This window comes from Camelus ferus, chromosome 13, assembly GCF_009834535.1.
Source record: "Camelus ferus isolate YT-003-E chromosome 13, BCGSAC_Cfer_1.0, whole genome shotgun sequence".
NCBI lineage: Eukaryota > Metazoa > Chordata > Mammalia > Artiodactyla > Camelidae > Camelus > Camelus ferus.
In genome coordinates, this window is record NC_045708.1 from 56,439,752 (window position 1) to 57,536,751 (window position 1,097,000).

At 39.4% G+C, this 1,097,000-nt stretch overlaps 6 protein-coding genes, 3 long non-coding RNA genes, 4 other non-coding genes and 1 pseudogene across 32 annotated transcripts; 10 read left to right on the forward strand and 4 right to left on the reverse strand.

Moving 5' to 3' along the window:
- Positions 1-975: 975 nt before the first annotated feature.
- ACADM (acyl-CoA dehydrogenase medium chain) lies at positions 976-28,010 on the forward strand. The gene is made up of 12 exons (XM_006193474.3): positions 976-1,144; positions 4,676-4,763; positions 6,944-7,041; positions 7,157-7,226; positions 7,874-7,974; positions 8,588-8,668; positions 14,760-14,890; positions 16,946-17,054; positions 21,651-21,791; positions 22,328-22,423; positions 25,600-25,848; positions 27,177-28,010. Exons 1-12 carry the CDS (start codon positions 1,115-1,117, stop codon positions 27,246-27,248), a joined length of 1,266 nt encoding a protein of 421 aa, XP_006193536.2. The 5' UTR covers positions 976-1,114; the 3' UTR covers positions 27,249-28,010.
- A 3,055-nt stretch (positions 28,011-31,065) lies between these two features.
- On the forward strand, positions 31,066-41,717 carry RABGGTB (Rab geranylgeranyltransferase subunit beta). The gene is made up of 9 exons (XM_014566673.2): positions 31,066-31,194; positions 32,318-32,425; positions 33,584-33,781; positions 34,322-34,427; positions 35,277-35,329; positions 35,413-35,523; positions 36,052-36,177; positions 40,701-40,850; positions 41,117-41,717. The coding sequence occupies exons 1-9, from the start codon at positions 31,192-31,194 to the stop codon at positions 41,255-41,257; spliced, it is 996 nt and encodes a 331-aa protein (XP_014422159.2). The 5' UTR covers positions 31,066-31,191; the 3' UTR covers positions 41,258-41,717.
- On the forward strand, positions 32,044-32,122 carry LOC116668409. The gene has a single exon (XR_004325575.1). It is a non-coding gene; the product is annotated as a small nucleolar RNA SNORD45 (small nucleolar RNA).
- On the forward strand, positions 32,745-32,828 carry LOC116668408. Its single transcript, XR_004325574.1, has one exon. It is a non-coding gene; the product is annotated as a small nucleolar RNA SNORD45 (small nucleolar RNA).
- On the forward strand, positions 33,916-33,987 carry LOC116668405. The gene has a single exon (XR_004325572.1). It is a non-coding gene; the product is annotated as a small nucleolar RNA SNORD45 (small nucleolar RNA).
- Positions 41,718-41,863: 146 nt separating the features above from the next.
- On the forward strand, positions 41,864-98,304 carry MSH4 (mutS homolog 4). Its single transcript, XM_006193478.3, is given in 21 exon segments — positions 41,864-43,138; positions 46,628-46,659; positions 46,661-46,811; positions 52,075-52,235; positions 53,587-53,697; positions 55,468-55,583; positions 56,484-56,657; positions 61,082-61,254; positions 66,717-66,784; positions 69,403-69,477; positions 72,158-72,222; positions 73,331-73,500; positions 74,942-75,078; positions 76,060-76,163; positions 77,373-77,497; positions 78,975-79,175; positions 82,236-82,354; positions 84,023-84,151; positions 90,047-90,221; positions 91,575-91,663; positions 95,507-98,304. Coding segments are annotated over 21 exon segments (2,790 nt in total). The 5' UTR covers positions 41,864-42,915; the 3' UTR covers positions 95,699-98,304.
- Positions 98,305-102,439: 4,135 nt separating this feature from the next.
- Positions 102,440-116,475, reverse strand: ASB17 (ankyrin repeat and SOCS box containing 17). Its single transcript, XM_006193479.2, has 3 exons — positions 115,952-116,475; positions 104,787-105,066; positions 102,440-102,727 (listed from the first exon to the last, which is right to left on the reverse strand). Exons 1-3 carry the CDS (start codon positions 116,347-116,349, stop codon positions 102,521-102,523), a joined length of 885 nt encoding a protein of 294 aa, XP_006193541.2. The 5' UTR covers positions 116,350-116,475; the 3' UTR covers positions 102,440-102,520.
- Positions 116,476-250,910: 134,435 nt separating this feature from the next.
- Positions 250,911-796,628, forward strand: ST6GALNAC3 (ST6 N-acetylgalactosaminide alpha-2,6-sialyltransferase 3). Of its 19 annotated transcripts, none has more exons than XM_032494597.1 (6): positions 250,911-251,081; positions 462,818-463,012; positions 556,555-556,964; positions 577,431-577,512; positions 740,622-740,729; positions 774,421-778,734. In XM_032494597.1, exons 1-6 carry the CDS (start codon positions 251,064-251,066, stop codon positions 774,448-774,450), a joined length of 843 nt encoding a protein of 280 aa, XP_032350488.1. In that variant the 5' UTR covers positions 250,911-251,063; the 3' UTR covers positions 774,451-778,734. The 19 variants fall into 19 exon arrangements, with proteins under 19 accessions (XP_032350488.1, XP_032350489.1, XP_032350490.1 ...); XM_032494598.1 differs by lacking the exon at positions 774,421-778,734 and adding an exon at positions 747,106-748,992; XM_032494599.1 differs by lacking the exon at positions 774,421-778,734 and adding an exon at positions 741,791-741,942.
- On the reverse strand, positions 514,999-530,795 carry LOC116668093. Its single transcript, XR_004325176.1, has 3 exons — positions 530,653-530,795; positions 524,514-524,519; positions 514,999-515,010 (listed from the first exon to the last, which is right to left on the reverse strand). It is a non-coding gene; the product is annotated as an uncharacterized LOC116668093 (long non-coding RNA).
- Positions 661,777-664,407, forward strand: LOC116668092 (annotated as a pseudogene).
- LOC116668094 lies at positions 713,587-729,289 on the reverse strand. Its single transcript, XR_004325177.1, has 3 exons — positions 727,512-729,289; positions 720,934-720,940; positions 713,587-713,597 (listed from the first exon to the last, which is right to left on the reverse strand). It is a non-coding gene; the product is annotated as an uncharacterized LOC116668094 (long non-coding RNA).
- On the forward strand, positions 723,406-723,478 carry TRNAH-AUG. The gene has a single exon. It is a non-coding gene; the product is annotated as a tRNA-His (tRNA).
- A 78,687-nt stretch (positions 796,629-875,315) lies between the features above and the next one.
- LOC116668172 lies at positions 875,316-886,126 on the reverse strand. The gene is made up of 3 exons (XR_004325240.1): positions 886,042-886,126; positions 880,888-880,892; positions 875,316-875,325 (listed from the first exon to the last, which is right to left on the reverse strand). It is a non-coding gene; the product is annotated as an uncharacterized LOC116668172 (long non-coding RNA).
- Positions 886,127-935,154: 49,028 nt separating this feature from the next.
- On the forward strand, positions 935,155-1,078,140 carry ST6GALNAC5 (ST6 N-acetylgalactosaminide alpha-2,6-sialyltransferase 5). Of its 2 annotated transcripts, none has more exons than XM_032494612.1 (5): positions 935,155-935,431; positions 936,247-936,468; positions 1,058,568-1,058,977; positions 1,064,617-1,064,724; positions 1,076,297-1,078,140. In XM_032494612.1, exons 1-5 carry the CDS (start codon positions 935,417-935,419, stop codon positions 1,076,526-1,076,528), a joined length of 987 nt encoding a protein of 328 aa, XP_032350503.1. In that variant the 5' UTR covers positions 935,155-935,416; the 3' UTR covers positions 1,076,529-1,078,140. The 2 variants fall into 2 exon arrangements, 1 of the variants encoding a protein (XP_032350503.1); XR_004325178.1 differs by having other exon boundaries at positions 935,205-935,431; positions 1,064,621-1,064,724; positions 1,076,297-1,076,408.
- Positions 1,078,141-1,097,000: the final 18,860 nt, after the last annotated feature.

The window sequence follows — 1,097,000 nt, forward strand, 5'->3', positions numbered from 1 at the left end:
GAATTAGAATGAGATAATGGCTACCCTTTACTAGACAAAAAAGTTGTAAGATTTAGGCTGTGAGTTATGAGGTCTTGGGAATTACTAGAAATATTCATACTCCTGGCTTGCTTGGTTTTCACTGGTTTCATTTTAAACTTGCTTTTCATTATCTTTCATGTAGAGCTATCCAAATCTTGGCAGCTTTACAAATCCCTGGACTTTGTAACATTACAGTTATTATCTCAGAACTCTGGGTCTAACTGGGAGAAGGTAACTAACAGAATTCCTCAGGCAGACACTCATTTTCAAACATTCATTCGCTGAGCCAGGAGCTTTAGATAGGGTCATCTTGCACCCCTATTTCCAAAACTACTCTCCACATCCCCACACCTGTACAGTAATAAATAGCCTTGGGACTATTTGGAAAGGTCAAATTCACTTACGTGATTAGATTCCCATTTGTTTAACTTAACTAAGAAATGACAACATCTTTTCGCTTTGGGGGCAGCGTTTGATAGTAAACTGAACTTTGACTCCTTAGAGCAGAAACGATTTGGATTGGATAGATTCCTCTAGGTTAAAGGCAAGGTCGAAAGCCAGGGAGACTTCGCTAGCCAGGCGCCTCTCCAAGCCCTCTCACCCAGATTCCCGACCGCCCGCGGCCCCGCCCGGTCGCCGCCGGCAGCCCGCCCAGCCCCCGCTCCCGCGGCCCTGTCGCCCTCCGGGTTCCATCTCCGCACTGCTGTCAGCCTCAGCTTCCCCGCAGGACGCGTATCTTCTGAACTCAAAGGACCAGCGGGAAGCAAAGCCTTTTCAGGGGCCTCCCCTGAGGACCAGTCAGGCCCCGAGAGCGCGTCAGACCCCTTCCCAAGATGGCGCGGACGGCGCAGGCGAGGTTACAGGCCCAGCGAGCATTCGCCTAAGCTGCCAACGAAGCCCCGTTCAGTCTTCCATTCTCGTCCACCCTCTAGTCCCAGCCTTCGGAGGCCCCGCCCCTCCTAAGCCCCGCCCGCGCCCACGAGGGTGGTTGGGGCAAGATATGGGCGGGGCCAGACGGATCCCGCGCCTGGTGGATCCGCCGTCTCGACACAGCCGGCTGGGTTAGAGACTGAGTAGCGGACCCGGAGTCGACATGGCAGCGGTGTTCAGGCGAAGCTGCGGGGTGAGAGGGAGAGCTGGGCTCGGCGTGGGTGGGGAATGGAGGTTGTGGTGTTTGGCTAGGGGAAAATGGAGAAAATAGGTGCGGCCCAGAGGGGTGGGAAACGAGGTGAAGAAGGAGCCTTCTTCGGGGAGCCTTAGCGCCCCCTACCTGCTCCCCGCAGCACGCGCACCCCCTCCTCTCATTGTGGGACCAAGTGCTTCCTGGGTTTTCACTTTCCTGTATCCCCAGTCTGCAATTGCCCCGTATATTGGCAGCGTCCACTCCTCGGAGTATCCTTTTTCTTTCTTGGCCCGAGAACTTTCCAAAGATTTCCCCGAGGATCCCATCCTTTGCAAAGTGAACCCATCTCTCAATTGGGCAGGGCCTGTTTTTGCTGAACTGGGCTAGTACGTCTTGGAGAAAACTATCTGCTTTCTATCCCCAGCCTAAGAAGGGAGTCCTTAGTAAATTTCATTCCTCATGTATACTGATGAAGATGTATACTGATGTATACTAGAAAATGCAGCATTCAGATAGTCTTACCTTGGGTGCCTGTCAAGTTACCGGGTCCAAGTCACGGGGGAAAGAGAAAACAACCAGCTGAACTTTGTGAAACTTATTATGTTTAATACGCGTTTGGTTTTGTAATGTGGTAGAGGACGCTTACACGTTGTGAACGTTTAAAAAAGTGAAAAGAAGATCCTACCGCTGAATTTTTCTTGATGCTTGTCTTTATGTTCTAGTGTTGTGTCACAGATTTTGAATTGTCAGTCACTAGATACATTTTGCTATCTTAAATACTATTGATGTATTCACACAAGACTGTCATTTAAATGTCATTTATAATTGAGTAAGAAAGTTATGTCCTTGACCATAATAGGAGCAGTTTTAGAGTTTAGAATAAAGTCTAACGGATTATTGCTCAATATTTGTCATTGTTATACAAGTTAGTGGGCTCTGAAGGCAGAAATGGGGATTTTTAAAATGATTTTAAAATCTGACACCAGGAAAAAAAAAGACACGGATTTCTCAATCTCTCAAAGAAAGAATATAGAGAAACCTAATCCAGAAAACTTATACAACTGTGTCTTTTCTTTGACACGCCCATAAAACTAAGACTCTTATTCCTAAGAAATATGCAAATATGTTTAACTATAGTTGTACTGTTACTGCAGAGTTGATGCTTGAGTAAAGTTGCTGCCTTTTGGAGATTTGGAATTCCAGTGTTCTGAGCAGAGAGTCCAACGTAATAACCAATATTTATATGGCATTATTGCTTCCAAGATATTATATTATTTTAGTCATCTCAACAATTACCCAGTAAGATTAGCCCCATTTTCCACGTTTGAAAAAGAAATTAATTAACAGGTGGGTTGGCATTTTTTCCCTCCCAGTGGCTACCTTTGTACTTTGTTTTATGTAACATGTTTTCCTGAAAAATCATACGTAAGCTTTTTGTAAATTATTTTAAATACACTAATAAGTCCCTATTTAAAGCCTCTCAGCACACCATTTTACCTGTATTGTGAGGTCTAATTTTTGTCCAATGCTGTCTAAACACACATTTAGAAGAGTCAACTATTTTGGTCTGATCTTTGTGGGAATTTTTTTCTTTATATAATCTGTTAACCAATTAGGATACTTAAATTGAAAGAGCCGTAGAGCAAGGTGGTAAATGGCATTGGCTCTTGATAGTGAATGTTAGAGTAATAATTCTGGTTCCTAATAGTACAGTGACCTTGATCAATTTTACTTGACCTTTGTGAGCCTCAATTTCTTCACATGGAAAACAGGAATAAAAATAGTGTCTTAATCTTAGTCTTGATCTGGAGATTCAGTGCATTAACATGTAGAATGTGACTAAATGAGAATAGGTTTAGTCTATGATGACTAGACAATGGATATCAGAGAAACCATGTTTTACTTCCAAAATAAGATTAATGAAAATTGCAAAGAAAATGTGAATTTTTAATACTGTAATTTTTTCAAAATTGTAGTATAAAGTATGTTATTATTTTGCAAGGATCATTTAAATTAAGGTATTTGACAGTCTATATTGTCACTTTAAATGTAGGTAGTTCTCTTTGCAAGTTGAAATTGTCATCTACAGAGTGGACAGTTTCTTCTCACAGATTTTGGAAAACAAGCAAGTTCTGTCCTTGATCTTTTAGTTTTTAGTTTCTGCTTTCTTTCAATGTCTAGCTTACTAGAATTGTCCAGAGATAGTTCTGTTAAATTCTTCGAAGTGTTAAGTGTTTAATTTTGGCTGTCCTTAAACATTTACCCAGGAGTTCCAGTATGGTTTCCAGTTTGATAACTGTAGTAAATCCCAAGTGGTTACTTTTTGTGTACATTAAACTGTTATGAGTATAAAAATGGGTTGGAAAGGAACAATATCTGATTATATTTTTATATATCCTTTTGAAGAAATATAAGTATATTTCAGATATTAAGTAGTATATTAATGGTTTAAAACAAGGTTTGCAAACTTTTTCATAAGGGGACAGCAGATATTTTTGGCTTTGTGAACCATATGGTTTAAAAACTCTGCAGTGAAAGCAGTGTGGTATGGCTGTGTTCCAATAAATTTTATTTACAAAACTGATGGGGACCATAGTGTGCTAATCCCTGGCTTAGAACATTCTAAGAATAATTATACACAACAGAGGAAAATACAGAACATGGCTTTAGACTAATTTGTTTTGTTAAATAGAGTGAGGTATCTTAGAAAATGGGATCCTCCAAGGGGAAGATTCCCAGGGGCATAGCTGGGAGGATCACAGGGACAGGGTATCAAAGTTGATAGACTAGGCAACTCTTGAACATAGTATACCATCCTATTGTTGCCTCTTGTTCCAACTTTCCAATCACAAGTGTTCTAGAGCTTCTGGGTGAGATTTCTGAAATAATGGCCTGAAGTTTACTACAACCCTGACTGTTACTTGCCTTGGAAACACTCCATTTTAGTAGTGCAGATACTACTGATCAGTTTTATTTGCATTGTGTTTTAAAAGAATTTCTACTGTGATAGGTGTTCAAATTTCTGATAATTGGCTTAATACAGAAATCAAATTATGGTTGAAGGCATTTAAGTAATTACTCAAACTATGTTCTTTTAGATATGTATGTATATATAATTATTCTCATTTTATTGTACTTTATACTCATTTTACAGTAGATCTGACACAGGCATTAAATAACTGCAGAGAGACCACTGGAGAGAAGGGAGTGCAGGGAAACATGGGAACCCGAAGGGAAGAGACTCAGATCAAATGAGAGCAAAAAATATGAAGGGTTCATCTGATCTGTGTGTAGGGTGTGGAAGCTGCTTTTTTTTTTTTTTTTTTTTGAATGGAGGTACTGGGGCTTGAACCCAGGACCTCAAGAATGGTAAGCATGCACTCTACCACTGAGCTGTTTCCCTGCCCCGTAAACTATGTTGTTGAATATGGTCAAACAGGTTGCTCTACTCATTTGCAATTGTCAATATTCTCTTATTGGATTGATGTTTAATTTATCAAATTTACTGTAAAAAAAAATTGTTCTTTATAGGTACTGAGAAGTCTTTCTCGTTTTGACTGGAGATCACAGCGTACAAAAGCTGTCCTAAAACGTGAACCAGGAGCGGGATTTAGTTTTGGTATCTGTTCTGTTCTGCCTTTTGACTTTAAACTTATATTTGTTATATATATGCAGCTTTTTATATGTATTTGGAATGTATTTGTAAACAAACTTAGTAATGTCTGTCAGTGAGTAGAATCAATCAGTATCCATAGATTGTTCATAGTTAGTCACACTCATTCTTTCTGATCTTGTTTTCTTCTTGAGCATAATACCCTATTCATAAATCTATATTAGCACTATACATATATATTCCTGCCATTTTTCCTAAGTAAATAGCCTCAAATAAATAACAGATTCCGTGATACATATGAATATTCTCAACTTAGAAATTTGAATGCAACAAATACTTATTAAACACTTATTGTATATCCAATGCTAGGTACCTGCTAATAAGCCTGTTTTGGCCATAATATATCTGAACTGCAATTTGGTGCTAGTAGATGTGGTTCTCAGTCTTGAGATCAGGGAGCCATGTGGTGTCAGAGGGAAAAGGAGTAAGATTTTCTCTCCCCTTTTCTATCTGAAACAAAGTCCTGGGCAAAATAGTTGAAATAATAATCCCTTTCTTTAGCATCCGTTGGCCCCTAAAGTGCTTCTTGCTTCAAAATTATTACCTTTCCTCTAATTTAAAACCCATTTTCTCAGTTCCCTTGGTTTCAGAAAATAGTTAAAAGGCAACTGAGATAATTAACTCACACTCAGGTAGAAATAAACTCAAAACTCTGTAGAGTTATCATTTTGAGTTTTATTCTTTCAAGATTGTTAGAGTATAAAGTTTTTTTTTTTTTTTAACAGAATTAAGTAAAAATTTTGAAGCAATGTAAGGATAGCAGTTTGGGAGACTGGATCTTACTTCCTTATTGAGATGTTAGGTTTGGTATGATTGCTGTTTAGTTTCAGTTTGTCACATACAGGTTCATACTGCAAAGTGAAAGACTAGCAGGAGAAATCTATGGTGGTTTGCTAAGCGGCAGAGTATGAGATATGTTTAGAAGAGGGTGATTGTGAAGCTAAAGTAAAGAAGTAGAGGCAACACCTATGACCAGTTGCATCTGGTTCTTTATCTATAAAATAAAGATAATATCTAAACACAGGATTTATTTGAAGATTAAATTATATAATATATGTAAAGTCCTAGCACATAGTGACTGGATTAAAGAAAGATCTCATATAATACATAATAGATCCCTGCCTTCCCTACCTTTTACCCACCCACAATCTTAATATGAACTGGCCCCAATTTTAGAAGTAAAGTTGTGAATGAGAGAGCGAACACTAGGCTGAAACTCTAAGTATACTTTTACTGCTAACTCCATTGTAAGACTTATGGGGTTATCATTTCCTCACTCTGGGCTTTTGTTTCCTTATCTATAAACTGAGAGATTTGTTCTTAGGCTATTCAATTCAGCAGCAAATTTCTAAAACCTTTTACATTTTATTTCTCACATCCCTATAGTCTTATGCATTCTTGCTCATTCTTGCTTCCCTGCCTTTGCTCTCATTCTTCTTGTCCAAAATACCCTGTATCTCTTAAATTTCACCTATCCTTTAGTGTTGGATGCAACCACAATAAAACTGTATGACAGTGTGGATTTGAAAAAAGTGCAGTCATAATTGGCTCCTATTCTCAGTTCAGCCGTCCTGTTTATTTCATTAATTTGAGAAACCTTCCCACCACTTTTGCCAGATATTTTGTGCTAATTTATAAACTTAAATTATCTGAGTTTAAAGGAGGAGTAAAATTGAAATTATGGTATTAATATTTTTATATGGTATGTTGGAATGAGTTTTATAGGTTTGTGGTCACTAGTCATGTCTTGTCTCCCTGTTAGATTGATTCTTGAGATCAAGGCATGTCGGACATACTAGTTTCATTTCAGTCTGCTCTGATGAGTCCAGATAATAAGTAAGAAACCTTTTTTTTTTTTAACCTTAACCTTTGGAAGAGAAAAACTCGTTTGTATCTGCTACTCATTAATAAAAGCTAGAAATCTTACCTACTCTTTTGGCATTAGCATTGACATACATTTATTCGTATAGTACAGTGAAATCTTGATTAGTCTGAAAGCACATTATAGGCTTTGATCTTTTGGTTATCAGGGGTTAAAGTCATTATAAATATAGGTTTCCACATACTAATTTCATTTCCTCAACTCATTGTCCTGTTTTAATGTTTTCTAAATAACTTTCCCTTAGAGTTAACTGAACAGCAGAAAGAATTTCAAGCTACTGCTCGTAAATTTGCCAGGGAGGAAATACTGCCAGTTGCTGCAGAATATGATAAAACTGGCGAGGTAGGTATATGCATTTTAAGGAGAGAAAAGTCTTTTACATTTTTTACAAGATTTTAAATATAACTAGATCTTAAGTGTAATTGACTTTTTATTTAAAATATTTTTTTTCTTTCAGTACCCTGTCCCAATAATTAAAAGAGCCTGGGAACTTGGTTTAATGAATACACACATTCCAGAAAGTTGTGGTAAGCTTTCTTAACATTTTTAATGCTAGGATGCATATGAACAAGAAAATTTTTGTTTTGAACAAGAAAAATTTTGAAACTCTATTCAGTCATTCTTTCAAATATTTGTTGCCATTAAATGGTTTTCTATTATGTGCCCCTGTTCAGACTTCAGTATTTGACAGCTTTTAGAAGCCTTGCACTCAACACTTTAGAGGCATTTTTCCATCTTTATAACAGGTTCCAATGTTAACTTGATCCTAATTCTTGGTAACTTCTCTCTCTAGAGTTAGTCAGTTGGTTGCATTTTAATTCTACCTTCAATTTTACATATTATTGAGACTTCTTTCACTCCTTCCACAGTCAGAGGGTCAAAGTTTTAGCAGAGTTGAATCAGATTTTTACAAAATCACGTTGAAACATAAAGACAGATCCAGATTACAAATAGTAAGAGAATTTTTTGTAATTTTAAAACTTACTTTAGCGAAGTATAATTTGTTACTGTACTAGCGAGAAAACTTAGTTTCTTGTGTTATAGACATTGTATTTTCAAGTTTGCATTTAAAATCAATTAGGATTTATTGGAAGTAATTTAAATAGTTTACCTTTATTTCTATCGAGATGTGCTATATATTATAATGGGTTCTTAAAACATTTTGATACTGTAGGAGGTCTTGGACTTGGAAGTTTTGATAGCTGTTTAATTACTGAAGAGTTGGCTTATGGATGTACAGGCATTCAGACTGCCATTGAAGGAAATTCTTTGGGGGTAAGTAACTTGGAAAATTATTGCCTACCTGAGCTGTGTTAATGAAATAGTACTGCTAGGTTAGGTTAGTGGAATATTGCTCTCTTTAAAAAGATTCTGCAGTGAACCCTAGAGTTCTTCTTTCATGAGTTGATCATTCTGGCCCTGTTGTCTTCAGTACTTGGAGTTCTAGCTGTCCTTGTAGGGAAACTGTACACTTTGGCTACGGCTTCAGTGGCAATTCTTAGGTAAGGACATTTCTGGGGAAGGATCAGGATGGCTTGCTGTCACTGCTGGCGATGCTGAAATTTAGTGAGTTGATTCTTAGGAGGCCTGATCATATATACCTTGTCAGTTATGGTAAATTTAATTCTTGTACATTTTACTATAGTAGATATTTACATATTGTGTTACCAACAAGTCCTATGTAACTTAATTTTATGAAAATACTTGGGTTAACAGATTTATACCATTATGGTTCTAGATGTCTAACTTAGAGGCAGAATAAAGGCCAATTCTTTGGACTTACTCCCTGGGGAAAGATAGTTCTCTTGTTCTGAATTATAGTATTTTAATTTTCATGCCTAATTTAAAAAATATCTTTTTTTTAACATCACTTTTATTTGGTTGATAGCAAATGCCTATTATTATTGCTGGAAATGATCAACAAAAGAAGAAATATTTGGGGAGGATGACTGAGGAGCCACTGATGTGTGTGAGTATGTGCAGCTGCTGCTTTATTTCACATTTAAAGAAGGGAATAAGTGTGCTCCTTTCCCTGTTCAGTCTATACGTATATATTGTACTATAACACATTAAGACCAAAGCAGCATAGGGACAATGATGTTTCTGGGATGCCAAGAAAGTATCATAACAATCCTCTAGCTTATTTGCAGGAGAGAAATACCTACTTAATGGAGCACTCTGGACTAGAACTGAGTGGTTGTGTCAGGAAGTTTAGATTGACTACATGACAGTAGGTGTTTCAACTAGAAATTTTTTGAACTAATAAATTAATAATGTGACTAAAAAGGTAACAGTTTGTTGAATGACTGACTTGGGTATGACATTTATAGATTTTATTTAATTCCCTGAGAATTACTTAACAAATTTTTAGTTGAATTTCTTGAAAAAGATACTTTTGTACAGTTTACACACATGCATATTGCAGCTCTGTTCTGAAAGTGATTTTACATAAGAATTTTTATTTCTTTTGGTTATTAGATTTGAATCTAGGATTTGATTGTGATACCAAAATATAGTAAATTGTTATTAAGTTTTGAGCTAATTTTGAGAATTGGTCTGAAAGAGTATAAAATAATATTTGAAAGTAAATATTTTTTATTTAAATCAGGTACCTAAATTTCAGGCAAACTAATTAAGACATTTATACATATTTCCTACTTTCTTGGCAATTTGTTTCCAACAAATGAGAGTTACTTAGTAGGCTGTTTCTCAATACCAAGAGTTGTGTGGAATATCTACATTCTTTTCTTATAACATATAATATTAGAAATAGGGTTTAAAAAAGTTGTAGCACAGAGATGCTTAGGAGAACCTCACTTAATGCATTGATATGAATATTTGTAATTGTCTTAGTACAAATCTGTATTTCTAAGATTTAAAAAAGTCTTTAAATGTAGTTCAAATATTTTAAACATTTCTTTGGCAGTTTCTGATAAATACCTTCAGTATGTATAAAAATACATTTATTCTTGTCCCTAAATTACTCTAACTTCTGAATTAATGAAGACTTCCTGTACATTTTCCCCCTAGTGCATAATATATACTCAAATATGTACCTACTGTAATTGATGTACTCAAAATATGAAGCCAAGGGTGAAAATGAAAATAGGTATATTAATTGTAATTATTGATTAATTTATACTGAGATTCAGTTATTTAACTCCCAATAAATATTTATAACATTAACTACATATAATACTATGTTTTATTTAAACTTTTTAAAATTAATATTTAAAGTTTTTTCTGATTGTAAAAATAGAGAAGATTTAGAAAGTATGAAGAACAAAAATGTCTCTAATCCCTCAGATGGTGAAGTTAACTGGTATTACAGACCTATTGTATACTCTGTTAGATTTTTTTAATGCATATAAATATTTTTCACAATAAGGGTCATATATGCAGTTTTGTATTTTTAACACGCGTATTTTTTATGCTCTACTTTTTAAATACTGTGACATTTATTACTACATAATATGCTATCTAATTGAACTACTATAAATTATTTTACTATTCCCTATTGTTGAATATTTAAATTCCTTAGATTTTTGCTTTTAAAAATAATTTCATGGTAAAAATTGATACAGAAAAATATGATAAGTTTTTGGATTTAACTTTTAGTACAGTTATAGTGTTAGTGCATATTCATAAGATTTAATCTCTTACCACATCATGTGATCAGTTATACTACTGTTGAGGAAGCAAGTGCAGAAATAAATAAGGGCCCCACTGTAATTATTTTTCAATATCACCTGGTGGAAAAAAATTTTTGAAAAATTAAAACTAGTTATATTATTGCATATATATTATATATATATAAAATGTTTAAATAATAAGTTAGAAACATACTTGTTTTTCAAATATTGGATTAAATCTTTTAAAAAGTATATACCTAAAATAAGCAGAATTTTTAAACAGTTAGAAACAAATATTAGACTATTAAGCTTGTTTTGGGCAAGATATTCAGTAAATTTATTTGTCCAGCCATGGTCTAAGAACTCGGAAGTGTTTGTAAAAAGCCTAACAATGGTATGGAAAACTCTTGTTATAAAACCATGCATTCCCAGGGGAACTAAGAAGTAGCTGAAATGTAACTGAAACAACACTGAACTTGGGGGTCACAAGACCTGGCTTCAAGTCATAAAATAGCAATGTGATCTTAAATAGTTACCTAACCTCAAAGTCACTTCTGAACACAGGGTGTATAACATCTAAAAAGGATATAGTAAAGATAAAACAAAATGCTATTGTTTTTATAAAAATATCTTTACATAGTGTGCCTTTTGTAAAAATATAGTAGAGAAATTTGTTTCATACCTAGTGACCAGGGGAAACTTTGTTTCTCTTAACTTTAACTCATTCATCCATTCATTTACTCAGTATCTGAGTTCCCTGCTGTATGCCAGACTTCAGTTTATGGGCAGTTTACACTTATAACTGGTATTTTTTTGTTTTGGTGAGTAAGAAGCGTAGGGCCAGTTACATAGTCCACCACCAGTAATTATTTGAACCTCAAAGCATGTGTTGCATTATATTATTCTTCTTTCTGATTTTATCTTTATTTTCACTTCATCCTAATTTTTTTAAAAGACATGTATTGTATAAACTACCTCTAGCCCCCTTAGAGTCTAAGGCAAAAACTAAAAAATTTAACAGAGAATAAATGCAAAATTGCCTAGTAAACTATACACAGATAAGGTGGTGATGTCATCACCAATAAAGAAAGGTATAATGTTATACTTAATTCCTTTAAATACTTGAATACTGTGTACCAGGTGGCTTGGAATTAAAATACTGAATAAAACTGGGCCTCTGCTCACAAGATAACAATCTGGTAGACCCTTAGATCCTTACCCAGAATGTATTATTCATAGAATTATAGAACTCATAGAATTATGCAAAATAAGTAAATAATAAATTCTTCATAAATAAATACTTGTGCATAAACAAATGTTACAAATTTGCTTGACTTCTAGTGTGATAAAGACGAGAGCAAGTTGTGGTGGAAACAAAATGGCTTCTGCTGAAGGGGCGTTATAAAAGTAATTTCCGTTACTAAGAACAACTCCAAAGAACAAGCCACTTTGTAGGGAAACACACAGACTCATACGCTTGATAAACTCTAGAAACTGTGCTTTATTGTAAAGCAGAGGAATGGCTAATAGCATATTTCAGGGGGAGAAAAATTCCCAAAGGTACTTAAAATTTTTGTACTTTATAGGGTTATCTTTTCTGGAGAGTTCATTTATATAATACCCTTTTTTGTTATGGGTGGAAGCATCTTTGAACCTCTAGGTAGGAAAGTAACCTGGTTGACTCACGTGACACCTGAAACCCCTCTACAGCACCCCTGTGAAAAAGCCATCTAGGTCCTGTTTTCATGTCTGGGAATCACAGCCTCCTATAGCAGCTCTGTTTGGAAGGCTCTTGGACCATTAGAAAGCTCTTCTGGATTTCATGCTCCTGAGGGAAAGGATTGTCTCACTTCCTTTTATAATTTTATCACCCAGTACCATAGTAGGTGTTTAGTAAGTTTAGATAATTTCACAATAGGTTTCTTCTATCAATTTCAAATTCTCTCCCTTGGCTGTATAACCCTTCAGGTATGTGAATATGGCTATCATGTGGATCTTGTCTTTTCTAAGCTAATAAGCCCCAATTTTTTCATCTTTTCTTCATATAACACAGTAAAGTCCCATCACCTTCTTAGTAATCACTGACTCAAAAGTGTTATGGAGCTAAATCTAGTACTCCCGTATGGTCTGCTGAGTACAGAGTAGGATGGTTCCATCACCCTTATTTTAGATAATATACATACTTTTATAAATATAGCATTGTTGATTTACATAAAGCTTACTCTTGACTTAAATTACCAAATTGGTCTCCCCATCAGGCATTAAGTTTTGGTGTATTAACTGAATAGTCTATTAACTCTCCAGTTTCAGCCCTTCTCCCCTGAGCTTTACCTTCCTATATGTGCTAATCTAGTAGACAGTTCTTCTTGGCTAGACTTAAACACTTTAAACTAAATGTGTCCCAAACCAAATTAATTTCTCCTCACTGTTTAGAACTGCTTCTCTTCTAGATTATCCCTATTTGAAAGCTTCCTAAACTAAAAAATTGAGAGTCATCATAACATCCTCTTTAGCTCCTCAGCATCCTATTTAGTCATCATGTCCTGGGATTTCACACTACAGTTCGCAAGTTCATCTTATCTTGCTTCTTAGTTAAAGCTTTCTTTCTGGCCTGCACTATTGCAAAGCCTCCTAATTTGTGTCCCTAACTCCTGTCTTATGTAGGTACCTTCTGCCACTTACTAGATCTGTCAACTTGGGAAAATTATGTCACCTCACTATGTTTCAGTTTCCTCATTTACAAAATGTAAATTCCTAGTACCTATGCCATAGGATCATTGTGAGGTTTAAATGAGTCAAGTGCTTAGAACAGCACCTGGAAGATAGTAAAAAGTTGTTGCTGCTGTTGTTGTTGTTATTATTATTATTATTATTATTATTATTATTATCCCCTCTTAAATCTGTCCTTTATGCTTGTGTAATAATAAACTAAAATGTGAATCTAACTATCACTCTCCTGCCTTTACAAAAGCATTGTGTTTTCATTTCATCAATGGCAGTGATATCTATTTTTTGTTTGTTTGTATGTTTGTGAACCCATTTTAGAATGTGACATCCTCAGAAAAATGCGTATGTATTCCTCACTTTTGAACACCGGCCTGTTCTAGGTTCCCCTAAAGCCCACTTACTTGATTCCTTAAGCTTCTGTGGCACAGTAGCAAGCGTTCTAAACTTTTGTTGAATGCATAGAAGTGTACTCTCCTAGGCATGGCGTATGCCTCAGCCTCCGTGACCAGGTCCCTGTCTGCCTTGGTAGCCTGCTTTCATGGCTTTGAGCTTCATGCTTTACATTCGAGTACTGAACCGCTAGTCCTTGGTCTGGTACAACTGCTGTTTCCTTCTTCCATGCCTAGATCTGCTTGTCCTCGCTTACTTGTCCTTCAAGATCATTCCTCCAATGAGGATTACTTGCCACTTCCCTTGCCACTCATCACCTCCTGCCCTGCTGCAGGTCTAAGTCGTTGTTTCTCATGTCCCTGTGAACCCTTACTACTTTGAATTAAAATTAACTGCTAAGATTTCTCTCTTTGGACAATAAGTACCTTAAGGATATGGAACTGGTGTCTTTGGGCCCGGTATTCACAGTCCTGGTCACTCAGGTATATCCATTACTGCCTATATTTTGTCACATCTCTGTTGAAGAGCCTTAAGAAGCCCCCCTTTACCAGATTAAATTTTAGCTGCTTAGTGTAGTATAAAGGGGTCTTTGTCCTCTCTTCCCTTCCTTTCTTTCTAGACTCATTTCCTACCATTCCCTTACCTGCACAGAATATACATGTTATAGAACTCGGGTACTTTTGTGTTGCAAACACCGGGTAACCCTGCTTCTTCTCTTGATATCATTGCATATATTATTGCTTCTTCTGGGAGTACATATTCCCCCTGTTCCCTACCCTCTAAGAATTCCTTGTCCTTTGTGAGACTTAATTTAAGCATCACCTCTGGGAAGCTTTCTGACACGCTAAATCTAAAATACTTTCTTAAATCCATTGTGTATAACTTTAATACATATATATATATATATATATATATATAATTACAATATATTACTCATCTCTGCTGTTGCGTTGTAAAATCTTGAAGATAGGATGTCTTTCGTTTCCGGTTTTTCCATCTCCTCCTTCATAACCAGTACATAGTAGGTGCTACTCAATAGATGTTTGAGTGAATGAGTATATGTGAAATTGAATTTAACTTGGTTGAAGATATCTAACATTTTAATTTTTGATATGGTTTATTGGTACCCTTCATCTAGTTTTAAATTATATATTAAATGTTTTTACATTTGAGCAGCTAGATTCTTTAGGAATATTTTATTTTTAGGTATTTTAAAAAATTTTAAATACTGGCTTAAAAAATAAAATACCCTCCTTGTTCTAAATTTTCATAATTTAATCATTAACATTTAATCATTTCCATATACTCAAGGCCTACTGTGTAACAGAACCTGGAGCAGGCTCTGATGTAGCTGGTATAAAGACTAAAGCAGAAAAGAAAGGAGATGAGTATATTATTAATGGACAGAAGATGTGGATAACCAATGGAGGAAAAGCTAATTGGTATGTTGTTTAAAACATCTCTGTATATTGCTTCTTAATTACTTTATATTTAGAATTTCCCTTCTCTTCTTTCCTGTATTATTAAACCACCACAATTAAGTTAAGTTTTATCCATGGAACTGGAAGGTCCATAAAAGATTGTAAGTAGTTCAGTGATTTTCAACAACTATTTTTAAGTCCTGAACTATTTCTTTAAATTGCCTCAAAAGTTTAATTTGTGAAATAAAATTAAACAAAAATACCTACCTACTCTGGCTGAATCTGATTAGGAAAGCTGGAGCTCCCTCTGCTGGGCTTACCACTCCCACTCTCCATACCAGAACCTCCTTGGAACCGTTTCCCTAAGACTCCAAGGAAAAAGGAAGCCAGTGGTATAGCACATTTCTCTCATTCTGAGCAATATACACTACCTTTTAGAAAGGACATAATTTTAGTTGAATAAAATCTAAGAGGTCCAAAAATAATGACATGAAGTTCAACAAAGAGTCATAAACGCACTTAAATATAAAATGTTGAGGAAAAACATTTGATAGCATTGTTTGTGGGAAAAAGATGAAGAGAGGTTCAATAGGAATCAACAGTGTGATGTATTTGCCTTTAAGGAGCTAATGTGATTTTTTGCTGCAGTAATAGGAGTATAGTATCAAACTAACAGGGAAAAATGGTTCTGGGCAACACATTTTAAGACATGCATTGACAAAATGGAATAAATTCAGAAGCCAATACATGTCCTGCATTAGGATGAGCCCAGAAAACAGGTCCTGTAAAGAGTAAAGGAATTCGGTTTCATTATGTTGGAAGAAGTTTGAAATTTTTGAAACAACGTCACACACAGAGGAGAGCAGGCTCATAGTGTTTGCTTCAGAAAGCCAGTTTAAAAATAATGGGTGAAAGTGAGAGAAACGTAGAAGAATAAAGCTCAACGCAAGGATGAGCATTTCAGCAACAGTTCTGTCCAATGTGTGTTAAGTTGTCATGATAAATACTGTATTTATTCACTCATCACTGTAAGCATAAAAATAGAACCTCTGATTTCAAATATAAGTATGCTCCTCAGTGCTGTTTTCTGGCAAGTAAAGCATTATTCCTGGGAGTGAGCGTGCCAGCAAGTTGTTTATTTTAAACATATCTATCAAACACTTTATGAGTGTCTGGTATTATGGAGTACTGTGTCATTAAGTAATCATAATGTCAGAAAATAATAAACAAAACGTGAAGAGACAATTAAAATGTCACAGGTTGAGAGAAATCCAACAATGCAATTAGAAGCTTCCATAATCTTAAGAACTCATGAAGTCCAGCTTTTCATATAGTAAGACTAATTAGGTAACATATGATACTAGAAAACAATTTCTACTATTTTTTAAGCTATTATTAAGTAAAACTGTAGAGTGAATAATAATTTATTAGTTTTAAGCATAGAAAATAAATTTAAGGAATTAAAATTTCCTATATCAGGCTATTTAGAACATGGGCTACGTGAACATTTGGATGTTTTGCCTTTTCCTCATATTTTGTTTTTAAACCTTTCTGGGAAAAATTCTTCTGGAGAGAAAACCCAGCTGATATTCATAATAATTCAGCTCTAACAGAAACACTGATTTTGTTGCATAGAGAGGACAGTAGTCAGAATAGGAGTTTGTATCTCATTTCTTTTCACAGGCAGCCCCATTTACCTTCCTTTTCCAGAGAACTTGTTTATCCCTTAAATACTTAAACCAGTCTTGGCAAAGAAAGAGTGTCAGTTTCAACACACACGTACTTTCTTTTAATTTTACGTTATCTTGATACAAGGAATTTTTAATTACAGCTCAAACTGCTAAAGAAAATTAAATACCATGTTAGTTATGAAGCAAGCCTGGGTTGAAATACTAGCTCTGCTACATTGTATGTAACTCGAGCAAGCTTTTAAACCTCCCTAATTCTTCATTTCCTCATCTGTAAAATGGGGGTAATAATCATTGGGATTGTTGGGAGGATAACTGAGATGCAGTCACCATGCGTTATCTGCTGATAGCATTATCTTTATCATGTATGTATATTTGTATATGTTAGGTATTTTTTGTTGGCTCGTTCTGATCCGGATCCTAAGACTCCTGCCAATAAAGCCTTTACTGGATTTATTGTGGAAGCAGATACCCCAGGAGTGCAGATTGGAAGAAAGGTGTGTATATTTGTCAGTAATTAAGGCCTCCAATATTATTTTAACTAAAAATTTCAAAATTACGATCTGTTTCCTTTATTGAAAATATGTTGTTTGTATTAAGTTACAATAAAAATTAAGCCATAGTTGATGTTACCAGGTGAAATAGTTCTTACTGAAGATTTTAAGTTGAGAATAGTTGTTTCAAGAAATTACTTGAAAGAGTGGCTATTTGTGGTGCCAGTCTACGGAGAATGCCAGTAACAGCTGTGAGGGATAATGAAGCGGAAATCAAAATATGATTTGTATGGCCTGCCCAGTAATAGAGTTTTAGACATTTCAAAAGACTTTCCCACTCTTTTTCCTTCCTCACAGGAACCTTTCAGGTAGGATAAGTGGCATTATGCACACTTTATGGATTAAAACAATGTAACATAAATTGATTACCCAAGGTCATACAACACTCAGAGAAAAATCTTCCTGAGAAAGTGTGGAAATGGCAAAGAGCCGTGAATGGGGGAAAGCAAGAAAAATTTTATTTAAACAAGAACAGGTAATTTAACATATTTGAAAGGGTTAGTAATCTGAATGCATGGAGATAATTTAGCAATAACACTTAAAGTAGACTAAAGAGAAAAGAAATTAAAATTTAACAAATCAAAAAAGAAATGAAGTCATTAAAGTAGTCCAAGTGAGAGCTGCGGAAACAAGGTTTAAGATTGTAACTCTGAGAAAAGAAAGAGGAGTCACAAGTTTTCAACTGTAAAACTGTTGTTTTCAAAACGAATTTGTAAAAAAGAAAACCTATTCATGACCAAATGATGTCGATGTCTATCAGGCAAAGGAGGAAGTATGGAACTTAATTAAGAGTTACATGAGCATACTTTCTTCCTCCCAGATGGATAAATGTTCAGATTGTCTGAATAGATATTAGGCTAAGGGTTGCATACCTGAACTGGAAAGGGTAGTTTGAGTTGAACAAGTTGTGCAAACTTCTAAACTATTCATATGTATTTGTGTAATTCTGTTTTATTAAAATCCATGACAATCTCTCCATTGTACCCAAGCCTCTTTAAAATGGACACATGTTGCTTAAGTATGTAGGAGGCGTAGGTTTTAGGTTGTAGACTATTAAAAGTGGGAGATACTTTACATATTATTTATAGTCTCTTTACTGAACATTAAAACTGAGATCCAAGTGAAGTGATTTACTCATGGTTACATACTTAAGAGGCAGAGTTGAGATCAATGCTCAGGTGTCTTAGGAACTTGCCCAGTGCAGTTTCTGACACTATATTATGCTATGTTTTCTTTTAAGAGTAGATATTAAAGGTAGACTGCACTTTACAAATAAAACTATAATGAGATTGTTGTGTATAACAAAATATAACTGTTACTGAACTCAGGTCTGGATGCTTGCTTCTCAAAAATCAATACTGAGAGGCAGTTATTGGTAGAAAGGAAAGTTGCTTTTAACCAGAATGCTGGCAATGTGGCGAGAAGGTAGACTTATGTCCCCCAAAGACCAACTCCCAATATTTTGCTCAGCCATGAAAATTTGAAAGGGAAAAGGGGAAGTGATCTCAGTTAATCGTTGAGATAGGGGATCAAGTTCATCGCCATCTCCCACTGCATGCAGGCTTGTAGACTCCTTGTGATCTTTCTTCAGTTGCTATCTCGTTCACACAGTTTGTGAGATTGCTGAAAGGAGAGCTAGGGAAGAGATCTCTTCATCTATTAATTACTTATTCTTCATGTCTACTTCTTTGACCTATGGACAGAACCAATAGTTAGGCGAGGTATTGTGTAGTCAAACGATTTGAAGGGTGTGCTAGAGCTGGAGATGAGTAGAGCATGGGAGCATTTGAGTTAAAAGTTACAATATGCTTTGCTAAAGTGGCAAGACAAAAGGAGTTTCCTGCTGAGGGTGGTTTCTTGCAAAGAGCTGTTTATAAATCTCCCCTCCACCCCCATCAGATACCGTTATATTTCTGTGGGATTAGGAACAAAGTTCTGTCTTCTGTAACTGCTTCATGCTGAGAAAGGGCATCGAGGTCTTAAGGTGAAAGATACCGACATGGATTTGAAGTATCTCTGCTGACAGTTTTAGTTGCCCGCTTACATATATGGGCAGAACAAGCTGCAGTTATTTTGATGTTCACAGAGATATAGATTATTATGAGCTATATAGTAGTGTTATGAATAGCTATTATGATAGTTTTAATTCCATTCTCTTGACACCAGTTCTTGGAACTGTGCTGGCCATAGATTCAGTGCTGCTCAAGAGGGAGCAGCTTATGTCATGGCTGCGGTCTAGTCATCATACAATTAGCTTTTTCCCTCTGGTGGCAGTTACAGTACCTGTAAAACAATTCAGGATTGTGCACAGACAGTGAGTGTGACTCTCTTGTCCTAATCAGTAACTAAGCCTGTTCTTTTGTGACTCAGGGAGGACTGGGAGATTTTAGCTTTTCTACAAACAAGAGGCAGGGGGACGTAGAGGGCCTTAGTACTTGGCAGGGGGAGGGGGTGACACAGATTTCTGCTTAGTTTCATAAGTACTAACAGTGGTTTTGCTTCTTCTAAGCAATTGGTTTGTTTTTATTTATGTTTCATTCATGTTTCTCTTTTAGGGATGGTTGCTAGAAAACTCAGGGCCAAATTTATGGCCATCTCTAGAAAGTGTAAAGGTCCTGACAGATTATACTTTTTTCAGTAGTAAATCCATTTCTGATTTTAGCTTGCTAATTTTAGTCTTACTTTCTTTTTTCCCATTTTCTCACTTTAGAAAAATCTCTAATTCAATAAATATCTATTGAGTTTATTACTATGTGCTAGGCACTATTCTAGATATTGAGACTACTGTATGAATCAAAACACAAAAATCTCTGCCCTTGGAGAATTTACTTTCTAGTGAGAGAAACAGATAAGTATATGTTTAAACCTCTTTAAGTCTTTTTTGAAATATATTGAATTTCAAGTTTGTGAAATTTGATGTTTTTCAAAACTTTTGTGTTTTAGAAACTATATGGCTTGAGATGAGTCCAGGAAGCATTTTGGTCTTAAGTGTTCTGGTGATTGGATGAGTCTGGGAAACAGGATAGAGTAAAACAATGTTTTTGTAAACATCTGAGTAAAGGTCTAAGGTATTAGAGTTTATCAACTTTAAAAGACAAAGAGATGTTAGTTTCTCTCTTGTTCAAACTATGTATTATTGTCACTGTTTCTTCGGGCCTCGAAGCAGACTATTGGTATTAAAGAATTTGTTTATAGCTCTATGTTCCCATTGACCCCACTGCATATTAAAAATGAGATTACTTTTTTTTTCCCTAAGAAGGGTCATGATATCTGCAACTTCTCAAATAATTCAGCAAATAATACTAATAGTTATACACACACACACACACAAAACCCCACAGAAATAAAGCAAATGTGCCAAAATGTCGACAATTGGTGAATCTAGGTAAAGGGTATAGAGATACTTGTTTTACTTATCTGGCAGCTCTTCTATTGGTTTGAAAATTTTCAAAACAAGAATTTGAGGGAATATTGTTACCTTGGCAATTTCTTGTGTGTGCACTTACCACATACCCAGCACTCAAGAGAAATGAATATAAGGACCTATGTTTATAGCAACTTTATAATTACTGAAAACTTGGGGGGTGGAGGGGAGCCATCTACTTGTGGATAGGATTTATGGTACATCCATATAGTGGAACACAACTCAGCAGTAAAAGAAATGAATTACTGATCAGCAGCAACATGGATGAAGCACTATGCAGAGTGAGAAGTCAGGCATAGCAGGCTGACCTTATTCCACTTATATGACATTCTGGAAAAGGAAAAACTTATGGACAGAAATCAGATTAGTTGCTTGGGGTTGGGAGTAGAGTAAGGGAATTGACTAAAAGTGGTACAAAGGAACTTTTTGGGGTGCTGAAGTATCTTGATTGTGATGTTGATTACACACACATACATTTGTCAGAAATGTGTTTGTAAAGTGGGTGAATTTTTCTATATGCAGATTCTATCCTGTTAACCCTAATTCTAAGAAAGAGTTCCGGGAAAACAGATACAACTATTACCCAGTACATTCCTTTGCTAGCTCTGTTAGTTAAGCTAAAATTAAATGTTTCAAAGCAGATTCTGTTTGCTAAATGTTTTTAATGACATTACATTTTACCACATTTACTATGGTAAAAAAGATAATCTTCAAACATATAATGAAATTTGTCTTTGTAGGTAATATGTACATGTAGATTTTAGGCTAGTGTTGGTTTCAAAGTTTGTGAAACACTGTTTTAGACTAGGAGTTGATGAACAGTTTTTGGTAAAGATCCAGAATATTTTGTAAATACTTTAGATTTTGAGGGCTACATGGTCTCTGTTACAGCTACTCAATTCTGCCATTGTAGCAAGAAAGTAGCCATTAGGTGATATGTAATGAATAGGTGTAACTGCATTCCAATAAATCTCTCTCTACAAAACAGGCATTGCAGGCCTGTTTTGTCTACCCCTGTTTAAGACAATTGCAGAAAGTCATAAAACAGTGGTTAAAGCAAAAATGTATCTTAGCTCAAAGAAATGTTCCTTAATATATATCTTTTTCCTTATTAGGAATTAAATATGGGTCAGCGATGTTCAGATACAAGAGGAATTGTCTTTGAAGATGTGAAAGTGCCTAAGGAAAATGTTTTAATTGGTGAGGGAGCTGGTTTCAAAATTGCAATGGGAGCTTTTGATAAAACCAGACCTTCAGTAAGTAATATGATTTGATAATCTTTGTAGGATTTTTTATTTATTACATTGAGTGGTTTTAACATTGTGTGCTTGGTGTGTATTTCCTTTTTAATATCTGCTTCTTTTATTAAGGGTGGAGAGATTGTTTTTTGTTTTAGAATTCTTCAACTCTCTTGTTACCTATTACAGAAATTATTTTAGCAAATATAATATTACTGTAGTTGTTGGATTTACAAAGAAGCAGCTCACATTTAATCATTCCTGGGGAATATGTACTCATTTCCTCCTTCCTCACATATTAGGAATATTTTCTATAAGAAGCTTTCCCTTGTTAAACAGAAGGAATGACTTATCTCTAGGCTATGATCCTGAGCTTTAAAAATGCCTTCCATTAACCTTTAATTCATAAATAACATAAATATAAACACTTGTGATCTCCCCCTCCCACCCACTTTATTGCCTTAAGGTATAGGTCGGCTTCTCTTTGTGTACCATTATACTGTGTGTTTTAAAGACAACATCAAGTTTTGCTTTGTAAAATGTTAAATTTCTAGGTGGCAGCTGGTGCTGTGGGACTAGCACAGAGAGCTTTGGATGAAGCTACCAAGTATGCCCTGGAGAGGAAAACTTTTGGAAAGCTGCTTGTAGAGGTAATTTTAATACTATACTTGCTTTTTCAAATGTAAAAACAATCATTTTCATCTAAATATTTGAAAGTTATCTTTTAAGTACAAACTGCTATCTTTCTGCTTTGGTAGCAAGAAGATAATGTGAACAATCAGTGTGGGCTTTAAGAATAGATTTTAGACTTTGCCATTAACTGTTGTCCACTTTGGGAATTATGTTAATTAAGAGGACAAAGAGCAGATACTGTTTGAGTGCCTGTGCTGTACTGACACTGTGCTACACGTTTTAAATACATCATCTAATTCCTCTAGTACTACCCTTGTTTTGGTAGTACTGTGATCTCCATTGAAGATCAGGAAACTGCAGCTCAGAGAGATTAAACAATTTGTTTGAGGACAAATTTTTGTTAGCGTTTTATTAGCATTATTTGTTATGTCATCAATGTCTTACAGTTTTCAGAGTACAGGTCTTTCACTTCCTTGATTACATTTATTCCTAGGCATTTTTTTCTCTTCGATGCAATTGTGAATGGGAGTGTTTTCTTAATGTATCTTTCTAATAGATCATTATTAGTGTATAAAAATGCTACAGATTGCTAATAGTTTTTTTTTTTTGTGGAGTCTATAGAGTTTTCTAGATCATGTTATCTACAGACAGTGACAGTTTTGCTTCTTCCTTTACAATTTGGATGCCTTTTATCTCTTTTACTTGTCTGATCGCTAGGACTTCCAATTTTATGTTGAATAAAAGTGGCGGGAGCGGGCAACATCTCCTTGTCCCTGATTTTAGAGGAAATGTTTTCAGCTTTTCACCATTGAGTGTGATGTTAACTGTGGGTTGGTCCTTTACTATGTTGAGGTATATTTTCTCTATACCCACTTCGTTGACAGTTTTTATCATAAATGGATGTTGGATTTTGTCAAAAGCTTTTTCTGCATCTGTTGAAATGATTATATGGTTTTTATCCTTCATTTTATTAATGTGTATCACATTGATTTGACTTGTGAATAATGAACATTCTTGCATCCCTGGGATAAATCACACTTGATCATGATGTATCATCTTTTTAATGTACTACTGAATTTGGTTTGCTAATATTTTGTTGAAGATTTTTGTATCTATATTCATCAGGGATATTGGCCTGTAATTTTTATTTATTTTTACTTTATTTTTTTGGGGGGGGGTGGTGGTCTGGTTTTGATATCAGGGTAATGCTGTCTTTGGAAAATGAGTTTGGAAGCATTTTCAATTTTTTTGGAATAGTTTCAGAAGGATAGGTGTTAAGTCTTTTTTTTTTTTTTTTTTTTTATGTTTGGTAGAATTTACCTGTGAAGCTGTCTGGTCCTAGACTTTTGTTTGTTGAGAGTTTTTTTCGTTACTGAATCAATTTAATTACTATTAATTGGTCTGCTTAGATTTCTGTTTCTTTCTTATTTAGTCTTCTTAAGTTATGTCTCTAGGAATTTATCCATTTCTTCTGGGTTGTCCAGTTTGTTCACATATGAATTTTGTAGTAATCTCATGATATTTTGTATTCCTGTGATATTGATTACAACTTGTCTTCTTTCATTTCTGATTTTATTTATTTGGGACCTCTCTTTTTTTTCGTGATGAGTTTGGCTAAAGGTTTATCAATTTTATTTATATTTTCAAAGAACCAGCTCTTAGTTTCATTGATTTCTTATTTGTTTTAGTCTTGATTTCATTTATTTCTGCTCTGCTTTTCATTATTTCTTTTGTTCTTTGGGATTAACTTTGAGATTATTCTTCTTTTTCTAGCTCTTTTAGGTGTAAGGTTAATTGTTCACTTGAGATTTTTCTAGTTTCTTGAGGAAAGCCTGTATTGCTATAAACTTCTGCTTTTGCTCATAGGTTTTGGAATGTTGTATTTCCATTTTCATTTGTCTCCAGGTATTTTTTGATTTCCTCTTTGATTTGTTCAGTGATCCATTGGTTTTTTGGTAGCATGTTGTTTAGATTCCATGTGTTTGTGTTTTTTGCAGGGTTGTTTTTGTAGATGGTTTATAGTCTCATATTGTTGTGGTTAGAATAGATGTTTGGTATGATTTTAACCTTTTAAAATGTATTGAGACTTGTTTTGTGGCTAACATGTGGTCTATCCTGGAGAATGTTCCATGTGCTCTTTATTTTTTAATTTATTTTATTTTTTTTTAATTGAAGTATAGTCATTTACAATGTCAATTTCTGGTGTATTTTGCTCTTTGGGGGTCATCAATATATTTTTCCAAAGCTGGAAGCATATGACATATTTGAAATTTTCACATATCAATGTATGATGAACATATTTCCATCCTATAGCGTATCTTGGCCATATAACTCATAGAACACTTACTGTCTCTTTTTGAAAGTATTTGCCCTAAGTCTCCTGTTTGATTATGAACCTCTAGTGAATAAGAAACTTCTTTTATTTGTCCTTGTCAGGGCACTCACTTTCCCATCAGCACCTTATATAGTGCTACATTATTTTTCATTATCTATGGCAATTTTCTTTTGAAATTCCCAGGAGATACTTAGAAGGATCCATGTAATTTTTTTAAATTTTTATTTTATTTTTTTGGTGGAGGGAGGTTATTAGGTTATTATTGTTATTATTTCTTATTTTTAGAGGAGATACTGGGGATTGAACCCAGGACCTTGTGTATGCTAAGCATGCACTCAACCACTTGAGCTATACCCTCCGCCCTTATGGTATTTTTGCCAAAAATGCATACCTTCATTCCAGTCCTGTGAAAACATCAGACAAACCCAAATTGAGGGACATTCTACAAAAAATAACCAATAACCAAAAATAACCAATATTCTTCAAGAGTGTACTGTGGTCATGAAAGAGAAGGAAAGACTGAGGAATCCCAGCAGCCTGAGACAGACTAGGCAGAAATAACAATTAAATTCAGTTGGAATCCTGGATGGGATCTTTCGACAGAAAAAAGACATTAGTGGAAAACTTGGCCAAATTTGAATACAGTGTGTAGATTAGTTGATAATATTTTACCAACATTAATGTCCTGTCCTTGATCATTATACTATGGTTTTGTAATATGTTACCACTGGAGGAAGTAGACTGTAACAAGTCTAAAATTAGTTTTTGAAGCTAAAAAAAAAGTTCCAGGAAAAAAACTTTTAAATTAGTCATCTTTAAATTAAGATATCTTTAAACTTTTTTTCTTTTTAATTCTAGCACCAAGGAATATCATTTTTGCTGGCTGAAATGGCAATGAAAGTTGAACTAGCTAGACTGAGTTGCCAGAGAGCCACTTGGGAGATTGATTCTGGTCGCCGAAATACCTATTATGCCTCTATTGCAAAGGCATTTGCTGGAGATATTGCAAATCAGGTAGCTACTGATGCTGTGCAGATTTTTGGAGGCAATGGATTTAATACAGAATATCCCGTAGAAAAACTGATGAGAGATGCCAAGATCTATCAGGTAATGTTAAAAATGATTTTTGTGTATTTTTAGGGATCATAATATTCATAAATGTTATGGTAGATTTCTGATCATTTGAAGATTTTATGGCACTAGTAATAATAAATCTTTATCATAGATGCTTCTGAGCCTAGATTTTAGAACTAATTAAGGCAAAGAAAAATGTGACCTTGAAGTTTATGTCTTAAAGAGAACAGGCTAGCAAAATAAATGGTACAGAAATGTGCAGTATGTCTGGAACAGCCTTCTTTGATTCTTAACATCCTAGGTAATTGTAACCCACCCTTTAGTCTCCTAAAAGTATGCATATCATTTAAAATTAGTTACTTTATTTTGAATCTTACCTGACAACTCTTGAAACCATGTGTGGGAGTTAAAAAACCAAGGAGAGGAAGAGAGGAGGATGAAGTTCTAAAAAATGATCTAGATGACTCTGTCTTCTAAGTTAAGTTGGTGGTTAGAAAAACCTAGAGATTGGAGTAATTTAGTAAATAAGATACAAGTGCCCATGCCCACATGTAACTTAAGTAATTATGACTCATACTTCTCAATATCTTTTCCATAGCTTCCCTCTACCCCTAGCAAATTATTTGACAAATCTAGAAAAAAGTCATTTGAAATCCAGAGGTAGAATCATAGACTGTTAGAGAAAGACATTCAGAAAGTGCAACCCCTGAGTTTAGACCTGAAAGAACTAAGGGTCAGAATTTGTTCCTTATCCAAAGTTACTGATTCATCTGGTAATGCTCGCCCTCCCCTGGCGCCTGAGGTGACTGCTTTTTAACTTTTCTCTGCCATCGGAACTAACAAATGGCTTGGGTTAGGAGTTTCAACTAGCAATGAGGGGTGGCTATTAGGAATACCTAAGTGAACAAAACCAAATCCTTCCAGCATTTGCAACTCCGTTCTCTTTAGCAACTCTGTTCCTTAGGCAGAAAGAAAAAAATCAGGTTTGAGAGTAAGAATAGAAAATGACTAAAGGTGACAACTAGCTAAAAGCAGTTCAAAAAAGTTGGATAAATATTTTAGAAACAGTAAAACTTTAGATTTCCAAACTGTTTGAAATGTTAATGTCCTTGTATTTGATGCTTTAAGACTGTCCTTCAAAATTTTGCTAAAGGAGTTTTTGTAACAATTTAACTAATCTTTAGAGAATAATTTTCTATTTTCAGAAAATCAAGTTTCAGAATCACTTTAGACTACAGACTCTATATGGTTTGAGTCAGTTTGGTGTTGCAGTAGGAGCTTAGAGTGCTGTCCAAAATACTGAGTAAATCAAAGTATTTACGTAGTGAAGATATTTAACCTACTTTTTTTTTTTTTGACAGATTTATGAAGGTACAGCACAAATTCAAAGGCTTATTATAGCCCGTGAACACATTGGCAGGTATAAAAATTAACCAGATCACTGTGTTAATAATTCTTGAATAATTAGAACATGATCTACTATATAAACTCCAGGAAAGAGAAAGGGCTTTAAGATTTTTTCCAGTGAAAATTTAAAAATAAGCACTCTTATACTAAACCTATGCAACTGATTCTAATAGTGGTTTTCTAGTTTTGTTTAACTTTATGCTTTGCCTTTTGCATAATATATTTTGTTTTATTAAACTACGTATTGTCCTTAGTTCCACTGTACTTGAATTACATTAACCTAGAAAAATACACTTGTTTTGTTATTTTGACCTCTTAAAATTAAAGTAACAGGAATTCCTTGGAGTTTTCATATTTTTCCAATGACAGAAAAGTGGATTTATGAAAATATTAAGAAATGTTCCAAAATTTACATTGAGAAAATACTGTAGGATTTGGGAGCCATTCAATAACTTGCCAGGAGCTTTGCAGACTTAATGGAATTGTATAATAGAAGTTCATTTTACTACAATTTGGGAAGCATTTGTTTTCTGATTTGTACAGTAATAGTAAAAATTTGATGTTCATATTCTCCCATTATACAGTGCCCAGAAATTATTTGAAAATCTTGTTTAATTCTGAGCCCACATTTCACTTGCCTTACTTAAAATAAATCAGTAAAATTTCCCTTAAATTATTTGTATATGACTCTTTTGATCTCCAGTTAGCCTTAGTTCTGCAGTATACAATCTCATTTTGTGTGCATACATTCTAAAAATAAACTTAAATAAAATTGTCTGTTCAGTGTTGTCTGTCTGTTTGATTTGTGTATCTATTTATATTCTTTCCAAGAAGTTTTACTACTTCATGTAATAGTGTATATTTGATTTATTTACTATGATGGAAAAAAATTGTTATGATTTTGAACTGCATAAAGTTACCTGCTCATTTTTCATTAGATTGCATTATTAGTTACCTCAGAAAATATCAATATAAAATAATATAAGAACCAGAATATGTAAATACACTATTTCTTTGTAGTTCTAAACATCAAATGCTGCTAAAATATGTTATACTAGATGGTGTTTCTGACACCACTTGCAATTTTCCAATTCTAATTCCAATTGAGCATTCACAGTTCAATCCTATTCTGACTAAGAACATTAAAGTTGGATGGCTTTCTTTTGTCTAGGTTCTTCATTTTTGGAAGTAATGATTATACTATTGGTAAATCTGGCCTAGCTCATATTTTCTCACAAGTGAGCATTATGTGTCTATATTGAAGACTGAATACATTTATCATGTGTTATTTCTGATGCTGTTTCCATTCTTGGATTTAGTTGCATCATAAAATATATAAAATTATTACTAAATTATATCCCAATTTCCTCACTATCTGGAAGGGAACTCTAATAGCTATGATTTAAAAAATATTTTATACTCTATTCAAAGTTTTGGCATTATATTTTTAAAATATGTAATTTTTTGGGGGTACAAACATTTGGGATTCTTCTCAGATATTAGAAGAATTAGAATTAGAACTAATTGTCTTATAGCTAATCTCAGGCACCTTCAGTGAATATAAAAGCATTATCAAGTATCAGCTAGGAGTAAGACATTACTGAGAAGAATATATAGTCCCTGATTTCAAGAAATTTGCAATTTCTGCAGAGGAGTTAGAAACAAGCATGTGAAAAATGAAGTGTAGAGGGGAGGGTATAGCTCAAGTGAGGAGCGCATGGTTAGCATGCATGAGGTCCTGGGTTCACTCTCCAGTACCTCCTCCAAGAATAAGTAAACAAACCCAATTACCTCCCCCCTCCAAAAAAACAAAAAAACAAAACAAAAAAACAGCAATTCTGAAAGACACATAGAAATACTCTAGCCTCAGTGAAAGGTGGTAATTTCAGTATTAATGGATTTCAACCCCCATTATACTTATACTTAACACTGATAAGCAGAAAAGACACATAGCTGTTTTTTCCCCCTTAACCCAAATTACTAGACTTATCTAATATGTCCAAAGATTCGTCTTAGTTATATGTACTTTAATTTTTAAATGTTTCTGAGCCAGTAGTTTCTATAAGAATGATTTTCCTTAAAGTCTAGCTCATTTGAAGAATTATAAGTTAATTTTTAATTCTTCTGTTAATTTGGGGACTAACACATCTATTTATTTATCTCTAAAAAAAAAAACAATCAGAACAGATGGAACACTACTCAGCCATAAAAAAAATGAAATAATGCCATTTGCAGCAACCTGAATGGACCTAGAGATGATCATACTAAGTGAAGTAAGTCAAAGACAAATATATGATATCACTTACATGTGGAATCTAAAAAAAAATGACACAAATGAGCTTATTTACAAAACAGAAACAGACTCACAGACATAGAAAACAAACTTAAGGTTACTAAAGGGGAAGGAGGGGAGGGATAAATTAGGCGTATGTGATTAACAGATACACACTACTATATGAAATAGATCAACGAGGATAGCACAGGGAACTATACTCAGTATCTTGTAATAACCTATAATGGAAAAGAATCTGAAAAAGAATATATATCTGAATTACTTTGCTGTATATCTGAAATCAATACAATATTTTAAGTCAACCATAATTCAATTAAAAAAGTCTTAAATGTTCTTTTTTTTAAACAGCTAACCTTCAAGGTCTTTTTTGCAGTTCATAATTAAGGACAGGATTTTACATTTTTAAGTGTTTTTAATCTCCAACTTTGTCTAAAAATTTTCTTTTAAAAGGCTCCAGAATTCTAGTACTTATACACCTGCATCCTACCTATCCAGAGTTCCTTTTATTATTGGAACTACTTAGGAAGGCCTGCAATTCTAAGATTTTAGACAAGATTTAGTTTGCTTGAACTGAATCCAAAAATGGAGGGACAAAGAAATCAGGGACATCACAAAATATATAGAAGGTAATACAATTTTACAAATGTAATATGGAGCGTGGAACATGTAATATTCTGCTTCTACATTTGCTCTTTCAGCACCCCTCCTTTATGTGATTCAGAGCCAAAAGAAAGTGGGGAAATTACAAGGCGGATTTTTTAAGATTAAAATTATTAGGGCTAGAGATGGTCATCACTTAATCTTGAAAGACTCAACTCACCAGAAATAGATAATTCTAAACATAAATGCATTTAATAAAGTAGCCTCAAACTATAAATGGGGTTAGCAACAGAACTACAGGGAAAAATAATCTATCATCATAGTAGAGTCAACATTGTCTCAATTACTAACAGCCAATACATATTGTGTCAGGAACCCTTGAAATCGTTACCAAATGCAATACATTTTAAGGGTTTGGGGTGCCAACAGTTTCTAATGGGTGCTCAAAAATGCTTAAGTATGAAAGTCCTAAGAAATAATAATTGGAAGTACGTGTATTAACACACCTAGGAAAACTGAATTCTGTCGAAAGCTCATAAAAGGCACATGGTGTTTCTTTTTCGAAAGTAATTTCCACATATTTAATATATTAGCACCTCCTAAAGTGAGGTCGGGGGGGTAGGGGGGTGAGGGAGTCGGATCCGTAATGGCCAAAGCAAACAGGAGGGGAATATGAACATGTCACTTACATTCACTCAAAAAACATTTATTGAACATTTATCCATGTGCAACTCTATTGATTACCAGTCATTTCAGATCTTCGGAGTTCAAAGAGCCTCAAGAATAAATTATTTCTTAGAAGTTATTCAGGTATTTAAATATTACTCAAAACTGTTTCGAACAAACCGAGATTACGGTAGGAGAAAACTGGCGCCACAAACTTTGGGCGCAGGCAGCGAGGACAGCTATGAGGAATCCATGGGGTCCTAGGGCAGCCGTGGAACTGCTCCTTCCTTCAGGCAGCAGAGTAGTCAGCTATGTCGGGGAGTGGAGGGGACCTGAGGGATGCTTCTGCGCAGGCGCGTGCCGCCTAACTCTACCCGGGAAGAAGCCAAGTTCTCTTTCCGCTTTTGGAAATGGTGAGTGTGGACGTGTTTTGAGTTGCTGTCCGGATGTGTCGGGAGGAGACTGGGTAGGGTAATATTAAGCAGCTCATTTACCAGTGGGTTGTTTAACCAGGTATTGGAGAATAGTTGGGTTAAGTCACGGGCCTTGGAAGGTTTTTTTGAGGGCTGCGAGAGAGGGTATTACTCAGCGTTTTCTGCAGACCTCTGGGCGCAGTTGGCCGCTTCTAATTTTATGCAGACTTCCGCCTATCGGGCGGGCTTTAGGATTCAAAGACCCCATTTCTTAATCCCTCAAAAAAGCTGGGCCGGTTGGTAGTTCTTTTTCCCTTCTCTCTCTACTTTGTTTTCGTTCCGTATGTATATATTTGATGGCTCAAAGTCACTGAAATGGTCTCATTGAAGATCTAGTAAATTTTAGTGGGCTATGAAGGAAATTCACTACTTAATGTTATGGTAATCATCTTGACCTACTTAAAATGAATAAAATGTAGTCACAATTACAAAGACCTAGTTAAGAAATGTGGAGAACTAGAGCAGCGTCCTCATCACGTGGGGGCTTGTTGAAAATCCAGGAGCTAAGACAAAAGCTGAAGATGACGCTAAAGGGGCTGCTTGTTTAACTTTTTTGAGGGATGCGTAGAAGATGCTTGGGAATTTGAGTTTCTAAGATTAATAAAACTTTATTAAAGAATTTAACTGCAAATTATGGGATTGCTAATTCTCATTATACTTAAGCTTGTTTTCTGCCACATGTAAATCGTAAGTTGTCCTGAATTGGTAAACTTTTGATACTCAGTGTTTGTTTTGCTTAGCTCTTTAAGTGAAAGATAAGCAGCGACAGATGAAGGTAATAAATTTTTGGATCGATGATGAGCTTGCATGTATTCTGAATCTAAAGTTGATTATTACTACTTTAGCTCTAGAATTACTCTGAGACCTGAAAAATACCTGAATCTTTATGAGGGCCTTAGTGCCTAAGTTTCTTTTTGGTCAGAGACTAGGCAATTTTTAAATTGAAGGTTTTTTTAATGGCAAGATGAAATCAAAGTAAAGTTCAGACGTGTGTTTGAATATATGCTCTGGGGCCAAACATTAAACTATAAACATTTATGAAATAACTTTTTTGTTGTGAAAGGGCACACCGCAGAAGGATGTTATTATCAAGTCAGATGCACCTGATACCCTATTATTGGAGAAGCATGCAGATTATATTGCATCCTATGGCTCAAAGAAAGACGATTATGTATGTATGCTTGTGTGTTGGAAAGTCTTGTTTTTTTTTTTTTAAGACCATTCTGCATAAGCAGGTCCATGTTTCTTAAAAATGGTATATAACTCTTGCACGCCAAGGACTGAAGTTGTCCTTGACGTGAATAAAGTGAATGTACCATTGGATATATGTGTTTGAGGGGCCCTCAGAATTAACTATGGTTCTTACCAATACTTAATTAGAGGCTTTGGCAGACAAAGTAGATTCCTGGACATTGTCCAGGTTTGTAAGGATTTTGAGGTGTGGAATATATTTCTGTGTTTTGTGTTTGTTGTTGGGGTAATGCTTTCAAGGTCAATGATGTGTTGGCATGTATTACCTGAATTTACTGTGATGTGTAATATCACTTGAAGCTCTAGAATTACGCTGAGGCCTTGAAAAAGTTTTACCGTAAGTTTGAAACTTTGAAGAATAGTTTCCCCAATTTTCCTCTCTGGGACAATTGTAGAAGAAATTAATGAACTTAAGTGGAAATAAATGTTTTCACCTATAGTATCCAAAGAGCTGAATTGTTTACCATGTTGGAAAACACGTATTGATGAATTCTTGAATTAAGTGTTAGATTCCCATAACTTTGTAGCTGTGATGTTGTTAGGGCTTTGTTTATTTTTTTTCCTTGGATGACTAAATGGTTAGGGCTTGATTTTTTTTTTTTCTCCCTGCCTTTTTATCTAGTGCTCAACTGCCAATTTTTGAAACCCTGAATTTGGATTCAGAGCAAATTATTATGTCTTCCGACCCAATTTAAAACCTTATAAGATATAATGGATTAGTGATGCAAAATTTAATGGGCTTCATACCACTTTTTATGTCTCCTTTATTAACCTTTGTTAAGCTATTTTATTTTTCATACTGTAGCCAATTTGGTTAAGTAGTTATGCTTTGAAGTGTTTTGGTTGGCTCTTTGGAGAGATTAAAGCCTTAGTTATATCACAGATGAGTTTAACATATGCTTAGGTAGTGCTCCCCCCATCCCTGCCCTGCCATTTTAGAGCCACGAATTTAAACTTAATACTAATGGTGTTAGGATCAAGTGAAATAGTAAGAATATGGCCGTTTAACTTCGTGTGTTCAGTCTCTTTAACTTGGCATCAATTCAAACCTGCACATTAAAGCAATTCTGTATTTCAGGAGTACTGTATGTCCGAGTATTTGAGAATGAGTGGCATCTATTGGGGTCTGACTGTAATGGATCTCATGGGACAACTACATCGCATGAATAGAGAAGAAATTCTGACATTTATTAAGTCATGTCAACATGAGTGTGGTGGAATAAGTGCTAGTATTGGACATGATCCTCATCTTTTGTATACTCTTAGTGCTGTCCAGGTAAATACTAATTAAAATTGGGCCATCTTGGTGTAGTGTATTCTCTTACCTTAGGGGAGAAATTGAAGCTGACAAAGGTCAGTATCTATGTTAAAAGGTCACCTACATCTTTTCAAGTGAAGTCTATTCTACAAGGTCAATGATGTGATGGCATGTATTAGCTGAATCCAAAGCTGATGAAAATCCTGAAATTACCCTGAGACCTTGGTTGGTAAAATGTTTATATTTGAAAATCACTAAGTGGAATTTTAATATAAGTGAGGATCCACAAAAAAGAGCTTAAGTCTAAGTATGTGAATCTTGGAGGCTGAGTCACAGTTTATACGTAAGAAAATAGTGCTTTGTGGTTAAAGGTTTGTGTTTGTTGGTAATACCTGTAATTCTGTTGCGTAGTATAGGATGGATAGTCTGCATGTTTGAGAAAAGTTCACAATATGCATAGACATGGACTTGCTTGCTTGACAGCAGGTAGTTGAGGATTATCATTAGAACAACTTAGCAGTGTGAAGAGGTACTTACCATGGTTTGTTTTTGTTACAGATTCTTACTCTGTATGATAGTATTAATGTCATTGATGTAAATAAAGTTGTGGAATATGTTCAAAGTCTACAGAAAGAAGATGGTTCTTTTGCTGGAGATATTTGGGGTAATTTCACTTTAATTCATGGCACCCAAAATACCAATATTTAAATGTCTTATTTTGGTGTTTATTATAGTAATAAGCTTTTTTGAAGATTTTAAAGTACAATGAATTTTGGGGGCTTTGCTAATAATTTGTAAGGAGAATTTTTAAGTTTTTCGTCTTTTCAGGTCCCACTAAGCAGCTGGTCTAACTGGAGTTAACGGTCTGCTGGAAGTTCCAGCATGCACTGTGCTAGTTATGTCAGCATACAGGAGTACTGGCACAGAGAGGGCCAGTCTAAAAGATAAGGTAGGTGAAAATTTTTCCCCAATATTTGGTGGCTTTGTAAAGTTTTTTAAAAACTACATGCAAGGGGGAAAATATTTTTTAAAAAAACTTTACAAACTCACTGAATATTTGAGTGGAGGGAGGGAAGGAAGAGTGTTCAATGTAGTGATAAACGTAGATATCTCTGCTTTAGGGCTGAATACAGTGCAGGCCGGAGAGACCAGCTGCTTCATGGGATGTGAAAATCTATATGTAATAGGGTAAGTTTATTGTCATTCTTAGAAATTGACTGGCTGGTCCTTTGGGTTTTGTTAGTTACCTTCCCTTTCTGGGCACTCTGTAAGCAGCCTAAGATTATTTGCTATATTTTTGACAAAGCATTTTTCTAGCCCTTAGTTTACTTAGAAGTAAAGTGATGACCCTTAAGATTTGATTTAGCTTTTCTCCTGGTGACCTAAAAGTACATGTTAAGTCTTAGAAATTTAACTGTGGTAGTTGTACAGGTTGTCTTTTAATTGTACTATATAATATGATCAGAAGCCTCTGATAACAAATAATGTTTTGGTGTGATCCCTTTATTTTTAGGAGAAATTGATACAAGATTCTCTTTTTGTGCGGTAGCAACTTTGGCCTTGTTGGTAAGTTTGAAATATCGTATTGGAATGATTGAGCATACGTGAACATTCTGGAATTTAATAGGCATTTTTTACTCTGTTTACAGGGGAAGCTGGATGCTATTAATGTGGAAAAGGCAATTGAATTTGTTTTATCGTGTATGAACTTTGATGGTGGATTTGGTTGCAGGCCAGGTTCTGAATCTCATGCGGGGCAGGTAATTTAATAATCCAGATTAAAATCTAATGATCATTTTTATAAAGTTAATTTTAATTGAAGTTAATGTTAGAAGGAATGTTACTTAAGTGTTGCTTACTGAGGAAGGCAATTTTACAGTTGTTTGCTTTGTATAGTCTCCTGTTGGTGAAACCCTGTGACCCAGGCAAACAGTTTTGTAATTAGCAAAAATGCATTTTGATTTTCCATTAGATTTTAACTAAGCAAATGTGAAAACTATTCTTCCTACTTATCCCAGACACCTGTTTGGTTGCATACATAATTGTCAAGGTTTGCTTCTAGCTATGAAGAAATTTTGACAATGGTATTTCATTGCAGAGTTGGATCCTAGTAATAGTATGTTGGGATTTATTCAAATAATTATGTGGTGTTTACACATTTACAATTAGTGTTCACTGTCAGCAAGCTTTTAGACATAAAATAGAACTTTGACAATCTAAGTAGTTTTTATCACTGTATTACTATCGAAAAACTATTATACACATGTACTTTATGTCTGTAATTTTAGATCTATTGTTGCACAGGATTCCTGGCTATTACTAGTCAGTTGCATCAAGTAAATTCTGATTTACTCGGTTGGTGGCTTTGTGAACGACAGCTGCCCTCAGGTGGACTCAATGGAAGGCCAGAGAAGGTATTGTTTCATAAGAAATAGTTTTATAACCTTGAGTGAGCACCACTGTTAATTGATATTGAGCTCTTTACCTTCCTCCATTGCAATTTTTCAGCCTACCTCCTAAAAGATTCCCTTGGCAAAAGTAAAACAACTGGAGTTGAAATGCTTATTAACTCTGGTGTTCCTTTAAAGGACACTCATGGAAAGATTGCATGGTACCGTTTGATTCTCCTTAATGACAGATCTATGTCTCTTGGTCTTTTTTTACCCTGAAATTTTAGACTCTAGAGTTACCTAAAGGAGAATATAAAAACAGCAAATACTCGTGGCTTTAAAATATTTGTATTTATAGTATGAATTCTTAAAGGGTCTTTCTCCCCATCCTTCTGAAGGTCTTGTATTTTTCAGGCATTTTGAAATGAAGCTATTTCTACAAACCTTTTAGTTCTGGACTTACACTAAGGGACCGGTTATGCATTAAAGCTTTATATCTGTGAATCAAAGGCCACTTGCATCATGTACAGATATATATCCATGTCCACTAAAGTACAGAATTAGCCAAATCAAAGAGATTTTTTTTTTTAAATTGGGTACATTTTCATTTAAAATCTTATTTTATTACTTCAAGGAAAATCCCAACTTTTCTCTCACACTTGCTCTCACAGTTGGGTCTGTAAAGACCAGATGGTAAATATATTAGCTTTGTAGGACATATGGTCTTGTTGCAGCTACACAACTGTCCTGAAGAGCAAATGCTGACATAGACATTAAACAAACGGGCATGGTTATGCTCCATTAAAGTTACTGTACACACATACAAACTTCATACTGTTTTTCTGTCACAAAACTGTTTAAAAATCAAACTATTCAGTTGTGGTCTAGATTTGACTGAAGGGCTGTAGGCTGCTGAGCCCCTGACCTAAAATAAAATAGGGCATGTTGATGCTTTTATCTGGGTCATTGTATTTTTAATTTTGCTTACTTGATATTTCTTTTTTTTTTTTAACATTTTTTTATTGAGTTATAGTCATTTTATAATGTGTCAAATTCCAATGTAGAACACAATTTTTCAGTTATACATGAACATCATATATTCATTGCCACATTTTCGCTGTGAGCTACCACAAGATCTTGTATATATTTCCTTGTGCTGTACAGTATAATCTTTTTTAAACATTTTTTATTGATTTATAATCATTTTACAATGTTGTGTCAAATTCCAGTGTTCAGCACAATTTTTCAGTTATTCATGGACATATACACACTCATTGTCACATTTTTTTCTCTGTGAGTTATCATAACATTTTGTGTTTATTTCCCTCTGCTATACAGTGTAGTCTATTCTACAATTTTGAAATCCCAGTCTATCCGTTCCCACCCTCCACCCCCCTGGTAACCACAAGTCTGTATTCTCTCTGTGAGTCTATTTCTGTCCTTTATTTACGCTTTGTTTTTGTTTGTTTTTGTTTTTTAGATTCCACATATGAGCGATCTCATATGGTATTTTTCTTTCTCTTTCTGGCTTACTTCACTTAGAATGACATTCTCCAGGAGCATCCATGTTGCTGCAAATGGCATTATGTTGTCGGTTTTTATGGCTGAGTAGTATTCCATTGTATAAATATACCACATCTTCTTTATCCAGTCACCTGTTGATAGACATTTAGGAGATGTGTGTTTATTGCCATTTTGAACTTATCTTTGCAGTTGAATTGGTATATCCTCTTTGTTCCTTTCTTCTTCCTTTTGTGGTTTGGTAATTTTCCTTTGTATTATCATGGATTTTATTTAATTTTTGTGACTCCTTTGTAAATTTTTGGCTTGTGGTTACTCTTTTTTGTAAATCTGTCAACCCATTACTATAACTGTTTCTATTAAACTGATAGTAACATGATCACAAACCCATCCTACTGTTAAAAAAATTTAAAAAAGAAAGAAAAAAATATTCTATATTTCCCTGCCTCCCTCTCCCACTCTCAGTGATTTGTATGTCTTCTTTTATAATTTCATGTTTACTTTATTTATAGTTCATGAGTTATCACCTTTCCAGTTGTGTGTTTCTCATTTCTGTAGCATCCTGCTGCTTTTCTATTTAGAATAGCCCTTTCAATATTTCTTTTAGCATGGGTTTAGTGTTGCTAAACTCCTGCGGCTATTTTTTTGTCTGTGAAACTCTTTATTTCTCCTTCTATCCTCAAGGATAGCCTTGCTGGATAAAGGATCCTAGGCTGCATCTTTTTTTCATTCAGGGCTTTGAATATATCTTGCCACTCCCTTCTGGCCTGTAGTGTTTGTGTAGAGAAATCAGCTGAGAGCCTTATGGGGGTTCCCTTGTAACTTACTCTTTGCTTTTCTCTTGCTGCCTTTAGAATCCTTTCTTTATCCTTGACTCTGGCCATCTTGATTATGATATGTCTTGGTGTGGGTCTATTTGGGTTCTTCCTGTTTGGGACCCTCTGAGCTTCCTGTACTTGGATATCTGATTCCTTCTTTAAGTTTGGGAAGTTTTCAGTCATGATTTCTTCAAAAACCTTTTCGATCCCCTTTGATCTTTCTTCTCCTTCTGGGACCCCTATTATGCGAAGATTGGGAAGCTTTATATTATCCCATAGGTCCCTTATGCTATTTTCATTATTTTTTATTTGCTTCTCTTGTAGTTCTTCTGAATGGGTGCTTTCTATTGCCCTGTCTTCTAGATCACTAATTCGTTCCTCTGCATTATCTAGTCGGCTTTGCACAGCTATTAGATCATTCCTCATCTCTGTCAATGAGTTTACCCGTTCTACTTGGCTCTTCTTTATAGCTTCAATTTCATTTTTGACATATTTTATATCTTTAAACACTATCTCTTTTAATTCCTTCAGCAATTCGATCACTCCTTTTTTGAAATCTTGATCTAGTAGGCTATCGATGCCTATTTTGTTGATCTTTCTTTCAGGGGATTTCTCTTGTTCTTTTAATTGGGAAAGGTTTTTCTGCCTCTTCATCTTGCTCATACCTCTTTGGCACTGTGGTTTATGGAGTATCAGTTGTTTATTTTGGTCCTTAAGGATTTTATCTATCTGATGCCTATTTAGGAATAGAACTTAGGAAAAAAAAGAAAAAAAAATAGAGAGAAGAATTTTAAAAGAAGGGAGAAAGAGGGTTTGAAAACAGTGTGGATCCTATCTGCCCCGGGCTGCAGGCTAGTCTCAGTCTGGCCTTTGAGGCTGCTAAGCCCTTCTGTGCGGATGCAGGTTTCGCCCCCGCCCCCGCCTGAGTGCTCAGCGCGGAGGATATGGCGGCTGTGCCTGAGCCCCGCCTCTCTTCACCCGAAAACTTACCGCGGGTTTTCAGAGATGGGGGTGTGCACCCTTCCCCGGAGAGCACATCAACCTTGCTGTTTTATGGAGGGCCCAGGTTGTTCTGCCCTGTGCACCCACAGCCAGGGCGCGCAGCCCCTTGCGTTCCCCCGGGCTGCCTCCATGCAGCCACTTCCGTCCTCCGCCTGGCTTGTGCAGCCTGGCCCTGCCCGCCGCTGCCGGCCCGCGTCTCAGGCTGGGTGTCGGGGGGACGCTCTGTGCCCGTTTAACTTAGTTCTGTTAGTCAAGGGCTGCTCTTTACAGATCTGAGCCTCGGAGGCTCCCCCTCCGTCCCGCTGGCCTCTCAGTTGGAGAGGGGAGACCCAGCGAGTGAGCGCCAGTCCTCCTTTGCCGCTCCCTCCCCGCGGGACCCGTCCTGCGCTGCTTTGCCTTTTGTTCTTTCTTTTTTCCTTTTCTCCTACCAGATTTTTGGCAGTCTTTATCTTTTGAAGAGGGCGATGTTCTGTCGGAGTTCCGCAGGTGCTCTGGTTGGCTGAGTGGGTCTGTAGATGTGGGTCTTGGTGTATTTGTGGGAGAGGGTGACCTGCGAGCGTCCTTCTACTCCGCCATCTTCTCCGTCTCTCTGTCGCTTACTTGATATTTCTGAGTAAGTTAATCGGTAGGGAAATAACCACAAGTGATTTATTAAGATCTAATGAAAAACCTGGGCAACTTTCAAGAATTAGAAGAAAATGGATGGATGTGGGGATTGCTAGGAACCTGCACTTCAGAATCTAGGACAGTTTTTAACATGCCTTTGAATCACCCAGGGATCTTGTGGAAATGAAGAGTTTTTCTTAGTCTAAGGTGGGGTCTTCTGTATTTCTGAAGTTACATATTTTGAGGAGTGCTTGTTGAAAATGCTCTACCGAGGGCAATGGAGCAAGATATCACCATAGGTTTCATGAGCCTTACTGCCAGCCTCTTGGATAAGGGCCTGATATGGGCATTCATTGCAGATAGAAATTAGGTAGATGGATGGTTGTCACTGAGTACTGAAACTGAAACATTTAACCTGGATTTCTGTGGAATGAAGTGTTTGGTCTTTTCCAGTGATTATCTTTAATCCTAAGTAGTTGTATTTCTGGATTTCAGTGTTTCAAACACTCATTGTTGGTATATCGCGATTTCCCCTCCCCCTCCTAGTATTTTGATTAGTAAATAAAATTGTGGCAACATTTATTGGCTTTTTCCTCCTAGTTACCAGATGTATGCTATTCGTGGTGGGTGTTGGCTTCCCTAAAGATAATTGGAAGGCTTCATTGGATTGATAGAGAGAAACTGCGCAGTTTCATCTTAGCATGCCAAGATGAAGAAACAGGAGGATTTGCAGACAGGCCAGGAGATATGGCAAGTATAATTTTATTTGAGAATAATGAAAGATAAAACAAATTAAAGAAATTTCTGGTTACTTATTGCCAAGAAATGAGAGTGTAGACCAGGTTCTGTGTTTAAAACCCACAATTTGAACTGTATCTTTATTTCAGGAAACATTAAGCATACCTTGAAGTAAAGGAAGTAAATACAGTGGAGCTCCATTATTACCACTGTTACACCAAGCAGAGTTTTAGAAGTTTTCATTCTGTAATTCTCTACAAATTATTTTTTTTTAATAGGTAGATCCTTTTCATACTTTATTTGGAATTGCTGGATTGTCACTTTTGGGAGAAGAACAGATTAAGCCTGTTAGTCCTGTTTTTTGCATGCCTGAAGAAGTACTTCGGAGATTGAATGTTCAGCCTGAACTAGTGAGCTAGATTTAAATCCCTCGATGCAAAAGTTGCATAGTATAGTTTGCCTTCTTAATGTTTTGGTATTTGAAGTGCTTAGCAAACTTGATGACTACTACTGTGTTAATATTTTGTAAATGAATTGTGTCAATTAATTTTAATAAATTATTGTAATTATACATACTGTAAAAAAACCTTTATTGTATCTTAAGCTTTGTTTTCTTCAGGAATGCTGTTATTCTCAGTACAATATTTTGTTTATGCTTCATTGTATTTGTAAATTTATCTCTCTCCTTAACAGCTTAGTTGAACTGTTTAGCTGAAGTCTTTGTTCAGTCTGAATTTTCCATGTACTCCCTTCATGTTATATAAATAAATACAGTTAATGTAAATTGGTCTGTGTTAATGAGAATGTTAACTGATAAAACTTGATGAACCTCATGCGAATTAAAAGGTGCAAATAAATGGCTGTTGGAATTTGGGAATATTTCATAGGTTTGTGGTTGCTGAATTGGTCATAATTTAGGTGACAGTTGACCATTTTAGACTAGGACTGCAGTCTGAACTCATCTATTCCCACTTTTTAACATTTTATGTCAGAATGCCAATGGATGTTGGCTTATTTTTTCTCCCACCCAATAAGGGAATAGTTGATAGTTGCCATGTTTTCTACCTTTATATTCAGAAAGACTAAAATAAACACAGCTTACATTCTTGGTGAATATAAAGTATTTTAATGAACATTTTTCTCGATGGAAGTTGAAATTTTCACAAGCATGTTTGCAATACCCCATGTAAGTCATTTTAAGAATAATTCTACACATGAATGGTGATGAGATTGAAATGTCTAGCTTGTTTTGACAGTTCACTACTTTGAATCAGAGTTTGAGTTGAATTGCCAGTATTTCTGAAAATTTGGAAGTCATTGGATGGAACATAATTTTATTTAAATGGCATCATTGGCAGTTGGAGTTTTGAGGACCATCGTCATTGCATGTGGGTGATTTTTATGGTGTGAAACCATGGTACTAAAAATTGAGAGGTTGGAAACTTCTAAACTGCTCAAGAGATTCTGGTTTCCTACTGTACTGTGGACCTATCCCTGTGCTTTCTGGGTGAGTGCAGTCTTGCAGTGATAATAGCCTTGTATCCGGATATTTAAACTTTAAGGGGCTAACGACCTCTTTAGCAACGAGGCCAATGTTAAGATGGTTTGTACGAATGTGAGCATTAAATTTGTTTCCACTGTCACAGGTACTGGATGCACAGTGATGCACAATTTGTAATTAAAAAGAATCTAGTGTATTTGAAGGTGCGTCAGGAATGTTAGCACCAAACCCCTTGTGATAAGGGAAATAGGGTGCGTTGTAATGGGTATACTAAGTTGGCTGATTGTTGATGGGCCCTAAATTCTTTTCGGCTGATACCTGAAGATTAATCTTATAACCAAATTCTGCGGGAGGTTACTGGGCCTGCGGAGAGTACACTTACCTGTGTAGACCGGGAGTTGGGTTTGGGAGGTCAGGGAGCTGAGTGGATGAGGGAAGCTGGGACTGCGCCTGCGCTCTGCTGTGCGTCCGTGCGCATGCGTCTCGGGTTCCCGCTCTTTCCCGCGTTGCTTCGATTCTTCAGCTACACGAAGTGGCGCTCAGAACTCTCGTACTTGTTTCTGAGAGTTTGTGAGGATGCTGCGGCCTGAGATGTCACCACCCTCGCCTTCCGCCTCTGCATTGGCGGAGGCTCGGTCACAGGGTCCCCGCTGCAACTTCGGATTCCAGGAGACGCCCCAGAGCCGCCCTTCAGCCCAGCCGTCTGGGTCCACGCCTCCAGGCACGTCGGGAGCCGCGGGCGACCGGAGCAGCAGCAGCAGTCTCCCTCAGCACCCGCCAGGCGCCCGGCCCGCTCAAGGCAAGGAGTGGCTGTGTGAATCCCTGAGGTTCAGGGAGCCGCGGTTGGTGGTTACCATAGAGAAATTTCAGTTGAGGTGGTCGGAGTTGAGCGCAGGCGCTTTGGGAATATGCGGGGTCTGCGTGATTAAAGGGCTGGACTCTAATTCGGATTGGTTTTGTTACAAGGCTGCGATGGCAGATGGCTGAGTTCTGAGCCCGGCTCAATAACATCCCTCCTCCCTGTCTGTATATGACAGATGACTGGATTTGTGAATGAGTTTGGTTACAGGAGTGGTGAACGTCTTGGCTCCTGACCTTAAGTCTCTCAGTCCTTCCAGGATGCCATGAAAATAGGCTAAATTTAACGTTTCATCTAATTCAGTTGAATCATATGTTTAGTATGAAAAATGTCCCTCAAGACAAGATGCATTTTATTTTTACTCGTTCACTCTCCATGGAAAAACCATTTTTTCCACGCAACGTTGCAACTCGGTGTTAAACATGCCAAATCCAGTGGTTACTTTTCAGTGACCTTTTCACTGTATTTTTATTCTTGACCAGGCTTCTTTTGAACACTCTTAAATTGGTCTCCTTAATTCTACTCTCCTGTTTTTCACCTACCTTCCAGAGAAGTATGCTCAGTTTTGTCAGTTCCCAAATTATTAGTTTTTTTTTTATAAGAAAGACAAGTGCAAAGGCACAGAGGTATGATATAGCATATTATTCTCAGCTCCTAACATAGCTATTTCATCTATTTTGGGGCTTGTCTCACTATGTAAGATGGGGACAAAAGAATAACATTCTGTAAATTAAATGTTAATAATAATTATTCTGAGAATAATATTCTCAAGGAACTTATGGTTCATTATGGAAGACTCAAAAATCAATAAGTATAATTTTTAAAGAATTTTATTTGAGGTGTTTACAGATCCTGAGGTATGTAATAAGGGGAGCAAAAGTGGCAAAAGAAATTTTGCAAAGGAAGTTCAACTTGAACTAGTATTGAAGGATAAATAAGACAAAGAATGTCAGCTAAATGAAAGGAGGAGAAAAAACCAGAGTTCATTTTTAAGAAAGGAAGACGTGCAAAGACACAGGAAAAGTATGATACAGCATGTCATGTTTGCAGACTGCAAATAAAGCTAGAGCAGAAGGGTGAGCTGATATACTATTTCTTTTCAATGTAGATAAACTTGGAGTACTTGCAGGAATTCAGTCTGGGAGTCAAATAGGTTTTGTCTGCCATTCCAAAAATGGGTCTCTGGCTTTGGTGAGTGGGTAGATGTTAGTACTATTTCTTGGTAAAGGGAATTTTGTAGGAGAAGCAACTTAGAGGAAAAATGATGAGTTTTGTTATGGATATGCTGAGTATGAAGAACCTCTGGGGTATCCATATATTCATATTAAGGCAGTTGAATATATGGATCTAGGGCTAAGAAACTTGGGCTTTATATGAATTTGAAGCCAGAGGAGAGAAGGTAAAGAAAATACAGCAAAACAGAGGTCAAGGAAATTGGAGGAGAACTAAGACAAATAAATTTCAAGGAGGGGGGCTTAGAGTCTAAAAGTAACCTGAGAGTAAGAAACAGCCCTTTCTGTCTCTAGTTTCTAGCAACCACTCCCTTAGCTCCTTTAAGTCTCAGGATGGTAATGGAATCTCCTTTGTCTTGGTTCTGCACTTTTCTTTATGATGATACCCTGTATACATCTTTGTAAATATTGGCCTTTATCAAACTCTCCTCAAATTATCCTAGTTTGAATGTGTCATTGAGTCCTCCTGGGACCCGTACAAAGAAGTTAGATTTTATTTTATGGTAGATATGGTGAGTCACTGAGGAATTGTATGAAAGGGAGACATATGGTGGAATTTCTTTTTCAGAAAGATCACTGGTAATGATGTGAAGAATGGATTAGAGAGGCATAATACTGAAGGCAAGAACAATGAGGAGGCTTTTGAGAAAGGCTCAAAGAAGATACAGGCTTAAAATGGTCTAGGAGGAGTGAAGATGGAGAGAAATTTTAGTGATAGTAAAAAAAAAAAAATTGCGAGATTTGGTCACCAACTGGATGTTTGGATTGATGAAAGAGGAATTAAGAATGACTCCTAAGTTTATGTCTTATGTGACAGGGTGCAAGATGGTACAATTGACCATTACTGGTAGTGAAGAAAAATAAATTTTGAGGGAAAGGTAATGAGTTCACGTTGGGACATTTAAAAGTTCTGGGAAAATATCTAAAGGTTTACATCCAAAGAGTAGTTAGATATAGGAACCTAGATAGAGCTTTCTGTGGTGATAGTTGAAATATTGCATATCTGTGCTGTCGAACGAATATAGTAGCCACTAGGCAAAAGTGGCTTTTGAACATTTGAAATCTGGTTAGTGTGACTAAACTGAATTTTAACTTTTATTTAATATAAATAGCCACATGTGGCAAGTAGCTACTATATTGAACAATGCAGATATAGACCTAAAAAAGGTTTTTGCATTTTTAAAGGGTTGAAAAAATAAAAGAATAATATTTTGTGACATGAAGATTATATGAAATTCAGATTTCAGTATCCAGAAGTAGAGTTTTATTGAAACACAGCCCTGTTCCTTCACTTACTCATTGTCTATGGCTGTTTTCCTGTGATAGTGTCAGAGTTGAGTAATGGTGACAGATGGCATGGCCCACAGAGTCTAAAATATCTACCGTCCAGCCCTTTATTTAAAAGTTGTTGACTCAATGATTTACAGTGTAGGAGAGGAGTTAAAGCTGTACATGAAGGTTTGAGAGTTGCCAGGAAATAGATATTAATAGAAACCATGCCCAGAGAAAGTGTACAGTTTTGATTTGTGAGAGAAAGTGAAAAAAACTGTTGAACCTTGGAACGCCAACAGTTAAAGGGCAGACAGAGGAAAAAGGACCTGGTGAAGGAAACTAAAAAGAAGTGGTTTAAGGAGAATCAAGATAGAGAGTTACCATGGAAATGGAGGGGAAGAGGAGGAAAGAGACCTAGTATATATATATTTTTAAAAACTTCTATGTGCCAAAACACTGTGCTAGGCTGTTTATTTACATTCTTTCAAATTTTATGACAACCCTGTAAAACAGGTAATACCTTATATCATAGGTAAGTACCTACACAAGGAACTGAATCCAAATGAGCCTGCAACTTTTTACACCAATTGTGTGGAAGGAGAGAGCTTCACTGAAGAAATTAACAGAGAAAAAGAGGTCTCATAATTACTACATAAAGTAAATATACCTGGTGTATTTCAAAATTAGAAGGTAGTTCATGGTTTAGCAAAAGTAGTCTCAGTGAACTTGTATAAGCAGAAGCCACATTAGCAACCACCTTACCTTATATTTTAGTACAAGATTGTTAGTAGTGTTATTAAATGTCATAATTTGTAGTGTTAAAGAATCATTATCAGATGACGTTTAATAGCAATTATAGGGGTTAATACAACATTGCATAATTCTGAATCTTTAAGAACTGGATATTTAATTTTTTTGAATTTAGGTTCATACTTTAAAAACAAAAGATCTCATGCAGGAAAACACATTTGCATCAAATTTTACACTTGGGACAAGCTCATCCTCTGTGCGAGATAGTAATTATCCTCAAATACTAAAAACTCCATTGTCTGCTGGAAATCCCCAGAAATCAGGTTATAAAAGCTGGACACCGCAAATGGGATATTCAGGTAAAATGAGTGGAATATTGGCCTAGGTGATCTTTTGAAACATTTGAAGTTTTGTAAATTATGAATTAGTGTAGCTAAGTTAATTTGAAGTTATTTGCAACTCATATGGAAGACTGAACGATAAATGCATCAGTTTAGCCATATCCATAATTTGAGGCTAGCTTAATAAGGCTACGTAGTTTGTGATATTGTTTGTTAATAAATGCAGGTTTACATTATTTTTACCATTTTGACAAAAAACCCACAAGAAAGAGAATGCCTGTCCTTTTATATGATGTTTAAATGTAGAAGTTGATTCTGATAATACTATTGAGTGGGTTTTTTTTAATATTTAGATTTTAGTTTTAATCTAAATTTTGATTTTCTTGAGGGGAAAATGAGTGAGATAGGTCTACGTGTGTAAGCATTCTTTAAAGTACATGCAGTGGAATTTCTTGGTTACAAGGTTTATAAATATATACATTTACAAAATGATGACAGTTTGTTCTTCCAAGGTTCTACCAAGGTACACTCTTATTAGCAGTGAGTTCTTGTTGATCTACATCCTATCCAACATTTGGTATAGTCAGACTCCTTAATATTTACCAGTCTAGCAGCTGTGAAATGCTACCTAACTATAATCTGAATTTGCATTTTTCTTGTTATTAATGAGGTTAATTATCTTTTTTTAATTGTCTGTCTTTGCTGGACTATAAACTCCATGGAGGCAGAGAATGTAGCACTTAGGATCCAAACTGAAGTAGAACCATACAATGATTTAAACAGGGGAGATTTAATATAAAGAATTCTTAAGCTATGATAAAAAAAGTAGCTATAGGATATAAGAAAACTCCGTAAGGGCCTCTAGGGCTGAGGTGACTCCAGGAGGTCGAACTTGGAAGTGGGGACCCTCTGCAGTCCATCTCCCAAGGCTGGGACACAGACCTCTTTGGAGGAGGTGAAGTTGAACCCACTGAATGGCAGTTTCAGTAGTGCCTGCAGATTGGGTAGGCCAGAGCTGGCTTGCTGTCCAGGGCAAACAGGAAGCAGGCAGGGTGGGTGAACTACAGCTGGTGGCGGGAATGTAGCTGTGCAGTGGGAGTGGTTTGGAGGCCTGGAGCACACAGTCTCCCTGTTGGGAGGGCAGTGGCATCAAGAGGACTGGGCAGACTTGAGAAGAGAGTGAAAGAGCAGAGGGAATTAGTTTATGGGCAGAAGGCCTGGAGTGCAGGATATCTGTATCAACAGGGCTGTGGAAAGGTTGTTACCACGCCCGGCTGAGTCTGTGTGATTGCCAAGGACAGCATATTCTGGGTGTACAGCTGGGCACATCACCACCAGATGTCTCCATACCTACACTGCTGGCCCACCATGCTGCAGTGAAAATTGCAGGAAAGCCCTTCATCCTGCACAGTCCCTCCAGTGCCTTCTACTGAGAAAACACTATGCACACTTTAAAGGAGAAAGGCTTATAGGAATTCTGTCCATTATTGCAGAGCTTATATTGAAGTGTGAATTTGGAGTTGAGTGACAATAAATTGATAACTGGCATAACTCCTTTGGCTATTCAACTTCCATATATGCCATTCTACACACATTTGGACTCTTACAACAATAAAATGACTGTTTCTATATAACAGAATATATACATCTGTACTTACAAGTGAGGGAGTTCTCACTCTTTCCGAAAATGACAAGATTCATAGTCCCAACAGTCATTGTATATTAATTATCTCAAAATCAGTCATGGTCCCTTTGAATATTTTATTACTTAAAGATTACATTGTAAAGTCCTCCAATAACTTGTGCATAAAGTTTTTTAAATTGAAAAAAGAGAGAAGAAAATGTTTAGTTTATATAAATAAACATGTATATGACAAAGCATAGAGAAAATATCCAAAGCTACCACAGTTTTTGTTTCTATAATTGGTCATGAGGCTTTAGTTGATATCTATGGCTTCCTTCTTCCACTACCCATTCCATATTTCCCTTACTAGCAGCAATAATGGTGGAATGACCCTAACCTTCATTCCTGAAGGGTCTAGATCCTTTGTCACTCTGCCTCTTTTTGGTGTCTGTAGTTTTCCATTAACCTTTTCTATTGGAAATACTAAAGGGTGCCTAAGAGAATCCCCTGGGTTCCATACAAAATCTACTTTACCTGCATTGTGTTTAGCAACGTGATATCCCCTTGGCAATAAGGATCGATTACTCCATCGATAGATAACCCCCTCCTTTTTTGCCTGTTGGTTCAGTAGCATAAATAAGGAGCCCCAAATGGCCAAGGGGCAGTATCTTCTTCCAATTCAGTGGAACCGTTGTTGTGTCACCTGGGGAACCAGTAACCTTGTGGAGACTAAGATCTCCAAACCAGCAGGGCTCAAGTTTGTCAGGATGGGAAGCAACATTCTTTAGGAAGGTTATGAGAAATAATACAGCACCTGTGATTCAAAGTGGAAACTGCATCATGTAAGACGGAACCCCAATCTTTTGGGGTGTTGTCTCCCAGTTGGCACCGTAACTGGGTCTTCAATAAGTCATTCTGCCTTTCAACTAAGCCAGGCATTTCTGGGTGATGGGGAATGTGGTAAGACCAGTTGGTTCAATGGCCTGAGTCCATTGATGTATGTATTTCTTTTGCTGTGAAGTGAGTTCCTTGATCAGATACAATGTTGTAAGGAATACCATAATGGTGGATCAGGTACTCTGTCACTTCATAGATGGGGATGTTGGCATTGTGGGCAAGGAAGGCAAATTCACATCTAGAATGTGTGTTTTTTCCCAGTGAGGGCAAATATCAGCTTCCCTCCTTGATGGAAGAAATCCAGTGTAATCAACCTACCATGAGGTGGTGTGCTTTGCCCCTGTGGAATGGTGATATATGGACATGTTGATCTCTGCTGTTGGCAGAAGAGAAAGTTCATGTCGTTGAGCCCATGCATATAGCCTCCATTCTTGCTACTATGGCCAATTTGTTCATGGCTCTATTGAGGAAACACTGGAGTGGATGGGAAAAGAGGCTAATAATCAACAGAGTGTATTATTTTGTCCACTATTATTGTCTCCTTTACATTGGGTGCCCTTTGGTGAGCATTCACATGAGTCAGATATTTTCAAAGACTACTCCCAATAGAAGAGATTCATCCACATACTTCTTCCCCAACTTTCCTTGTCAGTATCTTCCAACCCTGTTTCTTCCAGGTCCCTGACCACCCAGCTAACCCATTAGCAACTGCTCATGAATGAGTCCGAATCTATACTTCTGGGTTATCTCTCATTCCAGACATGATGGAGAACCAAATGTATTGCTCATCGTTCTGCCCAAATGAAAGTTCAGAATGAACAAAACAACTCAAAAAGTTAGAAGAAAATAGTAATGTATATCAAATATCTCAATGAAGGAGGAATTTCTTAGCAGAAAAGCAATGGAAGAAATTATAAAGGGAAAAATTGTCTATACAGAAACCTTTTTGATATCAAAAAAAGAAAGATTGGTAGCAACTAAATTATTGTCATTGATTTATAAAATTCTCATAAAAACAGATTAAAAACATTAGAATGCAGAAAAAATTGTGTAAAAGGTGTAAGCATCTCAAAATATAGAAAAAAAATGAATATATTAAATCATGTTCAATTTTGAGAGTAATTTTTTAAAATATAAATTTAAGCAATAGTCATTAGATTGGTCAATAGTAATAACAATAACAACAATAGTAATAATAATACATTATAGAGGTTAGTAGTGGTAAAGATTCAGCAAGACTGGGTTTTCTCATATACTGTTGATGAAATTAAAAATTGGTACAATTCTGAAAAGAAATTTGGCAATATTTATGAGATCCTTTAGACAGTTTTCCTTTCTTCCAGTAATTTGACTTCTAAGGATCCACTTTGAGGAAATAATAAGAGACCCAGAAAAAAGCTTTATGTATGCTATGATGCTCATTATAGTATTACTTTTAACAGAGAGATAACAGTATAAATGTTCTTTTTAAAGTTTAAAGGAGATGTCTTCTGAGTGTACTGAATTTGCACTGGAATTTGGTATTTATTTTCAAGTTAAAAATAGGAAGTTCATATTCGATTGCAGAACTTAAACTGACTTCTGTAGATTTAATATAAACTCAATCACTATGTATCACAAGGCTTTCATGGCAAAAAAGGTTCTGAGCACAATAGATTTTTAAAATGAACTCTTAAGTTGACTTCTGACTAAGATAACATAAATGTGTAAATAATTTTGTAGGTATTATAATAGAAGAATGGAAAAGAAAAAATGAATCTAGGTTAGGGAGGGAAAGGAGGGGCTAAAAGGGATATAATGAAAAGTTGACAAGAGAATAAAAGACAATTTTGCTTCTTTGAAAATAAGATTTTAAGTATGTTTAGCCTGATGTTTAAAATCTATGAATAATGCTTTATAATTTCATATACTTTACAAAACACTTCTATATTATGTTTAATTCTTACAAAACTTTGAAAAAGATTTGGTATTTCCAGTTAACATACAGATGAAGAAATGGTAGCTTTAGGAAGGTTAAACTACTGACCTGCATATTTATGTTCTGTAAGGCACAGATCTCGAAATCAGTAATATATGTAGTGGTTAGGGACACTAGCTCAGGAACCAGGCTGCCTATGTACAAATTCTACTGGCTTCATTCATGCCTCAGTCTCCTTAGAAGTAAATGGAAAAAATAATGATGTCCATTGATAGAATCATTGTGACAAATAAGTTAATCCAAGCAAAGAACTTAGAACATTCTTGGTATGTTAATAAAATATCTAATATTACACAGGTATTTTATAATTGGAGTTTATACTTGTGTAATGTTTTATACTTTATAAAATACATTCATATATATGTTTGATCCAGCCAACTCGAGTTAGGTAGGGTAGTTATTGCATTATATTTTTATATATGATTTATTAAGAAATAATCTGCTTAAATTCATATAGCTTTTAAATGATAGAGTAAGAAAAGCTATTTTCTGATCCGAAATTTAGTGTTTCTTTATGATTTCATTCCACTAAAGTGCAAAATAAGACAATATGTAAGTTTATCATTTTTAAATGTGAAGTTAAGTTTTGACAAAATACTTACAGAATTAACATTTTTATTTGGTCTGGTTATGAGAAGTTATTTTTTGTTGAGGAAAACAAGATTTTTCCTTGGATTATTAATAGTTGTGTCCTAGATTTCGTGCTTTGAGATCTTATGAGGAGGAACTAGAAAGTATTATTATTAATGTTTATACATTTTGTTAAAATTTTTTTTTAACAGCTACATCCTCATCTGCAGTTTCTGCACACTCTCCATCAGTTATTGTAGCTGTTGTAGAAGGGAGAGGGTTTGCCAGAGGTGAAATAGGAATGGCAAGTATTGATTTAAAAAGCCCACAAATTATATTGTCTCAGTTTGCAGACAACACAACATATGCAAAGGTAAGTATTTATACTTGTAGGAAATGGTTCATCTAGAGGGCACTATGCAGATTTTCAAGTCCGTGCTTTTCTAGTTAGTTTACTTTTTGGTAAAATAAAGATTATTCATGATTACATCAATGTAGGTTACTCTGAATTAAAATAAAATTGTTTTACATTTGACTTAAATTTTTTAATATATTTTGCTCTGAAATAAAATGCTTTGCTGTTACTTGAACATTCCAAATTTATATTAGTTTGTAAAATTAATGTCTTCATATTAATAGTTCCTGGACTGATTTCAAAGATAATGTATGTAATAATGCTATCTCCAAAGGGCTGTTTCCACTGGACTGTATTTGAATTTTATTTTCCAAAGATAAGGGAAACTTGTGTCTTAGATCAGTCATAATTTAGTCTATCAACTTGTTGCCTTCCCTTCTTACCACTCATCGTTAATTTGTGTCACTGTCCCTATTGTCATGGGAATTTGTGTGACTTAATCAGATAGAGATAGTCTGCTCCTAATCGCTATATTCTAAAAAGTTATTTGACCCAATTACTATTATTAAAAGATATTAAATATTATGTTATTTTTAATGTTTTATTGTTCTTTATTCCTTTCCCTTAGAAACCCTTTGTGTTTCCCCCTTACGTAGGCTTCCTATTCCTACCGAATAATTAATTTTTAATATACCTAACAACCTGCATGATTAATAGTACTGCATACTAACTTTATCCCTGGGTATTTCACATTTTTATGCAATTTAAAAAGAATAGGATAAAAGTTTTTGTAAAATACAGGAATGTTTGGCATATTGATTGAGAATTTGTGTCTAGAATAGTTCCAAGCAATAAACCTTATGTTGTGAAAAACGTCAGTGGTAAAGCAGATATTTCTCATCTGTGTTTTTGTACTTTTCAACTTCTAAGCTGTACCAGTTAGTGCCACACTGATTAAATCACCATAGTTACACTATTGAATGTATTTGTTTTTCATAAACATACTGGATAGATAGATAAAATACTAGGTAGATAAAATACTGTGTAGAAGAATTTAAAAAGTCTTTTTTTAGAAATATATATCTGATACATTCAAATTAATTTTGGGGCTTAGAGCTGATACAAACTATTGTGAATAAAATATAGCCTATGTTTATAATATTTCATACTTACAATTTTATAGGATATATGTTTAACATATCACTATTAGAAATATATTTTAATTGAAATATATAATTAAGACAGTTGTGTTTTTTTAAATCTCTGAATTAGTTATAAGTACTTATCTCTCAGAAAAATATGAAACTTTTTTGGTTTTAGAGAATCCTAAGCTTACATTTAAGAAATTGTTTATTCAAATGATTTTTAGGTGATCACAAAACTCAAAATTTTGTCACCTTTGGAAATAATAATGTCAAATACTGCTTGTGTTGTGGGGAATTCAACCAAGTTGTTTACTCTGATCACAGAAAATTTCAAGGTACGTGACTTTTATTCTCAATAGTAATGTTTAAGATCTTATTTATTTAATATCCATAATATTCTAAAAACAATAATTTGAGTAACTTTATATTTACCCTGAAGTACTCACTAAATACAAGTCTTCAGCTAAGGAATTATTAATACATATAATAAAAATGACAGACAGTCCATTTATTTGATCTTGTACCCTTGAAATACTTTAAACAAAAGGAAAAATGTTTTAGGTAATAAGGGGGTTTCCCATAGTATATAGGAAGCAGACCCTTTGAGAAAGCATGGACTTCCTTAGGTATAACTCCTTGGAAATGAGTTATTGTGGTGCCAGACTAAATTTAAAGTTTATTCTTGTAGGGGATAGCAGTTATCAGCAAGTACTTTTTTTGAGGAGGGTTTGAGCTGTGTTACAGAATTATTTCAGCTTCCCCTGGCAGCATGATCTCACAGCTTACTACTCTAGCCTCCCTCTGGGGACTGTGACAGGTAATCCTCCAAAGGTGAAAGCAACATATATTTACTACACTTGAGATGTAAGACAGTAAGTATAGCCTGGTGCTTAAGAGTAGAGGAGTCACACTGCTCTGGTTTCAAATCCTGATTCTAAATGACTTTGTGCAAGTTAACCTCTTTAAGCTTCAGTTTTTGTTTTTGTTTTTTTTTTGTCAATAAGATAAGGATAATAATAGGATCTGCCTCCTAGAGAATTGATATTTTATATAGGATAATCAGAAATGGTCTCATTATGAGGTTCCATTTGGGCAAAGTCCTGAAGGGAATGAAGGAGAGAGTCATAGAAGTATTAGGTGGAAATGAATTGTAAGGAGAGGGAAAAATCAATATTATTATTATTATCATTATTATCACATTTACCATAAAAAGACTTTAAGTAAATAAGAAGCAAAATGAAGTGGAAGGAGCATGGACTTTGTAGTCAAAGAAATTTAAATTCAGGTCTCAGCTCTGGCATGTATCAATCAGATGATACTAGAAGAGTTACTTGACTTTTCAGAATTTGACTTACAGGAAAATTGTAGTTAATACAAGACTTATATTATAGGTTATTGTAAAGATTAAATGAGATAGCTGTTCAAACAATATTGGCATATAACAAATTTTCTACCTGCTTATGATTTTTTTTTTTTTGGTCTTACAGCTCTTTCACAGTCCATTGTTATTATATTATCCTTCTTGCTTATTACTTTTATTCAAAGTGGGCAGACTTTTTACTTCACAACTTCATGCTTTTTTTGTGCTCTTTTTAAAAAAGTTCCATTATCTCCTTTTCTTTATTCTAAATAAATCGAATTCATCTCATGTAGATAGCATTTCATAGATTCGATAGCTGGAGTTGGTGTTTTTGTCTTTCTCAATTAGTATATTACAAAGACTTACCCTCTCTCAGTTATGATAGAGTATATGAGGCTGATGTAAAACCTTTGTTGCTGCTGTTGCTGTAGAATAAAATTAGTAGAAGGCAGAGACTCGTATGTTTATTTTTTATTATTATACTTAAGATTCAGTTAAATTTCCTGTGAGTATGACCTAATAGGAGCTACAGACTACTATAATTCACTAAGCAAGACAGATCATCATTCTTTTTTTATGAGTAACTAAGATAACTTATTTGACTCTAGGAAATAATAAATAATGAAAAATAAACTTTATACAGTATTTAAGCCACCTACTTGTGTACTAGCATATGTTTAGGAAAGTAGTTTCGGGCAAGTGCATGAAACTTAAAATTTATTTTGAAATTAAAAATTCTTTTCAGAATGTTAATTTCACTACTATCCAAAGAAAATACTTCAATGAAACAAAAGGATTAGAGTACATTGAACAGTTATGTATAGCAGAATTCAGTACTGTCCTAATGGAGGTTCAGTCCAAGTAAGTATGATTCAGGGGAAGTAATAAATCTCTAGTGTGTGTTCCAGGGGGGGCAAGGTCTTTTAAAATGTTTTGTTCTTTGTTATGTCCCTACCACCTAGAAAAGTGCCTAGCTCATAAAACATGCTTAGTAATTATTAAAATAGTAAAATAGCTAACTAAAATTTTTATGTAAGGCATATCTGACTAACTTAATTTGCGTAGAATTTCTCCAAATTTGTCATAATCTATTGCCCTAATGGTTGATGTTCACTTTACTGTGGGGTGAAAAGCTCCACTAGCTACAGTAAACTGGAAATGTGAGGGCACAGAAGTGAAACACAGTTAGAGCTGTGTTCTTGTTACTTTATCCTGTTACTTCTTAAAGATTCAGAATGAGACAGGGAATGATATTTTTGGAATGGATATTTCTAGGACATACTAAACAGATGCTTTCTTTGAGCCAGGTTGGACCACTTGTTTACTGAGTTAATCACAGCAACTGCCATCACCAAGATGAAAACACACTTTCCTATACATTGGGACTTCCTGACTGTACCTTTAAAGTTCTCAGACTTTTCAATATTATTTGAATACATACTTGGAATGGTACATCAAAAATTTTCACAAATTACCATTGAATGTTGTCTTCTAACATGTGATTTATTGGTGTCTGATATCCCTTTAAGTCTCAGACTTCAGAAAATTGTCTGTTTTTATCCAACTTACATTTTTAGAGGTTATTTAACTAGTTATTAAAAATAAGGAACACTTGGTATGCTTTTCCCCTTTCAATTTAAGTGATGCTATGCAAATATTTTTAATTTTCCTAATATTAAGATAAAATAAATGTACCTTTTATAGCAATAATTTTTTTTTATTCTAAAGATTTATAGTGATGTATCATTGGTCACTTTACAGGTATTACTGCCTTGCAGCCGTTGCAGCTTTATTAAAATATGTTGAATTTATTCAAAATTCAGTTTATGCACCAAAATCACTGAAGATTTGTTTCCAGGGTAGTGAACAGACAGCCATGATAGATTCATCATCAGCCCAAAACCTTGAATTACTAATTAATAATCAAGACAGTAGGTAAGATCATCCAGTTTTTTTTCTTAAAAATATCAATATATTTTTATATGAATAGTTTACATTTCTTTAAATTATTCATTGGTGAAATATTGAAGGAACATATTTTTAATCATTCGTACCATCGTTGCTGAACTGCTCAGATGTTTCTCCAAAGACTGGTTTTAAAAATATATTTGTACTAAGCAAGAAAAAACCCAATAGCCCATTTCAAAACTAGGCAGAGGACTTGAACAGAGACTTCTCCAAAGAAGGTACACAAAGAGCCAATAAGCACATGAGAAGCTGTGCAGCATCACTAGTCATTAGGGAAATGCAAATGAAAACCAAAGTTACCACTTTCCACACATTAGGATCGTTATTATCAGGTAAAATGGAAGATCAGCATTGGTGAGGATGCGGAGAAACTGGAATCCTAATCCAGTTATGGTGGGAATGTAAAATGATGCAGTCAATTTTAGAAACAGTATGGTGGTTCCTCAAAAAATTAAACATAGCATTGCCACATGATCCAGAAGTTCTAATTCTAGGTATATACCCCAAAGAATTAAGAGCAGGGACTCAAACAGATACTTGCATACAAGTATTCATAGCAGCATTATTCACAGTAGCTGAAAGATGGAAATAAACCAAACTGTCCATCAACGAGTAACTGACTGAATAAGTAAAATAAGGTGTATACATACAATGGAATATCATGCAGCCTTAAAAATGAATGAAATTCTGATAAATGCCACAAGATGTATCAACCTTGAACAGATGCTGCTAAGTGAAATATAACAGACACAAAGGAAAATTATTTTCATCCCACTTATATGAAGTACCTAGAATAGGCAAATTTGTAGAGGGACTGGGGGAGGTGGGAACAGGGGAGTTACTATTTAATGGATTCAGAATTTCTCTTTGGGATTATGAGAAAGCTCTGGAAATGAATGGTGGTAATGGTTGAACAATGTTGCAAGTATACCTAATAGTCTGAATTGTGTCCTTAAAATGGTTAAAGTGGTAAAATTTGTGTTTTGTATGTTTTACCATAATAAAAAAGAAGTTATTGCATCCAGAATACTACAAAATTAAAATAGCCAGTTTTAAAATATTAAATACAGAAAATCTGTAATCATTTGAGAAGGTAAAAATAGTTGAATCACTTAGTCTTTGGTGTATGACTAGATTGCTTGTTTTATTGGCTTATTATTAGCTTTAGTTAGAGTACCAGGAATACTGACGGTAAGCACGAAAGAGGGAGAAACGCACACGTGTGTGTGCAGGAACACATAGAGTATTTATAGATTTCTTAGTGGGATACCTAATCTAGAATCAAAATGTTATTAGAAGATAATGTAATCAACATGTGGCAGTGTTTACAGCAGGGATAAAACCATATAGTTTAATATGGGTTCAATTTTGTACAGAGAATTAGTGAGTCATGTTTTTTCTCCTTGAGGAATTACAGCCTGGAGGAGGAGACACATAGTATCACAGTATCATTAACATGTGCTAAGAACACCAGGCCCTCAGTATCTGAGGGACCTTGCAATTGGTTGAATCTGCGGATGTGGGACCTGTGGGTATGGAGGGCCGACTGTGCTAGGCCATAGTATATAAGGGACTTAAGCATCTGCAGATTATGGTATCCACTGGAGGTCTTGGAATTAATCCCCTGCAGATATGGAAGGATGACTGTATAGTGGTATGAAAGTTTGTGTAAAAAGTGATGGGATCCTAAGAAAGGTAGTTGGGCTTAGTAAAGGGGTAAAAGGGGAAGTAATTAGGAAAGGCTTTCTAGAGGAGATAATACCTGACATAAGTTTTGAAGTATAAATAGAAGTTACCCAGATAAAGAAGTAGAAAAGGTGATAAGACAGTGAAAAACAAAGTCTTGAAAGCATGATTTTCAACACAGCAATATGGTACATGTAGGGAAGCTAGAAGCTAGTTTGGTACAGTGCAAGGTGGGAACAAGTAATCTTAGAGAAAAATCTCAGCTTTCAGTAATTACATGTAACTTCAGATATCAATGAAAGGGATAAACTTAAAATGACTATAAACTTTAGTATTAAGAGTATTGAACAGAATAAAGAGTACTTTAGACAGTGGAAACCTTAATGTACTCAGTACCGACTTGAAAGCCGTAGTGTTTAAATATTTGTCGCTTTATGCATTCTTATCTTGGCTTCACTTTCCATTTTGTGAAATCTCCAGACAGTATTTACTCTTGCAAACTTAGAAGCCCAAAATATCTAATTTTATTATTTACTTTAATCTTCAGGAACAGTTTAGATCTATCTAGATAACTGTTGGTACTACTTTTAGTAAAGGTAGGAGCAGTGCTGTATACACTGCTTTTCATTATCCATCAGTAGAGTAACCTCAACACCTTTGCAGTTCTGTCGAATAATGATGGTCTAAAATTATAATCTTTTTAAGGAGTTTATAATTAATTGTAGTTATTCCTTCTCAACTTAGTGAATAAGTAATATTTTTTCTATTGCTAGAAAAAAGAGTTAAAATAATATTGGAAAAAGTACTCTGCCATTGACTTTCTGTGTTAAAATAACATTGGGTAACAGAAAATCAGTAAGGCTGGTAATTATTACAGTGTTTCATATTCAATTTTACTTCGTCACATTCCATAGTTAATCATTATTTACCATTATTATTGCCAAACATTGCTTGATTTCCTGCTGTATGTTAAATGATAGGATATTTGCCCTCTAGGAGTTCATATTACAGTTAAAAGGAGAAGTTGAGGTCTTTTCACAGACTTGAACCTAAGAATATTAGGTTAAAAGGTGGATATTCTACCTAGTGAGCTATCTGAATACCTCTAATGCTTCTAAGGATTTGTCACCTGTTCCATATAATGTTTCACTCATTGATTTCTATATAGCAAATGGCAAGTTTAGGTGTGCTCCTCACTTCCTTTGTTCCTGCAGAAGCCAAGTTCTCAAAAAGTAAAAGAACTGTGCCTGTTCTGTACCTATGATGAACCACCGCCTTACTCCCAGCCAGGACTTGATTTGAGTAGTTCCCTAAAAAAATGTTTAAATTGATGTATCAAAAATCTGGTAGTTTGATGATTTAAGAGACATTCTTATTTCCCTTCCTGTCTTCACCCAGATTCAGTGTATCAGTAAATCCTCTTGATGACTCAACCTTTAGAGTATGCGCCTGTTCTGGATCACTTCTTACCATTTCCAAGGCTGCAATCCTAACCCATATCTCCATCATGTTAGCCTGGACTACGATATAGTATAATGGCCCCTAAATTGTCTCTCTTCTTCTCCTATTCCCAACCTAGTGGTCAGAATATAATCCTTTTAAAACAAAAATCAGATCTTGAAAGTTTCCTGCTTAAAATCTTCCAGTGCTCTCATTACATTTAGAAAAGCATTCAGACTCTTTACTATGGCCTACAAGGATTTCTGTGTCCTGATCTCTGTCATCTTACTCATTCATTTCCCTTCATTCTTACCCTCATTTGCAGTCCTCCATCAGCTTTGATATTCTTTCTGGTTCTGGAGCCAGAAAGACTACCTGGGCTTAAATTACTGTTCTGGCCTTTTTAAACTGGTAACTCTTTTCTTACTGTTCGCTTACTTGGAAACCTTGGACAAGTTACTTAATTTCGTTGTGCTTCAGTTTCTTCCCTTATAAAATGTGGTTAATAATAGCATCTATTACCATTATTGTTAGAATTAAATAAGTTAATATATGTAAAGTGCTTAAAATAATGCCTGGAACATACTCAGTATTCAGTATGTGTTAGCTCTTCTCACCAACATTGGTATCGTTGTCCCCATCTCATCATTGTCAAATGGATGCTTTCTTAACTAAACTGCCAAAAACACACACAGGTCTTTCTCAACCAGCCTAACTAAAGTAGCCCTCCTTTTCATTCTCTGTAGAGTCCTGTTTGTTTGTTTTTAATAAACAGGACTCTGTACCTGAAATGATTTTCTTTCTTTCTCTTACTTACAATTCTCAACTTCTTATGTTAGAACAGATTGATTATAATAAATACTCATTTTATCAATGTAAAAGATGTTTCCCCCTTTAAGGATATATTATTGCTATCTTGCTATTATTGACGGAATGCCATGGACTAGATTATTTTATATTAGTCTGAGTATTGTAGCTGGTCTATGCAAAAAAGCCATTAACTAACTGCAAAAAAGATACAGTTGAGTCTTGTTAATCAAAGTGTGCTTCACTAATTGACAGCATACTTGGGAGTTTATTCAAAATGTAGATTCTCAGGCCTCATCCCCGACCTACTGAGTCAGAATTCTCATGTGATCTGTATGTGTATTAAAGTTGGAGAATCACTACTGTTGATTATAGGATTATTTTGAAAGTTAAATTGCAGTTTTCTTGGGTTTTCCTTTGTATACATAATGAAATTTTCCTAACTTATGTTTTCAAAGGAGTAATCACACACTCTTTGGTGTTCTAAATTATACTAAGACTCCTGGAGGAAGTAGAAGACTTCGTTCTAATATATTAGAACCTCTAGTTGATGTTGAAACCATTAACATGAGATTAGATTGTGTTCAAGAACTGCTTCAAGATGAAGAACTCTTTTTTGGACTTCAGTCAGGTAAATGAATATCATTTATCACTTTTACAAATATAAACTATTAAAAAATACATTTTTTTAACTTTTTAAAATTGAAGTATAGTTAATTTATAATGTTGTTATTAGTTTCTGGTGTACAGCATAGTGATTCAGTTATACGTATGTATCTATATTTTCCATATTCTTTTTCATTACAGTTTGCCATTGAATATAGTTCCCTGACATTGTCTTCTTACAAAGATACCAGTCATGTTGGATTAAGGCTCATCCTAAAGATCTTACCTTAACTTGATTACTTCTGCAAAGATCCAATTTCCAAATAAGGTCGCATTCAGATACCAGAGTTTAGTATTTCAAAATTTCTTTCTGGGAGACACAATTCAACTCATAACATGAGATAAAAGAATTGCCCTTGGCACCTGGCTATTTGTTCACTGGCATGGCAGTGCAATTTTCTTCTTAAATCTGTAGGTGGAAAGACAGTTTATATGCACTGATCCTAGTCTAATTCCTGGTTTCTAGCGGCTTGTTCTGTCTTCCATACCCCCAGTCCCTCAACCTCCCTACCTGTTGTTCTGGTAGTCTAAACCGAAGTGGTACATGAAAATCTAGAAGGCGTTTATAGCCTAAATATTTTCCTCAGTCCAATTCTAAATACCTTTAAATTAGTATAATTCAAGTATTTGGCCTTATATTGACTATAACTCTGCATTTCCAATGTTGTTGAGTATATTAATTTTCTCCATATATTCCTGTGTATTTAGTGAGACTTTGGGAAAGGTACAAAAAGGTCACTAATAACTGGTAACCCTTGTTCACAGCAACACCTCATCTCTCTTCTCCCATTCATTGCCAAACTTGGTGAAAAGCAGATTCTTGGCATACATTATCTTCTCTTCATCACTACATCTCAGTCTGCTGCAGTCTTATTTCTGTGCTCACCACTAGCAATGAGATTGATTTTGTCAAGGTCACCTTAGCAGATGTTGTTGGTTCTCTGTCCAGATCTTCCTCGGTCTCTTTTACCTTTCTGTGTGTGCCTCTCCCTGCTCTGTGAGCGTTTGCTTCTAATGGCTTGCACCTGGACTCTTTCCTGCCCTCAGGCTCCTAGAGCACTTTGCTCTCAAGCACAGAGTGCCGGAAGTGCTTCGTGGCTCTTAAATGACTGAATGGTGTGGGAGTGTCAGGGTCCAGCTGTCTCACACTGATTTGGCAAAAATCATGAATGCAACTTAAAAGTCCAGAAATCTTCTACAGGATTGGTTGGAATTACCTTCCATGGGACTTCGCCTGAAATTATACTTCTGCGTGGCTTTGTCCCCTTTCCTGTCTTTTTCTTCTTTACTGGTTTCTCTTAGAAGTATATTCTTAATAAATCACTTGCACAAGAATCCTCATCTCAGAGTTCTGCTTCTGGAGAACCCAGCCTAAAACACTCGCCCATAGTCTCAGTTGGTCAAATTTACCAATTGGTAAATTTAATGGACACATATCAGTTCTCCTACTGTGAAATCCAGCTTCTGTGGTACTGCTGAAAAAATCTTGTTGAATTACTGCCATTCTTTGCTCCTGATTGTCTTCCTACTTCTTTGGGTTTTTTTTTTTTAAGCTCTATCACTTATTTCTTTTAAAAGTTTATATGTCTATCCAATCAAAACCAACAGGGTATCTCCCTTGAAATATTATCTTTATGATTTCCAAATAGACTACAGGACTGTGTACTGTCTTGGAATGTCCTCCAAAAACTCTGTATTGATCAAATGGGAGAGAGAAAGACTTCTTTTTAGGCTTGTTTTCCTTTGCTCATTCCCTAAATGCTATGGCTCTTCAAAATTATGTCCTAAGTTGTCTTTTTACCCTATATAGTCTTATTATATGATTCACCCACCTTCCTGGTTTTGTAGTTACCATTCATATATCCATAACTTCCAAATTTATATTTCACGCCCAGGTATCTCTACAGACCTTCAGCCGCGTATGTCTCACTGCCTACTGAGCACTGAGAGATGCTCCTCAGCATCTCAAATTTAATGTGTCCAAAGTATGACGTCTTCTCTTCTAAATCAGTCCCTTCTGATTTCAGTGAATGGCTCTACGTACAAGCTTTTTACCAAACCAGATACCTGGAAGTCATTCTTGATACTTCACTTCCCTGGCTTTAATCATCAAATTCTGCAAAATCTCTTCTGTGTAGCTCTTGCATATATTAGCTTCTGTTATCAGTGCTGCTGCTCCAGCCCAGGGTACCAAATATCCATTATCTGATGTGCTGCAGCAGCTTCCTATTTAGCCTTTCTCCTCCATTCTTGTTCTTTAGAGTCTGTTCTCTATATTGCGGCCTGAGTGGTCTTTTGAAAATACAAATCTGAGCATATTACTCTTTAATTATTAATTTCCTGTTGTTGATGTAACAAATGTAGTGTCTTACAATAGCATGAATTTATTATCTTACAATTCTGGAAGTCAGAAGTCAGTTTTACTGGGCTAAAAGCAGTGTGTTAGCAGGTCTACGTTTCTTCGAGAGCCTCTAGTGGTGAACCTGTTTTCTTGCCTTTTCCAGTTTCTAGAGGCCATCTGCATCCCTTGGCTCATGGCCCTTCCTTCATCTTCAAAGCAGCAGAATAGTTTCCTCTCTGCTTCCTGACCTCTGCTTTTGTCCTTATTTCTTCTCTCTCTGGCTGATCCTCCTGCTTCTCTCTTATAAGGACCTTTGTGATTACTTTGGGACTAACAAACAATCCAGAATAATCTCTCCATTTCAAGATGCTTAATTTAATCCCATCTTCAAAGTCCCTTTTACCAGGTAACATGTTTGCAGGTTCCAGGGATTAGGATGTGGACATCTTTGGGGGGCTGCCACATACCCACTTGCATAAAATCCTTTAATCTCTTCTTATTATTTTTAGGATAAAATCCAGACTCTTCTGTATGGCTGTTTCTTTGCCGTCTCCCACAATAATGTCTTGTTACTCCTCACTTTCCATTCTGCCTTCTAGTATCATTGAACTTTTAGTTACTTGAACATGTCTTCTCTCATGTTCTGGCTTTAAAAATTTTTTTTTAGTTTAGTTTATTTTCATTGAATTATAGTTGATTTATGATATTAGTTTCAGGTGTACAACATAATGATTGAAAATTTTTATAGATTATACTTTATTTAAAGTTATTATAAAATAATAGCTATATTCCCTGTGCAGTGCAATATATCCTTGTAGCTTTTTTTATTTTGTACATAATAGTTTGTACCTCTTAATCCCCTACCCCCATTTTGCCCCTCTGCTCCTCCCTTTCCCCATTAGTAACCACTAGTTTGTTCTCTATATCTATGGAGGACAGTATGGAGGTTCCTTAAAAACACTAAAAATAGACTTACCATGTGATCCAAAAATCCTACTTCTGGGCATATATCCAGAGAAAACTATAATTTGACAAGACACGTGCACCCCAATGTTCATAGCAACACTATTTACAATAGCCAAGACATGGAAGTAACCTAAATGTCTATCAACAAATGACTGGATAAAGATGTGGTATATGTGTGTGTGTGTATATATATATATATATATATATTATATATGTAGATGTGGTATATGTGTATATATAACATATTATATATGCATATAATATATATGTTATATACACATACACACAATGGAGTACTACACAGACATAAAAAAGAATGAAATAATGCCATTTGCAGCAACAGGGATGGGCCTAGAGATTATCATATTCTGTAAAGTAAGTCAGAGAAAGGCAAATTATCATGTGATATCACTTTTATGTGGAATCTAAAAAATGATACAAATGAACTTATTTACAAACCGGAGATAGACTCGCAAACATAGAAGATGAACTGTGGTTACCAAAGGGGAAGGGAAAAAGGAGAGGGGATAAACAGCAAGGACCTACTGTATAGCACAGGGAACTGTATTCAGTTTCTTGTAATGGAAAAGAATCGGAAAGTATATATATGTATGTGTGTGTTTATATAATTATTTATATATATATAAATAGTTGAATTGCTTTGCTGTACACCTGAAACATCATAAATCAACTACACTTTAAATAAAAAATTTTAAAAATTAAAAAAAGCAGTGCTGCTGTGAACATTGGGGTACATGTATCTTTTCGAATTAGTGTTTTTGTTTTCACTGGATATATATACCCAGGAGTAGAATTTCTGGATCATATGCTAGTTCTAGTTTTAGTTTTTTGATGAACATTCATGCTGTTTTCCATAGTAGCTGCATCAATTTACATTCCCATCAACAGTATACAAGAGTTTGCTTTTCTCCATATCCTTGCCAGTATTTGTTATTTTGTAGCTTTTTTGATGATAACCATCCTGACAGGTGTGAAGGTATCGCTTTGTGGTTTTGATATGCATCTCTCTGATGATTAGTGATGTTGAGCATATTTTCATGTGCTTTTTGGCCATCTGTATGTCTTTTTGGAAAAATGTCTATTTAGGTCTTCTGCTCATTTTTTAATTAGATTGTTTTGCTCATACAGTGAGTTGTATGAGCTGTTTATATGTTTTAGATATTAACCTCTTATCAGTCATATCATTTGCAAATATTTTCTCCCATTCAATAGGTTGTCCTTTCTTTTTTTGATGGTTTCCTTTACTGTGCAAAAGCTTTAAGTTTCACTAGGTCCCATCTGTTTATTTTTATTTTTATTTCTTTTGTCTCAGGAGACAGGAGTCAAAAAAATATTGACGATTTATGTCAAAGAGTATTCTCCTTTCTAGGAGTTTTATGGTTTCAGGTCTTACACTTAGTTCTTTAATCCATTTTGGGGTTATTTTTGTATACGATGTAAGAAAATGTTCTAAGTTCATTCTTTTACATGTAGCCGTCCAGTTTTCTCAGCACCACTTACTCAAGAGACTATCTTTTCCCCATTATTCTTACCTCCTTTGTTGTAGATTAATTGACCATGTGTGTGAGTTTTTCTGACTTCTGTATTTTGTTCCATTGATCTGTGTCTCTTTTTGTGCCTCCCACATTCTGACTTTTGCATTCTGCAGTATTTGTTTAGAATCTTTCTTCTTCCTTCCTTGCAACCTCTTCTCCCAAGCTCCTCTTTAGCTAACTGCCATTCATCATTTACCGTTCCACTTTAAATGTTCCTTCTGCTGGAAGCCTCTCTGACTCTGTGAGACTACAGTGAGTTGTGTTAGGTGTCTTTATTACATGTTGCCTATAGGATCTTGTTATGGCACTTACCTTACTGTATCTTAAGTGCATGTTTTGTTGGATGATTCCAACAGGGTGGAGTAATCAAAATTAAGAAAAGCCCACTAGAATTTACTATTTTTTTTCCTGGTAAATGTAAGATAGATAAAGATGATTAAAACAAATAATATTTGCAGGTAAAACTGTTCTGTTTTATTATTTGAAGATAATATTTTATATAGTCTATATTGTAAACTGTAACATAAAGTTTAAATACTCATATTTTCTGCTTGTTTGTTTTAGTTATAGCAAGATTTCTTGATACAGAGCAGCTTCTTTCTGTTTTAGTCCAAATTCCAAAGCAAGACACGGTATGTTTATGTATACATTATATGTTATATTATTATACATTATGTGATATAACTTGTCTTAATGTGATGTAACAGTTGGAAAATATGAAAATCTTTCAGAAAAGTACTTCATTTTTAATAACTGGAGTATTTTTATGCCTCTTTAAAAGAAACTTTTTTCCCCCAGTGTGTTATCATATATGATAAACTTAAAATTGAAAGTTTCTTAGTTGAGGAATTGACATATTTTCATTAATCAAATATTTACTTAAAGATTTTATATATAATTTAAAAACTTAGATTGTAATAATATTTGCTTAATAAATAATTGGGTGAAAATTATGTTAGATGCAAAGATTATAGATGCTCTTAAAAGGTGATCTTTATGTGAAGTTTGATTAGTTTTCAAATATGCTTAACCTTTAAAAATGAAATAAAGTCTTTGGATATTTTTCAAATTTAAATACTTAGTGCTTATAGGCACATTCTATAAAGAAAATAATAGATGGTTTTCATTCTTTCATTTAAGGTGAATTGAAAAATATTTATTTTAATGAAATACATGTACAGATGACTCTTGAATATTGGAGGTGTTGGGGCACCCACCTCTCCCTTGCAGTAGAAAACTCATATGTAACTTTACAGTCAGCCTTCTGCACCCGATGGTTGTGTGTCTGCAGAATGAACCAACTGTGGATTGTGGAGTACTGTATTTATTGAATAAAATCCATGTATAAAAATTTTTTAAAAATCCATGTAGGAGTGGACCCTCAGTGTTGAAATCTATGTTGTTCAAGGGTCACCTGTATATTTTTGCTCATGTGCTTAAAAAAGGAAAGAAATTTTGTACATCAGTAAAATTTGATTTAAAATTTGACTATTTTGCAAATGCACTGAAGGCTTATCTATGTTTAAGAAGCCTTTCTGTATTGTAGAGATAACACTCTTAAGGTTCACTTGTAATAAAAACATTAGATGGAAAAGTTTTGGCTGTTGGGCAGGCACAGAACTGGAAATTTCCTTAAATAATTGAAACACCTTTAAATTCAGTATATACAATTGAGAGATAACCTAGAACAACTGATGTCTGAAACAAAATTGTTTTCATAAAAAGAAGTTAGAGACATTCTTTACTCTCTAGTTTTCTCATAGAGTTTGTATAGAAGTGGTATTACTTCTTCCTTAAATGCTTGGTAGAATTCACAAATGAAGCCATTGAAACTTGGAATTTTCTTTGTAAGAAGGTTTTTGATTATAAATTCTTAAATAGATATGATGCTATGTAGGTTACTTGTTTCTTCTTGAATGAGCTTTAGTAGGTTGTATTTTTCAAAGACTTTGTCATTTCACCCAATTGGCATGATATTATTCATAGTAACTTCCTTATTATCCTTTTTATATATGTTGTTTATTAGTGCTATACCTCTCACATTCTTGATGTTAGTAACTTGAATATTTTCTTTTTTTTTTCCCTCCTGTTAGTCAGTCTGGCTAGAGCTTGTCAATTTTATTGGTCTTCTCAAGAACCCAGATTTTGACCTTACTGATTTTTCTTTCTTTTTTTCGCCGCTTTCTGTTTCATTGATTTCTGCTTTTATTAGTTTTATTTTCTTTCTTCTGCTTACTCTGTGCTTAGTTTGCTCTTCTTTTTTGATGTTGTGAAGGTAGAAGTGGAGGTCATTGATTTGAGACTTTTTTTCTTTTCTAATTTAGTATTTAGTTCTATAAATTTCCCTCTGAGCAATACTTCAGCTATACTTCACAATTTTTATATGTTGTGCTTTCTTTTTTGTTCAAAAAGTTAAAAATGCTTTCTAATTTCCTTTTTGATTTCTTCTTTGATTTGTGGGTTAATTACGAGTGTATTATTTAGTTTCTAATATTTGGGAGCTTTCCAGATATCTTTCTGTTACTGATTTATAATTTAGCTCCACAGTAGTCAAAGAACGCATGTTTTATAATATGGGTCTTTTAAACTTTATTGACACTTGCTTTATTTTGAAAAACTATTCGTTTGGACCACTGGAATTATGAGAATTATTTTATTTGTACAAACAAGAACCAGTGAGGAAAATTCATCTTTTTCTGTAACTGAGAAATTTGGATTCAGTTTTCCTTTTCCTTTTCCTTTTCCTTTCCTTCCCTTTCCCTTTCTTTCTTTCTTTCTTTCTTTCTTTCCTATTTTGGGGGGGGGGCGATAAACAAACTTTATTCTAGGAAGAGAGATAAAACCATTTGAAAATTTACATATATGTACTGTTCATTGGATTCAGTTTTTCAAATACCATCCATTCACAAATACCTTTTGTGTCTTTTTCAATTAATCTTAGTCTCTTAGTGCTGCTCAGTATTGAACTGTATCTCCTGTTGCTACTATGGGTTAAGCTGTACCCACAGGGTTGAAATAGAAATGAAAGTTGGATACATGAAGTGAACTCTTACTGTCAGACTTACAGGAGACTAGTGCATCAGACTTACCATGATGGGACAGGAATTTATAACCATTGTCTAGGCTGTTATCCTGTTTAGACTGATAAATAAAAGTGAATAGACTGTGATAAGTGTGAAATGTTCAAGAGGAAAACCCATTCATGTATTAAATGTTTATGGTGTACACATTTGAATTTTTATCTTGATAGGTTAATGCAGCTGAATCAAAGATAACGAATTTAATATACCTAAAACACACCTTGGAACTTGTGGATCCCTTAAAGGTAATTTATATGTGTGTATATTGTATAAAACATGTCTAACATCAGTTTTTTAAAAACTTTTTGTTTTGAAAAAATTTCAAACTTAGGGAAAGTTGCAAAAATAGAATAATTAATTCCCATATTCTCTCTTTTTACATGTACACACATACTATGGTCCTTATTATTACTCTTACTGAACCATCTGAGAATAAGTTTCAGTACCTAAATACTAAGGTGCATATCTCCTAAGAACAAAGGTGTTCTCTTGTATTACCACAATACAATTTTAAAATTCAGGATTTTTAACATCGGTACAATACTATTACAGTTGATTCTTGAACAACATAGGGGTTGGGGTGCAACCCAACTTCGTGCAGTAGAAATTCCATATATAACATACTGTTGGCTCTTTATATACCCAGTTCCTCCATATCCACAGTTGTTCCGTATCTGCAGTTCTGCATCTGTGGATTCATCCAACCACAGATAGTGTAGTACTGTAGTATTTACTACTGAAAAAAATCCACCTGTAAGTGAACCCATGCAGTTCAAACCCATGTTGCTCAAGGGCCAGCTGTATATTATGTATAGCTCATATTCTCACTCTTCCAATTGTCCTAATAATGTTCTTTATGGAATTCTTTTTCCTGATACAGGGTCCAATTCAGGATCATGCATTATATTTAATGTAATTTTTTTTATACTTCTTTAAACTGAAAAGTTCTCAGCCTTTCTTTCTCTTTCATAATGTTGACATCTTGAAGAGTAAGGGTCAGTTTTTTAATAGGATATTCCTCCATTTGTGTGATTGTTTTCCCATGATTAAATTCAGCTTATACATGTTTGGCAGTAGTACCAAATAAGCAATGTTGTATCCTTCTCAGTATAGAACATCAGGAGGCACATGTCATTATTCCCTTCTTGTGATCTTAACTTTAATCAGTTACTTCACTGTAAAGTTATATGTATGTAATGTGTGGAGAGATACCTTAAGACTGTGTAACTATTCCTCATCAAACTTTCACCAATTGAATTTGGCATTTATTAATGACTCTTACCTGAAGTAACTCTGATGATTAAAAATGGTGATTTTTTTCATCTATTTTAAAATACTACATGATTCAAAATATTGAAATTTTTTTCAATTAAAAGATAAAAAGAACTGATTTTTTTAAAAGAAAAAATAATGAAAATGTGGAAGAATTTTGTTATAGAGTCCATTCTAATAAATATATATAATGAACACAATTTGGCAAGATTTCAAAAGTGTTGTCATCTTTCTTAGAATGAAAAAAGTATAATAAATTATTCCCCCAAACTGGTAGATTTGATGAAACACATATTTCAAACTCTGGTATGTAAAAGGCAAAGTAAAAGCCAAAGAAAATTAGGAAAAAATTATAACACATAACAGACAAACTGTTAATTTCTATCATCATAGAAATCATGTAATTGATAAGAAAATACTGGAATGCCAGTAGAAATATGGAACATGATAAAAAAAAAAGAAAATCAGTGGTCATTAAATAATACTAAAAATGTTCAACTTCATTCTTAGTCAAAGAACTGCAAATTAAAACCATAGTTTTCATCTGTCAAAAAAGCAAAGTTTTTTTCCTTAATGGATGCAACTTACTGCTAATGAGAGAACAAAAGAGGTAGACAATTTCATAGATGGCTGGGAGGAGTACAAATTGTACATACCTTACAGGAATGTTTTGCAACATATATGTTTTGATGCTGTAATACTATTTCTAGAAATCTGTTCAAAAGAACTGCTAAGAGGTGTTGACCAAGATTTATGTCCAGTGATGGTTGTTTCAGCATTGTTTATATTCTATTAGTGTAAGTAGTGTAGAACTCCAATAATTATGGGGAGAGACTCTTTGCTTCCCACAGGTGGAATATTATGACTTACTAATTTTTTTTAACTATGAGAACTTTCTGATGCTTGTCGTGTAGAATTAAGTAGGAAAGAAAAGGAGCATGCAATAATATAAAATTTTTGATTTGAAAAAGTAAAAGTAAATGTACCATAATACTTAGAGTATTTATCTTTGGAAGAGTGGTAGAATTATGAGTGATTTAAATGTTTTTCTTTATGCTTCTATGAATTCTAGCTTTTATTGGTATATAAATATTATTTTTCTAAAATGTTAGCATTACCTCATAGCAAACTAAAATAGGAGCTAAAATGTCAGGTTATCTATGTTGTCTCCTCTTTTCTGTTTATTCAAATAGTGCCCATTCATAGTTTCCATTAAGCAAAATAAAATCCCTACTTTTGCCGTATAAGAGTGTTGAAGTTGCTCTGTTTACAAATATATAAGATATTCTTTAAATTTAATTTATATTTAACCCAGATTTTGGGATTATGTGTAGAGTAATCTCAGTGCACAATGATAGCTGTTTAAGTACCTACCACTAATAGTTTAGTGTTAATGGTTAGTTGGAAGACAAGAAAAATAAGTCACAGTAGAGCAGTGGATGCCACTTATTAACCATGTGCTCTTTATCTTGAAAATGGGCCAGATATATTCTGTCTTCACATATCTGAAATTTCTTTTATGAGTATACAAAGGAGAAGATGAAGCAAGAAATCACTTGATAAACTATAAAGTATTAAACAAATGTAAAATGCTGCATTTGAATAATGTCATAATTTATTATCCTTAACTATCTTTATTTTATTCTTTAATAGATTGCTCTGAAGAACTGTAACACACCTTTATTAAGAGCTTACTGTGGTTCCTTGGAAGATAAGAGGTCTCTGTCATTCAGCTGTTAATAAAATAGCAGATTATTCCATTCTTCCTGATCATAACTGATTTTAAGGACTTTAATTGTTTTCTATACAACAATTCCTTGAGTTTTAACAGAAACTTTAAACTGTTCATCAGAAATCTAATTGTACATTGCATCTTATAAATACCAATAAATAGGATAATAGCACATTGAGTATTTGTGTTAATGGCTATAATTAATTAGAATAGCATTAAAATTGAAATCATATGCAATTTTAATGTTTCTTTTTTTAGCTTTTCTCTGTGGAAAGACTTGCAAGTATAAGAATATATTATTTTCTTTTGCTTAATCATGAAAGACCTAATGTAACCAAAAAATAGTCTATATGAATACTGCATAAGGTCTAAATGCAGTTTAATTTTAATATTGTTTTTAGCAGTGGCACCTTGGTTCTTGACCAAAAAGACTTGTAATACTTAAAAATGGTTACTTTATTGATTCAAGATTCTTCACTTTGTGTGAAGCCAGGAAATGAGGTTAATAGTAAAATAGAATTAATTACAAATAAAATACAGGACAGAATAAAATAAAAATTAGAAAAATAGGTATTACTAGACTTCTGGTTTACATGATCCACACTGACAGTTGTAAGGTTCTTCTTATACTGTCTCATAATACGCTTAGTCTCCCTTGCCCCAACTGAGGGCAAGGACTGTATGTTAATCCTTCTTTGAATCACTGCATCTAACACAATTATTGCTACATGGTATAAGTAAATGTTTGTTGAGTCAATGAACATGAAGCTAGAATTTTTAAAACAGTGATTCAGGGATATATTTTATACTCACAGACACTATGTATGATTTGAGAGATCTGTTTATTAGCAGTTGTGAGATTGTCCTTGGTGGTCCCATGTTATTTTAGGAGAATAGTTAAGACTGACAGAGTAGTTTAAAATTGACACGGCCACAGTCCTAATTAATTTTAAATATGTATTTTGCTTAACTATTTTCAAAATAATTTTCAACAATGATTTTTAAGAAAACATGTTATTTGCTATCATTAACTATTATTCAAATTGTACATTAAAATAATCGACGGTCTTATTGCCTACAATGTTCTTTTTTAGGTTTGGAATTATACTTGACAAGATTAAAACAGTAATTAATGATGATGCGAGGTACATGAAAGGATGCCTGAACATGAGGACTCAGAAGTGCTATGCAGTGAGGTCGAACATAAATGAATTTCTTGACATAGCTAGAAGAACATATACGGAGATTGTAGATGACATTGCAGGTAATTTAATTACTTGAGCACATTTTTTCTGTTTTTTTTTAGAAATAAAACAAACTTTTTAAGGATATAATATGCTTTTTTGCTGATTATAATTAGCCATGCATTTTTTGAGAGGGAGCCCTCAAATTGTTTTTATTTTTATTTTATTTTTTGTTGAAGTATAGTCGTTACAATGTATCAATTTCTGGTGTACAGGATAATGTCCCAGTCATGGAGCTTGCAAAATAGTAGTGGAGACAGATAATAAAGAAACAAACACATACACATATATATACATATCCATATTGATATATAAATTATACCAATCATATATAGTAAATTGCGCATGGATATAAGAGATATAAAGAAAATAGTCAGGTTAGAGGGATCAGAGAGTGACTAGGTGTGGAGGCATAGAGGATGGGAATGTTTTTAGTACAAAGAATAGCCTAAGAAAGGAATTCCACCCTCTGGCAGTGGTAGAAACTGAAGCACAAACACATGAGGAAATCTTAAGGGTTGAGAGAAGAAATTTGTTAGGATGGAATAGGGCATTCCCTTACAGAACTAGTAAGATAAGTTTAGAATAGTAGACTAGGGGTCAGAATTTAGTCTTTGAAGGCCAGTTTGGAGATTTTTCCCAAGGAAAATGAAGAGGCATGGAGATGTTTTTGCTCTGTGAAGTGTAAATGATCAAGAAGATATGTTGAATGAATTTAAGTGGAACAATGGAAAGTGGAGATATTTTAAACTATTAAAAGTTAATAAAGCATTATTTAGGATGATAGTAATGTCTATGAGAAGAGAGAAATGCAAAGATTGAAGGAAGAATTGATAAAAATGAATAATTGAGTAGATACGTAAAAAGGAAATGTAGCCATTGGTGCTAATTGAAATTTCTCGCCTGAGAATGGTTGTACCACTGAGAAAAGCAGGAATATTATTGGAGGAACCATTTTTGAGGATTAAGGATGTTAGTTTTCTCAAGTAATGTTCAGAGCATTAATGGTCATCATGTTAAAAATATAAATTTAGAACCCTGTAGTGAGTTTACAGCTGATAGGAAGTTTTTTTTTTTTTAAGGAATTTTATTTGATGATTCATCTGTTTCCTTTTTGGAGTATTTTGTCTTATAAAATATATTTTGTAGATACAAATTATTATACATAAAATAGATAAGCAACAAGGATTTACTGTATAGCACAGAGAATTATACCCAATATCTTGTAATAACCTATGCTAGAATATAATCTGCAAAAAAACCTGAATCACTGTGTTATATACTTTAGATTAATGCAATATTGTAAATCAACTATGCTTTAATTTTAAAAAAGTAACAAGACCTTCCTACTTATATATAAAATAACAAGAAAAAGTTATGTGATTTTTTTAAACATGAAGAGTAATTTTCTCATTAAAATTTCTTTGTTTTGTTTTTGTTTTTCTTATTTCTGGTCATTAGGAATGATATCACAGCTTGCAGAAAAATACAGTCTTCCTTTGAGGACAAGTTTTAGCTCAGCTCGAGGGTTTTTCATCCAGATGACTACAGATTGTACAGCCCTACCCAATGATCAACTTCCTTCAGAGTTTATTAAGGTTCATTCTAGAGTTGGGGTTAGGAAATTATTATTTCTGATTTTACAGAATTACATTTACATATTTTCAGGCACTTCTTGAGTTTTACATGCCAAATTTCTGAATGTTCTGTATATTGCTTCTCTTACTCCTACCCCTCTACCTAACAGCTTTACTAATCTAAGAATGACTTAGAAGAATTTTTTAGAGAAATACCAAACACAGTGCTTCCCACAGTTCTGGGAGCTTGATATGGGTAAAAAGGGAAAATGAAGAAAGACAGTCCAAAAGGAATTTTTGATCAAAAAAATTTACAAAGTACCGTGCTTTCTCCTGTTTCAGGTTGTTCTCAATGCACATCTGCCTATTAAAGTTTTAAAAGTCCTGATGTAAAGAAATTTGCTTAATTTTTTAAATCCAGTGTTGCCAAACCTTTGGACCAGGGTGATGTTTTTTCCTATATACATGTTAACTCCTCCACAATATACCAATTTGGTGAAGTCTGACTCACACTAATCTTTATTTTCTCTGCCCCCAGTGGGTACCTTTTGACAAAAACAAACCATTTAACTTTCAGGTCTTTAAAATATGTACTATATTACCAGTAATAAGGCATGGAGGAAATAAAGAGTGGATTGAGAGCTTGAGTGAGGTTCAGATATGGGGCAATGGCTAAGACAGGGATTAGAGATGGAGTGAGGATTACTATCTGCTATGCATATTATTAGTAATAAGATGTAGTGTTTTAACATTTCTACATGGCTATATTAAGACCTGTAAAAATAGTTGTGTCAGATAGACCAGGTAAAAAAATTCATCTTTAACTTTAGTATTGATCTTCCTTTTCTCTTTCACAAACATTATTTGGGACTTTGTGGTACTGTGTCTCAAAAACTAAAGTGATTAACCTAAATACTTGTATTTCTATTGTTTAAAGTCTGTATGTTTTACTGCATAGGAGTGTATCTGTATCTTGACATTTGTTTTTTAATCTCTTAACAGATATCTAAAGTGAAAAATTCTTACAGCTTTACATCAGCAGATTTAATTAAAATGAATGAAAGATGCCAAGAGTCTTTGAGAGAAATTTATCACATGACTTATATGTAAGAGCATTTGAAATTTTTGAATACTGAATTAAATTGGTTTAACTTGAGGTACTCTGGTAAATTTTATTAGTTGACAGGTTGTAGAAAATTGTAAAGTTATGAATGTTAACAAGCAAAGAACATTTCCTGAAAAAAACAGTTAAAATTTTAAAGTCTGTCATTCTGATTGGGATCACTGAGCCTCACAGAAGATTCAGAGCAAATCTTAATTATGAAAAAAAAAATATCCCATTATACTGGGTTGTAGAAGAAGCTTGGTACCCAACCAAATTTCCACATTTCAGCAATACTTCATTCATTCTTTCAATGAAGTTTTAAGAAATGTCATAATGACACGAGCTTGAAATATCTCTAGTACCGCGTGGTACATTCCACCATGATGTATAGCTAAGCACGTCATGAGCTTATCTTGGGCTTTGCTCAGTTTATTCCTTTCCTTTAGTGTATAAACACTCAATTCTCATGCCTTAATACTTATACAGCAACATCACAATAATGCCAATTGTTCATGGCACAATAATGCCATGAATTTTTACTGTTCATGGAACAGTTGCAATGTGTCTAGAAATAAGAACTAGGACAGTCAAAATTGATGAGCTGAGGTAATAAAGATGGCCTTTCAAAACAATTTCAGATCATGGACCAAAGAAATTATAAGATATAGTAAGTTTGGGGAATGTATTTCTCTATGTGAAGGCAAAATTTTTATATTATGTCACAATATGATAACTCTGCCACATAAAAGCTTAAATATGTTGTTAGGATGTTTGTGTATGTGTGTGAGAGAGAATGGGTGAGAGAGAAACTACATAATAGCTTTTGTGTTGAATTTAACATTGCAAAACTAAAATTATTAATAGATGGGATCTGTTGAAGTATAGTGAGGGCTTGATTTGACCTTTATAAAATATTTCTATTAATAAAAATTTATTTTATTAATATTTAATCCAAGCAGTGATTTCAGAAGCATGGTGTTAACACACAAGAAGATGGATTCTTTGCTGCTAAGTAACGGTGACCTTGAGTATGATATTCAATTTCCTCATCTCTAAAATGAGGCAATAGAACAATAGATTTTATGTATAGTGTACAATTCAACTGTGAATGTTACTTTACCTTAGGCAATGAATTTAATATTGTTTTACAATTATATTGTATGTCCCTTTTTAAAAAGCATTACTTGACTTACCAAACATGTACTTTCAGGATAGTATGCAAACTGCTTAGTGAGATTTATGAACATATTCATTGCTTATATAAACTATCTGACACTGTGTCAATGCTGGATATGCTGCTGTCATTTGCTCATGCCTGCACTCTTTCTGACTATGGTAAGTTATTTTCTTTGGAATAAATACGTTGCATACTGAAATTTGTATTCCATTCAAAGAACTTTATATAACAATTATGAATATTTTACATTTTTTTGCCCGAAATATAGTCTTGTGCCTGTGGCCCTAGACTAAGACTCAACACAGAGAAAATGAAATTACCCTTAAAGTTTCTTTTAAAATTAAGAAAATTATTTACTGAGAAACTGACAAATCAGAAAGGAAAAAAACTGCAAGAAACTTAAAAGGTTCTCAAAATAAGAAAGACTGTAGAGCTGTCTTCTTGGTAAAAATAATGATGATCCAAATGTATAAAGTTCAAATCTGAAGCTACATCAGAAGCAGTAGGATACTAATAGTAATAGACATGAGAGAAATGAAAGTGAAAATTTTAAAAAATTTGCTATTTAGATGTGAGCATCCCAAGATCAAAAATCATATCATTTATTTTTGTATCCCAAGTTTATACACAGGCTTTGAATACAAATGTTAAGTAATTTTCTAATGTTAAATGAATACTTCAAGTTAGCCCTCCTTGAAATTTCTTATCCAACTTATCAGTAATAACTGTACTCCAGTATGTAAATTTGCATAATTTGTATGTAATAATTAAGGTTGAGTAATTGTAGGATTAATAACATTAATAACATTAAAATTTCTAGTTAAAACCAGCAGTAATACTTCCAAAATATTATGTTAATTTATTTTTATAATGGGAAAGGTATTTTACAAGGTTTTTTTCATAGTTGGTATTTCTATATTTCTTTTGAAAATGTTACATTTTTCAATTGGTTATTTTATAGGCCAAAACTTTTTAACTTTTTATCTCTCCTTGGGGGTCATAACCTTACTTTAAGGATCAGCTATTTTAATAGTAGTTTTCTTAACTAATAAGATATTTGATGTTGCTCCATTTTGAAACTCCAAACTTATAAATAATGAATTTTTGGTATTAAAAATGATTTTTAAATAGTTAAAAATTTTTTTCAAATTAACCTCACTTTTATAATGAATGCTTTCAAGTTTACCCATGTGTTTCATCTAGAGGCCTGTAGCATTTAAATTTTTACTTGTCCTTCCACCCTCTTCTTCCTCCCTTCACCTCAGAAATTATCCATAGAGACCTGATCATTATTTCTTTCTATAAATTAGCAGTATCTCTTTTGTCTTCTCTATCCTCTGAGATTTCTTTTTAGACAAAATTTCTATAAGTTTGGGCATAAAATTATTATTTTATTTGGTTTTACTCTATATCCATACCTCCTTTGAAAAGCTAAGTATGCCAAATTTGAAATAATGCTGAAGGCTAGGATTAAGTGAATGTGCAGTTTTGTAGTTGTCTTTATACTTTGGGATAGAATAATGATATTGTTGCTAATTGACCCTAGTAAAATCACTAAATTATATACAGTACTTCCACATCACAAAATCTTTAAGTATAAATAATCTTTCAAAACCTTTCTATTTTTCTCTTTAGTTCGGCCAGAGTTCACTGATACTTTAGCAATCAAACAGGGATGGCATCCCATTCTTGAAAAAATATCTGTGGAAAAACCTGTTGCTAACAATACCTATATTACAGAAGGGAGTAATTTTTTAATCATAACTGGACCAAATATGAGTGGGAAATCCACATATTTGAAACAGATTGCCCTTTGTCAGATTATGGCCCAGATTGGTAAGTTATGGATTTACTTTATAGTTAACAATTCTACTCCCCATTTAAAATATTTTGTGTCCAATATTTGAAATCCAGGTGCCTAATTAACCTAAGAGCAGTTTGGAGTAGATTTTCTTACCTGAAAGTATGATAATGTCTAGTATATAGACCATAACTTTTATTATTTGGTATTTATTAAGCTCCATCCAATTTGGATTACATTGTACTGAAAATTTTGTGGGATATAACAGAAGTAGGAACTTTCTCATCATAGCTATTAATGTTGTATCAACTGTTACTAAACTGAATCATAAAATTATCTGAGATTCAAAAACTTTATTGTGAGAAAAAGTAAAATAAATAGGATAAACTGCTGCCTTTAATAACCCATGTAAGATTTTCCCAAAATTATAACATTGGGCAGAGAAACATTTCCCTTGCTTAACCTAAAAGGGACCAATAACTTGGCCACAGCAGTTGATCTATTACACAGATGTGTGCACTCACGCATAAATGGCTGTCACAGGCCGAACGTTGTTATGTATTTCTTAGCATAAAGGCACAACTCACCTCTTATCTCGGAAAACTGGGTTCCTTGAGGACTATGTGAATCAGAGATGAGATGATTGGTCCTAATACAGTGGTTCTCAACCAGGGGTGGATTTTGGTTCTCCTTACCCTGGAATTTGTCAATGTCTGGAGACATTTTTGATTGTCACAACTAAGAGGAGTGTAAAGTCCAAGGATGCTGTGAAACATCCTACAATGCACAGGATACCCACTTTCTCCTTTTCACCCTGCAGCCCTCACATACACACAAGAAAGTTTTATCCAGCCCAAGATGTGGTTGAAGAACCCTGGTCTAATGTAATGTAATGGATTATAAAGGAAATACAGCAATAATAATATTGGTCATATAGTGCAAATTTACCCTTAATACTGGGAAAGAAAATCAGAGAGGAATGAATGAATGAATGAAGAGTAAATATTTTATTGAGTTTATAGTTTAAAAGGACATTGTAGCCAACTTCCCTCCCCTTGTAAACATACACATTCATAAGTGACATAATAATCTTAACTTCTTTTTGACTAGGTTATGAGGTCTGTCCTTTAAAAAAAATAGGCTAATTATTGGATAGCTATAATTATTAGAACATTCATTATAATGAATTGAAATTTAACTTTCTATAACATCTACTCATTAGTCCTAATTCATATCTTCTGAGCATTTCAGAATCATCTAATATCTCTTAGGAATAGCCCTTCAAATATTTGGAGAAAATTGCTATTACTCTACTTCTCTTGTCACTGTCCATCTTCAGCCTATAAAATACCTTAAAGTATATATAATATCTGATTTGATTTGATTGTAAAGGAAACAGAAGGACTTGAAAGACATGAAAGTTAAGAATATAGGCTTTGGGACTAGACCTAGCTTGTCTAGTTATTAGCTCTATGATCTTAGGCAAATTACTTAACCTCCTTATTTTTTCTCTCTGTAAATGAAAATAATAATAGTACCATGTTTTAGAATTGTTGTAAAGATTAAGCAAGATAATATTTATAAAATGCTTAAGGGAAGGGTGTGGGAAAGAAGGAGACTTTCCAGATAGACGTAAGAGCATGCTCTAAAGCACAGAAGCAAAAGAACAGTATGATGTTCCCTGGGAATTGCAAGAAGTCCAGAGGCTTAGCGGTTCCTCACCTAACAGAACAGAGTGGCTATGAGAAGTAGTAGGCTGTAAAGCTGGAGAGATGGGCAGGAGTCACATCTTGAAGGGCCTTAGGTACTTAATGGAGAGACTGAAATTTATCCAGAAGTCTACAGAGAGCTATTGAAATTTAAGCAAGAGAATGGCATGATTGGATTTGACTTTTAGAATGATCACTCTGGCTAATGTTATGGTTAGAGGAAAGCCAGACTAGCAGCAAAATACCAACCAGTAGGCTTCTGTGATAATTTAGACATGATGATAAGATGTTGAGAGCCTTTTTGGTGGAGGTAAGAGAAAAGGGAAAATATGAACATATATAGCACATATGCTGTGTTCTGTGCTTGGTACTTTCCCATTCATTTTCCTACTTAATCCTTCTGGCTATCCTGTGAGAAAGTTGTATTTAAGATAATATGCTCTCTGAGATGCAATCTTTATAATTATTTTTATTATTACTGTTACTTTTATTTTTATTAGTATTATCCTGACTTGCTTTTTCTGCTTTCTAGTCCTTATTCTTCAGAGGAGGATCTTATTTTTCACCCTTGCCTTTGTTTTAAATCTTGGAATAATCTGGCTTTGTTTCTTCACTCATATAATTTCACCATTTTGTCTGTACAGAGTTCTGTATACTTGATACTTTTCCCATTCAACTATTTGTATATTTTTATCTTCTTATGATTTTAGAATACCTTTTGTATCTGATTTTGTATGGATAAATACATTAATATATAGGTACATTATATATTAATAATAGGTACGTTAATCAGATTGATTTGTTTTCCAAAGATAAATATTTTAAATTAGTTAGCCTGATGGTTGCTCAGACAGAAACAGTCTTGTGGATGAAAATTTACCTTTTTAGAAACATTTAATGTTTACTTGCATTCCAATTGTGGTTATTTCTGCATATTTCTAATAATAGCTATCTCCTGACATACCTTCCTATGATTTTATCAACTTGAGCTTCATAAGCACTTCCTTCAAATTTTCATATTTTAAATATTTTTATCGTCTAACTATATTATTTAAAATTTTTATCAAGTTAATAACAAATTTTTCTAATGTACTTGAATATATATTGTCTTATTTGAACTTCCACATAAGTTTGTACAATAGGTAAGGTAAGCATTTCTATTTTATATGTGAGGAAGATGAAACTGGGAGAATTTAAGTGTTGTCCAAGATTATACAGTAAATGGTGGAGCGCGGGCCATGTCTTCTAACTCCATATTCAGTGATCTCTCCTCCATGTAATCCTTAGATAAGCTAGTAAATAATGAATTGGTAGAAGATTCAAAATGTTAGTAGTACTTATGTTTTATAAAAGCAGCTCAGTTTAGCTTGATCTGATATTTTATAGGATCATATGTTCCAGCAGAATATTCTTCCTTTAGAATTACTGAACAGATTTTTACAAGAATCAGCACTGATGATGATATTGAAACAAATTCATCAACATTTATGAAGGAAATGAAAGAGGTACCCAAACTCAACTTTTCTTTTTTTCCTTTTTCAGTTTTATTAGGTAGAATTATTACATTTCAACTGCACATACACATTATATTGCATGTAAATATACATATATATATACAGTATATAGCACTTTTTTTAGTTTACATATATGTACTAATTATTGTTTCTAAGAACAGATTAGAGCTTTAGCTTTTTAAATTTACATAGCTATCAAAGGAATAAAGCCAACTACAAAATAAGAGTCAATAGAATGCAGTAATCCAGTCATAAAGGACAGACAAATGTGTTTACACATATTCAAGAAATCAGTCATCTTAGTTATAAGTAATATGTAATTTTTCTTATGTTAAAAATGTATTGAATTCTCCCACTAATGGTCAATTATAATGTAAGAAAGTATTCTTATACTAAAGCAAGCAGATATGTATATACTGCTCTACAAGAGCCAGAGGGCAGTCAAAGACAGCTTCCTAATTTCTCTTATGAGGAAATGGAAGCAAATGTTTTATTGAAAAATACAGCTTTAAAGAAAATGCTTGTGTTACTGAATGATAAAAACGTGCTTTCATGTTTTTATGTGAAATATATAAAAGACTTCAGAAAATGATGACCTGTTCAGGAACATTTGCATAGTATCTATTGTTCCTCTTAAGCTTGGTTTTAAAATAAAAGATCACTGTGTTAGAAGGCTTTTTAAAAATATCCATTTCTGTGTTATTGTAGGATTTTTATTTCCTGTAACAAAGTATGTATTATCCCCTATTTCTGATCTGACCAAATGTCAAGTAGGCTTGAGGGGCTAAAGGGATTCAGTATAGCTCTTGAGCTGTCTTTTGTAGCTAGGAATTTCTGGATCACTATACAGTTGTGTAATTTTCTTTAGATAGATGGAGAATAAAGTTATCTTTTGCCCACAGTAAATGAAATTTATATAATTATTTAGTATGTATTGAATATCTATGGGAGAATACATCAATGGACCAGGTACTTAAGGTGTACTTTTAAATGGTCCTAGCTCTCGAGAAGCTTAGTCCTGTGGAAAGGTAAAATGGCTATGAAGGTTACTATTGTATCATGATATAGAAAGGGTGGAATTCTATTTTTTGAGAAAGGAAGTTAATTTCAGTAGAGAAGGAACATTTCTGCCAGTGAAAGTCTTGGTCTTTTTTGATAATGGATTTACATTTTTTTGTTTAATCAGAAATCAATGGACTTGGGATGATTTTCCCTAAATTTTTCTTTTCATTTTTACTGGCTATAGAGATGTTAAAATAAATTTGAGAGATAGTTTAGAGAGTGTCTTGACAATAACTGATTAGTCATTTCAATGAGAAGAGAAGAAAATGACCGTCTTTGTGCTTATTTAAATATTTAATTCATTGCTTTATTTCACTGTATCTGAAACATCAATATTTTAGATAATGGTTATTTACTTTGTTGTCTCATACACATATGCATAATTCTGTTTATGTATGTATCAGCTATTCTATTGGAATTGTTAGTAATGAGATTTTTAGAGAGAAAAGCAATGTATTAGTTTCTGCTCAGCAGGATTTCTCTGTAAAAATATATTTCACATGAGCTAATAGAGAGACTGGATATTTCCTCATTTTTTTTTCTATGATAGTGACAGCTGTTTGGTTACGATGAATAATATTGAAATTGTATTTTCAGATAGCATATATTCTACATAATGCTAATGACAAATCACTTATATTAATTGATGAACTTGGCAGAGGTACTAATACAGAAGAAGGTATTGGCATTTGTTACGCTGTTTGTGAATATCTGCTAAGCTTAAAGGTATTCTTGTCTATTTATTTTAAGTTCATTAATTTTGAATACTCTATTTTTTATTGAATGAAAGATATGTTAAATTCTGTAGTGCTTTATAATTTTCAGCATTTTCACACAGAACATTTCATATAATCTCATAATAACACTTTTTTTCCCTACTCCTATACTGCCCCTTGCCCCTTCCCTTTTACCACTGGCAACCACTAGTTTATTCTCTGCATATGAGTCTGCTGCTTTTTGTTTTATTCACTAGTTAGTTATATTTTTTAGATTCCACATATGTGGTATCATACAGTACTTGTTTTCCTCTGTCTTACTTCACTTAGCATAATGCCCTCTAATTCTGTTGAGTCCTTTTTATGATGTATTTTTTTATATATTTATCATGATTGGATTTTACAGGCACCTACAAATGGCTCTTTAAGCAATTTTAGGTAATAAAAACATATCATAGCTTTCATATTTTTGTTACTTTATTTTAATCGAAGCAGGAATGATTAGTATGATAGTCATGATATAGAAAAAAGAAAAGAGGAAATCAAGAAATACAAGAAATATCAAAACTAGTCACTTGGCTTTAATTTAATCAAATTGCAAAACATTTGCTAGTGAAACATTTCAGTTTTTGACTGTGTGTAATAACATTTGACTGTGATGTCACAACATGAAGTAAACTAGGTATCTGAAGTAACTTTATGGAAAATCTCTTTTACTTAAGAGTTCATTCCTTTAAAGAAAGCATTCTTTTATAAATCAACTATGTAAAACAAACTATGATCTTTGCTCTATTATTAAGCTAATTTATAAAATATCTTTGTAGATGATCACTCAAAGTAGATAGTGGTATGCAAAAAAATAACAATATTTTCCTATATTTAAAGCACCTTAAAATATCACTAAGATGAGATTTTTCACTTTAAATGAGTCTGTAATTATTTATTATATAGAATGAGAAAACTCTTATTTTATACTTTAAAAAAGGTGTATGATGAATCAAAAGTAATGTTAATAGATAACAATCTGTAATTCTAATGTCAGTTGATAAGATACCATGCAAGACAATGCTAATTCTCCTCAGGATCCACCCTTACCACCCTTCTTTGCTTCTAGACCTATAACTAGACTCAGATCCCAGGAGGCCCTTAAAGGTGAAGTACAAAGTGTGGTCCATGAGGAGGCACAATAACTTTAAAAGAACTACTTGAGTTTTCTAATTTATACAGATAGAAACCTGAGGAGCATGTGTAGAACTGGATATTAAAGATGTTTGGATAATGATGGAAGGAAGTAGGATGAGGCCAAATTTACTGATATTGACTCACGGAGCAGAGGTTTTGTTAATGTCACTCAGGATGTTTGGTTGGTTGGTTGAAACATGAACTAAAGGTAGCCCATAGTGACTAGCTTGGAAATGCTAGACCTGCCTTGGTTTAATATAGAGGAAAAGATTCAAAGGCTTAGAGAGGCTAGAATATTATTGTATATTTTTCACTTAAAACCTACTCACCTACCCTGCAAGGGTCCAGAAGACACACCTTTCACCATTATTGTGAGAAATAAATTTATGAGGAGAGCTCCAACATCCTTGAAATGCTCTGTGTTCACTCTTTCTGATAGGCTAGATCTTATAGTGAAAACTGCAGTCATTGAATTGGGAAACCTAAACACAGTGGGAGTAATTGGATCTTGGGGTGGCAGGAGGCAACTGACGGTACTCTACCACCAAAGGCAAGATGGGAGTGGTTACCAAAACAGGCAGCAGAGCCAAAGCAGCAATCAGAATAGTCTTGACTGGGGCAGTCAAGTGCACTGGCTAGTTGATTGTGGTGTTCCCTAGAAATGAAATAGAAGGGAAGCATATCATATTATACACTTGATGTGTATAAGCAGAAAAGTTTTAGGTCAAGTGAACAAAAACCTAGCCTGAACCATAAAAAAAGAGAGTCAGGGCCTCTCAACCAGTTTCTAGACCTGAGCCAGTTCATAGATCTAGAACCTCTTAAATGAAGGAGAAGCCAGGTTCCCTTGAAGAAGGACTCTGGTATGCTCCAAAAATTTATTCTATTTAGTTTTCTCCTGGCTTTCTCCAAAGGAACCTACAGCCTTTTACTGGGGTAACTGTGCATTGGGAAAAAGGAAATAATCAGGCTTTTTTAGGACTACTAGACACTGGCTCTGAACTGACTCTAATTCCAGAGACCCAGAACATCACTGTGGTTCACCAGTCACGGTAGGCATAGGGAAGACATATGATCAATGCAGTTTTAGCTCAGATCTGTTTTATAGTGGGCCCAGTAGGTCTGCAACCTGTCTTGTGGTTATTTCTCCACTTCTGGAATGTGTAATTGGGATATGTGTACTCAGCAGCTGGCAGAATCTTCACATTGGTTCCCTGACCTGTGGAGTGAGGACCATTTAAAGTAGAAAAGACCGAATAGAAGCCATTAGAACTGTTTCTGCATAAGAAAAATAGTTGCCCAAAGCAATACCCCGTTTCTAGAGAGATAGCAGAGATTAGTAACACCATCAAGGACTTGAAAGATGCAGGAGTGGTGATTCTCACCACATTCCCATTTGACTTGCCTATTTGGCCTATGCAGAAGATAGATGGACCTTGGAGAATGATAATGAATTATTGTAACCGTAGCCAGGTGGTAACTGAAATTGCAGCTGTTTTTACTAGATGAGGGTTTATTGCTTGAGCAAATAACACATCCTCTGGTACCTAGTGTGCAGCTAATTGACTACCAATGCTTTTTTTCCTCCATACCTATCTGTCAACAAAGCAGTTTGCTTTCAGCTGGCAAGGTCAGCAGTATACCTTCACTGTCCACCTTTAGGGGTATGTCAGCTCTCCAACTCTCATAATTTAGTTTGCAAGGATCTTGATCGCTTTCCTTCTGACAGGATATCACACTGTTCCATTACATTGATAACATGATACTGATTGGACCTAGTGAGCACAAAGTAGCAATCACTTTAGACTTACTGGCAAGACATCTGTGTGTCAGAATGGGGAGACAAATTTGACAAAAGTGCAGGAGCCTTCCACCTCAGTGAAGTTTCTAGGAATGCAATGGTCTGGGGCATGTTGAGATATCCTTTGTAAGGTAAAGGATAAGTTGTTATATCTGGCCCTTCCTACAACCAAAAAAGAGGCAAAATGCATAGTCGACCTCTTTGGATTTTAGAGGCAATGTATTTCTCATTTGAATTTGTTACTCCAGCCCATTTATCAGGTGACCTGAATACTGCTAGTTTCACGTGGGTCCCAGAGCACGAGAAGACTCTGAAAGAGGTTCAGCCATGCAAGCTGCTCTGCTGCTTAGGCCTTATGGTCAAGCAGATCACTCGTGTTTGAAGTGTCAGTGACAGACAGAGATGCTGCTTGGCACCTTTGTCGGGCCCTTGTCAGTGAGTTACAGCATAAGGCACTGAGACTTTGCAGCAAAGCCCTGCTGTCCTCTGCAGATAATGACTCTCCTTTTGAGAAACAGGTCTTGGCTGGCTACTGTGTGTCAGTAGAGACTGAACGATTAACCACGAGCCACCAAGTTGTCATGTGGTCTGAGCTGCCTGTCATGAGTTGGGTGTTATCTAACCCACCAACCATAAAATTGGGCAGGTGCAGCAGCACTGCTCCATCAAATGGCAGTGGTATATACATGACTGGGCCCACGAGGCCCTGAAGGCACAAGGAAGTTACAGGAAGAAATGGCCCAAATGTTCCTGGTCCTCACCCCTGCTGTGCTACTTTCTCACCTTGCACCTGTGGCCTCACAGAGGGTCCCCTCTGGTCAGTTGACAGAGGAAGAGAAGGCCTGCCTGGTTTATGGATGGTTTTGCATACTATTCAGGTACTCGAGTGGACAGCTGTAGCACTGTAGTCCCTTTCTGGTACATATCTGAAGGACACTGGTGAAGGAAAATAGAGTGGGCAGAACTTCAAGCAGTGTACCTGGTTCATTTTGCTTGTAAGGAAAAATGGTCAGGTGTGTAATTATATATCAGTTCATAGGCTGTGGTTAATGGTCTGACTGGGAGGAGTGGCCTCAGGAAAGGAGGATTTTAATAATCAAGTGAATAGGATGACCTATTCTGTGGATACAAGGCAGCCTCTTTCCCTAGCCACCCCTACCGTCACCCAATGGACTCATGAACAGAGTGGCCATGGTGGCATGGATATAGGTTATACCTGGAATCAGCAACATAAATTTCTACTCACCATGGCCAACCTGCTGCAGCCACCCCTGAGTGCCCAGTCAGCCAGCAGCAGTGACCAGCGCTGAACTCTGATACAGCACCATTCCCTGAGGTAGTCAGCCAGCTGCCTGCTGGCAGGTTGATTACACTGGACCACTTTTCCAGCATGGAAGGGGCAGCAATTTGTTCTTACTAGACTAAATAATTTCTTTGGATACAGATTTGCCTTCCCTGCATGTATGGCTTCTACAAAAACTACCACCCATGAGCTTAACAGAATGTTTTATCCACCATCATGGTATTCCACACAGAATTGCTTCTGATTAAGGAACTCACTTCATAGCAAATGCAGTGCAGCAATGGGCCCATATTCATGGAATTTACTGGCCTTATGTTCCCACCATCCTGAAGCAGCTGGCTTGACAGTAAAAATATAATTATTGCTACTTACTTTTAAGGAGCTTAAAGTTTATTATTTTTAGCCTACTACCTTTAATGCCTAGCATAATCCTTGCTATATATAGGCCCTGAATAATTATTTATTAAATTAATTAACCTAGCGTTACTATAATAGATTGGTTTAATATATAAAATTTGAAGACATTACTGTTATTATGAACATGGGCCCTGGATTCTAAATAGTTTAGTAAATCTCTGAATATTTTTCTGTTGCTGTAAAGCAACAGAATTTATAAAAATTTATAAACATTTAGTTTGTTTTATACCTCCTTTTGATGTGTTTAGTAATTAAGATTTTTTATTTTTCTGTCATATGGGAAACCATTCTTTCCCTTGCTATCCCCTTTCCATAGTTGATAGCTATTTGCCAGTCAAATATTTTCTTTTTAATGTCTTAATATTTAAAATTTCCACTAATCACCCATTTAGTTTCTCACTGGTAATGTCTTAAAACAGTATTTAAATCTCTGTCTGCTTCATTAACCCTGGGCAGGAACCCACTATGCTGGTCATAAGTCACTGGAATCACCTCCATCAAAATCACCTGAAGTACTTAGGGAAAATGCAGTTTCCTGGGGCTCCACATTACAGCTACTGATTGAGAACATGAGGGGGATAAGCACCAAGAATTTGCTTTAACAAGCTTGCCAGTGGATTACTAAAGTTTGAGAATCATTGTACTAAGCAGTGTTTTCAAAGTCTTTTTTTTTTTTTCTCCTATACGTACCTAACCCAGACATAATGCAAATATCAAAGCAAAAACCTTTGTAATTTCAAATACCTAAGACAATCCATTGATTCCACTTTTCCAAAACTACTTATATGGATGGGAGGGAGATACTTCTAAAGTTGAGGGAAATGTTATGATTTTATTTGTGGATTACTTCTGCAATGATTATTCAGTTAATAGCTTTATTTCTGGTAAACTTCATCCTTTCAATAGCTTTAGTTTTTAGTTTTTTTTTTTTTTTTTAGGATTTTATTTTTGCATTTGTTCTCTTTCCCATAATGTAACATACATGTGTATGTAAACATAATAAACATGTTTCCTTCACTGACCATACAATTTCAAAGCATTTTAAGGTGAAAATTGACCATGTTAGCTTCAGAGCTATCAGTTTCATTTCTACATTTCTGTTAAGCTACTTAGAAAGTTACACTAAAATTTTATGTTTGAATGGTTAAAATAGAATTTATGGTTTATTTAAAAATACTGACTTTCATTATTATATATTCTAGGCATTTACACTGTTTGCTACACATTTCCTGGAATTATGCCATATAGATGTTCTGTATCCCAATGTAGAAAACATGTATTTTGAAGTTCAACATGTAAAGAACACCTCAAGAAATAAAGAAGCAATCTTGTATACCTACAAGCTTTCTAAGGGACTCACAGAAGAAAAAAATTATGGTATTACATACAGAAATTACGTCTATACACTGAAACATGACATACTTTTGTAAGACAAATCTTCTCCTCTTTACTTGACTGTCAACCTAAGCAACTTTCCCTCCCGTTCTTTTGAGTGGTTATATGCTCTAAGACTGTTTTCTATGTCAAACTCACATTTATGTACATTAAACTTATTTTAAAACATATTAACAGTGACTTTCTAGAATTGCAACACACGAAAGCCCCAAAAGTATAGTTTCTAGTCTTAGAAAAATGTGATTTTAGCTTATATTTGCAAGTTATATAATGAATTGAAAATTATATACTTCTTATACACTCTTTCAAGTAGCAGGGTCCTTCCTCCGTTTTCTTCAGATTCAAGGAATTTGATAATTAAAGTTTAAGTCTTAAAATGGAATGTATGACCAAATAATATGTATTCAGAAACTTGATTAGATATTTTCTATCTATATCATTATATGATGTGTAAAATTGCAGATTCAGGGAATTTTCAATTGCCCTTTGCATATACAGTTACAAAAATTATTTTAGCTATGAATGTAACTTTTGTGAGGGAAAAAAAATCACCTTTGTTTTGCTATTAAAATGGGAAAATCAAATTAATAACTTCATTTGTATCAGATGGTTAATCTTTATAAGCCTCAATTTCATCTGTTAAATGGGGTTATATGAGGGCTTATGAAGATTAAATGAATTATCAAATACAATCTTCCTAGCATAGTGCCTAGCAATTAGTAACTTCTGAATAAAAGCTAGTGTTGTTTCTGTTCCCCCTAAAGCAATACATACACTATTAGCACACAGGAGAAAGTATATAAGGTATTTATACAATCAGACGTTGAGAACATGAGAATACTAGTTGGTAGTTGAATCTGCATGAATAGTCACCTACCTTTATGTCTTCTGAGAAATGTCTCCCTCATTGATGCTAGATAGATGAATACTCAGCTGTAGGCTTTTCCGACCACACATTCTTCTACCTTGCAAAACCCATATGTCCTTTGACCTATAAACTAACTGAATTTGTAGTTGGAATTTCAGTGCTATTACTATTATTTAATTTTTGAATTCTCTCTTCCTTTCCCTATCATGTTTTCAGCTATCTCATAGATATTTTGAGTGGTAATTGTTACTCTAATTTGTCTTACATGTCTTCGCAAGTAATTAAATCTAGTAATTGCTCAGTTGTCATCCAGAACTTAAGAAAACTTAATTTTGAGAATTGTTAAGTAGTTCATAAATACTTAAGAAGGAAGATTCAAATCTGTGAAGAAAAGACTAATACTGGTTCAAACAAACACAAGGATACCAGCAATAACAATATTGAAGCCCCATTGTTTATCATTTTAGGATTAAAAGCTGCAGAGGTATCATCACTCCCACCATCAATTGTTTTGGATGCCAAAGAAATCACAACTCAAATTACTAGACAAATTTTGGTAAGAAACTTTTTAGCAATACAAATTGTTTTTCAAATTCAAGGAAACACTTTTAGTGTACATGTTTATTATGGCCTTGGATCTAAATATATGATAATTAATAATTGAAATATTTAAAACAAAAACCTAATTACTAAACAAAGAAAATCCTTTTTACTTCTCAAAACGTTTTTGGTTTGGTCGATTATAATTTTTCCCAGCAAATCTACTAATAAGATAGGAAACCAAAGTTAAACAGTTCATTATTGCTACATTAACTTTATGATAAATAAATCTCTATTATAATGTAAGCATTAAAAATGAGAATCATTATTCACAAAATTTTCATTTTTTTATAGTTTTCAAAGCTCCTCTATCCATTATCATATATAAGCCTCAACTCTTCATGACGCAGTTAGTTCTAATAAAAGATAAATAATAAAGGTATTATTTTTACTTACATTTTTACAGCTGAGGTTCTCAGAAGCTAAGTGATTTGCTAAGAAGCAGTAGATCCAACACTAGATTCACATCTGTTAGCTAAAAATTTGGAAGTCTTTTTTTGTTTGTTTTTTTACATTAGGTTGCTTTATATTGTTTTACAAATCCAGTGTGTTCAGTAAACAAAGCTAGATGCAGTAGGAAATTTTCTTCAGTGTTAACAGTTTCTTATGTCTTTCAATCTTATTCTGCCTTCAGTTTTTATTGTATTCTTCAGTCTTTTGACCTCCTAGGCTGTCTTTATGACTTGCCCAATTATCCCATTGGAATTCGTTCCCCAGTAATTTTGGCAGTGCTTCACTTCTGAAGAACGTCTCATTACCTAGTTCTTCAGAATTCTTCTTGCTAAATTCCAATTATGGCAACCTATCCAATAGCCTTCTAGACTTTGGATTTCTTGATGCTGCTCAAAATATATTTAAGACAGGCATATTTTATCCACTGCAAATTAATATGTTCTAACTTTAGTTGAATATTTTACTGGATAGCTTTTTTTCTTCTCTACTAATCTATGTGGTTTCTTATAGTAAGTCTTTGAAAATGTTTCTGCTTTTCCTAAGCCCTCAATAACCTTACTCTCTACAAAAAATTTAGTTCCTATACTTTTGGAGAGACTTGAGGTCGTCCTAATGAGTCCTTGATCCTTTCTTCCTTCAGAATTCTATTTTGGAACTTCTGTTCTTCACGCATTTCTTTTCCTTCCTATATCAGAGGAAGACATTACCTTTCCTTTTTAAGGTTAACTTTTCTACCTTCTTTCCATCTCCATTAAATTTCTTCTCTTCTCCTTGTATCCTTAATGTTTTTTCCCACTGAATTTTTTTTTTCTATGAATGTAGTTAGGTTTTTTCTCAAGAAAGCTTTTTTTGGGGGCGTGGGGTGAGATAGGTAATTAGGTTTATTTATTTAATGGAGGTACTGGGAATTGAACCCAGGACTTCGTGCATGCTAAGTGCACACTCTACCACTGAGCTATACCCTTTCCCCACCTTTTTTTAAACCTTACTTCTCAAACTGTATTTCTCTTCCTTTTACTGCCAATTCTCGAAAGTAATTTGTACTTGCTTCTTTTATTTTCCACTTGCAAACTGAATCTTGTCATCACTCTACTGAAAATTTTCTCTTAAATACCAACTAATCGTAAAATCTTATGGCCTTTTTTCACTTCTCATCTTCCTTGTTATCTCTGTAGCATTAGACACCACCCTTCTTTCCCTTTTCATAATTCTGTGTCTTGGCTACTGTGGAATTGTCCTCTACTGGATGTTTTCATTCTTCGACCTCTTTGATTATTACTTCTTTCCTTTTTTCACTAGTGTTTTTTATTATTCCACCTGTTAAATAGAAGTATTTCTAAGATTTTACCCTTGTTTCTTTGTTTAAAATTCTATATTCTTGGTGATCTCATCCTTTTCTCAGCCTCCATTTTCATTTCTTTTTGACTCTGAATCTGTATATTTTTCTCCAAATTTCTTCTTGAAATCTTAATTTGTGTTCACTCTTCAATAGGTCCAAAATTAAATTTGTCATCTTCTGAAAAATCTCTCATCTCCACTTTCAGATCTCCCAGTGACCCACCAGAGTCTGAGTCCTTCTTAATTACCTCTCATTAGGACATTGCAGTAGGTTCTCTCTCTCTTTGAACCCATCATTCTATTTACTTCTACCTAATTGTCTTCTAATGCATAGTCCTTATCATGTTTCCTGCTCAGAAACTTTCAGTTGAACTCCTTAGCCTAATGTTGAAAGTCTTCTATGATTATTTCTTAAAATGTAATCTGAAGATTGCCTACGTTAGAATCATCTGGGATTCTGGGTACCATCCCAAATTTTAAAGGGTCTCCCATGACTCAAGAATTTATATTTTTAACCAGTTTTCAGATGATTCTTAAGCATACTACAGTTGGTTAACTACTGTTTTATGTTCTCCCTTGATTTACTACCCCAACCTTACATAACATTACTCAATTTAATTATAAGCTACATTTCTGCCACATTGAATTACTTGTTTCATTATTTTGACCTGATTGTGTACTATGTTTTCTAATGTGTCTGCTTTCTCTGTTTCCTCCATCTGGAAAGCTCTGCCTTCTAGGCTTTTCTGTCCATCAAGATTCTTTCCAAATACTCCATCCTATTTTAGCTTTTCTTGATCCAAGCTGGAAGTGAACTTTCTTTCCTCTGGGCATTTTGTATCTCTCTTATGGGACTTTTCATTATCACCTAATCAATTGCTTGTAAACATGTCTATTTCACTGTAAGACTGAGCTTTCTGAGTTCCATTGTCATGTCAGGATGACATTTTTGTGTTCCCCATAGTCATAAACACAAGGTATAGGGTCTGGAATATAGATAATAATAGATATTCAATAACTTATTTAAAAAACTGATATTTGATCAATCACTGTATCAAATAGATACATGGGTGAATATATGATAATCTTATTCTACCTCATCATATTCATTTTCCTGTAGTGAAAGTAGGGAAAAATCTGGAATTGCTTGTTATTGAGAAGGACTTGAAGGGATTGTATTTCTCTTAGTGAACAGAAACTGACTAGGACTTTACATAAACAGTTAAGATTGAAATGCTGATTCCCCTATCTAGTCAGGCAAAGAGGTGAATGAAGAATTTTCCAACTGTACTCCCAGCCCTGAAGGGAGATACTCAAGGATTGACTGTCTATCTAAAGGTCTTCCAAAGTATTAGAAGATTCCCATTTTAAACACTATTTCTTGGGCATCCTTAAGTATAGTTTGTTAAGAATTAAGGCTTAATTTCAATTAGCTATTTATGGTGATAATTTGAAAAATGTAACTTACCCCTCAGGCAGTATTTTATTTTAGGCTTTGAAAATTTCTGTATATGAACTCCCTTGAGTGACAAGCAGTTTACTGATGACCCATTCTGTCCACCATTTTATTTGTTGGGGAATTAAAGTAGGAGATAGCAGATTAGTATTCTTTATAACATTTATAATTATGAATACTGCATAGCAATGAGCAGTGCTGTTTTCCCAAGCCATTTTAATGAGAAGGTGTTTGTAGAACATAACTCTGGTGGGTTTTCTATTACTTTTTGGTATTATGTTGAGAAATTTGATGTTTTAGCAGATTTTTTTTTTCATTGAAAATTGGTTTTCAAGGATCTGTCATAAAATAGTAAACACTCATGAGAAATTTTATTCTCCAAAATAATATTTATTTCTTCTAGTATATTATTTGCTAGTTGGGTGGAACTGACTTATCTAAAGGGATTGGTTAACCATTTGAGTTCTTATCTCTGTGAAAAGAGAGAATATTGCCAAAATAAAAATCATAGTATTCATATTTTAATTTTTATCTATATTTTTTCAATAACAGCAAAACCAAAGGAATACCCCTGAGATGGAAAGACAGAGAGCTGTGTACCATCTAGCTACTAGGCTTGTTCAAGCTGCCCGAAACTCTCAGTTGGATCCAGACAGTTTACGAACATATTTAAGTAACCTCAAAAAGAAGTATGAAGCAGATTTTCCCAGGTCTGAACAAGTTTCAGGGGAGACTGAAGAATAATAGCAAATCACATCTTGTACTAATTAAATAATATGTCTTAATATGAGAAACCTAGAATTCATTTTTCCCAAGAGAAAAAGAAAATGATATTTGCTAAGTTTTATATTTTAATTGAAAATTATATTAACCTCAGAATTATCATCTATATATTCTATATAAGAAAATACTTGTTATATACCTTGAGATGAGAACTTTTTAAAGGGATGATTTTTATGTTAGAAAAAAATCAGTCTAATGCACTTTTTTCTGATTTATGAAACTTCATGTTATTACATCTTAAGTTTATTTATATATACAAGTTATGGTTTCAAATGTTATTGTAAATACTTCAGCTAAAAGAAGCCTTTCTTTTTAGATCAGAAGACTTATGTGAAGTTTTCTTTTACCCTCTTAAAATGAAGTGATATTTTTTATACTATTATTATGACCCAATGATTTCTTAATTAGTACCCCCAAATTCCAACACTGGATGCTGCTGAAGTTTGTTAGAATGATATTGAGAATTTTAAAGTATTCTTTTGGCATTCAGTATAGTTCTAAAGGGTGAAATTCAGCAAATAGTTATTTTGTAATGCAGAGAGCGGTAGTTACCAAGTAGCCTGGTGTTCCATTTTCTACTCACCAACCTCTTATCTTTTCCCTTTTCCAAATTTTCACTTTTGACCATCTTTTTTAGGTGAGTAACAAAGGCAGCAGGAAGGTAGTATTTATTTGTTTAACCTCAATTGTTGGTTCACAAGGGAGCATTTTATAGAACTGTTTTCCCATAGGCATGTGGCTCACATCACCATTTAGAATTAACCCAAAGGTTTTCTGGGTTTATAAATGGGCAAAAGAAAATGGAAGATCATCAGTTGTTCAGTAACTGCAAAGAGCTGTTGTCTTCTCAAACACTTTATTTCTGCAGTTCCATCTCAGTAGATGACTTAGTCACATAATCTTAGCCCAAAGACCTAAGACAGAGAAGTTATTACTGGAAACTAAGTTTGTGGAACTCAGGGAATACATTCAGTAAGCTACAGGAGTCATAGAAATTTGGAAAAAAAAAAAAAACTGTTCAGAGACTGGTTAGGGCCATATTTTTGTTAATGTATGCATATTTTATCTTACAAAATTCAGTATTAATATTTTGACTTTAACTTTTTCTCAGCATTCTAAGTATGTATTAGTAGCTAGATATATTGAAAAATGTATCCTTTGAATGATACACATACTTTTCTTGAAAAGTAAATGTAAACTAGTGCTATTAATTACATTAGATATATATTAAATGTCCTATTGGACTACATATTCCCTATTGTCATGCTTTATAAATAGAGCACAACGGTATTTGAATTTAACCATTAGCTACATTTTAATTCACAGCCTTTGAAATGAATTACATTTTATGAAGTCATTCCTAAAAGCAGATGTTTTAGGCTTGTGCAAATTTCTAGAAGGCACTGGGGAAGGAAAGGGCATGGCAGATTGTTTGGGAGGGCAGGGAGGAAGCAATAAAAGGTGGAAGGAGAGCAGGGCCATGGAAGAAAAGCAGGCAAGTAGAGACAGGCATGAAGTATTAAATAGGCTGAATGTCATTTCCTCAAATGTATTAACTTCCCTTTACATTTAAGTCCAATATTAAATTCCACCAGATTTTCAAGAAAGTCTTCATCATTTAGAGCTTTTGATGCAAAAACTGCAGCCAATAGATTAATCCCTTTTATTTAATAAGATTTGGAATACTGAAATAAAAATGGGTTTATATCTTCTTAAAATTTAATTACTCTTTCTTCAATCGTTTTGTGTGTAGCAGAAACATATGAAAAAGCAAATCAAATGAAGATATAATTGTTAAGTCATGGTACTACAGAATAGAGGTGAATACTAGTGCGACAATCCATTCTTTAATTTTCAGGTCTATTTGCTCTACTCTTCAGTACCTCTTCGCCTTTGCCTTTCTCTAAAATTATAGATCATTATCTCATAATCCAGCCTTTTAAGATAAATGTCCATAATGTTTTTGCAAACTCCTTTAATTTCTACGTCAAAGCCAAACTTTTAGTCTGTTCCACTTTTCTCCTCACATAAAGTAATCATTTTTCAAGTCTAAAAGTAAGGTATATGGGAGTAGAGGAAAAAGCTTATCCTTATTCCTAGGAAGTAATACATTTGTTTATTTAATTTACATACAATAAAATTAACTTTTTTGGTGTACAGTTTTTATGAATTTTAGCACGTTTATGGATTCATGGAACCACTACCATAAACAAAAGATACAAGACAATTCTGTCACTGCCAAATGATTCCCTTAGTACTGTCCTTTTGTAGCCAGATTCTTCTCTGCCCCCTAACTTTAACCCAGCAATCACTGAGGATGGTTAAGCATTCCTTTCCTGTAGTTTTGTTTTTCTGCAATCATATAGCATATAACCTTTTGAGACCGGCTTCTTTTACTGAGCATAATGCATTTTAGAATTGATCCATGTTCTTGGGGCCTTTTTGTCGCTGACTAGTATTCCGTTGTTTGTATGTAGCACAGTTTATCAGTTCACTCACTGAAGGATATTTGGGTTTCTAGTTTTTGGTGATTATGAATAAAGCTGTTACAAATATTTGTGTACAGATTTTTGTGTGATAAGTTTTATCTGTGTTAAATAGGAATGAAATGGCTCTGTCATATTTAACTTCATGAGAAGCTGCCGAATTATTTTCCAGAGTGGCTATTCCATTTTGCATTTCTGTCAGCCACGTATGAGACGTCCAATTGTACCACATATTCTTTAGCACTTGGTGTATTGTCAGTTTAAAAAAAAATTAACCATTCTAATAGGTATGTAGTAAGGGCATTTACAAATTTTAAAGCTATTCTGATCACTCTTTAGCAAGCAGCAATTTTTAAAGCACTTTTTCCTAAATTATTTTTTATCTGCTTTTTAGTTTAACCTCTCTGGTAGCACATTTTAAAATCTTCCTCTTTACACAAGAGTTTCAGAGTAGGCCTTACTGTTAAAAAAACTAAAAGAATCTCATTCAATAGTATATACTGTGGCGCAGGCTACATACTAGGTGTGAGGAGCCCAAAAGGTGTCTTGACTTTGAGGTAGGCTTTTCAGGTGTAGTAAAGAGAAAAAACACATATATTTGGGTTGGAATACCATGAACACAAAACGTTGTAAACTGACTATACTTCAATAAAAATGTATATACACAAAATAAATAAATAAATAATAGATGAACATATTCAGAAGAGTAATGGCACGAAAAAGTGTACAATTCTTTGTGGACCAAGGAAGTTTAAAGGGTAATAAAATATGTCAGGTGTTCAGAAAGGGAAGAGCATTTTAGACAGAAGGATCAGAATATGTAAAAGCAAAGAGGTGTGAAGCAGTAAGCAGTTTGGTTTAGTTCAGGGATAGAGTGCATGTGAGCGAGTGACAAAAAGATGAAGTAGGTTCTAGCCATTTCTCCTTTAGATGACTGAAGAGTTTTAAGGCAACTTGCTGGAGAGTGGAAGAGGGTGGTGGTGGTAGTAGGGGGATAACATGATTAGATTTCCATTTTAGAAAGATCATCTGAGTGGTAGCATAAATAGTTTTGGAATGTGTGATTGAAACCAGAATCAAAGAGACAAGATAGTTTAAGAAACTATTCAAGTAGTCCAGAGGAGAATTGATGAATAAAGGTAGAAAGAAGTTAGAATGGAACAGGGGTGTGTGCGTGTGTGTGTGTGTGTGTGTGTGTGTGTGTGTGTGTGTGTGTTTATGTAAGAGGAGAATAAAGAGGGTGGAGTGGATGGTAGAGGAGAGAAGACAGTGATTTGGAGATCTTAAGGAGATTTAGTGCTGATTAACTAGATTTAGTGACTCATCAGATTTTTTATTGAGTGGAAGGTGTCATGGATTGAATTGTGTCCCCTTGAAAAAGATACATTAAGTCCTCACCCCCTGTACCTCAGAATGTGACCTTTTATTTGGAAATAGGATCATTTCAAATCTAATTATTTAAGATGAGGTCATTCAGGAGTGGAGTGGGCCCCTAATCCAATATGACAGGTGTCTTTATGAAGATTACCATGTGAAAACACACTCAGGGATAATGCTATGTGAAGACAGAGGGTTGAAGTGGCACATCTACAAGCCAAGGAATGCCAAAGATGGCTGGAAAACCCCTAGAAACTAGGAACACACAGGGAAAGATTCCCCTACAGGTTTCAGAGGCAACATGGTTCTGTTAACACCTCAATTTTGGACTTTCAGTCTCCAAAACTGTGAGACAATAAATTTCTGTTATTTTAAGCCACCTAGTTTGTGTTACTTTGTTATGGCAGCCCTAGAAATCTAGTGCAGAAGGGAAGAGTTAAATATGATTGTAGCTTGTGATACCATCAACCATGTTGAGAAATATGGAAGTAATAGGAATTCCAGTAGAAAAGTTCCAGAAATTTAGATGCTGCTTATTGCTCACTCTCTGGCATAGGTATAAACTATATTCAGTAAAAGTAATGACTAGATCAAATTCATTAAGCTCTCTTAGAGTTGAAGTAAGAAGAGGATGGAAGAAAAGGATGGAAATTAGAGAATAAATGTAAAAAGTTTTGCTAAAATATTTTCCCAGAAGAATCACTTAGTCTGGGTCAGTAATCTATGAGTGTTTCTTTATAAATTAGATTAAGGGTAACTTTTCTTTTACTTTCTTCATATTAGCACATATTTTCAGCCAAAGTAAACTATCTTACATGCTACTGGTAAAATATTTAAATATCAATATACTTTGTGTTGTATGAACTTCCTATTTACATTTATGAGCTTAAAATATGCTCAATCATAATTAAATATAGTATAACTAAGTGTAATAAGTAAGCACTTCTATAGTTCAATCCTATAATACGTGTAAGGGAATGAAAGTGGAAGGAAAGGAAAAGCAAGTGATCTAGTTATATTGTTACTTTGCTGTTTTCCATTCTGTACTTTAGAAACTTAAATCATGCAATTGTTTTTATCTTACTGTAGGACCAAAATGGATATCCTTTTCTTATGAATTGTCAAAGTTTTCATAGTCCCCAGATTGCATGTAGACAGTGGGAATGAATACTGCCATAATCTGCTAAAATGGATCTAAAAGCAGTGATGTGGGAAACAGATTCTTATTGTCAAGAACTGTGAAGTGACTAAGATTTTTTTTTACCTTGCTTGCAAACCAGCAGTTTGCAGGTTGAATTTCATATTTGCTGTCCAAAGACTAAAAACTGGGTTAGAAATAGAGGAATTTATTACTAATGGCACAATATGCAGCATGAGCTTCATGTTTGTGTTGGTTCCACATACCGCTACCATCTACGACATGGAGTAGTCCAGGCAGATGAGCACACAGTGGATTGGTGGTACAGCTGAGGAACCCCAAGCTTGGGAAATTCCAATCTTTTATAATGAGCTTCAAGCAAACCTGCTTGACCATTTCCCCAGAGGGAGACATTGCCTTTATTATATTAGATATTGAGCAAACATGCCCCCTGCTCAGAGGGAGCCGCTATCTCTGTCTTCTAAGGCTGCTCACTATACAAACATATCTAAAAAGATAGTAAAGAGTAAGGCAGTCAGTGCCTCTTCTCATCAGGCAGGTGAAAACATGGGAGACCCATGGAGAATTATCTCCCAGTTCTCATCTTTGTGTCGCAGTGACCACATAGTTATATAGAGAAAAATCTAGTACTATAGATATTCAAAAAGAAAAGAGCTAAAAAACTATAGTAGAATACATTCTAATTTTTTAAAGATAAGTTTCTTTGTAACCAATGAACATGCAGATTTAACTGATAATGTTTCCATTTTGATGCAATACTGGGTCAAAATTGTTCATTTCTTTGTTTGTATTAAAAGGTTTGTATTTGGGAGTGGGCAGAATGGGTGAAGGTGGTCAAAGAGGACAAACTTTCAGTTATTTAATAAATAAGTTCTGAGGATGTAATGTACAGCATTGTGGCTATAGTTAATAACACTGTATTATATATTTGAAAGTTGCTAGGAACGTAGATCTTGAGTTCTCACCACAAGCAGAAAATTTGTAACTATGTGTGATGATGGATGTTAACTAGATTATTATGGTGATCATTTTGCAGTATATATATTTGTTGAATCATTATGTTACATACTTGAAAGTAATGTAATGTATGCAATTACATCTCATTTAAAAATACCATTGGACTAGTATTTAAAGGTATCACATATGAAAACATCCAAGCTCCATGTTGTAACTTAAGGCTAGTTATTTTCAAATATAATCCATTTCTATCACCTGCTCCCAGTACTTTAGCTGACTAATTCTTTACCTTGTATTGTTTGCGACCATGGCTGCTACAGAACTGTAAATTATTCTTTGAAGGAAGGGATCACATCTTAATTTCATTAATTATTTCCCACTACCAAACACAGTGTTTTATTTGCCAAATAACTCAATAAATACTTGTTACTATGAATACAAAAGATAAAATAATATTTACTTAACTTAGAAATTCTAACGAGAGCTTCAGAGCTCAGAACATTAATATGACCAAATTTTCCACAAGTAAAAAGAATACTGTAAGGCCAAAAACAACTTTTAAGAACAGAATAAAAGTATAAATCTAGAGTATTTTAAAAATGCATATAATTTGTTCCATTGTAGAGAAGAGTATGTGTAAAGCCATATGTTGATTTAAAAGTGATTCAGTTAGGGTGTCATGTGAAAATATATTTTCTAATGGAATGTTCAAAGCAATAAAAGTTTGTGTGAAGTTAATAGTTTATTAACTGCTAAGCCATATAATGGTTAGCATCCTTAAAGAACACAGGAAAAAGATGTCCATTAGCTTTCTAAGTTCAGGTAGTTCTGCAGACGAACAGGAATTAGAAGGGAAAATATTCCATTTGGGAGCATATTGTTGGTCAATAGTTGAGCCCTGATGGTTATTCTGCAAAGATGTAATAGTTCACATGGATCTTTGTATCTTGTTGGAGGAATGTAGTCCAACCAGTTTGAAATAATTGGACGTCTTCCTAAACTTAGTTGTGTCTAAAGAAAAGGAAAATATTTTAATTTTGTAGTATTAATTATTGTATTAGTCCAAATTATTAACATTTAAAAATTTTATTTAGATTCCTAAAATTATCTTAAATTTATATAATCCTTACAAATATTTTTTCTAAAGCATTTTCACCTGAAGTAAGTATTTTATTCCCATTTTATTCTCAAAATGATATATGAAGTTTATATAATATATCTGAGGACACAAAACATTATTTCTTACAACTATGAACCTGTATATGTTTTTAATTTTAGACAGATCATACACTTATGTTTTTATCAGCTTCTCCTTTTAGAGTAGTGTTGCCAATTTGACCACTCACTGGAATTATCAAGGGTAGTTTAGAAAATACCAATATTGAGGTTCTGCTCCAGTTAGGCTGGGACTGGGGACAGACAACATAAATCTTGAAAGTTGCCCCAGGTGATTCCAACCATTGTAGAGTACAGCTTTGCAGTGTTGAATGACTAGAAGACCAGACAGGAGGCCCAACCATATGAAGATAACTTTTTAAGTTTTAGTTAAAGTACCCTTTTAAAGATTTAACTCTAGAAGCCAAAATTATTAGGCTGACTTAGAAGTAAAGGACATTGCTGTATTATAGAGATGCTTCTCTAGTAGAAACTGTGCTCTACAGACCAAGTGACATCTTTAACTTAAATGATAACACAGTTTTTCATTATTCAATAAATGGTTGTTTAAAGAATATCTTGTATAAACTCAGCACTGAGCTCGGTGCTTGGGATAATTGCTAGGGTATGCAAAATACATCATCTCTGTGCTCACAGAGCAGGTAAAAGTAAAGATATCTAAATATATATTTACAATAAAACTGCTAGAAAATGTAGAAATGCAAAGCAGGGCCACTAAAAGTGTTTTTTAAGCTGGTTTTTATGCCATCTTCTACCTTCTTGCTCAGTGCTACTTCACTTATTAAACAGCACCTGACTGGAATCCAGCTTTAATGTCTTTGCCACTCAGGCAGGTGATTTTGATTAACTCCCTCTATAGCAGTTTTCTGTTTTGAGTGTACCTCAGGAACAGCATTCATGTTGCTGGTCGAGAATCAGTATGTCCTATAATAATTATGCAGGACTGACACTGGACAAAGACAAGCAAATTACTGAAGATGCAAAAATTAAATTTTTTGTTTGTTTGTTTTACAAATTAGTTGCCAAAATAATCTGATCAATTTGCACCCCTGACAGTGGCCCAGGCATGGTTGATTAATATGCATTGTTGAGGCTTAAAAAAAAAAACCAGCAAAGTTATATTTCTTGGGAGTTTATTTCTGAAGTCCCACCTTTCAAGATAAGGGGAACTGCTAGATTCCTTGGTAATTTGACCGGTTTAAATTTATAGGGGTTTGTCTTTAAGAAAAGACAAAGAAAGCTACCCCTTTAATATGTCTTACTTCTTGCTACTAGTAGACATGATACAATTTGATGCTGAAACTTGCAGTTCATTTTGACAGGGTGAACATGTTCTCCAGATAGTTGTTTTTTTCTTCTAAACTTTAACAAGGAAAAGTTCTCCACATTTCTGAGGGGTAATTTTCAACTGGACAAACGTTTTAAGCTTTTATTTATATTTTCATGCTTAAAATTGTTCAGGAATTTTGAAAAGGAAAGTATATTTTTGCATATGTGATTGTATTTGTAGGGAGAAATGTAACTCAATTTAAAACATTCTATTGGAAAAGAGATCTGTTAAATTTTTAATTTGTTGTATTTTTAAGAGATATCCTAATAAACAGGTTATTATGTAATTAGAATGTAATAAGAACATATATCTAGTTAATAACTACTAAAATAACTATACATTTAACTTAAAAATTCTTTCGTATTTAGAAGACAAATTATGAAATAAAGAACTAATGTTCAATATGATTTGAATTTTGCCTATTTTAAATTTACAAGTGTATACTCAGTGATTAATTTTCACTAAATCTATAGAATTAAAAATTAACTTTATTCTTGCCTTGCAATTTTATCTTAAAATTGATCAATATTTGCACCCAAATCCAAAGTACAATATTTTGCTTACCTCTATTTCCCTGATTGAAATGACGGAAAGCACTCTGGAACACAGCACTAAACATGTTTTGGCATCTTCCTGGATGTCTACCAATTCATGATCAACCATTATTCTCACTCTTGAAGGGTAGAGCAGTATTGTTAACACAATGTTGATAGGGTTTTTTTCTCTTTCTAAGATTCCATATTGCAGGAGGATTTTTAAGATACTGGATTGTCTTGTCTGAGCTACGTAGAGTAGAGGCGTGATGCCACTCAATGGGCTTGGACAGTATACTGGTGTGAAAGTTCTGTGAATCAAACAAACAAAACCACACTGAATACAGAGTTAAAGAATGTGGTAAACACTTTGTCTTAACAGTAATGGGAAAACAGTATTACCTTAAATAGTAAATATCTTAGATAATTTTAATGTAACTTTACTTTTATATATTATATGTATTAAAAAGAGTTTTCCACTCTGAATCTAAGCCTACCTGAAGATTAAATAATAAGAAAACTCTTACTGCACATTTAACCCCCCTTTACGCTTGTAAAAACAGACAAAAAAAGATTTATAGAGTGTGGAAAGTGTTTACTTTTAGTAATAGCAATTCTGTTTCTCTAAGAAATCCATAGTGATTAGAACTAGTATTATAAAACTGATGTAGTTCTGGAAAATCTAAAATGGAAAAGGTGAACAGACTTATAAATTTCACTTTATTATTAGAACAAAATTATATAACCCTTTTGATATATGTTTCTTTTGTTGTTGTTGTTCTTAATCGTATATCAGACTTCAGGTTGAATTGAGTTTGAAGATTAGACTAAAAAGGAGTAAGTGCAACTACCTTAGTTCTATGTTTTTCACTTTAATAAAATTAGAGTTGGTATTTTTAGGTTTAAGAAATGTAAGTTATGATGAGAGCCATATCAGGTCCTTCAAGGACAGAATTTAATTTTCCTTCTTCAGTAGAGTTTTGAAAGTTTTCTGAAATCTTGTTTTTCCTGGAGTGCTGGACTTGAAAATTTCTCTTCCCTTATGACAGAAAATTTTATTTTTTTCTAATTGCATATAGCTCTTGTAACTGCTTCATTTAATAGACATTTATGTTTGCTATTGAATTGATCACTATATGTAGGTAGAACATGGTAGAACCACTCACAGGAGATTTTGTATTATCAAGCCTTGATTTAGCCAAATAAACATGGCTTTTGGGACTAAAGAAGTGGAACTTTATTTGTGGTCCTTGTTTCTGGAATTCTCTTGATTTGTCTAATAAAATACTAACATATCCTTCAGGACAGCATATAAACTATAAATATTAGTTTTGGACAATTAGGCAGAACAAGGAAAACATTATTCAAAAAGAACTTTAAGATTTCAATTATTAATATGGGAAGCAACATGATATGATGCTAAAAACAATGGAGATTTAAGGGTTCTAGGTTCTGGTTTTCCTAACTAGCTGTGTGATGTTGGATAAGTCAGCATCTTTTGAGTCTCAGTTTTCTTATGCATTTATGTGTTTATTCATTTGCTCATTCATTCATTAATTTATTTAACACTCACTTGTCCAGAGTGTCCTGAGTACTAGATATGAAGAGATATATGAAAGATACAGTCCTTGATCTCAAGATGCTTATTATAGTCTAGTAAGGGAAACAGACAGGTAATTCAACAAATACAATACAAGGTGATAATTACTATAATAGAAAAGACGCTTGGGGTACTATAGAAGCACTGAGACTCTCTCTGGAATAATCGTTGCCTGTAAATTATCCTGGAACTAGAACTTGAAGGATTAGTAGGTGTTTGCCAAGAAAAGGATTGGAAAGAATGTTTCATTTACAAACATGAACCAAAACCAACACTGGAGTATTGTTATGCATGAACTAGCTATATAAAATGAATGGTTTGTATTCGATAAGTTCTCTGGTTGAAGTGTATTTGGGGGTCCAAGAGACCTCCCCTGTGGTGATTCCCTTGTCAGGAGTTCTAAAACCTACAGTTTGAAAATTACTAGACCAAATAGTTTATCTCCAAAGCTTCATTGAGCTCTGAAATGCCAAGATTTTGTGATTAAGAAATAAATTGTGTGGTGTAGTGCAGAATAGCATTTTAGAAATTAAGAAGTGGGGTTTTGTCATCACTCTGTCAGTAGTACTATATATATCATTTTAATTCTGTATAAAATACACACACATACCCCCCCTCCACACACACACATTCATAGAATCATCTCCAGATCAATATTGTCCTGGACATCTATCTCATCTTCTCCACAGATACTTCCAACATATATCCAAACATGAACTCCTTAACTACTTATGTATTCTCTCTCCTGATTATTGGTATTTACTTTCCCAAACCACCACTACATTCAACTCTTTTACATTTCTTTGACTTGTGTATGTTCTTCCCCTCTGTTTTCAGTTCTGGGACAAGTCTTGCTCATTGTATAAGACCCTGTCTAATAAACTCTTGTGCAAAGTTTTCTTTGATTGCTTGACTTTTTCCTTACTCCACATGGCACATTGTACATAGCTCCATTAAGCCCTTACTGTTTCGGACAACTTGCTTAATGTCTCTAATCTTTCATTTTCTTATCTTCAAAACAAATGGGTGGGCAAGATAAACAATAAAGTTTTAAGCTCTATGGGGCAATACTTTTTGTCTGTTTAGTCCACTATTATATCCCTAAATGCCTAGAACAATGCTTGGCCCATAGTAGATACTCAAATATTTGCTAATTGATTTTTTTTACTATTATCCTGAAAAAAATATTAATTTTAAATTTATTCTGTAGCTCTTGGGTCTAATAAGATTTTTAGTGAAGCACAATCATTTAAATTTTTTAAAAGCAATCTAATTTATTCATCTTGCTAACTCTTAAGAAGATATTTGACTTAAGAGTCTTATAAGTATGGGAAATCAGAGGACTTGGGAGACAAAAAATACTCCAAGTGGCCCTTGTTAAGATGTAGAGCTATTAGTTGATTTTAAGATATTGAGGTTGACATTACCTTTAGAAGATATTTTGGACCCAAAATGTTGAAAACGTAACTAAAACTCCAATAGGTTTAAAATGAGATTTAAAAGTCTGATCTGTACCCAAATGACATTTGAGTAATCCTCATGTTTAAAGAGCACGTTACTGTAAGCCAAAATTGGCTTAATCTGTACCGACAGTTAATTATAACAGTACTTATATGGATGGAATGAGACAAGCAAAGCAAGAATCAGTTTTTAAATGTGAGGTTAATGAACTGAACCCTCTGTTTTTGAAAACCTGTCATACACACTTATGAAATGGGCATAATATTTCCATATAGACATGCAGAGAATGATTCAGTTTTGTAGCTATAATAATTATTTCTAATTTTTCCAACTATTTTTCTTTTAGTTTCTAGCTGCCAAATTTAATAGATGTTTATTCGTAATAATTTTATCTCTGATACTTGACACAGGTTTTTTTTTTGAGATGTTTTCCCATGGCCCTGTGGGACCATTCTTTTCAAGTTATGCATCTCTTTGACTATTCATTCTCAAGTCTCTTTCACTGGTTTCTCTGCCTCTGCCCTCAACATCTAAGTAAAGTAGATGTAGTCTTTTAACCAGCTTTCATCTGACTAATTGTTGTCAGAAAATTTCATCTATGACCATAATTTTAACTACTGTCTTTTAATTTATTCAACAAATATTTATTGAATATATGCTACATGCCAGGCACTGTTTTGTGTACTCAGGATATATGAGTGAACAAAACAAAGTTGCCAGCCTTCTTGCTGATATAGTAGTGAGGGGTAACAGACAATACAGAATGAACATAGCAAACAAGTAAATTTTATAATGTGTTAGAAAGTTTGATAAGTACTGTGGGAAAAAGAAAAAGGGCAGGATAAGAAGTATGGAAGTGCTGGGAGGTGAAGTGAGGTCATTTTTCAACTTAATTTAATTACATTATTTTAAAAAAGTGTAGTTGACATGCAATATTGTATACTGGTTTCAAGTGTACAACATAGTGGTTTGATATTTATATACATTATGAATTGATTACAATTAACATCTATCACCATTCAAAGTTATTACAATATTATTGACTGTATTCCTTATGCTGTACATTATATTCTCATGACTTACTTATTTTATAACTAACAGTTTGTACCTCTTGGTCCCCTTCACCTATTTCTCTCAATTCCTCAATACCCCTGCCCCGAAGCCAACAGTTTGCTGTCTGTATCTATGGGTATGTTTCTGTTGTTTTTGTTAGTTCATTTGTTTTATTTTTTAGATTCCACATATAAGTGAAATCATACAGTATTTGTCTTTATCTGTCTGACTTATTTCATTTGGCATAATACCCTCTAAGTCTGTCCATGTTGTCACAGATGGTAAGATTTTGTTCTTTTTTATGGCTGAATAATAATCCATTGTATATATGTATATATACACACACACTACTTCTTTATCCATTCATCTGCTGATGGACACTTAGGTTGCTTCCATATACTTGCTATTGTAAATAATGCTGCAGTGAACATAGGGGTGCATGTATCTTTTTGAATTAGTATTTTCATTTTCTTCAGTTAAATACCCAGAAGTAGAATTGCTGGATCATATGGTAGTTCTATTTTAAATTTTTTGAGGAACCTCCATACTGTTTTCCATAGGGACTGTGCCAGTTTGCATCCCCACCAACAATGCACAAGGGTTCCCTTTCCTCTACATCTTTACAAACACTTATTTGTTGTCTTTTTGATAATAGGCATTTTGACAGGTGGGAGGTCTCACTGTGGTTTTGATTTGCATTTCTCTGATGATCAGTAATATTGAGCATTTTTTTTTTCACATATCTGTGTACCATCTGTATGTCTTCCTTGGAGAAATGTCTATTCAGGTCATCTGCCCCTTTTTTAATTGGACTTTTATAATATTGAGTTGTGTGAGTTCTTTACATGTTTTGGATATTAACCACTGGTCAGTTATACTGTTTGCACATATCTTCTTCCACTCAGTAGGTTGCCTTTCCATTTTGTTAATGGTTTGCTTTGCTATCCAAAAGCTATTTAGTTTGATGTAGTTCCATTTGTTTATTTTTACTTTTGTTGTCCTTGCCTAAAGAGACATATCCAAAAAAGTATTGCTAATACTGTTTATATAAAAGAGCATACAGCCTATGTTTTCTTCTAGAAGTTTTATGGTCCTCGTCAGGCCTTACATTCAAGTCTTTAATACATTTTGAGTTTATTTTTATATATAGTGTAAAAAAGTGATCCAGTTTGATTCTCTTGCATGCATGTAGCTGTCCAATTTTCCTAACACCATTTATTGAAGAGGCTATCTAAATAGTTTTTGATGGAGTCTTCAGGGTTTTCTCTATACGGTATCATGTCATCTGCAAATAGTGAAAGTTTTAGTTTTTCAAGTTGAATGCCTTTATCCCTTTTTCTTGTCTGATTGCTGTGGTTAGGACTTCAAGGTTGAATAAAAGGGGTAAAAGTGGGTATCTTTAACTTGTTTCTGACCTTAGAAGAAAAGCGTTCAGGTTTTCACCAATTAATAATATGTTAGCAGTGGGCTTGTTGTATATAGCCTTTAATATGTTAGGGTGTGTTCCTTTATAACCACTTTGTTGAGTGTTTATATCGTAAATTGGCATTAAATTTTGTCAAATGCTTTTTCTGCCTCTATTGAAATGATTATATGGTTTTATTCTTTGTTTTGTTAATGTGGTGTATCAGCTTGATTAATTTACAGAGACTGAAACATTCTTGCATCCCTGGAATAAATTAATCATTATGTGTTATCCTTTTAATGTATTGTTGAATTTGGTTTTTTAATATTTTGTTGAGAACTTTTGCATCTATGTTCATCAGGGATATTGGCATGTAATTTTCTTTCTTTCTTCTTCTTCTTCTTTCTTTCTTTCTTTTTTTTTTTTTTTTTGGTAGTGCTTTTATCTGCTTTTGGTATCAGGGTAATGCTAGCCTCATGGAGTGAGTTTGGGAGCAGTCTTTCCTCTTCAATTTTTTGTATAGTTTGAGAAAGATTAAATCTTTTTTGACTGTTTGGTAGAGTTCACCTGTGAAACTCTCTGATCCTGGACTATTGGCATTTTCCAGTTTTAAATAGATTGATAGGAGAGCTCAATACTGAAAGGTAGCATTTAGATAAAGAAGAAGGAGATGAAGAAGTTAGCCATCTGGATATTTAAGGACTCTAAGGCAGGAGATGGTACCTGAGGTGGTGAAGGAAGAGCAAGGAAGCCAGTGTGGCTGAAAGTGAAAAGGGTGAGAAGTGGTAGGAAATGAGGACAGAGGTAATGGGATATCATATCATGTAAAGCCTTGTAGATCTCTGTGAGAATTTCATCCTTTACTCTAAATGGAATGGAAGAGTCACTGGAGATTCTGAGTAAAAAAGCAGCATGATCTCACCTTTGTTGAGAATTTGTTATGGGATAGGAGTAGGGAAATCTCTTAGCTTGGTATAGGTTGATAATAGTGGAGATGATCAAGTTTTGTGTATTGTTAGAAGGTAAATAAAACAGATATCCCTATTAAGATATGGAATGTAAAAAAGAGATGTCAAGGATGACATTACATATCTAGCCTTCTACTGCACATCTCTACTTGGATATCTCTTAGGCTATGAGAACTCATATGTCCAAAGCTGACTTTGTAGGTCTCTTGGAATAAATTTGATAGTTTTGTGGCATCCATTGTGGTAGACTGAATAATGGCCTCTCAATATGGCAAAAGGGATTTTGCAGATGTAATTAGGATAAGGATCTTGAGAGGGGAGATTATCCAGATGGGCCCAATAAAATCACAAGAGACCTTATAAGAAATGTCAGAGGAGGATAGTAGCAGAGCCAGTGAAGGCGATTTGTAGATATTACTATTTGAAGATATGACTACAGTGTTGGCTTTTTTTTAAATTAGTTTAGTTTTTTGGGTGGGGAGGAGAGGGGATGGGATTTTTATTTTTTTGATGGAGGTACTGGGGATTGAACCCAGGGCCTCTCGCATGCTAGGCATGTGCTCTACCACTTGAGTTCTACCACTTGAACTATACCTTCCCCCACTACAGTGTTGGCTCTGAAGATGAGGAAAAGACCATGAGACAAGGAATGCAGGCAGCCTCTAGAAGCTGGCAAAGATAAGGAAATAGATTTTCTCCTAGAGCCTCCAGAAGGAACCAGCCCTGTGGCATCTTGATTTCAGCCCTTATAGCCTCATTTTGGACTTCTGACCTTCAGAACTATAAAAAATAAATTTATGTTTTTTTAAGTCACTAAGGTGGTGGCACTTTGTGACAACAGCGGAATGAAACTAATACAGTCATCAATCAGTCTCAAAATGTAGAAGTCTGAAGATTAACTGTTCTCTCTTTCTTTCATTTTCTACTTCTAATCACCTACAATGTCTGGCTATTCTATTTAGTAATATCTTTTCTTTCCCCCATTGCTATTGTTTTAGTTTAAGTCCTCACTATAATTTACCTGGACAGTTCTGATATCAAAGGATGGCTAGGGGTTGGAGGGAATGGTGGTGGAGAAAAGCTAGTTCTTCCCCCAAAACTATTACAAATACGCATATAATCCTAGCACAGTGGGCATGCTATGCAAATTCAGCTTCAAGAACTCCTCTAACCATCTCCCTTTTTTCAATCAGATTGCTCCCCTCAACCCCTCCTATACAGAAATTCTGGAGCTTCTATTGTACCTGGAGTGTTTGAGCAGTCTGCTAACTGGTCTCCCTGCCTCTACCTGCAGCCTCCCTCCCCATAGTCTCATCTTCAAATGGGAGCTGATGAATCTTCTCATACTATAGGTTTGACCTTCTCTGACTGGACATCACCCATGGTGTAAATTTCAGATTTCTTAGTATAACCTACAAAGTCCTTCAGAGTTTCACTTCTACTAGGCTTTATCTCTCACTACTACCTGATTTCCATCTCACTCGCTAGCAATTGCTGAATTGCCTGTAGTCACTGGATACAACATATTTATGTCTCTCTTGGCTTTAGTCAGCCTCTCCCTGCCTAGATTACATTTCTTCAAGGGAAGGACAGGGAAAACTCCTTTCATCTTTTAGAAATCAATTTAAGACATCACTTCTTTTAGAGAGCCTTCTGAGATACCCGCTCCTTCCCAATTGTGTTAACAATGTCCTCTGTTATTCCTACCTGTACATCAGTTATTTTTGAACTTACAGTATAATTATAATTTTTTGTATGGCTCACTTACTAGTCTGTGAACTCTCCAAAATCAGAAAATATGTCTACTTTGTATTTGTATCCTCAACAAATAACACAATGCCTGGTGCTTAATAAATGATTATTATTTTAACTGAATGACATCATCTTTACTTACAGTCTGTCATACAGTTGCATTTATATGTTTATTGAAGGTTTATTGTAAAAATGAACAAAGTTAAATTCCTTTGCCTCATTAATTCTCTCTCTTCTCTTCCAGGGACCTATTTAGACACTTCATTATTATATTAGGGAAATTATCAAACCAGAGTGTATACAGGGGAAGGTGAAAAAGGAATGATGTTGTTATAGAAATAAAGGAACAGACAATAGGAAACAAGATATTCATTATGGGGACATAATAACTGTGTTCAAATATTTGAGAAGTTATCATATAGGAAAGAGAATGAATGGGCTTTGTTCTCTATAACTCTGGGGACAGAGTTGGAGAAATGGAGACAGAATTTAGTGCACTGTGAGGAAGAAGAATTTAATAAACCTGAATGAAAATTCACTTTTTCATCCAACATAATCTTGATTAACCACTTGCTATGTATCTGCATAGTTCTAGGCACTGAGGATTCAATGTTGAAGAAGCAGTCAAAGTTCCTCCTTTCATGGAGCTTACTTTTAGCAAGAGTAGATAGTGAACAAACCAATGTGTGACTGGAATATAGTGTTCAAGATGGAGAATGACATGAGATTGGATTTTGGAGGTTGGATTTGGGGCCAGATCCTGTGAGACTTTTTAAAAGTGGATATTGAACTTGAATTTTATTCCACTTGTATGGGGAAACTCTGGAGGATTTTAAGCCTGGGTAATATGACCTATTTTACATTTTTATGAGATCACTCAATCTTTTGAGTCAAGAATAAATTATAAGGGTTGAGAGGAAAGAATGGAAGCTGGAAGACTCTTTAGGAATCTATTGGAGTTGTTGAGGCAAGGGGTGATGGTGACTTCACCTACGTTAGAAATGGAGGAGATGAAAAAATATAACTACTTAGGATATGTTTTAGAGATAAAGTCAAAAGGATTTGCTGATGTGCTGTGCAAGAAAGAGAAGAATCAAGAATAAATCCTAAATTTCTGGCTTGAGCAACAGAGGCTGTTAATCAAGTGGAGAATTCAGTGGAAGGAGCAAGTTGGCAGGGAGAGGGTGAGTTAGATCAATATTCTGTTTTGTTTCTGTTAAATTTGAGATGCTCTGTGGAGATGTTGAGCAGACATCCTGATATAGGAGGAGGCTGGAGGTCAGAGGAGGGGTCAGGGCTGGAAATAAAGATTTGGGAGTTACTGGCATATCATAATATTTAAAGCCATGGGAGCGGGTAAAATCTTTGAGGGAAAGTGGGTAGTCAGGAAAGAGAAGGGTCCCTGGGAAAGGAATGATTTACTTAAGGAAATAGTTAACTCACTACTACTAGAGCTGTTCAAGCAGAGACCAGATGAACAGCAACTAGAGATGCTTTACAGGAGCTAATTCCCAGAACGGGAGTTGGGGACGTTTGCTAATGAAGTCGGGTTCCATCTGAACTTAAAATTCTGTAACTCTTAAATATCCAAAAGATGTTGCAGAACATAGAATTGACCTGTAATGTGTTTTACTTTGTGGATACATCTAAGTCAAAATCTATTAATTTTAAAACAATTTATTACTTAAGGCAGTTGTTAATGGCACTCTATCATTTTCCACTGTGTTTCTTTTTCTTTCATTTTTTCCTTTCCTTTTGATTTTCTCCCCTTGCTCTCTATTAATTTTTTTTAATTTATCCTCTTTTCCTCTGTTTTACTCCGTTTTTCTTTCCCATGGACTTGCCAGGGATACACACAGGCATTACTTAGCCCAGCTAGTGACACTCAGTGTTAGAAGCTGCTGATCTCTGCTATAGCCACAAATATATTGGTCCTTAAAGCAATCAAAAAGTGCTATTTGGGGGTTTTATTTATTGATATTCCAGACTTCAGCTATCAGTTTATGTACTTGGGTTATCATTACGGAAAGTAATCCAGTGGTTCTCCAAAACTGCAGTGATACACAACTCTGCTTCAGGCACAATCTAAATTGGTGTAGTCTGAAACTGATCTTATCTGTCTTGTTTTTCATTGCATACATGGTTCTATCATTGTGTCTAGTGCAGTGCCTCATATATAGTAAGGTGATAAATACCTTGTTGAATGAATAAATGCATGTCTGTTCTAATCAAACTAATAGCTAAAACCTAGAAGTAAATTGGAGCTAATGCAAACTATGTGACTTTAAAATTTGTATTACAGACTACAAAGAAGTCATATTGGATATTTTATTCTCATAAGATCCTCAGTAATATTCCTTAGCTAGATTGGCATGTTCAGAATGTGAAAATTTGGTTTTATAACAGAATGAATCATGTATTTGACTTTCATTGTGTTCAATTCTGGAGAATTTAGAGTCAAATTTATCAATGTTTAACTAAAAATAGGGAATTATAATGTTTAATAAGTATTACGAGGTGAATATGTGTGAATATTCCGAATCACATTTTAAAAGTCAATTTATATATATATATATATATATATATATATATATATACACTGTCATTATACATTCTCAGTATTTTCAAAAAGAAGAGATCACAGTATTATACAAAACTATGTTTTTGACTAATTAGAGAAATCTAAGTTGTCTAACATTGCATTACCTTGTGCACTAACATGTAAGTTTTATAGAGCAAACTGCTAGTTATTTATTGTTACATAATAATATACATTCAGGCAAAAACTTATTGAATAAATAATGAAGGAATGAAAGAGTGAACAAATGAATGAACAATCAAATCAGGATTCCTTATCCATATATGGTCACTATACATATACATTTTAGAAAAACGTAGTATAATATCCTAAAGAGAAATTTTCTCCTTTTATAGTGAAATATATATGAGATTATTACCTCCATATCAGTGCCAGGTTACAACTTCTGTCTTGAACATAGTCTTTTGTCTTCTTGAGAAGCAATTCCACAAAGTCAGGATTACCTTTTCTGGCAAAAACCCAGTACAGAATTGTATTCACACATATTTCAGTAAATTCAAGATTAAAATTTAGTTCGAAACGGTATCCTGATTTTTCCACAAATGCAATGTAATCTGTGAGTAGAATGTCAAACCCATCCAAGTCGACATACCTCAGAATTTTTGCCAGTGTTCTGTAAATCCTGGGTTCATAACAGTGATATCCCCACTGTCCCAAAAAATGCAAAGATGGTCTTTTAACAATTTTGTCAATGAGATTGCAGAATATATTGCTTCCTAGAGCAGTTTTACGACATAATTTAGAAGATTTACTCATTGCTACTTAAGGCAACGATACAGAAGTAAAATCACAGGAAGTCATACTGTAATCCTTCAGTTACATATTTTGATAATGTGGTAGGCTTTACTCCACAGACAGGAAGTGCCCTTTAAACTGTAGCCAGAAAAAATATCATGTGAAATATTACCATTCAAGTACTGGATGACATCACAATAGCTGGAGATCTGTCATCAGCATAGGTCAGAAATTTGAGATATATGTAACTGGTGACATTTGGACATGTTAGGCAGAAATGGCATGTGTGAGAGCTAAGATATAATATTTTTAACTTTCTAAGAGTTCAGTTCAAGCTAGTATGTATGTTAATCAAGTGCTAAAATCACAGTTTATACATTAGACAAAATAATAATAATCAGATTAATTATTCTTTTTAAGCTATCATGTAACAAAGAATGACAGAATGAAAAAATTCAAGTGCTGTTGTTCTCATGTTCTGCATGTTCTCACTTAATCCTCACAGAATATTTTCCCTATTTTAGTTGAGGACACAGGCTTAGATAGGTTGAGAGGCCTGCCAATAGTCACTGTATTAATTCTCAGGGAGGAGAGACATCATACAATATTAAACTAAATTTAGAAACTTTGTTTTAGAATTGTAAGTTGTATAGAGATTATTCCTCTCTATATTAGGCAGATATGTACGTTTGGGGCATTCAGAGTACTTCAAGCTTGTTATGGCATCCTTGTCCCAGTAAAATGAAACAGAAATATGTTGATTGTTTTATCATTATTTAGCAGTTAATGCATTAGTCACCTTTCTGTTAAATTTAATAACCTTGGCTGTATTTATTAGCAATTTTAAGGATACTTAAATGTTTTCTTTTTTTCCCTTTGCATATTTTTCTTTACATAACATGAATGATGTCTCTTTAGTAATGGGAAATTATAACTTTAGATTTGTTGTAATATAATTCCACTAATATTTTATTTTATAAACTCTAAATTCCCTTTTCCTAGGATAGCATGAAAACCTAATAACTACTGTAATCTTTCTGAAAACCAAGAGTTTTGTTGTTTTCCTCTACTTTCTTTTTATTTTCTGTACCTCAAAAAAAGATATTTTAATTGAACTATTTTTATTGATTTCTTAATAATACTACACATAAAGGTTGTAAAAAATTGAAACATTATAGAGCCAGTGAAAATCCCTCCTAACTACATTAGCAGTTTTTTTAATAAAAATACAATTTTTAATTATTTATTTTTTAAATTTGAAGTATAGTTGATGTACAATATTATGTTACAAATGTACAATATAGTGATTCATAATTTTTAAAGGTGATACTCCATTTATAGTTATTATAAGATAACTGGCTATATTCCCCGTGTTGTACAATATATCCTTGTAGCTTATTTTTTAATACATAATTATTTGTACCTCTTAATCCCCTATCCCCATGTTGCCCCTCCCCTCTTCCCTCTCCCCACTGGGAACACTAGTTTGTTCTCTAGATCTGTGAATCTGTTTCCTTTTGTTATAGTTACTTGTTTGTTTTATTTTTTAGATCCCACATATAAGTGATACCATACAGTATTTGTCTTTCTCTGCCTGACTTATTTCACTTAGCCTCACATTAGCAGTTTTATATAGAGCCTCTTAAATATTTTTATGCTTATGTGAATTAATAGATGTATTATTATATACTTTGTTTTTTTATATAAATGGGAAATATTATATATACCTAGTTCTATGAGCTTCTTTTTATCCATATAAAAATATATTCTACGTACATTTGTATGACCATATATAATAATGGTTAATTCTTACGTACTTCTTACTATGTACCAGGTACTATTTTAAGCACTTTCTGTATTAACTCCTTTAATCCTTCCAGCAACTCCACTTCACAGATAAGGAAACTGAGATGCAGAGCTTAAGTGGTTTACCCAAGATGCTATGTCTAGTAATTAGTAAAGCTGGATTTGAACCCAGGCAGGATGGTGCCAGAGGCTTTACTTCTCCTCCCTACTGATTCTTCAACAAGAGAGAGCTACCATTCCATTTTCATGGCTAGTTTATGAATGAAAGTCAAGAAACAAGGGCTCTATAATTATATCTCAAAATCAGAAATATACAGATGGTAGATTAATCCTGCTTTGGAAAAAAATGTTATTATTAAAGTAATAACAGTGTGTATCTTTACATGTATAAATCTGAGTGATTTTCCCCCCTTTTCTTTTATAATTTTCTTTATGGTTCAAATATCTGATTAGATATTTTTTGTCATCAGAAAAAATAATGAAGGAGAGACGGAGAAGATGGCGGAGTAGAAGGACGCTCGCAGGTCACCCACAAATACACCAAGACCCACATCTACAGACCCACTCAGCCAACCAGAGCACCTGTGGAACTCCGACAGAACGTCGCCCTCTTCAAAAGATAAAGACGCGAAAAATCTGGTAGGAGAAAAGGAAAAAAGAAAACAAAAGGCAAAGCAGCGCGGGACGGGTCCCGCGGGGAGGGAAGCGGCAAAGGAGGACTGGCGCTCGCTCTCTGGGTCTCCCCTCTCCAACTGAGAGGCCAGCGGGACGGAGGGGGAGCCTCCGAGGCTAGAATCTGTACAGAGCAGCCCTTGACTAACAGAACTAAGTTAAACGGGCACAGAGCGTCCCCCTGACACCCAGCCTGAGACGCGGGCCGGCAGCGGCGGGCAGGGCCAGGCTGCACAAGCCAGGCGGAGGACTGGGGGCGGCTGCACGGAGGCAGCCCCGGGGGAACGCAAGGGGCTGCGCGCCCGTGGCTGTGGGTGCACAGGGCAGAACAACCTGGACCCTCCATAAAACAGCAGGGTTGATGTGCTCTTGGGGGAAGGGTGCACACCCCCATCTCTGAGAACCCGCGGAAAGTTTTCGGGGGAAGAGAGGCAGGGCACAGCTGCCATATCCTCCGCGCTGAGCACTCAGGTGGGGGCGGGGGCGAAACCTGCATCCGCACAGGAAGGGCTTAGCCTCAAAGGCCAGACTGAGACTGGCCTGCAGCCCGGGGCAGATAGGATCCTTCCATCCTGGTCCCTCAGAGAACTTGCTCCACAAAGACAAACAAGGAGCTGGGTTTTGGCTCGGAGCAGGGACAGGGCTGTCCCTTGGTCCTCCCCGAGCCCACCCGCGGAGCGCCGACCAGGGCGGAGCGCCGACCAGGGCGGAGCGCGCAGCCTCACAGAGCAGCGGAGCTACCCGCCTTTCGGGCAGGAACACAGCCCCTGACCGAGGTGATGGGAGGGGGCACGACCCGCCCTCCTACCCGGCCAGTCTGCAACATCTGACTGCAGCATCCTGAGGGGCAGCGACCCGCCCGCCCACAGCAGAGAGCTGCACCTGACCCAGTGTTAGGAGGAGGCGCGATCTGCTTGCCGACAGGTGCTGGGAGCAGCACAGAAGAGGGCGCCAACGGAGGGCCTCTGAAAACAGCAAGCTGAGCTTCCAAAACAGGACGAAGACAGAAAGACTTCACATTGAAAGCACACAGACTCCAGAGAACACCGACAAACACCCCCCCCCCTTTTTTTTAAATTTGTTTTTACCTGTTCTATTTTCTATTACTCTCTTAATCTTTACTTCTTAATTCATTTCTATTTCTCTTGGGTTTTGATGTCCTGCTATTGATTAGACACAGGTTTCAAATACATCTATTCATCTCCCCCCCCCCTTTTTTGTAAAGGTTTCAAAAGGACGTCTCAACACGATTAATACTCTGCTTCACTCTTCTATTATTCATTATACACTGTTTTCAAACCCTCTTTCTCCCTTCTTTTAAAATTCTTTCTTTCTATTTTTTTTTCTTTTTTTTCCTAAGTTCTATTCCTAAATAGGCATCAGATAGATAAAATCCTTAAGGACCAAAATAAACAACTGATACTCCATAAACCACAGTGCCAAAGAGGTATGAGCAAGATGAAGAAGCAGAAAAACCTTTCCCAATTAAAAGAACAAGAGAAATCCCCTGAAAGAAAGATCAACAAAATAGACATCGATAGCCTACTAGATCAAGATTTCAAAAAAGGAGTGATCGAATTGCTGAAGGAATTAAAAGAGATAGTGTTTAGAGATATAAAATATGTCAAAAATGAAATTTGAAGCTATAAAGAAGAGCCAAGTAGAATGGGTAAACTCATTGACAGAGATGAGGAATGATCTAATAGCTGTGCAAAGCCGACTAGATAATGCAGAGGAACGAATTAGTGATCTAGAAGACAGGGCAATAGAAAGCACCCATTCAGAAGAACTACAAGAGAAGCAAATAAAAAATAATGAAAATAGCATAAGGGACCTATGGGATAATATAAAGCGTCCCAATCTTCGCATAATAGGGGTCCCAGAAGGAGAAGAAAGATCAAAGGGGATCGAAAAGGTTTTTGAAGAAATCATGACTGAAAACTTCCCAAACTTAAAGAAGGAATCAGATATCCAAGTACAGGAAGCTCAGAGGGTCCCAAACAGGAAGAACCCAAATAGACCCACACCAAGACATATCATAATCAAGATGGCCAGAGTCAAGGATAAAGAAAGGATTCTAAAGGCAGCAAGAGAAAAGCAAAGGGAAGTTACAAGGGAACCCCCATAAGGCTCTCAGCTGATTTCTCTACACAAACACTACAGGCCAGAAGGGAGTGGCAAGATATATTCAAAGCCCTGAATGAAAAAAAGATGCAGCCTAGGATCCTTTATCCAGCAAGGCTATCCTTGAGGATAGAAGGAGAAATAAAGAGTTTCACAGACAAAAAAATAGCCGCAGGAGTTTAGCAACACTAAACCCATGCTAAAAGAAATATTGAAAGGGCTATTCTAAATAGAAAAGCAGCAGGATGCTACAGAAATGAGAAACACACAACTGGAAAGGTGATAACTCATGAATTACAAATAAAGTAAACATGAAATTATAAAAGAAGACATACAAATCACTGAGAGTGGGAGAGGGAGGCAGGGAAATATAGAATATTTTTTTCTTTCTTTTTTAAATTTTTTTAACAGTAGGATGGGTGTGAGATCATGTTACTATCAGTTTAATAAAAACAGTTATAGTAATGGGTTGATAGATTTACAAAAAAGGGTAACCACAAGCCAAAAATTTACAAAGGAGTCACAAAAATTAAATAAAATCCATGATAATACAAAGGAAAATTACCAAACCACAAAAGGAAGAAGAAAGGAACAAAGAGGATATACCAATTCAACTGCAAAGATAAGTTCAAAATGGCAATAAACACACATCTATCATTAATTACTGTAAATGTTAATGGACTAAATGCTCCAGTCAAAAGACACAGAGTGGCAGACTGGATAATAAAGCAAGAACCTTCAATATGCTGCATACAAGAGACCTACTTTAGGGAGAAGGACACATATAGATTGAGAGTGAAAGGATGGAAAAGGATATTCCATGCAAATGGAAAAGCCAAAAAAGCAGGTGTTGCAGTACTGATTTCAGACAAAATAGACTTTAAAACAAAGGCCATAAAGAAAGATAAAGAAGGACATTTTATAATGATTAAAGGAGTGATACAAGATGAGGATATTACACTCGTTAATATATATGCACCCAATATAGGAGCACCTAAGTACATACAAGAATTACTAACAGAGATAAAGGGGGATATTGATGGGAATACAATCATAGTTGGAGATTTTAACACTGCATTAACATCACTAGACAGATCTTCCAGACAGAAAATAAACAAGGCAACAGAGAAATTAAATACTACAATAGAAAAACTAGATTTGGTGGATATTTTCAGAGCATTACACCCCCCAAAAAATAGGATATACATTCTTTTCAAGTGCACATGGAACATTTTCCAGGATCGATCATGTACTTGGGCACAAAAGAAACCTCAACAATTTTAAGAAGATAGAAATTATCTCAAGCATCTTTATTGACCACAATGCCATGAAACTGGAAATCAACAACAGAGAAACAAAGGAGAAAAAAAAGGAAAGCATGGAGATTAAACAATATGTTATTGAAAAAACAATGGATCAATGAGGAAATCAAAGCTGAAATTAAAAAATACCTTGAGACAAATGATAATGAAAGCACAACCACTCAAAACCTATGGGACACAGCAAAGGCAGTGCTAAGAGGGAAGTTTATAGCGATACAGGCCTTCCTCAAAAAAGAAGAACAATCTCAAAGAAACAATTTAACCCATCACCTGAATGAATTAGAAAAAGAAGAACAAAAATCCCCAAAAAGCAGCAGAAGGAAGGAAATAATAAAGATCAGAGGGGAATTAAATACAATAGAGATGAACAAGACCATAGAAAAAATCAACCAAACCCAAAGCTGGTTTTTTGAAAAAGTAAATAAAATCGACAAACCTCTGGCCAAACTCACAAAGAAGAAAAAAGAGAGAGCACAAATTAGCAAAATAAGAAAGGAAAATGGAGAAATTACAACAAACAAAATAGAAATACAGAATATCATACGAGAATATTATGAAAAACTATATGGAACCAAACTGGATAACCTAGAGGAGATGGACAAGTTTCTGGAAACATACTGTCCACCAAAACTGAATCAAGAAGAATCTGAACACTTGAACAATCTGATCACTAGAAAGGAAATAGAAATAGCAATTAAAAACCTCCCTACAAATAAAAGTCCAGGACCGGACGGCTTCACCGGGGAATTCTACCAAACATACAAAGAAGAACTCATACCAGTCCTTCTCAAACTCTTCCAGACGATTGAAAAGGAGGGAATACTCCCAAACTCATTCTATGAAGCCACCATCACCCTGATACCAAAACCAGGCAAAGACACTACAAAAAAAGAGAATTATAGGCCAATATCACTGATGAACATAGACGCCAAAATCCTCACCAAAATTTTAGCAAATAGAATCCAACAACACATAAAAAAGATTATACATCATGACCAAGTGGGGTTCATCCCAGGGACACAAGGCTGGTTCAGCATACGCAAATCAATCAGTGTAATACATCACATCAACAAGAGAAAGGACAAAAACCACATGATGATCTCAATCGATGCAGAAAAAGCATTTGATAAAATTCAACACCCATTTATGATAAAAACTCTCGCCAAAGTGGGTATAGAGGGAACATATCTCAACATAATAAAAGCTATATATGACAAACCTACAGCCAGCATAGTACTCAACGGTGAAAAACTCAAGAGCTTCCCACTAAAATCTGGGACAAGACAAGGATGCCCACTATCACCACTCCTATTCAACATAGTCCTGGAAGTCCTAGCCACAGCAGTCAGGCAAGAGAAAGAAATAAAAGGGATCCAAATTTGAAAAGAAGAGGTAAAAGTGTCATTATATGCTGATGACATGTTACTATATATAGAAAACCCTAAAAGGTCCACACAAAAGCTACTAGAGCTGATTGAAGAATTCAGCAAGGTAGCAGGTTACAAAATTAACGTTCAAAAATCAGTTGCATTTCTCTACACTAACGATAAATCAACAGAAGAAGAAAGTAAAGAAACAATCCCCTTTAAAATAGCACCCAAAGTAATAAAATATCTGGGAATAAATCTAACCAAGGAGGTGAAAGAATTATACACAGAAAACTATAAACCATTGATGAAGGAAATTAAAGAAGACTTTAAAAAATGGAAAGATATTCCATGCTCTTGGATTGGAAGAATCAATATTGTTCAAATGGTCACACTGCCCAAGGCAATCTACAGATTTAATGCAATCCCTATCCAATTACCCAGGACATATTTCACAGAACTAGAACAAATCATAATAAAATTCATATGGAACCATCAAAGACCTAGAATTGCCAAAGCATTACTGAAGAGAAAGAAAGAGGCTGGAGGAATAACTCTCCCAGACTTCAGACAATACTATAGAGCTACAGTCATCAAGACAGCATGGTATTGGTACAAAAACAGACATATGGACAAATGGAACAGAATAGAGAGCCCAGAAATGAACCCACAAACTTTTGGTCAACTCATCTTCGACAAAGGAGGCAAGAATATACAATGGAATAAAGACAGTCTCTTCAGCAAATGGTGTTGGGAAAACTGGACAGCAGCATGTAAAACAATGAAGCTAGAACACTCCCTTACACCATATACAAAAATCAACTCAAAATGGATTAAAGACTTAAACATAAGACAAGATACATTAAACCTCCTAGAGGAAAACATAGGCAAAACATTATCTGACATACATTTCAAAAATTTTCTCCTAGAAGAAATAAAAGCAAGAATAAACAAATGGGACCTAATGAAACTTACAAGCTTCTGCACAGCAAAGGAAACCAGAAATAAAACAAGAAGAAAACCTACGGAATGGGAGAAAATTTTTGCAAGTGAAACCGACAATGGCTTGATCTCCAGAATATATAAGCAGCTCATACGACTCAATAAGAAAAAAATAAACAACCCAATCCAAAAATGGGCAGAAGACCTAAACAAGCAATTCTCCAAGGAAGACATACAAATGATCAAAAAGCACATGAAAAAATGCTCAGTATCACTAATTATCAGAGAAATGCAAATCAAAACTACAATGAGGTATCACCTCACACCAGTCAGAATGGCCGTCATTCAAAAATCCACAAATGACAAATGCTGGAGAGGCTGTGGAGAAAGGGGAACCCTCCTACACTGCTGGTGGGAATGCAGTTTGGTGCAGCCACTATGGAAAACAGTGTGGAGATTCCTCAAAAGACTAGGAATACACTTACCATATGACCCAGGAATCCCACTCCTGGGCTTGTATCCAGAAGGAAATCTACTTCAGGATGACACCTGCACCCCAATGTTCATAGCAGCACTATTTACAATAGCCAAAACATGGAAACAGCCTAAATGTCCATCAACAGGTGACTGGATAAAGAAGATGTGGTGTATTTATACAATGGAATACTACTCAGCCATAAAAACCGACAACATAATGCCATTTGCAGCAACATGGATGCTCCTGGAGAATGTCATTCTAAATGAAGTAAGCCAGAAAGAGAAAGAAAAATACCATATGAGATCGCTCATATGTGGAATCTAAAAAACAAAAACAAAAACAAACAAACAAACAAAAACAAAGCGTAAATAAAGGACAGAAATAGACTCATAGACAAAGAATACAGACTTGTTACCAGGGGGGTGGAGGGTGGGAAGGGATAGACTGGGATTTCAAAACTGTAGAATAGACTACACTGTATAGCACAGGGAAATATACACAAAATGTTATGATAACTCACAGAGAAAAAAATGTGACAATGAGTGTGTATATGTCCATGAATAACTGAAAAATTGTGCTGAACACTGGAATTTGACACAACATTGTAAAATGATTATAAATCAATAAAAGATGTTAAAAAAAAGGTATGTAAATCCTTAACTATATTAGGCACTTATTAAGCACTCTATAAAAGCAAATTATTATTACTGTTGTTATTTCTATTACTATTTAATGCAAAATTCATAAGAAATGAAAATAAACTTTTTATGATTTCTAAAAAAAAAAAAAAAAAGAAAGAAAAAATAATGAAATCATTTTCCTTTTGAATATAATAACCAGAACATATTAAGTCAAAATTGGTACTGTATTAGTTTAAAAATTTTTTTAATTATAGCCACTACTAATGGAAAATATCAAAAACATATTCAGTATCCAATCTACTAATTAGTAACAACTAATATAGAGAGTTCTTTTGTACTTAGACTGTGCCAGTCAAGTGCTTTTTGTGCATTTTCTCATTTAATCCTCATGATTGTCTATTATCATCCTTGTTTTATGGTTGAGGAATCTGGAGCTTGGATTGGTTAAGCCACTTGTCAGAGGTCATATAGTTAGTGAATAGCAATTATTTGAACGAAAGCTGAGTCCACAGTCCACATCCTTTGTCTCTGTACTGGGCTGCCTTCAGACTTTGGTATAACATCTGTGCCAGAGTGTAGTTTATGCATCACATGTTCATGGAAAATCCCTCAGTAAAATCATTAGAGGCCTAATGGCACTGAAAATATATTCAACAGCTCTTATAAATGTCCTGATTTAAAGAAGAATGTTCTATACATTATACCCTAATGATCGAGAAATTGTGAGTTTCAAATTAATATCTTACTTCTCTTCTCAGTCCTTAAGACTGAATTCCCTAGACCTAGATAGTATGTTGACCTCCATGTGTTGTGAGGAGGCCAAAAGTTTACAGGTTTCAAAAGCTGCCTGAAATTTTCAGTTGTTCCTTTAGGTTCAGGCATTTCAGGTGTTATCTGGAAGGCTTACACGTGAAACTGTTACACTTATTAATCCTTTAGGTAAATTCACTTTTATTAGATGCCTAAGCCTGTTAATCTGGCTGGGCTCAGTGCAGCTACATTTTGCTAAGGGGGAATCTTATCAAGAAAATCCCAGAGCAATGGCTAAAGGATTGGGAAAGTACAAAGGATGTAGCATGACAGTGCTAGACAACTGAGAGGTGACTAAGGAAGGTGCCTAGGACAAACTTGGCCTGGTAAGCAGGTTCACCAGAGATGAGTTCTACAGGTAAGTCATAGGTGAGGCATGTGTTTGTATAATCTCAGTAAACCGTAAAACAGCTGTCATTAGATTAGAATGGACTTCTAATGATTTCAATAGTACAGTTTCTACATAATTACATTAAATTATTGTTTGTAAAAATTCTATCTACGCTTTAAAGTTTATAGTAGCCCTTTTGCCAGGCTTTACCATTCTCAATACCATTGATCTTTAATACTGATTTACATATTTAAAAGAAGATAAAAATAAAAACAAAATTTTAAAAAGGGGGATTTCCTGACTTTTAAGTATTAGTAGGAACAGTGTGCCTTTCCCAAGGCAGAATGAAAAGTATGTATATATATTACATGGTAACTTAAATGTGTATTTAATAGCTCTGTGTCAGTTTTAAGGGGTATCCTAAAATACATGGCAAAGTGAATTTTATCCTAAAATACATGGCAAAGTGACTCTTCTCTTCATGACTGAGGCAACCCTCCAGAAACACTTAGACTCGTAATTCTGATTCTCTCAGAACTTTGGCTTCCAGAGAGCTACAGTTGGTCAGACTTAGCTCTACCTCATGGCATCTAATCAAAAATTTAATTCAAATTTTTACAGCGAATAGTTTATAGTAACTATAAATGAAATACAACTTTTAAAAATTGTGAATCACTGTATTATACACCTATAACATATATTATTATATATCAACTATGCTTCAATTAAACATTTTTTCAAATAAAAATTAAAAAAAATTTAAGTGATTTTTTAACCTCAGTTTTTAACTAGACTATTTTTTAAGTTTTTAATTAAAAAAAAATGAAGTATCATTGGTTTACAATGTTGTGTTAATTTCTGGTGTATAGCATAGTGATTCAGTTATACATTTATATATATTATATATTTATATATTTATATATATATTCCTTTTCATCTTCTTTTTCATTCTTGGCTATTACAAAATATTGAATATAGTTTCCTGTGCTATACAGTAGGACCTTGCTGTTTATCTGTTTCCTATACAGTAGTTAATATCTGTAAATTCCAAACTCCCAGCTTATCCTTCCACCTCTCCCTTTCCCCCTGTAACCACAATTTTGTTTTCCAAGTCTGTTTCTGTTTTGTAAAAAAGTTCATTTATATCACTTTTTTTAGATTCCCCATATAAGTAATATCATATGATATTTGTCTTTTTCTGTCTGGCTTACTTCACTTAGTATGACAATCTCCAGGTCCATCCATGTTGCTGCAAATGGCATTATTTTATCCTTTTTTATGGCTAAGCAGTATTCCATTGTGTGTGTGTTTGTGTGTGTGTGTGTGTATACACACACCACATTTTCTTTATCCATTCATCTGGAGATGGACATTTAAGTTGCTTCCATGTCTTGGCTATTGTAAATAGTGCTGCTGTGAACATTGGGGTGCATGTACCTTTTCAAATTAGAGTTTCCTATGGATACGTGCCCAGGAGTGGGATTGCTGCAACATATGATAAGTTTATTTTTTAACCAGGCTATTTTTAGTCAAAGATCTCTGGCCAATGTATACATGAGTTGTCCTTGGGACAGTGTCTACCACTCAGGCTATTCAGTTGTGACTAAGGGAGGCAGATAGTATGAAATATCTAGTATTACAATTAAAAATTTTAAATAAAGATCATTTATATTAAGCATATTAGAAATATGGTTACTTACAGAAGAATAATAAGCACGTATACAAAGTTTTTAGACATTTGGAAACCAAAGTCTGACGTCTAATCTCTCTAATTTATACTTACAAGTTTAACCATGATAGAATTCTGGGAGTATAAGGACCAGAAGGCTACCAGCAGGATCTTATCTGTCATTCTTCTTTTGAGCTATGCAAGGCTCTTTCAGATGAACGTATTTAATAGAAGGTATCATCAAAAAAAGATTATGTCATCTGCAAGCAGACATAATTTTACTTCTTCCTTTCTAATTGTGATACCTTTTCTTATTATTCCCTAATTGCTCTAGTAGGGCTACAGTACTATGTTGAATAGTAGTAGTGTGAGCAGGCATCCTTGCCTTGTTTCTGATCTTAGTTTTTGGTGTGTTTTTTTTTTTTATCATTTAGAATGATGTTAACTATGGGTTTGTCATATATGACTTTTATTATGTTGGAGTAATTTCATTTTATTTCTAATTTGTTGAGTGTTTTTATTATGAAATGGTGTTAAATTTTGTCAGGTATGATCATGTGATTTTTTTTCCCCTTTGTTCTTGTTAATGTGGTAAATCATATTGGTTGATTTTTATATGTTGAAACATCTTGCATCCCAGGAATAAATCCCACTTGGTTGTGGTGTATAATCCTTTTACCGTGCTATTGGATTCAGTTTGCTAGTATTCTGTTCAGGATTTTTTGCATTTACATTCATCAGGAATATTGGCCTGTGGTCTTCTTTTTCTTTGACTTTGGTGTCAAGATAATGCAGGCCTCATAAAATGAGATTGAAATGTGTCCTTTGAGAGCATATAGAAACCAGTCCTGTGGGAAGCCCCCTAAAAGCCCGAATGCTGGACACATGCTCTAACTTTAGCCCTCCCCTGGGGGAGTCTGGGAGTTTTGAGTTTCCTCCTGATCATGCTGTGCCCAGGATGGGGCAGGGGGTGCTCTGGAGGGAGAGTGGGTGCCATGAATTTTCCTTTTGGCTTTGATGCAGCTGGTTCCTTGCTTGTTTGTGGTGCAGGAGCCACTTAACTGTTTCTTAGCTTTCTCACAAAGGGAATTGGTCTGTGTTTTGTTGTTAATTCGGTGTCTCAGTGTGGGAAGGAGAGTCTGGTGCTTCCTATTCTACCGTCTTGCTCAAGTCACCTACTTCTATGTCTTATATCAAGCATTTATAATAATAAATTAGTATTTTAGAGAATTCGAACGTGAAATTTTTGGGATCTAGCACTTAACCAATGATCAATTGATAGGTGATACTTAAAAGGGAAAAATATAAGGGACAAATTAATGATATATTTTTCTAGGTTATCCTAAAGTTTTCCCTGCATTCTTAGATTATCAGGAATTAAAGTTTCCAGATCTTTTGTTAAGCCACTGTCATGTGACTCCTTTTAATAATGGACATTAAGTAGCATAATGAGCAATTTTTAAAAAAATTGAGATATAATTCATATGCCATAATATTCACTCTTTTACAGTGTAATGAGCAATGTTTTGGGGTAGAGTTTTATAAAAATCTAAACTTTTTTAATGTAAAAAAATACAAACTTTTTAATGGCTGTTTCTTCTATTATCCTATTCCCTTCCATCCCATAAAAGAAAAGGACATTTCTGCATCAAGCTTAAACAACATTATCCAAGTATATTTTTTTGCAATAAAGCTGAATAACTTGGAAATATTGGCAGTTGCTAAGAATTACTTTGAGACTCAGAACATTTTTTATAGCTTCTATGCTCCTGTGTCAGAAACACAATTGATTCTAAGTGTTAAAATGTCTTTAAAAGCATTACTCCTGTATTTGAATTATCATTTTATCTCCATGTTCTATTTTAGTATATGAATCTTCAGTTGGAGCATTGCATCATACAGGGAGGAATTTAGACTCCAGTAAGTCAATGCAAGTGTGTAGTTTAAATTTTTATTCTTTAATCCATCATCAGTGTTTTGTTTTTAAGTCTATGATTTTATTCATCTACTTATTTCTCATTTAATTGTTGTTAGTCTGACAAATTTAAAACACAAATATGAATTGAAAAAAAAGCCTTTGAATATCAAAGAAAAAAGGAACCATTTACAAAGCTGATGTAGTTTAAAATAGTGGAAAGTGAGATAACTTATTATACATAATGCTAAGGCTAGTGACTTAACAAACTTGGTTATTTGCTGTTCTCAGATAACTTTCATGATTGACATTTTCCCCAAAATTTGAAACTAAATTAAGGAGTAGAAAGTGGAGCCAGGCCACTGGAAGGTTCTGCTTACATGGGTAGACCTAAGTAAATGTCTCAAATTATTAGAGAGGCTAGGATCATTTATTGTGGAGGAAAACACAATTATATTATAGCTTGAGGCTATTTTACACTGTATAATAACTGATACTAATGTTTAAGAATATAATTATATGTATAGGCTCTTTTTGGCAAGCAGGTATGTATATATTTATTTATTTATTTTATACATTTATAACTTGATTATAAAATTAGTTTCTATCTAAAGTGTAAGAAAGGAAAATCATCTGTAATTCTACCACCCAGAGATAACCATAAACATTTGAATGTAATCAGATGCACATCTTCTTAAAGATTAGTATTATACTATCTATGTGGTATAAGTACCTGACAATAGGATTTTTGATTATGAGTTTCTGACATTGAGCTTTGGATTGTTGAGGCATCCATTTCAAAAGCATCTATCTCGAGTAAACTTGTCAGCTGTATGACACAGCTGCTAGCAAAATTAGATAAGGAACCAGGCTGCCCTCTGCTGTTTTTAGAAAGCCCTAGTTGACCTAGATAACTGACAACTCGAGTAACCCCAGTTTTCCCTTCCCGTACCCTAACTCCTGCTCTTCTGTTTCAGATCTAATAAAGAGTAAACCTGGAAAATCCTAGGGACCCCAGTAAAAGCAGAATCCCCAGGTCCACACTTTCTCTCTCTCTCTCCACCCCGCTCCCCCACAACTTCCCTATGTGGCCCTCAGGTGTGTGCCCTGTATCGTCTAAGAGCTACGAATAACAAACCTTGTCTTTTCAAAGTTCCTGATGGTTGCTACTGACGTTGCCTCTTGCAGTCAGAATAAGAACCACAAGCTTAGGTCCACCCACAACATTGGCTCTGGTGGGGGAAATGTGTTGAGGGGGCTGCCACAAGTCATACAGGCCCATCTGAGTGCCCGACGCATTCCTAGCCAATAGCATTACTGTTGGTAGGATGAGACTAACACAAAACAATGTGCATAATTTTGTAACCAGATATCTTTCTGAACTCTCTGATTAGTTGTAATCTTTCCTTTTTCGGTTTCTTCTCTTCCATTTTTAGTTGGATAACAGTATCATATGAAAATAAAAACAATTTTGACCCTTTGTGTGCAACAGCTACACATCATATTTTGGTTTCCTGACTTGTTGATTGTACTGGCTTGAAATTTCAAGTTAGCATTTAGTAATTGTTGCCAGTGGGCTTCCTTGCCTTGCTACTGACTTTAAAGGAAATATCCCCAGTGCACCAAGGAGGACTTTTTTTTTGCTTCAGCCATACTGGTGGTTTTCAGTTTTGTTTTTCTGCCTCAGGGCATTTTTCATAAGCTGTTCCTCAAACTGGAATGAAATCTGCCTCTTCTTTTCACGTAAATAAGACTTACTAAATCTTTAGAGATACCAGTTTAAACATGATTTCTTCAGAGAGATTTCCTTGATACCCATATGGCTCTCTAAAATTTCCTTAACATCTGTTCTTTCCTTTCCCCATTCTTAATTTTGTGTATTTGTGATTCTTTTTTATTTGAGGATTCAAATTTCTAGAAAATTGATACTTGACTGTATTTTTTCCCAAAGCTTCCTTCATTTATTTATTTACTTATGCATTCATTTAACACAAATATTTTAAGCCCACATTATATGAAGAGCACCATATTGGGCACTAGGGGTCCAGTGGTAAAATGGTCAGATATGGTCCCTGCCCTTGTGATGCTTATAATCTAGCAGTGAACACGTAATCTAACTGTGATAAATGCTAGGGTATATAGACACATATACAAGAAGGAGTTAACCCAGATGGTGTCAAAGAAACCTCTCTGAAGAAATAATGTTTAACCTGAGATTGCTAAAGACTTAGTAAATGTTATTTAGGTGAAAAGAAGAGGCAGATATCATTCCACTTTGGGGAAACAGCGTATGAAAAGCCCTGAGGCAGAAAAAAGAAACTGAAACCCACCAGTTTTATGCACCAGGCTGGAACATTAAAAAAGTCCTACTGTTGTCTTTCACTAATATTTTCATTTGTGCTTAATAAATTAATGAAATATTATTCCTTTTTTTGTTTTTAAAAGAGCTTCCTGCTAATTTTTCTTTTCTTTGTTATTTCTCTTTAGTTCGTTTTACTGAAAGTATTTGAAGTTATATATATTTTTTGAGTACAATTAGGCTGCAGTCATAATTTTTAATTTGAAGCATTTTTGTTATTTTCTAAATTGTTTCTAGTTGTAGTTTTGATTTCTCTTTTGGACTAAGAAATATTTGGCAAATAATTTAAGGTAATGAACTTATTATGAAGAATTTATGGTAAGAGGATATTAGTAGCCTAATGTGGGAATGTTTTATGGATATTTAGGTAGGTCTTCCTAAAATAGAAGAGATCTTCTTTTTAAATCTATTCTGTCTGAGATGGCTTTGTTTTTTTCCACAGATTTATACTTCTAGACTTCAAAAAGCTTTTGTTTTTTCTCCATTAGATAATCATTAACTGCAGTCTTCATTGTTGCCAACTAAAATAATTACTGAACTTGTTTTTTAATCTTTATATTTTCATCACATTAATTCATATATACACTGATACTATATCAAATTATATCCATTATTGGATAATTTATATGATTTTAGATTTTTCAGATAAAAGTTATCATTATGTAAAGGTAAATCTAGTGGACAGTAATATATACATGAACCATTTTTCCTGGTAAGTAATACTAAAATTTTTTTCCTTTTTCTACTACGGATGAAAAGAGATGACTTCAGTGACTTTTCTATTATAATTCAGTGTGAAGCTAGCTTTAAGCTATGTTTAAATACAACTCAATGTGATGTGGCTGCCTGAAGCAACTGACATTTCAAATTGTGATTCTTTTTACCTCAGAAGCAAGGTCTGCTCTTTCCTGTAGTTGGAGCTATTTAAATGAAGTTAATTTAAGAGGTCAGAATCCAACTTGAGACTTCTTAGATTCTTTCATTTACATTACAAATCATTTGCAGGGAATGAAGCAATTGACTAAAAAATATTGAAGAAAGACTAGAGTAAAACATTATTAATTTGAATTCACTTATTTTTGAATATCTGATCATCTAGGCAGAGAGAATGAAAGACATTGGACAAAATAATTTATAATGGAGATTAATAAGATTTTACAGGGGAGATTAAACCTTTCACTAGAACAAACTTTCTAATCACTCAGTGCCTAAGAAGTAAGTACCAGTTACGCGATGCCCAAATCATTTTATGAATGACAACTCCTGTTTTTTTCCAGGCCAGGGAATGAAGGAAGTCAGGCTAGTTAGTCTTGGTTATTTGGTCTTGATGCAGGAAAAACAGATTGGGGCGTGAGGAGTGCCGTGTCCCAGGCCTCGGCTGAGTCCTTGGGACTTGCCCCACCAAGTGTGGGTCCTTGGCCTCATGCAGGAAAGAATTCAAGAGCGAGCCACAGTTGAGTAAAGGGAGATTTATTTAGGGAGATACATACTGCATAGAGTGTAGGTTGTTTCAAAAGGCAAGAGAAAGGCTATGAGGTGTGGGGGTTGGGTGCTTAGATTAGAGTAAAAGTAGTTACACACTACATAGACAGAGTGCGGGCTGTCTCCAGAGCTGAGGGAGCGAGAAGTGGCCAGGAGGTGCTGTGTTGCCAGTTTTTATGGGCTAGGTAGCTTCATATGCTAATAAATGGAAGGACCAGTCTAGCTACCCTGGGGAAGGGGCTGGAATTCCTAGGAAGTTGGCCATTTCCCACTCTTTGACCTTTTATGGTTGGCCTTGGAGCTGTCATGGCACCTATGGGCATGTTATTTATCATGCTAATATATTACAGTGGGCATATAATGAAGCTAAAGTTCTTCTAGAAGTCAAATCTCCCATCATCTTGAGCCTCAAGGCCTACTGAGGATGGAATCTTTCACCATCCTGGTGTTAACTGCTGTGTTATTCCTTGAATGGCTGTGCCCTGCCCCCTTCGCGTCTGTCTCAAATGAGTCTGTTGGTCAGCATCACTGGTTGAATGGAGACTTGAAACAAAATATTGCATATTACCCAACTTCAACCAAATGTAAAATTTCTTTAGCTAAACTTGGTTCCAAACCAAAATATTTTGTTAACATAATTTCCATGTTCACAGAATCTTCTCCCCTCTGTATCTATGTCTTTGTCCAAATTTTCATCTTCTAAGGATATCAGTCATTGGTTTATGGTCCCCCTTAATTCAGTATGACCTCATTTTAACTTTATCTCTTCTGGTTGTTTCTCATCATATAAACATATTCAGGTTATGTTCGTCTTAAAAGCACATCCCACCTATCTTAACCCTACATTTCTTTTTATCTCCTACCCCTTCTCCTTTCTATATTTCTGAACATGTGTCTTATATTTATATTTAGTATGTCTCCTCTTTAACTCTTCAATCAGCTGAAGTCTGGCCTCTGCTCTCCCACAGAGACTACTCTTGTTGAGATTTTTAATGCTTCCTTTGTTATTAAATCAATGGACGCATCTTAATTCTTCCATTATAAAACTCAGTGCCTCACTGGATTTTTTTTGACCATTCCCATCTTCTTCAAACTAGCCCCTTCAAATCAAATCTCTAGATTTCCACAGTATTTCACTTTCCCAATGTTTCCTATCTCTCTGAATGCTTAGCCTTCTTGGAAAGCTTTTCTTCCTTCTACTTACTCTATAAGTTTTGATATCCTCCTAGGATTAATTTATCTTTCTCTTCTCACTCTATAGACTTTTCCCGGTTAGTCTTATCTCCTTGCACGTCTTCCACTTCCCCTATATGATACTGACCTCCCAGAATGTGTGTCTCCTGCTCATATTTCTTTTCTGAACTCTAATCACATATATGCAACTGCCTGTTTCACATCATCTCTAGAATGTCTTGTGCGCACTTTGAATGCAACAAGAATTGTACTCACCAGTTCTTACTCCTGAACTTACTCCTTCTTCTGTACTATTTTCTTTCTTAGTGAGTGGCACTACTTCCTAGCCAGTTACCCTACCTAGCCAGTTACTACCTAGCCAGAAGGCTTAGAGTCATCATAACTCTTCCATTTTCTTTACCTGCATATCCAGTTTTCCTATATGTCTCTTTGTAATGTAAAAGGAGGATTAGTCCTCTTTTCTTCAACATCACTTGAACTGATTTAGATTAGGCCACCATATTTTCTTCCTAGATTCTTTACTTATTATATCTTGTCCAATCCAAACCATTTTTCACATTGTTGCCAGTTTGATTTTCCAAAATGCAATCTCATGTTACTTCTCCACTGAAAATCTTTTTGAGCCTGATGGCCTTCAAGATAAAGTCCCAAATGCCTGTATGTCTCTTGTTTAATCACATCTCTCACTGTTTCATCCCTGTAAACCTTGTCTGTGTCTCAGCACAGTGCACAGAGCAGCACTCCAACCTCAGCGTATGTCTCTTCCACCTAATCTTCCTTTCTCTCTTTACTCAGTGTTGGACTTCCGTTGCAGTCTGACAACTCCCCCAGCCTTTCTAGATCCCTTCCCACTTCCTCTCACACTATCCCCTTTAAAAAAAAAAAAAAATCCTTCCGCATTTAACCTTATATTGGCATCTGCTTCTCAACTAATACAACATTTTATTTTTAAAAATAGAATTGAAAATGTCTTTCACTTAGGAAAAAAATTATTTTCCTTTGCTCTGAGCTTATCAGGTACTTTAGCACCCCTAGAGCAATTTTTCAATTAATAATATTTTGGTTTATATGAAAAGTCGACTGAAGGTGTCAACACTTCAGATTTCTTAACCATAAAATGTAAATTTCTTATCCAGATCAGGAAACATTTGAGAGTGGAAAGAAATGCTAAAATTTATAGAAATTTTGAGCTATTTATTTGTTGATGAACAGAGTTCTATCCAAAAACTTTGTTGAAAAGTTAGTCTTTCTAAAAATATAGAAATAACACATATTGGTGTACATGAAAACGAAATTATATTGTAAAAGTCCCTTATATTGAATTTTTTAGCTTATTGAGATATGATTGATATGAAAAAATTTTCACACATTCAAGCATATATCCTGATGATTTCAGACATTATGCATACCCCGGTGATACCATCACCACAACCAAGGCACTTTACATATCCATCACTTCCAAAAATTTCCTTGTGGGTCTTTTTGGGGTGTGGGGTAAGAATACCTACTACATGAGATCTATCCTCTTAACATATTTTACAGCACATAATACTGTACTGTTAACTACAGGTATTGTGTTATATAGCTGATTTCTAGAACTTATTCATTTTGCATAACAGAAACTTTATATCCATTGAAAAACAATCCCGTTTCGTCCTCCCCCAAGCCCCTGACAACCACTGTTCTATTCTCTTTGCCTATTTTAGATACCCTGTGTAAGTGGAATCATATGGTATTTGTCCTTCTGTGACTGGCTTAATTCACGCAGTAAAATGTCCTCTAGGTTCATCCATGTTGTCATAAGTGGTGGGATTTCCTTTTTTAAGGCTGAATAGTATTCTAAAGACGTATATGACACATTTTGTTCATTCATTATTGATGGATATTTGGGTTGTTTCCTTGGATTTTTTATCCACTTGACTATGAGCATGGGATTGTAGATACCTCTTTAAGATCCTGATTTCAAGCCTCTTGGATATATGCCCAGAAATGGGATTGCTAGATTAAAAGCATAGTGATTTATAAACCTCATACCTATTAGGATGGCTATTATAAAATTTTAAGAAAGTGTTGGCTAGGATGTGGAGTAACTGGAACATTTATACACTGTAGGTGGTAATGTAGAATTGTTCTGCCACTATAGAAAACAGTATGGGGGTTCCTCAAAAAATTAAAAATAGAACCACCATATAGTGACTTTTTTCTTTTTTTTAATTTATTTTTATTGAAGTATAGTTGATTTGCAATGTTGTGTTAGTTTCAGGTGTTTAGCAAAGTGATTCACTTCTACATATACATATACATATACATATACATATACATATACATATATATATTCTTTTTCAGAGTCTTCCATAATAGGTTATTACAAGATATTGAATATAGTTCCTTGTGCTACACAGTAGGTTCTTGTTGTTTATCATATAGTGATGTTTATAAAATATGAAAAGTAGAACAATTATATTTGTTATATGTTCACATTTTAAAACAGTTTGTGAGACTTGTCTGTTGCTGAAATCATGTGACTAATAAATGTTTAATTATAAATTTCTGTTCATAGCTGCTCCCCAAAGCCCTAAGGGTCATAATTGTGGTTCAAAGTTCACCACAGGGTGAGGCAGATGCCAACTGGGGTGTGTCTGGAACTGGCTCCCTTGATCTTGAACTGAAGCAGCCCACTTCATGTGTTTTATGTCAATTGTTTTTGTATTAACATTTGCCTTTGCAAAATAAATGCTGCTAAAAAATATTTGAAAACTACTGGCCTAGTGCTTTCTTGTAGTTTAAAGCAAAAAAACAAAAACAAAAAGCAAAAAAACCCAACCCAGTGTCTAAAAATATTCTACTATTTGTATTTTTAACTCTTACAAAGTAAGCTGGTTTTCTAGATTCCTTCCTTCTGCTCCTTCTTCTGAACCAGCTTTACTGTTTTTTGTACCTGCTTAAAGGAAGTGCAGAGAGAGGACTTTCAAAGGGCTTTATTAGGGTGGAGACTTTTCCTTTTTCAACAGTAATGTGTATTTTGAAATAGGACTGTAGTGATAATGAAAAGAAAATATGTACCTTGGAAAATTAACATACAGAGACTTACGGTGATATTATATGCTATTTGAAGAAAATGGCAATACTGAAAAGAAAACAGACCTTTATGTTTTAAAATTCTGTCAAATTCTGACTGCCAAATAGCATTTAAAATAAGAGATGACCTCTATATAGAAATAATCAAGAGAGAAATATAATCGTGATTAGATTTTTTAAAGGGTAACAGGAACTTAGGTGACATTATAATAGTTTTAGCCATAATACTCATAAAAGATCTCTGCTACATAAATTAATTTTGTTATAATAAGTTTCAAAAATTCTATTATCTTGTAAAAATTTAATCATTATTTAAAGAGTAGCATTTGAAATAAAAAAATCATACTACACGATTTTACAAAAGCATTATATACAGTCTAGTCTATATTTTTAAAAATATGTGTATGCATGTAGGTAGATTGAATAGAAATAACTGGTAAGATATATACATCAAGATGTTAATCCTGGATATTTCTTTCTAATGAGGTTAATGGTGATTTTAATTTTCTTTGTTTCCTAAATATTTGCTCAGTGCACATGTTTCTTTTGTAATCAGACAAACAAAACCAAATTAATTTTATTTGAAGTCACTATTGTAAGTTTTGTTTTTAATCATATTGTGATATATAAACAAATTGAACTTTGGTGGAAGTGATCAACAGTGATGTCTGGACTAGGTTAGGAAAGAAGAGAAGTCAGGAAAGGATTGGGCTGGGAGAAAATGGGACCACATTTCTCTGTGGCCAAAGACCAGGTGAAGCAAGAGTGAAAATATGAGCTATCTGGCAGGATGGAAGTTGTGGTCAGAGAGTGCAGTATTAATGTTTAATATATCTGAGGGAGCGGGGAAGTTCTGTTGAAAACAAGATCCACATTAAAGCCTGGGGATAGAGTTAAGGTTATTGCAATTTAAGAGTCCAGCAATTTTATGACAAGGTCATTATATGAGTTGTCCTAGTTAATTTTGGTAGAAAGATTGCAGAAGTTAGGGTAGATAAAAAATATGAATAAAATTCTAAAATATTAATTTGTAGGGGAAGTAACAAGTCTACAAATGATGGCAATGAGAAGTGCTAAAAAGCATTGTAGTGGAGTGGCTTTAGTTTTAGATGATTGATTTGTCATTACATATGTATATATATTATTATATATAAGTAAATCTCATTTTGCTGATTTGTTTTATTTACATATCAATTCATAAAATATAAAGTGTCAATATGGATTGTATTTGGTTCAAAGCCTTAAGGAAAATAAGGCTATTTTAAAATTTAAATTAATCAAACCAACACATTATGAGCACTACAAAATTTCTCTTAGATCCTTGGAGAGAGACTACTTTACTCAGTTGTTGATTAATCAGTAATCATTAATACATATTTTTAAACTTTTACCAAAAGGATATAGCCAGCATATTAAAAAGCAGACATTACAGAAACACGTTAGCAATGAACATTTTCTAGAGTGTTCTTGAATCTGTGCATTGTAGAATGCTTATTAGCAGCATCTCTGGCTTCGACCTACAATGTCCCCAATAGTGACAATCAAAATGTCTCCAGACATTGCCAGGTGTCCCCTGGGGGGCAAAATCACCCCAGTTGAAAACTACTGACACTGACAAACTCATTACAAAAATAAAAGACACTATAACTATCCAAACTGTATACTTTTGGAACATTGTCTCAAGTTGCCCAACTAAGCAGAGGCTAGAATGGGGCTAACTATTGTTATCATTAACCCCAGAATATGGACTAAACAAAGTGATCTTCTTTCACAAATGAAGAAGGCAACCTTTGAAGGGAATCCAATGAAAATAACGACCAGTCATCTTTTCACAAATTGATTGCCAGTCTAAAGGGCCCCCATGGGACTAGCTTCATGGGTGTGTGATCTGGGCTGTCTCACAAGGCCCCATGCTTAGAGGGACCCCATGCTTAGAGGGACCCCACACTTGCTTCAATTTTCTTTTGCTGCTGTCCTGAAATTTTTAGTGACTAAAACATTTTCTCTGGGCTCACAAACTAGCTTGTTCTGGAGCTCCATCCATTAGTAGTCGGGGCCAGCTTGGATTGTATTCGAGGCCTAATTCAGTTCCCTATAGAACACTTCCTTGTACAAACAGAATATAACAGAAGCAAGATAGTTTAGGGCAAAACAAAGACATGAAACAAGACCCCTGTATATATAGACAAGCAAATGTAAAAACAGACCAACCAACCAGTGGAAAAATAGGAAGATAAACAGTTGAATGATTAAAATATTTATCAAATTATGCATCTTTATAGCAAAAGGTCTAATTATCTTATACAAAGACATAGTCCCAAGTCCCTTATTCAAACCTGGTTACAAATCCTTAAATGAGAAAAATCAGCAACAAGAATTTAATGAAATTAGAGCTCCGATTATTGTTGAGTCGTGTGGCAGCAAACGGCAAAACAATTTGGGCACAAGGGGCCCAATGAGTATTCCTGTTGGTCCAAGGGTCATGAGGATGCTGTTGCCAAGTGAGGGTCTTCAAAATGACCTTGAGGGAACCTCAAGTAATGTTAAATGAAGAGTCCCTGAATAAAATCTGAGTCAAAGAGAAAGCTGAATTTCTTGCTTACTATGTGAGAACTATGCTGGCTAGACACAGTCACTCTGAGTAGAGCAGACTACTGATTTAGTAAAGAGCTTTTAAGGAAGTTTGGAGTTCAGGAACTGATGGACTTTCAGAAGTGTAAATGATTTTACATAATCTGTAGAAGCATGGTTACTTGAGTGAGATAATGTTAATTGTAAAACCTACCCCACAGGGTTAACTGAAGCTGGCTCCTAGATAGAACTCCTTGGGTTAACAGAAGCTCGTACTTTAACAGAAGTCCTTGAGTATGTCTTACGGAACAGCTTGTTAAAAACCCCTTTGCTTGTAACCTGCCTTTACTAATCCTCCTTCAGTTGTTTTTTTTTTCTTTCTTTAATTGCATACCCTCTAAGCTTAACATAGCTTTGGTAATATATCAACCAGGCTTTTTAACCATCCCTATAGATAATGCCTCTAACTTATGGATCACTATAGTAATGGAATGGGGCTAAATGCCTCCACTTTTGAACGTATGTCCTGTGAAGAAGCACGTAACACAGATATGCCTGCGCAGAACACTCATTACCTCACCTTTTCCCTACCTCCAATTCCCTTTCCCCATGTCTAAGACCACCGTGCTTCTTTATTTGTAAATGTCTTGAGCTCCCCACCTTTGGGGAGGTGGATCTGAGACTTGTTCCCCCATCTCCTCACTTGGCTGCCTTGTGAATGATCTCTTTCTTAGCTAGAAACTTCAGAGCCTCAGCATTTGGCTTGCTGCATGTTGGGCAAAGGAGCCTTGTTCAGTAACAATTGCTTGGCGTTCGAAGAAGGTTTCCCAGAGTCTGTTCCTGACAAGGTACTTTCAGAAGGAAGCAGCTCCTATTGATTGTTTTGTTTGCGAAAACATTTTCACCGAGTCATTTTACCATTGATCCACTGAACAGGTTTAAACTGATTCTGGTGGCTACCTGTTACTTTCTGCTTGCCACTCCCTAATCATCTCCTTGCCATTTCCCCTGGGTCTAAGCCTATTTCCTACAATTTCTGAATTCCTCCAGTTTCATTGGTAAGAATTTGTCATCTGTAACTTGCATCAAAGCTTTCACCACTTTGCGCAAATAGGTTGGCAGCCATCCTTGTATCAAATCCTAATCAACAATCTGATCTACTACCAAAGGGTCAAGTCATCAAATCAGACTCACATAAATCAGAAATCTTGCCCAATGTCAAGCTTTACTAATAATTTCAAGGATAGGCAATCAAAAAGCGGGTCTGGGACATGGAAGGTGGCTCCCACTGTGTGAGGTAACTTCACAAGACCTTTTGTCTGACCTCTTCTGGGCCAGAGAGTTGCATGTCTGCTATAGGAAGGAAGTATCTGAGAGCCATTATCAACTGTATGTTTTTTCTTCTTTAACTTATTAGTATGGAAAATATTTGAGTAAATTTCTAAAGATTGAGCTATCTTTGCTTTGTGATGGTATTTTATATTTCTAAGTGTTTTGAATTTTTGCATTAAAAATTTATTTCTGGATTTATTGTATGCTTGCTTGAGAATATGACTCATTCAATTTTTGCTTGAAATGTCTTTAGGTCTTCTCATTGGCTAATATATAAGCAGTATTTTATTGATTCACTTCCTTATATTGGTGATATAATGTACTGTTTTAGATTCACATTATTGTTATTTCTATTCTGTATTATCAATGTAACAACTTTATTTTTAGATATGTTCTCTAAATCAATACTTCATTAAATTGCCATTTTTTAATGCTTTACCATCATATTTTCAACAACTATTTAGGCAACATATATTTAATTGATTCAATGCTTTCTGCAAGTCTTTTTACGTTTTCTCAAACTTAATTTCTTTAATTTTAATTTTCCCCTCAACCTCTTAAATAAACTTTCAAGTAAATATTTTTAGGAAGGTAATTTTAGGAGTATGTGTTGTGAATCTTTGTATAACTAAAAATATCTTTCTTTTTTTACACAAACAACAACTTGGTTGTATATTGCAGAATCTTTGAAGTTTGGTGAATGCTGAGTAAGATTTCTCTGGTATTAATTTGTGGAAATATTTTAGATCACATTTTTGTTTATTTTTGTATTTTAGTTTTCTAAATTTCTTTATCCTTGAAATTTTAAAATGTCATTGAATTATGTCTAGATGTTTTGGGGTTTTTTTTTTTTTCAGTTTTACCTGGTATCTGGTAAGCTTTTTACATCCGCAAAAAGACAAAAATTTTAAAAAGTTCTGCTATTTCTTCTCTGTGAATTTATTTCTGGTCTGTTAATGAAGTCTCTATTATATATCTCAGTTTTTTCCCCTACAGTTTTCTCTTGTTCTAGATTTTAAGAATCTTCTTAAGTGTGCCCTTCATTTCAGTCCTTTTTATTGTTCAGTCACTGTGTATTCAGTGCCAACTATTTGTCCATGGACTAGGCTTTAGGAATACAATGAGTAAAACAGAAAGGATGTCTCTTTCTTGGATCTTCTCTCTGGGGAGGGGAAGTGTGGAAATGCACAGAGATAGTTCTTCCTTTACATCTTGAAAATGCTATATCCTCTCACCATCAAAGAGGATGTTCTGTGCAGGGACACAAGAGTGGAATTGGGTCTGATTATTTTATACTGTTCTTGCTTATTCAATTGTTCTGCCTCAGGACCCCATACACATTTTGCTTTATGGAAGTTCTCCTTGGGTTTCAGCAGATCATAAAGCATCACTGTCTTGTCATTATTACTCATGAAAAGTTGGTTTGGGGGAAATCAGTTACCTCTAGCTAGTTTAAACCTTTATAACTAAACTTTCTCCAAAATAAAGAGACTTTCTTATATTTAGTGATAACCTAGTGTTTCTTTGTGGACTTGATAACTGATATTTTTCATCTCAATAACAAAGCTGAGAACAACTATGATCTGGTATGGCGTATGAGTTGGTCTTAATACCTGGGACTCAATCACAATATGAAAGGCTAGATCAGAGGACAGATTTCTGAGGGAAATGGGAAATTTAAATATTTGCAGATCTATGACTAATCCTCTTAGAGTTGGTTATAAACCCTGTATATTATTTAGGCTTCTTGTTTTCTCTTTGCTGTTTCTTCAGGTCACCTTTTAGAAATGTCAATATCCATTGACTAGCAGAGAACATAAACTAAAATCAGTATGTTTAGATATTTTCTTAAAGCTAATTTTGTTTTAAAAATAAAATATTTAGTCAAAAGTATATTGAAATGAAAAGCTTTTTTTGTGGAATATCACTGTGTTTTGTCAATTCTTGTCATTTCAGTGCATAAATGAAAATTGATTGTATTATGTATTTCTGTAACAATTGTCTTGTAAACAAATGGAGCTTGCTTTCTCTTTCAAAACAAGCAACCAAGTAAACAAAAATACAAGTCAGTACCTAGTGAACAAGCACATCTACAGCTTTAGTCAGCTCCCTGATAAAATGAAAAATGAATCAGAATTTTGTCAATCGTGGTACGCTCTTTTTTTTTTTTTTAACCTATGTTTGGGTAAGTCTATTGTGTTGTGGACATACATCCATGGACAAGTGACCATTCTCTCAGTATTGAAAGGAATTTAATGTCAGCTGTGGAAGGAGATAGAAAGACAATAATGGACCCAAACCATAGAAACTTTAGGTTGTGGATTATTGTACTTCTTTGTTCTTGTTCCATCATTTTATTGTATTTGTATTTCTCCGGGAGTCAGCATACACTTTTATAATTAAGAAGGACAAGATAGACTCCTTTGCACTTTCTGCTGTGGTTTTCCAGTTGTGGTTTTAATTATTGGACTGGTAGGGCAAAAGAAGTCATTTAATTCTGAAGGATTGAAAAGACAATGAGCAATATATGGATGCAAAAAAACTGGGACTGGAGACATTTCTCACTGAGGGGAGAACAAATCAGTTCTCAAATATTCATCCAGAAAATTATAAACTCCATCATTAAAAGATATTAAAGAAGTAGCATTTTTTTACCTTACTTCCTGTATGGTTAGTTATTTTTGTTTTCTCATATAATAGGCATGATTTATATAAATACCATCTGTCTCTATTAGAGGAAAGAGCATTGTATTGAGAATGAAAAAACCTGGGTCTAAACTTGATCTATCATTAATTAAATAGATAATTTTGGGCAAATTGCTTGTAAACAACCCGGGCCTTAGTTTCCTCTTCTGTCAACTGAATATGTCATATGACATAATTTCTAAGTTCTTCTCCAGCTCATCTCCGAATCATCTGATGTCTAGTCCACAAACAAATTTCTCCAAGTCCTAAGATATGTTTTTAGAGCTTTTTAAAAAAATGCCAATCCAGCAAAAATTCATACATCGCATTTAATTTTTTTTGTCTCTTTGGACTTTGGAACAGTTCCCAATCTCCTTCTTTCATGCTATTTGCATGATAATTGTAGTATATTCCACATTCGGATTTGTCTAATTGCTTGCTCATACTGAGATTTAACTTCTTTATCTGTTAATAGAAGTTTCTATAATCTAACTTCATTAGATTCAATATAAGCATTTTTGACAAGATTTCTTTGTAGTTGATACTGGTGTATGTTTTGCATCATAACAGAAGTTGCATTAGGTCAGATTGTCCCACTGTTAGTGAGGCAAAGTTTTATTCTTGATTAAGGTGATAACTACCACCACATCACTCCATTTTTTTCCCTCCAGCTCTTAAATTTTATATTTCTTTGACTTTCAGTGTCTTTACCAGGACTATATTTTTATTACTATACTCTTGGATTTCCTATATATATATTTATCCTATCCATAGTTGCCAAATAAGTCTTCTAATCATTTTCATTGTCTCCATGGATCAAATGCTCCCAGTTGCATAATAGCACCTAAAATCCTTACCCTGGTAGTCCCAAAGCATCTTTTATTTTGCCATCTCCCAGCAAGCCCCTTTCTGCCCCAACTAAATTAATTTTATTTTTATCTTCTACCTATGGTCTTGTCATTCCCACCCTTTCCTTCAATATCCTATTGCCTTAACCTGGGAATCCTTCTTGTGATTTCCACCCCTACCACCTCCAGCTTATTTTTACCACCCTTTATGATTTATCCCATGTCACTATAATCATTCTCTTACTCAGTGTTTTTTTAGAGATTACATATTCAATTTATATATATTGCTTTGTGATTTTCACAGTTTTTTCCAACTGCAAGTAATACTTTTTAAAATCATTTTACTTTTTTAAATTAATTTTTGTATTGATGTATAGTCAGTTTACAGTAGCTTTTGAATACAGATATTATGTTGATTCAAAGTTACAGTCATTGAAAGAGTTGAAGAAAGTTTGTCATGTGATAAACTTATTTAAAGAATAACATTTTTCTTTTTATGCCCACAGCCATCATCTATTAGATGAGAATATGAGTCAGCATAATAATGATGATGAATGAAAATACTGCTCTTTATGAAGCTGAGGAAGCTACCCTGTGAAAGTGTCACCGAACAGTGTTGCTGAGTTTTCCCTTCCAATTTCGGGTAAGATATGATTTTTATGTGGCCTTTATTTGTGGAATTGGGCAGTTTGTTCCAGATGGAGCTTTTATGGCTTGCTTGCAAATGCTGCTGTGCTTGCTAATCATTCTTTCACTGATAAACTGAATGGACTTTCCTGTGTATTTAACTCAGTTTTTCATTGCGACATAGTGAGACAGAGCTGGATTTGGAGTCAGAGGACCTGGGTTTAAGTACTGGCTCTCCTACTTACCTTATGTGTAACTTTGAACAACTCTTTTAACCCCTCTGAACTTTAATTCCCTTATCTGCAAACAAACAAACAAACAAAAATCCTACTATGCCTACTTCATAGGGTTGTTGCAAAAGATAAAGTAGGTAATATGAAAAATTCCTTGTGACTTATAAAGCACCCTCCAACTGTAATGGATTATTATTTGTGTTTTTCAACTTCTTCAGGAGATAAATAGCCTCTTTTAGGGAAAAAGTTCTATCTTCTGTCTCAAAATTGTGTAATATTTTTCTGTTTTTTTTTTTAACTAGGAAAGAAAAATGTGATTGGGTTTTTGAAAATCAGTAATACTGGAAATGAAAAGAAAAACAGTTTGTCTTTGGATTTCTTTCTAGCTGTATATTTCAGTTATTTTCTCTGTTATCTTCATTCCTTCTATATTTTGACTTCTTGTCCTTTTGAAAATGTTCAATAATATCTTCCTAATTTTTTTTTATGCTGACCCTAGCTTCAGGGATAGCTTTACCCAGTTGAACAAACCTCTCTATTTTTATGTTCCTTTCACTTTTTAACATTTTTGCTGTTCATCAAGTTCAGTCTGTCAGTCAATCGTACAACCAATATTTATGGCATACCTGCTGTGTAGAAGTCATTTATTTCTGGATTTATTGTATGCTTGCTTGAGAATATGGCTCATTCAATTTTTGCTTGAAATGTCTTTAGATCTTCTTATTGGCTAATATATAAGCAGTGTTCTATTGATCCACTTCCTTACATTGGTGATATAATGTACTGTTTTACATTCACATTACTGTTATTTCTATTCTGTATTGTCAGTGTAACAACTTTATTTTTAGTTGTGTTCTCTAAATCATTACTTCATTGCTTGCCATTTTTTAATGCTTTACCGTCATATTTTCAACAACTATTTAGGCAACATGTATTTAATTGGTTTCAATGCTTTCTGCAAGTCTTTTTACATTTTCTCAATCTTATTTTTTATTGATTCCTGCCGTCTCAAAGATGCTCAGCTGCATAGCCTTATGAAACAGGGTTGTTAAAATGGGCACCATGTAAAAGCATAGCCCCAAAGAGAGTTACACAATATTAAAATGCTCCCAATTTATTGCCATCGTTAAATTTTAAAAATCCCTTCTCACAATCAATTACTAACTATCCTGTTGCATAGGGTCAGTTTTGAGGGGTACATTTTCCCTGACTCACAGAAGAAGCCCCAGCCCCAAATCCTCACTAGCCAGTGACAGTGGTCAAGACAAGCCTCAAGTGTCATGTTTGAGGCCCTAAGATACAATAGGTGACAGTTTAACCAGCAGGCTTAATCCGCAACTTTCCTACTGCATTACAGGGAATGCCAACTTCCAGGTGGGGTCAAGAGGAAGCCCACTGACCAGACCTCTCCTTGACTGAGCCAATCCCACACATTAAGCTCTGTCATTTGCAACACCCCTTTTCCAGGTACCTATTTTCATACTAATCATGACTGTTGACTGCAATTCAGAACTCCCATCACTAGGTGGGAGAAGAAAAGGAAAAGAAAACAGAGTTGCCAGTTAATTATACCTCAGTCCCAATCCAGTGATTGGGAGTCTAATCTTGCTACTGAAGTCTTTGTTTCATCTCAGGTAAATTTTCTATCCTTACCCTCTGAATATGGTCAATGAAGGATGCAAAATATATGGCCTCCTCTCCCTCCATCTTTTTTCTCCCTGTTTCTTGTGCTTTTGCCCTTAATGGCATAAGTAGGGGTAGGGTAAGGAGAGAGAGCAGTCCACTTGGGTTACTGTCCACACCTTAAAAACAAGCAGGTGAATTACTTTCTGTTGGATATTTGGTTCTCTGTCAGACACTGGTGACATATAGAGTTGCTCATGTCTGCAGATCATGTCTCCACCTGGATGCAGTACGAAGCAGGCTCCCATCTGATCCACCTGTGCTCCCCTGATCCACTGCCAGGCCAGGGAGACCCCCAGAGGAGGAAGCTCTCCTCTCACTTCAACCTCCCTTCCGGAGAGTGCACCACATACCTTTTCAGGTGTGTAGTTTCTGGCTAGGTGGGTGGCTGTCCCAGGCAGCTTGGTATCTCTCTTAACTCATCTCCAAATCCTTGGCAACCAGTAGCATGGAAACCTCATGTTTCTCCTTCTTGTAGCCAGAGAATACCCCACAGGCCTTCTATTAGCTCTGTAATGAGTCCGCTCTCAGTATATCCAGGCAAGAAATAGTAATCTTCAAACCCTCACTGATGGTCCTCCTGGGAGTTCCAGCTTTTTCCAGGGTGAGAGACGGAGGCGGGTGGAACATCTTCACCTTTCCCACAATTCCCTCTACTGTTAGGAAAATGGTAAAATGGAGAAAGACCAAATATCAAACTGTGATTTCTGGGTGGGGGAAGGTGTAGTTCAGTGGTAGAGTGCATGCCTACCAAGCATGATGTCCTGGGTTCAATCCCCAGTAGCTCAACTGAATAAACAAATAAGCCTAATCTCACCCCCAAACCTCCCCCAAAACCCTGTGATTTCTTCCCAATTCTCTTCTTCCCTCTCCCCATTTCTAGCTCTCTTTATTCAGATGATAAAGAAAGGAATGCTATAAAATAGATTCTGCTAGAAGATCACAGTATAGCAAATCATATGGTAAGGAGTCCAGCACTAATAGACTAATGAACTTGAAGGCAAAAAAGGTGTCTTTTGTTCTTAGCAGTGATTGTTATTAACGTACTTTATGCCGTCATGTTGGATGAATACAGATGATTTACGTGATCCATCTAAATTCCTGTGCGTGACATTGAAGACCCTCCATAACCTGAGCACCATCTACTTCTGTGCTCCTCCCTCCACCTATCCCCTCTTTGAGTCGTGAGAAGCCTCTATCCGCTCCTCACACATCATGCTGTTTCCATGCTTTGGTGTCTTTTTCAATATGCTCTCCCTTTCCCTAACCAGCCCCCCCCCCTTCTTTCCCTTTCTCTTTTCTCTCCATCACCATGACCATGTTGTTGTCCACTCTATCCTGATCTTCCAGGTAGAGCTGACCACTTTTTCCTTGTATCCTCTACACTGAATGAAAGCCAGATCTCCTTGAGAGCAGAAAGCAGGCCCCACTCACCTTTATATGCCTAGGACCAAGCACAGTGCTTGGCTCAAAATAAATGTGGAATACATAGTGAATCGAATTGAGGTTTTGAAAGATGTTTATCATATCCATTTGTTCATTATGAGGACCCCTGTGTGTACTCTTCTATTTTTACTTGGAAGATTCATTTTGGGAGCAGGTCATTTAAAACAACTTGCACCATGTCCTTTCTGTATGCCCTGATGGCGTATCTTTCACAAGAATATTTTATAGGCAGTAATTATCCTGTCACTCGTATAACGTAGATTCATATTACTGTATTGATTGAATAGCTTATTTATTGAACTGCTATTTTCCTCAAAGATTCTCTTTCTTTCAGAAAAGTACAGCTTTTAAAGATGAAGGACCTAAAATATCTATATGCGAGAAAAGTCAAAAAAAAAAAAAAAAAAGGAGTTGGCCTCTAAATTTCTGACACTGCACTTCCTGACTTTGATAGCATTGATTTAATAACTAACCCAAGATAGATCTTAAAATCAGCCCATCTGTAATTTCTTTAAAACAAGTAGTTCATCCAACAAAGGCATATGAAATGAATGATAAGCAAGGATGGTCAATACTATTATATTCATTCTGTGTTTTGAGTCCAAGAGAACAGCCCTGGGATATGTTCACTTCATCAAGAGGCTAAAAAGAGTTGTGTTATGACTGTTATGAGAGAGGCAGTTGCGTAGTGGTTTGTGCTACTATGTGCTGGGCAGTGTTCTCAGTATACTTCATTGTTCTATTTAGATCTTACTACCCTATTATGTTAATCAGGGTTCTCCAGAGAAATGGAACCAATGAGGTAAACATATATAAAGAGATTCATTATAAGGAATTGGCTCACATGGTTACAAAGGCTGGCAAGTCCCAGAGTGTGCTGGCTGGCTGGAGACCCGGGAGAGCTGAAATTTCAGTTTGGGTGTGAAGGCAGGAAAAAAGCCAATGTCCCAGTTCAAAGGCAGTCAGGCAGGAGGAATTCTCTCTTACTTTGGTCAGCCTTTTTAGTCTATTCAGGCCTTCAACTGATTGGATGAAGCCCACCCACCTTAGGGAGGGCACTCTGCTCTACTCAGTCTACACATTCAAATGTTAATCCAAAAACACCCTCACAGAAACACCCAGAATCAAGTTTGACCAAATATCTGAGCACCTTGTGGCTCAATCAAGTTGACACAAAGCTAACCATCATACCTACATAGTAGGTTCTATGAGTATCCAGCTTTTTTAGATGAGGCAAAAGAGAGAAGTGATGTAACTTCTTTGTCTCACACAACTGGTAAATGTCAGAGACCCTGCTCCAGCCCAGGTCTGACTGACCCAAGTACAGTGTTTGACACGTTTTGAAATTTAGGTAGACCTAGGGTTTTTGTGTGAATTACATTTTAAAAAATGAAAGTAAAAGCACCTATCACTGGCACACAGACTGTGTGAAGCTAACATTATTAGCATTAGTAGTAGTACTAGCATTATTATTAAAAGAGGTTTTTATTAGTTTCTTAACATGAGCTTTTATGCTTGTGGAATACTTGATAGTGAGAATGCCAGGTGGACTTTAAATGAAGATATATTTGACCAATATTATTCTCTATTCTTTTCTTTGGTTTTATGATATAAAGATAAAAAATTGCAAGTTGCTAGACAGTTAATTCCTCCAACATACCCTCTTAATAAAAATAATATTACCTTTGGCAGAGATATACCTTATTCCTGCTGATGTCATTAGAAAATGACAAGGTCAACCAAAATGAGAAATTGACAGTGTCTCTGTCTTTCCAGGTTTTAATAAGTATTGTCAAAAGAAATAATAATCAGATTGGAACTTGTTGTCCTTGAAGTGACTTTTTAAAAAGGCCTCCCAGCAAATCTGATGCAAGATCAAAAGCAGTTGGGAAAAAGTATAAATCACTCAAGTATGCTTCCCTACTCTAGTCTATTTGATAGAAATAAAATTATTATTCACTTTAATGACTCAGGCACTGGTATATTTGTCTCCTTTTCTAGGGTGTGGGGGAATGTTGGTAAAGGGAGTTCTAATGAATTAACAAACTAGATTTTCCAATGTATAAATAAAATATAGCCTTCTGGGGAATAAATGATTTTTAAAGACTTTGTCCCACAGACCCTAGCCTCACTTCTAGACCAAGACTCAAGGCAAAATTGTGAATTCTTCTTCTTCCTCTGCTGTTGTGTTTCCTATCTTCCATCCAAAAATCCTCATTTTCTTCCATCGCCACATTTTGTGTTCTCAGTAGAGGATGTGACAAATGCATAGCCATTAAGATACAGTGACATAAGACTTGTTGTGCTGTTTTTACCTATCCTCTTTATAAACAAGCTTTATAATCTGAAAAGGTTTAATTTTGGGCATCAGTGGGATTGAGGAAGCATTTACTATAATTAGAAGGACTTTGCTGGAGTTGGTGAAATCACAACATGTGAAAAACAGGCTCTCTCTGCGTTCTTAGACATTAAGGGCAGCCTTGCTTTTCCCTCATTTTCTAGCTAATACAGGCTCTAATTCCGGCCACACTAATCACAGTGCTAATCACCCTTACCTGATTCATATTAGTGCATTCTTTGTCCTGTCTGTTGTCGTGTATCAATGCTATTGTCTCCACTCAGAATGCCTCTACTCCCCTCTCAGGAAATCCATACCCCATACTTCAAATGAGCCTAGCGTAATCAAAATTCTCCTCCATTCAAGGTATAGGGTTAGGATTAGGCATTGTCCCAGTCAAGAGCTGTGTACTGGTCTGAAGGATAAAATATATCAAGACACAGAGGAAACTTTCAGAAAGATGGCATTCATGATGGAAAAGAGAATAGACTTGGAGGAAAGATCTGTGAGAAATCTAACGTGGGAATTATAGGAATTCCAACTAAAAGAAAAGAAACAGAGGGATGAGAGAGCTGAAGAAAGACCTGACTTTAATTTGAAAGTGTTCCAGGAAAGGACTGAAGCGAAAAAACTTATCTAAGCACATCCTGGTGTAATTCCTGAATTGCACGATAAAGAGAAACCTCACAATTTCAGGCAGAAAGACAAAGGTGATTACAAAGGCAAATCAGTCTGACTGGCTTTGAACTTCTGCAGTATTTGAAGTGGTAAATGACTTAGAGAAAAGGAATAAAAGTGTAAGGATCTAAGCATAGTCAAGATACAATTCAAGGGTCAGGCTAAAGGAGAGAATATTTGAGGCTATGCCCCACGTAAAGAAAATATATGACAATGGACACAAGCAAGCAAAGGAATTGGAACAGAGGCTTAATATAAGGGAAGGGTGAAGAAGAGAGAAAAGTGTTCAGAAATAAGGAAGGAGACTTAACTGGAAACAACTGGAGACAAAAAAAGGTGACTAGATACAGTAGAGAGACCACTATGTGCACTTTTTTGTGATACATTTGAAAATCTAGGAAAGAGATGTTTTCCTAGTTAAATACAAATGATCAAAGTTGGCATAAGAAGTAGAAACTTGAATAGACAAATGCCTATAGCATACATTGGAAATATAACTAAAGATCAACTGTTAAAAAGGACAGCAGAATCAGTAAGTTTCTCAGCAGGATTTTTGTCTAACTTTTAAAGAACAGATAATTCCAGTGTTTTTAAACTATTCCAGATATAGAGGAAGATAGAAAGGGCCCAAATTTATTTTATAAACCCAATTCCTTTCATGTGTCTGGCATAACTTTAATACCCAAAGCTGAGAGAAAACAGTAAAAGAAGAAAATTATAGCAAATTCCAATTATGAATTTAGAGGTTGCTGATGTGAGGATCAGGAAGAGAAGGATAAGGAACTCTGAGAGTGTCAAATCCTGTAACTAAGAGTATCTTCTTTCTGTTCTTTATCAGACAGAACTAGATTTGATGACAGTATATGACAGAAGAGTCAAAATAACAGTGACTTAAACATGACAGAATTTTAATTTTTCATTGTATAAAAGAAGTCAACAAGAAGATTGTCCAAAGATGAATGATGATTCCTTTGCGTCATCAGGGACCCGAGCTATTTCCATCTCTCTTCTGTCACCCCTATGGTGTAGGCTAAGGTAGCTGCTGGAGCTCCAGCACTCACATCTGCCTCTAGCAGCAGGATAAAGAGATAAACGAAGAAGGTGCAAAAGGCACATGCCAACTGTACTTTAATGTGGGTTTTCTGAAACTGCCAGACAGCAGTTTTTGTAGCTCCCAGGTGTAAATTTAGCCGCAGTTGGGCCATGTGCCCAATTGAAAATCAAAGGTTCTATAGCATAGGAAGAAGGAGAGAACAGATCTTGAGGTTAAAAACCTAGCTACCTCTATGCTATATTTCTTTGGTCAAGAACAACTCTTGGTCTGTAGGAAAGCAGTATCTCAAAGTAGGCAGGGAGAAATTCTTCTCTTCCACGCTGTTCCTATGTAATGCTGATGTTCATACAGAGGGATTTGCTTCCGCATTCACATCCTAAATAACACAGTCCAGAGGGAAATCCATCTCCATATGGATGTCAAAAGGCATTTCAAAACTAACATTTACCAAACAGAACTTTTACCTATTGGCACCCCTCCCCAAACTTGTTCCTTCCCCAGTCTTACCTTTCACAAAATGATACCATCCCTGCCCAAGTACTCAAACCAAAACCTTACAGTCATTTTTGATTCTACTCTTTTTTTTTAATTGAACTATAGTCAGTTTACAATGTTGTGTCAGTTTCTGGTGGACAGTGTAATATTTCAGCCATACATATTTGTACATATATTCTTTTTCATTATAGGTACTACAAAACATTGAATATAGTTCCCTGTGCTATTCAGTATAAATTTGTTGTTTATTTATTTTATACATAGTAGTTCGTATCTGCAAATCTCGAACTCCCAATGTATCCCTTTCACCCTCTTTCCTCTCTGGTAACCATGAGTTTGTTTTCTATGTCTGTGAGTCTGTTTCTGTTTTATAAATAAGTTCATTTGTGTCTTTTTTTAAGATTCCACATATAAGTAATAGCATGTGATATTTTTCTTTCTCTTTCTGGCTTACTTCACTTAAAATGGTGAGCTCCAGGTCCATCCATGCTGCTCCAAATGGCATTATGTTGTCATTTTTATGGCTGAGTACTATTCCATTGTATATAGATACCACAACTTCTTTATCCAGTCATCCATGGATGGACATTTAGGTTGTTTCCATGTCTTGGCTATTGTAAATAGTGATTCCACTCTTGCCTTCACTATTCCCCTACCAACTGCCATTCAATACATTAGCTCTACTTCCAAAATATACCCCAAATCTGTCCACTTCTCTCCATCACCACTGCTTCCAACCCTTGTCCATCAACTCGTGCTTTGTCATCAAAATCTCCTACCTGGCCTTCCAGTTTCTACCCTCACCACCTGATGATCTCTTCTCCACATTGTAGACTGAGTTATCTTTTTAAAATCATTTTTTCCTATTGATATTTTTCAAATTAAAACTAATTTTATTTTATCAAGTGAAACTCTATTGTGCGGATGTGAATAAAGACAAATCTACTCATTTCCTCTCTTACACCCCCCTGAGTAATCTATTAACAGCCTGGTTTGTCTTCTTCCTCACCCATCTCCTAGAAACACAAACTTATACAAACATAGATGATGAATAGATAGATTTTATTTATTTTTTTTGAAAAATAGTTCTTACTACTCAGTTTAACTTTTATTTTTATTTATTCATTTAATTTTAAAATTCTATTTGTATTTACTTTTATTTTTAATATAAACTGTATCATGTCAGAGTTCTGCTTAAGAAACCTTCAATGGCTCCTCGTGATATTTAGTATATTTTATAAAAGGATTGTAGAACATCTATTTAACTTGGCAAGTCATTCAGAAGTTGTAGAGATAAGAGATTTTCTTCCATATTATATGTATTCAGTCTATTATTTTTGCAAGCACTTATCTGACACTGACTCTGAGCCACACAGTACAAAGTGCTTTCACATCATTAATGCATTCAGTCCCACAACAATTCGCTGAGGTTTGCACCATCACTACTTCTGTTTTACAGACAGCAAACTGAGGTTTGGAGGGGATGAACAACTCATACAGGTCTGCAGAGGAGCCAGGCTCTTCAAACCAGCATCTCATTGTGTCTCATTTCTTGAGCTAGACTGGAAGGTTCTTTGGGGAGAAAAGCTCATATTTCTCTTGAGTTCCTTATGCTGCCATCATAGTTCTCTGAACACATCTAAATACTAAGCAAGTATTTGTTGAAATGAATTGGCTGAGTGGCACTTTTTGCTTTTTTTAAGGTAAGGAGCGCTTTGGGCATGTTTCAGTGTATCAAATAAAGGTCAGTGTATTTATTGAAGATGCTACAGAGGGAGGTATTGGCATGGATTCAAGATCAATTAATCAATAAGTTTATTAACTATCTTTTTCCTGCTTAGGATATAGAAAGACAAGAGAAGACAAGATAAGTAGCAAAGAGCTCAGAGGAAAGGCTAAGCTGTTGGGAAAGATGGATAGTTTCTCTTTGAAGAGAACAGGGGGAAACAGACAGAGAAGAAGCAGCATGGATATGCAGAGATAAACTGAAAGACAGTGGGGCTGAGGGCCTGCCCACCTCAGTATCAGAACTCAGAGGAAATAACTAGGGTAATATTCTCTAGATTCTCAAACGGTATCTATGAAATTTAGTGAGAACAGCAACTGAAAACTCTGCCTGCTTACATGACATTCACTTATCATTGGGGCCTGGGGGCAGGAATTGGTTTGAATAGACCCTTGTTTTATTTGAACCACTTTGAATGTTCCATATTGGAGGTCACTGGTAGGGCATATACTGGTAACCAGCCAGTTCTCCAAGCTTTAAAAACGATTGCTAATCTAGAAATTGAAAAAGAAGTAGATTCAATGGTCTGAAAGCCAGCAGTGAGAAATACTCTTTTCACTGCATGAAGAGATCAGCATGGCTGTCCATTAGCTCCCCTGGTCATTTAGTGAAGCTGAGCTACTTATTGCCCATGAAGCTTTCTGTGCCGGGTCTATGGAGGAGCAAGCTGAAAGTTCTGTATGGTTGAATGAGCTGAAGAGTAGCATTTCCATCGTCTACGTGTCCCAAGATCATCTGCAGTGTCCGGTTTCCCACTTGATCACACAGAAAATGGGTTGTCTATAAATTAGTGTTTTAGTGTCAGCAAATAGTTATCATGGACCATATTTCTTTTCTTTTATACTGGAAAGAGGATTTTTAAAAAAATCTTTGCATACTATATTCATTTTTTTTTCAGTGAATGCTGAAAGCTTAGAATTGCAACAGCCTCCCTCTACTTAGCTTTTTCTTCCTTTTTTTTTAAGAACATTTCCAATTTCCTGCTGCATTTCATGAGAGTCCTAATATCCCAATCTATTCACAGTACAGCGATTTTCATTCATAGGATAAAGTTGCATCCACAGCACCAAATTAAGCTCTCTTTTTAAATGAAATCAGTGGTTTAAAACATTAATGCTCTGAACAATAAAAATATGTATTTTCTATATATGTAATAACTAGCATATATTTAACAAATCACAGTTTATAGTGCCTATTTATGCACATTTTAATCAACCATCACTACAATTCTGTGAAATATGTGTTATTGTCTTCCCTGTTTTGCACATAAGAATTGGGTCTCAGAAAGAACAAATAACTTACTCATAAATCAGTAACTGCAAGTGGAACTGGAACTCACACCCATTTTTTTCAAATTCTAAATCCTGTCTTGTCTCCTTGGTGGGGGAAGTAGAGGGAAAGGCCAGTATTGCTCACTGTTCATTTACTCAAACGTTCAACAGACATTTATGAGCACAGTGTTGGCACTGTGCTGGCTCTTGAAATACAAAAGAGAATAGGACATGGTCCCTACTCTGGTGAGACGTACAGTCTAATGAGGTAAGATAGTCAAGTAAATGGGAAGGACTAATACAGGGTGATCCATGCTTTCTTAGGGAAAATACAGGGAATGATGGAAGTCCCATTAGGGCCAGGGGAGTGATGAGGTGGTCAAGGAAAGCTTTCTGGAAGAGGTGATTCTAAAATGAGACAGACTAAATAAGTAGGAATTTGTGGTGGGGAATGGGGAACAATGTTCTGGGCTGTGGGAGCAGCATGTGCAAAGGTCCTGAGGCAGCACAAATCATGGTTTGGAAGAAGAATGTTAAACAGTGGCCTATTTAGCCACGAGCTCAAACACTGAGTGTAAGCATGAGAATCATGAAGGAGTTGAAGGAAACCTGAGCAAGCTGGGTCTTAAAATCATGTTAAGGAGAGTGAAGATTTCGAAGCTGGAAGGCAATGTACTTGGCTTTACCACTTTAAAAAGGTCACTCTGGAAGGAGTATGGAGAATAAATGAGAGAAAAAGTAAGATTAGCATAAGAAAGGACAATGAAGCAATTATAGTAATAAAAAAGGTGATGAATAATAGTGGCCTGAACTGGTGCCTGGTGACCACATCTGGTCACCTGGGTAACTGCAGTAATTCCATTTAGTGAAAGACAGTGCTGTCTGAGCACTGTCTAAGGCTGGTAAAGCAAGAAAAGGACTCCAGGCACTTCAAACAATGACAACACCCATCATAAGGTCCCTAGTAACACAAATTCCACTCAGTTGGCAAGCTGATCAATTTGTCCAGTCTTTGAATTGGTTTACCTTCTCCAAATGTACAGAGGCTGGCTCCTTGATGATATTTCCCTCTGCTTGGTCAAAAACACATTTCTAAAATGTGGTAGACATCATAGCCACTCTGATGGGTTTTATTTGATCGAGTTGTAGTTATCTGGGGATTAGACAGATATTGATTCATGTCATGTTCCATGTCTTGGATTCTCATCTAATCAAAACATTGCCAAAACACTGTCTCCTAAATGTGAAATTACTCAGTGAATAAATCATACTGTGTAGCTTTCAGGCAAGCCATGATTAGGAAATGAAATTTAAGCAGAAGAAATTACAAAAGGAATGGGGCAAACAATCATATCATATCTGAAGATAATAATTTACACTCTTCTGGTACTTGGTGATGAGGTAGCATAGTGACAAATAGAGGGGAGATGGAAATTGAAAGTCTGTTTAGTTAACCAGGATATCATTTGCTGTTATTTTCTGAGGATAAAATCTAACCTCCTCAGCTTGACATGCAAGGCCTTTCAGGATCATTGCCCAGTAGTCTGTCCAGTCCCACTTTCTTCCCACACACATTTCTCTCTTCCTGGAATACTCTCTTTACCTATTGGTCAAATTCCTGTTCACTTTACAAGTCTTTGCTTAAGCAGAGCAATAATTTTAACCATTATTCTGGGTGTTAGGTATACAAGGATGACGGTTCTATGTCTCAAGGAATTCCCTGATGAAGGAACAATACAGTCGATTCTCATTATTTACGTTGTTACATTCTTTTAAGTCACCACAAGCACTGAATTAGCAAATACTGAACCACTGCTCCTAGGAAATACAGGGATATCTGATTGCTTCTCTGCCTTCCTCCATCCTCACCCAGCAAACTCTTTAAGGTTTCTTCCTCTGCATTTCCATCATACTTTGTCTGTGCTTCCTTTACAGCATTTGCATGTTATCAACAAATACACAGTTGATCCTTATTATTCACAGTTCTGTATTTTCAAATTTCCGCACTCACTAAAATGAATCTGTGATCCCCCAACCAACACCTGCGACATGTTCATGGTCACTTGTGGATACACCCCCAGAAGAAAAAATGTGAGTCACCCATCATGCATGTTCCCAGCTGAGGTTCAGGCAGGCAGCCTGCTTGTTTCAGCTCTCACGCTGTGAAAAAAAAATGTCCTTTCTGTGGCGTTTCATGCTATGGTTTTCACATTTTTGTGCTTTTTGTTGGTGATTTTGCTGTATGAAATGCTCACCCCCAAGCATAGTGCTGGTGTTGTGTGGTGTTCCTAAGTGCCAGAGGGCCGTGATGTGCCTTATAGAAGCTTTGTTCAGGCATGAGTTATAGTGCTGCTGGCAGTGAGTTCAATGCTAATTAATCAGCAATATGTATTAAATAAATTGTCTGTAAACAGAAACACATAAAACAAGGTTATGTATTTATTAGCTGACAAAAATGTTATGATCGGAGGCTCACAGGAACCTAACCCCATATTCCCTAGGATTAGTGGTTCAGTATTTGCTAATTCAGTGTTTGTGGTGACTTAAAAGAACATAACAGTGGTGAATAATGAGAACTGACCGAATTGTTCCTTCCTCAGGGAATTCCTTAAGACATGGAACCATCATCTTTGTATACCTAACACCCAGAATAATGGTTAAAATTAAGAACATAGCAGGTGTTTAATATTCTTGACATTAACACTAAAGGATATTTCAAATACTAATTTCACAGGTAATTATGGATTCTTCCTTATTCTAAGTCCATCACGGATGCCTGCTTAAAAGTCAGATGATTATAATTCACTTTTTCGTTATTAGCTTGGGCATTAACTCCTAAGGAATTGTTAATGGTCTTAAATATCTATGGACTTAAGGGGATTGTGGGATTACTGCCCTGGGAGTTATGTAACTCTAGGAAAAGTCAAAGAATATTATATAGCATACCCGGACAGAAATAAGGCTCCTTAAAACAGAATTTGCTAAAACAGTGAGTTTCTTTCAGTGATAGGGCCTTGGAATTTGGATTTTTAATAAGGATTTTGGTGATTCTGATGTAACATGTTCACAAAGCACATTATAAGAAATGTGTTCCTTACCAGGTTGTCCTCTCTGGGGATCCCTAAAGGGATCTTTAACTCAGTTCTTTTTGAAGATGAATAAAGCATTTTTTAGCAAATAAGTGACTCCATAAACCATATATCTTTTATTATATATGTGCATTTTCAATAAACCCTATTTCATCTCTTCTTCACTAAGGAGCAGGTGCTGGTCAGTTTAACTAAAAGAGCTCATATTCATGTTAGGTTTTCTTTTGGGTGTGTCCCATTGCTCTGCTAACCCTTAACATCCAGTCTGAACTGCAATGTTAACTTCTAATTTCAGGGCCCTCATAATGCCACGTTTTAGGGTATGATCAGGAGAGACTCGGTTATAACTAGAGACTAGGTGGTGTAACAAACCACCTTCAAACTCTCTGTGTCTAAATGACAAAGGTTTATTTTTTTCTAATACTACACATCGTACTTGTGTTGGCAGGGGACAGTCAGCCTGGCTGATGCAAGCTTTATCATCTTACAACATTGCTATTTCAACTCAGGGCGTCAGGGTTTGCTGTGACAAGGGAAATAAGCATCGATGATCATGCACTGGATCTTAAATGCGTCTGCCCAGATGTGACACCTCATTTTTGCGTATATTCCATTGGCCATAGCGAGCCATTGGCTATGCCTAACTTCAAGAGACAGAGATTTATAATCTGCTAGTACTCCAGGAAGAAGGGGAGAAGAGAAATATTGAGGATTAACTTATAAGGCCTATCACTAACCAAACATTAGGTTCACTTTTTGCCCCTGCACGCAGAATATGGTCCTTACCCTCCGTGTCTTAGTCCGTTTGGGCTGTTAATAAAGTACCAGAGACTCAGTAGCATGTAAACAGCAGAGATTTATTTCTCATAGTTCTGAACATTGGAAAATCCAAGATCAAGGTGCTGGCAGGCTCGGTGTCTAGTGAGAGCCCATTTTCTGGTTTATAGCAGGCATATTTTTGCTGTGTCCTCACATGGTAAAAAAGGGAGCTTTCCTGGACCTCTTTTATGAGGGCACTGATTCCACCCATGAGGGTTCTGCCCTCATGATATAATCATCTCCCAAAGGCCACACCTCCTAATACCATCACCTCAAGAGTTAGGATGTCAACATATGAACTTTGAGGGGACACAAACATTCAGGTCATAGCATCCTGCCAAGGAGAGAACCCCAAATCCCCATGAAACACTGTGAATTAAAAAGGCAAATCATCTTCCCCCCGCCCTTGCCCTCCCTGTGGATGACTTCAATAAGCATTCCTAGTCTGTAAGAGGAAGAATGGGAAACACACAGCAAGTCTGAGAACTCACTGGCATGTGATGTTTCCCTACCTTGGAAGTGGAGAATATTCCTAGGTTGAGCTCCATTCTGACCTCTAGGAAAGTCCCCAGGTCTATCAGTCTCCTTGGCTTGGCCCTCTAGGAGGTCGTTCCTTCTCTGTTATCATCCCTGGTTCCAGGTATGAAGTGGGCATTGGATGATGCTTCCATCTCAACATGAGGTTCCAGGCATTGCTATGGCAAGAGAAGTGGAGAATTGCACTTTGAATCTTAAATGCTTCTGCCATGAAGTATATTATGTCATTTCATTGGCCAAAATAGATCGACTAACTTAAATGGGTAGGGTCATGTAATCCACTCGTGTGTTCAGAAGAAGAGAAGAACCCAAATACATCGGTAAGCTTTGTTTACCACACTCAATTTCTGCTTATGCACTTGCTCAGAGTGCAGAGCTCTAGGAGACAGACTGTGGTTCCAGGCTGGCTTTGCTTCTTACTTTCTGTGAGACCTTAGGTAAATTACTAACCTGTTCAATAAACCTCAGTTTCCTTGTCTGTAACATGGAGACTACAAGAGTGCCTCCTTCCCTCAGTGACTTCAAGGATGAATGCTTGTCAAGTCCCTAGCAACTGCCTGGCATATGATAAGTGCTCTCAGATGTCAGCTGTGATATTTGCCTCATTTGGGGCTACAGTGTTCTGTTCTGGAAACTGCATTCTTTTTAAAGAATAAATACTCTTTGCAATGGGGGCTGTAATCCTCTGCTGGATTATTCTGGAATGTGGTGGAGTGACAGAGGAAGAGGGTAGAAGCCCTGGGGTGGGCAGAGTCTCTTTCTGAGAGCCCCCATTTGTGTAGCTCACGGCACGTGCTGTGCAGCATCTTTAAGCACCTTGCTGGTGTAGTAGTTACGGGAACTCTGTCCATTTGCTTCATGCCCGATATTGTGACAGTCACAGACTTCCTCTGGGCACCTGCATTTCATTGCTTGAGTCATTGCACACAATAGGACAATACACAAAGATTTCTTAGAAATGGGTGAATTTCAGCAAATCAAGAGAAATGAAAGGAAACCAGTGTATACAGAACATTGTGAGGGAGAAAGCTCTCTGTAATGGACATTGTCCTTTGAGCCTTCTGGATGCTGATGATGACACCTCTCCCTTTACTATCCAGAAGCAAGATTTCATAGTAAAGAATGGTGTCTAATTCCTTTACACCAATGGAGAAACATCTGTTTTAGCTTGGGCTGCTATAGGAAAAATGCTATAGACAGGGTGATTTAAACAACATCTATTTCTTACAGTTCTGGAGGCTGGAAGACCGATACCAGGGTGTGAGCATGATTGGGTGAGGGTCCTCCTCCTGGTTTGCAGATGGCTGTTTTCCCGCTGTGTCCTCCCATGCTAGAGAAAGAGCTCTAATCTCTTCATTCCCTTATAAGGACCGATCTCATCACAGGGACTTTACTTTGTGACTTCCTCTAAACCTAATTACCTCCCAAAAGTCCCACCTCCAAATACACTGGGAACTAAGGCTTCAAAGTATGAATTTAGGGGGCACACATTCAGTCCTTAGCAACATCCAGCTGACTCCCACCAAGCATTGTGTACACCCATGAGGTGTCAGACATCATACTCATTGCTGGGCACATGAAAATGTGTAAGATGTGGTTCCTGCCTCAAGTAATCTCAACCCAATGGGGAAGAGATGGATGAGTCAGCTGAAAATTCTGTACAACATCTTAAATACTCCAACAGAGGAACAGACAAAATGCAATGGGTTCTCAGATGTGGGAATAACTTAGATCTCCCTGGGGTGTTAAGGTTTAGTTTAGTTGCCATGGCGAGTGGGCTAAACCAATCATCAGAGTAAAGTTGGTATTTGTTTACTGTGACCTATTTATATTCCCAAATCATGTTCACTTCAGCATCTTGGGAATTAAGCCAACTAGATTTTTGGTTCCTGTCAGATTTGCCTTTGCTTTTTTAGATTTTATAACAGCAGGACGGCCTGGCACATTCCTTTTGTTTTATTTTCTCTCCTGGCCTTTGTAAAGAACTGTATGTAAAATAAAAACTCAGTTTGCTTATATACTGGCATCTGGGCTTCCCTGATCAAAGACTATTCATGATTTCACGTTTCTGGTGTCCCTTTCTCAGGAACCTCAGAGATTAAATTGGTTAATGTTATCTTTCAACCTGCCTTTCTTTTCATTAGAAATATAGAAATATATATTATTTTGATATGCTGAGTTTGACCTTTTCCAGACCAGTTGTTTCATCTGTCTGGGACAAAGGGAGTAAAACAGACTGTGAAAGAAGGTCAGAGAGGAAGATTTCTGATGAGAAAGAAAGCCTGGTTCGGAAGCGAGGCAATGACATTCATGGTGTTTTTAAAGTACTTAAGATATTGTACTCTCTCAAGAGAATCTGTCTTCAACAAGCAAAGAAGAATGTCGGGAAATTGTATAGCTCTTGAAAATAGCTCTCCATCAAAGAGTGAAAAGAGAGCTCTTTGAAAGCATGAACCTTGCGCAGTGGAGAGCCTGGGTGATACCAAGACTATCATCCAGCAAACTTCCTGAGACTTTGGCCATTGTCTCAAAGTTGACGAAAGGTAGCTGAATGAGGGATTAAAAACAAACGTGGGTCAGACTCCAACAGTCAGAAAATAAGGCAAATCTAACCCCAGTATCTAGTTAGACAAAGGCATAAACTAGGCCTGGCCAGTCTCGGTAGAGAGGCCATACGTGGCTGTGCAGGTTTTCTGGTGCAGAAAGCACCACATTCAAGAGGACATTGTCCACATCATCAATATGGTAGGTCTGTGCAGCTATTTTGGGGCAAATGGCAGTAAAGTATCTTGTTCTGAGAAATCCACATAGGAAGACAATTTTCTAATAGGTGTATGTAACTTTAAGTGTGGGCCAGCAGCAGCTGCTTGCTCAGAAGCAAATGGGTTCAGGCATATTCCTTAGTACTCTTTAATGTCCACTCTGCCGGGATTGTGCCACTGGATCTCATCCATCCATCCATCCATCCATTCGTTCACACAAGCAAACAACTAATTGGACACCTGCCACATGCCAGCCACTGTTGTGGGCACTGAGATACAATGAAGAACAAAAATCCCTGTCCGCATGGAGCTTTCCCTCCAAAGTGAACTACGAACAGGGGAGGTGGGGAGAATGGAGCACAGGGAGAGCTGGTGCAGAGGGACAAGGTGGGCTTTGAAGGGGTAGGGATCCAGCATTAGTCCCAGTTCCAGAATGGTGAGGCCTTGGGCAACTTGACTCTCTTCACTTTAGTGCTCTCTAGAAATAGTTAATAATACTTTCCTCATTGGGTTTGTTGAAAAAGTTAATGATGATATATTAAAAAAGCTTTTAGTGTGGAGCTTATGACATAGCAAGTGTATGATTGATGGTAGTCATGGTTATTATTATTATTACTGTAATTATTATCTAAGTAAGGATTATAGCAGAAACAATCCAGTCCTGAGTCTACCCCAGGACAGCAACATCTGATGCTTGTGGTTGGCCTGAGATGGAGGGAGGGTGTTAGAATGGCAAGTTTTACTTCTTGTGGATTTACCTTTTTTCCCCACTGTGTAAAACTTGTTTTCTTAACCCCACTGAAGAAGTCCAGTAGAGTGAAAGCAGACCCACGAGCCACATGAGGAAAAGGACTTAGAAGGAATTAAGACCTTAATAACCTATGTGGGAAATGGACGTTGAAATGAGATTCACCTGAGATGGCAAGGTTATGCTTAGTTATGTTTCTACATGTGTCCAGAGGGGATGAGTTTTACGTGAGAGAGAGATTGAATCGGAGGTGGTCGCAGGTCGGTTCCAGTTCCAGGAGGACGACTCTGAGATGGAGATTTGTATGCGGGAGGCTTGTCATGTGTGCCCCCAGGATCAGCACCTGTAAGGGAAAAGATGGCCAGACTGGGCAGGAAGGGAAATTAAACTGCAGTCATTGAAACAGAGGCCTCAGTTGAACTAACAGGAGCTCTGGTTCTAAGATGGCCCTACAAACTTGACTAGGATTGGGGAGAGGGAGCCAGGCTTCATTCCCATTCCCCATCACTAAACAGTAATTCCTTGCAGGCCGTCCTTGAGGAGGGCAGTGACCTTGAGTCAGATGGTTCTCTTCAACAGAGGGCAGGAGTGCCCTTGAGGGATGCAGCTGAGAGCTGTCGGCTGCCAACACTCCCAGCAGCTGGGGTGATCTGAACAGCATGTTCATGACAAACCCAGGCCACCTCCAGGGCAAACCCATCCATAAAGAACCCTGCAGACAGATGTGTTATCTGTGCTTTCGAATCTTTTCTTCCTTGTGGCATATTAAAAACAGTAATATTTTTATATTGCAGTAGAATAAATAGACTAGGCTGCTTGTGGTTAGAAGTGACAGGCTGAGGGGCTCCAGTTGCCATTTACCCACCTGGCAGCCTGGGGCTCAGGGGGTTAGGGTTTTGGCAAGCTTATGCATATAGCCTGAGCCTAAGCATACTGCTCGGGAGGTGCTGAATCAAGGTCCTAAGGGAAGGTTTGGGTGGGTGCAAAGCTGACGGGAAAGTCACATGGCCACTGGTCAACACAAGAAGTAAAGCATAATTCTTCATGTCACATTTATATGTCTCACTCTTTGAGGACCTTAATTGCTAGAAAGTCAAAAGCTAGGCTCCAGCTCATAGTGCTTTCACTTTGAACCCTCCCTCCCTCCCTCAAAGGGCTTTGAAATCCACGGAACTTCCCTGGGTCTAGAGACATGGATTTAGTTTCTCTGGGGCTGCCTCTTTGGAACCAGAACTCAGCTCATGGTTATATAGCCTGATTGAAGTGCCCCTCAAGTACATACATTATTGATTCTTCTTCTATTTCCTCTTCTACCTAACCAGGAGAGAGCAAATAATACCGTGTTGCTCCCAGCTAGGATTCATTTCTCCATGCTGCTCATCATAACATGATGGAAGCTAGAGAATTGTGGTGTGGTCCATGGTCATTATCTGACTGCGGCTGTCCATCACAAAGACTCACATATCAATGCCCTGTTGACACTTCTGTTATTAATGAACATATTACACATCACAAGCCGGGGTTACAGGTGTTTCTTTTGTTCCTCATAGTAGCAGTTCATACAGTAAATATTTGTGTGTGTGTGTGTATTTAACATAAATTAGTTGTCAGCATTAAAAAAAATTGGGAGATTTCTGAAAAAGTCAGAGGATTTGGAATGAATGGTCCTAGTTTGTTCCTCCTTGACAACAGTTGGTTCAACAGTTTGCCTCAGTCCCCACCATGCCCTAGTGTCTCCCTACCTATCTTCTTCAAACATTTATGTTACCCACTAGACCCTCTAGGCATAAGAGTTTGATACTTGATTTGTATAATTGGGATTCCTAAAGGGCCTGAAGGAAAATGGTCCAAATTACTTTTGAGGACAACATAGGTGTTATAATTTATTGGTATGTAACTTATTGATCAGCTAGTCTAGAGCACAGCTACCGTCATGGGGACCTATGGGTATTGTGTACACGAGGAAAGAAGACAGCCAAGCAGCAGCTGCTGAAGGAAAATGGCTATGGGAAGGGTGAGGTAGGGACATCCTCCAGTGAAGGTCACCAGTGAAGGCCCGTGGTCAGAAATGGGATAGTGAGGGGCAGCTGCTGAAAAAGAAGGGTCAGAGAGTTCGGGAGATGAGTAAAAGGATGGGTTCTGGGAACATAGCACCAGGGAGCAGAACTGGAAAGATACCTACTTGCCTTGGTGGCAGGGGCTCCCCCAAATCAGTCCCGTTTCCTTTGTGTCGCAGACTGTGCCCATGGTTTTTACGAGAATATGGATTTGGCCTCTGACACCACAAGAGGATTACACAGCTAATAAACAAACAAAAATCCATATGACTGAAAACAAACGTATTTGTTCCAGATAGTGCTCTGTTCCATCCCAATCCAGAATACCAATTTGCTGACTTTTAGTGACCAAAGCAATATTTAATTTATATAACTAGTATAAGCACAGGGATAGTGTAAGTGTAAAAATCAGGCACTAGATGTGATTGGGTAACCATCCTAGACCAGCTGAGGGTGGGATAATGCATCAAATCAGCCTGTTTTCAATAGATATCCCATCAGAGTCCAACAGACGCTGCCTTGTTTCTCCTTCTGCACAACTCCATGCCTTCCGTGAGTGTAGAAGTTTTAAGTCATGTATTAGACGGGAACCTGTGAAATTCATGATGTTGGACAGTCCTGTTTGCTACACAAGTCTGCAACTGCTACAAGATTACTCCATGTGGAAGGAGGGGGTTTCCAAATACCATGTTGATACTTGACAAAGTTGTTACAGATAGTTTTGAATTTTACATTAGATTTCTGAATGCCCCCAGTATAAAAATGGTCACACTGTTGCGCTGTCTCCCCACCTTGCTTTCTGCCCCCTCTCCCCTATAGCTCTTCCGTCACTGCCCTCCCTGCTTTTTCCTTCTGCTGGCGTTTGCCTTCTCTGTCCTCACGGCTGCAGAGGGAAAATCCTCTTCTTCCATTTCTCCTTTCTTTGCTTCCCGTATCTTTGGCTGACAAGCTGGCTAGTTTTTTGTTTGTTTATTTTCTGGACTTCAGGGTTTCCTGCCATCCTGTGGCTCCCTCTCTCTCTTTTTGTTCCTTAGATGGAAAAGGCAGCCTTTTAAATCTCTGAGGAGTTGGAGGGGAAGACACTGATGTCCTCCCCTCACCCCTTTTTGGTGGTAGGGAACTCCCCCTTTCCTGTAGTTTCTCCACCCCGTGTGGGATTTAGGGACCTGTGGCTGGAGTTTTGGAAGATTAGGCTAAAACTATCAAATTAGTTATGTTTTCAGCCATTTAGGCTCATCATTTTCAGGGACAGTGCAGACTGGAAGTCTGGGTCACCAGCCACAGAGCCTTGCCGTGGGGTGAAGCCATGAGGCCAGTGAGACGCTGTGGGTGACTCCATCACTGAGCCAACATTCTTGTTTGTATAAGAATCAGCAAAAGCAGGACAAAAATAACTCGAGAGAGACTGGGCATAACTGTGAAATTTGGGTAGAAAGCAAGAATCTATATAGGATGAGAAAGGACTTTTGCTTTGAAGAAATTTTGTGGCCTTCTGAGCAGAAGCAGCTTGTGGTGTTCCTTTTATTTGTGTGCTAAAAATGACCTTAATGAGAATTAATAATGACAGCTCTTGAGTCACAGGGATCAAGAAAAAGGAAGCTGTAGTTGCTCTAAGTGTAGTTATGTATCTCAAATTGTTAGCCTTAGGTGCCTGTGTGATAAATGTGTTTGTATTAATATTATTTCCCATATCTCATTGGTTCCATGCCTGCCTCCGGTGTGCAAAGTCCTGCCCCACAGACTCACTCATTCCCCCTAGTATATATGGGAGTCCCAAGTCTTATATGGGACCAGGACCACCATCCGCTTCGGCAGCTGCTTGCCACTGGCCGGGTGGACCGAGCTACTTCCAGGTTTCTGTGGTACCTTAGTGAGCCATTGTCTCTCTGGGAGCTGCGCCAGCATTGACGTGGAGGGCAGACCCAGATTAGGTCTTTCATCCTGGACCTGACTGTGCTCAGTCTTAAGTTAGATGAGAGAGAAGCAGCCCCTGTCCTCTGTGATATGATGTGTGTGTGTGTGTGCGCGCGCGCGTGTGCGAGTGTGCGTGTGTGTGTGTTGGAGCCTCACAAAACCGAGTCACTTGGATCTAGGAATGTTACAGGATTTCATGAAATAGCTCACATCACCAACACTCTCCCCACCTGGGTAGTGGGCTTGCCAGGGACTGCGCTGCGTTCAGACCCTCCTGCCCTATTGCTTCACAGCAAGCAGAGCCAGACTCCTTCCCAAAGAAGTCCCCTCAAGGGCCTTTGTCCTTTGCGCTGATCACCTCTGCCCCAGCACTGCCCCAGCCCTGTGCATGCCTGGCACTTGCTGCCCTGTGGACGGGTTCAAATGGTTTTTCACAGAAGGCACTCAGCCTCTCAGAGGAACGGTGGGTACAAACATAAAACTTGGAGGGATTCCCTGACGTGTCTAGTTCTTATCTAAGTCCCGGCCTTGAACAAAAGAGCCAGTGGCCATCCCATTTAACAGCCTTGAGAACCAACTGGAGGCCCCTTCAGAAGATTCTTGACAAATATGTCAATCTAGCTGTCCCTACCGCTTTATCCCTGTTTTCAGTCAAGTGCCTGCGTTCCAGAGAAAGATTTTAAAGTCTATTTTTTTCCTAATTTATCTCTTATGAATGTTTTGTCAGCTGGTCAGAATAAGGCGTTCTTTGGGGACTAAGGCAGATTCACAGGTTTTAGCCTATTGCTTACTCCGTATGCGTTATAAAGATTTGCATAGAAACCAACCATTCTTTGCAACATCTGTCAGAAAAATGCACTCAAAGCTGCAAACTTACAAGTGATTTTCCTTTTTGTAATTGAAGACCTTGATAAGGAAACTATTTAAATTACTTGCAACGACTGTGCCTGGTCTTCTAGAAGGTATATGAGGGAAGAGAGGAAGTGTTTCCAAAGAATGACAATGAAATTATACTTTTTCTTTTTTTAATTGAAATATAGTCAGTTTACAACGTGGAAATTATATATTTCCTTTCCAATCTTTAATTTCTCCTTCTCTGCCATCAGTTCACCAATGTCCTCCTTCCTTAAAAACAAAAGAAAACGAAACAAGACTCTGTCTTAGTCCATTCAGGCTACTAAAACAGTATACCATAGACTGGGCAGCTTATAAATGACAGAAATTTATTCCTCACAGTTCTGAGGCTGAGAAGTTCAAGATCAAGGTGCTGGCAGGTTTGGTGACTGGTGAGACCCACTTCCTGGTTTGTAGAAGGGATCTTCGTGTAGTACATCCTCACATGTTGGAAGGAGGAGAGGGAGCTCTCTGGGACTCCTTTAATAAGGGCACTAGTCCCATTCATGAAGGCCCCACCCTCATGACCTGGTCACCTCCCAAAGGCTCACCTGATAGCATCACATTGGTGGCTAGGCTTCAACATGTGAGTTCTGGGGGACACAAACATTAAGAGTGTATAGCAGACTCTAAACTCTGTGATTCTTTGCAGCTGAAGTTCCTGTTCCACCTCCTGTCTTTTACTGCTGACTTCCAGATAGTGGCATCAACACTTATTGTCTCCACGTCGTCACTTCCTGCCCTCTCCTCAACTTCTTGCAGTCTGGCTTCACTCTCACTACTCTGTTGAAGCTGCTCTTTGAAAGATCAGAATGGTCTAATTGCCAAATCCACAAATCGTTTCTTATTGTTCCTTAGCTCCTTGAAGCACTGTGAGCATTGTGTGCTATTTAAAACTCTTCTTTTGATTTCCCTGATGCTGTGCTCTGCTGGTTTCTCCCTTTTATCTCTCTGAACTTTTTTCTTTCTCTGGGTTATTTTCCTCCTTTTGTTCCTTACATACCGGGTTTTAAAAAAAATGAATTTTTTCATATGCATGAAAGTAGATAGAGAATAATATAAAGAACACCCAAACACTCATCACTCAGCCAAAGAAATAAAATATTACAGTTGTTGCTGAAGTTCCCTGTATGTGTCTTCTTGATTTCTTTATTATTTTCCTGTCTTCACCCTGTCACCCCACCTCCTGCCCCACCAAAGAGCTAACCAGTGTCCTGGGCTGAGGTTATTATTCTCATGCATGTTTTATACTGTTACTAAAAATGTTTGCTATGATATTTCCTTGTCCACTTGAGCAGCATGTGCTTGCATGAGTCTAGGGAGGCACAGTTTACAAAGGCTATGGTAGGGAAAGTGTTCCCTAAAATTGTGCAGTAGATAGCCTGCACAAAGAGAGATGCAGGACCTTCATCATTTTGTCTGTATGGGGACTTTTTATAAATGGTATTATACCAAATGTATGTATTATATAATTTACTTCTTTCCCTAAACATCATTGCAAAATTGGAGACAGGGGTATGTCCTCATGTCTGACACCAATTGCAAGTTCAAGGGGTCCCAAAACTACCCTCACATTTGATAATTCACTAAAAGATTCACTGAGCACATCAAAAACTGTTATACTCACATTTATGGCTTATTATATGGGAAACATACAGATTAAAATCAACCAAGGGAAGAAATGCATGCAGCAGAGTCCAGGAAACTATCACACATGGAGCTTCTAGTCATCCTCTCCCTGTGGAGTCATGGATGGAGTTATTTATGAGCAAAAATGTGTGACAGTATGCATGGGATGTTGCCAGCCTGAGACGTTCACCCAAGCCTTGGTGTCCACAGTTTTTACTGGGGCTCCATGGTTGACTGCCCATGTGGCTAACTTCCAGTTTGCAGCCCCTCCAGAGGTAAAGTGGATACTGAGTGGCCCAAACCCCCACCATAAATCACACTGTTTGACTGTGTGGTGGCCAAGGCCCCCCAGGCAAAAAAAGACACTCCTATCAGGTACACCATTCCGAAGACTTGGAGATCAACTCCTACTAGCCAAGGGCAAAGGGCAGGTGTCTCTTTGAGTAAGATTAATTTTTAAAGTTTTTAATTGAGGTATAGTTGATTTACAATGTTGTGTTAGTTCCTGGTGTACAACATAGTGATTCAATTATACATATTATATATATCTTCATATTCTTTTTTATTATAGGTTATTGTAAGCTATTGAATATAGTTCCCTGTGCTATACAGTAGGTTCTTGTTTTATCTACAGTGTGAATCTGCTAATCTCAAACTTCTAATTTATTCCTTCCCCCTCTTTTCCCCTTGATAACCATAGTTTGTTTTTTATATCTGTGAGTCTTCTATAAATAAGTTCATCTGTGTAACTTTTTAGAGTCCACATATAGTGATATCATATTATATTTGTCTTTTGTCATCTGACTTAACTTCACTTAATATGATAATCTTTAGGTTTATCCATGTTGCTGCAAATGGCATTATTTCATTCTTTTTATGGCTGAATAATATTCCATTGTATATAACACATCTTTTTTGTTCGATCATCTGTCAATGGACATTCAGGTTGCTTCCATATCTTGACTACTGTAAATAGTGCTGCTATGAACACTGGAGTACATGTATCTTTTTGAATTAGGGTTTCCTCCAGGTATATACCAGGAGTGGGACTGCTGGATCATATAGTAAGTCTGTTTTTAGTTTTTTAACAAATCTTCATACTGTTTTGCATAATGGCCGCACCAAATTACATTCCCACCAACAATATAGGAGGATTCCCTTTTCTTCACACCCTCTCCAGCATTCATTGTCTGTGGAGAGTAAAGTTAATTCTTCATTACTCAGTTATGTTTGGGAAATTTATTCATATTATTCCAAGAAGCTAATGTTTGCCTATTCTCCCTTTGAAACACATTTGGGGTGGTTTCCAGGTTTGGACTGTTAAAAACAGTGCTGACCTTTTGTATACATGTATCCTAGTGCACACATGCAAGAGTTTCTTTTGGGTATGTATACATAGCTAAGGAGAGGATTGCTGGAGCAAAGGGTATGTACTTCTTCAAATTTACTATACAACACCAAGCTGTTTTCCAAAGTGGATACCAGTTTATACTTCCACCAGCCGTGTATGAAAGTTATAGCTGTTCCATGACCTCACCGTGTTTGCTACTTGCTGGATTTTATTTTTTGATGGGTATGTAATGGTATCTAATGATTTTAATTTGCATTTCCCTGATTACTAGTGAGTTTGAAGTGCTTTTTTCTTTAAGAGAAAGAAAACCAGTTTTATTATTGAATAAACGTTAAACCAGAATGTGACATGCATTACAAGCAATCTACTAAGAGACTGCAAAGACAGAAAGAAATCTTACCCCTTTATATAGTTAAGAGGATATAATCTATTACATTAATATTTTCAAGATGAAATTGCTAATTTTCTCATATCTTTATGACTGGAGGTAAGTTTTATAATTTGGAGTCAGGTGATAGCTGACAAATTTCTCAATTCCCCCAGGGGGCAATACTGTGCCCTTTGAGGTATACACCTAGGAATGAAATTACTGGGTGAAGCATGAGCTCATCTTCAAGTCCACTAGAAACAGCAATGACTCGTTAGGTGGTCCTGCTGACTCAAGCAGATCCACTCAGTGGATTTGTGCTCCTGTTGCTCAATATCTGTTCATCTATGAGCTGCTTTTCATAGTGTTATTGGCCATTGGGTTTCCTTTTCTAAGAATTGCCTGTTCATATCATTGGCTCATTTCTCATTTGAGTTGTTTATCCTCCTTTTCAATTTGTATGAGCATTTTATTATACGATATCATGGGCATCACACTTCTGTGGTAATTGCCTAATCTGTCTTTTCATTTTTGGTTTGTGATTTCTGTGTTTTGTGTGAGAATCACAAATACCTGTGGTCATTGAAAAAACAAACAAACAAAAGACAAATACCTGTGGTCAATATATTGTAATTTTCTTTAAAGTTTGGCTTTTCAAATTTTCAATCATTTAGAATTTACTTTTGTTTATAGTGTGAGGTAGAAATATACTTTTTTTGTTTCTTTGCTCATGGAAAAATCAACTGTTTTAGCATGGTTTAATAGTTTTTCCTTAACCTAATGATTTATGAGGCTCCATATATCCTATATTAGGCTTCTAGATATGCATAGGTCAGTTTCAGTCTCTCTATTTTATTCCATTTGTCTTTTGTTTATCTGTAGCTAAAATCACATTGTCTTAATTACCACAGATGTATAATAAATTTTGAGGTTAGGTAGGACAAATCCTTCAATCTTGTTTTTCTTCTTCAAAATTTTCATATTCATTTTTTGTCTTTTGTTTTCCCATACACATTTTAAAACTACATTGTGAAATCCATGAAGATTTAGTTGAAGTAACATTAGATTAATTTTAGGAAATTGACATCTTTATAGTATTGAGTCTTTTTATCCACATTGTGTATCTCTCCACTTATTTGGGATATCTGTAATATCTTTTAATATTTAAAAATGTTTTCTTCATAAATGTCTCTGCACTTTTAGTTTGGATTTATTCTTCATTATCATATATATGATATATATGTATATAAACATACATACATGACATGAGATGTGTATGATATGTCTACATTATATATACACATATATGTGTAATATGTATATTTGCTGCTATTATAAATGGCACCTTTTAAAGTGCATTTTTCTGTTGATGGTATTTAGAAATGCAATTCATTTTTACATACTGATCTTTTATCTACAAACTTGCAGAAAAAATTTATTATGAATTACTGATTTATTCATTTAAAATAATTTTTCCATCTAGCATATTGTCTGAGAATAACATGTTTTATTCTTATTTTACAGTCCTTTTATTTCTCTTTGTCTTGCTATCTGGGCTTAGACCTCTAGTGAAATGTTGAAAAGAAATGTTGATAGAGGGTATTTTTGTCTAGTTTCTGATTTTAAAAGGAATGTTTCTAGTGATATTCCAGTGAGTATATTTGCTGTAGATTTTGGTAAATATTCTTTATCATGTTAAGAAATTTATCTTCAAAGGGAGGATATAGCTCAGTGGTAGAACTGCTGCCTAGCATGCATCAGGTCCTGGATTCAATCCCCAGTACCTGCGTTAGAAAATAAATAAATAAATAAATAACCTAATTACCTCCTCCACCCCCGAAAAATCACAAACAAACAAACAAAAAAGAAATGTATCTTCTATTCCCAGTTTGCTAAGAGTTTTCTGGATTATTTTAAACATCATGAATGGTTGTTGAATTTTATCAAATGGTTTTTTTCTACATTTACTGAAATGGTCATTTGTTTTTCTCATTTTAATTGGTAATATGGTAAATTATGCTACTAGACTTTCTATTGTTAAGCCATCTTTCAACTCCTTGAATAAATCTTAATTGATCATGTTCTATCTGTCTATATCTTTCTGTTTCTTTTTACATGCACATATACATTGTTAAATGACATTTTCTAAAACTATATTTAGGGTTTTCTCTCTTTTCCTTTTTGATTTCTTAATTTTTTTTTCCTTTGGCCATATTCCAAAGTGAGATTGGCAATGAGGGCATTTTCTCTCCCACTCCCATATCTCTCAGCAGATGCATCTCAGATCATTATCTCCAGCCCTGATGTCCCCTGAGCTCTAGACCACACATAGTCACCTGAATAGCTCATTTGCACTTGCTCAAAAATTATCTTCCATCAATGCCTACATTTTTTTTCTAATTCTTTTAACCTACAAATTACCTTTGCTCCCTCCTCTTCATGATATCCAGTGTCCAGAAGTTTAAATGGTCTGTTAGTTCTGCCATGTGACATACTTTTACTCCATCTCTTTATTTCCAACCCGTCATAATCCAGGTCCTCTTTACTGCTTGCCTTATTTTATTATAAGAACTTTCTAATGAGTCTTTCTCTTTGTAGATTAGATTCCCTGCCGCCTCATTTCCCATTGTAGTCTACAAGCTGGGCCAGGAAGTCTTTAAAAAGCACATCTCTTGGTATATCCGTCTCAAGGGCATGCTGTGGCTCTTGTTTATATGATAGTCAAGTGCTTCCTGCTTTAGACTTGGCCTGTGTCTCCAGTCACACTTCCCATCAGTCCCCCTCAGAACCTATCCTCCAGCTATGCTACTGATCCCTAACATATCCTGCATTTCCAACCTCCAAACTTTCCCCATGTTGTCCTCAGTGTCTTTGACTCAAAATCCTAAATCAGCATAGCACATAGCCAGTGTTTCCTGAGCCCTTATCATGTTCCAGGTAACGTGCTAGCTGCTTGATGTACATCTCATTTAGCTGTTACTGTGTTCCTCTGACAGTAAAGAGGACTACATTTACTGAATGCTCACGTATTCTAGTCCCATTTCTAAGTGTCCTCTTATTTAAGCCTCACAACAATCTGTATCAGATACGAGATACAGAGAGGTAAAGTAACTTGCCCAGGGCTCTGCAGCTAACAAGTGGCAGGTCCAGGATTTGAACACAGGTGGTCAGGTTCTAGATGCTCCATTCCTTACCGCTGCAGCTGAGGAGACCTGGGCTAGGAGAGAGAAAATAACGTGTCCATCCGTGCCAGAGCTTTAGGTACATTGGTTAATGGATCTTTCTCTGATTCTCTAATTTCCTCTTCCAGACCTTCACTTCTGCAGAAACTCCCATGTTTTGTGTAAAGTCTAGTTCCTCTGCTAAATCTACAATATTCATAGCACTCTGCTTTCCTGACGGAAGCCTGACACACTCACAGTACTTTTCAGCTTACACATAATATTCATAGACATGATCTCATTTACTTCAAAGCTTGCCTGGGATTCAAATTATTATTATTGTTCCTTTATGAGTCGACCTAAACTGATCCTAAACCTCTCAAGAGTGAAGATGGTAAAAGATGAGAGAAAATGCTCTTCCTATAGTGCTCGCAAAGTCTTCCGTGAAAAAAAATAGACACAAAATATTGGAGTCACAGTTCATGAGTTTGCCAGATGAAAAAATTCTGAACTTCCAGATGCTTTTTCAAGAAGGTGGAGGTTTTCAAGTCTGGAGGACAGCTCCTGGAGGGTGAAAATAAATTCTGCCACTTTCCAGGAGAGTTTTATTTCCTCCATATGCTTATACGTTTTTCTTTCCTTATGTTTGTGATTCATCTCTGGCTCAAGCCCTGGCTGTGCATGGTGCTGGGGAGATTGATGGCTGGGAGGGCTCCAGGAATGGTGCGGCTGTTGCTGCAGTGATGTGATGCAATTCTTGGCATTTGCACAATGATGGAGAGTTCAGACAGACATGGAGTAGTGGAAATAGCTCTGGGAACCCTGACTTTTACCAAGAAGTCATTTGATCTTCAGTGAGGCCAGAAGATCACAAAAATAAGATTGGTAGCAAACTTTTATAACAACTTGGGGATAGTCTTGTCTGTAAGGAGACATTTCCACCACCAATGGTGAGGATTTTAGCCCTTAATCAGACCAATGATGAGCCTTTTTCCTGCTTGCACACCTCTTGAAGAGGATTAGGTCTTTCACAATGTTAAACATCCTGAGTTCTTTTCCCAGAATATTGCACAGATGACAGAAAGGAGAGGCCAACATTATAGGTTAGTATAAGGTTTGGATGAAATAATCTATGGAGGCCATTTAGCACAAAACTAGGGTCAAGTACCTACTAAAGTGCCTGCCATGTAACAGGCAATCTGCTGATTAGTGGCAAACCCAGAATTAATAGAAATGACATCCAACTTCTTTTTGATGCTTTTTCTGCAATAACTGTGTTTTTTTAAAATTAGTACAATAACTGTGTTTTTTAAAATTAGTTATGTTACACTATGTTTACTCCTATATGGCCTCCATATTCTATGTGGTAAAGCAGATACATGTGTTGTAATGCCTCATCTGGTCTAAGCCTGACTTCCTGGTTCTATTCATTGCACTTCAACTTTTGCCCACCCTTCAAACTTCCTTCATCAGACCTATTTGTCGTGCCTGCTTGATGCAGACACAAGGTGGCACCTGGCATCAGACTTGGAGAGGCAGTTGTCAAGGGAACGGGTTCTGTGCCAACTCAGGAGGCAGGCTGGCTTTTCCCCTCCAGGGAGGCTAATCCAGAAGGGAGAGGTTGTACGCTGGGTGTGCTAACCCTCACGAATACTCTCTCTCCTGTCATTTGGAAAGGAAAGGAATTTTAATTTTTTAAAAAAGATAAAACTTTAGTTTTACAAGAAAGTTTACCCCTAAACGCAGCCCTGTCACACCCAGCTACCAAGTAATCCAAAATTGATAGCTTCTTGATGTACACTGGGAACTTCACTGGGAACGACATTTCCAAAAGGGCCCATTTCTGGGGCAACAGAAGAAAGCAGAACATAAGCTCTAATAAGAAAAGCAATGACTCAGACAGGGGTGAAGAGACTCTGGAGGGAGCTGAACTGCAGCTTTGAGTGAGAAATATTATCATATTTCACAGAAGCTAAGATGCCATCAGTGTAAGTCTCCTCACTGTTTTATCTGCACTCAGAAAAAAATAAATCTTGCCAATTAAATCATAGATGGTAAGGCTCAACCTAATTTCAGAGATAATAAAATGTGAAAAACTTTTGTGTCTCTGAATCAGTGAAATATAGTAAATCAGAGGACAGTATTCAGAACCAGGTGCCTGTTAGATGTCTTAGCCTCCCCCTCAATTCCTCTCTACCCTAGAGCACTGAGGAGATGGGCTTGAAATCAGTCAAGGATCCTGGGCATCCAGGAAATGGTTCCTACCTTTAGTGAGATTAAGTGCAGGCTGGTTTGTTGTAGTCCATTTGGGCTGCTATAACAAAATACTGAAGGCTGGGTAGCCTATAAACAACAAATTGATTGCTCACAGTTCTGGAGGCTGTAAGTCCGAGATTGGGGTGTCAGCATGGCTGGGTGAGGCTCCTCTTCCAGGTCACAGACTTCTTGTATCCTCCCACGGCTGAAGGGGTGAGGGAGCTCTGCAGGGTCTCTTATAAGGGCACTAATGTCATTCTTGAGGGCACCATCCTCATGACCTCATCACCTCCCAATGATCCCCACCTACTAAGACCGTCACCATTGGGGGTTAGGCGTTCAGCATACGAATTTGGGGGGAACACACATATTCAGATCATAGCAGATTCCTTCCACTTCTCCTTGGAGAGCTAAATCAACCCCTGGGATGAGTGGTGACTCACTGCAGCCAGCAGACCAAGGGTTGGCTAAATGACTATTGGGCAAATCTGGCTTAATACCCATTTTTGTAAGGGTTGTTTATACAAATGAACATTTGCAATCAATGTGATGATGGGAAGCGGTGACTATGACCACAATTAAGTGAAATATTACCCTCTAGGAAATAATTTTACTCTTATCATTAGATTTATATTATAAAAATTGTATTCAATTATTATGATTATATTTTGAATTTCATCAATAATACATAATATCCTTTATTTTGTTGTTTGGTCCATAAAGTCTAAAATATTTGCTGTCCAGTCCTTTATAAAAAAAAAAAAGTTTGCCAACTCCTGCTCTAGACCAAAATGAAACCATAGCTTATTCTGTTTCAGTCTTTAACAGGCATGCCAGGATATCTGAATAGAAGTTAGGCTGTGTAAGTCAACTTGCAGCAAATGGCCAGAGCCAATCAACAGATACATATTAAAAATGTGTCAATAAAGTAAAGAGATTTGTAAAACACTAGAATTTACATGTATAAAATTAGTGCTGGTTCACTCAAAATAGACACCTAAGAGAGATTCTGTGGTTCTCAAAGTCTTCAGATGTAGTTATGAACCATGCAATGTCATCTATTATCTATTCTGACTAGCATTTCTTGAGACTGTGCTAGTGTTAGACACTGAAAGGAGTGAAGGGTGAATAGCATATTCTGGCTGGAACTGGCTAGTCATATTTTATTTTGACCTCAAATAGCAGTTACCCAATTTCAATCACTGAATTAACTCTAAATGATTTGGAGTATATTTCAAAAATAATATACACCCTCAAAGCTGGAAAATTGACTTCAAACTAAAGATCACAAAATCACAGAAGAGAATTATAGAGTTTCAGAAAAATGTGGAGCAGTGGCACAATTATGCAGCCTCCCAATGTGATCCTCAAGCATCAAGACTGGTATTTTTGATAAAAAGTTCATTCTGATATTTTATGACCATACTTCATGTACTCATTTACCACACCAGACTGTGACTCAGCAAGCAACCAATTCCTTGTTTTAGTTGGAAGAAAGGCTGTTTAGAAGGGGATGGGTGAGTGGGGGAAACTAAATCCTGGGTGATTTTCCGTTTGAAAAATCATACTGTTTCAGAATGAATGGTCATGGTCATTTTAAATCCCTCATTTTCCAAACTTTGATTTATAGCTGATTTCCTTAGGGAAACTTGTATCTGATAGACTGCCCAGGAATCACTAGACAAGTTAATTTTGACTAATTCAGACCATATTTGAAAAAGAGAGAGAAATTGATAGTGGGAGAGAAGAATGAGAGAGACACACACACACACAGAGAGACAGAGAGAGGGACCGAGACAGTAGATAAAGCAACGTGAGATTACCCAGTGTAGTCTGCGTATGTTTAGGAGTTAGGAATTGGATTTAAAGTTGAACAGAGGAAAATGGGAAGTGCATTGTACCCGACACCCCATTTATCTTATTTATGTAACTAGATCTGTAGCTGGGGAAGTAATAGTTTACATCCCTGTTTATGTAATTTGACCTGACATACTGACTAGACTGATGTCGTTTCTTTCAGTAATTCTCAGTTCCAATCTCTTTCAAAACCACGTCTCTGCTTCGGACAAGGAGAATGGTACATTCAGGGGCTTCTGTCAACTTGCTTTTGTCAGTTATCAGCTAGAATCTTATAGTCTGTGAACTTGGTTTGTTGCGGCTTTCGCTCAGATAGTAATGTTCTTAGTAGTCTCTGAAATTTCTCCTTTAGGGTGGGACACATCTATGACAAATATCAGTATAGTTATAATAAAATGTGCAACTTTTGCAAGCAACTTTCAAAATGACGTTTTATTATTTATGTCAGTAAGGATGCTTGTCTCAAGGATTGTTTTTTCTCCCTTCTTCTAATGAACTAGTATTAATCAAAGTCACTTGTTGCAAAAGCTTATGTTAGTAGATGAGAAGGGGCAAGGAAAAACATGAAGAGTCAGGGTATGGCGGTGCCTTCAAACTGAAGAGGGTTCTTGGTCAGGAGGTGTAGTATCGGTTGGTCTTCTAATGCTTTGGGGAATGTGACCAAATGAATTATTTCAAGGGCTGCAAATCTTTGGCCTTTCTTGGATTTTCAATATGGTAGTGTAATCAAGATGTGACCTGGCTGAAAAGAAAGAAGTCTTGCCTCTTGTGGCAACACAGATGGACGTTGAGGGCATTATACCGAGTAAAATAAGTTAGACAGAAAAAGACAGATACCATATGATCACACTTAAATGTGGACTTTAAAACAAAACAAAACAAACAAAAAAACCAGTCTTATTGATACAAAGAACAGACTGGTGGCTGCCAGAGGTGGGAGGTTGTGGGGAGGGGGTGAAATGAGTAAAGGGGGTCAAAAAGTTCAAAATTCCACTTATAAAATAAGTGATGAGGATGTAATATAGAGCGTGATAACTATAGTTAATAACACTGCATTGCATATTTGAAAGTTGTGAAGAGAGTAGATCTTAAAAGGTCTCTTCACAAGAAAAAAAGATGTTTATCTATGAGTGGTGATGTATGTTAACTTGACTTATTGTGGTGATTATTTCCCAATGTGTACAAATATCGAATCATTATGTTGTACACCCGAAACTAATACGACATTGTATGTCAATTATATCTCAATTTCTTTTCAAAAAAAGATACAACCTGGTTGAAGTCCTTGCTATCTACTCCACCAAGATGGCAAAAGGTCATCTTAGCTTGCTTCCATGACAAGACCCATGTTGAAATAACATTTGTGATAAAGGAAGTGATGAAATCTTTCATGCATTGGTCTTCTCTTTTGTCTTAAATGCATTCATGTTTGAATGCAAAACCTCACCAGAAGCAGATTTCATGCCATATAGCCACCCAAAAGACTTTTCTAATTGGAAGTAATGCTTAAGTATTTTGTTTTGTGTTTGACTTGTATTGAAAATGTTCTGTGTACAAAGCTACTTGGAACTGATTATTTGTTGAAGAATTTCCCTCTACATGTTTAAATGTTCATCCAGAAGATTCAGCCCTGGCGCACTAGACAAAAGCTTCCACACACTTACGCATTCAGAATACTTTTATTATCGAAAAATGAAGAGAGTTGAAGCACCCCCCCTTTTTTTTTCCTGTGCAGATGCTGATCTGTCATTTCCAACCTGGGAGAATCCTTGGGTGGCTTTGCTTTTCTTAATTCCATATAGATTCTATATGTTGTGTCCTCTGTCTGTATGGTACCTGTGGCAGGAGCCCCTAGGAGTGGGTATTAGAGTGTAGATGTAACTGGGGTTGCCCCTTGGAACTGCCTTATCTAAAAATGTAAAGACATACTATTCTAATGGATTTGACGCTTTTTAGATAAGGTATTTATACTGAAATTGGCATAACGAAAGCTTCTGGTTATATCTGCCAATGTTAACAGCTGTAGGAGACAGAGGGATAGGAGACAGAGGGATAGAAGTACAGTTGTGGCCATGACTGCCAAACTAAAATATAAGTATCTAGCTTATTCTTTTATAAACTATCCATAACCTACCAGCACACTTAAGTATCTCTAGTGTCCCTGGAGACAGAGAATCATAGTGCTTCGAGTTCTTTATTCATGCTCTATGAACCATAGAGGAGCTTTCTATTCAAAGTTCACAACTATTGCTATATTGTATTTATTATTCATTATTAATATAATTATATTATATAAATTATTATAGATAATTTATTGATTACATGGAATCTGCAGGCACTGTTCTAAATACCTTTTTTTATTAATTCTTTTAACCTTCACAACAAATCTATGAGGTATTATATATCCTTTTCTTTCCAAAAGACAGCTACTAACACCTAGTCACATTCTAGCCAGTGCTAATAACCTCTTGATTTTATTCCTGTCTGGATTTATATTTCACTTTTGAACAGGGCTTTGTTGGGGGGAATCTGTGGTATCACGAGAGGCTGGTTGAGGAGACACAGCAGATGGGCATTCTGGAATCCCTGATATTGCATCTCTTCCTTGTCATATTGGCCATGCACACTTGCATGGGTGGATATTTCCTGGAAGATTTCACAGGGTCCTGAACCATAAAAAATGTGCTTCAAATCAAATACAGCATTTTCTTTGGCTCTTAAGCATTTTTGTCACAATCCCGATTGTAGCAATAGTGCTAGATATCGGAGATAAAGATTGCCTACTTTTGTAATATTTTTTATTGTTGTTTGAATATAGCGAGCACTGGAAGTGCGAAGTGCTAGCATTTCCTATGATACATTAATTATACATTTTACTTGCTAGTGTCCTATGTTTAGAAGTTAACGATTATTTGGCTGTCATTTAAAATTTTCTAAAGGGTGAAAAATAGTCTTAATGGAGACCTCATATCTGCAATCATGCCTATCAGGCAAAAGCAATCTCATTCTTTGAGGTCTCTTCACATATTTGAAAATTATATAGGTTGGCCTTATAAATCAATTTGGAATGTCATTGTTTGAATAGGACATGTATTGGATTTTTCAAAAGAAATATGCAATCTTTCTTCTTAAACTCATATTAAATCAACACCCCCAATCTAACGGAGGAGAGAAACTGGATGAAAACCAAGCAACCACCAACTTAATAAACTGTGATGGTGAGAATGGTGGTGGGAAATGTAGACTCAGAAGAATTTTTTTCTAAATAGATTTTTATTTTGTGAAAGGAAAATCAGAATGGAGTCGGTATTGCTAAGAGAGCTGACTAGAATGGAGCCAGGAAGTCATTAAGGAAGTTTGACTTATGCACATCTTAGCCTGGGTGGAACATGACGTTTTGACCCGATGACATCACCCAGAACACCTGCCAGAAATTCAAGATACTTACGGGAACCTTGCCCTAAAGTAACTCGTGACAGCCTGTCTACTTTTTGGACACTGACCCTGAAACTACATGTGATTCCTTAAGTCAGATGTTTTCTGTCTTGCTTCAGAGTCTATCACAGTTCTTGCCAGGCAACTTTGAACAATCTTGTGACTTTTTATCTTTGTAAGCCCCTGACTCTCTTCCTGGGAACACTCTCACGGTTACCCAAATCCGTGTCTTCTGAATCACAGTTCTTTAGATTCCAAATATACTTTTCTTATTTGCAGTCCCCTTCATTATTTATTTACTTATTTATTTTTAGCTGGCGACTTAAATAAGTACTTTGTCCTAAAGGCCACAGTCATAAGCCTAACTAACCCCTCTGTGGTTGATGAAAACTGAGACTGTTCAGTGTTCAGAAGAAGTAGCCATCTCTTTCTTTTATAAGGTAGTGACTTTGTTCTCTTTAAGGAAAACTCTCAAAGTAAGCCCTTTGGTTATTATAAAAATGCTGTGGTTGTTAACTCAGCTAAATACTTTTTGAAGTTACTTTCCCTTTACATTTTGGACTTTCAGTTTTAATTCTCCCCTCCCCTAACTTTACTTCATCCCCTCTTGCCCTGCCCTTGGAAAGGCAAACATTTGTTTCTTTCTAATTTTAATGAGATCTTGTTTTCTTAATAACAAAGTAACTGCTTATGGATAAGACAATGAAAAGATGCAATTTTTCCCCCTCAGGGCATTTTCATTCACTTCCTGACCCATCCTTGAGGTTGACAGTTCTGATGGGATCTTACTGTGAATCAGCAAAGTATTTCGTGTGTTATCAGGAAATGCCACACTACAGAAAGTGCTGGCCTGCAGAATTTCAGATAATCCCTAAGAGAATTCTAAGGTAGTATTTTTGGCTTTATCTTAGAGGGGTGAATACTCCTGAAAATAGCTGTCAGGATGTTGATCTTTGGAGCTTTAATACCTTAATTTTGCTGTCACTTTATTGCTAACTTTCTTCTGCATTGTTTTGTCCAGACATGGTGTGATTCACCCTTCAGTCAAGAAACATTTCAGATAATGATTTTTGTCAGGGAATCAACTTGTTTCCAGGAGGTTTTTAAAGCATTTTGATTTCTTTAACTATTCTCAGTTGATAGGAAGCGAACAGTTTCTCCCTCTAGTATGCAATTTTAAAAAGTATTTTAAATATGTCAGTAAAGATAAAGAAGCTTTGACATCTGTGGTTTCTTAACTGCATCTGACCATTGCTTAGTCAAGAGAGATTGCTGAGAAACGTCTTAGGAAAGTGCATTGTAATGTATGTGTTTGTTCACTTGACTATTAGATTATGAGCTACTTGAAGGCAAGGATTGTGTTTTGTTCATTTTTGTGTTCCCAGAGCTGGTGCAGGGCCTAGAACCCACTGGAAATACTGCACGGAAAAAAGAATGAGTGAATGTTGAGAGGAGGTCCTGGGTCATTCTTCTAATTCTGAATAGGACTACCTCAAAGTCATCTAAGGGACATGCTTATAGAATATCTTAGATTTTAAGAATCTTTGGAAAAGAATAGTCAGCAAAATCATATGTAGCATGTAGCATATTTACATAGCGAACTTCCCAAAGCATTTACATTATCACATCTATCCTAATGATTAGGTGATAAAAAATTGACCCCACTTGGACATTGCACGTAGTAGGCACTCAACAAATACGTTATGAATGAATAAAGGACTAAAAAACTTAGCAGGTGAAGGAACTGAAACACAACTAGACTATGACTGACTTAAAGTTGCAGAGCAAGTTACCGTTAGAATTTGGACTAAACCTCATATCATGTTATCTCTTACTGCATCTCTGACCTTACATAAATAAAGGACCACTTCTTACAGATACTCGTAAATTTTTAAAGCTCATGAACAGCTTAATTTGTAGAAAGGTCAATATGACCTACTGTAAAATTAGTAGTATAACATTTTAAAAAATGGACTTTGATTTTCTTCACTTGGTTTCTAGGACATGGCATTTTCTCTCTCTCTCTCTTTTTTTTCCTAGCATAGTAGTGGAGCCTTTTCACTCTCCTTGGCTGAGTTGGAGTAGTCCAGGGCTCAGCCTGTGATCCTGTTTTCTTCTCATTCATTCCCGTGGTGATCTCATTCAGTCTAACTGCTTTAACTACCATCTATATGCTGATGACTCCTACTTACATCTCCAACCCAGTTCTTCCTTCCAAACTATAGACTTGAACAGCAGATTGCCTGCTTGATATCTCCACTTGGACATCTCATGGACATCTTAAATTTAACATGTCCTACTGAGCTCCTGATCATCCTTCCTCAGCCTGTACCACCTGAAGACTTCCCATGGCAGGGGAGCGTCATCCTTTCAGTTGCTTATCCCAAACAGTTGGAGGCATCCTTGGCTCCTCTCTGTCTTTCAAACTTAGGGCGTTCATATAATTTATTGTGCAAACCAGGATACTTTCAGGATGAAAGAAAGCCCTGTTACCAATTACTCCCAGATAACAGGCTGAAAGTGTTACTTTCCAAAGCAAAGCAAATTTGTGACACTCTACTCTTTCCCCACATCCAAGCCATCAAGAAATATAAGCTGTACCTTCAGAATCAGTCCAAAATCTACCAATTTTTTTTACATCTGCCGTTACTACAATCTTGCTTCAAGCCCCTGTCATGGTCTCGTCCCTGGATACTGCAGTAATTTCCTAACTGGCTTCTCTGTTTCCACTACTCTGTTGTTCTGTCTGGCTCAGTCCCAGCTAGGCCCTGTGGGCCTGAGCCTGGGAGGGGGGCACTTTCTCATTGTTTCTGCCCCCTCTCTTCTTAGCAGCCTAGCCACTTTGTATTTATGGTATGTCTTGGTGGAAAAGAGTATCTGCCTCCCCTCCAGTGGTAGGGAGCCCTTTACAGTGTAGTTGTGGGATCGTGGCTTGGGGGATTTTTCTGCTTCTTTGCCAGGGGTGGGGAGCTTTTTCCTTCCACCCTTTCTCCAGCAGCAGTGAGTAACTTACAGATGCCTTGAAGGGCAACTGGGTTTGCTGCCCACCCCTTGTGGCTTGTGGGAGAAGGGACCCGGGAAGGGATCCAGATTAGATTCTTTCGTCTTCAGAGGGGGCTCATCTCCTTCTGCATCCCTGAATTTGACTCTCTTCAGTGTTCCATCTGCCCCATTCCTCCCTGAGGTTCAGGGAGATGAGTCTGCTGGGAGTGCAAACTCCTCTTTGGTTTGGGACTCCTGTGAGAGTCCCGGGACACACTAGCTCACATCTGGCCTTTAGCAGCTTGTTAAAATTTTAATTGATTTCTTCTTACCCAGTTGCCGGGTGGCCGGTAACTTTTTCTCCATTGCTCTGCCACAGATGAGTCAGTCTGTGTGCCCCACTCTCCTTGAAAGGGCCTGTCTCTACTTGGAATTTCAGCAGCTTTGTTACCCTGCCACCTCAGCTCTCACTGTTAGAGTGAGAGCAATGCTCTTTCTGGTTCTTTACACACCATGTAGAAGCAGAACCCCACTCTTATTTTAATGATGTACATTTGATCAAAATTTTCTGGAATTTTTTTTTGAGATTTCCTTTCTATGTTGAATATCCTTGATTATGTAGCAAATGTTTACTCTTTGGCGGTGAATTTACTTTTTTAAAAATAGTCCAAAGTAATTTGGAATTAAGTTCAGTTAATAAAATGTGTGATCATGCTGGTTCCTGTTGCTTTAAATAACCACAGACTCAGGCAAGTCAAGGTTATACCGTAGTGACCAGAAAGAACTGTTAAAAAGAATGTTAACTGTTAAAATAAACCCACATAGGTTTATTTCCTGTGAGCTTTGCTTTCATCTGATATTGAGACAGCTGCGCTGGTAACTTTGAAGAAACACAGAGGCGTTACTGGTAACAGAGGCAGGAAAAAAAAGAAAAGAAAATGTGTGGTGTTGATAAGTGTCTTAGAGGGGGACTTTCTAGCTCTCTCTCCTGTCATCCACATCAGCATCACCAGTAGTCCTTGAACAGTTATAACAATCTGACTTTAGTCGGTTGGGAGCATCTAGAGTGCAGAAAAAAATGAACTTGAATTTGAGGGTTATCTCTACTACTTATAAGCTGTGTAACCTTCAGCAAGGCAGTCAACTATCCTGAGTTATGTTTTCCATCTAAGAAAAAGAGAAAGTGGCCTATTCTCCCCATAGGAAGCTTTGAGGCTCTCTCAAAATAATATATGGGAAGTGCTTTGTAAAGAACTAATCAAATGTTAGTTGTTAATAATGAAATTGTACTATTTTGTTTGTGAGAGAGCTATCCCTGTCATAATTATTAACAATGATAAACGCTTATCGAATACCTGTTACGTTAAGCTATGAGGTTAATAAAATTATTTTAATGACTCTCCTCAATACTAAAAGGGGTGAAAGAAAAAGATATCATCTCACCCTTCACTGGGTACATCTGGATCAGTAAAAGAATCTCTTATATATTCTTTGTGAATCTACTGCTACTAACATAGACGCTCTAGATTAGACGTTTTACAAAGTTGTATGTGTTTTCAACATTGGGGTCCCTTTTATAATCAGTGTGTATATTAATTTTCTTTCCATTTTCTATGACTTGAAGCATACCTTCATTTTTCAAGTGGTTTTAAAGAATCAGATAATTTATTTAGCTTCCTGTATATATTATATATGTTTACTATAAAACTTATTTAATTTTATTTAGCTTTTATTATATACTTTTGTAATATTTATTATGTGTATGAATTTTAAATATATATTATTAATATGAATATTATACATATTGATTTTAAACAGCAAGCATTATCCTAGGCGCTTCATATGTAAATTAATTTAATCAGCGCAACCGCCCTCTGAGGTTGGTAGTAGTGTTATTCTTGTTTCACAGATGAGGACACTGAGGTACAGAGAATTTGAGTAATTTGTCCAGGTCCTGTAGCTCCTGGGTCGAGGAGCTGGGCTTTACAGCTGGCTCCAGACCCTGTGTCCCCAACCCATATGTAAACAGCTAGCACTTCACAATTGGAGGTACAGAACTCCCCAGGTTACAGAGGACGATGTGACTAAATACCCAGAACTTCTGCATGTAAGCAGGTGTACTTTTTTCTCTCTGGCTTTTTGACTAGAAGTTAACAATAGCCCTCACTCCAGGTGGGTGTCTTCTACTTTTGCGTCCATCACAGAACTGCTAGTAGATGTTCCATAGAGGCTCAGTAAATGAATAAAAAGAAAGCCTTCCAGGTGAGGCCTTTCTAATCAAACCAGGCAGGTTTTGGCAATAAATCATTGTCATTTTTCTATTCCTCCTGTCAGGGAGGAAGAAATTTTTCTCTACCCTTCTAGGTTCTTCTGGCTGGTCTAAGAATTAAATTGACATGAAACAGATTAACAGAAGAAAATCAAGCAAAAGTTTAATAATATGTATACAGGGGGAAAGACCCAGGAAAACTGAGTAACTCCCCCAAATGGCTGAAACCCTCACTTTAAATACCACCTTCAGCTAAAGACAAAGAAGGATGTAGTGAGTAGTGGTTTGGGACTTCAAAGGGGATGAAGGCAATTCACATGGAGATGAAAAAGCAAATGTTTGATAAATAAATGTTTGCTCGACCAAGCAGAGACAGTGGGATGGAGGAGTTTTAACAAACAGATCTTGCTAGGTTCCTCCCTATTTATAAACCTGGTTCTCACTATAGTTATCTATCCTGACAGCTCCCTTCCTGGAACAGGTTCTTTGTCTGTGCTCTTTAGGCAGTTAGTGGGGAAGGTCGAAGTTTCTTCCTGAGTCTTTTGAGCCTCGATTGTTTACAGTTTAAAATAATCCACATGCCAAAGAGACATTTTGGGGTGGCAAGTTTTGCTCCCCTACACTCCAAATCACCAGGGCCCAGATCCTTCCAGTGCCTCAGAAAGAGTCTCTGTTGAGACCAGAGGTGCAGATGCAGTGAGGTCATGATGAGGTCCTCTCCTTTGATATTAAACGAGTGGGAAAACAGTGAATTGGCTCCAATGGCAAACTTAGATGCAAACTTCAGATCTCAAAATTTTTATTATTGAGAGAGATTTCAGATTGATAGATAATGGTAGAAGGTAGGCTGTGCTTAGTAATGAGATATATCCAATTTTGGGGTCTATTTTCTAAGTCAGTTTGGAAAACCATTGACTAGCCCAATTTCAAGCCAACTCAGACGTCTGTCACGGACGGATAAAACTGATGCTGTGCAGTGATGCTGAGCGATGCCTCTGTCTTTGGAATTTACTGTCTTTTCTTGGAAAATGTCCCTAGCTCTTATACATATGTCTTTTAATCCTCCTTTTGGCTCAGTTTTGCAAGTGGTAACTTCAGCTGATGGTGCAGAAATTTCAGTTATCTCATCTCTAACTAATTTGCCAGCAAACAGAATGAAGTGACTGCCATGATGTTGGATGGTGGCACTGGCTTAAAAAAAATTAGCAACAGCCTCTGATTAGATCCTAAGAAGGCCTTTTTCCCCCATTTTTATAAGTGAGCTTTGAACTTGAAATAGGGAAGCAGCTGCATTCAATGGAATTTGGCCTGTTAAGCTTTAAAGGAAGTTTGGATGACAAGCTAATGTTTCTTGACTTCTTTCAGTTTGTGGCTTTGTGTAGTGCAAAGCTGTCATTTAGGATCTTCCCCGGGGCTGCATCATGGCTCACCTAGGATTCTGTACTTTCCAATTGCTGTGTGCGAGTTCTCACAGAGATGTTCACATCGCCAGTTCAGTTTATGTTTAATAACATGGTCTGGTACTCAGTCACATGAGATGTTCACGGTGTCTTGAACAAATATTTGGACCAGAGAATGTCCAGAAAGCAATCTTCTAAAGTCTGTATTGTGAAGACTTGTGAGAATAAAATGTCTATAAAGAAAAGCTTTATTTCATGAGGAAGCCATGGACAAGAATATAAGTAAACATTTTTTTCTTTTTTTCTGGGTAAAAGAGGATGCTGATAGTGTACAAGCTAAGACAGAATTTTTATTGGACTTTAAACTAGTTGTCCCTAGCATTAGAAAAAGTACAGCAGGAGAACAAACAGCTCGTATAAAATTCCCTGTCCATATGAGGGTGAGGATTATTGATTTGGATCAGAAACAATTGATCGTGCTTTCAGCAAAAGGAGAGAGCAGACAAAGCCTCAGTGGGCCGTTCCAGTAGACACGGAAGAAGTCTTCTCTGTGACTTGAAGTCGGTTGAGAATCACGCTGGATTTGTTTATTTCTGTTGGGAGCATTTGCGTACACCCGGGCAATGTCCAGGTGTGCCTGGAGTGGAAGCCTCCTAAGGAGAGTCTCAGGCTCATCAGAGGATTTTTCTTGGGATGCTTCAGGCCTCGCGGGAGATGCCTTTGCATCCATTTCTCCCTGGGCATCCTCAAGGGCTTTAAAGTATTTGGATGAACCCGATAAATCCACGTGGCAAGTTACCCACTGAAGTGCAGATCTATATAAACAGGCTAACATTTGTTGTGAATTGCCATATTTTTAATCATGCCTGAGAAAGAAGAAAATGAAGGCAGTTTCAGATCAACATGATAAAGTACCTTTACCCCCTGGAGTCCCCTCATTACTCCTCCAGATGCTCTTTGGTTGATGAAGATTCCTCATTGGAAGGGTGAGGAATCAACACTCCCACCTGTCAGGGTTCCTTCAGCAGCTGGCCAATTTCAGTGCATTGATTAATGCTTTCTTTCATGCAGCCTAAGGGCTGAATGAAGATATGGTCTCTCTTTTCTGAGTCAAGAATCAGAGAACATCTTCTCACTTAGTTATGGCCAAGTAAAGGGGGTTTTGATGGAAACAAATGGTGAATGCAGACAAACATCTACAAATAAAACAATTAAATAAACTTAGGAAGTGGGGGTTACAGGTCTACAGTATGCGTGCTCTCCATTCAAAAGTGATTTTGCTTTGCTGGGCTTGAAAGAATTACAGTTAGATCACCAGGAATATAAACGAAGTTCCTATAAGGTCCTCAACTGTTGTGTCATCTCAGTTTCATTCTCCCCACTGCGTTCCAGCCATGAGGACTGGGGAGGTGATCCTCAGCTCAGGTGGGCCCATCCTCCTTTCCACAGTTATGGGTACAGGGTTAGGTAGGTCTAAAGCCAATTCAGGGCAATGAGACTTCAAAAAGAATTTTCCAGAGGCTTCTGGGAAAGACTATTATTACATTTGAGATAACACTTCTGGAAATGACTCTCTCTCCTACTGAATGTGAACAAAACAGCATGCATTACTGATTGCTACCAGCAACCATCCTCTGTCCACAAGGGGAACCAGCCTTAGGAGGAAGCCCACTCTGTGTACGGAAGAGTGGAGACATAGATCAAGAACCTGGGTCCTCGATCCTAGATAAACCAATGCTTTGGGCAAGGATTGAGAGAAATTACGGATCTCCCTGACTAGGCCAACAATCAAGGGATGGCCACTCAGTGTGCAGAATTTTTAAACTGCAATATGTGGAATTTCAGAGAGAACAGTAATACCTAGGAATGAGTCACCTAGTGTTTAAACATGATCTAGTGTTCATTCACAAGACACGTTCAGTTATAATTAGTTTCTGATGTGGTAGGACTTGTAGTCCAGGAACCAGACCCCCACTGGATGATACTGATGCATGAGGTCTGATGAGGTATTACTGGTTTTAAAATATCTTATTCAACAGGACTTGGAAATAAAGATCAAGGTTATGACTGGCTTGGAGAGATTTGGGTGCAGTATGGAAAATCTGTACACACTGGGGAAAGGGCCAGTCACTGAGAGCTCCCCATTATGAGACACCACTGAGACACTAGGATCACTTCACCTCTAGTCGGAGGCGGAAGACATCAAAAAGTCATTCAGGATTTAGAGGTGACATGGATTTATGTGATATTTGAGGCTATTTATTACAAAAACTTCTATTTTTTTCAAACACTAGTAAGTCTCCATAAAGGTTGTATCTTTTGTGCTCTCTCTCTCTCCCTCACTTTCTCCCCATCTCCCTTTCCCTCTCTCCCTCTTTGTCTCCTTCCCTTGTCCCTCTGTCCGTCTGACTCCAGGTGCCTCTCTGTTAATTTTTCAAATTCTCGGTCCTCATTCTAGCAAAAGAGTGAAAGTGGACAATGTGTACTGAAATATTTAGTTTCCACTTCTTTTTATGCTCATGGGAATTTTCATAGCACATTGATCTGATTATATGACTCTTATAAAATGTTGATTAGATCTTGTGGGTTTTCCTGACACCAGATCAGAGCTTGTGAAATTGAGTCATGGTTTTTTGTCTCCAAGGTAAAAACCATCTGGACTAAGTGACTGGGGCCAAAGGCCTAGAGACCTCCTCAGCAGCAGGGGGCCAGAGTAGTCACTGTTCGTCAGTGGGGTTTTTTTTCTTTTCTTTTCTTTTTTTTTTTTTTTTTAGTAAAAATTAGCTTTCTCCCTTTGCTTCTGTTGTCTGTTGAAACACCTGACTCTTGGTAGCAGGAATGAACCAGCAGATCCTCTGGATGTTTTAAGACGAAAGCCTTTTATGTTTGCAGTTAGGATTACAACAACGTGAAAAGATTATTTTGCAAAGGCCAAACAAGATAAAATTGAAATCAGCATTACTAGACATTTTCAGTTATTCCTTCCATCATGAAGCTTTCCTTGAATCTCGCAGTGGTAATTCGTCATTTTCTCCTTTGTACTTCTCTCCATGCGCCTCACCTGTACCTCTCTTCTAAATGTCGTTCTGATTTATAATACACGCTTCGGGCTGTGTTGTATTCACCTCCATGTCCTAGTACCTAGCGTAGAGCTCAGTACGTAGCACATGTTGAGTTACTACATGGCTATATGGGTACAGGGCATTTAGGTCTCACGTTGCCAACAAATGTGTGAGCATCTACTCAGTGCTAAGCATTGTACTAGGCACTGGATATACTGTGATAAGCAGGCTAGTCAGAGTCTCTGCCTTCCTGGAGGTTTCACTCTAGCTGGAAAGACTGACAATATACAAAGAATGTATAATATAATGTCAGTGAAATGCTAAGAAAGAAAGAAAGAAGGACATAGGGGATAAAGAAGATGGAGAGGGATGGTTTTTAAAAGATTTTAGAGAACTCGGAGGAGATGACAAAGGGGCAAATGGAGCCCTCCAGATATCTGAAGGAAGAACCCTCCAAGCAGAGCAAATATGGGCAGAGGCCCCGAGATAAGAACAAACCAGGCTTATCCCAGGAACGGCAAGAAGGCCAACGTGACCAGCAAGGAGTAGTTGGAGAGGAAGTTGGGATTGGCAGGACCGGATCACACGGGATCTTGTAGGCCTGCGAAGGCTTATATTTAGTGTGACGAGAAGCCAGTGAAGGGTTGGGTAAGGGGGAGACGTGATCAGATATGCATTTTTATGAGGTCACCCTGGTTACGATATTCAGAATGGATTGTAGAGGGGCACAAGTGGATGCAATGAGACGCACTTGGAGAAAATATGTCCAGTAGAGTTGGACTAGAGTATAGGCCATGAGGGTGGTGAGCTGTGGTTGGATTCTTAACATAGTTAGCAGTTCAAGCTATCAGAATTTATTCTGACCTGTTAAAACTCTCCCACAAAGTCTGCACTTTACAGAAGTTACTCTAAAATGAAGACTGATACTTGTCTGCTCAGGCTGTGGTCTAACATAGTGGTTCTCAGACTTTTTGATCTGTGAAGTGTATATACTCGTAAAAATTGCTGAGGACCCCAGAGACTCTTTTGTTTATGTGGATTGATAAGATTATATGTTATCAGAACTAACCTATTTTTTTGGTGAAAATTATATTCTCCATAATGGAAAACACTTTGAATAATGCCATTGCTTTACATTTTAAAAAGTTTCTTTAATGTCACTTAACAGAAGATAAGACAACTGGATTCTCGTATCTGCTTCTGCGTTCGGTCTGTTCTGGTATCACACATCAGGTAGCCTCTGGAAAACTTCACTGCACTCATCTAAAAGGATAGGGTGAAAAAGGCCAATAAAGTCTCAGTATTATTGTATTTAAAGTGTTGACCTCATAGAGTCCCTGAAAGCATTTCAGTGATCCCCAGGATTCCTTGAGAGCTGCTAACCTAAAGGAAAGCAATCTTGGTGGTAAGACTGCAACTCTGTCTAAAAGAGATATTAGTATCAATCTCATGAGTTAGATGACGGAGCCACTGTAAAATTCCTTTATCACCTGTGTGTGATTACCTGCATTGGAGGTGTATGGAAAACTAGACCACAGTCTAAAGATTGTTTTGAATTGGGGATCCACAACCTTTTAAATCCATGAAACATTAACAGGGTTAAGCGTGAAACAGCTAAGATTCAGAGAAAGCAGAACAAAGCAAGAAGAAGAAAAAAGAAAAAGAAACACTGGTAGAAGGAGGAGAAGAGAGCGATAATGAAAAAGGGTGTATGTTGTGGAGTAGGAGACTAATGGTAAAAATTGCCTGCTCAGTGGCTCCAAATACCTGTTACCCATTCTGATCTAACAAGGCAACTTTGCTTCAGCCACCAGTTCCAAATGGTGTGCCTGAGACCTTCCCCACAGGCGGGCCCCAAAGGCGGAGACGCCGACAGTCAAAAGCCATATGTTGGTCTAGTATTACTCCATAGTGTACAAAAACAACCTCCGCCTATGCTTTTCCAACTCAGATGCCAACACTTCATTTCTCCTAGTGAGACTCTGGCTTTAACACCATAACTGTCATAAAATCCACTGTAGGTGTGTGTGACTGAGTGTAAATAACCCAGCGGCTCATTCAGCCAGGATCAGAAAGGGAATACGATCAGACAATCCTACAAGTGAGAGGAAAGGGCAAAACTCACCTCCAAACTGAGCATCAGACACAAAACCCAGAAGAATACACTGAATCAATAAACAACATTCAAAAGCAAAACTACATTAATGTTCGACATTTGCTCATAGGAGCCTTGGGAATCCACAACATTATTACATGCCCCTGAACTTCAAGGTGATGTGAGAGACATCAGAACAGGGTTGAAGACCAGGCACAAGTTTCCAAAGAAACTCCAGTCCCACTCAGCCTTATAGAACACAAACCCAACTAATGGTAAAAGTAATGTAGCTTCAAAGTTCTGTGCTGGGTGAAAGGTGGCCCAAGTTTACAGTGACCTGCTTACTCCTGTTGCGGGCATGGGCTTGGTAACTACCGTGTGTGTGTGTGTGTGTGTGTGTGTGTGTGTGTGTGTGTGTGTGTGTGTGTGTGACACTATTGAGAAAGGTTAGTTAAGCCCATCAGGGCTGGTGGAAAAAAGTCTAAATGCCTACATGCTTGCAATTCAAAAGGGTGTACCCCAGTGGATTATCCAGGATGGATTATACATGGATTATCCATGTACCCCAGGATTGTGTGGAATTAATTAGTTTTTTTTTTAAATACAAAAAACTTCCCCTTCTTCTTTTTCTTTTTGAAAATTCAAACGAGAATGGCACTGATGTCTCCTGGCTTTGAAGAGCAGAGGCTGCCTGTTGTGCTAGGAGCCTGACTCAGGGCAGACAGAGGGGTAGAGTGATGCATTCTCAAGAGCAAGGCGTGAATCTGTGAATCTGTGAATCTATGGGCTTAAGGGGCCACAACTCATTTATAACAACTTGTTTGTTGCCACTGAGGTCATTTCAGTTTTTATAGGTTTGAATAGAGAGTGATGTACATAGTTTGGTCTCTTTAGGAAAAAAAGCATGTCTGAGACATTCCTGAGATCCTTGGAGCAGTTATCACTTTGCAGTATTTGTAGTTCAGTTTAACACAAAATAAAACCTGTACTGTCTCTGTGTGTGAAGATTTTATGTCAGCTTGGTCGTCAGGTAAAATTCTGTTCTATGTTGTGAAAGTCATTAGTCACTGCTGATGTTTTATCAGTTCTTTCTGGTTCACTTTGGTAGCACTGGAGACATTAGTAAAATAGGCTGCCAAGAACACTTACAGGCAGACTTATAAAGTGGAAAGAGATTTCTTTGGATTATTCCCCCTTAAAGGCAGTGGATGTTGTAACAATAATAAAAACAGTTAATACCGTGGGCTTTGCAATTGAGATCTAGGTTTGAATTTCATTCATTCAACAAATATTGAGTGCTAGACTCTGTTCCAGGCATTGGGATGCAAGAGTCGGGAAAAAGCAAAACCCGAGTGCCCACCTCCTAGATGAACAGGCAGCCGCCACTATCTCCAGCTCGAGTTTCACTCAGCCTTGTGTAGGTATTACCTCTCAGCTGCAAATCTCCCCTTCCACACATTACTCTGTGGGGCGGGGCATTGCTGGGACTCTGCAGACTTTCTCCTTTGCCAGCTGGCTTCCTGTAAGGGTCTGCCAACAGGAACAGCATAGGGAGTCTGCAAGAATAAAGGAAGGAAGGGCCTTTCTCCTCCCTATTTTCTTGTTGTTTCCCTCAGCATCACCCCAGTGATGGCCTTCGTCTGCCAGCAGCAGTCGGTTCTGGTGTCCAGTCTCTCTTGGCATCCTCAGAACCAGACGCTGGGCATGTTCTCAGAATGTTAGCAGCAGCTGGGTCATGCCTTTCCTCAAAGGTCTGAGCCCCAGCTCTGCGGGACTCTTTCTCTGAGCTTCTGGGCTCTGATAATTCCAACCTTTTCCCTGGGTGGCAGGTGCTCATGCTGTTGTGTATCAGAGTTACCTTGGTGACCCTTTTTGGCCATTCAGCTTCCCACCATCTGGTAAACCAATTCCCTGTAGTAATATGATGTTAAAAATGCCTTCTGCCACTTTTGTTTTCTTGACTGGACCCTGACATACACATTCACCAATTTATCTTAAGATTATTAAGATTCGTAACAAGAATGCTGGTGAACACTTACTCATTGATTTTGAAGCACATCATTCTGGCATATTCACCATTGTCAATAATGAAAAAAGGACAAGTGAGTGCTCTTATGTGGTTGTGTATTTTGTATGATTTCAAAGAGGAGGAAGTACAAATGTCCACATTGACTTTCAACAGGTCTACATTGCATCTTTGTGAAAATGAAACAAGTGTTTCTTAAACATATTTTTAGAACTGTAGGGAAAATAATTTCATGACTTTTTGCCAAAAATAATTGAATGTTATAAATATATATTTTTTAAAAAACTTGGGGGTAAGTCTCCTACTCACTGTCATCCTTTAATCTTCTTTCTGAAAATTTATTTTATTTCTATCTCTTTATACAATATAGGTTAATTTAACCAGAATATGTGTGGGTTCTACTGCAAAGAATGCATTTAACAACAATTATTATATATCCATATTAACTTTTAAACCAAGCCCTTACTACTACTGGATGTTAATTTCTCAGTACAGAGTGCAATGGTCCTCAAATGCAATCTATCATGTAATGCACTGGACTTTAGAAAACTAACTTCACTTAAATAGGATCAGTGTCTTCCCCTCTCAGATATTGATATGCTGTTCCAATTTTGTCAGATTCCTAACTATAAATTTAATAATCTTCAACTATGAAATGAAAATATTATAATCTATTTTTATAAATTAATATCAAGTGTTTGTCTACCTATTTACCATGCCTTTTTAAAGTTGCTTTGATGTGTCTTATAAATGAAAGTTTAGCAGGAAGATACAAGTCTTTGTTCATAGGCAATGGGGAAAAAAGCCTAAAAAGTGCAAGTTCCAGTTTCAGCTAATTTTAAATTTACAAACAAGGTGCCTCTTGTGGAAGTGAAAGACTATAATGAGTTTAATTAATATTGAATGATTACTTGATAAGTCTCTGTGAAGCTTTTGTGGTTAGCTTGACTTCCCAGGAACTGAAGAGTGAATGGCTGCGATATGGCAGTAACACACCCTCTTATGTCAGACTATCTCCAATTCCTTGTTATCAACAAAACTGAAGAGGATCCCTTTGAGTTGTCAGATGAAAGATCATGAAAAGAATAATTTCTGATGATCGATTACTGTGTGATTTTTGGCATCTAACTTAGAAGGTCAAAAACTGAGTAACTCTGTTATATCAGAACCCTGTCCAATTCCATCCAGTGATTCCTCAGCACTTAAATGCATTGAAAGATTAATAGATTTGAACTGACGTTGAATTCTGTTTCATTTCAGCATTAAATAATATTCATCCAAGCTTACATGAATTAGTTGTGAAAAAAGGTATTGCCTACCCAGTAACATTTCACTTGTTTTGTCTAATGATTACTTTCCAAAATTGGAAACGTAGTTATATTGCCTTAATCCATCATGTACAACTAATAATTCTAAGAGCAACACAATAGTGAAAAATAATTGAACACCTAGAGCTTTATGTTTACAAAAGAAGCAGTTTCTTTCTTATAAATTTCAGTTTAGAAATACATTTGTAGCAGAGAAATGGGGTGATCAATAAATTATTTTCAAGCATAGCATAGTATTACCTTAGGATAAAATTATGTGAGGGAAGCAGGATGGAAAAACTTCACAAGGAGAAAAACTATTGTGTAAAGTGTCCAACTGTCAAAGACAATGTTCATGTATCTTTTAAACAGATAGTGGTGGGAATCAAACACTATGGTGCTTAGATTCCATTGTGTTTGTTTAAAAACATAATGAAACACTTGATATTTATAATATGCTAGAAATTATGTCTTTGCAACGTTTTAAACTACTATTGAAACATTTAAGATAAAGATCTAAGAATACGTAAAGGAGTATTTAGTTTTTCATACTTATGTTGGGGGGACACATGAGCAAGAAAATTTGAAGACCACTGGCATACAGAGACCAGCAAGTAGCCAGTTTAGAACAGAGATTTCAGTGTTTTTGATGGTGAATGTGTCTCTGCATCTACATGGAGACCCCACATCTGGCAGCAGTGGATCTCCTCCAGGATTCCCAACTGTTCTTGGGTACGGGGTACCATTTCTTAAAAGTGGATCATGCATAATCATGAAAACAACTATAAAATTGCATAGTATTTTTTCACATACATTAAAAAAATTTTAGAACTAAAATATTATTTGGCATTCTCTTTTGAATACCCTACATATTTTTTTCCCTCGACTATTAATGTCTCATGGATTTTCATCTTGGTGGATTATTTTAGTCTAACTCATTGGCATGTGCTTTGTACATTGTACTTTGCTCGGCATGCAGAAGACAGCTAATAAACGTTGTTGTGCTTAATTAAAATTAAATAACATAAAGGCCAATTAGTCCTTTATGTTTTGAGAAGGTAAGCCTTCAACATCAATAAGTAAATTTAACTCTAGCGAGGGAGAGAAAATTGATGCTTCATTCCATAACTACCGCAGTATAGCTGAGCAAAGGCTCGTGTCCCCACCACACGGAAAGCCAAAGTCTGGCAGCGGGTGTCTGCAGCAAAGTAAGAGCTCATTGCAGGGTGCCAGCAAGGGAGTGGGAGTCAAGTCTCAGATTCACTCCAACTTGGTCTTTGAGTTAGCAGGGTTTTAAAGGGGAACAACAAAGGAGCTGAGATTAATCATCATCTTGTGACATTTCTTACTTGTAGGGTGTCAGGATGTCTCTGTTTTACAATTCTCTGGCCAGGTGGTCCGTGACTCAGGTCTGTTCGCTCATTTTGCTCTGGAGAAACATTAACTGTGTTTGTACATTAACGATGATATAGGTAACAGCAATTTTGGTGCATTAACATTGTTATCGACAACAGTGATTTTAGTACATTCATTACGTTATCTACAACAGCTATTTCAGTCGTCTGATTCTGGCTGACTAGTGTTCAGTTCGCCCAGGATTGAGGTCAGAGGGGACAAGAAAGGGAGGAAGTTTTGGATAGAGAGATTAATCATAAACTCAGTTGTGGGTTTTAGGGGAACTTGGTTTCAACAGTTTACATACCATCTCCAACCTGGCCATGTTTGGTTGGCCAAGGTGGGAAAACTGGTTACCTGTCACTTTTCTATGCCTGAATTGATAGACCATGGACACTTGGTTCTCATTGGGACTTTTCAAGTCTACAGGGTTTGTAGGTTGCTGAAATTCAGGCTGAATCTGCAGCCTTTAGATATAACTACATATTGTAAAATCCATGATAATTCTGGGACGATATAAAGCTCTTTGCAATGCACACAGCAGTGGAACAACCAAAATTAATCTTGCAAGATGTTATTGAAATGTAAATGCCAACATATTCTTAAATGAGTATGAGCATTCACAAACTTGTGTTCAGGCATCAGGGGTGCCAGGGAGCCTTTGGAAAGCAAAATCACAACTTTAAAAGACAAAAGCAAAAACGCAAGCCATTTCTTCCTGTTTGCAGATGCTTTTAGCACAGGTTCCATCAAATCCTTGTTCACAGAACCCAGCTTGAGAATTCCGTTTAAATAAGCTGTCAGTGTCTTCTCTCTTATTTTCTACCAAGAAGTGGCTGTATCCTGGAAACTGCTGTTATGTAAGATTTTCTCCGTTTCTTACTTCTGGCCTCGCACACTTTTGCCCTAAAATGGATTCAAAACAGCCAGAAATATATCCACGGGAAGCCTATTGTGTGCCAGCCCAGCTTCCTAAAAAGCAGGCAGCACCCTCACTCCTGCAGTGTTGCACGGCCGCCCTATCAGTAGGCTGCCGTGGATGCTAGCGTGCTTTTCATTTCCACTTCTACAAGGTTGGAGAGGCCACTCTGTCAAAATAATTTCACCGACCAGAGGAAGCGGGATGGTCACTGTTACAGAGTACAAGTCAAGGTGTCTCTTAGGTTTGTACCTAGAGTTAATTCTTTATTAATGAGCACAGCCAAGAAGGGAGTCAGAAGGTAGAGGAATGAATGCCATGCCCAGTTATTTTGTGAGAATGATAAGCCTACAGTCAAAACGTTGGATTTTTCTTTGTCTTTTTATGTACTATCTGGAAAGAGTTTTCTTAAAAGCATTGCTGTGCACATATTTGCTTTCTCAGTATAGTTGAAGGTAGCATTTAATAAATAGCCTGAATCCTGTACCATGGGTGCGTTTGGTAACCTCTATATTCAAGGAACACATGTCAGTAGACACATCTGTTAGTGTTGACGTTGTTAGAAGACCAAAAAGGGGTAGCATTTCCAGCCCTAAGAGGATAAAGAGAACTCAGTGTTTTTACAGATATATATTAATGACTTTGAATTTACATATATTCAAGGGTAGAAGAACTTCTCCAATTTACATAACCTCTTGATGGCATCTACAAGTATCTGATCCTCTAAATACTGTATTAGCCGAGTTACAGCATTCATATCCATGCTCAGTAAAAATGGATTTTAAAGTCAGGAGTTCAGAACTGTTAATGAGTCTGTTGCAAGGTAATGGAAATCCTTAGAAAGACCCAGCCAATCTGATCCTGTTTGGTGAGGGGAGGTCAGATGCACTGAGTAACCCCCTCTTCAGGCGACTGTTAACGATGTATCCCTGAGGGTCCCCGCACGGCACGTGGCGCCATGACGAGAATCAATCAAGACCGCAGATCCTTGACACTCGCTCTCTTCATCCCATTGAGGCTCCAAGGAGCAAACGGTTTAAGCTGCTCATCCACTGTGATGAGTTCTGAGGTGCTTGAAACTTCTCAGGAGAAAGATATATTATGGGCATTGATCACTGTATCAGTGAAGAGGAGCATGTGGCGGCGGAGGTCAGAATAGTTAATAGCCCACTCTGTTAAGGGAGGAAGAGATAATAAATTAGAGAGCACTTAATATCGGCATGACTGAAGATGGTATGGGAATTGATAGGTCTAAGGGTGAGGGGAAATCTTGCACCACTGCTACCAAACTCCTTCATCTTTAAGCTCTGGTCACAAAATGCTGCGTTCCCTTAGGTCTTGGCTGGACCCTGGTTCTCCCCTCAGTGCACGATTGTCCCTTCAGCCCTGTTCAGTGGGGCTACTGTTCTCCCCCAGGACACATACCGCAGGTGGAGGGTTGGGGTCCCCAAGCACCCCACTGCCACAAGCATATTTCTCCTCTTGTGTAAAACTCATACTTTTAGGGAGGTTGACACCAACCACCAAGCTATATTACAGTCTATTAGCAACTACTGTCTGTAATAGAGTTGGAATGTCATTGTGACTAATTCACCGAAGTCTCTAGCTTTCACCATCACTCTCTATGCCAACCTCTACCATAATCGTAGGGTGTTTCAGGGGCTTGGAGGGTAGATGTATCAACACCCACTGGGACCTCAGTTTCCCTGGACCTTCTGAACACATTCCACTTCTACCCCTAGGTAGAAACCTGTGTGTTCTCCTTGACTTCTTCCTCTCTATAGCAATCTTTGCCTCATTCCCTCTCAATTCTTAAATCCCTCCCTACAACCATGACCTAGTTTAGGCTCTTACTTAAGTCTTTCTTCACTTCCTCACATCTTCGTCCAACCCCTTTTCCACAAAGCCACCAGTGAGATATATTTTATTCAAATATCACTATGTCAATTATTTATTTAAATGCTCTTGTTGCATTTTCTACCAGTTTTCTACAGGATGGAATTCAAAATCCTTGCCATGACATACCTCCATGAGCTGCTGATCTCTAGCCTCCTTTCTCCAGGTTCACCACCCTGTGCCTTAGACTTTGCGGGCAGCAGCACTGAATGGCTTGTAGCTCCCTGCGCACACTGTTGTGTCTTGCTTCCATGCCTTTGCTGATGCTGTTCCCTGTACCTGGACCACTCTTCCATTCTCCCTCTTGCTGAATCCCATTTATCCTTTTAAGACCAACTATGTGATACCCATTAGGAAGCCTCCTCCCAACTCATGAGTTGGATACTCTTCCTCTGAGCTCCCACACTACCCTGGGCATGTCTCTGTTCTTGCACACATTATCAGTATTTTCTGTTCATTCACTAGTTGGAATTGTTTGCTTTTGTTTCTCTCTCCCCATCTAGACTATGAGTTTCTTAAAGTCTTAGAAGCTGTCTTGTTCATATTTCTATTTCAATGGTCACAAAGTGACCTATTTCAATGGCACAAAGTTATTGCAAGTGAGAAATAATGATGAAAACAGTGATAATATATTGAATCTCTTATGTAGAAGACAATTAATATGCATCTTATCTCATTTAATCCGCATCACAACTCTTAAGAGGTGGTTATCATTATGTCCATTTTACAATGAGGAAACTGAGACTCAGAAAGATGGTCACCTGGCACATGAGTTGCAGAATTACGATCTGAATCCAGGGTTGTCTGACTCTAGAATACACATTCTGTTTACAACAACCACAAGATGAAGGGCATCCTGGAGGGGTGCTTTGCTTTCTGAATCATAATAAGATGAAAAGGAATGAAAGCTGCTGATAAGAAAGTTAGTACATTAAGAATCCGGCTGGTCCCCACATCCCAGGGCAAGTGCAGAATTTCGTCATTGCCTGCATTTCCACACTCTTCATCCAGGTCAGTCTCGTGGCTGTGGACACGCCAAAAATCTTTAACAGACTGACTTTCTATAAACATAACTTATTCACAGAGCAAAGAATGGCATAAAGAACATGCCTTTCAGATTCTGGTTATGTGAGGACACTGAAGGTGCTACAGAAAAAGAACCTCCACAGGATGCTATTTCACTCTGTGTTATTTCTTTCCATGATTTGTATAAAAAATTCTTAAATTTATATAAGTTAAAGTTATTGATGTAATTAAATAGTTACAAACTTCATTTCAAAAAGAATAAAAATATGTGGATTGAAAACTATACTAGAAAATGGAGAAAATATGAACATTAAAGCTTAAGAACCACCACAGTGTCGCTACAATAAATATTGCATAGATGAAACCTGTGCACATTTCAAAACAAAATATCTGTGACTTAAATTAGCATCTGTCATTGTGACAGCTGCAAACCATTCCCGAAGCTTCTTGTCTTTATGTAGGGACTAAGCCAGCCCATTAGACAGCACCAAGTCAAAATCCCCCTCCATGATGTCAGCAAATGGATTTCATTTAATCAAGGAAATATCAACAAATATTTATTGGCCATCTGTTGCCTGATCTGAGCTAGGCATTACGTAGGATACAAAGATAGTACATCTCTCCCTTAAGCTGCTGGCAAAATTATTTCAGATTAAAATATCAATCAGAATGCAAGATGTTATATCAAAAATGAGTGTCATAGACAGTAGATATTAGAGACTCCCTTATCCTTTATATTTCCATATAGCACTATTTCTTGGAGTCATAAAAATATAAATATGTGTGTGTATGTATATATGTATATACAGAGAGAGAGAGACAAAAATTTTATGTGTTTTATATATATGCATAATTTTTGTTGTTGTTCCCCATGGTCTTCCCCACTAGGATTTTAAGCTTAATAAGTGGGAACTTGTGTGTCTCACTCACTACTCTATCCACGGCACCAATAACAGTGTCTAATATACAGTAGATGCTTAGTAAATATTTGAATGAATGAATGAATTTGGAGAATAGAGAAATTACATTAGATAGAGCTGATTAAAAAGCACAAAGAGTTTGGTTTAGTTCTTGAAGAATGAAGATAATTTGGATAGAAGCAGAGAGACATTTCAGGAGTGGTATTTAAGGAGGGTAAAGGTTTAGGAGTGATTAAAAAACTTGGAGTAGATTTGCCTGGCTGGAGGGTATGTTTCCTCTTGTGGATTTTTTCACCATAGGATGGGTTGGAGCTGAGTTGACTGAGTAAGTAAGGAGTTTCCTGGGGAGCACAGACACTGGAGCTATTTGAGATACTGAGTCACTGTTGTCAAAGCAATTTCTGTTTCTCCAAGTTTGTGGCAGTCTGTCTGGGCTTGTAATCGTGGGTCTGCATGTTCATTGTCTTGCCAATAGCACATGCTAACAAGGCTCGCGCTGAGCAGACTGTCAACGCTGACAGGCTCGAATGTTACGCTCCACTGAAAATGACAAGTCTCTACCAATATATTTTGCAGAAAAATCCTTCAGAGCAAGGACACTGGCTTTTTCAGTGTGTTTTAATCCTTATAATTCCCCCCACCCCTACCCACGCACTGGAAGATTCATCCATCTTGATTTTGCTCCCAAAGCACCCACAAAGACTGATAATCAGTGATTCAGAGTTCAAAACCCCAGCACATCCTTTATCAGTCCTCCAGATAGGTCTGAATAAAGACTCTCAGAAGTGTGCCAAGTGTGCTGAGTGACTTTGTCATTGAGGTATTCCTCAGTGGAGATGAAGTTGGAAATTCTAACTTTGGGTAATCCAAGTATTATGTATCTCAACTTGAAGCATTATGTAGAAACTAAAAATCACTCATTTGCTCATTTTTTTACATTTTTTTTGCACTTGGAGTTTCATCAAATCTGATGTTCTGCCCCAAGTGTTAAAAATAAACATCAGGATAATTTTATATTTACAGAGACAAAATTAAAATTTTCCAACATATATTAGGGCTTTGATTAAGTTTTTTTAACCCACCCTTTTGTTAAATCCTCTAAGCATCTCTAATGTATAAAACAGATCAGAAAATGTATTGATTAGAGAAGGAGGCCCAGAGCGCCCCCTGCTGGTCTGTGTTTTTTCTCTCCACCTCCACCTGTGTGGCAGGCACCATTCTTGAACTCTACTGAACACAATTTGATAACCACTGAGTTAAAGTGATATGTAAAAATATTTAGCTGGACCATCATGAAGACAGACATTAATCGAGGGCTCCCTCTGAACTATAGTTGCCCCAATTTACCCTTATTCTCTGATGAGTTATGAATTAAGAGTCGTGCTTATTCTTCTGGAAAACTCTTCTTCCATGAGCTGGGAATTTAGCTGGTAAAATGCAATCTGCATTGTGTTCTGACTAAAGATAGAGCATCCTAACAGCAATACAAACGATTATTGTGATAAAAAGAAACTTCCCCTTGCAAAATTCTTTGGATTTTGCATGAGCTCCCAACATCTCAGTCATTTAGTAAAAATCCACAAAACAGGTGATGGATCTGAGTTGGGAAATATTAACATAGCACCTTGATTGTCACCAGGTGCTCTATGATTTGTAACCTTTTGTTAAATCTTCCGAACCCCTGTTCGTTAATGATTCTACTCCCACTTCTGCACAGATGGTACAGGTGGCAATGAAGCTGTTGTGAGGGAACAGGTCAGGTCCCAGGCATGGGATAGGGTTGGAGTTAAGCTTGGTTCTTACCCTTTGGTCTTCTCCAAGAGTCGTGCTCCTTTCATGTCACCTGCAGTTGAAAAGTAGCCAGCGTTGCCTGATATTAATTATATTTGGAAAACTAAACCTACATGTAAAAATATTAGTGCAAAGTATTCTTAAGAATTTACGAAGACAGTGTATAATTAATCAAATTTGGCAAAAGGCAGCCTCAGTCAGAGGGGGTGCCTAGTGTGCAGGGGTGTACAAGATAACCCATTGGGTTGAGAGAAGAAAATATTAGAATATGTTAAAATTTGTATAGCATTTTACAATTTTCTTACTTTTGTATTTTTTTTATAATGTACACATTATGCTATTACAAGAGCACCAGAACATAATTTATGAATCTATACGTGTATGTATATTGAGGTGTGTTCTGGAAAGATTTTACTAATGGGATGTGAGAACTTCTTCATACGGCTCTCACTTCAGAAAAGTGAGTTTATCATTTTGTTGTTCAGTAATTCAAATGAATACAGACCCTAAGAGAGAGGCATAGGGACAGAACGAAGACTTTGGTACCAAGAACGAAGACTTTAGGTTCAAACCCAGCTAGCTGACCATTTACCACTCCGGTTATCTAGAACAAGATTACATCTTTGAACATCGATTTCTTCATTTTTGAAAAAAAGGATAATAATCCCCACTATCTTAAACGAGGTGATTTGTTTAAAGTGAACACGAGATTGTTTGGCACAATAAATAGTGTCTATTATCATTTGTAAAATCCACTATTTAAGTTGTCATCTAGTTTGTCACATAATTTGTCCATAGAACATGGTTACATAAAAAAAGTAAATAATGCCTAATTCCTTGGGCTAGAAGGAGGTACAGGTTTTTTTGTCCTTTTCAACTCTTGAACCATAAAGTCTACATCCTGCTCTTATTAATTTGTGTACGGAAAGAAAGGGGCCCTTTGATTCTGGTCTTCATGGACTCAGCTCTGCTCAGCTGTGGCTGGATGGATGCATGTCTATGTCCATATCACAGGATTCATTAAGAAAAGAAAAGCCAGCTCACACTATCTGATTAAAGATAGAGGAAATTTGCTTACTAGAAGTCTTCCAGAGAGAAAATTTCTTAAGTATTTGCTTTCGATCAAAATTAAGGTAAATAGAAACAATTCTGAAGCAAGCTTTGCGATTATGTTTTCCTGAACGTAACATTGGAGCATAACAATTAGGAAGCAGTTTCCCACAGTTCCCTGACATTTTTCTGAATCTCAGACAGTTTTCCATCAAACTAATAAACAAGAGTCACCTCATACACTTTTTGGAAGAGGGTGATATGTAAGTATGGGGTTTACTAAGAAAAAGTTTGCATCAAATCAGCCTAATTCTTTTAAAGGAGTAACTAGGCCAGTTCCTCAAGGGACTGCTTTGGACATATTGTATCTGATTTCAGAAAAGCATTTGCAGGGCATATCACAGCAACTCTGTAGTCAACATGGGATATGGTGTCCTGACCACATGATGATTAGTAGGTAGGATTGTAACCCAATGCACACAGAACAGGAAGTGATTAGGTAGTAATGCCTTGAGTGATTGTTTTGAGGGAGATGGTTAATGGTGTAAGATTTTTGCACCATAGGGGAATTCATTTTTAGTTGGGACTCTGAGAATAAACTGACTCTTTTGATTTTAATATTTAAAACGCCCGTCAAATTACTACAGGTTTCATAAAACCCTGGTCGCTTCACAAACAATGCAGACCTACAGACAATGTAGATAAGAAGAGATCCAAAGCTGTATCTTCATGCAGTCATTTTGTTTACAAGGAAAGCAGAGGATCAGAGTCTCCCATAGTCATCAGTTGATAAAAAGTGGTTAACGTGGTCAAAGGCATGAGCAGACTATTTTCATTTTTCTTATTCAGTAAGGAAAGTCCTGAAGAGTGGTGTGCTGCTCGGTGTTTAACTGCTAGTATTTAACAACGTGTGCATATAGATACCACAGAGGCAGACAACCACAAGGCCATAGATAACAGTAAAATTGGAAAGTGATAAGTTTTGACCATTTATTGCCTTTTTCAAAAAACTTGTATTTTTTAAAAAAAACTTTCTATTTTGAAATAATTTTAGATTTATAGAAGAGTTACAAAATAGTATCGAAATATATACCCCTTCACCCAGCTTCCCCTAATGTTAATATGCTATTTAACTGTTGTACATTTCAAAACCAAGAAATGCACATTGGTATAATGCTATTAGGTAATGTAGAGGCTTTGTTTGGATTTCACCAGTGTTTCCACTAAGGTCCTTTTTCTGTCCAGGATACCATGTTGCATTCAGTTGACATGCTTCCTTAGTCTCCTCTCATCTGTGGCAATTTCTCACGCTTTTTTGTTTTTCCATGACCTTTGCTTTTAGTATAATTTACTTAAATATAAGTTTATTTTTGAGTCAGCTACATATAGGTTAACTGATTGAAGCACAATACCTTAAGAGTGTGGTTTAATGGATCAATATCATGTGGATAGAGGCTTCCAGGGACATACCCCAGAAGATTTATCATTGGTCTCTGCTTTTCAGTAGCCTTATTAATGCCTTGGAAAAGACTGCTGCTGCCACACAGATCATACTGGCATGTGACACAGTTCTGGGAGTGTAACAAATGTGTTGGATTATAGTCCAGAGCCACAGGGACCACAACTTGAGAGGCAAATCTAAAGCATAAAATTTTATGCGGATAAATGTATGAACCAGCATTTATGTACCAAAGACCACCTCCATAAATGTGCCTAGGGAGACATGATTTAACAGAAGTTCGTGCTAAACACGATGCTCAGGGCTTCCGGGTTACCTATATTCCTTTTGTGGACAGAATGGGAGCCCTAGGGCAGGAAATAACTTGGAAGCCAGGGCTCAGTTTAAGGGCATGATCCCTCCTGGATGTAGGAAGATGTATTTCCAGGGACACGCCTGTCCAAAATCACATAGCTTGTCTAAAATGGGATGTGATAAGAGTGATGTAATTTTCAAGGAAGGATCCAGAATCACAGATAGCTGCTGCCTGAGGTGTGAAGAGAGACCTGGAAAGATGATGTCAGGCTGAACTCCCTCAGCCCAAGATCAGGTAGACACCGAGGCCTTGGTGTAAGATTCCTGTGGCCAAGGGCACAGGTGTGCTCTCAGGGCTAACATGTGCTCTCTAGGTAAGGGCATGGGTGATGGCAGGTGATGAGCCAGTGATGTGATTTGACTGCCAAAGCTTATTCTCTTGCTCTGCATCCGTAGAAATTTGGTGTTTGGCTCAAACGAGTTAGTAGTCTCTCTCATATCTGCATTGTTCAGTCAGATCTGGAGTGTTGTGATCAATTCTGGACATCAAAACCCTTAGCATTTTATTTTATCTTATTTGATTTGTTTTTTATTGATTACAAATTTGTTCATAACCATAGTTTAACCCTTGAAGCTCAGAGAAGTATAATATAGGGCACGCAGATATATTTCCAAGAGAGGTTAGTTCTGAGATTATGAAATATGTACCATGAGAGTTGATACAGATTAAAAATAAATTGTATTGATAAGGGTTGACATGAGTTTCTAGATAATTTATCCCTAATAATTAGGTTATTCTGATTATTGTACTGCCCTTTTCAAAACTGTCAACGAATCCCAGTTTTCTACCAATTTAAGCATGAAATTGGAACACAGTCATTATTGTTATCAACAGTATGCCACACTCTGCCTTCCCCAAAACTGTTAGCATTCTAAAGGGAGACAGCCTGAGTGGTCAGAGAACTCTAAGCAAGGTCATAGGAGGAGCATATTGGAAATGGAGTGATCTTAGCCTGGTAAAGAGAAGATGTAGGAAGGAAAACAAGCTTATGGTTACCAAAGGGGAAGAGGGGGGAGGGACAAATTAGGAGTTTGCCATCAGCAGTTACTAACTACTATATATAAAATAGGTAAACAACAAGGTCCTACTGCATAGCACAGGGAACTATATTCAATACCTGGTAATAACCTTATAGGCTAAAGAAGAATATGGAAAAGAATATATACGTATGATCAAATCACTATTCTGTACACCAGAAACTAACACAACATTGTAAATTAACTATGCTTCAATTTTAAAAAATGTAGGAGAATGAAGATGGCTGTTTGCAAATATCTGAAAAGCTCTCTCATGCAGAAGCACAATTAGACTCGGATAAATGGCTGGGCACTACAGAAAGACAAATTTTAGCTCAATACACAGAAGAGCTTTTAATTACTAGAGCTCTCCATAACTGGAGTAAGCTACCTCAGGCAGAAGCCGTGGAGTAGAAATGAGATAAACAGTTGGTGGAAATGCTGTCTAGAAGGTTGTCTGTTCTGCTCTGACACGTGTTTTAAGTGTGACTTAGTTCGTACTCAGTTGGCCACGAGCGTAATGTTATCAGTATGACATAGACGTTGTGTTGGATCACTTATGGCTCTCACCAGCCCTTTGATGTTCTGCACCATCAAGCAACGGTGACGAAGGGCCCTCACATCGCTGAGCATGGCGAGCCATGGCGGGGTGCAGGGCAGTAGCCAATGTAAACATACTCCAGCTTCTTCTTGGCTCAGTTTGACCTCTAGTCCAACTTAGAAGTGCTTCTTGTGTCATTCTCCCCAATCTTTGTGATTTTTTTTCCATCAAACTAACTTTACGTTTTAAAAAAACTTTGTCTTATATTTTTATTATACCTATTTTTTGAGGATGTAACATTTTTCAAACCATGCTAGTGTTTTTCTGTTGTTACTACTTTTATTAATACCCTGGTTATCAAGTTGCATGTGTTTTCCATGATCTATCCCTTATTTTACCCATAAGCTCTATTTAGGATATAATTTGGAAGAATAAATGATAGAACAGAGTTTCTCTGTTGGGAGGGTTGGATTTATAGCAATGATTCCCAATTCTAACTGCACACCCTAATCATCTAGGGAGCCCTAAAAACTGCAAATTCCTAAGGCCCACCTCAGAGTCTCCCAGGGGCAGGACCTGCGACGTGTTTTTAACAAATTCTTTGCAGTCAGCCTGGAAGTCAGCCTGAGAAGCTGTGATTTGAAATCACTAGACAGATGACCTCTTAGTGCTGCAGTTCTGCCACCTGCCTCCTGACCCATCTATTAAGACGAGACAAATGCTATCCTTGAAATTGTGAAGTAGCAAAATCAGCACTTCGACGTGGACATGGACAGCTGCCCCCAGCGTGGTGAACTTTAGGTATCCTGCACAGTGTGTATGTGACAGCCGGGGGAGTTTTGCAAGATAAGCATCTCTGGTTGAAATAGCCTTCAAATCATAACATTTTTCATACCACAAAAGTTAAGCTCTCCAGAATACTGTGTTTATTAGGTTATTTTAAAAGGTGAGCTTATCTTTCAGCTAGACAGTCAGACATTTGAACCAGTTAGGATCCTTATGAGGCCAGAATGCAAACTGAGAATAGGACGTCAATTTGCAACCATTGTCATCACCGCCAACTCCCTGTTGGCAGAGGACATTTTGACATTATTAAAAATCTTCACTTGTGAGAGCTGCTATGAGAACAGGGAAAGGGGAGCAGGTCAGCACCGAGGTGTGTTAGTCCTGCAGCTGGTCATCGGCTTGGGAGTTGCTCAGGTCAATTTTATGGCCATTAATCTCAATGTCCCAATTATAAAATTTACTTCAAAGGCCATTTGAATGTTATCTGCTCCCCATTTGAGTCTTGTCTTCTCCCTCAGTAAATGTAATTCCACAGTGACTGCTTAGGAGACAAATTTAAGCAGGTAACTTGAACTTTCCCCATGAAATAGGGATCTAACTTTCTGGAAAGTTACCTGTCGCAGTGAAATGTTTTCTCAGTCTTGTATTAAGCATAAATAGACAGCTGAGCTATGCGCCCACTGCTGTCGAATCTTGATAAGAGAAATGCCAGCAGGTTTGAAGAAGAAGAATTAGGAAAACCTGATACAAAGCTGTGCTTCAGTACTTTCAGCAAATTATAGGATATTTTTAACCCATCCTGAGTTGTCTCGGGCGCAGGCAGGTGTATTATGGCGGAACAGAGATGGCGCCCTCCTGTGCGTACTTTAGATGTTTGGCAAAGCAAATTTAAAACAGGAACCTTAACCCACAAATCGAAGATGGAAACATATTTCTTTTAAACATTTCCTTGAAATGAAGAGGTCTGTTTAACAACTGCCCTCAACCCTCAACTGATGTTAAGGTAGGATTGCATTAGAATGGCAAGTGGTCCCTTTTGCAGTCGGGAACGTGCACTTTGCTGGCTTCAGAGTTGTTGTCACCACTTGCCTTGATTTCTTGCTCTTGTCTTTACAACAAAGAGTCAAACCAGAATGGCATTTCCCCAGTCTTGTTCTAGAATAATGTGTGTACAAAATTACACCTTACAGATAAAACAGAGGGCTGAAGATTTAGCCAGCTAAATCAAAATAATGATGATGATGATGATGATGATGATGATGATGATGATGATAATAATAATAATAGAAAGGGAAAAAGAGTGAAAACAAGCCTCAGGTGGAAATCAGAATCTTGGCTACCCTCTGCCCTAAGTAAGCAAATGAAGTAAATGCAAAATTTTTACTGAACCCCAAATTCTCTTAAATGAACAAGACTGAATTGAAATTTTTAATAGTCTCTAGGTTGCTTATTGAAGGAGTGACTCTAAACAGGGGCAATAAATGAATGATTTCACAAAAAATGTCTCTATATATACTGAAAATGAAAGCAAGAAATAAGAGAAGAGGAAGCATTGGGGAGAAGGGAAGAGAGAGAAAAAGAGATTGAGGATGGAAAGAGGAAAGAATGTGTTACATTGTGTGTAGCAGCATCTTAGAAACATCACTAGAAAATGACTGTTCCTTTTCCAGGAAGTTAAATTAAATATCAAAACATTTGGTTGTTCTTTTTCTGCTCCATTGTGAGTTCCCTCCCTTGTGATTCATCTTCTTCCAGAGTATTATCACACACCTAGCAGCTGCTCGATTAATTGTGGAAGCAGGGATGGCAGGGCGATATCTGCTTTTGTATTTTAAAATTTATTTTCATCTATTTTTTGAACAAGTATTTTATTCATGTGTGTTAGGGACTGAAATGTCCCACCAAAATCCATGTGTTGAAGACCTAACTCCCAAATGTGACTAGGGTGGGGCCTTTAAGGAGACCTCAAAGGTTATAAAGGTGAGACCGTAATCCGATAGGACTGGTGTCCTTCTAAGAAGGGGAAGAGGTAGAGGAGTGTAGTCATGCAGAGGAAAGGCCACGTGAGGACACAGCTGGAAGGCGCTGTCTGCAAGCCAGGAAGAGAGGTCTCACCAGAGGCCAATCCTGCTGGCACCTTGATCTTGGACTTCCAGCCTCCAGAACAGTGAGAAAATAAATGTCTGTGGTTTAAGCCACCCAGTCTGTGGTGTTCTGTATGGCAGCCCAAACAGACTAGTACAACATGGTTCAAAGATTAGAAGGTAAAATGAAAGTCTTGCTCCTACTCTTGCCTCTTTCTCAACTCCTTCGCTATGATTTCAGCCTAAAATTACTGGCTTTGCCAGGAGATGGCGTTGGTTTGCCTGAGAGCTTAGTTATGGGCCTCCCAATGTTTGCCTTTGAGAGTTCCAAGACGCCCACCTCTTCTCAATCTATAAATTCCATATTACTCCCAGATGATGTGTTTCTAGTAGTTACTACAGAAAACTAGTTAGAGCAGTGTATTAAAAATGAAACAAGGAGCCCCTTTACTTCGGTAAGACCTTTTCCGTTAGACATGCATGTGACACCCTCTGGAAAGGCTCACAGTGGACGGTGCTCGGGTTGAAGGCTGGACTTTGAGAGGTCTCTTGACCCACTGCCTGCCAAGCATTGTCGCTATCACAGATTAAAACAGGATGGAAGAAAACTGCTCTCCAGGACTCTCTCCTAGTCTAGAAAAAGGAGCAGCATCTTTCTTGCTCATTAGTTTAAACTTAACCACACAATAAAATATGACAAGATCTCCATTCTTAGTCCATTTAGGAGAACCAGCCAGGCCTGGATGTACCTTTAGTTCCTGAGACACACGAGTCTGGAGTCTAACGAACCTGAGTTCAAATCTTGGATTCCAATACTTACTTGCCAAACGACTGTATTCAGGTTTCCAAGTGTCTCTAAGTCTCATTTTCCTCATATGTGATATAGGAATATTGTTTGTCGCTACCTCATAGGGTTGGTATGAAGATTAAATGAGATGATAGACGTGCAGAACTTTTTACTCTGCCTTACAGTGCAGCAAGCACTCAGTATTTGTGTTTCAGTAACCCCGCAGAGTCCGTGTCCAGCACAGATTCACCACAGGTAAGCAACCTTTTGGCACACAGACCAATTTAGGACATATTAAATATTTATGGGCCACTTTGAAAATGGAAACTTAAAATATATTTAAGTTCCTTGGAAAGAATGTCTATCCATACAAATTAAATTATCCACTCTGCTTAATGGAAGCAAGACAGTGAGAAGATGGCACTACTTAGCATCCATGGGAATTTTGTTATTGTGGCACAACTCTCCAGTCTTTCATCCTGAAATCAGCCCATGGGCCAAAAGGGCCCCTTAAACCATAGGTTACTCCACTCTGGAACACAAAGCTAATAGCTGACCTAGAATTTGACAGATTAGAATGACTCACTTTTGGTCAACATCAATAAATCAGTAAGTAGGACGTGAAACCATGCTGAACACATTCAGTATCATTGCTTCAATTCTCAGTCTCTTCTCACCACCCAAACATTTTGCTTAATGAGACCCATATTCTTCTTATAAAATGAGTTTGTAAGAAATGTTTTTAAAATAGTGATCTGAATCAGAATCATACAAGAGGCTTGTTAAAATGCAGATTTTTGAGGGAGGGCTGGTCCTGGGAATGTACAATAAAAAGACAGCAAATAACGCCAAAGTTAGAGACTCGTTGCCCTAAAACATATAGAAGTTGGCATTTCAAGCCTCTTCCTTAAGCTTTCTGCTTTTGTTTGTTTCTTTGTTTGGGAGGGGGGCACATTTTACAAACAAGAAATCACTACAATGTTAGGCTAGAGCAGTGATTTCAAATCCCAGGACCCACCTGCTTCTGCTTTCAAAGTGGGATTCAAAGCTATGGAGTGAGGCTCAGATCATTCTTATGTTTCTCCAGGAATTACTGTTCTGGAATTCCTGATTTTATCCAAATGTATGTGATTTGTAAAATAGTCCTTCTGAATAGAAGGCAAATATCTTTCTTTTGTTCATTCTTTTCTTAAAAAGTAGATTACAATATGTTTTATCCCACCGTGGCCTTAAGAGAAAACCTGATCTCAAACCTTTATCTGATGGAGTACTTGGCACCCTGAAAAATAATGAAACGTTTGGAATGTTCAAAACCAATCTAGAAATTTCACTTTTGCAAATATTTCTTCATACTACAGGATCTGAACAAACAAATCCCATTCTCTAGGCTGAGTTAAATCAAATAACTGTCCTAGTGCACTAATCCAGATTTGAAGTCAACTGCGGACCTGCCCCACTTCCATAGCCAACAGCCTGGGAGAAGCACATTCTACTTTGCGTCAGTAAAACCATCTTTTCCTCCCCTGGGGGGAAGCCTTCCTCCGTGGGTATCACCTCAGTTGGTTCACCTATTTTTTAAGTTAAATAATTGGCTTCTATGTAACCGGAGGGGCTCAATTATCTTAACATTTTCACTGGCTTCTTAGTGGGTATCTTCAACAAGGACATACATGAGGACAAAGAACAAACACTTCTCTGAAGGTCCTTATGAAGGTGAGTCTTTTTTGAAATTACTCAGGGCTTGATACTCAACTTCTCAGCAAGGATAGGTATCCTTCCTGTAAGAAGAAAATTCAATATTCAGCAAATGTTTGTTGACTTAGAGTCCTAAGTCTCAAGGAATAAGAATGAATAAGGCTTAGGACTTTGCCTGAAGTCATGAGTGGGAAACAACGCTTATTTTCATGGCCCTACTAGTAGGTGGTGAACCAGGAGCAGTGGGAGCCCCATTCAGGAAATAATTCGTCCACCTGGGAAGTGAGAGCAGTGGTAGAGGCTCAAGGAAATTGTTGCATTATAGAAGAGGACAGCTGCATTTTGGTTGGAGATGCTTTCCAGTGTTTGAAGGCAACTCTTTTGTTTCACATTGTAATGGGGAAGGGAGCGAGTGGTGGGGAGAAAGGTCTACTTGTTCATTTTCCATCTGTGGTAGAGTATTTGACTTCTGAGAGTTTAAAGTTGGCGTTTTTGAAGTTTCACTTAAGATCAGTCTTATGGTTTTCAATTGGCAACGATGTGAGGTGTCCCAGATGATCTCTTTCGCATTTTAGTTACACGTTGTGATGACAGCTACCTCAATAGCTACTGCAAATGGCTGAACCACTTGCCAAATTTTGAAAAGCAGATCATTAATCCAAAGGGTGTGACATTGAATTGACATACAACCAGTAATTACAAATGCAGTTTTAGCACCAGATTCTTCATCTAAGCAATTTGCCAGAACCCTTTGCATAAATCAATAGTTAAGACGATCTTTAAAGTTCCCCAGTTAGCCATTGATGCAACTTTTCTGGTTATTGGCTATGCATAGACATTGGTAATCTACACAGAGTCTAATCAAGTTGTCCAATTTATATGCTGAGACCACTGGGGAAACCCAGGAACTTTCAGAGAAGGGTTAGTTATCTCTGGGATTGTTATTTCTTTCACTTTATTTCTCATGTCACCTCATAATTTCTTATGAGCCTTAACCTATATGCTATATCAGGTCATTCATCTCTAGTATCTTGAGACAAAATAATTCTGCTAGCTTTGCTCTGAATCATTTCTGTGAGTTCACTTAACACAGACATAATTCTTTCCCCATCAGACTGAGGAATGCCCTAAAATTCCCTTAGTCACTCGGGGCTGCATTCTTTCAGGATAGCACCAGTGTAACTCTTGCTTTCTCTAATTCTGGTTCATCAGAGCAGGTATATAACAATGACCACCTTTCATGGAATAGTCTACAATTACAATGTTTAATGTACATTGTTTCATTGGATCCTCAGGGTGAACTTGCAAAACATATATATAATATGTATGTGTATATAGTGTATATATATTCTATATATATTGTTTTTTACAGATGGTGTTGCAGTCACAGTGCAAGGGCAGTAACCCAAGGTTACTAAACCACTGAGTGGTAAACTTGGGATTTTAACTAATCTGTGGTTCCAAAGCCTATTTTGATAAAACTCATAAAATAAAGGGTTTAGCTAAGTCCCTTGCCTATTTTATATAAACCCCTTTAAATTTATTAAGAAGTTTATTAGTTAGAAGTATTGTGATTGCTAGTGATAAAAACCCAACTTAAACTAGTTTAGTCGAAAGTGGGATTCTGTTGGTTCACTTGTCTGTGGGAGAAAGCAGTGGCGCATCTAAACACAGGCACGCTGGAGCCAGGGACTTGCTCTGCCATGCCTCCCTTTCTCCCTGTCTCTTGCCTTTTCTCGTTGCACACCAGAGAACAGGTGCTGGTAAGAATATGGAGAAAAAGGAGCCTTTGTACACTGTTGGTGAGAATGACAACTAGTATAGTCACAAATGGAAAATAGTATGAAGGTTCCTCAAGAAATTAAAAGCACAACTACTATATGATTCAGCAATCCAACTTCTGGGCTTATATCTGAAGTAAATGAGACCATTATCTTGAAGGGCTATTTGCACTCCCATGTTCATTGCAGCATTATTCACAATAAGCCAAGATATGGAAACAACCTAAGTGTCCATTAGTGAATGAATGGGTCAAGAAAATGTGTATGTGTGTGTGTGTATATGTGTATACACACAAACACACAGTGGAATGTCATTCAGCCTTAAAAAAAAAAAAAGGGAATCCTGTCATTTGCAACAACGTGGATGAACCTGGAGGGCATTATGTTAAGTGAAATAAGCTAACAGAGAAAGACAAAATACTGCACAGTATCACTTATATGTGGAATCTTAAAAAAAAGGGCAAACTCATAGAAGAGAAAAGTGGTTGCCAGGGCCTGGGGTGAGGGTGAGGTAAGTAGGGAGAGGTTGGTGAAAGGGTGTAAACTTTGACTTATAAGTGAATAAGATCTGAGGATCTAATGTATAACATGTCAATTGTAGTTGACAACACTGTGTTGCATACTTTAAATGTGCTAAGACAGTAGAATTTAAATGTTCTCACCAAAAAGAAAGAGTAAATATGTGAGGTAAGGTATGTGTTAAAAAATGCAAAAAATACTTTTTTTAACTGACTTCCTCCACTTGGTGGGAAACAAAGCCTCTAGCAGTGTCCTTGCCTGGTTTGGGTCATGTGCTCAGCTTTGGGCTCATCAGCTGTGGCCAAGAGAATCCTACCACATGCAGCCCTGATCAGAAACTTTACCTCTGTTAAGTCGGGGAGAAAGAAGTTTCTGAAAAGAAGGGAGTTAGCATTCCCAGGAGGAGGGTCACGTGACCACTATACTGGGAGACTTTGGTGAGATTTCTAAATCTAGGCTCTAGCCACCTAGTCCTTAGTTTTATAAGGGAACCTCCTCATATAATTTTTGACTTACATCTTTATAAGGATAGAAATGCATTTACCATGCCCCTAATTTAAATAATAATTTCTGATTTTCTTATGCCCTAACCACATTTCCTTATGTGTATCACACCTAGTATAATGCCTAGCACCCAACAGCTGTTCAACTACTATTCTTCAAAGTATAAATACATTTCACCCATTTTCACCTTCATCCCACTGCTTCACTTGCAAAATAATGTATTTGACACTATTGATCCTCTAAAATAATAGGTTAAAGTGGTAAGGATTCTGTGGTTTTCTTGGGGAAACATCTCTATACGTAAAAAGCAAATTTAACCTGTCATCGAGATGCCCATCCACATCAGTCATAAACCTAGTTCTGACCCCAGCTCTGCAGCTTAATACATGACGTCAGCCTCCTGACAGATCCCTGTGGGTGACAAGGTGGATATGTACCTGGAGCAGAGGCCAGGTCAAGGAATCTCATAGAAAAAACTTCAATCCATCAAACAAAACTAGTTAAAAGCAATTCAAGTCTTTATTGGAGACTCAGAAAATATATGAAGAGATCTAATTTGTAACCCTGACTATATATACTTTAAATTTTTGTCTTCATTCCTCTTGTGTTTAATTAACTCAAAAATATTTATTAAATGTCTCTTATGTGCCATGCATGGTTCCAGAGTGGACAAGAGTCCAATGCCCATAGAACTTGTATATCTTCCTTCCCCCTAACCCCCTCCATACCCCTTGCATTCAACTCTTAACCTCAAACTGCTGCCAAGTCCAGCCAGATGGGGCTTTTGACTCCCCCTCTCTTTCAAGGTCTTCTTTAATCCTGTGTTGGTTTTTTTTAAAAGTTTTTTTCTAACAAGTACATGTGAAATCTAGTGACTGATAGGCAGCTCTTATCCTCCCTGGGAGCTGGTGGGGATGGGGATGGGGAGGGAGAAAGAGCTGCTCTGCATGGACAGACTGCAAACACTGCCACAGACAGAGTCATTATCTTTTCTTCTAACTGCATGAAATTTAAAAAAATGTTTTTCTGTGTTTCAGAGACTGAAGAAGGGGAAAAAAGGGGAGGAAAATGGAGGGAAAAGAGATGGTAGAAATCAAGAGAATGGTTGGCAGCTGAGGAAATGGGAAGGAGAGAGAGGAGATTCCAGGCAACCTCTCTGCCTCCTGATCTCTGTCTCCACTCCCCAAGTGCCTTATATGCCAGTCTTCCCCTTCCTTCCACTATCATGAAGGGCGCATGGTGTATTTTTCTCATACCACTTTGTGCTACTGACAGCACAGGATTTAGTTTTGGAAAGATGTGAAATGGCAGGAAAATGCAGGGGGGAAAATGGTTGAATGCAAAAGGAAACATAAGAATTAACCAGTAAAATGGCTGAAAATAATATTCCAGGCTTTGGGGGTCATTGACATTCTCCTTTAATGTATTGGAGCCTAATCTAGTAACTTCACTTGGCTTTCCCAACCAGGTGTCCCTTTTCCAAATATTCCAGAAGAAAGCAAAGTGACAGCTTTCAAAAGGCCAATTTTCATGTACTTTGATGAAATCTGTAGGCTTCATTTCTTGAAGCCCAAGGATATTTCTTCCTATAGACATAAGAATACTGCTGAATTCTTAAACAGAGTAAAATTTGAAAGAAATAATGTTTAAATTCTTTTAGGGTGAAAGCAGAACTTTCCTTGAGCTGATGCTAAAGCACTGTGAGGAGATAGTGTGTATTTTCAAATAAACTTCAAAGAATTCACGAAATCTGGAAAGGGTGTAAGAGCACACTGCCTATCGCTGAGCTTCATTAAGGCTTATCACAGGGTTAGAAGAAATTGATGTAGACTTGCATGAACATCAGAAGCTTTCTTTTATTAGAAAACGCTTGCAGTTTTGAAAGTCCCTTATAATTTAAAGATCCAAGTTATAGGTTAGTTATCAGGCATCTAAATCTGGCAGTGGAAGCAGGTGAGAAGATTATATCTGCCCAGAACCTCATCATTAGATTTTCCAGATACCTTCTTATTTTTGACAGTTGCCTCATTCCAATGGAGGAAGTCTTTTAAATTTCTGTCTAAATTGGACTGGCATCTTCACATACATTGGCAGTATTTAAAAATTCACTTATTTTTAAGAATGTGGGAATTAAAAAAAAAACATAGTATATGCAAACTATTGGATCAGGAAAGTTCCCTGCAATCTGGATGTGTTCTATCTATAGCATTTAACAAACGCCTAGCTGTCACTCAAAAAAGATAGCTAATCTTCAGGTTAATCTAAAATACCAACTTGAAGTCTGATTTAGTTTTTCTAAGTTGGTCTGGTAACTAAATAGTTTGTACTTGCAAGATAGGAGGGAGAAAAATGACGGAAGTGTTTCAAATTTAATTTAATTTAATTCCATATACTTTAAAATTTACATTGAACATTAAAGAGTTCTTCAAACAAATGTTGAATATTAGTCTGCCATTTAACATTAGACTTAATGTACTCAAGTCCCCAAATCAGATTGCCGCTAAACAGGATATTAAACAGTGTTATTCAACTCAGATTCATTTTATTTATTTATTTTTATGGTTTTTAATTTTTTTTATTGAAGTATAGTTGATTTACAGGGTTACAGAGTTTTGTGTTAGTTTCTGGTGTACAGCATAGTGATTCAATTATACATATATATATTCTTTTTCATTGTAGGTTATTACAAGCTATTGAATATAGTTCCCTGTGCTATACAGTGGGACCTTGTTGTTGAGAGTTATGTTTTATTCAGCAGACTTTCCGAGGACTTTGAGCCCAGGAGATAGCCTCTCAGATAGCTCTTTATTTTAGACCATGATAACCAAATACTGATGACTACCTTTGCTGAGTAAAGCTGTTGTCTTTGTCTGTTTAAGCTGCTATAACACAATATCAGAGACTGGGTTACTTATTAACAATAGAAATTAATTTCTTACTGTTCTCGAGACTGGAAGTCCAGGATCGAGGTGCTGGCAGATTCAATGTCTGGTGAAACCCTGCTTTCTGGTTCATAAATGGTGCCTTCTCTCCATGTCCTCACATGATGGAAGGGGCTAGGGACCTCTCTGGCATCTCTTTTGTAAGGGCATTAATCACTTCCCAAAGACCCCACCTCCTAATACCTTCACATTGGGCATTAGGTTTTCACCATAGGAATTTTGGGGAGACACTACCACTAGACCACAACAGCTGTGGGTCAGAAGTCAATAGGGTTCAGGGGTTTTAGGTAGAGTAGTTCCTTGGGGATTTTGTAAAAATCGTTCATGGGACTAAAGCAGAGCTGGAATTCACTTTCCTGGTATTTGAAATCTGTCCTAAGTATATAGATGGGGGTTTGAAGGTAACTGGCTTCTTGGGCAATGTTTGTTGCCTAGCCTGGATCCTTGCCTCTTGTCCCTTTCTATCAGAACCTGGATTTTGTTTGGGTATTTCCTCCTCTCTCATGTAGTCATGTGTTTTGGGAGAAGCTGACCTCAAACCCAGCACTAAGGGTGGGTCCGATTGGCTGAAATATCATAAATATAAAGGTTAATAATTAACCTTCTTAATATTTGGTTCAGTGATAGACATGTGACTCAGCTGTGAATGACTGAAACCAGTGAAACCAGAGGCAAGGTCTGATGGGTGAGGGTGGGAGAGGGCTTCTGAGGAGCATTCCTGAGAGAGAGTTGTAAGATGATATATTTCCCTACTTCTCTGAATCTTGTTGTATCTGGATGTGATGCATGGAACAGCTGCAGCCATTTTGGTACCATCCTGAGGATGATGCTGACACTGAGAAAGGTACAGAGGAATTGGAAAGAACCTGGGTCTTTGATGGCAGTGATAAGCCACTGAATCAACTACCTCTAGACTTCTTCCTTTGTGAGACAGTAAATTTTCCTATTATTATACTACTGGGTTCCTTTTACTGCCAGCCAAATGGACTGTAACTGATAAAACTGTCCAAGGGGATTTTGAGCCTTGGTTGATTCAGTGGCTGAAATAGCGTTTCTAGTGCCAGAACTTAAAATAATATGGGCTTTAACTATTCTATCACAGATGAAAGCAGTATGAGACAGCTTAGTTTGAGTATATGCCATTCTGAGCAAGAATCAAAGCTAGTCTCTGTGATCTGGGGTGATCCAGCAAACTTCAGTGTCACTTATTAAATTGGGCTAAAAGTGCCTCTATTTCTCAGGAGAGCTTTCAGGATAAATTAAATTATATAGTTTTAAAGTACTTTTAGAAGAAAGATATGTCATGAATTCAAATAATGATAGCCCTTTCTGACATGTCTTTATATCCACACAGGAACAAAGGCTTATAACATTTCCTCTCCTGTGTCTACAGGGTAATCATGCTTGCATGCTACTATAATTTCAGTGATAATAATGAAACAATATTTAAGGATGTTATAGAAAAAAATCTTTTCAGAGATGTTCTCCCCAGATCCATTTAAATTACACTCAGACCGAATACCCACACATATGTAACACATAAAGCACTAAGGATTTCAGTGCTAGACTTCTGACATACCAGTTGAGTCCTCATTCTATGACATCATGCAAAATCCACAGAATGTTTTTGAAGCGAGTTTGAAGAAGTTAAAAATTCAGTTATTTTAAGAGGAGAAACATGCTGTGCTTATGGATAAGATTCAAATTGAGACACACTAAATTTTCACAAGTAGGAAAATGAATGAATACATTGAAATATTATATAGCAGTGAAAACTAAAAATCAGAATCTACATACATTCACATAATAGATTACACATGTATAACTATGAACAGAAAAAAACAGATTGCAGAATATGTGCAACAGAAGTATTTTAATATAAAGTATATATATAAAGTATAGATTACTCTCTAGGGACACATACATTTACATAGTAAGTATTTAAAAACTTATGGTGATGATAATTATTGCATTTAGGATAATTGTTACCTCTGTGTAGTAGGAAAGGGAATGTGATTGGAAGGAGAGGCTTATGGTACTTTATGCTTTAAGTTATATTGGAAATATTTTATTTCTTATGTTGAATAACAAGTTCATGAATCTTCACTCTATTATTTTTATAACTTTTTATCTGAAATTGTATAATATTTAAAAAGAAAACAAAGTTAAAAATCTCAATTTTCTCTCCAGTGAGGGTGCTGACAAATTTCCCAGCTATGTGAGGATGAGATTCCACTCTCAATCTGGGAGATTTTAGATTCCCCGTTCATTTTAATGTTTCCTAATTATATAGGGGTGGAAGCTCCTTAGTACCTATGTGAAAGAGCTAGACAAATGTGTGAGTTTAATCAGATTATCTGGCTGGTATATATCCTAACGGATTATTTTCCTTTTAATACACTTCTGGTTACTAGACAGTGCCTGAGCAGGCAGGCGACACTGTTTGGATTCTCTTCTCCCTGCAAGGTAATTAAAATCATCTTTATCTTTTGCTACTTTTAGCCCATTGTCCCATGCATCTTGCAATAACTTCTCTTTTAAACTGTGCACCCCATACCTCTCCTCCATGGGAATTATATTTATATTTATTTGTGTGATTATTTTGTCAATGTCTGTCTTCCAGACAAGATTGCAAGCCCCAGAAAGGCAGAGATTATCAGTTTTGCTCACTATTATATTCCCAGAGCTTAGTAAAAGTGTCTGGCCCCAAATAAGTGTTCAATATATTCTGGCTGAATAGCTTGAATAAAATTGAATTGCATCACTTTTTCTTTCTCACCATAGCCTACTGACATCAAGACCTTCTCAAATTTTCCCCAGTGATATGAGAAAATGGCTTACTGTCTTCCTTTCCACCAAATCCCTCTGCTTTGTTTTTCTTGATTATTCTTATCACTCCTTGACTATTTTATTTTAGATTTCCCCAAACGAAAGCCTGACTTAGGTACAGATGATACCAGGAAACATGAGGAAAAAATGGGAAGAGAGAGGCAGCAAAGAGGAAAAGCTAGTGAGGGAGACTGGAGCGAGATCTGGAACTGAGAGAAGGGGGCCCGGAAATTCACACCTGCCACGACTGGCTGGCCCTCAGACCCTGTTATAACCTGAAGGAGAGAATTTGGAGGGATACTGGTAATGAAGCCAGTCAAGTCAGCTGGCCCCTCCCTCATTGCTCACGTAGGTTCTGGAGACGTGGTGTGGCATAGTGGTTGAGGTCTAGACTATGGCATCGGTACCCAGATGCTTGAACCCTTCCTCTCCTGCTGTACCACTTGAGATGCTTTGGGTTGCAAGAAATGGAAAAGCTGACTCTCAAAAGTGTGATGAGAGAAACGACCTTTGTTTTTCTGAGTTGCTACCAAGGCATTTTACACCGTGATAGTCCTGCTCACACTTAGAGTCTGGACATTTAGATAAGGACTCGAGTTTAGGGTTTTCTACATAAGTTCCCACTCTGCTTTTCCCAAGGCACCTTTTAAAATAACCACTTAGAGATAAGCCATGGAAAAGTTAGTGACCCACTCCAACCACCCTGTAAGTGACAGGTGCTTGCTACCCTGCTCTTTATCTCCTGCTTGCTCGTGACCTGGGGTGGAACACTGCCGTCCACCCTTGCCCCTTGCCCGCTTCTGGGATCTGTAAGTACTAAATCTTGTGATTCTACATTCTTTGTGAGGGTGTGTTGAAACTGAGCTTTCAATCAAAATGACCTGGTAGGTTTCACTTGTGCAAAGTGGCAGCTCAGATGCTGAGGGAGCTGCCTGCTGACCCCATGTGGGTGGCTTGTGCCCCCTCATTCAGCACCATAATCTGCATTTTCTTAATTCAATACAACAGCTCCACTTCTCAACACAACAAGCTTAAACAAAAAGAAAATGTACTGACATAACTGGAAAGTCAAAGTAGGGTGGCCTTCAGGTTTGGCTTAATCCAGTGGCTCTGGCTTTTTTCCCCCATATTTCCCCCCCTCAGGAGGTCAATGTATTTTCCTTTTGCTTTTTCACCAGGCTGGTTCCCCACTCAGTGACTGTGTATACACCAGACTTCTATCTTTTCCGAGAGAACTCAGATTTTGCCAAGCATTTATTTTTCTATATACAGGGAAGTTTGACTCTCCAGAGCCCAAAGGGGAATATTAATTAGCCAAATCAAACATGGTAATTCTGTTCTTGCTTAAGACTGGTCTAGTCATGGGCATGTGATGTAACCATGTCCAGTGAGAACTAAGGAATCTACCTGTGATACCCAGAACAGTGATACCCAGAATAGTTCAGACATCATAAGGAGACACATGCAAGTATAAAATCAACATGCTAAGAGAAGAATGGTAGGAAAACCCTGTTTTTTTTTTCCAGGACATGGCTTAGCCATGAAATTAACTCAAAGCTCTCTATTTACCTATAGGCCTTCTGTTTGTATCACAAGTTTTCCTAATTTGTAAGCCAGTCTTAGTTGGGTAACCTGTTTGTTGCCAAAAATTGTCCTGATACCATGGCAAAAACCTCCTCTAGTTCCAAGCTTATGATCAGAGAAAGAGGGAGCATCTCTTACAAGGGCTGCCTCTTACAAGTCAGGAGATTCTTTTGCAGGAACCCCAAGTCAACCTCATCTGTGTCTCACTGGCCCAGATGAGATCATATTCCTATTCTTGAACTAGTCCTTGTGTTCGAGGCAACACCATGTGCTAATTGTCATGGGCCTGGTACCAATTACTGTGTTGCGGGGCAAGGGGAGGGGGGATGGAGTTATCTTTAGATGCATCAGAAGCATTTTCTGAAGTGCGAGCTGGAATACAATGGAGTAGTGTTAGAAAGAGGACAGTGATGATGGATGCTTGGTAGGCCGATCATGTCTCTCCCGGAGACAACTTGCAAACTGCATCTGTGAAATTGCACCATCTTCATAGGGTTGCATGCCTTAAGTGAAATAATACTCTTCCTGGCATTTGGAAAAGTACTCGACAAGTGTTGGTTATGATTGTTGATGATATTCAGAAATCCTAGCCCCTTGCCTAGTCCTACAGAACATACTCAAGTAGTATCTTATCCCATGTTATAGTTCAGCGATTTTAATAGCAAGGAATAAAGTTACTTATTTGGCATTTCTTAAGAAAAAGAGGATTTAACTAAAGGATACAGATAAATTGAAAAGTTCTGCCTCTCTATTTGCATTTTTGCTTTAACAATACTAATTCTCCTTGAGGCACTACAAATGTCTCTTATTGAGTAAAGACAAGGACACAACAAGGAAGTGCAGGGATAAAGCCATCAGTGTATTTGCAATATATCATCCTTGCCAAGGATATCCTTAATATAAACAGTTGAAAAAGCATTTAGTTGGTTTGGTTGTCATTTTGAGCCATGTCATATGTTACTGACATGTTACTGACTGCCCTTAGTTAGATGTCCAGCCCGGCACAATCAGCTATAGATTTGAACCAGAGGGTCGACATACCGGGTGTGTTCAGTGGGATTATGGGTGGTGCAGTAGGCAAGACAGTTATTCTGAGGCTTTCCCAGGCCATAACATCTTCATTGTGATCACTGTCCATACTATTCCCTACACTTAGGTACTGCTCTATCCACCTTGGTGTATGCCCTCCTTTCCTACTTTTCCGCATTTGTCAACTTTGTTCACTCATTCTAGTAACTCATCTGCCTTTATTCCCAACTGTTAAAAAAAAAAAAAACGTTGGTTCTTTGCATAGATTCTGGAATAGTAGGAAATACAGGTATTCTGACAGGATAGTGGAGGTGATATTTTAAACTGGGATTTTCAATGCCCTTCATATCTAACGGCATATCCATGCATAGAGTGACCCAGCTATCTGACATGGTGGAGAGGGAGGGTTGAGAGTGTTGGATTAGAACTGGGCATTTTGTTTAATGAACCCTGAATTTATAATGCTTTACAATCAATGTTATTTGAAGATGCAATTATACTGAAGTTGCATTGAATGCTAAACTTAATTTAGAACCACACGATTCCATGGAGTGGTCTCCACATTAAATCTCTTCCATGCTGTCTTTATTGAACTCAGTTACTCATCTAGATTGCTCCTGGAGTCCTTGGAAATGTGTGTCCATTGTATGGGCCCTTATAAGTCGTTTATTGAATGTTTACTGCTGTGTTACAGAGGGTTTGATAGTGGGAGTTGGGATTAAGTTTTACTTATGTAGCTTACTGAGAGCCAGTTTTCTTTATTTTATAATACACCTCAACTTTGGCATATGAGGGAGTTAGTAGCTTACATCTTTTAAGGCTAAAAATATTAAAAATTTTTTTTCTTATAAAAATAATACACATTCATCATAAGACTTTGGAAAATTTGGAGAGTAATAAATAAAAAATGGAAGTTATCACTGATACCATTCTTACATTTTATCTTAGAAAATCTCTGTTTGTATGTGTATAAAAGCCAAGATGTTATGGGGGAGGATATAGCTCAAGTGGTAGAGCGCATGCTTAGCATATATAAGGTCCTGGGTTCAATCCCCAGTACCTCCTCTAAAAATAAATGAGTAAACCTAATTACTTTCCCTGTCATAAATAAATGAAAATAAATTAAAAAAAAAGCCAAGATGTTTAAAAATCTTTTAAGCTATTTATGTTAATTTTAATATATATGACGTTTAAGGTATAGATATCTTTAACATATATATCTATCATGCAGAGCTACATCTTTAAGGTTGATCTGTGTGTATATGTATATAAATCTCATAAAATGTGGTAAAACAGTTTGGCTTTTATTTACATTTGGTTAGGTTAGCCAGGCAATCTTTCATTATTAGATACTTTATTAGATTTTTATATATATGATATTGTTTTCAAAAAAGAAATTAAGTTGAACTTTACATATATCATATAATTACATACAATATGTTTGTTTAAATGACTAAGTTATGTCTTTTACACAGATATTAAACCTAAGAAAAACAAATTTCCTTACAGTAGGGTTTCTGTTTAGTGGACAGAACTCTGTGTTTTCTTTTGTTTTGAATACTTACCTGGTTTGAAGCTAAGTATTGGTTCTCTGGTTTTGCCTGGGGTTGTTTGATGTTGACTTGGAGAACTGCTTGCCTGGGGCCTTCCTAAACCCACATTGAAACCTTTTCCTCATCTGGTGACCTTATGTCAGAAAAGTTCTGTGAACTTGAATCACATTTGCTCCCTTGCACAATGTTACGCTGCTATCTGGGGAGCTCCTGTAAACATACATTTATAAGCATAAGGATAGTAAATAGATTGTGGAGGAGTCCCTTGGTACACTAAGGAGGAAATATTTTTAACACTATATAGCTCCTAAGTCTAACACTGCCAAGAATCTGAAGCCCCAAATCCCTAGCCTGTGTAAATGTGTAATTATGTGTGAAACTAGATTCTTTTTTTTTTGAGTCAAAACAGTTTGGTCCCCATCACCTGTAGGTAATTAGCTGGGATTACAGGGTGTATCTGGCCATCCTTTTAGAAATCAGTCTCTGTTATGCAGAACAAAGAAGTTTTCTGAGCCTGGAAACCACCCCCTCCTAACCTCGGTGAAAGCAGTAGCATTCACAGCAGCTCTGCTTTGATTAAAAATTAATGGTGATGTGGGCACTGGGAATTAATTATGAGCTGTGAAACCTAAGTCTGGTACGTTTAAGAAAAAAATGAAAACTATGACTTCTCAAAATAGGCTATGTTCAATGCATTTTGGCTGTTCCCTTCAAACAAAACAAAACAAAACAAAAAAAAAAGGTTTAATTGATTTCAATAGCTTTTTTCTGTTAAAGAACCAGCAATGCTAACCGCGTGTTTTGGTCTTCTATGATTGAAAAAAAAAAAGTCTCAAATAGTATTTCCTTCCAAATAATTATTTCTAGTAACACTAGTAATGCATTCTTAATTTTTGCTGGCAGTTTGAGTACAAGAATGTTTATATCTTACTGAAGGCTTAGAACAATGGCAATGAAATCAGAAGAGATTTGTTATTTGCTGTTCTCTGTTTCTTGTTTAATATTTGTTTCAGTGAATTATTTGAATAAGTGAAATATATTTTGCCTGAAATATTTTAGTATGAAGGACCAGATGCTTGGGAAGATATAAAACAATCCTTTCGCCTTGGGAATTTTTTCTCCCATTTTTCATGATTTGGTATTTGGTGCTTTTCCAAGGTATTCTAGATACTTAATGAGGTCTGAGAAGGATGAGATGACAGGCTTATAGGAACTGCTAATTTTTACAAATGGCTTCCTTCAGGAGTTGCTCTCAAGATTTCACTACCCTATGTTTTGGAAGCAAAATCTTGATGTAAGGGACTTGTATCCTGAAATATTTGTGAGGTACATTTTTTCCTCCATCCCTCCCCTGTTTGCCTTCCTCTCTTCCTCTTCCTACCCTTCCTTCCTTCTTTCGCTTTTCTTTCCTCATTTTTTTCCTTCCCTCCTTCTGTTTTCCTTCCTTCTCCTTTATTTATTCAATCAGTGTATGCAATCATTTATTCATCCTTCTTTATTATTACCTTCTAAGTGCTCATTAGCACTTAGTTCTCTGTGGGAGGTGATCAGAGAAAACAAAGCCTTAACTGAGCCCTTATTTAATCCTCCTAACAACTATTTGATTTCAAGTTGTTGTTGTTGTTATTATTATTATTATTTCCATTTAAGAAATTAAGGCTTGGAGATGTTAAGTCCTTCCTTATCTAAGGTCATCAAGTAAAAATCAGAGCCTTTCTTCTTTTTTTGCCTGCCTTGGGGCAAACCCTCTCCCAGCATATCAGAGAAGACTCTGAACCCAGATGTGTCACTTTCCAGAATATAAGCTCATCATGCTACAGTATTCTGCATTCACACTCAAAGATGCAAAAAATGTGAGGAAGAGGAAGTATGGGCTGATTTTAAAAGAATCAACTAAACTGTAGATGATAAAAATTTTGAGAAATCTACATATGAGTAAGTACCATTTCTTGAGCGCAGCTAGGGCCAGGCCATTTTTATATTTATTATCTCCAGTTTTTACAGCAGTCCTACAAACGTTGCCCCTTTACAGATGGAAAACTGTGGCTTCGTTTAGAAAGATTATCTTGCTGAAAATCACAGTCTAGTAAAAGGTTGAGGATTTGAATCCAGGTCTGCTTGATTTATCTTTCCTCTACATCACATGATGTTTAGAGGGCAATGTCAGAAGGAGCAATTTGGTATCAGGAGAGGAATCGGCTGGGCATTCTTATGCGTATTCTCTTATTTAAGTGCTTCCCGGGCCAGTGCTGCAGTGACCATGGACAGACAGGCAAATTCTTCCCTCGTAAAAATCTACTCTTTGTTCCTTCTAATGCTAAAACCAAAGTTGTTTTTAGCCCACAGCCTGTGAGAACATTTCTTACATGCTTATCTATTTTGACGAAAAAGTGGTGCATAAAATAGGGCCATAGTTCTGAAAATGTTAACTAGGGGATCAGTTTTCTGTTTTCATTAAGGACAAATGTCTTCTGTGAAGAGGAGAAAGGATAAAAGTTCAGTGTTTATATAACCCTGGGCCACAGTAACCATCCCATTAACTGAGGGAAGGAAGTCAGCTCTGGTGTGGAGTTTTGGGTTTTAAGGGTGTAGAACCCTCTAGCTGAAAAGCTTCTGTAAAGTTGTTATGATTACATTTTATTCACAAAGGTAAAACAGTAGAGGAAGTGCCCTAAAGAAGTAATGGTAAAGACAAGAGCCAACATTTGCCGCGCTCTCTGCATGCTGGGTGCTGTGCCGCGTGCTTACGTGGATAATTTAATGTAATCCTCAGAGGAGCTCTAGAAGATTACCTTATAGTGCCCATTTCACAGAGGAGACAACTGAGGCCCAGAGGAGTCAAATAATATGGCCAAGATCACACATTTGAAATAAAATTCCTATTTTGTAGCCAGACTAGTACAATTTAAACATAAAATTCTTTCTCTGCCCTTTGGGATCCTCTCTCCCTGCTACTGTGCATTGTGTATCTGTGTGATACGAGGACCAAATCTTTCCCATAGGCAAAAATACCTGCTCCGCCATAAAGAGCAACATTCTTCTAGCATCAATAAGACAACTCCCTAAAGATAACATTCCTTCTTGATCTTGTAAGAGGGCTGTGATGACGCTTAGATCTGGATTGTGTGACCTGTCAACACTTAATATACATTTAATATACAGCCCTGTGTCTCAAAAAACCTATATAACTGTGTCTTGACTTCTAATAGGCAGAACAGTTCTTAGAGCTTTCTGAGATGTTCTTCCCAGGTTATAATCGCAAATTTGGCTAGATTAAAATTTTCCATTTCTTTCTTAGATGGACTAATTAATTTTTTGTCAACACACGGAAGAATGGGCATTTGAATCTAGGCAGTAGATGATCCAGGTTAATTAAATTCACTTAACAATTGCTCATCTATCCCTTTATTTTGCTCATGTAAACACAGTATAGCACTCATTTCACTTAATTCAATTCACTTAATTCAACAGATAGTTTTGCTCCAGGCCCTTAAAATGTCATAATTACTCATTGTTGTCACCAAACATTTATTTCGCACCAGCCACATGCCAGACCTCATACTAGGTGGCCAACATGCACAGTGTTTGGCAAAAGCTAAGGGTAATGTTTATCTTCCAAGTTTTTTATTTGTGTCCTCTCAGTGTTGTATCTCCTCATAATGTTTCTGCAGAAAACGACAAGCTCTCTGCAGAATACCAAAGAGTTACTCCTTTCTATTCTTGTGTAAGACATAATTCAGATTATGGAAAAGCTGTTTTCATAAACCTAAATTTAGGTCAGGTAACGCAAACATGTGGGATTCATTCAGGTTCTAGTTTGTATAGCTTTCTGGGGGAGGGTATAGCTCAGTGGTAGAGTACATGCTTAGCATGCATGAGGTCCTGGGTTCAATCCCCAAAACCTCCTCTAAGAATAAATAAATAAACCAAATTACCTCCCCCAATCCTCCACCCCCCAAAAATGTAGTTTTTACAGCTTTCTAAAACCCATGAGAACTGGAGTGTGAATAAAAATGTATTTATTTTTTCTTGCAAGATGATCCAGGGATGAGGTAAGAATCAAGGTCACAGGAAGCAGAGATCCAGGCAAATGCAGTGCAAGACATTGGCTCTTTGGTTATGGGTGGTCGGATAGTGGGATCGGAGAGCGGTTAAGTAAGGACCATTGCAGCTTCCCGGTCCCACCTCTAGGCAGCAGGGAGCCGGGTCTACCCTGAGCTGCCTGTTTTCAGGCCGCTCCTCATCCTTTGATGTGCTGTATCTGCACGTCATCCCCCAGCTCCCATCTCTAGCGTTTCATTGTCAGCCACTGCAGTGCACCCTGCTGCCTCTCACTTCCATCCCAAGGCCAGCCCCAGGCAGACTGTTGAAAAAAAAAAAAGCCTGTCTTGCTTCTCTGCAGATGGAATGTTTTACATGAGAAATAATCCAGCTGAGTCTTTGCTGCACAGTTTGAATAAGAATGAACTGGCCTGTGGTTTAGTAGGATTTCGGGTCAGGAATGAGCTATGCTGTCAGAAAAGCCAGTTAAAGATGGAAGTTTGTGAACTCTTGGTTTTGGGTTGACACGATGTGGTCTGGACGTGTTAAGTACTGAGTTAGACACAAGCTCAGGAATTCCAGTCCCTGTATTGCTACTCTCTAGCCACCTCTTTGAGTCTCAGTCTCCTCTTCTGTGAACTCAAAAGTTGGTGCAAGAAGTAAAAGAGATGATGCCTGTACGGTTTTTAGCATATGGCCTGATACATGCTGAGTGCTCAGTCAATGTCATTGATTACTGGTGTTATTTTGGTCTTTATTTCATGGAGGAGGAAAAAGCATTCAATTGCTGTTTTAAAATCTTCCCTAGAAGCATGGTCACCAGTGTCATATGAAACTGCTAATAGTATTAACCCCTTCACACCAACCCCGTTCTTAGTGGAGCTATAGGTGATTGTGCTTTGCCATATAAGCATGTGCTAATAAATGACTTTCTCAAGGAAGCGTCCACTGATGTTTTATTGTAAATTTCACCACTTCCTCTCCCCCATCTTCTGTATCCTTTCTCACTTTTGACTGCTTGATCTATTCCTTTTTGAGAGAAGTGTCTTTTAAAAATCATACTATGATGGTGAATTTAAAAATTCCTCCAAGTGATTTTGTCAACTTTTACTTTAAATACCTCACAGTTGTATTGTTGGAAGCGTGGAAATTCACATTTATACTACTTCCTCGGTGTAGTGGGCTTCTTATCATTGTGTAAAGTCTCCCTTTAACCCTAATAGTACTTTCTGGCTTGAATTTTTTCCTGCCTGAAGTTAACATTGAAGTCTCAGTTTTCTTTTCTGTACAGTAGAACATTATTCAGCAATAAAAAGGAACAAACTAGTAATACATCTGACATGGATGAATCTCAGAAACATTCAACTGAGTGGAAGAAGCCAGACAGAAAGATTAAATGCATAGAATTTCATTTAAAAACTCTAGAAAAAAATTCAATTTATAGTGACAGAAAGCAGATCAGTGGTTACTAGGGCACAAGGGTTGGGTGGAGGAATTGACTGGAAAGGAGTGCCAGGAAACCTTTCATGGTGAGGGACAAGTTCTGTACCTTGGTCGTAATAGGAGTTACAAAGTTGCATTTATTTGTCAAAATTTATCAAACTATACTCTTAAAATGGGTAGCCTTTATTGTACGTAAAGTATGTTTCAATTAAGTTGAATAAAAAAATGAGGATTGAATTTGATGGTTTCTGTTCTTTACAACATGAGCTTTTCTGCTCTCATTATGAATAGTAGTTTAGTACCACACTGATTTCTGGGTTGACAGTCATTTTCCCTCATACTTTAAATGTATTATTCTATTATCTACTGATTGTTGCTGAGGGGAACTTGGTCAGTCCAGTTGCTGTTATGTCTTTTCCTTCTTGCAGTAGCTTTGAAGGTTTACTTTTTCTTTTGGAGGTTGCACATTTTCACTAAGATATATAGAGTTGTGAATTTTTTCTATTTATCGAGCTTGAAATTTGGTGTGAGCTATGTTGACTTACTTACATAATGACTTTTTTCTTCAATTCTGGAGAGTTCTCAGCCATTCCTTCTTTGGATCTTGGTTCTTCGTCTTCTCCATTCTTTCCTTCTGGAATTTTTATTAGATATATGTTAGACTTCTTATTAATTTTCTAATTTATTAATACCCTTTTTACATATTGTGTTTTGAATACTTATATTTCTTTGTACTTACACCTGTCCTGGTAACTTCCTTAGGGCTATCTTTCATTTCATTAATTTTTTTTTCACCTGTTAAGGATTTTTATTTCAATGAATATGTTTTTCACTGTTAAAATTTCAATTTAATACTTTTCAAACATGCCTGTTTGTTTTTTATACTACTTAGATCCTGCCTTATGTTTTCTGTTTCTACGTTTAGCTCCTTGTACATTTTAAATGTGTTTAAAGTCTCTTTCATTTTCTTTTGTTATCCCAGGTCACAGTGTGCAGTTTCCATTCTCTGCTTTGTCTACATTCTGTTTCCCTGTGTGATTCAGAATTTTTGATCATAAGAGCATTTTCAGCTGGGTTTGTTTTCCATGTGAATCCCATAAGGCCTGGGTTATGAAAGTGGTTTTGAGTTTGCTTCTGTGAGGTCCGTAGAGGTTTCACTGGTCCTGGCCTAATTTTTATATTAAACTTCTATGGTAGATTGTATTTCCAGAGAACACCACAGCAATATCGCCCCTCCTACAAGCTCTTTTGCAAAGTGATCCTGCCAGTCTCTCATCAAGAGGTGGAGTTTATTCCCCCTTCCCCTGATTCTAGGCTGCCCTGTAATTAGCTTAAACTAACAGAATGTGTGCAACTGAACCTTGAGACATTCCCAGCTTTCACCTTCACCACTTGAAATGCCCCCTCTTGTCGGCCAGTCATGTTAGACGCCTGACTGCTGTGAGACCACCATGCTGTGAAGAAGTCCATGCTATCTACACGTAGAGGGAGAGGCTGACTGGAGGAGCACCAACACAATGAAATATGTGAGTGAAGAGTTCTTAGACCTTTGCCTCACTCAGCCCAGTTGAGTCACCAGATGAATGCAAATGACTCCAGCCTCAAGTGGAGCAGAAGAATCATCTGGCCAGGCTCAACCCGAATCCCTGACTAACAGATCACAATATACCATATTATGAATACACCAGATAGCTTTGGGTTTCTGATTCCTAGTTGACTCTTTCCCACTCATGGAGTAGGTAAACAGCAAGCTGTCTTAGCACTGCGTTAGTCTAGTGGGTACAGCCTTTTGAGTCTGTCTTTCAGTGGGGTCTTTCTGTGTCAGGTCAGTTCCCTGCTATGGCTAGAAATGTGTCCTCACTCATTAGGAGCAGCTCAATTCTCAGCCCCTCTGGCACAACTTTCTCTGATCATCATAAAGAAGAATGAATAATTACTTCAACTCTCATGCTATTCTTCTAACCACAACATATAAGGATTTCTAATTTTTGTAGAATGAGATTTTATCTTTTACTTCAAGATATTTTTATCTGAGGAAAATTCCACCTTTCCGATCTCAGGGACCTCTTCGCACATCTGTGTCTCAGTCAAACTGAACCACCTAATCTTCCTGAACATAGCCCACTCTTCATCCTGTTTGCAGAGTTTTGTTCATATTGCTCTCTTTGCATGAAATACCCAACCCTCTTGTGCCCACGTATAGATCTAACCAAACTTCCAGGCCCTGCTAAAGTGCTTCCTCTTCCACAAAGCCTTTTTTTTTGATAGCTCAAGCTCTAATCTCTTCCTCTCTTGAAGACCAACATTTTAATTGGTCTATAATAATTTTGTGACTTCCACCTTCTCAGGACTTTAAAGCATAGTGGTTTCGGAACAGAAATTGGCAAATTACAGCCTACCAAACATTAAGTCAACTGACTGTTTCTGCAAATAAAATTTTGTTGGAACACAGTGATACTCATTCATTAATATATTTTCTCTGTTTACTTTTGCACTACAATGGCAGAGTTGGTTAGTTGCAACAGAGACCATTAAGTCCACAAAGTTGAAAAAATTTATTATCTGGCCCTTTACAGGAAAATTTTGCCAATCTCTGCTTGAGAGCATGAGAATCGGACTTTGTATCACCCCTTAACGTTTTTCAGCTGTTTGATCCACACACTTGCTGTGAAGATCAAATGACAGAACAGGAATGAACTATTTCAGAATCTTTAAAACATGAATATTTAGAGTATTTCTACTGCTGTAACTTTTGTCCTAACTTAGAATATACTATGATTTACCTCTAATTGAATAAATGGTTCTCATAAGGAAATGGAAAGAAATTAGAAATAGCGTGGTGTTATGTTAAACATTACTGCATTCTTTGTATAAACGTGTATAGAGACGTGTACACATATGAAGTGCTCTAGACCTGAGCTTCACTAAGAAAATATCTAAATTAAGCTCACAGAAATAGAGGGACGCTTTCCCACTGTAAACCCTAATGTGGAACAGTATGATTGCAAAATAGACCAGCATATCTTTGGTTGTTTGTGTAAAATGTCCATCTTAGGATGATATTTAGAAAGTAAGGAAGTTGGAAGTTGCCCTTTCTAGCCATGAGATGATCTCTCAGCTTTTGTGTTTTTGTAGAGACAGATTTTGGAAGATAGAATGTCAGAAATGGTTTATCAGTACGGAGAAAATAAGTGGAAGGCCACTGTTTAAAAAAAAAAAAAGGCAAAAAAATAGACAGTTTAGAAATGGTGGTAAAGGGAACCCTTTTTTAAGCCAAATCTTACAGCCAGTGATATTTTAAAATAAAAAATGTATGTCCCATTAGGAAATTTTGCTTCCTTATCCCTTCTGGGACAATATTAAATTTTCATCTAGGAAGGAGACCCCAGTAAGCTACAAATTGTTTTCTCCACTGTTTCTGCAGTGAAAACAGCGGGTGGGAGGGGGTGTTTAAGGAGCCTGGCACTCTGCAGAGCATCTGGGCCTCTTTAATTAGAGAGAGGCTGTCAGGGAAGATGGACAATGTTCCCTTTGTTAGAGCAACACAGTGTCTTTGAAAATCATATTTGTTTTTAAACTCAGTGGATTTGCACACAACCACGATAAGAAACACAATTTAGATGATGCATAAGAATTTGAATAGAAGATGTTTACTTTAAAAAATATAACACAGAGTGATACAGGCTTTGAAAACCAGGAGTTGCAATGAAAGAGTGCTGTAAAAAGTTTGTTCTAACTTTGAAATTTGCTGGTAAACAAGTTGTATCGGCTTGAGGGGAACTATAGTACACAGCGATACTTTGGATATGAAAATGGAATCGAAACTATTCTCTTCTGGCCGTAGAAGTAACTTTTATGACAATGGATTCTTAGTTGCTTTATTTTTCTTTCTTAGGCATCTTCAATTTTAAGTACATTCATACAATAGTGAAACAATATAGATTGTGAAAACCTTTCAACTTTTAGGAATTTCATTGATTTGGGCAGGAATATTAAGAGGGCTTGTTTCCAAATATCTGAGTGATGAAAACCACATTGTCCAAGAAATTTTATTTTCTAGGACGAATGGTCTGGTATGGCTACTCAATAGTATATTTATACCTTAATGAAGCATTTCCCTTAAGAGAAGTGACCTGGGGTTCAGAACCAGTTATTGAGATTCTGCCCAGGTCTCTGTGCGTATAAAATGCCTTTGTTTATTTTTTCCAATGTGGTTATAGGCAATGCTGGCTTACCCAGTAGGCGAGCTGTATTCAAAAAGCATCAACGATATAGGGGCACAAAAAAGAAACAATTCAGGGTGGGCAAATATATATTTAAAACAGCAAGGTAATTTTCATTATAAAAACCAAACAAGGGCTTTGTTGAACTTTCTTCTAGCTAATTTGAGTTTTAGTAGGATTTCTATGCTCAGTTATGTATTGAGGGAGGGGACACCATAATATTTTCAATCAGGACTTGATTACGTGTCTTGCATCATACAAAGCTTTTCAGAGGAAATCAGAGAAAGAAAAGGCACAGCTCTTTCTTGTAAGGAGCCTATGACTTAACACAAACATGAGACATATCCAGGAAGCAATTAGAGATCTATCCAGTATATAATGCAATTATAATTGTGTTTGTTTGATGTTTTACTTGGTTTGATTATGTTTTTAACTCTCATGTTGACAGAGTCCTTTATTAAACTGTTAAATACCATTTGTTCGAAATATAAATAACTCACAGTTACTGATTAAATACCATGAAAGATAATCCACCCCACCGCAGGCAGATGATCAGAGAGCATCTCTCCATGGCTGAAGTTTGCCCAGCTGTAGCCCAACAGACTAATGACTGGAAATAAACTTCCTGGAAACCCAACTGACTGTAACGTTCAAATAATTGGATTTTTCCTCTTGCACTTTTGTTTGATGAAAAAGAAGCAATGCCAAGACAGTAACCAATAAGAGGAATTTTCTCATTGAGTTCCTGAGCATGGTTTTGGATTAGTATATATAAAGCCCGATTTCCTAGCCCACCTCCATCTATAGTTCTTATTAGTGAAAACTACTATTGCTGAAAATGACCCTGGAAAATATCAGCCTTTAAAGAAATATTCATTTTGTTTGCAATATTGCTCTTATACAGTGGACAAGCACATTCAGAAACATCTTTTAACCAGGAGAATTGAGGCAGAAGAGTTCTCTATATAGCTCTTATTTCATTTTACTGAAACTGCTGTATTATTTGGCTCTATTCCACCACGGAGGTAATTAAGTTTTGCTGTATCTGGAGATGTGCTCTGTGGCTTGACAGCCTTCTCAGGGTCTCTACGAATGGCGACATCTCTAAACAGGCCGATCAAAAAGATCCAGCAACAAAGCTCACAATACAAAGGATATCCTAACCACCAGGTGAGTCAGAGTTACAGTAAAGTCCATAGGAGTTTCAAAGAGGAATCGAATGCTGCAAGTCCTCTAAGGCCAGGAACTGTGCTTGCCTTGTTCAGGGCTCCATGTCTAACTCAAATGAATTTGTTCAGTAAATATTTCCTGTTAGGATGGTCATCATGTACATTGTAGCTTTTGAATTGGGCATTTAAAGATGAGTTGATTTTTGACTGCTGCAGAGGAGAAGAGAAGACATCCAGGTGGAGGAATGGGATGTGGAAAAAATGCAGAGGTGGAAAGAAAGGTGGGGGGTGAGGAATGGGATAAAAAACTGCGTAGAGTTGGATCAGGTCATGTAGTAGATTATCTTTATGGCTCGTCTCACACTTAGACTTGGTCATAGCTTTAGAGAGACATTGTTTTGTGTTCGTGTTTTTACTCTTCTACATATCCCTTCTTACCTGCCTTTCCCCTCCTGCAACACAGAAACATTCTGAATTAGGAGAAGGAGCACTGCTTATTGCTAGGATCAGCTTGGGTGTTAGCTTTAAAACATCCTGAACGAAAAATGATAATTGGGCACCTCTAGCCTGAGGGAGGAGCTAAAAGAAAGCTTTGCAAGACTTCAGAAATATTTCATTTGACAACATGTCTTCACTTTCATTCAAGATGAACTCTTGGCTAAATCTCATTATTATGCAATCCCTAATCCATAAAGAAGCCACTTGAAGCCTCGCTGAAGGACATTAGTGTGCCGACTGTTAGCATGGCTGGGTTGGTGCACGAGGTCTTTGGTGCCTGGGACCTTGCGGAAATGCCATCTCCAATGCATCATTTTGCTGAGAGTCCCTGCTCAGTGCCAGCTCTGGTTTGTCTTCTCAGTTGGCGTGCTTCCTTGAAATTACCCTTCCTCTGACCCCACAGCACACCACGCATTACACGTTTAGTGATGTCACTACCATTCCCCGGTTGCAGACAAGAGAAGCCTGAGAAGAAGAGGAAGTTTACCACTGAAGGGAAATGGAAAGCGTTTATTTTACGTTTCATTAGAGGCTCACTGCCAGACACATTTCAGGGCCCAGTGTCCTGGACAAACAGACACAGACACACAGGGACGCCGGAGTGAGGATGTGGAAAATACAAGTGGAATGCGGGACCAAAAAGAGATGGGGAGGTCAGAGTTGTGTGTAATGACAGAGCTTGAATTTGTTGCAAGGGAAATGTCAAGTTTCACATAAAGGAGGATTTGGGAAAGATTCAAAGTACTGGAGCTGAGAGTCACTAAAGAATGTCGTAAAATTTCCTTTTCAAATATGACGGATTCTCTCCTTTCTGAGATGGATTAAGTCAGCACAAACTTGCCTGAAAATGGAGGGTTAAGTCAGATGCCCACCTAAGATTTTATTAACATCTGTGCAGTGGCCGTGTCTGTGTGACTGCTTCGTGTCATTCAGAAACAGAAAAAGCAATTCTGCAAATAGAAGGCCCTCCATTCTCTAATTCCTTCCTGGCCCTGGCAAATGAATATTTGGGTTTGCCGAAAATAAGAAAGAAGAAAGAAAGAAAGAAAGAGAGAAAGAGAGAAAGAGAGAAAGAGAGAAAGAGAGAAAGAAAGAAAGAAAGAAAGAAAGAAAGAAAGAAAGAAAGAAAGAAAGAAAGAAAGAAAGAAAGAAAGAAAGGAAGGAAGGAAGGAAGGAAGGAAGGAAGAAAGGAAGAAAGGAAGAAAGAAAGAGAAATCAAGAAGTGTAGTTTAGAGGGTGAAAAAAACCTATTTAGTTTTATGTGCATCTTGAATGTTTAGCAGAGCACCAGTTCCTCATCAGGGATTCAAGCGTTATTCTCTACGTAGCTAAAACTTTAATGACATTTTATGTAACCTCTGTCCAAAAGAAGGATAGAAAGTGTGTGTGTGTTTGTGTGTGTGTGTGTGTGTCTGTGTGTGTGTGCACAGCAGAAGAAACAGACAGAAAATAAAATAAGATATTTCTGAAGTCACTGGGTAAATATTTCATTTTAAAACATAAAAGTGTCTTGATGAAATGTGTTGTCTGGGGTTTGGAGGAGAAATAAATATTTTGAACCTGTGTGTGCTTTAGAATTACTTTTTATCTTTGTTACTTTTACAAACTCTGCTTCCTAAAAAATCATTTGAGGCAGTTCACATTCAGTCAGCAAAGACCACTGAATGCCTCATATGCTTTTCCAGTTGCCTAATTTGTTGAAAGTAGGTACAGAGTACCAAATCAGACCAAATTCATAATGGCATGTACAGTGAACATGATTGTTAGTAGGAGACAAGTCTCAATTTGGTTTTTTAAGTTTCTGTATATCTTGCAAATGGAGGTACAGAATGCCTTTGTTCTGGATTATCTTTCAAGGATGTTTGTATAGCTATCAGTCTTGGAAGAAAAAGAATTTTCCTCAGGAGCAAAATGCCAGCATGCTTATTGACCATTATAAAAGATTTGAGTTTCCTAAGCTTAGAATTCATCTGCTGGATGCAACCCACAGTGAGTGCAGGTAGGTCATTTTCAAATTATGTTGTGAAAATTTGAGCTTACGGAATGGGCGCAAATGTTGATACTCTACCTGTGAGGAATTGCTATGAGTAGTAAATAGTCCCAAGCCTGTAAATTTTAAACAGCCCTATATCTCTGGCTCCAGGATCTTGGGCTTTAGCCCACAGCCACAAGCATGTGCAGATAATTTCTTAGTTTGCATGTAGGGTAAACTCTCAGGCCCTTCACAAATCTTGTCAATTACTTTGAGCATTTGCATTTTGTTCAGACAAATACTTGAGCCAAACTAGTACTTTTTCAAAATTAAATACCTCCCTTGGTCTTTAATTTTCTTGTTAAATTTAAACCAAAAAACTTTCCTGGGGGGAATAGGGTAAAGGATGGTAGTAAAAGAAGGAAGAGGTAAAATGGGGTAATGGGAATACCAAAAATAGTGGGGAAAAAAAAAAAGAAAAACAAGTCAAAGAAAAGAGCAGACATAGGTATGAAACATTTTTTTATGTGTTTAGACAAAGATAGGTTTTTTTTTTTTTTTAACATTTTGGGTTCATCCAATGGCTGTGCTTATACACATCCTTCTGCTGAAAATACAGAAAGGCTAGTTTATCAGGAGAGAGGTGGTTTATAATTCTCACCTATTTTTAAATGGCATATTTTTATTATAATTCAAACACAGAGAAAGCTGTGAATAACTCATTTAAAGTGTAAGCTGGTAAGAGATAAAGGAAATGACATTTTTCTAGTGTCTTAATCATGCCATGCTTGTCCTAAAGACTGCTTGAATTCACCACTTGGAAGGGAAGACTAATCTTATTTGGACTATATGCCATTATTTAGAATATAACTTCTTACCATTTCTTAATTACAAAAGTGTTAGTAAAAACTGCAAACTCAGTTATTTAAATATTTGATACCCTTAAAAATCCAGATTTCTTCATCTATGGGATAAAATGGATTTATTTATCAAATCCTGTTCATTTCAATTTAATAAAAATAAAGGTAAAATAAAGTGGGGTGGTGAAGTGAAAAAACAGCATTAAGTCAGTGAGTCATCTTTAATGAGAATAAATATTAGATAAATATAATGTACAGTGACTGATTAAAAATACTGTACATAGTGATTTTTTTCTTTAAATCATGATGGAAATAAAGCAGCTTTCATTCAGAAGGAAAGCATCACTGATATTTTAATCAACTGAGAGCACCCATAGGGGTAATTATAGGCCACTCTTGTCATTAAACATGGACTGCAAGACCCACCTAAATCAAGTAATCACTCTACTGATTAAAAATTAACAAAGACTAAGATATTATATATGCCTTATAAAGAAGTATAAGATGACCTGAGAATATGACATGTGGTGGATGGTAGGAAATGGTAGGAAATCTGATTTTCAATTTTATAAATTTGTGACTGCTAGCACCTTCTCACTTGGCATTCTTAGTTACCTCTCCTGAGTTGCTGTGTTTCCTTGCTTGGGGCACAGAGAGATGAAGGATGTAAAGGAAAAAATAAGCCAGGAAGCTGTGATCTATTTGGGAAGTAAGGCCAAAAATGAAAGGCAAAATAAAGATTTGGGTAATAGTACAAGTTAATGTTAGAAGAAATATCACCAGATAGGATGTGATTAACAACCAAAGATTTTTGTAAACAGTAAACAGTATGGGAAACTACAGTAGATTAAGGTGGTTCAGAAAGGCATCAAAGGCCAAATGAGATTTGATTCGGGCTTGAAGGATGGGGAAGTCTGGCTGCATGAAGAGGGCAAAGATCAAGACAGGGTTGACAGACCACTTTTGGACCAAATCTGCAAAATCAAGAATGGATTGTACATTTTTAGGTGGTTGAAGAAAACAAAGAAAAATAATATTCTGTAACACTGAAAATTATATAAAATTTAAGCATCATTGTCCATAAATAATGTTTCAATGGCACACAGCCACTCTCCATTTGTGTATGTCCATGGCTGTTTTTGTGCCACAATGGCAGAGTTGGGAATTCGTGACAGAGAACAAATTGGCCCCCAAATAAATATGCACTATGTAGATCATTAGTAACAATGTTTACTGACTTCCTGCTGTAAGAAAATGATGAATAATAATCATGGAAAGGAGTGTTGGCAGGCCTATAAATATACCCAGCTCTGGAGATAAAGAGGAAGTATTGAAGATTCTGAATATAGGAGGAAGCCAGACAGTCTCTGCTTCTAAACACATCACCTGTGCTTGTAAATATTTGTTAAATCAAAACAAACAGACAAAAATTTTCAGATTCCTAATCCCACTGTTGCTTTATCCTGGTTGCTCTTCAAAAGGATGAGTGACTTATTTATATAGGAAATACCCCTTGATTCTCTCAGGTTGTCCATCCTCACCTCACACAAGCGTGCTGTGAGCAGCTCTCAGATTTTGACATTATTGGACACAAAACAATGCCTTGTACATGGGGGCTTTTCTGAGAGTGTATTTGGTTGACTCCTCCTTGGACCTTTCTTCTTTGGATTCCATGACATTGCTTTTCTCTTACCTTTCTTACAACAGCTCAGACATAGAAACAAAAAGCGAGGGTTTGTATTGGCACAAAGAATGAGCAAAATCCCTCACTCTCTCCAGAGGGTTTGTGAGGGTCAGATCTTTGGAGAAAAAATGGTTCAGGCAGACACACTGCAGAAGGAGGCCACATATTAGACCCCTCCTGTGGGCGTTCCCATTAGATCCACCATGGATGTATTTCACATACCAAATTTCCTTTCTAATATTTTAAGGCGGCATGTCACCGAGCCTCACTAAGGGGTGAAATCTAAGAAGAATGTAGAGAAACACACATGGGACGAACCTCACAATAAAAAGAAAACAAACTCCAGGAAACGTGGTTAAGAAATACCAGATTCAATTAATAGTGGCTGCTTCAACAGCCTTGGGGAAATCCAACACAAACCAAATTCAAATGACATGCCAGTGCTTCCAGCTATATTTGCTTTCAATTGATTATGTTTTAAAAAATCTTAGCGGGGAATTCTTTAAGAAAACCAAATTGCTTAAAACTTACATTCTTCTAGGTAACACAAATTAGGTAATAAACATTAATTTCAGATTTTTCTCTTTTAACTGAAAACATACTTATTTTTCTTTTTTGGCTCAAAAACTTTTTTGAGAAATGATAGGAACTTTCAATAGAAAGAGTAGAGCTGAGATGAAGTTAAGGGAGAACATTAAGAGAATGAGAATACATATTTTAAAAATGCAATTGTAAATCATGCATAACTTGTTTTGGAGTTAATCCCAGATAAATATCAGTATAGTCAGGGATAATGATGAATTCTGGTTTAGAACTATGTAAAGCTTTGAAAAAGCAGTAAGCTCAAGTCTTGGGAATGCAAAATGGATGACATTTTGGAATGAACTTCTACCCAAAATGGAGGGAAATAAAGCTTAGCTCACATGTCATTATATTTTCATAAATATCCACCTAAAAGGGCACAGCCACAGAGATACTTGGGCACATATATAGATACAGACACACACATGGACATTGACAGATAGACATGTGCTTTGGGATAAGGTCAAAATTGTAACAGTGCAATGGTTTCTAGAAAAAAATCATTTTCTATCTTGGCTCAGAATGTTAAAAAAAATGACTTTCCCATAACATTGGATAATGGATCTTCCAGTCACAGTTTCCTATAGAAGCATAATTCATACAGTGGATGACAAGAAGAGTTTTATGATATCTGGAATTCATTTAAATCTTTAGATGGGAAAAATTGAGATCCAATTAAAACTTTAATGAATGACTCTGTGTTGAATACAAATAAATTAATATGTGTGCAAGATGAAATTGGAAAAGTTATGGGAGTCTGCATTTTAATTCTATTTCTATCAGGAAACTATATAACTCCAAGAATTACTTGGTAATGGGACTGTTTACAGTGAAGTAAAACTGAATTTAAATAGGACATTTTAGCCCATGACTTGTCATAACTCATGAGGTCTCAGCCTTAAGGCTTGTTTAGATCTCACTGGGGAAAGACCTCTGAGGATGGGGAAGATGAATAGGGCCTCCCCCAAGGGTCTTGCCATGAAGGGAAGCAAGAGCTGGCAGGCTCCACATAGCAGGTCCCACGTCACAGGTGAGCTACAGCAGTGACAGCCTTTGGTGGGAGGTAATTCTCATGAGCAAAAGGTGGTAGCAGCTTGGTTTAATGGGAGACCTGGCTGGGATGTCAGTGTCTTTGTTGAAGTAGGACTTAGGAGCTGGAGGCTGAGTGTACCTGTCCTGTAAACTCAGAAAGATAGAATGTGTCTATCTTCCACATACTTACATACTTGCCCTAGGTTTTGTATCCTAGTATGTACCCTAGGGAGGATATATACTTACCCTAAGTTTTCTGACTATCAAATCCAAGACAGTACACTAAATCTGAATGGTGCCGAATAGTAGAGACTGGGCTCCCAACATATTGGGCAGCTGAGTGTAGCACTTAAGATAGTAGACCCAGAAGTCCATCCACCTGGGTTCAAAGCCCTGTTGCCCCACTTAAGAGCTGGAGATGCCAACATTCATACAGATGTTGTGAGGATCAAATGGGATATTGCATATAATTGCAAGGTGGCCTCCATTTTGTTAATTATCTTTGAAAACGGGCTTTTGGCTTTAAGTCACATAACTTGAGACTTGGAAGATTATGCTACATCTATGGGCTAAACTAGGCTATTCCTATAGTTAAGCCAGTTTTAAAACAAACAGAAAAGACCCTGTCCATACCCTCCACCCAACTCCCACCCACCTGCACACGTGGCTGCCCCTTCATTCCCTCATAGGTTCAGAATCTGTTTTTATTTCTCTCTAACTGCTTTTTCCCCATCCAACTGCTGTCCATCTGAAGCAGTGAATAATATTGTTTTGTAAAATTTCTGGTCCAGATGTATTCTAGAATTGATTGAGTTTGTTTCTAGGTTGTTATAAAATGCATCATTCCTATCTGTATTTAGTTAAAATCTGTATTTAGTTAAAATTTATGGATGCTAATAAAAAATAACATTTGGGGAAGTGTGGGCATGGCTGGGGGTGTTTAATGGAGAGATCCATACCACAAGACTGTGGTACACTCAAGTCACAAGACACTAAATGTTTGCCTCATTAGTGTTTATCTTTCTGTGACATTCAAGAAGAATGGCATCATCTTGTTTATTTTCTCTTACAAGCTATCCTTAGTCAGCTTTTGTTTTGTTTTGTTTTGGTTTTTCCTTTAGAAAAAGAGCTACCATTTGGAGAGTGTTCATAGTGCCAAGGATTGAGGTGAGTGGGTTTACAATCATTATCTCATTTAATTCTCACGAGGATGGGTGGGGGTAATGATAGTGGTAGAGCACATGCTTAGCATGCACCAGATCCTGAGTTCAGTCCCCAGTACCTCCATTAAAAAAAAAAAAAAAAAGCATAACAAGGAGAGATGCTATTATACTGGCAAAGGATTAAAGAGAGGTTAAGAAACTTGATCAAGCTCGCCCAGCAAGGAAGTACACAGCAGGGTTGCTTCCCTAGAGTCTGCTATGTTGTCTCTCAGACCAGCAACTCCCAGAGAAAGAGTGCTCTGCCCACCACCTGCCAGTCCCTCTTTCCTTAGAACTTTGCTTGCACTTTGGTTAAGGACCTTACCATGTTCTATTATCAAGTATCTCTTATCTTTCCCACTTGACTGAACCTGAGATGATGTTAGAGACCATGGAAAGCATTCTCATCTCTGATAGGTACCTTAAAAAAGACCTTGTCCATATCCTCCACCCAACCCCCATCTACCTACTATTCTTGTAGTAGTAACTCAATAAGGCTTGTTGAATTCATAAATGAATGAATTACTGAGTTTTCTGGACCCATTAAAGACCATGAACTAAAGCAGTGATTTTAAAATATATAGTCACGATCAAGAAGTTCTTACTGAAAATACAGCAGCTCTCTGAAGCAGATGGAGGGGATGGAAGAAAAAGGGGTGGGAGAGCAAGGTATGGTTCCTCAAGGAGACTGAAAAGAGGAGCTTCCCTTGGGAGCAGACAGTTCTCCCACAGTCTCAGCCTCTGCAACTCTTTTTCCAAGGTTCCTCTTGGTCTCTCAGGATTCTGCGTGTTCTCATGGAGAAAACACCAAATACCTTGAAAGCCAGGGTTTCTGCCTTGTGGTCTGTGAGCCAACCTCATGACGTCACAGCCCCCATCAGCCCACGGTACTTTTCCTGACTACACGTAGGCAAACTAGACTGGGCTTCCAGCAAGTGAAACCTCTTTTGAGTAAATATTTTGGTCCTGGTTTTAAGATTTCTCTGACAGATCAAGTGGTGGAAATCTGTATATACACAGAATGGTCTCTCCCTTTTTTCGCTATGTAAGTGATGTTCCTTTTCTCGTAGAAATAACTCTGCTTCTCTTAGCTGGTTCTTGCTTGGGCTTTCATTGTTGATTTTTACTCAGAGGGTCTGCTGAGCAGAGTTGAAGAGGACCCAAAATATATCCTTCTCCCAAGCTACCTGCCTCCTAGGTAGGGCTGATGTATCAGCCTTTGTTTTACCATCAGAGTGTTCAGACTCGATGGGGAAAAATGGCCTCTGAATTTCCAATTCTAATAGGAAAGTTTTAATCTAACCTTGTTGCTGAAGTTGCAACAAAATTCTTCAAATTCTAAACTTGTAGCAGGAAAGAGCAAAGTCCTGTGAATGTGTGCACGTGCACACACACACACTATATATATATGTATATATACACACATATACACACACAAATTAATATACATATATGAGAATATACCATATTTTCATTTATTTTATTTACAGTATATTTATGTATGCACTCATTTTTCATAAATATAAGCTTAAAGCAGAAAAGAGCAATGCATTATATATACACATGCATATGCATATACATACACACAAACATATACATATATATGCATGTGTGTGTGTGTGTGTATGTGCACTTACAAGCAAAGTACCTCATACACAGTATAAGGCTCATGGCATCTTTCATTGATAGGTATTTGTGCTCCCTTATTAATTGCAGATTATTAATTTCAGATAATCCCATCACAGAGTTTTTAAGCAGAGTGAAGCCTCCGTTCGTAAACAGCCGAGGGAGAATTTCGCCTGCTACTTTTGAAGAATCCTTTGATGTACCCAAAGCCTGTAGAGGGGTGATTCCAAACCTACTTAACTTTTAAAAGTGTGAAGTGTTTGCTAGGAGTTCTCTGATCTGTTAGAGGAGACCGAATTGAGGAGAAGAAAAGGCTGCTTTCTCTCCCCAGCGGGACGCAGATCCCAGCCTGCTGGTGAACGACTTTCTATACGTTGAACATTTACACAAAAAAAGGAGAAAAGAAAGAGTAGCCAACACCGAGGGGCAGCCAGGGGCGCCAGGGACGGCACGTGACCCGGGGGCGGGGCCTCGCGGGCCGCCAGCCAGTGGACGGGGCCGGGGCGGGGCCACCACTCGGGGGGCGGGGCCTGTGCCCGCGCAGCTCTCACCGCGGTCCCCTTATTTGGATCTGCGGGAATGTGGGCTGGAGCGGTGCTGCCGCGGTACCAGCCTCCAGCCTATCGCCGGGACTGCCCCTGACCCAGGCGCGCCCGCTGCTCGGTGGCAGGAGGGCCGGCGGAGCGCCATGGCCTGCATCCTGAAGGTAACGACTCGGATCTGTGGCTCAGACGCGTGGTTGGCTGCTAAGAGGCTCTTGCTGCTAAGAGGCGCGGAGTCAGCCGTGGTCCCACCGCATCCTCATCTCAGTTGTCTTTTCCTGGCATTGATCTTCTTTTTGTTCCTTTGGCAAATGCATATGGAGGGAGATTCTGAAACATGCAGCTGGCACAGCTTCTCTTCCCACCATTCCTGCCTGCTCGCGCCTGCTTTGAAGGAGCTGCAGACTGTTGGCTCCAGGGGAGAGCAGGGCTGTGTGCCGAATAATGGGGATGGCAGGGAGGGGAGGGGTTCTCCCGCGGGTCCCGCGGCTCCGTTGCCTGAGGCTTTTCTGCGGCCACGCAGAGGAGAGGCTGGGCATAGGTTATTGGTGCTGACGGGTATAGCGCTTTGAATGGGGGTGAGAATGAGCACAGGAGGGTTCTGATTTAATCATGTGAAGACAGAAACTTAAGAGTTTACAGGTAGTCCCTTAGGAATGAGTTTTCTGTGAGATCTGCTAACAATATATGCCAGTAGTTATACTTTGGAAAAGTTCACAGGAAGATGTATTTATTAGGAGAGAATCTTAAGCCTTGTTTTGCTCATAAATTTAAACAGACAAAATTATTTCACTCCCTATCAGAGTCTGCTCAGCCACCCCTTCTTTGTTGAGTTTTCTTTCTCCAAGTCTGCTTTATTAGCCTGGACTGAGCACCTTTCTGGGTTCACAGCCTTGTGGCACCAGGTGGGAGGACTTGGTATGAGTTCCTCTCTTGAGAACTTTTTACTCCACAGGGATAGTTTTGTTTGTTTGTTTGTTTTTGTTTTTCTGCACTACTGTTTCTGTTTGTGCCTAACCTGACTCCTAACTGCATGAGTCAAAAACTTTCGTAGCATGAAAGTTTCCTGGGCCTTGACTGGAGAATGCAAAGGCCTATTTGTTCGAAGTTTAGAGGGAGCTGTGTATAACAGAGGAAAACACTGAAATCACTTTTTCGTTGTTGTTGGGTTATTTTGAAAGAACATTTGTTTTTCTGTAGGATGATTTGAAGCCATTTACCTCTATATTAGTTATCTGAATCCTCTTCCAACATGCCTTGGTGTTAACGATGCAAATAAGAGACTAACCTCATAGAATTTGTTTCCATTTCTAAGAGTGAAGGAGATCAGGTATTTCCTGTGACTTTTCTGAACTTCCTCTGTTTGGTTTTGAAAAATTTTCTAGGACATAATGATAGCAAGATCAAAAGGAAATAACACACTGGCATTACAGTATGGGATTTTTACCTTGGGGACTCGCAGAAGGAGTGAAATATGAATATGAGTCATCTCTACTATTTACTGTATTATTAGCTGAAAGGGAAGTTGAGGAGCATGACATTTATTGTTGGCTCTCTTCTTCCCTTTTGGTTTCTCCCCTGCCTCATCTTGTACATGTTCCAAACATTTTTAATACACATCCCACGCTTCACATGAATCTGATCCAATCTTTCCTTTCCAGCCCCTCTCACTGACCTCAGACATTTAGGGCATATCTGATTCCTCCTTGTTTTTTCTCCACTGAGACTAATCAGGGGTGCAGACAGGTAAATTGCAAAGAGCAAAAGGCTTTGGACTCAGGCTTTGGTCTGAGTGCAGGCTTTGCCAAGAAATACCTGTGTGACCTCAGACAAGTTACTTAAGTGTCTTTGAGTCTCAGTTTTCTCAATATAAGATTAAAGTGATAGCACCACATGGTTGCTGTTGGGATGAAATAATATACGATATGGAAAATACTTGTGGCACAGGCATTCAATATATGCCATTTATTTCTGACATATAATAATAACTACAATTTAATTAGCCTTTACTATATCCTCAGCCCATTTCACATAACTTTTATTCTTACATAAAACCCTGCAAGGTGAGTATCACTGTTTAAAATCCCATTTTACAGATGAGGAAGCTGAGGCTCCTGAGTTTAAAAGATTCACCCAAAGGAACAGGATTAAGGACAGAGTGAGCCTGGATTTAGATCCAGATCTGCCATTCTTCTATGTATTTTAACTCTGTTCCCTGTACTTTCCTGGGTAATGACTTTCTAAGATGCCCTGATGCCATTCAGAGTTCTTACCATTTTGAGAAACAAAGTACCTGTGTGCAGTTGTATTCTTGATGGCCTGTGGTGGGCCTTTTCCCCTGAAAAGTCATGCATAGTGGAGTGGAGAGTCCAGAGACCTGGATTAAGTGCAAGCTTCGTCTCCTGTATATGATTTTAGACAGTCACTGCAACTTGAACCTCAATCTTCCCAAGTTGTAAAATGCCTGATAGGGTTTTGTGAGGGTAAAATGATACACAGTTGTTGTTCTATTTAATGAAACATTTTCTTTTTTGGGGGGGGTAGAGGTAATTAGATTTATTTATTTAATTATTTTCTAATGGAGGTACTGGGGATTGAACCTAGGACCTTGTGCATTCTAAACATATGCTCTGCCACTTGAGCTATACCCTCCCCTCAGTGAAACATTTTCTGCCATGTACTGGCCCTGGACTTAGTGTTGGCGTCACAGGATGCATAAGCCATTGACTCCATTCTTAACTGGCTTAGTATGGAGATGGAAAAGTAAATGAATATTTATGTTACAATGTGAAGAATAATACAGATCTGTGGAAGACATAACAGAAGCATGGAAGGGGAGAGCAATGAGCCCTCTCATTGGGTAATCAAGGCAGGCTTCCCACTTATAATATTGGAGCTGTATTTTGGAGACCGAATAGGATTTACTGTGAAGAAGCTTGTGTTTTAGAAGGATAACTTTTGAGACAGAGTCAACTTTATTCTGTGGACAAAAACTAATCTCAACAAATTTTTGAGGTAGATCTTATTATCCATTTTTGCACGGAGAACCATATTCAATATCTTGTAACAACCCTTAATGAAAAAGAATATGAAAACAAATACATATATATACACACACACACACATACATGACTGGGACATTATGCTGTACACCAGAAACTGACACATTGTAACTGACTATACTTAAAAAAAAAAAAAATAAACCATAGCATTTGGAGGGGAAAAAAGTGTTTGAAATTTGATAGACAAAAAAGATATTTAATTTGTATTTATTTGGTTACTAGCGAAGTAAAACTTAAATTTATAGAAGCCGCTTGCTTTTCTTCTCTTGTAAATTACAGATACTTTAAAATCTTCTGTCATAAAACCTGTTTATATTTCCTTTTATGATTTCTGCCTTTGGTCAGGTACTTTTTGAGCACAGTGTCTTGTACAGCTTTGATATTTAACAAATATTTAGTGAGTTGTATTAAGGGTTTTATTTTTAAGTTTTTAATTTTTTTTTTTTTTTTTGATATTCAGTACTGAAATGGATACTGAGGGAACATGTGGACACAAGACACTTGTGAATTATTTCTGCCTTGGAGAAGATAATGGTTTTGCCAGGTTAATGAGACTTGGGAACCTGAAGCAGTTAGACAGTAACACAGTGGGTGCAGAACTAAGCTACTCTTCTCTTCTCTAACAGTCACCTGCCCTTGTATAACATTTATCTTGATTGATGGGAAATTGGATGGATCAATTGGTTGGTATCAAGTTACGGACTTGGTGTCTTCTCATTTACTCTCCCCTCCTGCCCCAGACCTCATCCTTCACCATATTGTATCAGTTCTATCTGAGGGGAAAAAAATCTGCCCATTATTCTCTATCCTTATGCCCTCTGTCTTGTCCAGAACCTAGTATTTGATCTGTCTTTTGAAACAGCCTTCTTTCCTTCAGGGTCCTCATAATCTTGCCTATCTTCCACATCACTCTCAGAGTATTGTGCTAAAGTGCAGTGCTGATCAAGCCATTTGTAGGCTTAAATGCTTGTCTTGGCTCCCCAGCCCCTGTGGGATAAGCCCAGCTATTTAGCTTGGCATTCAAGTTCCTTTAGAATCTGGCCCCTGCCCACATATTTGGCTTCACCATCTCCTACTCTCTTACCCATGATCCAGACACTTATCTAAACGTATCCCAAGTCTGTAGATGTAGTACCTCCTTTCCTGGCTTTGTGCCTACGTAGTATAGTATAGGGATTGAGATCCTGGGCTCTGATGTTGACTAATCTGTTCCAGCAGTGAAATATCTAAGCCTCAGTTTCCTCATCTGTGAAATGGGAGCAAAATGGTGCCTACTTCTTAAGGTTATGAGGAATAAATGAACTGATTTCTGGAGACTAGAACCTGGCATATAAGTCCTTGGTGGTTAGTAGCTATTAGTTGTTATTGTACGCACTGTATTCTGTATGGGAAATTCCCTCTGCTGTCATTGTTCCTCCGCTGACAGAGTTAAGCTTATCTTTCAACTCCTGAGTCACATCTGTGGTCCAGCCTTCCCCTGCCTCTGCAACCTTCCTCTGTGGCCCCATGGTTTGGTTCTTGTCTGTGTTGCAACAGGTATTAGCCTGTATTGTTAGTTAGCTGTTTATATGCCCAATTTGTTTGTTTTACTACGAACTCATAAAGCACAGGGGCCTTTGGTATGTCAGTCAGCTAGTGTTTACTAAGCACATGTAAATGAATACTGTTCCTGCCCCTAAGTAGGATTACAAACTCAGTGAGAAGAAAGGTACACCGAGTGCTATGGGAGTATATGGATGATTGTGTTGGTAGTTACCTAATTGAATCTTGGGGGCAGAAAAGGCCTTGTCTTATTCAACTTGATACCCATAACAAATAACCTGACTCTCAGTAGAGGGTTCCCTAAGTCTTGAATGTGTAAATGATGTAATTTTTTGTGATGCCACTTATAGACCTGAGCCCTCCTCTATGAACAGCTAAATTCTTCATGGACATATCATGAGTTTTTCACTCTCACATATAGCAAGCAGATTAGAGTTTATTAGTTTGCTCCTTAAGTTTCTTCTCAGTTTGTTTCTTTTAGATCTATTACTGCTTCTCCTATAAAATCTGGAGCCAGTTTGAAATCTGGAGGGAGGGAAGAGAGAGAACTGGACTGGAAAGAAGAAAGAAGGAAAGTAGAAAAGTGTTTTATCTTTTGTTATGATCATTTTGATTCCCTCGGTTAATAGAAACAAACAAACAAACAAAAAGCAAAAGCAAAAAACAAACCCCCAACACCCATAACCACGATTTGTGGTTCTCAAACTGTGAGGTCTCCAAGGATTGGAAAACAATATGGCTTCACTGAGACTGGAAAGCCATAGAAACTTCACAGGTATGCAGATTGTAAACCTGAAACTCCAAGATAAGCCCAGCAAGTGGAACAGACAAGGCACTGTGTTTGATGAATCTGCTATGACATTTCTTTCTGCTGCCCTAAGAATGCTGAAGTCTCAGTAGTGGCCTGGCCTAATTTTCATGCTTACGGTGACTGAGCAAATGCTCTTGCAACTTCCATTAGCACACTTTGGGGAATGAGTTGACCATGTGAAAACATTGGTCTTCGGGGGAGCTGAGAACAATAGCAGCGGTAACAGTTGCTATTTACTGAACACCTAGAGCCTCCAGGCTGGGTCCTGTGCCCAGTGCTTTACGTATATCATCTCATGTAAACTTTTGTTACGAATGAAGATACTGAGGTTCACAGAAGCTGAGTAACTTATCCCAGGTCCTACGGTGAGTGAGTGATGAAGGCTCTGGGTGGTGTTGTAGTGTGTCATCTTTTACCTTCAGTGCCGATTCGGTGAATGTTTGTCTGGGCTTTGAGTTTATTTCAGCATCCACTACCCAGGCAATACTCAGTCTAGACAGCTTCCTTACATCCTCTTGGTGAGGATTATTTTTTGCTATGCTGTTTTTATTTGTTCCTTCCTCAGAGCTTCCTTTGTGACAGAGGAACCAGAGGATATAGAGGGGCTGCAGAGACTGGGGAAATAAGAAGGTTCCAATTCTGCCTTGAACAATAATAGCCTTTTGACCCTGGGCAAGTCCTGTGATCACTCCCTCCCCTTCTCCTGAGAAACCCCCATGTCCCTTTGAAGGTGGGAGTGAAGGAGAGGAGTGGTACAGTGTTGGATTTACCCTTAAGCCAAACTTCAGGGCCCCTCCAAGGCTCTGGGAAGAGGCTCTGGCATTTCTGTGTTTATAATTTTATATTCATTTTCTTAAAGAGCCCCACATAAATTATAGAAGCTTCAGGCTGCCCAACCAGGATCACCCCCAGGGTGGTGCTGGAATCCAAAGGAGATAAAGCTCATGAATGCACTTTGCAAAGCAGAATGCACTGTATGCACATGGCAAAACTATTATCAGTGTTATTAACAATTAGATAACAGCTTGAATCAAGGAAACCTATCTTGGGGACTGGTGGGAGAAAGAAGGGTGTAGATTTGAGGAGAGCAGAGGAAGTCCATTAAGCTTTCCAGCCGATGACTGTGGAAAGTTATCATAGCTCCTTCCCAGGAGGAGACTTTTTATCTGTTTGTGAGAATTTCACACAGGCTTGTGCCTCAGGGCTGGGAATTGGGTGAGTTCGCTGTTTCTTGGATTCAGGGAAAGGTGGAGGAAGGCATTTTTCTAATTGGAGAGAGTAGATTTACAAGTACTACCAGCATCCCATTACAGAAAGCTGCAGTTAGCTCTCGGTTATTAAAAGGCTCATTATTCAATTTATGGATTATCCAGATTCTGTTAGTCCCTGGCCATTCTAATGTACACCTTTTACGCATTTTACTGCCAATTAGCACTTCCACCAGAGCCTGGAAAGGGAGAGGAGCTAAACCCCAAATTGGTTAATTCCCTTCCTTGTTAGCAGCTTTGTCAAGGTTTGTCAGCAAGAAGGTAGTTGAAGAAAATGGCTCAAATGAGGTGAAGAGAATATCTGTTCTTTCACAGTTGTGTTCTTTATTGCTCAACTCAGGAACTGAGAGTAAGCTCTGGTTCTGATTTTAAATTGATTTAAAGTCACTAAATCAGAGATCTTGGCCTAAGATATCCAGAGACTTCAAGAAACAGCAGCCTCAGGGTAGATAACATTCTCAGAGGGCCTTTTGCCCACACCCCACGTGTCCAGGCTTCGCTCTCATTTCCTGTGTGATGCAGAGGGGTGGGGGCTCACAACATCTGGGTCTTGGGAAAGTAGGGGAAGTTAACTCCTAAAGAGATTGTTCAGGGGCCAGGAAGGACAGGTTCTTGTACTTAAGTCATTGTAATGTTTGTGTCAAAAAAAGTGTGTCTCTGCATGTACATAGTAGATATAAATCAAAATGTGCACCCACATCCATTCAATCATATCTTAATATTTATTTATTCAGGTCTGAAAACTCTTGCATGTAAAATCCTTTTCTGGAAGAGGCTTCTCTCTAATTTCAAAGGCTCTTTCATTTCCTAGGAAAGTTATTAGGGGTGCATTTACCAGACACAAAAGAAAAAGTTCTTTGGTCAGTTATGAAAGCCCTGTTTGCATCTTGCTTGGAGAAGGTCATGATCTCAAGGGAGCTAGAAGTAAAATGTGTATGTCCTGCACTGGGAATGAGTCAGACTGTGGGATTAAAGTGTGCATGTGGAGCTCATCTTAGGTTTTAAGGATTGGAATGAGCAAAATGACTGTCCTGGGATGATTCCCCTCATTGGAACAAGTGGGATTACACACCTGCAGAGAGCAGGGCTTTAAGTCCTTGTATTGTTGGCCCCAACAATGTGCTTGATTCTAAAGAAAGAGAATTGAAAGTCTCTCTCTGTGAAGGGTTTGCCTTATCAACCAGGGAAAGTGGTAACCAGGAAAGAAGGGCTGTTTTGTAGGGCGTGGGCGGGAAGAGGACTGTAGTTTGCAGAGGTCTGAACTACACTGACTCTGAGTCCATGTCCAGCTTTGTGATGAATCTGAGTAATGACGATAATACCTTTATTCAATGCTCTGTAGCAGTGCTGTCCAGTAGAAATATAATGTGGGCCACTTAGGCAATTTTACATTTTCTAAGAGCCACTTAAAAAAAAAAAAAAGAAAGCAAAAAGAAACAGGCAGAATTTAATAATATATTTGATTTAACCCAATATATCAAAAACATTTCCTTTTCAATATGTAACCAATATCAAATTATTAATGAACTCTTTATATTCTTTTTCCGTAAGTCTTCAAATTTCTGTGTATATTTTGCCCTTAGTGTATCTCAATTTGGATGCTAAATTTTCATCACAAATACTTGATCTGTATTTAGACTTTACAACATGTAGAGTTGAAAAAGTAGATTCACATTTGCAAATTGCTCCAAAGATGCTTACGGGTTTTCCAAGAGTTGCATGGAGTATCAGTTTTAAGATGTAATTTAAGTAAAATAAAATGAAATAAATGTGGTTCATCAGTCACACCAGCCATGTTTCAAGTGCTCAACAGCCAACTGTGGATAGTGGCTACTGTATTGGACAGTGTGTTCATTCAGGTATTCATCCTTAACACCATGCTAAACTTATAGGCCTCTTAGAGACTGCTAAACTTATAGACAATAACTGTTAGAGGCTGGGGGAAAGGATTACTTACTGGTTAGGGATCTGAAGGGGAGAACACCTCTTTTGGTCAGACTTTTGATGACCAAAAAAAAAAAAAAAAAAAGCAAATGAAGAGTAAGTAATGAGTGCCAGACCCAGGGACACAGATCTGAACTTTTGATGAGCCCTTGATACTTCATCTGAAATGAAGTCCTAAGCTTTTCCATATCCTGAGCCCAGTTGGCACCCCCTCCAGATGTTGAGCAGCTGTGACTTCTCCCAGAGGAGTGCTGCTTTGGTCTCAGTGTGGTAGTGTGAACTCCTGGAGGCCTTGAGGTCAGAGACAGACTTTATACACTTTTATTTGTAAAGTTCCTTTGCTCCAAGAGAGTGGAACACATATGGCAGCAATTTAGACATCCAGAATAAACCACATGTCTTTTTTAAGTTGAGAGAGTAAGGTGATTGAAGTTCCTTTGTGCAGTTTTCTTATTTCTTCACTGTTTATTTGTGTCTCTAAATTCAACGGTATGCCAATAGACGTATGCCCAGTGGTGCTTAGAGCAAATCAGTTTGTAAACCTGCAGCTCTGCTTTGCTTGCCTGCACTTCTACGTTGCAGCTCTGTCCTGCTACACCTAGTTTCCTTAATCATAGAGTGTTAGCATTTTTTCATGAGATGAACATTTCATTATAATTATGACAGAAGGTGCCATTTGCTGAGTGCCTTCTCTCTGGCAGGCAGGCTGCCAGATATTTTACATATATTTGTTATCTCACGACAAGATTGCAGGATGGGCATTATTACTTTCATCTGACAGATAAGGAAACTGGTTCATATAGCTTCACAACTTTGCTAATGTCAGAATTCCTGACCATGGTCCGAAAACTAACAGCTCTTGGGCCAAATCCTGCTTGCCGTCTGTTTATGTAATAGCCCTCAAGTGAGATTGGTTTTTGCTTTTTAACATCATGGAAACAAACAAACAAAAAAAAAAATCAAAAGATTTCATGATGTGAAAATGAAATTCCAATATAAGTGTCCCTAAATAAAGTTTTACTGGAATACAGCCATTCTTGTTCATTTCTTAATGTCTTTGTGTGCTTTCATGCTGTAGTGGCAGAGTTAGAGGTTATCATGTAGACTGTCTGGCCTGCAAAGGCTGAAATATTTACTGTCTCTTTACAGATAAAGTGTGTCACCACTTATGCTGGACTGTTGAGTTCTTAGTATAGACTATAAGAGCCAGGGTCAGGGGTGGTGGGGGTACTTATACCTGGGGCTGTACACCGTGAATGTCGGAGATATTTGGTGAGTATGGAGCCAAGCACTCTATGTGGAAGAGAAGACTGAAGCCTGGAGAGGATAAAGAACTCCCCAAAGCCACATAGTGGGACTGGAATTCAGACTCCAAAGCCTGGTCCCTAAGTCTGTTGCTTCTCACAGATAAGCTGACCACAGTGCTGCTCAACTTGGACTGCATCAGAACCCCTTGAAGGGCTTGTTTCACCAGAGATTGATAAACCCCACCCTCAGGGTTTATGATTCTGTAGGTCTGGGCTGGGGTCCAAGAATTTGCATTTCTGACAAGTCCCCAGGTGATGCTGGTGATGCCTATCTGTGGTCCAACCACACATCAAATAGCCCTGCAGTACTACATCTTGCTCAGTAGCTGCTCAGTTATGGAAGGCTCCAAACCCAAGTATACCCAACAAAAACTGGCTCGAAATTTAAGTCAATTTAGAGATTTAAGTCAAGTACGTTCTAATTAGCTTTTTAGGCATTGTAACCATTTGGTTTCTGCTTCCATTGTTCTCATTAAACCCCAAGCTTTCTGATGCCCTGGGGCTCAGGCCACTAAGAGGGTTGAAATGCATGTGCCTTCCTGCCTGACAGCAAGGGGTTGGGTCTGAAATGAACTTGCCACTGGTGGCATCCCTCCTGTGTTTCTGGTAACTCTGTTTCTTTCAAGTCAGTTTCAGAATCAGTTTATGATGATTTATAAACCCAGAATTTAGTTCCTGCTGACTCTATGTCAAACCCTTTCTCACTCTGTCCTCCACCCCACCCCGCCCCCATTTCTCTGCATGCAAACAAGGAGATCTGGGGGTGCAAGAAACAGCTTCTGTAGTCAGATTATACTGTCTTTGGTCATGGAAGTTAATGCATTAGTGCTAGAGTTCACTGTCTTAATTATAAACTTAGTCTCATATTTAAAAAGTCATTATTTAAGGATTAGGGGTGGGGAGAATGATGCCTGGTGAAAGATGATAGCTTTTTTTTTTTTCATGTTGATGATTCATAGCCTTATTTAGGATTTTAATAAGTAACAAAAAGTATTGGAAACTGCTGATCTAATCTGTGTATAGGCTCATATCGGCATAAAAAAGAAAATAAATCTCTGATGTTTTCCCTTTTGCTTTCTCCTGACTCTCTATTTCTGTGCCTTTATTGTGGAGCCCTTTTCTGATTTCCCGCCTTCATCTTTGGCCTCCCAGCCCTTCCCCAGCACAGGTGTTGTGTTTTTTTATTTTATTTTTTTTTAAATTGAAGTACAGTTACAATGTGTCAATTTCTGGTGTACAGCACAATGTCCCAGTCATACATATACATACATATATGGATTTTCATGTTTTTTTTTTCATTAAAGGTTATTACAAGATGTTGAACATAGTTCTCTGTGCTATACAAAAGAAACTTTTTTAACCTATTTTTATATATAGTGGCTAACATTTGTAAATCTCAAACTCCCAAATTTATCCATTCTCACCCCCTTTCCCTGGTAATCATAAGATTGTGTACTATATCTGCAAGTCTGTTTCTGTTTTGTAGATGAGTTCATAGTGTCCTTTTTTTTTTTTTTTTAAGCTTCCAGATATGAGTGATATCATATGGTATTTTTCTTTCTCTTTCTGGCTTACTTTACTTTGGATGACGATCTCTAGGCCCATCCATGTTGCTGCAAAGTCATTATTTTATTCTTTTTTATGGCAGAGTACAAATGCAGGTGTTGCAGAGATCATTAGCTAGTCCCGTCATCCCTTGGTATCCAGGTATCCACATACCCACTGGGGATTGGTTCCACTACCCCTGCTGATCGATGCCAAAATCTGAGGATGCTCGAGTCCCTTTTATAGAATGGTGTAGTATTTGCACATAACCTCTGCACATCCTTCCATATACTTTAAATCACCTCTAGATTACTTGTAACTAATACAATGTACATTTTATGTAGATAGTTGTAAATACAAAGTAAATAGTTGCCAGCATGTGGCAAATTCAAGTTCTGCTTTGGGAAACTTTCTGGATTTTATTTTTTATTATTATTATTTTAAAATTTTTGATCCGCGGCCAGCGGAACCCACAAACCTGCGGAACCCACGATCAGCGGAACCCGCAGACAGCCGAACCCGGGGACGGCCTAACCCACGGTCCGCTGGCCGTATGTGCAGAGAACCGTAATCGCAGCCCTGTTGCACAGCTCTGTTGCCCAGCAGGTAGAGCACGCGTTTGCAGAGTCCCAGGATATAAGCCATTCCATTAGGAATTTTCCTCTGGGAAATGTGAGTCTTTTCTTCTCCTGGTTTATATATAAAATTAGTGGTGTGGCGGTTCACGACAGCCCAGGGAGGTCGTCCCTCACGCGTCGGCCGTGGCCTAGAGGCTGCCTTTACTACTACTCGCGTTTGCTCTTTTATTGTTGACCTTCTCAGCCTTGTGGTCCTTTCTTTCTCCCCATCTCTGGGAGAAAATTCATTCCCCAGCAGCATGTACCTGCACCAGTGCCACCTTATGCCTGTTTCCTTATTTATTTTTCCTTACATTCTTAACGTTGGGAGTAAGAGAATCTCACCCCTACCTTGGTTTATGTCAATTATTTGTTCCTTGGCTGGTTTAATGTTCACTTAATTCAGCCACGCTGCTTAACCCTGGCAGCCTGGTTGATGGCTTGAGCTGAGCCAGAATGAGACTTCTAAATTGTTGGTGAGTTAGAGTTAGTTTTTCTGTCACTCATATGGGACCTTTAGTATTAAAATCTTACTTAAAGAAATACCACTTTAGACTTCTGTTTTTGGAACAATTGAAATTCACTGTATATTTTTCCAGGTTTGTATAGGTTAAAGGGGTCTGTGTTCGACCTTAACCACCCCCTCCGCCACCCCCCTTATCTTAGGAAATAGAGCTTGTGAAGAGAACGTTTATTAGCAAGCCTTTAAAGAGAATCCAAGTATCGTGGGTGAGAGGAGGGGTAAAGGGAATGCAGATAAAAAAGAAGCTGAAGATTTAATTCTTTTCTAAGGGAAATTTGGGTCTGTATGAATAATAATAGTAATTGTAATGATAGCTTACATTTACTGAGTGATTATAGCTACTGTGTTGGGGCTTTACAGTTTTGTATTATCTCATTTAATCCTTACAAGCTCTTAAAATAGGTACTATTATAAATTCCCATATAAGTAAGGAAATTGCAGCTTAGAGAGGTTTCTTAGAGAGACTAAGTAACCTCTTCAAGGTCATACAACTATTAAAGGAGAAGGCAGTATTTGAACCCAGGAGTTAGGCCAAAGAAAATATTTCTATAGTCATATGTGGACAAATCTATTTATAACTTGCCCACAATAATATAATAGCTTTGATGATAAAATGATACCAGTAAGCATTTTCTGGGTACTTTATGGTAGATACTGTATTTCAAGCATATACATGATTTCCTTTAATAGTCAACAATCCTATTAGAAAAATAGTATTGTTACTGTATCTGTTTTACCTGGGAGGAAGTGCTGAGGCTTGCAGAAAACTCTAATTCTTTGTCCAAGATCCCGTGGCTAGTGAGTAGAAAATTTGTGTGACCCTTTTATCTTATAATTATTGTTTTTAGCCAACATACTATATGCAATAAGGACCGGGCACACTATTTTCAGTACTTTAAATTTTTAACTCATTTAGTCCATATTTTTCAGATAAGGAAACCAGGGCACAGAGTAGTTAAGATCACCAAACTCTTTTTGGCAGAGGTTAGATTTGAACCCGGCAGTTTAGCTTTGGTGTCTGTATATGTAATGGCCATGCACAAGGCCACAAACCCTCCCCCTGCTTTGGTGTTTTACCTGCAAGTGCAGAGAATCCCTTAGGACTATTGAAATCCATTTCAATATCAAATCAACCCACTTCAGAGGAGCTTGTGGAGATTAGAAGAAAAATTGCTTGATTTTTGACTTAAGGTAAACTGAATTAAAAAATGAGTTCTTTTGAATTTTTTCCTTTTTAATACCTTTGATGAATTTCAAATCAGATACATTTAGAAGATCCACTTAGGTCAAGTTGAACTTGGTGGAATTAATTCTCTGTGGAAGGGAAATTAGCATTTGAGTACGAGCCTATCATTCTGACTTGGTGGGGAAGGCCAGGCAGTTTTCCTCTTGACTGATCTCCCTGCTCTCCCCTTCTCCACTTGTCCCCCTGGATAACTCCATTGGAAAGCCAAAGTGATCTTTTAAAAAGTAAATCAGATCATTTCAGCTTCTTGTCTAAACCTTTTGGTGGCTTTCCATTTCACTTTGGATGAAAACTAAATTTTTCAAGGCTCCTAATGCTCATGATCTTGCTTCAACTTATTCTTGAGAAGTCATCTTCTGCATCTTGGTCCTCTGCTCATTTTCATTCCATCCAGTTCTTGGGCCATGCCAGGTTCCTTCCTGCTTCAGAGCCTTTGAGCTGCTATTGCCTTACCTGCTCTACTTTGCCCCCAGGTTCTTTGTGAGGCTATTTCTTCCTACCCTTCGTGTCCCAAATTCAAGTTTACTGCCTCAGAGAGGTCTTTGCTGATTATGCCAATGAAATATAACTCTTCCTGATAGTCCCTATTATGCTTCTCTGTTTATTATGCACATAGCACTTTCTTAATGTGTGATTATGTGTGTATTTGTTTGTTTACTTGTCAGTCAAAAGACTGAAAGTGCAGAAATCATGTTTTTGTTTGTTTATCACTGTGTACCTATCATTGTATAGTATAGTCAACAAACAAATGATTTAATGAATTAATTTCAGACAAAAAGAAATAGTAGGTGCAAAGATATTGTGGCATGAGGGAACAGATTATTTTGGGGAACAGTGAAAAGCTGTGGATGGCTGTTGCTGAACTGGTTTTTGGGAGCTGGAGGAGATGATATAGTTGGAATCAGATCATAAAGGATCATATAGGTCCTACCAAATAGCATTGGATTTTATCCTTTAGAAATGGGGAAACACTAATAGGATTTAAACAGATTATTAAATATAGTAGAGACATTAGGTCAGAGAGAAGAATATTCTATTGTGTTATTGTTTTTTTAAGAGTAGCTGGAGTCCTTGGATTGACTCTGATCATTGTCTTTTATATTTGGAAATTACTTGTCCCAATTATGATTTTGCTACAATGATTGCATAGGCAGAATTTCAGATAGAATGCTGGAAATTAAAATGTGCTGAAGATGTAAGTGTCCCTGTTTACAGCTGAGCTTGATGTTTTATCTATCAAATAAGGATGAGCCAATAATAAAATGAAATTAAGCATTTTATACAAATAAGTTATTGGTTGTTCAGGTTGATGAACTTTCTGTTTAAGGAAGAAATCATACATTTAGACATTATCTCTTTGGCTCTCTAGATGATACATTGCAGACTTTAGGCTCTGTGTGGTAGAGCTAACTCACGTTCAGTTCACAGTATTGCTCTTAAGGAGAATGCTAGGTAGTTCTGCCCTACCAGTCATTATATAGCAACTGTCTTCCACCCCTGCCTTGGAAGGACAATAATATTGTCCTTGCAGCATTTATTGTTTACTGAGAACCTGCTATGTGACAAGCACTGAGCTAATCATCTTACATTATGTGGGTAAAACTTTATTTCATCTGTTTGAGGAGAAGTTATTCCCATTTTACAGATGGAGGAACAGGCTCGGGGAAGTTGAGTAAATCTCCCAAGTAAGTAGTGGAGTAAGGGAATTCAATCCAGATCCGTCTGACTCAAAATGCCCTGCTTTGAATCTGAACCCTCTGCTATCCTACCTCTGTAGAGGAGAGAATCATATAGGACTATTAAAATGAACTAAACATAACTACACTTTAAAGGAGCTTATGAAAATGATCTTGATCAGAGTTAAACTGAATATAAAAATATCAAGGAATTCCAAAAGCATTTTTCTTTTGATTTGAAGAACTTTTAAACTAGTTTACACTTCAGCAGACATTTTGTTTAACCTGCTTAACTCAATTCAGCCCTAAGATGAGCAGATACTTGAACAGAATCTTGATGGATAAGCAAGAATGTTATAAGGCTAACCAATCAGAATGGCTATATTGTGTCCATCTCCTGGGCTTCCCACCACAATCTACTCTTCTTCACTCATCATTCTGGAATTAGTTCTTGGCACAGCAGCCAGGAGGAACTTTTAAAAATTTGTGTAAGATCATCTCATTTTCTTGCCTAACCAGTCATAGTCTAGGAGAAAACATTTGCAAATCATATGTCTGATTGGTTAGTATCCAAAATATGTAAAGAACTCATGCAACTCAATAGTAAAACAAATGAACAAAAACAAAAATAATCAATCCAATTAAAAAATGGGTAGAGTATCTGAATAGATATTTTTCCAAAGAAGTCATATAGATGACCAACAGGTACATAAAAAGGTGCTCAACATCACTAATCATCAGGGAAATGCAAATCAAAGCAGTAATAAGATATCACCCCATACCTGTTAGAATGGCTGTTATCAAAAAGACAAGAAATAACAAGTGTTGGTGAGGATGTGGAAAAAGGGAACCCTTGTGGACTCTTGGTGGGAATGTAAATTGGTACAGTTACCATGGAAAACAGTATGGAGGTTCCTCAAAAAATTAACAATAGAACTACCATATGATCCAGTAGTCCATTTCTGGGTATTTATCCATGTAAAATGCAAATACTTACTCAAAAAGATATCTGTACCCCCATGCTCATTGCAGCATTATTCACAATAGCCAAGACATGAAAACAAGCTAAGTGTCCATTGACAGATGAATGAATAAAGAATATGTATACACACACACACGTGAATATTATTCAGCCAGAAAAAGAAAGAAATTCTGCCATTTTCAACAGCCTGGATGGACCTTGAGGACATCATGCTAAGTGAAATAAGCCAGACAAAAGAAGACAAATAGCATATGATCTTACTTATAAGTGGAATCCGAAAAACAAAACAAAACTGAACTCATAGATACAGAGAACAGATGGGTGGTTGCTAGAGGCAGAGGGTAGAGGATGGAGAAATGAGTAAAAGGTGGTCAAAAGGTACAAACTTATAGTTATAAAGTAAGTGAGATATAGGGATGATTACATCATGGTGACTGAAGTTAATTATACAGTATCGTATATTTGCAAGTTGTTAAGAGAGTAGATTTTAAAAGTTTTCATCATAAGAGAAATATTGTAACTGTGTGGAGATGTATGTTAACTAGACTTGTGATCATTTTGCATCATATACACATATTGAATCATTGTGTTGTACACCTGAAACTAATATAATACGATCGGTTTATTATATCTCAATAGAACTTACATAAAGATGACCTGATTCCCTTGCCTAGCTGGTCAGTGGATTCCCTTTCATTTGGAATGAATCATAATCTTTTCATCATGACTCCACGGGTCTGTAGGACCTGTTCCTGTCTCCCTCTCCACCTCCAAGGTACTCAGCCGTACCCTCTTTGTTCTAGTTACTTTTAGGCTCTAGACCTGAATCAGGACATTGGCAGTGAATGGTGGGTAGTTCTGTTTGCCTGGAGCTTATGGGAAATTAGGTAACTGAAGCAATTTGGAATTGACCTTGTCCAAAGAACATCTTTGGAATATTTTGGATAATGGAACACTTTTAAGATATTTTAAACACAAGACTAAATGTAGTGGGGCCATTGAGCTGAGGAGTAGAATATCTTACTGTCTTGTTGACTTTTTGGAGTGTTCAGTGTCCTTGGATTGACTCTGGTCATTTTCCTTTGTATTTGGAAAGTGCTTGTTCAAAATATGGTAGCCTTAATGATCACACAGCCAGAATTTCTATCAGAAGACTGTAAGTTAGAACTGGGCAGTGTCGTTTCTCTCCTTGGGTGTGATAGAGTCAGTTACGTTTAAGATATGTGTTCCTTGAAGTCAAGAAGCTGGGCTGGGGTCTTGTACTGGCTCCAGTTTGTATGTCCTCCGTAACGTCTGTAAAATTTAGATAAGCAAATACATCAATCTGTTTGAAAGTGCTAATAAAGTAAAATATTACTGGCAAATAAAGCTATTACTATAGGTGTTGGCAATCCTAAGTTTAGAAGCAAGCTTTTGAGCCCTTGGATCATTGAATGCACCATTCAGGTTCTTTCTGTTATGGATGAACAGTTAGTGCTTGTAATCTTAAACTGTAATTTTGGATGAGTGAGGTACTTCTGGCCCATTGCCCATTAAATGCCTGCTGTTTCCTGGGCCTGACTTAGAGTGTGGTTCCATATGACTGCCCTTGAGGCATCTCTTTATACAGCAGTACCAAGCTCCAGACCTCAAGCTAAGCACCACATATGTGTATGTCACTTAAAGCTTCAACAGCCCTGTGACTCTTTTGTAATCTCCCTGTGAGTTTGAATTGTTAATGCGGAAATGTGACTTTAGGGAAATTAAGTGCTTGAAGTTAAAGAGTTAGTGAATCTAGGGCTAGAGAATCCAACACAGATCTGACTCCAAAACCCACGCTCTTAACCCCAGCCCTGGCCTAGACATAAGATTGTCCTATAGACAGGTCAGAATGGTAGGGAGGAACAGAGGGAGCTCTCCATTCCTGTGGACCTTAAATCAAAATATCTCCTGAGCCATTTTGTCTGAAATCCATCTTTCTGTCTTGGGTTTAATTTCTCTGATTAGAGATACTTTATTTTGCCTAATAGAATTTTTTTCAGTAAATATTGCAGGCATCAGTCTTTCGTAAACTCAATCAGAGTTAAGTAAAGAAGTTTGCTATTTAAAGAACCTTGTGGTTAATCCCTTGGTAAAGAATTGTTTTGTAATTGAATATTAATGCCTTAGTTATTGTGTTTCATAACCTGACTTTCAAAAAAGTAACAATGGCAAAAGCTAGTATTTTTTGGTATGTATCAGATTGTCTTATAAGCATTTTTTAATGGGAGGTTTTTTGTTTTTTGGGGTTTTTTTTGGGTTGTATTCCCTTTATTTATTAATTTTTTAAATTGAAGTATAGTCAGTTTACAATGTTGTATCAATTTCTTGTGTACAGGATAATGCTTCAATCATACATGAACATACATATATTTGTTTTTATATTCTTTTTCATCATAAGTTACTACAAGATATTGAATACAGTTCCCTATACTATACTATATGAACTTGTTTATTATTTATATATATATATATGTATATATATATAAAGTATCTGCTATTCTCAAACTCCCAACTTATCCCTTCCCACCCCCTTCCCTGATTGGTAACCATAAGTTTGTTTTCTATGTCTGTGAGTCATTTTCTGTTTTGTAAATAAGTTTGTTTGTCTTTTTTTTTTTTTTTTTGATTCCACATATGAGTGATATCATATGGTATTTTTCTTTCTCTTTCTGGCTTACTTCACTTAGAATGACAATCTCCAGGTCCATCCATGTTGCTGCACAAGGCATTATTTTATTCTTTTTAATGGCTGAATAGTATTCCATTGTATAAATATACCACAATTTCTTTATTCAGTCATCTGTCGATGGACATTTAGGTTGTTTCCATGTCTTGGCTATTGTAAATAGTACTGTTATGAACACTGGGGTGCGTGTATCTTTTTGGATTGGAGTCCCCTCTGGATATGTACCCAGGAGTGGCATTGCTGGATCCTATGGTAAGTCTATTTTTAGTTTTTTGAGGAATCTCCATACTGTATTCCATAGTGCCTGCACCAAACTACATTCCCACCAACAGTGTAGGATGGTTCTTTGGGAGTTTCTAATTTGATCCTCACAACAACTCTGTGAGATGGGTGCTATTATTGGGTCCATTTTACAGAGGAGGAAACTGAGATACAGAGAGGGTAGATGAAAGGACAGCTTCATGGCATGCAACATGTGTGATCATACAACCCCATGCTCAGAAAGGCCTACACTTGTTTTAATGTTCTGCAGTTGCTGTCTGAAAAGTCTTCATCCTTTTGAACACGGGGCCCACATTTTTATTTTACATGGGGTCCTGTGAATTATGTAGCTGGTCCTGCCTAGATGGACTGTCCAAGGTCACTCAGTGGTGAAGAGGTAGTCGGCATTCAAATCCAGACTGCTGGCCTTAAGCTTATACAATTTCACTTACATTCTCCAGTTTCCCATGTCTCATATTCTTTTTTTCAAAATTTTTAAAAAAATTTATTTATTTTAAACATTTTTTAAATTGTTATAGTCATTTTACAATGTTGTGTCAAATTCCAGTGTAGAGCACAATTTTTCAGTTATACATGAACATACATATATTCATTGTCACTTTTTTTTTTTTTTGCTGTGAGCTACCACAAGATCTTGTATATATTTTCCTGTGCTGTACAGTATAATCTTGTTTATCCATCTGTCAGTATCTATAAATTTTGAACTCCCAGCCTGTCCCTTCCCACCCCTATCCCCCTTGGCAACCACAAGTTTGTATTCTATGTCTATGAGTCTGTTTCTGTTCTTTTTTTTCTTTCTTTCTTTCTTTTTTTTTTTTAGATTCCACATATGAGTGATCTCATGTGGTATTTTTCTTTCTCTTTCTGGCTTACTTCACTTAGAATGCCATGTCTCATATTCTTAAAGTGTGGTCCTTCCACCTTCTTTTTCTTTGGACCTGTCTTTAGAAGCAGGTGGTTTGACTCATCTTTGTTGAATTCTTTGGATTTGAGCTTTGCTTGTTGGGCTGAGTGTCTGATACATACAATTTCCCAATTAGATTTTTAGGAGAGCAGTAGGGAATATTTGAAGATAGGCCAAGAATTGTACATCCTTGTCATAGTGAAAAATCATAACCCCCAAACAAACAGGAATAACATGAAAATGTTGCAACATATTTGTTTAATACAACTTTCCTAGGGAAAAAAAGAAAAAAGAAAAAGAAAGCCCCAGTACATATGAAAGGAAGGCAGTCCCTCAGCACCGCTTATCTGCATGCAGTGCTTTGTGGACTGGCGACACTTGATTACCACATACAGTTTTATGGTCTGTTTTATGAGAAGCTGCTTTTTAGCCTTTCATGGATTACTGTGAAGGGAAATAGAGAAAGACAGAAGAGGATTTTCATCACTTTGGCAAAAATTATCCCTCCATGGTCTATGCCTAGAACCCGAGACTACCTGAGTTCCCTTTCTCAGCATTTCCTGAGAACTTTCTTTGAAGAGGTAGAGGCCAGCAAGACATCAGAGCTTGAAGATTGTAGAAAGAGTGACACAGTGTCATCACTACAGGGGACTTGGGGCTCTCAGAGAGGCAGGCATTGGCCACAGGAGCCCCAGGAAAGCAGCTGACAAAGTTAAGGGGAGTCTAGGAAACTTGAGGAAATTATTCAGGTAGAGAAGTAAGAGTGTTCCAGACAGAGGAATAGAAAGAATGAAAGCATAGAGGTGAGGGAGAAAATGGTCAGGGTGAACTGTGAGTATTTGGCCCTGGCTGAAGTGTTGGAGGTGATGTTGGAGAGGTAGGTAGGGACCAAATACTGAAGAACTTTGTATGCTAAGTTAAGGGGTGTGGATTTATAGCCCAGGGTATTAGGGATGATAATGATAATAGCCAACATTTACTGAGGGCTTCTCCATAAATTACAAATATCCATGTGGTCCCTGGTCATATACATACCTCTTTGAGTGATGTGTATGCACACTCAGTGGTCATTTTTAGTACGTGAGGTCACTAGGACTCAGGTCAGTCGGGTCCTCACTTTACCATTTGCAGCCCTGGGATCTGGGGGCAGGCAGCAGACATTTTTCAACCTTTCTTTCCCTGTCTCTAAATTGAGCATAGTAATCAAATCTGCTTCACTGATTGTTGGCAGGAACATTTTGAAGTAAGGTATATGTACTTTGTATAGATAAAGTTTATTGTGTAAGTTGTCTCCAGTGTAGGAAATTTAATTTGCTCCTTGTACTTTGTTTTGTATTATTCATGGCAACTTTCTATATCGATTCAAAGCTGAGGAGTTCTAGAGACTGTGGTTAGTTAGTTGCCTTTTACAAAGACTGGGTGATTCACTGCCAGAATGGAGGGTGGGGAGGATAACATTTCCTCCAGGCAGTGGGTCAGACATCTCACCAGGTGTGATCTTGGGCCATCACTTAACCTCTCTGAGCTGCAGTTTCCTCCTGGAAAATGAAGACAGAGCTGAATACTTGTAAGGACTGTTGTGTAGAAGATTAAATGAGATATTTGATGTAAAGTGCTTGACACATAGCAACTGTTCAATAAATGGTAACTATTACTATTTTTATTCCTGAAAGAAAAGAGTTAGTATATCGGTGCTGAGTGTTAGAAGATTGGGGGCACAGAGCATAAGAGGTGTTTATATATTTTCCTTTCTTTTCTCTCAGTTGTTCGCCCCGCCCTCCCATCTCCAATCTTTTTCTCCCCTCAAGGCAGAATGAAATTGGATGTCTTGTAAACGTGGTGCAGTCTTTGCCTTAGTGTGCTCAGACATGCCCTTCTAACCTCTGACAAATGAATCAAAACACGAACAGCCGAGGGTGGTTGGTTGAATTTTCTAACTTTTCATCCCCTTATGAGTGGGGATAGTGCCAACTCTGCCTGGCGAACTCAGCTCAGACAGACTGGAGGGGCTGGCCCCACTGGTAGAGGGCTTGGTTACCTAGGAAACGTTTACCTATGCTGATGACAAAGGGGCTGTCACCACCACCTGATGCATGCCGACATGTATCAAGTTACACAGGAGATGGAAAGAAGCAATTTTCTCTTGAAATGAGGTAGATGCAGGTGTTAATTTCTTTTGAATGGCAGTTAATTTTCTGTTTTCAGAGAAGCAGGATAAAGCTTAAACTTTAACTTCTGGCTGAAAATATTCAGTTTGTGAACCTGGCAAAGCCTCTTAAGAAAAAAACAGTCCTGGCACTGGACTGTTAGGCTTCCTGTCTTTCAGCGGCTTATTGCATTTATTATACTGCTTTGGGGGATTAGAAAATAGTCTCTGAAGGCCATTTCTTTAATGACTTGGAATATTAATGTGGAAAACTTGCTTGTTGGACGATACAGTGAATGCTATGGCTTTTGTCTCTGACTGACTATTGGAGCTTTCACTCCCTGAAGTGTTTTTTTTTTTTTTAATGTTTTCTTTATTGTGAAAGAAAAATGCACATTAAGAAAAGTGAATAAAACAACTAACTAGCTTAATGATTTATCAGGTGTAAAGAGAATATGTTTATGTTTGTTACTGTTACTGTGTTCCAGAGCACTCCTCTTACTACCTTCTCTTACTCCCCGCAAGACCACTGTCTTGACTTTATAAAGAAAAGCAGACAATTATTACTAGAAGTTTTGTCACCTAAGCGTATATTTCTATCATGAGGTTTAGTTTTGTATCTGTTTTGAGTTTCATATAGATGAGACCATAGAATAAAATACTGTTTTATTTTTGGTTTCTTTTTCCCCAACATTGTGTATCTGAGGTTCTTCCTTCCTGTAGAATGTAGCTGTTTTTCATTCACTTGATTCACTTTATTATCTGAATAAATATACTACAATTTATTTATCCATTTGACCATTGATATTTGAAAGGTTTCTAGTTTTTAGCTATTATAAACGGTGATTTTGTGAACATTCTTGCACACATCTTTTGAAGTGCAGATGCATGTATTTCTGTTGATTGGAAGCCTGGGAGCACAGGTTATATGTATCATTGGCCTTAGTGATGTAAAAGGATAATTTTTCTGAAAAGTAAAATCATTATCCTCATACAAATATAAAATGAACATCTGTCAAAGATTTCATTTGATTCAGCAATTAATGAGAGAACCAATGAGATGTTACAACTGGTTCAAAGGGAAAGACTCACGTTATATTGGCAGCAAGAGATACTGAAATGAATTTGAATAGATGTAAAGTGAATCTATCCACAATGCAATCATCCATTGCATTCCGCCAGACAGAATTCATTTGCATTTGTATGGACAAGAAGCGTTTGTATTATTATCAGTTTTCTGCAACTTAAGTAGTTGTAGAATAGCTCAAAGCCAATGAAAAGCAGGATAAAACGGAAGGGTGAACTATCCCAGACACTCAATATTCTTTTTCTCCCCCTATTCAAAGTCTTTCACAATTTTTCCTGGCAGTAGATAATACCAAAATGTTTTCCAAAGTGATTGTTTCAAATTACTCTCCCACTAAAAGTGTACCGGAGTTCCTGTTGCTCCATATCCTTGACAACAGTTTATATTGTCAGACTTTCAATTTTGCCATTTGGATCATTACTCAGTGGTATTTCTTTGTGGTCTTAATTTGCATTTGCCAAGTAAGAATAAAATTAAGCATCTTTTCACCTGTTTATTTGCTATTTGAATATCCTTTTATGTGAACTACCTGTTCTAATCTTTTCCCATTAAAAATTCAGTTACTCGTATTGTATTTTCCCTTTATATTTGTTAGGAATTCTTGTTGTATATACTACACATTAATATAGTTTCCAGTTACATGTATTGCAGAGATCTCCCACTTTTTGGCTTGGCTTTCTATTCTTTTACTGGTGTGTTTTGATGAACAAAACAATTTAATTTAGCCCAGTTTATTACTCTTATTTGTTAATGATTTTTAAAAACTCACCTTAAAAAGTCTTTGATTACCTTAATTTCTTTAAATTACTTTAGTGAATCAACTTTCAGAAACTATTATTTTGCCTTTCAAGTTTAGATTTAAAAACCATTTTGAATTTTTTTTTTTCTGTTTGATGTGAAGTGAAGTATGAATTCCCTCCATTTGATACCCACCTTTCCTGGCACCACTTGTTAAAAAGACTGTTTTTCCATTTCTGCTCAGCAGAGACATATTGGTCATACGCCAAGTGTTCATATATGTTTGGGTCTATTTCTGAGCCCTTTGTTAAATCCCAGAGATTTGTTTGACTATTTTTACACCAACAGCACACTGTAGTGTTTTTATTGTAAGTTTTATAATGTCTTTGTTTCTAATAGAGCCAGCCCTTCTACCTATTGTTCTTCTTTAAGGCTAGTTCTAACCCTTTATATTTCCTTTTGAATTTTAGAATTAGCTCATCAAATTCCACAGTGGAATTTTATTTGTGGTTTTTAAGACTGCATTGAATCCCCAGAAATTTCACCCCTATTTGTTTGTCCTAGAGAAGTGAAAACATGTCCATGAAAGAGCTGTACATGAATATTTATAGCACTTTATTCATAATTACTCCAAACTAGAGAGAACCTCATTGTACTGACTAGAACCAAGATGTTGATTCAAAGAGAAATCTTTCAACATTTTATCAATATGTGTTGGTTTTGCAGTAGTCTTTTTTTTAAAGATATAATTTTAAGGAATCTTCCTCTTATTTCTAGTTTTCTAAGAGTTTTAAATCATCAGTGGGTATTGAATTTTGTCCAAGCATTCTTTATGTGTTAAAATCATATGTATTTCCTCCTTAATTCTGTTAATGTGGTGAATGACATTTTTTAAAAAAGGGTTAAATAACCATGAGTTTCTGGAATAAGCCTGATTGGATCAAGAGGGATTAATCTTTTTATACATTGCTGTGTTTGGTTTGCTAATATTTTGTTTTAGCTTTTACCTCTGTTCATTAGTGAGTGAGACAGACCTCAAACATCCCTTTCTCACAAAGTCCATGTCAGTCTTTGGTTATTAAGATTACACTAAAAGTGAGTTAAGAAATGTTTTCTCTTTTTCTATTCTCTAGAGATGTTTGTATATGATAAGTATTGTTTCTTTAAATTTCTGGTAGAATTCTCTGGTGAAGCTTTCAGGATCTAGTGTTTTCTTTGTGGTAAAGTTTTAAATTATGCATTACAATTTTTTAATAGTTTAAGACTTAAGATTTTCTGTTTCTTTTTGTGTCAGTTTTGGCGAGATAGTTTTCTAGAACTTTGCATTTTTCATCTAAATTTTCAAGATTTCTGGCATAAATTTGTTCATAATATCTTCTTCTTATATATTTAATATCTGTATGATCTATAGAGATGTCCTCTTAAAATTTCTGGTATTGGTTTTTCCCAGTCATTCCAAGGGTTATCAATTTTATTAATCTTTATGACACTTCTCTGGATTGATCCTCTGTATTGTATTTTTTTTAAACTCATTTTATCTCTTATTTTTTTCCATTTTCTTTCTTCTAATTTGTTTACTTTAATTTTGTTGATTTTTAAAAATGATTTCTTAAATGGGATGCTTTATTCACTGATTCTCAACTTTAATCCTACTGTAACATATGTATTTAAATAAATTTCAATTTGGGTATGATTTTTATTGCATCCCACAATTTTATATGAAATCATTTTGTTATCATTCAGATAACAGTGTTTTCTAACTTCTACTGTGGATTTTCTAGCTGTCATTTTGTTACTGATTTTTACCTTTCTTGCATTGTGAACAAAGAACATACTCTAATTTCAGTACTTTAAAATGAGTTGAGACGTGTTTGGTTTCTTAGCAAATGGCCCATTTTTGTACATGTTTGCTATGTGCTTTCAAATGTGTATTCTCTCGTTGATGAATGCAGCATTCTATATACTTATTTGGCCAACTTTACTGTTTATGTTCTTCAAGTTTTCTAAATCCTCATTGGCTTCTTTTGTCTTATTTGTCCTATAGATTTCTGATAAAGGTGTATTCAAATCACTATTATTTGCCTTTTTATTCTAGTACTTGTGTCAATTTTGCCTTTACGTATTTTGGAACTATGTGATAGAAATTTGAAGTGTGGAGTTATTATATTTTCCTGATGAATTGAACCTTTTGATGTTACAGAGTGATTCCTCATACAGCTAATAAAAGTTTTTGCCATGAATTCTACTTTGTTTGATACTAACAAAGCCATATAAGCTATCTTTTGGTTAGTATTTGCCTTAAAATTCCTTTCAGTTCCCACATTTCTATATCCGTATGTTTAAATGTGTTTCTTGTATATACAGCATACTATTGAATTTGACTACTTTTGTCTTTTAATTGGAACATTTAGTTCATTTACTTTTAATATAATTACATACATAGTGGAGTTGAAATTTACTATTATATTAAATGCTTTCTTTTCGTCCTGCTTGTTTTATGTTTCTGTTTTTTCTTCCATTCTTTTGGATTGAGATTATTTGTTTATCATTCCACTTTTTCTTTCTGTTAGCTTGGAAGTTTTACATTTTTTAAAATTATTATTTTGATGGATACGTTAGAGATTTTAGTATGCATTCTTGATTTAGTCCTTAAAACACTTTAATGCTATTTATGTCTCTCTGACTTATAACCTTGTTTTATATATTATTGTTGTGTATTTTACTTCTGTATGTTTCAAATGCCCAAAATATTATGATTGCTTTACACAATCATTTATTCTGATTTACTCATATATTTATTCTAGTTTTTGCTCTCCATATATTCTTGTATCACTGATCTTCCGTCTGGAATCACTTACTTTTTGACTGAAGAACAAATATCCTTTAGTATTTCCTTTATTGTAGGTCAGCTGGTGATAAATTCTTTCAAGTTTTGTTTGTCTGAATTGTCTTTATTTCACCATTCTTTTTTTTTTAATTGAAGTAATTACAGTGTGTCAGTTTCTGGTATACAGCACACTGTCCCAGTCATGCATATACATACATATGTTCATTTTCATATTCTTTTTATTTCACCATTCTTAAGGATGTTTTTTCAGAGCATAGAATTCTAGGCTGTCAATTATGTTCTTTCAACATTTGAAAGAGACTTACTTCTGGCTTCCCTTGTTTCTGTTGATAAGATAGATTAGAGTCTAGTTTTTGTTCTTTATTTTTCCCCCTTTGATTCTATGTTTTTGTGATTTTTCAGCAGTTTTTTTTTATTGTAGTGTAGTTGATTTATGATGTTATGTTAATTTTAAGTGTACAGCAAAGTCATTCAGTTATATATATACATATATGCATATTCTTTTTCAGATTTTTTTCCATTATAGGTATTGCAATATATTGAATATAGCTCCCTGTGCTGTACAGTAAGTCCTTGATGTTTATCTATTTTATATACAGTCGTGTCTTTGTGTTAATCCCAGACTCCTAATTTGTCCCCTCCCCTCCACCATCCCTTTCTCCTTTGGTAACCATAGTTTATTTTCTATGTCTGTGAGTCTATTTCTAGTTTGTAAAGAAGTTCATTTGTATAATTTTCTTTTAGATTCCACATATAAGTGATCTCATATAATATTTGTCTTTCTCTGACTTACTTCACTTAATATGATAATCTCTAGGTCCATCTGCGTTGTTGCAAATGGCATGATTTCATTTTTTTTTATGGCTAAGTTATATTCCATTGTGTATATGTACCTCATCTTTATTATCCATTCATCTGTCAATGGACATTTAGGCTGTTTCCATGTCTTGACTATTGTAAATAGTGCTGCTAGGAACTAAATTGTGGTACATGTATCTTTTTGAGTTAGAGTTTTCATTTTTTCCCTGAATATATTAGTTTTTAAAGGAACCTCCATACTGTTCTGCCTAGTGGCTGCACCAAATTACATTCCCACCAACAGTGTAGGAGGGTTCCTTTTTCTTCATACCCTCTTCAGCAATTTATTATTTGTAGACTTTTTTGATGATGGCCATTCTGACTGGTGTGAGGTGATACCTCATGGTAGTTTTGGTTTGCATTTGTCTAATAATTAGCAATATTGAGCATCTTTTCATGTGGCTGTTGGCTATTTGTATGTTTTCTTTGGAGAAATGTCTATTTAGGTCTTCTGCCCATTTTTTTTCGGTTGGGTTGTTTGTTTGGTATTAAGCTGTATGAGCTGTTTGTTTATTTTGAAAATTAATCCCTTGTCGATCTCATCATTTCCCCCCTACTCCATAGGTTGTCTTCAGCAGTTTTAAAATAATATGTCTAGATGAAGTTTTCTTGTTATTAATTCTGCTTGGGACTTCTCGGCTTCCTTGTCTTAGCTACTTTTTAAGGTATCATGCTTCAGTTTTGGAAAGTTCTCAGCTATTATCTTGTCAAGTATTGCATTGTTTCATTTGCTGTCCTCTCCTCCTTGAGTTATATTTACTTTATTAATTACTTGGGCTTAATTACCTTCTCATTGTATCTTATAGTGTATCTTTTCCTGTATTTTTCATCATTTTCTCTTTCTGTGTTCCACACTAGTTTTCTTCTGACTTTAAATTCATACTTCAGCTGTATCTATTTTTCTAAAGCTAAATTCATTCATTAAGTTATTAATTTTAGTTAATATATTTTTAATAATTTTTAAACTTTCCATTGGATTCTCTGTTTTTTATTTTTTTGAGTTTCCTATTTATCTTCATTTTCTAGGGCATTTGTAATAGTTTGCTACATTACTAAAAAGTGAATGGCCTAAAACAACAAAAATTTATTCTCATGGTTCTGAAGTCTGTAAGTCCAAAATCAATGTGTCATCAGGGCCACACTGTTTCTGGAAGCTCTAGAGAGGAATCCATTCCTTGCCTCTTCCAGCTTCTGGCATCATTTCTTGTTTTGTGACCACATGTCTCTCTACTCTGTATTCACATTGCCTTGTCCTCTGTGTGTCTCTTAAAACTCCCTCTGCTTCTGTCTTATGAGGATATACCTGATCACTTTTAGGGCCCTCCTGGATAATCCCGGATAAGTCCTCCTTTCAGCAGCTGTATTTAGTCAGATCTTTATTGTTAAGGTAACATTCACTCCTTTGCCATATAAAGCAATATTCACAAGTCCAATATTAGGACATGAACATAGCTTTTGGGCCACCATTCACCTCAGTATACCATTCTATGCTGAAATTTTCATCCTTGTAAAAAATAAAACTTGCAGCAAAAAGTTTGTTTCAGGTATTTCCAATATGGAGCCCTGTGGATCTATTTCTACTTCTGTTGTTTCTGCTGGTTTTTATTTGTATCTTCTTATGTGCTTGGTTATTTTTAATTGTGTGTGACACAATTATATTTTCACACTTGTTTATAGACATAATTTGAGGTCAACATTATCCAGCTCTAGAAGGAGTTGCAGAATTTGCTTCTTCAAGTACTTGGAGCATTAGCAGTCTAGAAGCACCTTATTTCAGTTTCAGAGTCCGAGATGGTTTGAGGATAAGCCGTAGTCCTCTGTAAGAGTCTGTTAGCTTCCTGCTGTGTACGGCTCTTTGGGGATCCTAACCCAGAGCAAATGGTATGCTTAGGTCTATTCACCCTATCCTCAGCAGACTGTGAACACAAATCTCTACTGACTCCTCAAAGCATCTGTAGAGGGAAAACAGGTCCAAAATGCCATTCTCTTTTTTCTGGGCTTCCTTCCTTACCTTGATTCTCATTTGATGTGTCCTCCACCCTGCCCGTCTTACTGGCTTTGGGCTGTTTTTAAGCATTTCCTAAATATTTTGTGTATCTTTCTTACTTGTTTTTGATGGAAAGTTTTATCTAGTAGGTCTGGCATATCTGGTGGGTTATTATCAGAAACAGAAGTGTCCCTAAGCTTTCCTCATCTCTCTATCTTAAATTTTTATGATGAAAAATTTCTAACATCACTAAAGTAGATAGAATAGTGCAAAGAAGTATGGCCCAGACCATCACCTAAATTCAACTATTATCAAAGTTTTGTTATGTATACTTCGACATGTTCATGATGTACAGGAAGAGAAAGAAAGTAGGTCACTATTTTAACTGTCAGTCATCCATTTACCTTTTAAGTCCAGCATCAGAGACAGGACTTCTGCCTTGGTTACTCCTGTGTCCTCAGCTCCTAGCACAGGGTATATACCTGTGCATATTTTACATTCTGTGAACTATTATTGAATGAATGAAATGCTCTGTATAACCATGGACTGTTGAAACTGGGAGAGGTCTTAGCTTGTCATAATGAACCTCAGTTTACAGAAGGATGCCGAGGTCCTGAGATTCGAGATGTGTTGAAGGTCATGCAGATGTATAGTAGAGACAGACTGAGGTCCTAGCTCAGGGCTCTTTCTGTTTTTCTGTGCTTCTTCCTCACTTCGCTAGCTTGTTTAACCATCACTTTTTCTTCTCTTCTGATAACAGTGAAGTTTAAGGAGATTTCATTACAAGTGTGATGATGTAATATAGCATTAAGACACGACAAGGCAGTTTTATTGGCCATTACTACTTGCCTCAAGTGAGTGGCGAAGCCTTTGACCACTCAAGGCATATATTAATAGCTCCATAAAATACATCCTGGATTTCTAGTGCTATTATCAACTGGCTATTACATTTCCTAAAATTATTGTACAAATACCACTTTAAGCAATTTTCTTTTTTTTCTTTTTAACTGGGAAGATTAGCTTTCTTTTATGAGGGACAGTTCTTCACTTACTGCAGAAAATAGAACTGCCAGTTCACTTGGAAATTTCTGAGTATGAGCTTTGGAGTCAGACTCATCTGTGTTCACGTATGTACTTTGTTACTTACTGGCTCTGTGACGTTAGGCGATGTTCCTAACGTCTTTGGGTCTTAGTTTTCTCTTCGGTCAAATAACAACAAAATACTTATCTTTTGGAATTCATATATGTAAAACACCTAGCAGAGTGCTTTGAACATAGTCAGCAGTCAACATATCATACGTTGTTGTCATTATTATGTTGTTGATTCATTTGTTGTTGTGATGATGAATGCATGTGGGAATTTTTTTCCTTTGATTAGTCAATCTGCTTGTAAGATTAAAAAATGTCTCAGGGCACTAACATGAGCTTTAATTTCTTATTAATAAAAGAGCTAATATGGGCTGAACATTTGCTCTGTTCCAGGATGAGTACTAAGTGCTTATGTACACTGTTTAGTTTAATCCTGACTTTATGAGATAGTTGGTTGACTTACAGGTGAAGAAATTTAGAAGTTAAATAATTTGTCTGGGATTTTCAGAGTGATAAGAGACAGAGCTCATACAAAGCCCGGTATTCCCCTTAGCAGTAACGTTAACTATTCTCTGTACTGCCTTCCTCCAAGACATCCTAAGTTCACAGTGATGCATGTCTGATGAGAATTAAAATTGAGTGGAGAAACTAGGATCAGGAAAATGTTGCTAATGCAGATGACTCTTCCTAATTTTGAATTTGTGACCAGGCTGACCTAGGGCTTGGCTGAGAGTTCACACTGGTGCCAATTTTGGAGGTGGCAAGGTTAAACAAATGAATCATGTGAACAAAGGGAATATTGAACTTACTTAAGTAAATAGACTTTTCCCAAGTGTTTTACCATCTCTCTGCATGTAAAATTAATGCAAATTGTTCTAATGTGTTTATGATTGTAGATCCTTCAAACATCCTCTGCTTGGCACACTTTGGATATTCATTGATTACTTTCTTAGCATCCACCTCCTCTTTTTCTCATAGCAACGAGGCAGTTCTTTGGGGAACCATTTTGTACCTCCTTTGATAGTAGCCACTTAGTTTGGGAGGGATGGACTCTGATTGGCAAGGACCCATCTTCCAAATAGCATCCTCCTTGAGGAGTATTAGGCAGACCCCATCCAGTCCTTAGTGAGTGTAGAACATTTTCCCTGTCTGTGTGGAGGAGTTCAGCACTGGGCATGTGATCTAAATTGTAAATTGGTCAAATCAGTGTGACGCCCACGACTGTGGCTTGAGAAAGAGAAAATTATTCTTTCTCAGGGTGGTCTGAGAGGCCTGATGTGAGGCCTGAAGCTGTTGAGACCGTTTTGCTTCTGTCAGGGAAACCAGCCTAAGAAAGAAGCAGATACAAGGAGGAGGCAGAGGTGAAAGAGTAGCAGAGAGGCTGAGCTGGAGCTTTGCCCAAACCACCCCTGAAGTCTGTCCTATTGCAGGACTTTTTTGTCATACGAACTAATGTCTTTCATTTCCTATCTAAGCTAGTTTAAGTTGGGTTTCCTCTTTCATGCACTTGGAGTTACACTAACCTATTATTACATTGTACTTACACATTTTCTGGTATTTGGGTTTTATAGTAATAGAGATTGATTGTCATAAGCAAAGTTTAGCTATCAAGGCAAAACTACCTGTCAGAAAGCAATGTTGTCTGTGTTCTTGAGGGCTGCGTAGCCTCTTGAGATGCCATGGCAGGATTTTAGATTTGTTATATTGTAGGTCTTCTCTGTAAACCTGTCTTCCTCTGGGTCACTTTCTGGTTTACCCATTTATGTGATATCTCTAACCCTCACTTTCCCCATCTGTAAATTCAGGATAGCAATAGTACCTATTTTATCTTGGGACTGTAAGGCCCAAACGAGCTGATTTGTATAAAGTGTCTAGCACAGGGTCTATCGTGCAGTGAATGCTTAATGAGTGTTCGTTGTTTCTATTATTGATATTATTATTGTTGTAGTTAATTTTCTTAACAGATCATTCTCTTCCAGAGCAAATCATTGTTTCCTCTCTAGCCTTCATCCCTAAAAAATGAACTAAACAGTGTTAATTAGAGCAAGAGAGGCAGACAGAGCAGTTTTGCTAAGTCTGTAAAATGACCTTGGAAACTGTCATTTCTTTCTACTCTATGCTTCTCAGACTTGGAGCTTTGTGAGTGAGTCTTGGTTGGTGCTTTGACCTCAGTAGATTGTCTTGTGCTTCGGATGACTGTGTCCTCCATGTGACTGTGTTGATGGCCTGCAGAGCTCTGTGCAGGAATCAGGTGGTGCAGCCAAGTTCCCCATGAGGTGCATAGTCATGTCACTTAGGTGGGGTGAGCAATAGCAACAAATACTTTTTTTTTTTTTTTAAAAGCCTTTTTGAATTAAACAGAAAAATCCACTATTCAAATATGAAGAATATTAATTTTTAGATGGGCAAAAGTGGACTTATTAACAACAGCAGCCACCTGGGACAGAGAATGATGAATGAAATCAGGGTGCTAAAGTCTATAAATAGATAAAATTGTGGCACTTCCTCTCCAAGTTCATTGCTGTTGCCACGGGAAGTATGTGGGTGGCAGCATTCACTGTGAAAGGGGAACACAGGTATATATTTCCCTTTGCCCAAGATTTGTACATTCTAAAGAACCTGAAGACAATTCTTTGCTGTCTTCCTGAGACGTTAACTTGTTTTTCCCTTCCTGTGAGCCAAAAGAATAGTCATCACCTGCTCCCTACTCATGAGTTTCTGGGAAGAAACACTGGCCTTATTCAGCGTCTTCACCAACTGGGTAGGGTTTAATTGGTCATGGAGGGAGTTTTCACTGCTGGTTTGCAGCTGAAGTGCATGTACATCTTCACATCTGAGTGGGCTTGACCCCTCTGCTGACTAACTTCTTCCCTAAGCCCATGAGTACAATGGCCGATGACGATAAAAGCAGCTATTGCTAATCAAGTATTAATCAATTGAATACTTTATTCTTTAAATGCATTCTCATTTTCCCTCATAATAATCAATAACCCAATGATATCTGTCCTATTTTTATCCTCATTTCACTGAAGAGGAACCAGAGGCTCTGGGGGGTTCAGTAACTCACCCAGGTCACAGTTGTAGAGCATACAGCCAGGGCTCAATCCCAGGTTGTTCTGACACCAAAGAATGTTTTCTTAACCACTATTTGACCCTCCCTTGATGCCATGAGTATTTCTTTGCCTTGTAAACATTCTTGTATATGGTATTATCCTTGTTTTCTTATTCTTAGTGTGCAGAGGTGTCTTTCTGCTTGCTCGCGCTCCTGGTTCCTTCCTTATTCATCAATGTGCACCTCTTTGTAACCAAGCCCCTCTTTCTTATTGCCCCACTCCTAGCCCACCTCATGTTTCCATATGGTCCTGTAAGTGGACCGGGGTGGGTAGCCCACATGCATAGGCTCACAGGAAGATGCAGTGTGGAGGATGGAAGCTTCTGTGGCAGGTCTAGGTTCTTTTTTCCACCTACTTCTTCCTTCTGTGCTCCAGTGTATTGCTGTTGTCCTTTTCCTCTTATATGCCTTTCCATTGTCGTTGGAGCTCATCTTCTGACATTCTGTCTGGAGACATTTAGATCTCCTGGCATGCTGGCTACAGATCCCTAATACTTGAAGCAATTTTCAGAAGTGTGAAAAAGAGCTATGATTTGGGTTATGTATTTGGGCTCTCTGTAGTTGAGAATTACGAAGAGTAAAGTAATGTTTGGTAAAAGAATTGGAGAACAGGACAGCAGCTTGGTTAGAGCCTGGCTCTTACATATGTGATAACGGCTCTAACGTGCTTCCAAAGAAGAATTTGATCATGGAAGGTTATGACTGGTAGTAAGCCGTTCTCCCCAAGTTTATTTATTCATTTATTCAACAAACAGTTATTACCTGTACTCCTGCTCACCAACCTTTTTATTGAAAGCTATGGACTCTTTTCCCATAAAAATCCACAGAATATATAACATTGTGCATGCAGTTTGAGGGGATTCATGGATCTTTGAGGCCCACCTGAGGATTCCCATCTAGGAACCTGAGCTTTGTGATGTACCACCCTTACTGTTAAATCATATCTCCAAGTCAAGGCCTTCTCCATTATGGATATAGAAAGAAATTCAACCCAGATTCTTGGATGGAATGGTGTTTAGCCAAATTCTGTTTGTTCATCATTGAACCTTTACGAAGCTGTTATAAAAGAAAGTAACTTTGCAGAATTACTCATGATCAAACAGATGTCCTTAGCAAAGTTGCTCTCTTTGTTCAGCTAGCCTTCTGAACCTTGGTATGTAGGGTCTCTAAAATATTTTATGGGAAATTAAAATATTTTGATTGAAATAAAGGTCCTAGGAGAGAGGAAAAAGAATATCTTAGTTATGATTAGGCATTATGATTAGTGGGTTAAGTAAGTCTCAGTCATTTTGAAAAAAGAAATAACAATACAATGAGTTCTCGAATCTGTAGAGGTGCGAGTGTGTGTGTGTGTGTGTGTGTGCATGCGTAATATCTGAAGAAAATGAAATTTTCACACCTTAAAGAAAGGAGCATCTTCCTTTGGGGTTCCTTAGTCCACAGCAGTATGACAGCTAATCAGAAAGCTGCCACTCTATGAGGGGTTTCATTGACTCAGTTTTCATATTATTTTGTTGGATGACTTATAGTTTCTCTGACAGGTCTGATGCAGCTTTTGCGTTCCTGGGAGAAATCATACATTACTCATGGTCCTGGAGTGCAGGAAGAGAACAACAGTGCCCAGGCTTCATTGCTGTTGTGGTTTACATTGTCTTCCATCATAAACAGAAGCTGACTGATTACAAAAAAGTGAATAGAATTTTTTGCTAACTTTCTTTCTGGTTACACTCCCACTGCTCCCTCCCTAGTAGGAGTAATAGGAGAATTCTCAAACTAGAATGGCCTTTCCATCCAGAAAACTAAAGCCTCCCTCCTCCCCCTAAGGTGAGGGGAGAGGGCATGATATCCAAGGGCTGGGCATTTGTCTTTTGTTATTAAGAGATATGGCATAATTAGTGGAAGGCGTTCATTATCTAGAGCTTTCCGTCAGTTTCTGGAATGTTCCACTCAGAGGAGAAGAAGCCAAGTCCTGTCTTCCCCGCCCTGAAGTCTTCAGTGGCTCCTTTTCGTTGGGTGGTATGTTCTGCTTGGTGCCTGACTGTCTTGCTGTAGCATTTTGGAAACTGGATTCCTCTCAGACCTGGTAGATCCCATTTCAGGCTGAGCAGGGAGAGGCTGAGGCTGTATCTGCATTGCTTGCTCCTGGCATTCATTGCCTGCCTGCCAGGGCACCACACAGAGCCTGGGTGAAGTCATTCTTCCCTGAAAACTGAGACAGGAAATTTCTTCTGACATGTAGGAACTGACTGAGAAGGTTAAGAAAAGCCTAGCTGAGAATAAAGATGGGAAGTGTGTTCTGGAGGTTTAGAAAGGGATCACATTGCTCTTACTTCTATGGTTTCCTTTATTAACAAATTATTAAGATGAATTCCACTGTAAAAAAATGGCCATTTGAAAGTATTTGAAAATGTACTAAATTAAGTATTCATTTTTAAAATTATAAGACACACTATGAGAAGATCAGGCAGTGATCTGAGAATTATCATTGAAGTTTAATTTGTCTGTTTGCTTATGGATATCTGGATGGAAACCAACAGGGCTGGCCATGCTCGTTTCCTCTTTCTCTCCCTTCTACCCGAAAGGCCTCATTATAATTCCTTTTCATTCCTTCAGTACCCTCATATTCTCCACATCCTCCCCTTCCCTGGAATCTTGCTCTCAGAAAAGAGTCTGATCTCAGTTACCTATACTGCATAGGTCTTAATGTAAGTGTAAACCTAGATATCAACACTCTTAGGGGAATTAGAATGAGATCACTTACTGTGAACTAGAAGGCTCTGCTTCCTCTGTAAAGGAGGTAGAAACTAATACCTAAATACATGTGAAAAATAAACTTGAAATTTGTGTGCTTTGCCCTGTTTCTTAATTGCCTGAATTAATACTATGAATCTGTGAGTTCTGAAGTGTGTGTAAGCCTTATAAACAGCAATGTCTGGGAGAGATGGGGACATGGCAAAATGCATAGTTGCCACTAATTTGCATATTTGCCACTAATTTGGATTTTGGAAAGTCAGCTCACTGCTCTGTGCACAATGAAAAGGTTTTATGACCTGAGAGTCTGAGGAGTTGAAGCTGAGCCTTGAAGAAACAAGCTGTGAAGACAGATTTCAGAAGGTGCCCACCTGTGAATGGTCTTAGAGTAATAAGGCTGCTTCATCATAGTTTTCAGTCCTTAGAAGTCCAAAATAAAGAGGAGAAAAATTTTTTTTTGTAATCTTAGTAGCTGGTATCATACTTTCCCATAGTGGGGAAGTGGCCTTTGTTTGGGAAAATGTCATGATAAGTCATTTGGAGTAGATGGTGAAACACTGCAAACATTAGTGTGTGGGAGCCCAAGCCACAACAAGAAATGGTTAATCTTTTGAATATGAGAAAGTGAAAGGAATTTGTGTTTTGTTCAGCCCTGGGCAGAAATGGAGAAGAAAATAGAGAAGCAGAGACAAGAGAAGAAAAAGAGAATCTGGTAAGATGAGAGAAGGCTGGATGCTATGTGCTCTGAAAGACCAATAAGAAAACCCTAGAGATACTAGGAATTGTAATGTCTGATGTGAAATTTTAACTTAGTTTGCTGTGTGGTATGCTATCTAGTTTCTGTGACCTGCTAATCTTTAGTAACTCTAATTTTACTCTGAGATGGTTGTTGGGTGGATTATTTTGTGGAAACTGAGAAACGTACTGAGACTTGTGTCTAAATTAATGCTGAGAGTAGCAGAGATAGTAGATACGGAAATACAAGCCTGTAGGTAGAGCTTGATCATGAGAACATAGCCTCACATAGAAAATTGCAGAAATCTTAGTGATAGATTTGCATTTATGTTGGACATGGAGTTGAGGGGTTCCCTAGACAGTCTTTAAGATCTGTTTAAACCTTAAAGGGGAGATTAGGTGGAGGAGTTCCCAAATGACATTGTATGGGTGTCTTAACCACAAACCCTAGATGAATGGTGGAACTCTAGAACTCTGATGAATGGTGGATGAGTAACTTCGATAAATTTGTAAGACCCTGGAAGGAATGAAGAAGGCTAATCTGGAATGTGTTCTTATGTGCTTTTGATTATACCTTTGATATGATGTGATGACCTCATCCAGCTCCCAACAGTGGCCCCTTTTGGCCAAAGGTTATTTGACTGCTTCAGAGAGATTTAAGTAACATAATTCCCTGATTTCATCTGTGGCCATTTGTAACTCTTTGATGGCTGCCTTGCTCACTGTTGTTTCCTGGGGTTTCTGAGGGAAGTTCTGAGAAAAATAGCTCCTTTGTCTGTGGAAGTTAGCTTTGGAAATGACAAATGCATTTTTTTTTTAATAGGCAGAACTTGCTTTATTGGGCTTTGAAGATAATGTGTTTTTATTTTTCTTAACAAATTGAAGGTTTGTAGCAACCTTATATTGAGCCAAGTCTTTTTTTTTAATTGAAGTGTAGTCAGTTATAATGTGTCAATTTCTGGTATACAACGAAATGTCCCAGTCATGCATATGTATACATATATTTGTTTTCATATTCTTTTTCATTAAAGGTTTTACAAGATATTGAATGTAGTTCCCTGTGCTATACAGAAGAAATGTGTTTTTTAATCTATTTTTATATATAGTGGTTATCATTTGAAAATCTCAAACTCTCAAATTTATCCCTCCCCACCCCCTTTTTCCCAGTACCAAAAGATTGCTTACTATGTCTACGAGTCTTGTTTCTGTTTTGTAGATGAGTTTACTAGTGTTCTCTTTTTTCTTTCTTTCTTTCTTTCTTTCTTTTTTTTTTTTTTTGATATTCCACATATGAGTGATGTCACGTGGTATTTTTCTTTCTCTTTCTGGCTTACTTCAGTTAGAATGACGATCTCCAGGTCCATCCGTGTTGCTACAAATGGCATTATTGTATTCTTTTTTATTGCTGAGTAGTATTCCATTATAGAAATATACCACAACTTCTTTATCCAGTCATCTGTCAATGGACATTAAGGTTGTTTCCATGTCATGGCTATTGTATATAGTGTTGCTATGAAGGTTGGGGTGCATGTATCTTTTCTAAAAAACAAACAAAATTTTTGTCTTCAAACAGTATGCTCTATCTAACCCCAGGTGGATAAAATGTATGTATATTTAACAACTGCTTTGAAAAAGTGAAGTAAGTATCGGTGCTAAGATACTAACTAGAGTAAGAAGCCCCATTATAGTTTTCATAGCATCCTATCCTGTATTTTTAGCTTGTAGCATTTATCAGAATTGAAATACATTACTTGTGTTATTGGTTATCAAATCCTTTCCTAGTTATCAGTTCCTTGCCAGGCCTGGAGTAGTGTAAACTAAACTTCTGAGTGATGTAGTGGGAGGTGGTATGTTCTTCTTTCTGATTTTCTCTACTTTCACAACTTTTACCATGAACATGTTTTTTCCCTCATTACAAGATACAAACCTTACTAAATGGAGGCTGCATAATTAAGTATCCCATATTACTTTTCTTCAGTTAAATTATTTAACAAATTTTTAATTTTATTTTTTTTATTGAGGTATAGTTGATTTACATTGTTGCATTAGTTTTAGGTGTATAATAAAGTAATTGAGTTATACATGTATATACTTTTTTTTTTCAGATTCTTTTCCATTATAGGTTATTACAAGATTTTGAATATAATTCCTTGTGCTTTACAGTAGGTCCTTGTTGTTTATATATTTTATATATAGTAATGTGTATGTGTTAATCCCAAACTCCCAATTTACCCCTCCCCCTTTCCTCTTCCCCTTTAGTAATCATAAATTTGTTTTCTATGTGAATTCTATTTCTGTTTTGTAAATAAGTTCGTTTGTATCATTTTTTAAACTTCCAAATATAAATTATATCATGATATTTGTCTTTCTCTGTCTGACTTAGTTCATTTAGTAGTATAATAATCTCTAGGTCCATTCATGTTGTTGCAAATAGCATGATTTCATTCTTTCTTATAACTGAGTTCTATATTACTTTTAAGAGAAAATACTTGTGCTGTTGAAGAAGAAACCTCCATGGAAAGAGCTAGCAAAGAAAGGGACAGAGGAATGTATGCAAATGCTACGTTTTCTCCCATGGGTCTAAGAGCTTGTTTAATAAAGATATACCCTAAAGAGAGTACAAAGTGTGCTGAGATCAAGAAGAGTCCATCCCCATAATAGCAGATAATCGACGTGGCAGCTTTGTCTTCACTGAAAATAATGACACAGTTCATATTTTGTTCTCTACCCTTTAGAAATGGGCTTGTTTTTTCAAGGAGAAAAATAAGTGAGACTGTTACTATAGAATCACTTGTTAGCTGTATTATGTTTCAGGATATATTTCCAGGTATTTCATGGTGGAAATTTGGCCCTGGGAGCTTATTAGGCTTGGTTTTCGTGTATTTTCTGTGTCAGTATATTTCAGTATGTCTTTAAGTTAACTGGGTAGCCAACTCTCACCCCCAGTGTTTCATGACTGATTTGGAGTAGGTATAATTGTTTTTACTGTTAGAAGAATTTAAATTTACTGTATACCAATCATATTCCAAAGTTACATTTAGTGTTAAAACCACGGAAGAAGTCATTTACATTTGACAAGGGCTGTAAGTCTTAAGCAATGATTGTTTGATAATGTATCTTTTGATTTTAGGTTGAAAAGAACCTTGATGCTTTGGGATTTGGTTTTCAGTTGAGTGGGTAATAGCCCATTTTCAGAAAAGTAGTAGGGACAGGAACATGTACTTGGCTTCTTTGAATGCAAAAACTCTGCTTCTTGGTGGACCACAGTTCGACTTTATTTTCAGGGTTGCTGTGGTGTAACAAAGCGTCCCTTATGCCTTTGGGGTTGTCCTTGCCAGCCATCACCTGCCAGTTGGTTCCTGTCTGTGGAAGTGTTCTGAGTTGGAAAATGAGGTGTGAGAAATACTTTGTTTGATTTTAGGCCACTCTTACCTTTCAAATACCATTACATTTAAAGTTTAGGATTTGGCCTGGTTCACTTGCTCATTTTTTTTTTTTTTACTTGAAAATATGCATTGAATAATTTTTGAGCATTTGCTATTGCAGGGCACCATACGATAGGAATTAGATTCAGACAGGAGAAGTAGGCTGGGTCCTCAGTAATTTTATACTATGAGAGGCAACAAAAAAAATCAGCTAAAAAGCTGCACAGCCTTTTAATTGCAGCTGTGATCAGTGCTCTGGTCTGGTTTGGGTGTCATGGGGAAGTCTGAGTGGCAGTTACAGTGAGGGGTAAGTGGCTAGAGGGGAGGGATGGAGAGTGTGGTGACTTTATGTGAAGACCTTGAAGTGAGAATGAGCTTCTGTTATTGTAGGGATGAAAAGAAAATGCTGTGACTGCAGCTCAGAGCGGGATGGGGACTGCCTGTGGAGGGTAGAACAGAGAGACCAGGGACCAGATCGTGAGGCTCCTAGACACGTTGAGGCTTTTGGACTCATTGTGAGCTAGGAGCTTTCTGCCCACTTAAATGTCTACCTTGGGAAGGATGTGTAGGGGTCACATTATTTCATTTGCCTGCAGCTTGACCACCCTTCTATCTGCCCCCTCCCTGTTCATGAAATTGCTTCTCTACTGCTCTGTCTCCATGGTTATATGGAGGCAGTCATGCTGCATTAGGCTACTCTGTGTCTCAGCCACAGTGGGTTGATCCGGGGGTTTTTCTTCTTTGATTCCTTGGGGTATTGGAATTGGCACTGAGAAAGAGAAGTTAGTTTCTCTTCTGGTGACTAAAACAGAGGAGCAAAATGAGGAGAAGCAGAATGTGGCTGTTGAAGGCCATATTCTGTCAAGTGGCCTGAGACACAGGGAAAGAGGAATGAAGCAAATCCGCAGAGAAAATTTAAGGTGAAATCAAACAGGGAGAACTTATTCCTGAGTCCTGTGCATGCTCCAGGTCCTGGTTCTAGACCTTTCTAGTATGTCTTAGCCTTGGATTCTATAATATAATAATGTTCCTCTAAAAAATAAAACTAGGCAGAGTTAGTTTCAGTGACTAATATGAAATTATTTTTTTCTCTGTGTGCAGTTATTTATAGGCATATATTATAATTCTGCTTTAGACTCATCTTCAGATTGTAAGTGGGCCTCAGGCTTGTTAATTCATGGAAAGTCAATTATCCTCTAGTTTAGTTTGAGGATACAAAGGAACAGAAGAAGTTCAGTTCATCTAACATTTCTCAAGAATGGAAATGTGATCCAAGGAAACTTTGCTGCATAAGCAGAAACACTTTAAAAAGATAATTTATGAATCTGAGTGTAAAAACTTAATGAGGAATGAAATTTTACCTGTAGTTTTTGCTCTCATCTGAGTCTTTGCCGCCCACCTAGGTCTTATTTCTTTCTGAAGGTGATACAAACAGCAGTAGCATTGGCATAAATAAAAAATGTGGTTTATTTATAAGTGTGACTGGCTGTATTTTCCTAATTCTGTCTTTGCTGCACCATCAGCTCTTGGAGTGAGCAGCTTTACCAATGGCAGGGGTCCTCACGCTTGTCTGGCCTCCAGGCTTCTAATTTGAATGAACAGCCTCTGCCAACCACTGCTGAGATTTGAAAAACTGCTAGCCTGAAAATGGGCAAATTATAGACAATTCTACTATGGTGTGATAACCAACTAGTCCTCTTACCTAGTTATTGAGATCATTGTGAGGCAGTATAGTGTAGTGTGGACGAATAGGTTCTGTGGATTCAGACCTGTGTGGAAATCCACACCTGCTTTTCACATGCTTGGTGGCCTCAAGCAAGTTCCCTGATCTTTCTAAATCTCAGCTTTCTTATCAGTAAAATGGGTTAATAACAGTACCTACTGCATTGGAATATTATAGTTTAGTGAAATAATATTTGTGAAGCACGTAGTAAGCTTTTCAGTATTAGCAGTTATTATGGGTATTATTATGTAAAGTATTTACCACAATGTCTAGAATTTGATAAATGCTATGGCTCTTTTATTCTAAAAATGTACATATCCATATCCTTAAAACTTCAGTGGGTGAACATCTCCCCTGACCTATCTGTCCCTGGACAGCAGGTGAAGGATCCCTGACTTATTCCAACCTCTCATTTTATAGGCAGAGAGATTGAGACCCAGAAGAATGGCAGTTTCCCAAATCAGGCAGTGCCTGGCAGAGCTGGGTGTGGAACTCAGGGACTTATCTCTTAATTCAGTTTTGTACCCACAATGTTGCCTATTCATGTGCAGAAGATCCAGTGCATTCTTTGGCTTCATTGATATGGATACATAGGGTGCATGACATTTGCAAAAGATACAGTTTGAGGCCATCCCAGATCTTTAGACTTGTGAATATGGAAATGTTTATATGGATCCTTCTTTGTTCTAAATTATACCTCTGTTAGGGATCATGTGCTTCTGGTGCAAAGCCTTTTTCACTAAAGTGTCTTCCCTTGCTTGATGGCAAATTTTCACAAGGAATCTGAATTTGTAATCACTTCATAGGTGTTATTGCACCCAAGGACAAGGAGGGAATCTCCTAGAAAGATGCTGGGCCCCTGGGACCTAAATGATTGTCCCAGACGTTGACTGCAGCATCCAGATGACCCAAATTAGTACTTCAGTGAAATTTCACACTGGAGCATGTCATGGATCTTTGGGATTGCTCATGAATAATTGAAACATTAGTTTTTAAGTCCTTTAATTCTGGATGTTTACTCTATAATGGTTCCATTATACTTGATATTGGTCAGACCACTGTGTTCCATGGAGGGCCATATTTTAAGAGGGCTGCAGGCAAACGTAATACACATGGGAACACACAGTGAGGATGGGAGGAAGTTCTAGCAGTTGGGTTCTGTGACGGAGGATAATGGAATTGAGTATATTTGCCCTGGAAGAGAGATGAAGAGGGGTAATAAAATCTGCCTTCGGATATTTTAAGGCTGTCAGGAGGAGGAGGCTTTTACTTACTCTGTCATACTGGATATTTCAGGAAGATATATTTTAGGTTGTTTATAAAAAAAATTAAGTGATACTTGAATAACAGTAACTATAAGAATAAGGCTACCAGTTATTGAGCCCTTAATGAGTATGAATTACTATGCTCAGTGCCTACTTCATGGATGCTGAAACTGAGATTCAAGTGGGTTTGGGAATTGGCCCCAAAGCACCCCTTAACGTGGCAGGTCCACAGGACTCCAGAGCCTTGTGAAGAGCAAATGGCCCCCTCACAGGGTGGAGGAGAGGCTGTAGGAGGAATAGGCCCTGGCCTTGTGTTCGACTCCACCTTCCTGCCTTGTGTTCGACTCCACCTGGTGATCTAACCATAGGGCTTGGCCTCAGCCTTGGCTCAGCAAATGGTTGCACAATAAACGAATGAATGAATGAATGAGTGAATGAATGGATCCTGCATTTGGGGAGTCTGGACTTCTCCATCTGGGCTCTAAGGCCCTTTCAAACTCACTAATCATTTAGTAGGAAATAAAATATACACCCCCATCACTCAGCTGTTAAATACAAGCTAGTCCCAGCTAGTTTGGTGTTGCTGGATTTTGGGAGCGAGAGGCAGGTTGTGAGAGTGCCGAGGGTGGGATTTTCCTTACAATCTATTAATGGGACATGCCCAGGGGAATCTGGTGTGTCCTTGAGAATTCTGGCCATTTACTGCCCCAAGTGCTGCCCTGTGCATACTGTGGAGCTTGATGGGATACGTTGAGCTTTGTGGAGACAGAAGACTTTAAAACATTTCTGAAAAATGACTCCCTTTGCCTTTGGGTTAGAGGCCAATTAATAGGAATAATAAGTGCCTTGTATTAGTGGCACACTCTGAGAACACTTACATAAAATGTCTCCTTTGATCCTTGAGGTGGATAAAGAAGATAACGACTCAATTTTACGGAAGTCACTGAAGCTCAGAGAAATTAAGGAACTTGCTCAAGGTCACATGAAGTCCCAGTTTCCGTCTAAGCTGAAGGCTTGGTCATCAGCTGCCTACTTGGTTATCTCTGCTAGGATAGACAGTGAGTACCTCATATCCAGCAGGACCCAACAGAGCTCCTGATTCTTGCTCCTTCTCCAGTGCTCCTTGTCTCAATAAATGGCATCATAGTGAACTCATACTGCTGCTATAACAAATTACCACTAACTTAACACCAATTTTATTATTTCATAGTGCTGGAGGTCTGAGGTCTAAGTTGGGTTGGCAGGGCTGCATTCCTTCTGGAGTCTTTGTTTCTTTGCCTTTCCAGCTTCTAGAGGCTGCTGTATCCACGGCTGCTAGCCCTGCAACACTCTGTCTCTGCTTTCACTGTCACATCTCCTTCTCTGATCCTGACCCATCTGCCTCCATCTTTCCTTTATGATCCTTGAGATTACACTGGGCCCACCCACTTAATCCAGGATAATATCTCCATCTCAACATCCTTAATTTAAACCCATCAACAAGTCCCTTTTGCCATGGAAGATAACATATTCACAGGTTTGGAGATGAGGATACAGATATCTTTGGGGGCCATTATTTGCCTTGCCACATCAAGTTCTAGGGCCAAAACCCAGGCGTTGCTCTCTGTTTTTTCATCCAGTCCATCATCGAGTCCTGTTGGGATCTCTGCCATCACCACCTTGCCCCCCATCCTCTTTCACCTAGACCACTGATACCCAAGCCTTTCACCTGGTCTCCCTGGTGTCCACCGTTGCTCCCTCTCCACTGTTTTGTTCTCAACACGGCAGCCAGAATGGCCTTTAAAAATGCGGGTTGGATCACATCACTTCCCTGCACAAGCCCTTCAGGAGGTTTATATATTACTCAGAAAAAAAAAATTCCACATCCCTTCCCACAGGTTACAGGCCTTACTGTCTGGCCCCCTTGGGTTTGCATTTCTGACCTCCTCTCCTCTCTCTGCCTCATTCACTCTGCTCCAGTTACACCATCTCTCTTCCTGTTTCTTAAACACGCCTGGGACATTCTTCCCTCAGATAGCTACATGGCTCCTTCTCTCTTTTCTTTCATGTTTCTGCTCAAATTTTACCTCCTCAAGGCATTAAGAAGCATTGCTGTAGGAAAGTGACAAAGACAAACATAGGTACTGTACCCAGTACAGCTGACTTAAGAATGGGAAGAGTGGGAACTACCAGCTGCACAGGAAGGGGCATCACATCTAAGGGAATGTGCCTTTGTGTGTGGTACATAGAGGGCTGGTCGAGTGGCACTGACAGGAAAAGCCAGCAGAGTGAGGTGTAGCTGAGGTGAGCTGTGAAGGAAGGAGGAGGGGTTTTAAGAACAGTAATCGTAGCTACCACCTATGGAGCACCCAGTGGTGGTGTCATAGATAATAGTAATCATGCATGTGCTTCTTAGCATGTTCCAGGGCCAGTGCCACTCATTTTAATTTCTGTTACACTTCGTTCAGTACATTACCTCATCTTAGTCCTCACATATCTTTGTGAGGTTTGCGTGGTTATTCTCCCCGTTTTTCAGATAAGGAAATTCAGTTGCAGAGGTCAAGTCATTTGCCAAAGGTTATACAGCGAATGTCAGCACTAGGGTTTGGATTTGTCCTCAAAGCCTAGTCTAGTAACTACACAACTGCTATTCTGTCTCTCCTCTTAGGGGGGTGTGTGTGTGTGCGCGCGTGCACGCACATGCTCACTCCCATGTGAGAGAGAGAGGGCCTACCAGCTGTATGTTATTACCACGGTATAAAATAGGAGGTCAGGACATGGGAGAGACAGGGCTGGAAGGGTAGGCGTGAATCTGCTTCCATTTCCTAGGTTTAGGGGTCAACATTTTCCCCTTTCCTCTCCCAAGGGTGAGAGTTTCTAAGTAACAACTTTCGGAGTTACCCGAAGAGAAAAAGAATGCTCTAAGTTACCCGAAGAGAAAAAGAATGCTCTAAGTTTCAGGGGCAGCTGTGGGGTCTCAAAAGCTGGAGAAGTGAGGCCAGCGAATTGAGCAGGGCTCCTGACTGTGATTACTGGAGTGCCAGGTGATCCTGAGCTGGGAGGTTCAGTTCGTCTCTGTCCGCCCTTCCTCGTTGGGGAGACCGTCTCACTGATGATGAGCTCGGGACAAGAGGAAAGCCCGAGCCGGGTCCTGTTAGCATCCCCGTGATGAGGAAATCAGAGGCACCTTTTCAAGGTGATGACTAAAAGCTTTTGAGATGCTCCAGCTAGAAGTGTTTTTAGATGCATTGACTGGGCCGAGGAGGGGCCTGTTTCCACAGGTAGGTTGCAGTGCCCCCCACCTGACCTTGCATAATATAGCGTGTCCCTGGATGGTGACATGCCGTACTCCACCTACTGGGTATTAAAAAGCTGTATTGACTTATTCCTAATAGGGAACCAGCTCTGATCTCCATTTCACAGCAGCTGTCATCTGCTGCACTGTTCAGCAACCAGTGCGAGGTCAGCCTGTCCTCAACTTCTTTTCCTTTTGTGACAGTGTTAAAAAAAAACCCTCCCTAATTGTTCCAATTCTCCTTCATCTGCATTTGATATCCTGCTTGTTACTTAGGCCTTTCAGATAGCTATTGATCATACACTTCTTCAGAGTTTTTATTTGTTTAAGTAAAATTTGGGAAGAGGTAAAGTGTTTGTGTATAAACTGTAAACCTGCATTATCCATTATGGTAGCCACCAGTTCCACGTGACACCTGAGCACTTGAAATGTGGCTTGTCCAAATCAGAGCTGCTGTGAGTGACATACACACCAGATTACAAAGACTTAATACCAAAAGAGAGGAATGTAATATAGCTCATTAATATTTTTATATTGATTACTTAGTGAATGATAAGATTTTGGTATATTAGGTTATATAAAGTAAGATATTAAAATTAATTTTTCCTGTTTATTTTTACTTTTTTAATGTAACTACCAGAAAGTTTAAAATTACACGTGTGGCTTACATTCTATTTCTATTTGTGGCTTGCGTTCTATTTCTCTGCCACAGCCGCTCTCAACCTATTTGACCAGGAAGTGGCTAACAAAGTGTCTGGCTGCCATCTTCCATTCTTAGAACTGAAGATCGAGTGAATTAAATTTTTCTTCCAGAATTTCCCTTTTTCTCTGTACTCTTTACCTTTGTGGTCCTGGACCCACAATTCAAACCCTGTTCAGGTTTTAGGCACTGGGACTATTGATCACCAAGTGGCTGCTGGTTGGCACTTGGCCTCATTTTACCATCCTCTGGCCTTTCTCTGGGACTCCTCAGCGGGCTCCTCTCAGTTGGCCAGCCCTAAATGTGAGTGATCTCACGGTTCTGACCTCAGCCTTCTTCCTTCCCTTCCCTCCCCTTCTCACTTTGTACTTTCCTTGCATGATCCCATCCATGTTTATGGCTTCATTTACCACCTTTAGACTGATGAAACCCAAACTTGTCTTCTCCCCTAACCCGTCTCCTGACCTCATTAACTCAGCTGCGTTTATGACTGCACTGGGTTGCTCTGCAGGTACCTCAAAGCTCGGCATGTCCTCAGTGGAACTCACACTCTTCCCCCTCCCATGTTTGTTTTTGTCTGTCTTGCCTTCAGATCTTAGGGAGGTGCTAACATCCATCCATTTATCTAAGCCAGGTACCCAGACAATATCCCCTAGTTAATACCCAGGCCCCATCAATTTTGCTTCTAAACCTTTTGAATTCATCCTCTTCTCTCCACACTCTCTGCTGCTGCCCTACCCCAGGACACTGTCATCTCTCTATCTGGGTCTGCGTCAGTCTCCCTACTTCCTTCCTCATTGTCTGTAGTCTTGCTCTCCTCCAGGCCCTTCTCTTTAGCACAACCAATATGATCTTTGTAGAACAAAAGATTCTTGCTCTTAGGATCAAGTCCATATTCCTTACGTGGCCTACAAGGACCTGCAGTTTCTGGATGCTGCAGTCCTTCCAGCCTCATCTCTTGCTTTTTTCCGCATCATCTCCAGCCCTTTACCCACCAGCCAAACCAGACTTTCTTTATGCCTCACAGGACTCCTTTCCCTTGTCTCTTCTTGGCTAATTTTCTCATTTTAGATTAGGTGTTTCCATTGTGCCCCAGACTTCTCTACCACTGTTCTGATGACAATGCTGGGCTGCAGTTTTTGGTTTGTCTCTCCCTGCCCTTCAGTCTATGAATCCAGGAGATCAGGGAGCTGTGTTTCCTGTTTATCTGCATCACCAGGGCCTGCACAATGTCTAATCCATACAAGAACTTCAGAAACTCTTTGTGGAGTAAATGAATGACCAATTCAACTATTAGAGTAGTTATAACATTGGACAGGAAGTGGAAGTGGGACTCACATCTGTAGGCTCCTTGCCTGTAGGTGGAATATGAGTACAGCCCAGAATCACCTTGGTCTGGGTTCTGCTCCACCAGCTAGCTATTCACTGTTCAGTTGCTGGATCTTGGGGAAGCCCGGGGTCCTCGCAGCCATTTACCAACAACCAGTACAGCTGAAACAGCACATACTGGTGAAAGATCTGGTGAGGGAAAGGGCTGACATTTAGTGAGTCAAAATAATTTTTATTTGTTTGTGTAAATGGGGCTTTCATTCACCTGTTCTGTTCTTACCTGAACTTCCTAAGACCCAGTGGCAAGTTTGGAACACTTTATAATTGAAATGTACAGGAGACAAGATCTCCATGGGAGCCCTTTTCTTTTCTGGCTATGAAGCATTTACCTGGAACTCCTGGAAAGATGTATTTAACTTACAGACAACTGTAGGGAACAATGGCTAAGTGTGAGATGGAAATAGTTACAGTGACAACAGGAAACATGAGATGGGCTTTGTTTCTCACTGAATGGTGTTTCATGACTCCTTGAAGGTGTGATTTAGAAGTGTTCTCAAGTTATACAGCCATTCAGTGTCCAGTCCAATCCCACATCTTTCCTCTGCTGGAAGACACAGGTGTGTCTCGCTGTGCTTTTGGGCTATGTTTGCATTGCATCTGCCCTGCATCCCATCAAATTGTTCATGGCTTTGGCAGGGTCTGAGGATTTGAAAATATTTAGGCACAGATGCAGTGAGATAATGAAACACTGAGTGCTGGTGATCAGAAGATGAATGGCGGTTTGCGACTCAGCTTCACATTGAACCTCTTTCAACTCACAGTGCAAGACTCGGTGGTGCATCTGGGAGGAGCCATAAAGCATCTTTTGTCATCTTCTTTTAGTACCTAGAATACACGCAGAAGATCAGAAGTGAATTTTTCTGTACAAGGCATGTGTTTCCCATCAGCAGACAGCAGACTCTTGCAGCGGGGTTCAAAACCTTTGTCGTGAACTGCTTCTGGCATCTTCTCAGCTTTTGTGGATCTGGGGATGATTCCTTATTGTTTCTCTGCCTTTCTTTAACAGCAAGATCTGCTTTGTTCTGATATATTTTTAAACACCAGTCAGGATATGGCTTGTGTCCTTGCTAAGGTATCACCGACACTGACCGCCCCACTCTCCTTATTTAATTCCTGGTTTGTATGTTAGAGTCCTATTTAGACAGATGGAGCCAATGGAGCAGGCCCTGCTGAAGAGCCACATTCAGTTAGTGTAAATCTTCCTGCTGGTATTGGAGACAGCGAGGTCTCCTGGGATTCTGTCTGGAAATCTTATTGGATTTGCAAGACTGAAGTTAATATAGAACCTCCCAAATAGTATAGGGCCTCATTTCTTTGTCTTGAAAGATGTTTTTAGAGTTTTGTTTCTAGAGTCTTGCTGATAAGGAAGTTACTTCTAATATTTCAAGAGAAACAGAACACAAAAAGTCTTCTATTTTCTTAATACTTTTCCTCTCTATGTCCTTCCCTCTCTTTAGTGCCTTTTTGTGCCTCTCCCCTACAGCTCTTTCCCTCTTTCTCTCACTCACTCATTAACCTTAAGCCCTGTTTCAAATGGAATTAATTACTAACCATGAAACATGGTAAGTAATGCCCTTAAGGGAAGTCTTTCTTTCATTTTTTTTTTCCCTTTGGTTAGAAATGAATGTCTCTTACAGACATAAGTGAATACATTTCATGATGAAGTCCATTTTTTTTTCCCCTAAATGAAGGGAGCATCTCCTTACTCACACAAAGGGTACTGTTCTCTGATTTGCTCTAGGAAGCAGCATCTAAAAAAAGAAAGAGTGTGGGCCTTGGAGTCAGAACCATGAGTTTTAGACCCAGCTCCGCCTTTATTCTGAGCAAATGATGGCACTGGTCTGTATTTCTATTAGCTTGTCTGTAATATGGGGATAATAATATCTACCTTGTCATGTTATGTTAAGAATTAAAAAAGAATATACATATCAGGTACCTAGCACCTAGTGGACATTCAAATGGTAGTTCTAAACACCTGCAGCCAAGACCTTTGATAAATGTCTTGTTTCAGCCTTCTTGAGTCCAGGAGCCGTGTAACCTTCATGCCTTCAGTAAACTAGACCCCGTACTTCCAAAACCCAGAGACGCATAAGAAAATGACTAAAACAAAGTTCAAAGTATCCCAGGTTTTTTAAAAGGGAAGTTTTGAGGTAGGAAATAGATCTCTGGCATCATCTTTAAGATTTTTGTGTGCCGGTTGTGATAGACTGTGTTAAATGCACGTCCTCGAAGATGTGGGTGGATGTAAACAAGGAAGCTGGCGTTACAGGAGCCCGAGCAGCAGGGAGAGGCCCAAACAACTCCCTCTGGGGAAGACTGACTGTCCCTGGGGACCTGGCTTTTAATCAACGTTAAAAGCCATCATGGGGGCTCCAGACCGTTAGGAGTATTTCTCTTGGCAGCAGTGATATTGTGTCTGCTTTGGCTAAAAAATATGAATTTTCGACTCTCTTAATAACAGACAGTGTTGAAGAGGTACATGGTAACTGTTATGGATTGCATGTTTGTTTTCCCCCAAAATTCATATGTTGAAACTCTAATATTCAATGTGGTGATATCTGGAGATGGAACTTTTGGGAGGTAATTAGATCATAGGGGTGGGGCCTTTATGATGAGATTAGTACTCTTATAAGAAGAGATAGGGGAGAGCTTGCTTCCCCTCTGTCTGTCTGTATGTCTCTCTCTCTCTCTCTCAGTGTTTCTCTCTCTGTCTTTGTCTCTCTGTCTCTTTGTCTCTGTCCCTGTCTCTCTTCTCTTCCTCTTGGCCATGTGAGGTTCCATCGAGAAGGTGACTATCTATGCATCAGACAGTGGATCTCTAGCACCTTGATCTTGGACTTTCCAGCCTCCAGAACTGTGAGAAATGAGTGTTTGTTTAAACCACCTAATCTGTGTTATTTTTGCTGTAGCAGCCTGAGCTAAGACAGTAGCTGAAGGGAATATGGCAAGAACTGTGTTGTTCAAAGTGTAGACTTTATGGCAAATCTGAAATGGAAATAAAGTCAAGAGTTTGTCTTTATTTACAGTAAACTCTATGTGTTAAGTGATCTTTTCTCATCTTATATTTTACCGCGTGTCGACATAATAAACATTTATTGTGTTCTCATGGTGTGCGACTGTTTCAAGCGTTTTGCATGGATTATTTTATTTATTATTATTTTATTTATTTATACCTGAGGAAGGTATTATTATTATTATTTTCAGTAGCATCAAGAAGTTAGACTAAAGATTCCACAAGGGCACTTGGTAATGGATCAGTGGCGTCTTCTGAGATGACACAGTGATGAAAGGGCTAACTGCCCATTCAAGGAGGCAGGCAGCCTCCCATTAGTGTTACGAGCCATGGGTTGTTTGCCTGGGGCCTATCCACATGGGTAGGTGACATGTGTTCTCCCTCCAACTGTTCTCATCACATTAGAACATCCACAGTCTTTATATCATCTTAAAGGCCTTATATGACCTAACTTCATCGTCTGTAATTCTCCCCAAGTCCCTCTTTTTCCTTAAACTGCTTTATGTTTCCACATAACAGTGTTTGCTCCCCGACGTTATTATATACAGAACAGGAAGATCCAGTGACCAGTTCCAGGAAGGAGTTCTACTCCACAGAGGACAGCAAACAGCATCACAGTGCCAGCTCCCTGAAGAGGGAGCCCGCAGACCTCAGCCTGCTGCAGCACCTGTGGGCTCTGAGTTTCCGTGAAGGACTCGACACACGAAGTGCTGGTTGGAACAGGGCTTTCCTCAGAACGGAGAGGTGGTGCAGCAAGATCAGTGTCTATAGCATATGCTTGTCTCTCGCGGCCAGCGCGTCCCTCCCGGTAGCTGACACGGGGGTGGACTGCACACAGCCCTCTGCAGGCAAAGACCCCTTGCTTTCCCTGTGGAGAAGCAGCGGGTGGATATACTGGTGGGGCTGACCAGTTGCCATATAACACACACGCTTAAACAATACAAGGAAGTTCACTGTCTCCCAGAATAAGGAAGACGAGTTTGGGGCCAAGTGGCAGCTTGGCTCCTGGCCTCCATATAAGAGAATGTTCCAGTCCCACAGCACCCATTGGCTGTCCTGAGGGGAGGATACAGGTCACGCGATGGTTGCTGCCCCAGCAGTCCACCCCCAGCCCTTACTGGGAATGCAAACAAAACATGTCACACCCGACAGGACCAATGGCTACTCTGAACATGGAGGCAGAGGGGTGTCCTGTGTGGTCCTGGCCCCACAGAGCCTCACAGAGCCTGCCTGCCCAGTTGAGACAGCATGTGGTCAGGGACACTGACACGACCTTCCAAGGAGGATGAGCAGACTTTCTTGAGTATGACACTCAGCCAGGAGCCGCAAGTGTCAGGGTTTAGCCGGCTGAAAGGTCAGAGAATGAGTGTGAAGGAGACTGTGGATTTACACATGACCACCATCCTGCTTGAGCATGGCTTTTCTCCAGCGCAGTCTTCACTTTCCCGGAATTGCTGATGTACACACAGCAGCACCCTGTTCTGCCAGCGGGTGATCCGGGGGATCTGGTTACCCATCAGCAGCTTGGCTAGTGAGCTCAGTGAAAGCCCTGTTCCGTGTTGATCCTGCACGGCCTGGAGGGTGGAGCTAGCCATTTCTGCTGTGTGCGAGGACAAAGTGGTTATCATCTTTTCCAGGGCCTGTAGGCTATCCTGGTATTCAATTTCAGACAGTTAAATGGAACTAATTTTCAGTGTTCCCCTTAGGAAGGATGTCACCTGCCATCCTGCGATGGGCAGGCGGAGTGGGGACTCTCTAACCTACCATGCAGTTATCCACATGGACAGTGGGTCCTAGGACCCTGAGGCAGCGAGACTTTTCTCCAGGGGAAAGGCCATTGCCCACTGAGGTCCACAAAGAAACATATTCCAGGTGAGAACATGTGCCCCCCACCAGGGTATGGTGGTTCCATCCTTGACTAATCCAGCTATGCCTTGTCTCTGCCTGTTGCCAACTTGTGGCTTGAAGAGAAGAATTTATACCTCTGCCTCTGCCTGGATTGCCTGTATGAGTTGGTAGCACTTGACCCTCTGTGGGGTCCTTTCCAGTCATGTCATGAGTGACATTAAAACAGAAGACTCTAGAATGATCCTGTACCTGAACTCTTATCAGTGGGATTGCTCAGTGGCAGATCCATCGATGGCCTAAGGAAGTCCTACGTCAGTTGTATCGGCAAGGCCACCAAGGTGGGGGCTGGGACAAAAGGGTTCTCAGCCTTGGGTCGCAGATCCCACTTTGTTTCAGGTCATCTTCCTTGGCTACAGCAGTGCTGGTTTTGATGAGGGTATTATCAATCCAGGCATTACCACAGGTCCTGAGGGAGAAGAGAGAGGTCAGTGTCCCCCCTGCCACCTTGCCCTCCATACTTCCCAAGGCAGGAGGTGCTCCTGTCATCACTTGAGGTGTGGAGTGTCAAAGATGACTACCTAGGGTGTCTGTCCTAACCTGGGGGCCATGACCTCCTTAGGAACCCATTGCTTTTGCTGTTTCGCTCAATCCTTTCAGCCTATCATTCAATCCAGGCAAAGAAGTTATGTCTTATGCAAATTTTGCATGTCCTATAACATCACCTGTATAGGGGAGTTGGGAGTTCCTGATACTTACAGGGGAATCCTAGTATGTGGTGTTCTGCGACTTCCTCCCTGTATCCTGTGGGATTCCAGAGGAGCTAAGTACCCTGGGGCAGCATGACTTCCAAGTTAGAGTGGGGGTGCGGACCTGTGTCAGGTGCTACTGCTGCGTGGACCACAAACCATTCCTAGGCAGAGCACTGAAGAGGGAAAAAAAAAGGAGTGATTGAGTATACTGAGACTGGGATTCCTCACGTGTAAATTAATCAGGCTGCTGCCTGGTCCTCCACTGCTTCCAAACTCAGCATGCTTTGCAGTGCCAGAGCATCTCTAGCCTCAGGAGGTATGGGGGGTGGGGGACACTGCCCTCTCCGTCCCTCTGAGTGTCCAAATGTCTCTGGTGAGATATATCATCCTGCTAATAATCCTTGATGTCTCTTCTTCAGTTGCTGTCTTGGTCTTCCATTTTACCATTCAGTGGCTCCCTTAGTTTGTGAGTGGTATGGAATGTAGAAGGTCCAGTGTATGCCATGGGATTGTACTTGTTGTGTGGCTTGTGCTGTGAAAGGAGTTCCCTGACTTGACTGGGGGCCAGAAAGTGGCAGAGATTTTTTTCCAGCATGACTAGGGTACCATATGGGGATGGCAGTTCCATATCCAGAGGAAGTGTCTGCCACTGTGAGGCACAGAGCACTCCATCGCTGGGTGTTAAAAGATCCAAAATGATCAATCTGCCAAACCCAAGCCTGCAGGTGCCCCTGCAGATGTGTCCTAATTCCTCTCGTACCGCTTGGGCTTGTTGGCAGGAATTACAAGATTGCACCACATCCTTGGCTTCTGCATCTTTGAGGATTACTCCCCTGCATTTGGCCCCTTACTACATTTGAGGTGGGCTTCCATGACTGCTTTGCTGATGCACTTAGCGGGCTGCTGTTGCAGCTTGTTGGCTCGGGAATTCCTTTCGTGTTCTTGTTTGAAAGGCCCTTTGCCATGAGCATCCACATGAGTGACATAGATTTTCTTGTTCCATGCATCAAGGTGTTGCCATAGTCCTTGTTTTCATACCGGGAGTAGGGGGCGTCCTTTAATAGTCCAGTCATGCAGTTGCCAGTCTCCTGACCACATGGCTAGACTGTTTGGCATAGCCCAAGAACCAGCAGAGATCTAGTGAGGCATGTAGGGTGGACTGACTTTCACAGCTATTACCCCCAAATGCAGTCCACTGGGTGGAGTGTCCTCTAGTTTCCATAAGAGGTGGACATCCACATGGTGGATGGCTGTGGCAGCCCAGTGGACTCCATCAGCTTTCAATTTTGTGAAATCATCATTAAATCAGGCCATGCCTTCAGCCAGAACCTTTTCAAGGGGTGACCTCCATGTAGCTAGGAGAGGGCCCAGGGCATCCCTTACAGGATGCTCTGTTCCCCCTGACAGGGTGGCCACCTGCTCACAGAGTCCACTGATCTCTTGGGGTCCTGGCCTGGCTCAGTTCTGGTTGTACCATTCCCATTTGATGATGAAACTTGTCTGATTTTGTTATTGCGATTGGTGAGAACCCAGGTAAGGATGGTCACCTCAGGCCTCAGTGTCAAATAAAGTACTTCGATGGTGAGACATTCTGTCTCTACCAGAGCCCAACAGCAGTGAAAAGCTGCGGTTCAAAGGGTGTGTATTGAGCAGTAACTTCAGGCAGCCTGTGGATCCAGAATATGAGAGGCTGGCGCCAGCGTGGTTTCCTGCTGCCACAGACCACGGTCAGCATGTGTGGGTGTTGCAGACACCTGCAGCTCCAGCTGCTAACAAGCTCCCAAGGTCACAAGGCTGGTGCCTGGCCTCAGCTGGTTGAACAGCTTCCAGGGCTTGTCATTGAGAGGCGCCCCATCGTGAGGTGGCTGCCAGCAAGATACCCAGATGGGGCACACGCTATCCCCAGTGTCTGGAGAGGCCCGCTCGCTGCTGGGCTTCCTCTTTATTAGTGGGAGCAGCCGGCGGCAGTGACTGCTGCGCAGCCTTCTCCGGGTCACTCTGTTGACTCCTGTTTGTGTCCTCCTGACCGTGAGGTGTGGCAGCTGAAACCCCTGCTGTGATTAGTGTTCCACCGGCTGCCCTGAGGATGCACTGGTCCATGTCCATGTCATAAAAACCACCCTGCTTCAGACAAGCTGTCTCTTTCAAGAACCCTCAGTTTTAATAACTACCTTTTACTAAAACTGTACAACTTTACCATCCTGAAAGTAGTGTTTTCTTCTTAAAAGAAAATTTGGAAAAGGAGAAAAAACTGACTCACAAATCCTCCACGCAAAGGTAGAATGGCTGAGGTTCTAGTGCGGTTCCTCTTGCTCTGTTTTGTATATTTGTTTGCTCACTGGCACAGAGCTGCATTTGTGTTAATGTTTTGCTTTTTGGACTTAGTGGTTATTTTCCATGTTGTCACATGACTTGTTTTAAAAATGAACCAAATATTGAGTATCTCCTGTATGACAGAGACAAATTGGGAATTTCTCCGTAAGTTAGCTCATTTACTACAGCATCTAGCGAGGTAGACATAATTATCCCTATTTTGCAGTTGAGGAAATGAAGGCCTAAAACGTTCCCATCACTTACCTAGATCATAGAGCTAGAAAGGGCCAGAGTCAAAATTTATCTGACTTGAGGCTGACTTCAAAAATCTATGTTCTTTTGATAGTGTGTTTTAATGGCTATTAGATATGCTTCTAATGATACCATGTTGTGAAACTGAATCATTGAGGGCATGCGTGGTGCCTGCCACTGGAGACAGCATTCCTCCTTTCAGGGAGCTTCCGTCTTCCAGGCCCAGCCTAGCATGCACGCATGTGGTAGAAAGGCATTTGTCTTCCTTCCTGGTTTAAGTTTCCCTTCGTGGGGTTCTGCTCTAATCTTGGGCACACATGATTAATTCCAGGTGCCACATGTGTCCCTAGTTGTGTTGTGGCAAAGGAGTCCCACAACAGTGCTCTTGAAAGGCTTGGTCCCATCCTCGAGTTGTGCCCCTGAATTTGTGATTCAGTTGCTCGCCCCATGCTTTTCTGCTCTGGCTCCATTGAAGACCTCTGCACGGGATGGGGCCCTTTTGAGGTCAGGCCTTTTGTGCTGGCTGGTGGGCAGTCTTCTTGAATCTGAGGCCCAGGGCTGGGAAACAGCACCACCTACCACTAACAGGCTCACGGTGGAATTTTTAACACAGGTGCTTTATTTCAGAAGTTTATATCCTTCATTGTAAAGAGCTAATAAAAAGATACAGCTACAAACCATTCATAAATGCACTTCCAGAAGCAAAATTCAGAGGGTTTACTAAATGGCAGGAGCCTCATCAATAGCTGTTTTAAATGCATTTATTTCTTTTGGGAGGCAAACTTTCTCCAAAATAGCTTTGTTGTCAATAGACTCTTTGTTCCTTGATGTGCAGCTTACAAATAAATGCATTTATAGGATTTGCTAATGTGTGAAGGTTTTGAAATTAGTGCTAAATTTGCAGTCTATAATGTATTATCTAATCATCCTTGATAGACTCAATTGTAGCCTCATTAAGTGGTGTCTTCTGTGATTCTGTCTAAAGATCCTTAAGCTAATTCTATCCTCTGTGGTTTTCACAGAAGAAAAAGAAATCTGCAAGGAGACTGTTTACCAAAGTGTGTGTATGTGTGTGTGTGTGTGTGTGTGTGTGTGTGTGTGTAAGAGAAATATTCCTTTTAGATGAGCAAGCCCTAAAAAATAACCTGGTAATAAATAGCTTTCACAGCTGGTTAAGCATTAGAGGTGGGGAGGCATCTGACCTCAAAATTATATGACATCTTTTGTACATGCTGATTTCAGGAACCTTATTGTTGCTTAGAAAAGGTTTGAAATATTTGAGAAGTTATGTCCTTCTTTTTACTCCCTTGGTGAGGATGATTTGGAATTGTAGTCTTTATCACTAATCCTTTGATGAGATATTTTTTCCCCAACATCTGCTGAATCTATAGACCTCAGAAATGGCATTTCTACTACAAATCCTAGTACTGATGCTAACCATCATTTATCCAGTGTCAGAGTCAGCTCTCAGTGCTTGAAAAACATCTCATCTCATCTTTACAATAGCTTATGAGGTTGATATTTTTAGCTTTCTAACACTCTTTAGCACCAACCCCAAATTAGTCATTATGTGTAGATTCAAACAGCCTTCCAAGTACAATGTTACTGCTCAACTCAACAAGTTTTTGTGTGATTTCTCTCCAAAATAGTGAGAAGTGACACCTCTGAGTATTTGCTGACTTGGTGTACCATTGCTGCTGCTTTTTTTTTTTTTTAACAAATCGATGAGGTTTTTTTTTTTAAACTGAGTTGAAATTGGCATATAACATTGTGTAAGTTTGAGGAGTACAATGTGTTGGTTTGATACATTCATATAATGCAATACTGCAACACAATTACTACAGTAGTGTTAACTAACACCTTTTTCACATCACTTAATTATTTTTTGTGTTGAGAACAATTACGATCTAGTCTCTTTAGCAACTTTGAAGTTTCATATAATACAGTATTGTTAACTATAATCACTATGCTGTACATTAGATCTCCAGAACATTTTTATCTGCTGCTTTCAAGTTTGTTCTGTTAAACAGCATCTCCCCAATTCCCCCAGCACCCAGCCTCTGGTAACCAACATTCTACTCTTTATTTTCACAAGTTCAGCTTTTTAGATTCCACCTATAAATGGTATCATAGTGTTCATCTTTCTCTGACTTATCTTAGTGTAATACCCTCAAAGTCGAGTCATGTCACAAATGGCAATTCTTTTTCTCATATCTGAATAATATTCCATTTCATCTGTCTGTCTGTCTTATCTATCTATCTATCTGTCTGTCTATCTGTCTATCTGTCTATCCATCCATCCATCCATCCATCTATCTAAACATTATCCATTCATCTGTCAGGGGATGTCGAGGTTGTTTCCATTTCTTAGCTATTGTGAATAATGCTTCAGTGATCATGGGAATGCAGATATCTCTTCAAGATACTGATTTCAGTTTCTTCTCATACATAACCCAAGGGTGGGATTGCTGGATCATACGGTACTTCAATTTTTAGTTTTTGAGGAACTGCCATACCATTTTCCATAATGGCTGTACCTGTTAACATTCCCACCAACAGTGTGTAAGGGTTCTTTTTCTCCACATCTTTTTCAGCATTTTTTATTTTTTAGCTTTTTAATAAAAGCCATCCTAATCATAGTTATATATATATATATATTCAGGCTTCCATTTGCTCTTTAGAACTTCAGTGCAGTAACTGTTTCCATCCACCAGACACTCAAAAGTGCTACTAGGCAAGTGAACCTCGCTGTAAGTCTCCAGTGAGACAGATGCATAGCCTTGTAAAGGCACCCAAAACCAGCAGAGTAAAGATTCCTGTTTCCATTTCCTTCCTCCCCCACCATGAATATATGGTACAGTTAAAAATATATACATAAATAGATACACCTACATATACAACACGAACACACATAGATACATATATATGCAAACTGCTATAGGCTGGATGTTTGTGGTCTGCCCCTTCCAAATTCATATGTTAAATCCTAACGCCTAATGTGATGTTATTTGGAGATGGAGCCTTTGGGAGGTGATTAGGTCATGGGGTGGGATGGGGCTGCTGTGAAAGGGATTAATGCCCTTATAAAAAAGAGCTCAAAGATCCCTGGTCCCTTCCACCATATGAGGACACAGCGAGCAGACAGTCTTTTATGAACCAGAAAGCAGTCTAACATCGGACACTTAATCTGCCAGCTCCTTGATCATGTACTTCTCAGCCTCTAGAATTGTGAAATATAAATTTCTGTTGTTTATAAGCCACCAAGTCCATGGTATTCTGTTATAGTGGCCTAAATGGACAAAGACGTATATGCATAAATTCACAAACAGAATCTTCACACACACGTAGACACACATTAACAACTCTTAGACACACATATATACATATACAGCACTCTAGTTCACACACAGATGCACGTACATGTAGAAACATACACACGTGTATACACACATATAACATACGCACATAAACTGTCACACGGGCATATCCTGTTTCCTGGGAAGAAACATTCATTGGTGGCAGTGGCTTCTTTTTCTCTGTTTGCGGGTTTACTCTTTGGCCTTCACCCCTGTAGGAAGCCAGGCTGAAAGCTTTGAAACAGCACCAGCTTTTGTCCTGATAGCTATGTGTTGGTGACATAGGTTCTCAGAGAGAGAGAGGTATTAAAGGAAAAAGTCTCTAAGCAAAGCATAATCTTTCCCAAATAAGTACTTGTCTAGTGCCAGGTTTCTGAGCTCCAAGTAGATTAGCGGGACAAACACTCACGTGAGAGTTCAGGGCAGGGCCTGAGTTCTAATTCTGGTTTTGTCACTAACCAGCAGGGCAAGGCACTTACCCGCTTTGAACCCCACACTCTTCATCTGTAAAAAGGAGGACTGGCTAGATGATCTCTCAGGTTTTAACTCTAATGTTCCATGCTTGTCTCTTTCCCAGTGACAGAGGAAGCACAAAGCAGACTAGGATGGAAATAGTATGTGAATAAAATCTGTCCCCACCTGTCTAGAAGACGGATAAAATCAATCCCCACTCCAAAACAAGAGAACCTCTTTACCTCCTCACTGCTTTGCTCAGTGTTCATGTTAGAGGTATCTGTCAATCACTGGTCTATGCATATGGTGCCTCTCACCATGAAATCGAGGCTCTTGAACAATGTAATTGGTCTAATCTTGGTTTTCTGACTGCAGAAGTGGATGCTTCCCCTGCCTGTCTCTTGTCTCAGCTCTTATTGATTTTGATGGTGAGAGGGATTCATCTGATGCTCTGTGGAAACAGATATCAAGATCCCTGAGCAGAGAGTTTTGCATTCTGCCTGTTTGGCATTTACAAGGTATTTTATTAACACGGTGGTGATTCATGCCCCTTTTACTATTGGCTGCCCTTCCAATGCTGCTGTGATAAGAAAGGCCTTGCATTTGCCAGGTAAGGGGCAAAAAAGAGGGGTGGCTCTAACATCTGCCTGGAGTCTGATGGGGATTGGGTCCATCCTGTGGCCCCCGGTTGTCAGGTGGTCCCCTGCTTACCTTCCCGTCCTCATCCCTAGCCACCCCGATAAATCCTTCTACTTCCTTTAGCACAGTGTTTATCAGGTTATATTGCAATAGCGTGTTTATTTCCGCATCCTTCAGGACTGTAAGAACCTTGAGGCTTTGGCTTGTTTCTTATTGTATACTCAATGACTTGGCTATAATAGGTGCTCAACTCAATAAATATTTCTTGAAATAATTAATGATTTGGGTTAATCTGGATGAAAGCAGGGATGAATGGAGGGCATTTTTTTTTTTGAGCCTGGAGACTTGGTTTCGGTGCCCCATGCTGGGATGTCCCTGGCAGCTTCATCTACTGAGCTGGCACGAGGAAGCTTGCCAGTCTCCTTTGTGGCAGGCCTAAAGCATGTTTTTAATGGGCCAGCATGGTCTATTTTATAATGCTTCATTGAAACACCCCTCATAGCCAGGGATTTCTGCAGTGGAGTTGAGTTCTGAGAACTGTCCCATTGCTGAACTAGAGAGAGTTCCTCTTGTCTGTAACACAGGGGAGAAGTGAGCTTGCATGTCTGTCTACCCCTGGACAGGCTGAGAGGCGGCCACAGCTCCTGGCATGCTTAGACTGAGAGTCTAGTATTCCTTCCAGCCAAACCCTGAAGCAAATAGCACCTCCTGGGTCCCCCATGACCCTGTGAGGCTTGGGCTCAAGCCACTTGAACAACTAGAGAATCTAGATCAAGAGAGGGGGGTCAGGATTCAACAAAAGATAGCATGTGTTTTTTTTTTAAAGTGTGAGAGACCAAGGCTTATCTTTTATGCAGATGGTCAGTATTATGTTTGCTTGTGGCAAAAAAGCCTAAAAAAACACTAGGGGAATTTTGCATCTTGAAACACTTACTAAAATCCCTGCTATATGCCCAGTTCTATCACAATGTTTTGGGGGACATAAATGACATGTACAGCCCCTCCTTGTCTGAAAATGAAAGGAAGGAGTATAATTCTTTATTATAATAAATAGATATTTTAGTATATGCTTCATTCTCTTTACAACAACTGCGATTTAAGGATATATTCCTTCATGTCTTCCTGGGAGGGGCAATGTGATATTTTAGGCTTTTTCAATACACAGCATTGCCCCTCCCAGGAAGATATGAAGGAATATACCCATGAGACAAATTAGAGTCCTTTCCAGTTAGTATCTGATCAAGTGCCAAAGCTTCAGATTAAAAGGGCAGCAGAATCTTTAAGAAGGTTCTGTTAGTGGAGGATTCTTTAGAGGGGAGGGAGGAGGGCAGCTAGCCCTTGAAGAATGAATACATTCAGTCAGAAAGAGGACATCTCAGTAAGGGGCAGGTACCTCCAAGAGCAAAGACATAGAGATGGGAGGGAAGGTTGAGAAGGCTGGGAAAATTCCTTCTTAGTTGGGATAGAAGTCCAGGATGAGTGAGTTTGTTAAGGAAGAGGCTAAGCTACTAGAAAAGAGATTTGAATAGAGGTTTGTTTCTCTTTCACATGACAGTATAGATGTGGCTGGGTATCTGGAAAGGGTAATTAGCTTTGCTCCAAGATACCTTCTAAGGGCACAGGCTTCTTTTATCTTGGTTCTCCAGCATCTCCTAGGGCATCGTCTGTGTGCATATGGTCATGGTTGGCTTGCCACTGCCACCACTAGCCGTGGGGAGGAGGAGGAAAGGCAACCTCCTTTTCATGATGAGATGTGAAGTTACATGGCACTCTTGAGTCACATGGTACCACCCAGAATTAAGATAACTGGCCATGCCTACCTGTAAGGAGCGGTGATAATGGGGCCTCTAGTTGGGTAGGGTGGCAGGATCTGTTGCTAAGAGAAAAAAGGAGAGACAGTCATCTCTGTTACCATGAAATAAGTAAGATGGGAAAAAACCTGGAAGGACTTTAAATGTCTTATCAGAGACTTGTTGTCTTTCTAAAGACATTGAAGAATCATGTTTCGGACCTTTTCAGCCAGTGAGGGCGTGGCCAACTTTGGCTGTCTGGTGAGTGCAATGGGCAGAGCCTGCTGGTAGTGGCCACACTTCCCTATCTTAAATACTAGATTTTTCCTTCTAAACTTCGCATATGCTTCAGGACCACATTATTGCGAGCCACACCGAGTCAATTCACATGGAGGATTAGATCTGGGTACACCGTGTCTTTTATTTCTTCGGCTTTGTTCTGTTTGAATATGTTGGCCCGCAGCTGGAGCAGGGAGAGGGTGCAGGAGGGGTTACTTTCCTATCACAAGGAAATGAGATGCCTAAACCAGTGATACAGTTTTTTTTTTTTTTAAACCAGTTTTTAGGAAAATTGAACTTACTCTGTGTACCCTTATGGTGGGCTTTCTGGGTGATGTAAAGGAATGTATTTTTACTTCATGAGGTGAATTTTGGCAGTAAAGGGTTTAAAACTAATTTTGAATTTTTTTTTAAAAAGTAATCTTACCATTAACTTGTCTTCTGTCCTTAAAGAGAGGAGAATGTTTACAGTGTTTATAGAATATGCATTTCCTCTCCAGTTGTGTGACAGTCTCATTAGCAAACTCATCTATCAAAGCCTTGTTAGGTGATCGCAAAGGTACTTCCCCAGGACCCAATGTGGACTTCTTACCGAGCCATGTGTGAGTGTGTGTGTCTGTATGTCTGTTTGTGTCTATGCATATGAGTGTGTATGTATGTGTGTGTGTATCTGACTATGTTTATGTGCATGTGTGTGTGTGTCTATCCCTGTGCATATTTGAAGTGGGGTGTTCAGGACATGATGATATGATAGGCTTACAGCACTCATTTTTCCTCAAGTAGTCCCTCTGATAAAAGCTTGTATCCAGAAGACTTAAAACATGTGAAAAAGAAGTAGATTGAATGGTTCTGTTAGAATATAGTACCAAACACTATGGCTTTTTTTTTTTTCTCGCCTTTTCATGTTGGAGAATCCATAAACATTTTTCAAACAATTCAATAAGTTACTCTTCAGCTCACTCCCATGTAGAGATAAGAACTTCTGGGGGAGAAAAACTGTTATCTAAGAGCAGTATCAAGCACTTGTTTGAAAAGAAACAAAGACTATCTTTCCTACTGAAGCAGGTAGGATCGTTGCCACTCAGTCTAAGGTACCAAACACGTGCTCGAGATGACAGACATATCAGATCCAAACACGTGGATCTGACAGTATGATCCCGGGGCCCTGCACTTTGAGAGGCAGTTTGAAGAATGGTTAGGAGAATGGCTTCTACAACCAGACTGCCCAGGTTTTAAGCTCACTCGGCCACTTCCTACCTGGCTGACGTTGGGCGAGTCCCTAGTCTTTCTGGGCCTCAGTCTCCTCATCTGTGAAATGGTATGATGCCCCCTCACACAGTTGCTGTGAGGAATAAATAACTGATGCCAATAATTTGCTCAGAGCAGTGTCCAGTACACTCAGTAAATGAGCCAGGTTTTTAAAACTCCAGAGCCCAGGTTTTTCTCACTTCACCATGTTACCTCACCAAGAAATGAGGGCTTGGGGGTAACAGCAGTCCCTTGGGCATAGAATGAGGGGGTGAGAAAGCATGCTGCTTGACCCCAGTGGAAGGAGAAGGGTCACGAATGTCTGCTTAGAGGCCAAGAAAAGGGGAGGGGAAAGGAGCAATCAGAATGTCAAATGTCACATAAGCAAGAAGCCATAGCTTTCTTTCCAAAGTATTAATTAAGAAAATGGATGTTAATACTTAGAGTGAGGGACTATATCTTATTTATTTTTACATCCATAGTGCTTGGCCCCTAGTAGGAGCTTAATAGACGTGGGAGTATGTTGGCCTGTCTCCCATTCATTCATTTGTTCAGTCATTCAACCAGTATTTTTTGTATACCTCTTGTGGACTAGCGCTGCTTCAGGATCTTGGCCATCGGAAGTGAAGACAATAGGCAGGGACGTGTCCCCTGCGCCAGTGGAGCCTTCGTTCTGTCTGGGCAGCGAGCCCGGGCTGGCTCCTAATGGTCACCACTTCGAGTAAGTGCAACACTCTGCTTCCCTTCCTCACTTCCAATTTTGTTCAGCAAACTAGTCTGTAGTTCTTTATATTTTTACATCTTGAAAACTCGACATCAATGGCTTTCTCAAACACTGGTTAGCAGCAGTGGTTTGGGGATCTCCTTGGCAAGCGGTGTTTAGAGGAAAGAGCTTCTTTCTTGATGTCAGAGGAGCTCCTGGCTTTGAATCGTAGCTCTGTTATGGGTTGGGTGGACTTGTGCGTCTTCTGAATTTTCAATTTCCTTATTGCAAAATGAGAAAAAGGCTTATCTTGCAGTGGCTTGTCTGGAACTTGTGTGGTCCTAAGAATCAGCTGGGTATTTATAAAAATTCGAATCCTGTGCCTTAACCCAGACTCACCTAAGGGTCCCCCCTTTTTACTGTCATAAACAGCTCAGAGTAGAGAGCCTTGCACCAACATGACACTATCGTTACAATTTCATATTTCTACTTTGCATTTGTTCTTCCACATTTTGCACATACGATTTTAGGGCCTGAGCTTTCCAAGTCTCACCAAATGGAAGGGGCAGCAGTGCTTTTCCAGAAGGTCCAAAAGGAGTTACCAGGCAAACTAAGAATGCAACCCAGCTTAATTCATCAAACCACACTGCCTCTCCTTAAGCCTCAACCCTGGAAGCTGGTCCTTTGCCTTGCCGCTCAAAGAGCGTGGTACATACAGCATTGTGGGCATCTCTGGGGAGCTTGTTAGCAATGTGGAATTCCAGGCCCCACCTCAGACCTTCTGAATCAGAATCCGCAGCTTAACAAGTTCCTCACATTACTATTTGAGAAGCACCAGTCTGTTGAATACTTCTTGCTTTTCTTTTTAGGTAAGGGTAATAACGAGTTACTTAAAACTCACTTCTGATTTAGGACTACATGGCTGTTTAAATAAGTATATCTGCATTAATGCTGTTGTAATGACATCACAGAATTGCTGGCATTTATAAACTGGAGAGTAAATTCTGTATGTATGGAAAAATTAGATAAATTTGAATTTCACATGACAGTTTAATAGGGGCTTTAAATTTTTAACGTGTAAATCATCTTCTGCTTTCTCAATGGCTTTTCCTAAGTAGTGGGAGCAGAAAAGAAATTTATGTTATTCTGAGTTTTTTTTTTTGCCAGTGTGGACTTCTGAGGGATTCATTTACAAATTTGCTCTCTGATTAGGAGGTGATATTGATAATCTGGATCTGTACTGGTTTCTAAGACAACTTGGCAGATAAACAGCAATGGCTTCCTAGGTCTTTACTTTTTAAAACTTACTGCCATCTAAAAGGTGTAAAGGCAATTTAATAAATACAGACAACCTGCTAAGCAGCCCAGGAGAAGAGATGCTTGAATAATATATGTCTGCATGAGTGGACAAGATGTGCTTTTCAAGATTAATGATTTAAGATGTTCTTTATACTCCTAGCCTGATTAAGCAAGGCTTAATTCTAAACAACACTTTCTTTTCTCCCTTCTTCAAAATGCACTGTCCTTCTCCATCCCTTCAGGATTGATTGCAGGGGTGATCTAGGATGCTGCCTATCTGAAGCTGTAAATTCTCTTTTTATAAAAGGAAGATTATCCCTTTCTTAATTCCTTTTTTTCATTGCTGTCAAATGGGAAGCCTTCAGAAGAAGTCAGTTAGCATTCATTGCACCTTCCCAGAAGGTGGCTCAACTTTTGATTGAGATGTTCTTGAGGATTCTGTGTTGGTGGCATCTTGGCCTCCTCCTGTCCTCTTTGACTTTGACGGCCTCTCCTTTCCTCGTCCCCCCCGCGCTCCTGGCTCCTCCTGACAGGTGTTTGGCTCAGACTGTCGTTCAGCTGCTTCTCTCTGAATTTACAGGGTTATTACTTTAACTTTTGATTAGCTTTTCACAAACTTTGTCCTACCAGGTTTTAATAGGTATTCTGCTCCTCTCAACCCCTAAAAATATTAACTGGTCAGTAAAAAGTGCAAAATGCTGATTTTGACAGAGTTAAACATGGTTCTGCTTGTTGGTTTAACCACATGGACGACTCAGAACCTTCATTGTGCTGCCAGGTGGAGCACACTGTTTGTCTGTTGGGTGTCTTAATCTGAAATCTCTTTCTTGGTAGAACCCTCTTGCAAAGTCTCTAGCAAGACCAGTGTCGAGTGAAATGCACTTCCTGGTCTCTTCCTTACTATCTCTCCCGCATGCCTCTCTGTGTCCTGCTGCTCTGTCTGATGATCTCATGTGCTGCTTCAGGGTTAGTATTCTCAGATTCGTCTAAATTCACCACCACCACCATCAGCTAACCTTTACTGATCACTGATTTTACTGCCAAGCCTTTTACAAGCATTGTCTCAGAAAAACTCCTTTGCTTCTCCAGTGTCTGTGAAATCAAATTCAGACCCCTTAATGTGATACTCAGGACCCTCTGTGATCATAGATCAATGTACTGGCAACCACACTTCTTCCCTTCCCAGCGGTCAGTATCCTCCTTTGTGCCTGTTTTTTCTTTCTAGTCCTTGTACCTCCCAGTAGGCTGTACCACTTTCTTATTTTGTTTACTGTCTGTCTTCCTCAACTAGAGTGTACATCCCGTGAGACTGGGATATTTGTTTTGTTCATGTTGTACCTCAAGCACCCACACCAGTGTCTAACAAGTCGTAGATGTTCAGTAAATGTTTCTAACTGTTGACTCTCTACTCTTACCTTGTTCTCACTCATTTCTTTTAGCGCTTCGTCTTGATCTGACATCATCTCTCTAACTCCCTTTAGAGTCTCTAAGTACCATTTCTTCCCCAAAGTTTTTTCTAATCATGACCCTTCCCTCATGTTAAGGATCCCTTTTTAGAATGTTGTTCATACCTGTCTTTTCAGTAAATACATTCAGCCTTTTAGTAAAGGTACTTTTAAATTGAAAAAGGATCAAGGAATATCCATATTTGCCTCTTACGCAATTGTGACGATGCTCAGTAAATTTATAAATAAAGGGAACAAACCCAACATCGTGCTTCTGGTGAAGTGAGCCCCGTTTGCGTCTTGGGCTGCCCGAGGTGGGCTGAGCAGTGACGATGCTCAGTAAATTTATAAATAAAGGGAACAAACCCAACATCGTGCTTCTGGTGAAGTGAGCCCCGTTTGCGTCTTGGGCTGCCCGAGGTGGGCTGCAGCAGAGGCTCGCTTGAGCCTCTGACACAAGTGCCTGACATCCTCAACGGGCTGTTCATCAGAATTCAATTCCCCAAAGTTACCTTTTTCTTAAAAGACATTGCTTTGGTATGTTACGGAGCTTGAGTTGCGAAACTTCCAGCTGCTCGTCACTGTGGGAGAGAACGGTCCAAGGACTGAGAGATCGGAGGGCGGTGAGGGGCTTGACTGGTTTCTTTTCTTTTTGGGTTTCACTTGCACATTTCACTCTTTCCCCCTCCTTTTGGGCAAACAGGTTTCCCACTTTAGGGCAGATTGTTTGAATTTTTCCTCCAGTATCTTTATTTCTTTCTCTTTGTTATTTGTTTTCTCTCCCTTCACTCAGAGAGAATTCAGACTCTCACACGATGTAAAAACAAATGCTGGGAAATTGCAATGCTCTTTTTTGCAAAGTGCATTTTCTTGGGCAGCACTTGGTCCCACGTATTTTAAGGCTGCTGACACCAGCTTTCCACTGAGCCACAGGAAAGTGTGTCATTCTTTCTCTTCCACAGAATATCGCCTGTCCCCAGGGACTCAGTGGCAGCCAACCCATAACTTGTCCTCTGTCTCATAAACGCTCTCTAATCCCCCGGGCCTTTGCTAATACAGCTTTTCCATTTATTCATATATCACCAGCTTTAATTTGTTCTGTTCCAAGATGAGGATTAATCAAATGAATAGAACTGTGTATTTATTTGGGATGTAGGCTAGCAAAGGCTTGGCACCAGGCAGACTTTCATCCTCAGGTGCTCCTGTACTAGTTGTGTAACCACAGTCAATTTCTTTTTCTAAGCCTCAGTTTCTTCATCTGTGAAATGGGGGTAGAATGCCTGCCTCACAGTATTGTGGCAAGAATCAGATCAGATAATTCATGTGAAATTTGGACACAGTGTGTGGCACCTGGTAATCATTCTCTAAATGGCCAGGATAGTGCAAGTGATGCTCTCTGCCTCTCTGGCAGCTGGGGTCCTCGGGCCTGAATCTTCTTCATCCGTGTGTGCCTGACACATGATAGTCAAATCATTTTTGTTTCAGAGACAATTGTGCCTTCACAAGCCATTCAGCTAAGTAAAGTGAGGAGCAGATTGTGGCTGGTCTCACTCTGTCTTGTCCAGGCATTTCAAAGGAGAGGCTTGTGCATGAAAATACTCTCTATAGGACAGTAGGAAGGTGTCTATTCCCCAGGAGTCTGGCATTTCCTATTAGTCCACAGACAGACCTGTAAGCAAAGGAAGACCTTTAGGAGTTGTTCTGTCTGTTGGGTGACATTTCCTGGATGCCATGGTGAGATTCTTAAGTAAGGATCTCATTTCGTGCATTTATAAATGAATGGCTTACAGTTAGCTGAACCCCACTTGTGTCTCCAGCTGTGCAGAGTGGACCACAGCAGTGCTCTCCAGGCAAGCACGGCTCACTGTGCCCTTGAGATGAAAGCTTGACCTCCCTCCTCAGAGCGCGACGATGACCAGGTCTACGCTCTGGCAGTGGTACTAGGAAGATCTCTGCTTAGAAGAACGGGGTTTTCTTCTCACTCCTGCACACGGTTCTGCACATTTCTGGGTTGTCTTTCTCCTCTGCAGGGTGAGGACTCTTGGCTAGATTATCTCTAAGATCTTCTCGCACCAAAGATCACATTTTCCGTCCCAATTTGAGTTTCTTTACATTTCCTGAAGAGCATCTTCACCAGTCACTGCCTGGTGGGCTGGCTTGTGCATTGAGTGCTTTGGTGTGAAAGGCACACCTCTTTCAAGCTGACCTCAACTTTCCTCTTTTACCTTTTCTCTCTTGTTCTTGCTTCCTCTCCTCTTTAAAGGTGTCAAGTAAAGCCAGCAGTGATGACTCGGGTTAACGCTTCTTGTGGTGATGTGAACAGGTGAGTGGGAGGTTTCATCCTATCTCAGTCTGTGTAGTCTCTGTCCCCTCCTCATTTTCCACCTTGCTTCCCTTTGGTCATTCAGATCCCCTGTACTGGAACTTGTTGAAGTTTTAGCATATTCTCTCTTCATTATGTCTTTCCCTTTGCGATCTAAGATTTTCTGTTCTGTGGGTAGTGCCAATTTCCTCCAACCTTTCATGGAAAGCAGTGCTGCTCAAACCACAGGGTCCAGCACCTGCCCTGCGAGTGTGGCCCGTGCGTGGTGGGGTGATGGCGGGACGCTGTGAAACATTGCCAGATGCGTGAGGACGGAGATGGGTAAACAGTGTACACTCACTGCTTGGTTCCCATCTGGACGCTGATAGCACCTCAGACTGGGTGCAAAGATTTCTCCAGTGATGGCCTCACAGTGGCCTGAATGGATCGCAGGCTAGGAACCAAAGGTGACTATTTCAGCAGATCTTGGCTGCCTCTGAGCCTGTTTCTGCCAAGCCAGGGGCTGTCCGGGTCTCAGCAGAGCTGGGCCTTTTGCAGCACTGCTGTCCTCTGGGCTGGAATCCTGATGTTTCAACCTCCTGGACCCATGAATTTTCAGCCACAACTCTTATTCAGCCTGCTTTGCGACCTGACACTTCTGGCATTTGAGCCCCTTTCTAAGCATTCAGTAACGCATCAGGAGCCCCCGTCAGAGAGGGAGCAGGGAACCCAGGCAGGGGGACGGTAGCTCTGTGTTTTGATGCCTTTAGGTCATTTCCCTCTGCCTTTGATGGGGACTCCTTGGTGAGGACTGCTAGTTATTGGGAGGAACCATGAGAACTGCTTTGACTTGTTAGAGAGGAGATACATGGCCAAACTGTGTCACTTTGGAAAGTTTGCATTCTTGTCAGTCCTGGACAAAATTACCTGCTTCCTGCATCACGAGGAGGGATTGAACATTTAAGGACAGTCCATTTGCAAAGACTGAAGCCCTGATAGGAAGGCACATAACCCCCTGCTCTAGTTTGGGTTCCCACAGAAAACAAGAATTCCAGGGCATGTTGTTATGTGGGAGATGATCCAGAAAACACTGGTGGGGAGGGGGAGTGAGATGGGAGGAGGGATGTCAGCAAGGGATGTGTTATCAAGCTAGCCATCCCTGTGGACAACTGGCACTCAGTCCTGCTGGGAAAGTCTGTAATTCCACGTAGGACAGGCACCTCCGAGTTATCCCACCTGAGACATGAAGGATCTGCTGGCCAGAGAGCCTCAGGCAAAGAGCTGCAGGGGCTGAAGGAATAAAGGCCATGGGAATGTGGTTGCAACTCCGGCAGCTCGACTACATCTGTTATCCCACAGTCACCTTCCGAAGGGTCATAGACAGAAGCTGAGACATTTTCTGTGTAGAGAATGAATCCAAAACTCAGCAAAGCAGCTGAGCTCTAAGGTCACAGAGCCAGTTCTTGAGATTCAAGGTCGGGCGAATCCAGGTTTCCTGACTCTGGTTCTGGTGCTCTTTCCACTTGGCTACTCAAGGCAGAAATCTAAATTTGTAATGATTTATGAGGCATATGGCTTCTGATTAATGGAGCAATATTCTCTTCCTGTTGTGGATTTGTTAGTCTTTTTCTGAGTGAAAAATTGTCAGAGGGATTGAATCCTGAGAGCCAGCAAAAGAGCAAGAAAATGGCCGAATGTGTAAACAAATTCTCCCAGGAAGATCATATTTTTGAAGGCATTTATTATTCATGTCTTTTTGTCATTGTCATGTCTTAAGTGTTTACTTGGGCTTCTAGTTTTTTTTTGCTTTTCCAAGATGTGACTGATCCATTGTAGAAAAGCCCGACAGCCATCGCCTTAACGATGGCTTACTACTGTCTGTGTTATTTAAGATGCAGAGGAAATGTCTGTCACAGACGAACAGCTTCTAAACATGTCCCACCAGGTGCGATGAGGCACGTGACTTGTGTATTACACATTTGTGGAGCTCCTCTGGATGAAAGGATCAGGATGGTTTATAAAAACATTGAGCTAGGTGAGACTGGGTTTGCTCTTCAATTGTGAAATGCCCACAAGACTTTGGTAATACTGAGAGTGAAGCATCTGTGTGATTCCCCAGGCTGAGCCAGAGGCTGTAACCATCCTGCAACAAGGAGAACACGTGCTGAGGATGCTGACTGTGGCCTCTGGTACAAACAGTGCCCCCAGCAGATTGGAAATGTTTAAATTGGAAATCAAATGCCTGGGTATGACTCTAAAATCATGGGACTAGCTAGAAACATGACAAATTATTCTAAGCTTTGGGTAGAGGTGTTCAATCATGGGATTAGCCAAAGACCATGTCCATGGAAAAGTAGAGAAAAGGTTTAAAGGTTTGGGGGTTCCATCTACACTTTCCCTAATTCTTGGATGCATTTGGTTGTTGAATTATGTCTCCATTCTCTTATTTATTGGAAGCCAAAAGTTTAAGTCCTATTATGTGGTCATTTGTAAACTTTTGGAAAAGGGGTCTTCATATTGGAAAAACTTGTTCAAGGCTTACTTTAGGATTCCCAGAAGGGAATTGCTAGGTCTGAAAGTCAGCACATTTTAAGGTGTTGGATGCGTCTTGTCTCCAGAAATGGGGAGACTATTTTTATACCTGCTTTCCTAGTGGTTTCTGAATATCTCTTTCCTTAGATCTTCTTCAGTAATGGATGTGTCCATTCTTTTTCATTTTGCACATCTGATAGGTGGAAAATGATATAACATCATTGCTTTTTAAAAAAGTTTTATATTTATTTATTTTTAGAGAAGGTAGTGGGAATTGAACCCACGACCTTGCTTAGCATGCACTCTACCATTTAAGCTATCTCCTCCCCCGACATCATTGCTTTAATTTGCACTCCTTTGAATATTATGGAGATTCTTGTGTGTGGCTATTGCCTATTTGCATGTTATATGAAGTTGCCTCACAATGCTCCCCTCCCCTGCCCTTCCCTTTTTGCTGCCAGAATAACTTCACCTAAGCCAGGTGCTCCACTGCTGCGTCCTTTGGGTCCCTGTATACCTATGGTCTGGTTAGAGAGTAACTGTGAGCCCCTGGGAGATGGGTCACCTACCCAGGGCCCAGGATGAGGTCCCAGCTCAGGGCCTCACCTGCCTGTGTGAGCAAATTAGACTGAATGGTAGCATCTGGCTAACAAACCCATTTGGGGCAGGGGCTTTCAACTGGGGGTATTCCTCATTCACTTCAATAAAACATGCAATAAGTCCAGGCAAAGGTGTCCACTTCTTACTCCCTAAAATCAAACCTGTTTTGTTGTTGGTATAGCTTGTCCTGTGCTGCCAACTTTTGAACAAAAACTGTTTTTTGTTTAAAACAATAAATATGACTTTCTTTGAGTGACTGACTTTTGCCTTCTAATGAGGTGACTGGATGGGGACAGTCATATCCTGTATCAGGCCATCCACCTGAGCCCCTTCACGTCTCATTTTCCTTTGCCCGGGATGGTGCTCTGGGCTGCTGCTTTTGAGAGAAAGGTCTTTTAAAATCAAGAAATATTCCCCCTTTTGGTGTTTGTCCAAAGTGTGGCCCCTTGGAAATGGGCAACTTCTCCCACTTGGGTATGTTCTTTAAGACGTTTCCTACTGGGCTTAACAAGCTGGCTTGGTCGCTGTCAGTGGTGAGGAGGTGTCAGCTGTCCATGGTCGGGGGCCTTTTCAGCGTGGAGGATAAGCTACAAGCCCAGGCAGGTGCTAATAGGAAAGAAGTGAAGCTGAACCTGGCCCAGTTCACCTGAAAGTGGGCGTATTTACTTCCTCTGGGAATTTCTTGTATATGGGGCCGCCACGTCTCTTGGAACACCACCAAGATAGTGAAAAGGAGGAAGCAGAGAGCAGGAGTCAAGGGCCTGAAGGGAACCTGCAGTGACCAGCTAGCGCAGTGAGGAGTCAGGCACTGGTTTACACCCTGCATGCAGGGCCCTTTCTTGGCCACTGGAGGGCACTCTCCTCACTCTTAAAGCAATAGTACCCAGAAAAAACTGGTGGTTTCTCAGTCGAAGTCCCCAGAAGCGACTGCATTTAAGATGCTACTTTGTGTCTCAGCTTCCATTCTCAAGGTATGTTGTAAACGTAACAACACTCCAGCCTAGACAGGCGTGGGGAAGATTAGTGCCCGGAAATTTCTGTTGTAAATTAAGCACAGTCCCTGCTTATTTGTGTTTCATTAATGAAATGTGTTTGGAACCCTGGGGCTCTCTTACACTTGCAGAGGCGGCATCCACCTTTGGAAGTGCTGTACATCCAGTCTGCTCTTCTCCTTTGCCCACGTACCCGGTGTAAAGGTGGCTGTTGCATGCCTGTGTTGAGGTCGGGTGGCGGATGAGGACTCCATCCTCTGTGTTGATCCTGTTTATTTTGGGAGCGCTGAAGAGTGCCTGTGGTTGGTGTGGGTCAGCCTGCCAGGAGATTTTCCATTTAGAGAGGATTTAAGACTTCAGGCACAGGAAATACAAGCCATATTTCACTCACTCAATGCATCAGGCAGTGCTACCATTTAACAAAACCACTATTCTGACTTCTGGGATTTCTAGGTCATCTGGCAGCCACTGTGTGGGATCAGTTCCTTGACCCTTGCTCAGAGGTTCCTCCGGATTACAAGGCATCTTGCTATTGAAATTTTTACATTTCCACCAATCTTTTTTTTCTTCTTTTTTAAAATTTGTCAGCCTTAGAGGATGTGTGAGGTGACCTGCCCTTTATTTGTGGGCATGGCAGTGCCTCCTCCCTAGAAAGTCACCAGTGTTAATCAATAGAGCTGCTGGCAGTGCTATTCCTGTTGGGGGTACAGGTTTTGGAAGTGGTCATTGCTTGGTGACCAGCACAGTGACAGCTAATTTTCTGGGCCCTTGAACCTAAATTTGCACAGGAAGAGCATAAAGGACTCACCAAGCAAATATTCCCCACCCCCCACCCTGATCCATGACTACTACTATCACCATCATTACTAGCTAATCATTATATAGCATTACTATATTGCAGGCATGGTTCATTTTTGTTTGTTTGAATAAACTATATTTTAGAAACAGTTTTAGATTTATAGGAAAACTGTGAAGACAATACAAAAAGTTCCCTTATATCCTATACCCAGTTTCCCCTATTATTAACATTTTCCATTAGTAAGCACATTTGTTACAATTAGTAAACCAATGTTGATACAGTGTTATTAACTAAAGACCATACTTTATTCAGATGCCTTATGTTTTGACCCAATGTCCTCTTCCTTTTCCAACAGCCCATCCAGGATATGTTATATTAATGGTCATGTCTCCTTAAGATCCTCTTGGTGTGGCAGTTTCTCAGACCTGCCTTGCATTTGATGACCTTGACAGTTTTGGGGAGCACTGGTCAGGTGTTTTGGGGAATGTCCCTCTTTTGGAATCTGTCTGAGGTTTTCCATGATTAGAATGGGGCTGTGAATTTTTGAGAGGAAGACCACAGAGATAAAGTGCCATTGCCATCACATCCTGGTAAGTCGTGGTTGACACTGACCTTTATCACCTAGCAGAAGTGCTGTTTGACAGGTTTCTTCCCTGTGAAGCTGCTATCCCCGTATCCGTACTGTGCTCTTGGAAGAAAGTCACTATGTGCAGCTCACACATAGGAGTGGGGAGTGGGGTTAGGCTTCACCTTCTTGAGGGCAGAATAGTGACACAAATTCTCTGCAGTTCTCCTGCACAGGAAATTCCTCTTTTCTCAGCTGTATACTTATTTATTCAGTTGTTTGTTTACATTGGTGTGGGTTTGTGGAGATTTATTTTATACTTTGGATTATAATAAAATACTACTTTACTTTGTCGCTCAGATTGTTCCAGCTTTAGCCACTGGGAGCTCTGTCAGTTGCCTTTGTGTCCCGTTGACGTACTTCTGTCACTGTGAGGTTGTTGTTGTTTCGAGTACTTTCTTACTTTCTGACACAAGATACTCCAGGCTCATCTTATACATCTCCTGCCCCAGTCCCAGAATCAGTGATTTCTCCAAGGAGCCCTGCTTCCTTTTGTTGGAGGATGGTATTAAAACCAAGATCTGGGCATTAAGTGTTCTTATTGCTACAAGGTTGCTGTCAGTGGACAGGGCAGGGAAATATATATATATGTATGTACTAATCTATGTCTGTATGTAGCCATCTATATCTGGTTAAACTAAACACAGGTTTATACAGACATCTCCAACTCTAATCCATCACCATGTGGATCATTCTGGCCTCCCCACCTTGGGGACCTGTGATCTTTTACTCCAACAGCGGTAAACTTGCTTCCACCATCTGCCAGGCATTTACTTAATTGTTCAGTTCCAGTATGCTTGTATACCAGCATCGGAATTGTTCACCAGACCCCCTGGAAAATAGCTTTATCCACTAGAGTACAGTGCTGCTTATGTACAGTTTCTTTTGCCTTTAGTTTTATAAACTCCTCATTTTCAAAGTTACTTAGGGAGCAGCATTTTTTTTTTCTTCCACTTCTTCAGTGAGGTTGTCTAATATGTTTGTAATATAGTTAGATTGTTTTGTCACATTCTGCATTTCATTTTGGTATTCCCTGACCTTTTACATGATTAAAAAAAAATTACATATATTAAAATTCACTCTTTGTGCTGTAAATTTCAGTGGGTTTTGACAAATGCCGGTAACTTCCATTAGCCATTAGTGTCATAGTGAATAGCTTCATCACGCTGTGAATTCTCTGTGCTTCATTTATTCACCTAGTTAACACTTGCCCCAATCTGCTGATTTTTTTTAACTGTCTCTATAGTTTTGCTGTTTCCAGAATGTCGTATTATATAATTGTAATAATACAGAACATAGCCTTTTCTGATTGGCTTCTTTCACTTAGCAATATGCATTTGAGATTTATTCATGTCTTTTCACAGCTTGATAGCTCATTTCCTTTCATAGTATTTCATTATATGGATATACTCCAGTTTGTTTATCCAATTCACCTGTTTAAGGACATCTTGGTTGCTTTCAACTTTTGGTGACTATGAATAAACTGCTATAACATTTGCTTGCAGGTTTTTGTGTGGACGTAGTTCTAAAGTCATTTGGGTAAATACCTAGGAGTGTGATTGCTGGATTATATGCTAGACTATATTTAGCTTTGTAAGAAACTTGAAAAACTGTCTTCCAGATTGCTTGTGTTATTTTGTATTCCTGTCAATGAAGAATGAGAGTTCCTGTTGCTCTTCTTCCTTTTCAGCAACTGGCATTGTCAATATTTTTTGGATTTTAGCCATTCTAATAGGTAGGTTGTTTTATTTTGTACTTTTCTAATGGCAAATGATGTGAAACACTTTTCATATGCTTATTTGCCATCTATAAATCTTCTTTGGTAAAATCTCCGCTCAGATCTTTTGTCCATTTGTAATTAGACTTTCTTATTGTTGAGTTTTATGGGTTCTTTGGACACAAGTCCTTTGTCAGGTATGTGTTTGCAAATATCTGCAAACTTCTGTAGCTTATCTTTTCATTCTTTTAACAGTGTCTTTTGCAAAGCAGAATTTTTTAATGTTAATAGTGTCAAACCTAGATCATGCTTTCGGTGTTGCTTCTTAAAACTAGTCTCCAAACCCAAGGTAACCTAGATTTTCTCCTTTGCTGTCTTCTGAAAGTTGTATAGTTTTGCATTTACACTTAGGTCTGTGGTTCATTGTAAGTTAATTTTTATGAGAGTTGTAAAGCCTTTGTTTAGCTTCTCTCTCTCTCTCTTTTTTTTTTTCATGTGGACATCCAGTTGTTCCAGCACCATTAGTTGAAAAGACTATTCTTTCTCCAGTTGAATTGCCTTTGCTCCTTTGTCACAGGTCACCTGACTATTTGTGTGGATCTGCTTCTGGGCTCTCTATTCTGTTCTGCTGAGATATGTGTCTGTTCTTTCACCTGTACGATGCGATTTTGACTACTGTTGCTTTACTGCATGTTTTGAAATCGCTTGGTGTGAGTGTTCTGATCTTTTTGTTCTTCAGTATTGTTTTTGCTATTCTAGGTCTTTTGCTCTGGAGTGGTTTTAAGTCCTTTACATATATTAACTCAGTCCTCATAGTAACCAACTAAGAGGCACAAAGAAGTTGTGACCTGTTCAAAGTCACACAGCTAATAAGTGGAGGAGGCAAGATGCAAGTCTTGGCAGTGGCTGCAAAGGCTGGCTTACAGCCACCCAGCAGATGGCTTCTGAGGGTAATGAAGAAGAAATCCTTGCTTATTTTCAACAACTTAGCGAAAATACTTATGAGGTCATTTCCTGGACCCATTTTGTTGGAAAATAGGCAGCATAGTGTGTAGTTTTAGAGTTCTTGCTTTAATATAGAGACTTTGATTGACACCTGGCTCCATGGATGATAAGCCCTGGCACTTGGGCAAACAGGGCTTTAAGGTCAGAGTCTTCACTTGTAAAATGCGAACACAGTGGATTCCTTTCATGGTGTCCTGCTGGCTTTCTAAACAGTTCCCTTTCTGTGCAGTGTGGTTCGGCCCCCTGGCCACAACAGTTCATTGAGTCAAGCCTCAACTTCTCTAGCCTGGGAGCCTGAAACGCAGTGACAGGAGCTCTTGGTGTGGAGGCACCTTTCTGTACCTGTGTGTAGTCTGGAGAGTAGGTCCACCACCATCTGCTGCTGCAGTTTCTGGGGTGGTCCCTGGCCCCTGCCTGCCTGGGCTGGATGCTTAGGGTTGATTTACTCTTTGAGCAACTCCAGTATCTTTAGAAAGAAATTACTCTCTTTTTCCCCTTCTTCTCCTTCTCCTTTTTTTTATTTTTTAAAACTTCAAACTATGACTACCAAAGGGGAAATGGCAGGGAGGGATAAATTAGGGGTTGGGGATTAACAGATACACACTATTATGTATAAAATACATAAACAACAGGGACCTACTGTATAGCACAGGGAACTATATTCAACTTCGTGTAATGACTTGTAATGGGAAATAATCTGAAAAGAAAATATATATGTGTGTATATGTATAACTGATTCGCTTTGCTGCACACTGAAACTAACATTGTAAATCAACTATACTTCAATAAAAAATTAAAAAAAAAAAAAAACTCAAGCCAGGGCAGAATCAGCCCCCTCTTGCTTACAGTTATCTTAATTAGTGCAGGGGTAATAGTAGCTGTCACATTGCTTATGAGGATTAAACAAGATCATGTACGAAGCACTTATCACAGTGCCTGTCAGTAAGCACCTGGTAACCGGTAGTTTTTACTATGATACTTACCTAGTGCTTTACAGTGTAAACTACTCACTCCTGTGTTGCTTACTTATTCTCCTTAACAATGGGTGGAAACGATATCCACATGTTGTGGACAAGGAGATCGAGATGTTTAGGAATGTGCCCAAGATCATGAAGCTGGCAAGTGGCTGAGCCCTACGAAGGCCCTTTGCTGGCAAGTGCAGGGTTCTCACTACGGTTTCAGGCTCCTGTGTGGGTTAAGCAGGCATGAGTGATGATGGAGAGGGGGAGGTAATTTCCTTTCCCACTTTCAGGGAACACGAGTGGAGATGGGAAACCACAGACACTTTGCAGGAGACACAGTATAAGAGTCTGCATTGAAGATGGTGTCTCCTTCTGTGGTTAGGATGAGTGAGATTGGAGAATTTAGGCTGGGAGTCCTTTTCTGAACTGCCTTCTGAGCCATGGACAGTGCCTAGGGTCAGCTTGCTTCTGATTCACCCATCTGTATCCTTTTGCGTTTATTGAACAACCCTTTTATATAGGGTATTTCATGTGCCAGGCACTGTGTTAGGGCAGAGGTGAGAAGATAAATGATACCCATTAAAAGTCCATCTTGTAAAAGCTTACAACACAGTGGAGAAGGCAGACATGAAACCTGTTAAGTATAACACAGTATTATATCAGAGAGATGAACACAAGTGTTTGGGAACACAGTAATTTTTGGAGTATTACTGTATGCTAGGCACTGTGCTAAAAGCTTCACATGGATTAGCTAACTTAGTCTTCACATCAGCCCTATGAAGGAAGTATTGTGATTGTTCCTGGTTTATGGATAGGGAAGCTGAGGCAGGGGGTGTTAAATAACTTGCCCAAGGTTACACAGAAAGGAGTTGTGGAGTCAAGTTCCAGAGCCTGCCCCATTATTTATGGCACTAAACTGCCTCCCCAAAAGGATCTGAATATGCAGTTCTTTCTGGAATAGTTGGTGAGACTTTCAGAGGAGGCCTTATTTGAACTGGCTATTGAGGGATAAATAGGAGTTTATAGGTAGATAGAAGGGAAAGAGCATTTTAGGTAGAGGAGACAATGTGAGTTAAAGCACAGATGGATGAAAATATGTAATGTGTTCAGGGAATGACTCTTGGGGGCCAAGGGGTGGTGGGAATGGTTGGTGAATAAGCTCAAAAGGTTAAAGCTAATGCAGTAAACATTGCGGTGCTCTCAGAAGAATTTAAGCCAGGAGGAACTGTCTAGATATGTTTCAAAAAGACTTCTGTAGCAGCAGTAGGGAGACTGGCTTGGATAACGTCAGAATAGTTTGAAGCCAGGGGCACCTGCTGGAGGCTCTACAGTAGTCTCGGTAGGACAGTGCGTCAGCTTCTGAATAAGACAGTGGGTGTGCCTGCTTTCGGTGATTTTAGGAAATTGTACTTCACAGAGTGAAAGAAGAGCTGTTACAAGTTCATCAGAATCCTGATGAGGAATGCCCACCTGGTTACTCTCCAGCAGTGCTCCATGAAGTGGTCAGTCTGTGAACCATTTATTGCTTTTTGGACCAAGATGAGAAACTTACACAATAATGTAAATCAATGCACTGCTTCCTTCACTGAGAAAATCTTGGCATGCGTGCACACACACACACACACACACACACACACAGTCAACTGAAGCAAACAGTATGCTTCGTGACAAAGTTGACTTATATTCTAGAGCAATCTCATATCTCCTTGATATGATAACAGTTTGTTGCAGCTTGATAACAATTTGTAGACCTTGACAAGTCCGTGATCACAATTGGAGTAGCACTGCTATATGATCAATTTATTATGTTTGTTTTATGTAGGTGTTATACTTTAAATATCTTTTTCTCTATGGCCAAACCTTGAATGTGGAAAACATGGTTTCAACATTTAAAGAATTTTCTGTTTATTCTACGGGTAAGCCACTTATGTCAAGGACTCTTCTTTTACTTTTTATTTTTCGGACTCTTACATGATCACTTAACGCTGATTAATAACTAATAACTCTTTCTGTAGAGATGGGCCAGTGACCTCTTCCTACTCCAGTACTGTTAAGAGCTCGTTGCCTTTCAGACCTCAGTTTCTCTCCAACCTTCAAGACTTGGGTTATGATTCCTTCTCCAAGGTTCTCAGAAGTTACAGAGCACTGGAGAGGGGGTGGAAGTAATGATTTCTCTAGCACTTGAGTGTAAAGCATAAACTGAATCAACACTTAGCAGGGATGTTATTAAAGGGATTCAAACAGTGGTTAAGTGTTTGAACCAACAGACCTTAAAGATTCTTTGTAGTCCTGCAATTTTTCGATTTGATTAAGGTCACAGAGCTGGTGTGCAGCAGAGTGGGGCCAGCATCGAGGTGTCCTGCCCCTCTGTCACACTGCTTCCCGGCTTGCTTCCCAGCCCCCTCCCCTCAGTCCTTCACTAAGAGCTACAGAAGAAACGGCAGGTTCCTTAGAGGATGGAACAGATGCCGTGGGTCTTCACTTAATGATGGGGCCTTTGGAGATGTTTCTCTCTGCTAATGACCACAGCAGAAAGACACTTTACATACTGTACTGAGATCTAACTTTAGATATCAGATGGGCTGACACTCATGTTCTAAAGTACATGTTGGGAAGATAATTCCCAATTTCCTGACGAAAGAGGTGTCAAATTCAGTTTTACTGAGGAGCCCATCTGTAACTTGACTCTTCCAACTCTGGCTTGCCCCAGCAATGAGCCACATAATTTGCCTTGAAAAGCCACCCCTTGATTTGGACACGGTCTGCACAGAGGCCAGTTTAACATAGTGCCTGAAGCTAAGCCTGGGTGTTTGCCTTTTCTAAATGCTGTTTAATTATAGTGGTACCCATTAGTGTTTCAGTTAAGTATTATCAGGCTTTCAACACATTTTCTTAACTGAAGATTAGAGTTGGTCAGAAAAAGTTGTTGGAAGCTGACATTTGTCATTGTCAATTGGCCAAGGACAGTCAGCACTTAATCTGGGGAACAGGACTAAGAGAAAAAAAAAATGATCTTCAAAAAATGTGCTCCAAATCCTCTAAAGTCCATTGTGGGTTCACCATCGTCCACACTTACGGCTCACCATCTTTGCTTTGCTGCTTACCAGCTGTGTGGGTGTGCACGTCACTTGGTTTATCTGAGTCTATTTCTTTATTGTAAAGTAGAGATAACAAATTGTGAGAATAAATGAGATAAGTCATGTCAAAGGTGCTCAGCCCACTTTCGGGCAATCGGCAGATCCTCAGTAAAAGTTTAACTTGAGTCTGCTGCACATGAGTTATCCCTTGTAGCTAGATGTCTCTCTGAACCATGAAATGCTATTTTATTCCCGCCTCCATTCTTTTGCTTGTGAGCTGGAGTTGGTTATAAGGCCTAATGGTTAACAACATGGCTTTGGTGTCAGGCACATCTGGCTGGAGTTTGAATTCTCTGTTGTGGGACATAAGTCCATTGACCTCTTCAAGCCTCAGTTTCTTCAATTGGTGAAATGAAGGAAATAATGTCACCTACCTTCCAATGGTGTAGTGAGGATTAAATGTGATAAGGCTTGTGAATGCTTTGTCCAGATAACCGTGAGTCAACTTACTGAGCTCCTATTAAGTGTTAGTCCTGGAGGTTGAGTGGTAGGCAACTGGACAGTCCCTGCCACCATGGAATGGCCAGGTCTATGGAACTGCACCCAGTTATAAACTTGAAAGTAAATAATTACAAGTAATTACAGGGGTTCAAAGTATTTAAATGCAGCATAAGTGCCATAGGAGCATTTACGGAGGACCCAGCCGGGTCTGGGGGATCATACAGAACTTCACAGAGGATGTAGTATTGCAGGTTGATGTGAAGGATGAAGGGAAGGTGACCAGGTCCAGAGCTAGGGAAAGACTGTTCTAGGTAGGGGGGAAGAGTGTGTGTTTAAACTCAGAGGCAGGAGAGTGTGTGGTATGTTCTGAAGAGATGCGAGAAGTGTGAGCCTGGTGCAAGGTGCTCAGTACATGGCAGTTATTATTCTCGAATCCTTCTGAGGCTGCTGAATCCTAACTCACACCTGTGGTGGGGGGCTTCCTGAAGTCTCCTTTTACCCTATTCTTTCGTGACACTTCCCTTGACCACCTCAGAACTGATTCTACTCTATTCTAAAAACCTGTAGCGTTTTAGTCTGTGTTACATATTTCAATACTTAATTATATGCTTTTTAAAAGATTTCTTAAAGTTTATGTGTCTTTCTTGAATCATCAGATCGATGGAAAGTTCCTTGAGGGAAGAGCCCTGATTTCATATGATCTGGGTCTCCTGAGGGCTGAATGTAATGCTGAGTCTGGTGATCAACAAATATATCATTTTGGATATTTGAAATAGTCTACCGAAAAATGTATGGTGGACCCTGTTATGTAGGGTACAGTGCCACCTGTTAGAATTGGGAAGACATGCATTTTGGATCTGAATGGATGGATGTGAGCCCTCGCTTTGCCGTTTTCCATGTATGTGATCTTAGATGAGTCACTCTTTTTGAGCCTCAGTTTCCTCAAATGAAAAATGAGGATAATATTACATAGTTTATTAATTATATGGCTCATATTTTTTCTTCCAGTTTTCACGTATCTAAAACTTGGATGTGTCTTAAGCAATGAGTGACAAGGTATAGTTCAATTGGCGGTATTTTCCTCTTTCTTGTTGGTACGTAAAATAATGGTGTGTCGTACATTCAGTGGCATTTTCAGATTTGAAGAAATACAGTAACTTTAACTTTTTAAAGATTATTGTGAAAATTCAAGATGAAGTACACAATTCATCTGTTGTGATGTTTCCCCAACAGTATGAAGTTAGCCTCAGACTACAAAACCAGACCCAGGACCCCGTACAAGCTTTACAAACTGCACGGTTAAAAACCATTCTGGTGCATGCTTAGTAAAGCATGCCAAAGCTCAGAGCCACCCACCCTTAGCCTTAATGCCTCCACGTGTGTTTTGCTAATTTTAACATTGGCAAAATGTTCAAGATAGTGGGATCTTTGAGAAGCTCTCTCTCTCCTACTCAAGTTCTGAACTAACTGAGAAATAAGATGGACAGAGGGAGAACCGAGAGAAACGTCACTAGTTCTAGGTTGGAGTATGTGGCTTATATCTGTGGGTGACTAGGCTCCCTGGTGCTGCACCCAGGATGACCGGCGCAGTTGCAGGGACACCGATAGGGAAGGTCTAGAGGAGCAAAGGAGATCTGGGTGCTCTGTGGGAGGAGGAGGGAGCGGACAACACGGGAGGCTCACACATCAGGTCCGTCACTTTCTAGGCCAAGAGAGGACCTGCCGTGGGGCCCTAGCCTAGGACAGGAGCCTTGGGAGCGGGGTAACACCTGCCTGAGTAGGTCCTTTAGCAGATGGCAGCTATTGAAGAAAAGCATAGCAGCTTTAAAGAAATAGAAGTGATCCCCAAATTTGAAAATACTCTGTTTTTACATTACGCCCCCCCTTAAGTAGACATTTAGAATCATGTATGTTTCTCTGGGAATCCTAAGCTTTGGTTCCAGTTAGATATTCCCAGCCCGGCCACCGCTCACTTGGGCTGTTATGCGATTCCCCACCTAGCGATTTTTAAAAATTAATATGCCAGCAGTTTTTGCATAGACTATTCAGATTATATGGTTACGTCAATCCCACAATAATAGACTGTGGCAAATTTTGGAATTGCTATTATAACCTTAATGAATAAAGAATAGGAGTAAATAAACAAATTTGAAGGGAGAAAGGATGATGTCACTCAATGCCAAGACTATTTTATGGAATCAGAATGAAAAAAAATACATTTGATTGAAAAAAGTGGGCATTTATCTCCAAGACTTAAAAAAAATGCAGAATGCAGTAATAAACTGCATTGCTGAAGAGAGAGGACAAAAATGTTTTAAAAGGAAGCTATTTTCAAAGGTCTGTATAAAGCCCTGGATTCTGTGAAGCCTGGATCATTACTGGACTGTTTATCTCTTCACCGGCCAGGGAGCTGGCATGGAAAAGAGATCTGTGGTGCTGAGAATAAGCAGTGAATGTGGCTTGCACTTTGTATAGTTTAAGCTTTGTTTTTGTATCTGACAAGCTAGTTTAACTTACAAATGGAGTTTTGATGCACTCAGGACTGTGAATAAGTATTGGGGGGGTCTGGTGAGAGGCAGACAGACCGCAGTAGCTCACTTCCTCTCATTGATCTGAGCCCAAAGCGTTGCTGTTGCAACTTAGAAATTAAAATCCTTGATTTACAGAAGAATAGTCTGGTGCAGTCTGGAAAGATGTTGTAATGGTCTCTCAGGAGTAAATAGTATGAATTTTTAAACATTCTCCAGGAATAATTAACATGATTTCAAGTATTCTGAAGCATTAGGATATACAGTTTTTCTTACGGTAGAAGGAACAGCAGATATTTTGGGTAAAATGTAAAGCTGGAACTGTACATTAGTAGGAATGCATTTTTAAGGACTAAGTATTTCCTTTGTTTGTTCTTAATCCAACAGGTGTTCACTGAGGTTAGTGTGTGTGTGTTTTGGAGAGAGTGTTATTCCAAATAATATCATATACAGACAGGCTATAATCTCCTGCTTACATACTTGCAACCGACGGACTCTACCTCTTACCCTACCATGGCGTTTCCCCAGTGGAGCTATTGATGTTTTTGTTGTTTTTAGGGTTCTACATTAAATTAAAAAAAAACTTCCTAAGTAATTATAGAATGTTCTAGATGATTTTATCATTAGCATAGATATTCTAAAAATCATAAACAAGCACAAAGGGAAAAAAACCCAGAGCTTACCACTGTTTACATTTTTATGAATGTCTTTCTAATATTTTATACACATATACATATATAATAACATTATATAATCACATATAACATATATATAAATTTTATGCATATAAAGTATATAATAAATTTTACATATGTAATAGTTATATATAATTATAATTTTATTATATATGTGTAAGTATATAAGCTAGTTTAATTTACAGTGCTAATATATGAATTTATATTAAATTTATATTTAGTGTATATATATAACCTAATCTATAATTATATATTATATAAAACATACATTTGCTAGTCTGCCCATTTCATTTACTTAGCAGTATATCATGAAGTCTTGTGCATATCAACAGATACGTTTCTGTGATGTGCTACTTAATGGTATTTGTGTATTGCATTGTATGGGAGTACCATTATTTACTTAACAGTCTGTTCTTGTTGGACGTTTAGTTTTCTGACTTCTCTCTGTTGTAAAAAGTGATATCTTAAACATCTTTCCATACTCTTCTTTGTGTACTTCTTTGATTAATTCTTTTGTATAGTTTTTAATAGTGTTTTTGCTGGGTCAGCGTTACACTTTTTTAAAAGAAAGACTTTGGACACATGTAACCAAAGTGCCCTGCAAAGATACTGTAATCAGTTTACACTACCTTGGAGTTTTTTGGTGTGCTTATTTTTCCATACCCTCTCACACCGATGATCTCATTCTTTTTAACATCAGATGAGAATATACAGTTGACCCTTGAATAACATGGGAGTTAGGGGTGCTGATCCTCCGTTCAGTGGAAAATCCATGTATAATTTGTAGCTGGCCCTCTGTATCCTGAGTTCCACATCAGCAGATTCAACAAATTGTGGATCATGTAGTCCCATAGTATTTACTATTAATTTTTGCATATAAATGGACTCATGCAATTTAAACCCATATTGTGCAAGGGTCAACTGTATTTTCATGTTTTATTTGCATATTTTGACTTTTTGATGCTAAATATTGTAACGCTATTACTTTAGAGCAAAACAGAAAACATGAAGTCTTATTTCATCCATATCTTGGTTTGATTATTTTGCTCTGAATCCCCTTGGGGTCAGCTGCACTGCAGGATAGACCTTTGAGGTTGGCCTGGCCAGGATGGGGACCCACTTTGGAGAAGAATGGATTTAAGGCAGTTTGAGAGTATCATGGGTCCTGCAAAGGGGAGTACCAGAAAATGAGAAAGAAGTGCAGAGAAAGAGAAACAAAGAAATCAAAGACTTATTTTTTATATTTTTCTTTGAAAATATTCTTTTTAGATCTATGCTTTGCCATGAAAAGAAGGAAGAAAAAAATTTTTTTCCCCTATAATGTGCATTATCCCCTGGCTCAGGACAGATTGTTTGTCGTATACCCTGGCTAATATGGATGAAATAATTTTTGTGTGATCTTCTAGGAAGAGATCCCAATCACAATTTTAATACTGCTTCTCCAGAAGTACTTTCTAAGTTACTAACTTTGGGAACAGAATTTATTGGTCATTTGAGGAACTACTTATCCTTTTATGTTTCCAGTTTAAACATTAACCAAGGCAATCTGAGCTTTGCCTTTTTTCTCTTGCATAACTTGCTTCTCCAATTATAAATAATGATTATTTAATGTCTGTTAATTCTGTCACAGTTTAGGGTGAATTCTAATTAGCCATCTCCCTAAGATATGTGGTTTGTGGCTTGAAAGGTTTTCTAATGCCTTCCCACCCTGGAACTAATGACTCAGAACCAAGAAAGACTGACACAGAGCTTTATCTTATGCTGAGGCTGCAAGTGCTCCAGACAGCATCCACATCGTCTTGCAGCCTTGCTGCTTCCTGGCGAAAAGCGCTCACCACCGAGCTGGTCTCAGCATTGTGCCTGGTCAGCACAACACCCCAAAGTCTTCATTTGACCCACAGGATGTTCATTTTTGGGAGGTCACAAGCACTGCTTTTTCTCTGGAGTCCTAGTAGTCATTTGTCCTAGTGCTTTAAAGAGATTAAAATATGGTTTTATGGACAGTCATCTCCCAGATTTTTGTGAAAATGACTCTAATCCTAACTCGCAGTATAAACAGATTCAGAGAGAGTAAAGAAAGATGTCTGTGACTTCCAATTTGAATTTGGCTAACTATGTTGATCGGTCGCCCATTGTCTTAGTTCATTCAGGCTGTTATCACCAAGTACCGTAGACCAGGCAGCTTATGAACAACAGCAGTTTCTCTCTCACAGTTCTGGAGGCTGGAAGTCTGGACAAAAGTTCTGATGTTGGGTTCTGATAAGAGCCTTCTTCTGGTTTACAGGCTGTCGACTTCTCATCGTATCCTCACACGGCAGAAAGAGAACGAACTTGCTCTTTGTCCTCTTCTTACAAGGGCACTAATCCAATTCATGAGGGCTCCATCCATCACATTAGGGACCAAATTAGATCTCAACACATAAAGTTTTGGAGGACATAAGCATTCAGTCCATAACTCCCACTAACATTGGTATGTAGATACCTGAAGGTTAAACACAACTTTCTGGAATAAAATAACAATTATTTCCTGAGCATAAAGTATAAATTGGGCTTGAAATATGAGTGAAATCATAAAAAGTTGGTCTTAATTTTACCCTATATAAGAATGGAAATGTCAGACAAAATACTTAAACATTGGGGAGTTCTATTCAGTAGAATTTTTTGATTAAGAATTAAATGGAGGGGGATGGAGAGTTATTACTTAATGGTACAGAGGTTCAGCTTTGCTAGATGAAAAGAATTCTGGAGATGGATGGTGGTGACGTTTGCACAACAATGTGAAGGATTTTAGTATCACTGAACCGTACACTTAACAATGATGAAGGTGGTAAATTTTGTTATGTGTTTTTTTAAGCACAATTTTTAAAGAGTTAAATGGAAACTTCCTTTTGGAGAGCTTTTCTGTCTACATTTTGACTGAGTAAATATAGGAGATTAAATACAATTGGGTGTGTATTTGCTGTTTGAGGGTCATCATTCTGCATGCAGTTCTCATTTTATAGGACTGGAGAGGAAGAAGGAGTTTTAGATCCAGGACATGTTTGAGATGAAGCTTAAAATTTCTTTATATTGTTGTGCATTCCCTGTGATTTGCATTCTTCTCCTAAATGTGCAGAGAGAAAAATAATTTGGATCCCAATTAATTGGGTTCTAATTTATCTGTGTTTTAAGCTCTATGTTAAAAGATCAGCTACCTAGCATAGTATTTAATCATAACTAATTTTGTCTGTAACCACACAGGAGAAAAAGAGTTTAAATGCAGCTTTCTTTCCATGCATGCTTTCCCTTGGCCATTGTGCTGTGTGTTCTTGAGACTCAGTAAATTTTTCTGAAGGTCAACTATGCAGAGGAGAATTAATATTAAAATGCATTTAATAAATAAGCTGTCAGATGATTCCCTAAGATACTGTAGCAGCTGAAAGTCTTCTCTCCTTTCAGATTGCTGCATACAGAGGGAGTGATGGTTAATATAGAGTCTCTCTTGACACCTCCTAATGGGCCTTCAGTAATCATTTCAACTCCAGCATTGCTCCATCGATGTCATCACTCTTGAGTGACGGAACAATTTTCTCACAGGATACAGCCCCTCCCTGGAAAGGAGGGAGCAGAAATAGTCATCTACCAATGTAACAGTAGGAGAATAAAAACAAAATCAGAGATTTGGTAGGGAAGGCCAGCACAGTGACCCTATGTTTCTGGCAGTTTGAGTGGGGTTTGGTGTTTGGTTTGAATTGTTGTGGTTATTTAATGTTAAACCTGTGGAGTATTCTGAGGCCATGATTTTGAACTCCGTGCCCTTCATGGGTTGTGCCTCAAGGCACAAACACAGGAAGATTAAACATTAATTAAAGTATCCAAAGCAACTAACCAGGAGAATAAAATGTATAGAGAAACAGAAGAATATCTAACCTCTCCCCTAGAGAAGGTCATTTTTACAAGAAAGGTCTTATACTGGACTTTAGAGATGGATATAATAGGACTTCACTAGACCCAAAGGCATGAGTAATTTCTCAGGAAAGTATTCTGCCTCTGATTCCCCCCCACAAAAAAATTGGAAAAACTCAAGAGATGTTGGACCATCTCGGGGACGCTAATGGTATGAGAGAAAAGAAACAAGACCCAGTTCAAATTCCAAGTCATAACTGTCCTTGACATTTATTGAGAATCCAGGGCAGGGGTAGGGAGAAGGGATTTCTAAGCTTGACTGAATGCCTTCCCTCCTTGTAGATTCCAGTTTAGTGTATTGGATGTAAACCTAGGAGTCTGTATTTCCAAAAGATTCCCTGGTGCACAGCATGGTTTGAAAACTACTGGTCAAGGTCAATAGTGTTAATTAAAATGAGAGAGGGTAGTCGAACAGAGGGAAATTGACAGAGAGAAAGAGGGAGAATGAGCTTTGGAGCCCTTTGTTCAGATATCTGAGGAGGAGGGATGTGTTTGGCTGAATTGGAGGCAGGAGACCTCTCCTAGTTTCCAAGGGCCACACGAGGGAAGACCAAGTTGAGCCAGCAGTTTTCACCTGCATCCGTTAGCCTCGTGTGCTGTCACTCCCCCTTCTCCGTCTGCGGCTGCCACCTTCAGCCTCTCTTGGCTATTTCATCCCTGTGCGTCAACTCTTCATACACCTGTGCTGCCCCCTAGGCTGTCCCTCCTCCTCCTGCTGTCCATTCCTGCCTTGGCTCAGTGGACTTAACAAGTGAGCCTTCAGCGTGACACCTGTCTGCTTCCCCATAGTGCCTGAACTTCCACTTTCCATGGTGGGGCACACCAGCCTGGTGGGCAAGACTGGACACTCAGGGTGGGTCTGAATTGAATTCCAAACTAATTTTGATAGGTACTGTACTTTGTGAAACAGCATGATGATTTCCAGAGAGCACAACACTAAAGGCTGATAGATTCTCTGTAGGCTTCTTCTCAGTAAATGGCCCACTGCTAAGGGCCATTTGCTAAGGGCAAAATCCTTGGAGTCATCCTAACTCCTTTCTGTCTTTTACACTCCGCACCTAAGTAGTGAATTCTTTCAAATATATCCAGAAGCCATTTATTCTCACCACCTCTGTTGTTAACATATGTCCAAGCCACCCACCATCACCTGCTGCCTGGAGTATTGCCACCGTCTCCTAACTGGTCGCACAGCTTCTACCCTTGTTCTTAGAGTCTTTTTCTAACACAGTAATCATAGTGATCCTTTCAAATATGACTCAGGCCCTCTCTTTGCTCAGAAGTCTTCTCTTTCAAAGTCAAAGAATCTATAGTGTCCTACAAGGCCCTCCATGATGTGATTTCCCCCACCTCAGTTTCTCTCATTTCATCTCTGACTTATTTGTCCCTCAGTCACTCCGCTCTGACCATAATTTCCTCCTTGCTGTTTCTCATTTGGTCTAGCACACTCCTGCCTCTGGGTCACTGCCCTTGTGTCCTCTGTCTGAAGCATTTTTTAATGAAATATTTGTATGATTCCCTCACTTTCCTCCAAGTGTGACTAATTTTTGCCTTATTAGAGAGTCAATTCTGGACCAGTTTATATGAAAATGGAACCCTTCAATTCTTTTCACATTCCTGCTTTGTTTTTCTTCATAGCACATTTCATCACCTGACATTCTGTTTTTTATTTTGTTTGTTATTTGTCAAGTGATAATACATATTTTAATATAAGCTCTGTGAGGGCAGGGCCTTTGCTTTGTTCACTAAGGATCCCCAGGTCTAGCAACGTACCCAGTACATAGTAGGTGTTCAGAAAATATTAGCTGGATAAATGTATTATTAGTTGATCTGTATTTTCTTTTTGATCTGTATTTTCAATTCAGCTTTATCACTTATTAGCTATGTGACATTCAGCATGTTACTTCTCAGAGTCCAAGTTTTCTCATTTAAAAGAGGAAAATACAGTTGATCCTTGAACAACTTGGAGGTTGGGGTGCTGACCTGTGTAGTTGAAATCCACATGTAATTTATAGTTGGCCCTCTGTATCCATGGTTTCTCAGTATGCAGGGTTCTACATCAGTGGATTCAACCAACTATGGATGGAGTGGTACTGTAGTATTTACTATTGAAAAAAATCCACATACAAGTGGCTTCATACTTTTCAAACCTGTGTTGTTCAAGGGTCAACTTCTATCACACAGGGTTCTTTTGCAGAATAGAACTAATGCTTAAGTTTCCTAACAAAGTGTTAGGTCAAGTTTGCACTAAAAATATACTAGTTGTTATCATTGTTGTTGCTAGTATTGGTTGAGCTTTGATTTAAAAGACTGAATTTATTCAGGCATGGGTTGGATTTTAGTGAAAGTAGGATCCAGAAAGTGGTTCTAATCCCATAGGAAAGTTTTGGTTGCTTCTATTCTACTTCTCCTAAAAGAGTGTGGGTTACCTGCTGATGGCTTCTGGGTTTTTGCTTGAATGATCTTTGCATAAGTAGGGACTTCCACAGTGTAAATTTTCCTACTGTTCTTAAGCAAGTCATTAAAATTAAATATAACCACAGAATGGAGACTGTTCAATTTTTCTAATTACATAGGGTTTGTGAATGGTTTTCAATTATATTGGGTTCATTCCTTGTCTTCTTATATTTAATCAATATGCAATATTTTAAATGCTTTTATCATTCATGTGTTAAGGAGGTAATATCCATGGTAACCAACTATTTTTTACATTAGCCAAGGAAATATGGTTGGTGCTCAATTCTGTGAAAAACGTGCCTGCGGATAGTTTGCTTATTAACCAGGTTTGGTGTCATCCACACACTTAAGATGTTAATAATTACTAGCTATTAATATTGTAAATTTAGTTCAAATACTGTAAATGTCTCTTCTTCTAAGACTGAATATTAAGATTAGAATTTAGAATTTAGTACAAGAATGTATAAATCATTTCAAATGGAGAAAAATGAATGCAAATCAGAGACCAGCTGGAGGCAGATTTGCATGATTATTTTAATGTTATGACAGGACACGAACACCCAGAAATTCGAATCAGATGCTTGTTTCTCATACCTGCAAGGGTTCCTGAATCTCTCTTATGATGCAGCCAAGTGTCACCCTGCGTTATCAGCAAATCCTACTGATAGAAATGTAAGAGTGCAGTGTCAAACTCACTCTGCCTATTTGTTTTTCTCTGTACCCTGGGTTTGAAGATTGAGGTGGAAGAAGCACTTTTACCATTGTGAGCAGTGCTTAGTACTTACATCGACGTTCCTTAGAATTGCTCCAAAGTTTTTCAAAAGATAAATCATGCCATTTGATTATTGGCAATCATTTGTCCACTCAGCACCTCAGTGCAGAATGCCCTCTGTGTACTGAACAGCTGCACTTGAGAGGAAATAAAAGAATAACAACAATGCCATTTTTGAGGGAATAAAAGAGTAACAACAATGCCATTTTTGCGAATGAGTCTAGACGTAGTCTTTTCTGTAGCATGAAACTGATGTCTGGCTGATTGAGTCTTGTGTATGATCATTTCTCGTAAATGTGCTAAATCCTTTACTGCTATTCATAAAACTGTTCATGATGATGACTTCATAGGAATTTCTTTTCTTTTTAGAGATGTGATTATCTATTGCTTTCAGTTTATCCTGTTTTAGTGAAGCGTGTGTGTGTGTGTGTGTGTGTGTGTGTGTGTGTGTGTGTAATGTTCTCTGGCCTTTTCAACAGTGATTTTCATTTTAGCTACTCAAATGAATTGCTGATTAAAAATAAACTTTGATGGTCATGTAGAATTGGAGATGATTCTGGTTTAAAAAGATAGCTAGGCAAGTATTTCTGAAAATTAATTAAGTAAGGTTATCACTCCATGTAAACAAAGTAACTTTTTAGGAACAGAACACTTTATATATTGCTTGATGCTTCAGTCTGGTATGGTATTTGAAGAGCATAAAATTATAACGTAGATTTTCATTTTAATGGGAAGAGTTGTAATACCCTCATAATTTTTTTTCTTCTCATTAGTTTTTACAACCTATGAATTACCTAAAACAACTTCAGTCATTTGAATTTTGACTTGCCACTTATTTTCCTATGAGCAGAACTGTCGTTTGAGAAATGGAGTCTGTATTTATGGTATTGGTGTATAAGGCTAGAAGTGAGGACTGTTACAGACCTTGCAGATGCTGCCATGTGTCATGCAGTTCTAATGCTGTCTATCTGGGGCTCTGTTCAATAAATGATTATGGAGAGGAATAGAAAAGAATAGCAATGAAGCAGTAGTTACTGTCAATCTTGTGGTAATGTAATGAGGATTTAGGGGGCTTTCCTGTACACTGGTTTAGCTCTACTCTTTTAGACTTGTCTGGAGAACATTGTGTGTGATTTATTTTAAGCTTATTTCTCAAGTTTATTTATTCATTGATATATTATTACATTATTATTTACTTAATAAAAAAGTCAGCACAAGATTCAAGCCTTTCTGTCCTTTTTGTTGTTCTGGCTGTTGATATCTACACTAAATTTCAGAAGTGGCTTTTTTAGGGGGTTAGGTAGAGATAAGTAATAATTATATGTACATATATACTTAATATATTTTATTAAATAAGTATCATATATATATTTTAGAAGAGTAGAGACTGGTAATGAGTGTATGCACGTGTATATGTTATTGAATATGTCATTTATGTTACTGAAACCTTGATTCAGTGTGATGTACTCCATGTACATCAATTCATGGTCCAGTATATGCATATAAAATTATAACTATGGGTTTGTGTGTTTAGTCTGTCTGGTTTCTTCTGCCACTTCTCTCCCTCTCCACTCTGAGCCTGTCCAGGTAACCCATTTTGATAACTATTCTTATAATATGTCATCATTGTCTTTCTTTAGCTCATTTACAATCATTAACTGTGTTATATGATGAACCCTTACGTGAGCAAAAAGCATCTCTAGGAAATTTCTCTGAGAGAACGGTTTCTGCTCCGTTAGTTAGTTTATCCAAGTCATCAAATTCAGACGGTTCTAGCTTTTCCGGGTTTTTTCGAACTAAAACTAGAAATATAAAGCTGGGCATTGACCCTTTGAGAAAGGTCACTAGGAGCAAACCGACCAATGAGAACCATCAGTGGGAACTGATGCCATTGGAATTGGGCTGGAAACCAGGGCTTACTCCAGGGAGGTCCCTGGGCTGATCAGAAGGTGCTTTGTCACACAAAATGGATTGTGTTGGCCTGAGTGGGGTCTCCTTTAGACACAGTTATCAGTGGGGGAAAGTTCTTATGTATCAAACTGCCTTATTTTGAGTTAGAAATTTTGCAGGTGAGGATTTGCTCCCATTTGCTTCTCACACTCTCCAGCTGAGCACAGCCGTGCTCCTGTCCCTGAGGAGGAATAACAACGATAATGATCCTGATCACGATCGGAGAGCAGCGGGTACCATTTCCTGACCGCCAAGTGCCCTCCTCTGTACTAATTGCTTTAAAGCAGCATGTCTTTTAACCCTCATGCAACCTCAGGAGCTACGGATGACCATAATCTCCACTTTGCAGATGGAGAAGCAGGATCAGAGGGATAAAATGACCTGCACGTGGTCATCAGGCTAGTCAGTGGCAGAGCTGAGACTCAGATCCAGGACTGCAGTGCTTCCTCCCCCAAGCCAAGGATGTTCTGTGCTCGTGCTTCACTTGATGCCTGACTTTGAGCTCAGTTCAAAAAACACCTGCTGTGTCCTTCCTGTGGGCCCGCAGGGACTGTAGGCAGGACTGCAGGATCAGAGATGCCCCAGACATGGGTCTTGCGTGGAGAAGGCCACAGATGGATGGAGGAGACAGACACATCAACCATTTTACTGTAACATACATAACCAAGTGTCACCAGAATGTAAGCTCCAGGAGAGGAGGCCTTTCCTTTGTCTTGTTCTGAAACACTTAAAATGGTGCCGGAAAGGTAGTATGCGCTAAAATACTTGTATGAATGTGTCTGTGTTTGTTTCCGTTTGTGCTCTCACATTGAATCCTACTCCTGGCTCCCAGGAGAGCTTTGCCCACAAGCTCCTGGCAGACTCAGTTGCTCTTAGCATTCACTCCACAAGTGCTTCATGAGGCACACGCTATGTTCCAGGTGTGGCTTTGACATTAGGGACATAAAGGTGGACAGACTACGCATAGTCTCTGTCCTTATGGGAAAACACTCTCAGACAATCCAGATTCAACTCAGCTCCTCACCCACACGTGACCTTTAGCCACTCCCCATCACTGTGTCATCAGAAACATTCCCTCTTACTGGCAGAGACGACCCTCCTAACCCAGCTCTGAGTTGACCAGGTGCCATACCAGATGAGTTTCTCTTTAGAGACCTCCTGCCATGGATTCGCATATGCAGGCTACTTCCTTGTTCACGTGGCATCTTCCACGGACGAAAGAAGCAGACAGATCAGAATAAACCCACCGACCACTGCGAAGATGAAGATCATTAACATGAGCGTACTGCTCTGTGCCAGGCAGTGTTCTGGGCATTTCCTCCTTCATTGAATTTGCAGAGTAATCCTAAGAGGAAAGTCGTGTTTTCTCTGTTTCTCCAGATGAGGCCCATTGAGGTTAGTGGGGTGTCCCGGCTCAGTGGAGAAAGGAGTGGTCAAGCTGGGATGAGGAGTGGAGCTCAGGCTCCCTGTAGACCTGCCTGTCTGGGTCTGTGGTGTGTTCTCAGGGCCATGGGAAGGGGTTGAGGAGAGCTGGAGAGGAGTCGCCCAGTGGTATGTATTTATATCAGTGCCCTAGAAATTGTACCTGTAACTCATTACCACTGTCGCCTGCTTTCCACAACCTCACGGGGGGCCCTTTCTCGTGTTCCTCTGTAGATTTATGAGCTTGTACACGGTACCTCCACTCTACGGCAGTCTTTAGAGTTCCCTGAGGATTCTCATAGAGATCACAATTATTTAAGTTCTAAATTACCCTTGTCCAGTTTTAAGCAGATGAGCAGTATTTTCACCCTCTAAACAATGATTCCTGAGTCTTATTGCTGCAATAATATCACATTTAGTTTCCAAGGAAACTGCATATCCATCCCTTCCCTCCCACTTCCTCAAGCCTGAGTGTTTTTTTAAACTCAAAATGTGCCCTTTTAACCTCCTGCTATTGTTAAAGTTTAGTTCCGGCACCAGTTCTTAAGAAATTACAGTTTTCCTTCTGATCTTTTTCTGAATGTTTTGGATGCTTTTCTGCAGAATAGCCATGCATCCTAAATGGCACTGAGACAAATTACTGCCTTCATTATGACACACAATAGATGAATGTATTATACTTCAGAGTCACAGCTTCTTTAGCCAAAATACCCTGGTTGTTTTATATCCTGCAGTTCTATAATTGCTTACTTGATATTCCATTGTGAGGCCCGGGAATAAAGGTTAGACTATGATATATATGTATATTTTACTCTCAGTATGTATATACATTCTAGTTAACTGACTGGATAGATTCAATAAATTTGCAGCCTTCAGATAAATTAATTGCTGGATCTAAGCATCACTTTTCTGTAAATTATACTACTCCTGACAAAGAATATCCTTGGACATTATATAAACCACTGAATTAGTTACTACAAAAGGCAACAAAGTATGTGCTTTGTAATTCTGCTGGAAGGCAGGGGGTAGTCACATAGTGTCACAGGACATCAGCATGTAGACCCACTGCTTAGGCATTTGAGCTATGTTGATTGAAAATTTCTCTCCTGACTCTTCAGTTTCCCTACTCCACACACACACACACACACACACACACACACCCCTCCCCTGGTAGAAAACAGCAGTGAATAGCCCTCTGTTTACAGTGACCCATTCCTGGCAGTGTCTATATGTCTATGGCAGCTAACTTCTGGTCACTGGGTCCATCCTAGGGGATGACTTCTCTGAGCTTTTCATATACACACCTATACCTTAGGTTTTTTTTTTTTTTCCCTTAAAATTACTCTGAGACTTAAATCTTGGGGAATTTGGAACTTGGGACCTGATTGGTCTTCAAAGAAATGAGCAGTAATTAACAGCCCATGAGTGGATAGCAGTAGATTCAGAAATAATCCGTATGTATTTTGTAAGTTAGGACAAAAGTGATTATTATGGTGCTTTTAAGAGTTGGAAGGAATTAGTCTATGTAAAATTAGACTTGTGAAGGCTGCTAAGAGATTGTTGTATGTGGGAAATTTATCCTCCATTTACCTAGTCTTTTAAGGACTTGGAACTACCTGGGTTTCTTACCAGGTACTAGCTTCTGGGAGGCAGCAGATCCAGAGCCAGTCTCTCCAGAACAGTTGGATGGGGCCAAGAGAGTGTAACCCCTACCCCTTCTGCTCAAAGGGATCCTGGCCTTGCCAGGCTCTATGATCTGATAGGAGACTTTGTTCTTCTACGGAGAGAATACACTTTGTGTGCCCATCTTCATGCAGACAAGTTCTTTAATTATTTTCTTACAGTAAAGTAACTTGTATTTTTTGCCTCTGTCTGTCACTACCACCCATGTGCTAAGTCTACAACTTTCAGAAACTAAGAGACAAGCAATGTCCACATAGGACCTTTCTGCCTCTTTTGTATCCATTTCTGTATGCAGTCAGCCTGGACTTCTTGGTGTCTCCTTTTTGTTCTGGGCTGAAGCCTACAGGTCAGCAGACAGTGGAGTGAAATATGGATGGACTCAGGTTCATTTTAGTCATTGGGATTAGTGAATTTAAAATTTTAAAATCTTAGACAAATACATCTTTTGATGAACAGTGAAAGAATGACTAATCAGAGATCAGAAGCCTGCAAAGAATAAATCCAACAACAAAAAATAATCTAGGGTTTAAAAGTCCTTAATTTTAAATGGAAGTACTACCCTAATTTGCATTTAGATTTCCCCCTCTGCCCCACGTGGAAGTGGGGAGAGAAAGGCTCCTGTGGGAAGTATAAGTAGTGAAAGTGGAGAATGAAGGGGCAGAGACAGGTGGAGGGCAAGGCCAGCCACAGCCAGTGAAGGGTCTTCTGGTCCAGGCTGAGGAGCTGGAGCATCATCTTGGAGGCTCGAAGGGACCCTTGAGGCCTGTCAAGTGGGGGCTGACATTGTTAAGAACCTCATTGAAGGCTTGCGTTTCCAGTCTTTGGATCACAGCAGAATGTGAATTCTGAGAGTTCCACTCTCAGACAGATACAGGAAAGTTGATCTGACTGGTGCTCTTTTCCTTATGAGAACCCTTTGACTTTGGGGTAGAGCTTAACAATCCTTGTTTTAGGACAACTCATTGTGTCTCATTGGTAATTAATGCAGCAAAAGTATTGTAGTTACTTTCTCCAGTATATAATTTATGCTCATGTGTCCAGGAGTGTTCCATGATAGTGGTGGGACTTAAAGGCTGTATTATGTGTGTCTGCGCTAGTAGGCTGGAGAGTAGAGTAGGATGAGAGTCAGGATCAGAGATAGGAAGAAAAGATTTTTGCAAAGCAGCACAAAGTTGTTAGAAAAGTACACAGGACAAGAGGCTTGCAGACTGGTCACTCTGCTGCTTTGACATGGTTGCTCTTTCCTTCTTTGTAAGCTTTGGGACATATGCCCGGCTGTTGGAAGGATTTAGCTTGCATTATATTGAAAAATGAAGGAAAGCAAGCAAAGCAAACAAAACAACCTAAACCTCCTTACACATAAATACAAATAAAATTACTTGCTGAGGTAATTTCTTAAAAATTTCAGCTAGATCTGCAGAAATGGTTCTTGCCTCCGGTCCACAAGGGCTTCAGGAATTTAACCCACCCTTTTTGATCAGATTTATAAAATAACGGTTCCATCATTGGCTGAAAAACTTTACTTGCTATTCAGCATATTTGTTTATACACAGAGGTCCCGTCTTCTCGCTATAAAGCTTGTTAGTCATTCAGTACAAACCCTGGGGCTGCTATGCTATTTGCTATTGTTCTTATGGATATACATATAAAAAGAGTAAATAAGGGTGTGCTATATTTATTTGAGGCCCCCAAAGAAAGGTACTCTGACTCAGAGGACATACGTGAATGGAATCAGGCAGTTTTGCATCCCCAGAATCTCATTTAAAAATGGATGTTATTTCTAGTAGCAGAAATAGCCACAGTGAAACTAGAGTATAGAAACTTACTTCTCTAAGTGTGACCTGCAGACCAGCCACATCAGCACCTGGGAACTTGTTAGAAATTCAGAATCTCTGTGTATACTGGTGCTTCCCTAGCCTTACTGAATCAGAATCTGCATTTCACTCTGCTGCTCCATTGATCTGTTTGCACATTAAAGTCTGAGAACCACTGGTGTGGACTGCTCTTTCCAGAAGCTTGGCCATGCAGAAAGCTGAGTGGATGTGGAGGAATTCCTAGCTAGAGGTGGAGCACGGGCTCAGGGCATTCTTTTAAAATTTGGATAAGCCTTGACTATGTATGTACTTGTAGAAAAAGAGATGTCTGAGAATAAGTGGTTGAAGAGAAAGGAGAGAAGTGGTTGAGGTTCTTGGGGAGTTGGAGGAACAGAGGTGCAGGTACGGGCAGGGAGACTAGGTTGAATGGGGTGAGTGACACTTGTTCTTTTGAGATGGGAGAGAGGGAGGCGAGGGTGGAAGTGCATATAAATTAGTCTGTTATGTTGAGGAAAACTTAAGGAGGGAACTTGGAAAGTTGAAAATAGTAAAAAAAAAAAAAAAAAAGAAAGAAAATAGTGATTTGCTTTTATTGACAATGGAGATAAGGTCATTTTCTGAGTAAAGGGGCAGACCTGGTCATGGGACTTAAGGAAAGTCCCAAGCTTCCTTGGAAAAATCCACTGATGAGGGAGGGGGAACAGTAAATGAGATTAAAGAGATGAGTAATAGCTTGCTTTGGCCAGCTCTCTGACAGTTCAGAACACCTTCTAGATCTCTCTAATGGAAGAGATACTCTAGGTCTAAATATATTAAATTCCAGTGCTAAACATCATGCAGATCTTCCTCAACTTAGGATGGGTGTGGTCCCCACAAGCCCATGTAAGTTGAAAATACCATGTTGAAAATGCGTTTAATACACCTAGCCTACTGAACATTAGCCTAGCCTAGCCTGCCTTACACAAGCTGTGTACACTTAGATTAGCCTACAGTTGGGCAAAATCATGTCACACAAAGCCTGTTTTTATAACAAAGTGTTATATATCTGTAGTTTAACCCCAAGATCGCGTGGCTGACTGAAATCTGCTGCCATTGCCTAGAGTCACAAGAGAACATCATGCCACATGTCACTAGCCTGGGAAAAGGTCAAAATACATAATGTGAAATACAGTTTCCACCGAATGTGTATCACTTTCACACCATTGTACAGCTGATGAATCATGAAGTCCAGCCATCCTAAGCTGGAGACTGTGTGTACTTAAAGAAGCTTGTATAATGCTAGTCTGCAACGTGGGACTGTATTGACTGTATTGACACTTTCTTATTTCTAAAAAGTCAGAGCATCTTTACAAATGAACTAATTTTCTTCAAAGGCCATCATCCTCATGTGAGAGATGGAGACTCTTGGGGACAGATACGTGACAAATTTTGCCTAAAGTCACAAACTGAGATTGGTACCAGGTTCTGCTGGCTTCCAGCTAGAAGTTCCTTCCACTTGGCTGTTTACATTTCATGATTTATCAAGAGCCTGCACCCTACTCGAGCTGGAAAAAGCATTTTTGAAGAGTCCTGCTCTCACAGAACATTTGTGGGAATGCTGAAGGAAAAGTTAAATTGAGACACACTTTAATATTTTCTCATCTTGACTCAGCCTCAGAGGTCCCTTCCGTTGTCTCTGCCAACAGGAAGTCATGGCTGCTTTTCATCTTTATGTTGGCTCCTTGTTGCTGGGGCCTGTGTTTCGGTAAGAGGATGCTTTGTTTCTGAGGCCAGGTGGTTAAAATAGACTGCTGTAACTGGAATGTTTGCGGCTATATACTTCTCAGCACTGTGGACCATTTTTCAAATCTTTTCGCTGCTTTTGCTCTTTGATCAGGAAAAATCACTTAACAGTGAGACTGGAATCTACTTTCATAGACTCCCATGTGTCCTTGTTTTCACCTCCTGGTCTTTACTTCTCTGAAGAGCCTGACCTTATGAATTAAATTCTTTCTGATTGTAACATTAGTCAGGTGAATTGAGAAACTGGGGACTTTGGTTTATTGATCCTTTCATCTCCTATCTTTTTGCCTGTAAAGGTCATTTTTCAATTTCCCCAGAAGGTAATTTTACTTCTACAAGTAATTCTCAACAAACACTAAGCTTAGGACATTCATATAAAAAGCCAGAATAAACATTAAGTTTAGAAGTTTTATTAAAAAACTAGAAACATGCCTTTGTGCTTCGGAGTGTAGGTTAAATTAAATAAAGAAAAAAATCTCTAGTAATGAAAGTAGCAGATTCTCCTACTCTGTGCAGGGTCCACAAAGGAAAGGACATGGCCTCTTCTCTTTAGGAGTCTAGACTTGGAAGACTTCTCTTCATCCTTTGGTGAAGGCATAAGTGTCATTTCCTCAAAGATGCCTTCCTAAATGTCTATTTCCTTTCTAGCCTACATTTGGTGTCGCTTTTATATCTTCTCTTAGCATCCTTGACGTCTTCCACAACATTTAACACAACTATAGTTATATATTTTTAAAATAATTATTTGTTTCAACTTGGTCTGCCCCACCTCCTACCACTTCCCCAAGATTGTAAGCTCCAGGATGGCAGGAGACTAGAATGGACACTAAATAAATATTTACTGAGTGAGTAATACTAGTAATAACAGGGACATTTATTGCATTTACTATGTACAGGAACTGTGCTAAATGCTTCACCCTTCTTATCTTGTTTATCCTGTGTCTTAGTCTGCTCGGGCTGCCATAGCAATATACCATGGGTTGGGTGGTGGCTTAAACAACAGAAATTAATTTTCTCACCATTTTGGAGGTTAGAAGTTCAAGAGAAGATCTGGCTGATTTGGTTTCTTGTTAAGGCCCTCTTCCTACCTTGCACACAGCCACCTTCTCACTGTATCCTCACATGACAGAGAAAGAACTAGTTCTCTGGTGTCTCTTTTTCTAAGGACCCCAATCCCATCAGGTCAGGGGCTCATGTTTATGACCTCAATTTTAATTTCTTTCTTATTCCAAACGCGGCCCTACGGGGGTTTAGGGCTTGAACTATAAATTTTAGGGGGACACATACATCTTCCCAACAACTGTAATGAAGTAGGCACCATGATTGTCTCTGTTTTATAAATGAAGATACTGAGGCTTAGAGCAAGGAGTTTTTTCAAGGTCACTCTAGTAAGTGAACTAGCTGGGTTGCAGTCACAGGTCTTGTTTACTCAAATTGGGCTTATAAATGTGTAAAGATCTGAGCTACGTTACATGTACAGTGAAGGATTCTAGAATAAAGACGTGATTAGAGTTGATTGGGTGTAAAGCAGGGAAGACTTTTGAAAGGGAAGTATCTGAGACACTGAGTAGGACCTTAGAGAACTATATGCAAGGAAGAGGGTTTTATAGATTAGAGCAGTGCTTCTCAAATTTTGTGTCTTAGGACCCCATTACACTCTTAAAAAGCACTGAGAATCTTAAAAACCTTTTGTTTATGTGAGTTATAGGTATTGATTATTTATGGTATTAGAAGTTAAAACTAGGAAGACTAAAATATTTATTAATTCATTTTAAAGTAATGAATGAATTAAAAACCATTACATGTTAGCACAAATAATATATATTTATAAGAAGTAATTATATTTCCAAAAAAATTAGTGAGAATTGTAGCATTAAAAAATTCTTTGCAAATCTCTCTAATGTCTGTCTTAATAGAAGACAGCTGGATTCCCATATCTGCTTCTACATTTAATCTGTTGCAATATGTTGTGTTGGTTGAACTCAGTGAAGAAAATTCAACTTCACATGTATGTGTAGTCGGAAAAGGGAGGAGCATTTGAATAGCCTTTTCAGATAATTAGGAACATTTTGCTTTGGTACTACAGCAGAACTCCAAGTGGTAATTTCTTAAAGGTAAGTTGCAGTATGAAATCTGAAACTGAATCAAGTGGACTTTTCATATTCTGTTACATTAAAATCCATTGGTCTAGCTTGCACTTTGAGTGGATTTTTCACCCAAGCATGATTTTGTCACATACTGCATTGGTCATTTGAAAATACTGGTTCACTGAGTTAATGAAGATCTTTCAAATGTTGACACATTTCATTACACAATAGTCAAAAGTTGTATTCCTTAATATTGCCTCACAAATGTCTCATCAGAAAAGTCTTTAAGTACTGGGAAGCTGTCAAGCTCATGGTGGCAGATGGAAGTTTTATAAAATCCTAATTCTTATTTGAAAATGAGATTTCTATCATTGCCATCATATACTGTTAGTTGATTTTCTTGAAGTTGTAGGATCACTTCATCCATTTTTCAAGAAAAGATCTGCCAAATGCCCAAGTCTAAGTAATCGTACTTTGTTAGTTTTCTTTCAAATAAAAATTGGGTTCAATGAAAAAAGCAACTAGTTGAGCTCGTGACTCAAACAAGTGCTTTTCCTTGTAACTATTATATTTACGTGTACAGAAGTGCTTCATGCATTTTCCTCATTTCATCACATAGAATATTAAAAGGAAGTGTACTCGATGTTTAATAAAATTAGTAATTCTTACTGCTCCATTAAGAACCCCCTTAACTGAAATCTCTGTTTGTTTTATTACAAGTGCATGGCCTTGAGGAACACAGTGACTGCTAATGCAGTGTGCTGCCACTGCCTTAATTCACGCTAAGGAGCTAACACTTTTACCTGCTGCCACTGCTTTTGTATCTTTGGTGCCAATGTCAACAAAAACCAAAAAAAAGGCAAATACACTTGAGTATTATAAAAAACGTTTTGCTCTTATAATCCCCCAGTGGGGTCACAGGGACCTCCCCACTCTCAAGATCTGTGGACAACACTTTGAGAGCTGCTGGGCTAGAGGAATTGTGTTGTGGGGGTGAGTTCCCCGAGGGAAGCCAGGAACAGGCATACACTTGATTCGAGAATAAAGTTCAAGCATTAGTGGGAGTACCCTTATAACTGCTAGATGGGATTCTGCCCTATTCATTAAATTGCCTAATAAAGTTCAAGGATTAGCAGTTCTGAAATGAGTGTGGACAGGTGACAGGGCAACCCTTAAGAGAGGTTGATAAGAGGGAGAAAGGTTTTAGCAAAGAGTTCTAAAGCTCAGAAGCTCAGATTCTGGGGTAATTCTTTAAGGAAAATCAGAAGTTTCTATAATTTGCATGGACAGAATGATACTGTCCATCTGTTTCCTCATCTGTAAATGGGAATGTAATAGTATTATTATCGTGTGAATTAATGTATACACAGCTTAGAACACGGTCTGGTATATAGTAGGGCCTATATGACTGCTGTTATTGTGAAGATGGAGTTTTGCCCTAGGTATAGGATGAATTAGGGAGCTGTTCTCAAACTTCAGTAGGCAGCAGAATGCCCTGCAGGGCTTGTTGAAACACAGATTGCTAGTCCCCACCTCTGGAGTTTCCGATTAGGGATTTCCAAGGTACAGGTCTGTTCTTCTGGGTTGCACACTCCCTGAAACTCTGAGCCAGAGGAATTGGCTCAGTGTCCTTTTCTTTCCCAGTTGCTCAGCAAGCCATTGCCAGTTTTTTCTTTTTTGATATCTTCGGATGGAAAATAATATCTACTTATTCTTCGTGTTTCACTTGGTTTCTTTCATCTAACTTTACCCAAGAACTGAAATTCTGTGTGTGTGTGTGTGTGTGTGTGTGTGTGTGTGTGTGTGTGTGTGCGCTTTCCCTCTGGGACAGTACCTGATTGAATACTTACTTTTTTAACGTACTGTTTTGCCATGCTTCATTGTTATTAAAGCCAGATCAGATGGCTGGTTTCCAAAAACTCACCCGATTGCAGCAGTTTTACTCACCAGCATAGCTGTCAACAACTCTGAGGACATTGACTAATGTCACAGGGCATCTTTGCCACTTTTATGAACTTGATAAAGCTTCCTTTCTTTTGGGGCTCAGAAGTATAGACAAGGCTGCTGATTTTAAGGCTGTTGATGAAGATGCGCTAAATGAAGAGCGTTGGATAGTTCGATGATTACCAGTGATGTTGACTTTAAATCATACATTCATTTAACAAGTGTGCAAGTGCCAACTGTGTGTGAAAGGCTTTGTGCTGGATGCTGAGACCTAAACAAAAGGCAAGCTAGGCCTGGACCTGTCTGGGTCACTGATAAGACAACAGGCAATTATAAGATAGGAAAGGACAGGGAGCTGATTGGGCTGAGGGGCACCTAATTCTTGGGGCAGGAAAGTATTCCCAGTGTAAGTGATATCAAAGCTGAAACCTTAAGGGAGACTATGAATTAGTCAGATAAAGAAAGCAAGTGAACCATAGGGACAGTATTCCAGGTTGAACACATAGTGTGTAGCACGACTGAGAGGAGAGTGAGATCGTGATGTCTTTGAGAAGAAGTCTCATTTGGCCAGTTCATTGAGGTTAGGTCAAGGGGGCTAGTGTAGAAGGTAGGAAATCATAAGAAGGTAGGAAGGTTAAGCAGAGCCCTCCGTGCCTTTTGGGTTTCTTGATCTCAGCACTGTTCGCATTTTGAACCAGATAATTCTTTGTTGGGGTGGGGCTGGGAGCTGTCCTGTGCATTAAGGATGTTTAGACACATCAGTGGTCTCTGGTAACCTCCCTTAGTTGTGACAACCAAAAATGTCTCCAGACATTGCCAAATGTTACTTGGGGGTAGGGGTGAAATTGCCCCTGTTTGAGAACCACTGTTACTGGGTTTTGTCTTTATATTAAGAGCACTGGAGGACAGTTGTCAAGTTTTATTCAGGTGAGTGACATGAACAGATTTACACCTTTGGCCAGTCACTCTGATAGCAGTATGGAGGACGGTTGGGATTTGGCAAGACTGGAGGTATGGAAACATTTTGTTGCAGCAGTTTGGGTGGAAAATATCAGCCATCTGATCTAAGGTAGTGGCTGCAGGGATGGAGAGATGTAGATAGACTTGAGATATAGTTAGGTGATAGTCTCGACAGGCTTTGGTAACTAATTATACATGAATAGGGAGGGAAAGAGAGGATTCAACATTCTCTTGGGCCCTGAAAAAGATGGTTGGTGCTATTCACTGATGAAGGGAGCACAGGAGGAGGAACAGATTTATTTGGTGGGGACCAGGGGAGGATGGTGTAGATTTTAGATATGCAGAATTTAAGGTGCCTGTGAGAGCCAAGTGGAGATTTTCATCTGTAGGTGGAGTTTTGGTTCTGAAAGTTAGAAGACAGATCAGAGCCAATAGCCATATGGAAACTGAAACTCTAGGGGAGGCTGAGGGGGAATGCATCAAATGTGAAGAGCAGGGAACTCGGGGCAGGTCCTGGCAGGAGTAGGAGGGGCTGATGTGGAGGAGGAAACCAGGATGTGGTAGTGCCAGGGAAGCTTACAGGAGCTCACTTCTGTGAAGGGGGGCAAACTTTGTGTGCATGGCATAAAGTCCTTTCTTTCCTTCAGTGGATTTAAGTTTCATGTGGTTCCAGATGCTCATTGGGGTTATTTTGCAGTGACTGGAAACTCTTAAGAGATAGAAGGGTGTGACTGGTTATGGAGATTGCCACATTTACTCCTGATGTAACCCAAGTAGAAGCTCTGAATCATAAAATCTAGAATTGAAGACAGATGCTCTGCCTCTACAGGACTGATGCTGGCCCAGACTGCTGAATTATGTAGTGGGCTTTGTAATGCAGACAAATCTCCCTAGCCAGAGAGCACTTGCCACTTCCTTAAAGAAAAATCTCTTTTGAGTTGATGAGTAGCAGAACTGTGTTTCTGTTTTACAAGAACCACTTTTGATGAAAAAATAATAACTTTAATTTAGAGACTGTGTAGCTATCACTGAAGGGTTATGATGCCATATGACCAAGTCTCCAGGATCAGCATTTTACAATATTGTATAAATTTTTCCCGAGTGGTATGTGCTCCAGATACCTGACCTTTGAAGGTACTAATGTATTATTTACATGAAACTAAGATCTGGTGCATCCTAAATGGCTGTGATTTATCATGACTGTTTCAGAGTTAGGTCCTGTGGCCATATGCTAATTTGACTTGAAGGAAATTCTGTGATGTGTACTTGGATTTCATGCTTAAAAATTTCATCAATCATTTCAAGGCTCTATTAATTAAAATAGGATGCTTCATAACTTTTCCCACATAATGTGGATTTCACTTGGTAGCTCATATTTGAATTAAATCCCTTAGAAGCTTTATGTTTTCTGGTCTGGAAGTCTTCGTTTTTCTAATTTGTATGTCCCATTTGTCCAGAAGGAGTTAGGCAGTTGAGATTTAAAGCTATCCCAACTGGGAGAGTTAAAACTCTTGATTAAATGAAAGCTTGTTTGTGTATTCAAATGGAAAACTGTGGCCTGGGCTAAACAGAATTTGCAGTAAACTTCCAGTGGCTTATCTCCCAAACTTAGTGCTGCTCCTCTTTCCTGGTAATTCCACCTGCCCAACTCTATGTGGCGACTCTGGAGACACCATTTTTGTACATACAACATTTTAGCAGTGACTGATTGACCCATAATTGGGTTTCTGTATCAAGCTATGCTAATCAGCCCCTGCATCTGGGGCTTTGTAATTGGTTCTACCAGATTCCTAGCATGTCTTTGTGTGTGGCCATTTTCTGCTATGTAAATAGAGAAAATTGAAAAATCAGGTCTGCAGAAATAGAAGAATGAAGGGAGATGAACAGAGACAAGCAACAGAGAGAAAGAACTCCCAGGCTTCTCTAGAGCATCTCAGTCCCCAGTTCCAGCAAGCTCCCACAGTGCAGCTCATCCATGCCTTTGGGGTCCCTCGCAGACCCTGAGTCCTTCTCATAAATCACCCTGTGTGCTTGAGCCAGCTCATGGTTTCCTGCACGTGGGAGCAATGAAAATCGCTGCGTTGCTTAGATTACTATTTTCTGATTGGATGGTGGTTATCATGCTTTGTTTATATCCTAAAATAAACTCCTTTATTAGTTGAATACTGTTTGATGGCTTTAAGCTGATCTAGTCTTTGGTTTAATTGTTACTGATATTTTCTGAAAAATACAAGTGTAGGAAATATAATAACACACACAAGTTTGAAACCAGATTCTTAAAACAAAGGGAGAGAGTGTGTGGAAGCAATGGCTGGTTCCAGGTCTAGGAATACAAGCTTCTTAAAGTGTAGATGTGTAGACAAGAAAAAGAGAGTGCAGAGTCTCACTGGGGATTAGGAGGCGGTACTGTGGTGACCAAAAGTATCCATGGGGTAAAAGATTGCCCCCAAGCCTTTTCCCAGGAGACTTTGTTTCTCATTTTCTGGTCCTATTCCTCTTGTCCCCTGAGATCCATGCTTTGAGATCCCAGCCTAACTAGGGTCCTCTGATGACCCAGTGTTTTTCATGATTGAAGATTATTAATAATAAATATCCTCACCGAGTTCCTCTGTCTGTAGTATAGTAATGCAGAACCAAATCGTATCCCAGCATATCTAGTGTGTTATTTTTTAATTATTCAAAATCTGTGAATAAATATGGGTATACATATCTGTATATAAACATATATTGGTATATAGACAATGCACTTGTATGTAGCGATGGATATATCTCAGTATGTTTAGAAAGATATTGTGGTAGGTCACCCCCAAAGAGTTCAGAGTAATCACTTCTGGGAAGGTGAGGTTGACAGAGCAGAGGAGAAAACTTTCATGTATTTTACCTTAATTTTTTTGAAGTGGTGACATTACGATTGATTTTAACTTTATATACATTTTTTGTTTTTTTTAATTTTAATTTTTTTAATTGAAGTAGAGTCAGTTTACAGTATTGTGTCAATTTCTGGTGTACAGCATAATGTTTCGATCATGTTACTATAAAAACAAAAATTTAAGTTATTTCTTTGTGATATTTGAAATGATTATAAAAGAGATGAGAGATCAATAGTTGTGTTCACCTAAATATGATTACCTACTAATTAGGTTTTTAGAATAGGGGTGTGTGTATGTAAAGATATAAGGAAAATTGATAATTGACTTCTAACTATAATAAACTGGGAAATTTAGATGTCATATAAATGTTTTAGATAAGTGAAAGTTGTGAATATCCAGTTCCATTATTGTGTAACTTCCAAATTATTCATTGACATCATGTTCATCTTTATGTAGCATGTTGCTATTTTCTAAATATCAGTTATGTTCACTTAAAGAAATATTCTTTAGTGACTTTTATAATTTCACTTCATATCACTCTGGTTATGGTCTTTAGAATCCCCAAGTAAGTTTCTTAGTAACTCCTAGGTACCTTTACTATACATTTACAAGTTAATATTCTGTCATCAATGCTTATGTAAGTGAGGATATATGGGAAAATGTATACGAGAAATGGGAATTCAAGAAGCTGGTCCAGGTATTATTCAGTGTAAATGTGAATGAGCCACATTTCTTGGTTTTTCTTGACATGAAAAAATGGCTGCAAACGTGGTGACAAAGAGTCATACTTCTTGACCCTGTTACTTTCTGGATCTTTGATTTTGGGCAAGTTATTTAACCTTTCAGAGTCTCAGATTTGTCATCTTTATTCATTCATTCCTCAAATATGGTGCAATGATGATCCAAAAATACTCTCTTGGAGCTTACAGTCTACATTGCTTTTAAAGTTTTAGCAAGCATCAGAGCACCTGCAGCAGAGCTTAGCACAGATAACTACACCCTACTCCCGGATTTCTGATTTAGTCACTCCCAGGACTGTGCTGCTGATCCTAGAACCACACTTCGAGGGCCACCAGCCTAGAGCTTGTAGGTATTAATCAAAGTTGTCAAATTCCAACAAGTGGTGCAGAGGTGAGGGACCTGGTGCTCCAAAAGGGCATATGAACTTTGGGAGGCTGGGTAACACTTCCCTGACTAAGTGACTCTTGAGCTGAAGGAAGAGTTGAGAATGAATAGGTGAAGGAGGAGTGAGACTGAGAGGCATTTTTTCAGTTCAAGGCTCTGAGAGGGAGCCTGGAGCATGCTGGGAGCAGTTTAGCTGTAGTACTGAGAACCAGAGAGATGGGGAGATGGGGTTATGACATGAAGTTGGATGGAGGTAGGGCTAGCACAGAGCCACAACTAAGGATTTTATTCTTTACTCAGAGGGCAGCGGGAAAACATTAATGTTCCTAAGGAGAGAGATGGGGGAAGGAAGTAGAGTGGAGTGGGAGACAGTGACATAATCTATTTAATGTTTCAAGACAACTCACTTTACCATTGGCTGCAGTGTTGAGAACATGAATGTAGGGAGACAAGAAAGGAGATGATGTCGATAGTCCAGGTGAAAATTGATGGCATCTTTTAGAATAGAGTTAATAATACATAAGGTTGTTATGATGAAGAAATAATAATACACGTAAAATCCTCAGTGCTGGCACACAGTAAATACTCAGACAATGTTAGTTGCTGTTACAACTAATAAAAATGAATATTTTGAAACCCAGATGCTTTCAGGGCCATGGAAAGTGTCATTAAAAATGCCATCCGTATTTGAATTTTCAGGCTCTTCCTACACCACAGCTAGAGTGACCTTTGAAAATGTGGCAGTAAGCAAAAAAGAACAAAAAAGGAAAAAAAGACCCAGATTAGTAAATCCTTATGTTGAGACTGAGAATCTGAAAGGGAAAGAGAATTCATCACTGAGAAAGAAACAGAATTTATAAGTGGCTGTCGGGCTAGTTGGTACTGATGATAATTGTAGTTCTCTTGTGTACAGGAAAAAGACAATGGCTTCTCTGCTTAGGAAGCCAGGATGTAGGTGGTAGGGAGAAAATAGCTGTCCAAAAAAGGAAGACCACAATGAATAAACTGTGTTTCAGTGGAGCTACTAAATTAAAAGAATAAGAGGGAAAGAAAGGTGAAATGTTGGGAATCAGAGGCCTCGGCAGAAAGGAGATAAAGAAGTACCTTTGGATCGTATCATTTGGGATTCTAACAGGAAGATTTGCAATAGGGCAGGAATCTGTCCTTGGATGCAGAGTGGTAACTTCCTATTCATAACTACTAATAGCTCCCACGTACACAGTGTTTGGCATATGCCAAATATATTGGCAAATGCATTCGTAAAATTTAACTATCCAAGGCTCTGGGAGCATTGACTTGATAAAATATCGGATTCATCATTAAAGCAAAAGTAGTTAATTGACTTGGCGCTCCTTCTGAGTAAAGCGGCTAGATGTCAGAGATGGTCCTGAAGGACACAGAGGGCAAATCAGGGGAATTTTCTGGCTATAGCCGAAGGATGATGCACAGAGAGACAAAGCCATGCACACACCTTTGACTTTGAGTTTGATTCAGAGGCAGTATTCCTTACCCAGAGAGCAGGGGAAAACCATTGATTGATGTTTCTAGGGGGTCCTTTAAGGAAATCTGCACAAATTGTGTGTGTGTGTGTACATAAGTACATATGTATGCAATTAGCTCCAAGGCATTAAAGAAATTCAACACAAGTGTTTATTGTGAACCTTTGTGCAAGGCCTCACCAAGTTTGTGGAGGGGCTACATACATACATGGGTGAAGCTCTAAGCTCTGCTTTCATAAAGCTGAGCATCAAAGGAGAGTGAAGAGCAGCCCCACCTCTACCCCAAGTCCTTCTGCCCCATCCTCTTCCAGTCCTGGCTCTGTGTGGGAACTGATGCATGTGTCTGGTGAGTTGTTGGGAAGGGATGTGGAGGTGACGCTTAGACAATATCAAATGAGAGGAGTGAAGTGTGACGTGCCTGCAATCAGAGACTGTTTTATGCTGATGAAACCCGTTAGTCTTAGATGTTGAGATACATTTTTTCAGTGAAAAATGTGTCTAAAGTCTTTAAAAAGTGTAGGCGAGTCATCTATATGTGGCCTTGGTGCATAGCATTTTCGAAGTACTGATTTATTAGGTGTATATTGATGTGGCCTTTGGGCCGTTGGTGTTAAATAGGGAGATCTGAAAGTTCTTCAATTCGTCTTAATTGTGAGGATATTGCCTGTCAAGGAAGGAAATACTTCCTGAGATAATCAGGTCTGCAGCTTTATAGGAATCCAAGTATAGTAACGTTTAACATAATTAAACTTTATTGTTTCTGATTATTTTGTGGGAAGTTGTAGAATCAGAGTTTAGAAAATTTTAAATGAAATTGTAATTATATATTGAAGAAAACCTGATGGCTGTCAGCCATGTGCACATGCTGGGCTAGATCTTAGGGTGCAGCTAGAGAAATGTAAGGTTGTTCTCATCTTGGCTTCAAAGTTATCACCAGAGCACTTAAGAAAAATCTTGAGACCCAGGTGAGACCCAGGTGAAACTCAGATCAGTGAAAGCTTTACTGAGGTCAATGGAGGCAGCGCTCAGATAAATGAATGATACACTCAGGTCAGTGAAGGACACATTCAGATCAATGAAGACTGTGCTCAGATCCATGGTGGGGGCACATAGATCAATAAAAGGGCACTTACATCAGTGAAGGACACACCCAAATCAATGGAGGTAGCACTCACCTCAGTTAAATCAGGGCTCTGGATATGGACCTGGGCATCACTAGTTTGTAAAACTCCCTAGGTTATTTCAATGTGCAGCCACATGTGAGAACTGGATCAGAGCTCTGGAGAGCTGTGAAAACTAGCCAGTATCAATTAAACAGAACCCTTGGGGATTCGGCTGCGGTTGGTAAGCTTTACAGGCTCCCCAGGTGATTCTGATACATGTTGAGGGTTCAGAACCAATGGGCTGGATCTCACCCTCCAGAGGATACAGGCAAGTGAGAGAAAAAGGTGACTTCACATGAAACTGTTGAGGAAAAGTACAAGAAAGTCTATGTTTGAATACAAAAGCAAACAAACAAAAAAACAAGAATAAAAGCCATGGAGTGATAAGAAAATATAAATAGTAAATTTTTTTAAGTAGGTGGGTGGATTTGTTCTTTTTTAAATAGTAAATATTTGATGATAAAATGATTTATATTTAGCATGTTGATTCAGATGGAAACTGTGTTTTCAAAGCATAGGAATTCTTAGAAATCCTTTTTTCCATCATACATTTTCACCATTTGTTCTACAGTGTAGATTAAAAGTTGATCCTCTTATCTCCCAGAATTACTCTAAATTCTAAAGTGGAAGAGTTGGAATTGAGAACTGCCCCTTTAATCTGATCTCTAAGCAAGCCTAGTGTCTGTAGAACAGAGTAGGGTGGAGCTGGGTGCTCTGGGAGGGGTTCTTTTTATTCCACTGTGGAGGGGGGGAAGGGATGGGAGGAGCTGTTAATCTGGACATCCAGGTGTATGTTTCTCAAATGTGCACTATTCAAAATACTCCGTCTAGCAGGACATGTGTTTTAATGCTAAAAGCGGGCAACCGCAGTCTTTTTCTGTAGGGTGTGGAGAGATTTACCTGATAGAACTTCCTCAGTTTAAGTTTTATTGCCATGATCTTTTAGCCCTTTGGTAACTGCTACTGGCAGTCTCTTAAGAACATTGAGTGAGAGATAGTATGGGAGATTTCTTTGGATTTCCATAGCACTCCATCAGAGTGTCAATAGCCCTGGTTACTTATATAATATTGTACTTTACCTCGTAGGGTTCTTACATAGACTTAGATAAATTGGTATATGTCAAGGCACTTAGGACAATGCTGGGCACATAGTGAGCACTCGGTAAATGTTAGCAGTTCTCAACTTCCCTGCTACTGCTGTTACTCCCATCATTTGATTCCTGGGCTGTGGGGCCCTTGCGGGCAGGCAAGATCTCTTTCTTGTCTTTATATTCCCAATCCTCTAGCACAAGGCTTGGCACAGAATCATGACTCACTGTGTGCTGAGTGAAGGTGGGGCCAACTTAGATCTGATTGGCCCAAAGCACTTATGCAGTGATTCTACCTGACTGAAGAGCTCCATGCCTTTCAGATGCTCTGCCATGTCAGCACTGCGGAGAATGACTGCCTTAGAATAAAGGGCTTCTTGTACACACACTGGTCCACAGCCTCCATTTGCCTTCTTAATGGTGGTCAGTCTACTACACCTCCCTGCCCCAAATCACAGGTCAGTCCTCGAGTCATCATGCCCTGCTGAAGACTGACCTCCAGGACAAGAGTGGTAGATAAAGATGCAGAGAGGGAGAGAGACTGGTGATGTACCAACCGGACACCTGAGCCCCCTTTTGAAAGAGCGTCTTGTTGGGTCCCATCTGGCATCCTCTGAGGGAAGTAAGTGTGCATTTGTGAATGGGACCCTTGCTGCTACTACTTTATATTGTCAGGGAGGAGGGAAATCTACAGTGGGATTGAGAAATAATGAAAGTGCGTGTATTTTTTTCTCCCAAAGAAGCCAAAAGCATTTCCACAGTTATATTATCTGATGCTGCCGATTTTATGCTTCAAAGAATTGAGAATGAACACCTGGCAGTAAGTACTAAATCTGTGTGTGGTGACTGACAGATTAAGCACTAGGGACGTTAAAGGAGATTAGACCATGGATTCCCCAAACAGAGAATGTCAGTATTATTTTCCATCTTGGAATTAAATGAATTTGCCTTTATGTTTCTCACCATAGCCAGTGCCATTATATTCTCCCAATTTGGCTCTTACATTTTTTCTCTTTAGAACATCATTCATTTATTCAGATAGTATTTCTCAAGGTCCTTTCATGTTATGGTTCTAGCTACTGAGAAAATGCAGCAAAATGTGAGACATGATCTTTAGACCCTAGAAGCTTATATTTCAAGAAACAGAAAAATAAGACCCTAAGATAATCCTGTGACGTCTTGCTGAAGTTGTACGAAGCCATGGTGAAGGAATCCTTTCAAATGAGGGGAGCAGCACAGGAAATAACAGCACCTTTAGCATGAACATAATCCTGCCTCATCTGTCATCAGCCTGAGATGGCTGAGGACGTGTGGCTTTGCATTCTCTTCTTGGCTGGTGAAGACAGTGGTGGTGGTAGAACCAGGAGTATGGTCATTGGGGTTATTTCTGGTTTTGAATCCTGGCCCTGCCACTTTCCAGTTGTAAGGCTTTAGACAAATGACTTAATATTTCTGAGCAAAACTAAATACATCTTTGGCTTTCAGAGATATACAAGGAGTAGCACCGATGCTCACAGTTAGCAAAGTCCTGGAAGTTACAGGCATTCAATAGATGGTGGTGGTTATTAATGATAATCGTAGCAGTAAAGAAATTTCTTTTGGGCCACTAAACTCACACTTAAATGATTACTTCTAGCAAAGCAACTCTATTCACCTTGTCTTTCTTTATATGACAGATTTAGTACTTTTTATTCCCCTAAATTTGCAGGCATTAGACCATAGATCATGGAGTGGTGCTTGCTCCCCTTAAGGAAGCAATGTGTTGTTTTATTTTTCATTCTATTGGCATATCTTAGGAATTCCCAAAGAAGGAAGCCTCAGGTGGCTTCCACCATGTATTAGGAGGGGGTTTTCAGTTGAATATTTTTGATTTCTGGTTCCTCTTTCTGTCATTGTTAGTAGTAACTAGCAACAACTTCCCTTTCCCCCCTTATGTTTAAGTTACTGTGCTGAATATTTTACACAATGAATCTCGTTTAATTCTTCTAACAGTTCTGTGAGGTCGATATTCGCCCCGTATTACAAACTAAGAACCTGAATCACACGCTGGCCAGAGAGTGTGGAGGTGGGATTCGAACTCAGGCAGTCCCGCTCCAGACCCTTTGCTTCTCTCCTTGGTGCCTGGCTCGCCTGCCCTCCCACCCCGCGGACCATGCCCCCGGGCTGCACCACCCAGCTGCCTGTCCCCTCTGCTCCTGCACTTCTGGGGTTTAGCACCATTTGGGAGACTATACTGTAGGGGTGGTTACCTACCACCTTTTCAAATTGATGATAAAGAATGGATGTTAAATTTATCTTCTCTCCAGTGTTGATTCTCTGCAGTCTATATTCTTCACTGGCTATTAAATTTTCACTTCGGTTGCTACAATGTGGCTATCGTATAAAATGACCTTGGAACCTACTTCATGAGGAAGCTGTGTTGTCCTTTATCTGGGTAAGAGGAGCCAGGCCTTGAGCCCTGCCCCTGTGCTTCAGAAAAACCCACTTTAGCACTAGGTCCCTGTTGCCACCACCCATGGGCTGAGGAGTCTCCAGGGACAAGAAGATGGATTGTCTAGAAACTGCACCCCCACTTCTGCATCACAGGGGCCCAGAACTCTCCACTCAGACAGCTCTTACCTTATCTCAGGGCCTGCTGGGGCCTTTTCTCTGGGTCTGTACTCTTGAGGGCCAACTTTGGCTCCCTAGAGGGAGTACCTCTAAGCCTGAGGGATATGGTCAGCTATTGAGATAGTGCTGTATCTTGCAGGCTGTCCTGATGATCATTAAGACACTGATTTTTCTGTATCTCTGTATTTTGCAAATGATAAGGTGTTGTCTTAATCCGTTTGGGCTGCTATAACAAAATGCTGTGGGCTGGGTGGCTTATAAACAGTAGACATTTATTTTTCACAGTTCTTGAGGCTAGAAGTCCAAGACCATAGATGCAGTATGGTTAGATGCAAGCCCTCTTCCGGGTGGCAGATTTCTCACTCATCCTCACGTGGTGGAAGGGAGAGAGGTTTCTCTGGAGCCTCTTCTTATAAGGCACTAATCCCATTCATGAGGACTCCACCCTCATGATTTAAGGCCCCTTCTCCTAATACCATCACCTTTGAAGGTTAGGATTTCAGCAGCTTGGTGGGGACATAAACATTCAGACTGTAGAAGGTGTCATGGAAATTTAGCCACTATTACCTCATGCCTGCTTGAGCAGCAGAAGCTCAGGGTTACAACAAAACATTTGGTTGGAGAGTTAGTCCATGAGAGGATTAGAGTCTAGTTGGTCACAACCTTCTCAAACCATGTACCTTTGCCTCCCAGAGTCTCACTCTTATTTTGGAATTGCTGCTATGGATGAAGTCCAAGGGCTTTCAGTCTACCTTTTTGAGGAAAGCATTCAGGGGACTTTTTAATGCCAAGCCATTGAGTCAAACTTTCAAAGGCTGAGGTGGGCTTGGGAAAAGTAGGGTGGGTCACACCAGTCTCTGACTCTTGTCCTCCACTGGGATCTGAGTGGCTCTGTTGTACAGAGCAGGATTCTCATTCTGCTGTGATGATGGCGTTTCTAAAGTAGTTGTTGGTTTCTTTTCTTTCTTTCTTTCTTTCTTTTTTTCTTTGACATCTGCCTGTATCATTTTTCAGTCACATTGTACTTGGTGTCATATACATCATAAATATTTTTTACATTAAACATCCTCTTACAGGGGGTTTGTTGTATTCTATAGGCTCTTTCCCCCCACAATCCTCTGGACAGTTAGTACTTATAAAGATTGTATGGGCTTTTCTCTCTTTATCTCTCTCTTTGGTGTTTTCTTTCACTCTTCTTGACCCAGTTTTGAGTTTCTTTGGTCTCCAGAAATCTTCTATGCTTCACCTTTAGGGATGAGTTTATTTTTTGTACTTCTCTAAGCTTTTGTGTTTAGTGGCTCATTTTACATACATGTTGGCACTTTCTTGTCCCTTTTATTATTTGATTCTGCTCTTTTCAAAGATGTCTTAGGATTTGCTGGGCTGAAACTCCAAGGTTCACTTGGTAAATTGCTAAGTTGCACCTTCTTGAGAGTAACTCTGTGATGTTGTGCCCATTATAATGGCTGCTTCTATCCCATGTCCATTGCACTTGGAGTCCTTGTAGCCATTGAGCTTGTGCTTGGATAAAAGCATGGACTTTTTACTGCCATGAGCACAGTAGCTCATGAAGCTTCAAAAACTCTGTCTTTTACATCAGAGCATCTCATACAGTTGTGCAACTGCATCCTGCTCAAGAGTGCTGGGTCAAGGGCCCAAGTAGGGACTGACTGCCAGCCTGTGCTTCCCTTGCCAAGCCTTGCACCTGGGGCAGGGCTGCATCCCCCGGAAGGACTCTTTTCCTAATACACAGGAAGATGTCGCATGGGCTTGCAGCCCATCTGCTTGAACTTAGCAAGGTATATTTAGGGGAGAAGCTGGAAGAAGAAATGGTGGCCTTTCTTGTGGGGAACAGAGATCTGATTACTTGCCTAGAATCTTGAAGTTCCCCAAGATAAGGGAAGTCATTAGGGGCCAAAACAAATTGTTTAAAAGTTGGTAGAGAACCACTTGGCATGTGTTAACATTTTTCATGCCGGGGATGGTTTTTACATTCCATTAGTTATTCGCTACTCAGTGGGGGACTTGCAGTCAGAGCTTCAGATCTGATTTCAGCCTGTGTTGCCCCTTGGTCTTGCTTGCCTGCTGAGTCCTACTCTCCCTGGAGAATTGCGGCCCTCGAGTTATATTCAAGCGGCCCGGATCTACTAAAACAGCCTTGTACCCAGGGGGCTCCAACCAGCTGGCTTCCATTTCCCACTTAGTTTGTTCAATGCCAGGAGCAGCCTCCCTTGGATTCAGGACTGCATTTCGAGAAGTCAACACTGTAGTGGCCTGGGAGGCTTTGCCATGCTGTAGTTGTATCTGAGCGCTGCTTGTACCTTAGGTTTTTTATTTTTTTCCCTCATGTGAACCGTACATACCCTTTCTCTGACTAGTATGCAGAAGAGAGAGTACGCCTCCATTTAGCAAGCGTTTTTTGATGTTGCCCTTTGTTCTGAGATCCATGACTTGGACCTTATCTATAAGCGGACTGAACTTGTTATGTGTTTGCCTGGACACCTGTTCTAATGTGGCCTGAGGCTTTCTGCATTTATCCTCGTATTAATCCACTAGGACTCCCTAACAAAATGCCATGGACTGTGTGGATTCAGTAACAGAGTTTATTTCTCACAGTCCTGGAGGCTGGAGCTGTAGGGTCAGGAAGCCAGCAGAGTTGGGTTATGGTGAGAACTCTCACTTTGGCTTGCAGGTGGCTGCCTTCTCCCTGCGTCCTCACATGGCCTCTTCTCTGTGTGTGCCTTCGTGGTGTCTCTTCCTGTTCTTATAGGGACATCGGTCCAATTGGATTAAGGCCTCGCCATTATGACCTCATTTAATTTTAATTAAACACCTCATCTCCAGATACTGTCACATTGGTGTTAGGACTTCAACATATGAATTTTGAGTGGATACAATTCACTCCATAACAACCCACACTTGCTAGACTTTCTCACTTAAACATATCCAGTACATATTAAAACAACAGTATTTCAGTGATACCTCTTTTTGTCCATTTGGGCTCATCCTGCCATGTTAAAGACTTCATTTCCACTCTCAGAAAAACACTCCATTTAACAATAATTACACTTTGGATCTTGCCCCTTAGATGGCGTCCTAATTGTTATTTCCAAAAATCTAAGCCTCATTTTTGGAAACTGCTCCCCTATGTTAAATATAGTGAAATGCTTCCAGACAATCTCATTTTGTTAAAATTAAATTGGTGTTTTCTGGACCGTATTTGTCCCACAAGCAGCATTCTCGAAGGGCTCGGCAGGCTGGGGCCCCCAGCCTGTGCTTGCAGTAATCATGTTGATTTTTAATCAAGAGCCTTATTTTGGCAGGTTCTCTTTTTTGATCATTTGAAAAACACTTCCTGATGGTTCACAGTTTAAATTCACAGGATTTAAAGAGGTACTGGATCATGAAGAGGAATTTTTCCTGGGAAAAAAGCACCTGCCTTGTGTATAGTATTAATTGGCAATTTTGATATTAATGATAATGAAGAGGGGGACTTGATTATCCACCATAAACATTTAAAACTTTCAGGAGCATCAAGACTTATTTTCATGCAACATTGAAGAAATTCAGGTACTTTAATTTTTTTTTTTCTGGGTGTAAAATGATTTCCATGAGAAGAGAGTGTTTTTTTTTCAGACCATTTTGAAATACAGGTGCATGATAAAAAGCGCAAATTCTTTGGGGATTAATCATGAAATGTTTCAGGGTTGTTATAGGAAGCTCATCAGTCTAGTGAAATAAGGGCCACTTCCTTGGTCATGAGTTTTCTGTTTGCATTATTTGATCAGTTACTTGCTGGGCTAGATAGTATCTGTGGGTGTCATTGGTGGATCTAAGACGCAGGAAGGAAGAAAGAAAACACCTGAGGCTTAGATAGTAAAGTCTAATCTGTTCTGTGCTGGAAACTTTGGTAAATAGTTAAATTGACTGCATATGCTTGAAATGAATAACTGAATGAGTAAATGAATGACTTCATTAATTCAGGTTGGACTATTTCCCAAATAGTCCAAGTTAGTGGTAGGCAGAGACAATGCTGTGTGTTCATCGAGCCCCTGTTTCTTTTCCTCCTGGGCACATGGCTGAAATTGCACTTCTTACTCTTCCTTGTGGTTGAGTAGGGACATGGGGTTGAGTTCTGGCCAATGAAGTTTTATGGGGATGATGTATGGCACCTCAAGATCTGGCTCCTAAAAATCTTCCTGCATGATCCTCTACATTTTTTCCTCTTCCCTTGTCCAATGATTGGATTCAAAGGATGCAGTGGAAAAGCTAGGTGATGGTGGAGCCATAGATGTAAGCAAGCTGAGTCCCTGTAACACTGCATGGAACAAAGTCCCCCATCAACCCACATGAAACTGTGATGTCATTTGAATAAGAAAATATTTATTGTGTTTTAAGTCACTGAAATTTGATTTTGGGGTTGTATTAACATACCTTGTATTAGTTACAATGAAGTATCATCTTAGTTTTGTTTCTCAGTATTATTATGCTGAAAAATTTTGATGTGAAAGCAATGAATGCTGCAACCAAATGCACCTATGTCAGTTTCTGCCCTACAAAGACCATTTGGCTCTACCAATTCCTCTTAGAATCACAGAGATGTGCTAACTTAGGGGCCTATTGAATAGTTATTAGAGGTCTTGTAAAGTCACATGCACATAAAAACAACACATAAACACACAGTCTTTTAGAGAGGTGAATAATGCCAGGTGTTTATTCTGCCTCTGAAATTGTTTAGGAGTCTACTTTCCCTGGACATCAGCCAGCAGATGAGATCACCTACTTCTGGTGGCCACCACCATCTAAGGGAAGGCAGGCACCAGTTCAGGCACATGTTCTTTTTTTTTTTTTTTTTTGCATATATATATATAAATAATTGAAGTATAGTCAGTTTACAATGTTGTGTCAATTTCTGGTGTACAGCACAATGCTTCAGTCATACATGAACATACATATATTTATTTTCATATTCTTTTTCTCCATAAGTTACTACAAGGTATTGAATATAGTTCCCTGTGCTATACAGTATGAACTTGTTTATCTATTTTATATGTATTAGTTAGTATGTGCCAATATCAAATTCCCAGTTTATCCCTCCCCACCACTTCCTCCCCGGTAACCATAAGTTTGTTTTCTATGTCTGTGAGTCTGTTTCTGTTTTGTATATAAGTTCATCTGTTTGTTTGTTTTTAGATTTCACATATAAGTGATATCATCTGGTATTTTTCTTTCTTTTCCTGTCTTACCTCACTTAGAATGACAGTCTCCAGGTCCATCCATGTTGCTGCAAATGGCATTATTTTATTCTTTTTTATGGCTGAGTAGTATTCCATTGTATAAATATACCACAGCTTCTTTAGTCAGTCATCTGTCGATGGACATTTAGGTTGTTTGCATGTCTTGACTATTGTAAATAGTGCTGCTGTGAACATTGGGGTGCATGTATCTTTTTGAATTAAGGTTCCCTCTGGATATATGCCCAGGAGTGGGATTGTTGGATCATATGATAAGTCTAATTTTAGTCTTTTGAGGAATCTCCATACTGTTTTTCATAATAGCTGCATCAAACTACATTCCCACCAACAGTGTAGGAGGGTTCCCTTTTCTCCACAGCCTCTCCAGCATTTATCATTTGTGGACCTTTGAATGATGGCCATTCTGACTGGTGTGAGGTGATACCTCATTGTAGTTTTGATTTGCATTTCTCTGATAATTAGTGATACTGAGCATTTTTTCATAGGCACATGTTCTTAATTGTGAAAATGCCACAAAAGAGATGTATTTGCAGAGACAGAGCACATGAGTTCCATGTATAACTACTACCTAATTTGCTGTAGGTCTTAAATGACGCTTACTTTTTATGAATGCATTAAAGGACTGTTTGTGCCTTAGGATTATTGTGGGAGAAAAGGATTAAGTGTCACTGAAAAAAACCCAAGAAACAATAAGGACCTACTGTATAGCACAGAGAGCTTTAGTCGATATCTTGTAAAAACCTATAATGGGAAAGAATCTGAAATAGAATATATGTATACACACACACACACACACACACACACACATATAGAACTGAATCACTTTGCTGAACACCTCAAAATTGTAAATCAACTATACTTCCATAAAAAGAAATACTTTTAAAAAAGAAACTGAAGAAAAAGCAATGACCAAAGGCCACGAAGAGTGAGTTTATAAGTTTTTTCATCCCCCTCCTCACTTTGATAGTCATTTCATAACCTAGATTCCTCTAGAGCTGTGTGACTCAATATGGCAGCTGCTAGTCATATATGACTAGTATAAACTTAAATATATAATTTAATTATATAATTAAAAATTTTCAGTATATAAATTAATTTTTAATTTAAATATATACATTAATTAAAATTAAATGAAATGAGCAGTTTATTTCCCCAGTCACATTAGCCACATTTCAAGTGTGCAGTAGCCACATGTGCCTAGTGGCTACCATATTGGACAGCACAGAAATAGAATGTTTCCATCATTGCTGAAAGTTCTATAAGTCAGTACTGGAACAGAGCGCTAGCTGTGATATTTTAGTCTTTTCATGATGCAACCAATTTTCCAGATTTTCTCTGTTCTCGAATATTTAAAAGCACTGTTAAAACAAGACAGTAGGCCCAAAATGGAGTTGTCTGTGCTAAGCCCAATTTCACCAAACTGAGATTTAATTAGTTTTGCCTGTCTCAGAAATAGACGCTTCCACCTGTCAATGAGGAATCATCTAATCAGCATTAGTTAGGTAATCTACCTGATAAACCCCTGCTATCCCTAATGGAAGTAACCTTGCAGGAACCAGTCCGCTTTTTTTTGCCTAGTACAACTTCCCTGTTTCTGCTCCCTCTGTCTATAAAATCTCTTGCCTTTTATAGCTCTTTGGAGCGCCTTTCTGTCTGGTAGATGAGATGCTGCCTGATTCATGACTCACTGAATAAAACCAATAATATCTTAGAATTTACTCAGCGGCATTTTGTTTTTTAACAGCACTTGTGGTGTGTTTGTTTGTTTGTTTGTTTTTTTAAAGCACATGAGATGTTTTTAAGATTGTTGCAATATAAATTCTGGAAAGGGTTCTGGAATAAGCCACAAAAGGATGATTTCTGAGTACTCGTAAAAGGAATTTGTGACAATTTGGAGCCATCAGGGGTTCACTAAGTTAAGTTATGACAGATTCATTTCATTTTCTTTTGCGACTGGCAGAAAAATATAAGCTTCATGGAAGAAGAAATTTTTAAATCTATTTTCTTCATTGCTGAGTTCTTAATATTTTCAGTGCTTCTAACATAGAAGGTATTCAGTAAATATCTGTTGAATTGCTATCAGAGAAATAAGGTTGATGCAGTTAGGTTCAGTTTATCAAGATAAAGAGAAAAGTCCTCATGTTATTTTTGAAGAAATGGTTGCTGGATAACAAGATATTGGGGTGAGTTGCAAATTAGTTAAATCGCTGAGAAGCAGCTAACGAAAGAGCTTGCAACTTGGAGTCCGATATAGAGCTGCCTTCAATTCTTGGCTCTTTCAGTTAACCTAGGTGATCCCAGGGAGTCATTTCACTTCTCTGAATCACTGTTTTCTCATCTGCAGATTGAGCATAAACATATATACATCACAGGGTTGTTGTGGGCATCACAAATGGTGATGTAAAAGGACTAGTGTGCGCATGGCCTGGAAGGAGGTCTCTAGTAGAATTTTGTAGGGTGAGTCTTTGACTTAGCCAATGTTTATATCTCTGACATCAGTAAGGTTCTGTTTATTAGATTTGTGGATGACCTAAGCTGGAGTAAAAATCAGAATTCAGAGGGACTTTAATAGACTGAAAAGATAGACTAAATCTAATCCTTAAAGGCTAATAGGGAGAAATATCATGATTTACACTTGATTTGAAGAAACATTGCCAATGGTAGTGGACAGAGGACATGTGGCTTAACCTCAGTGTGCAAACAAACTTGGGAGCATAAAAACAACTAGTGTCATGCATCATGCGCTGTGGCTGTCAGCAGTTAGTTTTAGCAATAGGAATGAAGCACCCAGAGCTGCATGTTGCAAGTCAAAAATGCTGATGACTGGGCCATTGCCAGAGTTTCTGATTTAATTAGTGTGGGACACAGCTTTGGCGCTGGGATTTTTAACTTCCTCTTCCCCACCCCAAGGTGCTTCTAATGTGCAACCAAGCTTGAGAACCACAGGTCTAGGCTGAGGGTGGTCCTGCCTAGTTCCGGTTGCTCCGTATTTACGCAATCTGTAAATGTTACTTGCAGGGAAAAGTGCCTGCTGCAGGACGTTCAGAATACCCTGCTCAGACTTGGAGTGTTTTCAGGGAAGATATCAGGACAGTGAGTGGACTGGCTGTTCTAACACTCTGAGGGGAAAGTGGAAGGAAACGAAGATGTTTGTCTTGGAGAACAGTTGGAAGAAGTAACAGTCTTGCACGTTGCTTGATCTGTTCTAGGAAGCTAGATTTGGTTTCTCTCTCTGGCATTCCTGAGGGTGGAAAGGGAGCCAGTGAGTGGAACCTTCTGGAGATGGATAGGGAAGTACTTTGCTGGCAGTAGTGCTTTCAGGAGGTGGTGGGATTACCTGGCTCTGGAGATTTACAGAGACTTCACAGATTTTATGGTGAATTTAAAGGGATTTAAATAGGCTAGGTGATGGGTTCAACTGCCAGCAAGCTTTCTTTCATCTGTGACCTCGCCTCCTGCTCTCTCACCTTCATCCCCTCTCTCAGGCAGACTGGTCTCATTGGTTGCTATTCTTTGAGCCCCCCAAACACTTCTTCCATATCAGGGACTATTCCTTCGTCTTGAAACAGTTTTTCTTCCAGAGATCTGCACAATTTACTCTCACCTACTTGATGATTTTGCTCAGATTACAGTCTCTACTTCTATGCTTTATCTCCCTTTAAATTTTTTTCTTTATCACCATCTAAAATCTCCCTCTGTCACAGACACACACAAACACACAAATGTATATATCTGTAAGTGTTCCTTTAATAGACTGTAAGGCTCACATGGTCCAGGACTTTTGTCTGAAGTACGCACTGATGTATCCCCGGTACCAGAAGAGTGCTGGGCTTTCACAGGTGCTCAGGAAGCATTTGTTGTTGCATAAATCTCTGGGATGATCTGGTTTTATGGACTCTCACCAGCTGTATCTTGCATTTGCTTTTCTGTCCTGGAAGGAGGCCACCTAATTTATATCTTTGAAGGATAAATTTAGTAATATATGGATAAATTTAGTAATATATGAATATATAGAATGACAACTTTCAAACTGTTTTTCTTTTCTTCTCACACATCAAATGGGAACAGCATCTTCTAAAAACAAAACTTTACTGCTCTCACTGATTAGCAGTTTTCGAGCAACCATTGAATGAAATCCAATATGGAAGGAAAATACTAAACTTTATTGCAGTGTAATTTGTTTCTTCTGAACCACTTTGGGTGCAGTAAAGGTCAATAATGCACAGGAAAGCTAGGTTTAATTTCTTTGATGTGCAAAAATTAGTGCTTTGTCATCAATTACAGATGCAGGAGGACAAATCACCAGTACATTAAGTTGTTCCTGCTACATAAATTATAAATCTTGTTAGGAAAAAAGTGTTAGCATCATCCCTTGTTATTTTAAAAATGCCAACCCTGATAAACAGTCAGCCTTGGGCATATATTAAAATGCTTGAATTGTGCTGAAATAAATTCAGCCTTTTAAGATAACACCTCATTTTAATTTCATACACGATTAAATCTATCAATTCAAAAGTCTTTTAACATACAAGTTTTGAAATCATAATAGTACTCTTTAACTCCCTGTGGAAAAACTTAAACCTCTCTCTGCTTCTTTAATAACTTTCCTTTATTGACAGAGAATTCTAAGAAATCTTCAGTTACTTTGTTTTGTGTTTTTGTGTGTTTTTCTCAAGGAGAAGAGGAAATTAAATTGTGATCCTAAATCCCTTTCATTTTTTGAAGTAGATTTTTCTTTTAATCATAGTCCAGAAGGAGGTTGAAAAAGCTTTGTGAATCAAATATTTTATCTCTCTCTTGATGAGAGAGTCTGAATTATTGTCTTATATCCAGCTAAATCTTCATTCCAACATCCAGTAGAACTTTTGAATTTTTCATTGTTAGCATAAATAGTGCCTCCTCACTGCCATTCAGTGTGGAGCTCTTTTGTAACTGGAAGGCCTCGGTTTGCTATGTGAGTTTGAGGAAACCAAAAGTCAGGGCTGGATGTGGTTCTCACTGCCTAGCCTGGCCCCGGAGGCCATCCATCTTCAGACAGAGCAGCACCGCAGGCTTTCCAGAAGGAGGCAGCCTCCTGTCCAGTTCAGAGACCTCGGAGGCTTGAATAACAGTATCTCTGTTCTCATCAAAATCTTCTTTAAGGGGAAACACTGACAACAAATATTTATTGAGAACTTCTGCAAGTCAGATTCTGTGCTTGGCTAAAGGTACAGTGGTGAGGAAAGCACTGTGTTCTTTAAAATACCCAACCCAAAGAATTCATGCAGCAAGCACATATTCCATCTTAGAGGTAAAGAAAAGCTGAAAAAAAAAGTCATTTTCTGCAGAAAAAAGTTATATATATATATATATATTCATATATACCAGTATTTACCAAATATTTACTTTTTCTTCCTTGATCTTCTCCCTCTCTCTCCTCCTCTTTCTCTTCCTTCCTTCTTTTCTCCTCTTCCCTCCCTCTCTCTCACCTTTCCCTCCATACAACCATTCATGCGTCTTGATTCTTATTAGCTAAGTACTGTATTACAGATGTAAGAATTAAGAGCAGAGGCTTTAGCATCAGAAAGACCTATGTTTGAATCCTAGCTCTGCCACTCATAGTAATATTGTTGTATTTGTTATCACTACTACTGTTATCATTGTTGCTATTATTTTTAGTGTAGATTAACAATTACCTTTGTTACTTAGATTTGTCACTTACCATATCAGGCACCAAGGGATTTGCATGCATTTGTATTTAATCCTTGCAGCAATTCTATGATGTAAATAATATTATTGTCATCATTTTATAGCTATGCCTTGCAATTTTAAATAATATGTTGCCCAAGGTCACATAGTAAGAAAGTAAAGGAACTGAGACTAGCTTTGTGATTTGAACTTTCTGAGACTTCTTTCCTCCTTTGTAAAACAAAGCTACTTGGGATGATTCAATGAGATGGACTATTTCATGTTTGCAGTTTGGTTCCTGGCACATGAGAACATGGTAAGTGCTCACAAGGCACGTGGCTGATCCTTCAGCTGCCTTCAGCTGTCTGTTTTCAAGAAGGAATAATCTTCTTTTCTTGTCTTCTTAGCTTTTTTCTAGCTTGTTACTTAAGTTTGGACTTTGTTCTTGGCCTCATCTTAGAAAATCCAGTGAAGCCTGAAGTATTGAGAACTCATGCAGTGTTTTTGAGGTCCCACGTGATCCTGTGGCAAATGCAGAGTGGGCACAGATGCAAATCTCTGGGCTCGTAGTTGTGAGACCTTTGTCTGGCGCTTTCTCCGAGTCTGTCTCTGCAGCCAAGCAGGTCTTCTAGGGCAGCCTTCCCCTGTGCACAAAAATAAACCTTCCCTAGAAGCACCACGTGGGGGGTTTCCTGGTGACAAGGGCCCTGAAGACTGGAGGTTTGGTCATATGTTGCTAAGTGTATGTTGTAAGTGGCATGAGGCAGCTGTGGGACTGGATATGGTGAATGTGTGACTGTATGAAATGGCATTATTTCATAGTGTGCAATTTTCTGTCTGTGACTGAGTGAAATTCCATAGTAGTTAGGACCCATTTGACACACAGACTTTGCTTCCTCTAACTCAATTGTAGTTCTTGTGTTAAGCAAGTTGGAGTTGGAGAATTGGATCTCTAGAGACCCAGAAAGTGGTTCCAGATCTTGCTCTGGATTCTCAAGTTGCTTCCCATCCCAGCTCAGCGTAATGCCTGTGACTCGTGGTGGTTGTTACAGAGAAAGTACTTACCAGTGAATGAAGAAGAGGCTTATTACTGTTATTTGTAAACATCATTTTGCTTGAAGATCTAAAATGGCGAACTCTACTGGAGTAGATACTTTTTCCCTAATTAATTTCTTTTTGATATGCTTTTCTCTCAATTTTTTGGAGATTCTCTGGTTTACATTTCAAAGAACTCACTTAAAAATCTGGAAAATTTTGTCAGAAGTATAAGGATAGGGTAAAACTTCTTAACTTTTTTTGCCCTGAATCTTTGTAGTATGATTATAGATAATTTCTTAAATGCTTATCTATTGTAATTTTATATTTTGGGGCAGACTTTGGAGATGGAAAAAATTAAGTATGAGAGTATGCATATTACACAAGTAAATTCCCGTTGTTTACAATCATTCTTTAAATACATACATTTTACATGGAGTAAAAGTATTATTTTAGCAGTGGTTCATTTTTAAGGTATCTCGTGCCTGCATGCATGATTGAGTCATTCATTCCATTTAGTTAATATTTGACATAATATTGTATGCCAGGTGATGGGGCTACTCAGGCCTTCACAGATCTTGTAATCTCCTGACAGATATAAACAAGTACTCAGATGATTATAATTTAGAGGGAAGCACTATGGGAGCACATAGTAGAGGGTGACCTAACTCTGACATGGGGGAGATGGCAGGGACTTCTTCCTGGAATAAGGAGGATTTTAGCCAAGTGCTGAAGGAGCAGTGAAAGTTAACCTGGTGAAGCTTTTGGGGTGGGGGGTTGTGGACCAAAGAAATAGTTCATGCAGATGCCTGGAGCTGGAAGCATGCCATGGTGTTATTGGAGTCGTCTTCTTCTCAGAAATATTTACAAGAGCAAGAACTTCAGATTGTTCCTGATTGTGACATTTACGGTTTCAAAAATACTTCAAGAGCCTGGTGAACACCATACCAGTCTTGATGGGTGCATAGTCTGATATGTCCAAAGATAGTACCTGTCACCCAGGCAGTCCCCTGCCCTTAATTGGGGCATACAACGTATCTTTATGCAGTTTATTCCCATCCAGTGGCCAGTTTGGCCTTAGTTGATTGGTACAGATTTTTGCAGCTGGGATAGGAATCCTCCTGGGGATGAGGTGGGAAGTCCTTATAAATCAAAATTCTAGGACTGCTTCTACTGGGAAGATGGAATTGATTGGTGGGAGATGTAAGAGTAAATATCAAGAAAATCTTTGCCTTCTGGAACTCCTAATGAAAATAAATTTTAGAGGCACATGGATCATAGTCATGGAGCATAATTTGATTAACCAAGAAACCAAGTCATGCTTTATGGTGCAAAGAGGTCTGAACTTGGGAAAAGTCCAAAGCGTCTGGGTTCTAGTTCCAACCATGTGCTCCGAGGCCAATTATTTAATAACCTGTAACGAAGCTGTTATTGTTATGTGCAACCGCTATGATATGGATTTGGCTGTACTGAAGGCCTCAAATACTATAGGACTGACTGTGGCTTTCACCCGGCTCTAGCCTTCCCTCTCCCAGTGCTCCCTGGGAATATATTTTGTCCTGTGTTGTTCAAATCATCTCCTGTCCATCATTCCAAGTCTTAGTCTCTTGGCTAAGTGAACAGCAACAAGAATCTGTTACCCTATTTTTGCCTACCCTCTCTCCTTCCTTTCATTTCATGTGCTCAGCCATTCAAAACATAACAGTATGATATGCATTGCTCATCAGATGTGAATGTAATCTTTGGGACAGGCTTTGTATCTGCTTGTTTCCCATAATGAGTGATAGATTTCTCACTTAATTTAAGTGTGCAGATTATTGGTATAAGAGTTATTAATATAAAAGTACTTTAACTCAAGGAATATCTTTACTATTTCACACTCTCTGCGATTTTGTTATCCAGCTCTTGGCATGGGCTTTGTGTTGAAAGAATGAACTTGGGATTTTGACTCTGTAATGTGAGTGATGAATAGGAGAATGATTGCTCTGTTGCTGGGTGGCCACCCTCTTGAAAAAGAGAATTCAAAAATTTTCTTTTCATCTCTGTTTCCCCTGCCATTTTTGGCCTCAGTGAAAGCTCTATCTCTCAGTGTTAAAAATTAGATATTTGAAATGTGCTTTTGGAAGTGTCCAGGCCAGAGCTTATAAAACTCCATGTTAATATCTTGCAGTTGGCCAGTATAGTTAAGAACCTGTGAGTAGTGTTTTCTGCAATATTTCAATAGCTTTCTGTTGCCCTGACTTTACAAATTTACTTTTCTGTTCTGCTTATTGATGCCGGGGTGATTAAACAAACAAACAAAAAACTTCGTTATGCAAACTTTCTGACTAAAACCTCTCTAGCTTTAGGAATTCTTAAGTCTGTGTCTACAAACTGCAGTCAGGAGGTTGGTGAACTGTCTGAATTTGTATGCAAAATTTTACATGTAGAGGATCCAGAGTTTTGGTCAAAGTCTCAAAGGTATCCTCAATCCACTCTAGAATATCTGAACTCTTTAATAAGAAACACACCTGTCTAACTGTACATGCAGCCTCCAGCCATCATATGGTGCTCCCCTCTCATTGACCTAGTCAGCATTTCCTGACCCCTCTGTTCTTCCACACCTTCCTGCCTTTGACACTGGTGGTTGTTCTGCTATAACACCTTTTCTTCATCCTTGGCTTTGTCTGATGAACTTCTATTTTACCTTCAAGATTTTATTCCAGGGCCACCTTCTTTGGAAAGATTTTATTTCCTTTAGGAAAAAAAAAATCATTATCTATTTTTTTTTGTTTCCTTATGGCACTTATCAATTTTTTCCACTAAGTTTGAGTATAAGAAATGTATTCTGTTCATCTGTGTAGGCCCAACCTGGAGGTTGGTGCTAGCCCCAAGTAAATGCTTATTAAATATTTGTTTAACAACTAGGCAAATGGTTGATTGGAAGGTATCTTCTTTACTTAGACAGAGTTGAGATGGACTTACAGAGCTACAGTGCTGGAATCGACATTGCCTTCTTGCAGGTGTATTGTTTATGTAATTGGGACATCAAATTGCCTGTCCCCTGGATGAGGTATCTTGGTCTCCTATGTTAAATAATAGTATATTGATTCTCTGTTCAACACAAACAGGTTATAACAGATTCCTCTAAGTTTTATGAATGAAAGATTTCTGGTGCTAAAGATTGATTTTGGTACTTATAAGCTTCTCAGTGAATCTTCAAGGGGCCAAAGGGCCTAGGCAGATAGAAAGATTTCCTCTAAATCAGCCTGATAAAAAGTTCTGCACGACAAGAGAGCCTTTGTCTTGTATTAAAATGCACTGTTTTCTCACCAAGTGACTTTAGAAGGTATATGAATCCCTTATGAAAAGAGAGAACTGGTCTGACACTGCGGTCCCCTGGAGATTTAGTTGTTGTGGGCATCTGATGACAGCAGAGAACCCAGGAGGATCAGGTTGGTTTATTTCGGACTGCATGGATGTCAGCCTGAGCAGATGGCCGCTTTCTGACTGTGGGTCAGGCACAGGGATTGAACGACAGCCGACATAGTGATTCTAGTGTTGTTCTCTCTTCTGAAGCCCGCTTTTGTTTTTTGCTCTACTGAGAAACCGAGCACCTACCTGCTTATCCATGAGACAAAGCCTTCCTTATTTGAAAGTATATTTGATACAATCAAAATCCATTATTCTCAAAGACTTTAAAGAGCCTCTAAATTTCCTGAAATGGGATTTAATCTGATACTGAATTTTATGCCTTCTATCCAAAGAACAATCCTTCTTTAGTCCCCATTCCTGTGTGTGGATGCCAGAATTTTCATAATTGGAAACTCTTTACTTCAGCTTAAGACTTGGTCCTCTGCGAAGAATGCATTATGCTTTTTAAGTGATGTGTATTAGTCTGATGAGTCTATCAGAAACTCCTTTCCTGAGATTAGCCATTGATGGAGGTGAGAAAAGGAGCTGTTACAAACACGAGGGGAAACGGACTCATTAAAGAAGGAAAAGAAACCCCCACCTCATAGCATTTAAGGCCACCAAAGGTAGCATTGCTCGTGTCACTGTTTGTTCTGGAGGCAGTTTCTAACCTGCCATCTGCTTCTGCTTCACTGGATTTAGACAGCCTAGTTAATACCCTCCCACTTTGTAAGGAAATAGTATTACTTAGATAACAGCTTGTGGAAAAGTGGGGAAATTGTTTGCTAATAAGTTGCATGCATCTGTGAAGCATACAATGGAGAGAAAATGATGACAAATTGGAATGAGAGGGCAATGAGTGTTGTATGGGAACCAAAGATTAAAGGTTTGAAAGGAGCTATTTTATTTTAAGAGCCACTTTCTCTTTCTCTACTTATCTTAGGACCTCAGTTATTACTTACTTGCTTCATCCTACCCCTCTCTACCCACCCACCCACACACCAGTTACCCAAAATATCCCTAAGTGTTTTCTTTTAACGTTATTTTTGTAGTTAAGCCTCATGAAGGTTAATAAAGTCTTCTTTCTCTATGTGGTATGAAAGCATAACCGATGACTTTATTGGTGCAAATATATTATGGCTGCTTTGACATTTATGTTTTCAGCCCTGATAGATGAATGATTCCAATGAAAGTAAATCAATTGCACCCAGACTATGGGTATAAAACACCACACTCTGGGTTTTCTTGTCTGGCAGATAGTGGAGGGTGAGAAATATTGAAATTTGACTTAATACTGTGTGTTTCTTCTGAAGAAGAGAATTCACTTTGTTTTGTCTCCTAAAGCACATCTGAGATCAGTGTTTGGTCCGGCATTTAGTGCCAGCCTAGGGATGGATGTCTCTAGTGCTGAGGCCTGTTTGTCCTCAAGGAAGCCTAGGTTGGAATGACTTCTTTTTTTCTTCTAGATGGTTGCATTCAATTAAAAACAGTTACAAATATAGTTATTAAGAATTGTGTTAGAGGTGGCAAATGGAGTTTTACTAGAATCCCCACAATTGGAAATACCAGAGAATAATTCCAGTTCCTGGGTTAGTTTTAACTGACTTTTGTGATTAAAAAAAAAAAAAAAAAAAAAAAAGAAGAAGTATTTCTTTATCATGCAGAAATACAAGGTTTTGTTTGTTTGTTTGTTTGTTTTTTCCCAAAAGTGATTTGAGTTTAACAGTGAAGTCAAAGCCAGAGGCAACTGAAAATGTCAGTTGGTGGTGCAAACTGACAGGTAAATTCGGGAAACATAGCCCTATTTCCTTTTTGTTCTGAACCCTGGAGCTCCTCCCTCCCCTACCTTCAGGAGTGCTGTGGCCCTGATCAGTCGAAGTGGATTCTGGCTGTAAATGCCCAGTAAGGTGGTGGTGCCCAGGCTGAACGTCAGCCTTCCGAGGTCCTTCCCAGAAGAAGTAATTGCCTTCTCATTTGGGATGCCTGAGAACTTCAAGATCACTCTCTCGTGGCATTTATCACAGAGTACTAAAACTACTTGTTTGTTTGTTTGTCCAGCTCAGTTTCTCACTGGACAGTGAAATCCTGGGGGCAGGGGCTGTATTTCCCCATGTTTGTATCTTCATCAACTTGATGCACAGAGACAGCGCTTAGTAAATACTTGCAAAATGAATTAAAATTGGAGAGGACGTTTGGAATTTTTATTCTAAATAAATGTGAATGTATCATTGTGTTATGCCCATATCAGGGTTTAAGTCTCACTTACTGGAATGTATTTTAACAGCAATTTAGGTTGTCATCTTGCTGTTGACTGGGTGAGTTTCTGACCTGTATTTAAAAAATATTTAGGAAAGAAAATGCCTGAAATTCCTTGTTACTCTTCTTAAAAGTTCAGTTAGATTAATAATCATCATTTACTGAGCAGCGAGGGTGTTTCTAGTATTATTTGCTCTCTTACCCAAATATTTAGGAAAGAAAATGCCCGAAATTCCTCGTTACTCTTTTTAAAAGTTCAGTTAGAGTAATAATCATCATTTACTGAGCAGCGAGGGTATTTCTAGTATTATTTGCTCTCTTACCCAAAGTGCGGCAAGAGATTGGCAGCTGTGACTATAGTAAAATCTTGGAAAATATTGTGCTGAGCTTTTTTGTAAGGAATGTGGTTTCTAGAATCTATGTTCAGGGGGGAAAATATCTAAAAGACCTGCAAGTACTCATTTGTGGAACATTTAATTTCATTACTTTATTAACAAAGTGTGTTTCTGGAGGTAAACACCAATCAGCTACAATTATACTTCAGGCCCAAGAGAATTGGGGTTAGGATGTCAAGGTGGAAAGGTGCCTATTGTAGCAAAATACATTTGCTCTAGACGAGAATGGATTTTCCTACTGAAATCTTGGAAGTGGACCATGGCATAGAGGTTTGCCTACCACTTAGGAATTTTTAAGAACATTATAGTTCGAGAGTGCCAGATTGTAAGCAAAGCTTTGTGGTTTCAGTAATACTGTGAATCAAATTGCTACTTCTCTAAGAAAAAGCTCTCTGACCAAAGGGGAGCTTTCTCTCACGTTTCCACTCTTCTTGGTCTTACATTAACCTGGGAGGTTTATGGCACAAATCCAATTCTTTTCCTTAAACACTTGTATTAACCAGGCTAATTCATAGGTGGTCTGGTAACCCAAGAAAGAGGTCAGTTTGGAGCTAGTGCAGATGAAGCTCTATTTCAAATTCATTTCTCGTCTGTTTTATGTTTGACTTAACCCACCACATTTCTGTGTCTACCCTGTGCTCTGGGTCACACTGTAGCAGCACATTTGAAAACCCTGTAGGAAGTGGGTCTCAGAACTCTAGAGAAACTATTATGTCAGTCTTGCAAATTATTTTTTAATTATCCATTCCTCAGTCTCCCTCTTGGTTTACTTCCAGGAAGAGTGTTATCTCTGTAAGTGAGATGTGCTTTCTATTGTAAGAAAAAATAAAATAGGTAACCCTTTTTATTTCAACTGAGAGTAAACTTAGATTCAAATTGTTTGCTGTGTATCACTTTGTAAGTTTGAAATGAAGCAGCATGAACAGTGCTTTCTGCCTGAAGTTCACACCAGTCAGAGGGAGAGCGCTGTGTGTCGGTGATCATTCTCAGATGGTAAATGTTGACGGACATCTGAACAGAGAATAAAGCAGCTTAGGGAAGGGAGCTGCCTTCAGATAGGCTTTATCAGATTCAAAATGGACTAACCAGCCTAATGCTCACTGTACCTGCTCAGGTTTCATTTAGATCTGAGAGACTGAATATACAAATGAACATTGTGCCAGACCATATAAAAATAGAACTTTGATGTGCCTGGTGGCCAGTTGTATGTCTTCATTGGAGAAATGTTTGTTTAGGTCTTCTGCCCATTTTTTGATTGGATGTTTTTTGTTGTTGTCATTGAGTTGTATGAGCTGTTTGTATATTCTGGAAATTAAGTCCTTGTCAGTTGCATTGTTTGCAAATATTTTCTCCATTCTGTAGGTTGTCTATCTCACTCCTGGGCATATATCTGGAGGGAACTCTAATTAAAAAAGACACATGTACTCCAGCGTCCATAGCAGCAATATACACATAGCCAAGACATGAAAACAACCTAAATGTTCATTGACAGATGACTGGATAAAGAAGTTGTGGTATATGTACAATGGAATACTACTCAGCCATAAAAAAGAATAAAACAATGCCATTTGCAGCAACATGGATGGACCTGGAGATCATCATACTAAGTGAAGTTAAGTCAAAAGCAAAAGAAAACTACCATATGATGTTACTTATATCTAGAATCTAAAAAAAAAAAAAAAGGAAGAACACAAATGAACTTACTTACAAAACAGAGACAGACTCAGACATAGGATACAAATTTATAATTACCAGCAGGGCGGGGGTGAGGAGGAATAAACTGGGAGCTCAGGATTTGCAGATATTAAATACTATACATAAAATAGATAAACAGCATGGTCCTACTATACAGCACAGGGAACAATATATATTAACATTATAGTGGCCTATAAGGAAAAAGAATATGAAAGGAATATATATATATATATATATTTATATAAATGAATCACTATGCTGTACACCAGAAATTAACCCAAGATTGTAAACTGACTATATGCCAATAAAAAAAAATAGGACTTTGACCTGTGGCCTGCAGCAACCTGCCCAAGAAACTAACGCCTTGTCTACAATAAATAGCCGAGGTAGTCCTCCTGCTGTAAGCTAGACTTTTGAAAGTCATACTACTATCTCTAGTAATAATCAGGAAGCTAAACAATAACTTCTGTAACAGTCAATCCCACATGTCCAGACTTGACCAATGACTGGCAACTTCCCTAATTCGTCTTCTCGTTTCTAATTAAGGACCAACCAGAGAAAGTCAAATATTCTCCCCTAACCAGTCATGTAGGATGTCCTGTTCCTTGTTGGCCTGCCTTCAGTGTCTCTGTGCCAACAGCCTTCAATCAGGGCATACCTGAAGCCTTCCCTTTTTTCCCACTATAAAGCTTTCCCACTCCTCTGCCTGCCTTTGAGTCTCTGCCAAAACACAAGTGACAGTGGCTGACTTCCTTGCTAGAGAAAGCTGTGAAAATAAATAGCCTGGGCTGGCTGTCATTTGGTTGGTCTTCCCTCATTTCCACAGGGCCTGGTTGGGTGGGGAATGATATTATCCAGGAGCACTTTTTAATCTCTGTAGGCGGGTGATTCCATGCGGTGTTGCTTTCTTGGATATATTAACATTTCCTAGCTCTGGAGGTGCTGTGGGTGGCCTGCAAGAGATGCACCGTGGTCCCCCAGTTGCAACTCCATGTATAGAAAGGGCAGAGCAGTAAAGCACATTACTAAATATCAAGGCATGCATTAGGTATTACCATTCGACGGAGGACCACATTCTCACGGCACCAAGTAGGGAGGAGCAGAGGGCCTCTTTGTGACAGAGATCAATAGCCAATGGCTTTTTTTTTAATGTTAAAATATAAAGGAAAACCTTTTCAAATATTACCCTCAAAAGATTTAGAAATAGACCTGACCTTAGTCGGTCACCAAAGGGCTAATAGTTGCTTATAGATAAGCTGGCTTAGAAGCTCCAATTTCTTCATACTCTTGTTTGTGCTGATAATAAGACCCAGTACGATAGGACTGAGAAACAAAAGCCAAGTTATTCCTTTTTCTTTTTCTAGTGAAAATTCAATGACATTTCAACAGTGAACTCTCCTCAGTCCTGAAGGAGTGCATATGAATATTAAGATGAGAGTGGGAACAGTTGCCTAAGAACAGTTTGAAACCATCTCACACTTTATTTGGTTATTACATCTAGTTCTTTCTGCACTGAGTTCATTATCTGTGTTCACTCTGTTATTACTATATTTAAAAATTGCAATTATGGAGCTTTAATAAGATAAAAGAAAGATGCAAAAGTACTTGAACATTGTTCGTGGGTAAAGATCTACATTATTTTTGCATTATCTTTTATTGTATCATTTGAGCTTGTAGGACTCTGTGGAAATATACTAGAGTCTGAGTATTTTTTCAAAATAATTTAATTTTTTTCAATTACAATTAGGTAAACCTACTGAATTATATCAGTTTATAGAAAAAGTGTGAGATTAGCATTGTTTAATTTCTTGTTTTAGTTTTTGGTTTGCCTTTTTAAAAAAGGCTTTAGATATAGAAAGTCATATACCTCTATATAAGATATATATATGTATATAAAATATATTTTGATATATAAAGACTGTGAGATATAAATGCCTATTAGTAACTGATGGCTTTTCCTCATCTCTGTGATCAGGAGAAATACATTGGAAAGATATTAGAATCAACTCTGGTTTGTCAAATGGCAAACATTTCTGGAATTTGAAGAATTGTAGCAACACCAAACACAAGAACAACAAAACAAGAATCGCCCTGTATTGAATACTTACCATATCCCAGTCGCTGTCCTTGGCACTTTACTCTAGTCACCTTCAATGGTAGTTTCTTTGTGAGGATCATTGTAATAATTCCTTCACTGGTTTTGCATGCACATTTGCAATCCAAATTTGATGTCTACCCCTCCCCACTCCATGAAGGGGATCTATTTTTCCACTGTTTGAATCTAGGATAACTTTGTGACTTTCTTTGACCGAGATGATGCAGGAAAATGGATGTGAGCATGAGGAGGGCCGTGTTCCAGGTCTCACTTGAGCCCCTGGACGTGCTCCGCCAAGTGTGGGTCCTTGGCTTCATGAAGGAAACAATTTAAGTATGAGCCATCGTTGAGTAAAGGTAGATTTATTTAGAGAGCTACACACTGCAGTAGAGTGTAAGGCAAGAGAAAGGCAAGGAAAGAGGTGTGGGAATTGGGTGCTCAGGTTAAAGTAAAAGTAGGTACATACTCCATAGACAGAGTGTGGGCTGTCTCCAAAGGGGAGAGAGCACAAAAGTGGTGGTTAGGTGTGGTGTTGCCAGTTTTTATGGGCTCAGTAGCTTCACTCGCCTACAGGTGGGACCATTCCAACTGCCCTGGGGAAGGGGCTAGGATTCCCAGGAACTGGGCCACGGCCCATTCTTTGGCCTTTTGCAGTTAGCCTTGGGCTGCCATGGTGCCTGGGGGCATGTTATTGATCACGCTGTTACAATGAGCATATAATGAAGCTCAAGGTCTACTAGAAGTCAAACCTCTTAATCCTCAAGGCTAACTAGGAGTTGAATCTTCCACCATTTTGGTGAATCTTCCACCGTTTTAGTGTTAAACTGCTGTCATTCCTTGAGTGGTTGTGCCCTGCCCCCTTCCCTCCTGTCTCAAGGTGACTGTGGTGAAAGTGACACTTTGCAACCTGTAAGCCAGGGTCTCGAGAGGCCCCAGTGCTTCCTCTCTTACCCTGGGAACACAGGGCTAGGGTGAAAAACCTCATGGTTCGGGAGATTCAGCCAAGAGCAAGTACCAACCCCTTAATATATGAGTGAGGCTATAATAGTCTGGGTCCTCCAGAGAAACAGAACCAATAGTGTATATGTAGATCTAGATTTATAAAGATATTTATTATAAGGAGTTGTCTTGTGCAATTACGGAGGCCAAGAAGTCCCAGAGTCTCCAGCTGGTGTACTGCAGACGCAGGAGATCTGATGGTATAGTTCCAGTCTGAGTCTGATTCCAAAGGCAGAAGAAGACTGATGTCCCAGCTCCAGTACAGTCAGAGAGAGCAGATTCTCTCTTATCTAGCTTTCTTGTTCTATTTAGGCCTTCAGTGGGCTGGATTAGGCCCACCCACATTGGGGAGGGCAATCTGCTTTACTCAGTCTACCTATCAAATGTTAATCGCCTCTAGAAATACCCTCACACACACACTCAGGATAATGTTTACCAAATATCTGGACACCCCATGGCTTAGTCAAGTTGACAAATAAGATTAACCATCACAGAGGCCACCTTGAACAAATCAGGTCGAGCTGAGCCAGCAGGTGGCTGTAGGCAAGGCGCATACCAAATTGCTGTTCCACAGAATTGTGAGCCAAGAAAATGGTTGTTTTTAAATTTTTAAGATTTTTTTTTGATTGTGGTAAAATACACATAACATATAATTTATCATCTTAACCGTTTTTAAGTGTACAATTGAGTAGTGTTAAGTATATTCATATTGCTCTACAACCAATCTCCAGAACTTTCTCATTTTGCAAAACTGAAACTCTGTACACATTAAACAACAATTCCCTATTTCCCTATCCCGCCAGTCCCTGGCAACTACCGTTCTTTCTTCTGTTTCTATAAACATGACTACTCTAGACACCTCATATAAGTGAAATCATGCAGTATTTATTTTTTTGTGACCAGCTTATTTCACTTATCATGTCTATCAGGTTTCATCCGTGTTGCATCATGTGTCAGAATTTCTTTCCTTTTTAAGGCCAAAGAATATTCCATTGTATGTATATACACACACACACACAGACACACACCCACACACACACTATTTTTTTTGATGTCCGACATTTGGGTTGCTTCCACCTTTTGGCTATTGTGAATAATGCTTATATGAACATGGGTGTGCAAATCTCTCTCCAAGATCCTACTTTCAATTCCTTTGGATATACATCTGGAAGTGATATTACTGGATCATATGGTAATTCTATTTTTAAACTCCAAAAAAATCTCCTGCATAGGTATGGAATGTATGAAATGTGGATTCACCGCAACATTGTAAAAAAGACTTGACAGTTTTAAGTGAGGGCAATCTAACATTCATTGGCCAAAGCAAGCTCATAATTAAACTTGAAAGTGAGGCGTGCAGAAGGGCACCCACCAACCATGAACAAGGCAAGGCATGGGTGTGCAGTGCCTCTACAGGAGAGTGAAGAATTGTGACTTATGGTTTAACCTACCACACAGGTTATGCAGTTGTATGGATGACCAGTTGTTTAGAGCATTTATCTGTTCTAAGTGAGAGTGTCCATGCTTGATGGGTGAGTGCTAGCAATGTGCTAAGAATTCATCTGCAGTATATGGTTTACTCTTTAACAACCCTGTAGGGCATGCATTATCAATAGCAGTGAGTCTTAGCTTGGGCAGCTATAACAAATTACCATAGACTGGGTGGTTTTAAACAATAAACATTTATTTCTCGATATTAGAGACTGAGAAGTCCAAGACCCAGTGGGTGGTGAGCACCCTCTTCCTTGTAGCCTCACATGGTGGAGAGTACAGAGGGAAAGGACTAGCTCTCTTCTTCTTAGAAGGACACTAATGCCATCCTTAAGTTTCCACTCGCAGGCACTAATTATCTGTCAAGGTCCCACCTCCAAATACCTTCAGAGTAGAGAGTCAACATACGAATTTGATGAATTTCACAAATACTCCATAGTAGGTCAATATCTCAACCAAGGGCAAAAATGATTCTTGGGAACAAATAATCTTACTTCATCTATGTGTAAAACACAAATGTACATACAACATATAAACAGATATACAGTCTAACTGTGGTATTACAAGCTGATGGGGGGAGAATTAAAGAATACATCTAAAGAGGCTCCTCTGGAGGTTAGTCATTTTTTAAAAAAAATCTAAGGAGTACTGCCATTTGGTATTATTTTTCTCATTAAATAGATGTGACAATTTAGGTTGAGAGGTTAAATAATTTGCCCAGGAACACAAAATGATTAGTTGGGGGAGCTCTGACTCACATCCAGGTGTGTGGGGTGCCAAAGCACATGCTTTCATTCACTACCCCACACTGCTTCCCTGCGGCTTGCTCTCAGGGTGGGGAAACAGCTCTCTGATCTTCCATCTTTCTCTGGGTACTTTTCTGCTTCGCTTCCTCCCCAGTTCCTCTGTGCTAGCCTTGGACCCTCTAAACTGCTGTTCCCCACTCTGTGATCTGAGACCCCACCCCCTTGGCTTCACTGTTAGCCAGGAAGTGCTCCAGGAAAAATTGTATCTGCTGGGTTGGAGGAAGGGCTATTTGCATTTTAATATCATGCGGAGGAATTATCCCAAAGTTATTGGCTTTCTCAGTGGGATTTCAGAGTCTCTTCCAGGCCAGTGAGAAGCAATTTGGAGCCGAGTGTTTTGCAGACCCACGTAAATCATAGCAGGAAGGCAGATGCCTGTTTCTGACTGAAGCCTTGTAGGCTGCATCTCTTCATCTGACCCTCTTACTGGAATCTCCTGCTGCTACTCTATAAACTAGACTCCACACCTGAGTTTCTCTGTGTAGCAATTCCAAGAACATTCAATCTTCGAAACACATTTCATAGTTAACAGAGGCAGCCGTGAGAAACACTTTGTAGTCGTTTTGAAAGGTTGTTGCTTTGGAAGAATTGAATAGACAGTCTCAGCCTTGTAGCCAGGGTTTCTAGGATCAGTTTATCAGGAATGAGTGGATTTCTTTCTTTTCTTCCCAGAGGGCCCATGGAAGATGAGGAATATAAGCAGTAATAGCAAATCAATCAAATTTACATTTGAACGCTTCCTTCACAAGAGCACCCTGGAGGGCCTCCTTGCATAGTCAGATGCTAACACCCACTCTGCCCTCTTCCCCATCAAGTACAGCCCACCTCTGGTCAGAGCAGGAAAGGTGGGCTGCAGCTGCTCCAGAGATCCCAGTGGTTACACCTGAGGTATCAGGGCCTGACATGGGCACGCGCTGCAGGGGGCGCCAAGAGTCAGTCCCTCAGCCGATGGTCTCTGGCTCTCCGGAGAAAAGCAAGAATTGTTCAGAGCCATTGTTCAAAAGAGAAAAAGGGTTACCCCCCACATTTTCAGTGCCCAAACTCACACACGTGAATAAGTACCTTACCTGCCTTGGCTGCCTGTGAAAGCCAGGGTTATTTTCTTAAAACAATAAATAAATAGGTGTCTCTCACTTGATATAATGATAAATTCACTTGATATAATGATAAATTCAGTTACCCCATCTTTAAAATGGGGATTGTATGAATACCCACGTGTATTAATTTTCAGGGGCTGCTGTAACAATATACCTCAAACTGGGTGGCTTAAAGAACAGAAATTTATTGTGTGACAGTTCTGGAGGCTAGAAGTTCTAGGTCAAGATATTGGTAGGGTGGTTCCTTCTGACGTCTTTTGGTGGCTTGGTGGCAATCTTTGGCATTTCTGATTTCTGCCTTTATCTTCACATGGTGTTATCCCTATTTGCATGTTTATGTGTTTCCAAAACTCCCCTTTTAATAAGGACACCAATCATATTGGGTTAAGGGCCCATCCTACCCCAATTTGACCCCATCGTTAATACATCTCCAGTGACCCTATTTCCAAATAAGGTCACATTCTTCGGTACTGGGGTTGAGAATTTTAACATATGCATTTTGAGAGGGATACAGTTTAACCCATAACACCACCTCATAGAGTGTTGTGTGGATTAAATAAGTAGTCTATAAAGTGCGGAGTGGGGGTTCGCTCTAATTATTACCAGTGAGTAGACATATGAAAGAGTAACTATAAATAATTATTGTTACTATATGAGGCCCTAGTGTGTGTCAGGGATTATATTGTTATACTATCTTCTAATCCTCATAGACACCTTCAAAGTGCATTTTTTATCTCCAGCACCCCCAGTTTACAAATAGGTAAACCTAAGCTTAGAGAGGTGAAGTAATTTTGATGTGGCTGAAACCCTCCCAGCTTATGATTGTAAATGAGATTGTAATCTCAACACTGATTGTACAGTACTTTGAATAATGGAAGAATATTTCAAAAATTTATAACTTCTACTTTGTATGTAAATACAACTTTTCATATAATGTATTAAGTTTGCATAATCAATGTTCTGCCACAGTTTTCTTGATTGAAAAGTCAGCTTTTGCATGAAAACTATTAATTAAACAGACATAAAATAGTCATTTTGATCTTGTCAATAATTTCTTTAAAATAGTGGTGGTTTCCGATTTAGTTGACATTCAGCGAACAGAGTCCCCTATACCATGTTAGGAATCACTAGACCAATAAAACCTGTCTCCTGCCTTCAGAGAGCGTATGGTTGGATTCCTGAGTGTGCTGGAGGGGTGGGTCATTGGCCTGGCTTGAAGCTCGCTGTGCTGAGTGCAGTGGGGCCAGAGCACAGTGAGGAAGAGTTGGATTGATGGTATCTGGGGGAGGAGTGCAGAGGGGCACATGGAGTCAATGAATCATTTCAAGCATTCTTATGCTTATTTTCAGTAAGTTGGGGGAGGTGGGGACCCATTTCAGCTGCACGTTTAGGCTCATTGAAGGGGCCAGTCAACAAAGCTGAAAGATTTGAGATATGCTTATTTACATCAACCCATGCCTGATTTTCCAGAACTATGGTAGATGTTAAATGGGTATGTAGGCTTAGAATCTATCAGGTAATCAATATGAGTAGAGGAAGGAAAGCCAGTTTTCTTCTCTGAAGGCCATCTCCCATGGATCTTTAGAGTAGAATGAAAGGAAGTTATTTAGAGGGCATTTAACACCTGATCACTCACCAGGACTCCTGACAAAATGGATATGACAGTGCTGGGTTTGGTGCCATGTGGAAGAATGAATATGGCATGGTCCTTGCTTCAGAAGAGTGTGTAGTCTAGTAGGAGAAGATAGATACTCCAAACTTTCGTCCTCACTTGTCTGAATATGAAACACTTCCTGTTCATGGATAAATTACATTGATATTGATTAATGATAATGGAATAATATTACTTGGCATTTGTAGAATGCTTTTAACTTTCAAAGTGCTTTCCCATACTGTTTTTCCTGCCAGACTGTCAAACAAACATGGAGATGGATGGGGGCTAGGCTAAGACCAGGACTGGCCTGGGACCCACAGGAGCCTGGCTTCCACTCTTCTGAAGGGAATGCCCTTCTCTTGACATTCCTGCTTAGCCTGCAGCGTCTACCCTTCCTCTCCTTTTCCCACACTGTGCTGTCATTGTTCTGGTCTTCCTTGCTAATGCCTTGGAATTCTACATATCACGCTGAGCTCTTTGGAGCAAAGCTATTACAGAAATCTAATAAATAATAAATTTCAGTGTTCAGACAGATCAATAAAATGCATGATAAGAGGAGGCCATTATGGTGAGTGAAAAATGCACTAGAGGATGCTCACAGCATGAGTCATCCTTCAGCCAGGAGAAGCTGAGCCTCTTGAAACACCAAAGACCAAGTAGGCCATTTTGGGGCGCTTGGAAGCCTTTGTTTCTTGGTTCATCCACAGAAGGTTGTTGAAGGCCTGTCTTCTGCCAGGCCCGATGCTGGGCATTGGATATACAGAGACTTTCTGTATCCAGGAGCTCAACAATTTAGCTAAGGAGATGAGTGATGCAGCCTGAGCTCACTGTAATGTGATACCATTACCTCCGCAGACAATAAACAAAGATCTCTGGAGCTCAGAGGGGGAAGAAACCAACTATACAGAGGATAGGGGAGAGGATTTCATTAAAGTGATGACATTGGATCTCAACTGTGAAGGGTGCATAGGATTTTTTCAGGTGGAAGAATTGAAATAGATGTATGATGGAATTCTTGCTAAGGGCAGGAAAGAGCATGTGCACAAGTGCTGGATTGTACGCATACCGACATGTCTAGGGATTTGTTTTTGGTCCAGACTTTTGATCAAAGCATTTAAAGTCTTTCTCAGCCTGGGGGAGTTAGATAACCAGTCTTATCTTTCTACTCAGCCTGCTCCAATATTTTGGATTTTTACTGTTTAAGAAAATATAAGGCCCAGTAAGCAAGACATAAGCACAGAAGCAAGGAGATTCAACCTCAAGAGTGTTGGCAGGGCTGTCCTGGGCCCCCAGCTGTTTCCTGACATTCTCAGATTGGCCCAATAGAAGGAAGAATCTGAAGGAGATGATTCAGTATTACTGTTACCCTGGTCACATGGAGAGAATACATAGAAGGGCATTTTTGCCTCAATGATGCTTTTCTTTCTAATTTCCCAGTTTCCAAATATGTGGTCCAAATTAGCATCCTTGAACTTGACCTGTCAGTAATATTAATCTTCCATGGAGGAGGAGGGGAGGATGTGGAGACAGGAGCCTTGAATTCTAAAAGGAATCATCTTCCAATCATAAATTTGTTATGAAATCCAGTGCAGGGCTGAGATGAAATGCAAAGAAGGCTGTGTGCTAATAGAAGTTTCTTCTATCAGCACCTTAATCTTTTTCTTCTGGATTCTTGTCTTTTTTTTTTTTTTTTTAATTTTAATCTCCCTACTCTTTATTTCCACCTCTCAGGTGCAAATTTTTATCTTCTGTCTCATTTCTGCCTTTCCCTGTTAAGATGTCCATTGATAAGTGGATTCTGGGGGAAAAGTATATACACTTTGAAGTCACAGGTGTGTTCTAATCTATAAACTATGTTACTTGCTTAGCTACTGACCTTGGGAAAGTTACTTATCCTCTGTGGGTCTTAGTTTCCTTAAGTATAAATTGAGAAGTAAATTTGTGTCTTTAGATAATACGTTGCATAGTGCCTTGTAATCCAGGCATTCCATAAATGGTAACTATGTTGTTTATAATTTTCTGTCACTGCTAGTTCTTTTAGTAGTGGTGTGGTATACTAGAAAGAACTTGAGGTTGTGAGAGCATGCTTTCCAACAATTACTATCTGTTTGTTCCTGGACAACTTATTTAACCTTGACTAGTTTCAGTTTTTACTTTGGAAAATTGAGAAATAATACCCACTTAATTGATTTTTGTGTGGATTAATTGGGAAGACCAACATAAAACACTTAGCATGATGTTTTACATAAAAGGTGCTTTAAAATGCCAGCCTTCCCCCCGCTTTCAGGTCTGTATATAGCTCCTAACTCGCCTTACTCTTTGCTAGGATTCTTTCCCAGTTCTTGCAGAATTACATCTGGTTAGCTTTATTGAGCACTAACTGCTGCCTGACCATCCAGATCCATTCTCCTGTTCTTCTTTAGTTTGACCATCTCTCCATTTCCCAGCCTTCTTTATACTTACGTGTGATCACATGACAAAGTGTTTACCAGTGGAATATGAGTGCAGGTGATGTGTGCCACCTCCGGGTTGGCCAGTAACTTCAGACAGGTCTCCTCTGTGCTTTTCTCTCCCTTCCAGACAACTGGGGTGAGGCGTCACGAGTGACCTTGGAAGCCAGTCAGCTAAGTTGCCCTTAGCCTGAGTCCCTGAATAACTATTGATCAGAGTAAGCCCTCCACCACCACCGCTAACATACACACACACACACACACACACACACACACACAGAACTGAAACATTTGGAAATAAACTATTGTCTTTGAGCAATTTAGTTTTGGGTCTTTTTATTCTGGTGGTTTAGCCTCCCTTAATACTATTTTTTTTTTCCCTCCAATCTCCAAGTTTAAGTGAGAAAGCTGGAGAAGGCCAAACTGTAAAGCACTTTTGAAAGAGCACTGAACCTAAAAGCGGAATTGGGTTTGAGACTTGGTTTGCCCCTAACAGCTATGTGATCTTTTTATTTACTTATTCAGCGCTTCTCCTTCTTGTTGGAAAAAAGTGACGATAGTCTATGCGACTTCATAGACCATTTAACTCCTTGGACCTCAGGTTATTTACCTGCAAAATGTGTCAGAGAGTTATTGTGAATGTTAATTAGAGTAATGCATATCATAATTTTAAATTTGTAGACTCCTATAGAGCTTTACTGTCCAAAACAGTAGCCCAGCTGTATGTTGATACTGAATACTTGAAATTTGGCTAGTCTGAATTGAGATACTTTGTATGTGTAAATTATACACTGAACTTCACAGGCTTGGTACAAAAATTTTAAAAAAGAAGGTCAAATGGCTCAAAAATTTTTAATGTTGATTGCATGGAGAAGTGATAATATTTCAGATATATTGAGTTAAATAAAATACATTATTGAAATGAATTCCCTTTTTTTAATGTGGTTACTAAAAAATTTAAGACTACATGTATGACTCACATTACATTTCTATTGTACAGTGCTGCTCTAAACATTAAAGTATTATTACTTGGTAGACTCAGATATCCTCCAGTACCTCTGAATATGGCGCCTGGGTAGTGGGAACTGGGAAGCAAGGCTTCTCTAAATGGAGGTGATGGTCCTTATCTTGCTGGGCCGTTGCTGGCATTAAAGATCTTATATGTACAGGCCTGGTGTGCAGCAGTTTTTCAACAAACGGTCACAGCTGTTATTCTCCTACCTTTTCCTTTCATCCAAAAGCAGCTTGCACGCTCATCAGCGACTGGCTTTGAATTTTCTCATTAAGGAAAACATTCTTTTGTTTCCTCTTTTAAAAACCCTTCTAAAATCTATTTGCAATATCAAAGCTGAGACTGTTTTTGTTCTTCTTTACAGCTTTTTTAATGTCACCATCTTCCTAAGTATAAAGTTATAACAGCTAACCTCTCTCTGGATCTAAATGGAGGAAACTGAGAGCAATTAGCTTCTTTGGAATTAGGGAGATGGGTTTCAAGTCTAGCAATCCCTATTAAAGCCCGTTGCTTAGCTCATGCTTTTCTTAATCAAATCACTGCCTCTTAATTTTTAAAGGAAGTGGGGGGACTAAATGGGTATTACTGTAGGCCCAGAAATGTTTTACTTTTTCTTGTTTTGGGTCAAAGATCCATAACTTAGACTGTCTACATGAAGCGTGTACTTTCCAGTTCTGCTCCCTTGGAACCAAATACTTGTTTCCTCTCTTCTCTGGTCCTCTCCCCTCATCTCTCCTTCTCCTCCCTCCCCCATACATTTGCTCCTCCTCCTCTCTTTTCTTCTTTCACTTCTGTTCCATCCTTTCCCCTCTCTCTTCTCTTCTCCTCCTTTGATCACAACGATAAAGATGGAAAGAAGATGATGCATTAAGAAGACTGAGAAACTGTTACATTTGTGGCCACTCAGAAACCAGAAGTCACTAAGATCCAACACTAATACATTTCTTCTCAAAGCACTGATTTATTTTGTGTTAAAATACCTCTCAAGACACTCTTAAGGCTAGCATTTTCACCTTACTGCCTGGACAGAAACAGTTTTATATTCTTTTTTGAGGAGGTTGCCCTGAGAGATGTACATATTCAGAAATTTCTTTCTTTGTTTATATGCTTTTATTTTTATTTATTGATTGATTGATTGAGGTGTATTCAGTTTACAATGTTGCGTCAATTTCTGGTGTACAGCATGTTTTAGTCATACATACACATACATGTATTTGTTTTCATGTTCTTTTTCATTATAGATTACTATAAGATATTGAATATAGTTCCTTGTTACATACAGAAGAAACTTATTGTTTGTCTATTTTATATATAGTAGTTAATTACAAATTTCAGACTCCCAATTTATCCCTTTCCCTCTGTAACCATAAGTTTGTTTTCTATGTCTAAGTCCGTTTCTATTTTGTAAGTTCATTTGTGTCTTTTTTCTTTTTTTTTAGATTCCATTAATGTCTTTCTTCCTTTTTAAAATAACTTTACTGAGATATAATTCACTTACCATGAAATTCATCCTTTTAAATTATACAGTCCAGTGATTTTAGTGTACTCGGAGAGTTGTTCAACCATCTCCACCACCTAAGTTCTTCATTTCTTCGACCGCTCCCCCATCCCTCCCCAGCAAACAAGTGCTTATTAGAGTCTCTTCCTGTACCCTCTTCTCCCAGCTCCTGGATACTGATAATTTACTTTTGTCTCTACTGATTTACCTACTTTGGACATTTTCTATAAATGGAGTCATACAATATGTGGCCTTTTGTTACTGGCTCCTTCCACTTAGCATATTTTTGAAGTTCATTCATGTTGTAACTTGTGTCAGTACTTTATTCTATTGCCCAATATATTCCATCCTGTGGATTTACCACCTTTTATCCGTTCATCAGTTGTATTCACTTTTGGTCTATTATGAGTAATGTTGCCATGAATATTTGTGTGCAGATTTTTGTGTGAACATGTTTTCAGTTTTTTCTTGGATATATACCTGCTAGTGGGAGTACTGATCATGTGGTAACCATATGTTTCACCACCAAACTGTTTTCAGAAGTGGCTGCATCGTTCTACAATCCTACTAGAAATGTATGAGGGATACAGTTTCTCTGTGTCGCTGTCAACACTTGTTATTGCCCGTCTTTCTGATTTTAGCCATCTTAGTGAGTGTAAAGTAGTATCTCATTGTTTTGAATTGCGTTTCTCTGGTGATCAGTAATGTTGAGTACTTTTTCCATGTGTTTATTAGCCATTTTGGTATCTTCTTTGGAGGAAGGCCTTTTTGAATGCTCTGCACATTTAAAAAATTGAGTTGTCTTTTTATTGTTGAGTAAGAGTGCTTTATGTATTCTGCATTCAAGTTGCTTATCAGCTATATGATTTTCAAATATTTTCTACCACTTTTTAATGGACTGTCTTTTCACTTTCTTGATGGTATCCTGTGAAGCTCAAATTTTTAATTTTGATGAGTTCATTTAATCTGTTTTTTCTTTTGTTGCTTGTGCTTTGAGTGTCACAGCTGAGGAATCATGGCCTAATTCACAAAAGTTTCTTTTGGGATTTTAAAAATAGTGATACAAAAAAGAGGATGGTCTATAATTTCCAACCTGCCCTTGTCATTCCTCAATAGCTTCCAGACAAAGTTTTGGCTGTGCTGTCAAAGAATTGTTAAAGTCTTATTTTCATAGCAGGTCGGTGGTGCGAGGAGGGCACAGCTGCTAGGCATTTGGACACTGCAGCAATTGCCTTAATTGGGCATCCCTCACTCTCTAGTCTGGCTTGTTAATGGCTTTTTAAGCGAGACACACCAGCCAAGTGAATTAGACTACTTGGCAAGTCAGTTCTTGCTCACTTGGAAGCGTTAATCCATGGAAAATAAGCAGAGGCCTTCAGCCAAGAGGAAACCTGAATTTCATTTGCAGAGGTGAAAGAGAAAGAGCTGTTGTCTGTGATCTCAGAAGCTTCCAGGTACACTTCTAAGGGCTAGCCTGGAAAAAGGTCTTCTTATCTGACTGTTCTGTCTCCACCACTCTTCTTCAATTCAGCGAGAATGCTTCTTAGTGGCAGCAACATGGCTGTGAGGTGAGCAGTGGAGGGCTGTCGTGATGCCCACCCTAAGGAGCTTCTACTCATTGGAGGGAATAGAAAATACACATATAAAATGGTTAGAAATCATTCAATAATAATGGAAGATACTTTCTATTTGCTCAACTTTGTGTATTACGGCTTCAGTCAACCACTCTACAATTTCTTCTCTCAGAGAACAGTGAAAGTCACCAGTAACATACTAGTTGTCAAATCTGATGAAATTCCAAATCAGTATTTACAGCCTTGACCTTTCTCCTGGGCTCTACCCTGAATTTCCACCTGTCAATCACAGATATCTACCTAGAAGTCTTGGCTGTGCAAGTTCACACATCTAAAGCTGAACTTCTTTTCTCCCTTCTTTCTCACATCTTCTGCCCTCATCAGTCTATTCTATTCCTTTGATCATAACAAAACCACCTACCCTAATTACCAAATTCTCCTATTCTCACCCCAGTGGCACCAGTTCTATTCTATTTATGTTTCTTCCTTTCCAGCCCCATTGTCTTAGTTCAGATTTTGATGAACTCTTTCCTGGAAATTACAATATAAAGCTACTCCTCACCCAGTTTCTCCCCTAGTCATTTGTCTACATTTCTGCCAAAATTACTTTTCAAAACCATGAACCCTATCCTGCCAATCCTTTGTTCGCTTCTTCAGTAACTCTCACAGCCTGGAGAATAAAGTCAACTCTGTGCAGCTTATATAGACCTATTAATTCTTGCCTCCCTTTCTAGCCTGATCTTACAGACTCTGAATTCCTCTGTGTTCTCTGAGCATACTGTGGTCTTCTGTACATCCACACTTTTGTCTACTCTCTTCCCCTGCCTGGAGTGGCCTTTCTCTTGCTTCTCCGCTCAGACCCAAAATTAACCTGAGAGAGTCTTCCTTGAGACCCATGGCACCTTACGTTGATTTCTGTTATGATTCTTAAACTGTTGTGATTAGTCACAAGTTTCTCTCTTGCTCCAGTCCCTCTCTTGCTTTTTCCAGAGCATCCTTCAATCCCTTGCTCTCCTTCCTCAATCTTTCTCTATCCCTCAACTCTACTTATAAACCTGTCCGATCCTGGATAAGCAGAGACTGTCTTGCCTGAGCACCTAATATAGTGTCTTACTCAGAAAAGATGTTACAAAAAGGTCCTAATGAATGAATTTACCAACTCAAATATGATTAACACTACTCTCCTCACCCACCTAAAGGCAGCTGTGTCCAAATTTCAAATTAGTCTGCAGTATGGTTGAAGTGCTTTTCATGTGTTTTTTTGTTTTGTTTTTTGTTTTTTGGTATGGTGAGGAGATTTATTACGTGGGTGTAACAAAAAACATAAAAGTCAAACGAGAGAAATTTAGTGATGCTAAACTGGCCATAGAGGGCCAAAGGCCAACCTTGAGTGGCTCATCTGGTCTTGTACCTGGTACAGCAGCTTCTGTAACTGCTGTTCACAGTCCCATAGAGATAGTTTGTGGGATGGGTGGCATTGCAGGGTAGTAATTATGTGGACACTGGGATTTGAATCCAGGCTTAGAGGTCTCATTCGTGGTCATCCGCCTAACTGGTCTGAACCTCGGTACCTACCACTGTGATATGAAGCAAGCACCTCCCTCAAAGGTTTTGTAGAAATAGCTAGGATGATATGTATGCTGTGCTTAGCGAAGTCCTTGCATGCAGTTGTCAAATGGGAGCTATCTCTTGTGTATGTTTGAAAAGGTATGTATGTATTATTTAACTAGTCTGGAAAAAAATATAGATAGTATTTCTAATACATTTGACCCAGTTCCCTTAAAATTTTAAATTTTTTGAAACTGGAGACCAGGATTGCATTCCTGAATGCTACTGGTGCTGAGAGAGATGTGCAGTTAAAGTGTGAACTGAAATTGTGCAAAGTGAAATTCGTCCTAGAATTTATATCCTTGGGGGTATTTAAATAGCAATGTCCAAGGCTGTAAACACAGCTAAGAAATGCTGTTATTGCATTTAAGAATCTCCTTTCTGTAATATTAAGACATCTTGATTTAATTGGCAAGCTGCTCAATGATAGCATTCAATTTAAATGAGGTTTGTGGAGTGGGAGATCATAAGGCAATCTCTCATGGATCAAAGATTGCTGATGAAGTCTACCTTATTGCCGTGTGTCAGAAATTAAATCACTGTCTTCTGTCATGAGCCGATCAATCCAATTCTCTTTTTGATGGTAGAATGCTGGGGGGAGGAGTAGAGAAAGTGAGTATATAAAATATTCGAGTTTTACCACTTCTGTATTGTGCTGCTTACTTTATGATATTGGAAGGGCTCTGTCTCGCTGTACTGGGGTATTATCAAGTCAGCATTTTCATATGAAACAAAAATACAGACACATACACACCTGCACATACCCTAAGGCCAGACAGCTGAAGAAAATAAGAATATAGAGAGAAGTGTAATTTTGTCTTAAAAAAATTCCAGGAGCCTTGGCTTCCTCTGTTTAGAATTATTTCCAATTTAAACTTTATTCTGCATTGTCCATCTATCAGTAAATTGCCAACAAATTCCCGTTCTGAAAAGGAAGTAGCAGTGAGTGTTTGCTGAGTTCCCTGAAGTCCTGGAGAAAAAAATAACTGTCATTGATGTCTTCAGGCTTGCATGACGATGGAGGAGCTCGTTTACAATGTGAAGCCTTTCACTGCTAAAGCTTCCCATGAACCTGAACTGATACAGAAGCCAAGCTGTTTGAGAACATGGCAGAAAGAGATTGATTATGTCAGCACCCCATGTCTTGAAAATGTGAAGCATCAGGCTTCCTACTATATTGTAAGACCTTGCTAGAAGGTATCTCAAATCTGGTCAAATTACAGAAGTTTTTTTTACTGTTTCTAACTTAACATGGACTTAATTGGAGTATACCCTCCATGGAAAATTATGGATGCAATTACATTAACCCTGGTCACTATAGTGACGTACACCTATAAGCTTGGCTGAAAATACCATAAGGCAGGCAAACTAGGCATCATTTACTCTTTTAGCACAGGAGGCCCCCTCTTTGCAGAGCATTCTGACTTTTGTTGTTTCCAGTATTCTAGCGGATGGCATCGGTTCTTGGGGTAAAATTAGTTCCCTGTGCCCTGACTTGCAGTCATTCAGTGGGATTCTGTGTAAAGATGGTGTGTGCAACACAGATCTTGGGGTCCTTCAAAGGACTTTCAAAGCCTCTCAGTGGCCAATCAGGAGTTAAGAGGGAAATGGTGGTAAATGAGGTAGAAGCCCTCTGTGAATGAAGTAATGGTCTGGAAGGGGCTATAATTTTGGATTCTTATTCTGTTAATTTTCTCTGTTACCTTGGCAAATGACTTTATTTCTCTGCCTTTGCAGAGAAAAGGTCCCTGCTTTTGTAGGAAGGAATCATGCAAATGGTCATACAAAACCTTGAAACCATAAAATGCTGCAGAGATGCTAAATATACCCCATTTAGGATGTGATTTTCCTCTGTTCTTCAGACTGTTTCTATTTCTAGGCATAAGTGGATCAGAGGAGAATAGTACTCTGATGCTCTAAGAAGGAAATGAGTGTTAAGCTGGATATTGGTGTGCACAGCTACAATTAAGGAAGCTGCCGTGGCATTAGTGACTCACCCTTCATCAGGATGGCAAAGCTGTCTCATGCCGAGGTTTTGATTTTTCTCCCCTGTTCAGTCTGTTAGAAGTCTCTCTTTTGTGATAGGAGAAAATGGCAATTATCCTCCTCTTGTGTTGTTTCCATTTTTGGTAAGCAGTGGGCAGAGTTTACATTGGGTAAAATTTCAAAGGCTGTTTTTGTGAAAAATCATTCCCTCTTGAAATGACAGATTGGTAGGGGAGAGACTCTAGTTGGCTTTTATTTCACCAGGTTCAACTGTCTCCAAAGGCTAAATTTAATGACTGTCCCATAGACAGACATTGGGTATCCAGTTATTGTCAGATCTGCCTGTGAATTTCTACTGTACTGAATTTTACATTAAGCTGTTTTTGTCCTATGATGTTGACTACACAACTGTGTGGATTGCATCACCTGTGTCAGTTTCATCGCCCTTCTCCTCCCTTATACCACGGAGTTGTTTGGGCTTGCTAATGCAGGGTTAGCTTGAACAAATTACAGTTAAATGATAAAATTTGTAGGAAAAGCGGTGCACGCTGAGGCTACCTGTATGCAGATTTTGGATTATCTGCTCTTTTGCTTAATCTATTCTATAGGGTACTTTTCCATTGAACTTCATGTCTGGAGAGAGAGAAAACAAGATTGGGAGTGAAATCTTGCAGAGGTTGAAAACTGGCCGTGTAAGGCTGAATTCTTCCTCTGTATTCTGTTCAATTGTTACAGATTTAAAGACTACTGCTTTTAAGTGGCTTTCCAGTACAGTGCTACAGTCCCCATTGCTCCTTCATGTCTTACACTCTGCCTGTTTCACTGTTTTATTGCCTTCTACTCCCTGACTGAATTTGAGTTTACAGCCCCTGTTGAGAGACTCATTCCTACTAGGAAGCTCTGTGTGTCTATGCTAAGGGTTTGATTATTTTTCTCTTGTATGGCAGGAAAGGCTATCTATATATCCATACCAGAACAATCATTGGAAACTAAAGGGGTTAAAAAAAAAAAACAAAAACAAGGACAAACGCAAAAGGCAGTAGAGGGGAAGGAGAAATGGAGAGCTGCTATTCAACAGGTATAATATTTCAGTTTTGAAAAATGATTAAGTTCAAGAGGTCTGCTGTACAACATTGTGTGTATAGTTAGCAATGCTGTGTTGTATACTTAGAACACTGTTGAGAGGGTAGATCTCATGTTAAGTGTTCTTACCGCAATAACAATAATAAAAAAACAAAAGGCAATATTTAAAAGTCAGGAAAATAGTGATATAAGGAAACTAAAATAGAAATCAAGTACCTTATTTCTATGAGAACTCTTAAAAAGGAAAAGTGAAAAACAAAGTATAATGATACAGGGTAAAAGGTGGAATTAAAGAATTAAAAAAAGTCTCAGCGGTAAAATACACCACACACACACACGGTAAGTCATAAAGATGTTATTAGGAAAAGCTATAAGAGGTCCCAAGTCTAACTTATTTAACTAGCCTGGAAAAAATATAGGTACTTATAATATAAAACTTGGCAAAATTGAAACTATCTCATTTTAAAGGTAAAAATTAAGGTACTTTAAAATAGTTTAAAAATATATTTCTACCTCATGTACATCTGACTTGTTATTACAAGCATTAAATTACCTTTGTGATTTTAAAAAAGAAAGGAAAAAAGTAATAGTCTTCTTGCCCTCTCTTCAATTCTACTTCTTTGAAACAGCATTGCTGAGCAGATTGCAAATCCATTCACTTTTTAAAACTGTAGTAATTTTTAAAGATAATCTTCATGTAAGAGAAGGCCAGCTATTAGAAATATTCCCTAGTCATAACAAAAAGACACTGAAACTCAGAGACAGCAGAGACCCCCATTATGGGTGCAAAGAGTAGGGGTGGAAAGAAAAGAAGCTAAGGAAGTGAACGCTGCACAAGCTGCTTTCCAGCAGGGTTGGTATATATTAGAGTGGAGTCAAAAGTGGCATCCTACTGCTTCCATGAGTTTAAATTGTATCAACCAAAAATAAAACAGAAGACAATTTAAAAAATTAGAATTTGGAGGATACATGTGGGTAGGTTAGAGCTGTGTACGTGTGTTCCTTTAAGTAAGATTCAAAAATGTCTCCTTTTGGTACTTATTATGGGCTCATAAGATGGCAGCACGTATCTCCAGTGAAATGGTTTGGAGTATATCATAAAGTTCTGGAAACATAAAATTACTTGTTTTTTTTCCTTCAGTCTTCAGGAGGCTTGAGAACAAGTGCTGTGTAAGTTATAAACAGGACACACTGAACAGCGATTTCACAGGAATGGGAAAAATGTCTCAGCCACAAAAGTGAAAATCAGAGTAACCTGAGGAGGCGTTCACAATGCTTTGAATATCCTGTCCATAGCCAGGGCTACTGATTATATTTCTAAAGAAACTTACAAAACCAGATGCCTGGCTGGCAGTTGATTTTGATGAATCTCCAGATCTTAGCAATTTGAAAACCTGACAGTTGTCAAAAGTAGCTAGTTATTATGAGTGAGAGAGGAAATTTTCTTATCTGTTGCAAATATAGAACCATTTCAGGCAGGCATTGCATTCTAATGTTGAGTTTATAAAGAAGATTTCAGAGCATATGGTTTAAACCTCCAGTTTTTAAAAGTGATAGTTAATTGTCTTGGATGTTGGGAGGTATTTTAATACCTATACTTCATGAATATGGTTTTATTATCACCAGTCAAAAGTGTCTTGATAGTTCTTAATTTAAAGAAATTCATTTTACATTGCCAAGAATTCACACCATGACACTGCAATAGCTTATAATAGTGGTTCTGAAGCCTGGTGTGCATAAGAATAATTTGGATGGACTTGTTAAATATGCAGTCACCTGGGTCCCTCCCCACTCCTGGAGATTCTGATTTAGTACATCTAGGGGTAATTCAGGCCTCCATGGGCGATTCTGAACCATAGTCAGGTTTGAAGAACACTGGTTTGGATAGCACCTGATTTAGCTCAAAGAATTTCTCAGCAATAGTAGCCCCTCATACTGCAGTGTATGTTCCAGTAAATCTTGCCCATTTGCCCTTTCATTGCCCCAGTTGAGTCTCAGCTTATGCTCTGTCCCTGTCTCTTTGGCCTAAATCCACTGATCACTAATGAAAGCTGGTAGCTTCTAAAATAGGCCAAGATTCACAGTTGATATCAGCCGAGAAAGAATGACAGGTTATTCTGCTGTGATAGAAACCTAATGATGTTATTTTATTTTTTGTCCAATATCTTTGCACCTTTGGGTGCTTTTCCTTTCATTAAGTTGAAGCTTATGCAGAATCCCGCTCTATAATGTAAAGCAGGTGAATGTGGAGCTCTTTGGCCGGCAGCCCTGCCCATCTGGCCTCACTCTGACGCAGATGCTGGTGTTCAGGCGCCTCTCATGAACCTGCAAACTGCTGTGACCTTTAAGCTTTTGTGTCCCACCTAAAGGCAATAAGCATATTGCAGTGGCTTTCTCATGTGTAAATTGTCTAGTGGAACTGGTATGTTCTCAAAGTAGAATTGATCCTTAGCTAAAATGATTTATATGTGATCTACAGTGTTTTTGTTATTGTAAACCTATCTCCAACTTTTATATTGAAATTCAGTTGTGAAGTAGGATGAGGTGTTAATTTTTTTTGGAAGAAGGCATTCATTCAATACATATTTAATAAGTACTTTCTATGTATGATACAGTTCAGTTTAAACATGCCATGTACATCCTTACAAAATTGCATAATCTTTATTTCATTTTTATTCAATTTTGAAAAAAATTTTTATTGAAGGATAGTCAGTTACAATGTGTCAATCTCTGGTGTACAGCATAATGTTCCAGTCATACATATACACACATATATTCATTTTCATATTCTTTTTCATTAAAGGTTATTACAAGATACTGAATATAGTTCCCTGTGCTATACAGAAAAAAATTGTTTTTTATCTAGTGTTATATATAGTAGTTAATATTTGCAAATCTTGAACTCCCATTTTATTCCTTCCCAGCCCTCTCCCCTCAGTAACCATAAAATAAATTGGAAGGCCAAATATTCTCATCTAATATTGTTTCTTCAGGCCCTTACTTCCTTAGCTTTTTAAAGAAATGGGCACCTTTAGCACAGATGGGTTTATATCTAGATGATAATTCCAGAGCCATCAGTGCTTCAGGTTGCTGGGGAAGGAAATCAATTTTATTGTCACTTGAAGGCTCCCCTGGGATGAAGCAATATTGGAGGAAGCCATGCAGTCTAGAGTGTCGACTTTTCAGAGATTTGGAGTTTGCTTAAAAAATAAATGATCTCTGACTTAAACTTCTTCTGAGTACTTGCTATATATAGGATTCTGTGGAAGGGTTGGGTGTGCATGGCATTGTAAGATGTGGCTCAGCCCACAGAGGGCTTGCAGTCTAGCTGGAAATAAAGATCTAGAAGTAAGAAAACACAATGAATCCAAATGTAGGGTTTGAACTCTACATAATGCACAATGCATAATGTGATTGAAGAGAGAGAAATCACTAGATTACACAGCAGACCTAGAAAAACTAGTTAGTTGTTTTGGACATACTTGTGACCCTGAGGATTTACTTCCTCCAAAATTTTCTAGTGAAATGAAGGCACCAAAGATCTCTAAACTCTATCAAATGTGATGGGAGTGTCTTATTTCTGTGAGAAGATTTATAGCCTGTTTTCTTGTCTTATATGCTATAAACAAAACCTCATTCAAGAAAGTAAAACATGAATGTATGTTCTGAATATAGAATTATGATGCTCAACTCAAATGGCCATGATTTCTTTTAGGAGATAGAGAAGTTAAATTTGTAGGTGAGAAGCATTAGAATGAAATGCTCTAGGTTACCATTTGCTTACAAAAAATTAGAAGCAGCTGTAGCAGTGGAAACTTCTAATGGCAGAAGAAATCAAATGCTAGATACAGTAGGAACTAAGGGCTTAATAGACCTAAATGGAAGATGATGTAGCTGGCAAGAGCTTGGGCTCGGGGGAGAGACTGTCTGGGTCTGAACTGTGGCTCATCACTGCCTGGGAATGGTTACGTAACCTCTTCTAGTCTGCCTCATGTGCTGGTATCTGTCACGTGAATTGCTGGGTAAAGCACTCAGCATAGTGCCTGGCACCTAGTCAGTGCTCAGTGTGTTAGCTGTTAATATCACCACCACCACCACCACCACCATTCTCTAGTAAGAATTAAGCCCTTCTGTCTTGGATACCTAATCTAATACCAGTGCCTCCTTTAAATAGTTTAAAAGCAGCCGGCACTCCATAGATTGTGGTGGGGAAATTGTAAGTGAAATGAGGGCTGTGACCTATATGATATTGGCAGTAATACCTCTCTCTGTTAGTGTATACATACACAGCCTGAAGCTGAATTTAATTAAACTTGGGCAGTAGCATTTTCACTGTTGATAAGCTTGTATTTATCTGCTCTGGTTTACGAAGCAGCTGGGGTTGTCCAAAAATCTAAGACTCTCTTTCCAAATTTGAAATTTTCTCCTTTATTAGTTGCTCTAGAACCTACAGCAGTACTCCAGAGGGTAAGTGGAGACTGGTTTGTCTGTCCTCCTTTCTCATTCTCTTCCCTCATTTTGCTTCTTTCTTTCTTTTTGCAACTGAAGCATGAAATAACTGGGCTGTGCCCGTCGAGCTAATTACCTCACCTGCTTCGGGGCTTTAGGGCCCAAAGACCTGTGGGTGATCTGTGATCATAGCAAACAGGAAGCCTTGGGGACCATGCTTCACATCTGAAATCATTCTAGTTTGAAAATGTGGGAGGGAAGCGGAGCAGCTTGAGAATAGCATGTGTCTGCCTAATCAGAAGATGTCGAAATGGAAAGATGTTGGAATAGAAAATCAAATGTCATTTATTCATCAGCCCACACTTCCACAAGTACCTTCCTGGAAGCCTTAGCATATTCCTTGTGGTGGTGGCCTTTTAAATGTCAATCTGCAGAAGGATTTCTGTTTTTAGCAAAGGCTGATCTCAAAGGCAGTTAGATAATAAAGTAACAGCCACCACTTACTGAGCGCTTGCTATGTGCCAGGTACTGTGTTCAGAACTTTCTTTGCATTATCTCATTCAATCAGGACAAAAGCCCTATAAGGTGCAATGTTATTATCCTCATTTTGTAGCTGAGATAACTGAGATTTAGAGGTAAGTAATGCGCTCAAGGTCACACAGGTAGTAAGTCCCAGGTGATACATGAACCTGGATCTGTCTGCTTACAAAGCTTGTGTCCTTAACCTCTTGTCTATACTCTTCATGTATGTTTCATGGGGGTACAGTTTCTACTAAAAGGGTATTTCAGTTTTCAGAGAAATTAGGATAGGTCTAAAGAAAATTAGGTACAGATTCGGATTAAATTCAGTATGTTCATCTCTTATTCCCCTTGGGTTCACTTTTTCATTTAATGATCCTTTTAAAAAAGGGATTCTTTTAACTACTTTTTAAAAAAGTACCATGAACATCCATCTAGGTTAATAGATATCTTAATGGCTGCATGATATAGTTTGGATACACTGCAATTTATTCAATCATTCTTTTATTGCTGGGCATTCACATTCTTCCAGATTTTTGCCAATTAGATAAATTTTACATCTGAAAGCTGCCGTTGTCTGTATCTCAGTAGCTATGTGATAAAAATTGGAAATTGGTGATGCCTGCACAATCAGGAAGTGCAAGCCCAGTGGTGGGCACGTAAGTGCAGAGTCAGCCGGATCCGGGTCCTGTCACCCACCTGCTGTGTGACCTTGGACAAGCCGTCCAACCTCTCTAAGTCTCGGTTTCTTCATGAAAAATTAGAGAAATGCTGTTGTTCTCAAAGAATAACTGAGAGGACCAATGGAATACTGTGTGCAGAGGCCTTAGCACAGAGCTGGGTGTGGAGCAGGTGCTACACAACAAGGGCAACCAGGTCGCCAGGACCCAGCAAAACGTCCCCTAATTAGAACTAGGACATGAGTTCTCTGAGGGCACGACTGGACCATGCCATTCATCTTTGGGCGTGGTGCATAACAGAGACTCAATAAATATTTGTCGATGAGAGAGGTTTGCAAACTTACTACTGTTCTGGGCAATATTTGCCTCTTCTTTCCAATATCTTTATTCTAACAATTGCTGAACCACATTTTAAGAGTGTCTGGGATGGAGAACTTCCAGCGGTTTAAATAGTTTTACCGAGGAAATGTTTTCCACATGGAAAGAGGACAGGGTGAGATTTATAGAGGTCTTGACTCACAATTTTCATTTGCCCAAACCATGTGTTTATGACTCCAGTGTCTGCGCTCTTAACCACTAAGCCACAATGCTGTAATAATCATGATGTGATGATAGCTAATATTTACTGAACATGTACCATAGGCCAAAAAATATGCCCAGGACCATTTACCAACTATCCCCTAATCAACACAGCAATCTTATGAGGAATATACCCTAATTATCCCCATCTTATTCTTGAGGAAAGCGGGAGTCATTGAGATGTGTCAGATTTTCCCAGACTGGTGGGGCCAGAACTCTGAACCAGCTCTGCCCAGCATCAGAGCCACATGCTAATTCCATGCCATGTTGCTATAACTGTGTATTACTGGGCTCAGTGTTTATGGAAATTGGTATTTATAAAGATATGGGAATATTCACTATAATATTTATGGTATTAAAAGAGGGATTTACAGAGAGCTAATGTAGGAGAGTATTGCTTTGTCTTCCTTGATGCTGCTTCTTTGATGTTAATATTTGGATCATCTAAGCAACTGACTTGTAATCAATCTGTGTCAACTAAGCTGGGGTAAGATGAAAACAGTATTCAAGAGACTGGTCTGGCTACTTTGTGTAGGGTGAGGTAGAGGTGGGAAAAGCTGGAAAGGAAGACAGAAGCTAAGACACTGTTGCATCCTTAGGCATGAAGTAAGGAAATCTGGGATGAGAGAGATGTTAGTGGAAATAGAAACAAATCAGAAATGTGAAAAGCATTTGTGGTAGGACTTGAAGCGGGGAGTAATTAGACCTTCATCCCGCGGTGGATTGTGGGGAGGGGGCGCTCGGTTCATCATCCTTCAGGATGTCATGTGTCCCTGCAGGTCGGAAAGATATGCCTGAGCATCTCCTATTTTCTCTTTCAAAATTTTAGGGAATATTCACCGGTGGTATTTCCTGACCTCCCGGAGTGACGTCTTTCATGTCCTGGGTGAGGAAGCACTTTATTTTATCTGAGGCTCACTGTGTCCAGAGTTATGTGGTGATCTGAAGGCCATATCTGTGAGGATCCTATCTAAAAGTATCTCAGCCAAGGGATCTCAGAAACAGCATCTTAGCTGAGCCACCCGTGTTCCAGACCTGATCTTCAATCTTATGAGTATAGAAAATCATTATCTTCAGGTCACCCAGTTCAGTCTCTGCCTCATGAAAACTAAATTGAAAGAACAATATAGAGGTTATGGTTCCAGTCATTTGCCATTTTTAACTGTGTAGCCTTGGGTGGGTTACTTAATCTCTCTCAGCTTGTTTCCTCAAATTAGCATGGAATCTTCCTTGTAAGATACTATGTTGACTAAATGGGCCCATGTGTGTAAAGTGCTTACAGTGGTGCTTAGGGCATAGCAAGTGCTTGATAAATATTATATGCTGGATATTATCATGACTGATCTGTAAATCAGAATTAACTTTCATATGGTATCCTTTTAATAGGAGCATTAAAATTTACATCCCTATATCAAGGGCTCTCTGTGCCTTCCCTCACCACCTCTATCCTCTACCCCATTCTCTTACTGAGGTTACTGGGAAACTGTATTTTTGATCAGATGGTAGCTCAAGGAACATGGAGTCAACAAAGAAAGGAGATCATTTAGGCTTGGAATCCTGAAGCTCTGGGAAAGTAACAAAATATTCCAGCCTCACAGTAGCAGTTACTTTTTGGTAATGGAATTGGTTTAGTTTTCTCAGCTCCAGTGTCTCCTTCGTTTGGACACTGCTGGTTAAACATGTTTTGCCCCTGTGAACATCATGTTTCTCTAATGCTTATCCCTGGCAATTGACATTTTCTTTCTGCTGATGTGTTAGCAGTACTCATTAAGCCAAAGTCAGGGATACCCTTCTTGTGGGCCTGGGAAGTGCTCTCTTATCTGTTGATTAGCTCTTGCAATGGCTTACCATTATGATACCATTGTTATTTTGTACAACATACAGAAACCATTCCATACTCATGAAGCTGGAAGGAACCACAAAAATTATCTCTGTCCCCCTCATTTTACAGATGAGGAAACTAACTTAAGTACTAGTCTGAAATTCTATTCGAACCAGCAGAGGATGTGTCTGGAGGGAGTTGGGGTTAGCTCTAGGCAGCCACATCAGCATAATAGTAGTAGCTTCAATTTTTCTTCATACTGCAGTGAATTCATTTGTTATAATGAGCCTATCTATCTATATATATTATAGCCATCAAATTATCTTCAGTAACTAGATAGGTGTTATTAGTTTAAACCTCTAAGACCCATAGAAATATTTCGGTTCACTAAGCACGTCTGCCATATGCACTTAAGGAGATTCTTCACTGAATGGTAATTGTAGTAACTGCTGCCCTGCTCTTGTAATATCTTCTATAAAAATAATAATTTGTGCTTCAAATGTCTGTTTCTGTGAGTTGCTCAAACTACTCTGCAGGAATCACTTACTTAAATCCATCCTTCAAGATGGTGTATGGAATAGTTTATTGTGGAGTGGCTTAGGAGGAGATGGGGACGAGTGCCAGGAGCTTCTGAAATCCACACCAAAACCTCATCTTGTTCGGATGTGATCCTTATTCGTCACGTTAGAATAAGAACTTAGGTGTTCAAAGCTATTTCACATTAATTGGGTTAATAGATTCTCATTCAACTCATCAGAAATAGTAGCAGTGGATATTGTGTCAGGTGATTAAAACAAGATAGGGAATCCAGTTTTGGCCCTAAAACCACCAAACTGATTTCTGATGAAACCATACCCCAAGACTCTTGACTATAACTCTAAATGTTTTGTCTACCAGATTATGTTACTTAGAGAATGTTTTCCATGTGTGTTACTTTTAAGGAGTGGCCTTTATAACTCTGGAATACAAAACATAAATGACCTATTTCTCATTATATGAGGCCAGTTAACTCAGGAACATCAGGAGGCCATCTACAGCATGCAGAAGATACAACTCAATGCCATTTTGCTCCAGGAATGTTTATATAGGTGATATTTGACTGTGGCAACTGCTTTGAAGAAAGAAGGAAAGCCATTTTGGCTAGAGTAAGCTCAGTTAAAAATTGACACATCAGGTTTCAGTGTGTCATGTTTTTTTGTTTGGCACAATCCAATTTTTGGACACCAATTACGATTGCATTGGCCGTCAAGGTTACCTGCAGGCAGGTCATGATAGTTATGTGGGATGGTGATGCTTGCACAGTATTGTGGTCTAAGCATGTTATGGGATAATGCAATAGCAATAGCATTGCTAACCATTTATAATCAAGACCATGAAATTCAATTATAACAGTTCACTTCAATGCACAAATATTGCGTTGCTCATCCATGTTGTTATTTTTCCTTCTTCTCTATGTTTTTCTTGTCTCTACTCCTCCTCGCATTGGTAGGCTGTGAAAACATAAGTGTCCACAAGTGCAGCCACATTTTATGCGAGTTCTTCACCACAAGTGTATACTTTCATCAAAGTTAAAGTGAAATAAGAGTGAAAATAAGACACAGAACATTCTACTTATTGGTTCTATGGCTGATGTTCATTGAATTCATTCCTGGGTATAAACATGGGGATTTTGGATTTAGGCAGACCTGGGACAGATCCTGGACCAGAGATTTACTTCCTGAATGGCCTTGTTCAAGTCAGTTTCCTTGTCTGTATAAAATGAGGAGGATAATGCTTGCCTTATAGCGTAATTATAAGGGTTAGATGAAAGTGTATATGAAGTCTCAAGGTTGGGACCTAGAATAGAATATTTCTCAATAAGTGTAAGTTTCAGCGTTTCTCAAATCATTGAATGCCTGAGTATCACCTGCAGTATTTATGAAAGTGTTTCCTTTTTCTTGTGCTCACAGCCATCCTCCTCCAAGGATCTGGGGACAGTAGGTCTAGTTAGGGCCCAGGAGCCTGCAGTTTCACAGGTAGATGGTCTGAGAACCATAGTTAGGAAAATTGTGCTTGAGGTTCTAAGCAAATGGGCTGTATAACGAGCTCTTCAAACTTTTCTGGGTTATGATCAAGTTCCCTCAACTTTTCAGGGAAAGAAATTGTAACTTTCAGGGCTCACTTCACCAACTGCAAATAGCTAGCAGCAGAAAATTGGATGTTGTGGGATTTGTTTATTTGTTCACCATATGCTATTGAGCAAACCCTGTCCCAGCTGCAGGGAACCCAGTGAGAGACAAGGCAGGCATGGAGGCAGAGAACTAAATGGTTTCCTTTTCCTGGGCGCCCAGGGCTCCACTTCCCAGGACATCTCTTCCTCAGCATCGCAATGACTCCCTCAAGTAGGTCTGTAGATTCAATTCCCCACTTGCCAGGACTCCTGTTCTCACTCCAGAAAGATACTGGATCTCAAAGGAAGTTGTTTCAGAGGAAGTAGAACTGTGAACCTCTGCTTGGGACCAGACCCTGCTTTCCTGGCTAAGACCAGATTTACTTGTTCTCCATCAGCAGTGGAGCCAGGCTCCAGGGGCAGCAGATGTGACCTCCAGCCTATGAACTCAAGGCCCCCTAAAGCCTGGAGGACAAGACTTGCTCTCTAGAAATGAAAGAGCAGCGGTTGCTTTGATGTCCTGTGTAACAGCTGGCTCAGTGGGAGCCAACTCTCGTTCTCATCTCCCTGCTCTGTCATGATTCCAGCCACCCATCTGAGCTTCCTGCTGCCACCCCCCGCGGCGCGTATACTGGCCACTAACTGCACTCCCTTTTCTTCCACTTGGGGCAGAAACAGTCCGGCATGTCGGCATGTTGGGTACCAACTGTCCTCTCATCTCATTTGCCTCTTTGGCCACATGCTAGCTCTGTGGCCGCCTTCAGTCTCAGGCTCAGCTGCTCTGTGGGACCAGTCACAAGTGGTCCAGGGAAGCATTTTCTTTGAGTTGTGTCCCACGGAGACCTGTGTCATGCTCAGTTCTCCTTGAGAGCCAGCATGGTGAATGGTCAGAGAGCTGGGCTGGGAGCCAGCACCACCAGCTAAACCGCCTCTGCTCCAGGCAGCTTCCCAACCTTGGCCAAGTCCTGTGTCTTTCTCAAGAATTCCAACTCTCCTTCCAGCCCAGGACTGCTGTGGGGCAGCAGTAGACAGTGCCTGTATTGAGATCTTTTTCCTACACCGTGAGCCCTTGTCCCCAGTCACCTTCCCCAGTATGAATCCTCAAGACCTGACCTCTTGATCATGACCTTTTGCTTGATGGACCCATGGAACAATCCCCTGCCTCCTCCTTCCAGCTTGAGCTGACCTCTCTTGGACTTGGTCACTCATCTGTTTCACTTGTGTTCTTGCTAGGTTGCCTGCTCTGTCGCCTCCCTCCCCACCCTGCCCAGGCTCTGTCCCGCTGCAGTCCAAAGGCAGACGAGGCAGAACTGTTTCCCTCTTTCCTTCTCTGTGCCGGAGAAGAGCACCTGCAGTCCCCTCTCTGAACTTTTACCACTTCAGGGCCCTGCTGAAAACGAGGTAAAGATTCTGAAGGAAAAATATGTCAGTCCTGAGGCTGAATATGAATCTTATCTTCCTAATTCTCAGATTTGAAAAAAGTACATCCTTTCTGAAGAAAGTAGACTATTATCTTAATTATCACCCCTGTAAAATTGCTAGCGGTCAGAGGCCCAAGAAATGACTTTGCTCTGACTGTATGTGATATGCAAATGAAACGAATTCATGGCAACTGAGACCCTGGCTTTAAAATCAGCTCTTTGTGAATCGAAAGCAGCCAATATTCTGTAAATCCTCCCCAGATAGGGTTTCTCACAGAATTACTGGCAGACTCTGTGATGACTGTGGCTGCTTTGATATGAGGATGTAGTCAATATCTCATGAAAAAAGATTTCAACTTTCTACCTTCTGCAGGATAGAGAGGAGGGGAGGAAGTACGCAATGTTCTCATGTCCATCTGACTCAGCGACCAAAATGCTGTTTAATTTTTTAATTGATTCATCTGGATGGAGTCCATTCCCTGTAGAACTCACAGATCTCCATTTATGTAGAAAAGAAAATTGTAGTCCAGTCCCCACGGCTGCTTGAAATTCCATTATTGATGTGATGAGCTCTTTGTTCCCCATTTTGATACAGATAAGATATTGAACTGAAGAAAATGCGTGAAATATATCTTTCTCCACTAATAAACCGAGAAGTGGTAGTGGTGCTGTTTGTTAATTCAAGATTTGTTTTGCTTTGCCAAATGGGTTTGCCATTAATTTCACTCAGGCCACACAAAACTCTGCATCAGCAACATGCAGAAATAGAGGTGAGATTGTCGAGGAGTTGCCAGAATTTGTCTTGATGCTTGATGCAGATTTAAGAGCGAGAGAAAGCAAAAGCAACACATTGTGCTGAGATGCCAGAGACACCGGTCGGGGGCTGGTGCTGTGTGTGGACCTTTTCCTTCCTGAGCTCCACCTGGTAGCCCTCAGCCTTTCCTTCAGATCCCACACCCAATTAGTCAGCAAAGCCACCCATGGGGGAATCTTGATTTGAAGAGAGAGAGAAACTGGGTCTCCAGGTCTCAGCGCTGAGGTATTTCTGCACTGATCTCCAAGAGGCATTGCATTTTTACCTAGCTTCGTGTCTCCTGTAGTTTCACAACAACTCAAATAAAATACTTCAGGAAGAAAGCAGAAATGCTGGAAATGACAGGCAGTACCTGTCGGCTGAATGAAACTGACATCGCCTTGTCCCTGTCATCTTGACGCGATTGTTGTTTTCCTTTGCACAGCCCGTGATGCAGTGCACTCTGCCTAATTGCAATGTACCCGTCTCCCCAGGCCTCACCCAGGGCTCCTTTGTCAGGTCACTCTGTCACCAATACCACACATTTTGGCACTTTGTGTAGCCTTGTATTACTGTTTTATATTTAAGAGTTTCATGGGACTTACTATCACTAGTATAGAAAGACTGTATTTCACTAAAGGGAGAAGTTTTGACTTTGTTTTGGCCTCAGACTCTAAGCTATGGTCAGCTATGAAGAAGTCAGGAGCCAGATTTGCAGCCCATCTCCAGCTAAGTGGATAGAATTGTGCGGTGGACACTGGGTCATGGCCCTATTCCAGGCTTCATCATGTGCTTTCTTCTCCTCCCTCCCCTCTCTCCTTGTTGTCTGTCTCTTCCAAGCCTATTTCAGTCCTTTCAGGGATTAGGAAGAGTATAAATAACCTCATAACCTCCCATACACTAAGCTAGAGGTCAACACAGATGCTTGCAGCCTCCACGCCGGCAGTGAAATGACTCAGCCCAGGGAAGAGGCCATGGCCTGTCTCTGCACAGCACCGGGCACTGATGGCCACACTGGAAGGAGGACTCATTCTTGCCAAATTTTTAGCTTTTTTAAGAGAAGTCAGAAATCCCAAGTCTTAGGTAAACTCCACGATTTTCCACAATTTTTAAGCAATCAATATGTGTCCTAGGTGCCTCCCAACTGCCACCCCAATACCTGGCTGCCATAGTGCACCACTGGTTTGCCCTGCCTGCTTTGAAGTTTTATTTGGTAGCTACCCAGTTGTAATAGGGTTGCCTGTCCTACCGTGGCTTCCTTAGTATAAGGCTGTGCATATTTGGTCACTTGCCAAGTGCTGTTTGCTGATCAGCAAAAGCTGTTGAAGGATTCTGAAAGGAACAGAAAAAGGAAAGCTAATTGCTTAGTTCTGTAAAGACCATGGACCGTCACATCCTATGAATATACCCTACAAAATCCTGGCCCTTGCTAATGAAGCCTGTCTTCTCTCCCAGACTCTAACTGCTCTAGAGCACTGTGACTTAGAGGGGACCCCAAACGTGTGTGTGCCTGAAACCCAGTGAGGCATTAGGTTAGTCATAGCCATGTTCCCCAGTGTCAGAATCACGCTGAGGTCTTATCATTCTTGATGAGGGATTCAGGGGCATTTACAGCAATGCTCCCCACATGCTGGCTCCTGAGAAAATTTCTCTGACTTATAGCTCATCCTGTGAGAAAAGACCAATATTTCATAAAGTTGAAGTTGTTAAACTTATTTTGAGATTATCTACCTATGATTTCCCATGAGTGTGTCAGAATACCCTGCTAAGAAGGTCTTTTAAAAAAGAGTGCCTTTTGCTGGACACAATGAAAAGATGGCAACCTTAGAATGGTCCCTCCCATCTCTACTTCTAAGTTGTGTTAGTCTGTGAAATTGAGAAGTCTGTGATCGGACTTAAACTGCGCCCTCAGCTGATGGAAGGTGCAGGGAGGGAGGGGAGGAGGGGAGCAGCCAGGAGCTCCAGGACCCGTTCTTAGTGAGAGGGGTCACCTCCATGAGGGGAGCACGTCCTCATTCAATTCATGTGCGGAAGAGATTTATCCAAAAGCTGTGGCAAGCAGTTCAGGTTTTGGTTGTGGGGAGAGGGGGGTTGACCTTTTCTAATTTTGGAAAGAGAATGTATTCTTGAGAAACAAAAGATCTTCTTGTCAGCACGTTTGAATTCAGCCAATAGACCTGGAGGTGGCCCCGAGGGATGATGGGCTCAAAGAACATGGATGATACCATGTTAATTTTGACCTGTTTCCTATGAGCATTGCCCAGCCTGCTTTGGGGGACTGGCTGCCTTGTTTGTTTTATGAATTGATCCTCGTGTTGATTCTTTACTTGATGGCTGTAGAAAAGAAGCCTCTCTCCTGTTTGAACTCATGTGTCTGTGGGGACATGGTACGTCAAGGACCGGCCTGCTTATTACAGAAGAGTTTCCCCAGCTCTTGTTGATTTGGCGCATGACTTACTCGCTGAGAACTTTGCAAGCTATGGAGTGGGTGGGAAGTGGTTTGCTGTAACAAGAGAGGTTAGGAGAGAGGATTCTAGCCCCATTCTGAAATGACACTTAACTGGTGTTACTTCTTGGAACCAGAAGAACTTATTCTAGGAGGGAGAAATTATTCATAAATTTATAATTATTCATATTAATTTATTGAGGACCGCCTCTGTGCCAGGCTCTGTTCCAGGAGCTGGAGCTGTAAGCAACCACTAAACAAAGCAGACCCCAAGGCCTGTCTGCAGTGATCTTATGCTCTGGTGGGACCAAACAGGAAAAAACAAAACAAAATCTACAACACAATATATATGTGAGGAGGGGACAATTCTATGTGGAAAACAAAGCCTGGAGGAGTGAGGAGTGGTCAGATACCAGGCTATTTGGAAGTGCAGTTAACATGGATATCCAATGGCTTTATAAAGTTGGGAGGGACTTAGGGATTATTTAGACCTCTTCTGAGGGCAGGTAGGGAACCAAAGTGATTGAAGCTAGCTGCATGACAGTAGGGGCTTTTAGAAATGGAATGCTATGCCCTGTTACATTACAAGAAGTTAGAACACCATGTGAACCAAACTAAATGTATTTGCACAGTTGGCCTGTGAACTTCTAAACTATATCTTTTCATTTTACAGATAAGCAATCCAAGGTCCCAGAAAGTTCATTGACTTGTCCAACGTCATTAGAGGCAGAATCGGGATTGGAGCCTCGGGCTTTTTTATTTTGAGTCCAGCGTCCTTTTACTGCATCTGTACTTGAACCATGAATGGCTTTTCCACCTTAATGTCTCTGAGTGAGCACCAGTGGAGTAAAATGCTCTTTTTTTTTTCACTAAGGCAGCATGATGTTCTCATTTAACTATCCCCTTCATCTCTCTCATCAAGTGTCATCTTCTGAAACTTGCAAGCCCTTCCCTGTCCCAGCCTCCCCACAGAACTCCCTGGGGGCTGACTGACCGATGCGTGAGCCTTAGGGATTGTGAGCGTTGGGAGGATAGCGGTAACCCAGCGTCCTCACTAGTTTGGTGGACACTGCAGTGAGGTACAGAATAACAGAGAGAGCCTATATAGAAAGAGAACAGAGGCTATACTTTTCTTTGGGCAGCTTGGTGGATGGATCGGTATTGACATAGCAGATAAAAGAGGTAGGTGCGGGGAGAGGAAAGGCCATTTAAAAAAATGTTCAAAGGTTCACTTGTAGTCCTTTCCATGATGAGACGTCTGTTGCATTTACAACCTTAAAAAATTATAGCCTTTTTTTCTATTATAAAAGAAATACATTCTGGTATATGGAATAATTTAATATACTTCATAAAGAAGTTATTGTCAGGAAAAGAATGTCGAGAAAATTAGATATCTGGGGAAACATCAAGTTGTATTTTCATCTCACATCACTGACAGACACAAAAATCTCCATGGATTAGAATATAAATGAAAAAAATCATAAAATACTCTATGGAAATTTAGTGAATATTGATTTGCTCTGTGAATAAAGAAGGATTTTGAATGTTTAAAAGCAAAGAAAAATAGGAAAAACAGCATTTATTATATAAAAGTTAAAACCCAACCAGAAAAATATTCATAATACATATTTGACAAAAGATTAATAACCTTAATATAAAAAATTTATATATATCTTGAAGGGAAAAAAAACCCAAACATCAATAGATAATTGAGTTGAGAGGAAGAATTCACAATTCACTGAAGAGGAAACATAAATGGCAAATAAATTTACAGGAAAAGGGATAACTTTCCTAGTACTCAAAGAAGATGAAAACTTCTTTGATACCATTTTCTATTTGTCAAGTTGGTAAAGGTTAAATACAAATTTTAATACTTAAAGCTAGGAAATTAAGCTAGACCTGTTTGTAGATTCCTGGTATAAGTATTTCCTGGTGTATCAATCTGGAAAGCAATAGGCAACATGCATTGAGAGCCTTAAGATGTTAATATTCATTGATCCATTAATCTTACTTTTGGAACTTTATCCTTAAAAAAAAGAGTTAAAATTTGAGAGAAGTTTTGTATCACAGCCTTATTTATAATAGGAAATGACTGAAAACAATCTAAATATCCATGCAGGATGTGTAAAGTTTGCTATACCATGGTGGAATGATATTCTTGGAAGTTTTAACTCTCCACACACATAGCCCCCATGCTTCTCCTGTGCTTTGTGTACTGCAGAGGCCTGCTGTTCAATATCTCTGGCCGTTTCCAAAGCCAGTGGCACCTCACTGCTTCATTCAGTGGGAACATGTTATGTGACTCAGAGGTGAGAGTCTCATTTATCACAGAAACTTTGGAACATAAAACTAAAAGGAAGAAAAAGACCAGCCATAATCATGACATCCAAAGTCAGACACAGTTAATATTTTAGTATATTCCTTTTTAATCTTTGTAAAATGTATTCATAGTTAGAGGGAATTTTACTTAGCTGTCATCCACCAATAATGAAAAACTCCTTCAGACTATGTATAGATTGTATGTGTTTATACTTGTGGGTACATAAACATTTTATGTATAAGCAAGTTTGATCCTGATTCTTCAACGTAATACTAGACCTTGAACCTATTCAAACTCATATTAATTTTTTAAAATTTTTGTGAAGATTCTAATTTATCCACAGCCTTTTAAAAACATACCTGCTGTGCAAAGTGAAGCTGGGGGACCCAGCTGTGAACTTGCCTCTGTGAGTCTGTTAACCACTCAGCATCCTGGAGCAAGCATGGGGCAGTCTTTCAGGAGTTTTCCCCCAGCTCTCCCAACCACCAGGAGCTCAGGCATGCCACTTCGCTCAGCCCTGTCTCTGATCGTCCTCTTCTCCCATTACTCGTCATTCCACATCGGGAATCCACAAGCAAGCAATTCAGGAACCTCCAGTGGAATATGAGTTAAAGCTGTTTCTGCGACCCACACGTCTTTAGTCAATAAACGGTTGTCAGCAGTCCTATAGTCAGAACTTAATAAGTTTGAATATTACTCTGACATTTTAAAAATGCTAGCCCCAGCCCTCTTTGTCTGATTTCTAGTCTCTGAAGGAACACTAAATGCAAGCATAAGCATTTTAAGGAGAGGGACATGGAAAGGGGATGCTTTTCCAAGATGCTCTCTTACTGTTTTTAATGACAAATTTGTGTGATTCAACAATTACTGGTAGAGACATTCACCAACAGAAGCACTCAAATTTGGGGAGTGTTGAACTTCATCTTGTGGTGAGTTCAGACCTGTGGAAGGCCACTGCTTCACAGGAGATGTAAGAATGTCACTCTCCGAGACTGCAGTAAGTGGAGTCCAGAGTTCTGCTTTGTATACTGAGCAAGAGGATGATGGTATTGCATCCTTGCAGACAGAGAAGCTGACCTCCTGTGCCATATGGAGACGGTGTTTTCCAAAATGCGTTTAGTGCACTTATAGTGTCTCGGCTTGTGATAGATGCCCCTCTAGGAAAGTTCATTGCTCAAATGCATTTAGAGAAAGATTCATTGCAGGGCTTTAATATTCTGAGGTGCATATTGCATTGAATCAATATGAACAGGTTTAGCATACAACATTTCCTAAACCTGAAAGAATACGAAATCTTTCTTCAGGGCAGGGTAGTGTTTTCTAAAGCTGACTTTGGAAGACTTTATGTTGGGGCTTTGCTGGTGCAGCAGATTCAAGTATTGGTCTACAAACTCAGATATGCAAGAAATAGCACTTTTACTTTTTGAAGTATTAAATTCTGATTTTAAAGCTCCATCTCTCCAGGTGGCAGGAAGCATAATCTCAGCCTTTCTTGGTGCTCTCTCCCTACCTGTTCGTGCTGTGCCAAAGTTCTGATCACTGCTCATTTGTCTACACTTGACCAGTTGTCTCTTGTCCCAGACAGTGCCTAATAACCATCTTGAGGTCTTTCCTGGATAATACTTGAGTGAGTCTCCACTGCTAGAGATGAAGGCAGAGATCTATTTTTCCCCTCCAAACTCCCTTTACCCTCAAATATTTTTTCCTCCCTTTTCTTGAGTAAGTAGATATTCTTAACCCATCATTAGTTTCTCCTGTTTTTTTTTCCTTAATTGATGGTTTCTTAGTATTTAATAAAATTATCCCCCCCAGTATTTATATATTTTAAACAACAAGGGGATTTACTGACATATATCTGGATAGTCCACTGGTAGTGCTAGCTTCAGGACTGGTTTGATTCAGCAGTTTAAGAGTATCATCATGGTAGCAGTTTCATTCTTCTATATTGTGTTGACTGTGATATGCAGTTGAGACTAAGATCTGTTCCTTTGTTGTGATGCCTAGGGATGGTGGCGGAATGGCTAAAGTGATTCCAGGCTTCATATTTGCACACCACATCTTCCAGAAGGAGAGACAGTTGGCTTTGGGTAGCTTTTCAGTATATGAGGAATCCTCCTCTCATAGTAACTCCTATCAACCCTCTCCTAACATCTTAATTGGTCTTCATTGGATCCCACGAGTCCATTAAAATTATCTTAAAATACTTTATATATATAACACGAAAGATATATGAAGAAAAATATCATGCAAACCCATGGAGCTCTCACTCAGCTTAAGAAATACAGTATGACCAGTTCTGTTGGAGGTCCCTTCTAGTCCTCTCTAGCAGTGCCTCCTACATTCCAGAGGTAAGGTTTCTTGGTAATGGCTAATAGCTTGCTTTCCTATATACTTCTATTCCATATGTATATATTTCTAAACAATATATTGTTTAGTGTTGTGTGACTTTGAATTTTATATTAATGATATCCCCTGTGTATATTCTTTGGTGACTTGCTTTTTTCATTCCACATGATTTATGAGATTTGTTTATGTTGATGGTCATTTTCACTGTGATACAGCATTCCATTGTGTAATTAAACCACAGTTCATTCATCTGTCTACAGTTGATAGATCTTTTTTTGGTTTCAGTTTGAGATTATCATGAATAATGCTACCAAGCATCTCTCTTGTGCATTCTGGTCCCTGCATGGAAGGCATTCCCAAAATGTACATATATAGTTAAGAATGACATTGCTGAGTGAAATCAGGCACAATTTTTAATGTTACTAGATAATGCAAAATTATTTTCCAAAATGGAATAAAACTATTTTCAATACACATAGAATATTAGAAATCCTGTTGTTTCACATATTCTTGCAACACTTGGTTTTGTCAGAATTTTGAATAGTTGCCAGATTGGCCTGTGAAAATTGTATTTGCTTTTTTGACAAATTAATTATGTTGAGAAGATTTTCATTTGGTCGTTTGTATTTTTTATTTCCATTTTTGTGTGATATCTGTTCATTACCCATTTTGCTGTTGGGTTGTTTTTCTCTTCTAAATTGATGTGTAGAAGTTCTTACATATTTTGCCTATAAATCGTGTCAGTTATTTACATTGCAGTATCTTCTCCCAATATGTGGTTTATAGTCTCACTTTTTTATTTTTTTAAATAATGTCTTTTAATAAATTACAAAATTTGATAGTTAAATATGTCAAACTGTTCCTTATGGTTTATAGTTTGGTGTCTTATAAAAACTGTTTCTTAATTCAACTTCATTACACACACACGTCTTTAATTGACTTGGCATGAGAAAAGGACATTTTTCCATTTCTTTTTTGAATATGACTATTACATTAATTATCTTGCATCATTTATCTTTACCCAGTGATCTGCAATGACATCTCTGTTATCTACCAAATTTCCATGTATGTGTGGATTCATTTCTGGGCTGTTGTGTGCCATCGTCTGTGTCTCTATTTGTGTCAGTACCATAATGTCATGGGCTTTTATACCTTTATAATAAGCTTTAAGTCTGATTAGGCAAGTCTTTTCCCACCTCCCCACCCTCTGGACCTTGTTCTTTAGGAATATCTAGGCTATTCTTGGCCTTTTGCTCTTCTGCATATATTTTATAGTTGGCTCAGACATTTCTAATATTTTAATTGAATTATGTTAAAGTTATAGATTTCAGGGAGTTATAATTTTATAGCATTGGGTGTTTTTATCTATAGCTCTATCTATCCGTATCCTTACCAATTTAGGTCTTTGTGTCTTTAGTTGCTTATCTTTCAACATAACATTTTCTAACTATTGCTGGACTTTTTTTTCAATGAACTTTAATGTTTACATAAGACAAGAAGGGCCTTTGATATCTAATCACCTCTACTTTTTGATGAACCCAAATCCCTGAGGCAAAGTATGATAGAGCTGACCTTGTCTGAAAGAAGGAACAAAGAATAAAAAATAAAGGGATAACAATATAATTTAAAAGTAATTTTAGTAAATTTGCATGCCACACTTACATGATCTTACTAAACCTCACTTTTCAGGGTAGGTTTTATTTCTCCTGTTTCAAAAATGAGGAAACCAAGATTTAGAGAAGCCAAGTAACTTGCTCGAAGTCACACAGCTAATGTGTTTCTGGCAAAGCTAGGATTTAAAATAAGTGAGTTTCACTCCAAACTGGTTTTATTCATCATACTGTGCTTTCCCTCAGGCAAAAAGAATGTTCGGAATTTTTCAAGCACAGAGTACAATGACCAGAATGAATAATTCATTCTACAGCCCAATTATGTGACATTCCACCCCTCCACCCCTAAAGTTAGCAGAGGTGTGATTACGCTCTGTCCCACTCCTCTTGTCACTATTGCTGGCTGAGGAGGCCAACTGGCCCCCAGGGAAGAGTTTTTGTATACCTGAGGAAGCAGATAGCAGACATCACCAGCATGCTTCCCTCAGACTGCATGTCTACGCACACAGCCAGGCTGGGGAACTGAAATGTAAAGCAGAAGTCTGTGTGGAGCCTTTTAATATTTTCTTAAACAGTCAGTGATGGAAAAGTTCGATAACAACTCAAGTAAAAGCTTATGGCTGTGAAAAGTCTCCTCTGTGGATTCAACTGGGAAGGATTCTCTGCTGAACACGGATGCGTGAGCCCAGTGTTCTTTGGTGGGAAAATTACCGCAAGTCATCTGGCCATCTATGATCCTCATGGGTGGAATCTTCTGCTGGAAGATACAGTTGTTATCAATCAACCTGCACTAGCCAGCAGGCCCCCGGAGCTTTCGGGGGAGGTTGTAACAGAAGAAACAGGAAGGAAGGAAGGAGGCTTTTGTAGGGAAGAGATGACTAATGTTCTTGATGGCTTGTCAGAGGCAGGTAGTGGGCACAACAGAGGAGCACAGCACTTGGGAGTGCAGGGTTCAGCTGTGGTGCCCAGAGGACTGTCGGCCAGCAGCTGTCCAGCTGTCCAAGGCAGAAGTGGAGTCCGCGTGGTGCCTATGGCCTCAGGGGGTCTCGCTGATTTTTAGAGCCGGAGCACAGTTGGGACTACTGCACCATGCCTGCCGACCTCAGAGGCCACTCCTGGGTCTCCTCATTTATGTTGCCTCAGAATCCAAAAATGAGATAAGAAGAACTAGATTGAAAGTTTCCAAAACTGAATAGAGATCCTCTTTATAGATGCAGTTTCAGAAACAGGTAGAGATACAGGTTATTTGACTGGTGGAGTTTTAAATGCTTTCCTATGTAAAGGCTTGTTGAGCGAGCAGGAGCCCACTAAGCATTGCTTCTGTTTCCCCTCCTCTCCCTCTGTCTTGCCTCTCCCTGACCCCTTCTTCTTTCCTCGGTCATTCTCTTTTCCATTGCTTCCCTCCTGCCTACTTTTCTTTCTCTTTCCTTTTCTCTCCTTTGCCTCCTCTTTCCTCCCCTCTAACATTTGTTATGTTCAAAGTCAGTGATGCCAAAGTAGAAAGTTGGAAAAAATTTCAGAAGTCCTATTTGCATTTATTTCATCAGTTGTCTATGTCTAGCTTTTGTGTAAGTAAATTGAGGATATGCTCTTAAAAATATGTTGGTAATGGCAGAAAGAAATACTGGAGACTGCTGCTCTCAAATGTCTCTTTTCATCTTAGAACTACTGCATCCTTTCCAGTTTGCATGCATGAATTATGTTTTTTGTATGGTTCTTTCAGCATTTATTATGTTTAATAAATGAATACCTAGCATGCCACTTTGAGAGCTAAATCTGTAACTGTTTCGACCAAGGTGAGGACTGTGATCCTCCTTTGGCATGTCCCTTATTGATGCCACCAGAGGCAGAAGATTAAGCTGGTTGCACCATGAGCAGTGGTAGGGCTGGTCCTATGTACTATCACAGAGGATTCTTGTAAAAATGAAGTGAAATAATGGGCATAGAATTGAGAATGAAATAAATGGTAGCTGTTATCACCATTATTAATATTATGTGCATGGTGTGGTACAAAGATTTGGACTCAGATCAACCTCTGTTCAAATCCCAGCTCAGTTACTTGCTAGCAAGTCACTTTATTCTATTTGTGACTCTTCCGTAAAATGAGATTCAGAGCATGCATTTATAGTTGGTCATGGAGACAAAGGAGGTAATCCGTGAAACTATCTGATACAAAGCAGATGCTCACGGAATATTGCCTTCTACTCCTCCCCACCCAGTGTTTTATAAATTTGACTCTTTAATATCATAATAACCCTTTGAGTACTTACTGTTATTACCCCATTTTACAGATAGGGAAGTTAAAGCACAGACAGTTTTAATAACTTGCCCAGAGCCACATGGATAGTAACTGGAAGAGCCACTGTTACTTATGTGAAGACAGCTTGTTGTGAGCTTTTTTCCCTTTTAATTGAAAATATTATTATAGTGAGATATTGCTTAGAAATCAGTATGGATTTTTCTCTTGAGTCTGCACATTTTCTCCCTTAGAGGCCTTAGGAACAAACGGTTGCCCATGAAACAAAAGCACAATTAGGAGTTTATTTTCTGTTTGTATGTAGTAAAGGGATGTATGAAGCTCGTTTGGTTCTGGTCTGAGGGAGGCCTCGGATGGCAGCCCCGGCCGCCGTCGGTCTGTGAAGCCTGCGGACCGGGACGCCTGCTCCTGCCTGCGGGGCAGAGCCTGTGCCAGCTGCTGCGGCCGTGCGCCCGCGCTCCTCGTCCACGGGGTGCGCGCCCCTTCAAAGGCACGCAGATGGGATTTCAAGTGGGGCCAGGATCGCTGGGAAAAGCGTTGGAAAGTGAAGCCCGGCCAACAGCCAACACCCTTCTGTTCAACCAGAACTTGGGAGCTGGGTCCAGAGGATAATGACTACAAACTGGCTGTGGTTTGGGTTTTTTCATCATCTTGTTCTCATTTTCCAATGTTTGGTCCTTGGAAAGGCCCCAAACCTCACTGGGCTACACAATTTTACTGCCTACATAGGAGCTTTCAAAGAAAATGCACATCCGTGTGGCCTATGTTCGTTATTAAGATTATTAACACATTTTTAGGTACAATTGACAGGAAGGAAAAGGAGGAAGAGATTATATATTGAGCACCTACCAGGGGCCAGGTGCTATGGTAGCATTTTTGCCTGTGTTGGTGTAATTGATGACACCAGAGGAGCAGACATTTCTTCAGACAGTAATGGAAAAGGGGGGAGAAGGTTAATGGAGAAGGTGGGATGCATGGGAAATGGAAAAGGTAGGACGCATCTAAGTCTTTTTGATTCCAAAATCCATGCCCTCAAGTCAGCTGAAGTGATTAGAAATAATATATAATCACCTTCTGTGAGGAGACAGAAATCCCATTACATGTACTTCTCATTTTTTCCTCTCCTTCTGCCTGCTGAAGGAGTCCCGGCTTATTTGTTCAGTTCCTTTCCTTCCTTTTGTCCTGCTTTGAGAGCCTGGTGATACTGAGCGTTTGTGATGGACTTAAGGAGCGGAGGAGAGGGCAAGAGGCTTATGAACACATATACATATTCATATGTGTATGTATACTTATATTTTATGTATTATATGTAATTTTATACATGATAAATATGTAGACAATATGAGAGTATACCATACTTAATCTTTGTTATCTGTGCAAAACCCTTCAAGTATATCATGAATGTGTCAAAATGTTTAAAACGTCACTGTCATTTTTAATATTACCCCTAAAACTCTATAATAAGTAGATGCCAATATTTGATTATTGGATATTTAGGTCATTTCCAGTTTTTAGCTTTATCAACAGTGCTGCAATGACATCTGGAAAAAAAAATCTTTTTAAATGGCACAAATTCTTATTTCTTAGGGAAAAGCTTTATTGTGATTTTTTTTAAAGTCACTTGAATTATCTTTATTTTCAAACTAACTTTTTTTAAGCACTGGAATCATTCTTGCAACAATATCTTCTGAAAGACGCACTGTGTGAAACTGATAAAAATGGCCCTTCCTTCCATGAATTCCCCTCTTGCCCCTCAGTGACTCCTGAGCCTCCACAGTAGCCCAGAGTGCCCCCAGGACACTGCAGTAGGACCACTGAGCTAGGTAGTAGCTTTGTTTTTTCCCATGGTATTACTATTTGCTTATGTTACACAATACTGAAGATTTGCTTTTTCCCTTGAAACAAAGAAACTCCATTTTCTTTTTCTAACTTGCATTGAGTTTTGATATACTACTTTACCAACAGAATTAATGGTAATTAAAATTTTTTTCTATCTATTTTTGTGTGTTATAATAGAGCCTTTATATTCAAACAAACTCAGAGGCATTCAGGCAGTCTGGGGTAGAGCTCATTTGAAGGGTTGCATATGCGTGAACAGGAACATGAGGTCCATTCAGTGTCCTTTGTTTCATCAACTTGGGAGAAGGCTCAACGGATCAGGACGTACCATAGCTCCTGAAATCAACAATAAAAAGAAAATCTGGCCTGGTTGGTTCAACTATGCTTCTCCATGTTTTTCCCTTTTTGATCTTCTACCTTAAGTTTGGGTTTGAAATGTTAACTCTACACATCCTGCCATGATTTTAAATGCTCAGATTTTTTTTTTTCTGGGCATAAAGCTCCTTTCTTCCTATGGTTTCTATGTTTCTTTGATGATGCTAAGGTGGGGAGGATGGAGAAGTAGAAATACAGACACCTGCCCTTGCATTTGCATTGTGTTTCTTTTGTTTGTGTCCTCCAAGGGGAACCTCTCTGAGTGTCATCACAGTTAGCTAATAAATAACCAGGTGGCATCTTTTCTTCAGATGTTGGGATTCAGATTGCTTGGAAATTCACACGTTGAGCCTAACTTACAGACTTCACATAACACATGCAAAAGGGAACCCTTGTGAATATGTTATTAGGGACCTGATCTCTTTGTCATTCATCCTTTTTTGTGTCCTTGCTTGTTGAAAGATGAAAATTTACTGACTGGTTCAAACCAGTGGATGTGTTGGAGAACTGAGTTAGATATGCATAGGATATTGAAAGGACAGAAATTTATTCCTGAAATATTACCATTATTAGATTTATAATTTTAATTTTTTCCCTCTCGTCTTACATGAGGTGAATTGTTGACAAGTCTCTGAGACCAGAAGGAAATTAAAAGGTAAATGTGTGTAGAGGTAACACCAATGGTTCGGAGAGGGAAATCCATTAGCAAATAAAGGCAGATAGGAAGAGGACATGATTGTAAGCAAAACTGGCAAAAAAATGTTCAGAGCCAGAGATGGTCAAATGATCCTTTGAAAAGTGAGAAATCTTTTTAAAAGAGCACATTGGACCTATTTTTTATTTTACTGGGGCCAATGGAAATAGATAGGAAAGTATGATTGGAACAAGTGGGATTTAGTTGTTTTTCAAAACTTTAACAAGCAAAAAAGGGCATTTTTTTGGTCCAATTAGTAGCATTAAGATAGATTTAGTGTGCTGGCTTCCTGGGATTTGTGCCTTCAATTTATAATCTTTGCTGATAAAGAAGAAAATCAATTTCATTTTATTCTATTTCCCAGAGAGATAGCAAAAAGCTTAGGGATTTGGGGGTGGGGGGCTTTTTAATTAGGACTATTATAGAAACAAGTTAAAGAAAATCTGAAAACTATCTCTTGGGGACAGAGTGTGGATGATGGTTAGGTTTGGAGGCAAATGATTATTCTCAGTCTTCACAGGCTAAGGTGATCAAATCCAGCTACTCCTGACCCACACCATGTCTTATTGCTCTGCTAGTTCTCTGAAAAGACAACTCAAGCTTTATTATGTGTGAGATGGCAAGGCATCTTCAGAGAGATGATGGCGGTGTGATGTGGGTCACAGTACATGTTTGTGGATGGGGAGGTGGATGGTCACACGTCCTGCTGCCTTCATCCATGCAGATCTCCCGGTAAGAGAGGCAGGAAACGAAGCAAGGAAAGGAGCATCTGTGTCCTGCCAGGGCTTCAGCTGCATCCCCAAGGCAGATGTCTAGGGAATGAGAGCTGGCTGCGTGGAGAACGCCTTGCGTCTAACCTAGAACTAAAGTGGGCAGGCATACCCACTTTAGCTTTTTTCTATCCTGAAGATCTCACCAGAAGCTTCAATCTTAACATTCTAGAATAAAGACAAGTGTTACCCCCCCCCCCAACCTGTGAGAAGTAAAAGGATGTGCAGGAACAAAATAACTTTAGCCCCAAAGCTTAGAGCTTAGATCTTGCCTACAACTTTCTAGGCTGGGAGGGCAGGGTCAGTCCCCTGTTGGAAGGATGTGGTGTGTGTATGCGTGTGTGTGTGTGTGTGTGTATAGAGGGAGACTCTGACTGCAAGGCACGTTGCCTCAGGCCCACGATAATTTTAGGGGGTCCATAAATATTTAACGTTTTTAATCAGGAGAAAAACTAAATATAATAATAATGAATGCACAATTATGGATCCATCTTGGATTATATTTGCCTCAATACCAATGCAATCATAAATTTTGTTGTAATTTTTTTTTTAATGGAGGGAAGAGCCCATGAGGCAAAAATACTGGACTCATGAAAGTCATAGTGCAGCCCTGACCGACAAGAGACACCTAGACAGACTGGCAGAGACTCACAGAGGCAGACAGACAGAACAGAGAGAGAAAGAGACAGGGAGATACACTCAGAGTGAATGACAGAGATGGAGAGAGGGAGACGAAGAGGGACATGTGCCTGGAGGGAGAGACAGGCAGGTACATGCAGGCACACACACTCACAAACAACCTGATGGAGACATAGAGGCAGGGAGAGTTAAATAGATGGAGATCCAGGACAGGCATACTGAGCTAGACAGACAGACACAGACAAAGTTTTATCACAGGGAGCATTCTGCTGGAAGGGGGCAGCCATCACCTTAGTGTGATGTTTTTCAGCATCCCAGGAGCAAATGTGTCTGAAGAGTTAGTTACAGTCCTCACAGCCACTCCCTTATCTCCAGCTGCAGAGAGAAGAATGGCCAGGCCTTCTTTTCTCCTGTGCTCCTGGGTACATGGCAGTCCCTAAGAGGGAGGTTTGTGCCAGTCCTTGGCCTTGACCTTGGCCTCACTCCTCCTTTTTGTGGGTGGAATGAGCTGCACTGGCCTTATCCCTTCCTCCAGAAATGCCACAGCCGCTGCTATAAAGCCACTTATCTTGTGGCTGTGCTTCAGCCAAAGCAGGTGGCAATTGCAAAATCAAGAGTGGGTTGAGGCAGGAAGTGCTCCAGCCTGAGCCCTAGGACTGCTGCCTTGATTGTGAATGTACCAGGAGAGTGGGACAATTGGAACATGAAGACCTTGTCACTTAATTGAAAGTCACACAGTTTCTTTTCAATTGTATTATCTCTGGAAAATAGGGTTGTTTATAAAAGACTCAGTAAGATACACACCATTTAAAATGCCCTACAAGAAACCCCAGTGAAATGAAGTGATTTACACTAAAAAGTGTATATGCTTCAATCTGCTCTGAATTCTGGTCTTCTAATCTTGCCAGCAGACGGTTGTAGGAAGAAATCAATAAGAAAGAAAAGAGAGAAGTTATTAAACCAGAACAAGCTTGGCCTTTATACTATTCAAGGCCAGAGAAGAAGCGATAGGCAATGGGTACTTTCGGAAATGGTGCCAGCCTTGAGGAGAGGCCACTTACATGTCCTTGATTGCGAAAAGTGTTTTTAGCTGAAGTATTTCCTTATTTTGCACAAATGATCACAACACGTGCCTGTTTGTAAATTCATTCATAGCTGCTGTCTGGCATCATTATGGAGATAATTTGCTTAGTTAAGAGAATAAGGGCAGTGGAAGTTATTTACCAGTTTGCTTTTTGTCAGTTGCAGATTATTTTTCTGCCATTTGTTGACACCAGCAGAGTGTGGGATGGTGCATAAATCCCATCAGAAATGGAGTTATATGGTCGCATTAAAACAGAAGCCTTCCTCCCCCCTAAGCTAACAGTTATTATTTTGGATTCATTTTAGGAGGTGTGAGTGCTCATCTGTTTAGAAGATAAATAGTTTATCTAGTATCATCTGATAGCAGCAGGTTAATTAAAGAGTGACTTTGTCATCTCTAGCCCAAATTGCGGGCTGTGTAAAAGCCAGCCTGCTGTATGACTCATTCGAGAAATGTACCCGATGGTGCTCAAGGAGTTTAAGCATTGTTAACAGTTAGTCCCCTGGGGTGTAGTCTGTTCTTCTTCCACATTATACGACATAAAGAGCATCTGCTAATTTCTCTGTTTCTGATTATATGCACTTTTTATAATATAATAAAAAGAGATTGCACTTTTGCAAACAATGGTGTAGCTAACGACACTCTTCTAAGTGTGCCATATTTAATGGCTACCACAATCTTTGAGGTGGGAATACTGAATACTGTTATTAACTCCATTTTCAGATGAAGAAACTAAGGCATAGAGTTGTTAAGTAACTTATCCAATGCCACTCAGCCTTGGGTAAGCAGAGCTAGAATTAGCAATCAGCCTGCCTTGGGAGCCGGTGCTCTTACTGCCTGCACGTCACTGCCCTCCTCAGAGCACAGGAAACTCTCTCTCTCTCTCTCTCTCTCTGCTGAGAAGATACTGAATCATTATTCCACTGAGGGGCAGGCCATTCTGCTTACTAGGATTTTTATCTGCTACCTTTTCAGCCTGTGGGTCTAAGCTTTGACTGTTGTCTAGAAGCTTTGGGATAAAGGAAAGTGTGAAATTACCGTGGAAACTCAGAGCTGAAATTTTGATTATCTTATCCTCTTCTATTCAATGTTAATATTTTTTTAAGTCCTGTGGTTCAGTTTCTGCTCTCAGAGTGACCAGAACAATGCCTTTCTCCCACTCTCCAAAAAGATATTTTGGTATGCACATTCTAGACAACAAACCATGTCAGACACCAGTCCCCCAAATGTGGGGGCCACTGTTTGCTGGGCCCTGGGGAAGGTGCGTAGAAGTGTAAGTCCTAGCCAGTCCTTCCCGCTGGGGCATGGAGGTCTCAGAGGGAATGGCACACAAAACCGTCAAGTCTGCCCTGAATGCAGAGAGCTGCAGGAGAGCGGTGAGCTCAGGATATGCTAGGAAGCTCAAGTGAGGAAGGAATCAGTACTAGCTAGGTGGGCGGGGTCTCCAAGGAGGGGACAGGATGTGGGCTTGTCTGAAGTGGGGAGGAGATTGAATTTGAGGTAGACCCTCAAAACTAGGTTGGACTTGGATGACAGGAGAGGAGGACATTCCATGAGCTGGTGTGTGAATGAGCCTCTGGGCATGTAAGAGACAGGCATGGCCAGAGCCAGCGAGGGAGCCCTGTTTTAGTCCCAGGTGATGAAATTGGAAAGATACCAAGTGACCCCAGCTCCCCCATAGGGAGCAGGAAAATGAGTATTTGCTTATTGGTGTATGAAGGTGTAGGGCTCAAAAATCTGATATTTGCATACGGCATGTGGTATCAGTCTTTACCCGCCAAAGTTATGTCTCATGCTATTGTGTGTTCTCGTCTTGTTCAAGAAGCTATGCTTTTAAGTGCCATGAACTCCAATAAAAACAGGTTTGTTTTTTCCTCCCACTTGTGTTCTTGAAACCTGTGCTCACAGGACCTTGTGTAACTTACACTCTGGTGCGTTACCTTTAATTTTAACCTCTGCATGCTGTAAACATGACAGAAAGGTGAGAGTTTAATTTGGGATAAACTCCATTGATCTCTTTGAGGCAAGGTATTTTTCTCAAGCATTTTGGGGCACATTTTCTCTGAGAAGCACCATGAACACAGAGGAAAGTCAAACTGTGTCTGATCCCAGCTCTGACACTCAGGGCTGTGGAACCTGTAAGTACTTATCCATGCCTCAGATTTCTCAGCTGATTTTTTTTTTTTTTTTTTGGTAAGTACTTTATTTATTTATTTATTTATTTATTTTAACTTTTTTTATTGATTTATAATCATTTTACAATGTTGTGTCAAATTCCAGTGTAGAGCACAATTTTTCAGTTACAGATGAACATACATATATTCATTGTCACACTTTTTTCTGTGTGAGCTACCATAAGATCTTGTGTATATTTCCCCGTGCTATACAGTATAATCTTGTTTTTGACAATTAAATATATTCAATCAGGTACAAAGCTTTAAACAGTACCTGGTACATAGTAAAGAATGGGTAGTTTAAATCATGCATTCTCAAAAAGGGGTGATAACACCCCCAGGACAGCAAAAATCCATGAATGGTGTGATTAGGGAAAAAAAATTGCCCTTTGCGGAGGTAGAAGTGTATGTGTACAAAAAAACAAGGCTAGGAAACACTGACTTAAATAGCTCCATTAACGCAGACCCAGTGAAGCACTGAGAGAAAGAATCGAAGAAGCATAGATGTATCTTGAGGCCTAATAATCAAGAGTCTTTAGTTAATGGGCATCTAGTGAGGGCCTGTGGTAGGCCCAGCCTGGGGTCCACTCATCCACTTCTCGATCATTTGCACAATGAGGTAGCCAGTGGGACGATGCTCCCCTCAGCAGGGTCCTTCCTTGGAGCCATTGGTGGTGGAGAACTGAACTAGGGGGAGTGAGTTGCTTTGTCCACCTTGTCCAAGAGGAAAATGGCCAGGACGTGTGGGGCTTGGCCTGGGCAGAGTAAATAGTAAAACTCATATCAACCAAGCATTTTTTGATTTTTTATCCGAAGTAGTTCTAAACACGTTATCTCACAATTGCTCTTTTTCTTTAAAAATAACTTTTAATTTATTATACATTCACTAAAGAAATATATTCTTTAAAAGAAAATTAACATATTACAGATAAGAGTAAATACTCCCTTTGAACAGCACATCCAGTTTCCTGCTCCCTCCACAGGGTTAACTACCATTTGTAGCCTATTATATCCAATGTTTTTCTAGTCATTTACACTCAGACTAAACACTAAAAAATGTGCAGTGTTGCTTTGTATTCTTTTATACACTAATGATAGCATACTAAACATAATTTCACTGGTACTAGCTATTTTTTTTTAACTCATGGTATGTCTTAGAGAGCATTCTGTAATAAAACATACAGATCTATCTCATTCTTTTAAACTGCTGCATGGACATGGAATGAATGCTTCATTATTTACTTACCCACTTCTCCTTCTGGTATTTATGTCCTTTCCATCTTTTCCCTTTTACCACAGCTAAGACCGTACCTCTTTGAGGATGTGGGGATATTTCTGTAGTCCCTTACAGCAGAGGAAGCCGTGTCCGAGAGAGGTGACACAGGCAGCAACTGTCAGGCCCAGGACCTGAACCCAGGTCTTTTTGTTCCAAATTCAAGTTTGATTGCTGCTCTTCCCCTGCCCTTCCAAGGCTATCTCATGTTCTCCCAAGACTGGCGCAGTTGCATTTGGAGACTTACTTCCTAATAGTACTGACAGCGGTGGGGCTCCCCCAACCAGTGCTGCTTCTTTTTTCACTCAATGACAGATCAGCTGAGATCAGCTACTGCATATTCCAGGAAGGAAGGCGGCTTCCAGGAGATGGACAGCTGTGTGTGAGTCCGGCCCGACCTATTTACCAAGCTGTTGTGCCACGGCAGGCACAAAGTTATCCATCCATGGTTGATTTTGAAAGCTCCAACTGAGAAATGTCAAAATGAAGTTAACATTTAAATTATTAAGGAAGAGGGTACTGAAGGGGAAGAGGATAGTAACCTGGGGAGACGGGCTTGTTTTGGCTTGGAAAGGAAGAGATGAATGTTCTAATTGACTGTCTTATTTTAGAATAAAAAGGGTTCCTGGAGCCTACTAAAAGCTTTAATTTCAAAGAACCCTGAGCTTCTTTTTGATGAGCATTCTTTAACATTTTACAATGATATGCTGAAAGAGTTTCTTAATTAAAGTCCCCCAGTATGTCATCGAAGGAGCTGCAGATCAGGATGATTGGACCAGCCCTCTCTTCCCCAGCTGATTGAAGCTGCAGTGCCCAGGGCCAGAGTGCCCCCTCCATCAGCTGCCCCAGCTCTGGGCATGCCTGCAGCCTGTCAGGGAGGATTCCAGCCAGGAGCAGCTCCTGGCAGAAAGCATGGCGCCCGGCGAGTTCATCATGGCCTTGGTGCCCCAGTCCATCCAGACACTCCCCTGGACCCAATTAGCAGATTGGAAATAGCATCCAAGTGTGTTGTAACCACCGAGTTAAAGAGGAATAACAGACATGAAAGAATCAAGTGGGAAAAGAGCATTTTGGATCCTGAAGGAGCAAGTTGCTTGTCAGAGATTTAACAAACCGAAACAAAGTAAGTTGCTGCTCCTTAAGCCTTTTTTCTAACACTGCTGGGGTTCATTAGCTTGGGGAAAAGCACTGAAATTGCAAAAAGAAAAAAGAAACACTTATTGTTCCCATGTGCAATTTCTTATTTAATACAACATTTTGGAAAAAAAGATTTAATAGAAAAGGGAGGGCATCATTAATTTTAGAGTCTGCAAGAAATGAAAATGAAAAATGATCTGCTGATTAGTGATACGCAGTTTGTTCCTTAAACGTCTTCAATAATGTGTGAATATCACATTACATAACACTTATAATGATTAAACCAGAAGATGAAATAAGATAGGATAGATCTTGTGTTCTTCCCTTGACTAGTGGACAACTCATCTCATTATCTCTCTGGGCTCACAGCCTTAAATTGAATAAGCAGTGTTACTGGGGGTAGATTTATAGCCACAAGACTTAGCTGTCTCACCGAGGAAATCTTACAGTGCTACTTTGAGAGATCTCCAAGATAATTCCTGGGATTTGTATTCTTTGTAGCCTGTCATAAAACATCACCCGAACCAGTAATAAGCAGTGAACCTTCTCAGGAACTTAATATTCTGACAGCAACATTGGAAATGGGCAGTTGTTGGTGCCCCATTTCAAGAGAAGTTAAAGCATTCTTGGTCCCAATTTAAATTATTTTGTTAGAAATGGTGGCCTGTCTAGTGGGAGACCAGGCAGTGATAGACTTGGGTACTGAGGAACGCTCATGAAAAATCAGTGAGCTTTCAACAGCATGAGGGCAGACCTGCACAGAGCAGGCATGAGGAGACCTTATGAAATGTTTGGTGAAAGAATGAATAAACTGGTAACCATGAGTCCTCTTCCCTGTGACTGAAGTCCTGACAGTTGGTATATAAATGCCATTAAGTAAGATTGGCTTATTTAATGCAGTTTTTAAAGGAGATGCCCTGCCATGCCTTGGACCAGTAGCCTGGAATTCAAGTTGAAAAGAGGTTCCTCCCAGCTTTATTGAGATATAATTGACAAATAAATTTGTATATATTTAAATCGTATAACATGATGATTTGATTTTATACGTATACATTGTAAAGTGATTACCATAATCAGAATAACTAATACATTCATCACCTCACACAGTTACTATTTTTCCTGTGTGTGATGAGAATGATTAAGATCCATTCTCTCAGCAAATTTCAGTTATATAATACAGCATTACTTACCACAGTCATCATGCTATACATTTGACCCCCAGAACTTTGTAATCTTATAAATGAAGACTTGCACTCTTTGACCAGCATCTTTCCATTCTGCCCTTTCCCCAGCTTCTGGTAACCACCATTCTACTCTGTTTCTGAGTTTGATTTTTTTTTCTTGGATTCCACATTTAAGTGAGATCATAGAATATCTGTCTTTCTCTGTCTGGTGTATTTCACTTAGCACGATGTCCTCTAGGACACCAATGTTGTTGCAAATGGCAGCATTTGAACTTGAAGTTCCTTCTTACTCATGGCTGAATAATATATTAATATATATATTCCACATGTGTATTCCATATATATATATGACATCTTCTTTATCTACATGTCTATTGATGTACACTTGAAGAAGCAATTTAACTGAGCAAATCACCCAATACAAGATTTCCCTTTAAAAGCCGTCAGTAAGTCTTTGTGTGACTACTTCTTCCTTTGGAGTGTTCATTTCCTCTCAAAGTAGCCTATTTATTACTGGATGGTGAGCTCCTTGAGCACGAGTCTGTGCCTATCTCTGTAGCCCTGTATCTCGATGATGCCTGGAATAACCTGGAAACACCTTCTACACCCTACACCTTAAATACCATAGAAACACCTTCTAATATATGAAACAAAAGTTATTGTATGAAGTCGAAATCCACCTCCCTGAACTTCCCCTTGGTAGACCTAATTCTATACTCTACTCAAAAAATAATATGCCAGCTGCTTCTGTGTGAGAGTATTTTGGTGCTTGATCACTCCTCAAGTTTTCTCTGTTCTGGATTAATTCCTAGTTCCCTCAATTAATTAATTAGTTTCTGGAGCAGTTGTGTCAATCAATTTGAACTTTCTGGTCAGATAGAACATTAGGTCTTTTTTCCTTCTAGTAATATCAAGGAAGCATTTCCACCCATCTTTTATTAGAGTAATGCTTTTTATTTCTTCTGTATTCATTATCTAGCCCATTTATCTTTGCAAAATTTAATCATACTGGTTTTTACCCATCTTTCTACTTTATTGAGAGTTTTAAAAATGCTGATTTTGTCAATGATGTTTTTTGCCATAGTGTTATATGTTTGAAGATTTGATCAACAAAATTGGTAACAGAAAATTGTGGGTACTTAGGTAAATGCTGGCAGGGTCCTCTTTTCCCCTTAGGATGGCACAAATCCATCATTTACCCTTCTTGAGTGATCATTAGGCCTACACAGATTCCCACAAGGGGCTGGAAGTGACTCTCAAAAATGTTAGATCTACTGATCCTCTTTACTGATTTTTTTATATAAGCAAACCAAGTCTAAAAGAGCCTAAGGCTACATAGCTGGTTAGTAGAAACACCCAGACTTCAGCCAAGGTCAAATGACACCCAAGGCAGGTGTACTTTCCTTGTTAATCACAGCTACTACTCTTTTTTTTTTTTAATAGACAGGTTTTATTTGTTTGTTTGTTTTTGTTTTTAGAGCAGTTTTAGGTTCACAGCAAAATGAGCTGAAGGTAAAGGAGATTTTCCATATACTCTCTGGCCCCATTCATGAATAACCTCCTCCATGATCTATATCCCTCACCAAAATGGTACCTTTGTTACAACTGGTGAACTTACACTGACATATCATAATCACACAGACTCCATAGTTTACATTAGGCTTTATTCTTGGTTTTATACAGTCTGTGGGGTTGGACAAATTTATAAAGACATGTATCCATCATTATAGTAACATACAGAGTAGTTTCACTGCCCTAAAAATCCTCTATTCTTCACCCATTCATCCTTCCCTCTCCCCTAACTCCTGGCAACCACTGACCTTTTTACCATCTTCATAGTTTTGCCTTTTTCGAAGTGTCATATAGTTGGAATCGTATGGTAAGTAGCCTTTTCAAATTGGCTTCTTTCATTTAGTAATATACATTTAAGTTTCCTTCATATTTTTCGTGGCTTGATAGTTCATTTCTTTTTAGTGCTGAATATTCCATTGTCTGAATGTACCTCAGTTTATTTATTCATTCACCTGCTGAAGGACATCTTGGTTCTTCCAAGTTTTGGTGATTATGAATAAAGCTGCTATAAACATCCATGTGCAGGTTTTGTGTTGACATAGTTCTCAACTCCTCTGGGTAAATACCAGGGAGCATGATTGCTGGATCATATGGTAATAGTATGTTTAATTTTATAAGAAACCACTAAGCTATCTTCTGCAGCTGCTGCTCTTCACATCACTCTCAAGTTTAAAACTAGAAACATTAAATGTCTCATTGAAATCCCAGCATATTGTGGGAGGTTTCCTTGTCTTTTAGGTGAAAGTCATATACTAATGTTAATTTGAAGATAAAGTGGTGATCTTTGTCTCTTTCTTCTTCTACGACCTTCAGTAAAATTGCTTCTATTTCTAACAACTGGTACATTATAGGTAGAAGTAAGTGTGTGTGTGTGTGTGTGGGTGTGGGTGTGTGGGTATGGGTGTGTGTATGTGCATTTGCTTTAAACCATAATTAAAAAGTAGGAGAAATAGGATGATTTACTGGTCAATGAAAACTTCTCACATAAAGGCAGACCGGTCATTTGTGCACAGTCATTTGGGGGGAAGGTAGCTTTGCTTTGTACTCACTAGGGAGCTTTATTTTTGATGAGAGACTGTACATTTGTTCGATGGAAAGAAAATAGCTCTTTGCACCTTGCTGGCTGAATTGCAACTATTCTTCAAACCTCATTGTTCCCATTATTCAGTATTTAAATACATGTAATGTCTTTACCACCATTAGTCAGTATTTCCAAAGAGCTCTTTTTCTTAAATCTCTGAAACCCAAGACCACTTTTCAAAAAACAGTAAGAAAAAATTTCCCTGAGAATCTTCTTAGAACTTAGCTTTAATATTAGACTTTTTTTAAAAAACCTTTAAAATCTGTTGTTTCATCAAAATTGTTTGTAGGAAAAACATAAAGCTCAGTATTGTTTAACTGCCATCCAACAGAGGACTATCGTGTTGCACTTCTAATCGAAAAACAAAGTGAACATAGTGGTGGGCTTACAGAAAGAGAGAATTCGATTTGATTAGATTAGCTTTAACCTGCCCGGAATAAAACTGTCTGCCTTTCCTGTTATTTGTCAGTGTTTATAGCAGGTTTCGTCTACAGTGCTTTCACTATTATTTCCAGGCGGTAAAAGGCAGTCAAGCAGAAAAGACACTCATAAATATCAAAAAAGAGTAAGTTTTTTTGCATTTCAAGGGCTTTGAAGGTCAAGTTCAACCCACTTAAGGGAAGCAGAGTGTGTGTGGTAGCATGTAGTTAGTTGTTGTACTTAGGCATACAATTTGTGTGAAGTTAATGATCATGTCTATTACTCTAAGGAAGTGATAGACCCCTGGAAGATTCTGTTTATTTTATACATTTTGTTCAGCTGTTAGAAGGTAAAATAAGTCAAATTTCCATAATTTGTGATGAGAAAGGGAAGCTGCTTAATTTGTAGAGCATGAGCAGGTTGTGGAGCACTGTGATTCTTTGCTTGTTCCTTTCATTGTAATTTGGTTCTTCTTCCTGGCAGCTTCCCCACTCCACGCTATGAAGAGAAAGAACTCTGTTAAGAATTTTTGCAAACCAGTGAGAGATTATTTTTTCCTCTAGAAGACTTTACTGAGATGTTTTCTTTTTCTTTTTCTGTATGAGACTTTATTTTTTTTTCCCACCAGGGAGCGTGAGCAATTATAGTTTAAAGCTCCTGAAAATAGGTATGTTCTTCGATATCACAGAGCTTCTTGAAGATTTTTCCAACAAAAGAGACCCAAAGGTTGTATTTCAAGGTGGTGCTAGCATGGGCCTTTGTAGTTTAAAACTCTCAGGATGTTCTGCCAAGTGTGTTATTCTTTGGAGGTGTTGGACTTCAGTACTATTGCTTTTGGTAAAGGGAAGGTGTTTGAGTCTGTGTGTGTGTGTCTTTGTGTTCTCACCACTGCTGAAGTGAGACTTAGTAGTTACAAATTATTTCTCTCATGTTGTAGGATGAATAGAGAGAGGATAGGGAATAGGGAACAGAAGAGACATTTCCAGAGCACTCACTGTGTGCCAGATACATAGTGTATATTACTTTCCAATCCTCACTTTTACTATGAGAAGTGGTAGGTTACTACCCTCATTTTCCAGGTTAGAGGTTCAGAATGGTAAGGTCCACTTGTCTGGGAGCAAACTCGGGTTTTGGTAATGTCTGTGGTTAGCTTATTAGGGCAGGCTCTGGAGAGGAGGGAGAGGAGGAAAGAATACAACCTGGAGCTCAAAGTCTTTTCTTGGGAAAAGACTCTGTGTGTGTGTGTGTTAGATGGAAGGGAAAAATACCTTTTATTTTCATGCAATAAAATCCTTTGAGAACTGTAGTGTGGAAGAAGTTCACGTGTCCTTTTCTTCCTGAGGAAAGGCCTTTTGGTCACCCCACTTAGGTCTGGGCTTGCTTCTACTTTCCGGACTTCTTTTCTTATCCTCCTCTTCCTGTCCTTTGTCAGTTTTCAGTCTGCACATTTCTGTTTGCTTTCCCTATGTTGAGAATTCCCTCTTCTCTTCACTTTTACCCTCCATTTCCGGACCATGTCTTATCTTAGAAGACCCAAATGTCCCCAATAGTATTTTACTAACCAATGAACCAAGAATGTGTATTCAGTAAGTGTTTGTTGAGCACCATCTGTATACCGGATATTATATGAGAGAGATGTACTGGCAACAAGAACAGATGCAAGGCCCTGCGCTTGTAGAATTTCAACTCCAAGGGGGAAGAAAGGCATCAAATTATTTTATAATGAACACATACTAGTTTTTCTCCTTTATATTTTCTGCCATCACCAACTTTTCTTATTTTAGGAGAGCAAAGTGAGCTCTGACCCTGTATAGGCATGGTGTAGGTGCTCAGTAAATGTGTGTTGATTTGCAGAAAATACTAAATTTCCTTAGCCCTCATCTTTCTTCTTACAAAAAAGAGACTTTAAAATAAATAGTTTTTGAGGAGAATCATCTTCTGTCAGCCAACATTTGTATGGAAATTAGGTGTTTATGAAGGAACAGCTCTTTATAGCCTTTATTAGAGTTAAACCTTGTTAATTCGTGAGGAAGGGACTTTTGTAATCTCCATTTTGCTTAGAACTCTGTAAACAGGACCTGATTTGTCCACTGTGGAGCTGAGATTAGAGTATAGTCTATCTCCGCATCATTTTTTCTTTTGACTACATTGCCTCTTGAAAATGATGACAACAAAACATCAAGAGATGTACAAGCATCTCAGTTTCTACTTACAATCACTGTTTTTTTTTCCACTTGAAAAGCAAGGATGCAAATTGTTGTATTCATTTAATATATTGATTCACCAGCATTTCTTGGGTACCTAATATGTGCAAAGGACTGGGTTTCCAGGATTAGGAGTCTTAGATGTGGTCTTCCCTTCAAGGCAGTATGGTTTACTGGAGTAGAGAGAGATGTGTAATTTAATAAATATATCCTTGAGGTACAATGGAAAGATCACTAGCTTTTTAGACAGTCTAGTTTGAACCTTGACATCACTACTTATTAGTTATCATCCTGGCCAAATCATTTTTCCCCTTTGACCAGCAGTTTCCCAAATTGTAAGGTGAGAAATAAGAGTACTTATGTGCACTGCAGTTGTAAATATTAGAGGAAGTGTGTGTAAGGGGCCCAGCACAATTCCACACACACAGTAGGAGCTCAGTTAATGCTACTACAATTATAACATGACTGAGCCAGTGCAACTTTTATATATGTGTATGTAAATATATAAAATTATATATATATATATATATATATATATATATATATATATATATTTGTTTTAGAGCTATATCTGTTTTATCTATCTGTCTCTCTGTCTGTCTATCTACTACCTGGCTATGGACACCCCTAGAATCTAGGGACTAGTTTCCTGATGAGGCTGTAGAAAGGCTAGGGCTACTGTCTGAGAGGAGGTGGAATTTTTTGACTCTGAAGACCAAATTTGTTTTGTTTCATTTTGTTTTTGTTGTTGTTCTCTTTTTGCTCTGAACTGAAATTTTGGATAGAGTGAACTATACCAATGTATGCAGCCATCAAAAAGCATGGAGCCCTCCAAGAACTACAGGATGCTTGCTACAGCCAAAATATGAAGAATGAGCCTGGGGAGGCTGAGAGCTAGGCTGGACAAATAGTCAGAGGTCGGATCACAAAGGGACTTGGATATCATGCTAAGCCACTTGGGCTTTATCTTACCATACAGACAACTTCCTCTCACCTAAACAGAAAAGGACAAGCCTAGAATTAGAGTGGTTGAAACAACTTATCTTGGCTTGTGGAGTTCTTGGTTGCATGGAAAGAAGAAATCCATTAAAAATGTATTTGAAAACTGAATAAATTATATATAGATTATATATTTATATATATAGATTATATATTTTATATATATAAATTATATATATAGATTATATATTTATATATATGTGTGTGTGTATATATATATATATGTATAAAACAAGAATCTTTATGATTGGTGGGTAATGGAGAGGTGAGAGTTCTAGTGAAATAAACCATTAAGGAAACATCTTAAATCAAATCCTCAAAGGAGCATGTGGTGATAGAATGTTACAGACCAAAGCACCCTGGGGCAAATATGGTCCCTTACATGGCAAGTTCTAAGGCAGCAGAGACAGGGCTCAGAGTGCTTGGACCCCAAGTAGAACCCTGAAAGTCAGCATAAATATTTGATGACACCTCCCTTTCTGTGAAGAGGCCCTCTCTCAGTGGGAGTGGTATCTGGTATCTCTCAGCAGAACAGAATTATTTGTTTTTTTAAGCTTTTCTGTATGTCCTGGAGGTGGATTCTAAAAGCTCCTAAAGTATTTTGATTTTGAATTCTCACAAAAGTATTTTTTCTTTCACAGTAATTCAATATAAAAGGCAATAAAAGTGATATATTCAGAAGTATTCAGGCCCTGCTATCAGTGCCACACGGGAATAAACTATCTTGCCACTCGCACATCCCACGGGAGAAAAGAATCACAATTCACATACAGGAAATATTGCATGTGTTCGCCTCTGTTTTGCTCATATTGTCTGTGCTGCTGAAAGGCAGATTTTTTTGCAGATAAAAGCTGCCCTGTCTTGCTGAACTGCTCATCTGTTTTGCTCTGGAAGAAAAGGCTTTGTTAAAATCAGGAGCAAAAGCTCGATTTGCAAAATACGGCCTAAAAATAACAAAACGCAGGAAAATGTCAAAATAGGCTAAAACTAGGGGCCAACTTCATGCTTTGGAAAATTGCCTAACAAATTTGGCAAATATTGTTTTTTTTAAGTGAATCAGAATTACGTGTTTTCTAAGTGCCATCTTATGAATTGGTGGTTAGGTGCTCGAGAATGTAGGAGGGTGTGGAGGAGGCCTCGCTCTTGTTGCTGAGCTGAGCCAGTAGACATGAGGTTAGAGGAAACGGCCCCACCAAGCCTGCCTGGACCTGCAGAACTGTTCCCAGATCGCTGTGTTTTGGTTTGTTGACACGAGGCTTCTGACTTAGCTGCTTTTGCCAGTGGGGAAGCGTTGGTGAATAAGACAGGGAGAACCTCTGCTTTTCAAGAATGCACAGTCCTAGTCCCGCAGGGAGGAAGATAGTAAGCCAGTCATTGCAACAGTGAACAGAGACGTTTAGTAAACGGGAGGTTCAGTGTTGAGGGGTGGTAAACCCTTCAGGGACTGTGAAAGTTACAAAAGAATACCCACCTAGACTGGGTCTTGGGCACCAGAGCTGAGATTTTAGCTGAAATATTGAGATCTAGCACAAGCTTACCTCCCGTCAACTGAATCTGTTTCTAAATTTGGTGAAATGGCCTTAGTTTCTTCACAACTATTTATTGGTAATTCTTTCCCTGAAACTACCTTTGCATATATTTTTATGTTAATGTTTACTGAATAAATCTGAATGTTTGACTTATAAAACTAACAAGTAATCTCCAGAGAAATCTCATCTTGATGCAGTCACATATAAGATACAAAAACAGATTTATTTTTCTCATTTTGATAAATATACATAGAATTGAAAATTTTCAGACTCTCTTTGTTTTGATTTCAGGTTTTCCACAAAGTAACTTGGTGGACATTTAAAATTCCAGTCGTGAATGCCAGGTCTTAGTGGAAGTGGTCTGACCAGGCATGTTAACCTGTCAGTGTCCATATACATGTGAAAGACTGAACCTGATCCTATTCTGTACAAATATATGGAAGCTTCTTTTCAGACAAGGGTTAAGAAGGAAATAATCTCTTTTGCTGCAGACTTTTTCTCAGCAGGTGCAAAATAGCTGCAATCAGGTAGGCTTTGGTAAGTGGCAGCCGCTATCTACCAAGTTGAAAGATCACAAATTCTCACCCCATTTCTATTTCAATTACGTAGTCACCAGGTTCAGTTTGTGAGTGACTGAAGGCATGCCCTAACTATGTGATAAGAATGGACCTGGACCCAGCGTGGGGGCCATGTACAGAGCTGTGCTGCAGACCTTCCTTGACGTGACAACCGCTCTGACCAGTCAGAGTCCCTGGTCATCATCACAGTGCCATTAGACTTGAGAGCCAGCTAGGTTCCTAAAAACATTCCATCTTATGGATGAGGAAATAGAGGCCTAGAGAGGATAACAATGTTACCTGTGGTCACATGGCTTATAGACTTATCAAGGTATAGCCTCTGGCCTCAAGCTACTACCTGTTTTGTGCCACAGAGGTAAATATACCAGGTCACATTGATTAACATCACTACTGCCTGGAGCATTGTGTTGAAAGGATTCTGAATTTGCATCCTGACTCAGGGAGAAATGGTACTGTGGTTGATTAGTAATGTCTGTCAGGGGAGAATGTGGAGCATGGTATGCTGTTGGTTTGCTGAATTTGGTTGAAAGATGAAGATTGATTGGTAATCAAATAATTACCACGTGATGTGAAGTATGCTTCAGAACAAAGGGCTCTAAAATCTTCCTAGAGGGGTCAATGCCATTTCAGAGGAGGTGACTTTTGGATTTGGTCTTAAAGAATAAGTAGCAGTTTTCCTGACAGAGGAAGGAAAGAAAAAGGTATTCCATGAAGGAAGAACAGCTTGTGCAGGGGAACTGACATGTGGAAAGAATAAGGAAATCAGTGATTATTAATTGCCTACTATGTGCTGGATCCTAAGCTAGGTCCTTTGTGTATTATCTCATTATTTAATTTTCCTAGGGACTCTATGATTTTACAGATGAGGAACGGGGTCAGAGAAAATTAAGATGCTCCAGGTTATAGTGCTATTGAGCAGAGTTGCAATTTTAGTTATTGGGGTTAGAATAACTTCAGTGGTAGCCACTCAGAGGGACAGTGTACGTCAGGAAGAGAGGGCTGGGGAGGGAGGCTATCATTGGTTTGAATTTAGACTATTGAATTTGAGTTGTCTCAGTCATCCAAATAGAGGTGGTTAGTAGAGTTTTGGAAGTATGGTATTGACTGATCAGGTTATGATAAAGAAATATATCAGAGACTCTCTGATGGCAGACCTTGTGTATATTAAGCTTCTGCTTAACAGTGGGGATCTTTCTGTCTGTGCTATTTTAGCACAGGAGACTATAAGTAATAAACTATGTGCTTTATGTTGCACGAGCAGTTCAAATGACTGTCAATGCAAAATTAAATCCAGAATTGATAGGAAAACTGTCTTACTTAAAAATTCTGGTGTTCTTGGCACAATACTATTTATTGTCATCATGAGACCTATGCTCTGGCAAAACTCTACTTGTGTTCAGCAAAAGACTGTTTAATATGTATGTGTTCCTCTGCCAAGGTTCAACTTGACGTACAAGAGAATTCTTTAAAGAGATGCTCGGAGGTGTAACAGTTGATATCTCTGCATGAGGCTGGGGTGCAGTATGTGTGTATGTGCAGGGTGATCTAACTGTGTTCAAGAAAAGAAGGTGTTTTGGGGTTTGTTTGTTTTATTTTAATTTTAATTTTAATTTTTTAACTAGTAATCTTGACAAGAAGGAAAAACCCCAAAGAATTTTTACATTGGTGAATCTCAATGTTCTGGGCAACTCCAGGACTCTTTGTCATCCTCTCTATGGACTTGTGGTTATGCTTCCTTTAGGGTTTAGGCTGAAGAATAGGTATTTAAAATAGTCCAGGCCCCATTCCTAATTCTCTTTGTTCCGTAGGAGGAGGGTGATGATGATTATGATAACAACAACAACTTTGATGACAATACCACCATATTTCATTGATTTAAAAGTGTATTTTGTTTGTTTGTTTGTTTCACATATCTGAGGATGCGGTGTGTCTTACACACAATATTTTGCAGTTGCTATTTGCCTGCAACAAAGTTAAATTTTTCCAGATAGGATTTGTGTTGTTTCAGCCTGTCACCTGGGGATACTACCAACCAGGGACCACTTTAAATTGAATTATTCACTGAGTTTTTCCTTGAGTCACATTGGTAATGTGAACTTGTATCAGGAACCTGCATGAGCACCTGATTGTGGTTCCAGTTCTCTGGGGAGATTATTTTTCCTTTCTGTCTTCTTGTGCCTTTCTGAATGGCAACTTTATTTCTGGAATATTCTAACTTTAAGGGAATGACATTTTGGTGTCTCAGCTTTTTGCAGAGTTCTCTTATTAGACTCCCCACCTGGTTTTTCCTTCCTAATAGTATTTAGAGTAACGGTGTGATAAACAATTGATGATGTCTTAGATCTGATGAAATACTCTAATAATAAAAGCTAACATGTACTGAGCCCTTTCCCTTTTCCAGGCAGGGCTGGAAGGCCCTTTATAGATAATAACTAATTTAAACCGTTAACAATCCTATTAGGCAGGTACTACTGTTTCCCTGATTTCAGGTAAGAAAATAGAAGCACAAACAGGCTAAGCAGTGTGCCCAAGGTTACTTATACTGGCTCATTTAGTGTAACTTGACCACCCTGAGTCTACAGATAGGCTGCTAGTGAGAATCCAATTTCATCCCTGTAAAGTTCCTGGCAGAGTACCTGGTGTGTGCTGAGCACACAGCAAACAGATGGAAGTTCCTCAGCTCAGAAAAGGGGCCATTGTTGTTATTAGAAGGACAGGCTCTCCTTCTGTATCCATTTCTTATTCCATGATGTGGGATTCTAGCTTTAAGGATCCTCCTCAGACAAGAGTTGCTTTTCTGAAAAATAAGAATTCTTGCGAAGTCCTGTCATTATGTGCTATCTAAAGGATGTTGTTCTAAGCAGGCTTCCTACTGTTCAGATCTGCAAAGTTCTATCAGGAACTTCAAAGCAATGCTTAGTGAAAAGCCCAGTTTAACAAATATTTAAATTCTTCTCACTTTGCTTTACGTTTACCATCCTAACCCTCGTTCCTCAGCTCCCCTCCACACTCACATCAAAATTACACAGAGATCTTCAAGTGAGGGGAATTAAGAGGAAGAAAGAAAAGAATCATTTATGGGGTTTTCCCCTCATAGAAAAACATTTTTTTCCTAATGATCCTAATCTGAGACTTTTTGGATAGTTTATCACTTATATTTAGAAGAGAATAACTTTGAATCCCTCCATCCTTACTTCTTTCTCCCCTTTATTCTTTCTTTTCTTCCACAATTCTTCTTACTGTCTTCTAAATTTGAGACACTGTGTTTAATGCTGCCTGTATGAGAGATGTTTCTCAGATTGTTCACGTCCCCAAGGAATTTTTATAAACAAAATTATAAGGGAATCGTTCCCTCTCCCCTCTTCACTCCTTCTTATCTCTTTCTTCTATTTCTTTTTCTACGCACCACACCCCGCCCTTATCCATGAACTGGAAGCCAGGGAGAAATAGAGGGTTTTAGGGAGAATGCACCATTTGAGCTGAATTACATTTGAACTTACAGAGTTGGGGATGGTGGAAAACAGCAGGGCACCAGTGAGGAGCAGCCTGGAAAGAATCAGAGGAACTGGGTAGCCAAGGGACTAGATAATGGTGAGAAGTCCAGCTGGAAACATGGAGGACAGGGAAGGAGAAATGGCAGGTGAGACTTTCAAGCATCCAACCTTTCCTTACTTCACTGGCTATGTGGAGAGTCATGTGAGGTGATAGGTATGAAGGTGCTTAAAAGGTAAGTGCTGTCTACTGTAATGTCCTGTAGATTCACAGAAGAATCAGAGCACCCGGTGGGTGTCGTCATTGCCATCCTCATCGCTGTCATTCTCATCATTATCATGATGCTTTGGGCAGGCCTCCCTCCCTAGTGACATTAGGACCACCAGAATTTATCCTTGTGCTCCTCTGCTGTGCCCTAAGCACGAGGTAAGAACTGGGTTCTCAAGGACAAGCGCGTCTCTCTAGCAGTGAAAGATGCCAAGCAGATGTTTCTAGAAACCAGGAAAGGACACTGAAGACTATAAGGTGACTGAGAATTAAAAAAACACCTGGTCTGTTTACCTAGTTACCTTCATTGTCCCTGGTTAGTTAGCACCTCCCTTCCTGCAACAGAATGCTAGGAGCCCAGGGGGAGGACAACAGGTGGACTGGAACATATTTCTTCCCATAAGTACAAGGATTTAATGAAAAAAAAAAAAAATAACTTCAGGCTCCTCTGCCCCAATCTCTGACGATCTCATCCTGAGAAGCAGGCCTTTTGGATTAGATTTCTCGGTGCCTAGCTGCACGGCCGCCCTAGGAGACTTGGCCTGCTGGGCCCATGCTTCTACATATTCAGTATCAGTCTTCAGCCTTATCTTGTGCTTCTGAAGAACTGTGATTCCTTTCTGCTATGTGAAAGGACGTATGCTGAAGCAATACAATAGAGATGAAGAGGCAAAGTGATATACAACTGATTTTATATAATTTCACAAATGAAACTGACTCAGCGAATAAAGCCATGACTGTTTTCGTTTGATATGGTAGCAGTCTGAAAATCAAATTAGGCCAGGAAACCTAAGTACCCTCCTCAAATAAAATAAGAAAAATATGCAGGCACATTGAAAACTTAGACATTTTTCATTATGGTTTTAAAATAAGTGTTAGAAAGTTCAGTGTGACCTCTTATCATGCCATCTGATGCTCATAATTTTCACATTATCTTGAACTTCTCTATGCTGTTTGCAGCTATAGGAAGTCTCTTTTGGGAAAAAAAAAAAATCCCTGAAAAAATTTTGGCCACCTATAATTTTTCTCTAGGACTAGCTTTTTGCCCAGAATAATTTATGACAATGGTGCCCATGAGAACTCTATTGCTTTGGGTTTTGTGTGTGGGATTTATAATTCTTACTGGACTATACCCATGTCTGAAGGTGACATGTCGACATGGTTCCAAATTCTTAAAGTAGATCACCATATTGAAGATATTCTGCTACTTTAAAATTAATTTTAATGTTTAAATTTTATTTACTTATATATGTATGTATGTATGTATGTATTTAAAGAAGCCATCAACACTTTGGTGTTTGGCTGCACTTCACTGAATAAAAAGATTATGGAATTGTGGAGCTGAGAAAGGAAGACAGAGCCATTCTGATATGTTGGTTCCTATAAACTGCCTGCCTTAAGATGCCATACTATTGATGATGAAGGGTACCTAATATCCTCTAGCAGAAGTGCAAAAATAGTTGCTTTATTTTCCCATACTGCTAGCTAATAGCACTGTAGTTGTTCTTTTTAATACTGGGAGTAGAGCCAGAATTAAATTTGTCCACAAATTACTGATGTTGAAATAAATATAATTACCATGCTTCAGATCAGTCTCTTAATTTTCCATATGAACTAGGTATTTTGTTTATTGACAGAATGTATTACAAAATCTACTAACAGCTAGCACCAATTTAAAAAATTCCTGAACCAATCCTATAAGAGTGCTCCAGTTGATATGAGTAACTATGAACTGCCTAGTTAATTCATACACTAAAACACAGGCTCTGGGGTCAGAACATCTGAGTCCCATACCTGTCTTTGCTACTTTCTCACTCTGTGACCTTGGCAAGTGACTCAGCATCTCTATATCTCCATTTCTTTATCTGGAAAATAGGAATTAAAGACGAATTTCTCCAACTAATAACACATTAATATTATCTTCTTTTAAGTCTATGATGATTATTTGCACATATCTGCTATATCTAGACTTTATTCCCAGTGTCCCTACTAGGAGAAGAAAAGCCAGTCTCTTAAAGTAACAATTACAGTTTTCTTATTGAGAATTTAATGTCCAGTAGTGATATCTGAAGTCATGGTCCATTGTTGGCTTTTGTCATTGTCTTTCTTGAAAGGTCTTTCCCACCTCTCCATCCACTGACTTCACCACCTTCAGAGTGAGCATTCCACCATCAAGTCTGACCTTCTCTATCCCACACTTAGACCCCTTCTTTGGATTCTACGATGAAAGTCCAGACTCCTTGACATGATATACGAGGCTTCCCACGATCAGATCCCTGCCTGCTGCTCTAGCTTCACTCCCTCTGCTCTCTTCAAAGCCTGCTTTTACCTTATCACATTTTCTTCGTCAGCCTCCTGGATTCTGAAATGCTGCTCATTCGCCTGTGTTGACCTTATTTGACATTCACCACTTTCTTCTTGATGACCTCAATGCTGCTTTTACCAGCTATGCTGCCTAAGGCTGCCCTGGATGAGCTCCTGTGTGGACGCCACCAAATCTAGGATTGTCCACCTTTTCTTAACCCTCCTTTTCTTATCCCCTCAACAAATGAGTGAGATTTTCCCTGGAATTCACCGTAGTTTAACAGGCAGGATTCAGTTTGTTGATTCAATAAATAAAATAAAACAAATGAAGGTTTTATTTATATACACTGAGCTTCGCTAATTCATCCTTGTGCAAATGGGAAGAAGCTTTATTGTATTAAGGGAGAAACAGATTTGGAGCTTGACTAAAGGCACAAGGTAGAAATACATTGAAGACACAACTTGTTACGTGGGAGAAGAAAGTGTATCTGATAAGGTCACAGATAAGCAATGGGTAGGGTCTCATCAGTGTGTGAAGTTACTGAGCTTTGATATAAATAATACAATTGACACTGTGCTTTCATATTTATTATTGAGTAAATGATAGCATATGGATAACAGTGCACTATTCTACCCTGAAAGCAACTGATTCAGTTATTAAATAATACTATTTAAGTAGAAAATATACCTTTATATTATTATTTATCATTTATGAAAAAGAAGCCAAAAATCTAGCAACTGACTACCTTAAAAGGTAGAGAATCATTCTGTGGTTAAAGGCTGTGGTAAAAAGAATAAAAACATAAAATGTTAGTATAGGTTTCAAAATTGCTAGGTCCAAACCTCTGCAATTGTTTTCTTCCTAAATCATGAATTCTCTGTGGGTTTTATTTTGAAATAGGTATTTCTGCTATAAAGTCTGATAAATGATATTCCTACTCTAAAAAGCGAGCAACTGGAATGCCACATTTTTGATGCATATTTTTGCAGCACAGAGGGGATTAAATTCTAAATGTCTCAGCTGTTAAAGGCCCCTTCAGACTTGCCCAAAAGAAGGAAAAAGCTTTCCCTAAAGCAATTCGTCAGATCTGTTTGGGCACAGTGACATTCTCTCATCGCTTGTGTGGATGAGTTGTGCTGAATAGTTCAAGTGTTTGCAGCTGCTTGGAATATTTAAGGAAAAGCTATCTCTAAGTTCTCATCTTGGTTTACGCGGGCTGGCCAATGCTCACCTCTGGCTAATGTCCACCAAGGCTCTCACAATGAGTAGTTATATCATAAAAGTGACATCTTCCATTCAGTGCTTCCATCGAGTGCTCACCACGTGCCCAGAAATGTGCTTTGCTTTTCCCAGCCATTGTATCATTTAATATTCATGCTTCTGATATTAGGGGAATGACTTAAATTTATGTTTGTTTTCTGCAGTGTGAAAAGTTTGTCAAACCAAATCTTATGCATCATAACCTTGACAAGTACCTACTGTTGCTTTCTCTTACCTCATTGCTGGTTGTTGAATCTTGGGGATACTCTGATTACTTCAGTAAAGGCAGCAGTGATCACTAACTTAAACAAAATTGTTAGACATAGAACACATGTGTAAACAGGTAGAGTCTAATTTGCTGATTGTTGATGGACTCAGGACAGTTGAAAGAATAAGCAACTGATGGGATAAACTCAAGTCAAACAACTGGAAACAAGGTGTGTGTTAAATGGCAAATTAGAACAAAATGAAGTGACTGATACATTTTCACCTGATTGGAAGGTGAAGCATGTTTTAGTTATAAAACAGCACTTGTATGCATTTATCCTTCCATTATCCTTACGTAAGGTAGATGGGACAGATGATTGCATCTGATGTAATGCATGTGGCTTATTATTTTTTGTTATGATTTGAACCTTATTGACTTTCCAGCATATCTCCTACCACATACAGTCTGTGTATTCTTCTTCCAAATGACTTGCATGTTTCTGACCAAATTAAGGCCTTTCAAAAATGTCTATGCCTTTGTCTATGCTGTTCCCTTTGCCTGGAATGCCCTTCCATCTCCGCTAGTCTAACTCCTCATTCTTCAGGACTTCGTTTGAACATCACCTCCTCAGACAAGCATTCTTTGAATGACTGTTGCATGCACAGTACTCCCCCACTTCCTCTGGGCTGCCACAGCGCCCTGTGATTACCTCTATCACCTCGTTTGACGTGTGGTATAATTTTCTGTTTACTTGCCAGGTGCACTAAATTGTGACTCTTCAGGAGCATAGTCTGTCTGTCTTTTATGGTTTTACTTCTGTTTTTCAGCACCTTGCCAAGTCTATACAGAGTATGGGCTCAATGAGCAATTGTGACTTGAAGGAGTGAATATATTCATGTACATCATGGATATTGGTATTTCGCTACTGCCCCAACTCCCACAAACACACATACACATTTTTACTGCGTTCTAGTGTGTGTAGACTTCGAGTAGACTCATGCATGGGTTTTGTTGTAGTTGTTGAAGCTCAAGGTCCCGATCTGACAGAAGTAACTACTGGAAGAATGCACTTCGTGTTGAGTCCCGTAGAACCTGTGCCTGGAACACAGAATGCGCTTGACATTAGTCCTTTGCTAGTGAAATTTCAGGTGTTTTTTTGTTTTGTTTTGTTTTGTTTTAGCAGCATGATGAGAATGCTTTCATGTTAAACAAGAATACAAAATCATGAAGAAAGTCCAAGAATCAGGTTGAGACAACACAACAGAAGTGGGGCTGGAGCCGGAGCTGTGAAAGGAGCTCGTGTTGCACTGTGCTCCCAGGTCTGCACAGAGGAGTCTGTGTCTGGCTCCCACTCCCCCTTGGCTCCCCTCATCCTCTCCGTGCCTCTTATTTGGTTCCCTCTGATAGAACATGGGAGGTGGACAAGGATTACTAGGGAGCAGGCTTTGACAACTGAGGTTTCATTCCATTTTGAAGTTTTTCTCAAAATGGCCAATTTATTTTCCTCACCTGGATGCGTTCTGTATGTGTTGCTACGCGAGATCAGTGAATTCAGAAAGGCCCTCCACGCTTTTGTCCCCAAGCCCCCAGCCATGCCATGCAATGCAGTAGCCAAGAGAAGCCAAGAGCCATGCTGGGCTCTGGAATAGCCAAAGGCACAAATCCCATCTGGATCTCCTTCAAAGCAAGCTGCTGTTTTGCAACAAGCTACCAAGTGGTGGTAAAAAAGTTCTTACCTGCTTACTTAATGGGTGACTTGTCCCTTTGCTTTTATTTAGCCATCTGTTCTGCTGTATGTTCCTTTAAACTTGTAAGATCCATCACCTCGTTTAAGGTGTTACCTTGACACATTGCAATGTTGTGGACATAATGATTCCACAGAGAAGCAAATTAAAAGTTTTTCATGATTAGAAGGTTAAATGAGGTAAGGTTGTGGTAGTTAGTGGTGAGATAAGGGGTTTTGTGGAGGCAGAACTCAAGGGACTTCTAGATGACTGGAAAATTAGGCTGGCTAGACAGGGGCATGGATGGGGCTTTTATAAATTACAGGAACTGAGCAAGAGTGAAGACTTCCTTTGGGTGTCTCTGACGTCATCTCTTCGTTTTGCTGCCCTTACAGAGGTGATGACTGTGGTCCCAGGGAGGATACAGGGGCCAGCTTTGGGTTTCTTTTCTCCTCTGAGACATTCTATAAGGAGCAAAAAGCAGCTGATTCCACCAGGAAGTGGCGGGCTAAAAACACAACGGCAACAACAGACATTGTTATTCCTAGAAAGTTATTTGGCTTCCCTTAAGTTTGAAGAAGAATCAGGGCCAAGCGCAACTTCAGGAAGGAATATTTCATTGTATCTTCACCCTGGAGACAAGGCAGAGTTGTTCCGGACATCTGCCCTCAGCTCTGCTCTTTTTTCTTGGTCTAGACTTCCTGCCTGACCCGTTGATGGCTTCACCCTGAAGACCCATCAGTCCCTGAAAACTTGGACTTAGAAAGTCAAGGGCTTTGTTTTCTTACTCTTTTAAATCAATTCCTGCCCTGATCGCCCTGGTTTCTCCTGATATGACCAGTATCATTGCAGTTGCCTGGACTCAAAACCTGAGGCATTTCTAAATTTTCTATCCACCACTTATATCCAATCAGTAGCCAAATTCTCTGTCTTCCATCTAAGCTGAGTTTCTCTTGTCTTTTCTCACGTTTCTGCTTCCTGTGCCATGGCCCTAGTTTCTGCCCTCATTTCCTCTGTCCTTGCCAGTTGGAACATTCTCCTAACTAGTTGCTGCCTACCTTTCTGTCTGCTCCAGAGCGCCTTAAACACTGGTGTTTGATTATAACTTACAATATTGTAGCATTTCAAAAATCAAACAATGAAAAGTCTCCTCTGATTTTCCATCATCTAACAAACTCAGTAGAGACTCAGCTTGGTATCTGAGACAGTCCATAAAGTTATCATTTGTTATTTTCAGCTTTTTCTTCTTCTCTGTGCTCCACTAAAATAATGTGGCTATGAATAAACGCATGTTGTTTTGCCTCTGTACTCTGTTCCCTCTACCTAGAAAGCTTTGCTCACACATCTCTATTGATTAAAACACAAGCATTTTATCAAGCTCAATCTCAAATACATCTCTCCTTTCCCTACCCCAGTCAGATGCAGTTGCTCCTGCTCTGGTTTGATGGCAACACATTTAGGGGATGTTCTTATGCTGCTTGGCATGGATTTTTTTTTCCTACTCCTTTTTGAACCTTACTTTTGCATATCCTATAGCAGAAAGTTTCCTGCCTGTAAAGGGTGCAAGGTATAGAAACAGAATAATGATTGATAATGAGATTGCGTCTGTAAGAATGTGAAAAATCCGTTCATTCATTCACTTGAGCGTTTGTTGGGTGCCTGCAGCATGTAAGAGACTGTGCTAAGGGCCTGGGATACACAGAGCGACATGGCACGGTACATCCCAGTTCCCCAGGAACACAGAATTTCATGGAGGAAAAGTCCCAGAAGGAATTACATATACCATGAAAAACGTACAACAATAGAAGTGCTGTTGAGGTGTGAGAGTGATGGGACTTCTTACCTCTTATTAGGGTAGATAGGTTGGGGCTGATGGGAAGGTAGTGGAGAGGGAACTGAGCAGGTAGGAAAGGCTTCCTATAGTTGGAGATGTCTAATTTGGGTTTTGAAAACTGAATAGGAGTCATCAAGGAAAATAAGAAGGTAAGAAAGCATAGGGATAGGATGAAAAGATAATCCAAGAAATCTGCTTTGCTTGCTCTCAGGTTCCACACATGAAGGCAACCTGGTCACCAAATGATTATTTTCTGTCTCCCAGTGAAATATCCTAAATGACAAAATCCTTTGAGCCCTTTGAAAGAAAAAGGAAGACGACTAAAGGAACCTCTCTGAGACTGCTTTTGGTTGAAATCATTCTTCTTTTTTTGAATGTCTTGTAGAGAAAGTCTGTGATCGCGGTGAGCTTCATAGCAGCGTTCCTCTTCCTGCTGGTTGTGCGCCTTGTAAACGAAGTGAATTTCCCATTGCTGCTAAACTGCTTTGGACAACCTGGTACAAAATGGATACCATTCTCCTATACATACCGGCGGCCCCTTCGAACTCACTATGGCTACATAAACGTGAGGACACAAGAGGTAAGACCTCAGACCTAGGGTTTGAGGGTAACCATGGTAACAGCTTTTCTTTAGGAGCCAGGTGGCTTCCAGTCACTGAACGTACTCTGCCCCGGTGAGCTTCCTTGGGGCCCTGACAATTTCTGTTTTCTCATTCTTAGACATTTACAGACAAATGTACTTTACTTAGACATTTACTGTCTAAAATCTGCTGCCCCTCATACGTCAAATCTTCTGATTCACTGGCTTCATGTGGAGTTGAGGAAGCAATTACCTGTTTTCCTGGTGGTTTGTGGCATAACATACACATCTTTCCATTTAGAAACTCTGATCAGCAGTTCCCAGCAGGAGAACTGACTGGCTTTATTTCCTGGAGGTCAACTGGTTGGGGACAGCTCTTTGTAGAATTGCAGAGAAGCATTTATACTCTTTAAAACTCTGTAATCCTTAGACCTGGAGCTAGAAAAGGCCAAGCTGATTTAAAAATTCTCAGTGGCTGCAGAGATAATGGGATTTAAAGAGTTTTCAAATTTAAAGGGGTTAAAATCATTTAAATCCTATAATCACTGAACCTCTAGATCTTTGTAGCCAATTGGTGGTATAGAGGAGGATGGATTATACTGACAGCTAGAGAGTGCACACTGTGCTAGCACTTTTGCAAGCAAGGATTTGCATCACGGTGTGAGGCTGAAAAAAAAAAAAAGAACCTCACAAGTTGTATGAAGTGTAGGGAAGTGATTAATAAAATTGTTTTCACTATTTGTTTCTATGGAGTGGGATGAATGCGAGGTTAATATTCATAGATGCAACGTCTAAGCCTGTTGAAATTTGTTGGTGACAAAAGCACAAATCATTGGTGTGTCTACATCACTGGGAAGACTTTTGGATCAGATCCCACTGAAAGGTCATTTTGTAAAGATACTAGAGAGGAGAGTTGCCCACCGAATGCCGCTCCTGTCCTAAGAGCTATTCTTAGCACCAGGGAGGGATGTTGAAAACTGGCTTGGTCTATCCCCTTTTGTAGGCAATATCATACCTGAGTCAGTGCTTCTGAGTGGTTTGATTCTTTGAAAATTGTTTCTGTACCTGCAGGATTTATAGGCTTTTTATTAGACATTTATAGTGAAAAAGAAAAAGGCATCATTAATAACATATAAATTCTTAGGGGCCTTGCTTGATGTTTAGCCTTTAATTGGTTTTAAGTTAATTTTTTAAAAAGTGTCCATTGCTTGAATTTGTTGAGTGTCTTAATCACTTGATTATCTATATCACAATGTATCTCTTAGAGAATAGTTTGTCTCACTCTTGTCTTTTGTTATTTTTATTTCTGGCTGTCATTTAATATTCTGTAACTCTACTGGATCATGTTAATCATTTCACAAGTGTCTGTCATGGGCAGAAAATGAAACATGTGACAAGTGTCTCACAGGTTATTCTCTTGAGGGAAATCCCACCAATATCAAAGAGCTTTTCATTTGCTTAAATATTAATGGATTGGATTTTGGAGTGTTAAGGGGAAAACTGACCCAGGGCTGCAGTTATTTAATTAGTCATATTAACCAGGCTACCTTTGAAATTCTTTTGGTATAGTTTTTAATACAATGACTTTACTACAGGATCATTATTTTGATCTTGTGGAGGTACTTTCGTGGGCAGAAATATGATCAGAGGAAAGAGTTTTTAGACTACAGACTACTGTAGTTTTAGACTACACAGGCATGATTTGAGTCCAGTTCTCACACTTACAAAAACAGTAGCAGATAGCAAAGTTATTTTGAAGATTAATTAGGGCAAAGTGCATGAGATGTCCAGTTCCTAAATGATGTTGAATGAATGAATTTCTTTTGCTTCCCGTGTGCTTATCAGTTATAATGTGAAATGCTTAGTACGAACACCACCAAAATACCAACGTCCAGAGCACCAGATTATAGTATTTAAATTTTAAAGAATCTGGTCTCAGGGCAGTAAATATAGGCAGGTATTCCCAATCTCATTAAAAATCAGAGTTTTGCAAAATAAAACCACAATGGGAGGGGAACAAATGCACATGGAGGTTTCACTACACAGTAAATACCAGATTGGCAAAACATCAAGAATCTGACCATACCAGGTGTGGGTGACGACGTGGACCAACAGGAACTCTCATGTACTGGTAGGGGAGCAACCACTTTGAAGTAAATAGCTTCCCAGTATTGGGTAAAGTTAGAGATCTGCACACCCCACATCCCAGCATCTCCAGCCATCTGTGTATTCACTAGCGGCACTCGTTGAGTGAGCACAAACAGTAGGAGATGTGGACAACATGTACGGCAGCATCATTCCTAACAGCTAGAACCGGGAAGCAACCCACATGTCTATCAGTGGGAGAATGGTTACAATCATGCTGGAATCAATGGAAATGAAGCCGTATGTGACAACATGTATGAATTTTAAACATAATTTTGAGCAAAAGATGCAAAAATAAAAGAATATACAGTGATTCAATTTTTAGATCACAGGAAGAAGCAAAACTAAATGATGTTGTTTAAGGACATGTATAGGAGGTAGAACTAAAAAGGAAAAAAAAAAAAAAGCAAGGAAATTATCACGTAAGTGAGAAGAGCAGTTGCCTCTGAGAAAAATGTGTGGTTTGTGATTAGTGTGAGTTTTTCTGGGATATCGGCAACATCCCGTCTCTTGATCCAGCTGGAAATTACATGGCTGTTCACATTCTGAATATTTATTAAATATACCATCATGTTGTGTGCACTTTCTGGCATGTCTATTTCACAATAAAAAATTAAAAGTACATTCTGAGCCCAAGTAAGATACTTATTGACTGGGAATTACACAAAGCATTTCGCCTAGTTTAACAGCAAGAAATAACTGAAAACAAACAATGGGGTATTAACCTATCTAAAATAAACTAGAAATATTTGAAATAGGCAATTACATTTTGTGCAAAAACCAGCAGATATACATGTAGCTTATTCCTCTAGTCATGATAGAAAGGGAGGCCCCATGTTGCACAGCAGTACAGGCACAAAGCAGAAAATTTTGCATGGAAGTTGAAAAACAGCATATAATACCCCAAAAGAATGACAGATTTCCCTTCAAACTCAGATACTTCTAGGCTAAATTGGGAGGAAAACAAAATTTGGTGGCTCTCTACCTCCCTCCTGTCTGATTTCATCTTTCCTTCTCAGAATTCTACCCTTCCCGCCCCTGTGTCTGTCCGTTACTCCCAAATGCTCTGTGTATTGGTCGTCACCGAATAATGGCTTCAGGTGCAATCCTTCCCAGAGACAGTTGCATTAAATAAGACTCAGGAAGAAAAAAAAAATTGAAGAGCCGAGGTAATATAGCTAAAATGGTAAGTGGTGGATTTGATGTTTTGGGGCAAATAACTATAATAGTGGCCCCCAAACCTGTCTTCAAAAATGACCGCATACTTCTGCGTCCCTGTTTACTCTATTCTAATCCGGAGAAAGGTCAATAGCTTTAGCTGAGCTGAGTCAAGTAGTCACCAAGATGATCTATTTATTTTAAGATCTTGGTCCTTGAGGTTTTCTCAGAAGTTTCTCAGAAGAAAGCACATGCTTTCTAGAAACCACCAGGCTTACAAGAATTTTTTTTAAACATGTAGACATGCCAGCAATGATTTTCAGACTTAGAGCATCTGCAGACATGATCTTTTTAATGATGGTTTTATTGCCCAATGCTTCAGCTGGTCCAGACATTGCTGTCACTAGACAAAGGTTTTCTGAGCAGAAATTTTTGCAGGAAAGAATGTCTCTTCAGTACTGTCTAAACAAAGGTTGGGGTGGGATTGGCAGAATTAGGCTGAAGATTTCATGGACACTGGAGAGCTGAGTTGCTTGGGAGCAAAATTTGATTCTCTTGTTATCTTTAAAAATGTGATGAGTTCTGGTCCCTTTGGCTTGGCACAAGTGGACATATAAATACTCTCATGAATCTGTGACAGTCTGTTGTGAAGGCCTCACGTATAGTAGTAAGTCTATGACTTTATTTTATCAATTCACCTAGGTTTTGAATGATCTGTTCCCACAGGAAGTACAAGAAGTAAAAGTAGAAAGAACACAGGAAAGATTAACAGGTGGACTTGCTTATAGTTCAAACTGTTGAAAGATTTTTTTTCATAGTCTAGATCTATAAAAAAGAATATGTAGTAAAAACTGAGGACTAGTCTGGAGAAGTTAAAGAATTAAAAACCTATCTCACCATAATAATCACAATCTAAATGTAACGCAGTTGGTGATTGGCTCCCATCCTTTGCCCTGTCGCCCTTCCCTTTCTTAATCAGTATAGGCTAAGGTTCTTCCCTTTGAGGGAGGGAAAATCTTAAGAAGCAGGGAAGCAAAATGAGTGCCAACAACTCGGTGAGTGCTGAAATTCTGAAAGTCCCCGCTGACCACAGAACCCAGAATTCCTCATCAGTGCTTATGTTTGAGCTGACAACCACCAGGACGCACTGCCACAGTGAAGCTGGGACCAGGAAAGATTTAGATTTTGCAGTAGGCCCTGTACTTCCGCTGCATCCCACCCCCACTTTAATTTCTGACCCACTAGCGGCTCAGACTTGCCCTCTCATGTCACGAATGGTTAATAATGCAACCCTCCACTTCAACAAGACTGAACTTGGGGAGCCCCATCTGTAACTTAATAGCAGCTGCTTATTATCATTTGATCTTGGATGTAGTAAAAATCATATAACACCCATATGTGTTTCCAAAAAAATATATCTATGGTTGGCAATATCCTGAGAACTCTGCTTTCTCCTTAATGTAAATTTTACCAATTCATTTTAAATTAATTGTGGCAGAAAGAAGTTGTCAAAGACTAAGGTACTGGTTCCAGGTAATCACTGTGTCTCCCTGTTGAGATCATGTCAGGTTTTGAGGAAAGAGACGGAAATGAACTTTAGGCTCGATTCTGTTTGTAGTTTCCAGACCATGGAATCAGTCATTGTGTTGTCTCTTTTGTTGGTGACCTGGTGTAAAGACATTTCTCAGAGCAGGCAACCTGCAACTTATTTGCATTAACTACTAGATAAGAGAATCGTGCTCTGGGGAGGCAGTAGGATGCCACAGCCAGACCCTCCAGGTGGTCAGTGGGGATGACAGATGACCCCCTCAGACCTGACAGGAGAGCCCTAACCTAGCAAAGCTGCAGGGGATTTCAGGTATTTGGGGAAGAGTGCCCTTTTGGATGGTACCTAAAGATGTGCTAAGTGAAGATGCACAGCTTTTCTAGAACATAGCAATCGAGTTGTAGGGCTGTATATTGATTTGCTTAACAATTTAATGAGGCCAAAATATGTCTCTTTAAAAAGTGAGAACATTTTAAAGCCTCAAGTAGACTAAAAAGAATACTTAGGATCAGTTGCTGTGACAGGCAGACCGCGCTAGCCTAATTAAAGATGTGCATACCATATCGATGTTGCAATAGAATTTCCTGAATCGTGATTATAGCGACAATTAAGAAACAGAGCTGACTTTCTTGGCAATAAAAACACACACTCCACACATTCAAATAAATGTACACATGTAACTAAAGCTGACACGAATAGGTTTTCTATACTTGGGAATATAGGCTTTGGATTTTACATGAGTATATGGAGAGCAATTATATGCAAATGTATGTTCCCAAAGTTTAAAACTGATCAATTTAATTGTTAATGAAATCTGAACATTCCGTTTGTGTAATTGTAAAGCAAAATAACTTCCAACTATTAGATTGTTATAGAAAAGTGGGCAACGAAATTAACATATAATAAAGATGACTTCTTTGGGGTGAATATATTGGATTCATCATTTGTAAGAGATTTTGTCTTTTTCCTAAGTATGAAGCCATATATTTATTGAGTAAAGAAGAGATTATATCTCTGGGCCTGGCTGTGAGGTAGCAACTCCCAGACAGTGGCCGTATCTCAAGGCAGTCTGTGCTCAAGAGCCAAACGGGAGGGCAGATGTTGCTGCGGGTTATCATCCCAGAAGGCTCTTGTGGGGGAGGCGAGACGTGCATAGCGTAAGGGTTTGGGTGGGGTGGAGAGAAGGGAGAGCACAGTTGGGAAAAAGAGCAAAAGCTAAAGTTCCGAACATGCGTTGTCCATTTTCCGTCAGCTCCTATCACTCCCAGCAGGCCAAGAGCACCACACGAAGTCACAGTAAACTACCATCCACGCTGGTAGTCCCCACTGCCTCGCACTCGTTGATTCCTTTCTTGCCTCTCTGTGGTTCTATTATCTTTAGTTCTAATCTCCTAGCTCCTCATGTTGTGTGGCTAGTTACCCAGTCTTGGGGGGTGCTCTTACCTTGGCCCTGCTGCCTTGAAAACTATGTATGAGGTCACTTCTAATGTTGCTTCGCTCCGTGTACCCCTGCATGGACATGGCAACTCATGCCCAAAGGGCCCGACCAGAGGCCTGCGTGATCCTCTGACTTTCTAGAGAAGCAAATCAGACACACATGGGGGGCAATAAATAGGCCAGTCTTCTTGGAATGCAACTTACTCTAGGGTACAGAAGAGGGAAAATGCATTTATTGGATAATTATGATCTGGGGATGTGAATGGGGTCCTTGGAAAGGGAAAAACTGCACTCTTACTCGCAAAACAGTAATATGTATGTACAACATATGCATCCATCTGTGTTCATGAAACAATATATACAGATATACAGAAAATACATAAATATATATACATACATGCATGCAATATACACGTACACATGCTCACGGGAAATTTACACTTTCTTAACTACAGACATATGTAGACCGTATACATATGCACTATATCACATAATAAAATGGTTAATGTATATAATTAGCCATTTAAGTGTATATAGTGCCTTTTGTGCTCTCCATTGTCCCTTTATTACAGAAACAACGCCTTCTCTTCTGACCACAGGGGTGAGAGAAAATTCAGGCCTGTGATTGACCAATAGAGTGACACATGGCCCAAGACAAGCCATTCTGAACCCTTCCCAAATTTTATTGTTTTTCTGCATAATGCTGTGAGAAAGACCCTCTTTTCTTTGGTGGTAGAGATGTTGAGATGTGATTTTCTGGGTGTCAGTGGCTATATTCCCTGGAAAGAATGAAACCAAGACACTGAGAGAAGCAGAAACCAGTTGAGGAGATAAAGCAAGGACCTAGAGAGTCCTCTAGTGCTGGGACCACCCATCCTTGAAGCCAGTCTGCCCTCCCCTGTGGTTAGTGTGTATAAGCCAATAAATCCCTCTTTTTCATGTCTGTGAGTTTGGATTATGTTTCAGTCGCCTGCAACCTGAAGAGTCCTGGCTGATACATACCTCTCACGTCATAGTTACTTTACAGCAATGACACCCAAACTTTCCAAAGCTCATCTGTAAACAAGATGCTGCCTGGAGGTTGTGAAGAGCTACTTCTCCGAATCCATTCTTCACACCTGCTGGGAGGGCGAGCGTGAGAAGATACATCCATGTCAGGCCATCAGCTTGCTCAGGTGCCCACAGGGATGCACACTGGATGTCTTCTGCTCAGGGATATATGTTTAGGAAACTAGCTTGTCCTTTTCAGGGAGAAACATGAAGGTCAAAATTTCTGCAGGTCATAAAAACAGAAAATGGCCTGATAAGACTTATTACTTACTGAATTTCTAGTCTTACTCAACTGATTAATCATATAGTTTTATATAATTATTCAAATGAAATCTTCCATATTGCTATGAGGCATCATCCATCAAAACAGATTGATTTTCACTTTACAGATCACATCTGTTATTGATGAACGCTCCTCTATTATCATAGTTTTTCAATGTAGTAATTGATTCCCCAGGAAGATCTAGGGGATTTTATTCATTACAGAACCTTAGGTGGGAAAGTGCCTATTTGCCAATTGTCAGGTTCACACACTTGAAAGGGGCCTTTTAGAAATTCAAATATCAAATTACCTCATTTGTGACAAGCAAAGAGAAATAAAACAGAGTACCCACCAAAGGATACCCTGATTTGAAAGCTGAAAAAGATGATAGAACTGGAGCCCCAATAGTAAGAGTTTGTTCATCCTTTCTCAAGTTCCAGCTCATAGCCTGACAAAGTGACTAGCACAAAAGCATTCATCAAGTGGCAGTTAGTATTCACTGTGAAAATTAGTCAATTACCAAATATTTCATAAGTCCTTGCTCAGTTCCAGCCAGTGTGCTAAGGGTCAGCAATGAACCCCACTTTAAAGGAAAATTCAAATTGGGGTTCACTAAGGAAGAGAATGAGGTAGATTTGGTTCGGTTACAAGTATCCTGGAACAATACCACCTAGAGGGCACTGACTTTTCAGCATAACAGATTTATTCTATTGCTGTTAAGAAGAGTGATCACTCAAGTAATTTCAACTAAACAATTGTATTAATTGTCTGGATGATAATTTGTCACTAAGTGGATAGCATCAAATTGTGATTTCTTATTTTTCAGAGTAGGCTTACAAAGGCTTACTTAGAAAAGTATTCATTAAAGAATTTTTATTTCAAAAGTTATCTATATAGCTCCTGTAACAATTATTATCCCACAAGGTTTGGGAAATGGTATATCTGGTCAATTCAGTAATCTGGCTAATAGATTATTTTATAGTATTTAATAAATAGATTATTGACTTAAAAGGAAAATGAAATTAAAAGTTCTGGTGTGACAGCTTGGTGGTCTAAGGTAACCTGACAGTTTTCCTGCCGTAACACCAGGACATGCTGGATAAAGCAGGATTCATTATTTTAATGTCCAGTTGGCCTTTCTCGAAGGAAGGGAAATCTTCAGGCACCAGAGACTGGAAAGGAATGGAAAGAGATGGAAGCAAGAAAACTGATGGTGTGGTTTCCTGGGGGTTTATCAGTATCAATGACTAACAGGGTAGAGGACCCTACAGGGTAGAGGGCAAGGCCTGGGTCCAGCAAAGGCAGAGAGTGAGAACCATTCCTCTCCCCTCAACATACACACACACATGCACCAGGACCTAAAGCTGGCTGTTTGCAAGCTCTACCCAAGTGAAAGGGAAGGCTGGGAAAGAAATCATGAGAACTGGTGCAGAGAGCAGATAAGGAAGCTTATTCATATCTTTGGTCTTTAGATAACAAAAAAATTATCCCTGGAAATTAAAAATGCCAGGCCTGTACCCTGGTGGTCTTGCCATGTGAATTTTACTGCTTGCATTGTCTCTGCTTGTATTTTCTAGGAACCCTGCAAGCTGAGAAATCAGCCACAAACTTGGTCCCTAGCTGGTAATAAACTGTGTCCAAAGGAACTGAGACTCCTCTGGAGGCTGTTCCCCTAACCCAGACATGAGAGATTCTTAGACTGCACCACCAGACATTATAAAACACAAAGAAATAGTTTATGTATTGTGATTACTCACATACTTTGCTATAAAAAATATGACTGTTTGATTACAATGAGTTTCCCAATGCCCGATTGTGGCACTTCATAACGCATTGCACATTTGCTCTGTCATCCTCCTTAACTGGAGAATGCTGAATTCCAAAATACACCTCGTCCAAAGGATCTGGGATAAGGGATCATGGGCCTGTGTGCTTAAACACTGCACCTGCCATTGTCTTTTTCAGTCCTTACAGACTGCATGCTATTTCATTGATTTAACTAATTTTCTAATGCCCCAAATTGGTGCCTGTCACTTTGGTTATCCTGTGAGGGCAAAGGAGGAGACTGAGATTGCCTTGGTCAGCAAATTCCACTAAATGGTTCCATGGAGGCTTCTTCAGTTCATCAAGTCAGAAAGCTCACTGGATCACACTTGCCGAATCCACTCCGCGTGGGCACTATGCTAGGCTCTGGAATTATAAAGAAAACACTAGTCTAAAAGTGCAGAACAATGTTTCAAAATGTTAAATGGTAATAAGCAAGATAGAGCAGTATATGTAGAGGGTTATTTTAACTCTTTCAGTGTAGACACAGAAGGTTTAGACACAATACCTCAAAATAGTAACTGCAGTCGTCTGTTTCTGGGTGGTAAATTTTAGATGACTTTTTTCTTAAACATGTTTTCCAGTTTTTATACAATGAGCATGTATTGTGTTTATTACCAGAACAAATTTCTGAAATTAAGTTCTTTATTTTTTAAGCAATATCTATTTGTGAAACACTCTGGAGCTGTTTGATCATCAAAAAAAAAATAGAATTTTTAATGTCTAGATGAGTGTATTGTTTGGAATACTTTTAGACGTGAGTACTCTTTTACTCCTTTGTGGGTTGCCTATAGTGACTTCCTGCCAAAGAGAACAACGTGGAAAGGGGAAAAGAGTAATTTTACAGTGGAGAACCATGACGAACCCTACCTCAGCCAGTGGTCAAGGTCAGCTTCAGTCATGTTGGTAGTATGTTCCCTGAGGGTGAATGATGACAATGGCACCTTGCCTCCTGTGCTCTTCTTTCCCCAAACCTGTAACCCCTGTCTAATGAGAAAAACACCAGGCCAAATCCACATTGAGGGACAGTCTACAAAACACCTCACTAGTACTCAAAACTGTCAGGGTCATCAAACACAAGGAAAGTCTGCCACAGCCAAGAGGATCCTAAGAACACATGTGTACTAACTGTAATGTGGTATCCAGGATGGGATCTCGGAACGAAAGGTCATCAGGTCAAAACTAAGGAAATCTCAATAAAGTGTGGACTTTAGTTAATAGTATTTTACCAGTATTGTTTCATTCATTATAACAAGTGTGTCTTTCCAAAATACAATTTTGATAATAGGGGAAACTGGATGTGCGGTACATGGGAACTCTATGTATTGCCCTCTCAATTCTTCTGTAAAATTGTTCTAAAATAAAAAAGTTTATTTTAAAACATGGATTTAGGTTTTCGACCTGTGTATCTGGAAGGTTGAAATTGCCATTAACTGAGATGGGCGAAGACCACAGAAGGAGTGGTTCAAAATAGTTCAAAATATATACTTGTCCAGCTCCACAGGGAAGGGATGTATAAAGCCAATGCATTGTGAATACATCATTGTTTTAATTTTCTTTACTGAATGCAGCAAATACTTTTAGGGGAAAAATGAGTATTCTAGAAATGATTCCTGCCTTCTTGTCAAAAATCTTATGAAATACAAGTCCTTCAAAGATTCCCTCAAGAATGAAGTGTTCATAGCAGCACTCTATACAGTAGCCAAGGTATGGAAGCGACCTAAATGTCCATTGACAGATGAGTGGATAAAGAAGTTGTGGTATACCTATACAATGGAATACTACTCAGAGATAAAAAAGAATATAATAATGCCATTGGCAGCAACATGGATGGACCTGGAGATTGTCATTCTAAGTGAAGTAAGCCAGAAGGAGAAAGAAAAGTACCATATGATATCACTCATATGTGGAATCTAAAAAAAAACACAGAAGAAAAAAGATGAAACTAATGAACTCATCTACAAAACATAAAAAGAGTCGCAAACATAGCTAACAATCTTATGGTTACTGGGGAAAAGGGGGTGGGAAGGGATAAATTTGGGACTTTGAGATTTGCAAATGTTAACCACCATATATAAAAATAGATTAAAAAAAACCCCAAATTTCCCTATACAGAACAGGGAACTATATTCAATGTCTTGTAATAACCTTTAATGAAAAAGAATATGAAAACAAATATATGTATATACATGCATGACTGGGACATTATGCTGTACACCCGAAACTGACACAGTGTAACTGACTATACTTCAACTGACAAAAAAAAAGAATACATGTGGAAGTCAGTGTGAGCTTTTACATTGCTCTTAGCTGTGCTCATACACTTCAGTAGTTTCCTTATTGTAATGCAAACCACTTTTTGGCAATGTAAATTATTTGTGGAATTCCTAAGAAGAAAAGTACAAAATAAACAACTTTTTGGTGGTTCCATATGGCATTATATTTTGCCAATAACTCTTCCTAATAATGTTTAATAATGTTTATTGGATTAAGGACACTTAGCTATCTTTGAGTTAACTTTCCCAGTGCTCACAGGATATTTTCAGCGTGTCCCCAGGAGACTGGTGACAATAACATAACAACAGTAATGATGATGATGATGATGATAAGCAAACACATATAGTGCTTACTCTTTGCCAGACACTGTTCTAAATGCTTTACCTAAGCTGATTGATTTAAACCTCATAACAACCTTAGAAAGTAGATATTATTATCATCTCATTTTTTCAGATGAGGAAACAAGGGCATAGTAAGGTCAAAAAACTTGCCCAAAGTTAATTGTATTTTTTTCAGTTTTCAGTTTTATTAGGTAGAATTGTTACAATTTGACTGCCACATATACAATGTACTGCATGTAAATACATATACACAATATACGGCACATATTTTTAAAATTTACGTTTATGAGCTGTTCATTGTTTCTAAGAATATTTAGAGCTTTAAACTTACATAGTTATATAGAAATAAAAATAAAGCCAACCACAAAATAAGAATTAATTCAAAAAGATACATACACCCTGCTATTAACAAGCAACATTATTTATAATTGCCAAGATATGGAAGCATTGTAAGTGCACATCAATAGATGAATGGATAAAGAAGATGCAGCATATATGTGTAATGGAATACAACTCACTCATAAGAAAGAAGGGTATTTTGCCATTTGCAGCCCTTCATTAACTTTTTCCCCCCACTTAAAGCCAGAATTTTATAACTGGCATAAACATTTCCATTGCATCAAAAATACCTAGAAATAAACTTAACCAAGGAGGTTATCTATACTCTGAAAACTGTAAAACACTGATGAAGGAAATTGAAAATGATACAAAAAAATGAAAAGATATTTTGTGCCCTTGGATTGAAAGAATCAACATTATCAAAATGTCTGTACTACCCGCAGCAATCCACAGATTGAGTACAACCCCTGTCAAAGTACTCACAACATTTTTCACAGAACTAGAACAATTCCAAAATTTATATGGAACCATAAAAGACCCTGAACTGCCAAAGAAATCTTTTGTAGGTCTCTCTCTCTCTTTTTTTTTCCTCTTCTTTTTGTTCTCTTTTCTTATGGTTTGATGACTAGAGAAGGTCCTTTAACATTAGTTGTAAAGCTGGTTTGGTGGTGCTGAACTCTTAGCTTTTGTTTATCCGTGAAGCTTTTGATTTCTCCATCAAGTCTGAATGAGAGCCTTGCTGGATAGAGTATTCTTGGTTGTAGGTTTTTCCCTTTCATCACTTTAAATATATCTTGCCACTCCCTTCTGGCCTGTAGATTTTCTGCTGAAAAATCAGCTGAAGCTTTATGGGAGTTTCCTTATATGTTATTTGTTGTTTTTCTCTTGGTAATTTTAATATTTTCTCCTTATCCTTAATTTTTGTCAGTTTGATTACAAATGCCTTGATGTGTTCCTCTTTGGGTTGATCCTGTGTGGAACCTTCTGCACTTCCTGGAATTGGATGACTGTTACCTTTCCCAAGTTGGAGAAGTTTTCGGTTATTACCGCTTCAAAAATTTTCTCAGGTTCTTTCTCTCTCTCTTCTCTTTCTGGGACCCCTATAATGCAAATATTAGTATGCTTCATGTTGTCCCAGAGTTCTCTTAAACTATCCTCATTTCATTTTATTCTTTTTCCTTTTTTCTGTTCTGCAGTAGTGATTTCCACTAATCTGTCTTCTAGCTCATTGATCCATTCTTCTGCCTCATTTAGTCTATTCTTGGTTCCTTCTAGTGTGTGATTCATTTCAGTGATTTTATTCTTCAACTCTGTTTGGGTATTCTTTATATTTTCCAACTCTTTGCTAAGAACTTCACTCTTTGCATCTATACTCCTCTTGAGTTCTCTGAACATCTTCACCCTCAATACTTTAAACTCTCTCTCAGATAAATTGCCTGTCTCCTCATCACTTATTTCTTCTTCCAGGATTTTATCTTGTGCCTTGGCCTGGGAGATATTCCTCTGCCGCCTCATATTGTTTAGCTTTCCATTTATATTTTCAGGTAGGTTAGTTACATTTCTTGCCCTTGGAGAGGTGGCCTTCAGTGGGAGATGTCCTATATGTCACAGTAATACACTCCTCTCTTGTCACCCAAGGGCTATGGTCCAGCAGATCCTCATGTAGAGTCTGGCCTGTTTGTGGATTTCTTCCACAAACTGTGGGATTTTTGTTTTCTTATTTCTGGTATCTGCTGGTGGATAAGGCTGGACTAGAGGCTTATGCAGGTTTCCTGGCAAGAGGAGTGGGTGCCTGCCCACTGCTGGGTGAAGCTTGGTCCTGGACCTCTGGTGGGTAGAGCCGTTTTCTAGAGGCCTTTGTGGCTTAGGAGGTCTGCTGATGGGTGGGGCTGTGTTCCCACCCTGTATGTTGTTTGACCTGAGGCTTCCCTACAGGCTGTTGGGTGGGATTAAGTCTTCTAATGATCTAATCAAGATGTCAGCCTCCAGGAAAGCTCATGTAGATGAACACTCCACCACCACCAGCTTTTATGTCCCCTGGGTGAGCTGCAGCCATCCCTTACATCCCCTGGAGACCCTCCAAAACCGCAGGCAGGTCTGGCCCAGGTTCCAATGAAATCACTGCCTCTGCCTTTGGACCTGGCACACTTGAGATTCTATGTATGCTTTCCAAGAGAGTGAAGTCTCTGTTTCCCCCAGTCCTGGGGGGCTCCTGGAGCTAAGCCCCACTGGCCTTCAAAACCAGATGTTGTAGGGTCTCCTTGCAATGCTAGAACCCCAGGCTTGGGAGCTTGATGTGGGGCTTAGAACTCTCACTCCTGTGGGAGGGCCTCTGCACCTTAATTATTCTTCAGCTTGTGGGTTGCCCACCTGGGGTGTACGGGGCCCAATTATATCACCAGGACACCCCTCCTACCATCCTACTGTAGTTCCCTCTTTATGTTTCCAGTTGAAGATGATCTTCTTTGCTAAGTTCGAATCTTTTTTTCTATGGTTGTCTATCGATCAGTTGTGGTTTCGTTGTAGTCGTGAGGAAAGGCAAGCTCAGGGTCCTGGCACTCCAGCATCTTGACCTGAAATCCGAAGTTAATTGTCTTTAAGTGAAGTTTCTGAGGCTTGTACCCTGGCTCTGGAGTTCCTGCTCTTGCCCACCACACATACTGTCCCTTGTAATGACAGCTAACACTTACCTAGAGTAATCACATCTCTGCTGTGGAAGGGCTTGTAAAACTTGAGGATAAAGAGGGGGACTACTTTCTTCCTCAAAAAATGCCTCTTCCACTTTCCTTACATATGCCAGAAATAGGCAAATGCTAACTGAAGCATTCTGATAATTTCAAAATGTCCTGTATAGTTATTTTTGCTCCTAGTTTTAGTATGTGAAAGTACTGTGCACAAATGTTATATTTTTCTGTCCTTTGTTGTTTCTCCCAAAAACCTTGAGGCTGCAGTCCTTTCATTTAAATGTCCTGTTATGCAATCATTTTCTATATATTCTTTCTCTATATACACACATATTTATGAAGTTGTAATTGTGGTGTATGTAAAAGTTTGTGGATATTTTTACATTGCTAACCATTTATCATTACACTATTCTGCAATTCTCTCTTTTGCTTTGTTTTGGGTAGCCCATTTCTTTTATATATATCTATTATATAATATATTATTATATTTATATATATAAATAAAATGGCTTTATTTACATATACTGTGAAATGATTATCATAGTATGTTTAGTTAACATCCATCTTCTCATATATATACAATAAAAAGAAAAGAAGGAAGAAAAAAGGATCATATTTTAAGCACTTTTCTGAAAAGTATCTGTTTTGCTCATAATTTTTTTCCATTTTTAAAACTGAAGTATAATTGATTTACAATATTGTGTCAGTTTCAGGTATACAGCAGAGTGACTCAGTTTTATATATATATATTTTTTTTTCAGATTATTTTCCATTATAGGTTACTATAAGATATTGAATATTGTTCCTTGTGTTCTACAGTAAATCCTTGTTATGCATTTATTTTATGTACAGTAGTTTGTATCTATTAATTCTGTACTTCTGATTACTCTTCCCCTTCACCTTTAGTGACCATAGTTTGTTTTCTATGTCTGTGAGTCTGTTTCTGTTTTGTATATAGATTCATTTGTATTATTTTTTAGATTCCACATATAAGTGATACAAGATTTGTCTTTCCCTGTCTGACTTCACTTGGTATGATAATCTCTGTGTTCACCCATGTTGAGCAAATGGCATTATTTAATTCTATTTTATGGCTGAGTAATTTTCCATTGTATATGTATATACCACATCTTTTTAAACCAATCGTCTGCTGATGGATATATATATATATATCTTATTAGCTTTATTTTTTGTGCTCATTATTTTGGTTCATTGATTAACTTTGTTTTTTTCTTTTTTGGTAAATACTATTTTTTTTAAAATTATTGTTCCTTGTGGGATTAGACTTGCTTCCTCTTTGCTCATCTTTTTTTTCCAGAATATTTAATAAGTTCATCTCTATATCATTTTGTTTAACAAAATAGAAAGTTTTGGTTGTACCAGGCAACTATTTGCATAACAATGCTATGTAACAAATCACCCCCAAACTCCGTGGCTTAAACAACAATCATTTATTCTTGCTCACTCTTCTATGGGTCAATGGGGATACAGCCCATCCAGTGGCTCACCTGGGCCTAGCTTCAAATCTGCAAGTTGGGTCCAGGTCTGCTTCCTGTGCCTCTCTTCACTGATGACTTCTGGGTCACCTGGAATATATTTTTCTTATGGTGATGGCAACAGCACAAGAGACTAAGCTTAGCTTTGGAAGCACATTCAGCTTCTGCTGGCTTCACATCTACAGATATCTCATTGACCAAAGCAAGTCACAGAGCCAAGACCAAAATGAGGAGGCAAGAAAGTACACTTCACCCACTATGAGGCCATGGCAAGTTAACATGGCCAATTCCAACATCAGTGGGGTGGTGGGAAGTATACTCCTCCTGTGGAGGTGAGTGTAGAGAGAATGAGTAATGTAATCTACCCACACTAGTGAAATATTTATTGGAATTGCATTATATATTAATTTAATAAAAACAGACATTTTAATAAGTTGTTCTTTCTGTTAAGAATATGCTATCTATACAAGTAATTTTTAAGTGAGTTGCTGAAAAAGAGCATGTATTTACATTTTAAATAAAGTTCTTGTGGCATCTAATAGTTCAACAATTGTTTGCTCAACTGTTATTTTTCTTATCTCTAGTGCCAGCTTAAAATCATATTTATAGGTGTTTAATGTTGGTATGTAGAAATGCCATTAATTTTACATATTTGTCTTGCATTTGTTTGCTATACTGAACTCTCTTAAGAGTTCTAGTTAAGGTTTACAGGTTTCCTTTGGATTGTTCCAGTATGCAAACTCAATGCTCTTAAATGATCTTTTTCTCACTTCTTTTCAATATTTATTGCACTGACTAGAGCTTATCAAACAATTACAAATAACAGCTTCTAAAGAGATATTTTAAAAGAGTGCTTCTAATGCTTGGTCATTCAGCATAAAGTTGACCTGATTTGGTTTTCTTTACTATATTAAGGAAGAACCCAATTACTTTTAAACTTATTTTTTTTTATTATATCTATATGTGTTGAATTTTATCAAATGACTTTGGGGCATATATTGAAATGACTATGATTTTTCTCTTGAAACTTATCCAGATGGTACTTTCTTCTTTTAAATCACCTTTGCCAATTAATTTCTTCTTTTTCATGGTGTATGTATTAGTCAGGGTCCTCCAGAGAAGCAGAACCAACAGGATGTGTGCATATGTACAGAGAGATTTCTTCTAAGGAACTGGCTTTTGCAATTGTGGAGGCCAGGTGAGGCGGGGTAGGCCAGCATGCTTGAGGCTCAAGGAAATTTTGCAGTTTGAGTCCAAAGGCAGTCTGCTGACAGAATTCCTTTTCATTTGGGAGAGGTCAGTCTCTGTTCAATTAGGACTTTATCTGATTGGATAAGGCCCACCCACATTATGGAGGATAATCTGCTTCACTCAAAGTCCAATTTCAGTGGTGCTTGCATCCAAAAAACAACTTCACAGAAACACCCGAAATAGCATTTGACCAAATACCTAGGCATCATAGTCTGGCCAAGTTGACGTGAAATTAACCATAACAATGTGTAAATCTTGTAATGAATCACTGAATTTGAAAATGTCTCCCAGTTACTCTATGGGTTATGTAAAATTGTTCTCCTATACTGTAGATCAGGAAATTGAGACTAGGGCAGGTTATACAACTGGCTCCAAGTCACATTTGCTCAGAATGACAGGGCTGAGTCTTGAAATCCAGACTCCAGAGCCCCCAGGTTTCCGTCACATGATCAAGGGCAAACAAGGGGCATCCAGTGTGCTGAAACATTATTCTTCATACTGACCCTTCTCTCTTTGCTCAGGGCTCAATGGCCTAGATTTCTCATATATGACTTAATCTTGATTGCTTCTGTTGAGTTAGGTGAGGGGTATTAGAGTTGAGACTTTTGCTTACTGGTATGAGCTGCTGTAAGTCGATTATCTTGCTGCAGTCCACATCTGGACTGAGTACCAAAGTGAAGCTCTCCTCCTGACTCCTCCCTGTATTGTACTGGTAGGCATAACAGCCACAACACCACCATTCTTGCTCTCTTGCTGATGAACTGACCTCCTGTTTCTCTCCTTACATTTTTCAAAGGGAACTGCTGTTTTGTGAGTTACTTCAGCCCTGTTTCAAAAGCAGTACGATTGATAACTGTATTTCATCCCTGGCTGCACTGAGCCTTTTAACCCTGTATTCTTGAAATAATGTGAATTTTCAGACAGGTTGTTTTCAGGACAGCCTTTCAGAGTAACGGTGTTGACTTTCTCAAATTAAAGAACTAGGGGAAAATGGTAATATATTCTCTTGATTTTAAATTAGGTGGAAATGGATATTGTTTGTCGGAAATCCACTGAGGATGAAAATGAGGCAAAGTTTTAGGTGTTAAGCTATGTGTCAAATAGTCCGTGTGTTTGTTTCTTGAACATCTATTTCAAAGAGGCAGATTTGTCTTTGATATTTGTGGGAGCCGCGTGAATATGAACTGACTCCATCTGCCCTCATCATCTCCAGAATTTATGTATGTATGTATGTATGTATGTATTTAGTGCATGGGTCTGTGGTCAATTTGCTTATTTGCTTCCTGAAACCAGCATGATCTTTTACAATTCTTTACTTTAAATAGTCCACTCTCAGCCTGTTGTTATTATCCCCACTTAGAGGTTGGAAATGGAGTCACCTAACATGAGGTCGTTCATCTCTTCAGTGAGTGGTGTGCTTGTGCTGAAATTACTTATGCTGACAAAAACACAGGAATCATGGCAACAGAATAATATTAACCATCTGAGCCACCTTGACATTTTCCTGCTAGTAGGAAGCTTTCTTTCTTTCTTTCTTTCAACTGTAGAAGAATGCATCTCAAATTCTGTAGAGTACATAATCATGCCCATGAGCTTTCTCTTCTCAGGACATCCTGCCTCCCTGACTAGTTTTCTCCGTAAATGATGTGAAGTATGCAGAAAGCCAATTAGGAGATTCCACTTAGGATTCCTCCTCTTAACTGTTTCTCAAAGCTTATGTGGCATAACTACTAGAAAAAGCTGTTAGAAGAAGAATAATATATTCTATATTGGCCCTTCAGTTTCTCACCTTCATACCTTACTTCAAACTGGCAGGCTCCTCTGCTATTGCCACACATGGAAAATCTACCTCAGAGCCCTGTCCAAAAGCCATTTCCTCCATGGTGGTTTGCCTGATTCTCTGTAGAAGTCATGGCTCCTTCCTGTGACCCTCTTCTGCACTTTTTGCTCTAACTAATAATGATAAACACTTGTACAATTCTTTATGCTTTACAGAGTTTATAGACATATTATTGCATTTAGTAAGTAACCTCGTGAACTTGACACAGTCTCCACTTTGAATTGAGAACATCAAACCAATGAAGCATGAAGAGGTTAAGTAGTTTGTTAAGTGCCACACAACTGTCCTTTGTCTTCTGACATCAAATCTCTTCCTCTGTCAGCTATATTCTGTTGGTCTCAAATCATCATCATCTTAGCTAACCCTTATTGAGTGCTTCTTTTTGCCAGGCAGTCTCCTAGGTGGTTTACATGCAGTAGAAGTAATGTCTAATACCTCCTTTCCAGTTACTCCCATAGCCTTCAAAGGGACCCTGTACAATATTATTATTTTGCTACTTACAAAATAGTAATCCAAGGGATGGAGAAGGCACATCACTTATTCAAGGTTGGATAATTGCAGGAAACTAGTGAGAGTCTCTCAGTTTTCCACATCACAAATATGGTGTCTAGCCAGTGAAAATGGTGCAAAACTCACAATTGCCAGAGGCCACGCTTCAGCGACCAATGCTGCAGGAAGATTGAGCCCATTTCCTTCTACAGTTCAAATCTTGCAGGAGTACATTCTACTGGCAGAATCTAAATGGCATCCAGGACCTCAGTGGCCAGGAAATCTGGGAAATGTAGTTGTTAGTTTCCCAGCTCTTGCTCTGTGGGATGGGGGAAGAGCACAGAAGAAGGTAAAAATGGATACTGAGGACCAATAGACAATCTCTAGCAAAACTATGATAATGATGTGAGGCTAGTGGCCATTCCTTTTGAATAAGACCATGTTAAGATGATCATTGAATATTTAGTCACTCAGATTTGCAGTGGTTTCACACAACCAATGGAGCAAGATGAACAACTGCATAGTTTGATGTAAAGAACAACTGATTTTCAATGAGTAGTGGAATACAGGGCTGAGAAAGGAGTGGATATTTTCTACAGCTTAGAAGGAGAAACTTATTCTATCTTTATTGGAAAATTAACCACACAAATAAGTGCCTACAGGGCTGTCTCCAGATGCAGTCCTCTTTGCAGTCACTCAGTGGATGTGCAACCATCCATATGCTTCCTTAATCCTTTGACTTTTAAGTAATAATTGGGTAGAAACTTTGCTCCTCTTTCCTGCTCAAATGCTATGTCTTTAGCATTACTTCTGGTCCATAACCATTATTTCCTAACTGTTCTGCAACTTACTGATTTAAATACTGGAAAAACTGCTGTCAATTCCTCACCTGACCAATCATTCATTTCACAAACTACTTGTGGGTTCCTGTCCTAGTAATGATCTTATCATGCAAATGTCCCATCACTGTCTCTTCCCTATGACCTCTGACTGATTAGAGAAAAGTTTGCTCTGATGAGTAAGTATCTCAAGTGGATCTTTGTTTGAAAAAGTGTCAAGACACCTTTTATGGGGAATAAATGTAAATATAAATGTAGACATTTATTTACCAAAGAGTGTTAACTTAAGAATTATTAGCTAATAATCACCCTAATTGTCAGCATATTGTGTCTTTTCCAATTATTCCTCTCTTTTTATAAAGAAACCTGCCTAGAATAGCTCATGAATTATCTCCCTCAAGTGTGCTTTCATGAAGTTTCTTGGAAGATTGATTGCAACACAAGGATTTTAGTTCATGGCATCCTGTTAATCAGCTCAGGTTTGTTGAAGTCATTAGTTCTATGAATTTCCTTGTACTCACTTTTGCAATTTTCCTAGCCTGGAGTTAATTCTATGGCAGTGTATTGGTGTGGACAGGGTACCTTTTAGCAAATGAGTGCTTTTAGTGGAGCTTACCCAGGTTACTGACAATGGAGATCCCCAAAGGGAAGACGAGGTATTTGGTTCTATTTGGTCTTGGGGAGCTGAACCTGCTAGAATGCTCTTCTAGGGGTTTCATTGCTAATCTGCCAACGACTGATGTGTGCACCACATCAATTCCTCTTCACTGAAGCCATGGGATGTGGTGCACTTTCTTTATCCAGCCCTTTCCTTTTTCTCATTCTCTAATTCACGAGAGAGACCTGGAAACATTTGGAAAACTTGAGAGTCAGCAAATTGTAAGGTTGATTTTTGTATGTTGGTCCAACAGCGTTTAGATTGAGATGAAGTACTTAACTTCACTGAACTCTAAGTTGCCTTCTATAGGACAGAGTCCATACCACTTCCTTGGAAAGAATTAAGGCCATGATGAGTCAGGTTTTTACCATGTGTAGGCTGTGCTAAGTATCTCAGGGCTAATGACATTCCTTGAAGTAGTGGACCATGAAGACCTTTCGGTCCATAGACTCTGACATCTGCCTGTCTCTCAGCTTATCTCTCCTTGCACCCCCTCCTCTTGATGCTCAGTGCTTTGGACATGTTGAATCACTTTGAATTCCAGAATATACAATATATTTCACAGCTTTCTGAATTTTCAAATGACTGCCCCTCCCCTCATTTACCTAGTAAACCGCTCACCTTCCAGGCCTTTTCTGATTACCTTCTCCTTGGTGTGCTTGTGTGTGGTGTAGCCTCTGCCTGTTGCTGTCAGGACACCTATACCCATTTATTCACATTACTTGTGTGCAGAGCTGACTTCCTGTATATACACTTAAGTTCCTCACAGGTATTATTCTATTTGTATCTTAAGCCCCTTCCATTCCTTTCTCGCCTGTAATAGTGCCTCCATGCAGAGAGAAGCACATCCCAAAATATTTTTAAATATGGGAGTTTGGGGGTAGTATTTATTTCAACCTCAACAGAAAAACAAATTAGTTTTATCCAGAGATGAGGCTCTCCTCAATTATAATATGTTCAATGGGTTTGAATGCCCAGGAAGATTTGTATTTCATAAAAATCATAGGAAAGAGGACTATTGATTGAAAGGTGTGAAGGCAGATTTGAGCTCAATATAAGCAGTAACTTTCTAGACATTAAACCTGTTCAAAATTGGAATGTGCTATCTTGTCAAATAACGAGTTCTCAATGACTGGAAGTATCCATACCAAGACTCACAGGGATGCTGTCAAATGTATACTCTTATATTGATTTAGAATACATGCTTTACCAAGATCTTTTCTAATCCTGAGATTCTATTTTTATCTCTATAAATTCAGTTCAAATATCATTAACTTCTCATAATTGCCAATTACGGATTTGGCATGCATCAATTTATCTCAACCTTCATTTAAATTTTTTTTATTAATCAAAGTCAATGAAAAAAATTATCTTCTGCCTCACTCCCCAATGAATCTAGCTGCCCTTGTTTATCCATGTTTTCTTTTACTCCTTGTCTATATATATTGTAAAACTCCTAAGAATTTTACAAATGTCTTTCAATTTAAGTCAGCAAATATTTGAGTGATGGACCTGATGCAGTAGGAGATAAAAAGAAGGGATGATAATGATAATGGTAGCTAACATTTATCAAGTGCTTACTGGCATTTTATGTATATGAACACCTTTGTTACAACAATGCTATGTGGTAGGTACTATTTTCCCATTTTATAGATTAGAATACTGAGGCAAAGTTGCCCAACATCATAGAGCTCTAGGTGGAAGAACCCAAGCAATCTGATCTAAAATCTGAGCTTGTAATCTTTTAGCATTACTGACCTTTGATGAATAAATTTAATAAGATAGTATCTCTTACTTCAAAGATCATTATTATTATACACTGGACAAGACAGTCCTTGTGAAAGATTTCTTCTTTGAAGCTTCTCTTCGTTATTATTGCTTTATAGCATTCTGACATTGGCCAGCCAGATCTGTGCTTACCAAATCCATACCATTTATAATTTTCTAAACCTGCTGTCTAACTGTATCCTTAGTTTGCACTCATAGAGATGCGATTCTATCTTTATGATTATGTTAACTATCCTCCTCTGAGACTTCTCCATGTATATTTTGCTTTTGTGGGAACCACAAAAGTATGAAATAATCCAATGACAAAGTGACTGCTTCTAAAAGCACACCTGAGACCCTGGAAAGTATAATTTAGAGAAGTAATTTTCAAACTTTAAGATGCATCAGATTCACCAGAAGGATTGGATAAAACACTAATTGCTGGGCCTGTTAGGGCTTCAGAGTCAGTAGATCTGAAGCCAGTTTCAGGGGTTTGCGTTTGTAACACGTTCCCAGATAGTGCTGATGTTCTGGTCCGGGCACCATACTTTGAGAAGCTAGGCTTTTTAGAGGTTAGGCTGTGTCTCAGGTCTCACAGGTATTTTTACAAAGCTTCATAGGTGACTCTAATGCACACCCAGGAGTTGTACATAGTCATAGTATTATCCCAGCTCTTTGAGAATGCTTGAGTTGATGCCAATCAATCCTCTGCTGACTTTGTTTGTCCAGAACACTACATTTTTCGCTATTTGATCATGCGTCTGCACCTACTTGCTTCAAACGATCATTTGGAAGTAGAACTCTGCCTGTTGCCTACCTCAGTAAAGACCAAGCAAATAAGAAACTGAGGCTTTTAGTACCTCCTTTTCCAATTTATGTTTTCCAGTCGCCATACACGATGCAGCACTTAGCAGATGCTCAAGGCATGCTTGTTACACCTCACAGAGAAACCTTGTTCTACCAGGCTAGGTGACTGACCTCGTGTCTCTAATCATGCTGGAGTAAGGGTTACTTATTTAGGGTAAAAATTATTAATTTTATTGATCCAAAATAGCCACATAAAATTGTCTTCCTCTTCTTACTTGCTTTTTTCAATTTTTTTCAATTTGGGCTCAGCCAGCAGTGCCACAGCTGAACAGGCTGCATGGATTTTAATAAGGACTCCTATTTCAGGAAAGGATAATAAGTGAGTCTGGAGGGCAGGGTCGCACTTTCAAAGCCTGCCTTACATGAGGCAAAGATTAAAATGCTAGGGCAGCCTGAGGAGGCTGGGAGGAAGCTGCAGTTTCTCGCCGTGGATTTCCTCAGAGTGCCATTAGCTTGCCAAGGAGAACTCAGGGTAGACTGCATTTACATAAGGGAAGCAAGGTAGAGCTCAGTTATCTTAATTTTTTGTGGCATCATTTCAATTACTTGTTAGAATAATAGGACTTTGATCTAAAATATATTTCATAGTATTGCATTTCTCAGCATGGCAAGGCACAAAATGTTTTCTGTTTTTCCCTAATGCTTGTCATGTACCTACCTGTCAATGCATCTACCATGTAAGTGTATCCCAAGACACTTAAACAGTAGCACATCTGTGTGGTGCAAACAAGGCTGTTGTATTTCGTTCGGCATCAGTGACGGAATCTTGGCATTTTGGGCAGTTTGCAGCAGTCATATTCATATCTCTGTTAGAAATTCATGAGATAATCTTTGGGATCTTCACGCCATTATAGAGGTGAGGAAACTAAGTCATTACCAGTCTAAGTGCTTTTTCCAAAACAGAACAGCTATGAGTGGTGAGGGCTGTGATGACATCTCAGATTTTTCTCACCTGTGGCTCCACTGCCCAGCACCTCTGTGAAGAGGAGCTCCTTTTGTTCCCACTTATCTGATGAGAAAAACAGGGGAGGCAGGGGAAAGGCAAGTGACTTGGTCAGGGTCAAAAGGCAAGGCTGATTGGGTGGTGCAGGCAAGGATGAGAGCTGATTCATTCTGGAACTGCATCTCCTGAATCTAAACAGAAACCCATCCCACCCTGCCGTGTGAGAGGAATGTGTGGTCCTCCTCCCTTTCCTCTCTGCTAGGTCTGGTCGGCCACGTGTTTGTGAACAGCAGCTGCATCAGCAAGTAGCCAGGGCTTCCTCCACGTGAGCTAATGTACTGCCAGCGTGCAGACTAGCGGGGCTCACTTCCTGGGCCAAGGAAGACATCTGCATTTGTCTCTCAGTCCCAAGTATTCAAACCTGCCTGCAGCTCGAGGGATGGCGGTCCGTCCAGGCAGAGTCCAGCCTCTGATCTCTGGGCTCTCCTTCATCCAGATCTGTCCCCTCCTGTCCTTAGGCAGAGGCCAGGCTGAACCCCCTTGGATGCGAAGCACAGTCATCCCCTTAGTCCCCAAGCAGCCTCTGGCTGCTGCGTCAGCAGCTGGATGCTCGCCCGGGCTCTGCAGGACTCTATAGTCTGAAGCCTGCTGGCCCAGAGGCAAGAGGGCTGCCAGATGTGCGTGCTCACGAATGGCAGGCGCTACTGTGCAATTACACTGATACAGAAATAAGTCAGGAAGTGATCTCTCCCACTGGGTTTGGAGTCCAGAGTAACTGAGGCAGCAAACAAACTTCTCAGACTTGCGTGTGAGGTGGAACCAGTGTACCAGCGGCTCCTGTTCAGGGGCGTCCTCCTCTTGGAATGAGGCCTTTCTCAGCTGTCTAAAGGGTAAGAGGTAGAAAAGTAGGTTGGCTGGTATTTCATACCTACAGTGTGGCCCGTGGGCTACCATCACTTGGGTGCTGGTTACAAATGTGGAATCCCAGGGCCGAGCTCCACCTACTGAATCAAAATCTGCATTTTAACAGGATCTCCAGAAGGTTTGCTTGCATGTTTGAGAAACTTTGGCCTAAATAACACTCACGAGCCTGGGGAGAATCTTAGGGCTAGTGAGACACTTGGGGGCTGTGACACTTTCGATGTTTCCTAGCGTAACTCCGTCACATCGAATGGGGTTCTACCGCCAGTACCGGGGTGCAGTGATATTCACCTCCTGTGCTTTCTGGCTGGAGTAAGGGCTTGTGAAGTGGTGCATTTCCAGACAAGGAATTAGCAGTTGCATGAGGACTGCAAGGTTTCTCCCAGCAGTTGGTGAGCACGTTATCCTCCGTGGACCAGCCTCTCATGACATCGCCCCTTATAGTCAGAAAAGCCCACAGCTGTCCTGGTGGGGGAGCCGCACAGCTAATGGAGGAAAAAGCACGCTGAAAATGAGGTTGTGGCTATTAACATTTTTATGGGTGGACTGCTTTGCAAAGCTGAAGGGAAGTATTACTCTTTTAGGATTAATATTTTTAACAAAAAGTCTGCCAGGAGAGGAGGCTTTTGCTGATAAATATAATTCTGCTGCTGATTTATCTAGTAATGGAGACTTGAAATTACAGGAATCAATGTGTATGTGAAAGCCATTGTCATTTGGTTAATTATGTTTTGCCAGCAGTATGGGGAAGCACTTTATGCTCGTTGCAGCCAAATGTTTTTCAGCCAGAATTGTGTATTGTAAGTGATGGGCCTAAATGTAGATAAAGACAAAGAGACCTATTCCTGAGTACTTGATGCATCTGGAGGCTTGACTTCCCTGCTCCCGTGCACCGAGGCTGTGGCATTTAGGTCTGTTTCCTCTAGAACAGTGGTTCTTAACTGGGGAAATTTTGTACTTCCCTCTGACCCCAAGGGACATTTATGAATATAATGGGAGACATTTTGGTTGTCATCACTGGGAGGGAGGTGGTGTGGGTAGAGGCCAGGGATGTCGCTGATGCTAAATATCCTGCAGTGCATAGGGCAGCCCTCCCTCTCACCACCCCCAACCCCTCTGCCCTAAGAAAAATTATCTGGCCTAAAGTTTCATCAGTGCTGAGGCTGAGAAATTATGCTCTTGAGCACTTCTGCCTGTGATTCTGGCCCAAAGAGTTGGAGCCAAGTTCATGTCCTGATTGTCAACAGGTAAAGAAATTAGGTTAATGGGCTTCACTGTCATCCAAGATTATCTACCAGGATATCCACCTAGGAGGGAATTAAGGTGAGTGTACAGTAGAAGAGACCAGAATGGCTCCCAAGCCACTGTCCCCTGTCTGCCATTGGTAGTGACGCTGTCATCAGGATCATCCTCAGCTGTCCTCTCCCTTCTTTCCAATGAATCAGCCGTCAGTTTGGAAGGCCTGACCTGCACTAGAGTCTCAGCACTGCTGCTTACTAACTGAGAGGCCTGGGGCATGGTAGGTGGAATAATGGCTCCCAGAGACGTCCATGTCCTAATTCCTGGGAATGGTGACTATGTCACCTTACCCGGCAAAGGGGACTTGTAGATGTGATTAAGTCGGGGATCTAGAGATGAGGGGCTTCTCCTAGATTATCCAGCGGGCCCAGTGTGATCACTGGGGTCCTTATAAGTGAAAGATGGAGGCAGGAGAGTCAGAATCAGACTTAAAGATGCTATGCTGCTCGTTTTGAAGATGGAGTGAAGTTGGAAGAAGGGACTGTGGAGGCAGGGAACGTGTGCTACCTCTAGAAGCTGGAAAAGGCAAGGAAATGAATTTTCCCCTAGAGCCTCCAGAAGGAACACAGCCCTGCCAATACTTGGTTTTAGCCCTGTCAGGCCCATTTTGGGCTTCTGACCTCCGTAACTGAAAGACAGTGAATTTGTGTTGTTATAAGCCACTGAATTTGTGGTAATTTGTTACGGCAGCAATAGGAAACTCATTTATTGAGTCAGATATTTTTCCTCTTGGTGTCCCACCCTGTGAAAGATGGGGTGGTCCACTGTAAAATGGGACTTGATCGTTCATCCATTCACTCATTCCTTTATTCAACAATAATTTACTGATTACCTATGATGTGTCAGGTGCTATTCTAAGCACTTGGACAGAGCAGTGAACAACGTAGACCATGCCCTGCTCTAATCCAGTGACAGGACCCAATAAATACAAAAACATGTAACTGTGTAGGTGACACATAAGTGATAAGTGCTGTGAAGGAGAACTGAAGCAGGTAAGGGAGCTGGAGTCCAGTCTGTTTCATAGGAGGCGTTCAGGGAAGGATTTAGGAAAAGGTGACATTTGGCAGAAATCTCAAGGAAGTGAGGGAGAAAGCCATTCAGAAATGTGAAGGAAGACTGTTCTCAGCAGAAGAAAAGGCAGGAACACATGCCCTGAACTCGGAGCTTGTTTCAGGGATTTGGGGCCAGCATGGATAATGATAATAATTACCTCACAAGGCTGTTGTGAGAATTCTGGGCAGCAGACATGCAAACCCTCAGCGAACTTCAAAGCACCTTGCAAATATTAGTTACTATCATTGCTTTGGTCCCTCAGAGTGTATCTGTGGGGCTGCCAAGTGACCCGAATTTTAACCTTCATTTTTTTTGTCTCTCCAAAAGTGAAGAAGAAACAGCTGTTGGCCCAAGGCTCTGATAATTGTGCACAGAGGCCCAGAAATAGGAGTATTTTCCTAGCATGGAGCTGATGGTGATTCTATGTGTGCCCTTCAGATTGACGAGCCTTTGAGGGGTGCTGAGAACAGGGTAGGTGGATAGTATCTCACTGTCTCTGTGGCCAGTCTCACCTTTTACACCTCTGTGGTCCAGGAGGGGTCTCCCCACAAACCAGCTGAAGCCGAGAGGGGTCAACTTGTCTCTCACGAAGGTGCACAGTTATCCAGGGGAAAAAAATCATCGAGGAATTTAAAGACCTTGGCCCCTCCTGGCCAGGGACCAGAGAGAAGCAGTTAGCAGAGCCTCTGACAGCCCAGGCTTGCCGGCAACTAATCTCCCAGGACGAATCAAGCTCTGCCAAAGGATGAAGTTGAAATATTTGAAATAGAATCTGCACACTTCTTTTTCCAAGGCAGGTGGTGAAGTGGTCTAGTTTTTACAAAAGCCTGAGGAAATTAAAATGCTGAAAGGCTTTGTGTTTGGGAGTAAGACTTTCCTCGGCAGTGGGGGGTAGGGATCGGAGGAGGCCCTCCAAAGGCTCTCAGAGTCTAGAGCTGGCCTCTGTGCCTACCCATTAACATCTTAGGTTTAAGGGGGCTTTTTCAATGCATTTTGCATCTCTGATCTTGTACTGGCCAAGGCAAGGTCATGGATTATGTGTGTGTATTCCATCCTCCTTTAGCTGAATAAGCCACTTGTAGCTGAAAGGCATTTCAGTCATTAATTTGATTATCCTGTTAGATTTTTTTTTCCCTAAATGAGTTTCTGTAAGCTGCCTTTCCCTACCTTTTGATAGATAAATGAAATCTCTTCAGAACTGAAAGATTAATGCGTGTGCTTTATCATCTGGGTTCGGAAGCTTTCTCTTTTTAGACACATAGTAACAAAAGTAAAATGGATATCTTCAGCCCCACCATTCTGCAGTGAAAGAATCTTTTTTTAAAATAAAACTTATGCTTTAATATCAGTCTGTTCTGCCATCTTTGCGGGATCGTAAGAAAAAAAGTAAAAGGAAGGCTAAGCATGATGGCAACTCCTAACCAGAAGAAATGAACATACAAGTAGAGATCAGCATGTGCTCCGAGTTCCGTGGGAGCTGAATCTGCATCCTAGGAAGTTGGGAAAGTAGTCCAAACCAGACAGAAACCAGGCACGCAGCCAGGACAAGAGCTAGAAAAACTCCCAGGAACCACAGCCTGTCAATTCCTGGTGTGCCAGTGGCTTCCCCTGTCCTCAAGGTCAGAACAAATGCCTACCTTACTCCTCCTTTCTTCTCCTCAACATCTAAAGCAAAACCCTGCGGACGACAGAGAAGTGAGGACAAAACACCTTCTTCTAGCTTTGAAGTGCTTTGATGTCCTTTGCCTTTTATTTTCTTGAAGCCTCGATAGTGTGTTAATGCCATGGAATAGCAGGATTCCCTTACATTATATGGTAAATGTGCTGGTGAAAAGTGATTGTCAAGTAGGTTTTTACGGAGGAATTAAGGCCATCTGTGAGGATGCTGCCAGTGGCACATCCATTCACTTATTCATCAAAGGGCTGAGTTCCTGCTGGCTGTCAGAGAACTGGACGCAGGCAGGTGTAGGACAAGACCTTATCCCCGGCCTCCTGGAACTCAAATAGTGGGGAGACACACATGCACTTAAATTACAAATTGTTGAAAGTGTTATGAAAGAAACAGACATGATGTTAGGCTAGAAAGTAAAGACTGGCAGGGAAAGGACGAGGAAACCAACTTAAGTAGGCAGAGCCAGCCTTCCTAAGGTTAAATCTGAGACCTGAACGGCGAGGAGGAGCCAGGTATACTGTTACAGGCCAGGAGCAGAAACAGTGTTCACTCTAGCTACCCTGGGAAGACGGGAAAACCTGTGTTTATAAGAGGGGATTTTGATTTACAGAGTCACATGGTCTAAGAGGAACTGTCACCCTTATACTTCTAAGGACACTTTTTCTGGTCCTCCTTCCCACCCACCCCCTGCCTTGTGCACTCCCTATTCCCTTTCCCAGCACTTTTTCTCCCTAGCTGTTACTAACATCTGACATACTTTCTAATTTGCTAACTTATGTAGCTGATTGCCTGTCTAACCCCACTAGAGCATCAGCTCTATGAAACCTGTATTTTGTCCATTTTATTCACGATGACTGTGTCTCAAGAGCCTAAAAGAGTAGCCAGGTGTTCAGTGAAGCCGTTTCTACTACACTAAGCCAGTTCTTTTGCCCCTAGAGAGAAGTATAGTGTAGAAAATAGATGAAGAATTTTGAGAGCTGCCAGGTCAGGAATAATAAGCTATACTGACAGGGTCGTTGTGAGAGTTAAATGAGGAAGCTGTACACAAAAATGGTTCCATGTGGGGCGGGTGGATAGAAAGAGCTGAGGAGCTGCCATTCTCTCGTGGGTCCCCATCTCTCTTCTCCTCCGCACCCGCAGTGAGGGTGAGAGCTATAGATACTGTGAAGTAGGAGGGGGTGTCAGAGTATCACACGCCTCTCCACTCCCTTGTCAGGGTTCCCCCGGCTCCTTCAGTGCTTTCCTTCAGCCTTCCTCTGTCACACATCACACCCAGCTTCCTTCAGTTTCTTGTGCTCTTTTTTGAATCTGCTTTATTGTCTTTCTGGTTCCTTCATTAATGATTTTAATGTATCTCAGAATAGGATAGAATATATAGAGAACAGGGTAGAATGAGTTGGGATGGAATGATAATATACTAGAACATGGTCTCCTAGCAAGGAATTGGTGATGTCTAAGCTATTTAAATCCCAACAACTGTCTAGTTCGTATGCTGCTATCCCCTGGTGAAACTGACTACTTCTAACAGGGTTTCCTGTACTTTTGCTTACTAGATTGGAGAAGGGTATATCATAGCGGTTAGGAACCAGGGTTCTGGTGTCAGACTATCTGGGTTCGAGTTCTTGCTTTGCCACTTACTACCTTTGTGATTGTGATGGTTAATTTTGTGTGTCAACTTGACTAGGCCATGGGGCGCCCACATAGTTGGTTACATATTATTTATGGGTGTGTTGATAGGGTGTTTCTGGGTGAGATTAATTGGAATCAGTAGACTAAGTAAAGTAGGTTGTCCTCCCCAATAGTGATGGGCCTCATCCAATCCTTTGAAGGCCTGAAAAGAATAAACACTGAGTAAGATAGAATTCTTTCTCCCTGCCTGTCTTCAAGGTGGAATGTTGGTCTTCTTTTCCCTTTGGCCTTGGACAGAAACTTATACCATCAGATCTGTTGGGCCTCCAGCTTGCTAATTGTAGATCTTGGACTTGTCAGCCTCCATAATTATGTTTGTCAATTCCTTATTGAAAAAATCTTTCTGTGTATCTCTATATCTCTAGACACACACATATAGATAGAGAGAGAGGGAGAGAGAGAGGTATATAACTCTATCCAGTTGGATCTATCAGTCTTTGTATGTATCTATGTAATCCATCATCTGTATCCATCTGTTTATCTACTTGTCTATCCATCCATCCATCCATCTTATTAGCTCTGTTTCTCAGGCTAATACAGTGACCTTGGACAAGTTGCTTAACTATACCAATGAAGGGAGCCATATTAGGATGTCTTATCTCAGAAAGCATTTTAGGGGTAAATGAAATAATGTATATAAAGTGCTTAGCATGGTGTCCGTTACGTGGTGTTTAACAAATATTAGTTATTATGACATGTGCTGGATGTTCATCTTAAAAACTAAAAGAAAATGAAACTTTGCAAATCTATTGACAATGTTTAATTTTCATACTCTCTGCAAACTGTGGTAGTAATTGTATAATAAGACAACTTTCTTCCTGTTTTTCCTAGAAGCCTATCAACTGGAAGTTCTGAAAACAAGTTTTTTCCATAAAGAATATTCTATTCTTAGAGAACCCTACAAAATAAAATAGCGCATGCTGAATGCACTTGAAAAGTAGCTTTTGTTGTTTATTTTCTAGCTTTCTACACGATTACAGACAGAGATAGCTTACTTTTAGCCCTGACTGTCTAATCTGTAGTTTTACTGTCTTGTGCACTTTCTGACCCTGTTGATTTACCCTGAAAGTCTACTTTAGTGTGAGAGACCACCTGTGATTTTTGTACATTTCAGAACGTGGAAATACCTTTCCCAACAACTTGTACCTTCTGATTTCCTTTGCATGTGAGAGTTGATGTGGAAAAGGCAGCTGAGCAGAGGCTGGCAACCTTTCAGAAGTGCCAAGTCTCCATTTATTCAACTCTAATTTAAGGTTTTCTGTGCCAGGAAGAACCTCCTCTCCTCAAGCCACTGGAGGTGGAGAACCTCCAAGACAAAGCAAGGCTACAGAAATTGAAATTATCATTGAATGATAGATTTTCCCATTTTTTTCCTTTCCCAAACAACAAGGACTTTGGAAAAGCTGATGCTAATTTTGTGCAATCCAGGCAGAATGATCATGTATGTGATGTGGTGGTTGGTGGACAAGTTCTGAAGTTTTCTGAATCTTTTCATGTAACATTTGTCACTTATGTAGCATATCTGTACACATGCACTGTGCATTCATTTAGTAATCTATTCATTAAATTAATATTGAGCTCCTATTTTTATATACACAATACTTATTCTTTTTGAACAAGGAAGAGAATTATTTAAAGCATCTAGCATAGTGCCTGGCTCATAGTAGGTATTCAGTGATGAAAGCCAAGAGTTTTCATCCTTTCTTCAAAAAGTATACAAAGGCAATACATGTACATATAACGAATCTAATAGTGCACAAGAATTGAAATAAAAAACAGCAGTTGCCTATGCTGCTTCTGTTCTTTCCCAGTCATATTTTTTAGCACATTAATTAAAAAAAAATCCAGTTCTTCTGATGGTTGCCTATATAACACTAAACAGGTATCTGTGGTGATGCACCCTCCCCTGTACTCTCATAGGAAAATTCCCTGCTGGGTCAGTCTAGATTCACCTGGGTCAGAGGCAAGGTTCCCTCTTACCCTTTTTTAGGTAGGGGTCTTACAAGTGTCCAGGATCGTTGAATGCCAGACCCGTTGTCCAGGGGGGACAGATTGACATGGAGTCCACAGTTGAGGCCAGCTCATTGTCTGAATCCTTTCTGCACTGCTTTCGAGAACTCTGTGGGAGCTGTTCCATTCCTGTCCCTTCAGGATAACTGCCCTTTCCTTTCACTGCGTCGTCACCTTCTCTAATGCTTCTCTTGTCCAGTCGTGTTTAGCCTCTCCTGGTGGAAAAGTCCTGCAAACCTCAGGGTCTGGCTCTTTGAATCTGTGTCTTCACCTCTGGTATAGACTAGGAGAAACTGTGGAAGGAGGAAAATAACTCTCAGGGTACAAATAAGACAAAAGATCTGGAGGGAAACACACAAATTCATATTTTGAGATAGAACCATCCTGGCTTATTTCTTTAATTTTCCATTCCTTGGTTTATCAACTTTAGACATTTATTTACCCCCCTCTGTGAAACGGGGGGGTTTCACTCATCCTTTTCCCCTACTCCTTTTCTCCTTCCTGTCCCAAAGTTTGATGGTTATGTTCGTACTTTGCTTCTTCTACTAGTTTTCTTTTTAATTTTAAGTCGTTCCCTCACTGTTAGGTAGCCCGTTTTGTCTACCCATCAAGACAAACATATTAGCTCCCCTGCTCTCCTCTCCCCTTTTACATTGTCAAGGTTGCTAGTGTTCTGTTCTATAACCATATTTAAAGTTCCAAGCTTTATATATAGCTTGATTATAAAAGTTGTAAACTAGTAAACAGGATTTATATTATAATGTTGATTAGCAAAATTTGAAAATGGACTGTATACTAGAAAACACTATTGTTTCACTATTAATTTTTCCTCGGTTTGTTAAGTATATTGTACTTACATAGGAAACCATCACTATATATATATATATGTATGCTGAATGGTCATGAGGTCTGCATTGTATTTTCAAATAATTTAGCAAAAATCTATATAGAGAGAAATATAGAAAGAAATTTGAACAAGTTTAAAATAGACGAATCTATTGAACACTTACATTTCTCTCACAAATTTACCAAGTACTGAATTCAAAAAGAAATATCCTAAGCTTCAATTTTTGAAGGTATAACTACTGAGTTAATAAGATTAAGAAAAAAAAATGAAAATGTTCTTTGAGTGGCATATTTTAAAAGTGTTAGTTTGAGTCAGATTCTTCAGCTTAAGTGCAGTTAATAGTTTAATACATGAATCATCAATAAGATGGGTAAATGCGTGAATTATGTCAGATTTTTAAACCAAGACAGGTAGAAAATAAACACATTTTTCAGCTTCTTAGATAAGCATTCTATTATACCAACTCTGTGACATGGATTAAAATTATGATAATGGATTAAAAGTATTGTTTTATCTCATCTAAAACATGAAATATTAGTGTCATAAAATCTGTTAGTACTTACACTAATACAGGGGCTGGCAGTTGTGAAGCAAACACTGGGTTACTGGAGCTTTCCTAAGCATTATTATTCTGATATATGATCATACTATTTTAAACACCACATCTCAATTTTCTGACACATCTTTCATTTTTATAGTTCTAAGGATTTGCAGCTTCACATTCTTCTGTAACTCCTTGCTCCTGTGACTAGAAAAAGTGTTAAACTAAGTGGGAAAGTTCATAGTGTAACTTAGTGCCGAGAAGTAAGGCAGGTTTTGTCCTGAATTGTGCATATTAATCAGCTTGTGATGGTGGATTAATTTGCTAGAATTTCTTTGGATGTGCATGTCTATATTTACACGCAAGACTGGGCTACATTTTTCTTCTCTGTGTACTAACTGTCAAGTTTTGGCATTAGGCTTATGCTAGCTTTATAAAATGAATTGGATAACTTTCTATCTTTTTGTTCAGCTTAGAAGCAGATTATGTAGTGTATTATTACAAATGTTTTGAAGATTTCAAAGAATTTTTTCCAAAGAAATGGATAACCTAAATTTATTTTTGAATACATTTCATTGATAACATTTCCAGTTTCTTCCATGATTGCCCTTACTGTTTTTAAGTCCTTCTTGAGTCCATTTTAAAAATGTGTACATCCCGAGAAGACTCCCTTTTAACCCAGGCTTTCAAATTTCTTAGTACAGAATGTATATAGTGTTCTGTGATACGTTTAAAATCTGTTACATCCATGTTTTTATATTATTTTTATAACTAATTTGCTTTGTGTTTTTTCCTGTCTTTCTTAGATTTTTCCATGTTTGCTCATTTTGTTCACTTTTCTGACAAACTAGCTCTTAGATTTATTATTTGTCCCTTTTAGAATTCATTTATTGCCAATTATATCTTTACATTTTTTTCCAGTTTTTGATGGTAGGAGGATCACACACCTTAGTTTGCCTGGGAGATTTTGCTGTATGCCTACTGTCGCAATACAATTATCAATAACACCCTCCTTCCTCTCAAAAATATGTCAGTTGGATAATAAATTATATGGTCATTTTCATGATGTATGAATTATATAATTTCCCCTAAATACAGCCTTAACAGCAGCCTATAATTATAACATGTGCATTCTCAACCAGAATGATGTTACATCCATAGGGGAGTGAAAACTGATTCTGGGGAGATTGTGTTCGGGCAGAATTCTTTGATATTATAATGGTTTGTGCCATTCAAAGGCCCAGAGTACATAGATAATAAAGAGTTTATCTGTGGTATTAAATTTCATGGGAGTGAGAGTGCAATCAGGAAAAGACTGTCTAAACAGGCTCTTTAGAGGGACAATAATGAAAAAAAGGTTGGAAAACACTGTTGTAATGCTGTTTGAATACTGCCAATGATTTTTTTTTCTTTTTTGACTTACTAGTTATCCGGGTGTTTTATAATTTGAAAGCAATTATAATATCTGTTTTTAAAATGGGTTAGTTTTTTCAACACTGAAATGCTCCTGTTGACGTCATTCTTGGCATCGCTGTTGTCAGCACAGTTGTTCAGTCCATGTCCTTGGCTGACTTCACCTCTCAACACCATCTGACCCGGTGGACTACTTCGTCTTTCTTACAGCATGAACGTTACCAGCCTTGTAGATTTCAGTGAACTGATAGTGACACACTCATCGTGGAAGCTGTCTCCTGGCTTTCCTACCTCACTGGCTGCTATCAGACTCGTCTGATAGCTTCTTCACCTCTGGCTGATTTCTAATTGCCAGAGTGCTAAAGAGCTTGAGCCTTGGGGTCTCTTTTCTTCTCTGTCTATATTTTATTCCCAGGTGACCTTATCTAATTCCATGGCTTGAAATCCCTTTATATAACTTTATACCTCCAGCCCTGATGCCTACCATGAATTCTTTGTTTGTATTTTCCATTGCCTACTTGACACGTCCATGTGGCAGTGTATTAGTTGTCTACTGCATGTTCAAAATCCAGTTTTCTCTTCACAGTTGTTCTCCGTTCCTCCCCATCTCGGTCAATGGCACAGCTATCCACTCAGTGTCTCAAGCCAAAAACCGCAGAGGCATCCTAGAGATGTAACTCCACATCCTCTCCATCAGCATGCCAGCCAGTTACGTTTCCAAACCTGTCCACTTCCCTTGACTTTTTCTATTACTCTGTAATCTAAGACACCACCAACTTTCACCTAGACTGGTCTGCTTCTGCTCTCATCCTGTAACTCCCATCCCAATCATCTATTCTCCAGAGCTGCCAAAGACATTTTTTTTAAATATATAAACCAGATCACTTGGCTCCTTTCTTAAAATCTCTACTGGCCTTTCACTGCAGTCAAGATAAATGCCAACTTCCTATCGTGGCCAATAAGGAACTCTTCCCATATCTCTGCTCTGGCCACACTGGCCTCCTTTTATTCCCAGAACATGCTGCACATATTTCTGCCATGACAGAGGCACTCCTGAGGCCGTGGTCATCACATATTGTCTGAGGAATCTCAGCTCCGTTGTCACTTCCTCAGAGAGGCCTTCCTTTGGGGTACTACAGCTAACGTCACTCCCCCCACCCCCTCAGTGACTTAAGTTACACTCTGTCCAGTTTTGTTTGTTTGTTTTGAACCAGAATTATGACTGCAGAAATTTAGCCGAGGTTTCAGCTGGTTGGCCCTATCTGATTTGGGGGCCCAGGGCTGGGCAGGTGAGACAGGAGGGCCTCAGAGCTGCAAGAGGCTGCTGGGAGCCAGGCTGTAGGTGAGGCTTATACCCCCGGGCTCCACGCACAGGGCCTTCACAGTGCTGTCACCTATCACCATGGAGAACCTCCTGTGTCCTTTATCTGCAAAGAGTGGCAACAGAAAATTCTCTAGTAAGAAATCTGTCCCCTCCCCAAAGTTCCTGACAGTGGTCTTAGAGTTTGTCTTAGTTTTGGGTATGGCTCCGTCTTCATCATTGGCCTTCCACTTCTGTCTTGTTGTCTCCAGAAAAGAGAGGACCTTGTAACTCCATGAACAACGCATCCTAGAACAGCACCTGTCCCTCAGTAGGCATCTGTCATATATTTTATGGAATGAACTTTTGGCTTAATTCTCATAGATCCAAATAATGCATCTGAAATTATCGAATGCTGAGGGTCTGCTGTATTTAGAAGATGATAGATTTGTCAGTCTTAAAATCAAATCAGTTTTTATTTGTATGAAATTTTTTAGAATTTGGTGAGATGTGTACTTGTGTGAATGGGTTTATAGAAGAGAGGTTTCTTCTTTTATTTCCTTTTAAATGATTAGTTATGCTTTGCCAGTATTGCTCCAGAACTTCTCTGAGTATTGGTTTGGAGAAAGTAGCCAGTAATGACAATTCTACATTTATCTATATTTAGCTATCAGGTTGGTTATTTACCCCTTGCATTTCTTTTCTTTTCTTTTTTTTAATGGTCCTTCAAAACAAAGCAAAGCACAATAAAGCAAAATGTTTTTGTAAACTCTTACTGAGATAAGAAGGGAAATTTTTAGGTAAAAAAATATAAATTACTTGAAATAATTTTTAGATACAGAAACTAACTTTTTGGACTAAAACAGAATTTAAGAAGTATCTATAAATTTAATATAATTTAATGTATTTAGAATCTCATCAGAGTGATTAGAATTGCCTATGTTTTGGTTGTTTTCAAAACAATCATGTGGATTCATTTTTTGCTAAAACTCAAAATGACTTGGGTTGATGTAAAAAAAATACTGCTCCCTCCCCAATTAATTTCTTCTTTCAGTGGGGACGGCAAGCTGTCAGAATTTCTTTAAAATGACCCATGAGCTTATTGTCAAGCAGCTTCAAACCAGTGATCAGTCTTTTAAAGAAACCTTTGATTTATTTATTTTTTTAATTGTAAAGAAGTAAAACAGAAATTATGCCTATCCCACCAAAGAAAAATTCCATTCTAGTGTTTTTCCTTTCAGTCCTTTTTCTGATATATGATCTTTTTCTCTTCCACTGTGAGATACACGTTGTGATTTCTCTCTGTGATGAAGAGGATAAATCTGCTGGCTCGTTTCCTTTTATAGACTGCCGCCTTCTCCACCAACCAAGAAAAAGAATATTCTGAATTTCGCTTGGTTTGCAGCAATTTATGCTAGAAGAATTATAAAATGTAGACTCTGTAATCTGAATTTGGCCCACTCTGTGTAAGAAAAAATAGCTTCCACCACAGGCAGAGAGGAAACTTTACGTATCACCCGGACAGCCAATGCTTTTGATACATATTTCATGATCACAGCTGAGGCTTTTCCAAGCTCAGAGTGCGGTATCATTCATTCACTCTTTTAAACTACAGGATTATTTTTGGCTCTTTGTGTTGGCACACAGGACTTCCCGTTACTGATCTGCATGAACCATTTATCAAGTCAAAAATTTAATCTATCAAAGTCAGAATTTCTTTGTTCTGCCTCTCTCTGACTTGCCTTCCCATATGGTATTGTCTCATAGGTGTATACTGTTGGCTTGAAGAAGGTTATTTGGAATGCAAGGATTTATCACTTTTCTCTGCTTTTTTTAAAATAATATATTATGGTGCAAAAGTGATGCTTTATAGGGAATGATAATAATACTGTTAATCAGTTTCTAGAACATTAATCTCCATACCTGCTTCTTTGCTAGTATTCCTGGCCCATTTTTTTTGCCAGTAGCTCCTACTTTTCCTACTCACTCAGTCTGAAGGCAAGAATCATCTTTGATTTCTTTCTCTCACCTTTTCCAAACATTTACTGAATTGTCAAATCCTTTGGACTCTCTACCTCCCAGATATTTTTTGAGGAAAATACCTTCCTGGGGATTTTTGTTTGCTGGACTCTTGACGCTGCCTGTTGTCTTCTAAGAAGCAAGGCAGTCTGTTTAGAATGCTTTCAGTGGGATCCAGATATAAAGGCCAAAACAAATTAAGTACTACATTCAATAACACAGAATGCCTTCCATGTGCCAAACCCTGTTCTGAGCTCTGAAGATACAGCGGTGAACAATAGATTAAAAAAAAAAAAATTACCTCATGGAGCTTACATTCTTGTAGGGAACAGGAGAGAGACCAAAAAATAAGTAAACAAAATATAAGTGCTATGAAGAAAAGTAAAGCACTAAAGGGACATAAGGACAGCTGGGGTAGACAAGGAAGATACTAGATAAAAAGCAGGCAATGGAGATGATAATGAAAGTTAATTAAAACTTAAAAGAGTATCATGAAAAAAAGAATACAGCAAAAGGCATTTTTAGTTCTATTAACTGTTTCTTGGATCTTCTAGTCCTGATACCAAGCCACAGTGATAATCTATGCCTGAGCACAATTCAGCGAAAACTGTTACAGTAACCACAAGCTATTCTCCCTCGTCTGAGCACCCCTGGACCAGGTCAGTACTTTCAGTGCAAGCTTGTCGAAATCTCAATGTAAGTATTGTACTGACTGTAAATAAATAGGGAGGGAGGGAGCGAGAAACGGTGTGGGAGAGAAAGTGCTAAGACTGATCCAGAGAGTCATGCCCACAATAGGTGACTCAAGGGACATAAAATGGGACTTCCAGGGCCAGAATGAGATACAAATGGGAATCATGAATAACGTTTAGTGAACTCTTACTGCCAATAGGAAACAGTCTAAAACCTTTAGCCTAATATTCATAGCCCTCCACCAACTAGTTTTCCAGCCATTTTGCCTAGTGCTCTCCCTCACGCTCCCCAATGCCCGTCTTCTCATTCCCTTCCTTGCTGCTTTTACTTGTTCATTTCTAGCTGGAAGGTCTTTCCCCAAACCATCTCTTCAGTTTCTAAATTCCACCAACCCTACTGGACTCAGATCAAATGTTCCCTTTTCTATAAAAACAATGTAAATAATGACCATCTCTTCTGAATGTTAATAACAAACTCTATTGTTTTGGCACTTTGCGTTGTATTTGCTAGTATTTGAGTGTGCCTCCACATCTGTGTGGGACGGAAAGCTCGTCGAGAGGAAGCTGCTGCTCTGACTGGTCTTGTATCTTCGCGCCATGCCCAGCAAGTGTGCAGCAGGGATGAGGCAATGATTGAGTGCTCAGCCGCATATCCAAGGGAAACATTGTTGTACTAGAACAGTACCTCCAGATGAAGGTCCTGGAAATGGGAGAATGTTGTGACGTGCTTAGTAGGGGAAAGGCATGAAATGTTTGGGTTGGAGAGGAGAAAAGTAATGGCAGGCAAGTTTACTCATCCTTCCTTCCTTCCTCTCTTTCTTCTTCTTCTTCTCCTTCCTTTTTCTTCTTTCTCTTTTTTTTTTTTCTCCAGTCTTTTTCCTAGCCGACCTCCTGGCAGTATTCATGGATGTTTACCGCTCCTAGCTTTGGAAACACTTTCTCACCTCTGTATCTGTGATATGAAATGATCCTTTTCATCTCTTTGGCTGGCTTCTCTTCTCCTATCCGGAGTTTAACTGTTGCAGTTGAAGCTCAGTCTTATGCACTTTCTTCTCATTTTTGACTTACTGATGCTTGTGGCTTCAATTACAACCTCCATGGTGAAGATTTGTTATATTCCCACCTCAAAGGCCTCTGAACCCCTAACTGTCCACTCAGCATTTCCTTCAAGATGCCTCAAGGGCTCCTCAGACCCAACATTTACAAGCAGAACTCATGAACCTTTTCTGCTTTTTCCTCTTCAAATGAATGGTAGTATTGGCCTTCCATGTACCCAGGCCAGAATTCTAGAACTTATCTCTGACATTCCCTTCTCCCTGACTCCTTATAACCAATCTACTTTCAAGCTCTCAGTTTTTACCTCCTAATAAATACATCTAGAACTCATCTAGAGAAGGACCATTTCCAAGCAAGAGAACACCGTCATCTCTTGCCCGGGCTGCTCCAGTAGCCTCTGACTGGGCTCCTCACGCCCACATTTGCCTCTTATCCTTTGTTCTCCCAGTCCTCTACAGTTACCAGGGTGATTTCCTTGAAAGGCTGACTTTATGGTCTTATTTCCCTGTGTAAGACTCTCAGTGAGCACCTGTGCCTTCCCCAAACTCCTTCTGGATATGGCCCACAGTGCTCTGTTTTGTTTGGCCCTCCCTGCCATGCTGGCCTCCCCTCAGGTCATGCTCCTCTCACCTCCCCTTAGTCCGTCCTTTAAGCGTGGAGGACAAGCTGATCCCTCTGTCTGGGATGCTCTTCTCTCCCTTCTTCAACCACCTACCCTTCAGATATTTCACTTCTCAGATCAACCATCACCTCCTTGAGAAAGCATCTTCTCATCTCCCTGATTAGGTCAAGCCCACTATTACAATCTCTTCTAGCACCGTGTTATAAAAAACACATATTGCTATTATCATTTTATGTTTATTGTTGATGATATCTGGGAGTGGGTGGGGAGAAGGAGAGTTGCAAGAAGTAAAACAAAAGACAACGTAGGGGCCAGATTATGAAGAATTTTGTAAATCATGGACTTTATCCTGGAGGCAGGGGGGAGCCATTAGATTGTTTGGAGAGGAAATGACAGGGTTATATTTACATTTTATAAGTGTTATGAATTGAATTGTGTCCTCCTCCCCCTTCCCATTCATATATTGAAGTCTTAATACCAGTACGTCACAATGTGGCCTATTTGGAAATAGGGTCACTGCAGATGTTATTAGTTAAGATAAAGTCATCTGGAGGAGGATGGGCCCCTATTCCGCTATGACTCATGTCTTTATTTTTTAAAACGCCAAGTGAAAAGATAGGCAAACACACAGGGAGAAGGCCATGCGGAGACTGGAGTTCTGCTGCCACAAGCCAAGGATCTCCCAGATGTTAGGGGAGAGGGCTGGAATGGATTTTTGCCCAGTGACTTCAGAAGGTGCCTGACTTGATCTTACCTTGAAATCAACACCTTGCTCTCAGACTTCTAGTCTGTGGAAGTGTAAGACAATAAATTTCTGTTGTTTCAGCCACTCAGTTTGTGGTACTTTGTTATAGCAGCTCTAACAATCCTGATGGAGTAAGGATAAACCCAGCTGCAGTATGGAGAATGGTTGGAAGTGTGCAAAACCGGGTATGGGGAGACAGTTTAGGGCTATTAAAATAAGAGATGATAGTGATTTGGGGAAAGATTAGGGAGTTAATTTGAAAGTAGATTCAATAAGAATGGGTGAATGATTGGGCTTAGATTGTTGAAAGGAGAAGAAAGGCTTGAGAAATGAGGGAGGATTTCAAGTTCCATTTTTTGGTTGATGACTCCCAAATGCACACCTTTAACTAAGACCTCTTTCCAGTCTTCCAGATTCTCATATCCAAATGCCAGGTCAGCTCCACTTGGATTTTCCACATCCACTTTGATGAAGTTTAAATAAATTAATTAATTAGTAATAATTAATAAGGGTTATTATGTAGATGAAAGAGGAGAAACTTAATGCGTTACTCCGCCAAAGAATTGTATGCTAAACGGAGGCATACTTTCATTTTACCTAAGAAAGAATTTGTAATCAACCAGAACTTCCCAAAATGGAATAGATACTCTTGGGAGGTAGATTTTTATCTCTGATGTCTTGAAAGCAGAGTGAAGTCTAACTGACCAGAAATCTATGACTTCAGTCCATTTTTTCCTCTCTCTTTTGCATTCCTATAGCCCTTTGTTTATGGTTCTTATATTGTTCACTTTACATTCTAATTGTATAGAAGTCTAGCTAAAATTCCTCATTTCTACAGAAGCCTAGTTAAATTCCTCATAAGATCTCTAAGAGCCAAAGACTGCTTTTTTTCCTTTGCCAGTACCTGTGGTCTAACACTAAGCAGTATAACTTAACTGCCGCTCTGTTGAGAATGAACAAGTTTGGGCCCTGATTTCAAAATTCTCTACACAAGCTATTTCTATCAATAGTTTAGTAATAAATAATACTTGTCTATTTCCTTACTTAATAGTGAAAATACAAAGTGTTGAGATGAAATATTTCTGGTGGCTAATCAATGTTGCTGTTATCAATTTTCCATGCTGGATTATATTACACATTAATTTGATTCCATGCTCTGCAGTAGATGGTGTATGTATTGTGCAAAGGCATAATTGCTTGTGTTCATACATAATAAGTAGGTTGGGGAATTTGCCTAGTGGTATATCTTAGTTATTAATAGTGATCTTCGAGCATACATTTCAAGTTTAGAACCTCATTGGCCTTCTGGTGACAGCATCTCAATTTCAATGAAAATTTAAACCTTTCCTTTCATGTACTCCTGTTCATTTAATCCTGTCAAAATAGGAGGTTTTGTGTCTTAAAAATAAGAGCTAGAGGCTAATTAAAGGACTGTTGGGCAAGGTTTCATGGCTCTCTGATTTCTCTGCACATGAGTGATGAATTAAATGTGTATGAGCCAGAAACATACCTTAGGGTTTTTTGTTTTGTTTTGTTTTAAATTGTGGCAAAAAATAGACAAATTTTTTACCACTTTATATAAAATTTACCACTTTCACTATTTTTAAGTGTACAGTTTCAGTAGTGTTAGTAAGTACATTCACATTATTGTGCAACAGGTCTCCAGAACTTTTTCATCTTGTAAAACTTCCCACTCTCCCCGTCCCTAGCCTCTGGCAACTGCCATTGTACTCTCCTTTTCTATGAATTCGACTACTTTAGATATCTCATATAGGTAGAATCGAACAGTATTTGCTTTTTGTGACTGGTTTATTTCACTTAACATAATGTCTTCCATGTTCATCCATGTTGTAGTATGTGACAGGATTCCCTTCCTTTTAAAGGCTGAATAATATTCCAGGGTATGCATAGAACACGTTTTGTTTATCCACTCATCTGCTAGTGGACATTTGGATTGCTTCTACCTCTTGGCTATTGTGATTTTTTAAAACTAAGTATATTTGAAAAGATAAAGTTTTTAGATAAGACCTACTTTTAATTTTCCCTTTATAAAAATGAAGAAAGAATATTTTAATACACTTGAAAAATCCACAAAAAATCTTTGTCACTTAAGTCTCCTTATTCTAGATTGTTAGTCTCTGACAACAGTGGTACCAAATATTTCTTTAAGCAGAAAAAAACTGTGAAATTTAGTGCAAGGAACATTTAAAACTCTAAAAAGAGCTATTGGATGTTTTGACAGATGAGTGAATAGACTATGGAAATAAATGACTCTTGACCTCCTGTAGAATCAAGGAGACTTTGGACAGAGTTATCAAGAAAAACCCATCCCTTTAAAAAAAACTCTTTAAAAATTAAATTCCTTTCCACATTTACTGATGATAAACCTATTATATTCGTTTTAACACTATCATGAGTAGAATTTTCTGTCATATCTTAAATAATTTCCAGACCTAGAGTCTGTGGCTCTGAGGTTTGTGCCAGTGAAAATCAGTGTGTCATCCACATAATTAAGATCTTTTCAAAGAAGAATTCACAAGAGCTTTGAGCATGTATGTAAAAATAGGTCCCAGAATTCTTTTAAAATAATGACAAGCCTAGTCTTTCCATTTTTTTTTCGCATTCTGAAAACTGATACACTAACAGAGCCATTTACACTGCCTCTAATTTTCTGAAGATTAGGTTCATTAGTTTAATTCATGGTTATCATTCTTGTGTCAACTGCATGGTTGTATGCCTCTATAAATATAATCTTCCGCTTTCATTTCCTTTTTCTCTCTTCTTTACTCTCTCCCTCAAGTCCTTATATTATCCACAATCCCTGGTAAAACATATGTGTTAGGTGTGAAATTACAGAATTGCCAGCATCAGAAAAAGCTATTGCCTTCCTGCTTCAGACTGAGTCCCTCCTGTTTCTCTGTTCACATTGGGTGGTTTCTTTATTTTCAGAGTTAACTTCTTGAATTCTTTCTCTCTAAGCTGATTCATAATCCGTTTCAGAATTCCTTACTCCTATGAATTGTTTTCTTTATAAATCAATCTGTGCATGAAATATTCAATGTTTAGCCCAGCTTATTTTTCTTTATTTTTTGTTTTGCTTTTAAAAGCAGGAAAGAAATGGAAATTCAAGCCCATGGATCTTCTTTTAAAACCTAATCTGATTAATCCCTCCAAACTTCTTTTTCCTTAACTTTTAATTTAGCTTCTAAAATGAAGTATCTACTAATTATATTGTTAGACATTTGAAAATAGATCTTAAGTGTAAAAAATGTGCATAGTCAATTCTACTTAATTCCTGAGTTTCTTGAAACATCACCTGTGAGGTGTTTTTTTTTTTTTCCACCTATGGATTATCTACTTACCCAAAGAAAGAAGTGATAAGGATAAGAATAAATAAAGGACAACAGATTACAGAATGACTGCCTTATACTAGGATCTTCCTCCCATTTTGAACATCTTTCTTCATTGAGAAGTTCTAGGTTCTTCCCTACTTGGTTTGATTTCTTCTGTGTGATCGTGGATATAAAATGATTAAATGGAAAGTTTCCACCCAGCAAGTATCAAGGTACCCCTGATGTCATAACTTGAAATCAATCAAGGAATCAGTTTTTCTTCTGGGTAAAAATGGCCTCCCATCTCCCTGGTCTGGCAGAAAATACAAGTGCTGAAAACAGAAAATTATAGAAGATAAACAGTACCATTACTAGGCATAAGACTGGAAGCCAGCACTTTGCAGGGAAAGTTGGAATAAACAAAGCTCCATAGAAATGCAGTTAATTAAATTCATTATATAAGAGAAACTGAGAAGTCTTTATGGTAAATATTAACAATTCTGACCTAAAGAAGTAACCATTCTAGCAGATCACTATTAGAAAATGGCAGTGTAGGACTCTAAGGCAGAGAATCAGTGGGACTGAGAAACCTAGACAGAATAAGGCGGAACAAGAACAAACTACACCAGAGAAGAGAATATTCTCTGTGCAACATCTTGCTCATTCCTCAGGGTGAAGGAAACGGTGGCTGGTATCAGAACTGTGTGGCTCACCACTCATGCAATTATGCTTGTTAAGTGAAGAGTGAACTATATCTACAATTTTCTTTCCATAATGTTAATCCAGTCATTGTTGGTTTTCCTTTTCATTTATACATTAAATAAATATGTATTGAGGACCCACAGATGTTTCAGGCACTGGCCTACAGTGGTGTGAAGGATACAGCTTTGCCCTCAAGGATCTTAACAGAATGAGGCAGGAAAGAAACGCTACTGTGCGGTAAGCACAGCCCTCTATGGGAAGGGGAAGTGGAGATATTTACTGAATCCTGGTAGGCAATGGAAATAAATGTAGCTAAGAACAAAGGATGATAGAATTACAGGAGAGTAAGGGAGAAGGTTCCAGGCAGAAGCATATACTAAATTTTGAATTGGGCAAAAGTTTAGGGAAGCTTTTGTTGTCATTCTAAAACCCCAAAGTACAGGTTTTCTGCTCATATATCATATACTATTGAACCGATGACTCTCAAGTGTGATTTCAGTTGAGAACTGACAGTGTGGCCACACTGGGTGTGCTCCTGCCTTCAGCATTTCATCTTAGGAGGGTTTGTCATGTAGCTCATCAGCTAGTGTGTTTATTCTGCATGTTGTTGTTGGCAGTGTGAGACTATGATCTAGAAACACAGTTTTTGGTCTCAGCAGCATGTAATGAGTTAGTGCCTCCCAGTAACTTGGATAAAAATGTGTCCTATGAAAAGGCTCCATGAAGCACAAATGTAAAAACATGCCCCAAAAGTACATTTTCCTTTCATAGTGCCACAGGGGCTGTTGCTTCAAGTGTGACTTGTAACCTACACAGAGAAGTGTACCTGTTGACTCATTCCGTTTTGCTTTATACTACTGTTCAGTCCAGCGCCAGAAAAACGCTGAAGGGAGTTCACCGGGAGAATGCCACCACTCTGCCGCTTGCCCTGTTATGCTCTAGGCTAGGGGTTGGCTTTTTTTTTTTTTTTTTTTTTTGATAAAAGTCCAGATAGTAAATATTTTCGTCTTTGCAGACCGTACAGTCTCTGTCACAACTACTCAACTCTGCCATTTGTAGCGTGAAATCAGCTATCAACAGTATGCAAACGAATGTTCCAATAAAACTTGATTTGCGAAAACAGGCTGCGGCCTGTGGGACACATTTCGCTGGCCCGCGCTTACCACGGTTCTGCCCGGGATGGCATCTGGACCCTTGCCCACCCCGCTGTCGAGGCTTGGAATGCTCCCCCTCCCTCTCTCTGCCCAGCTAGATTGTAGTTCTTCAGCTCCTCCGTGCAGAAGTCATTCCCTCAAGGAAGAAGCCTCCTCGGGTGCCCTGGTCCAGGCTGGATGCCCTTGCGTGCACCCCCAGCGCTGTGCACCTGCCCCTCTAGAGCTCTGCCTGATTTCTAGTTGTCTGGGGACTTGTCTCTCCACTCCATCCACTCCAGACTGTGAGCTCCCTGATGGCAGAAACCTGTCCGTTTTACACCCCCTTGTATCCCTAGCATCTAACACACTACCTGGGACTAACCTGGAGTCAGATCAGATATAATCAGAATTCTTCCCTCTACCAAGACCGAGGCTTTGCTACTGGGTCTAAATGGTGAAGCTCAGCCCTTGGGGGAAGTCTTTCCCAGGAAGCTCCTCTTTCCGTTACGGGCACACACTTCAAGAAGCCTGTCCCCCAATCTGTCAACATACCCAGACATCACTTTGAATCCTAGCCAGAGCAAGCTGAGACCTTGGCCACATAAGAATCTCTTTTTTTTCCCTCCTCCACTTGCAGGAAGAACAACTAACAAATATTTACGTGGAGTTCACCAGGCACCAGACATTCAGTTTCTGCGGACAGTAACTTATTTAAACTTCATGACAATTCTATTTGCAGTATCTTTACTTTACCAAAGAAAACAATTGCAGCACAGAGAAGTTAGCTGCATTGCCCAGGGTCACACAGCTAGTAATTGTGGAGCTAGGAGTTGAACTTGGGCAATTTGTTTCCGAGTTGGTGCATTAAGTCATTTCACTGATGACCTCTCCACCCCTTCTCTCCTTTCCCCCTTCCCTGTGGTATATACAGCCTCGATTGTATCCACTTGTCTCTTAGAACCTCAGAAAATAAGAATGAAGAAGGGACAAGGAACAAACGAGCGCGTGACTTCCAGTAGAGGCTGAGACCAGAGTAGAAATGTTCAGAGGCCACTTTAGATATTAGGCAATACTACCTCTACAGTCTGTAGAAAATTCTGAATCTAGGATATTGTGAGCCCTGGAAATCATGAGGGAAATGAAAATGCTCTGGAATGGCTAATGCTGCTTTTCTTTTCAAAGAGCTATCTTGGAACACTGGCAAGATGTTCTTATTCACTAAGTGTTTTTCACTGAGTTTGAAGTAGAGTTTTAGCCACAAATAGATGTCTTCCCTAAAATTGAAATCAGTTGGTGAAATAATGGAGGAAATATAATGCCTTTTGCTGTTTTTCCCAGTGACAATGCAGCAGAGACCAAGCATGGGATATGTGGCCACCCTGCTGGACCAGGTACTCATTCCCTCTCTAGAATGGTGACGCATGAAAAGATTCTCACCATTCCATGTTGCAAAGAAAAATTAGTAAATTAATAATAATAAGCTTGATGAACTGACTTGTGACACAGGAACTGGCCACATGGGTCTGAAGATATCGGAATCCCAATTGCTTTGTTAAAACTGTCTTCCTTACAAAATCTTCCTTCCAAAATTTACCTTCTCATATTTCCATCTTCATTGGTTAATTCTCATTTGAAAAGACCATTCTTTTTGTAGGAGCATCCTCATGCTCTTTCTGACACAAAGAAACTGTTTCTTCATAAACTTAGGGGCATTAAAATATTTTTTACAAGGTCACTAAAAGTGACTTGTGCAGGGGCATCTGAAGTCAATATAGCAATAAATTGAGAAATCAGATTCTCTGTCCTTTATTCTTCTAAAACTATTGTGGATGAGATGAGCCATCACTTTTTTGGCCCCAGAAATTGATTTATATAGAGACTAGAAAAGGTTCTGGGAAAGTTTATTTTCTCACCAAAAAAGCCAGCTTTTACTGTGGAATTCATCCATCTACCCACCCATCTACAACTTACTTATTTTGTTTATTGTCTGTCCACATACTTCAGAATGTAAATTCTATTAGGTCAGAAATGCTAGTCCCCTTTGTTCATACCATATCCCCAGCACTTAGAATAGTATCTGGCAATAAGTGATGATAAATGTGAGGACAGTTAAGTGATTTTTAATTAGATAAAGATTTATTAGCATCTACTACTTTTCAAAGTACTGGATTGACAGGCAAAAAGGATCTAAGATGACATAGATATGGATCTCACTCTCCAGGAGATTCCAGGCTAATAAAGCTATTACCAAAATATATTCCTTTAATAGCATCACTCTACAGGGGAAAGTAGTCATTTCCACAGGAGAAATGAAGCAGAAGTGCTTCATTTATACTTCTCCCTGAGGAACTGACATATGAGATAACCACTGAACAAGCAGGAGAATTTGGAAACAGTGCGTTATAGTGGAAAGGCATTCTAAAAAAAAAAAAAAATTATGGTAGGAATTAATAAGTGGGAAATACAGGATATACAGCAGATGGAAAAGTAAATGATTCAGGCTGCAGGGGTCTTGGAGACCCGAGCAATACTAATGGAAGATCTACTTGGAAAGAATGATTGGGTCAAATTATGGAGATTTTTGGTGTCACTTGTTGTCAGTGGTGAGTCCAAGACTCTCTTTTTCTGTTACCTGAACCTCTCAATCTCACTTACACTGTAACTTCCGAGTGACAATATTTTGTGCTCCATGTTTTGGGTTTCAAATGAGCAACTTGGCCAACTCAGTTTCTAGGGCCTAGAAGGAATCTTGTGTGAAATGCAGATTTGGTCTTTGATCTACATTTTGTAGGTCAACAAGCTCACTTACTTGACAGTAATTACAGGGCTCACAAGGATGTTATTCTTGAATAATTTATTTAATATATTAGCCACAAACAAGCTTTTACCACTAAGCATCTCACTCTCCCTGTTTCTGCTTGCAGGAGGGAGCTATGAATTGTCTCCTGTTCCAAGAGATTCCTTCAGAGTTGATCTGGAGTATGGATTTCTACCATCACCGGCATTTCAGCCCTAGAGCTGTGTGATGCAGACAGTATTTTCTACTTCCAGTATCATTCAGGGAGGACACCAAGAAGTGTTTTTAATCTTGGCATGTGAGCCTGTCTAGTGTGTCCTTGTTCCATAAGAGTACTTTGGCACCGGGAAGTGGAGGCAGCAGCTTTCAAGTGATCAGAGAAGCAGGCTGATTAAGAGCTCTGCATGGGCAGACGGCACTAAAGCTGCTTGCCTAGTCCTTGCCTAACAGTTGGGGGTTCTAATAGAAGTTTTTCCAATTTTGAATCTTTTGGTAGAATTTACTGTTTCCCCCATTCCCAGTCTCTTTTCTTCTAAATTCCTTCCCTCTCAGTGAATGCCACAACTGTCCCTTTCCAGGTACTCAGATTTGAAACTTCAGTGCCATGAGGAAAAATTGATAATAATAATTTATTGAAATAAATTTAAGTAATTTATTTATTAAAAAATTAAAAAGCACAATTTATTTAAATTAGCACTGAAGGCCAGGGCTGATTTCCATGGCATGGGTATTACTTCTTTTAGTTCACCTTCTCCCATTATTTTCACCTCCTGTTGCTTGAGTAAATTCTGAAATGAAAATAGTATCAAATGCTAATCCATGAGTTGGTGACCTGAGGGTGCCAGTTCTCCTGCCCCATGGCTGCGGCTGTCTCCTCATGAAAGTGGTCACGGTCTTTTCCCCAGTGACTTTCCTGATCAGACCAGCCAGGTGTGCTCCTTCCTCCTCTCCCTTTCTATATAATAAAGGATTGTAACAGGAATGACACCGTACTAGTACCCTCCTGAGGCTCTAATGACTATGACCTGGAAGTGTTACTGTTTGTTGAAAGAGCTCAGGTGTGTGGCCAGGAAAACCTGGGTTCAAAGGTTTGCATTCCCCTCAAAAGCTTCACCTCTCTCCATCCCCAGCATTCTTTTCTTCTGGTGCCTGGTGGAGATTACATCAAGGCCTGAAGGAACTCTCCAGGGTACCCAATTGTCCTATGTTCAAGGGCCGCAGCTGAATTTCTAAGTTCTTTCTCCTCAGATTTGTGTAGCCTATGGGTCGACTACCACTAGCTGGAGAGAAGGAAAGCTCGCACGTTTTCAGTGAGCCAAGGTAAGAGAGAACTCTTTTGTCAAGGTAATAATAGCACTTAGTACTTATACAGGGCTTTTTATCTTCAAAGGGCTTTCCAAACATTAGCTAATTAAGAAGTCTGCTCAATGTGCAGCAGCTGTTGAAAAATAAATGTGATGCTTGGGCATATTAAAAAAGGGAGCAAAAACATGAGGACATCCTATATCAAGCAGCTGTGGTGCTCTGTCTAATTTGTTTGCTTCACCTGGTGGAATAGATCAGACATTAAAATAGTCCTGCCATGCGGAGTAATAATGGTTAGGGAGAAAGCAGAGCTTGCACATCATGGAATATTGCAAGGACTACCAATTATTTACCTGAAGAGGGAAAGCCAAAATAAAAGCTTTATTACCTTTTATTAAACTTTCATAATCACAGGTACATGCAACACTAATGAAACAGACATCTAACATGTAGGTACAGATGTTCTTAGAAAATGCATTGACATAAACATGCATTCTCATTCATTCATTCAAATTTACTCAACAAATATGCATCGAACACTCACCAGACATTGGAGACATACATTTAAAAATTATATGGGGATAATTTTAGGACAAGTACAGACCTGTTCTGGTACATCTTTTAACTATTGTGCCTTAATTTTACATTAATATGGACACACACACACAAGAACACACACACACATTCAAGTCTGTCAGCATTTTTCTTTGTTGACTTATTGGCAGAAATGAACTAACATACCAGTGCATGAGCTGAGCTATGACTTTGGTTATGAAAACAAAATAAACAACTGAAAAATGCTTTTTGTTTTGATTTTTCACAATTGGCAGTGAGGAATGGCCAGCTTTTCTTTTTCCTTCCATGTTTTTTCACAGCAAAATTTATTCATTTATGACTGCTATTCTGTTTAAAGTGTCTATTTGAAAAATTGGAAATTCCACAGAGATGAGGGGAGGCAGCACATGAAGAGGAAAGGAAGAGGGGTCATGTGATGTCAGAATATGAGAGCCTGTTCCCGTTAGTGTAAGCATCATGCTATTTATGCATGGCTGTACACGGGCAAGGCATATTAGAACACCTTAGTTCCATTGTACTCAAGGAGAAAGGGCGCTTACACTTTTGGTTGAGCTGCTTGTCAAACTGGGGTTATAGGATAAACTGGTTCCTCATTCAAGGTGGACACATCATGGCAGAGATGGCAGGGAGATGAGTACAGAAGGGGGTGGTCTCGGTTTGGGGAGAGAATTGAGAAGAAACATCTCCTTAAAGTGGAGAAAAATGTCTGCAGAAAATTATATTTAATAGGCTCACTTTTACCAAGGACAAGTTACAAGCCTAAAAACAGAGTTAAATTACAATGAGAAGCTGAGTGATGCAAAGCCACATGGTAACAAAGATAAACAAGCATCAGTTCGATGTCTACTAAGGTCAGAGCATAACACACCGTGAAGTGATTAGAAGGTCTATGCCTGGCTCCCAATACCCTGGAACCAAGGGTGGCTTGAGGGTACGTGGGGTAGGACTGATGTGGTTAGAAAAAAATCAATTCAGTGATCACTTGCTCACCCTGGAGCATTAATTATAATAGGAACTAACTAAAAATAAACGAAATGTCTTTTTTGTTGGACATGTTCTGTGAAGAAAGGATTGATTAAGTAAATTAGGATTTATTCCTAGAATGGAATACTGTGCACCTATGAAAGCAAGGTACTCTATTGCTACTAAAAGCTCAAAGATAAATTGATAGAGCAATGTGTCGGGGGTAAAGTGCATATGATGTTAAGATCTGTGTGAAAACTGCGTAAAGATCTGTGTGTGCACTTACATATATTCCTACGTGGAGCGATTGCAGACTATCTCTGGAAGGTAAGTGAGAAAACAGAAAACAACTGCAGTCATTACTCTTGGGAAAGAGAAAGGGGGTTTTGGGAGACAGAAGTGGATGAGAGGCTTCAGTTCCGTGTGTATTTCCTCCTCCATTAAAAAAGGAAAACAACTTTATTTGGAGATAATTGTAGAGTCACAGAAGTGGTAAGATATGATACAAAGAGATCCTGTATACCCTTCACCCAGTTTCCTTCAGTAGTAACATCTCACAGAAATATAGTTTAATCTGATAACCAGAAAGTTGACATTGATGAAATCCACCGAGCTTTTTCACAGTTCACGAGTGTGTGTTTTTAAATCTATGCAAATATATCTCATGCGTAGGTTTGCGTGACGGAAACCACGGTCGTGAGAGAGAGCGGTTCCACCCCACGGATCTCTGGTGCCGCCCTTCTGTAGCCACAGCCACCTCCCTCCTTTTCTTCCCTTCCTCACTCCTGGCAACGATTAATCTGTTTTCCACACTTGTAATTTTATAATTTAAATACTTTTGTATACATAGAGTCATACAGTATGTACCCCTTTGAGACTAGCTTTTTAAACAGCCTAATTCCCTTGAGATTCTTCCAGGTTGTTGCATGTATCTACTCTTATAGACAGCATATTGTTTGGAGTTATTTTATCCACTTTGCAAAAATTTCTGACTTGTAATTGGTGTTTTTAGACCATTTACGTGTGAGGTATTTATTGATATGTTAGGGCTTAAGTTTACCATTTTGTTATGTTTTCTGTTTGTTTCTTCCATTTCTCATCCCTCTGCTTCTCTTTTCTTATCTTCCTGAGAGTTACTTGAACATTTTTAGTATTCCATATTTATTTATTTATAGTGTTTTTGAGTTTTGGGTATAGTATTCTTAGTGGTTGCTCTAGATATTACAGCATACATATATAAACTAGCAAAGTCTGCTAGTATTATAGTCCTATTTTAACTTTTGGGTTACTTTTTATTAACTACAAGTTAATTTTAAAGAATAAAACTAGCAAACCAAAACAGACTTCCCCCATTCACACTCATCCAAAACAAAACAAAAATATCACCTAAGTACAATCAGACTGTAGACAGAGAGAGTGAAGATCAAAGCACTTCAGAAGAAATAGCTCAAAGAAATCTTGAACAGGAAGAAAGCACCAAGTTCAGTATTTTCAGGGCACGCTTGAGAAGTTGGAAACTGGGGGCTTGTCCAGGACCTCTACCTGGTGGAGCTCATTCTGTTCCTTAAACTCTCTAAGCTTCACTTGTAAGAGGAAGTTAGTAATGGAACCAACCTCGTAGAATTATTGTGAGGATTTGCTGAGAAAATGTATGTAAAATTCTTAGTATTATGTCTGGCATGTGACAAAAACTCAAAAACCCGTTGCTATTATGTAACTGAACTTCCCTTTGAGTGCCCATCTGGGTCCGGGGCTTGCAGGTGCACAGTGACATGATGCTGTTCCTCAGGAGGAGAAGCTGGTGCCCTCGGTATTTATCACTCCTCTGACTGCACAGATGGCGCCCTCTTCCCAGTTCTCCCCACAAAGTCCAGGTTTTACCACATAACAACATCTGGGGTTAAAAAAGGGCTTACTCCTGGCCTCTTGGCTCATTTCCCTACCCTTAGACTGGTGGTCTTAGCAGTTGGTAGTATTTTGTAGTATGAAAAACAAAGGGTAACAAAAAGATAGATATGGATTCATAGGTTCATACCGTGGGCGGATGAGAGAAGATGTCAGAAATGGCAACATTGTCCCCAGCAATAAGACACACGATCAGTCTTTCCCAACTTTCCATGTGTCTTTGTTGACAGATCTTTGGCTAGGCTCTCTTTCAGGGAGTAAGTGATGCTTACTTATTTTATACAGGACCCAGAATATACGTAAATGACTCTTAGAGTTGCCTTTTCAGTGCTTTCTGTAGTACAAAAGGTCATCTAGTTCTGCTAATGACTCCACACCGTCAGTATGGGCAGCTTAGACTCTTCTGACCGTACGGAGAGTACATCCCTGACATGGTCTTTCCTTTTATTTTCGTTATTCCTTACTTGATACATAAATTTTCAGACTGGCAGAAAAATTATCACGAGACCTAAGAATATTTTCCTCTCCTTATGCCTCTTCCCTTTATGGGTTCTTATCCTTTATGTAAACAATTTCTAATTCATTTTGACTACCCATACATTTTCTTTCCAGGGCTTTTTTCTCATATATCTTGCCAATCTTCCTAACCCCATTCCACCCTTCACCAGACTCCTAAGTCTCTCCCATCATGAATTTTATTCCCAGATTAGAAGTTTGGCCCCATCTCCCATTCTACTGAGCAAACTGCAAAGAGATTAAGACTAAGGGCAGTTTAGAGTCAACAAGAACTGAAAAAACTTGCAGCTGGTGGTACCATCTGTGCCTGTCAAACTGTGGCCAAATAGTTTTCCATGGTGGAGAAAGACAGAGAATCTGATAATGGCTTTTGGTTTGAGGTTACTGAGAAATGAGGAATATTGCCCTGGAGGAAGATTAGAAGAGCTGGTAGGCCTCTCGTTCTCTTTGTAATGTGTGGCTCATCTCCCAGAAAAACAGGCTTCTCCTGGCAAATGGTCAAATTTGACATCTGAGACCGTCGAGTGGCCTCCTGGGTGTGTTCTTTCTTTCCTCGTCCATCTGCAGAATTCAGTCAGTGCCAGGTGCCCAACATGGCAAAGGAGAGTGGTAGAGCCATGAGAGGGAATTAAAAAAAAACTTTCAGAACTTAGAGGAAACTTCTAAAGAGAAGTTTCCCAGGCCTTTGGTTATGCAGAAACAGGGTGACAACAGCACCGGGGGGGGGGGGGGGGGGGGGGGGGGGGGATTCCTGCTGCCTGCATCCCAGCCCTCCTTTGTCAGGGAGAATCTGAGTATTGGATGAAACGAAGAGTTACAGGGAGAAGTATGGCAGTCTTTGTTGAGAAAAACAAATGAGAGGATGTGCGGGGGCAAGGAGTGTGTCAGGATAGCCACTTGGGCCCCTGGGAAAAAACACGGAAAGGAGACTTTCAAGACATGTTTTAAACTGGGCAAGAAACTTAGACACTTCACAAAAGAGTGAAGGATAGTGAAATGGATGGTGCAGGAGTGAAAGGATACTCAACCTCATTACTAATCAGGATAATGAGATAAAAATATTACCAGAATGACTAAACCAAAATGACTGAGAAAACCAAGTGTTAACATGGATATGCAGGAACTGGAACTTTTATATGCTGCTGGTGTTAGTATAATTAATACAACCCCTCTGGTAAACTGTTTATCCCTATCTATTAAAATTGCACATATGCAACAGGCACACCTTGTTTAATTGTGCTTTGCTTTATTGCACATTGTAGGTATTGCATTTTTTACAAATTGAAAGTTTATGGCAGTCCTGCATCATGTAAGTCTATTGGCACCATTTTTCCAACAGCATTTGCTAACTTTTTGTCTCTTTGTCTCATTTTGGTAATTCTTGGGTATTTCAAACGTTTTCATTATTACTATATTTTTTATGGTGATCTGTGATCCATGATCTTTGATGTTACTATTATGACTCATTGAAGGCTCAGAAGATGGTTAGCATTTTTTAGCAACAAAGTATTTTTTAATTAAGTTATGCACATTGCTTTTTTGACATAATGCTTTGCACACTTAATAGACCACAGTATAGTGTAAACATAACTTGAATATGCACTGGGAAACCAAGAAATTTGTGTGACTCAGTTTATGCAATATTCGCTTTATTTCAGTAGTCTAGAACCAAACCTGCAATATCTCAGAGGTATGCCTATATCCTATAAACTAGCAATTCTACTTCTAGGTATCTACTCAAACAAAATATGACTTATGAGCACTGGGCATCATGCACATAAATGTTTATAGCAGCTTTATTCATAATAGCTATATTTGGGAATAATAAAAATGTCCATCAACAGTGGAATGGATAAGCAAATTGTATATTTATATCATGAAACACTATGTAGCACTGAAAAAGAATGAAATGTGGGTGAGTCTCACAAAAGTAATAAAAAAGAAATCAGATGTTAAAAGCTACATACTGTAGGTTTCATTTATGTAAAATTCAAAAGAAGACAAAGCTGATTTGTGTTTGGTATAGTGGTTGCCTTTGGGGAACAGAAAAAGGGTAGTGATAGGCAAAGGTGGTTTCTGAGGTCTATGTAATCTTCTATTTTAAGACTTTTGGTGGTGGTTACATACCCATGATCAATTTGAAATGATCCATTAGACTGTACATTTATGATTTCTGTCTTTTTCTTTTTTTTCACTTTTTATTTTTTATTATTGAGTTATAGTCATTTTACAATGTTGTGTCAAATTCCAGTGTATAGCACAATTTTTCAGTTATACATGAACATACATACATTCATTGTCATTGTCACATTCTCTTTTGCTGTGAGCCACCACAAGATCCTGTATATATTTCCCTGTGCTACACAGTACAATCTTGTTTATCTATTCTACATTTTGAAATCCCAGTCCCTGCCCACCCCTTATCCCCCTGGCAACCACAAGTTTGTATTCTATGTCTATGAGTCTGTTTCTGTTTTGTATTTTTGTTTTTGGTTTTTTTTAGATTCCACATATGAGCAATCTCATATGATATTTTTCTTTCTCTTTCTGGCTTACTTCACTTAGAATGATATTCTCCAGGAACATCCATGTTGCTGCAAATGACATTATGTTGTCAGTAATTAGGGCTGAATAGTATTCCACTGTAAAAATATACCACATCTTCTTTATCCAGTCATCTGTTGATGGACATTTAGGCTGTTTCCATGTCTTGGCTATTGTAAATAGTGCTGCTATGAACATTGGGGTGCAGGTGTCACTTTGAAGTAGGGTTCCTTCTGGATACATGCCCAGGAGCGGGATTCCTGGGTCATATGGTAAGTCTATTCCTAGTCTTTTGAGGAATCTCCATACTGTTTTCCACAGTGGCTGCACCAAACTGCATTCCCACCAGCAGTGTAGGAGGGTTCGCTTTTCTCCACAGCCTCTCCAGCATTTGTCATTTGTGGACTTTTGAATGATGGCCATTCTGACTGGTGTGAGGTGATACCTCATTGTAGTTTTGATTTGCATTTCTCTGATAATTAGTGATATTGAGCATTTTTTCATGTGCCCATTGATCATTTGTATTTCTTCCTTGGAGAATTGCTTGTTTAGGTCTTCTGCCCATTTTTGGATTGGGTTGTTTGTTTTTTTTTCTTATTAAATCATGTGAGCTGCTTATATATTCTGGATTTCTGTCTTTTTCTGATTGTTCAATTTAAAAGTTTATTGAAAAGGAGGAGTGTTGGATTATGTCTTGGATCTTGTTTATTTATTTCTCTTTAAATTTATTTTTGAGAGACCAAAATAAGATTGGAATTGTTTTTAAGTTATTGTATTTTTCAACTCTGTTCCTTTGAATGTGACCTTGTGCCCAAACAATATCACATGGGACCTAGGATGTTTACCATTCTATGTAACATGTTTGGTTGATCATCTTTTCTCTTTACTTCTTCCCTCCTAGTGCTTTCATACTACATCCTTTTTATTCTGTGTGGTGCTCCTCTAGCAATGAAGAGTCTCAGATTGACATTTAGACCATCCTGAGTCAGAGTCATCTTTGATCACATGAGATGACTCTGCTGCCTTATCTGATTCTTGTTTATTTTGGATGATAAATAGGCATGGTATTTAGGCCATGATGTATTTAGCATATTATGGAAGAATATTATATTTGTATTATAATTATAGTAAATATATAGCATATTATGTATTTATATAATTACTTGGATATTGGTGAGCACTAAAGAGATGGAGTGATGTGTAAAAATCACCCGAAATTTTGGTTGAGCCATGTTAGGCCTTTCTATATTGGGGCTTAAAGAAGATAAAATGTGGGGCAATGTTTTCAAAATTGTGGCATTAATATTTAGGGATTATTTTGTTGTAAAGCTTCAGTGTCCAGAAATTGTTACCAGGGTAGTAGTTTTTAAACTGTGTTCCTCAGAGTTTTTGGGGCTCCAAGAGTATACAACTCAGGAGTGTTTTTCTTTCTTTCTTTCTTTCTTTCTTTCTTTCTTTCTTTCTTTCTTTCTTTCTTTCTTTCTTTCTTTCTTTCTTTCTTTCTTTCTTTCTTTCTTTCTTTCTTTCTTTCTTTCTTTCTTTCTTTCTTTCTTTCTTTCTTTCTTTCTTTCTTTATATCTTTCTTCTCTCTCTCTCTCATATCATGAGGAGGTTTGAGACACGAGTGAGCAGAATAGGCAGCTCTGGCTCTTATTGGGAATCTATGTAAGATTTTGTTTGAAAATAGCCTGGGCTGCTAAAAACAAAACAAAACAAAAACAAACAACACACACACACACACCTTTAGAGGACTTTAAATATGGTGATAAAAGACATCAGGAAAATCTGACATCATGTAACCTAAAGGTAGCACATACGCACTTGCAATGCCAAGGGCAAGTGTTGGACTAAAACAGCACTTGGAACTGGGAGTTTGGGGTAAGGACTCCCAAGAACATTATACTAAAAGATACCCCTAAACTAAACATTAGCTATATGTAGGAATAATAATATTTGTAAATATTTACTATTCTTTAGTGATGTTAGCCATTTTTCTACAGTGCTTAATCCTTACAAGAGTACACTGCATACAGACATGATAGAGTAGCTGCTGTCAGATTAATTCTCCCAGTAGGTAGCTGGATCAGTTACTGCTTGAAGGTATTAGAGTATACCTAAAGGGGCAAGAATTTGAGGGATTAAGACAACTGAAAAAAGGAAATATGAGCAGGATGTTCTCTGTGGCTTTTTTTTTTCTGTGATGCATTTGCAATACATAAACAGGGCATAGAGTCTGAACTGAAAGTAGTGGCCTAAATCTTACAGGGGTTTTAGTGGAATTAGGAGACAAAAATTCATGTTCAGGAGTTCTAAGACAGCCATGGTGTGAAGGACCAAATTGCCAGGGAAAAGAGAACTCAAGAGATAGCTGAGCCAGCATTCTGCATGCACTTTCCCTAGAAATTTGTGGATGTCTACACTGTGCATAAGCAGAGTGAAAAACTGAGAAGCCAAGAAAAATGCAACAGTTAAGAGACCATAAGTCTAAAGAGGAATTTAAGCAATCCCATAGAATTGAAGAGGCAGAAATTGTAGTTCACAGCCCCTTAAGGAGGAAGAGCCCTGGTAAAAATGGCAAACTCAGCTGAGACTCAGAAGAGATGGACTCTAATAGTAAAGGAAAAGTGGAAATAAACCAATCTCTACATGGACAAGATACTGTATCTATGCTGTCCTCCAGGAGAAAGTGAAATCCTCTCTGTAGGAAGATGTCATATAAAGCCTTAACATCCTTAATGTGTACATTTGTCAATGGAATTTTCCGGGCATGTCAGAAAACAAGGCCAAATAACTGAATTTCAGAAGAAATAGAAATAGACTACAGAGTATTGATATATTGAATTATCAGGTAGATTTTTGAATATGATATGTTTAAAAAAATAGATGTTCAAATTGATTATTTCACAACTGGAATATATAAATAAGGGTAAAACCTTTATCCTAGAATTGAAAAACATAAATTAAGAATGCAAGAGGTATGTTTAATAGTTCACTGCACATAGTAGAAGAGAAGATTTGTACAGCAGAAGATGTTAGTAAAACATAATAGATTGAAGCACAGAGAGGAAAAGGATGAAAGAGAAAAAAAAGAACAGAACAGACATACAGCCCAGTGGGGAAAAAAAGAACTAACATGGTGCTTCTTAAAGTATAATCCTGAGACCACCTTTACTATCAGTCTCTGACAAGAAAGTAAATAAAGATAGAATATTTATAAATATTTATAGTAGTTGTCTTTGTCACAAAAACTTTAATGTATTTTATGACAGAATTAGTCTACGAGAGATTATAAAGAAAAGAAAAATTCATCACAAATAGTTGGAGAAACATTGCTATAACAAAGGTAAATATGGAGTCCCAGAAGTCAAAGAGATAAAGAATGTGGCAGAAGTAACATTTGAAACTGTATTGGCTAAGGATTTTTCAAAATGTTGAAGACTTTAAGGTACAACTTCATGAAGTTCCATGAACCATAGCAGCATAAATAGAAATAAAGCCATACCTAGGAACACTGGAATGAAACTGTTGAAAACCTAAGACAAATAAAAAAACATAGAAGTATGCTATAGAAAAGAAAAAGTATGCTTCAAATGAACAATAGTAAGACTGAAGCTGCTGTCTCAACAAAATGGTAGAGTCTAGATGACAGTGGAATGCCATCTTCAAAGTGCTGAAAGAAAATAATTATTAGGTTGCCATACTAATTCTATACGACATGAAAATACCCTTCAAAGTAAAGCTGAAATGAAGATATTTGCAGATAAACAAAAACAGAACGTTGACAGCAGACTCACATTAATATACTATAGAGAATTATTTAGGCAGAAGGAAATGACCCTATATGGAAGTACAGGAACAGAAAAGGAATAAAGAGCAAGAAAAAGGCTTAATATGAAGGTAAATATAGATAAATATGCAAAACAAAAATAATAATGTCTAGTGAAATTAAAATACATGACAATAATAGTAAAAGATGTAGGAGCAGGGTAAAGTGTTAAAGTGCTGGTAAGATCCTTTCAACGTTTGGGAACTGGTGAAAATACTAAATTATAGTCTAATAAGTGAAAAGTGAGTATGTAATTTCTAGGGTCATAACTTAAAAAATAATACAAGAAAATAAGGTGACAGATCAATAAAGGAGAAATGGAAAAATTTTTAAAAACTTGATTAGTTTTTTAAACGGCAAGGGAAAATAGGAACAAAGAACAAATGGAAATAGGAAGCAAACAAGGAGGTGGTAGATTTGAATCCAGATATATTCATAGTTATATTAAATATAAATGGTCTAAATATTCCCATTAAATACTTATTGCTGAACCATATAAAAATAATTTTCATGCTACCTGAATAGACACATTCTTAAATATTAGGATACAGGAAGGTTGGAAATAAAAGAATGCTAAAGATATATCGTGGGAACACTTATCAAAAAGAAGCTGGTATACTGGTATCAGACATTGCAGATTTTAAGGAAAGAAGTCATACTAAATATGAAAGAGGGCATGTCATAGTGATAAAATGGGAAATTTGACAGAAATATTCAATAATCTTAAAAGATATGCACTTAATACAAAATGTTTGAAGAAAAACTGACAAAACTTAGACGTGGACAATCTGCAAATTACAGCGATTTTAATGGATCTCACTCTCTCTTTTGTTATTAGCATTAACAGACAAAAATATGAGTATGGATATAGCGTATTTGAACAACACAGTTAATAATAAACTTAACCTAAATGACATATATAGAACTCTACACCCCAAAGCTGCAGAATACACATTCTTTACAAGTAAACATGAAACAGGAAATAAAATTGATTATATACTGGTCAAAGAAGTAACTCTTTAAAAAATTCGGTGGATTGAAATCACATGTAACATTTCCTCTGCTCACAGTGGAATTAGGCTATAAATCAGTAACAAAAAAATAACAAGAACATACACATATCCTATGACCCAGTAATTCCATTCCTGGATACTTAACACAAATGGGTACCTTTGGCAGGAAAGGAGATATACACTTATGTTCATGAAACTGAATATAACCCTTTGTCTGTCAACAGTAGAGTAGAAAAATTATGTCATATATTTATATAATGGAATAATGAATGAACTACTGCCATACATACACAACAACATAGATGAGCCTTGCAGATGTAATGATGAGCAAACAAAGCCAGACTCAAAGAATGCGTACAATGTGATTCCATCTATAAATTCCAAAGCAGGTAAAATTAAGCTATAATGATACAAGTCAGAATAGTGTTGTGTTTTCTTACGGTATGTATGTTGTACCTCATTAAATTTGCCTTTTAATAAAAATCCAAAAAACCTCAAGATAAAAAATGCAGAAGTGGTTTCTGGATGAAGAAGGTGGGAAACATTACAAATGGAATTTCTTGGGTTCTAGTTCTATATGCTTCATGAACCTTCCTCCATCTAATAGAGTCTAACTTTTAAACTCCATTAGCATTCTCATCTATTATTTATTATGGAAATAAACATACCAGTTAATGGTATTATTTAGTTGTCTCAGCTCTTTTTCCTCCCTCATCATGTAGGGCATGTAATGTGGGGCAGCATGATGTAGCAGTTAAAAACACAGCCCTGGAGACAGACTACTTGGTTTAAATCTCAGCTTGACACTTGGGCAAATCACTTAAACTCTCTGTGTCTTCATTTCTTCACTATAAAATCAAGGTAATAATAATACCCATGCCATAGTGCTGTTTTAAAAATTAACTGAGTCAATAATTACTTAAAACAGTGACTGACACAAAAGTAAGTACTCTGTAAATATTTGTGATTGTTACTATAATTACTCTGAGGGATTGGATCATTTCTAACATTTGTTGTAAATTCTTTTAATACCTAGAACTATACTGAGCAATCAGGAAGATAGGATTTCCTGAAAGCTGGAGGCATAGTTATTTTGGGAACTGACTGTTTTCTCCCTATGGATGAGGATGAGCTTATACTGTTGACAAGGTTGGACTCATGAACCAGAAGCTTAAATAGAGCTGCATAAATTAAGTGTTAAGAATAAGAAGAGAAGAGTTTATTTTCTTAACTCTGGAGGGATTCTACAACCCTGGAGACTGTCAAGAGCAGCTTAGCACTGTGCTGGGGACCCGAACGGTGAGTGCTAAGACATGTGACGTCAGTCTGTTCCCTGTGCAGTCACCTAGCTTCCACTGCGTAAGAATTCATGGCTAAGTAAGTTGGGAACTTACAACAAGGGTATGTGTATGTCATTTTCTGCAAGTGTGTTAGCTTACTGGACTCTGAAAACTTGTGTTTTTTTTTTTAAATGTGTGTGGATTTAATTGAACTGAATTATACTGATTTGAATTGAAGTGAATCTTGAGAGATGAGTAAGAACCACAATAACTTAGTGATTTAACTCATGGGCTTTAGAATCAGATGAATTTGAGTTTGGTTTACCAGATATCTGAATTTTCACAAAACATTTAACTTCTCTGGGCCTCAGCTTCCTCATTTGTAATATGTGGGCAATAATCATAGGAACCTCACAGGGTTATTTTAAGGATTAAATGAGGTATGTGCCAGTACGTGTATTAAGCTCTCAGTTAATTAGAACAATTACCATTATTGTAGATGTTATTTTTTTTTAATTACTCTCAGCCAAGAGGCTAAACCAGGCTTAACTGAATTTTGAAAATGAGGCATGAGTTTTCCAAATATATTTTTTCCTTGTTTCTTAAAATCTATTTTGCTTTTTTCTCCTAATAACCCTTAGTTTGGATAGGGAGGGGCTATTGTCTGCAAGTGGCATCTAAGGTAATATAGAAAGATAAAGTGATTTGCCTAATAATAATCTCGTAACTATTGGTGTTAGAGATGAACCTAGAACCCAGGCCTCTTCAATGCTAGCCTTGAGATTTTTATTCGTTCCTGTTTTGTCTATGTTATCTCCAGATACCCAGTGACAGAGTATCCATAACCCCTGTGTAAAGGATTCTTGAAAGAGGGGGGTCTTATCCTAAATGACCAGCCCAGTAACATCTCATCTTTTCAGATGTGGTAGTTAGATGGTTGACGTAAGTTAGCAGAGGTTTTTAAGAGATCTAAAAGGTTTGATATCAAAGTTTCATTTAAGGATGCTCCCACTTAGAGGACCCAGCATTTTCACTCTTCCACACTAGAACCCATTTTAGCCTCAAGCTCTTTCCAGGTTGGCCTTTCACCTTGCTGCATTCTTCTTGCTCTTAGGTGGGGGTTTTCTGGTCTTCTACTTCCCAGGCTTATCTCACCATAGCTCCCAAGTTTGTTGCTCCTCATTACAAACCATCAAATCAGTAATGAGTTTTTACATTGGAGCTCAATGTTTCCTTGAGGAAAATTTAGGTCAAGAGCCAAGCCATTTAGTTTTTTCTTAACTGAGATAACTCTAGGGCTGCAGATGTTCTTCTACCTTCCCTCTCAGCACAAAATGTGAGCTTCACGAGGGAAGGGACTGTGCCTCTCATCTCCCTGTGGACTCCCCCAGGGCGTGGAACAGTACAGATGCTCACTGAGTAGTTGCTGAATGAATGAATGATGTTCCAACTCAGAAATCCTTCACATTTTAGCTAATTTCCTATCTTGATTATTCCTTTTACCATACATTTCAGATTTTGGGTTTAGATTCTGTTAGATGCCTTTTGGATTTTGGTTATTTGGAAAGACTAAAAAATTACTTTATATTCTAGCGGAATTTTAAACTTCTTGGCTCCTTAGTATTTTCTGCCCATACCCTGGTCCAGGTGCTTACAGCCGTGAATTTACCTGCTTTTGAAGATTGGATTTCGGAGTAAATAAATTAAAAATGAAGCTATTAGTTTGTCTAGCACTAAGTTACTCAGGAAATTTCAGATACAAGATTTTCTGTTGATTAAGGTGATAGGATATTCTTAAAATTGGCTTTCTGAGCTAACATGCTGCTTTCCACTCTCACTGCCAGAGCATATAGAATAGCATTTGCTACTATTAGTCCTATTTGGTTTCCCTTAATAAGATATGCAGCATCCTTTTCTGACCAAACAAACAAGCCTGTGGACAAATGAACTTGACAATAATGAGGTGTGAGTCAGCTTGTGCTGGGCCTTGAGGCGAGTGTCTGGTGTACTCTGGACATGACATAGTGAGCTCCTTCGGACTCCTGGGCCTGCCTGATGCTCTGCGGGGAGCTGGGGGAAGTTTGCTCTGCTTCCCTTCTGTACCAAGGCAACAAGAGATGCTTTTAATCCACTCTTATTTCAAACAGTTACCAGCAAAGAAAAAATGTCACGGGAAGATCCAGACTTGGGCAGATAACAGCCCTACCCTTTATATCCCACTTATTAATCCATAGGAAGGGAGGGGAGAGACGGCCTTTGGATGGTCATCTATCCACGTGCGGTGGATGAATGCTGGGCCCTTTTCAAATGTACTCAGAATAAAAATGAAACCCTACCACTTGTTTTGCCCATTAGATAGCATTATCTCCATGGAACGCCAATTCATATCTCTTTGTGCTGTGTGTGGTTCTCACATATGGGATTTTAATAACCTCCATGCTGTGCTATGAATTTATAAGCAGGGCCGATAGAGGAAAAGCACCACAGGACTTTATTTTTTCATTATTACTCTTTTGAAAAACAGGGTCTGCCTCATTGCTGTGAGGTTCTCCTGACAGCACTGGCAGTGTTGCGGCTAGAGGTATAGTTGTTACTATGGAAAGGAATAAGCTCTTTATTTATTTGCTATCTATTTTTTCTGGACTCCCTTTCTCACCCTCATCCTGCCTCTCGCCACCTTCATAATATCCTATCGCATTGAACTTGCAGCTTCAGTGAACTGATTGCACAGAAATAAGCCCCATTCTCCAGCTCTATAGTTCATCTCACATTCTGATCTTTTCTTCCTGCACATCCTTTTAAACGTGGTTTCATTTCTCCTCTATACAGCTTGGCATGTCCAAAAATCCTGTTTAATATTTAGGTGTTTAGGAAAGCAGGCTCTAGTCAACTAGTCCTGGATGTGAATACTAGCTTTGCTCTCAGATCCTGGAGAAATTATTTGGATCGTGGTTAACTCATTTATAAAATGGTAATGAGAAACCTTCCTCCTAAGGTTGATGTGATAGTTAATTGGTATATTATTTATGCTGTTTAGCACAATATTTGACAAAGTGTTAATAGAAGTTGCTATTATTGTTATTATTCATTTAACAAATATTTACTGATTGCCTACTAGACGTCAGACACTATTTTGGATACTAGAGTTACAAAGAACAAAATAATTTCCTTGCTTTTAGAAAATTTACGTCTAATTATTAATCATTAAAATTGCAGTTGAAAGTTACACCTTGTACTCTTTTCCAGTAACATGTAAAATCTGCCTTTTTCTTTTCTTAAACATGAAAGTTAAAAGTTATTTTATAGTCATATATGTTGAAGAATAATCCTACTCTGTTGTTATTTTTTATTTTTCTTGCTTTCAAACCCCTCTTCCATTTTCATGTTTTACCCATTTGAACTGACCTGCTTAAATAAGAAAAGAAAAAAATCCTGTGACCCTGGCTTCTCTAGCTATCATAACCTTTTTTTATTGTAAATTCAAGTCTGTTTTAGATTCAATCCCTCTAACTCAATGTGGTACTTTATCTGAAATTTCGTATTAGACCTCTTGGATGTTAAAGTAAAATGTAGGTTAAAAAAAGCAGTTTTTGAAAAGTTCAGGAGAGGAAAGAATTCAGGGGCTAAATCCTCACATATCTTTATCGAGACAGTGTCCAGCAGAGTTCCTGGCTAGGGATCTGCCTGTTGGTGTGGTTTAGGGACTGACTACTCTGAGAATATTTTATATTTTATTATCTCCCAGTTCAATAGGAAGCTGATAAACTGTATGTCCCAATGATACCAGAGGACTCTACATTCTTGGAGATTCCTTAGAATTCACTGCACTTAAAAAATGTTAAGACTTATGTTCTGAAAAATATAAGATGCTATGCAAGTAACGCAGAACCCATATTTAACATTGGGGTTGGGTAATGGTGTTAAAAGCACGCTATCAGTAAACATCGCAGCTAAGTCTCTTAAGCAGTGTGATATTTACAGTACGTCTGAATCTACTTCTATGCATTCAAAAATATTTATTAACACCTGCTTTGGGGCAGGTAGCTTGTTAGTTTTGTTGATGCAGTGGCGAATGGATTGCTTTCTTCCTCCGAGAAGCTTAGGGTCTAACGGGAGAGACTAACAATAAATGAGTAAATGGATTAATAAGTACATAGTTACAATGATGATAATGTCTCTGAGAGTACAATACTGTGTGCTATGCAAGGGCCTGATGGGGACGTGGGTGGTCAGGGAGAGACTTCTTTGAGAAACTGACATTTAAGCTGGGTCCTGCATGATAGATGAAAAGGTACCTGAAAAAAAAAAAAAAAAAAAAAGGCAGGGGAAGTGGAGGGCAAAGTATTCCAGGAAAGAGGAAACAGAATGTTCCAATTCCTGATGCTGAGACAAAAGCATGGCCTGGTCAAGAAACTTATGGAAATTAAATTTGCTGGCGGTTATGACTGGGTGCCTAAAACTGTATGAAAGTTTTGGAGTTTCCTCTACTTGCTGTGGGAACCTCATTGATCTGGGGGTTAAAAGAAGTAATAAAGCAGTTTCCTTGAGGAGACATTCCAGAACAATGCCAGAGGGCATTGTCTTGCTTCGTGTAGTTTGTGTTTGGATTTAGTTACATTCATGGACCTATATGCCTTTCGAGAGTATGAGGTGTAGATTCCTGAGCTTGAGATCTCCGTGTTTATTCTGAATGCTAATTACCACAAATATGTTTTTAATTGGCAACTGGGTATCTTAGACACACTTCATTACATTTAACCTTTGAGATCACTTTTAATTTATCCTCTTAAAAAATGTTTTCTATTAAGAAAGTATGGCACACATCAACCACATTTTAATTACTTTATTCTGGAAGGTTTTTGTGTTGGACACAATTTATCTGTTTGGGAGGAAATTAAAAAAAATGATTATACTTTGAGAAAATAATGAAAAATGAGATCAAATGCCAAACATCCCAGTGTGTTTGTTTTCTAGATGATTTAGTATTCTGCTTTTAGATAACACTGTTTATATACTCAGCCTAGCTTTCTGGCACCATTTATTAAGAATGTATATAATTTAATTTTTTATAATAGCCAACAATTTAACACACCTGGGTATTTGCTTTCTCCCCTATTGGTGATCTGCTACCATTTCTTATCATTGTGTCATCTTGACCTTTAATCCAGCCTTTACATACATACTCAGTTATACGTACGATTCTTGTTTTAATGGGTTTGGTAGATTTTCCTGTGCTCGTGTATTTATAGGGATGATTTATTATTTATATTGGTTCCACGGTACTTTTATTTCTGTGTTTCTTTTTGTCTCGGTGGGGCTAGCTTATATTCTAACAAATATTTCTTCATTGGGTGTACATGAATTTTAGATATGTTGTTCCATATAAATAAATGTTTATGATTCTTTCTCCCAGTATCTGCAGCTATCATTATCTTTAATTTTCCAAGGTTTTTCTTTTAACTTTTGAGAGAAATTTACTGAATTAAATCTGGGCCAATGAGAGGGATTTAGTGTTAACTAATAGAGAGTGACTGCCCCTCTCTGGCATCTACATTATCGATAGTTTATTGACTACCAACCTTCTGTAGCACTAGTATCCTTCAAATTTCAACTGTTAGCTAAGAGTTATTAAAGGTTCTGCTAGTCGTAATCAACCTTTTAGCTAATGGAGCATATACCAAGCTTTTACACAGAGGAGGATGCTTCCCTCCCAAGGGTTTTTGGCTCCAGGGACTAAGTGTTGCTTTGTGGCTTTGGCAGGCCTCGGAGGAGCCTGGCTGCTGGGAACTGACATGCTCAGAGCTTGCCAGCCCCAAACCACTGTGTTCCTCACAGTTCTCTAGTGCCAGGAGTTTTTGTGCCAAGGAAGCAGAAACCTGTCTGGAAAATAAACTGTTGTTTTCTCTTGACTTTTCCTCTAGAAAGACTAGAAGAAGTTGAGCCTGTAGTTGTTTTCTGATTAGAAAATAACTTAGGACTTTACCTTGGGAGTTTAAGACTACAATTTCATACAGAAAACAAAGTGATGCATTATTTGTCCCCCAAATCACTTTGCTCCCAGTTATCAAAATATCTATTAATTTTTTAAATGATTAATAAAATTGTGGTGGTTGGTGAGTTATTTCAGCTCTTGAACTAAGGCAGTCCCTGTGTGTGAGAGGCCTCAAGTGTGAGTGTGTGTTGTGAGCCTGTGATGGGGGCTGGAGATTATTCCGGCTGGGTGGTTGTATTTAAAAGAATGTGGGTTGTGTGGGCAAGTAATGCTGATGATGTTCAGCAGAAGGTAAATTCACTAGCCAACAAAACTTTTTGCAGGATTGCATATTCTTTATAAAAAAAATTGCAAAGCTATTAGGGATATGTATATATATGTTTGACCCATTACACTGGAGTTGACTTTCCCCACTTTGACTCAACCATCCCTGTCTCTTCTTATTTACCTTCTTTTTATTCTTTGCTATTTCTCCCTCAGCACAGATTTTTCTCCATTCAGTTTTCATCAGAGGGAAGTTTTCTACTTAATCTAGCACAAGACTGAGATGTAATTATGAGATCTTATGAAATTAGGGCCTGACCTACATTCGGTACAACTAGGATTGTTCCAAGAAGGTAGACTCTTGTGAAAAATCAATAAAACTTGGAACAGAAAATATTACATTCATAGCATTTATGTAGCCTAATTTCATTAGACGTATTGCCTAATCATTTATTAGGATTCCTTGATTTCTTTAGATCTGAGTTTCTCAACCTCAGCAGGAGTGACATTTGGGACTGCGTAATTCTTTGTTGTGGGGGCCTTTGCTGTTTATGGAAGGATCTTTAGCAGCAACCTTGGCTTCTACCCACTAGATGCCAGTAGTACCTCCCCCCAACTGTGACAACCAAAAGTGTCTCCAGACATCTCCAAATGTCATCAAGGGGACAAAATTATTTCCAGTTGAGACCCACTATTTTAGACCCAGGTACTTGGACAAATGATGATATGAATCAATACATTAAGCATAGTGGTTTTTTTTTTTTTGATCTGTTTTTAAACAGATGGATTTTTAAAAGATGGATTTGCCCATCTTGTCTCATTATTTTCAACAGCACTCAAATTCAAAAGCCGATGCCCACTGCTAACAAAGCCTGAATAGACAGAAAGTAAACATCTTCCTTTTTATTAGATAAGATGTCCAGCAATAAAAATCCCTGGATTTAAAGAGCTTGTTAAGATGTATTATGTCAGATGGAAAGTGCTATTTTAGTAACTCATTGTTATTCTTAGCATGGACATTTTATTTTAGAAAAATGGATAATTAGCATTTTGGCTTATCACTTTCTCTCCATAAATACAAATAATATGATAGACAGACAACCGAGAGACTTCATTAAATAATGGGTCTAATCAGCCTGGGACTAGAGTAAATTAGAGGTTAGACTTCCAGCTTGAAAGCTGGAACTCAGGGTTTGGTGGCAATGTCATCTCATTCATCCAGGATATTTTTGTGGATCTACCTAATGTTGCAGTCAAAAACCAGAGCACAGGTCAACTGGCTAGAAATAAAAGTCAAAACTCAGCTAGGGAAGCTGTAGACTACACTGCATTTAACTTGCAGCTGGATAATTGTAAGAACACTTTCAAAGAGTAACTACGAGTCCTCTGGTGTTTGGACTTAGCAGCTTCAATTTCTAGATAATGACCCATTATTAATGTGGAAATATTAGAAAGTTTTCCAAGGGAAAAATATCATCCTGGAACCATTCCCCTTTGCATACATTATATACTTTACTGCCATCTGTGGTTACATACTACGCATAAAACCTAACAAGTTTTCCAAAAAGGACTACAAATAGCACTATTTTTTTTTTTGAGAACAGTCTTCCTACCACCTAGCCAGAAAATCTATTTTGAAATTAATTTTCTTTAAAAAAATTTAGTGTAATCTATCCTTTTGTTTCTAAGAAAGAAAGCTCAATGCTGTGTTTGATTTGGAACTATCTTATTGTCACTCAGAGGAGACAGATAACCATTAGTGGAATTTTCCCGGCCTTCGTTGTCTTTTGAAGCTTGCAGTGCAGTCTTAAGAATGGATCACAATTGTTAACGTAGAGTTCCTCTGTGGAGCAGTGGGAGAACTCAGATCTGAGAAATTATTCTCATCGTGAGATGGAAGAGTGATTTTATTCTCCATTCATATGCCACATATGTGATCCAGCCCACACAGAAGCCTTCACACTGTGTGTCCTTAAGCTGCGTCTGACATTTTTACCTCCTGATGTTTTCTAAGTAGCATTTTTCTACCAAGCGGACTTATGTAGGAGAAAAAAAAAGGTAACAAGTGTATGATGCTTCTGAAACATATTTAACTTTCTTACTAACATCTTCTAAGAGAAATAACAAAGACGAAAACCCAAGCAGAATGATTTTACAAATTCTGAAGGGAATCCTCACATGATACACAGCAGGAAATAAAAAAGCCCTTATTTTCCCTTGAAAACGTGTGTATGTGTGCTTGTGTTTATTAATCACATGATTTGTTACTGATACATCTCACCTCTAAGAAGGGTGGATTCTAGTAACTAGAAAGTCTTTAGGGGACTGGGTGAGTGATAGGTGTGAGCATTCAAGCTTGGAGGAACCTGGAATACTGCTTCTTAAAGAGGTGGAGAGATACAGAGTCTAGGGTCTTGTTGCTTGGAAGAAATGAAGATCTGGAACGGGAGAGCCTTTTTCCGTATCCCCAAGCCGTCTTCAGCTAAATTTACATTGCCCACTTATGCTCTATGGTTTTCCTTTTGTGGCAGATGAGTAGTAGTGTTGAATTTTACTCAAGGTTGCCTTGGGGCAAATACAGAGGTTGCTCATGGGTAGCTAGTAAATGAGTTATAAAAGTTAAGAAATAGAAGAGTTGAGAATTCTGTGCAAAAGTACACAGCTAGAAAGCGGCAGAGAGAGATTTGAATGCAAGTCTGATGACAAAGCCAATGCTTATTTGTATTCTACTATGCTGCTAGAAACTGATTCCATTATAATTTTCTCAAAACAATTTAAGTTCTTTCAGATGAGGGGGAGGGAAATAGCTCAGTGATAGAGTGCATGCTTGCAGGACGTCCTGGGTTCAATCCCCAGTGCCTCTGTTACAAAAATAATAATTTCTTTCAGATGAGATGGAAGTGGAATATGATGAAATATTGAAGCTTGACATTACTGAGATTACTCTATACAATTATATATATATGTTTATATATAAATGTTTATACATTAACCTTTCAAAGCCCTGGTATTTATTAATAGCTTTTATTTTAAATGATGTCTTCATTGTTTAACCCATTTTGGAAAATATGGCTTATGGGCAAATGTATGCTTTTGGCACCAAAAGATATAGAAATAATGTAGCCACGATATGATAAACTCCTTGTCTCCTCTAAAAGAAATAAACATTTAGTTGAAGCAAATCCTATTTTTTGAAATGTTACCTATTCTTTGCCTAAAATTAGCACTTGTTTTTGTACAGCAGTTACACACACACAAACACACCGTTTTCATAAAAATTAGAACTAGGAAAGTTATTTGACTTTTCACAGCTCCCTGTCTCTGCTTCACCCTCTCATTCCCCCACACCCCCTCACCCCGCCATCAAATGAATTATATGGTACCAAAAGGTTATTTATTCATTTTTATGGTTAGGCTGGTCAGTAATATATTCATCCCTAATTCATTAGCTTGTAAATTAGTCCCTGTGCTTCAGATGCAGCTACAGACGTGAGCCCAGGTGCGAGGCAGGGCAGCTGGGATGAGGGTTTGTGTGTCAGCTGCAGCAAGCAGCCAAGACTCTGGCAAGGTTCAGATTTCCTTCTTCTAAGGTAAGAAGGAAGCCCATTCTCTTCATGGCTTGTCAATATACCTGTTTTGTAAATGAAGCAGAAATTTAAAATTTGTTTACATTTTGCATTGGCTATGCTTTCACATTTCATGGCAATGGAACTGTTTTCAGTTAAGGGCTTCCCCCCCCCCCCCCGGCTTTCATGTAAGGTTGCTACAATATTCGTTGCTTTTGAGATGCCCAAATTACTCTTCATCAAAATGTTCCCATGGAGAGTTCTAAAATCTGGTTATCCAGATTTTGGAGAAGACACTAAGAAAGTCTGAAATCTGCTCTTAAAACTGTGGCCAACAGGCACCATAGTTTTCAACAAAGCATTTTGGTTCATTTATCCTGCAAGTAATTATTTGTTTATTGTTGTCTCTTGGTCTTCTTAAGCCTGAGTGGAGTCTTTTGTTTGTCTAGTTTCTGCAGTTTTGGGTCCTGGAAGAGAGGTAATTTTCAGTATTAGCTAATTACTATGCTTTACATGGTCACAGGGACTGAGCATTTTAGAAAGCCACTTCATTAAAGCATTAAAATATTGTGGGCTTAGTAATTTCATTTACTGGGTCAATAATCCATGATATCTAGAAGATTTAAAATAGTTTAAAAATAATTATTCAAACGGGAGAGGGATTTCAAACTATAATTACCATAGCAATAAAGGAAAAAGAGACTCCCAAGCAGATACAACTATTGTATTTAATCTTAATATCAAATTCTTATAACTCAAAGGGTTTTGCTTATCTGATAGCAGACTGCAAAATCTTAGACTTGAAATAAACTTCAGCAAGCATTTGACTTGGATGTAGAAATTCAACTGTTTTTTTCTTCCTTAAAAACCACTTATAATTCTTATATAAGGTGCTTGTTTTTCTTAGAGCATTTACAAATTTCTTATTCAGTTTTTTCGTTAGATATTTTGCATGTTGATTGCTGTTATATATTAGAATTGTTTTTTTTTAATTCTAGTTCTCTTTTTGTTGATGTACTGTTAGTAATTTTGTATATCCATGTTGTAGCTAGCTACCATTTTTTAATTAGTATTTAATAATTATTAGTTCTAATCATTTTTCTCTGGTTTGCTGTGTTTGTAAGGAAGATTATCATGTCATCTGCAAAAAAATGATGACTTTTTTTTCTCCTCTGTTCCAGTATTAAAACCTCCCCCAGCCCTGCCTCTGGGCTTCAGTTACTCTATTGAACTTCCAGAACAATATGAAATAATTATGATATCTCAGTGAGCATTCATGTCTTGTTCCCAGACCTAAGAAGACTATATTTACTGTAGAATTTCCAAACTCTTCCAAACTATTATCTCATAAGATGTTTATTGGTTTCTTACCGGAAAAAAAAAATGAGGGTAAGATTTCCAAATACTTTTCTGGAACACTTTAGTAAATGACTTTTCATAGCCTTTAGTATTTCATACGCATTGGCAATCTTCAAGAAGTGGAAAATGTATGTGACGTTTCTCAGCACACTTGTCTACAAAACACTGTCTTTGAAGGCCATTTAGCTCCCATCTTACATATAACACGTGATTGCTACTCTGGTGGGGCGCTGTTACCTGTGATGTTTGTTTTGGTTTCAGAATGATATTCCTTATCACCTTAAAGAATATCCTACTCTTGGCTTACTAAGACTGTTAAATAAATAGAATCTACTATATGTTCCTTTGTATCTGGCTTTTGCTCAACATAGTGTTTTTAAGATTCATCCATGTTGTTCGTTTGTTTTCAATGCTAGATAGTATTCCCTTGCATAAGTGTGTCAATGAAAATTTGTGTTATTTGCAATTTAAGGGTGTTATAAACAATGCTGCTCTGACTGTTCTTGTATGTGAATCCTGGTACATAAAAGAATGCATTTTTATAGGATGTGCATAGCAGGAGTAGAATTCCTAGGCCTTAGAGTATGTATATTTATTCAACTATACAGGATAATGCTATTGTTTCCTGAAGTATTATTGTAAAGTTCACACTCTTACTGGTTATTGCTTGAGATTTCCAGTTACTGTACGTTCTTCTTTAACACTTGATATTTTGTCAGACATTTTAATTTCAGGCAACCTGGTAGATCTTATTGTTTTAATTTGCATTTTTCTGATTACTGATTCTCTTCTTATGTTTTGCCACTTGAATTTCCTCTTTTATCTAATGTCTGGATATTATGTCCATCTTTCTATTGCTTTGGCTATCTGCTGTTTTTTATTTTTATTTGTAATAATTTGTGTATATTTTATATATTAACTCTTTCTTGGGTACACACACACACACACACACACTCTCCTCAGAAAAGAAAATATTTACAATGGATCCTTGAACAATGACGGGGTTAGGGGCAACGACCCTCCACGCAGTTGAAAATCCACACATAATTTATAGTCGGCCTTCTGAAGACGCAGTACCTCCATATCCACAGTTTCACATCTGTAGATTCATCCAACGGCAGACTATGTAGTACAGTAGTATTTACTGTTGGAAAAATAATCCGTCTATAAGTGGATTCCTGCCATTCAAAAGTTCAAACCTATGTTGTTATTAAGGGTCAACTGTATATATCTGTGTGTGTGTGTGTGTGTGTGTGTGTGTGTGTGTGTGTGTGTGTATCTGTGGCTTGCCTTTTCACTCTTTTAATGTCATCTTTTGAAGGACAGCTATTCTTAAATTTAATACAGTTTTTCAAACTTTTTGTTTCTTGTTAGTGCTTTTATATCCTATGAAAAAATTTCCTACTCTGATGTTATAAAAGTTTTCTTCTTTTTTTTTTTTTTTTTTGTAAAGCTTACTATTTTGTCTTTCAGATACAGGTTTCCAGGTCAGCAGAAACTGATTTTTGCATATAAGTAAGGGCCTAGATTTACTTTTTTTCATGAGATTATTCAGTTCTTCCAGCTCCACTTTTTTTTTAAAGCCTGATTTTTTTCTCCACACTCTGCCTGGCACTTTCATCGCAACATATTTGGGTCTTCCACTGTGTTCCATGGGTCTGTTTGTCCTTGTGCTGGTACCACTTTCTTCTTCCTCGAGGCTGTCTTAGCTTTCTTGGCCTTTTGCATTTCCATATAAATGTTAGAATCAGCCTTATAAGTTCCCGAAAAGATCTCTGGTATTTTGGGATTTTGATTAAGATTACCTTAACGCTATACATCTTTTGAGGAGAATTTACATCTTTACATGGCTAAGTTATCTACTCCATGTACATAACTCTCCATTTATGTAGAGCTTTTAAAATATTTATCAGTAACATTTTGTTATTTTCTCCACGGAGGTCTTGCACATATTTTATGAGATTTATTTCTAGGTATTTTATGTTTTGATACAGTTATAAATGACATACTTATAAATTTTTCATTGTTGCTGATATATTGAAATACAGTTGATTTATATTCTGATTTGTATCTAGCAATTCTACTAACTCTAATAAAAATTATAACAAATTATAGGTGGATTATTCTCTACCATTTTAAGGATGGAAAAATTTTTCCCTTCTTCCTTTCTTTGGCCAGCCTAATAATTAAGTTGACATAAGACAGCTTAACAGGAGGAAAACAAATTTAATTTTGTAGTTATGGGCACTCATAAAAATGTGAGACTCATAGAAGTGACCAAAGCAAGCAGCTTTTATACCTTTTAGACAAAGAAACAATATATTTGTGAAGAATTAACAAGACAAAGAAGCTTGGGCTTAGAGTAGTAAATTTGCGAAGAAGTAACAAGATTTGTTTATACAGCCTTCTTGGCCCAAATTCCCTGTCTCTGGTGATAAGGATGTCTCTCTTCCTCCTAGTACAGGGAGGGTACCTTTCCTATGAGAGATTTATTTCCTGTTTTCAGGGGAACAAAGGAGGATCAGAATGTCATTCTTGCTCGACTGTTTCTTAAGTAACTTTAATTCAAAATAATCAATATTTAAAAGTGGCATATTTTGATGTGCACTGCCCAGAACCCCACCACCATCATGTCATCTGTGAATAATTTTATTTTTGTTTCTTCTTTTCCAATCCTTATATGCTTCTTTCTCTTTCTTTTTTTTTTTTTCCTGTTTTGCTGCACTGGCTAAGACCCCAGTACAATATTGCATAACAATGATGATAGTGGAAATCATTGTTTAGTTCCAAATTCAAAGAGTTAGCTTCCATCCATTAAATATGACTGACATACAATGTTTACTATAGAATTTTTGTTTGGTAGAAACATTTCATTAGATTAAGGAATCTCTCTGTTTCTTTTCCTTAATGAAGAGTTTTTAATCATTTGTTGATGTTGAATTTTACCAAATTCTTTTTCTGCATCTAGTGAGATGATCATATGATCATATGATTTTACATTTGAGATAATATGATTTTATCATTAATGTTGCAAGTTACATTGATTTATTTTTCTCTCCAACATTTTTATTTTGAAAAATTTCATGCAAGTTGCAGGTTTCACTGAACATCATTTTTACTTTTTTGCAGACAAATTATGAATATTCAGATTTGAGCATTTGGAAGACATTTTCTGAAATGAATGAAGTGAGCCTGTCACTTCAAGAAAATAACAGGCATTTAACTAATGACAAAAATTGAACTTTCAAGTCAAAATTAGCATCTGGGGAAATTTCTATTTGTCACCATCAACTTTCTGGTTTCCCAAAACTTAAAGAACTGATGAGGTCAGTGGTGATGTCAATAAATGTGTTCAAAATATATCCTGGGAAATTTCAACATTTCAACTCACTGGACTGATATTTTTCAAGTGGGCAGTGTATGATGTTACAAAATCACGCATGAGTTAGAGATCCATGCAAGGCGCAAGCTGGACCAGTGGATTCTGATGTAACAGTAGACAGTTTCCTTGATATGGTTTTAGAGTCCATATGGCAAGTAAACTTTAAGAAATTGCCACTTGTCAAAGTTTGATATAGAGTCTAAGAAAAATATCCACAATTATCTCTTTTTCTACTACGTATCTTTCTGAAGCTGGATTTTCTTCATCTACTTCCACCAAAACAACGTATTTTGATGGACTGAAAGCAGAAACAGATGTGAGAATCCAGCTATCTTTAAGCTAGACATTAAAGAAATTTGCAAAAATGTAAATAATACCACTCTTTTCACTATTTTTGTGGAAAATATGGTTACTTTTCATAAAAAATGTGTTATTTATGTTAACGTGAAATGGGCATATTGTTATTTTTAAATGAACAGTTATTTAAATTTTTTTTCATTTTTCAATTTCTAATATTGAAATTGAAATTCTAATATCACACACACACACTCACATGCACACATACTCAGCTTACATACACAGGAGATCCTTGGAATACTCAATAATTTTTTAAGAGTGTAAATGGCACCTGAGACCAAAACGTGTGAGAACTATTGCCCTAGGAATAACACCAGACATTCAAAGTTTATGAAAGTATAATGTTATTTGGCACATTTACCTTCTTCCCTTGAATGTAAGAACCTTAAGATATCTTAACTCCATTTACCTCCCTCTCAAATTATATGCTATTATATGGTAATGTTAATTCTAAAATCTTTTTTTTTTTTATGAAGCTTCACTTTGATATATTTAGATGTGGATTTATTTTTACTTATTTTGCCTGTGAGTCGTCAGCTGAGTCTTTTGAATTTGTGGATTCTAAGTTCTGGAGAATTCTCAGCCATTGTCCTCTGTCCATTCTATCTCTCCTCTGGTATTTCAAATAAATTTATGTTAGGCATTCATGTTGTATTCTCTGTGTCTTTTAACCTATATTTTAATCTCATGTTTCATTCTGAACATCTGCTTCTATCTTCTAGTTCACTAATTCTCTTTAGCTTTGTTTGTTGCTTATTTAGCTAATTTGTTGTTAAATACATCCACTGAATTCCTCATTTCATGTATCATATTAATCAGTTCTAGAACTTCTAAGTGGTTCTTTGCCACATACATTCTATCACTTTTTATAGTTTTCATTTCCCTGCCAACATTTTCACTTGGCTTTTATCTCCTTGCACACAGTGAACATAGCTGTTTTAGTCTGTGCCCTGTAATTCCATACGTGACTCTTCTATGGGACTGTTTCTGTTGGTTTTCTCTAATGGTGTTTTGTCTTTTTATATGTGTGGGATTTTAGATTGTGTATTAGGCAGTGTTTTTGAAATCTTATTTGTATCAATAATTTGACACCTAGAATGCTATTTTCTTTCTCCACGAAGAGCTTCTTCGCTTTTTCCAGGTGTCCAAGGTCATTTAGAAGTTTAGGACTAAGTAATGTAATTTCCAAAATTGAGGTGTTCAGAGCCAGCCAATTGATATGAAAAAGGATGAGAGGTTTTGCAAGACTGGTTTATTTCAATCTTACTCTTAGAATACATTTTAGGAGTCCTGGTCCGAAGTGCTTGTTGATGTATCCTTTTTGGGCTCTGGATTCTGACCTCTGTCCTCCTAGGCCCAAGAAGCTGTCAGAGGCAGAGCGTAGCTAATTATTCCAGAGCCACACATGCCTCCAGGGCAAAAATAGTCCTTAGTGTTGGTGTACTTCCCTGAATTCCAGACTTCTCCAAGCTGGCAATTCCTCACTAGCTTGTTAGCTCTTGGATAATCATAAAGAGATGGTTTTTATATTTTTTTCCAGTTTTTTTTTGTTATTTTCCATGGAAAGGGTTGTCTGAACTATTAGCTTTCATAAGTTAACATACTGAAGCAGATATTCTCATGCCAGTACTTTTAAAATAACTAATTGATTAAATTTTTTATTGAAGTGCAGTTGATGCACGATATTATATGTTACAGGTGTACAATATAGTGATTCACGATTTTTAAAGGTTATGCTGCATTTATAGTTATTATAAAACATTGTCTATATTCCCTGTGTTGTACAATATATACAACCTTGTAGCTTATTTCATACATAATAGTTCATACCTCTTAATCCCCTACCTCTATATTGCCCCATCTCCCTTCCCTCTCCACACTGGCAACCACTAGTTTGTTCTTTATGGCTGTGAATCTGCTACGTTTTTGTTATACCTACTAGTTTGTTGTATTGTTTAGATTCCACATATAACTAATAACATACAGTATTTATCTTTCTCCATCTGACTTATTTCACTTAGCATAATACCAAGTCCATCCATGTTGCCGCAAATGACAAAAATCTCATTCTTTTTGTGGCTGAGTAGTATTCCATTGAATATGTGTGTGTACACACACACATCTTTATCCATTCATTTATTGATGGACAGTTAAGCTGCTTCCATAGCTTGGTAATTGTAAATAATGAACATTGGAATGCATGTATCTTTTTTGAATTAGCACTTTTGGTTTTTTCAAATATATACTTAGGAATGTAATTGCTGGGTCATATGGCAGTTCTGTTTTTAGTTTTCTGAGAAACCTCCACACTGTTTGCCACAGTAGCTATACCAATTTACATTCCCACCAACAATGTTCCCTTTTCTCCATGTTTTCACCAACAATTGTTATTTGTGTTCTTTTTGATGATAGTCATTCTGACTATTGTGGTTTTGATTTGCATTTCCCTGATGATTAGTGATGCTGAGCATCTTTTCATGTGCTTTGTGGGCATCTGCATTTCCTCTTTGGAAAAATGTCTGTTCAGGTCTTCCACCCATTTTTAAAATTGGGTTGTTTATTTTTTTGATATTGAGTTGTATTAGCTGTTTATATATGTTGGATATTAACCTCTTATATCATTTGCAAATATTTTCTCCCATTTAGTAGATTGTCTTTTTGTTTTGTTGCTGGTTTCCTTTACTGTGCAAAAACTTTAAAGTTTGATTAGGTCCCATGTATTTATTGTTGCTTTAATTTCCTTTACTTTAGGAGATAGATCAAAAAACATTTTGCTATGATTTATGTCAAAGAATGTTCTGCTTAAGTTTTCCTCTAGGAGTTTTTTGTTTTCCAGTCTTACATTTACGCCTTTAATCCATTTTGAGTTTATATTTGTATGTGGTATTAAAGGCTGTTCTAATTTCATTCTTTAACATATAGCCATCTAGTTTTCCCAACACTATTGAAGAGATTAACTTCTCTCCATTGTATATTTTTGCCTCCTTTGTTATACATTAGTTGACCATAAGTGTGTGGGTTTATTTCTGGGCTCTCTATTGTGTTCCATTGATCTGTGTGTCTGGTTTTGTGCCAGTACCATACTGTTTTGATTATTGTATCTTTGTAGTATAGTCTGAAGTCATGTGCATGATTCCTCCAGCTCTGTTCTTTCTCAAGATTGTTGTGGCTATTCAAGATCTTTTGTGTTACCATACATATTTTAAAATTACTTGTTCTAGTTTTATGAAAAATGCACTGGTACTTTGATAGGGATTGCATTGAATCTGTAGACTGCCTTGGATAGTATGGTCATTTTAACAAAATTAATTCTTCCAATCCAAGGACATGCCAGTACTTTTTAATGATAATGAATTTGAATAACCTCTGTATTTTGGTTTTTGCATTTCCAAACTAGAAAGAATGAGCTTATTTCCTGAAGACTGTCTCAGTTGGAATCATAAGCCCTTAATTTAAAGCTTATATACGCCACATTTTCCTCCTTATTCCCTAAATAAGCATACTCTTAGGACATATAATACAAACATCTCTCTCCCTGTCTCCAATGAACATAACCCCACTAAGATATTCTTATTTCCTTATCTCTTTCACTTGCTCATTTTCCCACTATATCCTTCCACTTTCAGCTTGGAATCCATGTTACTGGTGCCCATAATTATTTCTCAACTTTGACTTTCAGTGCACCACTTGCCGCAATCTCCAGCTCTGGATCAAGCTGGCTAAGCTCTTTCTTCCTCCCTTCCTTTGTTCTCCTGAACAGTACTAGAAAGAATGCATAACCCTGCAGTATATTCATCAAAAATCTATAATTTCTAAATTCTAATTGTGGCACAATGGGCAATCTTTTTGATTCTTACTCAACATATTCTATTTCTCACATATTCATGTCTCTCCTGAAGTCTGTTAACCTTTCCTCTAAGTCCCTCAATAATTAACCCTTACTTGCTTTATAGAAATATAAGGGAACCTAGAGTAAACTCTAATTGTATTCCTTTCTTGTAAAGTCACATATTTCTCCTCATTCTTAATCCTTTTTTTCTCTCTCAAGAAAAAGTGCCTGCTTTTTCAAATGCTACCCATCCAACTATACTCTTAAATTATCGACTCCTACCTTTCCTGGGCTTTCACTGTATTAGTGAGCCCTTGTCTTGTATTTGCATGTTCCAAACCCTACCTCTCAAACCACAAACCCACTAAAGCATCCTCCAACCTAGAAAATAAAACAAGATGGGGAGAAAAAAATCCCTGCATTGAATGAGTGTCAATGAATGTTCAATTTATCACTAGCCTTAAGTGCTGGCAGAAAGTCTACATAAATTAAAAACATTTATAACCTAACATGATTTTCCTTGCTTCCAAAGCAAATTCTGGCCAGAACATAAAGAAGCCTCTAATTCTACATAATTAACATTAACTTTGTGGGAAATAAAAGTTCTCATGCTTGGTATTATATGCAGACTTCCAATATCTTTTCCATTTTTTCTTCCAAACTCTGATTTTTAGGACTGATTCCAATTCTACATGCTACTCACTGATCTAGTAGTGCCTGAGGGGTAATTGGAAGGATTTACTACCCTAGCAACTTTCCCACATGCCTGAGGGATTCAAATTTACCATTTTGTTCTTCATACCTTTTATCAGGCATTATGGTTTCAGTTACCATTACTAATTCCTCTAGGACAGTATTTCTCAAACCTAGATGCCCACTGGAATCATATGTGAAACTTAAAAAAAAGCTTCTGGGCAGGCACCATCCTCAGGAGTTGTCTGATTCAGTTGGTCTGGAGTGGAGTCCAGCCGTATAGTTTTTTAAAAGCTCTCTTGGTCGTTGTGATGTGCAGCTAGTTGAGGACCATGTCCTTGGCTGAGTGACACGGTAAGATGCTATCACCACAGCACGGATTGGTTGTCTCTCTTATGATGTACCTGGGTGGTATGTCAGCACTGGGTCCTGTGCTCATCTTCCTGAAGGGAGAGGAAAATAACCCAGAGGTAAATTGGCCTCCAAATTAGTAAAGTTTTGTTATGATCTGACTGTGATAGTGAAATATGAATTACTTCCATTTTTCCAGTCTATAGGTGAAAAACTCCATTTTGGTTTGAAAAGACTCATTTTTTTGCCTTCCAGTCCAGAGAAGGCAAAGTGATTTTCCTTGGCATGCGTTCATGATTGTATAGATCTATCTTCTAAAGGAATTTCCAAATAAAGAGAATGTGTCATCTATGGAGACAGAGAAACATAGTTTTATGTGGCCTGTTTTAGAATTGTTTCTTGACATTAACATTTTTATGCACCCCCCCACCCACATTAAGTTTTATGTTCAGATGTAATGCCACCAGGTAGGAATCAAGGTAAATGCCATATCCCAAATCCACTGAGAGTCAGAGCCAAACCGTGGGTTATCAAATCTGTCTTTTTATGCGCTGTTACTCCCAGTGTATGATTTATACACACTGCTTCTGAAAGCTGCGTTAACTGAAAGGTGTTGGTTTGTGAAGGGGCACAGAAGTGCATTTACAGGCTGGCTTGGTTGAACTGTGTTGACTTCTCCTTAGAACAGCCTTTACAATTCTTTGTTCACAGTTAGAGGCCTGCTGAAAGTGAGTCAGTGCGGATGAAAACAGCTTGCTTAATCATTCCTGAAACACGGGAAAAATTAAAATGCATTTTTTTCTTTGTCAAGCAATAAAAACAATGCCAGATTGTTAATGCCTCTTTTGTACCTTTCACTTGAAAGACCTCAAAAGAACATAAAGGAGAATAAAGGCAAAAACTATTCCCCAGTGGCATCATTATACATGTTGAAGCCTCTAAAGCTGAAACTCTAAAGACATTCAGGAAGAGTAGAGGAATAAATGACAGCAAACTGAGGAGTATGTCTCTGGAGCTTTGTTCAACCTGCTTTGTTCAGATTCATTCAAATTGCGTGATGAAAAGCAAAGATATCATTTGTTTCAACATTAAAGTGGTAAATTAGTGAGTGGTGGGTTGCTAATTGTCCTGTAAAGCATTTAAGGTGCCAGGAGTGCCCCAATGCCAATATTTTAAATTGGGTTCTCATGGTTGAAATGAAAGCAACCCTTAGAATAGTGTAAAACAATGTTTTTAATAATTTAAACTGGTTCGATTCAAGCATGATTTTCGTTCTGAAATATTTATCGAAGCTCCTGTTTTTATTTGAGATGAGCAGGTTTTATTTTAGACTTCAAGACATCAAATAGAAATTCATTTTCAATATGGGACCAAAGTAGGGAGATAGATTAGCTCTGTTCAGTGCTGTGTTTCATCCCTGGCTGTTTCTGCTTGCTTCTAGGGTGTAGAATTAGCAGGTTTGGTTCAATTTTACTTGAGTTTTTAGTGACCTTTTCTAATCCTGACTGTTTCATAATTTAATGTCTTGACCTTCGATTTCCATAGAGCCACCTCAGTGATGAAGGCAGAGATTTAATAACTAGAACTAGTTGACAGGTGACCTTTCATACATGGCCATTTCTCTTTGCTGGGGAAGCCACACTGTTTTGCAAGTTTTAATTCTTGGTTTTAATTATCTATTCTATTGTCTATAAGCTTATTCACGGAGAAAAAAGTAAAGGTTAAATATTTCATTCTTCTTACTGATTAAAATGTAAAGTGCTTGGCAGTTGCCCCAATATATCATTCAAAATGGATAGGGCAGTTTGTCAGGTTCTTGCCCAAAGAAGAAAGAAGGAATTTTCCAGAGTGGTTGGTAAGGAGCAGGAAGGAAAAAGTGGTTAGGAAAGTGAACTGTCTCATTAACTGAATGAGATTTTGTGTGTGTGTGTGTGTGTGTGTGTGTGTGTGTTTGTAAATTGAGATCAGAGAAACACAAAGAGATCTTTGTACATATTGTCATTTGAAGAGAAGAGTGACTCTGACTCAGGTGAAACTTGCCAATCAGAGTGAATGACCTATTAGTTTTGGTCATTCTTTCTTTCTTTTTTTTTTCAGCCAGGCAAGGATCAATTGGGCATGTCATGGTAAATTGGTTTCTAAAGTCTACATAAATAATATTTCAACACAGTAAAATACAGCTAATTTTTAAAATATCACAGACTCTTAAAAAGAGGTAAGAATAACCACATATTCCTCCTCACACCTCCATAGTATCAAGGATTCCTCTGAGCTTGCATTTTTCAGCATTTTGCAGATAAATTCATTTCTGTACTAAAAACTCCTGCTTATGATAAGATAAAAATAAAATCAGTATGGCTGTAAAATGACCTACAGTATGAGTATAGTGTCTGGGCAGCCAGTGTCCTAGACCCTTCTTAAGTACGGAGGAGAGAGCCGGAGAGCCATTTGTGACTTAGAAGACGGCTTGGCCGTCTCGAGCTGACTTTGCTTCCTGAGGACTTGAGAGCAGCCACTGTGGGTTTCTAAAGTGGACTTACCTCAGGGAGGTTTCACAACAGGGGGAGGTCCTCCCGTTAGCCATGAGACCAGCTTATAAAACATCCTCTGCCGTGGCCTTTTGTTTTCTCAGACGTGGACTGTAATCACTTTATGCTTCAGAAAGAAACACAACTCACTGCTGTTGTGGAAAAAGTATGAAAAAGCAAACTGAGTGGAAAGATGTGGAGGGCCATTTTAAAGCTAAGAAAATTGGTCATGATTAGTTTACCTTAGACTGAAATTTCACACTAAAACTTTAAGAAAAAATTTTCTGCATAATTCCTCATGCCACCATAATGCCACTGCCAGAAAGGAGAGGTTAATTCCACCCCCATGCAGACCCTGACACTCCTGAGGAGCCTTTCACGCACTGAGAATCTTTGTCTTGTGTTGGTGAAATTCTTGTCCACCAGCATGTTTAAAAGCGTTAACTCGCAATTTAATATAAATAAATTTACTATCATACACGGTGAGATTTGAGGTGTTTGCCTGTATCTATATTAGGAATAGTGCAAGTTAATAATAAATATTTCTTTAATATTCCCCACTTCTTAGCAGTGCTGTGATTGCATTTTATGAAAGGTAATATGTGCTCTCTTTTTAATCTGAAACATACTGGACATCATGTTTGCCTCAATTTCCTCAACTCAATAATGGGAAAGAAAAACAAACTTTTGAAGAATTCATCATGAGAACTGAGTGAAATAATGTAATAAAGTGCTGTGCAGGATGGCTGGTGCATAGTAGGTATTCAGTCATGTTAATATCAATAAATATGTCACACTGTACTTCTCTATCTCTCTCACACTGTTTCTTCCTTCTCTCATTCTGTCCCTGCACCCTAGATAGGAATCAAGTCCTCTTTTCTTATAAGGAGGTGAGTGTCAAGATTCATTTTAGCAGAGAGAAGACTTGTTTTTTAAGACAATCTCTTAGGTCTTGAAAATAGTATATTAATTGACCCTAGTTGATGATAAAACTCCCCCATCTACCTTAGAGCTGTGTACTGAGCTTAAAGCACACACTGATTAGAATTCTAAAACTCTTTTATCCTTCACAGAGCCTTGCACAGAATAGGTATTATGTAAAAATTATTTCGTTGTTTACTAGATGTCACCAAATTCTTAACTTTCCCCAAGCTGAGTGTTTATAACCAGATGTACAGGTATAGAAGTAGTGTACTTCTGCAGAGGGAGAAAATACCCAAATCAAATAGGCAAATCTTGGAGATACTGCAGGTTCAGTTCTAGATCATTTCAATAAAGTCAATATCGCAGTAAAGCAGGACACACAAATTTTTTTTGTTTCCTAGTACATTTAAGTTATGTTTATGCTATACTGTAGTCTATTAAGTGTGAAATAGCATTATGTCTAAAAAAAAGCATATACCTTAACTTAAAAATACTGTATTGCTAAAAAACGCTAACCATCATCTGATAGTGCAGGTTGCTACAAACCTTCAATTTGTTAAAAAAAAAAGTAGTATCTGTGAAGCACAATAAAACGAAGCCCAGTAAAACAAGGTATGCCTGTATAATGATGTTACCATTGAAAAAAAATCAGTATCTTAGACTTCAGATAAAAGGAGGTGTTTGACATTTGTGACCTTTCTCTTGATGGGGAAACGGTTTCCCAGACAGGGTCGGCTGAACATTTGTGGTGATCTCAGTTTATAGACACAGCCCAAGCCCAAGCAAAGCATTTGGCTTGATGATGTTTTGTGTGTACAAGAGGAAAAGACAAAAAGGTCAAGTTTGTTTTTAATGGAGAGAAAAAGGAAAATAGGGACAAGTCAACTGAAAAGGAGAATTCAAAATTAAGATAGGGCTTGATAAAGTGGAGCCAGATTAAATCTTTCCAAAGGTCTCGGAAAATCCAGGGCCTCAATCTAAAAAGAAACTACTCACTGAGGCTGAACTGAGCGCGTGGACACATATGGAATAAATTTTCAAGCAAGGGCCCCAAATCAAATAACATAAACGAGCTCAAGAAACAGCAGGACATTTTAACAAAGAAAGTCGAGATCACAAGATGCAGCGATAAAGCTAATAAAAGGAACTGAGATAACCAGATAAGAGCAGCTCTTGGGTCAAACCATCTATCCGTGCCCAGGTATGTCTTTCTTTTTATTATGGCTTCCTGTAGTTTGAAGGTGCCTTCAAACGTATAAATGAGTCCCTGAGGCTTTCGCAAGCTCTTTGTGTTACCTGAAGCTTCTGATTATGATTAGGAATGTTCCATTCATCTAGCCCTGCACTCCTGTCATACTGTAAAGTTAGTTCTTGCAACCAAGTGGTAAATAGAGCAGTCACCCTGTGCAGCCACGTCTCCTGGTACCTCACTCAAGAAGCCAAGCAGCGAGGCAGGACTGAGACCACACAGTATGACATGTGGGAGTTTCTTACAACCCTGGCCATGGTGACAATCTGGCCAAGTGAATAGTATAAAAGAAAGGGGCAATTTAAACTTCACCTACCCCCAAAGCCATTACATTCATAGCACTCTGCCCAATTCCATATTCGTTACATAAACAAGAGGCTATTGTTCCCAATGTTTGCCCTCAAGTTGTTAGTCAGCTGCTGACCTCATAATCTGCACAGCTGGCATTCTGATATGTTGTCATGAAACAGATTGTGATGTCTTAATTGATCACTTTCAGAGATTACAATTGTCAAGTGAAACCAGTATGCTTATTCTTATTAGTTAAATTAAGCCTTGTTACAGCAGAGCCAGCTAATTCATTTTGACGACTCAGAAATCCAATGTAAATTGCTACATGTAGAGCAGAACACATTCAAGGCTTTTTCTTTGTATCTTTCTTTTTTTCTTTTTTCTTTTTCTTTTTTTTTTTTAATTTGTGGAGGCCATAACCCCAAAATGTTTTCATTATACAGTGAAGCAAGTTCTTGGGACAGTGAATGGAACCTAACCTCCCTGCACCATATGCATCTTGGTGATAAGCTGGAGTGTGCCCTGTGACACAAAATTTAAATCAGGCATTGATTTGCATGACTCTGAGTCTGGAGGACTCAGCTAAGTGTGATGGATGTCAGGCCCTGCTGCAAATTGCCTGGCAGGAAGAGTATTGTGTTCTTCCTTAGCATCACCAAAGATCATAGGCTTCTAGATGCATGAGGAAGGGTCTTAGATCAATGCCCCATTCTAATGGGCATCCTCTTGTGCCTCGGTTTGCCTATTGGTGAAGTATTCACTATGGCACCAACCTACAAAACCTCAGCCCCAAGTGCCCTAATGTACTCACCCACCTTGAGAGCACCTATTCTAACCTGGTGCCTGGATCACCTTGTTGTCTCCCTTAGCTCAGAAATCTTACTATAGCAGGAGTGATGGACAGTCCCTTTCATAGCAGAGTTTTAAGACACTTCACAGATGGACCATTGTGGACTGTTAAGTTTTTCAAAATTGTTAATTTTGACATCTCAAATAAACAGATACCTTTGTCAATCTAGCATAATTTATAGTGTACAATAAAAACTAAATCAAAGTAAAGTTAAATTAATGTAATATCTGTTAGCATCCAAAATACAATGGTAAACACAAGGACATTCATTAAAGCCATTTTTCATAATTGAAAAAATTCATATGCCCAGCAATATCCAGATAGGTACATTATGGTATATCCATATAGTGGAATATTATGCAGATATTAAAAGTATCTCTAAGGACGATTTACTGACATGGGAAAGTTTTAATGGTGTCAAATTAAATGAAAAGCCAAGGCTGTCAATGGTGCAAATGGTATTTCTCAATGCATCTAGAAGGAAGGAAGTACTGTGAAATATTGTAGCAGTTGTTGAGTGGTGGAAATATGGAGAATTTTAATTCTTTTTTGTGTTTTTCAAGTTTTCCACAACAGGCCTATATTACTTTAATAATCAAGTAAAAAAATTTAAAGCACCTCAAGTAGTCTTGTTATGACATTGCTGCAGAAGTCTGTGCTCAAGGCATCTCAAAGCTAACAGGTCTGGAAATGAGCTGCTATCTTCCTCTCCTGGTCCTATTCCACCTGAAGCCTCCTTCTCAGTTGAAGGCAGCTCCAGTCTTCCAATTGCTTAGGCTAAAAATCTGACCTTATCCTCAAGTCCTCTCTTTCTCTCAGACCCCACTTTCCATCTACTGATCAACTTACCAGGTCCTACCTTCAGAATATACCCAGCATGTGACCAGCATCTTGCCGCCACCTCTGCTGCCTGACCTGGTCCAAGCTGCCATCCTCCCTTGCTGAGATTGTGGCAGTGGCCTCTTCTCACAGTTCACTCACTTCATTCAAGTTCTCTCACTTCATTCAAGTCTTTCCTCAAATATTTTTTCCTGAGACTTTTTGTAATCACTCCACCATTACACATATAGTCACACACAGGCATCCTTACCTCCTTCCCTGCTTGAATTCTTCCTATTTAGCACTAACATATTATGTACTATGCAGATTTGTCTATTGCCCCCCTGCCTGCTAGAATGTAAGCCATATGAGGACAGGGATATTTGTTTAAAATTTTCACAGCCAAATCCCCAACCCTATGAACAGTTCCTGACACATAGTAGCTGCTCAGTAACTACTGTGGGTCCCTACCATTGGTAGGAAAGATGATCTGTCACAGTTGTGTGATAACTATCCTGGTGACTTTTCTGAGGCTCTCTGTCACTCAATTCAGCCACATAGATTGAACCTGTTGGTATTTGCTGTTTCTCCCTGATTGCTTTTCTCTTTTCAATTAAGTCAGCAATTCTAGATGAACTGGAAATGTCCATTTCTCCTTAATATTAAGTTCAGTGTTTAGGAGCCTAAAAGTTATTTTAATTAAATGGCTTTCATTTCCTAACTTAACCACTATATGTTGAGCTACTGTAGTATTCCAGGGACTTCTGGGGAGTAGTGTTAAAATGAAGCAGACATTGACTCTGCTTTTACAGAGTTTACTGTGTAGTGGACGGACATAATTAAACAATAAATTAAAGGGCAGCACAACCAGTGCCCAGTGTGGAAGGGGTGACTGACCAATAGGCACTAAAAAATCTAGGATCAAATGTCAGATATAAAATGTGGAATCTCATAGGAGGGAAATAAGAAAGATTGTGTATGAACAAAGCACATAGCTCTTTTATCACTACTTTAACAGGTTGATTTTTCTTTATGTGGGAGGGAAGTGGTAAAAGGAATTTACAGTCATTCCTCCACGTCCACAGGAGACTGGTTCCACAACCCCCGCAGATGCCAAAACCCGCAGATGCTCTTCCCTTGCAGTTGGTCCTCTATATCCCGGGGTTCTGCATCCGCGGATTCAACCAACCTGGATGGTGTGGTATTTCCATCCACGTAGGGTGGACTGTATTTGGTTTGCTAGGGAGGAAAGCACACAGGGAATAACGGAAAGAGCAGTGGGTTTAAAGTTCCATCAAAGTTTGGATCTTCCACTGCACCTTTATCGTCTGCAAATCCTGAAAGCTGATGTTTAATCTCTATGAGTCTCTGTTATGCCACTGGTTAAAAAAAAGGAGGATGGTGGTTACACCAGCTCTAGAGACCGTCTCTGTGCATGCCTTCCCTGAGATCTCAAAAGAAGCCTTCCCTTATCGATCTAGAATAAACAAAACCACAAAGACCAGTCAACATGGTGATGCAAGGGAATTTTTTAAGGGTCTCTGTAGTAGTTTTGGTCGTCTGAAACTTGTCTTACATAGTTCTCGGCTCTGAAAATCTTTTTTTAGAATTTCACCATTTGCTAAATTTTTCACCTCTTTGTCACTTGCTACATAACCATTTATACATATAAGTAAAATACAGAATTGATGGCTGGATATCTTCTTCTCCTCCTCCTCCTCCTTCTTCATCACCATCCTTATCAAAAAGATCAGATCTTTACATATTTCCTTCATTTGAAGTTATGGTTTTGAATGAAAAGTCATCATTTAGAGTGGGAGACAAAATGACTAATTTTTTCCATTTAATTTTAAATCGACACAAGGAGATAGAAATTAAAATTATTTCTCAGCAATGTCTTCACTTTTTAAATGGAAGCATGCCCTGAGCTTGATAATCTGTGGCAGCTACCGTAGGATTGGTGTGCATATTTCAGAGGTATTCCTGCACTCAGTATTATGCACAATGGGATTTTCTGTTTTCCCAGAGAAACTTGTTTGAAGAGGTGGAATTTACTAACTTACGTGTTTCTCCCTCCTGCCCTGTTTCTCTTTCTATTTTTCAGCCTTTGCAGCTGGACTGTAACCTTTGTGCGATAGTGTCAAACTCAGGTCAGATGGTTGGCCAGAAGGTGGGGAACGAGATAGATCAGTCCTCCTGCATTTGGAGAATGAACAATGCCCCCACCAAGGGCTACGAAGAAGACGTTGGCCGCATGACAATGATTCGAGTTGTATCCCACACCAGCGTTCCTCTTTTGCTGAAAAACCCTGATTATTTTTTCAAGGAAGCGAACGCTACTATTTACGTTATTTGGGGCCCTTTCCGCAACATGAGGAAAGATGGCAATGGCATTGTTTACAACATGTTGAAAAAGACTGTGGACCTCTATCCGAAGGCCCAAATTTACGTGACCACAGAGAAGCGCATGAGTTACTGTGATGGAGTGTTCAAGAAGGAAACTGGGAAAGACAGGTGAGTCCTCTGAGAAGCAGCCTTACTGTCTTTTATGCTAAATCTCTGCTGAGTTCTTTTGCCAGCGATCAAATGAACAGAGTTATTTTTCAACCCGATTGTTACATGTTTTTGACTATTATGATTACTTGATGAGCCAGCAGCGAGGCCCCATTTATTCCACCTACACTGCCTTCTGTTCTCTCCATTTTGATTGGCTCGAGGCTCCAAAAGGCACTGGATGTTTCCCAAGATATTTTTAGGTTTGTTCTTATTTAGCTCAATTTGCTATTGATTAAATTGGATTTTAGCCGAAAGAAGTCTACACATTTCTGTTTCAAAGTAGAAATGTTAAGGAACTTTAGGACCTAAACTCCTTTGGAAGTTGTGGCAAATATTTACTGAGACCACAATAAGACAGGCCATTGATTCTCTAGGGAGGTTGCATAGCTTCTTGCATGCAAATCGACCTAGGATCCTGAACACTATAACTTAGCATTTAACATGTTAGGCAGAATACCATGCTGAAATCATGCATTACCTAAAATCATTAACAGTGGATTCTTAAAGTGAGATGAGAAATATGTACTATTCACTCAATTATCTAAAAACCAATTTACATTTTCCATTACATCGTTTTCTGTAAACTGCCTTTCCCACTTCCTTTTCTCCAGGCCTGCTCGCCTTCTTCTTCTCCTGCTCCTGCCCTCCCCCTGCCCCCTCTTCATCCCCCTCATCTCCCACATAACTCTGTGGCTGGCCATTTTTCCTTCCTCTTTTGAAAGGTAACCAGCATATGAGAGAGAAGTGAAATTATAAATCAGTCTATCTTAGTTCATATATCTAGTTCTTAATAAAGAACTGCTGAAGGAAAATATTGAAACTCATTGCTAAAATTTCGAATTACTGGTGAATTTTGCCTTTTTTGTGTAATACCATGGATAAATCGATCATTGGTCATAATTCTAATATTAACATTCTTATTGCCTCAAAATGTGTATTTTTTATTCTTTATTATTAACAAATTTAAACTTTTAAGTATATTAAGGTATGTGCTTGGTATGGGGAGTTCCTGATGTCTCTGGGGATAATTTAATTGCTGGTAATTATTTTAAAATCCTATCTAGACCAACTTTTCTATTGATAATGTAGGTTGAATTTAGTGTTTTCTACTTCTGAGCACCAAAAATGCATAGCTTCTAATGAAATGCAAGACAGAAATAGTCATGGTGTTGGCCCCTTCTGCTTTACTGTTAGCAGGAAGAATCCCAGTGGTTAGATTTGAATTGTTGTAACACAAGCTGTCCAAAGGGACAGGCAGTAGGGATAAAAGGAGAAGGTAATGTTTCAAAGAAATATTCTCGCATGTAGCACCATTCTATATAAATATGACCATTCTCAAGTGGATTTGGAAATTTCTGGCCTCTCACTAGCCCAGAGCAATGCAATTAATTAGATATACTTGGTTTTTCATTAGTAATAGTTAGCCCTCAGGGTATCCCCTAGTCAGAGCTATAAGCCTTAGAATCATTTTGGGGTATCAGAGAAGAACTTAGCATGCCGTGTGTTCCTGTGTGTTTCTATCGTGTTGGCTTTTGCCATGAGCTTTCAGTGAGATGGCACTGTCGTCACAGACCTGTGGATTGTACAAGTGCTGGGAGAGACTAGCTTTGGAGATTCATTTTCCTCCCGGCTGTGATGAAGAAAGCTGTTTGTGCAGAGGGAAAAAGCTCACTTGCTAAAATTAATTTGCAGGTATCATTCAATTGGTAGAGTTACCAAAATAAAAGTAGGGGGAAAAAGCCAAAATGATTTTATGATGCTTTCTTACTGTTTTCTTCACCGAGCCTAATCCTGTCTGGTGCTTCACTGGGTACTGCAACTGGACTGAAGAAGACATCTATACTAGTGTTATAGACATGAACAGAATGGATAGTTTTGGTAAAATATGGTTGGATGGAAAAAGGTTGATCAAAATGACCTCAAGGGCTACTATCTCCACTGTAGTTTAAGTCTATACCCTAACTTTAGCTGTGTGGATTTCATTGTCTAAAGATTTCCCATTGTGACCTAATACTCATTGCCAAATTTCAAACAAGAATATTTTTTAAATTTTTATGAAGGAAAATGTAAAATTTATAAAGTAGAGAGACTAATACTATAATGAACCTCTGTATACCCACAGCTCAGATTGAATAATTATTAACTCATAGCTAATCTGGTTCCATCTATACCTCTACACACTTTCTCCCTCCCAAGGATTATTTTGAAGCAAATGCAGGACATCATATTATTTCATTCTTAAATATTTCAGCGTGTATCTCCAAAAGATAAAGATTCTTAAAAGTAAACACAAAGCCATTGTCCTCCATAACAACCAGCATACTTTCTTGATGACATTGTAGAGTCTGTTTTCAGATTTCCCCAATGAACTCATTAATATTTTTAAGTTAATTTGAACCAAAATTAGCATTAAGGTCCATACATTGTTCAAATCAGGATTAGCATAAGGTCTATACATTACAAATGATTGATATATCTCCTATACTCCTCTTAACCTATGGCTTCTTTTCTCTCACTCTTTCTTTATTATTGAAAAAACATAGTCATTTGCCCTATAGAGCTTTCCACAATCTAGATTTTTGCTGATTGCACCCCCATGATACCTCTTCTACACTGGTATCTCTATATTGAGGATTTATTGGATTTGGGTCCAATTTTTTAAAAATATCATCAAGACTATTAGGTGATACTTCTATCAGGATGAAGACTGTCTAGCTTTCTCTCTTTTTATCTTAGCAGTCATTAATGATCATTGTCTAGATTCAGTAATTCATTAGAGGTTGCAACATGGTGACATTTCATCATTTCTTTTTCATTTATTAGCTGATACACTTTACAAAGATAAACTCACTCTCATTAACCGTTTAGTTGCCATGATATAGAAGATACTACCAGTTCTTTCCCTTTATTTATTAGTTTTAGGATATTGGCTTCCTATCATCTTTCAAAAGTGGCCAGTAAATTTATTATTTTCAATATTTAATATTGACTTATATATTTAAACATATTTAAAGTATTTTGATTCATTAAAATTATGTGTTTATGCTTAAATTGTCCTATTTTGAGCTGTGGGAACCTCTTCAAGTTGACTTTTGAGTCCTTTTGACATGTCTTTAGTAGTCTCGTAAAACAAAGTCTTGTAAAGAAAATTCTTCTCTGCTTCCTGGTATTATAGGATGTTTCAGGCTATTCTTGTACGTATTTTGATGCATACGTGGATTCAGACATTTTTTTCTAAAGGATGTTGATCCTTTCAGTATTTATAAGAATATGATCTTGGCACTACAGGTGCTCACTGCTACTGAGTTGGTCTTTGTTTCTTGATCTTTTCATTGGAGAGAGCTAGTATATAAACAATGCCTTATATATTGTTTAAAGTCATTATGTTGTTAAAAATCATTATGAGTTCACACTGAAACTTCGAATTCAAATGCAGGGCTACGAGGTTTTTATTTTACCTCATCTATTTTGTATCTGTTCTTTCTGCTCTGCTGACAATCACAGGACCTAGAGACACCAATGTAAATACTCATCTGCTTCATCCCACAACATAAATATAACCCTTTTAGAATAAAAGCACGATCAGCAATGTGATCACTGTAAACATTTTAAGGTTATTTCTCATCAAAGATGTTTTAATGCAAGCATTCATGTGGGTCCACGCTCACAAAGTGTGTGCCGGTATATCCCAACAGAACTGAAATATTTTTCTCCTAAGTAAACAGAAGTAAGTTAAGTGGTATACGTCACTGCAGGCATGTAAGAGATATCAAAAAGGACTGTCTGTGTAATTTGACGTTTGTTGCAAAGCTGTTTTGGTTGATTTGCCTGCACTTCTGGGAACCTTTTAGCAAGTGCTCATTTTCATCATCAAGTTTTTAATGGAGACGTTTTGTCACCATTATGATGTATAACTTATAGAATTCTTTCAAAAATTGTGTCCCTAGTAATTAAAGTGATTCATATTAGGAAAATGATTAAATGGAGATCCTTAAAGAAAATTTTGCCTCTCAGCTTGCTTCTTCAAATTGTCAAAATCCCTTTTTAAAATGGTAAGCTCCTCCTCCATTTAAGGTGGGCATCTTTTTATTTTTTCTGGTGGTTTTAATTTTTATCTTAAGGGATTCCTTATTGAGAAAACACGAAGTAGTAAAAGAAATACGTAGTGTGTTAAATTTTTTAGAATGAGTTTTAGACTAACTCATAAGCATACTGGAAGACTTCTTCAAACCAAATGATTTTTCGTTTGCTTTCTTATCAGTTACCGACTAAAATTATTTGGCTTGTCAACTAGAAAGGCTGACCTTGTGGGAAAGGCTGAGAGAACAGAAAGAGAGGCTACTTGCCCTTTCTCTCTTCATCTTCTGGGTCCCAGTTTCTTTGGAATTCTAGGTACTTTGGGCAGTGGTCACCTTTATATTTTCACTTAGCAAATTTTTTTCTGGGAAACAGCAACCTTCAAAAAACCAGAAACCCTTGGAATTAATGATCTTATATTTAAAATAACCTGGACCAAAACAAATCACTTTTCCCCCTTTGAATGATTGGTATGCATAAATAATACCAGCCTGCTGCCACTTACACATTTGCATTAATACATCTTAAGACTGAAATACCCTAGAGGTGCTGTAGGGCTGACAGTGGCACACTCAACATTTGAAAAATGTGATTTTATGCCTGGCCATGTACAGATGCAAAACAAATGTTACTCACCTGGAAAAGCAACAGAGCCTGTGTGAGATGTTCTGCTTCCCCATGGGTGGATAGGCAGTTGCAGCTTGCATCCCACTTTAGAAATACATTGGCAAATGCAGGCACATTATTTAATTACATAATAATTGAGAAAGCTATAGTTCCCATTAAAAGCACGAAGCTAATTCAGGGCTGATAAAAGGCCCTGGGCTGCCCTGAATAGGTCTTCATTAGCTAGTACCAATGTGGCTCTGCCCTCAGGGATGGATGAAATTAATGAAAACCAGCTTCAAATAGATCAATATTTCAAGGCATTACTGCTTCAGGTGCAAAGGATGTGAAGGGAGAGAGTTACTTTTAAGGATCATTAGGAAACAGGGAACACAAAAGTCCCTTTCAGAAAACACTGTCAAAATGGGAAGCTGGTCAATATCAAGATGGCCGCATGACTAATCTTTGCCCACGTGCTCCAGCCATTCCCACTCAGTCTTACCAAGAGAAGAAGGAATCAGTGATGTGTTGTTTCTCACTGCCTTCTCCTGGAGATGGTTTTGTCATCGGCATGGGTTTTAAGTGCAGTCCTCGTTTCACTATTGTAGCTTTGGCTGTTTTGAAAGTTTCTTGTACTGCTGTATGATCGATCTTAGGGATTAAATTGGCTCACATCCCTTAGGTTTGCAAACCCTTAGTAGTTCCTAGAGTGGAAGGAGGTTTCAAGTCTCTCTCCTGAGAATATGGGAACTCTGAGAGTCCCCTCTTTTGAGACACAGGGCAGGCAAACTGACTCAACAAATGCAGTGCAGCAAGGGGGAGGGACAAAAACAAAACCAGAAACTGCACTAGCCAGAGAGTCCGCCAGGACACACAGGCACATGCCTGGTCATCCAAAGAAGTACTGTTACTCTACCTGGACTCTAAAAACAAAGATGTCTAGTTATTTCTAACTCAGAAAGAATAGGTACTAACCTCAGGCAAACTTGGATCAAGAGAAAATAGGCCAAACAGAAAAATTCTTGTATTGAAAGAACACATATGGAAAACAGTATTTTCTCTTTTTTCTTCTTTTTGAAGACAGACTTTGCAAATACAGCATCTCAGCACTTTTTCAGGAGGAATGTTGACACACCTCTGTTAAAATGAATTAATGTTCCCATCCCAGCTGATGTATTTGGCAGGAACAATGAGTTCACACAGCAGTCATGGGCAGACCCATAGGACTCCTGAGTCAAAAAGCATAATAAGGCATCCAGGGCTGTGTTTTCATGCTAACAAGCATTGGGAAACAGGGGACTTCCTTTTTCCCATTATTCATGATGGCATCTAGTGACCTACATTAGGCCTCCTCTATAATATACATGGGCTGGAAATTTAAAATTCAATAAAGAAGAGGGAAGTATCTGTTTTAATAATGGGAGGTGAAGGAATGTTTGCAATTTATCAAGATATCAGTACTGACCTGTCGTGTTTAAAAATATTTACATGGGTGCAAGGGGGCACACGCGTGCACGCACACACACACTAGGTGAAACTATATTTGATAAGACAGCTCACTGTAGTATTAAAAAAAAAATGAAGGCTGTGCAGGCTACCGGTAGTCATAGAAATAAGACCAGTAGTTAGGAAAGTAAGGCTCTCCTGGACCTGGGGATGCAACTCGATACAACGGCTAGACACATAGCCAGATGATGCTGTGCAGAGAGGAAGTCCCAGTACACATTGATGCTGAACATTTACTCAGTATAAAGGCTTTTGAACATTGCAAAGGGTGTGAAACTCAAAGACCAATAGACCTTAAATTAGACACCTCATTAGAGTATATCTATACTTTTAAACTTCAAAAAGGCTTCAAAGGTTTTTTTTTTTTAATTTTCTTTTCTTTTCCTACTTATTTACTTATTCATTCATTTGTTTAAAATTAGTATTTTTTATTTACTTACTTAAAGTCATGAGATTTATCTCTTCAGTTGATTTCCTATAATTTGGATTTCTCCTCTCCTTTTTTTTTTTTTTTTGAACTATCTTTGTCTCTCTTCAGGTTTAGATCAAAATCAAGAAAATTAAAAATGGTGGTACACTTGTCCATGAACATTATGTACCAGGGGCAGTCTCTTTCTTTCCTTCTCAGTTCTTGCATGCCTTGACTCTTAAGACAGAGTTGGGTTTTTTGAAAGTTTTCATCCTCTGTGTCCATCAGTACTACCAGATTTTTAATTGCTTGGACAACCATTTCAAAATACTTTGCATAGTATCTCAGATGTAGTAGGAGCTCTACATGTGTTTGTTGAATTTTTGCTTCTCTAAAATAAAAATAAGAGATTTTTTATTAGACGTAGTATTCCTGACCTTCTAAATGGATTTCCCTCTTTAGCTTTTTTTTTTTTTTTTTTTTTTTTAACTAAAGAATGGGTCCTCTAGATCAGTATAGTAGGGTTTTTTTTGTTTGTTTGTTTTTTAGTATGGTACTTTTCAAACTTTAACATGAATACAGTCACCTGCTGTTTCATGTGATCTGGAATAAAGCCTGAGAATTTGCATTTTGAACAAGTTCCCAGGCCAGGCCATTGCTATTATTCTGCAGATGACACTTTGAACTGCACTATTTGAGATTGCTTTGAATGCAGGAACAATATTCCATTGTCCCTTGAGTCAGAGAAATACATAAGTAAAGATTAGGTATTTCCCAAATAGCCTTGATAATCAACCTGTAGTTGGATCCCAATATTGTGACCATGCCCTGTTCCTCGTCTGGTTAAGCATGGTGCCCTGAAGTTTTTAAGAATTCAACTAGGGTCTTACTTTCTTTATTTGTCCATTTGTCTCTTTAGACAATACACTTTTTAAGAACAGGGATTTTCCTTATCTCCATTTTTTTCTCAGACCTAGCATAGTGGTGGTTTACCACCAAAATATCAGACAAATGTGTTGTTTTCACTCTACTTCTTTCAGCTAAATGGCCCATAGATATTTCAAATTACCTCAACAATAACTCATTTTCTTTCTTCTATCATTACCGCTGCTGCTGCTGTAGTTTAGGCCTTCTTTGCCCCTCACACGGGTGCCTACTAATATAGCCGTGCTTCTATGCCTTTGCAGAAATTGCTTCTTCTGCCTAAATTTTACTTCCTCCCATCACCATGCACACAAATGAATCCTTTATGACCAAATCAAATGTTATCTGTTCCATTAGAACTTCTGTTTCTTCCTCTGAAAATCCATAGCATTTAGACTTTAAAAAAAAAATAAAAATCATCAATCTCTACCATGCATTATTGTCATTTATGTCTAATCTCTCCAGGTGGTCCGTATACTCTTTAAGGGAATACCAGCTCTTATATATATTTGTTTCCCCAGCACCTGATACAATGTTTGACTCCAACAGGTATTCTGTAAACATTTGATAGATGAATGAATAAATAAGTTAGTAAAGGAGTAGAAGAAGTAATACCTGATAGGTTTTTTTTTTTAAGTTTACAAGTCCCTTTGTCACTTGTTGAAATACTTGTGAATTTCGAAACACTTTTCTTCAGGATATAGGGGTCACAGTAATACCAAATGAGGCCAGTTATAAGATTGGATTTTGATAGAAAAGTCTCCGCACTTCTACTCAGAAGACTACCCCTTGCTCTATCTTATCCAAAGGTTGGCAACTCTATTACCTTCTCCAGGGATTTTGTGACTGGGCACTGGGTTTTTAATAAGTCACTGACAGAGTCATTCCTCAAATACAGGTTTCTATTTTAGTTTCACTTCTGAGACAAAGCAGGTTCCAAGACTTCATTCACAGTTCTGTTAGTTGTCAGTTGCCTGGTGAAAAACCAATTCCTAGCACCCAAACACAAGGTTATACACTTGGACCTTAGGAAGCAAATACAGCAACCACCACAGGAGGCAGAAAGCAAATACCCGAGTGAATGAGAACTGGTCAATCTCGACTTCATCTTCTAATTGTCTCCTAGACAATATTTTCTTCATTGAAAGCAAAGAAAGTGAATAGCCTTAGTGAAATGCTTTTAAATAACTTCATGTAGAACATAAAGAAAAGGAAAAAAAAAGCATGCAGTGTCTTCCAACTCACTGCATAAATAGTGGATGAATTTGTACATAGACTTAGAGGAAAATTTATGAGTTTTTTGATATAATTCAGATCCTGTCATTCTTCTGCTCAGAACCCTGGGATAGTCCCTTATTTCCCCTAGAGTAAAAGCACAAGTTTTTACAAAGACTTATAATGACTTCCAGGGTGATCTGGCCTCTCGTTTGCTCTCTGAACTTTGTTTATAAAATTTCCTCCATGCTCACTCTGCTCTAGCTAAGCAGTCTTCCAAGTTGCATCTCAAACACACTAGGCCTGCTGCCTCCTATGGGCCTTTATTTTATCTCTTCTCTGGATCACTCTTTCTCTTCATATATTGTGTGATCAACTTCATCACCTCCTTCAAGATTTTGCTCATGTGACCTGCTCAGTGGGTCGACAATAATACTAAACATTGAAATTCCCACTCCCCATAAGCAGCATTCCCAATTCTCCTTACTCTGTTCTGCTTTTCCTTTTTTCCCCAGTAGCATCATTTACTTTCTCATATTTTATATACTTACTGATTTTATCATTTGTTGTTTTTGGTCTTTCTCCTCTACTAGGATGTAAGTTCCCTAAGGGCAGGGATCATTGTCTTTGTTACTGATGTATCCCAGCACTTAAAACAGTGGGTGGCATATAGTAGGTGTTCAGTATTTGCTGAATGAATGACCAGGAGGTGGAAAACCAATTAAGTAAATAAAGGATTCAGGATAACTTGGAAAACTTGTCTCAGGGCAACTACTAAAGTAGCTTAAAAAGTTAATGAAAATGAATGTATGTAGTATACGTATGACTGAAACACTGTCCTGTACACCAGAAATTGACACATTGTAACTGACTATACTTCAGTTTTAAAAAGTTAGCTTAAAAAGAAGAAAATGCATATGTTCAGAAACCATATTATTAAGGTGCAAGTTTATGGCAATTTATTCCACTGTTGTTCTACAAAAAGGTACTAGGATGATAGCCTTTTTATTCGAAGAGTATATCATGTTACAGGGAACTAGGCTGACTGAGTTTTATTCTTCAGCACATGGACCATATTGTTTAAACAATAGACCAAATTAGCTCATCTCTTTAGTACCCAGCAAAGACAGCAAAAATCTCTGGCTCATACTTGGTTTGGTAGAGCAGCAGTCCCTAAGTGTGAGTCTACATCACAGTTACCTGGAAGGCTGGTTAAAACACAGATTGCTGGGCCTAACCTGAGAGTTTCAGGGCGGGTGGCTCTGGGGCAAGGCCCTCGAGTTTAAAGTTATAACAAACTCCCAGGTAATGCTGTTGGTGCTGGTTCTGGGACCACACTTTGAGACCCACTATGGTAGAGAAAGATTCTGAGATATCAGGAATTATATTCAATTATTTTGAGCACACTCAGTCCTGTAATACTATTTATACTATTGGCGTAGTGCTATGGGAGCATCTAAAGTTATGTTTATTGTGATTATTGTTAATGGTGAGGAATGTTTTAACTCCTGTGAAAATCCCTCTGCGGCCCTGTCATTTTATTCTTCACTTGCTTAAGATCTTGCTCCTCTGTAATCATGCCAGATGGTGCTGCTCATCAGCTTATGAAGAAGCGATGCTTTATCATCTAGACAGAGAGACAAATCATTCTGTTCTCTGACTTTGGTTCAAGAATCAACATTTGGGTGTATGTTCAACCTACTATTTGCTTTACAATTTTGCTCATTAGGTATTTATTACCCTGACAATATATGAGCTAGTCATTATCCCTCTGTCATGTATTTCTTTCAAATTATAGTCATTTAAGGTTCATATCAGCACAGTTTGACAACTGTCAACTTCCCAGCATTACCTCCACTAACATATAATTTCTCTTTTGCCTGAATTATTTGGGTGAGGTGGTTATCTAGAAAGTGTATCCATAAAATTAAGATCCTGGATAATATTCCTTTATCTCATGTTCCAAATGGAGCCAACATGATCCAGAGGGATAACTGGAGTGACTGGTATTGCTGATTTGTGAAAAACAATAAACCTTGAGGGCAATAAGTAACATTATGACCAATTTCATCACATTCTTTTTCATTCATTGTATGTTTTCCTTATGAAGAAATCAGAATGAGGAGCACATATGATTTAGTGAGAAGTATAAAGAAACAAAGCAAAACTAGAAATAGTAAGACATTGGCAAGGTGGATGGGGAAACTTTTTTCATGTGAAGTGGAAAATGAGTTAAAATTGAAGATCTGGGGAAAAATAGCCTACTTGAGTGATTCAATTATTGGAGCAAAACCACATTTTTTTTAAATTTATAATTTTCACTAAAAGGATAATTAACGTTACTGCTAGATAATTCATGATGAGAGACTATTATAGGCATATATGGAACAGTCTCTTGATGTGAAAAGGTCATTTATTCTCCCCCAAGAATGCCTCTCTACACAGTTGCAATATTGAACATGTCAAATTTTCTTGAACTTTTGTTGATTGGAGAATAGAAAATAGGAAGGGAGATATACGTGGAGCTTTCTGGGAGAGCTTGTCAGTTTGTCTTGGTTCTTGTAGTTGAGAGTGGATTTTTGACCATTAAATCTTTATTAACTAAGATGTTCATATGACACAGCATAGTTGCACCACTGTGGAGGTGCAGAAGCACTGAAGGTAGATGCAGAACAAAGAATGGTTGCCTTTTCAAGGTGACTTTTCCACTATGCATTCTGTTTTTCTAATAAATTATGTAGTCCCAATCTGTCAGTCCATGACAAATACAGTTGAGTTTACTTAACAGTGCACTAAATTTTCTTCCATCAATGGTGCAAGTTTCACATATTCTTCATGGTAATCATAATTAATTTTTTTCTTTATCATCTACTTCATTCATAACTCATAGCTCACCATCCCACCTTAATTAGGAGCCAAAGCCCTCCCAAAGAGTGAATCATTGGCAACTCTCTCACTTAGAAAGAGTTACATGAAATATGTTAAAAACAGAAATGATTGCATAACTGGTTCATCATATTTTCCCTAGCAGGTGGATTCTTAGTGGGCAGAAAATGTTTCTGGTGTTTCTGCTGCCAAGCGCATTGTGGGTGTTCAATAAATAATAAATAATAAGGAGAATTTCCTCATTAAGATGAACATTTTTCTATATTAAGCAGATGGTGCCCAATAGGAGTAGCCCATTATTTACAAGGATGACACAAGGTGCTGGAAATTGTCTAGGAAACATGGCTCTCACTTCATATACTGATTATATGTTAAACCAAACTTTTGTGACAAGCAGTTTGATCAATACTAGTTAACATTTGTGATAAAAACTGTGAATAGGGATGGACTTTGTGTGTATATGTCTGTAACTCTGCTGTTTTGATTATTAATATTGGCTTCAACTATAAAAATGTTCCTTGCTGTTTGCTGCAAGGCAAGTTTTGGCAAGTGAGTGTACAACTGGGGATTCAAATCAAATGATGAAGCTACGGGATAAAGAGTGCATGTCTGGTTTTATCTCAGAGGGTCGCCATTTGATCTGAATCCTCATTATTGCCTGATTTTCTAGGGAGAGTTTTCTTTCAAGTCCTTTGAGTATCTCTTTGGGTTACTACAACTAGATGTGAACACCTCCATGAAATTTGCAGTGCTTATATTAGTAGCTCAAACCTCAGTGGAACTAACGAGAGTTAATTAGTCATTCCCAAAATACACATCATTTTATGATTTTGCAGATCACCCCGATGAAAATAACAGTCTAATTTCGTCAAGTCATGTAAATTATAGTGAGCGGGATGATGAGAGCAGGCAATTCTCAGCTCTTTGGAGGAGTTAATTTTGTTGTCAGCACATCCTCATTTCCAAAAGTCACAAACCACAGGCAGAACTTTCGAGTAAAAGTGAAATTTGGTGATCACATACTGTTTCCATTTCTAACTTCTGCCTTCTATATAGCGTCTATGCAAATAGGGGCTTTCAAGGATGTAAAACTAGCAGCTTCCTCTATTAGGAGCTCAGTGAGCAGCTGCCAAGGCTTTCTCGTAAGGGATAGAAAACATCCTGTTTACTAACATACACCCACATACACTCACACCAAGCTATTCTATTTAGGCAGCACTTTTATTTTGGTTTGAGATAGGCAGCCTGGAAGTGCGGCGTTATTCAAGTCTCTCACAAACATTTCATTCATCCTTGGAGCACAGATTCCCTGGGTGCTAACTAAGTGCCAGACATTGTCCTAGACAGGGAATCCACTGGTGTTTGAAACGTGTTCTCTAGTTTTACTGGGAACTCATCAGAGATTCTGGCATGCGTTGGCAGGTTCTTTGCATCTGGTCTCACCTCTTTATTTTTAATATTTGTAAATCATGCTCATCAGGCTGTCAGTAGGTAGGAAATGAAAGCAGCCGAGAAACCCTGCCAAGACAGAACAAATCCCAGAGTGAACGAAAAGTATGTTGACCACAAGGATGTGCGGCAAACCAAGACGTGTTCTTGAGGCGGCAAAAATAAGTATGGTACCCAAGTCCAGGCTTTACCTCGTTGTCAGATAATCAGTGAGCTACGATTTCACCTGTGCTCTCTGTAAGCCCCGTTAAGAAGTCATGATCACGTGCTTTTCTGTAAACCTGGAGTCTGCCCAGAGCACAAAAATATGTTAGCTTAAGTAAGGCTTGTGGTAATATAAAAGATGAATCATCTTCCTATTTTGAAAGACATATATTCTGTAGCTCAATATGTCTGTAGTCCTCCCAGAGACCTGTATGATTTTCCTCCTTCAGTTCCTTTAGGTCTTGATTCAGATGTTGCCTTGTCAGAGAGCCCTTCTTTGACAACACCCTCCATCTCTCCCTCACCCCCAACCTGCTTACCAAACTCTGTTGTCCTTTTTTTTAAGATACGTGTTGTTTGTTTTTAAAATTGAAGTCAGTTTACAGTGTATCCATTTCTGGTGTACAGCATAATGTTTCCATCATATATATACATACATATATTCCTTTTCATATTCTTTTTCATTATAGCTTACTACAAGATATTGAATATAGTTCCCTGTGCTATACAGCATAAACTTGTTGTTTATCTGTCTTATATATATTAGTTAGTATCTGCAAATCTCTAACTCTCAGTTTATCCCTTCCTTCCCCCCTCCCTCACTGGTAACCATAACTATATTTTCTATGTCTGTGAGTATTTCTGTTTTGTAAACAAGTTCATTTCTGTCTTTTTTTCAGATTCCACATATAAGCGATACCATATGATATTTTTCTTTCTCTTTCTGGCTTACTTTGCTTAGAATGACCATCTCCAGATCCATCCATGTTGCAGAAAATGGCATTAGTTTATTCTTTTTTATGGCTGACTAGTGTTTTTTGTCCTTTACGTCACTCACCATGGCCTGAGACGTTATGATTTTGCTCTGCTCATCTTCCCCCCACTAGACTGTAAGCACTATGAGGGAAAGACTGTCTTTCACCCAGTGCTGCACCTCTGCGCCCTCGAATAGCACCTGGCACATAGGTGATGCTCACTATCCAGTCACGGAGTGGGTGCAGTGAGTCTATTTGGAATTGTCAGTTCCTTAATTTAAGAGGCAACATTGGTCAAGAACTCTTACGGTTGGATTGGAACTTAGAAATGTCTATCCCACTGTGTTCCAACATTTTTCATACTAATATTCTTTTTATGCAGTTTTACCCCTGTGGGCTTTATGCTTTGAAAGATGTGGTCTACAAAAAAAGATGTGTTTGTTAAATAGTATTCACTTCTCCATTTTTATAAATCTGAAACAAATAAAACTGCCATTAGAAATTCTAGTAACCAGAGGTGGTATAGTTCCAGCTGAAAACCAGAAAAGTAGATGTGTCAGTAAGACTTTGTGTTGGATAAATAAATGACTGTTATTTGACTTTTTGAAATATTATCCATAGTTCAAGAATCTCTATTGCCAATTTCATGGTCCTCTTCTACAGAGGTTTAAGTAGGGAAACTCCAAAATGAGCCCAAGATACACATCTCACGGGTGAGGAAGCCTATGACCAGGGTAGATTTAGTGACTTTCCCATAGTCATACCTCTTACTGTAGTGAAGCTTTGATCACAGGGTCTTCTGAATCCCAGACAAGTACCATGTTTACTGGCTCATGTATGTGCTCTGTGGACCACCTGTTTCTGAATCTCCTGGAGGGTTTTGACAAAAATATAGCCTGTTAGCCCTGTAGATTTATAATCTCTAGGAACAGAACCTGGGGCTCTGCATTTTATCAGCTCCCTAGGATTGTCTGACACATGCCAATGTTTAAGAGCCAGTGCCTAGGATTCTTCATTCTCCTCCATTTGAACGGGAAAAAAAAATTAAAGTGTTCAAATCTTACCAACAAACTATATGGATACATATATATTGAATACTGACCAACAGCTTTTCTCAGGGAAGGACACTGGGTCATAGTGAAAACCTGTTTAGTTTTACCATCAAGTTAGATAATACAAGCTATGAGGTACTTTGAAATGTGGGGTTTAAATCTAACTAGTTCATTAATTTCCTCCACAAACCTTGTGGAGTCCAAGGTGCCGGGGACTCAGAATTACTGGGACAGCTCCAGTGCAGTTGAGGGAGACATATGTGGTTCCACAGGGCCACAGGAAAGCCCTGAAGAGCTTGATGCCTCTGAAAGAGGCCTCGAGAACAAGTCACACACCAGCCAGGGCCAGCTCTTTAGCAGGCTACATTCCTGAATCTCTTTGCAAACTCCTGGACAACTCTTGAAGTCCCCCAGATCATCTCAATCTATACAAAAAGAATAATGAATAAGTTCTCAGAAGTAGGGGTTAAAAGCAAAAACTGTATTAGATGTTATTATTGTTGTTGCTATGATTATTATTAGTTTGCAGGACTCACGATCACTGTTGCCATAGCCACTGCACTGTCCCATCACCCGTGGCCTTTGTTCTAGTAAATGTGCCCCACTCTTCATCATCTTTGGGGATAGATCATATGGTTCATCAGCATTTCACTTCTTGACATACAATCCTGAGATTTGAACAATTTGAAACATTTCTCAAAATGGCTTTGTTGAGATGTTAATTTAGTCCTCTGAATGGTGAAATCTGTTTAAGCCATTTTTCAAAGGTTATACTATTGAATATTTCATACCATGGAGACTTTCTTAGGAAAGAGTTGGAGAGTTAAGGCCACAAAAAATGAAGGAAAATATACTTGAGGAAACCCTATAAATTAGAATTTCTCATAAGAATATTAATACACTCTTTTTCTCCATCTTGAAATTTCCTCAGGCGTGTGTTGAATGAGCTGACTTCATGGCTGTAGTTTTGTTGTTCAATCCATGTTACTTTGCAATTCTCCCTGTGGCCATCATATTGATTTCAATACTGTGGTCATCATTATAGGAAAATGAAGGCATTAATAACCTGGTCTCTATGGACAGATTGTAATAGGAAACCTTATAAATAATTGCCCACTAATGGGAAAATTGAAAATATGCACTGTACTATAGTGGTCATAATGCAATCATTAAAATTACAATTATGTGACAATGAAAGAACTCATTATGCATTAGTTTATCTTTACATAATGTTAATAGCTAATGAAAGTGTGACAATTACATCTAATTAACTTTAACAACATTTCTGCACTTCTGGTAAACGGACTACGTTTTCCTTGAAAGTGTATATGGAGACGTTAGTGAAGCCAAGGTCCATCTCTTATTACGGGTTTTGAAATTCAACCATTAGCCCTACCAGAAACCGTAACTTAATGCTTTTTTGTTAAATGAACTGCAAATGTGAATTCTTACCAAGTGGAGCTTTATAAAAAGGTTTCTTGGCTGATGTCACTGATATAGCTAAAATACCCGTTAGCCCTTCCCCTCCTGCAAATGTGTGTGTGTCTGTATGTTTGACTCATCTGTGTTTTGTCTAAAACTATGGACTAGTTTTACTAAATGTTCAGGTTAGAAGAGGTTCACCAGAGTTGGGTTATGATGATGTGTGGGAGTAGGTGTTGGCTCTTTGCTACAGATAATAACACACAACTGTCCCCCACATAACACCCATGTGACTTAGCCAAGAGCAAACTCTCTATGCTTGACTTTTCCCATATGTAAAGTAAGGTTGAAATAATATCTACTCTCTACTTTTGTTATAATTAAACTAAACAATATTTATCAATGTCATAGCTAGGACCTGGCACATGGTAAGCATTAGTAAATATTAATCATTATTATGAACTATTTTGTATCTATGTTACACTATTAGGAGAATCATTTCAATCTAATATTACTTTTCCTCCACTGATGTTTTATTGTGTATAATGTAATCATCCAGACTTTGATTTTTCTTTCCTTTAGAAAAAAGTCATTACATGTATCATACTGAAAACAGCATGGGGGCCCTTGTTACATAACCAGTATGTTCTCCAGAATGGAGTTTTGAGAGGCTTGAGCTCTGGAAGGCAAGTCACCAGGTTTCCAACTACTTGGGTTTCACTTTTTGGAATGATGGATTCTTTCCAGACCCTTGGCCACAGTCATTGGTCCTGGGGGCATCAGGAAGCAGAGGCTGCTCAAGGAATCCAGGTTGAAGTTGTCAGGCTTGGTCAGTTACTGTTGTACTTCCAAGAAACTATGACACTGGTCTTTATTTTGATTCTGTTCCCTTTATATGTTAAGCAAAAATGAAACATTCTCTCCCCAAGACAACTCATTCAGTCCCATAGTGTCAACTGTCACCGTTACATGCTGTCTCCATCTCTGAGGTCACTTGTAAACGTTGGTCTCCTAAACTAGGTTAGCTGTTAGGCAATTTCTATGTGAAACTTAACTAAAACTTGGCTCATGTTTCCAAACAAACCCTGATTGCATTACGAAGTCCACCATCTCTTACTTCATAATATTGATTATATGATTATAGCCTTATTACTATTTCAAGGTTCCCCTCATCTCATGTTTAGACTACTAAACTTTTCTCCCTCTATTCCTTCCTTCCTGTCTTTTGCCCTTTAGGCCACATTTTATGCTTCTATCGGGTTAATCATCCTAAATCACTTTTACATTTCGTTCACCTACCCACAAATCTTTGATGGCTCCTCATGCCAATAATATCTTTCATGTGACATTCTTGTCTTGAGAATTTTGCCCTACTGTCTCTCCAGGTTTGTCATCGACCAGTCCTTACAGGTATTCTCCAGCCCAACCAAAGGAGTCTGCTCATTATCCTCCAACCCGCTAAGAGCTTTGTGTCTTTGCTTGTACTGTTCCCCCAGCTGAAGTGCTCTTCCTTCTGGATCCGTGGCGCACACATCTGTTTAGGTCCAGCTCAAAAGTCAACTCTTTCATGCAGCTGTTTCTAACAGCCCTGTTTATCTCTCCCTTCTATGAATTCCATAGACATTTATTTTTCCTGCCCTGTATCTTGCACTTTGTTTAGGCTGCTTTGGCTGTTTCTTATCCTTTACGTATGATTCCACCTGGCCAACGAGATTGGCAAGATTGGAAGCCCCTTAAGGCTGTCTTTCATCTTTCTGTGCACAGTACTAGGTATATATTAAGTCCCAACAAATATTTGTTGATGAGAATGTCAATTTTGTAAACACTTGAAGACAATACTCAAAAGCCTTCCTGAAACCACAGGAATCAGCCTGGAGCTGATTTCACACTTAGAAGGAATGTTTTCTGAGCCTCCTTCTTATAGAAACCTCTTGGCAGAATTAAGCACAATCCCATTTGCCCTGAATTCAAAGACCTTCTCCTGGAGAAAGTATCCTTTTAGCTGAGAGTTTATGAGAAGGGACAGACACACAGGGATCGGCATCACAGCCCTGCCGAGGGCAGCTTTCTCAATTTCCCATCTTCGAAGGGCCCTTGATTTACCACGTTCCTGAAAGAGCAGGGGCTGGCTCCTCGGTGGCTGACGCCGCTTAGCAAGCCCCAGAGACAAAACCGGGTGAAAGCTGAGCATGCTTGCCTCAGCGCCGCCACCAACTACCCAGGTAAACCTGGACAAGCCGTCCTGCCACAGTCTCAAGGCTCTATTTCCTCCACTCTAAAATGGATGGAGAACGCAAACATTAAAGTTTGATGAGTTTTGGTTTTTCAGTCAGAAGTTAGAAAGATCTAAATAAAATGAAAATCACATTTTGGTAAAAAAGTAAAATTCAAGGCAAATCAACCTGATTTTTTGTAGCTCTTCATTTCACAGAAGCAAATCTGTCTCAAATTCTCTCACTCTCTGTCTCTGTCTCTCATACTCAGACACACACACACAAATTCTCTGTTAAATCAGTTTTTTTCTCAGATATTTCTTGCACACTGGGTTTTCTTCTATGTGGAAAGAACTGCCAATGAAATAAGGTATGGAAACAAGATAAGAAGCTGACTTGCTTTTAGAATGTTTTATTTTATTCCCTAAAAAAATTCTGGCTGAAATATGGATCTAAGCTACCTTCATTAGTTTTTTTTTTTTTTTTTTTTGGTCTGTTTTATAATATTGAGTGATTTTTTTTTTGAGTTATAAATATTGACTATAACTGGAAGTCTTTTTCTTTCATTTGTACCATCTAAAAATATTTATATTGTTTAACAAAAATAAAACAAATCGGGCAGTCTACAAACTTACACAAAGTGGGCTTCAAGGCTGAAATATGGGGCATGGGCATCCTCATTCTTAGGGTGCTTCTCTTCTTGTGGTGATGCCCTCTTGCATCCTTACTGCCTCTGCCTCTCGTGCTCACTCTCTGCCCTCTCCTCCCAGTACGTGCTCCCACTCCCCTCTGTATCTCCCTTTGTTCTTCCTCGGAACTCTTGCCTCCGCTACTTGAAGCTTTTCAGCGCCATGGGTTTTTGAGACATGCTGATTTGATCGCTATCTTTCCCCTCTTCCTTTGAAAGCTTTTCCTGTCTGGTGTATCTTCTAGGTTTCTGGTAATGCTTGTCATTCTTGTTAGGTTTTGCTCTTGTTTTGATCTGATTTTTTTTTAATTCTATGAGAGAAAAAGAAAGAGATTTTCTTTTCCCTTTAGTCCAGGGCTTCCCTTCTGTTGCATTCTGCAACGTAGGTATGCAGTATGTCTTGAAGTCCAAAAGAACAGTTAGCGGAGTGGGTGGCGGGGTTATACATGATTCCTACTTGCTTCATGATAGGATTCCGTATTTTCTGAAACTCTTTCATGGTACATAGGTACAAATATTTATGGTTAGAAGGAAAAAGCAATGAATCTCTTTGCATTTTGGCAAGGAAAAATATTCTTAACATTTGGGTCTTGGCTTTGGGTCTTGCTTCTAGCTCTCCATCAGACTTCCTTTTCCTTGTCTGACTTTACCACCAAGTGTGACTACAATGGCTGACTGAGCTGGAGATGGACAGCTGTCCATGGGGATCGTGAAAGTGATCCGATGGTTAGCGGCCACCTACAAAACTGCAAGTCATGGGCCACTTCTATTGAATCCCCAAGGCTAGGCTCTTGCTGCCACTTATTCCTAAATGGAGGAAATGCAGGGTACTAGCATTGACTGCCTTTGAAATCCAGCACCGTTGGTCCAATATGACAATCATTTTTGAAAGCTGCTCTTGATAGCAGATGAGGGTGGGATGTGATGAGGCTGATTCGTTGTGATAGCATCACATTGTGACTGGAGGGTTTTTTTTTTATCGTATCTATTCATTCATTCACTTATTTACTTATTTTAGCTTCTGGCTGGTCACTCTTACTGATGACTGCAAGCTCGCTTACGCTGCGCGACGAGTGCTGCTACTTGCTCGCTCCTCCCAGGTAACGGCCTCGAACAGCGAGCCCAGGCAGGCCACCCAGATAAAGTAAAATCCGGGCTCCCAGGTTTCTTTCCAACGGATGTGACCATTAACATGTCCTAGAACTTGTCTTAAGCAGCAAGAATCAGAGACAGGTCATAACCTTTGGCCAGAAAGCAGGCACATTTTTACATGCCCGTAAACATGTCGCTGCCCGTTGTATACATGTGAATGAACATAGACATGGTATTTCATGACTTTATTTCATGACTGTCATTTTCCAAGCACTTAAGTCTATCAGGCTGTTAACTAAACATAAGCTTCCATCCTAAGGAATCAACTCACATAAGTATGATAAATCAGCCTTTTGTCTATTTATGACACAGGCATTTATTGAACATCTACTATGTGCTAAGAACCCTGCAATAATGAATAACATGGAAATTTCCTTAAAGCATTTTTTTCTAGTGAGGGATGCAGGCATGTTAACAACTAAATGCAAAGCAGGATTATTAAAAAAATATTTTAGAAAATGTAGCTGTTTACAGGACAAGGTAGAGAGAGAAGTGAAAGTTCCAGCAAACCACTTTTTAATTGTCACGTGAACAAATTTGTCTTTGGGTTGAATTCACTGGGATTGGCTGATACATGTGTCCAACTGCACACTATGAGCTGTCACTGGAAGATAACTGTTTATTGCCATTTTGTATTTTGGTAATTCATATTTAATACTCTTAGTCACTTAATTTCACAGTGTCTCATTTTCCTTATGTGTAAAGTTGAGTTAATAACATATATTCGGTATTCAGTAAGTATATAGGTTAAGGATAGTAAAGATATATATCAAAGAGTTGGTTGAAAGTATCAAGTACTATGAATCTAAAAACAATTTCAGAATATATATATGGGATGAAAGATATAACTGTTATTATTAAGAGCTTGTATATGGGGAAATAAATGATTAAATACATACGTATTTGTGGAAAACAAATTTATGAAAAGTGTGCCTGTGGCAGATGGTGAGAGAAATCTAGCGTCTCCTCTTTCAGAAATCAGGAACGTTCTTATTCAGTTGCTAGAGCAAAGGTTAAAGGAAGTCTTAGACGTTTGACATTCCCGTGTTTGAACGATAGATCATAGATAATGACTGTCCTGCATGATGGGTAAATAATTGAAAAAATCTTAAAATGTGAATTGTACATGCTGAGGCCCTGGTAGTTCTTTCCCTGAATAATGTTATTTGGCCAAAGCTAAGAAGACTTAACTATAAATCCCTTAAAATGAATTTTTTTTCCTTCCTGAAAAAGGAGTTTCCATAACAATCTGGTCAATATTTCAGTGCAACTTCAAAATAATATTAATTTTGTTGTGTTCATGATTGTACTGGTAAATTACTTTCCCTTGATGGTTAAATATCAATGAATCGCGGAGAGTATCAGTTGACAACAGACCTATTGCCTTATGCTTCACCCTTTTCTAAAGCTCCTCAAATTGGAGTAAAAACCAAAATCACTTTCTTTGTTTTTAAAACTCCTTTGAGTGAAATTTATAATCCCATCTCTTTTGCCTTAAATCATTTGACTACAAAAATATAAATTTTCTCGTTGTCAATATGCAATTTTCCAAACTCACTTAAGCTCAGACTGCTAATAATCAAATGAGGCTGAGTTCTAAGCTGGATTAAAGGTCAGATAATTGAGGATGGCAATAATTCCCCAAGAACCTGGAGGTGCAGCCGAATATCACATTTGGGAAACTGATGGTCATTAAGGCTATGGGTTGTGAATTTGAACCTAACAGGATGTTGCTTTCTTTTAGAATGAATTAACCAGTGTCTGCTTACTATTGAGCTATCCTGGATCACGACATTTTCATTTAATGAGGACTATGTAACTCTCAAGAAGTCATGGTCAACATTTCTGTTTTACCTGTTTATGGTGTTTTAGTCCTTATTTAATACATCAAATATTGGAAATAAGCCTTTAACATACAGTGGGTATATAAAGGTTAGGGCTTCATTTTTAAAAATTATTTAACAAATCCTTGGCTTTGTACTGGGCACTCTGCCAATTATTTTTCTCACAGTATCTCATTTAATCCTTACAATAACTTTGTGAGGAAAAATATTCCTTCCCCTACACACACACGCACACACACACACACACGCACACACACACACACACACACACACACACACAGATAAGAAAATTGAAACACAAAGACCTTACATACAATTCAAATTTATTTTTGTCTAGGATGATTTACAACATATTTGAGGATTTTTTAATTACAAAAATTGTCCCCATTTTGAACACTGACATAACTATTGACTATGGTAGCACCAGTTTTAGGAACCATTTAGTATTCTAGGAATTTTATCTCCAATCCCCAACCCAGGTGACATGATGGAAAGTGGAGCCTTGCTCTGACCAGAAGTTCCACGTGGGTGCGCTGTGCTGTGCATTCGGCTGACCTGTTCTTACTGTTGCCAACACAGGGTTCTGCAAACCCCTTCTGCCCAGTAATCCTGTTCACTTCCGTGTACCCATTCCAACAGAAAGTGCAATACTACAAAATCAGTGAGACAGTTCCTAACCTTGGGTTAGGATTCATATCATTGCCCCTCGGCAACCCTGTTCAGTGGGTTTTCTACTGCCTGATTATTCTCACAGATGTGTTTTTTTCAATTTCCAAGGTGAATTTGTTCTCTGATAAATATGTCATTGGTTGACTCTTAGTGTTCAATGTCTTTTTTTTTAAACTTGATGAATTCCTTGTTATGGAAAAGAACTACACATAATTTTACATTAATAATAAAATTAGTTTCATTTGGAGCTTTTTTCATTTTTGTATGTTCTCAATTTCTAAAATCAGTTGTAAGAATCTACTTGCTAATAATAGGCTCTCAATTAGAATTTATTTAAAGATTAAATGTCAAAATACAAAGAACTGAATATCCTAAGTGTGATCAAGTCTTAATCTAAACTTTTTTTTGCCTGAGATAATTTATCTTCTAAAGTTTTGAACCAAAGCTTGATACTAATTTTTCAAATACTGATGACTTATGGTCCATTTAGGAAGGCCTTATGGTTTCCCTTAAATAATCACTCCTATTCATCATTATGTGGTATGCTATCAAACAACATATCCTGACTTTGTAATAAATCATTTAATTGTATTCAATTCCTACAGACTTCTTCTTTCTTAATATTCTCATAAAAGATTCATGGCTATAGCCGCTGCCTTCCTTGTATGAAGTAGAACAAATCTTTTTATTATTCTCTGTCTTCCTCTCTCTCCTCTTTTTATATCATTAAGCACCCTCGTGCTGCAACAAAACAAAGATTTATTTCATTCTATTTTTTATTGAAGTAGAGTTGATTTACTGTGTTGTGTTATTTTCTGATGTACAACATGGTGATTCAGTTATACAGTTATATATATATTCTTTTTCATTATAGGTTATTACAAGATATTGAATATAGTTCCCTGTGCTGTACAGTAGGACCTTGTTGTTTATCTGTTTTATATATAGTAGTTTGTATCTGTTGATTCCAGACTCCTAATTTATCCCTGCTCCGTTTCCCCTTTGATAACCGTTAAGTTTGTTTTCTATGTCTGTCAGACTGTTTGTGTTTTGTAAATAAGTTCATTTGTGCATTTTTTTAGATTCCTCATATGTGATATATGGTATTTGTCTCTCTCTTTTTGAAGTAATGCCATTTGCAGCAGTATGGATGGACCTAGAGATGATCATACTAAATGAAGTAAATCAGAGAAAGAAAAAGCAAGTTTTAAGCTTCTCTTCTTGCCTTTATGTTTGTTAACGCTTTTCATCCTATGTGTAACTGTGGTCCCCACTTTGCCTCCTTCATACCTCTCCATGGGTCAGATCTGGTGCCTCCCTGAGGCTCTGAAGTGCCACCCCTTCAACAAAGCCTCCCTGCTCTGCTCGCCTCTGGGCAGAGTGAGCCTGTCTTTCCTCTGGGCTCTCCTACTTCGTGAATATGGGCCCAGTTGTGGAACAGAGTAGCTCTTTGAGTAGGTGTCTTCCTGCCCAGCTAGAACATGAGCTTTCCTGAGGGCAAAGGGCAGTTTTATCCTTTTCATATCTGTAAACACTGTGCTCAATAAATATTAACTTGGAAATCAGAAAAGCAGTGATACTATGAGCCAAGTGTCCCACAGTTTACTTTTTCTTCTTTGAAATAAGGACTCATTGCCACACACCCTTTTTGAAGGTTGAATGGATGCTGAGATGTGGTGTTTGGAGATGTCTGAAGGCTTTCTGTAATAACACAGTAACTCTTCCATAGTAATCCTCTCAGTAACTCTTTGCCTCAACTTTGTTCAAGATAAGTGATGTCCTTGGAGGGCGTGAAATATCATATATTATTTGTTTTCTTGTCACAGCTAAAGGGGAGAAGTGAGTCCTGGGAAAATGTTGTAGTAAAAAGTCTTTGCAAAAGAGTTACTGTCATGACAAAGCTAAGCTGTTTCAAGAGGCTCTTAACTCTCCCTAATATGTATAGCTTAAAATAAAACCTAATGTATAGAAATGAAAAAAGGAAGTTTGTTTGAAAAGGCTTGGGCTTTGAAAAGCTATGCTTTAGGCTTTCAATTTCTCTGTATATGCTTCAGTAACTCTTCAGGATTTAGGAGTGTGTAGGCATTGGGTTATTGCTGTAGGCTGAAGCATGTACTTTTGCAAAAGTATATTATCTCTGAAACTCTTTATGACCTCTCACCCACCCACTCTCATTCATATTCAGTTGCCACTAAACCCATTTCGCAACCAACTAAAGATGCAATAACATACATGATGTTAAGGAAATCCGTAGAGAGCATAGCTGTATTTTTCTTATTGGGAATCATGCAGCTAGTAACCATTAGATAAGCACCAAATCCACGTAAAGGTACATTGCTGGACACCGAGAATCCAAGAGTGAAAAGGAAAAGGAGCTTCTAACACATCAAAGGCAACAAGCACCAAAATGGCCGTGTAAACAAGACCCAGCACTAGGAAAGAGGACAGAATTAAATTTAACTGATTAGAAATAGCTCCTCTTACCAGTAGTGTGACTTCGGACATTTCACTTAATCTCTGTGTGCCTCACTTTTCTCTTCTGTAAATAGAGATGATAATATTACCACCTCATTGGATTTAGTGGGGATTGAATTAATGTATATGTGTCAGTCCCTGACACCAAGTATGTGCTCAATAAAATATAAATATGATTGGTTTCACAAAAGATATTCTGGACTTTTTAGGAGGGAAGATAAGAAAGGATTTCCCAGGCAGAGGTAGCAGTTTGAGTGAAAACAAAGGCATGAAGGTATGAAATGTGCTGGAGAGGAGTTCAGTGTTGGTGGAATTTCTTTTAATGGAAAATATTAGGGGATGCCCTGGAAGTGTAGTCAGGCACCAGATGAGAAAGGGCATCATATGCCAGATCAAGCATTTCTGACCCTGATGTTTGTATTTTCAAAAAGTGAGTTTTGTGGCAGAAAGTGATGTTTTATAAATGGAGTACAGCCAAGGAGCCCAGTTAGGGTCACTAAATGGTTATTACAATAGCCCAAATTAAAGCTGATGGGGACAGGACACGTTGCCATAGAAAGGCAACAAGAACCAGGATTTGAAAGCAGAGGCCATACCAAGGGCAAAATGCCCACCACAGGTATATCCTTTCTCTTTTCGAAAAAATAGAACTGTATTTGATAAAATCTTATTGTTCCTTATCAAATTCTGTTTCAGATTTTTACCTTCAAACCATGCAGGAACATTAGGGCCTCATGAACTATAATTGATTAATTTTATGACTCACTTTTTAAAGTAAATGGAAATTTTAAATTTGTTTTTTATCATGAGCAGCCTTGTCTGGCAGTGACTAGGCAGAGGAAATAGGATAAAAGATGTACTTTTGTGGGGGAGCTACTGAGTAGAAAGAAAAACAAAAAGCAATGTGGACACAAAGCCTTAAGGAAGTATGAGAGAATGTGGGTTTGCTCAACTCAAAAGATTGAACAAAGGTGTATGGACCTATAGTTTTATTTTAATGATAATAAATATTATTTGTTGGACGCCAACCTTATGCCAATCTCTGGGCTGTGTATTCCGTACATTATCTCATTTGATTGTCTCAGTAACCCTATGAGTCAGGTACAACTATCACCTTTATTTTACAAGTAAGACAAGTAAGCTTCAGAAAGATTATGTTACTTGCCTAAGCTACCAGGCAAAAGAACGATAAGGGGGAAAAATGTGCTCAAGACAAGATTTTAACCCAGATTTGATCTTACAGCCCACACACTTAGATGTCCTCTGCTATGAGCACCCAAAACTCATTAGTGGGAAATAACTATGTGAAAAGCTGAACAATTTCCAGTTGAGACAGATGCTATTATCCATCATCAAATATGGGTCTTTCTCTGGCCAAGAACTCCGAGGACACACTTGGGAAGGGTAAACTTCCCTTGACGCCCATGCCAATCTTCAGGCATTTTGAGTTCTCCGAACAACCCTTTGAGGAGCTTTCACTCATCAGTTTATAAGAGCTTTTTGCCGCCACATTTATTTCTTCCCATCCTCTCTAAGTACCAATGTGCAGGTGCATGGAGCCAGTAGTGGGACTGAGTAGGAAAGGTCTCAGAGTCAGAGGTAAGGGACCTGTAACTGTGTGTCCTGGGTGAAGCAGCATCAGTCGTAGTTTCCCCTTTCATATAATGAGTCCATTTCCCCCTTATAATCTAATAATTAGTTAGCTGTACATTTGCCACCTGGAATTTATCTACAGAAATACTCCACTGCAAGCTGATTACCTCCTACCTCAATTGTCTCCTCTACTAGTTGACGTGTACTTAGAGACTACACACTATTTTCACATTTCCATGAGCAGAACACAAACACAAAGGTAAACCTGACACATCCCAAATAATACAGTGTATTCTATAACCCACAGTAAGTGACCGCCTGATTTTGCACTCTTTTGAATTGCCCACATCACGTTTGCGTTCATTAGCATGACATGATTCAGAGTTGACTGGATTAGTTTTATTCCATACACATCCAAGAGGCAATCTATCTGTGCTGTGAAATAACTCATCTTGCACTTTATTGAGCCATGGTGTGGACTAGGGGAAAAAGTATTAGGTGCTTCTTTTTGCTCAATCAATCAATCAATCAAGAATGCATACCCATTTTTTCCATCTGTCCCAGAGCTGATCTGTTATCTGATGGGAACCTCCATCTTGCACCCAGCCTGGCGTTATTCACATAGCACCCAGCAAGGGGCCCGACTCGGTGGGCATCTTGACACTACCCCTTTGAGGATGCCTGTTTTGACTGTCACCAACAGCATGTGACTGCTAATCCAAAAATGGATTTCTTTCATGGAATTTAAGACTCAAAAATTTGAGTGGAAATAACTCTTTCACCAGACTCCTAGGGAACGCAGCCCTCATTTTTCACACATAGGACTGCTGAGGAAGGCCAAAATGGTCTCCTACTGTGTTTAAGATCTTTCCTTTTTTCTTTTTAAATTACTGGCTCTCTGTAGCATCCTTCTGTGATCTGTGACATCTATAGTATCACAGTTGTGATTACTCAAGATTTCTGTTCCTTGAAGTCTCAATTTCTGAAGTCTTAAGAGCACCAGCTTGGTTTTATTCCAGCACATTTACTAGTATACTTTTGAATTATAAGATCCAAGTGTCTTGGCCAAACCAAAGCCAAAGGCAGAGCTGTCATTGTTAATTCAAACAGCTTCTGGGACGGTTTAAAGCAGTGCTGTCCAACTTGGCCTTGAAGAGCGATGACTCCATCAGCTCATTCAGCCTGGAGTTGGGAGGGCTCTGCCTCCTGTCTGCAAGAATGTATTGCAGAGTTCGAGGCAGGACTTCTTAGAAAGTCCTGGGCAGAGAACTCATGGCCCTCTGTAATTCCTAAGTGTCTTTCCCCTCCTCTAAGCTACCCCCATCAAAAATCCCTACGCCAAAAAGAATCTTACTTTCTATTTTCAATAACTTTGGCTAACGTGTGCAGGGGCCTGTGGTTTAACTTGCTTGGCCTTGTCAAGTTTTTAAAGCATAGTCTGATGCTCTACAAAAATTATTTGATGAAATTTGAAACAAAATCATTTGAAAATGAAGGTATGATAGGAAATAGCCTTCTAATCTTGACTTATGCATTACAGAGAGGTGAGGCTCCCACTCAAGGGAGATGGCAGGAGAGTTATACTTCACGTGAAGTGCTGTTTACTCTCACTCTCTAGGGGACTCTATAATGGGTGCAATTTGGCATCTTAACTGTGGAAAATAGTGTTTCCAATCATTTCTCAACACAAATTTTCATTATGGTCGTTTTACTAGGTAATTCAGACCAATGTTTCAGGTAACTGGAATTGACTTCCTACTTCTCACAGGATTAGAAGCAAAGAAGTTGTCACCTTTCTAGAGACGGAGGGTTAGCTTTTAATTTGTGCTGGATCTGACCAACTATAGGCTCCATCCACACCCAGGGTTTTTCCTTTCCAGTGAGTCAGCTGCTAGCTGCTAGCTGCTAGCTGCTAGCACGGGAACCAGTCTTTAGCATTTATCTCTCTAGAAATTGATCAGATTTTAGATCCTTTGAGTTAGATAAAGGGATATTAGAAGATATTTTTTCAATCTACCCATTTTTCTGAAGCTGGATGCTCTAAATATATTCCCCAATTCTCTCATACATCTTCTACAACATTTGCTCACCCATTTATTTAATAGTTTTTACTTGATGCCAGTTCAAGGTCATGCTCTGTGCTAGGCACACAGTCCAGTGAGAGACAGGCAAGTTTGTGAAACACTGTGGTGAAACTGGAGAAGTCTTCAGGAATCAGCTCACGAAGAGCCTCATAAGCCATTCTAATCTTGAAAAGAATGTTGAAAATTCCCAGCAGATAAAAATGGCAATAATGTTATATACATTTGCATAGGACCTTTATTTTCTAAACTGTTTTATTGCTTTTGATGTCATTGGATTTCCATGTCCGCCCTGTGATGTAAGGAGAGGATATCTTTGTCTCTCCTGATTAAGATAAGGAAAAGGATGCTTACCCAAGGTCACTCAGCTGGAGAGAGACAGAGCTGTGGATGCCTAAATCAAAGATATGTCATCCATCAGTCTCTGCTTACGCACTTGGAACGTTAGGGGTGGTATTCCTGCTAACAAACCTGTGTGCTCGTGGGCAAGTGCTTGTGTTATCTAGAAGATGCCTGGGCCATCTCTCTGCCCTTGGCAATGCTCACCACGGTGCCTTCAACCTAGTCAATGCTCAGCAAATGACTTTCTGTGTGAGGTAGTATACACAGTCTGGATTTCACATCGTAAGTCTCCTTTATTTTTGTCCTTAGGGAAAAAAATAAAACATCAAAAAATCAATGAGGAGAAACTAGCTGTCTAATGTGTGAGCAGAGATTGTTTGTTTATTTATTTGATGCATTCTGACTGTCCTAAACACCTAGGGATGTCTTTACCATTGCAGGGACTACCAAGTGCATAGAATAGTGTCAGGGCTCTGGTAGGAAATCACTAACATTAGTCCTTTTCCACTTTCCACTGTTCCCTGTGCTCAGGAAAAAATGAACAGAGGAACAGCATCTAACAGGAAGCAGAGCCACAGCAGGGAGTAGTTCCGGCCCTTTCTCAACCAGCTGGGGAGCCTTGTGTCCTCTGCTTATTAGACTGAATCAAGACTTACTTCCTTGTATGATCAAGGACCACAAACTTACTTGGGCTCCTCCCAGTCACCCCTAGCTCAGAAGATTTTGGTCATCAAACTACAATTCTTAAGCAATATTTTTTTTTCCATTTCTCCATTTTATTAATCAAAGACTTACAAAAATGCCAACAGAGCTGCTGATTTGTCTGTAGTTGGTATGTACAGTTAGTTTGTAAATCCAGAATTTCTGATAAGCTTTGATAGCAGTTGAAAATGGTTTTCCAACTTGGTGAGAACTTCAGAGACTAGTTGGAACCATTTAAGTTGCGACCTGGGAGCATCTCCTCCAGGAAGCCTCTGATGCCCATGCTGGTCCAAGTGTGTCAGAGAACCCTACACATAACAATATCAGTGCTGTTCAAAGTGTGGTCCCAGGCCTGTAGCATCAGCATCTCCTGGGAATGAGTTAGAAAAGCAAATTCTTGGGCCCTGCTCCAGACCTGTTAATCAGAAACTCTGACTGGGGCCCTGAAATCTTTGTTGAAACAAGCCCTCCAGGTAATTCTGATGCATGTTCAAGTTTGAGAAGCCCTGCATCTTACTGACAAACCCATCGTATCAAAACTGTCAGCTTGGGGTGGGAGAGGGTATAGCTCAGTGGTAGAGCACATGCTTAGAGTGCACAAGGTCCTGGGTTCAACCCCCAGGACCTCAATTGAAAAAAAAAAAAAAAACAAAAACCTGTCAGTTTATATGTGTGCCTCCACTCTGGACTAGAAGTTGTTTAAAAAACGGTTTTTCCGGTGATAGTAATTGCCTTGTATTTTTACTTGTATAGTTTTCTAAGTAGTCCGTCAGCACTGCCATGTGCACATCAATATTTTTTCCTGAGTATCAAACGTATGCCACACCTGGACAAGGTGTCCTCCGGGCCTCTCACATAGTTGTCATTATAGGATCCACACGTCACGTTTGTTGTTGCATCTCTGGTTCCCGGACCCTTTTCTTACTCTTTCCTAGTAAATCCTTCATCTTGCTGAATTACATCATCCAGGAGCTTCCTAAGAATGGATGGATAAGAGAGATAAGTTGTTTTGCATTTTTTTTGAAACGGTCTTGAGTCTCCCCTCACACTGGATTGATAGTTTGTTAAGAATATTATTTAGCTGGGAAGTTGTTTCCCTAAGATACTATTTTAATTTTGGGCTCCTTTGTGCCTAAACTGATGTTTTTCTCATTAGGAACTTTAAGAATTTGTCTTCATCTCTGGAGTTAAGATACTTCCGTGTGATATGCTTAAGTGTGGGTTTTAAATGAATTGTGCTATGCTTCAGTCAGCAGTTTGAATATGGAGATTCTGGTTTGTTCTTACACTCTGGGAAATTTTCTTAAATTATTTCTTTGATAATTTTATCCTGTCTAGTTTTTTTCATTTCTCTTTCTGGAACTTCTGTTAATCCTATATTAGATAAAGCTTTGTTCTTTGGGTTTTTCTTCTTTCTTTTCTCTTTGTTCTTTTATTCTGCTTTTGGGCAGATTTACTTAAATGTATATTCCAATGATTAGGTTTTAATATTCAGCTATTACATTTTTCCTGTTCAAGTGCTCTTTTGCATTCTTAGATGATTTCTGTTCCCTAACAGTCTGTTCTTATTTTATGGGTGCAGTATCTTTTTTATTTACATCATGTCATTACACTTTTTCTGTTTCCTGCACATATTATGTGTATATATTATTTTTTACTGTTTCCTGTTTTTCTGTTTGTCTTGATTTTTGGCTTTCATTTTAGAAGCTTTTCCATTTTATGGCAATCTTTTGCTGCTGATTTATGTTTAAGAATAAAGCAGAGAATAAAAGCTGATTGAAAGTTGTGTATTGGGTGGACGGTTTTTTGCTTTTGTTTCTGTTTTTATTGAAATTTAGTTCATTTGCAATATTGTGTTAGTTTCAGGTGTACAGCAAAGTGATTCAGTTTTTTATATATGTGTATATATTTTTCAGATTTTTTTCCATTATGGGTTATTACAAGATGAATATTATTCCCCTGTTATACAGTAAATCCTTGTTACTTATCTATTTTATGGATAATAGTTAGTATCTGTTAATTCCATACCCCTATTCCACCCTCTTCCCCTTTGGTGAGTGTAAGTTTGTTTTCTATGTCAGCATACTTCAGCTTTCTATGTCGTGGTAGTTTGGCCTTGCTGAGCCAACTTTTCTTGAGGAATCAATTCATTATATGTAGGTTTTACTCTAAGGAGTCATACAGTTTCTTCAGGAAGCCCCTCAGTCTCCTGGGGTTGTAACTTTGTTGGAATGCTGAGGACCTTGCCATTCAGTGTTCATGTTTGGGAGTTTCAGCTACAAGGTTTGTGCCCACTGTTCTTTATTTCATTACTCTAGGTGAGAACTCTGCCTCCCCTCTGGAGGATGAGCACGGCTGCATGACCATTTTCTAAGTACTTTGAACCAATACTCCATCCCTCTTTCAGCCCAGCATTTTGCTTTGTCTTTTAGGGTGCCTTGGATTCTTAGTCTGACTGTTACTATCCCTATAAATGAAGGTCGCTTAAACTTCCAGAGCTTCCTTACCCTTCTCTATAAAATGCCAGCCTCACAAGGACATTGTGAAGATTGGATGAACTGTATATGTAAAAGCACTTTGTGAACTAACTTGAAAGCACACTACGCTTCTGCAGTAAGACTGTGACTTCTCCGTAAGGGCTGCTTTTCCACCAGCATGCCCAGTGCTACTTTCCTGCAGATTTGTGTGGTGTGCTGCACTTTACAAAGTGCTTTGAAGACAGAGGAGCATGAACTTGTCCCTTCAGTGTCTGGAAGCCAATGAGAAATTTCTCCTAAGTCTTGTATAGTCTTAAAAATACACCTGGATCTTGCATCTTGCTCCATAATGTATCTGTTTTAACATAAAAGTAATGTTCTTAGATCCCTTATCATGTAGAGAAACTGACAATTCAGGAAGATGTACTGTATTATTTCTGGGATTTATATACTCCTAGCATGTCAGTGAATATCCTTAGGAGTGAGCATACCTCTGCTTAAGTTGTACAGAAACAACTTATAAGCTATCAGTTTGGAGAAATTTGGTCCCTTCCCTTTCCTTGTTTTTAAACTTCGATTCAAGATAGTCTGACAAATTAAAATAGTGTCTTTGGACAATAAGTCATCACTGTCTAATAGAGAGAAATATGGGGTGGAATGGAAATGGCTGTGTGCTACTGGGGGGAGCAGCTTATTACAAGTATGTAGACATGCTTGGTCCCTGTTGCTATCCAAAAAATTAAATTGCCAGGGGAGCAGAGAAGAAAATTAGCAGTGTTCCCATAATTCAGGGGAGAAAAGTGGTGACACTGAAAGCAGAAATTATGAGCTATGCTCATTTAAATAAATACAGATAACAAAATGTGAACTTGGTTGAATGCACCCAGTCTGTTTTATTTTTTGTACATCCACTACAAGGAATAGCATCCTATACTGATTATTTTAAAACGGAAAGATTGGCTACTTCTATAAGGTGTTTTAACATTTTCAGTGCTGTGGGATAGTTCCCATAAATTTTTCTCTTCTTTAATCTCCATCAGTCTCTTACTTCTAGCCATCCCAAGTAAATATCCAATCTAAGTGAAAACCATGTTCATGCTTAGAAAGACAGTTATTTATTTTTGGTTTTGTTTTTATTGAAATTTAGTTCATTTACAATATTTTGTTAGTTTCAGGTGTACAGCAAAGTGATTCAGTTTTTTATATATATGTATATATTTTTCAGATTTTTTTCCGTTATGGGTTATTACAAGATGAATATTATTCCCTGTGTTATACAGTAAATCTTTGTTACTTATCTATTTTATGGATAGTAGTTAGTATTTGTTAATCCCATACCCCTAATTCCACCCCCTTCCCCTTTGGTGAGCATAAGTTTGTTTTCTATGTCAGTGAGTCTGTTTTTTCTTTTTTGTATATAGATTTACTTGTATTACTTTTAGACTCCACATATAAGTGATATTGTATAATATTTTTCTTTTTGTGTCTGGCTTATTTCATTTAGTATGATGTTCTCTGGGTCTATCCATTTTGCTACAAATGGCAATATTTCATTCTTTTTTATGGCTAAGTAATATTCCATTGTATATATACATGTCTTCCATCAACCAGTCTTCTTAAACCAGTCCTCTGTTGATAGGCTTTTGGGTTGTTTCCATGTCTTATATATTGTAAATAGTGGTGCTGTGAACATTGGGGTACATGTATCTTTTCAAATTAGAGTTTTCATCTTTTCTGGATATATGCTGGATCATATGGTAGCTCTATTTTTAGTTTTTTGAGAAACCTCCATACTGTTTTCCTAAGTGGCTGTACCAATTTACATTCCCACCAACAGTGTAGGAGGGTTCACTTTTCTCCACACCCTGTCCAGCATTTGTTATTTGTAGACTTTTTAATGATGGCCATTCTGACAGATGATACCTCATTGTGGTTTTGATTTGCATTTCTCTAATAATTAGCATCTTTTCATATACCTGATGGTCATCTGTATGTCTTTTTCGGAGGAATGTCTGTTTAGGTCTTCTGTGAATTTTTTGATTGAATTGTCTTTATTTTATAATGAGTTGTTAGAGCTGTTTGTATATTTTGGAAATTAAGCCCTTATCAGTCACATCACTTGCAAGTATTTTCTCCCATCCTGTAGGTTGTCTTTTCATTTTGTTGACGGTTTCCTTTACTGTGCAAAAGCGTTTTAAGTTTGATTAGGTCCCCTTTATTTATAGCAAACACAATTTGATGCAAAGCCTCTAGACACTTTCAAACATGTTTCTGCCCTTAAGCACTTCCCTCAACTCTATATAGAACTTCTGGAGCTGCCATGGTGTGTCTGTGTTAAAATACAAATAATATAAAAGTTCCCATTTTAATCATTTTAAGGCATATAATTCAGTGGTATTGAGTACATTTAGAATGTGTAACCATCACTACTATCTAGTGTCAGACCATTTTCATCACACACAAGGAAGAGCCATATCTCTTAAGCAGTTACTCCTTATTATCTTTTCTCCAGACCCTACATTCACTCATTAATCTGCTCTCTGTCTATGAATTGGCTTATTTTGAATATTTCATATAAATGAAATCATACAATATGTGGTCTTTTGTGTTTGGCTTCTTTCACTTAGCATGATATGTTCAAAGTTCATTTATGTTTTAGCATTTATCAGTACTTTATTCCTTTTAATGGCTGAATAATATTCCATTTAATAGATATACCACATTTATTTATCCATTCATCAGTTGATGGGCATTTGAGTTATTTCCTTCTTTTGTCTATTTTGAATAGTGCTGCTCTGAATATTCTTGTACAGGTTTTGTTTGAGTACCAATCTCCAGTTCTTTCAGGTATATACTTAGGAGTGGGATTGCTGTGCCTTATGATGATGCTATGTTTAACTTATGGAGGAACTGCCAAACTGTTTTATACAGCGACTGCACTATTTTACATTTCTACTAGCAATGTATGAGGGTTCCAATTTCTCCATATCCTTGTCAACACTTGTTGTTTTTCTTCTTCTTTTTTAATAACTGTCATAATCCATATGAGTTGGCATCTTGTTGTGGTTTTGGTTTGCATTTCCATAATGGCTAATGAGATTGAGCATATTTTCATGTGCCATTTACATATCTTCTTTGGAGACATGTCAAACCTTTTGCCCATTTTTAAAATGTATTTGCCTTTGTGCCATGATGTTTTAAGCATAAAACCTGAGACAAAATGGAAGCTACTGGTCTGTCATTGTATTAGATATCACACAACTTGGGAAAATCTCAAGGATAAATTTTGCTAAGTTCTTTGTCCGCTATTCACTAAAAAGTCCCTTTCTCATTTCTTTCCCTTTGATCATTGGTCCCCTGGGTCCGTCTGTCAAGAAACAAGGCAACCTTTGATTCCAGCAAATAAATGACGTACTGCAGAGCCAAGCCCCACTATCGCATCTGAAATTTCAGCACTGTGGGTTTCCAGGAGTCAGCATTGCCTTCAAAGACAATTGTTAAATGGGCCTGGCTTCAGTCTTGTTTATTTGCATTAGAAATTGCTGTAAGCAGTAACAAGGTCATAACCCAAACCAGCATCCTCTTATCTTTCATTTACTTTATTTAATACATAGAGATGGAGTCTTTTTTTTTTTTTTTTGCATTCTTTTTTTATTGAAGTATAGTCAGTTTACAATGTTGTGTCAATTTCTGGTGTACAGCATAATGTTTCAGTCATACATATACATACTTTTTTTTATATTCTTTTTCATTATAGGTTACTACAAGATATTGAATATAGTTCCCTGTGCTGTATACAGTATAAACAGCAGTTGTTTATCATTCCATTGTGGTTCCCTCTTTATGTTTCCAGTTGAAGATGATCTTTTTTGCTAGGCTCTAGTCTTTTTTTTCCCAGTGGTTGTTTAGCAGTCAGTTGTGGTTTTGTTGTAATCATGAGAGCAGGCGACCTCGTGGTCTTACTACTCCACCATCTTGATGGAAAATCAAGATGGAGTGTTTAAAGAGCATTTCTTTTTCTTCTTCATGTTGTCAGAATCATTCTCAATGGAAACATTTAGCCTGATCATGGGGCTGAATTACATTTTAGATCCAGTGACTAGGTCAGGGACTCAGAATTTCTGATTTCCTTTAAGCATTTTGGGTAAATGGGTAGAAGGAGTGGTAGCAGATTTTACCATGGGTGGGTTAGGCTTCTGTAGTCAGGTGAGTAGGAGTAATGTTTGTGATCATTCTATTTGAGCATCTTATATTTATTGAAGTAAGATCATAGCACAAAAATATATAACTTAGGAAACCTGGAAGTGGACATTGAATCTTAGCAGTCAAAATTGGTCATTGTCTTATTTAACCTGACTCTTCTTTTTTCTCCTCACCTATAAAATTGTTCCTCACGGTGCTCCACCTCTGCTGGTAGTTCACATTCTCCGCAGACACCTCTGACGCTGTGAAACACGTAGTGATCAATGATTGGCTATCAGTTTGAATCTCGGCACAATTTGTGAGCTGTGCTTTATATTTTTTCTCCCCTTGTAGTTGCCCATGGCAGACTTTGCGTTTTGATAACTGTTCACTCCTTATTTTACATGTCATCTCTAAGTAACTATACCCTGAGCCCTTAAGCCTCAAAAGCATCAAAATATTTAAAATCACACAGTTAAACACTTCAGATAATAGTATTAAAACTTCAGGAGAAGATACGCCAGACCAGTGATGTTTCGTATCAGAGCCTTGATCCCACATCCTTCTTCTCTAAAGACTTCTGGCCTTGCCCTCTGTCTCAGCATGGGTATCTGCCATATTTGTACAAGTTCAGGGGGACCCAGCCTCAAAAAGTTCAGTCATTCGGGATACCATTTTGCAAGGGAGCTCTTGCCACCAGCTTTGAGGGAGAAAGCAGAATGACGAACTCGCTGCTGACGGTGATAGTGATAACAGCAGTGAGCGTGTGCTGGGTTCCTGGTGCTGTGCTGAGCTCCTTACTGTACATCATCCTGCTTCATCCTCATCACAGCTCCACTAGCTGGGTATCATTACCTTTTCATTTCACAGATGGAGAGACTGAGGCTCAGAAGGTTGTTCAAGGTTACTGAGGTGGTAGAAGGCAGAAAAAGGATTGAGACCTCAGTTACCCTGACTGAAGCCCTGAAAAGGCAAGCTGGGCAGGTTCTTGACTCGCATATCTTAGCATGAGCTCTTGTGGGCCGTGTACCTGACTTTCCCAGTCATGCTGGCCACACGGTCTTCTGTTTCCCTGGCATATCATACATCTAAAGCAGCTGTTGTCCTTCATATAGGAATTATCTCCACCCTTGTCTCCAACTTCGCAGACTGTGAACATCTAGTGTCGTGCTGTGTCTTCTGTCTCTTTGTATTCAGGACACAACGCAGAGCAGGAACTCAAAGTCTGTGGAATGAATCGTTGAATTAATGGGGAAAAATGTGTATGTGAGTGAATTAATATGTTATTTCCTGTTCTGTCTCCCAACTCTTAATATAAAATGGGCCCAGCCATCTCCATAGGTCCCTGGATAAATGATTCTGTTGTTTTTCTCTATGGTTTCTTCAGTCCCCATTATTTCTTTTTTAGGTTGCCTTGTACTTTCTTATTTTTCACAGTTGGCACTTATATGTAAGCTAAGCCAAATTGAGCCTTTTAAAATTGTAGGCCTCTACTCATTAGTGGGTCTTGAAATTAATTTAGTGGGTAGCAGTCGGCATTTTTTAAAGAAATAAATAGATCAGAAGAGCATGCAATTTATCAGTATGCATGGGACTTAGAAAGACACTGTATTTGTTTCAGATGGATGGATAAATAGAAGGTTCATATGTATCAGTAGCACTGATTAAATATCATATATTAAGGCAAGTTTGAAGCAGAGCAAATGCCACATTGACATTTAGGAAATTGTATTTCAAAATGTTTGACCACCATCTGCACTAAGAGAAACATTTTATACTGTGACCCAGCATATATCTGAGTGTATACTAGATTGCTATGTGAAGTTTATTGCTTACTGTTTGAAATACACTGTCCTTAATGACATCCCAGTGTGTGACTTGTGACCAAACATCACTTGTCCTGCTTAAACAGTTCCTAAAGTTTTATATTTAGTCAGCTTTTGTGAAAATTATGGCCAAGGTTTAGGAAGTTTAATCCCAGTACAATTATTTTAACATTGTCTGATCAAAAATAAAAGTACCATGGAGAATTTTAATAGGAAAAACACTGAAAGTTTAAAAAAATTTAATAGTGGAGGCTTAACTTTGAGATTCACAGAATTATTTCATTTTGTACCCCTTAAATGTGCTCCTCCAAACGTTAACCTGAAAGCACTGCTGCTTTAGGTAAATTGTGGGGCTCCATTTATATCAGTCAATAGCACTAATATAGGATTTAAACTTCAGCTTGCTCTGAGGGAGCCAGACTTTGCTGCGGAAAGCATTCATGTGCAGAGCTGCCTTGCACGGCTCATTGGCGATAAGACAGTTTTGACTTCACATGCCAAACTTTTGTCACTTTGTCTATTTTCATATTTCTCTATGACTCTGCAGAGACAAGCTTTTGATAGGTTTAGCAGCAAATTGAAAATGTTCTTCTTGAAAAAAATCCAATACTGAAGTGAATACCCAAGCAATACTGCTCTTCCAAAAACAAACATTTGGCGAGTGCTTATTCTGAGCAAAGTGATTGTTGGACAATAGGGTTACAAAGTGGCAAGATACAATCCCTGCTGCAAAGAATCATCTGGTCTAGGAGCTTTCCCACTTTAAGACTTGGTTTCATCTTGTCTGGGTCTATGGGTAGACTGAAGGTCCTCCATTTGCCCTTCCAGGCCCATTCTATGACCTTCACCTTGCTCTCTGCCCTGGGAGGTTGGCCCACATGGATTGCAGCCCAGGGCTCTCTTGATGTCTGTTCTCTGGTTGGGTTTAGCCAGTGGCTGCGCCAGCAGGAGGTCAGGGGGAGGAAGAAGAGAGAGGTAGAGTATTTAGTATCTCCGCTCCCTCTTTGCAAGGTCATGCCCGGCAGGCTCTGCTGCTGTACCGAGAATCCTAGCTCCCTTCAGGCACTCTCCTTACACGGTTGTTTCTGTGTCTGTGTTCCAGGGACCACTCCCCCTGCTCCTGTTCCTCCAGCGCCTCACTGCTACCAAGCCTGGGGTACAGCATGTAGCTGTGGCTTCTCTACCCTGCCCGCATCTTTCTAAATCATCCCTTCAGCGTCGTTTGTCTTGCCTGAGCAGCACTTTCACGCTAATGCTTTCCTTTAAGCCCTTCCAGTTCCCCTGTTATGCCTTAGCTAATTTTCTGACAGACACAGTTGAAACAATTTCAAAAGACTTATTTAGTTTTATATGTTTCCAGGAAGCTGTCTTATTAATCAATATGGAAAGATATTTAAAACCACAACCTCTGGTTCCTACAAATATATTTTATTTCTATCCAACAGATGCTTGAAAAGCTCAATAAATACTTGTGATTGTGGGTGATGTTGATCAAGACTCATGAAGCAGTCATAGCCTTTATTGTTAATCACCTGGTTCACTAGGCTTTGTGGGAAGTATCCTGGGAGGAAGAGCCTTGTGGAAGAGTGAGAGAACTGATCACTGCGCTAAATAATTTGCCACCAACCCCTAGTTTGTGAGTCCTAGTTGGGTGATGGCATGCGTTCTCAGGGAAGAATGAAAAAGGATGGGGTGATAATTTAATTCCCTGGCAAAAGCAATAGCAGAACCAGCGGCCATTTACTCATTGTCTGTTGTGTGCCAGGCATTGTACCAGACAGGCATCCTGTTAGAAACTTTATATTATTGTCCTGTTTAGTCATTATAGTTAACCTATGAGGTAGCTCTAAATTACATCTTATAGTTGGGGAAGCTGGGAGTTAAAGAGGGTAAGTGACTTGTTCACGATTGCACAGTTAGCTTCAGAACTAAGATTTGAACTCAGCCTCATCTAACTCAGAAGCATTCTTTCCACCATTCCATCCCCCAAAGCCTCTTTGTTTTCACCATCAACTTTGCCAGATACCTCATCTGCCTTCGTATTTGATCTAATCAAAGTTTCAAACATTTTTTAAAATGCAGGCATTCTATAAATTGAAAAAAAATCTGATTGGGATCGATTTCCTCCCTTCAAGTGGTAAAAGAGGAGAGAGCATGGAGTTTGAGGGAGAAGGAGGAGGAATAAATGAATTATATATTAGTAAAGGACCTTGGAAACCCTCAGGTGAATAAGAAACACTGAATTGCCTGCATTTTAGATTTTGAGTCATCTGCCCTACAACCCTTTGAGACTTTCTCCTGATTCCAGATTTTGAACTTGTGTCCTTGGAGAATCAAAGGCTTTACCACTGACCAGCTGAGTCACGTCTGTGTGGTTTTAGAAGAACCATACCTACCCTTTATTTCCTTGAAAGCAAGCATTTCCCAGAGTGTCTGCACTAAGATGAGGAACTGAGGCTAAAAGAAAAGAGAAAGCCAAGCAGTCTATCTGAAAACTGTCAGTATCATCTCGATGGGGAGTTATGATGTTTTGACTTCAATGAAAGAGCAAAAGAAAGCAAGCCAGCCAGTTTTAAATTTAATTTATGGAAATACTACTACCGGCCTAAAGCATTCAGCAGTACAGCTGTTGATTCTTCTTTCTTGTTCCTTGGGGAGCCGTTGCTGTATTTGATATGGTGAACTTCAAATTGTCTTACTTTATCATTTAAATGTTATATCAGACATACACTGAAAGCAGCTGAGGAGTTGCACGCTCACTGGGGACAGACAGGAGAGTGTTTTTCTCTTCTTTTGGGAACAGATATTCCTTGGTTGACAGATTTTCCCCGTTGATGAAGGCTGCTGTTTTTTCCTATTCTTTTTCTCTCCTCCTTTGTCTTCACCACAGTGTCGCATTTCCCCAGTTCTGTGTGACGCACCAGGAGAGGGTAAATCATGATGTTCCGATTCTATGGTCTTTCTGAACCTCTGGGATTATTTTCTTTAACAGTTGTTGGAAAGTCAGCTGTTACCTGCCAGAAAATAAAACAACCAATTTTTCATCCCAAGTTAAACAAACATTGAAAAATCAGCATTCTACAAGGACCATTAGCTTATGTATCACTGTAAAATGTTTTATGACTCTTGGTATAAAGGATGCTCATATAAAAATAAATAGTGTCATAACAAACATTTCTCCCTGTCATAGTTTATAATAGCCCTAATATCAAATAAATCTAAGTTGAATATTGTTAGTCTCCAGAAAAACTTGACCTTCAGTTTCAAATAGTTGGGTTAAATCATTGTGATGATGACACCAACTCTGAGATAAGGAGATACAAACTTGTGTCAACTCCCTAGATCATCTTTTATTTGGAAGAGGAGGGATGTCTTAATGATCCAAAATTGCTCTGGAGTGACCCATTTTATTTATGTATCTGTTTGTTCTGACTGCCTGCTCACCAAGTGAGAATCCTGCACATAGCTCTGGAGAGAGCAGCCCTTAGAAACACACAGGTTAAAAACCATGACCAGTGATCACTTTATATCCATCAATTAGAATTCCTTTTGAAAAGTGTAACAGTCACTGCTGGTACAATGCTGGGGAAACTGCAGAACTCACATCCTATTGGTAACAACATAATTGCTTTGAAAAGCATTTTGTCATACATTGAAGTGTCTGTATGCTGTGATACTGAATTTACACTTCTGGTAATTTAGCCTGAAGAAATCACTTGGAAGAATAAAAAAGCTAAGATGTTCACTGCACAATTTTTTATATTAGTGAACAGTTAGAAACAACTCAAGCACTCAACAACTGAGACTCTTTCAATTTTGAAAAATCTATGTGGATTCATATACATGAAGTCTAATTGGTGACATGTAAACTTTTATGATATATGGCTTAGTGAAAACTCATTTATGAGGATATGAAATTATTGCATGCATATGAAGAAATGTAATTTGGTAAAATGTGTTCAGATTTAGCTTTTAAATTTCATTTTTGTTTTATAGTGTTGCTTTGCATTTAACAATAATTAGGATCTAAAAACTACTTAACTGTAAAGATTAATATTAATGAGAAAGGTTTTACTTTTTTATTGGAAATTTGCTAAGATACCTGTAGTTGTTCAAATATAAGACTTTGAGGCCTGAAAGTGTCAAGGATTTGGAAAATCCTTTACATTTAATGATGAAATTTAAGCAAAGGGGAAACCAAATAGGTAAACAGAAGAGTTAGACATCTTTCCATGATAATGAAACCTCCTATTCTTGTTCTTTTTGGGGTTCTAAATGATGGTGCCTGTAGTAAGAATATCTCATTGGATAATTTAGACAGAAGTCATTTTTTTTAACATATTGCAGCAGTGTAGCTTGTGGCCATGAACTGAAAAATTCATATATGGTGGGTTAAATAGGCTTTGTGGGAGGGGCTCTATCCCAAAGAACCATAGGATAGAAAGGGAATATGAAAATATCCCTGCCACAAGGTCCTAGGTTTAATCCCCAGTATCTCCATTAAATAAATAAAAACCTAATTACCTCCCCTACTTAAAAAAAAAAAAAAAAAAGATAGAAAGAAAAGGAAACATCTGTGCCAGACTTGAATCAGACCTAAAAGCATCCAAGGAAAAAGACCTGTTGGAAAAAACCTAAATACCCAATAACAAAGATTGGTTAAGGAAAGCATGTTCTAGTCATATTATGGACTTTTATATTAAATGGGCATTGAAAGCAAAGTAGAAAAATATCTATTACTCAAGTAAATTTCAACAGTAAAGTTATGTGAAAAAAGTGAGATATAAAACAATGCATAGAAGATGACTCCAATTTTTACACTTTTGCTCATAAGAAAAAAGAAATTAAAAAGATATAAACTTGTCAATAGTGGTCATCTGAGAAGTAGAGTAGCAGGCAATCAATTCTCTATTCTCTATACCCGTCTTCTCCAATTTTCTTCTGCCTTAATTAGGAGAAAGTTGTTTGTAAACATTGTTTTTCTTAAATTGAGTTTAATACAAGTACTCAAATATGTAGTGATTGAACTGATGACTGAAACAATTTTAGAAAGAGGTAACATATGAATTAAAATAAAATGAAATAAGATGCAATTTTGATTGCATCAATTGACTGAATGTCTACAGTGGTGTGCAGATAAGGTCATTTGCTTTTTTATGTAACTCGACTGGTGAGTAGCTTGCATTGAAATGCCAAATATTGGTGTTTATGTTTATGCAAGCTCTTGCTGACACTCTTATATTTTTCTTTCCTTTTTTCTGAACATCTTTTTCTCTAAAATGATAGTGTTCTATACACTGGAATCAATCAGTCCTTCCTTTCTCCCTCTCCCCCTCCCTCCCTTCGTCCCTGCCCTCCTTCCAGCCTCCTTCTTTTCGGCTCTACAATAGTAGGCAGTGAATGAGGATGTGTTTAGCTCAGTTTGCCCATTTGTGACAAGTCTTGAGTTCATAAAATCTTTAAAAGATGAATGTAGCATGCAGAAAAGACCCTCACTTAAGTCCTGGTTAGCAACTAGATAAAGCCTTTACCTCCGATTGTTTAGTGCTTATGATTTAAATAGTTCCTTGGATAACATCGAGGAACCTGTTGTTAGCCTTCTGGGTTCGTACAGTAAGAAACAAAAAAAATCCTCTAGCCTTGAATCTCACTTAATAGAACACCCTGCAGTGTTGTATTTTTTTTTTTTTTTTAGTTGTGAATATATTGAATATATTGAGGGAGATTTGCCCCTAGATTTGTCAGCTTCTCATCGCTGAATATGCCAGCCCTGCAGTTAACGAAGTGATGTAAACTCTCAAGGCTACTGCTTTCACCCACCCATCTAAAAGCACTGATAAATGGGGAGTTTAGTTATAGTTTTGTTCCTATTCTTTATTCTTTTTTTTTTTTTTAACCAAAAGATTTTGTCTTCGCTTGTTATACTGGCGGATCTAGACTCCTATCATTTGAGGTTGAGGGACTATGGAATTCCAGGAGTTTCCAATCAATCTAATTTGACGATAGCAAAAACTATGGAAATTTCTTCTTAACTTTTTAGTAGTTTTGAGTAAATATTTATGAAATAGAGAAAAGAAGGAGAGGATGAAGGAATCAAGAGAGGGAAGAAGGAAGGAAAGGAGATACTCTGGCATCACCCATGAAAAATAATAGTCTTTCCCTGACCACTGTATCTGGAGATGAAGACTCGTTGCCTTTTCTGCCTTAGTAGTATAAAAGAGAAAGCCTCATAACTCATTGATTATTATAATATTGTTAGCTAGGTAGTAAAATAATGTTATCTATGCAGGAAACAATTATTGTATCTGTTTCTTTTATGTTCCTCTAGTTGTGTGTTGCAATGATTTAGCCTGGGGGTTAGCCCAAACTGTTGGGTTTTTTTTTCTTCTAACAAAAGACTACTGTTGAAAGACTTCTTCTCTGTCTATTGCTGCCCTAACACACTGCATCTCCTCCTGTTTCCTCCTTCATGTCCCCATCATTTACATTTTTGTTACTTTCTTACAGATTTGAGGGATGATATCTAATAGTACAAAACAGTGGATTGTCCCAGGATCCAGCCCAGTTTCTTGGATACTATAGGCGCTCAGTAAATATTGAACGCACTCAGTAAATGTGGAATGAATTCAATTCAGAAACCTTGGGGGGAGAGAGTCACAAATTTATCAAACAATTCACAAAGAGACATATACCTGGCAGCTAATCCAGTTAACTGTATTAAGGGAAGCTGAATCCAGAACATGCTTTAAATCATTTCTCTTCTTATATAAATTTTTTTTAGTGGCTGGAACACTTGTTTCTTAGTATGTTGCTTAAATGTGACTTGAGCCAGAGAGATTCACAATAAATAACACCAGGAGGCTTATGAATGATGTATAAAGCCCACCAATTTAATGACAGGTGAGGCAGAGGAGAGCAGTTACTTTATTTCAGAACAGCCAAAGCCTTGGCAATGTAATGCCACCATGGGAATACAGAGTGGCCGTGACCAGTTTGTAGTAAACTCCTAGAATGAAAAAAGTTTGAAATGTTCTGACAGGTATGTGATTTTTGTGTGTGTGTTTTACTGGAGCCATTGCTCCAGGTGAGCACTAATGAAAATGGCCCCTCTTGCTTCTGTAGCATTTGCCCAGCGGAGATTATTGAGCCAGCCAAGTGGCATTTCCAGCTTTAATCTCTTTTTACTTGCAGCAAAACTATACTATTTTTTTGGAAACAGGAGCTTTCTTGATTTTTTTTTCTCTCTAAAGCTTAGGTTCCGCAACAAATCAAGCAAAGGGTTTATTGCATGGCTACTGTGTGCCTAGTACTGTGATTCTCTGTGATTGACTTGATAGAAACATATATAATATGGTTGGGTAGAAATGAATCATAGTTCATGGGCAAAAGAGGTTCCAAGTGAAACTAACTGACTGTTGGCATCTAGGGGTGGGACATGAAATGGTAGACAGTCTAACCAAAGACTGGTCTCTTCTCCCACCACATCTATTCCTGCTTTTAAAACCAATCACCCGTTTTTATGCTTATTCGTTAAGTAAAGCTCTTACTATATCAGTCGAGATCCTTTTTATTTGTAAGTTAGATGAAAATTCCAGCTGAAAATGGCTTAAACAACTTAAGAAATTATTATATCACAAACATAAATACACTTTTTTCCGTGTTGTCTATTTTCAAACAGGTTTTTCCCTTGTGCTTACCTAAATCCAATAGAAAAAAATAAATAAATAAAGGGTTTTCTTTTCTGAGAATTTGGATAAAATCTGATCATCTGATCTCTTTAGTTCGAGCTGGGTCACATGTTCATTTCAAGAACTCATCACTGAGGCCAGGGTTTTGCCTGAGTTAACTGTTCTCCCCTGGAGCTGGGATCAGCTGCAAACAGCTGGGTTGAGCATGGGGCAGGGATGATGCTGCTCAGATGCTTTTACCAGAAGCCGCGACTGGATGCTGTAAGCAGATGACAGATATCCACTGTACATACTGATAGCCAGGCCTCGTGTGAGTTATTGATGGAAAGACAAGCATGCCTTGGTTTCTTTCCCTCTGAGAATCTCACCTCTCCAATCTACGTTAATACCCCGTTACCAGTTCACCTTCTTAAGTCAAAGTTTTAATCCTGTCTTACCACTCCTCAGTAATGTTTCTGTCCTTATTACCTATTGACTAAAATACTATTCCTTGGTTAACCTTTTAATCCTGGCAAAAGCAACTGGTCACATATCTGTTAGGCTTTCCTGCCTTTGTGCCTCGGCCCTGGAGCATCTTTTTCCATGCCTGTCAGTGGTGGTCTGAATCTCTTTCAGGTCCCGTTCAAACGCTGTTCTTATGAAACACCCACAGGGTTCCTTATTCTAATATTTACAGCACTTAACATGAACTGATACTATAGCACTTACCATTTATCTAACACACATTTATCAGGTGCTTGCTGTGTGCTTATAGCTGTTCTAAGTGTTTAAAAATATTTTTCCTACTGTGTGTTATTATTCACGGTGTTCTTGTCTTTTTCTCTAGTGATCTATAAGCTCATTGAAAGTGGGGTTCTTTTTTTTTAATTTACCATCCTTTGCAGGTGATCAATTTTGATAATTAATAAATATTATTAATGAATGGATTTATGCATATTTATCTCACTCTGTGAGAAGTATTTCCTTATTGAAGCTGAATTGTCCCATCTTTGGCTGGTGGAAACGTCATAAAGTTGGTTATTGAGTCTTTTTAACATGTTTCTAGTGGTCTTTGCTTCTTTTATGACAAAGTATGTCAGACTCATCTTGTACATAGTCTGCCCTAACCATTTATCCAAGAAGTCCTGGTTCCTTTTAATAGGAAAAGACAACTCACACTCTTATTTATCTTATCTTATTGCTCATAATGCTTTTCTAACTTCCTAGTCCTCCTTCTTTCATTGTTTTTGAGTAATGTTCATAAAGTGGTGGCTTGCCTTCTAAGATTTCCTGTATCTGTTTCCTTCCTTCATTTTCATCTGGACATTCAGAAAGCGGGATCCTTAAAGGCAGTGATATACCCACCCATCAAGGGCAGTCAGCACGTGCCTCATGAATGAACAAAGGTTCGCCGGTTTGCACATACAGCGAGCACTAGCACGCAAAGCCTAGGCGAGTGGGGCCTGTTTTCTCTCAAATCTCTCTGCACAGAGTAGGGCAACACGCATGCACTTAACATTCAATATACATTTGTTGAAACATTATCTAAATGAGACAGAAATGAAAAATATTCAAATATCTAAGAATGAACTATTTCCCCTTGGTTTTACATTCTTCATGCTTTTGGCATCATTTTTGAAACTTTTTGTTGTCATTATATTTATTTCCAAACAATTTTTTTAAGAAGTTCTGTTTTCAAACTTGAACGAGATTAAGGGTATTATTTTTTTTAATAAGCGGGACCTTTTTCAATAGCTGCACATGCCAACACTACTGACCAGTTATTAAGAAGCTGAGTTATGAAGTTCTTCTAAAAGCCACAGGGCTTTGCAGGCCCATGTTCTGTGCAGGTGTTAGTAAGAGTATTCAACGGCTCGAGCAAAATTGGTGTTTAACAAGGTAAACGCTTGATTTGTGGGGTCACTTGCAAGTGTAATGAGCCCTTGCCTTTATTTGTGAGTTTGTGATCTGAACTGACTAACATTTCAGATGTTTCCATGTAAAAATGTGTTCTAAAATACATAAGCCATTGAAGAGTTGGAGAAAAGATTCATTTTCTTTATCTCAGCCACGTCAGACAAGGGCAAGGTTTCCCATGGTTTGCCCTCCCAGTTGAGCAAGAGATGGAAAGTCTCTGCCCTCTTTCTTTTCTTTTCAGTTTTATTCTTCCTCTTCCTGAATAATTTGTTAACCACCTTAGATGAGAGCCAAAAGGTATCAATTGAAACTGGCAACTAGCACGGCCTTGGTGATTTTGTGGGATCAGTTTCAGGGAAGCAGTGAAGGCAGAAGCCAGACTGCAGTGGGCTGAACAGCATGAATGGTTGTGTCAATAAAGACTGATGAGTGAGTCCACAGGCTCTGGAGCTGAACTGCCCAAGGTCCAGCCCAAACTCTGAGAGAAAATGAGGTCATAGTCAGATAGGGGGCAAAGTTTAAGAAGTTTATTCCAGATAGGTGATAGATGAATATTTTATATGCTGGAGGAAAAGAAATGGTTCTCAGTGAGTGAGGGGTTGAAGATATAAAAAAGTTAGGGATTGGTTGATGGGATAATATTACAGAAGATGAGGCAGGATGGAACTCAGAGAAGAGGTGGATGGTTGGATCAACCTGGGATAGAAGGGGCTTCTTGTTTTCTAAGGCGGAGTCTAGGGTGAAGTTAACAAGGAGGGGCAAAGTTAAGGATGCATATGTTTGTTGTGGGGAGCAGAAAGTTGAGGGCATTCATGACTAATAGCTGATTGTCTTTGTGAAATAGGAACAAGCTCATCTGGAGGGAGAAAAGAAGTGGCAGGAGTGAGGAATGGAGTAGGGCTGATAAATGAAGTAGTTGCACAGCAGTAACTTCTGGAGACAAGATGACACCAGCCAGAATGGATAGTCTGACAAAAGGAGTGAGAATTCTGATATGATAAGAAATTGTGCTCACAAAGTGAGACAGTCATGTTTGCTTCCACAGGCGAAACATTTCCAGGGGATGACAAGCCTAAGGGGAACCATTTGAAAGTGACTGTGGTCTACAGTACGAAGTTAAGAATTTAAAATAATTTTCCACCCAAAAAAAAGATTCTTCACCACAAATAAATTATTGCTTATATCCATACTTTTCTTGATTTATTGCATCATCTTTCTCTTTCTTACAAATTTGCAATGCTATTAGGAAGGTAGACTTCTCTAGTTGGGTTAGATCCTATCCCTGTGCCACCTAATCTGTCCTTGAATATAGTTATGGATATGAAATTCACTTGTATAGGACTGACCATTCTGTTTTAGAGTAGACCGGAATCCATTAACGTGGAAACATAAGTGCTAGACTGTGGATTTTATTTTGTTGTGATGGTCACATAAAAAGCCTTCCCACCCTACGTGCCCTTTGCAATATTATTTTGTCACTTTTCCCATCAAGAAATGGAGTCTGTCCCCTTCCCTTGAATCAGCAGATAAATGGTGGTTATCACTTTAAGCCTCTGAATTTTGAGAGGTCTGTTACGCTGCAGTAAGATGTGAAGGGGTAGAGTCTCAAGGCAGAGGGTCAAATGAAAAGCCCTTGGACATAATCAGGAGATGAGCTGGCAAATATGGAAAGAGAAGTGGGGGAAAATTAGGTGGCCATGTTCAGTGTGACCTGGTGATTGGATGGGGGTGCAGAGGAGAAAATAAAAAAAGATTATTATGAAATGCTACTTCTGGGAAATAATGTTTATCTGGACAGCAGTATGTCTAGATAAAGAACTGGATTCTTGAGGAAGGTAAGTCCAGTTTGCAGTTGTTATTTTTGATGACAGCACAAATTCCCTGTAAATGTGTTCCAGTAGCAGCTAGAGACACAGGCCGAAAACTGAGGACCTAGTAGGGGCTGGAGCTGTTAGTGGTGTCAAACAAAAAGATGCAACCAGCTCTCCTTCCCTCCTGTCCCAGCCTAAAGGGTGTTTTCTGACTTCTCTCTCCCATATTCAGTAGCAAAGGTGGAGCCATCCAGCAGAAGGGAGAAATAAAGAAGAGGGAGAGGTCACATGTGAGGGAAAAAAAGCAACGTAGTGTCCTATGGGATTGCGTCTTACTTTCGTTTCACCTCAGGAAGGCTGCACTGCTTGAGTGAAAATAAGAAACCCAACACACACACTCAACTAAAATGATCATCGTTCAAAACTTCTCCCTTGAAATGAAAATGAGAAACCCTAACCTCAGCTTTTTAAATCACAAAGAAAGGACAAGAGATGCTTTCCTTTTATGGATTATTAAACCTTCAGAAAGGGCGCTTTTGTGTCTTGAGCAGGACGGCTGTGTCTGTGTGCAGGGGAGGAAGCTGCAATCCACTTAGCAGGCAATATTACGACTTCCCATTTGCCAGGTTGCTCAAAAAAGAGTGAAAAATCAAGTATACTGCATCTCTTCTAAGCGAGCCAGTATTGTGTAGAGATTCTATAGTATAAAGATTATTGCCTATGCTCTGCAGTTAGTTAGAATGGACTTCAAATCCTTGTCCCGTCACTACTGAGCATGAGGCTTGGACATGCCATTAACCCCTGTGAGCCTCAGTCCCCTCATCTGTAAAATGAGGAGAGTACCTGGCTCAGGGTGTTGTTTGAAAATCAGTGGAATATTGGATGTGAAGCACTTAATCTGGTAAGGGCCCAGTGGGTGGTTCCTATAGTCATTAGAATTAGTGCTAATTTGTCATTTTTGTCCCATCACTCAGGTAATTTTTCGGAAATGTTTATAACATAAGGAAATACAGTCTGAGTGTATTCAGTCAGTGATTTAAATGTGACGATTGTTTAATATATTATATAATAACAGGTCACTTGTAATGTATATGTATCTGTAAGATTTCCCTCTTAGGGGACAGAGTCTGTTGTTTCACAGAATCTTTGTAAATTTTCAGGCAAACCAAAACTGACATGCTGGATCCTCCTCATTTCATTATTCATAATTTTGGATGAAAGAAAATAAACAATGTTCTGTTGCAGGATTCGGCAAACTTTTTCTGTGAAAGATGAGACAGTAAATATTTTTGCCTTGCTGGTCACATATGATCTCTATCTCATTTTCTTTTCTGTTATTTTATACAATTCTTTAAAAATATACAAACCATTCTTAGCACATATGAAAACAGGACACTGGTTGAATTTAACCCATAGACTGTCGTTCACAGAACCCTGCTTTAGTGTAAATTTGTATTGTTTGTTACTGGGGTCCTTATGCCAATAAGTATTGAAAAAAAGAATGAGAAAATATTCTGATTCAGACATACATCAGCTTAAATAAGACTGTTAATTGCTTTCCTTGTTGGAACAGGGCCATCATTGAGATGCAATAAGCTTAGGTATGATTTTCAGGACTGGAGACCATTCAGCACATTAGTTCTGAACAACATCCTTGTGCTTTGCACAAATTTCTTTCTCCTCCTCAGAGGAGCAGTTTGGATACAGGGTTTTATGGCATCAGGCACAAGCTGTCATTAAAACCCTAAACTGAAAATCATGTTGCCCTTTATGAAAATGAACAGCTGGTTAGCCCAGACCATTGGCCGCCCTCAGATCTATCTGTGCTGCATGCAAGTAGCTTGAATATCCCTTCACGATGAGGGGTTTGCAGGGCATTTTTAATCAACCAGTGGAAGGGAAATCCTCATCAGTGGTTAGTGTCTCTTTCAGCTTCTGCACCTGCCTTGGCTCCTGTCTCTCTGTGGACCCAGGAGAGAAATATTCTCCTGGAAGCCATGATCTAGGATTATCCTGAGCTTTTCTTTTCTGACTTGTGTTCCAAGATGCTTTCTCAGAAACGCCAGTAGTGTCTTTCTCACTTCTCTTTGTCCTATCTTTCTACTTTCCATTGACTACAAAGAGAAAAAGGAGAAATATTTTTAAGTACTCCAAAATATTGTCTCATGTTTTAATCAAGCCTATTTTTGGTGAATCCAATATTTTATGTTAAAAGAGGCAGATGGAATTGTGACCCACTGTCTGAGTGGCACCTTAGCTGAGGTCCTGGTCCTGTGGGAGCCAGGCTAGACCAGCAGAGTGCCCTTGGGCTGGCTTGATCTTGGTAAAACATAGAGCCTGGAGCATATTAGGGCAAGCAGCTTCTTTTGTTCCTTTTACCCTTAGCCTACACTGAACCCAGGCCTTTGGTATCATGCACATCTGATAGGGGATGAAAGCTGGCTCAGGAAGAGCACGTTTATCAGGGAAGAGAAACAGCTCAAGGTGGAGAGAGCCTGAGCACACTTGTCCTACTGCGTACGACAGAGCTGGCTCGGTCTGCCTCTCCCAGCTTTCCTGGGGCCCTTTGCTCTATCTATTCTCAAGGCGAAAGTCACACCAAAAGACAGAACACGCTCCAACCTCCACTCACCGCTTCATTCAGTCATTCATCCACCCAACACAGATTTATTGAGTAGTTCTCATGTGCCAGACATTCTCCTAAGTACAAGCGACAAAGAATGAACATGAAAGACAAGGTCTCTCATCATTTTACTCCATACCTTGTTCTGAAGATACTGCTCTTTCATGGGCTCTGTCCTTTATCACTTGTGTTCAGCATTGGAAGCCTACATGAGCCTGTGGCCAAGGAAGATGTCTTTGAACCAGACTAATCCATAGCATGGTCCTTTTTGGAAGGGTCTGTAGAGGGGAGTGGTGAACAGGGAGCTGTGGCTGCTTCTTCCTGCAGGCCCTGCTACTCACTGTGGAGGATGATCTCTCATTCTTACCCTCTCTGCGTGTTTCATCCCCTAACCTCATCTGATCCTATTCTGTTTCTCTGGTCTGGGCTAATTTCCTTTTAAACTGCATGTCATGTGGTCAAAAGTTATTTTGTTTGGGGTAGGGAAGTTTCTTCACTGGATGTAGACCACCTGTCTTGCGCTTTTGCAAGCACATCCTTTTCTGATTTCTGGAGGCCCTTTTGGTTTACTTTCTCAGGAAATTTTTTGGAATCCCAGGTAAAACCAATACCAGTCCCATGTTTGATATGCAGGCTTTTCTGTTATGGCTGATCTATTATAGGTAATTTCTAGAAAGACTTCAACTCCTCAGTGAAGTCAGGTTCCTTTCTATACAGCCCAGTATCTCTAGCTCCCTTCAGACAAAGGATGGGCTTTTAATACCCATGAGAGAAGATGACATGAAATGAACAGGAAATGTTTTTCCTGCTCTAAGATGAAGATACTCCCAGCACCATTATTTTCCCAGCCATGTGGCTCTAGGTTTCTTTTCTCTGGTTGACTTTCTTCTCTGTATGGTCAGATTTGTGTCTGTAGCCCTTTCTCTTGTTCACTAATTCATAATACCCTCCCCAGCACAGTATCGATATGCTTAAAATGTTGTTCTGGAGACATACAGCAGAACTGAAACACTGCCCACTCCACACAGATCTTCATATCATCAGAAAAGCTTACTCCAGGAAATCAGTTTTGGAGGGGGTTATTGGAATGTAGAGACAAAGTCAACATTCTTCTTTTTTCCCCCAACTTCACATAACATCATACAATCAAACAAGATCCTGGCTACCCCTCCTTGGCCTGTAAGGACTCCCCTGAGTTTCTGAGTGTCAAACACTATTATCCAAATTATCATTTTACTGGTCAATCCACCTGTAAAAAAAAATTACATTTTTTAACATAACTTACTGACCTGAAGTACTGATGTTTTCTGTAGTTGTTGGTTAATGAAAGCAACAAAACTGACAGCTCCTACGTCTATAATTAAATGTGTGAAACTAACAAATAGAAGTAATAGAGAAAGATATTTTTTTTTCTTTACTGGGTCATGTTGTGACATCAATTTGTATTAAATAACAAGAGTGAGAATTTAGAGGATTTGCTTTTCATTATGGTGCAAATTAACATTCAACTACCGATCCAAAATAGATTTGCATAAGAGTTACCACTATCAATAATCATTTAGAATTCATTTTACCCAGATAAATTAGAGTCTCTAGTGATAACAGGCAGGACTTATCTTCTGTGTTTCTGAAAAAAAGATAAAAATAATAGCTCTTTCTTATAACTGGATCTTGAGATTGGACACAAGCCTTGTATGTGTGGCTTTCTATATCTGTTCTTAAGTTTCTTTTGAGTGAATTGAATACTTCATGAAACAAAGAAAATAGGATGGAATTCAAAGATGATGTTGGATAGACAAAGATTAGGAAAGCACGGTAAAAAATACTAAAATGTCACCTAGTCTGTTCCACTGCGTGGGATACACAGTACCTCTAGCCGCTGTCACACCACTGATGTCTGAGGAAGAAGGAGGAAAAAAATCCTCCTGTAATCTGTTTAAGAGTTCCCTCAGCCCTACCCCAAATACTAGTCATTCAAACTCTATAGCAGTAAAGTCTTATGTGTGTACACAGCTTAAAATAACATAAAGCTTAAATAACATGTTAGAGATAATAAAGGTAATGATAAAAGGTAATCGCTCCCTTTTTTATTACCCTGCAAATATAGTATATAACAGTAACAGTAATCAAAACATCATATAGTGAGTGTTTAAATGGGCTAGACACTCTTCTGAGTCCTTTTTTTGACACATTATTTCAATACTATCCATTGGTATTATCTATAAAGAAATAGAGACCTAGAGAAGATAATTTGCCCATTTTCACAATTTGTAAGGGACAGAGCTTGGATTTACATCCTCTGCTCCAAGCTCTCACTTTTAACCCTTCGGATGCTACATCATCATATGTATCACATATACATATATTTCTGTTGTAACTGCGAATCTGTTGAAAAACTCTGGTTAGGTCCTCTGTGAGTTTTCTCATCTCTGGATTAATTATATCCAATTTCTAACATTTTGTCATAGCGTCATGTTCTAACATTAGTCACTAACAGAGATGTATGGTGTACTGTTATTTTAAATCCACATACATCAAGAAAATAGGCCTAATTGGAGAAAATTAAGGTAGTTGCAGCTTCCTGATGATTAAGCACACGAATTTGTTGCTAGAGCAAGTTGTAGAATTTTCTGAATATCTGAAAGAACAGCACAAATAAGGTTTTAACAAACTAATTTGGACCCCAATTTCCTGATTTTGTAAAATGAATGGTTCAGAGTAGGTGATCTCCTGTGGGTCTCCCCCGACCCTAACATCCCGCAGATCTGTAACCTCAGGAGGGGACTGGATGTTCCAAGGTCCTTTTTGGGCTTCTGTTTTTGTGCTTGAATGATTCTTGACTCTCTTTGGTTCTGCTCCACATTCTTGAGTCTCTTTCAAATGGAGATCTCATAAGAGCCGTTATTTAACAGCATCCCCGATGCACAATGTACAGAATTAAATACAACTGTGCATTTAGGACTTCAGCCATCATATTTCATCAGCACTGTGCTCGTTCTCCTGTTTGATCAAGGTTAAACAACAAGATGATATTTCCTCATTGGGTAGCGTTTTAAAGTGCATTGTGTATGTGACAGATGGGATCTTATAAATGCATTAAGCGTACTTATTTTAATATCTAAGCATATGCAAAAGTTCTAGAAATATTTTACATGCAAATGTCTGGGGCTCTGCAAGGGCCTATAATAGAAATCCATACTCTGACTTCAAAGCTTTAGTCCTGACAACTAATCACTTGGCTATTTCCAAATCAAATTTCTTCAAACAAATCAAAGGCGTTTGTCCTACCCAAGAACCAAGTTCTGTGGCAAGTTTGACATTTTAAAATCAAGCTGCTTATTGAGATATTCATGCACTGAAAAAGGCACCTAGAATTTCTTTCAAGGGATGAGAAACACCTTTTTTCATGCTCCAATAACTCAGAAATTTGTCAAAGAGAATTTTATCAAATTTTCTTCACACACTCGCACACAAAACTCACCTTTGCAGTAAGAGCTAGCATGCGGAAATGCAGCCCAAGAGAGCTTTCATTTTCTGAAAGGTTATGAGCCCCTGAGATTTCACTTCTTTCTGAGTCATAATCACTGTGTTGCTTCTGAGTTGTTAACAATAACACTGATTAAGAGGAAAAAAGAGGAGATATCCCACATGCCAATATTAAATGGCTTCACAAAGTAGGAATATTTTAACCACAGCATTTGTAGTGAGTAGAATAAAGTGCCCAATTTCCCAGGGAGCAGAGCAGAAAAGAAATGAAGAGAATGGTCATGATAAATAGCTAACCTTTATCCAGGCCTTCCTGCATGCAAGGAAATGCGCCAGTTCCTTCACGTGCATTGTCTCATTGAATCCACTCAACAGCTCTCCAAGGAGGCACTTTTACTATAGTATTTCCACCCCTGAGGAAAATGAGGTTCAGAGGAATTAAATAACTTGACTGGAGTCACCTAGACAAAATTCAGATAGGGTTCGTTCCAAGCCTGTGTTCTTAATTGCTAAGAAAGCGGTAAAACAGGAAGCCCTGACAAGAAGAGGTAGCTAAGGAACAGGAAGACCAGGGTGGGCTTCCCGTGGACACTTCTCCAGAGCCCCCATCCCAGAGCATATGGGCTGGCCCAGAGCCAACACTTAATAACTACTTACTGAATGAATGACTGCATAAATGAATGCAAGGCAACGTAAGGCAATTTACGAGGCATTCTGGCCTTTGGCCCCCGTACTCCCCCAGCCATCCATTCTAGCCCATGCTAACACCTGCCATGTGTCCGTGATTCTGTAACACCACCTGGCTCCTGCTTCCAGAACCAGTGCTACACACGTTTGTGAAGACAGCAAAGTGCCTGTTTGGTGCCTCTGCCCCTTCTTGTTCTTTGCTGGGTCTGCTGTTTCCCCAGCCCACGCTGCCCTTTATGCAGGCCAGGAGCTGGCCTGAACTCAGCAGGCCCAGGCAAATTCCACTCATGGGCTGTTTTGCAATCATCTTTCTTCTGCTTTCTCATCCTCCCCAGTCAAAATTTCAAGCTTTCTGAGAACAATTGTTTGTTTGCTTATCTGTCTTCCCCTTTTGAACAGTGAGATCTGTAAAGACAGGAGCTGCATCATTGTTATATCTCCACTGCCCATCATGGTACCTGGAAGGAAGCAGTTGTTTTGTCAGCACTAAATTAGTGACTGGATGGGTGGTGAATGGATGAATGCTTTCCATGGCAACCCTTGCTTATCAAGATTGCAGGGAATTGGAAACTACCACCATTAATAATTACTATTACAATGTATTTATTTGGAAGTATTGCTACAGGAAGCTTTATGGTTTCCAGAGCTGCTGGTGTGTGTGTTTGCATGTGTGTCCATCCATATATATATGGGAAACTAACTTGTTATTCATTTATTCAATGAATAAATGTTTGTTGAGTACCTACTATATGCCAGGACTGTTTTAGCCATTATAGTATATTATTGCTGATTATTATACAATCAAGTGCAAATTTTGTTTTCTACCATCCTTTTACTTTTTTTTTTTTTTTTTTTTTTGGAAAGGGATTCTTTTTCTCTGCTCCTGGATGAAAATTCTAGTAGGCTCCATAATTCCTCTGCTCACTCATGGGTAAAACGGTTCTAAAATGCCTTAAGTCACAAACACAGTCTCAATTCAGTAACTGTGATTTCCAGTTCTATGGAATAATCAAAACTCTGAACTTGAGTTAAGGTTCAGTCTTCTCACCTGCCCCAGGTGCAGCCGTGCAGTCCGAGAAGGGCCCATGGGCTTAGGCCCTTTCTCTGCTCTCCTTTGCTCATCTCTTTCCTCACCTTATAACTGCTGTTTCAGATCACCTCAGCTCAGGCTTGGATGAGATGGGAGGGAAGTTAAGGGGGCAGTACCTTAGCTCCACTTGCTATTAGTTTTCTGAGTCTGGCAGGTGGTTCAAGGTGACCTGCCTGGTTGAGGCAGGTTTCGTGGGCCCTTCAGAGGTTCTCCCCGGGCCCCTTCTTCTGGACCCTTATCCTAAGCATGTTCTTAAGCATATTCTAGTCTAGATGGTCTCCTGTGGCTCTTTTCTCAGCCCTTAGGAGCTGGAGGGTACATATCCGTGGTGTGAGTCTTCTAGGCAGACTTCTTAGGGATAATGTAAGAAAACCCCACACTTCTCTCTCTATCCCATGTGAACCTCATCTGCTCCATGGGAAACATTCATATCCCTCCCTTGGTTGACTCGGAGAGGGCAGCCTGGTTAGTCACGGGTTAGTTAGGCACGAGTCTTCTCTAACTCCTGACCGGGAAACACAGCCTACGGATCTCCCAGTGATGGTTTGAAGATCCCCTCACCAGACTTGGGGTAGAAGCGGGGAGAGAGATTCAGCAAAGCCAGAGCTTTCTGATGAAATTCCTTCACCCCTTTTCTCCCTTGCTCTGCACTCTGGACCCTCTCAGATTCTCAGAGTGGGGATTAAATTCTAGGATCAAAGAACTGTTTTTTGAAAATCTGGACATGATGGGTTGGCCTTAGAAGTTCTCATCTATTTTATGTTGCTGTCTCTGTAGAGACTTCAATTTTTTTAGCATAATATTATATAGTATATATATTTATATATGTATATAGTGTGTATATTGTAAGTGCCTTGAAAACTGATGACTTGTGGACTATAATAATAAAATTATTTTGTCACCTCTCTCTTTAAAGTATTTTCAGTTTCTTTTCCACCGCTGCATGAAACCTCAGCTTGGCTATACCCATGAGTTTTCTGATATTTCTTAAGTAATAAAAAATATTCTGGTCACTTTAGGTAACAAAATACTATCACAGTTTGGTACTTGAAATGTCCAGTCCCGTGTAATAGTCAAACCTGCCAACTTCATTCAAAATTACAGCCACTGTCTGTGCTCCCAGTGGGCCCACAGCCTGAAAATGTGATGCATTTGGTTTCTTTTCCACTCTTGCTTCTCTCCGCACTAGCCTGCTGCTATTTATAGACCATTTGGAATTGGAGCAAGAGGTAAGGCGGAGAGGCAAGCTCTTAAAGGGCCACTTCTGCTACAGGCTGGCCTCATGCCCCCTGGGCCTGGCCGATTAACACTCTTCCTCACGGAACACTTTCATGGGTTCTTGGGACTCCCCACGGCGCTCAGTGATGGGAACCACTCAAGTGCACAGTTCTCCTGATACAGGTGATGATTCATTTCCCTTTGAGGGTAAAAGGTCCACCCCCAGCTTCTATTTGGGGAGTTTTCCCATCTCAAAGGCCCTATTGAATACAATGGGACTAACACAACCTTATTCTGGTTCCTTTGTTTACATGGCCTATGTTTAATCTAAGGTGCATGCTCTTACAACTTTTGCCCTAGGAAACTCTGAGAGACACTTCTCAGATCATTGTTGCTACTGGATGTTGGATGCCAGTTCACTACATGTCCCATACAGGGAACACAGACCAAGTTTCCAAGTGGTCTTGTCAAAGTTTCTTTCACTTGATTGGATGTGAAGGGGTAAACACCCCTTTGGGGAAGGCTCTTGCTGAAGAAGTTCCCACTCAAATTCCTGCCTCAAACCTCTTATATTCTGCATAGCCAACTCACTTAAGATTATGTGGTTGGTTTTAGTTGTCTCCTTTTCAAATCCAGGAGGCTCGTTTATCTCATAAATCATTTTGGTATCTTATCTACAAAAGCTGAGTGTTAACCAAAACTTCCAATTTGACATCTTGATACGAGTATACAATTTAATGTATACAACTATCCCATGGCATTTGCAGCATAAATTATTATTCCTATTTGATGAGTAAACTAAGGTTCAGACAAGTTAGTAACCTGCACTGTGGCTAGTTAGGGTTTCTCGTTCCATGATCTTTGCTCTTTCCCTCCCAGTGAGTTAACTCATTGCCCTTCTAAGAATGGACTGGAGGCCCAGTGAGTTAATAAATAAGAATAATTTTATTGGTGTTCTATAGGCCTACAGAATTACCAAGAGATCCTTACACTGAGTAAATAAAACACATAATTAATGGGAAGTAAAATAAAATAGTAGATTTAATGATGCTTTAGAATAAGTAGGCTTAAGTGAGAAAAAGAGTCTTACATCAAAAGGAAACCAAAATACAGACCTAAAAATAAGAGCTTAGTAAAAATTAAAAAGAAAAAAACATTATCTATTATTGCAAACTAGATACCTGATTATTGGATAATAAAAGCTTAGAGTGATTTGAAAGAAAACTGATTTGCAGCCACGTGTCACAAACACTAAGTCACACCCATACTATACAAAGTGTCTTAGGAAACCAAACTACCCACCGTGTTGTAACACCATGATAATACAAGGAAATAGTTATGCAAACCTAATTTGGGCATGAAAGTAGTCCATGGTATAGGACCACCTAGAGTACAGTATAAGCCACCCCCAAGGAAACCCTGAGCTGGAATCTAGATGAGCTCAAGAGAATGCAGAAGGGGGAGATTTGCATGGGGTGGTAAATACATATGTAAGAGTAGTAAGCACAGGAGTTTGAGAAGTTTTGGGTTACTGCACATCTGATGCAGAGTAATGTCAGTATAATGTCATTCATCAGCCATGTTTCATCACCTGTTCCACCAACTAGCTGATTTTCCTGCAAGGAGAGTCACCCTGGTGCCCTGGGATTGTCTATAACCCTATTCGCTTACTTCCCCCTGAAGGCTGGGCCTGTGAGGGGATGGGCTGGGTATGTGGAGCGGAGAGTTGACATTGTCTTAAATTTGTTGACTTTTTTCTAAAATACCAGTAGACCTACTTTTATATATCATTTTATTCCATATTAAGTTCAATTTTAGATTGTTTTCAATTGCTTATATCATTCAGCAACTTTTCAAAACTGAATGCTGTCGTTGGAAGTAAAGAATATCTGTTATAAAAACTATTGTGCTGAAAGTTTTTCAGGTGGCTCGAGAGGTAGATTGTGCCATCTAGATCTGGCGAAGTCTGAAAGACTCAGGGCATGGGGCACACCTAGAGAGGCGGAGAGAAACTGACAGGGGGACAACACTAGAAAACTGACTTTGGAGTGGGACTTGTACAGCAAGAGAATTTAGGGGGTACCAGAGGTAGAAAGATGATTTTAGTTTGAAAGAAAGACGGAAACTACAGCTGTCACCTCGTCAGCTCCCTGGTGTCTCTGCTCAAACCTACCTTTTACTCCCGATTTTCTGTTAATATCTCTTAAATATTGGTTCCTGATTTTGATTATTTCTCAAATGTGCCCTGTTATTTTGAAAGCTTCTAGTTTTCTAAAATGTGAGCCTTTCTGAACTGACCAAAAGGAATACCTGTGTCCCTGCTTTGAATGAGATAACATATATAGGTGTGTTTCCAGCTTTTCAGAATAAAAGACAGTGCAAACATTTGGTATCAGTTCTGTCTTTTTATTGTATGGTGTATTCTGATTTCAAAACAGGTTTAACATGTATTGTTTATTTATTTGGCCCACATTGTTCTTTTACCATGTGTGTTAAAAGAAGAGATGTTGGATTTGGTCATTCAGAACTTTTCAAATTGACAGCAGATTACCATGAATCTGCACAATCTGAAAATCTTGCATGGGTGCAGGGCCATTTCCTCAGAGCGTATGAGCAGGTGCATGTAGCTGTCCCACTCCTCCAGATCTGCCCCTCTTTCTTACCAGATCTCCTTTTTCATCTCTGCCCAGGCCCTTTAGTAGGGTCTATGTTCATATCTCTGTAAATCTCTGCAGCTCTATGGTGTTTTTCACATAGTAGAATATCCGTCAAAATGTCTTGGTGTTTATCACAACCTAGACTCAATCTTGGTGGTAGGATTTCTGAACACAGCTCTAGTTCCATTTTCTGAATACATTTCCCATCCATTTTGAGGCCTAAGTGGGATCTCAATCACTTCCTATGCTTTCTAGGACCCATACCAGCTTAAATATCTACTGTCTCATTTCTGACATTCTACTGGAGAATCCTGTTTTTACGTCAAGTTGTTTTTCTTTCTTGGAAGAAATTTTGGTCCTGTCAAGTCTCTTGAATTAAGTTTTCTAATCGATTTGTTCATTTACAAACACTCATTGGGCCTGTGTTAGAATTCTTCAGAGAAACACAGCCAAAAGGATAGAATATATATATACGGTTTATTATAAGGAATTGGCTCTCGTGATACGGAGGCTGACAAGTCCCAAGATCTGCAGTTGGCAGATGGGAGACCCAGGAGAGCCAATAATGTGTAGCTCCATTCCAAGGGCCTACAGGCCCAAAGCCCGAGAAGAGCCAATATTGAATACAAAGACAGGGGGAGTTTCTTCTTACTCACAAGAGGATCATTCTTTTATTTCTGTTCAGCCCTTCAACTGATCAGATGGGGCCCACCCACATTAGGGTGATTGAAGTGGGCAGTCTGCTTTACCCAGTCTACTGATTTATGTTCAACCAAATTTGGGGGCACCCTGAGGCCTGGTCAAGTTGACACATAAGATTAACCTTCACAGAGTGCATGTATTGTGTGTGTGTTAGGTACTTACTTAATAAACATTTTTACTAGTGTTAGAAAGTGGAGTGAATAAATACTCCTTCTGAATAACAGAAGGAGTTAATTTTGCTATTGTTAGAGAAGGGTGCTAAAAATCACAGTATACTTGTCATAATATTGTTGCATATGAATTAGTCAGGTGCTTAGGGGAGAATTTCTTTCTCTGGTTGGAAGCTATGCTATGGCTACCTTTATAATCTCAAACAATGATGTGAAAAGTCTTGCGTATTTGTCAGGTTACATAATGCTATGTACTGTAACAATCAGTCCCTGTATTATACTAGCTTAATAAAAAAAATTATTTCTCACATCACAGTCTGATGAAGGTCAGGAGACTTTCAGGTAACTCACCTCCAAGTTGTAATATACATATGTTTAAATATGGATTTTTAAATCAACATGTATCTCACTGTACTTAGAAAAGGAAAGAGATATGAAGTCAATTCCAAAAATTTAATTGATTACTGGCTCCTGTGCGCTAGAAGCTGCATTAATCTTGGACAAATAATTTTTCTTCATTGATGATCTCTGTGGAACCCAGTGGGAAAGGACTACAAGTTAAGAGTAAATTCAACTTTTAAAACATTTTGTTTTTTGTCTCCCTTAGCAGGGAATTTTGGAAATAGGGACTTGTTAGGCTGTATCAGAGGGAACCCTCCAACGGAGTTTTAGATTCAAGTACCAAACTGTCCACATCCTGCTGGGTAACCTAGGCAAATAAGTTGGCTACTCGGTGCCTTAGTTTCCTAATTTGAAACTTAGGATTTTGGCCACACAGATATTTCTAAGATCACTTCCAAATCAAAATTTCAACTATTCTAATTGGACAACCATCTCTTTAACGTTTAAAGATGCGTTCTACTTGGAAGTGAGGGGAGGAAGTGGAAAGATGTGAAATGGGTCCTCGTCCATACGAAATAATCCATCTGAGATGTAGACAGACCTTTAAGTCTATGAAGAACTAGCTTTGGTCCAAAGAGTGCTTTGTACAAGCAACACTGAGTTCACAGGTCTTGTTTGCAGAGTAATTAGCTGCCTATTAGCCGTAATGTGCCAGAGACAGCTGGAAAAGCTGGGGCAAAAGGCAGCTCTGTAACTCTGTCACTATCACAGAGGGATGTGGAGGACTCACACCAGGCATTCTGGCTTCTGGTTTGATTTCATTTCTGGATTAGACATCCTCATTTTAACCTTTATTCATTGTTTCAATTTGTTAGCATTGTTATATCTGCGCTTCACACAGAATGCAGATTTGCTCAAATGAATTCCCAGGAACTTGTAGCAGGAGCACTTAGAAGCATCCTGGGCAGACCCCAGCTGTGTCTTACATATGCACACTGTTCTCAAGGAGTCATACAGACACTGAGCCACCCCACCCCTTACCACACCACTACAACCCCAAGAGAAGCCACCCATCTCCAGAGGTTTCCTTTCCTGTGAAGCAAGAGGTACAATTAAATTAGGTCCCAGCAGTGAAGTTTCCTTAATGATGATGAGCCAAAACTAATTGTATTGATTTGTTTATCACTGGCTTAGGAGGCCTATCAAACAAATGGACTGAGACTATTTCCATATTCTTATCTGTTGGGTAAATGAGAAACAAATGACCTCTCCATATGTCTGCATCCTGAAGTCACTGCCCTTTAAGGCTGACTGCTCTGTGGCCTCAGGTGGGAGCTTTCTCCAGCGCTGGGGCCATTCTGCCATCTGCCTTCTTCACATGGGTGAAGAACTGAAAAGTTTGGTATTTGTTCCTTTATTTTTAATTTATTTGGGGGGATTCATTTTTTAACAATTACAATTTGAAACCTCGCCAGAGGTACCAGATGGTCTGCTTTCTTCAGGGGACCTAGTCAGGAGCATTAATAACTGTAATTTAGGATTCTCTGAGGAAGGGGAGCTACAGTATCTGGAATGGTAGGAAATGAGGAGTCACTGACACCACATGAATTCAAAGAAAGGGACTCTCCAGGTCCTGGTTGGGGGTGAGGTGTACCTGTGGGCAGCCTTGGGGGGGGGGTCAGAGGTGGGCCAGGGGAAGGAAGTCTGTTGTCCCTGTGCCTGTTGCATCTCCTTGGTCTTTGAGAGCAGAGCCCATTGCCCAGTCTGTTGCTCCACAAAGAAGAGAAATGAAGAGGATGAGAGGAGGGCTCTGAAGAGGGCCATGGTCATGTCCAAGGCTGGAAAATCTGGGCCCCAGTGGAAGAGGGTGAGAGAAATGGTATTGCTTAACTTCAAAAACATGAAGCCAAACCGTGATGGGAGGTTAATCTGTGGCTGTTCGCTTTCACTAAGGTGAAGAAGCAAAACTAAGCCTGGTCCTTATAAAGGATTTAGGAGATACAGAAGGAAAGCTAGCATTTATGGAGTTCACATTCTGCTCCAGTTACTCTGCTAAGTGCCTTACATGTATTGTCTCTAAAATTCTCTCCCTTACCTGGCAGGTAGGTATTCATTTCCCATTTTAGAGAGGAGGCAGCTAGGGGTCAGAGAGTTTAAGTAACTTGCCTAAAGCTGCCCAGCGAGGATTGGTAGATTCAAAGCTAAGATTGTCTGCATCAAAGCCCATAATCTTAGGAGATGAATACTGATCTCTCTCTTTCTCTCCATCTTCATATTTCCAATGGAAGACAAGGGAGTCCATTCAGCACCTCCTCAACATGGGCAGTCTCTTATTGTCTCTTAGTGTCCTCACTCTCCCCAGAGGAGGGCTCATCTGAAATGGGAGAATACAGAAAGCCCGAGTGTCTTTACCAGGCAAGTCAAGGGCAGGGTAACAACTCACACCCTTTGGCTGAGCTCTTCCAGGACCCTGCACACCAGTCTGTCCCACTCTGAGGGCTTTGCCCCTGTGACTCCGTGCAGTAAGCAGGCCACACAGGAGCTGCTTCTGGCAGCCCGGCCAGGGCTCTTCCCTCTTGATCTCTGCATTACTGCTTGTACCTAGTGGCCAAGTCAGAACCATGAGTTCCCAAGAGACAGTGGTAGAAAGTCCTTCCACATTCCCCTGTGCTTTTACTCACCCATAAAACTAATGCTCTATTGTAATCACCAACTGGCTTGTTCTTTCTGTTCTTAATTGGTTAGAACCCCTAACTGATGAGTAAGTGGTTAGTGGGTTAGTGGGTTAGTGTCCTAAGTGTTCATCAGCAACATATATCAATAACATTTATCTATCTATCTTATCTATAATGGAATACTACTCAGCCATAAAAAGAACATAATTTTGCCACTTGCAGCAATATGGATGAATTTGAAGGGCATTATGCTAAGTGAACTAAGTCAGACGGAGAAATACTGTATAATATCACTTATATATAGAATCTAAAAATACAACAAACTAATGAATATAACAAACAAGAAGCAAATTCACAGATATGGAGAACAAACTAGGGAGAGAAGTGGAGGGACAATATAGGGATAGGACAGTGGGAGACACACACTATTGGGTATGAAATAGGCTTAAGGATGTATTGTACAACATGAGGTGTATAGCCAATGTTTTGTAATAACTGTAAATGGAGAGTAACCTTTAAAAATTGTATAAAAATGTAATAACTTTTTTAAAAATTAAGTTAAAATAATTTTTAAAGACTAAGTGATTAGGTTTTTTTTTTCCCTAACTATCAGTCTCCACTACTGACACCACACATAAAGGAACTTTCTAATTGTGAGGGTCACTAAGGTGACCTGATAGCCTACAGTATCCAGGATGGTTTGGGGGAGTTTTGACCAACAGGAGAAAGAAGCTTTCATAAAATCCTCTTCATTTTTTGAAAACTATTTAGTTGATCTCACAAATTTGCATTACTTTTTCCTAATTCAGGTGTTTATTTTGGAAGAATTCAGTTTCTAAAAATGCTTCACATTGTTTGCTTTATTTGCAGATCTAAACTACTTTACCACTCATGTAGACCGTGTAGGGTCAAGAGCCTTTGATAAACCTTGCCTCATTCATTTCTCAAGGCAGCAGAGAAAAACAGAAGGATTAAGTTTCCTCTCTGTAGAGGAAGAAACATTGAAATTTATGTGACTTGTCCAAAATGACTTGGCTAGAATGAGATTCTGATTGCTTTTGTGTTCTGATACATTAACCAGCTGGCCTTAAAATATAACAGCACTTCACAACAGAGGATGTAAGAAAAGTAATTGATAAATTCAATAACATAAGAATATAAATCTTCTGTATAGCAATATTAATTAACTAGACAGCATAAAAAGATAAATAACAAATGGAATAATTTGCCCCACTTGACAGATAAAGCATTAATTTCCTTCAATATGCAACAAGATCTTTACACATCAATAAGAAAAATATAAACAACCAAAAACAAAATAGGCAAAGAATAAGACATAGAATTGGTCAACGACCAAGAAAAGATACTTAAAATTATGTATAAGAAATACCACTGAGATATTATTTTTCACTCATTGGCAGTAATTAAAAGGTCAATGATACAAAACATTGGAGAGGATATGGGGGAAATTCTAGGTGAGGGTAGAATTTGAACCAGCTTTTCTAGAGGGCAGTTGGGCAGTATTTCTCATTACCTCTTAGTAATACGCATATTGTCTGGCAGAGTGTGAACGTAGAGTCCCATTACCAGAAACAAAGTGTACACGGAACCCAGGGGATACGTTTGCTTTTCCTCTCAGCTCCCTTAGCACACTACACAGAGTCCAACTCAGATGAAAATTAGGGAGCTCCTGCTCTCATCTCCTTTCCTATGCCCTCTCTTACCTCCTCTCTCCATGGTTCTTTCTGTCTCCAGATGGTCCCTTTATCTTTCGAGTCATCCTCCAGATTTTTATCTACCAGATTCTCAGTTGTATCAGGTCCTCCCCTGGTGGGATCCTGCTGTGCTCTGGGGTGGGTGGAGGAGAAGGGCTTTGTGGACTTCCATGTGGAAATATATAAGATAATAAAGCATTTCCCTTGCTGCTTTTGACCGCCGCGTATAGTGTAACTCAAATGTACTGCAGTAATAGAACTTCTTGTGAGCAAGAGAGAAAGTAAAAAAGGAATAGAAAATTCTGTTCAGCTGTAACATAAATTGACCCAGAGTTTACACTTGGAAGAATTTATTCCATAGAAACACTTGCAAGGGTGCCTGTAGATACATTTGAGGAAATTAATTTCAATCTTGTTTGTAATTGCAGAACATAAAATATAAATGGCCATCACAGACAACTGGCAAAAAAAATCATGGTGCACCTCTATTATAGAATACTAGGCTGCCCTCAGGAATGGAGTAGATCTTCCATTATGCTCTCAGAGGAAGTTGCCTACAGTAGAAAGCAATCTCATATTCTCCAGGATGAAGATTTTTTAAAAGTTTTGGTTAACTTAAAAGTACATGCTTTTAGTCTTATAAATGAAATAGTCAAAAGTTTACTTATGTTTAATTTATGAACCTAGTTACACACTCACATTTAAGATCACATATCCTGCAACTTATTACTTTGGAAATGTTTTCACTGTTTGCATTTTTTGAGTCAGTATTATTTAAATATTAAAGAAACTGCCATCTAACATAATTTTTAGAGTACACTTCACTTATTTCCATCTGTTACTTGAGATGCAGCATTCGTTGGCCCTCATATGATGCTCTCACTAGAAACTTTATCCCAAACCGCAAGGACCCATGCACATAACATCAGGAAAATTGCTTTATCATCACTCATTCTGTAGGTGTATATGTGAGATTCCACAACACAACTGCCTATTCTGTTACTTATTAAAATATCTTTGAAAGGCTTGTTTATACAATGTCAAGCTTGAAATTTTGAGTTCTTACTCCCAGGAGTGAAAACTAATCTGATCAATTTTTTGTCCTCGTTTTAATCAATTCCATCAGGAAACCTCAAGAAGCATTCAAAATTATTGCTGACTGAGGTTGGTTCAGGCTGATGCATCTTTCCCAAACAACAATCTTTTGTTCAAAATTAAGTAATGAGGAAAGCTCTCCATAATCTAAGAGATATGGCAGGAACCCCCAAATTATCCTTTTCTGAGGGGTAATTTGGGGAAAGTAATTTCACCTTTTACTCAGGCATTTATGGAATGGATATCGATGTGGAAAAACATTCAAGGTATATTTTGAAGTAAAAGAACAGGTTGCAGAATAGTATTTACGGTGAACCCATTTATACAAAATAAAAAGGCAAAACTAGTAAATGTTATCTCTAATTATATGTGGCCACATATTCATAAACCTTTTCTGGAATAGTACACAGTGATTACTCCAAAGGGTGTGGGGGGAGGACCCCAGAAGGTGGAGGAAGACACATGTTTTTCTCTTTTTTTCTCTTTTAACCTCCTTCTAGTGTTGGCAATAACATATTAAATGGAAATTAGTTTAAAATGCACTCCTTTCCTTTTCTTCTCTGCCTCCTCATCCAAGCCATTCCTCATTTGGATTTTTGCTTGCTGTTACTTTAAGCCAAATTAAACCACTGACCTTCTGGTGGAAAAGGCCAGAGCCTGTTCAGTGACTCCAGCCTCTTTCCCATCCTTTCTCTGCTGCAGACACTACCCAAAGCCCTGGGCACACTCCATCTGTAATTTCTAAGCCCCTAAATGTATATAGGATGCTTTATAAGGCAAATCTTTCAAAAGGCAAGGTCCTTATCCCAGGAGATTGTGCTCTAAGTCACACAAAAACAAACACCAGGGAGACTAAATCATTTTGTTGCCCTGAAACAGCAGCAGAGGAGGTCTCAGTTTAGGGAAAATTGACTGAAGGAAGCAAATTTTATGAGGTGAATAAAGAAAAAGAACAAAATATGCTTATGAACAAGCTAAATACAGTTTTTCTAAATTAATGAAATCGACTCACCTTGTCTCAGGCAAAAGGAGTAAAGGAGTCCTCTCTTTTCCTAACCCAGGAAACCCCACTAAACCATTTAAGAATGTTGGACATACGTGGAAGTGAACATCTTACTTAATATCTTCCTCTGGGAATTGAGACTTTATTTCCTGCTTTCAGGGAGACAGAAAGGACGGCCAGAGGGACCCTCTTGCCTTGGCCGGTTCTTAAGTCACTTTAATTCAAAATAATCAATAGAGCATGGAGACACTTTTGGGGGCAGCCTACTCTGGACTCCAACATTTCCCTCCTCTGTAACTTCCCTGGAATTTTCACATATTAAAAGCTGAGCTGGTGACTCTGTTGTGTGTGTGTGTGTGTGTGTGTGTGTGTGTGTATGAGAGAGAGAGAGAAGAGAATTTAAAAAAGAAAATTAATGAAACCAAAGGTGGAGAAGCAGGATATCAAGGCAGCCGAAAGAATTAGTCTCGAGAGGCAAAATGGAACAAAGCTACGGAAGCTTTGACAGGAGGACAGAGGGGAAGGGAACCAGTGCTTAACGAGTGCACAGCTATTAAATAGGAGCCCTGCTTGCTTCAGATTGAGAAACCCTGGCTGAGTGTACCCAAAAAATGGAAGTTTCTTTTTCTCGTATAACAAGCAGTCTGGATACAGGGAGTCATGAGAATTGATTCAACCAATCAATGAAATCAGAGCTCCTGATCAGTTCAGCACCTCTGTGACACCTCTGGCCTCCCCAGCGTTCCCACATTCTGAGATGGCTGTGCGGCTGTGACACTATCAAGCATCACGTCTTCCCACACATCACTTCCAAGCCTTGAGACAAAGGGTGACAGAGGGCAGTGTTTCTCCATCTGTCTTATCCAGGAACCCCAACCCCAACCCCTCCCCCCACCAGCAGTGTCTCCCCACTTCTCATTAGCTGGAGCTGTGTCAAGTGCTCACCCTGTATCAAACACCGCATCCACATGTTTGGGATCAATGGATCTCTTCCTGATACCTGAAGAAAAAGCAGAGCTCTGCTGGCAAGGAAGAAAAGGGAACGTGATCAGCAATGTCTGACACACACTTAATCTTCTCAAATAACCTTTCAAGGTTAGTAGTAGTACTGCCATTAGAATTAGTTTTCTAGGGCCGCCGTAGCAAAGCACCACAGAGTGGGTGGCTTAACCAACAGCAGTTTCTTGTCTCACAGTTCTGGAGGCTAGAAGGCCAAAATTAAGGTGCTGGCAGGGTTGGTTCCTCCTGAGGACTGTTAGGCAAGGATCTGTTCCAGGTCTTTGTCCTTAGCTTGTAATTGGCTGTATTTTCCCTGTCTCTGCACACCATTCACCTCATATGCATGTCTCTGTATTCACGGTTCCCTTTTCTATAACGACACCAGTTACGTTGAATTAGGCCCACCTTACTGACTTCATTTTAACTTGATTACCTCTGTAAAGACCTCATCTCCAAAGAAGTTCACATTCTGAGGTTCTGGAGGTTAGGACTTCAACATCTGAATTTTAGGAGAGCACAATTCAATCCATGACACCATTATGTAGAAGAAACTGAGGCTAGTGAAGATTAGATAACTGGCCCAAGACCACAGTGTCTCCAATCTTAGGTATTTTTTTACACCAAACCTGTGTACTTTCCACCATAACACAGGAAAATAAAAGTTCATGCATGAAAAATAATGAGTAAACAGTATTATAATATTTCTACAGTAAATGAAAAAATGTAGGAATATTATACGGTTATGCAAAAAAACATTTTAAGCTAAAACATTTGAATCAGTATCTGAGTGTAGATGGAACTTAAATTATACTTATAGATCAGATTACATGAAACAGAACCTAAAAGTTAAGTGTGCTTTGGGCTCTATACACTAAGATAAAGGAAGCCAGCAAAAGAATTCAAGGAAGTGGAGCAGAAAGAATAACTGGCCCACCAAAAACTATCAGCAGGCAGGATTTGCCAAAGGAAAAGCCATCTGATGGTACCTTAAGTACATCTACAAGGACCCTATTCCATATAAGGTCACATTCTGAGGGTCCAGGTGGACATCCTTCTGGAGGGTCACAATGTAACCCACTACAGTATTGAATAAATGTCTGGGGGAATAAATGAATATTCAACATGGCTTCAATATTCAGTGTGAAGATCTATGCACTTAATGCTACAAGAAAGTAACCTGTTTTCTAAAGTATACAGAAATGTAAATGCAGACCAAACATACAGATAGCTTAGGAAACGCCACCGTGGATGCTTAAGGAACGTTTAGATGTCTGTGCTAGAGGGTAACACCATCTACGTGGGGCCTTCACTGTACGGAGTTCTAGATTTGAGAGAGCCAAACGTAACTGTGGTCCAGTGGCCTAACAGACCACATTACAGTGGGATTTTACTGTTGCTGGAGTTATATTACTCACAACTTGAATGTCTCTAAACTATTAAGTAGACTATTAGTATCGATACTTTTAAAAAAGCTTTAGGCTGTAGAGAGATGCTCTGCTGTGAAGAAGCACTTTAACAGGATCATGCCCACTGTGATTTTTTTCTAGCATATTTCAGGTATGGCCGTGTCGAATGACAGAGAGATCAGAAGCTTCTAGTACTTCTCTCTCATCTTGTCATGTCACATATGAAACTCAGCATGGCCAGTGAGGAGGTGGGTATCACCACATCACAGTCCTATAAAAAGAAAACAATTCTCTATCAGGTAATGGGGCTAAATATTTTTCTGGCACCTAATAGAAACTTTATTATTTTCAGTAGTAATGTGCTAAAATTAGCACACTTAGGGAAGAAATGGACAGCCAAAACTATGATTGAAACACTCGGGGTGGTATATCAGATAACGTTTAAACATGCAATCACACTAGAGCTTGTGTATCATCAATTACTGACACCACAGGGAGTGGTCATTGTTCACTTTCGAAATAGATCCAAGTACAATCTAAATTGGGGCCCAAATTGGCAAGACTCGGTCAGCCTGATTTGAGGATTTTATTTCCAAAGACACAAAGCCTTCAATACATTTGGATGCAGCATTGCCTCTGCATTCCCGGAGAAGCAGAGCCAGCCCCTCTGGCTGTACGTTGCTAGAAATGCAGCCTTGTATATTGCAAGCACAGGAAATAGAAGTCAGAGCGGAGGGCCTTAGGCTGCAGGATCATGAACCTTTCACCTTTGCTAATCGTAACCATCAGAAACAATTTTTAAGTGGACACGTGGAGCAGCTTGTGCATGGGAGAAAGAGGTGCCACTTAACTTCAGTGCCAGGCCAGTGATGATTTGACTGTTTGTACTTGTCAAGAGCCGCTGAGGGCAACCTCCTTATTTAACAGCAGTGGAAACGATGAAATATGTTCAGCTCCTACCTTGAGATGTAACCATTGTTTAATAATGTGATGTGAGTTTTATTTGACACATCACATGCTAATAAACTTCAGAGTGTTGCTGAGGCCCTTGGAGAAGGAGCTCTCCTGCCTTCAGTGGGTAGTCCCCTGCACCCTGCTGGATCTGGGGGCGCTTGGAGATATATCTTTATTAGCAGGTGTGTACCCAAAGGGAGAGCAGCTACTTCTACTACCGCTGCAATATGACAGAAGTTCAATTGTAGAATAATATTGTATTAAGATGGAATAAAGAAAGAAGACCCTTGTCCCAGGGAAAAAAGGAGCCTGGGCCCACCACAGGCAGAATTGGGAATTCAGTGAAAGATCTATTACATTAAATCTTCATCCTCTTTCAGAGACCCAGGTAAACAGATTTTCATTGCCCTGAGGCTCTCCCTGGCTCTGTGCATCTTCCCAGGGCTGAGGTTATCCATGCAGCAATACCCTCCCTAGATTATGCTGCATGTGCCAGACTGTCCCAACTCATTCTTTAAAAACATGACTGAGCAACTGTCGTGTTTGACTCTGCACTGGGGAACATACATGGGGGTATATCAATATGCTTTCCTTTCCAAGGCACATTTATAGTTCAAGGAGGACTTCACTGCCTGATTCCAAAGGAGAGACTAATAATGGGGGTTTCAGGTCCAAGACAGGTGGCTTAGCTAGTGAAAAAGGGAGGCTGGAGACAGTTTGGCTAAGGAGGCTTGGATCAGATGGCAACACTCAGATCCTGTTATAAAGACAATCAGCTGTCACCTCTCTGTGGAGGGCAGGACCTGGAGAAATGACCAGAAATCAGCAGAAGTAAATATATATGAATGTTGACATAATGGAGTAGAGCCTTAGAGTATGCAATGAGAGAACAGAAATAAATATGTAAGGTGAACATCCCTTCGAAAATAATGAAAAATGGCATGCAGTTGGGCTCTGGCAGGAATTTTCAGGAAGAAGCAAATGATTAAGCAAATGGCCCCACCATTTGTTATTTCACAAATAAAACAAAACATGTAAAATTCTGGCCAGTTTACTGCTATGTCTCTCAGGAGCTGCTGCTGGTTTTGATCCTGTCGGTCCTAAATAAAGAGGAGGTGGGGCTGGAGGGAGAGGTGGCTGGAGGAGGTAAGATGGGTTATGCAACCGGTGATGCAGCTCAGGGAATAATTTGGTGGGAAATATTCATTCGTTCCACTTCTTTTTAATAAAACAGGTTTATTAATATATAATTGACATGCCATAATTTCACTTATTTAAAGTGTACAATGCAATGGCTTTTTAGTACATTGAGAGATGTACAGTCATCATCATCATCATCAATTTTAGCATATTTTCATCACCCAGAATGAAACCCCAGACCCTTTAGCTGTCACCCTTCAGGTCCCCAGCCCCCATTAGCCCTAGGAAACCACTAATCCACTTTCTGTCTCTATGGATTTGCTTATTTGGGATATTCCACATAAAGGGAATCATACAATTTGTGATCCTTTGTGACTGGCTTGTTTTAGCATAATGTTTTCAAGGTTCATCCATGCTGTCACATGCATCAGTACTTCATTCCTTTTTATGGCTGAATAATATTCCATTATATGAATATACCACATTGTACCTATTCATTCATCAGCCAACAGACATTTGGGTTGTTTTTACTTTTTGGATATGAAAAATGCAACTATGAATAGTCATTCATAAGTTTTTGCATGGATGTAAGTTTTCATTTCTCTTGGTTCTGTACCTAGGAGTGGAATGGCTGGATCGTACAATAACTCTCTGTGTAGACTTTTGAGGAAATGCTAGACTGTTGTTCAAAGCAGTTGTGTCATTTTACTTTCTAGCCAGGAGCGTATGAAGGTCCAATTTCTTCATATCCTTACCAATTACTTGTTACCATCTATCTTTTAAATTATAGCCTTCCTAGTAGGTGTGATATGGTATGTCATGGTGGTTTGGATTTATATTTTCCTGATGGTTACTGATGTTGAGCATCTGTTCATATCCTTACTGACTCCTTTCACTTCTTTATCTTGACTAGTAAACTTGCCTTAGAGAGATTCGTAATGCAGAAAAGTTCCAATATGCTGATGTCTGTGCACAAAAGAGCCCCTGGAGTGTCTGCAGAAAGACTCAGGAAGGCTGCATCATGTTTAAAATTTGTCCCTGAGCCCTAGTACTACTGAAGCATGACATCCAGAAGTCTGCCTCTAGAGCATGTAGAAGAGGCCCTAGAAAGAGCAGTGAGGGAGGGTGGAGGGCCTCACAGCAGGCACCGGCCAGGGGCTGAGCTGGACCCCAGGTTTCTAGGTGAACATCAGTTAGCACATACCCTATCGTTTTGTTTCATTCTCTTCCTCTTATGCTCTAAAATTTTATAGATTTTGGAACACAGTGTCACTTTTACATTAATGAAAATTTGAAAATTGATGATAATGTCTGAGACACTGAGCATATTTCTCATTTAAAAACCAGTAAGAAAGATTTTTATTGTCATATAAAAATATACCAAAATTGCCAGGATAAACCAGGTGGTCAGCATAGAGCATCAACTTAGTGAGGACAATTTACATTTAGAATAAATACCTTACTGAGCAGGGCAGAGTCTTCTAGGTCTGAGAAGCTTCTAATATAAAAGTCTATGAATTGAATAGTCTGACACTTTTAAACTCATCAACAAATGGGAATGGCATTATTTATTCTGGAAACACCAACAGAGTTATTCTTCAGTTGATATAGTGTGAAGTGATTTGAATGCTGGTGGTCTAAGAAAGCATCTTTTATCACTCGGTGCAGTCTAAGAGAAAAAAAAAACCAGATAAACAAATATGTGAACACAAAATGGAAGCTGAAAAAGAGGGGTAGAGTGATGACTATAGCTGCTTTCAAATTTGTAGTCAAAGAATGGTTTCAAAAATAATGGCAAAACTTCAGAAAATTGGGTTGAGTCAAATTAACTTCCATATTTAGATGGAAATTTACAATATTGGGATTATTTGGGCTGATGCTACAGCAATATCTTGGTTAGAATCATAAAAAGAATGAGGAGCCCTGCTTACTCTGACACTGTGAAATGTAAGAGTAGTTCTTGAGATATTGGAACTACATCAAAGGGAACAAATAAACTGGATACTGTTTGTACCACTGAGATTCAAGCTAGGAAAAGGTGTTAGTTTCCTATTGCTGCTGTAATGAATTACTACAGACTTACTGATTTAAAACAATGCAAATTTACTTTCTTAGAGTTCAGAGTTAGAAGCTGAAAATGGGTTGGCAAGGTTATTTGTGACTGATCCTTCCAGAAACTTTAAGAGAGAATCTTGTTTTCTTACCCTTTCTAGCAAGATGTGTGCAAAGCTGTTCAACATTCCTTGACTCATGGTCCCACATCATTCTGAACTCTGCTTCTATTGTCACGTCTCCTTTTCTGTCTCTCCTGCCTCCACCCCCCTTATTTTTTCTCTTATAAAAACCCTTGTAATTACATTGAGACTGAATAATCTCTGATAATTTCTCCATTGCAAGATTCTTAATTACAATTGCAAATTCACTTTTGCTGTGTAAGGTAACACGTTCACAGGTTTCAGGGATTGGGATGTAGACATTTTTAGGGGGCCATTCTAATTATTACAGGAAAGAAAGGATTTTCTTAATTCTTTGAATATCAGCCTCAAGGTGGTGAAGAGTGTGTTTGTTTTGTGAGGGCTGAGCCAGATTCCAGGGCACAGTTTAAACATGGTGGGCTGTCCTGAAGTGTCATCTGCTAATGATGAAATCAAAGGCTTGGATGACACAGATTTTCCACATTAGACTGAGAGATCACAGCATAAGTATGTAGAACATGATTTAACCCACAACATACTAAGAGCTGTGAGCAGGAACTTTAGAATGGGTGTCCATACCAAATTTATTTACAATTAGAGGCATGATTTTGAGCTGAAAATAGTATGTGTAAGATATTATGGGCTTTAGCTCCTACCTTTGCCAAAAATGTCTTGAGGACTTTGAGTGAGGTAGTATGCTGGGTGCTGGGGAAGGCAATACAGATGAGACACAGATGTGCAGTCCAGCAGCCCATAGCCAGAGAGAGCACATATACCATCGGAATGTGTTATCATAGGAACATTAGAGTGAGCCGTGGGTCCAGAGGGAGGGGTACTAGAGGAAGGATAGTCCAAGAAGTCAGAGCAGAAGGTACTAAAGATCAGAGATAACATAGGGGGGGTCTAAGAATAATACCAAATAGCTTACTATTTGCCATTCACTGGCCTCAGACCTTTGTATATATGAATTCATCTGCACAAGTCAACTCAATTGACTTTCTAGATAGAGTTTCTCAGACACTTGCTCACTTCCCCTACCTGCTCTAGTTCAGAACGTCAGGATCTTTTGCCAGTGTTTCCTAACTGGTGTCTCTGCCCGCTTCTCTACACCAGACAGATCCATTTGTATACTAAATCTAACTCTACAACTTAAAACCTGTCAAATCCTGCCCAGTATAAAATGTAAATTCTTTAACTCTCCAATCAAAGCCCTCAAGAGTCTGACCTTGGTCCCCATATTGGCCTCAACCCCACCCCTCTCTTTGTCCATTCACTCTACCACGTACAACCCAGAAACAGTGGACTCCTTCCCCCAACAGGCAACTGTCTCACACCCATGGATCTGCCTTCTACACCTCCTTCCCCAGGTAAATCCTGCTATGGTCCAAATTCTGCTCCTCCTCAGAATTCTTTGCCAATACCCTCCATCCCCACCTGAGTATCACTCCCCTTCTCTCCCACAAGGCCCGGAACACAGCTCCAATCTTAGGCCTCTGTTCTCCCCGCAGATTTGAAGTGTGTTCAGAGCAAGACATGGAATTTTCATCTTCCCTTCTTCAGCCCCTGCACAGCACTTGACAAACAAATGTTTGTTATATTCAACTAAACCAAGCAAAACACCATCTCCCTCCACTATGACTGCTTTTTTCCATTCAGAGAGTACAATCATGGGTGATTCAGGGACACTTAAAAATGGAAAGGGCTCCACCTCGAAGTCCTCTTGAATGTAGTGAAAATGAACATCAAAATCAATATGCCATTCAGTTTAGGGATTTGAATAAATGATTTCAAATGAATTGAATTTTCCTCTCAACAGCAGGTGGTGGAACAACATGAATTATTAGGTAACATACTTAAAGTCATAGCTCTCTCCTGACTTCTCCTACGATTTGTTTTTACTTCTCTTGCAGGCCTCTGTACTTGTGTCATGGCCACCTGAGAACTATTTATCTCCCTTATCCTCCCAGAGAGTAGAAACTGTCTCTTAGGCTCCAGATTTGGAATTATTTCCTGGCATTAATCTCTTCTTCCTCTATGCTACCACAACATCATTTCTTCTTTAACTGATTCTTTGTACATGAAAAAAACCTCAAATTTGAATACTACGATTTTTTGTAGGGGAGGAATTTAATACTAAGGAAAATAGAATTTTAAAATGTGAATGATTGCCTCCATTTCTCCCTCAAAGTAATCTCTAGTACGAGTCCAGCCCTTTTCCTATGTGTGTGTGCACACCCGCACACACCCTGCACTTAGGTGGTGGTCATTCTTTCTGCTGCTGCATATTATTGGATGGAATTATACTAGCATCAGTCTGCCACTTAAGCTGTTTTTTAAATGTTATTTAACAAAATGTCTTGAGAATATCGATACATATATACACATATATATACATATATGTGTATCTATAAATAATCATATCCATGCATACATGTATGGATATATGTATATACATAAATTTTCTTCTTTCTCCTGTTGTTTGCTTTTAATGGATATATGATTTTTCCTTTTTGTTTTTGTTTATTTTTTGCTTAAACTAATTGTGTTAGGTTTCTACAAATGACAATTGAAAAAAATCTTCTCTGCTTTTTTTTTTTTTTTGGCTATTGCTGAGTGTATATGATTTTTGTATAAACACAAGATATTTGATAGGAGAGACTCCCAGAAGTGAGGTTGCTAGGTCAGAGAGTATGTGCATTTTATATTTTGATAGCTATGTACTGACAGAGTGCTTCAAAAAGAGTGTATGCTTGGATAGTATCTGAGTTTGTGCTTCACCACATTTTCAAAAATACTGTCAATCTTTTCTACTTTCTAATAATATACTCTCTTTTTATTTTACTTTCAATTCTTCTATACTAGTGAGATTGATGAATGTTGCCTAAATTTCTTAGCCACATGTATTTCTTTTCTTGTGAATGGTCCTTTGTTTAGATTTCTAGTGTCTGCTTGTCTTTATAATGTTTTCAAAGAACTCTGTACAAAATGAACAATAAGCCATTGTACATTATACATGTTATAGGTATTTCCTCCTAATTATCTTTTAACTTTGCTTATGGTAGCTTTTTCAATATAGAAGTTTAAAAAATATATAATAAAAGCTTTCAGTCTATTTTTCTAAGTCCATTTATCATTTTATTTATAAATCTGATAATCTGATGAGACAGGTCCCAATTAATTATGGTTTAATTTCAAAGTTTTCCATGATATTCTTGAGTACTTTATTGTTCTGTATAAACTAAGTAATTATCTGTTTAAATTTATTAATAACCATGGGATTGTGATTGAGATTTTATTAACTTTGTAGATTTATATTGAGAGGATCAGTACATTTAAATATGAACTCTTCTCACCCCAAATTTGATATATTGCTTCATTTATTCATCTCCTTTTATGTTGTATAGTAAAATTTTATCATTTTCTTCATATAGGTCTTACACATTTTATGTAGATTTATAACCATGTGTTTTATAGTTTTATTGTTCTGGTGAATATGACTTTTTAAGTTGCTCTTAATATTTTACTTTTGGCATATAAAAAAGTTAATTATTTTTTATTTTTACGTAACTTTTCTCATGTAGTTTTTCATTAAACTTGTCGGTTTTTCATAGATCTTATTTATTCTTGCAAAGATTCAGCTTTTGCTATGATCCATCAATCCTGTTTTTTTTAAGGTTTACCTTCAATTACTGCTATATTTACTTTCTACTTTTATTAAGTCCTTCCTTTAATATTCTTTTGTTGCTTTGTTGTTTATTACATTAAGTTGATTATTTAATTATTTTCTACATATTTTTGTTTTTAATGGACATTTAAGGCCACACTTTTTAAACTGAATTTTATCTTTGGGTTGGCCATTTTGATATATTATTCACTTCTTAAAAGACTTTGATTTTAATTTTGATTTCCTCTTAAAGTTGAGATTTATTAAAAATAAAGGTTTTTTGCATTTATAATTGGAGAGTTTTCTGGTTATTGTTTTTCTTTGTTTTGCAGGAAAGGGTGGCTTGTTTTTTAGCCAGAAAATGGAGACTGTGATTTCTACTTTTTAAAATGTGTGACTTGTTTTGTGGCTTTATTAGTCAGTTTTTATAAATATTCTATGGATATTAAAAATGGGTCATTTTGTTTATTGATATGAAATTCTAGCTGTATATATTTTAAAATACATGATAATTTTGAATATCAAATAATCTGAATACCTATTTATTTATGACAACTTCATTTTGCTGATTTTTGAGAGAGATGCAATTGCAATGTTCAAATATAATTGTAAATTTATTTATTCCACCTTATACAATTCTAATTAGTTTACCTATGTTTTTGATGTTCTGTTGTTAAGTACGTAATCATTTTTAATTCTTTTCATTTAAACTCAAGTACAGTACACCAGAAGTTAATGCAACATTGTAAATCAACTATACATCAGTAGAAAAAATAAAAAATAAAAAATAAAATAACCTTAAAAAAATAAACTCAAGTACATTTACAATTGCTAGGGGCAGTCTTGCTTTACTAGTGAAAGTTTATGCTCAAATATTCTGTGCTGTTGTAATACAGGTTTGACTGTAGTGAAGATCATGTAGCTGAAACTATTTGTGTGCCCCATATAACTTCTATTTTAAATAAAGTATTTTAATTAATTCACATTATTGTAACTGAAATATTTATTCTTTTATATTTTGATGGTTTCTTTTTTCTCCTTTTCTGTATTTAGTTGATTTTACTGAGTTTTTCTTCATTCCTTCTTTAGTAATTATGCATCAATTTTTCTCCTATATTATATGTTTAAGTATGCTATAGAAACATAATTTCGAATTGTATGTTAACATTAAGTACTTTTCAAAGTTAACCTCCTGAATTAGACTCTTAGTATGTTTTCAAGTTCCTTTCACCCTCCTGCCCCTTTTTATATTTATTGAAATGGTTAACAATTATATATTCAGTTTTTTTTTTTTTTAATTTTCTTAGTAATTATCCTGGAAATTGCCTTAAGTGTCACAGCCTTATTACCAACTGTTTTTAGACCTAACAACATGCCTCCTGGTTAAGCTATTAACCATCTTTTCTTATATCTCAAATGTTCATCCTTTTTTACGCTTCTCTGGAGCGTATTTTCAAGTGTTCCCTTCAAAACACCTGTGGGACCATATATCCTGAGGATTTGTATCTAAAAATGTCAACTTTGTTTTCACATTTACAAAATAATTTAAATGTAAAACTCTAGTTGAAAATCTTGTTTCCTTAAAACTTTTGAAGACATTGTTCTACAACCTCTGTGCATCTAAATTTTCTGATGAAGAGAGTGTCATCAGTTAGCTCCTTGTTCCTTTGCAAGTCATCTTTATTCACTGTACTGTCCAAAATAGTAGCCACCTGTATCACATGTGGTTTTGGGCCTTTAGAATGTGGGTAGTAGATTGGTGAAGTGAATTTTTAATTTGATTATATTTTGATTAAAAGTAAATTTAAATGGCCACATGTAGGTAGTGATTTCTGTAAAGTGCAGCTTTACAGTCATGCAGCTATGGCTAGTTGTTTCCTTGGTCTTTATTAATACTCAGTATGGGCTTTCATTTTCCAAGAGTCACTTTTTCTTTCATACTCTTCAACTCTGTCCTTTGTACTGTTTTGTAAGAGAATCCCTCATTTTGATCTTCTAGTTCATTACTCAGTTTTCAACCATTCTGCTGATTTATTAAGTTTATGGTAATCCTGTTTTTAATTTCCAAGAGCTCTACTCATTTATTTTTCATAGCAGCCAGCTACTTTTATAATAGATAATATATTTTTAAAATATTTATGAGATTTAAAAAATGTGTGTGTATATGTATAATATACATACTTGTTTTTCTTGTTTCCTTTGTTATCTTCTGTTTCCTTGGTGGTTATTTCCTCTGTTTGTTGAGTCAGTGACTCTTTTCATGCTGTAGTTCCCCTCATGCATGTTTGCTCATATTTCTGTCTGAGGATCCTGATTGACAAGTATTGATAGTGACATCTTGTTTACTTAGCACAAATGAGAATCTCTATTGAGCTAGCAGCAAATGCGGGCGCTGATAATGGGAGTGTTGGTTCCAGGGACTAGGCAAGGGAAGAGAGACATGTAACTAGTCAAGCCCTCTTTAGAGATCATTCATAGCCTCTTACCTTGGCACAAGAAACAATAAATTACCAGAGGTGTTTCTCAGAATTCCCACTTTATATAGGCATACTTGGAGCTTAATCCTGGAATCAAACACTGGAGTTGGCTGCTCTAAGAGCGGGCAGGGGTGGCATAGTATACATGCACGCACGCACACACACACAGATCAAAATGACCTGACCTATCATCCACGGTCTATTACTTCTAGCCTTCATTACCACTTCTAATCTTATGTTTAGTTGGCATTCTTCTGGAAATTTTCTCCTGTTTTGGAGGCTGTCTCTTTTATCTGTATGGCTTATAGATTCCAGAGAACTGCTATGGTTTTTCTGAATGTTGGATGCATTTAGATTTAGAATTATTATGTCTTTCTGGTGGACTGGCACTTGTTATAACATGACCTAGTTTAGCCCGAGTAATCCTTTTTGCCTTCAGGCTTTTTTGGCTGATATTAGTATAGCTATACCAGTTTTCTTTGGTTAGTATTTACACAGTACATGGTACATGGTGCCTCCTTACTGTCGTAAGCACATGTCTTTTTTTAAAACTAGCCTGAAAATATTAATCTTTTACTTGAACTACCTGGTCCATTTATAGTTAATATATACTTGGGTTTACAACCACCTTCTTATTGTTTGTTTATTATTTGGCCCATCTGAGGTTTTTTTTTTTTTCATGCTTTTTGCTTTTATTGCCTTCTTTGGGATTAATCAAGTGATTTTTGTCATACAATTTTTTCTATCTAATATCTTATCAGTTTTATATTTTAAAACAGTTTTAATAGTAAAGAGATCAAAATATTCATCCATGACTTATTACAGACTAATACAAATGATTGTTTTTACCTCTTCCATAATAATAAAATTTACCCTTTCTGTTTTATTGTTGTCACACATTTTAATTCTACGTATATTTTAAATTTCCCAGACACAACCATTTTTTGTGCCATCTATATTCAGTTATATTTACCCACATACTTATATTTGTGTCATTCCTAATTTCTTCCTCCATTTTCATATTTTCCTCTCTGACCATACTTCTTTGGCTGAAAACTTTCTTTACTGTTTCCTTCAGTGCAATCCTACTGACGACGAATACTTTCACTTTTCTTTTTCTGGCAATGTTTTTATTTCCTTTGTTTTTAAGGTACATTTTCACTGGGTGTGGAATGCTATATTGACAGGGTTGTTTTTTTTGTTTTGTTTTGTTTTTTTAGCACTTCTAAGGTATTATTCCATTGTATTCTGGCTTTCATAACCTACATAAGAAGCCAACTGTGTTCTTATTGGTGGTCCCTTGAAGACTGTCTTTTCCTTCCCCTGACTGCACTTAAGATTTATTTTATTTATCTCTTTTTAAGTCATTTTTAAATTATGTACCTTAATGATTTTCAACAGTTATTTATTCTGCTTGTAGTTTGCGGAGAATTTTGAAATTGTGAATTGATATTTTTTCTCAGTTTAGAAATTTTTTTGCTGTTATCTATTCAAGTTTTATTTCTTTTCAACCCTCTTTTCTCTTTGTGATATACCAATTACATATATGCTATGCTGTTTCTCATCTGTTCTTGCCCCCTGCCAATTCTTTGATCTCTCTGTGCTTCCATTTAGATTTTTTCCATCGACTGTCTTCAATTTCACTATTGTTTTCCCTCAACTCTGTCCAGTTTGGAGTTATATCTATTAATTTAGTTCTGATTGTAAGATAAGACACTTTACTTCTGCAACCCCTATCTAATTCTTTGTATAGATTCTTTGGTGGATTTTTATTGTGTCAATTAAGCTAGAGTGAACTGCATTTCCAAGAATTCTCTTGCTTACATGTTTTGAGTTCAAGTAGGGCACAAAAGACATTGTGTATGAGATTTGGAAGCGAGAACTGAAGCAGTAGTCATATAGACTTATGCTTAGAAGGTCATGCAGTGACATCAAATGCCGTTGCATCTCACACACATCGTCACTGATCTGTTTGTTCACCTCATGGGTGTTGGGCAGCAGCCAGGTGTTCAACTACTGCTCCTCTTTCAGCTTATCTGAATCCTCAGCAAAATGTGTGTCCAACTGTGATGAGGGGCAAGAACTTAATGTGCATGACAACTGTCAGTAAAATTAGAGGCAGTGAGAGACTGGCATGGGTTTTAGTCCATCCCCATCCTACTCATTCTTTTAGATTCCAGTTTATCCTCATTTTCCTGAACTTTATATCTGTCTTTTCTTTCCCAAATACCTAACCTTTAGACACAAAGTTCCAGTACAAGACACAAAAACTTCCCCTGTGTAGTGTTTTTTTAGCTAGCTGTCACATTTGTGTAAGGATAAATCCCTAGAATAAATTAGAGAATCATACATATATATATAATATGTATGTTTGTGTATATATATATATGTATAATATATAATGTATATAACTAATGTAACATGACTGATTCAAATTCTTATTACCTGGCAAAATTCTCCAACATTTATCTTTTTTTCTACATATTTTTCTTGTTTTTGTCTATATTAGTCAATTATTTTATAGCCTTTATGTTATAACAGCAGTATCTGTATCACCTATGAATCCATTTCTGTTGCCTGTTTTTCCCCCTTGGTTTTTGGACATATAGTCCTGTCTTTTGCCATGTCTAGAATGAGTTTAATAAATGAAGAACATTTAGTATAAGTGTTGAAGGAGTCTCAGATATTGTGATCTTGCACCAGAAAAGGATTCTTTTTTCCCCTGCGAGGTGAAGTGAGGGGCTCTCTTAAATCATTCAGGAGTGAGCCAATTTAAGGCTCAATTGAAGTTTTTAGTAAACTAGAACTCAGTCTGTTGCTGGATTTCCCTGCCTCCAGTCTGGACACCTCCACTGCTTGCAGTTAAGAGCCTGCTGTATTCACTAGGCCCATTGTCAAAAGCAGGTCTGTCTTCTCAGCATCAGGAGACTACAGATTTTCCCACTTTTTTTCTCCGAGTTTATAGCTGAGCTCTTTAGTCTTCTATCTTATACACTTTCAAATTTTGGCGAATATTTTTGAGGGAGGAGTCACTTCTGTCTTGAGGCCCCTCAGGTACCCAATTTTATGAGTCCATCTCATCTAAATGCCAAAACATGCACTGGTTTTTCTGTCTTCAACAGTGGCCACGTGCACAGTGACAGCCCAGGCCCTCAGCCTGTGCGTGCAGGAGTCAGCAAACCTTTCCAGGGAAGAATGCAGCTGAAGATTGTTATGACACCCTTCCAAGAGTCTCTTCTGTATATATTTTAAACAGAGGAGTTTTGTGTTTATTTTGCTTTTTTAAAAGGCAGTTCTTTTCAGCGGGTGAATTGGTCTACCAAAAATGACTTTACTCTACATGGGACAGAAAAACCTGTCAATCTGTTCTTATTTATGTCTTCCCAGATTTCTGTCAGTATACTGCTCTGCTGTTAGGATGCCCAGTTTTCCAGTCTTACCATGTTTTTATGATTGTTTGTTATGAGGTCACATCAGAAGTAGTTTGAGAAGAAAGGCAGTACCTGCAGTAAGCCATTGGAACTAGAAACCCCATAACATTTTTGAACCTTCTGCCCCATATTACTGTTATCTGATTATGTCTGTCCCTACTACTATGTTAAAAATTTCTCAGAGACAAGAACTCTACATTATTCATGTTCATACTTGCCTTAGTACTTAGCATATGTAATCACATGTAATTAGTGCTCATCATTTACTTGTTAAATACATGAATATTTTGTAGGTGAGCAAATGACCTCAGATGTTCAGGGTCAGTGACCTCATTGACATCTTTCACATTTTGAATAGTGTTGCTTTTAAAAATCCAAAATATTGTATAAAATATAAGCCAAGTATTTTGTTTCTTTACAGAACCTGGTATTTTCTATGCCCTTAAACAAAACTTAAACAATAATAAAACAATTTGTCTCTAGCTTCTGGGTTTTCTCAAAGAGAATTCTTTGAAAATGAAGAACTTTAATCATCTGGTCCCTTAAGATTTTATAGTAGTTCAAAAAATATAGAAAAAATCCTGATATATATTTCTTTTCTCTCCTAACATTTATATTTCCCTTCAGAAAAGAAAAAAAAATCACATGAGAAAGAAAATTGAAAAGAAATGTTACCTAACATAAAAAGTCATACTTTTCAAAGATTATATTTCTACTTCTACATAATATGCTCTCATTATGAAATCATCAGTGCATTTTTTAATCATAAACAAGTCGCTGAAAAGAAAATGAATAGCAATGTAAATGACTTTCCAGAAAGTGACATCTATTCCTACCTCAGAAAAAATTAACTCTCTGAAATATTAACTGATTATAATGAGGAGGCCAAACTTTAGATAAACAGAGGAGCCAGGGAGTATTTCCCACAGGCCTGCAAGCTTGTTGTGAAGACATCTAGGAACACTGCCTCTGAATTTAAATTTAAAGTAAATAAAAATAGATCAGAGTATCAGACTGTCAACTTGAAGACTTCAACTGGGAATGCCATGTTTCTGTTCCTTTGCAATTCAACAATAGAGGAGGAAGGAAACATAATTCTAGAAAATAAAATCACCACAATTCCTGGCCATTAGAAAGGAATTCCAAAAAGATCTGTTTCTGTTTCTTTTTTCCTAAACTTAGAAATAAGTTATGGGCATAGGTCATCCCGTGAGCCACTGAACAAATGCCCAGTTGTTTTGACAGTGTTCAAACCCAGTAGAGAGAACATTAATCTAATGTCTTTCTTATAACTGGCACAGGAGGCAGCACCACTAGCTACAAACTTCCCAGTCCCTTGTAATCTTCATATTCTGGACTTCTGCTTTGACTTTACACCTATATATTTCATTTCTCATGAGACTATTATTTATATACCTTGTTTGCAAGTTATAAGACAACTCATTCAACACAGTTCCTTCAAACAGCAGAATTTTACTTCCAGAGGTTTCAAATGGACACGTCTCTGGAGTACACCTAATGTGTGATGGAGTTAAAAACAGAAGACGGTCAAGATTCAAGCTCAAGAACAAACATCAAAAACAATGACAAATGCCGACGCTGTGTGGTGCTTCAAAACATTCAGAAAGAGATGTCTGACCTTTCTTCATCTTTCCATTTTGTTCTGAAGTTGCTCCTGCTGTCCTTTGGAATAGCATAAACTTGGAGGAATAAACACTCATCTCCCCTCTTCTTTTGTATGTCTTTCCATGAAGATAGAACTTGCCTTTTTTCCTAGCATTGACACTGTCCCCATAGTTTACAACATTTCCAGCTCTCCTCAGAGGCTTAGTGGGCACACAACTTCCATTTCCAGCACTGTTTATCAAGCAGTGAACTATGGAACCAAAGTGGGGCAAATTTTTTTAGAATCATGTCTCAGAAACCTAAAACTCTGTGGTTACAACTTCAGACAGTTTTATGCCCAGAGAGTGAGCTGTAGCCCTTCCAAATATTCATGCATGAAGCTCATTAATAATTTTCTTCTCTCAGTAACCAAAGATGAATCCTTTAATTTGAAGTGGCCTTAACACTAATGAGTCATGTCATTACTCTGGAATCCTTTAAGTTGATTTTTTTTCCTCATTGACTCAGTGAGGTAGAAATTAAGGACAGCTCCAATTAGCTCTATGTATTTCCTGAAGCATCTGCTCATCGTTGCAAATTGATCCATCCTAAATATTTATTTGTCTCTAAATGCTATGGAGTCAACACTTCACTTTAAATTTCTTTCTTTTTTTTCCCAAACACAAAATTTCCTTTTAAAGTCCTGTCAATAACATGATTTGCAATTTAAATGCTTTTAAAATATGATCGTGCCTGCTGTGTTTTTTAATACTCCCTTCATATTTAATTGCTGTAGACACTTTAATTCCTAATTAAACTTTATTGTTTATAATGTTGCAGTCATTAATAGACATGATAGGGACAAAGATGTCTAGTTCTAGCAAATTGTCTGACTGCTAATTCTAGTCTTACTGATAATACTTTTCATAGCCATAATGAATTAACGGGGTGCAAAGGAGGGTGGATAGAAAGTGAGACAAAAACAAGTATACAGGTCATGTTTTTGAGGATTTTTACTAGGCATTCTGGAAGACAGGCTTGAACTGGACTTGAATTGAATCAGACTTCTTGATTTGTAGGAGAAATTGCCTTTAGAAATAGCATCTCAAACACTTGCAAGACGAACATCCTCATTTTTCAAGTCTCCTTTCTCTATCATATGCCCAGGTTTTGCACTGGTGACAGAGAGAAGCATATATTGCACACACAGAGCTTCCCTCATCCTCAGAGCCTTAAGAGACTTTTATTGTGAGAGAATGGAGACACTTGATGAATCTGATGGGTTTTGGTCATAGAAAGATTTGCTATGAGCCATTGCACCAAGGTTGAAATACCCAAGAGGCTGACAAGCTTATTGCCCATTTCAGAGATTAAATAGTTTTGGGAAAATTTTTTCCCCTGGCAGTTGTAATTGTGTCTGTGAAATAAGTGTTCATTCTGCTTGAGCACTGTGGTTTGAATGCTTCCTTCTATATATCCCCCCAGTGGATTGATTCTAAAAAGGTTTGCTCAGATTTCCCTGTACCAATGCAAATTAACCCGTGAACTTGATAACACCTCCCCACAACCTTCAACTTCCTTGCCATGTCCCATGCTGGTGGGTAATCAGAGACACCATCAAGTACTTTTATCATGGATTATGTCTGTAGCTGTTCAAAGGAAGGGAAAGGAGCTGAAAACTCATGCAGCTTAATAACGTGGTTATAGGCAATGGACAGAGGCTACCATCTGTAACCTTGAGAGCGTTAAGCTGCTTGAGTAGCACCCATGAGCAGATAAAGTGGTCATTTAGCTGTTGGGACTTCCAAGGCATCTGAGAGCGCCTCAACTGCTCCGGATAAAATAGTGTGAGGATAACATCTCAAGAAGAGGAAAGAGGGCACAAGCAGGAAAACACAGGCTCATCACAGACACATCATCTATTCCCTGACTTTGCCCAGGGTCAGCATTGCATATTAATCTGCTAACTGCTGGCAAGTATCTGATCTTTTGGGTGATTCAGAACATTTCTGTTTCTAGCCTGGGTGGATAAAGATCATTATGTGTTAACACAGACCACAACGTATTCCTCTTACACAGTCAGTCATTATCTAGAATCCCTGGGTTTATCATTTTAAAGAAGCCTCAGTATCACACCTCAGAATTGAATGTAAAAATATCAAAGAATTCTGGACACAGTAATATTTCTTTCTGAGCATTCACTATATCCCTGGCACTGTGCTAAGTCTATGATTGAATTATTTTATTTAATCTGTAATATTTCTACCAGGTAGGTTCTGGTGTTATCCTGTGGTAACATACTCAGAGAGGTTGAGTAAATCACCGAAGATCACACAGTAATTAGTTCAATCAGTTTGAACCCAGGTCTCCCTGATCTTAGAACTGCCTTCCCTTTAACCCTCAGTATCTTGAGAAAGCAGGATGAGCAGATGCTAGAAGTAAGATGATTGTTTACTGACCAGTACTGTATGCTGACCTCCATTTTGTCTGATTTTTATGGCATTCTTTTATTGGGAATGCCTTCTCAATAATTTTTAAAGTGTTATTTGTGGCTCCAAAGCATTCTAGGATGGTATTTTAGCCCTATTACCTTTCTTTCTCTACTTTTTTGGGTTGTCAGTGGTGATCAGTGTTCGTGTCTGAGGCGAAACAGGGGTAGTCACAACATAAAAGTGAAAAAGCAGTGGCCAAGGACGTCTTTGTTCAGGTGATGGTGGGATCACCGCAGCATCATGTGCTATTCTAGAAGCAGCTGTTAGCCAGATGACAAGAGAACACAAAGGAATCTATACCGAGAAGCGCCAAAACCATACCAGATGTGAACATCAGGTAGATCTTTTTTGAGAAAAGTAGATTTGGGGTGGGAAACAGGACTTGGAATATACATATAAGAATTAGAAAATTTAGTTAAAAGCAAATCTTAATCAATGGAAATGATTAATATACAGGCATTTGAAGTGGACTGATTGCTGTTTTCTTACATTTTAACCAATCAGAAGTGAATAATAATTATTATATGGATATTGTATATTTAAAGTTTATGTGTCAAGGGCAAAACTCTCCAAAAGCGGAGGATATTCCTTTCTCACTCGCTGCCCACCTGTCTGACATTCTTGGCAGTGTGTGTTTGTTTCCTTGCTTGGTTCATCCGATTCTTTTCTTCCTTCCCTAGTCCACCAAGGATTCAGATCCCAGATGGTAGGGAGATCAGAGGCAGGTTCAGGAACCTTCCCTGTCTCACACGGATGTTGTAGGGATTAATGAACTAACATATTCTAGAATGATTTTAAAAAGTGAAGTGCTATATAAGTGTCAAGCATGATTAACTAGCAGCCAAGTTATTAGGCACCTGAATATTATGCATCTTTTCTGAATTTTCAGAAAAATGGATGTGCATATTCATTTTCAAAAGCACTATTATTTGAATGATATTCAGGCACTCAAATAAAAGTCTAGCCCAATCCTAATTACCTCCACTCTTCTCACACCCATCATGTAGACCTTAAGAGCGACATATTTATGCAACTGTGAGTAAGAAAGACACAATTACCAATCTCACGGAGTTCTCAGTGCATCAAGGGAAAGACACCATGCAAAATATTAGTTGCTTTTCAACCTACAGCCCATACTCCTAGTACAAGAAACAGTGAGGCCTGGTGGTTGGGAGTGTGAACTCTAGCCCAGACTCCTTGGGGCCAAACCCTCATTCCACTGCTGATTAAGTAACTCTGGGCAAGTTGCTTTACCTCTCTTTGCTTTTGTTTATTTCTGTAACAACTGGGGACAATGAGAGTACCTATTTCATAGCTGATATATATAAGGTACTCAGAAAAGCATTTCCTGACGTGCGGTAATTGCTCCTTAAATGTTAACTATTATCATTATAATTGTCATTATTACTGGCCTAAGGAGGTTCCACCCTCAGATAGATAAATAGTAAATAGGATTGGTAGTTCTTTTGCTAGGACTCATGTAATGACAGTTGGCAGTTTACAAAGCCCATTTATATATAATACTAACTCACAGTTATTCAGCATTTGCCGTGTGCCTAAATGCTCACAACCACCTGGTGAGCCGGGTTAGGACAGCGGCAGCTTTTATTTTTGCTTTATTTGCTCAGCAAGGTTTTGATCCCCTTTCTTCTGGTAACTCACTCTAGCATCCCTTCACCCTACATGCAGGGGCAGGCACGACACCATGCCTGGTCAACTGGACTTCTCATCCTAAGGTAAACATGGGAACCAGCAGGGCCGATCTCAGGCCTCCCGTGGCATACTAGAGAACGAATTGACTTGAAAGTGAAGAATAAACAATTTTGCCTCCAGGTTCATGATGCTAAAAGAATGTGAAATTAGACTTAAAAGTGACGGAGTTCATTGCCAAGTTGAGGCGATGTGGCTGCAACAGGAGAGAATGAAGCCAAGCAGAGCTGAGCTGAGCTGAGAGTTGGAGGAGGGAGTGAGTCTGGTGGCTTTGTCTTGATCCATCTGAGGCCCAGGTCCCCATCCTTTGATTTGGTCAGATATCTCAATATCCCTCCCAGCCACAAGAGCCAATACACTTATTCTTTGTGTTTCTCCTAAAGTAGTTTGAATTGGGTTTGTCTCTTGCAGCTTAGAGAATCCTTACAAGACAAATGCTGTAATTCACCCATTTTATGGATAAGGAAATTGAGGCTCAGAGAATTTAAGTGATTTGTTCATGAAAATCACATCACCAGTGATTTTCCGAGCCAGAACTTCATGTCCTATTTATTGAACTCAAATGCTATATTCCAGGAAACAGAACAAGGCTGAAGAATTGGAGAGGGAGCTGATGATTAATGAAAGGAGCTGAGAAGTTTAGGGCACCATGAAGTCACAGCTCTTCGCATAGCTGTTTCATCCACTGGTTCATTAAATATTTGTTCAATCACTAAGAAACAATCTAAGGCAAGTTGTTTAAGTAGAAGAAGAGAGCAGGTTCTCTCAGCAGTCCTGGATAGCTGTCTGCTCTCAGCTGCTTTCGGCATAGGAAGGGGTGAGAAGCCACAGAGCCGGCCTACCTGCGTTTTTCAAGCTGCTATTGCAGTGAATGCAATGTCTGCAGAACGTGTCAGACACATGGCCCTCTCAGAAAATGGATTATGGAGCTTGCCCCTTCCTCAGAAAGCAAGCTTTTGTTTTTATTAGCATGCATAAATATGGAATGATTTCTGAATACAAATATGGATGACATTTTATTTTTCTGACATGTTTGGAAGCAGCCTGGGGCAGGGTGGCAGTGAATCGGTAAACATCACGGGTGCTATGCTGGGAATTCATCAACTGTGCACACAATTAATGGGCTTATGCCATATGTTCCACAAGAGCATGTTTGCTAACATGGGATTGGGGTGCCTGGTTGTATGACAAAACTGCCACGTCAGTTCCTTGATGTATGGAGATAGACTCTGCTAGCCAGATGCAGAAATCCAGCAAGGTCATTTTAGGAGTAATTTCCATTTTGTGTGCTGTTTTCCCCCTCATTGACTGTAAGAGAATGTGATTTGCCTCATTACAATGTGATTCCAGGTGCATAACACAATAATGACCTTTATGCCAAAGTCTGAAGTTCACATAATTGATAAGATAGACTCCCATTCAGCAATGTTGGAAACCCTTAGCTGGAGGCAGGAACCATGTTAACTTCCTGACAAAGGAGGTCAAAGGTCAAGGTGAAAGCCAGCAGCCATGTCTGGACTCAGATAGAAGGAAAACAGTGCTGCCTGGCAGCGGTGGGGTTTGCAGCCTTCCCTGTGGGAGTCAGAGACATCCTGGAGTGAGGGGAAAATTAAGGGGAGGCAGGAGGATCAAGGCGGGGTCCGAGGAGGGAGCAGCAGATCCCAACTGCACAGAAGAGGGCTTGAGTAGTGGGCCTCCCAAGCGGGGGTGCTGTGATGCCCATCACCTCCGTCTCTTTTCATGTCCTTACTGATACCCTCTGCTTCACCCACCTCTGACCTGACAGTATGTCATCTATATGCAGGCCTTACTTCTTTTTATCCTCCTGGATTCTGGATGGTCGGTGCTCATGTGGGAAATCAGAGATTTGTTATGGAGTCTTTACAATAACTTGGGAAACCTGAGGATTCCCTTTTCACCCACCCAGGGATAGATTTCCTGCCAAAACCATGCCTGACTTCTGTCTTTTATTGAAAATGGCCAAAGTTCCTCACTTGGTGATGATGGCGGGAGTATTGAGTGTCATTTTATTAAACACCCATTTACAAGTAGCACCTGAGTACCCAACAAAGCTCCAGACTTCAGGACCCTTCCTAATGCAGCTTTGTTGGCATTACTTACAGCCAGCTCTTGTCATTCTTTCTTTCTTCCATTTTCACTCTGCCTGAGGACGCAGTGTTTAGTATCTCCCACAGACTGCGAGAACCCAAACCTACTGTGCAAAATAGGGAGTGAAAGGGGGAAAGTAAAAAGTCACATGTCGTCTGCAACCTGCAGCTGGTCAATAAAGAGGTATAGTAAGCAGATGAGGACACATTTGGTCAGAAGGAAAAAAAAGTGGGAACTTGAGGTGGTTAAGCAGAGAAAACCAGATGCTTAAAATGATAAATAAAATGGCTTGTTTGTTTATTTCTTTACATCCCTGGAGTTATAAGTATTTCTGTCTGACCATGGGTTAATAGTTTTTTAGTAGGAGCCTCTTGTGTATTTTTATCAACGTTTGATTTCCAGAGCTTCCAGCTCAGCCAAGGACAAAGGCTCTATCTTTCACTAATGCTCAGTAGACGAATAATGCCTTTTTAAAATATCGCCAATTCTGCTGTCATTTCAGGACCCCAGAGACTCTCCTTATTAGGATGGCAGGCAAGCGAAGAAATGAGTCGGGCAGAGAGGTGGCAGGGGTTAATTTCATATTTGTCATGAGATCTTGCCTGATTTCCCTAAAAGATATTTAATTTCCACTGGGCATAATAACTTGCAGCTGCCGGAATGTGCTGTATACTGGTGACAAGTTCTTGTCTTCAGAGATTTATGCAAGTCGTTATTTAAAAATAGAGATCCGGGAGTTACAGCTGGCTAATTAATCTACCACTAAGGAAAGCTTAGCAAGTGACCCACTTAACTGTTTTCAGGAATCACGACTACTCTGAAGCAAACTCTCAAAAATGTCCTGCACAAAGAGCCCAGCTAGTACCTCCCTGAGGCATTTTTGTGGTCTTCTCAGTGTGTGTCCCTTCTTCACCTTTCTTTCTTTCCCCTGGACACCAGTCATTCTGTCCTCATCCACACATATTTTTTTTTTAATTGAAGTATATAGTCAGTTACAATGGGTCAATCTCAGGTGTACAGCACAATGTCCCAGTCATGCATATATATATACATATATTTGTTTTCATATTCTTTCTCATTAAAGGTTATTACAAGATATTGAATATAGTTCCCTGTGCTATACAGAAGAAACTTGTTTTTTATCTATTTTTATATATAGTGGTTATCATTTGCAAATCTCAAACTCCCAAATTTATCCCTTCCCACCCTCTTCCCCCAGTAACCATAAGATTGTTTACTATGTCTGCAAGTTTCTTTCTGTTTTGTAGATGAGTTCATTAGTGTCCTCTTTCTTCTTCTTCTTTTTTTTTTTAAGATTCCACATACATTTGAAATTCCCCAGTTTGAATTCCTAGGTGCTTCAGCATCTGGGTCCTTCTTCCCGAGGCTGCTGGCAGGCTCCCCTTCCTTAGTCTTCCTTCTCTGCATCACTCACCGGCTTATGTGTTTTACCATCAGCTCTGAGGCTTCTGCCTGACTTCTGAGGTTTCCCCTAAGAGACCCAAGCCACATATCTGCCCATATTTCCTCCACCCCCTTCCACATGCACCTTCCCTTCCAGGCATAATTGTCTCTTCCCTCTCATACTGTCCCCCCACCCATATTACCTTTTTCCTTTCTTCTGTCTGCCTGAACATGGTCTATACATCCTACGAAGCTCTACTCTGTCTATCCCAGGCCACCGTAAGTTTTTTCCTTGGAATTGATGGCTGAGAGTTAAAATCATGTCACAGTTTCATCATTGGTCTGTGAGGGCCCTGCTCTTATTTTTAAATTAATTAATAAATTTATTATATTTATTCATATCCCTTTCCCCTCTCTGCGTGCTGCAGGCATTCTATTATGTTTTATATGCATCTTTTTTTAATTGCATACACATTTACCAAGTAATTATGAGTACAGGTATTTGGCTTAACACAAATGACATATATTAAATTTTGTGTATCTCTTACTTTTTCCACTCAGGCTTATGCCTTTAAAGTCCACCCCCATCTCTAAAGCTGGCTGCTGCATACTCATGGTAGGCAACCGTTGCCTTTACCTCCCTGCTTTCTCCGTGAGACACACACCCAGATCCCTCGTGCTCTCTGGATCACCCCTTCTCTGCAATCCCTTGGAATTCATTTACCCTGCAACTGGGCTCTTCATTGTACTGTTTTGTATTTTCCTATGAGTGTTTCACGTTTCCCCTCTTCTTTTGCGTAATGCCTTGGAAGTCAGGGACTGTTTCTTGTGGTCTTCCCTCCCCTGTTCCACGCAGCCCCACCTCTGCAGCCCTTCATTGGAGCTCAGTGCATAATCTGTGCTCTGTAAATCCTTGTTTATTTAGTGAATTGCATAGCATGATTTCCACGAGGGTAGGTAGTTCCTCTGTTCCTAACCATATCTCCAGTGTCTAAGGTTCCCGGCATGTCGTAGGGGATCAGGAAATACATCTGACACAGATGAGTGCCTCACCTTTCACATAAGAAAAGGAACATGGAATAGAAGCATATCCAGGGGTCAGGGTTCTATGTTGTAGTTTCTTATCTGCCACCAACTAGGTGCCGGACGCTTAGGTAGGACCTTGGTTAAGCTGAATGATTGCTTGAATCCTTAGTCCACTCTTAACTTGCCAAGTATCTGTGACTTCACTAAAATGTTTCAACATGAAGAGAGTCTTTAATATTAACTCATCTGCATGGAATACAGAGTAATCATACTCCAGGCAGTGGAGCCTGGGAGAGGTAATGTTGGGTAGAGGTGAGAGCATGTCCTATGGGTTCTGATCTTAGGCTCCCAGAATGGTAGGAAGGACAAAATGATTACTACCTGCAAAGCTTAGAAGAGTGTCTGACAGAGTAAGTGATATGTAAGTGTTTACTCTTATTTTTATAAATTCAAGAAAATCTGCTAGCCTTTGCAGCAATCTCCTGTCTGGCATTTGGAAGTCTGGTCTTCATGTTTACATGCTTAAAAAAAAAAAAAAAAAAGCCTCAGGAATTCTAGTATCACTGCTGAAATTAATAGCTTTTTTAATAGGACAATAATCATCAGACAACAGTCTGATTTTTTTAGGCCCAATCTGTTGTCTTTCTGTTAATGGGCAGGTTCTAATTTTCATGGCTTTTGTAAAGTAAAGCAAAGGAATATTGTCCTTCAGGATTGTGTAGCGGCTAATAAAGATTAGGACAAGAATCTTGAGTTCTCTGTTTGCGATCTATCGAAGAACAACTGTTTCTTCTGTAGAGCAGTCACTTAGAAATGGAAACAGAATATGAATGTATTCATATCTTATGCAGTTGGTTTTGTTTCCTATAGTAGGGAAACAGTAACCAAATAATCTAATTTGCTTTCCCTTATCTTTAAGGGAAGTGAATTCAAATATTGAACAAACCATTATTAAAATTCTGAACCGCACTTAAATCATGAGCTTGTTTGTTGCCAGAAGGCTTCTTTTTCTCCAGGTCAAGAGGTAAATCTATTTGTCTTAAGGAAAAACCATTAAGCGGTATTGGTTACGGGCCACAAGTATTATAACTTGACTAAATTTGCTTCAAGAGCAAACAACATTTGATAACTATTTTATTCTATTCTACTGGGTAAAAGAAGTCTTAAACAGCATTTCAATTTAATACTTTTACATACAAAATCCAATTTCTGAATTCATCTGCAGTCTAAAAGTTAAAAAAAAATCAGGTTAAAATACAAAATGAGAACTGGGGACTCCATATGGACTAGAAAATTTTTAACTAAAAAAGGAGTAAGAGCTCTTATTAAAAGTTTGGAGAAATAAGTAGGCAAAATGTTCAGTTAGCAACAACAGCACAGGGAAATGACTGTGAATCACTGTTTTAGAGTTCAGAAATACTGGAGTAAACTGAACTTGCATGGTGACTGGTGAATGGGGATTTTAAAAAAATCTCATGTTTTTGTTTTTGTTTTTTTGACTCATGAACTATATTTGGGTGAGTACCATAGTTTCTTATTAAAATAAAGATGGGCTGTGTTCTGATAACATCTTTCTAGGTTGTGTTTCTCAGGTAGTTCTCAACTAAAGCTATTGTTTATTTCCACATGGTATGAACTGAAATAAAATATGCATTTTGAATAGCCAAGAAGGGTTGCCATGAAAACTAAAGGAGATAGTGTTGGAAGGAGCTCTGAAAACCTGAAGTCCTATACACATGTTTGCTTCTGTTATTACTGCATTCAGTAAAAATCAGAGAAGTGCCTACTGTATACCAGGAACTGTTTTAGGCACTGAGGAGTCAAAGAAATAATAGTACTGATCTTTGCCCTTGAGGGTTTATAATTATGTTGGGGAAAGAGACATTGTAAACAGAGAATGTCAGGGTATTTGGTGAGTGCAATGATAAATATATGCCAGGTGCTTGGCAGCATAGAAAGGGATCCCTGACTAAACTTTTAGAGTCAGGGAGGTCAGAGGGAGTTAGGGAGAAGAGAGGAGAGGAAGGGAGTCTCAGGAGGAGGCAATGGCATGAAAATGGACTTGAGGTTAAAAATAGTATAGTGTATTTTGAGTCAGTAATGGGATCGATATGACTAGAGCTTAAAATACCAAGCAAAGAATAGCAAAAGATGTGTCTTTGAGAGGTCAGATGACAGAAGGCCTGTGTACTATGTTAAAGGTTCAGATTTTATCCCGCTGTTGATGGAAACCCAGTGAAGCCAGGGCATAATGTGGTCACCATTGGGGCGTATGGAGGGTGGATTCGAGGGTCAGGGAGAGCCGTGAGGAGAGGATTACTGTGGTCCAGGTGAAAGAGAATGACAGTGGGAACTTAGGCAGAGAGAGTTAGAACAAAGTGGAGAAGTAGTGAAGAAAGACAATGTATGATAATTAATTTCATGAAAGTTGGTGAGGATGACCCCTGAAGCTTATAGTTTGACTGGGTGATTTGTAGTACAGTTTATGTACAAAATACTGAAGGAGAATCAGGTATAGGGCATAAGATATATGTTCATTTTTTTAATCATGTTTTTCTCAAGGTTGAGTGAAGGTGTCCAGGAGGCAATTGAATATATGGCCCTGAACTGTGAACAGAAGATCTGAGTAGGAAATTCAGATTTGTAAGTCTGAGCATTTAAGTGGTGGCCAAAGCCCTCAGAGAAGAGAAGTGAGGACAAAAGCCTGGGAAGGGCAGCTTTTAGAGGGTGGGCGACAGAGAAAGCCAAAACCCTAGCGGGGACAGTGAAGTGATGCGAAGGGACCCAATATGGTGTCATGGGACAGAAGCTAGGGGGATAGAAGGTCAGGAAAGTGGTGGGACCAAAAGGGAAATGAAAGCAGTAAATCCAATGTAAAGACATAAAAAGAATCCTTAAACTTGAGAAAGCCATGACTTTAGGTGACTTAATCAAAGCACCGCAGGGCTAACTGCAATCAGTTGAGGAATGAATGTGACGACAGCGAGCACAGGTCTTCCTCTGCACAGAATTCTGGGTGGGAGGAAGGAGGGGGTAGGATGGCAGTGAGGGGAAACGCAGGGTTGGAAGCAGGTCATTTTAACAGTGGAGAGTTTAAGGCTGAAGGGAAAGCTAGAGAATGGAGGTAATGTATACTGGAATAGGCCGTGTCAGAAGCAGCAGCACCTTTCTTTACAGAGCTACCTGTGGCGTACCTGCATTGGGGGAAGGAATGAAGAGAAGGAGCCAATAATAAACAGGAAAGGTAGAAATACTAGCAGAAATAATGAAAGCAGAAAAATATGAGGTAGCATGTTCCCAAAGGAAGTGGGAAAGATGGATGGGATGGGATACATAAGAAACGTCGGCCCTATGCAGGAAGGACTTCAATCTCTTAAAGCTCTGAGACTGGGAGTATGGATGGAGGAAGAGAGTGGGTGATGGGGGAGTGGAGGTGGGGAGGTCGATCACACTTCACTGCTTCAGGACAAAGGTCACCAGCATTTACTCATTCCTCTAAAGACCAAACACAATGATCTCCAGAGATCCTTCCTCATCCTTTTCAGGGTTGCTCTCCCACCAGCCATTAAAACTCCCCTCTCAATGCTGCTCCTCTCCCACCTCCACGGAGAAGCTTTTCTCCAGCAGTGCTGGATTTCCCTCCCACCCCCATCCCAACACATACACACACACACACACACACACACACACACACACACACACACACACACACACACATCTTCCCTTTAAAATATCCATTGATTGTCTGCATTCAAGTGTATTATAAACTGCTTCATTCAAAGATCTAAATATCTGATACCCAGTCAACCATGCCAACCTTCCCAGAAGCATCTGCCCTTTAGATGGACACTCTGGCTACCAGGGGCCTTGCCATGGCTGAGCCACCCCGCCCACTAGTCAGCCTTCCTTCCCGCTCTCCATCAGTGTGCACCCTCTGCTCTAGTTATACATCTTCACTTTGTTAGAAAGTGAAGCACAAGGTGTGAAAATCACATGGTTGGAAATCGTAACTGGGCCAGTGAAGATTTCTGAGCTGCCCCCAGAGCAGGTATACCACAGGCAGCTCTCTAAAGAAAAGTGCTTCCTCTCCTGACGCGGCACATTCCAGTATGTATTACCTCCGTTCCTTAGAAGTTGTAAGCTACAGGTTAGGGGTAATGCTTACCCCTTCTACCTTAATAGAAAGGAAAATTTGAATGGGTGCTTCTTTTAAAAATCAGGCTTTACTGCTATTTGTGTTATAATCACAAAAGCAAAATCTAATCCATTTTTTTTCTTTAAAAAATGGTGTTTTCCATTATGTCCAAACAATCTCCAAATGGATGGAAGGGGAAAATACCCACAGGAGCTCCTTGGGCTCAGTGTCATATCCAGATACCTTAATCCCAGATGTACTGGCTGTGCCCAGGCCGATAGGATGGCTGGGCTAATAATAAAAATACCCTAGAGGTGCTAATCCCTATCGAGTCTGTATCTAAAAGGTACAGCTTTATGGTTAGGGTGCTGGCTTAGCGTCAAACTGATTTGCTTCCTGATTACCACTTACAAACTGTGACACATGTCTCCTAGAGCTGTTGTGGGGATTAAGTGCAAGCATGAATTTGAAGGGCTTAGCTATTGTGCTATTGCTGGTTCATAGTAAGTTCTCAATAAATGGAGGCTGCTGTTGAATTTATTACTATTAATAATTTATGCTCTGATTGAAGAAACTGCCTGGTTTAACTATCTCCAGGCAGAGGCGACTTTCTCATCCAGCCTCAGCTATCTGGCTGTAAAACGGTGAGTTTCCTTTTCAGATACGCACACATACTTGCTTTGCTCTCATCACTGATGCCTACTCTCTGCACTCAATTAATGCGATCGGCCTCTCAGGGTAATCATTTCCTAAGGACCCAATGTGCTTACATTCAGTGGCACCCACTGTAATGCAATTAATTTTTTCCAATAATATTCATCTAGTAGATAGGCACAGTGAAAATGAGAGCCATAATGGTAAGCTACCTCCTGTTTGCTCATTTTGAAAAGACTCATTAGGGACAGTGCTCCTCAATGTTAATGAAATGATACAATCTAATTAGAGAATTGCAGTTACACATACTAATGCTGGGAAGAGAGGAATTGCTACCTGACAGGTAATATCACTGTGTGCGTCTTGCTTTTGTCCTCCGTAGGATGCTGCCACCTTGGTCCAGATCTCATCCTTTCCTTAGGCCTATTCTGGAATTCTGTCATCTTTTGAATGCTGGGAAAATCCTAAGCTATAAACAGTTTGCTTTTGGTAGGACAACTCATGTCTGAAAAAGTTGATAATGATTTTAGAATTTCTTTTAATTGAGTTTTTAATGACAACACAGATAGCCAATATCTCACCCATATGTAATTTTGACAAAGATGACAAGCAATTTCATAGTCTTTGGAGATCATTTGACAAGTGTGGGAGCTTACAGTTAAGTACCAACTGCCTTGTGTTTGGACAGGAGTACCTGACAACCACTCACTCAGGAAAGATTAGGAATTGGAGCATCTGGATCTCAGTAAATTATTTGATGGAACAATCCAAGTGCCACAACACAAGCTGCCAGTGGGAATACAAACCTGACTGGTTGGCTGAGAATCTTGCTTCTCTAATTTATAGCCACATATTATGACTTGGGATACTGAATAGCCAATTGGTGTGTGGGCAAGGTTTTACCATAAATAAATTTTTCTATCTTTAGACTTTATCAGGCACATCAGATAAAACTTGCAAATAAATTCTTCTAAAATGCAGAGTTTAAACTTGGAGTGGTTACCACATTCCTTTATCCTTTTCCTCTTTTGGCACTTACTTAAGAGTTTCAGAGCCCTTCCCCAGAGTTCCAGGGCTCCAGAACTAGAATTAGACCAAAGAAACTGCTCTATCCCAAAGAGAGCAGAACCAGCCCAACTTTACCTGGTCCCTACTGACACCTCCCACAAGCTCTCAAAGGCCATTCGCATAAGCCGTTGTATTCCAGGGGCCCAAACTGATGTACCTTTTTCAACCACAGAGCAGTAATTCTCGGATCTTTGGATTTCAGACACCAGGAAAAGTAATTATTAATTGGAGTCCTACAAAGGGTGGTCACTTTTTTATTTTATTAACTAAAGATGTTTAAATTTTTTCTTCCTTCCCATTCATTCGTGAACATTTGTTGAGCACATGCTGCCTGCAGCTACTAGAGTATGCCCTGGGAACGTGATGAAAAACAAAACTAGACAGTGCACCCTCAAGTGTCATACAGGCTGGGGGAGGCAGAGATGGTTGTTAATCACTTACACTAAGAGATATAAAATTCACAGTGAGAAGGGTGCCTTTAAGGAAATAAGCATATTTCTCTGTCAGCATGTAGTACATTAACTTTATATGAACAGAGGGGGTCAGGGAATTCATCCTCTTTAAACCTGATGCTTGGATGTAACAGATCTCAGGCTATGCAGGGCCTTGTAGGCCATGGGAAGGAATTTGAACTTTATGCTAAGAGTAAAAGAAAGTAATTAAAGATTCTAAAAGCAGGATTTAAGTTTTCAAAAGATTCCTCTGGTTGCTATTGGCGAGTGGATTGGAGGGAAACAGGAAAGGAAGAAGTGAGATCATTTGGGACGAACTTTCAGTGGCATAGATATGACAGTGGGACAGCTGTGGTGATGGTGAATCATTGGATTTGAGGAATGTCTTGAAACTGGAATTGCTGAGATGCATTGATAGACAAGAGGGTGGAGGAAAAGGGAGAGAGGCATCAAGGATTATTGTTAGATTCCTAGTTTGAGCAACTTGCCATTTAATATACTATTTCCTGAGACAGAAAGACCAAGAGAAGAGCTGGTCCAGGCAGGAAGGGAGAATCAAGGGTCTCTTTTTGAGATTGTCAGTTTAAGGTGCTCTGAGATAACCAAGGTAGGCAGAAATACGAATCAGAAGCTTAAAGCAGTGTTTTGCTACTAGATATACATTTAGGAGTTATCAGCACATAGATGGTATTTAAGGTCCTGGGACTAGATAAGATTTTACAGAAATAAGTATTATGCTACTTTGAACATTTTCGGGCCCAAATCAGGATGGGAAATCTTGAGAGCATCTTTCTATGAAAGGGTGACTTTTTAACACCCACAAAATAGAAAGAACACAGTATCAGTCCTTTAAATTAAGGACAATCCTCTCTCCATTGTCCTTATCATTCTCATTTTGCTACCGATCAGTGAGAGCTTTATCATGGAAAGAGGGCAAACCACTGCCCTAGAGTTTCTGTCACTGCCTTAGGCAGGAATGACCTCATTTTGGTAGCTGAACTCACCCACACCCAGCTTTACCTGACCTGTTAAGATTCTCTAGGTTTAAAAACACATCTGGGGTTTCTGATTCAGAGTAGTACAAGACTGAAACTCACAGAGGGACACAAGCCCCTACAACATGGCATCAGTTCCCCCGTACCCCGAAATGTAAAGTCAGTTACGTCCTATGCACTCCGTGGCATTCCTAAGTGAGAGGACTACATTGCAAATGTAGTGCAGGTGTTTGTGTGTGTCAAGGGTCCTTAACACTTGCAAAGCTTTCTCCTCCTCCAGCCCATTCTAGTATTGGCATCCATCACAGTATTCTTTTCTAGTTGACGTAGTAAGTTTCTGAATTATCTTATCAATGTTCCAGACAGCCTGATCAATCAGATTGAATGTGGGAGATAAGAGTAATACTAATGTTAAAAATAACAACCACTTTATTATTATCTTTGCAACTATTGTTATTAATAATGACATTCTAAAGACTTTGTGTTATGCATCGTACCTAATGTTGTCCATACCTCATATCATGCAAACCCTAAGCACAATGTAGAAGATTAGTGCCGGTTTACAGATGAGGAAAATGAGGCTGAATGATTGACATCCCAGGCATACATTTCATGATTGTTTTTACATTGTATTGTAATTTTATGGCATTATCTGCTGCCATGAAACTCACTGAAACTATACTTTTCCTACTTGAAAACTCAGCACCTAGTAGAGCTTGGCACATTTAAGATGCTTATTAAATATTGAAGATCGTATATACAGCCATACCTCATTTTATTACACTTTGCTTTATTGCATTTTTTACAAATTGAAGTTTTTAAAGCCACTCTGCATCAAGCAAGATTATCAGTGCTATTTTTCCAACAGCCATTTGCTCACTTCATGTCTTTGTGTCACATTTTGGTAATTCTCTCCATATTTCAAAATTTTTCATCATTATATTTGTTATGGTGGTCAATGATCTTTAATGTTACTATTGTAATTGTTTGGAAGTTCCATGCACCACATTCATATAAGATGGTGAACTTAATCGATGTTGAAATGACAACAAAGGATTTAGAATATTACATAAACTTGGTTAATAGAGCAGTGACAGGGTTTGAGAGAACTGACTCCAATTTTGAAAGTTCTGCTGTGGGTAAAATGCTGTCAGACAGCATATACAAAGAAATCATTTGTGAAAGGAAGAATCAGTCAACACAGCAAACTTCATTGTTGTCTTATCTTAAGAAATTGCCACAACCACCCCAGCCTTCAGCAACCATCACCCTGATCAGTCAGCAGCCATCAACGGCAAAATGACCCTCCAGCAGCAAAATGGTTACAGGTCACTACAGGCTTAGATGATGCTTAGCATTTTTTAGCCATAAAGTATTTTTTAACTACCGTATGTACATTGTTTTTTAGGCATAATGCTGTTGCACACCTAATTAACTACAGCATAGTGTAAACATAACTTCTATGCACTGGGAAACTAAAAAATCTGTGTGACTCGCTTTATTGCCACAGTCACTTGGTTGCAGTGGTCTAGAACTGGACCTGCAGTGTCTTCAAGGTGTGTCTGTGCTCAGGGTGCTAGAAGCCTTTTGAAAGGCAATGACTGTGTCTTCCATGATTTGGAATCTCTCACAGCACCTAGCATAATCCCCAATAAATGTTTGCAAGGCTGAGTATGTTGTTTTTAATTTGGCTGAAAAACTCCTATAACTTGAGAAGGTTCTGGGTGCTGCTGGTGGTGGCAGGGTCTCTGCTGGAGGAGGGTTAAGATACGCCATTGGCACAACTGCAGGTCTGACTCTTATTTAAGCATTCTTATTCATGACCTGGCTGGGAAAAGGGAAGAAGCTGCTTGTTGTTGGAATACACTAATGGTTCCAACTGGGCAAGTACCCTGAGCAGCTCAGGCAATAGAAATAAAATGCAAACGACCTTTGAGACTTGAGGTATGGAGGCTGGGAATGATAACTTTGTGAACGTTTGAAAAAGACAAGGCATTGAATATACCTGGGGGCAAAGAATCCAGACACAGAGCTGTTTGGGAAGCAGACACCAGAGTGCAGCGATGCCAAAGCAGACTCAGTGGGCACGATGGTCTGCAAACTGAATTCAGGCCAGCCAGGCAGTCTGGCAGGATGAAAGGGAAGTCCGGGCTGAGGCTGCCTGTGCAGAAGGGCGCGGAACAACAGTTCCTCTGTGGACAGTTCTTGCTGAGCAGCACCTGGCACCTCACGTTGTGTTCCCACCACCTCGTTCCTGGGGAAGCTCAGGCCGTTTGGAAGAGGGGCAGAGAATAGCAGCAAGACTGAATGAATTCTGGAGCCTGTGGAAAGGATGTGGATGAAAGAGTAAGAGGGTTAGACAGCTAGAGTTTAGCTGCAGAAAGCTGGGGGCAAAGAGCGGGGAGAGATCCCCCACACCCGGAAACTAATAGTAAATATCCAGGTCTATTCTAAACTAGCCAAGTGGAAACTTGCAGAATACCCATCCAATTAAGACTTTTCAGATGAAAATGGACATTTTCGCAGTGCATGTGGCGGTCCCGCAGGTCTGCTTCTTGCTTCAACAATGTTTAGATGGAACAGACCCAGGGACGCCCCTTGCTCCAGCCTCCAAATGCCCTTCAATCTTTTTTCCAGTCGCATCCTTCAGAACCAGCCACTGTCCTGAACCAGCCACTGGTCCTCTGGGACCAGCCAACACTATTTTGTGAGCTTAACTCCTTATTACTGATCAACCATGAGCTCCCAGATTCGTCAGAATTATTCCAGCGAGGTGGAGGCCTCCGTCAGCCACCTGGTCAACGTGCATCTGCGGGCCTCCTACACCTACCTCTCTCTGGGCTTCTATTTCGACCGTGACGACATGGCTCTGGAGGGTGTTGGCCACATTTTCCCACGAATTGGCTGAGGAGAAGCACTAGGGCACGGAGCATCTCTTGAAAATGCAAAACCAGCGCGGAGGCCGCGCCCCCTTCCAGGACATCCAGAAGCCATCTCAAGATGAGTGGGGTAAAACCCAGGATGCTATGAAAGCTGCTATTGTCCTGGAGAAGAACCGGAACCAGGCCCTTTTGGATCTGCATGCCTGGGTTCTGCCCGCACAGACCCACACCTCTGTGACTTCCGGGAGAGCCACTTCCTGGATGAGGAGGTGAAACTCATCAAGAAGATGGCGACCACCTGACTAACCTCCACAGGCTCTCTGGTCCCCAGGCTGGGCTGGGTGAGTATCTCTTCGAAAGGCTCTCCCTCAAGCATGACTAGGAGCCTCTGCAACCCAGCGGCCTTTATGGAGCCACTCTGGTGTCAGGGCTCCTGCCTGAAGCCTCTCTGCAGTCACCAGACAGCTTTTTAACCCTCTCCCAAGCCTTGGACCAAATGGAAACAAGCTTTTTGCAACAACAACAAAAAAAGAAAATGGACATTTTCTCTCAAGCCATGGGCTTCTTACCTGAACCAGCTCTCTGCCTACCCAGGTGCTCAGTAAATACTATCTTATAAAATAACCTTTGCCATAAAATACAGGATCCAGGAAACAGACCAATGGGAAGCACAGAAAATCAGCCAACCCTTTCCATAAACCCAGTGAGGACAGGATTAAAGCAACTAGATTTTTGTTGTGTTGTTCACGTCAGAGTCTTTTCAACAATGAAGTTGCCTCTTCCCATTCAGATAAGTACAGAACAAAATAGAAACCTTTGTAACAAGGTGTGCTCAAGACACGGTTGGCTAGGCTGTGCTTAACGCCTATCGTTGCAATTTACTTTATGTCAAGGGGACTGATGAGATGCTGACTTTTTTCCCCTTCCTCTGTGGTAGAGGAGAGGGTAGAGGAAGCTGTATCTCAGGATTAAAGGTAGACTAGGTAGAATTCACATTTGAAAAATCAAATACAAAAATCCAAGTAGATGGATTAGGGTTTAATTCTTTGTTTTATAAAAAGGAGTCTGGAAACATAGCAACTACACTGGGTGCTATAGGGCCCATCTTTGTTTGTAGATCAACTACACTGTTATTAACCTGGAGCCTGAGAAAGGAAGTCAGGTATTCAGAGCCCCAGCCAGCTGCAAACAGGTCCCTTTATCCGACTCCAGCATCGGAGGGCTTCCCTGAGGTTCTCAAGCAGGCCAACCCTCGAACATGCTGCCCTCTCCCTGCTGACCTTGCTTATCCTCCCACTCCCCTGCCCACCCTGCTTTCTGCAGGGGTTGCTCCCTCTCACTACATGCCTTTCAACTTAAAAGTCACATCTTCTAGAAGATTTCTGTTTGGAATGATTTTAACTGCAACTAAGAGGAAATCTTATTAACAGCAGCTCAAGCCAGTAGGTCTTAATAATCTTGTAAAAAGCAGTTCAGAGTAAACAATCCAAGGCTGGTACTATGGCTCAGCCATGTCGTCAAGGCCCTGGGAGCCTGTCCCTCTGCTCCACCCCTCAGAACATATGGCTTCCATTCTTCACCATCTCAAGATGTCTGTTCCACCCCCGGCATCACATCCATGCTGCAGGTAGAAAGGCTCTCTTCCTTTGAGGGTTAATTCAGGAAAGGCCACGATCCCCAAGAGTCCTAACTATGTCTAACTGGTTAGAATCATGCCACATGCAAGGGAGCATGGAAAATCATGATTAGCTCCCCAACCTCTATAATAGAGGAAGGCAAGGGAGGAGGGGGACTGTGAATGACTTCCAGGCAGCCAAACCTGCCACAGTGTGTGCCCGCCCCCTGCCCAGTTTCTCAGTCATAGTTCCCTACTCTTCTTGTCCTGGCATTTATCACGGCTTGCAGATGTACACTTGTAATCCCACTGGAATATATATATATATGCTTCAGAGCTGGGTCTCTCACCACTGGATCTCCAGAACCTTGCTTTGTGCCTGACGAATGGCAGGCACTTAATACATATTGTTCAACTTGCGGGCTGGTCAGCTGCCAGGAGAGGAGAGAAGAGAGGCTACCTCTGAAATTATCATATAATCACAACCTCCTGGGACAATAGGATTCTGGTGATCAGCACTTGATTTATACATAGTTCCTTTTTATTTTATTAACAAATATTTCAAATATAAAGAGAGGTATAAATGAAATAAAAGATGGAACATTCAAAGTCCTACCACCCAGCTCTGATTCACAGATGGGGCCACAAGCCCTTGTGATCTGTTGAGGTTATTGTTATTTTTAACAAACAAAACATCTCAAATACAGTTGAAGCCCCCACATCCCTTTCCCCGGTTCCATACTCCTACCCTTCGCTGGAGGTGACCAGTGTCCTGAATTTGTGTTTACCAGTCTAGTATGTGTGTTTGTACCATGACTATGTACATATCCCTAAGCAATATAAAACTATAGGGTATGATTTTACATGTTTTCCAGCTGAACATAAATATTATATTTTGTATAAACAATACACAAATTATATAAATCCTAAAAGTATTATTCTCCGATCTTTTAAACTATCGTTATTGATGTTTAACCATATTTTTGTACGTAGCTCAGTAGTGTTTCACTATACACGTGCATAAATATACTGCAATTTAGTATCCTTTTTTCTCTCAGTAAACATTTTGATTGACAGTTTACAGTCCTTTCCTATTACAAATAATGCTACCCACGATTAACATTCTCCTACATATTTCTTTGTCAGATGTGTGAGAGTTTCTTCTTCTAAGGTATACGTCTAGAAATTAAGTTACAGGCTGAAGGAGGTATATTTCCTCAATTTTCTTTGAGTTTGCCGAAGTATTTTACAAAATGTTGTAGTGGATGAGAGAAATTTCTTCTATATTCAACTTTTGGAATCAAATTCTGATTTTTGTCAACCTACTGGCGTGAAGTGGTATCTCATTGTTTTATTTTGTGTTCCCCTGACAATGGGAAAGATTGAGGGCCTTTCAAAAGGTATGTTGGCCAAACTGGTTTTCTTTTAGGAAAGCTGCCTATTCATATCTATTGTCCCTTTTGGAGGAACAGGGAGTTGTTTTTTTCCTATCGATGTGTAAAGTTCTTTAGATATCCTAGATAGCAATCCTTTCTTGTTAACGCATATTACAAATGTCTTTTCCAAACTGTTTCTTGACTCCTCGTGTTGTTTACAATGTTGCTTCCTGAATAGAAGTATTAAATATTAATACAGTAAAAAATGCCAATCCATGACTTCGTGGATTGGGACTTTTATGTCATATATATGAAATCTTTCTCTACCTTCAAAATCTTAAAGATATCCTCCCATATTCTCCTTAAAAAAGTTCAAGGTTTTGCTTTCCACAATCAGTCCAGCTGGGATTATTTTTATGTAACATAAAGGGACCTAGTTTTGTTTTATTTTTTCCACATGGATAGCCAGCGATCTCAGCAACATCACTGAATGCCTCACTTTTTTGGTCATCGATTGATACCAAGTTTCCGTTTATGCATAGGTCACTTTCTGGGTTCAGTATTATGTTTCAGTGGCTGTTTTTCTACCCCTGTGTCAATAAGACACCTTGGGTAACACCATAGTGTAGAGATATTATTGCATAAGGTTAGGCGCAGGGGCTCAGGAGCTATGCTGCTCAGGTGCGAACCCCAACTCTGCCATCGCCTAGCCTTGGAAACTTGAAAGAGGTCCTTAATCTCTTTGTGCCCTCATTTCTTTCTTTACTGTAAAATGGTGACAATAATCATACCAAACTCATAATAATTGAAAAGGTGTTGCCTGGCACTTAATAAATGCTCAGTAAGAGTCAACTGCTATTATTTTTAGTTGTAGTGTAAGTATTATTATTACTAATTGTGATATCTTATAGGTTGGGCCGCCTCTACCCCTTTCTTCTTCAAAATGGTCTCAACTATTATTGACCTTCTGTGCTCTTTCAGTCCTTTCAAATGAATTTCAAGACTAGTTGATAATGTCTCATGGAAAAAGCCTGTTGAAAATCCAGTGTCATTGCATTTCTACATGGATTAATTTGAGTCTTCTTATTCATAAACTTGGTATACCTGTCTATTCAGTTCTTTGATATCAGTCAGTAATTTTGTAATTTATTCCACAAAGATCAACACATATTTGTTCCTAGCTACATTTTAGTTTGTTCTTATTGTAAATGAAGTACTTTTTTTATATTACTATTCTTGAATGAGTTCTTACTGCTGTGTAGAAGTCCTATTATTATTTTTAGGTTGACCCTGTATCTGCTGAACAATGACTAATTCTAATGGTCTGAAGACTCTCATGGATTATTATGTAAACAAACTTACCATTTACACAAAAACACAGTTTTGTTTCTATCTTTCCATTATGTGCTTCATTTTGTTTTTCTTATCTTATCGTGTTGACTGAGACCTCCTAACAGAAATTAAGAGAAGTAGTGATAGCAGGCATCCTTGTCTTATTCTAACTCTAATGGTAGCATTGTTAAGTTTTATTGTTAAGTTTGATCCTCACAAACCCCCCTCAGCTTAGAGGGTTTCCTTTTATTCTAATTTGCTAAGTGTTAAACATAAATGAGTGTTAAATTTTATTAAATACTTTTTTGACATCTATTGAGTTTATCATTTTTTGACATCTATTGAGTTTATCATGGATCGTTTATTCTTTACTTTGTTGATATTGTGTAATGCAATAACAGATTTTCCAATGCTGAAACATCTTTTAATTCCTAAAATAATGCACATTGGTAATAAGAGTGTTTCAAAAAGACACCTGGGTATTTTCCTAAAGAATAAGAACTCTTAAAGTTTTTAAACAATTATTATTTTGCTTTTACTTCACATAAATTTCTTTTCAGATCTTTGTGTGTTCATAATTTCTTCCTTTTTTTTTTGGTGTTTCTATATATTTTAAAATGAAATGTAAAATTTTTATAGTAGTAGCAACATATATGAACAGTGAGTGATGAAGAGGGTAGAAGTGTTAGGTCTGCTTATTTTGGACCATGAAATAAGGGGATAGAAGAATTTCCTATCAGCCAAGAATTTCTAAGTTAACTTGATCCAGTGCCGTAATTACCTTATTTGCTGAATAGGAGAATCATGCTGGCCATTTGTCTAAGAACTTGGTGAGACCTGTATCCAGAGTCACTTAGGAAACAGGCTCTTTTAATAGCTCCAGGTAACTGGGGAGTGTTTGTGAACTGGGAGGGCTTGTCTTCCTAGACGCTGTCTTGGATAGCTCTGATGATGCTTGGTGGTAAAGAACGTGTTTGCTCTTATTCTCTTAGCACTGCTCTTGTTTATTCCTCTGTTTTCATTCATCTTTGGTAATTGCATCATTTTTGAGACATACACATGTAAAACCTCTTGTAGTTCTGATGCTCAGCAAAGAAACTATGTTCCAGTCAATAATTAGAGCTTCCATACTACAAAACTTTTTCAATGTAATTGCTCGCTGTCAGTGTAGACATATGGTTTTGATGGTTGTTGAGCAGTCCTGTTTCTGAATATCTACCCTAATTATATGCACATATTCATACAATTACTGAGAAGTTACTGTAGCAAAAGAACTACATACAAATAGTAACAATAATGTGATGTCCTGGTCTGTTGGCTTTAAAAAGGATTTCAAAAATTGATTAAGACATAATGTTAGTTCTTCATTCAAGGCTTTTTTGTGAACCAAATACCTTATTCCAACTAGAAATGTGTTACAAAGAGAATATTCTTTTCTCCTTCCCTCCTCATCATATAGAACATAGGGAGAGAGATACCAAACTCCTGGGAGTTATCTCCTTGATTAACTGTGAAGTAATAAACACAGGAAAGCAGCAACAATTCATGCATTTGGGTGCTAAATCTCCACCTTTATGGCCTGCATTTGCCAACTGTCTCCATATTTGACAGATAAAGTGCACCTGTGAATTTTAAGTTTCTCAGGTTACAGTTAAGATATGTAATTAGATTTCAAGATATATATCTTCCCTACAAACTTCTGCTACAGGGGAAGAAAAAAGCCAATTAAGCCAGCTTTTCTCAGCTTCAAAACAAAACTTCAACGTGAAAACTGGTGGAAGAACTTAGCTAATGAGGACACCCCCCTTGGGGCATCTATTGCTTGATAGAGGTAGCGCTCGCTGGAGACACAGGCTCTTCCTTCACTGAAGGCTGGAGTCAGGAAGTTCACTTGGTTAATAGAGTCAGTTCCTTTAGACATATGGTTTGATGCACAGTGTATTTTGAACAATTGTTGCATATAGTTCTATAAGCATTTATGCTTATTGGATAGAAGTTAGCTATCTGAGAAACTGTATCAACTCAAAATTAGCTCAATGAAGAGCTGCTTCAATGCTCTGAAGCAAAAATACATTTCAACTGTGTAAAAATCTTTGGGTTGCTAAGGACTAATTCCAGGATAGAAATGCTTCCAATAATCACAATGACTATGATGATAAAAGTAACTACTATTTCCTGAGCGGATATCACATGCCAGTGCTCCCTAAATATGAAATAAACATTAGCTAATTTAATACTCATGAAAAAAGCATACATGATAAGTATTCTGTCATCTTGCAGTTAGGAATTGAGTTTCAGAAAAGTTGAGTAATTTGCCCAAGGTTACCTAAATGTCTCCTCTGGCAGGTCAAATCTTTTCTCTTCTGTGTAGTTGATTATTGTCTTTTATAAAATAGCCTTAATGCCCTTAAAAGTAAAAGCTTCCTTGAATAATACAAGAAGATAATTCAGGAAGATACTAGGAATGTCAGCTTATTAGGGTACATATATATTTTATTGTTAACAGGTACAGGAAAGTCATGTAAAAGGAAGTTATATAGCTTCAAGAGGATTATAACCTAATCAGGCAGATAAAACAAATACATGAGGAATTACTTGAAATAATTAAAAAATAAAATATCAACAAATGCAAAGTAGTCAAATGCTCAGAATAGAATTCTGTTTCCTCCAGTCTTCATCTGTATCAGCCATGAAACTAAAATGATAGGAGTGGGATGGACAACTACTTCCCTTAAAGCTTTCTTCCTGCTGGAAACCTAAGTTGGTGATTCTAACAAGTGCACATGAAACAGATGCTTGCAGAGAACACAGCAAGTGCCCACTGAGGAAAGTAAAGTGGGGCTGGTCATTTACGGTCTCCTGGAGATAACATTTAAATCAGATCCAAAGAAGGTGAGACATGTTGATGAGTTCAGAGGGGCTGGGGGACATTCTGATTCGGGGATAAGATAGAGTAAGGATCTTGAACAACTAGAGAAAGAGTGAGAAAATAGCAGGTATAAAGAAGGAAGTAAATGTGGCAGATTGCATAAATTTTTCTAAAGTAGATGGGTAGGGGGGAGGGGATAGCTCAGTGGTAGAGGACGTGCCTAGTGTGCATGAGGTCTTTGGTTCAATGCCCAGTACCTTCATTAAAAATAAATACATAAATAAATCTAATTACTAACCCCCCCAATTTATTTTTTAAGTAGATGGGTCAGGAAAATTAAATGAAGAAATCAATAAAAGAACACATTAGAATTACCAAGGATCTATTTCTTTAAAGCCAGGGTGCCAAAACAACTGAATCAGAAACTCTGGGAGTAAGACATTTTTATAGGTTTATCGAGATATGTAATTCATATACTGCATAATTTACCCATTTAAAATGTACAGTTCCCAAACCAGAAACAGACTCACAGACATGGAAAAGAAACTCATGGTTACCAAAGCAGGAAGCGGGGAAGGGATAAATTGGGAATTTGGGATTAGTAGATACAAACTACTATATACAAAATAGATAAGCAACAAGGACCTACTATAGAGCACAGGGAACTATATTCAATATCATGTAATAACCTATAATGGAAAAGAATCTGAAAAGAATATATGTATATATATTATATAAAACTGAACCACTTTTCTGTACACCTGAAACATTTTAAATCAATTATACTTCAATAAAAAATAAATAAAGTGTATAGTTCAGTGCTTTTTAGTATATTCAGAGTTATGCAATCATCACCACAATCAATTCTAAAATATTTATCACCCTCAAAAGAAACTACCCATTAGCAGTCACTCCCAATACCCCTAATTCGTCTCAGTTCTAGGCAATCTCTAATCTATTTTCTGTCTGTGTAGATTTGCCTCTTCTGAACATTTCTTATCAGTGGAGTCATACAATATGTGGCCTTTTGTGACTGGCTTCTTTCACTTAATGTTTTCAAGGTTTATCCATGCTGTAGTACGTATCAACGCTTTGTGTGTGTGTGTGTGTGTGTGTGTGTGTGTGTGTGTGTGTGTGTGTGTGTGTGTGTGTTTGTGTGTGTGTGTGTGTGTGGTGGAAAAATATTCCATAGCTAAAATTGGAATTGCAGAGTCCCTTGCTAACTCTGTGTTTAACATTTTGAGAAACTATCATATTGTTTTTCAGAGCAGCTGCACCATTTCACATCCCCAGCAGCAATGTATGAGGGCTCTAATTTCTACATCTTTGTCAACTTTTATCATCATCTGTCTTTTGGTAACAGTCACCCAAGTGGTTATGAAGTGATATCTTACTGTGGGTTTGATTTGTATTTCTTTGGTGCCTAATGATGTTAGGTAACTTTTCATATGCTTTTTGGCCATTTGTATGTTTTCTCTGGAGAAATGTCTATTCAAATCTTTTGCTCATTTGTTGATTTGTCTTATTATTGAGTTGTAATAATTCTTTATGTATTTTAGATACAAGCTTCTTATCAGCTATATATTTAGAAAGAGTTTCTCCCATTCTGTCGGAGCCTTTTTACTTTCTTGACAGTGTCCTGTCAAGCACAAAAGTTTTGATGAAGTCCAATTTGCCTGTTATTTCTTTTGTCATTTTGCTTTTGCTGTCATTTCTTAGAAGGCTTGGCTTAAGCCAAAGTCAGGATTATTGACTCCTGCATAGTCTTCTAAGAGTTTTATCTCTTACACTTAGGTCTCTGATCAATTTTTAGTTAATTTTTGTGTATGGTGTAAAGAACTTTATTCTTTTTCATGTAGGTATCCGATTGTCCCAGCACTATTTGTGAAAAAAACTGTTTTTCCCCCATTGAATTGTCTTGGCACTCTTATGAAAAATCAGTTGATATAGCTATACGAAGTAAATTTTAAAACAGAAAAATGCAAGTTCTCCAACCTTGTTTCCTCTTTTTCAAGAGTGTTTTGGCTACTCTGGATCCCTTGAATTTTCATATGAACTTTAGAATTAGCTTGTTGATGGGATAAGGGCTTTTTCAAACTTCCCAGGTCATTCTATGTGTAGTCAGAGTTGCAAACCACTGATTAGAATGGAGGGGAAGGCAAATAACACTGATCAACGACTGTGCATCTAGCTGCTGAATTGGGTTACTTACATTTTTTAAATCATTTGATCCTCACAGTAACCCTATGGGACAGACACTGCTATCTCCAATTACAGGTAATAAATCTGAATCTAAGAAAGATGAAATCTTGTCAACAGTTAGTAGTGATGTCGAGATTTATCTAGGCTTTTGCATTAATTATTCTAACTCCCTTCCCAAGAGATGTAGATCAGATAAGCTGAAAACTAACTTTTGCACTCCTATGGCCTTTGCATCACTATTATGCCATGCATAGTGCATTAGAGCTTATATGAATGTTTCTTCCATTTGGAGAATGGGATTGGGTGATGGTGTTTCCAGCCAGAAGCAAAGAAGGTAAGAAAACGACTCATGTTTGTTGAGTATGACTGCATCATTAGGTGTGTAGGAGGAAAATGACAAGAAATGAAGCTTGTTAGGCAGGAAGAGCTGGGGTGTTGCACAAAAGACAGACTGTGAGCAATATTCCCACCAGTCCGCAAGAACATGGAAAAAAAAAAAAAGGCAATCTGCTGAGTTTTTAATAAAGCCAAATTCATTTAAAGTACTTGGCTTCTGGGATTATTTTCTTTCCAGATGTGTGCATCTATGTAAAACATATTTTTGTTAAATTGTGTACAGAAAGTATAAATAATGTTTCCTTTACCTATTGCTCTCCTGATTAATAATAAGAAGTTTGGAACCCTATGTAAATCTCCCTAAGTTATTTTACTTTGCTGGTTCATGAAGTCCAAGTCTAGAAATCACTACTGTACTCAGTAGTGAACTACTAAAGAATTTTGAGTGTGAAATGAAATGAAGCCCCTATATTTACATGTAGATCACCTTTTTAACAAATTGCGTTGGGATATCTGTATATCCACATATAAAAGAATCGACTTGGGCCCCTACCTCATACCATACACGAAAATTAACAAAGTGAATCACAGACTTAAATGTAGGAAATAAAACTATAAAACTTCCAGAAGAAAACATAGGAATAAATTTTCATGATCTTGGATTAGGCAATAGTTTCTTACATTTGACACCAGAAGCATAAGCAACAACTACAGCAAAACAGGTAAACTGGATTTCATTAAAATTAAAAACTTCTGGGCTTGAAAGGACACTGTCAAGAAAGTGGAAGGACAATCCACAGAATGGGATAAAATATTTGTGAATTATTTATCTGATAAGGGACTTGAGTCTAGAATATGTAAAGAATTATTACAACTTATTAACAAAAAGACAAATAATCAATTTAAAAATGGGTAAAAGATTTGAACAGATATTTCTCCATAAATATATATGAATGGTTAATAGCACATGAAAAGATGTTCAACGTCATTACACATCAGAGAAATGCAAATCAAACCCATAATGAGAGACCACTTCATAACTACTTGGGTAGCAATTATCAAAAGATAGACAATAATGAGAGTTGGCAAAGATGGAGAAACTGGCCGCCTCATACATTTTTGCTGGGGATGTGAAATGGTGCAGCTGCTCTGAAAACAATTTGATAGTTTCTCAAAATGTTACCCATACAGCTGTATATGATCCAGTGATTTCAATCTAAGATAATGAAAACTTATGTTCACATAAAAACTTGTACATGAATGTTCAAAGCAGCATTATGCATAATTGCCTAAAAGTGGAAACAACCCAAATGCCTGTCAAGTAATGAATGGATTCTAAAAATGTGGTATATACATACAATAGAATATTATTTGGCAATAAAAAGTACACACAAATGCTACAACATGGGTGAGCATTATAAACATGCTAAATGAAAGAAGTCAGTCACAAAAGGCCACATGTTATATAATTCCACTTATGTAAAATATCTAAAATCTGTACAGACAGAAAGGAGATTGATTATTTGTCTCCTGGGGCTGGGACAGGTATGAGGAGTGACTGCTAATGGGTTCAGTGTTTCTTTTGGGCTGATAAAAATGTTATAAAATTAGGTTGTAGTAATTGATACACAACTCAGTGAAGATACTAAAAGCCACTGAACTGTATACTTCAAATGAATGAGTAATATGATATGTGAGTTTTATCACAACAAAGCTGTTAAAAAGAAAAAAGAAAAGGTTATTAAGTGTCAATGCAGAAGACAGGGTTTTAGAGACTGAAACTGTAGACAAGGAAACAAGCACAAAAATGTTGATCCAGTCCCCAGATGTGGTAAGTAGGGCTTGTACTAACATAGCGGTGGTAGGGGTGGTACAGCTGGAACAAGGGCAGGATTATAAAGAGGTAACTAGGCAGGCTCTCCCAGCGTCATCCCCGATGGGTGGTTAAATATCACTTTATTTTAAAACACCCAGAGTTGAAGCCTCTGTCCACTTCTTATCCCCTTGCTGGTCTAGTTGGAGAATCATTTTAATTCTTTTTTTTAGGGCCAAAATTTACTTGTCTGCAACATCTACCCATTGTTTTTAATCCTGCCTTGTAAAAAGAGATATGTTGCTGGAAAACTTTGTTTAGTAAACGATCAGGATCTGTTTTGGACTATAGAATGTATAAATATTTGTACAATAAAGGTCAGAGAGATTAATTCTCAAATTAGAAATCTATTTTTGAAAAACTAAACTGTTAATCAGATGTGCAGATGAAGGAATCAAAGCCCCAAGTGGAGCTGGACCGTAAGTACATTTGGGCTGTGGACAGAGGGCATAGCAGCCCCGGAGCTGTGCGGGGCTTTGCTCGTGGCACCCCTCTGGAATACTGAGAAGCTGCCATCGATACTCCTGACATTCAGCTTAATCAGGAGGTGACCCTTTCAGGCAACCTAACAATATGTTTACATTACATAGACAGAACTTTTCTCTTAAGATTCCATTAAATATTTAACTAACACCACTAAAGAAAAATGCAGCCAGCAACATAGCTGTATCAAAATGGGAAATCAATCCGTTTTCCATCTTGTTTGGCAGCCCTCTCACTAAGCCAGGCAGGCAGGAGACCTGCGGAAAGGGAGGAAGGGATGTTAGGCCCTGAGCCAGAGATGAAATTACATCTTGATGGTCCATCTACTTTAAAATCTGCATCGCTTTCCATGTGCTGACAAAGGGGCAAACTGAGAGAGGCAGATGCCTGCCGGCCCTTTTGTCTGGAGACTCAAGAAGGATCTTAGAAGTCATGCTGATTCTTTCCAGCACTTTCTTCAAAATATCGCTCTTTTTATCTGAACAGTTTTCTCCAGGATTCCTCCAAGGAAGATAACACTTAGGACTTCAGAGTCCCAGGAACACCCTGATGACAAAGTTAGGCATATTTAGTAACCAATTTAACTTTCATCTCCCAAAGCAGCAGAAATAATAACAACAGTAATAACAATAATAAAAATATTTTACATTTATCTAGCAGGGTACAGTTACAAAGCACTTCGCATATATTGTCTTATTTAATTTACCCAGTGGCGACAACTATACTGCTTTAACTGTTCAATATATGTTTTGTTTGATTTTATTATGAAAAAATATGAAGAAAATTTTTTCCTCCAGGGAAAAATAAAGGCCATTGAAGGGACCTTAGCACAGCTTCTATGAGGGTGCTCAGTGATGTTCTTTTTCCCTTCTGCCCCTGCAAAAATACCTTGGCTAAGACTTAATATTCCCTATAGCCCAGGAGTAGAGAGTAGGAAAAATGTCTTCCCTTTTGTGCAAGAAGGATCCATTAAGCATACCATGGCCAGGGAGGAGAAGTAGACAAAAGGGATGGCAGTGAGCATATGATGAACTCAACCACATTCCCCTTTCTCTAACAAGGCCATTCACAGAAAGGAAGTAGGCGGTGCTCTTCTGGTCTCCTCATTTGCCTCTAAGAAGACCATAGACTTAATCTTGTATCACAGGTTTTTATAGAAAACAGGATAACGTACTGGGATAAACTGAGGATCAGAGATTGAACATGATGTTAATGAAACTTGAGTGTCAGGGCCCCTCACTTGCATGGAATAAGGAAAAGGAACTGAATCTCCAGGTCTCCAATAATTTATCACAATTTGTTTGTTCCCTCTAAACATTTACTTTCATATCTAATTTGTTATTTGTAATTTTACTTTTTGGAAAACCCTCATTCCCCTAATCATATAGACTTTAGGTCTCACATCACCTAGCTCCATTCTTGCAGCAAATTTTCAAAATAATTATTCAAAAGCCAGAGCAAATGATTGGATTAAATGTCAAACTAGTGGTAGATCCACTGGTGATACCAATCTGGTGAGATCCAAAGGTAACGCGCTGGATTCAAATATATGAAGTAAATATGGCGTCTTTATTTCCTTGAATCTGATCCAATCCTCACGAGCTTTCACCTTCCTCCCAGGTGGGAAAGAAACTTCACCTCGACAGTTTTGTTTCTTCTTTTTCTTCCTACTTAAAGTACTTCTTTCCAGGAAAATGCTTGGCCTTTGCAGGATTCTTTGCCTCCCCATTTCTGTTCCCAAAGATGGTGTCTGGGTATATGGGGGTTGGACAGGGGGTAACCCTTCAGTCCTAGTGTCCAGGGGGAGGGGGCTCCTCTGATCTCACTGATGAGGCCAATGCTTTATTCTGGGATCTCACTGGGTAAACTTCACAGGGACTTGCCATGCTGGAAACAAAATGACTCCAGCTGAAAGCACACCTTCTTTAAAGCTTGCCACACGTCCTCCTGCTGTCTTCCAGAGTGCAGGAAGAAGCTTCTGGAGAGCCTCTACACCACACATGAGTAGAGGAAGATTCTGAAGGGCTAAACAAGCTCTCACTTGGGTGAGACCACCACTGCAGTCTCCTCCCAGAGCACAGCTGTCCCCTCCCCCAGGAGACATCAAAACACAAGACCTCCTATCAGCTTCCCCTATCGCTCTCTTTCCATTTCTTCCCCCAGAGGAATTCCTCTGAGGGAAGACAGGCCCTTCCATCTTCTCTTCCTCTCTTGAATGGGCTTCCTCTAAGTCCTGTCTTTCTTCCTGGAACAATTAGCCCCACAGCTCAGCTGAAGTGTCAGAAAGAATGTCCTCTCTACTTATTTTGTGCTTCAGGCCTGGTTCTTGATGTGTTCATTGAAGCCAACCGATTTTAGAAAATCCTTTCCATTTTCAACAGAGCCATTTGTTAAAAACTATTGTCTTGCTGCCTGTGCCAATGATTTGGATGTCCAACTCTCCGTGTGCCTCTGCAATCCTGCCCAAATGGTCCTCATCCTCCCTGGGGCCAGGGGATGCCTCTGGAACAGTATAGGGGTGTGCACAAAGGAATGAAGAGAAAAAGAGCATGTTAATGTAATTCAAAATTTTTATCTCTACCGTAAGGCTATTAAAAGGCCTTTTTAAAAAGATTTTCTTTTGAAAGTATTTCTATTTTTGAGCTGTGTTGTATTTCTGTTTTATTTCGGTTATTGTTCCAAGTGAGAGTTTGGTATTGTGATATAGTTAGAACTAATCAGTAAGTATGTATTTATGTTTGGTTAGTAAAGATTTTTGTTTTGAAAGAAAAGATGACTTCTTTGGATAGTAGCTATGAAGCAACAGAAAACGGCAGGTGCCCTCGGGATCCCTGGAGGCCACATTCCAAACAGGAGGTATCTGCCAGATTTTGAGCCAAAATAGTGGCATGCTGTATCTATGTCTCTATCTCTTCATCCCTCCGTCCACCGACCTGTCTATCCAACCATCCATCCACCCATCCATACATCTCAGATTTGCTTGCTATGTAAAGTAGCTTTCAAAGGGGTGTGTCTTAATAACTAGAAGGTACGGAGCAATTTATACTCAAAACATCCCAATAATAGGACTATGGCAAGAACTTCCTAACTTGTCTTCCTGCTCCTACCTTCTCTTACTATGGTTTATTTTGTACACAGAAACCAGAACCTTTCTTATAAACTTAAGTAACCCTCCAGTGGCTTCTCATCAGACTCAGAGTGAAAGCTCTCATTCTTCATGATGTCCCAGCAGGTCCCCCATCTCTTACCTCCTGCCTCCCCTCACTCCATTCTAGCCATATTGGTCTTGCTGTTCTGCCTCAGGACCTTTCCCATTCCTGGAGCACTCTCCCCTGAGGCACTCTGTGTCTCCTTCCCTCATTTCCTTCCACCCTGCTGAAATGTCACCCAACCAGAAAGTTTTTGATAGACCACCCTGAATGAAATGAGAGCCCTTTCCTTGCCTTACCCTTCACTCTTTCTCTTACCCTGTTTCAGAACTAATTTTTGGTCTCTCTTCATTGGGAAATACCCTGCATGAGACCTGCTTTATTTGTTGCTGAATGCCAAGCGCCGATAGTGATCCCTGGGCAAGGTAGACTAGGTGCTACTCTAAGTCAATTACAGTGACCAGTTCATCCCATCTGCTTGGAAATTTATCAGCCTTATCTGTGAAATTTTCATATCCTTTGAACTCACTCTGTCCCAAGAACAGTTGGTCCCCCTACTTTCAGTAAACAGTTGTGGAATAAAAGAAAGGAAAAAAAGAAGAGAATGAATACAGGGAAGGAGGGAGGGAGCTAGGAAGAAAAGGAGGGAGAGAGAGAAAGAGGGAGGGAAAGGATATTATTATTTCCCAATTATTTATGTGGAAAGCAGAAGAGATGTATTTTGTACTGTTCTTAGGGGATACCTGGATCAAATTAAATGTGTTTTTTAAAGCTGTGAGACCCTCTTTTTCCTGGTTTTGATGTTTCACAGTACCATAACACATCTGAGTGGAATGTCAATTCCAGGTTTAATATACTATGCAAGCTGGTGTAGACTCCATAATTATGCATATTCATGAGCGCAATCATGACCTTACTTTTGATATGACTGACAAAGCAAGGTACCAACAAGAGAACAATAATCAAAGAAACAGGGGAAGTACCAATTGTTATTTACTTATGACATTTTACTAAGAAAAAACTCAAGCAAAATGAAAGACTTTCCAATGATGTACTGAAACTAACAAAACAATGTTATAAAAAGCCATTTCTTTCTTTCCTTTTACACAATAAAACATCTTAAAGCTGCACTACTAGGCAGATACAATAATATCAAATGTGAAGGTACTTAATAATATTGCAGTTTTAATTCCTTTGATATTTCAAGGATATCCTTTGAATAGCCCAAATCAAATCAAACTCGTACTTACGAGAAATAGATATCTCCCATCAATCCTTATATTGTGGTCTCAAGAACCTAGTGTGTCTCTCCTGGGTGTGTTTCAGTTACATACCTTGACAATTCTCTAGACTGTCTTGGGTGGGTGTGTAAATTTGTAATCAGTCCGTGGAATGTGAGGTCCTGCCTTCCTAAGCTTGGGACTGTCAGTTAGGTAGCAGGACCACACATTCTCTATTGAGCATCTGTTTTATTTGACTTAAGCTAATAGTTACATATCTCTGTGCCTTAGTAGCTGCATCTCTTTGGTGAAAATAAGATGATTGCCTCTTGAGGTCTTATGACAATGGGAGAAGAGGCTTTAGATATTAAAGAAAGGAAGAAAACACTTTAAACTCAAGACAGGAATCACATCTTATTATTTTGTATCCCCAGTGCCTGGCAGAATGCCTGCCTTAACTCACAGTGGGCTTTAGGAGGTTGCTTATCTATTATGTCATCCCATCCTGTAAGCTCCCCCTCTCCCCGATGTGAAGCAGGTGTTATCATACCTTACTGTGAAGCTCAGAGAGGTTCAGTGCTCGCCCCAAGCTCAGGCATGTATGTACATGTATGTACATGGTAGAGGCACGATTCAAACCCTGCCTTTCTAATCATAGTCTGGTACTCATTCCAGGACACCTGTGCATCTTCACCAGCAATTGAACTGATTTATATGTTAAGCATTTCACTTTGTTTTAACACACCAAAGCCCATCTACAAAAATGTTATGGAAGGTTTGTGCCCAAGCCCGCTTCCATATCACTGCTGTGTACTTTCTTCCTGGCACTGTCTTTGCAGACCATCTCTGTCCCAGCGTGAGCGTTTTCTATAAACCCTGTGTGGTCGCATTGTAATTTGGAATCTCCACAGGAGCCCAACTACATTGAACCAATGCACAGATTAACACCTACTTTGACACACACAACCATACCCCACGTACACTGGCAGTTTTACCCAAACAATAGCAGACTGAGGTTCTCCATATGGTGAGGAGGTGATGGAAAGGCGCAGTGAAAACACTGACACAATGTACGTTACTTAGCGTGCAGGTGCATTAATGAGCCTTTGACTGAAATCCCAGGTTTGCCAAGGGTGTCTTTGCTCGCGTGTCAAAGCAGTCATTTCGGGTGTGAGTGGAAGTGTTAGTTGTACTCATCCCCACCTAAACATTTCCTGGAACCCATTACAAAAAATTCTTTTTCCAAATGGATTTTGTTAACTTAATTTATTTTGTTCTTGTAGCTAGAAACCTAGAGGTAAATTGAGAAGAATAAGTGGGTTAAACTGCCCCAGGGGATGGCTTGTCTGTGTGGAAGCATCCCAGACGTACAGAATGGACCTTAATGAGTACCGCTTGTCAAATGATCTGAAATGTGTTTTGTGGAATAAAATAACTCCTTTTTCAGCAGTTGATAAACCATTCTCTAGGGAAACGAATGAAGAGCATATCCTACTGCCTCAGCTGCCCAAATGTACATTTGTTTGAGGTGAAGGCAGCAAAAACAATACAATAAAAAATAACAAAATATTGGTTTCTCTATTTTCAAAAGTTACCTTTTCCTTCCAAGACATATTGTGTCGTATTGGTACCAAACAAGTTCAGTATATGCAAGGAGGAGAAAGTATTCTAGCTTGAAAATAGATTTCAGCCTGGCCAAAATGAATTAATAGAAACATGACATGTCAGTTATTTAACCCAATACAGAGGCTGCCAAATTAACCTTGTGTGAGCTGAGACAGCTAAAGAAAATTCTGTTTGTTCTGCTGCAAAATTAGCCTAGCCAAATCAAAACAAGACTCCTAGGCAAATCAAAATGACACTTTCAAAATAAAATCATGTTAATATGGGTTGCAAATGCAACTTTATTAGCAAGTCGACTTTAGGAGAAGTGCAGTCTGAATGTGAAAACCTGATTTCTAGGGGAAAAAAAACAAAAAAATTACTGTCCTAATAAGACTACAATTAAGACCACGTAGGACAGCACTTAAGGAGCTGCTTCCTCCTCCTTCTCTCCCTGTATATTATTTCTGGCTGCAAGTTAGGTTATACCCCCAAATATCATATTTCTCACCAGAAACAGCACTGAGTAATTGGATGCTGCAGGGCTTAATGTTCAATACTGACTCATTTTGATTAGACCCATATTTTATCACTTGTGATGTTAGCCTCAGAGTTTCTTTTTAGGCCATGGAACTTCTGTGCTCTTGGATTTGATGTTCACAAAATTAGGGAAATCGGTTCCTAACATCTACTTTTCTCCTCAAGAATCAAGTAACTTAGTATCTCAGCCATGTCTAGGGAGTCCAAGTCACTGATCATTCTCTGTCTGAGGCTGCATGTGAACCCAATTCATTTTCTGTAATGAAGCAGCCAAGTTAAAGGAGGGCTGGGCCATTCTCTGAACTATGGAAATAGTGGATCTAATTTAGATCATTAACTCAGTCGTTCCTGGATAGTGTGTACTTATGTTGGTTGAGCTATTAATGTCCATCTTATATCAATATGAAATTTAAACCTTCATGGAATATCTTTATAAAATATAAAGCTTTAGGAAATATCATTAAAATATATGTATAGTAATGGGCAATTCTTCACCTATGCTTTGGATCCTCTGCCCTCAGACCAAGGGTCCTTATTTCACCTCCCTCCCTCCTTTCCTTCCTTCCTCCTTCCTTCCTTCTTTCCTTCCCTCCTTCCTTCTATATCTTCAATTATTTCTTTCACTGTTGATTTTTGTCCATACAGCCTACTATGAAGTTACTTAATTCCATCCATTTTTCTTTATTTTTTATTTCCTCAATTGCATGTTCTCCTGTGTTTGTTACGGAAACGACAGGCCAGCCAAGAAACAAGCACCACTCGGAGGGTTGGAGTACTCAGATGTATTACGCCGGCGGGCTCAGAGGGGCTCTGCTCCAGAGCTCTGAGCACCTCCAAGACGTGTGCATGAGGTTTTGTAGGGTAAAGTACAAGCTTGGGGGATTCGGCCAATAGGCATGAAACAGCCTTAGCAGCATCATTATCACAAAAGTGGAGGCAGGGAGGCAGCAAACCAACATTCCAAAACCAGATATATCTCTTTGAAAATCTAGCTGGCTAGCAAAAAAAGAAAACATGAACAGGGAATCAGCAAACCAACACTAATTAACTTAGACTTACGAGTTAGTCCAGCAGAACTCAGATCAGTATTCCAATACTTTGATTTGTGAGTTCTCTTGTTAGCCCAGCCCGGCTTTCCTTCACCTGTTCACTACGGTAAAACTCTTCCATACTTCATATTAAATTACTTCAAAGAAGTGTGTACTTCCCATGTTTCTCTCCCTAAGTTTTCGTTTACTTCTCTAACTCATACAGCTGTTTTTCCTCACCCCTACACCAATAAACTTACCATTGACATTCTGTGTCGCCAAAGTACATGGACATTTTCTTTATCTTTCTGGGGCATTTGGCACATTTCCCTTTATCAAAATACTCTCTTCTTTTGCCCTGGGGGCTACTACTCTTTTTTCATCTCTTTTGTTCTTTTTCCTTCTCCTTCTGTGTATTTTCTTCTTCTTAATTCAGAAATACTCTTCCCAGGATTTTTTCTTCTCAGCTCTCTTCTCTTCATTTTATGTGTACTGCTTAGAAGACTCTACGCATGCCCATGACTTCAGTTACTACTTATACATTCACGTTCTCAGCCTACGCCTGCTGAGCTCCAGGCTCAAGCCTCAGTTATCTACTACATGTCTCCACTTCAGTGCCCTTGTAGAAAACTGGAACTCATACTGCGTGAAACTGAACACATTCTCTTTTCTCTCAAAATTGTTCTTGGCTTATTTTCCCGGAAGGGCAAAGATGATCTACATCCTTGCTGATAAACAAAGGAAAGGCTTCTTTCTATCCAGGCCTAAAGCCAGAATCTCAGTTATTTAAGATTCTTTTTCCTTGTCTTCCACATTCAATTTTATCCCAAATCTTATCTATTCTACCTCCCCCCCTTAAACTCCTCCCTGTTCCCACTGCCTTTTAATTATCATCTCACTAAATTACTATCTCACTTCTGATATGGCCTCCTTCAAAATGCAAACCGAGTCACATCACAGCCTGATTAAAATCTCTCAACTGTTCCCCACTGTGTTAGTCAGGGGTCTCCAGAGAAATGGAACTTAATAGGATATATATATATATATTTGTCATAAGGTATTGGCTTATACAGTTATGCAGGCTGGAAAGCCCCACAGCCTGCAAGCTGAAGACCCAGGAAAGCTGATGATGTGCTGCAAAGGCCTGAGAGCTGGAGATCCAGTGGTGGAGACTCCAATCTGAGTCTGCAGGCCTAGGAACAGGAGTGCTGAGTAAAGGGGACTGATGGCTCAACAGTCAGGCTGAGAGTGAATGAAAACTTCCTCTGCCTTTTCCTTCTATTCAAGGCCTCCATGGATTGGATAATGCCCTCCCACGCTGAGGAATGTCATCTGCCTTAGTCTACCAATTCAAATGCTAATCTCTTCCAGAAGAGGAAGCATTCCTTCCTCTTTAATTTTTTGAAATAGGTTGAGAAGGCTAGGGCGTTCTTCTTCTTTAAATGTTTGACAACATGTACCTGTGAAGCTGTCTGGGCCTGGTCTCCTGTTTGCTGGGAGTTTTTTGATGACTGATTTTCTATTTCTTCCTGATTCAGTCTTGGCAGGTGATATATTTCTGGGAATTTATCCATTTCTTCTAGGCTGTCTGTTTTTTCTAGGTATCCAGAAACACCCTCCCAGACACACACAGAAATAATGTTTAACAAGCCATCTGGGCATCTCTGAGCCCAGTCAAGTTTCACATAAAGTTAACCATCACACCCACTATTTCTACTACATAACTTCTATAGGCATTTTCATTATGGTTACTATGGGGCTTACATAAAATATCTTATAACAGTGTATTTTAAGCTGACAACTTAACTTCACTTGGAAAACTATACTTTTACCCCCACCCCACCACATTATGTTACTGATATCACATTTTATATCTATTGTATTGTGTATCCATTAATACAAATTCATAGTTATTTTTCACAATTCTCTTTTTCCTTTTATACTAGAATTAAAAGGGATTTATCTACCATCCTTTTAATAATATCGTAATCTGTATTTGTGTATATATTTACCTTCACCAATGAGTTTCATGCTTTCCTAAGCTATCATGTTGCTGTTTAGTGTCCTTTTGTTTCAACTTGAAGATATCCCTTCAACACTTCTTGTCAGGCAGGTCTAGTAGCGATGAACTCCCTCCTTTTGTTTGTATGGGAAAGTCTTTTTCTCTCCTGTGTTTTTGAATCACAGTTTTTGGAGTCCTCACTAAGTTCATCCATTCTTCTCCTGAGTCCGGTGACCATCTTTATGGCTATTAAATCTGCACTTTCTATCCAGTGAATTGCTTCCTCTGTTTGATTTAGTTCTTTTCCTGAGGTTTTGCCTTGTTCTTTTGTTTGAATTGTGTATATATATATATATATTTTGTCTCCCCATTTTGTCTAACTCTGTGTTTTTTCCCATGGAGTAGGCATATCAACTATGCCTCTCTGTCCTGAAAGAATGGCCTTATGTGAAAGTGTCCTATGGGGCCCAGTGGCACAGTCTCCCCCTGGTCTCCAGAGCTTGGAGGCCCAGGGGTTTCTCCTGCATGGGTTCTTCCATTGTGACTGGGCCTCAGTTGCTGCCAGATTGCTGGTGGGCAGGACTGGCCCTCCAGAGCAGGAGCTGCTTTGGAGAGGTGCCAGTGCTGGCGAGGCTTCTGGCTGGCGTGGGGCTGGCCCTCTGGAGTGGAAGTTGCTTTGGAGGAGCTCCAGTGATGGCCAGGGCTGTCTGCCAGGTAGGGTAGGGTGGAAGCTGCTTTGGAAGGGCTGGCCTACTTGGGTCCTTAGGAGAATGCCAGGGCAGGGTGCATGGTGTTGGCTGAATTGATGGTAAGTGACAGAAATGGAAACTACTAGCTCCAGACCAGAGAGAAAAAAAAAAAAGGGCACTCACCAGTGCTCCTTTCCCCAGAGAAAGTTCCACCAGGTCCCTGCTCCTCCAGCATATGCCCTAACATTAGTCAATGAATCTCCTTCTTGTGTGACCTAGGTGCTTTTGAAGCCACTGCCTCCACACTGAGACTTGGAGAGATTGAGTCTGTGCGAGCCCTTCAGGAGCAGAGTCTTGGTTCCCCACAGCCCTCTGGCTCTCCCTGACATAAGCCTTTCTGGTGTTCAAAGCCAGATGTTTTGGGGGCTTATCTCATGCAGATCCTCCAGGCTGGGAATTGCAATGTGGGACTCAGACCCGTCGCTCCTGAAGGAGGACCTCCACCCACAGTGGCGATATCCCTCGCACTTGTGAGTTGCTCTACCAGGGGTGTGGGTTCTGACTAGACTGCATCTCTGCCCCTCTACGTGTCTTGATGTGGCCTTTTCTTTATATCTTTAGTTGTAAAAAAATCTGTTCTGCTAGTCTTTGGGTCGTTCTCAGAAATAATTCTTCTATATGTTGTTGTAATTTTGATGAGTCCATGGAAGCACATGAGCACAAGATCTTCCTACTCTGCCATCGTGATCCAGACTCCTTTTTCAAAATATCTTTTTAATATCTGTTTTTAATATCTTCTTTTTTGTCCAAACAACTGGTGGGTTGATTGGTTCTGCAACTTTTTACATGAACTAATTTTTTTCTAACCTATTCCTGTAATATCTCAAAGTCAAATTTATTTTTTAATAAGAGTGATATTTTTCTTTACCATATAACAAAAGAAAACAGCTGGCTATAAGTTGACTGAAACAGTGACTAACACAAAGTAAGTGCTCAAAAAATGTTACATGAGTGGATGAATGAACTCAAATCCATAAACAGAAGAATAAAGAAAAAATAAGAGCGAGGCTGTGACTAGTTTGCTTGTTTTCACAGCCATCACCACTTGGTAGTTTCCCAAGAATAGTTAACTGTCCGTGTGACAAGCACTTCATATCCTTATGTCACGGGCCTCCACTCCCTTCCTCCACCAGTTTTTGAAATAATTTTACCAGACCACCAGATGCACACTGTTAGCTACTGAAGAATCCCTTGTCTGTCTCTTTTGCTTCTCCATGAATACACACATTTCTCCATTTGTTTTTAAGGCAACGCTGTATGTGTAATCATGTGTGAATCCTTATTGAACACTTATGGAATGAGCCACCTGTTCTTACAAATTAGCTGAGTTCTCAAGAAGGCCCAAATTAGTGAATTAGTTGATGAAGGAAATTTGTTGCAGACACAGCAGGCAGCGAAAGAATTTTTCAGCTTGTCAAAAGTATTGTTAGTCTCACAGCTTGGCAGAGAGACAAGAAGATACTGTTCTGCACGAGTCTAGGTAGTGACTTAGTACCTTAAAGTCACTAGACAGGAAAATGAAATTGCTTGTCTTATCAGCTGAGAGAAGCTTTGCTGATCTCAGAGCATAGCCCAGAAAGTTAACTAAGTTTTGTAGAAGTGGATCATCTCTTCTCAGTGATCGATGGGGCTGGATTAGAAGTGCATTGCAGGAGAGTCGTGGAGAAATAGGCTTCATTGTTGTAGTTGTACTCCTGGCTGAAGGCAATACTGAGCAAACCTTAGAAGTCACTTGGCCAGGTCCCATCCACGGAGCATGCAAGGCCCCTGATAATCTCTACAGGCACTTTTTAAAAGTAATTACCAGTCCCGGTGTGTGGAACTGCCTTTTGGGTCCTCTCACAAGCATCCAGTTACTTGCTGCAATGTCAAAGGCCATATGAGCCCTCTGACAGGTCATGTGTTACCCACCTCCTTTCACGTCACAAATTCTGCAGTTGGTTGGCATTCAGCAGCATCCATCACATGTATTTTAAACACCCAGAGGCAGTGGTCTTATTTCCAAGGAAGCGGGGTTCCGCATGTGAATTGCAGAGGATGGGGCAACTCTAGATTGCACCAAGACCTGATCCAGGGAGACTAAGTGCCCAGCTTATCTCTGCCCAGGTCCTTGTGTCACTGTGTGAACTAGGTCATGTTGCTTGTGCCTCACCTACACAGAGAAAAAGGAAAAACATCCTCTTGACTCCATGTTTATAGAGATGTTGCCCAGATTTGTGTGAAGGGATGGCCCCGGTGCCATCTTCTTCCCATTCCATCTCCTTGTATTTTTGTGTCATAGTGGTAATAAAAATTCATTTTAGCAAACCTATTAAAAATGGAAAAGCATAAAGAAAAAAATAAACACACTTATAATACAATACTGTGTATTTATCTCTGGTCTTATGCTTCTAGGAAATAATGAGTGGTCTGGTCGTGTTCTTTGAACATTAGCGTAATTACAGGTGGGAGCGGGTGGGTGGCAGGGGCAGTGGAGAAGGATACATAGGAAATATTTGGTCTAGACAGATACCTTTATCCTTTTGTCCAATCTTGTGGATAAGATAATATCCATCATTTAGTAAGTGATAATTGAATACTTACTATGTACCAAGCACTGTTTTAGACACTAAAGAATACTGCAGTGAAAAATGCAAAAGTGCCTCTGTAGAACTTATAATCCATGGAGAGTAGAAAGAGTAAAAATACCCAGTGCAAAATTTTAGAATACAATAAATAATTTGCAACCAGATTGTTCTAAATAAGCACATAGAGGACCTAGTGTCTGGCAAGTTTTGAGTGATAATGTGTTAAATTCATTATTGGGAACTTTTATCTAAATTGTGTGTCTAAGGATTACATAAAAATGGGGCAGTTACATCAGTCTCATTTCTAGATGATATTTTACAGCCTTTCGACAATTATTTAAGTCTGCACATAGAATTTATCATAGCTTGAGTCAAATCGATTAGGTTCATAGAATCTCAAAGATGGAAGAGACCTGAAGGTTATATGGTCTGCCCTCTCTGTTCCTTCCTACTCTACACCCCTCCTCCTCATGGCTGAATCTTCTCCCCAGGGTATTAAACAGTAATTATCTGCCCCTTTTTGAAATCTTCAGGCACAGGAAGCTCTCTGCTTCCTGAGGCAGCCCATTCCACCAGACAATAGCTCCAATTTTAAAAACGATCTTCCTTATGTGAAGCTGAAATCCACAGCCTTTGATTTCTTCTGTTGAAAGTCATGTGCAAGTCTCAGGAACTGTCTCAGGCAGTGGAGATGAGGCATGAGCAGATTTCTTTCCCAGGCTTCAAAGGTCAAGCAGCCAGGAGGAGCCCTGAAAGTGTCTAAAGTGCTAAAATGTCTCCCATAAAACTGATGAAAATAATGAGACCGATAAGGAGACGCCAGTTGGGTATGGAAGGGCTGGCATGAGGTAATCTGGTTTTGACATCCGTCACTCCCTTGTCAGGGCTGATTTTATCTGACTTAGCTGGTTGGAAAGGTGGCACCTTCCTCCCTCACTGATCTACGTGTGGCCTGCCTCACACCGTACGCTAAGGTGAAAACGTTGATCATCTAAGCTCTGTCTGGACTTTCTTTGGTCAAAGGTATCTGAACAGCTGGGTTATTTTAATAGAAACCCTGGAGATGGAATTGCAGTTTGAGGCAGCCCCAATACATATTTTTTAGCTGAGAGGAGACTTTAGCATGCGGAGTATGCTGTCATGGAGGAGCCAGTGATGAAATGTCTTGGTTTGAGCCATGACAAATGTTAATTTCTATATGCACAGGAAATAAACATCCACTATAATTATCACTGGGAAGATAAGCATTCTTAGGTTCCCTTCCAGCATCCATCACATACACACTAATTGCACTGTAAAAATAAAGCAATTGAGTTTTTTCTACATCTTGTGACTTCCAATAGCCCCTTAAGTCTACTGTCATATCCACTTACGCCCTTTGTGGCCAGTCAGGAGGAGGAAAGACTATTCATTCACTGCATCATTGATTCATTCACTGCATCATTGATTCATTCACCACACATATTGAGAACCTAGGCTACGTCAGACAGTATCCTTGTGCTGAGGATTCACAGACCAATCAGAGCTTTGTCCCATCCCCCAAAGGAGCTCAAGGAGACAGACAAATAGACAGGTCATTTTAGAGAAATGCACATGGATAGGAAAGACGTCCAAGAGGCACATTCCAGAGGACAACATAGAATTACTTAGCAATAGAAAGGGCAGGACATTCTAGGCATCACCGGCAGAAAGCTTGTGCATCATCTGATGGATGATGGGCTTGAAGGAAGGGAATAATAATAGAACTTTTGTCTTTCAGAGCACGCATTGAGACTACAGTGCATAGAAACAAATGGGAATAAAGCTAAAACAAGGAGAGCAGGTGGGACTAAGAGTGGATGGGTGTCTGTTTGCTCTAATCCCACTGAGAAATCATGAAAGCCTACAATAAAGTAGCAGAGGGTCGGTGGATTGGCGTGGACTGGGTTAGAAGAGATCAGGGAGAGAGTTTTGATGATAATTAACATGGGAGTGGTGAAAGAGAGAGTGGGAAAGACATCAAGAGGAACTCTCAGGTTTCTGATTCGGGGAGTTAAGGGGATGGTGGTGCCTCACCCAGGCATAGATAAGGAAACCTGAAGGACCAGAACTCTGATGAAAATCTACAGGGAAAAGGAGGTGAGCAGTGGCATGTTCACTGATGACGGTGTCTGGGTACCAGGATCTGGGAACTTTTCTTTAAATATGGAAGCCTGCACTTGGTGGTGTGTTGAACTACATGACAAATAACTGGCATCTTGTCTTTGAAGCATTGACTTTCATTTTTTTTAAAACAAGAGCTCCTGGTTAAAAGCTGTATGTCAGACCCCATATGGGGACTCTAAGATCTAATTTTACTTAAGGACTCCAAGGCACAGAGGCTGGCCAAGATTCTGAAAAGATATCAGATAAAAATCTTGGAACCTATGGAAGGCAATTTTCATAATTAGGAGGAACATGGAACCCCATATATCATCGTTAGTCTGAGACAAGGAACAGAAGGTTGGAGGGGGGAGGATGGTTTCTCTAAACAGGGAACAGGTGGCCAGTGTAGTCAGGGCCAGCTAGGGAAACCTTAGGCAACTATACTCAAAGAATTTCTCTGCTTCTCCCCTCAGAGACTGTCAGATGCAGTGGAGAACAGAATTATTAGCTATTTGGCAAAGGATGTTTCTCTTCATGATAGTGATTTTATTCTTACAGCAGCACAGTGAAAAGCCAAGGGAAAAAACTTAATGGAACCCATAGACACAATGGAAAATGAAGTGTTTTTGTATCTCCTGAAAAACCAAAGTTTTTCTATCACAGAATGTCCAAAAAGAAATTTGGCTCTCATTTAAATTGCTTCCTGCAAAGTTAATTGTTCGCTCCCAATCCATAATTGATGATAGCATTTCCCTTGCTGCAGTTAGACCAAGGAATCTTGGCAGTCTAGTGCTGTGAAAGCCAGACACAAACAGATAATAACACCCCAAGAAGAGCTGAAACATTAGTCTCCTGAGACACGGGCTGTGCGAAATTCTCTGGCTTACAAAAGAGACATCAGTCACACCTTACAGCCTGTCTTGTAGACTTAGTTTCACAAAGGTTGTATAGTAACTCTGGAATGTACAGATGACGTGTCAGCAGACAGGCCAGGAGGATGAGCCCCGCGGAGCCTGATTAACCATTTCTATAGAAGCCACAGGAAACAGGGAGTTCTCAGAGCCAAAGGAGGAGATTTGCATGTGTCACGAATTCCCTTCAGTCTCGACAGATAGATAGAAAGATGGATGGATGGATGGATGGATGGATGGATGGATAGATGGATAGATAGATAGATAGATAGATAGATAGAAGGAAAGGTAGGTATGTAGATAGGTAGGTAGATAGATAGATAGAAAGATAGGTGGATAGATAGAAAGAAAGAAAGGTAGATAGATAGATAGATAGATAGATAGATAGATAGATAGATGATAGATAGATAGATAGACAGACCGACCTATATATAGTTACATTTCTCTCTGAATGTATACCTGTATATCTGTAATGTGTCTTTTTCTGAAACTACCATACACGCTCATTACCTGGAGGCTACAATCTCCATTACTGATCTAGCTGGATCTCTTGCCTGGGAGGGGTGTCCCTCCCCACTGTCGCTATCAAAATTCTATCCTCTTCCATGTCCCATTCAAGCCCTAACTCCTCATCTCTTCTTGGAGCCCTTCCCTGACCACTGTCGATGTCCTTGATTTCCCTTCTCCCTGAACTATTTGGAGTCTTGACACAGCACAATGTAATCATCCCCTTTGACAAACTGTGCTGTAATGGTTACCACCCACTCCCTCCCTAGACTGAGACCACAACAGGCCTTGAGGTTCCTTCTCCCCTCCCACAACGACCAGCATAGAGGTGCACGTGCAGTGCCGACTGAACAGCAAAAGAAAAGAACGAAAACTAAGGGAAAGGAGGAAACAAAGAAAGAAAAACAAAACAAATTTCTATTTCTATGGTTCAAAGGTTAAAACTGCATCTACACAAAGTTCTCCTTTTCCTTTGTTGGCTTGATGCATAATTATTCAGATATGATGGCAATTTGTTTTTAAAAAGGGGAAAAAATGGTGTATGTAAATATTTTTAAAGGTTTTCTCTCTTTTCTGACCTGTTTTATCCAATTTGTCCTCCTTGAATCTTACCCAAGCAAAACTTGTTCATCTTCCCCTTACTCTGATTTTGATGACAAAACTGTAGAATGGAGAGCCTTTTGATTCCTCCAAGGGAATTGTTTGGTAGAAAAGGCCATGCTAGCTTTCCATCGCCGCTGCATCCTTCTGCTGGGAAGGTAACCTTTAGCGAGAGCTATGGCCTCTTAATCTTTTAGTGGAAATTGCTCTTATGAAAACGGGGACTGATAGTATCTTGTCTCACTAATTCATGCCATGTGCGCCAAAATTAAAGAATTAAAATTTCATAGATATAATATCACTTATAAATCATGTCATAAAAACATTTCTTTCCCATAGACCTTGAAAACTGGGCATGTCTTCCTCCAGCTGTTGCTTAAAGCTCATTACCAACACACCAGTAATTGTCAAAAATAAAGTTGTGGTGAAGCAGGGAATGTTTAGTATCGACACCCTCAGAGCATCAGGCTGCCGCGTTAGTGGTGACTTAACTGCGAGCACGCCTGGGCCCGGCGGTGGGGCCCTGCAGAACTGCATCCATGGGCCAAGCCGCTCGGGAAGGGCAGCATTCTCATTTTTTATGACCCTATTCTGTTCAGATGGAGAGAGATTGTTTACTACTTTCCCCAAGTTTCTCTTCTATAAAATTTCAATATGCTAAGTGAGTGAGCACAGTAGACTAATTAAGTAGATGGCCAACATTTGCCACGTTTCAAAAAATGACAGACGTTTCTTTTTGCCATAGCAGATGGGGAGTTGATAATCGTTTAAGTTAGAGAAATAATTTGCCCTAGTTTACTATTCAGTTTTTTGTTTTTTTTTTAAATGAGTTCTGGCTATGTCTGGCTAAAAATCCCTTTGTTCTTTTGAAATGGTGGAAATTAGGATATCCACACTGAGGTGTTTCCAGGAGGTATATGGCACACGATTGGCTTGCAGATGCTAATGGATATATAATCACATTTGCCAACCATAAAACCCCTGTTGGTAAAACACTTTCATCTGCAATAATCCACCACTTTCTTGAAACACGCTAATTTGCTCTAATAATGCAGGGGCCCTTAGGGTTTCTGTGTTCTGTAAACAGCTAGTTGTGGTAAGCAATCAGACCACGCAAGAGACCATTATATACTTAATCTGGACTGTGTTACTTTTCAGGAGTTTGGGGAGGGGGTTTGTTTGTTTGCTTGGGTTTATTTTTATACATTTCAATGTGGTGGCATTTCATAAGGCAGTATTTAGATGGATGCTTTGACCTTTGATATAAAAAGGAGGTGAACCATCTTTTTATTGCTTTATTGATGGAAAATTCTATATGTATTCAGTTTTAAAGATTAGCCCCAGGAAACTTGGAGCTGCTCTGCAGTGTGAATTCCTAGACCTAGTGTGTTTTCTCCGGGCTGAAATTGACCTATACACAGAGAGGTGTTTGGGTAGAATTCCCTTAGTCTCTGAGGCACAGTGTCTGCATGTGTGTTCATGTGGACACATTTTATACCTAACCATGCCAGCAGGATCATGTGTCTGGTAATCTGAAATGTGTTTTTGTGCTAATTGAAATACTGGTTTATTTGCTTTCAGCCGATCTCAGCTTTCTCCAACAAGGCTAAAAGCAGTGTCAGGCAGAATATCAAAAAGATGCATGTGGGGACATATCTATGCACATACACATTTGTGTGTATGTGGACATCCGTGGACTACACAAGTGCACTGAGAGAGTTCCTATTTTCTTTCTATTACGTTTATATATACTCAAATGCTTCCCTGTGGGTATAGCTGAGAAAACCAGACCATTAGATATATGGTAATTTGGCTGGAAAACCTGAAACAGCTTAAATTAGCCAGCTCCTGCTGCTCTTTTGGGTATATGCATTTATATGTCACCTAATTTTTTCTCTTTCTTTTCATTGTGGAGAGCTCCAAACATACGCAAACATGAACAGAATAGCATAAAGAACCCCCACACATCTATCACCAGTCCCAACAAATGTCAACTCATTGAGCTACCCTGACCCATCTTCACCATTAGCCACATGTCCCCAACCACCCTCTGTATTGTTTTGAGGCAAATCCAAGATTGTATGATTTACACTATTTCTTTTCTAAATATTTCAGTATGTACTTCTAAAAGGTAAAAACTAACAAAGTCTTACTGTGTAGCACAGGGAACTGTATTCAATACCTTGTAATAGCCTATAACGAAGAAGAATATGAAAAGGAATATATATATGTATATATGTATAACTGAATCACTATGCTATACACCAGAAATTGACACATTGTAAACTGACTATACTTCAATAAAAAGTTAAAAAATAAAAACTCAGCTTTTATACATGACCAGAATACCAAAATCACACTAAAAAAATTAACCATACTTGTTCAAGCATCAAATGTCCATTCAGTGTTTACATCTCCAATTATCTCCTAAGTATCATAAATTATACCTTTAAAAACATTAGGATCCACAATTGATTGATATGTCTTTAAGACTTTTAGAAATATATAGGTGCTCCTCTCCTTCTTTTTCATTGCTGTTCATTCGTTAAAGACACTTGGATGTTCGTCCTGTAGCTTCTCACAGTCTGGCTTTTGCTGATTGCATCTGCATCGTATAGTTTAGCATGTCCTTTGGTCCTCAGATTTCTACAATTAGTAGTCGGACCTAGAGATTTAATCATACTCAGATTTGACTTTTTTGTTATGACAACTACGCAGCTGATTTTGGCCACTTAACAGAAAGCACACAATGCCCAGTTGTTTCTTTTAGAGCCACTGGAGTTCAGTGCCTAGAGTCACTAATTCATTAGCGATCACAAAACGGTGATTTTCTTATTTCTTCATGCATTGTTTATTAAATGTAATGTCTCTAAATCAAAAATTTCCCCTTAATTACTCTTTGGTTCACAGTGGTACAGTCAGTGTAGAAAAGGGAGGGTAAATTTTTTATTCTTTTATTGTTAGTTTTCAAAATAATAACTTAGCTCCCTGGCATTCTTTATCAGTACTCGATATTTTTTTAATATCATGAAGAACACAGGGATTTAAAATTTATTGAAGTACTTCTATTCATTCTAGTTATTATTCTTATTTATGCTCAAATGGTCCCATCATTGGCCAGTAGGAGCCCCTTAAAGTTGGCGAAGTTCTCTTGGCATGCTTACGTCCATCCCTTTGCTGTTTTGCATTTTGTATCCCAGAGACTTTGGAAATGGGCTGCTCCCTCTGCATTTCAGTCAGCCCAGCCTTTCTATCTCTTGCGTTCTGTCACATGATTTTAACTTTGGGATAACTTCTCAAGGAGCTGGTTTTTAAATGTAAATGAGTGAGATACACAAAAGTGCCAGAGCACATTAGTTTTCAACAACATGTCTTATTCTTCTCACATTTTCATGTTATCTCAGGGAACCAAATTCACCTGGCATTTGGAATTCTGATTTTTCTGGTGGTCTCTTAATCCCAGACTGCAGATTGCTCCGCTCCTCTGTGTCTCCTTCATCACTGCTTGGCACCTAGTAGCCACTGGAGTACTTGTTGGATGAATCAATGATGGAACAAACAAATTAAAAAGAAAAAAACCCACGATCTCCTTTTACTTTCAGGAATAAATCAAGTTTTAGATATTGTGCTGTGAAACTGAGCACAATATTAGCTGATGGGAGAGAGGAGATATTGCATGAGCAGGATGAGAGTAAATTTCCTGAACCATTTGGGAGGAGGGCTTCAACAAGAAACCGTCCCTTGTACAGAAAGGCATTCCCTGTCAGTCTTTCAGACACGAATTTTGACAAGCACCAAAGCAAGACACATGCTTTGGAGTGTTGTGGGATTTTGTATGAAGAGGTTGAAATAATTTAGTGAATCTGAAGTGGGGTGGAGGTAGCATAAAATTAAGGTTGCTTTATCCATTTCTTCTGATCTGTTTAGGTGATTTATCTATTCTGATTTCCCTGAATTGTTTAGTGCCGAGATTTCATGGAAGTAGGTGTTCTAAAAGCCACTAAATATTGTTTTTTAATTACCTCACGGCCTCAAAGGAACAAGTAATCCTCATCTTCTTTTTATTGGCACTAAAATTCTCTATAACCACCAGCTCCCATAAAGATCATTCTTTTTAAAGCCTTGTTTCTTCCGAAGGAATGTTGATTTTCTACATAGATCAGTGCAGAATGGAGTCAGGCAAAGAATAATCATTGTCATTCAAGTCAGTGCTTCACAGTATATCTGGGTGCTAAGAGTTACTCTGATTGGAAAGGGTCCATTTGTTATAATAAAATTATTTATTCCCCAGACAAAGAAAGTAATAATTTTGTAACACGTCATGTACCAGTGCTCACATAGATATAAGAGATACATACAGTTGGAAGGCAATGGTAAATTTCCTGTGTACTCACTAAATCCACACTTCTCACATGTCTTATTCCTTAAATCAGTAGTCTACATACAATTTTTTATTGCCCTCACTCTAAAGATAAATGATTTCAGAGCATTTAATCTCAATAAATTAGGTTGCTCTGTATGAAATTGACATTTTATGGGTTAAAATGCACATATATGCCATGGTCACTAATATACCAAAGTACAACTCTTTTGGTGAGGGTCAATAATACAGCAGATATAAATCTGAATTTTATATATGTTCCTGGATGGCTTCTAAATTGTTTAGTTAGTTCTGATCAGATTGTCATGGTTTTTATTCTAGGCGCTGTGACTAGCAAGAAGCTTGACCTGGGAGGGGAAAGTGCAGGGTCTGCCAATTTCTGTTGTGTGCCTGTATTTGCACTGGAAGTATTTTTTGTCAATCCATGGTTTCTATGGAGGAATATCTTTAAGCCCCTTGTGCATTTTAAGAGGGCTAATTAATAAGTCAAAAATTAAGTAATATAATAAATATATAATCCAGTTTGACTAGAGCACCTAAATTTGAATGTCACAATGTGCTAAAAGAGAATGTTTAGTATGTTGATTCTCTGACAACGTGGAAGAGTGATGGTGCCATTGTCAGTGTAGAATATTAACGTTTAGTAGGACTTAATTTATTTCTAATTGTTTAAATGACAAAATAGGTATAAATGAAAGTTTAAATTTAATTGGAATTTTTCCTCCCACCTGTGATCTTTCCACATGGCTTGGACGTCTCAGAACCTGGTGGTGGGCCCTGAGAGAGAGCTGCTCAAAAGCCAACTTTCCAAGAAAACAGCGCAGACTTTGGCTGTTATGACCTAGCTTTGTCAGTAACATAGTGCCACTTCTGCCATTCTTTATTAATTGAAGCAATTACAAGCCTAGCCAGATTGGAGGAGAGGGGACGTAGACCCCCACTTCTCTATGGAGGAATGTCAATTTTTCAAATTGTCAATTTCTGGCCATTGTTTATAAACCAGCACTCTACGCAATTAATGAGTCCCACGTACCATGTCTCTAACAAATGGTCATCCACGTTTACTACCTCTAGTGATAAGGAACTCATTATTACAGAAAACAAACTATTCCTTTTTTGGACAGCAAAATATATTAGAAAACCTTTTCTCAACTTAGATAAAAAATATGCTTTTTTATAATTTTTAATTTGAGATCTCCTCCTGCCCTCTGGAACCGGACAGAGCAAGTTAGCTTCCCTTTCTGTCTGAAAGTAGCTTTCGGGTAATTCTTTTCTTTTGGATGCTCACTTTCCTAGCTGCTCTAACCAAGTTTCCTGTATCCCTCATTACCTGGTTATCCTCTAAGCAAACAAGAGTTTATTTTTATAGCCTCTTAAATTGCTGCTAAATTTGAATACATGTTCCATTTCATACTGTCCCTTGCTGTCTAGATCACTAAAATACTATTTGTATATGAAATAATTTTCCAAAAGAAAAGCACGTGCATTTTTGAACAATTCATTAAAGTGCGTTGTTAATATACAACTTTTCAGATCCTCAGAGTGCCGGCATACTCTGAGCCAGCGGGAGTGGGTGTGGTAGACTGTTCTATATGCTTTCAGGCAGCAGACATTCATGCCCCGTATGGCAAATATTCTCAGCCTGTGAACACTCCACTGCACCATATTGAGTTGAAAGTGTTCAGCAACATGTGTTATGTATCCCTCAGGAGCCTCTCTTTTCACCATATATTTTTGTGTTCTGCTGAACTGCTTCAAACCATAATGGCAGGCAAAATGTATGCAAGTGGTAGTGCTGAGACTGAGGCAGAGAGACACAGGAAGAGTATCATACTGGGTGTTAACGTGCAGGGTTCCCAGCAGCTTGAGGAGCTTTTGATGAAAAGGTCAAGGTAACAGATGGTAAAGATCAGCAGGAAATTAGGGATTGGTGTAAGTCCTTTTGACATTCTGAAGGGCATTGTAAAGCAGCCCTGTAGGACTGACCAACAATTGTGTGAACAGTTCCTAGAAAAGCAAAATCTGGAGCATGTTAGGACTTCCTAGCGATTTAACAAAAATGGAAGAAATTGCTTGCCAGCATGTAATGCCAGGAACTCATCTTTACAGGGAGCTATGTTCTTAGGACCCTGTGCAATGTAGATACATTTGGTACTCCTATTTTCAGAAATACCTGCCTCACACCAAAAAGCAAATTTCAATATTCTAGGCGAGTTTTGATGAGAGAAGGCCTGAAGCAGAATTAACTTGGCTACAATATGACATTTTCCATCTATTATTTCAGTTGGATTTAGCTTTTGAAATAGCTACTTTACACTGTTGATCCATAATAAGCTTCTTCCACAAAGACCTCCAGATCCTTCTCAAATGCAATTCTGCAAGGCCAGGTTGCCTTCCTCACCTCCATTCTAACATTTAATGTGGTCATAGTGATGATGAGGCCCATGACCAGTGTTTCTCGGGCACTTGCTATACTCCAGGCACAGTAAGTGCTTTTCACTATCTCAGGAAGTCTTCACAACAAACCTATGGGGTAGTTACTTATATTCTACCCACCTTAGTATGGAAAAAATTATGGAAGCTAGGTTAGTCTTATGGTCCGTAAATGGTAGATAGGACCAGTGTAGCAGTTGGGATGATATCAGATATTGAATATGCCATTTCTGTTGTCAGCTGTTCCTCCTAGGTTGTTATTTGTCAACTCCATGAGGACACGACTTTATCTGGCACAGTGCTTGCTTGGGTCACAGAAATGCAGAATAAATGAGTGAATTAATATGTTATGGGTCACTCAATCCATGAATCCACTAAGGAGCATCTATGATACACAGCCCAATTCCTCTTGATGCAAATCCAGATCTGTCACTCTTACTGTGTACTGAAAATATGTTTAAAAAATGATGATTTCTTCATTATAGGAGTCCATAAAAACATTCTCCTGGAAGAGTCAGCAACACCGAGGTAGAGCAATTCTTTTGTTCAGGACATGTTAGGTATCTCTGCTTTCCAAGTATTTTAAAAGCTAGCAGCAACCTCAAGCATGAAATAATTTAATGAGCAATCCTAATAAGAAAAACAAGCTCTAAAAGAAGAACATACAAGAAATCCTACTCTTGACTGTCAGTGGAAATTGGCATGGGTCATGCCACTTTAGAGAAATATGGTACTTACCGTCGAAATTATGTGACAGAAGAAACAAAGTAAGATCACTGAGCTGAGCTTTCTCAAACGTGGAATGACGTAGGGAACTGCAACAATTAGCTAGTCGTAGTGGATTGTTGAAGACATTGCCACTCCTCCTTATGGACCCGTCCCTAGGGGGCATTACCCTGTGGAAAGGTGATACACCACCCTTTTCTCTGATATCAAATTTTGACAGCTGACTTTTTGGGGCCAGTGGCATGTGAGCAGAAGTGATCTGTGCCATTTCCAACAGAAAGTTTTCAGAACCCTTATAGAGTATAATGCCACACGGCCAGCTATGTCCCAAATATGAGAGTTCCATTAGCTTGGGTCCCAGAGTGAAGAAGACATCTAGCAAGCCCATTATGGTCATATGATACTAGCAAGAAATAAGTTATAAGTCACTGAGGACTTGGGGCTATTTGTTATCACAGCATGCTGAACCTAAGATGACTGATAAACTAGTGGCTATGCTTTAGGAATCTGAACTCATGCTGGAGAAACGCATTAGGCATAAAAGACCTTGCAGCCCCAGCCACCTTCAGCAAAGGGAGAGCCCCAGGAGGGACACCATCTCTGAGGGTATTGCTGGACAGACTAGGGACAGAGACACACACAGAGTGGAGGCACGGCCCATGCCGGACCAAGCCCACAAGTAAGGGCCTGAGAATAACATGGAAGAGGATGATATTTTCCTGAAGAGCAGCAGAAAGTAAACAACATTTACTTCTCATCTTACTGCTTCTTCCCTATCATCATCACTGGATTCCATAAGCCCTGCCTTTGAAATACAGAGCTCTCTACCATCTGTGAGTACCTTAAAATCACTACATACCTTGAAATCAATCAAATACCAAGTGGGTTTTTATTTTACTTATTTGTGGGTTAAAGTAGTAGTTTTAGGTTGTGCGTCTGAGAATCTACAGTGGCATTAAGCAGTCAAGGGTCTGGAACAACGCGTCCCCCTCCTAAATCAACGGCCCTACTCCACTTCAATCCATTTCAAATATTTGGCTTCTAATTAGATTTCATTAGCACAAAGGGTTCTGCAACCCAAAATGTTTAGAAAACCACTGCCTCAGATAAGGACACAAGATCATTTCAACAATGGGAAATGATTATCATCAAATTCTGCGGACTCTGTTCTGGTCTGTCCTAATCTCAGCCCTTCTTTTCTGAGCATGTGGCAGAAGAATCGTCGCTGCAGAGATAAATATTCATGTGCATTGCATTTTGCTCACAGGCACTGTATAAACTATATTTAGAACTCTGAATGTTGAGATGTACTGTGTCAACACTGAAATTTAATTACCGCTGATGGACTTTAAATCCATGTACCTTCTCGCACTGTGGAGTGAACATTACCTCCTGTGTTTGTTCATTCTCCTTTACGCTCCTAGAGGAAAGGGTTGCAATCTGTTTAACGAAAGCACCCACTTGCCCTTCTCTTCCAAGTGAATGAAATGAACACTCAGTTCTACGACTCTTTTATCTTTGTACTGTGAAAAAGAAATATTGTCTTGCTAAGCTCTTTGGACACTTCCCAATATGTGGTATCTCCCTGCTACTCCGATTATCGCTCATTCTGGTAATTAACGATAATGTTCATTGCTAGGATTTGTAAAGCTCTGTCAAGTTAGCCCATTATTTTAAGCTCAGGTTAAGGTAAGGAATTTAGATTTATATGAGCTTGGTGCAGTTTCATTAAGAAACCAGAGGCATTTTAACTTCTCTCTCTCTTAATGCAAGAGACTTTACATGTCTTAATGTTACATTAATCAGTGTTTTAATATTTCTTTGAAATGTATCTGTTCTCTGTATGCTATTTACTGTCTTTATCAAAGTCAATGAGCAGGAATAAAAAGTATCGACATGATAACTCAGAAGCTACTGCCTTCTTGGCCCTTATGTAAGTGGGTGCTTTTGAAAATGAATCTGTCCCTGGTAGTCTTCCTCTTCCTATGTAGGATTTTGGTTTTATGTAAAATGAATAGCATAAACCCCAGGTCTGAAAACTAACAGAATTTTTGCATTTACTCGCCGACCCATAACCTCTAGATTAGAATGTGTGTCCGTTTGCAGCCAGTTGGTTTGATGAGACAATGCTTCAAAATTGAAATGGAAAGATTTCTGTTACAATCCACCAGGCATCAGATATGAAGGCCAGTTTGGGTGGATTATTATTAAAATGATTTCATATTAGTCTTGATAAGTGGTACAAAACAAGCCGTAGGAAGTAGACACAGCCCCCTAAATGAGAAGAGACAAGGAAAGAAATGTGTTTGATTACCTGACACTGACTCACTCAGTGGGATGGAAGGCTGATCAGAAGTCCAGGGACTGGGAGAGCATATTGCAGGCGTCCTGGTCAGTACACTGTGGGCGCATCCCTGTCACTGGCCAGCTGGCTGTCCATGAAGGCCTTACTGTCCATCCACTTGCTCCTGTGCATGTGCAGAGTTGTGACTGCGCCTTTGAGATGCCTGGTTAAAAGGCAAAGTTCTTCAGATGCTGACGGCCTGGTATAAATGAGGAGCAGCCTGCTCTGTACTCGCCCTGGGCTGTCTGAGATGGTCTAATGGAGCATGTGCTTGGACACAGAAGCCAATTCAAACCACACTTCTCTGTCTTACTGGTTGAATGACTCCGGGCAAATTATTTAATCTCTAAATCTGTCTCTTCATCTATAAACTGGGAGTTGCCATGAGGATTAAGTGAAATAATTCAGGCACATAATAGGCTCTTGATAAATGGAAGTCATGAAGATAGCCTGACCCTCATGCAGTGAGACTCAGGCTCTCATGAGTTGCACTGGCACAAGATGAAATGGCACGTGGGCAGTAAAAGTGGAGGCTGGGATTGGCCAGAGGCAGGCTCATGGCCCCAGAAGGTGGGGACAGATTCCACTGCTGGTTTTGGCAGCACGAACTCCCTGAGAGCATCCACCAGCAAGGATCTATATGGCTTCCAGGAACATGAAGAGGGTACCAGGGCCTATGCTCCAGCAAGCCTGAGGAATGCCAAAAGGGGCTGGAGGTAGGAAGCAAGGATGATGGTTGCATAGAACACATTTTACCTCTTCTCCTTTTTTACCCATAGCCATTCTGCACCTTGCTGGAACAGATCTCAGCCTAGAGCCCATTTCACTTCATACTCTGGGTTGCCCCTAAGCCCATCCTAAAAATGATTTATGGACACAATAATTGTTCAATGGTCATGAGTCCCTTTTTTTTTTTTTTTTAATGTAGAGGCTGTCAAAAGAAACATACTTAAAAAATGAAAATAACATTCTATCCAGATTTTTTTTAAGAAGCAATATCCAAATAAAATGTGTAATGTCTTTCCCACTAGCCTCCGCCTTTGGCACATTCCTCCCGGTCTTTGTTTTTCTGTTAGCAACCTGCAGCATCTGTGTGTCACGCAGGGCATGAGGGATAGGTCAGTAACTATCAACAGGAATATAAGGAAATGAAAAGAAAAGTTAACCGAATTGCAAAGCTTATAGCACAGAATGGGATGTACTTGATATTTGCCATGGATGGGATGCTGGAGGGCAGTGCTGCCATTTGCCTGTTTGTCCTTAGGTCCATTTCCTTCCCTTCCCTTGCTCAACTGTCAATCACAGGAAGCACCATCCTTCAGGCTCCCTTGACAACCAGCTTCCAGGTAGTTTTGGCCAGTAGGTGGTCCTGGCAGAAGACTGGGGGATGGGAAGAGGGAGCAGTCAACGTATTTCTCTTTCTCCCTTTGGGGGATGTTTCCAAAAGAAGCTGTTCTCCTTTAGCTCCGCTCCCACTGGACATCCCCTCCCTCCGTGGCCCCAGCATCTGCTGGGCAGCCTTCACAGTGGTACCTGTTCCAGGCTGGGTGTATGGTTTCTGGCAATGCCACTTGCTAAGGGTACTGGCTTCCTTCTACAGCCTTTATTTGGGGTGACTCGTCTTCCCCTGATGGGCTTTTCATGTCCTCCTGTGTAACCAATTCCAGTATTAAATTTTCTCTCTTTGGAGTACTTAGAGTGGTTTCTGTTTCTTGTCTAGACCCTGACTGATACATTACACACGGTGATATGAACCTATTTCTGCCCAATGACTCAGTTAGAATGGGAAAGTTAATGTATTTAAGCAGATGTGTGTCTACACAGCTCTGAATAAAAACAAAGATGCATGAATAATGCACCAAGACATTCACCACAGCAAAGCACTGCTTTGGTCCCCACTATTTCATGCCATTTGCAAGCTCTCTGTTATTCTGAGGCTTTTTCATTAGGGCTAATCTATTTCACATGACAATCCGACATTTCTACAGCAGTTTGCAGGAATTCTATACTTTTCCAGGTGAGAAAAACAGCTCTCAAATGAGCTTCCCCTTCACCCTGGGCTTGCTAACACAGAGTCCGTTCCTGCTCGCCAGCAGCCTGCCCAGTGCCCTGGTACAAAGGCATTTGCCTGGTTGGCAGGACCAAAGTGCTCTGACCTGCTTCACACCATCCCCTTCTGAAAGAGGAAACCTGGAGAGGGATTTTATTAAGTGGTTAGGGAATAAAACCTGCCAGTTTTTGTAAGAATTCAGACAGTAGCTTATAAAATGGACCATTAAAATAATTCAAGTCTGAGACTCAGCATTAATATGATGTAACAGGCCAGGTGGGGAGTGACTCCTCAGAGCTCTGGTCTAACTGCATGGCTGTTTGAATCATAGGAAGAGAGCTCCTCTGAAACAAGGGGAATAAAAAAAAACGGGCTTGTTTTAAGGGTAACTTAAATCAGCATTGAAAATAGTGAGATCTCGCTAGAAGCAGACGAACTGAGCATTCAGGTATTTAATGAGTTAGAAACCTGGACGACCACTCCTTCAAGTACGGAGGGTTTTTGTTCGCACCACCCTGGGAAGTGGGGCAGCGGTACTCCTTACTTTCCCTCTGAGGGGTGGAAAGTGGGACCCACTTCTGTTCTTACAATCCATGTGGTGCTGGGTGACCTGCCTTCTCACCAGGCTAAGTACCCTGCACACTGGGACTGCAATTTAGTCACCTCTGGCTGAGTCCAAGAGCAGCTAAGAGCGGGATCAGCAGGCGGCCTTGGAAAGTGTGCTGAGTGTGGCTAAGCTGTCCCCGGGTGTTATGTGTGTACTGAGATGGGCCTCTGTCTCTGCTCCCCGTTCACTGCGGTTCGTAGAGCTGGGTGTAATCAAGACCCATACTTTCCTGAGGTTCTGAGCAGCTGCTTAACGTGCCCACATTTCATCTGCCATTGTGTTCAGTGTCTTTTAATAGGAAAGAATCTACCTATTCTGTAAAAGGAATAGGATTAGGATTTTAGGAAGGCTCTAAAATAACGCAACAATAAAATTTTCAATACCCGGTTGTCAGATATGTTTCACTAAATTGCAAGCATCAGCTTCCTTTTTTAATTATTTCAGACTCACACTGGGAATTATACAAGAACCACACATTAGAGGAGAAAATCGGCCCGCCTTTTCTATCATCAGATTCTAGACACCCACACGGATCTTCGGGGTTGAGATTTCAGCAACACTCAGTACTGACTTACTTCCAATCAGAGCTGAGAGATCAAAAAAGACAAACCCTCTGTGGCTCCACGCAAATTTTTTAATCTCATGTGTAAAATTAATAATTTTCTTAGGCATTCAACAGTGAATAATAAAGCTGAGCTCATTCATTTCAAGGTTTAAAATAGCTCTAGATGAGTTCTCTGGGCTACGGAAGCCCAGAAGCCCGTATGCAGGAATCCAGTAACTGTCCCTGACCTTGGGCAGGTAAGGTAGTTGTTTTCAGTGTCTGTTTTCTCCGGAAAATGCAGATGATAAGATAATGGTGTTGACCTCAGATAATTATTATGGGGAGTAAATTAGATCATTCCTTTATCATTTGACAAATACTTAGCATCTCCCATGTAACAGACATGGAACCTGTCCTTGTTTGAAGGAGAACTAGAAATTGGTCAAATGATTACACAAGTAAATATAATTGCAGGTGGATAAAGCTACAAAAGAAGATACTTGTTGCTATAATAATGCATGACAGGGAGACTTCACTTAGTCTGGGGAGGGGGAGGATTAGAGAAGCTTTTCTGAAAAAATGCAAATGAGTTAAGAAATGAAGATGAAGGGTTCATGAGAGTTACCTAGGCAGGGACTCTGTGTGTGTGGAGGTGGGGTTGGAGTGGACATTTCAGGCGGAGAGAGCAACCTGTGTGCAGGTTCCCTCCGGAAGCCCACCACCCTGAGAAAACCACTGTTAACTTTCCTTCCAGTTCTGTTTATTTTTATTTTTCAACAAAACAAGTTTTATTTTGTTTCGGAAATTGGGGGATTGCTTTGACAGGAGGCATGCATATTGTGGGGCCTCTGGTGATGTGCCTGTATTTAGCAGCCCACAGGGCCGTGAAGTATGTGTCTCCTGGACGCATGATGGACAGTATTTGTCATTCATTCTGAAAACGTTTACCAGCCATCTACTCCCTGCCAGGCACTACCCTATACACTGAGGATACAGAGATGAATGGGGCATAGCCTGTCTTCAAGGACTTCAATCTTAGAGGTTTGTGAGGAAAAGAGATACCAAAGCACGTGTTTATAATATGCCACATCAGAGCTGTGTGTGCTTGGTCAATAAATCCTGGTGGCACAAAAATGGCCTGGCTGCCTCTGCCTGGGAAAGTCGGTGAAGTCTCCCTAGGACTGGCATTCCAGAATAGTCTGTGCAAAGGCACCACATCTATATCCCCAGGACATAGAAAGGTCCCATATCTAAACAATGAGTGTCTGTTAAATTGATAAATGGCACAGTATGGAGTTCTACAAGTTATTCTAAATGGTTCCGATATACCACGTGAGAGTCAGCTTATAGGTACGAGACCAGGAAGGTAAACGGGGTAAAATGATGATGATTTTTTAATACAAGGTAAAGAATGCTAGCCTTGATTGTTTGGTCTAGATGGTGGAAAGCAATGGAAGTATTCTGAGCAAGGGGAATCAGCTTTGCATTATAGAAAAATCACTGTGGTAGCAGTTTAGGAGATGGGAAAGTGGGAGGAAAGACCAAAGGCAGAGAGTCTGGTCAAGAAGCAATTACAGTTGTCCCTGTCGACTGAAATACATGCACAACCTAGGAGGTGAGAGTTATGCTTTATTCAGCAGACAATTCTGAGGACTCAGCCCGGGATGACAGCCTCTCAGATCACTCTGAGGGACTCCTCTGAAGAGGTAGGGGAGGAGCTGGGATATATAGGAGCTTTACAACAAAGACCAGGTAGTTGGAACATTAAAAGATTACTTGTTAACTAAAGAAAACCAGGCATCTCAAGTTAAAGAATTTAGCGCTTTTCTATATACGGGAGGAAGCGAACATTTGGGCTCATTGAATTCATTCCTTTGACAAGCACCCAGCTATCTAGGGCCAGTATCCTGTCCTTTGTTATTCTGAGTCCCCTCAGGGTGCACCATCATGAGTGGCTGCAGAGGCCGGGCTGCGGGCTGGTCTTCACTGAGGGGTGGCGGCAGCTGCTGCTGACTTGATGGCTTCAGCATTCTTTGTTCACTGATATGGTTTGCAGTTTTTTTCATTCACATCCCTAATGGGGATGATGAGGTTCTCAGTGACGGAAAAGGAATGGGATGAATTTGAGAAACATTCTGAAGTAAAACCCAGGAGTAACACGTGGAGTTAAGGGAGAACGAAGAGATGGAGACAATGAAGAAATGGTTCTGCTACGTGACTGCTGACATCTTTGAGACAAGGATAAAGAAATGGGAATCACAGTTGAGAAAACATACAAAGGTCAGCTTGGGGACGTTACAGGTGAAGAGCATCGTACACACACAGGGGAAATGTCCAGCTGGAGAAAGCCCTGGGCCTCTTGTATATATTCGGAGATCACAAGCTTTCTAACTTACTCGCGCCCTCCCCCCCTCCCTCCCTCCCTCACTTAGGGGAAAGGAGGCATCAAAGAGAAGACCTCCTGGTCACTCCTTCCTGGTCGCTGCAAACCTTATGAACCGGCTCACAGCCCTCTCCCCCTACATTCCTGCAGTAGCCCAGCCATGGTCCTCCAATAAATCAGCTATCATGTGCTGACCTTATCAGGACAGGAAAACCAGGATAAATGCTATGCAACACCTGCCCCCTCTGGCCATCCACCTGGGGCTACGGAGGACTGAGATTCGCATCTCCCGTAACTAGGAATTGTGGGGGTTGAAGTATTTTAAAGGGAAGCAAAGGACATTTTATAGAACAGATCTACGTTTTAAAAGAACCACTCATTTCCACACATGCAAAGAATACAAATTTTGTGTCTATTTTGTCCTCCTCCTCCTCCTTTTTTTTTTTTTAAATGGGTATCCTCTCACAGTTGCTAAGTTGCTAAGAATTAAAACTGTCAACATGATTTCTTCTAAATAACTCCCTGGGAAAGCACTTAAAGCCTCCCTTTATTATCCAAATGTAACTTAAGGACAAGAATGGAAGAATTATTTTTGAAAGAAAATAATCAATGAATCATTTATCAGTTTTCCTGCCCTTTGTATAACAAATTGTAATTAGTATGATGTCTTTGTTGGCAAGTGATTATCAGACAAAATGCAGTATAGAAGCAAAGGAAGATTCTGCAAAGAACTGTGTTGTTTTGCAGAGCTAATTGTGATACTATCACTGGGATTTTATGTGATTGCATTGTTAATTTTTAATTTGGTGTCCTTACTAGCAACAGGGTTATTAGCTCCTACCTTGAGTTCTTAGTGCCTATATTAGATAATGAAATCTAGGCATGGTGAACATTTGGAAACAACTATTTATCTAGAGGCCCTGCTGGCCTTGAACAGGGCACAATTTTAAGAAATTGAACTTGGCAGAATAAACAGATACTTTATCAACCATCTTTCTAAACTACTTTCATATTTTCTTTCTTTGATAAGTTGTAACCATGCTGCCCAGAGATTCAGAATCATCTCCCAGACCCTTTATCTGGGACTCTTCTATTTCCCCCAAAGTGTATTTTCATCCTAATAATTAATTAAATGCCTCCTAGTTGTGATACTCATTGGGGAATCAGAGATAAATGAGACCCAGTCTCTGCTTCCAAGGCACACATACCGGAGCCTAGTGGGAAACACAGCCTGTGAAAAATGGTTACAGTACAACCAAATAAGCACACTGATGCCATAGGTCGTAGGTGCAGTGATGGCAAAGCAGGGGCTTACTCGCTGGGACTAAGCCTCCCGCTAACCTGTGGAAACCTCTGAGAACTGTCCAGATTCCACAAAGCCCATCATAATTAGCCTAAGAAGGGGGAACTCGGATGGAAGGCAGCCCTCCTGGTCCCTCTTCTCCATGCATTTCATCCACAAGGAGCTCCTGGATGGGCTTAGGGCATGGCTCCGAACATGGGTTAGGGGAGAACTTTCGGTGGCTGCTGAAATCCAGTTATATGGTCATGTGATTTGAGCTGTGGTTCTTGGAAATATACTTTTCTGACCAATGTAGAGAATGAAAAAGCACTAACATAAAATGAAACTATTAAAAGAGAAGCTATTTCAAAGCATCTAGAACTGATTTTGTTTACAATTAGAGAGTTAGCAGTCCCATTGGTCAGTATGACAAATATGATGATCCATTATTTCTATTTACAATTCTATTTATGGAAAACAGAAAAGAAGAAAAACATACTACATCTACCCAACTCTTTAAAAGTTTTGCCCTCCTCTTAAAAAAAAATATTTGTCCCTCAATATCTTTCTTGATTTGGGGGACCTTCAAATGTACCAAAGATCTGTAATACCCTCTTGTTACATCTAGCTTTACAGGAGACCTGAGTTATCAAATTATACTCCATCATAAATTGTTAACTACATCCTGTTGTCCCTTCAGAAAGAAAAATCTCAATTAACAATAGATAGATAGATAAATGGATGGATGGATGGGTGAGTGGATGGATGGTGGACAGATGGATGGAAAGAAAGAAAGGAAGAAAGAGGTGCCCCTTTGGGCCTTTTACCTTTTTTCTTTGATCATCTCTGAATTAATTATGATTCCACATAATTTGCATGAACAATTACCTCTGCTTACTGATCTTTGAATTGATTTACACAACCACTCAATAGATGTACGTCCAGATGTATGAAAGAAAATATAACGCCATTTCTCATCTGTCTACAGCTTCTCTGAGGAAGGAGGTAACATCTATCAGGCAGTGTTCTTCTATGAGACCCACCAGTCTCCTAGGGGCTATGCTTGGCAATTTAGCTGCTCAGAAAAATTTAGGACAAGAAACACGGCCTGCCAGCAGGGCAGCATCAGGCTCTCCTCTTTGGGGGACGTCTTGCAGCTCCATACAGCCACCCAGAGGCTGGTCTCTTGGCATCCAGGTGACAGCTGAAGTGTATGGAAGCGAGCCTCATGCCAGGCAGGTGTGAGAGCTACCTTGGTTTAAAAGCCTTACTCCTCACAGGAGCCAATATCTCCTGTAACAAGGCCATAGATACAGCTTTCGAGACCCCACAAGGGTCATGCCAATTAGAAGGAGTCCCCACCACACTCAAGCCAGCCTAAAGCCATGGCTTCCTATCGGGTTCTCTTAGCTCAGGTGCAATTTATCAACCAGGTGTCATTTTTATCATAAGGAATGCTAGCTTAGCTACATAGTTCATATTCTACTTCATTAGGTCAAAAGGGAAGAGAGCTAGAAAGTCAACTGAAGTTCACATTCTCATACAGAAAAAGGTAGCATTGAATCATGTATATAAGCTTTAAAAAACAAAAAGGACAGGCTTTTAAAAAAAGAAACTTAAATTTTGAACAGTTTCACATTTATAATGTATTTCAAAGATTGTAGTACAGGGTTTCCAAATACTTCACACCCAGCATCTTACATTAATGTTTTTCATTTGTCATAATTAATAAGACATTATGTATAGATCTCATTATTTTTAACTAAGTTCCATATTTTATTCAGATTACCTCCATTCTTCAAAAAAGGGGAACTTTTTATTTAGTGATATATTCTATACCTAATCCATATCATACTTAAAATGTTCAGAAACCACTCAGGATAGTTTAACAGAGACAGGAATCACTTCCTGTACTTATTACCCCAAAGTGCTTAGCGTATAAGAAACTTCAAGTCCACATACTGAGTTATAATTCTCAAGGCTCAATAACTAGCAATAAGCATCATTTATGTATACTTGTCCACTTTGGATCCAATTTTTATATTGACTGCAATTAGGTATACAAAGTGCAGTTGTGGATTTTAAACTTTTGGTTCTTCCTATATTTTCTTTTCAAATATATATATAATTTGAGGAGGTGGGTTCTAGTCCATCTACTACCCGCCTCCTAAAATAATGGTCCCTTTGGCTTAGGGCGAAGAGGTTGTTCTGTAGTTATTTACTACGGAAAAATAGTTCTCAGGCCCAGCAATAATTTGAATCACCAGGGAAATTTTTTTAAGGCACCAGTGACTGAGGCTCACTCCAGGGACTCTGAATTAATTGATCTGTGTAATCTCCTCATCCCCATTTTTTTTAAGCACTCCCCAGGCGATTCTAATGCACAACCGAGGCTGGGAGCCACCGCATTGGAAAATGTAGAGTTTATCTTTTCAATTCAGATAAACACATGGAATGTGGGCCTTGTTTATTAACATGAGGCCTGGAGGACTCCTGGAAAACTCTTCAAGGGCCTCCTGCTTTAGCTTTAGCTTCCCCTTTGCCTCCCCACACAGAATTAATTACTCCCTCCTTAATAATTTATGCATGCCTCTTTTATTTTACTTATTACATGAAGTTATAATTGTTTTTTCAATGCCTGCCTCTTCAGTTAAACAGTCAGTCTCTGAGGTAGAGACCGTCTCCTGTTTGTGTGAGATAGCCTCAGCTTTTAACACAGTTCCTGGCGAGCAGTAGTTGCCCAAGAAGGGTCCTAGGAAGGGAGGGTGGGTGTAAATCTGAAAAAAAGACATAAAGCATTGTTTAGTATTAACTGCAAAAATTCTTCTTGGACAAAACTTTAAATTCTAAGAAATTCAAATATAGACAAACCTGCTCTTGTATTGTTACTGATACTTACAAGATACATGGCAGCTATCAAATTTCTTATGTAAATAATTTAGCCTAGTATCTCATTTTAGAAAACAAAATGATATACAGTAAAGTAGAGATTGCTAACAAGTGAATGACTAGTTCCACTAAGTCACAGCAAGATTGAAATGACATCAGCCCAGGACTTTCCCTTTGTATTTCATATGTCAGAGCATTTGTTATGGCCATTGCTATAAATGCACCGTACACGTGGCCAGCCACAGTCTGGGTCTCCACGCCCAGATGGATGGGATGCTGTAAGTCAGTCTCTTCGGACCTGAAATCAGTTTTGATTGAACATGTTTGTACTTGTGGGCTTATAATTATCCTTGAGTTAATTTTAAGAGATGGTTAAAAAGGTTTCTGTTTTTTCCTTTTTTGCTAACTACTGCTGTGTTTTCAGAGAGATCTACTAGTCTAAAAAGTTTTCTGGGGACATTAACAGAGAAAGAAGAAAGAAAGAAAATCCATAGTTTTGTCTGAGTCTGAAGGCATAAAGCAAAGAAATGGTAGGCAGTTTTCTACTGATTAGTTCCCTCATTTGATCAGTGCAGGAGGCCTGCCAGACACTCTTACCCAGAACTTTCAGGGAGTGGGGAGAAGCTCTAATGAAGCAGCAGAGAGCCTACGTGTTCCATTTTGACTAGTCATTCATTTTGAATCATCTTATCTTCGTTTATTCAATAAATATAAGCTGCTTGCTGAACATGTGCGGGGTCCTGGTGTTGACAGTGGTGAGTTTCCTTTCCTTTCTAGTGGAAAGCTATAGCCACACGTAGACCAGACACACACACACACACCCCATCACTTGACTTCACCTTTGCCGTATAAAGCTGAATGGAAGCTCAAAATACAATTAAGTTTTATGTCTTATGCATCTGATTTTCTGTCCTGACATTCAGACACACTCTACGTTAACTCGGGAGTGAGTAGTCAAGCATGATTTGAGAGGCACGGGGAAATTGTTGATAAAACTATTCCCCTGGGCCAAGAATGGTTCCATAAGTTGGCAGATTGTTCAGCTCTGCACCGTATGAAGCATGGGCTGGGCACAGGGGCAGATACCCCTCTAACTACTGTGGGCATCGTTTCTGGTGGGAGGGCATGGGGGAGATTTCAATGGGCAAAAGGACTCTAATTAAGTCACCCATAATATACCAATAAGAAAGAGAGAAAATATTCCTCGTTTTAAATTCTGAAGGACTAGCTTAGACTGCCATTTTGAAAGAAATTCAAAAATTGCTTACTTTGGAACTAAAAAGCAAATGGACTTCTGAACAGCTGTTGATAAGCTAAACTATTAGTAAGTAGAGGGCTTCTATATTTTTATTGTCACTTTACTAATGAAGAAACTGAGACTGGAAGAGATTGAGTGATGGGCTCAAGTTCACACTAAGAAGTATTAGAGCTTGGATTGGGAGCCCTGGGGTGTGTGCTCTTTCTGCTGAGTCATCCCTAAAATAATGCACTGCTCATGCTCTTTGCTCTGCCTGGCATGCCTCTTCTCCACCAGGCCCTGATTTTAGTCATCCAGGCTCAGTTTAAGTGCACATATCCAGGTGCCTTCACAACCAAGATTGCAGATTCTTCATGAGCAGGGTGCCAGTCAGACTCCAGGAGGGCAGCCATCCCATGCGTTCATGCACTTCGGCCCACGACACAGTATCCAGGGTTTTCAAGAAGGATAAGCTGCCCCAGAGTACCAAAGGGATGACTGGAGTCAAGCTGACAAGTAGAAATATTTTGCAAAAATGTTGCTTACAGGTTTGAGAATTTAAACTGATGATGCAATCTTGGGGAAAAAATATGAATTCTAATCCTACTTCAATCTTTCTGGATCAAAAAAACTCCTTGTATCTACTCCACTGTATTGGATGACGGGAAAAAGTACAATACTTTTTCAAACCTCCACTAATCCTTCTACTGATCTCTTCTATACCCATGGTTCTCGTGTGCTTTATAGAAAAGCATGGAGCTTCACTGCTTATTCTTGCCATAAATACTTCACAAATTAAAAAATAAATGGGAAGCTCTGTCAGACCGAAAAAAAGGGTTCTATTTACTAAGTGTTTAAGTGAGGAGTAATTAGAGCATTTCTTCAAGAATACCAATATCTAACATGTATTTCCTTCTATACCTATTTGAAAAATAAATTTCTGACAAAAGCATGTGAAATCTAAGTATATCTAATTCTCACTGCATTTCTGTGTTTTTCATGGAAAGTAAAAACACTTTTGAAACTGAGTATTGAAATATTTATTTTTCAAAAATAATTCACCTCTATTAGTGTTATTTGCTTTTTTATGGTTGTAGGTTCATTGCAACTTTTTCTTATAGATATTTTTAGGATTCCTGATTTCCATTAGTTTGATAGAAGAAATACCATTAATATTTCTCATTTATTTTTCATTAGCTGTTCACATTAAAATAAATCATCTTTTATCACTCTCTTGTGCATAAAATAATTGAAATGTTTATGTAAGGTTTCATTTTTTTTTTTTCAGTTTTAGAGTATGAGCTTATTGTAAAAGAACAACTGTAAACATTTTATGGTGAAAAGGAGCTGAGTGCTGTGTCTACACATGAATATCCAAGAAATTATGATAAAATAGGTTATGTGATTATTTTATTACCCTTCCCATTTTTTAGCTCAATATGTGTGTGTGTGTGTTGTGTGCACATGTGATGGGAAGAGTGTCACTTAGAAAATACAAAAAAATTCTTCCATTCACTGTCATATTGTATTATTTTGGGGGATGCCCATCAATGAAATTATGATCACTAATACACAGTTTTCAGAATCCACAATTTGATATCCTGTGTGCTGTGTTTATTCTCTACATCTGGAAACCTGATCTACTGGGAAGAAAGAAATAGGTAAGAATTAAAAATCTATTTTAGATCAGATGTTATTTTAAAGGTACACTAATCTGGAAATGGGGCCACCTTCACCTCTTTAAAATGAAGAGTCATATTTCAACCCTACTCTTATTATTCAGTCCTACCTTCTCTGAGTACATACATTCTACTGGGACCTAGAGAAAAAAGGACCAATAAGACAGGACCCCAGCTCATTTTTCTGTGCCTTCTTCCTCTCCAAAAATTCCTTTATCTGATTATATGGCTCATCCAGTATATAAATCTACCTCATCGAGTATATGATCTCATCCAGTATATAAATCTGTTCCACCTCTGGCTATTTCCCTGTGCTGAGACTATGCTGTGTTGTGTCTTAAACATGTCTGTTTGGGATGCTTTAAAACATATCAGGGTTATTCTCAAATAAATGCATCAAAGCAACATTTTTTGGCCAGCTTTCAACTTATGAATATGGATTAGCTTTAATAATTAGATTAGAGCACTACTTCAGAATTCATTAATCTAATGTATTTTTCCCAGTCCCATTTCACTAAGAAATTTCCTGGAAATGGTCATCCACAAAATGGACAAAATGTATTGAGGCCACCTTCAGGCTTTCGCAGGAAAACAGCATCTTAAAGTTCACTAATTTTAGTTCTTTTTACTTTTTATTTTCTAGTATTCACTGAAATATAACTGGATAAATAATAAAATAAAATGAAATGCATAAGGTAGTTTGAAGGACATGTATAATTATTTTTAATAAATAAAGGAATTAGGACTTTGGGTCTTGGTTAAAAGATAATTATGGAGTAAAAGATTTAAATCATTAGCTCAAGAAGCAATAGGAATTTATTTTTCAAAGTTGAAAGAGGAGATAAAAGAAGAGGCAATTAAATTGAAAGATAAAGAAAGAAAATTTCCACATATAGAACTCCTATCATGTGCTGGCATGAAGCTCGATTCCAAATACTGTTTTATTTAATCCTCACAACCACCTAATGACCTCGGGATAATTATTCCCATTTACAGGGATACTGTGACTGAGAAAAATTCCTTGTCTTTCTTCCCAATCTTGGAACAGCTAGTCAGTGGCCAAGCCAGGATTAAAACCTAGATCTCCTAAGAAAAATCATTTGGGGTCCATGAGTTAGCGACTAACTGGGAGAAGCCAGTTTGCACTGGAATGAGGAAGGAATGGCGTGGGAATAGAGAAGTTAACACAAGCAGTGCTGAAGGTGACGAGCCGAGGGAGAGAGGAGAGCTCTATCGTATACCCAGGAGAAAAAGTCAGGAAAGGAGAGATTTTGAAGGAGTCAGAGGAAGTCTAACTAGAAGTTGGCAGGGACAAGATGCAAGAAGCTCTGGGTCCCAGATGGGTTGAGAGATAGCATCCTCCTACCCAAATGAATGAAAACAGGTCACAAATGAAGAAAAAGTCAGAGGAGGTGGGGAAGATGTGAGGAAGAAATAGTCTCTAATTGCTTTGCAAAGAAGTGAGGTCATCATGTGAAAGAAGGAGGCTGTTAATAAGGCTTCTAGAAAGAGAAAAAAGCTGTCAAGTGTACACTTGTGACTGCTGGAAAAAAACAACATGGGAGTTAAGATGAGTCAAAATTTAGCAAATAAAGTACTGTTCTGATGTGGGAGTTGTCATGAGGCTGTGTTGAAGTGACAACGGTATTGAGCATCCACCGAAATGGATTTGTTCAGCCATTTGCATTAATGAGCATTTAAATGCAACAAATATAATTTTAGGTGACTTAACAAGAATGAACAAAAGTTAATGCTACTGGATTTAAAAATGAAAGAAAAAAGGTTGGAAGAAATACGAAAGGCAACCCTAACTACTGACAGCTTGGCTAACGATTGTGCATAGCAAGCACACAGAAACAAGCTTACGTGTGAAAATCTGATGTTGGCGGTGCACCGGAGTTACGGCTGGGGACCACTTCTGTGGGGCGGTGGAACTGGAGATGAGCGTGGGGAGAGAAAGCGATGCGCAGGCTCAGGCATGTGTGTACGCGTGCGCAGTGCACGCCCACATAGGCGATGACGCGGAGTAGAGCCCAGGAGGCGGGGGGCGGGTTAGCAGGAGGAAAGGTACAAAAGTACACTTGAGGTCTCCTAAGCCACTTGGTTTGTAGGTTGTTGGTACAATAAATCTAAGTATAATAACAGGTTTGTAATTTTAAGTGTAAGGCAAAGGAAATGTGCTTTTTAAAGAATCTTAAATTTGATATCCGATTAGGGACGGATTTCTTAGAAACAGGTCCTAAAGCACAAACTGTAAAGGAAAGGATTGATACACTTGATTAGTGTTATTAATTGTATTAAATAATAAATTAATATATTTATTTTTAAGGGTTTCATCAGTTTAACTGATTGATTCATTTTAAGTGAAAAAGTTTCAAAGAAAAAAAGTAAACTGATAAGCCACAGTGGGCTGGTACTTGTAACACATACAGACAGGAGTTGCATAAAAGATTACTAAAAAATCGTTACGGAAACGAATAACAGCCCACTAGAAAAAAATAAGCAATAACCTGAATAGGCGTTTTGCAGAAGAAGAAACATGAATAGCTGATAAACATGCGAAAATATTCTCCACCTCACTAGTAATCAGGGCAATGCAAATTCAAACCAAATTAAATACCATTTTACACCCACTAGATTGGCAAAAATTGTAAAGTCTGAAAACGTATAGTATTACTGAGGATAGACAAGGAGCAGCAGGAGCTATTATATGCTATTGATAGGCATAGAAATTGGTCCCAGCCCCTTAGAAAACAATTTGGAATTATCTTGTATTTGAACATTTGCTTACTTTTCTACGTAACAATTGCACTCCGAGATATTTCCCTAGAGAAGCACTAGTACAGGTATGTGAATATTCATAGTAGTAATGTTTGCAAGAGGAATAAGAAAAACTGGAGACATCTCAGATATCCTTTGACAAAAGACTGGATAAATAAACTATTCATAAAAGTATTCATAAATGGATTTTACTATGGTAGTGTAAAAAAATGAATGAACTATAGCCATAAGCATTAACAGAGATGAATCTCACAAACAAAATATTGAATGGAAAAGACTAGTCACAGAGGAATACGTACAAAATGATGCCATTTATTTAAAGTTGAAAAACTCACAAAACCATATAACAGCTTGTTTATGGACACATATAAATATATAGAATAAAACTATACTAAAAATAATGGAATAATAAATCTAAAAACTAAAATAATGATTACTCCTGCTAGGGAGACAGGGGATCGGAATACAAGGGTCTGAATTGATAATGCTATATTTTTTTAAGCTTGGTAGTTTATTTTTCTGTGGACCGACAAACACATTACCTCTAGTCCTTCATCTGTATGAAATATTTTATAATAGTAAATAGATTTGGGCCAAAATTAAGTGGGAAATGAAAAATCAAGCATATAGAAAAAAACTTAGTATTAGTCTATAAGCACACATATTTAGTTCAATTGTACAAATCTTTGTGACTTTCACCCTGAACCACATAAAGAATTGGCTGGGCCTTGCAAAGTCACAGTTCTCTGAAAGAATGGTTGAATAATGCGAATTATGAGGACAGATCAATTCAGTGTTTCACTTTTAATAGATAAGAAGTACTTTATTATAATGAAACTGTCAACTTAACTTCCGTATATAACACACGATTACTAAAAATATATAGTATAATGTTTTCCAGAGTACGTTCTATGAAATACCAGAGGTTAAGGGTTCTGTAATCAACTGTGTTCATGCAATGCTGGATACTATACTATACCCACTCCTAGAAATTCATAAGTAAGCGCCGAATCTGGCTGCTATATTAGTTTTCTTCTATTAAAAAATAACAAAAAACCAGTATGCATAATTTAAATATTCTCTGTGAGAGATGGAGAGAGAATATGAATGTAATCTCCAGCATGGTCTAGAAGAATCAGGCATCAAGTGACATTTCTGACAGTGTCTTCTCCATCTCTTCCTTTGACCCCTTACCTTCTGCCAACACATTAAATGTCGGCGTTCCTTAAAGATCCATTCTTGTTCCTTTTCACTCCTTGACCTCTGCTCCTCTCTAATAATCCATAATCTAGTTATGCCAAGATCTCTCTATCTAGACCTGACTTGTCCAAACTCATATCCTTAATTAATTTTGGAACTTTTCAAGCTGAGGTCCCAGAGGCAACTCAAGTTTAACACATCCATACCAAACTCTGTTACCTGACACCCTGAAATAACTTGGCCTCTGGATTCTCCATTTCCATTATGGTATCACCATCCTACCCAGTTGTCAAATTAGAAATACCTTTGGTTGACCCTTTGCTGCATCTTCTTGCTTTCATTTTCGTATTCTTCTGGAACGTTTCTTACCTCTAGCCTCTCTTCTCTTTAATCCTTTGTCACACCTTAGTCTCTGTCTTCATTATGTCTTAACTGGGCTCCCTGTCTTGTCATTCTCTCACCAGTATTTCCCAAATGCAGTTCATAATCCACATAGGCTTATTATCATAAAAATATAATCATGTTGTTTCATAACAAACGTATGTTAGCTCTCTATAGGTTAAAAGATATCCAAGCACACAAATGTAGCAAAGAAGACTCTTTTACAGTCCAAATTTCAAAATCTGTCTCATTTCCTGCAACTCTCTTGTACATACTCTATGGTGTGGTGATATTAAACTCCTCATCATCCCCTGAATGTACCACAGTTTATCTTCTGTCTTTCAGCATATATTTTACCTCTTTCAGGAATGCCCCCTCCCTCTTCATCCAACAAACAAACTCCTATTCATACTTTAATACCCCAAAATATCACCTTCTTTAGAATACCTTCTCCAACATTCCCAATAAAAGACAATTACTGAATTTTCTAAACTATCAAAAATGTCACACACACATAAAATAAATCAGTCAAAACATCCAATGATTTAGGAAATACTTAATAAATAGAAGAGACGAAATGGTATTTATTCATTCAATCAACAAATACTTATTGAGCTCCTACTATATGACAAGTATTACTCTAGATCCTGGGAAAACAGAAATTAACCAAATAAATGACACATGGAATTTACAATTGACTAGGAGGAGAAAGAGTAAATAAACAAATCTCTACTATGTCAGGTGGGTGTAAGTGCTGTGGAGAACAATGAAGCTGGGTGAGGGGACTAAGGGTGAGGGGGTGGTCAGTTTGATACTGATGCGGAGTGGTCAGAGGAGAGCTCACTAAGGAGCATTTGTCAGAAGACCAAAGTCCCTGAGCTGCCAACGTGTGACTGTGAGCACCTGTGCCCATTTTCTTCAGTGCTTGCCTTTTTAAAAATCACTTTTTAAAAAGCAATTTTTATATTAAAACATTAACCCTTTACAATTCATGTGCATCACCAATGTTTTTCCTTCCACTTTGTCAATGTATTTTAACTTTTGTGATAATTTTTGCACCAGGGGAATTTTGATCAAAATTGCATTCAGACTTATTAATTTGAGCAGAGTAGACACATTTGCAGCCTTCAGTCCTCCCAGTGAGTGAAACTGGTAGTCCAGTCCTGAATGTCTCACCAATTTTTATTAAAATTATTCTTTGTGTTTAAAAAATAGTTTTGCTGTTATGAATTTTAGGATTACTTCAGCACATCATATTTTCTACCTGTAGGTTCTGTTTATAAGAGAAAACTATTCATTTTTCAATATATATTCTTTTGTATTTGACCATTGTATCAAACTCTCTTATTCTAATAGCTTTTAGCTTCCTTCTATAATTTTTCAACATTTCATGTATGTGTAAGAGCTCTGTTTCTTCTCATCATTAACATTTCATGTCATTCCAGTCACTAAAATTTCCAGAACAATGTTTAGGTGAAAAAGATAACAGCATATATGTTTTCCTAATTTTAATGACACACAGATCTCCTAGTATTTTACCATTGCTTTTGATGCTGGCCCTTTGTTTAAGAGAGGGCTTCTTTCTTACATTAAGGAGATCCCTTTAGTCACAGTTTAAAACAATTTTATTTGAATATTGGATTTTATCCAATTCTTGCTGGCATCTTTTGAAGAAATGATATGGTGTTTCCTTGAATGACCAATATAATGCATTAAATTAATACAGGACCCACCAAAATTGTTTCTCAGAGAAAACACTTTTTTCCTTAGGCTGGTCTATCAAAAAAAAAAAAAAAAAATTGAGGGAGAAGAGGAAATTGTCATCTGGTCAAACAGCTTGGGGAAATGCTGCCTGGCATCTTCAGTTCTTAGAGAATCATTAGCTCTTATATGAAAGATGCTGGGAAGTCTAGCAGTCAAGATATTCAGTTAAAAAATATATACACCATAATGCAGTGTGGTATATTTAAAAGTTGATAAAATAGTAGATCTTAAAAGTTCTTATCACAAAAAATCATGTTTTTTGTATCTATAGGAGATGATGGATATTAACTAAACTCACTGTGGCAATCGGCTCACAATATATGTAAGTCAAATTATGCTGAACACCTCAAACATATACAGTGCTGTATGTCAATTATATCGCAACATAACCAAAAAAAAATTCAGTTAAATTTATTAAACTCACCATTTCCAAACATTACCTGTTCCTCCTTCCCTCACATAATACCAACTAGTAACCCTGCTGATTTAGGGTGCAGAATTGAGAAGTGCCATATTAATAGCTTTCCTTATAGTAAATTGTCTTTGCTCTCCTGAAATAGAACCTGCTTGGCCATGGAGTATGGCTGCTTAATTTAGTGCGATGGTCAGTTGGTTGGGTTTTGATTGAAGAGTTTTGAATCTGTAATTATAAATGGGATTGTACTGTCATTTCTCATCTCTACCCCCTTTTGGCTCTTTCCTGGGTTTCAGTATTAGTGTAATGCTGGGTTGGTTATATGAATTAGTATAGGTCCCACATTTTTCTGGGCTCTATAACAATTTATGCAGCATGGGAATTATCATAGGATTTTATTTTCTTAATTTGAAATATTTTCTAAGAAATAGCCAAAAGAGAGATGAACCCAAACACAGAGCTAACTGGTTGTCACTGAGTTTGTAATTGAATCTCTCTGTTACCTCTGTTTTCTTTACTGATGATGCTTCAAGTGTCTCCGTTTTCCTCACTGTGAGTAAACATGATTGCTCTTTGCTCCAGAGGGTTAGCGGTTCAGACAGCCTCCTCTGCTTAGAAGCAATAACTCCTTGCTCTTGTCACTCCAGTTCACCACAGAACAGGGGGGGCATCAAAGTCAGGTCAGCGAAGCAGGAAATGATAGAATCCCGACAAGAGAATCAAACTTCTCCATGAGCACAGTTGTCCCTGATGCTGGGAACAAAGTGAGGTGACAAGAATAAAGGCCTGGAGGGAGAGAGGAAACAGAGCAGAGTGCACTGTGGGGTCTAGAATCCCAAGAAGAGGGTTGAAGAGTATTGATCCAGTTTTTAAAACACTTCCTTTGAAGCGCTGTTGGGACAGTGTTGGACATTTATGGTCTGTAAGGGGAGAGATGGGGTATTAGGGCCACTTTTGAGACCAGTTCCTCCCGCAGCCACAGAACCCTTTATTCAGAGAGATGCCATATTATTATAGACAAAATACTTCCTGAATCTTCTAAGGGCTTGAGCATAAGAACACACAAAGATGTTCATATGTTTTTCTTTCTGATACAAGAATTACTCAACATTAAAAAGCAAACTACCTTAGCTGTGCAGGGCCAGGCTCATGGCAGGCACTTTGGTACGTGGTGTTTGTTTGGTGAGTAGATGCATAATGTTTGTTAAATAAATGCACACGTGTTGTCTTCCCATTTTTATGCAACTAATGTGCTCCTAAAACAACATGGGGCATAAACTAAATTGAAAGAAATGAATATTTTTTCCAGTTTTTTAATATATAAATATTTATGACATGTAAATATATTTATATATTATTTATTTATAAATTATATATAAATTACATAATATTTATTATAACTATAACTTCTATCCATAAATTTATTAAATTTATAAAATATATAAGTATGTTTAATATATAATATATACATAAAATAACACCTTAGGTGCCAAATATATATTGTTTTTAATCCTTCCTTAGTTGTGTATTTCATAGCACTGAATCTTTAAATTTCAGTCTTCTTTCCCTCAGTACTTTCAAGGTGCAATAATCATCTCAGATATTTCAACATATTCAAGGAAACTTAATATTCAAAATGATGTTTCTCTAAATAAGCTAATAAATTAGCAGGGGTTTTTTTGCTGTATTTTCACATGCTGGGTAGCCTAAAAATAAAAATAATGTTCCTTTGTCTAAAACACAGATTGCACAAAGTATAAGCTCTTTGACCAAATCCTGGATGCATTTCAAGACAAGAAAAGAGGGGTGGGCGGGAGGATATAGCTCAGTGGTAAAGTGCATGCCTATGATGCATAAGGTCCTGGGTTCAATCCCCAGTACTTCCACTGAAATAAATAAATAAACAAACAAATAAATAAATAAATCTAATTACCTACCTCCCCCACTAAAAAAAGACAAAAACAAAAAAACCCCCCAAAACCTGCTAAGATTGCATATTCCTGAGTTATCCTCTGTAATGTCATGAATGCCAAAAAAGACAAATAATGTGTTAGAGGAAAACAATGGTTATCAATAGAAAAGTGGTTCCCTCCCCTCTGTGCTCCCCCCCCCCACTTCATTGGAGCACATTTGTCAAGGTGATTTGTTGGGAAACACTAATTCATCCATTCATCCACTCAAAGGTCTTTCCGCTTAATAGTACTAAGTCTGTGTTTAACATGCTTATTAAATACAGTTACTTTTGTATTAGTGTCCAAAGAAAAAAAAATGATAACAATCAAAAGAAGTTTTTGGTGGTATGTTGCAATATGAAATCAGGATTTGAACAACTGTAATATTTTAACCAACACTGAGTTCTGGGAAGCTCCTTGATTATCAAAAAGCTAAATATCATTCCTTACACTTGATTAGAGAAAAATCTGATTTTCTTGTGGCATTGCCTCTTGAAAGAGATGATGGGGAAAAGTGCCACAGCAAAGGGCTGAAACTGAATCAAAGAATATTGATTTTGTGTCTGACCCAGCTTGTGCTTTTCCAGTTCCAACACCTCACCAGGAAATACAGGGAGGCTGTCTCCACAATAAAGTCACCTGTGACTAGAGAAAATTATTGGGTAAGGAGATCAGAAAACATCTTTCTCCATAGCAAAGTGTTTCTCCTTTTTAAACTGTTACCACCTTCCCTGCTTCCTATTTTTTTGTGATTTTAAGAGAATGCCAGGATTGTGAAGGGACAACTTGGGTGTGGATGGCGGCTCCCTGAAACCAGATTCCTATTCTCTGTTGCCACCAGCCCAGCTACCACCTCATTCCCTTCTGTTAAAAGTATACACAGATTTCATAGATGTACCAGAGTGGGTGGATGTACTAATCTGAGGTCTACACCCAAGCCACCTTGTTGCCCAGAGTTTTAAAGTAGTGGAAGATTACAAAGAAACAGACGTGAGAGACTAACACGAAGAAAGGGTTAACACAACTCAGTAACTAACGGCACATGAAGGATGAGGAAGAGGGCAGAGTCAAGGGTGATGCACATATCCTAGAGAACAATGGTGCCATCATCCACACAAATGAATTAAATAAGGTAACTCAGGAGCTGGAGCCACCTACGATCTGACATCTCTCCTGGCTACGTGAATATCACCATTGATTCCTGAACCGCCAGCAGAAGGAAGCAGTACTCACAGCACCACGGTTGTGAGCACTTAGGTTCTCTTGTCTTATCATGTGCAAATCAGCAGTTGCAAGCTTGGGTTTTAGAAAGCCTTCTCAATAAGTCTGGGCACCATCCCGAAGGCATTCGTCCTATTAACAGCATGCTAGTTATAGAGAATTGCTCCAGGCACAGCTGAAGGTGAATGGCAAATGCTCTTACAGTCAGGGTTGCTCAAAGAAGTGGCAGGTCCAAAGCCATTTAAAAACTGGAAAGTGGCCTTCTGATAAGTATAATGGCAATTCTGAGGCTGAACGTAATTGAATGAGATTTGTGCTGACAGGAGGACTGAAAAAGCTTCCCTACAGGAGGCCAGTATGCAAATGTCACTTTCTGGACTTTGTTGATTATATAACTGGGGGCGAGAACAGCAAGAGGGGTGCACGATGGCCACCAAAAGCAAGGAGGGGAGCATCTTCCCTGTGTGGAACGACCTGGACTTTCATTGCCACGTGATTCCATTAAGTATGTGCTTTACAACTTCAGGAAGGGACGAATGACACTCTTAATTTTCTGAGAGTTTGCTTTGCAGTGAAAATTCAAGACTGAAATTAACTTAGGTAAATTGATATTTTACCTCCTGATTTCAGGGATTTAACAGTGAGTACACCTCTTGGTGTTGAAACACCTATTGTGAGTCCAAAAAATTACAAAAATACATATTTCCATCTTTTGATGCCCCGTCTTCATTTATTCTCTCTCTCTCTTTTTTTTTTTTTTTTTGGAACACCATATGTGGCCACCCCTGTGCTATAATTTGTTGTTTACGAAAAACAGAGCACATTTCAATCCTGACAGATGAAATCAGAATTCTGACTGAGCCATGGGCCAACCAACTGAAAAAAAGGGACTTTAAAACTTTATTCTATCTCAGCTACAAGATAAATGAGAGTTGGGGATCTAATACAGAGCATGGTGACTGTAATTAACAATGCTGTATTGTATACCTGAAAAAATTTAGGAGAGTATAACTTCAGTGTTATCACCTCTCTCTCTCTCACTCGCTCACTCACACACACACACACACACACACATAAATTATGATATTATGAAGAAATGGAGATGTTAGCCAACCTTATTGTGGTGATCATTTTGCAGTATATACATGTACCTCTTAAACTTTCATATGATACATGCCCTTAATATCTCAATAAAGCTGGGAGGAAAACCTGATTCTGGAGGTAAATGGATACAAGGGGTACATGTAAAAATTACCAAATTTTGAGTGGTGATTTGGGTTGTATCGCTGACATGTGGCACATCCTTAGACATATTGTTAAATATCTCTGTTACATCATCAATGAGAAAACACTGACATACTATTTAAAATTCCTTGGGAAAAAAATGTTATCAACTTCTTACTTAGGAACAGCCTTCATTCCAAAAATTATTCAGCTAAGGTGGACAGATTGGGTGCTTACTGTGTGCCGGCCATAGTGATCATAAACACACACACAATGGAATATCATTCAACGATAAAAAAGAAAGAAATGTTGCCAGTTGCAGCAACGTGGATGGACCTGGAGGGTATTACGCTTAGTGAAATAACTCAGACACAGAAGGATAAATATTGTATGTTATCACTTACATGTGGAATCTAAAAAAAGAAAACAAATGAATGTATACGTACCAAAGCAGAAACAGACTTATAGAGAACAAACTAGTGGTTACCCTTGGGGAGAGGGAAAGGAGGAGGGGCAAGAGAGAGGTATGGGATTAAGAGATACGAACTACTATGTGTAAAATAGATAAGCAACATGGATGCATGGTACAGCACAGGGAAATAGAGCCATTATTTTTTTAATAACTTTAAGTGGAGTATAATCTGTAAAAATATTGAATCACTATGCTGTACACCTGGAACTAATATAATATTGTAAATCAACTTTATTTCAATTAAACAAATAAACTTTAAAAAAAAATAGATGATATACCTTTGCTGACCAGCATTTCCTCACTGGCAAGTTTCCAGTCAGTTTGCAATTAGCTGTTTATAATTGGAACACATTTTTCCAAAGAAACAAATTTTAAAATAGTGGTTAGATTCTCAGGCCAATACTCAAAAGCTAATTTAATTCATAATAAAGTGAAACTCAACTTCTAATAGAATCCTCAAACCTAACTAGCATTTATAACAGTGACTTTCAACTGTGGTTATACACATCACATTATAAACACCCAGGAAAGATTTAAAAAAGAAAACACTTTTTTTTTAAATTAAGTATCAATGCCCAGACTATACCCCCAGGACAATAATATCAGAATCCATTATCAGGAGCAGTGGTGGTAATGGAGCTTGGGGAAAGGTGCAGAGGACTGGAAACAATGCCTCTAGGGAGAGTGGGATCAGGGCTGTGACTGGGAAGTGGAGCCAGGGCTCCAGGGGTAGAGGGTGGAATCTGAGTACTGTGCCATTGATGGCTACAACAGGAAGAAACGACGCCCCGGGAGAAGGAATGAGACTGAGGAATCACAACCTTTAACAGATTTTGGCTCAGAGGACAGTAAAGAGTTTTTCCAGAGAGGGAGAATGGTGGAAGGGCCTGGATACGCAGCTCCAGAAGCACAAGGATTGGTGCTGCAGTGATGAGGAGGGAGCTGGTGAGAACCCAGCTGGTCAGCATCACTCACCAGTTCCCTTTATCCGGTTCATGAGGATAAATATGCTTAGTTATTTCCCTAAGCATAATACCCTCCAGGTCCAACCATGCTGTTGCAGCTGCTTCAGCCCACTTTCTTACTTAGGGCTGAGGCTTTCACAAAATTCCATGCCTCCTATGTCCCTCCTACAAAAAGCAAATATGTAGTTCTTTTCATCCTCTTGGCGTGATGATGGACACTTGAGCAGAGGCAAGGGGAAGAGAGAAGGAATGAAGGGAATCCAATGTGTGAGATTGAAAAATAGGAGCAATTCCCTTCATTTCCTGCTGCTGCCCAACTGCCTTCAGAGTTCCGTCGCTCTTCTAGTCACTTCTTTACAGCCCCTTTGGTCAGAAACATGGGCATAAAGTGTTGTGACCAACTGCTGAAAGCAAGTCTGCAAGGCAGGGGATCTTCCCAACTGTTTTCCTGTGTCCTTCTCATTTTTATGGCTGGGTGTGGAGATTTCTGACATTCTGTGACTGTTGCAATGTAGGAAAATCTGTGGGGATAACAGCATTCTCACATCTCAATCAGATGCTCTCAAATAAGAGACATTTCCTAAATTCTGTTCTGTTTTTCTTCCTTGTATTTTCTAAGATATATTGCTTTTGCTCTGTGTTCTAGTTCCCACTTTATGACAGTTTTGTCTACTCTGGATCAACAAAATGACTGGACTTAGTGTATATACAAGACAGAAACAGACTCACAGTCACAGAAAACAAACTTGTGGTTACCTAAGTGGGGGAAGAGGGGAGAACAAATTAGGGTATGGGTTTAACCGATCCAAACTGCTGTATATAAAATAGACAAGCTACAGAGACACTGTATAGCACAGCGATTATACCCATTATCTTGGAATAACCTAGAATGGAATGAATTTGCAAAAATACTGAATCATTATGCTTTAACTAACAGCATCGTTATTCTAACACAATATTGTAAGTCAACTATACTTCAGTGAGAAAAATTACTGGGTTAGAAGAACTCTGGAAACACAAAAGTCATCTCTTCTGATGGCAGAAAAGGAACTATTGCTGTTATCTTTTCTCTGATCAGAAAGATGGTCCTTAAACAAAAGAACCTAGTACAGGAGAAGTTGTTACATAGGGAGGGATGGGGAGGGTGTGCAGGAGAAGGACTTCTTCCCAGGGACAGATTTACTGTAAGCAAAAACACACAGGTGCTTTCGCCATGGACTGCCAGTCAAACCCTGTGGGGAAAACACACCTCCAGGAAAGAAATTCTTCGCTCCACCAAGCAAGAAATCCAGCTCAATTGGAAAATCTGGATAGACTTCAAAGGAAGAATTTTCTCCTCTCAAACCTCATCCCATCTCAAGAATGGAGAGAAAATTAATTTTTTGGGACTAAAACTCCCAGGTAGGGTTAAATTGGAATAACATTCTACCTTAGTTGACAAACAGCTTGTTTAATAGGTGAGACTCCATTAGCTCTGACTGTTTCAAGGAAGATTCCATCACCAAGTCATTTGACTTCAGGGCTTCTGCTGGAGCAGACAGACGCCCCTTTTAGGAATTTGCTGGTGTTGGAGGAGAAGAGCTGGGTCAGTGCCTGCTTTGATGCACTGATGACAGCCCATAATTTGGCAAAGGTATTATGCATGAGGTAGTCAATGAATGTCAGCCTATTGGAAAAATGACAAATTAAACCTCCTTCTCTAAGTTAGAGACTGAAATTCTCAGTCCCTGAAGACTCGTATGTCAGTTGTTGCTTCTGACCTTTTCTAATTGAATTAGCCTTCTTTTGTGAGCCAAATTTTTTAAAAAGCGTTTTAACTTTAAAAGTTTTAACTTTCATAGTTTTTTTCTAAATTCTATGTATAGTGACGGATGATAACTAGACTTGTGGTGATCATTTAGAAATATATACAAATGCCATGTCATTATGTTGTACACCTGATACTAATAGAATACTATATGTCAGTTATACGTCAATTTTTAAAGTTATTTTTAAATAGAAATACTCATTTTGAAAGTGAAACAACGGCTCAGAAAGCATTTTTGTCAGAAGCGAGTTTGAGTCTGATTCTGTGCTAGAACTATTTATAAAGGAAAAGCTTGCTTTAGCTCAAGTTCTAATTAAGTCAAAAAGCTAAGGGAAAGTGGGTCCTTTCTTTTCTCTTCTAACAACTTAAAGTGGCAGGAAAAAAAAATCTTTTCTCTACTTAGGTATACTCCTACCTGATTACAATCTCCCCCCCCCCCCTTTTTTTTCTTCTTAGTCTTAAGGAAAGTATATGCAGAGGGAATTACTGATAAGAGAACGAGGAGAGAGGAAGCCAAGACCTTCCCTTAATCACCTTTACCAGGTTAGCAGCTGAACAAGCCCTGTGCCTGAGGTGGAGAAAGGTGTTTAGCACTCAGAATACTGATGGCCACATCAGTTTAGGAAGGGCATGATTTCAGGATATGTTGAAAAGTAAGTTAGAAAGAAGCAAATTATTTAAGCCTGAGTATAGAACTAGGATCAGATCAAATAGTGCTTGCCAATAAGAATGAAGGGTTAGTTAGAAGCTAAGTCCCTAATTATACCTAGAGTGTTGCATAGACTCATTGTGTTAGAAAGGATGTTGGAGGTCAACCAATCCAAATCCCAATCTTTGGTTGCAAGGAATAGATGCCTCCTTCAGCTGACATAAGCCAAAGAGGATAATTTATTGAAAGGTTATAGAGCCTGATGGCTGAAAGGAAGCCATGCCTGGGGAATGAAGTAAATCCAGGAACTTGATCTTCATTTTCAGGACTTACCCCTTTATTTGTTTTTAAAGTTGATGCATATATCCACATCAAGTGGCCTAAAGGTGTTATTTGAACATGACCACGGCTGAGATTCTAAGAAGTGTTTTGAATGGGGAAGTTATAAACACAAGTCTACAAAGCGGTGATGACTCTGTGCTAAAGATAAGGCTATGCATTTACAATCCCTCTAACGTGGACTATGTTACTGTAACTACAACTACAGAACTTTAGCGACGACAGACCCTACGCCTACCTCAGTCAATTTTATTCTGCCATCGAAAACAGAACAGAACAAAACAAAATAAAACTTGGCCCAAGAAGCAGCAGCAACATGGTCAAGATTTCCTGGAGGGTTAACTGTAGAACCAAAAGAATTGTGGTCCTCTGATGGCTCTTCTATCAGACACGTGATGCCTTGGGCAAAACTGAGGATGATGGTAACCAAGAAAGAACTTACCTAAGGACCTGAGTTGTCTGGTATGACTGCCTTTGGACAAGTACTTTATACGTCCCCAAACCTTCATTTGTACAATGGTATATTAATACTTCTCATAGGATGGGGTTATTGTGAGGATTAAATAAAATGATCTATGCACGGCTCTTGGCACAATGTCTAGTATGTATTAATGTGCCATAAATAATAGAAGTTATTATTATTAATCAAAAAAAGTTCATTTAGTCAGCTTTTTGCTGCATATCAAATAACCCTGAAACTCAGTGGCTTACAAGGGTATGTATTTCCTACTCACAGGTCTGTGATCAGCTACAGCTCCGCAGAGCTTAGCTGAACTTGGCTCTAGTTTGGGGCTCCTTTCTGCAACATGGGATTCCTCATCCTAGGCCCCAGGCTGAAGGAGCACCCTCTGCCTGGGATATGCTGTTCTCACGATGGAGAAATGGGAACCATGTGATACTTCTTAAAATTTCCACTGGGAGCTGTCTCAGTGTTCACTTCTACTTATGGTTCACGGTCAAAGCAAGTCATTGGGCCAAGCCTTAAAGTTATTAGGCAGGAAAGATACCGACCCTTGGGCCAAGCCATGTTCAAGGAGGGAAGGAACAACACAGCCTAGCACAGGAAAGGTGAAAGAAAGTCTGTTGCCCTTGAGACAAGGGCCTCTATAGTATCTTGAAAAGTCTGAAACTAGAATGCACACAGGATATTCATAATACTTCAGGTCCTCAAAATTATGGGCCACTTAGGAAAACTAGAGATCTGGGGAAGGTAACAGTCACTCAGAGTAGAGACTGGGTGTTAGGGTACCTGGCGTAATCCTTTCTGCCAGAAGCTTCACTGGGTAGAGCAGATGCTGCTATAGAGGTTATTAAGCTCAGCGTTTCCACACCAGAAAGGTATTTCCAAGGGTTCACATCCTTAAAGCAGCAATGGTAACTGCTTTCATTTCAAAAAAAAAAAAAAAAAACCCTCAGTAAATTAAATATTTATGTAAAAACTGTCTCCCTTTCAATGGTCGAGAGCCTGCGGGTGTGCACTGAGGAAGCCAGCTTGGACGTACGTGGAGATCAGTTGAATTTGCGCATGACTTGTAACAGCTTATAACACAGACAAACACTGGCTACCTCTGTGAACATCACACATTTCAAAATTGTTTTTATTTTTAGTCATATCTTGTTTACATTTTTCTCATTCCTGAATTAATGAGGAATTTAATGAGGAGGAAAATATATAATTCTGCCAATTTTCCCCTAGATACTTTTCTCCAGATCTATAAATTTCCATCATCTGAAAAAACTAGCTATACAGAACATCAAGATATCTCTAATATTTCAAAACATAATGGAAGGAAGAAAAACAAGTCAGCATTACTTATGCATCCTGTCTCTAACCAACAATCTATCACAAAAATTAAGCACTGATGATGCTCTGAGACTCATTCCAGAGCTGAGGACAGATCAGGACCACCCCGTGTCCCCGTTATTCTTACACCTCAGTGCGGCTGCAGAGGCCATTCCCTCCTCCTGAAAGGGTCTCCTTCTGCTCCTTTTTCTGCCTGGTCTTCTTGCTCCCCTTCCTCTGCAGCTCAGCTCTCACCTCCTGCTGGGGAAGGAGTTACCTTCCCCAGTTCCCCCCAGCTGGGTCTGTTGCTCTTTCCTCTGTATTTTCATACCACTCGCAGAGGAAGCACCTCCTTGAAGCCCTGTTTTTGAAAATAGTCATCGAGTCTTCTCCCACTTGATCCCGAGCTGAGATCGGGGGGCAACTTGGTCTTTCCTGTGCCTCACACCTACAGTGCACTCAGCAAGTCCTTTTTTTTTTTAATTCTTATTTTTTATTGAAGTGTAGTCGATTTACAGTGTTAGTTCCAGGTGTACAGCAAAGAGATTCAGTTACGCATATACATACATACGTACATATGTACATTTTCAGTTTCTTTCCCATTATGGTGCATTACAAGAAATTGAATAGAGTTCCCTGTGCTATACAGTAGGTCCTTGCTGCTTATCCACCTCACCTATAGTAATGTGCATCTGTCAGTCCCAAACTCCCAATCTATCCGGAGTGGATGAGGGGCAGCAGGGTAAGGAGAATCAAAGCTTGATAAGATTAGAAACTGGAGAGGACATGGGGACAGCGTTTCAGGAAGAAGGAAAATCTACACAAGTAAAGAGAGTAGAAAGACAGAGGCTGACATGCACAAGATGTGCTTAGCAAGAAATAAATGGACCCCCACGACTAGACAAGGCAGTTCGGGAAGAGGAGTCCTGGAAAATACGGCGGGGAGTTTAGGTTTGACAGACACCCATTGTCTTAATCCACTTGGGCTGCCATAACAAAATACCATAGATGGGGAGTTTCAAACAACAGAAATTCATTTTCTGATAGTTCTGGAAGCTCGAAGTCTGAGATGAGAGTGCCAATGTGGTCAGGTTTTGGTGAGAACTCTCTGGCTCATAGGCTTCCTGCTGTGTCCTTATATAGTGCGAAGGGAGAGCGCTCTGGTGTCTCTTCCTCTTCACGGAAGGGCAGTAATCCCATCAGGAGGGCCCTACTCTCGTGACCTCAGCTAATTACCTCACCAAGGCCCCGTCTCCAAACATGGTCACAGTGGAGGTCAGGGCTTAAACATACGGATCTGGAAGGGATACAAGGCAGCAGTCCTGAAGTTAAGGAACCAGTCCTGACTTAATGAAGTGGTGCAAAGAGGCCTCCAACGTCCAGCTCCACCATTCCTGAGGTTCCATGGTTCATTTAAGAAAGTGAATGAAATCTCGGAAAACAACGTTTCCAATTGAAGAGGCTTTAAAGCCCAAGGACAAGAGCAAAATAACCTTTTAATTTCTGAGATGAATGAACAAAGTAATTTTTGTGAGTGGTATCTTCTATTCCTACAGCAGCCATAAATCATACCTTTGGGAGCTGTACCATTTTACTTTCAAATGTACCTTTTGAAAAGAACACAGTCATTTCTTATTATGTTCCTTTTGTACAATTTCATTGCATTCATTACTAGGTCAGAGTCCTGTTGATCCTATGGCAGGAAAACTGTTTGTTGTATTTACAGTCCAAACGCCTACTGATTAGCACAGGCATTTCACATGAGCTGTTTGGGATGGTAGTGCAGTCTTCCAAGATTTACTGCTTTCACCATTTACCTATGGTCCATTTTTCATTATTTTCCAACCCTAGAATCCCTTCATTTGGTGCATTCTCTTAAGAATCATCCACAATACGATGTTTTTATCCATTTGAAAATTTATGTCCATTTGCAAATGATTCAAGCCACGATCAAGAATTCTACCGCCTGATTTGCAGAAAGTTTTTGCTGCCTAAAGATTTGCTGGGCATGCCCCATTGATAGATAGTGCAAATACACAGTGTTGATATAATGGGCAAACTCCAGAGTATACCATAGCTTCTGACTATCAAATGACATACAAAAATGTATGACTTGGGGACAGCTGAAATTGTTTTCACACTTTGAGCTCTGCTTCCATTAGACTGGTTCACAATATTAGATTGAATCCCAAGGTGCCACTGATAATCATCAGCTGTTTTTCTTGGCCAGTCTCCTTGTTTAAATGTATTCTTTCATTATCCATGTGCTTTTGAAGGAAAAGTCGAGAAAGAATGTTTTTAATTGAATAATCTGTATTCTGTCAGGTATTCCTTCTCCCTAGGAAGCTATATGGAAACTTACTCCGCTGTTCTCATTTATCCTGCCAGTATACTATATTGATGAGAGAACTGAGGTCCAATAGTGTTAAAACCAGACCTGAAATATTGATTAATTCTTGTTTTAAATTCCCTGTTTACTCCTGAGTATAGCAGATTTCAGAAACAGCTGCCAATATTGTGCTCTCCAGTAAACCTCCACTATTGGGAGGGTCTTGATCCCTTTGGGCTTTGATAAATGATGATTATGCTGTTGCAATTTTTGCTTGGAATGCCCCAGGCCTTGTTTGCATTGGCTCATAGAAGAAATGAACCAGAAACAGTAGAACCAAAGGCCCCTAAAGGAACCATTCCATGAAGTGGAGGCAACCACAGAGACGGAGGTGACTAGACCCCTCATCCTTGTTCCTGGACACTTTTTTCCCTTCCTCACTGCACATCCCCCATTCCAGGCCAAAACTTGCCCTTCAGGTTTAGGCCAAGTGAATTTTCTGATGCCTAGGGTTACGTTGAATAGTATGATAATCATTCAGTATTGACCAAGCCTGAATGGCTTCAGATAGACTTGTCAAGAAGAAGATGGAAGTAAGATTCTTGGCTGGATGAGGAAAGCCAGTGGGACAGTGAGCAGGCAGAGTGGGAACTGTGGATAGGGAGAATCTGGAGAACCTGGATTTAGGGCATTCCCAGGGCAACCCACCACCCTGGGAGCCACGAGGAGATACCAGGGAGTCAAGAAATCTACAGACTTCTTAGGATTCAGGTGAGCTTGGAACAGAGGAATCAAGTAAAATGTGAAAGAGAACTTACCACACAGGACATCCTCCACAACAGAGAGTTATCTCACCTAAAATATGCTAAGATTAAAAAACCCTGACAGAGATAATGTGCTATTATTTTGCCCATCAAAATATAAGCCTCTTGAGTTCAGAACCCAAGTCACTGAGCTAATGGTGCTCAATAATTAGAGCATCCAGTGAAGAGGTAATAAATTCAATATAATTCAATTTTCTTTTGAAAAGTAACCATTTTTGTTTTGCCAGTTCCTTACCTGAAATTATCCAAAAGGGAAAGAAATATTACTCACCAGGAAGTTCTAGCTTGTCAGGCAATAGGAGAAAAATGCTTTGCAATATGTTTCCCAAAACAAGAAGACAAGGGAGCATGCTGAGAAGCAGGGATGCAGGCAAATGAAGGATGCTGACAGCCACAAATACCGAGATTGGTAAAAATAAGGCTAGCATGACAGACAACAAATCCCTGTGGACACGTGATGGCCTTTAGACATCAAGGTACAGGGGCGAACATCAAGGGGCATGGTAGCTTCTATTTTATTGGTAATAAACTAGATGAAAGATCATATTTTAAGTGATATGCCTTCAGGCATGTGCTACATCAAGGTGTTGACAGCATCATTTTTCCAAGAGATGAGCGAGTAAATTTAAGCAGTTTCCAAGTGGTAAGTACCTTGACTACCAAGGAGTGGTGGGATGCAAAGCGTGGCCGGTGGAAACAAATGGTTGATAGCTTCCTTTTCACACTCTGCCTTTATTTTCCCCTGCATGGCTCATTATTCTGCTGCATTAATTTAAGCTTTCCTATTGCACTGAATTAGGGGCTTAAAGTCTCTTATCATTCCTGTGGGAATCTTGAGTGTTTCTTTGTAGATGCCAATAATTGTTTTTATTGATCCCCAAACATAGAAGGTATAAAAAGTGCCATGGCTGAAGGCCAGCCAGCACATAGTGCGGTGTACATGAGTGACAAATTACAAGACAATGTTTGGCCCCAGAGGAGACCCTTTTAGAATTTTTTAAGGCATCTGATAGTTATCACTAGATCACTCCAAGCTGAAAAGCATAAACAACTTCACATACACGAGCTCAAGTCTTTTTGTTGTTGTTTTTGTTGAACCTCGGAAGGTCTGCTTGGGTTTAATTTATACATCCTCCTTTCTAGTACACCCACACTGCAGAAGAGTCTAGAGATGGTGCTGCTGTAAGAATTCTCCGAGCTGGTGCCATCCAGGCCAGTGAATTCCCTTAGGGACCCAGATCACCAGGGCATTTATTTGGAAGAATTTCTGTATTAATCTAGCAGTTGTCATTATTCCACAGGCAAGTATCATTACATAGACACTAGCTCTGAGTATTTTGAGAAGAAACCACTTTGCTAGCCCTAGCAAGTATTGTGGGTAGGAAACCTCATGTGATTTCACATCCCAAATATATCAGAGGCACCAGCGGAAAAAAGGCAACTAATTAAGTGCCGTTTGTAGGACAGGGCACTTGGGCAGTATAAATCTCCCCAGTCTGAATCGAATGCAACACAGCTTGCTTGAAGAGCTTGTGAGCTAATTATTATGATGTCTATCCTGAAACAAAATAAGGCAAGTTGGGCTTAAAAGCAATCAATATCAAAAATGTGGTAAAAAGTTTTCTTATTAGAGGTTGAGATGGAAAGATCTTTGACCAGATGCCAAACCCTGAAATTCCTGAACCTCTTTTCCTGTGGTCAAGAGAAGAGTGTGATGGAGAGAAATCACTTTGATAGTTGTACCCTATTTATCCTTTGAGGGTTCTGTTCTGAAAGCTTGGCTGTTGAACCCTCAGAAATGACTTTCTGGGCTGGACCAGAATGAATCCAGGGAACATATTTTGCAGAGTGGGCATCCTTATGTCATACAAACAACCCGCCCCCCCTCCTTTATCCTGGAGCTCTACCATTATCTAGGTCCTTGACAGCAACTCTGTGGAGGGACCAGCTCCTAGAAAAACACATAAAAATGATTTTTCTCTAATTTAGATTTTTCCCCCCTCTCAAATTATGCTTTCCCCTCAGAGCTGTGGTTCAGCTGTACCCCTGGTCTTAGACATGCATTCCAACACCTTCCATGAGCAGTGGTGTGAGAGAGGAAAACATGGCACTTCTCCCTCCAAAAGTTTAGTGACTATATCCACTACTATTGCAAGGTAAAGGTGAAGCTGGATACCCTTTCTGTGCATACCCCAGGCATTTAGTGGCGTGCCCATCACACAAGTGTGCATTAAATGTGCTCTGTGTAATTAATATGCTTGTTAATTATGCATCCAGTATGCCTGGAACATGGTACTGCCAAATGGCTAAAGGTTAAAACAGATTGACTATTGAGGGTAATGATCACAGAATCATTTGATTTTAAAATTAGAAGAAGAAACCTTAGGTAGAACTTAGTTCAACTATCTCATTTTAGAGACAAGGAAATTCAGATGACCCAAAGAGGCTAGGTAAGTCGTCCAAAGCTTCACATTTTGCGTTGGGGTGCCGCTGGCAAGGGGAAGCCAGAGATCCTCACTTTAGGTCTGGACTGTGCTTGGTACTGACACTGAAACACCTGGGCTCTGCTTTGTTACACTGTGATTGTTTTAAAATGTGTCTCCCCCATGAGACCATGTGCTCTTTAGGAAAACATTCAGTATTCATCACCAGCGTCTAGTCAATGGTACATAGTAGCATCAATATTTTCAATATTTGTTGAAAAATGAATAAATGGGTGAATATGTGAGTCCTGTTTTTTTCTCATCATGTACAAATAATGCTGCAATTTTTAGTGATCTCTACTAGTGCTTGGTCAGCCCAATAATGAAGGATAGAAAGGTAGAAAAAGTAGAAGAAAAAGGCAAGTAGTAGGGAAAATACAATTCAGCAGGAATACCTGGAAAAAATCAATACACAGGCAAAATTTCTAGATTCAATTTGGGAGCTTTTAGTCAAGACTCTTGCCTCTTCTGCTCTCTCCCAATTTTCAAACGACTTTTTAAGCAGATGGTGCTTTAAGTCGTTCCCATCATTGCTGCTCCTCCTCAGACCCCAGATTGCAGGATTGACTGCAGGTCTGGTTGTATAATAAGCAAAGTTGCTCGTTAGTGTCTCTCACCTCCCTGTGGTACCTCTTCCCAACCATTTGGTGCCCATTCCTAACCCACACTGCTGCGACAGTTCCTTCACAGAGGAAAGTGCATGTAACTCAATGCGATCCGGTTTCTGGAATATTTTCCATTTAGAAGACACACCAGCAGAGACAAAGGAAGTCTATTTACATAGGGATACTTCAGACTCAGTGACAAATTGGCTGGGAGGCTGGTGTGTGCGAATATGTGTGCACTGGGTTTGTCCTTGCAGATAACCCAAATTCGATGAAAATAAAGGTTAAAAATCCAGTTTTTGGTCTGTTGCTCCTGAAAGGCTTACCTATTGTACTATGATACTAAGCGGTGACAGTTAAAAAAAAAAGAATCAAAGGATTCAACGTCCAAATATAGCACAGTGATGGCTTGGTCCTGGAGAACGGCATCAACAGTGTTGGACGTGGATGGGGAGCAACCACTGGCGAGAGTGCTGTACCCAGGCTGAGCGTCTGGCTGGAGAAGGAGAGCTGGCCATGCCCCAGTTTGTCAGAAAGTCTGGATGGAAGACAGGAAATTTAACCTTTTTCAGAAGTGGTGCTCCACAGTTGCCAAACAACCTGGGGTCACCCAAATGCCCTTATCGAGAAAGTTTTTTTTATTGAAATATAGTTGATTTGCAATGTTGTGTTCATTTCTGTTGTACAGCATAGTATTCAGGTATACATATGTATATTCTTTTTCATATGTTTTCATTATAGGTTATTATAAGGCATTGAATATAGTTTTAAGAAGTTAGGCAGTCATCTGCTTTGGATGGATTGGGTCATCTCGGCTAAAGACAAGTATAGAGAGCAATCTGTTCACCAAACATTCCCTTTAACCACTTGGAACTTGGCAAAACCCTCCAATCAGCCCTAATCTCACTCCATCCACCACTCTCCGCCTTCAGTTACTGTACTTCCCGTGTCTTCCCTGAACATACCCAGCACACGGCCTCATTGTGATACACTTCCTGGAACATTTTGCTCTCTTATAGTCTGTTGAGCAAGTGACATCTGTCGCTTATCACCAGGAGCAGAAGTTCAAACACTTCTACCCACTGTACCTTGGTATTGGAGTCACCAAAGAAAACACAACCCAGTCAAGCACTAGGTGGAACAATGCTGTAGTCACATGGAGAAGAGACAGAGCGAGATCAACTCTCATAGTGAATATCAGCCCCCATGGCCAGCACGTCCCTCCCAGCAGCTGACACGGGGCTAGTGGCCTGCATGCAACCCCTGTGTGCCACAGAACAAAGGACCCCGTCCCCTCTTTGCAGGAGACAGATACAGCAGTGAGGTTAGCCGGGTCCCATATGACACACACACACTTACACAGAACAAAGGGGTCCATGTAGAGTCCAAAACAGAGAAAAACATTCTCACACAAGGTGATAGGTCCAGCACAGATTGTGAGAACTCCTTGGTAAGGACGTGCTCCAGACCCAAGACCCATTCTTAAGTGACCAAGAGGGGATTGAAAGGCTGCACACATGAGACTGTCTTCTCAGGATGGTCTACATGACTTCTTCCTGTCTACCCTCCTCCTCTCCTTTGTTTTTTCCAGATCCTTGTTCCCATTACCAAAAAGTCCTTCCCTGGCCAACCTTTATAATAGCCGCCTCCAAATCCACCCCTCTGGCGTCCGTGAAGACAAAAGCCTTGGTTGTTTTAATAACTACTATATCCCTGGCATCCACAGCACATAGTAGGTGTCCCATAGGCACATAGTAGGTGTTCAATAAAACAGTGTTAAAGAGATTGGCAAGACAGGTCTTGCAAAGGAAAAGTCTTGTCTCATGACACCCAGGAAGCAGTGAAGGAAAACTTCTCAGATGCTTCCATACACCAAGCTGCTCACCTCCGCTGCTTCCAATTTTCACCAAGAAACCCAGCAAGCCTTAGAGAAAGTGATATGTCTAGGTAAGTAAGATAACACCATTATCATGCAGCTCCCATCAGGACTCCAAGCAACTTCAGAAAACCCGTCTTCTGATATACAGCACTAATTTGTGTCTTAACGGAAAATCAAATACATTATTTTTCACCTGAAGGGAGCAGGATTATTTGACTTCAGATATTTGCCATCTGGCTTCTCTCCCATACAACACAGCTTCTAGGCTTCAGGTAGTGAGAATGAGAGCACGCCTATAAATTACTCAGAGATAATTCAAAATAAGTGTGTATCTCTGACAGATTGTCAAGTTTCCTTATGCTTTTTCCTGATAACAAGTGCTATGTTTTTGATAAAAGGTTGCCCATTTCTCATCGCACTTTGTTGCTTGTTGCTCTGTGTCTGTTTTGTGTGTCGTCTGGTTTGGTTTGGTGTTGTTTGTTTCTGTTTCCCCCCAGAGTCCAGTCCGGCTCTTACCTCAGCACCGGGTGGTTTACCTTCATTCTGGCCATGGACGCCTGTTACGGCATTCACGTCTACGGGATGATAAACGACACCTACTGCAAGTAAGATCACAGGAAATTATTTCTATGCATCTCCAATTCTGATACCTTGTCAAAATATCACAATTCATTTTAATACCATAAATCTGAGAAACAGATAAAGCAACAATTATTTCCCGGTGTTCTTTGCTGACATGACATTTTATTGTCAGTGCATCAGATTGTGACTTTTAGGGGTAATGAGAAGAAAAATATTTACCACAGTCTAATGTCAGATGTCAGAAGGAACATTTTTCCCTTAGTCAGTGGCATACCAGGGACTTGTGGCTTGGAAATGCAGAACAAGTTTGGTGGTAATTTAATTGGCAAAGCAGGCCCGTTGTTTCTGCTGCTCTGATGGCTGATGGATGGCTATCTTCTCAACGGTTATATTTGATCATGAAGGACAAGATGTCCTGAAGCCTCAAAAAAGCTGATACCTTAACGAGAATTCCTGGAAATTATATTCCACTACTAAGTGAGTAATCTGCCAGATCCTTATTTAAAATGGGTATGTTTATCCACAATATATCCTTGCTGGTGGGAGAGTTTCTAATTAGATAATAAAACAAACCTTCCATGCTCCATCAAGGTAATGAAATATATTTCCCAACTAACAATTGGCACATTATAATTCAGAGAGTGTTTTCGTCATATGGTCAAAAGGGTAACTAAGCCACAATCTTCATAATCAAATATTTCTACCCTCACTATAAGCATAATGGAACACAGATGAACCAACTCTCTTCCTCTGAAAAATCACAAGGCTGCTTCAAGCTCTGCAAAAGCAACCAGGCTATCCAAAGTTTGCTTCCATTATACACCATTTCCTCCTTCAAAGGGTAGCTGTGTGTTTGCATGTAATTGGTATGATATATAAATTTTATTTGATTTATTAAAGCCCTAAGGACCTAATACGTCTTCCTAAAAGCTTTTATACATAATAGCTTTTAACTGAGTTCATGGACAAGAATCACTCATGGGTTTGCAAGTAAATGCATTTACTGGCACATAATGGATTCTTGTAGGTCAGTGCTTCATTCTTCATCTCAGTCCTTCTCCGCTTTTCCTTTTTTCTTTTCTAGGACAGAAGGGTATAGAAAAGTCCCCTACCATTACTATGAACAAGGAAGAGATGAGTGTGATGAATATTTCCTTCATGAACATGCCCCATATGGTGGGCATAGGTTTATCACTGAAAAGAAAGTGTTTGCTAAATGGGCCAAGAAACACAGGATAATATTCACACACCCAAACTGGACAGTGTCTTGATGTTGGCTTTTCTGATCTTGCCACACCACTTGACATGATCACGATACTGCGACTGTGATGCTAATCATGCTGATGTTGAAGGTGGTGGTGATAAAGGCAGCCGTGAGGACCAAGCTTCTGTACATTCTCAGATATGGATGGTGATTCTGCCAGTAATTTGAACTTGGGATTCCATGGAGGGTGGTTGTGCTCATTATGTTCTTTCTGAAGGTTCAACATTACATACTGCACTTTATAATTTAACTGGAATTGAAACAAAGGCCAGTAACATGACAGCAGTGACCTAAGAAATGGCAAGATTATCATTCAAGGTAGTGACCCAGGATTCCTGAACAGTGAGTAACTTCCAAAAGCTATGGGATCTGGCCTGATGAGACAAGGCTATTGAGTCCATGTTCTCTTGAACCTGAGCAGCTCCACCATCTTGAACAGTGGTTGATTGTCAAACACTGACCCAAGAAATGCTGTCTGGGTACAAGGGTCTTACCACAGTTCTCGTTAGCCTGGGGGGCAGGGAAGAAATCTTCTGACTACCATCTTCCTTCAGTACTTCCTACAGCTAGTGCCTCAGGCCATTTCCTCGTTAACAAGGAAGACATCATGGACATCCCGTGCATCAAGATTACCTGACTATCTCAAACACTTCATTCAAGATGGGCCGCTAGCAAATCTTGATGGATTTCTACTCTCACCACTCCATTCTTACTACCCCAAACAATATAACTCATCATGTTACTAGAATGATCTATAGTAACGTTCAGTTGTTTTTGATTGAGTCCTAAGTATTTCAGAAAGCTGTTTAACATGTAAGATACCAACACTGTAATAACATATACTGTGAAAACATTCTTACAGCATAACTGAAAGGGTTTACTAACTTTGCTTCAACATCCAACAACACAAAGTTCTATGCTTTTTAAATCATGAGACAGGGAAAGCAAAGCATATTTTTACATCAATTTGTATCCTATCATACTTCATAATATATATTTGTATATTCAAATTTCTATTTTATAGGCCCAAGATGTATCTCTCCATACATTGCATTATCATTGCCAAGTGCCAACTGTTAGACATGGAGAGGAAATGATCCCTGGTAATCAGTCTGACCAGAACTTCTGCCTTTTGGGGCTTGTCTTCCCCAGAGTGTATCAGCTGTTATACAATAATAATGACCTTGATGTCCAAAGTGCTCTGTCCCATAGAGTTCTTTCACATATGCTGTCCCGTGACATGACCACTCCATCGGGCTGTTGCCTCCTTATTCTGCCGTATTAACAGATGATCTGTAATTTGTTAATTGCTCTGATATATTCCCTTTGCTAATATTTGTGTAGAATAGCATTTATTTAGACTAGCAACCAACTGATTTTAGTGCCAAACACAATGCATTATATCAAGATTATGCAAAAAGTATCACAAAGATGGTCTTGGCCATAGACTAGGACCTCTGTGAAAAAAATACTTTTGATTTTTTTTTTTATGACTCTATTAGGTGGGGAAAAGATGAGGAAGCAGGGACGATAGGAAGGATAAAAGCAGAGAAATAACAGTTTCTTGTCTCCATCTTAAGATCACTTTGTTCTCCGTGTATTCATTGCTCATTAAATATTAGAGGGTTGATTTGCTGATAGTGTAGCTCAGAGACCAAAAGCATTCTTGCAAATGATTCAGAAAGCTGGACTTAATTTACAGAATGTTTTGGAGTCTGGAAGCGATGGTGCATTTCACCTCAGGCGCTCTCTGCAGGTCTTTACCAGCGCTGTCCCGTGATGAGCTGCCATTAGAAGGGCCCACCTTGGACAAAAGCCTCTTTCCTGCTATCTTCTGCCATTTCAATACCCCAATACTCACATCCATGAAAATGACCAAGTGCCACTTCCGTTGGCGGAATTGTTATTGTTGTTATTCTTCTGTTGTTTCCTTATGTGATTTTCAGTTTTATGAATGCTAGGTTTTTTCTGAGCTGTTGATGGATAGAAATGCCCACTCAAAGAAAAATAAAGAGATGCAAGGGTAAAATTGTAATACAGGCTGTTTTTCCCCCCTGTTGTGATACAGAAGTTCCACTTTTAAATAAAAAGGAACCCTTGATTATCAGCGTGCTTCGGGGAGTGACATAATATAATTTATTTAGTTTTCCAGTAAATAGAGAGCCATCTGTAATTGTTTTAGCCCTTACTCATAAGAAACTTTTGAAAACATCCTTGCTCTCCTGTCTCACTATAGCTTTCTCTGATGAAGCAGACTTTTGGGGTGCCCTGTATCCCTTAGTCTGTAACGGTAGGTGTATGCAGACTAGGCAGTGTTTCCTTTGGAGGGCAAGGAAGGGTTTCCCTTCCCCTCTTTTCCTTTTTTTTTCTTAACTAAACCCCAACTCTATGCTTTTATTGTCTCTTACCTCTTTTTTCTAAAATTTGGAAATAAAAACCACAGTATTCTCAATATGGAGATCTAGTTGAATAGTTTCCAGTGTCATCAGCATTTTGATAGAATCACATAACTTACATTTCTCAGCAGTCTCATTGTTCTCTGCTTCCATTTCCTGTTTTTCTTTACCCTCAGCTTCCTAATGCTAGTGGAAATACAAAGTTTAATTTCTCCCACGTTGAGAAATTTTCCATCTAAGATCTACTCGCAGAGAAGAGAATGGTAAAGGAGCAATTGAAGGAGAGTCCTTTGTCATGCAAATGTCTGGTCCTTCCCACAGGTTCTAGTCAACTGAAAGAGATTTCATCCAACACTCAAACACTGGAAAATTTAATTGAACTCACTTATCACTGATGTGTATGTATCACAGAAGTTAATTAATACCTGTGAAAAATAAAAATATTCCATTACCTTCCGAGGCTCTGGGCAAATGGACTATAGAAAATGCCCACAATTTGCTGAAATCAACATAAAAAATGCAAGCTAAAAATAATGGAGTAAATATTATTTTTAATTCCACAGAATCCTGGGGAAAAGGCAAGAAAATTTTAAAGGGGTTTTAAAATGAATATTTGAGTCCTTTTTAAGTTAGCCTAGTGATAAATAGTACGGATTTACTCTGCTCTGATGGTAATGTGAGTTAGAAACCTCTCAGAATATATGATTTTATGTTGCCATCAAACCTAGCAAAGAAAAAAACAATTAGGGAAAAATTTGTATATATACACATCGAGTCTGTGTGTGTGTGTGTGTGTGTGTGTGTGTTTAAAGACACACGTAGTATTTTTCACTGATGTGTATGAATCACAGAACATCTTAAACTTCATCTGAAATTTGTTGGGTTACATTTTGAATCCTGATGAAAAATGAAAATCCAAAATAAATGTACTGACTGCTAAGAGTACATAAAATCATATTCAATGGCTGGCCCAAAGAATAAATCTAGAGAAGCTACTAAATCTAGAACTGAGAACACAGTTAGATGCCACAGTTGTCACAAACCAGACCTGGAAGCATAGCAATCTGTATTCTAGGCTCTGCCGATCACAGCTCAGCTCAAAGTCACACTAAAAACCATTACATCAAGCTCCATTCACACTGCCGTGAACGAGCATTGGTCTCCCCCCCCCCCATTCAAATATGCCTGTCTTTACCGTAAGCAAACTCAGAATTGCATGATTTTTATTATATGGCTAAAGAACTGTGACCATTGTGAAAAAAGAAAATTATATAAGGAGATGGCTTTTTGAAGATTTGGGATGAATCAGCCCATGTGGGAGCAAAAGTCTGAATTGGCGACTTTGCTGACCTTTCCAGAAGCATAAAGCCATCAGGGAAAGAATCACTCCATTAATTTCTTAGAAAAAAGACAGCACCAGGTAATTCACCTGGTGGTGTTAACTGGATGTTAACTATAAGCTCAGTTTAATTTTAATAAGCAAGAAAATACAATCAATCAGTGGCTTACCTTTTTTTTTTTAACAACATACCCATCTAGCGTTTAATGTGACATGTCAAATGCAAAGAACAGAATCTTGTCCAGCCAGTTGTTTACATGTCTAAACACAATAAATGATTTATAGTCCCAAGGCCATGAGGGAAAAATGCTTTTCCTGTAACTTCGACCTCATCATTTCAATAGTATACATAGATCCCACGACTAAAGGAGACAGTGCTTGCTTTTGTAATTTGTCTAGACTTACAAAGCTGCAAAGGGCTTTAGGGAACAAACAATCCAACTCCCGCATCTTGGAGTTGAGGAAATTGACCAACAGAGGTGACATGACTTGCCAGTAGCTGTAAAACAGACTAATGGCAGTGCTGAGATTTGAATTTGTCTCCTTCTTTAGTGCTTTTCTCACTATGTTGTTCATTTGTTTGCTTTAGCACAGAAGAGTAGCTGGAAGTTGCAAAAGGGACTTACACATCACCTCTTAACAGTGCAGGAGAGAGCCCCACACTGAAGTATAGAAATACTTGCATAACTGAAGGAGTACCTCAGGAGTTGTTGATATTCTGTATTACCTATATTTGTCACAATGACTAGGCTGTGTTCTATTATTGTCAGATTCTAGGACTAGTTTAAAGAATCTAAAAGCTTCTTGCTTCCTTTGTTATGGAGGATGATGAAGCCATTGGTACTCCTAAGAGCAGCTGGGTATGGAGGTTGCCTGGTGTAACTGGCAGGTCCTGTTGTTGAATTATCCCCAGAACCTAACTGTCCTCATCCTGGACCTAATTCAGCTGCTTGGGTTAGTGAAATAACTCACCTGCACTGGTAGGTGAGATGTGACCCTTCGGTTTCACACTCACCTCCGCCCTGCACATCATCTTTGAGCCCACGTACGCTCTGGAAGGTAAATCAAATGCTTCGTAAGGCTCAATCACCATGCAAGATTGAAAGGGTTTCTTTCTGCATAGCCCATTCGTGTGATACTGTTAAAAGACGAAAATTTTGAAATATAGGCACTAGGGCCTGGTTCCTGTGGCTCAGAGAGAGCATATTGTCTTGTTGCTTGCTTTTGCTAAATCTTAGAGAAACCACTAGAGGAAAATTTCATGTAAATTGCTAAGGCATCAAATCAGAACTGTCCTTGGGCATTGTAACATTGCAGAAAATGTCATTTGGGTTTTTTTTTTCTTTTTTTGAGTTCTCTACTTTTTTTTTTTTTTTTTTTTTTTTTTTTTTCCTTTTCAGAATAGGCACAATTTGTTTATGGAGTGAAAAGCTCTTCTTTCTCCACGGATATGTCTCCTTTTGTTCATGCCTTGGAGACTTCAGAAAAATAGAAGCTCACTTTCATAAAAATGAAGAACATCCTGACGAATAAATAACCAACTGCTAAACTCATATATTTGCCTACGTAGTGAGCAGTTTCTTCTAAGAAGCTCCAAGGGGACCAAAACCAGGGCATTTCATGGTTCCTTGTTACCAAACCTACAAAGCACTAATTTCCCTGTGTTTAACTTTGTTGTCGCTGCTACTGAGTAAATACCCATTTCTATTACATACAGTGTATTTTATGCTTCACTCATTTTTCCGAGTTCACACAATTTTTGCTGTAGTATTTCATTCGCTTTAAAAACCTGTAATCTTCATCTATTTATAGAAGAGACTGTAAATGCACAGTTGTGCGTTTGGTGGGGTTTTTATTTTCCTGGCATCATATTGCTTTATTTATAAGGCATCATGCCTTAGAAAAAGCTTACTTAGTGGCAAAAGGCTACTGGTAGATTTCAATTTGGTTTACTTTTACAACATGACAAATGAGGAGAGGGGAACAAAGCCAGAGGGTATATGTCATTGACGGGGGAAAAAAAAAGTTGGGCAGCGGAGGTGGAGAGAGAGAGAGATTCAATTCATCCAACATCCAAGGCAGAAAGGTGTCTAGGTTACTACTGCGGACAAAGTCAAGAGAAAATGTTGTCAGTCTCCGGAGTGTGTTTTGTCCACGTTAACTATCTGATGTTGAGGTACGTGTCTTTCCTTGCTGTCAGACCCATTAGCAAAGGTGGGTTAGTACATAAGCTATTAAAATAGCGAAGCCTTCATTCTTTTGTCCCTTCTTCTTTTATTACTTCCCTCCTCTTTGACATCTTCTCCTCCCTTTCTCCCTTATTTTCTTTCTAGAAAATTCAGCATTCTTATAGTTGAACATCATAGACAGATAGTTTCTCATTTTACAAATTCGCTTACGGTACTCTACTTAACCCTCTAACAGACTCCTATTTATATATGATCTTAAAATAAGGGTCTTCTTTGGAAATAAAGTAATAAGAACCTGTGTCTATATGCCAACTTTACTGAAGGGCTGCAATACTTCATTCAGTCACCTCAAATACTCTATGAGGTATGTGATGTTACTATAACCATTTCACATATAAGGAAACTGAATCAGCGAGGTTAAGTAGCCTGCCCAAGGTTGCACAGCTAGTGACAGAATGAGGTTTTGAACTCAGGCGATTTCACCCAGAATTCACACCTAGTTGGAGCCGCTAGTAGATGTAACCAACCCCACCCACCCCCAAATTTCAGTGGCTTAACAAAATAAAGTTTGTTTCTCTCTGAAACATGAGTCTTCCTTAGATGCTTCTTTCCAATCAGCTTGCCTCCAAGGATGACTCAGAGACACAGGCTCCTTCCATCATGTGGCTTTGCCCTCCCCTGCGTTCTCAGAGTCCTCCCTATTTGACCTGCTGGTGGGGAAAGAGCATGGGGGATCGGTCGTGTTTTATGGGCAAGCCCAGAAGTGGTGTACATCATTCCACCCGCATTCCATTGGCCAGGCTCGGTCCTGTGTCCTGGTAGTGAGACGGGTGGTGTTGTCTAACTGTGTGCCCGAGAGGAAAATGGACAGGGCTTGATGAAGATGTAGCAGTCTCTGCCAGAATATTCTTGGTCATGATGACATACAGCCTGAAAAAACTCACTCGTTTCTGTGCAGCTATATGAATGGCTCATTCAGGTTGATAATCCTTATTAGGAACACTTAAGAAAAAAGCTTTCTTTTTTAAAAAAAAGTATTTTATTTATTTATTATTATATGATTTAATTTCTTTATTTGGGGGAGTAATTAGGTTTATTTATTTTTAGAAGCAGTATGGGGATTGAACCCAGGACCTCATGCTGCTAAGCATGTACTCTATCACTTGAGCTATACCCTCCTCCAGAAAAAAAAGCTTTCTTTACATGAATGTCAGCATCCACATCTCAAACAAAATAAATTCGAGAACAAACCATTGTTTAAGGCCTTATTATGCCAAAAAAAGGGGATAAGATTTCCTTAGCTGGAGGAAGTGAAAAGCAAAAGTGAAAGCAGTAAGTAAGAAACACTTTTAAGTGCATTAACTCTTCCAACAGTAGAAGAAATATAACTTTTAATGTCTTAAAGGTCTCTGGTTAAAATGAGACAGCTCCCCCCTCGCCTCTGATCAATCCATTTTTGGGGTGCCTATTTCCTTGGCAAAGATTAGCCTCCCTTTTCAATTTTCCTTTGGTCTTCAGGTCTATGCCATGCTACAATGATTTTTTAAAAATAAAAAAATATGAAATTGTTGGTTCTCATAGTTTATACTTACAAATATCTCTTTCACACCCCCCTCCCTTTCTCCATTCACATTGGTGTATGAGCTTGCTCAAGCAAAAAGGTCCGAATATGCCATAGAGGGGTTGTCCGCCAAAAGAGCACACGGTGTATGCCCACGGAGAGAAACCCCACATGCTCTCTCTTCAGCCCCATTTCTCTTCCCTTCCCAGTAATTTGATTCTTTGGCATTATTTTTTTTGTAAGAAATCTAGAATTTGTCTTCTCTTAATACTAATAGTATCTCATAACCTAAAGTCTTTTCTTCATTTAATAGAAAACGATTCTTGCCAAAAATTTAAAAATTGCTTTTCATGTTAGCATATATTTTTTTTTTTAGCTTGTCTATTGAGAGAGATTAGTTGAGACCCTAAAAACAAAATAATTAGAGAAGAGAATCTGCCGACGTTTACCCTCTTCCAGGCCATTGTGAACTTCCTTTCAAGAAAAAGAAACAACAGCACTTGGCTGGTTAATTACATAGGTTTGAATTTCTTTCTAACACTTGGGACTGGTGATAAGAATATCTTAAGGTGCTTTACAAGGATAAAATGAGGTTCTCACTACCCCTAATCCCATGGTTAAAATTCTTAGATAATACAAGTATACAGCGTACACCAGAGGCATTTTACACCACCCGTTGTTAAGAGTTCTTGTATCTTAATATTGGTAAAACCTTTCTAAGACACTGTTTTCTATGCTTATGAAATCACTTAAAAATCTCTATAATCCTCCAAATGCCTGAATTTCCTTAGAGATGTAATACCTACAATGAGATTTACTTAGAATGGTCTTCCATGGTCAGTGGTAGTTTTACTTCAACTTAAAATGGCTTGTCCAACACATCTTTTGGTGATGCTGATTATAATGGGTTTCATCTCTAGTAAGAAAGGGCATATTCCAAAGTATTTGATGGATAAAAGGACATTAATGTTGGATGAGGACATTATTACCGTGCAAATGCTTCTGTTGATCATGCAGAGCTGTAGGGGGCTGTTCATTATGGAATAGAAAAAGAAAAAGAAAAAAAAAAAGCAAAAGCATTCAAAGCCCAACATATAGGTTCAATGAAACCAAACGAAATTTGACAGGAACAAATGTAAAGCCAGACACTTAGGTTCAAAAAAGACAGAAGCATGACTTAACAGCAGTGCTCATGAAAAACATATGGAGGTTTTAGAACAATCTAATGAGATGTGCAACGTAAAAAGTCACTATGACCTAAGATGCTAAGAAAGTAAGAACAAGTAGCAAGGTTCGGGGTTAATCAGATAATTTCTGCAAGTATTTTTAAAACTTGTTTTACTTGATTTCTGATTGGACAAGTAGTATATTTCCACTGTCAGGAATGCTGAAAAGACAGAAAGGTCTGACACGCATTATCACGCAGCTCTGTATTCATCTGGTACTCTTCTATAGATATTAATTAAATTACATAAATGTAAAATATGCTATGTTATAGCCTGCTTTTCTCCTTAATAAGAAATCATAAGCATTGTCCCAATGTCACCAAATTATCCTAAAACATTTTCAGTAGCTACATTATGCCATAATCTATTTAACCATTTCTCCATTGTCCTTTTTTCTATATGATAAACAAGTTTGTTCATGGACTTTGAACACTTCTCTGATCTTTTTCTTTCATTGTTTCAACATACAATGGTGTCTGCTTTCCTGCATCTTTGCCCAATTGGTATTTTTGATCTTTGCCAATTTTTCATATGCAAGAGAGGCTATCTTGCTTTACTTAGCATTTAATGGATTACCACGGAAGTTAAACATTTTTGCATATTTATTGACAACTCATGTATTTTTCTTTCCTGAATTAGCTCTTCCAATATTTTGTCCATTTATCTACTGCAGTGGGAGTCACAACACTTTAAAGATACAGACAAATAAGAATCTATTCAAAAGAGAGGAAACCAGGATCACTTGGAAACTAGAAGTCATGTCATGCCAGGGATTGGAAACATTTATCTAGCATGATAGAATATTTAATGGAGAACTAAATTCAAACATTTAAAAATCATTAATGGAGGTGTGAAATTAGTTTTAAACTCTGTGGACAGAACTAGAGCCAATGAATGAAATTTCAAATTATATCTCAGGAAGACATTCAGAAGAGTCCACAAGTAGAGTATGAATTTTTGATGAGGGAATTTGTGTGACATATTCACAGATAATCAGACCACCTCCTTGTTCAGTGTTTCCATGCAATCAGATAGAAAGTTGGACTTAACCGCCCCCCCACACACCCCAGGTTGTCTTCAAAGCACACATTCTGTGAAATAAGATGCAACTTCATGTGGGAAAATTTCATACTGAAGCTCTGAAAAACATAAGCCTAAGATGATTGGGCTTTGGGAGCCCCTTGCCTTACCAGTAGTGTGTTCAGAAGCCATCTTTTAAAACAAGTTATTTCTGATGATGGAAAATTTCATCAAATTCATGTTCAGAGTTGGTTCCTGAATTCTGGGGATACTTTCAGTTGCTGGTGGGTACATACACACACACACACACACACACACACACACACACACACACACACACAACCCCCACACCACCAACACCCCCAGTTTTACAACTGCTTACCACTGAAGTCATTCTTGCACCGCTCCACAAGGAGTTGTAATTTCCTTTGCTTCCCATTGGGGGAAATTTGTTCACATTTCATATATCCATATTTTTATACACTTGCTATTGTGCTATATCTTTGAAATGTAATGACTCAAGAAAATTACGTTTAGTATCATAGAATTCCTCATGTTGGTAATTTATGATAATGGATGTCACTGTAGATTTAGGAGTCATTTATATTGTCCACCTTTCCTATTACTGCTAGATTAAATAAATTCCTCATATCGAGTTTAGCTACATTTTTCAGTTTTCTAGTCTGTACCACTCACTTTCAGTATATTTATAATCCTTTCATCTGGTCTTTGTAGTTTCAAAATGATGCCTTGGATATTTTAAGTTTTGAGCAATCAATGCCCTTTTCAAATTGCCCTCTTAAGATTTTTGTAAAATAATATTCTCCATAATACAACTTTAAATTGCCTGCCTTTCCCTTACTAGACTTAATCCAAGAAGGCTAATTGAACATTAAGCATTTTAATCATCCCATGCTGTCAAACCTGTCTGCTCATTACTGAGAATTGGATAGGCCATAAGCTTAACTGTGTTCCTGGCAATATAACTAGAGTCAAAGCTTGATAATATAATTAGTACATAACTATGGAATTTGTCCTGATCTTTACTAACATCTATGCAAAAATATTATTTCAACAAATATACATTGAATATAACCAAATTCATGGTACTTCATTAGGGCTTTGGAGGATGCAGAGATGGGCGGGCTGCAGTATTTATCTCCAGAGTTCGAAAGAGAATTCAAAATTTCTAATAACTACAAGATGTCCCAGAATAAGATAATAAACACAAGAACGATGCAAACAAAAATGTTATATGCTATACAGACATATAAGAAGTATAAGGAAATGACGATTCAGATATAAAAATTGTCATTACAGTCCATGTGCAAGCAATGCTCGGATGTGCCTGTAGGGCGATTCAAACTTTCCAGATGACATAGCGCATGTTAGATCTCAGGAAGTGCATCTGGAGCTTTCAATTAGCAATGCCTTATAGAAACGGTTAGCACAGGAGACAGCTACCAACACAGAAGGATATTCTCATCTAAAACAAGATGAGGCTTCCTGGCAGCAGTATATTGTAGAAGAGCAGTGTTTATTTGGAAATGTAGAGGTTATTTTTTGAAAAATGTCCATAATATAGTAAAATGTGGACAACTTTTTTCCTTCCTTCTCTAGAATCTGCTACGGGACCCCTAGTCAAGGCGCTGGTACTATTTTTAAATGTATTCATTGAGCAAACAACACCTTTAAAAGACATTTCAAAGTGAGCTGCAAATTCAAACAGCACAGGATGTGGAACCAATGTAGGTGTAAATGTGAATCCATTTTATCCCTTTTATCCACGTAGATCAATTAGTCTTGCGTTATTATTCTCTGTGTGAATGCAGTCTCAGCGTTAGGAGTTACTATGAATGTGAATTACCCTGATTATGCTTTTTCTTATGATGGTTTTATCTATACTTATCTACTGAGCTTGAATGAAAATTTTCTAATGCAATGATAGCTATATGCATCTAATTGAAGACTTACACAGAGCTAAGAAAGAGACTGGGAAAGCAAAAATCATAATATGCACCTGCTCCAATTTTAACCTGTTGTATACAACTTCCAAAGAAAATCTAATAAAAAAAAATCACACTTTTCCATGTGATTGAACAGATTTCATGACCTAAATACCCTACTTAAGTCTCCCTGGAAGTGACCTATTCCAGGAAAAATTACTGTCATGTATGGTAGATGAGTTACCTTGAGTGGGGATTAAGGGCAAAGGGAGAGGAGATAGGTAGTTGCAAGATCATAAATTAATAACCTTCTATGTTTTCTCTCAGTCTCTGTGGAAATCTCATATTCTTTCCTAATGGTTCTTCTTCTTCAGTATATATTCAGCTAGAAGGGCTACTCAACTCCCATGAGCTGTGGTCATGGAATCCACACACACCAAAAGATCCACATATATGTGGTCAATTGATTTTCATAGAGATGCCAAAGTAATTTAATGGAAAAAGAATAGTCTTTTCAACATACAGAGTTGAAACAACTGGATGTCTACATGGCAAAAATGAATCTCAATTCTTACCTCACAGAAAAACTAACCTGAAAAAGATGATTGATCCATGCACAGAAGATAAAACAAAACAAAATTCTAAAAGGAAACAAAGTATAAAATCTTTATGACTTTGGGTTAGACAAAGATTTCCTGGGATACAAAAATCAAAATCTATAAAAGAAAAATATTAGTAAATGAGATTTAATCAAATGTCAAACTTCCTTATTTGAAAGACACTATTAAGAAAATAAAAATAAAAGCCAGAGAGAGGAGAAAAGTTATTTGCAATACATATGCAGTACACTGACAAAGGACTCATATTCTGAATATATAAAGAATTCTTACACCAAATAGTAAGAAGACAAACACTTGAATTAAGAATGGGCAAACAATTTGAATATATGCCTCACAAGGGAAGATATACAAATGGCGAATAAACACATGAAAAGGTGCTCAACATTACAGTGAACAGGAAATACCAATTAAAACTGAACACTCTATTAGGCATGAGGGACTCATTGGTGAAAAAATTCAACATAGTTCTTGCCTTTATGGCTTTTACAGTGTAATGATAGATACAAACAAGCTAATAGGCTTTTACAAACAATTAGATAAGTGCTGGGATAGGAAAAATACAGGTGCTTTGGGGGTGATGAGAGAGGAGATCCTAACAAAGACAAGAGGTTGGACAAGAGGATTATCAAGGCAGGCTTTCTGGTAAAAGTGAATTTAAGTTGAGATCAATAAGATAAATGGAGACAACTTGAGCAAAAGCGGTATGAAGATGATAAGCATGGACAAGGAACAGCACAATGCGGAAAGTCGTGATGAAGAGAGAAAGCATGACAAGTTCAAGAATCTGAAAGAAAGTTACTATGGCTGGTTGGAGAAAAACCACAGGGGTGAGAGATGGAAGGTGGTGGTAAGAGATAAAGGAGCAATTAAATCAAAGGTCAGAACACATAAGTCTTTATTGGCTGTCATAAGAAACGTTAACTTTATTGTAAGAACAACACATGGAAAGCATAGAAAGATGTTAAACACAGGAGTATATCTGACTTGCTGTTTAAAAGGATCACAGAGAGGGGAGAGAAATCATGGCTAATTCACAAGTTTTTGTCTTGAACAATTGGGCAGATGCTGGTATACTATGTATGACAGAAAATATAGTAGAAGAAGCAATTAGAGATGAATTAAGTTTTGTAGACGTGGTTGGTTTGACATGTGAATAGGATATTGAAATGAAGTTTTACATATGAAGCTCAGGAGCTAGATCTAGCCTAAAGATATAAATTTGGGAGTCATTTGTAGAATAAAGAATATGATGTGAAAAGTGCTATGATAGCAATATGTACAGAATATCATAAAAGCCCAATGATCATCTCTACTGGTTATCTTTTGCTGTGTGGCAAACTACCACAAACTTAGTTGCTTAAAAAAACACACATTTATTATACCACAATTTCTGTGAGTCAGGAATATAGACATGGCTTATTTGGGTCCTTTTCTTTAGACCCTGTAACAAAGCTACAATCAAGATGTCAACCAGGGCTGATATCTCATCCGAAAGTGCAGCTGGGGGATCCACTTCCAAGCTCATGTAATTGTTGGCTAGATTTAGTTCCTTGATGGTTGTCAGCTGGAACCTTCTTAGTTTCTTGCCATGTGAGCCTCCCCACAGGGCAGCACACAACACGGCAGCTTGCTTCATTAAAGTTACCAAAGGAAAGAATCTGCTAACAAGGTAATAGTTATAATCTCTTGTAATCTAAGCATGGATATTATATCCATTCAATGTTGAAGTATTCCATTGGTTAGAAGCAAGTTTCTCAATGAAAGGGGATTACAAAAAGCCATAAATCAATATAGGCAGAATTATTTGGGGCTACCTATAAGCTACCTACCTCTCCATCTCTACCTAGAAGAGGCTAAAAAAAAAAGCTAACAAAAGGTAAAAAAGTGACACATGAATTTGAGAGAAGATATGTGAATTCTAAATAGTCAAAAAAAAGGGGGGGGGGCAGACTAGTGATGCCTCAGTTTTCCATCTTAATATTGATTAGCAAAACTTCCATACTTTCCTATGTCAAGATTGGACCAAATTGATCAAAAATTTTAAAAGTTATAATAAATCTAGTATATAGCATGACAAAATGAATCCAGCTAGGAATAATCCAATGGAGTTGCTTTTTCAAGGAAAACCAACATGAAAGGTGTTAAAAAAAAATAAAACTGTAAGAAGTTATCCTGTTTAAACTCTCAACACAGTGGGTATAAAGGGAACATACTTCAACATAATAAAATCCATACATGACAAACGTACATTCAACATTATACTCAATAATGAAAAGCTGAAAGCATTTCCTCTAAGATTAGGAACAAGACAAGGATCCCTATTCTTACTTTTATTTAATATAGTATTGGAATTCCTGTACTTCCAATTAGACAAGAAAAAATAAAATAAAAGGAATCCAAATTGGAAAGAAAAAGAAGTAAAACTGTCACTGTTTGCAAATGACTTAATAATATATATAGAAAATTCTAAAGATGCCACCAGAAAAATATTAGAACTAATAAATGAATTCAGTAAAGTTGCAGGATACAAAATTAATATACAGAAATGTGTTATATTTCTATAACTAACCAAACTATCAGAAAGAGAAATTAAGAAATCAATCCCACTTACAATTGCATCAAAAAGAATAAAATACATATGAATAAATCTAACTAAGGAGGTAAAAGACCTGTACTTGGAAAACTAGAAGACATTGATGAAAGAACTTGAAGATGACACAAACAGATGGAAAAATATACCATGCTCATGAATCAGAAGAGTTAATACTATTAAAATGACCATACTACCTAAGACAATATACAGACTCCATGCAAGTCCTATCAAAATACCAATGGTATTTTTCACAGAACTAGAATAAATAATTCTAATGTTTGTATGAAAACAGAAAAAACATTGAATAGCAAGAACAACCTTAAGAAAGAAGAACAAAGGTGGCAGTATCATGCTCCCTTATTTCAAACTATACTGCAAAGCTATAGTAATCAAAACAGTATGGTACTGGCACAAAAACAGACACATAGATCAATGGAATTGAATAGAGAGCCCAGAAATGAACCTATATTTAAATTTCACTTAATCCATGACAAAGGAGGCAAGACTATACAATGGGGAAAAGGCAGCCTCTTCAGTAAATGGTGTTGGGAAAACTGGACAGCTGTATGCAAAGAATCAGATAGGACTACTTTCTCACACCATGTACAAAAATGAACTCAAAATGGTGGGGGGAGGGTACAGCTCAGTGATAGCACTCATGCATAGCGTGCACAAGGTCCTGGGTTCAATCCCCAGTACCTCCATTAAAGATAAATATATAAAAAACCTAATTACCACCCCTACCCAAAAAAAAAAAAAACAAAAAAACAAAAAAACAAACAAAAAAAAACAGAACTCAAAATGGATTAAAGACTTAAATGTAAGTCCTTGAAGAAGCCTTCTAGGAAGATCTTCTTCCTAGAAGAAAACACAGATAATACTCTCTTTGACATCAGTCTTAGCAATATTTTTTGAATGTGTTTCCTCAGGCAACAGAAACAAAAGCAAAAATAACCAAATGGGGCTACATCAAACTAAAAAGCTTTTGCACAGAAAAGAAAAGTATTTGCAAAATGAAAAAGCCACCTACTGAATAGGTGAAGATATTTGCAAATGATATATCTGATAGGAGGTTAATATTCAAATTATACAAAGAGCCCATACAACTTAGTATCAAAAAACAAACAACCCAATTAAAAAATGGACAAAGGACCTGAATAGACATTTTTCCAAAGAAGACATAGAGATGACCAACAGACACGTGAAAAGACATTCAACATCGTTAATTATCAGGGAAATGCAAATCAAAGCCTCAGTGAGATATTACCTCATACCTGACAAAATGACTATTATCAGAAAGGGAACAAATAACAAGCACTGGAGAGGGTGTGGAGAAAAGGGAACCCTGGTGCACTGCTGGTGGGAATGTAAACTGGTGCAGCCACTATGGAAAATGTTATGGCAGTTCCTTAAAAAGTTGAAAATAGAACTACTGCACAATCTAGCAATTCCACTGCTGAGTATTTTTCCAAAGAAAACAAAAATATTAATTTGAAAAGATACATGAACTCCTATGTTCACTGCAGCATTATTTACAATAGCCAAGACATGGAAGCAACTAAGTGCCCATCAATAGATGTGTAGATAAAGAAGATGTGATACGTACATAAAATGGAATATTACTCAGTCATAAAAATAATGAAATCTTGCCATTTGCAACAACATGGATGGACCTGGAGGGTATCATGCTAAATGATGCCAGACAGAGAAAGTTAAAAATCGTATGACTTCACCTTTGTGTAGAATCTAATAAAGAAAACAAATTAAAAAATAACAAAAGAGAAACAGAGTCATAGATACAGAGAACAAATAGGTTGCCAGAGGAGAGATGGGTGGGGGATGGAGAGAAATAGGTGAGGGAGATTAAGAGGTGCAAACTTTCAGGTACAAAATAAATGAGTCATGAGTATGAAATGTACAATGTGGGGAATATAGTCAATAATTACAAAATATTTTTGTGTGGTGACAGATGGTAAATAGACTTAATTGTGATCATTTCAAAATGTACAGAAATATCAGATGTACCCAGGAACTAATACAGTATTGTATGTCAATTATACTCCAAATAAACAAACAAAATCATAGAAAAAGAGATCAGATTTGTGGTTTTCAGAGGTGGGGTTGGGGAGGGGTAATTGGTTAAAGTTGATTAAAGGTACAAACTTCCAGCTATAAAATACATAAACCGTAGGGATGTAAAGTACAACATGATTAATATAATTAACACTGCTGCACATTACAGATGAAAGTTGTTGAGAGAGTAAATCCTAAGAGCTCTCATCACAAGGAAAAATTATTGTTTTCCTTTTTCTCTTATTTTGTGTCTAATTGAGATGATGGATGTTCACTAAACATATTGTAATCATTTCATGATTTATGTAAGTCAAATCATGATGCTGTAAACCTTAAAATTATACAGTGCCGTATGCCAATTATACCTCAAAACTGGAAGAAAAAAAAGTTATCCTATTTGCAAATGTACACGTGACTAGGGAAAAGAATATTACGTATTTAGAGTAGAAGTCATGGTGGTAAAAAGAAACACGGCAGAATGAGTAAGTATGACTGAGAGAGGATTAATTTAGGCATTACCAAGAGTTAAGGGGACAAAATCTGTTTCTAAGCTTGCATTGTTTGTGGTTTAGCTTCCTAAACAGGAATAGACACATTGGGGGTTGAGAATCCCAAACATCTGGGCACTGGATAGGTTCTGAGGTGACAGGAAAAGGACAAAACAGTAAGAAATGCCTTCAAGTTTTAAAAATTGAAGTAATGCCAGGAATACTCCTTTCCAGAAATCCTGAAATCACATTTTGATGTTAGGGGGAAACACGCATCATAGACAATAAGTGTATAGAGGGGAAAGTGTAAGATCTTTAAAAAAAGACAAAAAATATCTTTGGTATTTGATACCCTGAATAAACAATTTTTATCAGATTATTCATTCACAATGCATTTATCTAACAAATATTTACTAAGTGACAGTTGAAAGTTTAAATGAAAATAGTTTGGGACGTTTTTTAAAGTAAGAAACTATAATGGTACAAATTAATACTCAAGCCTGGTGCTAGGTTATCTATATCACAGCTGGAACATGGCAGAGGGATAGAGAAAAAATAAAATAAAGAGCTCTCAGATCTATGCCACCTATGGCTAAAATAAAGTTGAGATTTCTTTTCTGGCTCTAATGATAGAAAATATTCCTGACTTGGGGACACAAAGTGACAATTCAGAAACCCTGACAGAAAGAAGGAAGTTAAGTTCAGAACATACTACCGTAAGTAATAATTTCAAGAGCTTCTCTGATTGTTGTCCTTCTCAAAGGAAAAACCTGACAGGTGCTATAGGTATGGAATAGAAGAAAAAATAAGGTACCCAACCGAAAGAAAAGATAAGGAAACTACGTCAAGTGTAACATTTGGTTCTCTTACTGCACTCCATAGTAAAGTCAGATAGCTACCATTTTGCTTTTCCAGAGACACATTCTTTCCTTTTCCTGTCTCTTCATCCAGCAACAAACCGTGATCACACAGGTGGGCCTGTGATCCAGGATGGGCCAGACTTTGTATCATCTCAACCGTGGTGATTGATTTGGAATGGGTATCCATCCCAAAGAGGGACCACCAGATCTCTCTCCTGTGATTGATGTACAGATTCTGAGAGACAGGAACTAACTCTTTCCAGTGATGTTGCTACAAAGATGTGCTAACAGCCTAATGGCCAACAGCTATCTTCCCTTCAATGGGAAAAAATGCCCATGTTGCCTAGAAATGAAGAGATAAAATGCTAGCTGGTTGGTGATACTTTTGAACTCTCAAAAAATCATGAAGGATGCCTATTCCAGTGCGTTTAAGAACAGAAATCTAAAAAGAGAATTGGATTTTTGCTATTTTGTTATTTACTGTCAAAAGAATCTAGACTAATAAACTCTACTGACAACATGAATACTCCATGTTTTGAAAGATATTGTCTACTATATTGCACTTGTTAATTAGAAAGTAATTTGTTTTACATTTTTAATAACTGAGAAATGTTTATATCTATTCTAAACTTCTAATCAGGATAAGAAAATTAGAATCACTAACTGAGTTGACAGAATTCCGACCACAGGAAAGAAGTATAATGCTTCACTAGCCTTTGGAAACTAATTAGGTACACTTACAACTTCTGTGAAATTTTTCAAAATATTACAAAGGTTTGGGGACCTCCACGACTACCCTCAGAGCGCTCTAGATTCCAGAGACTCATTATGCTCACAAAAATAAGTCTCTTCTAGCAATTATAATACAAGAATGTAGCACGCTACTGCCATGCTTATGTCTCCTATCAGACCTTCAGATTTTTGGAGATAAGGAGAGTGGTGCAAAAATTGCTAGCTTTTCCCTAATACCTATTTTCTCATTCTCCCACGATGACAGAGCCTCTATTTTTGGTCTTGGTACATGGTCATGTACTTTTGCAGATGGGTATTGTCGTATGAAGTTCTGGACAATGACATGTAAGTGTGGATGTTGTGTAAGCTTGAGGCCAAAACTTCTTTAAGAAATAGCTGACAGTTTTTCTGATTCCATTTAAGGAGTGAGCACAGGTGGTACCCATCCTCTGTCTCTCTACTTTGTCCAGGGAACATGAATGCCAGTTTGGACCATGACAACAAAGATGGCAGGAAATCCCCTGGAAATAGGCGACATACCCTGTACTGCCTATTATCTGGGGGTTTCCTGTTAGTAGCAGTCAAACTATTCTAAATAATATAGTAGGTATCTTTCATTTATGATCCCCCCCAAACCTAATAATGTGTATGCACTCAATAAGTAACTGCTGGACAAAGAAAGATTAACTTAATGAAATATCATCAATTAATTATCAAAATATTATATTCCCCAGTTAGGACAGCTATGAAATATTGTTAAAATCATTTCACCAATGAGTTAAAAGAGAAGTATTTACCATCATCATTCTTTCCTGGTAAAATGAAGGATTTGGCTGAGCCTATCCTGGATAAGTCAGGCATTGTACTGATGGAACCACCATACCAAATAATCCATTCAATTGGTTTAAAACTGTTTAGTCTAAATAAAGCCATCAGATTCTCTCCTGGCTCGGGTTTCTCAGACTCTGACTAGAGAGTTACCCCTGCCCGTACTTTCCTGGACTTCCTGACTTAGATTAAAACTCTTACTTGGGGGACTATGAGTTCCCAAACATTTCTATCTGTTAGAATCTTAGAATCTCTTTTTACATTAATAAAAATCATCAATAATTCTGGTTATTTTGAAATAAACTTTGCCAAATTCTGTAAACCTAATTTACCGTCTTCCTGTGACCTAAGTAACAAGCACCTCAGATCTAAAAATGTTATGGAGCAATCAGAACCTATGCTTCAGCAATTTTCTTGAAATCCATTTGTTCATTCAATAAATGTGTATTTTCCTCAGTAAGTTTTCAATCTGGAATTTGGAAGATGGTTCTGGTTTCATCCTCTCAGCTGTCTACCTTCTGCATCATATATATGATCACACACACACACACACACACACACACACACACACACACACATCTGTCTCCACTATTTTGGAAACAAGTGTTCTTTTTCATACTTTTCACATTCCTGTCTGCATCCACCCAGCCCTAATCCTTGCATGGTGTTTAGACCATGGTAAAAGCACTGAAAATATTTCTTAAATAAATAACAATAACAAAAACCATAGTTCAAAAGCCTAGAAAAGGAGAAATAAATATTGTTATAGCAAGTAAGCGAAGAAAGAAAGAAGGAAGTAGACACTTTCAGCAACACATTTACCCATTGTTTGCCCTTCACTGGACCTTTGGTTTATGCATTTATGGTTCCTCTGGTGCTGTAGCTGCTGCTGGACTCTAGAGATCAGACCTCTTTTCTGCAATGGATCAAAACCTGATTATGGTTTTGGATCAAAATCAGAGAAGCACTTTGAGGTCTTCAGGCTTCTGAACTCTGACAACACAACGATGTTGGATCAAAGTGTCAGTGGCAGAGCACCTATTTCGTGCAGAATGTGTAAATCCTGGGGAGTTAAAGGTTTTCAGAATTTCTGTGTCTGACTTTTCTGACATTATTTTAAAACTTTGATATAGTTTAGCTGGCTCACTTTTCTGAGTCTACATTCATGTATCGCAGTAACTCTTCAATAGTATCTTTATGAGAAAATTTAACTTTTGAAAAAAAATGAGTTTAATATTATTTTTTAATTGGGAGACACCCAATAAAAATTCATTAATTCACTCAGTCAGTAATGTACATACTATCCATAGGGTGAGGTGTTACAAGTAAAAAATAGACCTGTCTTCTAGGACTTTACCACCTAGTATTAAAGATGAAATATGTACATCAAAAATAACAACTTGAAAAACACAATGAGAGGTTCTGATTCCAGTGACAGCATACTAACTTGTACAGGACTAACTCCTAATGCCAAGAACAACCTCGAAGGCTGGATAAAACACGAACTAAAAAAATCTCTTGGAAAACATTGGGGAGCCATCAAGGAAGCAAGGATATGAGGAATCAAAGTCCTTAGAGAAGGAAAGTACAAAGAGACAAGCCTGGCACTTAGCTCTACTTTTCCCTTCAAAGCATCTGCTGATTTGTAGGCAGTCACTGAGAGGCCGAGAAGCTAAGCAAAATTTTAGACTAATGGGGCTTGGGAGTAAAAAATTGAAGTTCCAGTCCCCCAGAGAGAAGAGACCATGGTAAATATCTAAGGTTTTCAGTTGAGACCCTGGAAAGGACTACTCACTAGAAAAAAAGGTTAACAAGAAAGAGACCAGCCCACAGGGTATCAAATTCGAATCATCTCAATCTCAAATTGAATTATAGTAATTTGCTCCCAGGCTAACTGCCTTCCAGGAAAAAAATAAACCCTCTGTGAAGGAAGATACTATGACCCAGAATCAAATTATTTCTATATTTTTTATATACAAAATCCAAAACCAAATTTTTTAATAAAAATCTATTAGGTAAACCAATAGAAGAGACCAAGGAGGGAAAAAGTAAATAATGGGAAAGAACCTGTGGGAAACACAAATACTGAAGTTATGTATAAACTAGAAATAACTGTGTCTAATGTATTCAAGAAAAATATGGGAAGATAACTCAGCCGGTAACTGAAAAGTCACATAGAAGTTCTACAATCAGAAAACTTCAAAACTGAAAGTGAAACTCCAAAGGCAGGTTCAATAGCAGACTAGATGCAGCTGAAGAGAGGACTGGTGAACTGAATGATAGGTCAGCAGTAAGGATCCAGGCTTAACCACAGGAAAGGTTTAACATATGTGTAACTGACGTCCTAGACAGAGAAAAGAGTGAGAACATTTGAAGATATGCAGCCAAAGTTTTTCTCAAACAAGAAAGACATTAAGCCATGGATTTAAGAAATACTTTAAACTCGAAGAAGGGTAAGTACAAAGAAAACAACACTTACACATCTCAAAATACAACTGGAAAAAAAACTAAGAGAAAATCTCAAAAGCGGTCAAATGGAAAAAAAAGACACCTTAATTTCAAAGGAGCAACAATAATACTGACTGATGGCTTCTCAGTAGAAATAATGAAACCAGAAGCTGTTGTTAATGCCATCTTCAAAACTGCCAACCTTGACTTTTAGCACCAGTGATAATGTCTTATAACTATGAAGTCAAAACAAAAGACATTTTCACAGAAATGAATTTGTCACCAGTAAACTTGGCCTGAAATAAATATAAAAGGATTTCTTAAGACAGAAGGATAGAAATTTATCCTAAATGGAAATACATAAAGAAGTAGATTTTATGTATTTAGAAATAGAAAGATTGATATGTAAGTAAATACATATTGATAGCATATGATAAATTTATGGAATTTAAAATATGTTAAATAGAAATATTTGACACAATAACTAAAAGGTATAAGAAAGAAAAATAAAGATTTCTAAATTTCTTCTATCATCCAGGAAATGGTAAAAGTGCAAATTTACATTAGACTTTAATAAGTCAAGGATGAACTGTGATCTCGAGGTAACCACTAAAAATAAATAAAAATGAAAAATGATACAATTAGCAAGCTAATAGGAATATAAAATATAATAAGAATACTTAATCCAAAAGCAGGCAATAAAGTATAGATGACGGAGTATAAAACAAATGGTACAAAAAGAATCCAAATCGTAAGATAGTAGGTTTTCACTCCAATATATCAGTAAATAAATTAAATGTACTAATTGACAAAGAATGACACAGGAAAAATATACTGTTTATAAGCGATATATATTAAATATAGACAGAATAGCTGAAGATTAAAAGATAAAAATTGATAAACTGTACAAACACTAATCAAAGAAAGCTAATACATCTGGACCAACATCAAAGTAGATATGAAGGCAAGAAGCCTCACTAAAGCTAAAGCAGAGATAAAAGTCAAGCCATCAGGCAGATATAAAACTTTCAAATGTGTTTTCACCCAATAACAGAACCTCAAATTATACACAGCAAAAACTGACTGAAATAAAATGAGAGGTGGAAAAGACCACAACCATATTGGGATATTTTGACAAACTATGTTCAGAAACTGATAGAGAAGTCAGTTAAAAACCCAGCAAGAATTTAGAAGTTCTAATTAATGTAAATAACAAAATTATTATAACTGAAATATATTGAACACTGTACTTCAAAATAAAAGAATATGTATTCTTTTAAAGTTCACATGGAAGATTTTTCCAAAACTGAGCATATGATGAACCATGACACAAGTCTCTAAACATTTCAAAAGATGGGGACTGTACCAAAGGTTGTCTTGCCAGAGTGAAATAATGCCATTTAAAAAAATATATAGGTACCTAGAGAATCATCAAACATTTGGAAATTATACACACACACACAAACATATGTATATGTGTGTGTGTGTGTGTGTATATATATATATACTTCCAAATAACTCATGGATAAAAGAAGAAGGTTGCAGAGAAATTAGAAAATATTTTAAACTGGATGATAGTGAAGACATGACATATTAGCATATATAATTCAGCTAAAGATATCCATAGAGGTAAATGTATTGTTTCAAAGATACAGATTAGGGAAAAAAGAAAAGCTAAAAAGCTATGAACTAGGCATCCATTTCAGGAAGGTTGAAAAAGAACCACAAAATAAATCCGAAGAAAGAAAAAGTTGGAAGCACACGTAACCCCAAGACTCCCCCAAGTGGGGAGACGAACAGGCAAAATCCCTTCTTCCATAAAACGTATGCTATCTGGATCTCTCCTTGACTGTGTCTCCTAATTTTCTCCACCCTTTCGCTATAGGTAACTCCTTGTCATTCACAGAGCAATGATGCTTCTGTTTTCTCCCACCCTACCTGTCGTCATAATCCCCAGTGACATAGAGGTAGCCAGCATGTTGAACAAACAATTGTAAGATTGTGACTTTGTGCTTCATATAGTCTCTTTAAAGTTTATTGAGTGGAGGTGATTTTTCTTTGCCCCAAGAAAAAGATTTGGACTTTTTTAGTAGCTTTCAGATAATACAGCTCCACCTGGCCATTCATGTCATTACAAACAAGTCTCAATTCAGAAATTGAAGTATTTTGTCCCATGTAACAGTGAATATTCTGAATATGATTTAGCAATCAAGTCTTCTCCCCTCCCCAGCTCTAGGTCCTTCAACTCTTCTTCTGTTAGTTTCCTCTCCCATTTGCTATGCTGTTTGGCTCCGCACTGAAGTCTTGGGGTTTGGATATGTGTGCTTAATTGGCTAGGTAGCTTCCAGGCATGTGGGCTTGGAGGATGTTAACCAGCTGACTCTCTTACCAAAGTTCTTTAAAGGTTCCCCACAGGGTCCCGTTCTCCTGCAGTTCTCTTGACCTGGTTGACGGATCTATATTCTAGGCAGCTCCTTTGCTGTGAGAAGCCACATCAGTAGAGACACACTTTCCTGGCTCTGTCACCAAAACAGGTAGGGAGTTTTTCACCCTCTGGATTTCCCCACTAGGGATTAATACCCTAATCTACCATCTGCTTTAGTTGTCATAGGTGGGTCAAGCACCAACTTTCTGTTCTACTCAAATTCAGGTAACAGATTTCATGGTTCTCCCAAAGTTTTCCTTGTTGGTTTTGGGATTAGAGAATAGAACCTTTCCTCAAAGAAAGGGTTGGGACTCAGAGTGGTGGCTCTCTCCAAAAAAATGCCTTCACCAGTTGCTCCCACAAAAATTGGCCAGTTCTGCCTTCTAGTCAAAGTTAAGTGGAGAAGAGTGGCATATGGGCATATAGGAGGAGGAGGGAGAGTCAGTGAGTGGCATCTGTCAGCCTGTGGCTGCATCTGCTCTCCACCTGTACCCTTCCACACCCCAATATTTCAAAAGACTTCAGTCTTTAGCCTGATATTGAAATCTTCACACTGAACTCAAGCCTGGGATGAATTTAGCAAGCTGGAAACGCATACGAGTTCCACATCCCAGCATCTCTATCTAAACCTCAACATCCTGTGGCCAACTTTTTGCCTGATTCTTTGCCCAGGACTCTGACTCCCCTCAACACACCCTGGGGGTAGAGCTCTGATCTGAAATGCAACTGGCTATAAGTTCCTCTCAAGGCATTATCCTGGAGCTGCTTTCAGCAGCCCTTATATCCTCCGGACAGATCCATCTGAAGTCCAGCTGGAGGAACCAGTGTACACTAGAGCTGGTGCTGCCAGAAAGCTTCACCTCTAGACTGAGTTCTCCCCAGATGGGACTCCTTAGAAAAGACATTGCCCTGGGTAAAATCAGCATTAGCTTGGGCACAGGCGATTTGGATTGCTGGTTTTCCCTAGAAGAGGCACTCCTTTTAATTGGTCCTTCCCCCTCCTTCTTCATGTCACCCTTCATTCCTTCCCCCACTCCATCCTCATGGGAGTTCCTGGTATGCACACAAGTGCCATGACTTCCCTTTAGAAAACTAGAAGGAAATCTGTGTGGATACGAGGAAGTGAGTCTTCAGCTGATGTAAGGAAGTGATGAGGGTCTCTAAGAAGTGCTGAGCATCCAGAGATTCTGAAGCAGAAGGTTCTAGTTCTTGACCTGGGAGGGGTTTCAACAGGTGTTCCCTTTATAATCTATTAAACTGTACAGTTACATTTCTTGAACTTTTTGGCATGTCTATTGTATTTACAATAAAATGCATTTTTTAAAAAGAGCATAGAGAAGTTATTTATACCCAGATGTGGTAAAAAGCAAGGTCAAGAGGAAGAAGATAGTTGATAGAAGTAAGGGATGGGAAGGATAGGTGACAGGGCTGGGGAACTATTAATTGGGAAAATTAAAGGGAGTAAGAATTAAAGTGTCTGTTATTTCATGCATGAAGATTGAAAGTCTCTCTTTTAATCCTCACATCAATTCTGTGAGGTCTAGGGGAGCAGAATTTAACACCCCAAAATAGATCTCTTTGGCATATTAATTATTTTAAGCTGGTTATTTTCTGAAAAACAGCAGATGTGGGGAAAAATCTGAAAACCAAGTAGGCGTTACCCATTTGTAAGAAACATGTATATTTATAGGGAAATCTCCAGTTGTAAGGGTGTCTCCCTTTGGGTACCAGGAAGAGGAGGATGACCAAATCTCTAGACATTCCCATCAATGGGGAAGACAAGGACTTAAATCTGCACAATTCTACCCTTGTTTATTGCGCCTTTTCCTGGTAACGTCCCACTACTGACTCTCCCCATCCTCAACATCCTCTTTTGTCTTTAGCTGAAGATGGCATTTAGGGTGAGGGCTTCAGCCGTTTTGGCGAGTTACTCAGTTCTCCTGAGTCCTTCCTATGTTTACATGCTATTAAAATTTGTTTGATTTCCTCATGTTAATATGCCTCATGTCACTTTAATTCTTAGACCAGCCAGGAGAACCTAGAAAGGTAGAGGAAAATTTCTTCCTCCCTGGCAGCAGTGAGTGCCTTCATCATTCCCCCTTTACAGATGAAGAAACTGAGATTCAGGAAACTTAAGTTAGTTGCTCAAGGTCACACTGCTGATAAGCAACTGGGCAGAATTTTATTATGGTCTAGCTGACTGCAAAGCCGGAGCTCTTTTCAAGCTGTCAGGGAGCATGAGGTCTAGAGGGAGAGGTGAGGAAGCACCTACAGGGACAGAGGAGGATCTTGCTGAGCTTTAGTGCCGGTACCGAATTAGCTGGTATGGACTTGGCCCTTAGCCCAGTGGAGGCCCCCTGCCTCAGCCGGGAAGTTTCTTTCTTCATTTCGTTCATGCAGCCAAAAATGAAACCAATGCTGAGATTGAAACCATGCAGGCTTTATTCAATGGCTGAGAATGGAGAAGCAGGAACTTAGTTCACAAATCAGCTTCTCACCTTAATGGTGAAAGCGATTTGCTTTCAAGGAGTAAGGGGAAGAGTGAGACTCACGATGGGGAGACATGTGCACTAGTTTTCTGGGTGTGGGAATTCTTATCACCACGTGACCACAAGGACACTTGCAATAGGAAAGAGGTGGGTGGAGCAGCAAGGGGGTAGGGATTGAAATCAGCTGGGAATACTGCATAACAGGCCAGCAAAGTAAAAAAAAAAAAAAAAAGAGTTTGAGGAAGATCCTGGGAAGCCAAGAAGAACTGTAGAATGGAGGACCAAGAAGCAGGGAGCAACAGGTCAGCCCAGCAGGTGGGAGGGGAGCTCAGCGAGCAGCCGGCAGCCATCACCAGCCTCCGTGTGCGCTTGCGCGAGCCGGCTCTGCTTAAAGCGCACGGATCAGAGCGCAGCAGCGACACCCGCCACTGCGCTCGTCACTCCTGCTGCCTTCCTTCTTTTTCCTCCATGGATCTCTTGGCGATGCTTCATTCTTTCAGGACTGTATTTCCTTTAGTCTCCTTTTTTTGTCACGTGCTCCTTGAAGGACCAGGAAGCTTTGAGGAGCCCCGGCCCTGCCGGGCACAGGGCCACAGGGTTCATGACCTTGCCGCTCACACCCCTCGCCTTGGTCGTGCTCATCCCGCGAGCGGCTCGCGGAGCCCACCAGGCAGTAGTGCCGGCGGTGCTGGGCAAGAAAAGTTCTCCCGCTCCCCTTTGAGGGTCTGTGACTGGTCTAATAATCAAATTGGCATAAGGCAGATTCACTGGAGAAAAACAAAGTTCACTAACGTGTATACCTCCTCTACACATGGCCGAGGCCCAGGAAAACTGGGTAACTTGCCCAAATGGCTGAAGCCACCATCCTAAATACCATCTTCAGCTGAAGACAACAGGAGTTGTTGGTGATCCTCAGTTATGGGAGGTTACCAGGAAAAGCACAGCAAACACCGGTAAGGTTGTTATGCAAACTTAAGTTGTTGCCTTCCCTATTGATAAGAGTAAATCCTTTGTATCTTACAAAGGGTAACTTCTACTTGGTTTTCAAAGCTTCTCCTGTGCCAGTCTCTTAAAGATAACCAGCTTAAAACAACCCCTATGCCTGCAACTTAAAGAGAGACACTGTATAAGAGTTGTGAGTCTAAGCTGTATACAGGGTCTTGCTGAAGCCTGTAGCCCAGGAGACAGCCACTCAGTTAGCTCCGAGGAAGCTGCTCTGAAGAGGTGGGAGAAGCCAGCTCATACATGGTTTTTTGGCTTTGAAATACATGCAGTCAAGCGTACAACTTGGTTCAAGATTATTACTAATCACAAAGTACAGAACTCTCAAGGTAATGATTTTAATCCTTTTCTATGTATGAGAGGCTGCAAGAATCTGAGGTCAATTAAAATTCTTCCTGAGATATACACCTAGCTATCTAATATCTTGTCCAAAGCACAGAGTACCACATCCTGTTACCATCTTTTTTTAAATTGAAGTACGTTTAATTTACGATGTTGTGTTAGTTTCTGGTGTACAGCATAGTGATTCAGTTGTACATACGTATATTCTTTTTCATTATACGTTATTACAAACTATTGAATATAGTTCCCTGTGCTATAAAATAGGACCTTGTTGTTTATCTACTTCTGTAGAGAGTAGTTTGTATCTGCTAATCCCAAACCACACTAATTTCCTCTTAGGACGCACTGTTGGTCAGCAGCTGCAGGGGGTTGTGACTTAACCCTTGTGCAGCAGGGTGATGAACAGCATTTTCCTTAGCGATCCTGGTTTTTCTGCATCGTATGCTAAAGAGGCATATGTTGTGGTGGCAAATTCTGCCTCCCTACAGCAGACGACCAGCTGCATCTGATCATTTTATGTTTCCAATTTGACTGATGTCTGTAGGAGTTTCCGATGGCATGCCATGCATTTCTCTTTGGTTGGCAAGTCATCTACTGGTCTGTTCTCAGGGCACTGTCTTGCCTCAGGCTTTGAGTGGGCAGGGAGAGCGTCTAGTGAGCCTCTCATGAAGAAGCCGGCTCCTCTGCAAGCCATGGGTCCCCTCTTCTATGATTCTATTTTGCTTTTATTCTTTTTAACTTTCCTGTTGTCTGATCTTCCTGCCAAGTATTGAAGCCATGCCTAAAATCACATCAAAGTCTCTACGAAATAGATTATAATACTTTTAAATTACAGGCAGGGGAGCACTGGTTAAAAGCTTAGGCTCTGGAATCAGAAAGCATGGTCTTCAAATCCAGCCTCCAACTTACTGAAGTGTGTCGTCTTGAGCAGAACACTGATGATAGTGGAGGTGGTGCCCGTCTACCGTGTTTGGGGGCTCGCTCTGTGCTGGGCGCTGTGGCCAAGGGCATTCCATACGGCTTCTCACTTCCCACTAACAGCTCAGGGGCTCCAATACACACCCGCGTTATTGAAAGAGGAGCCCGAGGCTTTTCAGACTCACTCGTCATAAAATGCATGCCTCTGGGCAAGCCACTTAATCTCTAAGCCTCATCCACAAACACTAAAATATCTAATTTCTGCTGCTTTTGACATGATTAAATGACTTGGCAGCAGTGAGCCAAGTAAGTACGATCTGCTTAAACTAGTATTACCCTCCACCCTCCCATAGGTGAATTCTTTACATGTGATATGAAGACACCAAAAGACTACCTGGTCAATTAGTTCCAAGAGATACAACCAAATTGAGTTGTTCTGACCAAAGTCTTCATTTTCATGACAGTTGACAATATCCACTTCAGTTTATGTTATGAAAGCAGAATTCAAGAAATAAACATATGAGATCAGGTGTCAGGCTGAAGATAAGCTAAAAATCTGGGATCACTTTGAAAACACCAGAATTGTCCCTGGATCACCTAGTGATACTTAAGCAGACAGACATCCTTTCCCACCTGCTTCCTCAGACCATCTCCACACCCACCTGTCTGAGGAAGTTCCAGGTGCCTCAGTCCTCGGCCCACCTCATAGCCTGTACTGTTACACCAAGCAACCCAAGCTCAGCTTCCCCACGGAGCACCACACAAATGCTGCTGCTTCTGGCTTCATGAGGCCTTCTGTTTATCACTCTGGACATCAATGGTCCCATAACTCCAGAGGGAAGGATCAATGCAGTCACTATTCATTTCCCTCTCTCACGACACCTCAAAGAGACGTCCTTTGCGATGACATCATCTTACACTAATGGTTTACAGAGAGTCTTCTTTTGTCTCATTAATAACTTGACTGATGTTGATAAAAGATGCCTCAAAATTCAGCTTGCCTGTCTGTGGTCCTGCTTGCTGGTAATTCCAATTATGTGCAGATGTTTTCCTGCCCTCTCCACTTCCAGACACTCACAAGGGAAAACAAAAACATTCATACGTTTTACTTTTTGTTGCCGATAGGGTGCTGTTTACAGAAAGGATAATTAGTTCCATGTTTTTGTGTGATTTCTGTTTCCAAATTCTTAAATTTATCGTTAAAAAATCAAATCGTGCTGACCAGCACACATGCCAAAAGTGACTTTCCCTGATAAATAAATGACAGGAATAAATTCAAGCCCTCTGACCTGTCTTGTGATACATACATAAAAATATTTTTCTTTAATAATTAAAGAAAAACTTTAAAGACTTCCTTTCTGACCATGACAAGGAAAGACTGGATTTATTTTTTTTTTGCCTGAAAACAACTAAAAAAAAGTAAACTAAGTATATATGAAAACTTGGTTTTCAAGATAACTGAACACCAGGTAATAAAGGACAGTGATCTCTAAGAAATGCAGAACAACTGAGGTGAGCCTTATGATTGCCCCAGCTCAATACTTGACAGTTTCCAGGCTGTGTGTCAGAGAGGGGAACCCAAGCACAGACTGGTGGATACCCTGAGTAGAGAGCAGGAAGCTGGGATTCCAGAGAGACCAACGTGGCCAGACTCGGCAGGACAGAGGCCCAGGAAGGAGAAAGACGCACAGAGAGAGAACTTCTATGATTTGCGGAAGGTCCCCTGGAGTCTTCAGATGGGTATCAGCACACATTTGAGACCAGGAGATTAACCACCTAAAAGTATTAGAAGGAGTAATTGCCGGAGTTCCCACAGAGCCATGCATAGTACCCATTCTCATTAGCAAACCTGGAAAATCTTATATCCTGTAGGGCACTGAGTACAGTACTCAGAAAGTGCTTGACTGGGTAACGGGAATAATTAGCCCTGTCCTCAATACCAGTCTGGTCCTACCTAACAAACCTTAAGAGCAAAATCTGAAAGGATTAAGATGAATTCTAGTAACTTAACTGTGTCCCAAAACAAAGCTCAAGGATATTTCTAGAAATGCGAAAATGTCCATTACCCAACAAAGTAAAATCTACAATATCTGAGATTCAAAAAATGATTACTAGGAATGCAAAAAAAAAACCAGGAAAAATGAAGAAAATTAGTCAATTAAAACCAATTCAGAATTGACACAGATGTTAGAATTAGAAAAAGATACTTTAAACATTATTATGTTTTCCCTATGTTCAAAAAAGTTGAGACATGAAAGGTGTAAAAGACTCATGTCAAATTTCTAGACATGAAAACTGCAGTGTGTGGGATTAAAAATACACAGGATGTAACTGACAGCAGATAACTGAGGAAGAAAAAGACTAGTGACCTTGAAGACATAGCAATAGAAGCCATCCAAAGTGAGACACAGAAAGACAAAATAAATAAAGGGAGCTTAGGATGGATCTCACTGAGAAGGTGAGTGCCACGTGATAGCCAAAGGAAGACAACCCCAGGCGTCACTGGCGAGGATGGGTCCAGAGACAGTGATCGTAAAGTATTTGACATAGTATTTAGCATTTACTAAGTTCTCAGAAGATTAGATTCAGCACTGCTGCTGCTGCTGCCTTCCTTGTTAAATAGAATCTGGACAGAAGAAGGGGAAGGGAACTCATGCTGATAGGTTTCTTTTGCTAGGTGCTCATCTAGGCATGTCTGTATATATTGACTCATGTAATCCTCAAAATAACCCTGTATCATGGGTAGTCCCATTTTATAAAGAAGAAAGCGGAAACTTTGAGTAGTTGAGATATTTATGCGAGGTCACCAGGAGACTAAGACAGAGACATGATTTGACCTCAGGGTTCTCGGACGTCAAATCATGGACACTTCGCATTCCTCCACATTGTCACACATGCCTTGGGACTTGGGGAAGGTAAACATTCCAAGCTCTCACATGTCTCCGTTTTGCCCAGGTGTCACGAATTCAAATGGAGCTACCGTAAGTGATGGGAGTAGGAAGGAAACCATCCCCTTCCCAAGATGCAACTCAACGCCGTCTTCACTATGAACCCTTTCCTCATTGTCCCTTCTGTTCTGAAAATCATTGTTAAGCTTTTCCACAGCTCACTGTGTGGACATATGATTTCATTTTTCTTGGGTAAATTTCTAGGAGTGGAATTGCTGGGGAATCTGGTGAATTTCTGTTTAACTATTTGAGAAACTGCCAGATGTTTTGCAGGTGGCTGTCTTATTTTGCATTCTGACTAGAAATGCCTGAGGGTTCCAGCTTTTCCTCATCCTCTATGACCCTTGATACTGTCTCTATTGTTGGTTATGGCCATTCTGGTGGGTGTGTGGTGGTATCTCCTTGTGGATTTTGATTTGTTGGTCATCTCTTTGTGTTCTTATTAACCATTCATGTAATTTATTTGATAAAATGTATATTCAAATATTTGGCACATTTATAAAGTATTGTTTTTACACTTATAACTGTGTAGAAAGTTTTAATATGTTTTAGATGCAGGTCTGTTGTTAGATGTATGATTTGTAACTGTTTTGTCCCAATTTGTGGTTTCTCTTTTTATTTTTTATGAATTATAGACCTATAAATAAGAGCTAAAACTATAATGAATCTAGAAAAAATCCAAAAAACAAAGATAAATGATGCATAAGCATTGTAACAATATTCCAAAAAATACAAAAAAGAACTAAAGAGAATTAAAGAGAAAACAAAACTTACTAGAATTTCTACAAGTAACAACCACTATGATTTTTTATTGCATATTTTTCTGGTGCTAATATATCTTATATTGATCAGCTACTATTATTTTTTTTTAAAAAGACTTGAATAGGCATTTCCCCAAAGAATACATATAAATGGCCAATAAGCACATGAAAAGGTGCTCAACATCACTAGTCATTAGGGAAATGCAATAGGGAAAAGCAAATCAAAACCACAGTAAGGTAACACTTCACATCCAATAAAATGGATATTATAAAAATGAGGGAAAAAAAAAAGAAAATAACAAGTGTTGGCAAGGGTGTGGAGAAACTGGAACCCTTATGGATTGCTGGTGGGAATTAAAATGGTCCAGCAGCTGTAGAAAACAGTATGAAAATTCCTCAAAATATTAACCATAGAATTAGCATATGATTCAGCAATTCCACTTCTGGGTGTATACCCAGCAGAAGTGAAAGTAAAAAATTGAAGGAAGGGAGGGAGGGAGGGAGGAAGGAAGGAAGGAAGGAAGGAAGAAAGGAAAGAAAGAAAGGAAGGAAGAAAGGAAGAAAGAAAAAGAAAGAAAATTACCTACATGTCCTCTAAAAAAGAAAAGGCTATTAACATAAAAAATTTGAGGACAAGCATCCAATCTATGCCCAGACATAAAGACGTATTTACATAGTTTTACATAAAAAGCATCATGCATATCGAGTTCATTCTTGGTAAGTCACAGAACTGGAAGAACCTGGTTCCTACTTTTAAAACTTCCAAACACCACAAAGTTCATCGATAAATTTAGGTATAAGAGGAGGAATGCTTACAGCTTCTTTGACTTTTGGTAACAATCTGAATTTTTTTTTCCCATTTGCTACTTTGCACCTGTGGGTTTCCCCAGAGAGCAACAACAATACTCATGTATCAAAATAAACAGTCATACAAGTAACCTAGAAAGTAAATAAGGAACACTGTGAACAGGTGGCTTTAACTTTCCAGAACCTACGAAGATATATTAGCCCTGTAGAGAGAGAAATGACTTTCGAACTTCATATGGCCCTAGAAGAGATGGATCAGGTGGAGAAAATGAGCTGTATTTTCAAGAGATTCTAAAGCCAAGGTGCTCCACCCCAAATGAAAGGACTAATCTTTTCTTTTTTGAAGGAAGGATTAGCAAAGGAGGTAGAAACATGGCATTTTCTGCTTGAGAAGAGGACTTTTATAAAATGTTTGCCCAAGGTCAAAAACAGAGAATCTCAGATATAGTATATTCCGGCCAAACAAGAGCTTCTTCAAGTCTCGAGTATTTATTTCCTACCTTTTTCCAACTCCTATCGGACAGCAGGAGTTGAAAAAATTAATCTTGTGTCATCAGATAGCTGTGTTTCTATTAAAACGCAGTGTAAAAAAATGTAATGTAATGTATTGATAAAATAAAGTTCTAGATTGTGATCTGCTCGGCGCCTGACCTTTGCCCTGAGGGGTACTTTTGGGACTGATATCATTTTATAACAGCGGTGGTGCAACCCTTTATCTTCTCAATGCTTTGGACACAAAGACCGTGGGATTAATTATGTACTGTGAGCAACAATTCATGAATATTTAACATGCTCATCTATACTTAATGAGTAAATTTGCATCCTGACACTATTATTTAATGTGCTTTAAGGAAATACTGCTCATTACCTTTCAATTTTGTAGATTAGTTGAATGTAATCAGAATGATAAGGCAGGAGAGATATAGTATTATTTAAATAACATGATTTTTTATGATTGCTCCTGCTTCCATGAGTTCCCCTCACTCTTTTCTTCTAAGCAACGAGGTTTATTTTATTGTATTCTGGCTGCTCTGTCTTAATCATTCTGTCTCCATGCTCCTTGCAGAATGGAGTTTCTTTAGATTCATGGAAAAAAATGCAAATTAAATAATGAGCATTTTGTTTCTGTCTGTGTGTTCTGTAACAGGGCATTCTCTCACATGAAATGTCCCAGTGCAACTGGCAGTAATTGCGTCCTGGGCTGGCAGGCTCAGCGACGTCGCCCCAACCTGCACAGCAAGCAGGCAGAGCTGCAGAATCAACGGAGATAAGCAGAGGGCTCTTAACTCCCCTAAGGACTCAGGGCTGGGAAAAACCAGCTAACTGGCAGAGATGCAGTGGGAGACTGCAATGGGAGAGATTTCCTATTTGTCTGTCAGCCTTTGGCTCATAGTGAGGAGCTTTTTCTCATAAGGATTTTATGTTTCTGAGATAGGCACCCAGTCTACACACCCTAATCCACTTTAGGGAGTCTGGGCTTGAGAACTTGCCTCTAGGAATCTTACTTGCATGAAGGTACCATCATCTTCCCAACAGGAAGGGACATTAAGACAAATAGCCAAGCTCTTGGAAATCAGAATAATGCTGCCCAACAAAGATGAAGGACAAAATTGGACAATAGCAAGAGAAATGGGAAGGAAAATCTAGACGCCAGACACTGTGCTAGCTGCTTCGTATAGTATCTTATTTAATCCTTACCTAATAAGGTCTCTGTCACCATCATCATCATTGCCACTTTACAAATGCGGAAATTGAAGTTAGGTAGGTTAACACAGATAGTGAAAAATAGAGCTAAGATTTGAATACAAGTCTGTTGGAACCTAAAATTCATATACTTTCAGCAGTTCTCAACTAATTGGGGCTTTAAAGGGCTTTGTTATCAAACATACTTGGGTTAAGTTAAAATAGGGATGCCTTCCTGGCCCCCCAGGCCTTGGTCAGGTTCTATACTGATTACCGTATATACATAACATATTTGATATGTGGTATGTATACTACCCCCTCCACATACTTGACTGTAAACTCCAAGAGGGCAGGGACTGCTGTCTGCTCACCACTCTGTCCCTGGCACCTAGCAGAGCACCTGGCACAAGGTAGGCGTGTGTGTGTGTGTGTCTGTGTCTCAGTTTCTTCCTCTGTAACAATGTAGTGGAAAGCACCTATCTCATGGTGAGAATTAAATGAGATAACTTATGTCCTGTGACTATCACAGAGCACCTAGAAGACAGAGTGCTTAATAATGACATTTCAAAAAAGCAAAGATGTGTAAGCTACTCTGAGCCCATGGGAAAAGGATGAGGCCAGTTTTTGAGTCCTGGTAACATAACTGAGGGGCTCCAAGTCAAATACAGATGCTCTTAATTATCCATAAGACTAGTGTGACCCAGGAAACCAAGTAAAGAGAACTGTAAAGAATATAGGAATAGCAGACATAAGAAGCAGTCTTACGCTGAGGGTACAGTGTGAACAGATTAGGTAGTATACAGGGTAATAATGACCACATTTGAACCCTCAGTCTTTATGTGGCCTGTTCAGCTGCTCACTGTGTCCTACAACCTGATTTCAGAAATACAGATGATGTGGAAACAGAAGAAGACATTTACATACTCCCCCCACCACCTCACAATTCCACTACCCTTTTCCCAGACAGAAGGAGTCCAGCTTTCTGTGTCAGCATCAAAGTATCGTTAACAACCCTTTGGAACTGAGGCCCTAAGAACCAGAAAAAAACAAAAAAATCTATGAATGGAAATTCACAATCTAACCAAATGGCATTAAAGTGCCTGCAAAATTGTGATGTTGCTAAAGAAGTTCAGAACTCAATCAGGAATTGAGTAACTGAAATCTGAGTGAAAATACTGAATTCCTATTACCCAAATCACATGAAAAAACTGGGAGGAGTATGACTTTTGAGTCCCTTACTGACAAAGGAAATTTTTTTTAAAAAGACTGAACATATCCATATATGCTTCAGAAAGAATGGCTTGGGTGAGTTGAGTCCCTATATCGCCCTTGCCGTCTCAGAATCTTCACCAGCGAGTAAGACTATTTCCTTAGCCTGTCTAAGACGGTGAATGTAACGTGAGTATGAATCACTGATCCAATAATCACTAACTAGAGGTAAAACTGTCCCGTTGCTGAGCAAACATCTTTTTAACCCTGGGAAGATTTGGAAATAAGCACAGAATGAATATGCAATTAAAATCTATAGTGTAAATACTGTTGTGTCAAGTTCAAGCTAATCCGTATTCTTCATTTATGATCAAATATACAAATAGTGAATCATTACATTGTACACCTGGAACTAATATAATGTTATATGTCAATTGCACAGTGATTAAAAAAAGGTTAAAAAAAGAGTATACTTGAAAAAATAATGAAGTGATTATAGTATTTAAGATAACGTGGTATATTGGATCTGGATGATTAGCTTTCTATTGCCAAAATCAAATCAGTAATTGATTGTAGATTTATGACTTAAATTGAAGTTGCTACAAGAATTTGACTGTAAATAAACTAGAATGCTTATGTGAACTTGAAATTTCCTATATGTTTAACTCATTAAATTTATAAGGATTGCTTAAGTATTTGAGAAGATTTTGCTTGTTAGGATTTTAGACTTTCTCTTTCAGACATTTTAAAGGTTTTAAGAGAAAATTACAAGTACACTTGTGATGTTCAAAAGTCTAAGCATATTTAATTAATTAGGTCTGTGAATAGAACTACTTGTTTAAAGGGTATGTACCATTCAGAGTCCAAACAAGAGACAGAAGTGATACAACAATTGTTGCAGGGAAAGTTTAATATAAAGAGCTATTATCAAAAAATAAAAATAGACTTATTTTCTGATCCAGCAATCCCACTCCTGGGCATATATCCAGAGGGTACCTTAATTCAAAAAGATACATGCACCCCAATCTTCATAGCAGCACTATATAAATAGCCAAGACATAGAAGCAACCTAAATGTCCATCAACAGATGACTGGACAAAGAAGTTGTGGTATATTTATACAATGGAATACTACTAATTTCTTTCTATGCTCAAAAGTCACCTTTGGATATTAAAAATTTCATATTGACACTCAGATCTCACTTATTCTGAAGAATCCTATAAGTAGGTAAAGAAAAAATACTAAGTCAATTTTTATATAAAGAAATAAGAGTGGGGGCAGGGGAGAGAAAACAGAAAGCAATTACATCTAAAAAAATAATACAAATTCTATTTACAAACCAAAACCAGACTAACGGACATAGAAAACAAACTATGGTTACCAAAGGGGAAAGGACAGGGAGGGATAAATTAGGGGTTGAGGATTAACAGACACACATTACTATAAATAAAATAGATATGAGGACCTACTGCATAGCACAGGGAATGCTATTCAATTTCTTATAATAACATACAATGGGAAAGAATCTGAAAAGAAAATATGTATATTTTTGCATATGTATAACTGAATCACTTTGCTGTACACCAGAAACTAATATTGTGCGTCAACTACATGTCAATAAAAAAAAAATTCTTTTTAAAGCAATTACAATAGTGGTGAGAAGACTCTTGCAAAATTTTGAGCACAAGACCCGGGAAGCAACTGGCATTGTGAAAAAAATTGGAGAGGAACAAACAAGATTTTTGAACAAGTGCTTCTGTGTTTTGAATTGAATTCTTTTTACTGTCCTTCAAGAGATGCAAGTAAAAATTGGAACCACAATACCTTTTTCAGCTTTTATTGCTGGATTGTGTTTCTTTACATGAGACACTATGGTGAAACTAAGTTTTGTGAAACCTTGGAATTTATCTGGATATCACTTTAAAAATGTCTGATTAATAAGCCTTTTGAAAAGCAAACGCACTGCGAAAGCCCTTCCTCAGTTTGACGCCACGGTCCTGGGTTGGGGAGACGACCCCCACGGGGGGCCGCGTGGCTGGCATTTGCCCCTCGTTGTCTGTGCACCATGTGATTTTAGCGTGAGCGAAAGCAGTGAGGAGAGACCTCCTAGCCCTCACGTAGAGGGGTTTGAGAGGGTTAATCCTTGACATTACTCACTCTTCCCCACCCAGGTTCAGAATCAATAAAAAGATTCAATCAAAAGACAGGCAGATTATTGATGAAAGCTGATATTGGAGACTGGGACTCTGGTCTGTTGGCTAAGCGAGCCTGGTCATACTTTGCCTTGATTTAAACAGACTTACCCGTTCACAATCATTGGAAGTGCTGAAAAACCACAGGCTTCCCCTGGGAGGGAGGCACAAAGCAGAGTATGATTTACGCCTTCAGTCAACTTACTGCCTCCCAGGACCCGAGGGAGAGGAAGAAATGTAATACTGTGGACTCACTGCCCCCCAAATGCATCAATTAATTGAGGTTTTATCATACAGAAGCCTGAAGCTGGAGAAAGGATTTTCTCCCCAGATATTCCCTAAACTGAGGGTCAGTCAGTGCTATGGTTATTCCATTGAATAACCCTTTACCAACCACCAGTGAGCAGTTTAGATTTTGCCCCCAGAAGACTCTGAAGTCAGTCGGGATAGTACAGGACAGGATAGTACCAGGTCATTCTATAGTCAAGGCTGAAAATTTGCTCTGCCATTAGGTTCCCCAGCTGAAATCATGTCCATCACAATGTCTGATTTAGCTCGTTAGTGGTTCTGCGATGAGATCACATAACATGCTAAAGACTCTCCAGTAACAGAAAGATGCCACATATTTGAACTTGAGCCCGTGTGTAATTCCCGTGTGAAATTCCCAAGGAGAAATTCAAGTTCAAAGATTAAAGCCCCAAAGAATGGTGGACTGCCCTGCACACTGAAGGCTCTTACCTCTCCCTCGCAAAACTACAAACACGGGGCAGCAGAGCAGAAAGTGCACTTCCTGAGGGCAACCGGCTCCCAAAGAGAGAGAGAGGAAGTGCTGAGTCACTCATGCCTGCTCCTCCCAAACTCGAAGCAGTGAAACTCTAGCAGAATGCCCCAAGGAAGGAAGCAGGAGAAGTACCCCCTCCCCCGACACTCACACACACACAAACCCCCTTCCCAGAAGCGTTGCAGCAAGACTGCTGTTTTATACATAGACAACAGAGAAGACAGGTGCATGAGTCATAGGGAATTTTGCATCAATTCCCCTTTCCTGTCTTGCTGACTCAGAAACTTTATAGCCCACTTAGACCCACCACTACCTTACGTCAGCCCCCCTCCTCCCAGCTTTCCTTGTACCTAGGAGTCCCCTGTTGGTGCTGCCTGTGCCATTCTTGTTCTGTGCCGGAAGTTGGATGACAACTCCTCATTCTTCGAATCTCTCAGTCTCATTACCCTACTACCAGATCTCAAATTCTATAAAATTTCTACCGAGATGCTAGTTACAACTAGATACTGTGAAGTATGCTAAATAGAGTTTCTAAAATTTTCTCCAAAAACCAAAATTTTTCAGTGATGGAGGAAACACCCAAACCTGCTTTAGCACAAAGTACTACATTTCCTATTTTTAAATCATTTTTAACGTGACCTAGAAACATTTTTATTTCTCTCTGAACAGATCTCCTTACTGAAAGAAAAAAATAAAAGTGCTGGTCACCACTGCTGAAAAGCACCTTCATCCTCTCACTGTCCCTCATTCTCTTTGTCTCACCTCTTCTAGCAAATCTTTCTTAGCTCCCCAGGCCACATTAGGGGCCTGTTCTGTGCTCCCACCGTCCCCATAACCTCAATTACTGCTTTTTCCACTTGGCATTGAAATTATCTAGTGGACAAAATACTTATGAATCTTGTGGATTGAGTTCTTTGAGGATAAGAACTACTTCTGTCTCCCCAGCCTTGACATAATGTCTTGACGCATAGAACAGTGGATTTGTGATGAGATAATTAACTCAAATGCGGTTCCTTGAACAGCTACCTATATAAAGCAGTCTGCATATAAGGCACTTGAAATCAAAAGAATGATAATAACAATAACAATATCTCATATATGGTTAGCTCTTGATTTTTTTATAAAATGTTATCAAAGCTCTTCCTTCACTTGGTCTTTTCAACATCCTTTGAAAAAGTGACATAGAAGTGATACTTTCAAGCCTATTTGACTCTCAAGGAAAATTCGACTAATTTCATCCTGTTAGAAAGTGGCAAAACTTTGTTCAGAGCCCTCAAATTGGAACCTCTTCTTCAGAAATTGTGAGGGTCATTCTGTAGCTTGCTGGGATCTGATTAAAATGCCAGGGTCTTCGATAATGGGACATCTACCCCTTTCCCCAGGAGAAACTCCTCTCCAAAATCACAGAGTTCTTCTCTGTCGGCTTTGCACAGACACAGACATTTATTTTAAATCCACTAGCATGGAAATGCTACTTTTCATCACCTTCCCTAAGTTTGTAATTCAAAAAATTATTTACAGAGTGATGAGGTCTCTTTATAGCTTTTTAATTTCCTTTCCTAACAAACTTCAAATTCCAGTGTATAGCCCTAGACAATCTAACTCTATTTTTTATTCTACCTGAGAAAGAAAGAAAATCACATCAGGGGATGCATGACCTTTGACTCAGCCTAAATTGACTTTGGTGCTCATGAGACTAATTTGGGGAGAAAAAAAATGCAGTGTTATCCAAGTTTGTTCTCCTGTGTTGGAAAGCAAGTGCTCCCAAGGTCAGAGTAAACGAAATTTAGGTGAAGGTAAGACAGACGCCCTTTTCCTGTCTGTCTTGCTGCTTCTGCTGGCAAGCAAAACTGTAGAGTTCCAGACACTCCTGCAGATTGGATTACCCAAGGTCCCTTTTCCAACTTTCTAGATGTCACAAGCAAGTGCCACAGAGGTGGCCAGGGCAGAAGCAGCACTAGCTGCACTGACTCCAGGTTCCAGAATGCCGGCTCACAGGTACAAGAGCACATTTTTGAATTCTTACCTCCAGGGATGGTTTCAGATGGTAGCTCCCCCAGGGGTCAGTGAAGAATTGTTTTGAGAGCCCTTTAGGACCCTCCTAGTACTCATTCTATCAGTCCTTCTGACAATTTTGAAAGCAACCCATTCTCCATCTTAAATCCCTTCTTGCGTTAAGCATTTAGGGTGACCTGTCTCCTGTGCGAATCTCTGACTGACTCATTATTAGCTCTAAAACCACGTATCTCACCCAGTTAACTCTCTCAGCTAAAATTCAGCCACCCAGTCTTCTCTTAGGATCTCACATCTCTTCTGTTTTTGGACTCAGTGCTGAGCACTGTTTATCATCCAGTTTCACTCGGGGCCCTAGGACAGTAACCTTGCGGGGTGAGACCCCTTAGCTCATCTTGGCGGAAGTAGGACCAGGTCAGAAGTGATTCTGCTGACTTAGTACACAAAGCAAGAATGTGGTTCCCACCATACTAAGCAGTCAGGGTAGATCTGGAAATTCTTTTCCTTAGCAAAGACATTTTAAAACTGTCCCTTAAAGAAATAATCTTACAAGGAAGAACTACTCTTTAGAAAATGGCTATATAAGTTTTAAAAGGCTAATTGTGGCATGATTCACAAGAGCCAAGAGGTAGAAACAACCCAGGTGTTCATCACAGATGAATAGACGAATAACATGTGGTATATATGTATGATGAAATATTATTTAGCCATGAAAAAGAATGACATTTTGGTACATGCTACCATATGGGTGAACCTTGAAAACACTATGGTAAGTGAAATTAGCCAGATATGAAAGGACAGATGCATAATTTCACTTATATTAAATATCTAAAATAGGCAAATTCAGAGACAAAGAAAGTAGAAGTTACCAGAGACTGGGGTGGGAGGGAGGAAAGATTATGGATTATTGAGTAATAGTTACAGAAACTCTGTTTAGGGTGATGAAACATTTTAGAAATAGACGGTGTGATGATTATACAACATTGTGAATGTAATTAACGCCACTGAATTAAATTGTAACTTACAAATGAATAAAATGTCAAATTTTATATTATGTATTTTTACCACCACCAAAACAACAAAAGATTAAATAAATGGAAATTAAATAAAAACGATGTTTAATTCCCTAGAGGCTTCTGGTAACAGTTCTGGGGAGTAATGATGATGTAACACAGTTTTCACCAGTCTCAGGGGCGGTATATCTGCAGACCATCTCTCACGTAAGAACTCTGTTAGAGATTGCTTTCCATTTTCTTTTCTAAATGTTCTGCTTCCTCATGCCTCAATCCAGCCTCCGTCTAAGTTTGTTCTTTGTCACTGTCCCCCTGGCTGTATGCTCTTTCTCTTTTGGGCTCCTTCATCTTGTCGGATATTCACATTTCTATCTTTAGAAATGACCCTGGACACCTCCAATCTTCTTTCTGATTTCCTTGGCCTGATACTAGAAGGAGAGGACCTAGAAGGAGACAGAATGGAAGATAAGAGGTGTCTCAAAGGACCTGAGGAATTACCAGGGAATTCCATGTAGATGGTAGACATATTGCCAAGTTTGTGTTCCTCATTTAAGGGAGGGAGAAGAGGAGGAATAAGCACCTAGAGATATTAACACTCTAAAACTCCGAGTCACTGCACCTCAAATAAGTAATTTTCAGCTACAAACCTCCCTTGATAGTTTCCATACGACACTGAGAGCTCTTGCGACACTGACTCCAAATGTGAGTTCTAACCTGGTTCAGCCATTCTGAGCGAAGCCAGGGAACCACTCACTTCCATCTGGAGGCGGCGTGCCTTCTTGTATATCCTAGACAAGGCTTTATTTTTAAAGTTTGTAAAACTTAAGCTGAAAGACCACACACGTGTCTCAGAAGCAGAAACCAAAGGGGAAAAAACATGATTGCAGAAGTCAACCTCGTCAGTTAAAAACCACACGGCTAAAAAGTTTTCCTCAAGTTATAATCAGCACCCAGAATTGCCTTCAAAAGTTTAGGAGGAGGATAATTCCTTCAAACAAACGGAATTTAGAAAATTTCTCTGCCTTATAAAATGTCTTTCAGTTTCTCTCAGATCAAAATACAAAGCTTGATCTGCTTATCCGCCTATTTTTTTCTGTTTTCATCTTAATACCAGAATGACATAATAGCCCTCACATAAATCTGTCTCTGACAAAGCTGCTGTATCATTATCTATGCCAATGCTGGACCACACTGTAGCTCCTGTAATATCTGCATCTCAAGGTGAAGTAGGGGGTTAGCCACAGAGTTCTAAAAATAAGAATGATATTTCTTGAAATTCATCGTGCTTTTTGTGCCCCGGAAGGTAATTTTCCCCCGACTTGTAAGGTTCTCTAGACTGGTGTTCTATTCACCGACCTTCAGCCCCACAGGTGATCTCTGGGCTGCAAGATTTGTTGTTTAAACTATGCAACTGGCTCCAACCAAGACGGTATTTTTTCCAGGTGACCTACTGATGTGGGACGTGGTTGGAAATGCATCGCCCACAAGCTGTGGGGTTAATGGGTGTACTTCTATCTGGTTCCAAGGGAAATGTAATTTTCACCCAGCCCCCAAGTTCAGTTACTAAAGAAGACTACTTGAATGTGGCTATTGAATCGCCATTTTCAAGTCCACATTTTATGACATTTATTAAACTGCTAAGAAAAAAAAAGACAATCTTATGAAATAAGTCCCTTGCCTGAAACATTTTTTCTGCTTAAATTAAGAATTTTACAAATAACACGTCTCATCTTCTTTCTCCCTTAACCCTCTTCACAACACACCACGTACAACCATAACCTAAACGAGTTAAGGAATTACTTTACATCCTATTTCTTTGAGAGAACTGTGTGCTTTTATATGACAGAGACACCATTCAAATGCGGTATTTGACAACCTTTATTCCATTTCTTTCTGTTTTTTGTGTATGTGTGTGTGTGTGTGGGAGGAGGTTAATTAGATTGATTGATTGATTGATTGATTTTAATGGAGGGACTGGGAATTGAAGCCAGGACCTCATTTTTATCATTCATGCCAAGCACACACTCTACCACTGAGCTATACACCTCCCTTCCCAACTTATTCCATTTTAAGTTGCTTAAGTTTGTGGGTGGAGAGAGGCTTTAAGACAATACATACACCCAAGGGAAGGTCAGAGGTGCCGTGCTGGTGGTGGACACTAGGTGGACAGAATGATCAAAATCGTACTTCAGGCTCAATGGGGTTCTGAAGAGCTAGGAAGACCTTGGAGATCACTTACCACTTTAGACCGATTTCTCCACTTTGAGGCAGAGGGATGCTGACACCCGAGAAGCTGAAAGCCTTCTACTTCCAGGCTGGGCCAGACCGCGGGCTCTGGGAGGAGTCCCTTCATGGGTGTAGGCTGCTGCGTAACAGCGCATCACTTGGTCCTGCCCCCCTTCCCTGTGCCACGTGCTGCTGGTCGTGTGATACCGCAGTGAAAGGAGGATGGACTGAAACAGAAGCGAAACAGGAGTGAGCCCTTCCCTCACCCACAAGGATAAACAGGTCACTCCAGAGGTGTGATGGCCTCTTGCATACCTATGTGGTTTAATAAATCAGTTCCGGCTCAGGATGCAGAAACATGGGTTCTGACCACGTCTCTAGCACCCTCTGCCTGTTCCTACGCCCTCTGTCAGAGTGTTCCCTGCCTCAATCCCCAACATCCACAGGCAGGCCCGAAGACAAGTAGGCAGTAAGCATTTGCTCTCACTCATGAGAAACATAGTTAAAATTTACGAGTTAAAGTTTACGCTGCTGTCAGCAGGTTGATGAGAAGAGAGGTTGCTGCTGGAGCAGTCCAGGGGGAAGACGTTACTTTATAAGGTTTAGGCTGGAACAATAGCTCCATTTCTTGCAGGAAGAATTGCATGAGAGAGACAGCTTTGCTGACACAGTTACAATGGGTAAGAAACTTGGTGGAGTGTACAAACTTCACCAATCCAGTGGGTGCAAGAAAGAAAACAAGAGAGGGAAGAGGAATAAAGGGGGGGGGGAGAGAGTGAGAGTAAGACAAAGAGAGAGAGAAAGAGAGAATTTCTCAAATTTTTAATCCAAGAGAGATCTTATTAAGCCATCTTCCCTGTGAAATACTAAGTGGCAAGTCGGTCCAGTGCTGTCTCCACCCAGGCTGTGGGCCTGTCTCACTAGTGGATAAGTTCTTTCAAGCTCCTTGATTGAGGTAACACCCTTGGAGAGGTTATTTAATTTTGTGCTGAATTCTAAGCCGAGGCAGGTTGCATTAGCGTGAAATTCCGCAATGATCACTGGTCTTTAGCACGTGAAGCAGTCCTGAATTAGCTGATCTGATGAATCTCAGGAATGGTGCTGCTCAGTTAGGAGTCACTGTGTTTCCCACACTGCTCTTCTCAGCTGGGGAGACTGACACCTTGGTCCATATTTCATATTCACAGGCAACACAGTCATTTCAAGTGGGAGTCTGATCTTCCGGTATTCACTGAAACTCATGTTAGACTCATTTGATATTCCACTGCCAAACACAAAAGAAATTCCAGGCTGACTGTGGCCTGCTGTTTACCCATGACCAGGAGGGTGGTCAGAGTGACTCAGCTCCTTACCATCTTCATCTTCCTACTAGCACTGATGTGATTGTTCAATATCAAAACACGACGTTTTGGTTTCAGAGATTACATGAAAAATTAAGAATGCCTTTTCTCTCAATGCTGCTGAATGATAAAAGACATTTAAGGTAGAAGCAGGCTGTCCAAATGGAAGCTGCACTGCCTTTCAAGCAGGAAGTTGGATTTGGGTTCTGACTTCCATTCATTCAGTATCTGTTTCCTGACAGCCTACTATTTTTCAGGCTCTGTGCTAGGAGTTTTGTCACTTACCAGCCCCATGATCTGGGTGTATTAATTAATATGCCCCTGCTTCCTTTAGGCCAGACCCCTTTGGCAGTGCCAAACCACCCATGGCAGCCCAGCCTCAGAACCTCTACTGCCATCCTTCCTGCATAGATCTCTGTGTTCTTCTGCCACTGCCCCATGTCTGAAAAGTAAACACGGGCACAGTCCTCTAGGGTAATTCCTGCTATTGAATCTCTCTTCCTAACCCCTTACTACATCTTGTAAACACACAGAAGGCGGTTCAAGATGGAAAAAGGGTGGAATCCTACCTAGAGCCAAGGTCAGCATTCTCCCTTTTATTTATTTATTAACTTTATTGATTTACAATATTTATATTAGTTTCTGGTGTACGCCATAGTGACTTAGTATTTTTGCAGATTTTACTCCATTATAAGTTATTACAAGGTAATGGCTGTAAGTCCCTGTGCTACACAATATATCCTTGTTGCTTACCTCTTTTATACATAATATATAAGAGTTTGTAACTATTAATCACATATGTCTAATTTGTCCTCTACCCACTTACCTCTCCTTCTTCATAACCAGAACTTTGTTTTCTATATCTGTAAGTCCATTTCTGTTTTACATATACATTTCATTTGTAATACATTTTAGATTCCACATATAAGTGATATCATACAGTATTTGTCTAATATTCCTCCTTTGAAAAGTTGCAGAAAGGCAGTGAATGGGGCTGGAGAAACTGGGAGTGAACCAGTCTATGCGTATGTAAAACTCTTGCCCACCTGCATGTTTATCCTTAATGGTCCTGGGAACCTGCCTCTCCAGTCTTGGGGTCACTTACCACATATGTGACCCTACCCAAGTCCCTTAACCTCCCCAGGTATCTATGGGTCTTATGGATGCAACCTTCATCCTCCTCCTCCTCCTCCCATCTGATCGTCCTGGTCAGACCGAATATGGTTGGGAGTCTCTGCCTTCAGACTGTCCAACACCCTCTGTGGGCAGTCAGGCTGCCTGGGTGACGTGGGAAACTCCATCTTTCACCAGACGAGCCCCCAAACATGGAAAGGCCATGTGTCTGCTGGAAGTCTCTCTGTGGAACGCTGCCCAGAACCAGGCCAGGGATTTAGAAATGAAAGGGAGTCATAGCAACCTGACACAGTCGGCCTCTTGAATCGAGCAGAGCCAGAAGTCCTCATTCTTCTTTTTAACACACGCAACCTGGCTGGTCACAGCCGTGACAAAGAAAGCCGTAGGAGCCCCGGCTTCGAGACAGTCCTGAAAGACTCAGCCCTCTGGCTGTAATGGTGGGGGGTGGGAGGGCTTCACTGAGCTTCAGATTCTGGGATGAAACTGAGAGTTGAGTTCCAAGCCCCACTCTTGTTCTGAGAGCATCTCTCAGGAGGCCGCGTAACTGTCCAAGCCCCGGACCAGCTGCACACTCAGGCAGTGCAGGTACTCAGCGCCATCTCTATGCCGATGACATAAAAATTAACTTTTCTGGAAAGATGGTATCAGGGGCATGGATGGTGGGAGCAGAGAGTCCTGATGGCCAGCATCCAGCCAGTGAAGCCTCTGCTTTCAATACGATGAGTGGAAAGTTAACAGCATTTCCTCAGTGATTGCTTGCTTGCAGTTTGTGCAGCCAAAAGGATGTTCCTGGGAATAAGAGGTCATGGTTTCATGTCCAGTTCTCACTGCGAGGAACCAGAGAGAGCCTCTTGAAGAACTGAAGCAAGAGTTGGGAAGGTGGGCACCCAAGGAGGGTGCCGTGGAGCAGGATGCCTGGTTGTACCATGCTGTGGGGGTTTATACACGGGGCAGCCTAAGCGAACTATAATGAAGCGTGTACAGTGAAACAGGTTTTAGGACTTACTGGGACTTAGTGTCTAGGTCTCTTTTTGGCACATTAGAAACCAGTTTGTTAGGCCTGAAAATGAATTAGGCTGACATAAAATATTTTAGATTGATAGACATGATGAAAAGAAAGATTCCAAGTGGGAGATTCGGAAACATGCTGAACCTGTCTCCTGAGTAGCACCCTTCTAGCTTTGGAATAAGCAATGATTCTAAAAGAGATCACGGGGCAACCCACACACATGACATGTCCTCACCTACGCAGGGTGTCACATAAAATTTCTGTGTCACCCAATCCCCTTCTCCGGGAATCTGCCCAAACCCGCAGGCTCTGTCAGTGGGTCCAGCTGGGCTCTGCACCACCTGACCTCATTCTGGCCACAGCTGTAATCCAGAGATGGGCATCTGTCCCAAAGGCAGAACAGAGCAAAGAGAGCAGTGACCCAAGATGTGTGTGGCCAGGATCAAAATGTTTAGGTGAGCTGAATGAGATTTCTCTGTAAATATTTGGAACCAGAAAGCTGAAAGGCTCTTTTTATTATCCCAGCCACCACAAAGACAACGACAGAAGTTCAGGGCGACCCAAGGGGGACACACATAGCCAGAGGTAACAGGGGCAGAAACACGAGTAAGCAGAAGAAGGGCACGGTGGAAAAGGGGACCGGAGCAGCCAAGTGCAGAAGGAGATGAGCCGGGAGGGAGAGGTCAAATAGAAAGGAGCCCTGAGCTGGTCCTCGCCCCGCTGCTCCTGCCTTGCACGCCCTTCCAGGCAAGTCCTGTCTTCTTGCAACTCACACACACAAATGCTGAATTTAAAATACACCTCTGGTGTAGGGACGAGCTGGCGTCTGCCAGGTGATGCATGGGGGGAGGGGGTGTCTAGAGGCGCACTTCCATCAGTTCCCGGCTAGGTGGGGTGTCCGGGCTCTCACGCGGCACACTTTTGTTTTTCCTTCTTCACTGGCAGAAACGGCTTCTGCTTGCACACTCCTGACACTAAATACATGGTACCTGCTTCCAGGTCAATTGGTGGAAAGTAGTGGCCTTTACCCCAGAAACTGACTGTTTGATCGCAGACTTATTAGAGCTGGAAAATACCACTTTTGAAATGATTCTTTACAGCAGTCTTGACAGCAATCTCATTTTTCTTCCCCAGGGACTACGTTTTAAAGAGCCAGATGGTGCATAGGCTGCAGCAGAACTTTGTGTTCTCTCCCCCACCCCCTTAGATTAGCTTCAAACACTTCGTTTTTATTCAGAGAAACTATTTATGCGCATTTGTTTAGCACTATCCCAAATATCTCATTGGGTCCTGAAGCCATGAGGTGATGGAAGTACATGAGATATTATTTCTCACAAATATAAAATTAGGAGCCTAGGGCACAGAGAGAGATCGTGACTTACAGAAGGTCCCACAGCACTGGCAAGGAGCAGAGCAGACACTTGAATCCAGGCCTTCTGATGCACATCCAGGGTCTTTTCCACCACAACAGGGGACAACTCTATTTATTTCCTACCAAAGTTTTTCCATTAACAAGGACCTAATGTATAGTCCAGGGAATTTCAATTTCTTGTAATAACGCATAATAGAAAAGAATCCGTAAAGAAAACACGTGTAGGTATGTATATGTATAACTGAATCACTTTGCTGTACACCTGAAACTAACATTGTTAACTACACTTCAATAAAATTTCTTTTAAAAATTAATACCTTAAACAGTATGATTAGGTTGAAGCAAGAGTTCTCTGCCTTTGGACAGAATATCTTCAGGGTACTCATGTATGCGGAACAAAAAGTACACACTGGACTCCCTCCTCATCTGCTAAGGCCAACAGAACTCAAAGCCATGACCCTCAATTGCCAGTGTGTTAAAAGGCAGTAAAGTGTTCATAGTGTTAATTGTATCCTCCCAATTATTCATTGATTTGAAATGTACTTACTGAGTGCCTACTATGTGCCAGACATTATGGTACCAACTAGGGGTAAACATGAACAAGGTGAGACAAATTCTCTATCTTCACAGAGCTTGCATTTTGGAGGAGAGAGAGACAGTAATAAGGAATTACATAAAGTCACACGGTGACTGAGTGCTATGGGGAAAAAAAGAGCATAGTAAGAAAATAGAGAGTGACAGGGAGATCATAAGGGAGTCAGACAAGGACTGAGGAAGCGACGTTTGAGTAGAGACCTGAGTGAGGTGGGGAAGCCAGGCTTGTGAAAATACAGGGAAGAGCTCCAGAGAGAAGGAACAGCAAGTGCGGAGCCCTGCGCTGGGAGAACGCTTCGGGCACTGGAGGAAGAGCAAGAAGGCCAGCGTGGCTGGCGCTGCATGTTTGAGGGGATGAGCGGTAGGAAATGAGGGAGGAGGGTTAGCCAGGCAGGACCATACACGTCATGGTAAGGCCTTTGGATTTTATTTTAAGTGTGATAGGAAGGAAGCATGACACTATTTGGTTTATGATTTAAGAGGATCACACTCAGGGTATATTTAAAGAAAAGACTGTAGGGCGCAAACGTGAATGTAAGAAAACAAATGAAGCCAGCAGTGGTCAAGGCAAGACAGGGTGACGCTGTCCGTTGCTCCCGTTAGCACACGGATACGCTGTACTTCTTCCATCTCTCTTGACCCCCACGCCCCCCAACAGCTACTGCCTGACTTCTCTGCTCCTCTTTACAACAGATCTCCTCCAAGGAGGAGAAGACTCACTGCCTCCAGTTTCTCTGTTTCCTCATCTCTCTTAATCCCTTTAATGCTCATGTTTTTGTGTGGCCTCCTCCAAAACCCCTCCTGTCAGTCATCATGCATCCAAATCACTGTTTTCAGTGATCGGTTCCCGGCCCTTCCCTTACCCGTCAGTAGCGAGGGTTGCCGTGAACAGTTCTGCAGGGCGTGCTCAACTTCACTTTACCTTCAGGAGATAACTGACTGCATTATTTTTTTTTAAAGTAGTGATAGTGCTAACTATGTACATTTGTCTTTTCTATCTCATTTAAATAAAATTAATATCTTTTATTATATAAAAAAAAAAAAGGAAAAAGAGATGGGGGCACCCAGTCCACACTGCAATTGGTTAGCTGCAGGTTTGCAGGAGCACCACTCCCGGGATGTGCCTCACACACAGTCATCCTGTTAGCAGTAGGGGGCACAGTTAACCGTGCCTTCCTCCTTTATACACGCTGTTCACCTGGTGTCTAGGACCCCACGTGCTTGATTTGCCTCCCAACTCATCATTTGCTCCTGTCAGTCTCTTTTACTACTTCTTCATCTTCTCTCGGTGGACGTAATCATGTGGGTATGCCTCAGCATTTTTGATCCTTTTCTTTTTCCCTTTCCACACTTACTCTTATATGATCTCATCCATTAAAGTCATCCCTTAACTTTAATGCTGTCTTTGTGTCTCTGACTTCCAGAATTATATCTCCAGCCCAGACTCGGAATGCCAAGCTCTGAAACCCAACTGCAACCTCAACATCTCCTCTTGGATGTTGACAGACATCTCCAACTTAGCATGCATCCCAAGTGAAGTGAGCCAGAAAGAGGAAGAAAAGTACCGCATGATATCACTTATATGTGGAATCTAAAAAAAAGACAAAAATGAACTTATATGCAAAACAGAAACAGACTCACACACATAGAAAACAAACTTATGGTTACCAGGGCAGGAAGGGGTGGGAAGGGATAAATCGGGAGTCTGAGATTTGCAAATATTAACCACTATATGTAGAAGAGATAAACAACAAGGTCCTACTGTATACCACAGGGAACTACATTCAATATCATGTAGTAACCTATGAAAAAGAATATGAAAATGAATATATGTATGTATATGACTGAAGCCTTATGCTGTACGCCAGAAACTGACATAACATTGTCAACTGACTATACTTCAATTTGAAAATTAATTTATTCATTCATTCATTTTAAAAAACTTAACATGGCCCTAAACTAAATCCTGGCCTCTGTCTCCCGAAATCTGCCCCGACCTCATACTCTGCCCATCCTGGTAAAAGGCAACTTTCCCCTTACAGTTGCTCAGCCCGAACACTGGGCATACCTCTCACACTATTTTTTCTCTCACACCCCACACCCAACTCAGCATATGCTGTCGACACCACCTTCAAAATCCATCTAGAATTGAAGGTTGTAGCCTTCACTGTCCTACCCTGGGTGCAGCCAGCAGCACTGCGGCTGCTTCACTGCAGTCCCCCGACTCCTTTCCTGTCCCACCTTTGCCCCTACGCCCTCTTCTTGACTTAGCTCTCAGGCAGACCCTGTGAAAAGGGAAATCAGATTGTGTCCCTCCTCCGCTCGAAACACTCAGGGCTCCCAGGTTCCCTCAGAGTAAAAGCCGAAACTCTTGATCTTCCCTCTTTGCTTCTCAGACCACGTCCTGCCACTCTCTTCCTACCGTCCGTGCTCCAGCCGCCTTGATGTTCCGCGAACTTGCCAATTATATTCCCACCTTAGGGCCTTTGCACTGGCTGTTTCCTGTCAGAAACACTTCCCCTAAAATATCTCTGTGACCAAATCCCTCTCCTCCTTCAAGACTTCATTTAAACTTCATCTTTTAAAATTAATATTCTTCCCCAGTATGCTCTGTCCCCTTTATTCAATTTCAGTCTTTTCCACAGTGCTTACCATCCTCAAATGCTCTGTTATTACACTTAATTTGCTGGTCTTCCTCCCACAACCACAGTTTACTTTGCCTGAAGGCAAGAGTTTTGTCTCTTTCCTGATGAAGCCGAAGTGTCTAGAAGAGAATCTTGCACACAGTTCATGTTCAAAAAATATTTATTGAATGGATGAAAGAATGAGAAGGTGCTACTAAATGTTGTCTAATTTTCACTCTAAATCTGTCCCCAAAGGTAATACCAAGCAGTCATGTAAACTGTTAAGAATATTTAGTGACTTGGAAAGCTATTTATGATCTAGTGCTAAAATTTTTACAATCCGGTTTCAGAAAAATAGGTACAATATGACCCAGTTTTTATCTAAGCAATGTATATATCTGCATTGAAGAAGACTGGGAGGAAATATTTATTTAATCAATATTTCTGAAGTGCCTACTGTGAACTCTTCTCTGGATGAGATTATAAATTGATTTAATTTCTTCTTTTTGCTTGTCTGTATTTTCTGTATGTCTACACTAGTCATCTATTAATTTGGTGTTAAAAATAATGAAGCTAAGAGCTTCTATTTGTTGATGAGCTTCACAGTGGCTGTCTTTGGACAGCACATTTTCAGGATGCATGCGTGGCCCTATGTTCACACTGGTTTAGTACTGTAGCCAATGAAAGAGGCTACACATGGAGTTTTTTCTTAAATTCCACTAACTAGAGAGAATCCCAGATCTCACTGCCTGTTCGAAAAGCTGCAGAGGCAGCTGTGACATCAGCAATCAACACTCCTCCAGCAACCAAGCAGAAATTCCAGGCTATTTATAAGCTGCTGGGAAAAGAGCAGACATTTACCACTGCCCACCATCCCTGGTCACTCCCGTTTTAATTGCTTATTAGTAAGGCAGCTTGGGAAGCCGTGCACATGAGAGAGATAATACACGGTAAATTCCAGTATAATTCCTTTGTATTCATTAAATCACTGCCAACTTGAACATGACTTCCTTTGTACGGAGGGGGTGCTATCATTTCTAAGAACAGTAAATTCTATGTACAGGTTTGAAGAGCAAACTTTACCTGGAGTCTATTCCCTGTAGGTATTTCTAGAACATGCTATTTGAAGATTCCTCTGTTTCAATTTTTAAAAGCCTCCATCGGCAGATGCTGTCCTAGCAATGAAATCCTCAGCGTCAGAGTGGGACAGATGTTTCCCAAAGCTGGTTTTTTCCTCACTGTCACTTTGTGCTTTGTTCTATCAGTTAGATAATGAAATGCTTAATTAGCTCTTTCCTTTCACCACAGGATCATTTTATAAAACAGTAAATTAAGAGCTTTGAAAATGAGGCTTCTCTGTTTGGCACACAGGTAACCAAGTCCAGGTGCATCCTTTAGCCGTCTCTGTCTAATTGAAATCATCGTGCAGGGTCGCTTCCAGTTGGACCAAGACACAGGCTTCTGTACAGACCTGGGTTGCTGGAGACGGTGGCCACACCAGCTCACCTTCCCAGGTAACCTAAATATCACTTGTTTGATCTGGAAATAACCAACTGGGCAAGTCAGCAAGAGGGGTCCTGTTTCTGGGAAAACACTTCCAGTGAAGTTCGCTCTAGGCTACTTAGAAGCTTTGTCTCCTGGATGACATCGACAGTGAATCTCCACCCATCCTGACCACACTATGGTGAGCAAGCCAATTAAAGAGTCAATAGCCCTTTTCTGGAGGGTTCTTCTGCCCTCCAATGCAATTCACATGGTCGGGTGTAATGCAGGGCCTCAGCTTCTCTAATCTGATAGAGGAGATGCTGTCTTTCTTCTCTCCACTCCACCCACCCGTGGTCTCCCCAGGGCTCCAGCCTTTGCATTCGCCTTATTACACAGGTGATGTGCTCAACCAGCCGCCTGTCCATCTTTCCTTTCCTGTTTGGTCCTAGGAGTGAACAAGGGTGTTTTCCAAACAAGAGAGTATTTGATCTGTGGTCAAACTGGGGTTTCCAGTGTGAGACTTTGTGTGTGTGTGTGTGTGTGTGTGTGTGTGTTTCCTGGCTGGTTTATATTTCCTTAGGAAAAAGCTAGCAGGCAAATCAGCTGACATATTGCCTGAGGTGACCAGTCAAAAATAAGACCTTCTCAAGATGTCACTTAGAACCACTGTTTTCAGCCAGAAGAGACATCCTTTCTGCTGGTAAGGATGGCAATTTGGTTGGGTTAGGAGGCGCCACAGGAAACAAGAGCACAAGGCTGATCAGGGTTCTGCAGACCTGGATGACAGCATGCGCAGGATCGGCTGATTACATTAATGTATCAGCGCATTCATTTAATGTAGTCAAGGTCAAGGAGGTCTGCTTCTCGGTGGTGCTAGACAGGAAGCTCAAAATATTATGTATGCCGGCAACAAGTGCCATGATTGATTTTCGTTATGGAATTAATCTGTCAAGAGTTGCAGTTTCAGGTTTGCTGCCGTGAATTATACCTCCGGTTCAGCTGGAAGACACCGAGCGGAGAAAAGGGCTAAGCGGTCTTTGGCTCTTTGCCTCAGCCGGAGCTTTGTTAAGTGCTTGCTGCTGCTGCCGTTGATAGGGAGGTAGATGTGAGGGCTGGGGCCACACGTCACTCCATTAAATGTCAATGAAGAGAGACCCCCACTGGAGTGGCAGCCAGACCAGATGTGGATAGATGGTTGGGCTGAGTTTCTTAACCTCTGGGTTCATCTGCAGTGACTGATGTAGTACATCAGGGTGGAGCCCAGGAAGCAACATTTTAACAAACATCATGGGTGGTCAGCAGCCTTAGTTGGAAAACAGGCATAAGGTCCAGAGACTTCACTGTGGTTGATGATGAGTCAGCAGACAAAGAATTTTTATGTCATACTGCAGACCCGAGGGAAACCCTTGAGAGGCGTTAGGTACTGATGAATCAGCATTTTAGAAGGCACACTCAGGCAGCAGTACCCAAATGGACTGGAGACACGGAAATCTAAGGTACTCGGAGCAGTGAGGAAGCTGTACGCAGTAAGGAATTACTGTATCACCTCAAGGTGGGGACACCCATTAGGGCTGCCATCCTGACCCCCAACCAAGCTGGGTATTCACAGCAAGTGGATGAATTCCCCATGGCCAAAAGCACTCACCCTTCATTTTGTACACATCACACTGTAAAGTCATTGTAGAGATTGGTCTCTTCTGAAATGAATTTAATTTTAATTCCCATTTCCCGCTCCTTTCCACCTCTATCCCTGCTGCTCCTAAGTGCCCAAGGACAAGTTTGAGGGAAGCTGTTTTCTTTAGGGGAGTCATAAAATAATTATGAATATGCATTCAAAGATAGTATTCATTACTATTCAAAAAAAGGTGGTCAAATTTTTTTTTTAGAGAATCATGGGTTTTTGTTGTTGTGGCTGTGTTTTGTTTTCAAAAATGCCTCAGCCTGTGCTCAATTGCTTGGCAATTTGTGTCTCTTAAAGGCAGGGAATGTAGAAACATTAGGATCATGTCAGGGCTCTCAGAAGACGCAGATCCCTTATTGATTATCCAATGAGACTCATCCAAAGCATGAATTCCTTCTACTACAACCCCTCCAAGAAATGCTACCACTAATAGACTAATTATGTCTAAAATATTACACTAATAATGTCTAAGACTTAAATAGCACTAATGTGCTTTACATTTGTTAATTATTTAATCCTCACAATAACTATATGAGGCAAACATTGCTTTGATCTCCATTTTACCCTGAAGCATGAAAAGGCACAGCTTATGATGGACAAAGCTGGGATTTCAACCCAGGCACTCTGTCTCCAGAATGTGTATTTACCTGTCATTGCTATACTCCCTTCGGTGCAGGTTTTGCTTGAATACCTCCAGGCATGGGGAGCTCATTAGCGCCAGAAACAGCCTACTGCATTCTTGTCCACTGTGGTGGTTAGACATGTCTTCTGATGACCCAAAGTCTTCTTCTCTAAAATTTCTACCTATTGAGTCCTCTGGAGTCATAAGAATGTTTAATTCAGCTGTTTTTACATGTCAATTCTCTGTAAAGATTTTGTGTGTGGCAGTTAAAAGCTGGTATATATTTTTCTTTTGCACATTCTGTTAGTCCTACTCTGTGTGTGTGTGTATAATTACAACTGCATCTATGCATTTGGTAATGTAATTTTTTTAAATCATAGGAGTAGAATTTTATCTTCCTTTATTAAATTTCTTTCAAAATTGAGCCTATTTGCAGCAACCTATGGAGAGATACTGCTGGTTTCATGTTAATAATTAATAAAACATGAAGAAATTGAAACTCAGAGAGATTAAGTTGCCCAAGGTTTTAATAAGTGGAATTTGCACCCAGTTCTTGCTAACTTAAAAATGCATGCACGAACTATTATGTATAAAATAGATAAACAACAAGGTCAAACTCCATAGCACAAAGAACTATATTCAATACCTTATACTAGCATATAATGAAAAAGAATATGAAAAGGAATGTGTATATGTATAACTGAATCACTATGCTGTACACCAGAAACTAACACAGCATTTAAACCAACTATACTTCATTTTAAAAAAAATGCTTGCAATTCCAGTTGCTCGCTCTTACTACCAGGTCTGCTTTCCACTGCATCTGTTTCTGACTTGCGTCACGCCCAAGCCCTGGTCCTCCCCACAACTATGAAAGGGATGTGACTGCAGAAGATCACCTTGTTTCAGCTGCCACCTCACTCTCTATTCCTCATTTTTATTTGACTTGAATTGTGAGAAAAGGTGTTTTCCTGATAAATTGCCTAATCATAGTGTAGCTTTTGGCTTGATACTGACTTTTTTAGCCTTCTTATCTATATTATCTGTGATGATGGTTTTTTAAAAAAACTTAATTAAAGCCAGAATGAAATTAATTCACTGATGAACTAATAACGTTAAGAAAAGAATTATTCCAAAGACCAATGTGAATTAGTAGGAGGGTTTTTAAAGCTCTGTTATCGGTCTAGGAGATGATACAAAGTCAAAACTGCCAGCATCATTTTCTCAAGGCAGCATGATGCTTAGGAAGATATTTGCAAGTTGTATAAACCAGATAGAAATATGCAACTGTCAAGCAATATGACAGCCTATACTAAGAGGGAAGGGTGTAGTGACAGTGGAGATCACCTCAAAGATCACTTTGAATCCTAGAAATAAGGACAGTGATAAGGGAAGGAAAAAAATAGAATTCTCACTGCAGGATCTTGAGATAATTTTTAATCTCCAATTTTTCTCTCCCTCTCCCCTTACCAAAATATACCTGCAGACACAGGACATCCATTACCATGATTTTAGAAGTGCCTGTCTCCACTTTTCTCCTAAATCATGTTCTTCACATCCTTTCTTCTTTAATCAACCTAACAAGGTAGCATGAGAAACCAACTTTGATCTTACAATGATGCTGGTTTCTCTGCAAGATTCATTGAAAGATAACTACGGCACCCTTTTCAGAATTTTAAATCAGTCGGTAAGGCAGACTATACAGAGAGGAAACAGCCCTCCTGCTGATACACTCAGTATATCTTCCAGGACTGAACCCATCGTGCTAGATACATATGCTATAAGAATCATATAATTTATTTATTTATCCTAAAGACATCCAGTGAATGCCTGCATGTGCAGGATTCTTCAGGAGGCCTGGAGAAACAAAGATGAATCCGATATGCTCCCTGACCTCAGGGGCTCAAATGCTACTGAGAGACGGAAACATAAACAGATGATGAAAAATCACTATGGTTGGGTGCTCTGTTAAGCTTGGAGAGACCAGGAGGGTTTTAGTCTAAGCAGAGCAGGAGGGAGCTGGTAAGATGGTGCAATTCAGTGGGAGGAAAACAGAAACATAGGAAGGTGGAGAGGTACACAGCCAGGGGAGGGAAGTGGCTTTTTATTTGGGAAAGAGGGGATTTCAGAGGAGTGAGGAAGCCACCTGACCAGCAGGACCACATCATGGATACAGCAGTTGAAGTGTTGCTAAGGCCCTAAGCTAGGAAGCCATGCAGCAAGGTGCTGTGCCTTATTAAGAGACCTAAAGCATTTAGCTTTAATGACTTTTACTTTACACATATATGCATCGTTTGTGACTTTATTTTATACAAACGCCAGCCTACATTGCGTCTTTTTACTCCTTGTACTCCAACCCTCACATCTACGGGACCCAGAACAAGATAGACAATGTGTTTAAATATTTATAATTTATAAATCGACCTAATAAAATGTCAAGTAAAAACTGTTTTATCTTTCTACCTTGACAAATATATCTTCATAACAACCTTGAAGATCAGTTTCGAATTTAAGAGGTCTTGGAATCCTCCAGGTTCCATGCTGGAATGTGGTGGTTTGGGAAAAATATCATCAGCCCACGGCCCGCTTTTCCCATCCTGACTCCATCCCAGGCTGTGGGATGTTCACACATATATGGGTACCCCTTTCCGTTGCCAAGCTCCGTCACACCCCCTTCTGCTACCACAGCAACCACACACTGGTGACACCCAGGGCCTAGAGCGGTTTCATTTGAGGTTTGGTCCACTGTTGGGAGGATATTCTGCATAATGTTGGAGAAGAATTCTGCATAAGCCTTAGTAATGGGCTTTGAGACATGGATGGTGGTGCTCAGAATGTGGCCTAGAAGTCGAGGTTTGGGGCCATACAGCTTCCTGGGGGGCCTGTTCCTTTGCCCCTGGCACTTCTATCCCAGTTAGGAAAAGCAGGGACAGAGGAGGGCCAAAGTTGGGTCCCCTAAGGTGCAGGATACAGGGCAGGGGCCTCTCTTACTCAGCTCAAAGCTACTTCTCAAGTTTCACTGGCTGAGTTATCTCGAGTCCTTATGCTTCTAGGGACAGCACTGATGGCTAAAACTGAGGACTTTTTATCCTGATGTTCTCAAGGCTTCCAGTGAGACGACTCCTTCATTCAACTTTATATTTTAATCTCTCCCTAAAGGCCTATCTATGGCTGCCATCTTCCTCCAAACCAGAGTCAACGGCCACTTTGTGTGTGAGCATGTGTGGGGGAGAAGAGTGAGATGGAAAATCCACCTTTCTTACAGGCCACGTGTGATGGGAGTATCAATTATCAAACATTAAACACTTTCCAGCATTCTTTAGCTTGTCGTCCACCATGCGCTTCTCCACCAGTGCACGAGAGAAAACTTCTTTTTACCAATGAGACTGGAGAGGGAGTAAAAGAACACAAGGTAGGCAGAGAAAATGCTCTGTCTTTTCTGGCTGCAAGGAATTGTGAGCAGGAGGCCACCAGAGGAAGGAGAGAGGTTGGTAGTGAGAGTTACTGTGCTGTGAGCTCCACCCTGGAAGGAAGGGGAGGGTTTTGGATGATGGCCTGGACCTCTGAGGGTACTAAGACTCTTGTCCTGCTCTCTTTACAGGAACCCAAAGGAGGCTAACTCACAGGCTCATGCAAACCACAGTGGGGACAGCTCCATCACAGTGGGGACAGCCCCGTCACAGATGGGCAGTAAGGTTAGCAGAGGGGGAGAGCCAGAGTGCTCTTATCAGACTCCCCTTCTCCTTCGCTCCTTGACAGCAAAGACAGGACCCCAGCACCCTGAATGCTGGTGGCCAACAATAGCTACTCCCAGCCCCACTCACACGTAGACTTCCGCTCCCAGCAATTGACATACACAGCTCCTAGGTCCTCTGAGTCCGTTGTTCAATTCTCAGTCCTCATCCGTTGTAAGTTGGCAACATTTGACACAGTTAATCAGTCCCTGTTCCTTGGAAAACTTTCTTCACTGGCTTTCAGCATGTCACTCTCTCTGGTTTTCCCCCCTTATTTCGCCAGTTTCTTTTGTCATTCCAGTCCCTTTTGTCTGTTCTTCCTCATCTCTGTCCCATAAACGCCCCAGTCCTGAGGGGTGTTTCCTGAGGTTCAATCCTCGGGCATCTACTCTTCTTTCTTACTTTCACTCTTTGTGTGACCTCATCCAGTCTCCTGGCTGAAAGATCATCTCCATGCAAGGATTCCTAGATGGGCATTCCCACATTGGACCTCTTCGCTGAACTCCAGACTCATACACGCCTCCTCTTACTCAAGAGTTTATTTGGAAGTCTATCATTACACTGAAATTGGATATTAACAATTTACTATGATAATGGGGCACTTAAACATAAGGTTCTCAATAGTGAATAGAATAAGCAGTCAAAATCAAGTAAGGATAGAGAAAATTTAAACAGCACAATAAATGTTTTAGAACTAGTCAGAACATTGTACTTCAAAACTCCAGAATACACATTCTTCTTTGGTACACATGGAATATCATGAAAATTAATGATGTGCTGGGCCATAAAGAAAGCTCCAATAAGTTTTAAAGAATTAGTACCAAACATAGCTTATTTCCTGATTGCAGTGCATATAGTTAGAAATTAACAACAACAATAACAACAACGACAAAAAAACCTAAAGAAACCCAAAATGCCAGAAATTTCAAATTATACTTCAAAACAATTCCCAGTAAAAAAATTGCAGTGGAAATTAGGAAATATTTGTAATTGAGCAATTTTGCAACAGTATCAAAACTTGTGGTATGCAGCTAATGTGTTACTTAGCGGAGAATTTATAGCCTTAAAAACCTGTATTAGAAAATAAGAAAAGCTGAAAATTAATGAATTAAATTAGAAACAGAACCCCAGGTAAACCTTAAAATAGCAGATGGGAAAAAAAAAACAATAGCAATAAGAGCAGATATGAATAAACTAGAGGAGAAAAAAGCTACTATAAAGGGTGAGAACAAATCAAATATCATTCTTTAAGAAAGATAAGTTCCTTCAAAATAGGCAAAAATATGGAATGAATGAACAGAAAAAAGTGACAAATGAATCATTTTAAGAAGGCAACAGTGGTATAACTACGTATAGAGTGGAGATTAAGAAATAAACAGAGAATATTTAGATTGGCTTTATGCCAAAAAAAAATCTGAGAACTGAGAGGAACTGGGCAAATTCCTAAACAATTAAAACTTATTAAAATGGACTGACAAATAAATAAAGAAACTGAATAGTCACATAACCATTAGTGAAACAAACCAGAATTTTTTTCTGGTTTTACTGATGTTTTTATAAAATATTTGAGAGACAAATTATTCTAATCTCACACAAAGTATCCTTAGAGTAGAGAAAAAAGAATATATTCCCTTTTAAATTTATTGAGGTTGACACAACTTGGATATCAAAATCTGACAATAGCACAAAAGGGAAAAGTTACAGTCTAATGTCTCATGAACATAAATGTAGAAGTGCTAAATTATTAGCCAATCAAATCCAAACATGGTCGACTAAGTTGTATTTAACTCAGAAATTCAAAATTGGCTTAATATTGGAAAATCGATAATGTAATTCACTACATTAACAGATGAAGGAAGAAAAAAATGGTATGATCATCTCAATGTCCACAGAAAAAATTGCTTTGATGAATCTCAACAAAGCAAGAAACAAAATTACTATTATTTGACAATCACCCCGTGTGTGTAGATAGACAACCCAAAAGATCTTACTAAGTTATTAAAGAAAAAGTTACAAAATATAATTTTAAAGATGCACTTACCATATCAAGAAATGGATAAACTATTCAGTAATAATGTTTTAAAAACATACAAAAGACTTTCAAGGATCAAATTATAAAATCTTATTGAAAGATATTAAAATATTAAATAAATGGGCAACTCTACCATGATCATGAATAAGATAATTCAATATCATGAAGTTGCCTATCTTTACACAATGGGACATTAGGGAAAGTTTCCTACAAGATATTAAAAAAAATTTATAAAGCTACAGCAATTATCAGCTTTGTAATGGCTCAGGGATAGACAAATAACCCAATAGAATAGCGAGAGTCTAGAAATGAGCCTATTTAATATAGAAACACAATATATGAGAAAGCCAGCATTGCAGATTAGTGGGGGCAATGACAGATTATTTAATAAAGGCACTGGGACAACTGGCTCTTCATTGAACAAAAAATGAAACTGAATTCTTACCTCATGCCAGACACAAAAATCAATTCCAGATAGTTTAAATCCTTTTATGTGAAAGGAAAATTATAAAACTTTAAAAACAGAATATAGGAGAATTTCTTTATGACCTTGGGATGATAAATATTTCTGAAACAAGATATAAAACTCAATTTATAAACTGAAAACAATACATTTTATTACGTGGAAGTTTTTTAAACACCTGTTCACTAAAAAAACACAATGAAGAAAGACATGAGAATCCAAAAATTGGCAAAAAGATACATTTATCCAACAATGAATTAGTATCTCAGATAAACAGTAGGAAAATATCCTGTTGATCCTGTGGAACAATGAGAACTCTCATGTACAGCCGGTAGGATTGTAAACTGGTGTAGCCCCTTTGGAAAACTGTTTGGGGTTACACTGTGAATTTGAACATGCCCACTATCTACGACCCAGTATCTCCACTGCTACATATCACCAAGGAAATTTTGTATGTGTGCATGAAGAGACATGTACAATAATATTTATAGAAGCAAAATCTAGAAACAATCCACTCTCCATCAATAGTAGAATGGATAAATTGTGACATACTCAAAGCTATGAAATAATATCTACAGTAGTTAAAATGAGTGAACCACAGAAATATCCATTAACACGAATGATTTTCAAAAGAATTATTTTGAATGAAAAAAGGTAAGTCATTGATAGGCTTTACGATTACGTGGATATAAACTGCAAAAACTAGCCAAATAAAAGAAGATACATATTTAGGAATATTTAAACATCCAGTAAAATTATGTAAGAAGCAAAGGAAATAATTCACAAAAACATCAAGGTAAAGTTAAACTCAGAAGCAGGAGAAGAGTGAGTAGAATGTAGGGGTGGGGAACCCAGTGGGTCTTCTAGTATCCAAGCAATGTGATTCTAAAGCTGAGTGGTAGGTACCTTTTTAAATTGTAGATATGTATTTTGATTTGTTTGATGTATTTCACCATAAAAGAAAAAAGTGAATATGAAGTCTTGGAAAATCTTAAAGATAAGACACACTTAAAATGACTCTCAAGGTGATGGTGGCTTCACAGAATGAGTTTGGGAGTATTCCTTCCTCTTCAATATTTTGGAAGAGTTTGAGAAGGATTGGTAAGTAGAGAGCCCAGAAATAAACCCACACATTTTTGGTCAATTAATCTTTGACAAAGGAAGCAAGAACATACAATGGAATAAAGACAATCTCTTCAGCAAACGGTGTTGGGAAAGCTGGACAGGTGCATGTAAATCAATGAAGTTAGAATACTCCCTTACACCATACATAAAAATAAACTCAAAATGGCTTAAAGCTTAAACATAAGACAAGACACTATAAACCTCTTAGAAGAAAACATAGGCAAAACATTATCTGACATAAATCTCAGTACTGTTCTCCTAGGGCAATCTACCCAAGCAATAGAGATAAAAGCAAAAATAAACAAATGGGACCTAATTAAACTTATAAGCTTTTGCACAGCAAAAGAAACCATAAGCAAAACAAAAAGACAATCTACTGAATGGGAGAAAATATTTGCAAAAGATGAGACTAACAAAGGCTTAATCCCCAGAATATATAAACAGCTATACACACACACACACACACACAAAAAAGAAATAAACATATAAGAAGAAACAAAAAAACCCAATCCAAAAATGGGCAGAAGACTTAAACAAGCAATTCTCTAGTTAAGACATACAAATGACCAATAGACACATGAAAAAATGTTCAGTGTCACTAATAATCAGAGAAATGCAAATCAAAACTACAATGAGGTATCACCTCACACCAGTCAGAATGGCCATCATTTAGAAGTCCACAAATGATAAATGCTGGAGAGGCTGCAGAGAAAAGGGAACCCTCCTGCACTGTTGGTGGGAATGTAATTTGGTGTAGCCGTTATGGAAAACGATATACAGATTCCTCAGAAAACTAAAAATAGACTTACCATATGATCCAGTAATCCCACTCATGGGCATATATTCAGAGGGTACCTTAACAAAAAGATACATGCACCCCAATGTTCATACTAGCACTATTTACAATAGCCAAGACATGGAAACAACCTAAATGTCCATTGACAGATGATTGGATAAAAAAGCTGTGGTATAATTATACAATGGAATACTACTCAGCCATAAAAAGAATAAAATAATGTCATTTGCAGCAACACAGATGGACCTGAGAATGTCATTCTAAGTGAAAAAAACCAGAAAGAGAAAGAAAAATACCATATGATATCACTCGTATGTGTAATCAAAAAAAAAAAAAAAAGAAGACAAAGAAACTTACTTAGAGAAACAGACTCACAGACATAGAAAACAAACCTATGGCTACCAGAGGGGGAAGCAGGTGGGAAGGGATAAATTGAGAATTCGAGATTGGCAGATGCTAACTACTATATATAAAATAGATAAACAACAAGTTTCTACTGTATAGCACAAGGAACTATATTCAATATCTTATAGTAACATGGTGAAAAAGAATATAAAATGAATATATGTATGTTCACGTATGATTGAAGCATTGTGCGGTACACCAGAAATCAACACAATATTGTAAACTGACAATACTTCAATAAATACATATATATATATATATAATATAATACATGTGTATATATATAAAATGACTCTCCAATTAGATGTGGGAGAGATAACTGTAAAATATAGAAGTAGTTGGAAATGTGGTCCTTTTAAGAAAATCGAAACTTAAAATTACAGAAAACAGTGGGTGTAGTTTATGCAAAAAGATGGGATTCATTTGAATCAATAATCTATACGCAGATGAAAGTCTGAATTTATATTAAAAACTAAGCAATACAATGTCTGCAGTACAATGTCTACTTGTATGTTTCAGGTTGAAATCCTTAATGTATGTATGAATCTATTTTTGTGATTTCCTGCCTTCCTAAACTTTTTCAAGTAGCCAACCAAATATCGATAAAAAGAATGTCAGATAAGAATGCTTCTATGGTACTGTATCACTCAATTGGACTAAAATCTAGTTCTTTTCTTTTTCCATTATCATTGGGTGTCAGCTTGTGAAAGAGAGTAAATAACTAAAAGATAAAATATACATCTGTGTACAGTGTGAATAAAATCTTTAGTCCTGTTAACATAAGTATCTTTGTTTCTGGGAATTAATAGCTTATGAATACATGTCTGCTTAATTTGTGTTGGCCATTTTTACAGAGACTGCCTGTTTTTCCCCTCCTAGAATAATTACTCAAAAACATTTCCCAGTCTCCCTTGCAGCTGGATATGGTTATAAGACTGACTTTCAGCCAGTGGAATACAGGTGGAAGTGATGTACACAACTTCTAGGCCTATGAAAAATTCTACCATATAAACCTCCCAGATAAGACCTCCTGTGATACATTCCGCTTCCAGCTGACTTGAATGGAGACGACACCACAGTGTAAACTGGGAGACATAAGTGGAAGGCAGTGGCGCTTTAAGATAGAAGGAGTCTTAGTCGCTGTAACACAACCTGCAAATGAGCCTGCCTGACCAAGAGCATCTGCCTGAGATGCCATGAGTAAGGAATAAACTTCCATAATAAAATACTTCAAAGATGTTGGGGTTTATCTGTAACATTATTAGAATTTACCCTAATCAGTAGCAAGAAAGGTATTATTTAAGGGGGAAAAAAGGAGGAAGAATGAGGCTACAATTGGATAGATTTTTCTTCTCTCTAGAGTGCAGATCCAGAGCATTTCCATGTGCACCACCTGGCTGGACAAAGTCAAAGAAGGAGGAGGGCACCTCTGCTCGTTTGCTGCCCAGTGATCTCTGTAAACAGTGGCAAAGTCACCTGTAACCAAAGTTGTGTTATTACCAGTGGCCCTTTAGCCAACCAATGATAAGGTGCAAGGCTATTAAAGTTCTGAATTGAATTGACAAACATTCATGGAGTCAACAAATATTTATTGAGCAACTATTATATTTCAGAAACTAAAAAATTTGAGGCTACTTCCAAAGTAAAAGTGCCTTCCAAAGAGGAAATACTCAGCATTACTAATGTTGGAATTATTGAATATCTAGAATTCATTAATCGAAAAAGCCTTCCACACTCTTGAGAGGAAGGAAGATTTCTTTGTTTTGTTTAGCTACACCTTGAATTTTTCTTTTCCCCCTTCCCAGAAGAAATCATTCTAATTTTTCTTGAGATAAGGCTGAGAGTATTGGTACTCACAAAATAGCCTCACACACACAATGTGCTCCACCGTATTCCTCTGTCCTTGTGTATCTGGCTGGAGACATAAGACTAGTTCCTGCTGCTGGAAAATTAAAGTAAGTCTGCATCCTTTCTAAGCTGAAGCAGAGAAGCATGAATGTGCCTTCTCCACACACTTTCTTCCAGCAAAGAGGTCAAAGCAAAGGATTCTGGGATCCAGAAATAGCCTGGTCCCTACATCTTGGATGAAGGCCATGAAGGATCATCACATGACTGGTACTGGACTGTGCTATGAGTAAGAAGTAAAGATTGATTACATCCATCCAATGATATATCCATCCAATAATGAGTCTTAAGACTTCATTAAATGAACTGATTCCTTATAAATACAAAAGCCTGTGCTATATATTAAGACAAAGGAAAACAGTAAAAGATGAACACAATTTATTAAAATATTAGAAAGGAAACCAAGGGAAAAAGGACAATCTCAGTCCCACGTGTAAATTACTGGAGAAGCCTCTTGCTGAAACTGGCAAATGAAGGTGCCAATTCCCAGCCCCTTCTAACACCTAAGGAGCGCTTTCTTTCCTTATAACTTCTTACAAAAATTCTACATACAGGAGCTGAAATAGAAGGACTTGAATTATTATAAGCAAAGGCCTTATTTATTTACCACATCTTTGTGGAAGGCAGAAAATCCAGCATTAAAATAACTGGAAAATTTTGTGAGTCAATGTGGAATTACTAATGATTTTCTTTTTAGCACAAAGGAATTGATTTAATTGAGAAAGAGAATTAAAATACCTTATTAATGTTGCTAACGTAATTATCATTAAATATTATTAATACACCAGTAGTAATGTATGCACTGGTATGCTACAGGGAGAATAAATGAGAAAAAAATAAAAGCCTTGTATCAATTTGTTAGATTTGAGAGGGTAGAGCTATTCCCTAGTGCAGGAATTTTTGTATTGTGTTTGTAAAAGAAATACGTTCTTTTCTCAAAGTCTGCTAGAGATGAAGGAAGCCAAGAAAAGAGTATATTGGATGTAAACAGCTGCTTTCTTTACCATGAACACTGAATGCTAGCAAAAAAAAAAAAAAAAATTGATGCTACATGCTATTAAAAACAAGTTTCTGTGCCTCTCTTTTCTGTAAAATACGTTTTTACCTCGAGTGGCATAAGCTGGAAGGCTTTCTTCTGAAAATTTTCCCTTACTGTTTTTCAATTTTTTGTTCTGTCAATAATCAACAAAGCTTAACTACTTTTTAGAAAAGAGCTGTGTTTTTTCTTTAAGCAATACGTGTATTCTCTAAGAATTATGCTGCTATCACTCTATGAAAGCTGCATTTATGAGCCATTTCAAAATCCAAAATATTTGCCTCAGATATTGGCTACAGGGAGTGCACATTCATAAAGATACGTTCTTGCAGCATAATTTCCTCTTTCTTATTAATCACCTTTCTGAGCTCCTTGTTTGCCAGACTTTGACTTTATTTTTGTATTTTCTAATCAGTAAAATGTACTTCCTAAAGAAAATAGCTTTGTGCTGTTACAGCATGGTTGAAAATTCCAGGGCAAGAAAGCGCAGTTGGTCGGTGCTTTCAACCAGCTCCCACTGTGATATGATAAGATGTGTCTAAACATGTAATCATAATCTCCAGAGGTAGGCTAGGGCTGGCATCAGACTTATAAATCTCATCATGGCAATCTAGAAAGGGACCACAGTCTGTTGAGAAATTTGCATAAGTTCCTTAATAACCACAAACCTTATTTCTTCAATCCTCCCTCAGACCAAGTTTCCATTGCCTCTGCATTGACACGCCAAAAATAAGCCATTGATGTTTTCAGAAAAATAGGCTCCATAGTTGTATGCATGGATAGAAATATTAATTTGCTTGAGGAATGTTGATACAGTGTACTCAGATGACCAAATAGGTAGGATTGAGTTTTTGTGTCATATACCATACACAGCATCGTATCAAACAATAATTAAAAATCACAGAATCACAAACATTTAGATCTGGAAACCATCTCTCCTACTGTTGTAATTCAATGCCTCTATTTTCAGAGAAGGAAACAGTGTTCAGAAGGATAAAGTGACTTACTCAAGATCACGCAGCTAGTTCAACTCAGCTCTGGGGCTAGAAATTTAGGTCTTTCAAACAGTCAGACATCTCTTTGGTGCAGGGAGTTGGTTGAGCAGATAAGTCATGAGTGAATGGAAGCCAATTCACTACCCAAATCATCCACGGGGATACCTCTAGGCAAAGCTATTTATTGATTTGCTACAGACATTTGGAGATGAACTTGAAAATCCATCTCAAAACTTACTCACTTGAATTCAGTATAACAAATGTTTTTGGAGACCCTACTATGTGAGGTCACAGAATCAGGGGATTTGGGGGCTTTGCATTTTAGCAGCTCATAAAACCCTGTAGGGTATTCTCGTGGAAGCCACCCCATGTCCCCTGCATATTTTAATCTGCATGTATTCATCAGTATACAATCAGGCAATAGAGAGGGAAAGGGGCATTTCAGTCTTTGTGGGAAGAAATGGAGGGGACAGCAGAGGGATCATGGTAAAAGGCAGACTAAGTTTCTTCTGCACCCAAACTGAAGTCCAGTCCTGTTTTTCTTTTCTCATTTCCCAATTTTCTTTCTTTTCTTTCTCTTTCTTCCTCTCCCTCTCCTTTCTTTCTCCAGAGCTTTTCAGAAATAGATAAAGGTTTCAGATACTTTCTTTTTTTTTTTTTGAGACTCTAAGTACATAAAAATTTTTTAAATGACAAATCTTAAACATATATTAAATGTTTTCACTTAACAAATTGACAATTTTTATATACACACAAAGCAATATAATTGCACTATTCATAAGATAATTATATTTTTAAAGAATTATTCCATTGCATGATAGGCACTGTGATCTCAGATGACGCACAAGCCTAAAATTATAGGAAGGTGCCCTCTTTTTGACCTGCGTTTCTAACCTTTTTCTAACCTGTCTGTGTGATCCGATGAAAGAAGCCAGAAGTTTAAATTTGAGCACTTTTGTGTGCACATTACCCAAGTACCCTCCTCTATCTCCCTCCCTCCTATCACACCTTAATAATCACCATATAATTAATAATCACTTAAAACCTTCCCTTTTTCCATGGCAGAGCGTTTTCAGGAAGCACAATTTCAAGACCACTCTCAGGCCCTCTCTCTGGGTTTCAGAGTCTGGCAGGTGGAGATTAGTTGGGCAACTTCATACCAAAAAAAGGAGTCCGCTCAAGGAAATGCCTACAGTAGTTTCAAGGGAATAAAATCTAAGAGAAAAGCAAGTCCGAAAGTAAATGGAATAAGCATGATTTTATTTTGAGAAATCTGAATGAAGGGCCACGATGTGGGCGGAGGAGTACAGCTACTGAGATTAGAGCAGAGCAGGTGAGACCCTGGGGCGGGTTCTCTGCGCAGTCTCCACAAAGGGAGTGGCCTATTCAGTCCATTTTCATTGGCCCCTCCAAAGGGAGGGGTTCTCTTTCCTCCCTATCATGCGGAACCTGAATGGGGAGAAGTCTGGTTCAGAGGTGAGAGCAGAGTTGGTAGAAAAACATGAACAAAGCCATTTCATCTTCCGTTTCATCTCTATCACAAAACTAATAGTCACGTTCCATTATTCAGGGGCTGGTCATCAAAAATCCCCTTTCTTTGTCCACACACTGGACATGTGTTCTTCATTGCTCCTCTACCAGCTTAAACATGAGGAGAAAGAGAGGGCGAAATCCAAACCAGTTAGAATCTAACTTGGTAGGAAGGCTAGAAAAAACATTTAGCTATACTCAGTTTTTTAAAAGTATTTATTTATTTATCTTACTGAAGTATCGTTGATTTATAATGTTATGTTAGTTTCTGGCATACAGCATACTGATATACATATATATTCTTTTTCATATCCTTTTTCATTATAGGTTATTATAAGCTATTAATATAGTTCCCTGTGCTGTACAGTAGGTCCTTGTTGTCTGTCTATTTTATATACCGTAGTGTGTATATTGTTAATCCCAAACTCCTAATTTTTTCCTCCCACAACCCTTTGCCCTTTGGTAACCATAAGTTTGTTTTCTATATCTGTGGAATCTTTAAAAATGACACAAATGAACCTATGTACAAAACAGAAACAGACATAATCTTTTTTTTTTTTTTTTATTACATGGATTCCATTTCACCCCTATCATTGGTCTCGTTAAATCAAATGTTTGAGAACTGGCCGTTGGATAAATTTTATCTGGATAAGGAGCTGCAGAAGTTGATAATGGCCACTTCCTATATATAAGTCTCAGTCTAGGACTGCCAGCTTCCTACTAGGTTTCTAGCCCTGAAATTTCATGCAAAACTATATATATGTATGTGCATTTTCCTGGGGTGATTGTCTACAGATTCCATTTGATCCTCAAAACAGGTCTGTGACCCTAAAACTATAAAAATATCTTATTGTTTTATAGCTTCACACTCACTCCCTGCCCTAAGCAACTTCCTTCTGGGTCAAAAGATAATTTATTTTGTTCTTGTCACATGTGTCAGACGTCCAAACTGTTGCAGACCAGACAGAACACACCACGGAAGTCTCCTGCCACATAAGCTCGTTATCTGAGGCATAACGAGCACTGCTGGCTTGAAGCTCCAGCCATGTGACCTGATCTGAGTGCTGCAAAATTCAGAGTGGAACGTGTGGGGCATCCGTGCACAACAGTTTCCCAGGGAAGTTGAGGTTCAAGTCCTGCTCACCATGCTTTAATCCTGTCCTATAACATTATAGGAGAGGAATAGAAAAAAGGATCTGAGTTTGACTTTCCATGAGATTTTCCCCACAGAGAGGGACGTATGCATTTTTTTCTCATTATAATCACCAGTTTTCAAATCTTCCTCGGGGAAAAGACAAGATGGAGGATTCTCTCTGTCTGTTTCAGGTGATTTAACTATGGGCTTGCCAGGAGGCTGAGGGATGGACCAGAGAGGACATCCCCCAAGGATCTCTGAATTGCGAGCATTCTGTGAAGCTGAGACTTCTATTTTATATTCCTCCAATCTTGAAAATCACCAGAAATGATACCTTATTACAATAATGTAGCTTTCCCTCCAAAAACTGTCTCCAGGCAGGCGTCTAGGTCTTGAAGGGCTGAGCCCTCGCTCCATTCTGTCAAATGCACTTAAGACACTTTTCTTACACTTCAGCTGCATTTCAGTGCCTGACCCTTTGTCTAGATTATTGTGTGCAGCCTGCCTGATGTTTGGCTGATTCCCAGGGTTCTGATAACTACATTTGGAAGGGTATATCTGAAAATGGAGAAGGCCATATAAATTGTACTTAGAAGTGTATACATTTAAAAACTTAATGGGACACATCCATCACTCCTGGACCAAAAGGATGATTTCATAGATCATGTAATTGTTCCGAACACCTTCTCTTGACAACCCTCATCTTTGAACTTGTAGCTGTTTCATTTATTGCAGCTATTTGGGTCATTTAAAATTTAGCCCACTCTTCTCCAGGTGATTTATTTAGTGTTTATAAGCCCATTTTGACATCTTCTTCCATTTCTTCTACCCAAAAGAATGTCACCCTTATGATCTGAGTGGAGGCATCATTTACAGCTAGAGAGGCATATCTGAAAATGCATTACCTTTAAATAGTAGGATTCATCATATCTGAGTTCATATGTCTGATAGCCAAAAAGCCCCATTTCATTTCAAAAGAAAAATTACTTCTGTCAGTGTAAACAGAATGCATTATCCTCTTTTAATAACCATTCTTAAGTATGCTGCTGTATTACTTTTTCACAGCTGTATTCCAATAAGCTGTAGAGTAATTGCCAGTTCTCCTGTCTAATAGGTTCATTATTCTTTTGCCATAATTGCAGCCATTAAATGTTCAATTGTTAAATTTCCACTCCTACGTTTACTTAGTGTTACGTTTTATAATGGGGCATGTCATTACAGCACCCCAGTGGCCATGACTGTTGTTCAAAGTATCTCTAAAAGTCAGTGAGATCTCTGTGAAACATGTCTTCATTTTTCATTTGTTCAGATATCCTCCCCACCCTGCCCCACGACCTTCCCTTCCCTGTTTTAGACCTTCTAAATAGGCTCTTACAAATTGGTCTGTTTTACTGAAAGTTTAAGGACCTCACCTAATCCGGGAGACACAAAGCTGAGCCTTCAACGTCAAGGAGCACTGCCTTTTCACTTTAATGCCATGATTCATATATAACAAGGTGACAGAGCAAAGATTTCACTAAGGAAATTAACACTTAAGACTTAATGGTTTTTCAAGAGCTCTGATTTATCTTTTATCATGATAAATTTGTAGGGCTTTCTCATCAAATGGAAGATACATTGGTCAGAGGTTATGAGATTGTTAACCCCTGGTCTGCAATGATCATGGTAATAAAGTAAATGCCTTTCCTTTATTGCTTGACATTTCTGGATGTGCTACATCCTCAGGTCTGGCTCACCTCTTCCATCTGATGCAATGAATTGCGTTCCTTTGGGAGGTTACATTGATGAAGATGGATAGGGAAACAGTAAGACAGTTTAACTTACTGTATACCGTTGCACATCTCCTGATTTGTTTGGTTTTGTTTGCTTGTTTATTTGCTTTGGGGTTTCAGTATAAGGCTGAAAGTTCTTTTATAAGACATCTAGTATTTCTTTTCTTTTTTAACATTTTTTATTGAGTTATAGTCATTTTACAATGTTGTGTCAAATTCCAGTGAAGAGCACAATTTTTCAGTTATACATGAACATATATATATATATATTCATTGTCACATTTTTTTCCTCTATGAGCTACTATAAGATCTTGTATGTATTTCCTTGTGCTATACATTATAATCTTGTTTATCTATTCTAAAATTTGAAATCCCAGTCTGTCCCTTCCCACCCTCTGCCCCCTTGGCAACCACAAGTTTGTATTCTATAAGACATCTAGTATTTCTTAAATACTCAAATATTAGCCAAAAGCTTTGATTTAAGTCACAATTTGCTTTTAAAGAGTTTTCTAATCATCTATTCATCAGTTAATCATCCTTTTCAAGGTGATTTTATTTCACTTTCATTCATTGCATTAGCTTTTATTTCCTTCAGAAGCTGAAAATAACTTTTACAGCCAATGGGCTACCATTGTATTTTGTCCAACTCATTTCAGTTTTATGTTCTCTCAGGAATTTTCTTTGGTCGAGAGTAAATTTGGGGGTTTTGTAAGAAAAACAGAAGCCTTTTTAATAATATGGTTCATGATATGAGATGTGGTCACACCCCTTACACCATAACCACTGTTATCCACACGTCTACTTCCTCTGCTCATTTGCTCTGATGTTAGTAAAAAATAATAGCTAATTGTTGAGTATTCACTCTCATCCTGTCTCTGTATTAAATGATTATACGTATTTTCTCATTTAATCCCTATGAGGTAAATGCATTTATTATTCTCACTTTACAGATGAGGAAACTGAGACTAGAGAGGGTCAGTAACTCGCATGAAGTTACAGCTAATAACTGAGTCCAGAGCCCACACACTTTGCTTCTGCTGAACATTATAGAGGGACTACTGCTATAAACAGTGAAAGGAACTTAAACGTATTCATGAAGCAGCAAATGTTAAATAACTCTTGAGAATTCTACCACCGTCCTAGGGAGACAGTTTGGGAAAACAACTTGCTAAAAGTTACAGGGGAAAATAAATACCCTCAATAGAAGGTATTATAAAACTAGATGACAGAATTCTTCTACCCTCCATTCTCCTTCACAATAAGCCTCCTCACAAAATAAGACTAAAAAAAAATCTGGAAAATTGACCTGAGAGTAGCTTATAGTTTATTTGTCCCACTAAGTTTCCTATAAAGAGAAAAGTAGATACATTTAACAAAGATGTGTGCATCCCAAAAACTCTATCAGTGTCCCAGCGTTCCTGTCTTTCACATATTGTTAACATGAATTTTGTAGTAAAACTTTAGATATAATTTGATTGCTGCTGATGAAAACTGAATGACGCTCTTTTTTCTCTTCCTTGGATATATTGGCTGTGCAACATCCTCAAAAGAGAACATTTGTTGTTGTCAATAAAGCAGTCAGCTCTGTCACTTGGGGAAGAGATATATGGAGTAGGATGGTATCATTTTGACAATCACTTTCTTCCAAAGCAATACAGTAAATGTGTCTTACTTCACTCATTTATTCACAACACAGTGGCCAAGATGGAAAAATAAAGAGCACAACATAGATTTGGGTCTATGAGAAAGCCATATGGTATGATTAACAAGAAGAACCACATTACTTGATGGAGTCAGAAGCATCATCCAAGGAGAATGACTACAGTGGCTGCAGGAATAACTGGAGAGGGAGTGAACAGATAAGCATCCATACGTCTGAAAGCAGATTTCTTACCTGTCTCATAAGGCAGGTGATCTTCTGGCAGTGCCACATTTTAGAAAATGGTCAGCTACCAAAAATAGAAGTCATAAAAGATTGGCCAATCATAAAATGGCTATCATTAAAGTTGATTTAGTGCAAGATAAAATCGGCTGATTTACATTGAATAAATAAATTGTGGTGCATTCATACAATCAGATGCTACTTAGAAGTGAAAAAAAAAAAACAAACAGAGATAGCACAATAACAGGGCTAAATCTTACAAATGTAATTTTCGTGAAGGAATCAAGTACTGAAGAATATGTGAAGTATAACTCCATCCATGCACATTCAAACCCAGACGTAATTAAACATCATGAGGAGGAGGAAGAAGACATATATGCAGATGGTAGACTATTTCTCAAAAGAGCAGGGAAAGAGTAATACACAGTTTTGGATGCTGCATGCCTCTAGGAAGGAGTCAGTGGAATGGGGTAGTTGAGGAGCACTTAGGAAGTTATGAGTTAGTGGTAATGGCCTCGTGCTTGGCTTAGGTGGTGAATTCATGTTTCACCATATTATTATGAAATGGAATGAAAATAGCTGACTCTGCACAGGCCAGTGATAATCGTGTGCCAGGAACAAAGCATTATGACTGATACAATTCTAGGCACCCGGAACCCATGAGAAAAAGCCAGCAAAACCAGGGAATGATTACCCCCCCAAAATCAGGGTAGTGCTTCCTGACCTTGGCTACCACTGGTTGGCAAGAGAAGGGGCCACAATTGGGAGCCTCTAAGATCCTGACAACATTCCAGCTTCAAGTCTCGATGGTTATGCAATGGTTCACCTCATAATCATTTAGTAGACTACACTTACAGGTTTCATATAGTTTTCTGTATGTATAAAATATCCCAGAATTTTTAAAAGGTAAAAACAAACATACATATAGACACACAAGCAGACACAAGGATACATTCTTATTACATATGCACTTGTATGTATTAAACACATGGAGGCAAATTTCGGTGGGAGTGGACAGTGGTGGTAGTCACTGGGGATAGGGAATCCAGAGTTAGCAGATCTGCTTCTATTAAGCTACTGGTTTGGTCAGTTCTGCTTACACTCCATCTCTATAACTGATGATTGTGGAAATAAACCATAGCCTTAACGCCAAGACTTAGAACAGCCCCACTGGACTCACTTCACCTGCATAGCCTCTTTCATTATAAAAGGTAAACACCTGCAGTGATTTCCCTCTGCTAAACTAAACCAACAACATTTCTACAAGTGTCAGAAACCATTGCTCTGAATATCCTCTTTGCCAGTTTTACTTCATTATTTACTATTTTATCAGTTCTATCTCCACTACACTTTATTAAAATACATTTATCATTTATTAAGCCCCATTTTGAAAAAGAAAACAAATCACCCATAAGTCCATCAAACTAACATAACTATTTTTTTTGCACATTTTCTTCCCACTCACATACATACTTTTAAACAGATGCTATCATAATGTACATTGTGCTTTAATTCAGCTTGTTTCTCTTTATGTCATAGTGTAAACATTTTTCCTTGTTATTCATGGTCCTCATAATCATAATTTTAATGGCTGAGTAATATTCTATAGACTTAGTGTTGTATAATTTACTAAACAGTCTCACAACCGTTATATACATATATTGTTTCTCAGAGACATTTTTGTAGTTGTTATTTTAAAGCTACTACAATGAATATTTTCTTGCATGTAGATGTTTTGCTTCTGTGGAATTATTTCCTTAGGACCCACTCCCAGGGGTGAGATTCCTGGGTTAAGGGCTATGACGGCCTCTACAGTTCTTGCTTTGTGTCACCATAGTGCTTTCAAGAGAATCATACTAGTTTACAGTTGTCACCAGTAATGTACCACAGTGCTAATTTGAATGCAAGCAGCTGGCGTTTGTGGGATTAATCATTGCCGCTATCTGAAATTCTTTCCCCAAGACAGAAATGCTTGACTCTTTGCTTTTCTCTCTTTTCAAAAAATGAAAACTTCCCTGAATCTGGCTTGCCCAAAGTTTCTTCACCAGCTCTATTGATAGCCACAGCAGTTTTGAATTGGCACAACTTAATGGAGAGCCACGCAGACGCTCCACTGAGACCACATGCTGTTTCTTCTGTAGCAGGAGCTCATACTGACTGAGACCTGGCATTTGTTACGAGGAATCCATATTGCCCTCAATTTTTATCTTACCCAAGTATATCTCAGTAGTTTCTTGAAGATATTTTTAAGATCTTCATTCCGAAGTGGACTTCCTACATTGGATAGCATGCTTATTTTTCTGCCTAAATCTTGGATCTTTCCCTTCTCTTTGCACTGCCTTCAGCATGTCTTGTTTCTATTTTATCCTTTAAAAAATATTTTATTTTATTTTATTTATTTTTTTAAATGGAAGTACTAGGTATTGAACCCAGGACCTTGTGCATGCTAAGCATGCGCTCTACCACTGAGCTATTACCTTCCCTCCTGTGTTTTATCCTTAAAAAAAAAAATCTTTTTAAGCATTTCTTTTCAAAAGAGCTCTTCTTTTCTACCAGTCTTTCAAAGGTCTTTGAAATTAACATCCTGCAATCATCACTTTCTGCCATCTGCATTTCAAAGCACAGGAAAATTAGAGGCCAGGACACTGATGCATTAAGTAAGCCCAGCCCTAGGCCCCTTTTTTCCAGTGGGAGCCCCATCCACTAGCATTCCTGTAACCTCCACCCACTATTCCAAGGCTCACCCAAAGCGCCCCATCAGCAAGTCCACACACCTGCCGGGGAGAGCATAGTGAAGACCCCAAAATTGACACCAGAAATTTGGAGGCAATTTTGTCCTGTTTTTTAAGGTTAACTCCTAAATATGAATTCTGTCACATTTTCTTCCTTTATTTTATTCTTTCAACCTCTTTTTGCATTTTCTCCCCTTCCAGAATGTACAGTTGGACTCTGCAACTTGTCCAGAGCCCCATAGGAAACAAAACCCCTCCTAAACCTATTTCAGCCATAAAGATGCATTCTTGGCACTGAAAACAGTTTGTGCTACAGCTATAGAGAGAAACACCATAAATATTGTTGATCAAAGTATTTAAACAAATACTTCAGTGTATACAGTGTTAAAAATCCCAGGAGATGGTAACTTACCTCTTCCCACCTTCCATGTGTCTACAAAACCTCTGTCAGAATATACTACAGTGGAATGATATTGAAACTTGCATTTCAGAAACCATGTCCTTACATGTTTCTACAAAAAGCATCTACCTTGTCTTCCTCGTCTCTGCTGAATGTTTGGGAAAGGAACAGCCATTTTCATGCTGTAGAGCAGATGCACTAGATTAAACACACACACACACACACACACACACACGCAAGCAAAGCTGTTTCTCCTGCTTTTAATCAACAGCCATGGCCTTTCATAGGCTGGCTTCAATTTTTATGACATTACATAATTTAAGAACAATTTATGAAATGAAAATGGGCATTGAAATGGTCCCTTTCACACATTATCACCTCTATATCATTCTTTTGTGCCTATTTAAACCTCAAATTAATTTTCAAAGGCTATAACATTTACCAGCAAGTGTATGTCATTCTCATGTTGGAACCTGAGTTTCTACCTGGAACATTTTTCTTTTAGACCTAGCAGCAAAGTTGATACACCTAATTTCAGCACATTTGTATACTTAACTATAAAAATCTATATGTTTTAGCAGCTAATTCTCTGAGCTTTAATTTTTGACATGAAGAATAAAATGTTCAGACTATGTTTCTATGTAAAATGGATGACTGTTAACTAAACAAGTAGCACACACCTGGTTCACAGGACCCAAAATATCCTATGAAAGTAGGCGAGAGCTATTGGCAGACTGGACGAGAAAGTTCAAAGTAATAAGGACACAGACAGGAATCCTGGGGACAAAAGCAAGCCTGAGGCATCAGAAAGAGTGTCCAAGTGGCTAGGCGCTGATAAAACTCTGTGGGGGAAACCTTCATTTTTCACAGTTTTCTTCCATAATGTTAGATTTTTAAAATGTCTTTCTAAATCCTCCTCCCATCAAAGCAATTGAGTTTTGGTTCGTGGAACACAGGCATTTCTGAATTCCAAGAAAAACAAAAAATTTGATATGCTTCTAAAGAGATAAAGACAATCAACAAATTGGTATTAGAAACCTTATATGGATCACTAGATTCTGGAAAACAATAGAGTAATGTCTTTAAGCTGCGATTTTGAACATAGATTAATTTGCCAAGCCAACAAACGAAGGAATACAGTTTTAGATGCACAAAGGTTCAGAAGCCTACTCCCCAAGAATCCCTTCTGCCACAATATACTTCTGCAAAATAAAAATAAATCTAAGCAGAAGGAAAGTGTAGGATTTAAGAAAAAAAAATGGTGATAAAAGGACCAAGAAGACAAAGAGCTGTTTGCATCCATGTTAATTAAGGTGTTAATGAATATTTCTGTTTCTGGCCATGACAGAGTATCAGTGGGAGGGACAGACCTCCCACAGGACTGGCCTTTAAACTGGCAAGGGGGGAGAGGGTATATGGCTCAGTGGTAGAGTGCATGCTTAGCATGCACGAGGTCCTGGTTTCAAATCCCAATACCTCCATTAAAATTAGATAGATAGATACACACACACATACACACACCTAATTACCTCCCCTTCCAGAAAATAAAGTCAACTATGTCACATAAAACACTTTTTTTTTTTTTTAAAGAAAAACAACCAGAAAACCAGTCAAAGTAGATGAAACATTGGTTTTCATTCAGTGGACACCAGACACTACAGGATAGTGCTGCCTGAGAGTAAAAAAAAAGAACAAATTGAGTCCTGCCATTTTCCCAGTTTCTTGCTTGAGATGAATTTCCAGGTGGCTGGGCAGAGGGGGGGAAGCCAAATATCCCAGCAGTTGCTACGCTGAGGAGACCTACTTCATATTACAGAGATGTCAAAGGTCAGAATGTCAGAGATGAGGGAACTGCACAAAGACACAACTCCACGGATCTGCAGAAGGGTCCCCTCACATCTTAGTCTAATCTGCGCAAGCACACACACACAAAATTCCAAATCTGGAGGAGAAGCGGTGGAAGGGAGTAGGTAGAAAAATCCCTGGAGCTCCCACAGGACTGGGAAGAGTCTGTGTCCAAACCAGCAAGGGTAGAAAACCCACCAAATAAATTACAGCATTGGGTAGAGTCCTTCAGAAGAGTATTAATTAGTAATGGAGCAAAATTAGCTCCTGATTAAAAATAAGCCTTGAAAGAATAAAACTTATTTTAAGTAATTTGACTACATCCCAGAACAAAGCCCAGCAATATTTAAAGGAATACACCGAAAGCCAGCATCCAACACTATAAAGTTCACAATGTCTAAGCTCTAATAAAAAACTGTGAGGCATGTAAAGAATCAGGAAAATGCAACTCCTTCACAAAAGAAAAATCCGTTAGAGGAAAGACACCAGCGACATCGGCGGAGCCAGGAGATCCCATTTCTGTTCCTTCATAAAAGCAATGGAGAAACTGACAAAAACTTTCAGAATGGATCAAATTTTTCCGAACTCAGACAATTAACCCCAAGGCTTGCAGCAGTCTGGATCGCAGTTATTCAACAAAAATAGCTGATTCTCAGTAAGGATAGAGGACTTTGTGGCAGTCCCCTCCCCTGCTTCTCAGCCCAGCAGTTGCCATGAAGATAACAGCCCTCATTCCCTAAACCAGAGGGAGCAAAGGGGCCTTATTTGAGGGACTTATAATTATTTGTTCTGATTTTGGTGGCTCCCTGGAAAACAGGCTCAAAGGGTTTGTTCTTATCACCTGGTCCAATGCTAAAGCTGCTTCCCATGGGGCATTTGCTGAAAATATTTACAGGCTAATGTTTTAGCTGCTGCTGCCTAAGGTACCGTTGGAACAAACAATAAACTACCTAAAAAGCTTGGGAGGAAAAACCAGAAAATTAGACGTCTGTAAGGGCTTTGAAAAGCTCTGACACATTGCTGGGAATCTGAAAGGCCACGTGCATGCTCAGGGCTACGTGTGCGCCCAGGAGAGCTTCAGAAGGCCCCAAGGTCTCATCTCCTGCTGACTTTGAGGCTCTACGGGAGCAGGAAATAAAGGTTAAGTTAGAGCTGTAAACTGCCTGGCTGAGTGTGGAAGGAGTGTCCCGACACACACACACAGTCCCTCAGCAAAGTCTGCAATCTTTCTTGGTTCCAGGAGTTCATGGAAATCTCTATCCAATCACTAGCTGAATACTAAACTAATGGAAAACAGACTTCAGAAACCAGACACAAAGTTGGAGGATTTACACTATCTGATTGCAAGACTTACTATAAATCTGCAGTTGTCAAGGTAGTGTGATAATTGAACAGAATAGAAAGTCCAGAATTAGACCATGCACACATGGTCACGTGGTTTCGGATAAAGCTACCATGGGGATGGAGAGAACAGACTGCAAAGCATTCTTAGGAAGACTTCAGGGGTGATAGAAATGCTTTACACAGGTGTACCTTGTTTTACTGCACTTCACTTTACTGTGTTTGCAGGTATTATGTTTTTTAACAAAATAAGGTTTGTGGCAACCCTGGTCACAAGACTGTTGGTGCCATTTTTCCAACGACACTTGATCACTTTGTATCTCTGTGTCACATTTTGGTAATCCTCACAATATTTCAAACTTTTCCCCTATTATTATATTTGTTAGGGTGATCTGTGATCAGTGATCTTTGATGTTACTGTTGTAAATGTTTCAGAGTTCTGTGAACATTGCCCAGAGAAGACAGTGAACTTAATCAATCAATGTTGCGTATGTTCTGATGACTCCACCGACCCACTGTTCCCCCATCTCTCTCCTCCTCCTCTGGTGTCCCTGTTCCTGGAGACAAGACAATTTTGAAATTAGGCCAACTAATAACCTTACAATGGCCTCTAAGTGTTGAAGTGAAAGGAAGAGTTTCATGTCTTTTCTGTACATTGTTTTTTAGACATAATGCTATTATTACACACTGAATAGACTACAGTATAGTATAAACATAACTTTTATATGCTCTGGGAAAGCAAAAACATGGTGTGACATTTTACTATGGTATTCATTTTATTGTGGTGATCTGGGACCAAACCCACAATATATCTGAAGTAGGTAGGCCTGCATCTTGATTTTGGTTGTGGTTACACAACTATTTGTATTTTCAAAACTTCCTGCATTACAAATTAGGGGTAAGGGATTAGCAGATATAAAATAGATAAGCAATGAGGATATATTGCTTAGCACAGGGAATCATAGCCATTATCTTGTAATAACTTATAATGGAGTATAATCTGCAAAAATACTGAATCACTATGCTGTACACCTGGAAAGAATATAAATTGTAAATCAACTATACTTCAATTTCAAAAGATTTATTACCTTGTACTTAAAATTGGTGAATTTTATTACTTATGAACTATATCTTGATAACATTAATTACAAACATGAACAGAAAAAATATATTAAAATAGCAAATTTCCCAACCATAAGAATCTGAACTTTGAGTAGTGTATCTATATATATATAAGATTTTTTGTCTTACCAGTTTTTTCTTAGTGTTGCATATGGTGAAAATTAATGTAACTTTAAATAATTGGTTTCTAAGGAGAATACAGGATCAATGGGGACGAACACCTATAGAACTAAATCCCAAGTTATTTCAGTAAGGCAGGGAGAAGCTGGGTGTGTGGTAAAAGCACCTCTCCAGCAGACTAGAGAGGTGTATGGAGATTAAATATATGCAAGAAAACATAAATTAACCCCTAGAAGGAGAGAGATACAATATATGACTTCAAAACTCCTGAGTTAAAAAGCAAAGCAAAAGAAAAGCAATCTAGATAAAGATAAAAAAGAATTATAATGAATCCAAATGCATCACTTATCCTTATTAAAAGATTCTGAGATTAGGTAAGATACCAGAATTCCGATAGGTGCTATTTACAAGAGACATACCTCAAATCAAACGGCATAGAAATGCTGAAAATAAAGGGACGAACAAAGCTCTGTCAGACACATGCCAGCAAGAGGAAAGCAGTAGTGGCAATATTCACTTCAAACAAAATAATTCAACATAAAGAACTATAAAAGATAATATCTAATTATGATTTAAATTATTTACCATAGCCGGAAGGGAATGGAAATAGTCTGTGTAACTGGGAAGTCTTCATGTGAGATTGAATCCCTGAAATAGATGAGATTTGTGGTGACTGATGAGCAGAAAAGAATTGGGAAACTGCCATATGGAAGGATCGCAAATACGGCCACATAGCCATTGAAGTGGAATCTCCTTCGTCACCCCATGAATAGTAGTTGACTTTATAACTTGTTTTCATGAACAGCATGTATGAGAAATGACCTTATTCAAGTTTCAAGGCCTCCAGTGGCCTTGCAGCTTCTGCTCTCCGGCTGGGAGCTGTTCCATCTCCACAAGAGCAAGCTCGAGCTAGCTTGCTTGAGGACGGGAGGCCTTTTGAAGGAGGGCCCCAGAGGTTCCAGCACTCCCAGCTGAGGCCCCAGACGTCTGAAGGGGCCAATTGAAAATAGGCAAGCCCTACCCAGAGCAGAAGACCACCCAGCTGAGCCCTGTCCAAATTACCCACAGAACTGTAAGCTAAATAAAATTGGTGCTTTATGCTCCTACATTTTGGGGTGGTTAACTGTTTTAGAAAGGTATTTTGTTTGAGACGCCACAGGATGAGGCCATCCCCCCTGGCAGCAGAGAAAGCTCTTTTGTTTAGGGGTGTGTTCAAGTATCTCTCACACACTCACTGGTGATCACACCCCATTTAAGGCATAGCCACAGGTCTCGGGACCATTTGTACCAATGGCGCAGGGGTCCTGCATCCTATCGCTCAGTCTCAGTCTGCTACCCAGTGGGTTGCTCTATCCTACAGCTTTTTCTGCCTCCAGAGTTATAGAGCTGAGGTGGTAGCAAAACAAAGGGACATCATCTAGGTCTTAGGGTCACATTCAGAAGATTTATTTAAATGTGGCTTCAAATGTCACAGAGAGCCTTTCAAGCTGAACTTCTGGACACAACACTGGCCTCACTGACTAAAGGACAGGCAAGTGAAGCAACATGGTTCAGTACCAAAATGATGGCCTCTCAAAGGCAGGGAAGCTCAGTCTGAATCACAGCTCTGACACATGGGTGCGTGTCATACGGCAACGTCTCTGAGCGTCATCTCCTCATCGGCAAATGAGAATTAAACTGTCTACTCCGAGGCGGCACCTTGAGAATGACACTGACAGCTGAGACGATTGGATCTGGGGTCAGACTACCTGATACAGGCATGGTGTTAATCTTCCTGAACCTCGGTTTTCTCATCTTTAAAAAGGGGAGAACATTGGTACCTACATAAAATTCTAAGGCTGCTGCCTGGCACAGAGGAAGTGCGCAATCAAACGCTGCTTCTTGCTTTTATTATTCCTTCCTTTCTTCCGCTGTGTATCCACAAGTGAACATGCTTGAAAAGAATTCTAAAATCCTACTTTATAGAGTTATTCTAAGTATCAAAAAGAGGGAAAGCACACTGCATAGCTCCGGGCATGTAGTGAGCAATCACTAAATGGTACAAAAGAAGAGACAAGGAGAAGGAGCAGCAGCGGTGAGATGGGGGCAGAGGACAGCTGGCCGGCTAGCAAGAGGGACATACTGAGCTTGTGCAGACTCTGTGATCTTCTAGGCGTCAGAGTCTTGTATTCAGGTTTACACTTTAAATTTACACTCCCTAGAAAGAGTGTAGGCTTTGCATACAGATAGCTTTACACCCAACAGGTCTTGGGGATGTGATTCAAAAATTGAAGCCACAAATCGGGGATAATTGGTCCTCTCTTTCAGGTCCTTAAAGGAATATTTAAACTGTATATAAAATACCTGGAACATAGTATATTAATAAATTAATAAATTATAGGGTTATTCGTCCTCTGAGATTGAGAAAGCAGTATTATCATTGTTATAACAAAATACCAGAGAATGGCAGGGCTGTGCCTGCGAGCACACAGCCAGCGCAATGCAGCACTGAAGCCTGGATCGCCTGTCCCTGGGTCCACGGGGCTTCTGCTGTGCATGTGGGTCTATACTGGGCAACACAACACTGTGGCTAAGGGCACAGATTTTGGAGTTAGGCTGCCTACGTTCAGTTTCGAGTCAGTTCCTTTGTAACCTTGGAGGCCATTTAATCATTTGGTGCATCAGTTTACTCAACTGTAAAATGGGGAAACAGGTTGTTGAGAGGATTCGTGCACGGCACATACTTGTACTTGGCACATAGTAAGTACTCAGTGAATGCTAGCTTTCATTATTGCATATTATTTCGCTACATGGCTTCATCCAATTAACCTGGATGGTCCTTTCTGTGGGGTGTTTTAAAGCCAACTTACTTCTCAGCATGTAGCGTTAGGCGGCTGAGAATCATTTCACTAAAATCAGATTACGCTGAGAAGAAACAAAGGAACAGAACCAAGATCATGAACCAGATCTCCTTCTCTAGCTGTGTGACTTTCTGGACACATGGGGCATGAATTCAGTTCCAGGTGCCATCGAACTAGCTTTGCTCAGCCTGGTGCTGAAGTCAAGGCACTTCCCCTGACTCCACTTCTGAGCTGAGTCAGTAACAGCTTTTCACTGTCCCGATACTCCAGTGTTTAAGTGTAATTAAAAGTGCACCTGTCAGTATGGCTATCATCAAAAAGTCCACAAATAACAACTGTTGGTGAGGATGTAGAGAAAAGTGAACCCTTGTACATTGGTGGGAATGTAAATTGGTATAACTGCTGTGGAAAACAGTATGCAGGTTTCTCAAGAAACTAAAAATAGAATTACTATATGACCCAGCAATTCCACCCCTGGGTATATATCCAAAAAAGCCAAAAACACTAATTTGAAAAGATACATGTACCCCAATATTCATGGCAAAGTTATTTACAATCACCAAGATATGGAAGCAACCTAAGCGTCCATTGAAGATAGATGTATGGATAAAGAAGATGTGGCACACACACACAGGAATACTATTCAGCCATAAAAAAGAACAAAATTTTGCTATTTGCAGCAACATGGATGCACTTGGAGGGCACTACACTAAATGAAATAATCCAGATAGAGAAAGAAAAATACTGTATGATATCACTTATACGTGGAATCTAAAAAACACAACAAACTAGTGAACATAACAAAAAAGAAGCAGACTCACAGATATAGAGAAAAAACTAGTGGTTATTAGTGGAAGGGAGGGAATTACGGTGGCAGGGGAGTGGGAGGTACAAATTATTGGATGTAAGACAGGCTCAGGGGTGTATTGTACAACATGGGAAATACAGCCAATATTTTGTAATAACTTTAAATGTAAAGTAAGCTTTAAAAATTATATTAAAAAAATTTTTTTGAGTGCACCTTCCTTCTCTTAGCACCATCAGTAGGAGGGGCGGGATTTCAAAAAATTCTGTCCATCTCAGCATAGTCTTGATGTGTAATTACCCTGTCACCTAGGAGAAGTATGAGTTTCCTTCTCCTTACTCAAAGGACAAATGTGAAACACAGTCATCCATCAAGATGAAGGATTAAAGATATTTTAAGAGATGTCATTATTTACATACTACGTGGCCCATAACCAAGTTGACAGATCCAAACTGTGGCCCAGTGAGCTGACAGCTTGAAATCCCAAAGTTTCATCCACCAAAGAACGGCAGCAGGATTCAATGGGCAGGAGGACAGGTGGCAACTGAGTGAGAGGCAAGGAAGTGTTTTGTCTACACATCTGCGGACGTGTCCACAGAGAAAGAGGCTGCCAGGAAGGGGAGCTAGACCTGATATGTGCCCAAGCAACAGGAAGCAACGCGGAGATAAGGATGGTCTGTTGAGCGTGGGGCACTTTTCACAATGATCATATCTATTCTTCGCAACGTCTCTGCAAGACAGGCAATCCCACCTCCATCTTGCAGATGACCAAGCCAAGGCCACAAGAGAGGTTACACAAACTGACAAGGGCACAGAACAGATATCAGACCAAGGATTCAAACCATCATCTCTCTGGCACCCAAGTGCCTGCTCTTTCTACAACTCCTGTTCTTCTTTACATTAAACAATTATTCTGTGAATATAGGACTTTCCCAGTTACTGCCCAGATATTTCACGCAAAACATTATTCCCACGCACAGCCCACCTAGAAGATATCTGAGTGAGGAAGTAGTCATTTGGATTCTAAACCTCTCTCTTTCTCTCTTTCATGCATCCACCCTGGAGAAGGATACTAGCCAACAGCATACGGGAAGAGAGAAAGGGAGTGATTAGAAGAAAGTGTGAAATAGATAAACAAGTTTCTACTGCATAGCACAGGGAACTATATTTAATATCTTGTAGTAACCTATAACGAAGAAGAATACGAAAAGGAATATATGCATGTATGTGTATGACGGAAACATTGTGCTGTACACCAGAAACTGACACAATGGTATAAACTGACTGCACTTGAATTTAAGAAAAAAAGAAGAAAGAGTGTGAGAATAAACTATGAGAAAGCATGAAAGTCAGGTTCTTTACTTATAATTGGCTTCAATTGGGAGTTAAGGGCATGGAAGAGAGCCTAGATGAAGCTCTTTACGTATAATTATCAGGAAAGTGATTTTGCGATTTTGAGATGACACCTTGTTACTCTGAGTATCTACTCCTGCCTGAGACCCTATGCAACTTAGTTTCATATTTTAATAAGATGCCACCACAGTTCAGGCAACAGAGTCCTTAAAACTGTGAATAACTCACTGGATTTCATCCTTCTTTGCAAATTCCTAACAATTAGCCAATTTTACCAACGGCACAAGGTTGGAGGCAGTAGATGGTTTTATCACAAGTGCCAATGAGTAGAAATTTTTAATAGCATTACCACTCACAACCACTTGATATCTGGTTTTCTAATTTCTCCCCTGGGTAATTTCCTTTCATTCTCTTCCTTGTTTTCTGCTCACATTGTCTTTTTCATTTCTCTCTCTCTCTCTCTGAGGTCAACCCTGCTAGTGGTACACAGGGTTAAAGAGTTTTCTTGTTCCTGATTAAAATATTCAAAGATTCACATGTCTTCTTCTTCCCAAGAGTCTATTGCTGGATTCTGCCCATACATTACTTACCTTTGGAATAAGTTAATTCCACTAGATGCTATGAATGAACTTCCTGTAAGGTAATGGCTTGATCTCCCGGTTCAAGCCATCGTCATCTTTCTCCAGGACCACTTTAATGACCTGTTAAGCGCCATCCCTAGTTACAGTCTTGCCCACCTCCTCTCCTCAGTCTGTTCTCACTTGACATCTGGAGGGGTTTGGGGTTTGGGGCATGGTTGTGTTAGGTGTTTTAATACAAGCCCATTTATGTCACTCTCCTGTTCAAAATTCTCCAATGGTATTGATCACACAGAGAAAAAACTGTAGACAAGAGCTGGTCCCCACCTCCCTCTCCATCCTCATCTCTAATTTGTCTTCCCTTCTTCATCCACTCCAGCCACAGGGACCTTCCCTTTGTTCCTCCAGCCGGCCAAGCCAGGTCCCTCGTTAAACCCTTGCACGAGCTGGTCTCTCTGCGCTCTTCCCCAAATCTTCCTATGGCCAACTCCATTTGTCATTCATTTCACTATTTAACGTCGTTTTCTGAAGGAGGCACCCTCTGCCTAGCCAAACAAAAGCATCCTCCAAGCTCCATCTATCACATCAGCCTGATCTGTGGTCATCATATTTTCTCTCTTTATTTTCTGTTCTCTTTATGCCATGGCTAGAGTGAATCTCCCACAAAGTCTGGAATTTGCCTCTTGTCTTTACAAATCTCTATGCCCAGAACAGTGCCTGGCACATAATAGGTACTTGATAAATACACATCAAATAAATGAGTATATCCCTTACTATCTTTTTAATGGGAAAAATAAGGTATAAAATAGGTCCATCTGCCTTTTTTGTAAGTATGCGTACGTGTATATGTGCTTCTGTATGTCTGTGTACAGAGTAAATATTAAAGTAGCAACAAGGGGGGAGGGTTTAGCTCAGTGGTAGAGTGCATGCCTAGCGTGCACGAGGTCCTGGGTTCAATCCCCAGTATTTCCATTAGTAATAAGTAAATAAACAAATAAACAAACCAATAAGCAAGTTAATAATTATATTATATTACATTAATAATAAATAAATAAATGTAATCACCCCCTCCAAAAAAAAACCCTACAATGGCAAAAATAAAGAAAGGCAAGGGAGGAGGGTGTAGCTCAGTGGTAGAGCACATGCTTAGCATGCATGAGGTCCTGGATTCAATCCCCAGCACCTCCATTAAAATAAATAAGTAAATAAATAAACCTCATTACCTACCCCCCAAAACAAAAACAATAAAAAAGAAAGAAAGAAAGAAAGAAAGAAAGAAAGAAAGAAAGAAAGAAAGAAAGAAAGAAAGAAAGAAAGAAAGAAAGAAAGGGGCAGTAATAATAACTGGTTGTTTCTAGGTGATTACAAACACTTTTATCTTGTTTTTGGTAAGATGTTTATAATTTCTAAAAGTTCTTCACTGATAGTGCACTTGCCTGGGATTACCAGGTCAGTTCCTGGTACTTTCCAATGTTTGCACTGACTGCCCAGCGGTGCAGAGTGCCGACCGGCCACCTCGACAGAGCCCCGCCACACCTCCCCGCGTGCAGGCTACCTGGAATTTCAACCCTTAAGTCGCTCCCTTTAGCTTGTGGTTTGTGTGAGACCGTTGTGTGAGACAATAACACACCATGACAGCCACGGAGTCGAGCAGAAATGTAGCTGACAATGAAATGTCTACCCCAGGAAACGTCCCCATGGCACTTCCAAACACAAACAGAAACAAGGTGTATACAAATCACATGAAACTGTGGCCCCTGGCAGAGAGCCTGACATGGGTGGATACTCAGTACACCCTGACAGAATAGAATGGAATATTACAGTGTTTATTGTTCACAATAAAATGAGAGGCAGAACACACAGCTCGATGGTCCCCTCTTGGAACAGCTCTGAGGTCCTTGCCCTTGGCGAAGTGACCTCATCAACCTATGAGCTCTGTGGTTTGAAGAAGATGGAAATCATGGAATGAAGATAAAGGTAGCCATGGCCCTGGTATCATTTTTCTGTCACTTCCCAGATATTTACTTCTCAGTTCACAATGAGAAGCTGGCAAAGCAGCTCGTCTGGAAAGAATTAGATGCTTTGGGGTTTCATCTTCCTTAACAGTTCTTTCGAGGGACACGGCATTCAGCAGCAACCACTGTCATTTTCCCTTCTGCAGCAATGACAGCCAAGTCAGCTTTTGTTATGTGGCTGTTGGTTATGCAAAATCAATTTTAATGCCATAATTATCAGCTATTCTGAAGAAATTGAGTTTATCGACGAGAGTCAGCAAGTCCTATGCATATGATATATCGAGGCAAAAGCATTGCTCTATCTGCTAACTGCTAACTGCTCAGCGAACACGCTTGGGCATCTGCAGTTTTCATTATGACAAATTAGTTGACCGAAGATAGATTTTCTGACCTGTCCGCTATCATATCTTTCTGCTAGGGCAATTCCATTGCCGCGATGGTGGCTGTCATCGAAACTTGAATGGGGAAATACAGCTAAACATTACTAGAATAAGGCATAGCATGTTTTCAGATCAATAATCAGCACTCGGGCAAGTGAGGCTGGGATATATAGCATGAGCCTCTCTGATTCGTTTTTATTAAGGTGAAGTGGGTTTTATTGCAGCTGTTATGATCAATTGAAGGCAAGTAAAGAGAGGGAAATCTGCACGGAGGAGGGGAGGCTCCTCTCAAGGGCAGCCTGAAATCAGTCGCGACGACCTGATCACCTGTGACACACTGGTCCTGGTGGGTCTTCCCATCAGGACATGAGCCTAAGAAACAGCACGCAGTTTTGTGAACCTCACAATTGCTGAGAATTCTTTGTCAATTTCTCACCCCCACAACCTTACTTAAAAACGTCGTGTGAGATAGCAAAACAAACATTCTTCTGGCTGAAGTCGGAATCATCATCTCAAGTTTTCCACTCAAGTTCAGTATAATTATGCACAACTCTGCCGATGGGGATAAAGGGTCGGGGGGTCAGCAAACACGCGATGCAGATTCACGAAATGAAACTGAAAAGCAGATGGGAAATGTGTGGCTATTGGCACAAATGTGTCAATGAGGTACCAATAACCCTTGTGACTCCAATCGTCTCCCCTTCAACACTTGAGCCACCTTAGCTTTGACTCGTTTGCAGAGGGAGTAAGCAGTGGTGACAGCAACGGCTTAGTGCAGTAAAGCCTCGTTAAGTCCATCGTCTCTTACTTGAAGTTTCTGAGTTCTGCGGCACTTCGTTTTGCCGCCCTCTCCCCATCCCGAAGCGCCTTGCTGTCTGGCAGGGCTGTGTCGCTGTTTACCTGCCCGCCCTGACACTGAGCATGCACCCCCCACCACGTCCACCCAGCACTGTCCTGCCTCATCTGTGGGCCCCTCACCTTCCATCCGCCTCCAGGTGGCTCTTCCCGGGCTCCTCAACCAGAACCTGGCCCGAACAGTGCCCTCTTTTGCTCCTGCTCCCCACCCAATACTCATTCCAGGTTCCGCCCCGCCGCTCACAAGCCATAGAAACCTATGGACGGACCTCAGCTCTCAGTGACTCAGTAACATGAGGATAAGAACAGGACTGCTCTGACCAGGCTTTGTGGACATCAAATCAGGTGATGCACACCCAGCACCACACCTTAGGAAGAGCAAGCATTCAATAAACTTTTTGCTGTCTCTTTTATCCTAACATACCTTAATTTTTTTTAGGAAATCAGTTTCTTTCGCTTTCAGTGCATGTGGCTGAGGTGGAACTGATGGAGAACTGCATTCATCCCCTCCTTTGGGCATGACATAAGGTCAAATCAGAGCATTTATCCCACTGGCCAGTGATTCAGTACAAGGACTGATATGTCACTTCAATTTATGAGGGACTCAGGAAACAGAAAGTTTCTTTCTGCTGGTTTTCTCAGTGGGAAGGTGTAAGTCTGGGCTGCTGATTGCCACCAGACAGAGAATATATGTCTGTAAATGAAGCCAACACTCTTGAGATGTTTGAGAGAGAGATACAGAGTGAGAGAGAGATTCCAAGATGACAGGGCGTGAGTCCCTGGGTCCAGTAGTGCCTGGAAAGTGTCATGCCCAGTGATTGACAAGAGAAAAAGTCCTGATTAAAACAAGTTCCTCTGTTTCCTGGGCCTCCAGGAGTTTGAAATCCTAATGGGCAAAACTTGCCCTACCACAACAGTACCCACCACTGTTCATTGAGCAAACCTGGTGCTCCATGTCTCTTGAGCTGACTTGATGTTTAAATCCCCGCCAGCTCCAGCTGACCCGATCAGCGGCCTCAAGCTCTTCAACCAGACTTGTCCTCCTGCTGAGCCATCTGCTCCGTGCAGGGGAGAGAGCAGTGGCCTGGAGGTCGCGTTTGCCCCCATTCCTAGTAAGATGCCCCCTCACCGCCTCCGCACTCACGGAGCTGCTCTGGATGTTGAGCTGATCCTGAGGAGACCCCCAGCCGTCCTCCAGATCCGCACATCTCTGCGCACGATAGAAGTGAGGGGCCGCCTACTGACAGGGACCACGGAAGCTTTCGCTGATTGCCCTCCTTCTGCAGACAACGAGGACTGACCTGGGAAAGCTCCCACTCACACCTCTGGTTTCTCCAGGCACCAGCAGGTAACCTAGCCGATCGTTTTATTATCACACTCCTCCTATTCTTCCAAAACTTCCATGTTACCCTCTGATGTTCAGTCTGTGACCAACAATCTCCCCAACCTCTTCTCTGAAACCTGACTTCACTTCCTGGCTCTAAATCAGTAGTTCTCAGGATGTGGTCTGTGGACTAGTGTTAGCATCCATCGGGAACATATTACAGTGCAGATTCCCAGGCCCTACCCCAGGCTTACAGAATCTGAAACTCTGGGCATAGGGCCCTGAAATCTGTGTTTTAACAAGTCCTCAAGAGGATTCTCCTGCTCTAACTGGACCTAGGATTTCCCTGGAAGATACTGCTTTCCTAGGACCTATTCTGAAGATGGTTTCCGCACCCCCCATCTCTCCTAGGTCTGTATCTCGGGCACGGGGGTAGAGTGTGCCCTGCTTGCTCTACTTTGCTGCTCCCAAACCTGATCTTCTCTTTCCTCCCAGACCCTTTAACATGCAGGTCATCAACATTTGGTTCTCGCCTTCCTACCTGGTTGCTTCCACCCACCAACACGGAGATCACCGCTTCTCAGCTACAGCACCCGAGCCTCCGTCTTCAACTCAACCTCTGCTCTTGCAGTCATTCTAAGTCACTTCGACATCCCCAGGGAGGGCCAACCACCCTCCCCTCCACCTTCCACCTCAGTACCTCCTTCCCATGGTCCCAACTTAGGCACCACGTTTACCAGGAACACATACAACCTCCCACCACATCCTGCCCTCCTCATGCCCCTTCTATCGCTCCAGCCACCTTGCTCCAGTCCTCCCAATCCAGCTCCCCTTGACCCCACAGGGATGGCCAGTTTACTGACCCCCTCCACCACCATTTCACTGTCCTCATGATTTCCAAATCTACATCTCCAGTCCTGACCCTGCCATGAGCTACAGACATGTATTTATGACTATCTATGAGATATTCTATTTGGATGTCTGAAAAGCTACCTCAAATGTAATATCTTAAACTAAACTCTTGATTTTATCCCTCAAACTTGCTCTCTTCCCAGTGGTCCCCATCTCAGTAAATGGCACCACTATCCAAGAAGTCGTTCAAACTAAAACTCCCAAATTGACATCTACAATTTTCCTGTTTTTAATATGACCTTCCTTCAGTCCTTCAGGAAGTACTGGAGACTTGACTGTCAATGTGTATCCCAGCCTAACCACATCTCGCCATCTCCAACTTCTAGAGCTTCAGTTAGCTCTTACTTAGAGTAGCGCATTATCTCCTCTTTTCCTGTCTCCTTTTTGTCTCCCAAATACCGTTCTCCACACTGTAGCCAGAATGATCTCAATGCTTACATTAAATCACACCACCCACCAGCAATGTTCCATTGTAAAGGCATCAGGGAAGGCTGACTCTTCTGCTGACCTCATCTCCTCCTCCCTCTTTCTGACTTAATATATTCTCATCACACAGGCCTCCTTTCTGGTCCTTGAATACATCGTTTTCTATCATGTCTCAAGGTCTTTGCATGTGCTTCTCCCCTCTGCCTGGAGTCTTATTCCTCCCACAAATTAGTTTGACTGCCTTTCTGTCATCAGTGAGATTTTAGATCAAACAACATACACTCAGGGAGCTCTTCCCTAATTCTCTAAAGTAACCCTCATTCTCCTAGGCGCTCCTCATTCCAGCTCCCTGTTTAGTGTGTTTATAGCATCTAGTGATATAAAACGTGTCATTACAATAAATCTTCCATCTCACCATCCCTACCCACCAAAATAAATGAAAGTCCATGAGGTCAGGAACGTGGGACATGCGATTTAGGCTTTATCTCTTAGGCCTTGCGCAGTGCTGAACAGAAAGCAAATTTTCAATGAGTATTTGTTGAAAATGAATCAAAATTAAATTGAGAAAGTGCCTACCCTTCACATCCCACCAGGCTGGTCCAGGATTGCGTGCCAAGTATTGGTGATCAGCCACCAGTTTTCATCTCTGTCATTTTTTTTTTAAACATGTGTCTATAGAGACATTAAAAAAGGCTGATTAATTATTGGAAATCATTAGCTAACAATGGACAGAGCTTCACCAGAGCTGTGCACAGACTGGAATTTACTGTCTCTCTAATTGTTGTTCAGATGCACTCTGTACCAAGTGTGTTTAGGGAGTACCAGGACATGTTCGACAGTATTCATTTTGTTTGGAACCTGAAGAAAATGTGAAAACACTGGGCAGGAGGCAATTGCCATTTACAGTCAGAGGGATTAGTTCCTGTTAAAAGTTATATCCTATAAAAATAGGATAAACCCCCATTATAGCTTTCTCCTCTTCCTCCTGTGATTCCCTAACTCGTGATACTGTTCACCATCCTGAAACATTGGTGTCATGAGAACTTATGTCTCTCTCCCTCCTGTTACTTCTTAAGCTCAGATTTCTTCCATTCCATTGGTTCCAACCTGTGTTTTTTCTAGCATTGCAGAAATTGCCTAATTAAATTACCTCCCAGCCTGCTGTACCCAATTCTCTCTGCTTCCAGCATTGAGGATTGGAGAGTCAGGGCAGGGGGCATAGCAGAAAGACAGGGCTGTATCCTTAAAGGTGTGCATGGGAACTGCCGACCACACTCACAGCCTCATTACAACTGGAGGTCAGAGAACCCAATGGAAAAGGCCTTTGCTTTTGCCCTGTGCAGTTCATCACTGGATGATTAGATCATCCACGTCAAGTAATTCCCACTGAAGAAAGACTTCATGAAACAGAACAGAAGCCTTTTTTGACACACAATCCCTACTCCTGTGGGAGATTGGGTGCCTCTCCTCCATGCTCCCTTAGCACCTGGGCATGGCTTTGTCAGGAACCTGACTGCCACATGTAGGGAGCTCATGTAATTAAAGCTTTGTCTGACTCACCTCGAGCTCCTAAGACCAGATACTTATATGAGCATCATTTTATCCCCACTGTTATCTAACACGTAACAGGAGCACAGAAAAGCAACTGCCACATAATAGGCAGGCAATAACTCTTTGGTTAACCAATTAGTTAATTATTGTATGACCAAGTAATTAACCAGGTTATTCATAGGCTGGAGGAGAAGACATTAGAGATTTACTAACCTACTTTTCCGGGGTACACAGGAGATGTGGCACCAAGAATTCCAAATAGACCTCGAGCAGCTGATGATCTCAGTGCTAAATTATGAAAAAAAAATTAATGTTTTCGAAAGCTTCATTTTTATACATCAGGAACCTTATGCTCCCTAAAGTAAGGTCTCAATTCTCTGTGTTCATTCTATGTTTCTTCAGAGACTTGTGGATGGTACTTTATGCCTGGACTTTGATTCAAACCAATCGGCCTTGAAAATCCAAAGTTCCTTAATAAGCCAGCAGAAGAAAGACATCACTTTCTTTACAATCTCATCACATCCATGGCTCTTTTCTGAAACATTTGTGAAGCACATGTTGCATGCCAGTCACTGCAGTCATCCTTTTCGATGCATCATAGCACTTCATCATCATAATGTTCCCATGAGGTGGGTTTTATTATCATCCAGATTTTGCAGACAGGAAAACTGAGGTTTAGGAAAGCTGGATTATTTGCCTAAGGTCACAACGATAGTAAACACAGAGCCGGAATTCTAAACCAGTTCTGTCTAAACCCCCAGCCATGTCTTAAGCCCTGTGATATTCTGCTTCTTCATCAAATTTGAAAGTAAATATAGAAGAGAGGGGAGATAAGCATCTGCTTCCAGAGCAGGTTAGGGTTAACTTTAGTGTCACCTACAGGAGGACAGCACGGATCCCTGTGCCGGGCTGGTCAATAGTGAGTCATACATGTGTCACCACGTATGCCTGGAATATGTATGTATGTGCTGCACGGAACAATCAGTAAGACACAGCACCTGCTCTAGAGAGTGCCTTAGTGGGGAAATGATATAAAGATATGTTCTCAGGAAATACCAGGAACAGTCCTTCAGTCCAGTCCAGAGTCAAAGACTTCCTCAAGAAGCCAATGCCTGAGAGTTAGGTATCAGAAGAGAAGTAAGAAAGGGTTTCCAGGCTTAAGGAACAGGATTTATAAAAATTCACATGATTGAAATCTAATATAGTGGGTACAAAAACCTGAGGATACTTGAGTATCACGTAAGTGCAGACAGTAGAAATCAGGGAGTAAGCAGATGAATGAGGTGATTCTGTGCCCAGATTTTCCTGGAATGATGCAGTTTTATACCTGATGTGCCAAAGGAGTTAAGTGTGAATACCACTTCATACTCAAAAGTATGCTGGTTTGTGTGATAAATTACATGGCCACCCTGAAATCACCTTACAGGTGAGGCTACAGAGTGAAATAGAGGCCAAATCACAGTCAGTTATTTCACACGGAGAAGTTTCCAGAAGTGCACTAGGTTTATAACTAATAGAAGGAGATGATTTTAGGTAGTACACAAACATTTTTAAAAAATTTTCCTAGTCATGTGTGTATTTTAATTTATACTAGTGGAAAGCATAGCTAGCACATTAAAATCAAGATTTCATAGATATTATTGCCTTGGATGGACTGAAATAATTACCGCTCTGGTGATTGATCCTACCTGGAACCATGACTTTCAGGCCCAGTGCTCTGACGGGGAAAACTTCAGACCTAGAACAACTGAAACATCCTCGACAACGCATGGGAAGACTGGAGACAGCAATATGTTACGGGTTGGTCGTATGGATTCTCCAACACTGAATATTATAGATATCAATGTATTCTTTGCAACAGCACACTGAGTATCGCTTTCAATGGTGTAGAACCACAGCAGTGAAATGAAAGGACCGCCAAAATGCTGAAACCCAGGAAGCACAGCACTAGGAGGCAGGGAGCATCGAAAGGCCCCCGGCTAGGGACTTCCCTAGGACTCTCTCCCCATTTTATGCTCCTAGTTATAAGCTCTTCACGCTGGTCCCAAGTTGGACTTAAGGAAGCAATGCTGAAAGGAGAAAATTCAGGAGGAAAATTATTTTTGAAATTAAGATAAATGGTGGTAAAGACAAACACTAAAGAGTGGAGAGAAGGCAACCTTTTAAGATCTACTTAGGAGCTAAAAACTGACAAGACTTGAAGAACAGATTGAGCAGAAGTGGGAGAGAGAAAGAGTATATAGACTAGTTTGACTCCTACATCTCTGACTCAGGCGACTGGGTAGAAAGAGATTCCATCAACCAGGCCTAGAGGAGAAGCAGCAGATTTGAGGCAGAAGACAGTGAATTCACCAGCTCCCCAGCTACCGCATGACCATGTGGAAGTGGGAGGTAGATGAGATGTCCAGAAAAGAGCATCACATTTATGTTAAGAGCTTGTTTTGTTATTTACTTCTCCTGAAAAAAAAATGTGCATAATATATTAGGAGGTTGTTGTGAGAATTAAATGAGAGGCTATGTGTGAAAGCATTTTGTAAGTTGCAAAGTGTCAGTTGTTATTTTGAAGTAAATAAGCAGAAGTGATAATGAATTCTAAGTGTTCAGAGAGTCTAAGGCTCAAAGGCACACTTAAGGAGGCCGACCACATGGTCTGTTCTTGGTGTGCTGCACTTAAACCACCTTCCACGGATGAGGCTCTGTCTTCTTTCTTAAAAATCCTAGAAAAAGTAAACTTATTAACCCATTTTAGAATTTTAAACCCCTCACTGTTTCACAATACTTAGCCTAATTTTATTGTGCTTCAACTTCTTTTGTCTATGTCCTTGGATTCCTTATATTCTTGAAAACCCTTCATGAGGGCTTTCCATCTTACCTTTCGGCTAAATGATACCTTATCTATCGAGCTATCTGTAGGCTATTGACTGTGTTTCTCAGGGTAACCGCATTAAAGGAATAACGATTCCCCACTTCCTTGATCCTTCTGAGAAAAATGCAAGTTTTAAATAAGGAAGGCTTAGTGCATATTATTTTTTTCAAGCCTAAGCACCAAGCTTTACCACATACAGTTTATTCGAGTTTAGATCACTTCTAAGCCATTCTAGCCTTCGTTTCCTCATCCATCAGAAGTGGGTGCAGTGATGCCTGCCTTCACCCTATGTCAAGTGAGGGGTGGAGCTGGGGCGATTAGGACCAGGCAAGAGGGGAAAAGGAACTGAAAGCACTTTGCAGATTGTAAATACCTACAGCACTTAAGAAATGCTTACCATGTGGTATCTTATTTGACCTTCCCTACCACCCCATGAGGCACATCTACACATGTCCAGAAATGGGAATAAAGCAGACTTAGAATAATCAAGTCACACACTCAAGATTCCATAGCCAGTTGGTGATGGTGCCAAATCATGGACCTACTGATTTACTCAAGTACTTACTCATCATTAAATGTGTTGTTTCAAGCACCTAATATACGTGATGCATTAGATGCTTAGGAAAAAACAGTGAAAGAGAAAAATATACACGCTGTGCTCCCCCACTGCCTTTCCCACCACTCACCAGAGTCCACAGACAGACGAAGAAAAATTAAAAGGCCCCTCAGATGTAGGTCTAATTTCCACACCATCATGGCACCAGCAAAAGTTTGTCAGAATCTGATTGCCTATTTGCTTCATATATTAGAAGCTTGGAATAACCTCTCTGATGAATCACTTGGAGTATCAAAGAATTTCAGTGAATTTAGGAAAAAAAAATCCTACATGTTATAACTTGAGGCAAACACAATTAGTTGTCTAACTAATATCCTTACAGATTAAGTACTCCCCATATTCCTTACCCAGAGAACCCTGAATTTGTTTAGAACAGCAAAAAATACTCAAGTTTCCCAACCTCTTTGCTAGTACTAAGGGTGGCTATTTGGTCCCATGCTGACCAAATGTATGGAAGTAGACATCTGCTCAGTTAAGATTTTAGGGAAGTTATTGTTTTCTTGATAAAAGGAGACAGACTCAGTTGGCATATCTCCTTTGACCTTTATCATCCTCCCTTACCCCACTCCACCCTGTTTCTTTTTGGGATTGGATGTGATGTCCAGAGGAGGAAAAGCCATCTTGTGGGCATGAGGAAGAAACTTAAGCTGTAGGATGTGAAGGCAGGAAGGTAGCTGAAGCCTGGGTCCCTGGTGACATCACAGAGCCCCACGACAGCACTAGAATATCCCAGACTTCAGTGGGTGTGAAGAATAAAACCCCGTTCTATTAAACCACTGAGGTCAAATTTCTGTTATATTCAGCCAAATGCAACCACTAACACAGCCCTTGTTTTATTAGATATGAGGGACACCAACCTGCATTCTTTGCCAGAAAACATCGACAAATGTCACAGGGCAGCCCGGCCTTTGGCTTTCTTTCTGTGCTACGTTAGTAATTTGGAAGCAATGAAGGGGAATAGCCTATGACAGTAAGTTCTAAATTGAGTCCTTTAAAATGTCTATCGACATGGCTGCTGGATCACAACTCTAGAAATGATGTAGACATCCCTAGGGTGGTTGGGTGGTGTGCAGTCAAAATTTTTCCCTGTGCCTTTACCATTCTTGTGTGATGCTCTGTGGCCATGACATATAGAGTGTGTGTACTTACAGGTGTAGGTGAGATATTAGAGACACAGTGTCTAAGAACAGATGCCTATGTCATCTGATGATGGGGTTGCAAAACAGATTCTCTCTGAGATCAGTCTGCTTACAAGGAATTACAGATTCAGGCCATCTGGATACTATCACAAGCAAGTTTTAATGCCTTAGTCCTGCTGAAATCCAGTAGAAAGGAGAATGGAGAATCCCTGTCAATGAAAAGATTAAGGCTTCAAGTTTCTCACTGCTCCAGGCAAGGTGTGGAGGGACCTGCCAGTGGGCGTTGCTCTGACAGTCACAGGTCCTCTGAGATCTGCATCTCTTCGTCAGTGGGTCCCAGCTGGTATGAGAGCAGGACTGTGAGCTGGCTAAGGGTCCTGCCACTGCAGGCTGTCCTGAGAGTTGGCCGTGGCGTCCCACCTGGGCTGGGCCAGCTAAGAGTAGACGGAGCAGCGCATGCAGAGACCAGGCTCCTAGTTTCAGCAGTGGTAAACGAGGTGTGCACTTGTACTGATGGTGGCCAGACATGCAAGAGTTAGAGACTTGAATCTAAAGTAACTAATTCTCCAGCCTTTTAAAAACATACTTAAAGGTCAGTCACACATTGCTTTTCAAAAGCAGCACTGGCACCGAAGTTCAAGCTGGTGTATTAAACTCTGGATGCAACAGGTGCTTTTATATCCAAGTTCTACATTTTTTTCCTCTACTATTCTGGATTCAGTGTGATGAGAAAAAAAGGAGAAGAGAATCTCTGTGCCTTTAAGACAGCATTTAATAAAAATTAAACAGCATTGAATAAATCTTTTGTGAATTTCCATTACTCCAAAATGAAAGAGAATTTTTCATTCATTCAACAAATATGTATTACATGCTGATTTTATCAGGCCCTGTGCTTTTACTGTATCAGTTGGTTATATAGTTCATTCTTTGCTGTGCACTGAAAGGTTTTGCCCCGTGCAGGTCCACGTGGCAAGTTGTTAGCGTAGCCTGAACTTCACAGCCAGCCAGCGTGCTCCCAGGCCCCTTCTCTCCTCCAATACCTTTCTCCTCTCTTCTACTCTCCTTCCAGCCAATCCACTCGCTGCTAAACATCTTTCAAATGCAGACAGAATACAAACTAATTGTACTATTAACTTCAGCAAAGCAAATAAGACGTAAATCCTCTGCCTTTCAAAGAAGTCATACAGTGCATTCCAAAGCCCAGTTTTATATGCAGTTTTCCAATGATCTACTGTTTGGTGTGATTCATGATGCTGCTCTCTTTCCATTAACTCAGAGTTAATTATGTGACCTCTTCTTTTCACCACCTGAGATTTCTGAATTGAATCCAACATTCTAAGAGACGCTGTTTCTCTTTGAAGCCACCACTATTGCATTAAAGTACACAGAAAGTCACCTCTCTCATCACCTCCAATCCAACCAGCAGCTTGCTTGTTGCTTATATACAACCCACAAGGGCGAAATTGAGTTCCCAGGATACCACTGGCACCTTCCTGGACCATTGAGTCCATGTATCAGCACAAAATTTCATGAAAACTTTAGGTGAAAAGATGGTAGAGCAGCTCTGAAAATAACATTGTAACGGCTCAAATTAATCTCTAGAGGTAGAAATGTCATAACCCAAAGCTCTCACCAGGGGATGATTTTTGTCCAGTTAAGCTTCGCTGACTTTCCAAGGGTCTCTCTCTCTCATTGAAATGGACCTGTTGGGTTGTCTGGGGTTAATTTTCCCAGGCATTTTTTTTCCCCAAGCCTCTTCATCTTCTGTTTTCTTTTCTCTCTTCTTCTGCTTCTCCTCCTCCTCTTCATTTTTCTTCTTAGTTTTCTAATCTCCAATGTCTTCAATTTTCATGCCTTTCTTTGCCCCAGATGCCATCTGCTAGTATTCTCAATTTAAGTCCAAATGTAAATGTGACTTTCTGGTTGCTAACAGTAAGTGCACAAAGCTGCCAGCGTGTCTCGCTAACGTGTGACTCTGGTCATGTTACCCTGCTGCACAAAACTCTTTGTCCTCATTATGCGTTCAGAATAAAATTAAATTTCCTTATCAAAGACTTCATTTATCCATTCAATCAGACAAATGTGTTTTCACTGAAAGACCTGTGGGCTAGGTACGGTTCTAGTACACAGAGATACAATACTCAGCACCACATCATATATTCTCATGGATTTTCCATTCTATTGTGAGGCAATGATATAATAAAAAAATAAGTGAGTAATATAATTTCTGACATAAACTATGAAGCAAATAAAGAAGGATAAGGGAGAGAGTGGGTGGGGGAGGAGGGTCCTCAGCCGGGTGCTTAGGGATCCTCTCTGAGGGGGTGGCACTGCATCTGAGACCTGAATGACGAGATTAAAATGTTAGTTACCTATGAAATTCAGTAACATGAATTAATTTATTCCCTTATATATGAATTTTACTTTGTAGGAATTGTTCTGAATAACAGTCTAACTGTGTCTATTTCTACCTACCGCTTCCTCGTAGACTAAATTTTTGTACTTGCACGTGTCCTCTAAGTGAATAGAATCCTACGGTTGGAGGAAGAGCAAACGCTCTTCCAGTTAAGTCTTACTGCTGTTCAACTACGGGCTTCGCTGGACTGGAAAGCCCTGAGTATTGTGAGACCTTGGGCAGTGGGGTTCCCTTACCAGGTAGAAAATGAGGACATTTAGCACCTAAGACCCCTTCCAACTCTAAAATGTCTAAAATGCCAGAATTATACTTTGAGTCATATGTTTATGATATATCAAAAACTGGCACTTAGGTTGTCAAAAATCTATTAATCTATGAAATAATGTTATAATGGCATAGGAGGTAATTTATAATAATTAATGAATTTACCATGTTTTAAAAAATTAATTTATGGCTTAACATCATCCACATCCATTGTATATGCTTAGATGCTTAACGCTTCAATGCTAGTGTTTTGGTTATTTGAATTCAAATGGTTGCAGTTTTAGAAGACCTAAGGAATGACTTTGTCTCCGCAGTTTCAAATGAGATAAATAAAAAGAAAATTGGATAATAATAGCCAATACTTATTGAGGTCTTATCAAGAATCATGTTCTAAGTCTCTACACGTAGAAATTAACTTATCCCTCACAACAACACGGAGATATGTTACTATATTTTAACAGATGAGGAGTCAAGGTGTAGTTATTTTAATAGTCCAAAACCATTAAATGGAAGAGCTGGGGTTTGATCTCAAGTAGTCAAATTTCAGAGGCTACACTCTAAATTACTACACTATACTACACTCTCAAGCCCTGTATTGAGAATCCTAGCTAGCCAAGGTAAATTCGCACTTAACAATAAGGCTATGGGAGAGAGAGAGAGAGTTTTTCACAGTCTTTTAAGATAAATATGAATGGGTGGCTTAGAAGTTACTCTGCTCTGAGAATCCTTTGAAAGACCTCTCTCCACTAAGAGAAACGGTGTTCTCTTTAGAGTATAGGGCAAGTATATTATATATGCCCTTTGGTAAGTTATAATATCCAGGTGAGAGGAGGAGTAGGAATGGAATTTAAATGCCTCTTTAAGACCACAGTGTAGGGAAGGGATCAAGACCACAGCTGAACCTGCAAAGCAAATACAGACAATTAGCTTCACAGATCTGGAGTAAAAGGGGAAGGAATTCAATCCATGTTCAAGTCCAAGTGAACTAGATCTATAGCCCACTTCAGGTTTGATGGGCACAACTCAGTAAAGGTTTGCTCACTAGACTCATACCAAATAGCAGTGAAATGTGACCTCAGGTACCATGTTATACATGTTCCAATAAGCATAATTTAAAAATCAGGCTGGTAGTCATGTGTGTGTAAGAAACGGATGCAAACTTCATATAGGGGTTGCCTTCATACCCATAAAAGGAAAGTGAGATACTGAGAAATAAAGACTGTAATATAGAGTACATGCTGCTGATTCTAAGGACTACTTTTTTCTTCTTTAACAGGGAAAGAAGCTTCTCTCCACTTCGCTGAAAAGGAAAATAGCATTAGGTCCACTGCAATAACTCACCAGAAGACCCAGTGGGTTTGAGATGCAGACTATTATTGCTCAGTGAATAGAATCTGATGGGAGATTCTGAGAAGAGAGATTACTGTCATCATTCTGGCTATTACTGACCAGCGGGCTGGACCTGTTAACAGGCAAAGCCTCACAGGGAGCATTTCATTGCCTAAGTCTTGACCATGAGAGGCCATCCTTTAACTCTTCCCCCCAGTGTTTCTCAAGGTCCCACGGTCCACTCTCACAGGTGGGCTTAGCCTGTGTTATTTTCTTGCAGCAATAAATGTATGGCTTGTTTACAGCCTGCTGAGATAAATTTCACAAACAATCCTTACTATGTGTAAAGCACTTGGAATTCAAAGATGAATATGATACAGTCTCTGCTCTCAAAAATCTGATTGAAAAAAACACATGTAACTGTAATATAAGGGAAAACGAAATTCACTCTAAAGAAATTCTAAGAGAGAAACCGTAGGAGGACAGTGTCAGGAATCTTTAAAATTTAGTATATTGCCTGGAATTTCAAGGCATCAATCAGTTGCAAGCAAAGGACAACAGCCACAAAGGACACTGGTAGCTTGCAAAATCTCTAGGAGAGCCAGGCATGGACGCTTTACTGACGAAAGCGATGTCCGAAATCACATACCACAGAGCTGATCTGAGGAGGACACCACTACCACAGAGCTGGGCACAGATTCCATGACAGTACCACCAGCCCTACTGACAGTGGACACAGCTTTCTGGCCTCAGAACCACACTCTGCCTCTCTCAAAACTGGATGTTGCTGCTGCCACTCTCACCAGAGCGGAGGCCATCCAGTCCTGGCTTCCGCAGGCCACTGGCATCCAGCTGCAAGCCTCGCGTGGCGGTCTCTCATTGCCAGCGCCTGGGTCGCGTGACTACACCGTAATTTCAAGGCGGGTGGTGGGGGGGAGAATAGTCATGATCTTTTCAGTTTCTCTAACAGGATCCAGCTCTTTATAATGTGATAGTGGGAAGAGGTGTTTCACAGACATATAAAGGGTATTCCGATGCTGGTAATCCAAAATCCATTGCAGTACCTCCTACTTCAGGCAAAGCGGTACTGGACCCCCAGTTTAAGGGGAGGAGATCTGCAAGGCAGCCCATTTTGGCTTGCACGTCCTCCTTCCTTTGTTCAATGAGATAATGCTTTTTATCACTTGCTACCATTCTGCAGTCCCTCTTATCTTAGAGCATTTTGCAGTCTCCTTGGTGAGACAGTCTGAGCTGAGACTCCTAGGATTTATTTAATCATGGCATTTTCACTTGTGCCCAGGATTATAAACAGGGCTACACTGAAGGGCCAAACATTTAATTAAAGGGAAAAATAATAATTCTTTTAAATTAGATGATGGTGTGGAAGAAAAATAGGTATTACTGTAACATGGACTTTCAAAAAGACAGTTGGAGATGACTCATACAGGTGGATAGTTCTTAAGGAGGCACAAAATGGCTTCCCTGATGCCAAGGCAGCTTTAAGAATTTACCATGATTCATTAACTTGCTTTCTTTGAGTTACACCCAACTCTAAATAACTTGTACCTAAACCCAGGAGCTATTTTCCAAAAAGAAGATCATGGAACAATAATCCTGAAGGAACAGCCAGATCCTCCAAGAGCCCCCGTGACACCAGAGGGATCAGACCAGATAACGCCAAGGCCGTGGGCAACGACCTCCTAACGGACCACCAGAAGTTCCCACGACACAAGATGCACTTTTATAAAGTCTCTATTATTTGTTATCACTGACATGATCTGTCCCATTTGCCTATATAATCACCAAGCCTCAACCCAAGAGGGGCTCCCAGTCTTTAAGGCATGAGCCTGCTGTGACTCTGCTTTGCCGGGCAAGGCAATAAAGCTGCTCTTTGCTCCCAAAACTCTGGAGCAAAGTTTGAATTGCCTTTTTGGGGTGCAGAGGCCGATTTTTCGGTAACAGTTCATCCAACAACCAAGGTAAGTCTGAGGCTGTAGAAGTACAGGTAGCACCACCAGCTCTCTGCTTCCCGACAAAGAGCCACGTTCGTTACAATACAGTTACAGGCGCAGGATGATTTCAGGCAAATGAAAAAATGCAGTAAAAGGGAAGACCTCGCTCAAGCAGTTAACAGGATAATATGGAAGAGATTCCCCCAGGAGGCTCTGATTCACTAACAGATACTCCCTTGATTTCCTCGGACCAGTAAGTGAGAAACTTTTGAGAACTGAAAAGAAATGTAAATCAATTGATCACAAAAGAATAAAGCAATGCCATATGCGACAACATGGATGGACCTGGAGGGCATCAGACTAAGGGAAGGAAGCCAGAAGGAGAAAGACAAATATCATATGACATCACTTATCATATGGAATCTAAAAAATGACACAAATGAACTTATTTACCAAACACTGAAATTCTTAACGATTATGGAAAATTTCTCAGAAGGATTTACTCTGTGCTGGCTACGGTGCTGGACACTTTCAAGACACTTTCTTGTTTGATCCTTAGAGTAGTCTCCATTTGAAAAAGCACGACTTTCCATTTTAAAATAGAGATACTGAGCAGTTGAATGACTCGCCCAGTCTACCTTGCTAATAAGTGGAGAAGTCAGAATTCAAAGCCAGATTCATCTGAATCCAAAAATCTATGCAAGGAGGAGGATTCTGATACAAAGCAGGGGTTTTTGTTGTTGTTATTTAAATAAAGAAACAGAAATAACAACGGATAGAGGATTATGTGCGTGCCATAAGGATGCCATGTGACAAATGACACCTCTGGAATCTCCCAAGGGGAAAGGGGCTATTTACTTCTCAGTGGGGGCAGTGTGCCAATGCAAAAAAAAAAAAAAAAAACAACAACACCAAGAGATGCATGAAGAGTGACAGCAGCGACAGCTGCAGCACCATTAACTGCTTTACAGGTACTCATTCATTTATGTATTCATCAAACATTTATTAAGCACCTACCATGTGCTCTGAGCTTCTTGCTGGGAATACCAAGAATAGAATATTCAAAGTGTGCTCTTAAAGGAGCTCCCAGTTTAGGGAGAAAATCATAATTTAATGCACTTTATATGATAACAGAAATACACTCCCAGTCCTGTGAGACCTGTAAGACCTCCATCAAAAGGGGAAGGACCTGAAGGCAGTGACAAGCGTAGGAGGAAAGGGAGGGGAATGGAAGGTCAGAGCAGCACACTGACAGGCACATCACGGGAGAGGTCCTAGAGGATGAGTCAGGGGTGGGTCTTTTGACGTAGCTGAAACATGTGCATCTGGTTGTGGCAGCCCCTTGCTTTATACTGGGACACCAACCTGGGACACTAATGAGTTTAATTCTATTGCCTTTGGAACCTGGATCATTAAGGTGTCTCCATGATCACTGGTCTCTCCTGTATCCTAACTTAATTCATTCAAATGCCAATACTCCTTCAGTCCCTCCTCCGCCAAAATACACAAGCATGGGGAGGCAAACTCAGCCCTTTCCAGGCTCCTCCGTCCATCCACTCCCACCTGATCAAATGCTCTGAAAGACTCAGTGGTGTGAGGCATGTTGGAGGGAGAGCAGAAGCCAGGAAGGAAGGAAGGAAAGGACATATTTTAATCAATTGAGTTATCAACTTGGCCAAACAAGGATTTTTTGTACTCATTGTTTCACAGGGAAGGGGGCCACAAAGGACTCTCAGTCATCTCTGATTCCCATTCTCCCTCTCTCTCTTTCTCCCTCTCTCTTTCTCTCATCCTCTTTTTCTCCCTCAACCTTTCTTCTCCATACTACTCCTTCATATCTCTGCTCAAACACCCAAGCTATATTGCTCAAGAAAACTCTTTCCCATCGAATTTCCTCCTATATGCTCCCACCTCGGTTACTCAGGGCATTCTCTTCAGCACAGTGACTGAGGGCCCCAGAAAAAGGGAGAGGGACTATGGTTCCCCCAATGCCAATTTCACTTCCTTCTCAATGAGACCTGCAGGTCCCCTGACTTCCTTACTAATCCTGGAGTCATGTTACCTGAATTGAATCCCTGTTCCATTTCTATCTATATCCCTTTGAAGATTTATTTAAGCTCTCTATGCCTCAGTTTCTTCATCTGTAAAGTGGGGAGAGTCATAGTATCTACCTAATGTTGTTGAATGATTAAATGAATTCATACCTGTGAGGTGTTTAGCATAGTGCTAGCATACAGTAAATGGTCAATGTTATCATTGCTACCTATGACGTAAGCACACTTCAAAAAGACATTCATTAATCTTCCTCAGGGAAAGTTCCATATCTTTGGAGGAAAGGACATTTTCCCAGTTGGCACAGTGCTGGATTTGCTCCTTACGGTAACTGTTCCACCCACCCCCACCTACACTGAGAAGCCCTTGGCCATTCCTGCCTCACCTGATTACGTCTGTTGCGTAAGACATTTACTGCTCCTCGTTGCCCAGGAAGAAAGACACCAGTTCCTATGCCACAGCTCACATTAAATCCTTTGTTCTCTCAGAACTGATTCTAAGTTCCCCAGAACCAACCATGAGGGTCGGAGTGGGGCGGGGTCATACAAGGGATTTCAGGTTTTAATCCCAAGGCAAGGGGTATCTGCTAAGAGTCTTGAAGAAAGAAATAGTGATCAAATTTTCATCTTAGAAAAAGAATTCCAGCAGCAGTTTATGTAGCTATGTTGGACTGGAGGTAGGAGAGGCTGGAGGCAGAGAGACCGGACAACATACTGTTAAAATTGTCTAGGCAGGAGATGGTGAGGTCCTGGCCTCCAGCACAGCAGAAGAAACAGATTTCTTCTGAAGCAGACATGCCAAAACTTGGATGTGGAAGGGAACTATAGGAAATTTTTAGCTTAGAATACTGGGTGGGTGGCAGTGCCATTAGTTGAGACAGAGATGAAGACTCTGGAGGGAGGACAATAAGCCTTCCATTTGGCCATGTTAAGTTGGAGGTGCCTCTGGGGGGAGATGTGCATTTGGCTTTTGGACATACAGCTCTACCTCCCGGTAGAAAGTTCGAAGAGATAAAGATCTAGGAGACACCACCATGCAAGTGAGGGCCAAAGCCACCAAAATTGATGGGATTGCCCAAGAGCAAGACACAGAGCAGCGGAGAAAGAGGACCAAGAACAAAGCTCGAAGGCCCAAGGTGGATGAAGAAGCTCAAGTGCAAGTAGAAGAAGGCTTGGTCAGGGAGGCAACAGGAGGACCAGGGAGTGTGGTGTCACAGAAGCCAACAGATGAGGGACATTCAAATTTGTTCAAGCCAACATTTATAGAACATCTGCTGTGTGCCAGGCATGACTGTGGGTGCTGAAAATACAGCTGCCAAAAAAGGGGGGGGGGATAATAGCCTGCCCTCGCAGAATTATATTCTGGGAGAGACAGATCAGGAACAGGTAGGTAGAGAGGCTTGCTATGGAAAAATCTAAAGCGGGTAAGGGAATTGGAAGTGATGAGGGGAGAGGGTGCCATGTTGGATAACAGTATTCAGGGAGGGCCTCTTTAAAAAGTGACATTTACACAGAGATCTGAACGAAGGGAAAGAGACAGCCATGCAAACATCTGGGAGAATAATGTTCTAGAGGCAAAGGCACCAGCACATGGAAAGGCCAGGAACCAGCAGTGCAGACTGGTTCTCAGAACAGCAGGTAGGCCAGTGTAGTTGTGGTGGGGTGAGTGGGGTGGGGGTGATGGGAAATGAGGCAAGAGAGCTGGCCTCGGGCCAGACCAGGCTCAGCCTGGCTGAGAGGTCAAGTGTGATGACTGAGAAGATGCTATTGGATTCACCAATTAACAGGCCATTGATGACCACCCGAGAGCAATTCAGTCAAGTGTTGTGGAAAGAAGCCAAATCGACTGCAGGAGTTGAAATGTGGGCTGCAGGGGAGGAAGGGGAGACAGCTGGTCCAAGCTCTCTTTCAAGATGTGTCCACTAAGGAAAGGAGGCAGGGCAGGAGCCTGATGGCACTGCGGGGCTGAGACAGGATTTGTGGCAAGATAGGGAAAACTTGACAAAAAGGAGGATGCAGGAGAGAAATAGGGAGAGAATCGTGGGCGAAGAAAGACTGGGTAGATGAAAGAATGAGCTCAGAAGCACAAGTGCAGGGGGGCTTCGTGAGGAGGGAGAACTCTTTGCACACTGCTGTGCATCCAGGCGCATTGGGCAAGGTGAGCTTGAAATCTTGTGCGCGCTGGTCTCAATTTCCCCTGAGAATGAGGAGGCGAAGCCCTGTGCTGACAGTGAGACAACTGGATACCAGGAGGAGCAGTGGGCAGAGTGGGGGAAGGGGATAACAGAGGGGAAGTAGCCTGGAATCAGAGAAGGGGTGGGGAGAGTGGCAGGCCACACCGATGATACAGAAAAAGGCAGGAAGCCCATGCCAGAGTTTGAAAAGCTCTGTTCCAGGGAGGGTCAGGGCACCACCTTGTGGGCTGGGGGAGGGCAGTCAGGCCAGAAAGGACCCCAGAGGAAAAAGGAAGAAATGAGAGAGGACTAGGAGCCATCTGGGAAGCTGATGCCCCCACTCGAGTGTCGACCCCTTGGGCAAAGAAAGTGGTGACGAACAAGAAAATCCACACCGTACAACCTCGGCGCATTCAGCAGCGCATGGTCACAGCTAGTTAAACCTTGATATAATGTGTCCATATCCGACTAGAGCTTTTGTTTCTGAAGTTTTACTATAGTGCATCTTTCAAATATGTTGACCAATCAATAATTAAAATAAAAAATATTAACATCAGTTATCAGTGACTAAGAGCATTGTCTCTGATGACTCCAGCCTGCCTGTGTTTGAACCCCTCCTCTGACACCAGCTCCATGACCTGGGGCAAGTCACTTATCCTCTCTATTCCCCATGCTTCTCAACTGTCAAGTGGAAATCAAAATAATACCTCCTCTTGTAGGGTTATTACGAATATTTATCAATCACTTAGAATAGGGTCTGTCAATATGAACACTGTATAAATATTCATATAAAAATGAAATTCTCTTTTGGCCTTTTGGTTTTGCTAACCACTGGACATGAATTAGTCTAATCCTCATTTTAAAACTGCTTAAGATAGGTTTTATTGCTTCCGTTTTACAAATGAAATACACTCAGGAGGGTTAAGTGACTTTTCCAAGATCGCACAGCAAGGAAGAAAAAGAGCTGGGATTTGAACCCATGTTTATCTGCTCCCAAAGCACATGCTCCTTTCACTAAATTATGCTACCCTAAGAAAATTTTCACTAGCAAAGTTTACACTTGGGTGTAATTTCCAGTTCCAGACGGTCATCTGTGTGTACGATGCTATTCCATTTCAGTGGTGTATGTGAGCTGTTTTCATACGCATCTTGGCTATAGAATTCAAATTATATCACACACACACACGCCAAGCTCAGCACTGAACCACAACCCAGATTTTGAGGTTAAGTTTAAAGCACATTTGTTTTGGTTTGTTGTTTTAAACCTTTAATGACATTTGATACATTAACTTTCTGCCACTTTGAAGTATTTTCAAAAATGTCAGCTGAAATGATTGACTTGTATTCACCTTTTTTAAGGTTGCTCAAGCCCTACCAACAAACATAGATGACTGATCAGAGGAAAATGAGCCATCTCCCTTCCTACCTTAGGGATTCCTTCCTCAGACAGCGCAGCCCGTTTCCATTCAGAGTCCCTTGCTGGCACACAGCCCTCACAGTAGCGTCTAGGGCTTCCCAAATGCCAGTCCAGGTTGCTCTGAGATGCTGCTGTCACAGGTAGGCCGCAAAATGGGGAAAACGAATAAAAAAATCTACACACACTCAATATGTTGAGGTTCCTTTTTTGGGAAGGACCATCTTTTAAGGGACGCAAGATCACATCACATTCAAAATCACGTCACAGACTCCAGAGCTAGACTTGTGAATTCAACTCCCAGCCTCAGCCCCTACCAGAGGGTGGTGACCCTAGGCAGCTTGTAAGCCCAATGCCTCAGTTTCCCCTCTTATAAAATAAAAGTAGTAGTTTCAACCTTGTGGTTTGTGAGGATTAATTGAGTTTATACATGTAAAGCATTTAGAATATGCCTGGCACGTAGCACTCAAAACACAGAGCCTACTACTAGTATCATCATGACATTTTGTCTTTTCTGCCTTTTTGGTTTGGGAAATACCCTTTGCTTTTATAAACAGTATCACTAGTATACAGTTGTTAGGGATGTTGGTTTGGGGTTTTTTTGGTACATTTAGTTGGTTATTGTTTTAACACTCTTCCTTGGAAAAATAGAAAGTTTACAAGATGTCACTAGCACATGGTGGTTATTGATTCTTCTTCCTTTTGTCATTTGCTATTTTTTATTGCCTTTATTTTATTTTTATTTATTTTTTTAATTGAAGTATAGTCGTTTTACAATGTTGTGTTAATATGTGGTGTATAGCAGAGTGGTTCATTTATACATATGCATATATGCATTCCTTTTCATGTCCTTTTTCATTATAGGCCATTACAAGGCATTGAATATAGTTCCCTTTGCTACACAGTAAGTAGGACCTTGTTGTTTATCTATTTTATATATGAGAGTGAGTATCTACTACTGTTACTGTTTTTAATATGCTTACTTGACAAAAGAAAAAGTTTACAAACCTACGTGAGTCTCCAAATTTTTAAAATTTACTGGTCCATGAAAGCCCCAAATTTGGGTATCACTATTCAGCTTCAGGAACTCCCTCAACAAAAGAGCACCAGCTCCTGTGCAGGCCACGAATTGTAGGATGTTCCATTTTAACTCAAGCCAGTGGGACGTGGGAAGACAATAAAGACAGCTAGTGTAACTCCGGGGACACTTTCGCCAACCCATCTAATTAAAGGCTGCAGCACTGCAGGCAAGGCAGAAGGATTACCATCAGCTTGAGTTAATGCAACTAGTTTCATAATTTGAGCTTTTGGGGATATGAGAGGGCAGTGTGTCCATTTACTTTACAAAATGTCTCATACAGTTGACCTAGTCCATGGGATATTAGTGGGATGTAAATGAATGTCACTTCTTTTAAATGTGAAATAATAACAATGTAGTCACAACTAACTCTACCCACAAATGTATAGACAACCTTCAGTTGAGCCTTAGACTTCCTAAAATCTTACGCTTCTGCAAATACTTTCTTAGGCGGTTGTAATTGTTTTTCTGGGAAACCTGCTGAGCAGCATTTCGCAAAGTAAGTTCTTCAGAACAGTATTCCCCTGCGGACTGCGTCAGTCTCCTGGGGCTGCCGTAACAAAGTACCACAAGTGAGCGCTTTAAACAGCAAGTGTTTATTCCCTCACAGCTCTGGAGGCTGGAAGTCTGAGACTGAGGTGTCATCGGGGCCATGTTCCCACTAAAAGCACTAGGGGGGTAGTTTTCCAAAGCCCTTCACCTAGCTTCTGGTAGTTCCTTGGCTTGTGGCAGCATAACTCCAATATTCACACTGTGTCCTCCCTGCGTGTGTATCTGTCACTATGTCCAAATTTCCCCTTTTATAAAGACACCAGTCATACTGGACTAGGGGCCCAGCCTACTCCAATATGACCTCATCTTAAACTAATTGCATCTGCTATGACTCTATTTCCAAATAAGGTCACATTCTGAGGTTCTGGGAACGAGGTCTTGCTGTAGATTGATCACGTCTCATTCATAGTTTGAAACCTATTCCCCAGTGCGATGGTACTAGGATGTGGGGGACTGCGGAGGTGATTCGATGATGAGGGTGGAGTCCTCATGAATGGGATTAGTGCCCTTATAAGATACCCCAGAGAGCCCTCTTGCCTCTCCCACCACGTGAGAACACAGTGAGAAGATGGCCATCTCTAAGCTAGGACCAGACACCCAATCTGCCAGTACCTTGATCGCAGACTTTCCAGACTCCAGAAGCGTGAGAAATAAACCTTGGTTAAGCCACCTGGTCTATGGCATTTTTGTTACGGCAGCCTAAACTAAGACAATACTTCAAAATATGAATTTGGAAGGACACATTTCAACCCACAACAAATAGTCTTCCAAAAAAGAATTCTGAAGCTAAAAATAATTGGGAAATTTTGCCAACTCTATCCACTGTCTGCATTCACAAGGCACATTAGCATCTTTAAAATATTGAGCTTCTGTACGATAAAGAAACATTGTACAATAAGACAACTTTGTAAAACCCAGAGTTTCTCAAGTTTAGGTAGCTCGGGAAGCTATTTTCTTAAGTGGCATTCATTTACATCCCCTAATATCCCATGGACTACCCCTCAGAAAATGCAATTGGCTTTCCAGCAGGAGAACAGCCCAAGGCTAAAACCACCGTCATCGTCTATAACAATGATGAAAACGAATTCCAGGCAAGGCAAGCCTCTGGACAGTCTGCAACCCTCTGGCCCGTTCTTGTCTCTTAGGAAGGAGAGTGGGAGTGTTACAGAGTCCTGGACATAGAAGCTCTTTGTGGCAATTATGACAGACTCCAAGTCAAGTGGCCAAATGGGACGCCATTATTAAAGGTGGAGGGAAAAACATGCCGCTGACATTCTGCCAAAGCTCTTTAAATGAGGTCATGCACTTGAGTGCGCAGACTAATGCTGGTAACAGGCAGCGCGGGAAGAACTGGTAGGAGACTAGAGAGCATGGGGGCGGCTGTTTCCGGAGCGGGAGGGAAAGGGGGCGGGGTGATGGGCACCAGCGCTGCCCTAGCCCCGGCCAACGCCGCCGGTCGGATCCACAGCCGGCCGCCTGGAGCAGGTGCTCCGCGGGTCCGGGGCCCCGGGCACACACGCGGGCCAGAGCCCCGCGGCCTCCCCGGCAGCCGCAGCGCGGCGGGCGGGTGCCCGGCTAATCCCACCCTGCACCCCCCGCCCCGTCAGGAGCAGGAGAGAAGTCACTGTGGGGGGGCCGATGTGCTCTCCTTTGCAAGCAGATGCTGCTTTATTGGATGCCTGACTTCGCGATTAACTTTGGCTTATTTTTTTTGCCATATGCCTTTCCCAAAGCCGCTTTAGTTCCCCTTGCAAGCTGAGCCCTTGCGATTTCATTAATCCAGGACCACCTCTGCTCTCCGCAGGCTGGCTTACCACTGGGTCTGCAATTGGCGTTTTGCTCACCTCCTCTGGCCTGGCTAGAATAATTGCTGGCCGATTTTTCTCGACAGCCTCATTATCGATTTAGCCCATAGACTCATATCAGACACTGCAGAGCCGCTGTCTTCCCTCAGAGCGGAAAGGAAAATACGCTAATATGACAGCACCTGTGGCGTCGTTTAGGCCTGATGTGGGAAGGGGAGAGAGGGACATCTGTAGCGCAGAGAGGAGGCCTCTGGTAGGTGAAGATGTGGGAAGTGATACCCGAATTTTGATAAGAAACCAATATTGAATAAAACATTTTGGAAACAGATGGGGGACGAGCACGAAGTCTACTTTTTAAAGAAAACCCACTGAACTGAATTCACATAAAAGGCGATGGGATCTGGTAATAAAAGGCAGTTGGCATCCAGAGTTAGAAATGAGTTAGAAATGAGGCTTCGAAAGCAAACTTCCGGGGCTTTCAGCTACAGCCTCTAAATCCCAAACGTGGGCCTTTATCCACATGAAACGACTGCTTGCCCAGTGGAATGATTAGCTGAACAGGAAGATCAGGGATTGAGATGCCTGTGTGATATTAGCTTCATGAAGCTCAACCAAGCAGGGTTGGGGAGATAAACCCGGGCTCCCGTTTGGCCATTATTGGAAGCCATAAGAAAAAAAAATCTGTTTTCTCCCCTATTCCCACACCCCGAAGGATTCAACCACACACACACACACACACACACACACACACACACACGTACACACACACACACACACGTACACACACACAAACACATCTAGAATTCCTGCTTCCCTATTTAGAAAAAGGAGGAAGAAGATGTGCACTTGCAACCTGCTTGAAAAGACGTACAGTTTCCCCGTCTCCCCTCTCCATTCCAACTTAAGGGAGGGTGTGGAACAAAATAAAAATGAACACACTGGGGAGATATGACTTGGTTCTCCTGGTGAGAAATTGAAACCCAAGACTACTGGATAAAACACAATTGTTTTTCAGTCAGCAACACACTGTAAATTCTGCCTGGGAAACCAAATCGAGGGACCGCAGGAAGCCTGGAGATCAGGAAAGATAAGGAAAGACAGGAGGGTGGTGAGTGATTCCCTACAAGTGGTCTGGAGTGTTCTCTAAACCTGCATCATTATGACAGGCTCCCTGCAGGCCTTCTTCTAAGCAATTCCTTCTAAATGCCCTCAGAGTGCAAACATGTTGTAAGTTCAAGGAAGAACGCATTTCTCAGATGGAATACACAACCTCTGGGATCTGTGAACCAGAGGGTGGTACAGGCGGGCATTTTGATGCTAGGAATTGGAATTGCTACAAGGGATAAAATATAGTGGGAATCCAACCTTGTTTTGGCAAAAATCTGCAATATTGTGCAGTTTTCACATGCAAAGAGAAAAAAAATCAAAGCATTTTATTTCTAGCAGCTTTGCTCTCTTTGCCACCTCAACACAGCCTGTTTGTTGTTGTTCCCACCAATAAATCATTCTAACAACACAGAAGCCCTGAGATGGTGAATTTCTATGCAAATGTACTTTATTGTCATTGAGACTAAGTGTAAGACAGGTGTGCCCTTCAGTGCCTTTCCTATGGTGTCCTCTAACCCAATGTTCTTGATCTTGTCTGAACACTGGAATCACCTGGGAAACTTTTAAAACTACTGAACCCTGGGTTCCCCCTCCCCAGAGGCTCTGATTTCTAGCTAGTCTGGGATGCAGCATGGCTTTGGCACTTTTTAAAAGTGTATCTATATTGGGATTTTTTGAGCTTCCAGGTGATACAGTAGAACAGGAGGTCCTGCTGAATTGGACTTTCCTGAGCCTCAAAAGGAAGGCATCCCTCATGGGTGGTCCCCCAACTATTTCCCAGGGCTCCCGGCCATCACGCTAACAAACTCCTCATGCCAAACACCATCTTTCTAAAGTCTCCCAGTAGAAATCTCTGTCTTCTCCAGGAAAGCTCTGGTTCCTTCTGAGGGCTGTGAGACAAAATCGGTTCCACACCCCCTCCTCGCTTCTGGCACTTCGCTGACTGCTCTCCAGATTGCCATTTGTTCCCACAAACCAGTGCTCCTGGGCTTGCAGATGTGCCATCCCTGTTTCCGCCTTCATCTCCGCATGACGTCCTCCCTGTGTGGATGTCTGCCTGGGTCCAAATGTCCCCTCCTGATCAAGACCCAATCGTATTAGATTAGGGCCCGCCCCCAGTCCTCTCTTCTTAACTGGGTAATTTACAAAGACTCTGTGCAAATAAGGTCACATTCACAGGGCCTTGGGGGTAAGGACTTAAACATATTTGTGGGGCAGGGGGGCACACAATTCAACCCATAACGTAAATATATAAAGAAATGTCTGGTAATGGTAAATGCTCAATTAAGGAAAGTCACTTCAGGGGTAAAGGAGGAATATGTGTTCAGGAAGGGATTCACAGGGACTCCAACTGCAATGGGAAGGTTTTAGTCCTTAAATTGATCATGAATACTCAAGTGTTCACTCTATTATTCTTTTTTTTTTAATTTCCAGCTTAACTATTTTTTTTTACTTATTTATTTATTATTTATTTTTAGTTACACAAAGTTTTATTTAAAATTCCATTTTTAATTACCTGGGTGGGGGAAATCTGTGCAATGTGTAAGTCTTTTTTTGGAAGCGTATATATATATATTTTTTATTAAAGTATAGTCAGTACCACAAGTTCATACTGTATGGCACAGGGAACTATATTCCATATCTTTTAGTAACTTATGGTGAAAAAGAATATGAAAACAAATATATGTCTGTTCATGTATGACTGAAGCATTATGCTGTACACCAGAAATTAACACAACATTGTATTTTATTTTTTTAATTAAAAAATTTTTTTTAATTTGTATTCTTTTTCATTGAAGTATAGCCTGTTTAAAATGTATCAATTTCTGGTTACACCATAATGTTTCAGTCATACATGTACGTACATATATTTGTTTTCATATTCTTTTTCATCGTAAGTTACTACAAGATACTGAATATAGCTCCCTGTGCTACACAGTATGAACTTATTGTTTATCTATTTTATATATAGTAGTTAGCATCTGCAAATCTCTAACTCCCAATTTATCCCCTACTCTGCTATTCTTTATAATTCTTTTGACATCTGTTTTGTGATCATTGTAAAATACATATATCATGACAATTAAAATACTTTTTTATTTTTAATGTAGGTCTTCAAATTATACTGGAAAATGTACGATGGCAGAATCTCTGTATTCCAAGCCTAGCACAGGCTTGGCACATAGTAGGCATTTAATAAATCCTTGAATTAGTTACTGAGGGACAGTATTATACTCCTTGGAGATGAGGAAATTGGGGGACAGAGGAAGAAACCAAGGTTATCATCGCATTACTGTATGGATGATCAACAGAGTCAGGGCTATAACTCAGGGCTCTGATCTTCCAAACACCACTCTCTCTCCCTCTCTTGGTGAGCAGGAGAACTGAGGACCCCAGAAATCCAAACAGTGATTTGTTCCTTTATTGTTGTCATTGGGTCCCCAACAGTCACTTGGGCAGAGACACTCAGATGGTAACAGGTCTCAGCATCTTTAATGAATTTAGAGACCAAGTTATTAACATGTGGAAATGCACAGCCTGCTGCTGCGTGAATCTGGCCTGGGTGTGGGTGGGGAGCCTTGAAGAATGACAGTGCTCATCTCTTCCTTATGGCAAAAGCATAGGAATCGTGAGCTGGAAGGCTCTAGGGAAATGGAAAACCGAGTATGATACAGCATGTCTCTGCAGATATGAATACCTATTAAGTCCGCCCATATTCCCAGTTGTTTCCCCTTATTTGGGAATTGTCTCTTGATCCACAGAAGTGGATCTTCCCGTCAAGTGTACAGTGCGTGTCCCCACCCTTCTCATCACGGCTGATTAGACCAGGGATAAGCACCAGATCAAAGCCCACCAGTCAGCTGTGGATGTGGAACTGGAACGGAGAGGCAATAGTCAGTCTCTGCAGCGGAACGGCACCGTGACCTCTGAATTTTGGTGCTGTGGGGTGGCCACATGCCACCTGCTGGACAAGAACTCTGGAAAGAGACTCTGCAGAGAAAGACAGAGGGACGGACACACAGCAAGAGAGACAGAGAGAAAGCCCATGGATCATGAGACACAGATATAAGGGATAAAAAAGAGAGAGTCAGAGGCTTTCCAGGTACTCATTCCAGATCTTTCCTGAGGTCCACTTGTCCATGTGTTCTGTGCAAGATCCCTACACACTTAAAACAAATGTCCATTTTATTTAAGTGAGGTTAAGTTAGTTCCTGTTACTTACAACCAAAGGGATCTGACTCATATAGCTTGGCAGATGGTGGGGACAAAGCACAAAAGAGAAAGGAATGACTTTCTCAGCCTAACAGGTGGCAGAGTGAGACACCCAGCCCCATTCTCCCAGCCTCACCCACCTGCTACCTATCCATCCCACTCAGCGGACAAATTTCTATTTTTTTCAACCCAGAATGGGAAACAAATAAAAGAAACAAAAACTTCTAAATGATTATCACAAGCCAAATGGAGCTGGACAGCCTCCAGCTACCCACTCGGCCGCCCTCAAGCAGCTGTCTCTAAGACCTAAATGGAAACAGCCGAGCCAATAAGAATTCGGCTTTGGGAGCACACGGGAGCCTATCACGGAGCCAGGGAGGCGGGACACTGGGGCAGCAGTCACGGGAAATGCTTCCAGGGCTGAGCAGCTTGAGTGGCAAAGGCAAGAACTGACAAAAAGAGAAAGTAGAGTCAGCAAGAGCCACCAGATACCTTCTTGACCTCTTTAAGGGCCACATGGGTCACTTTCAGATGAGTCAGTAAGTAGTCTGCGGCCCAAAAAGGAAAAAAAGCCAAACTCACGTACTGGAACATTTGGCAACAGGCGCCGATTAGAAGAGCAGCATCACCTTTAAGGAGTTCCGCAGAACTCAGCTGTAACCAGACGACGAGCGCCAGAAACCATGCCGTATTCAACTCTGTGCCACCAGTAAGCAGCGTGGTGCCTGATTTAGAGTTGCCACTCAGTACATGCTTGGTGAAATTGATTACATTGAATCGAATGTGCTGTCGAGAGAATCAGTATCGGTACTGCAAATCGGAAATAGCCTCTTGATTATTGCAACCAGAGGTGAATGCCTAATACTAATACATGGAGCCCCTGTTTCTGCCCCAAAGGGAAAAAAAATCAGAAAACTGATTTTCCACCAGAAAAGTGCAAAACAAGATCTCCTACCATGTAACATAACTGGGAAGACAAAACATAGAAAGAGGGCCTAAAGCATCCAGATTATAAAGACAGACTGCTGGCTCTGAGCAGAGTAAGACTGAAATATCCCCTCTGTGGCTAGGGTGGGTTTCTCTACAGTGCGACCCACCTGCGTTCCTTTACACACTGCCAACATGCCTATCAGCCTCAAACAATGTCATCATTTAATTAAGGGGCTTATGAGTGTCCCAAAGGGGTTGAAAAATGGAAGAATGTCTACTTGGGGCAGCTCAGATGGGGCTCAGCAAAGCCTCACTTCTTCTGGTGGACAACCCACTGCCAACAGGTATCCATTACTACAAGGGCCCCACCAGGCATCAGGGACAACATGAAGATTTACCTTGGATGATGGGCAGTGCCTCCCAGCTTGCTGGTGGGTGGTCTGCAGGACTGGTCTGACTTCCACAAAGCCTCACTGCTTCAGGGCTCAGTAATCTTCTCATGCTGACTCCTTTTCCTTCCCAGTGATTCCCTTAGGTGGGGTCCCTGCCCCTGCTCCTTCTCTAAGCCCATGCCCCATACCACTGTCTACTTCCATCAGGTCACAGATGCTAAAAGTTTAGCATTTACATCATTTCAAGGCCCTGGAGGCAAGATCATCTCGATCTGTTTGTTTCTCTTTCCGGTAGGATGTTGTGGCATAATCTCCAGGTCCTGTTAAGGGCTGTCCTTGTGATTCTCAAAGTCTTTCCTTTGTTAATGAATCTCTTCTAACTCAAAAGTTTCACCTTTTAAACCTTATTCCTGCTGTGGATTCTAAAAGCCAAAAAACCTCCACTTGACTCTTTCTCCTCTTTGCATTTGTGCTGCCTGCACCAATTCTCATTCTTTCCAAGGCAGAGTGGATGCCTCCAACAGTCTAAAGAACATATCAATCTCCTTCAAGGAAGTGCTGAGGACAAAAGAGCAGATTTCTGGCCATTATTTTCAGGTATCATCTTAACAAGAATCAGGTGGCTGGCATTTTGCAGTCTTTTGGAGGAAGAAAACTTGGTAGTATTATTTCTGAAGATTGTACCTAAAAGGAGCTAAAAGCAAGGCTCTAAATAGGGAAACTCAGATGCTGAAGGTTCTTCCCAAAGTTTTATAGCAAAGAACTGAAGTCTCTGAATTCTGACTCCCAACAAAGCTTCTCATGGATAGAGACCCAGCAGAAGCCTCAGAAAAATGCAAACTCCTAGCTAGGTTTTGTTCACTTGTCTTTCAGGTCTTACCCTGGTGAACTGAGCGGGCATGTGTGAGACCTGCAAGAATGCTTTAACCTTTCAGGCTAAGTCAAGGCTCAAGGCTGACCTCCCTCCCACCTTCCCCTGGAGGCCCACTTTTGACTCCTCCAATGGTAATGACATCAACAGCCCAGGGATCCCCTAAGGTCAGTGCTATGTGAGATGGAAGGAAGAATGAGGGGGCGGTGGCGGGGTAAGAGGAGCAAGAGGAAGCGAGGGAGAAGGCATCTTTATAACGCTCTTCTCTCCTCCAGTTCAGCTATGTTCCTATCAGAGAAATCCCATCACATGTCCCTTGAAGAGTCTGTGTTGTCATTTATCCAATCAAGGCTTCTTTTTCCAGACTTGTACTCTCCAACATGGTAGTCACTAGCCACATGTGACTTTAAATTTAAATTGCATCTAATTAAGCTGACATAAAATTAAAATTCAATTCCTCAGTCACATTCATTTCCACTAGCCACATTTCGAAAGATCAAGATCCACGTGTGACTACAGGCTGCTCTGAACAGGGCAGATATAGAACGTTTCCATCACTGCAGAAGATGAACAGCACTGTAGATCTAGACATTGGAGAGACAGGGAGAGGCGTCAGAGTTCCTTAGAGCTTAGTGAGTGTGACCAACAAAGGAAACATCACAAAGTGGACTCAGACAGTGGCAGTGGTGGTATCAGTAATCACTGAGCATTTATTAGGCAACTACCTAGTTAGGTATGGGGATTATTTCCGTTTCACGGAAGGGAACAGGAAGATTATGTCATAAACTCAATCTTAACAAAGCTATGAGTGGCGGGGTCACTCTGTGTTACTCTAACGATACAGACAATTGAGTTTCAAGAGTCTATTCTCTCAACCACTACGTGGGATGTAGAAAAGGATCCACAGAACCTGAAAGAAGAGTTACCCATCCCAGATAGATGGAGCCTGAAACAGAGATGTTTGAAAAATGAATAAGACTGCTTTTGCAGACACTGGCTGTAGTCTTCCATCAGCTGCTCAGAGGGAAGAACTGGGACATCATTATCAGGACCCAGCTGTGTTGTCCTTTGTGTGCATATCTGCAGATGCTGGTGTAATGTAAAATACATGTTCATTACTATGCCCTAATCTCTAATAATCCTTTAGCTGTCATCCTAATCTTCCTAGGTTACAAGCTCCATGGAGGTGGGGATCATGCCTGCCTTTCACATAACTGTACCAGCAATATTTAACACCAGTATTTAACACAGAGATTTTAGTAGTCTCTCAATATATATATTTTGCATGAAAAATGAAGGAATAAGCAAAATGATCTCTCCAAGGTTTGTTATACAAAGATACGTGAACTGGTGGGAGCTACATAATTTTTAAAGCCAGGACTTCAGTGTGAACAAATAACCTTTCAAATACTTTGGTGGTACAGATACTCAGTACCCTTTTCAGAATGACTCTTATGTTCTGGGCATTTGTTGATTTTGCACTCAGCTTGCATTCTCCCCTCCTGCAGTACAGCACCCCAGTTTCTCACTGGGGAATGACTTCTTCCCCATCATGTGCAGTCTTGGAGTACCGTCAGTCAGGGAGCTCTGCTCTCCTCTAGCCATGTGGCAAGACAAGATGGACCAATCTAGCTCCCTCTCCAGACTGAGGCTGCCAAGCAGAGCTGCACAGACAGGGACGACCAGCTGGGAAAGAGTCACCCCAACTGAAATACCCATAAGATTGTCTTCTGTTCCCAACCTAGATCCCCAGAACTTTACTGATTTCTTCATGTTCTGAACTTGCTTTATCAGCTGCTTTTTCAGTTTTGTGAGTACCCTGCATTCTTTCCAAACAAAACAAAGGAAAACAGAAATGTTTTTGATTAAGTTAGCCAAGTTGGCTTTGCTTTCATTAAACTAAAGTATTCAACCAGTGCATCTAAGGAGGCTTTTCCCTATTTTGTCTGTGCTCAGCATCTCCTGACCAGCATACCACCCAGTGTTGGCTACACCATTTGTGAGCCCCATGCAAAAGAAAAATGCAGGACTCCTTATGCGAAACAGGGGAAAGCGTCATTAAAGGTACTAAAATACGAAGCTTTTCCTTTCTTCTGTGGTCTCTCCCTTGACTCATCACGGAGTTCTTTTTTATTTAATGATGTTCTAAGTAAGAAAGAAATTAAAATTTGAAATTATCATGATGAATGTTATTGTTTATATTTATATTGTGCAGTATCTGCTTAAATGCAAATATCAGAGCACTTAACTGGTATACAGAATCATCAAAATCACACAATTCATATTTCATAGCTCATATTTTGTCCTTTCTGGAATAGTGGGAACACTAACTCAGCTGCTTCTGTGTCACTTCTTGGCACGTGCACATTCCACCTTTGACCTACTGATGAGCGAGAAAGGACCTGAAGGAGTAAGAATTACAGGAGCCTTCTCTTTATTCATCATTTTCAACATGTGTTTCAAGGAAGCAATACAAGTAAGAAAGGAATGATGAGCTTCCTTGGTCATTCATATCTCTTAGCCATCTCTGCCTTCTCTCTGCATGCAGAGCCAGTTCTGGTTAGGATGGAAAGCGTGGCCTCTTGGGGCTGCCAGCACTAAGTCATAGACGTACCGCAGCTCCTTAAACTGCCTGCGCATCTCGGTGAGTTCCCACATTGTGTGTCCACCAGAATTCTGTGCTCGTGGGGCATTGGAAAGGTTCTGTGCAAAGACAGTCACAAAGAACAGCAGTGCACGTGCATTTTGCCTGTACCACCTTTGCTCACACACCTACTCCATTATCCCTTTGGACTTTACTTATAAAATGGAAGTTAAAAGATAAAATTAAGAACTTCAGGACAAGGACAGAAGACAGACTACTTTTGGACATAGGCCCCTGTGTGACTACACAGACCAGACACTGTGACAATGGCCCTGAGACCATGAGAACTTGCATTTGGAGCAACAGCCTACCCTCACATTAACTTTAGCCTTCCCATTGTTAGCCTGAGGACTCCTCATTACAAGGAGGTGTCCCTGCAGAATGCTCACCCCAGTGTCCTTTCTATAGGATTCAGGATGAGTAAGAGGAGGTGGAGTTTCAAATAAGAATTTTACGCTTTTCTTATTTAGGTGCATTTCAAAGAGACCCTCTATAACCCTACTTAATGAAAAGGCAGAGAGAAAAATCCCTGAATATTCGACTGCTTCCTACAGCTGCAAATAAGGGAGATTGTACATGGCAGGAGAGTATCCAATCGTGACCTTCTGCTAGGGAAGATGAGAACATTACTGGAAACATCCTCAGAGAGAAGCCTGGAGGGTGACCCTCCTTGTTCCCACAGCCTCAGCTCTGCCCTCCTACTGTTTCAATTCTGACCTGATAGCACTGAAGCCAAGGAATTATAACAATTTTGAATTGGAAGGGACCTCCGAAATCATCAGACCCAACTCATTTTACAGCTGAGATTAGATGACTTCCCAAGGTCACAGCACTGGTGAGTGGCAGCACCAGGACAGGACCTTAATTTTTAACTTTCATCTCCATCTTTAGCCACAGCATTCTTTCTCCAAAAGATAAAAATGAAAGATGTAATTCTAGTTATGCAATGTTCTTTAAGTAACAAGATTCTAGAAATGGAGAGCAGATCAGGGATTGCTAAAGGTTAGAGATAAATGAGGGTGGAGAAAGAGGGGGTGGCTGTGCCAGGAAAGGGTGGGACCCTTGTGGTGGCTCTGTCTTGACTGCATCAGTGTCCATATCGTGGTTATGAAATTGTGCTCCCATTTTAAAAGGCGCTTGTTGGGGGAAACTGGATACACAGGGTCTCTGTATTATTTCTTACAACTACACGTGAGTCTACAATCATTTCAAAACAAAAGGTTTAATTTAAAAAAATTAATAAAGGACACACTTGAAGTTTAACTTCAGTCATTTAAGATAAATAATAAAGGAACTAAATGCTAAATTGATAATAACTGAAATACTGAAACGAACCCTATTCTCTGACCTGAGTGACATGGGATTGTGTCCAGGCCTTCCTACTGTATGCTAGTTCTGACTTTTTCGTAACTATTTTTTTCGTTGTTGTTAGGTCTTCCTCTTCAAAGTTTTCCCTGTCATGGGCTATTTGACAGCACCGTTCCAAAAAAGCAAAAAGTCACAGTCTCGTAATACATACAATGGAGGTGACACTGGTGCCGCTGGGTGGGAACTAGGAATGTTCACATTGTTTAGAATCTGGAGAGACTACAGACATCACGCAGCCCCTAGTGGCTGTTTCATCTCCTCAGGATGGCTGAATGCAGGAGAAGAGAAACCTTCAAAAGAATGTCCACTGAGTACAGAAGCGCCTATCAAAGCCGATGAAGGCCCCTGGGGGCTGCTAGAGCCCACCCCAAAGGAGCAGAGAAATACCAGGGTGTTCCAGATTCGTCAGCCTCACCTCCGGTAATCGAATCGCTAAGTGACAGCGCCGGTTCCCTGAGTAAACACTGGCCTCAGCTCAGCCTTCTGTACAAACACCATCAGAGAAGAATTATGCATTCCTTGGTTAAGCTACGTCCTCCCTAACAAGTGTTTTGAGATGTAACTTTAAGGAAAGAGGGAAAGAGGAAAAGGATAAAGACATTAAAATTCACAATAAGAATCGTAGATTGGCTTCAAAGAAAGTTCTAAACAGGGAAGCTCTTTGTTCTACCAAATTCCCAGTGGGTCGATGTTGATTACATTTGGAGGCAAAGCTAAAACATATTCACTAAGAACCAGAATATATTCAAGGGTGGATGCGAATTGCCTTTTCACAGATGTAATTACTTTGTAAACAATCGTGAAACAGAAGTTACCTTATTATTAGGATCATTAGGAGTGTGGGTACGTGAACAAGAAATAGCAGTGCACCACTTAGGGCATTTATCCTGATTTTGATTTTACTTCAGCATTTGGAACAAAAGGAAGGTAATCTGGCAAATTTTGACTTCTTATTCTCTTATGAAAAAAAAAATTCCTTCCAAAAGGAAAAAGAAAAAAATTTTCAATTTATTTATCTGTTTAGTCTTTATATATGTATATACGACAATCCTATATACTAGCTAGGTAGTGGGGATGCAGCAGTTTATATAGGTACCAGGCACTGTTACAATAAATATTAAATCATGCAGTTTTCCTAACAGCTCTGTGAGGTAGGTATTACCATCACCCTTGCTATGAGGCTCAGGAAACTGAACTTTCTCGAGGTTACAAAGCTGGCAATAGTGAAGCTGGGATGTTAACACAGTAATCCTAGCTCCAGAACCAAAATCTTTTATTTATTTATTTATTTATTTATTGACTTTTTTTTTTGAGGGAAGAAGTAATTCGGTTTATTTATTTATTTATTTTAAAGGAGGTGCTGGGGATTGAACCCAGGACCTTGGGCATGCTAAGCACGTGCTCTACCACTGAGCTATACCCTCCCCTCAGAGCCAGATTCCTAACCCCTCCGCTATGCCTATACAGAGATTGACTGATATGCCCCCAGCTTCACCGAGCTTTTCAGTTTATCAGGTCAGACAGACACTAGACAAGTAACTTTGAGTATCCAGAACTGGAAGCAGGGTCTGGTGAGGGTAACCAAGGAGAAGCGGCTGTCTCCTCGTCTCTCTTCCCGAGTGCCCTACCCCTCCTCCTCTCCTGAACAGGCTCCCCCTGCTTTTGCGTTTCTTGTCAGCCACTTGCCTTGTACTGGGTCCTGGCTAACCTCAGCATGATGCATGTGGAAATCTGTAAATCCTCCGGAAGGAAAGTCATCTCGGGTCCACAGTAAAGAGCAAAGCTGTAAAACGTGCTGGCAATCAGGTGTTAATTTCCTAGCTGCTTCTTGCGGGGCATTTATTAAAAAAAATGCTTGCTTCAGTATTGTCTATTTCTTGCTGCTGATATTTCCACTGAAAATGATTTTATTAATGTGGGGATTCAGAAGGACAACGTGAAAGGAAAATTAAGTAATTTTTTCATATTACAAAAACCTTCATGTGGGCACTGATGGCAAGAGCTCAATCTTCTCTGCTTGGGGGGCCCACGAGCTTAATTAACACTGGCTTGCAATCAAGGCTATTATTCTAGTGGCTACTTCCTCCACGGACCTGCCACCACGGCACTTCTGACCCTACTTCTTGTTTTCAAGTTCACACAATAGATCTTTTCAAAATGTCTCTTTTTCCCTTATGAGAATGAAACTAGTGATATTAGCTGTCTCCCCTACTGCTTTTCTTCACAGATTCCTTCTTTTTTTATTCCTAGGGCTCTCTCTGGAATGAAAGCACTTTTTCTATTTTGCAAAGGCCTCCTTTTACACTGGGAAAAATTGGAGTTTGGTACTAAGTAAAGTGGAGGCCCTCTGACAGTAAAATGATTAGAAAGCACTTTGTTCAGAATTCTAATCCCCCGTCCCACTGTGAGCACAGGATTACTCCCCAGAACACGTTCAAGGGGTCCCGCGGGGAAGTGGAAGGACACAGGCTTCAGAGCTGGCCGGATTTAATTGAAAATTCCAACTCCATCACTTTCTTGCTGTGTGACCTTGGGCAAGTTAGCTGAACCCTCCAAGCCTCAGTTTCCTCATCTTTAAAACAGAGATAGTAACGTCTACGTTGCAGAATTGTTTTTAAGATTCAGTAAGAACAGAACAGCACCTACAGCAAAGCATGTCTTTTTCTTTCTTTCTTGGAGGAGAGGGATCAAGGTCAGGGTGTAGGAGCATCGGACAGAGAGTTAAAGAAGGACAGAAGAGGAGGGGTCCTTACTCTATAAAGAGCCAGGTCTGAGAATGAGTGACGGCAAGGGAAGGGCACCCACCAGGGAGCACTTGGTGAAGACGTCAGTGTGGGGTCCCCGATGACAGCGGCATGTGAGGTCCAGAGTCAGACAGACCCGGGTTAAATTCAATCCTCGCGACTTATGGGTGGTATAATCTTTCCTCCTCCTGTAATTGGGGGAATTAATACTTGTTTCAAAAGGTCCTTATGAAGATTAAATTGGATAATATTTGCAAAGTGCTTAACGCAGTGCCTGGCACACAGGAAGCTCCCAATAAGTGATAACTGTTGGGAGCCACTGGTTGTCAGTTTTACTTCAAGCAAATTTCTAAATCTTTCCAGGCCTTCATTTTCTCACCTGTAGAAGAGGTGTCATAGGAGCTACCTCATAGGGCTGTTGTTAGAATTGAGACAAACCAATTAAAAACTGATGGCAACATGGCACCTAGTGGGTAATTAATACTTGTGTTTTCCTCTTGCCTGCTCTGGTCATTTTAATATTGGCTGAAGACGGCCTCTTGACTTCCTGGAAATGTACCTCCATGAATGACTATTCTGCTACTGATTCCTACTTCTCAGAGCTTCTCTCTCAGGATTTCGAGCTCTTTGAAACTGTGGTGTTTTCAGTCATTTGCAGAACTTCCCTGCGTGTGGGATCCCCGCCGCTTACCTGGGAGATGCGTCAGAAGTCCCCCAGGGAGAGCCCCCTCCCAAGACTTGCCTCACAGGGGATCCCATGGTTCTGCTACTAGCAGTTTATCTCGCCATGTCCTCTGTAAAACAGAATTTCATGCTAACACTTCAGTTGGAGTGAATTAAAGTTTTCTTTCTTGACAGGAAAACTAAGCATCCAAGAAGGAACTGGGTGACAGAGTAAATGACGGTGTGGACGCAGAAGAAAAAGCTTGAAGAGGAAAGGCAGGGGGGAGGGTTCCCAAAGGACACGAGTATCCTGGTCCTACAGTGCTTTGTGAGCGGGCCAAGGCCTTCTAGAATTAGCTTCCTTGCCCTCTTGCTTCCTCCTCCAGCACTCTCGCTCTGTCTCCTTCTTTCCCCCTCCCCTTCCTTCCTTTTCTGATTCACATTTATTTTGGTCCCCTTGAACAACTGTCCCTGCCTTCTCTTTTTCTACTCAGAGTGTTTTAAGCTGTTTCCCATTTCCCCTTCTTCGTTTCAGATACCATTTTTACTGCATTTGCAACCCGTACGCTGACACAGCACCATTTCCCTCCCTCCCTTTTCCCATTTATATCAAATACTGTGCAGAAAATTCATCCTGCTCAGTGTCAAATGCCAGATCCACTTTGGATATGCATTATTTTTATTCAAGGTAGGTCTTATTCCCACTGTCTTTCCCATAACCCTCACAACACACACACACACACACACACTCACACACACGTTCCCCATCATTACCTGACCAGTAAATCAAGAAACTGTCTATTCTTTATACCCTTTAGAGATGTGTGGAAATATTAGATGGTGAAAGCTGGATCGGTTCAGAGTGAATTAGTGCCCAAAGCTAGAAAGCATGGAAGCTTATCTGATCAGATTTCTTTTTTTTTTTTTTTCTGAAACGTATCCCAGCTTTTGAATTTATAAAAATGAATGAATAATTTGGTGAGAAACAGATTTCTCAGAAGATTTGCATAGTCTCCAGCTTCTTTTTAGGGCTGAATTTTCAACTAAGAGCAATTGTTTCCTTCTGGCAGTTGGAGAAATTCAGGTCCAGGGAAAGAGAATGGACTCACCACTGAGGGACACACAGCTGGAGGAAACACATGTGCTCTTAGAAATCTTCAGTGAGTCTCTAATCAGCGACATTTGAGTCCCATACATGCCTCATACAGAAATCAGCATTTACTCTGATGTTAACACTGGTGGAGTGAAGATCTAACATGAAATCTATGACCAAAACTGCTGGAGAAACCCACCTGCAGCAAAGCCCCCACATTCAGACCCAAAAAGTAATTTTTTAGGGACACCAATAGTGAAGTGCTTTGAGATACAATGATTGAGGTCCTGTGTCTGTCTACACCCACTACCATCTCTTTGAAGACAGGTCGTGTTTGTCTTACTAATATTCCTGGCCCCTGCCCCTAGCACAGTACACATGGCATGCCCTCCATAAAGACTTTCCGAGGCACACTGAACTAAGCAGATGCTAGCTAAGCCATGCTTAATAAGTGAAGTGCAGGATGAATAAATTAAAGTTTCAAGCTACAACCACAAACTTGTCACGTTCCATGGTATTCGTCACGACCAGATTCAGCACAGATCTAGGCTCCATTTACAGACAGACACTGTGGCCAAAGAAAAACTGCCTTTCTCCCAGGCTCTCATTCCTTTTTTCCCTTTTGTAACAGTGCCATGCATGTTCCTTTTATTTGGTTTGTTGCTTCACTGGACTGTGTATGCAATGCAGTCTCACCAGACTGTGAGTTGAGATAATCTATTTATGTGCAGCCAGAGAGATCCTGGGAAGCGGTCACATTGCACTGAGACAGTTTTGTCCTGACAGAAGGCTGTTAGCGGTGAGCTCCATCACTCCCAGCAAGGTCTGCTTCTCTGAGACCACAACACAGTTATTCATTGGAGCATCATTTCTCATAGAACCCTGTAGTGGCAATCAGGAATTCTGGTCTCCACTTCTGCCTCTTCCCACACTTGGCTTTAGGACCTTGGACAGGTCACTAGACCTCTCTGGGCCCATCCAACTGCACCTTGAATTTGTATCTTTATGTGTGTTATCTCATTTTGCCTTACTACAGCTCCATAGGCTAGATGTTGCTGCCCTTGTTCTGCAGGCTTTTTCAATAGCGAACACTTGTTGAGCACCATTAAACCATGTGCCCTGCACTGTCCTAAGTGCTGGAGATGATCAGACTTAAGCCTCAGAGAACCTTAGTGGTGAGGCCACTACCTAGAAATTTCTTCTAATGATGGCAACTAGGTGATTTTAATTACCCCTCTATCTGCAGGCAACAGAAAGGAGAGATGAAATATAAAAAGCATCCTCTTAAAAGCTCATTAAGAACTAGCAAGACCCCAGGAACGACCAGGTCACAGTTTAGGAGTTGCTGAGGATCCAGGGAAGCAAGCCCAACCCCCAGAGCTGCTTCGTCCTGAGCGCATGTGCTTACTTGGAAGAAACAGCAGCAAAACCAAGTTGTGATCCTGGTGGCCTTAAGCGGAGGACAAAGACCCCAGGACCTGAGCCATTTGGGGTGTTTGACAGTCCCCTCACTTTAAGGTGGGACTCCAAAGGGCTACAGAAATAAACAAAGCCTTGCTGGACTTACAGCCCATGTTTACGGCAACTAGTGGGTCCAGGGAACCACAAGCTTAAACTGTGCTTAAAATTTTCTGAGATGAGCAGTGCCTCAAGCCCCTGGCAGAGGCCAATTAGACTCCTCTTGAAGAAAACTGTCATTATCCTCTGGCTCCAGGTTTTAAAAATACAATGTCAAGTACAGAACTATCACTAGGCAGCAAGGAGATAGAGCCAACAAGAGTATCTTTTCTACTCATGAAGAGTTGATGTGCTTGAATTATCACACATAGACAATAAAATAATACATTTTGCTTGCTGTGTTCAAAGAAATAAAAAGCATGCCACAAAGTGTCTACAAATAGTATGAAACTATAAGAAGCTACATACCAGATTTGAAAAAGAACCAAATATAAATTCTCAACGTCCTATTACAATAACAAATTAAGAACTGAGTTATTGTATTTATGTTAAACCCAGATGAAGAGAGAATTGGTGAACTGAGAGACAGGCCAGAAGATATCATACAGAATGCAGCACAAAGAAACAAAACATAGAATACAGAAGAGAAAAGGTAAAATACATAGAAGATACTGTGAGAATGTCCTACACACATTCAAATCAAATTCCCAGAAGAAGAGAGATGGGATGGGAGCAATATATGAAAAGACAGTGGCAAATACTTTTCCAAAGAGGGGAATTAAACTTGAGGCTTATAACTCCAAATTGTGTGCTTTTCCCTTGTGTTTGGAGGAGTTGTGGCCCTCTTCCCATCCTAGCCTTCTTTATTGTTTGGTATCTACCCTTTTCCTTCCCTTACACTTATCCTCTGTATTTGTTCTGGAAAAATTCTGTAATATCTCTGGTCCCTAGGAGAATGAGGATGGTGCATCTCCCCATCGCTTATGGAGTAAAAGACTTAGTGAGTGACTCACAAAGAGCTCATTTCAGTGTCAAGGAATCAGTGCTACAGTGATGTGTTTTTTAAAACTAGTGCTGTGGGGAGCCTAAAGCAGGAAGTAACTAACTCAGCCTTGGGGAGCTTGGAAAGCCTCCACCAAGGAGATGACACTTTAACTGGGTCACAAGGAGCCTTGAGGGGAGATTTTTAGCTAATAAGGTGGGAAGGCCGTTCAAGGCAGAAGGAATAGGAATAAGATGTGTATATGCATCAATGAGATCATCATTCATGGAACATTTAAGAGAGAATCAGTGATGTGGCTGAAGATAGAGTGCATGACAGGAGAGGCGGAAAGGTCCACTGAACAATTAAGATGGCACTAAAATGGAATGGACACCCACTTAAGGAATTTTGTCTTGTCCAGTAGGCCAGTATATCTCAAACTGGAGTCCATGGATCCTTGGGGTGGAGGAAGTGAGGACACATCTTGCGATGCAAAAGTTCCCCCAGGAAAGATTTTACCCCCATTTTGATGAGAATCTAAACAAAATAAAGCAAAAGCAAGCAAACAAAAGCCCTAAAATGAATACAGATATATTCTGGATCATTGTAATTAGCACCACGTGTGTTGCCCATAGTTATATTGTCACCTTGGGGCCAATGTGGGAGTTGAATACTCAGTAGATTGCATTTGGCAAATGAATGATCATGATGGCCATACAGTCAAGAATAGTAAGGCCCATGCTGCTTTAGAGATCACATGCCTCACCTTAAAAAGTATTCATCTGACGTTAAAAGAAATAACTATGCAGTTCAAACCAAATACAGCATTACCAGTTTGCAACCCTGACCTAAAGTGACAGTTTTCAACTTTTAATGTGTTAGTAAGTGGATTTGACTGTATGGGGTTACATCAGCACATCTTAATGGCAAAATGACAATTGTCCTACACTCAATTCATTGTATTTATGTTAAATTATTTTACCAATTATTATGAAAAAAATGTTTCTTTCTCATTGAAAATTAAAACACAGTTTTTAGAATACTATTTTTGTTTCTTAAGTCAGACAACAAGTCAAGACTCTGATATGAGATCATGAAAACAGCATTGCATGGGGAGTGACGTCCCCGTCAAGTGTTTCTGGTTTATAACAAATGATCAGACAGATTTATTAAGTAAATGCTTTGTTTATGCGAAATAAAGGCCAGATAACCTCATGGGGCACCATATAAAGGAGATTTTGTTTTAAGTTGAATAGACTTTCTTCCTAATTTCAGACAAAATGGAAGCAATGATAGAAAACTTGATTTATGGTCAAGTCATTTCAAAATGGTCTGAATGAATCACTTTCAGTATTTACTGCCATTTTTCCACTAGCTCTGTGTTGCAGCCATGAATATTTCTTTAATAACTATAGGAAACAAAAAATAACCTCGAATATTATTTTCCTTTTTACAAGTTTAGTAATAATTGGATTAGATAATCATTTAATGCAAATTTAAGTATGCCATAATAATAACCATATTTTCAAGTTTCCAAGATAGCCTCATAGGAATCAAGAGACAGCTCATTAAAATTGGCATTTGATGATTATTCCACAGAAGAATCTGCAGAATTGGAATAAGGAGGTGGTCTGAACACCCTAAAATAGTCATCGAAACTATGATGTTACTTTATACCATTATGGGCAACATTCTTAAGTAAACAGTATTTCCCTCTTTAGTATTTTAAAATTTAAGATACAGAAACAGATTAAAGATAAAACATAGAAATACAGAAGGATTTAGCTTTATCTTCCTACTATTAATCTTTCATATTAAATTAATGTTGTTAATTAGAATTGTATTGGTTTTACAGTTTTTGTTTATATTTAATTGTATATTTATTTTTGGATTTAAATTTGTACATTACCCATGAGGAAAGTGAGTTGCTATACCTAGTCTTATGTGCCTATAGGTTTTTATAATATTATAACAAATAATTTAATACTGGTAGTCTGAAAGAATTTTTTTCCTTTAAAAAAGACACCATTATAGGCCCTATGCTGCCACCGAAAAATCTAAAACAGAGAGTAGGTGATCAGATTTTCATTTTAAATTTATCCTCAGACAGGGTGGGACGGTTAGAATAAGGGACAAGACCCAAAGCAGGAGTTCGGTCAGGAAGCAGTGATCTAGTTGAGAGGTAATGAGGATTTTAACAAAACACGCTGCTTTATGGGGGAGAGAAACTGAGATATGCCACTGGGTCCTTCGTGGCTTATCTCCTGTTATGTACAATGGTTTGGGATCTATTTCACAAGGTCCTATAGCAAGGGTTTAGAAATATGCTTTTTGGGAGGGAAAGGATAACTTAAAATCTGGATCAAGAACTAAAGATAAGGTGAGGGTCTCTGGATCCTAACATTATTTCACAGAGGGCATGTGGGGCCCTAAGCTCTGTTGGACGTGCTCTTTGGGTCTACAGGTTCCAGTGGAAAGATGTCCCTCATTTAGCCATAGATCTTTCTCTTTGTAGGACGGCCTTGAGAAAGCAGCCTACACATTGCAGGAGTGCGTAGGCTGCCTAGTACAAGACTATTTGAACTTGAGGTGCCAGCAGTTTGAGAGCTGACCCAGAATGCTAGCTCTTCAAAACCTGGAAAGTTCGGACCCATGAGATGATGCGATTGACCTTGTTGAAGCGAGGAAACTTCCTGACCCCTGCAGCCTCTCCCTCTGGGAGAAGAATCTGCTGTTCCAGCTAACTCACTGCTCAGACAGTGAGAGTGAGCTTCCAGCATCACTTTCGGACAGCTCTACTTATTACATCACAATATAGAAGTTGTTTTATGGAGAGGATTAATCAGATTTGGTGATTAGTGGGATTTGGGGGAGTGTGTAAAACAAGGAAAGAGGACTCAAGAATTACTCGGAGGTTTACACCTTGGCCAATTGACTCTATGATGATTTCCGTTAACTGGGAATGAATGATGCAGGAGAAGAAAAGGCTTTTGGGAGGAGGAGATGAAGCACTCACATGTGGATATACTGTGTTTGAGGCACCTCTGATACGTTCATTTGAAAGACATGGAGGCAAGGGAATACTGATTTGAAAGCCAGATGCACTGGTTACACCTGAAGCTTGGGAGGTGAATGACAATGACATTGTTCTATGTAGCCTGGGAAGAGAAGCAGAGGGAATCTTGACATTGAAAAGGCAGCTCAGTATAGTAGATCAATTGTTGAGTCGGGATGAGGCTGGGCACAGGAAGAGAAAAAACATATTTTAAAAGCCCAAGAGCTATCAACATAATGAACCATCCAGAAAATGTGAGAATTTGTAGGAAAGTAGTGAAAGCACATTTGTCATTGTTTAAGAAATGGTTGAGTTTAGAAAGCAGATGAGTTTTTTTTCAAGAAGTTTGCTGGTGAAGTGGAGAGAAAGAGGGGAGACAAAGTTGGCTCATATTTGCCTACCTCAAGTGTTTTTTAAATAATAATAATTTTAAGGTATTGACCAGGAGAGAGCTTACTTTAAGTATAAAGTGACCTGCAAAATAGTTTCTCTATTTTGAAATCCTTCTATTGCTCACCCTGCCTCCATTTTCAGTCCCCCAACCCTGAATCAGCCCTCCCCTCAATTCCCAAGACCATGCTAATCTATCAGAAATAAAATTCCAGTCACATCACTCATCTGCTCATGCCTTCCCTGATCGGTTCCTACCCCAAATTGAAATACCTCTTAGCACGTATTCATTACATACCTCTGTATGCAGTCTGGTATGGGAGACAGAGAAGTAAATGAGTAGTCAGAATACAGCATGGTGCTTTCAATAATCTGGAGGCCTGGCAAACTGGACCTAGAGAATTCCCCAGCTTGGTGATGGCTGAGCTGATCCTAAGGGAATGTCAGGAGCTCGCTGAGCTCCCATAAATGCCGCACTTTGTTCTGGCCTTTCTGTTTCAATTTCCATGCCTTTGGGTGTGCTGTTCCTTCCAACTGAAATATCCGCCTCCATACCCATCAGCCTGCGGAGCCATACGGTATGACTTATATGTGGAAGCGAAAAAAAATGACACAAATGGGAAGAGGGTATAGCTCAGTGGTAGAGCGCATGCTTAGCATGCACGAGGTCCTGGGTTCAATCGCCAGTACCTCTATTAAAATCAATCAATCACTCAATCAATCAATCAAATTACCTCCCCAAAACACAAAAAACAACAAAATGAACAAAAATGACACAAATGAACTTATTTACGAAACAGAAACAGACTCACAGACATAAAAAATAAGCTTGTGATTATCAAGGGGGTAAGCGGGGGATGGAGGGATAAATTGGGTGTTCAGACTTTGCAGTTATTAACTACTATATATAAAATAGGTAGACAAGTCCTACTGTGTAGCACAGGGAACTATATTCAATACATTGTAATAGCCTATAATGAAAAAATACGACAAGGAATATGTATATATACATATTTATAACCGAATCACTATGCTATACACCAGAAATTAATACAACATTGTAAATCGACTATACTTCAATAAGAAATAAATGCATAAAAATTATGCACTTAAAAAAAACCTGTCCAGCCCTCTTCTAACTCACCTTTCTACACTAGATTCCTAGACTCTTTGCCCCTAGAATGCTTTCATATTTTCTAGTTTACACCCACCATACAGTGTCTTCCAAATTTTGGATGCAAAAGTGAGCAATGTGTGTTGGTATATCAACACTGTGGTGATAACCAGCTTTTCTAGCAAGCAGTTGACAGAGATGTTTGTTCTTCTGGTGTGCCAGAGCTCTGAGGTCCTGCCTTTAAGCTGGATAGGTACTGAACAGCCCAGGGGTGTGGCTGGGTATTCGGTCTGAGTTTGTTGTCCCTGGCTGTGCTGTTCATGGCTATGTAGTATCCGAAGCTAATCCTCTGGCTCCCTTACAGATTTTTTTTTAAGTTAACCATTTTTTAAAAAGTAAATACTGTCCCGCTACAAGTAGCTAGAGTGGATTCAGTTGCCAGCAACTAAGGACCCTGATCAGTAGCAGAAGTACTAACCCATGGACAGTGTACAGTTTCTTATACTGTTATGAATACATAATGTTTATATAATATGATGAATAATGCATGCCATTTTATTAAAAGCTGACTGCACCAACTACCTACTTATACTCCTTTTGTATATCTCAAAGTTACTCCAGACCCAGTAAGTACAGGTAAGGAAGTCCTGATATTTGCCATTCAGCCTTGTTCTTACGGCTTTGGGTTATGCAGTCAAGAAACTTAGTAGGCTCGGTAGATGCTGCCTTCAGCGCATACATTCATTCCATAACCAAGATCTATTCTGCCTCCTAAGTGTCTCTGGACCTCATCCACTTTTCTCTATTTCCACCATCACCATCCTGGTTGAAGCTATCACGATCTCTCTCCTGAATGCCTAAATTAATCGCTTAACTGATCGATCTAATCACATATTCTCTGGGTCCCCTCTAATCTAGTTTCCACAGTTTTGCCACAATTTTCAACATGAAATATTGTGGATTAAGACAAATTCATTAACTTCTCCCAAATCCCTGCACAGTCTGGCCCTCGCCCACCTCTTACACATCTATTAGATCTCGGCTTAAGCACAACTTTCTACTTGAGTGGGATCATGAAACTGTCTTTTATAGCATTTATCACAGTGGCAGGTTTTAATTTATTTGTTATTATTTGATGAATGCTTATCTAAACCCACTAGACTGTCAGTTCTATGTAAGGAGAAATAGTGTCTTATTTGGTTCCCTATATCCTGCCTATTGTTTAATTTATATTTCTCTGATTACTGAGGTTGAACAAGCATGGTGTTTTCTGAACCATGAATAAAGAATGAAAAAACCTGATAGTTGCATGAGTGATTAATAATTTTATATCAAAACTGCAAAGTAGGAAGTATTTCCAAATTAGTAGACAAACTTTACAAGCAGTGAGCAGCAGAGGTGGGACTTAGGTCCAGGTCTGTGTGAATCCAAACCCTGGATTCTTTCCCTTTCTCCTCACTAACTTCTTCTCTTAAATGAGACCGTGGATGTGAGAGCACTTTATGAAAATATTATTGAGGGTTGGGTGTTTTTATCATTATCATCTAGGCTGGGAGAATGAACAAAGGGCAATATTGCTGCTCACCATTAATCTGAAACACCAAATGATGAAGGGTAATCTCTAGCACACCCTGCTTGCACAGCACCACACTGTCAGCATCCTTACGTTTTGGTTTGGTTGGCAGGCTAGGTAATTTAGCATTTTGTTAGGTGTCTTGTGATAGCAACCCCTAAAAACACGATTCATCTTGATTACTAACGTCTCCTGAGTATTTCTGTAATAAATATAGCATTCTGATCTGAACCAGATAAAAGGACTAAGACTTTATTCAACTCTTCCCATCTAAGAAACCCATAAGTCATCAAGGATGTAATGTTAGAAACAAAGAACAAAGGGGTAGGAAGATGAGTACAGACAAAACCAACTCATCAATTTTTTATCTCTGAGGCATGTGCCCTCCCTGCATTTCTGGCCAACTCCAGCCGATTACTTTGATTTGTAGCTGAGAGCTGGTAGCCTCCAGGTAAAAGCATGGTCTACTCCTTCCACTTAGCAGAGTAGCAGGAGGGAAGGTGCCTTAGATTCTCAAGAGGACCCCAGTCCTGAGGGCGATAACACAAGCAGACTAGGACTGGGGGACAGCTGCAAGAGCAGGAGGAGCAGGAACTCTGAGGACTATAAATGTCATGCCCTATTGATGACCACCTACTCCAGTTCCTCATCTCAAAAGAGGACAGAAAGGAAACAAAACCAGGACAGTTTTTCCAAGATACTCAACATGACCAAAATAACTTATAAGTGGTGATAAAATACTATGAATAATGCTCTGGTATATTGCTTTCTAAAAAATAACCTTTATTATTTTGCTATGGAGGAACTGAAAGAAAGGTTAATGTAAGGAGTAGAAAGACATCAGTTAAAAATTAGCCAATAATGGTGCCACCCAGAAATAACCTCCATTAATTTTTGATCAGATAGATTTACTTCCAGTATTTTATATGAATATTTTCATGTGGCTGTTAACATCTAAATATACAATTTTGTATCCTTTTTTATAAGATATTATACTATTATCATCTTACCATGTCACTAAAAATCCCTCGCAAACAGAATTTTAATAGCCAACATACTATTTCATTACAAAGATATTCATATTTTACTTAACCCTAGTCCTGATTGAAGATATTTTCTTTTTATTATATAACACTATAATAAACATTTTTGTCACTTAATTTTTCTCCATTTATGTCATTATTTCCTTAGACTAGATTCTGGAGGGGAGATTTTTGCTTTAAAGTATATGAAGAATAAGGCTTTCAATAATATTTCCAAATTGTTTTCCACTGCCAGCATGAATTCATTTCACCATATATTCACCAGCTTTAAGTGTTAGCAATTTTTAAGATCTTTAATATCCAGTAAGTAATAATAGTCTTATTTTAATTTATATTTCTCCAATTGTTAATGAGAGTCCATTAGAATATTTTATTTGTTGCTTATATTTCTTCTTCTATAAAATATATTTATATATCCATTTTTTCTATTGGGCAATGCTCATTTTCTTAAAGATTTATGTGAGTCCCTTATAGAATAAGGACACCTATAACTTCGTGAGGCTAAGATCTATGAGTAGATGCTTTTCATGAAATCAGTAGAACTTGGCAATTCAGCTGGCTCCAATTCATGTAAGTTACTGCTACCATTTTAGAAGATGGTCAGAGAGATCACAAAGACTGAGAAGACTAACAAATAAGCTTAACATGTTTTTCTATATTCAGTGATTGTTATACAAGGAAGGATCCAGTAAGGCAGGCATTTTAGGAGGAGAGTGGAGTTCCAAAAACTAATGGCCTCAAGGGAATTGCAGTATTTGCCTTCAAGGTAAGAATTCTAGTTGACTTCCTATCTAGGTGATGACTGATTATGGGTACTAAAAACTCAAACTGATCTACAGGTAATCAAATTAAGATGATAAGAAATGTACGTGTATAACTGAATCACTTTGCTGTACATGTGAAACTAACATCGTAAATCAACTACATTTCAATAAAAAATAAAATTTAAAACAAGATAAGAATTACAGAACTCCTTCTATGTTGCTTCATATTGCTCTAATGATGGTTTCCTAGACAAGATAATATAAATTATTCAGGAGTTGAGCAATAAAAAATATTACAAATGTGGAGAAAAAAATGAAAATCAAATGTTAATAATGACCTGGCAGATGGGAAGTGAAATGTTCTTTATTTCCACTCCTTTGCTTCTTTGCATTTTTTTTTCAGTGTCAGATAAAATGATAAAACTATCCAAAAATATCTTGGACTATTGGCAAGTTCAACAAATTTAACCAAATTAAAGCAAAACGAAAATAAAGAAATAAAAGGAATTCAAGTTGGAAGAGAAGAAGTAAAACTGTCACTATTTGCAGATGACATGATACTGTATATAGAAAGCCCTAAAGTTTCCAACCAAAAAACTATTAGAATTAATAAGTCAGTTCAGTAAAGTTGCAGTATACAAGATCAATATACAGAAATCTGTTCCTTTTCAATACAGTAATAATGAACTATTATTCATTCAAGAAAATAATCCCACTTACAATTGCATAATAAAGAATAAAATACCTAGGAATAAATTTAACCACAGAGGTGAAAGACTGAAACTCTGAAAAATGTAAGACATTGATGAAGGAAATTAAATATAATACAAATAAATGAAAAGATATCTCATGCTTATGGATTGGAAGAACTAATATTGTTAAAATGTCTATACTACCCAAAGCAATCTACAGATTTAATGCAACCCCTACCAAAATACTTATGACACTTTTCTCAGAACTAAAACAAATAATCCTAAAACTTATATGGAACCACACATACAAAAAAAAAAATAGCTAAAGCGATCTTGAGAAATCTTGAGATATAAGAACAAAGCTGGAGGTGTCACACTCCCTGACTTCAGACTTTACTACAAAGCTAAAGTAATCAAGACAGTATGAGACTGGTACGAAAACAAATACAGAGATCAATGGAACAGGATAGAAAGTCCAGAAATAAATCCATGCACTTCTGGTCAATTAATCTATGACAAAGGAAGCAAGAATACACAATGGAGAAAAGACAGTCTCTTCAATAATGCTTCATAGCAGCATTATTTACATACAGTAGCCAAAATATGGAAGCAGCATAAATTTCCATCAACAGATGACTGGATAAAGAAGATGTGGTATGTATGTGTACATATATACACACATATATGTAGGTGTACACATATGTATATACGCATATATGTATGTGTGTATATACAGTCAATTATGTATATATAGACAACTCAATATTACTCAGCCATAAAAAGAATGAAATTCTGCAATTTGCAACAACACAGATATACCTGGAGGATATGATGCTTAGTGATAGAAGCCAGACAGAGAAAGGCAAATACTGTATATTATCACTTATAAATGGGATCTAAAAAATAAAGTAAACAAATGAATATAACAACAGAAGCAGACTCACAGACATAGAAAACAAACTAGTGGTTGCCAGTAGGGAGAGGGAAGGGGGATGGGGCAACACAGAGGCAGGGGGTAAAGAGGCATAAACTGCTATGTATAAGCTAAATAAGCTACAAGGATTTGTTGAACAGCACAGGGAATATACTCAATATTTTATAATAGTTTTACATGGAATATAATCTGTAAAAATTCTGAGTCACTACATTGTACACCAGAAGCTAATATGATATTGTAAATCAACTATATTTTAATTATATAAGTAAATGCATATATACATACACACATAAATTTAAAAAAAAATGTAAGTCATCCCTGCAAAGACAAAAAAAGGTGTGTGGAGGGGGAATAATACCACTAGAGCTATAATAAGATGTGGGCAAGTGAAAAATAAAGAGAGAAAACCTTCAAGCCACATTCTATGGAGGACAGTAAGTGCAACATAGAAGATGACACCTGGACAGTACAGCTGACAGTTCGCAAGGGAAGAGTATGAGGAAGTGAGTGGATCACAATCGTCACAGCGCCAGGCAGGCTGATAGGCTCCTGGGGAGGTGGCGAGGCGTTCCCAGAAAAGCACCCGTACGTGGAATGGAGGCAGGTGAGCTCACGATACAGTGAGGGAGCTATAAGGGAGTCAATGTGGCTGGTAGGCAGGATGTACACAGGACATTGTGGGAGGGAGTAGCGAGATCCAAGGTAGGCACGTTTAGTATTCCACACCAGAAAACTTGAGTTTTACGTTAAAGGAGAAGAGGAGCCTCAGACAGATTTTTAGAAGGGCAATGAAATGATCAAATTTGTATCTTTTTATAGAAGCTGGAATGGAGAGAGCCCATGACAGTGGCACGACAGTGACTGAGATGCATAGGAAGTAATTAGGGCGAAAAAGCATGATGTCCTAAAAGCCAAGAGCAGGCAGGGGGACTGGAAGGAAGGAGGCCGGCTTAACGATCTGCTTAGGAAATAAAAGCCGTAGACCTGGGTTGTGCGGGATACGGGAGAGTGAAGCATTGCAAATGACTCATCAGGTTAGGAACACCTGCACTTGCTTCTTTTCTGTTTCCATGTCTCAGTGAAAATGTCACTTCTTCAAAGAAGTAGTCCCTGACCACCTTAACGAAAACAAAGCCCTTCCCCGGTTTCTATCACATCATCCTGCTAATGTTTTTCATGATAGCAATCTCAACTGGGAACTACTTAACCAACTTGTTTACTAGTTTTTGTCTGTCTCTCTCATAACATCAGACTCAATGAGGAGAAAGGTCTGGCTTGTCTTGTTCATCAGCCCAGGGCCACATCCGGGGGGCACAATAAATGTTAGTTGAGTTCATGTTTCTAACCTGGGCAATTAAGAGATGGTGGTGCCAATGACAAAGTTAGAAAATACAGAAGAAATAAGAGATTTTTTTGTGGGGGTGGTGGAGGAAGAGAAGGAATTCTGCTCTGTAAGTTTTTAAGTATCAGTCTTGAGTTTTTGAAGTGACTGCAAATTGGACTATCTAGTGGCTCACTGATTAACACATGTGAAGCTCAGGGCACTGACACGGGCTGGAAATAAGGATTTAAGAGCCAACTGCATTTGTCAGTAGCACTTGAAGACATTTGTATGACAAGGTGTTGTGCACACTGGTACTGATCTGAGGGGTCAAGTCAGGGATGAAATCCAGCCTGAGTCTGTGCCAAGCTTTGTGTGCTGGAACAGATCTGAGGTCCTGGAAAAAAGAACGGTGTTTTCTTCACCAGAATGTTTTATTTGCTAGGGAGGCCATATGCCCAAGGAACTGTCACACCCACCAAAGCTGGAGGAGAACCTTTTCCTAATTTGCACAAAAGTGTAATACAGACAAATATCATGCCTGAGGGTAAACAAAGAACACCCAGGAAAGAGGGTAGAATGGCAGCAAAGGGCCTACCACCAGCCTCATTCAGCTCCACTACATTTGCGTGCATGATGCCTTTAGTTCAAAATATGAAGAAGCCTGGATGTGGGTTTCTTGGTGTGAATGATTAAGTTCAAATTCCAGTTTCTTTGCTAACTAGCTGTCACCTCAGAAAAGTCACTTAACCTCTATGAGCCTCATTTTTAAAATGGAGGAAATAATGGTCCTTATCCCATAGGATTCTTGAGAACATTAGATGAAATAATGCCAACCATGCACATAGCACAGTGCTCCGCACAGACCAAGCCGCGGGAAATGCTGGTTGTCATTATTAAGTCTGTAGTTTGACATGGATGCACCACCATCCAGATTCCTCTTCAGGAAGAAGGGAACTTCTTCCCCTGGTGGGGAATGCTGCCAACAGGAAGCTCTTAGCTGTCAGCTTCACCAGGGAGAGCTTTGGCTGCAGAGAGCCATCTTGCACCAGGTCCCAGATCCTTCCTGGAGCAGTAAGAATCCAATGACTGGTCCACATGGGATGCAAAGCCCCAGCCCCTTCACCCCAAGTCGGGATGACTCTAAAGGCTTATCCCAGCTTTAGAAATTCCCTTTTAGGGTCAGTCTCCACTGAGACTGTGTCCCAGTTCAATTCTTTCTCTACCCAACTAGGTGTGCTTCTACAGTTGAAAACACTCTCCAATAAACATTACATACATTAATCTCCTCTCAGAGTCTGCTTCCCATGAACCAAACCTGAAACATTTGACGCTAGAGGTGACTGGAGGAATCATCATATGCCCTGGGGGAATTTGGAGCTTGGGTGGGGTCTGGATTACCTGTCACTTGCTGTCAATGAGAACCCAATCACTGGTGGCAGGTGGAACACAGAGAGTCCCTGACAAACAGTGCAGTTGTTAAAACTTTCACCAGGGATAAACAGAGAAGGTACACCAACAGAAGGTAATGCATTTGCTGGTCAAGCTTTTGAGATATATGGTGAAACAGTACCTATAAGTACGTGGAATTGAGTAGATATTCCTAACCCCGAATGGCCTCTGGAAAAACATAAGATAAAGTTAGGGGTGCTTGATCATCAGCTAAAAGGTGAAGCCCGAGGACTTCTTTGGAAGCATGCACAGATGCTCTTACCTCCTATGGTGGGAGAGCAGAGACACCTGAGGACCAAGCCCAGGACTTCACTGAAGGGTAGCAGAGCTCCAAAGACAGTTAAATTCCAAACCAAGGAAGATCAGCTATGCCAAGCCCAGGGGCTAGCTGATAAAGAATGTGACCCTGATACATGGGACAGGGATATCTGGTCAATGCGTCTGACAATATTGAATCCCATGTTCTCCTGAGTGCTCTCAACCTACAGAGGCCGCTCAGTCTACTAAGAACTCAAGCCCCCTCCTCTGCTTGAGGATGATGGGGAGACCGCTCCCTGACAAGACAAAACGTGTTCCCCTCCAGCTGTGTCCTCACATCTCTTCCTGCTCACTAGGCAAATAAATAGGGAGTGGTCAGAACATAACCCAGCTAGAGACACACTGGGCTTGATAAAGATGAAAGAATATTCTCCAAAATGGCTACCAGCATGTGACAGCAGGGGCTGGGAGAAGACACACGGGACTGGATGCTGAGGACACCGGATTAGGGGGCTTGAACATAATGCTTAATAAGGAAAAGCTTATCAGTTTGGAAGCACTCTGCCAGGACACAAGATTTAACACCCTGGCAAGGACTTTGGAAGATAATGTGAACATGCTACAAGGATAACACCTCGAAGTATGGGGAAAACAATGATCCACACAAAGTGAGCTAGAATAACCATGACAGATGGTTAAAAGAGTTGGGGGGGGTGGTTTGTATATATACTGGAATACTACTCAGCCATAAAAAAAGAACAAAATAATACCATTTGCAGCAACATGGATGGACATGGAGATTGTCATACTAAGTGAAGTAAGCCAGAAAGAGAAAGAAAAATACCATATGATATCACTTATATGTGGAATCTTTAAAAAATGAAACAAATGAACTTATTTACAAAACAGAAACAGACTCACAGACATAGAAAACAAATTTGTGGGTACCAAGGGGAAAAGAAGAGGGTGGAGGGATAAATTGGGAGTTCAGGATTTGCAAATACTAACTACTCTATATAAAATAGATAAACAGCAAGGTCCCTACTCTATAGCATGGGAACTACATTCAGTACCTTATAATAGCCTATAATGAAAAAATACGAAAAGGTATATATATGTATAATTGAACCGCTGTGCTGTACACCAGAAACTAACACAACATTGTAAACTGACTATACTTCAATTAAAACAAAGGAAGGGGAATAACAGACTCAAAGAAGGGAGCCATAATAAAGTGGATATACTATGCATGGCTGAAAAACCAACTAGAAGACTATGTTCCATCACAGAGCCCAAATGATACCCCAGTTACCAAGGTAATAAAGAATGCACTGATGAGATAGGTGCCAGTATCACCAAGACATTTAGTGGTGCTGCTCTTCTGCAGGCCAGAGTTGAGCTGGAGACTCCATTATAACACTGGACTCACAAATAGCAGGTAGATAAGACTGTGAAACATAAGGCCAGATTCCAGAAGCCTAGTGGATGCAAGGATGGTGAGCGACAGAGTCAGAAGTACAGGCAGGGAGCCTGACCTGCAAAACATTATACAGATGGTTCATTACATATGGCGTCCTTGAATGGGAAGGTGAAGAATAAATGAGCAGCCAACAAGGTTACTGGTCAATATACATAATCAAAAGATATCAAGGATGGATGAACTGACACCTTGCAAAGATGAAAATCAAGAAAGGGTGCAGTCATCCAATCTCAGGCCACAACTCCTTGCCCAGTTTGCAAATCTCAGCCTGGTTTCAGACCCAGAGTCCGTTGACCAAGGGAGAGGACAGAAGGGCCTTCTGACACCCTGTAAGTGCACCTAATAATGATTTCCCCAAAGTGACCTATAACCATTTACTTGAGTAGCTGTGCACTGCAGAAACAAGATCACCCAAACACTGAGAGGACTCTTGGACACAGGACTCTTGAACTGACCTTGGCACTCGGAGGTGGCGTCATGGTCCGGCATTAGTATGAGGGTATAGAAGGGCCAGGAGAGAAATGCAGCCCTGGACCACGTTCAGGTCACCGTGGACCCATTGAGCCCATGGAGTATTCATTTCCCAAATGTATAATTAGGCTGAATACACCTGATAGTTGACACAGCTGACACACAGAATGCCTGGCCTCTGTGGCAGGTGCTATCATAGTAAGGCACCAAAGGGAAGCCTCAGACATTGCGCCACACTCTAAGATAGGAAATGAGAAACAACATCACATCTCAGAGACAATGGCAGAAATCAGCACTACTATTACACCTAAAAGAAGTAGGTATGGTGATTCTCATCAAAACAACATTTAAGTCATAAGTCTGGCCCCTCTAAGGAAACAGATAGATTCTGGAGGTTGACAAAATGCTACTACCAACTCAGAAAGTAGGAGCCCCGATGGCAGCTGCTATGTTAGATGTATTATATATGCTAGAGCAGATTAACACAACCTCAGATGCATGCTATGCAGCTATTGATCTGGCAAATGAGTTATTTTCCATCCCTCTCAGAAAAGAGGATCAGAAATAGTCGCACTCGCTTGAACAGACAACCATATACATTTGCAGTCTTGCCCCAGGGCTTTGGGAAAAAGACAGATCACGGGGTATCAAATGAACACACAGCCAGAACTGTCCATCATGACCTGATTTTTGTCAGACTCACCAAGTCATAAAATTGGATAGGCCCAGCAGCAATCCGTCTTAAGTTGGAAGTGGTACAGCCAGGATTGAGCACGAGCAACTCCATCATGCACAGACAACCTATAAGAAGAGATGGACAGATCCACATGTCATCCACCGCCGTGTCTGCACCCGCAGCTCTCCCTCACCTGTACTTCACCACGCAGGGCCCCCTGGGAGATCCCTCCTGGCCCACCAGTGGATGATGGAAAGACCCTCAGGCTTGGTTCATGGGGAGGTCAGTTGGTCCAGGAGGGAAACCTGGAAATGAACGATGGCAGCAATACAACCTCACTCAGAGGTGTCCTTGGTTGACAGTAATGAGAGGAAATCCTCCCCACAGGCAGCGCTTTGGGCAGTTTACTGGGTCATCCAATTTGTGCAGAAAGAGACGTGGCCCAGGGTAAGAGTATAAATAGATTCACAGACAGTGGCAAATGACTTGGCTGGTTAGCCAAGGGCCTGAAAGGAGAAAGACAGGAATCTCAGGAACAAGGAAGAGGGGCTGGAGAGTGGCACAGAATGATTACCATCCACCGAGATTGCAGTGCCGCTCACTCTCCCGCTGTCCAGTCCTTCTTCCTGCCCTGCCCTTCCCCACGTGTCGAACTCGGAAATACAACCTAATAAATCTCCAGCTCAGAGTCTGCTCCCTGGTAAAACCAACCTGTAAACATTACCTAAAACATTGAAGTCAGAACTTTGTTTTCTACTCTATCCCAGTGCTGGTTCTGCCTGACACATGTTAGGTTCTTAATAAATACTTTTTGAATAAATGGACTGAACCCCAGGGATGCTGACTTGACAAAACCCACAACAGAACTATCTCTGAACTCTGTACCCTCCCGTAAATTCTGACCTTCTTGGTTCTAGTGCAGGTGTCAGGAGCTGGAGGAGGACACCAGATGGTGAGGGTAGGAGGATCTTCCTTGCTATGTTTCATCAGCTCTAATTAGGACAGTTCTGATTATTGAGTTACTGTGACACACACACCCTAACTCAAACAGCCATACCAAAACACATTTTTGTCTGCATCTTGGATAGCCAGATTGCCTATTAGTAATTTGTAAAGTCATCGATTAAAACAGCAATGTCATTACCACAGAGCACTTATTGAACTTCTATTCTCAGTAAATTATCTCAGAGAAAAATAGCATTTCATAGAGAATGAGAATTTTTCATGCACATAAAAAATCTTGCTTGTTATTCAGAATTCCTGCTTAAAAATTTCACAGATACTCAAATGCAACACAACAGTAAAGTTGAAAATGTGATTCATATTGTAAAGACAATTTCTTTTCATTTATTCAAAAAATAGAAATAGAAATAAATTTTGTTAAAATATATGTGATGTTAGTTGCAAGGTCACACACCTAAGAGAAAACTGGAAAGGAGCTTGAAAAATGTTCTTGGTGAGATTAGATGTCATGCATCCTAGCCTCCTTCCTAAAATGTAAAGGATTTAACTACCTGCTTTTTGTAAAATTCTCTTTCTAACCTGCTCTCCTATTCTACTTTCCTGACAAGAGAAAGAAATGGAGGTTCTGCTTGCACCATGTGTGGGATAATGAAAATTCTAATTTTTTATCAAAATACTTTCCTATATAGATGGGCCAAAACAACTGGATTGAATATGAAGTCTGGGTTCTCACACAACTGAATAAAAGTGTATTGATCCAGTCTGGGTATAGAAAATTATTAGTGATTTACAAAGTGTCCAAAGCCTATGGTGGCAGCAGCAGCCTTACTTGGTATCCCAATGTGCAACGTAGTTATCTGGGACATCGAGGTGACAGCATTTGAATAGTCGAGTGTAGATAGTAGGTAGTAACTGACATAGCCCAGTAGTTTTGTGGACTGAATCATTGCTAAAAATTTAATTAGTCTCTAGTGCTGGTTCATCTTTCATTTATTTGTTTAATTGTTAAACTATATATATATATATATATATATATATATATATATATATATATATATATACACACACACACACATATACATATATATATAATTATATTTACTAGATTATAAAATGAACACTCTTGTACCATAAAAAAATGCTAAAAATAAAAAGTTATAGTCCCCCCCTTCCCTTCCCATTTCAACCCATACATCATCTTTATGAACAGGTAATGTATGCATGGGGTGGAGATGTATCCAGATTTTGTATGCATTGATTTTTATATAAATGAGATCATAAAATCATCTAAATTTTCATGCTTTTTTAAGTCCTTGACTAGATGGTGTATATTTTGTTTCCGAAATTTTCATTTATGCTCTGCTTTTAGTTCTTCTGGCGTTACTTTTGTAACTATATAAAATGCACATATGTCCCCATTTGTTGGTTTAACAATGTCATACTGAATCTGTTGAGGCTCCAATATGAAATCTGAAGATATTGGTGCACGTAAGTCTCTCCCCATTTCTCTCCAAACCCTCACCACCTCACATCTTGAGTTTTGTCAATTGTGTTGTTACTTTTACCTTGTCACGTATACCAACACTTACATTTTGGTCTGTGCAATAGCTCCAAACTTTGAGGCCAATCTGACTTCTTTCTCCCTGAACGCCATTTGCTCTTTTTACCTAGCTATCAATAGGGCTCGCTTTAATTTTTCTTGCGTTTTGTTGCTTCAGCACACCATGCCTTGTGATTACTTATTTTCTACGTCTTTTTGTTGTTTCTGGAACAAACTGATTTGAAGAAATAACACACTCTCCTGCAGATAAGAAAACCTGGGTTTTAAAACTTGATATAAATGGATGACTAGATCCATCACTGAAGTGCTCTGTGGCTTAATTTCCATAGAGCAGTGGAGGAGGGAAAAGTGACATTATCTCCAACAAATCCTTTAGCTCTCAAGTTCACCGATAGCCACTCAGGTGCATGGCTTTATACAATATACTTTATTATGTTAAGCTACTGCCATCTTTAATAAACTGTGAATAGGATAAGAAACAATATAATTACAATCAAGAGAGAGTAGATGTGGAAACCTCCTTAGCTCTGCTTCCTTGGTACGTGTGCAAGGGGTTACATTAAACATCAATAAGTGTCCATATATGTGATGTTATGCGGATCTGGGAGACTCACTAGGAGGAATAAAGAGCTGCCAAAGCCTCACGCTTTACTCCCAGAGTCCAGGTTCACCCTTGCTTGGAGGCATCATAGAGCTGGAAGAGCGCTGGGCTATGAGTCAGAAAACTTAGATTCTGGTCTTTTTAATATGACTGATTTATGAGAATGCATTTGAGCAATCGATCCAGACCAACCCTGGCTTGAATCTCAGCTCTGCCATTTCCCAGCTGTGTGATATTGGGCAAATTACATTACAAGCCTCTCTGAACCCCTGTTTCCTTGGATGTAAAATGACAATAATTAGTTCAACTTCATAGTTATGTTGTGGGTACCAAATGAGACAAATTTATTTAAATGGATGTTTACCTCCCAGCCACTTTCTCTCTGAGCTCTCTCCTCATGTTAACGTTCTACAAATCTAATTAAAACTGGGGTACTATTTTATATATATATATATATATATATACACACACACATATATAGATTATTCATTTCCCCCATTTGTCCATGATATTTTTGTAAGGTACCTGCCATTATAGCTTGGGTGTGATATTTTTCTATTACTTGGAAATCTCATTTTTAATGAAATATTTGCTGAAGACCCATTTCTAGTCCCTAATTAGGCATGACAAATGGGTATCCCTGAGACCACCATCTAGTCACTGCAAAATCGATATCATAAAAATACATAAAGAGGGAAAAAACTGCCTAAGAGCAGCCAGATTCTCCTCGTTCCTCTACTGAGCAGTTTCATTAGATTTGGAGAATTCTCTGAGGTCAAAAAGAAATTAGATGTGTGAACAAGAAATTTGACGTGTTATTTCTAAACAATCCATCTGCAGAATCTGAATTTGACATGAAATCTTGCTCAGTTAAAGAAAAGAACAAGTTAAAGATAGTAGTTTGCAAATAACAAACAGGTGTTGGTATATGTTCTGTATTTTGATTCTGTTGCAAATGCAAAAGAAGAATAAAATATATGCTTAACTGCTTTAACTGTTTTAATTTTGTTTCCTGAAGCTATGCATCATCTGGGGAGGTGATTGATGATATCATTTAAATTCAATTCCTCCCCCCAAAATAGTCCATCAGGTTGCAAATAAAATTGTCATATTTTCCACTTACAAAAAGAAAAGGTAGGAGATGAATAAATTAGTATCCAACATCCCCCCTCAGGGAACCTCATATTAATCTTTTTAAAGTAATAAGCAGTGTGGTGGAATTAACATGGAATCAGAGCTATTTACCAGCAGTGTGACCTTGGGCAAACTGCTCAACCTCCTCCAGCCTCATTCTCTTCATCCATAAAGTAGGGATAAAAATAACACAACAACAACAACAACAACAACAACAACTCAAAGGGTTATTTTTAAAACTAGGTTAATATAACAACCTTGGAATGTCATTGTAAACCAGCAGCACATCACAAAGAATGGTTAATAATTACAAATCAAATCTTGGCATCCATTTTTGTTTTTCATTTCATTTCCTCATAACCCCAAACGTAGAAGACTTTTATTTTTCTCCTTCCTCTCAATGTCTAAGAGAAAGTCTGAATTTTGAGAAACTATCATGCTCTAAATTTTACTTCCAAATTTGAAGGATTAATAAGTACCCTATCTAATCAAATCAGCACACCGTTGAGCTTCTCACGTGTGCAATGCGTTGCATCAGGCACTATGAGGAGAGAGGAGAGGCGGAGGCATGTCAATTGATGGGACTTTATGAAATAGAATCACACGAAGCAAAGCCTGCCTTCACTATAGACGGTGCTGAACACTTGAGTCATCCTTTTAAAAGGATATAACCTTCTCTTTTTCTCTACCCCGCTGTGTAAGAGGCTTCATTTTGCTTCTACAGATCCATCTCCCTGCTTTGCTATCGTGTCCTCTGCCCCCTGGAAGCGGATCTGTCTGGTTACACCAGCAGGCTCCCTGGTTGAGTTCAGGGAATGTGCAGGAGAACGAAGGTGGGAAGGAGGGTAGGGTTGGGGTATTTTTGCAGCCCCTCCTGTGGACTGGCTGTGCGCTTCAGCTGAAGGTCACAGCTTCTTCTCTGTTTCTATTCTGAGGATTACTCCTTTCTCCACCCTCGCTAACCTAGGGGGCTAATGGTGTCTGGACACTGTACTTCCGTTTAAGGTTTTCCTGGACCCACAACACCTTTGGAAATACTCTCTTAAGTAAACTCTCCTCAAATTGCTCAGTTTAAATGCCCTCCTATTTGCTGCAAAGACCCTGACAAATACACCCTCCTACTCCCAAACTCCCACCCACCTCTACCTACCCACTCACCTCTGACTCTAGGCACTGCTAGGTTTGCTGTCTCTATACCAGTGTTTCTCAGGCTTAGGAACTTGCAGGCTTCTGAAAACACTCTGATGGACTCCAGGAGTACACAGATACCAGCGTGAAAAGCATTGGTTCATCTAGCATTCCACTCCCAGTTTCCAACGTAAGAGCCTAACGGGTTAACACCTTTTCTATTTAAAGAAATCTGCTCTTGTTAGAAAGAAGTCAAAATAACAATTATACGCTATCATTTGTTTTTGTAATTTATTAAATATACAAAGCCTAAGCTTCTAGGACTAAAAAAATCATAGAGAGAGTTTAATCTAGGTACTTTCACTTCATAAATGAATGAACTCAGATTTAGAGGAGTTAAGCGCCAAGGCCATACAGCTTTCACTGGCCAAGCCAGAGAGTGTTTCCCGAGTCCTAATCCAATATTAGATTCTGCCCCACACCTTACCCAACCTACACGATCTAACACAGAAAATAGCAAGAACTAAAATGTTGTGTGCCTAGACAGGAAGACTTTTCTAAGAATCTGTTCTGAAAAGCAGCAGGGGAAATACAGAGTTCTTAGAAATGGGGGCTAGAAGATACCTCCAGCCTCTCTCTGAGGTCATAGGCAGGAATCTGAGCCCCAGGAAAGGTCAGTAGCTTATGTCTACCTATTTCCTGAAGTATTTCTATAGCATTTTCCCCATCACGTTCAAGATCTCTAAGGAGACTGAATAATTTCATATCCAGAGTGTCTCCATAAATCTATCATTTTTCCTGATGGTAGGATTTTAAGACTCAAAGAGGTGGTACGATAGAAAATAATGAAAAAGCAAAATATGCCACCTGATGGAGAGTATGTCAAGAGGCAACCTGTAAACTGAAATATGAGTTAGTTAGCAGTTTCCTTTATGTTAGTTTGATGGCCGTCGACCAAGGCTCTCTGAAAGCGGACACCCTTGACCAGTGAGGCCGCAAAATCAAGGTACATGTAGTGATGCATCATTCCATCAGCCTGAGCTCCGGCGCTAATGTTTCCCCGGGACGCCATCACTACAGCAAGACTTTCAGGATAAAGGTTTCAATCTCTGTCTGAGGAAGGAGCGACTGCCAGTCAATCCACAGGAGCACTTTCTCAGCATCAAAAGATGCTGTTAACTCTGAGCTGGCATCATTTTTCATCTTAAAGAGGATATTAAATAAGCGCAGTAAATTCAAACAGGTGAGCCAGCATGTACTCGCCATAAAACAGCACATTGTTCAGGGTGAATTCTTTTATTAAGGCTTACTCTGTGAGTCAGTTGGCCCATAACTTTGCCAAATTGTTGATATCTATATTGAGGAAGGCCCCCATTATAATAAAATTGGCTCAAATTTTCTTTTTCTGCCATTATCAGTGATACATTGGAATTTGGACAGAGACCCTTGAGTTTTGTCCTTAGGTGTCCCTTTCAGAGAATCCCGGGCTACTCACCCCTGGTGTCTGGTCATCACCTTTTGCTCACCTCTAGAGCAGGAGGACCTCTGAACACAGGCATTTTGTGCGGTCAGGTTAGAACTTCTCTCTAATAAAACAAGAGATGGGAGGGGAAAAAAGGGTGAGGTGTCTCCAAGTCATAGATCCTACTGAGGAATTTATAGATTAGGGGGATGATTGGACTGGATGTATCCCCAGAGTCCTTTCAAACTTTCTGACCCTTTGGTTTAAGAACACAACATATACCTCTGGCATGGTCTGCAGATTGATTACAGCTGAATGTAATCCACAGAGGTTTGCAGCAGAATAATCTAGATTTTGAGTCTCGCTGCAAACCATTTCTGCCCTCATTCTCCGCTCCCCACTCCATCCCACATGGCAGTGATGCAACTTTCTGAAACTTACTTGGCCAAGACAGGGTCCTCCAGGGTGGCAGAGGATTTCTCAGGCCTGTCTTTCTGTTTGAAACCCCCGAAACTAGCTGCAAAGCTAGAGAGAGTCCAGAAAAACAACCCATGGAGCCCGCTGGAGTATTTTACCCAATTTAGTGCAGAGTGAGGGGCGTAAATTCACAATCTTGGCTCTGAATCCTGGTATAACCTTAGCCCAACTGACTGAGCTCTCTGAGTGTCAGTGTTCTCACCCAGAAAACTGAGCTGCATGTACTTACCCGGTGGGGTGGATAAAGGGTTAAAAGAGAGACTGTATGAGGCTTGCATTGAAGTTCAGCTTTATCCCGGGGTTTAGCCAAAATATGGTGTCCACCTTCAACTTCGGCCTTGATCTTTGGAAGACATTTGTGGACAATTTCATCAACATTTCTGGTATTTTCCACCTTGAGAGTGACCAGTGGTTATGTGCTCTCATCGGTTACACAAGAGCAGCACACAACGAGACTGGCAATGAGAGCAAGGGTTTCTACTCAGCCTCGTCATGAATGCACGAATATTCACCTTCTAGTGCAGGGAAGTTCTCCCTGACCTGCTTTATTTCTCTACCTAATCCTTATGACTACCCAGCTGGATAATACAACATTTACATGTTTTTCTGTATTTGCTTATGTCTCCCTAGCTAGTATGTAAGCTACACCAGAGCAGGAATTTCTTTAGTTTCGTTCACTGCAGCATCCCAAATGCCTAAAATAGTGCCAGCCACTTCATAGGCACTTAATTAATTATTGTTGACTGAATGAGAATGAATGATATGACAGATCCTAATCTCTAGCCTCATCCTCAAGTCTGGAAGAACACTCATTTTCTTTATTTTTCCATAACTGAACTTAGCTGCCCTTTACCAGATTGGCAGGGTGGGCTTCAGCTCATGTTTCTATGATGGGGTCATCCGTACACCTAAGGTCTGGGGCCTTGGGAAATACTAAGGTGCTGGAGGATGGACAACACATCCTCACAGTCATCTTTCCATGTTGACAGCCACAGAAATACGCTGTCTGGTTATCCCTGAGTCATTCCTTCTCCTCCCCCAGACTTCCTAGGTTCAGTGACTCTCTCTCTATGCTGCTTCTGGTCACTCCTGGACACACAGCAATCATTCAGCAGACCCCAAGCCATGCTGAAATTCAGAGGAATGCTGAGTATCTAAGGTCCATTCTGCCTAGACGCATCACGGCCATTTCTCTTCCAGAGCCTTGTCACTTACCCAGGGCTCGAGGAAAGGGCTAAGAGACCTTCTGTTTTCAGAGCCCACAAACCCAGCTGGGTTTTCCAGCTGCCCCACCCACTCTGGCCTGGGGTTTGGCCCAGAGAGCAGGGCACGCAGAACTTCTTCCGTAGGGGTGCATTCATGCTTCTTGTCTGACGTCTTCTACCTCCAGTGACAGATTTTTTTTCCAGTCTTTGTTGGAGAGTCAGAATTGTCACAGAACCTGGGCTTTTGAATCTCAAAAACCAAGGAAAAAAAATTTCCCTTTCTCTACTCTATGTAGCCACTTTCTTCTTCAGAGGCAGTAAACATAGACTAGTTTAGTAGTAAAATGTGGGAGAAGGGTCAAGACATAAAAAGAAATAGGAGAAAACAGCTATTAGCATTTCCAAAGCATCATCACACGCACACATGCGCACACACACACAAATACACACACACACACACAACTGAGTAAATTTTAAAAATACCAGTCCATTGTTTAAGCCTCTCAATGAAAACCTCCAGCCGTCTCTTATTTGGGAAATGGCAGATCAATTTATCTGCGAGCCCTTAAACCCTCCTTCTAATAACCTTGTGTAGGTAATGCCAACAATATCTATAAATAGACACAGTACCAAACTCCTACTATCTGGGCGCCATATTGGGTGGCAGGCCCCCTGCTCATCCTCCCCAGCCTGCTTAAGCATCACCTCCTCTGAGAAGCCTTTCCTGGTCCCCTCGTAAAAAAGTCATCAGTCCCTTCTTAGTGTTCCTCACTGTATCCTATTGCACTCATTCAACTAATTCAACTCATTAGGCTGGAAGTTGCAGAAAACTCAAAACAGGAGTGACTTAAACAAAAGATATGCTTATTCTTCTCTCATGAAATTTGAAGGTAAGAAGCCCAAAGGCTGGAGGCTGGCCTCACAATTACCAAGGATCTAACTTCAAGGGTAAATCTCCTTTGCTGTTGCCTGACCCTCTCTCTACAAGACTTCCTCCACAGGTCCAAGGTGGCTGCTCATGCTCCAGCCATCACATTCCAGGTAGCAGAGGAAGCAAAGCAAACAACAAAGGAACATTCCTTTACCTTCAGGAAACATCCCAGATGGGGCACACAGCACTCCTGCTTACTTCCCCTTGGCTGTTACTTAACTGCAAGGACAGAGCTGCTTGTCAAATGGGGTTTGTAAAATAGTATTTTAACTGAAGGGTAATATTCCCAACAAAATTTGGAGTTCTCCTTTGTAAGAAAGAAGAACAGATAGGACTAGAAGGCAGCTAGCAGTTTCTTCAACTCCTCCTTGTAAAATGGTTACCACACTTGTCTACCTGTCTTCTCAACCACACAGTAAGTTCCCTGAAGAAAAACAAAACAAAATAAACCACTGTCTCATTCATCTTTCTTTCCCAGGTTCTAGCACAGGGCTCGACTAGAGTTACAGTCAATGTTTATTAGTAAAGGTGAGTTTGAAGCACCTGCCATGTAAGGGACTTGATAAATGTAATCTCCAGTTCTTACTTAAAATACAAAACAAAAACCAATAAAGGCATACTTAAGAAGAACCCATTTCCATCCCATTTTATAAAAATTAAGAAACATTCTCAGCAACATTAACTTACAGAAGATCTCAGGTCCTGGAAATGGCAGAGGTTGGACTTATAGAAAGCACCGCCTGACTCCAAAGTCATACCCTCTGCACTATGTGGACTCCCTTACCTGTGGCTTCTAGGGTTTCCCTCCCTGCCACTAGTGTGACAGTACCAGGGTTTTACGAACCTTGCTTTATTAACCCGTATCATGGTCACTCCAGTGGACAAAGAGCAGTAAGGGCAGTGCACCCCGGTTCTTGAGGATGAAAGCTTGATACATCTCCTTGACTTATAACAAATACCCTTCCTCATCTGATGTCACACTATATCTTCTACTCCAACCATTCCTTCACTCCAAAAGCCAGCTTAAAGATCACGTTCTGCTCTGCCTTGATAGCTGCTCACTTCCTTTGAATGGAGTTTTGCTCAGCCTAGTGTCTTGGCATGAGGAAGGACTCAGTACCTGGACCACCGAGAGTGATGCTTATAGCATCCATTCTTAGTCAAGATCTCTGCCCCACTTCATGAGATTCTGATGGCTGTCCTCAGCTGTCACCATTGCTATGGTCACAACAACAGAGATTGTCACAGCCGCCTCTTCTCCATCTTGAGAGTGCCTTAAAATAGTTTACTATCTAAAAATCTATTCCCCCAAATCCACCAATTTGGTATATTCTGTTCTATATAACACAAATGATTTCCAAGCATATGTAATCACATAATTATGTCTTTATAAACCCTCTCACCAAATATATTTTATATGCTTATTAATTGAACTAATAAAATTCCCAATAAAATTTTATACTGATCTATATTACACATCACATCACACTATTTTGCCTCTCTAACAGAAAAATTCTTAAACACTTGAGCGTATGTCTATGCAACTAGAGTTAGTCACGGATCAAGATGAGAATTAAGTCTTTGGAGGCATGGAAGAACTGTAGTCTTCAGTGTCTGTACTGCTCTGAACCTCACCTTACCCAGCATCATATCAGCTCTCACTTATTTTGCAGGTTGATCCGTGTGGAAAAGTCAAGTCTAGAGCCAGTAAATTCGGCTTCAGCTCTTAACGTCCATTGGATCATATTCAGTGGCAAATTGTATTTTCTTATGAAAACAATATTATAGTCTTACGATCAAAAACGCTGTTCTTTGTCTTCTTTCCAGAATGATCTTTTCAATAAACCGATCTGACTTAGGAAAAGAGGGTTTTATTTATGTTTGGGTCCTGCATTTTCTGACCAAGCCAGGTGGTAATGAATAGCATTAGTAATTTTTTTTAAACCAGAATTGCAAACTGCCTAACCAAGAGTGAACATTTCTCATCTTTCTCAAGAAGTGTTTATGACAGCCCTGCAGCGTCTCACCAAACGTTTAAATTCAGCCAGTGATGGGCAAGTGCCAATACCATGAGTGTCTCCCAGGCACAGAGTTGAAGTACAAATTTCAGGGGATTTCAAGGGACTGGGACCTGGAATGGATCTGGAAATCTTAAATCTTCAAAGAAGATTTTTCAACCATAAACCAATTCTATTTTAACTAAGTTCAAGAAATATTTACTGAGTACCTACTATACACTTTCTAAACAGCAGTAGGCACCAGGGACACATAAATGAGAAGATACACGTTTCACCCTCAACAGGTTTACAGACAAGGAGGGAGACAGAATTAGAGATAATTAGCTGGTGCTTATCACACTGTGCCATGCATCCCAATAAAGCCTGAGGAATAATAAGAATACAAATATAAAATACAAATACACACATGAATATAAGAGTGACTAATATTTGCTGATGCCTGCTGTGAGCTCTAAAGGCATTGTTTCATTTATTCCTCATGGCAACCTGTAAGGTCTAAGTCAGGACTCCCCGTTTTGCAAACAAGGAAATGCTACTGGAATGAGCAGAAGGGCATAACGAATTCTGCCTTCAGGCGTTGGGAAAGGCTGCACGGAGAAACTAACATCTGATGGAATCATCAGATCTGGTTCCTCATGTGGCCCCCAGTAGGCAGCGGTGGAACTTCATAATAAAGTCACTAATAGAAATTAAGTACTGGGGGATTTCCAATGCAGTTGCTAATGGGGAAACTGCCCATACTAGATGACTAAATACGCTGTTCTGGGTCATTAAAATTGTATTATGCATATGCTGAGGCTGGGATTGGCTAAAACATTATAGAGAACTGCTAATCTGATCACTAGACCATGTTCGGTAAATTTGTTCAGGGATGAGCCAAAGTTAAAAGCATAAATCCAGCTGTAAATAAGGAAATAATTGGAATGCCTGCATCAGCTGATGAAAGTCTGTGGCCAGCTGGAACCTTTTAAAAAATTTATTTTTTCATGAACTATTTCATACATTCAAAACATTATGAGTAGCTAAGCTAGAAAGGATGATTAAGTGAATGTCCATGTGGCTGAGCCAGCTTAAGGCAAAGCCCCTGATAGCCTTCCCCATTAGTTTTTCTTATTTCTCTTCCTCCCCACCAAGGATTATGGCTTTTTAAAATAGTTTTATTATCTATGCATGTAACCCTGAAATATATGGTACTCATTTTTTATATTTGAACTTTATTAAGTGGACTCGTGCTCTGTGTATCCTTTTGTGATTTGTTTTCCTCACCCTGCATTATGCTTCTAATTCCCATCCATGCTGAAGCTTGCAGCGGTATTCAATCATCTTCGCTGCTGTATAGTATGCAAATTATTGATCCATTCTCCTGTCATGGACACTTGGATAGACATTTGCGTAAACACCACATGAGTATTTTTGCACTATGCACATAAGCAAGAATTTCTCTCCCGTATGCACCTAAGAAAGAAACTGCTAGGTAATAGGAAATGTTTTCTTCAAGTTAAAAAAAAATAATGGCAAATAATTTTCCAAAGTGATTGTACCAATTTATACTCTCACAGGGTCTATGTGCTTCACATTCTCATCATGACTATTATTGACCAGCTTTACCAGTCTAACGGGTGTAAGACACTAATGCATTGTGGTTTTAATCTGGATTTCTCTGGTTACCAAATGGGTTGAATATTTTCTTCATGTATTTACTAGCATCAGGGGTTCTTGTTCTGTGAAATGTCTTTTTCATGACTCTTGCTCATTTTCTTTTAAGTTTTCTTTTTATTTATCTGTCTTCTGATGAACATAAAATTTTATGTTAATATAATTAAGTTTATTTCCTTTTCCTTTATGGTTTATATTTTGTGTGAGTTGCTTAACAGTGCTACTTCCCTACCTGAGATAAAGACTTTATCCTATGTCTTCTTTTAGAAGATTTAAAGAGTTTATTTCACTGTTAAACTTTTTCCTTTCATTGAAGTACAGTTGATTTACAATGTTGTGTTAGTTTCAGGTGTACAGCAAAGTGATTCAGATATATATATATATATATATATACACACACACACACACATATATGTATGTATCTATATATGTATACATACTTTTTCAGATTCTTTTCCATTATAGGTTATTACAAGATATCAAATATTGCTCCCTGTGCTATACAGTACGTCCTTGTTGTTTATCTACTGTGAGTGTACTTTTAAGTCTCTTGAAATAGATTTGTTTAGAATCTGAGGCAGAGATCCAACTGAACTGGTTCCCACGGGAAGAGCCATTTGTCCCAACACCATACACAGATTTCATAGTCCATTTCTCCTGCTTGGCCTGCAATGTGAGCTCTGTATGCATCAGGATTCTATGGGTGAGTCTGTTTCTGGCTCTCTCTTCTGTTAAAGTGATCTCTTTATAAACTCGCACATTATGCTAATATAAAGCTTTATAATAAGGCCTTACAGCCCAGTCAAGTTCCCCCACATTTTTCTTTTTTCAAGCTGTTCTTGGCTGTTTGTTTGCCCTTTCTCCTTTCATATATCCTTTAGGTGCTATTTATCAAGTTTTAGCAACAATTCAATTGCTATTTTAACAGGGCAGTTTCGGGAGACCTGATCACCATAGCTAGCGTCACATCATGTCTCCGTTTATTTAGGTCTTCTTCAGTGTCTTTCAGTAAAATTATGTACTTTTCCACATAAAAGAGAGACCTGTTTTGTTCAATTTATTTCTGTGTCAATTTTTTGCTGCTATCTTAAAATATTTTATTTAAAATTAACACTTTATAACTACTGGTTGCTATTGCATGGCTATGCAATTGACTTTTTTTAAAATTGAAGGGTAGTTGACTCACAATGCTGTGTTAGCTTCTGGTGTATAGCAAAGCGACTCAGATATATATATATATACACACACATATATTATTTTTTCATATTCTTTTTCATTATGGTTTATCACAAGTTACTGAATATAATTCTCTGTGCTATATAGTAGGAACTTACTCTTTAGCAACTGACTTTTAAAAATTGATCTTAAATCTAGCAATTTTCCTAAACTCTCCAAATGTGTGTTCTGTATATATGTGCATATACATTAGGTCTTTTACTTGGACAATTTTCATGTCACCTTTGAATAATCAGTTTGGTTTACTTCTTTCCACTCATGGAAACTTCTATTTCTTTTTCGTGCCTTACTCCAATGGCCAAAGCCTCTAGTCCCACACTGAATAAAAGTCATAACACATGGCTTCCAAAAACAGGAATAAATCAATAACTTCTTGCACAGGAGTCATGCTAATATTCTTGAACTCATTCCATTGTTGGTATATGTGCTGCCAAAGTGAGACACAGCTGTACTCTGCTGTCCTGGGTGGCAGCTGGCCCCTCCTGGGTGCACATGCATGAAGCTGAGGAGATGACTCCACAAGGGGGCTCTGCTTTCTGAGGAGTGAGAGACTGTTTCCAGGGCAACAAGTTCCAGCTTTTGGCCCAGAATCATCCCTTTGATCACATCTCCTTCTAGCCCACCTCCTTGAATAAAATCTCGTAAGAAGCCATGACGTTTGTCTTTTTTCTCTTCAACTACCTTGAAAAACGAGGCAACACTTCTGCCACAAGGTGAGCAGTAGGAGATCATGGGCAAACGTATCATTCATCCTCCAGAGGACCGAATTTGCATTAGGTATTAATACACTTGATTATCTTGCCAGCCCCAGACGTGTCATCTTTATTACCTAAGTAACCAAGTGAATGTGCTTAGGGTTTTCAACATACAGTCTCTTACCTTTCCTTCTAAATCCCTATAAGACAAATTGGAATTTCTGCAGCCAGTGGCAGATTTTGGTCCACACGACTTTTTTTCTGGCTTATGAAAGTGAAATTGAGCATTCAGTTTAAACTCCAGTGGATATTTAATCTATAGCACAAACTGGAACATTGAGAGTGAAAAGGGTTGCTAAATAAATAAGATGTCTGAGGGCAGGTATAAACTGGGGCTCGCCTGAAAAACCCGGAGTATGTTAAGCACTCCAGCTATGCTGTTCTTGTACGTGCCATTTCTTTTTCTAGCTCCTCTATGCTGTGATGTTTCTTCCTGCCATGTCTCATCTCTCATTCAAATGTTTCTCAGTTCTGTTTTGTGAGGGATTCACCCAACCACCATCCAGCCTACCCATCCATGCAGAAACTGTGAAACTGTAAACAAAGTGTAGTTTAAGTAGCTCACGAAAAATGATTTGAAAGAAATTCTGATTGACCTCAAATGCCGTGTTTCACATCCTTCAGTGTCGCAGATAAGGCTCTGATCTTCTCACCCATACTTTTCTTTCCAAATTACGTTATCCAAGTTTCCTGTTACACTGGGTGACATACATTATTTATCATATACACACACACACATAAAATATAGCATAAATGATGTATTTGCACTTGATCAGGGAAATTTGCTGTAAACAGCACCACATCACGATGCTCTTTGGTATGCTTTTTGTGCTTTATTGGTGACACTCGGAGGAAAGCACTTCAGTTGTTTTCAGAGAACATTTAAATGGGTTTCCAGCTTATTCTGCCAACCTCCCAGACCTCCCGGGCAGCTCGCCTCCGAATGCCTCTGCCACAAGCCAACATCCTTCTACACCAGAGTTATTTATTAATTGCATTTTAATTGGTTTCAACGATTGCCAGCTGACAAGAGGAGATGACCATCAAGTGTGGTTAGATATTAATTTGAAAGAGAATGGAGTAGAATCTACTCCAACGGAAGAACTGGCACATCTGAAACAGATAATATAAGTTCCACAAATCACACTTCTTGATACTCCAAACAGTCTCCTAATGGTCTCTTGCTTTATATTTGCATAAGAAATTTCAATGCTGATCTCTCAAGAAGGATGGATCTAAAGAGCCAGATTCAAGACTGGCACTGAGTCGAGTCTTACAGGGACATGGAGAATGAGACGCTCACAAAATGGCAAATGATAATAATAATTCACATTTATTGAATTCCTACCTTGTGCCAAGTTCTTATTATGTCAAGAGCTTGATAGTTATTACCTCATTTAATCATCATGCCCCTGTGATGGAGGTACTATCGTTATCTCCATTTTACAGGTAAGAAAATTGTGTAATTTGCTTGAGACCATAACGCAGAGTGGTAGAGCTGAGGTAGCTGGAGCCCTTAAATGCCCCAGTCTACTAAATGGCTTGTGGTAAGCATGCATTAAGTGCCAAACCTCTGATGCTTGCCTTCATAAACTCTTGCTACCATATTCTGCAAATGTACCCAGGATGCTTAAGATGTCTTAAAGAAGTCTTGGGGCTTTCCCATACCCCATGACTATAGTAAGATACAGACTTACTTATCACCCTCACACCAATTCATTGACCAAAAGTATACACTGCTACAGCTATACAAAGGAGAGACTGTGATAATAAAGGAAAATTTCACAGGTGAGTTTACAGTTGACCTATTTTAAAAGTGAGGACAGACATCTTTCCAAGTTAGAAGAGATAGAATGTGACAAGATGCAGAGTTCGGAAAGCATGAGGATGGCTTAGGAAACATGGTGGCTCACTGTGGACACAGTATAATACACTGTGATAGGAAACTCATTTGGAAAGGTAGGTTGGGCTAGATCAAAGAAGTTATCAGATTAATGCAGGCAGTCACACACATCCCAGAGCGATTGATAGTTCCTTAGAATCAGGGATGGTAACATTCATCTCCGAGATTCCCCTCTCCCACACAGGACATTGCATGGTGTCTAGCTCATTACAGACACTTATAAACATACTAAACATCAGGAAATAAAGCCTCAGTCTTCCTAAGGTAACCTGGATCAAAACCTTAAGCGAAAGGAAGTACATTCAAGCGATGTGGTGAGGCTCCCCTAAGAAGATAGAAAAGCATGTAAGGAGTTCGCAGCTTCTCACTAGAATTCCTAAAGCTGCATGAACTAATGACAACTGACATTTTCTGTGCTTGTGCTGCATGCAGGCCTGTGTCCTGGATGTTACATTAGCATCTCATTTAATCTCCATAAACCCTTTGAATACAAACAATGGTTATTCCCAGTGTTCATTCAGGAATACTGAGGGCCATTAGTAACCTCTGCCACACTGAACTAAACTCAGTGTGTAAGCAGGATTTATAGAAGCCTCTAACTTAAGATTCTGTTAAGTCTGACCACTCTTCAAGGCTTGGCAACATTGGAAATCTTACCCAACATAGTTAAAATTCCCACTGTTTAGAGGAAGAAAGTTTGTCATTAGAACATTTTTAGTGTGGTCTTTTTTTGGGGTGGGGCAGTGAGGTCTATACCCTTCCCCCTATTAGTGTGGTCTTGACTGATCTGGGTTTTCAACAGGTACTATGCTTGCTTTTGAATTACTATTACTTTAGTTTCACTATTTTTACTCCAATGTTTATGGTTAATAATGCTAAAATTGGTAATGGCTTTTCGGGGGGGGCTATAATTTTTCAGGAACTAACATAGAAAAGTTTGAGTCTAGTGCTTATTATTTTGTTTTTCTCCAATTTGTTTGTTAACGTAGAAGGTTTTTTTTTTAATACTAGAAATTGGGAATAGATAAGATAGATGAATCAAGGAATCTTTTGCTCCACCTAAGCAGGCAGCAGTCAAAAATAAATAAATAAATAAAAGGAAAAAACTGACCTAGAAGGAGAATGCTAAATAAATGTCACCCATGCCCTGCCCCCGCTCTCGAAGTTGACATCTCTAATCGGTCACAGCACTTTCTCCCACTGAGCTAAGATGCAGCTTCAGAATCCTTCCTAACCCAGCATTCCAGACAGCATGTCGGCAGAGGACTCGAACCCTATTTGCAGCCTCTATTCTATGGCTACACTCTAACCTTTGATTGGAGAAGAATCTGTGACATAATTAATGCTTATAAGTTATTGTTTTGACTGGCAGGCATGGGAGGAGCCAAAATCAACATCATCACTCGTGTAGCCATGTCTAAGCATCACGCTAAGGACTTTATAGATTCTCTCATTTAGTCCTCACAATACCCATGTGAGGCAAGGACAACCAGTCCCGACCTTGTGATCATTCTACGGTCTCAGAGGTGAATCTATTTCCAAGCTATTGACTTAACAGCCCCCAGATCCTAACAACGAATGGCGTTGTAGCCTTTGGACAAAAAGAGTCGCTAGAATAATGCTATGGAAAAATCTTCAAATAACAAGAATCTAAGTGATTCTGAAAACATATGAATGCAAGTGCAATGAACAAAGCATATTCATAAAAGATAAGAAGGCTGTGTAGTGGAAGTTTTTCAAGGCAGACAAGGTTAGAGCTGAAACTGAGGCTCTAGATAAAATATAAAGAATATCCGGCAAGAGTACGCACTGTGTCAGGAAATGCAACAAGTACTTACATCATGCTTAATTTCCACAACTACCTGGAAGGTGTTACTAGCCACTTCTACAAAAAAGAAAAACCATATTCAGTGAGACCAAGTTACCTCTCAGAAAGTCTCCGAGCGGGGATTCAAACCAAGTTGTCTGAATCCAAAGCCTGAACCCACCGTGATAAGGTAAACCAAGAAACAAATCAGTGTCAGCCTTCAGTGATGTCTGACTGGGCTCAGAAAGCATTGACACTGAAATTCCAAGCCACCGGAACCTACCTTTGAGGACCGGCTGAGGTCTGTGACAGACTCAAGAACCAAATCTAAGCTACCTGTAGGGTTAGGGACTGAAGAGGAAAAGAGTTATCCACACATTTGAACACTCTTCTCCAATAGCTTTTTATTTTAATCAAATATTTCTTTCTCTCCCCTAGGGCAAATTCTGTTCCTTTCCCACCCAATGCACAGGTGCCAAGTACCATCATTATTCATTTTACCCCATTGTAGAGTCGTCAGGAAAATAATGCCAGTGATTATTTCTGTTCACTTGCCAGAGAAAATGCATCAGGAAATGTCAACCTTCCATTTCTCATCTTAAAGACGACAGTATTAAATAAGAACCGGAATTCACACAGGTGAACCCATCTGTGCTAAGCATAAAAGCACATGGTCCTGAGGGTGAGTTATTTCAGCATTTAAGTTTTTGAGTCAGATGACCAACTTTGCCAAATTATTAATGCATTGGGTGTTTTTATTTTTTCTCAGAAAAAGATAATTCAGAAGGAAATTCTCACTCACACTCCCTTAGAATCTTATATTTAAATGTAGGTTTTCAAGGCTCAGATTTTCCCGACATTTTGAAAGAAGTCGGGGGTTGGAAACTTTGCATCTTTTTTTTTCCTTTCCGTGCTTTGTTAAAAATATGCGTCTCCTATTAATCCGCCAACCATTAGGCAGTTTTGAAATCAAATATGCTTCCTCATGGTTCCCCATCCCTCCGGATAACAACATTGGTCAAACTTCATTGAGACCTCACTCAGCTGATGTTACAGATATGGAAGGGAGGTGGAAGACCACTACGGGGTCAGGATTGGGAAACTGTTCATCTTCCTATGGCTCACTTTGTCTTACACCTAAAAATAAAAAATTGAAGGCAATATCCGTCTTTTCATAAAATATTTCTTTAAATGGATTTGATTGATACACTAACAATAGGTTTGTAAGTTCTCCTGGAAAACAAATTAAAATTACTTTTATATGTATTCAAAGAGTATACTGCTAAATTTTTATTTTCATTTTGTAGTTGTAATAATTAATACCGATCTTTTCAGAATTATTTGTCAAGACTTCCATTTTATATCATGTATAATAAGGCTCAAAATTATATGCTTAAACATAAAAATTAGAGTTAAACATAATTAACCAACTTCTTAGCCTCTAAATAAATATGTTCTTTAATTTTTTTCGTATAATACATGTTCCTTGGAAAAGTTTTTCTAAAAACAGAATAAAAAATAAAATTCACAAAGTTCACCATCCAGAGTTAAGCTCTGCTAATATTATAATGCAGATATCCTTGACTTTCATCTTCCCCTAAGAATTACCATATAGATTATGTATTTACTGGACGTGGAAACAGGAAACCTAATTGAAGAAATTAATGCAAAAGGGGGGATTTACAATAAGCGTAGTCTCCCTGAACTCACAAGAAGGAATGCTACCAGGTCTTAGACTAAAACTTGGTGGGCAATTGGAAAAATCTGTCCTCTCCACCCTTCACTGTTTCCTCATCCTGTGGCAGAAAATGATGAGTACCAACATCTTGTGATTTTAAATTTCCTCTATGCAAGCCAGCAGTCAGATGGAGACTGGACATTCTTGGTCACAGTCTCAAAGCTCCCTGGGAAGGGAATCAGGATTCTGTAAAGGGTCCATCCTGATCCAAGGGGCATGCTTATGTCCCAGCAACACGGCTTGTTGTAACTGCATGTTTGGGTTGAAGGGCAGCAACCAGAGGGGGAAGTCACTGGGAGCCACAGATACTCACTAGCAGTAGTTTTAATATTTTTATTTGGCAAAAGTAAAAATAAACCCTATATACTGTTTTATAACTTGCCCCTCCTCACTTAATACATGTTGGCCAATGTGCAATAGGCTTCCTTTATTCTCCTTTTATTTCTGTTATTGGTGAAACTTTCTATGCATATTTTGTTTCCCTAAAACAGTGCTTCTCAATCTTTTTTTTTACATTATGGAGCACACACATTGAAAATAACACTTTTTTTTTTTTTTTGCATACTCAGGAAACTGGAGGAGATATAAAGGCATATATATAAGGCTTGGTGCAAAATGTATTTTCTTTATATTATAAAATTATGATTAAAAATAAAACAGTAACAAAGTTACGTTGATGAATATTTAAGATATTGAATTTGTGTAAAGCTTCCAAATATAATGTTCTCCGGGTGTTTAATAAAAACTAGCTTGCTTCCATACTCTTATTTATATCTTATTTATATCAGATTTTATGCTTAAAATAACTATGCAAAATTCCTGATGAAGAATTTTTCATGATGATATTTTCAAATTCTTTACAGGGACCATCAATGAGAAACTTTGCACAGGTTCATGATAAAAAAAAATTTAAAGCACTTTTACAATTATTAAAAAATGTACACATTTATTTTTATTTTTTAACACTAATTTCATTTGCTTTTATTCTTGATGCAACTGTGGGAAACGTCATTGGAGAGACCAAGAGGACGAGAGAGATGGTAATAGTTAACATTAACAACGTTCATGGAGAAAATGATACTTAAAATCACCCTGATGTCTCTTAAACCAAACATACCGTATTTTATTATCCAGCTGAAGAGTGTTATAGCATGCCCGGTTTTTTTTTAATGTACACTTTTAGATTATATTTAAATAGTTATTTCTTTTACCTATTAAAGTAATATTGAAATCTCGTGATAATGTAAATAATTCTGAGTCCATTGAACATTTTCATATTAAGTATTTCAAAATAATGACAATGCTCTAGTTTTCAGAATGAGCATATAAATCTTGGAGAGGCCATCCTGAAGCTGGCCAGGTTGTCACTAAAGAGGTCAACACTGGCTGCTCAAAGTGCTGCGCGGGAAGTACCAGCACCTGCTCGCCTGCGCGCCGCACAGCGCGGTGGGGCAGAGTGCGCATGAGCAAAGACCCGCTGGCGGCTTGCGGGACCTAGGGGCACCGCCAGACTTGGATGCTGTGGCTCCAGGTCAGAGGCTACGGGACTCCAGCGGCCCCAGGCCAGCTCAACGCCCCCACAGTCAGGGGAGGGCACTACCTCGAGGCTCTCCTATAATCCATTCACAGCACTTTAGCAAAAGTTGTGATCTAATGAAATGGAAGATTTATTCATTCTCTCTACTAGTACAGTGGTTTTCAGATTTTGTTCTGTGAGCTCAAAGATTTGGTTCCAGGGCCTCAGAGCCCTCACGTAGGTGAAAGGGAAGCCCAGGGATTGAGAGTTCTGGGTTTGCTGCTCTGTCTCAACCACAGCTCTTCCCTGTTACCACTTACATTCAGGCGCGTGGGTGTGTGTACCCGCAGAGGGGAGACTTCAACTGCTAAAAACAAAAAGGGTGTGGGCGGGTACAGCTCAAGTGCTACAGCGGATGCTTACCACGCATGAGGTCCTGGGTTCAATCCCCAGTAGCTCCTTTAAGAATAAATAAATAGACCTACTTACCATCACTCCTCCAAATTAAATAAAATCTTTTTTTAAAAAGACATGAAAAAGCTTTTTTTAAAAAAAAGGTTTTCACACACCATATTGTATTGATGTTTACCCTTAGAACTTTAAATATATATATATACAAAATATATATTTCTGTCAATATCAAACATGAAACAGTGTATTTCTTCCTATAAAATGTGAAATTTTATCCCTTTACGCCTCCACCTTACAGCCAGCTTTTGTTGAAACGATCTAGGACTTTAGATCTCAATCTTTTTAATACATTCTGACATTACGTATCTTCGTGTTCCCTTTGTTTTTGACATTTGCAGTAAGTTTCATAACGACATTAGCATTAGTAATCTAAATTTAATGCTATTTCACTGGCCCCATCTTTCACGTTTTCTTTTATAAATCTTCCTGATTTCTAAATTCTTTATTATGATTAATTTCTTGGTTCACTGGAGCACTTATTCAATCATTTTTTCCAGGAAAGTTACACAAACAGTATGCATTTTGGAGCCTCGCACATTGGAGATTGTTTTTCTTCTATACTCCCATATGAAGGTTAGTGTATCTGGGGCTAGAATTCTGGAACAAGATATTTGGTCTTCAAAATTGCTTCCAATAAAAGGAGGAAGGAAATCTGCACTCAAAGGCTGAAACTTTTCACAGCAGTCATTATGTGGACAATGGCCCATTGTTTTCTTCCAGTGTTCATTTTTAAAGAGTTCTGATGTCAACTGGATTATTTTCCATAATAATGAATGCTTCTCTCGAATCTGCGTGCTTTAAAGCATTGAGAAAGCACTGGACTAAGAAATTTTGTCCTGATGTGTCTCATCATTTCAATTATTTCAACTCTAAGACTCAAACTTTTCCTCTACTTAAAAATATTTTTCTTTTACTGTTTGTTTGCTGCCTCCCTCCACCTAGTCTGTCCTCTGCTGAAGATATTTCAATGATATATCAGCTCACTTAGATCACGTCCCATGTCTCTTTTCTCTCATTGTTTCCATTCCTTTATCCTTTCCCTTAGTGTCTTGAGACAACTTATCAAGTTTACTTCTCATTCATTAATTCCATTTTCTCTTGGATTCAATTCACTGCCTGCTTCCCCCATTGCATGAATTCAGAGTTGATGTTCTTCATCTCCAAGAAATAAATTTTTGACTTTCAGACTCTTCCCTTTTCCAGACTACCTGCTTTTGCATCATAAATGAAGTGTTCTCTTACTGAAAACAGAAATAAAAGGTTCTCTGAGAATTTTCCTTCCTCTTCCCATGACTCGAAGGGCAACATCAGCCCTGCGGCATGAGCACGCCTGCCATCCTTCGGACTGCTGTTGCTTTTTATCACACATCCAGTGAGCTGCTCTGTTGGCCCATTCTGCAGAGGGACAGCTGTGTCTGCCCAGCATTGTGCAGGCAGCCTCTGCCCCAGAGAATATGGGTCCCTGGTCAAATATTTCAGGCTCAAGACACACAGGAAAAAAAAAAAAAAGAGAGAGAGAGAGAGGATTTAGATATACTGTAGTTTTATTTGTGATTAGAAGTCTGGCTGCCCCCTGGGCAATCGGAGGGAAGCTGCAGCCCCAGGTGGATCACTTCAGGGAACTTCATCTCTGTGCCAGCAGTTCTTTTCCACAGGTGTCTGGCAGCCAGAAAGCTAGCTGGGACCCTTGCCTCCCTTCTCTAACACACAGCCGCTTTCCTTAGGAGCCTGCACAACTAATCATCTGAGCCGATTACAAACTCTCAGGGGACACTGTGAGGGGCTGGTTTCCTCACATGTAAGACGGGATGCTGGTACGTAGCTCATGGTGGTGTTGTGAGAACTGGATGAAGATTGATCTGTCTGTCTCTCTCTCTCTCTCTCTCTCTCTCTCTCTCTCTCTCTCTCTCTCACACACACACACACACACACACACACCTCTCCTGTGTCCCGAGCCCTGGCCTCCAGCCCCTGCTGGTAAGTCATAAGATGCTGTGGATTTCCACTGCATCTCCTCTTCACCCACACGTGGACTCTTCCTCCCTACACAGCAATTTCAAAGTTGGAAAGCGCTTCCCTCAGTCTGAACTCACCATCTTTTCCAATTACAATAATTGGTTGTTTTCAATGGGAATTTGGAGGAGGATGTGAGTTCTTACCCCATTCCAGCCATATCTGGCACAAAATCAGTTCTTAATTCAGATTTGTTGAATGAAGGACTCTCCGCAGCATCAACGCGCCTCTCAATTCTAAATCTCCCCCGGTTATAAGAGTGAGGGAGCGACCTAAGGTCACCTCCAGAATGTCACAGCTTCCTGAAAACAGTTTTATCACAGCTGGCAGCCGCTGACACCAATCAAAGTCCAATTAGTCGATGAGAATGTCAGAGAAATGATTTTAGAGTCCTTTAGGGCTGGGAATTGGAAAGGCAATCGGTCAGTGGTGTTAGGCAAGAGGCTTGGAAATTTACTGAAGATTTTTAAAGGCGTTGGAACACCTAAATGAACATATCCTAATCAAAGATAGACTGAGCAGCTGAAATCTGTTCAAAGGCTTTTAGAGCTTCAGCACTGAGCTAATTTTAATCACCATCTTGAGATAAGAGAAATAAGCAGGTCACTTTGGTACGTTTAGAAATTCTAAGTGAGGTTTGAGACTGGGAGCAAGGAGGTGGAATACTGAGTCGAAAGCTTCTCCCTCACACCAAGATTACAGAGGCCCAAATAGCTCTCTCCATCATGAGACCAAGACTCCTTTGCAGTTTCTGGAATAAGTTCAAAAGAATATTGGATTTGGAAAACAGAATGGAATTCACGTTGGAGCAACCAAATTAATCCCCCTTTAATGATTAAAAACAGGGTATGTCCAAGATCAAAACAAATCGCAAAATGGCAAGAGTCAAACTATATAACCAAGCTAAGAGGATTTAAAGTACAAGAAAATAAAAATAAAAACTCAGACCTTCATGAGACTCCTTCCCATTGGATTTGGTTGTACGTGGGACCAAGAGAAATTGGTCAGAGAAATTCAAAGCAATGGTCATTCGTGACAATTTACCTAGTAATGCCTGAAAGCAGGGTGCACCCTAAAGAAATGGAGCCCCCCTCACCTAGCCCTAAAGGAGAGGGTTAAACTCTTTTATGTATTTGTACCCTCCTACCAGTGGTGTGTGAGAATTCTGGATACTTCTGAGCGATTCATAATTTCAATGATTAATACATATTTTCTTTCCTGAACATTTCTGATTGCTTTTGATAGTCTCTCGACCTTTGCTTTTTAAATTTCATCTATATTTCACATACAGGTGTATTATAGTCTACACCAGATAACCCAGCTATGTGAAGTTCATTGAGCCCAAGTCTCTGACAAGTTGTTTCTGCTGCTTTTCAGACATGGTGGCTTGCTTTCTAACATGTTTGATGTTTGGGATTTTTGTTTTGTTTTGTTTTCCCTTAATCGTGATCTCATACTTACCTGAACTTAATCTTGAAATTTAGATATTAAATTTAGGTTTAAAATGGCCTTCCCTAGAGAAGACACACAGAAGCTTCAGATGCCAGGACCAGTTTAATGTAATCTCTTAGCCACAGAGGGGGTGTAAATTTAAACCCCAGACACCACTTGAGAGTAGGCCTATGGTGGCAGATTCTCAGGAGATACTCTTGCTTTCCCCCTTGGAAGAACTAGGTCAGTTTCACTGTCAATGTCTTTCACTGAAGGTGAAGCTCCATATGGTGCCCAGATGTACACAGGCTTGGGCAGGGCTGGCCTGCTAGGCTACCCGCAGGGCATAGGCCTCATTTCTTATCCTCAAAGCTCTGTTTCACTGGGAACTACATTTCTTTCCCCTTTCCTACTCAGGACAGCCCAGTTTTCTGTGTCCATTTACCACTCTGATTTCAGCTCTTCATCAGTATCATTTTTAATTTTACTTTATTTATTGTGCTGTTAGGGGTTGGTACTGGCCTTGGAAATTTTATTTTACTTTCTTGCATGTTTAATAATGTACTTAAAACCTTTTTTATTTGTTTGATTTTAATTTATCCATCCCTTAGGTATTCGTCAGTGAGAGAGTTTTTCAAAATATCTAATCTGCCATGCTCCCAAAAGCCAAAGTCTAGGCTTAACTTCTTAATTTACAAAAAGCAGCATTTCTGCTTCATTTTCACTGTCCTTCCCTTCCCTTCCCTTCCCTTTCCCTTGAGAAGGAGCATGACTGGGGTGAAGGAAGGGAGGGGCTGAAAGTCATCAGGGCCTTGGGGTGGCTGTGAGTGTCGGTGGGGGGTATGGGGGGCAAAGAGGAAGTGATGTGAAGGAGATATCTTTGGGGCCAGTTTCTATGAGGCCAAGGAGACAGCAATGAGGCTGAGGATCAAAGAAACAGTTGGTATGATCTAAAGATTGGTGACATGCCGTGGGATGGAACAAATACGTAAATATATTCAAAATAATGGAAGCCAAGTTTCTCACTATCAGAAGCACCGAAGGTATAGAAAAAGGGAAGACTACAAAGAACTCCAAGGTGTTCACCTGGAATTGGTGGTATCAGCGAGAACTCATGGTTTGTTAACAGATATATAAGTAAATATCAATGTATGTGTATATAAATATATGCATATGCATGCGTCTTAGCTCTGTCCACCAGTATATATAAGCACACCATACAAAAATCTTGGTTTCTAAATTCTATCCTACAGTAGAAGGAAACAGGGCTCCTTGGGAAAATAACTAATTCCAAGAGTGAGACAGGGAAAATATGAGATGAATCAAGAATGTATTTTTGGACCGAACTGAAGGAATGCTCAATGAATGACAAAGACACATCAAAAGGACAGAGAAGTCAACCTGAAAAGGCCTCCACTGGTCAAATCTGGGCCATTACAAGCATCAAAATAAATCCTGACAGGAACAGATTAAAATCTATTATTGAATAAAATAAATATCCATGAGTCCAAGCTGATGTGAGTGAATGAAGGGGAAAGAAGAAAAAGTTTTTCCTTACAATAGGAAGCCAACCAATAAATACGAAAGGAATGCTAGAAACAGAAAACACCCTTTGACAGTTAATATACTGGTAGTTGATTTGGGCAGAAGTTGTCTTGGAAGTAAAGGCTGGTGGATGACGGTTTGAAGTGGAACAGGATGAATACTTATCAATTACAAAAGAAACAATGGTGACTTTGCAGTGACTTTGCCTGAACGAGGTGACAATGGTGACTTTGCCTGGACAACAGTATCATGACTAAGTGACCGAGGTTAACATCAGCAGTGATGAGTCAGGTCAACATCTGGTGCCTCCTGATGTGACAAACCACAAAGAGCCCAGCTATGTTTCTACAAAGAATGGACAGACGCAGGCCGTCCATTCTTTGTAGAAGAGGTCGCCGACTGTGGGATGTGGTGGCCGCTGGCTGCATGGGGCTGTGGAGCACTTGGACCGTGACTAGTCCTAACTGAGATGTGCTGTATTTGCACTGGGTTTTGGAAAATCTTATATGAAAAAAATAACATAAATTATTTTTCGTACTGATTAATTTTTTAAATGATAACATTTTGAAAACAATGGGTTAAATAAATATATTATTATTAATTTCACCTCATTCTTTTTCCATTTCCACTAGAAAATTTAAAAATGTGTACTTTTAGTTCCTGTATTGGGCAACACTGTCCTATAGAATGAAAGACCTGCACTGTCTAAAACTATCGTGGATATGAAAGACAGAAAGATTGAAGAACTATTCCAGATGGAAGGAGACTGAGGAGTTAGGATAAATAAACGCAGAGTGTGGGTCCATCCAGTTTCCTCACTAGACTCAGGCACACATTCTTTGCAAGAATACCACATAGATGAATGATCATTTTATATTTAGAGGTAGATAGAGATAGATAGCTGTGCCATCTCCTTTCATCTTCTCTGATACACACGTGAGAGATGAAAGGAGACAGAGTGAACGCAGTGATATGTTAACCACTGGGAAACCTGGATGAAGGGAATATAGGAATTTTTATACCATTCTGTTAACTTTCATGTAAGATTTTTTCAAAAAAAATAATAAATGTACCAATGGGTAAAATGAAAGACAAAAAGGAAGTAATGATGGAACTACAGCTCACAAGCACCATGACAATGTCCTGGTGTCTCCCCAGTACCAGCGGCTCACCATGCTCTGTGATGGAGACAGAATAGACGAGGATTGTATACAATTGTATACAACTCTTGGAGCAGCATTTAAAATTCAATTCTGTTCTCTCCCATTCAAGAAAACAAATCAGAATGCAAGTAGGCGAGATGAATTTATAGAAAGAACAGCCTTGAATCTGTTCTAATTTATAAAAGAAGCAAATGCACCTATATAACCCTCACACCATGATAGGCAAGTGTGTTAAGCAATCTACAGCTGAGAACCACTGCCTTAGACCAGTTATTCCCCAGTTTCAATGGTAAGACTTTTTCTCGAGGTGGGGTTGGTATATAGCTCAAGTGGTAGAGTGCATGCTTAGCATGCATGAGGTCCTGTGTTCAATCCCCAGTACTTCCATTAAAAAAACAAGTAAATAAATAAACCTGACTACCTCCTCCCCCCAACCCCAGCCAAAAAATAAACGACTCCTCAATGGTAAGACTTCTCATGATTTAAAAATTTTCACAGAACATCACATGATAGTAATTCCATGGATTTTCATTCAATCTACAAGTTAGGTTCTTATAGACTTTCTTTTTTTTTTAAAATGAAAGCACTGAGGATTGAGCCCAGGACCTCATGCATGCTAAGCACTACTGCTAAGCTATACCTCCCCACTCTACCCTAGAAATCCGTAGCCCACAGACTGGAAATTGCCAGGCATAAAAACTCCTTCAGGATTAATTTTGTACTGACGCTTTGTTCTGAGCTACTTGAGGTTACCCTGATTCATGAAGGTGTTCATAAAGACCATCATCACTTTGCTCACAACTTCTTTATGTCAGGGGTGTCTATCTCCCTTTCCCGCCTCCTTTAAGAGCTTTTCCATTCTGACCTAATTAGGGTTATTAGATTCCAGTCTAATCTTGGAGTCTGATCTAACCTCTGATTAACACAAGACAAAATGAATTTGTTGGAAGGATATAGGATGGTTCACAAGATGGATGGAATATTAGAAGAACTGGGCTAAGAAGGGTCAAGAATTAGGACAGCCCCAGAAATTCTGGTAGAAGGAGCCAATCATGGGAGCTGTCACCATGGGGGTGAGGCCACTTCAACCTGACTTTTTTGTTTCCTTCTTTGCATCACTCTTCTCAAGTTGTCAACTCCTGGGAGAGAAGGTCCAATTAACCTAGGACATGTGTGCTGAGTCACGCACTCACTCATTGGTTAGAGATGGGCAGGGCCCCTTGGCTGAGAGTGCCATCTACATGACACGAATGGGGGAGAGGTGATTTCCCAAAGAAAACAAAGGAGAATGGACTCTGGGAAGCAGGAAAATTAGCAACACTTACCCCTATCATCTTTAAAGCTTAATTCAAGCAATACATTTATCAGGTAAAATAATGAAACCATACCAAAAAAAAAAAATGTACTTAAACCCTCCCCAACAAAAGGAAGACTATGCCAGTGCCAATATAATGTCATCTGAAAGACTCCTGTCCTCCACCCATCTCCTCTTCCAAAATTGGGCTCGGCTAAAGTTCTTACATTCCTGAGAGGGGTTGGGAGAAAGGGTGTTAGTGCTTGACTGTCATAATCATTTGGGACTTTCCTAGTTTTGGGTATAGGACATATTCCGTTTGTAAGTTGGTCTGTTTTCTACATAACTAATAATTAAAAACATTTCTTTTTCTTTTACAAGGTGACTAAAAGATCAACTGTAAATACTATTTTTTAGGAACCTTATAAAAACACAAACTTTTTTAAGTTTGGGCTCTAATTTTCCTATTGGTGAGGATTTACATATGTGTGTATATACCTAGCCATCTATTCAGCCAACCATCCAAACTTCTCTCTCTCTCTCTCCTTCTCTCTCTGTCTTTATAGAGTAGCAAGAAAGGATATACATCTCAAGGTTACACATGCTGTGTCTCTGCTTTGAACCATCAACCCATTTGTTGAGGTTCTTTGCCCAGTTCATTGACACAGACTTTCATTCTTGAGGGATCTGAGTCCTTGATGGACCTTCCTGGGTGGAGTTGTGATGGTCTTCCATTAAGACTCCATGAAGCATCTACTGCTTCCATCCTTACTTCTCCCTATTCTCACTGCATACGTAGCTGCAACCCTATTTTGCTACTCAAGGTCAGTAAGCCCAGATGAAACACAGTCTCTTTTTGAGGCAGTTTCGTAGTGGCATGGAGAATCTGAGCAGACAAAGCAACGTTGGCAGCATTTAATCCATGGGAATAATTACTGTATCTTCTGGTAGAAATAGAATTCAGAGGCACAAGGACAGGAAGCACAAATGTTACTGGGAGGCATTAGATGTAATCACACAAGACACCACTCCCCTTGGCTTTTGGTTCCCCAATGTCTGTGTCTTGGTCGTAGAGGGCAGGAGGAGGACAACGAGCCAGCTACTGACCTCTGATTTATAGCAGCCTACAGGACAGCACACTAACTTTACTGGCCTCAGCCAAGAACAACAGTCTTCAGTATTCTATTCTTCCCCTTTAGAAGAGTGGTTGCTCCTTGGGGTTGAGGAATATGATAGGACCAGTGACTTTCATGAGCATCATTCCATTGCCCTTTATTCTGCTATAATGTACATTCTCTGGTCCAAGCTTGCATAGACCATCATAATACTGCACAAGGCAATGGTGTGCACAGCGATGGTGTTGACAGAGGCATGAAGGATGGGGAAACCAAATCCAAATTCTTTTATCAATCCTATAATATAGGTATTCTTTTTATTTCCATTTTACATATGAGGAAACTGAGACCAAAGTCAAATAACTTGCCCAAGGTCACTCATCCAGAACTGGCAGAGACAGGATCCACACTAACTGACCCACTCCAGAGGATGTTCTTAACCACTGAGCCTCTCTCTGGAGAAGTTAGGTGACTCAACCGGTGGAATAACTAGGATATTGGTCCTCTAACCACTGCCTCATCACTCTACTCTCTGCTACACTACCTGCCTGCTTCAGGGTGCTGGAAAGAGAACACCAAAGATTTATTGTCTGTAGGAGAGAAAGAGTAAATATTCTTTACATAACCATTGAAAGTAGTAAACACATCATGTTGTTTATCTTACAAAGATGAAATGTGAAACCTCATTAATTTTTAAGTAGCTTAGATTTAGTATCATAGATTTTCACCAAACAGAAGTAAACTGAAATCATTGTCACCCTCCTTCGTAAAACTCTTCATTTATTCCTTACTACCTTCAAATAAAGTCAAAATTCCTTAGCCAGGCAAACATCATGAACTGGCTCTTGCCTGCACGAACCCCCCACCCCACCACTGCTCAGGTTTTGTCCTGACTCCAGCCTCCAAATATATTGAAATACACACATGTTCTTTCTTCCAGGTCCCTGGGTACTTGCATAAAATGAATCCTCTGTCCAGAAAGCTTTTTGTCTCTTGGTTTAGGCTCCATGTGGTTGCATTAACTATAGTCTTCATTTTGTGTATTTTGATGCTTTGATATTTGGGGCCTTGCTGATTCTGGAGGGACTGCTCCTCCAAGGGCTAGCTAATTCCTCAAGACAGACAGTCAACAACGAGCCCAGGAGCATGCCTTTCACACACAAACTAAGCCCAGACCCTCCAGCTTTCTCCTTTACCAGCTCTCATCCTCCCGCCCTGACCACCCCAGGACCAGCCACCAGACAACAAGGGACAGCCCCTTTGCCCCCGAGCCCACTGAAGTTGTTCAACTAGCCAGTCCTAAACTGGCTTACCCTGCCTTGCTCGACCATAAGAAAGGCTTCTGCCCACATCCCGTCCTCCCCTTACCTCCTGACCAATCCCGAAGCTGTCCCATGTGGCCCCATGTGGTCTAACCTGCCCCTTCTCTTGGCAGTACTACAAACTGTCCTTCAATGGCAGTCATCTCCTGATCTGCTGGACTCATCACCCCATACTTGACAGCTGAATGAAGTGATTGCTCCTGCTTTTTTTGCTACCACCACACCACGGACACGCCCTTATTACTGCACTTTTCACACACCACACGGCAATCCTTTGTGGAACTGTCTCCACTGGTTGCCTGTGAGCTTCCTGGGAAACTCTTTCATCTTTGTACCATCAGCTCTCAGCGTGCTGGGTGTCACCGTGTAGGCTCTCCATAAATGCCAGATAGGTGAAGCAATGAATTAATTAGTCCTAGGAGCCCCCTGCACATCAAGTCACTTAAATTCAAATCTCACCACTTTTCAATTAGCCTTTCCACTTATGATATGTATAAATGCAGGGACCAAATTTATATGTGCAAAATTAAAACTCAACTCATTGGTACATACGGATAGTTGACATAAGCATGAAACAATGCCAACCTGGCAGCAAACGTCCAAGTTGAAAAGAAGTTTTACAACTGCAAAATATTATGATTAGGTACAAAAATCTGAGTGAAAGAAGTTCTGAGCCAAAGTATGGAATGGAGCTTTATTGCCTCAATTTTATACCTTTCCTTGCAAGCCATGAATCTGAGGATTCATAAATTCTATTTGATGATAACTTACCAAAGGAAGAAATGACCTCCGTATTTTTAAGCCTTTGATGTATAACTGTGCATAAATTGTAAATGATCTCACAGTATATAATTTCTTAAACAAGAGGGGAGATGAGATGTAACTGAGGACCTACTATGTGCCTGTGCCAGGTGTTCAATGAGTTACAGAGATCAAGCCTCATGATCGTCTTCCAAGTTAGGTGCTGTGGCAGCCCTGCCCCTTCAGAGACACCATGTTGAAGAGAATCCCAGCCTTCTATCTGACTTGAAAAGGGAAATAAATTCATAGGCGAAGTCAGCCCCGGTTGGAAGGGAGTGGAAGGGAGGTTCTGAAAACATAGAATGAAATGACGCACTCCTGGATGGGAAATGAAGATAGAAACATTGCAGAATATGTAAGAATCCATGGGAAAGGACGTTAGGGTCTGGATTGAGAAGGTGCAACAGAGAAGTGGTCTTCTGGACTTCACACAGCAGGGCCGGGGACACCTGCAGGGCCCACGTGAGATGACTCGGGGGAGGAGGTGAAAGCGTATACGCCTGGGTTTCTCCTTCAGGAGCAACTCTAAATGCCGGATCCGTGTCTGATACATGCCTTGTTGCCGTGTGCCTATTCGCTGAACGAATGAACAAATGCATATTTTTCAAACAATCTAAGTCGGTAAGTACACTTTAATGTAAAATTATCTAGTTGGGCCACTCACTTACCCTTGTCTGGATCTCATAAAAGCAGACACCCAAAACCTGCTGTCACAGGCTCTTGTCTTGACTGTCATCTTAGGAGATGCAGCGGTTTCTCTGAGGAATGACAGGACAGGTAGTTACCGCTGAAGTGTCCAATGGGACATACAAGGCATTACAAACAGAATATGCGTGAGAATCCATCAGTTTGTTTTCATTTTTTATTAATGTTTGTTTTTCTCTCCCAGCATCAGGAAAGCAGGTGGTCTCCAAATTCTACTGGGGGGGGGGGGCCACCACGGCCACTTCAGGCTGGAGGAAGAGCTCTGGGCTTCTCCCTCCTACCTCAGCCAGAACTGCTCCAATTTTATCTCATATAATGAGCCTCCAGTCAAGATTTCATTTTAACAATAATAATAATGAACGGGTTTTTTTTTTTTAAGTTCATTATGGTAAGTGTCTAAATAGTGACACTATCATTTAGTAACTATGTGATCTTCGGGTGGGCTTTGCCTGTCTGTGCCTCAGTTCCCTCATCTGTAAAAGGACAATGTAATAGTAGCTAACTGAGAGGGCTGTCGTGAGGATTAAGTACATTAAAAGATGCTATATACAAAAAAATGCTATCTACATATTGGATCCTCTCATCTTTATCTGATTTAATCTTTCAAATGGCCCCTCTGAGGAGGGCAGTATTACCATTGCCCTTGCATGGATGAGACCACGGGGGCTTGGAGAGACTTGGTATCTTGCTCAAGGTCACACACATCTCGTTGTGCCCTTAACTACGCAGAAATGAAGTATAGTTTCCACAGATAAAAAGAAATTCACTAGTCACAAGTTTCGGTCTTTGAATGAGGAGGCAAGGCTTAAGTTGACTTTTTTAAAAAGGCGACTGTTTAAAAAGTGTAACATTTCAATGCTGCTTAAATCAAATCAGCTGTTTTAAATGGCATGTGCGATATTTCCAAACAAAAAGGACAAAGACGTAAGAATGATATCAATTAGCTTAGGAAGAGCAGCAGAAAGATGCATATAGATCAATCATGCTTTTTACATTAGCGGAAATATTGCAAGGACACTCAAGAATGCACTTTTAAATTCATCTTGAAAACTCTTTAACTGGCTTCCCCTCTTGCAGCTGCTACCCCTTATGTGTGTGCAGCACAAAGAGGACAAAAAGACCGGCCTTCCTTGATGTCGGGCCAGCCTCACCCCTTACTTCCCGGCTCATCCAGGAACACAGCGAGCTTTCCAGCACGTGTGCTCACTCAGCTCTCAGATCGTGGCACTGGGGCATGGCATGCAGGCGTGGTCCTTTATCTCTCACATTTGGAGGGGAAATTTGCTTTATTTTACAGGATCCCAGGGTTTGCCCCTATTTGCCGTTTCCCATTCTCCTTCGAGATATTGTGAACAATTAAAACAAAAATCAATTCCTAATGTGAAAAACTCCTTCTATGAAGTTCCTAGTCTCCCCTTATAGTTGTTGGCCTACCTTCAAATACTCCAAACTTCATGGGTCTGTCAGTTTTATGACCTGCCCCCCACCAACAAAGATTTGCCGCGTCCACCCTCACGCACCCACTGTGTGCCAGAATCTGGGGAAACAAAGATGAATAATGCAAAATTTCTGAATTCAACTGCTCACAACCTACATCAAGAGACAGATATCTCAACAAGTCAGTAGTGAGGAAAAGGGGAGGGACCCTGACAAAGATGTTTCTGTTTGGAATAAATAACAGCTGGGTAGGCTGGAGGATCTGACCGCAAGTAGGGGCTGCCCAGCCTCGTCTGGGAACCATGTGTTTCCCTATCTCACAAAGTTGTTGGGAAATTCAAGTGGCCTGAGGCATTTGAATCCTTTGAAAACTCTCAAGAGCGATTTCCATGCATTGCAGATGTTGGGAGTGTTCTGCCCACACCCCCCGCCTCTGCCACTTCAGTGCCACTGGGGACCGAAACCTCCAGCACCTGCCCCTCTCTGCCTGAGGGATTTTTCCAGCCTTGGGAGCCTGCTGGCTTTGCCACCTGTGAGGCAGGGAGTATGGGCCAAAGAATCCAGGCCCGTCGCCCCGTGCCCAGAGCAACCCTCAACCAAACAAATGAGACACTACTCCCTCGGCCCTCAGTGGAACAACCAAGGCCTGCCGTCTACAGTGGCTGCCAGAATTTCTCCAGCAGAACTGAGCCCCAGTTGTCTACAGTAGTAACTTGCCTGATTATGCACCATTTCTTGGCTGTCTTCCCTCCCTCTACTGCTTCCCTACACACCCCCATCCCCAAAAGGGTTTCCTTCACCTGACAAGCAGATACTTGCACGTGGATCTTTATCCCTGCATATGCTTCTGAGAGAACCCAAACTAAAACATCGTGTAAGCCACTTTTTATTATTTTTCTACACCATTTTGAAAGGTGGCCAGAATTACACATACTATTTTGCATGGAAGAGGCACTGCTTTGTATTTATAAACCCTCTTCTGCATAGTTAGGATTTGATCCACCTTAACCATTGCAGCATAATACCTGCATAAGAATTTCTTGAGTCCATGCCAACCAACACTGTCCTGGCCGAAGCCTTTATCTGTCACTTAGATTTCCACAGCAGACTCCTGGCTGTTCTCTCTGGCTCCAGTCCTTCCCCCTATAAAGCCATCCCTCTCACGTTCTCCAGAGACATTCACCTAGAAAGTTATTGTGACCACAGCACTCCCAGCCCAAACAGCACTTTTGTGCAAATTTTAAAAGGCTTCCCATACTTACAAGACTTCTAACCAATGGAAAATTGTTATAATATTCTGAAACGTGCAGAGCAAGATACTTCTTCATGGTCATTTTCAAGGAAATTGACAAAATATATACACAAACCTGCAGCAATTATGATTGTGATACCCACTTAGATATGCATCCTTGCACACTGCACAACCTGCACAACTGTACAGAACCAGCTTGGTTCTGATAACTCCCTACATCACCCACAAACTCCTTCTCTGTTTCCAGCAACTGCCATGAGGATCCATGCTTCCATGACTGTGTTATGTTGTCCTCTCTGCCAAGGGACACTGGCCTTCTCCTGATCTGTTTCTAGTGATCTTTAAAACCAACAGAGAACATTTCCCTTTTGCCAGAAATCATACCTGAAACATGCTCACATAGCCGTATGTCGCTCTTTTGTGACCCCTCTAATTCTCCATTTTTAACTCAACTTAGCATATTGAGGTATGATCCCCTGCTCGTGGGTCTGTCCTCTGCAGTGAGGGCTGAGTTTGTCTCCTCTTTGTGTTGCCAGCATCTAGAGGGGGGCTTGGCTTAGAGTCAGAGCATTTAGAAAACAGTGGAGTGTGGAGTACGGAGACTGGGAGGGAAGGCTCTGCAGTCAGACAGACCTGGTCACATCTTGGTTCTGTCCCTTTAGACACATGACCTTGAGCAAATGGCCTCCCATCGCTATGTTTCCATTTCCATTGGTAAAACGGAGATGACACCATTACCAATTTAAAAAGCCACTGCCTACAATTAGCACTGTTATTAACTGTTCTTTTTATTGTAAGCTCAATCAGCATTTGAGAATGAATGTTCCTCCCTTTAAACCAAACAGGCAGCTCCCTATGAAAACATGCCTGTTGTCTGATAAGCAGAATGGTGATGAACACTTCACATGAGTTGGTACATTTTGTCTACACAACTACTCTCCTCAAAAGGTTTTACCACCTGCCTGATACAAATGAGGGAACTGAGAAGGGCAATTAGTGGCTCGTGCTGGGACACAGGAGTTAGTGTCAAAGGCTGGGCCTAACCTTGTTTGGTGTGATTCCAAGGCTGTGCTTTAAGCTGAGCTGTGGAAACATTAAGGAGGGGACTCGCTGACCGACTGCAGGTTCAGAAAGTAGGGGCTGCTGGGGACCAGGCCCAGGCTGAGATGTGAGGGACCAGGACAGAAACGGGCTTGTTGAAAGACTCATCTGACTGACCATAAATGCTGTCAATTCAAAGTACGGTTTTCATGGCTAATTCAAAGGATTCCTGTGTAGAGTCAGGAGATGAGAGTCACAGGGAATGGCAGCTGCGTAGTTAGGAAGGACCCAGGATGCTAAGCAAAGATTTCTAATTTTATCTTGAAAACTGTACAAAAGCAAAGAGACATTTAAAAGCACTGACCACACTGGGTGCTGACAGGATGTGGGACAACTGGAACTCTCATTTGGGGGGAATAAAAAAAACGGACAAACCACTTTGGAAAACAGTTGAACAATTTCTTTCAAAATTCACCAGACATCTGTCCCATGACCCAACCATTCCACTCTTAGGTTTTCACGTGAGAAAAATTAAACCATCCATCTATCAAAAGACAAGAACAGTCTTAGTAATTTTATTCATAAGAGCCCCAAACTGGAAACAACCCAAATGTGCATTAACAGGAAGATGGATAAAAACAATTGTGCTGTTTTCACATAATAGTATTCAGCAATAAAAGGGAACAAACGCTTAAAACACCCAACAGCGTGGATAAACCTCAGAATAGTATGCTAAGTGAAAGAGGTCAGACTAAAAGGCATATGCTGTACGTTTTCATCTATATTCAATCCTGGAATAGGCAAAGCTGGCCTGTAGTGATCAGAACAATGTTTGCCTGTTTGCTTATGGGGGGAGGGTTAGTGTGACTGGAAGAAAGCACGAGGGGACTGTCTGGGATGATGGAAATGATCCATAGCTTGATAGTGCAGGTAGGGAAAAGGTATAGAGTTTTGTCAAAACTCATCAAACTGTGCACCTCATTTTGTGTATTTTACTGTATGTAAAATATACCTTGAAAAAATAAAAGTAGGAGAAATGCACATCACAAAACAAGGAACTGCCTTTGGTTATACTACCTACAGACCGGGCGTAAACTATGTTCTTATGAATCAGACCAATTTAGAGTTCAGTAGAAGAAGTGGGTTATGGGAACTCTCATAAAGCTGCTATTCATTCATTCTTTGACAAATATTTACTTGTTTTAACAAATATTTATTTAGCCTAATGCCACCACTTACCAAAGTCTGGGTGTCTCTGGACAAATGAGTCTCAGTGCCTCAATTCACTCATTTGTGAGATGGGGATGGTGACATTACCTACCTCACGGGGGTATTGTGAGAGCAAATGGATGTAAAACTCTAGACTAGTGCTGGCAAATAGGAGCCAGATAAGTGTTAGTGATTACTATTATTACCCTCTGTATGGTCTGGCTTTGTAGGATAGAAACAGTTACAGGACATAGCTCCAGTTCTAGAAAATTTATGATCTAGAAGGAAGGATGAACAATAAATACATAAATGAATATGCTTGGTACAATAACAGAATTTGAGAAGTGCTTTGAGGACATAAATGACTAACTGACTTGGAACGGAAAATCCATTCAAAAGGAAAATAATCAGCCACCGAAATCAAATCGAGTTCAGAGAGTCATTTATTGTTGTTCAGCATTAACAGTACTGGAATAATGCCTCTTGTTCTTGGCATCTGAAATTTGGAGTTCCCAGGGCTCAGGCCTGTGACCCCTTTTCTTCTGTGTCCTGGCTCAGTCCTAGGTGACCTCATCCTTTTCTGAACTGTGAAGCCCTCTTTGTGTCTCTAAGCCCAACATCATGCCTGAATTCCAGCGACTTGTGACATTGCATACTGAGGCCATTTAAGTCTACCTTCTCCAATCTAGCCCCCTCCAAACCTGCTTTTCCTGTGGCATTCTGCATCTTGGAAATAGCACCTTCAATCTCCCCGCTGCCCAGCCCTAAAGCCTTGTATTTGCTGCCTCCTTTCTTTTTCTCATGTCTCATAACCAATACCAGCAAATCCTGAAACCAGTCCCTTCTCCTAAAAGGCCCACGACCTCCTCGCACCTAGAGCTTCCTAAGTGGTCTCCATCCTTCCTCTCTTGCTCCCCTAGAGCTACTCTCAGCACAGCAGCCAGGTGATCTTTCCAAAGCATTAAGGCTCCATGGTCCTCCCCTGCTCTAAACCCTCCAGTGGGTTTCCTTCACACTGTCCTTTTTGTGGTCTGTGAGGCCCTATACAATCTGGCCCTGGACTGGCTCTCTGCCCTCCTCCCCAACTACTTTCCCTCTCATTCCTTCCACTCCAGACACACCCACCTCCTTGCTGTCTCTTCAGCATGTCAGTCAAGCTCTTACCTCATGGCCTTTGCACATGTTATTTCCTTTGCCTAAAATGCCCTTTCCCAGAAAGTCTCGTGGCTCACTCCCTCACTCTATTCAAATCTCTCCTCAAATGTCACTATCCTAGCTAACACAGTACCACACCCCACCCCGATCTCTAACTGCTTCTTTTACCCTCCCTTTCTTCCTAGTGCCTGACATTCTATTAGATTGGTTTATTGCCCTAGCTTGAATATAAGCCTCATGGGGCAGATTTCTCGCGTGTCTCCGTCACGTCCCCATGGCTAGAACTGGCTAGTGCTGGCACACAGTAGATGCTCAGTTGATATCTGTTAGATGAATGAATGAGTTCCCATCATCTTAGCTCACGCACAGCTTCCTAGTTTACAAACAGTCACATACACAACATTTTAATAAGCCCTCCAAAATTTGGGGATAGGCTTTGTTATATCCATTACACAGTAAGTTAAGCATCTGTTTAAATATTTTTAAAGTCCTTTGCTCAAGATCACGCAACTCTTGGTCACACAGGTCAAATCCTAGTCTTTCATTGTCAAACTTAGTTTTTCAATCATAAATGTAAAACACCATTAATAATGGTTAACAACCTGTTAGTACTCTTCTTGACACTTCACTTGTAGTATCTCATTTAACCTTCACAACAGAGCTCTTACGGTTGCTATTTTTACAGATAAGGACACTAAGGCACAGCCAAATAGCTTACCGAGTTCACAGAGCTGGGAGGTGGTCAAGTCAGAATCGGGGTCCCGGCCGCCTGACTCCACAGACTTGTTCTCCACGGCCTGTGAAGTGAAGTGAAGTGAAGTGAGTTGACTAAACTGAGGAATGCAAGTTGAAAAGTATCACCTTTGTTTTGGGACTTTTTGCCACTATGAAGCTTTTTGCTTTTGTAGGATTCAGCAGAACTTTTTTCTTTAAGATCATAAAGGGGAAAGCAGTCACATCTCCAATGCAGTTTACATTATGTTGCTTTCTGCCTTCTATCCCTTTTGGAAATGTTTGACACATTTGTTTCTGATTTGAGAGGTCACTTAGGAGTCACGGGCAGGGCTCGCTGGTTTCCAGCAGTTTGTCTTCCTGTATCCTTGTAGCTCGCTGGTACCTCTGTGTCCACGGGCACAGGCTGGCCTCTCTCCCGGGCAGGAGCACCACCTCTTCCCTCCTTGCCCTGTGACATGCTTGGTCTCATAAATCCTCATCTTATGCTTATCACATAACCTACATTGTGGAACACTCAATTTCTTTTACTTTCCTTCTCTTTCTTTTTCTTTCTTTCTGTCCCTTCCCCCGCCCAAATCCGAGTCTATTTGGATGTGATGGCACCAGAGGCAGATATGTGGCAAAATTTTAAGTGGTGAGAAGTCCATCTCAGCTGCCTGGATTTTGAGAAGCAAATTGTGATTTCCCTACTCACCTTGTATTGAACTGGACAAGGTGGATGAACTAAAAAAGCTTTATTGACTTGTCTACTTGTTTCCAAGTCAATCGAGTGTCTATGAATGCTGCTTATTTTCTGCTCTTTCTGGTTCTTCAAATTATTAACTTAAAAGTGTACAAAAAGTTATGAAAACCGAGGTGGCTACCCTTAAAATATCAAACCCCTCAGGTCTTACAGAAAGAAGCACTCAGAAGCTGAAAAACAAGCCAAGTACTTTGATAGATTCCTAATTCTTTGTAATATAAAGGTTCATAGCACTTACGTGGAAAGAGTAGACTTTGCGTTCCTTCAGGGCAGCACGGGATCCAGGTATCCTGATGCCTGACGCATAGTAAGTGCTTAACATAGTAGGCACTTGACAAATACATGCTAAATCTCTAATACTCTGACTTTTATTGCCAACTTATGATGCAGGAAAAATGAGATGCAAGAGGACAGCCACGTCCCAGGTCCCAGGTGAGTCCCTGGGATGCACTCCATCAAGTGAGGGTCCTTGGCTTCGCACAGGAAAGAATTCGAGAGCCAGCCACAGTTGAGTGAAAGTAGATTTATTCAGAGAGACGCATACTCCACAGACAGTGCAGGCCACCTCAAAGGAGGTGAGGGACTGTTTGTTTTTGTGGGCTTGGTAAATTCATATGCAAACAAGTGGGAGGATTATTCCAACTACTTTGGGGAAGGGGCTGGGATTCCCAGGAACTGGACCATCACCCACTCCTTGACCTTTTATGGGCAGCCTTGAAACTGCCATGGCACCTGTGGGAGCCATTTACCATACTCTTATATTTCAATGAACGTATATTGAAGCTCAGAGTCCATAGGGATTTGAATCTTCCACTAGCTTGGTGCTAATTGCTGCATCATTCTTTTAGTTGTGCCTTGCCCCCTTCCCTCCTGTCCCACTTGCAGACTTGTCACACACACACACACACACACACACACACACACACACACACACACATGGTTGTGAACTCAAACAAGAGGATTTGTGTCTTATTCCTCTCTGTATTCCCTCATATAGAACCACCAGAGAGCAAGTGATCATTAAGTGAACAGCACAAGGATTTTAACTTCTATTACTTGTTTTAGCTGCCCTTCCCCTTCTCCACCTTGTCCATTTGGCTCTCAGTCCAGAGTGTCTAAAACTATCACATCAATCTAATCAAATATTTGAAAGGCAGAGACCTTAAAATTATTCAAATCAACTTCAGAATTACATTTTTTTAAATCTACCCTGGCCATTTCATAAGTAGATCTAGGAACTCGCTAACTACTATCCCAGGAGAGAGAAAAAAGGCATAAGCTTAATGAATTTGGTCAGACATACTGTGTAACAGATGTCCAACGTACTGCCATGATCTTAAATCATAAATACGATGGCTTTGTTTGGCATGGCAAAATATATTAGAGGTGTTTTATTGGTCACTGGGCAACTTACTAGATGGAAGGGGAATGATTCTGAAAAACGCAGAAGCTACGTCTAGTAGCATCTCAAAAGGAGCCCTGGAGAAACACAGATAATCTGCTTGCAGTGATGCATCAAGTTGGTCCTTTGTTTCCTTAATTTGAGGGTCAAGTGCAACCATCCAATAAAGAATTGCCAAGACCCGATAAGATTGTCCTTTGGCTGCTGCTTTTCCTGCCCTAACAACTGGTACTATTCATGCCTAAAGCACAAACTGAATAAATAGCTTCAAGGCTGACAATGTTGGACAGTGTTTGGAATTTTCTGTTTTTCCTTGAAAGGCCGAATCCCATACGTTTTTCGCTTTCTCCCAAGCACTATTGCACCGATTAATTTTAACTTTCCCAATACGGCATATAGAAGGATGCTTCATAAGTTAAAAATAGTTCCTGTTGTATCATCAGTCCAGCAATGGATTAGTGAAGATTAAAAGAGGACTGTAATGCCTTTTTTGGCCTTGAGAAAGCTCTTATTGTGTCTATGGTTCAGTTGGCCTGCTGATCATTTTCATCTTAATGTAATCTTTAACATTACGCTGCTACAGGTTAGGTGTTAAGTAATACATTAACAAGACTATTCTCACTGAGCAATTTCACAAGAAATATGTTTTTACCTAAATTAGACATTTAACAAATGCCATTTGTAATTCAGCACGGGGTAAGAGTGGGGGAGAGTACCTTTAAAACAAGCTATTGATGTGAATTTCCAAAAACACTCCGAATAATTGTTGTTTTTAATTTTCATTGAAGTTCTGAATGTGGAATTATGTACTGTCAGTGCAGTAGACCAACACTAGGAGAGCACCAAAGGCCTGAGAATTCTTACAAAATAAGCTGTAAGCAGTTTTATTTTAGCAGCCAGAAATCTTTCATTTAAATTAGGAAGAATCTACAGGTCCAGTTCATCATGTGGGTATGGTGTGCTGAATGTTCTTAACACTTTTAAATCGTTTAGACAAATAGTAGGAACCTCAAAGTTTTGATAGAAAAATAAATTATAATATTTAAAACAAGTAATGCATGAAATAATTTAGATGAAAATTATGATATAAAGATTGCATGAGAATAACTGGATTTAAAAAGTAAAATAAAGGGGGGAGAGAATAGCAGAAATCTTACAATTGGAAAACTGAAATAATAAATAATTTATTTTAAAATTTATTTCGTGACAAATTCCTCCACGCTCTGATCGTAAACGCCAATGCTATAAATAGAGCCATTGACATTTGGACTGTAGACTTGTTTTTCTAAAAATCACAAAACATAAATTCTAGTTTGCAAATTTTCAAATGGATATCATGTTCAGAATCCAAACGGGTTCTCCTTCCTTTTCACTTGGTGACTTCATAAAAGATAAATAAGCCCTTGGACCAAAAGGTGGGTATACTGGCATGGTTAACTCTCTCGTCCCAAAAATTCTACTCAGCTGAGAAGATTATTATTTGGGGGCGGGAAGGGGGTGGATGCAAAGGTCTTTAGGACCCAGCAGGCGGCGGCAGGCGGCAGTTGTGTAGATCGCTGAGAGACTACGAGGGTCCGGTTCAGTTTTAATTCTGTCTCTAATCTCTGCAACAGCGGCGCTCCTTGGGTCCCGCGGCTCCCCTGCCCACTCAGCTGCGGCTGGCAGCTGGGCGAAAATCAGAGCCGCCTCCGCCCAGTCACCCACCATGGAAACCCTCCAAGAAAAAGTGGCTCCGGACGCGTGTGCCTGAAGATTCCGCACAAAAGAGGTGCCCAAAATGAAGACCCTGATGGTGAGTCATTTGTTGCAACTCCTCTGGGCAGAGGCGGGACTCCGGGGCGCAGCGTCCCCGGGGCCCTCGGGAGAGCTCTAGGGCGCCTAACCCTGCGCTGCGAGGTCGCCTGTTACAAAGGGACAACTTTCCACCTGCTCCGCGTTCCTTCCCGATTTCTCGGTTCTGCCTGGCTCGGATTCCCAGAGCCCAAATAGGAACTCGGGTTGCTGGGCTCCTGGCTCTCCAGCGGGCGGTCCGAGCGGACAGCGGAGAACTAGAGAAGCTGTGGGGTGGTGGGCGCCTTGCTCCGGGATGTGGGTGCCCTAAAGCAACAGCCTCGCAAAAACTAAGAGGGGTGGGCAGGGGGACCTTTGCAGACTTTCTTGGTTTCCTTGTCAGATTTAAAACTTGTAAGGATCGCTGAGGTAGAGGCTCACCACGGGTCCAGAAAGGAGAAGGGGCAAGGGCTAGACTTTCTAACAGCCGAGCTGAGGCAGAGGGTCCGCTCCCCAAGGTGCGAGCCCACCCCTGTCCCCGCTGCCAGCGCGCTCTCCCTCGCGTGGCCCGGCGCCGAGCACCACCTGTCCTCTGCCGAGAGATCTGGGAGGCGGCGGCGGCCAAGAGCAGCGCCGCTGGGGAGCATCCCCTGATGTACGCGAGCGGACGGTGCTTCCTCTGCCCGGGCTGCACGCGGCCGGGATAGGACCCGGGTCATTCCCCCGCCCCCGGACCTCCCCCATCCGTCCGACCGTCCCGCCAGTGTCCCCGCGGAGCGCGCTGCTCCCGGTTCGGCGCTCAGCGTCTCTCCTCTGCTCTCTCCCGCCCGCCCGCAGCGCCATGGTCTGGCAGTGTGTTTAGCGCTCACCACCATGTGCACCAGCTTGTTGCTCGTATACAGCAGCTTCGGCGGCCAGAAGGAGCGGCCCCTGCAGCAGCAGCAGGCAGCGGCGACCGGCAGCGCGCAGCGGTCGGCGGAGAGCAGCCCCCCGCCGCGTCCCGAGGCTCCCGCGGGACCGCGGCCGCTGGACGGATACCTTGGCGTGGTGGACCACAAGGTGACAGCTCGCTCGCCAGCTCGCCCGCCACCCAGCCTGGGGATCCCGCACACCTGAGCTTGCCCCCTTTCCCGGGGCTGGGAGGCGCCGTGAGTAGGTGCCATTCGGAGGCTGGAAGGGGGAGTGGACCCGCGAGGGTGGGATGGCAGAGTTCCTACTAGGTATGAATTTCTTTTTGGAGAAGGATGCAAAGTTTTCAGGGAATAGGGATGAGATGAGTGGACCCCAAATCCTACTTTCATAATAGGAACCTTCCCTGGAACTAGAATCGCCTTGGCCCCAGAACTGCAGCTACCGCTGTGTGCTGGGTTCCTGAAGCCTCGGGTTTGGCGGCCAAGTCGCGCCCTAGTGGGAGGAGAACCAGGAATGGCGCGGGTACCAGTCCGGGCGTACCTCGGACTGGGAACCGGAGGCTGAGGAGCAGCCAGCCCGCGGCCGCTGCTCAGCCTCGCAGGTTCTTAATCTGATCTCTGCTTCGGATGCTCTGGGCTAAATTCCCACAGCCCTGGGGAGCGGTACCCAGGCAGGCGCGGAAGGCTTTAGGCACAAACTCAGCTTTCATTGGCTTGAAACTCATCGTTGAGGGCCTATTTTCCTCTGCCTTCCGGGAAGTCGCTGCATGGCTTGGCTAATAATTAAAAAGATGAATTTTTAAGAAATTAAGCCTCCTTCCCTTAGAAATAATGAATCTCTGGTTTCAGTGTGTGAAGCCTCTGGGAGAATCCTAATCAAGTTTCCTGATTCTGAAAAGATATTTTGATACAGTTTAAATGTATTTCCCATTTCTTTGAAGCTGTTAGTATATATATATTTTTAATTTAAACACAATTCCACCCTGTATATGCTCTATAAAGCTGGAGAATTTCTTGAAACCACTCAAGTATTCTGCTTTTTGTGTTATTAGGTTTTATGGTTGTGAACCAAAGTAATATTTAGCAGGTGCTGCTTTTGTGTGAAAAGATGACTCTTCCCATGTATGGGAAAGTCACACTTTTTTTAAGTAGCAATCAGAATACTTCTCACTTGTGCAATGTATAATGCTAAGGATTTTGGAGAGTACGAAAGAGTTGAAGGCAGAACCCAGCCTTTAGGGATCACTGAATGCCTGTAAGGGGAAAAAAAACAATATACCATGAAATATGGTTGGATGGATAGATAGATGACAGATAGACAGATAGATATAAATGTATGGGAAATGCTAGATATAAACAGTTCTGTTGGAGTACAGAAGTGAGAAAGATCTCGGACCTAGTAAAATCAAGGAAAGTTTCTTTGAAAAGGCAGAGCCAGCACTCGGAAGAATTCAGGGAAGCAAAAAAGGGCAAGAGAAAAGGGAATGAGGACTGGTGGTAGATCCTTAAAATCAAAAGCAGAGCAGGCCATCAGTTCCACAATTACAGCTTTGCTTTTCTCTTTAAGTTGTCAGATTGATTACATACTTTGTATCTGCGTGTGCAAGCAACCCAGAAGGGCTGAAGTTCTAGAAGAGGTGAGACATTGGCTTCTGACTGTGGATAGATGTGCTATTTGTGTGTATGATGAATGTATTGAACCTGGTGGATTTTCATGGCTGTTGTTTAGTGGAAATGGCTACCCAGCACTTGTGAAGCTTTGATTAATAGGGGTGTCAAAAGGTAAATTTGCTGAAAGCTTTGATCCTCCTTTGGGAAGACACTCCGAATGCCTCCCTTCCTGTGCTCTCCTGCTGGACAGTCAGCAGCTAAGAATACTGATAGCCTAGGGCAAAATATGACGCCCGCATGTTCCTTTTCAAAGCAGTGTTTATTCACACGGATATATTGGGTTCCACTTCATTGTATCAGAGCCTTATTTCATTAAAACGAAGGACAGCCCCTTTGAGGAAGGAAATGTTGAAACTCTAGGAGAAATTGCGGTAAAACGTATTAAAGGGTTTTGTAAACTGTGAAGTGTTATGTGAATGATAGATACACACAGGAGTCCTTGGGATTCGTAGCAGAGAATTGTAAATGTGACCAGGAAGTTCTTCTCAGATAATTAATACCAATGAAATTCTTTCGCAGAAAATCAGCCTCTTCCAAAATTCCATACTCAAAGTGTCCAACAAAGTTTACCGTACCCCAGGCAAAGGAACAAATACAAATCTTACAACCCGTGCCTTCTCTCTAGGCACTATTCCAGTTGTCCCACTAAATGAAGTGTAAACCTCTGCTTAGAATGTAGTCGCTTTACTGCTACTATTTAGCTGGCTGCAAATTGGGCAGAGTTCATTCCCGGTGGCTATCTGAAGGTGCGTGTGTGAAATGTTTATGTCATTTCCCAAAGTTGCTGTTTAAGTAGGTTTCCTTGGGATCGCCCTATATTCTTGCTTAGACAGAGGTAGAAATCATTTGTTGGAATATTGCTAGGATTTTTTTTTCCAGTTAACACAGGGGAGGGTAAAGATGAAAGCTTTTCTATTCTTATTATGTCACCAGATGATACTCTGATTGCTTTTTTTTTTTCCCTCTACTCTCACATCAGGCCTTAGAAAAATTATAGGATGTGCTGAATGTGATGACCACCAAGCCGTGTGCCGCTGCATATTGAATCAGAATTCCTACAGACTTTCTATTTGCCATTGATTTACTGAATCTGGAGAGAGTTACAGATACCATTTAGGAAACTGTTCACATCTCCGTGGCTGGAGGTCCCAAAGTCTGATAAATACGTAGTGTTTATGTTCAGTTACATAGTGGTATTAACATAACTCCGAGATTGAATTCAACAGGCGGTCTTAATCCCCAGCACCTGAATTTCACAAACTACCACCTGTCTGCAGTGATAGTCTTGTCTCATACGGCTGCAGACGGAATTGCTGTTCAGATTAAATCACTGCGTGCTTTTGTTGAAAGGCATGCTGCAAGTCAAGCCAGTGATGAGCAATGCGTGTTAAAGCTTAAAATATTACTTTCCATGGTCGTAGTCCCTACTTCCTCTTTCTCAAACAGTGTGAGCGGAAATCCTAATTCCAGTGTGACAAAGTAAGTGAAGGCTCCTTGGAGTTTCTTGTGATGATGAAATCACTTCATTTTCTCTTAGGTAGATTCTTTCTCTTCATTCACAAACCTTTTCCCCCAACCTTCCCCCACAAATGTTTCTCCAACTGGTTTCCATCTTGTTACGAGTCTGTCACTACAGCTATGCATTTCTGCATCTTGCCATTTCCTGGTCCTCATTTCTGGAAGTCTTTGATTTCTAACCACATCTGCCAGACCTAAGCAAAGAAGCCAGCTTTCATGGATTTGGGGAACCTTCTGCCTTTAGAACTGCGGTGTAATGTATAACCAAACTAACACCACACACACACAAAATCAAGCAACTTTCGGAGAAAAACCCCGAGTCTCCCAGCAGGGTATAAGGGGACATGAAGCACACTTCTGTTTCCGGTCTGGATTTGCTCTGGGTAGTTATCGTCATTTGCCATCTGGTGGACCCTGTGGAATGAAACTGTGACCTGATTCCCATTTCCAGTGGACAGGAGCCCTTATCACAGAAGGCCCACTTGTCACCTGGGCTGTTCTCTTCTGAGATGGCTCAAGAAAGAGCAGTAATCAGTGGGGTCTGAAACAGAGCTGCTATCTCCTCACTTGAGTAGTAGCCCCCAGGAATGGATTTTACACAGACCACTAACACGCTTGCCCTTGGTTCTTTCCTTCCTTGAGCACTCAGTTATTTAGACAAAGTCAAATTGCTTAGAGTAAATGGTACTGTCACTCTTAACTAGTAGATGTTCAGTTGAAGTGATAAGACAAGTCAGTGCAAGAGTTGAAAAATAATTCAAAACTGGAAAAGAAAGATACGTCATATAACTTACTTTGAAACTATGGCACGAGTATTCTTTTTTAGAGAGGTATATACATTCTCATATACAATTTATTAGACCCTATTTTATAATATTTGAGGCATCCAAAGAATGATAAATAATTTAGATCTCAAAGAAATTCGGAGTGAGCTTATTTTCCGTGCTCAAGTATTACAAAATATAATATGCCAACGATGATGAAACTCTGTTATCATAAAGCATCAACCAAAAAGAATCATGAAATGAACTATTTTTGGGGGGGGGAAGAGTTCCAATAATGTGGTTGTTTTTGAACTGGAGAAGTGTTCTTACAACAGTTAGTAAAATAGTTAACTTTCCTTAATTCTGAAAGCCAGTATTTCCTCAGCTTCCCACAAGAGTAATCCCAAAATACCTTTATGCCAAAGCCCAGGTCATACTTTGGGTGGTGAGCTTATTCTGGCTCCTCAAGTTTCAGGCATTCTGGCCTCCTTGCTGATCCTTGAACACTCGTTCTGCCTCAGGGCCTTTGCACTTGCTAGTTCCTCTCCCTGGAAAGCTGCTGCCCAAGATCTTTTGCATGGTTGGTTCCTTCTGGTCATCACATCACATCACCTTCTTGTGGACCACACTCTTTGAAAAACCCCTTTCTCAACAGTCATTCTCTATCATATCAGCCTGTTTTATTTTCCTTATAATACTTAACAAAATCTGAAATAATCTTAAAGTTTACTTGTCTCTTATCTGCCCTACCCCTAAGCAGAATCTAAATGCTGTGATAGCAAAGTTTTTGTACATCTTGTTGACCAGTTTAACTCCAGGTCCCAGTACTTGGCCCTTGGTGGGCACACAGGAAGTATTTAATGAAGGAAAGAAGAAGGCAGTGTGTACTGTGGGTTGTGGGGTAGGGGGTGGTCCCTGTAGAAGGACAGAGCTACCTTACCTATGTCAAGTCCTCCTTTACAAGATATATTGTTGCGTCCAGTGCAACAAAGGTTCCTGCTTATGGACGGGTGCCGCAGAACATAAGAAACACACAGACAGAGAATCAAAGATGGACCAGGAGACTCAAGATCTCAAAGATCAAGAGCTCTGGATGGCTGGTTTGCATCGCATTTATTATCATAGTGCTGCAGGAAATAACTTTGTTATGTCTCCATCTGTTCCCTTTGTGAAGGGGCCAACAAACGTCACAGAAGCTTTAATGACTCCCTTTTGCAGAAGGCATTATGTATGTGCCGGAGCAGTGTCCTGCTCATGCAAGGGTCAGTGTTCCGAGACCAGCATTGTTTGCCCTCAGGAAACACCCCAGTTCCATGCTCCACCCCAGGCCCCTGCAAGGGAACTTCTTATTTTCTTGTTCTCATGGAGACATCCTGTTGACTTGTTTTCCCACAAAATATCAGTGCAGTCCCAGGCCCTGGTGTGTCTCATCTTTCCTAAATCTGGCTTACTACTATTACTCCTAATAATAACAATGGGGAGGCAGAAGAAGAAATGATTTAAAAAATAAGATTCTTTGGGAATGAGATTTAAGAATCTACCATTTTAATAGGCTTCCCTTATGATTCTTGTGCACATTAAAGTTTGAGAATCATCATTTGAAACATTTTTAATCATCACACTATTTAGTTCTGTAGCTAATTTGTTCCTGGGTTTTTGAACTACTCATAGCCCTTAGTAAATATTCATTGAAGGCTTAATAGTTGTAAAATTGGGTATTCTGGAAGAAGAACACAGTCCCTACCCTCAAAGAACCTTTGATCTAGTTGGAGAGAAAAGACAAAGAAGCAAGAAAGGTTAAATATTAAAGCAAATGCTGAATAATAATATGAAGCCAGGGAACAGTAAATCAAGGCACTGACACTAAAAAGGAGGCAATTTCTGTGATCTTTCTCATCTCTAAAATAGGTTAAATATTATTATTACCTTAGAAGTTACAAAACTTTTGAACTAAAATTCCATCAATCATCAGTCCCTTTTAATATATATGTGTGTCCTTTATATATTATACATGTGACATTTAATGAATAATTAGTAAACTTGGGTATCAAAGTAACTTCAAATTTTAGATTCAAAATATTCAATCTCTTTCTGAGTCTCCTTTGGCATGGCATAGGGTCTCCTGGGGTCATGAAGGGAGCTAACCCTGTTACCCCATTCACGTGTCTTTGTAACATATGGTGACTGTATTTTCTAAACCAAATCTCATAACTCATGGTATGATGAATTTGAATCATAATTGTGTTGGCCACAAGACAGAATATTTGCAATCAGAGCTCTCCTAGAAACAGTGACATCTGTTACAGAGGGGACTTTCCATAACCTCTAAGGTCAAACAGCAGCTCAGTATAATTCCTGTCCTGTGAATACTGGGGATAAAGGGAGATTAAAGACGAGAAAAGACTGAAACATTAAAGCCCATCATCGATCAGTGAATCATTCTGCAAACCTCCTCTACACCTATTTAATAGCCTTGGAGCAGCTGTGAAGGATCATAGGTATAGAAAGACAAAGAATGATTCTTTCTTAAATAATAATATTACTACGCATAGCTGGTGAACCTGATTCAGAAGAAGAATTTCCTCTTGAGTCAGTAAATTTATGATCAGATGATCAACACGAACTTGGGGGTGAGGGCATTTATGAGATGTACTCAGATTCTTCTTCACAAGCTCTTTTAAACTCTTGGTTTGGGCCTGGGACAAATAAATATTTTCATGGCATGCACTATTCAATATGGTTTCCCAAATAAAAGTCACAGGCAAAGATATTCTCAGCTTAGACAGTGTATCACCAGGGAAGCCTTCCCGGACTTGTAGCCCTGATTAGATCTGAGCCATAGGTTTTGTCTTCATAGCCAGGATCCCATGATAATACGTATTCTGGTTTATTGTTATTTTTTGTCTAAAATTGTCTGCCTTCCCTGTGGGACAATCAATTCTCGGAGGCTGGGGATTTTTTTTTTTCTCTTTTTTGTCATTGAATTCTCAGCCTGGTGTATAATAGGTCTCCAATAAATATTTGTTGAATAAATGAGTATATCCATATAAAGATTTTCTATTTCTTCTAAAATAATCCTGCCTCCAGAGTTTCTGACCATTTGGAGTTACTGAAAAGGAAGAGCTACACATACAAATATCCATTTCTCCTGCCACAACTTGTAGTTCTGTAACTATTTCATCTCTACATTCTTGTACTAATCAGATCTCTGAAAGCATACTCCGAATTTTAGAGCTAGAAGGAAAACTTCAAAATTACCAAAAGGAATTCATGAGTGGTCATGTGAATGGCCGACAGTCGAGGGTCAGTGGCAGAGCTAGGGCTAAAATGTGGGTCTCTGATGTGAACACCATAACCGTAAGGGAAGTTCAGTGCCAATATATTCTAAGCAGTGATTCAACATTGCTTGAACAGAATTTATTAAAATGAAGAGCCTTGGCATATCCAGTTATTGGAAAGAAATAAATATTTAAACATCTTATTATTCTGAAATGAATATGAGAATATGCCTCTGGATAGTTAAAAAGAGCTCCCACCAACCACTGACTCAGCAGTGGGTACCCAAGGCTACGTAACATGCATGGCACCAATGTAATTGCAACGATTTGCGAATCAGAGTGGATTTAGCCTTTAAAAAGTAAACCAGGCCAAAAGGAGTGTTGTGTTTAATTATTTGCAGAAATGTCACGGCTAGACCACTCATTTAGCTGAATTACCTTCTCCACAGTGGGGAAGAAACCACATTGGGGGACTCAGCTAATCAAGGGTCTGAAGAACAGCCATTCTGCAGGTAATCGTTGGCTTCTCCAGTTCTAAGATGTGATTCTTATTCTGAGATAGGATTACCTGAGGCAAATAGGAGACCATTTTACCTCTGGTAGAAAAAAATTAACCCTGATGGTTGTTGTAGCTCAGAATGAAAAGGAAACTTTTTTTTATTATACTCTCTTTTAATGGCTAGAAGCTGACTACGAGTGTTCCTGGGACCCTCACAGAGTCTGAGGATACGCTGGCAGACTGAAATGCAGTTAAATCATTTTTTTTAAACAAGAAAGCATATTCTGGAAATTAATTGCACATTTGGGACCTCTCCACTGAGTGAACTGCATTATTGCGTTTTTAATTTACAGATCTGCTCATGTTCCTTGCATGCCTCTGATGGCTTCCCTTTGCCTAAAGGATCAAGTTCAGACTCCGTAGGAAGGCTCACAAGGCCTGACAGGGTCTGCGTGGCCTACTTCTCCAACCTCCCACCCCACACACACAGCTCTCCTGAGCCCAGCCTCCTCCGTACACACTGCTCTTGCTCCAACAAGGAGTGTCCTTTCTCCTTTTATCCACCAGGTAGGGAACCAATCACTCATTAAGACCGAGCTCCAACATCTACTTTCTAAAGTTTTCCCAGGTACCACCTCTGTGCAGAGCAGGCCCCACAATCTCCTATGCCAGCCGTGGATCAGTCAGTCAGGCACAGACTGGCTGAGTGCCTTCTATGTGTTAGACTCAGGGGAGGAAGTGAGAGGAAGGGCCTAGTCCTCACCCACAGGACAGTCACAGAGGAGGAAACACGTTTTACAATGACTGTACCTTGGTAAATGTATACACACGTAGACACATGTTCTTCGGATCTTGTGCATGCCTCTAACCACGCAGTACTGTAGTTATCTAACTGCATGCTTGTCTCCCTGACTAGGCTGTACCTTCTGGAGCCCAGGAATATCACTTCTCCATCCTGGTATCTCCAGGACCTAAAATTGTACCCAGTCCATGTTGGAACTCAATAAATCTTTGTTGAATGTTAGATGCACAGAATCCCGTTGTAATCATATGTTATAGGAAGAGATTTGAACAAGTCTGGTTAATAGACTTGCTAATTATAAGGATGTCAGAAATGATAAGTAGGGGCAGAAAGACTTCACATGGGTGGCAGACATATCTTTAATTTCTGGTTCCCCTTTAAATGCAGAACAGCATTTGCTGACCTTTCCAGAGTGGTTGACCAGGTGTTGAGAAACAGGAGCGCCCATCTTTGAGGACGGTGTGGTATCCTGGGAGGCAAGGGCCATGCCCAAGTTTTTCACTTGTTATGAGCTCTTTGGGAAGTCAAGTAACTTTTAGGACTGAGCTAGTCTGTAGAAGGCATAGTTAAGCTAGATTCATTCATTCTCTCATTTATCATATAATATTGTGTGCCTACCACATACTCGCCACTGTGTTCTGGACCCAGGAAGCAACAATGAATAAGATGTGATCCCTGACTCCACAAAACTTAAGTCTATAAGAGAGGAGGATAAACAGATATAATAAAGTGCAGATTTGGATAGAAGGATTTACATATTACAGAGATTAGATTGTATCCTGAAAATCTGGAGGAAGTCTTCCAAGAGTAAATTAGAGGAGTGACTTCCTCAGATGTGTGTTTCAGTGGATCACCACGGCTTTGGTGTGGCACAAGGTAGAGCAGTCCTAGGTTACAGGAAGAGAGTCCACTTAGCAGACTGTAGATTTGATCTAAGTGAGTGATGCTAGTGGTCAGACGAAAGGAGACCTAAGGTTTTTGCTGCCCAGGGTTTCCATGCTCTCCCACCCCACTGTGTTGGTGCAGACAGACAGTCTGAGTGCAGCTTCTGGAACAGCAGAAGGCTTGTGGTTCAAGATTGCCTCTAAAAAGTTAGTGAAGAGAGTTTGAGGAGGATCCCAGATGGCATTTCAACTTTGTCTAATTTTGAACCTCGCTGTGCATCTTAATACCACATACCGACTTGAGCAAAACAATGGTGTGATGGTTAAGGCTGGAGCAGGCTGTTCTTGGAGACTCCGTAATGCACGCTGGCAACGAATGACGGGAATTAAACCCTCCACCTGCACAGAGCCAGTGGAGTGTGGAATAAACGTGCCCGAAGAGGCTTTATTCTGTAACAGTTCTATTGGGAGAGACTTTATTCTAGAATATGCTTTTCAAGGGAGATTTTATGACATAATAAATCTCACCAGGTATAGATCTGTTGGAAGTATGGGGTGGAGGGTGGTTTCCTCTTCTTTCATTCCCACATAGTTAGAGCAATTATTGTTCCTTTAAATCACGTAAGTTTATTAACAACTTCTAAGAAAAGTTAAGTTTCTATTACCCTGGTATCAGAAGGAAAATTTTGTCAAGGGGCAGTCTGATTCTTAATTCACTCAAAAGCATTTGGTTGGGAGCAAAAAAATGTGTACATTGGAATGAACTCTGGTTTTATGGGGCTCATATTTGGAGTTCCTTGGCAATGTCGCACCTGCCAGACTGCTGTCAGGGTTTCCAAGGCGTCTCCCATTCCCTAAGTAGTGTGTGCACTCTGTGGTGCAAATCATAAAGCTGGTTCATTGCATTTTTATTCCTTTTGTTGAAAGTTTTGAACAATCAAAGTGCAGGGAGTGATGACATTCTGTTTGTCTTCCAGAACACGGAAAAGGGAAAGGGGTTTATAGGAACCCGTGTGTGGTCCCCACTACCCACGAGAAAGCAGCTTTACCTTGATGCTCTAACCATCGTGAATCTCTTGAAGAACTATATCCATTACTCTTCTTAACAGCTATGTGTGGGTTTTGGCTCCTTTTGAAATGTGATGGGGTTTTAATCCAAAAGTTCAGCAATAAAAGTCAGAGAAAGCTGTCATAAGAGAACGGGGCATCCTGACTGAAAGGAGCCTGCAGTAGTGAAATGTAAAGAGAAGTAACTGGACCCTGGACCAAGAATAAGGACCAGAGTGAAAAATAAGACCAATTGCTTCTTCCCTGTTATCAGAGGGGCTCTCTTTCTGGCCGTACAGACATGAAATACTGGTTGGGTTCTAGAAAGGCAGTAAGGGTGGCTTGTCATGGGCTGTGTAGTAGCTACGAAGGGGTCACAGCTGTTTGACATTATTACACTTGAGTATGATTTACTGTGCTGTGTGATAACAGAATGGTGCATCAGTGGACAAGGACTCAGTCAAAAATAAGTTCCACTGTCTAGGACTTATAGTGGTTGGGGTTTTTTTTGTTTTTGTTTTTGTTTGTTTGTTTTCTGAAATGAGCACCCTAGTGGCCCTCTAAGATGAGTAGGCTCAGGTCCTTGAGGGAGTTATGAATTCCAGGATTGGCTGGTCTGCGCAGTGAAGGGCCATTCTTAATGGTCCACAGAGCATCCTGATGGGGTCTCACCCTTGAGAAGGTCTGAAGGGTGGAAAGGGGGCAGACCTGTATCTTACAGGATATTCTGCCAAGCTCTAAACTAACCCAACCTCAGTCCTGTTTCATGAAGACTATGCCCGTAGGCCACATTTGAGAGCATGGAGTGCCTTCTATCTGGGAAAAGCTGCTCTGCATCATCCCCACAATGGCATGTTGAAAAAGAAATAAGAGAGAAGAGAGGCAGAATGTTAGTTCTGAGAAACAAACGTTACCCCCACCCGGTTGTAAATGCGTATATTCTCAGTGTCTTCTCAAAATAGCAAATGGTAAAAAGGAAATAGCAGTTATTCATAAACCTACCACCAAGACATAATTACTGTTGATAACTTAATGTATTTCCTTAGAGACCTTTTTGTACATTTCAGATCTATGTTTCTTTGACATTTTAATGTACTTCCTGCTTTTATTCATGTAGGTCAAGTATGTGGGGGTCTGTGTGTGTACTGTCTTACAGTATGATGTGATTGGTGATGCACAGGAAAGCATGAGCTCTGGACTGTTAGATCCTAGTTAAAGACTTATTTTAATAGCTTAAAACCCAGCTATATTCCACCTAGAGTTGGAATAATTAATAAATATGTCTTGATATTTGTGCTGAGGTCTCCGCTTATCAATCCTGAACATGGGGGCATCCTCCACCAGCGTGAACTCTCCTTTCTTTCCCTGTTGTTTACAACTTTCCAGCACTTGGCAGGTGTGGTGGTGCTTCCAGCCCTTCCTTTCATCCCCTGCCTGTTTGCTTGGTTACAAAATGTGTTCCAGAATTCTTCACTTTTATGAAGCATTCCCAGCAGTCCCTTAATGCTTCTTGTCACTTTTCTCTAAATTCCCTCCAACCCATCAGTAGCTATTTTGGGGGCGTAGCTGGTAGCAAACTCATGGGCTTCCCGGACTCAGTTAGAGATGATCATCACCTTCATGATCACTGAGTGGGCCCTTGCCAGAGGTATACCTCATGTTGGTCTTCAGTTTCTGGGTTTCCACTCCAGGATTTAATCCCCTGTCCATCTATGTTACAGGTCTAATTGCTTGTCTATATACGGTACAGGCTCACTCTGACGTAACTGTCTTCCCTAAAAAGAAATTTTACAACACAAATACTTATAAGTATCACCTTCTTAATCAGCAGCCTTTTCTGTATTTCTTTTTTATCTCCTAGTTTCAGAAAACACTTTGATTCCTTTATCTTCCTTTTACCCAGTTTGTTGAATTCTATGACTGTTCTTTTTGACCCATTTTTAGTGCTTGATGGTGTCTCTGAGCCACTCTTTTTTACATTTTTTCAAATAGGCGCTAAGTGTTGTTTCTTGATTTTGGCATAATCTCCGAACTCCCCATTATTCTAACAATTCACAGGTAGAATAATTCTGTCATTAAAGACATCAGGGCCAGCCTCTCCCATGACAGCCAACTGGCAGGGGTTGTATTTTATACATCTTGGTTTGGTGGCTTCCAGGTAAGGAGCTGGGTCAGAGAACACGTGATCTCTGCCAATAAGCTCTTTATTAAATCAGCCCTTTGTTTTGGTGCCTGAACTCTCTCCTTTATCCTCTGGAGTGAAGCATCACTCAGTCCTTCTGATCCACTTTTTTTTTTTTTTGTCGTTTTTGTTTACAAGACACCCACTTTATTTTTTAATTGAATATTGCTGTACAATATTATATGTTATAGGTATAGAATATGATTCACAATTTTTAAAGGTTATACTCCATTTATAGTTATTATAAAATATTTGCTATATTCCCCATGTTGTTCAATATATCCTTGTAGCTTATTTTATATCAAATAGTTTGTACCTCTTAACTCCCCTGCCCCTGTATTGCCCCTTCCCCGTTCCCACACCCCACTGGTAACCACCAGTTTGTTCTCTATATCTCTCCGACCCCCTTTTTAAAGTGTTTTTATTGTGATGACACATATATAACATAAAATTTGATATTTTAACCATTTTTAAGTGTACAATTCAGTGGCATTTTAATTAATTCACAGTGATGTCAATCGTCACCACTATTTCCAAAACATCACTTCAAACAGACGAGTAACCATTAAGTAATGACTCCCCATTCTCCCCTCCCTCCAACTCCTGGTAAACTCCATTCTACTTTCTGTCTCTATGAATTTGCTATTCTAGATATTTCATAAAGCGAAGTCATTCAATGATTTGTCATTTTATGTCTGACATTTCACATAGCATAATCTTTTCATCCACGTTGAAGCTTGTGTCAGAACTGTTCCTTTTCATGGTGGAACAATATTCCATTTAATGGATACGCTACATTTTGTTTATCCATTCATCTTTTGATGGGCACTTAACGTTGTTTCCACCTTTTGGCCATTGGAAATAATGCTGCATTGAACACTGGAGTTCTCATAGATATTTTTGAAGTTCTTCCTTCCTTTCTCCTTCCTCTCCCATCCTTGTGACAGCACCTGAGTGTCCAGCTCCCATCACCTCACACCTGTAAAGGCTGCTCTACCCGTAGCTGTTCCCGCCTTCATGCAAAAAAGTAAAAATAACAGTAAAAAAATAAAGAAGGGGAGAAGCCATTAATTGCACTAATTATATTTGTCTAAAAATAATGTAAATGTTTTGAAAAATAGAGAGGGGAAATATTCCTTTAATCTTGCCACTTTGGTATAAGTAATGATATAATTTTGGTTTCTTTCTGCCAATTTTTTGCATTGCCTTCTTTATCTTTTTAAACCTAAATGTGAACATGTTATGTGTTTTCTTAAAAAGTGTATGTGAGTTAAACCCTGTTTTGCTTCCATTTTGCTGATTGCCATAAAGATTTCCTTTGGTTAGCATTTGCCTTTTATACATTTTTCCCTCCTATAATTTTTAGTTTTTTTGTATACCTATGTTTTATGTGTGTCCAGACCTGCCCCTAATGTTTGCAGGCCTGAGGCTAGAGTACAGAGGAGGCTTATACACGTCTTGATTGTTTCAATTGGTAAGTAGGTCTTCATTTAGGAGAGGTTTTCCAGTTTCAGAGATTTCATCTGACCTATCACAGTTATGGATTTGATCAGAATAATTCTCTTGTACATTTTATTTTATTGTTTGATCAATAACTCTTAATGTAAAAAATAATGTGAAATCATGTTTGAGAGTTTTATGTGAGTAATGAGTGACAAAAGTCTGCCTGCTTGCATTATCTCCAGTTTTATATATATATATATATATACACACACACATACAGTCTTTATCCAGTCATCTGTCAGTGGCTATTTAAGTTGTTTCCACATCTTGGCCATTGTAAATATTTTTAAAAATAAATACATGGTTATTATGGTTAATTTAGAAATATAGAAAGGTAGAAGAATAAAATAAAAATCTCCAGGAATTTTCTATACTAAAGATGACATAATCATTGTAGAAACTTTCTTAAGGCCTGTCTTCTATGTAAATTATTTTTACATAGCTGAGTTCACACTATACGTGTCAATTTAAGCATAATTAAAAGTGGGAAAGTGGAAGATTGTATAGAGGGGTTGGCAGCAAATAATATCAAGTCTTTCCAATAAAACTCTCTTATTATGCAGACTTCTATTTGTGGAAGGTGAAAATATTTTTTGTTTAGTAATTCTTTTAGCACCGTGTCCCAACCATATATTAAAAAAAAAATTTAGAGTGTTGGAATACAACAATGTCAGTAATTGATTTAGGTGGTCATCAAACATGGCAAGAGATTTCATCTGAAGCATAGACTTAAAAATAATAATAAAAGATCTGGTCCTGTGAATGGAATAAAAATTGTAAGTGGAACAACTGAGGAACAACTTTAAGGGCAACTTTACCCCCAAACCAAAGAACACACAAGAAAATGTAATTCATTATTGGATTTCTAACTTTGATTTTAAGCAGGATAAAAGAAGCCCCCCCAACCCCGTCATTTTTACCCTAAATTTCTTCTTACTGTGTTCATTTTTAAAATCTCATTTGGCCAAAATATACATATAAATCAGTTTTCCAATAGGAGTAGATAGGTGGGTGGACTTTCTGATTCCTTGCCTAGCTGACATTCTTAGGTGCTTTCAATTTGGCTATTAAAAAATTCTTGGGTGACAAATTTTTATTTCTAGTCTCTCAGCTAGGTGCATTGGGGGACACAGTAGGACTCTGACTTGGAGCTCCCAGAATACTTGGAAAAGACAGGCAACAAAGCAACTGTTCAACAAATTTTTTTTTGATCTGATTAGATTTTTAATAACAGCTTTATTGACATTTAACGCATTCTGTCAAAGTATACAGTTCATTGGTTTTTAGCGTATTCACAGACTTCTGTAATCATGACCACAATCTAAATTTAGAATATTTCCATCACCCTTAAAAGAAACCTGATACTTATTAGCGGTTACTTCTCATTCTCCTCTCTCCCCATTGCCTGGCTGCCACTAATCTACTTTCTATTTCTATGGATTACCTATTCTGGACATTTCATACGAGTTAAATCATTCAACATTTGACCATTTGTGACTGGCTTCTTTCACTTAGCATAATTTTTAAAGCTTCATTCATGTGTCAGACCTTATTTCTTCTCTACTGTTGAATAATATTCCCTTGTATATACATATATATATACTACATTTATCCATTCACCAGTTGATTGACATTTGGGTTCTTCCACTTTTTGGCTATTAAAAGTACTGAATAATGAACATTCCAATACAAGTTTTTGTGTGAACACATGCTTTCATTTTTCCTGGGTGTAAACCTACGAGTGGAATTACTGGGTAATATGGTAATCCAGGGTTTAACCTTTTGAGTAACTCTGAATTGGTTTTCCAAAGAGGCTGCATCATCTTACCATCTGACCAGCAATGTATGAGGGTTCTAAATGTGTCCACATTCTCGTTGACACTTGTTATCATCTGTGTTTTTTCATTCTAGCCATCCTAGTGGGTATGAAGTAGTATCTCATTGTGGTTTTTATTTGCATTAGCCTAGTGAAACATAGTTTTTCATTTTGATGATATTACCTTATCCATTGTTTGTCTTTTATCATTTGTGTTTTTGGTGTCATATTTTTAAAAAAAACCAAAATATTGCCTAGTCCAAGATCATGAAGATTTACTTCTGTTTTCTTCTAAGAATGTTATAGTTTTAGCTCTTACATTTAATTTTCTGACCTAGTTTAAACTGTGTGTATGATGTGGCATAGGGTCCAACTTCATCCTCACATCTTGCATGTCCCAGCACTATTTGTTGAAAAGAATTATTCTTTCTCCATTCAGTTTGCCAAAAGACCTTGTCAAAAATAAATTATTCATAAATGCAAGGGTTTATTTATGGATTCTCATTATATTTCATCAATTATTTCATATAAATAGTCACTAGCCATACCAGGCATCACATGTTCCTACACGCTTAAGACTAGCATGAGCAATGTTTATCAATAGTTATGGAAAAGAATCATGGTCTGTTATTTCCAAAGATCCTGTGAAGGTGCCTGTGCAACTGAGAGTTTGTTTGGTTTATACAGACTACAAACAAGTCTGCTTTGTACACTATTGAGTAAGTAGTTAAAAGGCTGTAAAATGTCTCAGGTCTCTCAGAGCTCACACTTGCAGGAAGTTTGATTTCACAACTCATACGTGACAGTCTCAAATAAAAGTACTCCCGTGAGAGTGTTACTATGGACAGAGAAAAAGACTCTGACTCTTTTATTGCTGCTATTGTTATTTAGGGCTTCTTTGGTTTTTTGTTTTTTGGGTTTTTTTGCTGTTGTTTCAAAAAGATTGTATTTTGCAATAAGCAAAACCATAGGTAGATCTTAAATAAAGAGAAGCCATGTTTAGGTTTTTTGTTTTCTTGAGTCTCAGTGATTCTCCATTTATCCCAGAAGGCAGTCACCATTACTTGCAAGCAGTGAAGATAAATGGGGTTTCTGATACTTATCTGAATAGTCTATATGTTTATGAATAGAGTAAAAACAGTATCCCAAACTTTTCTTTCAACTCTAGAAACATCTGAATGTATTGTAAATATTCCACTCAAATTAATCTCACTTTTATATATATAATGAGATTGTTGTTGAATAAATAGTTGGAAAAACAGAGGACCCTTAATCAACACCACACAATCACATATATTAAAAAAGGGTCCCTTGTAGCTGACAACAGAGGAACTAAGGGGGGAAAAATCAACTTTCTTGTATCTAGAGTATTTTAAGCAATGCATGAACCAACATAAAACACACTTGGTACCTCCAGCACATATAATTAAATTTCTCATTTTAAGGTTTTGCACCTCAGTCTGCCCAGTTGTGCAGAGAAAAGGAGAGGAGTAAATATGCAACAGAGTAGTGAGTACCTCTAACTGCTTTATAGGCTGTTCCCCAAAATGAAGTCATCCATCATAACCTGTTTATTCTCACCAGCAGCTATCACTTGTTGGGGCGTCCAGACTCTTTGCTGTAGCCCCAAGCACGTGACGTTCCTAGAGAGCAGGATTTTGTTCTCCTATCGTTCATGATTCACTCTTTAATTTATATCCGCAGTTGTGGCAAGCGTGGGGAATTTCACAATAGAAAAATGTAGACCCTGCCCTTGGGGACTGTGAGAGCTTTGGAGACCCAGCCCTCAGAATAGCTTTAGTAAAACTTTGTTAGTAGAGAAGGAAAGAAGGGAGGGAGGAAGGGATGGACAGACAGAAAGACGGATGGATGGACTTGGATTCCATCCCTCCTACCGGAGAAAGATGCAATCACGTGATGGCACTTGAGACATAAAAAGGGTGTAAAATGTGAGCAAAAGGAAGACAGAGGCATGAGAAAAGGAGAATTGTAGCATAATGTTTGAGGGCACGGTCTTTGAAGACAGAGACCAGATTTCATTCCTAGATCTGCCAGTCACTGACTGTGATTTGGGGCAATTCACTTTACTTTTGAGCCTCAGTCCCCTCTACAATTATAATATAATATGAGTATCAGAACCCACCTCATTGGATTATTGGGAGGATTTAATATGATAATAAGACAATAAATGTCATTCCTTTAGTACAATACCCAGCACGTAGGAAGCACTCAGTCAGGGAAATATCAGTCATTGATAGGAGATGCTAATTATACTCTGGTTGTCTTTAGCCCTGAAATGTGGTGTAGCACACAAATGTAAACATTTTCAAATCAGTCATGAGCGGTAGGCTTTTAGATTTTTTTCTTACTTTTGAAATAGGTTTAAGACAATGCTGCTGTGGAAAGCCTCTAAGAAACTGTCATTTTTTTGTACCATTTGCTTTTCTAAAAATCTGTCAAATCCCTAAAGTTTCCCCTTGACCTTTTTGGAAGCTGAAACAAAGACTGAATCTTCATAAAACTATTTGAGGTTTGCTTTGAATCTACGTGAGTGAGGTCTCTTGGTAACTGACCTTCTGTCAACCTGAATGGGCCCATTACAGGGTGGAGAGTGTACACCCCACACCTGGCCACCACCCCTGTGACAGCCGTGTTCCAGATCCTAAGGAGTTTCATGTGCAGAGTTGTGACAAAAATCAGCCAAGTGTAGTAATAGTATCAGGTGACATGGTAGTTTGGAGCACACCAGAGGCAAGGAAATTTTGTATCCAGCTGTGCTCAATAGACCTTGTCTATGGACTTTATAGGCACCCCATTGTCACTTGTCATTCAGTGATTGAGACCATTACTTAAAAGGAAAAGAATCCTTACCTGTCACAATGTTCTCTCAGCAGTGCAACTTCATGAGTGAAGATAGTGATGTTCTAGTCGTTAATCCAAACTCTTTAAAATGTTGAAACTAATCAACAAGTTCAGTGAAGTTGTAAGATATGAAATTAGCATACAGAAAGCAGTTGTGTTTCTATACACTAACAACAAAATATCTAGAAAAGAAATAAAGAAAGCAATCTTGTTCACAATAGCATCAATAAAATACTCAGAAATAAATTAACCAAGGAAGGAAAAGATCTATACAATGAAAACTAGAAGACTTTGATGAAGTAAATTGAAGAAGACAAATGGATGGAAAGATATCCTGTGTTCACGGAACAGAAGAATTAATATCGTTAAAATATACATATTACTCAAGGCCATTTATAGATTCAATGCCATCTCTATCAAAATTCCAATGGCATTTTTCACAAAAATAGAAAAACTCTAAAATTTGTATGGCACCACAAGACCTAGAGTAGCCACAGCAATCCTGAGAAAGAACAAAACTAGAGGCATCGTGCTTCCTGATTTCAAACTTTATTACAAAGATATATTAATCAAAACAGTATGGCACTGGCATAAAAATAGACACACAGACCAACAGAACATAATATAGAGCCCAGAAATGAACTCCCACATATAACATCAGCTAATACCTGACAAGGGGCCAAGAAGTCTCAGTGGGGAAAGAATAGTCTCTTAAATGAATGGTGCTGGGAAAACGAGATAACCACACTTAGAAAAATTTAGAAAAATGAAATTGGATTCCCATCTTCACAAAAATGAACTCAAAATGGATTAAAGACTTAAACATAAGACTTGAAACCATAAAACTCCCAGAAGGAAAAATAGGGGAAAAGCTACTTGATGTTGATCTTGGCAATAAATTTTTAGATATGATACCAAATGCAAAAACAACAAAGTAAAAAATCAACCAGTGGGACTACATCAAACTAAAAAGCTTCTGCACCACGAAAGAAAATCAACAAAATGAAAAGGCAAACTGGAATGGGAGAAATGGTTTCAAATCATATTAGATAAACAGTTAATATCCAAAATGTATAAATAGCTCATACAACTCAACATTAAAAAAAGCAAACAGTCCAATTTAAAAATGGGCAGAAGAATTGAACAGACATTTTTCCAAAGAAGATATCCAAATGGCCAACATGAAAAGATGTTCAACTCCCTAATCATCCAGAAAATTCTAATCAAAACCACAATGAGATATCATCTAGCACCTGTTAGAATGGTTAAAATCAAAAATCAATAAATAACAGGTGTTGGTGAGGATGTAGAGAAAAGGAAACCCTCATGCACTGTTGGTGGGAATGTAAACTGGTTCAGCCACTACAGTAAACAGGAGTCTTCAAAAATTAAATCAACTTAGCATATGATCCAGCAATCCCACTTCAGGTTACATATCCAAAGAAAATGACAACAGCATATTGAAAAGATACATGTACCCCCATGTTCACTGCAGCATAATTCATAATAGCCAAGATACAGAAACAACCTAAGTGTCCATCAATGGGTGAATGGATAAAGGACATGTGATGTATATGAATATAAATATTACTCAGCTATGAGAAAGAAGGAAATCTTGCCATTTGCAACAACATAGATGGATCTTGAGGGTGTTATGCTAAGTAAGTCAGACAGAGAAAGATAAATATTGTGTGATATCATTTACATGTGGAATCTGAAAAAGCTGAACTCGTAGAAACAGTAGAATGTGGGCTGTGGGGTGGGGGAATTGAGGAGATGATGCTGGTCAAAGGACACATACTTGAGGTTAGAAGAGGAATGAGTTCTGGAGATCTAATGCACAGCATTATGATTATAGTCAACAGTACTATATTATATATTTCAGAGTTGCTAAGAGACCAGATCTTAAATGTTCTCCATCAGAAAGAAATGTTAATTATGTGGGGTGGTAGAAGTGTTAGATAATATTGCAGTGGTACTCATATTGTAACACACAAATGCATCAAATTGATGTGTTGTGCACCGTAAACTTACATTATTTTATGTCAGTTGCATTTCAATTTTTTTTAAAAAGTCCGTCATGTAAAAAAATTTAAATTTACTTATAAATAGCAAAATAAAATGCTACCAAAGCACTTTGCAGGTGACAAATATGTGGTAAAAGTGGGTTGGATTGGGATACGTATTGGAATTTGTTTGAGAAGTGAAATTATACGATTATGATTGGTGCTCCCACCACAATCATAAGTAATACCCAGTATCTTATACTCATTCCAAACTGTAGTTATTAAAAATTGTGTAGGTCACCATATAGTAGAAATACTCATTTCTCGAAGAAACATTTGGTGTTAGCCCAGAATTAGAGCATATTTTTGTAAAAAAGAAATGTTTATCAAATCTGCCATAAAGAGGAACCAATTATTTGTATGTTTCCTTCTAGTATTTTAATAAGTCCCCTTGATACCTGGCCAAAGCAGCTGAATATTCTTACAACGGATAAAATGAAAGCAAGAAAGTGGTCAGTCTAATTTCAACAGTGAACAAACTGATAAAAAAAATTATCACTTCAAATATTTCATTTTTCCACTTTGCAAATTGGAATAATTTTTCTTAAATATGTTTCTTATTTCCTCAGTGATTTAAAAAAACACACTTAGATGTGTTTATTGCTGATGAATATTTTCCATAGTTTAATAACACTGGTTTGTTGGGAATTATCTAAATATGTAATTAATTCAGATAATGAATTAGGAACAGACTTATGGATTAATGTTTGCTCAGAACATCAGTGTTTTAGGAAATAACATGTTTACAGTGAGCACATTATTAGCCTCATCAGATGTCGGTGTAATTTTCAAATAAATGTTTTATAATGTTCCTCAGTAGTTTTGAATGAGAAAATGTTTTGCTTTAGATCACAGAGGTTGAGGAAATGGAATAGTTGCAGTAAGTGTTTGTGGTACATTAATTCCGATGTCCTCTTCTGATGAAATTAAAATGATAATTGGTATATTTATACACATCCACAACAGGGCCATAAGATACTTCCAGGACATAATAACTGTGTATTCATGGGGTCCATCTTACTTTCTTAGCCCTCAATGTCTTTTTGGTCAAATAAAAGGTCTTACTGTATATGGCAGCACACTGGTCAGCCTTTCAGTACTTTTCCCAATCAGGGTTGAAAGGAGCCTAGTTGCTTCAGCCTTTACCCACCTATGGCCTCTCTCCACATCTGCCACGAGGGGGCAGCAGTAAGACCGCCTTAGCCCAGAGTTGGGTTTACTTCTTTGTAGAGTAGGGCAGTGTTCTTCACTGTGTGGTTAAAACCTGTTTTTATGTGGAACAATTTGGGCCAGACTGTGGTGATACATGATCTCATAGTCTACTATAGTATTATTTTAGAGTTTTTATTACAAGACATCAAACATTGTATCTGGGAAACATGAGGATAGATTATGGTACATTCAGAAACTGCTGAGGAATAACAAGAAACAAGAGAACAGGGCACTTTCGGAATATAAGACCTATTGAATGAGAAATGTTCTGTGCTGACTATGAATGGATTTGCTACTTGCAGAGAAACTCCATTACACTGGTCTTCTGAACTGGATAACATTTTCCTGATCTTTTGCCTAGTGTAGCAAATAAAATCCTATGTATTCTTTTAGACTGTTGCCAGAGTGTCTTCATCAATTTGAATTTTGCTTTATCACTTTATTATAAGGCTTATTTTTAATTCTTTTCAGTATGCTCATTAGGTGGCCAAATAAAATGGAATAACCTATTTCTAATTGCAAAATACTACATATGATTTTTTTCCAACCTGATTGTACAGTCAACTGAGAAAACAGAATGCATTCCTTCTCCCCTGAATTCCTTTGCAGAGTATTCCTTAGGGTCAGAGGATGTTATCTGTCCATCTCCAGAAAATTGTTAGAAAATGATACATTGAGCTTACCTGGTTTCCTCTTTGTTGTGATTATATTTCTCTAAGAAATTTTTTTAAAGGATGCAAATCTTATATAAAGAAAGTCCTAAGGAGTACACTAAAAACTGTTAACTAATAAACAAGTTCAGCAAAGTTGCAGGATACAAGATCAATATACAAAAGTCAATTTCATTTCCTTTCAATTACAATGAACAATCTGAAAATGAAATGAAGGAAATAATTTCGCTTACAATTACATCAAAAAGAACAAAATATTTAGAAATAAATTTAACAAAAGAAATGCAGCACCTATATTCTGAAAACTATAAAACATTGTTGAAAGAAATTAAAGAAGATCTAGATAAATGGAAAACATCCCATGTTCATGGATCATATGTCTTAATATTGTTAAGTTGACAGTACTCCCAAAGTTGATGTTCAGACTCAGTGCAACGCTTACCGGAATCCCAGCTGGCTTCTTTGTACAAATTGATGAGCTGATTCTAAAATTAATAAATTGCAGAGGACCCAGAATAACCAAAACAATCTTGAAAAACAAGAACAGAGTTGGAGGCTTTCAAATTTCAAAACTTTCCCATTTCAAAACTTACTACAAAATGAGAATAATCAAAACAGTGTGTTACTGGCTTAGTGATAGCCAAATAGGTCAATGGAATAGAAATGAGAGTGCAAACTTAAACCCATGTGTCCATGGTCAACTGATTTTAACAAAAGTGTCAAGACCATTGGAGAAAGAATAGTCTTTTCAATAGATGATGTTGAGATGACTGAATAATTTCATATGAAAGAATGAAATTGAACCCTTTCCTCATATCTATTTAAAAAATTAACTCAAAGTGGTTCAGAGACCTAAATGTAAGATATATGTAAATGTTAATCTACAAAACTCTTAGAAGGAAATTAAGGAGTAAATCTGCATGACCTTGGATTTAGCAATGAATTCTTATGATACCAAAAGCATGAGAAACAAAAGAAAAAATAAATTGGTCTTCAAAATTAAAATTTTCTATAATTCAAAGGATACTATCAAGAGAGTGAAAAGACACCTACAGAATTGGAGAAAAGATTTTCAATTCATATATCTGATTAGAGACTTGTATCCAGAGTATATAAAGAACTCTCACAACTCAATAATAAAAAAAAAATTTTAATGGACAAAGGATCCGAATAGACATATCTGCAAAGAAGATATATAAATAGACAATGAATGCATGAAAAGATTCCTGACATCATTAGTCATCAGAGAAATGTGGATCAGAATCACAAGATAACACCCTAGAATGTATCTCATACCCTCTAGGATGGCTGTTTTAAAAAGACAGATGATAGTAAGTGTTGGCAAGGATGTGAAGAAATTGGGACCCTCTTAGACGGCCAGTAGGAATATAAAATGGTGCTAGTACTTTGGAAAGCAATCTGGCAATTTCTCAAATGGTCACACACAGAATTACCATATGTCCCAGCAATTCCATTCCTAGTTATGTATCAATATAAGAACATATCTAGCTACAAAAACACTCATCACAAATGTTTGTAGCATTATTATTTATGACAGCCAAAATGTGGAAACAACCTAAATATCTGTTAACTGACCAGTGAATAAACAACACGTGGCATATCTTATACAATTGAATATTATTAGGCCATAGAAAGAATGAAGTACTGATACCCGCTCCCATGTGGATGAGCCATGAAACCATCAAGCTAAGTTAAAGGAGCCAGTCACAGGAAACCGCATACTACGTCATTCTATTTCTGAGAAATGTTCAGATAGGCAAATCCATAGAAACAGAGTAAATGAGTGATTTCTCAGGCCTTAGAGGGGGATTGGTAGCTAGGAGGGTGACAGCTAGCGGGTATGGGATTTCTTTTTGAGATAATGAAAATGTTGAAAAATAGACTGTGGTGATGGTTTCACATATCTCTGAATATACAGACATACCTCAGAGACACTGTGGGTTCAGTTCCAGAACACCACATTAAAGCAAATACCAAAGAAAAGGGAGCCACATGAATTTTTTGGTTTCTGGGTGCATATTAAAGGTGTGTTTACCCTCTATTGTGCACTACCTTTGCGTCTAAAAAAACTATGTACATACCTTAATTTTTAAAATATTTTATTGCTAAAAATGCTAACCATTATCTGAAACTTCAGTGAGTCATAAGCTTTTTGCTGGTGGAGGGTTTGAAATATTGCAAGAATTACCAGAATGTAACAGAGACACAAGGTGAGCAAATGCTGTTGGAAAATGGCGCCAATAGACTTGCCCCATGCAAGGCTGCCACAAACTTCCAGTTTAAAAAAAAAAAAAAAAAAAGCAGTATGTGTGAAACACTGTAAAGCCAAGCACAATAAAATGAGGTATGCCTACACTGAAAACCACAGAAGGGTGCACCTTAGGAAGGTGACTTGTATGGCGTGTGAATTATATTTCAATAAAGCTGTTACAAAAGTAAAACGAAACAGCAGTGGGATGCTCCAACTGTCCTCGGCCACAGGCTCCTGGCTCAGAGAGGGTTCTATCAGAGTCTCGGGTGGGAGGAGGGAGGGGAAGGGATTCCAACTCACGGTTATGGCGTCTCGTGACCGGCACCAACACAGTCATTAAAAGACAGCTACAAGAATGTTCACAGCAATCCTGCTTATAATAATCCCAATGTCCATCAATATTTGAACAGATACATTGGGATATATTCAAAATGGAACACCACATGCAGCAAGCCTGGACGAACTACCAAGGCTCACTGGGTGAGTGAATCTCACAAGCATGATGTTGAATCAAAAGAGTCATTTACGAAGATACAAACTATATGATTCCTTTTAAATCAAGTTCAGTAATAGGCTCAATCACTCTGTGTTGTAAGAAGACAGATTAGTGTTTATCCGTGGAGGAGGGGCTGCGAGTAGAAGCAGAGGCAGGGTCCCTGGGAGGCTGACAATGCTCTGCTTCTTGATCAGGATGCTGTTTCCATGGGTGTGTTCACTCTGTGAAAATTCATTGAGCGTACTCCTACTATTTATACATCTTTATGTACGTTAATCTTTGTTAAAAGTGAATAAAAAGCTAAAGAGCGTTGTTTGTTTCCTGTGGAGTTTGGCAGAAAATTCTGCATACCCTTCATGTAGGGGTAGAGCTATTTTTGGCAAAGGCTGGCATGGAGGAATAATCACTTAGAGGAATCAGTTATGGGGCATTTCCCGAATATGGAAAGAATAGACTCCTTCCAACTCGGACATTTCATGTTTGTTGTCTTGGTGCCAAACTGTCCAGCAGCTCCTCCTAACACCAGGTGAACAGTGGTGGTGCCCATCTCCTGACACACTGGTCAGGTCCTGACATCCTCCCTCCCTGATTTGCATAGAGACAAAAGGCATAAGCGAGTGCCAGTGGAGTCGGAAAGAGTGTATTTCTCCACAGCGTGCTTGTGTCCAAATCTTTCACTAACTCTCAGGATACTGTGATTGGGGGAAGGGATCTTTCTTATTGAGTTCTGTGAAAAATTTAAAAATTCTGTGCTTTGATAAGGAAGAAAAAGAATTCTTCCAATTATAAAGACAAAACTTCTATTCTGTATTGAAAAGTTATTTTCCATAGAATAATGTCTTATTTTCTTAAGTCAGCTTTTTGCAAGTTGGGGTTCATGCATGGATTATCAAAACAATCTTCTTCATAAATGCACTTGGGCATGTTTTGATTTGTTTGATGTGTACAGGAAGCTTTGGAGGAGGCGAGTGATACATTCATTTCTTTCATTTGCTGCAATGTTTCCTTGAAGTCAAGTGATTTTTAGCTGGCGTTAAAAAGAGAAGTGCCTTCTGTAGTGTTGTTGCCCAACTACCATATTCTCCTAAGCATGCAGAAAGTTAGCATGACCCAACTTCTTCAAAGGAAGCAGAATGCTCTTGTCTTAAATGTATTCATCATTTTGGGGGAGGAAAAGCCATAATGAGTCCCTTCTTTCTCTTTTTTCTTAACTGAGCAGCAGCAACTGATACTTAAGCTATTATCTAGACACAAAAAATTCCACGCTAATGTAAAAAAAAATTGCCTGCCAAAACTCCTGTCTACTGGGCAGTAATATAGCCAAGTTAAAAGCCCTTTTGAGATAGAGACTATGACAAGAAAAGAGATACACCCCCTAACCAAAGTGGACTTTCCAAGAGCTTCTAGAATAAAGGCTCTCTCACTAAGGTTTCTCACACTGGTTTTTGTTGGCAGCCCCTCTCAGGAATCATTTCCTCCATGGGGGAAATAAAGTGATAAAATTGTTCAAGACTGGTACAAATGGTGAAGTGAGAATTTAAATTGAGAAAGGCAGTTAAAACAATATGTGAACTTTTGAACTTCCTGATCAGAGAATTTATTTTTGAAAGTCTGTACAAGATGGGAAAAGAGAATTAATGCCACTTAAAGTGTTGAATTTTAGAGGAATACTATCATTAAATATAGTAGTTCTCCCGTAATTTTTTGATGGTTGAGTACAAGAATGACGAGAATTTGCTGAAGCCACTTCTAATTGATAAGATGGAGTATAAACAGAAAGTTCTCCTAAATAGTAAGGCATATGTGTTTGGAACTTGAACTTGTCTCTTGTTGCTTAGAAGTGTGTGTGATTAATGCAGGATGGCTATCTGTATCTCCACCCCAGGTCTCTCTCCTAAACTGCAAATCTGCAGCTCCAACTACGTACTACCCACATTCCTTTAAATGCCCCACAGTTACCCTAATTCAGCATGTTCTAAAGAAAACTCATCATCTCAGCCTTCTCCTTCCTTTACTAGTGTTTTGCTATTTCTATTACTATAATTGAGCTTTTACTAGTGTTTCCTATTTCTATTTCCTGTTAATCACTGTTAAGCCAGTTTCCAAAATCGTATGTCTAGGTATCATCCTTGGATTCTGCCATCTCAAATGCTACACACACCAATCAGTCACCCCCCACACTTTCTGCATCCCCACTCGTGCCATCTAGAAGAGACCGCCATCATTCCTCCACTGACTCCTTCAACATGACTCTAGAATTCCTATGTCCATCCATCCTTTCACCCGTTTTAATCCATTACCACCAGAGTGATCTTCCTAAAACTCAACTCTCTGGTCATCTCTGCACCAGCTTGTTGGGTTTCTGTTCTTAGGATAAAATCTTTAACATGGCTTTTAGGATTTAGTTATGACCTTGACCCTGCTTACTACCCTAGCCCTCTGTGAGTTACTCTTGTGTCTGAACATGCCCAACTACCTTTGGTGTCAGGAAGGGACAGGAAGAACAACAGAGGCAGTGGGCTGTCAGATTTGCTAGTAGCCCAGGCCAACTCATAGAAGCCACTAAGTCTAAGATGAGGCCTTTCTGACGGGTGGTGGTGACAAGACATTTCACTGATTTTCACTACCTGCAACTACACTGGCGAGAGAAAGTCCTTCTCTGCAGTTTCTTACATCACCAGGCTCTGGGCAGCCCCTTTTGTTGGCCACCCAAGTGCTTCCCCATGTGATCTCACTCTTTGTCCTGAACTCAGAGTCTTCCAACTCGCCCTGAGGTTCTACTCCACGTTACCCTAGTCTTGGTCACTGTGTGCTTCATTTATGTGAGGTTTTGCTCCTTATTAAGCACGGGGAGAGATGTTTGAACTCAGGCTTCGACTGCTTCACTTAGTGGACTCCAGATGAGTGGATATCCTTGGTTCATCTTAGTATTAGTCCCAAGATCATCCCAGTCCTCTCCTTTATATTTTGTTATTCTTTTCATATATCCTATTACCCAGGAATACTAAAAACATTAATTTAGTGCATTATATTTCTACTACGGCAACACATGAGCTATTTCCAACATGCAAGATGGCCCGCAGAGCCTAGGGGGCAATATTTCCCCATGCGTGATTAGCCTAAAATCCGCTTTTAATGCACTGGACTTCCTTTCTGATGATACTACCTATTACTTCTCACCATTTCCCCTTCTCACCGAAGGCTCCAGGCAGATGAAATTTCTCTCAGGTTCTTATTTTTGCCATGCTATCTTTCTTCTCAAGACTTTTACACAACAAATTGCCTCCAGACCTCCAGGATCATACTCTCCTCTTTGCTTGGCTACTTCATAATCTCTGCTTAGCCCTCCCTCCCTCCAGAACATCTGGGTTAGAGCACTTCCTGTGTGCTCCGTGGTCCCTGAACACGCTCTGTTGGGGAGTTTGGAATGTCTGTAAGCTTCATGACAGCAGGATGCCAGTCTTCCTTATTCACCCTTGCATCTGCAAAGCCTGCTGCATACCTGGCCCAGAGGCACTTCATGATCCTTTCTTAACGAATGAATTCACTCTATGAATCATTTAATCAGTGAATCCGTGAATTTACAATTCTACAGACAGCTTTGATTCTCTAAGAAATTGACATTTTATTTTCTGAAATTTTATGTTTCATGTCTTAAAGAATCTGTTTTAACCCTACTTTAAATCATCATGACTGTTTATTAAAACCAGGCTCCTGTACAGTAAAATGCATGAGGCATCTAATAATGCTTTTAGAAACCCATTTCAGGCCTCTCTCAGCATTTTCCATTTTATATGAAGTTATTGGAATTTGTGTCTCTGTAACCTGTAAGACATGACATGCCTCAAGGGCAGCGACCATGTCAGATGCACCTTTACATCCCCGCAACCTCACGTCTATGCAGTGTCAGCAGTCAGTAAGTGTATAAATGCTTCAGGGAGCCCAGACGTCAAATCCTGGCTTAACTGCTTTCTACCTCTGACACCTACCTCGGTACCTCAGCTCTCAAAGCCTCAGTATCTTCATGTATAAAGTGGGAATTCAGTTCAAGTAAAAGATCACCTTGCAGGCTTCTTGTGAAATATTACATAAAATACAGTGAGAATAAGCACCTGGAACTCACAGAAATTACGAATCAACTAGGTTGAAGGATAAATCCAAGCTTCTTCGTGAGGAATTCTGGTATGTCGGAATGTTAACTTTGTACTGTCATCAGCTGGCAAGACCTGGTTTCAGATCTAACAAAATCTGCAAAAGAAACCAAAGAGGCAACCTTCCCAATGTTTATACTAAGGGTATTTGTCTGAAATAGAAACCAAAGTGAGAAATTGGGATACAAATAAAATATACTAGAGGACAATTTATAGAGCGTTCAAATGTAGCAGGTGCATAATTTGTCTTACAAACATACTTTTCAAAAAGGAAAATGAACTGGACAAACAATATTCTCAATATTCTTGAAAATGAGATGTCTGCTTGGAGACAGCTTATAAAAAGACAGACAAGAGGATCATAGCAGGACTTGCTCTTCACTAACTAAAATCCCGTATTGTTGTCTACAGTGTGTTCATGTATTTATCACTTTGATAATTATTCCTCATCTTTGAATGAGCAGGACATCAGCAAGGAAAAAGTTTCTGTAGTTATAACATGTTTAGGAAAGTCAAGATGTTAAACATCCATGGTGTAGGACTGGGAACCAACTTTAGAGGAGAAAGAACGTTACCCTTAAACCCAAAGCCTCAAATTTCTTGGCATTAACACATTTCCATTTGCTAAGACTGAAGCATTTTCCTGGCTTATCTGTATCCTGTATTCCTTTATTCATCTTACATTTCTTTCTCTGTACTGGTTTGTCTGATGATTTTCATATCATTTACGGTTATTTTAGTGGGAATTTGGTTTTTCCAATTGTTGCCTATTCCTCTGTAATTCTTGTAAGTGCATCTTATCATATGATTTGTGTAAATATTTGCAATCATGGAATTAGAACATGCGGGTGGTGATGCGCAATGTCACGCTTGCAGTTAAAGATGGATAATTTTTTTTAATCTTTTGGAGGGAAAAAAGCTAAGTAAATATAGTAATTTCAGGGGAGAACACTTTAGTTGCTTAAACTGATTGCCCAGAGAAGTCAACCAAACATTTTTATTTAGTCGTAGATAAGAGGTTTGGGTTTTGCCTATATTATAATGAGATTTGGATTTACTAGTTTTAAATAATTTGATACCTGGTGAAACACTTATAAAGAAAGTTTCAGTATTCCCTTTAAAACATAAAACACTAAGGGTCAGATATTTCAGAAGATAACCTTTCCTATAGGGTGTAATCATTGTGAATTTGAAGACGCATTTATTAGTACCTTGGACTGGATTTGTTTGCTCAACACTGACAACTATATCTATAAAATTAAAGTTTTTATGGGGGTGTAGATAAAAATGCAGACAGTGGTGATTTATATGCCTTTCAGAATCCCTGTGACTAAAATTTGTTCCTCTGATTACTCATTAAGGTAAACAGTATACTTAAATAAGTAGTCAAGACCGAAAAAACACAAAAGCGTGATTCAAATTCAGCACCCAGTGGAATCCTAGATGATTAAAACTAGGCTTTGATAAAGCTACCCCCATTAGCTCTCGGATTCCCTGTGCACCGAGAAAGCACAGTCTACTGAGCTGCTTTCATCTTTAATTAAAGACCTGCACTTGCTGGGAGAAGAGAAGAGCCAGGAAAGTAAGCACACTCACTCGGAAGACTGGCGGCTGGCATAGATCTTTGTTAAGATTTTTAACACGTTTCTAAAAATTCCTTGGTGATAATAATAATCATTTCGTGTATCTGAGAATTTAGAACGTGAAGAGAAAACATATTTTCTACCAAAATTAAGGCAAGATTGATCTAATTATCTGCATTAAAAAAAAATTCCCTGAAGCATTCATGTAGAATATATTTCCAATTGATTGGCTGCATTTGTAGTTTTAGGAGGAAAGTATCTTTCGGTTTTGGACCGAGAAGAGATTCCAAATTTTGGCTGGAGACGAAATTGTCTCTATCTGTGCTCTAAGTGTGTCTGAGACACCGGTTGCCGGGGGGAGGCTGGGACAGATGACACGTGGAGGAGAGGGGAGAGTCAGCCACCTCGCATGGCTGTGCTTCTTTGTCCCTCACATCCCACCCCTCATTCCGCACCTTAAGAAGAGTCCTACGTTGCCAGAGAGGCTCTTGATCTTGTTTTCTCTTTTGTCCCTTTCAAAAGGAAAAAACCCAACTCTTCATGCCCTATTCAAACGTCGTATATTGATCTTAGGGACTGGAACTAAACACTTCATTATCCAGAAATTTTCTTTTCCAATTCAGTCTTGGTCTAAACTTTATTTTTCAGTGAATGGAAGAAATAAAGTTTTTTTAAACATCAAGATTTTGGTAGCCACTAGAAAATGAATGAAATTATTAAAGGATAGGATTTTAAAGCATCTTCAGTGCTCAGTAAGGAGAAACCACAAGGCTTGACTAATTTTACTGGGTTTCTCTTTCAATGCTCCGGTTAAACTCTAGCTGGTATGTCATTGGCTCTGTAAAAAACAGGATGATGTTTGTCAGTACAAAATTTTAGGCTTTTTCTCACCTTTTAAGTATTCTTGCAATTAGGATATACCTTAATGTTACCTGGGCTATGGCTTCATATTCCAAACAGTGAGTTTTCCTTTATGTTTGGTTAAATGAGCCTGTTAGCCTATGTTCCATCAAGCTTTGTGTGTTAAATGCCACCAAAAAATTTAGTATAGGTGTTAACAAAGTACCTTGATAAATAATTATAATGAACAAACTAAATGAAAACATCTTAAGTAGAATGGCTGCTCTTCTCCAGAATTAATTAATTGCTCCTAGATTAATTGTGTGATGTCCCCAAGAACCCCTTTAGGATGAGCAGAAAGTCAGGTGGGCAAGGCTCTGAGCCTTACTTCCTTCAAACATATAAGTTCTGATTTGGAAAAGAAAGTTTCAAATTCATTATTTAACCTTGCCTAGAACTGAGATCTGAAGCACGTGCTTTACCATTGCTTTCTGCACATATATACATAGAAACAAAGATGTTTTTATTTCTTCAATTTATAATGAATGTTAGTGGTATAAATAATCAGCACAAAATAAAGCTAAAAGGACCAAAAAAGCATAGAGTAAAATTTGTGATAAACAATAACTGACTTGCTGCTAACATTGAACATTGCTAAAAATCAAGCTAGGAAAAATATAGGCTAAATATTGGCATCAGGGTCAAAATGTCCTGTGTTTGTTTGTGATTTATTATTGAGCTAGGATCACTGGCAAATACATACAGCGTGGTTCAATTATTTGGAAAAATTAAACTGCCACCCTGCACACACAGACATACACACACACACACACACACACACACACACACAGATACATTCCTATTATCTTCTGTTAATGGAGTTATAAAGAATTTGAATCCTTGGTTTCTTATTTTTAATAGATAATCTTTTATCCAAGTAACATATTAAAAGTTATTTTTTTTAAAAAGAAATTCAATGAGTTGGATAGAAATTACCTTCTCTCTAATAGACAGAGAGACAGACAAGAGCCAAGTTGATGGTGTGCCTGAAATCTTCCCTGGCTTCTAACACCATTTGAAAGCCAAGAGTTCTCAGTTATTTAAAAAAAAAAGAAACTTTTTACCTTTCTTCATTATCATCTTGGCAAACGCACCTTAAATTTACCCTAAAATAACTTTGTAATCGAGATGCTTAAGCTAGAGTGAGAATGAGAATGAGAATGGCAGTGTTAAAGAATGAATTTTTAAGCATTGTGCAAGAAATAATAGAAAAGTGCTATAACAAGTTTCACTGAGGACTGCTAATAAAAATCAGAGAAAACACCATAAATATGGCATTAAATAAGGTGGAAAGCTGTGCTGAAGCTTGAAGATGGAAATATTTGTGGAAAAATAAGGCAGTGAGAAATAATGTCCTAGATCATGTTTTGACATGCTGTATTCATCTTTCTGGTGATGACTATATTTCACATGCAAATCAGGGCAGGGGTGTGGGAGAAGGAATGTGTATGCCGTTCATGTCCAGGAAAGGAGTCAAGTAGCTTAGAATAGCTTTTCTAGTCAGCTCTATATATCTGGCCTTTTGACGTACGAGTGAATTTTTTAATCTTGCCTTCTACAAAGAAATAACAAAACTTAGAAATTTTAAAGTTTCAGCTGCTGTAAATTCAGTGACTTTCTGTGAATCAATCTCGTTATTCTTTGACATCTTAAAGGAAAACAGCCATATGACTGATAATCTTTGGTGAACTTCAGACTCATGTGACATAGAAACTGTGAAGAAATTGAAACTAAAAGTACTGATATTTAGACTTTTTTTAAAAAATCTGACAGTTCAGATATAATGTCTATCATAGAATAGTCTACTTACATCCTTTTACTAAAAATGGCCAGAACTGCAAACTAACACAAATCTGGAAATTTAAATTGTGGTTTACTCTGAGTGCTTCATAGACCCTCTACCCACAGCTCATTTCTGACAACTTTCTTCTGTACAGTTACCAAGCTTCATACCCACACTACCTCACTGTGCCAGTCAAGATGATTGGATCAGGGAACAGCGGTCCACCCAGAGTCAGCCTATGGGCTTATCTTACAAAACAGATGTGGCCAATCAGGCAATTTGTACTGGAGAATGACTGGCCAACCAATCTGATACTCTCATATATATATGTGATATATATATACACACACACACATATAATGATAGAATGATGCCAAAGCCCACAGACACACAGATAACAGGCAGACAGTAAGCAGAAGCCACAAAAAAACAGAAGACATAAGGCGAAAAGAAGAATGCCAAGTGAGACTTGCGTAGGGCTGTAGAAACTATCATTTAGGGAGAGACTGGTGTCAGGAGAAGCAGAAGCCAACGAGCAGAATCAGAAGTAAACTGAGACACGGTTAGAGCGAGGTCACAAGAAGAGGAAGGAGCCAGAGTGAATGGTAAATCAAGTGCTGGAGGCAGAGAATGCAGACTCATGCTTGAGAACTTTGATGGTGAAGGGAAGCAATAGTTTAGTTGGCATTGTACCTGGGAGACTTTATTTAAGGTGGAATAGAGGCAGGAACAAACATACGGGCTGAGAAGAAGCTTAAAGATGAAAGAGAAAGCTATGTTACTGAGCAGGCATGACTCCAGAGGAGAAAACTGAGCCGAAACTGGGAGTGGGTGCTTAGCCTTTGAAAGGAGGACGGACAAGCCTTCCTCTAACACAAGGAATGAAGAAAAGATGGGGGAAGGAACACCAAGAACAAGAAAGACAATGAGATAGAAAAAAAGTTCTTCTTTTCCTGTCTTGGAGACATGATTTTCAGTATAAAGAAGAGTGAGAAACTGAAAACAAGAAAACAATGAAACGAAAAGAAAATCAATGAAACTAAAAGCTAGTTCTTCAAAAAAAATCAATAAAATTGACAAACCTCTAGCAACACTGGAAGAGATATAAAGAGAGAAGACACAAATCGCCAGTGTCAGGAATAAAACAAGGATATCACTACAAATCCACTTCCATTAAAATGGCAATAATGGAACAGTATGAATAACTTTACATTGATACATTTGACAACTTAGAAGAAATAAGCCAAGCTCTTGAAAACAATAAACTACCACACCTCAACCTAAATAGTCCTAAAACCATGAATGAAATTAGATTTGTAATTTAAAAGTTCCAGAAAAGGAAATCTCTGGATATGCAAATATAATTCACCACTTGAAAATCAATCAAAAAGCTAAAGGAGAAAAACATATAATCATATCAATTGATACAGAAGAGCATTTGACAAAATCCTACACCCATTTATGATCAAGACTCTCAGCAATCAAAAATAAAGGGGAACATACTCAACTTAATAAAGAACACCTACAAAAAACATACAGCTAACATCATACTTAACAAAGAGAAGTAATGTTTTCCCTTTAGAGTGGGGAACAAGGAAAGAATGTTTGGCATCATTCTGATGAAGCATAGTATTGAAAGTTCCAGACACTGAAGTAAGGCAAGAAAAAGAAATTTTAAAAGCATATGTATTGGAAAAGAAGAAATAAAACTGTCTCTTTGCAGATGGCATGATTATCCTCATAGGAAATTCCAAAGAATCCAAAAGGAAAAAAAAAAATCATGCTAGAATGAATGAGTCCAGTATGGTCACAGGATAAATGATCAACATGCAGAAATCTGTTGGATTTCTATATACTCACAATGGCCATGTGGAAATCAAAATCAAAAACTCAGAATGATTTACAATTGCTACTAAGAAAATTAAATACTTTAAACTTAACAAAAACATGTAAGAATCCGTATGTTGACAACCACAAAATACAGATAAAAGAAATCAAAGAAGACTTAAATAAATGGAAAGGCATTATACTGACGGATTGGAAGACTAAATATAAGTGAACCTTTGTAATTCCTGCCAAAATCCAAGCAAAATTGTTTGCAGCCATAGACAAGCTTATTCTAAAATTTATATGGAAAGACACAGGCCTTAGAAAAGCTCAAATGATCTTGAAAAGAAGGATTAAAGTAAGAGTAATCATTCTACCTTATAATGAAGCCCACTATATAGTATAGAACTCAGGATGGTGTGGCATTGCTGGAGGAATAGGCACATAGATCATTGGAATAGAACAGAGAACCCAGATATAGACCCGTACAAATATGCCCAATTGATTTTCAACAAAGGTGCAAAAGCTACTCAGTGAAGAAAGGATAGCTTTCTCAACAAATGGTACTGGAGGAATTGGACATCCATAGGCAAAAAAAGGGAAACTTTACTTAGACCTCACACCTTATAAATCAGTAACTCAAAATGCATTATAGACTTAAAGTAAAATATAAAAATATAAAACTTTCAGAAAAGAATATTAGGAGAAAATCTTCAGGATCTAAGGCAAGGCAGAGTTCTTTGTCTTGACACCAAAAGCAAGATCCATACAAGGAAAAATTGATACACTGTACCTCATCAAAATTGAAAACTTTTGCTCAACAAAGACTGTTAAGAGAGAGAAAAGATGAGATATAATTTGGAAGAAAATAGTTGCAAACCACATATCCAACAAAGGATTAGTATCTAGAATATATAAAGAACTATCAAAATTCAGCAGTAAAAAATGAACTATCCCAGTTAGGAAATGGACAAAGAAATGAACAGACATTTCACTGAAGCTGGTAGATACAGGGCAAATAAGCACGTGAAAAGATGTTCAGCATTTTTAGTCATCAGTTAAATGTAAATTAAAATTGCAGTGAGGTATCACTGCCTACCTACCAGAATAGCTCAATAGAAATTAGTGACAGCACCTAAGCTTCACCAGTAACTGAATCACTCCCACATTGCTGGTAGGGATGTGAAACGAAACAGCTACTTTGCTGTGCCTGACATAGCAAACAGCTCAGTCGTTTCTCATAAAATAGTTACATCATCTAGCAATAACAGTCTGGTAATTTATCCCAGAGAAATGAGAACTTACGGTCACACAAAAGCCTGTATAAAAATGTTTATAGCAGCTTTATTCATAATAATTAAAAACTGGAAACAAGCCAGATGTCCTTCAGTGGGTGAATGGATGAACAAATTGTGGCGTAGCCATGCCATGAGATACTACTCAGCAACAAAGGCAACAAATGATTGATATGACAACTCGCATGAATCTGCAGGAAATTATGTTGAGTGAAAAAAGCCAGTCTTAAGTAACCTACTGGGTGATTCCATTTATATGATACTCTTGAAAAGACAAAATTAAAGAAATGGAGAACAGATTAGCAGCTTCCAGGAGGTCAGGGAGAAGCAATTGAGAGTGGGAAGGAGAGGTCAGTGTGGCTTTAAAAGAGCAACATGAAGGATCCTTGTGGTGATGAAAATGTTTTGACTATTGGTGGCATCGTCAATACCCTGGTTGTGATATCGCACTTTAATTTTGCAAGATGTTACAATTTGGAAGATACTGCACAAAAGGCACTCAAGATCTCTCTCTATTATTCCATATAACTATATATGAATCTACAAATATTTCAAAACGGAAAGTTAATTTTAAATAATTAAACAATATTACCTAATGAAAAAAGAAAGAGTGAGTGGAGGGTCAGGGATAGAGACTGGAGACTTACAGCCACAGGGCAGCTCATCTAGAAGGTACTTGTTTGTCAGCTAGAGATAAATGAAAGGATTACTGAGTTCCATCACTAGCCCCACTGAGGTTAGATTTCATTTGCAGCAGAACAATTGACATAATTAAGTGTATTTGGAAAAGCATGATCCCAAGGTATGACGGCCCCCCTCACACATCTAGGAAACACCATACAGATATTCACAGAAATAACACTTCGAAAGAGAATGTGCCATTCCAATGAAAAGAAACTGCATGCTGTACTCCTGGGCTTTTGCAAATGCATCAAATGAAAGTCCTATTGAAAACGTGGTCAAATAAACACAGCATGATGGTACTAAAATGAGCATTAGAGCCGAGTAGGGGAAACTCAGCCCTGCTGTGATACCAAAGAGTGGGAGAGACAGATTTCTGCTGAATTCTGTTAATTTGTTTGTGTGTGTGTGTGTGTGTGTGTGTGAGAGAGAGAGAGAGAGAGAGAGAAAGAGAATGTGCGCATAAGAGTATTAGTGTGGATTAGTGTTGAATGTACGTGTAAGTATGTAAGTGTGTGAATGAGTTGAGGCCTGAATTAAAGACTTTTTCTTCCAGATAAAAGTAATATTATTTATATCTTCAAAGCTCACAAACCAAGGTCTGTTCAGTGGCATTGCTTTTGCACTCCACTAAGCCCTTCCACTCCAGTGCCAACTGTGAGGAGTGAAACTGAATGGAGGCTCCACTATCTAAGTGTCCAGAGATGATGTTTCTCTTTAGGAGGGTTCATTCAAATCATGTTTCATGATGGCGGGTCTATCTCGTGCGTCTCGATATTCCAACCACAGTTACTTTGATAAAGAGACGCACAAATGTTTGTTGCATGATTGGGAGTATCCACATACGTCACTGAGATCACAGTTTGTGTGTACCCGCTTATTGGACTTTGTGGAGGACATGGAAGTATTTGACACACTCCCCTCCTCCTAAAATGTTCATAACCAGAATCTTTGCATGTCTTCTTTTCTCTGCAATGTCAACTTTACCAGTGGACAATTTCAAACATGCGTCTTTATCTTCCTCACCTACTGCCACCTACATACCAGAAGTCCTCTCTGCTCTACTCCTATGATGGAGCATCAACAGTCTTATTAGCTTAAATATCCAGGGTTCCAGATCAAGGGCAATATCAACTAAGGGGACAAGGGTTTCCAAGAGACCTTGAAGGATTAAGAAGTATGTACCCTTTTGGGTCCAAACATTCCTGACCAGTATAGACCCATGAGCAGTAACTAGATTTTGTTCACTTTTTTGAAACTAAAAAGAGTAAGTAATTCTGGCTGGCTTGGTTTCCTTAAAGACCAGCAATCTATCTGAATTTGCCAACTCAAAGCCAAAGACACATTTATCTTTGCTATCAGAGTAACTTATTCTTGAAGATCGTAGGGGTGAACAGACCAGAGCAGAGTACATTTTTCTGCCTTCAGTCAATATTGTACTCAAATTAACTCATAAGAGTGGTCTGTCCTTTCTTTGAAATTTCAAATGGCAGAGCCTCTCTTGGAAATACATTCAGGAGTTTTAAAGCCTCTATCATTAGGGAGTCATCCAAGCCAAATTTTGATACCCAAAGAAGAAAAACAATAAAGAGTCTGTGTGTCTTACGTGATACATTCCACCATTAGTTATATGTTTTGAAAACAAATATAGAGATAAAAACCTAGGTCCTAATGTTTTTTCAGAAGTTACATTAATAAAAGTAAGCGTCCCTTCCATTCTTTGTAACTGTGGGAGATACAGATTGCCATTTTAAAAACTCTGCAGGTTTTGCTTTTGCCAACTTTAGAGAAACAATATTTAAAAAGATAACCAGTGATAAACTGTCTAAAGAGATAGCTGGGATCTAGGCTGACACATTTTAAACCATAAGCCAGCAACACTGACACCAGGACTTCCAACCGGCGAGCAGCTTTTTCAGGCTCCCTGGTTACTGAAATCCCACTGTGTCAGCAGAAGATTTGCCTCCCAGTCCAGTGACACATTTGTGGGAAAAGTGAGCAAAAGGGTCTGTCTAACTGGATCAGGGGAGTAGGAGTCAGCAAACGATTCCAGGGCTCTTTTCTCTCTTATTATTTACTTTATTGTTTTTCTTGTTTTGGAAATGAAGCAAAGTAGTTGTAGAAAACTGAGAAAATACTGAAAGGTCTAAAAGAGAAAAAAATCATGTAATCCTGCTATCAAGTGATAATCATTTTTATCTTTGCATGTAAATATTTTCCTAAAACTAAAGTAGCATGCTTAGTTAGAAAATTCAAGCATTGTGGGGGAAAAAAAAGTATAACTAACCGCATCACCCAGAGGCAGCCGTTGTTAATCTATCGGTGAACATCCAGTCATCTCTTTTTCATGCCTACACATGCAATCACTGCAGTTTACATAAGGGGTCATTGCTCTGTCATACCCTGCATCTGGCTTTTGTTTTATCCAACTGAATTTCAGGGAGATCTTTCCATTGCAGGAAATATTTTTTAAAAATTCTTTTTAATGCATGCAGATAATTCTTTTAAATGAGCAGATGGATGCTTGAGAAATGATGCAGCCAGTCCCTTATTTATGAGTATGTAGGCTGTTTCTAGTTTTCCATTCTCTGAAATAATGCTTCCATGAAGCTCTTTGTACATGTATTTTTGTACTTAATAGCTCTTTGAGACTATCCCATCCATTAGGTAAAAATGGTAGGTCATTTTCATTAATAGTGCAGTCAAACATTTTTCCATGTATTTTTGGACCATTTTATTTATTTTGGGAACTGCCCATTTTCAAATTGGAATTTTTGTCTTGTTTAAAATTGCTTTGTAAAAATTCATTTTATGTTACAAGTAAAAAATTCATGTCTGTAGTGTATTGCAAATATTTTCCCAATTTATCATTTGTCTTTTGATTTGTTTATGATATATTCAAATTACATATAAATTTTAATACCTTTAAATAACAGTGGAGACAATTTTATATCTGGCTTTTGTCTTTTTAACATTGTATTATTTTGAACCTTCCCTTATTATTAAAAATTCTAGTAAAATATTTTAATGACTATATAAAATATATTTGAGGAGTGTACCGTGGTTTATCTGTTTCCTTACTGTTGGCTGTATATATATTGTACCAGTCTCTCAACACTATAAATAATACTATATTGGAGTGTAGTGAGATGATAAGCAGGTGGAAAAAATAAAGTAGCCGTGAGCTTCAAAATTTTAGTAACAAGAGAGACTGAAAGTGAAGTGAGACTATTTTTCCTTTATCACTGTTGGGAAAGGGACAGGAATTTATTTAGCGAAGGCCCAATTGTGATACCTAAAAACAAACAAACAAAAAACAAGATGAGATACATGTTAAGAAAAAATAACCCTGGTGGAAAAATAAACATGCATTAAATTTGTGTGTTTTAGTTGACATGGTTTTAATTGAGCCTTCAAGTTTTTTCTTTGCACCTGTCCCATTTGTTTTAATAGGACATAGTTTTGTTTTGGTTTTTTTCCCCTTAACTGTAGAGTATCTCATGATCTCCATCATGTTTTGTTACTCTTGGCAACAATCAAATGTATCCATTCTCTTTAGGCTTGTCTAATAGGTGCCATTATTGTGTTATTCAAGCATTTAAATTTGATAGATGAGCTTATCCTTAAAGGTTGTTCGTAAATCTGTTAAAGTTGTTTATTTTTGATTCCCGTATAATTGTGTATGCCACAATTAATGCTGCTTCCCAGGAGATTAACCATATATTGTAGGGCTTAATTTGGGTTTTAGAGTAGAAAGTGGTGATCTTTTCAGTGTGTGATTTATTGGAGGAAAGGAAGCTTGATGGGACAATCTGGGAGCAAACACACAGCCGGGAGGAGCCCCCAGAAAGACTTTTCATGACTTGGCTGTTTGTTACTCAGCAATTTATATTGTGGGACGTCTAGCACCAACGAGGGTGAAATATAGGCTCACTTTTTACTACCAACTCTGTCATTGCTCTCTCTTTTTTCTTCGCTAAGACCAGGGAATAGAACATAAAGGTCGACAGCTTTATCCTAATCTGAATTGTTTTGAATATTGTACTTGTATTTTCATCCTCCATTGCCTTATAACATGATGTGATCTATTGCAGCTATATTCATTATAGTGTGCTGCACCGAAATTATGCTTTGAAAGTGTGACTTTTAATAAAAGGAAACGCTTGTGATTATTTGTACTATATCAACTGCGTCACATTAAGTCCTTAATATACTGTCATTCAGGAGGGGTGTTTTTTCCAATTTCATAGCAAATAAATGCAGCACATTGGGTCCCTTGCCATACCTAGGTTTTGGAGTTGTTTTGAACCATTGCAGGTTTTGCTTGTAGTTTCCATGGCATTTCACCTAAATCAGATAGGTGAGTCACCCCAACTACCAAGGTCCAGGTGCATAACTGGATAGCTGTAGGTAAGAAGGTGACTTGTTTTGGAAATGTATGTGTCTACTCTTGCCAAATCTCAGAATTTTTCATCTTTACTCTTTGGGATACAGCTTCTTGTCATCCCCTGTCCCCTACCCAACCCTCTGCCCAGGTCAGTTAATCACTCCCAAGGCTGTTCGGGTCCTGTTCCCTGTCCACACCCTCACTATATCCTTCTCCCTCGTGTGCACCCTAGCAGAATTCAGGCCTGTCATCTGTATATTCTCATGACACGCTGCCTATCATGAGCTTTAGCACAGGGTGATATTTGATTAATTCTACTGAGCGAACCCCTTCTTGCCATCTTAATGTATTGAAGTGATTTTTTTTTTTTACCTTAGTGAGAAGGGTTGGAAGTTGGATTTTAATGAGTCACTAAATAACTTAGGGATGAAGAAGTGGAGGTAAATATTCCCGTAGAGGAATTCACAAAGGGGAATAATGAGTCAAGGGAAGAGTTTTCCTTAAACGACGGAGGAGACTTTTACGTTTGCTGGCTGTGAAGAGTCACTAGAAGGGAGGTTGTCGGTATGGGAAAGAAGAGGATTATTGCTAGAGTGAGGTCCAGGATTTTGCGACAGGGCACAGGTCGGGTGGACAGCATGAAGAATTAGCCAGAGATGAGGGAAGACACCTTTCTCTCAGACTAGAAGGAAAGAAATTAGCGTACATGTGGAAGTAAGTGTGCAGGTGAGAAGTCAGGGGATTTACGTGAATTCAGTCTTGCCATCTGCTGAGAGTAAGCGGGCTACTGTTGAGCAGGGGCTTCAGGGAAGTGGACAAACAGGTACAACTGCTGATGGAAATGAGACGGGAGGTGCGCTGGACACAAATGAGAGTCTTGCTGAGTACAGCTCAGCTTCTATGAGGAGCTGAGAAGCTCTCCAAAGCTGATTCCATAATGGAATCTCCCTGGGAGTTGAAGGTGGCAGGATTTTGGTTTGTCTCCATTAAAGTGAGAAACACAGCCCAGTTTCCAAGGCTGCTGCCAAGGCCACCCCTCTTGCCCTCAAGAACGGTTTTCATGCCTCTTGACAAACTACACTTTTGTCTTGTTTCCTTTTTTTAATTTAGCAGAGTCACACACATAACACACAAAATTTAGGTCTTCAGGGTGAAACTAAGGAATTTGTAGGACGTATTCCTTGCATGAGATGGCCTCTGCCACCATCCTCGCTAGAGAGGGAGACTATTGCTTTACTTTATCCTTCCCACTGGGACTACTTTCAGTTCCCATCTCTTTCTTCTTCTGATTTAAGTAAAACGAGGTCAGAATCATCCCTCATTTTTCTCTAAGACGGTTCTTCTGGAAACTGTGCATGCATTACAGCTCTTTTAGAGATAGCTTGTCTTTTCTTCAGAAGAATCTAGGACCATAAAACTAGAATTGTTTTTATTTTATTTCTTGAATGTATCTCAAAATTTTGCTCCTAGAGAAATGGTCTGCAAAGAAAGCACCCTCTGTATCTACATCATCTCATCTGTGTACAGAGGGCGCTCTGGCGGTGGTTACTGCCAGGGCCAACATTCAGATCTTCTGAACTTATTATACCAGTTTATTCTTCATTTAATATAATGATTAAGAACCTGTTATGTGTCTAGCGCTGTTCTAGGCTCCAAATAAAGAGCCTGCTTTCAGGGAGCTAGCATTCTTATGTGCATGTGATGGGAGAAGGCAGAGAGAATGAAACCAAAAAGAAACAACTAAACAAATATGTAATAAAAAAAGGATATATCAGATAATAAGTAATAAGTATGAGCAAAATAAAATAGAGAGGTATGATGGACAATGACTGGGAGAGGCTGGCTTTACACACCTAGAGTACTACACAGAATTTAGAAGATTATTAGATTGTAACAAGACAAGTAAACGGTCTGCGATTATCTTGGCAAGAACACAAATGGCAGAAGACTTACTGTACCCCTATTTTTGGAAAACTGAATCTAAATCCGGAGAAATCATTCTCTTCTATAAACTCAGGAGTCTGGAGACACATCCCTGACACCAGCTGAGGTTAGTACAGCATACTTTCCTTGGCCAAAAAAAAAAAAAAAAAAAAAAAGTCCTGAAAACCAAAAGAGGCCAAGAAGCCTTACAGATGAGGAAAATCATTTTTCCAAAACTCCGTCTGCTGTCAGTAAATAGTCAGCCCTCTTAGTGAACGGGCATTCAGGCTCTCTCCCGTTACTACTCTTTTGTCTAACATTTTAAATCAAGTGATTATATAACACTAATAATAAACATGTTGCCGCCCTCTTTTCCTGATCGTCACATGAACGGCCTCAAACCTCCATCCTTCTTTGCTTTTGTCTAGGCTTTGGGTTCTGACCTTACCTTAACTACATTCAGACTCTGGAAAATGGAGGTTCCTGAAGTTACATTTGAAAGATCTTTGAGTGACAGGCTCCCTTTGGCCACACAGAATTTCAAGAGTAGAAGAAAAAAAAATGTGGCTTTAGTTCAAACTCCAGCAGCCATTTTCACCTCAGAAATGGAATCTGGCTGTGGCTAGCCCCAGGGAATGTAAACAGAACCTTACCTGTAATTAACCCAGGGCTTCTCTTGTTCTCAATGCAAATGGAGTTATAATTGTATTTCCTTTAGTAGAATAGAAAGCCTAGCTGGCAGTTGAACAGAGGACAAACTGTCTAACTGTGACAGCTCCCTCCTATCTCCTTCTAGAAACCTGAATGATAACAAAACCGGAGTTGCATTTGATGTAAGACATATGGTAATTACTATAATAATATTATCACCCGAGTTCTGCAATGCTTTTGTCAGTGGGGTGTAATTTCACATACTGTCTGCGATAAAATGCCCGTTTTTTTGGTTATTGATAGCAATGCCTTTCTAAAATGGTATAGGTGTTTGGTGACAGCTGCGAAGTTCCTGCTTCATATCCAGGTAATTGGGTTGAGAAGAAGGCCTGCATGCTAAAACCTGGCGATGCGAGATGTGGTGGAAGCCAGGGGAATACTGTGAACATTTTAGTAGCTATTAACAGGTTAAAAGGGAAGCCTTTGCTTGGCAGATCCTCTGAAGCAATCCTGAAGGAAAAAAAAAAAAAGAAAGAGATAGACAGCCTCCTTTCAGAAAGCCTCCGTGGGGTCTTGGGGCATGATTTTGAAATTTTGAGCTAATCAATTATATTTATGAAACTGTAGGTAATGCTTTAAAGCTGTATGCAGTATTCACAAATTAGACTATAATTATTTTCATTTCATTCTGCTCTTGGTTGTTTTCTAAATCAGGTTTCACTTTGCCTAATTTCTGATTTAATAGAAATTACTGCAGCAGAATAGGTATGTGGGCATGTAATAAACACTTATTTATTTGTCACAAGAAAATTGCTTCCATGGTATGTTATTCTGAGCTAGCTGTGTATACTCAATTTTACAGCTGCTTCCAGGGAACCAAATATTGAAGACATAACAGCATGTTAAAATGGACTACTCTAAAGCCTTTTTTGGAAATATGTGGGACATGAGGAAAAAATAACAATAGTACGTCAAAATGATTCTGTTGCTGAGATTAATAAAAGGAAACCAATACAATGTCTAAATAGGGGGGAAAATCAGATTATGGGTTTTCTCCTTTTTAATATCATCTGTCATGCAGAATTTCTTTTTTAAAAATCCCACCAAAGACCCATAAAACCATGAGCTCTATTCAGGAGTTAGCATTTAGTCACAAATCATCACTAGTGGTGATATTCAGTGAGTAAGGCATTGCATGCTCGTCTTGAATTGAATAAATACGTATATGTACAGGTGTAGGTTGGCAATTTAATTCTTCTGTGAATGTTGAATAACCAGAAATAATATTAATAATTTAGAAATAAAATTGGTGTTGTATTAGTTGGTTATTATGATTTAAATTCCTTGTTTAATTTTTTTTTTTTTGAAGAGGAAAAATTATCCAGATGTTGAAAAATTGCATGGTAAAGTTAGCACAAAAACTAAAGACCTTTGGTCGTAGCATTTACACAGAACATTTGGAATTTGTGAAAAAAAGGTCTGTTGCAAGGTGGTAATTCAAATCACTTTGATGCAATATAATTCAAGAATTATTATTATAATAATTATTAAATGCCTGAAAAGTCCAGATCCTTTCTAACTCCTGGGAATACAGCCATGAACCAAATTAAGTCCTGCTCTCATGAGCTTACACTTACTAGGTTCGGCTTCTGTGCCAGACCCTGAATGTGTAACATCTCAGGTATAACTGACCATAACCCTTGGAGGTGTTGTACCAATTTCTCACCAAAGCTGAGAGACTCTGAAAGATCATTTGTTTATATGAGAAAGAACCAGAGTCTGGCTCCTGACACCCCTCAAGCACTCTGAACTTTCCTTGAGTGTAACAGGAAAGGTGATCTTCTGCAGAGGTAAAACATTCTTAATTTTTCAGAAGAAAAATAACAGGCAATAAAAACACCTCCGGTGGGGCTGAAAGGTTTGCACATCTTTGTTCATTGTACAGCTCCCTTTGGTAACTTGTCCTCTGGCTTGTTTTCAGTGGTCTTAGCATTTTTACATCCACCTAAAGCTCATTAGGTAGTTAAGTTTTTATGCCTTTGCCATGTGTACTATACATACTGCCCCTGTCTGTCACTTTCTTTATTTTCTTGGTACCCAGCTCTTTAAAGCAAATATCTGATTTACTGTCTTTTATTTGAAAAAACAGATCTTCAGATTGCAGAAAGAACCAAACTTGAAGTTTATTTGGTTGCTTATACTAGAAAATGTAGTATGAAAAATATACACAGCAAAAATCATGGCCTGTTTCTCCTGTGAGTGAGCCTTTCCCCTGGAGAAAAGGCCACTGACAGTTTTCACTGAAGGATGTTTTTCTCTGAGGTATGTGCAGGTGTGGCTGGAGTCTGAGGAGGAAGGAATCCTCTCTTTGAAGGAGTTCATTGTGGGGTCGGTCCTTAATTTAGAGGACATTATTATCAGGTAATTAAGCAGTACTAGTGAGGTTGCCCAAATGGAATAAACCTGAAAGATTTATTTTTAGTTTTATAATCTCTTGTCGTTTGAAACTGCATTAATTGTTGAGCTACTGACAATGAATCTTAGATACTCAAAATATTTCTAAGGTCCATAGCAGAGTTTACGTGGTGATGTAGTAGATAGAGCATTGGACTTTGTACCAGAAGTTGTGGGGTTTTGCGTACAAATGAGGACATGGGCTGGATGATTCTAAGGCCCTTTTAGGAGTGGGCAATTCTAGGACCATTGGAAAAGTCTTCTCTTTCTTTTAATAAGGGTTATTTTCCTTTAAAAAAAAAAAGATTCCTCTTTTTTCTTCTCCTTCCTTGATTTAAAGAAGTTCAAGGATGTAATCATACGTCTTGAATCTTAGATATCTGAGTTGGCTCTTAGCTATATGGGTTTGAAGTCCAAATGAAAAATTGAAACTGAAGATGCACATTTGGAAGTTGTTAGCAGGCAAATATTATTATTTAAATCCATAGAAGTAGACAACATTAAAAGAAAAAAAAAAACACATGATATTAGGAGAATTCGAGATGGAACCCTGAAAAGATCCAATGTAATAGTTCTGTAGAAGAGGAGCTGGCAAAGGAGACAGGGAATCAGTCATATCCAGGAACTGAAGATGCCCTTTGGTTGTCCCATGAGATGCAGAATTGATTACAACATCATGGTCAGTGTCAAGAAATTAACACAGAAAATAAATTATTAAAAAAAAAACTATAATCTAGAGTGATAAAATAATCAAGGTTTTGGAAGGACCATGTAATATATCTTATGGATATAATCATTGTTTGAATTTCTATGTAATTTAAGATTTAGAAGAAAGAGGCCCCATGTCCATTTTGAAAAGGGATAGGGGATAGGGACCAGGAATGTCCTTCATGAAGGAGGAAATAATTAATCTGGGCCTCAAAGGATCATGGGAGGAGCCAAACTGAAGACATTCCAGATAGGAAAAAAAAAAAAAAAAAACTAAGCCAAAGCAAGAAAAGGACTTAGATAGGATATGTTCAGAAAGCAGCATGGAGCTCGCTGGGCTCCAGCCAGTCCTTATGTAAATGAGCTGAGGGCTGAAGATGGAAAGGTGAGTGAGTGAAGAGCTTTAAATGCCAGGTGAGAAGCTTATCCATAATTGGTCAGGTGACTGAAAGTTAGTGAATGAATCTGAAGCAGAGAAATTTGCTCTAGATAACCATTTCAAGTGGAAATTTAAAAATCATAGTAGACAAATAATTTCTAACTTATTTATTAAGCATAATTAACTATGCTTGAACATATTCAGGCTCAGAGAGCTTCCTTTGGGTAGAAGCAGAAGGTAAGACTAGAGGAAAAGGCATAAGACTAGAAAATAAAGTATTCCCTTGATACAAGGTCATTCTCATTCTCCTTTGTCAGTTCCCAAGAAACAGGAGATCCCCCAAATTCAGTCCAATGTTTATTGTCCTTCCTAGGAAAATAAATATCCTCTGACTTAATACAAGATAGGTCCTCCTTTCTCTTTGTTGGTAGAAGGATTTTAAGACACGCTGAAATCAGAGTGGGCCAGGGGGGATGGGCAAGGAGTTTCCAGGTTCCTAAGTGTGTTCCAGCCTTCATTCAGCACATACCTCCCAACCACCTTCTGAATGCTGGATGCTCAGAAAATCAGCCTTCTTTACTGTTGACAGCCGTCAGATGGAACAGATTTAGTTAATTCTCAGGATATTGTCTGACTTTTTTCTTCTCTGATTTACCTGAACAGTAACACTTATCCACACAACTCATTCCCTTCAGAAAGGCCCGTGAAGAGCCCAGGCTGATTCTGACCAGAATGGAAAGTTGAGAACAGCTAATTTCATCTTCCATCAGTTCCCCTTACGGTCTCTCTCTCCATCTGTCTGAAACCTCAGTGTGTGGGGAACATCGGTGCAAAGAAGGGAGGCAGTCAGAGAAATGGTTCAAGGTTGGTGGGTTTCTTTAGGCAAAAGATGGGGTCAGGTCGTCAAAGAGGGAAGTGACAGCAGAATTGGGTGTAGAACGGTCGCATGTAAAAGCTATTTCAAAGTGAGAATTGATAGGACTTTGTGACCCACTGAAGGTGGGAAATGGGAGAGAAGAGAGACTTAAAACTGACTCTAAAGTCACCATCCAGCTTCAAACAGGAAGAGAGGTTGGGCCTGTGTGTGGGCCCGTGTGTGTGTTGGTGGGTGGAAAGGGGCCCGATAAGAGGCTCATTTTGAACACATTCCTTGGCGAGCCCACATTGAGGTGTTTCATAGATAACTGAGTATCATCTCCCTCTCTAGAGAGTGGTCTGGACCGGAGAATATAGGTCTGGGGATCAGCAACATAGCGGTGGTTAACTGAAGCCGAAAAAGAAAAAAAATAATAATAATGAGATCACTTCAGGAGGTCCTAAACTAGCCCTGCAGGTGCTTTTTGCTTTTTGCTTATTATTTCTTTTTGATTGTTGCTTTAGATGTTTTGACAATGAAAGGTCTTCTGAAAGATCAAAGTTTTGCAAAATCACATACTAAAATGATAGGACTTTATGGGGGAAATAAGGATGAGGCAGATCACTCAAAACCCATGAGTTTGTAACCATAACATCAGTAAAAATAACAATAATCTTATTAACTTATCAGCACAATTAAAAACCATGTTAAATTCACAGCAACATTTTTTGGTGAGAACATTTAAATTCTACTCTCTTAGCAAATTTCAAGTATACAACACAGTGTTATTAGTTACAGTGTTATAGTCACTATGTTTCACATTAGACCCTCAACTCTTACTGATCTTACAGCTGGAAGTTTGTACCCTTTACCAAACTTTTCCTATTCCCCCTCACCCCCAGCCCATGGCAACCACTTTCCTACTCTCTGTTTATAAGAGTTTGACCTTTTTTTTTTTAAGATTTCACATATAAGTGATATTATGCAATATTTGTCTTCCTCTATCTTATATCACACAGAATAATGCCCTCAAGTTCCATCGATGTTGTGGCAAGTGGAAGAATTTCCTTCTTTCTCGTGGCTGAATAATATTCCATTGTGCATATATACCACATCTTCTTTATCCATTCATTCATTGATGGACACTTAGGCTGTTTCCGTAACTTGTCTGTTGTGAGTAATGCTGCAGTGAACATGGGAGTGCAGATATGTCTTTGATGTCCTATTTTTATTTCCTTTGGCTATATACCCAGGAGTGGGATTGCTTGATCATATGGTAGTTTTATTTAATGTTTTAAGGCACTTTTATACTGTTTTCCATAGTGGCTTCACCAGCTTACATTCCCACCAACAGTGCACAAGGAATTCCTTTTGTCCACATTCTCACCAACACTTGTTATTTCTTGTCTTTTTCATGATAGTCATTCTGACAGGTGTGAGGTGATATCTTGTGGTTTTGATTTGCATTTCCCTGGTGATTAGTAATGTTGAGCACTTTTTCATGTATGTATAGGCATTTGCAGGTCTTCTTTGGAAAAATGCCTATTCAGTTCCTCTGTGCATTTTTTAATTGGATGGTTTGGCTTTTTTTGCTATTGAGTTGTATGAGTTCTGTATATATTTTAGATATTAACCTCTTACCGGCTATATGTTTTGCAAACATTTTCTTTTATTCATGGTCTATAACCATGTTAAATTCCCAATAATTTTTTTAAAAAAAGGAAATGATTGATAGCTTGATGGAAAGTGATATGAGGAAGAACTGAGGCTGTTGAGTTGTAGAAGAAAGAACTAAATGTACTAAGTAGGGCAAACACCTAATAAGCACTTCCAAGACAGACTGTGTGCAGACTTAAAGGAAGAGTAGGGAATGAACGTGGTCAGCTAGCTAGTGTGCTTTGTGCTCCGCTGCAGTAACTTCCTGGTGTAAGACGGTGAGTGAAACCAACCTGAACCCATCCCTAGTTACTGCTATCAGTCCCATCTTTTCCAGAGGAGCACATGGAAGAAACATGCCTTCTTCTCCTCTGTCCTGCCTGATCAATAATACTTATGCTTATAATTCATTGTTGTCAGTAAGGGCCCTGAATTGTATTCCAATTTGAATGCTTTAACACTAGGGTAACCAATATCCATTTGCCACAGACCACACCGCTCCCTATTGTATTATACCTCCTCCTACTCCATCCACTTCACACATTAATGTTTCCGGCTTCGTCTCTATTGGATTTTCCTCTGTAGGTCCTTGTGAAGAGAAGAAAACAATTTAGGTGAAAAGCTCACCTTGAGGGCAGGCCAGGAACTAAAAACTGGTCATCAGAGAGGTAGATGGAGCATCAGGAGAAAAAGTTGGAACTGAGACCAGAGGAGGAGAGGATTTCAGAAGAACAGAGTCTACCAGTACAAGATGCTGTGGCGAGGTCCTAAGAGAGCCTTGGCTTTGTTGGATAGTACAGCATTGACGACTTCTGTAGGAGCAGTTTGTGCGTGATCTAGTGGGGGCAGGGGCAGGCTACCGCACCAGGGAAATGGGGCTGCAGAGAGTGAGGGACAGAACGTACTCCACTCCTTCAAGAAGCTTGATAAGGAAAGAAAGGAGAGAGGAGTGCTGCTTTCACAAGCAGACATGTTGCGAGAATGCTCTTTGTATGAGGAACACTTGAGTGTAGTATTTTTAGACTGAAGAGAAGTAGCTACTGGGGAGGAAAAGGAAAATGATCGAAGATGAGAGAGCAAGAGCAAGAGAAAAGACTAAATGGAACAACTCTCCAGAGAGCTGATTTCCATCACATAGTTCACTGAACAAATGTGGATTCATCTTTGTTTCAGTTCTAGCTCCTTCTGACTGGAAGTGTGATTTCTAGCAAAACATTTACAGAATCTCTGCTGCCCCCCTCACCCACACCCCACCACTGCTCTGGGTAGAGCCTTTGTAAGGACACCTGTCCTAAAGTAGTGCCCACCAGAAGACACCTGTCAGCAGTGCTTTTTGCCAAGCTAGAGTGAAAGGCTGAATCCCTGTTCAGCTGGGAACAGACACAGGCCACCTCTGTGGTGACCCGGATCTTCAGGATGCGTGGACCCCCTTTACTGCTGATACATCACCTGTCTCATTAAGCTTAACATTTCAAACATTATAAATGTTTAATTATTAACATTTAATTATCTGCATTACTTAAGCATCCCAGTTCCATAGTTAATGTTCTCGATGAAATATTTACTAAACAGTCAATCCTCTTGGATGCCACCGAGCTGAGCATTTTCAATTTGCAGCAAACCTTTCCTCCAGGGGGACCGCCTTCTCATGCTAGTGTACTGGACAGACGTGGCACTAGGGGAGCTTGTGGCTTCAGCCGTGGCGTCCACTTTGTCTCAGGGACAGCCCTGTCAACTCCAACAGGATGAATTCCCCTGCTCGGCATCAGTGTTAGCAGGCTGAGTGCCGTTGGGACACTCACTGCCATCTCCCTTCTCATTTCTTTTCTGTTAGGGCTGCAAATGCATTAACAGGCAGCCAGTTCTGGTGAGAGAAAAGTGAAACAATCTTATTTGTGGTCAGAAGGCAGAAGCGTGATGAAAGCTAATCATAACTCCCACGGGAGACAGTTGCTCACACAACTGATCAGCCAACCATCTTTTCTTAGCAAAATCAGGGTCCTACTGTCCATGGGAATGTCATTTCCAGAGCAAAGACCAAGGGAAACAGGTTTATCCACCCTGGACTTCCTGACATAAATACCCCACTGCCCCGTCAATCTTTGTGCAAAAAGAGGGGGCCTATGGTTAACAAAATGTGAACTGGTTTCCCCTGGTTTTCCAGGAGTGACATAGAAGGAATTATGCTAATCTACCTGTGCTCACTGGTGGAGTCTCCACTGTCACCACTTAGAGAGCACTGGGATATGTGATGTATACAGCCAAGTGGTTGAGTGAAGAGAAAGGAATTAGACCTTCATTCATTTCACAAGTATTTACTGATCGCTTGCTCTGTGCCAGGCACTGTGCTAAGCGCTGGAGAGGCAGAAGCAAACTAGACAGCAATGGTTGCTGCCTTCATGGAATTTATATTACAGCAAATGTAAGACTCCGGAATTTGAGTCATGACTGCCACCTCGTAGCTGTATCACTTTGGATAAGTTGATTAAACTTTCCAGGCCTCAATTTTCTTATCTGAAAATGGGAATAATCAGGGTACCTCCTTCATAGAGTCACTATGATGATTATTTCATTATTTACATGCAAACGCATGTGAAACTCAGAAATCATAAGAACGGCACCCACAGCTGGCTTCACTGGATTGCTGTAGCTTAGTCATATGCTTAAAGAGATTCACTAAAAACTTGTATTTGAAGCATTTAACAGAATTAGCATTTTAATGATGAGTATTCAATTAAATTAAATTCAATAAAATTATTATTACTGGGCACAGCTCTAGTTTAAGTAGCAATTGGAGACAAGAGACAGAAGATGTGGCTCTGGTGATCAGATGTCAGAGAGGAAGGACTTTCGAGTTCAGATAAAGTCACTCCCATTAGTATACAACCTGTCATGAAATCAGAGTTCAATAAACACCAGTTGCTGTTAGCGTTATTAAGATTATTAGGCTTGAAGTCTTCGTAAGTAAATAAGACTGACATAATGGAGCACAAGTGTGGTGCTTGTACATATCAAATAATTAATACATGTTACTTTCATCCACACACGCGTTAGTGTGCTTTTTTATGAAAGGCTGTTTCAAGCATGTATGAGATGGAAGGGACCTTAGACGCAATGTCGTCTGGCTCCCTCGGGATGATGAAACTTGAGATCCACAGAAGTGAAATAACTTGCCCAAGTCACATAGTGGTCCCCTGGGAACTAAAATCTGGTCTCCTGCCCCAGCTGGAAAAGGTCTGCTGTACCCTCCACTCCCTCTCTTCTAAGTACCTCCTCTTACATTCGATGACAACGATGATCAGCAGCGTCCCCACCACAGTGGCAGGCTGCAGACACCGATCCCTTTCACGCCAAGCTGAGTGACAAGCATTGGAGTGCACCCATTCTGCCTTCTCTGGCCCCTCGCCTTTCTGCCACCTGTCTTTTTGAGTTCACAGTGAAAATAAGACACAAACACAACAGTCTTAGGTCTGCGGATTTCACTGGATGGCTGTGGCTTAGGCGGGCTTGTAGAGATTCACTGAAAACTTTAGTTTGGATCCTCAAAAATTAGCATTTTTATTGTGAATGTTAAATAAAAAAATGTCATTATTGGACACAGCTCTATTTAAATAGCAGGTAGAGTCAGGATACAGAAGATGTGGCTGGAGTGACCAGATGTCAGGACTGACAAGTCTGTAAGCCTGGGTGATGGGTCAGATACTGTGTGATTTCTGGTTGTCACACCAGCCTTTTGGATACTATCTCTGCCCCTTCTTAAATACCCAGTGTGGTACTCAGTGGTTTGTGCTGAACATGTAACAGGCAGCAATCATGAAGGTTAGTTGGCAGTTCCTCCTAAAATAGACCTGGATTTATCTTTGTATCATATAATTTCCCATGCTGAGGAGCTCACATTACCATCAACATAATAGGCACTGTCATCATGACTTTTTCTTCCAGTTTTATTGCAATATATACATTCAAGGTGTGCAGCATTAATGATGTGACTTACGTATATCATGAAATAATTACCACAGTAAGTTTAGTGGACACTCATTATCTCATAGAGCTACAGAAGAAAAGAAAAAGCAAAAAATCTCCTTGTGATGAGCACTTTTAGGATTGACTCTCTGAACAATTTTCAAATATAACATACAACAGCTTTAACGACATTAAACATGTTATGCATTACACCCCCTAGTACTTATTCATCATACAACTGTAAGTTTGTACCTTCCGACCACCTTTATCCCAGCTTATTGCTGACTTTTCACATGAGGTGATACCTGGAGCTCTGCTGGGATCCCACACGGTGAGTCAAGAAAGCTGGTTTGCATCCTCACTTGCTGCGCTGGGCTGAGTGGTGATTCCCCAAAACATGTGTTTACTTCCTAACCCTGGGACCTGCGAGCGTGACCTTTTAGAATGAGTCATTGCAGATGTCATTAAGCTAAGGGATTACATGGATGAGCCCAAAATCCAATGACAAGTGTCCTTACAAGTGGCAGAAGAGGAGAAGACAGACACAGAGAACAGGAGACCATGTGAAGGTGGAGGCAGAGGCTGGATTGAGGCAGCCACGAGCCAAGAGCGCCTGAGCCACCGGCAGCTGGAAGAAGCAAAGACTGACTCCCTCTTAGAGCTCCCATGACAGCTTGATTTCAGGCTTCTAGCCGCCCGGGCTGTGAGAGAATAAATTTCTCTTGTTTTAAGCCACATGCTTTGTGGTAATTTATTACAGCAGCGTCAGGAAACTAGTAATACACTTGCCCAGTGAAGTGCAGGACTCCCTGGATGAGAGGTGTTGGGCGGGCCGGGGTGGGGGCGCTAAGTCAGTTCTGAGACCGCTAGTGATGTGGGTGGAGAGCTGAGAGCGGGAGGGACGGAGAGGCTGGATGCCGAGACTCTGGGAGAAGCGTTTACAGACTCTTCTGCACAGACACGCTGCTTGTCTGCTTGTTTCCTCGCACGTGCTTCCCGCTGTCCCCTCTTCATGTGTATGTGGGGGAAGAACACCCCCTAGATTTGCCTATTTCTTCTAACCTGCAGTAGAAGGACAATTCAGACTTCAGAGCCAGCCACTTTAGCATGCGATATTTCTTTTTTTATTGAATTATAGTCAGTTTATAGTGTGTTAATTTCTGGGGTGCAGCACAGTGATTCAGTTGTGTATATATATACACACACACATTCCTTTTCATATTCTTTTTTATTATAGGCCATTACCAAGTATTGAACATAGTTCCCTGTGCTATACAGTAGGACCTTGCTGTTTATCTGGTTTCGTGAAGATTTTCCTTGTAGTTCCCACTGTACAAGATCTTCTGTCAAAGTTCAGTAGGTATTCTGTGAGAACTGTCCCACGTGTAGATGTATTTTTGATGTGTTCGTGGGAGAGGGTGAGCTCCGTGTCCTCCTACTCCACCAGCTTGAAGCCCCTCCTAGCATGCAGTATTTCTTACATTGTTTTTAACTATTTCTATTATTGACTTAACTTAACGTCCATTTTTCCTTTACTATCCATTCTCGTGCATCTGTCACATGATAAGCCAATGTCCTCATAGGATTGGGAAGTTCATTTATGGCAGGTAAACTCATTAAGCTGCACCCCTCAAGTTACTCTGTAGCATACCTGGAGTAGTCTCTGCTCCTGACATCAGTGATTGCGAGCATCCGGAGAAACACCTTCTCCCATTCGCGCACTTGTGCCTTCCTTCTTTCGGTCTGTGGAGCATCTGCTAGGCTCAGTGTGTGCCAGGCACTGTGCCGGGAAGGGTGCGCAGGTGCACAGAGCAGACGTGGTGCAGCCCTTCTCTCAGCACAGCAGTGCATCTGGACCTTGGCGGACTCTGACTTGGTGTTGTCAGAACTCCCTTCAGGGTCTAACTTCATTCCTTTTCTTTTGGGCCCTTCTCTTTCCTAGCCTGAATCAGAGCAACCTGGACTCCCAAAAGAGATCTGAAATTGAGGCGGCCATCCAAGGGCTTCTGGAAATGTGGGGCAATGGGTTAGGGAGATGTCTCCTCTCACCCTCCACCACCACAAACATCTGAAATACCTCTTCCCAACCCAAGTCAAGGCAGAACTTGACTCAAAATCCACAACCGCCGGTTTGCACTAGATTTATCGCAGGCACATGGCAATCTGAAGAGCTGCCCTTCTAAGGGGCTAATTTAAGCCATCATAAGTTCCATAAAGAATAATGCTCTTGTTTCTGCCCAAAGTGACAACAGCACTGAGTGGAAATTGTCGCTTCCAGAGAGCTTGCAGCCATTTCCACTTGTTTCTCACAAATGACCTCGGCCTTTGTCCTCCAGCCACAACTTGGTTTATTGAGATATTGATCTGCCCTGAGCCACTCCAAGCATACTAGAGGTATGAATTCATATCTCCTCCTAACCACCTGAGATAGGTTCTCTTGTTCCCGTTTTACAGATGGAGAACTGAGGTAAAAGGAGATTAAGTCACATGCCCAAGATGGCAGAAGGGGGATGCAAATCCCGGTAGTTCAGAGTCCACAGTCTGAAGCACTGGGCTGGATGGCCACCACAGAGCCAGGGCCACATGCACCGTTAACCTGGCTGTGGCTGAAGGCTGATTAGATAATCAGTAGCCAAACTACAAAGAACTCAGGTTCTCTGACTGCAGATACTGATCTCTCTGCACTGGGTCATATAAAAAAATAATTATAGCAAAGACAGAGATTGAAAATGAAAGTGCTGATGGAGTGCGCTCAAGACTCGTTTGCCCCTGAGTTAAAAGTGTTCCTTCCATGCCCTGCAGGGGGAGCCCCAGCCGCACTGACTCCTGCCCTGCAGCATGCAGTCCTGAAGCTCTTCCAAACTGAGCTTTCCACACACAACGGCTCTTTAGAGCAGGCTGGGGAGAAGGCTACCTAATTCCATCCGTGAACAGAGACACAAGTAACATGAATGTTTAGAACCTGCCCCCCCGACCCAGCGATTTCTCAGTATATAACTTATGCTTTTAATTCAGTATTGTGACAAGATATCACATCCAGTTCATGGAAACCCCTTCTCAAACATGAAGACATGTTAACAGCCAAGATTTGGGTCATACACATCTCACATGGTGTGGGATTTCTCGGGCATACGATGCCTGAACATTGCGTTCTTTTACAAAAGTAGTGTGTAAGTGTGTGAGTCTGCACAGGTAGGGTGCAGTGGGAGGGTTGTGGGTGCCCAGCAGGTGATTTATTTAGTGGTCATCTGCTGAGGAACACAAGGGTTTGAGTGTAGGTGGATCAAAAGAGAGGAGTCGCGTGTGTCCCCAGTGCTGCTTCTCTACCCTAAGGCTGCCCAAGGCAATAGTTTTCATCCTGGTAGGACACAGAGGTGCTTCCCCTGATATATGGGGCCAGGAATCTAGAAGTGAACATGTCCCGGTTCTGTCTGAGAACACTGGCAACAATTCCTGTGGAATTGCTTTCATTGCTTAAAAGAGAGAAATAGATGGCTCTTGTGTCATTTCAACAGCTAATAGTTCATAGGTTAAGATGATCTGGAGCTAAGAAATGTAGTGTTCGTTATGAGAAAGAGAAAGTTTTGTTTAGCACAGAATTTTTGTTTAATCACTGGCCCAAGGGGATGAATATAAAAAGTACTTAAGTTACCAAGAATAAATTAGATTGCCTCCTTTCTGTCTTCTTTCCTTATCCCCCAAATTATTTATTCTGTGCCCCCTACCACCCTGGAGAACGTGAGCCACGTGGAGCAGGGACTTTGTCCCTTTGCTCGCTGTGGTAGCCCCAGTGCCTGGCAAAGCCTGGCAAAGCCTGGCACATGCCAACATTCAATATATATTCACCAATAAGCAAATGAATGAATGACTGAATTGTAATCTGAATAACTATCCTTCCGAACGATTTCGTTCATTGAAATAAGCTAGCACAGCGCCTCTCAAGCAGCTTCCTTGATTGAGGGCGGGCTTTAAGGTTCACAGGAGATACAGATTGCGATTTTAGCATCAGCCTAATGACACTGCTTCTCCCTGGAAACTGCTCCCTGCTTCCCTCCCCCAGTTTGTCTTCCCCAGTTTGTTTTGGATCTGTGCTTAGAACTTTCTCTCCCCACAATTCACCTAAAGAGAAATTGTGCTTTCCTTACACTTGAAGCTCAGCAAATTGGGTAAAACCAACTTAGACGAACATCTGACCATCTTTTGAAATACAAGAGGCCTGGAAGCTCAAGACAGCTGGTGCCACTGCTGCCCTGGGGACTCTGGGCAGCTTGCGCCCGGCTTGGAGCGGTTCTCCTGGGGAACGGGGACTGACTGGGTTCTCTCCTGGCTCGGCAGACGGGCCGGGGCCGCGCCAGCCACAGGCTGAGATGGCTGTGGGGTGCGACCCACAGGGGGAGGGTCTGTAAAGCCCCCCTTGCTGGCGCGAGCCCCAGCTGACATTCTAAGATTCTAGTACTCACCTCAACCTGATATAAGGTGTCCAGAGGGCCCGGGGTTAACACTGAGTTGTTCTTTAAGTACAAGATTACGGTTTCCAATAAAATGGATTTGTGATGCCTGAGGTGATTTTTGTGGGAGAAAAAAAGGAAGATTAAAAAGCCTGTGTCAAAGCAGTGTTTTGATTAGACCAGAAGCATAATTTTAGAAAACGGAAAGTAGTGGGAATGCAGTAGAAAATGTGCTTGGGGCCTGCCCCCCAGGGAGGAATGGAGGTCATAAATCACCCCCCCGCCAGTCCCAATTTTTCAAGTGTGATGTTTTCTACATTTGTAGACTTAAATTTTCTACGTTGTGAAAAACTTAACGAATGCACAACCCCGTATATTTAAGCTTATATTGTTGCATTTGCCATCTTTTTTTTAATTTTTGGAAGATATTTCATTTACCCTTCTCAGGAAAAGATATGGTCCTGTGCTTCGCTTTCTCATGCAGGAAAGTAAAATAAGCCTCTTGGTTTAGGAAGAACTAATTAGCAAATTTTCCTCCAGGTCTCCAGGCCTGTGGACAACTGAACTTTGTATCCCAACCTCCATTAGTCTTAACAGAAGCCAAGCGTTCTCTCCCCCTCGCTGTGCTGTAAGAATCATTTTTCCTCTGAGTGGAATAATGATTGTGAAGTCATTTAGGTATTCACAGAAAAAAATAGCCTTTTACTGTTGTTTTCTTTTATTGATTCCGGGAATGAGGCGAAGAGAAACCCTGCTCCATTTTCCCGTAAATACTGTTAATCCAGAGATGACCTCTTCGTACACAGAAATGATTGATTTGAATTTAAAAGAGTTGATATTCAGAGTTTCCATCTAGACTCAGATAAAACAACAAAATTATCCAGTGACTGTGGCTAAATTTTAGAGCTGCTACTTAGATTGCCTAAACAGTCTTGTATCTTCAGTCCTCCGGACATGAGAAGATGCAAGCAAGAGCTCGGTTCCACAATTTTGTTGTATATTAGATCCTGCAAGTACATACTTCACCTCCCCTGTTATTGATTTACTCATTCCTGACCTCATTCCCAAAGAAACTCACCCTTTTCCTCCACCAGGTCCAGGACCAGTATCTTAAGAAGTTTTCACTCAAAAATAGATTGACTTTTGAATTTGACAAAGTAGAGATTAAAGTTATGGTGCTGTTTTAAGAGAAGAATTAGGGAGAGCTGACTCCCAGTCTACGTAATAATTCAGCAGAATTTAAGGCTGCCTTTAGCACTTTGCATTAGCAGCAAGTAATTACCTCCAACTAGAATGAAGTGAGGGTCAAGAATGGTTGCAAGCAATCAAGTGGAAGTGTTACTTGCTTTATCGAACATGCTAATACAGAGCTGCATTTGGAAGAGTTAAAGAAGAAAAATGCCTCCAACCCAAATTGCCTTTGAGGTTTTTCACAAGAGTGGGCCTGAATGGTTTGTGGATGATAAAAACTTTAAATTGCTTCACTTTAATACTTTAAATGGCTTTACCTAGGAATTTAAGTGACTTTGGATTATGAAGCTGCATCTGATTCTTGGTCCTGACATTTGTTAGCTTTGAGGAACATCTCAGTGACCTTTAGGTCCCCGGTAGTGTTAAAATTGACAGAAAAGAATCCAAAGCTGTGTTCATTAATTTAACAAATAGTTGATGAGTTCTGGGCTATGTAGAAGGGATAAGGGACACAGAAGCAAGCAAAGCCTCAAGATTTTTGCCCTCAAAGAACTTATGGTCCAGTGGGAGGGCAGACGATGAAGGAAAAAAAGCACCAATAAAAAATGGTGTTACAATTGTTGTAAGTGGCATAAAGGGGATAAAAGCAGGTGCTATGATTCAAACAGACAGTGTTTGCTGTTTTTTTATTACAGATTTTTTAATACCAGGGTGGCACAGGCAGAGAGAGGTCTGGAGACCGCATCTGAGAGCCTGACTACCATCACTTGTGTTGTGTATTGTAATGCCCACTTTGCATAGAGAGCTGGATTGGATATACTTTAAGGGCCCTCTTAAGATTCTTAAGTCTAAGAATTTGTGACCATCATGCCTGTCAAGCCAACATTTGTTTAATTTGTTTACATAGAGACACAGATGAATTCAGCAATCACTATGGTAGTCATTAGGTCAGAGGCTACACATACTTATATTTTAATAACATTTTTCTACCATACTCTCTAGTCATTGTGCCCTTTTAAAAATGGAATAAATTATTTAAAAAAAAACTTAGGGCTCTAGCATTCTGAAACCTGGGACAGTGAGATGACTGCTGAAGTTTTTATCGATTTTATTTTCAACTATATACACATCGGGTTTTGTCTGGAAGTTAGTGATTGTCAATCAATGTTTTTTCTATAATGAAGTCCATCAATTCACATTAAATAAACATCCAAACTTGTTGATATCCTTTTGCTTTCCTGCTTGAGCTTGTGTATTTTCATCAGACTAATTCACTAAAGTCAATCTGAGTTTTTTTTTAATTTTTCACTGATTCTCCACTGAGGCTCTCCTGACCTACTGAGCAGCCAGCCCCAGGGTCAGCTGCCTGGGCGAGGCTAGGGCCGGGCTGTGGGGCAATTGAGCACTTCTGCTTCTTAACTGTTGTTCTTATTCTTTAAAACAAAAGGAATAATCTTTCCTCCCCACCACCTCCATTTTTTCAATGGGAAGATGAAGCGTAAGAGGGACATGGTTAGATCTTTCCTTTTTTCTGATTATCAAATTAGCACTGCCTTATTGTAGAAAATTACAAAAACTTCAAAAGGAAACTAAAATTGTATCAATAGTTTTGCAGTTAGCAGAATTCTTTCCCTCATACCTTGAAACCCTGAGCATGATAATTCCAAAATTTCAGAATGAAACTCTGTTAAAATCACTTCTGCATCCACCATAGTTTGAGACTAATGGGTGAAGCCACATACCTAACCCAGGCCCAAGATTCAAGACAGATAAACAGCTAAAACGTTCACAATGCTGTGATGCAGGAACTATTTTAAGTAATTTGCAGCTTTGTTTCTTACAACAACCCTATAAGAGCACGATTATTATTCCCATTTTTCTAACATCACAGAGGCAGAATAACAGATAACCTGAAAATAGACTTACCATATGATCCAGCAGTCCCACTCCTGGGCATATATCCAGAGGAAACTCTAATTCAAAAAGATATATGCACCCTAATGTTCACAGCAGTACTATTTACAATAGCCAAGACATGGAAGCAGCCCAAATGTCTATTGACAGATGATTGGATAAAGAAGATGTGGTATACTCAGCCATAAAAAAGAATAAAATAATGCCATGTGCAGCAACATGGATGGGCCTAGAGATCATCATTTAAAGTGAAGTAAGCCAGAAAGAGAAAGAAAAATATCATATGTATATCACTTATATGTGGAATCTTAAAAAAATGACACAAATGAACTTATTTATAAAACAGAAAGAGAGTCACAGACATACAAAACAGACTTATGGTTACCAGAGGGGAAAGGGGTTAGTGAGGGATAAATTGGGAGTTCAGGATTTCGAGATACTAACTACTATATATAAACTAGATAAACAGCAAAGTCCTACTGTATAGTCCAGGGAACTATGTTCAACGTCTTGTACTAGCCTATAATGAGAAAAACTATGAAAAGGAATATATATATATATATAAAAAAAACTGAATCACTATGCTGTACCCCAGAAATTAACACAACATTGTAAACCATCTATACTTCAATTAAAAAAAGAAAGAGATAACCCAAATCCAGACCCTGGAAGACCAGTTCCAAGCCCACAGACTAAACAGCTGTCTTGGGCTACAGAAAGCCTGCTACCATGTGTAGCCTATCTCCTCCCCTGGCTCATCCCCTTCTGTGTGCAGCTCACACCTTCTTTGTCTCTTTGTCCCAGTCCAAGCCCAATACTGGCTTTGCTCATATTTTGACTTAGATGATGCTGTCTCTCACTCCTTTGAATGGAGGCTCTGTTTTGTCCATTTATCCTCTTTTCAGAAACTTCCCTCTACTCACTTCTATTGAAGGCCAACTGCATTTCCATGACGTAGCAATGTAACTCCCAGCTGTCTCCCCTGTTCTGAACATCTGGCAGTCCTACTCAAAAACCAAAGTCATATAAGATCCTGAGCCTAAATCTGGTGAGGAGGGATGGAGATGATGAAGCACGCTTTTTAACACGGAGGCTGGGAGGTTTTCTGAGGTCGGTGAGGGGCAGGGATTTCTTATAACTATTGGGGAGATAAATTTGGTTGATAGGTGTATTTCCTTAATTTTTTCCTGTGCATAAGTTCTTAAAATTTTTTTATTTCATTTATTTTTATTTCTTTCCCAACTTGTGATTCTGAAATATTTCAGACCTACAGAAAAACCCAAAGTATTTTCAGTGAAGACTTTTTCCTTTACCTATCATCTTGGTTTCCTGGGAATGCCATAACAAATTAACACAAATTGGAGGACTCAAACAACAGAAACAACTCCGGAGGCAAGAGGTCTGGAATCAAGGTGTCTGCAAAGCCAAGCTCCCTGTGAAGGCTCTTGGAAAGAATTCTTTGCCTCTTCCTAACTTGGTGATTGCCGGCAGTCCTGGGCATTCCTCGTATCACTCGACTCTCTGCCTAGTGCTAGGTCATCATGGGTTTCCTCCCTGTGTGTCTCTGTCTCCTTTCCTCGTCTTATAAGAATAGCAATCATATTAGGTTTAGGGCTCAACTGAATCCAGATGACCTCATCTTAGTTTAACGAATTACATCTGCGAAGACCCTATTGTTAAACAAGCTGACGTCCTGAGCTTCTGGGTAGATGTGAATTTGTGGGCACACCTACATTCATTAATTATTAACATTTTGACACATTTGTTTTATCTTTAACCCCATCCATCCATGTATGCACACATGCATCAATCCACACACAGATTTGTTGATCCATTTGAAAGTCAGTACTAGACATGTCACCGCACCCCTAAATACTTCAACCAGCCTGTAGCTGCTAAGACAAAAAAGCATTGTCCTATATAACCACAATACAAGGACCACAACAAAATAAACTTAACATTTGATACCATAATTTACATGAGATACAGACCATATTTAAATTTCCCCTTTTATTCCAAAAATATTCTTTATATCTGATTTTTTTTTTACCAAATCAGGATCAAATAAAGGATCAGACGTCGCATTTATTATGTCTCTTTAGTCTCCTTTTACCAGAAGAATACCCTCTCCATTTCTTTCATGTCACTGACAGTTTCAAAGGGTCTAAGCCAGATGCCCTCGAGAATGTCCCATATTCTAGATTTGTTTGATTATTTCTTCATGGTTAGATTCAGGCTAAATATTTTTGGAAAGCACTCTACGTAGGTGATATTGTGTCCCCCTGGTGCATCACACCAGGAGGCTCAGAATGTCCGTTTGCTCCATTATTGGTGCTAAATACAGTCCTTGGCTGAGGTGCTGAGAGCCACCTCTCTCCATTGTGATGGGGCTTGCATGATTTCCTGTTCAGCCAATACGTGTTTCACATGGTCTTTCAAAAATGTGTCCATTTCTGTTCTGAACTTTTGTATTTCTGATTAGAGGTGGGTTTTTTTTTTAATATAGAAAGTGCTTTTCATGGGTATTTCATTCAGTTGGGGTTTGTGTCACGGTTTTCTTCTGCTTTGTAGTTTTTTTGAGGGGTAAGAATTTTCACCTGCTGAAATATTTTGATTCTTACTCTCCAAGGTCTTATAGTGACTTAGTGGGAATGATATCTGCTCTTTTAGCTTTGAATGGTCTTGCATTTTCCTGAGTCAGCAATAACAGGGGATTCTGTGTAGACGGTGGTAAGGTTTGGGGGAGACTCCCTTAGTTTCTTAGTTCGAAAGCCCTGTCTTCTGTTGATATCATTAAGAGCACTTTTTCAAAAATACATGGCACCCTTTGTTGGGGGGCATTGTCCCTTCTCATTCTGTTCTGATGGGTTCAATCTCCATCACTTCAATAATCTCCTCCTCCTCCATCACCTGAGCTTTAAGGACACCTCTTCTCTCCCCAAAAAGGTGACTTTGCAAGACTGCCACTTCTGGACAGCCCCCTCCTTCTGTGACCCCACTAATGGTGCTCTGATCCAACAGGCTGTAGACCTTTGTCAGTGTTTATCCGCTCAGAGCGGGACATCTTCCTACTCGGAATGATGTTATCTGTGCTTTGCCTCTGCCTGGCCCCGCTGCCTTCTCCTCTTTCCCAAGCGTTCTTCAGCCGGTGCTCAGCTCCAACGCATCTTCAGCGCTGGCTCTGCAGATTCCAGGTTCTTCTTTCCCTACCTTTGTGCAAGCTGAGATTTGGAGCACGCTGTCTTCCAGGCATGCTCTGGATAGAGGCGGTGGGTGCTCTTGTTTGCTCCCCTATTGACCTCTGTAGGTTCCAAAGGACATATGTAGAGAGGACCATATTTAGTAAATGTACCGAAATTCAAAGCCTGCATGTATTTGTTCTTACCTTTTGGCTTTTTAATGTAAATACAATTATATATTTTGCATATTTTAAAGCTATAGAGGTAGCATAATTATATCACTTTATAGCCATGTGTTTCTCTTTGTGTGTGTGTGTGGTTTGCTTTTTACCTTTCACCCTTGAATTCTTCTGGAAGTATTCCTTGCTTTTGGCTCGCTGTTCTAGACCTTCTGTTCTGGCCCGTGGGCTCAGGAGAACATAAGGCAGCATGTTTCATCTGCTTAGAAATGGACAGACGCTTAGAGGAACGAAGGGCAGGCTAGGACCTTGTCCAAAAGTGGCTGATGCTTTTTGAAGCACAAAATGGACAGAGACAGGGGAAAACGATTGTAAATTCTTACAGAAGTAGAGTGCCAGCCTCTCGGCACTTGAGGCTCTCATTTCTGCTGAGTATTTTGAGGACAAAACATCCTCCAACACTGGCTCCTCATCAGATTTCTCAGAGCGGTTTCCTGCAGTGTCACACTGTTAGTCACTTGCTCATGTCCTAAATTTTTCATTAAGATTTTATCTTCTCATGAGCAACTTCTACCTCCTTCTCTCCCAAGAGTCTCCGTGGAAGTCTTGCCCAAAGCAGGTTCTCAGGGACTATTCTGTCCCCCATGAAAGCCTCTAGAGGTGCTCCATCAGAAGTAGTTTATGTTTCTTTGGAGACTGATGAGAAAATAAAGATCTCTGAGCAGAAATGAACATAGGAGCACTTGTGTGCTCTGCAGCCTCTTCATTTAGTTTAAGAAGTGGTTAACAAAAAGGACCACTAATACCCCTCTTTACAATATATATTCTATGGGTATACCCCAAAATGGCCACCCAAGTAGATGCCTGAGCATTGCCCGTAAAGCACCTTTAGAGGGACTAGGTCATGAATTCAATTAAGAATCTCTGTCTTGCACATTCAAAAGTTCTGATGTTATTTGCAACTCTGTGAGTTATCCCGCGTACAGTTACTATTCATAGCACATGCATGTCTCTGGGATGTAAATAAATAAATAAGGCAGGGGGCATGAAAACTGAATGATGTCACCCTCCCTTGGATAAGCCCTTCCATAGTTTTTCCTTGTCTGGGAGTCAGGAACAAAATTTTCATGGGACCCTGAGAGCTCTTCTGTTGTCTGCCCTGTGCCTGTTTCCCTGCTGCCTTCTGCCACCCCAGCTCTCTTGCTCTCTCTGCACCAACCGCCCTGGCCTCATTTCAGTTTCTCAAACATTCCATGCTTCTTGCCACCGGAAGATGTTTGCATATGCTGCTCCCCTTCCCTGGCTGCTCCTCCTCCCTTGAATGTTCCTGACCTATCTCTTTCCTTAGTCAACATATGTCAGATCTCGGGTCAAGTATCACTTCTCCAGGGAAGTCTTCCTTGAATGACCCTGTCACACATTCTCATAGTAACTGGTACTTCTGGGGTATTTCTTGCAGTTATGTTTTTCCTTTTTTTTTGCAGGATCATTCCATTAACAATGTTCTCCTCCACCACCTCCAGACTATCACCTTCATGAATGTAGGAACAGGTTTATTTTTGTCAGCCCATGATCCCAAGCCTAGAATGAAGACTGGTCCACAGAAATAGCCGATTAAATTTTTTGTTGGCCGCGTGAATGAATTGATTAATGTCAAGCAACTGGTGAGGGCTAACTGTCCAAAATGAAACCAATACTAAATAATTATTTAGTCAGCTAGACAGTTGGCTGATTAAAAAAGAAATCATTTGGTAAATTCAAAAAAAGACGCTGAAACAACTGAACACACACATAGCCTGAGAGACAGATGGAATAACTAAGAGGAGAAGTTGAGGAAGAAGGTTGAAGAAAACATGATAAAAAATTCAGAGCTACTTGCTGGCTGTGTCTGAAAGCAGAGTGTTCATTTCTAGTCACATCACTGCCGCAAGGAGTTTAAAGGCACAGTGAAGGGAAGAGCCTGGGAAGGGCAGCCTGGATGATCCCAGATCAAATGTCAAGCAGCTCACAGAAAGTTTAGAGGTCTACAGTGGAACGTCAAGAGGACTTGGAGGAGATGCAATTACAGACCCAAAGCCCAATCGCTGTGTGTGATAACAGTCGCTTACTTCCATTTTAACAAAGACCTGTTTATACAATGCAGACCTAGAGTGGGGGTCGGAAAATTCAAAGCAAATTTATGAAGTGTTTTCATTATCAGTAGCAGCCAAAGATCTAAAGGCAATAGGGTACAGTATTGAAATGGATACCTAAGGATGAAGCATGGTTGAGACTCGAAGAATTCTCTCTCTCTCGTGCATGCACACACATACACGCTTATTTTAAGAAGAGTATAAAAAATAAAGGATATAACAAAGAGATGGTGTTAATTTGATCTTTTAGACCCAAACACTGCACATTCATCTTGCATTTCAAGCAGCCTCTTTTTCCTTAGTCTGAAAGGACCAGAAATGTGGTTGTTGTTTTCCACTCATTAGTGTATTCTTTGGACTCCAAAAGTGAAGGGAGATTCTTGATTCCTTGCTGTTTACCAAGGGCTTTGAAGGAATTGGCTGAACATTGGCTTTTTTTTTTTTTTAAGAGTTTATGTTAGACGTCATACCGGTATGGGAATAGAACTGGCTTCTCAAAGCCTCATTCCTGAAATGAATCTCTTCCGTCTTGTGGAAATGTATACACACGACTGTTATGGACATTTGTGGGAGATCTGGTGAGAGCAGGGAAGGGAACTGGTGGGATAACTGGGAACAGACAGAGCTAAGGAGGGAGTAAGCAGGGACTATGTTAGTAGAGCGGTACTGCCCGGTAGCTAGAACCTGTCTAATTACTTATCACATTAAAGAATGTGGCTAACAGCTCAAATTGCCATACTCTCTTTTTTCCAGCTAGAAAATAAATCAAGTTTAATATGACCAGACAATACTTTATTGATAATAGGCTAAGATCACAGAGTGCGTGCTGTGGCTAGTCAGATTGCTGTGCCTCTATGACCATTCCTATTAGAGCAAACACAGTTCTGCCTACAAAACCACCACGGAATTGTGCATAACCACAGACTTGTTTTTGACCTTGAGAAGAGATAATAAGTAGGACTGAGCAAGATGGGGACTACGGAACAAATTCAGGACAGGCCTGAGTTGAAGAGTGAGGTGTCTAAATGATAGGATGGCCTGGTGTAGATGATCATCATACAGAGATTGGGGTGGGGATCCAGTTCAGTAGGGAGGTAGAGGCTACCTGAGGCAGCCAGACTGCTTCTCAGGATCTGGTGAATAATTTGAGTATGTCCTTACCCACACTTTGGGCATGTCCATTTGCGTGTCTACCTCTGTGATAAGGCAGAAGGAAAGCCCACAACCATGACCTAAATGGGACAAAGATGTCCTAATAGGTCCTAATAGACAGCCTCACACCCAGAACCTGCAAATTTCTTGCCTTACCTTACCAAAAGGGGCTTTGCAGATGTGACTAAAGTCAGGGGCCTTGAGATGGGGAGATTATCCTGTATCATCCAGGTGAACCCAACCTGATCATGTGAGTCCTTAAAAGGAGAGTCTTCCCCAGCTGAAGTCAGAGTCAACGGGAGATGTGGCTACAAAAAGGAAGTGGGAGAGATGCGACATTGCTACTTTTGAAAGTGCGGGGTGGAGGCCTTGAGCCAAGGAATGTATGTAGTCTCCGGAAGCTGGAAGAAGCAAGGAAATGGATTCTTTTTCAGAGCATCTAGGAGGGAACATACCGCTGTTGACACCACGATTTTAGCCCTGTATCGGGCTCTGACTGACAGAGTGGAAAATGAAAGTCGTGTTGTTTTAAGCGCCTATGCTTGTGTTAATATGTTACAATGTGACAGAAAATTAATGCAATCCCCTAATCCAAGCCACCAAGGTGACTCAGCTGAACTGCCGCAGTCTCCTCTTAACCTGTGTGTGTGTGTGGGTGTGGGTGTGGGTGTGGGTGTGGGTGTGGGTATGGGGGTGGGTATGGGTGTGTGGGTGGATGGCTACATTGTTTGCTAATGTTTAATTCAGGACTTTTACAACTGTGGTTACGAATGAGATTGTCTGGTAATTTTCTCCAGTGCTTTATGTGCTGATTGGATTGATTCATTTGCCTTATTACACACCAGAAACAGACTGCTTTAATTACTGAAGCTTTACAGAATATTTTAATTTCTGAAAAAGCGAGTTCTCCCTCTCTTGTTTTCTTGATGATTCTAGCTTATAAAATTGAAGATCAGCTTATCTGGTTACAGGAAAACACATGTTGCTGTTTTTATTAGATCTGATTTAAAAGTATAAATTAGGGAAGGTTGACATCTTTATGATTTTGAATCTTCATATCAAAATATGTAGTGTGACTCTTGATTTGTTGAAGTCTTCTGCTATATTCTTTATGCCTTTTTTAGAGGATTTTTCCCCCAATGGAATCCTGGATATTTTCTCAGTAAATTTATTCATAGGTATTTTATTATTTTTGTTGCTGTTGTAAATGGAGTCTTGTATGAAGGCTATTGATTTCTGTATGTTAATTTTATAAGCTGATACATTACTGCATTTCTTTATTGCTAGTCTAGGGTTTTAAATATAAAATCTTATCATTCTTTCTCTTTTCCAAGTTTTATACCTCTCATCATTTTTTCTCATCATAATTTTATGAGATTGTAAGTCTCATACATTGTTAGATAATAATCTTAATACTTGGTATCCTTTGTGTGTGAAGATACTTCTAGTGTTTCTCTACTAAGAATGACACTTTGGGATGGAGATGGCTACATTACCTCATATGAAGCAAGTAACCAATAATTACTTTTTTATCCAAGACGACTTAATTCTTTCAAATATTTTTCTGTATCTGAGGAAATTATCGTATTATTTTTCCTTTTGACCTATTAAAATGATAAATTACACCTACATGTTTCCTAATGTTGAACTATCTTTGCATTCCTAGGCAATATTCCACTTGGTCATAATGATTTTTAATTCTGCAGGGTAAGAATGTTTAGAGCAACATCATAGCATCAAAAACTTTAAATAATCTACAAGTTAACCAACAGAATAGCAGGCAAATTGAGGTATTTTCATTCATGAAATCCTATACATGAAAGGAAATTAACAGATTGCAAACAGATTGCATCAAATAAAAAATTGCACCAAGATGAATAAATTTTACAAATATAACTTTAATTCTCCCAAAAAGCAAGACACAGAAGAATATATACTGCATGATTTCATTTATATAATGTTCAAAAATGGGCAAAACTAAACCAGAGTGTTTATAGAGATGCATAATTAGGTGATAAACATATAAACAAATAAGAAAACTATTATAATAAAAGTTAGGATAGTAGTTACCTTTAAAGGAGAGAAAAGAATAATTGGGTAAAGTTACCTGAGAGGTTCCTAGTATGCTGGTGATGTTTGAATTCTTGACCTGGGCAGTATTTGCTTAGGCTGTGCTTTATAATAATTCATAGAGCTTTACATTTATATTTAATGCAGTTTTTCCATATGTGTATATTGGATTATGAAAAGGTTTTTAAAAATTACTTGTTAATTTTATTATTATTTAGGATTTTTGTGTCACTGTTCAGAAGTGAGACATCCATAGTCTTCTCTTCCTTTTATTCTTTTTTGAGGTTCAGTATGCTGACTTCATAAAAGGAACTGGAAGATTTTCCTTTTTGTCTAGGCTCTGAAAGTATTAAAATCACTGTACAATTATCTGTTCTTTAAAGACTTTAAGACCCTGAAACTGTACAAATATTAAAAGAAAGCATGGAGCAAAATCTTCTTGATATTAGACTGGGCAGTGATTTTTTTGATATGACCCCCAAAGCACAAGCAACAAAAGCAAAAATAAACAAAAGGAATTGAATCAAACTGAAAATGCTTCTAGCCAGCTAAGGAAACTGTCAACAGAGTGAAGAAACAACCTACAGAACAGGGAGAAAACATTTGAAAACCATACATATGATAAAGAGCTTAATATTCAAAATATATAAAGAATGCAAACAACTCAATAGCAAGAAAACAAATGACTCAATTAAAAAATGGGCAAAGAATCTGAATAGACATTTCTCAAAAAAAGATATTTAAATGACCAACTTATGTATGAAAAGATACTCAAAATCGTTAATCATCAGAGAAATGCAAATCAAAACCACAATGAGATATAATCTCACACCTGTTAGAATAGCTATTATCAAGAAAACAATAGATCACAAGTGTTGGAGAGGGGGCGGAGAAAAGGGAACCTTTGTGTACTATTGATGAAAATGTAAATTGGTGCAGCCACTATGGAAAAACAGTATGGAGGTTTCTCAAAAAATTAAAAATATAACTACCTCATGATCACGCAATCCTGCTTCTATGTGTATATCCAAAGGGAATAAAATAAGAATCTCAAAGAGATATCTGCACTCCCATGTTCACTGCAGCATTTTTCACATTAGCCAAAGTATGTAATCAACCTAAGTGTCCACTGATGGACAAATGGATAAATAAAACATGCATATACACTATGGAATACTACTCAGCCTTAAAAAAGAAGGGAATCCTGTCACTGTAACAACATAGATGAAACTGAAGGACATTATACTAAGTGAAAAGTCAGACAGAAAAAGGCAAATGACTGCGTGATTTCACTTACATGTGGAATCCTAAAAAAAAAAAGTCAAACTCAGAAGCAGAGAGTAGAATAGTGGTTACCAGTGGCCAAGGGGTGGGGAAAGTGGGACAATGTTTGTCAAAGGGTACAAACACAGCTATACAGGAAGAGTAAGTCTAGAGATCTAATGTGTGGCATGGTGACTACTGTTACTACTACTGTGCTGAATACTGTACATTTCAGATGCTTTCATGATAGACACAAAATGCCAACTATGTGAGATGATAGATTAAGTTTAACTGTAGCAATCATTTTGCTATGTGTATGTGTACCAAATTTTGTTGTACACCTTAAATACATACAATTTATATTTTAAAAAAGAAAGAAAGAAAAATGTACATTTAGATCTCCATGACTGTAGCTAATGGATGCAGAGTTTCTTTATGGGGTAATGAAGATGTTCTAAAATTGATCATAGTGCTGGATGCACAACCCTGTGAATATAGTAAAAGCCATTGAATTGTACACTGCAGTTGTGTGAAAGATAGGGTAAGTGAATTATATCTCAATATATTGTTAAGAAAACTAAAGTCCCTTTACTATCATTTCTCCTTTAAAATATCTCTTTTGGGTTTTACTCCATCAGTCTTGATACTGTCTTTTTGTGTATATACAGATTTGTGACTCATATTCTGCATTGCAAGTCGCATCCTTTAACATTCCTTTTTTTCCTCACTTAATGCTTTTTTGCCTGGATAAGCAGGAAATGTGACTAAGATCACAAATTCCAGATTGGTTAAGTTTAAATTCAGACTTTCACACTTACAAAGTTATACATCTTTGTTCCCCAGTTTCTTCATCCAAAAAAAGGACATAATGGTAGTAACTATCTCACTGGGTTTGAAGAGGATTACATAAGTTAGTATATAAAAAGCACTTAAGATAAAATCTGGCATATAGTAAGTGCTAAATAAATGTTAGGTTAAAAATTGTCTGTTACTAAGCTTTATTAAGATCATGACCCCTGCTTTTTGTTTATATTTGCTGATATACTTCTGCCCATTCTTTGGTGGTTTTGTGTTTGTTTGTTTTTTGGTTTTTATACTTTTCTGAATCCCTTTATTTGTTTTTTATTTTTTATTTTCCATTATAGGTTATCACAGATACTGAATATAGTTCCCCATGCTGTACAGTAGGTTCTTGCTGTTTAGCTTTTCTCTATACAGTATTTTGTATCTGCAAATACCAGACTCGTAATTTGCCCCTTCCCACCACCCACCTTTCCCCTTTGGTAACTATAAGCTTGTTTTCTATGTCTGTGAGTCTGTTTCTGTTTTGTAAATAAGTTCATTTGTATCATATTTTGGAGTCCACATTATAAGTGATATCATATGATATTTGTCTTTCTCTGTCTGACTTACTTCATTTAGTATGACAATCTCCAGGTCCATCCATGTTGCTGCAAATGGTGTTATTTTGTTCTTTTTTATAGCTGAGTAGTATTCCATTGTACAACTTCTTTATCCAGTCATCTGTCAATGGACATTTAGGTTGCTTCCTTGTCTTGGCTTTTGTAAATAGTGCTGCTGTGAACACTGAGGTGCATGCATCTTCTCAAATTAGAGTTTTCTCTTGATGTATGCCCAGGAGTGAGACTGCAGGATCATATAGTAACTGTATTTTCAGTTTTTTAAGGAAGCTCCATAGAGTTTTCAATACTGGCTGCACCAATTTACATTCCCACCACAGTGTAGGAGGGTTCCCTTTTCTCCACATCTTCTCTAGCATTTATTTGTAGACTTTTGAATGACGGCCATTCTGACTGGTGTGAGGTGGCACCTCATTGTAGTTTCGATTTGCTTTTCTCTGATAATTAGCAATGTTGAGCGTCTTTTCATGTGACTATTGGCCATCTGGATATCTTCTTTGGAGAAATGTCTATTTAGGTCTTCTGCTCACTATTTGATTGGGTTGTTTGGTTTTTTGTTATTGAGTTGTATGAGCTGTTTGTGTATTTTGGAAATTAAGCCCTTGTTTGCCACATTGTTTGCAAATATTTTCTCCCAGTCCATAGGTTGTCTTTTTGTTTTGTTGCCAGTTTCCTTTGCTGTGCAAAAGCTTATAAGTTTAATTAGGTTCCATTTGTTTATTTTCACTTTTATTTCTATTGTCCTGGGAGACTGCCCTAGGAGAACATTGCTACGATTTATGTCAAAGAATATTTTGCCTATGTTCTCTTCTAGGAGGTTTATGGTGTCTTGTCTTATGTTTAACACTTTAAGCCATTTTGAGTTTATTTTTGTGTGAGGGAAATATTCTAACTTCACTGATAAACGTGTGGCCGTCCAGCTCTCTCAACACCACTTGCTGAATAGACTGTCTTTTCTCCATTATATATTCTTGCCTCCTTTATTTAAGATTAATTGATCATAGGTCTATAGGTTTATTTCTGGGCTCTCTATTCTGCTCCATTTATCCATATGTCTGTTTTTGTGCCAATATCATGCTGTTTTGATTACTGTAGCTCTGTAGTATTGTCTGAAGTCTGGTAAGGTTATGTTTCCAGCTTTGTTCTTTTTCCTTAGGATTGCTTTGGCAATTCTGGATCTTTCACGATTCCATATAAATTTTAAGACTATTTGTTCTAGTTCTGTGAAAAATGTCATGGGTGATTTGCTGGGAATTGCATTAAATCTATAGATTGCTTTGGCTAAATCCCTTTATTTTGATTGTGTCTCTTGTAGACTAAATATCACATCTGAAATGCATTTTCATTTGGTAGGTAATTTTGGTCCAGTTAGATGTATGTTGTATCAGTTCCATCACTCTATTTTATATTACATATTTTTGCTGTTTTTAAAATTTTTGCCACCATGATCAGTTTTCTTCTCTTTGTTTTCTTTGTGAAGTTCTTTTGTGCCCTTAATGAAAAGTTTGCTTTCTTCTATAGTTATCTTTAATTATAAATGACTTGTAGTCATGTTCAATGACTGTCTATTCTTATTAGTTAAAACTGTGAAGAGGTTAAGTATTTAGTATAGTTCCTCCTCTTCTCTCCACTCATCTCTTCTCTGCATATTGACTTCAGTTGGTATTATCTTTCTTGGTATTTGCTTTGATATAGTTAAGTATGTTCAGATTTTTATTTCTTGATTTGTCAACTCTAAACAATGTCCAGCTCTTGCACAAGACAACAAATGCACTTACTTTTTCCTTCCAGTTTCTTTCCCTCTCCTCCCAACTTCTCAGTTGTACCATATCTGCCACACTAACCAATTTTTTTTATATAGTTTTAGAGGTATTGTTAAATATATTTAATCTCCTCCAATCTTTTTCCAAACTTCTCAACTGACTGAATGTTGTTCTTTATTATTTTTCACAAAAACAGATCAGCAAAATACTATCCCTCCAGCTTTTGCATCTTTAGAGTTGTTGTTTGTAATATTTATGCTTGAAGAAGAATGTGTGTGTATAATACAAACTTTATCTTAAACTTTCTTTCCTTGAGAATCTTGTAAGTATTGCATCTGTGTTCAGTGTTGCTATACAAAAATATGAGGTCAGCTTGATTTTTTTTCTTCTCATAAAAGTGACTTGATCTTTTCACCTGTCTGCACAAAAGAGTCATTCTTTATCTTTTAAGCTCAGTAATTTTACTGAAATATGTCTCTTCGATTATCCTAGGCCTTTCTTTATTTCAGTTTCTCATTTCAATTCCCTATGAATTTACCACGTGTTCCATGGTAAGTGTTCACTCTTGTGCTCCTTTTTGCTTTCATTTCTTTAATTCTGCTGTCTTTCTTGTACAGCTTCTGTCTTTCAAGCTACATCTCTTACTTTCAGGAACAGAATTTTTTGTGGCATTTCCTGAGATCTGTCAAGGCTGGGCTCCTACCACTGAGCTCTTAAGATCTCTCCTCAGACTTTCTCCATTTCTTCTTTTGAGAAATCAGTTGCTTTTAGAAAATATTAAAAGTATGTTAGAGTCTCTTTTAAAGGTTTTTTTTTAAAACGTGAGTTTTTGTTTTCACTTTTCCATTCTTCCTGGGTGGTTTCCAGTTAAAGAAAGTGTAAGGCTGCATTACACAGCCCTGCACATACATTAGGAGATCCTAACCCATCCCCAACCTCCATCAAAAGGATATCATTTTCTACTTTTGAAGATTCTTTTTCTTGCCACCTTAGTTTCTTTGTACAGTGGCCAAAAATAGTACAAAAGCATCTTTGCAACTTCATGCATCACTCACCGTATAGCATCCTGATTTATGGAACTTCTCTACCACAGAATTGATGGTTCTGAACATGAACTCAAACAGCAGTTACCTTAAAATCCAGACACATGAGATTTCATCCCCCAATCTGTCAGTTCTGTCAGGGTGAAGTGTGGACTTCCTCCGCCTTCTGCTGTCTCTGTTGCTCATTTCTAAGTGGTTGAGTAGAAATATTTCAGAGGAATTAACCATGGCTCTGTGCAGACAGCCAGTCTCTAAAAGAAGGCAGTTTATGCCTCCCCAGATTCTTTTCTGCTCCCTTTCCCATTTAATCATCTCAAATACACCCTCCACTTTTACCTAGGAGCCAATGGAAAAATGGATCACTGACAACTGGCAAAAGCATTTTATAAAGTAAACTCTTCCTGGAAGCAAACCAGAGAGCACCCTCAAAGTGGGTGATTTGAGAATTTTGTAGAGATGCAGCTAATTAATCCTGCAAGACTTTGAATCCTCTGTCGGAATTTAGGGAAATCATCGAGGGATAATGCAGTACCTTGGGGTTTGTAAATGGCAGGGAGAATTTACCGTCTCTAGTCTGAAGGGGCCAAGAGTGGAAGTGGTACAGGATCCCACAGAGGGTAAAAAGAAGGCTTCCTGGAGGAACTGTGGCCTTTAGTAGAGGAATGAAGACCGCATAAGGAGGGAAGCAGAGGGGGAGATCCCAGCCTCTCTCCTTTCACTCTCTCAGCTCCTGCAGTGCCTCTCACTGGCCAAACTCAGTGGAAAGCCAGACGGTAAATGGAGTCCATCGATTCATCCCTAAAGATCAGCTCCCCGGAGCAGAAGGGAGAAGAGAGTGACTACAGTGCATATTCAGTCTTCATAAGAAAAAAAGTACATGCGAATCTAATTCACATGGAATTATCTGTACCAGACTATTAATAGTGGTTACCCCCACCCAAGTGATAATATTAGGTGATGGTTATTTTCTGCCCTATGTTTGTATTTCAATTTTTCTGTTAATGATACAGGAAAAAATAAAGTTATTTAAAAAAAGAAAAAGAACCTTCAAAACTTTTACCTTCGAGAAGAAGATTGAATACGTACTTTGCATTAGATGAGTCAGAAACATTACATTTGCCTGTTAGCCTGGGGGAGTTAATTCGACCTTCTCCTTTACCAAGATAGCTAAAGACCAGACTGAACAGATCTGGAGAAGCAGACAGAAGAGAAACAGCATTCTATGGGTCCAATCAATTCAACAAAATTCAAAGGGGGCTTTATTCTGTGGAAACAGAATTGCAAAGATTGGTGGTTTGCAGAAAGCCAATACAAGACGATTCTAAAGAAAACATAAATCTGAGGCCATATGTCAATTGAGAGGTGACTTTTAAGGCTCAGCCCAGTCTTGCATCATTACATGTAAGTGAGCAAATACCTAGATTTGAAAGCTGAGGCACGGAATTGTTAAACACACACCCACTGGGCATTATCGGAAAATCACTGTTTTTATTAACGTTTTAGCCTGAATCCCCCTGACCACTTCTCATTCAGTTGCCATAAACATCTCTTATTCCTGCCCTTATTTTAATCCTTGGGTTAATCCCTCCCTCAGCTTCTTCTGCTGGTTCTCTCTTTGTCTTGGGCAGGTTTTTTCAGTTCCTTGACATCAGTTTCCACATCTTCCCGAGTGAGACTCCAGATTATTTTTCTAGCTTAGATCTGTCTCATGAGCTCCCAGCCCATAGACCTACCTGCTTACTGGACATTTTCACCTGGATGCTTTGCAGGCATCTTAAATTTACATGCTGAAGACCTAACTCATTCCCTTAACACCCGTCCTGACAACACACACACTAGTGCTTGTTCCTGAATTCTCAAATTTATTTACATCTTACGGCCTATTTAATTTTTGTTCCTAACAAAAATAGATAAATGTGTGGAGGAAATTTCTTTTTTGGCAGAGAAATAAATAAATATTCACAGTTTGTCATCAGTGATTTCTACAATGAAGAGGAAGTCAGCAATTTCTGTAGTCTGTGGAGGGATGGATTTCCCAAAAGCAAATCCCTGAAGTAATTCTCGACCCCTTCTCCTTCATCTCCCACACCCAGGGGTTTGGTTTCCTCTGCGCCCCTCTGTATGCTGTCTGTAAATCTATGGTGAAGACATACAGCTCCCGTCTTCCCTGCTTGGTACTGTACCCCCCATGCCTGGCATTGAAATCAATACTTCTTGAATGAATGAATGACTCTGCTTGCAATCCTACCTTCTAACTTTTTCCATCTCTATCTCTGCTGCTACCATTTGATGTAGTTCCTCTTCGTTTTCTTTTTAAGAGCCTTCTAAGGCTCTTTCTGTCCCCAGAAACTCCCCGCATCAATTCTTTCTCTTTGATGCCGCCAATTACTTTTTTAAAGTGCAATTCTGGTCCCACCACCCTCTATTTTAAGTAATCAAATAAAGACTGCCACCAACTCTCGCTTGTTTGCTGGGCCCACAAATGATTCTTGTGTGTTTGCCCAACAGCATGCCTTCCATTTGATGGTACACGCCTTTAGGGCAGCATGCCCTCTCTGGTTACCCACTGGCGCCTGAGCTACCTTCCAATTGGCTGCCTCTTACCTACAGGATAAAGACCCCTCTCCTTAGCGTGGAAATCAACTTGCCCTTCTAGCCTCAGCACCTTCCTTGGCCATCCACTCACTTAGATCTCGGATGCCTCAACCTTTCCCAGTTCCCTAACATGTTCTCTGGGTGCCATGCAGACACTTCTTTCTCTCTGGCTAGTACCTACTCATACTTTAAGAAACTCCTCAAATATCACCCCCACCGAGATGCCTTTGTGAACACGCTGGCACTGGCAGCTCTTTCCTCTGCGATGCTGTGGTGTTTCGTCTGTCTCTGTGCTGCACTGACTGCATCTTTACACTTCTGTCTGCTCAGCGACTTCACAAGCCTCCAAGGCCTGGACTGGACTGTAATTTTTCTTTGTCATCCCACCCCTCAGTGCAAAATTTGGAAAATATCAAAGGCTGAGTCGATGTCTATTAAATTACTGAACACTTTATTAACCTACATATATTGAGAACTCTTGGTACCCATTAAACAGTAGCATCTCTCATGTCTCAGCGTTACGTTTCACTGAAGCCTTCTCTCATAAATTTTGTGAAAAAATGTGGAATGTTGCTGCACTTTTCTCTGGTCACATGGAAATTTAATTCCTGCTTATACTTTTCTTGTACAAGCATATCTCTGAGATACTGTGGGTTTGGCCCCAGATCATCACAAAAAAAGCAAATATCACAATAAAGCAAGTCGCACAGATTGTTTCAGCTTCCCAGTGAGTATAAAAGTTATGCATATGTTATACTGTAGTCTAGTAAGTGTGCAATAAAAAATAATGTATATGCCTTAATTTAAAAAATAATTTATTGCTAAAAATGCTAAGCCATCATCTGAACCTTCAGCAAGTCACAGTAGGAACATCAAAGATCACTAATCACAGATCATCATACCAAATATAATAAGAATGAAAAAGTTTGTAATACCACGAGAATTACCAAAATGTAACAGAGAGACACGAAGTGAGCAAATGCTGTTTGAAAAATGGTCCCAATAGATTTGCTCAATGCAGTGTTGCCACAAACTTTAAATTTGTAAAAAAAAAAAAAAAAAAAAAAATCTGTGAACCCCAATAAAGCAAAGTGCAATAAAATAAAGTTTGCCTGTATCACTAGAAATAATGACTGCAACTACAATGGCAAATCTCTGAGATTTCAGTTTAAGGAAATTATTATCACTGGAGAAATCTGCAAACGCCTGGTGGAGCCAGGCTCGACTCTTTGTATCTAAGCAGTTAACTCTCTACTGTGTTATTTTTAGCTTTCAGCTCTCAAAAATGCTCGTTGTTCACCTCCTTTGTGCGGATTTATCCAACTGTCTCCTCTTTCTTTCATTAAGCTCTCCGGTAAAGCCATATTTCTTCTGTTTTCAGTTGTGAATTTCTCTCCGCTGGAGCTTCCTGACATAGAATCTATTTGAGGAAGCTTCAGTTGAAAAGGAGAAAGAGAGGAAAAAAACTTGTTTTTAAAGTTTCCCCCTTTCACCCAGTATTGGATGACATTTCTTTAAGATTAAGCAAACTTGTTATAAAACAGCATACCCTATGAAGTATACATACAGCCACAATGTCATTATAAATACATTTTTCTTATCAGAGAAGGCAACTGGCAAATCAGCCACTCTTGCAAGGTCGTATTTCACAGAGACAGCTGAATTCGCCCACTGCTGAATTATGTTATGAAGCCAGTGATTTAGCACTGTCATCTATTTTGATTGACACCAAAAGCCTTCCAGGACAGTAAATGTAAAGACTTTAGGGAAAAAAAAATCACTTACAAAATGGCTTGATAGCTTTAATGAGTTTTAAAATGCAGTATAACCACTTAATCAAATCAGACAGCTCCATAAAAGAATTAATTTGGTCATTGGCTCTCTTTCCAAAATGACTTTGTTTTACTCAGTAAGGTGAGAATTTCTCTGTGACCAAACTGTTCACAACTAAATCCGGAATGACGTGACCTGGTGTGAGTGATGCATCTCCCAAAGTTTCTCAGAAGCTAAATTGCAGCCTCCTGATGAATGAGATGTACATCTTTTCTTAAGTTTCATTTTAAATGACAGAGAAAAAGAACATGAATGAAATATATTAAAAATCACAAGACACACCTGCAACCCATATTTGGGGTAACTAGTGCATTAAATTTTAGAAACTGGAGTGCCCCTGAGATGCTATTCTTGGGCCCCCATGGGAGGGGACTTGGGGAAATCCCCCACACTGCCACAGACCACAGAAGTCATCGCTTGCAGTGCCAGGAGAAGAACGCACACCAGACAGTAACCAGCCAGAGACAGAAGTCCTGCTTCAGTGTTTGCTAGACTTCTGGCCCAAACTCCAGAGAAGATTATTAGAAAGGTGGTCTTAGCCCCTATAGAGATGTGAGATGATGCCCAGACTAGGGGCCTAAAAAGACTCCTTTCCTGTCTACCCAAGCTTAAACCCCAAACTTTTTAGTGTAGCTCAAGACTGGGGTTAGTTCTGGAGTGAGCTTTATGGAGAAAATTACATATGGTCAGAATTACCCACCAATTGTAAATCATCCACCATTGGGACAGACCGGCGTGTCTTGGGTCAGCTTCCGTTTAGTTCTATGTTATTTAAAACTTTGTGCCTTTCAATACTAAGAATCTCCTTGAGAGGTAGGAGTAACCAGGACGGAGTAAAGGAAGAGCAGATCCATAGACCCTACCTCAAAATTATATGGGACCCACTCTTATTGATGGTCAAGCTACCTGCACTTTTCAAATTACTATTTCTTCTTTCCTTCCTCTCCCTTTTCTCTTCTCTGCTTTCTCTCTCTCCTAGAGTTCAATTCCTGTATGTAGTGCTTGCCACCATCACCTTTGATATGTATGCGCGTGTTTATTAAATGCATGTCTGTGTCATCTGTGAGCCTGTTTGCTCCATAAGGGAAGGGACCGTGACTCTCTTGGTTAATCATTTCATTCTCAGCAACTGGCATAGAGCCCAGGAAGAGCAGAATAAGTGTGTCGGCAATGAATGGATCAGTAAAAGAGACAGACTAGATATCACCCTCTCTGATGAAAGTTCTGCTCTTAAGAAATGTGGCTCAGTCCGTGTGGCAGTGCTGTCGGCACCTTTATCATCCACAAAGGACTTCCACAAACATGGCCTTATTGTAAAGGTGGCAGGCAGGATGGCCCCATCCCATTCGTAAAAGAGATTGAGACCCAGAGAGGTTAAGTGAAGTGCACAGAATTGCACAGCTAACTTGGGGCAGAACCAGGCTTTGAACTCCTGTCTTATAAGCCTGAGCCAGGCCAGGTGGTGTTTCCTCATACCAGGTCGCCTCTCCAACATGTGCAGGCATTCCTCTGTATCAGAGTGTGTAGACTGTGCACGTGTGGGGCAGCCACCACGTCTCACCCCTCACTCAGCAGGGTTGTTTTAAGTGCCTGCTCTGCACCAGACACTGCCCGCAGCTTTCAGATGACACATGTGAAAGAGATGTGGTCCTTGCCCTCAGAAACATTCACAATCTCATGCCAGCACAGTGTTCTTTTGCACAGGTAAGTTTTCAACTTAGATTGTTGAAATCCTGCCCTGCCCACAGCTCCAATAACATGCAGGTTAAATGGAAAGAAAAGCCAGGCTTGGTGACTTGCCCTTACATTAAGGGCTATGGTTTCAGGTTGGAAACAAGATTTTAACTATTCTGCACGTATATTAGGGATCCTCACAATAATGCTTATTTGCGGAGCTGAGACCAGAAGGCTTGGATTTATGAAACAACTGTGGAACTTCTTCCAGCGTGTAGAGTTTGGAACGAGGATGGCATTGCCAGGAAGAAAATGTACGCAGCGAGCACATTTGGTCTCCCCCCTTATTCCAGTGTTAGTGTCTCCATAGAATTCCAAGTGAGAAAAGAGCCTGCAAAGGTGAGAGGTGGAAATCGTATCACAACATTCGAGCAGGTGAGACCATCAGAGATGACAGGGGAGAAAATGGCACTTTAATGCATGAGAATAGCCTTCTAGGATTTGTTCCAGGACATGTTCAATTTTAACAAGACATGTTCCCAGAAGGGTCAGAGCCAGCAATGTCATGAGAGCCCCGGGAGAATAGGTGGCTGATGGGGTGGTACACCTGCAGGCTGAGTGTGCTGGAGGGGGGGATTGTTTGTTTTTTCCACAATAGAGGACTTTGAAACAAAAAGAGAAAATAACCCTGTAAGTGAGGAGAAATTTGGGGAGTAAAACTAAGTGATAAAGGCTTGGTTCTCACAAGTAGGAGACGCACAGAGTTTGTAAGGTTTTATGGAGGCAGTAACTCCTAGTTTCAAGAAAAAGTCGACCACTCGGGGAGGAGACAACTATGAACAATGGCACAGAGGCGTGAAGGAACATGCCGAGGTTGTGAGGGGTCTAGCTGGGGGAGTAGTTTTGTATGAAACGTGGAGCAGGGCAGCAGCAGATTAGGCTAGCCCTGGCTCAGAATGACCTAAAAATCTTCTATAGGCAGCTTCCGACCAAGCAGTGCCGTGCTATGGAAGACCTCGTCATATGGATTAAAGCTTTTCTAGGACTTTTATTAGATGATCCTTCTGGAACAGAATCCAGGCAACCAAATTACCACCACTTGAATGCTATAGTGGGTATAGGTCAAGATTCAATCTTTTCTTTCATTTTGTACTAAAGAAATAAAATTAGATGATCTCTAATAAAGCTTACATTTGATACTGACAATTTTCGATTGTACCTAGCATAGAAACACTCCATCAATGACATTTTAAAGCAAAAAAAAAAAAAAAATGTTTAGGGCAATTACATTGTGTAATTGAACAAAGTGTATTCTGATTCCAGATTCAATGATGGTCTAAAAGGACTGTTGACAATGAGATGAATTATGTTCCGTGCTGAGCAGAATTTAGGGCATTATTCACAGGAAAAGAAAACCTAGTTTCCTTTACATATCATTTGCATTTTGGGGTTTTTTTTTTCTCATTAATAGAACTTAAATTTTTAAAGTTTAGAGTTTTAAAATTCCCTTAGAGATTTTGTGCCATCATTGAGCAATCCATCAAAAATCCAGAGGCATTAAAAGTTCTGTGACGAATATGTGTGAAATGTTTGAAGATGAAACTCTCTCTTGTAATTATACACTGCAGAATATGGAATCGTTTCTACCGTGCGAATTACCTACCCGAGGATACTATTTGAAAGTTCTATCTTGCGTAAATAACAGTCAGCCTTCTTATAGAAGAGAAGCTGTGTTTTCATACCTAGAATAGAAATTGTTTTAGAATCGTTTACATGCAACATTGTTTCATTATTACTCAGATCCAGTGACTGTGAAAGGGAAGTGAACTCACACAGCTTGTTCTTTTCAGACAGTGATTCAGTTTATTCTTGTTCCAATACTGCCGGAGAATAAAAAGGTTAGAATTACCTTTTGGATTCAGTGTGGTATTTTTCCTTGATGCCTAAACAAATGGAAGGTTTTGCCAGCTTTTGACTCTAGGGTAGTAAGGGCTTCCGCTTGTAGTGTGCTTTATCTGAAATCTGGTGCTTTTGCCTAATGAAGGACTTATGGAACTTAATCCTTCAAACAAAGCCAATGTCTTGTGACTTCCCCAGATATTGCCCTGGTATGTAAGGAGGAGACTTCGTTTTATTCTGATCTGGGGTGTAAGTATGTTCTTTTGAGTTATACACTAAAATAATTTGGGAGACAGGGTAGTCTAGTACAAATCTCTTCCTGCCCTGGAGATGGTGACTTAGTGGGTAAGAGGTGGGGTCTAGGAATGTGCAGTGTTGGGTTTTTTCTTTATTATGGTAAATTTAAGTAACATAAAATTTATCATTTTAACCATTTCTCTTTTTTAAGTGTATATATATATATATGTATATATATATATACACACACACACATATATTCATTTTCATATTCTTTTTCATTAAAGGTTATTACAAGATATTGAATATGGTTCTCTGTTATACAGAAGAAACACTTATTTATCAGTTACATATTTTTGCAAAACAAACTACCTCCAAAATTAATGGCTTAAAACTACATTAATTTATTCAGTTCACAATAATGTGTGGCTCTTCTGGGCTGGGATGGGCCTGTCTGAGTCTCTGTTGATCTGGCTCATGCTTCTGTGGCCCCTTGGCGGGTTAGCTGGGTACCGGCTGGTCCCAGTTGGTCTCAGTAATATGTCTGGTGGTTGTTCAGCTATGGGTTGAAGACTGGACCCAGGATCTCTCATTGTCCAGCGGGTTTGTTCGCATGGTGGCAGGGTTCCAAGGCAGCAGGAAGACAAGCCCCAGGCACAAGCACCTTTCAGGTCTTCACTTGCACCCCATTTGCTTGTCCCATTACCCGAAGCAAGTCATCTGGCCAAACCCCAAGTGAACATGGAGAACATTACCGAAGGATGTGTTGACCGAGAGCCAAAGGAGCTGGGACCTTCTATCATCACTCCACCACTGCCCACCTACTTAATTCAATTTTCTGATGACCTCTGGGTTATCTGAAAACGTGGTCCTGCCACTGTAAGTCAGTGAGTGAAACATGACAGTCCCTGAGGTTGCAGGCATGTGCTCCAGCTGCTCGAAAGTGCTCTCCATTTGTGTGTTCATTCATTCATTCATTCAGTAAATACTTACTGTGCAGCTACTTGTGTCTGGAGAGCTCCTAGGCCTTGGGGGGAAAGCTATCAACAAAATAATCCAAGTCCCTGTTCTCTCAGGACTTACATTCTACTGTAGGTGGAAAAGTTTGGAGAGTGAGAATAAATGTGCCTGGATCCCTCACATATAACCAGGAAGTTTAAAAAAAAAAAAAAAAAGCCCTGGAGAATATTCCTCATTTCTCATTCTCCACTCTTTTGTGCCTGTATGAATAACTGCATATAGGAAAATAGTTGGGTTAATGAAAAGTTCCAGATATCTGAATGCCAGAAAGCAGATGTAAAGCTTTACAAGGACGGGAGGATTGACTTTGAACACGTGATCTTTCTGTAAGAGAGATGGCGTGGTTTCTGCCCTCCTCTACGCATGCTGCGGGGGTCGTGGCGGGCACGTTGGCCCCACACCTGCCTGAGGGAGGGCAGCTGATCTTTACAGCACAGAGGGCGCTGAAGAGTCACAGGCGGCTGGATGGTGACAGACGCCGAGGACAGACATTTCCTTTGCACTCCTCTTTCTCTTTTTCATTATTGTGTGTGTTTAGTCCTGTGGGAGTAGAGTGGAATGCTGTATTTTTAAAGTAGCACAACTTTATTGAAGAGGTTGATTTTTGTAAGCTAACAGAATCAGTTAGCACCCAGAGATGGGATCGGCTTAAAGACCAGCCCGTGGTTCAGAGGTGCTGGGACACTCAGCACTAAGAATTCTGCCAAAACTAAAACTCACTGCAAACACAAGAGCTCACTTTGAATACACCGCCGCTGGGCTTGTTCGTGTGTAATCAGACCTCACGGCGGGGGACAACTGGGAGACTGCATGTGGGAGGGTTCAAAGACTGCACTTTAGAGTCAGACGTGTCATTGCTAACATTGACCTTGAGCAAATGACTTACCCTCTCTGAGTCTCAATTTATCTATCCATAAAATGGGATAATAACACTGCCTACCTCATGAAATTTGGAACTATTAAGAGAATGCATGTGGGGCTCTTAGCAGGCTCCCAGTAGTAGGCATTTGATTAAAATATTAGCTAAGCCTATCTTTGTAATAAATGCTATTATGATCTACAGTTTCATCACCACAAAGAGGTGCCTTTGGCCTCTCAGTGCCAGAAATTAAGCTGCAGGGAAGGTACTCTGTGAACCTTCCTGGAACCAATACAATTCATGAAACTAAATTTTGCTATTTATTCATAGCCAATCAGGAATTCTTATTTGGGCTATTACCTACCATTTGAGCGACTTTTTTATGACTTGGAGTTGCCATAGAAGCAGCCCCACATTGATCTTTCCCCAACAAAAACAAAAACCAGCACTCCAAACAGGAGCACCTTGCCCGGCATGACTTTAGGGTTGTTGGGAAGAACCCCCTCAAAATCTCTCTTGGGTAGTTTTCCACCAGACCTTCTGGAAGAGCCCGCAATCAAATGTAAATTTATTCAATCTCATGTTTTCCGGTTTGGACTTAGTTGAAAGTAGTCCCTCGACCCAGTGGGAGGTTGGCTGGGAGTTGACTTTGATGGATGGGAACAAGAGTTTTATGAGGTAAGAGGAAGAGGGAGAGAGGATTTTGAATCATGGGTATGGGAACCATGCACTCTGCATTTTCTGAAACAATCCCATTTCACCATAAACATGAAATGCTAGGGAGAGGGTCATATGCTACTTCTGGGTAGGCAAGGGGGTTGCTTTGGTGCTGAGAAGAGCAAGGAGATAACAAAATTTGAGATAGGAGAGGGATCCAAACAGGAAATGAATGATGCTGAGAGGTAAACCTCTCAGCTGAGTTATATGAGCAACAGTGATTGTTATGCGGTGTGGGAAAACACCACCTTCCCATCTCCCCTGTGTGACAGGAAGCTATGTGTCTGCATGAATTTATGTCCCTCTGGGGCTCTGTTCCTCTCCTAACTTTCTGTGTCACCTCCTACCTTGTTGTATGTGGTCCTTTCCCCCCTCAGGAGATCATAGTTCTATCACTGTGAAAATTGAGGTGTCTTCAAGTTCCTCACTAGTCTTAGCGTATTTTCTTAAGACAGATTGCCAATTTGCTCTTTTATGGAAAACACTAAAATACTTGTCATTTTTTTAATAGAGTGACCTTGCTCTCTTCCCATTTGCTGTTCTTTCTTATTTCTTGACTGGAGCTAGAAACATTGCATGGAAGGGGTTGTCAGCCTGGTGGCAATAGTCATATTGGGAGCATGACAATGTTTGCTCTGAAAGTCCTTGAAGCAAAGTCCTTGGGCATTTTTACCAGTGACTGTCCATGAAGTGACAGCGCTGAAGACAGGGAGCATTATTGTGTCTGCCTTGTCCAGGCACAAGCACAGGGCCTGGTGCACTGTCAGTGCTCGATAAATATTTATTCAGTGATTGGAAGGATGGTCTATGGTGTAAAATAATAACCTTGCCAGATACAATGAAACCACTGGGGTTAACACCTCCAACAAGCTGCCCTTGGCAGCTGTGCTCTGGACCATGTTTCCCTGCTTCCTTGGAACACACTCCCTCAGCCTGAAACACTACCCATCTAAGTGTGTGGCCCATGGGCTCCACCCGTGGCAGCCAGGAGGCTCAGAGTGTGACAGTCACCTGACCCTGGGGCTCCAGGACTCCTGGCCATTCTGGACTGAACACCTGGCCATGCCTCTCCTTAAATATGTCAAAAATCATGCTCTAGTTACTTTGGAGAAGGAAACTCTTAGACTGTTCCTAAAAGCAGCTACAACTTAGGAACAAATTGATTCAATTCACCAGTTCTCCTGAAAATGAGATTTGAAAAGAATGTTGAGCTGCCTCAATCTTCCCAAAGAAATCTACATGTCTTTTCTATGGTGTAGACCCTCAAGAGGCAGAAATTTCCCCATCCTCTGATGTTTTAGTTCAGATAAGAATCTTTGATCATTTTCCTTGAAATCTGAGGCTACTGCTGTTGGCCTCTTCAAAGCAGAGCACAGGACGCCCTGGCACTCTGCGGCTGGTGGGCGACGCCCTTGTGGGGAGTAAGTGCTGGCTTCTTTCCAAGCTCAGCCATGGCTGGAGCAGTAACTTACGAGCGGCACTCAGTAGGACAGCAGTGATTAGAGCAATGGAGTTTGCACCCTGGGAAACACCGATTCCCCACGCAGAATTTAGAAATGTAGAAACATTTTTCTTTCACGTGTCTTGGTGTCTCTGGCCTGGACCAGTGCATCCATGCGTTCTAACGGGAGTAGAGACTTGGGGACGCAAAAGAGTTATCAGCGAAGGCAGCACCGTGTTAACCCCTGGAGTAACACAGTACAGATTTGCTGTCTGCGGGACAGAAAAATCATCAGAGGTATTCTCTGGGGGTGTCGCCCAGTTATTTTTGCTCTTTAGCAAAGACCCCAAATGTCCCAAAGTACGACAACATTTGGGAATAACTGCCCCTGAGAGCGCTCCCTCATTTGTAGTTTATACAGCTGTACCGCAGACTTCTTGAACTTGTTTTATTTTCATTTCATGTATAGTAATATTTATTTTCATTTTGCATATAAAATAATTGTATTATACTTTATATAACTAGTACATAATACAATACAATTATTTTGTATGTAGTACCTTTAGATTCTATTTTTATTGTGTCATAGGGTGATGATGATAACATATTAACTGTGTACATGAAGACTACTTATCATATACAAGATATTGTTCTAAGTGCTTTATGTCCATTATCATCATTAATCCTCACATTTCTTTTTTTGAAAGAGGTAGTATTATTATCACCATTTTACAGATGAGAAAAGAGAGGCACAAAGAAGCTAAGTGATTTGCCGAAGGTCCCACAGCTGGTAGAGCTGGAATTTACCCCAGCTCTGGTGATTCTGGCACCCGAGACTTTTAACTCCCAAATGCCCTGATCAAAGTGGCCAGAAGTATTTGGAGACTTGATTGGAAAGAATTGCATCCCAAGGCAGTAGAGAGGTGAAAAAAATCAGTGCAAATGAGAAGAATGATGCCTTCTCTGCAGACGTCGCATTTAGGAGTTAGAACTGAGACTTCAATAAACTTAGACCACCTACTTGTGGCCCAGAGCATACTTACTTGATTGATGTCCAAACCTATACAAATGTAGACTTTGCAGAAGCCCAACGACCTTCTGTCAAGACGGGTCTGGAAGGCGTGGGAACTCCAGATTGGCACTTGCTCTGGGAAGGAGAAAGGAAGAGCATCAGTATGAAGCAGCTCTTGGGCTCCACCCAACCTGGGACTGGGAGAAGGTCTTGCTTCTGAATGGCCCTTAAAACAAGGGACAGTAGTAGAAGGGGTACAAAATGTGATCAAAGAATTTAAATTGCTGATGAAAAGACTTGATAGGTTTTCTGTTTTGTGGAAGTTCTTCTGTACCGAGAGGAAGGCTAGAAGGACAAGTCCTAACTGAATGACCTCCTCCCAGTAGGGGAGCTCTTGGCCATTGTGAGCCCATGGAAGGGCTTTTCTGGCCTAGGTGCTCATGGCTAAAGTTCCAGAAGTTTATGGGTAAATTAGGAGAGTTTTCTAATACGTTTTAGGATTCATTTATTCATTCATAAACATTTATCAAGTGCTTTTGATGAACCAGCTGGACTCTAGGAGAGACAGAAAGTGTTAAGATGGAAAGGCATATAGAAATTTAAAAAAAAAAAAAAACAGTCCCTTTCCCTGAGAATCTCACTGGTGAGTGGTGGGGACAGATGATAAAATCAGCACCGGCGTCATGAGGTGTTTGCACAGACACATTTGAGAGGTACCTCAAATTCCTTGAGCAGTCATTATGTTCCAGGTAAGGGCTTAGGCACTTTTTGGTTTGGGCGGGATTTTTATTGTTGTTTTTTTTTTACGTAATTACCTTTACTAGTGACTTTCTCACCACACTATACCTGCTTGCCTTAATGCATCATTGAGAAGCACTGTCTTTTAACCAGAGATGAGTTGTGACTTGTTTTCTCCTGGGTTCTAGTTGCATGTGGATACATCTCCTTCCTCTGTGAGAAGCTATCCCTAAATTCACTGTATTTCTCTAAGTGCCTTGTTTCACAGCCTCACTTCCAGCTGCCTCTCATCCCCTGGGGTCTATCACAATTACTTACATCAATGTGGTGGCTCACCACCTTAAGTGAAGGGATAAACAATTAATGTCGCAGCTCATGGCAGCGGGCTGGCCTTTCTGGAATGCCATTAGGAATTGTCTTGGAAAGGGCCGTGCAAAATGGTTGCTCACACTGAACTTGAACTAATTATTCAACTGACGATTTGGCAGGTCAGTCAATGGGAAACGAGGTACTGTCGGCTGAAATTGATCGCACCTCATTTCCCATCAGCTGTCAAGCCGAATCGGTGGATAAAGTCGTAAGTAAAGGATCAGTGCCCATCACTCCTGGGGCCGGGTTTCCCTATCCCTTCCCCTTACTTGGACTCCAGGCTAATCAATAAAATTAAGTGTTTTAGTCTTACAGAGGGAAGCAGTATAAAATGTCTACCACCTTCTGAGATGCAAGGAGGAGGGGCAGGGAGAGTATTCTCTATTTCATAATTGATGTGGCCGCAGCCGTATAATCCCCTAACCTTGTCTGGCAGCTCGGATACGGAGGTTGGATTTTAAATCCCATGATCCATTATGCACTGCTGAGCCTCCACATCTATCACCGTCCCATCAGCCAAATGGCAGGGCTCCCCATGAGGGCCTCTGAACGCATGGGGCCCTTACACGTCGTGCCTGTGGGCAGGCCTGTAGAACTTCACACGTGGGTGACTTACAGGCAACTGGCAGGTTTAGCAGAGCCTTTCTGAAAGTTATGAACAAAGGATGGAGGGAGGCAGATTTTTTTCCCACTGAGAAAAGGCTGGGAGTGATCCAAACAATGGATTTGGTGACTTAAACCACTGCCCTCTCAGAAGACGTTATAAAATGGAACATGTTCTTGACTGAGTGGACTGGGAGCCTCTAAAACCCACTGCTGGCCCAGGCTGGTGGAGACAGCAGAGATCCAGACTGCAGTTTACATACACGCTTCCTCAGCCCCAGACCAGCTGACCTCCTTCCTTGCACCGTGGGACCTGATGGCTCCTTACAAAGAGAAGGCCCTCGGGACCTGGACGTCAGCCACCAGGGAATAACCAGAATGGAATTTTCTGAGAAACATGTCCACGTGTAAAAATTGCCACATTTTCCTCACAATGATTTGTGAAGTAGAAAGGGCAGAGTTTTTTCATCTATATTTTACAGTATAGGAAATCAGGGTTTAGGAACTTGAGTGACCTCCCTGATGGCTTGAGGTAACTTAATGACAAAGCTGGAATTGAACTCCCGAGCTCCAGGGTAAGATACTTTTTTCCCTAAACCATATTAGGATCAATCAGTAGAATTCTGTTTACCAATTTCCTCACTGGATATACACATCCTTTATTCTCTTATTTACTCAAAAAAAAATTTATTGAGAATTCACCGTGCACTATATGCTTACTATGTACCCAGAAGGAGGTCACAGTCTTGGGAGACAGACAGAGCAGCAAGTCAGTACAATGATACAGTGTGGACAGCACTAAAATGATTGGGTGGAGCATGGGTGCTTAGGGAGGAGGGGTGCCTACTTCACTCTTGAGGGTGGCCTAGCAAAGTCTTCAAGGACAAGCAGGAGTGAGCTACATGGAAAAGGTTTTTCAGGCAGATGGAACAGCATATGCAAAGCCCCAGAGGCAAGACAAAGCTTAACAGAAAGATGGCCGGAGCTCAGAATACCAGGCGGAAAGGGGGAAAGGTGGGCTGGAGAGCCTCCCAGGCCTATTCACTGAGGGGTTTGTGAGCCTGTAAGTGGCTGTCGCCACAGAGCCGAGCCCGGGATCCCAGCAGTATCCTCCTCTGCCTCCTTCTCCCCTTCCTCCTCCTCCTTTTCCAGAAGGAAGATGGACTTTTGGTCAGCATCAAACACTTCTTAGAGGGGCTACAGCAGAAGTAATGCCTCTGCCTCAAAGTACACAATGGTGACTGCTCACTCAAGAGTGATTTCTCACACACACACACACAAACTAGATAAGGTGGGTGGCTCTGTCGGCTATGGGATTTGATCAAGGTCACTTGTTGCTTGTTGGGAAGGAGCTGAGATTTGAGGCCAGCCCTCCCATCCCATCTGCTTTCATAGTGGTATTTAAACACACTGCCTTTGGCCTCTTTGCGTGTCAGTGGTTTTACTGAAAAAACTCATTGGGATGCACACTTTTTAAAATTATATAATTTTCTTTTCCAGAGTGTTTCCTATTGGAGAAAATAACACCATTCTTAAGCCGAACTGTCCTAACACCACAAAAGGGGCTAGGATATTGCACTGAAATGAGGATCATTGACAACTTCTTAAATGCTTCCTTTTTAATTGAATGAAAGTAATATACTCATAATTGTTTCAGACAGAATGTGGGAAGCCTTGTGATTAAGACCTCTTATTTCTGACTGACGTGAACAATTCAGAAGGAAGAGGAATTAACAATGGTGTGAATGGGACATTATGTGCTATGAGTCTGGGTACCAGCATTCAAAACAGAGAGAGAGAGAGTGTGTGACTTAGCCTTCTTGTAATATTTCAGAATTGGGGGCATGAAGGGAGCAAACTTGGTCCAAACTGTATGTTACAGATTCTGTAACCAGGAAAAGGCAAGAAGAAAGTGGAGACCAGCACCTCCCTGCTCCCTCCCAAGCAGTGAACACTGGGGCACCCGCAGTGAGAGCCTTTCTTTAAGTACATGACGTCAATTTCTATTTCCTTCAACATCAGAATGTCAATGAAGTAGAACAGAGAATGTTTCCACAAGATATTAAAATGACAGAGTCATTCTCTGTTAACTGGAGAACGGAGCAGGCAGTTCTGTATGCAGCTCCATATGATTGTAGGCGGTGCAAACTCAGATACCTCCAGGAGCCAGGAAGGAAGCGTCAGTGAGAGGGGCTGGCCGTGTGAGTGCCGAGGGCAGGAGCTCTACACACGGGGATGCTCAGCTCAGCTCCGCCCCACTGGGATCCCGAGGGAATAGGGACCCAGTGACCTAGACCCTCTAAGTTTTCAAGGGAAGCTCAAATTCTGGTTTTTGCATTTTTTGTTTATATTTTTAAAGTAGAAAGCTTCTGATTTAAAATGTTGTGACAACTGGTTTGTATCCTCATTTTGTGGGAGGAACAGTTCTAGCTCACAATACACTATTTCAAGTCCCTATCTGGGATTTTGTAAATCACAACAGTTATGGAAAGAGATGAGTATGAGATAAAAGGATTTAATATTAAATATTGAAAACCGGTCTTCAAAATATGGACGCCATGTTGAAGAGATGGTATGTAAAAGTAAGTCACGTTGTGGAGTAGACAGAGCACTGGACACGAAAGTAAGAATTTCTGGGTCTCAGTGTGTCCTCAGTCAAGGACTTAGGCAGTTTCTTCATCTGCAAAGCTGCAAAGCCAAAGACTTGATTCAGATTTTATCTGAGCTCACTTCTAACCTTCATGTCAATGACCCTCCTGCCCCCTTGAAATCCATGCAGCACCTCATCAGAGATGTCCTGTCAGCTCTGAGCAGTTTCTGTCTTACTCTGAATTACAGAGTATTCTTCCTTTATGTAATAATGGGATAAGAATAAGAAGACTCTATCAGGAGTGCGGAGAATATAGAGAGAAGAAAGGGGGAAGGAGAGTTCCAGAAAGAGCCACCCCTTGGAAAAATCTGATGCACCCTCGTCCTCTTGCCATCAGGATTTTATCTGTTCTCTCTGGCCAGGTCTGATCCCTTAATAGACCCTATTTCAGCCTCTTACCAACAGTGAAGAATCCTAACAGCAGGTAGAAATGGACAGTCTACCCAGGGCTCACCACACGCGGATGCCACGCCTGGTACAAATGTTCATTTTCCTCCCAACAGCCCCAAGTGCTGGGTCTCTAGAGAGCTACTAATGTGTGTGATGTGCAGATGGGAGAATGCAGGCTTGAGAGTAATAGCCATCCACGCAAAACACACAGCGAGGAGGAGGCAGATCAGCCAGGTCTCTGGCCCCAAACCCTTGATCTTAATCAGCCCTGAGAGGCCAAGTTATGTGCCATATCTTTGGGGCTCTAGGAGTCCGGCCTCAGTTCAAATCTGGCATTTGTCACTCACTGACCATCTTTGGGAAAGTCATTTAACATCTTTAAAGTGCTGGTTTTCTGATCTGTGATTGGGAAGTACTGAAGTACCTGGAACAAGCTTTGAGGACAAAGTTAGCTACGTAAGGCATGTCAGGAACTTGTAAGCATTCAATAAATAGCATGATTATTGTTATTAGTCCATTAGTATGCTCTGCTGTCTACTTTCTCATTGAACCACCCGAAGAAAGAGGCTGCAATCCATCCCATCCAGCAGGAAAGCAAGAAATCACACAGCAGATGAACGTGACGCTTCCCAGGGAGCCGGAGATAGGGACAGCGAAAGGACATCTGCACAGTCCCCTGGCCCTGCTGACTGGACACTTCGATGCCTTGAAGTCCTCCCAGGAAGAAGTGAAACCACAGAAATTCCCTTGAGCTCCTGGGAAAGGGAAAATGCCATCTCTGCTTAAATACTACGTTGTAAAGAAATCACATCCTCTGGATGACGGGGCAGGGAGGAAACACTCCTGGGTCTTCCCCAGCGTAATTCGTTACAGGCAGAAGCATTCGACTGTTCCCCACTGCCCGGTGGTGTGAAAGGAAGGGGAGGTCCCCACCGGCCATCTGAGTGAAGCGGCGGGGACAGTGTGCTTTGCTGTCACCACGGAAGGGCCCTGAAGCACACGGGCCATTGGGCAGAAGAAAGCCCTCCAGAGAGGGCGGACCAGCCCCGCCAGGTGTGCTTTTGCTGCTCTGTCCTCACCGTATTGTGGCGCAGGATGCTCCGGCCCCCGTGAGTTCTCCGTGAGAGCGTCCTGCATCTTCGCCGCTAGGGGGAGTGGAGAGCTGAAAGCCCTTCACACGGGCCACTTGGGCACAAGGCTCCCCACGCGGCCCAGAGCACCCGCTCCCTTCTCCGCTTCATGCTAGTCCTAACGCCTGGCCTGAGAGAACTTCTGCACAGGCTTTACAATTAGCCCAGTTTAATGGAAAAGCCTCACCTGAGTCCTCTGTTCACAATGCTCTGCGTAGCGAAGGGTTGCTCAAAGTCATTGCCCCGTTGCAATGACAGTGTTTAGGAGGTTATTTCCTTTTGCTAGAAAACCCACCTTGGAGGTGCCTGCAGCCTTAGCACATTTTTTTTTAAATGTGTCTGTCATATTTAAAATTGCCATTTTGCTCATAGTTATGGAAATGGAGGAGTGTCTGGTGTTTCATATCCCTCCTGCCTTAGACTTTAAACCGGCCTGAAAACTAAAAAGTCTTGGAGTCAGACCACGGACACCAGCCGTGTGGCCAACACAACAGTTCAGCAGCAAGCCCCAGACCGTATTCTACATGGAAACCCTTCAGATTGCGTTTATACTGTCAAAACCATGCAAAGAACTGAGCCAAGTATCTGTATTATGATGATGATGATGAAGAAAACCTGAATTATGATAATAATACTGAGCAAAGGCTTCAGAAATACCTCCAAACGGTAGACTAGGGACCTTTTCTTAAAAATTGGTATATAGTTGATTTACAGTATTGTGTTAGTTTCAGGTGTATAGCAAAGTAATTCAGCTATATACATTTTTCAGATTATTTTCATAATGGATTTTTACAAAATATTGAATATAATACCCTGTGTCATATAGTAAATCCCTGTTGCTTATCTATTATATGGATATGAGTATGTATCTGTGAATCCCGTACTCCTAACTTATCCCTCCCCCCTCCTGTCCCATTTGGTAACCGTAAGTTTGTCTTTATGTCTGCGAGTCTGTTTCTGTTTTTTAAACCATGGAGTCTCCTCATAATCTTTGTATTGATAGGTGTGCTTTCGAGGGGATTCTCATGTTTAATTGGTGTTTTTCAAGTGTCCAGAATGTGGTTCTAAGAGGTATTAGAAAGTGTGATGTTGCACTCATGAAGCAGTTTCAAAGTATTTTCAACCTCCTTCTCATGACAGTTCTATTGTTTGGGAGAGAAAGGCCCAAGGTGTTTATGCTGTGTCTCTTACTAAATTTTTCTGTTTACAAAAAAAAAAAAAACTACCCTAAACTTGATGTGAAACCACAAGACTCATGACTATTATCTCTCCAGTTTTGAGAGTTGATGAGATCCAGCTAGGCAGGTCTCTATCAGGATCTCTCTTATGATTCAGATGATTGCAGTCAGATAGAGTCTGGAGCTGGAATGGTTAAAAGCTCCCTCACATCTCTAGGGGCTGATGATGGCTTTGGGCTGCGACCTTAGTAGGACCTGTTGGCCAGACCACCAGCAAATGGCCTCTTCGTTCCCCGGGCTTCCTCACAGCATGGCTGCTGGGTTCCAGGGTCGAGCATCCCAAGACAGAGAGCCAGGCAGAAGCCACGCTGCCATTTCTAATCCAGTGCATTGCATTCCTTGGAGGTAAGGCACTGTGGTCAGCACATAGTTACGGCAAGGGGAATTAGACTAATTCCAGGACATGAGAAACTTCACATCAGTCTTTTTTTAAAAGGTAGTCAAACCCTCCCTCCAGCCCCTACTTATCCACTCCTGTCCTGAGGAATAACAGCTCAGGCTGAGGCTACCAGAATCCAACAGACCAAATTGGTTGGGGCTGGAGGAATTTACTTTTATTTTTTCCATGAAACCAGAATGTCAGTTCCTCTTTTAGAAGCCTCTGAGATTAACAAATGATTCTCACGTAGTACAGGTAAGACTCCTGAGTAGCAATGACTTCCTTACCCTTCGGTGCTGCGGAGGCAGGCTGCTGGACCTGTGGAGGTCTCCTGGCATTCTCCTTAAGCCAAGCAGCAGGCCGTCCCCATTGTTTGAGAACTGCATTGTTCACGTGAGCCTTTGTCCCGGATAGCAGCGCCTGTTCGTCAATATGATACAGTGCACTCTGATTTTCTACTTCTGTCTTTCTTCCTGGATATCCTTTCCTCCTCGCTGATTGCTTTTTCTTCTTAGACCATTACTCTACTTGATAGTGCCAGGTTATCATTGGAGCCCATCTCCCTCTCCAACACGCCTGTGATTGATACTAATCTTCCTCGTGGGACACACTTTATAGGATGCACAGTGGAAACCACTCTCTAAATCTTCGCTTTATATGTGCTGACAATTTACAAGGTTGCACCTCACACTCCTCTCAGGAGGCTTAAGGGGAAATTTGAGAACCGTGTAATCAGACCTCCTAATAAGAACAGAAATGCCTTTCATACACAGACGCTGTCATGCCATTCATGCCTCTGCTCCACCCCTGTTGGTCTTTTTTTTTTATTTCCAGCCAACAAAATGCACATCTAGGTATTTTGGGATGTGGCCAGTTCCTAGAAGCCCAGCATGTATTGCTTCTCTCTTCTGAGGAAAGTAGTATTTTAATTACTCTAGTGAAAGCTTTCACTTGCCATCATTTCTATAAAAACAGAAAATTAAGATGGTAGCAAACACTGCATTGAAGCAGAAGCCTTGTTTCATAATATAACTTCACCTTTTCCAGGAAAACAGAGCTCCCGAGAGATTTATAAACACAGTGTGCTGTATCTGACAAATGCTTGGGTTGGCATTTAATTTTTCCAGACCCAAGGAGGTGTTTTGATTCCTCATGTAAAGTGTTCACCCTTAAAATATGCAGGCCACGGGAGCCAATGTAATGCAGTATTTGGTTGCAACAATATTAGATTCAAAGTGTTCTTCAAATGAATGCCTGCATCCGAGAAACAGAGGTACTTATCAGACTCCAGGCTCGAAAGCAACTTAAGCTGAATTCATGACTCGTTAATTAGATTACATGACATCTGAAGAAAGAGGCTTCTGTCTCTTCTATCTCTATGGTCACATGGTGGACCAGCAAAACTCACAGGAAAATTGGGCTTTTTTGATGTTTTAACTCAAAAATTCAGACCCAGTTGCATAGATTAGGGAAAATGGATATACAAAACCTTAGTTCCTTTGAGTAGCTAGATCTCACATCTGAAATCAGGGGGTCAGCCCTTTTAAAAGAGGTGATATCTCAGAACCCTTCTATTTTTCTTCCTTTAACATATATGTTCTTTTGGAATAAATATTTCTGGTCAGACTGGGTGCTATGGGCTGGATTGTGTCCCACCAATACTTGTATGTTGAAGTCTTCACCTCCATTACCTCAGAATATAACTCTATGTGGAGACAGGGCCTTTAAAGAGATGATTAAGTTAAAATGAGATCTTTAGGGTGGGCTTTAATCCAGTATGTTCTGTGCCCTCATAAGAAGAGGAGATTAGGGCACAGAAAACACAGAATGCGAGGCACCCACGCAAAGACACGGAGAGACAGTGAGATGCCGGCCGTCTGCAAGCCAAAGAGAGAGGCCTCAGAAGAAACCAAACCTGCTGACAGCGCAGTCTTGGCCTTCCAGCCTCCGGAACTGCGTGACAATGTGTGTCTGACGGTTAGCCCCCAGCCTGGGGTTTTGTTATGGCCGCCTTAGCCCTGGGAGTCGTTCCCGCACGTAACGGACACTCATTTTTCTGGGTAACTAACTAAAAGAATCCTTTTACACATTTCTAGGTACGGCTCTGTGCAAAGTCAGAGTGGCCCGGTCTCACTTGCAAGGTGTCAAAGACAAACAAAGCTGGATGGATTTTTCATCAGGAGTAATATACTGATTAAACGGGGAACTAGTAAGGAAAAGAGTCCAGGGTGAACTGAGCCCAACTTGGATTTACACAGAGATACCTGGGTGTTTTAGAGGGAGGATGAGGGTGTAGGGTGTGGGCTTGGGGGCGCTCAGCAGAGTCAGGGAAGTGAAAAGTAACGGCAAGCAGGAGGGGAGCTAATCCAAGTGAAACACATCTGGGCTTCCTAAGGGGCGTTTGTGGAAGTTAGGTGCCTGTGTTCCCACAGACGCCGGGGGTCAGGGGCCCGGTCTTCAGGGGTGGGCTGGAGGAAACAGTAAGTTCTTTTGGCAGCCTTGGGTTTCCTTGGACAGGCACTTTAAGGAGGACGAGGGTCACACGAGGGCTGCAGCCCTGGGCTGTTAGAAAGTGTGCCAGTGTTTGTTGCCAGGCCTAGGTGAGAAGAAGGCTCAGAGGAGCCCGGCTAGACTTGGAGCGGGGAGAGAATCTTTGTCAGCAGGGACTATGTGCTGACGGAGGGCGCTTAAGCCCTTCCAGCACGGGCTCCCCCCAAGCCGGCGGCCCAGGGAGCAACCCGAGCTCTGTGCTGATGTCGCAGCATCCGGTGATGGAATCCAGGCCCGTCCTGAGTTGTGGGATGACACCGGCCTGGTAGGTAGCCGACCTGAAATCTGGGGCAGGCTCGGACATAATGGCAGCGGAGGAGGCGGGAGCCCTCAAAGTTAGAATTTAGGGGTGTTTTTGTACTTGCTGCACTGGATTGTGCTGTGTTTACACGGTGCAGGCAGGGAAGCGAGAGGCTGAGTAGAGGGGTACAGCGGGCTGGGGCCAGTGCGAGGACAACAGAAGAGCAGGAGCGACAAAGCAGGTGGAAAGTTTAACAGACAGACATCACTACCTGTAAAATAGTCCGCAACAAGGACCTACTGTGCAGCACAGGGAATTACACTCAATTTCCCATAATGAGCTGTAATGGAAAAGAATCTGAAAATATATTTATATATGTGTATGTATATGTATAACTGAATCGCTTTGCTGTACACTTGAAACTAACACTGAAAATTGACTACACATCAGTAAAAAATAAGAATTAAAAAAAGAATATGTGACAAATACTAAACGTTGCATGTAGTAACGAACCGTATTCCCTATCACCAATGTTTCTTTTGCCACCTTTTGCTATATATTAATTCCTTGGAGCATTTTGATGGTCATTTATTAAAATTCTAATGTTGATAATGGCAAAAAAAAGGGGGGGGGAGTGATTCAGGTGCCTTAGGCAGGGGTCCCGTGCTAATGCTGGTAAAGGGGTCACTGTCATGGTGATGGCCCTGAGAGAGCCCAGGAAATGAGCTGCAGCCCGGGCACAGGGCAGTGGAGGAAAGGGAGGTGTGGGCTTGGGAGCTTGGGGGCTTCTCAGAAGCCAAGTTCATAACATGATTCTGACACTGAGCACCAGGCTGGATCAGAAATATTCCCACCAGAAATAGTCTCAGAACATGCTGTGCTTTTCCCTCCTAGCATTTATTAGGTTGTAATTACCTATTTGTGCAATTATTTGATTAACATCTGTTTTCCCCACTAAACCATATATTCCATGAAGGCAGAAACCATGGCTACTTTAATTTCCAGTGACTTCTCAATATCTAGAGTGGTCCCCCGCAGGAGCTGACACTCAGGAAATCCTTGTGGAGTGAATGGAGTTGATTTACACAGATACCCCTAAGCAGTCAGAGCCTCACTCCTGCTACAGAACATCGTGGGGTGCATGGAAGGTCAGGGACAGGAAGCAGTGTCCTCCCAGGGCTCAGAAGCCCATGCCCTCACTGGACCTCAGGGCTCAGATGGCAAGTGCATCACTGTGAATTGGGAGAGCATCTCGCCTCTGAAAGGCCAGTGAAGATCTCAGTGACTGCATCTGTCTCTGGGGATTTCAGGTGGGATTTAGACGTGTGAGGCCCAGAAACTCTGCAGAGGAAAAAAAGGGGGCAGTGCACCTGCCTGTGGAGACCAGGCCAGGATATGACCTTTATCTAGAAAGCCTGTGGTCTTTGCAGACAAGAAAAGGCACCACATACAGCTGTTCAGCAGCTTCCAAGCCTTGCATAGCTGAGCAAGTGGAGACCATAACCGTCCACAGAGCACCAGATCCCCAGCTGCCCAGTGCAGGGATTCACAGAAGCTTCCTCCCTTCCCACTCTGCTTGCTGTGGCCCGCCTTCATATGTCAGCTGAACACTGGTCAGGTCGTCTCCCAGGCCTTCTGCTCTGTCTACCTTCCTCTGCCTCCTACCCCTGCCCCCCAGCTCTCCCTCTGTGGATTCTGTTTGTCTTAGGCATAAACATCTTAGTCACTGAAAGGTGCTGGAAAACTGTAGCGATTCTGAAACCTCTCCCTCTCTCTCTCTCTCTCTCTCTCTCTCTCTCTCTCTCTCTCTCTGTCACACACACACACACATACACACACACCTGCCCCTGTCCTACTCCAAGAATGTCTAAGTGCCTGATGTTCCCCATAGTCACTCCTTTGATTTAAGGAATTGAAGTGATTACAATTAAACCATTCTTATACCTAGACACAATTTACTTGGTGAAAATCAGCTTTCTCTGATTAGCTGGAATGAATAGTCTTAGAAAAAAATGGATCATGGATGAGATGGATTTAGATCAGGAAATATGGTTAAGAAAGATCTGGAACATGGGGTGCTTCTGTAGACGCAGTGAGATCCTTGGGTGGCTCTACCCATGGTGTCAAATCACCCCAGGCCTCCCTCCCTCTCCTTTTGTGACTGCAGAGCCCCCACCTGCCAAGACCACCTGGCTCGGAGGCTTAACTCCCCGCAGTAGATGATAGAACACTAACTCTGTAACGACGGGCAGGTCAGCTCAGTCTCCTATCACAGTGCTCACTCATTTCCATCACGAGGCCAGCACTTGGCCAAACTGCGTCCAGGAAAGAATATTCCCCGCTAAGATTTTCTATTAAGAGGCAGCATCGCAACTGGGTTGGAAGTTTTAACCCAAGTTCTAGTCCCAGCACTGGCACCAAGTCGCCCTGTGACCTTGGGCAAGTCCCTTCACCTCCTAAGGATGCTCTTTCTTTCTTGTTAATGTCATGCCACCTTTGACTTGTTTGCTGCTATTTTTGTGGGAAAGAGTACCTGGGAAATATGACTCAGGAGAGACTCCTGGCCTCTCATCCAGTGGAGGGAAGCTTTGTGCTCAGATCCTGTGGGGCTTTGGGTCAGCCTCAGCTCCCCTCGTGTTAATTTCCTGTCCTTCTCACTGATCCTGCTGCCTCTGTATAAGGGCACAGCATGGCTGATTTAAAATTGCTTCCTAGGAAGTCCACACGTGCGTCCTGGCCAGGCTGCCTTTGTGTGGAGCTGGGACTGATCCATCTCAAAAGCCCTGGCACCAGCTGGTGGAGGCGTCATGGAGAGGGGTTCAGAGGGCTGAACTCAGTGCCTCTCCAGGGTGGGGGAATGCAGTCCTGGCTCCACGTGTCCGTGGAGCAGCATGATGTCCAGGGCGCTCCAGAGTCAGCTGAGAGGGGTCAACCACTGCACATCTGTTACTTATTTATCAGTTTCCTCTCTGCCCCCCCCCCACTTTGTATGTAGTCCCTGTCACACAGCAGAGGTTCTGTCTGGTCAGCTCATTCTTGTGTCTTCTGCATGTGGAATCATACCAGGAAGATAGTAAACTACTAGGACATGTATTTTGTATGAACGAACAGAAATGTGTTTGGTTCAAGTGCTCTGCTGCTCAACATACTCTTGGAGACTGACCCTCACCCCACAGGCCACCCTAAGGTGATCAAGAGCAAGACAAGCAGAGGTCCCAGGCAGGGACACTGTGGTCTGGGTTATCAGCCACCAGAGAACCCTTTGCTCCAGTGTGAATGTTCCCCCAGCTGATGGAAGGAGTCTTGAACAAGCAGTGCTGACCAAGAGTTCCTTCACCTCCACTCTAAAGACAGAAAATAGGAAGTAGAGGAGAGCAAAGAGGTGCCAACTTCCACTGCACAGTGCTTATGGGTTCTTTCAAGGTTCTATAATCCCCAGAGACAGAGTCCCTGCCCTCCAACCACTTACAACAAGAATAAGTGCCATCCTTTATACTGAAGGTGACCTGGAATAGGTTCCGGTTCCTTTCTACTTGGATGTGACGCTTAGGACCCACTCTCGGGGGACCTGCACTTGAGGATAGGGGTGAAGATCTACTTTGGTTTCCCTGTTGGCCTCTTCTAATGGCTGGAATCATGAGATGAAGGATCATTTATTGCATATCTACTGTGTGTTGGATGCTAGGCTAAGCTTTGCGGATAAGACGACATCCTTAAGGCATTTGTGGTGTGGCCAGGGACCCTGGAAAACAGACCACAGTTGTAGTAGAGTTGCAATGGTTTTCAGAGAGAGATGATGGAGAGCTGAACCAAGGTGTTTCCAGCAGGAATGGAGAGAAGTGAGCAGAATGGAGAGAAATTGTGGATGGAGAAGAACAAGAGTTAGCGATTGTTTGGTTGAAGTGGAGAAGGAAAGGGAGGGGTTGGGCAGGACTCCAGGTTTCTGGGTGGCCAGCTGGGTGGGGGTGGGGCCTTCACTGTGTGAGAGGAAGAGTGGCGGCTCTGAGGAGACTGAGGATGAGGTCAGCTCTAGACGTGGTGGGAGTGAAGCTCCTGTGTGCCATCCAAGGACAAAGGGCAAAGTCCATTCAGAATTGGAACAATTTAATACCGAATATTATTTAAAGAGTAGGGGAGTTTCACTGGTTTCATATCTTTAAACACCAATAATATTCTAGAGAGACAGGTTCTTCTAGATTTGAAGATTGATTTACAGTCCTGACATCCCTCATCAGTAAGTCTCGTTTTTGAAACAAACACCATGTCAACCACGAGAGCAACTGAGAAAGAGCTGGGCCAGGCCGGTGGGGAACACCGGCTGTCAGACTCTGCATTCGCCAGTGCCTTCCCTCCGCGCCCCCTGCCCCGGCTGCTGCGCTGCCGGGTCTGAGGAATACTTACCCTTCCAGTCTCAAATTATTTCACCCTCTGAAGACAAACCGTGGGTAACTCAGACACCCCAGGCATGTCCAGGAATAAGCACAAAAGACAAGTGTCCACCTCTGCTCCGCGTGGCCAGAGCAACTAAGTTTCGTGCCTTCAAAGCCAAAGAGAACTTCCTGGTCAGACAGGTCCCCACGCTCAAGGGATGGATAATTTCACTGGAGGTCCAAAAAATGATCAAAGCTTCTTCAGAACTTCAGGATTAAAAAAAAAAAAAGTCTTGTCATTCTCTGATTAGGTTTCAACCTAGAGGAAAACATCATAGGCCTCTAAGCAACTCGTGAGTGAATGAACGAATGACACCCAGTTCTGGCAGCTTTAGAGTCAGATGTTCATTTCTTCAACTAACATGGATCAGGCACCTTCTGTATATAAGCCACTTTGTGGGACACTGTGGGGGCACAAAGATAAAAAGTTATTCTGCCTCCCAAGGAGGTGACACCTGAATGGTCAAAAAGGGTGAAGAAATAGTTTGCAGTCTGAAGTGTAGGCCACGCTGATGGCTAAAGAGTAGGCTGCCGCTTCTCCGTGGATTCCCGTGCCTCACAGCCCCCTGAGGGAGGATCTCATTACCATTATTTTATAGAGGAGGAAACTAAGGCACAGGGAAGTTGGGTGATGTGCCCAGGGTCAGTGGTTGGTAAGTGATGGGGTTCAAACCCAAGCAATCAGAATTAAGAATCACTTTGTTGATCAAATGGCCTTTCCAGAGGACCATGAGTGGCACGTTGGTTTTCAGTGACCGGAGTCAGGGAGAGCCCGGGGGTGCGTTCCAGAAAGAGGTCACTCTGGACCACCACCCATTGGATAAATGGGTGGTGGTCCAGTTTGGGGGAATTTAGGGTTCTTGAAACAGATCGGTAAAAAACAAGATGTGAAGGGTCACTTTTAGAAATTAAGCTGAGGAGGGTATAACTCCGTGGTAGAGGGCATGCCTAGCATGCACAAGGTCCTGGGTCCATTCTCCCCTACCTCCATTAAAGGTAAGTAAATAAATAAATACCTGATTACCTTTCCCCACCAAAAAAAAACTGATTAATTTTTTTTTTAAAAAAAGCAATTGAAACTTCCCTCTGTAAGTAGCAGGGAGAATGGAAAACCTTTGAACAGGCGTGATATGATCAGAACCGTCCTTTAGGAAAAAAACATGGTGCTGCACTCTAGCCACTTAGTAAAATAAGTGGACAAAAAAAGGAAGTTTCCTGGATGCCTGATATAATGATTACAGTTACACTGCCGGCTTTATAAACAGACCCCAAAACAATGTGTCATGGCTCAAAATGACAGGGTTTTATTTTTCCTCACATAGTCAAAAAAGCAAGGGTTCCTAATATCTCTCCTCCAAACAGTGATTCATGGACTTGGTTTCTTTCCATTCTTTGGCTCTGCCGTCTTTGACACAGGGTTTCCAAGTTCACTGTATGTGTATATCAAGGCAGTAGAAGCTAGGGAAGTTCTCCAGTGACCTCTGTTCTGATTCCTTTGGGCGGCACACGGCTCCCCCTAGAGGCACAGAGACAAAAAATGTGGTCCCTGACTGGCAACCACTTCCGTCTTTGACTACACTGTGGGAGGGAAGCATGAATCTTGGTGGAAAGTCTATCACACCTGAGTGAGAAAAGAAAAGCATATTTACCCCTCAACAATAAGTTTTCAAAGTACTCTAGCACCTCATTTTTTGTTTTTTTGGTTTTTTTTAACATTTTTTATTGATTTATAATCATTTTACAATGTTGTGTCAAATTCCAGTGTTCAGCACAATTTTTCAGTCATTCATGGACATATACACACTCATTGTCACATTTTTTTCTCTGTGAGTTATCATAACATTTTGTGTATATTTCCCTGTGCTATACAGTATAATCTTGTTTATCTATTCTACGATTTTGAAATCCCAGTCTATCCCTTCCCACCCTCCACCCCGCTGGCAACCACAAGTCTGTATTCTCTGTCTATGAGTCTATTTCTGTCCTGTATTCATGCTTTGTTTTTGTTTGTTTGTTTGTTTGTTTTTGTTTTTGTTTTTGTTTTTGTTTTTTAGATTCCACATATGAGCGATCTCATATGGTATTTTTCTTTCTCTTTCTGGCTTACTTCACTTAGAATGACATTCTCCAGGAGCATCCATGTTGCTGCAAATGGCATTATATTGTCGGTTTTTATGGCTGAGTAGTATTCCATTGTATAAATATACCACATCTTCTTTATCCAGTCACTTGTTGATGGACATTTAGGCTGTTTCCATGTTTTGGCTATTGTAAATAGTAGCACCTCATTTTTGAAGCATGGTTGAGAAATGACTTTTATGAGCAAATGAGGCTTAACATAACATAAGCACAGTCCCTCTTAGCACCAAATCATATTTGTCTAAATTATTTTTGAAGGTTCCAAATTAATTTTATACTTTCCTACCTAAGTGAACAAAGCTTAACTTAATTTAAACTTTTCTTGATGACTTAGGATCCCCATTCTGAATGTCACTTACCATAATGCAGCGCGTTGTATACTGATGGCTTTTGAGTGGTGTGGAAATGTTTTTTCCTGCACTGAATGCCTCCAGGATTCTAGACTGTTCTGCTAAACTTCCTTTTTAAACTTTCTGGCCCCTTAAGAAGTTGTACAGTCACTGTGTCATCTAATGTCTCTAATTTCTGTTTTTCAATACTGTCTATGTTTTCCTGCCATTTTTGTTATCTAACTAGTTCCTCCTGCTGTAGGCTTCCTTTTTCCTTCTTTTAAGACCCTTCAGTCATCTCTTCCTTGCAGTGCCTTAAACCCACTCTGCTTGCCTGTTCTGGTAGACAGAGCAGGCACACACTTGAGAGTAGGATTGACCTTGGAACCAACATGTGCTGTGCCGTAGAAACTGTCACCTTGAGCAATTTAACCTCAAACCTCTGTTTCCTCAAACATAAACCAAGGTGGTTATATATATATATATATATACACACACACACACACACACACACACACACACACACGTACAACCAGTTTACTTTAGGGTTAACTGATATGATAATGGTAATATAAAAGTTTCTCTGTGAAAATTGGTAGCCATGATTATTGTTCTTTTGGCACTTATGGGACCTGGCTTTTACTGATAACCTCAGCAGAAATAAAAATAACCCACAAGACCCCAGGGAATTAAGATCCAGGTACAGATGGAGGAAGAGCCAGAATATGGGAGAGACTTCCATGAAGTGGATGGTTGAGTCATGAGTCAAGGTCCTGAAAGTCTCCAGGATGTGTGGATCTACCAATATGTTTGAGAGTAATCTAAAAAAAGATTTAATATAAATGGATGAAGCCAAAATTGGAGTACCAAGAAAAGAAGAAGACTGGGTAGAAATCCTCCTTGTTTCTTATAAAAAAGCATCTCCCCTAATAAAACCTTGCTTTACCCTGAAACCCTCCAAAGCTATCAAGCCTGTCTGTCTTTATCCACCCCCAGGCTTCTTGAAGGAGCTGGGACACCTCTGCCTTTTCTTGCCGGGAATCAGCTTGCTTGTATTTTAGGTCCCCTCTCCGAGTCTGAGTATCACCAGAGGAGCGAACACCGTTGTGTACTGGGCAGCCTGTCCAACAGCTTCCTTTACACAGACAGTAGGTGCTTAATAACTATGTGTTGAGCGAATGAAATGGGAAAAGAAAAGGTGATTTTTCACTAATACAAAGTAAGCCATCCTGCAGCCCAGAGGATGCATCATATTTAGCAAATTAAAGCAGGTGGCAAAATACCTCCCCAGGGTAATTTGGATGTGCCCCAGGGAGTACATCACGGCTAATGCCCATCAGAGGTCAGCAAGGCAGTGGACTGTGCCTGCACTGGGAGTCCTGTTCCTAACCTTGTGCTTTATTTATTTAACTAATGGCTGCTTCGCTGGTAGCGCATCACCACAGTGTTTACTGAGCTTGGCAAAGTGAAAAATTATGATTTTGGTTACTCATGTGTTCCCAGCTGGGGTGCTGAGTTCTCTAGGTTGCTGATGGCCATTCTTCCATTTTCAGAGCCCCTAAATTAGGCGGTTCAATAAACAAACCATCAGCTCAAGAACCAGAGTGTCAACACTGATACAACCTGGTTATTTGCTACCTGGCAGTAGGCAGTATCCAGAACCTCAGATGATGACTCATCTGGAAGCTCTCTTATGCTTAGATAATAAAAGGGATAGAAGTAAGGTTTCAGTGTAATCTGTTTAGTTTGTGCTACTCAGTCTTCTATAAGAAGAATGAGTATTTGCACAAAATTAAATAATTTGTCCCTTGGTCTACACTTGGGTTTATCAATTGGAAATGGAAAGACAAACAGAGAGCCTGGGAGAGGCTATGGTTCTGGAATGGTCCTCTCACCTGCATGAACTAGTCTGGTTTCTTATGTAGCAAATATTTAGTGAGCATCTGCTATAAATTAGGTCCTAGGGATATTTTGGTGACCTTAACTCAACACAGATATAGTCTTAATTCTTAGGAAACCTGCCATTTTGTGGGGAAGAGAGACACTGAATCAAAGACTGAGATATGATGAGAATTATAAAGGAAGAAATGGGATCCTAAGGTAATTTGGGGGTTTAGGGAAGGTTCTCAAGGAAGTGGTATTTTGAATGAGTGACTAGCAAGTTACAAAAATCAGAGATGGTAAGAGGAGGCAAAGGAGGGAAATTTTGAATGTTATCATTTCACAAAATAACTCTGCCAGGCAGGTTTATTGTTCTGATTTACAGCTGAGGAAACTCAGGTTCCGGTGAAAGCATGTGCAAAGGTCCTGAGGCAAAGTCTTGTCAATAGTGCCACTTCGAGCTACAAGGAGCTACAAAGTCAAAGTCAGTGTGACTAGAGTGTAGAGAGCCACAAGAAGGTGGGGGATACAACAGGACTTGGCATGGTAGTAGGACCTGGTAAGCCACTGGAAGGATCTCATCCTGAAAGCAACAGGAGGTCACAGAGGGATACTAAGCAAAAGCAAGCCCTAATTCAATGTGCATTTTAGAACGACCACGCTGCTTGGTGTGGAGAATAGACAGGGGTGGAGGTGGGAGGACTGGCTAAGAGGCATGAAAGTGATTGGACAATGATGGTGGGTTGAACCGGGGTGGGGTCAAGGGGAAGCAAGATGCAGGTGGATAGAAATGACCCAATTCCATAGAGATGAAGGAGGTTGAGTTCGCGGGCTCAGGGAGTGACTGGACGTGAGGGAAGAGGATATAGTGGGTTATTCAAGAGGGTTCTCTTTGTACATGTAACAATTGAGCCATGATACTATTAATAATTATTCCCTACTGAGTGTCTACTCTGGACACTTTACAGGAGAGAAAACTGAGTCTGAGAGGAGGCAATACCTACGAGTAAATGACTGAACTGAGATTCGAACCCAAGTGTGACTCAAGACAGTGCTCTCTCTACTTTAACGCTAGAAGTTTAATGTCTTGTTCAATTAGATTTTGTTCTCATCTGGTGAGCCGAAACCTTAGCTTGTCCCCCTCCATTTAATTCAGCTGTATGTGGAACTTCCAAATTCTCATAATCTCCTTGCCTTTGACCATCAGCTATTAGTTTTCGTCTCAGATTCAGGCCATGCTGTATTTCTCTTAGGCTCCTTTCAAATGTAGCAGAGGCCAAAGAAGCCAGTTCTGTGGAATCAGGCTTGTCTGGCAGCATTAAATATCACCTTCCTCTAATAAAAATGGAGCTTTTTGTTTGTTTTAATGAGCACAGGGGCCCTTTCTATCCAAGCTCTTCCTAGAGGAAGTAATTGCATATGAGTGACCTTTGAAGGAAATCACATCAGGGAGTTATTTGAAAGGCTGTGAGGTGAGCCAGGATGTCACATCAACCATCGTGATAGCATTTCAGGGAAGAAACAGGCTCTAGAAATGGGTTTGTCTCACTGACAACTCATCCACACCCCTGGACAGAGAAAACTCATCTACTGCTTGTGGGAAAAGTCAGGAAGTGAGGTATTAAGAGATTGCTTTATCTCCTGAGCACCAGCTGTGTGCCACGCATGCATCACGGTCTCGGCCCTCATGGCACTCATGTTTCAGTTGCAGGGACAGACAATAAAGAAACAAAAAATGTAAACCATTAGAGATTGTGGAAAGTGCCATGAAGGAAATAAACAGGCTCATGACAGGTGATTAATCTGTGCAACTTCCTCATCTGATAAAATAAGGACAGTGGGAGAACCTGACTCTCAAGGCTGTTCTCAGGACTAAGTTGGATGATGCATGTATTGTACTTAGAACAGGGCACATTAGCTGAACATTCTGTCACTGTTATTAGTGGTTAATATCTTTGTCGGATAATAGGTGAGAGAGGCTGCCTCCAATTAGGGCAGTCAGGGAGGGCCTCCTGGAGGAGAAGTCTTCTAATCTGACACATGAGAGATGAGAAGGAGCCAAGCAGGTAAATTCGGGGAAACAAAAGCCAGAGATAAACGGAGGAATGTCTGATCTCTGCCAGAAGCAGAAGGGAGATCGGTGGTGAGGGGCCTAGAGAATGAAGCAGCGAGTTGAGGGCCACGAGGTCGGCAAGACTCCAGCCATGTAAAGAATTTGGATTGTATTCTTCTCGTGAGGTCTGGGAGTGGGTACTTTATGCTTTAAAATCTCCCTCTGGCAGCCATGCAGGGAGTGAACTGTCAGCGTGAAAGCTGCAGGAGCGGGAAGGGGTCTTGCTGGGTGGGGAGCTGGTGGGGGCGGAAGGCAGAGTGAAGCCCTTGTAGGGGGCAGTGTATCGGTTTCCTAGAGCTGCCAAAACAAATGACGACAAACTGGGTATCTTAAAACACCAGGAGTTTACTCTCTCACAGTTCTGGAGGCTAGAAGTCTAAAATCAAGGTTTTGGCAGGACTGTGCTGCCTCCAAGACCTCGAAGAAGCCATCCCAGCGTCTTCCAGCTTCTGGTGGTTGCCGGCTGTCCTCACTGTGCTTGGCCAGTAGATGCATCACTCCAGTCTCTGCCTCATCGTTACGCGATGCTCTCCCTGGGTGTCCCTGTGCTCTGATCTCTTATAAGGAGACCAGTGACTGGATTTCGGACCCACCTTAATCTAATATGACCTCATCTTGATTTGTATCTTAATTACATCCAAAAATTTCCTTTTCCTCCAAATAAGGTCCCATTCACAGGTACTGGGGTTTAGGACTTTAACGTATGTGTTCCAGGAGTCACAGTTCAACCCACAACAGATAGCAAGGTCCTGACTGGCCACGCCTCTGAGAGGCTGTGCTGGAGAGAAGCCCCGTGGCCCAACTTCTGCAGTAAGAGCAGCCCCCAGGCACACACAGGCGTCAGCTTCCCCACCCCCATCACAGGGGGTCTGGATGCCCTCCAGCTCTTCCTGGTTGCTCCTTCCAAATATGCAGGCAGTTGGCTCAGAGGCAGGCATTCCTGCTGAGGGCAGCATGTCAGATAAGGGACGTTCTTCCTTATTCATCTGTCTCCACCACACCACTTCCATTTTTAGGTGCCATCTTAAGAAAACTATTAATTCGTGATTCCTTTTCAATGAGTCCTCATGGGTGGATTTTCTTAGATTTGGGGGAGCGGGGAGACCTGGGGTTCATCCCAGGCTTTGCCCTTAGTGTGTGACCTTGAGCAAATCACATTATGTCCTGAGTTTCAGTTTCTTTCTCTATAAAATGAGGGTACTGTCCCAGTCCAGGCATTCTCCACCTTGAGGATGCATCAGAATTACCCATGTTGCTAAAATGCAGATTGTCGGCCACCCCTCAGAGCATCTGATTCAGCAGGCCTAGGGTGGGGGCTGAGAATTCACATTTAGGAAGTTTCTAGACTTTGTTGTTGCTGCTGGTTGAGGAACCACACTGTGAGAATTACCCGGCTAGGTCATCTCTGAGATTTCTGCCAGTGATTCTATTTCATAATTCTGCAAAACTCATGCCAATGTAATATGACTAGGTAAAGTAAAATTGCTAACTTTAATTATCAAAATCTGGCTTTCTTTTCTTTCCCAGCTTTACTGCAGTATATTGGACAAATAAAATTGTATATATTTTAAAATATATAATGTGATGATTTGATATATACATACATTGTGAAGTGATTGCCACATCAAATTAATTAACACATCTATCACCTCACATTACCTTTTGTGTGTGTGAGTGTGTGTTGAGAACACTGAATATCTATTCTCTCAGAAAATATCAAGTATACAATACAGTAATATTAGCTGTAGTCACCATGCTGTACATTAGACCCCCAGAGCTTATTCAATTTATAAATACAATTTTGTTCTCTTTGAGCAACATCTGCCCACTTATCCGAGCCCCCAGCCCCTGGCGACTGCCATTCTACTGTCCCTTCTATGGGTTCAGCTTTTTTTTTTATATATTCCAAATTTAAGTGAGATCACCTAGTATTTGTTTTTCTCCATCTGGCTTAACTTAATTAGCATAATGTCCTCCAGATTCATCCAAGTTATTATAAATGGCAGAATTTCCTTCTTTTTTAGGGCTAAATACTACTCCCTTGTGTGTCGAATCGTATTCTTTATTAATCATTTTTCTTTATCCATTCATCCTTCAATGGACACTTAGAGTGTTTCCATAGCTTGGCTACTATTAATAAGATGGCAATGAACATTAAAGTGTAGATATCTCTCCAAAATACTGATTGCTTCCTTCATATGTATATTCAGAAGTGGGATTGCTGGATCAAATGGTAGTTCTATTTTTACAAAATGTGGTTTAAATATAAAAATATGTCCCAGCCACTGCTCACCTAATTTTTCACTTTGGATTTACCTCTCCTGACTTGAAGGTGTTGATTCAATGGCCTCTTTTTCTTCCTGTTCTTCATACACATTGACCATGCACCTTCCTCTGGCTTGTGGGTCCTGAACATAAAAGAATCCTGCAAAAGTCAACAGAATGTTGACTTAGAGTTCAATACAATCACCTACCCTTGTTGGAACTTATTTGGGGTGGAGATGGGGTGCAATAGATGGAATTCAAAATCTGAAAAATAATGGCATAAATAAGATCACAAAGAGATACTCAACATTATTAGTAATTAGGAAAATGCAAATCAAAACTACAATGAAAATTGCAATGACATTTTACACAGAAATAGAAAGAAACATTTCTAAGATTTGTATGGGACTACAAGATACTCCAAAAAACCAAAGCAATCTTGAGAAAGAAGAACAAAATGGAAGTATCCCACTCTGATTTCAAACTACATTACAAAGCTATAGTAATCAAACAGTATGGTTTTGGCATAAAAACAGACACATAGATCACTGAAACAGGATGGAGAGCTCAGAAATAGACCCTTGCATTTATAATCTATTAATTTATACCAAAGGAACTAAGAATATGATGTGGGGAAAGGACAATCCCTTCAATACGTGGTGTTGAGAAAACTCAACAGCCACATGCAAAAGAATGAAACTTGACAACTATCTTCACCATACACAAAAATTAACTCAAAATGCATTGAAGACTTGAACATAAAACCTGAAGCCATAAAACTCCTAGAAGAAAACATAGGTCTTGGTGATGATTTTTTTTTTTTTTTTTTGGTGGGTCTGACTCCAAAAGCAAAAGCAACAAAAGCAAAAATAAGCAAGTGGGATTCCATCAAACTAAAAAGCTTCTTCACAGTAAAGGAAACTGTGAACAAAATGAGAAAGCAACCTACCAAATGGGAGAAAATATCTGTAAATCATATATCTGATAAGGGGTTAATATCCAAAATACATAAAGAACTCATATAATCAAATAGCAAAGTAACAACAATCCAGTTAAAAACAGGCAGAGATCATTATTATGCCTTACACCTTAAATTTAAAGAGTGCTATATGTCACTTATATTTCAATAAAACTGGAAGAAAAAATTGGGCAGAGGATCTGAATAGACATTTTCCTAAAGAAGACATACAGATGGCCAACAGGTACATGAAAAGGTGCTCAACATGACTGATTATGAGGGAAATACAAATCAAAACCACACGGAGATATTGCCTTATACCTGTAAGAATAGCTGTTATCAATAAGACGAGAAATAACAAGTGCTGACAAGGATGTGTATCTTTTCAGGGTGATAGAAGTGTTTTAAAATTAGATCATGGCGATGGTTGCACAACTCTGTAAATATACCAAAAAAATCATTGAATTTACTTTAAAATTAGTGAATTTTATGGTATGTAAATTACATAACAATAAAGTTGTCAAAAGACATTTTAAAAATAGAATGCAATTCCATTAAAAATTTAAAAAATGAATGAGATTTCCTGAGCCTCTCTTTGAAGGTGATTATGACATATGCAGGAGAATTCAAATACTGCACTTCAGCAAATTCCAATTTAGTCGCCCAAACAGAGAATATCCGGGACTGGTTACTAGCAGAATGGTGACACTTGAATACAATAAGCACATTTCTTTTATATTCTTGTTGTGCCAGGCACTGTGGAAAATGCTACGTGCTTTATCATTGAATCATTCATTCAAAAATATTTGTTGAACTTTTTCTTTATGCTAGGCACTGTTCTTGATACCGAAGATACACTGTGAATAAGACAAAGCCCCGCCTTTCTGGGGGCTTACATTCTAGTAAGGGAGAAAGACAATAAGCATGTAAACACGCAAGCCATAATGAAGATTATTTTGGGTGGCGATGCATGAATTTAAAAATAAGCCTGGATAAGGGAGAGGGTGATGGAAGATGGTAAAGGAGGTTGGTGGAAATTGAGGGGTCAGAGAAGGTCTTCGTGGGGAGGTGTTTGGAGGTAACACCTGGAGAATGTGAAGGCAGAACCACGCAAAGATCAGGAGAAGAATGTCCTGGGTGGAGGAATGGCTGATATAAATCACATCAGACAGCAGGAAATGGGAAAATGGTCTTGTGATTAACAGAGAGCTCTGTACAAGATGATGCTGAAGAGATCAAGATAGAAACTACAGACCTTGAGGACCACGGTAAAGAGTTTGATTTAGACTCTGGGTTCTTAATCCTGGTATAATAGGAAGCCATTGGAGGATTTAAGTGGGTGAGTGACTTGATCTGATTTACATATTAAAGGTCACCCCAGGAGCTTTGTGGAGACAGGAATATAGAGAAGGAAGAGAATGATGTAGGTTAAGAGTGTGCAGTAGGAGCCAAAAAGAGATGATGGTGGCGGCGATGAAGGTGGTGGCAGCAGGGATGGTGAGAAGTGCTAGGGCTTGGGACATCTGTGGGGGACAGATCCGATAGGACTGGATGCGTTGGAGGGGTAGAGAAAGAAGTGTCAAGAATGATCCCTGAATTTCATCTTGAGCAACTGGGTGGAAAGGCAGTTCACCATTAATTGAAAAGGCAAAATTTCTCTTTGAGATTGACTCTATTCAGATCACAAGTGAAAAAACTGGGGCTCAGAGAACCTAAGCCACTTTGCCCCCAGTTGTCCACCTAAGGAGTGGAAGAAGCAGGTTCAAAGCCAGTGACTCCAAAGGCCATATTTTAAACACCTCTCAGTACCACTGCCTGCCCAAGGAGTTCCTTCATCGTTATTCAGCCAGTAGAGGGACATCATGGAAAGCAGCGCTGGGAGCAGAGAGGAGGACTTCTTGGCTGAAGGTTGATGAGTGGGCTGTCATTAGATAGGAGAGAGAGGAGCAGCTTGGAAGATTAACATTTTTCCAGTGAATCATATTAAAAACCCAGAACGGTTTATATCCAGGGTCAGGCTGAACTGAGATTGACATTTAATAAAAACCCAGTAATTACAGGAAAACATCATTGTGGAAAGTGCAGAGATTCTTGAAACACCTGGAGCCATTTCATATATCTATGTTTGCTCCAGACCAACAGCCCAGAGCAAGACTGGTCTCATTACTGAGCTAATGGACATTATGCTCTTAGGTACCTTTCTCTCTGCCCAATAAATCAGAATTTTAAAAAGTGAAGCCTGCGATCGCCACACTGCAAATGTTTGCAAGGACATCACTGAGTGTTTTAGATGTCAAGTCTAATTTGACTTGGGCCAGTCTGTTCTTTTAAGAAAGGCTCACGAGGCATCAGCTGGGTCACGGGGAGAATTCCTTCTGCTCTTGCTTTTCCGGCCGTGACAGAAATCAAACCTAGATTCCCGGGGCCAGTGTGCTTTCTCAAGCAGGAGTTGCTCCTGCCGCCACGGCCCAAAGGAGTAAGATGTGAGGAAAGTTGTCATTCTCCCCTGTTCCTGACTTGGGTTTTTGTTTCCAAGAGTGGGCGGTGGGGGTGTATGTGGAAAGAGAGGCTCATTCAAACCTTCTGGAATATTCTAAGACATTCATGAGCCCCCAGTAAGTTGCAGCCACTGTCCTAGCAGCCTGGACGATGACAAAGCCTCACGTGTTATCCAAAAGCAAAAGTGGCAGCAGAAATAAAGCAGCGAGCAAGCGCTGTGCGTGCAGGCGGCGGCGTGCGGGCACGGCGGCGGCGTGTGTGCAGGCTCCCTCCGGAGAGCCCGGCCGCCCGCCCACCCCCCGCAGCCTCCTGGGCCTGGGCTGCGGCTCTGAGCACCGGAGGCCTGGAGAGCGCGGGGAACTCCCCCGTGCCTGGTAGATATTCCCCGGCATTTTTCACCGCACAACAGCTCTAATGACCTTGGCATCAAGCTCTTACTGGGGATTAATAACTGGCTGGGTTTAATGGCCCTTACTGTGTCCTGGGTCGTTTTCCCAGTCAGCCATTAATTCCAAGCAGTGCCCTGGGCTCTGACCATTCCATCTCCCTGGGCCCGGCGCCTGCCCTGAGGCCGAGGCCGCGGCGCCTTCTCTGCAGGCAGGGGCTTCCACAGTGCCCTCCCCTGCTTCTCTCCGTGGTATTAGTGCAGAGGGCTGGGGTCCGCAGGCAAATCGGTGGTGAGGGCCCCACATTATGTCTTCTCCTTATGTATGGATGTTTCCTCAGAGGACAGGGAAGCCTGGAGGTTGAGTTTCATTCACTCACTAATCAATCTATCCATCTAGTTAGCAGTAATGGAGTGTTTTTCGTGGGTCAGGAAGCAAGCAAGACTCCCAAGGTTGGAGACCTAATTCGGTTGCCCATGTTTCCTACCAAAGGGTGGAACACCCCACCAAATGGGGCTCTAAGGAAAACGTCCCCAGGAATCAAGGAGGCTGAGCAGTGTGCGAGGTAGGCTAGAGGGGAAGCCGAGGTAGAAAATGAATTCACTGGGAGCCACTCCCCTCTTAAATCCTCAGTGCAGTTTTGTCTCCCAGGCCTGCTACCAGAGCCCCAAGTTCACCTTCCCACGTTCCGCTGAGCGATTCATCAACCCAGCATCTGAGTGCTTAAGGGAGGAACGTATAAATGCTGCACCAGGAATCACCAAGGCATGACTATTTCCACCCATATCATTAAGACACTAAGGATGATAATGGTACCGAACCGTGGAGGCGCATGGCTGTCTCAGAGGACTGTATCGCATCCTGAGAACCCTGTGTAATTTTTGGTTATTCTGCCTCCCAAGTTATCATTAGCCCCTCTGAATGCAGGAAACAGACTTCATTTCCTCCTTTGGAAGGGATTCAGCCTTCAGTGTGGGCTCATCTCAACTGCGGGAAGTGTAGTATTATGTTTAGAACAGCTATTGTCAGTTTATTGGCACCACTTACCAAAAGGCACTTAAGGCATCATTCAGACTTCGACCTTTTTGCATTGTTTGGTGCATTTGTACAACTCAAAGAGAGGGTATTGGTGCTCGGGGTAATCAATACCTCAGAGCTAATAAGGCAGAGGGGGCAGGAATCACGAGGGAGGGCTTTCTGGGACTGGGTGGACCCCAGTCTGTTCTAGGGGTACCCTGTGATCACAGAGGGTTAGTACGGCATTGTCAGGAACCTTGGCCTCCCCTGAAAGGGTTTTCATCTGGCCTCACGTAGGCATAGGAGAAAGAGGGAGAGAGGGAGAGAGAGGGAGAAAGAAGACCTTGGAATCTCCAGAGGTGCTACGACTTTCAACGGTCAGGCAGCCTGTGCTTTGAGAATGGCACCAGAATAATTAGTTATTGGGGAAAGGGATGCTGGGATCTTTCTTTAGAGCATTTTCCCCAGTAAAAATGAGCACAACGTCCTGAAATTATAAATCAAACTGGAAAATTCAGGATGATAGTTTTAGGTGAGTCTGATGAGACAAAGCAGGTTCCAATGGCCTTGGGGTCCAGCGGAATGAAATCTTACAAGGTGACCTTATTAAACAGATGTACTGAGTTATACAGCACCTCAAGGGTGTATTAAGTGATCAATAAATGTCTTTTAAATGGATGAACAAATGAATGTTGTCTGGCCACAAGTATCTAGTTGGCCCTCTTTGTTTTATGGGTGAGAAAGTTAAGCACCTGATTTGTGATAAAGTCTGCTTTAGACTCTCGGTCTCCTGACCCTAATCATCATTTAGTAAATAGCATGTTATTTGCAGATGACCCTGTCATCTTTGCAGGAATTTTTTAAGTGGGCTTGTAAATAAGCAGAGGTTTCCCAGGATGCAGGACTTCTCAGTGCTAAAACCCAAACAACCCCTAACAAATCAGGTTGCTTTTCTACCCCCTCAATAGTCTCATTAATAGAATGGGGCTGATAATCTAGTATCCTTCTCATAGAGCTATTTAAAGATTAACACAATTATTTTTAAAACTCAGAACAGTGCCTGACATGTAGAGGACATCCAAAAATACTAGTAAATTGACTGCTCTTCCTGCGTGCCTAAGTGTCAAAGTCTGTCCTGCAGATCTGCCCAGCTCCCCCATCAACCCTCCACCAGCCCTTTGCAGCCAAGCATCAGCCTCTGCTTCTTCCTGTCCAGCCACAATCAGACTCTGTCTCCTTTGTCCAACTGAGACTATTTTGGTTGAAGTTAGCAAATGCAAAGAACACTTTCCAAGTCTGGTTTCACCTGTCCTTTTGTATCTTAATGAGACCGTTGACCACTCCCTCCTTTTACAAATGAACTCATCTGTTGGTCTCCAACACACAGTCCTTTCCCGTCTTTCCTCCCACCTCTCTAGCTCTTCTAGACAGGCCCAGGTGTTCCCTCATCTTTGGTCCCATGGCCCCTGGGCCTAACTGTATTATAGCGCCTAGCACGGCCCTGTAATTGCACCCCCTAGACTGTCTGCCTCCTGAGAAGAAGGACTAGGTCTTATCTGCCTTTTTATCTACATCGCCAAGCTCAGTGCCTAACACCTAGTAGGAACCCTCTCATTAAATAGATCATTGTTGAATTTTTCCTCTTCATCTTTTCTGTAAGGGATGTGCAGGTAAAATCAGGAAAAGAAAAATCAAGAATTTCCTCCATCCTTTGGCCGATGAAATTGCCCCTCACCCGCAGGAGTACACCCAGGGGACCCAGAAGGCCTCCCTACTCCATATTCCAGCAGTTTCTTGAGCTGGGGGTAGAAGCCCCTTTCTGGGCATCTGTAATGTGGCTGTTCCTCAAAGGGAAGGTTTGGTCTTATCCACATTTCACCATCATTAAACTTAAGGCTGTAGTTGGACGAGCCCATTGTGAATGGGCCTCCAGGTCCGGAGGTATTGGATGGAAGACCCTCACCACTTCCCTGCACCCTGCAGCCCCGCGCCCTGAGAGCAACAACACCACCCTGAGTAAGAAACAGCATTCCTGAGATTCTGGGCGGGAGAAGAGGGGGCAGACAGTGAGTTAAGCGAGCATCCCATGCCACTTCTTCTGTTTAATATACTTCACTCCAATCCATAATGGGTAATCCCATCAACTCTGCAGTCAGGTTTCCTGGGTTCAAATCCCAGCTCTGCCACTTCCTAACTGGATGGTCTTGAGCAAGTTCCTTCACTTTTCTACCCCTCAGTATTCTCATTAGTGAAACAGGGGTGATAGTATAGTATCTTTCTCATAGGGTTATTTGAAGAATTAATGCAGTTATTAAAAAAGCTCTGAACAGTGTGCGGCCCAGAGAAAACATCCAAAAATATTAACTAAGCTGCCCCCAGCTTAGATGTGCTCTAAACAGCCCCCCTTACTAATGCTGTGGCACAACCCCCATTCTGTCACACTTTATTGTACATTTTTACTGACCCACTGTCCCCTACTAAAGTATAAATTTTGAGGGGCTCTATTTTTCCACTCCATTCGCATTCTTACTGCCCAGCACAATGCATGTCGTCTAAGAGTAACTGGGTGTTAAATGAATGATGAGGATTTGCAATGGTAGAATTGCCATTTCATAAGCCCATGTGTCAATTTTTAACCCAAAGTGATCAGTACACACTGATTCAGTGCACATCTACAATGCGCTCCACTCTGCCTGCTAATCTCAACTGCACCTGTCACTGAATGAATGACACTATGCCAGGTCCTAGGGTAAAAATTGGGTTCAACTCCCTATGTCATTGTGACTTTTCTAAGTCAAATGTTAGCAGTTTCAAATGGCTCAATCTTATACTGTGTGTATTTTAATTCTACTGAAGTGGATTGGGGCATTAATTATCCTCAGTGAAAGATGAGAAAACTGAGACATGTGGAGGTTAGTGACTTGATAAGATCCCATCACAACAGGTGGTGGAGACAAGGCTGGACCCATGCTGTGAGCCCCCAGAGCTAGTGCCCTTGGCCACTCTGTAGTGAGAGAGGGTGGCCACCCTCAGGTGCTCTCTGTCTGGTTGTGAAGCTGTGGCTCCGGAGACTGCCAGAGTAAATACTAGGCTGAATATATGCAGCACTAAATTGGATCTGACTTCCTGAGACCGTGCAGGGAGCCAGTGTGTCCGGCTCAAAGTTAACATGCAAGAAAGGCTGAGGCTCAGGGGGAAATCTAACAGAGCAACTTTCCTTCAAAACATTCCTGACTGTCATTTTCTTGTGCACTTGCAGGCCTTGGCCTCAGGCCTTAATTACATTATCTTCAAGCAGCAACTAAGAGCTATTTCTCATTAAACATGAACAGGGAGATGTTTAATTCATAAGAAAGTATGTGTTCGGAGAGCACATCGTTGGTTCAGGGTGTTGAAATGACCATGGTCATTGGCGTTGTCCCTGGTGGCAACTTCACGGCCAGGACACCCCCAGGGCACATGTTCACTGGATGGGCTTGAAGCTTTCTTTACATTTCTGAAGATGGGCCAACTTAATTCCTTGCAGTCTCCCCTTAAAATGGAAGAAACTAACCTAATTGTCATTTCAAAGTATGGCATCTGAGGGGGTCACAATTTGCTGTCTTTGCTCATGTGATTCTTAGATGATGTCTATTTAGGATAAACACATTTGTACAGCATCCAAGAAGACCGATGCAGGCTTAACTCTCAATAAGGTGAGTTAAGAGCATCAAAACTAGTGTCGCAGCAAATTGTAGTACAGTCTTTTCTTCAACGTTGGGGTAACTGGATTCACAAAGACCTGGGTTTGAAACCACGACTTCCCTTACTTGCTAGTTATGCATCTTTGGGCAAATTTTTTAACATCTCTGAGCCTGCGTATCCTCAAAATGGCGGTGACAGCAATCTTGGTAGGTTGATGTGACGGTATGATCTTTTAATATCAGTAAAGCCCAGAGCCCAGTGTTTGACAGGTCAATGCCAGCTTTCTTTCCTTCTTGTCCAATGCTTCCTGTCTCCAGTTCGGAAGAGAATGTCAGGGCAGATGAGGTAATAACAGAAGGGACGTACTCTGGCATGGGAGGGAGGAGAGAGAGGACGGGCAGCCCCCTGAGCCAGGAAGGGGCCTGTCGGGCCAAGCGAGTGTTTCGCTGATGGGCTCCTTCGGCTCCTCCTTCCAGCCACTGAAAATGCACTGCAGGGACTGCGCCCTGGTGACGAGCTCCGGGCACCTGCTGCGCAGCCGGCAAGGCCCCCAGATTGACCAGACCGAGTGCGTCATCCGCATGAATGACGCCCCGACGCGCGGCTACGGGCGCGACGTGGGCAACCGCACCAGCCTGAGGGTCATCGCGCATTCGAGCATCCAGAGGATCCTCCGCAACCGGCACGACCTGCTCAACGTCAGCCAGGGCACCGTGTTCATCTTCTGGGGCCCCAGCAGCTACATGCGGCGCGACGGCAAGGGCCAGGTCTACAACAACCTGCAGCTCCTGAGCCAGGTGCTGCCCCAGCTGAAGGCCTTCATGATCACGCGCCACAAGATGCTGCAGTTCGACGAGCTCTTCAAGCGCGAGACCGGCAAAGACAGGTACCCGGCGCGGGGCGGGGATGGGGCTGGGCTGGGCTGGGCTGGGCGGGGGCGGGGTGGGGCGGGGCCGCGCTACAGAGGAGGGCGAGGAAATGTCCCTGCTGGCTGATTCACCACAAGCGAAGCTTTTGCCAAGGGCTTTTTGTTATGGCCCCACTGCTCATGCCACTCATCGACTGAGTTCCTCGGGAGGGTCCTCCTGGAGACAGGGCTGCTCCAGCTGAATTTATAGGGCATAGTGAAAGGAAGCACTAAGACATTTATATGGGTAACTCGCAGCCAGATCCCTATTTTGGAGGAAGAGGCGACACTGCTGCTGGCTTCCTTCCACTGGTAGTAAGTGCAAAATAATAGATTTACTGCATTACATTTGCCTTGTGTGGACACTAACCAAAAAGAAATGTATAGGGTTATTTTTCTCTTTCAAAGGCAAATATTTATTCAGTCAACAGATACTTACTGAGTACCCACTGCTTCCCTGCACTTGGCACTGGGGAGACAGTGAAAAATAAGGCACATCCTGACACTGCCCTCCCAGAATGTCGTCTTACAGGGCAGGCAGACACGCTCACCAAGTAGTGGCCAGTGTGCTAGGTCCTCCAAGGGGAAGAAAACAGTCCTCTGACTGGTGGGACAGGGAAACCTGCTGTAGTTTAGGGCAAGGTCTACCAAACTATAGGTTACAACTCAGTAATGGGACATGAAATGAATGTAGTGAGTCACTGCAAGATTTTTTTTTAATGTAATGAAAAGAATGGAATAAAACAGACAATGTCAGCATTCATCCCTCATTGTAAGCAAGGCAAAGTATTATTTCCTGAAATAAAATTCATTTTGGTTTTATACATATAAATACACATACCCAGGGGCTTCTTTTTGAGGTGATGAAATTGCCCTGGAATTAGATAGTGATGGTGATGGCCCAACCCTGTGGATATACTCAAAACCACTGAATTACACACTTAAAAAAATAAGATGAAATGAAAACTGTGCATAATACATGTGATCATATATGCTCAATCATGATGTAAAATGTATTTCTCACTCTAGGTCAAAATATTTTGAAAAGCACTAGTCCAGGAGATAAGGGGGTGATGGAAAGACTTTCTCAAAAAGGTGTATTTAAGCTGAGACCTAGGCCTATAAGTATTTATCCGAGTAAAGAAGAACCTGAGAAGGGGAGAGAGAAAGGTCCTTATGGGTACGAGGGCTCAGAAGTGAGAGGATGAGCAGGCGGTTGGAGAGAAGTCCCTCTGGCTGCTGTCAGGAGGGCTGGTGGGGAGTGTCTGGAGGTAAGGCAGAGACAAAGGGTCAGGAGTGACTGCCCGTTAAAAAGGGCCTCATAGGACTGATTTAATAATTCAGTTTCCTCATTTTCTTAATTCAAAAACATATACTTTTAGGGAGGAAGGTATAGCTCAGTAGTAGAGCATGTCCTTAGCATGCACAAGGTCCTGGGTTCAATCCCCAGTTCCTCTGTTAAGAAATAAACAAATAAATAAACCTAATTACCTACCCACACCTCCCAAAATTAAATATATATATATATATATATATACTTTTATAATGAATACACTTACTGTTTAAATGAATACATTTAATCATGTAATTTGCCCCTTTCTCTTACAAAAACTGTTACTAAGTCAATTTCTTATCTTTAAACTAAAGGGATATAACACACGAAATAAAGAATATGAAGTACTAAATCCTTTTGGCTACTTTAGGCAGCTCATTATAGAGAAGAGTCTTAAGAAAGACCAAAGCTCATCGTCCCCAAATTCTTTGCAGGGAAGAGCTTTCTTTTTAAATCCTGAAAACCGTGTAGCCTTTGAGAGCTGATCCAGGCAAGCAGGGGGCCTGGCATCTGCTGGAGCAAGGAGAGGGGGCCGTGGCTGCGGGTGCTGTGGTCTCCTTCCCTGGAGGCCCAGGTGACTCCGTGGTTAGCCCAGCCAGTAGATCCCATGAGGGATCCTGGTCGTCATTACAAGCTGTCACAAAATCCAATCACTTATTGTCCTTTAAAAACCACAAATAAGAGAGACTGGTGCTCATTTGAATGAGTTACTTAACTAAGAGAGCGTTTTTATAAGGGAAGGAGAATGAGGGACATTATTTATAGTTTCCTTTTTGTCTGGTTGGAAAATTCAAAATAAGTAGAAGCATTCTCTTCAGTAGAAAACACTTGTCTCTTTTTAGTTTGATGATTGTTTGCTGAATTTAAGTATTCCTGAAACTCTGATGCAGTGTTAGCTATTTAGGATAATTACACGTTTCTCTGGATCTTAAGGGGTTAAGTTGATAACTTGGAGACTAGCCATTCCACCCTTAGATCTTTAGAAAACAACCTCACATCAAGACATAACCCACTCACTAAATTCATTAAATTCTGATCAATGAAAACCTTTTGCTCAGTAGGCTGCGTTCTTCCTTAGCGAGCCCAGATGGGAAGGGGAGAGACAACATTTTGTGGATTGGCTACCAAGCCTCTCATCCATCTGCTAGGATCCACACAGTCCCTACTCAGGGGATCACACTGATGGATTTGTAGGGAACCAGAGCACATTGTCACTGAGCCCTTGTGACTGTTGCCTTTAGGGAACAGTCTTAGAGAAGCAAATATTGTACTTCTCAATAGTCTCATGTGTCCATGTCCTTAATCTACAGGCTATTCTCCGAGCTAAAAGAGCAAGGTCAGAAACAGCCCTTCAGTACAGAGCTACTTCTGTAAACTAAAACACAAAAACATTTAGGGTCTGACAGTATTTCTTCTGTGTTTTTCTTGAAACCTAACAAAACAGGAACATGTATTAAAGACACACAAAGGGTAGAATATCTAATTTTGTACATCTCATGATCAGGACATTCATTTCAGGCTAATTTTCTGAAGAAGTGGGAAAATTCAATAGATTTTTGATTTATGGGAGTTTCGCCCTCCTTAAAAGTGGAGGGAGAAAAAGTGGCTTAGGAACAGTCTGCAGTTGAGAAGCATGACAAATGACATAGATGGCCAAGTGGTACTCTTTGATATTAGAAAGTAACTGTACTTGAAAATAACTTTATAATTGAATGAGGGGACATTAGGAAAATATGATTCAGAACCAATATTATAGTAATTAGATAAAGGAAGCATAAATGAAATAAGTGTAGGAAGAATATTTCCATAGAGATTATAAATGAGATTCTGGTGGAGCAGAAAGGCCTTTAATTGTAATTTAGTGTGCACTATAGAATTATCAGCTCAGTGTGTTACTTCATCATATAAAAGAATATCTGATAATTTTCCCTAATAAGCACATGACAGCTCTTCATATTCCTTCATTACAGCTGATTAAGTGTAAAAACAGTAGATATTCCTTTGTTGGAAAAGGAGTTCAAATCATTTTAGAATGACAGCACAAAGCAGTTGTATTTCTATAGCATGTGATCCCCAGAGGCTATTATTTTGTAAGACTGGGGGATTTTAAGGGGCAAAGAACACTCACCTGAGTTTCTTTAGTTCTCCACTTTTTATTCTCCCCATTTTTACATATGAAAGCTTTTTCTGTAGAGTCCCATCCCCCTGTATTTTTGTGGTTTCTACTACATCACACAAAAGAGAGCCAAAATTACAGGGGTGTTTCACCACTGGGAAAAGCCCTCTTGTTTCCCACATCTTGAAGGCATAGTGACACGGGTGCGATTCCTGGATCAGGAATCTGAGGATGTCAATGAGCTATCATTCTCCTCCTGGGCTCCACATCCTCCCACATAGTCACTCATGCAGTTTAAGTCTAGAACAACTGGCCATCGCAAGGTCACAGCCACATGGGTGAAGACAAGCTCTAACTTGAGGCCAGGCACCTCCTCCCCTTCCCGTCCCCATACTCAGCTCTGCTCCGTTCCTCTCCTTCAGTCCCAAAGGTCTTATGATTATATTGCCGTGGTGAGAAAGAAGGGGGCTTATTAAGACCTACGTAGGCTGGAGGCTCCAGAATTTTCTGATTACTGCCCTAACTACTGATGGTGGCTCCCACACAGGAGCCAGTAGCAGACGCTGGAAGGAGATCCATCTCTTTGTGCATTAAAGGGCACTGAGAGGAATGGTGGAATTATTCACAGCATGTGCTCCAACCTAGCAATCAAGAGAGGAGGAAGGGATCCCGATGCATCAACACAGTAGGCTAGATACTTTTTATGATGTTCTCTCTTTTTGGACTCAGAATAGCCCAGGAAGATGGAGTGTACCATGCCTGCTTTCTAGATAAGATTTCTTTCTAGGTAAAAAAAAATCAAGGTTCAAAGAACAGCAGTAACCTGCCTCAGGTCATTCAGCTGGTGAATGATAGAGACGAGTAAGACACAAATCCATGTTACTTCCATCTTTAGAAGCTGGGGTGTTACTGGATCAGGATACAATGGAATGGAAAATAAAAATGAGTGAAAGGATTAAGAACTAGAAAGTGGAAGCCATGAGTTCAGAAATGAGTAAATTACCCATTCCTGTCAGGTATGTGACAAAGCAAAAGACTTCTTAAAATGCCTTTTTGGGGGTGTTATTCCTTAAGTGAAATGGAAATGATGCAAACGGCTTAACAAAAACTCTTTCTTCTCAAAGAGGGGTGCTACACAGTGCAAGTAGAAAAGCTTTTCTGCAACTCTGTTATTCACATCACACATGGTGCTATGGCCGCTGCAAAGGCAGACAGTCTGACCTTGGGGATAAGGTGTTTGAAACTGGCTAATGAGGCATGCCATAAGCACTGGGAAAAAAAAAGGTGAATGCAGCAACCCCCAAAGAATTGAAATTAATATCCACAGCAGCATAGCATAGGAGACCGAGTCATCCTCACAGGGTCAAAGTAGACCTTGACGTTTGTCTCGCAATTACGCTTAGACTTGGCGTATGTTTAGAGCTCTATACAGATGTTTGAATAGGGCAAATGAATGGATGTTAGAATTTACAGATTCATTCCTTAAATTTTGTCAGTTTTTGGTCTTCTAATGAACATTTTCAGAGGGCTCTGGCTCTTCTGAGGTCAAATAAAGGAAAGGCTCAAGTAAACATAAACACTCCCGTGGCCCTTTTCCTCTGGTCATTAGCCCCATCCTCTTCCTTTCTAAGGAAAGACGTTCCATCAAGATGGTGTGAGTCTAGTTGAAGGCAAGCTTCTACCCTAAGATCATTTGATTGATCAATTGATCAGTTGACCAATAGACACAACTTCAGTTTATTCATATTTAATAAGCTCTTCATTATCCACTCTGCTTGGGGGAAGGGGATATTTATAGCTAGTCAAGTATTCTAGTTAATAAAGAGTTGACACAGGAGGATTCTCATCTTACAAGAAATTGAATTGTGGTGATACGCACTTGAACATGGAGACGAGGATGATCATCACTGATTATGCAGAAGTCTCTGGAGTCTCCACGGTGGTGGGGCAGCAGCCTCGTTTATCATGGCACTGTGGAATCCGGCCTGTGTTGGTAACGCGTTTCTCCCTGCTATTTCCAAATTTCCAGCTATTTACCAAATGGAGAGAGAGATCGAGAGTGTGTGTGTGTGTGTGTTTATAGTCAGCCTTGTTCTAGAAAAGATTTAAGATGGAGGGGGTATAATGATTGTTTGACCAGCCTGCAGACTTAATTGTTGTTCCTTTCAGAAAGATCTCCAACACTTGGCTCAGCACCGGCTGGTTCACAATGACGATTGCCCTGGAGCTCTGTGACAGGATCAATGTTTATGGCATGGTGCCCCCAGACTTCTGCAGGTAAGGTTTACTCTGCGAGTGTAATTCATCAGCAGTGTTGCACAGTGTTTATAAATATCCGATTCCAGATATGAACCATGAAACATGTCTTACTGTCTTCTCGAAGCAATTAATTAACATGTCCCACATCCTGGTTCTAGAAACAACAAACAGCATTTAATTATGTGGTATAAAATATTGAAAGTTTTTGTTTGTACTGCTGGATAATTAATCCATCTTATGGGCTTCATTTATCCTCTGAATATTTATCAACCAAAAGTAATGCAATAATTGGCATAATATTAATGATGAACAAGCATTAAGAAATATTAGTTTTAGTCTCATTTGAAAGGAATGTGGTAATTTTTAATGAATTAAAGAGAGTAAACTTCTTTGACGGGAAGGCCTGTTTTCTAAAATTAAAATATCCCTCTGAGTCTCTTTCCCTTTCCACATCAGTAGCCTCGGTTTGTGCTTCTAAGACCAAAAGCACAGACGTAATTATTTTGATGTATCGCTTTAAAGGGAACGTACATACATCTCTGTTGCTGTCTTAGGTTACCTCCCGGACACGTGCCCAGGCAGAGTCTGATGTGCACTAACAGATGCACTGAGAAACGTTCAGGGCCCGATTTGCGGAAGCCCAGTTGGAAACTCACCTTTCATTTAAAGTAGAGATGCCAATAAGTTCAGAAAATTTCCTAGTTTTCAGGAACGCCTGCTGACTGTACATGGCCTCGGTCCTGATCTTCACATGGTGAACCCTGGGGTGGTTTTAAGCTTGCTTATGCCTTCACATGTTTTAAACCTAGCAACTTCTCAAAGGCTATGGGCCTTGAGGCAAACCTGAAATGTGGAGATTTGGTGCAAGGACGGTGCCATTATCACTTTGCGCCTTTTCTCCCACCCTCCTTAAAACAGAGACAGCGCAGCCGCAGTGCTAGTTTACAGGTAAGAGTCAGGTCACAGGCGGGAGGGGACGGTGTGGCACTGCCTGGCCTCACGCATCCTCAGGGAAGACACAATGTAGTGAGGGAAGGCTGGAGAGTCTGGAGCAAACCACACAGGTGCCAAGCAAGTATGAGCCTCGAACACGTTGCTCAGGCTCTCTGTGTCTCAGCTTCTTCGCCATTAGAAGTGGCTGTGATGATAATAATAGACTTTCTGCCTCAGAGAGTTGTAGGTGGATTAAATAAGCGAATACATGGAAAGTGCTTGGAACAGCGCCTGGTACGTGGCAAGAGCGAGCTTGGATCCTCACTCGGTTCGTCATCACTTACGGCACTGGCTTGTCTCCCCACTTAACAGCCTACGTGCAGAAAGTCGGTAGGATGGTGTGAAAAGGCAAACTGTCCCCTCAAACCAACTGGCTAACAAAGGCGGTGGCAGCAGCACCTATGGGCGCGCAAAGAGCCATCAAAGCTGCTGGTTAGCCGGCAGGTATAATTATGCAACGTTGCCATTAGGACACCAGGAGGGAGGAGCATCAACAAATTGAAATGTTAATGATTTAAAGTGTTCAAGGAAATATTCCATTTATTATGGAAAACAAATGAAAGGCACGTTAACCTGTCATTTCTTTTACTCAGAGTTAGTTCAGCGTGACTTCCCACACGTGGGATGGGAACAATTTACGAACTGACACTAGCAAGTCGGGATACCACTGTCCCTGCAACATGCGTTGCCCCCCACTCTGAACTTCTGTTCCTCGGACATCATGCCGCAGGTTTGCTAGTTGTTCTCACAAGGTGCTTTCAGCAAGAACTCTTCCACCCAGCATCCTGTCAGAGAAAAGAAGCGTGCTGTGTGCTGTCGGGTGCGGAGGGTTAGGCTGGACACAGCATCCTGTACGGTTGTGACGCCTGTTTAGGGAGGATAAGAAGGGAGCAGCCGGGAGCAGCACAGACTGATTCCCAAATTCCTTTCATCTTTATGTGCAGGACACGTGGGCTGAACCACCAGGTGCTCAGTTCCCAACTGGTGACCTTGAGCCTTGCTGTCCTCATCTGCAAAATGGGCACAAGAAAATGATAATAAAAGCAAACATGTGATGGTGAGGGTTATATGAGATCATGGATGTAGAGTGTGTGACACCATGCCCAGCACATAGTTAGTGCTCAGGAAAGATTATTAATATCATTAGTATTACTAATATATTTATTTATTTATACTAATATATTATACTGTAAGATCTATAAAATAATTATTAATATTATCCTAAGACCTGAGAGTTGCCCTGAGAGGTACCAAGAATTTGGGAGGGGAGGGGGGTTCAAAGACTAGGACACAACTCTTGCCTCCTTGAGGCTCATGCTAGATCGGTATACCCAGATGGAAATATAATAAACACAGCAAAGCCAGTTGGAGTCAAATGACTCTTGCAAACAGTGTCTGCTACCAGAGAATGAAAAAGCAACTCGTAAATTAGCCCTGCTGCTGGTCTGAACATTTCCCCTTTTGCCTTAATTTTGAAAGAAGCTAAGAACACAGTGGGCCAGCTGGTATGTGTGTCATGAGCTCTAGAACTTACAGAGGTAAGACGTCACCAAGGTAAGATGTCACCAGGGCCAGAAGTGGTAGGGAAGTTTTGTGAGATGACTGACCTCAAGCTGGCTGAGTGCACCTGAATATAAACTCCTCGAAGGCAGAGATTCATGTCCGTGGGTTGCTGTTGGAGCCGTGGTGCGCAGGACAGTAGGTATTTATTGTCCTGGCTTATGGTGGATGCACCATACGTATCGAGTGAACAAATGGCCCTGTCCTTGACTCTCTCTGGTACTGCAGTAAAAGCGTGTTTGTGTGACTGAAAACAAGCCATTTCTGCCTCTCAGAAGCTGTGCAACCTTGAGAAAGTTACTCAACCTCACTGAACCTTTGTTACCTTGGGCAAGTTGCTTAATGACTATCTCAGAAGCCTTAATTTCCATATGTGGGCGAGGATGAGGGCATTAGTACTTACCTCCAGGGTTTACATGATAATTCCATGAGACAATAGATGAGGAATGCTCGGCACAGCTCTGGCGTGTGTTAAGCATGTGTGAATTTACCAGGTGAAGGGACTCACTGATCCACACGCGTGGATACCCATTAGGGCTTTTTAAGGGGACGCCCAATGAGTACTGATGAATGGTCTCCTCTATGAATCCGGTCCCACTTTTCTTCACCATTGAGAATTGGCTTCCTGTGGCCTCCAGCTCTTTGCAGGACATCACTTGGGGCCAGATTTCAGCAAACAAAAGGAGAGCCAGCTGCTCATTTGGGATAAATTAACCCTTTCAGACTTTGAGATACAACTAGTACTCTCCAAAGAATTCATTTACTAAATAAATCAGAGACTTTGATTCATTCAGCTAACCTGTGTTGTTTGGCACTCGGGGACATAATCAACAACGAATGAGATGGGGTTTCTGCCTTCAGTCTCCTGAGTGTCACTTGGACAGGATTCAGTCATAGGGGACAGAAGGTTCACAAGGTGCCTGCGGGAGAAAACATTCACTCTCTGCCTGTCAGTGTCTGACGCTCAGGGCTTTATTGAAACACCCAGCTTCGGCTTTCTACTGACCCTCTCCGGTGGGACAAGGGCAAGGAGCCGAGAGAAGAAAGCATTGGTCCCTCCGGCCCCACTTCATCAAGAGCAGATCATCCTCTCTGTGTTACATATTTACGGGCTCTCATACAACAAAGGGTCCCATGGCACGTAAGAACCTTGACAGCCCTGATGACCTCTGGTCTAAGACACAGTCACACTGCTTTCCAACCTAATCAAACTCACACACTTTTAAGGAGAATCTGATTGCCAGGGAAACCAAGGCACAGAAAGATCAGGCCCTGGACCACTTCTGCCGTCATGTCCACTGGCTTAGTGTGGCTGTGACCCAGGGGGAATGTCGGCTGCTGTGTGCATGAGCTGAGGGAGGGGACAGAATAGGACAGGGACAGCTGAGCAATCCGTGACTGCCTGATTCCCAAGAAGTGTGGGTAGGTTCACCCCCACCAGCCCGGAGCTGTCATTTCCCATCCAGCTCTCCTCGAGGCCTGGCCTTCTCGTCCCTCCCACCCAAAGGAGGGACTTACTTCCGGGAGTCATTCATTGGCAAGCAAACTTCCAGTGGCCTCTAAACTATTAAGCACACGGACTCGTTAGGAAGAATGATAGCTTCACCTTCGTACATAAAACCACAGATGGAAGCAGTGGCTGTCTGAAGGGCCACGATGGCAGATGAGGGACACGTTGTTCAAAACCCTGTGGACTCCGACACTGATTAAAAGTCCTGTGCCTGGTGGGCAGCCTTTCCCTCTTCCGTTTGGTACTGAAGCAAGCCTAATGACCACTCTCTCCAACTCTGGTCTTTCTCTTTCCTCTCCAAACACCACTGTGCTGCTGGAGAAACCACACATCTCCCTCTGTCACCTAAACCCCTCAGCAGGTCCCCGAAGCTTTTAGAACAGAGTTCACAGTCCCCAGTTCAGCACACAAACCCCCAGCACCTGGCACCCACAGCCACTTTCGCCTCATCTCTTCCACTCCCCCAGGTTCATTTTAGCCCCACTGAGGAACTTATAAAGGAAGTAAAGGAAGTCACCCCGCAGACCCCCGTCCCTTTGCCCTCATCTCGGGATGTCCGTGCCCTCCTTCTTAATTTGGCTGATGACTGCTTGTTCTTCACCATAACGTGAAAGGCTGATATGTTTCCTGCACATACCGCCTGCTGGTCCTGTGCTTGGTAGGAGTCCATGTGCCATTTCACTGGACCTTTATGATGACCCCAGGAAGGAAACACTATTATCATCATTTTACATACGAAGCTTGAAGACAGGAAACTGCTGGCCAAAGTCGTACAGCAGGCAAGTGATGGAGCTGGGATTTGCCAGGTCTCCAGGGCTGAAGAGCCAAAACCCTTAACCCCTCCCTCCACTGCTTCAGACGCGGCAGGTCCTCGTCCTACAAGCGTTCCCTGACCTCCTGTCTGAGTCAGACCCCACCCGGGCCCCTCCTGGGCTCTCTTCCACCTCCCTCTCCACCTCACCTCGCTGAGTAACGTGTAACCTCCTTACGAGAGGGGGTCCAGTCTCCAGCCACATTTGGATCTCTGGCACTTGCCATTGTGTCTGGCACATAGTGTGTATTCAGTATTGATTTAACTCAATAAATAAAGACCTTCCTTTCCTTGGAGGTTTTTAAGAGACTGATTCAATATTTACTGCAAGACCAAAAGTGCCAGGTGAGTGAAGGGTGTAATTCACAAATGGCAAACTCAGATTCCAAGCGTCATGGTGGCCACCTGGTTCATTCTCAGGCCAAGACCAGCAGTTGGGTCCTCAGAGGGGACTCAGGCTTGAAGCATCAGTCTGCATCCTGCCTCTGTCCCTGGACTCCAGGCTCATCAGTGTGCAGAAAGCTGGAGAAAATTAATGTCATGTCACACTGGAGACAACCTCTAAATATATTATTATGTGGACGTAGACCCTTAAATCATGCCATATCCGTATAGAAACCAAATCCATTCTCCCTAGGTGGACTATAAATTGTCATGAAAAAGCTCTGTTATCATTGCTTTCCAAACTAAGTTATGGTGAGTATTTTTAATCTCATTTTCCACTGTAAATTATTTGTGATAATAATGGACCAAGCATTTCAATTCTATCTAATAATCTCATTTCTGGTCGTACTTAACACATTACCAAGTTTACAACTCTCTGTTCCCCATCATTTCTTGAGTATTAATTAGCAGAGTAATGACTCAGAGTGATCACTGTCATGGAACTAGATTAATACCTCATCCATAATGTGAAGGACATCTCAAAGGTATCGTGAATTCCAGAGAGTTGATTCTGCTAGAGTTATTATCTAGTGAACGTTCATCAAGCTGCCAGCCGCAACAGGGGAAGTTCCTACTTGGTGGCAGTCCACCGTGTAGAATCAGATACTTGCAGAGGACAGGCATGGAATGGAATGCAGCCACGTGGTCTGCATTTTATGAAGTGAACTTAAAATATATTGTTGTTTTTTTCATAGATGTCTACCTTTGCCATGACTATAAACTGGCCAGTCACTGGGTGTTTTCGTCACCTTCCTCTCTCCCGTGGGTACGCCTGATCTGTTACGGGATGTGATGGCACCCCCTGAGGTGCCTGAGTGGCTGGGGGTGGCTGTGGGGTTCACGTGGCCCCCCCGGGCTCTCTGCCCCGGGGACGGTGTGGACAGGATGGCTGCCGGCTCTTGGTGCTCCTTGTGCCCAGAAACACAAGTATTATTCCACTGGCTTCCAAGGTGGGCCGTGGCTCTCCATCCATAAGAGGCTGAACAGACAAGAAATGTGAGCAGCAGAATAAAGGTGCCTCAGCCGGCCCCACGGGCTGCAGCAGAGGTGTATGAAGGCCCATTGGGGGAATATTTTTTTCTGCCTGCTCCACGGTGTCCCCTAGGCCCCCATGCAAGTTGATTTCTGCCACCTAGAGTTGTGACAGCTATCGACTCAACTCTTTTCCTCAAACATTTCCCAACTCCCTGCTGCACGGTACTGTATCCAGTGCCAAGGAGACACGTGTCTTTGCAGAGGGTATCTGAGAGCTCTGAAGAGAGGCAGAAGCACCATTCTTTCCTCGGGACCTTTGTAGCCTCATAGTCAGTCCAGCCCAAACCCAGCCTAGCTGGTACCCAGAAATGGAAGAAGTCCGCCCTTGCTTGTTGATGTATGAGACTTCTTTCCAGTTGCACAGCTCAGCTGTAGAAGATTTAAAAATGGCACGTGACAAACGCCTGCTGCCGTTAGTATCAGCAGGTAAAACTGCCAGCGAGCGAGAGGCCTCAGCTTCACACCCCGACCCGCTGGCCCGGGGTCCACCGTGCCATAGGCACCTGTGTAGGTGGTGCTGGGGAGACTGAGCAAGGACAGCGTTGCTCCCAACCGTGTGCTGAACCTGGGGGTTCAGTGGAACCTGGGGCACCATGAGTGCAGACACCCACCTGGTGGGACAGCAGTTTTTCCAAAACACAGAGCCTCACTTTTAAGAGTACAGCTGTGGTCCAACTCTGGGCCCTGAAATTTCTTCAGGTTCTTTGCGCATGAGTTTTCTCATTTGTAAAACGGTGGTAGTAACAGTACCTCTCTCACTGGGGCAATGTGAGGGCTAAACAAGTCCGTCTATGTGGAGTGCTAAGCACTGTGTTTGGGGCTGAAAGGGGCAAGGCTAGCCGCTTGGACGGCCGACGAGTGAGGCCATGTGCTTAAAGCCAGGCACTCGACTCTCTCCCCGGGTGCCGGCTGCTCACCCGCCACAGAGCAGTGGTACTTACCTTAAACACCTGATGGAGAGTGAAGGCGATAATATGAGCCAAGTGCTGAGGTTAGCGGGTGCTTAGCTAAATCAGCCATCTCAAACCTGGCTGCATATTAGCATCTCCTAAGGAACTTTTTAACATTATTATGTTTTTTAAAATTTTGTTTTGAAAAAGTTTAAAACAATAGAAAAAGTTGCAAAAGTAGCACAGAGAGTTCCTACACCCTTCACCTAGCTTCCCTTCATGTTAACATTTTGCATAATTAGGGTCCAGTTATCAAACTAAGAAATTAACACAGGTACAATACTCTTAACTGAACTGCAGAACTTACTCAGATTTCACCATTTTTCCTCCTGATGTTCTGTGTCTCCTCCAGGACCCAATCCCTTTCTCCTTGACTTGTCATGTCTCCTTAGTCTCCTCCAGGCTGTGACCGTTTCTGTCTTTCCTGATCTTTTGTGACTCTGACGCTTCTGAAGAATTCTGGTCATTATTGTAGGATGCCCATCACTCTGGATTTGTGTGATGTGTTCTCATTATTAGATTGCAGTGATGCATTATACTGAGAAGGATACTACAGAAGCAGAGACATCTCCTCTCGAGAAGTACACGGTGTCAGAATGTCTTATTACTGGCCGTGGTAACCTTGATCACTTGGTTAAGGTGGTGTCTGCTGGGTTTACTCATTGTAAAGGGTTACTGTTTCTCCCTTTGTCATTAATAAATATCTGGGATTAATAACTTTATGCAAATAGCCTATTTCTCCTTATCTCTTTCTCTGCTCATATTCCATTCATTGGTGTATCTTTCCTGCCACAATTACTTCATTGTTCCAATGGTGATTTTCTCCTCCCTCATTCTTTCCAGATTTATTCATTGGAATTATTCTGTAAGGAAATGCTGTTTCTTCCCCCTTTTTATTTATTTATTCAGTAATTTACTGAAGTCATCATGGGCTCGTGGATATTTATTTTATTTTATGGGCTTTTTAATCCAATACTGCCATTATTTCTTTTGATACTCAAACTTAAGGCACTTTTTAAAATTCCTATGCCTGTGACCCTCTCCAAAACAATTAAACCAGACTCTGTGGAGGTGGAACACAGGCAATGGTATTTCTTTGAATCTCCTCCTGTGCACTGAATGTTAGTTCTTTCATTCTCCCCACCTGCTTTCTCTATAAAGAAAAAAAAACAAAAAACAAAAAAAGAAAACCTTCTTCGCACTATTCTGCAGGGTTTGCTTCTGCACTGGCCCCTGGAGAGCTGATGACAGGCTGCAGCCGCTTGGGGAAGTGGCTCTATGATTACCATGCCCCCTTTCACCCCCACACCTCACTCCCTGAGCGTCCCCTGGCCCAAAATAGCAACTTGGGTGCCAGAATCCTCCCTTTCACACCAGGGAGGATTTTTCACACCAAAATTCCGCTGACTTTTATTGTTGTTTTCATTTGGCTCAGGATGGGGAAGAAAAAGCCTTGGCAGCCTTTAAAGAAAGTCAGGCTTGAGAAAAGACCTAAGGAATTGTCACCTTAAGTTTTCTGAAGGAAGGGCTTTCTGAACAGCTCTGAGGACGACAGCTGCCCGCAGGCCGACAACCAGGAGGGCTGTGCCCGCAGCTGCTTCGGCTCTGCCTTCTTAAGTTCCACCAAGCGCTTTTCTGCCATTTGGACAAAGTTTTAAAGTGTGGAAACAGCGCCCACTGATTTGGACACCTTTGAAACCACAATAACCAACTATGTAAATTTAATTATCCTTTTCGGAGATCAGTGTGGAGCCAGATATATTTTCCTTCAAGGAGATGGCCTTCCTGAATAAGGAAATTGATCCTGTAGCGTCCTTTAGCCAGTTTCCAGTTTCCCCCTATTCCTAGGTGCCAAATCAATCTCATGATATTTTTAGAAACCTAATTGTTTCTTTAGTCAAATTGATGCCAACAATATGTCTAAATCTTGGATGAATCAGATTTAAAACCTGATCTGTACTGGAATAAAAGCTTAACCCAAGTCTGCCATGGCAACATGAATTTAGTGTGCTCCCCCAGTGACACCATATGAATCTGGGAAGATTTGTCTCACAAATTTCTATTTCTTTTTGTTTATTATTATTTTCTTCATATTAATACATTCCAACTTGAATTTCTCCTACCATACACATTCTGTACTGAAAACACCTTCAATTAAAATTTTAAGGGGATTCCAATTTCTAGGGTAGGTAAGGAAGTGAACTCTATAGTAACTCGATAGGACAGGGTCTGATGTTTCACTGTGGAACATTGAGATACTTCCGAGACAGGCATAACAGAGAGGCAAAGTATTCACTCAGCACAGCATCCAGCCCAGGACGAGGGATGTTTAAATGCTGCATGACAAAAATAAATCTCTCTTGCCGGAAGAACTTTAACCCCAGAGGAGAGGAAGCTCGAAGGTTTATCGTTGTCAGAGCCACAAACTCAACACCCCTCTTGATAAAAGACTTCGATCCCTGACCCCAGTAAAGTTGCTACTCTGAAAGCCATCTGTGTATTGATCTCCTCCGAAGAAAACGAATAGGTATCCAGCAGGATGAGCCTCTCTGGGAAACCAAGTTACTGTACTTAGAATAGAGCCCAAGTTCCAGAGGGGGACCCCAGGGCATCAGGCACTGGGAGGTGGTTTGCAGGAAGCTGGGACGCCTGGACCTTTTAAGAGAAGAGCTAAGAAGAGACCAACAAGAGCTTAGATTCTGCAACAAGGCCAGTTGGTGAGTGTAGTTCAAGAGAGGAAGGTTTACCTGCTGGGATGGTGTGACTACTCTTATTATTTAGGCTTCAAGACGGAAGAGATGGGGTGGACTGGCCTAGAACGGAAACCGGTCTGAGACCAGGGCTCTTTGGGGGTTAGATATTTTAGTAACCCCACATCAGCACACCCAGCTACCCCCACACGTTAATCGTGTTCACACTACCTTGAAGAAATGAGCCAGTGTTTTTCCTTGGAGGTAGAGACAGGGATATAAAGACAGAAAAATGCTGGGACTGTCAGGCTACACAATAGAGACTGAAGATCTGAAATTTCTCGATATAGAGACTCTAGACTTGAGTACATCATCCACCTAAAGCAACAAGTGAGAGCGGTGGCATCCTGCCTGCTGTCTTTCTCCCATGGAATCAAACTTGGATTGTCAGCTTTCCACACTTGGATGAGAAATTGTCCGCAGAGGCTGGTTGTTGAGCTGCTAACTCCATGTAAATATATTTATAAATTATATTTCTTTCAACAAACAAACATTCAAAAAATATTTATTGAGCACCTGCTAGGAACAAGACAAAAGATCTGCTCTTTTGTAAGCAAAGAAGCAAGAACAGGAGTTTCAGAGAATGATTAATGCCATCAAGAAAGTAAATTCAGAGATGGAGTGGAGGCGTAGGTGTCAGGTAAGGCCTCGGTGAGGAGGATACATTTGAGTTGAACCCCAGCAGCAGAAGTGAGCTGGAGGGAGAATGTCCAGTCCAGTGACCACCCTTAAGAGCAGAGGCCTCAGGGTCGGGACCAGCTTGGTGGTGTTGATCACCAGAGAGGCCAGTAAGGTGAGGGCAGAGGGACCAAATCTGGGTGGGTTAGAAGAAGCTCTAGAGGGAAGCCAGATCACAGAACACCCTGCCAGCCATGCTCTTAGTATAAATGGAAGCCCCTGGGGGATTTGGGGTGAAGTTGGGGTGGGGAAGGAGAATGATTTGTTTTTATTTCATAAATATCTTCCTAACTATTTGTGCTAAATAGATTGTAGGGGGCAAGAGTGGAAGTCAGAACTAGCATTGGTCTTAGCACTGTGTAGTTTCTAAATCCCAAAAACCTGAATGTCCTACAGCATACTTTTTTTTTTTTTGCTCTTCATTTATGAAGTTTAACAAATCATGATAGTCAAATAGTAAGAGGGATTTTTAAATGTATATTTTAAATCCACTATTTCCTGAATTTTTTATTTGATCAGCATGTAAAAATCCTCTCCCCTCTTACATTCTATGTCTAAACTACTGCAGAATAACAGCTTGTTAAAATCCAATGACTCTCAGATCACTTAGTCCCAGACCCTTATTTTTTTTTAAATCTGATTGTTTAATAATGTTGGTCACTGAGTTTATTTCATGTCAGAACCTCTCCACTCACACATTGCCTAAACATCAGAAAAATCATTAGTTGAAATTCATTTAATTTGAAAATATGGTTTGTGTTTACCAGCTTGTTAAAGATAACATCTTACTGCAATCAGTCAAAGGAATTCTTTTTTTTTTTTTTTGGCTTTAACCAGTTATCTCATTTTCCTCCTACAGGGATCCCAGTCACCCTTCAGTTCCGTATCATTATTACGAGCCTTTTGGACCTGATGAATGTACAATGTACCTCTCCCATGAGCGAGGGCAGAAGGGCAGTCATCACCGATTTATCACAGAGAAACGAGTCTTTAAGAACTGGGCACGGACATTCAATATTCACTTCTTTCAACCAGACTGGAAACCAGAATCACTGGGTATAAATCATCCTGAGAATAAACCTGTATTCTGAGGAATGTGTGTGGCCAGACCACAATCCCAAGTACCCACTGTACTCAGACATCCAGCCACTGAACTTCTTGAACCAGACGCGAAAGAGGAACAGAAATGGTGGCAGGGACAGTGTCACTCCTCAGGAAGTACCATGTTCAGACGCCTGTGAGGTGTGACTGCAAATCAGTGCAGCTGGCTCGTGAGGGAAAATTCCAGAATCAGTACATCTCAAGGAGTGTTATCCCTTTCAAAGGGGGTTAGCTTAGGGGCTGAACACTCCTGTCAGTGATGCTGCCATGGCTAAAACACTTGGGATCTCTTTAAGTATTGCCTTCGGAACTGAAACGTGCAACTCAACAGTATTAGTTGCATTCCTTTATAGAAATACCACGTCAAAAGGCATTTTTCTATCATGTTGTATCCTAACCCAAACTATAACCTTCATCATCTGTCGGACTCTGTATGTGTGATTTGTAAAACGTAGCCTGGAAGTATGGACATGATGTCTGAAGAGTGCATCTTCCCTGACTTTCGTAAAGCAAATGCCCAATATTTATTTATCGAGAGTTTTTTAGTGCGCTCTAGGCCAGTATTTTTGTAGATTATGACTGTGTGGTAATTTATCCTTCCTAACTCTCTAATCCAGAATGATGGTTGGCAAAGGCCTGGGACTGGTAGATGAGTTGCCGCATTCACGGTGCTCATTGTTGGCATGCAATGGTATTTGACTTGGAAATGTTGCATTGCATTCTTTGAACCCTCAGGCTTCAAGAACAGCTATGCCATTTTCCAACGTGCAGAAATGCTCCAAATGACAAAACTGAAAACCAAAAAATGTGCCACTTCAACAAAAAAAGATACCACCAAGAGAAACTTAAAAGTAGTTTCTTTAGTAATGATTGATGTCGGTCACTTCACTTAAGCCCCAGTTTCCCCTTCCACAGAGTGATGTCCCAGTACCGGATGACCTCTTAAGTTTCATTTCAAATCTGAAATCCTCTCAACGAGCCTCTTGTTGACCCAGGTAAGGACTTCACCCTTGGAATGATGGGGCTCCCACGGCAGCAGGAGCCTTATTTTAGGGGGCCTTTTATACCCTCTACTACCTATCTCCCTCTTGCAGTTAAAAACATACCTCCTCCCTGGTCCCCCTTGGCGAAAATCCATTTCCTCCTTGTCTGGTGCTTCATGCGTCAAAGAGGAAAGAGGGAGAGAGAACTTTCATGCTATTCCCTGGCTACGAGAGCAAGGAACTGCCCTTCTGTGAGTCTGTGAGAAGAGGATACAAGGAGATTCCCTATCATGTGACTCACTGACCCTATGAACTATCCCGATTCACTCGCTGCAAATCTGATGTCATATTCACTGCCGTTTCCTGGTCTGCAGGAGTGTAAAGGACTTATTTTATTCAGAGCCAAGATCAGCTAGTGGAAAGATTATTACGCAAGTAATAATGTTCAAAAAATAGCTTTTTAAAGTATATACCAGTGTTTTCCTTACACGTGGCTTAGGGGGCATTCATTTCTCTAATGCCAAATCTGAAGGCACCAGCAAATATGATGGATGGAGACTGACGTTATTTTACAAGACGTGACCTGGTTTGTGATTAAAGAAGTTTCTTCACATTACCACTTCTTTTCCCTTTCCTTCATTAGTACTAAGATTCCAGTCTCTTGCACCAACTGGTACTGTTAATTATATATAGTAACTTGTCGAGGCGCAAACACAGTCCAGGTATTTATACAGTAAAGATAAAGTCGGTATTGTTGTGATGTGGCTTGAACTGTTAAAAGCCAGTACGACTGAAATGTCTGTCCAAAACATATGGGGATGTGTTCTTTAAATTTTCTTGTTGTTTTTAAAGAGACAATAGAATTTTATTCCAGCACAATCTCTTCTACAGCATGAACTCTGAGCAAACAATACTTTATGAACTTTCGAGAAAGCATTAAGAATTTTACATAAATGACTCATAGGCCACCTTTCCCATCACTGGAAGAGATTACATTGTCCAGATGTAAGTAGCTCCTTTAACAAGTTTTATTTTTCTAGAAATTTAGAAAGGCATACTTGGGACATGCAAAGATGTAGCTCTATTACCTAATCCAATAATATCTCAAATATCTGTGTTGTCTTCAGGTTTTAGGGTTTTTGTAAAAACAAAAGCTTTGTTTTGTCTTCTAAGACCACACGATAGCTGCATCTTTTTTTGTAACTTCTCCCTCTCAAAGACTCAAAAGAGTGTAAAGCAAAGGGTTTCCTGATATTCCTGGCTTCACTGGGAAATATTTTAAAGCTGCATATGGCTAGGATGTGTGAGTATGTGAGTTTATATTTTTTTTTAAATATGGCGTAAATATGTAAGAAACTATTGCTTGGGCAGTGGTTTTATCACAGCGTTTAAAGAAAATAACCTAGAATTCTAATAGCTTGTGCTGCTGGACCCGGTTGTGGGCAATTGAATTCTTCTCTTGCCACTACCATTTCATGACTTTCAGTCTTGACATCATTCAACACCATTAAAATCAACTCTTGATATAAAAGATGACTACAAAACCATGTTTACAGACCTCAGTGATTTCAGCATCCAGTTGTGTTGAAGCCTGAGTCGTACTCGTTATGTTACGTACCTTTCCCTCTCTCGCCAGCTGTGTCATCGGCTTCCCCCTCACTCTTAAGACCACGGTGATACAAAAAATGGCTGGCGCATCATGGTGTCTGCTATTTCAACACAGGAACATTTGGCAGAGGCCATTACAGCAGATAGCCATTATGGGCAAAGATACAGGAATGCACAAACAAAATCAATCACTTCAAATGGCCCATAAAAAGAGGAATCTTACATTTAATATTCTACAGTAAATATTCACCCAAGAAAGCGTACATTAAAAGAACATTAGGAGGTAAATATTCAGTGTGCTGCGTGGGGACTCCGCTGTGTGATTTGCATTACGGTTAATGGGTGTTTGGTGACTAAGTCCCTGTGCCTCACTAACCCTGGTATGTGCTCCTAAGGGCTAAACAGAAAACCAGAGTGATTCAGGAACTTCCAGAGTCCCAAGTTTGCAGAGTTAGAGCTTTTCTGCAACCAATAAATGAAAGCAAAACACAAAATAGATTGCACCTGAAAGAGAGGTTTCTGTGTGGTCCCTTGGAATCCTTGGGGGACTGCCGGAGATGTGTATCAGATTCCAAAGAAGACCTCTCAAGGCAGACTACCTTTGTTTTCTGAAATGCTCTCCATTCCTGATCTATTTGAATTACATTAAAATGGAAGGATATGACCTCATTTTAAAATAAAAATTCACCTCAAAAATTAAATTTATTGATTTAGAAGGGAAAGGCATAAGTGGAAGGAGAATGTTGAAATTCTAGTAGGAATGAGAGCGTTATTTAAATACACGTGCACTTATTTAATTGGCCCAAATATTTGCCCTTATGCAGGAGTGACCTCAGTTCAGAAATGCACCCTGGATTCCACTGGCGCGATGATTCAGATTGTTAAACAGACCTTCTCTGAGAGAAGGGTCTGTGTCCCCATTCCTGCTCTACAGCGTCAGGAGGTGATGTCAACACCTCTGCATCTTCACTCCTGCCCCAACCATTTCTTCCACCCTCACTGCTTCTCTCTTAAACCCCATTCCATTTCTGCCATCATTCTTCCTGGTTGTCTTCTTGTGTCGACAGTGTGCTCTTAAACCAGCAGTCTTTGGGGGCTGTTAAGGTCTTCCTTACAGGTTTTTAAACTAGAGACCCACCCGGGGAACAGATTTGGGGTAGGTCCTGCCAGAGCGATGACCATAGTAGGTGGGAGGACTACACCGGGCTGCAGGACAAGGCACTTCAGAAGTGCCATCCTGGCGCCCCACCAGGTCTGGGGGAGGAGGGGAGGGGAGGAGTTCCGAGAGGCAGACTTTCAGTGCTAAACCCAGGACAGTGCCAGGAAGCCAGGGCAGTGGGTCACCCTAAAAAAGGCCACCTCAATGAGAACTATGAGCCTTCAGGGTAAATGTGAGCCAACTGCCTAGGTTCTCGCACCTGCCAGAAAGCACCTTGGAATGGAAAGAGGGCAGAGAGTGTCTACAAGGCTTAAAAATGACTAAGAGGAACCCCTTTATTCTAGCTCCCTCACCCCCACCTACTCAGGGTATTGAGCCACCACAGAAATGCAAAAAAAGGCTGCAATCCTGTTCGTGTCCACTCAGTATCCTAATAGTATATGCTACCTTGGATTGTCCTTCGTCCTTTTCTGTCTGTGTCTCGTTAGTCTAATTAGACTGTAAGCTCTTTGAGAGCAAGGACTGTTTCTCCCTTGTCTTTGTAGCCCCATGCCTAGCACAGTGCCTTGCACACAATAGGCGCTCAATAAATGTCTGTTGTTGATGATGACCTCTTACTGTCGGCGCATTGGATTGGTAATTAGTATATATTCTTCCATTTAAGAATTACAAGAGACAGAACAGGTATTGAAACAGTTTAACTTTAAGTGGGTTTTTATAAGCTCAGTCCTTAAATCTATAACATTTTTAATCAACAGAGCTGACCTAGATTTGGGTAAGGTAATTCATTGCTGAATTCATTAGGTTCGCCAATGCAGGCTGTTCGGAACACACAGGCAAAGTGAAGTTCAGCAAGCTTTGTGTTCTCGCTGTTAGTGAGCCGCTCTTACACAAATTAAATTTAATATTGACAAATGCTCCACCATCCACAGAAAGGACAAAGGCATCTTGGGCTCTGACTTCTGTGCTTCAACTTCAAAAAGAAAGCTAAAATGAGATGAGTGTAGCCTGCCTTGAATTTGACAGCTTACATAAGCTGCTGGGAATCCAACTGGTGGTTACTGAGGGTCTACAAAAATTAAGCATGTATTTGTCTTAAAAACAAAATAACCACCCCACCCTACCCCCAAAAAATACCTTTTGTTTCCGTGAAGCACATCTAAAATGATTTCATCTCTACCGGAGCATGAGGGGAAAGGAAAACTCTTGGCACACAGTGTCCTCGGGTGGAGCATCCCAGCCTCCGGAGTCAGCCCCTGGCCACCACCTGGTGTCCCATTTGCACCTGGTGACAGGAGACAGCTTCCATTGGGGGCCCCTACAGGATCCGTAACCATCACCTTCTCGAATATTCTAAATATTATATTTTTGTTGATTATATGTATTGCAAATACCTTCTTCCAATTTCTGGCTTGTCTTTTCTTTTTCCCTATGGTGTCTTTCAATGTAGTCATGTTTTCTATCTTTTCTGATATTAGGGCATTTTACGCCTTACTTAATATATCTTCCACTGCTCCTGATCAATAACTATTTTCCTATGTTTTATTCTTGAAAATTTCAAAGTTGTTGTCTTTCCTGTGATAGTCAAGGATTTATTTGTGTGTGTGTGTAAAGTGAGGTAGCAATTACTCTTGTTTGATATAAATACCAACTATCCCAGCACCATTTACTCAAGAATTGTTCCAGTGATCTGCAGTCAACTTTCCATTTACATGGGGATTTATTTCTGTTCTGCTTTCTGTTCCATTCTAACCAAATACCCCTGTAGAATACCATACAGTCTTAATTACTATAGCTTTAGAATAAGTCTTGATATCTTGTAGAACAGTCCCCCCCTCACTTTATTCTTCTTCCTGAAGGGATGTTGGCTTCTTCTTTTTTTAAGTCACCAATTTTTGCTAAGGTATTTTTATTCAATGCAGCACACAAATTATATATATTTGAAATGAAATGTTATGTATCTATACACCCATATAACCACTAATGAAATGTTATGTATCTATACACGCATATAACCACCACCAAGATCAGAGTTCGACACATTCCAGCAGCCCAGAAGGCTCACTCATGCATGCTCTTTTCCAGTCAATCTCCCTGTCAAGTGTAACCCCTTTCTTACTTCCATCAGTGTAGATTTATTTTGCATGTTTTTAAATTCCATATAAATAGAATTACATGGTATGTCCTTTTTTGTGTGTCTGGATTCTTTCAGTGAAAATTATGTAAGATCCATCCCTGTCCATGCATATAGCAGTACTTTTCATTGTCGTATGGTATTACTTTGCATTAGAAACACTAATTTTAATGTTGGTATATATAGCACATCTTCTTTATCCACTCTTTTTATTGATGACAATTAGGATTTTTCCATGTCTTGGCTATTATAAACTGCTGATAGTGCTGCTAAGAACATTGCAGTGTGTATATATCTTTTCAAATCAGTGTTTTAATTTTCTTCAGATATATACCCAGAAGTGGAATTGCTGGTTCATATGGTAATTCTATTCTTAAAAATTTCTTGAGAAACCTCCATACGGTTTTCCATAGAGGCTGCACCAATTCACTTCCCCACCAGCAGTGTGCTAAGGTTCTCTTTTCTCCACACCCTCGCCAACCCTTGTTATTTCTTGCATTTTTGTTGATAGTCATTCTGACAGGTATGCGATCATGTCTCATTGTGGGTTTGATTTGCATTTACCTGATGATTAGTGATGCTGAACATCTTTTCATGTGCTTTTTGGCCATCTGTGTGTCTTCTTTGAAAAAATGCCTATTCAGGCCCTCTGTCCATGTTTTGATCAGGTTGCTTGGTTTTTTCATATTGAGTAGTGTGAGTTCTTTATATATTTTGAATATTGACCCCTTATTAGATGTGTTATTTTCAGTATTTCATGTCTTTTTATTTTAGGCATTTCTTATAAACAACAAAATTTTTCTTACTCAAATCTGCTCATCTCTGTTTTTTATGAGAAAGTTGAGTTCACTTCCAGTTCAAGGGGGTTAATAGTATATGTAGACTTGGTACTATGATCTGACTTTGCAATTTCCATTCATTCTTCTTTTTCTAAGTTTTTCTTTACTGTTCCTTTGTTTCAACTGACTGTGATAACTATTGTTATTATTATTCAACTTTTCTTTTCCTATTAGTTTGAAAGTTTTGTATTCTTTCTAATAATGGTCACTCTTGAAATAAAATTTTATCATATATAACAACTTAAAAAATTCTATGATTAATCAATATATGTGAAGATTTCTTCTCCCTGCCTGAATAACTGAGGACCTTAGAAGCCCTGATTCTCAGTCATAAACTTCCAACATGCAGTCTATTTCCAACTACCCCATTTCCAATGCCACACATTAGAAATTACTTTTTATTTTATATTAAGAAAAGTTTAAATTTATTAAAAATACAAAATTACATATTTTTTTAAATTTATGTGTGTTTTGCTTGTTTTTTGTTCTATATTCCTTTTTGCACTATTAAAAATTTTCCATGGGTTTCTTCCTATTTTTCTTAAACTACATGCTTTAGAAGTTCCATTGGTGGAGATTTATTTATAGGGAAATAAGATCAGATTTACATGCTTAAAAATGTCTTTATCTCATCCTTGCTTTTCTGGATGCAGCATTCTAGGTTACTAGTGATTTTCTCTCACCTCTTTAAAGATACTCCTCAGTTGTCTCCTGATTTTTGCTACTGTAGAAAGGTCTTCTGTTTTTCACTTTATTCTTCTATTGTATGGTCTCTGGCTGCTTACTTAATCTTGTTTCTGTCTTTGTGGTTCTGAAGTTTCACTATATGTTAGACATGTATTTTCTTTGTTTTGCTGTGTAAACAATTACCCCCTACCTGTATAGACTGACATCTTTTATCAGTTCTGGAAAATGATTGGCCACCTATCTTGCCTCTCCTACATTCCTTCTGTTTCCTTTTTTTTTTTTTTTTTTTTTTTTGGACTCAGATCAGATACATAATAAATCTTCTATTTTATCCTCCATACTCTTAATCATTCTTCCATATTTTTCATCTTTTTCATTATGTGCCATATTCTAGGTAATTTCTTCAATTTTAATCCCTGGTTTGTTACTATTCTCTTACCTTGTCTAATATGGTATCTAACCCAGCCCAGCCCAGACTATCTGAGCAATTCAGAGCAAATATTTTCGCCCAGATCCATATGTCTGTTCGTATACTTTGGGGGAAACATTCCTTTGTAGACTCCGTATTAAGCATGTATCTATATAATCTATATAAAAGTCACAAACTACCCAAGGAAATATGCCGACATAAGGGAGATTCAATGGAAATAACAAAATTTTGAATATTTGAATCATTTATCAAAATCAAAATATAAAATAATTGTATATGGAATTTTTTTTAATTTAATGGATTTTTAAAAGGGGCAAGTTTTCATAGGATCATCCACAGTTCCCAATAGCATCTTCCTATAATCCTGTATCATGTCAACCTCAGGGGAAAAAACATTAGTCTAAATAAGGAATTTAGCATTTATCTATGTTAAATTTAATCTTATTGGTGTCACTGTCGAAACAATTGTAATTCTGTCGTCTCTTGTACATTTAATCTCTCATTATCTGTGCTACGTGTAAAGTTGATAAGTATATTATTCAGGAGATGGTTTTCCAGACGAGGCTTCCCTGTCTGATAAGTGAAAGCTGCTAATTTGGTTAGAACCGACCTACCTGGTGTCTGTGACTCTGATCCAGCACATATTTCATCGCCTTTCTGCAAGGATGCAGTGCAATCCTGTAACAAACAAGTTGCTAAAATACAAACACTGTCTGTACCATCCCCTTGGCTTGTCACCAACCTAAAAAGAAAATCAAGTTGGCACCTGGGGACCACTGTATTCCCTCTCTTAAGTTCTTGCTTCAAACATAGGCTTTTCAAAGCTCTTGCTTTGTGACTCTGGGCTGATTTACAGTGTAACCCTTCTCTGCAGTGTTCTGCGCTGGTTCCCAGCTTCCTCTTTTCCTCGTCCTATTACCTCTCAGACCCACGGAGCTGCCTCCTTCCTCTTCTGGATTTCAAGAAAGATGCGAGGATCTGGCTTGGCATTTTTAATAAGGGATAGGATGAAACAAGTTGTTGGGGAGGGTTACCTTGATTTTTTTTTATGCCTTACCTTTCGCTATCATTTCTTTATTTTTAACATTTTTTATTGAGTTATAGTCATTATACAATGTTGTGTCAAATTCCAGTGTAGAGCACAGTTTTTCAGTTACACACGAACATACACATATTCATAGTCACATTTTTTTCGCTGTGAGCTACCACAAGATCTTGTATATATTTCCCTGTGCTACACAGTACAATCTTGTTTATCTATTCTACATATGCTTGTCAGTATCTACAAATTTTGATTTATCTATCCCTACAAAATTTGATTGATCTATCCCTTCCCACCCCCCCATCACTTCTTATCCAAGAGGACAGCCATTGCCAGCAGAGGGCGGACAGCAGGTGTACGCCCTCGTGGAGCAAAAGTCCTGTAAGCCAGGACAGCTCACCAGCCCACTCTCTGCTCCCTCCCCGGCAGTGTGTCTCTCTGACACTTTGCTAAACCTCCATTTTCTGTAAAGCTGGGGCTCCTCTTAGCATCTCTATTATACTGCGTTGTAGAAAGAATTAAATAAGAATACAGGAAAGGCTTCTGTCCCTGATGGCTCAGTCCCAGCTTGGGCAGGGAGGTGCTCTGAAAGTGCTCGCAGAGAAATGAACACACATTTCTGTCGACACTCATGAGGTCAAAGCTGTCACGGCCTCCCCCACGTTAGAACACTTCCCTGCCCAACTCGGTGCTGCCCACGCAAGGCTTTCCCTCTCTCCCGCCCATCTGCTCTGGCTGCTGTCTTTTAAGACTCATATCACATGTCGCCTCTGCCGGAGCATTTCCTGATCTCACCAGGTGGAGCTGACCCCTCCTCCCACTGTATCCTGTACTGATGTCTCTCCCAGTATTTGTTTAATGTCTCACTTCCCACACTAGACTGGCATCTCCTCAGGGTTCAGGACAAGCAGGGATTCATCCCTGTATCCCCAGGACATATCCCGATGCTTGAACCCAAGTAGAGGTGCTTGGGAAAGGGAGGGAGAGAGGATAAGAGAAATTGTTTCAGTCAACGTGAAGAGGCATCTGTCCTCCCTGTCAGAATCCAGTGGGTGATGAGACAAGACACACATACGTGATGCTGATACAAGACAGTCAGACCCAAGGCTCTAGCAGGTAGGGAGGAGAGAAATTCTGACCAGAGGGTCCCCGGGAGGCCCCTGGAGCCTGTCTGGTGAGTTCGAAATACCTTTACTCTGTCTCCTTTATTGCAAAGCAGTTTAACCATTGGATGGGATAGTGTATAATGAGTTACATAACCACTGGCTTATTTTTTCCCCCAATAGGTAGTTTCTTCCCTTTTGAAAAGCAATGCTTTCAGGGATTATTTGCTCTTTGTTTGGAGCCAATTAAATATTAAAGTCTGTCTCCCTCCTTTGCATAAGTCAACAGAATCAGTTCATTTCAGGTCAGGAGACAAAGGAGCACAGAGCTTTGGCATCAGCTCCTCTCCTACCTCCATGCTCCCCACTCCCCTCTTCGCGCTCATTTAACTCTTGCCTGGACCACTGAGGCTGTCCAGGATTGCCTTTCTCTGATTCCTCCTGCCAGGGCAAAATGAGTCTCGTAAAGCACTCACTTTGCTCAGAACCTTTTTCTGAATCCTGACTAGCTGCTAGATTGAGTCCGCATTCCGTAGCCTGGATTCAGAATGCACGGTCATCCTGAGTAGTTCTGGTCTCCATCACAGCTCCTCCACATGCGTCCTGAAGCTCCGGCCACGTCAGGTGGCTTACCTTACACTCGTGTGCTGACCCTTCCCCTGGGTCCCCTTCTCCTGGATCCCCTTCTGTTGACAAGCCTTCTCCACCACTGCTCTCCTCCCTGTCTCCACACTGCCTCAAGGCTCAGTGGAGGAAGCATCTGCCGTTGGCAGCCCAGCTTCCATTTCTCCATCTTTTTAGGCCAAGGTTCCCCATATTTTCTTTGGAGAGTCAATTCCTCCACCATTAACCATGTGGTTTACAGGAGATTAGTTCTATACACAGCTCCAGGGACAGGTCCTGTTCGGCTTAAACCTACTGGCATATCTTGTCCCCTAGACACAAGAATTAATTCAGGATTGGGAACATGACTCTATGCAGGGATACAAGTTTTCCCCTGCTAAAAGTGCTTTAGAGTTTGACACTGATGAGGCCATGGTGGCCACCAGAAGAAGAATCACCTTGGGAATGAAGCCATCACAGGGGAAGCAGACACAAGTGATAGATATAAAATGTCATTGACTGCTGGATCATGCTGAACCTGAAGACAGATCTTTCCTGAACATTCAGTTATGTAAATAAATTCCATTTTTTTATTTAAGCATCTTTATATTGCTTTTTTTGTCATTTTCAAAAAAATTGTATTTGACTGATACTCTCAATTTATGACACCTAGAAACATTCCTGGAGCTCTCTTCACCAGCACCCTGGCTTCCCGTCCCCTAGTGTAAATAAAACAGACAGAATAAAGACATTTCTAACTTACCAGACAGGCTTAGAGACTGAGGCTGTGTCATTCACACAATGTAAAGATTAGATCAGCACTAGGGAATGGCAAAGCGCATGTCAGTGCAAGGATGTTTACAATAATTCTACCACCCTGTGGGGCATCTTCCTTGGCTATAGTTCTCCACATTCTCATTGAGTTTGCTTGACAGGCAGCTTAGAGAAGCAAATATAGCCAGATATTACTCAGAAGCCATCAATAAAACTGTAATACAATAGAATAGAAAGTAAATAGGTGCTTTATATGAAGTAAGAGTCTTGTTTCATAAAACTTTTCTTTTGGTTATAGAGACCTGCATACACACATGTGCATCAGTTCACAGTGTGAAACAGTGCAGACAGAAACAAAGTGTTTTTGAAAACCATTGATCTGGCTCCCACCTGGGACTATTCTATAATACAGAATACAAAAGCAATCGAAGATAACAGTGTATGACTTTACAGAGAGTACTTATTCTGAAAAACTTTTTTAGTCATATAAATACACAGAGATATATATGTAGTCACAATATGAAATGTATTTCTTACTGTGGGCAGTAGCGTCAAAATCTGAAAACCACTGATTTGCTTTCTGAGGCCAGAAATATTACAAAACAGTATGACTGTCTGAGCTGCAGGCAACAGTGTGTAGAGAAGGAAGGAGGGTCCATGATCACCTCGACACTGAGAACCATGAAGGCGGTAATCTTTGTAGAAGGATCGCTGGGCTTCTAGGTTGTTAGTGACAGCATGTCCACAGGACAGCTCAGAGAGGCGAGCCGACAACAGGGCTGGTCAAGCCAGGGTGTGTATCTTTCCAGCCTGTTTCCATGCCCAACTCTTCAAGAGACTGAATTAAAAGCCACATTTCAAAACTACAATGAGGTATCACCTCACACCATTCAGAATGGCCATCATTAAAAAGTCCACATACAATAAATGCTGGAGAGGCTGTGGAGAAAAGGGAACCCTCCTACAATGTTGGTGGGAATGTAGTTTAGTGCGGCCATTATGAAGAACAGTATGGAGATTCTTTAAAATACTAAAAATAAAGTTAACATATGATCCAGCAATCCCACTCCTGGGCATATATCCAAAGGAAACTAATTTGAAAAGATAAGTGCACCCCAATGTTCATTGCAGCACTATTTACAATAGCCAAGACATGGAAGCAACCTAAATGTCCAGCAAAGGTTGACTGGATCAAGGAAGTTGTGTGTGTGTGTTGTGGGGGTGTGAGGTGTGTAATGGAATACTACTCAGCCATAAAAAAGAATAAAATAATGCCATTTGCAGCGACATGGATGGACCTAGAGATTGTCATACTAAGTGAAGTAAGCCAGAAAGAGAAAGAAAATACCATATGCTATCACTCACATGTGGAATCTTAAAAAACAAAAAGACACAAATGAACTTATTTACAAAACAAAACAGACTCACAGGCATAGAAAACAAACTTATTGTTACCAGGGGGGGATAGGGAGTGGGAAGGAATAAACTGGGGGTTGATATTTGCAAAATAAAATAGATAAGCAACAGGTTTCTTCTGTACAGCACGGGGAACTACATTCAATATCTTATATAGTAACCTATAGTGAAAAAGAATATGAAAATGAATATATATATGTACATGCATGACTGAAACATTATGCTGTACACCAGAAACTGACACAACATTGTAAACTAATTATACTTCAATTTTAAAAAAAAGCCCCGTAGACACAGAAGCCAAGAGACAGGAGCTTTGGAGAAAGGCTCAACCTTCTGACCTTTTGCTACCTTTAGCTTTCGGTCCAAAGGAACCCCAAGGGGTGCTTTGCAAAGAACTTGACCTTGGGAATCAAAGTTATTGGCACAATTTCCTGGAATTTGTGGCAGCTTGAGTATCTGCAGAATAACAGTAACAAAAGCCAGGTGTCTCTTAACAAGCAGGTGATTTGCTTTTGTAAAAAGATGTTTGCTCTTCTCATGTTCTAAATTATTCATCTCTTATCTTTTATATTTAGTTTGTTCTCTAAATGGTTAGCACTTAGAGAATGTTATATTCCTTTGACTAGTTTTAGCTTTATTTTAATCTTCTTTTAAAATAAATAGTTTCAGCTACCTGACTTGCTTTTTATAATCCATTTAATTTCCCCCTCCACTGTTTTCACTTTAAAACATTTTTGTTCCCTTTTTCTACCTTAACTTTATTCACAACTACATCTGTGAAATTCTAAGTTTCTGGTTTTAACATCTAAAATTTTAAGCCTTTTGTCTCATTTTCCCTTAGTTATTCTTTGTAATTTCTGAGCTTCTGGTTTTGTTTTTTAACCTGTTTAATGTATAACTTTTATTCCTTTTATTTTGTTTCTTGTATTTCAGCCTCAATTTTTCTCCTTCACCTTGGCTTTCTTTGGTTTATAAGTGTATTTTCCTATTTGTAATTTTAATTATTCTGTTCCCTGTATAATGTGCATTTATCTGGCTAACAAGCAACAGAAATGCAAAGCTGACTCATAACCACTGTGCTATTCAGCTTATTAATATGTGAGCACTTTCATAACCAACCAAACAAGAATATTTCCTACACCAGTCTGCCTCTAACATGGCGTTTTTCTCTTTTGATCCATCTCCTTTCTTGGCAGGGTTACAAGAAATCCTGTTGCCTGAATCTTTTCATTTCCTAGTACTCATTACCAGGAGCAAAGAGAAGCTGCCTAGAGCCAGAAGAATCCGGAGTTTTTAAAAACAGAGTCAATGAGACCCTTGCTGAATGGCTTCTACATGCATGATGGGTCTGTTCCTTGCCTGGGCCAGCTCTGGCTTCCAGATTGTGTCAGAAGGAGGTATTCCTTCCCCCTCTTACCCCTCAGTGGAAGTTCAGAATTAGGGGGAGGTCGTGAGAAGGAGTTCCAATCCTTTGTCCATCTCTCTGGGCAGGAGGAGGACTTTCCCTTGAACCCAGAGGCATCATCTGAACAATTTAAATGACTGCGGCCAAGAATTTCACCATTTAGCGCCATCTGGTTTCCGTGAGGCAGTATATCAAAGTCCAGTCAGAAGATAGGAATCACGAAGTAATGTGAACAAGGAATTAGAGCACGGGGAAATTTGCTGGTGACAGAAAGAGAACTCAGAGGAACAGAGAAACGGCAGGGGTCAGGAGCAGTCTTTACCCCTCAGGCTGAGACAGAGGACCCAAGGGAGAAGCCACCCCTCCCAGGGCTGAGGTACAGACACTGTTGGAGGGGGTGCAGCAGGGCTCACTGGATGGCAGAGAAGTTCACGGAGGCATTGTCAGTGGAACTTGCTGGAAAGCTGCTCTGGAGTGCTAGGGAAAGCTACCCGCAGGGAGGAGCCACACCTTAGAACTCACTGAAAAGCCACTGAAAGGATGTGGGGAAAGTTATCCAGAGGAGGTGCCCTGCCAGCAGCTCCCCGTGATGGAGACGTCCAAGGAGCTGTGCTGGGGGAAGGTGCCCTCCATGGACTCCAGGGCCAAGCTATGGAGGCAGGTTGCCTGGATGGCCACTCATAAGGAGGGGCTTTGCTGGAAAACCTCTGCTATGGAGGTGCCCACAGGAGGGCGCTCTGTGCTGCCCACTGCTGGGCACTTCAGGAAACACATGTGCACTCATGAATGGACAGTCAGACAGACAGACAGACAGACAGACACACACACACACACACACACACACATACACGAAGAGCACACCAGAACAGAAACAGGAAGAGCAGCTCCTTCTTCCTGCCATGCCTCCCCAGCACCCCCTATCCACAACGCTTAACATCACATTCACTGTAATGGAGAAATCCTCAAAGCGCTCAGCTCCGTTACCATCGATCAGTAATGAGGGGATCTGGAGCCGAGAGGCAATGAACTGACCACTGGAACAGTACAGCTCTCTGGCTGTTCAGCTCCTGCGTCCGCTCTTCAACACGCCTGCGAGCTGTGCAGCAATGACACAGCTCTCTGCTGCCATCTGTACAAGGTGTTGCTGTTCTTCTTACAGGTGAAGAAATTCTCACCCTTCACCAAAATAAGGAGATGCGTGGTCCCAGCTGCTGCCGTGCGCATGGCCGGCTGCATTCATCACGCCTCAAATTCCGTCACAGTCCCACTGAATATTGTCTTACCTAAAGATTATACTGTAAGATTAAGCCCAACAGCTTGCATAAAATAAAAGTAGGAGGAAAGGGGAGAGAAATAGCGACCACAAACATGTATCAGGCAAAGGGAAAATCCACACAGCTACCACAGTGCTCAACTCAGCAGTTGGCCAGGGGCCATAGCTGACACCCATGGCTTCCGACTTCCCTTGACCTACTTAATATTCCTTTGCTCTCAGCAAGTTTACTTGGTCAGTTCATTATCTGGTGGAGTGACCCAGCTTTCACTCAGAAGAGTGAGTCTTCAATCATCCCACCTCTTTCTGATGGTCAGTTTTCCATTAACCTTGGCTGTTGGTCATAGAACCAGTACGAGGCACCCTGGGGAATCCTCTTGCCACAAGTCCTCCTCATGTGTAGCAGCTACTCAGTTTTCCTGTGGTAACTGGGATCAGTCACCCCAGTCAGTAACTCCTTACTTTCGGCGAGTTGATTCAGTGATATAAAGAGCCTAAAATGGCCAGGTGGCAATCCTCTCTTCAGAATCAATGGAACCACTGTTTTGTCCCCTGATGGAAGCCCTCCTCTCTTTGGAGCTAAGGCCACCATACTAGCAAAGCTAAGCACTTCCCTTGCTGTGAACTGATTTCCTTAATCAGACTCCATTTTTCAGAATGCCATGATCATGGTAGATAAGGATTCATGTGAGTTCATGGACGGTGATGCTGGTAAAACCTTTAAGAGCAGGGAATACGAATCCATACCTGGAAGATGTGTCAGTTTCAGTGCAGGTGAATTTCTGCCCACTCTATGATGGCCAGTATAATCAACCTACTGCCAGTCAGTGGATGGGCCCGTGGGGAATGGAGGCACCAACCCAGGCAGTGGCTGAGTTTTAATGTAGGTCTCTGCTCCTGGTGACTAGGCTCTCACCAGTAGCATGACCAGATCAGCCTTGGTAAAGAGAAATCCAACCAGCTGAGCCCAGGCAGTCTCGGTCACCCACCATAACTACTGCTTTCATGGGCACACTGAGTAAGCACTGGGATGGCTGGGGAAGGAGGTGAACTGACACCCACAGAACATGTCCTTTTACACACACACACACACACCCACCCCCGACTACAAGGAGACTCCTGTGCAGTAAATGCTATGGTGAACACTTCCATGGGACACAGGTGTGTATCTTCACTATCTGTACCCATCTAGAGAAGACTCATAATATAAAATAAGATAAAGAAAATAGAGAGGGAAGAGCCGGGCAATGAGGTGATGATGAAAGATGGTGAGTTCAGTCTAGGGTGTGCTAAGTTTGAGATTCCTGTGGGGTTTTTGGGTAGAAAGGGGCACTTCTGGAACTCGAGAGAGATCCTGAGATAGATAAATTTCACTGCCAGTGAAACCACAGATGGGGATGAAAATATTCAGGTACAGTGTTAAGTTTGAGGAGTTTGAGGACAGAACTCTGCAGAACATCAGAGGTGGGCTGTCAAAGAGAAGAACTTGCTGGAGACAGAAAAGGAGATGCTAAGTGACAAAAAAAACTGGGGAGATCACGGTGCCACGGAGGCAGAGGAGAAAATGTTTCTAAAAGTGGGAGTAATCAACAATTGTGATATATTAAGGAGAGAGGGAAAAAAGATACAGGCAGAAAAATGCCATCTGATTTGGCAATTAGGAGATCAGTGATATCAGTGAAGAAAATAGTTTCAGGGGAGTAGTGGGAGCAGAAGATAGATTCACAAAAAGGTTCACAAAGGAATACACAAGGCAGGAAGCCAAGTTAGTGAATGCCGCTCATTCATTCAAAATAGTAAGCTACAGAATGAGGTAGAAAAGAGCTGTACATAGCATTTCTATCTTAACATTTAAAAGGAGACATAGAATTTTGGAGGGGTCTTTTAAGATGAGAAAGCTTGAACATCTTATAAAATGTAAGGGAAAGCACTTTTTTGCAAAGGGAGATTGCAGGGCAAGAAAAGAGGTGAGTTTATTAGTAAACAATATCCCAGAAGGGATGAGATCAGTAAGTCAATCTCTAAGACCAAAGGGGTGGGGGTAGGGATTGGATGTGTGGAAATAAAAGGTAAATTTGTAGGATGTTGAGAAGGAAGTTGAGCTGGTTATCTTCCCCCAATTTAATTTTCAGATCACAAGGCAAAATCTTCTGATAACAGGAAACTGTGAGTTGGTGGGACAGGACTGAAGAAAAATTACAATTTTCAAAGAGCAGTAATGGGAAACGGAGAAATCTAATCTGATTGCTCAAGTTTCACTTCCTTCTTGAAGTCTTCTTTGCCTGTTCCCTGAGAACAAATACAACAGAATGTGTTTCTTTAGCAATTAAAATTAGCAGCTCCTTTTTAAACACCCCCTTCTATAGCCCTTACATGGCACTTGTCATTTTCTGCTATGTACTTATTTCATCTTTCCACGTCTTTTCAAGAACTAATTCGTAACTCTTTAAAAAGAATCTTTGTACCTCTCATAGCATCCACTAAAGCAGGTACGTATTAACACAGTGTTTCAGTAAATATCCCTGTGTAACAAACCATCCCAAACTTAGTGAGGGGAAAAAAATTTTTTTTTTGATTTTTCCTTCTCACAGTTCTGGGAGTCAGCTAGGAGGCTCCCACTGGGGGTGTCTCCCATGGCTGCAATCAGGAAGCCTCGGGAGGCTCTGTCCCTCACTTGTCTGGAGGTTGATGTTGGCTACTGGCTGGGACCCTGCCAATGTAATGGACAGAATACACACACATGGCTTCTCCAAGTGGCTCGGGCTTCCTCGGGGGATGGTGGCTGGGTTCCCAGAGCAAGTGTCCTGAGAGAGAGCCAGGCAGGTACTCTACCACCTTTCCTGGCCTAGCCTTGACGTCATGCAGTGTTATTCTGCCATGTTCTATTTATTAGAATTAAGTCACTAAGGTTAGCCCATATTCAGGGAAGGGGAATTTAGACTCCACCTTCTGATGACAGGAGTGTCGAAGAATTTGCAGATACTATAGATAGTAAGGGCTAATTAGATGTCCGTTTAAGCATTAAACATTTTGGGAAAAAAACCTCAGAAGGAAAAAGAAATGAGAATCAGAGCGGTGTACAGCCTTAAAAGGTCTAAACAGAAGTCGATAAAAATGCTAAAGAGTCAATTAACCCATAAAAATATGCTACCCATGGTTGTTTGTTTTACAAGTAACTATTTGCAATCTTACAATTTCCTTTTAGGAGAAAAACTGAGCTATTTAGTCTAAGGCGTACATCAGTGGTTCTCCTCCTTTCGCGTGTATGTGAATTACCTGTGGATCTTGTAAGATGCCGATTCTGGTCAGAGGTCCGGGGTGGGGCCTAACGTTCTGCATTTCTACTGAGCTCCAGGGTGATGCGGTAGCTCCACGGACCACCCGGTGAAGAGCGAGTTAGTAGAGAGTGGCAATGAGGGTGACACTGCCAGGCTCTTGTCCTCTCCCCTTTCTCCGGGAGGGGCCCTAATAGACAGGGGTGTGCACTGGGGGTCCGTATGTGCTTGCAGGACCTTGACTCTCTGGCCAGGTGAACCCTTGAGGCCAGCAAGATTGATCAGTTCTTCCACAACTTTTAGAACTGGAAATACAGGAAGAGAGTAATTTTCCTCTCTACTGTAGTGAAGCACAGGATGTGAGGCTGTGGAACTGCCAGCCATGTGAGAAAGCCAGTCTCCAGGAGGAGTAAAGGAAACATGCAGAGAAGAGGATCCCGGAGACATTCCAGTCCTTGGTGAGGCTCACACCAGACCCCCTTCCCACAAGTTTGTGAGCTTTCCCACTACCCCTCCTGCAAATTCCCCTTTTTGCCTAATTTGGTTTTCTATCATTTGGAAGTTTAAAAGATCGCCTAACACGGGTGGGGGAGAAGAGGATGCCTTCTCCTGGAAATGCAGCGCCTGCTGTGACGAGGGAATAAAGGAAAAACTCAGACACGGTTATTATCCAGCCGTCGGGCCGGCGGTGAGGACACGCTGCCCCATGGTCATGCTACAGGTGTGTTTCCAACAGAGCGGACAGGCCACGGAGAGAGGGGACAATAAAAAAGACAATAAAAAACTAAGGCTGAGGGAAGGCGGAGAAAAGCCTCAACTTACCTAAAATGGGGGGGAAACAGAAACAAGAGGCATGAGAGTCTGTGGACTGAATTTGTTGGACAGCGTTGAAAGAAGGTGGAAAGAACCTGTTACCCCAAAATGACATCTGCTGAAACAGAAGGGAACAGGACAGTCCAGGAGCACTAGGCTCGTGGTTCCCTAAAGGGTGACCCCTGGGCCTGAGTGGAGGTTAAAACAAAAGCTCGGTAGAGGCCTGCCCAGCAAAGAGCAAGAGGCTGAACATCTCCTATGTGCCAGGTATCGTGTGATGTGCTTTACATTCACGGCCTTATTTAAATGACCCGTAAGAAAGTGCCCTACATGGCTCCAACCAGCTGTCCCAGACATTCTAGCACAGACAGAGCTGGTCCTTCCATCATCAGAAGAGGGTCACAGCACACGAGCCCCACCCGGCAGACTCTGCCTGGGTGCAGCTCTGACGTCTCTGAGGCTCGAGCAGCCCAAGTGAAGCAGGATGACAGTGACCACCTTTCCAAGTTTGTGTACATGAATTTTTAGTAACGGGTCTCTTGGTCACACCTTCATCTATATCAGTCCCATTATTCAAGGGTTTACTCAGTCAAATATAATCAAATATTTCATAGCACATTTCCAAAACAGTAAAATTTTTGCACTTAAAGGAAAAGTTAAAGACTGGTTAAGGTGATTGTTCACAAATGGGACGAATTTCATATTTACGCAGCAGCGATATGCGCAGGTAGGACAGGCAGCGGCGGGACGGCGACACAGGACACTTTCTTTGCGGTAAACGCGCTCAGGCAGGACATGTGACAATGAGGTAATGAGGCTGATTCCAGAAAGCAAAATGGATACTGATCTCAGTTTACAGCCATTCCTTCTGGTATGTTTATAAAATATTTCCTTCGTAAGTTAAAACAGTACCTG

Excerpts from the sequence above, each read along its gene's own strand:
- ACADM (XM_006193474.3), top strand. The coding sequence starts at position 1,115 with ATGGCAGCGGTGTTCAGGCGAAGCTGCGGG. Across the intron at positions 8,669-14,759 it reads CTGAGGAGCCACTGATGTGT|GCCTACTGTGTAACAGAACC; the intron begins GTGAGTATGTGC and ends CATATACTCAAG. Across the intron at positions 17,055-21,650 it reads GAGTGCAGATTGGAAGAAAG|GAATTAAATATGGGTCAGCG; the intron begins GTGTGTATATTT and ends TTTCCTTATTAG.
- RABGGTB (XM_014566673.2), top strand. Across the intron at positions 34,428-35,276 it reads TTTTGCTGGAGATATTTGGG|GAGAAATTGATACAAGATTC; the intron begins GTAATTTCACTT and ends CTTTATTTTTAG. Across the intron at positions 35,524-36,051 it reads CTGAATCTCATGCGGGGCAG|ATCTATTGTTGCACAGGATT; the intron begins GTAATTTAATAA and ends CTGTAATTTTAG.
- ASB17 (XM_006193479.2), bottom strand. The coding sequence starts at position 116,349 with ATGAGTAAATCTTCTAAATTATGTCGTAAAACTGCTCTAGGAAGCAAT. Across the intron at positions 105,067-115,951 it reads AACCTGGCACTGATATGGAG|AACTTTCACACCAGTATACT; the intron begins GTAATAATCTCA and ends TTTGATTCACAG. Across the intron at positions 102,728-104,786 it reads TTTCAATCAGGGAAATAGAG|ACACAACTAAGTTTAGGAAG; the intron begins GTAAGCAAAATA and ends CCTTTTCTTTAG.
- ST6GALNAC3 (XM_014561165.2), top strand. Across the intron at positions 463,013-556,554 it reads TAAACGTGAGGACACAAGAG|CCTTTGCAGCTGGACTGTAA; the intron begins GTAAGACCTCAG and ends TCTATTTTTCAG. Across the intron at positions 740,730-741,790 it reads ATAAACGACACCTACTGCAA|GACAGAAGGGTATAGAAAAG; the intron begins GTAAGATCACAG and ends TTTCTTTTCTAG.
- ST6GALNAC5 (XM_032494612.1), top strand. Across the intron at positions 936,469-1,058,567 it reads TTGGCGTGGTGGACCACAAG|CCACTGAAAATGCACTGCAG; the intron begins GTGACAGCTCGC and ends TCCTCCTTCCAG. Across the intron at positions 1,064,725-1,076,296 it reads GTGCCCCCAGACTTCTGCAG|GGATCCCAGTCACCCTTCAG; the intron begins GTAAGGTTTACT and ends TTCCTCCTACAG.